At 36.2% G+C, this 922,857-nt stretch overlaps 36 protein-coding genes, 2 long non-coding RNA genes and 7 other non-coding genes across 89 annotated transcripts; 23 read left to right on the forward strand and 22 right to left on the reverse strand.

The window, feature by feature from the left end:
- Window positions 1-365: 365 nt before the first annotated feature.
- Window positions 366-93,822, reverse strand: Exn (Ephexin). 8 transcript variants are annotated; one of them, XM_021329615.3, is made up of 19 exons: window positions 93,674-93,820; window positions 60,701-60,735; window positions 37,242-40,006; window positions 36,670-36,770; window positions 19,794-19,939; window positions 18,938-19,088; window positions 17,962-18,448; window positions 17,689-17,756; window positions 13,308-13,434; window positions 9,714-9,858; window positions 7,898-8,084; window positions 7,221-7,403; window positions 6,732-6,936; window positions 6,193-6,361; window positions 5,799-5,938; window positions 3,702-3,851; window positions 2,894-3,032; window positions 2,328-2,529; window positions 366-1,858 (listed from the first exon to the last, which is right to left on the reverse strand). In XM_021329615.3, exons 3-19 carry the CDS (start codon window positions 39,968-39,970, stop codon window positions 1,692-1,694), a joined length of 5,496 nt encoding a protein of 1,831 aa, XP_021185290.3. In that variant the 5' UTR covers window positions 39,971-40,006; window positions 60,701-60,735; window positions 93,674-93,820; the 3' UTR covers window positions 366-1,691. The 8 variants fall into 8 exon arrangements, with proteins under 8 accessions (XP_021185290.3, XP_063892365.1, XP_063892364.1 ...); XM_064036295.1 differs by lacking the exons at window positions 366-1,858; window positions 2,328-2,529; window positions 2,894-3,032; window positions 3,702-3,851 and having other exon boundaries at window positions 5,721-5,938; window positions 17,545-17,756; window positions 93,674-93,822; XM_064036294.1 differs by lacking the exons at window positions 366-1,858; window positions 2,328-2,529; window positions 2,894-3,032; window positions 3,702-3,851; window positions 93,674-93,820 and adding an exon at window positions 70,598-70,842 and having other exon boundaries at window positions 5,721-5,938; window positions 17,545-17,756.
- Window positions 18,829-18,900, forward strand: Trnae-cuc (transfer RNA glutamic acid (anticodon CUC)). Its single transcript has one exon. It is a non-coding gene; the product is annotated as a tRNA-Glu (tRNA).
- Window positions 20,095-20,211, reverse strand: LOC126054338 (U5 spliceosomal RNA). The gene has a single exon (XR_007510860.2). It is a non-coding gene; the product is annotated as a U5 spliceosomal RNA (small nuclear RNA).
- Window positions 20,869-20,985, reverse strand: LOC126054337 (U5 spliceosomal RNA). The gene has a single exon (XR_007510859.2). It is a non-coding gene; the product is annotated as a U5 spliceosomal RNA (small nuclear RNA).
- Window positions 86,387-92,457, forward strand: LOC135117328 (uncharacterized). The gene is made up of 3 exons (XR_010276809.1): window positions 86,387-86,537; window positions 91,873-91,978; window positions 92,138-92,457. It is a non-coding gene; the product is annotated as an uncharacterized LOC135117328 (long non-coding RNA).
- A 55-nt stretch (window positions 93,823-93,877) lies between the features above and the next one.
- On the forward strand, window positions 93,878-100,942 carry LOC110372677 (Bardet-Biedl syndrome 1 protein homolog). The gene is made up of 11 exons (XM_064036301.1): window positions 93,878-94,533; window positions 94,653-94,871; window positions 95,184-95,486; window positions 96,101-96,189; window positions 96,672-96,825; window positions 97,186-97,345; window positions 97,651-97,719; window positions 98,605-98,769; window positions 99,301-99,434; window positions 100,083-100,217; window positions 100,509-100,942. Exons 1-11 carry the CDS (start codon window positions 94,372-94,374, stop codon window positions 100,782-100,784), a joined length of 1,866 nt encoding a protein of 621 aa, XP_063892371.1. The 5' UTR covers window positions 93,878-94,371; the 3' UTR covers window positions 100,785-100,942.
- Window positions 100,943-110,658: 9,716 nt separating this feature from the next.
- Window positions 110,659-113,584, forward strand: LOC110372743 (putative acyl-CoA-binding protein). The gene is made up of 4 exons (XM_021329697.3): window positions 110,659-110,782; window positions 111,607-111,642; window positions 112,780-112,894; window positions 113,391-113,584. Exons 2-4 carry the CDS (start codon window positions 111,628-111,630, stop codon window positions 113,516-113,518), a joined length of 258 nt encoding a protein of 85 aa, XP_021185372.1. The 5' UTR covers window positions 110,659-110,782; window positions 111,607-111,627; the 3' UTR covers window positions 113,519-113,584.
- A 1,128-nt stretch (window positions 113,585-114,712) lies between these two features.
- Window positions 114,713-125,229, forward strand: LOC110372695 (acyl-CoA-binding protein homolog). Of its 2 annotated transcripts, none has more exons than XM_021329626.3 (4): window positions 114,713-114,852; window positions 115,371-115,418; window positions 119,381-119,498; window positions 124,547-125,229. In XM_021329626.3, exons 2-4 carry the CDS (start codon window positions 115,404-115,406, stop codon window positions 124,684-124,686), a joined length of 273 nt encoding a protein of 90 aa, XP_021185301.1. In that variant the 5' UTR covers window positions 114,713-114,852; window positions 115,371-115,403; the 3' UTR covers window positions 124,687-125,229. The 2 variants fall into 2 exon arrangements, with proteins under 2 accessions (XP_021185301.1, XP_021185300.1); XM_021329625.3 differs by lacking the exon at window positions 114,713-114,852 and adding an exon at window positions 114,941-115,076.
- A 1,051-nt stretch (window positions 125,230-126,280) lies between these two features.
- LOC110372694 (superoxide dismutase [Cu-Zn]) lies at window positions 126,281-130,999 on the reverse strand. The gene is made up of 4 exons (XM_021329623.3): window positions 130,728-130,999; window positions 129,886-129,948; window positions 126,977-127,201; window positions 126,281-126,623 (listed from the first exon to the last, which is right to left on the reverse strand). The coding sequence occupies exons 1-4, from the start codon at window positions 130,902-130,904 to the stop codon at window positions 126,369-126,371; spliced, it is 720 nt and encodes a 239-aa protein (XP_021185298.1). The 5' UTR covers window positions 130,905-130,999; the 3' UTR covers window positions 126,281-126,368.
- Window positions 131,000-132,330: 1,331 nt separating this feature from the next.
- LOC110372724 (uncharacterized) lies at window positions 132,331-135,552 on the forward strand. Of its 3 annotated transcripts, XM_021329674.3 has the most exons (4): window positions 132,331-132,637; window positions 133,028-133,097; window positions 133,585-133,756; window positions 134,599-135,552. In XM_021329674.3, exons 2-4 carry the CDS (start codon window positions 133,065-133,067, stop codon window positions 134,784-134,786), a joined length of 393 nt encoding a protein of 130 aa, XP_021185349.1. In that variant the 5' UTR covers window positions 132,331-132,637; window positions 133,028-133,064; the 3' UTR covers window positions 134,787-135,552. The 3 variants fall into 3 exon arrangements, with proteins under 3 accessions (XP_021185349.1, XP_021185354.1, XP_021185352.1); XM_021329679.3 differs by lacking the exon at window positions 133,028-133,097 and having other exon boundaries at window positions 132,333-132,637; window positions 133,585-133,738; XM_021329677.3 differs by lacking the exon at window positions 133,028-133,097 and having other exon boundaries at window positions 132,337-132,637.
- Window positions 135,553-136,096: 544 nt separating this feature from the next.
- On the forward strand, window positions 136,097-149,802 carry LOC110372709 (uncharacterized). Of its 4 annotated transcripts, none has more exons than XM_064036237.1 (5): window positions 136,097-136,239; window positions 145,887-145,963; window positions 146,290-146,490; window positions 147,022-147,272; window positions 149,564-149,802. In XM_064036237.1, the coding sequence occupies exons 2-5, from the start codon at window positions 145,898-145,900 to the stop codon at window positions 149,661-149,663; spliced, it is 618 nt and encodes a 205-aa protein (XP_063892307.1). In that variant the 5' UTR covers window positions 136,097-136,239; window positions 145,887-145,897; the 3' UTR covers window positions 149,664-149,802. The 4 variants fall into 4 exon arrangements, with proteins under 4 accessions (XP_063892307.1, XP_063892309.1, XP_021185328.1 ...); XM_021329653.3 differs by lacking the exon at window positions 136,097-136,239 and adding an exon at window positions 143,222-143,364; XM_064036239.1 differs by lacking the exon at window positions 149,564-149,802 and having other exon boundaries at window positions 136,103-136,239; window positions 147,022-147,841.
- A 4,036-nt stretch (window positions 149,803-153,838) lies between these two features.
- LOC110372747 (23 kDa integral membrane protein) lies at window positions 153,839-159,183 on the forward strand. Of its 2 annotated transcripts, none has more exons than XM_021329704.3 (5): window positions 153,839-154,091; window positions 154,594-154,782; window positions 156,598-156,774; window positions 156,952-157,185; window positions 157,261-159,183. In XM_021329704.3, exons 1-5 carry the CDS (start codon window positions 153,978-153,980, stop codon window positions 157,354-157,356), a joined length of 810 nt encoding a protein of 269 aa, XP_021185379.1. In that variant the 5' UTR covers window positions 153,839-153,977; the 3' UTR covers window positions 157,357-159,183. The 2 variants fall into 2 exon arrangements, with proteins under 2 accessions (XP_021185379.1, XP_021185378.1); XM_021329703.3 differs by having other exon boundaries at window positions 153,842-154,091; window positions 156,952-157,191.
- A 2,810-nt stretch (window positions 159,184-161,993) lies between these two features.
- On the reverse strand, window positions 161,994-179,429 carry LOC110372732 (23 kDa integral membrane protein). Its single transcript, XM_021329687.3, has 5 exons — window positions 179,196-179,429; window positions 167,190-167,375; window positions 165,854-166,036; window positions 165,420-165,656; window positions 161,994-163,680 (listed from the first exon to the last, which is right to left on the reverse strand). The coding sequence occupies exons 1-5, from the start codon at window positions 179,256-179,258 to the stop codon at window positions 163,606-163,608; spliced, it is 744 nt and encodes a 247-aa protein (XP_021185362.1). The 5' UTR covers window positions 179,259-179,429; the 3' UTR covers window positions 161,994-163,605.
- Window positions 179,430-182,728: 3,299 nt separating this feature from the next.
- Window positions 182,729-182,800, reverse strand: Trnae-cuc (transfer RNA glutamic acid (anticodon CUC)). Its single transcript has one exon. It is a non-coding gene; the product is annotated as a tRNA-Glu (tRNA).
- A 4,979-nt stretch (window positions 182,801-187,779) lies between these two features.
- On the forward strand, window positions 187,780-196,197 carry LOC110372746 (tetraspanin-18). Of its 3 annotated transcripts, none has more exons than XM_021329701.3 (7): window positions 187,780-187,980; window positions 188,559-188,627; window positions 190,107-190,240; window positions 192,763-192,948; window positions 194,503-194,676; window positions 194,948-195,205; window positions 195,757-196,197. In XM_021329701.3, exons 1-7 carry the CDS (start codon window positions 187,905-187,907, stop codon window positions 195,817-195,819), a joined length of 960 nt encoding a protein of 319 aa, XP_021185376.3. In that variant the 5' UTR covers window positions 187,780-187,904; the 3' UTR covers window positions 195,820-196,197. The 3 variants fall into 3 exon arrangements, with proteins under 3 accessions (XP_021185376.3, XP_021185377.3, XP_063892385.1); XM_064036315.1 differs by lacking the exon at window positions 187,780-187,980 and adding an exon at window positions 188,248-188,268; XM_021329702.3 differs by lacking the exon at window positions 188,559-188,627.
- A 13,999-nt stretch (window positions 196,198-210,196) lies between these two features.
- On the forward strand, window positions 210,197-212,492 carry LOC110372739 (uncharacterized). Its single transcript, XM_021329694.3, has 3 exons — window positions 210,197-210,464; window positions 210,801-211,031; window positions 211,594-212,492. Exons 1-3 carry the CDS (start codon window positions 210,398-210,400, stop codon window positions 211,842-211,844), a joined length of 549 nt encoding a protein of 182 aa, XP_021185369.3. The 5' UTR covers window positions 210,197-210,397; the 3' UTR covers window positions 211,845-212,492.
- A 6,769-nt stretch (window positions 212,493-219,261) lies between these two features.
- Window positions 219,262-605,805, forward strand: LOC110372723 (uncharacterized protein). 7 transcript variants are annotated; one of them, XM_049839203.2, is made up of 13 exons: window positions 219,262-219,698; window positions 372,512-372,929; window positions 391,582-391,692; window positions 464,372-464,508; window positions 582,124-582,214; window positions 592,449-592,613; window positions 596,311-596,476; window positions 597,062-597,210; window positions 597,484-597,613; window positions 597,889-600,130; window positions 600,587-600,728; window positions 601,120-601,255; window positions 603,231-605,805. In XM_049839203.2, exons 1-13 carry the CDS (start codon window positions 219,661-219,663, stop codon window positions 603,422-603,424), a joined length of 4,119 nt encoding a protein of 1,372 aa, XP_049695160.2. In that variant the 5' UTR covers window positions 219,262-219,660; the 3' UTR covers window positions 603,425-605,805. The 7 variants fall into 7 exon arrangements, with proteins under 7 accessions (XP_049695160.2, XP_049695159.2, XP_049695162.2 ...); XM_049839202.2 differs by lacking the exon at window positions 219,262-219,698 and adding an exon at window positions 266,604-267,029; XM_049839205.2 differs by lacking the exon at window positions 219,262-219,698 and adding an exon at window positions 266,604-267,029 and having other exon boundaries at window positions 603,188-603,437.
- Trnae-cuc (transfer RNA glutamic acid (anticodon CUC)) lies at window positions 240,035-240,106 on the reverse strand. Its single transcript has one exon. It is a non-coding gene; the product is annotated as a tRNA-Glu (tRNA).
- Trnag-gcc (transfer RNA glycine (anticodon GCC)) lies at window positions 245,033-245,103 on the reverse strand. The gene has a single exon. It is a non-coding gene; the product is annotated as a tRNA-Gly (tRNA).
- On the forward strand, window positions 251,236-251,306 carry Trnag-gcc (transfer RNA glycine (anticodon GCC)). The gene has a single exon. It is a non-coding gene; the product is annotated as a tRNA-Gly (tRNA).
- LOC126054285 (sodium-independent sulfate anion transporter-like) lies at window positions 423,679-425,967 on the reverse strand. Its single transcript, XM_049839216.2, has one exon. The coding sequence runs from the start codon at window positions 425,912-425,914 to the stop codon at window positions 424,154-424,156; it is 1,761 nt and encodes a 586-aa protein (XP_049695173.2). The 5' UTR covers window positions 425,915-425,967; the 3' UTR covers window positions 423,679-424,153.
- Window positions 605,806-609,213: 3,408 nt separating the features above from the next.
- On the reverse strand, window positions 609,214-621,332 carry Ero1l (Endoplasmic reticulum oxidoreductin-1-like). Of its 2 annotated transcripts, none has more exons than XM_064036141.1 (2): window positions 619,698-621,332; window positions 609,214-609,345 (listed from the first exon to the last, which is right to left on the reverse strand). In XM_064036141.1, exons 1-2 carry the CDS (start codon window positions 621,140-621,142, stop codon window positions 609,291-609,293), a joined length of 1,500 nt encoding a protein of 499 aa, XP_063892211.1. In that variant the 5' UTR covers window positions 621,143-621,332; the 3' UTR covers window positions 609,214-609,290. The 2 variants fall into 2 exon arrangements, with proteins under 2 accessions (XP_063892211.1, XP_063892210.1); XM_064036140.1 differs by lacking the exon at window positions 609,214-609,345 and adding an exon at window positions 609,787-612,336.
- Window positions 621,333-621,964: 632 nt separating this feature from the next.
- On the reverse strand, window positions 621,965-641,384 carry LOC110372681 (23 kDa integral membrane protein). Of its 2 annotated transcripts, none has more exons than XM_021329588.3 (6): window positions 641,195-641,384; window positions 628,119-628,307; window positions 626,975-627,154; window positions 625,949-626,164; window positions 625,038-625,096; window positions 621,965-622,812 (listed from the first exon to the last, which is right to left on the reverse strand). In XM_021329588.3, the coding sequence occupies exons 1-6, from the start codon at window positions 641,252-641,254 to the stop codon at window positions 622,803-622,805; spliced, it is 714 nt and encodes a 237-aa protein (XP_021185263.1). In that variant the 5' UTR covers window positions 641,255-641,384; the 3' UTR covers window positions 621,965-622,802. The 2 variants fall into 2 exon arrangements, with proteins under 2 accessions (XP_021185263.1, XP_021185262.1); XM_021329587.3 differs by having other exon boundaries at window positions 625,005-625,096.
- Window positions 641,385-643,398: 2,014 nt separating this feature from the next.
- LOC110372734 (23 kDa integral membrane protein) lies at window positions 643,399-678,350 on the reverse strand. Its single transcript, XM_021329689.3, has 5 exons — window positions 678,057-678,350; window positions 677,438-677,626; window positions 676,631-676,813; window positions 675,825-676,043; window positions 643,399-645,497 (listed from the first exon to the last, which is right to left on the reverse strand). Exons 1-5 carry the CDS (start codon window positions 678,114-678,116, stop codon window positions 645,333-645,335), a joined length of 816 nt encoding a protein of 271 aa, XP_021185364.2. The 5' UTR covers window positions 678,117-678,350; the 3' UTR covers window positions 643,399-645,332.
- Window positions 662,946-664,255, forward strand: LOC135117303 (uncharacterized). Its single transcript, XR_010276782.1, has 4 exons — window positions 662,946-663,467; window positions 663,564-663,894; window positions 663,971-664,115; window positions 664,199-664,255. It is a non-coding gene; the product is annotated as an uncharacterized LOC135117303 (long non-coding RNA).
- On the reverse strand, window positions 664,704-666,947 carry LOC135117318 (uncharacterized). The gene is made up of 9 exons (XM_064036321.1): window positions 666,373-666,947; window positions 666,052-666,256; window positions 665,766-665,951; window positions 665,609-665,675; window positions 665,495-665,530; window positions 665,293-665,385; window positions 665,141-665,215; window positions 664,956-665,047; window positions 664,704-664,863 (listed from the first exon to the last, which is right to left on the reverse strand). Exons 1-9 carry the CDS (start codon window positions 666,432-666,434, stop codon window positions 664,711-664,713), a joined length of 969 nt encoding a protein of 322 aa, XP_063892391.1. The 5' UTR covers window positions 666,435-666,947; the 3' UTR covers window positions 664,704-664,710.
- Window positions 678,351-678,554: 204 nt separating the features above from the next.
- On the reverse strand, window positions 678,555-681,761 carry LOC110372733 (uncharacterized). Its single transcript, XM_021329688.3, has one exon. The coding sequence runs from the start codon at window positions 681,656-681,658 to the stop codon at window positions 678,872-678,874; it is 2,787 nt and encodes a 928-aa protein (XP_021185363.3). The 5' UTR covers window positions 681,659-681,761; the 3' UTR covers window positions 678,555-678,871.
- A 1,142-nt stretch (window positions 681,762-682,903) lies between these two features.
- LOC110372718 (ADP-ribosylation factor-related protein 1) lies at window positions 682,904-686,132 on the forward strand. The gene is made up of 5 exons (XM_021329669.3): window positions 682,904-683,109; window positions 683,195-683,365; window positions 683,548-683,629; window positions 684,635-684,806; window positions 685,869-686,132. The coding sequence occupies exons 1-5, from the start codon at window positions 683,017-683,019 to the stop codon at window positions 685,960-685,962; spliced, it is 612 nt and encodes a 203-aa protein (XP_021185344.1). The 5' UTR covers window positions 682,904-683,016; the 3' UTR covers window positions 685,963-686,132.
- A 131-nt stretch (window positions 686,133-686,263) lies between these two features.
- Window positions 686,264-714,495, forward strand: LOC110372716 (AP-1 complex subunit gamma-1). 7 transcript variants are annotated; one of them, XM_064036304.1, is made up of 20 exons: window positions 686,264-686,405; window positions 689,685-689,746; window positions 691,291-691,447; window positions 695,132-695,320; window positions 700,694-700,932; window positions 701,236-701,312; window positions 703,541-703,558; window positions 705,079-705,174; window positions 705,692-706,018; window positions 706,305-706,523; window positions 706,940-707,098; window positions 707,328-707,415; window positions 707,806-707,953; window positions 708,210-708,296; window positions 709,147-709,282; window positions 709,614-709,718; window positions 710,120-710,285; window positions 710,990-711,141; window positions 711,592-711,684; window positions 711,937-714,495. In XM_064036304.1, the coding sequence occupies exons 1-20, from the start codon at window positions 686,347-686,349 to the stop codon at window positions 712,036-712,038; spliced, it is 2,679 nt and encodes an 892-aa protein (XP_063892374.1). In that variant the 5' UTR covers window positions 686,264-686,346; the 3' UTR covers window positions 712,039-714,495. The 7 variants fall into 7 exon arrangements, with proteins under 7 accessions (XP_063892374.1, XP_063892375.1, XP_063892376.1 ...); XM_064036305.1 differs by having other exon boundaries at window positions 691,306-691,447; XM_064036308.1 differs by lacking the exon at window positions 686,264-686,405 and adding an exon at window positions 686,753-687,265.
- Window positions 714,496-714,544: 49 nt separating this feature from the next.
- Window positions 714,545-717,924, reverse strand: LOC110372717 (COP9 signalosome complex subunit 5). The gene is made up of 6 exons (XM_021329668.3): window positions 717,656-717,924; window positions 717,464-717,567; window positions 717,250-717,380; window positions 716,663-716,857; window positions 716,076-716,343; window positions 714,545-714,810 (listed from the first exon to the last, which is right to left on the reverse strand). Exons 1-6 carry the CDS (start codon window positions 717,808-717,810, stop codon window positions 714,617-714,619), a joined length of 1,047 nt encoding a protein of 348 aa, XP_021185343.1. The 5' UTR covers window positions 717,811-717,924; the 3' UTR covers window positions 714,545-714,616.
- Window positions 717,925-719,139: 1,215 nt separating this feature from the next.
- LOC110372696 (X-box-binding protein 1) lies at window positions 719,140-721,490 on the forward strand. Its single transcript, XM_021329627.3, has 3 exons — window positions 719,140-719,456; window positions 719,855-720,268; window positions 720,701-721,490. The coding sequence occupies exons 1-3, from the start codon at window positions 719,299-719,301 to the stop codon at window positions 720,792-720,794; spliced, it is 666 nt and encodes a 221-aa protein (XP_021185302.1). The 5' UTR covers window positions 719,140-719,298; the 3' UTR covers window positions 720,795-721,490.
- A 2,375-nt stretch (window positions 721,491-723,865) lies between these two features.
- On the reverse strand, window positions 723,866-777,259 carry LOC110372705 (paxillin). Of its 6 annotated transcripts, none has more exons than XM_021329646.3 (9): window positions 777,078-777,259; window positions 746,612-746,856; window positions 743,330-743,570; window positions 739,603-739,705; window positions 732,024-732,240; window positions 730,203-730,409; window positions 729,891-730,064; window positions 729,585-729,815; window positions 723,866-726,738 (listed from the first exon to the last, which is right to left on the reverse strand). In XM_021329646.3, exons 1-9 carry the CDS (start codon window positions 777,088-777,090, stop codon window positions 726,472-726,474), a joined length of 1,698 nt encoding a protein of 565 aa, XP_021185321.3. In that variant the 5' UTR covers window positions 777,091-777,259; the 3' UTR covers window positions 723,866-726,471. The 6 variants fall into 6 exon arrangements, with proteins under 6 accessions (XP_021185321.3, XP_021185320.3, XP_063892444.1 ...); XM_021329645.3 differs by lacking the exon at window positions 777,078-777,259 and adding an exon at window positions 770,891-771,179; XM_064036374.1 differs by lacking the exon at window positions 777,078-777,259 and adding an exon at window positions 761,562-761,583.
- A 480-nt stretch (window positions 777,260-777,739) lies between these two features.
- On the forward strand, window positions 777,740-781,694 carry LOC110372707 (protein lin-7 homolog C). The gene has a single exon (XM_049839178.2). It carries the CDS (start codon window positions 777,868-777,870, stop codon window positions 778,462-778,464), a length of 597 nt encoding a protein of 198 aa, XP_049695135.1. The 5' UTR covers window positions 777,740-777,867; the 3' UTR covers window positions 778,465-781,694.
- Window positions 781,690-787,556, reverse strand: LOC110372737 (RING-type E3 ubiquitin-protein ligase PPIL2). Its single transcript, XM_064036375.1, has 9 exons — window positions 787,367-787,556; window positions 787,068-787,287; window positions 786,601-786,910; window positions 786,259-786,383; window positions 785,600-785,744; window positions 783,183-783,331; window positions 782,708-782,859; window positions 782,228-782,417; window positions 781,690-781,997 (listed from the first exon to the last, which is right to left on the reverse strand). The coding sequence occupies exons 1-9, from the start codon at window positions 787,396-787,398 to the stop codon at window positions 781,758-781,760; spliced, it is 1,563 nt and encodes a 520-aa protein (XP_063892445.1). The 5' UTR covers window positions 787,399-787,556; the 3' UTR covers window positions 781,690-781,757.
- A 628-nt stretch (window positions 787,557-788,184) lies between these two features.
- On the forward strand, window positions 788,185-795,573 carry LOC110372702 (ubiquitin-conjugating enzyme E2-24 kDa). 6 transcript variants are annotated; one of them, XM_021329635.3, is made up of 6 exons: window positions 788,185-788,344; window positions 788,426-788,545; window positions 788,623-788,819; window positions 789,351-789,689; window positions 792,152-792,299; window positions 793,196-795,573. In XM_021329635.3, the coding sequence occupies exons 4-6, from the start codon at window positions 789,354-789,356 to the stop codon at window positions 793,291-793,293; spliced, it is 582 nt and encodes a 193-aa protein (XP_021185310.1). In that variant the 5' UTR covers window positions 788,185-788,344; window positions 788,426-788,545; window positions 788,623-788,819; window positions 789,351-789,353; the 3' UTR covers window positions 793,294-795,573. The 6 variants fall into 6 exon arrangements, with proteins under 6 accessions (XP_021185310.1, XP_021185314.1, XP_021185309.1 ...); XM_021329639.3 differs by having other exon boundaries at window positions 789,379-789,689; XM_021329634.3 differs by lacking the exon at window positions 788,623-788,819.
- Window positions 795,574-795,605: 32 nt separating this feature from the next.
- Window positions 795,606-808,658, reverse strand: LOC110372701 (CD63 antigen). Its single transcript, XM_021329633.3, has 6 exons — window positions 808,554-808,658; window positions 808,249-808,355; window positions 807,686-807,877; window positions 797,653-797,823; window positions 796,703-796,927; window positions 795,606-796,421 (listed from the first exon to the last, which is right to left on the reverse strand). Exons 2-6 carry the CDS (start codon window positions 808,312-808,314, stop codon window positions 796,356-796,358), a joined length of 720 nt encoding a protein of 239 aa, XP_021185308.1. The 5' UTR covers window positions 808,315-808,355; window positions 808,554-808,658; the 3' UTR covers window positions 795,606-796,355.
- A 459-nt stretch (window positions 808,659-809,117) lies between these two features.
- Window positions 809,118-814,243, forward strand: LOC110372697 (leukocyte surface antigen CD53). 4 transcript variants are annotated; one of them, XM_021329628.3, is made up of 5 exons: window positions 809,118-809,292; window positions 810,537-810,725; window positions 811,103-811,285; window positions 811,717-811,935; window positions 813,670-814,243. In XM_021329628.3, exons 1-5 carry the CDS (start codon window positions 809,209-809,211, stop codon window positions 813,739-813,741), a joined length of 747 nt encoding a protein of 248 aa, XP_021185303.2. In that variant the 5' UTR covers window positions 809,118-809,208; the 3' UTR covers window positions 813,742-814,243. The 4 variants fall into 4 exon arrangements, with proteins under 4 accessions (XP_021185303.2, XP_021185304.2, XP_021185305.2 ...); XM_021329629.3 differs by having other exon boundaries at window positions 809,120-809,292; window positions 811,717-811,926; XM_021329630.3 differs by having other exon boundaries at window positions 809,123-809,292; window positions 811,115-811,285.
- Window positions 814,244-814,387: 144 nt separating this feature from the next.
- Window positions 814,388-821,401, forward strand: LOC110372698 (CD63 antigen). The gene is made up of 5 exons (XM_064036083.1): window positions 814,388-814,753; window positions 814,844-815,032; window positions 817,981-818,157; window positions 819,057-819,287; window positions 820,359-821,401. The coding sequence occupies exons 1-5, from the start codon at window positions 814,691-814,693 to the stop codon at window positions 820,425-820,427; spliced, it is 729 nt and encodes a 242-aa protein (XP_063892153.1). The 5' UTR covers window positions 814,388-814,690; the 3' UTR covers window positions 820,428-821,401.
- Window positions 821,402-821,941: 540 nt separating this feature from the next.
- LOC110372713 (CD63 antigen) lies at window positions 821,942-833,590 on the forward strand. Its single transcript, XM_021329658.3, has 5 exons — window positions 821,942-822,146; window positions 829,990-830,178; window positions 830,920-831,090; window positions 832,434-832,691; window positions 833,157-833,590. Exons 1-5 carry the CDS (start codon window positions 822,072-822,074, stop codon window positions 833,337-833,339), a joined length of 876 nt encoding a protein of 291 aa, XP_021185333.3. The 5' UTR covers window positions 821,942-822,071; the 3' UTR covers window positions 833,340-833,590.
- Window positions 833,591-836,258: 2,668 nt separating this feature from the next.
- LOC110372735 (tetraspanin-33) lies at window positions 836,259-842,416 on the forward strand. Its single transcript, XM_021329690.3, has 5 exons — window positions 836,259-836,608; window positions 839,184-839,384; window positions 839,691-839,849; window positions 840,628-840,885; window positions 841,703-842,416. The coding sequence occupies exons 1-5, from the start codon at window positions 836,492-836,494 to the stop codon at window positions 841,880-841,882; spliced, it is 915 nt and encodes a 304-aa protein (XP_021185365.1). The 5' UTR covers window positions 836,259-836,491; the 3' UTR covers window positions 841,883-842,416.
- On the reverse strand, window positions 842,407-846,993 carry LOC110372748 (alpha-ketoglutarate-dependent dioxygenase alkB homolog 4). The gene is made up of 2 exons (XM_021329706.3): window positions 846,058-846,993; window positions 842,407-845,681 (listed from the first exon to the last, which is right to left on the reverse strand). Exons 1-2 carry the CDS (start codon window positions 846,807-846,809, stop codon window positions 845,363-845,365), a joined length of 1,071 nt encoding a protein of 356 aa, XP_021185381.3. The 5' UTR covers window positions 846,810-846,993; the 3' UTR covers window positions 842,407-845,362.
- Window positions 846,994-848,332: 1,339 nt separating this feature from the next.
- On the reverse strand, window positions 848,333-871,059 carry Dcx-emap (Doublecortin-domain-containing echinoderm-microtubule-associated protein). Of its 2 annotated transcripts, XM_064036417.1 has the most exons (20): window positions 862,753-862,935; window positions 858,989-859,174; window positions 857,989-858,105; window positions 857,747-857,824; window positions 857,694-857,707; window positions 857,364-857,488; window positions 856,975-857,113; window positions 856,593-856,742; window positions 855,965-856,136; window positions 855,529-855,624; window positions 852,833-852,970; window positions 852,503-852,634; window positions 852,295-852,423; window positions 852,088-852,216; window positions 851,875-852,003; window positions 850,621-850,783; window positions 850,348-850,530; window positions 850,178-850,273; window positions 849,987-850,101; window positions 848,334-849,893 (listed from the first exon to the last, which is right to left on the reverse strand). In XM_064036417.1, exons 1-20 carry the CDS (start codon window positions 862,819-862,821, stop codon window positions 849,740-849,742), a joined length of 2,514 nt encoding a protein of 837 aa, XP_063892487.1. In that variant the 5' UTR covers window positions 862,822-862,935; the 3' UTR covers window positions 848,334-849,739. The 2 variants fall into 2 exon arrangements, with proteins under 2 accessions (XP_063892486.1, XP_063892487.1); XM_064036416.1 differs by lacking the exon at window positions 862,753-862,935 and adding an exon at window positions 870,422-871,059 and having other exon boundaries at window positions 848,333-849,893; window positions 857,694-857,824.
- Window positions 871,060-880,991: 9,932 nt separating this feature from the next.
- LOC110372683 (28S rRNA (cytosine-C(5))-methyltransferase) lies at window positions 880,992-890,715 on the reverse strand. Its single transcript, XM_021329591.3, has 6 exons — window positions 890,460-890,715; window positions 890,119-890,374; window positions 888,905-889,167; window positions 887,666-887,779; window positions 882,340-882,514; window positions 880,992-882,089 (listed from the first exon to the last, which is right to left on the reverse strand). Exons 1-6 carry the CDS (start codon window positions 890,580-890,582, stop codon window positions 881,056-881,058), a joined length of 1,965 nt encoding a protein of 654 aa, XP_021185266.3. The 5' UTR covers window positions 890,583-890,715; the 3' UTR covers window positions 880,992-881,055.
- Window positions 890,716-891,035: 320 nt separating this feature from the next.
- On the forward strand, window positions 891,036-907,489 carry LOC110372682 (phosphatidylinositol 4,5-bisphosphate 3-kinase catalytic subunit delta isoform). Its single transcript, XM_064036264.1, has 19 exons — window positions 891,036-891,199; window positions 891,372-891,620; window positions 892,760-892,991; window positions 893,942-894,171; window positions 898,854-899,106; window positions 899,472-899,650; window positions 900,066-900,281; window positions 900,680-900,882; window positions 901,301-901,492; window positions 901,912-902,118; window positions 902,519-902,662; window positions 903,112-903,236; window positions 904,160-904,304; window positions 904,680-904,868; window positions 905,297-905,439; window positions 905,739-905,893; window positions 906,315-906,494; window positions 906,896-907,015; window positions 907,320-907,489. Exons 2-19 carry the CDS (start codon window positions 891,474-891,476, stop codon window positions 907,440-907,442), a joined length of 3,183 nt encoding a protein of 1,060 aa, XP_063892334.1. The 5' UTR covers window positions 891,036-891,199; window positions 891,372-891,473; the 3' UTR covers window positions 907,443-907,489.
- LOC126054281 (leucine-rich repeat-containing protein 23-like) lies at window positions 895,771-898,252 on the reverse strand. Its single transcript, XM_049839182.2, has 4 exons — window positions 898,051-898,252; window positions 897,166-897,763; window positions 896,775-896,959; window positions 895,771-896,402 (listed from the first exon to the last, which is right to left on the reverse strand). Exons 1-4 carry the CDS (start codon window positions 898,218-898,220, stop codon window positions 896,291-896,293), a joined length of 1,065 nt encoding a protein of 354 aa, XP_049695139.2. The 5' UTR covers window positions 898,221-898,252; the 3' UTR covers window positions 895,771-896,290.
- Window positions 907,490-922,857: the final 15,368 nt, after the last annotated feature.

Below are 922,857 nucleotides of genomic sequence, written 5' to 3' on the forward strand. Positions count from 1 at the left end.
ATCGCGAAGGACGTCTAGAAATCCTTTTGCTGAAAGTAGAGCATTGATAACGACCAAGTTTCTCCAAGTAGGTACATGTGGGTTCCAAATAAGTAATCATTCACAATAGCTGTTTTCCGTGGTTTCATCCACGTCCCGTGGAAATAATTGTAGTGCAGTTTCTTAATAGTGAAAAAAAAAATTGTACCTAATCTAGTAGCTTTGGAGCTTTTAGCAAACGAAAAATCTTTTGGTTTCTTTATGATACAGTATTGATATTATTTATTAGACTGTATTTACCTATAGGTATCATTCCGTGCAAGTATTTGGTACTGCTAAGGAAAAGTCGCTCTAGTTTACCAAAAAAGGAAATGAAACAATATAAATAATTATGTAATTACATTTATTATCATACCATAAATATATAACATCCATGATTTGTTACATTTGATTCTTAATTCTATATACACAATAATTTACTTAAGTACATACAATACAATCGTAACTTTTACTTGTTAATGATATGGTGCGAGATTAAACCGGAGAGTACATTGACTTGGCTGCCTATGAGATACGTCACACATGAAATATTGAAGAATATTATCAAATGTTCGACGAGTGAACCTGTTCAATTAGCCCATAAGCCAATGTAATCCCAGCTTAGTGCTAGCCAAGGAATGTTGACTAAATAACTTGATAATTTCATGATCAACTCATCCGCTAGTTATGACTAGGCAATTTTCGAATACAGCGGGCAAGTGAAGCGTTATTTAACGATACATAACTTAACCTAATCAGTAAATGTCTTACAATGTTATACTGTACAATAAACTGCTGCGAATCTCATACGTAACTGTACACTTGATATATCTACGTATTACTTAACTACCGTAAGCAGAGCGCTAATTATTAATAACTGATCGATAAATTCATTTTATTATTCATAAAACTGTCTTTAAATATAATATTGTTAAAACGGAAATATATTTGTGTAATATAGTATATTTAAAAAGAGTTGTTAAAGGTTGAATGTTTTTGTTCTGGCAACACAGCGGAACTATCACAAGTGAGCACCTGGCCGTGTCGGATCGCTTCGATCCGAAGCCGATATATTATACATAGTTCATAACTGATATACCTGTATACTGATATAACAGTTATACCCCTATAAGGCAGTGACTGGACGGACCATGTCTTCAAACATAAAAAAAATTATAATACTCAATTTTTTATTAATTACAAGGAAGAAGTTTAGAACAATTTCCTAAGATAATCGTGAGATTCTAATGTGATGATATTGAAACACTCGCACTCGAAATAATCACTACATTTCCCGTAGCAGTGACTTGCAGCTGTGCAGTAAATGCGTAACACAACAGCCGATAGAGGGCAGATTAAGCACCGTTATTGTGACGTTTGTCGTCTAAACACTTGGTCATTAGGTCTATACCTCAATAGCACTATTTTTCACCTTTAGCTGAACTGTCTATTTGAGTCATCCCCTGGGTTAGTTCCCGTCAAACTTAATGGCGGCTGATGACAAATTTTTGGGCATACTTGTTAGTGGCCATATCTCTTCGGACTTTTTCCGCGATAACGTAAAAACGGTTTCTGCGCGGCGAGGAGATTTCTTTAGTCGCTATTAAGTTTTGATTTCCTAGGGAATGCTGAAATAGGTTGTGTTTAGTGAGTCGCAGTTTGCTTAGCATGTGCTATATGTTCCGCTTCTTCTGTCCGAGGTAGGTGCCGGAGAGCGCGAGCAGGCGGTAGCGCTGGCGCAGGTTGCGCGCGCGCACGTGCGGGGAGGCGATCTCGGCGGTGTAGGCGCCGGGGAACCACCCCGCCTCGCCGTCGCGGGTGCGCTCGCCGTAGTACCAGCCTGCGGAGAAAGTTAACAAATTAATATTACTACTAATTTAAATACTAGGGTAATTGTGCTCTAAAATATGTCCTACGTTCCTACAAAGTTGGCTAATCTCCTTATATGAAAACAGCCGGCTATTAATCGACTAGGAAGATATCAAAATAATTAATCGACTAGGGAGATAATCATAATTACTAATAACAATAATGATGTTTTTAAGTTAATTTTATTTATATTTTATATATTACTCAAATAGGAACTAACTTTGGAATAATCGATGTTTGACAACACAACTCACGTAACGGCTGTTCACAAAATTCTATCTATACATTTTTTTGCTTTCTTTATGAGGAATATTCATTTCGCTTATTATATGGGGCTTATTATTTTCTTTTATCTTTATGTATCCAATCAACAGATATCTACGGGAGCAGCATCCACATTCCACAAATTCCCAGTTTTTTTTTAAACTATTTTTTATTACCTTCGCTAGTCTTCCTGGTGACATTAACGACGTCTCCCTCAGCGAGCGGCAGCTCGTCGGGCTGCGCGGGCGCGTACGCGTACAGCGCGCACACCTGCGGGCAGTCCCACCCCGCGTACACCGCCTCGCCCTCGCCCGCCGCCGGCGGCAGCAGCGCCTCCGCCCAGCGGGACCACTCCGTCTCACTCGGGCATGACATCAGCTAAGGGGGACAGGTCATTATGATTACCAAATGTTGCTATAGGATTAGGGTTTAAAAAAAGGTAAGTTCTCGTGAGAAAAAGGCAGGTCAAAGACATCCTGAACTTCATCGGAGTCAGGGAAAATCGAAGGATTGGATTCGATTGACTGAAGTCGATTTGTTTGTATTGCCGCTTCCGTTAAGTCCAGGGCCACGACAAATCTCTTGCACTTTAGAGGGACCCTTAATCTTTCTGTTATTCTTTGCTTACAGAACATACATTGGCACCGTTTGGCGTTTCAAACCAGGGGGTTTGGCTCAACCCCTATTATTCTAGGTCAAGATCCCCATTTCAAATGGCGGGAAGTTCGTCACGTATATATACCATCTCTAGCGTCCGTCCCTCGTGGTTCTCGAGCAGCGTGATGAGCAGCGCGTGCTTGGCGGCGGCGGCGCCCGCGTCGCTCGCGCACACCTCCAGCAGCGAGCGCGGGCAGTGGTCCACGCACACGAACTGCTCCTCGCTGGATAATATTACTATACGTTACTACTACACAACACATTGCGAGCGGCTGAGGCGGATTACATAAGGCTACCAACAACGCCATCTAGCGGACGACGGCGGAACCGAGTGAGCCGAGGGGCTCTTCGCTCAACAAGAACGGGCGCCACCTAGCGCCAAAGGCCTCCCCCACATTTGGAGTGCACGATCCTCAGGCACGTGCGTCGCGAGCGCGTTACGTGAACGAGCGTCCCGTTTTGCTGACCTGCGGCATGTGCAGCGCGCATGCGGCGATCGAGTCGCGTTGTTACCCCTTCGCCCGCTATCCCCGCCGCCCGCTACTGTTTCGGTCAGTCACATGGAGGACGTGCGCGCCGCACATGCCGCAGGGCAGCAAAACGCGACGCGCGCGCCCGAGGATCGCGCGCGTCAAATATGGGGGAGGCCAAAGGAATGAAAAGCCCGCCCCTCGACGTGGTACGTTTTAGTGGTAAGACCGCCCATTGTACCTACTCGTCTACTACTCGTTTGTTATGTCCTATGTTTATTATTAGTGTACAGTAAAGAATATTCTATCTATCTATATATCAATAAATGTAGTTCTTTAGGGACTGTATAAGGAAACTACATAAAGGTGGTAAGTAAGGAAGTTTATAAGAGGAGTAGGCATATAAGGCAGTATATGACTTACCCCTTCTTCTTGGCGATGACCAGCAGGTCGTTAAACAGGAACAGGTGCAGCGGCACCTTGTGGAACTTCTTGCCGAACGTGAGCTTCAGCTCGTCGGACTTCCACACCAGCTGCGTCATCTCGCCCGACCGCACCAGCCAACGGACCGGTCTACGGACAAAACAGTCGGTTTTATTTTCATGAGTTTTTATACACTGTGGTTACTGATCGTGTGGTCAGTGGCGGCCGCTTGTGACGATGTTGTTTCCGTGACATAATTAATGACACCTATTTCCTTTATTGATACTTATTTGACCGACTTTTATTGGGTCGGCTGGCACAACTATAGTGTGTATACTGACCGGCGGTCGCGGCGCGAGCAGGCGGGCCCGAGCGCGGGCGGCTGGCGCACGTGCGCGGGGAACTCGATGCTGCGGCAGAGGCGCCACACCTCTGGCACAACTATAGTGTGTATACTGACCGGCGGTCGCGGCGCGAGCAGGCGGGCCCGAGCGCGGGCGGCTGGCGCACGTGCGCGGGGAACTCGATGCTGCGGCAGAGGCGCCACACCTCTGGCACAACTATAGTGTGTATGACCGGCGGTCGCGGCGCGAGCAGGCGGGCCGAGCGCGGGCGGCTGGCGCACGTGCGCGGGGACTCGATGCTGCGGCAGAGGCGCCACACCTCTGGCACAACTATAGTGTGTATACTGACCGGCGGTCGCGGCGCGAGCAGGCGGGCCCGAGCGCGGGCGGCTGGCGCACGTGCGCGGGGAACTCGATGCTGCGGCAGAGGCGCCACACCTCTGGCACAACTATAGTGTGTATACTGACCGGCGGTCGCGGCGCGAGCAGGCCCGAGCGCGGCGGCTGGCGCACGTGCGCGGGAACTCGATGCTGCGGCAGAGGCGCCACACCTCTGGCACAACTATAGTGTGTATACTGACCGGCGGTCGCGGCGCGAGCAGGCGGGCCCGAGCGCGGGCGGCTGGCGCACGTGCGCGGGAACTCGATGCTGCGGCAGAGGCGCCACACCTCTGGCACAACTATAGTGTGTATACTGACCGGCGGTCGCGGCGCGAGCAGGCGGGCCGAGCGCGGGCGGCTGGCGCACGTGCGCGGGAACTCGATGCTGCGGCAGAGGCGCCACACCTCTGGCACAACTATAGTGTGTATACTGACCGGCGGTCGCGGCGCGAGCAGGCGGGCCCGAGCGCGGGCGGCTGGCGCACGTGCGCGGGAACTCGATGCTGCGGCAGAGGCGCCACACCTCTGGCACAACTATAGTGTGTATACTGACCGGCGGTCGCGGCGCGAGCAGGCGGCCCGAGCGCGGCTGGCGCACGTGCGCGGGGAACTCGATGCTGCGGCAGAGGCGCCACACCTCTGGCACAACTATAGTGTGTATACTGACCGGCGGTCGCGGCGCGAGCAGGCGGCCCGAGCGCGGGCGGCTGGCGCACGTGCGCGGGAACTCGATGCTGCGGCAGAGGCGCCACACCTCTGGCACAACTATAGTGTGTATACTGACCGGCGGTCGCGGCGCGAGCAGGCGGGCCCGAGCGCGGCGGCTGGCGCACGTGCGCGGGAACTCGATGCTGCGGCAGAGGCGCCACACCTCTGGCACAACTATAGTGTGTATACTGACCGGCGGTCGCGGCGCGAGCAGGCGGGCCGAGCGCAGGCGGCTGGCGCACGTGCGCGGGAACTCGATGCTGCGGCAGAGGCGCCACACCTCTGGCACAACTATAGTGTGTATACTGACCGGCGGTCGCGGCGCGAGCAGGCGGGCCGAGCGCAGGCGGCTGGCGCACGTGCGCGGGGAACTCGATGCTGCGGCAGAGGCGCCACACCTCTGGCACAACTATAGTGTGTATACTGACCGGCGGTCGCGGCGCGAGCAGGCGGGCCCGAGCGCGGCGGCTGGCGCACGTGCGCGGGAACTCGATGCTGCGGCAGAGGCGCCACACCTCTGGCACAACTATAGTGTGTATACTGACCGGCGGTCGCGGCGCGAGCAGGCGGGCCCGAGCGCGGGCGGCTGGCGCACGTGCGCGGGGAACTCGATGCTGCGGCAGAGGCGCCACACCTCTGGCACAACTATAGTGTGTATACTGACCGGCGGTCGCGGCGCGAGCAGGCGGGCCCGAGCGCGGGCGGCTGGCGCACGTGCGCGGGGAACTCGATGCTGCGGCAGAGGCGCCACATCTCCTCTATTCGCTCTGTGTTCCGCGCACCCTCGTTGCACTGGGACACGTACTGTAGACAACATCATAGAGGATCAATTTTATTGCCCTCCAAAAAGAACCACACGTAAATCGTCAACATTCAAAAGCAAGCAATCCAATGCGGAGGACACTACAGCACGACGTCAATGACGCAGACCGCAGCAAAACTCTGACCCCAAAATATGGCCAACATCAAAAGACCCCCTATTCCCTCACAATGAACCGTCTAATACCCATCCATGTCCCTTCCTATACCCTAACTCCCAGCAAGCACACTCTACTCACGTTATTAAGCGTGACGAGTGCCCTGGCGCAGGCGTGGTACTCCAGGTCTTCGCTGTTGAGGTTCTTGAGCACGGCGTCCATCAGCAGCGGCAGCCGCGTCACGCGCTGCATCGGCAGCATCAGGAACGAGTGCAGGGAGAGGGACTGGCATGACGGGTGGCTTTCTAGTCTGAGGGAATAAATTATTTTAAGTTAGTTGTGTGTGCTCAGTAGTCAAAGTCCTAATGATAATCTTCTTATAAAATGTTGACGAAGACATTGTTTATATGCGATACAAAACTTCTATACCTTTCTTATCTAATAGGTATGTATATTAGCGATACAAAACAGTAAGAAATATTCTATTCCATTCTTATTTAATATATGTATTATTTGCTAAAGGGACTAAGCTTTCTGGTAAAGAATGCTGTGGATAGGCTCATGTACAGTTGGTAATAATTTAAATAGAAGAAACTCAGATATTAAACTTTTACGCATTTTTTAAACGTGAGAAAGGAAACCCAATATATCCTCACTTAGGTTAATCAATATGTACTCACTTTTTAAGCGCATTCGCGAAGGCAGGTTTGGTTTGCAGCCGCTGCAGCGCTTTGACCATGAGCGCCTGATTCTCGCAGTACTTGACGTAGACGCTGAAGTGCTGCTCCGCGTGTTGTCGCACGATGTCGCAGATGCCTTGCAGCAGGATGTTGTCCTGCCAGCACTTCTCCAACTCGTTCATCAACAGCTGCGAGCATTTACGAACTGGAAACAACATTGACACTAATTTGGTGAAATGATACCTAAACTTTTGATGAAAGTGGAGAGGGAGAGGACCGAGAAAAAAAAAGATGGAATCTGAAACATGAAACATTTGAGAGAAGCGAGTGTAAGTATGACGACTGACAGAGAGGAGTGTCAGTGGAAAACATATCGCCGACTCAAAATAAAATTGAGAAGAGGACAGGAATAGGAAGGCGAGGGAGTAAGACAAAAGGGAGTGCAAAGGATAAATTAATATCAGAAAAGAAACTTAAGTCTCCGCTCACCAGGTAGTATAGTAGCGAAGAGTGTCTCCCAGTCATTTCGCGGCATGATATGAGGGTCACGGAAGGCGGGGTGCGCGATGAAGTTCGCCTCCAGCACGTTCAGCGAGTTCAGGTACGACGCCTCTGATGTCAGGAGCTCGAACTTCGCTTCCTGAAGACGCTTCTGTGCGGGGGCTAGGGAACCTGGACGAAGATCAACATTTGTAAATGGGGACAATGATAGCATAATTTCATTTTTATGTGATCTTTAGGTTATTTAGTTGCGTTAAATAAAAGTGTAGCGAAGTTATATTTTATGTATATAGTTTAGAAGGTGGTATTTTTTTGCGCTAACCCGTAAAAAAGGGAAATCCCTTTTTTACGACAAAATACACAATAACGAATTGATCTGTAAAGCATTCTGTGAATAAAGTCACTTTAAACATTAATTTATTTTTTTAATTATTTTCAATTCATTTATTTTATTTTATTGATTCTAATTATGTATTGTATTTTAAAAGCAATTGAAAAAACATAATTCATAAACAGAGAGTTCACCTTTTACAAGGTTCAAGATCAAGGAGGCTAACGCAGACGTACACTAATAAGCCTCGTCTACACAACACAATGAAGTTAATTTAACACTTAGGTATATGTGGCTTTGACTTCAATATCCAAAACACAAATATTGTACTTACTAAGCACAGCAGAATTGAGGACCTCCGGCACCTCGCACCACAGAGTGCGCGAGGGGCCGCGCGGCGCCACCAGCGCCATTGCCGAAGGTCGCGATGGCGCAGACTCGCTGGCTGAAGTGTTGGCGCTGCGCTGAGACCCTGCCTCGTAAGCGTCCGAGTCAGAGTCCCCGGTCTCACGGCACACCGACTGCAAAGAGGAATACCGTGTTGCTTTTCTTAACTTGAATAAATAGTCAATTGTCAGGCCTCCGCATTTCTTGAGGCGATATTCCATCACGGCTTGTTTGAAATTATGATGTCTTCTCTTCATGTATTCTTTATTTATGAGATTATATTTATTAACTTTTAATACGAGCAGCTATTACCTATTGTAGGGCACGTATGCAGCAAGGCAACTGGAATTGTAGCCAGTTGGTAAGCAATGGAGAGATTTATAAATGTCTGAACAAAGACAATAGCTGCCATTATTTCGAGCACAAGCTGCAAATGACACAAGCTACTGTTTATCATTGTTTACTGAACAGTTATCAAGAATTCCAGCTATTGTGATTGTCTTCTTACGATTACATCAAGCGAAGATGTATATTTTGTGGCGCACTTCTACATCGACACTCTCAAAACAAGTTAACAAGTCATCTAAAGTTAGTTTAAAATAAGGTGTTATTTAGAAAAGTATTGTTGTTAAGTCCGATGACCGATAACAATGTGCACCGCTGTTCCCAGTTAGGTCATACAAGTCAAAGTCTAGTCTGTTCGCCAGAGGTCAGCACAAATTACCAGCAATTAGAGGAATTAGCGCCGATCGTTTACACACCGACTCTAAAATTGGACACACGCGGGATCAGCGTAATTAAATTGTTTATTTCCTTATACATACGTAAGTGTTGTGAATTTGCGAGGTTTGAGTAGACACGCGAGTAAACATTTTTGTTTGCGATGCTCTAAATTGTTGTTATTTGTCTGCTAATAAACTGATCTCCTGTATCATCAGTACAGTAATGATCAAGTGATTTAGACTTATCTGGCGACTTATCTCATGAATAAATTGTACTTATTGAAAAATATAAATTGTTTCGTTGCTAAACGCAAGGCAAAATGATTTATATTGTACCATTATCATGTGCCAAAACAATAGAACTTAAACGCATTCCACTAGACAATGATGACAACCCTAAGTATCAGTGAGTTTGCATCACCACCTTTAGCAAAAAGCCGTCAGGTAATGACAGAAGGAGACATCTAATTAAAGGGGAACCCACCTGGCGCGACGTACTAATGAGAATGGAGTAATTTTACTACTTATAATGGTAGTAAAAGGTGTTGTAAAGATTATCTACGCTAAAGACAGCTTATCGAACTCGTTACCCATTTCTCGTGGAGCCTTCCGTGAAGTTTCGTGAGATAAGAACTGTTTACGACTGGTAATGATGGAGGTCTGTGCAAGTCTTTCTTTCTAATTGTTCCAGAACTGATGGGAACAGAAAGTTATTTTTTCAAACATAAAGCGATATGGCTTTAAGTTGTGGTTGAGGTTGTTTACCGACGTTTTAGGTCTACTTATGCACAAGTTTTAGATAATAGATGACTATGACGTAGCAAGGAATGTTTTGTTTATTCAATATTACTAAACGTTAATTTAAACTATGTACCTATAGGTACCTACTACTAAACGCCCGTTAATTTGGATGACTAACGACCGTAGCAGATAAATCCTTCTAAAATAACAACCGAACAAAACAACGAAAACGGAAAATTCCATTGACATTTTTGAAAGGAGTGTGACCAAAAAGTTCACGTAACACATTATCCAACTGACCTCAACTTTAGCTGCGTTGTAGAACTGGTACAGCGGTTCGTGGGTGAACAGCGAGTGGGGCAGCGGGCTGGCCGGGTGCGACCCTGACGACGCACCTGATGAAGACGAGATGTTCCCCGCCTGGTATAACCCTGCTTCTGCGTACCTGTTGGCAAAGAATGGCGGTGTTAGTTGATTGTAGTTACATAGAAATCTTCTCATATCTGTTGTGACTTCTAGATGGTTCCTGCAAAAACCGTTATAGAAGTGCTGAGGGGGTGCGTTTTAGGAGACTGTTTCATGTAATAAGTATTTCATGTTCGCAAAGTGCTGTTTTTGAACTCATTTTCAATAAATGCATTTTGATTTTAGATGGATGATTTCTTTTATGGTAGCTCCAAATATTGTAAAAATGTATGTCGTTCAAGCTGGTTTATCACCTACAATTAATTTGGGTATCGATGAACAGGACAGTTATCAAAACGTGAGAGATAATAAACTTTTAAACTCAGTGTTATAGAAATATTTTCATACAGTTTTTAAATTCCAAGAATTCATATCACATACCTACCTACATATAATAACTTTTAATAACACCCCACTAAGTATTTAACATCAGCAACACAAGGCGTTTACGGTATTGCTATAAGGAAACTGATGGCACTTATGATAAATGATAATGCCATGCAGTAGGCAAATATAGTGTGAGAAAAATCCTTAACTACAAGGTCTTTATGCATGAACATTGTCGTCATTGCAAACCTTGGACTTATATTATACGTACTTGAAGTACATACTAAATTGACTAATATATCAGTCAGTATAACATATCAAAACAAAGCTTACTCATTCGCCCGTGTTGGCATTGAATGGTTAGGTAGTAACCATAAATTAGGAAATTTTTGGTTTGATGCACATCTACAGTACAGTATCGTTAGTTTATGATGAGGATGATCAGGAGTAAGGTCACCATAGGACCTTATAAACTGTCTTAGAAGGAAAAATCCCTTTAATACCATGCAGGTTCCGAACATAAGTGCAACAAGGCTGGATTTTCGAAGTATCGCTAGAAAGATTTCTGCGTAAACACAGAAAACTATTTCCTTTCTCCATATCCTATTTCAAAATACCGACAACTACATATGTATATACCTAGCTTGGATTTTTTATAATGTTTATCACCGGACGTTAGCATGAAGTATAAATAGATAATCATGTTGTTCGCGGAACAAATCATAAGTAATGAGAGCTAATCAAATATGACGAATATCCTAATGTGTAGGTTAGTTAGCACCTACCTGGCTTACGATGATGTAAGAAATAACGTGATGGGACTGATGCACTTTGATCTTCTCTCGTTAAAGCATATTAAGTACCTACAGGTACTTGAACACATGAACAAAGTTACCTACCAAAGATAAATTGTAAATAATCGAGTGATTGTTTTCATCTGCGCATTTATTATTAGATTCCAAAAAATATGACAAGGTGACATTGATCTCAATAACAAAACGCATGGAAGGTAGGCGTTAATTGTTGTTACCATGTGGGTGCACTGAGTTACTACCGCAAAAAGTATTTTCTTAAAAACACATTTTTTACCTTAATTTTTGTCCTTTTGTCTCAATAGCTAGGCACAACAACAATAACACATGACACCAATAAACAGACACACATGTTCTTGAAACTGAACACAATTTCTAAAAACTAAAAACCACAATTTCTTATTGAGTTTTCCTTATTCCACTATCACTTTTATGAGACCACAGAACAATTAGGTACCGTAGAAAATAAAATAAATACAAGTAAATAAATATTTGCGCGCTCAAAGCGAGGCAACGGATTCGATTCAAATCCCACCAACGTCCTTCTGAGCGTGCGCATAATGGCAGAGTTAAAGTTACGAGACACCCCAAAAGATAAGTGACGAGCGAGTCAGTATTTGAAAAGCAGTCCCTTGATTTCAGTAACAGATTTCCTAGTTATCAAATCAAAGCTGATTTATGTAATTGATTTTAGAAGTCGTGTAAATCAAACAACCAAAGAAAAAAAAGCTGATTTGAACAGAGTGCTTATTGGGTCAATAACTTATTATCAGGATTTCGTTAGCCAATTCGTTATTTTTTCATCATGTTTGCGTTTCGTGATAATGAATGTTTCTGTAGGTGGCTACTACAGAAATGTAAAACCATTGACTAAGTATAAGTATATAATTTCTTAAATAAAGTTTGTGGAATTGAGTTACCTATGAGTTCAAAGAAATTCGATCAGATGTTCGGAACTTATGTTGCACGCTTGTCGCTCATGCCACGGGTCACAGGTAACGGTGGTACGGAAAACTGGCTTGTGAGTCATCGGTTTCGTGGATAAATGGGCGACGGCGACGTCATGCGTTCGCGCCACTACTGACTAACGTCTGGGAACGAGGTGGCTGGAGACCAACCTCTAACTATTTTGTGGGTCACTTCTTCAATTTGCTACCGATTTTTTTTAAATTCAAATATGGTCGTATTTCACTAAAAATAAATAATGTGGCGTATGATATTGAACTTCAGGCGCCTGAAGGATTTTTAAAAGTTGTTTTTATAAACTTGTTTATATTGAAAATTAAATTCTTGAATTGATGCTGGCTGCATCAAATATTTTGAAAGATCACAAAATCGTGGTGCTTTGCTTCATATTTAACAGGCATCTTTATCCTTAACATTCCCTAATTATTACAGATTGGATTCAGATCCAAAATATCTTTGATCATCTTTTAGTCCAGGTTTCAATGACAGCAAATTACATTTGGTGCAAAAAGAGAGCGAGTTATCTCTATATTTTTTATCTGGCCATCATATCCAAAATCATGACGACCTTATCACCCAAACAATGGCATTGCAGCAAGCTTTCGTGGATATCTGCAAGTAGGACAGAGTGAGATCGGCGTGTCGCCGGTGACCTTTGTCTTGAACTCCAACAACCGGCGCAGACGCAAACGGACCGCGAATGTAACTGTAGCGTAAATATCGCTACGCAACCCTGTCACAACCAGTTGCGCACAACGTTCAATTATAAACCTTTCTCTCTTTAAACCATGTCAAGTTCCACCGTGGCATTCTGCTAAGTAAAGGGTTGATTCAATAACTGTTCAATTAGGGCCCAAGTCTCGAGAAAAACGAGTCAAACAGGTTTGAAGTTTTCAACTGTCTCGCAGTTACAAGAGTTACTTAAACTTCGTGTAAAATAAAAAGGGAAATTCGCTGTATTATAAGTAATAAATAGTTACTAAGACACGGGAAAATAGTGAACTCGATGAATGAAACGGGATGTCATAGTAATAACGGATTTCCCTAAACACGGGTAATTTACGCCAAGCCCTTCAATTTAACATAGGACACTATAATTAGATACATTAAGTAGGTACATATTTTGTGGTAAATATTTTAATGCTGCTCTCTCATATCGTCAAATAACTTTGCTTCTCCAAAGCTAGGCATTTGACACCTCACGCATGCAGAGATTGTTTATCATACACTTTGCCTATAGGCATGGTAGCGAATACACACATAACCATCTTCAGGGAAGCACAGTCATTTGCCAACAACTTCAAACTACTAAAATACCACTTACCAAGAAGTAGTGGAAGTGTTAGGCGTCGAGCTGGGCGTGGTGTCGGCGCCGCACTCGGCGTACCACGAGGTGCGCGCGCGCGGGCTCTTGTCCTTGCGCGACAGCGTCGGCAGCAGCCGCTTCAATTCTACACATACATCTTTGTTTTAGAATAATGATTTTTTTTAAATAATGGGATTAGATATGCCTTCAATACAGCGAATTCAATAATGCGATTTTGATCACTATTGAAGCCATTTCTAATGCAATTTTTTAAGTTATTATACATAGTTTGTACAGATGCTTGACTTCAACGAGTGTCAAATGTGGGTATTTCATAATCTTTATCCCCCTTTCATGGTGTTAGCAATATTCTTGCAAAAAGGTTATGGTCAGCAATTAAAAAATCATCATGTTTTTCAAAACTCTATAAAAAAAATACTCAAATGTTCCGTTTAAAATGAAACAGTTTCGTAGGAAAACCATCCCCGTATACGTCAGCATCCGTGGTTCCCCAATACTATGACGACTAAGATGACACATATAGGTACATGTGTGCGTGATCTAACACATAGGTACGTAGAAGTTAAGCATCTGTACAACAAATCTGCGTCACCACCATGTAACCACAATAATGAGTGGTTGCATGCAATCGTTGCGTTTTATTGTCTAAGAGCTCTCACACACTGCAAACTTTTAGTCGACCGATAGTTTGTTTGAACTCATAAATCAGTAAGGAGATTGATGGTACAACGTACATTATAACGATCAGATATTTAGTCAAAGATCGATTGAAAAATTTGATTACATTAAAGATTTTCTATAATTTTTCCGGCTGTTTAGTCTGCAGCGTGCGGGTACTCAAGCTGTGATTAAATACAATCGTGAGGGACATGATGAACATGAATTAAAAAAATATAATAATTAATGAGCAATTGTTGTTCACTTGTTTTTCCTGTTTCCCATTCATTGCAACTGCTTCATAGTTTATAGGTTTTGTAACTGTAGCAGATGAATGGAGAGAAACATTAAAATTAGCAACAAAAACTTGTGTTATGAACTTGGTACACTCAATCACACAAGATAAACGTTTTATGTTAATTATTATTTATGAACGAGGAACTTAAACAATACAAAATGTTATAACAGACAATGATATGCGTAGGCTGGCAGATATGCCAAGTTAAAATCAACGTATTCATAGTAATACGTGTAAGTATACAATATACATGCCTAAATTATATAACAAAACAGTCATGCAATAGTAACGCTGTAACAGTGGAAGAATATAGAACTCACGACCCATCACACAGTGCAACACATCACAAAAGACGTACAAAATACGCGGGAGTTTGTTACAAAACCACGAGGACCTAGCGTCGACGCTCACAGATGACTAACAGACTGGGCGCATTGTATAAAGCAACAACAATTGTGTGCAGAGGTCGCTAGCGTCACCACCATAGCTAAACATCTTTATATTCCACACAAAGGTAATACACCATACAGCCTACACAAATGAGTCCCACCCAGGATAACTCTTTGTCACTGAAATTGGAACCACATACCTACATACACATTGATAAGGTTTCAGAGCAATTTGCTGGGAATATAATAATACAAAACTGGTAATAACTAGTTATTACAGTATTATCCAGTACATGTTTTTGCTATATGGGAGGTCACAGGAGACCGGTTTGCGAGATAATGTTTTATACATGTAATGCCGTAATGCGTTTTATTATGATCATGTATGATGTAAAATGGCCCAGATTTCTAAGAATATGTCATTACATGCCCACTGCTAGCAGGAGATTTTGTCAGATTTTATTGGAGTAAATTACTTCAATAGTTTGATAGTAGGAAGCAATTATTTTGTATTTTATAGAATGAAGGTAAGCTATCCCATATTGTAGGAGTTGGACTCGACTAAAAGGAGGACATGAAGAAATAAATACGTTACTCTGGCTATTTTTGAGCCCAGACAGTTCTCAGCATGAGATGACATACATTGTGTTGTTCGGCGTTGTCGGTTAACGGAATAAACTTTCTTTTATAGCTACATATCTGTTTTCTAATAAACACCTGTGGTTGATAGACTAATTGTTGCAGACATTTTTTATTGATAATAATTGTTTCCTTGCTAACTTATAATATGTATGTGCTGCTTTTTCTAGAGAATGTGTTATGGTGTTACGAGCCCCAACCAAGTGTTACTACAAAGAATATTAACAAAATGGTCTCCATAACAGATTAGCTCACTCTTAACACTCCAGCATTATAAAAAAATTAATTTTCTAAATATACTGCAGTGGATGTTAAAATGAGTCAACCATTTTGGAAACCAGAAAGGAAAGAACATAAATAAAATAACGAGTAAATATTAAAGAAACGCAAGACAGTGCAAACATATAGACGTGAACAGTGCAGGATCCACCTCCCCGCTCGTTTTGTGGGAATAACTATTTATTAATGTAGTCAGAAACAGATGTAATACGTCATAGTGCCTCATTTGTTTGCGGTTAACCGCCATCTTGGATTTGTTTTTAAATTTAAATTCATGGAAATATGTTTCAATTAGGTACTTATTTAAATTATTTTTACAAAAGCTTGATGATAAACTTATTCAATCCTACTGAATGTACCTAAGCTATTGTAAATTATATTATTTGGTAGACAATACCCCGGGATTGTTGGTTAATATTTCTCGGGATTCGTAAGTTAATATTTTTTTTAATTAGTATTGCACGTTTGATTATGTATCGACCGAGATTCTTAACATTTAAAAACGTTTATATGCATTTTAAAGTGGAAGTGAACTATTGAATTTATGTACAACCTTTACCGAGGATTTTCTATAGAATAAATGAGTTTTAATTGAGGAAAAAAACACAAAGAAAACTTGTGCAACATATCTTGCAACAAAGAACAATGTTCTTAGCGTATAATGTCGGTCCTTTACAAGACGAGGCAGTTACTGCAAGGTTGCTTAGCTTAATAGTAATGACTTGCGGAAAATTACAATTGCACGCTGCCATGAGGAATATCGTTAAAATTGGAATTATAGTATAGGTATTATTTATGGTAGATAATTGATTTTTTTATGAATAGGAGTGAGAAATAATTGTAATTAAGAACATTTCAATATAGAGTAATAAAAGTGTTATCCGTAAAAAAAAACTTAATAAAACAAAGTAAGATTTCACATCATTTTACGGTTTCCAGGCTCCGTCAAATCTTTATCTTCCTAATCTTTTCAACGGACTGTCCTAACAAAAATATAATTGAAATGTACCGAGTATTTTATTATGGTGTTTATTTATTTCATTTTTTATTGGGTTATGGCAGACTATCTATATTTACATCTATAACCAGTAGGTATTTTAGAAATAGTTATTCCCACCATGTCGCAGGCACTGACCTCAGTTTAGCGCTGTCTTCGTCGTCAGCCATTTTGGCTCTACTAATCGGTTGACCATAGACCGAAATCTATTGGCTAAACCGTTTGATACCCGATACGGACAGGCGTCAACTGAAATATCTATTTTCATGGCTTTTAGATAGATAGTCAAGAGAATTCTTGGAATATAATCGAAGAAAATAAATAAATAGTGAGTATAGATCTGCTAATTGTTTCTTTTTTTTAAGTTTTATTTGGAAGCATGAAAGTGTAAGAAGTTTCAGTATAGTTGACCTAATAGAATTGAGTAGTAGGTAGGTAGGTACTATAAGCATTTTTTTTGTTTCATATCCTAAATCAAATCTTAAACTGATTTGATTAGGTAATTTTAGGTATTTTACCTTAAACTAAGTACTACTTTGTACCTAAGTAAGACTAAACTTAATTATGGTGATCGAACCAACATCGTGAACATGAAAAAAAACTATTGTAACTTGGAAGAGTGAATGAACCTTATGAGATACAAGTAAGCTTAATGTAGAAGCCTTAATGTGGAACAATACAAGAAATATTTGAATGTAAAGATTCAAATGCTTTCAAATATGTGATTCAAAGATTTGAAGTTCACTTATGCCTCTTGCTATAGGAATGAGGAATGCTGGTTCGATATCCAACTAGCTTATCCTCTTAGGAAAAAATTAAGCTCATATCTTCTAAAGCTTATCATCCAATTCTTAGCATTAAACATTATTAGTAAAGCTGTAATCTAACTGTCTCTGTAATGCAAGGGTTTATTCTGCGGCATATTTAGCGCTAGCCCACCGGAGTCCAGTTGACGACTGTGCGTTAGTGCGTTACCTTCGTTGACAGCGCTAAAGTCAGTGGCGGGCTGCTCGGGCGCGGGCGGGGGTGCGGCGGGCGCGGGCGGGGGCGGCGGCGGGGGCAGCGCCGGCCGCGCGGGGGGGCACAGGCAGGGGGAGGAGTCGGCGAGGCGCCGCCTACCGTCGCGGCGACGAGGGGCACTCTCCGGTGACAGCGTCTCCGTGCTGCCTGGCTGCCCGCTGTCGCTGCTGTTCAGAAATTAATGTATGAAATATTGAACTTTACTTCACATCACATCATGGTACAGCTTACGAGTATGTGAGCATTGTCTTGCATCCGATCACTCACTATCACTACGAACGATCATTCATTAGTTCGTTCTTTTGGTTGCTGAGATTTGGGTAAGTACTTTTAAAGCAATCATCCTTGGTTTTATAATTATAGAATACTCACCAATTGCTAAATCCGGAGTCACCATCCATCGAGTCAGTCAAGTAGAAAGTAGAGTTGGTGATCTTGAGGGCACTGGGTACATCGGAATTGATGTCCACAGCCAGCGACGTCGCTCGTCGGAACCTCGACTTGAATGAAAAATACGCCTTCCTCGACAGCGTCCCACCATCCTTCTTACTGGTCTCACTGGTGGGCGTCACCGGCTTCTCAGGAGGAGGCTTGTCCGGCAGCGGGGGCGGCACGTCCCCATTACTACCCCTCTTGTCAGAAATAACAGTCTTCAGTTCCTCTTTCAACGACCCATACACCTTTGTCAAGGGAATTTCAGTCTTATTTAGCACAGTTCGCGAGTCGTTAAAGCTGATATTCGTGTATACTGGCTCGTGTCTCTCACAGTTGGCGTATATAGGGGATTTTTTCTTCGCCGTGTCATAGATATTCGTCTGATTGTTAGACGCTTTCGTGAACGGTTTGTTGTCCATCGCCACTGTAAACAGAATGATCGGTTAAAGCTGATTTTGTTTGAGATGTCGAAACTGGGTCAATGTTTATCTTTGCGATATCGGCAAATACGGTGATACGATTTCGGTCATCAAAGATAGCGATTTTTAAGTAGTGTCTTTTCTGGCTAGAGATGTTTAAAGTGATCATAATATTATGAAACATTGTTAAAGTCCGATAAATATATCTAATAAAAAAAACAACATCCGAATTGAGAGCTTCCTCGTTTTTGGGGAATCAGTTATTAAAACATAAACATCTGTTTTTAGACAAGTTTTTTTTTATTTAAATACTAATTAGTTATAACATTATTGTATAAAAATATGCCAAACGAGATCAAACGACTATTTCGATGAACTCGTATCATCCGATATGGTCTAGTGGCTAGGATACCTGGCTCTCACCCAGGAGGCTCGGGTTCGATTCCCGGTATCGGAAAATCTTTTTGGCATTTTTAATAACATTTTTCACTTACCCGAATATCTCTTGGTGAGATTTCTCTTGATTTGCCTCATTTTTCTTTGCGCGGCGCTGGCTATTTTCGTCAGGGTGTATTGTCCTCCGCCAGTAGGCGGGTTGGGAAGTCTCGATGCGGGTAACGTGGGTGCTGCAGGGGCGTACGAGGACTGAAATTAAGAAAAACAATAAAAAATATTATTTCTGCGTTAATTAATTATTTAAACTTTGAAAATATATGCACATGTGTTGTTTGTCCAAAGGTGAAGTTAGACTAAGCTACGAGTGTGTCTCATTTACAAAAACACTGACCCAATAGTCATAGTTTCCCGTAACCTGAGGTTTGTAAGATGACGCCATTATTTTCTTTCATGCGGCGGAATTCCCATAAATATGACGATTGTATGAATGAACTGCTTTATTTTTATTTCCGTCAGTCTATGAGGATATTATATGTTTGTTTATATATATCGTTATAAGCACGGTTTTATGAATTGGCAATGGTTACTTCACAACTATTGTTAAAATACTGAAGGAAATCCATACAACAATCCTACATTATTCCAGAAAAAATATGTCCCATTATATACTTGGATTTGAGCACACGATACGGAAAATAAATAGGTATGCAATATCACGAAAGTAATTGTACTGTATTTTTTAATTTCATACTATCTTCATTCGTAACTACAAAATTAAAAACAAAAGTATGAAGTTCATATAGTTATCGGCACGGATAATGAGCTCTTCGCGGAAGAGTGGGGATCGCTTTGCGCACTGTACGCTTAAGGCAATAAACCACTTCTGCGCAGGTGAAGGTCAGAGGTCAATATCCTTGCCGATGATTATACTTTTCTTGAATACTATGTACCCACCTTATCGTGATCATCAGTGTCCGTATCACTATCGAAGGAGTCGAAGTCTTCCTCCAGGGGCAGGGGAGGGGCGGAGTGAGGAGGGTGGAGAGCGGGCGCCGGCTCCAGCGACTCGTACAAGTGGCCAGAATCACTGCTGTCACATTCTGTCGACAAAGAGGTCTTACATCAGAATAAAGGAAAAAAAAAATAGCACATGGACATATAAACTGTCATAAATAAAATATGAAAAAAATACAACACATAAAATACCATGTTGCTGTTCAGTCTTAAGTTCAGTTACAGGATTTTCAGGAATTCTAACCCTGCCGAAGCAGGGTTTTCAAAAAATATTATAGACTCATTTGAGTGTTCCCCTCCACGGAAATCTTTAGTAAAAGGCGAAAGATTTATGCGTTTTGAAGGGAAACCAGAGTTAACGCAGAATGGTTCGGCCGTCCTTATAGCCTACGCGCGGTAACGAAACCATAGCGCGATTCAGGAATCGGTGCTAAATGCACAGCGCCATCTATCGGAACGAAAAGAAACAATTCTGCTTCTGTTGTGTTTCACCTTTCTGCTTGAGCATTTGCTATATTTGACTATCTTATGAAATTAAATAAAAAATTACGTCACATATTTATGTATATTGTTTTTTGTAGATAGATAGTATAATAAGCCATCTCACTGGCTTAACATTTTAAAGCCAGTTTATCAGGTTAAATGCAGGTAGAAATTGTTGATCACGTCGACATCACTTAGCAACTTCATTTAATTTCGAGTATTTTCTATAGAACTAGCCGTTTTCCCGCGGTTTTACCCGCGTCCTGTGGGAACTTCTGCCCGTATCGGGATAAAACATAGTCTATGGCACTCAGGAACATTGTAACTCTATCTATCAGTGAACACATTTTGGAAATTCGACAAGCGGTTCCAAAGATTACTCCCTACATACAAACTTACAAAATACCCGCGGGTTGGGATATGGATTGTGAACAAACAGACCAGCCAGATATATTTTGGTTTATTTGCAGACAGCAAAACTATGCCACAAAATACCATGTTCACGTTCAGTCAGTGAATTTTAAGGAATTCTAACCCTGCCGAAGCAAGGTTTTCAAAAAATATTATAGACTCATTTGAGTGTTCCCCTCCACGGAAATCTTTAGTAAAAGGCGAAAGATTTATGCGTTTTGAAGGGAAACCAGAGTTAACGCAGGATGGTTCGGCCGTCCTTATAGCCTACGCGCGGTAACGAAACCATAGCACAAAATACATAGGTACAGAAGTCAATCTACATACAAAGCGCGTTCGAGTCACGCAGACAAAGGTGTCTATGTGTGCGTGTTCACAGACGCGCTGTCTCAAAACAACTCAAAACAGTGCGAGCGCGGCTGCCGCTTTCTTGAGATAAGCGCGTCACACAAAGGTAGATAAATGTGCACGCGTTGTGATACCTACCTAACTGTAATTTGACTGTAATATTTTTAATTTTAATAACAAAAGAAAAAGTAATAATGGAGCAACAAAATTCGTATTATAATTGAACAAGTTGACGGTTGTTTTATACAACAATAAACAGTTAATTGTCGTTTTTTTAGCCTGCCGTATTACCTATAGTATGTACCTACTTATTTTCTCATATTTCGATGGTTCGTTTAATAAATGCAGTAGGTAGGTACAGTTAGGTGGGTAGGTAAGCGCCCCGGCGGCGGCCTCTGGCCCAATGCCGTAATAAGTTTTGCTAGTGTCGACCCAGGCGAACCTGCCTACCTACCCTCAAAGATTATTGCTAGTAGGAGTTGATAATTTTTGTGATCATGGCGAGACTATGTTGTAAGGTAGACGAAATAAAACTCGCACATCAAGTTTTCTGTAGGTAGAAGCAAGCTTACATCAGGGACTGTACCAACCCATTACATACAAAAATATTTTTTTCACAAGTAAAGAGTAGGGTAAGTATATATGTATGAATAACAAAATTATAAATTGCGGTTTCTGAAAAACGGTATCTCGTTCAAACGAATTTCCGTTGAAAGTGTTTATTAACCTCTTGTATGCCACATTAAATATTTTATTATTATTGGTTTATATTTCATTTTTCCTGTTTTATTCTCAACAATACATCAAATAATTAGATACGAGTACAACTACCACGTTAGTTTTATGCGCATAAAACAGTTGACAACCCTAGCGCGACCGCCGAGTTTAGGCATGAAAAGTGAAGTACATACATGAGATTGACTTCTGTACCTATGTATTTTGTGACCATAGCGCGATTCAGGAATCGGTGCCAAATGTACAGCGCCATCTATCGAAGCGAGTAGAAACAATTCGGTTTCTGTTGTGTCGGAAGATTCTGCGTGCGTATGTTTTATTTTACTATTTTATGAGATCAAATAAAAAATTACGTCACATATATTGTATTTTGTAGATAGTATAATAACCAATTTTAAACTTAACGTTTTAAAGCCAGCTTCTCAGGTTAAATATAGGTCGCAATTTTTGCTCTCGTCTATAACACATAGTAACTTTATTTAATTCAGAGTATTCAATATTTTATATAAGTATGTACTAAAACAAAGATTAATAATTTTAGTGGTATCTTCTTTAAAATATCTACGTAACATAATTAAAAACAGTTTAGGAGAAAGTTCATAATAGGAATTGGCAAATAGAAGATGATCCGGAAACCTTAGACCTGCAGAATTTTCGCTTTCTTCTTAAATAGGGTTAACTAATTAGAAGCTAGCTCGATTAGGTATTCATTATAGCCTGAGACAGTATGAAGGTCAGTTTTCACTAAAAACAAATCTCTTGTAAGAGGACAAATATTGCAAAGATTTTATAGACTCAATGAAAAATAAATATTTTCATATCAAATAGGGAAGTAGTATAGCGAAGGGCCAGTATAATGCCGGTAAGCGCTTATGGTCAAGGTCTAATGACCAACTGTTTACATAATTTGAGGCATCCGTCAGCAGGTTGACACGACACACAACGTACTCTTGCGCAAGGAGACAGCTGTTGAAACAGCCTTCCGGACGGCATTTGATTGGTTACAGAGATAAACTTTATTACTGAGGCAAAGAGGATGATACGCTACTGCTTTTAACCGTTAATGTCTTCTTGTAATAAAATGAATGTTTATTGCAACTTAGTCAGTTGCTAAACATTCATTTTCGTGCGTCACTGAAAGACCAGTCATAGCTAACTAAATTGACAAGACCAGAGAGCAAACCTAAGAAAGTATATTTTATTGAGGTTAGAGTGTTCGTGGTCATCAAACCCAATTAAAAAAAAATGAGTATGAGCTATGTTCAGGAAGCGTTAGAATAAAATATAACAAATGAATCTGTAACATAATCAAAAAGACAATAGAACAGCTAGTGTCAAGGTCTCCGTTGATCTGTTCGTTTGGCAACTCTTGCGCACTCATGTGGACGAAACATGACATTAAAAAAACACTTTTCAGCTATTGCATATGATAATCGATTCATTACATGAAATGTTATGTGTTGCTGCATCCGATGACGAATTACGCGGTAAGAATAGTAAACATTCAAATAATAGTGGGAGTGCAAATACAAATAGTAGTAAATAGTGCATGGGCAGACGTAAACAAATTACGGCATATACGATTTCCGTTCCTGTACTATCGATGGAAAATATAAACGAAGATCAACTCAAGGGCGACTGAAAATTTGCAAGGTTTCTGTAATTTCAAATCAATTTAGAAAAAAAAAAATACTAGAACATTATTCTTCCTACAACCGTTAGAGGAATATGAATAGCAAAATCGAAGATAACCTGCGAAAATTACTATGTTTACGCCGTGTAAAATTAGGACATCAACTGCCTGACTCCTTCGGTTACATAACGTATGGTAAGCGAGCTCTTAAGCAACTCTTGCATATTACTTGCATGATCGGCGCCATCCATAAAAAGCCCCGCGTCGTGGGGATTTTCTAAGTATGACAAAACAGTAAAAAAAAAATGCCTCTAATTCGAAACGAGTCCTTCACGGATCAAGGAAAATATGAAATGTGTGGTATCTATATCTACCTACTAAACATGGCGAGAGCGGCATCTCACATTAGGTTTTTTGTCATAATAAAGGATGTAGCAAAGAATCAAGGTCCTAACGTTACATAAATTGGTCGCGAACAGGTTCTGGCAGCCACTCTTGCGCAAGCTGCGGTCATACGGACGGCCGTTGCTAAGTTACGAGTAACAAGCGGTCGGTGCGAATGATTGACTAGAACATTTGCATCATGTATTAGCTCTGAAGGTGTGTAATGGACTGTGAGGTAAATTATCAAGTGTTGGGTTAGCACATTGACGCTTAAGACGTTTATATTAAAAGACGCTGATGAAATGAGGTAAAGTTGTAATGGTTGACATGGGCCATTTTTAAAGTTAGTTGAATCTGTCGTTATGATAATTCGATTAACTTAATCACAATTTGATAACTAAAAAAACCTGATATAATAACTGATGACTTCTCCAAAGAAGATAGCACTGCCGTAGATTAATTCACTCCTTCCAACGAACGTGAAGATAGGTATTTCAACTTTCACAAATCTATTCGCTTTGTGAAGATGTAAAGCATTTATCTCACACAGGATGTTATGTTAACATTTAGAATTTTCATTAAAGAACAGTTCTTAGAGCTTAAATAACATGTTATTGGATATCATTAAAGTGAAGTGCGGAAGAGGTTAGATAAATTAATGTATGGTAATAAAATAGTTACACATGATTCACGATTCAAATATAATGACCGAATAACTTGAAGCACGTATTAAAATTGCTGATGAAATAAAACGTACGGTATATAATTCTAAAGCACTTTAAGACGTTATCATGTCAGGAATACTATGTTCTTATATCGCTAAACTAGAATAAAGATCAGTGGGTAACTCAAAGAGTTTGTTCATCGTCTATAAAACAATTTACGACCGCATGAATAGCGAACAGTTGCTCAATTGAATAGATATAATCAGTGTAATGAACTGATGGATTGCAAGATTTCTTCAACATGTATTTGGACATGTTTGAGTCATAGTCCTAATTTTTATTGATGACTTCGTTGCCGTATAGTTTCAAGACCTTGGTTTTTCCCAGTTTCAGCCTGTCTTTCTTTATTTGGAGTCAATCCATCAGCCTCTTTTGAAATATTTGGCTTATTAAAAGTTTTTATATATTCTATGTCACAAAAATTTAATAATTTATTGGTGATTTGGGAAATGTATTAATTAAAATTTTGGATTCCAAAAGTGGATGCCAAAGCGAAGAGTTTTATAAGCTCATGACAATTATTAATTAGATCACAAAGTGATTATTTCTGCCCTTGTATCTACAAACATATAAATACACTGAAGGAAGTAGAACTCGATTATAACACGATAATGATCTATGCCTTTGACATTTACAACCAGTTCAGACTACAGGTACAGGCGTGAGTACAAGTATGACTTCATTTTCTTATTGAAAGTGAATATCTTGTACCAGTGACGACACGTGAAAGAAATCGAGAGAGACAGCCCAAACAATTTATCATAAGTCTCAAGTGTTAAGTTGAAAACGCGAAAATTGTGAACAAACAGTGATTTGAAGTAATAACTTAATGTCATGTTTGAGTTTTTGTATTTTCACTTTCTGAGAGAGACAACTTTGTGCACTCTGCGAGACACGCGATCCATTATTCAATGAGTTTAATTATAGGTATTGAACTAGAAACTGTTTGATTGGAATAAGGATGAGACAAATTGTTTCAAATCACAAGAGCAAATAAGAACAATAAACTATTAACCGGTCGTTAGTTATTCTTCAAAAAGTATTCAAATTATTAAAGAAACACTGTTGAAAAATACATAATATATCAAACACTAATCAGTTTTTGAAGTCAACTAAACCGTATTTAAACATAAAAAAAAACTCACCTAAAATCAAAATATCCACAACAGCAGAATCTAACGACGGATTAAACTGTACTAAACTCGCGAAGGTCAACGATTTCATCAAAAATATTGTAAAGTCCCGTGATAATAACAAAGAATTCATTGATAATAATTATAGTTTTTCACCACATGATCTAGAAGAGCACGTCTATCGGGTAGAAAGCTAGAAAGTCACTCCGATCGCGAGAGCCGTTCTTATAGCTAATGATACACCGCTCAGTGTTATTACACGCATATAATGCGATGCCACTCAATCCTAACATCCGAGGGATGTTGACAAACATACAGACAATACCATAATATTTTGCAGTTTTTTTCCAATTGAAATTGGATTTGTTTAAGATATCGTACACCGTTTGTTTTGGTTTTCCGCAGATTTATAAAGAGTGCCGGTAGTGCAATATCCGTTAAGCATTGTTTCAGTGTTGTTACGGGTATACAATGAGATGATACATCAGAGCTACCGGAATTATTATAAAAAGGTATATTCAATATACTTGACTAATGAAGAATATTAGAGCAGTAACTACCAAAAAATGCGATGAGATCTTGTATTTCGTGTTTTCCATCTTGTAGTATAGTCCTGATGTCAGGCCAGACGGTGCGCTCCAGCACGTCGATGAGGCGCACGCGGTCGCCGAGCTCCTCCCAGCGCCGGCGCGGACGCTCATCGTTCTGGCTGTAGTACGCGCACTTCGCGCTCGTCTCGATGTACACCTTCGTCGGCGACGTTATGAACACTACAACAGATCACGACCAAGGTCACAACAGGCCAACCATCTCCCTCAACCCAGAACAGATCCACGAACACGACTCAAGCTGATGCATGAAATTGACTCGGTCATGGAAAATAACTGATGCTTTTTCAATGCCAAATACGATTTTATGGATTTATAGAAATAAGCAAATTCGCTAAACGAGTTAGTTATTTTATAAACTCGTTTCTGCTGGTAAATACAAGGATTTTTGGCAATTAACAATAAATACAATCTTGAGTCATGTAGGAACCGGTTAAGTTATTGACCGTGTATCGAATAAATTGGGAGTATTAATCAGCCTGGTGCACCTTGATCGCCGCAATTCCTTCGGAAAGTCCGCGGCCTCGGCGGTGGACCGACGCCACCGTTCACCTGAGGCTTCTCGTAGATCATTGTTCATCATCACCGATATCACTTCACATCACTTGGATTCACGAGCACTTTTCGAACAAAGGACGTTCGTTCAGGCATGCGCTTGAACTGTCAACGAACAATGTACCACTTGAATGTATCGTTCATACTGCTGAATCACTGAATGCTCACTTGTAGCATAAGAACTGGCTTCCTTAACTTAGCCGTGCGATCAAGTTATATAAAAAAGTTAAACAAGTCGTCGGCAGCTGCGTTGCCGGCCGTCTCAGGGTCGACTGGTACCACGATCGTACGGATCGATGTTTGCATCGCCACTAGAATCGAGAACTGCTGATTTTTTCACTGTTTCAATGCTAAAGCCGCGGTATCGCAACGAACTAAATATCATTTGTAATAGTTCAACTGACATTGGATGTGGTTAATGCACCTAAATTGGTATTTGAAAATCGTTAGTTACGAGTCAATGCACAAAAACGTTCAGTTATTAAAGTGTATTGCCAGTAATAACTATAAAGGCTTTTTGCTTCTAATAATAGACTAGACTGAGGACATATTCTATTTCTTCTTATACTTAGGTTATAAAACGGTTGCAGATATTAGATAATATTTATAACTACAAGTTATGGTGTAATTGCAAAACAAGTTGTGTGTTTCTATATGGCGTTGCAATCAGAGCATTGCGGCTTGCGAAACAATGAAGGCCTAACGCGGCGCATAATCTGTTCCGCGGAAAGAGAGCTGTAGCATTACAGAGTGCATGTTCGAGCTCAGTGCAAGCGAAGCTACTTAGCGGAGATACTGAATGGGTTGATGCTATCGATGAATCAACATGCAATCTATGTAATAGCTGAGAATGATCGTGCTAATGTAACGGTCAGTGATCGCCATGACTCTGCACTAGTAGCAGAAGATATGTAACAAGATGTACCGGTAGGCGTTACAGCACTATCAGATAAGTATGCTGCACATAACAGCAGTAAGATTGCTTCAATTATCGAGACATTACACGTAGACGGGGACACTTTCTAGATCTAGATCAACAGATAGAATGACAATGCTAGCTTTGTCGCGTTTTTTGTAGCTGCACGCAGCCAGTTGAAACAGATTCTGAGTCAAGAATATTAATGAGAAAAGGAAAATAAACTGTGTAATAAAATCAATCTGCAATAGACTGTGCAATAGAATGCACTAAGATATACAATGATATTCAGACTACTGTCATTAATATCGTTAAAGCGAATGTAAATACGACCGTGTTTAAATAGTTGTTTCTGCTCCAACCAATTGTTTCTGGTTATACGTAGATCGATTAACGCCGTGTAATGGTACAGTACAGTCGAATATTAGAGGCGAATGCAGTGGAATGCTACGAATGTGGATTAACTAAATAAGGTAGCGCTTGTTGGTGGAATTCCGTTCGGCAGTTGTCACAGTTCCGGCTGGGTGCAGACAGACTACGCGGGTCGGCGGTCTACACTTGCTCACCACTCACGGACCTACTGTGGTTCAATTCGTTTTTATACCGAAGTTTCTATAAATGCATTCTTTAGCCTTACAAAGATGATACGTCCAGTTCATTGATTGATGTGTTAATAATTAAAGCTCTGGTCAAATCGAGAGACCTTTCAGCGCTCTTCTGGTGTATTGACGCATGCTTCAGGTTTACACTTGTCACCTTCCGCATTCATTGAAATATTTTATTCAATTTTAAGATTATCTGATTGTAGATAATACATAAGCGTGAGAATACATGGTTTTGATGGCCATTGTTCAAAATTTTGATCCTCATAAACATGAAGTTGCGTAAGCTGTTTTAGAATTATGGCCGCAAGTTATTAGAATTGCAGAAATACGACATGTTTATACATTCGCATTAAGCAGAAGATTAAGGATATCTTATCGTTAAAATTACTAATTCTAATTATATGCCTAATGAAAGGCTAAGTAAATATCAAGTTGCGACACTTCAAGGTGGACAAGAGTTTGGAATACATGAAAATGTGTGAAGCAACGGCTTGTAACTCTAAACGTTGACTTTGATGGAGCCGAACGAAGCGTGACCGAAGATAATGTGTAAACTTACGATAAACGAAACACTAGAAAGTTAAAACAGTGTGTAAGTTAGTACTATTTTGTGTTCTAACTTTTGATAGGCTGTCAGTTTTCGCAAGAGTTATCACGTTTTTTGTCGGGCATAAATAGACCGGCCGGCTGAGCTAAGCGAACACGGATGTTAGTTGACGTTGACGAAACAGCAGTATGAGCGAGAGCTGTCGAGCACTACGGTTGTTGATTCTGTTGTTTACAGCATTAGACATTTATGAGCATTTATTCACAATATTAACAGTCCGTAAACACGAATGAGCACTTTCACTGTCGCGGAGTGTGGAGCGCCGGTGACGCGTCCGTTCGGCAGCGCGGGCGCAGGGCTGACTCGCGCGCGCGCGCCAGCGCCGTCCCTCTCCCACGCCAGAACCTTTTGTGGCAACTGTAGCAAACGAGTAGGTGTACCAGAAACGCCTTTTAAGTACACCCCTAATATTTTACGAGGTAAAATTATGTAGAAATGACAAGTCAGACATACGTCATTGTAGTTTACAAGAGCACGTATATCGACAAGAAGGTCGTTGAGATTGTAATAAGACAGAAAACCTCGTAGCTGTATAAGGTTTTAAGAAAACAAAGAAATACTGTCAGATTTATGAAGAACGCTAACTAAAATGTTTCCATAACATGTATGCAGCTAAACAGGCTGCGCAAGTTAGGATCAGAATCCGACTGATTCAGCAAAACATTTTAGAAAACTGGTTCGGTGAGTCTGTCCATGAGAATTTAGGGCAGTAGTTCCCAAACTTATTTTTCTCGTGGACCACTTTCAAAATTTTACTGGTTTCGGTGGACCCCTTACTGCTACATTTCTACCACATTCTTAAAGTCGCCAAAAAATAAAAATTGTGTCACTTCTGAGTTCTGTCCCTATATTCCGATATGTAAAATAAAAACGAAAAATGGTACATTTTATATCACTTTATTTATTAAAAGAATAGAAGAAGACAAGAAAAAAATATTAAGGTAATAAGTATAGGTTCAGGTCATAATTTTAATTAATGGGAAGGATGTATCTGATGGAGTGTCAGCAAACGATCAATGTTTGGCTTTATTTTTGTGAGCAATAACCGCAAATCCCCCCGCTCTGTGATGTTTAATTTGCTCCTTTTTTTTTGTTAAGAGGTTTGTAACGGCACTAAAACTCCTTTCGACAAGGACGAGGGAAAAGCTATTAAAAATTTCCTTGCGATTTGCCACAGTCCAGGATATTTTTCGGGTATTTCTGCTTGCAGCCAAAATGTTGGGTAGCCTTTTCTAAATTTCACCTTCAGCTCCTCATTAGTGCTTAGCTCGAGCAGCTGCTCTTGTAATACAACATTGGCCACTTCCGTTTCATCAAATGGATTTATGATCCATGGTGGTATATCCATCGTCAGTATATCTTCAAACCTGGTTTGAAATTGTACGTAATATCGAATACGCAAGTTTGGACAAGTAACAGTCGCTTGCCTTATTAAAATATTATCTGCTTAGATAGGTACTTAAAACAATGTAGGTAGGCCCTTATAAAAACTATGCTTACATTTTTGCTCTTTACTATCAAAAGCAGAAAAATTTTCGTGGACCCCCATTAACATCTTAGGGACCCCCATTTTTTGTTCACGCCTACATAGACCCCCAGCAAGTCTCCCGTGGACCCCTGAGGGTCCACCTGGACCACTTTGGGAATCACTGATTTAGGGCAATACTCTATCAATGAGGCTATAAATCAAATTGTTGCCAGCGAATAACGAAACAGAGATATCGATAAACAATGCTGCACGGCAACTTAGGTCGTCTGAAAAACTTGGCAGACTGGGTAAATAGTCGCTAATTGTGCGAGAAATCTAGAACATTGCACTCGTTAATGTGTGACATAACGTCGGAGTAGCCACAAGTAGAGCAGGTAAATAATTGATCCCACGTTCGACTTCATCGGTGATTTTGACTTCGTTTTGCAATTACGTTGCAAAATTGAAGATTCTGTGCATGCAGTTTCCTTAAACTTGCATTCAGTTCAGGTGCATGTGACGAATGAAGCTTTCCGTGTGGTTAGCCAATGAAGGCTACTAGTGTTAAGAGGCAGCTGCATAGTGTTGTCTTGTGTTAAAATACACGAGAGGCTGCGAGGTTTTTTTACATTCTATCTGCTGGATTTTAATAACATTTTACTACCGAATTGTGTGGCACTATTTTACACAATTTTGGGGCCGTTGCGGACTCCATACCAGCGTATATGTGGGAGTCGCGTAAATGTTGTAAATTCGGAGATCACACGGTTTTGCTAACAGCTGCGATGACCACACACGAGCCTCACAATGACAACCACTGCTTCATGCAATGTAACCGATGCATTGTTATCTGCATTCAAAATTATTCTCACAATTATGTCTTTATCTGTTATTTTTTCCAAATTGTTCAGTGAAAGCCGTAATGGCTTCAAATGATTTTCGCAATTTTAACGAAATGTGTAATTCTTCGTCAAATCATTCACCACCTCTGGATTTCTGATCATTGTTTCGCAATCAACTAACAATGTACCACCGCATCATATTAACACAATTGAAGTTTTCCTAGACAGACATTAACAATTTCCCGCGTATTTGCTATGATCATTTGTCAGGTTTTTCTCTGAAGTTATAAGAATTTTCTTGGTAGTATATGCTATAACTTGTCCCGTAAATCACATTTTAGACAATAGACTTTAAAAGTTGTTGGCGTTTAAAATTGCAGCATTAAAAGTAATTAAGGAGATAATGGCACATTAAGCGTCGAATGAGAGTCAAGAAGCAAATTCTTTACTGATATTCGATATACTGAACAAAATATAAAGTAAAGATATTACCTGTTCAATTCGGTCTGAATGGGGTGGCGGCACTTGAACAAAGTTGAATAATAGGTAAGCGTGTCACTGTGACGATTGCAAGTCATTTAAACTGTTCACGCACTGACGTCTGCTGCTGTTTGTCAGCTCCTCGAATGAGCTGGTACTTGACACGTCAGAAGGTGAGCTACAGGTAACTAATGACTATAAGAATATACCTCTCTTTCCGGTCAAGGATGAGTAATAAGCACTGTACGTCGAACGTGAGAAGCCATGACTGTAATGCATTGAACGAAAATACTTGACGCAAAATTCCTTTGTCATACGGGTTTGTTTGATAACATCCGAGTTTATCTTACATGCGCCTATGTTCATGGACTTTATTTCGTACGTAAACACGACGCCATATTTATTTCAAAGGTTACGTCACCTGTCCTTGCTTTTGTTAAAAAACGCAGTATTTTAAGTCATTTGGTAAAAATATTTTTCAATAAAAATGCACAGGTGCCTGCCATGTTCAACAGAGTTACGAAAGCAAACGGAAATCATAAGGAAATAGTTGTTGAAAAGAACATTTGTTCCGTAGAGAAAAGTGCATCGCTGTACAAATAGAGCGTGGCTGCTGATGCAAATGCATGTTCCTGACTGATGCACGAACTTGCTGGGCAGGAAGAATCACACGATGCACGGGATACATTAACTAAGGTGGAGTTTTATGCATGATTTCACGTGTCTAAACTTATCATCTTAGTTCTTCTACTTCCTAAACATACATAAGCAAAGATTTTAGTTATAGAAACATAAGATAAAATTTGGCTAAGGTTAAAACCCAAAAAGCAAATCACGATGCATATGACCTAGACACACATTTGGAGATGTATGCAGATGACACTGTTACGATATAATAGAATGTCGAATCATGTTCGTGTTCATATGACGAAAGTGATAATGCTATTTTTAGCAATGATTGCTGTTGCATCTTCGATTTTTCTGCTATTTGTTTACGACTGGATCGAAATGGGACGTAACAGAGCTTGACAAAATTGCATGTCAACTCAGCATAAACTAGGTACTGCCACAAAGTTGTACCTCCATTTTTGGACAGTGAAAGCTAACATCCTTACAGTGCATGGGGGTTAAAGAGTTGAGAAACTGGATATAAAATAGAACAGGTTCTTTCAGAACTTAGTTGAGACATTATCGAGGATTTCCAATTATACGCTTCGCGGATCGCTGATGCGTGTCGTCATTCTGTCATGTAGTCAATGGTCCAAGTTTATTGCTTTGTTTCGGTCACGGCAAGAAATATTAAAGTATTTAAAGTGCACTTTAAAGATATACGACTTGCTGCCAGTATTTGCAATTCATGGCCATGAAAGCAAAAGAGTTCATGAGAGTAATGTCAATGAATAGTTACGAGCGAGGCTTTTAAAAAGTACATCTCATTTAAATGGAATGTTGAAGCTCGGATTATAGAAATTTGGTAAAGTTATTTTTGTCATACCTACACCAAGAAGTTTGAGGCTGGAAGCCAGTTACAGTAACGTTCATGATCGGCCATTAGTCTCTGACATGAGTAAAGTGATTCGGATCGGTGCACAAGATCTTATTGTTCGTAAATGTTTATGGTCTCATTATACAATGGTCTCGCCACTAAGGCAGTGCTCCTCAATGAGTTGGGCGGAACAATGACTATAATATAGCCATTATCTGGTGTAAGGCATAAGGATTGTTAAACAACTGGTAGCAATGACCAGAACTTAACTATAGCGGTCAGCGGTTTACGCCTAACCTCAATAATAAACCAGATAATAGCACAATTCAGGTGACAATTTGTACCGGCAACAATGATTCAGAGCTGTTTGCGACATCTGATTGTAGTGAAAGTACTTGCAATAAAATTGTTGAATTTGGCTCAACAGTGTAATTTTCAAGGGTTGAACGTTAAAAACAAAAACTGGGCGCTATCTTTCAGAAACTTAAACCAGTCGAAAAAAAAGGTACCTCAAGATGCTTTAGATTTATCCGTAGAAGTACTGAAAAAAATCTTTTCTGGAATTCAATCTTCTTAGTGATTCAATTTTACTAATCCTTTTAGACAAATAGAGGTAAAACAGCTGCTAAGCTGGATAGAGTTGTTATGTATATTTGAATAGAAGTAAAACATTGTCAACCCTGGTCAGATCATAAAGTAGCCAAGTGTCTTGCAGCTTGTAACAATGGCTTACGGCCTTATGGTCACGGCTTGTGCGTGCGGGTCGAAGGGCGACAGCGCCCAATGAGGAAGTCTACTTCAGTCAACTTGCACAATTACACATAAATAATGTATTATCAGCGCCTTGTTGAAAGCATTGTGTTGGCGCTGTAATTACTGCTATTGTTGACAGATTGTCTAGTTTAGCTGTTTCACTTTATGTATGAAATGGCGTACCTATTATTTGGCGTGCCTATTCTATTTCTGCAAATGCGCGGAGTGTGAAAATGATTGAAAAAGAATTAAGAAGACTTCTCAAGGGATGAAGACTGCTTTATTTTCTTGCTAGGTACAGAATATTGTCTGCTAACTTGAACTTTCGAAAGCTTAGCTATAAATACCAGTGATGTTATTGATCTCAACATGGTATGCCTTCTTATTATAATTATTTGTGCTGCGTTATAAATAAACCTTGACAGGTTCTTAACTTTCTATTTCAATATGCACTTGACTTGACTAGCTTGCGAATAAGAATGTAACGATTTACTTTGATTTTTATAAATATTGTTTAAACATCTAGAAATAATTATTTGGTTGACTCGCAAAACTTGTATGGAATTTTGAAGCAAAGGTAAAAAAAACTTTTTTTATCTTTTTTCCCCTCGTCTTCTAGTAGATACGACAGAATAACAACTTCTACTGTAGCAAATAACCTATTACGTAAACGTACGTCGATCAAATTGAAATGGATTTTCCAAAAAAAAAAAGAAAAAAGAGTAATAATTACGAACAGACACATGTTCCCTTTTTTGCGAACCTGTTTCGCAAGCACATGTTTTTTTAAACCACAACAAAGGTTTTATTATTGAGTCCCTCAAAAAAAGTTTGTAAGTAAATGAATGCGACTGGAAGTATCAAGTATACACAGACGTAACATAGCATTATGTACGAACAGTAATAGTGAAGTTAGGTATTATGCATTAAAACCTAACCGGAAGATATAAAAGTGAACGTGGAAATTAAAAGCGTTTCTATGTTTACTGAAAGTGATTGTCGTAAATGTTTTCATTATGTTTATGAGACTCGACAGCAAAAAGTCTTACTTTAAGAAAAATTACACAGCTGTTGAGGTATATAGAGAAATTAATTTGGTAGAAAGTGGACAGAGAAAATATAAGCATTTTTCTAGAAAGTACTAAAAACACTTGTGAAATCCACCAAAATTGTGTTATATGCTTAAGCAACGTTTGTAATTAATTTTATTTTTGAAGTCTAAAGTAGAACTATTAATGTTTTATCAAGTGAAGAGCTTTTAAAGCTTAGCAAACCTAGCACCCATTTAGTAAGGAGTATCTGTACCTAGTTATCGATGTAGGTCGCGTGCTATCATATCGACCCTTTCAGCCACTACGGGAAAAATCAATATGTTTTTACTGGGTCAGCAACCTGTACCTATAGTAAATGGTGGTAGGTACGTTCTGATACATGATCCTTTATATGATTTTAAGGTTGCTAAAAGGTTAAGTATGTGAATACATAACATGAAGATACAAATATTTTCAACACGTGGACGTTCATATGAAGATATTCTCAGATATCAAAAAGTCTACCAATAAATGTTTTTTCGTATTTGAACGTTGTAGAAGAAAATCTTGTTGACCTCAATTTTAATGCGATGTCGGCAATTGACCCTAAGCTGAAAGATTTACTAACATAAAGAATCGCTTACAATTAGTTAGAATATGTCATACATCTTCTGATGTCAGTTACCTTGAATATTTGCAGTCTCGTTCCAAATAGCTGGCAGATCATTAGAACGGATTTACCTTATACGAGACAAAAAGCTACATAGCACAACATATGAGGCAGAGGCGGCGCGCGCGCAGGAATCCGGCAACGATTAGCGCCACCCACCGGCGCACGCGGTTCATGAACTTGCATCTAATGTTGGCCCACACTTGCCTTTGTAATTTACATGTTTATTGCTATTAAAGCTTAATTTAAATTAAGTTTGATATTCATTTTCGATGGTTCGGAAATATCAGATATATTAGGTTTATCAGATGTTATGCTTGATCAGAATATTGAAAGTAAGTAATAATTGAGGTATTTAATTTCAGAATAGTATGACCACATGACATTTGAACTACTGCAATCTTAGCCTTGAGTTGTAAACAACAGGCACATAAAATGTCTGCAAATGGCTAGAACATTGACCAATATTTACCAAGCGAACTGTCAAAAAAAGGAAATGACAAACTCGGAGGCAAGCATTGTTAAGGCTCCGGAATGCGTGCGTAGGACGCCTGTCGCCACGGCTTGCGAAACCAGCGGCTAAAGCGTGCTCTTGCGCAAACACTGCAAACTCTCATACAACTTATAACTAACTATACTCGTTTTATTTACTAACAAGGCTTCATGCTGTCACATTTTAATTTTGCAGAAACGAATAAGGATATTTAAAAATAAAATTATTTGTGTGTTGTAATAATATATATCTACCCATAACGCCAGCTACTGTGATCGATGAGAACTAAAACAACAATCGTCACAACTCGTTCGCAAGTGTTCTCATAGATGGCGCTGTACTTTATTAAATTAAACGCAGTGCTTGGGTTCTTTTAAAAATCAAAAGACGCGGGGCACTACGAGTATTCAAATACTTTTTGTGGTTTGAAGAATATGAAAAGTAACTAACCTTTATCAACGTCGTTTGGTTTCGGCGACTTCTGCCACTGATGTCGAACTTTCTGCGACCAGCTGATCGGACTCTTCCTGCCACGACTTCTCTCGCGCACGCTGTAATTCAGAATTTCCATTTTAGACGCAAAAGAAAAATTTTGTGACTAGTAATGCGTGTTCCCGTTTCCATTGCGTTTTTCTCACTGAGCCACCGACAAACACAATTTCATATCAAGAGGCGATAACAATGTTTGTACTACTCTTTGAAAACCCATATTACAGGTAACTAGCTTTTTTATTGGGTCAAGTGCTACGATAATTTGATGATAATTCTATGGAAAAAGTTAGGGGCGTTATCGCACATTGTTCAATTGTCAATATTATGATTTAAGATTCGACACGCTTTGCTTCTTTGGCTATTGTTATTCATAGCGAGACCGAATACATGGATATTTCCACTATTTACATACATGATTAGGGTATTATATTTGCTTAAGATTTCTTAGAATACCAGATTATCTTAAAATCTTCGCAAAGCTCAGTGCAAACACGATTATAACAAGATTAAATAAGATGAAAAATACTTACATAATGATCTTCTGTTCATTTTTTTCTTCGTCGGACACGTCGACCCAGTCGTCGCTGCGATCGCTCCTGTCGCTCACACTGGTCTCGCTACTAGGTACTTGGAACGCTATCTCCTGACCATTGTAGCTGATCACCGATCTCTGACCGTACAGGCTGTTGGTCTTCTGCTCGCTGGACATCGTCGACTGGCTGATGTTCGATACCGTGTCAAATGAGAGACGCTTCTGCACATTGGACACCGCCTTCTTCATATCATTGCGCATTTTTACCATACTGGGGCTGTTAGGTATGCTCTCGTAGCAGTGCGATAGTGATGTTGCGTCGCCATGCTTTATGGTGTCATATATGTTTTCGCTCTCGTTGTACACGGTATAGTCAGATATAAAAGAATTTCTGCTACTATATGTAGGACTGCTATTCTTACACTTTGCAGTCCTAGCAGGGATTTTCTCATAAATCCTTTCTGATCCAATTTTTTCATAGCTTACAGTAGATGTCCCACTTACTGACTTTGAGATCTTATAGTTCTTGTTGTTATTTTTGCCAAAAGGCTGGAAATCTTCGGCTATTTGAATACCAGAGCTGGAAGTTAAGCAGTAAGGTTTGTCAGGTGACTTGCAGTATTCATACCCATCGTCACTGTCGCCATCACCACGAGTTCTCTCTTCAAGTTCGTTATCGCAAAGCTCATAGTTATGTAGACTACTCTCATCACCTTCGGGATGTGATCTCATTTCCAGTAAGCATTGGTAAATATTGTCTTTTTCCGTAGCGTCATCTTCGTCCACATTTTTATCAATCTTAGGAATTTCCGGCAAAGGACAATTTATTTTAGAAGTCCTGTCTACACTTTTAATCGGAATTACAACAATGTTTTCGTTGTCTCTTGGTTCTAAAGGTTCGTAATAATCTTCTACTTCCTCTTGTTTGGGCTTAGACGTGAAACCTATTATAATTTCATTATTGCAAGCTTCAACGAGATTACATTCGAAATCCTCACTGGATTCCAATTTCTGTTCACTAGTGGAAATATTCACTTGAACTTCATTTGATTCAACTTGAGATTGTTCTGGGGCGGTTTCTTGTGGTTCATCCGAACAACTAATCGTCGAGCCATTCATAGTAACACTAACGAAGCTATATGAGTTATCCGATTTTTCAGAATCTGAATATATTTGAGTACTACTACTACTTTTCCGGCGCCACAGGAATGATTCGTTAGGAGTAATTGATGGGTTGATATCCTGATATGCTTTTTCTCCTTCATTAGACGTAATAATGTTAATAGTTGGAACTTCTTCTTTCTGGTCATTACTAACTGTAACTGTTACTGCATTGCCTTCGTGAATATCTTCTGGGATTATTTCAACGACTTTTAGAGGTAATTTTTCGGAGTGTATGTAGTTCGTTTTGTACCTTTTTCGGTCGTACAGGGGTTCTTTCCTCTTAACAGTTTGTGGGCTTTGGTCCTTTGTATTATCTAGCTTGGCTAATTCATTTATAATGGGTTTGATCGTCTTTATTTTTGGAATGCCATCCTTCACAACAAGGTTTTTGGTTAACACTAGTGATGATTTCTTTTCAGGTACTTTTGGTTTTTCTTTAACAGGTGTTGTACTCTTAGTTTTATCAGGTAATCTTTTGAACGTATTGCTGGAATTTGATTGAGCTGTAATTTCACATTCGAATTTCTTAATAACATTTTTGACTACGTTACTTTCTGTTGGCTTGGAGTCTTTTTTTGCTTCTACTTCTTTAACTTTTATCGGACTGCCATCAACAGAATCTGACCCACTTGGTTGTTCGCTTGAATCTTGATACTTTAAACGTTTCTTTGTAGTTTTCGGCATTTTTGTACCATCGGATTTGGACCGTATAATGCGAATCTTGTTTGAACTGTCTGCAATTAGTAAATCGTCGACTGATTCCATACTCGAACATCGTTTTCTGTTGTTGCGTTTTTTGGAACCTCGCCTGTGTCGCAGTACAATTTTAATGTTTGGACTTGAGCTGAGTGTTGACGAGGGTGTGGAGCTGTTACTGGCTGAACATCGTGATGCGGATTGTAATTCCTCTAAAGTCTTTGCAAGTTTCGATTGTTTGAATGATGCAATATGTGACTCCGATTCTAAGTTGTTGAATTTCTTTGTTAGTTCTGCTACTTTACTGCTTGTTATAGTCATCGTTTTAGCTAGGGGTGGTCGTTTATAGGAAGTGGTAGCATTTTTTATTTTAAAGCTAACTTTTCTCTGTTGTGGTTCCATTGTTTTCCTTATACTCGGGGATACATTAACTGGAATGCTGTATTGTTTGTTATTTGTAGCGCTCAAATGTTTCATGCTTCGCCCTCCGCCAGTGCTCCTGGAGTCTTCACTATCTGTTGTTATAGCGATTTGTGCGTAGTGGACTGTATGTTTATAATTCTCTGTTTGATAAGTGACAGGTGCAGGGGAGCTGACCGTGGAATTTAAGAATGCCTGTTTTGCGTCATTTATTGATTTCATTCGGTCCGTCATTGTGGGTAAAGGCGGTTTAGCAGGTATTGAGTATATATATTTATTGCCACTGTTTTGAGTCTCTTTTATAGCCATTTCTGTTTCTGGTAATATGAAGTTCTTCAATAGAGCTTTTATAGTGCCGTGTTGCCTGCCGTCGCTGTTGAATTTTTTTATGGATGATATGAGAGTGTTCGTGGCTATCGTGTCGCCTTCCATCAGGCTTATTAACATTTGTGAGGGATATCTGTCGCTGCTTTACTACGCCATCTGGAACAAATGAAATAAATTGATTACATATAACATTTTCACAAAGACTCTGATGTAGGAAGTACAGATTTACTCGTAAGCATGATGGAGGTTAGATTGCCAAAAATTGTAACAGCCAAACAATTGATACAGATTATGTCACGATTTTGGAGTGTTAAATTAATGACTGAAATATAAACCTGGTTTAGTTTTATCGATGTAGTTCACAAAGGCCGGTTGCAAGGTGATTGTTCGAGTTTCTATTGTCATTACGCGTGTTTGTACAGTTTTCCGCGGCGAGTAGAATAGCCTATTACTGCCATAAGTGTCCCACGAGATTGTGTTACTGATAGAAATAATGAAATATGTATCTATTTTGCATGCAAAGGTTCAAAGTAATCAGTTGCACTGGCAAAAAATACATATGTCCCAATGCTAATGAAAAGGCAAAATTTATTACTTGTAATAATGCAGTTTTAGAAATGGCACAATACTTCAGTTCTTATTAGCAAAAATGCCATGACTTATAGGTATGCTAGAGAGCAGATCAAGTATCTATTAATCCCATACTAAGGTGACTTTGTTATATGCACTATACTCATCATTATGATACAAATTCCGTAACACTGAAAGCAAACCAGTTATCTTCTCCCGCTTGCAAACAAATGAATAGTCTTCACAGAGGTTCATGACATGGCACAAACCTCCTTACACTTGGAAAACGCTAATATTATTACTGGCTGCAATTTCACGGCTGTTTTCATTACAATGGCGTGGCGTGCCGGACAATAAGGACGACAGTTGGCTATAAGTACATGTATTTAGGCGGCAAACATTCTTTGCTCACCATGTAAGTGTGCATGGTGAAGATAATGTGTTATCGAACTAACTACTTAAGTACATAACATATCAAACAAAGACACATAGTGGAACAAAATTAAAAATAAGAGGCAAAGGGATCTAGTTAGGTCTGTGGTATAAAATTTTCCGTTAATGGCATCGTGGATAATAATCAAAGACGATGATGATATCCTTTGGAAAGGTGGAAGGCGCTTATCCTTCTCTCCGACTCTCATTTATCTTCTCTTGGAGAACCTACTTCTAAGTCAGTGTTTTCTACCATAATATTACTATATCATTACCTACATCATTGTTTTCTACTTCAAGCTAGAAGGGAGCTATTCTAGGAGTGTAACGAGTATGGGGTCACGTAAAAGGGCAGTGCTTTCACCGCGTGGGAACTGCGCACGCGCCACAGATCACACACGATTTATAAGACAATTTGCTTTGTTTACTCGGATACTATCTAAGATAGGATTTAGGTAGTGGTTGTACGACGGACGTACTGCAAATACTACATGGTCTTACTGAAAGGTGAAAGTTTATTACTGGGATTGGATACTTGTTCCTCGGTCTCTCTCTAGCAGCTGATCTAATTTAGAATACTTGGCATACTTTTATAAATCCGAACGACGAGTTCCCCCGGGGACACAGGAGAAACGACTAAGTAGTAGATATGGTATAAATGTTACATCTTAGTTTCACGACAATTATTTATTTATATAGACGAAGCATGAAATGGAAAAACCAGAAGATTTAAAGTCAAAAATTAAAATTCATCCATCTCCTCTAGCTTTAGTACCTATATAAAAACTAAGAATGGTACAAAAATACTAGCCAAATTACAGAATCTCAATTAAGCAAATTATTCATGTAATGACGCAAATACAAAGGCTAATTTGGATCGTGAAGTTATTGAGTAAGTTTAGCAACAATTTGCGAACGTGCATGCAGAATCGCTAAATACCAGAGAACTAGTTTTAGACCTAGCTTAGGTAAAAGTGAGATGAACGGAGTTACGCAACTTAGTGGGCTGGTATTTTAACTCATCATCCTCCGAGCCTTTTCCCAATCATGTTGGGGTCGGCTTCCAGTCTAACCGGATTCAGCTGAGTACCAGTGCTTTACAAGAAGCGACTGCCTATCTGACCTCCTCAACCCAGTTGCCTGGGCAACCCGATACCCCTTGGTTAGACTGGTGTCAGACTTACTGGCTTCTGACTACCCGTAACGACTGCCAAGGATGTTCAATGACAGCCGGGACCTACAGTTTAACGTGCCATCCGAAACACAGTCAATGGTGTCTAAGATATACTTAGAAAGTACATACAAACTTAGAAAAGTTGCATTGGTACTTGCCTGACCTGGGATCGAACCCGCGCCCTCATACTTGAGAGGTTGGTCCTTTACCCACTAGGCCACCACGACTTTTTTTGGTATTTTAACTAATAACAAATATTATTCATAAATAACAACCATTAATTATGTTAAAAATAAAACCATTAAATTATGTAATTGTTATAATAGAAATACCAGGTAACACGTAGCGTTCATAAATAAATTTCTAGGGGAAAATTACATACCCGAGTGACCGCCATGTTACATACCATGGTACATTTATTTCCGAACGTAAAAGGATTTTCATATCAAAATAATATATATGGAATTGATGTCGTTCTCAACAGTGTATGCAAAAGTACCTGGCTACTACTAGGTATTAGGTATTCTGTAGTTTCTAGAAGTTTCATAATGAAGTGAAATAAACAATGAACAAGATTGCTCTCAGGGAAGTGATTGGATGTGCAGATGTGGGAACAAGTAATCAATACTTTTATTCGGTGTTATATACTCATTTCTTTTTAATAAGTAATTATTTAACACTAGCAATCGGGAAATAAGAAAATGAGCCTTTTACAGCGTAAATATTATCAATATAAATTATTAGCTACAGCACGGCATTTCCGTATATTACTCTAAAATTACCAGTTTTGTTGATTAATCTCATAAACGCAACCCTCTGAAGAGACGACTCAAGCGAGAACTTCCGAGGATAAGATTAGATGTCTAATGCGATTTGATACAGACCACGACGACGCAAACTAGATCGTTAAACAAAAGAATTATAGCTTGGAAAAACACATCCTATGTATTCTGTGTTGCAAATCCCTGACAGGTAATGACGGGTAAGTCCATTTCACAAATAAGATATCGACATCACTCCACATAACGACCGGGAAGTCTTTAACAAATCCATAATGCGATCAATCTTCGCTAACCGTTACACAATGGCGCGTGCCACGGATTCAGAGTTTACAATTTACTTGCGCCCGCGCACCTCTTAGAAAGTCCCACAATACGTGATGGAAATCATAGCAAACAGAACACGTTTGACACCATACTGTAACACTATAGTTATCTAATGGCTGTGTTTATTTAGAAAACGGTTTTCGAATCAGGCTAATTGTCTGCATCGCGTGTCTAACAGGCAGGCGGACAACTTGAGAGAATGCTGGGAATTCGCGAAACTAGAAATGATGTAGTTGAAGAAATTGGTCACTTTTCTCTCGAAGTATTATCGTAACGACCTTTTAAAGTCAGGCTCTGTGCAGATTTGCCAATTATTTTCAATTTTCATAAAGTTCATTAGGATCCTCCAGAACATCAAATAACTTGCCTGGAGCGAAATATCGAATTGCAAATATGCCTAATTCACCAGAACCAATTAATTCTAAAACAGAAAATAATCCTTCAAGAGCACAATAAGGAGCCAATCGATCAATACGGAGAACCTCGAAAACTAATCGCCAACTAAATATTGACTTCTTAGTAATTTACCTGCTTAACTAAGAGCCCTTCTTGGATTTCGAATACCAACTATCGCGAGTATTTCGGAGTTGGTGTTTACGGTATTTCCCAGAGAAGATTAGCTAATTAGGGTAATGCAATTAACTAATCGCCTTTATGGTAATGGTCTTGTTACAAACAATGAACGAGTAAAACTTTAAGTTTTATTTTAGAGGATTACTTATTTTTAGTGGCGTACGTAAAATTTTGTTTTAGGCTCACTAAGAATGTGTGGAGGCGTAAAACCTTAAAACTCTTACCTTGGCATGCATGGGAATTCATAAGTGACCATTGTATCACCTATTGGCAATGTATAGTGGCTGCCGAAGGTCGAGTGTTGGCGCGAGGTGTGACTGATGAGCCCATTGCCCAGTTTGAGTAACTGTCAGTAACGGCGTGTGCGCTGCATCGCAAGCGCTCGCTATCGACGAGAGAATGTCAAGATATCGAACCGTGTACAGTTAAGATTTGGAATCGATTCATCGGGTTTACGGATGACCACTTTTTTGGCTGGTATTTAATTATTTAGTCGGTTTTTATGCTATTTCTAAATGGTATGCGTGTGCTCATCTTACATGATAATACAGTAAGCGGAAAACTAGTTACGTTGTAAAACTTAGATTAGGTATTGTGATATAAGAGGTGTGACCGCTGAACTCTAACCTTAGAATGACGGGAAGTCATCAAGAAGCAGAAAATGCCTTCCACACACAATGACACATAACAAACCATATAATTTTCGTCATAATACGAATAGTTTGAGTTATCCAATCTTCCGAGACTCTCGTTATTCAACGTATTGACAGACAAAGGGCTGGGAGCCAGTGGAAATGGACAGATATGTAAATACGCCAGTCGAACAATATTTTATGCATTTGACTTTCACTTTAGTGACATGACATTCGTTTGAGATGGTAGTATGATATTCAAATGGGATTTTGCATAATTGATCGTCTGATAGAATATGGGAGCCAATTAGATTTCATTTTATACTTTAGATATTTCAAACACTGAACTGTTATGTTCGTTTAACTGCTGTGTTTGCAGATTTGCTACAAAAAACAGATACATTCATAAACAATCTAGGTTAACGTGCTGTCCTAATTTTGGCATCCATTTAGGAAACTTTCCGAATGTTGTCTAACAATGGAGTTTTGACGGACTATCAGATATTCTTGGATTAAATATGGATAGAGAATGTGCATTCCGGTTCCACTAGTACTAGCAGTTAGCACTTGAGCGAGCACTGTACTGTAGGTAACAACGTGCTTCCTTTGAACTTTGCTATGTAGGTAAGTAGGTACTGTAATTTGCCACTTGACTAGACCTAAAATATGCGTAGCTGTAGTCTTTTACACTTTTGTACGTTACGTTGAATTGAAGGGCTGAATAAGTGAATGAAGTGAAAAGTCTTATTAATCATGGGAAAAAGTAATTGAAAAAATAGTTGACATAATGCATAATAAAGGGACGATTTGAGGTATTGAAAACATTCCCACAATAATAATAAAATACCTTCGTTGGTGAAGGGAAGGAATTACAACAAATGAAAAATTTCTGAAAGTAGTAAGTAAATGCTAGGAATACATGAATAATGCATACTTTTATTAAAATTATAAGTATGCCTCTATCCATGACGTTAGGAATTTGAAGAGTTGTTAAGAATTAAAAGGAAGGCAATGGATGTGAAAAGACGATTAGAAGAGAGTAACTATAGACTATAGACATAGACAATTGTATATAAAACATTGTTTAATGATACTTGATAACCATAGATTAGTGATTTATATACAACGACAGTGCCGACACAGAGTTTTCTTTCTAATACAGACAGACACGATCACACATGTGTTAATTAATAACACCTATTGTTCCCTGTAAGGCTCCCTACGGACGGCAGGCTCACAATGACAGGAAGTTTACTTACAGAGATATTGTTTTACATTCAAATTATAGATAAGTACACGTACTAGACTTGGAGGTCGGAAAATTCGTGAAAACATCATAGGCAAGCTTGGAATGGAAGGCAGAGCTACACTATATGCTCATATTTTGAGGTATAGGTAGTAATTACTTAAGAAGAATAAAAATGAAAGAAAGACTAATGAGTAATTAATGAATACAAAGGTGGACAGTGCTATCAAGGTGGATAAGAACCAGGAAAAAAACAATGAATTCGAAGAAATAACGGGAATTAAGGCGAGGAAGTGGTCAACAATAATTCCATAACCGGCACGCGCATCTAAGGCGCCAAAAGGGGTCGGAGCGTCTGAGCGGGGCGAGGATAACAATACGCGCGCTAGCTTATAACTAAAAGTCGTAAGCGACAAAATGGTTTTGTAATTTTATTATTTAGAAATGATAATTTGATAAAAAATCCTACTACAATTTTAAAGAGTATGTATATACTCAACTACTAAAAAAGTTAAGAGGCTTTAATCGGTCCCGTTTGCCCATAATATGTGAATCTCTTTTTAAAAAGAGGTATGTTTGATATATTTTTCTCTGTTATAAAAGTTACCTAATCATGTTTCTACAACTAACAAAATAAGGTTTATATCATGAACTTTCAGGTAACCAAGTTGTATTTTGATCCGTTTTGTATTTACTGAGAAAAATTGACATCCTTGGCGCCAAAAATTCCAATTCGTCCACTTAACAATATTACACCACACTTACATTACCAAAGACGTTAAAAACGATTATTTGTTACTAAATTACACCTTCAAGTTGCATTTATTACTACTAATCGATAATATAATTAATGACACACTTAATTGATTTTACAGTAAAAGTGCGAAACGGACGTGGGAAGTTATCGAGTTCTCACATATTATACATGGAATAATATCACTTTCTTTAGTGGTGTTATAAAATCATAAAGGTAGTTGTTACTGTGGTCTAGATAATATTGAGGTTTTGTGGCTTAGGTAAATGAGGTGATTTAGCTGAAGTATCGAGGTAAGATATTGTCTTTGGAATTGCATAACTTAATTATAGTGGGCGAGAAGTTCGTTGATACATGAATTGGGACCGTAAACAACAAAAACCGGAAAGCTGGTGTGGGCAGACTACCTAAGACGAATCGTGGGAATTCTCTGGATGAAGAGAGTGCAACATGCGACTGCGTTGGTGAAATAACCTTTAACTTTAACCTTTACCGAAATAACCGATGATTTTGACAACTAAATAGCCTTAGCTCTACTAAAGGAAGAATAGTAAGAAGATAACAAATCTGAGTCATCCATAACTTGAAATGAAATGAAAATTAACTGCGTTATTGAAATCAATTAATATAGCTAGATAAGACTATTTAGAACAATAATACTAATAGGACATTTAGAAACTTGTGTGTAAATGGAAAAATAGACCATTCCTAACAAACTATAGAACGTACAGTACGTATGTTTTTGCTGTGACACTCAAATATTTGTTTTTATTTCAATCATAGATACAATTAGAGCTTATCAGATCAATCAAATGAATAATCAATCAATTATGCAAACAATGAATCGATACTATTTATGAACGCTAGAGCTCATTGTATTCAAGTTGTAGCACACTTGTAGAAGATATACTCTTCGACAACTATGTGACTACAATATGAGTAATAACGATAGTGACTTTCACTCGATTAGGATATAATTAGACCGGTCTTGAACAAAACGTTATCAATGACACAGAGGCTGCTGAATTAGTCATTATTATTAAATAACATAAGTGATTAAAGAGATAGTAAATGAGAAAACGATCAAATAATTGGAAACAACAATAAATAATAAACCTGTCATTCTGAATATAGGTTTGGAATTTAAATAACTTCTTGGAAACACAATATAGACAGTTTTAAGTTGAAACAATATTATAAAAAGATTAACGTAGGCCATAGTGTTTCTTAATTAGTTCAAAGGAAAGGGTGATAAAGTAACAAATATGAATTGAGGAACAGTTCCCATAGCCAAGGTTGCATACATAGCCGGACATTTATTAATACAATGAGTGTATTGTTAAATGAAACAATGCAATGGATACCGTGTCAGACGAAATTTACGGCGTTTGTGTAGATGTTGGTTAAGTTGTGGGGAAATTTGGACAAAGGCGAAGCTAATATCTATTAGATTTTGTTGTGTTGTTGCTTCATTGACTTAATCCTTTATTTCTAAAATTTGATGTGGTTGTATTGTAATAACTTTAATTTGCAGAACATTATTTTTATTTCTTACATTGCGTGAAATAGCTTCATGCGTGACGTTAGCTGCGGCTGTCTTGTTCTGCATATTATCTACAATTAGTGTAAACAAGAAATCTACAAGTATTTGGGATTTAAATAGCTATTATAGTTGCGTATGTTACAAGTGCATTACTTCACCGACGTCATGTGAAGTTAGTAATAAAGTAATAATTGCAGGCATCCGTTCGCGCGTGACTGGCCGACCTTAATATTTGACGTAGCATACACATGTGCTCCTCCAACTTTAACATTATTATTTTTATACTGGAAATAGCCGCAATTATTCTCAATTACACATTTATTTATTAGTCTTGTTCCGACGTTGCGTACTTTGTTATCGATTTCAAAAGAACTTCAGTAACTTGCAAGAGTTTCAATCTAAATGTAATTTTACGTTTAAGTTCTTATAATCAATACAGCTTTCTGTTTCTTTTTCTTCAAGGTAATAAATGTTTATGTGGTCGATGGCCGGAGCGTATTCTGCAATTTTTTCATCAATCTATTACTTAATATTCATGCATGCGTCTGTATGGTAATTTATGATGCATAAGATAAACATAAAATCCGTTATAGAGAAATGTTGTTTTGGTTGCTGATTCAGTTCTTAGATCTTGTATACTGGAAATGTAGCGGAAGAGACTAATATTTCCTTTTAAAGATATTTTAAAAAGGAGGCCGAAGTTGTTAATACAAATATTATTATGTACATAGTTCCTGTTCTGGCCATAAAATAAAGGTTAAGTGAGTAAGTAAATCGGACGTTGAACAAACCACATGAGACCAAATTCAAAAGTTTAGGAAAATTCTTGCAATCATAAAGATTTCCTTGATCATTAAACTTTCCTGTGTTATTCATGTAAATTTTAATTAATTAATGAGCGCTGAGTAAGAGGAAAACCATTTGCCAATATAAGAAAAAGACGATTACGATCAGCGGAATGTAAAAGCATATGCAAAAACAAGTCACGCAACTTGTGTGCAGTGTTGCGGAAAGATTAACGATCTCATTTGATCCAGTACTGCCACATTTAACTTCATAAGTTCTCAATGAATCGCGACTATTGCAACTGATTCGAAAAAAATTAAAAAAAACTTTGCAACCGGTCCAATTTGACATTTTGCTAATCGAATGCGTTCGATTTTGAAATTCCAGAGTTGCAGAATCGATATGCAAACAGTCATTTGTTTGTTTCGTAATTACCACGTGGTGATAATTTAGGCAACGCAATGGTTGGGTGCATACATTTTGGAAAACTAAATAATATTTTGAAACCTCATATTCTAAAAAATACGGTCTATTAGAGTTTGAGATTCTGGTCGTTGACTGTCGTCCACATGCATCTCTGCAAATGTTGTAAGAAACTATAGACTCTTCTGGAGTCGATAGTTACACTCCTCCTCACAAGTTCTAACGTTCTAAAACAAACAATCATCATGGTTCTCTTTTATCTCATTACATAGATAACGAACTGCACAAATAAAAAACACCATGAGCAATAAAAAACATCAACTTTGTCTAATTGCTGGAAAAAGACCAGCAACTACATAATAACTGTCTCATTACAACAGTTATCTCACGTTCCGTTACACTTAGACCTAACGTCCGAATTACATGAACGTTAACTGGCAATTTAACTGAATTCGGCCGACATAGCAATGATATGATTACTTTCACTGCTGTAGACAAACGAATGATACGTTACTCGAGAATTTGATCGCTTTCCATGGTTAGGTAACTGATTCGTTGTAATCGAGAACCTAGTCGATTTATTGGACTATAAATCAACTCACGTAGTCGATTTGATATGTCCCGTTGCGAGTTGTGTTGTATTCGATGTATCGTTATTGCTGTGATTGCTTTTGATCTGTGCTATTACGCTTATTGAGGCTGTGTTTCCGCAACTGCCAATTATAGAGCAGCAATGTATGATATGTATGTTGCAATTACATCGTTCTCTTGTTCAGACTCAGAAGTTATTATGAAATTGAAGAGTTGCACTAAATCACATCACATGATATTGCTATCAAGTTCTGCGTAAGATGATTAAATAATGATCAACGATGACACTGTTATCATTTGATCTGGTTTATTCATATTATTAGTACTTGGATCGACTCCCGGATCGAGCAGTTTTTGGGTTTGTCCAGACATTGTTTTGGTATTTCTAAGTATCAGCTTGGTGTCTGGGCGTCCCCTTTACTTGGGATTTCTTACAAAAACTGGGCTATTCCTCAATTTTACTCTTTCTTCGTGGAATATTGATGAGATGTCAAATTACATGGAATTGTTGCTTCCAGAAGAATTTAGCTGTCTGACTTACTTTAAAAAAATAAAGCGGAACATTAAGTTAATAAAGTATCTTAAATCGGAATATTTTTTATTGTTATTGTTGTATATTATATTCATTCGGTTCCAGTAGTCTTTATAAATTTATGATGACATAACAGTGACCATTATTAGAAACCTATCAATCAAAAATCGCAAACAAAACTATTGCGCGCAAAATCAATAATTAAAATTCGATTATTGTCTATCTATGGTATTCGAGAGCCGGATACCAATAACAGGCTGTTATTCATACAACTAGAAATTAATTTACTTTCTATTAAGTTTATTTAAGTAAAGTTTACCTCCATCCAATGTTTGGCAAATCCAAGCAAGCACATCACAGACACAGATCACTACAAAGCACTGTAATATAATTAATTTGCGTCACAAGTCGCGACTCATCAACTTATCCATGATGAATGACGTTATTATTAGCAGTTTATATACGTTTTCTCTGCGGGAGGTGTCGGAGCGTTCAAGATGGCGTCGGAGAGCACACGTGCGTCACGGCGCGCTCACCGGCTCTGACTGACGGAGTGCTTGATGGTGCGGCGGCAAATGACATGACCTGCTGGAATTGGGTGAAGCGGACGGAACTTGAGAGAGTCTACCTGGATAAAAGCCTTTGTGGTACTGAACTACTTGATTTGAAGTTTGTGGAGATGAAGTGTAAACTGTACAGATGGAAAGCTCTAAAACGGTTGCAATTCTTTCAATATTTTGAAATTGAATAGAGGTCAATTACTGCTCGAAGTTTAATCACCTCTAGCGTGTAGACGTGTAAAATAACGTGTGGCACAGTTTTCATAGCTTACCTAGTTTTTGGACCTCAATTTCTTATAATGCCTAATAACGGCAGATTTGTGAGGAAATTAAGAAAACTCAAATCAAATTAACTTCTCTATAAGCACTAACTACTTATTTATGACTGAAATATTTGCAATACAGGAACCTCATAAAAAAGCTAATGTAGAGACAGACAGAGAAAGCTATCCTTCTCCCACATCAAGTAAATGCACACACCAAATAAAAGGACACCATCATCCATCAATCCATAGACAATAGGTAATTCCCGCCGCCTTAACTGGCTTCGTACAAAAAGGATTACCACAAAACCTTTTTACTTCGACCTTGGTCACGTCACTAGGTGCTGGCGGTAAAAACACAAATAAATACTTAATGACAATAATACTGCTATCGGTTCGTGCTTACCCGCACGCTCCTATACATCCAATTACGAAGGAATTTGGGTCAGTTCCCTTTGCTTCATGTGTTAAAAACTGCTTTATTTCGACTTCATTCCTTTTGACAAATAGCTATTGGATAATTCGAACGTCAATCAATTGTTTTTTTACTGCATTGCGTGCTCAGGAGTTGATGTTTTAAACTTAGGTCGTTCAAAATCTGCTCGGTTGTCAATATTAAGTTGAAAATTAAGTCGTGAATTTTCCCAACCACACGACAGTGTTGCTTACTTATAAAATCTCCTATTGTGTATCGTTCAAACCATGTCAATTACGATTATCTCGTTACCGCATGATTATGTAAATTAAAATCTTGTTGTTAGATAATTTAATTGTGGCTTGAATTGAGATTGTTTCAATTAATGTTTCCTCCAAAGCGCTATTAAGTGTAAGCTAACCGACAAAAGTTGTCTATACCTACTTTTAAAATGCATAAAATGATGTGACATAATGTCATGCACATAAGACCAGAAAAAATGTACTAAGTTATCTTAAACAATAAGATTTCAATTTAACGAAAACGTAACGCTTGTTAGCTATAAAGTTAATTATAACAGGTACAGGTAAAATTTGTAGTTTAATGGCATAGGTGCAAAACGCTCTCTATTGGAAAAACAGGAAAATGATTATGGTGTGCAATATTATTTATCAAAACCTAATTCAGTAGTCAGACGCATTATTTTTAGATTTATATGAGGATGATGTACATTTACCTACTATTGCCTACCAATAAAACACTATATTATTCATGTGATGATAAAAACAAAAAGGCGTCATTATCGGCCTAGCCTTTTCCCAACTATGAAGCTCGACTTCCAGCCTAAGATGCAGCTGAGTAATTATCAGGTGTTATGCATTTTGTTTCTGAGCAAGAATCGGTCAAACGGGGCTAGTGACAATGTATTTATGTATAGGTAGAATATGAATCAGTAGCAAGGCTATCGGCAGCTCACAGAATAATTACCTACATGCTCACATTACACACACAACAACATTCCAGTGTAATCACAACCGGTATCTATGGGAGTCCGGCGACTTTTTGTGAACGCCATAGAGACTGAATGAGCGAGGCCTTTGCGTAATTGTAGCTTCAATGTCAAAGTTATGTAGACGACTCGACTTACGGTCCTTACCAATATTCTTCTGTATTTTGTGCTAACTAGGGATGGAATTTGACATGACTTGTATGGGGCTATTAGGCTAATGTTAACATTCTATCTCTAGCAAGTAAATAAACGAATAGATAAAATATTGGGAACGGTGGTTAGACAATTTGACCTTTACGAACATACCTGCAGTAGTTTGCCGGTAAATAAGTTTAATAACGTTATGAAAGATCCTTGAATTTAATTTAATGATAACAGAATGTCTTCAATGAGTGGAACGTACAGCCTTGTACTAATGTAACGTACTTAAATCTGTAAACCCACTTTTAAAAGGTTGCATTCGATATAATCTGTTTAAAACAGTGAGAAACAAGAGTAATCCTAATTTACGAAGTTACCAAACAGCTAGTGAAATATGTAACTTGTTGTATAATTTTAAAATTCAGTCTTTGCATATAGAACGAAATGCATACAAACTTCCATAATTATAGGTATTACAGAAAATTGCAGACGTATTTTACAGAATATGGTTATGGGAAGCAAATGATAAAATTATTTTTAAATTAGTAACATCTGGTGACAAAGTTCGTTCAGAATTCAGACTTAGCTTGAAACCTGAGTCACGATGTGTCTCGTGTCCAGACGGTCGCGTAACAACTGAGTATGTTATCGAGCGGTGTAACATTACAGAAGAGAATCCTAAATAGTGAGGTAGGCACGGAAGCAAGCTATAGGGTTTCCTTCCTTGTGACTAGGAATCGATTCTTGCACAACAAGTACGGTTTCCGAATCTCGATTTACATTTATTCAAATCGATGCGTTAGAGGTTGGGTTTCTTGTACTTATTTCTTGGTGATGTAATGGGTTGTAAAGCCTTCAATGTACTGGTTTAAGTAATAAGTAAGGAAGCGCAATCAAAAATATTAGTATCGACTTTTGGAAAGGCGAAAGTTAAAAATATTGACCAGCTGTTAGCATTTAGAGTTGTCTAGAATGCATTCTGAATTTAGAAGCTGAGAACATATTTTGTTTCAAGCATATTCAATTGCCAGTTTCTCAGTCTATTGTAATTAACGTAAAACATAGATGACCTACTTAGATAACACTGTTATAATCCACTAATTGCAGAACAATCTAAATAGGAAGGATTATTGTTGTATCTAGAGGTACAAGTATTTAGAATTAAGAAGAATGCAACTGCGTATTGCATGTATTTACGTCTTGAACATGTGCTAACCAAAATCGACAAAGTAACATCTGCCGAAATTATCTCGATCATTTAGAAGCTCCATCTGCATATAAAAAAAAAATGAAAATATTTATTAGATATAACAAAGTGATCCATATACAAGAATTGTGTTTGGAGCCTCCTTTTAGACAAACAATGCCTGTGTTAGGAGACTCCGCTCTTCCATATCATAGATAAGGTTACATGTTACTTTGTATCTTTGTGGAACATTTCGGTATTGTGAAAAAGAAATAATAGTAAAAAAAAAAAAAAAAACAGTAAGTATAAAATGAGAATTAGTACATACATGTTTTGAAAAACTTGATGTACTTTGTTTTGGTTTGTATGTATGGTATGTGTGTGAAATGTAGTGTGGTTCAATATGATAAGATAATGTGTGGTGTGACGAGTGGTGTGTTGTGATGTGGTGTGGAGAGTGGTGTGGTGTTATGTAGTGTGAGGAGTGGTGTGGTGTTATGTGGTGTGAAGAGTGGTGTGGTGTGGAGTGGTGTAGAGAGTGATGTGGTATGGTGATTTGCATAGCTATAGAGTGTGGTTACATTACTCATGAAAAACCAGAAGAGCTTCCGTATCCTCGTAAGAGAGAGACTTAATCCAGTTCACTATCATTTTTTTAGCGACATAATAGTTGTGATTGTGTATGTAAATTTTTTTATTAATCCTGTTATATAGCTGAGCTGAGAGATAGTAATATTGTCTACTACTAAATATGGTTTTACATTGGGGAACTATTGCAATTTTATCTTTTCTTCTTTTAGGTTTCTTATTCGCATGATAAGGGAGGGTTTTATGTTTTTTTAGAACTGTTTGGGTTATGTACAGTTTCCTGACTGAGAGTAAATTACTGATGTCGTATAAAGATTTAGTGGAGTATCTTTTATTTTTAAAGTACATGACCTTTATAAGTGCTCGTTGTGCACGTTCCAAGTCCAAAAATCTAGTTTTGGCTGCCCCACCCCAAATGGGGATACAATACAATAGAATAGACTGTGCTAGGGCAAAGTAGATTTCGTTCAGAAGGTTTCTAGGCTGCTGATCACTCCTCAACAACTTAGTAGGAACCACATGCCTAAGTGTTCTGAAGATCCAGGTAAGCTTTCGAACTCTGGCAGTCACCTGTTCAAGATGAGGGTACCATGAGAGAAGCTGGTCAACCATCACGCCCAAGTATTTGGTTTTAGTGACCCTAGTTAAGCATGGACAGTTACAGCTTGATCTGTTTATGTCTCCACATGTATGAACCTTCAAGTTGAGATCCTCATTAGGCTGTGTCCGCGAACTAACACTAAAACAGTAGGTATTTAAAAATATTTCTGCTAACACAGTAGGCTAATTGCTGCACGCAAAATACGAATGCGTGCACCAGCAACGAATGTATAGGAAACAAAAAATATTAGCAGATACCGATGAGAATTAAACTGTCAGTTGGGAAACAAACCTTGCGCGTGTTAAGCAACATGTTATACTTTAGAAACATACTCGTAACATTACAAAACGTACACACACTATTGAATATGATACATTTAGCGAGCACAATGGGGCGTCAATACGGCACGGCTTGCAATGCGAATTGTGAAACTATAGTAAAAACACGTAAAAACTGCATAAATCAAATGCTTGGACGCGACAACTGTGGAAAAAATTCTTAGCGAATGGGAAAGGAAATAAGATACTTGAATGAAAACGCATCAATGATACTGCTAAGTGACGTGGACGGGAACTACAATAAAACCATGTTTGGTAAAGAAACTACTTGAGAAGACATTACAACGAAGCAATATAATTAAAACTTTATAGCTGTGGAATTTTCTCAATACGCCACTCTCCGGAAAGCTTTTACTCTTAACTATTTCTATTTAAATACGAATTAATGGCCAAGAAAAGTGAAAACAACCAGCCCAGGACGTGCCATCATTCTGAAAAGTCAATAAACTAGAGGCTAATGTGAGCTTGCCCATACCGGTCGAGGGCCGGTCGCCAATTAACTCTAAAAGGTTGTATTATGTCGTCTGCCTCTCGGGTTGCACCCAGGAACAAGGGAAAGTGACTAGAAGGTTCAATGGACCTGCACCTGTTTGTGGCTGACATTTTAACGAATGGACTTCGTGATTTCACATAACAGGGGTTAAGGAAAAGAAACCGGTTCCCTTTTGGATGAAGGAATGCCTCCATTCAAGTTAAGTGAAGTGACCTTTCAATCTTAATGTAAGCGGTATGGAACCTTTTTGACGATTTACCTTCATTTTAAGAACGGAAACTAAAATTAGAAATCTTCAACTTAATCTTCTTATACGTGAAGTTATGGCGGTGCTTTGGAGGTTATTTTTAAACGAAACCCACATAGGCCATTGAGAAAACAGGTTGTTTTAAATGTTTATGTGGCTATTTATATAAGTGTCACATCTTAAGCAATATTACTAAATCATATTTACTTTAAAAAAATAGCAGTGATGACCCAGTATTACAACTGTTTAGAACTGTGACCAACCAGTAACCAACCACATTTCTGGTGTTCATAATTATTGAATCTTTTTATAGCATTTTCACCCTTAGTTAAATTGGCATAATATAAGTAGACGATAGAATATGAATGAGGTCAATACACACTATATGGAAGACATGGGCCAGTTTGTAATGATGAAGAAGACTCTATAGTTGTAGAGACATCATAATTATTTGAGTAGCATTTACCTTATCCTTTTTAGCAAGCCATGATTTCCCTTGTGGTTGTATCATCATTTGCAGTTATTAATATAAAATTATTACAACAAGTAACAGTCAATACATAATTTGATCTTCACTAGTGTCAGTACAGCTCATTATTTTCCTATTAGAGAATAATATTACGATAATGACCGTCATTCAGCTGGTCATCAGTCATGACCTCGACATTGAAGATTTGTTAGATCATCAAATTTTTATATTTCAATGAACTACTAACGCTGCAACGGTAACTTGTAAGTACGTCATTGCCTTAAAAATATTGCAGTATCATTAATGTGTCAGATCAATAAATATATTCAAAGATGCTATCTTTTGGAAATTGAAATCTGCTATTAGAAGTTATTATTCCGAAAGTGAATTTATTATCCATATTATTGAATAGCGATACTTTGGCTGTGGGAATATCTCAAAGATTGTCGATAAAGATTGCAATACCAGTTTGTTTTTATTTCCGAATTTCACATTAAATGTGTGGCTTCAGCTTTTTGTATTTGAAGTAAGGTCTCACGGAGTCTAGAAGTGTTGTGTTATAAATTCCACCAAGTAGCCAATATTTGTCAACTAATCGATGAACACGTGTGAAACGCGGCGTCGAAGGCAATAGCGATTCAAATCATAACCATTAAGCATGGCAATATCGAATCATACTCGTATGCAGTTGAATTACATTCGTGCAATATTCCGGAGAAAGTTAATAGGCAGTTTATTTTAAGTAATAATAAAAGAGACTGGAATTGCAAAAGTACCTTCGTAAGCTGTTAGCGGTGAACAAACATTAACGGCAATTAACACTGATAAAGAAATAGTGGGTAATGGCCTAAGGGAAAGTGCGATTTTGTGGGAAACAAAGGGAAACTTCATAAGACTAGTAGTAGAATAATTTTTTGAAGATCTAGGGAACAGAGAAGGTATTAAAGTTAAAATGTAGCATAATACTTACGTGAACAAGCAGCAGATGTAATACCGATTGGATCAGAAACAAAAATAGGCTAAGTAGCAGGCGCGTCATGGCGTGTGTTGTTTGGATCAGTAAATCGATCGAATGCATTGATTTGTAGTAAAGGCACTGCTGTTGTAAGTCAAGTCTTCGTCAAGGATATCTGACGAATTTCAGAACTATTTATAGGCAGGCAGGCCATAAGGTAACCCCGTTAAAATCCTTTCAGTTCAGGTGCATTATTTCATATTGTGTATCGCTGCATTCGCTTTCGCTAACATAATAAAAGCTTTTGCAGAACAACTCGAAACAACTTCATAAAGACGTGCAAACCAGAAACAATTAAAAATAACTGCTAATAAAATTAAGAATAACTCTAAATCTTTTGTCACCAAACGACCCATTAAATAGTAACACAATAGGAAAGTAAATTAATCATAGTTAATGTTTTATGAAGTTACTTTCACTAGAAACAAGGAAACTATGAACAATATGAATGGAGTAGGTACTTAATATTATTGATGAACCATAAAATCTTGTCTTTGCCGTGTTCTTTGCAGACTGCATCAAACTTGATCAACCAATTGATGGAAGCCCTGTCAAGCCCTTGATAAAATTTAAATCAGTTTCTACCTACATCATCTTCAGTAATTCAAGAGACTTTTTGTACAGGCTTACGTAAATAACAGCGTTACACAAGCCGACAGGACCCTTAATCAATCAATTATAAAATATTATTGGTGTGTAATAAGAACGTCCGGTGGATCATTAAAATGTGAAAATTACTTTTTTCTACCAAAAATGTTTTTATTATATCTTGTTAAGCTGGTTTGTGACCCAGGTGGGACCCATTGAGCGAGTTCGACAAGTCCATCACCATCATTGCATGCGAGTTTCGACATTTAAGTATCATCAAATTATTTTTGACATTTATACAAGTTTCCGGAAAGAAATAAAATAACAGTGGTGACAAGTTTATGTAATTTGGCTTGAGGAAAGGTAAAAGTATTAAAAGAACTTCCGATAATATGATAGTGGCAGTGCCGTAACTAGGGCGGTGCCAGCGGTGCCCAGGCACAGGGCGCAGACCCTGGAGGGGCGCAGAAATGACCAGACCAGTATCTAGTTTTATTTCATGCATGGTAGTTAGTAGGTACATTTTGTTTTATTGCGAATATGGTGTAGACGCGCCCTCCGTACTATCTATATCTATATGGCATTTTTCAAACGATCTCGAAACAACAACACTTGTAAAGGTGGTTTTATATTTGTCTGATGTGTCGTGACGTGACGCGTCAGAACGGTACAGGTTTCATACATTTAGTACTATCTGGTGCCCGCGACTTCGTCTGCGCAGGATTAGTATTTCGAACAATATTTTTATAAATTGTAGCCAGTAGCGGCTTTAGGGTAGGGCGCGGTTGGGCGACGGCCCAGAGCGCCGGACATAAGGGGCGCCGTAGGCGCCCCCAACCAATCCTTGATCAGAATTTTACTCCTATTTTTGTATTAATTTTCATCAAAGATCGCAGCTTACAAGAACTGTATCCAAATGTATGGATGGCCGCCTTAACCTATGGTGCATGGTGTGCGAATAACCGGGCGCCGCGGGCTCAGGGGCGCCGCGGTACGCTCCTGGACCAAGAAATTTCAATTAAATTAATGTATTGTCATACAATGCCGGGCGCGTTAGATACACTACTTTTATGTCCCAAAACTCAAAAATTTTCGCGCTCGCTTCGCTCGCGCTTTCTTTACACTTGCGTTTTTTTCACATATAGCTACTTTGAATTTAATGTCCCAATACTCAAAAAAATTCGCGCTCCCTTCGCTCGCGGCTTCTTCACTTCACAGTCGCCTTTTATTATATATGTTAAGGACTTTTAGTGATCCAAATCTCAAAAAAGCTTTTTCGGGCTTGCTTCACTTTATAGTTGTTTTTATTTTTCTTCTATTTATGGTACTACTTTAAGTCCCAAAATTTTTATCCATAGGTGCCAACACCAACAAAGAGTTATCTACGTTTGCGCAACATTTTAAGTCATTTTTGTTTTGGATTCTAAAATATAACAAAAAATTTCGCGCTCGCTTCGCTCGCGCAATCAGAACCTGTGTTCCAGTGTTTTTGCATTCACCAACCAGCAATAACTTATGTACGATTGGGCTACATTTTAGGTAATTTTTGCTTGGACTTGTGAACTATGAAAAAAAAATTCGATTGCGCGAGCGAAGCGAGCGCGAATTTTTTTACAGTAACTACATATATTTTGTCTCTCAGATTTTTCATAAACAATTTTTAACTTAAAGAAATCTACTAAGTATCTACTATACCTTCGTAAACAAAAAATAAATAGATTTATTTTTATGCACATTTGTCCACTTTATTGTCAGAGCCTGGTTAGAGCATTTTTCAAGGGCGCAGTTTTGAAAGCTCACACCGGGCGCATAAAAGGCTAGTTACGGCACTGGATAGTGGTCATCGCCAAAAACAGTTGACATCGATGCATTCATGTCATCGAAAAAACATTCGCTTATTAATTGTTATTTTGTTTATGAGCATACAATCCTGTGCTAATCTATTAATAGTCCAATTACAATAGTGCTTTTCCTCATACACGTAACACACACATTACTAAAGCTATTTATTATTATCAACAAATATTTGATTGTTTTCTCTCCCAAATGGTCACCTGCCGCAATCGGCGACGTATTTATGGAAACCTAAACACAACTGGTCACACCGGTTTGTCTGTATTTGGCCATTTAATTTGGCTCAGACCAAAAGGAAGTCTAAAACGCATTGATGAATAGGATTTTAATGGTGATTAAGATAACCATATAAGATATAATAAAACACTTTTCAAAGATTCAAAGAATTTGACTTTTAAGTAACAGAGATGAAATGTGGTCAATGCATTTCTAAAATCTCCAGCAAGTAACATTTTGCCATTATTTGTGGGGCAAGTTTATTCATTGGCTGTCAAGATAAATATGTAGAAACCTCCACTATGTTATTTGCATGATAATCTGGGATAGGAGAAAACAATGTGTTAGGCTAGCTTTCCCGCGTTAGCAATAACATCAACTAAGATGAGTATTTGCAAGAATATTTATCAAATTAAATTACTTATGTTACTTAAAATAAAGATGTACCTAACAAGAAGCCCGTATTGAACAAATATGAAGGTTAAGTCGAAGTGGAAAGGCTTACCTAATCAGATTTTATTGATGATCCGATTCCAGGTTCTGAAACAAACAATGAAAGATATTAAAATCCAAATAAAAATAAAAAGACAATCAAGTGCCAGTAGATTTCAAAGAAACAGGCATAACTTGAAACTTAAATGTAACAGAGATAAAGGAAGTCAATACAACACTAGAAGAAAGAACTATTACAAGTCATGTTAAAACTAAAAACTTAAGTTCTCGTTTTAGCGAACGACGTGCGTAATTTACGTGGAATCCATGTTTTGTGCAGTGAGGAAGTGAATGAAGCTCTCCATTGTTACCAGCACAATGTGTCGCAAAGCGCATAACTAGTATGAGTGTAGGCATATTATTGTTTTATTAGCTGTTGACATTTCCGTGAGGACTGTCACGTCTTTTGCGTTAAATGATCTTTGATTGTTTAGGAAGTTAGGAGTTCCTGAGAGTACAATGCGATACATATTGAGTTTTTCGTACCTCGATGACTCAATATCGAACCTCATTGGAGATTCACGTCGTATGTAGGTAAGGTAAACCGCAAAATAAATGACAGGATTTGGTTTCGTTTCCTTTGGGATATTTTAATGTCGTCACAAAAACGTACGATATGACCTTATTACCTTTATGGATAGAGAAGGATAGAGGGGAATCAATTACGAATAATTTGGGAACGACTATCTCGTTTACTGACGTCATAAGTCTCAAATGTGACACAAAATCCGTATGATCTATGCTCGTTAAGCCTATCAACTAATTAATAACTACAAACAAACAATAGCCCGCATAGCAAACACAAAGCCAGTAGGTATGGTTATTGTGACATAACTGAAGGTACTTAGATAAGCACGACAATAGCAGCTGTGGGAGACGCCAGGTTCCCATATGTGCACAACCGACTGTGTTATAAGAAAAACTAAATATCAGGTATTGATCATTGACACATTTGTAGCTACAGCCAACAGCCTATTGATGGGTGAAGAAACTCCGAGAAATCCTGACTAACGGTGGACTTTAATAATGTATCTACATGTAGATTTGCTTATTAGGGATAGGACTTCAACATTTCTCGTATGGGGCTCACGTCTAAATTCTATCTTCAGTTAAGCAAAACAACGGATCTATAGATAGGTTACTGCAATCCGCATTTAGTGGTCCAACATGACTCTCGATTACATAAATGGTAGCCAATTCTGAATCAACTAAGGCCGAAATGTCTCAATGCAAAATAATTGTATAGAACGTTCCTTAGCAATGCGTTTAAACCAAACTAGCAAAGAACTGATAGAACAAAAGCATTCTTTCGCATCATTCTATCAATCGGAATGAATTCTTAAATGTAGAACAAACGTAGAACATTCTTGTTTTCTTTTCGCTAAATGAAATTGTTAGAATGAGCATTCCTTTGAGTCTCTTTGTTTTAAACGCCTTAATGTGGATTTTAGAACGATGCATTTGACTTACTATATAGAAATATCATCTACACTTGAGAAGGCCGGGACTCCACGTCCTTAGACTATTCTCGCGTTGTTCTAAAATCAATCTATACCGGCTTACATTTCTTACGTCTTTGTCATACTATTGCATTATCATTACCTAACAGTGAACTACGTAAGTATATTATCTCCTGTTGTTATATCGCACTAGCAAGTAGCGACAGTTTGCCAACAATCGCGCCATTACAGGTTACCCTTAATTGGGTGTGTTGCGTGAAATGACAAGTAATTAACACATCTACTCTGATTGCTGCTGTTGTAAGCGCGGTTTTGTGATCGTCGTTTGTAACATGGTGTATCAATCAATACATAAATGTATAAATTAAAATATGATGTAGAGTTTAGATATTTTTGTAAATAAGAGGCGAGAAAGAGTTAAGAATGCATGCATATTGTGACTGCTGCTGCTGCTGTTTCGGCTGATGCTATTAAACTTGTCGAAAACCTAAGATTTTTACGTACTTTATAAAACTGGACTAATACCCCCTTTGTGAATTGGCTACAGAGAGAGACGTTCGCCCTGTATTGCATATAATTCTAAAATCTATCTAAATCATAAATTAATAATTATTGCACCAAATTCTTCACGAGCTCAGAACATATTTTTACGATGTGCAAGTTTTCGTACTTGACCGATTTCATCGCGAAGTTACCATTGCTATGTAAAACCGTTCGTTACGGCTTGCGCAAACGCAGCCACTTGCAAATGATTGCAATTATATTAGTATTTACACAAACTATCGCATGAAGGCTCGTGTGGTAATGTGCTAGTTATTAATTCTTTTAATTAAAGGGAACGTCCCTGATATGTCACACATAATATTGTTTAATTAAATAATTGTTGTGATCATTGGATTTCTATAAATGGAACAAACACTGATTAATCGCATGAGGACAGTTATTGTTTAGGATCGAATAATATTGTCGACATGAAATGGAATATGGCATTCTTTTACGGACTATGCAAGTTGTGCCCAGACATAAAACACTACCCACAGTCTCTGTACTCATGCTGTTTTCTCACTTTTTGCTGATTATTACATGAACGATGAGCTAAAAAAATCAAAGAGGGAGAAAGAAGTACTACAGCAACAAGTAACACAAACATGCAAGGATGCATTCGCTACTTCCAGCAGACCCTTACAATTAATTTGCACATACAAGTTAAATAAACAGACTCCTCTCGTTGCACAGCATCGTACAGCACTTAATTATGAACAATAACAATATACAATGGTATTTCAAGCCCCATATGGCAACAGCGGTTAATGTCTGTCAGTATCCGAGCTTGTTGTGCTTAAGACTAAGTTATTCATGAATGACGTCAGTCACTTCGATCGGTAGAAAATAGCTGCAAAGGTTATAAAGTGTACCTGCTTAGTGTGGGTAATTGATTGTATAGCGATAGCTATGTTACTTGAATAGCGATAGCTATGTAATAACCAATATTTTTGGTAAAGAGAACCAAAGGCAAAATTCCGTTGCCAAAAAAATCCCCTGGCCGAAGTAAGCAGCACCTACGGTTTAGATCTATTTCAAAAGGTTTATCTCTTAAACTGATGATGATTATCTGTATTGATACTATAAATTGATGACACTGGGCGCCCTCTTCAGCGTAATATGAGCAAGATAGTAAACAGTTATTGTTTATAAACATCCTTGTCATCCAAACAATAAACTTAGTAGCTGAGTTTACAAAATATTCACTTACACTACACATGATTCATTCACTTCTCTGTTACGCATGAATGGACAGTAATCACATACGAATTTGAACTTTAACACGCTGCATAAAGGTTGGTTCTTCGGTGTAAGGTTCAGGAACTTTCTGTGGATTTGCGCTCAAAAAATATGAATCACACAGAGATTGCTAAACTTGTAATTTTCTAGGTCAAAAGTTACTATGACGTTGATGGTAGATCCGCCATAGCTGACGTGAATAAAATGTATCATGCATTATATAATTTATTAGTACATTGAATTTACGACGTACATGATAAGATAATAAAACGGATGTCAACTGATAATGACTGCGAACCAATGATTGCTTTTTGCAATTGCAATTATTCTAAATTGCATACAACTGCAGCGGTGGATTGCAGCTAATGTGAGGCGTATTAGCTTTACGATATTTCAACTTGTAATTCACACACTATAATGTTAATGATATGAGTTCGTAGTGACACGAAGTACCTAATGTTAGTTACTTACTAATGTAGAAATTACTCAAAGGAATCATAAGGTGCCTCGGCAAATAATTACACCCTTTGAAATCGGCTATTAAAAAAGCCTATTCAGTGTAAAATATGCAACCGGTTTTAAAGGTTATTCAGCTATAATCATTTCACACTGAAACAGTTGAGAAACGACTTGAAAAATTAAAAGATACACAGTTCCTATTATACCTTATCTTTGTGTGATCGAGTGTATCTTACAATAACTATGTAAACAATATAATATGATTTTCAATAGACTCTCTAGTACTAATTGATCCATTTCTCTCGCCCCATTTGCATGGGAAGTTTTTTGTGCTGGTCGGTCGCAGGTGGAATGAATAGCCGAAGAGATTCATGACGGCTTGAAATTGTTGATTGATTAACCATAAGTAAGAGATGCGAGCATATCGTAAATTGCTAATTGATTAATGCACTAATATCGGTGAACTAATTAGCACCTAATTGCTTTTTGATTCATGAAAGCCGCATAAGTAATCACCATCTTTGTTGTCATATTGTGATACTTATTTTCGTTGTCATCCGCGTAGGTACTAAGAAAACTATTACACGCACCATAATAGAAATAAAGCCTCAGGGTTGCTCTCAAGTTTCATCTACATCTGTGTCTGTGTCTGTCAGAAAGCATAACAAATAAACATTTGTATAATGATAGAAAAAAAACCTTATCACTTTCTAAACAAATATGTGCATAATCTAGATAAGTCTGAATACTATAGGTAGGTAAGTAAATTAATAGTGCCTGATAGCTGAACGGCCAATAAATCATGTAGGTGCGCGATGTTATCGGCGCGGGCGCACCTTATCATTCATCATGGATTTCGTAACTTTGGCGTTGAGATTGAAGAAAAGGCTTCCACTGTTCGTTATTTAAGATAATTCCATAATTGGTCGATTGGTAGCATTATTGGATAATTCAGTCACTTATCGGTTAATAGTGAAAGTGAGATTATATTTTAGGAATCTGCTTCGTGTTTCGTGCCTGCTATGTGTAGTACGGTATTAATTATTTGTCAGTTTAATTACAAGTATAGATGTAATAAAAATGTAATAAGTATCTCTTAAGCTGAGCTATTATAAGCGGCACTTAAAATAACCGTTAGAATTTAAGTAACTGTGTTAGAAGTCTAAAATAGACATCATTATGTAACATTTAAATTATTATTATTGTAGGAATGCTGGGCGTGGTAGCAATCATATTTTAATGTATTCTTGCTGAACAAAAACACCTACTAAGAGCAAAAAATAACTCATGGATGGATAGCCGTCAAGACTTATGTACATAAGTCAATAATGCAAAGTAGTATGTTGCCTCGAAGCTTATTACGTCACAATATGGCCTGACCATCCATGACGGAGAATTTAATATTTTTGTCTAAGCAGAAACCTGCCTAAAACAAAATAAACAAAAGGATAAAGTAATTAAATATACATGGATCTATCTTGTATCATGTATTTACGTCAAAGCCTCAGTCATCAATAGCATTACCTAAAAGCTTTTGTTTTTGCTCGCTATGGTTAAGTACCTAAATATTTTCCATATTGTTTGCAAAACCGCAAAATAATAAAATAAATCTCATTAGTGCTTGAGTCACGCCATAAAACCGGAGTTGTAACTAAACTATATACAGAAAGTGTTCCTGATGCAACTTTCTAGGCAGGCTGTATATCAAACGTTGTCTTTGCCACACCCGGGGGCAAAGACTTCACGATACAATATACACGTACATAGTTTTGGAGGCAAAGCTTACAAAATATTTAGCAATGGCGGATCATTTGCAACTTTACGACAAGATGTTACAACTAATTGGGTTTGGGTTTTACCTAGAAACTTATTAGAATTTCGTAAAGGCAGGGATTTATGAGCGCAAACATCTATTAGCACGCCTATCACTCGCTTAGCTTAGGTATAGACCTTATGTTCTTCAGATTTAATGACACTGAAAGTGTTGAGCCCGTCATCAACAAATGAGCAAACATCTCTCCGGACTTGGATTGAGTGTATGGAAGTTAAATAAAGGACTCACGCTCAAAAGACGCGCTTTAACAACACCTTTCACAGTAATATACTTACGGCACACAATTCTGAGTAGCAAGATAGTAAACTGTTGCACATCCTTTGATCAAATATGGCCACGCTCCGTCGGCTATCCTGAACAAAATTCCGCATTCTATAGCAAGCAGGGCGATGCATCTTATTATGCAACGTCAGTGGACGGCATAGCTTAGATGTGGAACGCAGGCAGCCGCTCGGAATGTCCAAGTTCATCCAACCTGCAGTTTCGCGAGCGTGACTGGAATGACGGAGCGAAAACCACATTCTTCATACTTTATACCTCAGTTTTACCAACAAACCATGTATGGGAATGCTAAGTTTTGCCGTATGGGGGAAATCGGACCAGCTTTTGTGGCAACTGCCAATGACTGCTGAAGGATGTGTACAAACTGTTACTATTCACTTGGATATAATAGAGTTTACTGTTTCCAGTCTTTTCAATGTTAGAAAGCATTATTGGAAAATAAACTTCATTCTTGCAAAATACCTACTCTTTAGGATGTTGCCTTCGGTAAACTTGAAATTATTTTACCTATCTCATTTGTATTGGTTCTGCACGTAAGTTTCTTCACTTGGCATATTTTTTCTAAAATTAGTCATCAAGGAAAACGTTTGGTTTGGTCATATAACATCCTCTAGATTTGCATAACGTTGTCGTTAATGTCTTTTGCATATGAGTTCTTAAACAATCACCAAACCATTTATTTAGTTCGCAATACATTGCAATAATTGCTGTCTAACAACATGTTCATAGTAGGTTACATTTTAGGGCTCTAAGTAACTAAAAACCTTGACATTTTAGATGCAACGAGTACGTATAGGTACGCAAATATGCAATTTATTTACATAGTTTCATCAAACATCTTTTTGTATCACTATTTATTTCATTTGTTTGATTTTCATTCTAATATCAGCATAAATAAGAATTTGAGACTGAATTCACTTCAGACTGTTCCGGCGATTTTGTAAGTCAGTGTCGAAATAAACTCAAAGCGCGATACAAATAAAGGACCATCATTTGTTCACCTTGAATTCAAAATATTTGACAACAAACAATATCAAGATTCGTTAAACAAAGTCCGTCAAGGTCTACGGTAAACATGTTTAGCTGTCAGTGAAGAGGAAAGCCGATACGCGGAAAAGTAGGGGAAAATCTAAGGACAGAGCCTTCTGCAACATGCTTAAGGAATTTTAACACAGCGCACTGGCTCATGCGAAAGCCGCACGATAAAAAAGTGAAGAAGGTGCAGCTTCAAGTGTTTAGAGACCTCAATAGCTGTATGTATAGGCAAAGAAACAAATCGTGAGACCTCAATTTTGGGATAGCGACAGGACGCCGATGATGATGATGAAACAGTGAAGACAGCTAGAAGAACGAACTTAGTTTAACAGTTTAGTAGTACTGTGTGACATTCATAAAAGTATTCCTAAAGTCTTTATTGATACTTAATGTACCGTAGCTGAATGCGTGCGCGCAATAAAAACATGAGCGAGTATTCGTGGAAATCCCTGCAGTAAAGATAAGAGTGGTGTTTGTGGGGCAATTTCAATAGGTTAAGTTAAAGTGAAAATTTTAGCAAGGTCCATTAACATGATTCAAGGATTTAATACCCAGAATAAAGCATCACCTACCTCAAAACAATAGGCTATGATAAATATTTGGAAGCCATGTGTCGAATTTGGACAATCAATCAATTTCGGAAAAAAATCTCTTTGCTTCCAACAGGTGACGTCTCACTCGCTAGATATGATAAATATTGCAGCAGTAGTGAAAGTATTTGCTGATTAACATGGGAAAGTATCAACCAATATTTTTAGTTCAGTTCAATCCTAAAATTCTTTATTGACGAATTCATCAAAATACTAAAGTGAGTAAAAAATTAGAACAATGAAAAGGTAAGAAAGTTATAGTTTGGATCTGAGAGGTAATGAGAGGTAGGTAGGATAAATACCTATGAATAATCCCAAATGAATAGAAAACACGTACAGCAAGAAGAAAGAATATACACATCTAAACAAATAATAGCATAAGTATGGGTTTCGTTTAGTATTTTCTCTTCAGAAATGTCATTGTTTGTATTAGACTAGACCAGGCATGTTACATAGCACCTTTCTACTGCATGTCTTATGACATGACTTCGCGGAAAAACTATGTGACTCATTATTTAAGTAAGTATTTACCAATTTGCGAGTAGGTTTCTAAAAGAAATTCTATTCTTACTACCTAGAGGTTTAGCACATTTTCAAAGGAGACCATGGAATAAAACGAATCCCGAGAATAAAGTTAAATGCAGGAATGCAAGACAGTTTAGGCGGAGTTCATACCTAAATATGGTTTGAACAATCATAACACTGAGTGTTAAAGTAAGGGCAGGCAAATGATACGTGAAAAAATGGACGGGTCGTGATTGTGATTAGTTAATGAATTTAGATAACATAAATAGTCATTAAAATTAGAAGGAGAGCTGTTTCAGCAAATTATGTCAATATATGTCTTTTGTAACCAAGGCCAATTTAATATAATAAGTAATGTTGTAGGTAACCAAGGCCAATTTACCACGTGGAAACCTAACTTAATTTTTAATATCCAGTTATTACACGTGCCTGTTAACTGAATTGTAATCTTTAATCTTTGAAATGTTTTCCAGCGCATGAGAATAAATGGCATTTGAAAAATTATAGCTATTGTTATGACATTCAATACTTTATCGATAACAATTGTTAAATGGTGTGCACATTTTGATAAGGATTTTGTAATCCAAGAGATGGGATGAAACGAACAAAATAACAACGAAGCTCTGAAGCCTCTGTTTTTATTTGATAAGTACCTTAATTCAACACAGACATAAATAATACTCCGAATAAAAAAATAACAGCATTTAACCCTGCTAACCTTAAAATACATCTTAATTTTATGGTTATTTAAGTCTATCATGAAAGAGATAGTATAGGTGATAATGATAAATCAAAACCTGATATAAAGTCATTAGCATAGATAGAGCAGGCTTCGTCTGATTAGATAACGCGGAAAGGTGCATCTCTAGCTTCTATACAAATAAGAACTAGACAGCTAGAGTAGACAGGTACAGATAATAAAACCTTTTTTAAAGATAGATCCTAAATAAAATTTGGAACAGAGCAAGAAAAAGTATTTACCAAAGTTAAGGAACTATATACATAAATAAAAGAGTAAAGTATTCATTATAGAATGTACCTGCGCGAAAGTAGAGAGACTTAATAAAATTAATAAACAAAATATATCCTTGCAGCATTTTGGTTTTACGGCGGCTAGCCACGAGGCTTATCAGCTGTAGTTTTCTTGTTACGGTTGTAAACTTCAAGGACATCCAGAACGAGGGTTTTGCTTTAATCAGATGATTCGCGTGGCCATACACATGGCTACTTGCCAGATTACAATAGCTCAGAATAGTGTAATAAATCAACTAAAAATAGGATTTCATTTAGTCCTTAATTAGTCTTGGAGTTGTGATAAGATTAGTCTTGAATAAGTTCTTTATTGGGAGTGTTGCCCAAACAGTCAAATACATATACCTATGCATCAATATAATCGGAAAGGTGTTAAATCGGCCCTTTGCACCATCGCACCGTTAGTCTCGGGTCAACAGCTCATAAGTAGGTATATTGACAGAGACAAACAAGTGTTAAGTCTACTTTCACGTGAAGAAAATTAAAATATCGACACAATGTTTGTACGCACATGTTTATTTCGGCCACAAAACTTGTAGGCCACATGGACCCACTTTACAGAATAGCCTTATAACCGTTGCTAACGAGACTCTGTTCGAATTCTAATTTGCAGTGTAACCGTGATGCGAATTGCACTTTCCTACCATAGCATAGAAATCTCATGTCGCGCTAATAATCTAGTATTCAGAATAGTTCACGGTTTCACGCAATGACTCACAGTTTGTACGCTGTAGGTCTGAAAATCGACACCTGAACAAACAAACTGTAGCGACGAAGTTAGAAAACCTACGTTCCATATGTTGCCAAATAAAATACTAAAACATGTTCACTATAAATATTTCTGAGCACATTTAAATATTCTCCAAAAAAATTAACGGTCCTGTCTGACATCATTAGTAAATAGAACTTACCGCGCGAAGCAATAACATAGATCCTTCACAAAGTTTGCACAAAACTGTTTACAAACAGTATCTATCCCTCTATCGCATAAATAAAGAGTAGATAATAACACAAGCACAGAACCAGGATCACACTTCACTATATCGAATGAGATATTTTGAATATCCAACGTCAACGTAGGAGTATGTCGCGCTTGTGCGCGGGCGCACCGTCTCCGCCGGACTGGCCGACAGGCTTTAATCGAAGGCTGTAGCTCTAGAGATGAGGACGCGAGACGTTTTGCGTAACCGATGCCGATTGGCTCCGAGCGATCGCTTTAATTTGTGACTCGATAAATTCGTATAATAGATTCGTTAATGGACAGCGAACGTCTGTTGTTCCGGACATATTTCTAACCATTATTGGAGTCATAAACTAGTTTCTGCATTTATTCTACATAGTAAAACTTTATTATAACTGTTTATGTAGGCTCAAAAAATATTCTTTTAGCCTAACAGTTTTCATGAATAATTTAGCAAGCTACCTATGAAGAATTACATTTTCTGCAGTAATGAACTTAGAAGCGCTTCATGATATCTACAATAGAATAATTTTTAGTAAATTTGTTCTTCTCTAACATGTTTTAAGGTTTCATTCTATTGAATGTGCAGCGGGGTCACGCAGTTATTCCAAATGATTGGAATTTGCTGACATTTCGATTCCAATTTCATGCTAGGTCTACATTTTCTTAATAACCATCCACAAAAAGTGTAGATATAATTTAGGTGATGAAACGGCAATTTAAGAATGCGGAATGTACGGGAGATAGCCGCTTTAATTTTTTTTACTACAAAGCCTGACAATTTTCAGAGTTACTTTCCAAAGTTCAAAGGTCCGCATAATCGATTTATTCCTAAATCTACCTATTCGTGTACGAGTAACTCTCTTGGTAAGTAAGTACTCCTACAAATAGCGGCTTACGTTATCACGGCGTCCTCGCACATCTGCAACACCTGCACACGAATATTATCAGCACACATTGTATGCAAACACTCATGCACTACTGAACTAAATACCAAGCAAGGACCAAGGAGATCTTATTGCTATACTGCATCCAAACTCTATACTCGACCAAATTTTTTCGGGCCTACTCAAATGTAGTGCAAAATCGTTTCGTAAGTATTCATTCGTCATACAATAAAGAATATAACTAAGCAATTGTTAACAATAAAAATTCAATTGAGCTCATCTCATTGTTTAAAATGACATGTGATTTAATAAAGTTATAACAAGTTGGCTCCTAACCCACAAGTGGAAATCCTTCAAGATTATACTCACCGCATCTTGTAACTACATAAGAATGTTAATGATATATTTGAATACTAAAAGAATTTTAATGACCGCTTATACTTTGGCACATGTCTAATAAATAACCTTGTATAATAGTTATTTTAAGTTAGCTTCACAATAGTAGCGATATAGACGTGTGAAGTTTTACAACTGAAAATATTTTTCAAGATATTCTCGTGATAGCGATCCTGAAAGATTCTTTGTAATTTTGTTTGGTTAACGAAACTTATATAAATAGATGAAGAAAGCTGAAAAAAATGCCTCTACATATTAGAGATCTAAATCGGCATGCAGTACCATTCAAATAAGAGTCTGCAAATCCAACTTACGGGTGTCACAACGCGTTCCAAATAAATTATCACCTACTGCAACACGACATGACACAATATTTACATTGTAAAACAATAATTTAGCGAGAAACCACACTGGCACACTCAAGTAGTGTAATCTAAAGAATTAAAGTCACGTCTGTCATAATGGCGACGTAGAAAGTCTCGCAACAACTGATAGCTAACAGACGTAATGACAAACAATCACTACTATTAGAGGGCGTCAACAAATACAATAAATATAACGCTGATGGTGATTCCCGTGATCATAAATACATACGTCTATTTATTTAACCATTAGATAGTGAAGACTGACGATGAACCATGTCTCATTTGTGTTCTAATGTGATAGGACCTCAGAATTGGGAATTGGATAAATGGAAAAACAGATATATTCTCATTTAACATAACTACTTCTGGAATTCCTCAAAGCAGTAAAATATTTGTTCAATCAAATTGTATGATGTTTATTCAATCTCATTGAGCGGATCATAAACTTTGAAACAATCCAACTATCAATAGAAAAAATGAAAAACAATTGAGATCTAAAGATAACACGAGTGTTCTATAACCATGTTTCATGCCTGTGTCACGGCTGACGTAGATACTGCAGCGCTAACGAAAGTTAGAGGTCAACAACATTTGGGTAATTGTTAGATAGGTACGATTTTGTGAATGAGTCGAATTGGAGCGAGCAGGCGTAGGTGTTGATCTTGGAACTAATGTGCTTCTAACAAATTGTGGACACGCCATGGTAGTCAATTGTGTTGGCGGTGTAAATTCACTATAGCTAAGAGACAACATTGTAGTGACTTTTTGGGCTGTATGTTAATTTGTCGAAGATAAAACCTGTTAAACAGTGAATACATTCATAAAATATCTTTTAAAGCGGATGCAGAATGAAATGTTCCGTCGATAGCCAGTTCTACAAAATCTCGCTAACAAGTAACAAACAAAATGGGCAATACCGAAGCCATAAAACCGGACGTTACAAATTTTGTTAATAATGGCGTGGAAAGTGCCAAATAAAAGTTCCCAGAGATGCTAGAATTAAATGTTATCTCATTTTAGATAATATAGCCAAAACAATGAACATACGACACTTATGCAATACACTCGTAACATCTGAGAACTGAGGACAAAGGTCTACACCGACGGATTAACTACTTATAGAGCAGTGGTTCTTAACCTTTTTGACATGAGGGACCACTTTGACCAAAGTTGTCTTGCCGGGGACCACCTCATCGGTTTACCTAAATTAGTACTAATTTCTTTAATATTTACCAAAAAAAAAAAAATGAATTTTTGGGTCAGCTTGGGTCAACTCAAAGCTAAACGCATGTTGGCAGTTGTGTAGGTAAGCAAATGCAAATAAAGAAAAACTTGCCAATGTAGTTTCCAAATGCGCGAGCGAAGCGAGCGCGAAATTTTTATCGGACTTTAACCAAATATTACGTAAAATGTAGCCCAAACGTACTTAACTTTTTGTTTGTTGACAAATTCAAAAATAAGGGCATATAGTCAGGGCCGCGCCGCCCCTGTGTGCGAAGTGTGCGGCGCACACAGGCGCCAAGACAATAGGGGCGCCGCGCCGCCACTGCCACCTAAATTATTTTTGTTACCTATATGATTGTTTTTTGTGGAGTATCGACAAGTAGGTACAATACGCGCAACATAGGCCTTGTAAACTACAAAACATGTATAACGCTTATTGAACAAGTCTCTCAATATTTAATGTTTATTATTATTCACGTTTATGGTTTCATTTTACGTTTAGGGTTTTAGTTTACATTCCTTACGAGCTCAACGTTAAAACGGCGGCAGTTCTTTGAACCAGAATAATACTACGAACCAGAATAATCCAAACTAATATTATAAATGCGAAAGTAACTCTGTCTGTCTGTCTGTCTGTCTTTCTGTCTGTCTGTCTGTCTTTCTGTCTGTCTGTCTGTCTTTTCTTCACGCCTAAACTACTGAACCGATTTGTGCGAAATTTGGTACAGACATAGTTTGAAACTTGAGAAAGGACATAGGATAGTTTTTATTACAAAAAAAAAAATTATTCCGGACATATAGCGCCATCTATTGGTCAAATCAAAAATCTGCTGGTAGTCACTATTCCACGCGAACGAAGTTGCGGGCAAAAGCTAGTTCTATATAAATAATACTACGATCCGTTGCGTGCGATACGTCCGTTGCGTACGATACCGACAAGTGGACGCTTAGCTTTAACAAACAATTTTAAAAAATTCGCGCTCGCTACGCTCGCGGCTGTTCACTTGTCAGTGCCTACCGTTCATTCTAAAACCCAAAGTCCCAAAACTCAAAAATTTTCGCGCTCGCTACGCTCGCGGCTGTTCGCTTGTCAGTATAGTTCTTTCTAACATGATTAGAGTACTTTTATGTCCCAAAAGTCAAAAATTTCGTAAAATGTAGCCCAAACGTACTTAACATTTTGTTTGCTGCCAAATGCAAAAATAAGAGCCATAGTGTAGTTTCTGAATACGCGAGCGAAGCGAGCGCGAAATTTTATCGGACTCAAACCAAATATTACGTAAAATTTAGCCCAAACGTACTGAACTTTTTGTTTGTTGACAAATGCCAAAATAAGGGCATATAGTTTCTGAATAGGCGAGCGAAGCGAGCGCGAAAATTTTGTCGGACTTCAACCAAATATTACGTAAAATTTGGCCCAAACGTTCTTAACTTTTTGTTTGTTAACAAATTCAAAAACAAAAGCGCGAAAAAGTTCTGAAAACGCGAGCGGAGCGAGCGCGAAATTTTAATGATTTTTTAAGACTCAAAACCAAAATTACGTAAAATGTAGCCCAAACATACATTTTCATGAATGGGGGGACTAGGTACGACACACCCGATATACGTCCATGCCAAAACCCCCGCTCGCAATTATAAGTCGACAAAAATTAAGTTAGATAACGTACAGCAACGTCGCGATAAGCTTCGCGGACCACATGGAATGCCTCCAGGGACCACCAGTGGTCCGCGGACCACCGGTTAAGAACCACTGTTATAGAGTAATAGTAATGTAGTAAAAATTGCTCACTCATGTAATTTTCTCACAAATATCCGTTTCGAAGACAGCTGATGATACGACTCTTGTACTTTCTAATTAAATAAATGATTTAGAAATAAAAGATAATTTTAGAAATTGAGATATGATCCCATCACTCGTAGTATCCCACGCTCGATGTCAAGATTGTCGAGTGTCGAGATTCTGTTACTGACATTTGAAGACAACTAACCGAAAATCGAAAAATAAGTGTTCTCTCTACAGCAAGAGTATTAATTATCTCAAGCCTTAATACCATTAAATATTTCGTAATCATAATAATACACTATCGGCCAACGATACCGCTAGCGATTGGAATGTAAGATATAACTTTTACTATTCCAATAGATGAGTGAAAAAAAAAACATTAGACTCTACTAAAACTTTGACCCTACTTACACAACGAGATCAAGTGGCAAGCCAAATACGGAAAGACATTAATCTTTATAGTTGTTACAAAAAAGGTTGTAATCCCATCAATACATGATGGATTGGTATTGAGTGAGACGCGGCAAGAAATGGCAAATGATAATAGAACAACAATCAGGTGTATTGGAAAGCGAAGCAAACTTGCACTGAAAGTGGTTTGTGATTGAGGAGTTTAGATAAAGTTATCGCCAATGTGAGTGTTGAGCTAAAGACCTCTGTGTCTGATGAGAGGTCCTAAGAGGAGAGTTAAAATAAAGCATGTTGATGAAAGTGCGATAAAGACATACAGGGGCGAGATATTCTAAACTTGGTAGTGCATTTTTATTACAAAATGTTGAGAATTCGGACGAAGAAGTTATGAAAGTAAGTCAGATAGCGTTGCATTATGTCTATCAGTATTAGTATTTCTACACAATTACATATATGAGCAATCAATAATCAGAAATATAGGAAGCACAACATTACACGATATTTTCAATACCAAATGAAAGTAAAACGAAAACTGTAAGGCAAGCCTTCTACAGCATTTACAATAAAAAAGTTCTTGTCAATCAATGTTGTGAAAGCAATAATATCGGATTCCATCGACTTAATAAAAAGTGAAACAATTGCGTCACAATTGGTTCCTCGTGCTTGGGAACCAGAGCTCCTGTCACTCATCTCTTATCTGATGTACGATCTTGAGGTTAACTTATATTCGTTGCTAAAACAAACACGAGATAATCCTCTGCGGAATTTGGATCCTGAGAATAAATTGCACAGCTAATATAGGAAGCTACTATTAGTGAGGGTTCTAAGATTTCAGATAAGCAATAATTCCGTTCAGATAAAGACTTGACATAAAAAAGCGCATGATATTAAGATGTGATAAGGCATGTTAAGGATAATTTAAAAGCTGTTACTGATCTCAGGCCAGGTAAATTCGTTATGTATTTATGATTGATAAAAACTTCATATCTAAGATGTAAATAATTTTGTGATCATTACTAATCAAGGAAATATTTTTCCTTGCAAATGCAAAAACCAAATCAGACACAAGGATTCTGTGAATAACAAAAATACGATACGTTAAAGCCTTAATTAAAGGTGGTTACCCAACAATGCGGTGTGACCAGTTTCCTTAAAATGTCATCGGTCCGCACTGGACCTGTTCGTCATACGCCAAACCGCATACAACTGATTGACTATAAGATGGAAATGTGAAAGAAGGAACTTCAGTATTATTTATTTATTGACAAGCCAGGTGTCAGAGTTCAAATGCAAATCGTGTAATAAGCATCATTTCAATAAACAGTCTTACTGGCTATAATAAGATTTAGTTAATAAACCCAAGGAGTTAGCCGTAAAACATGCTATACCACATTTTTGCCTACAAATCTATTTTTTTCTACCAATCCGCAGATCGAGTTTGTAACAAATGCTAAGTTTTTATGATTCATTCGGTAACGGGAGCGCTGTAACCGCGGTGGCCGAGTTCCTTTATTTTGTCTTGCAGCTTGGCACCAGTTGGCACGGTATCTACGTCATTGCACACACATACACAGATACTGTTGTTATTAAAGGACAGTCTTTCTTTTATTACTGCGTCGATCATTTCGGAGAGATGGGATGGTTTGGTACTTGGTATCTTTTATTTTTTAATGTAGGTACTTTGTTAAGCTACTCCTGATTACCCAGGCATCTAGACTTACTGGGCAATTAATCTTAAATGCCGCGAACGCTCTAGTGTAGTCAGTTCTCAATATCAAAAAACTGTTTCTAAGGAACTTCCAATAAAAGACAAAAATAACTTTTTCTAATTCTAAAAGATACATTAGCGAAGGATAAGTTATCCACTATAAACAAGAAGAGCTCGATCGTTCCCTCGTTAGGGCACATACCGTGTATCGTAATGGATTCTGTCGTTTACTTGGTGATTACTTGTAATAAATCAAATGTCCTGACACATACTCATACAAATCCACAAGCGTGTAATTACAGTTTCAATATTAATTGTTTTCGACTGTACGGTCGCTCATTATTGGATGAAACCGGCAAACACATCAAGAAGACGTACGTGAGATGTCCTTGAAAACAGACTTTATCGAGCCAAAATCGCAGTTGAGCTAATAGGTTTACAGAAAACACGCCACATCGGATTAGTTCGTGACTTCATTGTGGACAAACGGACGCTGAATACCGATAAGAAACACAGATAACGGGTTTTCCAAAACTAAGAGCGCCAATTGCACTCAAACAACTGGTATTTTTCAGGTTTAAGGAGCAAACAATTGTTATGCAAGCACTTTCACTAACCACCCTTGTGCAAACCTCTCTACGACTTTTACTCGTCAAGAGCTCGAAAAAAAAAATCGAAAGTACTCGTTTGATAGCAATGCTAAAAAGGTGATAATTAATATTAGTAATTCATACTAAGTTAGATCACGTACGCACACGTCATTCGTTGTTCGTGCGACGAGCGACGAATCATAATCAATCGTTTGAAATAAGAATGTCCTTGCGCAGGAGTCGAAAGCTAATGTTTGAGTGTATTTTGCAAGACAATGATCGTAACGCACGACAACGATGTCCTGAGCATACCTTATTTGTAGTTTGATGTGTTTAGTATTACTGAGCCAAGTGTTACGTGATAACTGTCTTCTTGCCACTTAAATGCGTTTTGTGTGTCGAGTTACATTTTGTATGGCGGCACAGTTGTACGTGACTCGCGGTAATAGTTATTTTATTAATAAACGTTGATATATTTTTGCGAACTTTGCACCCGAGATGCCATGGACGTACTCGTAAATACGGTACGATACGGTCATTGAACCCGGAAAAATGTAAATGGAAACAAGTAATGTTTAATGACAGCTATTGGAAAACGTTCTCCTTCGCTTTTGTAGTAGTCAAGCTTCCCTGAAAATCTTCAGTCCTTTAAATGAAGTCTTGCTAAGTACTTTGCAAATATGCAGTTCTATGTGAACCTTGCATGTATCTGTGCCTAAGAACAGTCGAGACATGCCACTGCCGTGAGTAGGTCCTGCAGACATTCACCTACTTACGCACACAGCGTCCATAATATCCACCTAAATACTATGTTCTTTTGGAATGTACTTATATTTCAATATTTTAATTGTTTTTTTATAAAATTATGGCTTGTCCTATTAAAAATTATTGGCAAAGGCTTTCTTACAAGAAGGATTTGTCATTGTATTTAATTTTGACATACCTACCGTTATGAATCCTGAAAAGAACCGTTTATAAGATTACAGCATTTAATGACTCTCTAATTTGTTATCCAATCAGGTAAAACATTAAACCAAGTAAGATCCGCAGGTACAGTTAGCAATTTTACGGCAAATTTTACTGTATCCAATGATGGTAGCTGTAGAAAATCGATTACCGTGAAAATCAGACTAGAGATCAAGCCAGTTAGAAGCCACAAGATGTTTTTGTCGCTTGAATCTAGTCTAAGACTGATCACATTTTATGCGAGATATTTGAAGATTTTATCCTGAGCAATGACAAACTAGGCAGACTTAGGTTATTGCGATTATGGGCAAAAATATTTTTTTTACCATAGGGATGGACCTATCTAGATTTTGTAAGATAGGGACGCTAACTGTGAGTCATTTCTCCAAACAATTATTGATACCACACTGCTCGCTGTTTCTGCGTAATTGGTCAATTAAAATCGAAATGTATACTTTCTTTTTTGCGATTTTAATTATAAAAGGACTCTTTGTACTGCAAACGAAATAGTCTAACGTTTTAAAAACTTTTTATGTAATCGTTCGCTGAAATTAGTTACTTTCTACAGGTTACGTAACAATATTTGGAGGTTCTATAAAATTGATCATGTGTTTGGTTAGATAAAGGCATCTACATAAATCATACTACTCCTCCTTCCAAACAGTTGGTTGGTCTTTACTTTATCTTTTGACAGCTGTCATATATTTGCAAATAAAAGTTGTAGAGAAATTGCGTTCCGCGCTCATACATTATCAGTTTTGACATCTTCATTTATATGCGCGAATGCAATGTTGTTTACAAATGTGGATGCAGTAATTAATAAATTACAATATAACATCGATATTTCTGTTAGCATTCGAAATGTGACAATAATTTGGAAATTATAAAGATCTGGCATTTAGTATGCAAAACTTAGTATTTGCTAAATAACTTAATTAATTTTTAAATGACTGAATACATTATATACCTATTAACATAGAGTCGAGGCTGTGAAGCAGAAGTCCCGTTATGCTGCGCATTCACGAAGCTTTTATATGAAACGTGAAAATAATTAAAAAATCTTTTATGTGCTTTGAAGAAGTTTTATACTCGATCCTCCAGGAAAGTGAAGTTACTTCTTTTGCTTTAAGTTTCCTTCAATAATACTATTCCAGGAACATCTTGTTATGGTTCAACTAAGTTCTAAGTTTACTATAGTAGTGCAGTACTGGTCGCTATACCAAACACATGTCAGCCGAGTCAACAGTCGGGTGTTTAACCTTATAATGTTTTTCGCGAGCACGTCGCCACAAACATGTTTGTGGACGGGCCCCACTGTTCTCAAGTTTCCAGCATATCTTTCGATATAAACAACAAAAATATCTTTGAATATGTATTTAGGAGCTTAGATGATTTATTTTTATTTTTGTCTACATAACTTTATGTCCCTAAATGAACCTTTTGGCAAGATCTCACACATGGATGACATGGACATGGATCCATTTGGACTTGGTCAAATGAGGCTTTAAGTAAAGTTAAATCTAGTTCAAGCAAGTCTCCTCCAACATCGGTAAATTAGCTCAACTTCAACTGCAAACACAAAAATCAATATTCGATTTTGAGCTACAAAAGAGATCAAGGTTAAGATTATTAAATTAGTAGCAAAATCACAAATATAGGGTGTCCCAAAATTAACGCAAGATTTGAATTTGCCGCCATTTATGCAGTACAGTGTTGCCAACCCTAAAAACAAAATAAATCGACAGTTGACAGTTTAGGGTTAGTAAAAATGGAGCGTTACGCAATAGAACAACGTGTCTTCATTGTTGAGCAATATTTCAAAAATAATGAATGCTTGGCGGCCGCTGTTCGAAAATTTCATACAAAATATGGCCGGAATAGTTTTTTAACTTCGTCAACTGTGAAGCGATTCATTGAAAAATTCCGAAAGACTGGATCCGTGGGAGATGCCAAACACACTGGTCGTCCAAAAACAAGCCGTTCAAATGTCAATATAGAGGCAATGCGTGCGAGTGTCGGTGACAATCCAGGAACCTCAATTCAGCGTCGTGGACAAGAATTGCAAATTTCAAGAAGCTCTCTACAGCGTATACTCATGCTTACAAAATTCAATTAACACAACTAATGAAGCCCAATGACCATGCACAGCGAAGAGAGTTTGTTGAATTTTGCCCGATGTGTTATTCCATAAATAACCCTATCCTATGTACTTTATGAATCAATTAAAAAATTACAATCAAAAGACTAAAAACTGTGTTTTCTATTTAATTCAAATCTTGCGTTAATTTTGGGACACCCTATATTTCGCCTTGTCATCAATGTCACAGATTGTGAAACAATCAACAGATTGTTTAGATTAACACTCTTATATCGATCGATGAGGAATATTTTAACAAAGTACAAATTTAATCAGAGATTGACATAAATAGAGAAAGTGAGAAGATCCGACCAAATGCAAGAAAGATAAATCTATAAAGTGAATGAAGGCATGAGGTAACCACTTCAGCAACCAAATAGGTTCGCTATCAGCTCATTACATTGATCAATAGAAACTGAACTTAGACTCATTCTTGCTACCAGAATGCATCTAAACAATTGATGAAATAATTGAGGCTTACCAAGATTCTGCACAGAATTTTGCCCTCTATTGCCAAAAGTATAAAGCAACTTTTGGCGTGCGAATTTCGCTCATTGTAGTAGCATTGCGCACAGGCACCCGCAATGGTATAACGTGGTCATTAACCCGGGGTACTGGCCTTAAACACACAATGCTAATTCAGCAAATTAGGAAGACTCGCCGAAGAAAAAGGAAAAAGCACATTGTCTTTTATTGACAAAAGTGGTCAAGTTTACAACGCATGAGTACAAAAGTAAAGAAATGTTTCATAGAGCGACCAGTTTCATAAAAATACGAAGGAGATTCTTGATTTTGAAACTGTAAAAGTAGTCATAAGTGGGCCAAAAGTAGACTCTTAAATCTGCCGGTGCAATTGCAAAAACCTGCACGATATTCCGAAACAGAATATGCTGAGAATTATTATATTATTTTGTAATATTTTCTTTGCAAGTGTTTAAGTCACTATCAAGTTTAACACTGATTTTGTAGAATAAAATACATGTTTAATAGAAGCATTTATTGCATTATTCATTGCGAATTTATTCTGTTGTCTGCACACAAGCTCAGTGCGTTTTATTGTGGTGCGTCTGCTCAGACATCCGGCGAGGCAATTTGATGCTCGATTGCGCTGATCACTTTGCTGATAGATTGGTCCTTTGATGTTCATATTTCATAATTTAACTGCAGTTCATGAACTGATAAGCATAGGTTTTTGATCCCTTCGTATATCAGTGGATTGGATTGTACCTGTGCATTGGTTGAAAGCTATTTTTGCTCTTAAGATACGGTGGTAATAAAAGGGTTGATCTAGCTGTTTCCTTTAAAGGATTAGCAATCTACAACAGTATATGTACCCTTTGTTCTTCCGGTTTAAGATAACTAAGTATGATTTGGTCTACCTAATTAGTAATATGCATTAATCATGCAGGCGTAATTTAAATATTAGAACATTAATTACGTAATAGGTGCCTAATGTTTATTGTTTGGATTGATTTTGACGTTCAAGTGCTTTTCATATTTGGCTATGTTGTCTAATTAGTGATGATAAGCAACGAACAGACAGGCGTAATATTCAAATATAACGTAATTTTGTTTGTAACAACGTTTATTTGTTTATTGATACGAATTTGACGTTTATGTAATGTGGTTTCTCATATTTGGCTGTTGGTTTGTCAATGAACACTCTGGGTGGCATAATAATTGTAGCATGTACACAATTCTCAATTCCTAAAACCACATTTAAGTCTTTATGCGCAATAGAATGAGATACAATAATGATGACATGTCTCATAATAATTGTATAGATAGTTCAACTCAGATTTGCGCGCGGCCCTATGTGTGCGTCGGCTTGTAAATATACAACTTTCATTTGTGTGACAGTGACGTCGTCCGAGCATGACGTGTTCTTATCGCTTTTTGTTATGGGTACAGTCGTTTACGAAAATACTAGTTAGGTATTCACGGAGAAATTATTAAGGAGTCAAAAAATGAAACAACATTCAAAGCTTTTTATTATTAAATGTAGTTTTTCATTATTTTCTCATACGTCTTTTCAAATTGACATTTACAGTATCTAAGAATTAAATACTCCTTACATATTTTCTAGCTCGGGGTACGCGGACAATAAATAAAAGTGGGGACTAAGAATGTAAAAAGAGGTATAATCTAGTATAATAATGTAAACAAAATGTGTGGGGAATTTTAAAAAATTTTATTGCTTCGCACAATGTCGACCAAAATAAGACGGAAGTAATGACACTCATAAATGAACGTTTAAGTCAAATTGATGAAGGGATGTGGGGTAATACCTACTTGTCGACATGTACAAAAGAAAAAAGAAGAATAATTGACATGGAGTCAGAATTTATAATTTCACCTTGGAGAGTAGCGAATCCGAAAATTCATCATTTGATTTTTCAAGTAGCGATTCATAATCATTATAAATAAATAAACAAAATTACGTAATAACTGTTTTTTTTAAACACTCGTATATAACCCCTAAATAACTGTATTGTACCCGACTGTACCTCTTGTCACGCACACAAAGTCACGGAATATGTACAAAGGTTACCCACACATAAGGCCGCGCGCACGACTGAGTTGAACTTACTATACCTACTTACAAACGATAGGCAAACATAGGCCGTAGTAAGTTATAAGTATCTATAACTCTGTAGTGGAAACACAAATTGATTGATGAATTGACGACAAGTCATTTTAACTGTGTAATTGAACTTGTCGATAGCGTGGGCAATTAATTAATTAACCGTCAATAATAAAATTAAATCTCAGTACAGAAAATCTCCATTTAAAAGAAATTGATTAGCGCTTGAAGTTTGGAGAATTGATTTATGTCACAAATCTAATCATTTGCATTTATATAACGAAACGTGCGTGGGTTTTCGACGTAATCTTAATGAACTTTCTTTAATTAATTGGAATTTAACATCTGCAGAGAATATAGTTGTAATTTTATATTGGAGGAAGATGAAGAAGGGCGTCAATACAATTCAGGCAAAAACTCCGTATTCTAAATATTTTTTTATAAAAAAAAAAACAGTCATCTATTTACGAGGAAAAGTCTTCCTTGTGTTAGGATGAGTGTTCCCTAGTCATAACAAGAAGTTTTGTTTTCGTTTTAATATAAAGTCATAAGATGTTTTAACCGTTATGTTTAGAGTTGCCCTTGAAACGACCCACACGGACTGGTACCGTTGAAGATCATATCTTACGATACACTCGTAGGTAGGTACATGTTTGAGGAAAAGAAACATTCGCTTTATAGCTATGCTAATGTTCATTCATCCAAAATATGAAAGTAAAACGTAACTCATTTGTGCAGCTAAATATAACATGGACTGAAAAAAGACTAGGAATCCGGTATCAGCCCGAACGATGGCAATTTTTTTAAATAAAATCATGACTCCTATCTAATTTTCAGTCAGCCTGATACCGGTTAATTACGAGATCTTTGTGATATGAAAAAAGGACGTAGATAAGAAGCGATGAACGGATTTTAAATACCTAGGTACAAAAAAGTAGATACTATAGCGTGTCAAACGCTTCTTTCCTGTCAATCAATCAATCAAAGATGGTGATTCCATCAGGCTATTTTCATAATTAGCCTGTAAATAGCACCTATTTGTATGCCGTGCTTCCTACGAGGGCGGAAGAACCGTGATACCAGATCGCGAAGAACAATCAAATAATTAATGGGCCAAGGATGGTTTGATTTCACACATGTTCTCCATACATTGACGAACACGCTAGCAGATTATTATAATTAACACGACTTAACTAATTATGTTGTGCTAATTATTGTTATTAGCGATTAACTTGAGGATGGGGGAATTGCTACAAGATTTTTAAAGATAATGTAGAGCTGGAGCATTGGGTATCCTCGTAATATTTTCAGACTAGGTACTTATCATAAAACACCTATTGTAACTATTAAAGTTTTCTTTCTTTCTATTCTGAAGTCCAAAGCCATTTGCGCATAATTTCGTTCTTAGTTAGGCACTTGTTCATAATTTACCTGTTTACGGTTACACCATAATAAATGACATGAAAAATTACGACCTTTTTTACTATATCAGCCATTTATCTTCTTGTGTTGAAGATTAACGGGTGATACGACACATTTAAGCACTTATAAAGGCTGTAGGCCTTGCTTTATACATCAAACAACTTTCAGTTGATTGCGCGTCAAGCTATCTGGAAAGTCTACCTACAGTAAAACAGGCAATATTTTTCTTACATTTTAAACACAATGTTACGTTACTCAAAAGTAAAAGTCACAGTAAAGTGCTACACTCTATAAGAACCATGTTTACAGTCATTATCCTCAGGATTTCTTGTCAAGTATGTAGCTTCGACTTTCAGTCCATAGTTCCAAAAATGAGCACCAACTAAAAATACAGTTACTAAGTACAAAGAATTTTTGGAGTTCATTATTACTTTTCTTACAGCCGCTTCTTCAGTCAGTCTTGGCAGTCGCTTCTTGTAAAGCACTGGTACTCAGCTACATCCGGTTAGACTGGAAGCCGACCCCAACATAGTTGGGAAAAAGGCTCGGAGGATGATTATTACTTTTAGCCATGCGTAAAAAATGTTACAGGACACAATATAACTAGGTAATAGTACGAAGACCATTTACCGTTTACTAAATAAGTACGTTTTGTATGTGATTGCATTCACAAAGATACTGAAAAAATCTTTAGTATAGCGAATACAATACTTACTGTTATACTAAACACAAAATGTGTGCCAAATATGATTTACGTACGGATATTATCCTAGCACTTATCAGGTTACAAACTAGCACGGATATAGTGATCCAGTCATGCTCTAATCTCCCACGCATTCAAATTATAATTTGAAATAATAAAGCAGCATAATATTTTGAATCATGGTGTTCAAACAAAATGTAAAAGCCATTTTTGATGGTCTTTCAACTAGTCATATAATAATTTCCATTCGCTAAGCTAGATCATTAATCTTGGAAAACAATGACTACTATGAAGGAAAACATCGGGAGAGGAATCACGATCTTAAAAAAAGTTTAAAATTGCCAGCCCCACCTTCTCTGTAAAGACTGTCATTTTTACATAATATTATGATTCCGTTAGGATATTTCCGGAAAAACTTAGAAAAAAGTATTATTATGGCAACACAGGTAATGTTGCGGATATATTTGCATCCGTATCCATCGTCCAGCATAGGATGTATACTTCAATTTCCTTTGCTTTTAGACAAGCAAAACTCACACAGCTTCCGTCCTTTGAGCCGCCATTTTCTTGTCGATGAAGCGAAAAGTTCATTCATCTTTTCCGTAGTGATTGACTAATCACAGAACTGTAACCGTTATTTTAATTATGACAGCTTTTCTTTATGAGCAATCGTGATGCGTTACTAATATTGTTGATGGTGAATTACAGCTACAAGTAAGTAACGGCTTAGAGAATGGTGTTAACGATGTCTTCATTGGATACGATTTGATTTTAGTTTTTCTATAACAATGGAAGAGTCCAAAATGTTTCTAAAATTTTGCGTTTAATATTTCGTTTTAATATGCTTCATTTCATTTGAAAATCGATTGTCACAGCAAATATTAGTCTAATCCAAGGCCTGCAATAATGCTTTTCCCCTCCTTATTGTTGTTTACAAACCACAACTTAAACACCATTGCTTATGATGGCTTTCTGATTTTTATACAAAATCGTGTTGATCTTAATGCGGTTTAGACTAGATCGAAGTCATTGTCCTCAATACGGATAGTCGGATAGTGTAATTTCATGATTGTCGGCGTCCGTCGCGAATCAGGAATGTACTGACTTAGTTCTCTTCCACAGTAACAATGACACGATATTATCGGAATCCAAGTAAACAGATGTTAGCCTTGATTATTTAATCAATCGATTGTTGCAGTTGCTTATAGGGTAATTTCGCCTGTTCGCGACCATCGCCCAGTTCGCGTCCATTTTGCCGATGTCCTTTAAAAAAACTTCGAAAACAAGATAATTAACACACCAATCAAACGAAAGATCATTACCGCTAATACGTTAATGTATAAGAGGCACGCACAGATAGACAAAAGTTCTGTGCGTCCAACCAATCCTTTTAGAAAAAGTAATTAGTCTAGGCTCTTCAACAAGAAAGCGCAAACACGTTGAATTTTAGATAAAAATTAGTGTGCAGCGGCGTGTTTGATGGTAAGTTTTATATTGTTTTATGTGAATTTTAGGATAGATAGCTATTTCTACAGTTTAATGATGAATAAAGGTATAATGTTTTTTATGAATTTGGTAATGTTTTTTATATTTAACGAATAAAATAAGGTGGACGCGAATTACTACATCGAATTTTACAAAACTTCCACTTTGCGTCCACAATGGACGCGAACTAAAACTATCCTCTATACCAGTGATTCCCAAAGTGGTCCAGGTGGACCCTCAGGGGTCCACGGGAGACTTGCTGGGGGTCTATGTAGGCGTGAACAAAAAATGGGGGTCCCTAAGATGTTAATGGGGGTCCACGAAAATTTTTCTGCTTTTGATAGTAAAGAGCAAAAATGTAAGCATAGTTTTTATAAGGGCCTACCTACATTGTTTTAAGTACCTATCTAAGCAGATAATATTTTAATAAGGCAAGCGACTGTTACTTGTCCAAACTTGCGTATTCGATATTACGTACAATTTCAAACCAGGTTTGAAGATATACTGACGATGGATATACCACCATGGATCATAAATCCATTTGATGAAACGGAAGTGGCCAATGTTGTATTACAAGAGCAGCTGCTCGAGCTAAGCACTAATGAGGAGCTGAAGGTGAAATTTAGAAAAGGCTACCCAACATTTTGGCTGCAAGCAGAAATACCCGAAAAATATCCTGGACTGTGGCAAATCGCAAGGAAATTTTTAATAGCTTTTCCCTCGTCCTTGTCGAAAGGAGTTTTAGTGCCGTTACAAACCTCTTAACAAAAAAAAAGGAGCAAATTAAACATCACAGAGCGGGGGGATTTGCGGTTATTGCTCACAAAAATAAAGCCAAACATTGATCGTTTGCTGACACTCCATCAGATACATCCTTCCCATTAATTAAAATTATGACCTGAACCTATACTTATTACCTTAATATTTTTTTCTTGTCTTCTTCTATTCTTTTAATAAATAAAGTGATATAAAATGTACCATTTTTCGTTTTTATTTTACATATCGGAATATAGGGACAGAACTCAGAAGTGACACAATTTTTATTTTTTGGCGACTTTAAGAATGTGGTAGAAATGTAGCAGTAAGGGGTCCACCGAAACCAGTAAAATTTTGAAAGTGGTCCACGAGAAAAATAAGTTTGGGAACTACTGCTCTATACTAATAAACCAAATTGCGTCCACTGCTTTCGTTAAATACTTGCTTATAAAAAATAATTAAAACATGGGTACTGTTTAATATATTAAGATTAAACAGTAAATTTTTAAATTTTTTTGTTATTTTAAATTAAAAATCAACATTATCATCATTTAAAATTCACTTTAAAAAAATAAAAATAATTTTTCTCAACATTGGTTTAAGTAACTTAAAATTAGGCAATTAATTTTGCAACTTGAAAAATAAACAGTAATCAGTTCTGTTAATTTTACCCTAAAATCACAGGGAAAGACCCGCGTTGATTATAGTAAGTTTTTGGCCATATTAAATTAACAAAACAATATAACAACTTTGTCTAAACATACAACTAAAAGAATTGTTGAGTCAATAAATTATCAGACAAGGCATATTCTTTGAATATTTTTTTTATCGATTTATTCTTCTCTCGAATATCATTTAATGCTTTCTTTAAATCTTCTTCTGTGTATGTTGTCTTTTCCTTCTTTTTTCCTGTATCCCATGAACTTATCTTAAATGAAATTACTTAATATATTAAGATTAAACAGTACATTTTTGTATTAAGATATATACGTGGTTATAATTAAATTATATTTTTTTTATGAAGATATATACGTGGTTCTAATTAAATTATAATTTTTCTATTTTTTTATTAAGATATATATATATACGTGGTTATAATTAAATTATAATTAAATATTTAAATTATAATTATAATTTAATTATAACCACGTATATATCTTAATAAAAAAAAATACTGTTTAATCTTATTTTAAGTTACTTAAACCAATGTTGAGAAGAATTATTTTTATTTTTTAAAGTGAATTTTAAATGATGATAATGTTGACTTTTAATAATTAAGTTTATTGTTAAATAAAGAAATTGATCTAATACAATCTTTCTTTATTAATTCTTAAAAAAATCACCCCTATATTCCTTTTCTAAGCTACTGGACGCGAACTGGACCATGGGTGGACGCGAATTGGATTTTGTGGACGCAAACTGGGTAAAACGCCTAATTTTGAGGTTTATCGATTTAAATAGAAAACGTAAGATATTTCTAATACAACTGAAAGTTAATCTTAAAATAGAGTATATAAGGAATACATTACACAAATTTGACATGGAAATGAGTGCTGGAGCATTTTTATTATCGCCGTCAAACTTGCCAACTGCACTAAATGGTCGCCAACAGGCGAAATGACCCTATACGGAGATAATTTAGTTTGTACGCACTCAGATTGTACGCAGATATAATTAATTATGTTAAACAAACGCATTTTAGTAATGAGAGTAATTTAAAATACACTTGTTATAAGTAGTATTGACATCATAAATGACCTAAATGCGGGAATCAACAGCCATTAGTAATGCTTTGTTGACTTCAGAGGATACTTCTTCGAAGTAGAAAGATTACTTACCTAATTAGGGATTCATATTATTTACGGAACTTGTTACGTAGGAGCGATATCAAGAAGTCCCTTAGGTACATAAACTGCACCTTTTCTGAATGTTATTGATATTTTGTCACGTATTTAATTGACCTTATCCTGAGGTTCTAAGTGTAAAAACATAATATAATTAATCCATGAAATTATTTGTTTCGCGGGTCAGTCAAGCAAACAAAGGTTAGCCGAAGACTTTTTTCAATATAAGTAGATTAGATACAATATGTAAGTACTTGCCTTTTTGCAGAATATGTATTTTTAACAAACATATTTTTGACATTTGTCTAAATCTCTCTTACCTCTGTTACAAAAGCAAATCTCTCAGCTTGGTTCCAGTATGCTTTTTCTTTATTTACTAAGAACCTGGTAGGATTATCCGTGTAAGTCTCATAACTATTTTTGCCAAAGATGAAGACTGAGTAGCAGACATCCCAAAACTAATCAAATTACCGATATCACGTAGGTACAATGTCTTGTAACAATTACGTATTGTAATGTCTTAACAAACAGTCTAACAAGGGTAAGGTCAGGCTGGTCTATTACTCAAGTGTTATTGAGGCCGCTTTCTCATTGTCTCCTTGGTTAGCCCCCGCCGGCGATCATTAGACCTGATGCCCACATGAGGACCTTTAATTACAGTCATTGTATTTGAATTTCATATGTAGAACATTGCTGTTACCTTTTGTTTTTGATGAACGTAGGACAATTTGGTGGCACAAAGACGATGTATTTTGGGGAGACTATGAAGTTAGCTGTTGGCTATGCCATAGTATTTTCAAAGGGAAAACTAGAAACTTCAAGCTCGCTCTTAGCGGTCGGCTGCAGTAAAGTCGGTAATGGATATCAGTTTATAGCAATTGAAGAAAAAAGCAAGTAGAACCGCCTACTGCACTCACGGTTTAAATGTCGTACTTTGTAAAAGCAACACGTAACGATGGCGAATTCTCGCGATTCTTGTTGGTCTGTTTGCTTGTCTATCAAGTTTAATTCACTACCAAACATGGAACGAACCACGTGCGTAGGAAGTAAAGGACTGTTCTACCAAATATGTAACATGGCAAGGTCTGAGGTCGTCGACCAGAGTAATTGTTTTGGTAGAACCATAAAGAATGAAACAAACTTAATTACTAACAGTCACATGTTTATGGAAAACCGAAAAGGATTCCTTACTCATAATTAAAGGAAATCGGAGTTGTTTTTTTATTTTGGTATTCACGAATTAGGTAACGGTTCTTTTTAAACGTCAGATCCGCACGGGTGATTAAAATTATTTAGGGCTTAAAGACCGTTAAAGCGTAGGAGGGAAGGTAAGGACCTCGAAGTAAAAATTAACATCTCATGCCAATACAGCTTGTCTTGCAGAGTCTAAAGGTTGTTTGTTTGCGCAAAAGATTTTGGAACAAAATCGCACTGTCTACTGCACAGACTACCTTCAGGCTCATCAAGACATCGGCCGTAAACCGTCGTGATTACGAATCAACGGCCAACATATTAACACGATATTAACTTAACAAAATCAAAAAATAGGCGCGACACCTTGATAGTAAAACAGGTTAGTGAGTCAGCTCCGAGTCCAGACGAAAGGCCAAATAAACTAAGAGCAAAACTTGCAGAACCACTCCGCCTAGCGACGATTTTCCGTAACCACGATGAGTCATTGAGGAATTTCTCTGATTACTACTGAGAATAATATTGTTGCCACTGCACCTGCAGTTTAAAACTTATATGTATGTCTCTTTATTTTTGGTCCTCTTTCCTGGATGTTTCGTGTCTAAATTGTTGATTGTAATTTCAATAAATTTTTTTATGATTTGGATGATGCTCCCATGCTAATGAGCTAAAAGTATCTAAAATTCCCTCATAGTTTCTAGTAATTTCGCCAAGTTTGAGACAGCAGCAGCGAAAATCAAGTAGACTCAATGGTGTATTCTGTTTTGTGACAGGATCGTCAGGATCGGCGATAGCCTTGGGTCCTTGCACCTGCGAGTTGTGAGGTGCGCGTACGCACTTTTTGCTCTAGTACAGGATAATACCACACTGGTTGGCTTGGTAACACGTATTTTAAACACCACATACCATTTTCTGTACTTTGTAAATACCAGCATGTTTCTGGTTGTATGTATTTTTTATATGTGAACAGATTTATGTTGTTCTCTAGAATTTTGGAAAGATAAACCTCTTTTTAAAATTTCAAACTTTCTTTTCCAGTGAATCGAAGCAAAGCCAGTGCTGTCTAACAGAATTAGAATGTTTTAAATCCATCAGAAACTTCCATAGAGGAAATTAACCTTGGGAAAACCAAGGTAAAGAACAAATAAATTATGCATAATTATGTGTTGCAGCTAGAAAATAAACATATATGATGAGGCATACCATAGCACATCATTAACTCATAATATCACAGCTACACAATAGAATAGATGCATTACAAACAATATTTTTTGCTATGTTTAAAAAATGAAGAAAATTGCATAAAAGAGGTATGGTATATAATATAATAATCTGTCATTATATTTTCTTGGGTAGGTAAGGCAGATTTTTATTTTGGAAAATGAATTATGAATTACATAATTTCGAATATACCTACTTACAAGTAAAATTATGTAAATATTTTTTTTGTATAATTCTGTATTCAGATAAAATGCAGAGAATAAATTCTTGCATTCCTACTTCTAACTTATCTCAATGATAAGTAGTATAGGTACTTAATTAATGAAATATCATGTTATCATTTCATTCTGGGTTTTTACATTGCTTCAATCTAAATCATGTTGTTACAATTAATTACAAAAATTGTGTGATTAAAATGCTACAATTAATGGTGTGTATATTAAATATTTTTACAGAGTTAAAAAAACTGTTCAAGCAAGTCTAATAATGACCTTGTTATGTATTGTCTTGATATTAGATTTGGTTCAAGTATTCTTCAAATAGCTTTCTGCAAATATATAAGAAGTAGGTATATAGCTTTATTACTGTTAGTCGATTTTTTCTCGAAAGAGTAACAAACACGTACATTCTTACAAACTTTTGCATGAATATTATCAGTATAAAAAAAATTACCAAAATAAATGATTGCCTTCAAAATTGTTAAACAGGATGTGACATAACCAAATTATCATAATTAATGAATTTGAGAAGGTTTCAGTTAGTTTAAGATAGGATACTACTTGTAGGAAGTATTTACTTGTATCAAGGTTTCTCTATAGTTCTGATTTTAAAGAGGATATAATACTATGGTATTGTTGTACATACAACAATCGTTCAAAATATCATCTTTCATTATATCATGTTACAGAAATAATTGTGTCATTTTGTATCTAATATACTTACATTACATTGAAATAAAAAAAGAATAAGTTGAGGATGGATTTATTTACTTTAAAACTTGTTCTTCTTCTTTAAATTTCCGAATTTTCTTTATTCTATGTATCTTGCAAAAAAAAATGCTGGTCAATGCCACATATAGAAAACAAGACCCCTAAGACGACCCACTGACCGAAATTTCTTAATCAGATTCTGACCAAAACATCCCTTTAAAAAAATAGCAAAAATAATAACAGTTTTGTTTCTTACATTTTAATCCATATATACGGTAACTAACTACGTTATTAATTTGCTGCAAACTAGCATTACAAATTAAGATAGATATATTGTGTATAGCATGAATAGATAGTATGAATCTACAGGAATCTACCTATTGTTTTTAAAGTTGTATAGAAAGCATCGATGCACCAAACTTACCTTGAGTTGGGAACTGAGCGACACAGAACACATAACATGTAATTAATGCATTAACGATAGAGTTTCATGGTATATTTTAAAAGTTTAGTAAAACTTTAACACTTTGTAGTTAGCACGTACACAACAAACACAAAAGTATTTGAAACTATTGAATAAACGTCAAGGAAAGAAATTCCAAACTCTGGTTAAGCTTAAGTAACAAGTTTCGTTTTCAATAATTTTCTTTAGTATTGAAAGATATTGAAAATCAATTTTCTAGATAACTAGAAGTGAGAAAAAACTTTACAAGTACATTTTTTTAATATTCAGAGCTTAACATGGTGCTGTAATGAAGTAAATATTTTATTTCTATAAAATCTAAATAGATGTTCTGAACGCACCCATATAAGTTTATTCACGAAGGCTGCTACGCACAAATCGCTGAAAGTAAAAATGTGTAAAATGTTAATCTATTTTAAAAGTCATGCATTAATTTTTAAAAATAACTTTTTACGGAAAATAATAACATTGTTATTTGTTTTATTGAGGGCTAGAATAAGGAGATTAGTAATTTTATAATAGTTTTTGGAGTAAGTTATAACCACACGAAATGTCAAAAATAAAGTTTTGTTGACAGTTGTTGTCATAGCAACGAAATCGAAAATAAAAAGCGGGAGCTAAAACAAAAATATTTAGTTAGCTTCTTTAAATAAAAAAATATGGGCAGCATGACTCGTTGGTTAGACGTAGAAGTAGGGACAGACGACATAGACCTTAATACTTTGCCACAAAACTTAGCGCTATTGGATTTACAAAACGATAACGAATTCAAACTTCTCGTTGGCGATTTCGGACGAGGAGAGGATGGGCCTAAGTTAAAGGTAAAACGTTACTTGAATACTTTATATTTTTTGAACTGAAGAGAGACGAAAAACACTATAAATTTCGGTCGTTTGATCATATCAGCCATAATTTTCACACATACTTGTTCCATTGTTAGGTGTTCAAGGGAGCCATGCAAATATCAGACACGGTACTCCCAGACCTGCCTCTCGGTGTCGTAGGCTTCTACATCAGCGAGAGCATTCCTCGGTCCATTCCCATAGTGGCAGTAGCATACAGCTCTTGTGTGTTCATGTACCGCAACTTGAAGCTGTTCTATAAGTACTATCTGCCGTCTACTGAGCTGAGTATGTGTGAGATGGAGGTTTGGAAACAGGTAAGTAGATTTTATAATAAATTATTTATTAACATCTATAGGTAATTTTGTTAGTCAGATAACATTTACCTAAATAAATAAATATGACAGGTGATCACAGTTTTTAAACTAATTTTTTTACACTTGAGATATAAAAGAGACTGACAAAAATAGGGATGCTCGCTATCCCCACTTTGCTCTTGAGAATTATCTTAACTTGTCTACATTATAGGCATGAATATACATGTAATTTTATATAGAGTGATGGAATCTTAAAGAAGCCAGTGAAAATCCTTACCTTAATTTAAACCAATCAATATTTAACATTTCCAGTTAACAGACACAGCCAATCACAACGCAGAAGCCATAAGTCCGCTCATAGAGAGTCTCAAAGCCATACCACACAATACGCTCACAGTACAGTCAGAGAATCTCCTATCATTAACCCTCGAGCAACAGCTGGAGTACTTGGAAAACAACCCAGAGTTACCCAGCAAGATAAACACGGAGATTGTCTGTATTGGTACACTGAAGATGCACTCCATTGAGAAGTATTCCGTAAGCTGTGTTGTAGTTGCTACGGAAGACGGTGATGTGATACTGTTGGATCCGCAGACTTTCAGCTTGCTATCCCAGGTTAGTACTTAAATGTCTTTGAACCTAATCTTCTTTACTACTCTGGTGCTATAAAAGAAATGAGTACAAAAAACTGCATAATTTTTTGAGCTCCAAAAATAGTGTGATATTGGGTGCTTTCATGAACAAAGAGCTTATTACGAATAACTACTCTTGAAACTTATTTAAAATTTACAAATGTAGACACAGTAATTTAAATTGGCATAAATAATAAAGTAATCGCTCAATTTGTGCCAATTTACATTCCTGTTAATAAGATAATAGGCACATAATTCCTATTAGTCCATTTTTAGGGTTCTGGACCCAAAAGGTAAAACGCGACCCTATTGTTTTCGCTCCTCTGTCAGTCCGTCCGTCTGTCACCAGGCTGTATCTCATGAACCGTGATAGAGTTTAAATTTGCACAGGTGATGTATTTCTGTTGCCGCTATAGCAATAAATACTGAAAACTAGAATAAAATAAATATTTTGGGGGGCCCCCATACAGCAAACGTGATTTTTTTGCTCATTTTCTAAATAATGGTACGGAACCCTTCGTGCGTGAGTCCTACTCGCACTTGGCGGGTTTTTCAATGTCCCGTGTCTATCTTCATAACGTTGTTTGATTTGTCCAGGCCAAAATCTGTGGGGTAAAGAAAACTCCATATCAGATGATAACCACTGGGCTCTATTCTGTTGACTACAGAATTACTATAGCGACGAGGTGTGACTTATTGCTATTTCTGTTTAGCAGGCACTTTTATATGACACTGCTTTTGTTTTATGATTCACACCTTTGCACTGAATTATTAATAATAATCATTTATTATTGACACAAGTTTTATCACAATTAATAGGTGGTTTAACCGACTTCCCTAAAGAAGGAGGTGTCTGCTGTAGTTAGTGGTAATATAGTTATTATATGTATTTTTAATAATTATATTTAATTTAATATAATTAGTCCCATTGGGATATGAAAGTGCACCTGTGTCTGCGCAAATGCTTGTGCGCTATAATATGTCCTGCGCAGTTGGCTAATCTCCTTATATGAGAACAGCCGCCCTGACTGACAATCAGCTAGCACGCTATTTTAAAGTAAATAAGTGTTTCAAACATTCCCGCCACTTTGACCAACATTATTTAATTTAATACAATAATGTGGTAAAAACCCTTCTATGTAACAATTTCTCTTCTTCCTAATTTCAGAGAGAAGTCAGTATGCGTGTTAAAAAGAGATTGGCCAGAGGGTCGTATACTGTTCACGACGGATGATCACATTATTGCCATAGAAGTGGTGACGGCTGATAGCAGCGTTATGGTCATATGCGCTGATAATACCATGGCGTGTTACAGTAAGAAGGTATGTTTTTCGAATTTTTAATACTAGGTAGCTTTAGTCTAAAATAGCTGTTAAGTTCCCCGCATATGATTATTAAAATAGCCTTTATAATCTTCTATTGGTCTTTTTCCGAGGTTACTAAACAGACTTTTTTCTATCCCACTGTGTCGCGTTTAGGCCTCTTCTCAATACAGACAAGGAAATAGTGTTAGGTAAGTTACCAAACTTTATGACATTGTGGGAGGCGCTGCCCAGAAACCATTTTAACATATTAGCCACATTCGCGAACTTCTGCTAAAAAATGGATTTCGAACCGGCCATCAAGTTTGGCTCAAGCTGTACCTACCTACTTACCTTACTTACTTAACATATAATTTCCAGGGCAAGAAGCTATGGTGTTTAACACTAGAACACCGTCCAGTCGCCATGACGCTAGTGCCGGTGCTACACCTCGGCGTGACGCTGACGGGCGTCGCGTTAGCTTCGGGCCACGTGCATCTGTACGACGGCAAGGCGAGGCGGGACACTGTGTTCGTTAGAGGTCTGTGGACCGCCATTATGTTGGATCTTAGAAATGTAGGAGCCATTTTGTGTCGAGGATTAAAGAAAAAAATTACTAAAACAATGAATTGATAGGAAAAGAGGAAGTTCATGTAACGAGATAGGGAAACGGGACAAAAAGGGGAAAGAAGTAAATGGCAGTAAGAGAGATGTAGACAGTGGGAGCAATGCATTAGTAAGAATGGAGAAGATCGGATAGTAGATAATAAAAAGGGTAAAGGGAGGGTGTCAGCAAAAACAACAATTTCATTTCTATAAAAAAAAATGCTGTTCCTACCTTTTCAGATGTGGTGTCGGTTATGAAGTTCGGTCAACTGGGACAAGAGGAACACGTGCTTATCATCATAACTGGAAGTAAGTACACGCTTGTGTGTGACAGAAAATTCCCTTTCTCACAAAATGTCTCATCATTCCTGCACCTATAGTATAATAACTTCTATATACTCCCTTATGTATTCCCCTTATATTCTCCCCTATATAATTTAGTATATATATGGTATGTATTTTTAGTATATGTATGGCTTTTTTTGTTTTTCTTCCACACAAAAACTAATTGATGAATTTTGATGAGGCAGTAATATAACATATCATCAAAACATTTTTTTTATTCGGGTGCGCGAAGTAGTCCCCACGGGCCTCGGAAGGAAGCGGGATTTAATATTAATAGTTATTTGTTATACAAGAGGGCAAAGTTGCTTTTTAACCGCGGGCTCAATTTTGATGACCGAGCAAGCGAAGGATTCTAAAATTGAAAAACGAGCGTAGCGAGTGTTTCAATAATTAGAATCCTGAGCGATAGCGAGGGAATCAAAAGAGCACAAGGTGAAAAATCTTTGCACACGAGTGCAACACGTAACTTTTCATACCACCTCATCGAAGAAATTACTTAATGCAAAAAAACAAAATGGCGCGCAAATATGAGTATCAAATTAAAAAGAAGTATCTGTTAAAGTTCATTTATTTGAAAACTCAGTTTAAAAATGAAATGATGTTAAATATCTATGTAAAAACAATAATAAAAAATAATTAATTGAATAATTATTTTAAGCAGTATTTTATTTATTTAATATGTATTTGTTTGAAAAGTCTTATCAAGATTGTCACAAATGGAGTATTGCACACGATATTCTAAATTCAAATCACTTTGCCGCTCTAGAGGATAAAAACGGCTTTTGCGCTCAGATATCAAAGGGTAAAACTACTCTTTCCGAGATGGTGGGATGAAAAATACTTTTTCAGGTGGTAACCTAATGCTGAAGATATTGAAGCGTACGGCGGAGTTCAGCGCTGAGTCCGCCGGCGTGGAGCTGAGCGGCGCGGCGGCGGGCCACAAGCCCTGGCTCATCCCCAAGAAGTCCAAGCTCTTCCTCGAGCAGGCCGCCCGGGAGAGGGAGAATGCCGTCCGTGAGTAGTTTCACACTTTAACCACTTCACTGTCCACGATGTAGACATAATAGTTAAACAATCCGTGTGTATCACATATGAACCATGGGACAGGGAAGTTATGGTGAAGATATTACAGCGTACAGCAAGTTTCGGAAGGCATGATAAAGTAGTAGAACTCGGCTGTCATTTGGACATCTTCTTGTGGAACACGTCCACATCTTTCAATGGTGCAAAAAGCCTTTGTTTAAATAACTTATTTTTATCCTTTTTCTTTGTTTGAATGGAATTTCTTGTAAGAGTTGCTGTTTCAGACGGGTGACCCGCTCGAATATTTTACTCCTGAGATGTCAAAATAAAAAGGTTTATTTCGTCGACGACAACGTTTTAATTATAGGAGAAAATCTGTTTATTTTAATTTTATTTAAGCTTGATTCCAAATTCATGCAAAACGACACCTATTGGAATTTTCCATTTGGAGCTACAATGATCGGGAGATTTTTTAACTTGTTCCATAAATAAATATGTATTATGTTTTCATTTGTTTTGCAGTAATGCACGAAACATTTCAACATGAATTGAACCGACTGCGGCTATTGGCTGCGAAGACGTTGCAGGAGGCACATCTCAAGTCCGACAACTCCGTCGGCACCGGACGTATGGAGTCTCTGAGACTCACTGCTGAGGTAAATTCACCTCTATTGCTTGTAAAATATCATCATCACCATTAATATAAGGAATTTTCGGCTGTCTTTTTCATTTAATATTATGTACCAATCCTTCTTCTCTTATAAGTACTCTTGTTGTGCCCATCAGGGTCCAAAATTATAGCTACTATTTTATAATGCCCACCTTATACTGTTCGTTAGTGAACGCAATATAAATTAAGATGAACGTAATCCAGTGTTGGTTGATAACCATAAAACTTACTGTTTGAGTGAAATGATATGCAAATCTTTTGACCTTGACTGCCATTTTTCCAAGTTCCTAACAAAAACGATTCCGATTAAACACAGGGAAACTTGATATAACATCCAAATGGGCTCAGTAATTTTACAAACCCTGATGATGTCCTCCTAGCCGATTATCGGCTACGGCGGCTGTTCTGTTGTAAGGAGATCAGCCAGCTGCGCAGGACGTATTATAGTGCACGAGCATTTGCTTGGACACAGGTGCACTCCCTATTCCTTCACTCTCATAGCCCGATGGGACGGTAATCCGACACCACCGGAGAGAGATCAGGTGCATGACCGACATTAACGTGCTTTACAAACCCTATCAGACAAGTTAATAGACATAGAGATTTACCACCTACATTTTATCTATGTTCACAGGTGGAAGGCCTAGGCCCCGTGTTCCGTGTGACGCTAATCATAGAGAACAACTCCAAGGAGAAGGCGGTGATAGGCCTCGCCATATTGTTCCACGTGCACACGCTCAATTATAAGGTCTCCAATCCTTATATCAAGGTATGTGAATTAAATAACCGAATTTAGGCTTAAATGTCCAGTGTATAAGGTAGAAAATTACTTTATCTTAAAATAGTGTCCATTTCAAACTTTCACCTCTAGGATTTACTAGCCTATTATTTCACGGAAGAAATAGATTACATCTGTAGATACTACAGCTTTCTGCCACTAAAGGAATGGAAATAGAGTTCTAGATACAAAACATTTTTTTAAGTTTTATTATTCTGCAAAATATAGACGTAATTTGGAATACATGAATGCCTATTAAAACTCTAGGTATATTAATTTCAGGTTCCTCTGCTCTCACCAGGCGGGAAACTAAAATTCCCAACAAAAATAGAAGAAGTATTCGATGAAAATATAAGTCCTGACGTCTTATTCCGACCAGTGACAGGCCAGGGAGGTGAAAGGTCACTAGTCAAAGTGTTACTACTGAAAGAAGGGCGAAAAACTCCGGTACTCGCAGCCACGGTACAAATGCCCCCCACAGACCCCATGATGTTACCTTTCGACAAGATGCAGGAAATTGCAGCAAATGATGACCCCAACTGGAGGATTAAAACGTAGTTTGGTTTAGCGCCATCTAGTGGTGGTTTGTCGTACTTGTAGTACGAGTGTGGGTTGATAGATGGTGTTGTTGTAATGGAGGTTTTAATCTCAGGATTTTTAATACTCAAAAGAAATTGTTGTGTGTTAATAAATAAAATTATGATGAACATTATTTTTCTGTTTGCTCCTGTGTAAGTTTGCTTCTTACCCATATTTTAATATGTTTTTCGTTATTTTTTTGTCCCAGGCTTGTTGGTAATAATTATTGCACTCTGTGTAAAATCTACGTATGTGCATTTCAAAATTGGCTAAGAATTTCAACTTACCATACCTACCATATAAGTTGGTTACGTGCAGCATGCATCCAACAATATACGTGGAATTGGTTTCGGTGTTTCTACTCAAGGTAGACATGAAATGCCTCATTACCGGGTTGTTTGACCGATGTTAGGGGAGGGCAAACTTATATGTTAAGTATTCCAGGAGGGTAACTGGGTTGAGTAGGTCAGATAGGCAGTCGTTCCTTGCAAAACACTGGTACTCAGCTGCATCCGGTTAGACTGGAGGCCGAACCTAACATAGTTAGGAAAAGGCTAGATAGATGATGATGAAGGGAGGGCAAACTTGATGATGATAAACTATTTTCCATTTGTTCGTTCTATTGGTATGTGAATCGGAAAGCTATAACTAATACCTAGATATTACTATCAAAATAATAAAATCACTGGTTTACGTGTCCTGTCCACGAGCAAAGATAACGTAAAGTATTAAAAGATTTCGGATCGATAACGATATCCTTATCATCTTACCTATAATGGGGTATGTATTAGTAACCTCATGTTAGCTTAATACCACTTTTATAAAACGACAGGTGTTTAAAACCAAAAAGAAGGTAGGTATCTATAGCTTGTTAGTCATTGTTGCAAAAATACAGCAAGCGGTTATTTCATGAGTCATTTAAACTCACTAAAGTGCTTAAAACTAAACCTAAAAATTCAATACTTTTGTAATGTCAGTTGTGGTGGCCTAGTGGGCAAAGAACCAACCTCTCGAGTATGAGGGCGCGGGTTCGATTCCAGGTCAGGCAAGTACCAATGCAAATTTTCTAAGTTTGTATGTACTTTCTAAGTATATCTTAGACACCAATGACTGTGTTTCGGATGGCACGTTAAACTGTAGGTTCCGGCTGTCATTGAACATCCTTGGCAGTCGTTACGGGTGGTCAGAAGCCAGTAAGTCTGACACCAGTCTAACCAAGGGGTACCTTGTTGCCCGGGTAACTGGGTTGAGGAGGACAGATAGGCAGTCGCTTCTTGTAAAGCACTGGTACTCAGCTGAATCCGGTTAGACTGGAAGTCGACCCCAACATAGTTGGGAAAAAGGCTCGGAGGATGGATTGTAATGTCACAAAAATCCCGTCCATATCCGGTGGCATAGAAACACAACGTAATTTCTTTTAACTTCGGATGTCAAAAACAGTTCTTTACAAGGTTTTAGAAGCAGCAAATCCAAAGTGTGATCACGATGATGACAACCACACCTGACGATTGATCATAGAGTTAACAAGTCTTGACGCGGTCAGTCCAAGGGTGGGTGACCATCTTGCCATGGCGAGGAGGTGCTTTGTTTCGGAAGGCACATTAGATTGATGGGTGCCAGCTATCTTTTGAACATCTCTGGTAGTCTTTACAGGCATTCCTACCCCTTGGTACTGGTATTGTCATGGTCTTGGTTGCACAGATACCTAAACTGGATTGAGGATCTGTCGCTTAACATAAAACACTCTCATCAGGTTAAGACTGAAAGCCGAGTCCGCCCAACATCGTTTAGGAATAGTCTAAGCTAGGTAGATGATGACGTGATTTTCCTTAGTAAGTTGAAGAGGTATTAACTAAATTGCAAAGTACCCATCTGCTCTAACTGGAAAGGGTAAGAAAAACTTTATGCTTTTACTGTGTTGCTGCTTATTAGGCCTTCAGAACGTTCTGTGATGACAGTTCAAGTTTGGTGCACGACTTTGACCTTCGTCGAGGTCGTCAATATCGCTAAATCATTTCGTGATATCTAAAGTCCAGCTCTCAACCTGCCAGATAATGTGATATAGAACAATCTTATCTGCTTACCTAAAGGTAATATTTAGCATACTCACTTGCTCTACCAAGTTCCTACTTATAGCAGCTGTGTCTGCGCAAATGCTCGTGCACTATAATATGTCCTGCGTAGTTGGCTAATCTCCTTACATGAGAACAGCCGCCGTAGCCGATAATCGGCAAGGAGGACATCATAGCAGCTGTAGTAAAGAAAAAAAAAGTCCCGCTTCGCGAGACCTGTAACTATCTATTACTCAAGAATACCTAGCTTTTAAACTGGTTAAAATCAATTAGGTTAACAACTGCGTTTATGCATCTAAAGGTACCAACATGTTTTAGGAACGTAATAAAAGTGTTATGTGACTTACATGCATTTGTGCATTAAGCACTGTACTAAGTACTTAAAAGATAAATACAAGATTATCTCGTGCTTAAGATAAGCAAAACAAACGACAAATAAAATAATTATGTTATCCTTAATTGAAAAGGTTGTGATGCATGAATCGACAGATTGACCGGCCGAACTGTGAAAAGGCTGTTGACAGTTTCAGCGAAGTAGCGACGCGAAAAGATGCGTTTTGAGAGCTAGCTGCCGACCGCATTTGCCGCGACTCGCGACTGCATAAAATCGGCAGCAGCTGCATTATTTAAGTGAAACCGTTTTGGATCGAAGCGGCGACAGCACATGCAGTCGATTGATTTCGTGCAGTCGCTGCAAGTGGTGGGCAGTTGCAGCCGCTAACATTCACAACGTACCTTGAGGAGAAGCAGCGCGAAGCTCAAATATATATTTTGGAACCACTAACAAGAAACAAAAGTTCGGATCATATCTATACTAATATTATAAAGCTGAAGAGTTTGTTTGTTTGAACGCGCTAATCTCAGGAACTACCTACTGGTCCGATTTGAAAAATTAATATAAAATAGATAGGCCATTTATCGAGGAAGGCTATAGGCTACTTTTTCGTATAGGGTTCGTGCAGAGGTATCCACGGGATGCGGGTGAAACCGCTGCCGTTGAAGCTAGTTAGGTATTTGATAATCACGAACTGTTGAAGATTTTAGAATTCGTATTTAAAGTAGTTTTCAGTTAAGAATCTCGTAGGTAACTAGGTAAGTAAATATAATGAGAGATACTAGAGAGTATAGGTAGGTTAGTTAAGCGATATTGTAGGGGTAATCGGTATTATTATCGGGCAAATACCTAGGCATTAGACTAAACCTAGTGACGACCTTATTTCTTTACTATCGGAGCTTCATTTAAAAGATAGCCGGAGCTGTTCCAGCCGGTTGTATTCCGATAATTTATCGATTAAATCACCGATAAGTGTAATCGGTGATAAATAAATATTTAGTGCGCCATTTTTTGTTATCTACGACCACGAGACGCCAGCCGGCTTGATTACGATGTTCTAGGAGTTATACTGTTATAGGATTACAAAGTTGCTGCAAAAAAGTGTTAAGTATTGTGTTTCGGGTTTTGCCTTCTGTTGGATCAAAGTATCATTTTCTTCCGATCTGTATATCTACGTGTGTACCTACCTATATCTGAAAGTAGGGAGATAGATGACAAACGTGTCAAGCTGGAGATCAGATTAGGTGCTCATTTGCTTATTTGCATTCCATGAGTTTCTTTAACAAGGCTAGCTTAGCTTAGCTAGAATGTAATAAGTACTTAAGTAAGTTAAGTTTAGATTATGTCATTGGCTACGAGAGGTATGGTAACTACTTAAGAGGACGAATTGGAATTTTTGGCGCAAAGGATTTCAATTTTTCTCAGTAAATACAAAACGGATCAAAATACAACTTGGTTACCTGAAAGTTCATGATATAAACCTTATTTTGTTAGAAGTGAAAACATGATTAGGTAACTTTTATAACAGAGAAAAATATATCAAACATACGTCTTTTTAAAAAGAGATTCACATATTATGGGCAAACGGGACCGATTTAAGCCTCTTAACTTTTTTAGTAGTTGAGTATATACATACTCTTTAAAATTGTAGAAGGAATTTTTATCAAATTATCATTTCTAAATAATAAAATTACAAAACCATTTTGTCGCTTACGACTTTTAGTTATAAGCTAGCGCGCGTATTGTTATCCTCGCCCCGCTCAGCGGCTCCGACCCCTTTTGGCGCCTTAGATGCGCGTGCCGGTTATGGAATTATTGTTGACCAATTCGTCGCCTTAATTTCAAATAGGATGATGATGTTTACACATTTACTTTCTCAGTTACAATTCACTGTCGGATTTGTCGACATCGACCAGACTCGGTTAGGTATCCCCTGTAAGTAAGCTTTGTGGGGACGAAAAAATCCAAGGTTTACGACTACTAGACTAGAGAACGACTACTCCATAGGTACCTATGACTCAGATTCAGAGTTAATCTTTCGGAGAATAAGTAATTTACCAAGGTTTGTATTTCTCAATTGTGGTTGGAAACACCGAAGGCTAGTGACCAACGAGATGGACCGATCAAGTGAAAGATTCGTCGTCTTTAAAGCTCTACACAGTCGTAAGAGACCGAAACCGGTGGAGGCAAGTCATCCGCCCCAGATGCCACCTTACTGCTAGTGCTGACCACTGCATGACCGCCACTGACCGGACACAGAGTATTTCTCAAAAAAACTTATTAATGTAAGAGGTTGGGAGGGTCTAGAAGAAAGCTTCTTGTATGGCCCTCATGTACCATATTATGGAGAATATGAGGGCCGTTTTTTTGGAACAAAATACAAGCACAATAAAAAACTAACCATCTCGTTGAAAAATCTTCTAAATATTTACAAAATTAAAAGTGCCACAAAATAAATGCAGTGCTCACAAATATGTAGGTAATGGGGTTTTAAGTATCTACTTATAGAATATGATTAACTATAACTTTATCTGCGAAGGAGTCATCAACATGAATCATGTCTTATCCATCATCAACACCGTAAAATAATAAGGAAACACCTATCAGTAGATACAATTTATAAATACTCTTTAGGTACTGAAGGGGCTGATGTGTCATATATTTCATGCATAGGTCTTACCTGCATATGAAATATACCTGCCTCGATGGTCTACCGGGCAGAACTCATCATCCTCCGAGCGTTTTATCCCAACTATGTTGGGGTCGGCTTCCAGTCCAACTGTGTTGGGAACTGCAAGTGCCTATAATATAGGAATTTCTGCCGTCTATTCTTATAAACTCGGTCCGATTCTAAGGGTCTTTTCTTGCAGAATTCTTTCGTGGTGTATTGTTTATAGGCGAGATATGGGTTCAGATACGAACATACCCTTTCTTTTTCATGTTAGTTGACATCTGCTATTCAGAAGTCGTTACATGCACAGACCTACCAAGGTTTCATAGAATGACTAGTTGCCGCAATAGGAACGGTGACTTCATACCACATAATGGAACAGCAAACAGACCGTGTTAATGCTCCACTATGATTAACTGTTAATTGCGCGCTGCGATGTAAGCGAACCATTCGATTGCTCTAGATTGCCTTGTTGGTCACGGGATTTCTGACTGCTGAGTTTGAGGATTTGGGTTAGATTCCCAGAATTATATTTTTTCTTCAAGTCAGAAGTTGGAAGTTAGTGTGTCGGTCCTGCGCCTGATCTCTCTCCGATTGATTCGGATTGCAGTACCGTCCAACTATGAGAGTAAGGGAATAAAGAGTGCCTTTGTCCGTCATTTTTTGGCACCAATGCCATAGAATTCTAGAGCAATGCCCATTTCAATAATACCTATAAATTCTTGTGCTTCCAGTGTTTTTGATTTTATTTTTGTTACATTTTTGATTCAACTACACTTGTCAAAAAGCTGAAAAGAATGGTATTTTTATACTAACCTGTGCCGGTGTAATAGGCATAGGCAGCCACTTCACATTCCTGGTAAATATTTCAGTGGTTCGAAAGGTGTGTCGAATGGAAAATTTTTGGTAGGTATCTGCAAAGTAAATACCAGTATTTTCGACTGTGGCATGTTATGTACGTGTCAACACTTGTAATCGCAACCTATTTCGAAATCTGATAACATTTTGGCAAAAGAAATTGATAAGTTATGCCATCGAACTCTGCAAATGTTCGATGTTTATCAACTGGAATATCGACCTACTTTTTTAAATGGGTCCCTCCCTACCTGTAAATTGGCTAAACCGTTGGACAGCTTATCGCATTTCAAGTGCCTATGTTTTTACTGAATTTAAAAATACCAAAAAAAAAAAAAACTTGTAGTACGAATAGTTTACAACGTTTTCGTTTTGCACCAGTAGTAGGTAGCTTTATTTTTGCTAGTGTGAAAGCACTCTTGGGGTTTCGCCTACGGCTTATTTTTCTGCGAATTATAGTTATAATTATCATAATCAAATCAACAACGGTGTTGCTGTTTTGTTAGAGAACCTATTGGGCATTTTATTTCCATAACACATAAGTCAAGATTAACTTACGCGCTAAATTGTCCAGGATATTTTCTACAGCAAAACGAGAGTTGCAAGACATAACATTGTGGTAGGTATCGTTTGTAGTAAATAGAACCGATCCTTTCAAAGCGTTAAAATGATTTGCAAATAAAATTTGAACATATGGCAAAAACAATAAATTAGCAATTTATTACTTTATGATTTGAATAAATAAAATAATTATTATCAATGTTATTTATCTATATTATTATATCATATAGATAAAATGCTAAGAACTTATCGACTTACCTAATGGAATTTTTAGTAGGTATTCCAAGAAAAAATACTGATTGTGGCTATGGCTATGGCTTCGGACAACTACCTAACAGAAATTAGGTAGGTATTGCAATGATGGTGATGATCGTGGAAATCTAAAATCCATTGTGGTGATGGTTTTATATTGCTATCTAGGTCCTACATCTGTCTTTCAGAAAACGAAACACCTAAAATAAAGAAGTTGAGGTTTTTATAAGGAATCAGTCAATGTGTTTGACACACATAGATATTGCAATATTCTACCAGGACTATGGGATTGTTCGAAGGATGTACAGGGGTCCCGGAACACAAAATCTTCCTCGTTTGGTCAGCAACTGTCTGACACGCTCTATAGTTTAAGGGTTCTCTATTCGCTAACAATTGTCTGTAGGTATCTATTAAGAAAATATGAATGACTAGTGACAAAGCTTTCCTTAACAATGTGATTTTTTATCAAATCTAAAAAAGGTGCAAATGTGCGCAGTAATTAGGTAGGTCATGATAATAAATGATTTTGGGTTAAAAGTACAAATAATTCAAATTCAAATAATTTATTTCAGACATGTATTTGTGCATAATTTCTTTATTCATCATAATCATCCCCCTGCTCTTATCCCAATTTTATTTGGAGTCGGTGCAGCATGTTTTCTACTTCCACACTCTTCTGTCTGCCGTCGTCTCACAAGTAACATTCTTTCTAGCATATCGACTTTCACACAATCCATCCATAGTTTCTTTGGTCGTCCTCTTCCACTATATCCGTCTTAGGGCATGCAATACCGGTTTACCGGTTTCGTTTTTACCGGTAAACCGCCCATTTTTGCAAGTTTTAAATTACCGGTAAAAATAATATGAAACCGGTAATTTACCGGTTTTTACGTTTTTCTGATAAAATATATCAATTGTTCATTTAACGTCAAATCTTTGTTATGTAGCCTGAATATAATGTAATGTTGCATACATTACGTATTGTAAGAGTGTTAAAGTTACTGTTTTTTAGGAAAGTAAACTTGTGTGTCCTTAACTATCTCTAGGTTAGATACAAATCTTCATTCTCATCTTAATTTATAAAATGTAAACAAATTGTATTCATTCGGTTATTCTGTTTTTCCTTATAGCTGTCAGCTCATATTAGGTACAAATGTAGCTATTGCTTATTTTACCTACTCTATGACCTTACTGAGCAAGGGCTTTTACTTCACCACCATGCGGACAGCTCTGAGGATACGGTGGAGCACACAGTCCAGGTGTGCACTGCCTGGGAAGGGTACCGCCGTGTTGTCGTCGAGGCAATAGGCAGCGGCGACCTTTCGCGTCCTTACCTGGTTCAAGCCATGGCCCGGAGCTAGAGGGAATGGGAAGCCGTCGCCGCCTTCTGCGAAGCAGTCATGCTCGAGAAGGAGACGGCGGAGCGACTGCGGGTAGCACCTCTCATCCCAGCCGCTGTAGTGGACCAGGAAGACACCACGGGCGCCAAGGGTCGAGAGACGACACCCGGCCACCGTAAGCGTCGGTCTGTGGGCGGTGAGTTCGGGTGGTTCATCGTTCCACCGTCTGCATAGACAACAGACCCGTGTCAGCGGCGCGCGTTGTTCCACGGGCTCCTCAGGGAGATGTCAGCAAACCCAGTGGGGCCCAGCAGGGCCAAAGCCTGCCGGGGCCGCGGGATTGTTCGAAAGAGTTATGGTAATTCTTAGCGTTTATCCCGTCTTGTGACGGGGTCGGCTTTCCGTATCTTCCTTCTTCCACTTCACTCTATCCTCCTGAATAGACATCTTCCTCTTCGAGTTCGCAGATTTTCATGTCATTCATTACGACACTCAACCACCACGGTTTCAGCCTGCCTTTGCGCCTTCGACTGGGTATATTGAGATTGAGTATCACATTCACACTGCCGATGTCTTCAAGTGTCACTCCTTTTTACATGTTCGTACCATCGCAGCCATTTCTCTTGCATTTTGTCGGCGACATCACGTACGGATGGTACTGACATGTTTTTTGTTACGGCCCACGTCACAAAAAACGTTTACCACCTTATACTTTGCATATTTATTTAGTTTTTGCTTTAAGACTACCCGATCTTATTGTTATAATATCAAATTTTAAAATAATTACAAAAATTACCGTTTTACCGGTTTACCGGTAAAAATATTTTTATTACCGAATTTTTACCGGTAATTTTTGTTTTACCGAAATTGCATGCCCTAATCCGTCTACGTTCATAACCAAAAACTTTTTTTTTAATAATTCGTACAGAAATTGATGTGAAAAATATCGATGCCCCCACCAAAGAGTTTTATTTAGAACATATTGGATAATCTTCACGGGGATTATGTCCATGCGATAATATTCATCAGTTTATTGATCGATAGCGTTTATTTGTATTGCACATAGCTTAGGGTTTGCACTTTGCAGAAACTACCTTTAATACTTGCGATTTTTATTAAACGTATCACTTATTTGAAAAAATTCTTTTGACCCCCTTTAGGAATTTTAGGGGGTCATTTAGGAAAGTACAGGCAACATGCCTGGTACAATTAAACTTATATGTTGGTGTTCGTAATGGGTGCTACGAATTTCTTGGGCATTGTAATATCTAATTAATATCATGCTTATGTGACTCATTTAGAGATTAACACTTATTAGGTACCTACATAGTGTTTGTCAATAAGGAAACCTTTGATTTAATTTGATAAGTGATAAAAAATGTAGTCATTGCCTAATTATTTTAGTTTTCCGGTAAATAAATAGAAATAGCTTCTACTGCTGCTAATTATTTAGCACTATGAGCGCTATATTTCTTAAACGTATGTGGTACCTGTGATTTAAAAGGATTATAGCTATAATCTTGTCGTATTATTTGTGTGAGAACAAATCTTTGGACTTCTAAAATACACTCATCAACAACGTGTTTCAAACAAAAACATTTTTTATCTTATCGAGGCATGTGAAGGTCCAAATTTAATTAACCTATTTGCTCAGAATGACTAATTAAATCATGATCAATCAATGAACTTCATTTTCAGAACTATTGATCTGATAAATATCTTTATATTTTGATATGTTATTTATTTATGATTTTATCTTGGACTCGTATCGTAATAAATAAAGTTGACAACCCTGGCCAAAGTACCATATATCTGTAGGAATTTAACTTCAGGATACAGTACAAAATTGTTCAGTATCCTCTGCGATCTCGACCTAGCTTCTCTACCTTGTGGTAAGTTCTTGAAGTACCAAATTATTTTTTTTAGTTAATGGAAAGTGCAGATTGGTGTTTTCTCCATTTTATGTTTCCTACAATTTTAGAGTTTTGTTTGTTAGGCATAGTATAGGACGTAGGTACCTACAGTCTTTCTGTCCTTATGAACTGAAATAACTAATCAAAATTGTAATTGTTTTTGTCGCCTTTAGCGTACCTACTTATGTGAGTTTATTCTTACATGCGGCCAAATGCAAAATGTTGTGGCTTTAAACAGTAGGAGCAATTGCTACATATCTCTGCTTAAAAGTGCGAAAATTCTTTCTTGGCTAAACCTATTGCTATTTTGGTCCAATCCTCGTGGCCATTTGCATTTCACTCCCCAGTAGTAATCTGCGGATTTCCTCGCATAGTTCACATGATCGCGACGCCACTGTCAATGAACGCTGGAAAGTGCACTAACAGCTCCAGTTCCGCTGATACCGGTCGATGAACCCGAGGAATGCGCACGCGCTCGCCACACTAATGTCTGGACGCCGCGCTTAGACCTTTGCTGATATTTTTTAACGGGACCCTAATATTTTTTTCATAAAGTATAAAACTCAGTAGAAAATGGGTTTTTCGTTTTGATATATGTATAGGTATCGGTAATCTCTATAAGCTAAGCTGTTAATAATATTATCTACTTTAGAGTGTATCTAGATATTTATGTCTATAATAGAGAACTATAAATTGAATCGTTAACTTTCTAGTTAGTTAACTAGATTGGTTAAAAGGCACCAATATGATCCAGCAATTATTTTTTGCACTTAATTCACTCATACTTATTTTGTTTGTTGCAGATCTCAAATTAAATCAAAAACATGTCTCTCGACGAGGTAAGTCATCACTACATTCCCTTTATTATCTTTAAACAGTCTGATAAAGTTAATTTGCAAACCTCTTAAGAAGTTTAAATAACTCATCAGTACTTACTTAATTTCCACTCTAACTCATGAAGCTGATGCCAATATCTTTAATTATTCTATCGACCTAAGAAGTATTTCATCTTTTACCCAATATACTTATTTTGTCTGAACTTTTCTGATAGAAAAATGCACGCTGAGGACTGATTGGCTTTATTTTATGTACCTATATGAATGAATGAAACTGCACGTAGGCAACTACTAATTAGTTCATAATATTCACTTATCTTTGTATAAATCAGGCACCTACCTACATGTTAATCACCTTAGTACTATCAATATTTTATATCACCATTACCTGGTAATTAATAATATATAAGTCAAGTTTAATGATGTTATCTTTATATAAAGCTGTATAGACAATATAGGTATCTCTACATAGCTACGCTAGATATTAGTTAAATGGTTTTTTGGTATCTACGTAGTAAATAAAACGAAGCAGGATAGGTACACGAGACAGAAATGAATTAATAATAAGAAGTGTTGGTATACAATTACCCCGATCCAATTACCCGTGGATCAATCTTATTCAATATTCTATTGCCGTTAGTCATTGACTGCTTTTCACTCGGCTAAGTAGGTATTACTAGCAGTTTGAATTCAGTTTCGACGATGAATAGAAACGATGATTGGCAAGTAGGCAAATAAATTCGTTTCAAATATTCAAATGCACAAGTCGTAAAAACATTATAACAATAGGCAATTTAAGTAGATTCGTTCTCATTAAAGTGTGAATTTTACAATTACAGATAACTTTATTATAATAATATAATCCACCGAAAAATCATGAGGAGAATTTCTAGAGACATGCCTTAGTAACGTTTGCTGACGTTGCAGATAGAGATTTAAAAAAAAAATGCAAAACGAGTTCAGTAATTTCTCTTTAATTTTAAAGACTACGAAGTTAAAACTCAGAAAAAGTCGTTTTTGTACCTGCAACAGTGTATCTCGTTTCAGTGCCCAGGTCCACGACCCTGGTGCCTACAACCATATGTCCAAACAGCGTTCCTATTACGGCAGATGTATTTACAATCATGTTTTAATTTCCAGCAATTCTCCAAAGTCGCCACCTCCGTCAGGAACTGGAAGACCACCCCCAGCAATGACGAGAACCTCGCCTTGTACTCCCTGTACAAGCAGGCTACCATCGGAGACGTTAACATCGGTAACTAACTGTTCTGTTACTGTTACACCCTTTTTATCGTCCCACTGCTGGGCACAGGCCTCCTCTCACACGGAGAAGGATTAAGCATTATGTAGGTAATCACCACGCTTGCTCAATGCGGGTTGGTGATTTCAGACTAGTTACTGACAAGTAGTAACTAACTAGTTTATTAGAAATATTCTTCAACTATTTTAACACGCTTTTTCAGGAGCCTAGTACCTATTCAGCAGTCTATTACTTCACTCCCAGTGTAGTACTTAGTAGGTTATCAAGTTTCTTTGTAATCAAGAAAATTCAATGTAATCACGCACCCAAAACAATGGAGTACTGGGAGTGGCTACTGCCGTTTTCCTGTTGCGATTAGCTGCCTAAGTGCTTACTAATGCCTTATTTTGTGTAGACAGTATTTACCAGCTACTTACACTCCAATTTTATTATTAATAATTAATTTCATTTTGGTTTAACAAACGTTCTCAAATACAGTTTTCTCTTTCAGCTGAGCCCAGCGGCATGGTAGAGAACGCCAAGTTCAAGGCGTGGAGCGGCCGCAAGGGAATCTCTCAGGATGATGCCAAGAAGCAGTACATCGAGTTGGCCGAGAAACTAGCCCCTAAATTCGCATAAATATTTGTTTAAGGATTATGTCTTAATTTTTATTTATTTTCAATAAACGCTTCTTATTTAAAACAATATTTATTTACCTAAACACCTGTTATTGTTTAAGAAAATCTTAATCTACACTTTTATCAATGTTTAATTTCAAATATTCCTTTATCCTTTTTAATGAATTAAAAAGGATAGAGGAATATTGATGTAACTCTCACATGTTATTTATTTGTGGAATAACTAAATAAAATTGATATAGTGTCAAAATGTAATACGACATAGGTACATACCATATAGACTATAAAACTACAGGGCAAGGGGTCGCATAAGGATGGGTTTTACTCAGATGGATCGACCGCAAAAGGCTTACAAGCTTTAGGATGGATCATGAGACCTTCTTATGCTGTAACACTACTATCTGAATTTCAATAACTTGGCCCCCAGAGTCTAGTCTCACGACTTCTTCCTCTACTTATTCCATCTAATCAGTTCTGCCATTACTATAGGATGGATAAATCCACTTTAGTATTATAAGTACTTAAGCATAAAATTGTACCTATTGATAAAATAATATCTGAAGTTAATAAAGTATCCTATGATTAATTTTATCTACATATATTTTTATCTACTTAGGGACATGAGCTCGTGACAAAATTAACAGCAGCACAGGTCGACCAATAATAAGGTTGAGTATCGCTAGAAGGGGATACTTGGGAAAAGGTTAGGGAGACTGAGAGCAGAGATGATTTTCTTACCTTTAGATATTTCTAGCTATTTACCCAATTATAGTATCTTTGATGAAAATTAGTCGAGGAAGTGTTTACAAACAAAGCAATAAGTTATCGAATAGTTATTAATTAATTAAATATGTTAATAAAGCTATAAAGTGGGTATAATTGACTCCACGGAACAGAAAATAATTGACCCCAATTAATATTTTAATGACCCCCTCCGAGATTCTAATCTATGGTATAAAGTTAATGCTGCTAAAACTCATAGTCCACATGAATATCGTCGGAGAAAAATACTTTTTCACTAAGATCATTGTCTATTTAGTTTTGAATTGATTGAAAGTGGAAGGAAAGTACCCTATTTGATAAGAAAAATAAAATTGCAAATTGTAAAATGGATGCAAAATCTCAATGCAAAACGACCCCTTGTCGTGTCAAATATGTCAATGTCATGTCAAATTGCCATTGAACTTTACACCTGTTTTCTATTTTTCTCAGACGATTTCAATTTACAATAATCTTTAAATTCGCGTGAAAAAAGTTCCGTTTGCTACTAATATAATCGTTGGTCTCGACATCAACTACAATAATTTCTGAACAACACTTTTTTAGAAGTTACAGGTAAAATAAAGCACTTAAGAATTATATTTCTGATCTATGATACCGGGTACCTACATTTTTACGATAAGGATAACGTTCCCATTACGTGTACGAATGATAGCCGATTCGTCACCACGGATTTATTAATTTCGTGCTTGTTTGAGTTGTTTCCTCGCCTCTGTGAAGAAGTTAGCGCGACCAGTTCCTAACGAGTTTTCGTGCCGAGCACACGTTTCTGTTTAACTGTAAGTTAGTGACGTGTATTTTTGGTTACAATAGCAAATATCTAAAAGTTACGCTTACTCATTGATCATTTGACACGTCTTTTGTTTTTGTTGTATCAAATTGAATTTGGAACGTGAATTGTATTCGATTTTCGAATTGAAGTTTTGAGAGGTTAAGTGTCAGAATAATATAGCCGGCTAGGCGGCTAGGCTATCAAATATTATAACTATGACATTGTTTGTACTTCCAATAGTAAAGTAGGTACTTACTTATTTGCAATGTGATGTTAAACATTATTATTTCTGTGTTTTTAGGTTAATTAGCTGTTTCTGCTATCCACAATCACCATGTCTCTCCAAGAAGTGAGTATACCTGCTTTCTTTATTTTTCTTAGTTAACTTAGTCATCTACCTATATCTAGTCACAAATTACAACTATTTGGTAGTTTTTTTTATGAAACATACTATGTATTTGTAAGCATTTATTAATTTGACCTTTCCAAAAACTAAAGGACTAATTTCAACTAGGTCAGACAAAGATATTATGTAGTTTAGCATGTATTGCAGTAAGTTTGATAAAAATCGCATTTAATGCACCCGTTTTATCATGCTATAATAAAAATAATTGCAGGCATTATCTAATATGTGGGACTCAGATTATTTCTGCAAATACCTCCATTTTTAATAATCTGTCTAAAATTACATATCATTCTGCTTTTTACATTTTCTTATCAGTATCCTATTGGTTAGAAACCATACAGGTTTAATATGCAAAAGTGAATTTTTATTAATTGCTAAATGCAATTGAAATTAAAACGGTGCCTGTTGTTGTGTTCTTTATGACCATTGCCTCCAATTGATAAATCATTAGTTTTGCTAATGGACGGCAACTGTCTTGGTTTTCATTTGATGGTCTGACTGGAACTGATTGGTTCGATAGTTGAAAACCTACCATCCACAAATAATAAACTAAACAAAATTTTTATTTTGTATAAGAACCTGGACTTAAATATTCAGGCTTGATTAAGACTATTTCCACCTTATTATAAAAGTATCAACTTAAGTACAAGACTTAAACCATCAACCCAAACAAAGTGAGTGGTCCAAACCGAGAACTAAAGCCAGTGCTTTATAAGACCATGTTTTGTAATAAGGTGGTTATTATCTAAAAATGAAATATTCATTTCATCCACAGAAATAACCTATAATTATGCTCAACCCACATTCATATACATGTTAACACTCTTAACTATGTCAAGCCTGTATCAAACTTCAACTTATTTCCCGGTTCATCAAACAACAATCCATTCTGCTTACGAACAGAATATTTATGACATAAAACTAACTAAATAATTTTTTAAATTAATGACCTTGCCTAAAGTAAAACTAAATACAGTTTATTGCCTTATGTACTAATGACCTAGCTTTGACATTAAAACGTTTTGTATAACCTTCATGGATGACCACCTCAATTTATAAATAGAGTTAAGTATAATAAAAACCTCAATCAGTGCCTATTATTTAAAAAAGAATAGAAATAGTTTGGTATCTTTATATCGCTGTAAAAGTTGCATATCTTAATATAGTTTTATCTTTTCATAAATATTGTTAATGTTAATACCTATCTGAATATCTACTAGCTATTTACATAATAATCAACTATTCTGTATCAGTGACCTCTCTTGCATATTTTCTGTGTAATTTATATTATCTTTCATGATTTAAATATAGCATGCAGGCAGGTGCAGTCCATATATTTTAATTAATTCATTTTCACATACATGACTTTGAATTTCTTTAATGTACTGCTACATTCTAGTCAGAATCTTTTATTTTTTTTTTGATACAATTGGACTTTAAAATATCCCATATTAGGTACCTATTCATGGTTGGGGCATAATTGGAAGTCCAGTGACAGTGTGACTGGTCCAACAAAGGGGTTTTTACTTAAAAACACACACACAAAAAAATGATTTCCCATCTATTGTTCTTAAATAAACATTTCTTTCAAACTGACTTCTCAAAAAGGAGGTTTTTAATTCGGATGTTTATAGGTAAAATTAATATTTCTCTATTGATCACTTACAACAGTAACTTTACTATTTTGAACAATTTAATATAGTGACAATTCACAGTAATGTCTCGGGTATTTATTTACAAACAACACATTGGCAGTATTGTGCTAATTTACAAACTATCAAGTCATTCACATTGACCTGTGGAACTTGACTTTAATAATAAGCAGGCAATGGTTACACCAGGGTTGCCAGTAAAGATTATTTATTGATGATAATTGTCACCTCCTTGGAGTAGCCTTCAATTTAATGATGTTCTCTTTTTATTTTTATTTTCTTGGTTGCCTGTGTCAAATCAGGAAAATAAAACGTAATAATTAAGTTATTCTTTAAGTTAAGTCTTTCTTTAATTGCCACTTCGATTTTGCCCAATTTGAGGTGATTTTTTATCGCGAACTAAAAGTGACCTTTCCGATGTTATAGCCAAACAGGTCCTAATTTGAAGAGGTTAAAAATGCTTTTTTAATTACTCGACTCGACCATGTCTCTTAAAAATTGAACGAACTATTGGGAGCCTTATTTTTTTAGAGGATCTGATAGCTTTCGTATTAAAGACGGATTAGCAAAGGGTGTACTTACCAAGAGTCCACTACGTATATGTATATTTATTTACGTATTGTGTATATTTATTTTATCTTGAACCGCCATTTAAGTATAGGTAGCGCCAGAAATTAATCCACATTGCATGGTTGGGTGCTCACTTACATTGCGCGGTTACTGACGCGGTCAGCGCGGTTCTCGGACCACCACAAGTAGTATAATCTAGTGATTTGATACTCTTTCATTTTCTAATATCATCGGTACATATTCTTATATGTAGCAAGTATTGCGAGATGAAATTGCCTATATATTTGTGATACTGGCCACTCAATCGATTTCAGAGATAGTCGAGTCAAAATATTCTGAGAAGAAGATAAGCAAAAATTAATTAATTTATTGGCAAAATCTTCGATACAAACGAAAGAGTCATAAACAGAAATAAGAAGAAGAAGAAATAATTTATTGTAGTTATAAAAAGTCACAGATATTTGACATGTGTTAAACGTCTGTTTAACTTATTAAACGTGATGTTATATTTGTTTTTATTCATAGTCTTTTCAAAGACCCAGCTTATTGACCACAGTTTTGTCGATACAGGCGCGTAGACATTGGCATTACATTAAACTAAACATATCAATTATTCATTATTGAGTTTATTCACCTTTTATTGTGTTGACAAAGACCAGCAAACTAATGACTTGGCAGCCGAATTTACATATACTTGTAGGAATACAAACAAAATAATACGAATTAGTCATTTGATTTGAACAACCCTTTTAAAATAGTGTAGGTAAATTATTTTTTATCAACAAAGGTCGCGCCAATTAACTTTGCATTTCTGAAGTAAGTGATTTGACCCCTTGCGCATTTTTTCGTAAAGATCTTGCCAAGAAGTTTTGTTTGTCTGAACTATTGACTTCACCATAGTTAAAAAAAAGCAAATGTCCAATGGCTTACTTCGGAAATGCAAAGGATTGTATAACAACTATAACAAATAATATTAAGTTTATTGAACCTTTCTCATATCACTATACCTAATATGTTTGGCCAGTCATAGCCTAGACCAGTTATTGATTGAATTCCAAAATTCTATAAAATTAATTTTAATATGAATTCACTGTCCAAAGTACACTGTGTATCCACAAATGAATGCATAAAGACTTTAGACTTTAAACAGCGTCATTACATTAAGTTTCCATAAAAAATGGCCTTCAGACGGCTTTTAACCGGCGATATGGAAATTTCCTATTTTTACTGACTCACCTACCATTTTGTAGTTTTCGTTGAATTTTGAACAAATTTTTGCTGTTTTGCTGTGGTTGAATAGTCAATAATGTAAACGTACCACTACTTGTGGTAATCCTACAGAGAAGGGAAAGAGACTGCTATACAGAATAATACTCGCGCTTACAGAGATTTCGTAACTTGTTATACTTAATTTCATTTCATTCACTGTGTGGAAAGCCTTGTACTGAAATTGAAAAGCAGTAGCTAGACCTAAATTTTAGCTTTATTTATTCCACAACTTCCATATTTCCGCCTGCTAGGCCTATATTCATTTACATCAGTTTCAGGAACATTCCAGAAGATTACCAGCCCTTTAAATGAGACACTCTTTTCATCCCTATCCGTGTCACGACGTACTTTCCTAGGGACGAAGGCGAAACTTCTAGAAACTGCTCAATATTAATAAAATAACTTTATTTGCAGCAATTCGACACCGCCGCCGCTAACGTCAAGAAGCTGAAGTCACTCCCCAGCGATGCGGACCTCCTTGAGCTGTACGCCTTGTTCAAGCAGGCTACCGTCGGAGACTCTGACCCCTCAAGTAAGTACTCCTTGTGACGTCACTGTCATGTCAGTTTGAACTTTGTTCTTCTTCTGTAGCTGACGTACTGATGACGTTAGATGTCATGTTATTGCCAGTATCCTTATGATAGGTAGGTTGCTCGTGCTAGTCGAAAGTCTTTTCAGTTAGTTTATTATACCTTTCCTTTGGTTGGGTTGCGTTGCTTTACATCAAAACGGCGTATAGGTACTCATTGCATCTCCAAATGTATGAATGAATGTATGTATCGTGTTAGTCCTTCACGCTAAAACCAATGGATTTATTTTGATGAATTTATCAGAATAGCAACGGGCGGTAGCTAGTTTATTATGATTGAGACATCAAGTTCTTCTAACTCACATGACGTATGTAAACAAAGTAGGATAAGGATACTCATCCGATTTATCTAATAACAATTTAATTCGCAGAAATCTGACGTCAACGCGTTAATCCTCAAACATCGTCAAGTTTAACTCTTCGTCAATCTTTAAATAAATACTTACGTCTCACGTTTTGAGTAAGATTTGACGCCAATTTTTCTTCGTCATTCATTGAATAAATACTTCATAAGTTCTGAGTATTTGACGTTCGTTTTTGAGTATTTCTCGGCTCTTGAACATCGAAGCACGGGCTACGTGTCGTTTCACATGTAGGCTATTTGTCATGCCCGAGTGTTGCTTGTAACATTAATGAAAACAATTAGAATTTTCTTCTAGACCTACCTATTTGTTTTGCTCCAAGAATGTTATGTACCTGTGTGTGTAACTCATTTACACTTTCGAAGGTGTTTGCCGTTTATAAGCTTTCATGGTCAAAACGGTTGCACAGACTTTGAAGTAACGTACAGTTCTTGTTAAGTAACTTCTCTTCTCCGAACCGAAGTTAGTAACATAGTGTACTTATCTAATGTCTGAGTATCTAGTGTATACAAAAGATCATACAACCAAGTCAAACACTAAAGTCAACTTATGACAGGCATAGCTCTCGACGAAAAGTTCTCATGAAGATGCAGTTAAAACTGTAGGCCCAATGACCAGGTCGATCGGTCGAAATTTGCAAGCCACTGTAAAATGATTCCGTGCATGATGCTCAAATGCAGCGGCTATGAACATCATAAAGTCCTCATGTCCTCCTAGCCGATTGTCAGCCACGGCGGTTGTTCCCATAGACGAAGTTCAACCTACTGCCCAGGACATATTATTTTAGTGCACAGACACAGGTGCTCTCTCTATTCCTTCAGTCTCATAGCCTAATGAGACAAAAATGCGACACGACAGGAGAGAGATCAGGCGCAGCACCGACATTCGCGTGCTTTCTGTTTCTCTAATGCACAATGCAATGTAGGTACCAGATAGGTACCAAAAAGTGCCGGACTTTGGTCCACATTGCGCGTGCCATTTATCAGTCAGCAACCTTATCTAGATAGCAATTACCGTCAGCATGTTACTTTCAAAGCATACCTACACTTAGTAATTACGCTGGTCGTGTGACTAATGCGAGTATTTCGTGATCGGAAAAAACTACGTTCATGTATACGGAATTTTTGTTCAGTAATGCTAATTTTCTAGATGGATGCATGATAACTCTAGCGTTTTACTGCCATTTCTACTTTGTTACCAAATAAAAACGGGAACAAATATAATGACCACCATAAAATGCTTTGATACCCTAAGTTTTGCAACCAGAAATATCTACTGAACACCAGAAAAATAAAGTCTAAAAATGTAATAGTACCAGCTATTTTAGTCACGACTTCACTTTAAATTGTATTCGACCACCAAATTTAGTAAATGATCACCAACTCTTGACGACCAAATTAATGTATTATTTTTGCCTAAATAAGTCACTGTGATTTCCATAAAATGTAGGCTTATTACCAAATAAAGTATTATGATGCCATATTAAGTTATGTGTCCGGCTTGCAATGCATGCGTGAGTGTCAGTATGACGAGTGACAGGGGAAAATGGAAGAAAATGATATATTGCGCCGACGCCAAGTAAAATTGGGAACAGGGCAGGAGAAAGAAGAAGAAGAATGTGTTTCTCAATACACTCTTATCGCACTGTTTAGAGGCATGCAATAGACAATTTTCCACGCTAGTGCAGGAAAAGGGTCCCCATAACTTATTTTTTTGGAGTCAGTTTACTTAAACAGGATAGCAAGATGTAAAAACTTTTTTGATGATCATTTACTACTTTTGGTGATCATTTACTACTTTTGGGATAACAATGATTTTTTTGGATTCATTTTGCTTAAATAGGATAGCAGAATTTAAAAACTTTGGTTATAATCTTACTTTAAAATGGTGGTTTAATTTTGGTGATCATTTACTATTTTTGGCTTACGCATGATTTATTTTGGAGTAATTTCACTTAAATAGGATAGCAAAGTGTTAAAACTTTGGTGATAGTTTTACATTAAAATGCGAGTTTCATTTTGGTGATCATTTACTATTTTTGTCTGCTGTTTGTTACTATATCTGGTGATCAGTTAAACATAAGCCAATAAAAACATTTAAAAATGTTTGATACACAAACTCATTTAAGTACACTTATAGCACTGAGCCACTATGTAGATTTAGGGAAAATTTTGCAATAGGAGTCGTTAGAATCTTAAAAAAAAACATAGTCATTCACAAATAATTTCTTCAAGAACCAGTTACAAAATCAGTGTAGATAAAGATTTATCCCAATGTCCTTGCCAAGACCTCAATGACCACGGTCCCGTATCTGACCCATTGTCATACCTATGTATTATGCAAATAATAATTATCTACGTAACAAACATTGCGAAACATACATGCGAAAGAATAATTTTATTGTATGGTAATCAAAGTTGTTGCTTATGTAAAACAGGACTTACTGTCCTGTAGAACTTAATGTCCTCTAGAAGTTGGAGTGGAAGTCATGAAAATAGCTGTATTCTAAATAAAAAGACATGAATTCAACATGATAATTTTCATTGTAATGATATCTTTGGTAGAAAATATTTTGCGATACGCATTTGACATACCTTACATAAACTTTAAATAGATCACCTAGAATAGACCTATCAATTGATTTATGACGAGGATTTTGCAATATAATATGCATTTTGTGCACCTGAGACCACGAAGATTCCGGGGCTGCGGGTTGTTCGAAAGAGATACCGCGGCCCTGGTACATAAAAGGCCTACGACGGAACACGACGGTTTTTAGTCAGTAAGAGTCTGACACTCACTCACCGCTGCTAAGGATTGAATCCTGGGGAACTTTCTTGGTGATCAAAGAAGTTTCCTCATGACGAATAAAAACAGCGGCATCACCTAATTTACACTTAACATTACAACTAGTTTGATCATTCTTTATAGGTAGTAAATGTAACTCAATAAGGCCATTTACAACCAAACGGAGTACGCAGAAAAAAAACCCGTTGTCTGTATATGTTCCAAGAAAGAAACGGTTATGTAAACTAGCCATTATAGCGGCCAGTCATAAGTAACGATTTAAAAAACCGGCTTCAATAAAAGGAGGTTATCAATTCGACCCGGGAAAAATACGGCAATGCTGGAAAAATACCCATAGATCCTTCAATCCGTTAGAACCACGATGTACCACTTTGTAGTACTTTGGAAATCGGTAAAGTCCTTAGAAATAGTAGTGTATTTATTAACTTTGATTAAATGCATAATACATTATTACTTTCATCATCCTCCGAGCCTTTTTCCCAACCATGTTGGGGTCGGCTTGCAGTCTAACTGGATTCAGCTGAGTACCAGTGCTTTACAAGCAGGGATTGCCCTATCTGACCCCTTGGTTAGACTGGTGTCAGACTTACTGGCTTCTGACTACCCGTAACGACTGCCAAGGATACTAAATAACCACATAGGCATTACTAAATAACAATTAGTTTTCTACTGAATTGTAGCACGTATTTGTTGTTTTTCAATGGTGAGAAATCAATCATTCATTAAGTAGCTAATCGTTCCACACTATCATTTAAGTCTAGATATGAATCACTATTAAACGTAGGTAATTAGATTTAAATAGCCCAATCCGTGATAAGCTTACGAATTACACACAATTATTTCATCATTACTATTTGCGTTTTACCCGACTGCCAGGAATGAGAGATGTGGAGATCAACCAAGTATCCATCTAATAATGTTAGTGTGAAAGAGTAACAAGGATACATCCTAACAATCTGACGCAATTTTAAATTGGTTGGATAGTTCAATCTCCAAGTATTAATTACGACGACAAATTTATTACTGAAAAAAAGAAACATAATAGTTTTGACGGCAAAATAGTGGGGTATTCATTTTCCCATAGATGCAAAGAAATCTTGGTCAATGAGGGTTGCTGATTTCAAGGTCTGGTAGCCAAAGTTCTCCTCAGTCATCTGTCGTCTAAAGAAATACTTCGCTATTTAGGTTGAATTGATTAAATATAAGTGCTTCCCACAATAGCCCATCCCAATTGTTTCAAATAAAACAATAGATTGTATGTTCTAAATACGGCTAGATAAGGATTCAAATCCTTCAGCTTACAATTCATAATCGTATACATATAAAGTCCGGCCATGTTTTTTTGAGATAATAATGGGCTATTGTTCTCTGCAAAGATAAAGACTTGATGATATTTATTAAATACTATTCTTAACATTATTCTGTGAGATTAGTATTCAGATAGGATCTTGTATCTTGCAATCAAGGATGGTTACTTTTAATTTAAAAATGCTTCTTTAAACGAAAATATTCTCAAATGAACCTTTCAAATATCTAAACTGCAGATCTTGGTTAAAAACCCTTTTGCATAATTGTCTTCTTAGAGTGTAAACCTCGCAAATGCATTTTCGCTCAAAATTCTATTGCATTTTTAAGAAGAGAATTTCCCAAAGGACCTATATTTTGAGCGAAAAGAAATGGTTTTACATCTAAGAGGTTTTTTGTGTACGGCTTTCGACAATTTCATGCTACCTCCAGATTAGACTCCTTGAGCCTTCATACGCATAACGTTGCGATAAAACATTGAACCATCATTAACAAAATCCGTTTCCATCATTACAGAGGCCCCCGGCTTCCTCGACCTGAAAGGCAAAGCCAAGTTCGAGGCATGGAGCAAGCAGCGCGGAGTCTCCAAGGAAGACGCACAGAAGGCCTACATCGCCAAGGTGGAGAAACTCATCGCCTCCATCGGCCTCCAGTAAACGACTGACAATTAGCATATAATATAATTTAAAAAAACCACTGTAAAAACAAACAACTTTACCATATTATTTTTTGTATTAAATCATGGAAAATTATCACGACTGGTTCGTTAACTGGTTTGGCAAAACGGATAGATAATTTTGAAGACGCGGTATTTGTATATTACAGCTCACACTCTTACGAATAAAATGTTTGCATTTAATTATGTTATTGCCATCTGATTGATTCGGACAGGTTTCTTGAAACTGCAGTACAATATCGTTGTCAAAAATGAAGTTTAAATACAGCACAATATATACAGAGTATTCCTTATACAATCGCGTAGGGCCGTCCGTCTCATAAATCATTTATTTATTTCTTCGGTTTAGGCACAACTAGCTAGTATTTAGGCATAACATCACATAATGTAAGGATAATAAGGACATACCCTGTTCAATTATTACATTCTTCCGTACTTTTTGGTATGCGGTGCTGTTACAAGTCTTGTATTTTTGTTGAAAAAGATTTTTTTATACATGAAATATATCCGTTGGTTATAAACATTTGTTTTTTTATTTATATTTTAAGGATTTCACATTATTCTCTGTCCGGTCTGTAACTTAACTTTGGCTCATGTCAATATCTTACGATTTAAAAAATGTAAAACCCCGCGTAAGCAGCTTACAGTGATTTTTTAGAACTTCTTACAACTGACGGAAGATACTTACCTACGTAATTTTTATGTAAGCAACATACATGTGTAAAGTCGGGGCTAACTTTGATTGTCGCGTCATTAGAATTCAAAAGGACGTGTGTGTCACATTGATATATAAATATTTATTTACAGTTTGTGTACTTTGGTCTGTCTATATGTCTATTTGTGCAGTCATAATACTACATTATGTATAAATATCTATTTGCCTTATGAACATTAGAATTCAGTATTTGCTGCTGACTGAAATATTGATAGAAAATTGATGCAAGTAGGTACAAATTTTTGACGAAATAATTAATACCTAATATCTAATTCTAGCAATAGCTAATTCTAGTAAATAGATGTAGTTCTTGGCAACACTTATATTTGCTTATACATTTGTGGAAACACAAGCTCAAATGTTATTAATAGGCTAGTTATCTATAACCTAAATCTAGTGAAACCCCTATCAATCAGAGACATTGAAAAACCAATGATACGCAGTAATAATCTGCTTTAAATCACTATCATTTAGTTTTTACGATAGATAACACATACCCACCTAAGCATTATAGAATATATGTATAGTCACGTACTTACCTGCCTATTTTAGTTTAAGGGGAAAAGATAGATTTTTAATAGACATATTCATTTTTATATATTTATGTTACTTTTAGTACTATCAATTATGACTGAGAGCAAAAATAGGACAATAAATTAGCCTAAAATTCTCTTAGCTGAACAGAAACTATAAGTCTCATAGATGTCGTTTGTTACTCTCATGCTCATACTAAGAACGGATAAAACGGCACGGATTAAACGAAATCAACATTTTTAATTTCTGGGGCGAAATCACCTTAAATAGGAACAAGATTCTAAAGCGGTTCAAAAGGTTCATCACTACACCAAATAAAACATCATTATTACCACAAACAAATACACTCTTATATTAACAAACTCAAAGTAAAAAAAAATATCACAAAAAAAGAATAAAATGTCAAGCAGAAATCAGTGTAAGTATCCAATAATGCCACAAGCTATGGCGGGCCCAGACGTTCCTGTGAGGGCACTATCCTCCGTGCTCGCCCTTCCATAGTCATCTTCGCCTTTAGAAATGGCTAAAGAGCGACCGACTATGGACCGCGGGCCAGCTAAAGAGATGAGGTGGTCGATAATTCTGACGGAGACTGGTCCTTCTTCAGCCTTTATGTTGCCAAGGTCGCCAACGTGACGGACGTTGTCACGGGGACCTCCGTGACGACCCTGAAGATAGAAAATAACATTTCAGTAGGTAGGTGAATATCTAACTCTTTTATAAGATACATATTTTGGTTGTAGTATCTCAAGAGAGTTAGGCTGCGAATGAAACAGGTTACGGTTATTTAGAAACTAAAAGCGCCATCTGTTAAGATCAAATCTACCTAAATACCCAACGGCAGGGCAAATATTTTTTAAATTATTCTAATTTTATTTGCGGTCAAATTCAATGCAGCATGTCGTTTTCCAAATCTTTTAGTTCATTCTAGCCATACCTCTTTGTATTTCACACCACACAATCCACCCAATTCCTTTGGTTCCCTATCATCAGCCATGTGCTTATCAAAGTCCATACTCACATAAAAGGCGAGGAAATGTGGCCCAATCTCCTTGCAGTCATCCTTAACAGCACCAGTTTGATGCACATGAATACCGTGGAGTCCCGCAGCCAGCCCGGTGATGTTGCCCTCAATGGTGACGGGCCCGTTTGGCACCACTTGCGTGAAGATCAGGTCACCTTCCACTCCTGACTCCTCGTCAGCTTGCAGGTGCACTATCGCTTGGAGTCCTGGTGATCTTTGTGGCTGAGGAGAAACAGATAGACCTTGTTAACAGACATCTGGTCCGGATTTACCAGGGTGTAGGAAATTAAATCTAAAACCTTCGACTAGGTACATATTGGTGAAAATGAAAAGAGTGTGTACCTAATGAGTTTCATAAATAGAACAACTTTGTCTTAATATAGTTATGTTTTATTAACCGACTTCCCAAAAAGGAGGAGGTTATTTTATTTATCAATTAGGATTTATATGATTTGTCACATGTTTTCTTTGCTACCAAGACTCATCTAGCATTTTTCGTGTTATTACGAAGAGAAAGAAGGGTACAATTCTAAAAAGTTATATGTTTGTACATTTTATAGATTTTGTAGGTAAAAGATATTGTAATAAACATTTAGTAGTATGGTAAAACACGCCGTATTCTCGTCGCATGTCACTAATTACCGCTATGTCGAATCCGCCGACATTCCCCAAGGGCTTACTTAATTACTGATGTCAATGAGGGTAAGGTTTTAACTATTATTCATAATTAAAGTTATGATATAAAATTATTATATAACTTCATCTCTTGACCTGAGAACTACCAGCGTCTTATTTGATGGCCAACTTAAGTTACGGCACAGGTCACTATTTGAGGAGAGCTGGACCTATTATACCTAGAGCTTTTGTGTTATCCGACATGTGGGTCATGAAGTCAGTCCCCTGGGCTACCGGGTTACCCGGGTATCTAACTGTGTTCAGGAGGTCAGATAGGCAGTCGCTCCTTGTAAAAAGTAAGTAATGCATCCGATTACACTGGAAGCTAGTCCCAACATAGTTAGGCACAGCTAGGCAGATGATGATATGGTAGTCATTTAAGATCTCAAACACACAAACCTTACTGTACTAAGTAACTAAGAGATCTTTTCTTATTAATTTATCATTAGAGTTACGATAGCTTTTGTGTAAACACGATGTAAACACAAACAGTCTCTGTGTGGTCCTGAAGGCTCTTATTACGATGATGTAATGGTACTTAATTGCTCGTTAACCACTGACGTGATTACATAATACCACAGTTATTACGTTTCACGGTGAATGCTCAGCAGTTTTCGAAGTTGGTAATAAACTTGTGACGGATGGATGGCATAGTTAAAACTGAACTTGAGTAAGTATGGAGTACGGAGGCTTAATACAAAAAAACGACTAGGTATCTGTTTAGCCGTACCTAAGCAAAACGAATACTTGCTTGTTTACAGCGGTAGGCGCGATATACTTTTTTAATATTTTAAAAATATCTACTTTGATACTGCGAACAACAGAACAGTTAATTACTTAATACAAACAGTTTAATTACTTCTAGCAGGAGAACATACCGACGTCAGCAAAATGTTTTTGTTTTATACTTTTGCTATTGTCTCAAAACTCTTTTGGACTTTTAGCACTGAGGAACTTTGTTATTTCTATATTTTTTTAGGTACCTATAAGAATTTATATCAAGTTGTTTGAGATCGATATTTTTTATCTTTAAGTTGAGGAGGAAATTCCAGTAAAAAAACATGCCTTGGTGGTATTCACGTGTCAAAAAGATTTGGATAAAAGCTACTCTATCGCATTAGTAAGTTCGTGCTAGGCATAATCATGATACGTCTAATTCAACCTTTTTTTGTAACTTTTTGCAAGCTCCATTTATGTCAGGCACTTCCTTGATATCAAATTGTTTGTAATTACCACGAATTGTTTAGTTTTTGTTAGTTAACGATGTGTTATTGATGTTATTTAATCTTTGTTTATTAAAGCTCAATGAACAGCATATGAACAGGTTGTTTTAATATTAAATATGGCCGACAATCGTGCAGTTGTCAGTGAAGACTGGCATTTCATGTTCTGAGGTGTTAAATAAATGAACAATGAGGATGTTCGTGAGGTTCAATTAATCACAATTACTCATGTATTGATTAATTATAATTATGTATATCGATTTGTTTGTTTAAACTACTGTTTGGTTCAAAAATATTTTAATTTGTATTCTCAAACCGAGGCTTGCACCTGTTAAGTCTGAGTTAGATTTGCAAATCAGAGGTTCCGTATTTTGGGTTTTTTTCGTCAACATGATGTTTAACAAATAACACCTGATGTAAGTACATTAAAAATTTACATGCAAAACTTTTGATGATTTCAGGAAGTGTGCGTTGTTTTTTAGCCGAAAACATTCAGGGACAACATCCCAATTCGTCGGCCGCAAGGAAGTACCATTTTAGCGGAATCACGTTTAAACGTTTATTATCTTTTTTAATTGATAAACAATTACTTATGAGTGACGTCACGATTATATACTTTTTGGAATGATGTACACAAGAGCAAGTCACGTAAAACGTGTTTATGTAATATTTCATTATTTTAATATGCACGTGAATGTATAATTTTACAAATGGGGAAGTTGTGAGACCTTGAACTGTGACTGTTTTAAACAGAGGTTATTTACTATTTTTTTAAATAGTTTCACGAAAAAAAAGTGGCTGAGTGTGAATAAGCTATATTTATGATGGAAGGTTTACTTTATCAGATTCCTTAGTGTTCCTACATTCGCCCTTTTTCGGTGTCTCGCGAATTATGATTAAAAAGCAGTCCGAGTTTGAGAAGCTGTTTATAAGAGTTTGTTTGTCAATGAGAGAGTGGTTCTGAAGTACAGAATATTACATAAGAATAATAATTTTCAAAATACTTACGATGACATATTCGATTTGTTTCTCTGCTCGATTTCCAGGCGGGAGGACTTGGTGACCGAATTCCTGAAATTGTAAAAAGCAACGATTTAATTTCAATTCAAATTTTGGAATATCGGAAGACTGTCTCGAAACGTACACACGTCTAAATTGAGAATCTCCTTCTTTTTGGGAAGTCGGTTAAAAATAATTTATGACGAACTTTGCACGATAACAATACTTTATTGTCATGTACCTAAGCATCTACTTATTGGGTTTTATGGTGCCGAACCCTAAAAAACTAATGTCACTTCATAGGTAGCTATAAACAATATAGATTCGACATCATAGATATGTAATGTACTTATAAGTACCAGAAGTATGTTTTTACGTATAAACAATGCGTATTGTGTTATAAAAACAGTGTTGAAAAACAGTTTTTTTTCGTCAGCAGCGTTTTTATGGAGATAGGTAACTATAATGTCATCACAATTATTCGTATGATGATGGTTCCTGTGATTTCAGTATCCAAAGTCCTGGGTAAGGGATTTCTTAACTTCTTAAAAAAAAAACTTGGGAATGATGGAAAGTGAAAGAAAGAAGATAAACTCGAAATCATCATCTACCTATCCTTTTCCTAACTTTTTCAGATTTTCATGAAGATTGCGAGGGGATTTAAAGTAAGTAAAACACACTCATACGTAGGTATTGAAAGAAAATAGTTCAATGCCAGAAGCGATAGTCAAAGAGAAACTCGAGTTTCTTTTGTCAATTCACTTGACGATTTCCGCAGGATTTTTAAAAAAAGGTGACAAAATCGCTAAAATTAAAAACTTCTTTGTCTGATCCATTAAAAAAATACTCACATACAAATAAGGTTCCATGAAAACTTCGTAAATATTGCTCTGATAATCTTCGATAGCTGGTAAGGTCTTGATAAGAAGATTGCGTCCATACCCCGGTATACCTTGGATAGTCTTTCCGTTTAAAGCAGCCAGTAGCCATAAGAACTGGCCGAAAAACACATGGAGTCTTAAATTCATTTTTAACAATAACTTATTAGTATGTTATTTATGTAAATTTTTATATAAGTATTTAGTTTTTTCGCGTGTGAACTTCTCAAGCGGCTGAGTATCAATGATTTGCCTCCTAAGGTTTTGTGCTGGAAATGATGTTCTTTTTTAGAGTTCCGTCAGTGTTTTGTAGAAAAAGGTTTCTTTAAGAATTGTGTTGTTAGTTGTGTAACTTATATTGGAGCTAATTACAAAATATTCTGATTTTAGTGGCAAGAGTTATTAATGAATTTCAGTAACCTTTGGTAGGCATACCTAATAGCATGTTCCAGGTAGCTGTTCCAATTACTAGTGATAATGTCAAAGTTAGGTTAAGAATTAGACTAATTCATGTGTAGGTATAGCCTATTTTCTCAATTAGAAAGTTTGTTGTCTTTGTTTGGCACCAACAACGTTCTTAACACGGCTATCTCTCAATGTATTTTATTCAGGTGTCAATGTCTATTTTATTTTATTATAACAACATGATATACGGAACCAAATTAAAATTCGACTACCTATTGGTTTCCTTAATGAATAGCTTAATTCGAAGATACGGCAAATTGTCGTTGGTGGTGTTAACCAAGGCTCTATGATTTAACCGTGTGTTAAATGATAGTTTAGCCACGGCATTGTCCCGCCGGGACGTGGGTTCGTGCTCGTATGTTGAACGCTCATTAGCCACGAAGGTTGAACATGAATGCGGTATTAACTTGTTAATTAAAATTGTTTTAAAGTCATTTTACACTGTTTTGAATAGTTGGTTTTTTATTGTCATTTTATAGTTTTTTTTTTCGTCATGAATGCCAAACTTGCTGTATGCGAGATATGCCTCTGAAATGATATTATAAGGATGTGATGGTAATTATTTATCCCATAAACATTTTGTAAGTATATCTTTACGTTCCTTATTGCATGACACGTAGACTATCATTTTCTTGGCGCCTGACGGAGAATGGTCTTGGCAGTCATCATCCTCCGAGCCTTTTTCCCAAACTACGTTGGGGTCGGCTTCCAGTCTAAGCGGATGTAGCTGAGTACCAGTGCTTTACAAGGAGCGACTGCCCTATCTGACCTCAGCAACCCAGTTACCCGGGCAACCCAATACCCCTTGGTTAGACTGGTGTCAGACTTACTGGCTTCTGACTACCCGTAACGACTGCCAAGGATGTTCAATGACAGCCGGGAGCTACAGTTTAACGTGCCATCCGAAACACAGTCATTGGCGTCTAAGATATACTTAGAAAGTACATACAAACTTAGAAAAGTTGCATTGGTACTTGCCTGACCTGGAATCGAACCCGCGCCCTCATACTCGAGAGGTTGGTTCTTTGCCCACTAGGCCACCACGACTTAGAGAAAGGTCTTGGCAGTAAAGACTGCATAGTGCATACTCAGATATAGATATAGATTATTATGAAGGAGATACGTTTTTATTACAGGCGTTGAAGCAACACCTACGAAGCCATTCTTATACCGAGTTCATTTTCAGAAGAAACCTTCTTAGCAAAATACAAACAAGACCATAAACAACAAAAAGTTTTCAACCAAAATCCATAACTGTCCACACACGACGCAAGTTGAAATAAAAAAATAAAACCTATGAGATCTCCTCAGTCAGCGTGACAACGTCAAACTTCAAGAATAATGTTTTCGGATGACGGAGAGAGGCCAGCTAAGATGAAGTTGTGATGAATCGGAACTTTGTGTTCAACCACCAACAGGTAAAGACCTAGATTGTTCAAAAGTCTGTCATCAAAATTATGCTACTTTCTGTCGCAATCCAAAGATTAAAACATTATAACGGAGCTTACGTGGCTACATCTCTGAGGATAAAGTAACTATTTTTGAGTCTCAGTCCAAAGAAAACTTTATAATTGTGAGAAGACGATTTGTACGGATATTACAGATTAAGCTTCTGGGACAATAAACCTACTGATCAGAAAATGTTTTGTGGTACTTACTGTACGGGGTTGAGAATTTTTTAATATTATTTTACGGAGTAGGTGGTGGTTGTTCTAGAAGAGCTATTATACTGATATTAGGTAAAAAAAAACATGATGGTCCCTTTAAATGTTTTGCAAAACATTTTGTGATCAGTTTTTTTCCAACAGTGGTTGAGTGGTCATTGTTTGAAAGTTGAAGCTTAACATGAGAACGAATCATTTTCTGGGATCCATGAAGGTGAGTTATTAAAGCTAACAATGAAAGATAATTGTTTATAACTTACCAACTTTGAATCGCATTGGTTGAATGCAACAAAAATGATACAAAATTTTGTAGGTAATACTTTACGTTTGAGTTTATGGGCTCGGAGATCAAGTTGGCGTCGATATTTCCCGCAAAGCCTAGAGTTAACGATTTTAAATAAGTCTTTAGTTTACCTGGTGAATTTATGGTCTGGCTCATTCACATCTGGCTCGGAGCTGTTTTCTTTACTATGGGGGAGACATCACTGTTTCCCCTCTCCTTCGTGAAAGTAGTCCTCGTCAAATAACTTAGCCGTTATGAACTATTAACCTCACATATTTTACCACCCGCGCATAGCGATGATTTGATCGAAGGTTTTGACTAGCTTAAAGTCTCTGGTTGACTTCGGAAGGACAAAATAGTTTGACGACGTCTGTACTTTAGGGAAACCAATCTCCTGAACCTTGTGCTGTCTTACCAGGACAGGCAGAGTGCATGGTCGAGGACTGCCAGCACCCTGAACAGGTGGCTGTGGGGAGCTCTGTGCTGCGGAGTGCCAGGCGTACCCTGCTACTTCTGCAACTGCTGCGAAAGACTTGACGATGGCTCAGAGAGAGAACGGCCCAGAGTTAATCGTGAGTCCCAAATAGACAGTTACGTAACCAAGTTATAACAAACATAAGTAGATGCTCAGCAATCCGACGATGTCATCCCAATGTCCTGATTGGCTTCATCGGATTGTCGAATTTGAAGGATTACAGGGTACTCTCTTTAACAAATTCTGGGCCTTGCCAGCAAATCCCTGTAGTCCGAAGATTATGAAAAGAGAGCACCATGTAATCCTAATAATTATAGTTATGTTAAGTAGTCATGTAATGACATAGAAAGTAGGGATCCCGGACTCAGTATTCGCCAGGGATCGGATTACCGAGGGTCAAAGCAAACCTAGATAAACTGAGCTAACCAGGCAAAACTGATGAATGAAGCGGACACAGTTTTCATTCAGTTTTTGGATATACGATATTTTATCGCATGGAGCAGTTCCTTCGATATTATTGATGTCATAGAAAACGGCTAGTTTTTATTCTTATTGTAAGCGTATAAAGTGTGATTATACACTAGCTAGTGAGTCAACTGTTATCGTGAGTTGTGCATCATTGAACTATAACATTGATAAATTGCTAACAAAAGAACTTGGCTTTATTCACGTTTTACTAAATGATTTCCTGACATTCATTCAAGATGGTTAGTTTAATCGATTCAAGGTAGGTACTCGCGTAGCCAAGATAAACATATACTTACAACTTACATGGTTTGCAAATCTACAACTTTACATAAGGTTAGGTCAGGTCAGGACTATCCCCGATATACCTGAACATATTTTGCTGCAATTATTTTCGTTAGAGATGTTAGAAACTCAAACTTGATTGAACCTCTATAGATACCCCTGAAAAGATTGCATTGGTCATTACTATATCGTCCACTACTCCCACAGAGGCGACGGCAACTGCGGAGCGCGTGGCAAGGCCACATCGGCCGCACGCGCCATGCGGCCGCAAGCACACGCCGGAGACACTATCAGCCGTGCGGTACGCTCTCAACCAGCTCCAAGCCGAGCCCACGTCCAAGTCCGAGCTAAAAGCCTTGCCGGAATACTCACGACATTCGCCCGAACCCTGCTGAGGGCATCCTGTGTTCAGTCATACGCAGGTAGTGACTTGTGGCGAAAGTCTTCCCTTCATGGGGTACGTCGTAATAGCGTTACCTACGTAATTATAAGAATTTTGATTTATGCTTAGCTGTTTTGGGATCTGACAAAGTGACAACCCCTTTTTGAGCTCTATAGACCTCAAAAAGATGTTCTGTTTTTTCCGCTCTGCGCAATTATGTAGTCAGACATACCTCTAAGATTTTCTTACCGACTATGATTGACCCTTTCTATGACCATAGTTTGAAAGCATAGTTTTAACTGCCTTCCCAAAAAGAGAGGTTTTCAATTCGGTTATTTGTATTTTTTATTATTCAACACAGATTTGGTAACGAGAAAAGTCCCAAACAAAATAGTTGTCAATATTCTCTTTATAACATTACAAGATCATTGTATAGAATTGACTGATTCCCACAAGGTTGCTTACTAAATGTATTTACATAAGTTACGAGTTAATTTTATTGTAAATAAACGTATGTTTAAAAGAACTTAACAATAATTTGAAGAGACGTATCGTGAGGTGATATTTTAGTTATTTGGCAGCACGGGTACTCGATACTTTGTCTGTAATTAACAATTTAAATAGTTAAGGACTGATATAGGTATTATAATTTGTTCGAAACCAAAAAGAAATGGAACAAGCTCAAGTGTGTCGTTTATTGTTTATTTTATACGTTAATCATTGTACAGTGTTTTATATGTTTTGTATTCTTGTACTTTATTAGAAATAAAGTTTATTGTACCAGAACTATTGTTTTTTTAAGCTGCAATTTACGAGATTAACGTGACATCTTTTGCTAAAACGGGGTAACTAACTTTGGTAGGTAGGTAGCTGTTTTCCATCGTAGGTACTTTGTGTAATGAAAAGAAGACTTATAGAAGTGGTTCATTGTAGCGCTAAAAGATGGCGCTTACTTAAACTAGAGGCACTTAGTTGACTAAATGGTGAAAATTTATGAAAATGCGTAGAAGGTTGTACGAAAACTTGAATAAAATTAATAAATATCAACAGGTTTTGTATTTAATTATTTATTTTTGTAACTAAAACTTAAGTACCTAAAAAGTTCCCTGATGAGCAGGAACCCCTTTAAATGCTTCTTAAGTTTTTACGAAGGCTACTTAATTACTTACCAAGCATGTCTAAAGCCTAATGAGATTTATTAGTTCACATTTTCTCGCGCCTTCTCACGTGTTCTCAAGCTGCCATGTAGGTCATCAGTGATCAGCTGTACCCATTTGAAAGTAATTGCTATTAAACTGGCATTGACTAGTTGTCTTCGTGTCTTCACGGTCAGAGACTCTCAATAGTTAGTTAAACTTATCACGTATTACAAACTTCATAGTAGTTAGTGTTTTATTGGGCAGTGCAGTGTTGTGTTGGCTGAGAAAACCGTGTTATCAGTGCTTGTTTTTTAAAAGATCAGGGAGGTGAGTAGAAAAATATTGTAAGTACTTATTTGTTGACCTGTGAAGTTTAAAATGTCATTTAAATGAAGCACTTGAAGTCATTAAAATCGTAAACAAACTTACCAGTAGTTAGTTAGGTAGAGGAAGTAGTAGTACCTACTTAGAGGCATAATACCTACATTGGTACATTAAAAGTCACCATAAAAATGCGGAAGGAAAATCGTTAAAGGTAATCCATGTTTTATTAAAAAAGTCAATGATATTCAGCTATAAAGTTCTCTTTAAGACCAGTGTAAAATAATCTGTTTACCTATAAGTTTTAACAATGAACTCCACTTTCATGTAATTATATTTAGGTACAAATTCTACTGGAAATGAAAGCAGCGCAGAGATGACATAAAATCCTGTAAATAGGATTTAATCTTATAGATAGTTGCTTAGAATCTGGTTTGTATAACTTTAGTGATATTCAGTAATACATTTTTTTTATCATAAAACTAGCTTCTGTCAGCGGTTTCACCCGCATCCCGTAGGAACCACGGCACGAACCCGGATAAAAAGTAGCCTATAGCCTTCCTCGATAAATGGGCTATCTAACAATGAAATTTTTCAAATCGGTCCATTAGTTCTTGAGATTAGCGCGTTCAAACAAACAAACAAACTCTTCAGCTTTATAATATTAGTATAGGTAAGACGATTTACGGTGGTATCAAGGCAATCTCCTATATGCCTGCAAAAAGTCTCAACTTATTTTTCACCTTATATTAAAGGGTCAAGCCTTTTTTCACAATTGGGTACCGGGGTCTTTTTCAAAAGTCCCGCTGCTTATTTTAGTTTAATTTACTCTAGTCACGTATCTTGGTACTCTGGGCGTTAAATACGATGTGTCATATGCATAGAATTTAATACTTATTATGCTGTTACACATTAAGCGTATGTGCTAAAGAATGCAAAGTACGTATTATCCCCAGGTGTTCTTATTACTGATGTAGTGGTTAATAGAAATATTTGGTTCTGGTAGGTTTGTTGACAGGTTATAAATAGTCTTTACTGATTGCCAACTACAGCTTATGAAAAGAAAAAAAAACATGACAAACAAAAATATATTTTTTTAAATTTATATTTTGTTAAAAATTAAAACTAGCTTCCGCCCACGTCTTCGCCCGCGTATATTTCGGTTATATCGCGTTTCCAAGAGTCTTAAGATTCTTCAAAAGTCCCGGATAAAAACTATCCTATGTTCTTTCTCATGGTCAACTCTGTCTCTGTACCAAATTTTAATAAAATCAGTTAAGTGGTTTAGACCTGAAAGCGTAACAGACAACAGACAGAGTTATTTTCGCATTTATAATATTAGTAGGGATAGTAGGGATTAGTAGTCGCCCGTGTCCTCGACAATAGGTAATAGAAGGCAACACTGGGTGGGTTTTAGCCGGTAAGAGTCCGGCACACCCCCTCCACCGACCCCCAGGTGGAGGGAAGTCCATGAGGATTTTCCCCCTGCAAAAAAAAGTATATAAAGGGATACTTACAATCTAATGTTAGATATTTAAAATTCTAGATCGTTCTAGATTTATATTATCATCATTCATAGGTGAGATGCGAGTTTCTTGCGTAATTGCTCCAGATGTAGAAATTGCCTTGTTATTGCGCAAGGCTGTTACTGGGTCAAGTTCATCAAGTTATGTTATTGCTTTAAGATCTATTTGTACATAGAAAGGTCAATGTACGCCGCGGGCTAGACATAAGTCATCAGTAAGCTAGTTTGGTTCTAACATACGACTTTTCATTAATCAATAGTAAACGGCTCAGGGTTTATTTCCAGAGATTTTTAACCTGTTTCATTTGTATCTGAAATTGAACCAAAAGTCGTTATCAAAACATTGAATCGCAAATGATTGAACACATAGGTGTGCGATATCCCAAATAATCGAATGTTCGAAGTCGTAGGTTGTCAAAACATCAAGAATTCAAGACATCGAATGACAACTATATTTTTATCCCACCATCTCGGTGGTTAAAACTTCTCAAAGGGAGTTCATGAGTTCATGAGAGGAGTACATAAGTGGAGTACATAAGAGGAGTACATAAGAGGAGTATATAGAATGTATATAGGAGGAGCACATAAGAGAGAACATAAGAGGAGTTCATAAGGGGAGTACATAAGTGTACCTACATAAGTGGAGTACGCAAGTGGAGTGCATAAGAGAGTTCATAAGACTACATAAGTATTTTTACATCAAAACACTATAGTTAGGTACTTTCCGCCAAAAGTTTCACTAGCCTACCGCACCATGTCTCGTCAAAATCTATTCCACTCACCAGCGCCGAATAAAAAATTGATTGTGATTCCGTCGTCTACCACTGGGCTACCTAAAGGTACAAGTTGGCAGCCGACCGCAGGTGACAACTGCAGACCAACAAAGTCTTAAGCGTTTTATAATATACTAGCTTTCGCCCGCGGTTTCACCCGCGTTTCGTAGCCGGATGGTGACAAAAACTATCCTAAAACCTTCTCCCGGGTCTAAGTTACCACCACCCCTCTAATTTTCAGCCAAATCGGTCAAGCCGTTTTCATGTTATGTCTTGACAACGGAAAGCGGGTTTCATTTTTATATGTATAGATAGATTACCAAAGATTAGCGAGCTTTTTTAAGGCTTTCTGTCGGTGAAAACTTAAACGTGTTTAAGTCATAAGTAGGTACTGGAATGGCGAGTGCTAATGTCCAGATGGCCTTGAAATCAGGAGCAACGTGCTAACGAATACCTATGTATAGAAATTGTTGGGTAACTGGTGTTCCACAGGGGATAAAAACTATTATCTATAAACTGGTTTATTCTAGTACCTACTTGCTGAAAACAGGTTCTGCTTGAAATGTATCTGACTTAAAACAAAATTAGGATCACTATTAATATGAGGCTAAAGGAAAAGTCTAGCAACCAGGCTTACGAACATTGAATTACCCTGGTTGAGAACAGAAAAAGGGTAGAACAAATTACGGTATATTATAAAAATAAAACCGTTTAAAAATAAAATAAGCTTTATGCAATCAATTTTCAAAACCAAATTGTCAATGGTTTTTTACAGAGTTTGACAATTAAGTTCAGATCAGCTTATTTAAATACAAAAATGGTTTTAAATGTCAGCTCTAGTTTGCTTTATTTATTACAGATACAAAATTAGTGAATAGTTACTAAGTAATTTGTTTAAGTTCAACACTAAGCCACGTAGCCATTTGGATGCATACAACCGATGTACTAGTACATACGTACTTACAACATTTCAACCTCCATCAAAATAATGAACATTTGTCAGCCATTGGCTCTCACTCAAGATACCTAACAGTTTTGTAATTTGAAAAAACGGATAAAAAAATCACGTTGTATGGGAGCCCCCAAAATATTTATTTAATTCTAGTTTTCAGTATTTGTTTATGAAGCGGCAACAAAAATACATTGTCTGTGAAAACTTGAGCTCTCTAACTATCACGGTTCATGAGATACAGCCTGGTGACAGACGGACGGACGGACAGAGGAGCGAAAACAATAGGGTCCCGTTTTACCCTTTAGGTACGAAACCCTAATTATGCATTTTATTGTTATCCCATCTTGCTTGTTCATTGAGGTTTGAGTTAAATTCTACTTAAGACAGTTTCGTTTCATATTTTTAAATTCAGTTCTTGGTCACCAGTTTCTCAAAGAGGTTATGTTTATGCAGTTTATGCAGTTCATTGCACACCCAGGTAACAATTAGTTGGGGTTTCACACATAAAAAAAAAAGTCAATTATATCTAAAAGGAAATATCGCGGGGAATCCTTTGTGTAAATTTTTATGTGCATGCTTCAGATAATTGCATATAGGCATTTGGTACCTGCATTGATTGACAATACGGGGCTAATGTGCATAAACTAATTAGGTACTACATTTAAATATTAATATTATAAAAAGGAAACATTTTTTTTATCGATTTGAAAAAATCTTTCACTGTTAGAAAGCTAGATTATCCCCGTGTAACATAGACTACTTACCTACAGGTATTTTGTCCAGGTACATGAAGGCGGGTGAAGCCGCGGGAAAACAGCTAGTAAAGTAATAGGTAAACAGGCTGAAGACGTATTTTCATCACTTTCGTTTTATTTTCTGTGACTTTGCTTAAAATCATACATAAGGTTATCTATTTGTTACGTATGAGCAGATTGTCTATCATCATCGAATGAGTAATTTTGTAAACATTGACCCACCCAAAACAAAAATGTGAAAGACTGCCAAGTTCGATAATATGGGAATGCTTCGCCTATAAAAGAAGTGAGATCTGAATAAGTACCAAGTTCCATACACATACCTCAGTTAAAAATAGTTACTTTTTAATGATGTTACTTGGCATATTTAGTTGCTTGGATAAATTTAGTTCGTTTTAGTTCCTTAGGGGTATAAATTTACACCGGGTATAAAACACCTTCATTATTTTGAAACCGACTCACACTTGGCCATTTTCAGATTTTTCCCTTTACCTTGACATAAAGACCTACCTCCATGCCAAATTTCAAGTCAATACGACCATTGGAAGTGGTCTAGGTTTTTGATGAGTGAGTCAGTCAGTGAGTGTATAGTAAAAATAGCGATTTTCTGACGTCAATATCTCAAGACCTACAATAGGTACATTAATGAAATTTTGTATTTTAGATAAGTGAGGGGGTCTCAACAGATACTAGAAATTTGATATGCGTAAATAAAATAGATTTTGAGTTACAGGGGGGTCGAATTTGGCCCGAAATGGTTCGTGTAATATAACCCACGGCCGGTGTGTCGCTTTTTTTGCTCGAACTTGGCGGACACACTGCCGTGTGTCTAGATAAATATGTACATTCATAATCCAATTTTTTTAACACTGTTGCTCTCATCAGTTCGTTTGACGTCGATTGATGTCGATGATTTTTGACGCCGTTAAAAAAAAGGTAGGTATTTTATGTTGGTGGTCTTCTGTAACACGGTGACAAGGGGACAAACTTTTTATTTCTTTTCAAGTACCCGCATATTGCAAACTAAACGGTCAGCTCACAGTTGGAAAAATCTTTTTTAAAGGAAGTCTTGATTCCAATCAAATTCTTTTAGTTTGTCTGATCTTTGTAATGTTGGATACTCAACCATTCATCTTCATACTGATTATGAGCCCAAACTAGCTATGGTCCGACTAAAAGTTTGCACTGTGCTACTCTTATACTTAATATTATAAAGCTCAAATACTTGTACGTTTGCTCGAGGCTCGAACGTGATAATTTCAAGAAGTATTTATCATCATTTATCTGGATCTTTTGCGTGACTCATTTATCGAGATGTGCGGATTAGTTCCTATGGGACGTGGGTGGACACTTGTAGTAATAATGCAAGCTTTTCTAGTTATTGCCTACAGCGGTTAAGGAAAACTAAATAGTTTTTTTAGATAGTAGGTAAGTACTGTTTCAGGGTTCCACAATGAGCAATATCCAAGATCTCAATAGTAAAATTTTATATGTCATTTTAATTCAGGAAAATGGACTGTTTTAAAATACCTCATATCAGTTTTTTTTCAGAAGTAAGTACCTATTTCTTTTAATAGTAGCGGCTAAGAAAAGCTAGACTTCTGTACCGTGAAGGGAACATATAATTTTTGTTTTGTTGTGTCGAAATAGTTAAACATATCTACATTAGTACCAGATACTTATTTTACATCAGGAACTACAAGAATTAAGTAAAATTAAGTACCTTCATTTTGGGCTGCGGGATTGTTCTAAAGAGTTACCGCGGCCCTGGTACATAAAAGGCCTATGACGGAACACGACGGTTTTTTGTCAGTAAGAGTCTGACACTCCCTCACCGCTGCTAACCCACAGGGGGAGGGGTCATTTGATGATTTTGACGTCGTTAATTCCTTCGCTTTCAAAAAATGTTGAATTTTCATATTATGCTCTGTGCCGTCATAGTAAAGCTTTTATGACCAGGTCATCATATCGCAGGAATGGAAAGAATAGTTTTCCCTGAGGAGGGAACATGATAGAGTATTTCCCAAGCTGATGCGGCTGCTGTGCTCGAGGTCTCGGGTTCGATTCCCGGGTCGGGCCGAAATCGCTTTGTGGGTTTTCTTCGCTTTCAAAAAGCAGCTCGTAGTCTGAAAGTTGGTGATTGATTCACCCGTGCATCGGAGCACGTAAATGTCGGTCATGCGCCTGATCTCTTTCCGGTCGTGTCAGATTGCCGTCCCATCGGGTTATGAGATTGAAAGAATGGGGAGTGCACCTGTGTCTGCGCAAATGCTCGTGCACTATAATACGTCCTGCGCAGCTGGCTGATCTCCTTAAAAGGCCGTGGACGCCATTATTTCCCAAGAATTTTCCTACCGCTACCTATCTAGGCTTATCGAGCTACAGGTGTGATGTCTGTCAATCAATTGGAATCGATAAGGATTCGAAAATGGAAATTCATGATTTTACATCATAATAATATACAGTGGAAATTGGTACATGAAATCTTATACAAAACAAATAACTAATATTTTACAAGGCCCGGTTATTTTAAAAACGAACTTATTCAAGATAAAAAGCGATCAAAATTGATGACCTTATCCTGCAGAGAAGCGGTTTGATTAATTTAGGGAACCATGTTAGGTACCTATAGTTAGGCTTGAAAAATAAAAATATACTGGTTCTTCCCTCAGTTTAGAACATCCAAACAATTTTCCTTGTTACTTTTCATTAGTCGTGACTGTTACAATACAGATGAATGCAGAAGGTGAAGAGAGTATGTCTACAGCTAGTCCCGTCTGTTCTCAAACTCAAACTCCACGTGACGTGACCTGTATTTTACTTATAACTTACCTACCCGTTTTATTTAAAGTAAAGATGGATTTCGGAAAAACTGATTATCATTCATTAATAACCTACATATTATATGAAAGATAGATAAACTGCTCATATTTAAGCGTTTGTCAGATCGACAAATAGTTTGCCAATATCGTCAACCTATCTAAGAAATAAATGAGAGTGGTACTTCTGTAAATTTACCCGCACTATAGTACCGGCAACTGAGTATATATCGTGTTTGTGTGTGTCCCAACTCGGTAGTATCCTGCACCGAGCAAACCGGCTCATTCACCGCTGATCTTTGCCCAGGTAAGTCGCTTATTATGTTAAAAACATTATTATTTATCACACTACTTGTTTACGTAGCGAATAATCTAGTTTTGTGTTTTGTTTAATCTGTTTAAACGTTACTTTGATTCCCTCAATTGCGAGAACGTAGCGTCACGTATGATTTAATAGAGCGTCTGTTAAGATTATTCTAGAAGATGCCTATTGTAGCGAGTAATATGTAAATAATTGTAGTTATCTTAATGTTTCAACTAGCTTATTTAAGTTATAAATAGTTCTTATTTTTGAGTAGCGTTGTTTACGTTAATATACTTAGGTACCTAGGATGGAACCGGTTTTTGCGCCATAATTTCCATGAAGGCCATGATTGTATCGAATAAATAAGACGTTGGTTTGTTTGTCAACAAAACAAATGATTGTCAGTATCGAAAGTCATTGTAGAAATGACATAATTAGTCATCAGTTATACGATAAGTTTTATTTTCTTTGGATTTAAATTAAAATGTAAGTAATTACATAAGTACAGGGTAGGTATTAATAGATAAATGGTGTCCAGATGATTATTTATTTATGAATGCTTTTATCAAAGTTAATGATGGCTTCTCTTCCTTAATTATACATTTGGCCAGAGCTAATCAGTTAATTTATTAGTTTACTTTCTTTTTATTTTATTATTCTTATTTTACTGATGAAATATTACGAAATACTGACATTATGTATATTATCTAATCGGCTATCGAGACATGATTATTATCACCACATCTGAAGAATTCGATAAGATTTTTGGTCATTTCATGTTGAGATGCCAAAAATAAGACTTGCCATTCATATTTCACTTTTTCATTGTCAACTTGAATTGCAGTTTGTCCAGATTTCAAGGAAAGCAGGAAAGATAATATTTTCTTCTTTACGGTTCAACAACCGCTAAGTTTAAATATCTATATGTCTGTTGTAAAATGATTTATTAATAACTAGCTTCCGCCCGCGGCTTCGCCCGCTTAGCGTTGGGTTATATCGCGTTTCCAAGAGAATTCTTCAAAAGTCCGGGATAAAAACTATCCTATGTTCTTTCTCAACGTCAACTCTATGTCTGTACCAAATTTTATTAAAATCAGTTCAGTGGTTTAGACGTGAAGCGTAACAGACAGTCATACAGACAGAGTTACTTTCGCATTTATAATATTAGTAGGGATATTATGATATTCAAATTGGATTTCCTAATCACCCTTAAAGAATGTAACGGTTTTTGATTTCTAAACATTTTTAATTTACTTTCGTGAGTAGGTACTCTAAGTCTCATCAGTAGATTTCTAAGGTCCTAAGGAGATCATAAGCATACAGATAAGAACACACACAAAACATATATTTTATCATTAAAAAAAAACTACTTTATTCATGTACCTACTTACTTATACATAAAATATAAGGAGCAAGTATAAAACCCACAAGTTATTCTCTTCATATGGATCATGTTTAGTCTGTATTACGTAATGGTTGGTTAATGCTGAGTTCAAACACCGCTGCGCAGGCGCACATGTCAGTTACCATTTGTCAATTTGATATGTAAGGTATCAACTTCTCGTTTGTTGTTATGATAATCTAGCTAGTCCATATTTAAATAAAAATACCTGTTTGCCTACTAAACAAAAAAATATGTGCAACTACTGAACTAATAGCGACACTTAAAATATTACACATTTTTTTGATAGATATTTTCTGTAACTTGTATTAAAAATGATCGCGTTGTCATTAAGTTTGGAGAGAACTTTAAGTACGGCGGATCGTTTCTAAATTGTACGCATTAAGTTACGTATAATGAATCGTAAAGTATTTCTGTAGTCATTGTACGAGCATTATTCTGTTTTTTGCTAAACGTAGGCAGTCTTTTGTTTCATTGTATGGATTACATACATAATAAGAGGGATTAAATTGCAAAAACTATAAGTTTTCAAGGTAAACTGATTCATTCAAGTAAGATTAACTTCTTAATGGAGGTAGTTAGGACAAATGGTGATCTAGGATAGGATGCCAAAGATGTTCAAATAGAACCCGGTACCAACCAAATTAACGTGCCTTCAAAAATGCCTTGAGGACTTCGTCATGTCCATATGATCACCCATCGATCGCGCCATGCCTTGCTTAACCTTTAGATCTATCGACTCGTGCAGTTGTTACTTAGTTACGAGTTCCTCTAACTTTATACTTAGGCTACAACTCACCAAAAACACTTTGAAAGTCTAAAAACCCAAAAAAATACTGAATGAACCGGTTAGTTTTTAATGCATTAAACATTATACAAAAAGTTCGATGATTGGGGAAGATAAAAACAAAAGTCAGTCTTTATTTGAAGTCAACAGGATAATTTTGAATTCGTATTTGTTATGCAATATGCAAAACTTGATTCAAAGTACCTACATAGGCACCTTAGACAGATATTTTAAACCATGAGTCGTAAAGTTAGTTTTGAGGTTATTTAGCTAAACGGCACAATAAAAATTGATTGAGGTAAAACGTGTAAAAAGGGTTTGCTCATTTATTTTCAGATAATTTGAAGATGTTCAAGACTTTGTTTTTCGTGGCCACGGCCGTCGTTGTGGCGTCAGCTGCCGCTGTTGACCAGGTATTTTATTCACATTTCTTGTACTTGCACATAATATCATCCCATTCGAGCAAAAAAAATTACCTCGCTTCAAGAGAAGATATACCTAGCGCCATTCCGGCACAAAAAATATTTTTCCATTATGACTGAAAGAAAATATCCTAGAGGTAAGTATTTATAATTCAATACATAACCATTATGTACTCGTACATCTCCTAAAAGCACAGTTCACATGTTTTGAATTTTGAATTACTTCCTAGCACTGGGCAGACTCAAGGATATTATCAAATGCAAACTAAACTTAGCAACATAAAAAAAATACTTAACCAACTAAACCGTCATTCCAGGAGGTGACTCGCGCCATCGTCCGTCTTGACGGCGACGGCGTCACCGGCGCCATCACGTTCACGAAGCAAGAAGACGGCAACGTGCGGATTACCGGCACCGTGTCCGGCATGGCTCCCGGCCTGTACGGCTTCCACGTCCACGAGACCGGAGACATCACCAAGGGCTGCGGGTCTACTGGCGGACATTTCAACCCTAATGGCGTAAGTAGGCGGTTTGATGTTGAAAGAGATCATGAGGCACGCAGAGATTGGAGTAGTCCAATCTGTAAATATTTCAATCAACTTTGGAGCTTACGTTCAAGAGATAAACCCTCATGGCCTTTCTACAAAAACTTTAACATCTGTTTTACACTTGTCTAAAAAAATGTGGCTCCAAAATGAACAACGTCAACGTCATAATTTGACATTTTTTTAGACAAGTCTTAAACTGACGTTAAAAAGTTTTTGTGGTAAGACGGTCAGTGTCAGAAAGATCCATTAAAGTTAAAGCTTCATTAAAATCTATTGCTGACACGTTCTTTGTCAACGAGATAAGAAGTGTTAGCAATAGATTTAAAGAAGGTTTAATTTTTATGGACCTTTCTGCAACTGACGGAAAGTTGAAAATCTGTTAAACAAAGACAGATTGTACTAATTTGATATACTGGCGTCTGTGCATTGAGTAAATGAGGACCCAAAAAACATATTCCTAAATACTGCAAAAACACTAATCAACCATTTTTTCGATTTCAGAATGACCACGGCCATCCTCATGACGAGAACCGTCACGTAGGAGATCTTGGTAACATTGAGTTTGACGGATCCAGGACTGCCAATGTAGACTTTGTGGACCACCAGATCAAGTTGAGCGGCCGTCACAACATCCTCGGCAGGGGTCTGGTCCTGCACGCAGGCACTGATGACTTTGGCAGGACTGATCACCCTGACTCCAAGAAGACTGGAAACGCCGGAGCCCGTGCTGCCTGCGGAGTTATTGGAATCCTGTAGGGCTTTCTTTAATTTGTAACTTTAAGATGTTGACGAGAAATACTGGCTACGTGTCCAAGGGATTCATATATTTTTGCAATGGGAGGGACCATTCTTCTAGAATATTCTAGACCCTCTCGGAGAATTGCTAAAATTGTCATAAGTTTTTTTTTTATTTAATATTTCCCGCGATAGTTTGCATAGAGTTAACTGTGCGGTTTTAATCTGGTGCCATTATTTCTCGGTTAACATCTATGGACTGCATATCTGTGTACTAATCCTATCACATCCCATTCTACTAACTCGCTTTGAGAATTCAAGACATCTTTGTAACACCATCACAAACAATGCTTTTGATAATTGAATAACACCTGTGTTCTTTCTCCTATATGTACCCTCTAAAGGAACTAATGTACAAATTAATTTGTAGTATAAGCACCTACTTCTAAAGAATCTCCGTAGAGTTTGTTTAGGATAGCATAGATATTCGTTTTCTATTTTTATACTTTTATGTCATCGACTGACAGGTCTCGTCGAATCAATGTTGATTTCTGTACTGCCAAATTTAATAAAATTGTCTTTATAATTGTTGTTTTTATTTGTAGGTCCGTATTGTATTACGTTATAGCTTTACTCAGTTCTAGTAAGAATGTATCAAGTACTAAAAGTTTTGCTGTTCTTATCTTGACTCAAAGTTGTACGTGTTTCCTAATTGATATTATGCCGTCTGATGTTAATTTTGCAGAAAGTAGAACTTTTATCCACACAGTAGAGTCAAAATCTGGCACCACCTCGTTTCCACCCAGAGGAAGGCATTTATTAATTTATCAATCACCATTTTTTTACGTTCAGAGTACCATAACAGCATAAATGAGTTGGATGCAATTGATTTATATGAAATCAAAGGTTAATATAGTTTTTACATATTTTTACCGAAAAATGGAAATATTCACTTTTTACAAGCTTAGCTGCTGAAGATGGAGCTGTTCAAAATATATTTCTAGTGGCAGACCAACAGATACCCACTATTGGTTAACACTTAGCAATAGAAATAATGATGTTCAAAAGGATATTGATGCACCTAACATTATTAAATAGCAATAAAATTATATTTCCAGTTTACCCTTGAAAGCGTAATTGAAAGTCCGATGAAGGATATTTCAAAGTAGTATAGGTAATTAGTCAATAAACAGAGTCTCGTTATAATACTAATGACGTCTAGTTCGATTTATAGCCTCACGGGCTGTTTTCAGAGTCACACAGGCGCACACTTTCTATTCCCTCACTCTCATAGTCCGATAGGACAGCAAGCTGACAGGACCGTAGAGAGGGTAGCGATCCTGTTGGGGCTGCAGGATTTGGAGGTTACCTATTTGATGCCTACCCTAAAAAAAAAAAACAAAAGAGAGAGAGTAGCGATTTCTTAAGAAAACTGTTATTCCGTTTCTCCACCGACGCCGTCACCGGCATGTCCGTTTTGGGGGTGGAATTTAATATCGGCGGCTGAATGACAGCGCTCGGGTGACGGCCGTACGGCGGACACACGCCCATAGTAAATGTATGTATCGCCAAATCGGCGCTGTCATCTCGTTATCGGTGACGGTCCGGTGACGACGGCGGTGGACATAGGACAACACTATGTAGCTTGCTGGCTAGCTGTAGGTCCTGCGCCTGATCTTTCCCAGTCCCGGTCCGAAATTACTAACTTTTATGAGTGAAGCAATGTGGAATGTGGAGAGCACTCTCGATCACTATACCTAACATTTCTCGGACTTTTGGATGTTTTCCATTGGCTTTCGGCGTGGAGGATGCCGTTCCTGGGTTTATCGGTATTTAATGAAAAGACGAGGGGTGCGAATGAGAGGTTGAATCAAGCGCTAGACATTGTACGGTAGACTGCACATCAGTGGTAACTGTCATGCACCTTAACTCAATAGTAATAAGAACGATTTTCCTATAAAACTGTTACCACTGACCTGACGTTGACTGTACTATTCGGCATTTCCAATTTTTTTTCATGGTTACCTAAAACTTAACTAATCCTTACTAACATATCTTAGAATTGGGCAACATTTTAATGACAATATCATTAATTTAAGAGCCCAGCTCCTTCCATTTACGCCTATACCTGAACTTCCTTATACGTCACAACATTCACCTTTTCTTTAATTTTCTTGGTGTAGCTATACCTTGGACGACCCCTTCCTCTCTTTCCTTCGACCTTCCCTTTCACACTTTAATGACATTATGCACTAATTACTTTAAGTACTTACACAAGTATTTATTTGTATCTTGTTTCAATTTTCAGGAACGAATCTGCCATGAAGACCAGTGCAGCGTCTTCAGCTACCAGCAACATATTTATAGCTTTATCAATGTATTCATTAATTGCAGTACTTTTAAATTAAATATCAAAAGATTTGTACTTAATTAATAAGAATTAAGTTTGCTATTTATTTAAGGCACTGACATCGTTTAAGTTCTAATATTTAAATGGTTGTGTACTTATGTAAGTTTTATTTATATTATATTGTTTGTTTTACTTGGTTTCGGATGATCATTTTAGTTCGTTTTAAATGTTTAAAAACAGAGTCATCAGAATAAAAAAAAACTTAATAACTAATAATGAGAAACAAAACAGACTTAGATATCCATATGCATATATGGAATACATTTTCTAACTCTGTCACAATCTAGTGATTAACTTTTTAATCAGTCATGAAATAGACTGGTTTAGTCTATGATTGCTAACAGTCTATGATATGGGAATATACAGGTGGAACATTATAAATCTAATCGATATCAATTAGGTACTACTTTCTATCGATTTAAATGTCGCAGTTGATGGTATATGAACGCATTTTCTAAGTATGTACTTTCTAAGTATATCAAAGACACTAATGACTGTCTTTCGGATGGCACGTTTAAACTGTAGGTCCCGGCCGTCATTGGGCATCCTTGGTAGTCGTTACGGGTAGTCAGAAGCCAGTAAGTCTGACACCAGTCTAACCAAGGGGTATTGGGTTGCCCGGGTAACTGGGTTGAAGGGGTAGTCGTCCTTGTAAAGTACTGGTACTCAGCAACATCCAGTTAGACTGGAAGCCGACCCCAACATAGTTGGGAAAAAGGCTCGGAAGATGAGGATGATGACTTATGTAAGTAAATATTATGGCTGGCAAAATCCTTTTAGGTACACTACACATACCTTGTTAATGTAGGACATAATATAGTGCACAAGCATTTTCGCAGGCATGCATTTGTTATTCCTTCACTCTCATAGCCCGATGGGACGGCAATCCGACGCGCCCGGAGAGAGATCAGGCGCAGGACCAACGTTTAGTCCTGCGCAGCTGGCTGATCTCCTTACATGAAAACAGCCGCCGTTGCCGATAATCATCGGCAACCAACATCACCTTAAAAATGTCAACATTTGTGTAATTCTCTACCAGTGTCTACAAACTCACACACACATAATGCATAACTTACCTCGAGGAGGTTGGAGATGAAAGTGGTACCCACCGAATAGAATCCCAATAGGTACTTTCATAGCTTTCATTATTTTCTTCTTAAAATAGTTACTTTTTGAATCCGACCATCATCATCGTCATCATAGACCAAGCAGTAGGTTGGGACGTGGTCATCGGTAGGTAGATGGACGGACGATCTGACCAAGGTCGCCGGGAAGCAGATGAATCGGTTTGCTCAAGTTCGAGCAAGCTGGCGAATCTTGGGGGAGGCCTTTGTCCATCAGTGGTTGTCTTTTGACTGAAACCGAAACTGCGACGACGAAACTTCGAGTTCTTGGGACCCCTGCCCACTTCTTTATTTCTTTAGAGTCCAGCTTAAAGAGGATAACCTCTGCTTTTTTTTATTTATATTTTATAACTCGTGAAATAGTAGACAGGTCATGTATGTTCCTTAACTTAGAACACAAAGAAAATGCATGTACAATTGTCTGTACATAATTTATAAGGCTGCCCTAGTTTGCAAGTTGTGACAAAGGAATATCGATCAGAACTGATAATAAATTGATGGCGTATTGCATTCGGATCGAGGCGAGGGCGCACGTTATATAAAGTGATACCTTCATTAACTATAAGTTGTGTTGGATGTACCTGCCTATTAAATAAGCCCAGATTTTTATTTAAAGAAAAAATGTTGATAAAAAATTACGAACAAAAATTAAGTAAAATCCGCTGCGCTAAATCACTTTGGTTGGTCTCAGTTATGCATGTTAAGATAAGGATTAAATAAGTACCGAAAATAAAATAAATCGCTCGGCTTTCAGCAATTTCGCACTCAGTTTCAGAAAAATGGGAGTCCTACTAAACGCCCCCTTAAAAATCATCTCAATACACACACTTTTCGAAAATAAATTAAACACCTTTTGAAATTTATTTGATTTTTCGTCAGTAAGTTTTAAATCACTTTATAAAGAAGCTCAGTCTTCTAGATTTCTATAAAATTGTTGTTGGGAACTGATTACAATCTCTGCTAAAACCATTCAACATAAATATGTTCATAATTACATCACTCTCTGAGTACGGGGGAAAGGTGGTATTAAAAATTAAATGGTCTATTGATTAGTTGAGTACCGTCCCCATGGGTACGGAGCCACCTGAACTGAATGCAGGTGCTCTGGCACACGACACCCATAATTGCATGCAATTACAAAATAGAATATGCACCAGTTATTGTCTTATTAATCCCGTCCCTTGTGTTTGTTTTATGAGCCCTCTGTTTTTTTTTGTATTGAATAAAAAAGGGGGGAAAATGAACATTGATAATAACCAGGTAAGTATGGAAATTAAAAAAAATATACGTCAAAAAATATTGTTATATCATGTCGGCGCCTTTGTGGCTGTTAGCTGGGATCGGGCCCATGTTGGGTGGCAACGCGTATTTTGTTAATTCATTTGCCGGACATTTGGGTCAAGGTTAGTATATCAACAAGTCGGCAAGCTCGCGTTCTTATCAAAGTTTTAAAGAAAGGGATTTGTAACCCTGTTTATGACGACTACGTTCCACTCCAGGTAGATGAATTTACGATCTGTGAAATTCTAACTGACGGATCTTGGATTCTGGGTCACGCTTCAGCCGCAATCTTATGGATATATGGATATATCAATATACAGCAGTGAACGGTGGTGATGATCCCCCAATGTTTGTCATTTAATAAGTCATTATCGCACATGTTAGTTCCACCGCGGAATACAGACACGTACAAATAATTAGTGCCTAATTAAATTCAGTGATAACGTTGGTAAGCAAGTAATTACCTACAGTAAAATACGAACGGTGCATGGTTCATGCTCAACTCCATTTAACACGGCACATGTAACACAAAGGACACACGTACCATTATTGATTTATTTAGAAATAGAAAATCGTAACAAAGAAAGCGCATTTTCCAAGCTTCTGAATACGTAAGAGGTTTTATAAAGGGGCTGGTCTGTAATTAGTTGAAGACAACCAGTACTTGTGATTTTATGTTATCGATTGTGAAGGAAACTCCTAGCACGCAAGTCCGATTTCATAAAGTAATAAAGTGACCCATTTAGAAAAATGCATTAAAGTATATGCAGGGGCCGGTCGATATGGTCATGTCAATTAATAACTAAAGGACGAATACATCGCAAAACTAAAAATAAAACATTAAATTCAATGCATTGTGAACCTTAAGTGTAATAGGATAAGTTCAAAATTACTACAACCTTATAACGAAGCCTCAACCAGCAAACGACAGAGAAAGGAGAAGGAAATTAAAGGAAAATAGTCTTAAGCACAATGTATTAAGAACCATGACGAATGATTATGTAAGTTTGTAAAGAAACAAAGGCTGGCGTTGAAGATGGACCCTGAAGTGTGGGACGTGGACACATGGATTCCCACATTCTAAATATTGCGACGACAACATAAGCGGAGCGGGTAGCGGAGAGCTAGCAAAGACAAGATTATCTTACTTGCTGAGGATACATACGTTTGGTCTTACTGTCCTCCACAGTCGGTTTCATAGGAGACCAATTTACTGTCTATCCTCCATAGAGATCTCATCGTGCCTTGAATGATAGTTCTGGCATAATAAGTATATTTTTATGAAACGTTGACAGCATTGACTGGTACTGAAAAGGCAGAAAATCTTACGGCCATGGGGACATGGTATTGTTTGGCCAATAACTGGCTTGTGAAGATTATTTAGCCAGTAAAACTGCAAATAAATATGTTTATTCAGATATTACTGATAAATAATAAGGTATATAGAGCTCGTTTTGGCACTTAGATATATACTATACACCATTAGATATAATACCATTATGTTTTATTATATTATTATGTTATACTAGCTGATCCCGCGAACTTCGTATCGTTTAAACCTTCCCTGGAGCTCTACAAACATTTTAAAACCAAAATATGCCAAATCGGTCCAGCCATTCTCGAGTTTTAGTGAGACTAACGAACAGCAATTCATTTTTATATATAAGAAGATTATATTGATCGAAAAAGAGGTGAACATTCTGCAAACTAGACCATGGTGGGTTAAGCTGGGAGTAGCGCCCCTATTTTGTTATATGTAAGTGTTATAAAGAAAATACTTCTTAAAGATCGTGTGTATGTTTAATAGCTTCATATCCGCTCCGCTCATCACTGACCTCAGTCTATAATCACCGGCATAGGTCGTCAAATGCATTGATCGATATTATAGCCCTAAGCCCTCATTTCCGATGTCCACTCCGGCCATACAGGACATACACATACAAATCGGCTTTCCCAACATGAAGTCACGGCGCATTCGGTGCATGAAGTTTTTTATTACACTCTTTAATATCATTTGCATTGTAAGTTGTAGTTCAAAATTTTCAAATGTCGAAATTACCGTTTCTTCTTTTGTTCGAAGATTTAGATTTTCGGTTTCGGTGTTGTAAAATAAACGAGTTACGATAAAGCTGTGAATTGATTTTGTTTTGAAGGCAGTGTTTTTCTTTCTTTTGTCTTTTATGGTGCCTCATCGTGATTGTCTCTACGTCAACTTATGGCGTATTCATTAATTAAAGTTTTTATTAATAACTGCCTAATAAATTAATTGTTTTCGTTGACGCTTTGTTTTCGTTTTCGAAATTAGTTTTGGTATAAGATATTTATAACTCGAAGATTTCGCCCATTTCCTGTGTGTATTAGGAAATATAAGAAAATCCTGTAACACTCTTTTGAAGAAGAACATTCACTTAAACCAAACTCAATAAAGAGTGCACAGTCATACCAGAATGGGCACACAGTACAAGTTTTTTGACAACCATTTCAACGGCAATAAAGGTCCTTACGATACATTTTTTTGTCCAGCTCTTCGGGTTGATACTGATGGCAATATGCGTGATAAACATAAGAGACAAGAAGTCGCAGCAGGAACAGCAGTCAGCTGTCTCCAGAGGGGTGCTGTCCTTCATCTTGACGACCGGAGTGGCCCTCGTGGTGACAGCAGTCCTGGGCTGTGTTGGCGCCCTCAGAGAACATGTCCGACTTCTTTATGTAGTAAGTTGTTTTCTGGCGCCTCTTTCATAGGGCGCTGAAAATTATGTTGTTTTTCGGCGCCCACTTTTTTTGTGATAGGATACTTGGTGATGAAAATAAAATAAAATATGATGAAACTAAATAATATTAAAAAAAAATAACACAAAAAATATTGGCAAAAAATCACCGCAATAAGTCCCCGAATACGTTTATTTATAAAATAATCTCGTCTATCATTTATTTGAAGTAATTTTTTGAATGCAGAACCAATTCTCTTAAATGAATTAGCGCGTAAAAAGACAAATAAAAATACCAATTAATTTGGGAGTTGGCGTTTTACATGATAAATGGCTATCGCGAATTTTTGTTTTGAAGTTAGTAAATTACGTGATTATTGGCTTATCTACGAGAGATAAAAAAATATGCATGTAAATGCATCAATATATTTTATGTTTTATATGTTGCAAATAAATAATTTTTAAAAGGCCTGCAAATGATCTCAGCGCAAAATATATTGCGAATATCATAAAATATGTTGGCAGTTCTGTTGTGCTGCGTTATTGTTCGAAAGAGTTACCGCGGCCCTGGTACATAAAAGGCCTACGATGGAACACGACGGTTTTTAGTCAGTAACCGCTGCTAACCCACAGCGGGAGGGGTCATTTGATGATTTTTGAAATCGTTAAAAAAAGGTCTGTTGTTCTAATGAATTATTCTTTGCTCTACAGAGAATACCCTACGGAGGCTCATTTCTCCGTGGAGAAAAGCTCAATGACCCAGTAACTGATTTCATTAATAACATTTAAACTTCTATATGCGATTTGATAATAATTAGTGAAAAAATGGGAAAATTTAAATGTTTAAAACGTAAACGTGGTATCAACTTTCATTTTTTTTTAATTATATCTTGTTCTACCTATCTGTTAAATATTGTGACCTCGACCTTACATGACCAATACATGTGTAATTATGTATCGATTTAATACTAATTAACTATTAAGCCACGTATTCACTGAGAAACAATTGTTTATAAACACTGTTTCAGAAACAAAATCTACGTGTTTCTGAAACAAATAATTTTGTTTCAGAAGCATATAATTTTGTTTCTGTAAAACTACGTGTTTATCGAATGTTTCTGTGCTCCCCACCCGTGGCGGGGAGCATAGAAACAAATCAGTTGCGCAACATGTGCATACAAGTGTGGACGCATGTTTCATTTGTTTATAAACGCCAAATAAACATATTGTAAACATCTGACGGTGTGGACGGCAGTTTCCGAAACATTGTTGCTGTAAACATCTACGTGATGTTTCAGAAACTGTGTATCTGAAACATTGTTTCCCAGTGAATACGTGGCTTTAGTTTAAAGTAATTAGCCAAGGGGTATTGGGTTGCTCGGGTGACTGGATTGAGGACATCAGATAGGCAGTCGCTCCTTGTAAAGCACTGGTACTCAGCTGCAACCGGTTAGACTCTAAGCCGACCCAAACATACATAGTTGGGAAAAGGATCGGGAGATGATGAACTGTAACTAAACTGATTAAGTTCCTAGTAAAATGTAAAGTAAATGTTCAATTAGCAATTGCAAATACCTCTACTATTGTAATTATATTTTTATATTATAAATTTATAATATAATTATATTATATACTTAAAAAGTATATGCTCGACCATTGATTTATCTATGTTACTTGTAAGATGAGGCCAGGTAGAGAAGAATCGAAGAAGAAGACATGCTGCCTCCTGAATAGAAATTGCGATAAACACAGGACTATAGCAATGAGTGATCTAGAACTTTCTAGAACGTAATTAAAATAAAATGGACATATATTTCAGCACGCAGGTTTCTTCATATTCCTGGTGGCCGTGGAGTTGGTGGTAGGAGTTGGGGGGGCGGTGCTCAGCGCCTGGGTCGGCGGCAGCAGCGAGCTTCGAGTGCAGTTCTACAGGAACACCACTGTGGAAGACGAGACCGCTAGGTACCATAGCTTCTGGGATGACCTGCAATCTGACGTAAGTTTTTAAATTTTATTCTTGCATGCTACACTACCGACCGAGTAGATTATCCCTTGAATATCCTTTCCTATGATCATAGAAATCTACATTTCAATTCGATTTGAAATAATTAACTTTTCTTTTTTACGGATGGTGTCATGAGAATGTAACTAAGTACCTAAATTATTACCGCAGTACCAATGCTGTGGCGTCGACGGTCCACAAGACTACGCCATCATCCACCGCGACATCCCCGCATCCTGCTGCGCCCGCGCACATCCCCTCCGCGAGGGCGGCGCTAGGCGTCACTTGCACGCCAACTGCATTACCGACCGGTCGTACTATATGCGCGGCTGCGAGGAAGCTCTCCGCCAAAAGAAAGCGTTCAAAGGAAATATTTTCATCTCAACTGGAATCATATTTACTTTGGTAGAGGTAATTTGTATTTTTTGATTGCTTTTGATTCATAAAAGATCAAAAAATAAATACATCTTACTCTTACAGATACTTTGTATTGTGTTGGCGCTTTGGATGGCTCGCACGGTGAGGTCGGAACGCCGGAAGCTGCAGGCGAATTTACAAGCTCATTTCGAATCTTAATACGAGAGTGGAAGCACCTTGCAGCTAGACGCGGTCGGGCAGACGGTGCATAAGTCGGCGCAGAAAAATCTTACTTAGATATAACAAGTATATTAGTACTTATTCTGTATTCAATGTTAAGACTTGCTTTTGTAAACCACGGTATTAGCTTTCATTAATTGATAGTATAAGAATGAAAGGTTATGTGACCTACTTATAAATAACACCATTGGCACAGTAGAATTAAATTCGTATTTTATGGCACATAAAATGCATAAGTTCAGTGAAAACGAGGAAAATTGTTCGCAATTTAGGAATATGAAAACTTATAATTACTATAAGTACCTAGAATAATTTAAAGTAAGTATTTAAGATAGAATAAGTTTCAGAATATATTTAGGTTGTAAGATAAGGGATGAAAGTGTTTTTCACCGTTCATATTATAAAAAGTAGTCGTTACTTATAATAACTTTTAAAGTAATTATATATAATTCTTTACCTACTTAAAATTTTTTTTGAAGTTCACATTGATAATATAGTTAGGTATTTAGATCTCTATTTTACCATTGAACATATTTCACAAAAACCCACTAAGTATAGAAGTATTGTTTTTATTAACAAACCACCTCATTAATTTATATGTTTAATAATTTCTTCATAAATTTCAAACTAGAAAACCAAGAATTTTCTCAAATACTAAATAGTACTAAATAGTTATTTGTAATAAGTATTTTTGAAGTATTAGTTTTCAGTCAATTTAGCTATAATCTGTGATAATAAGTAGCTTAGGTATGTCAGCTGTCGGCTAGTGAGCCGGTCGGGGTCCAAAGAATAGTATCTGAAAATAGTTATAAAACACGTTATAATTTTGCTTTAATAAAAGTAGTGCGTCAAAAAAATATTAAAATACAAGACATTTTATTTGTTGGTTTATAAGTAATTGAAAAGTAATTTTATGTAGTATTTATTTACCTTATTAATAAATAGAAGGAGTATTAATTAAATACATAGGTGGGATAATATTATAAAGAAATTGTGTGCATAGCATGTCGACGAAAGCCAAAACGACTTACGTAAGAATAGAAATTAATGGTTTTTTTTAAACCTTTGTTGATTGAAATAACATTTAAGTTGTAAAATGACAGACATTTAGTGAAATTAGTAGATTTTAGAATATAACAGTTTTCAAATAGGCATGATTTGAATATTAATGCATGAGTAACAACTTAATTTAATTTTATTAAGCTGTAAGGTTAATATTAGGATAAACGAAAGGCAAATGATGTAATGGTACAATAAACTTGATAGCGTCTTAGTGTCTTAAGTATATCGTCATGAGGTATTATTAAAAATACGAATAACTCATGTTCTTGCAAAATTATTTCTTGCTTCATAGTTTTTCACAAAATAGACGTGCATTTTTAATAGATTTATTCTTAACTAGCCTATGTTTCTCGGTAAAAGTGTAGCTTTATTGAAGTGAAAGATTTTTTTTAATCGGTTCTGTAGTTTCGGAGCCTTTAGGGTCAAACAAACTAGCAAACAAAAAATGTTTCCTCTTTATTATATTAAGTATCGCTAGTATAGATTGTTTATGGTCATACATTTTACTTTTATATACAGAGTGTGTCGTTCACAATCACATTAAATCCATTATGATATTCTATGGCGAATTGTGAAAAAAATAACCTAACCAATTCAGTGGATTAACCATAGGAGTAATTTTTCGTTTTTATAATTTACAACATAATGTATAAAGCAGAGATAAATTTAGGAGTATCGAAATGTGTTGATCAGTTGACAGCTGTCAGTTTTCAAGGGAGAATTTCAGTTGTTTTTAAAGACTAACTTTTATATTTTCATTCTATTTACTTTGTTTGAAAAATGCTTTTTTTTTATTTTTACGTATTTTTCTTTGTGTTAATCGACATACAAGGTGTTGATTTGCATTTGTGCCATACTTCAGGAGGAGGACATGAAATACGTAAATAATCGATTGGAAGTACAGTGGACGGGAAATAGCTAAAATGCACTGCTTTTTTTGTCATTGTAATGTCAATTTTATGAATGAAAATTATGAATAATCGTTGCGTATGCTTTATGTTTGCGCTTGTGTGATGGCGCAGCACGGTTTTAAGGCCAGTAACACACGCGCCAAGTTTAAATACGGTTAGATGACATTGAAGGAATTCCGAAAAATAAAAAAAAAAAATTACGTACCAATTTTTTGTTGATTTGGGTCGAGAATCATTAGCATAATTACGTCCATGAGTATGGTACGGATGCATTTCATTTAATGTGATTGTGAACGACACATCCGATATTTTGCACAAGCTGGCTTTGCATTTAGTAAATTATTGTGGTAAAAGAGAGTTCAAAACTCCTATATAAGGTAAGGTATTCAAATAAGATAGATTTTTTGTAAGTTAACAGTAAAAAGTGGCCTTAAAGTCAATTACTTTGTAGATGCTTAACGTGGTTATCATAGAAATTATGTTAAAAAGCTTTCTTTGTGCGAAATGATTGGAAAAGAATTTTTTTTTTTATTTTTAATAAGCATATATTTATTAAGTTAGGTTATAGTATAAGCATTGAAGTAAAGTAAATTAATAAAAAAATAATAAAAAAAAAGTAAATTAATGACATTGATGTAAAATCTGCGTTTCTTTAGCATAAGTTTTACGGAAAACTACGGGAAAAATATTTATACTTTGGTGTCACAATTAACATAGTTTGTGAGTAGGTATTTTTATTGTTGTGGTAAGTAGACTGCTTGTTGTATCTATATTTTGCCTACATTTTAGAATTTACGGTAATATTTGCCCTCGGAGGGGCAGGGCGTGGTAGTTTTAAGATAGAGCATAGTTTTTAAGGATTATTCAATGGACCAATGAAAAGGTATGTCTGTACATAGCAATAATAATGATAGGGCGCACTATAGGGACCTCCGTATCATACTATCATATTAATATAGGTAAGCACGACCATCTAACATTTTTGATTCTACTTAAATCTAATATTAATCACCAACTTTCTAATTTTGATCTGAGTATATAATAAGTTAGTGAAAGGGCATAATTAATTAGAAAAATAATTTAAATAAGATATAGGTAATTACATTTTAAAAATAATATTGATGTCTTCACCACATAATATTAAGCACAAAAACAGAAATCATTATTTAGTTTCCTCTAATATAATTCGTAAAAAAATAACTGTAACTATGTACTTGAGGGTGTACAAGGATGCAGGAGGACCATATCAAATCGTGGTGATTTAAATAGATTCGTAGTGGTTTCACTTTAACAAAGATACAAATCTTTATGGGCGAATACACTAGTTGTAGCTCAGTACAATCTCTTAATTAGGCTTAGACAAAGTATTCGAACATCAGCACCTAATGTTATAAGGGCACTCAATGTAACTGTCATAATATGTTTTTGAATTTTTTGTATCCAACGTGTGTTTGAAATTTTAAAAGTTGTATTTTGGAGTTTCGGCAATGTATGTCTTAATGTGTTGTCAATAAAACGTTAATCACTGCAGAAATATTTTTATTTACTTAGCTGTGAAATGTTATTTCCTTGTAGTTGTAAAAAAATTTATGTAGAATATATTTGCTTAGAATTTAGAAGGGATTCATTTTTGTGCAATATGCTGCTGTAATGTTGGAAAAAATTTACATAAACGGGCCACAATGGCTGACGGAATCACATTCGTCGAAGAGGCTTAGGCTAGCGGTTAGCTATATTATTTTAAAGCCACAAAAGAAATAAGAGGCATTGTAGATTCGTACCTAAAAAGAAAATTAAAAGGAGATGCACAATACCATTTCTATACATAGCGACAATATTAAGGTAATCAGTCTACTCAATAGGCAATATGTGGCGACTGAAAATGTTTGGCGAATAATCCCAGTACATTATTGCAATATTGCGTAGTCTAGCTGGTATTGCTAGCTGTGTAGCAGCTACATTTTGCACTAAAATGTAGCCCGTCTAGACAATCACCTACCTTACCGTACCTTTAGACAATCGCCATATTTGTCGACATTATGACGAACATCAATAAAGTGATGTAACACCTTCTATTACCTTTTTTATTATTATGCTTTTTTTAATTTACAAATCAATATTCATCGTAAAGTTCCATTCCACAGTTGATGGAGCGTGCTGACGTAAATCGGAACGATTGGCACTTACGCTCGTGTAGTCACCAACGTCAATCGATATTTTTTATTTTTTTTTATTTTTTTTATTTTTATTTTATCATCGATCGATAAAATGATTTCATCTCTACAAGCTTTACTGAGGAGTTTGTGAGTCACTTCTTCCTAGCCAAACACTTAGGAAGTGTGGAAACTAAGGGTAGCCGTTTTTGGAGGCCGTCTCATGTAATATTTTACTTTAAAAAGTGTTGTTTTCAGCCAATTCTAAGTTAATTTGTATATTGGTGTAAGTTTTTGAGGGATACTAGGTGCTCGCCCAATTATATTTGCACTCTGAAGTCAGCCATTTGATGCGTCATGCTCGATGGTTAAGGTTACAATTTTTTGTTAAAACGTTGCTTACTCGATAGTAGTCAACATCACGCTGGCAAAGTTATCTCATGAAAGCGGTTTTTTTTCAAAGGCACAGAATTAAATAACAAACGACAGATATGGAACACAGATACTTTATTTTAAGAAAATCTATTTCAACATTCATTAAACACTAATAGACTTTATAATTATGTAATAATATTGCCATTTTATTCAATCTACGACTGAACCTGAAACTAGTGTTTTAAAAAAACTTGAGCAAGTTATACAGGGTTACAAAATTTAAATGCTTTGAAAATTACTGTTACTTTTTAACTGATTTTAAAACTACGTATAAATACAATACTCTAATATTCTAAAATTGTGTTGACTAATGTTTGAATTCCGTATACTCAGCCTGAATATGCTTTAAAAGCACAAAAACATTTTTTACATTTGTCACCCTGTATACTTAATACAAATTCTAGTGATGTAGAGATTGAAGCCACAAAATTATGTTTTGTTTTTACTATCAAGTTCACAAGATAACAACATTTACAAGAAAGTATAAACTTAAATTCTAATTTTTATTCAAGGAATGAATTTTCGAATGAAGTTAAACACATGGTGGGATTTGTACATACAATAGTAGCTTATGGATAATGTTAATTTAATGACTAGTAAAGCATTATCAATACTCACACGATATGTGGTTAAACTTAGTAATAAAATGCCTATTTTTTATTTTATACTAATACTAGCTGTATTCTAGTTCAAATATTTTGCTTTTTTGCCAAGAACGTCACAAATGGAATTGGCGGCAAACATATCGAGAAATATCGCAACGACAAGAAACGATACCCACGTTTTATGTGCACGTGGTTTGTGATAAACGACATACAATAAACTGTTTTACGTTTTTCTTCAACACTTTTATAGCTAACATTCACTACGCGTGTGTTTTTACTCTTTTTGTACATGTTGTGACTCTTTCAATCTATTTAAATATAGACGCCGTTTGCACTTGGCATCACTGCAACGATTAAACTATTCCGACTAATATATAAATATAGTATTCTGCCAAAAAGTGAAATAAAGATAATCTCTTCTTTGGGTTTAAAAATATTTCACGAAGACATTTTTCTCTTGAAAATAAGTATAGGCAGATAAAATTAAACATTTTTTTTGTTAATTTATGGGAAAATTCTCACAAATCTTGTTTTCCCGTCATTTAAAAAATGTCATAGTGTCGACGTTAATAAATCAAGGATATATTATTTTATTTAGGTGTGTAGAACAATTTACCTAAGTATATTGTTACGATATGTTAATTATTATTACAGCTTTGGTTTCATTGTAGGTACAACTAAAATTACTACATATTGAGACTTCTGTCTACATACATTTAATAATAGACTATAGAGGGTCCTAAGCGAGATTTCTAAAAGAAATGTACTTGTTACACTGAAATTTTTAAAATGGAATAATTTAATAAGTACATATCTCTTTTATATTTTTATCTCAATTTTATACAATTTTAACGTCAATATCGGCTTTGAGGTCAAATTGTATAAGTGCACGACAATTGTAGGTATACTTTTTTTATAAAATATGACGTCATCTCAATTTTTTAAATTCTAATAGATTCTATTCTTTAAATAAATAAGGTAACTTACATTATTTTTACTTATGAACTTACGACTATTGTGCAATGCATTTGAAATATATTCTGTGATGTCTATGGTGTAGAATTAAGCAGTTTCCCGGCTTTTCCCTTGAGTTTTTATGGAGTGTGCTAGCCATAGAGCTAAGACAATGCCTGCAACCTGAAACATACGAAAACACATAAAAATGATAATGAATATAATATGTACCTACTGTGGTTACAAAGCACTGATCCGACCGTATGCAATTTTCCAAAAATTGCTTTATAGACTCGATACTTATTACATCTTGAGGAAACCTGGACTATAAAAGTCTGAATTCACCAACCCGCATTGAGCAAGAATGGTGATTAATGCTCAATCCTTCTCCATGTGAGAGGAGGCCTGTGCACAACAGTGGGACGACAAAAAAAGGCAGTAACAGTTACTCGATTATTTCGAGATAGTTTTCCTAAAATCAACGAAAGTCAATGTTTAGCGATGTACCTACTATCGCTATGTTCGTTCATTCATATATATTATTGTCGTCCACTGCTGGACATAGACCTTCCATTTCAATGTTAATGGCCTCAACCAATGAGCACCAACCAATTCTCTTCTTATACAGCCCAGTACAGTACAATAATATTATGTAGTTGCTACATAGTAAGGGAACATAATAACGAAATATGACATCGTTTACCTAAAACATAATTAATATTCTTTCACCCATGCATACAGCCTTGAACAATGATGACGAACTGTAAATCTAGCACACAACACTTTCGTCACCATTATTTTTGTGACCAGTTCGAAATAGCACCTTCGTATTTGTTACCCTACAAATTCTGTGGCTTATCTGTAAGCCTAAATCTAAAAGGGGCTGAAGGAAATATTTCTTTATGTTGCCTAGGTAAGGCATGCAAAGGGGTCATCTAGATTAGCCTCGATGTTCAATAAAGGAAAGCGGTTACAGCCCGGCCTAGGTCAGAGATTTCTGATTGTGGAGTTTTACATTCTGGTATAGCGTGACCTTTGTGACGTCAGAGAGTGTAACTATAGTGTTGCGAATTCATTTACATGTTAAATTATTGTTAGGAAAGTACTAGATCTCTCGATGAAGTTATGTAGGTAATGTTTAATAGTGATGAACTTTTTAATTTATATTTCAGGAGTTTTATTACACAAAAACTAACATTTTAAGATGGGATCATGTAAACTTGCATAGTTCCTTCCAATACAAACTACAAGGAATCTTTAATTGTATACACACAAGAACCATCACAGTTATAACCCTGACCCAAAAACCCCTTAGAAGAAATTAAACGTTTTCCATGGTTCCATTACCACGTAAATCTTTCAGAAGTGTTAACCTAGTGAGTTAACGCGTGATAGCCTAGTGAATAAGATTGGTCGTGTGATTAACAAACACTCACGCCACGTGAATGTTGTTTGAACATGCAAAGGTACATTAGGGAGCTCATTTAAATAACTACTTAAACTTAACAGTAAAAGCTTCTGAATATTTTTTCGCGTTACGCATGTTTCGTTATTTTTGGCTGAAAATCTGTGGGGGGCGTGGTGTCCTGATGGCTTAGTATATGTATAATAAATGTGAGGCTCAAATGGGAAAATAAATTCTGCCTTATTATTTCTGAATATCATTAAGGGACTTGGCTATTTAGTTATTAATAACTATAATTGGACGCAAGCAACCTAATGTGAACCATGTCAATGGCCTATAGCTTAACGCATATGACTACCAAATTCCAGTCCTATATTGATTACCATACCATGAGCTCTTTAAGAGTCAGATTCAAAAGATTTTATATCCGTTAGTCCTACCAGATATAGGTTTTTAAGAACAGCTTATGAAGAAGAATTTATAACTAACTACTGAGACAATGTTTAAAGATACTGACCTCCAAAAAGCAGAACAGAATTCCGCAAACGATGACAGTCATGCCAGCACTATGCACTGTTCCCAGGACTTTGTCTTCACATCCCTCTTTGTAATACTTCTCAGAGGAAAGGCAGTCAGAGCGCTTGATCTCGGCGGAGCGGTCGGTTCCGTCGTTGGGGCAGCAGCTGAAAGAAGGGTTAATGCGGGGCTCTGAAGCCACGTAGTTGTCAGGACCGGTGATGCCGCAGCATTCCAACTGAAAACAGAGAGAGATTTTGAAAAATTAAGCACAGAAAAGATGTTGTTATCATCTTCAAAAAAAACCCTCCTTTTATTATAGTGTAATAGTTTAAGTACCACAAACGATAAATTATAGTTGACTGTGGCTTTAAACGGATTTAGCTCTAAATTCCAATGGACATTGAACATTTGTTAATATCCAGACTAACTTACGTTCATCTGAATGCGGTCCCAGAACTCCCTGTAGGTAGAATCTTCCTCCTTGGTAGACTTGTTCTTGATGAACGAGGCTCGCAGCTGGGACTTCAAGGTTCCCTCGATCTGAGGACGTAAGGCAGCTGCGGCGATGCCAACAGACAGCTCCAGGAGTATGATGATGATCAGACAGCCGACGAACTGAGAAAGCGTGAAAGCAACATTATAGAATTGATGGTAATACACCTTAAATTGATATACGAGTACGTGCTTGTATTCTTACTTTTATTGTTTCACACCCGTATTAGAATCATTATTGCATCGTTAAATGACGTTTTACTCGGACTTTAGAAGCCAATTTAGAATTTCAATTTTTTCATTTCCCATAATAGCTCAATATCGACATACCCATTACGTAGCAGTACTACTCTTATCTTAATCAACGTCATTAAAGAAATAATATGCTGTCACATACAAAACAATGGGACATTTGCCGTCAGTACAACAGTTCATCAGGCAGCCCACATCATTACCATACCGAGACCCGTCCATGACCAATTGCGTTTTTGGGTCAATATTGAAATATAGGCGAAAGTCACGCCTTGTGTAGGTGGGTCAGAAGTATTGGCCTAGTAACTACCAGATTACAGAGAATTTAATTAGATACCAGAACGCAGTAAACTGGTTCGTGATATTAAAGTTTCGAAGCAGAAACGAAACTTTTGAGTGTTGGTTCGACGATGCCAACTAATATCATAGATGCTATTCCAAGTTTGTGTGTAACGATTCCACAGATAGACGGCAGAGCTTAGAGGACCCAGGCAAAAAAAGTCCTTAATAAATCAAGAAAGTATAGGAAACGCTATGACATTTGTCAAGGTCCAATTCAAGCACACTCTTTTTAATCAGAGGATAGGATACGACCTTGATTCACAAGTAGGGGTACCCATGCCACCGAATCATAAAACTCCATGGTAGTCATACAAATCAGAGAAATAAAAACTTAGTACGCAAGGCACGGCGTCCGTTCCGTCACGGTCTACTGTTCAATTAACGCTTCTATTGGTGATTCGTAGATCATATTATTTGTTTCAAGGTTACACTAAATATCGTCACCATGGCCAACGAATTCGGACATGAGTCGCTTGAAAATTAAATTAAATCATTTTATGCTTTCGATACGAAAGGACTTCTTCCTTAAACATGGATCACAGTTTTGTACGATAAAGATGCTGTACTGATATAGTTACATTATGGAACACGAAGAACCTGGTTTCCAGGATACGAGAGAATATTAGAAAATCTTATTCAATAACCATACCGTTACACGGAGTTACAGAAAGTGTAAACTCACAATATACAACAGCTTAGGACTCTCTTTCCACGCCCCGAAGCAGCCAAACGCAGCGATGATGATGATGAGAACTCCAATGGCGATCAGCAACGCATCGGTCTCGTGGCCCGTCGGCTCCATGCCGGCGAAACCCTTGATCATGCCCATGTCCACGCATGCTGCAGCTATGATCACAATGCCGAAGATCTGGGAAACAAAAATAATGCTTGTTACTTAAGGTCAGTCAATCTATACTAATATTATAAAGAGGTATTTGTAAGTTTGTATGTAGGGGTGATCTTTGAAACCGCTCGCTGGTCTGATTTCCAAAATACTTTCACTGATAGATAGCTACAATGTTAATGAGTGCCATAGGCTTTATTTATCCCGGCACGGGCAGTAGTTCCCTCGGGACGCGGGTGAAACCGCGGGAAAACGGCTAGTATTTAAGTAAATTGACTTGGTTTGCCTTTGATTATTACACCACTGTTATTTTAAGTATTAACTGGTACCCAGCCACCAGGTGTGTGCTATTTCTATTGTGGAGAACTTAGTTCTACAAATTAATGTAGCGCTAATATATGAATTTAGTCGGATTAGAAAAGTGCCAGGTCGTCTTGTTTTTTTATGTAACTTATGGCTTCTGTTTAGGAATCAAAATAACAGCTTTAGCGAGCTCAATGACAGATTATAAGAAGATGATAGATAGTCACCTATCAGTTAGTTGGTTACTGAGCCACCAGCTTCTCATTATTTTTAAGGCCAAATATTTCAAAATTCGGCTGCAATATCACGTAGGTGTCATCAATTAGTAGCAATTTCCGATTGCTATTTGCCACGTCCACGTGTTACGTCATTTTCACACATTGGTTAATAGTGTCAATAGTAGTAGTTACGTGATGTTATTTTACTCGAAAAACAATTGAATAGAAATATCAAGATTTAGAATATTTCGTCATAAATCTTACACATTGCTAGTGGCCAGTGTTTGTCTGTGTTGTAATTTATAGGCCATAAAAATGGGTCACGCTGCCCTACAGCGATGTGATGCCAAGGAAATGGGCCATAAACTGAATTAGAAATACATAGATGATCTCGATTTTTTTAAACGCTGCAGGTTGGCCATAGGACAGTCTTTGAGTCAATGAATTCTCTTAAATGTTTAATCCTTTTCAAAGGTTCTTCCAGAATTTAGGAATTATAGTTACAAAGAAATATTTTTTGCAGGTGCTAGCTCAGTTTATTCAGTTTATAATAAAAGGAACAGGACCACAGGTTTTAATTTCCTTCAGGCCGCCAGTGTATATTTTTTAGAAAATTAAAACAACAGTTCAAAATTAAATTATTTATAGTTAGTTATTAGTATAGTTGTTCAAAATTAAAACAGAACCTAAGTTCTGTTTTAATTTTGAACTGTCAGCTATGTATAAATCACAGCGTTAGTTATTTTATAATCACCGGGAGTCGAGTAAAGTATGATAATCAACCCAACATTGTTACTAATGTCACTTTGTATACGACCTTGTGAAGAATTCATTCGCAAATAAATTAAATCGCAGTTCCGATCACTGCGCTTCCTGTCCTGACATTTACTACGTTAGTTTATATGCATTTTATTATGGTAGGTACTAGATTTTGCCAGTGGATTCACTATCGTCCTTCTTCGATCAATTGGCTATCTATCAATGACAGAATTATTTAAATCAGACAAGTACCTAGGTATTTCCTGAGATTATGTTAAATGTTCAAAAAAACTCTCAGCTTTATAGTATTAGTATAGTCATAGTCTATGACATTACATATTTATTTCCAGGCAACAATGGATTGGACTATTTACGATACAATAATAATATATTTTTTAAATTTAATTTTACTGCACAATTGCATTTATAAGATGTCGGCAGTATAAAAATAATGTTATAGTAATAACATGACGTTTTTACGAGCTGTTTATTTTTAACGTTTTTAATCGACCGTAGACCATTGGTAAACGTGCAGAACCGACTGTATTAGATGTCTCTTTATCCGGATTACAACAGCATGTCCTAAAACAACTCAGCTAATAAATATTCTACTTTAATAATATGCATATTATAAAAAAAATGTCGGCTGTCATTGAACATTCTTGGCAGTCTGAAGCCAGTAAGTCTGACACCAGTTTAACCAAGGGGTATTGGACTGCCTGGGTAACTGCGTTGAGGAGGTCAGATAGGGCAGTCGCTCCTTGTAAAGCACTGGTACTCAGCAACATCCGGTTAGACTGGAAGCCGACTCCAACATAGTTGGGAAAAAGGCTTGGAGGATTATGATAAGAATGATGATGTAAAGTCTTAACACACATTTTGAAAATCCCAAATTATCATTAAACTCTTAACTAAAAATTACTTATTTTTTATGTTATACAGTGTGTGAACGAATGCATAATTTCAATACAATTATGGTGCAGTTATAACGTCATGGTTTCCATGGTCCAAGGTATTGTACAGCTATGGGTATTTCGTTCAATGTCAACAGGCGCGTCCTACATACTACATAGTAATTCTATTTATATTTGCTGACTCGCTAGTTTTTATCAAAGTACCAGTATTTGAATTTAATTACAAAACTAGGTCGGTACTGTGCGAGAAAGTGTAGAACTATTTTATTATGAATATATTTTTTTTATATTTATTTATGAGAACCATTTACAGAAATATCTACGTTCAAGAGACCCTTTATCGACTATGCAAGTTGCACGCACTCATAATTTTAGATCTACAAGTACTTATAGGTAATATAAGAAAACGGTAAGATGGATGGAAAATAAGAAAGTGTCTCAATGCTTTCTATAACGAGATAATTAAGAGCCAAAGTCAATACTTATCTACGTACTGTAAATGGCCTTAAAGAACTTTGTGCGCGTATCGGGAAATATTTTACAACAAAAGCAGTAGTAGAAAACATCATTCAACCATCCTGTGTGAAAGATGATGTTTAAAACCGAGTGACAGATTTTTGCCGCTCGGAATTTATAACAAGTAGGTACATCCTACATATGTATGTTCAGTTTAGCTGTGCGCGAAAAAAACCGACAGTGTAATACCGCTGTCAAGGATATTTGTTTGTACAACAACAAAACCCCGTTAATAAAACAATCGATAAAGTAAGTTTTACGAGAACAAGCACTTCTAATAAGTGTGACAACCAAGTTTAGTAGCACCATCTATTTCTACGGTAGATTTTATACATCTTTATGTCACAATGATCGTCTGGCTGTTCCGATGACGTCATCAATTCCGTAATATACGTGTATGTGTACATGTATCTACAATCCTATGTATAGCTATTACATCATTCTGTCAAACAGTTATTTAAACAATAGGAATGTGCCCACGATTATTGTTTCTTTAGCTTTTTTGCTGTTGCTTTAAAACAACCTCTGAAGTAAGAAAGAATTATTGATTTAATTTACATAAACAGCAGGTTAAACTTGGTGATTTTTTGACTATGGTAGAACTCAGTCTCTGCTGACGTCGCTGTTAGATTCATCTGATGCACTATTCACGTGTTGAAATGATTTCATCGCCATAACCACCGGCTACTTTAATAGCCATGGCAGATAGTCGTAAAAACGTAATCCGTAAAAATAATTTTAAATGACTCATCATCCTCTATTTCATTCGTTTTACTTGACTAAGTCGAAGACAGATTGTCTCGTCAATCCCACAGATTAAGTTTCCTCAGTCTGTGTCAATAGTCAAAATGAGTGTACTTATCTCTTATTTCACTCACGTTTTCGTTCTCACCAAACTTAATGCCGGCTTACAATTAAATTTAACGCGCAGTTTCACATGTGTTCCATACCCCTCGAGACCCTGCTGTTACCTAAAAATAGTTTCTGCATAGAGAGACTCGAAATTCGAACTCGATGTTCGAAGCCACCATAGGCGAAACTACAGAGTAAGAGTTCTATTAGTGTCCTTTAACTTCGTAAATAAGCAGCATGAAGATGTTTATAGCAAATTGAAAGCAGTATTACAAGTAGCGGTGAAATCAATACAAAAACGGACATGTTGTCAATCAAAGATGGGCGGGGAAAGATGCTTTTCGTCCATAAACACAATGGTAATGAGGACGAAATAAAAACACGACTCTTGATTGACAATGTAGTCATAAATAAAGAGCGAAAGTTAATAAATATTAATTAGTCAGCGCAAAAAGTATTGGAAATAATAATTGCTGCTGTACGGACAGAATGATATCGATTCGTATGTTAGTAAGATTAAGAAATGAACATGAAGGAAGATATAATTTTACTTATAGGCACATGACAATAGAAACCAAAACCTAGAAGGTAGTCCATGGTGAAATATATGGAAGCCCAAAGCTTCTAGACACGTCAATGATATTTATGTAAGGAAAGATGAAGACCGCACTTTGTATTGTACCTACATTGTTACTACATACAAAATACACTAAGCCTAAATAGATAATATAAAGTTGAACCCAACAAGGACGACCACATAAAATCTTTTGACATTGACCATCACGTCAACAGATGATCTTAAAAGCAATGAAGACGTAATGCAATAAGTGTCCCACACTATAGTACTCAAGGAACCTTGAAATTAGTTGTTCCTATATAAATCTGTTGAACATCTGTTGTTTCAGTAAATTGGCCTAATTGTTGCAAGAACGCGATAGCATCTCATGACATCAGTATTCTATTTTGTCACTCAGTAGTTAAATAATACTTTTGTAAATAAAGTTGAACAGGACTTGGCTTCTATGCGATCTCAAAACTTTTTACGGTGGAAGAATTGCGTAGAGGCTTGGCTTTTTTATACATTTAATGTTTTTGGTGGGATAGTACTTTTGATATAGCTGTTGCTCGTGTTATTCAGCTTCCTTAAGCAACATCGTAATGTTTGAATGGGCACAACAAATGAATGCATGAAGACGAAAGGACGATGAATCGACTTTAAAGTTGGATAATGAATCGTGTTTCAGCACTTTCGCGGAGATATAAGCAGCTATACTAGTGATAACGGTTTTTTATAGAAATTACCAAAGAGATAAAAATACTTCTATTTAATTATAAATACTGAATACATATGCCTATAGATTCTATATACATACTAATAATATAAGGGTCTATATTCAAAGGCGTAGAGATTCTCTGACTCATCTACGACTCCTACCTGTGTGTAATAAACAGAGTTGTCTATTGTTACCCATGGTCACTGGACTTGTCATAGTTCACAATAGTCCTCGCCGTCAACTGTACTCAAATAAAGACAATGTCAACTGTACTCATACAGGGACACCATCAGCTGTACTCGAATAGGTCCACCACGAAATAGTGTGATATCGAACGCTGTCATATTTCTCGGGCATGACCCAATTCCACGACCCGGTTATAGTGTTGTTTCAAAAATATACCGTCTAGCTTTTAATGTGAATCATTAATGTTTGTGTAATATTGTTCTACGTAATCAGCTGCAAATATGCTTTAATTATTAGGTCACTTATTTAATTACTGAAAGTTCAGTCTACAATTAAGATGTTGTTTTCATTTCTTACAGTTTTTTTTTCAGTCAATCTTTTTACTTTCTATTAGTTTTAGAAGAGGGGAGATATGCATATATCTACCCAAATACATTATTTTTCTATTATATAGGTCGTTCTTCTTCGAATAGAATTTCGCCTTTTAGCGTTAACAAAGTGATCGGTAAACAAAATATCGTCCAATTTACCTAGAAATGCATTAACGAGTATCGATTGGTTCAGACCAATGATTGATGGACAGGCTACAGGTCAAACCACCCCAAGTTGGTCAGAATATAAATCTTCATACAACATTAAAGGTGAGAATCCATTAACTATTTCATGGAACTGATCATTATAATGACATTTGGACATTTTGGAGCATTGGAAATATTCCATGGCGATCGAATCGATACCTAGAATAATTTTTGTGTCAAATTAACGTCTGTAGGAAGTGGTGAACTTTCAGGTTTTAACTTATGAAATCATTGTTATGTTGGTAGCGCCTATACCTACAATATTACAGCTTGACACGCGAGTTTCAGTGGGAGTGTATGTTAAACTGAACATAGCTTTTGCTACATACCGTAACTTCAAACAAAGTGGTGATTATATTTATGGGAAAGGTGACACGGGTAGAAATAATTGAGAACATATCTGAAGTCTATGTTTTGATACTGGGAACATCGTGATATTAATGGCAATTAATTAAGATTAGAAGGATAAGTAAGATAGGTTAATTAAGTATTAGGCATCTAATTAAGAGGGCAGCCGGAGCTCGTTGAGGCAGCTTTACGATCAGCAGGAGACTTAAATTGGCTGATAAAAATGAATGAACTACATCAGATAAAGAATTCGAAAGGGAAAAAGGTGTGTATTCGATAACTTTAGTCAACTTCAGGTAAAAATAAATAACTGTCTGTTTATTTGAATGGCGTTCTAACCTACGGCGCTTACCCACGTGTAACATTAACAGTCTAAACAATGCCCCTCATGAGTACACATGACCAAAATCCCAAATGTGTGGTTGACGACTCAAGCGTAAACATTTACAAATCACGTCCGTAGTTTCTTTTGATTTGACTAAGTAATTCTTCGCGTTGGTCGTTTCTAAACTGTTAATTTTTTTACTTCTTGTAAACTCATAGTTTGGAAATAAGTTTTTATTATTTTTAACCGACTTCCCAAAAAGGAGGTTCTCCATTCGTATGTTTGTATTTTTCTCATGTACTTACCTATGACCTATACCTATGACGAAAACAGTTTTTCTTATTTCAAACTAACTGCTCAGTTTATTTAAAAGAAAACAAAGACTGAATTTGAAATAAATCTTGAATTTTTCGTTTCTTTCGATTAAGCAGTATTTCTAATTTGATTTCTCCATTTTATTATTTCTGTGGAATAAAACAGAGGTGTGTTCATCCATTTTACTTTATAGTACTATAATGAATGACATAGATGCGTGGAGGCGCTTCGACTAAGCCGATGAATAAATAAGCCATTATGACATTAGTCTCGTGCACTACGCAATGTGATCCAACGGGTCAGGGTTGTCAAAATATTTTATAATCATCTTAATATTTTGAGTAGTGTTTTGATTTCGTTTCAAGGATGATTTTATTATCTGTTTGTTATGATTTTGTCTGTGATGTAAGGGTGACTTTTGCCATTTAGCGAAAAAGACCGCTTGCTAACGCTTTTTTTTTCGTTTTTTTTTTCGCCCGAATTTTTGACAAAATATAAGCTTAACGTGACACATAATTAACGTCTAAAATACTTAAAGTACGTATCTGTCGCTTATCCTACCCATATTGCCGGGGCTGTGGGATTGTTCGAAAGAGTTGCTGCCGCTCTGATATAGTGGTTTTTCGGTCAGTAAGAGTCCGATACTCTGGTCGCTGACCATTTGCTGATTTTAATCAAAAAAACTAGGTACTAGTGTGTCACAGTGATACAGCCAGACTGATATACCTAGCCATCTTTCTAATATATAATGTGACGTACCTAAATTACAAAGGTACAAATAAGTATCTATATCCTCATCGAATGATTCACTAAATAATATTATTTTATCCTGCTCCAGAGAAGTAGGTAATGATTTTATTATTTATTACACTTAATTAATAAGAGATATAATAGATGTTTCCTTGTATTTTAGACGGCAACAATAATATGAGAATTAATACTTGTCACGTTTGCTTCTTGTAATGTAATTGCAGTATTTATTTCTTGTCAGACGTATCTTTGTACCTAGGTCACGGGGTTTACATGGTGTTTACGTAATAGGCTGGCTTAGAACAAGATAAATAATACCATGTTTAAGTAACTGAAGCTGTTATTAAAGATATGATTCATAAAACTCAAGCCATTCCTTAGTGAAGGATTTCTTTGACAATCCGTCACTGAGGAGTGACTTAAGTAATCATTAAATGTCTCAGAGTGCGGGGGTAAAACTTCTGGTTTAATTGAAATTTGCTACCCCTATCCCTGCCTGAGCAAGGACATAGGGTACTTTTATACTTGCAAGTGCGATAAATAGTTCACGCGAGAAATTGTGTGAAATACAAATTAAGAAAATGGCAATCAATAACTTAAAGGGAATATCCAACAACGGAAAATTCTACTTGTAAGTAAATCAATTTTAATTACTTTATAACAATGACATGTCAGCCTTAATGTCGTTAGCTTTTAGGTAGATTAGCGTTGATGAAGTGTTAATATTTCGATATTAATAGGCTAGAATATCCCTTATAGTATTCGTAAGTCAATACTTACCAAAATAGGTATTATAAAGTGGAAAACTTTGTGATGTTTTAGTTGGGGATAATTTTTGGATCCACAGAACCGATTTTATTTATTTATTTACAAGGCACACCAACAACTTATTTACAAATACTTTCGCATATATAAGTGTACAATTATGGTTAGTCCTGCGTAAATAAGTTAATTACAGGTGCGCACAACTCTCAAATTAAAAATAAAATGTAAATTTATTTTACAAATAAAAAGACACGTTATTTGTGAATTTCAAATAAATAGTATATTTTTTTAAGAAAAGGGCGGGCAGCTACATCAGTAGCATACAATGCAGTGAAATTTTGCTTTGAAAACCCTGCTCGCGGCTTTTGTCAGTCAATTCAATAAAAGCGTGATCGTCCTTCACGGGATGGTTTTAAACAGGAATCGGACTGCACTCACTCATCTGAATCGACTTGAAGTACTATGCGATTGATATTCAGCTGCACCCCATGGTTAGACTAGAAGCCGACCCCAAGATACTTAGTTGGAAAAAGGCTACGCAGATAATTATTTCATTTAATTTTCCAATATTATTAATAGTCTAATTAAAGCTGAAGTTGTCTGCCTGTCTATTAAGGCGACCAGTATCAAAATGAATTTTCTGTTGTCAGGAAGCGTAACTATCTACATCCAGATTACCCCATTACTGCTGACTGCACTGACCTGACTTGCCTCAAAGCTTTAAGAGTGTATGCAAGATAGTATGGAAAATGCAACAGAATAGATAACATACATACCGGGTCAGTAAGTTGTTTATAACAGTCATCAGTAAATGAAGCTTTCGCGTGACTAAACTGCTGCACTTACATCATCGATTTGTTTATTAAAACAAGTTTTAAATGCTTTATTACTTGTCCATTTGTAACTACAACTATGGTTTTAAAACGCTTAGATATTCTATGAAGGGGGTTTTAGGAATTGGTTTAGAAATCTTGGAGCTTATACCTTGGCAAAAGGACAAGGGGTTCTTTGTATCCTTATCCAGTTTTTGGGCAGTAGTTTCCATGTGCATGACGCAAGTGAAACCACAGGAATCTCACTGTAAAGAAATAATTATGATGCAGAGGAAGTCATCACATTTAATGACGAGAAAAAATACATAGAACAAGTACTGTAGGTGCATGTGGTCATCATCAGTGACGAATATATGAGTCAGAATGACCATCACCTTCAATTACAGGACTAATAATTTACCTACAATTGTTAGCTCTAACAGCTCTATAGTCCTATATTGCTTATTACAAGGTTGTTCTCGTATGAAAACTTCAGGTATAATTTACTTAGCTACAATATTTCAGGCGGTCTAGGCGCTTAGTTAAAGTTATGGCTTCTCCAAGATTTTCTTCCTGCAAAGGAAAAATATGAGTGCTAAGCCAAGGAAGGCCAAATTGTCCTCTGGAAAGATTTTAGCCAAAAGCAAGACAAAGAGTGATTGTAGCTATGATACTGATTGTATCCTGGTAAAACTCTACGGAGTCACCAGCGCACCAGGAGAAGAAAACACTTGAGCATTAAAGGCGATGGTGCACAAAATCTTATAATAAATCGTTTAATGGTTATTTGGGACTTAGGTATATAATCAAATATTGCATACAAAACATAAGCAAATATGTAAGGATGCTAGTTAACAAATAACCGCATTGTATGACCGCATCAGGAAAAAAGGTAACTGATAAAACCCAAAAAATACATAATCCTGCATCCGGATACGAACTGATTACCACCATTTAGAAGCCGGAAAGCAGTGATTACAAAATAATAAGTCTACTCTACAGATTACTAAATAATGTAGTTGATTCTCTCGTTTATTTGTAGGTACATACAGTGCTATATCTAAGCAATTGTGAAAGTGAATCTTCGGTCTTAATTTTAAGGATTCTAGAATAAATACTCTTAGTTTTTAGAACACTACGCAAAAAGGCTGGTCTTAGCTAAAAATACATCGAAGTTGCTGCTCAAGATTTAAAGGACTGGAAGTTCCGAGAGCTGGTCTCTAAAATGGTTCACCAGGATATTATCACTATCATAGATACAAAACCCCGAAAAGCGACTCTTTTGAGGTAACGATAAAGGCATTTGAAGCATGATCAATCAGGAAGAAATTGACATAACTTTTTCAAACGATCATGTACGTATTATAATTACGTATTCCTAACAGTTTGGTTAGTCCTGGTTAACCCGAAACAGTAGACGTAATTTAATAATCAATAGTCTTGGAAAATCCTTAATTGGAAATCATTTCCCGTTACCAAAACGGAAATATAGTGTTGACTCTTAAAGGTAAATCGATTTAAACTTTATGATCAGTTTCTAGTTAGCAATTCTTAAGATATATAGTGTAACAAAGGAGTTCATTAAATGAACATATATTTTTTTTTAGTTGTTAAAAACATTATTAATTAGGAAACCGAAGTTAACATTATTTTAACTAATGGGTAAGTGAATAAAACTTCTTAATACATAGAGGTAGTAATATGTGGTAATACTGTAAAAACTATTACTAAACAGATAACGGTTGAATCTTAAAAAGTGCAATTGTTGGAATTAGAGGACCCTGTAATTATTTTAAGTAACGTTACGTAACCAAGTTATAGTGTTCCAAGTGCAATGTTCTATGTCGCAAAGAACCTCCTGTTTTTGGAGTCGGTCAGTTAATTAATATTTACAGACAGGCTACACTTGAATGACTAGAAAAGGGTTTTCGCCACTTTAAAACTGCCCACCTTTTTCGAAATAAACAAATGAAAAGTTATTTTTTCTAAAACAAGATCATGTCATTATATAAAACTGCAGATTATTTATATAAAAAAACGTTATACAACACTAGAGCCTTATTGCCCGTTTGGCAATGTCTAACCATTTAAGTGGATATGTAGGCCTTGGGTTGCCTTAAATGATCCGATCAGTGTTGTCTCTTTATGTAAGACTGGCTAAACTAGAAAAATGGTAATGAAGCAATAATTTATAGAATTTTAGTAAACATGTAACACCTCATGTTTAGTAAGTATTTAATTACAAAATTAACTTTTGTAAAGCGTTAGGACATAAGGTAGGTCCTATGTCATATTGACTGCTATTCATGAAATAAATTACTTATTACCACCGGATAATCATAAGCCTTCACAAATAGAAGAGCCTTTTTTTATTTGACTTTAAAATATTTCTACATAAGTAATAGCTTTTCCATGAAATGACGGCCAATTTCACAAAACTAATGTTATAGGCGTACATGGTACCTAAAAATGTTAATTAGTACCTAATTGCAAATTGCCAGCCTCAATAAATAAATAACAAATGAAATCAAAACCTCTGATTCACATAGCAGACATTTTCAGCGATGCGTACATAAAACGCCAGAAACTCGCGATATGAAGTACTTTTCATTTCACAGACGAAAATACAGATTGTTTATGTTTATTAATATCGTGACCGACTTTCAGATCTCACGCGACTATCTATTTTACAATCTTTGTCAATTTATAACTGAAATGTTCATAGAAGACATCCTAAAACTTTTTCGCGGTAATTAAGTTGTTGATAGCTGCAACGGAGCGAAAACACGCGACCGGTGACAAAAATAACCATTCATTAAAATAGAAGTGTGAAACATCTGTTTGTGTTCGCAAACAGTCGCTTTTCCGTTCACAAAACTTTTAAACCACGTCCTTGATTACGAAAGTTTATAGAAGAATTGAAACTCACCAGAAATATTCCATTGAAGACAACCAGAAGATATTTTATGCAGTTCATCCCGCAACCCTCCATCTTTAATGTATTTTAAAACACAGAAAAATCACAAATTCTGATTAAAAATTCGAATCCAAGTTCAATTGACAAACAAAGAGCGGGAGTTCCGAATTTGAAATTCAACTTTTTTTAAAATAGCGACACAGTCGTTCGCTCGCGTCCGTTCTCTCTGGCTGAATGCGGCGAGGTTTGACCCGTTTTGTATTTTAGTAGCCCCAAGAGTTTGGTGGTGTGAAGTCGCGTGAGGGATGTAGGCACGCACCAACACCTCCCCCCAAATTACTTCGACCCTTAAATTTTACGTCGTAAACTACTGATAGAGATCATTCTTAATCGGTTGTTACCGGCGATCGGTTATTGGTCCCAAGTCTAAGATTGTTAAGCGGTTAGTTACCTAAGAACCCTCGTTTTACTTCATGGCTGACTGACTTTTATTATTTTTGGTGTAGAAATACATGTATACGCATTAGAGATTTTGGGTGTGCCATCTTTATATTTAGTTAGTAATTACAGAAAATAATAACTAAGTAGATACTTACTTTATGTTCAAGTAGTTATTACTGTTATGTCAAAATTAAAATGAAATGACAAAAATATCTTTGACAAAACATCGACTATCGTAAAAGTATTGATAAAGAAGGCTTCCACAAAAACTCGATTAAATCACACAGACACGAGCACTGACATTTTTTATTGTAAAAGGCATGTATTTAACGCGGCGACTAAGTAAAACGAATATAGGTTTAAAAAAATAATAGAGTGGCTACCATTTATAATGGGTTGGCAGCTAATAAGGAGTATCTTTTATTATTTAATTTAAACTAGCATCAAGTTTTTCTTTTGGCAACTGAATTAATATCTAAGCGAAAACTTAATGATGACAGTAAAATAGAAAATGGGCATTCATAAATAATACAAATCAGGTTCAATTTAAAATTGTTTGGATGAAGAATAAATATAAACTAGCTCATATTTTAAATATATTGTGCGACTTTTTAATAGCTTTAAATAAAGTCTAAAATGGCATGAAGAAAAAATATTTTGCGGCTGTTATTTTCAAAATTATAGGTGAATAGCATGGAAATAAGCATGCAACATGCAGCAAGCATGACTTCTGTCACGGCTCCGGCGGTCCCATACGAGCTTATAGTCGCAGATGGTTTTCACGCTCACCACCGCCTCGCCCCTCCGCGCCTACGCGGTTTTGAATTGCACTCTAGGGGTAGGGCAGACAAGACTACGTAGAGTCGGTTTTGCAGCGATTCGTTTTCGTCACTAACTTCAATTTTTAATACAATGTTTTTTTAATTGAAGGTTATAAATGGCAATATGCTAAATAAAATGAATCCAAATTAAATTCTACCATCTTCATAGTGCGCCAAGTAAGATAATACCACCGCACCTGCCGCCGTTTTCATGAAATTATGATACACAATATTAATAATTAACTCTTATTCCTTTTTATTGTACTCCTTTTAATATTTAGAGCTATCCACAAAGCGAAGCCTGAAACTGGGTTTTTAGTCGGCACGAAATAGTTGGTAACATATTATCTTTGCCACCCAACTAACATTATTAGTCGCCAAGTCATTATACATAAATAGCTCCTCACCTAATATTTCAATTGACTGGTATAGTTTATTTGCTACCCAAACGCAACTGCTAGTTTTTAGTTTTTATAACACCCTTAATTTTGAACCTTGCATATTATAATAGTCGCGAAAATATTTAATCGCTGGCAAGTTATTTTATTTGTTGCCAACATTTGTCGACTTTTAAGTTATTAGTCACCAGGAATATAATGAGCCATTGTAAAATAAGGTTTTTACTGAACTACGCCAATGTGTTAAATGTTTTTCTACTATCTCTACCGTAATGGTTGAATCGATTTGGAGAAATGTATTGGGTTCCAATGAATCAACTCACGAATCGATTAAAACCATGTGACCAAACTATGTCACAACTATACTATACATGTTTTTATTTGTAGCAGTACTAGCGCTATTTACTTACTTTCCTGTATTCTAGCGCTTTATACATAATCCGCGTATTTTTCTCATATATCTAGTAAAAATTATCTCTTTAAGCTATGGTCATAGGTTGTTGAAAAGTTGTAGTTTTATAAAAACTTGTCACCCATTTTTCTTCCCCTCAGGATGATGTTTTTGATATGTCACATCTAAAATTGGTCTCGCAGGCTATAAAAACTAATTTTAATATTTCAGTAATATTTTATTAAAATATTGTTCCAAGAAGCTGTTTCTTTAAGCTTCCAAATTATTTTCATAAGTAATTATGGATTTTTTTGTCCGTATGGATACGACAAATTACCATGGCGACCAATGTTGAACCACATCGGACTTTCACCTCTGGGGTTAAAATCTTTGGCGCTGGTAACACTTTGCCGCGGTAAGGTCAACGTTTTCGTAACTACCTCAAGATTAGAGTTCAGTTTTAGTTGATTAAAAACTTTTTTGTAAAAATCTTTCTATTTTAATTCAGAGAATTAAATATTTTAGAAAATAAAGACCACTATTAAAAATTATTTTAATAACAATCTACATTAATTTACAAATCAAAAGATGAAAACTTTAACATGTGTCAAACACCTGTCTAAAAAAAGTGTGGCTGCAAAATGGACATTATTTCAACGTCATAATCTGTAATTTTTTTAGACAAGTGTTAAACTGACGTTTGAAAGTTTTTGTGGTAAGACGGTTGATGTTTGATCGATATTTTTAGACAGTACAAAAACATAAAAGTCGTGGTGGCCTAATGGGTAAAGAACAAGCCTCTCGAGTATGAGGGTGTGGCAGTTCAGGCAAGTACCTATGCAACATTTCTAAGTTTGTATGTACTTTCTAAGTATATCTTGAACACCAATGGCTGATAAAAAGGTAAAGGAAAACATCTTGAGGAAACCTGGACTATATAGTCTGAAATCACCAACCCGCATTGAGCAAGCGTGGTGATTAATGCTCAATCCTCCTCCATATGAGAGGAGGCCTGTGCCCAGCAGTGGGACGATAAAAAGGCTGTAACAGTAACAAAAATATATACAGAACCGTGAACACACGTCTGAATGTTTTTTTTTTCAAACTAATAATAAAACTCTTTTACTTCAGTAGTTAGGTATCCGGTGATAAATTAAATGCTTTAGGTAAGTAACTACATGTGAAATAGTCAAGTTTATCGGTCCTAGGTCCCAGCTTAGTTCTAAGTTACCTAAGCTAGAGCTTTGAACCTGACACGAATACAGTTTTAACTTAGGTAAGATTTTTTATAACTACTTACTTACGTATTATAATAATTATAGTGCTTAGGTAAAATACTTTTAGGTAAAAACCTTCGAATCGATTCGAATTCGATGATAAAGTCGTAAATATTTTCCGGTTATATTTTCAGGTTATTCCTATGCAGATAACCTAAAAATAAATGAGTTAACTGATCTACCATTAGAAATATTATAAAAATTAAAAAAAATGAACTTCCGATACCGGGAATCGAACCCGAGCCTCCTGGGTGAGAGCCAGGTATCCTAGCCACTAGACCATATCGGATATCGTTGATTCATGCGAATAAAGATATAATTTAACAAAGACTATCATACGAATTAGAATTCCCGACACGCTCGTATACATGCATTTTTGTACAAGCTTTTATTTAACTTGCAATGTATGTATGTATGTAACTCTATGTGTGTTCGGGTGGAATTTTACAACTCAATTTTAAGGCACTTGCCCTCAACCGATTGAGCTGAAATTTTGCATACATGTTTAGTTGGGATGAAAATGCATGTTAAGCTATATGACGTCATCTTAAATCCAACATGGCTAAATATACAAGATAGCGGACAAGTTATTTTTAAGGTACCTATACAATATGGATATCAAATGAAAGGGATTGACAAGTAGAACACATTGCACTTTACGAAATAAAAATCCAAGATGGCCGCTGAAAACTGAATAGATTTGGCCAAAAAATTGTTTGAAACAATCCAATTTAACTTGCTCCAGCTACATGCACCGTCTAGACGCTCCCTATTTTTATTAGACTTTCCGTCTTCTAACGTCTGGTATAACACCTGCAATACAAATAGCAAAGATATACAAATCACAGCCGGGGCCTACAGAAACGTGCCCACAAAAATTGATTTGTAATGACGTTTTTAGGGTTCCGTACTCAAAGGGTAATTCGGGACTCTATTCTTTTCGCTCTTCTGTCCCTCCGTCTGTCTGTCACCAGGCTGTATCTCATGAACCGTGATAGTTAGAGAGTTGAAATTTTCACAGATGATGTATTTTTGTTGCCGCTATAACAACAGATACTAAAAACTAGAATAATTTAAATATTTTGGGGGACTCCCATACAACAAACGTGATTTTAAATAACGGTACGGAACCCTTCGTGCGCGAGTCCGACTCGCACTTGGCCGGTTTTTTGGTTAATAATGCATTGTCATCAGAACTCAGAACGTGCAAAATTTAATTCTAATCGAAGACCGGGAAGTGTAGAATTCCAAGATTTTCTTACATACATAGTTATAAAGGTAGGTACAAAAGCGTTTTAAAAACTATTTACATTCAAACTCTACAGTATCTCGTTGTAGTAAAAGTTCAGTATTTAATTCCTGTGTACGTAATTTATGAACAGAACCTATTAAAAAAAAATCTGGAACTCACTGTTGGAAAGCTAGACTTAATTGTAATTTGACAATGCATAATCTATGCTACAGTGAAAACGAGTGGCATCCCTACTAAATCCCTACTAATACTATAAATGCGAAAGTAACTCTGTCTGTCTGTCTGTTACGCTTTCACGTCTAAGCCACGGAACTGATTTAAATAAAATTGGGTGCTAATTAAACAGGCTTCTTTTTAATATCATTATTCGCCCCCAAAAATGTATGTTGCCTTCTAAATTACTAAGTCAGCCACAATTAATAAAGCGTCGAGCATCTAAATAATACTATCTTAGCCACGAGTTATCTTCCACTCTAAATACAACTCAGCATGATGGTTATTTTTTTGCATCTTTTGTAGCATGCATTCTAACAGTAAACTTCTTAAATACTATTAAGTGACATCATAAAAATATTTATTTAGCTTCTAATTTTTTTAACTCGTACCTACTGCGTTATTTGTTTAAAATATAACACATTCCATATTAATTGACCCAGCATGGAAGTAAGCATGCAACATGCAACAAGCGTGGCTTCTGTCACGGCTCCGGCGCTGCGGGGCTCCGGCGGTCCCATGCGAGCTTATCGTCGCAGATGGTTTTCACGCTCACCACCCCAGCTTCGGCTTGCTGGCCGGCTCTGCCGGCCAGCCTCAGCCGCGGCGGCGAGCGCTGAAACTACCTGCGCCTCAGCTCGCAGGCCGCCTCGCCCCTCCGCGCCTACGCGGTTTTGAATTGCACTCTAGGGGTAGGGCAGACAAGACTACGTGGAGTCGGTTTTGCAGCAATTCGTTTTCGTCACTAACTTCAATTTTTAATACAATGTTTTTTAATTGAAGGTTATAAATGGCAATATATAAAATGAATCCAAATTAAATTCTACCATCAAAAAAAAAGAGCCAAGAAAAACGTTGATCTCGTTTTTCTTGGCTCGTTTTTGGAAAAATGAGGCCGAGTTAGTAAATTAGATGACAATGTATAAATAAGAAGGACAAGTTACAATAATTGATGAACTTTTATTGAAGCTTTCTAGTAGATGGCGTGGTAAAAAAGACGAATTAGTATATTAGAGGCTATGTCATTTCCTCGTTGCTTAGTTATAAAATTAGAAGTTTAATGATGTGTCCAATAAATAATTTTGTGGCTACACTTATTATTTCCCAATAAAATTTGGTATACAGATAGGACCTTGAGAAAGAACAGAGGATAGTTTTTATCTCGGACTTTTGTAGAATTCTCTTGGAAACGCGATATAACCGAATTCTACGCAAGCGAAGCCGCAGGAGGAAGCTAGTAATAATATTATAAATGCGAAAGTAACTCTGTCTGCCTGTTACGCTTTCACGTCTAAACCACTGAATTGATTTAAATAAAATTTGGTATACAGATAGAGTTGACCTTGAGAAAGAACATAGGATAGTTTTTCTCCCGGACTTTTGTAGAATTCTCTTGGAAACGCGATATAACCGAATTCTACGCGGGCGAAGCCGCGGGCGGAAGCTAGTAGGTTATATTTTATCCCGGTAGTAATTCCCAAGGGACGCGGGTGAACCGGCGGACCGGAAAACGGCTTGTTACAGATAAATAGTTCTTCAGTTCGAAGGATGTCATTTACCCCATGGTTTGTTGACAATAAAACCAGTTCCGTGACTCGATAATCTCATTAATCATTGTGTCGGCTGCCTATATGGATTTAAAGGGGAAAAGTGCTCTTTTTCCCCTATTTATTTGACGCGCTTGAAGATAACAAAGTACTTTAAGTTTGTTTGTACACATGTTATGTGGTAGGTTAGTAACTAGGTAGATAGCATCTACACAGGTAGGTACAGTTAGAGTCGTTATAATGTCCATACATGATGATGCTGTGCTTAATTTTATAGGCAGTAAAAGGTACTTACGCGCTCTAGTAGTCTAAACCATTGTAACAACTCTCTAGGCAAAAAAGTTGTAAGGATAAATTATTATAATGAAGTAAGCAATTATAAGCAAAAGTCCTTGAGACAACGTTGCTACAACTTTGTGTGGTAGTAACTTAAACCTAAACCTAAAAACATGACAACGAATCAAAAAATCGATTCCACGAATGAAAAAAAAAGACTGACAGGCAGAGGTCAAAAACAGCGAGCAGCCTATTTAGCTACTCATATAATTGAATAAATCCTCCATGGTACAATGGCGAATTTCCATCGGCCTTGACGCGAAGTGGTGAGAAGGGGTGGTCACTAGCTTTGTGCGTTTTGTTGTGATCCTGTTACCATGGTAACCGCGCAATGAGTGGCAACCTGTGCCATGCTTGATAGCTATGACCTATCGTGGGACTGATGCCGTCAAAAGTGATTTGTAATTGTTAATGTTAAGTAGTTTATTCAGCTCTCTCCAGATTTCTTAAGGGGTCACCACTTCTTGTAGATGAATAAAAAATATCCTTATACTCGTGCATCAATCTCTCCCATGATAGGTAACCAACTCACATTGGAACTGGTTCAGTCTAACAGTAAACCGCAAACAGAGATAATTATTCACACGTAGGCCATAGGAGTTTTATTTGAATTTTAGACAAGAAAAGTCTAAGTCTAACTTCGAAAGGACTGTAAGAAATACACAAACGTGTTCTACACGGTTGTACCCTCAAAAAAGAACAATAGTTACTTTCACAAGTCCCCCATACCACCGAAAACATAAATTACTTCGGCACTAACGTTAAACTGTTGTACCTATTCTTCCACAACCAATTTATTGTAAGGAACATTAGGTATTTATAGATTTAAATACTTCGTATTAAAAATAGATAAAACTGATCCTTCGGTTCGAATTTCCGTAGGAAATCGAAAATGCCTGAAACACTTGTTACTTTGGATTTAATATTATTATATTTGTATAATATATAATATAGATATATTATACATATAGAGTAGTACTATATGTAGTGTGTAATATATTAATATATTGCATAGTAAATTCTTTTCAATCCGTTCTCCCATAGCCGAGTTGGAGATTTCATCATGATTTAATAAATAAATGAATTTCGAAAATATACCTCTACTCCAAATCGTCGGTCGTGTAAAAATTAGGATGATCAACAAAAATTGCAGAAACCGTTTGGCAAAAATGTTAGTTCAATAAATCATGATTATGTCTCGCACGGCTTGTTAACATCATCGGTTAACGCGGAAACAGTCCAATTCCCTCAACTGGTCACCTGGTGGATTACTGACAATTTATAATTTGCGTGGGTTCATTGCTAACCACACAACAAGAGATTTTTAAGAATACCAAAAAGTTTAGTGCGTAGGTAATTTGTACCTTTTCATTATAGTTCACGGGACATCCAACACACTTACTGATGAAATGATGATAGCAAAAACACAGTTACAGTTGATAATTACTCGGTAATAATATTGGTATCGATATAAAATATAATTGCTACGTACCTACGTTGTCTAACAAAAATTGCTTAACGCCAGAAACCAAAAAGAAGAAAAGAAAAGAAAAGCCAATAGTTAGTGTATACTAGCCGTTGCTTCACCCGCATTTTGAAAAAGAACATCCCTTGCTAGCAAAAAATGTGGCGATTTCAGAATTGATTACGAAATCCATAAAATCCTCTCACCGTTGGAACATTACCTCTTTATAGATAATATAGATAAGCACCTGGACTAGTAAACAAAAAACTCTTTTTTTCAAACATAAGTATCAATTTGCAACCCCGAATGAATCAGCAACTCTTCGAGTATATTTAGTTGATAAAAAAAAACAGAATCCCTGAACAACAAACACTTTTGTATCACGACCGATGCTCATTAATTATCACTTTGTGACACACTGGGTGCTAATTGATGTAAGGAGGAAATCGCCTGAATAATATTCATTTCAGTATTACTTCCAACACCAAATACGACTAGTAAATTGTTATTGAAAAAATCTCTGTATTTTACCCGTATTGTGTTGTACGTGTGTGTAATAGGATGTCCGCTGATTACTGAAATGTCATTGGCCTACGCTTATTTCAAATATTTGATTGATAGGGAAAACTATCAGTGTTTGATTCACTACTTTTCAGGTGAGGTTATTTGTTCTTTGTACGATATCATCTCTATTTCTTAAGGGTGAGTTGCACTGCAACGATAACCAAACCATAACCAGCCGTGAAACTGTCGCCCAACTGTCGCCTGTTGTCAAGCCAAGCGTGTGGACAACAGAAATTGGTCGGTTATCTTTACAGTTAAATAATGCAAAGAACTAACAGCTAATAGTTTATATGCTGCTTTTTTATTTAAACTTTATCAACGTATTGAGTTTGCATACATTTTCAAAGAATCTCCAAGTGTGTACCCAATATGAAAAGTTTGTAAGTTGACCTCGCCACTCCATAAACTCTATATCACTCAGTATAAATTATATTATGACAATTGATCAATGAACTTAAAAACAATACCATATTTCATTTACGTATTCGATTATTTTTACAAGTAAAGGCTGTTACAATCTCAACCGCATTTGACGACAAGTCCTACGCACACAAACGATTTCCATAATGCCTCGTAAACTATGGTGAATGAATTCCGTTGTATTATGTGTTAGAAGCCGAGCGTTCGACCATTCGACCATGTTGTATTGTTATTGTCCTATATAATTCAGGTTTAGCAGATCAGATGGTCATTTTGGACGAACCCAAACGTTGGGACGAGATGGCGTGTGCTAGTGGGGGTAAGTCCAATCCATAAACAACTATTTTCTGGTAAGGAAGTCCACTCTAGCATTGTTATAAAAAATAAACTATTGGGTTAAAGGTTAGGAATAATATTATTTACCTACAACTGAAGTCAGTCCTCATAAAAAAAATGGCGGGTGTGTTTTGCCATTGGTCATAATAAATAATTTTGCGCGTAGAAATACGATGTTTTTGTTCAAATCAATTTATTTACTTTGTGAAAAATATATGTGATTATGTTATATTTTTTTGAGTCATCTGTTAACGATTTTTGGTATTACAAAAAATGATCGGGTCCAAAGAAGGCGTGTAAGGGCGGAGACTGTAAAGTTCCTCGTCCTCCGCACACCCGCCTTTCAGTGCGCTGCTTTCTTGGGAGATTTTCCGTTATGGCACCGCCGCTAGTCATTTAGTTCTCCATTGTTGTATCTGCAATGTAGATATCTAACAGTGATAGATTTGTTATCAAAACCAGTTTTACAATATGAATTAATGTCAGGATATAACAGAATACAATAGCAAATCTATTGGTTTTATCACCTGTTTTGATAGAAACCGTTACTTACTTACATTTTACTGAATGCACATATGTCAATGCCGATGTATGATAACGTGCAAATGTAAAATAGGCGAATCAATACATATGTATTAGTGGCATAGACAGACGTATAGATATAACAGGTAGATTCAGAAGGAAAAGGTTCTACCAACATAAAAGATAGGTACTTAAGTGCCTCGTATGCTTTTTATCACAGCTACTAAAAACTTCTGTACTTACTTATTGGGCGAAATGAACTCTTGATAGTCGATCTAGAAATTGAAATAAAACTACTTTTACGGATTTTATAGATAATTCGGAAATTATAAAACATCCTCAACAGAGAAGATGGCTCTAGCCACCTGCTTGAGACTATTAAATCCAAATCCAAGCCGAAAACTGCTAGACCTAGAGTACAGAGCTCGTTTTAAGTGAATCGGATTGCCAATAATAATCCACAAAATGGAGGGTAACTGTGTGTAACTATAATATCAAGACGACCAACACCTTAGTTTGCCCGTGCCCATGGATGCCGTAAAGGGTCCGAAACGCCGGGATAAAAATAGTTTTATTTCAATGTCTAATATTCGTGTAAGTGTCAGAAATCAATAAGTCGATCTAGATGCTAGAAGCAATTTTAGTTGGTTCCATTTAGAAATAAAAGGGGCAGGAGAAGGAAAAACATTTTGTTAAACGCACGCATCTTATGAACCACTGTTTCGATTAGAAATAATAAATAATAATATTCTGTGTCAGACTGATCCATGAAGGCTTTAAGCTACTTTTAATCTGGACGCGCGTAGGTACACCTACATAATGCGAGTGAAACCACTCGCGGAACTGAATATCAACCCGTCATATGTGCGCATTATTGATTTTCTACTGTTCTCTAATTAGCGGCATACAAGAGGTTAATTACTTTTTCTTTCTATTACAGAAGCAGGCTTCAGAAATGACATCGTCGTTGAAGCCCACTCGGATGTAAAAACAGATAAAGAAGAACATAACAACAAAGACAAGTGCCTCAAATGTGCTAAAGCTTTCTTCGTGATCCTGGGCATGTTAGCTGTGGTTAGTAACTGTAATCAATTTGATAATCCCTTACGCCGTTTGCCCACCGTAGCTGTCACCGGACCGTCATCGCTAACGAGATGACGGCGCCGATTTAGCGATTCTTACATTTATTACGGCCGTGTGTCCACCGCACAGCCGTCACCCGAGCGCCGTCACCCCGCCGCCGGTACTAAGCACGGCCCGAAAAAATCTCGTCCTCGTTGACGTGCCGGTGACGGCGGCGGTGGACAACCGGCCTTAAGCTGGGTACTCACTTAGAAGTGTAGCACGTAACGGTTTTTTAATTTATTTCTTTATTTCAAGCAATCAGGGCCCATAGAAATATAAATACATATAGGTATATCGTACAATACTTATAAACCATTAGCCATTTCAATACATATGTTACGGCCAAAGTAATAAGTCTGCATATTATACATATTATCTAGCTATTATTTATGATATCTACTCAATTTGGATAAAGTGATAATTGACACAGAATTAATCACATTATTTAGCAATTTTATATAATATCTCCATAGACTTAGATACTGTAATAAAACAAGTAGGTAAAGATTATTATTTCATGTTAACTAACTAAAGTGTCTGGTAGCTGACCTTAATATAATTCGAAAAAGGCTAGTTAGCACAGTGCAGGGCGCCCCATAATAGTAGCGAAAAGTCCCCTCTTTGAGGTGTGGCTCGGGCCACTATATGGACGGCCCGGAGTATACGGTGAACCCTCACAGTCCTGGTGTGCCTGCCTGGGAAGGGCACCGCTGTGTACTCGTCGAGGCAATAGGCAACGGTGACCTCTCGTGTCCGGCACTAGTTCAAGCCATGGACCGGGGTGAGAGGTAATGGGATGCCGTCGTCTCATGCAGACGCTAGAGAAGTTCATACCTCTCATCCCAGCTGCTGCCATGGACGTAGAAGACACCACGGGCGCCGGGTGTCGAGCGACGTCTCCCGGCCATCGTAGGCGTGGGTTTGTGAGCGGGGAGTTTCGGTTGGCTCATCGTCCTTCCGTCTCTTAGAGCGCAGTGCGCGTTATTCCACGCGCTCCTCGAAGAGATTCAGCAAACCCCAGTGGGTTTAAGTCACTAACAGTCTGACACTCCTTCACGCTGCTAAACCACAGCGGGAGGAATCATTTGATGATTTATCATAAAAAAGTCGACAATAACTTAAACCGTTTAGAATTAGTCAGTACCAAGTTGGTTATACCTACCATATTTATTACTTTGGCTAACTTTGACCAGCTATTATGAATAATATCCAGATAAAGTAATTAATTTATCACATTGTCAAGTCAATTTGGGTAATATATGTAATAACCAGTAATTATGTATAATAGTGCACTTATAGAGGCCTATGTCCAGCAGTGGACTGCGATAGGCTGATGATGATAATGATGATGATTATGATGTCTAAATATATAAAACTCAAAGGTGACTGACTGACTGACTGACTGACTGACATAGTGATCTATCAACGCACAGCTGAAACCACTGGACGGATCGGGCTGAAATTTAGCATGCGGGTAGATGTTATGACGTAGGCATCCGCTAAGAAAGGATTTTGATCAATTCTACCCCCAAGGGGATAAAATAGGGGATGAAAGTTTGTATGAAACTTTGTCAATTTTAAACCGATCGGATTGAGACTTTGCATGCATAAAGCTACTATGGCGTAGGCAACCCTTAAGAAAGGGTTTTGATAAATTCCATCCCTAAGGGGATAAAATAGGGGATGAAAGTTTGTATACATCTTCTTAGATTTTATGAAGAAGTCCTGATGACGAATCAGAATTTTATGATGACGTTCGCTTAAATACGATTTTGATTAATTCAACCCCCATTCAACCCCCACGGGTGATAAAATAAGGAATGATGAAGGATGTAAAATGTATTAGTTTGAACCTATCAGTACGTAATGGAACGAACAAAATAATGTTTAGTTCTAATCTAAATATATAAAACTCAAAGGTGACTGACTGACTGACTGACTGACATACATATAAATAGACACACATCGTCGTCACCACCTTGATTGATCAACCCGTGCTGCTGCTAAGTAGTTATCCTAATTATACTGTTATGTAAAAGAATACACCTACGGCATAAGTAGTATTTTGACAATTCCAAATTGCCCACGCAGACGAAGGCCCGGGCAACAGCTAGTATAATATATATTTAATAACTATGGCTGTAACATATACAATACTATACTTACATCTATACAAAACTTAAATATACTATAAATATATAACAGATATCGTTTTAATATAGATATTACATATTCAATATTTGTTATTTATTGTCCCACTGCATGACACAGGTCTCTTCTCGTACGTATCAAAGCTAAGCGTTAATCACCACGCTTGCTGTTTGTGTTTCCTCAAGATAGTTTCCTTCATCACTCAATCATTGGTGTCCAAGTTATATATTGCAAGATAGAAAAGTTGCATTGGCACTTGCCTGACCAGGAATCGGACCTGCACACTCGCTTTAAAGACAACTATGATGTTAAAATTTCAGATAGCAGCGGTGGCCCTAATAATTGTCTCAGTAATATCTTCAATAGCGACGAAGGCTTATGATTCAGACCAGTCCAGCCGGATGGTTTCCATGGTACTGTTGGCTGTGTCAGCTGCTGTGACCATATGCGCCATCATTTATGGCGAAGTGTCTGTTTTTAGGAATCGGCCCAGACCTATACTTGTGGTGAGTAGATGGAACAGGATACCTATATATAATTACAAAAAACAGAATATAGGTAATATAGAATACAAAAATTATAAAAAGTTTAAGTTCATCATAATCCTCCGAGCCTTTTTCCCAACTATGTTGGGGTCAGCTTCCAATCTAACCGGATGTAGCAGAGTACCAGTGCTTTACAAGTAGCTACTGCCCTATCTGACCTCCTCAACCCAGTTACCCGGGCAACCCAATACCCCTTGGTTAGCCTGGTGTCAGGTTACAGGCTTCTGACTACCCGTAACGACTGCCAAGAATGTTCAATGACAGCCGGGACCTACAGTTTAACGTGCCGTCCGAAACACAGTCATAGGTGTCTAAGATAAGATATATTATATTAAAAAATGTAAGTGCAGTAACTACTAATTGTGAAATTGTATGTTTTTATGTTTTATGTAATTGTGAACTTGGTTGTAGAGAGTAAGTAATCCCTGGATCTACAGTCCAAATATTTAGCCCATCTCAAAAAGGAATTATAGTCCTGACCCGATTAATTTTTATACAAATAGCTATAAAAAATGAAGTGCGTGTACCTAGTAATGTTCTCGAAGACGCAAATATTACCTTTAATATTCAATTATGTGTTTATATGTAGAACTGCGAGGAAACACATTTAATTTTATGCATTTTTTATGACTGCAATTGTACTATTAGTGTTATTAAATTACAATAAAGTCGTAAATGTTTTACAACTTTGTTTCAATGTATTTCTAAGAGAATTCTATCATAAGTTTATTTGTATTTAGATGGTTCATAAAGAAATTGTAAAACACTGTGGAATATGATAGTTTTAACCGGATTTTTAAATAAAATGTCATACCTATAGGTATTATATTACTAGCTCTCCATGAAAGCTTCTTACCGTACCTGAATAAAATAATATAGCCCATGTCAATCGGCTAGAAATAATTTCATAATAATTTCAAGCCGCATCAGAAGTTTCGTAGTAAGTATCCTTGTAATGGATGGACTATCAAAATCCTCATTATAAAACCTTGGCTCTCTCAAGGAAATTGAGTGTCACAATTACAATTTCAAGAAAAAGGATCCAAGGTTGTCGTGCCCTTGAGGTCTAATGTATAAATGTATTCAAGTTCAATGGAAAGCCGTTGGCATATCACGCGAACTTCTGCTGGCTAATTAGGCTGGTTACGTTCTTGACCAGTCTGGATCTTCGTACTTATTCATTAGGCGCTGACTGTTGATGTTGATACAGTCGTATATGTAAGTCGAGATCGGTTGAAGGTTCTACTTAGACTATATTTTCGCTAGATGACACCTGTTATCTAAACCTATCCAATAAACGATTAACTGTTTGTGAGTCCCTCCAGATGATTATCAAATTACTTCATTTTTATTAATTCAATCAACTTTAAAATCCAAGCCTACTCGGATAATTCCTTTAAGCGCTTTTTTAAAAGAAACTTCGCAGCCGCAAAGATATTTGACGATAGCTACTTGACAGAATGTTCTGAACAGTTTGAGCCCCTTTAATTGTTTAATTCTGACGGTTTATTTCAGGCCGCAGTGGTCCTACTTCTCCTAGCGATAGTACAAGCTCTGATAGCCGGCATATCCGTGACTGTGGAACCGTCTGACGAGGCCAAGCTCATGAGGTCCCTGACAGAGTCCTTCAGACAGGCGAAGGAGGACAACATGAGGCATGCCAAGATTTGGGCTATGACGCAGTCCGATGTAAGTTACACTACTATCTTATGAAGTCTAGTCTCTGCCATACTCACTCTGCTACTACTGAGTATAAGCCTTCAAAGACAATAACTCTTACTAATATTAAAAGATGCGTGCAAATCTGACGCGCTTTCACGCCAAATACTTAACCGATTTAAATGAAATTTCGTACTCAGATAGTTCAGCTAAATCTGAGAAAATAAATTCTACTCTTTGTCCGGGAGTAAACAGGTAAGTAGTTGAAGACAATTTCATAATCCTTATACGTTCCTTCTAGCTAAATTGTTGTGGAGTATACGGTCCAGAAGACTACCGGGTCTCAACATTACCATACTACTTCCCTCCAAATGTGCCGATATCGTGCTGCACATCATACGACTCCTCACGGTCAGACCTGGTGCAGGAAAGAGATAGAGAGCTATGTAAAGTGAAGAAGACTTACTTCATGACTGGCTGCAAAGAATTAGTGCTGACGGTGTTTAAAGAGACATCGTCTATGGTGTTCTCTATGGCTGTTATACTTATTGTTTTGGAGGTTAGTTTATATCTGGAATTACTTAAACCTACATAAATTATGTTTCGCGCCACCGTCACGCGGCAAGTCCGATAGACGCAGCGCTAGTGTCTATGCCGACGCTTAGTATTCAGTCGTGGCCTTCTTCAGGCAGATGCTGTTACAGCCTTTTTTCTTTATCGTCCCACTGCTGGGCTGCGGCCTCATCTCACAAGGAGAAGGATTGAGCATTAATCACCACGCTTGCTCAATGCGGGTTGGTGATTTCGGACTGTATAGTCCAGGTTTCCTCAAGATGTTTTCCTTCACCTTTTTATCAGCCATTGGTGTCAAAGTAATACTTAGAAAGTACATACAAACTTAGAAAAGTTGCATTGGTACTTGCCTGACCTGGAATCGAACCCACGACCAATCAACTCGAGAGGTTGATTCTTTACCCACTAGGCCACTAGGCAGATGCTAGTTCAGTTAGTTTGATTTATTCATTCATGTATCTTTATAAAAAAATTAAAAATCATATTGAACTGTTTCATAATAGGTACCTACTAATGTTGTTTATTTGTTTTTTTCAGGCGTTACTTCTAATCTTAGGTGCCGTTATATACCAAAAACAGAGCACGAAATCATTTAAGTGACTGTTGTTTTGCACAATAAACGTTATTTTAATATGTAGAATAACCAAAAAGCAACGAAAACAAACTATCGCCGAGCAGCCATTGAGATCTCACTTTAGTTTTAAATTTATCTAAAGGACATACTAGATGGCGTTGTACGCATAAATGCTAAGCGACCTTCGTAAACTGTTCAAAATCTGTTGTAAATAATATTGACGACTTACAATTTAGTACATAAATAGAATAGATTTTTGTACTCACGTTAATTTTATTTCTTGTTTTAATGTTACATTATTAATTGTTTTTAGTCTAACAGTTAACAGTCTTTGCATAGCTACGAATAAGTGAATAACACAGCGTTTATTTTAAGAAACGACTAAATAAATAGTATTTGTATGCCATATGAGTTCATTTTTACCTGGTCTCACATAGAACAAAAAGTTTATCATGTATTGTTTTAAATATTGTGGTTAGCGCCATCTTGTGTCACTTGCATGAACTGCTTAAAAAGAATATAGACCTCTAATTTAATAAAAATACAAAAGGTAGCAGCACTTAATCTACATGCCTTGTATTATTCTTTTTTGTTTTGATAAAAAATATAATGTATTGACTAGTACCAAGAGGGTAAGCCAAGCATGCGTTATAGTGTATCTTTATTTGTATTTTGGAGAATTGCTAAGAAACTGGTTAAACCTCGTTCTGCACTAGTTCTTGGTAGAAAGTTCGTCGGTCTTTTAAAGAGTTTTCGATGTGATTTTCAGAAACCCTTTCGTTTTTGGTGCTAGTGACAGTTTCCGATCATTAAAACCTTTTGAAAATACATTAACTGCCACACTCAGAGTCGTTTAATGGTTACTTAAGCCATTCCTTAGTGAAGGATTTGTAAGACAAACCGTCACTAAGCAGCAACTTAAGTACCTAACCATTAAACGACTCTGAGTGTGGCAGTAAGTCGTTAAAACCAAGATTTCGGTTAAGTGTTCGTTAGAGTTTATATACCTACCTACATCATAAAGGTAGGTTATATCAACGAACACTCAAGTTCTAACGTTAAAAATAAATTAATGGTTTGAAAAAACTTCCGGCTGCATCATCAGATCACTTCGATAGATCCAAAAGTCAAATGTTTTTATTTCAAATAGGCTTTTGCAGGCTCCTATGAAACGTCACACTAGTTCCAAATCTGTATATCTATTGAGCCAAGTAAGTCCTTTGTGGTTTTGTATACGGCACTAATACCAGTGGAGAACTTTCTCATAGATAAAGGACGGTCCGTCCTTTAAAAAATTACCGTCCAGGACGGTCCAGGATGCTTAGAAACACTTTTATGGATTGGAACAATGTGGGCGCACTTCCAGGTATCTGGAAAGTAACCCTCGGTAATAATACATTAATTAAACACGATGTGTAAAGGTTTACATTTAAAATTCGGGTTAATCCTGTAATCATGTAGGTAATAACAAATTGAAATTTAAACCTAGGTATGGTCATGTGGAAGTCGTGGTGGCCTAGTGGGTAAAGAACCAACCTTTCGAGTATGAGGGTGTGGGTTCGATTCCAGGGTCAGGCAAGTACCAATGCAACTTTTCTAAGTTTGTATGTACTTTCTAAGTATACTTAGACACCAATGGCTGATAAAAGACCTACGGCGAAAAATAACTGTTTTTAGTCAGTAAGAGTCTGGTACTCCCTTACCGCTGCTGACCCAGGGAGGGGTCACTTGATGATTTTTGGCGTCGTTAAAAAAACAGCCTTTTTTAAAAAAATTAGATTGTAATAAATTATCAGGTAAGAGACCGTGTTATAATGATGCACTAAATGAATAAGATAGAATGAGGAATATTCGGTAGGCATTTTCATTAATTAAATACTAAAAACTAGAAAATAAAAAATCGGTAAAAAAACTTTTAAGTTAAACGGTTTTATCTTATGTGCTCTAAAAACGAGAAAATAAAAAAATAGTTACTTACCTGTCAACCTACGTAGGTGGTCCCGATCATATTAGACTAAAATAAAAACGTGGGGCCCCTCTGAAATCCTACCTATGGCAAAGCATATCTTTATACTTTGGTAGATCATGAGCTCGGCGTTCACTGGTGAAGCCGCTACGGCTGATTATTGATTGCCAAAATCTCCAGTTACGATTATAGTAAGTCGATGCAATCCACACCTATTATACCTGTAGATGAAATTACTACAGCAATAGTTAATGGGCCCCACGTTTTTATTTTAGTCTAATACTAGCTGTTGCCCGCAACTTCGTCTGCGTGGGCAATATAGAATAGTCAAAATACTACTTATCCCGTAGGTGCATTCTTTCACGTGACAGTATAATTAGGATTAGCACTTAGCAGTCGCATAGATTCATTGATCAAGGTTGTGTTGTGGATGTGACCATTTATCTAAACAAAAGAAGTAAAGTTTGTGACGTTGTGAATATCTCTGGATCTAGTCAGCCAATTTGGAAAATTATTACGTATGGTGCGTAAGTAATTTTCACAGGAAACAGTTATAATCTATGTCTATATGCTTTGATCTCAGTGGCGTGCACTTAGAGAGGCCTATGTCCAGCAGTGGACTGCGATAGGCTGATGATGATGATGATGATGATGATGATATGCTTTGAGTCTGACAAAGCTGTCATTTGTACATTTTCTGCAGCTGCTGCGACTAATCAGAAGCCAGAAAGTCTGTCAGTCTTACCATGGATATCGGCTTGTGTAGTTGACTGGATTGAAGATAGGTAGATAGGTAGTCGCTCCAAGCAAAATATTGGTACTCAAACAGATTCGGTGACTGGAAGCCAACACCAACATAGTTGGGGAATAGCCGGATGGATGATAAAATGAGTCATCATCATCAGCAGGCGCATAGGGTAGGATAGTTTCACTACTGGGGAGAAACACTTGTATGACGGGGATTTTCTGTGCACTTACTCACTATGGTAAGGCTGACCCCATTAGGCGTGCGCGGTCCTCGGCGTGTGAGTAGCGCGGGCGTCGCGAGCACGCTGCATGAACGTCGCGTTTTGCTGCCCTGCGGCATGTGTGAAGAGTGCAAGCGACGCGGCGCTCGAGTTGCGTTCTTACCCCTTCGCCTGCTATCCCCGCCACCCGCTGTAGGTAAATGCCGCAGGGCAGCAAAACGCGACGTTCATGCAGCGTGCTCGCGACGCCCGCGCTACTCACACGCCCGAGGACCGCGCACGCCTAATGTGGGGGAGGCCTAAGCCGGGACTCCACCGAAATGTTTGCATTAGTTCACGAATAGGCAAAATGTACGTATCTGTGAGAGTCCACTTCATGTGTTCGTACTTGAAACCTGCAGTTTTGCCAAGATTTTCAAAATGTACGCTCTCAATTTGTCATTTCTTGGTGGAGCCAGCAAATCAAAAGAAACAGAAGTGTTGTATACTGGGCGTCACTACCGCACACCGGGAAAATTTCGCTCTTGCGTTTATATACCATATTTTGTGTCACACGTAAACAGGACGACAGTAAGTAAAAAAAGACCACCGAAAAACTTTCAAAGATCTGATGAACGAACAAATCAGACCTGACTTGGTCAACTGGGGCCAATCAGAGCTCTATGAAGCGATCATATGCTTTGGCTCCTACTGTTATTGTGGTTTCTGAAAATTTATTCACCTCATTCAACGATGAATGTAATTCTGATGGTACTATTAAGAACACTTGCTTAGCGCAGAAGCTGACGTTGGCAGGTCGACTCTTTTGACTTCTCGAATAGGATACCATTGGTTTTTGTGCAATGCCCACCTGCAATGCATGCTGGATTAGGATAGGATACAGGTGGATAGGATTTGCAACAGAAAACAATTCTGTCTTTGTGATTGAATGACATCAAACGTAGTTTTATATAAAAGGTGTTTTTTTAGACTTGGCTCGGGTCTTACTGAGACTGTTCGTAATCGTGACCAGTGTATTTGCGATCAGAAGTTGAAAGTAAGCATGTCTCTGGTATGCGACGCGCAATTTGTACGTTTTCAGACGCATAAAGCATTTTACGTGTGTATGGTATTAAATCGAGAAAGCTCCCATTTCTTATCTGCACTTTGTATCTGGGCTTGTTCTTAAAGCTACAGAATCCTACATTACCTACCTACCTCACGCTTAGCAGCACTTGCGAGAGACAGATCCTCCTTTCTTCTAGGATTAAGTTTACATACTTTGCATCAGAAAAAATAATGAAGGTCTACTTAATACTATTCACTCAAAGTAATTTGTTTTAATAAGGCGATTATCACACTGCCCCGCATGATGCAGCGTAGTGCGTGGATGCGTTTTTTTCCGTTGTATGGAAATATCTCCGTTTGTATGGAAAACACGCATAGTCCAACACACTGAAAATGCATCCACGCGCGTTCATGCGGATCACGCACATACATGCGGAGAAAAACGCACCCCCGCGCGTTGGTGCGGGGCGAAACGCAAGGTATGGCACACTGATCCCGCAGTGACGCGCGTGATTTTGAATGGGCGTGACGTGTATGGCGATTATCACACTGCCCCGCATGATGCAGCGTAGTGCGTGGATGCGTTTTTTTCCGTTGTATGGAAATATCTCCGTTTGTATGGAAAACACGCATAGTCCAACACACTGAAAATGCATCCACGCGCGTTCATGCGGATCACGCACATACATGCGGAGAAAAACGCACCCCCGCGCGTAGGTGCGGGGCGAAACGCAAGGTATGGCACACTGAATCCCGCAGTGCCGCGCGTGATTTTGAATGGGCGTGACGTGTATATTTGAAAATGGAAGCCGCCGTGCGTGAATTTACAAAACGCACCTACGCGCGTGAGTGCGCGAAAAACCCGCACGATGTTGCAGATCTGCACTCCCGCAGGAACGCGCGTAGGTGCGTCGACACGCAAGATGCAGCGTGATGCGGGGCAGTGTGAAGATCACCTATATTTGAAAATGGAAGCCGCCGTGCGTGAATTTACAAAACGCACCTACGCGCGTGAGTGCGTGAAAAACCCGCACGACGTTGCAGATCTGCACTCCCGCAGGAACGCGCGTAGGTGCGTCGACACGCAAGATGCAGCGTGATGCGGGGCAGTGTGAAGATCACCTAAGGCCACCACATTAGTGGAAGAGAAGCTAAACTATGTTTATGAAAAAATCCTGATATAAACTCCATCTGTAACTTTAAATGATAATTAATTGTTATACTAAAGTCATCATTTTTGACATAATATTCAAAAAATAATTTAGATGGCACCGTTTTAAATTTGGCTGAGAACTATTATTTTCCTTTCATCAAGGTAATAATTATAATAGGATTTTGATGTGGCACGGCAAACTGACAAACACTATTGAAATGTCTATCGAAAAATTACACTACGTGTTAAAATATGGTGAATTACGGAAAATACACAACTCCATCTGTTGAAATAATAATCCTCTATAAAGAATGTATGGTAATTCATTGTCATTTACCACCTCGCTCCTTTGACAAATTTTATGTATTTTATTTAACACAGATTACCACAGATGGAGCTACTTTAACCTTGGCTAAACACAATTTTCATTTTTTTTTCTTCCGAAGTTACTTATGAAGGTGTGATTTTCTGTGTAAAGGTTAATAATAGGCCGATCAACTAATATAAGTACAACATTCAAATGTACAGTTTTGACAAACAGATTGCGTGTCGTAATATTTTACATCTTGAATTCACAAAATTATTCATATCTTTTGATAGAGTGAATCGATTTCGATGAAACAAAAACTAAGTAATACCCCAAGTTACGTAGAATTTTTGTATATAAGCATTGTCTGCATTGAATTCGTAGATTTTACGTGAATCCCGAACGAACAAACAGATAAACAGACAAACAGACAAACAGACAAAAATGACAAAAATGATGGAAATGGGTTCTGTTAGTTATCCTTTAACATGCTGGCTATTTTTTTTGTCAATTTCTTCAATGTACAAAAATTACTTTTCTACAGATTTATTATATGTATAGATGATCGGGACCACCTACGTAGGTTGACAGGTAAGTAACTATTTTTTTATTTTCTCGTTTTTAGAGCACATAAGATAAAACCGTTTAACTTAAAAGTTTTTTTACCGTTTTTTTATTCATAGGCAGATGGCGCTATCAAATGGGACCATGAGTCAAATTGGGCTCATTGTCCAACAGAGTTATAGCATATGCCGTTGTGGAGGTTTTTGTTTGTACTAAAATTGTTACTATGGGCACTACCTTCAATTCTATGGCAAAAAAAAGATATGCACCTAAATAGGTTTTGTAGAAAAAGAATTGTTAGGAGTCGTAGTGCGCTTGGTTGTTCATGACATAAAACTTAATTCGCAGGATTTGATTATGCTAGGATTATGGGACCACCTTCATCACCAGGTCAGGATCTGATGATGGAAACCCTGAGAAATCGAGGGCAACTTTCGAAAATTGTAGGTGTGCATAGGTTAAAACTTGACAATGAGGTGTACGTCTGATAACACTATGCAACAGTGAAGGTTTGGAGCTGACCTGATGATGGAGACCGCAGAAGGTCGAGGGAACTCGACAACTGAATATGTAAACTACCTCGTGTTTGGGCTTATATTATTCGTATTGATGAGAACTTTCTAGAAATGCGGATAGTGACAACTATGCTTGTCACTGAAAAGCCAAAAATAAAAAACTTTTTACAAAAAAATAAAACCGACTCCCAAAAGCGTGGCGTGTAAACTCAGTAACATCCATTAGACACTGACTTCTAGGCCGATGCACCTAAGAATAGTTTTTTTTGTTTTTTCAGAGTTTGCCAAGAACATCTGATGGGTAACGACAATTGGAACTTTTTGATTGATAATTGGTAATGTTACGCATAACTTTAATGTACGTCAGATCACAGATATAACTAATATGCTGGTAAGAACCATTACCCAAGGCCAGAGATTTGATTTTGAATTAGAATCTGCATTAACGGATAATGACTTATATTTTTGGACTGGGCTAAACTTGCAACAATTCAATAGAATTTTGGAAGAGACTCCTTCTCTAACACAAAGAAGAAATCGTCCACGGACTGTCCTCGGTATCTATATCACAAAACTAAGAACAGGAGAGTCAAACGAGAGTCAACATTGTTTAATAGGTATATCTCGCCGAACACTGGAACGAAAACTTGCAATAGCCAGAGAATGTTTAATGAATGACTTCGTTAGCAGACACCTTGGTATTGGCCATATTTCGCGAGAAAATGTACTGCAAAGAAACCTGCTACTACCAAAAGGCTTGATTGGCAACGACGAAAATACAAAAGCCATTGTTATAGCTGACGGCACCTATGTACATCGAAAAAAGCTCTAACTTTTTATTTCAGAGAAGAACTTACCTTTTCTGATGGTATGTAGTGACGGCTACATTATCGAAGTTTATGGTCCGTATGCGGCTACGGATTCTGATGCATCAGAGATGCATTCGAGATAGCGTAGAAAACTTACAGGCATTGGGATATGAGGCACATCCCACCGACAAAAGACGAATTTGAAACTCAATTAACCACAGTTCAAGCAAACAAATCAAGATTAATAACATTGTGTCGGTGGGTTGTAGAAGCTGTTAATGGCAAGTTGAAAAATAGATTTAAACTACTGCGACAGGATTATTTTAATAGAGTCTTGCCGCATTTATTTGTTGATTTTAAAATTGTAGCCGCTCTTATTAACGCATTTTACAAGATAGCTGTTGATAATGAACATGTTAATGAAATATTAAGAATAGTCAATCAAAGGCTCCATACACCTAATCTTTTGAACGACTATGTACAACTGAGGAACCTGAATAGACAAAGAGCCGCATTTATTACATTGGAAGCAAATCAGCTGGAAGACTTCCCTCGGCTAACAATAAACGAGATTTTCATGATATCGCTTGGGTCATGTCAAATCGAACTTGCTAAATCATATTGCAGCGAACATTTACGCAATGGTTTATATACGATAGAAGTATGTCGTGAAAATGAATTAAATTATTTAGCAGCATGCAATCACCATCACCAACATGTGTGACTATTAAGAGGAAGAATAGGTACAGTCAAGACATGTTCGTGCACGTACATATTACGTATACATTCTGGTTAACAGAAACGAAATGGGTCGAGATGCCATCGCTCAGTATTACTGCTCGTGTCTAACAGGTAGACGCACAGTAGGAAGTTGTGCTCATATCATTTCCATAATATGATATCTAGGGTTAGGCAGGCACACACAATCTAATCCACCGGCAGGATATTTAGACGACATTATTATTGATATTGATTGAAATGTTAACAAAAATAATTTTAAGAGCGCTATTACAAAATCGAATCGCTCAGGTTTAGGTAAATTAGACGATAGCCGGCAGCACTTGCGCGCGTGTGCGTCTAGTGAAATACGCAACGCACACCTGCGGACCGCCACGCGGCACAAACAAACTTGAGACTTTGCCACTTTTATTTTCAAAATAGTTTATTGGTTTTATAGCTTATGAAATATTATTTGTACCCATGAATTTTATAACTTAGAATAGCTCGATTGAGTTACAATAAACAAATAATCGTTTACAATTTTTAAATTATTTAATCGACAACCAAACTTTTCACCATGTTTATCAATTAGGTATAAGTAATTGATTTATAAAAAAACTAAAATCTATAATTCGTCTTCCATGTATCGTATCTTCATTTTCCTGCAACAATAAAAACTAGGAATGTAAATAGTTTATTAAAACAAATATGTCTGTTGCGAGTGACAAAAAATACTTACCATATTATTTGTACTGGTATCCGATTGAGTCTGATAATCTGAATTAAATATGCTTTCATTATCCTGCAAGAATCAAAGATATCCAATAATATTATTATGCAACAGCGAAACTAACGACGATGACATTTACGTACATATTTCTATATAACCAACATCAAAAAAAGAGAACCCAATCTATAACATTTTCGCATTAGAATATCATGGGTTATTACTTGTGTATATTACATTTCAATCAGATCATTATAACTAATAAATAAAATAAAAACTCACTAGTATCAAAACGAGTTCGTTGCGCTATATTTTTCGAGCTCCGGCGAGTTTGCGCGGCGTAACAGCGAGCGATACGTCCTCCCTCGATAAGCGCTTGGCGCTGACTAAAGTTGAACACCGCGCGTCACAAGATTTATATTGATTTTTGCATTGCAAACAAAAATTATTTTAAAATATTGTTTTACTTTTAAATAGACCAATTTTTTTTTTCAAGCTTTTTATCAATACCACCTTAATTATTAAATATGTTATATTTGAATTTGGATTATACTTTCTTAGATAAAAAATATAGTTTTGTACGGAAAATTGTCAGTAACTCTCAGTTTTATAGAATTACTTTTGGTGTATTACTGTATGAATTGTAATAAATTGGTGTAAGCAAGCACAAGTACAAGATATAGTTGTATCTTGAACATTTTTATAAATGGTTAAATTGCTATATCCTCGTAGAACTGAAGCATCAAAAGATTCCCAAAAGCAACATTTTATGAAACATCCTTTGCAGAGACAAAGATTTTACTGATGTACGTGGACAAATTAAAATATTTATTGAAAACAGCCCCAAGATAAATGATCAAACTGTCTTAATCTTATTTTTGTTTTTTTTTTGTGACTATATCCAAAGCATAATGACGCATCAAAACTCGTATAAAACTCGAAAATTTGTGATAGCCCTCTTAACTGTTAGCAGCTGTTATATTTTTTATGTATACATTGAACCTGGAATTAAATCTAGATAAAGGTGTTCAATAACAAAACCTACAATGCCATAACAGCACTACTTTTTGCAGAATATTAGTTTATTTATGGTCGGATAAAAATATTTATAGCAAAATAACCCCATGGATTCTTCTCAAAAATGAGTTTAAATCTTTATATTTAGTGCTTTACAAGTATATTCATAGTGGTCTCATCTGTGTTGGTGGGTGAGCCCAAGCTTCATACATTTTTGCCCATGGTCCTTTATCGAATTATTTTGAAGTACTACTTAGACTGCGCTTTGTAACGAAACCATAGCGCGATTCAGACAGGTACAACGCCATCTATCGAGCGCGCATACAATATTTATCGCAATACAATGGAGTTTTAGCTTTATTAATTTAATGAATTATGAACTTTATGTATTAATTTGTATTAATGATAGTCTATGTATTACATTTATGTTATTCTTTTCTATTCTATGTATGTATTCATCCAATTGAATAGGTACTTAAACAACGAACAAAGTTAACAATGCAGTCAAAATCCATACATAATGTTCTTGCCAAACCGCAAATATAAAATTGTTTTCAATGGCATATTATTTTTTAATGTTTTTATAATATTTTTCCTTTATATGTGGCTAATGACCTATCTTGGTGCAAAATTTGAAGTTTCTAAGTCTGCTAGAAGTACCTTAGATTTTTGATGATCTGTCAGTGAATCAGTGAGTCAGTGAGTGACAAAATGGTGTAACTTTGATCGACCGTAACTCCTAAACTATTAATTCAATTGGCATGTAATTTCATAGTATGTTATTTTTACTAACATACTATGGATGCCACTTGTCTGAAATAAAAACTATTTTATTTATTTACTTATTATTTCGAACTTAAGCTTGTTCTAATGCCTACTATTATTCAACGAAAACCTAAACTCCTAGCTTTGTCCACGTCGAAGATATAGGGGGGGCGAAACAGCCGCGAATCGCTTCGAGAAAAGATGGTACGGCCGTGCCTAGGGTTGCCACCTTTTTTTTAAGCAAATAGAGTATATTTACTTTTTAAGGTTAAAAAAATAAAGTACAAGATCTGAAAATAAAGTATTATTTATTTAAATTGCAATTTTTTTCCATACATATTTTTTGTTACTTCTGGCAACATCTAACAAATATTTATTATCAAAGAACGTCTTAACCGCATCTTTACAATCTATGTTTAGATTGAAATATATAAATAATTCGTTTTTTATTAAATTTAGGGACGCTCTGTTTCGTTCGTCCCGCCACTTAGCATTCATCAGAGAAAAAACTCTCTCTGTAAATGCTGAAGTGGCAGGAATGGATAGCAGAAATGACACGATTTTATATATATTTACGAAATCATTACTACTTTGAACTTTTGAAATGACAAGTTGACATTTTAGGTTACGTCAAAGGGTTACGTTCAAAAGCGAGCAAAACGGGCACGGCCCGTGCCCGTTTTGCTCGAGATTTGGCTGGGGCACTGCCGTGCCCCCAGATTAATTTATCACATTGTCAAGTCAATTTGGGTATTATATATAATGATTATGTAAAATATTTATTTAATCACTATGGCTGTAACATATAGAGTCATGGACACGTAATTAAAGACACCCCCGACTCGAAGTGAAATAAATAGTTATGGTACTGACATGAGCTTAAGCACGGTATAAAATGTAATGTAATTATTATTGAAACAAATATTACATTGTGTTCTTTCAATTAAGGATAAAAAATATTTACTGTTTATAATAATTTAGATAAAACGCTTTATGGGAACTGAACACTAACTTTTGTAGCGAATACTTGGCTGGTCAGCTAATTAAAGACAGTAAATGAGAGAGAGAGAGAGAGTTAAGAAAAAAAAACGGAAGATATAGAAATAGTCGCCATACTTTTTTTTAAGTGAGTAAAATATTTATGAGAACTCAAATTAGGTAATAATTTAGGTTCCCTTCACTAACATTTTTCATTTTAGTCCAATCAATACGACTAAAACAACATTTCTGGTAAGTAAAATGTTTTAGGCTTTTTTAAATAAAGTTTTATCATGCGAATTCATTCATACCACTTGAACTGTAATAAGAACATGGTAATAAAATTATCATTAAAGATGACTTGTTAATGCACTAAAAAAATCAAGGTTTGAGAACAACTGAAAACCGACGTCAAGGAAAACTTATCCGCAGTAACAGACTTCACGGTGGTGTTATAACGAAAATAGAGAACCATTAATATTATTAGGTACTGCTTTTTCGGAGTCATTTGATGCTAAAAGGACGAAAATTGTGTCTGCAGATCTTTAAGATAACAGCCGGGTCGGGAAAACCTGTAGTGCAAAGTGTTTCGGAAGATGTTACTTTTGAAAAGCACCGCACGTCCATACTGTAGTTGGCGTTTTCTATCAAAGATGAAAGTTGCTCTAAGCAAGTATTGAAAAATGATTTTTTATCTGATAAAACAAAGGGATTCTAAGAATTCTAAAAAAATAATTGATTTTAGTCAGTTTCAAAACATGTGATGTAACCAAAGTACACCAAGAAAGTTCTCAAACGTAGGAGGCGAAAATGTTATAGTGCGGGGATGGTCGCCATTGTTTAGTGAAATGCCCTTCAGAAAGGTATTATTAAAAATAGGCGAATTCAAGTACTATAATATAATATTTTATAAACAAGCATATCGTTATAAGCTAAGCATAATTTACCGGTCATTAGGACTTTCCAAATTAGAAAAGCTCTGAAAAACACTGCAAGGGTAGTAAAAATGACTCTTTAATCGGGCAACTTATGGCGGCTTTGGTTTGGCCTATTGCAAATCCAATGAAATAAAAACTGTTAATAGGCGAAAAATACTATGGCAGTAAGTTGTACATGGAACGTCGATCAATTTTACACAGATTTTAATTAAGCATGGAAGAAAATCCCCTTAGCGACTTCTACAAAACTGACCGCTTGCTTGTTGAGGGATGTCGTACTGTTATTGAGGTAAAATGAAATAAACCAAATATTAATACATATTGGAATGTTTAATTATAGTATAGGGAATGTTGTTGTAGAAAGGTAAATCCTATTTCTCCTACTCCTAACTATTTCTTCCTCTAAGCATATGGAGTGTCTTTAATTAGATGGCCAGGCTTCGTTATGGATCATACCGCCCGGGATTCGGAAAACTAGGCCCCTAGTTTTTTTTCGCTTTATCCGAATTCCGGATAAAGCGAAAAAAAAAAATTAAGTCGTGGTGGCCTAGTGGGCAAAGAACCAACCTCTCGAGTATGAGGGCGAGGATTCGATTCCAGGTCAGGCAAGTACCAATGCAACTTTTCTAAGTTTCTATGTACTTTCTAAGTATATCTTAGACACCATTGACTGTGTTTCGGATGGCACGTTAAACTGTAGGTCCCGGCTGTCATTGAACATCCTTGGCAGTCGTTACGGGTAGTCAGAAGCCAGTAAGTCTGACACCAGTCTAACCAAGGGGTATCGGGTTGCCCGGGTAACTGGGTTGATGAGGTCAGGCAGGGCAGTCGCTCCTTGTAAAGCACTGGTACTCAGCTACATCCGGTTAGACTGGAAGCCGACCCCAACATAGTTTGGGAAAAAGGCTCGGAGGATGATGGGGGATTATTAAATATAGTCATTAGTTTTAACATTTCACAATGCCTTCTTAAATATTTTAAAATAGAAAAGAAAGTTCCCACGGCAATGTAAAAAAAGAAATACAGATGAAATGCCCCGGTAAGTTAAGATTCCAACAGTGTCTTTAATTACGTGTCCATGACTGTATATATGTATACAAAAATGAAACCCGCTTTCCGTTGTCACGAGATAACATGAAAACGGCTTGACCGATTTGGGATTTTGAAAATTAGAGGGGAAGTAACTTAGATCCGGTAGAAGGTTTTAGGATAGTTTTTGTCACTATCCGGCTACGGGACGCGGGTGAAACCGCGGGCGAAAGCTAGTTTTCGATAATATTCCAGACCGTTTTTATTTTATTGTCTAATTTGGCAATTTTTTTACTAATTGAAACATATTTATTGTAATCAGAACTATACAGGTAAGTACAGGTATGCCTACAGCTTTCAGTTTTCATGACGCTACGGTCCATAGAAGATAGTTGGAAGAAAGATAAAATTACGACTTTATAAGAAACCGGCCAAGTGCGAGTCGGACTCGCGCATGAAGGGTTTCGTACCATTATTTATAAAACGGACAAAAAAATCACGTTTGTTGTACGGGAGCCCCCCTAAATATTTATTTAATTCTAGTTTTCAGTATTTGTTGTTAAGTATAGCGGTAACAAAAATACATAATCTGTGCAAATTTTAGCTCTCTAACTATTACGGTTCATGAAATACAGCCTGGTGACAGACGGACAGCTATGTCCGTCCGTCGAACGAAAACAATAGGGTCCCGATTTACCCTTTGGGTATGGAACCCTAAAAACAATTTAAAAGTAGTTAAAATAGTTACCGTTAATATCAGGCTATAACCTGTCGAAGTGCAACCCTCAAGTACTGTTAAAAACATCAGACTTTTCTATGTAATAGCCTTGTGAAAAAAACGATAATTTCGCTGCAATATATACGAGCATCAGTGGTTCAATGGTAGAATGCTCGCCTGCCTCGCGAGCGACCCGGGTTTGATTCCCGGACGATTCATTAACTCCTTTACGTAATTTTACGTAACTTTTTATTGCCTTTAATCACAAATTGAAATAATAAAAAAGCAATTTCAAATCATGATATTTCTAATTGGCAATCAAAAGCATTTACTACCGAATTACAGAATCAGTTCAGTCATAAGTGTACTACGTTAGTTTCAGCATGACTTTTTGGTGGTGTCTCCATTATTATTTCGTTATTTCATTAACATTTAAGATAGTATGGACTGGTAAGTATTTCGTTATTCTAACAGAGTTGTCCCACCGGCATGTATCCCGAGGGGTGTGGCTTTGTTGACGATGTTTGGCGCTCGGAAAGTGTCCCGCTTATAAGCACGCCCGGTTTTGGATAACACGTCGCTGGTGTGAAAGTAATGTTCAAATATTAAGAATTCGTTTTCGCTGAAACACAGTTCATACAAAATAGAAATTATGATTAATGTGATTTTATTTTAAGGAAAGCTTACAGACAAGGTAATAAAAAAATTATAGACATGCATGAACAGGGATATATTGCTAATTACAAGCTACCATATGCAATAAACTAATAGTTTATCTTCTTGCAGTTCCTCCAGACTACTGCTTTGCTTCCTTTAACGCCAGCGACTGCCACTTACCCCCGAAACCAGTATTCTACTACTACAAACCAGGTTCTCGATGCGCAATCCAAATGTGGCGAGGATGTCCAAACCTCAATATGTTCGAAAGCGAATACCTTTGCAGCCTAAGCTGCATATTTAGAATGAATACTGTCACTCCGGAGCCTACCGAAGAAAATGTTACAGAAACAACAAAATGTAAGTTGATATAGGACTATCTTACTCGTTTCGCAAAGCAGCCCGGAATCTTTGAGTTGGTGATTGATACACCCGTGCATGGGAGGGCACGTTAATATCGGTTCTGCGCCTGATCTCTCTCCGGTAGAGTCAGATTTCGTCCCATCGGGCTATAGTGAAGGAATAAGGAGTGCACCTATGCTTGCGCCTGCGCAAATGCTTGTGTTCTATAATATGTCTTGCGCAGCTAGCTGTCCTCATTGTACGAGAACAGCCGCCGTGGGGAAAAACAGCTAATCATCGTCATCATTTTACTTTTTCTGTCTAGGCTAAGTTGCATTCTCCTAATTTCGTCTAGAGTACAATAAGTTAAAAGCACTTTAGAATAATGTAGTGGGTATTCCGTGGTATGGATTAAAAATACCTTTAAATTGCCAATTTGAACAAATAACGCACTTCATTTTGGGGATTAATATGTCCAGTTTAGTAGTAGATCGTAGACCAGTTAATCGTAAATATTTCAAAATCTCACCGCCTAGATTTCGTTTCACTGTTACTTCTAATACAACCATTCCTATTAAAGCATTTAAAACAAAATTAGAAGAAATGGATGATCGACAACTTCAGGAAATCAGTTCTATGCTGAATCAAATAATCAAGAATATAAACCCTGTAACAACTACTACTACCACAGAAATAACTGCCTCAACTACTACTACCACAGAAATAACTGCCTCAGCTACCACTGAACAATCTACTGACACTACGGAAATAATTACTACGACCGATGAGGATTATGGCGAGAAAGTTCCAAAGACTATAACTGCTGGCTAAAATTGCAGGTAATTATGATTGATTCTTAAAAGAAACACTTGATCGCGCGGTTGGCATACGCCTGCGCACGCTCCCGCGCCACTTGTGTGCTCTTTCCTGTTCTATGGATTACCATCAATATGTTTGTTATAATATGTATGTTAATAATAACTTTTTTTTTTCGAAAAATTAAATAAGACAGCTATATACGTTATTGTTTTTTTTTTAAGATGTTACTGTAAATCAATGCTATAATGTTAACCTATTAATAGAACTACACACCTTTTCAATCTATATGTTATGGACCATGTGATTAATGCATTGTAAATAATGCCCGAGCATTATGAATAATGTCTAGCTTTATCGGGCCAAGTGATTAATAACTATCTTAACTTCATTATTTATCACATTGCACGGGCATTATTATATTGCTACATGACAGATGGGCAATTTGATAATAAAGCTATATTTTACGCGGTGATATTTTCATTAGACTTTTATTAAGAGAAGATGTTAATTATGCTAAATAATGAGTCTAATTGCTTAAACTTTAGTTTATTTTGTTTTATTATAATAAGTAATTTCTATAAAACAAAGATATGTTGGAAATTTTTTGTTTTAAATGTAAATAAAAAATAAATAATGTCGGGACACCTTATCACACACGGTTGGTTAGCCCCATGGTAAGTTATTAATTAACTTGTGTCATGGGTGCTAACACAACTGATAAACTACATATAGTTACACATATACATATTTATAAATACATATTGTAACACCCAGACCACGGTCAACAAGCATGCTCATTACACAAATGTCGACCGAACCGGGAATCGAACCCGGGACCTCAGATTCGGCAGTCCGGCTTGGTGACCATTGCGCCACAGAGGTCGTCAAAATGTAATTATATTTTATGTTATATTTTTAATATGGGAAATTGTAAGTCTAGCCACAAAACAACGGGGAAATGACATAGCCTCTAATAAACGAATTCCTCTTTTTTACAACGCCAACTAATATTCCTTTGTTTATATTTTTTATTTATATTTATAACCAAATATTCTATAGAAAGCTTTAAGTAAAGGTCATCAATTATTGTGACTTGTCCTTCTTATTTTTACATTGTCATCTAATTTACTAACTCGGCCTCGTTTTCAACATATTGCCATTAGGTTATAAATCAATTAAAAAACACTGTATTAAAAATTGAAGTTAGTGACGAAAACGTATCGCTGCAAAACCGACTCCACGTAGTCTTGTCTGCCCTACCCCTGGAGTGCAATTCAAAACCGCGTAGGCGCGGAGGGGCAAGGCGGCCTGCGAGCTAAGGCGCAGGTAGTTTCAGCGTTCGCCGCCGCGGCTGAGGCTGGCCGGCTGTGCCGGCCAGCAAGCCGAAGCTGCGGTGGTGAGCGTGAAAACCATCTGCGTCGATAAGCTCGCATGGGACCGCCGGAGCCCCGCAGCGCCGGAGCCGTGACAGAAGCCATGCTTGCTGCATGTTGCTTGCTTACATTTTAAACGTACTGAGTTAAAAAATTAGAAGCTAAATAAATATATTTTATTTTAGAACTTTACTGTTAGAATGCATTGTTTAATAAGCTCCCTTTTAATATGACTTTAAGAAGCCGACCCCAACATAGTTGGGAAAAAGGCTCGGAGGATGATGATGATGATAATATTACTTTCCTTAACTTTTAAATGCAAAAACTAGTGGATTTTTAAGGCAGAAGTCCTTCATAATTCATTCAAATCATGAGGCTGATTATTTAAATGGTTTAATATTTAGTTTATTTTAAATAAAATGGCAACAACAATAAACAAATTGAAATTAAATATGTTTGTATTACTTTGCCCAAAAGGTCACGTACAATATGTATAAAGCCCGGGCAATTTGATTATTTGAATAATTATTATGAAATTGCACTCTCATATTGGGCATTTTTCATAATGACCGGGCATTATGCATACTGCCCAATTTATCACTTGGTCCATAACATATACAACATGTAACGTAATTAACGCACACCCTCAAACACCCCAATTAGAATATTATGTTATAATCATAATACATACACTGAATTTTTAATTTAACATGTATATGCATTGTTATTTACTAAATTAGTTATACCAATTCTTGGAGAACTTTTTGGTCATACTACTACGCACGCAAATATCGCGCCGCGCGCCGCTCGACTCGACATAACATAACGAAACTACGGAAAAAGCCGACAATACACGAAGTCCTATTACTTTGAGTTACGGTCTATTTGAATTTGTTTTGACTGTACAGAGTTAATATGACAATAATTTCCGTAGTTTTAATTATTTTTGGGATAAAAAATTACCTATATTAAAAATGATATAAATCGATTCAGTAAACGATTCTGAACAAACTAATTTCAGGATGTGCGTTAATTAAGTTACATGTTGTATATTCAAATTTTTCAAATTCAAATATTTTATTTCGGATTTCTCCATATTTTTAGTGTTAGTATAACTTAGCCTAATGTTAGTATTAAATTAAAATCTTAAATAACAGTTAAAGGTAGGTTTGGTTTTACATTGGATTATTTGGATAAGTGTGTTTGTACACTTACCCACCTATGTAACAGGGGAGAGTCCCACCGGTCTGAAAACACATTCAGGATGCTATTGGAGGAGGAGCGCAAGCGCGCCATCATGGAAGCGCATCGCTTCCTCATGATCGCGGCGAACCCGTCTACACACGCATCCGCAAACGTCGCTGACGCGCTACATCGCCACGGCAGCCTCAAGAGCACCCTGAATGCATTATTGTACTGTACACGTAGATCGCTGTATGCCCGCTGCGTATACTTGGTCCACAGGCTGCACATGTAAAACGACTGGCAGAAGGCCTTAAAAAGCATTATCTTGACGCCGTCGCTACAGCGTGCAAACCTGCGGGCCAGCATATTGCAACGGACAGCCAGCGACCTACGCTCCCTGTCTATGTCTAAATTATCTTTTAAGTTATCAGTGACAGTGACCCAGTGACCTAAGAAGAAAGGGAGCTTTCTCGATTTAATACCATACACACGTAAAACGTACAAATTACGCGTCGCATACCAGAGACATGCTTACTTACAACTTCTGATCGCAAATACACTGTTCACGATTACGAACAGTCTCAGTAAGACCCGAGCCAAGTCTAAAAATACAGCTTTTATATAAAACTACGTTTGATGTCATTCAATTACAAAGACAGAATTGTTCTCTGTTGCAAATCCTATCCACCTATATCCTATCCTAATCCAGCATGCATTGCAGGTGTGCATTGCACAAAAACCAATGGTATCCTATTCGAGAAGTCAAAAGAGTCGGCCTGCCAACGTCAGCTTTTGCGCTAAGCAAGTGTTCTTAATAGTACCATCAGAATTACATTCATCGTTGAATGAGGTGAATACATTTTCAGAAACCACAATAACAGTAGGAGCCAAAGCGTATGATCGCTTCATAGAGCTCTGATTGGCCCCAGGTGACCAAGTCAGGTCTGATTTGTTCGTTCATCAGATCTTTGAAAGTGTTTCGGTGGAAACTTACTGTCGTCCTGTTTACGTGTGACACAAAATATTATGGTATATAAACGTCCTCCGCAAGAGCGAAATTTTCTCGGTGTGCGGTAGTGAAGCACAGTATACAACACTTATGTTTCTTTTGATTTGCTGTACGCTCGCAATTTGTCATTTCTTGGTCTCCATCAACACCCACCACCAATGACAAATTGCGAGCGTACATTTTGAAAATCTTGGCAAAACTGAAGGTTTCAAGTACGAACACATGAAGTGGACTCTCACAAATACGTACATTTTGCCTATTCGTGAACTTATGCAAACATTTCGGTGCAGTCCCGCCTTACCATAGTGAGTGAGTGCACAGAAAATCCCCTTCATACAAGTGTTTCTCCCCAGTAGTGAAACTATCCTACCCTATGCGCCTGCTGATGATGATGACTCATTTTATCATCCATTCAGCTATGTTGGTGTTGGCTTCCAGTCACCGAATCTGTTTGAGTACCAATATTTTGCTTGGAGTGACTACCTATCTACCTATTTTCAATCCAGTCACACACTACACAAGACGATATCCATGGTAAGATTGACAGACTTTCTGGCTTCTGATTAGTCGCAGCAGCTGCAGAAAATGTACAAATGACAGCTTTGTCAGTCTCAAAGCATATGTACATAGATTATAGCTGTTTCCTGTGAAAATTACTTACGCACCATACGTAATCATTTTCCAAATTGGCTGACTAGATCCAGAGATATCCACAACGTCACAAACTTTACTTCTTTTGTTTAGATTTTTCACATCCACAACACAACCTTTATCAATGAATCTATGCGACTGCTAAGTGGTAATCCTAATTATACTGTCACGTGAAAGAATGCACCTACGGGATAAGTAGTATTTTGACGATTCTATATGGCTTGTGTTTAAACGCCACCCAAAAAAGTACCTATTTTACTACCAAAAAAATTCTAAACGGTTACCAAAATGGATAAATGGTCACCAAATAACGTTTCCAAAAATATTATTAGATAAAACCATTTTTTCGTATTATTGACTACTAAAAAAATATATGGACGCCTTTAAAATACACGAAAACGAATCGCTGCAAAACCGACTCCACGTAGACTTGTCTGCCCTACCCCTAGAGTGCAATTCAAAACCGCGTAGGCGCGGAGGGGCGAGGCGGCCTGCGAGCTGAGGCGCAGATAGTTGAAGCGCTCGCCGCCGCGGCTGAGGCTGGCCGGCGAGCCGGCCAGCAAGCCGAAGCTGCGGTGGTGAGCGTGAAAACCATCTGCGACGATAAGCTCGCATGGGACCGCCGGAGCCCCGCAGCGCCGGAGCCGTGACAGAAGCCATGCTTGCTGCATGTTGCATGCTTAATTCTATGCTCTGTCAATTGATATGGGATGTGCTATATTTAGTTTATTTTAAGTTAAATGTCAATAACAATGAAATAAATGAAATTTAATATGTTTGTATTACTTTGCCCAAAAGGTCACGGGCAATATGTATAGTGCCCGGTCAATTTGATTGTTCGAATAATTATTATCAAATTGCACTCTCATATTGGGCATTTTTCATAATGACCGGGCATTATGTATACTGCCCAATTTATCACTTGGTCCATAACATAGACATCCCATCTGGTCCCTTGGCATGGTCACGTGCTAAGCCTTTGGGTTCTCAAACGCCTGGCACTCCGGCGGTGACACTCTTGTCACTTGTCACGACGGATAAAGTCATTAATACTAGCGTGCCGTGTCATGCGACCTGCACTCTTGCTGCAAGAAAAACCGTGGTGACATAGATTACGTTAGTTAAATCGAACTTTACATGTATAGCGGCTGCCACTGTGAACGTTAGCACGAGTAGCTGCTAAACGTACTGCCATGAAGTTGGATTGCCATAATGACGTCACAAGCGTGAAGACCAATCTGACCGCGTTATTAGTCACCCGTTGTTTTTATAATATACATTTTTAATTTAAGAGTTTTTCGCATTGTATAACGAAATAATTTATTATGCTAATAAAAATATATATACATAACATATGTAGCATATTATACAACCAGTTTTTCAAATAATCAGGCAACAGTCGTTATATACTTCTCTTATGAAATAGCAGTATGACCAGCTGGATAGGTACTTATAAAACTTTGTCTATTTCATCATCATCATCTGCTTCGCCTTTTCCCAACTATGTTGGGGTCGGCTTCCAGTCGAACTGGACGCAGCTGAGTATGTGTTTTTATATGAAGCAACTATCTGTCACACCTCGTCAACCCAGGCAGCCCGGTAGCCCTTGGTAGATAAGACTGCTTGTCCGAATTTTTGGTTTCTCGGATGGTTAGTGAGAAACTAATTATAGCCAGGTTCCAAAGTGAAGACGTATGTATATCAAGATGGTGGTCAATCAACAGATCGTGGCTGATCCTTGGCCACGAGCTCTTCACAAAGCAACCATTAATGATGACGTATTCAAAAGGCTCCCATTATCCTGTACCTACTGTAGTCCATTATCCCTCAATAGCAACGACCGATACCGATAATCGATAGACTATCGATACAATCGAGATTTCAATCGATTCTGCTGTAATTGACATAATAATAGTGCTCAGCTCGACATGTTTATATCTTTCGATTTATCTGTTTGCTGGTTAATATAAATGTGGGCAGAATTGGCGATGATATGTGGACTGAAAATTAAAAGGAATGTGGTCATGTGATGGTATCTATTAAGAATTAAATGTATGTAGTTCAGTAGATTGGGTTCTGTACATAATATGTGTTCAAAACGAAACGATGGTCTTTGAGATAGCTACAATGTTTTATTAGATAGGTCATAAGTAAGTTCACTGGAATTATAATAAAGCTGGAGAGTTTGAACATTGTTCCGGAAACTGTGTTGACTTTTTTTATTATCTTTTAACTTTGTCAAAAACTGTCCAAATCGCGTCCTGATGTGGGAACCGGGCATCAATCAGTCATGTTACCGCCCAAACTAAGTATAAAACTTTATAGATGAATCACATCATGTGATAGTCGACTACAAAGTAGAATATTAATGCCTTTCAAGGTCACACCACCCCTATCAACGGCGTGGAATGAACTTCAAGGTCAAGTCCCCTGTCATTTGGAGAGTCCATTACAAATCTAAGGGAGGATCGATGAATGAGGGGTTGTATGAATTACTGTGTAATGATTTCAAGACCAAATTTGTAAAACAAAACAGGACACTTAAAAAAAGTACGAAATGTCGGCAAAAAGACTCATGCATCGGCCGGGAATCGAACCCGGGCCGCATCAATGCATCATTGTTGAGCAATCGGTAAGTGCTAGATACTATAGGTACCTATATGGTACCTTTTTTGTGGGTTTCGCTGTGGGTTATCGGACTTGTACTGACCAAAAATACATCGTTTGCCGTCGTAGGCCTTTTATGTAGGTACCAGGGCCACGGTAACTCTTTCAAATAATCCTGTAGCCCAGGCAATTAGGCACTTACGTTTGCGAAATATCATCATGCATCTATCAGTAGAATGTTTATTCGCGTAGGTACCTACGTAGGTAGGTACCTACGTATTATTATATTATAATGTAGGTAGGTATAATTAGTAGATATAAGTTGGTATAATTAATGCATGTAGCCTAATTTCAATAAATAAATACCTACCCTTGCATTACATAAATCTTTAACCACCTCATACCTAGGTACCTTCCTAACACAAATTACATTAGGCTTTGCTATGTTTACCAAATAACAATATAGGTACTTCCTAATGTTTCGGAAGTTGAAAGGTCACCTCGAGATGGCGCCAAAATGCAAAACAAGATGGCGACATCCGAGCAGCTGATCGACCGCACCTGACGCGCTCCGGCAACGCAAGTCTCGACTCGCAGTCAAAACGAATGAATGAGAATGACTCAGTTGCGCCAAGACCGAGTGACGGAAAGCCGCGTCAATTGTTTATTTTATTCTAATGGACGATAAATGCTATCGATGTTTCAATCACTAAATAAACAAAATATTACGCACGTTCCTAAGGACGATTGCGTAATTTCGCAGTAAGCGATGTAGTTATGTGTTTATATCGATTTAAGAGATGTTCTCGATGTGGGACAGTGCTCTCAGTCAGTGTGTCTAGGTCAGACGCTTTTGGTGCTCCGTCCGATGTTTATCTTATCGTTCGTTGCAATTATTTACCTGCCTACAGTTGTCGTGTATTGATTGAAGGGGAGTCGTTGACTCGTTATCAGTTTGTGTGAAGTGATTGTTGTTGTTTGTGTTTGTGAAGGATAAAATATCATGTTTGGCGTTTTTATGAAGCGGTGGAAGCCTAAAAGGTGAGTGTAGTTTTTAGTTCGCAGTACTTACATTGATTATACTTGATATTAGCATACCTACTTAATCAAACTGAAGGCTGATTTATTTTCGAAAAAAAAAACATAGTTTTGATAACCTTCACAATGAATCATGAATTAATAAATAGTCAAATTCAGTTGTCTTTATCACTTATACAAAATGTCAGTTGATTGGTATCAATCCTCAAACAATCGTCCGTTGATGTTGATTAAATCAATGGGGTTTAATTCAAACAATCCGCTGTAATGTAACCTAACTTTAAATAGAAGTCGGTACATCAAAAATATACTGTTTTTAAAGACGGAAATTCCTTAGATATGTTTGCATCTAAATTGGGACTAATTTTGGCACGTAACAGACATGCGGCAGAGATGTGTTGACAGACTAATGAATAAAAATAGAAGAAATAGATTTAACGGCAGACTAATGAAATAACGGCAGACAAGTTTCACTATGATTCTATCGAATTCTTTGAATTGGAAACGTTAAACCATGGGTTCTTTCCTAGTAAGTACTATCAGCGTTAAATTTTAAGAAGATCCACTGACCATTAGATCAAGAACTAAGTAATGTCGAGTTGCACTCTAAACGATTTGACTAATGAGAAGGTTATGGTTATGGGCTTATGGGTAATCGTTATACCTAGTTAAATGGGGCAACTCATCCTAAGATTCTTCGCTAGTAACTAGTAAGCTTTAAGTTTAGTAAGAGGCTGGGACTTACTGGTAAATGAGTAAATCTACGAGGTGAGGCTCACCCACCAGTGTCGTAGCTACTTCAGACCGCGCTACCACTTGACAGACGAAGCGAGGCCATGATCGAGGCATAAGTAGATACCTATTATAGGTACCTAGTAAGTAAGGCTACATATCTACTACCTAATAACCAGTGATACTTATCTAATTACACGTTCACGTTGTTATTGCACTGATTGGATCTGATAAGTATCGTATTAGTGTGATAAAATAATAAGTCAGGCTGCTGAAGTTTAATCTTGATAAATACAGTAGTAGGCACGTTTTCATTGTAACATTATATTTTTTACACCAACATAGAGCAACACCAACTGAAGCCAAATATCTATAAGTTAGAAAAAACTAAAATTTTAACCATCAGGTTACATAAAAAGGGGTGCTAATTAAACAGGCTTCTTTTTAATATCATTATTCGCCCCCAAAAATGTATGTTGCCTTCTAAATTACTAAGTCAGCCACAATTAATAAAGCGTCGAGCATCTAAATAATACTATCTTAGCCACGAGTTATCTTCCACTTTAAATACAACTCAGCATGATGGTTATTTTTTTGCATTGCATTCTAACAGTAAACTTCTTAAATACGATTAAATGACATCATAAAAATATTTATTTACCTTCTAATTTTTTAACTCGTACCTACTGAGTTTTCTGGGTCAATTAATATGGGATGTATAACACATCCCATATTAATTGACCCAGCATGGAAGTAAACATGCAACATGCAGCAAGCATGGCTTCTGTCACGGCTCCGGCGCTGCGGGGCTCCGGCGGTCCCATGCGAGCTTATCATCGCAGATGGTTTGCACGCTCACCACCGCAGCTTCGGCTGGCCGGCAGGGCCGGCCAGCCTCAGCCGCGGCGGCGAGCCTTAGGCCCGGTATCCACCAAAGCGGAGAGGAGAGGAGACGAGAGGAGATGTGTTTGAATAAACCAATCCGATTTCGTTATTTCCACATCTCTTCTCCGCTTAGCTTTGGTGGAAATGGGTCAAGCGGAGAGGAGAGGAGATGTCTCATTTCTCTATAGAATTTTGTGCAGCAAGCGAGCAACTGGCACGGCAGAGCGGAGAAGTGTCTAGTCGGGCACATCGATGTTAACATCGAAGCAAAAGTATCGCTGTACGATAAACACACAACTCACATCTCCTCTCCGCAACGCATCTCTTCTCCGCTTTGGTGGAAATAACCTGCCAGCTTCGCGGCACATCTCCTCTCGTCTCCTCTCCTCTCCGCTTTGGTGGATACCGGGCCTTAAAAACTACCTGCGCCTCAGCTCGCAGGCCGCCTCGCCCCTCCGCGCCTACGCGGTTTTGAATTGCACCCTAGGGGTAGGGCAGACAAGACTACGTGGAGTCGGTTTTGCAGCGATTCGTTTTCGTCACTAACTTCAATTTTTTAATACAATGCTTTTAATTGAAGGTTATAAATGGCAATATGCTAAATAAAATGAATCCTACTACTTTAAAAAAAAAATGAGGCCGAGTTAGTAAATTAGATGACAATGTATAAATAAGAAGGACAAGTTACAATAATTGATGATCTTTTATTGAAGCTTTCTAGTAGTTGGGGTTATAAAAAAGACGAATTCGTTTATTAGAGGCTATGTCATTTCCCCGTTGCTTAGTTATAAAATTAGATGTTTAATCATGTGTCCAATAAATAATTTTGTGGCTACACTTATTATTATCCCCAAAGCCGAAAATCGATCTCAGTGGCGTGCACTTGGAGAGGCCTATGTCCAGCAGTGGACTGCGATAGGCTGATGATGATGATGATGATGATGATGAAAAAGATTAACTGTCGATACGTGACTCTAAAGGTGAAGTGAATCCATACCTATGACAAACTGTGACAAGGCTGTTGGTTTATTGTGTAATATTTTAAAAGGATACCTATTAGATTTTATATTACAACCATAAAATATAAACGAGCAGAAGCTGGCATGATACCTTTTAATATTATTATGTATTTATCAACGACTACCCACCGGGTCTGGAACGGATATGCAGTCATTCCTGTAAAACAATGACAGCATTGCAGACATGCATTAAGTCTTAAACCGACCCTAACATAATTTGAAAATGGCGTGTAGTTATAAACCTACGGGCTTTACAAGACAGTTGACGTTAATATTTGCCGGAATGTGGATGTCCTAAAATTACAGAATCTAACTGTAGTAACAAAATGCTGTCCTACATGCATAGCTGCATTAAACGCTTAACATGAGTGTTATGTTGGTAAACCTAGCGCCGAATGCGCGCCGTAATGTTGGTAAGTAATTTTAATAATTTTTGAATTAGTACACACGGTCATACCGTTACCGATTGCAGTAGGTACTTGCTGACGCCTGAGTCGGCTAATGCTTAATGCTCAAGTGTCGGGTTTGCAAAAAAAAAGAATGCAAGTCATACAGGCAAATTAGGATATCACATGACATACAACCGTCAATCTGGGGCCCGATTCTCCTAATTTTACTTAAGCGACCTTCGATTGACGTTCGACTCGATTCGACTGAGATCCAATCCCGACTCGATTACGATTGAGCCGTATGTGGCATTCCGATATTTTTTCTTTGAAATAAACGTTTTTATCCTTTTCTGTCATTCAATACTTAATGAATCATTTTGTCTGCAAATTATTTACGACTGCAAAATGATTGTACAGCAAACTACCGTATAGACCAAAATCACCAAAATAGCAGACCAATCGCAAACCAATCGAATGTCGTTGGAATACGATTGGTTTTATATTAGTAGCAGAATGCCCGATATGGTTAAAACTGCTATTGCGATGATATTGCGATTCAATTAACTTAGGAGAATCGGGCCCCTGCCCTTATCCCAGTTTAACTTGGGATCGGCTTAACGCCTTAAATAATTTTGTTCAGAATCGTTTACTGAATCGATTTATATAATTTTTAATATAGGTATTTTTTTATCACAAAAATAATTAAAACTACGGAAATTATTGTCATATTAACCCTGTACAGTCAAAACCAATTCAAATAGACCGTAACTCAAAGTAATAAGACTTCGTGTATTGTCGGCTTTTTCCGTAGTTTCGTTATGTTGTGTCGAGTCAAGCGGCGCGCGGCCACGCGCGGCGCGATATTTGCGTGCTTAGTAGTATGACCAAAAAGTTCTCCAATAATTGGTATAACTAATTTAGTAAATAACAATGCATATACATGTTAAATTAAAAATTCAGTGTATGTATTATGATTATAACATAATATTCTAATTAGGGTGTTTGAGGGTGTGCGTTAATTACGTTACATGTTGTATAATACAGAAACTGGAGATGAAAAAGATGTAGGCCTTATAGAGACTTATTACATGAAAGCTTTTAGATAGCTTTTAGATATACATGTTCTGGTTTGTCGATCACTTCCTTCCTACGGTGTGGGCTGCTCTTGTATCATCTTCTTCGGTTTGGTGGAGCATCTGTCACATAATATGAATCCATTTACTGCACAATTTCCTTGTATCACATATTAACATATCACAACAAAATATTTACATAAAGTCATATCACAACATAAAACACAACATTTACATTATATTATTTATTTATTTTAATTTATATCAATTCATAATCAGCATCACCGATAGACGTCATCGCGGTAGCACCGGCTGTCGCTGAAAAGCAGCGCTGGGACTCTGTCTCGTTTCGGGTCGCAGCATTATGCTGAGCGAGGGCCGTATTGCGCGCTTTAAGACGCATATTTTCCCCTTCTATCATTATTTCTGTATAATGTGCCTAATTTTAAGTGTGTGTATGCGTCTATTGTTGCGCAATAAAAAATATTTTCTTTCTTTCTATAGCAACAAACCGTAAAGAATCTCAACAAAAGCTGTGTAATAAAAGAACAGAATAATAATAATCGATCGGCAATTAAAGTTGATGATAAATAATAACCGATTGATGCCTCTGATAGCCTCGATTAGAATATCTTTAATAAAGGAACAAATAGCTAGGAGAAAGCTGAAAGGCTAGCGAATGAGGTATTAATTAAAATAGCTAAAAATAATAGCATTAGGTACCTAAAAGATCCTAAAGAGCCTTTTGAATTTCATGGACAATTAAGCGCTAATACTATAAGCATAGATTTAAAAATACTACTTATGTATATAATAAAGGCATAAAGGTAATACAATTTTATGCATTTGAGCAATCTAGATGTTTTGTAGGCCTTCTTAATATTAAATCACCTTAAACAGGCTTTTACTAGGCCACGTTTCGATTTGTAGATTGGTCCAAACTTCCAAATAAAAGGCTCATCGCCATCGCCAACAGGGTGTGTGTATTCGCCCTTTTATATATACCTTCTTTGGACCCGATCATTTTTTTTTGTAATAGGTACCAAAAATCGTTGACAGATGTCTCAAAGAACCGGAACGGCTCGTTAGTTCGCTCTTGATTGATCCCCGTACGTATTTAACCTAGAAGAAGGCTCATCATCCGATTTAATGACATTTTCCAAAATGTTAATAAATATTTCATTCTGATATTTTGATAACATCCCAATACCGATTTGATAAAATTTCAAAATCTTTCATTTTACGAAGCTAACCTAATCGAAATCGTATTCAAAATTTTCAATATCTCACAACTATCCTACTAAGTCACATACAATTTCAAACAAAAAAGTACGAAAAATCAGAGGTGTACCGCAGGGCACAATACTCGGTCCACCGCAGAAGATTTACTACTAAAATGTATAGCTATGTGCACCTAGTACCTACATACACGCTACAGTAATAAACAAGTCAAGCTATAACAAAAGCGTAAAATATCACAGCATATCACGCGATGTGAGCAGAACCTTATAGTAATAAATTGGCTGTAACGCATATCGAGTACGGATTGGATAGGTAGTTCACCAAACGACAAAGTTATTCCAACTTATTGTATTGATTTGTAGTCTGTTGTGATTGTAGAAAGCTGATTTATATCTTGAGAAATTAGGAAAGGATTTAAGAGTAGCTTATGTCCGCCTTTTATGTTTTCATCTTGCGTTGGGTTAAGCTCAGCTTAGCAAATAAATTGTATTGTGGTAGAGTCATGCATGGTGTCTTAGTGATTATCCAAAGATTATGTTGCAGTAATTCTACCTTTACTATCAATGAAAATGCAAATAGCGATCGTAAAAACCATTCCCTATATTGCTCTGTGCAAACATTATGAGCCTATTTTTATAGCCCTACTATTTAAAACGAAGCCTTTCATGTGTTCAGAGTCACCAAACTGATATTTTTACAATGTCTGTTTTGTTATTGATGTTTTCGACTCTTCAACCATCATCCTGGGGCCCGATTCTCTTAATTTTACTTAAGCGACATACGATTCACATTCTACTGAGTTTCAATCCCGACTCAATTACGATTGAAGCATAGGTGGCATTCCGCTGTTTTTTTGAAATAAACGTTTTTAACCTTTTCTGTCATTCAATAATGAATCATTTTGTCTGCAAATGATTTACGATTGCAATATGATTGTAGAGCAAACTACCGTATAGACCAAAATCACCAAAATAGCAGACCAATCGCAAACCAATCGAATGTCGTTGGTTTTATATTAGTAGCAGAATGCCCGATATGGTTAAAACTGCTATTGCGATGATATTGCGATTCAATTAACTTAGGAGAATCGGGCCCCTGCCCTTATCCCAGTTTAACTTGGGATCGGCTTAACGTCTACCATACTCTTCTATCTGAGGTCATAATCGTGTAAGTACCTAACATCAGAACTAAGCACCATATACATCATGACAGTCACTCTTTAAATTAGAGTAGGTAACACTAGAGTTTACATTACCGGTAGTATTTATTTGCCCAATTTAAAAGGTATTTGGGTCGCTACAAATGTTTTCTTGCAATACAATGTTATCAGCTGTTAACATAGTACTTATTGCTACTTAAAGATATTATCAGTCTGGCTGGCGCCATAGCGCTTGATGTCAGGTTGTCAACTTAATGTAGTAACTCGCACATGACATGTTTGCAAAGCGTTAGAAAATGTCTTTTTCAAAGGTGATTGCAAACTAGGACATTGTCAGATAAAGTTTTATTGTAACAGCGGAACAATTAAGTAGGTGTTGACAATGCTAGTGAAAATGAATGTCACTGGTTTAAGGTAAGCGTCCACAGGCACGCATCGCAAGTATCGGACGCATCGCACGTAACAGATTTTACCTTGCCTTGTATAAGAATTTATACAACGGCGTCCACTGATCCGCATCGTATGGACGACTCAGATACATAGCTATGCTATAATGCGATCCGTCCGATACATGCGATGCGGGCCTGTGGAGCCATTGAAATAGAACTGTAAAATATAAAGAGTGGCCTTTGTAATTTCAATGTTTTGTGTTACCCAGCACTTAATTGATGCAAGATATCGCAATCGCATAGGTTTGGATGTTATCAACAAAAATAAAACTTCCAACAGTTAGTTAGTTACAGCCTATTTATCGTCCCACTGCTGGGCACAGGCCTCCTCTCACACGGAGAAGGATTGAGCATTAATCACCACGCTTGCTCAATGCGGGTTGGTGATTTCAGACTATATAGTCCAGGTTTCCTCAAGATGTTTTCCTTCACCTTTTTATCAGCCACTGGTGTCTAATTACATACCAACTTAGAAAACTTGCATTGGTACTTGCCTGACCTGGATTCGAACCCGCGCCCTCATACTCGAGAGGTTGGTTCTTTGCCCACTAGGCCACCACGACTTTTTCCAACAGTAGCTCAAATAAATCTCATATTATAACAATATTAAAAGAAACCTTCAATTCATTTGTCTTCATTTATTATTCTTGGTATCTATTAACACACGTTACAAAGCCCAAAACGACCATCACCATAAATGATTATATGAATATTTTTAATTTGACAACGTTATTAAGATTGTTTTATTTCTCATCCCGATACGCCTCGGTGTAGACTGGAGTAATCTATTTTTCTAGTGCTGCCCTCTAGCTAGACCACCTGCTGAGATTTTAATTGGAAATTGGCCCTCTCTATTTGTAATGCTCACAGGCGTATATCGCCACGGTGGGTGGTCACCCTATGTTTCTGGTCCTTTAAGCGAGTTGTGTTCGCGTACCTTTATGCGTTATGTAAATCGTTCCTCATTTGTTTATGGGATACGCCGGAATAATAATGGTATTCCTTTAGTACGGAAAATACATGAAGGGATTAATGTAAATTATGCTGAGTAAAATGTTGGACAAACAAATGTTTTATAACTGAAAAAAAGGGACTTTCCTTTTCATGAAGATAGTAATTTTTCTTAAAAAACCTCTTTTTATAAAGGACATTGTTCCGGCTCCATACATGTTCTGCCTAAGAACCGTTCGAATGGAAAGTGACTTCTATAAACTCTTTAAATTATATGGAATCCTATGAAATAAGTTTTCACGAACGGACACTTCAGGAAACTAAAATAATTACGAAAAAAGTTAATATTTTGAGGTTATAAATAAAAAATAACCAAGCTTGCGTGAAATATCAGTGTAGTATTAATTAAAAATCAAACTACACTATACAAAATATCAACAATACTATGTACAGCTCTATATGTTCTCTTCTAGATCTAGGGAAAGACTACTCTACTAGATACTAGGAAAAGAGATAGTACCTAGTCAAGTTTAAGAGAATTCTTTGACAATGATCATTTTATAAAGTTGCATTTTCTGTCTGTCCCTATGAATGCTTTAGATCTTTAAAACTACGCAATGGATTTGGGTGCGATTTTTTTAAATAGATAGAGTAGGTCAAGAGGAAGGTTTACACCAAGGTTTTACATTGCCACCGTGCGAAGACGGGGCGTGTGACTAGTTTTCATAAATGCTTAGAATTTGTATGAAAACAACTACCTAAACGCTTTTGCTTTCAACGTTACGTTTCTTAATATATAGTGAATCCACTTTGGATTTGTGATAAAACGCATAAGTATCCAAAATGGAAGAGTTCCATTCACCACAATTCATAAAATATCGATGTTATTACGATGGAGAATTATTTATTTAAATGATTGTTACTACTTTTATATTAGACAGTTACCTAGCTATCTACATGCCATAAGGCGGGAATCGAACCCGCGGTCTATTACCAAGAAGGCACAGACCATACTAAAAATGTCATTACCACACAAAATAATTTAACAGTTAAAGTAAGGTTTACCAATAACAATGAAAGAGGTTTTCGAGGATGTGCAATAAAAACAATATTTATATTCAATTAAAGGTTTTTAATCATCAATATTTCTCAATAATATATTATCTAAGAACTGATCAGGGGGTTCAATTGAATTTTGGTATCTCGCCCAGCTTAAATACCAAATTATAGTCATTATGTGGGCACAACAGCTCACTGTTCTACGCCCAACGATACAATTGCAACAGTAATGCCTGATGGTAGGAGCTTCTTACAAAGTACACAATTGCGTCCAACAGTGCATTGCATCTTATTATGCTCGACTGCTTCAGACCAACACGTCGTACATATAAGGTCATGAGCTTCAACCTGTAATAAATAAATACAATAAAACATTAGTAAAGTAACTTGCAATTGTGGCAATTAATTTGAAAACCGAGAAATTGTGTGCTTATGAAAACATAAGTAGGTAGTAACATTCTTATCAAAATTAGAAAAACACTTTCGTAGACCACTTACCATACGGGGAACAGTCCATTGTTGTATGCAACATGCAAGTATATCTTCGTTTTCTAATACCAAAGAACCTCCAGCAGATCCACAATTTATACAATATACTATATTCTGCATCGATTGTTGTAATTATAATACAACTAAATTCGATCACAGACAGAGCAATATCCGAAAATGCCAGGAAAATCCAGTCCTTTACACACAGCCGAGTCTACCAAGTACGCAATCTAATCGGAGTCCGTAATCAAGCCAAAGTTGTTAGAATAAAACCATGAAACGCATAGAAAGTCACAAAAGAAACGATAGTCGCAAAGCAATCAAACTGACTTCTAGCAAACTGACTGAAGTACACCAGTGTTGCCAATTACGAAAACTATAATCCTACTCGAATGCCAAGCTAGAAATTCGCGATTTCGCTTAAAACATATAGAATACTAGTTTTTTTCTAGCTAGTCAATTTAGGTATTTAAATGAATAAAGTGTTAGCAACTAATTTTAATAACCGACTTCGGAAAGGAGGTTCTCAATTCGGTCCGTATTTACCGAAATCGCGAAAACTTCCGAAACTGGCAGCATTGGCTGACGGAAACATTTTATAAGGCATTAATAATTGTGACCCAACTTTTTATTTGGAATTTATTTATTTGAAGTGTCCGTGGAAAACTAAAATATGTTTCAAACAATAAAAAATTAAATGAAAATTTTAGTATAATTTATATTCACATCGGTTCTTAGGCCAAAATTGAACAATGTCCTTTCTTTTTTGATTCAGCACGCTGCGGAAGTCGACAAGGCCTGTATATTAAGTTTATTAAAACAGGTTATTTAAAAAAAAAAGATTAGCATTTTATTCTAGTAGTTTTTTAACGTGTTTTATAGTTGAATTATTTAATGAAAAATCTCAGTTTAAAGATTGTATTATCTTTATTATTGTATCTAGCCTTGGGCAAAAGGGATGCTAGCCTTTTTGTTGTGTGTCTACTAACGTGATTACTGGTCGTGCCCTTAGGCTTACAGGCATGGATATTCCCTTTACTCAAGTTGCTATTACTCCTGCAATTTAATAAAATGGTTCATTTACAACCCTTCGTTTCTCGAGATTGCGTAAATGTGCATCGGTTAGTGATAAAAAAATACCCTGAGCGTTTCGACTTTAGCACGTGCATTTGTAACGAGACTAGATCAATAAAAATAGTCTTATTATTTAAAATTGTGTGCTGTTGATAGTAAAGTCAGACTTTAAAATAAATCTTTAAAAAATAATGCCTCTGTATCTACCTGACGTCCAGTCTATATGGATGCAGCTAAGCTGAGCCTTTTAGCCCGGCAACTCCCTTGGTAAGACTGCTTGTCAAACTTTCCAACAGAATCTGGTTACCCAAATCACCAAATTTAATGTGCTTAAGGTTCATTCTGAGCAATGTCTACAAATACACTGATACATAGGGCCTCCGAGAATCTCATTTTGACCTTTCAACGTTATGTCATGATCAGTTTTGGCATAACTTGGTATTGACATTTGTTTACGATTTTATTCAATGATGATATCATTAATGTGATATTTATTTAGATGTTATGTGAACATTTTGATGTTTTATTTATTAAATAACTGTTAATCTGTGGCGACATTGACCGTGCTTAACCCTGTTTCCTCAAATCATATCTCATACTGTGATACCTTGTATGTGATGATCATCACTCATTATTTTATTTAACTCATTTTTTATTTAGCCTATGCTGTCCCACTGCTGAGCAAAGACCTCCCATGTTTCTCTATCGGTCGCTGTTTGTGGCAGGTCATTGACCCAGCTTTTTTTTATCCAGATCCATTTCACTACTACATTATCTTATCCTTAACCTTAACCAACTCGATTAACATAGACTTAATTTTTCTGGGTAAGTTAGGTATTGACTTTAAAGTACGGGTGAACGCGGGAGAAAAACTAGTTAGAAATTAAGTACCTAAAAGGTCACTTTGACTTTGACAGGTGAAACCGCGAGACATAGGTAAGCTAGTTCTTATATTAACAAGCCAACAAATATGCAGGATATTTGTTGGCTTGTTCTCGCAAGAAAAGCGAAGGTATAATCATATCTTGTACAGTCAAGGTTATTTCTTAGATAATTTATTTATAGAACTTATGGTTAGTACGTAATGAGGTACTGTTAACCGCATACCTATTAATACAATAAAAAAATAATGGTTTTTGTTTGCAAACAGTATTGCTTTTAGTATCTTTTTTCAGTTTCCTATTTATCATTTACAGCCTTCTTTATTGTGCTGCTGTAGGGCACACTATTTTCACTAAAAGAAGGAATGAGTGTTAATAACCTCACTTACTCGCTGTGCATTTGATAGTTCTCCAAGTTGTCAATGTTGTAACTCCAGGTTTCCTAGACAAATCCAGCAAAGTCACCAAATGACCAAAATGAACGACGTAAGCTTTGTACCCAAATGTACCGTTCCAACATAATCACGGTGACGCAATATTTAATTTTAATCTGTCTGTGTGTTAACTTGGGTAACGATTAGCCATTCTTCCGCATTCGGTGAACCGAGACGGATGACTGAATTTGTACAAAAAGTTACAATTCGGACGCAAACTAGTACCTTCCAATTTAATGTCTCTGTTGTCATGGCAACAAGTTTTTTTGGTTTCCTAAAAATTAAGTGTTTTGTAAAATTACCTGTAATATCTGTTTTTTGAGGTCGAATAAGATATAAGGAAGTAATTATCAATAATATTTATTTGGTAGGTACTTGCTACTTATAAGCTTAGTAGTAATTTTCCAATTACTTATTTTTATTCAACCTAACGAGGCTGACTTAACTAATTTACTTAAGATTTTTAACCGACTTCCTAAAAAGGAGGAGGTTCTCAATTCGGCCGGTATTTTTGTTTACATATATTTTTACTTATTATAATTGTGCCTGCGTATGGGAGCAAACAGCGGCAAAATTATTTGACGAGAACGCAAACTACAATCGATCGTTAAAATTAAAATTAAATGAAACCTATGACCCAACAACACACTATAAAATAAATAATTAATGAAAATGACTAACACTTAATTAACGGGTTAAAGTCAAAAGAACATGCCTATTAATTAGGTATTCTCACCACGTTTGACTTTAGTATGCTGAATGAATATAGATGATATTCAGGTAATCAGGACTAGACTGATAAGGCAATACTTGGTTAACTATCTGGGCCCCGATCCTCCTAAGTTAATAATGTCAAAATCGAATAGAAATGGAATCGCAATATGATCGTAATAGCAGTTTTAACCATATCGGGCATTCTGCTACTAATAAAAGACCAATCGTATTCGATTGACATTTGATTGGTGTGCGATTGGTCTGCTACTTTTGATGATTTTGGTCTATACGGTAGTTTGCTGTACAATCATTTTGCAATCGTTAATCATTTCCAGATAAAATGATTCATTATTGAATGACAGAAAAGGATAAAAACGTTTATTTCAAAGAAAAATAGCGGAATGCCACATACGCTTCAATCGTAATCGAGTCGGAATTGGATCTCAGTCGCAGTCGAATCGAGTCGAACGTCAATCGAATGGCGCTTAAGTAAAATTAGGAGAATCGGGCCCCTGGTATCTACTATACGAGATAGTCGTATGAAAGGCCAGCCACATGTTCTTCCTTTTATCACATGAGTATTTACTCATTGTGCCTTTACTTTTTTACACTTTATAATTTAGGGTTACGTATCCGAAGGTGTAAAACGGAATCCTGTTACTAAATATTCGCTTCGTAATTTACTAAATTTTGTTTATGTTGTACTAGCTTCCGCAGTGTTCGGTTATATCGCGTATCCAAGAGAATTCTTCAAAAGTCCGGGATAAAAACTGCACTTGTGTTGGATGTTCTATCTCAAGTTCAACTCTATCTCTGTACCAAATTTTATTTAAATCAGTTCCGTGGTTTAGACGTGAAAGCGTAACAGACAGACCGACAGAGTTATTTCCGCATTTCATCCTCCGAGCCTTTTCCCAATCATGCTAGGGGCCGGCTTCTAGTCTAACCGGATTCAGCTGAGTGCCACTGCTTTTCAAGAAGCGTCTGCCTATCTGACCTCCTCAACCCAATTGCCCGGGCAACCCGATACCCCTTGGTTAGACTGGTGTCAGACTTACTGGCTTCTGACTACCCGTAACGACTGCCAGGGATGTTCAATGACAGCCGGGACCTACAGTGTAACGTGCCATCCGAAACACAGCCAATGGTGTCTAAGATATACTTAGAAAGTACATACAAACTTAGAAAAGTTGCATTGGTACTTGCCTGACCTGGGATCGAACCCGCGCCCTCATACTTGAGCTAAATCCTAACTAATATTATAAATGTGAAAGTAACTCTGTCTGTCCTTCTGTTTGTCTGTCTTTTCTTCACGCCTAAACTACTGAACTGATTTGTGTGAAATTTGCTACAGACATAGTTTGGAACTTGAGAAAGGACATAGGATAGATTTTATTACAAGAAAAATATATATTCCGGACATACAGCGCCATCTATTGATCAAACCAAAAATCTGCCGGAAGTCACTATTCCACGCGAACGAAGTCGCGGGCAAAAGCTAGCCCTATCATGAAACCCAGATACGGGATCAAAGGCGTTCTAGCTCCAATCATAATCCCACCCCAAAAGGACACCGATTTTTCGTATTGCTGAACTGTGGAACGAAAAATCGGTTCAGCGAAAAATCGGTGTCAGTTCTTTGTCTTTCACGGTCGCCTGGTCTTCTCCAGACACGGACACGTCGGTTATCTGGATGAGAGCTGATTGAGGATTCGTCAACGAACAGACATTTTTCCCAATTATTTTCGTCCTCACCTTCTTCATTTTGCCGAAGTTGCCGAAGCCCACTGCAATCTTCGTTGTTGACGTTGCCGGGAATTGAGCGGAGCTCGCCAAGACCTCTAAGCTCGTAATCCAGCCTGGTGCAAGCAATTGCGAACGGTCTGCGTGTTTCAAGCCCAGAGGCGGCCCTGACTTCTGCTTTTATTTTAGTGGCATTGATTATTGAATCACGGGCTGCCAGCAATCTAATATAGCGCTTTTGGGCAGCTGACAAAATCTAAAAAAAACAAATTCCGTGATACCTCTGCAACGTAGCCATCATACGGGATTGGGATATCCTATTTGTGTGTATTTTAACTCTCTAATTATCACGGCTCATGAGATTCAGCCTGGTGACAGACGGACGGACAGACGGACGGATGGACGGACAGAGGAGCGAAAACAATAGGGTCCCGTTTTACCCTTTGGGTACGGAACCCTAAAAACAGCTCAGTTAATTTACCTCAAAAAGGAGAACAGCATTAAAAGATAACACAATCTTATTATTTAAAGCCCCCATCTGATATAACTGTAGTTTAAATCTTGCTTAATCTGTGGTTAAACTATGGTGTAATTGCGGTGGCTAATTAGTGTTTCCTGTATAATAGTGAGCCACCTGCCGTATGCTAATGGCTACTTGTGTTACCTGCAGCTTGTTAACAAAGACCGGGTTACTTTGACTGCGCCTACGCCGCACTTCAGCTGTTATTGTCCCTGGATGGCGAGCTGATACCTGTGTAGGTCGATGACCTTTTGACATGTGTTTAAAATCACTGGCTGCTGGCTGGTTAGAAATAATAGGAACTACAGCCTTTTCTATTTGTCAAATTATTTTGAAAATCGAATGAGGCGTTCCAGAAATATAGGTACGACAGGAAAAATAAAACCGCTGCAAAAACAAAAGTTCCAGACCATGTTTAATAGATGATTTGTAGGAAAAACCCCTGAGCCCTAAAATTGATAATCTAACCTTTCAGCAATTTTGCTTTATACTCATATCCTATAGTACAATTTACTTTTTTTGTGAAATTGCTAGTTGATATAACCGAGTACGCTAGCATGCCCAGAGGGACTCCTCAAATTATATTTCGTTCTATCTCGTACAAAGTTACAGCCTTTTGGTTTCTTTGGGACCTGTGTATTATCGTACCTCCACAATTTTCTTTACAGTGTTCTAATTTAGAAAGTACATACTTAAATTCTAGGCTTATTTATTCTGTTCACGTCGATATTTTTGAAATACTAGAGGTAAGTAAGTTACTACTTTAACAAGAGGTACAGTATCTGTCTGTACTAATAGTATAAAAGCTGGATAGTTTGTTTGTTTTAAGTCGCTTATTTCAGAAACGGTCCGATTTGAAAAATTCTGTCAGTGTTAGATAAGTATGGCGTCCACGGCCGATTTCGGCCACGGCGGCTGTTCTCATTAAAGGAGATCAGCCAGCTGCGCAGGACATATTATAGTGCACAAACATTTGCGCAGACACAGGTGCACTCCCTATTCCTTCACTCTCATAGCCCGATGGGACGGCAATCCGACACGACCACTGTTAGATAGATAATGCATTTATCGAAATTTTATCAGGATCTGTGAAGTAATTCTTGTAACTCTTGGGACGAAGGTGAAACCACTGAAAGTGCTAAGATCTACAGCATTTAGCAAGTCCATTATCAAATTGGCTTCGTCTTGTTTATATTTGTACCTAAAACGTTCTTAAGACTTAACATCCTCATGTCAGGGGCCGACAGAAAAAACATTAGAGTAAATAAAAACCGTATGCATAAAAACGTCTATTATTTTAATACTTACATGTCATTTATAATAACTTAGCATTTACCTGATAACTCAAGTCTTCAAGTTCGTCGCACTTAGTCGGTGTTTCGCTAATGAAATGAAATGTTTACATATTTATAACAAGTCTCAGATACATACAGCTCTAACAAGACAAAACCTTGGAATTGTAAGTAGTTAACGCAAATGTTTGCAGTCTCTGAAGTGGGAAAATGTAGCGAGCGAACTTGAGCCTTATCATTTAAAATTTAAAGTTCAAAATAGCTTTGTGAACACATCTTTCAAAGAAGACTGGAAAGAGGAACAGTCAAATAAAGAGCAATGTACTGTAAAAAGAGGTTTTTCATATTGTAATTAATGTATTTTTATTGTAATGAGTTTTCGTCACAGTCGTTTGAGGTTAGTGCGGTAGTTGGAATATCATTTACATTAATGTCGTGTTAAAATGGCCTCTATTCTGTTCGGCGGTCAGATGCAATACACATAGTTAGGATACAAGTACTTAAACTATTTACGACTGGTTTTGTTTGAGGCTTATGTTGATTTCTACTTCATCATCATCATCATCATCAGCCTATCGCAGTCCACTGCTGGACATAGGCCTCTCCAAGTGCACGCCACTGAGATCTATATTCGGCTTCTCGCATCCAGCTCCTGCCAGCCTGATTTCTACTTAGTGAAACAGAAATTCAGAAATGTTACCAAAAATAATATCTGTCCTTTAAGCTGAAATGTCCACATTCACACACTTTGCTTGTGTGCATCGACCTCTTTGCATACTAAAGGGTTAAGGAATAAAATGAAAAATCTATACAAAAAATATCGATTTCATTACGTAGTGTAAAGAAATCGATATTTTTTACAAACACACATGTTACACATACACTGTGTTATACATACTGAGTTAGATTAGATTGTTCTTTATTGTACACCAAGAAAATTAACAACACAGAAAATCACAACACACAAAGAATAGCACAATTGACGGTAATATCGCTAAACAGCCAATATTCCAAATCACCTGAAATATCTGGGAATGAAAAACAGCTTTTCTTCAAAACTGAATCCAATTGAATTGGAGATAAATGAAATGAATTTGATGATTATGTAACAGAGATAGAAAGAGCGATACCAACACCATAATCTTACCATTTATTACATATAACACTTATATTGTATAATATAGTGAAATAAGATCATATCACGGTTATCTTAGCATGCGAGTATACTTACCAGTGTGTAACGAATTGCTTAGAGAGCTGTCATTTCTCTCCTTCACCACTTATCATTGAGATCATCACCACTCGAGCTAGTTAAACGGTATAATATGATTGTTAGAGGGTATCATATTTGATGGGGATCTTTCTTTACTACATTCAGGAAAATTCCGGAACAAGTTGTATCCATAGTAGTTTTTTGACGTCATTGTTTCAACTGAAAGAAGTCCTGGAAAGGTCTCAAAGTTCGTCACTTTGCTCGATCCGGCCATCCATCTAGTGGTTTTTTTGTTTTTCGCGACAAAGTTATAGAACTGTAACAAAAATCCACCGTACGTGCAGAGGCGTTATGCGATATGCATCGTCCCGTTCGTTCCTTCAGCATCACTCCCAACACTCCCAACAGTTGGATAGTAAGTAGCTCATAAGCTCAGGAGCGTTCAGTAGTGGCGAGTGGAGTCAAACAAATAATATTTATGGAAAAGAAAAAAAAAACTTTATATTTACACTCAAGTATGGCTCACTCGCTTTCGTGAGATAAAACATCTATGCATAGACGATTGCAGCTGTTATTCCTAGTTTTCTAGCCAAGTAAAATTAAATTCTCTTGTATAAAATATCTATGATGCAACTTAGTTACAAGATTTATCGAAGACTAGTTGTCTTAATCCAGCTGCCATTTTAATCTATTATGTGCAATGACAATAATAAATGTGAAAGAGCTTGTATGTTGTGTTACACTGCAATATCTATTGTTTGGTTTACATTATTGATCGCACAAGTTTGTGAGTTGCAAACAATCAATCATTGAGATAAAGAAGTCTTTATTTTGATATTAGATATTTATTACACACCTTTTAAATTACTTACCTACTAGCTACTAAGTTTAAGTCGCGTCGTAAAGGGAACAACAACCGCAAACAGATAAATAGTGGGCAAGGTGAGTTATTACATTACCAAGTCCCGTCAAAATCGGTCCAGGTATTTCAAAGATTAGCCGGAACAAACAGATTCCAAATCAATTTTACCGTACACAACACTATGCCTCATTAGATTTATAGTTTCAAAAGAACTTTCATTCTCTTTTATCTTGAAGCACTAGATCTTAAAAAAACTATGCATAACGTGTCAAAATTATGCTAAGCGTAGACTAGTTTGCACAACGCACGCGCCGCTGACGTTCTCTTTTCAAACAATGGAATTAACGCTCGCATAGTTTTTGTCACAGTGAAACGGAGCGAAAAATTTTCTCTTTTAAAAAAGTACATGTGTGTACTTTTTTAAATTAGATAGGTAATTAGAGTTAACAGAGATTCTTGGATTTCATCTGAGCAATTTTAGTTTCCGCAGTTATTTATTAACTTTCTTACGGCCAGTTTCTTCATCAAAAGTTAAAGTTAAAGTAATGTCTAAAGTAAAAGTAACGGTCAAATTCGTTTTTTCAAGGCTAAAGTGACAGCAAAACTAATAGAAAAATTGAATTTGACCTTTACTTTTACTTTAGACATTACTTTAGCCATAACTTTTGATGAAGAAACTGGCCGTTAGAAAGCAGTTATTATGAATCAAAACTGTATTAGGATTACGTTTTTAGTTGTCAAGTAATTAATAAGTTTGTGTTGTTTGAGTGCCAAAAACAAGACAGAAAACATTTTGAGGACTTGTCTTTGCATAAAATATGTTTAAAATCTGCTGCCGCCAGAGGAAATACATGGGCTTTATCCTACATCCTACACGGACATCTGGGTAAAAGGCAGTTCCTCGATAAATGGACGATTTCTGATGCAACAAGGAGTTATTCAAATCAGATCAGTGCTTCCTGAGATCATAGTGTTCAAGCTAACAAAAACCCTCACTCATCAGTGCAATATAAGTAAGATAACAGCAATTGTGTGTAGTCTTGTTAAGTTGTTACTCTATACAAGTTATGTTTCTAACAATTATTATAATATCCACAGAAACAAATTCACTGACCGCGTAATTTTTCCCCAGTTTGGGTTGCACGAGAAAATAAAAGCACTCCCAAATAACTATAGTTTAACGGCAAAGAAAAAAGTAATAAATCTGTTTTTTACCAGTTAGTAGAACATTTAATTTGTACTTTAACTGTAGTTATACACCCTTATGTTACCCTGTTAACCGTGGTTTAACTTCCTGGTCAGCGGTGGGTAACGGACCGTTTCGCCAAGTCAGGTAGAACCGATCTACTTGGAACTGTTGATTGTTTTAAGTTTCTAAACGATGTTTTTTGCAGTAACTGTTGTTATGTACTTTTACTAACAGACTCAAGGCTTTGTTTTATAGAATGGATCGATTCGGTATTGTTTTTGTATGAATCGGTTTTGCATCGAAAAGGGGTTAGTGAAAAACTCGATTCTAACCGTCTTACCACAAAAACTTTTTAACGTCAGTTTAAGACTTGTCTAAAAAAATGTCAAATTATGACGTTGACATATGGTTCATTTTGGAGTCACATTTTTTTTAGACAAGTGTTAAACAGTGGTTAAAGTTTTTGTAGTAAGGCCATAATTGTCTTGATCTTTGTAGCAGCTAAAGAATTGAATTGACTGGTAATCGCGTGTTTGAGACGGGAAAAAATGTACCGGGTTTAAGTATTTGTTACAATTTTTTTTTATGCAGTTCTTTTGTTTTAGCATTAAACTCCGTATTGCAACTAAATTAATAGTTAGTGAGTAGAATAGTTACCAAGGTACGCAGATACGCATTTTAATGTAGGTAATTAACAATTTATCAAAGAATGATAATTTTATTCATCAATGTGATTCAAATGCTTATTTACGTTTTAGAGGTTATTCGCCAGTCTAAGATTAGACAAAGAATAAATTATGCAAAATTAATAACAATAATGCCGCAAGAAATAGTACTTACATTAATGTTTTATCTTCTTTTTCATTTTTTTTTTATTACAATAAAACAAATAAAACAATAAAACAAATGAGGAAACTGAGGGAATGAGGAGTTATATGAACAGGTAGTAGAACGAAATGATAAAAGGATATTCCGATACCGGGAATCGAACCCGAGCCTCCTGGGTGAGAGCCAGGTATCCTAGCCACTAGACCATATCGGATGATGGATGAGTACGTTAATTAGTCTCTCCACTTGTAAGTCAAATAGTCTCTCCAGCTGGTGATTAGCGGTCATCCCCTCTCTATATTATGAAGTGGTTGATGATATTGTAAGAGAAACGTCAAAGTGGTGGCCTAGTGGGCGAACCAACCTCTTGACTATGGAATGCAACTATTCTAAGTTTGTATGTAGACACCAATGTCGTCGGATGGCACGTTAAACTGTAGATCCCGGATGTCATTGAACATCCTTGGCAGTCGTTGCGGGTAGTCAGAAGCCAGTAAGTCTGATACCAGTCTAACCAAGGGGTATTGGGTTGCCCGGGTAACTGGGTTGAAGGGGTCAGATAGGGCAGTCGCTTCTTGTAAAGCACTGGTACTCAGCTGAATCCGGTTAGACTGGAAGCCGACCCCAACACAGTTGGGAAAAAGGCTCGGAGGATGATGTTCGTAGGTAATTTTAGTATCAACAGAATTAGTTGAGTTACATTTTCTTCAACTCAATCACCAGTTAGTGTGACATGTTCATATTGCGATGATTTATCATTGGTTAAATGTGTTCCAGTTAATTTTAACTGCCCTGTAACGTTTCCTAGTGACCTAAATGAGTTGTCACTACTAACAGAATTAGACTGTTTGACCGTGTGCGGCGGGGTGACAATGGTTTGGTTTTAAAATAGGATACTATAGCTTTCATTGAGATTCATCAGTCCATACCTATAGTTAACTTTGCAATTCTGAAGTTAACCATTTCTTACGCATTTGTTCTTTGATTTGTGGTTTTTCTTGTCCAAAGCTGGCAACAAAACACTACCTTACTCGAAGAAGGCGTCAAATGGCAAACTAAAGAAAGATTCATAACCTATAATATATGTGGCACCATATCATTAAAGTTGTCTACAAAAGGTCACGTTCGCCTGCCAAAAATCCGGGACTCTGTAGTCCCGTGACAAAATAATAATCATTTAGTAGCTTCATCATCATTTCAAGGTATCAGGCTTTTTTAACACTTTTATTGTCAGTCGTACTATTCATGGCAAACCATTACAAAACACAGGTACAAACTGTGTTTTTTTCGTGAAGTCTCTGATCAGGACTGTCCACGATTACCAGTATCTCATGGTCATCACAATCATGATCTAAGAGTATATTATTCACCTGAACGAGTGCGTGGGATGTTGCAGCGACCTATTACCCTATTATAAGTGCACTATTTTGGTTTACTTACATTTAATTTCGAACATATAATAATTTATTTGCTTGTTCCTGGAATTTCAAGGATCTTTTTGGATGACACGCGTGTGTATTCTTAGATTTATGAGTGCAGCTTTATGCAGGCAAAGTAGTTATAAAACAGTTGTTTTCTACAGATTTCACTGCATTAAAAAAACAAGTTGAAGTATAAGTGAAACATTGCACAACAACAATACATACTACTTACACCTACTTTTCACAATTTTTTTTGGGCTTTATCTATTACCTATCAATTGAGTTTCCAGTCAGTTTCTTTTTAAAGACATTCTTACATGTGGAAACACTTGAGGTAGATCAAACTATACTCTGCATTAGGTCGCTGCTTACCACGGTCACTTTATGGATGGGCAGCCATACACCTTCGAATAATGTCAAAATTTCCGTAAAACCTATATCAGTACACGTTCCATTACATGCAAATCATCGGCTCATCACGCGCTGACCTTATTGTCTTCAATTTAGTGAATTGGTGCGCCCACGTGCGCAAACGCAACACAGAATATTGACCAAAGTCTCTCTCCTTTTACGTAAATAACGTATTTTGTTTAGGATTCGACCTTTACTGATACTTTCATGTTTCTGTTGATTGATTTAGATTTTAATCTTGTAATATTGGTACGAAAAATGACTCCCGTGGCTAAACCACTGAATGGATTAGGTTATTTTTGTTGCAATTCGCCATAGAACATCATAAAGTACCTATATGTAATAGGATTTAATGTGATTAGGTACGACACACCCAATATAGTTAAAAAGTATAAGTGCAAAGTTTAAAGTATTGGCAGTGCAATTTGTTATTGACACAGATCAGTGTTTCAGAATTGATTTTAGTTTTTAAAGATGCCAATATCCCTATTTTTATCAATTCCACATATCTAATTAAAATTATTCTTTCATGGTAAAACTCATGGTATGCTTAGGTCGGTAATGAAGAAATGAAAATACTTTTTATTCTGGTGTGTAAATCAAGATCTTTACAAAACAAGCGGAACCACGGCCAAACACTTACTTTCGTGAATTAATATTTTTTGCAATTTTGAATAGCAAAGCAAATAATGTAATGAATACATAGATAGGTATATTTATTTACATATTTCATCACGTTTGGTCTATTTGATACAGAGTCCGTTGTTGCAACTTAATCACATACCGTCACCGACCGTCAGTATAAAACTTTAGGGTTGCCACTAATGTATTTGTTAAAATTTATATTGGTTTATAATAATAACTAACAACCCGCTCCAGTTTCGCACGGGATAACAATATTTCCCCACTATTTAATGTACCTTTTTCATTATACATATAAACCTTCCTCTTCAATCACTCTATCTTTAGATTTAAGCGTACAAAGGATCATAGGGACAGAAAAAGCGACTTGTTTTTATATTATGTAGTGATGACGTTTGTCAAACTATAGGTACTTTGCTAGAAAGTATTTGTTAGCTATGAATTTTCACGTTAAATTAAACTGAACAGTTGTTTTAAGAAAAACTTACGTTTATGTTGTCGTTGAACTTAGTCTCATTGTAAGCTGATATTTTACTTGACTGTCAAGAAAGGTCATGTCTTTAATAGATACCTCCTCAATCGTATAATTGCTGACACAATTTTTACCAATACAGACTTTTACCTTATCATACCTATTCTGATAACCGCCTACAAAACAGTATAAAACAAACCACTTAATAACTTTAACCGTCTTACCACAAAAACTTTTAAACGTCAGTTTAAGACTTGTCTAAAAATATGTCACATTATGACGTTGACATACCTATGGTTCATTTTGCAGCCACAATATTTTTAGACATGTGTAAAACAGATGTTTAAGTTTTTGTAGTAAGGCCATAAATGTTTATAAAAACAAGATTCCCACTTCACAGTCTCACACAATTTCAATGCCTATATAATACGCAATTTGCACGAACTCAAACGTGAAACATTGACGCGAGCTGTCAATTTAATGCCCGATACATGACAGCTCAATTTGGGTACCGATTGGTAAATGTATAAAGTGTATAAACCATGGAGAACAAACTAGCGGATGTGCCATAACGGAAAATCTCTTAAGAAAATAGCGCGCCAAAATGCGGGTGTGCGGGAGGAACGTTACTGTCTTCGCCCATAAACGCTTTTTTGGACCATACTAGTTTTTGTAATACCTAAAATAGTTGACAGACGTCTCTCTCAAAGAGCTTATAGGTCTCGTTAGTTCATTCGTAACTGATCGTTTTAGTCATGCTCACCATACGTATTTGACTTAGAAGAAGGCGCCTGACCTACCTGCATTATGGCATCTCCGCTCATCTTTCCTTACTCCATGATATAAATCTGTTCAGATCAGCGGTGCTATGTTTGATTATATGCCGTTTTAAGAACTTAACCAAGGATAGCGGAAGTTACAGTAAAAGGACTGTCTTTCAAATGAATGTTCAATACCTCTCAAATAACTTCAATGGTGTATTCTCAGATCTGTTACTTTTTGTGGCAAAATATTCTATCTCTCAGCTGTGTCTATCAGTTAAGCCTCAAACATTTCGTGAATTCATATCCGGATAGTAAGGAAACCGGTACTTATTATAAAATAATTAAGAGACAACGGATGACAAACTAAAATTTTGTCAGGGTACAGGCCGTAGTTCATAAAGTAGTTTTATAGTCTTTGCCGTAGTTCAAACGGGACGCGTCGGGTGAAACCGCGTAAAACAGCTAGTGCTATTAAAAATGTGATTATTTCACTATGTATTTATATATGAAAACAGTTGTTTTTCAACACGCACGTCTGTTGCACCGGTGGAAATATACATAGCACGCACAAACAGGGACCCGGAACAACATTGTGAGTTGTGCAAATATTTGTTTCACGCGGGAATAAATACGCAACGCAACGAACAAACACGAAGCTTTACTGTTATACCAAGTACTAGCCGTTTTGCCGCGGTTTCGTCCGCGTCCCGTGGTAACTACTGCCCGTACCGGGATAAAATATAGCCTGTTACTCGCAGATAATTTTGCTAAAATTCACCAGTGATGCCAATTCCGATAAAAAAAGAATATAAAATAAATGAAAGTCTGCAGAGTTTTTTGTGACTACTTACTTGACATAAATATATATTTATATATAATATGCTTTTAATGATTATTATAAATTAAAATGTAACCTAGCATTAGCGAGGGTGCAAGTTTCCTGTGAGTTTTTAAACATTGTTTTTTTTTGTAAAATTGTTTATAATTATTTCTAACATGAGTGAGCACCCTAACAAAATATAATATGCCCACTCAAGCCTACGAGGCATATGATATGATCGCTTAACGCTTCAATTATTATTATTGTAGCTATGTTCTTATTTAGCATTTTATGTACTGCTGACTAAATAAACTACCTACTTAATTAGTGTAAACAAAAAATTGCTAATATTAATAGGCAGTTTTAATTTCCGCGACGTGATAAAAACTGTCTATTCGTCCCCTTTTTTGTTTTACATTTTGTAAAATGTACTTTCTTTGTACCTACACACATTTTTAGCTTACTCCGGGGAATGCCAGTTAAGGCGTTTTAAAATTTATGGAAGTATTTTGATGTTTCTAATATATAAGCAATATTAATATTATATTTTCTCAATTTTAGATAAAGTATACAAATATATTTAAAAGAAAATAAAATGCAAAAAGAAACCTGCATCGGCCGGGAATCGAACCCGGGCCGCCCGCGTGGCAGGCGAGCATTCTACCACTGAACCACCGATGCTTGCTAAGGGTTCTGAAATTAACCATCAGTATCTCCAACTTTTATTTATTTTCGTATTACAAGACACGTATGAATTTATAGCATATATTTTTTTATATTTCTAGATTTATAACAACTTAGAGTGCTTACATAAAGAAACAGGTTACCGTTACCTGCACTGATCGGTACCTACCCGTACAGGTATGTCTGTACCGGTAACCTGTTTCTTTATGTAAGCACCCTTAGAAGTGAATATTTCCCAATATTCGCTACAAAGGAATCACCACCTATCTACATAGGTACCTACATACGAGTAGGTACATACAAACTGCAGTAAATATGCTTACACTAGTACGTAAGTACCTATGTAAAGTACAATAAACTTTACCCAAGTCAATATTTTTTTCACAAAGTCGTGATCGTTGGCAATTGGCTGTAACGAGTTCTCGTGACCGGCCGAGCGTCGAACCTGTGACCACTAGCTTGCTTGTCACGTCAGAGTTAAATTGTTTCGGGTTATGGTTGTTTGTTTTGTCTTATTTATTACGTAAAAGTGACGTCATTGGATAGTCAGAAGCCAGTTACTCTGACACCAGTCTCCAAGGGATATTGGGCTGCCCGGGTAACTGGGTTGAGGAGGTCAGATAGCCAGTCGCTTCTTGTAAAGCACTGGTACTCAGCTGAATCCGGTTAGACTGGAAGCAGACCCCAGCATAGTTGGGAAAAAGGTTCGGAAGATGAAGTGACGTCATCGTCGGAGTCATTTTGATTTTCCATGCGATATTTTCCTATTTTTTTTTTTCAATTTATCACATACTTTACTTAATAGGCACATTTCAACGGATGATGGATGAACTTCAATCAGATTTATGTCTATAGGATTTATGTTTGACTAGCTTCTGCCCGCGGCTTCGCCCGCGTCGGTTTTGGTTATTTCGCGTTTCCAAGGGAACTCTTCAAAAGTCCGGGATAAAAACTATTCTTTGTTCCTTCTCAAGGTCAACTCTATCTCTGTACCAAAAGTAAAAAAAATCAGTTCAGTGGTTTAGACGTGAAAGTGTAACAGACAGACAGACACAGAGTTATTTTCGCATTTATAATATTAGTAGGGATTTGCTTTGTATTTCGAGTATGGATGAATCGACGAAACTTATCACTTAGCGGGAGTATGGATGGATATATCTATAATAGGTACCTACTTATCACATAGCAGATAATAAACACATGAGTTTAAAATTGATAAGATTGTCATGTTTGCAATTTTTTGCCAAGATTGCGGCTGTCGTTTAATATTAACTAATACTAATACTGAACCTGTTCTTTTTGCGTCTATTGATAAATATAAAAGTTTGGAGAACCTGTGAATTTGATAACATTATGTTAATTTTCAGATAAAATGACAGAAAAGCCTTCCATAATTTGTCTATAATATCAGAGTATTTTACGGTCATTGGCTTATCTGAACAGGTTCATAGGAGATGGTATATGTCTGTGTTTCTCAATCTGGTATCGTGACCCCTAAAGTTACATTATTATCATGAAGCATAGTAAAATGTGCCTCTAAGCTCTTATTACACCAGCGGGGCCCAGCAGGGCCAAGGCCTGCCGGGGCTGCGGGTTGTTCGAAAGAGATACCGCGGCCCTGGTACATAAAAGGTCTATGACGGAACACGATGGTTTTTAGTCAGTAAGAGTCTGACACTCCCTCACCGCTGCTAACCCACAGCGGGAGGAGTCATTTGATGATTTTTGACGTCGGAAAAAAAAGCTCTTATTACACGTAGTTGTGGGAAAAAGTTCAGTAAAAAAAATACATAAAGCCATGTATTCACTGAGAAACAATTGTTTATAAACACTGTTTCAGAAACAAAATCTACGTGTTTCTGAAACAAATAATTTTGTTTCAGAAACATGTAATTTTGTTTCTGTAAACACTACGTGTTTGTGTTTATCGAATGTTTCTGTGCTCCCCACCCGTGGCGGGGAGCGCAGAAACAAATCGGTTGCACAACATGTGCATACAAGTGTGGACGCGTGTTTCATTTGTTTATAAACGCCAAATAAACATATTGTAAACATCTGACGGTGTGGACGGCAGTTTCCGAAACATTGTTGCTGTAAACATCTACGTGATGTTTCAGAAACTGTGTATCTGAAACATTGTTTCCCAGTGAATACGTGGCTTGATTATTGTCAGAAAATGCTGATATTTTTTCCATCTTAAACATTATTACTATTACCCGTTAACTTTTTGGAATTGCATAACTGCATGCTTAGTTATACTTACAAACGAATTTTGAATTAGTGTAGGTATGGAATGTATATTTGTCGACATAAAGTACATACATGGTATCTAAAAAGTAGGGGGTCACGAAATACATTTTTACATTATTTAATACCAAAAAGGGTTGTATCGAAAAAGTTTGAAAAACACTGGTCCATACTAACACTCTTCTCAACTTTGACCTTCTCGGAACATTTTATTTTATAGGAACTCTTTTTATACTCCCTTTCAGGAGGTCAGTCAGCCGTGAAAAGCGGTGAAGTGTGAGCGGATATTAGTCATAATCAACTAGGCATAATACATCTCTTTTAAAAACGAGTTTGAATTACATAATGTGTTCATAAGAACTTGTAAATGCATCTATAAGGTGTCTACTTATTTCTATTTATCTTCGATATTTGTCATGTAACTGTAGCCTTACACGCTTTATATGTAGACTAAACTTTTTCCCACGGTTTCGCCCCCGTCCTCTCGGAACCACTGCCTGTAACGGGATAAAATATAGCCCATGTTACCATACTAAAATAATAAAGGGGAGAATTTTTTTGACTGTTTGAACGATATGAAAATTTATTTCACTATTGGAAAGCTGCACTATTTCCATGTAAAATCACTACATAGCAGTGGCGTAGCGTGGGTATCTGCCGCCCGGGGCAGTTGTCGATTTTGCCGCCCCTTCCCGTGTATTTTTTTTAACAAGTGTTACTGGCCGTTTGTCATTTTTAACCGACTTCAAAAAAAGGTTTTTTTTTTGTATCGACGTTAAAAATCATCAAATGACCCTTCCCGCTGTGGGTTAGCAGCGGTGAGGGAGTGTCAGACTCTTACTGATTAAAAACCGTCGTGTTAAAGGCCTTTTATGTTTTATGGTAACTCTTTCGAACAACCCGCAGCCCCGGCAGAAGGGGGAGGTTCTCAAGTAGACTTTTCTTTTATATCTTTGTTACTTGATTTCTGGAAGGTTTTAAAAATCCAAAATACGCGATCGAAGCGAGCGCGAAATTTTTATCGTACTTAAAACAAAAATTACGTATAATTTAGCCCCAAACATACTTAATGTTTTGTTTGTTGACAGATGCAAAAATAAGGGCATATCGTATTTGAAAAATTTTTATGGGACTTAAACCAAATATTACGTAAAATTTAGCCCAAACGTACTTAACTTTTTGTTTGTTGACAAATGCAAAATCAAGCGCATACAGTTTCTGAATACGCGAGCGAAGCGAGCGCGAAATTTTAATTATTTTTTATTTAAGACTCAAAACCAAAATTACGTAAAATGTAGTGTCACGTGTGTTTTAAGTACCAAATTTTAACAATAATTAATTTTAAGTTTAAAAAGTTTCAACTTGTTTAATGTTTTGTTATTGTTAGACAGTTTTATGTAGCGGCGCAGATACTAGTTGCGAACAATTTTTTTTTTATTGGGTAAATTTTGCCGCCCCCTAAAAGCTGCCGCCCGGGGAATGTGCCCCCCCTGCCCCCCCCACGCTACGCCACTGCTACATAGTATAAAAACAAAGTCGCTTTTTCTGTCCCGTTGTCCGCTTAAATCTTCAAAACTAAGCAACCGATTTTCATGCGGTTTTTTTAATAGATAGAGTGAGTAAAGAGGAAGGTTTATATGTATAATGAAATAGGTACATTAAATAGTGGGGAAATATTGTTATCCCGTGCTAAACCGGAGCTTGTCGCTAGTAGGTTATATTTTATGTCGGTGCGGCCACCAAGTACACCAAGTTAAACGGCACACCAGTGAAACCGCGGGAAATCGGCTATTATCCCATACAGGTAAAGCGATGCCAATAAAACATATCCCTGCACTATAAAAATATGGTCACTGACCTGTACTATAGAATTAGGTAGAAGAAGGCACCTATATTATGTGACCAAGTGTCTCAAGTAGGGGCTGCATTAAACTTACAGACGTAGACGGTACGCCACTCGAATATTCTTAGCTTTAGGGCTGACGGAAACACTATTTATACACTATTCTTATTTTCTTCATCAGTCTAGCCCTGCAGAAGGTTATTTCCTCAGACACAAGACTTCTTATACAGAGGAGGTATAAGCGTTAATCACTTTTCTTGCTCAAGGCGAGGATTGACGAAAATGGAAATATAGGCTTCTTCAAATTAGGTTATTACAGCTATCCTACCCAGATATCCTGAGCCTGATACTAAAACTACCTGAACATTCAATTGTTATCATTGCCACAGGTAATGCAATATAAAATCATTTTAACACAAAAATATAACACTGGAGTTAATCAAGAGAAGAGCCATTGCCCATTAATTCTTCCAAAAGCCTACATTTCGAATTCAGAAGCATTACTTTTTTTGTAAACACTGAAAGCAGCAACCAACCGCTTACCCTAATGTATTTTTAACCCTGCAAATCTTTAAAGTCTAAAGATATGCGGTGGCAACCCTGAGCCTTATTTAATCCCTCTCGTACCTCGAGGGTTTTCACTTCGCGACCCAGTTTCCCTCAGAAAATATTAACGTTATTTCAGCTTCCATTTTATATTTTTACCTCCGTAATAAAAATATGCGGATGTACTACGTCGTTGGGAGTTTTGGTTTCAAGTTTAGAATGTAAGAATAGTTTCAAACTTCTTCAAGTCGAACCTCATTTTAGATTTTTTGCTGGTTATGTCAAGGTATTGTCACAATAGAATACCGTACCTACACTAGAAGTATCTTGATGGGACCACCCCTACTCCATAATTCTTAATCCTGCATGGACTTTGAAATTTATTTTAAGCTAATAAAAAATACTGTAGTTATAATTATAAGCTAATTCAAGACATTAAAGCATAGAAAAGATATAATATGCTAAGGGTTATGTTGCACGCTGAATGTAGTTAGGTCCAGAGGCATATGTTGCCATCGACTTTTATGATAATTCTTAATAATCTCTGTACCTATTTTCTTTAACACTCTTTACTATTAAGTATTTGTGGTAGGTACTTACCATGCATTTAAAGACATGACCATGATATCATTGATTAGCCAATCCATGATGCATCTTCAGACAGGTTTTTTGTAATTGTTGTTATTAATCACGTTCATGGTCTTGTTACACACACTTTTTGTGTTATTGTTACAGGTAAAACAACAACTTAATTAGACATTTTCTACGAGAGTAATCTTCTGGAAGACAAGAGGATGCAATGAAATGGACGAGAGGTTTGTACGCACAGTTTCAGTTCCTATCAGCTTATTAAATGACAGTTGTCGTTTCTGCTGACAGACGTCCATTGTGCTGGAAAAGGAATCCCCCAAGGTTCGCCACTTTGCTCGATCTTCAGCAATCCGCAACCAGTGCTTCTCAGCTTATGACAGTATCAAACATTATTTTTGTAGGAGATGCATGCACGCATCTGTTTAGGTACTTGAAAATATTTCGTCTGGGTAGTTTCTTGCTCCTCCTTAAATTATTAGAAGGAGGAGTTTTATGCAATTTGTGAACAACTCAGCGACTGATGCCATAGATATAGACATCAAAAAGCTACCATCAGTAAGAAAACGAATGGTTCCTTGTTTGAACCTGTCACAAATTGCCTTTGGTTATAATAGTCTAGCTTGGCAAATGTAAATTCTTTATGGCACATAATCGTCAGCTATTAGGACTAATGTTCTAGCTAAATACATATCTATACGACAACTTGTGCTCACATAACCGAAGGAATGCTGATGAATATTGTGTTATACCTACTCAGCGAGGAAAATAATTTCGTTATAGGTATGTAGTTATGCTGTTATTTATTACCGAAAGAAAACACTTGTATCAGTACTGCAAAAGAACTTAGTGACAAAATTTGTTAGCAAATAACACAAATCACTATTTTCACCACTATAATAGCAGCATCGGTGGTTCAGTGGTAGAATGCTCGCCTGCCACGCGGGCGGCCCGGGTTCGATTCCCGGCCGATGCATGAGTCTTTTTGCCGACATATCGTACTTTTTTGAAGTGTACCGTTTTTTTTAAACATTAGGTCTTGAAATCATTACACAGTAATTGATACAACCCTTCATTCATCGATCCTCCCTTAGATTTATAATGGACTCTCCAAATGACAGGGGACTTGACCTTGAAGTTCATTCCACGCCGTTGATAGGGGTGGTGTGACCTTGAAAGGCATTAATATTCTACTTTGTAGTCGACTATCACATGATGTGATTCATCTATAAAGTTTTATACTTAGTTTGGGCGGTAACATGACTGATTGATGCCCGGTTCCCACATCAGGACGCGATTTGGACAGTTTTTGACAAAGTTAAAAGATAATAAAAAAAGTCAACACAGTTTCCGGAACAATGTTCAAACTCTCCAGCTTTATTATAATTCCAGTGAACTTACTTATGACCTATCTAATAAAACATTGTAGCTATCTCAAAGACCATCGTTTCGTTTTGAACACATATTATGTACAGAACCCAATCTACTGAACTACATACATTTAATTCTTAATAGATACCATCACATGACCACATTCCTTTTAATTTTCAGTCCACATATCATCGCCAATTCTGCCCACATTTATATTAACCAGCAAACAGATAAATCGAAAGATATAAACATGTCGAGCTGAGCACTATTATTATGTCAATTACCGCAGAATCGATTGAAATCTCGATTGTATTGGTAGTCTATCGATTATCGGTATCGGTCGTTGCTATTGAGGGATAATGGACTACAGTAGGTACAGGATAATGGGAGCCTTTTGAATACGTCATCATTAATGGTTGCTTTGTGAAGAGCTCGTGGCCAAGGATCAGCCACGATCTGTTGATTGACCACCATCTTGATATACATACGTCTTCACTTTGGAACCTGGCTATAATTAGTTTCTCACTAACCATCCGAGAAACCAAAAATTCGGACAAGCAGTCTTATCTACCAAGGGCTACCGGGCTGCGGTCCGGCATGGCGACCATTGCGCCATCGAGGTCGTCGAAATTTAAATTATTAAAATCTCATAAATATTTTTTTTTTATATGAACGTTTACTAGTCATTGGATACATAAAGTGGGCTACCGTTGTAAGACGACTAAAAAGTCACGGTATATATTTTTATTAGCATAATAAATTATTTCGTTATACAATGCGAAAAACTTATATAATAAATTATAATAGAACAACAACACGGATTTGTCAAAAGTAAATCTACAACTACTAATCTATTAATATTTACCGATTTTCTTCTTAACAATATGGATCAACAAGTACAAGTAGACGCAGTGTACACAGACTTTCAAAAAGCGTTCGACAAAGTAGACCATAATTTGCTTCTTACCAAAATTGCATTTAACGGCATACGAGGAGATTTGCTTCGCTGGTTTGCATCATATGTTAGTAATAGATCACAAAGGGTTGTTATCAAAGGATTTCACTCGGCGACTACTGTCGTAACATCTGGCGTACCGCAGGGCTCAATTTTAGGGCCTCTTTTATTCATTTTGTTCATAAATGATATTGGAAATTGTTTTAGATACTCAAAATTTTTGCTTTATGCTGACGACCTAAAAATCTTTAAAGCTATAAGAAAACATGCAGATTGTTGTCAGTTACAAGAAGATTTAAATCGATTCTCTGAATACTGCATTCAAAACAAACTTTACCTTAGCATTTCTAAATGCTTAACGATATCATTCACAAAAAATAAAAACGTTATAAACCATAATTATAATCTTAACAATGTAACTCTGTTAAAAGCCCCATTCGTGCGAGACCTAGGGGTACTGCTAGATAACAAACTTCACCTTGATCAACATATTGATAACATCACTAAAAAGGCTTATCGTATGTATGGGTTCATTATGAGATCAGCTACTGAATTCAAACACGCAAGCACTTATTCTCATCTCTACAAAGCATTAGTTAGATCTCAACTCGAATATGCTGTGGTAGTATGGAACCCTTTTTATAATAAGTATGTTGAGATGCTTGAAAGAGTGCAGCGCAAATTCCTCAGATCGATGCACTATAGGTGCTCCCGCAATTTCCCAACCTATAAAAACCTACTTAACACATACAATCTGATGAGCCTGAAGTCTAGGCGTTTATATCTAGAGATTGTTTCTTTTTGACGTATGCCATAACAGGTATAACTGTTCTGAGATCACTAATAAAATATGCTACTATGTCCCAAGAACTGTTATTAGACGAGAGGTGCGCGCACGTCCTCTTTTTGCTGTGTCTCATTGCCGCACCAATGCTGGTTTTCGGGCGCCTCTACGTCGCTTGTGCAAAAACTATAATGTTTTTTGTTCAGAAACTGCAGAATTAGATTTATTCTCAGTGTCAGCAAATAGATTTCGTTCTGCATTGTTAAAGAAACTTAAGGATTCCGATGTATAGTTATTTAAATAGTCTTGTAATCTTACTCGCATAGATTGTTCATTAAAGTAAATTTATATGAATTGTATATGCTGTGGATAACGGTGTGAGTTTCACATTTATATAATATCTTGTTTATATTATTTGCGCAGAAATAATGTGTTACTGTTTGTTTGTCCCAAATAAATAAATAAATAAATAAACTCTTAAATTAAAAATGTATATTATAAAAACAACGGGTGACTAATAACGCGGTCAGATTGGTCTTCACGCTTGTGACGTCATTATGGCAATCCAACTTCATGGCAGTACGTTTAGCAGCTACTCGTGCTAACGTTCACAGTGGCAGCCGCTATACATGTAAAGTTCGATTTAACTAACGTAATCTATGTCACCACGGTTTTTCTTGCAGCAAGAGTGCAGGTCGCATGACACGGCACGCTAGTATTAATGACTTTATCCGTCGTGACAAGTGACAAGAGTGTCACCGCCGGAGTGCCAGGCGTTTGAGAACCCAAAGGCTTAGCACGTGACCATGCCAAGGGACCAGATGGGATGTCTATAATGCTTGGAAGGTGGGAAGGGCTTTAGTGTGTAAAAGTAACCATTTTTATTATTGTAAATATGCAGATTTAATTTGAAATATATTGAAAAGGTGTGTAGTTCTATTAATAGGTTAACATTATAGCATTTATTTACAGTAATTTCATCTTAAAAAAAAACAATAACGTATATAGCTGTCTTATTTAATTTTTCGAAAAAAAAGTTATTATTACAAAAATATTGATGGTAATCCAGAGAACAGGAAAGAGCACACAAGTGGCGCGGCATTCGAGCGTGCGCAGGCGTATGCCAACCGCGCGATCAAGTGTTTCTTTTAAGAATCAATCATAATTACCTGCAATTTTAGCCAGCAGTTATAGTCTGTGGAACGTCAGTATAGTCTGTATACTCATCGGTCGTAGTAATTATTTCCGTAGTGTCAGTAGATTGTTCAGTGGTAGCTGAGGCAGTTATTTCTGTGGTAGTAGTAGTTGAGGCAGTTATTTCTGTGGTAGTAGTAGTTGTTACAGGGTTTATATTCTTGATTATTTGATTCAGCATAGAACTGATTTCCTGAAGTTGTCGATCATCCATTTCTTCTAATTTTGTTTTAAATGCTTTAATAGGAATGGTTGTATTAGAAGTAACAGTGAAACGAAATCTAGGCGGTGAGATTTTGAAATATTTACGATTAACTGGTCTACGATCTACTACTAAACTGGACATATTAATCCCCAAAATGAAGTGCGTTATTTGTTCAAATTGGCAATTTAAAGGTATTTTTAATCCATACCACGGAATACCCACTACATTATTCTAAAGTGCTTTTAACTTATTGTACTCTAGATGAAATTAGGAGAATGCAACTTAGCCTAGACAGAAAAAGTAAAATGATGACGATGATTAGCTGTTTTTCCCCACGGCGGCTGTTCTCGTACAATGAGGACAGCTAGCTGCGCAGGACATATTATAGAACACAAGCATTTGCGCAGGCGCAAGCATAGGTGCACTCCTTATTCCTTCACTCGTATCAATCACCAACTCAAAGATTCCGGGCTGCTTTGCGAAACGAGTAAGATATTCCTATATCAACTTACATTTTGTTGTTTCTGTAACATTTTCTTCTGAGGTTTGGACATCCTCGCCACATTTGGATTGCGCATCGAGAACCTGGTTTGTAGTAGTAGAATACTGGTTTCGGGGGTAAGTGGCAGTCGCTGGCGTTAAAGGAAGCAAAGCAGTAGTCTGGAGGAACTGCAAGAAGATAAACTATTAGTTTATTGCATATGGTAGCTTGTAATTAGCAATATATCCCTGTTCATGCATGTCTATAACTTTTTTATTACCTTGTCTGTAAGCTTTCCTTAAAATAAAATCACATTAATCATAATTTCTATTTTGTATGAACTGTGTTTCAGCGAAAACGAATTCTTAATATTTGAACATTACTTTCACACCAGCGACGTGTTATCCAAACCCGGGCGTGCTTATAAGCGGGACACTTTCCGAGCGCCAAACATCGTCAACAAAGCCACACCACCTTAGAATTTGGCAGTGTTAAACCTACAAAAAATGAAACATCCCATTTGAGAACAGCACCATTTCGACATTGGTGACCATCTTCAGAAACCTGCACTTCCTTATCTTTACATTGCAATATTCATATCTTTTCCTTTGACATGTTTAAACAATAAAGAAATAGGGCAGGCTAGGTGCTAATAAAATGGTTTTGTAAAAGTACATCATATAAAGTTGATGTAATACCATACATTGACGTTTACGTGCGAAAAATCTGTTGGCGTATACAAATAAATGTTATACTTAGTATTTGTGACCGCGACATATACCTACCTATAGTCTATCGAAGCTCCATAGAAAACTATTGAATACATTCCGAACTCGGTTTGAAATGGTTTTAATCTACTAAAAGTTTTTCAATTTACGAATCTCTGATACTCTCGAATTCATACCGACTGAATGTCGGATTTCCAATTAACGTTTTTGTCAAAGCAGGGTTGTGAAAAATACCAATTTAAGGGCACAAAAGAATACCATGCGTGCAGGAAAAGTCACGGGAATAGTCTAGTTCAAAATAACACACAATAATTTAATATTCATACGTCGCAGATACCCATGTTATGGTAAGTGTTGGTAAATGGCAACCACCATGGACGATACATTGCCAACCGTTACGGCTTTTATGGCGAAAACTGTTGCTGATGGAAACTCTACCTTAGAAGTATGGGGATAGGACCCAAATTGGAATGTTTAATAGATTGTAAGGCTTGTAAAAATGTTAAGAAATATGTCTTTATAGTAGGTCTACACCGTGCTGCAACTAAAATGATATCGCAAGCTAAGTGCCTCTCTTGTTAGCTCAGTCAGAGCCTAACTAGTTGAATATAACCACTTCTTCACTAGTTGTACATATTAATAGTAGAAGTATCGATGAAATCATGTATAAGACTGACTGATCTTCTATCCATATTTTAGCTACAATCCTCGACTATGGGCTGATTCTATGGAGTTGTGAATGGCACTATGCTCATCAGTGGTATATAAGAACCACCACACAAATTTTTTATTTTGATAGGAAATCATCAAATGACCCCACCCGCTGTGGGTTAGCAGCGTGAAGGAGTGTCAGACTCTTACTGACTAAAACCATGGATTACCTTACCATAGTAACTTGGTTCAAACCCATCATGTTGCTTTTGCCTTCTTAAGCCCTTTATGTACTAGGGCGATGGATCCCGCAGCACCATCATAATGTTACGCTTGACTTACCTACTAGGCTTTGGTCCACCATTACCTTGCTATATTATCTAGGATAGAAACAGATATAGTCTTCGAACTCAAGTATTTACAAATAGTAAAGTACACATGGACTTAAGTATTTAGTCATAATGCAATGAATAATATGCGATTGCTGTCTCGTTAACCTGATTCCCACAGTTGGTATATTGTATGAGAATATAGCAGATATCTACTGATACTTTATGACATAATGTTATTAATTATTGTGAGAAAATCTCTTATTGTCTATAGCCATGTGATTCTGAAGAATTGGAGCGAAATTATTATTTTATTGTTGTAAGATTGGCTGATTGTTTCTTCTTCCTTGGAAACCAGTGTATTGTATAAAAATGTATTTATAATAAAACATTGTTGAAAGGTTCTTCTAACCTCAAGAATGTGTTGATAGGGAGTTTGTTGTGCCACTCCTTCTTCCCAGCCAAACACATAGGAAGTGGTGATGGGTGGGCGTCTTTTGTAAATCTTGACGTTCAAAAAGTGCTGTTTTACAGACAAGTTAAATAAATGAGTTTGAGTTAAATAAATGAGTTAATGTTGAATAATGAAGATCACATTAGTTAGCAAGGTTATGAAGATCCTAAAGGAAAGGGATGACATAGAAACTATGGATTTAAAGTATTGCAAAAGATATGGCTGATAGATTGCCACATGGTTATAAGGCAATGGTACCTAAAACTCACCACATATTTTATGTTCAAGTAGTTTAGCAATACTTTCATTCGACTCAAACTTTACGTTATCGGTAGCTGTTAAGATATCACGCCTGTCACGCCATATAAAATCTATAATGTTTGCAATGTACAGGATTTTCATATAAAAATCTTTTTCCATTTCCCGGCGTTGGTCGCTGTACGTCGGCTCGAAATTGTGTTATTGTGCTCAAACGTGATAGGAATTCGACGCTTTGATTGCTTATTTGTTACGTGGCACGCCGGTAATATAATATATTGCTGCCGATCCATTTTTGCATGCCATTTGGGAGCTTGGGACCCTGAATTATTTGGGGGATGTTTTTGGGTCAGAATATTTACGATACATGGCTCGTTTGTTTATCAAAGAGCCTGTTTGTGTATCAAATCATTTATGAATATTAGAGGTAACTTGCTATTGAATAATTGTGAATGTAAGGGCTACATAGCTTACCTAATCCCAAAATGCCACTTTACACATTGCATCTAAGATGACATTTCCGTAATCAATTATAAAGGCTGTAGAATGTAGATGTTACAATTTTCTATACACACACATAAAGATAGAATCTTTCTATTATACGCGCCAACTTGCGGCCAAATATTATCAAAAGATGCGTCAAACAATAGCTTTTCATCTTAAAAAGGAAGTCAATAGAGACGCTGACGGGATATAGGTACCACCAACAAAGCCAGTAAAACGCCTAGCTCGCAGATTAAGTAACCTACATCCTCAGACACATCCCACACTCTTATCTAGAACCTTACGAAGCTTTCTCAAAGGTAGACTCAGTTTTTTGTCTAGCTCAGGCTGACGCGACGACAATGAAGCGACGTGGCATTCTTCTCACGGCTCGTTTTTTTATCGTGTCCCTCTTATACGCCATTAGATTGCTTTGCAAAATATTTTATGGTCCATAAAAAGGACAAAGTCTTGGAGTATCAAGTTTTACGTATTGTGAAGAAAATGAACCTGCGCCTGTTTAGAAGACCAGAAATCTGGGGTTAAATCAGCTTTTTAAAAATACGTTTGATCAGATGAACGAATGCATATTAGAGATATAAGCTGCTTTGCATCTGATTCTTTAAAAATAACCTCATTAGGAAAGATTGCTAAAATTATGCGAAAATAATGATGGGGAGATAGATATAACTTTATATTTAACATGGGACAACAAGACGGACGTTTCAAGAGGAATAGTTTTTGTATAACCAACTAGACCGTGTCAGCAAAAAACTGCTTGCTTCGTGGAAACTTCCAATACGTTCCATAATGAGAGCGATTGTATCCATACAATGGAAGTACTTGAAGTACAATCGAGCTTAGGTTAGCTTTTAAGGCTAAGAATACTGCGCAAGATACTCCTTTTAATTAAGATGTCGATTCTTGGACGTTTTAGGGTAGTTTCCTAAAAAATAATAATTAGTCCGTCTTGTAGATTGTCCAAAATTAAGCGATACGTATTTTTTCTTTTTTAAATTGGATCAGAACTTGTTAAGATATAGCGTGTTAAAGTTGAGTGTGACGTCACAAGTTGCTACAATTTTCAGGAGACTGTGACGTAAAAGGCCCCCACTCCTAATTTTTGAAGCGTATTATCTTTGTCATTTTATGTTTAATTAAAAAAAGAAAAAATACGTATCCAATATTTTTTGATTATCTAAAAAGCGGACTAAATATTATTTCATTATTTCGACCCTGGACACTACCCTATTGTTTCTGGTCCCATATTAAGTTAAAATTGCGAAATAGTTTTCAGTTTCATTTTACTAACCAATTGCAGTATCTATATGATGAACATTAACTGTATGAAAACATACCTACTCCATTCGCAGTAAAAAAAACAAAAGATCATGTTCACGTTTACCATTTTAAATCCTTCGAAAGTCAAAACAAAATTACCCAAATTGTAGGGTATCTGAAAACATAGCGGATAGACCATAAAATTGCCTACTTTTATACAGCTTTGAACTTGGATATGCGCACGCGCCGCCGCCGGTGCTTCGGGGTTGCTATTACGAAAATGTCAGACGTTAGCTGTGTTGCCAACACATAACGTTTCCTGGAACGCCGGCCAGTTTACGATTTAACTTTTGCAAACAATTTTTAGCTGACCGCTTTGAAATATCCGCGGCAAGGCATTTTGGTAATGTTAAATATTTTTTATTTAGGTATGTAATTTTCTCGTTTAAAGTTGAGTTGTGAAATTCTTGTCATTCGGTTTGGAAATTAAATTAATAGCGTCTGTATTCCTGGCTTAACACCAGGAGCAGCGATGATTTCAAACTAGTTACAAGTAGATAAATGATTAACTAACGATCCCAGTTCAGATATTTTGATTACTCAGTCGCCTATCTGCTCTAAGATAAATACTAAAGCAGAGTTTGAATATTTAGTGACGTTAGCTCCTCTCCAGATCCCATCTTGTCTTTGTAAGCTCTGAAACGCAAATACATACATGTATCTCTAGAGAAAATTCGCCTATATCTCGTATATTACAGAGTCGGTTTGTAGCGGTATAATATGAATTACGTAAGATATTTGTCAAAATCTGTGTTGGCTTTCCGATATATTCTATAGTTTAATAATTAACTTAAATCTTTCTATGTGAGATGAAGCCGGTCAGCAGTGAGACGATGAATAGAGGCTTATGATGATGATAATGGTTCTTTTAAAAAGCTTTGTATTATTGAAGCTGAGGTGTCAAAAACATATTGGTCCTATCTTTGACGATTCTAGTAGAGAATTTCGAGATTTTGTATGAGATATAATATTAAGCGATCCGCCCAGTACTCTTAATTCGTAACCTTATATTGGCATTAAAACCGTATGAAAAGCAGTAGTTTTCACTCATTCAGCGAAATACACATAAGAAACATGCCAAAAAATACACACTAAATACTTATTCTGAAGGTATTATAACTTGTGATGAAATAGGCGCTATACTAAATAAATATGGGTCAGACATAGGTTAATCCGATTCAAAATAAGAATAATATATTACACGGTCATTTGAGTTCGTGCCAGCTGACGAAATTAATTTGACATATACCTCTAAGTAGTACCAATATAAACAAAAAATGCAGCAAACAAAAATATTTTTAGCTAATGGAAAAAGAACAGCCATTGATATAGGTTCAGCAAAACAAGGTAAAAAACCGGCCAAGTGCGAGTCGGACTCGTGCACGAAGGGTTCCGTAAATTACAGTTAAATCAACCTATCTCAAAAACTATAAGAGATACTTTGATCAAACCAAAAATCGTTGAAAGAGTTAATTAGCATGCATCACCTCTATTTTTTTTAGAATTTTATACCCCGTAGTTATAAAAATAGAGGGGGGGGGACATACTTTTTACGACTTTGAGAGCTGATATCTCAAAAACCGTTCACTTTAAGAAAAATGTTTTTTAGAAAACTTTATATCATTTTAAAAGACCTTTCCATTGATACCCCACACGGGTATGTACATCGAAAAAAAAAATTTCATCCCTCAGTTACATGTATGGGGGGCCCCACCCCCAATTCTTTTTTTTACTATTTAGTGTCATATTTTTGTAGCGGTTCATACAACACATATTCCCATCAAATTTCATCACTGTAGTACTTATAGTTTCCGAGTAAATCGGCTGTGACAGACGGACAGACGGACAGACGGACAGACGGACAGACGGACAGACGGACATGACGAAACTATAAGGGTTCCGTTTTTGCCATTTTGGCTACGGAACCCTAAAAACAGATGTATGTTTGACGTCAAAAACTATACAGGGCGTGTCGTTCACAATCACATTAAATCCTATCGCATATACTTTATGATATTTTATGGCGAATTGTAAAAAAAATAACCTAATCCATTCCTGGAGACATTTTTCGATTTAAAATTTACAACATCATGTGTAAAGCAGAGATAAAGTTAAGAGTATCGAATGTTTTGATTAGGGGCCCGATTCTCCTAAGTTAATAATGTGAAAATTGAATAGAAATCGAATCGCAATCGTTTTAACCATATCGGGCATTCTGCTACTAAAATAAGACTAATCGTATTCCAACGACATTCGATTGGTTTGCGATTGGTCTGCTATTTTGGTGATTTTGGTCTATACGGTAGTTTGCTCTACAATCATATTGCAATCGTAAATCATTTGCAGACAAAATGATTCATTATTGAATGACCGAAATGGATAAAAACGTTTATTTCAAAGAAAAAATAGTGGAATGCCACATGCGCTTCAATCATAATTGAGTCGCGATTGGATCGCAGTCGAATGTGAATCGTATGTCGCTTAAGTAATAAAAGTAATTAGGAGAATCGGGCCCCAGATATCGTCACCTGTCCTAATAAGATTGGTGGGTATTATAAGAATATAAACGAACTGCCTATGCCTGTTGTGGTGTGGTCTATGATCACGTAGTGATTAGTTAGTATTGATAATGTTAAGATAAGTAGACGATAGGAATGCCTCGTACAGAATAAGATATTTAATAAGATAATAATTAGTTAAGATAAGCACGTAGCTTTTCCTTTGTATAAATAGCGTAGTATACTCAATAAAGGTGTGCACTTCTTAGTAGGTATTGGTTGCCTTGACTATTCCTAAATATGTAGTTCTGTTGTTTTATTAACACGTCTACCCTCATCAACACCTAAGGACCCTGCCTGTCGGAAGGTTGGCAAGCCCAACATCACACTGTCATATATATAACACACTATACGACAATACGTCTGTGATGAGTTTGAAGTATGGAAACTGATCGAAGCCTGGGAACCGTTTCAGCCGACGTCTAGTTCCCTTTACTTTACTTCGGTTGCCTAGATAAAAAGAGGTTTTTTGTTTAGACCACAAGTTCCTGAGCAAATAAACAAACTCTATACCTTTGCTATGCAAGACATCTACAGAGAAACATTATCCTGCTCAAGCAATAAAAGCTCAAAACTTTGTCATTCGTCTATAATATTATTCATCAGCTGATTGATAAACCTGTAACTACCGAGTACCAGATACATGACATGACACAAGACACTGTTGTTACCAAAAACAATCTGAACAACACCACAGGGAGTGTCTACGGTGTCAAACAATCAAAGCGCTTGTCATTCTCCGATACAGAATAAAGTGAATACAATATTTATTAAGTTCAGTTCAAGGACGTGGACACAAGGTCATGTCTGACACGCTATGTTCATTGTTAGGGTTCCGTACTTAAACGGTAGAGACGAGCCCGAATTGCGAGGGTTGCGCGGTCCGTCCGTCAGTCACCAGGCTATAATCTTATAAGCAGTGATAGCAAGGAAGATGGTTTGTAATGTCATGTGTTGTAATAAAATCAAGGGCAGTCGCACTGTAAACGTGATTTCTTTTACCATTTTTTGCTCAATATTAAAATGGTACGGAACTCTTAGTGCACGAGTCTGTCTCGCACTTGGCCGGCAATTTTTTCGTCTTTCTTTATTTCCAAGTTTTTGTGTTTAGGTATAGTTTAATTTGTTTTCTCACGGTTTTTATGACTATCCGAATTGAATCGGACAATCAGATTACACAAATAGTTTATTTGAATGAATAGTTTTGTATTGTGAGGCAAGCGATTTCCTCTTCCTCGAAAAGTTTTGACAAACTGCACCTTGCAAACTTTTAGTCGGCCGATTATTTGTGCTCATATGTGATGGAGATGGATGGTAGGCCGCACACTACAACGATCAAATATTTAGTCAGTTTGACACCGACTGAAAAATTAGATTATATTCAGGAAAAAAATAAAAAACATTTTTGCCAAATCTCGAGTCGACTCCCATTGGCTAACTGTTTAGTCTGCAATACGCGGGACTCTAAAGATGATTCAATCAATGCTCTCTTTAAAAGCTCCTTGTCGTTAAATAAAATAACTACCTCTACATCAGTTCAGTAGGCTATACTCCCAATCTCAGAGATATCTCAAACCTTTAGAAATTAGTATGAAGTTGAATCATTTCGAAACTACAGGGAGGTAAACGGCAATTGAACTAAAGGTGAAATATCATTCGATACCGAATACTCAAACATCGAGAGAATAGTCGACTAACTAGCGAATTATACACAGCTAATGTAATAATAATGATTGGTCAACGATTACGTAATAAATCTATACTTAACATAAACTTCGTCATTGAAACGTTTAAGTTTACAAACATTTTAATCGACTAATCTCGCAATCGATAATGCTTTGCGATGATTGAGTCGATTTTAAACACATTTTTAAGCTAATAAATTCTTACATATACTTATAAAGATTAGTAGTTAGTACTAAAGGTCTGACAAATGCTTAACCGCATCAAAGTCGGTTAAGCAAAACATGAGATAATTGCGCACCAACCTAGAAGTACATTCATACTGACAAGTAGAATTGAGGACCTCGTTTTTTAAATCGGTTAAATAAATAATAAACCAGCTAGAGTTTACTTCTTATAAGATAGTTCTGTTGTTATATTAGAAAAAGATACTACAGTGTGAACAGAATAAATCTCTGACAATCACCTAACCACAAGAGGGATGAGAGGGAAAGGGGGGAGGGAGCTTATTACGATCAAACCGATACTCTAACGTAAGTAGGTCACCTGTAGTGTTGCCATTACAGATTTTTTCTTATCTCGCCAATGGTAGGGTGATCGGAGAACCGATGTTGAAGTTTTAGTCGATAGTTTTTAATCGGGATAATCGATAAGTTTTTTTTTAAGCTATTGCATAGCTTCTGTCGCAGGCCTTGAGCGCGGGGACCAAATCCAGAAATTCCGTAACGAAAAAACCTCACGCTCCCCACTCCGACGGGCACGGAGGTGTGGCTTGAAGGCCGTGCATCGTCTAACGTCGTGTCAGTTCGGCAGTCTTCGACACGGCGCTGTGTGTCGTGCGATTAGACGTATTGTACGACTTTACGGAACTCGCCCGAATCGAGACGAGCTGCTCCGAAATCGGACGAATACATAATCGGCTGTTTGTGAGAAAGTATATAGGTGTATAGTAAGTTCAACTCAGTCGTGCGCGCGGCCTTTTGTGTGGGTAATCCTTGTACATATACAGTGACTTTGTGTGCGTGACAAGAGGTACAGTCAGGTACAAATACAGTTATTTCGGGGTTGTATACAGGTGTTTAAGAAAAATAGTTATAACGTAATTTAGTGTTAATCTTTTTATAACGATTCTGAATCGCTACTTGAAAAAATCAAATTATGAATTTTTGGATTCGCTACTTTCCAAGGTGAATTATAAATTCTGACTCCATGTCAAAATGTCTATAGTATTCTTCTTTATTCTTTTGTACATGTCGACAAGTATTACCCCACATCCCTTAATCATTTTCCCTTAATCAATTTGATTTAAACGTTCATTTATGAGTTTCATTATTTCCGTCTTATTTTGGTCGACATTATGCGAAACAATATAATTTTTTAAAATTCCCCCCACATTTTGTTTACATACACGATTACGTTTTTTTTTACATTCTTAGTCCACACTTTTATTTATTGTCCGCGTACCCCGAGCTAGAAAATATGTAAGGAGTATTTAATTCATCTTAGATATTTCACGTCATTTATTTCTTAGACACTGTCAATGGCAATTTGAAAAGACGTATGAGAAAATAATGAAAAACTGTAAAATTTTATAATAAAAAGCTTTGAATGTTTCATTTTTTGAAACGCTACCTGACTCCTTTGCAACATTTTCTCCGTGAAGAACTAGACATTTTCGTAAACGACTGTACCCATAACAAAAAGCGATAAGAACACGTCATGCTCGGACGACGTCACTGTCACACGAATGAAAGTTGTATATTTACAAGCCGACGCACACATAGGGCCGCGCGCAAATCTGAGTTGAACTATCTATATAAGTATTTATCTACAACAGTGAACGGCTGTACTTGTAAAATTTATTTACGTAACATTTAAAAGGAAAATAAATAATTATAATTGCATAAGTTGATACAGAATGCTATGCAATTTATAGAGATATCTACATTGTTTTAGAATAATGTTCCAGATCAGTATGATGTTACTTGCGGAATTAAAACACTAAATAACAAACGCAATGATGATTGTGACCTAATAAAAAATAAAATACAATCTCTTCCTTATTAGGAATTCTGTAAAAAAAAACAATGTCAATCAGTTTACAAAGGAACCTATCTTTCAATATCCGACTAAATGACAGAGACCTCCAAAAATCACGCGTCTAAACGAATACAGTCCTCAAAATGGGGCAATGGCGTAAAAAATTGGGGCAGTAGGCAACCCTAGTCATTGCCGAGTGCCCCTGGGACCACGCTGATAGATACAGTTCACGAAACTTGGAAACTGGGCCACGGGCTTATCTCCTGCTTCCTCGTCCGTTGAGACTGAAGACCCTATCTCTGATTTATTCCGTTTTTGAGAAAAAAAGGATTCATTGTACGTGACATTTGACGTTTTTCGGATTATATTATTGAAGGCATATTTTAGTATTGTAAACTTACTAAATTGAATTAGTGTTACTAAATTAATTGTAAAGTAATCTTTATTGTATTGATTGTGTTGGTTACAGGTAAAATAATATGTGTATATAAAATAATCTGATGTCATTAGGCGTTTATATCAGTGGCTGCATGAAGAATTAGCGCAATCAATTTACATAGTAAACCAGCTTTTATAACAAATACGTAATACAAAAGATAAACTATTATATTTGCCATAATTTCCTTCCTACATCCAGCAAACTAGAGGCAATGACACTATCCCATTCAGCCTAACAACTAGCAAGTTTAACCAGCTACCACGCAAAGCGGTTGACATCTAAAATTTATTAATACAAAGCTGGGATATACACCAGCTGCATATTGCAATGCAACGGGAGCCATGAGCCAGCCAGTCGCCGTGCATCGCTTGCGCGGGTCACACGTGCGAGCCTCGCTTTAACGAAAAACTAACCAGCTACATTTCAAAAATCGAATACTCTCTTTTGAATTCCATTCTGTATTGAAAGTAGAACCTTAGTGTTCGAGTAATCTTGTTCTAGTGCTAGTTTGTTAGTAAACATTAAAATTTAAATTAGGAACGCTTATTTTTAACGCTGATTATGTAGTTTCTACTTTCGTTTGAGTGAAAATAAACTAAAAATTGTTGTTGGTACAAAATGTGTGTGTAAGATTCGCGTAGTGTTGTGAACCGAAGTGTGAAGGGTGAAGTGTAGTGATGTGAATGAAGTTTGGTTCTGACACCAATATGTTTGGAGTATTTATTAGAAGGTGGAAACCTAAAAGGTGGGTGGTGTACCAACTGCTTTTAGTTGATATTGACACAGTTTGCTTGTATTTAGAATATGGTTCGAATTTCAATTTATCAAAAGCCATGTATTGGTTTAAATGACGAAAATAAAAATACCTATATGCATAAGGAAAAATATTGCGTAAAATAGGTAATTGTGAGTAGGTAGGTACATATTTAATTTATTTCTAGTGATAGGTATTTAAATTTACATGTTTATCAATACCTAACTATAATAATATAATGGGTAGGTAAGTATTTGTGATTCATGCATTTATACATAAGTAATATGTATAAATTGATATTGACTTATGTCTGTAAGACTGAAAATGTGAAATATAATTTGAAAATTTACATTAATTTTACATAATATTTACATACATTTTAAACATTAAAAATAAACTTATACCTATATTCAACTTAAAACTAATACATTGCATCAAAAAATTGCTCCTCATTTGAAAAACACTTAAGTATGCATAATATTTAGTACATAAATACCAAAAAGTACGTCAAAAAGCTTTAAGATCTTCCTATTTTTCAAGCCAGTTACCTACGTTATTTAGAACAAGAGTCAAGTTAACTCACTCTCTTATTGTTTTGTTTTTTGTCAAGAATGTGTTAACGACTGGTTATTTTAACGCCTAGTAAGTCTAGCATATGTCCAGAAATAGGCAGGTCCATCATTTTTCGTCTCGTAAAACAGGACAAAGGAATTGCTTTCGTCAGTTCTTGAAAGGACAACGCTCTTAGCGATTTAGGTATCATCTGAAACTACAGACTGGAAATGGTCTGACTAGATCTGTTTTATCTAATTTATTTTCAACCGACTTCGCAAGAAAGGGGTTCTCACTTTGAATGTTTGTAACTTTCAGTCTGCTGTGTCCGTCACTTCACTTCATAATCCATTTTGGTTCATAGCAGACTAAAATGCAAATCAGTGCATTAAAATTTAAAAATAATGTTAGCAACCATACGTCAAGCAAAAAGAACAACACAAAATCACAAAGAGAGAACTAATGACCACTCGTAAATTCATTCATAACTTCAAAAGAAACTCGTAATGCTATGTAGAAAATATTTAAAAAAATAATATCGTACACGCACTGGTTTCCTCAAGCTATTTCAAAGCTATTCGCAGTTATTATAGCACGAGTCGCTAGCAGCATTATTGTGTTAATTTTGCTCGCTATTTTTCTTTTTTTTCTTTAATAAAACCTGCTCCACGTTGGCTGAAAGAAGCGTTTTCTTTGCCACTTTTACGAGTAACAAGAAATAGGTGAAGATCCGTTTTCAAATTTGATGAACCGTGTTTTGTTTCACAGAAAGTTTGAATTAGGGTGCTTACATAAAGAAACAGGTTGCCGGTACAGACAAATCTGTACGGGTAGGTACCGATCAGTGCAGGTATAATATTCTAAAGAAACAGGTAAACAGGTAACCTGTTTCTTTATAAGTGAGTCAATAATAGTATTGTATTAAACCTTGATCGGTACCGACCCGTACAGGTTTGTCTGTACTGGCAACCTGTTTCTTTATGTAAGCACCCTTAGGGATTTTTGGTTCTGAAATTCTAAATTATCGCTAAGTATTCGAAATTTCGCACGATCCGGTACAGCGAAAGTATTCGTGAATTGTCGAATTTAAATTGCGAAACTCTTTCTGTTGTAAGACTTACTTCTAAGATAGAAGACAACCAGTCTTTCCTAGGGGTACTGAGTTACCGGTAACTTGGTTGAGAAGGTCAGATAGGCAGTCGCTCCTTATAAAACAGTGGTAAATACTCAGTTGCATTCGGTTAGACTGGAAGCTGACTCCAACATATTTGGGAAAAATCTAGGCAGATTGCAGCTATGATTTATAATCTCCTAAGTTTCCGTTCATCCATGTTTTAAGTGTCATTTCTAAGCAGCGTTCATGTTATAACTTATTTATATTTCACCTCTAAGTTTAACAACACTTGTACCACACCAAAAATAACCGAATCCAGCTATGAAATGCCAGTGTTATGTTGACCCTTCATTACGTATTGTTTTTATTGACTTACTAAACGAACAGTACCGTAGCGGGCGTGACAATTAATTCAATAAAGGATTTGCATGTTGTGTGTTCACCCGTGTTAGCTGTCGCGTGACCTGAGAAGTAAATGTGTAAAGCTACGTATAGACTTGGTGTTTCGATGTACATTTCAGCTTTTAACCCACCGCAGAAGCTATGTAGTATAATCACCAATCACTATGGAAAGAAGTCTGCCAATTTACTTGCGGAATTCTAAAAATCGCAACAGAGACACTTATTCATTCATTTTTGTGCATAGTCTGATCAATGATAGTGAGAATGCTAACCAATAACCGTCTTACCACAAAAACTTTTAAACGTCAGTTTATGCCTTGTCTAAAAACATTTCAAATTATGACGTTGACATATGGTTCATTTTGCAGCCAAAATTTTATTAGACAAGTGTTAAACAGGGTTTAAAGTTTTTGTAGTAAGGCCCTAAGAAATTAGTCAAAATATTGTCAAAGGAATGGTTACACGAATTATGGATAATTCGCATTGCAATGTCCTCCGCTGCGAATTCGAATCGCGCCGTTTCGCAGATTTGTGTACTTGCCCTAAGTCCTGAATGGAATTGTGTCACAAATGCCAGTCGGAATATCTCTCGTGTTTGCTTTGATAAGAGTTGTTGTGGGAAGTGGGAACTAGAAGTGGATTAGAGATTAGTCGAAAACATGAGTTGTAGTACGATGTTCGTGAATTAGAATAGCTTATAGTCATCATGAAAGTCATTCAAGTTAGCGTGAATATAGTCAAGTTAAGTCAATACAGTTCAAGTTATAGTGAAAAAGAAAAGGCGAGACTATCCTTTTCCTTCTGTTGGGGAGAATATTGATCCCCTAGGTAGAACATTGAGATCCAGGCTGTGATTTAAAAATGTTAGACAGTAGTTATGGGTAGTTAGTGAGCCAGAAAGTTTGACAACCAAAGACTTTTTTTCAAGTGCCTTCAGACCTTTTAACAATCACTGACGAAATAACAAGTAGCACAGATAATAAATCATACTATCCCTCACTAAATTAGACTAAGTACCTCAATAATGTACAACGTCAAAACATTTATTACTTGTCACACACATAAGGCTCTACAAATATCTAGCGACAAAACGTATAAGGCATTGTTAATTAAACTTTAAAACAAATTGCTGTACACAATCTACATGATTTTATTATCATTCCGTACCTTTCCTTTTACGGAAGAACAGGTCGCGATGCAATACAAGTTAGCATATTAATTGCTCAAGGCTAATATTTTACTTGATTAAGAAACTTATTATTAGTAAAGGATTTTTTATGGACTCTGAAAACAGAACTTTTCGTCTCCCTTAGTCAAGATATAAACATAAAAAAGGTATGAAATCAGTTTAGAAGTCATCCTTGCCTTCAAACTGATATTGTACCTAAATGCGTAAGCAACTCTGTCTGTTTTTAGGACTTTCATACCGAACCTATGGATCCGATTACAATGGTACTCAGACTGTATGAGAAAAGAATACAGGCGATTGCGGAAAGTGTCATGGAGGCATGGGACAATATTCTATGACAACATTTTAGCTTGAGAAGGTATTTTGAAACTCGTATAACAAAAGACGTAAAAGTAATAAAACAAATTGAAGTCAGAAGTAAAACGGAGCTACAGTTGTGGAGCAAAGCATTAAACATCAGTTTTAATAGTGTCTCACAATATAGCATTACGTACGAAGTAAGAATAGGTGCTGACAAAATTCCGCAGAGTAAACTCAAACATTGCTAAAAGTAAATTAAAGTACTCGTAGCCTTTATTTCATTCTTGACAACAACATGTAATGCTGACCTTATTCTAAACTCCTCTACTAAGTTAAGAGGACGAATTGGAATTTTTGGCTCCAAGGATCTCAACTTTTCTCAGTAAATACAAAACGGATCAAAATACAACTTGGTTACCTGAAAGTTCATGATATAAACTTTCAAATTTTGTTAGACGTCAAAACATGATTAGGTAACTTTTATAACAGAGAAAAATATATCAAACATACCTCTTTTTAAAAAGAGATTCACATATTATGGGCAAACGGGATCGATTTAAGCCTCTTAACTTTTTTAGTAGTTGAGTATATGCATACTCTTTAAAATTGTAGAAGGAATTTTTATCAAATTATCATTTCTAAATAATAAAATTACAAAACCATTTTGTCGCTTACGACTTTTAGTTATAAGCTAGCGCGCGTATTGTTATCCTCGCCCCGCTCAGACGCTCCGACCCCTTTTGGCGCCTTAGATGCGCGTGCCGGTTATGGAATTATTGTTGACCAATTCCTCGCCTTAAGCATTTGTCTTGTCTTAAAACTCACACAGAATCACAGATTTCGAAAAAGTTACTAATTACTAAGAAATAAGAAAAAAAACAAACAAGTGTAAGGGTCAGTTGCACCATTTAACTATAACGACTTCCAAACCATAACCAACAGTATACATGTAGATAAATGATGCAACTCACCACAAATGATTGGAAAGGCATCTTCACAAAAATAACTTTGCAAATGCGCAAAAGTATTCAATCTTTCATCTGAAGAAAGCAAATCCCACCTGATACCTTGTAACAATATTCAATTTATTTAAAAACCTCACACAGTGTCATCTACATTTGGCTTTAACCCAAGCATTCCGATTACTAGTAATTAATTCTTGCCACGTGAAAAAATGTTTGGCTGTATGATCATAGACACTATTGTTCATTACGACGATTCGGTGACGACTCATTTCCGCATCCGAATGGGTTTATAATAAGAAAGATGGTAATCAACAAATCTTAGTAAAAGTTTTGTCTGGTGCCATCAATAAACCTATTATTCATATTCCTATTAAATGATAGAAACAACAAGATATAAAAGAATACCTATAACACACCGTGGTGTTACCAAAATTGAGTGCAACAACAATTTTTCATCACTTTTTCAAGAAACATCTGCTGCCAAGAATTCCAAGTTGATACGATATTGTAAAATATAAAAATTGCGGTACAGCATCCAATCTGATAAATGTGAAAAGGAGAAAAATGTGGCTCCGTAATTTTCGAGAGTGGACTGCCCCGAGGCAAGGCTTGTAAGACAAAGAAAAATGTACGAGAAATAGTCAGTGGATTGTAAATAAAAGATACATGAAAATACGAATCGTGAAATTTTACTGATTGTGGTCTTGATTGCCGAAGGCGAGATCTGCGGGAGGAAACCCATTCTGGTGTTGTATTGTGGGTGGTTATGAATCACTCTAGATGTTTTATCAATCGGCATTTTTCCAGAGTCCTCGGAAAGAGTATTCTCTGGGTCATGTACAATGCAGTCTTTGAAAGAGTTTATATCTGTTCTTATACCTACGTATACTCGTAAATCTGCGTAGTGAACGTAACTTCATTATCAGCATGTATTGTCCCACATCAAGGCACTGGCCTCTTCTCATACAGAGAAGGAACGACTGTTAATCATGCCAAGTCAAGGCGGGTTGGCAATTTCAGACTTTAAAGTTCAGATTTCCTCAAGAAGTTTTCTCTACAATATCATCGGTGTCCAAGTTATATATAAGATCCTAATAAGAATATCTAACAAGCTTTTATAGATCTAGGTATCTATCAAGCAAGCAAGCATAAGAGAAGATAAATTCATCTGCAATGACTTACGGAAATATAACTTGGAACAACTTAGTATTACAAACTTGAACAATACATCGTCCACACAAACATAAGACTGTTAAACAATTTCATTTTATTTATTAACAAATTCTAATGTGGGATTTTACTGCATTAGGAAATGGACAACGCAGAGTTACGACCACAAACATCATTATTGAAATAATAGATTATTTTAGTTGTGTAATATAAGAGTGTATTGTTTTCTGTTCATAAAGAAAACTTGTATGTAACATTGAAAATCATGACTGAAAATCTTTTAATTCAATTTGCATATTACTGTTCAAAAATAACTTCTGTGTCGGTCATTCTGATTCGATTCTACTGTCTGTTTCGTACCCATTTTGATTCGATTCGATACTCGTGAAATTAGATAGGGAATGGACATAGGCAAGAACATGGTTTTTTTCAAGCACATGGTGTTTTTTTCACTAGGAGGCTTTGTGGTCTTATGAGGAACATCAACTCATGGTACATTAAACCTCTTTAAGTTTGTTTGGATATAACTTGTACTTTTAAATCCACTACGTAGATGATCATTGATTTTACAACAACAAAAATACGATGTTTATTACAACTGTCACTGTCATATTACATTTTATATACATACCTATGTTGCCTATGTAGGTATTATATTTTACAGATTCAAACACAATTAAAAATTTATCGACAACTAATTATTTGATAGCTCATAAAATGTCTTATAAAGAACTATTAATAGATACATTACAACTCCGATTCGTATCCGATGACCGTTTAGAAAGTAATTTTAGTTATTACTGGCCGTAGGCGGTCGTATTTTTACGACAATTTCGAATCAATATGACGACCTGCCGCGGCGGTATGACAAAGTCGAGTTTATAGCTAACTAGCAGTTTGCCGAGGTTTCACTCGCATTCCGAAGGAACTTCTTCCTGTGTCTAGACAAAATAGGTGTTAGGTACCTGTTTCAGGGGAATAGTCTAGTTTGCGAAAAAAATAAGTTTTTCAAATCGGTTCGGTAGTTTTAGAGCCTTTAGAATACAAACAAACATAAAATGTCCTCCTTATTTAGTTAGTTTATCACGTGTGTTTCTTATTTACCCACAGATTACTATACACACAGCACCTGATATTGTATATTGCCGCATAATGGCGTCCACATTATCTTCAAACCGTCGAGCGGGTTACGACAATAAGGATATCGTTGGATTTGTCTCTGTCACCTACTCAAGTCTTCTAAGATATTATTATTTTTTAGAATAAAATGTAATGCTACTAACAGCTACAATAAAAATGTAATGCTATTAACACTTTTTCACGTGATTTTTTACAAAGTATAGCATGACCAAAACCGCCCCCTTTCACCACTTCCTAGTGGCTGGGAACAAACTTCCCACAGCTGTCTATTACAATTTATATTTTAATCGCTTAAAAGAGTGACCCCGAAAACTGAGATCTCTTCTTACTCCTTATACGATAACCCTAATTTGGATTCACCTACATCACTATTATAACAAAATGTTCTTATCAATATGTTCGTAATCAGTTTTATCAGTCATTGCCTTGATAACTTCCTCACTTACAGCAATTTCGTGTTGGGTATTGTAAAAAACCGCATGGGAATTTTTCTCATAATTATTTATTAATGTGCACTTGTAATTTTATTTTATTTTTGTGGGATGAATCCTGAGCCCAGCAGTGGGGTTATAAAAAGGCTAAAACAGTAACAGTGTCATTTTAAGTTTAGTAGTAAAATTAAATTTTATTTGTCTTCATATAGTTTGTCCACGATAACGAATATCCCATTTAGTGTAATTATGTGGTTCAAATAAATATTTTCTGTGATGATAAGACGATTCAAAGAGAAATAACCATAATCCTTATTGGTTGTCGGGTAAAATTTGTGCAGACTATTTTCTAGCTGTCAACTACTGATATAACTTCGTTTCAAATATGTATTTTTCTGTCTTCATCCTGCTTATTATCCTGTCCAATCCCTGTTCCTGACTGTAGGCCCCTATGATCGTATATCGTACAGCCCTCCCGTGTGGCATCATCATACCAACAATATTACAAGACCACCGAGTCTTTCGTATGTAATATTATACTTAAAAATTACTGTCGACTAAATTACTTGGATCGGAAAACGATAGGTAATCTGTAGGTCGTTAAAACTAATCGGTTAATGATTTCTTTATGATTGAGCATTAATAAGCGATTTGTATTGATTATCTGGTTCGTTTTAGTGTGTTCAAATCTTGACAACAATCTCCCTGTGTGTTTTTCACATGTTAATATGTATGATGTTAAGTTTCAATTACTGAAACGCTCGATGCGCTCTGATAATATTACAGATAGAGGTTTGAAATAAAAACTGCAAGCTATCCTTTCCAATATTTCAATATTTTTCAAATTTTCTTTAACGTAAAAACTGCAAGTTTTAATACAACATTTTTGTCACGATATCGTTCTAAATCTCACACGTTGTAAACCAAAACTCTTTACAGTCTTTCGATTCAATTTAAAGAATGTAATTCACAATTTACTTTACACTAACAAAACGCCGCCTTGTAAAATACGTTTCTGTACATTCAAACAAATCACGGTGCAATGTAAAAGCATTTTAACTTTTTTACTCTTTTTAGCTTTTAATCCGAGTGAACTGAAGGGTCATTAATTTCGGTCCGATGTCGACGATGCGGTCTAACCGCAGCACGTTATATCGATCGATACATATCGATAAAATTTATTAAGTATCGATCACGGAGGAAGGAAACCGCGGAGATACCGTAAGCAAGGTAGGTCAAGCGCTTCTCGTAGGTCAAGCGGTACGGTAGGCGTTATCAGTTATTAGAACTATCGAGACGTTCGGGTTCCTTGTCAAATCAAAAATAATCTGTCAATGATTGGTCTTGATTGATTGGCGATTTTATTTTGAAAATATATTGGTGGATTCCATAGAAGGCGTGTAGGAGCGGAGCCAGTAACGTTCGTCGTCACCCAAACACCCGCATTTTCGCGCGCTAGTTTATTAGGAGATTTTGCGTTATGACAATATATCCGCTAGTGATTTGGTTCTCCATGGTATCGATACATCGGGATTGCACGGAGCGCTAAATCGTCTATTGTCCGAGGTCTATTATTAAGAGTTGTTATTATTGTTTATTTCTATTGTTGTAGATAAAAGTGTCGAGCAAAAAGTACCGTGTATTGATTTATAGGTTTTGTCTTAGATTACAGACGTAAAAGAGGAAACCACCCAAAACAAAAATGTGAAAGGCTGCCAAGTTCGATAATATGGAAATCCTTCACATATAAAAGAAGTGAGATCTGAATAAGTACCAAGTTCCATACACATACCTCAGTTAAAAACAGTTACTTTTTAATTATGTTACTTGGCAAGTTTTCACACACCTTGTTATAAACCTACTAAACGCAATGAATCAAGTATTTAATTTTCTATTAAAACTTGCCAAGTAACATTATTAAAAAGTAACTGTTTTTAACTGAGGTATGTGTATGGAACTTGGTACTTATTCAGATCTCACTTCTTTTATAGGCGAAGGATTTCCATATTATCGAACTTGGCAGCCTTTCACATTTTTGTTTTGGGTGGGATTTCATTTATTTTTGTAAGGTTGTTTATTTTATTTTTTTCTTATGATGAAGTTAGTTAAGGAAATGTCTCATTTATACTATCTTTCAGATTTTTGAATATGCACTATGCTTCTTACAAAGAAATGAACTAGATTAACTAAATGGACTAGATTTAACAACTGACTGACATGACATGTTATCATATATTATGTTCGTGGATCAAAGTTACACACTTGGCCGTTTTCAGATTTTTACTTTACTTTGACTAAATACAAACCTTTGTACCATTCTAAGATATATTATATAAATATAGATAAATTTAGTTCGTTTTAGTTCCTTAGGGGTATAAATTTACACCGGGTATAAAACACCTTCATTATTTTGAAACCGACTCACACTTGGCCATTTTCAGATTTTTCCCTTTACCTTGACATAAATACCTACCTCCATGCCAAATTTCAAGTCAATACGACCATTGGAAGTGGTCTAGGTTTTTGATGAGTGAGTCAGTGAATCAGTGAATAAGTGGATAGTAAAAATAGCGATTTTCTGACGTCAATATCTCAAGACCTACAATAGGTATATTAATGAAATTTTGTATTTTAGATAAGTGAGGGGGTCTCAACAGATACTAGAAATTTGATATGCGTAAATAAAATAGATTTTGAGTTATAGGGGGGTCGAATTTGGCCCGAAATGGTTCGTGTAATATAACCCACGGCCGGTGTGTCGCTTTTTTTGCTCGAACTTGGCGGACACACTACCGTGTGTCTAGATGAGAAAGTTTTAACTTGAGGGCAAAGATCTTTTATCTAAACAGTTAGATCGCAATGACCCGAAGTGAATAGAGACTTCTGGATTTATAACTAAGTACCTACAGTAGGCAAGATTTGGCAGTAATGATAGGTTCAGGCCAATGTACAATTTTAAGTATCTAATGGTCTTACTACAAAAAATTAAACATATGTCAAACACTTGTCTAAAAAAAGTGTGGCTGCAAAATGGACCTTATTTCAACGTCATAATTTGTCATTTTTTCAAACAGGTGTTAAACTGACTTTTAAAAGTTTTTGTGGTAAGGCGGAAAGAGTCTATATTTTTTGCAACGACCTGACTGCTCAAAATGATTGCCGAGACCACAAAAGCCATTTTTTTAGGGTTCCGTAGCCAAAATGGCAAAAACGGAACCCTTATAGTTTCGTCATGTCCGTCTGTCCGTCTGTCCGTCTGTCACAGCCGATTTACTCGGAAACTATAAGTACTACAGTGATGAAATTTGATGGGAATATGTGTTGTATGAACCGCTACAAAAATATGACACTAAATAGTAAAAAAAAGAATTGGGGGTGGGGCCCCCCATACATGTAACTGAGGGATGAAATTTTTTTTTCGATGTACATACCCGTGTGGGGTATCAATGGAAAGGTCTTTTAAAATGATATAAAGTTTTCTAAAAAACATTTTTCTTAAAGTGAACGGTTTTTGAGATATCGGCTCTCAAAGTCGTAAAAAGTATGTCCCCCCCCCTCTATTTTTATAACTACGGGGTATAAAATTCTAAAAAAAATAGAGGTGATGCATGCTAATTAACTCTTTCAACGATTTTTGGTTTGATCAAAGTATCTCTTATAGTTTTTGAGATAGGTTGATTTAACTGTAATTTACGGAACCCTTCGTGCACGAGTCCGACTCGCACTTGGCCGGTTTTTTTAAGTGTGTAATTGATACAAATAAATCTTTTACAACCGGCCACTATTGTGAAGTTTTTTTTTAAAGAAACATTGTAACGCGTAGGTACAAAACGTATTGTAGATATCATCTTTAATTGTGTTCATTCATCAGTGTGTCGAATATCTTGGAAATAGGGACACCATGTTAAATGGTATTTAAGGATAATACTTATCTCCAATGACAGGAGTTTGTTTTCCAAAAATAATATACCTACGATTTATTTATTTATTTGTGGTTTTATCCGCGCAAGTTTTAAAAGGATATTTCATGATTGCGATAATTAGTAATAAGTGACAAATTGTCCTGTGAGAGTGTTTTATGAGATAGCGAATTAATTACCTCATTACAGTGCATTGACCTTTAGAGTGTTAATTAGTGCGGAATACGTAACAGTTAACTAGCCGCCATAGTCAGTGATTGAGTTACCAATGCGGGCCAATGACAGCTAACCAGTGGCCTATAGTATTTATTACCAAGCTGTTTCACCCGGTTTTACCCACTGCCGAAAGGAACTGCTTCAAATGTAGACTCGGAATTAAAGTAATTTTTAACCGACTCTGAGGTAACCTGTCTCAATGCCAAAATAGGTGATCTGTTAATAAATATTTACTATATTAATGTGTACAGACCTAGAAGTTAGAACACTGTAACCTTCACATTTATTTAGATATACAAAATCGGTATTAGTAAACATTAAACGTCTTTCACTACATAACTTTTTTATTGAGCTTAAAGATTTGAAAAAAAGAACGCTCGTTTTTGTTTTGTGACGGTTTCAAAATTAGAACATCAATAGGACTGTCCGTCTTATTCTTGAACGTTTGGCCGCCCTACTCAAATCTGGGCCAAACTATGAACGACTTATTGATATTCGTTTGGGTATAAAAAAATATTGACCACTTGTTCTTTTCTTTATTTATTACTTCTGCTTAGGGTTCCGCAAGTATAAAGACCCTTATGTTCTTTATTTACAATATTTATTATTTCTAATATTATTTGTTTCTTTATTTATATCCAGGTACCTATTGCAAGTGCAAAATAAACCTTTGATTTAAGACCCTTTGTTCCACAGATACATAACTAAGCTTAGATTGTCAATTTGACGTGCCTTGACTACCTACGTCGTAATATTTTTTCTAAATCTTTTAGTACCTATTTAAGTTACATATAGATGTATTGATGTGTGTACTATTCAAAAGAACACATTATGCTTCTTATAAATAAAATCTATCTAGTCTTCTAAGACTAGATTAGATAGATTTTATTTACAAAGACTCTAGTCTTTGAGCTCTCAACTTCTAATATTATGCAAGGAAAACTTACAATTTAAGCGGATTACTGCCGGTGCGAAATAGTTCCGTAATGGACGGAGTGGAAACAGGTCAATCCTTCAATAAGTCAGCTTAATATGTTGCTTGAGGAATAACGTAGGTTAGTATGTGTTTGTGTTAACTTAGAAACTTCTAGTTCTCGAGTTTTGCAGCCCCGAAGATGACTGAAGTATTTCTAAAACTTCAAAAGAGTGATTTTCGAAAAGCTCTTAAGTGTGTGTCGTCAAATGGCTGACTGCGGAATAGTAAAGGGTTTTGACTAAAGCTGTACTTAGAAAGGCATTTATTTCTCTTTATCATTGGTTTCAATGCTGCTGTAAATATGCTTTACCAATCTTTGATTGCCTTCTTTAATAATTCTTAAATTAAATTAATCTAAGCTTAAAATACAAGCTGTCTAAAAGGATAGCTAAGTATAAGTTTCTTCATCATAATTATCCTTGTCATCATAAATTATCTAATAACAAACCTGAAAAAGCAGGATATACATAAATCGTAATTTCACTACGGAACCCCGTATATTACCAGTAGTTAAAGAAATCGATTTAACTGAAGTATGAGTCATATTATAACTAGTATTGAAAGACCTCCCTTCGTATACAAAGTCTATAGAAATGGGTGTCATGATAAATTGGAGTAAAGTCGCGTCGTGCGAAAAATCGCTAGCTAATAACTCGTTGAAAATAACTGTTATTCGTAACAGTTATTTGTACAATTTGCGATATATACTGAGGAATGACTTTGATGGTAATTATACTGTCTGTCTGTCTATTTTTTATCATCTCTGTAACGGGCCTAAATGTTGTAAGTTCATTGTGAAAAGGCTCGGAATGACCTATTTGGACAATGTGTGTCAGTCATATTTTTTTGTAGTTCTTGTTCGGTCTATTCACTGGCTGAGTATGCTATTTGTCTAGGAGACCACAATAACATGCTATCTTTAAAAATATTTTCTTGAATTTTGAACTATTTTGAACGGCAGATCGTGGAATAAAGACTACTTCTAAACGCCTTTAAAACAAAAACAAACGCCTTAGGTTAGAATTTCATTCAACTCTCTTACTAACAATTACACTAACATAACATTTATTCACGTAAAACATAACATTAATATAAATATCGCTATAAAATGGCGTAAGCGCCTTGGAAGCCCGCCAACCTGACACTTCAATGCACTGAAGATCTAATTTACGTTGACCTTTGCAACTTCTCAGAATTCCACCGATTTCAAACAATTTTCGTTCACACGGAGGGGGGTGGGAGGTCAGAAAGCACTGGTATTTAATTGATCTAAATCCCCATGGTAGGTATGTTTTCAGTTGGCGAATTCATTTATGTTGCAACTTTGTTTACTGGAGATAAAATCTATAAATCAAGCGTGTTATTGATGAGTATTTGGCGTCTTGAAAAATTGTTTGAAGATAATAAACGTTGGATGAAAATATTGCAAGCGCCAAATTACTATGATGATGTTTTTTAATACAAAAAGTTGGTTGGCAAAAGTAGATGTTATTTTTAATGTAAGTAATCATGTAATGAAATAGATACGTTACGTTGTTTTGGTCTGTAGGATATTATAACATTATAACTAGTTAGGAACATACATTGTCTATTGCCTATTTGAAAAGCTGACCTGATATAACTTTTCTATTAACCCTGTCTTCTTCATCGAATAAATGTTGCCATGAAAATCGTACAAACGCACGACTGATTAGTTTATTTCCATGGTTAGTTTTCTTTTGTAATAGATCGATAGTTATTCTATTACGTTGGTTACCAAATATGGTTTGAAGCTATAAAGTTTTCAAAATAAATCGCAATATGGTGTCATCAAAAGAGAAATCTATAGTTTCCATAAAGAATAACGAGAATATTATTACTTTCATCTATCATCGTAAAACAATTGGAAACAAACGCATAACATACCTAAATATTGGTGTAAATAAATTATTTACGAGTATTTCACGAACGCGGGTGAGCTACACCCGTGTGTAAACGTACCTTCATACACTTTGTGTTGTTTCATAAATGATAGAAAACCAATTTAGCATGATGTAACATTGTAAACGAATACTCGTGTCTATGGTGTGACCTTTTGGTCTTACGAAATGATCCTTTATGGATAAGTATGCCTGATTTATCGATGGCATTATCTAAACTCTTATAACCATCTTTCTCGGAGCCTTAATAGTAGTAGTGGGGAACAACTTGTTCTCGCATTTTGTCTATTTCTGCTGCCAATCAGTTTTCTGTAATAGGATTTGAACTTACCTGTAATTCCTGACATCGTTATTCGGGCTGGTCTGTGATCAGTACTGTCTGTTAAGATGTGAGACTTCTTATCGTAACCACAATTTCACTGCTTATAACTACTCTTACTTCTCAACTAGTAAAAGCTTATCAAAAATTCGAAATCGAAACTCGTTACCTAACGAACAGGGCAATGTTAACACAATCTAGCCTAGATATTCACCTATTTGCATACAGAACTCATTAACTACGGGTATACGACCTAATCGTACATTCACTTTTGGTATTACGTAACTCGATTAATTTGTATCGATATTCAATCGATTGTATGTGTGATTAATCGATCATTTTTATGAACCTAATGATATTGTATTAAGTAATAACTTTTTATCGATAGTAAAAGTCGTCGTAGCTATTTGTTTAATAGTTGTAAACGGGCCGGTTTTAAATGTTACGACGAGACATTTTGGCTAAGAATTCAAGGTCGACCGGACGAAAGAACAATCACCTATTTCATCAAACATCTGAAATAAACAATTTTAGACCGAGTCTGGAATAGTGCCCGCTAAATGGCACGATCTTTTAATAAATGTGTCATAATATTCGATTCATGGACATAATCTTTTGGAAACATTTCAAAAATAGCACTTGAAAGACTAAACGAAGATGAATCGAATACAGTAGTCCATTTCGATCATTTCTAAATTCCATTTGCAGCAAACGGAACATACTGACGTAAGTTTTCAACAAGTACCGTTGCTACAAAACATAATGCCGTATCTAGCATTACTATTGATTTACAATTTGCTCACACGTACGATTTGCATGCCAACCTTGGCATTGATTGTACTTGAACTAGAGACGTTGCCAAAACTGTACATTAGTTGCGAATCGGAACGGGTCAGTTGTACAGTTACCTAGTTATAGTTTGTAACAATCAATTTGTTCAGGCGATCGGCCCAGATCACCGATTGTCTGCCATTGTTGGGGTAAAAGTAATCGCTGCCAAAGTAGGTTTTATACTCTTTTGTACTTCAAATCTTTAGTTGGTTTTAGACAAAAGTGGTGCTGCTCGAATAGATTTTAAACCGATTTCTTTGTTGTAGTTTTTATGTAGATTTGTTCGTTTTTTAATTTTTGTCTGTACATGATCGTGCAGATAAATATTATACAGGGTTTGCAGGTGCATTTGAAGCTCTGATAGTACTCAAAGAAGGAATACCTAGGCTGGCTCGGATTTTTGCAAAATGTGCTCCGTATTTGAAATTCAAATGTTATGTACCTATAACGGGTGCACAACGGTGGATGGGAAAACGTACTAGGTTTCGTAATTTCCTTTAGAAAATTCTAAGCCGTACTAGGAAACTGAATTTAAGGAAGATTCAGATTACAGAACGATACCAAGCATAGATTTTGCAATTTTAAAGCCATTTGGGTAAGACTTTTACCGTGACTAATATTAATAAAAATCGAAAGTAGATTTAGAACTATTTGCCTATTATTATCTAGATTATATAACAGTAATAATTGTCCAATAATTTGGTGCCAAGCCCACCACTTATAAATGAAGGTCGTCTGTTAATTTCGCAAATTGCCGTTCCAACATTTCGCATATTACTTTATTATTAGATAACTTTAGACATCAATGATTGGCTATATAATTTTAATGTTAGAAAGTGTGCTTATGAAACCTTTTAAATATTATACGACATACATAATGACTACATTCGTTTATGTAGGTATAGGCTCTTGCAAATATAGGAGCTAAACCTTATTACAAAACCTGATATTTCGGCAAGAAGTTATAAAAAGAAAATCTAAAGGAAAGTTAAACAGAAATAATATGTTCGATTGAAGATCAAAGATAAACATTTTTTTAATAGTATCCCCGTCACTGAAATACAAAGAGCTTCAGTAAGAACATGATTTTGTCCTCTTTGATTTCTCCTCTGTCCTACCCATAGCAATAGAGACCTTCCTGTTCCGAGTATTACTGGAGAAAACCGGTCTCCAACGTAGCCTCGTCTTCTTCCCCATATTCTACTGCCTTAACTGCCTCGTTGGTCTAGCTGTAGCAAGTGCGGCTGCTGAGCACGAGGTCTCGGGTTCGATTCCCGGGTCGGGCCGAAATGGCTTTGTGGGTTTTAGAAGACTTTCACAAAGCAGCCCGGAGTCTGGAAATTGGTGTTTGATACACCCGTGCATCGGAGAGCACGTAAATGTCGGTCCTGCGCCTGATCTCTCTCCGGTCGTGTCGGATTGCCGTCCCATCGGGTTATGAGACTGAAGGAATAGGGAGTGCACCTGTGTCTGCGCAAATGCTTGTGCACTGTAATATGTCCTGCGCAATTGGCTGATCTCCTTAATTGAGAACAGCCGCCGTAGCCGATAATCGGCTAGGAGGACATCATTCTACTGTCATCATTAGTACCATTAAGACCTTGTGATGACATCTGATCCATGAAAAAGTTGCATAAAATACTAAAACGTCCTCTATCCCCTAACGCACATATAAGCCTCAGTTGGCTCTCAAAATCTACGGGTGAACGGTAGGAACGTAAAACAGCTAAGTGTTTCTTTGAGCGAATCATAAATTTAAGCGAGTAAGCACCGCTGGTGACGTAAATTAAAAAGTTGTAAAACGAAACGGTACGTAGTTTGTTTCCAATGCCTCACGAGAAAAAAGTGAAATAAAAACACCGTTAGTATTTTTACCAAAACTAATTTTGCAAATCGGTATTTGAGTAAGTATTCGGTAAAAAACAAAGATCCCGATGAATTGAGTACTTCAATCTTTTTGGGAAGTTGGTTTAAAAATAATAATGCATCTACAGTATATTAAGTTACATGTATTCCTTTTGTCCTATTTATTATCGGTATCTGACTAGTTTTCTAGTTTATCTAGAAAGAGGCTTAAATAGACTAAATGATAAGATGAGCAATGTCAGTCATTTCTATCATAGGCTAATCTTATCTTGTTACGTACCCAGTTATCGTAGACTTTAGTCAGTAGATATAGTCTTCATCTGCCGAGCCTTTTCCCAACTATGTTGTCAAATATTCTGAGAAAAAATATATCACCAGTGTAAATCTACTTACAAATTCGTACCTTTCAAGAAGCTAAAAATATAATATCGTACCTCCACAACTCAGATGTACTTATTCATACTTTCTCGTGACGTGACTCAATGGAAACCAATACGATCCATCTTAAAATATCGTGAGCATTTCACAAGCTGATTTACAGACGTTAAACAGACTTCACAGAACATCACTGTTACGCAATTACATTCGAATATATATACAAAACCGAGCCATGCACTATTTTAAAGGAAAACGCCAAATATCTTACATACTTATATGTATATAACAGAGATGTACAAAACCTATATTTATATTAAAGACAAGCTTCTGCCAGTGGTTTCTCCCTCAACCCACGGAAACTACTTGACTTTACCCAGATAAAAATAAATAGCCTTACTTGATAAATGGGCTATCCAACACTGAAATAATTATTTTAATGGGACCAGTAGTTCCTATTATTAGTACATTTAAGCAAACAAATAAAGTATAGCTGTAATATTACCATAGATTATTTATAACTTAATTACGTCAAAGGCGGTTACCTAATACAATTATATTAAGTTGGTTAATACCGCAAATCGTCAAGGGAAGCAATTAACTATTGTGTTGTTTAAACTAGAGCGGTGACCCGTTTTCCAATAGTGCCGCGCCCTGGAGCCCAGGACAGTTGTCACATTATTATGAAATGTTGTCCCGTGCGGTTAAGGTGTGTAAAACTGTAAATAAATATGAATTAAGTATGTTAGTTGTATGTGTCCAAAGTGAGGGAAAACGCCCGTAAGTAGATACATACATACAACTAACTAAACTAAGGGCGATATTCCACCAGTAAGTTATCCTTAGCGGGAATTCTGCTACTAATATACTTAAGACCAATCGTATTCCGATGACATTTCATTGCTTTGCCATTGCTCTGCCATTTGGTATATACGATAGTTTGCTCTACAATCATTTTGCATTCGTAAGTCATTTGCAGACAATATGATTCATTATTGAATCACAGAAAATGATAAAAACGTTTATTTAAAAGAAAAAATATCGGAACGCCACATACGCTTCAATCGTAATTGAGTCATGATTGGATCTCAGTCGGATGTGAATCCTATGTCGCTTAAGTAAAATTAGCAGAATCGCGCCCCTGATATAACAAACTTCTAACAACAGTCACAGCGATATTAAAATCCTTGCACCTAGCATACAAACAAACTAATGAAAGACATGACAAATTCTCTATAAATACCCGTCCATTCCTCTTGTCGCGTCATATGCGCTTGCGACTGATTTATAGCGTGTTTTCGAATGCCTAGGCGCGTGTATCTGAGAATAATAGATGAATTACATGCTCTTACAATTCAAAGTGTTATGAAGTGTGTATGATGCATGTTAAGTGAACATTTCTGGTGAAAATAATGGAATATGTAAAATTTCTATTCAGTCACTTTTCCATTTATGAAATGATATAACTTGATGTTACTGTTTCCATACATAAAATGGTATTATGTACTTGATAGTTATTTCTATGTGTAAAATACCCAAACCAATAAATATCCAAACTCAACATTTTCCCTAGTTCATACAACGAGAATATGGATTATTGTTAGTAAGCAAAACGGATCAATGTAAACGGGAATTAATAAATACATTTTAAAAAACTAGTCGATTTTAGCCAAAGAATCTAAAGAAATAAAGAATCCGGTGAGTTGAGATATAGATATTACAAATACACTCCTACTTATAACAAATGTAGAGGTATATAAGTCAACTAGCTTCTGCCAGCGGTTTCACCCGCATCCCGTAGGAACCTCTTCACGTAACCTCACGTAAGCTTATAGCCTTCCTCGATAAATGGGCTATCTAATACTGAAAGAATTTTTCAAATCGGACCAGTAGTTCCTGAGATTAGCGCGTTCGAACAAACAAACAAACTCTTCAGCTTTACAATATTAGTATAGATAAGTCAATCAATAAATAAATCACTAAGAACTCCACGTGTTGCGTACTCCGTGATCGATACCAAAACGATGTCATTATACTCAGAAGTGATGTCACATTGTTTACCATGATCAACTCTATTTACTTTTACTGATTAATTAATTATCGTTATATATTACTGTGTTTATAACAAATCAATAAATATTGAATACATAGTATGTATGTACTTGTTATATGCTTCGGACTTTGAACAGAGTTTGTTATATTTCTCTACTAGCTACCGCCCGCGACTTCGTCCGCGTGGAATAGTTACTTTGGGCTAACGCTGACTTTAACTTGCGACGGTTATAGTGAGCTTAAAAGATAGACATATGCTGTCGCGGACTGTTTTTTAGAACTTTTAAAGGGGAACAATTCTGTCATACATGATTTTTCGAAACTTTAACCGTTTACGCAGCGCACGCATCGTAAGCTCTCTCAATAGGAAAATATCCCTCGATTTTGAAACATTCTTCATTGGTGTTCCGCTCCTTTTGGTCTTAGCGTGATAATATATCCTCGATAAATGGGCTATCGAACACTGAAAGAATTTTTCAAATCGGACCAGTAGATCCTGAGATTAGCGCGTTCAAGCAAACAAACAAACCAACAAACTCTTCAGCTTTATAATATTAGTATTAGTATAGATAAATATCGAAATGGACAAAGTGAAGTTATGCTTGCCAAAGATGCACTTAAAACCAGAGTCTGCATTATTTAAGATAGGTAAGTGCCAGAAATTGACGGTTATCATTTTGTAGAAATAGCTTGAAATAATAAATAGGCAACTTAAGGTCATGGCACACATGAACCTTGATAAAAATGTTTTAGTGGGTGTGGACATTATTCCCCAAGAGCTTCCAATGACATACTAATAAGACTGTTGGTTTGATTTGACATTTGCGCATCTATCTTTGACCTTAAAGAGCAATGACTTCACAAATTACAATCTAGCTCTCATTGACACCAGAATTCTGCGAAGTAAATTAACTGCTTAATGAGTAAAAATATCGAAAACGTTAGGAGATGTAACTTCGTAACAATACAAAATTATAGGTGCACATAACATCCTCCAATTTACATGCAATACTCTGTTTTGCCACTAAAAATTGTCTAAAGTTATTGAGTATTGAGTAATATTTATACAGATTACCGTTACTGCTACAGCCATTTTTTATCGTCCCACTGCTGGGCACAGGCTTCCTCTCACACGGAGAAGGATTGAGCATTTAATCATCACGCTTGCTCAATGCGGGTTGGTCCTTTCTGACTTTAAAGTCCAGGTTTCCTTCAAGATATTATCCTTCACCTTTTATCAGCGATTGATGTGGTCATACTCGAGAGGTTGGTTCTTTACCCACTAGGCCACCACGACTATCTATATTCTACAGAATGCTATTGTTGAATTTCTCAGCAATATCTTCGTTTCTCATCTCCAAAACATCGTGCTGTGAATCATGTTGCGCCCATGTTTCCGTGGCTTCTTTCACATAAAAGGCTGTTTCACCTGTCACCTCTGTCATTATGCCGTTTAGTCTTCATTACAGTCGAACGTGCCGATTTCTCTCACGACGACTTACCCGCTTGAAGCGACAAATTGCTTCTTTGATTGCAGGAAGAAAACTCTGTGGGAGGTATAGTGACGATTACGAACCTACCATATAGTCTGTCAAATGTCTTCAATAGATTTTCAACCTTGTCATAATAGTGCAAGGTTCATATTTGATTGTTAAAATTTGTCAGATTCGGGTAGGTTGCTAGTGTCTGTACTTTCGAAACTAGTCGTTTAGATTTTTTTATCTGAATCCTGAAGAAAACATTTAAGTAAAACATGGGAAGTTGAAATTAGTAAAAACGTATCATTGATAATTTTATGCGCTTTCTTGTTTAGTTCGCGTCAAATTTTATGGTGTGTACAAAGTTTCAGATCAAAGATATTCTTTGATCTGAGCCTACTCATAGAAAATTTCTGCAAGTTGCCATTAAGGACGCAAAGGACGCGGCAAAACTTCAGTTTTCTCAATTATGGTGTTAAATGTTTCCCACATTTTTAATACGCATAAAAAACTTAGGACTGCGGAAATACATTGCAAAACAGTATTTATAACGACGGCCAATGTCAGCCCGAATTTTAAGGCTTACTTTAATATGTATTTATGTTAAAAACTCTTGAATGGCATGTCTTAATATTGCGATTGTTATTTTTATCGGCGTGCTCGATAATGTCAAAGTTTATTAAGTCAAGTCCGCGGTAATGAATTCGTTAGTTGGCAAGGTCGTGATTCTTTGTTTATCATAACACGCTTGATATCGTACGATTTTGTGGGCGTTTCTTGGTTTTTACACGCTTTTTATTAGCTTCACCTGTATGTTTGTATGTTTGTAGGTTTGTATGTTTGTTTGTAACCGACTTCTTTGGGCGCGATTTTGACCCACTTTAAACGGCCAGATTTCGTTCAAACTTTGTAGATTTATTGAGGACCGATGACAATACACTAATTTGATAAAATTATTCCATTTTAACCGACTTCCCAAAAAGGAGGAGGTTACACATACACATCGATTACTCCGAGGTTTATAGACCGATTTACGTGATTCTTTTTTTGTTCGACTTGGAATAGCTGGCAGTTGGTCCCATATTCATCAGGTCAGGATTTGATGATGAAAATCCTGAGAAATCGAGGGCAACCTTCAAAACTTGTAGGCATACATAGGGTAAAAACTTGACACTTAGGTGTACGCCTAAAAGCACTATTCAACTGTGAAGATTTGGAGCTGACCTGATGATGGAGACCAGAGAGGGTCGAGGGAACTCGACAACTGAATATGTAAACTACCTCGTGTTTGGGCTTAAATTATTTGTATTGACAAGACCTTTGCAACAGTGAAGGTTTGGAGCTGACCTGATGATGGAGACCAGAGAAAGTCAAGGGAACTCGACAACTGAATATGTAAAATACCTCGTTTGGACTTATATTCTTTGTATTGTTGAGAACTTCCCACTTGTATGGATAGTGACAACTATTCGTATCACTGAAAAGCTTTAAATAAATAACCTTTTTACAAAAAAATTAAACCGAGTTCCCAAAACACTAAAAAGCAAAAAAAATACTAATTTTAGGTGCATCGGCCTAGAAGTCAGTGGCAAAATTAACTTAGTAACATCCATTAGACACCGACTTCTAGGCTTTTCAATTTGCAAAATATGATCTTTGTTAATTTATATAATTTTCATCTATAGTCGATAAGGTAAGAAAATTAATTAAAATTTTCTAGAATTTTTCTCTACAGTCGATAAGGCAGGACTCGATGTTAATTTTTATTTCCAATAATTATCTTTAGGCTTATGTTTAACTGATCACCAGAAATAGTAGCAAATAGCAGACAAAAATAGTAAATGATCACCAAAATGAAACTCGCATTTTAATGTAAAATGATAACCAAAGTTTTAACACTTTGCTATCCTATTTAAGTGAAATTACTCCAAAATAAATCATGCGCAAGCCAAAAATAGTAAATGATCACCAAAATTAAACCACCATTTTAAAGTAAAATGATAACCAAAGTTTTTACATTCTGCTATCCTATTTAAGCAAAATGAGTCCAAATAAATCATTGTTATCCCAAAAGTAGTAAATGATCACCAAAAGTAGTGAATGATCATCAAAATTATACCAGCGTTTTAATATAAAATGATAATCAAAGTTTTTACATCTTGCTATCCTGTTTAAGTAAACTGACTCCAAAAAAATAAGTTCGGCCTGATACAATAAATGTAATAACATTATGGGGACCCTTTTCCTGCACTAGGGTGGAAAATTGTCTATTACATGCCTCTAAACAGTGCGATAAGAATGTGTTTTCGAGGGAGTGTATTGAGAAACACATTCTTCTTCTTCTTTCTCCTGCCCTGTTCCCAATTTTACTTGGGGTCGGCGCAATATGTCATTTTCTTCCATTTTCCCCTGTCACTCGTCATACTGACACTCACGCATGCATTGCAAGCCGGACACATAACTTAATATGGCATCATAATACTTTATTTGATAATAAGCCTACATTTTATGGCAATCACAGTGACTTATTTAGGCAAAAATAATACATTAATTTGGTCGTCAAGAGTTGGTGATCATTTACTAAATTTGGTGGTCGAATACAATTTAAAGTGAAGTCGTGACTAAAATAGCTGGTACTATTACATTTTTAGACTTTATTTTTCTGGTGTTCAGTAGATTTTTCTGGTTGCAAAACTAAGGGTATCAAAGCATTTTATGGTGGTCATTATATTTGTTCCCTTATCTTTAGCCGTTTTCTCTAATATTGACAATTTTTTGTATACTAAAGAGAATTTTAATTCTACAAAACAAATAATAGTTTGAAAACAAACTAAAAAGTAGAAAATAAATAATAGTTTAAAAAAACTAAAAAACACGCTTTTTATAGAAAAACGAACTAAAAAATAGGAAATAAATTTTAATGAATTTAAATTAAGAAAACAGTGTTAAAAATTTCAATGAATATAAATTAATAATAGTGTGAATACAAAAAAAAAATATTTAAAAAAAGCGTGGGGTGCTTTTTAAGATATTTTCGAAATGAAAATCACTGTACTCATTTCTGTCAATAAAATATTTATAACTATTGACACCATGCACCCCACGCTTTTTTTTAAATATTTTTTTTGTATTCACACTATTATTAATTTATATTCATTGAAATTTTTAACACTGTTTTCTTAATTTAAATTCATTAAAATTTATTTTAACTGTCAAAAGTGTGTGCTACTAAGATAGTATGTGAAAACGTAACGTAACGTTTGTTTATGTGATTGTTTTTTTTTATGGACACAATTTCGTCATATTTATTAGCTCGTGTCACTCCACAGTTACACCCCAAGGATATGGCTATCAGAGCTTTGTCACTTTAAGACTTCGGAATTGCAAAGTTTGCCACGTCGCCGACAAGAACCGTACGTTTGCCACGTATTTCTACGCTACATGCGCCTCTTACATAATTTAAAACAATACTTGATTTTACAAGTAACTTCAGAACCCAACACAGATGTCAGTTATAACGAAGAGACAATACCGTAACTTGACCCCTTTGTTAATCAAATATTTACATTCGTGATAGCGTCAGTAGGCCAGTAGTGGGCGATAGTTATTCGCTTGTAACCTCGTAGGTTTGATTTGTTATTGTTTTTTATGGCTTTACATAAATAACTAAGTTTATTATATCTAAAATTCGTCTTTGACGTACCTAAATAGAAGTAAGGTAGACTGCACATCAGTGGTAACTGACTGGCACCTTAACTCAATAGTAATAAGTACCATTTTCCTATAAAACTGTTATCACTGACCTGAAGTTGACTGTACGTCTTATAAATTATTGCCATTGTTTTTTGAGGGCGAATTAATATGCAATTGTTGACACCATTTCGATGATTTTATTGATGTTCTAAGGGAAGGTTCATATCTGATGGAAAATGCGTCGTATGTATCTTAAATGTATGATCCACGCACTAACGCATCATCGGTTACGTGTCATGTAATTGATTGAACGTTTTATCAAATATTTATTAGATTTTGTGGTTCTCTTGATTACAATTACAGAAGTTTTATTGATTTTCGTAGGTATAAGTATTATTGTCTTTTACAGCCACTTAGGCAGTGACTGACTTTAACACTATTGTCAACCTTCATACCCTGTTACACATACATCAGTTTATATACCTTCTTGTGTTTTCTACGTTATATGAAACCAATTTGATTTATATAACTATTCGCAGTAACTGTATTCCTGTCAGAAGCAATAAGGTCGTATGTGTATCGTCGTTGAATAATACTTACGCCATTTTACATTATACCTCAGTTGTTTATGATATTTTTCCTGTTTATTATACGGTACCGTTTATTAACAATTGTTTTACTGTATAATGAATTGTACAGTTATTATGTTATCAACAAGCCTCGTTATATAAAGTAGTGTGTTCTCTTTTACTCGCATTGCACGAAGTTTTGTTTCACTTGTGCAGTTCTCATAATATAAGGAGTATAATCTCTTTAGTTGATGGATTCTGAGGTTCCTTATACCGGTGTTTTGTAGAATATCCGCCATTAATTAAGAGTGGTCAGAAGCCGGGCGAAGGTGTTGAAGTCATTGCACGCCACCATCGTGGCGGTAAGTCCCCTCTTTGAGGAGTGGCTCGGGAGGAGTCACGGCGCCCTCACGTACCGCATGACGCAGGTCCTCACCGGACACGGTTGTTTCGGGAGGTACCTGCACCGCATCGGTCGTGAGGAGGCGCCCGGGTGTCACCATTGTGCGGACAGCCCCGAGGACACGGTGGACCACACAGTCCAGGTGTGCCCCGCATGGGAAGGGCACCGCCGGGTCCTCGTCGAGGCTTTGGGCGGCGGCGACCTCTCGCGTCCGGCCCTGGTTCAGGCCATGGTCCGGGGCGAGAGGGAATGGGATGCCGTCGCCTCCTTCTGCGAAGCGGTCATGCTCGAGAAGGAGGAGGCGGAACGCCAGAGAGTTCGCACCTCTCATCCCGGCCGCCGCGCTGGACCAGGTAGACACCATGGGCGCCGGGTGTCGCGAGATGACTCCCGGCCACCGTAGGCGTGGGTCTGTGGGCGGTGAGTTCGGGTGGCTCATCGTCCCTCTGTCTTTCTAGACGACAGACCCGTGTCGACGGCGCGCGTTGTTCCACGCGCTCCTCAAAGAGATGTCAGCAACCCAGCGGGGCCCAGCAGGGAAGGCCTGCCGGGGCTGCGGGTTGTTCGAAAGAGATACCGCGGCCCTGGTACATAAAAGGCCTATGACGGAACACGACGATTTTAGTCAGTAAGAGTCGACATCTCCTCACCGCTGCTAACCCACAGCGGGAGGGGTCATTTGATGATTTTACGTCGATAAAAAAAAAAAAAAAAGGTGTTGAAGTCAAAAATTCTAGAGCAATTCCGATAATACCTATCCAGACTACATTAACCAGACTTCCAAAGGCTACAAAAGAAAACCTACAAAGCCGAAACCCAATCACACGTAGCCCGACTTTCAACCCCGCCCCAGAAAAAGCCGAAAAAAGTTAACAAGTTAAATCCACCTAGATTTCAATGAAAGGTCTTTTCTCTTTATCCTAGACATTTTTGCCCATTTTTTTGCTTGCCGCAGCCATTTTTTCGACCGCCCATAAAACAGCGAAGATAGGAATCCGATTGATTCACGTGGTTTGAGTTCAGATTGGTTTTGAGATGAAAAACCGCTTCAGATAGTCTACGTTATTTGCAATACGGAAAACAGACATACAAACCATTTTATTAGTTTGTTATATATGTTATATATGTTTGTATGTTATTAGTGTGTTATAGTTCGTCGTGGTGGCCTAGTGGGCAAAGAACCAACCTCTCGAGTATGAGGGCGCGGGTTCGATTCCAGGTCAGGCAAGTACCAATGCAACTTTTCTAAGTTTGTATGTACTTTCTAAGTATATCTTAGACACCAATGACTGTGTTTCGGATGGCACGTTAAACTGTAGGTCCCGGCTGTCATAGAACATCCTTGGCAGTCGTTACGGGTAGTCAGAAGCCAGTAAGTCTGACACCAGTCTAACCAAGGGGTATTGGGTTGCCCGGGTAACTGGGTTGAGGAGGTCAGGCAGGGCAGTCGCTCCTTGTAAAGCACTAGTACTCAGCTACATCCGGTTAGACTGGAAGCCGACCCCAACATAGTTTGGGAAATAGGCTCGGAGGATGAGGATGATGTTATATATGTTATATAGGGAATGTGTTTGATGTCTCGTTTTGAGTTGCTGGTTTTTTTGCGATTTTTTTATTTATTGGTGCTTACTGCTTGAGGATAAGATTTTGTCTTCAAATTGCTTTTTCCGCAGATGTCACTCTCCTTCTGAGAAATTCATAAGAAATTCCTACATTCTGGATAGTATCCCCGGGATTTTAAATATATCTATCTGTTACTCTCAGTGAGCACGTTAAGCAATCAGTTGAGTGCCTGATTTCTGTCCGGTCACGTTGGATTAGATTGTCGTCTCTTCAGACTTGAGTGAGGGACACTCTATTCACATACTTGCCATTATAATAGGTACTTATGTCCAGCTGGTTGCTCTCTTTCAGGAACTGAAGCCGTAGTTGAAAATCGGTCTGGACGCATCTAGCATTAATATTGTTGACAAGTCCAAAACTTAATGGATTGTCAGACAGCAGACATGGGTCTTGGCATGATCTACCGTCTGCATTTCAATTGTGTTTACTTACGTTCACTGCATAATATGTTAGTGCCAATTATTGCAATTCACTTTAGTATCTCCATGGTACCTACATATAGAGGCATGATATCAGATACCATAGGTATTTAGATTTCTACCTGTACTTATAGATGTTCATGTAGGGTTTCATCAAACACATTGTTATGCGTTTGTTTGATGATGAAACTTGGCATTAATATAGGTCATGGATCAGAATAACATATTGGCTACTTTTTATCCGGTTGCGAGAAGGAAATAGTTCCCTTTTTTTAACGATGTCAAAAATTATCAAATGACCCCTCCCGCTGTGTCAGACTCTTACTGACTAAAAACCGTCGTGTTCCGTCGTAGGCCTTTTATGTACCAGGGCTGCAGTAACTTTTTCGAACAATCCCGCAGCCCCGGCAGGCCTTGGCCCTACTGGGCCCCGCTGGGGAGAAGTAGTTCCCTTAGGACCCAAGTAACCACCGTAAGGCAAGCACATTAATAGGAATTACATTTGGAACACCTGTGCAATATCACAATTCCAAACACGCTTTAGGAAGAATAAATGGCGCAAAAACCTCTTTAGCAAATTAGAACACATTTGTTGAAATATTTCGTAAAGATCATGTAATACTAAGACATGTTAGGTATTAGTATGGCAATCGTGACAAATCAATGCTGTCTAGGTCACCGAGCGGTCTCAAATTCTTAGTAAGTATGTCTCGATAAACACTGCTTATAAATCACTAGATAAGTGCAGTCGTTTAGGCAGTGGTAATCATAGAGAAGTTTGCCAAAATAAACCTCATTACAATATGATATGTAAAGCAAATACATGATACACTGCATTTTGCGAAAAAAAAACCTGATTAAAGCTACATTGCACACTCGTAAGCATTGCAGGTTATAGAAGCCAGCTGAAAATCATCTGCCTTTTCCCATCTATTTTGGGGTCAGCTTCAGTTGCAGTCCGTTACATGAAGCGACTGCCTACCTGGCCTCCTCAATCCAGTTACCTGGGCCTTTGTTAAGACAGCCTAAAATACAATAGAAATAAATCATATCAAAGGAAATATTAGCACACAGGATTTAATAAATTCAGTCACAGCTAACATCTAGTATAATAATATAGTATAATGTTATGGTTCCCATTAAAACAACAATCCCCAGACGGACTGGCGCGGCCCGTGTAGCGCGACCAATAGTTTTGATACTTTACGCTCTATTGTTTTAAAATAATTTATTTTAGTTCGTGTGAGTTAGGTATTGTTTCTCGTGTAATTAATTTATTGCTGAACAGTAAATTTATGGGTTTATTGAAAGATAGTTTTGTATGATAGTTTATAGCTTCGATTTAGAAGTTTTTATAACATTATTGTGTGTCTATCAGCCGTAGTTGTTGAAATGATTTACGGAATAGAGTGTTAAAATGATGAATTAAATTAAAATTGTTGCCTGCTTTTGAAAATTAACCATATTGTCCTGGCGAAAAATTATGATATAGTTTCATCAGCAAAAAAATTTATGCAACATCTAAATTTTATCACACTCAGGATAAAATAAAGTTTTTTGATTCTAACCAAATTTAAATTAAATTGCTAAAATATCAACACTAAAATTCCGTCCATATGAGCGCACGCATCAGAGATTGCGACAGTCAGCTCGGGCCCATTGAGAACGAGCGTAGGCGGCCCCGTCGACGACCGCTGTTGTGTTACTAAATATTACACAGGGTTACCAAACCTTTGGGGTATTGCTCTATTGTGTGTTTCAAAGCAAAATATTACAGATTTAAAGTAAATGTTGTGGTGGGGAAATGTTGTTTTAATGACTGGTAAATGTGTGATTGTAAATGAAGGTAGCATGATATGATAGAAAATATTTAGGAAGTATGGGAGGCAAAGAGAAGACTCTTATCTTTTATACTTTTTAATACATGAATAGGTACATTAATGCTTTCTGACGACATGACATGTGTCATATGCAAGACTCTGCTAAATAGATATTCTACAGTAATAAACCTTAAATATGCAATGCCAAAGTTTTAGGAAAAGGATTATTAAAAAAGATTTTTGCCAACCTTATTGTGACCCGTGCCCTCGTGGCATCGGCAGATCGCCTAGGGGCGTGGTCTCAGATTTCTAATGTTTTAGATTTTTATCTCCATCTGATGTAATTTCTCGTGGGCAGATACGTGGGCTAACAAGCTTACAAGTAAATAAAGATTGTATATAGATACGTCAATCTTAAATGAATATGTCAACATTGTCTTACGAGATGACATTTGTGGGTTAAACAAAGTGGAGAAAAACCGGGATTCTACTTTGGTTTTTAAAACAGATTCATAATTTACTGAATTATTAATGAATACCTATTATATTATGAATTGAAAAATGCTAAATAAAACTAAATTGGTCTGTTTTGTGAAACTTTTTTGAAACCCACAAAGCGATCTTGGCTATCCCAGGAATCAAACCCAAGACTCCGAATGCAAACAAAATCAAGTACTGTTTGTCAACTTCTTAACTACATATAAATACAAGAAAGCAGTTAGTCATCCTCATTCAGAAATCGACAAATCCAAAGATATTTCTATAACCTGATTATATTAAATTACGTCATCGGGAAGTGAGTACAGATAAAGCCTACCGTTAGTAGGAGTTGTGATATATAACAGAATTATCTATCATTGAGGGTAATTGGAAGAGTAGGTATATAGCCTGAATAGGTATATAGCGTAAACAAAGAGCAATTGCAAGGTACCGTTGATCATAAACATTTACAGGTAGCCTAAGAACTTTACAGCAGCGTTTCAATGATCTTGTTTCCATTATTGGGAACGATAATCTGAAATGATCCTAAATATGACTTCTTTGTTTTGAATTTATTTCCTCTTCTAAAGTGTACAGCCTGAGAAATATAAATCATACCATAGCACAGAAATTCTACGGTACATCTAACATTACTAAGAAACCATTATCAGTAACAAGCATGCATTACGCATTATAAAAGTGATAACAAAGACTAATTAGCAAAGGTGCCTTCATCTCGCAACATTCACGACACAAAATTCACGATAACTCGATAACTACCGTCACCCAATAAGTTCCGCATATCGGTAAAAAAGGTCGATCTAATTGCAGGCCAGCTCTATCTTGTCGATAGAGATAAAATATCGATGAAATACACTTCCCTGTGTTGCTCTAGACATATTTATTGGTGATTAATCTTAACGCCTACATCTAGAAATAAAACATTCGAATCGGACCGTCGGAGATAGTGATGTTTGGGATAGCTTATTTAAGCTAGTGGAATGTTATTTGAAATAAGTGAATAGAAAATAGCTTATAATAGGGCAGTTGGAACATCTCAACAACGAAAGTTAAAATTCCTATAGAAATATCCATAAAATATCAAGATTATTTGGGTTCACTTTATTTAATTTAATAGACGACTAATAATTCTGATAGTCAATCAAATTAAAGATCTCTCTCTATGATCATAATTGTGTACCTACTTCTGAAAGAGGTCGAACACAATAGGTACTTACCTCAATATTTTTTTAAGATGTGAAATTGACAAATGACCAGTGTGACAGACTTTTACAGACACACCTTTTTACCTAAAATAACCCCTTAAACTCCATACAAGACACAGTTCCACTGAATTATAATAAACAAGAATTATAATAATTTCCTAAGAAATAGCAAAAGAGAAAGAAAGCAAACTGATTACCGGCTTATCGGCCAGCTATAAACTTGCGTCAACTTAATAGCACCATTATAAGCGTATGCGCAACCGTATTGCGATACCGACTCCTATAAAATGTTGTTCCCTTATCAAATAAACAATAGTTGAAGGAAATTGTTATTATAGTGAGGTAATGGAATGTTCTGTGGGTATTATTTAGTTTTGGTCCATTGAGTTTTAAAGGTAATTTAATATTATAGAGGTAAACTATAAAGCTGAAAAGCTGGTTTCTTGAGATGAATGCGCTTATTTCAGGAACTACCGGTAAGATTTGAAAAGTGCTTTCAGTGTTAGATATCGAGGGAGGCGTAGTGTATACCTAATATACGTAGTGTATTGTAGGCTACTGCTGGCTGCATTTTATCCGTGATAAATACTGGATGCAGGGCAAATCACGGAGTGTAACTAGGATCGAGATATTTGTAAATAGATAAGTCTATTACTGTTTTACCATATTTATCATATACATTCAGCAATAGACCTTTTCTAGTCTTTCTGTGAAAAATTCCAGGTGCAAATAATCAAAAAATTCCAGCTGCTAATAATCAGGTATTGACAGAAAAACAGACACAATTCGCTTAGTATTTACCAAAGCGTAAGTACTAAGCGAATTCCCCACGTCCTCACTAGCTCGCGACCCGGATGCGCTCGTAAAACGAGTGCTATTTAACAAATGTTTCCGGACTACGACGAACAATGAAACGCTTCTACTAGGTAGCTTACTTTGTTACGAAAGAGTTTGGTTTATATGGAGAAAGGATTCACCGGTGCAAAAATATATTTTTAGACGTTACTAAGCATACAAACATGATTAAGCTTAATTGCTTAATTAATATGATGAGTCTGTTTCATTGAACGCACTTATCTTTGTAAGTAACGACGGGTCCGATTGGAAGAAAAGTTCAGTATTGATAACTCTTTACTGGGAAAGGTTTAAAGCTGCTTTTTATTTCCCCAAGCGGCGCTGTTGTCTATTGCTAAAAAGTTGTTTGAAATCCTTTATTAAATTATAAAGAAAAAATTGGTTAGGTATGTATTAGGTATGTATCACCATATTGTCAGCCTATGTAGCTTAGTCCTCCTCCATCCATTTGTAACAAAAGAAAATTGATCGATCTATATTCTATTTACAAGCTCAAGAGAGCATCCTTCATGACATAATCCGCTTCTAGACTGCCGGAATTAATCCATACTTAAGTAACAAACTAAGTTACTAAGTAAGCGTAGTCTATAAATCTTATCAACTTAAGTGATATTTCTATTCAAATCGCGCTTAGTACGCGCGTCTTCAGAATCGCTAAGTCTGACTGACTGATTGATTTGTCTTATATTACATAACTGATTAGACTGTACTCCTATGGGTATATGTAATTATTTTTGAAGATTTATGTCCTTAAAATTAAAGGGCAATAGGTAATATAGGAAATTTAGAAATATCCACAACGGTTTATAGTCATAAAACATTAGGTAGTTTTAGGATACATAATACAATCATGTACATAACACATAATATTGATTTTAGTTGTTGTATAACTCAAAAAAAATGTATTTACATGTTACATAGTCAAAACTTTTAAAAGTCTTACTTAATTTAGGTAACATAAGTCTAGCAAAAATAAATTCTTTACAAAAGTTCTGAAAAATATCTTGAAGAAAATCGTGAATGGGAGTACCTAGTACAATCACCATCAGGGGTGGAGAATCGTTTGAAAGAGGTACCGTGGCCTTGGTACACAAAATTCTTCAGAAGGACCAAAGACGGGGTTCCATAATGACCTCAGACTAATGAGTATCTTACTTAGTTTTGAGGTGCCTAATTTGATTCCTTCAAACTAATTGCAACTAATCTCAAGAGTTTAGTAACTTGTTCTAAAAACTGTCTTGCGAGAATTTTACATTTAACGTTTTAATTAAGTTTATGAAAAGAATTTTCCTTCACTCTTTTCAGAATTCCTGACCTGTCTTTTTATTTATTTTGCGGAGCTAATTAGAGTATCTAAATGACTTTAATTAAAATTATAACGAAAAATTCCTCTTGGATTTTCATCTTCCTACCCAACTATGTTGGGCTCGACTTCCAGTCGACGAGCTCCGCAAATTCCTTTACAGTTTTATTGGAGTAAAATAATGTTCTGCTCGAACTTTATTTTACCTAACTATAACTAATATTAAGTAGATTTTTTTAACTATTTACGAGATGAAATTCCTGAACAAACAATCCAACGTTTATTTTTTATTTCTGCGTCTATATGTATAGTTATGCTTTCCCAAACAAAATGAAAACAGCGGAAGCTATATTTATTGTAGCATTCTCGTCCCATCCAGCGAAACTCGTCAACTCAAGCACTTTAGACTTGCATACACCTATACAACAATGTACCTACATAAAGTACTAGACCGTCTAGAGAATAGCCCACTCCTCCACTCGAAACTGAACCTTAACTCACTTGATATAGAGTTGATTTTTCCCTGCGATGTGGTAATTATTTCCCTTACATAAGTCGAGAAGTGGCACCTATGTTGTCAGCAAAAAGGATGATGTACATAGGTACTTAGGTTTATACTTTTATCGTCATGGTACTTAAGGAGAATCTTGTCAGCGGAATAGTTTAATGTTTTGCGAATAGAATTTTACCATGGCACATTTAAAAAGTAGGAATGCTGATGATTACCTACTTTGGCTGAATATTGAAATGCAACTCTCCATAGCTCAAAATGCTCAAACATCGTTTCCTCTCTCCTATATTTTAGAGACTTACTAACTAAAGACGGCTTTTGGCAGCCAGTTACAAATGTAACCGAAAATTTTAATTGTTTCGTATCAGGATATCACTGTAAGTTCACTAGTTAGCTGTTATCAATTATACATTAACATTATCTCTTACTAAACCAGTTAACTAATTAAAACTGACAAAATGTCACCTGCAACCGTATCAAGCCGTAGGTGTAGCTTTCCCCGTTTTCAAAACTCAAAAACTTTTCTACAAAACTAATGAGCCAAAACTGATACAGCCCACATGGAAATAATCTTTTTAATTGTCACCTCGGTATCTAAACGACGCAACTCTTTTATTTATACTTTTCAATAGCGTTATTGAATTTTTATTGGTTTTAGGGTTCCGCGTTGTAAAATGAGGGTCTAAATTGATTGTACGCAAATTGGATTGGCTGTAATTGTTATTTGTTTTTGCGCATCTGTTCGTGTATTTTGTTTGTTGTGTTAAATGGGTAAGGTTATAGGGGGAATGATAAAACATTGCATTTTGTAATAGATCGTTTGTTAATAGTTATTTACATGTTTGATTGCACCACGAATAATGGTAATCGTGTGTGCATTATCCTAGATAGTAAATAGCATATAATAATATGTTTGTGATTGCACCATTGACATTATGGATAGACTTTTTTTGCCATATAAAACTTATTGGAATACTTATTTAAGACTATTAGGACCCAAGTATAGCGACAACATAAACGTCAGTATTCTTTAAAAAAAAAATGGGTTACTCAAAACTCATCATCATCATCATCTCAGCCATAGGACGTCCACTGCTGAACATAAGCCTACTCAAAACTATTACGTTCAATTTTAAAAGCAAACGGTTATTTGAAGAAAAACGGACGTTTAACTTGTAGACGATCTTTTGATTTATTTCCCTACGGAACCGCAATTTTAAAAGTCAAGTGGCTCGCTGTATTTTTATTATCTACCCGCATATACTCAGGCAATGACCCGCGAGTGACACACTATCGTCATTGATAAGCGTTTTAATGCGTTTCCGAACGACTCCATTATGCGTTCGCACGTCACACCGTGAAGGTGGACTCTTCAAAGAAATCTTAAAATCAACCTTGTCGGTAAAGGAATAAGGTTCGTTTTACTTTGATAGTTGTGTCTTCCTTTTAGGTAAGGAAATATGCTTTCAGTTGCTGCTGGCTGGTGGTAAAGTCTTTGTTGGAGGTTGACCACCCTGAAAGATGGGATCTTCATTATGTGTGGTCATGGGTTTTGGGTGATGTCACTTTTATGTACCTACTTCCTACATATTTAACGCTCATGTAAATGAATGAATGAAAACTTCGCGTTGAAGAGACTTTTAATTTAAATCAAGTGTCAAACTAAATCTCTTTGATGAAATCACCTTACTTTCAACCGCCTTAGCTTACCTACTTATGCAGCAACAAAACACCACAAACTTCCAAATTACACAACCTATGAGAAAAACAAACTCTTACTTCAAAACTTCAAGCATGCGCACGAGTGGCGAACCGATAACATTCGAACCCCCCCACTTCGGGTGCGGATCCCAAACACTCGATACAGGATGACAAAGGGGCTAAAATTACCAATTTCCTAAAGCCCACTCTAGCCTCACGTGCAAGGGCTGTCCTGACAATAGGACGCCCTCTCTAATCCTGTCTTTATAATAGACCACCCCACTTGAATAGGTCGATATTTTGTAGCAACCCCTAATATGCAATTTTGTGAATATCAGATGTTCTATTATAATGGTAGGGTGTTTAGTGTAATGTAGTTGGGATGCTGTAACTAGGTTGATAGTATATAATACAGTTAATTTTTGAAGACATTTTATGACAGGACGTGATATAAGATAATTCGCAATCCATCACGTTTTTGAAAATTTCTAAAATCTAGGATTTTTAGCGCAATATTTCATAATTATAGTCTTTGGCTGTCCGTCCATCGATCGGTCAGTCTATCAGTGTATCTCTTTATTTATATAATATATACGACTTTAACCTTTTTACATAACCTCAAAGTCTAGATTTCCCTATCCGAAGATTACCAATTACATGTCAGAAACGACTTGTTATGACAGCTTGTCATACTGACCGTTTGAGATCAACGTTTATATTGAAATCAATCAGTCTGTGACATGTGTAAAATAAGGCTGCTTACACAACGTGCGGGTTCGCGGCTTAGCCGGATTAGACGGCCAATTATTTTAATAATAGACAGCTGGTATTATGAAGTATGTCAAAAATATTTTTGTAATTATTTAGCAAGAAAATAATTACCAAATTCTAGGTTTTGATTAACCGTTTCATCAAATATATAGTTCTATAACTGATGTTTTTGCCTTTAAAATGATATTTCTGATTTCTGGGTCCAATTTTATCAACACCGGTTTTCAGTAGGTACTTATGTAACTGTTACACAGAGGTGTTCTAGTACTTAAAATATACGTTTGTATTTACAAGATTTTGAGATTTCAATCTTTCGAAGCTTAACATTAATGGCTAGGATTTAAATTACGAAACTTTTGCTATGGAGTAATAACTTGAATTGGTAAGGGTTGGGTAAGTTAAGCTTTATGGAATTTCTAGCTTATTTGGTAACTATTTTATTAATATCTACTTGATCAATGATGTAAAATCTTGTCAATCACTTTAATGCTAGGGATATTGATCTCTCCCATATTTTATATGATGAAAATAGGAGACATTTTATTTTTATCTCGTAGCTTTATTTGTCTCCAATCAAGGCAAACGTAATTTGACATCCTGAGATACAAAATTCCATCTCCTTACACATTTCACCAACCTTCCGCCGCACCATATTTTTTGTCTTTTATTTTATTACACCAATTTATTGTCAATTTCTTCTCCTTCACACAATTTTTCTTCTATGTCACATTACCTTGAATTCACACATATTTTTTCGTCATTTTTGTGTCTAGCCGTCGTACTGAGCGTCTGCAATCTGCACGCTGCTCTATTCGTACTCAAGTGCATCGGATTGGTAATGATAATCATTACATCGCAGCCTATGATTGTCGCATCGCATAATGAATGCGCGATTTATTATATTTTGCACAATATTTTCTTGAGACGCGACAGATATAGATTTTCACAAAGCCAGAGGTTTTTATAAAATTTCATATTTGGTCATTGATTTAAAGTACAAGCAAAACATTTGACCCAATTGAGTCCCTATTAGCCCTATTGATTTTTGTCCAATTATCCACGAGCATTCAATAGAAATTCACTTGGCTGTTGTACTAATCGTAACTTCTTTGATATCGTAGCCTTGTCCAGAAGGTGCCAATTAACACTCTTTTCAATCAAACTCGACATGACTTGTAATGACAACAATCGTTCGAACACCTGTACGAAAGCCGATCTCACCACCAACGCACCTCAGTATCCCCGAACTATAAACTCGACAAGAAGAATAGGAAATAAACTTTATTGTAATTAGCTTATAAACTTTTATTGCTTGGCACTAGCACGTCATTATGACCTTTAGTGAGAGGTTATAAGAGAAATTCGTAATTAGCAATCTTGTGGTCGGGCGGTTGCGTTTTGTTGTATTCAGATTATGTACTAGTGCTCAGTTTTATGCTTCATGAAAAGTTTCTTAGTACTTACCTAGAAGGTGGTTTCGTAATCTATTCAAATGCTAATTCCCTTTAAGTGGTACTTAAAATAAGTGGTATGTCGGTACCTACGTACTTTATGGTCTTATAGGCCCTTCGAAGTAGTACCGCAAATCAGTTGAACATATTTTTTTGGGCCCCACGTCTAAGGCTCCTAGAACGCTCTTTCATCTATGTACTATTCAAATGTTACTATTTCCACGATTAATTTAAGTTTTCATAACCTGGATATATATTCTACAGTCTATAAGTCGCATGTACATACCTAAACCAATCAACAAATTTTCCTCTCTTTGTGTAGATAGATATAAATAAACAGATGTTAACCGTCACGAATCAACAACATCCGATATCTCAAAATCGCTCAGTAATCGAATGTCGCTGACGCAAATCGATAACCTCAGTATTATCGATCATAAATAATGACATTATTCGATTTTCCCGATGCTATCTCTTTAATAATATTTCAACTAGTCTATCATAATGTAAACTATAAATCGATTGTAAGCATTTCCTTGGTTATTACAACATTTCTAATGTAATATCTTGTTTAATGTGCTGGGTTAGCTTATTTGTATTGTTTGTTGTTGTTTATTGTGGGTTAGCGACATAAAATTGGAATTTTGTTAGGGTTCACATGATTGAAAAACTTAAATTACTTCGTGAGTAATTAAATAATATATTAGAATGAAATTAACACACTTAACTAGGTACTAAATGGAAATTATTTTATTTTCAAAAGTTTTTTTTTTTATATTTGCTTTTATGTTTGTAGTAAGTGTAGTTTTAAAAATATAAATTGTTCAAAGTAGAACTTAATAAAGAAAGTTTGATGGTGTGAGATTTTCAAAACTGTACCAATAAGATTATGTATAACAAACCACTTTGTTTATAAAACGGAAATTCTCACATTTGCTGCAAGCTTAAGTAATGTGTAAACAACACTTATATTAATACCAATAATGTTTGTTCCAGGTAACACGAGTTAAGCTGGCCACATACGAAGCGGCAATTTGGAGAACGTCCAAATGGATTATTCCAATTATGCCCAATAAGAGCTACTGGAATGTGAAGCATAATTGTTATTGGTCCATAATGCAAGGCAGGATTATATTATTGATGACAGTTTTCTTATATTTGGGATTCAAAGAACAGAGTGGTACTTAGCAGTTAAGGTAACGTATTAGGACAAAGGCATTGACCAGACTTATTTTATTTGGTGGTAGTAATTATTGCAATATTTTAGCTTTAGTGGGTCCCGGCTGTCATTGAACATCCTTGGCAGTCGTTACGGGTAGTCAGAAGCCAGTAAGTCTGACACCAGTCTAACCAAGGGGTATCGTGTTGCCCGGATAACTGGGTTGAGGAGGTCAGATAGGCAGTCGCTTCTTGTAAAGCACTGGTACTCAGCTGAATCCGGGTAGACTGGAAGCCGACCCCAACATAGTTTGGGAAAAAGGCTCTGAGGATGAATGGGTCCAAACACAATTTTTAAAAATATTTGCGTAAATATTTTGACTGTACCTGTGTACATTCATGCTTTTATACCGTAACGTGGTGGTCAAAAATTCACTTGAATTTCTTCTGTGTGCTAAAGTGTGGGTGCGTTTACAACTACCATCCCACATGTACAAACACTAAATGGTGCAACATTTGCCTAAAAGTCGAACTATAAACTACTTTGATCAGTGTGGGAATCACCTGAGATTTAGTACAAATATTAACAAACTAGCTCATTCTCACGGATTCGCTTGCACACCGTGGGAACTACAGCGTATACTAATCTTATATCTTATACCCTATCCTGTGTCTTTTCTTGAATAATGGGCTAATACAGTTTTTTTAATCGAGAGATTCCTAAGATTAGCGCGTTCAAACAAACGAAAAAGTGAAATCTTCAATTTTAGGTATAATTATGGTACCTATAAGTAACTATTTAGTAATTTTCGGCAAGTATAGGTAGATGATGTAGAGTTGTCCTTCACAATTTATTTATAACTTGCATACTTTACTGTGAGACCTCACCTTTAGTTCAGCGAAATTAACATTGCACAAAACAAAAGCCCAATGTTTTGCTTCCAAAGAAACCAATTCCGAATGTGTGGTCCTTTCTTTACGAGGACCACCCTTATTGCTTTCTGCAGACTCGAAAGAACAAGTGAACGTAGAATGCTAAATATACGAAATTAGTGGACAATTGGACAAGTCTCATATTTTATAACTGGTATCATTCCTATTGCTGAACAAAACAGAAATTGATAAAACGTATAAAATGGAGACAATAGCGATAGATAGAATAACGTAAACAAAATGGAAACCTTATCCATAACTAATCGAAAAGTAGACGATGTGTAACACAATGAATTAGCTGAGCATGCAAGTGCAGATGTTCAAGATTACCATGCATTGCCGTGTCATAACAAAAAAATAATACCGCAGCATGTTATTTGCTAACAAAACTTCAAACAATATTCCATGCATAAACTTTACACTTCAGTTCTGTCAAACAAGAGTGTACCGTTCCGAAAGTGTACACACGATCCTACATATCTAACGGTGTAATACGAAGCCGTGTGTTGTGTTACAGTCACGGTGCAGTGGACTGGCTTCCTGGACCAGCTTCTGGATATTTTGTTGCAAATACAATGTCGTGTTGGTTATTTGCACCTGAAGCGATTAGAATGGTCATTACTTGGTTATTACTCATGGATACATTACTCGGTGGATTTGGTTGTTACTTCGTCAAATGATTAAGGTTAATTTATTTATTTGTACATAAAAAAAATCATTGAATTAGGTACATAACAAACAGTAGATTAAAAAAAATACTAGCAGAGATGTTGTATTAAAGCAAACTTATTAGGGAAATTGATACAATTTCAGTCCAAAAATAGTCTGAACGCTTCCACAGTTTGAATCACGAAATATGTACTGCCCATATATACTATATAGGCTAATAGCAAAGTTTTGAATTCAAAATCATTAATCTAAGCTTACATTATGTACAATCATGCATACATTAATAATTACAGCCTTCGCATCTTCAATCATTAATTCACTCTTAAGTCCTACATGCCATGTTTTGAACTTGACTTCTAAACCCGGTGCAAAGTCAGTAGCCTCGTCATAACCAATTTACTAGACGCCAGTTATAAACTTGAAATTAAAACCCACACTAAATTAACATTTATGCTAACAGGCTTCAGGCCCTAGACCTCCGATCCTTAATATGTTTATGCCTAGCTGATCTATATGGTCATCCCTTCCTTCTACATATGATAAGCCACCGTTATCTCCATCAATAAGGTCCAATTCCCCTTGCTCATCACCAGCAGTCGTAACTTCTACACGCGGAGTCCAATTAACAATAAAATTTACGATTCATCGTTCAACATTCGACCTTATTGTTTGTAACAAGATTTAACTTTGTTTCTACGGTTAGATTTCTATTATTACTGCTGTTACAATTAGTTTGGGAATTGTTCAGATTTAAATGGATAGACATAATTCTGTTTTGACGACTCTTGTGCTGATTTAAATTCCACGAAAGTCGTTTTCGCTTTAGATTTTAATTCTTTTATGAGTAGGGTTGACATTCAATCAGAGTTGATTTCGCTTTTAAAATTTTAAATGAGCAATATTATTGTAACTTCTCACCCGCGGGAAGAATTTTATTTAGCTGTCACAAATGTCTGCATAAATTAACCTTCTAGTGCTTTATGAAGTTCTGTTATTAAACTCTGTAACAAACTACTGAGCTATATTGCAATGCTTTCAGGAATTATATATTATCAGAAGCAAATGATAATATTCACATGAAAACCTTGACACATTTACTACCGGTAACATAACGAGAAGTTTTATGATTTTACAATCAACGGTACAGCGGTACAAACAAGAGATTCCATGAATCACCGTAATCCGAATCAATAATCTTGCACCTGAATGGCGTGCTCAAAATCCTTTACGGCAGCCACTAAACCTCTTTGATCAAGATTCGAAGCAAAATCTGGAGAGATCAAAGACGATGTACTCAGCCAAGAGCTATGGAGGGCCCTCGTGTTCTGCAAACAAGTGCAAGTCAGCTGTAAATTATGTAGTCCACTTTGATCGTCCTACTTTTGCAAGCTCCCAAAAGATTTTTCATTTCGCCTCACTAACTTTTAGCTAAGTCGTTTGCAAGTTTCAGAGGTAAATGGAGTGGATAGTTGCTTTAGTTTTGATAGTAAGAGTTTTATAATGTTCTTTGAATCTTTAGCAGTTTAGAAGCGGGGATTGTTCGTAGGCCTCTTAAGTTTAATGTTTATTGCTAGAACTAAATAGTTGAGCTGACTTTACAAGAATTCGTAAAGATCTGCTATCCTAAGAAGATTTCGACATTGCGAGATATCCGTAGGATCGCTTACGCAAGGTCTATTTGACATTGATATATCACACAGCTGACGCATTTTCTTTCATTCCTAAATCACCAAAGTCCAGTAGTTGGTAAAATTATAGCTTGCCGACTTGGCCAATAAATCCACACCAACGTTAATCACAAAATCGATTCCAGAAAAAAGTAATGGCTTGGGGGTACGAAAAGAGAGGGGAGGGGGTCATAAAAAGTTTATAGTATCTCGGTACAGATTTAGATCGTGGACTGTTGCATCTAAAAGAAATGATTGAGCTCTATAACTTAGGTGCTACACATTTTATGGGTGCTAGGTGCACACTGCATGCGTTAAACAGAGTAATTTGTGCGTCGTTAAATGTTGATTCGAGTGCATTCGTTGTTGGGAATATAAACGTATAAAAGTGTTGCTATCCTTCATTGGAATAGGGGTTCACAGTCTAATAATTAAGAACAGCTGTGTGTGTACTAGTGATTAGAATATATAACGAGGATTGTGAATAAAGGATCTAAGATAAAAATAGCGTAAGCAATCGCCTGCATTACACCAAACATGGTCAATAAGTCGATTTCCCTCACACCTGATCAGAAGGTAGTTTGAAACCATATTCAGCAGTGACATGCTCAACATAACGAAACAAGTTATTACACTTGGAAATGCATGTTTGAGAAGCCATGAATATGGATGAAGCGAAAGACGTCTGTAAGGACCGAAGCAAATATTCAAACATAAATATCTAATGTCATGGCGTGAACTGCATGCATTTATATTACCGTCGATACCGTTTACGCCGCATCTTATAAGGCAAAATCCACTCCAGAATTAAATTCCAAAGAAATTCAAACAAATGGTATCCCATATGAGTCACTGGAAAAAAACATGTTTCTTAATACTTAATTACGTTACGTTTTCTTGCGTTAATTAGACTATCTTCTCTTATCTATTCAATGAAGGACCGGTTGAGGCACAACTCCAATCCCGTTATGAAAATACGTGGTTCCGAGTTATTCGTAGATCTTACAGATAGGTCCTAGGATGGTACCTTGGGGAACGTGATATGGTTGCGTGAGTTGCTGCTCTGTAGATATTATTTATAGACTGTGTGAATTGCGAAATAGTAAGAGGTTTTATAATAAACTGTAGTGCGGAGACAAGAATCAGATTTGGATATCAGTTTATCTTCTCTTTAGTCGTATTGACTCTTTCAAAAGCTTCCGTTACGTCTTTTGATATAATAATAGTAGGTAAAATTTATCCATACCCATATACCATTATTTTTCCTCCTCAAGATAGTAAAAGAACATCGCACATCGATAGCATATTGATGACGATACTAAAGAATTGAGTATTGAGACAGTTCCAGATCTTAATCTGATGGCCTCATCTATGTATCGCTAGTCATCGGTCAGTTCCTCTATGATAATCAATATTCATTTGCATGCTGTTCAGTTCCTAAGACCCTGCCCTTACAAATTGGATCTTAACCTTGAGAGCCCTTTGAAGGGTCCAGTTTCTAATTTGACCTTGCGTAAAATTTGGACCTTTGTAATTAGAGGACGCTTGCACAACAAATTGATGAAGTTTCGAACTTAGCTTAAAACTTGTAGAAAATAATTTAAAATTTCTTTTAAGCGTAAAGCCGCCTATTGTTTTCATCCATATTGTTTTGTATTGACGGTGTACAATAAAGATTGTTATATTCCCTTCTATTCTTAGTTGTAAAAGCCTACATTCCAGTTACTACGGTCACAAAATACATAGGTACAGAAGTCAATCTACATACAAAGCGCGTTCGAGTCACGCAGACATAGGTGTCTATGTGTGCGTGTTCACAGACGCGCTGTCTCAAAACAACTCAAAACAGTGCGAGCGCGGCTGCCGTTTTCTTGAGATACGCGCGTCACTCACAAGGTAGATAAATGTGCACAAAAGAAAAAGTAATAATGGAGCAACAAAAAGTCGTATTATAATTGTTCAGTGGACGGTTGTTTTTATACAAAAATAAACAGTGAATTTTCGTTTTTTTTAGCCTGCCGTATTACCTTTAGTACCTATGTACCTACTTATTTTCTCATATTTCGATGGTTCGATTAATAAACGCAGTAGGTAGGTACAGTTAGGTGGGTAGGTAAGCGCCCCGGGGAGGCCTCTGGCCCAATGCCGTAATAAGTTTTGCTAGTGTCGACCCAGGCAAACCTGCCTACCTACCCTCAAAGATTATTACTAGTAGGAGTTGATAATTTTTGTGATCATGGCGAGAGTATGTTGTAAGGTAGACGAAATAAAACTCGCACATCAAGGTTTCTGTAGGTAGAAGCAAGCTTAGATCGGGGACTGTACCAGCCCATTACATACAAAAATATTTTTTTCACAAGTAAAGAGTAGGGTAAGTATATATGTATGAATAACAAAATTATAAATTGCGGTTTCTGAAAAAGTTCGGTATCTCGTTCAAACGAATTTCCGTTGAAAGTGTTTATTAACCTCTTGTATGCCACATTAATTTTTTGATTATTATTGGTTTATATTTCATTTTTCCTGTTTTATTCTCAACAATACATCAAATAATTAGATACGAGTACCACTACCACGTTAGTTTTATGCGCATAAAAAAGTTGACAACCCTAGCGCGACCGCCGAGTTTAGGCATGAAAAGTGAAGTACATACATGAGATTGACTTCTGTACCTATGTATTTTGTGCTACGGTATTGCCATCAGTAATAAAACTAGACAAGTTTTTCTCATTTCCTTCACTTCCATTAGTGGAAGCGGACGAAACAAACGCCACGTTTTATTATCGTGTTCTCGGAATTGTTACTACGAACTTGCGAAGCTACCGGGTGTACGAGTTGAAAGTACGAGAGTTTACTTTCGCATACAATTTAGGCTCGTGAGATTCTTTATTTTGTTTTGCCTCTGTCTGGTACGTAGTTATCTCTATAATTATATTATAATTGTTGAGAACTGTATTTATAATTTGTCTAGTCTTTTGTGATATTGCTGATTCTGTTTGTAAACTTTCTTTTGTTTCTCAAACTTTAGCGATACCTCACGCGAAACAAGTTCAAGTTGTGTACAAGTTCAGTTCTTAAATAATTGAACTGTTTTGAGAATTCAAAATAACGCATCAAGGGTTGATGAAAAACGACCACACATGCCTACAAACTTCATAATACGTACGTATATCATTTCTTATCGAGCTAAATCAAAATATTAAAATAACAGTACCTACCAAAAAGGTACGTGGAACGGTGGCAAGTGAGTTGTTAGCAACGTAATGCTGGATTTGACACTACGAGATGTTTTATATGAAACCCTTCTTGGAAATCACGCTGAGATTGTACATGTCAGCAATTTAGGAGATGTAGCGGGTATCATTTGTATCAGAACCTGTATTATAAAGCTGGAGAGTTTTTTTTGTTTGAACGCGCTAATCTCAGGCACTAGAACGACAGCAGTTATTGAGGAAGGCTACTTTTTCTGGGTAAGCGATGATGTGCCCACGAAATAGATGCCTCGTGCTATTTTAAAGTGCTAAAACTTCGGTTTAGTTTGAAACTAATCTTGAATCCCATCATAATTTTGCGGGCCTATACCTTCCTGATTGTTGTAATGTACATTCTCTTATTAAACATTATCCGTCTTACCACAAAAACTTTTAAACGTCAGTTTATGCCTTGTCTAAAAAAATGTCAAATTATGACGTTGACATACGGTTCATTTTGCAGCCAAAATTTTATTAGACAAGTGTAAAACAGGGTTTAAAGTTTTTGTAGTAAGACCCTATCTATCAAACTATCGGCCGAAATCAATCATTAATCCTTTGCGAACGTAAAGTTTTCTTCATTCCCAAAATAATAATCTAAGTTAAATAGCACATACAACTCTCACGGTTTATGAGAAAAACAAAATCCCATCGCTGATTCTTGTAACTTGCGCCATCGCCTCAGTATAGTATGACAGTAACATGACGCGTGAGATAATGCGACTGTACATACACAAACACGCGGCCCCGTCCGTCTGTCTGTATGTATGTATGTGTGTAATAAAATCATTGGACGTGTGACGCGGAACAAAAGTGCATTGTGCAGGGTTTGTTAGGTTTGAACTTGAAGGGAACAGTGAAACAGAATATAAATATAATATGGAATTTTATTATGTGACTTTTCAGAATACCATGTTTCTTAAAGAGTGTTTCTTACATGCTTGACAAACCACACATTTATTCTATAATAGATAATAGCAGTCATAGACCTTAAAGAAGGTATTACATTGTATCTTTTCAACACCCCCCTTCAAGGTAATACCTACCTACAACATAGCATAACATTACAAAACATAAACACATAAATATAACTTAATCCTCATATAAATTACACTTATTCATGAATCGAAACAACAAATTTTTATTTAAGGCTTTTGTAAAAATATCGGCTGTCTGATCTTCTGCTTTCATATATATACATATTTCAAAACTAACTTGCCTTTCTTAATTAATTCCTTAATATAGTGATATCTAATGTCAATATGTTTCAATCTCTTAACGCTATCAGTATTAGCAACCATTATAGCACTTTGATTATCACTAAACAATACTACAGGACAAATATTCTCAATACTAAAATCTTTTAATAAATTTATTAGCCAACAAGCATCAGCTGCAGCCACACTAATTGCCACATATTCTGATTCTGTAGAAGACAGACTCACACTAACTTGTTTTTTAGAACTCCATGAAATTAAACAATTTGAAAACATAAAACAAAATCCACTTGTTGACCTCCTGTCTTTTAAATCTCCTCCCCAGTTAGCATCACAGTATCCAACTAGCATATCGTTATTACATTTATACACTAATCTGTGATTAATGGTATATTTAATATATCTCATAACTCTTTTAAGAGCCGCTAACAACACATTGTTTGCTTTGTTTTGATACCTGCTTAAAATTGACACAGCTACACAGATATCTGGCCTAGTTCCTAATGCTGCATAAGACAAACAACCTATCATTTTTCTACATTTATTTTCAATAGATTTATCAATTACAGTCTCACTAGATTCTTCTAAGATTTTGACATTAAAGTTAGGGTCCATAGGGGTAGACATTTCTTTACAGTTTTGCATATCAAATCTTAATAATATTTTCTCAAGATATTCTTTTTGACTTAATGTAGTTACTCTATTTTGCAAGTCCTGTTTTACCTGTATACCTAGATAACTAGATACTAAACCTAAGTCTTTCATCTTAAATTCTTTGCTCAACACAGACTTAAGAGCAGATATATCATTATCACTGTTACCACAGATTAAAAGATCATCTACATATAACAAAACATATGTTTTGGCATCACCATTATGTTTTATATACAAACAAGTATCACTTTGTGATCTTACAAAACCTTCTGTTGTTATCACTGAGTTAAACTTATCATTCCAATACTTAGGTGATTTTTTTAATCCGTACAACGATCTATTCAACTTAACAATACTCTGATCACCAGTATAAGCTCCTTCTGGTAGCTTTAAGTAAACTATCTCGTCAATATTGCCATACAAGAAAGCACCTGTTACATCCATCTGATAAATAGGTAAATTAAATTTTGTAGCCATACATACAAACAATCTAAAAGTAGATAAATTAGCTACGGGGGCATAAATTTCAAACGAACTTAGCAGATCATTTTGTTCAAAGCCTCTGGCCACTAGTCTAGCTTTATATTGGACATTACCATTAGATTTTTTAATTTTGAAAACCCATTTACTGCTTACAGTCTTTGCATCCACAGGTTTTTCACAGACAACCCATGTATTATTTTCTTTCAGGGTTTCTAGTTCTCTACTTATGGCTTCTTGCCATTTACTAGCGTCTGGCCTTTTCATGGCTTCTTGGAATGTTAAAGGCTCATTTTCCTGAGTGGAGACATTGTGACACTTGTAGAAGGAGGTCTGTTTTCTTATACGAGTACTTCTGCGAGGAGATAATACTCTATCCTCTTCACTGCTGCAGACCTCGTCACTTGAACATGGTACATACATACTCATGTCACTATCTGGTACATGCATACTCATGTCACTATCTGTAGATACTTCTAAAATTGCCTCCGGCTGTTTGGCTTCCTTCAGCTCTACACTTTCATTGGACTGTTGGTTTATGTCGTTTACCTTTTCACTGGATGTACTATCCTGACCAACATCTTCGATTTCCAACATTACCAACTGTTCTTTCTTCTTCTCAGTCTGTTCTAGAAAAACTATATCCCTTCTAATTTCCACGCTGTTTTTCTTTGGAAAATATATTCTATATCCCTTTACATTATCTCCATACCCCACCATTATTCCCTTTTCTCCCTTTGGGTCCCACTTTCTTCTGTTTTGCTTTGGGATATGGACGAAAACTTCTGTGCCAAAGGTTTTTAAATTATTAAAATCAAAGCGTTTGTTTGTCCATGTCTCAAACGGTGTTCTTTCAGGCTCATGGCTTTTGCCAGTTCTATTTAATACATAGGCTGCTGTATGAATACCCTCTGCCCATAGCTTTTTAGGTAAACCCTTTGCACACAGCATTGTTCTCGCTGCCTCAACCAAAGTACGGTTTTCTCTTTCCGCCTTACCGTTTTGCTCGGGCGTATATGGCACTGTTGTTTGGTGAATGATACCTCGCTTAGCAAAAAGGTCTTGCACAGCCCTACTTGTATATTCCGTTCCATTGTCACTCCGAAAATAATGTATTTTATTTTTAGTAATATTTTCAGCTTGGTTTATGAAGTTCTCAATACACACTCTCACTTCATCCTTCCCTTTAATAAAATACACTGACCTGTAATTTGAGTAATCATCTTTCATGACAACGAAATAACGGGAACCTCCCACTGATGGTACCTCCATAGGCCCACACGTGTCTGCATGTATAATTTCGCATGTCCTAGTTGACTTTGTTTCAGACGTTTTGAAGGGCAGCCGATGAATTTTGCCTTGTAGGCAACCCTCGCACTTTTCTTCTGCATTATCCCTAAAACGAATGTTATTATTTTTGAGAAAAGTTTTAACGTGTGTAAAATTTTGATGCGCTAGCCTTTCGTGCCATTCTTTCAAAGTTAGTTGTACCTGAGTTACGTTTGCTTCTTCGCATTTATATCTTACGTTCATATAGCACATATCACCACGGTTTTGACCCACCGCGCATACTCTATTATGTTTATAAATTTTGCACGTTTTATTGTCCATTTTCATGACATATCCTTTAGCTGTCACGCATGTCACTGAAAATAAGTTTGTTTTCAGTTCTGGAACATATAGCACATTGTCAATGGTTGTGTCTATCCATTGCCGACCGTCATGGAACTGCAGCGCCACTCTGCCAAATCCGTGTGCACTAATCGCCTGACCGTTTCCTATAATTACGGATTTATTTGTTAACGGATAATACGTATCGAAGAGATAACGATCGCGGCACATATGTTGGCTTGCGCCAGTGTCCACTAACCACTGCGATTGTTTATAATGTTCACTCGATTGCACGACGAATGCATTTTCGGCCTTTTTATCCTTATTTATTTTGAACCAGCACTCATTCTTAGTATGTCCCGACTTTTTACAGTAGTAGCACTTCTTCCACGGTTTATTACGCGTATCACTTTTTGGTATATTGTTTCTATTATTGTACTGTCCACCAAAGCGTCCACCACATTCACTTTGAAAATGTCCTGTTTTCTGACATTTGAAGCATTTGATGTTCTGTCTATCCTCTTTCTTCGCGACGAAAGCTGCCGACTGCTGAGGTACTTCTTCTTTGTCTCTCAATCGCTCTTCTTCTATGAGTAATCTGGCAACGAGGTGGTCATAAGTCTGCTTGTCTTCTGGCGCCGATTCCCAAGCGGATATAAAATATTGGTATTTTACTGGAAGTGACATTAACACCTTTAGTTATTATGAATTTTTCGGAAATAGTTTCTCCCATCTGCTTTAATTGATTTTTCAGTTCTTCTATTTTCGATAAGAATGTGGACATGTCCGTTCCGTCTTCATATTTATATTGAAAGAAACGTTGTTGGATGATATGTACAGTTGTTTCGGAAGTTTGTTCGTAAATAGTACAAAGTTTCTTCCACATTTCTGCAGACGTATTGCATGTTAGGATGTGCGTCATCACATTTTCCGACATTCTTGTCACAAGCCATGTTTGAGCTTTCGCATCCAGCTTTTCCCATTTAGCTTTCTCCACCGCCTCTTTTGGTGCCACCCTCGTTCCTAGAACCACATCCAGTAAGTCCTGGCTCCGTAACACGACTTTTGTTTGAAATTTCCATACGTTCCAGTTTGTCGTTCCTTCTAATTTTATATGCGATGTCTTGTTATCTTCCATTTTCCTTCCTGCACTTCCTTGTATTACGAACAAGTCTTTACAATGCAGTCTTTACTGTTTCACTGTTTTAGGATACTATCGCCTTGCAGGATCATGTGCCTGGGCCCATAACCTGAAGGGAACAGTGAAACAGAATATAAATATAATATGGAATTTTATTATGTGACTTTTCAGAATACCATGTTTCTTAAAGAGTGTTTCTTACATGCTTGACAAACGACACATTTATTCTATAATAGATAATAGCAGTCATAGACCTTAAAGAAGGTATTACATTGTATCTTTTCAACAGAACTTAGAGTGTTTTATTAAATGGAGACGAGGAGTCCTCTGACCTCTGCCAATTGCTCCTTCATACTTGTATGTAGGTCTATGTTTTATTGTATTTGGTCAAAATACATCAGTGAGTTATCATAATTGGTTGTCTCACCCTCTTTTCGAGGGAAATCATCAAGTTATCACTTCCGCAGTGGGAGGGAATGTCAGACTCTTACTTACCGAAACCCACCTTCTTTCTGGAACTCTGTATGTACCAGGGACGAGCTAACTCTTTCTAATAATCCCGCAGGTCTGGCAGGCGGCCTGACTCCCTGTGACTGTGAATTGGCAGACTTTTTGAGTAAAGATTTGCGCTCTTAGCGGCTCCAGTTAGTTTAATGCTCTTAGAATTCATTGCAGATGCTATGAGACGATGTGCGTGGTTCTTCCGTGTTGGGATAAATGCGAAGAAGAATTTGTTTTAAAATGTTTACAAGTTTTTTAGGAATAGAATTTAAAAGTACCTAGTTACATAACTCTGACGTTAAATGGTTCATACCGAGACCAAAGATAAAGCATTCCAATATCACTATTAGAGACAGTAGGTAAAGCTTATGTTTAATTTCAAACCTTTTCACTATTTTCAAAGGTATGTGCAATTTTCTGTACTTAATGTTCACACAGCTGTTGACTCTAAACAAGTTCTTCAATCGTTTAAACAAAAGTTCTCAAACACAGTACCTAATGTTAAACAAGTAAAGGCCCTCTATCTACATATAAAACTAACATCTGTTTGTCCACTCTCTATCAACTTTTCTCAACAAAAAGTGGGCATATATGCACGTAGCAAAACCAACATACATATCACGACCCAGTTTATTAACCATTCAATCTAGACCTTCAAACCAATTAGTACTATTCCTTAAGATAGGTCTTCTTAAAATGGCAATAATAACCAAAAAACACAGACCTATTATTGCGTCTAGACTCAACCTTCAAAGAGGTCTAATTATAATGGTAGTTTGTAAATTAATTATCGAGTAAAATGGTGTGCTATGCTTTCTAGTTGAGACATCAAAATTGTTTGAGTATTGCTGTCTATACGTGATTTGAGGATCCAAATGTTTATACTGAGTTCCCTTTGACTTAGCTCATTGATGTTTTGAAAGATTTCTTCGTCTTTAAATTTCGAAATAAAGTGAATGAAATGTGGTATTTGTTCTCCTTTGTTGTTTTCATTTTTAAGTACTTGATTGCTAGCTGTTGCAGTAATTAGAATCTGTTAAAAATATTTTTGAATAATGCTCGAAGCTGGTAGGTATTGGCGTAATAATAGTTTTCGACCGTGTCTGAGACTGATTGCATTTAAAGCTTATTAACAGTGTCCTAACTAAAGTACACTTTATTTTCAGAAATAAGTTTTTAGTAAACCAAAAGCCAACCGGTAAAAAATTTTGCAAATTACGTGAGAGATACTCAGCCTAGATAGTTCCAGCCTATACTTGAAACAAGAAAACCTGCTCAAGAATGCAACAGAAGCCATTAAACAAATTAACATCTAAAAAAACAAAATACAAACAAGCAATCAATCAAAATTCGACCAATAAACATGCGTATGCGCACCTTCTTTTTTTTAAATTAAACACGTAAGTAAAAACTTTATAAAAAAGTTGTTTAAAAAAAGCAAAGGCATTGCGTCTGGCGCCACCGACGTAGTAAAGAAAAAGTTGAAAAAAAAAAATATATAATGATGTATTGAAGTTAGGGTTGTCAGAATAAGTTTGCGGGTTACTCGACTGCGGGAAATTTTTACGAACTTCTAAATTTGAAGGTTCTCAATTTGGACGTTAAGTTTTTTGTGCATTTGAATAAGTATCTTTTTATTTTAAAAAATATCCAAATTAGTCGTCCAATCATCAACAAAAAATTCATTGTGTGTACCAAGGCCGGCATTTAATACAATATGAGCAAGAGCATGTACAGAAATAAATAGATAATACCTAATATAATCTAGCTTCAAAACCAACATTATTCAAGGTTACCTACGATAATCAAGAAAATTGCTTGATTCAGTTCAAAGATGCCAAAATGAGATGAAATAAATAAGATTGCAAGGTAAACACGCGAATTGTCTATTACAGTCTTTTGTTCCTAGATTATGATTTATTTGGAAATAGGCATTAAGCATGCACGTAGCATTTCAAAATTAATGATAATAATGTATGTAGTGTATTCTTAGTGCTTATTGTAACAAGGGTTGACATAAAATAAAAATTTCAATATTTGTGGCGTTGGTATTACTAGCCCATGATGTCCCACTGCTGGGCAAAGGCTTCAACCATCTCGCTTCCACACTTCCGATTTCTCGACCGAGTCCACCAGTGTCGGCTGAAGGCGTCTCATTCGTCACCACCTCTTCCGGGGCCTATCCCGCCTGCGGTGTCCATACTGAGTGACAATAGTTTGTTATGGAAAAGAAAAAAACAATCTGCATTCGTTGGTAAATAAAACACAGCGTATAAAAATCCATATTATAAATCCTGTTTACTCATATCAGGTACTAACCCATTTAATTTATCACTTTCACTAACTTATTAATCCGATAGCAGACCTTATAAAATATGCAGGCGTCTAGAATATATTAATAGAAGGGCTTAATCTATGCAACTAGTTAGCATTGCATTTCTTGATCCGTCTGTCACAAGCCTTTTACTTTTCCTATGCAAATAAATCTAAGATACAGCACAGCCCATAGGAGAAGGAGAAATGGGCGGAGATGCCAATAAACGGGTAGGTCAGGCGCCATCTTTTAGGTCAAATACGTACGGTGGGCGTGACCAAAACGACCACGAGTGAACTTACAAGGCGTTGTTGACACACCTGTCAAAGATTTTACAAAAAATAGGCGGGTTCCAAAGAACCCCGAACACACATTTCAGCGACAATAGATTCTTTGAAGATTTTCCGTTATGATATCTCCGATTGTCATTTTGTTCTCCATGGTACAGGTACAGCCCTATTCAAACCGGAATATAAAGTGGACACTGTAATATCCTTCACATAAGATCATGTTGTGACCATACGTCTAGTGCTAAAGAGGATAGTCCGAGATTACGTGCAAATGATACTCGTGCTCGCTTCTATGATTAAAATATGTCACAACAGTCCTATCCGTTTGTGATAAATGACATTGTCTGGATGTCAAGGTGAGTATGAAAGATAGTTTTTGGTGAAACGAATTTAGAATGGAAGGAATTATATATATTTTTGTTTGTGGATTCGATATACATATACTCTATCCACGGAAGTATAGTAGTTTAGAAAAGCTTAAGCTTTATTTTTCTAGTTGTATAAAATATTGTAACACAAATGTACAATATTTTACTGTCCAACAAATAGACAGTGATTGTTTTAACTGTCTTGAGAGGTCATAATAACATCGTATTGGCAAGACTTGTTTTTTTCCAAAATCATGGTGACCCCACTCAATGAGTCAACCGTCCCGAGGCTAATTTGTTATTACTCTTATTACTGGCGCTTATACTTTACAAAATTTGCATCCATATTGGCCAGTCGAAGATCTTGAAGGTCGTTATAATTAAATTTCGCACTTAACTTCCGGATCTCGTATCTTAATTAAGAAATCGCTTCCTGGAACACTCGTTACGGTTCGTAATTAAATAAAGAGAACGACAATTGTTATTTTTAATTGACTTATTTATCATTTTATTTCTTTGCGAAGTGACAACTTTACCATTGCAAAATTTTATCGGTCCAATGTATTGATTTCTCTCAGTTCTAGTTACTTTAATCTCAATTATTTTATCTTTCTTTATTTTTGGCTTATCGTTTCCAAAATTACACATGTATAAGAAAGGAGCGTAACTACTACTTATGTGTTTAACATTGAAATAAGCCCTTGTTACATGCAAAAACGTAATTTACTCTATACAAACAAAACGCCTGTTAAATTCTAGGCTGTATATAAAAATACCACTTTTGTTGCTAACTTTGTAGCTCTAAATAGGACTCCTCAAGGTCTTCACGACTCTGTAGTTGGTATAAATATATTAATTACGCTAAGTGGAGAATCCTTGCTAATTTGCGAGGCTACCAATATGGTATGATACTTAGTAGAAGTGTTTTTGAAAGGAAAATAAGCTATTGTGGGTAAATAAATGAGCTGAGATTCATGGATAAATACTTAATTGGTGGTATTAAATAAAAGTGTAAGTGTTACTTTGTAAGATTGGTTTGATTATTTTTGTGGCATTTTAACCGAGAGATTGTGAGATGAGAACCTTAGGTGTTTTTCCTAGCTACCGCTAGCGAGTTCACTTGTATTCCTTGAATCTACTCCCTGCAATCGAATAAAAAGTAGCTTTAAACCTTTCTTAATAATCGGGATATCTAATCAACACAAACTTTTTTTCATAAATATACAAAGGTAGAGGTAATAAAAATCTTTCCTTAACAAGCTACAGTAGTAACAACTTCTAACACTTTCTCATTATTTATTTTATCAATAATTACTTCCAACTAATCAAGCACAAAGCTCAAAATCCTTGAGTCAATACCACAACCGCACAAACAATAACAAACCTATTTATATAAAACTTCTTTTTACTTTTAAACGCCAACATACATATAAGGTTTACACTGCCAGCCAGTGACCACTGCCGTGTTCCATAAAAGGCTTAGTTCTCAAACGGTGTAGGTCAGGCATTAGATAATAAAACGCTAGCAAAAAATACACGATGTGATCTGCACTTTATGTATTTATTAAGAACTGGTTTCGTTATTTTCTTGTAGTAGATTTAGGTTTGTTATTAAGAGATTAAAAGTTAAATGTTGTTATTGCAATATCATGTCGTAGGTATGTGTGTCTGTAGATCCAATGTATGTGATAAAACCTATTGTATGTACTTTCATTGCAATTGTTTTCTAATTGATACTTTCTTATCGATAACTATAATTTTTATGCAAATTAAAACGTACATCTGTTACATTGTAGGCTCATCTTTACATCCGGGTGCGCGGAGTGTAGTTTTTAGTGCTCTGTTCTTATAAACAAGAAACGATTCGTTTTGCTAACGGACGGTAGCTGTTACCACTTTGTTACCGTCAAATTCTACAAGGCTTAACGCCGCGACACGTCAGCTATGTAGGTATATGATGCACACAGCTAAAAACGCTAAACCCTATAAAAAGCAAAAAATAACTTTTAACACTACGTAAACTAAATTGTGTCGTGTCGGGGGACCGCTCTAATTAATTACTTTAGATACGTGTTTTTTTTTTAAACGAATGTTGTAATTAGGTAAAAAGCGGTCCCCCGACACGTCAAAATTTAGTTTACGTAGTGTTAAAAGTTATTTTTTGCTTTTTATAGGGTTTAGCGTTTTTAACCTTTTATCATAATTATTGCGTACTTTTTTTGGGTCGGGGGTTTTTTTAAATTTATAATTTAATTTTATTTCATGCTTTTTAAAGGAGCTCCTTAATTTTTCCTTCTTTCATTTAATTTATTTTATCTTATGATGGGGTCGCTATTTGCGATCTCGGCCAAAGGAAACTGTTTAACAATCCTCATGATAAACTGGCTCTGGGAGAATTGCACAGATTGAGAAACAATAAAGATTCACCTTTGGACATTCTAGATTTTCAGCAAAAATATAAATTGGTTTATCCGTTTAATTCCGGCATTCTAGGGTTTCATCCGCCACATCCCATTTCCAGCATCAGGTTCTCGTCAATCAGAAACATGAAGAGAACTCGTTAAGACAAATTCAACGAGCCCAAACTCGATGGGTTTACTAAAAGGCAGTTCAGGGTTACGTCTCCTACCTTCGTGCCCTAACAGCAGATCAGCTCAGTGGTTTCAAAAGACATTAGTGTTTCAAATTTCAGATCCCACATATACTTGCAAGTAAACTGAGCGTGTAACATTCCTATCACATCTAGCAAACGAGCTGATGACCTTGAAGACCTGAACCGATTTCCACCAAACATAGCTAAGAACACTCCCGACTGACATACCTTTTAAACAAAAAAAACCGCATTACAATCGGATCATCCGTTTGGGAGCTACGATGCCACATACACACACACACACACACACAGACACGTCAAACTTATAACACCCCGTCGTTTTTGCGTCGGGGGTTAAAAACAGAGCGTAAACGCGCGAAAAAACCAGTGTGGAAGCGCACTTAAGTTTCAGTAATCTTTCTTTATAATGCCTTACTATACAACTCTCTAACAAACAGTAACCAATGTAATACTTTCATCTACCAACATAAATTAATAAACATATTTTAAAATCTTGCACCCATCACATACGCTTCAGAACTCCAGAACAAACTACCTACCATTCTCACAGTTAGCACCCACAAGATCAAATCAAACAAATTAGTATCACACTGTATTCATTAGTTTATCACTAGAATACGAACAAACAAGTGCAGTGTAGTGCTAAATCAGATCCATAGATCGTTAGTGGATGATTAACGGCCGTGGGAATGCGCAGGCGCGCCTCTGGGAAAGCGAGATAGATCATGGATCGACTAATCCGGTTTCGTGATGGAAAAAGTTCAGGATATCGATTTAGAAAGGATAAGATGTGGGATAGGATTGTTTTTGTTGAAGTTCATTATGTGCCTAGCTTTTTCCTAGCATTTCTTTTCAAAAGACATTATTTAAAGACATATTTTATATTTTTTAAAGACATTATTTTGATAACCGAAAATAGAAGCAGCAACGTTAATTAATATTGTGTTATCAAATCTGAGTCATCAAATCTCTTTAAAAGGGCCTATTCATACGCCATTTTTATGGAATCCTAGAGTAGTTAAGGAAGCGATATTATGCAAATCTGACAAATGTTTCTCTTCTTCTGTTTTTAGAAGTAAATTCATTTTGTAAATAACTTATCTCGCAGGAATTAATTGAAATATTTTACTTAATTCTATGGACATAAAAAATTATCCAAACAACAAACTTTCATGCAAATTTCCAAACAATGTACAGCCCATCTTCTTCCCAACTACACAGATCGTTGTCCGGCACGATCGCTTGAGTCGTGCGCGCGCGCACCACACAATTTATTGTCTGCATAGATCGCCGTCCTAATTGCATCGCACTTGATTCTGATTGTAGCCAAGTGTTCTTGATTGGCGGGATCTGATCTGTCTCTTTGTGTATTTTCACGATCGTTTTGCATCACGATGTACTTAGAGTATTTAAATAACTGGAGACGCGAATGGAACTAGCTGGATATGCCATTCCCGTGCCTTATGTCTCTCTGTTTTGTCGGTTCCTCATACCTGAGGATCGTGCTCAGCATTAGAGTTATCTAGACGTTAAATTTGCCATCACCGGTTTATTTTGAAGGCTTTGAGATAGGAGCGTTCATATTTCCTTTCCATGTAAGAACATGGTTAGTACTGGGCTGCGTACCAACCTGATTTAGTTACTAATTTGGTGTGTCTTGTCTAACCCTCTTCTAAAAGTATGAAAGCGCCGCACTGCGTAACGCTTATGCTTGTGTTTGTCAATTTTATCTTGTGCGTGAGCAATGGCGTGATTGAAAATGCATGAGTGAGCTACTATGTATTTGTTGCTTTCCTTTTTTTCCCCGTCCCTAAACCCGTCTTTTTCTTCGCATAGATAGACTCTTTCGGTTCCATTTCGTTAAATGCTCTGACACGATGTTGCTTGAACTTCGGGCTGTCTATCTTAACGGCATTGTCTGCACGGCGTAAGATATGAAGATACCGCTGATTTCGAATGCTTTGCCTAGTTTTGCTGTTGGCTATAAAGATATGTGAAGTTCATTTGTTTCTATTATCTATGTGAATGTCAATAAAATTATAAAACAAAAGAGTGTTTTCGTTGTTCACGCTAGAATGCTGGAGGGAAATGGTTATGATGTAAAACTTAGATACGATATAAAAGAGCATGCAAACGTTTTTTAGTCGGCCGACAGTTTATCTGGGCACATAAATCAGTCTGAAGATGAATGTTATTACAAAGCGCATTACAAAAATCTGGTAGGTACTTAGCTGACCGACTGAAAACTTTGATTGAACCGTCGGGTCAATTGTCGGCCGACTGTTTAGTCTGCTGTGTACTCAAAGGGTAAACAAAGAAGAAAAAACAAAAGCCATACAGTCTGCGTAACACAAGATACAATACTTTGTAATAGGTGTTCAGAGGTCATGAGTCAGAGGGGTGTCCCTCCGGCGCACAATGGAAACCGCAAAAACTCGTCAACCGAAACCCGCATGGCTTCTGTGGTTTCTATCGAGCCACATACTTATGGTCTACAGTTATTCAATAGCTATATCACCCGCATTCCTTGGGTGCTACTTTTCGCCCCTGGATGAAAAGTCTTTCTCAATAAATGGACTATCTAACAATGGAAGAATTTTTCGAATCGATCGAGAAGTTTCTGAGATTAGCCCAATTAAACAAACTCTTCAGTTTTTTTTTTTTTATATAGATTGTTTTTCACACTAGGTCTTTCACGAGTACCTTGGTACATTAGATGGGTCAAACGTAGATCAAGTTCTTTTGATTACTAAAGTAGGTTGTCAATATGGCGATAAAATGTCCTCTCCAAAATTGATGGACGCAATAAAAGCCTCAGAACAATTTCTTTTTATAACTGAAAAAAAAAAACGATAGAGTTAGGGGCTTTTTTTTTTTTTTTTTAGCGACGTAAAATCATCAAATGACCCCTCCCGCTGTGGGTTAGCAGCGGTGAGGGAGTGTCAGACTCTTACTGACTAAAATCGTCGTGTTCCGTCATAGGCCTTTTATGTACCAGGGCCGCGGTATCTCTTTCGAACAACCCGCAGCCCCGGCAGGCCTTGCCCCTGCTGGCCCCGCTGCTGCTGACATCTCTTTGAGGAGCGCGTGGAACAACGCGCGCCGTCGACACGGGTCTGTCGTCTAGAAAGACAGAGGGACGATGAGCCACCCGAACTCACCGCCCACAGACCCACGCCTACGGTGGCCGGGAGTCATCTCGCGACACCCGGCGCCCATGGTGTCTACCTGGTCCAGCGCGGCGGCCGGGATGAGAGGTGCGAACTCTCTGGCGTTCCGCCTCCTTAGAGTTAGAGGCTTATGCAGACATGTCATAACCTCAGCAGTTATCGAATCCAAAATAGTAGCCAACATTTACAAAATAGGCACTAGAAAATATTTCCCATACTCACAATTACTTTATAACGGATCTTAACCAGCTACTAATACAGATGTTAGTAACATCTTTATCATTCAACAAGCACACTGCACGAACCGAGCCGAATAAATTAGAATTTAATACAAAAAGAGAAAGTTGGTTCACAATGGCTTGCCAGTAATTAGCTTAAGTTGTGCTAACTTGAATCACAGCCGCTGTTGGCTCGTCACGAGTTGTATTAGATTTTTCCTTTGGGTTGCTTGTTTCTTTGCTAAGTTTGTGTTGAGGTCTTTCATTTAGGCTATCTGGGTTCGCGTATTTACAAAGTGTACATAGCCAAAACGCATCCATAGGAAACTGCTCGCTGATATTTTGTAATGCTGTTTTTTAATTTGTGATTTCAAAGTATACACGAATTTTACGTACTGCTCGAGTATAATTCGTAGCTTAGACGTGCACATGCATCTTTCCAATTTATACACGGTCAAATTTAACTATACAAAATTAATATTAGGTAAAGCATTAAATAAAAAAGGCTTTTGAATCTGAGTTTGTTTATTAAAAATGCTAATTAAACAGGCTTCTTTTTGATACCATTATTCGCCCCCAAAATGTATGTTGCCTTCTAAATAACTAAGTCACCCACAATTAACGAGCATCTAAATAATACTATCTTAGCCACTAGTATCTTCTAAGTAAACCACTCTAAATACAACTCAGCATGATGGTTATTTTTTTGCATCTAAATTTGTAGCATGCATTCTAACAGTAAACTTCTAAAATAATATTAAATGACACCATAAAATATATATAATTAGCTTCTAATTTTTTAACTCAGTACGTTTAAAATGTAAGCAAGCTACATGCAGCAAGCATCGCTTCTGTCACGGCTCCGGTGCTGCGGGGCTCCGGCGGTCCCCTGCGAGCTTATCTTCGCAGATGGTTTTCACGCTCACCACCGCAGCGTCGGCTTGCTGGCCGGCTCAGCCGGCCAGCCTCTGCCGCGGCGGCGAGCGTTAAAACTACCTGCGGCTCAGCTCGCAGGCCGCCTCACCCCTCCGCGCCTACGCGGTTTTGAATTGCACTCTAGGGGTAGGGCAGACAAGACTACGTGGAGTCAGTTTTGCAGCGATTCGTTTTCGTCACTAACTTAAATTTTTAATACAATGTTTTTTAATTGAAGGTTATAAATGGTAATATACTAAAAAGGAGGCCGAGTTAGTAAATTAGATGACAATGTATAAATAATGTTGTAAAATTGGAAGCTTAATCATGTGTTCAATAAATAATTTTGTGGCTGCACTTATATTTCCCATAGAAAATCAGCTTAATTAAAAAATATACAAAAAAAAATTGAATTTACGAGCATTATTAATATTTAAATTAACATTAAATGCTAGGTCGTGTTTTAATCAAAATGGCAGCATGCAACTGCTCGCGAATAGATTGGAATCGTAAAGTTTTTCGCACCTATTCCAGTGTATACACGATTAGTTTGCATGCGGACTAGCACTGTATATTATGGAACAAAGCAAGTTACTTTGGCCACTACAAAATATACGCGAGTATTTGCGTACTGCTGCTGTATACATCGGAAGACTTTGTATAAAAAGTGAATTCCAATCTATTCGCGACTAGTTTCACACGCTTGCGTACTAGCCATGTATATACTGTAAATACGCATCTGGTTCTGATATTTTAGATTTATATAAAATCTTTATTAACATGATAAAAAGGAAACATATTTTGTTTGTCCTAAAGGCTCCGAAACTAATGAACAGATTTGAAAAAATATTTCACTCTTGGAAAGCTACAATTTTCCCGAGTGACATTTTAGGGGCAGTAGTTCTCACGGGACGTAGGAGTAACCGCGGGAAAACGGCTAGTACTCAATCAATAACAAAATAATATTAAATATGAGGGAGTTCCTCCCTCCTGAAATTGAACTAATCTTGGTAAAACAAAAAAGGCTACCTAAATCAACCTTCGTCTTATTGTTACCTACACATTTTTATCAAAAGCACTTTAAACCAAAACAATGTTAAAACCCTTGCTGTAAAAAGCAACATTTTCCTTCACCCACCTCTAGCGCTAATTAAAACCGACAACCTATAAAAAGCTGCAGACCCTATTTACCATATCAGGTTTATTATGAAAGGTACCATGATCATGGGTGACGGGAGACGTTGCTCTGATGCTGTTGCACTCCAGTGCGTGGTGTGACTGCAGATAATCGGGGTGATTTTACATTGAGCTGCAAAATAGTGTTTAAAGTATGTAAACGGACATTTTTATACCTTACTAGCTTTCGCCCGCGGTTTCACCCGCGTCCCGTAGCCGCATGGTGACAAGAACTAAAACCTTCTCCCGGGTCTAACTTACCTCCCCTCTTATTTTCAGCCAAATCGGTCAAGCCGTTTTCATGTTTTTTTTTTAATTTATTTATTTAATTCGCGGTTTATATCCACATGGAGTTTTCATGTTATGTCGTGACAACGGAAAGCGGGTTTCATTTTTATAAATATAGATAGTATATATAGACAACTAAAACTTCGAAAAAAAGCCTGGCATAAAAAAGCAATATTCTCCTTTACCTCTTGAGCTAATTAAAACTAAACAGCCAGTCTCTATTTATCATATCAGGTTTATTATGAAAGGTACTCCTAACAGAGTAGACGGTGATCATAGGTGACGGGAGGCGTTGCTCTGATACTGTTGCACTCCACTGCGTTGTGTGACTGCAGATAATCGGGGTGATTTTACATTGAGCTGCGAAATTAACGTGGTTGTAACGTAAAAAGGGATGTTGATAAAAAATATTGATAGTGTGCTAAAGATGGCGGTGGAAGACCCGAAACCGATGAAAAGAATATTGCTACAATTAGTTTAAATGTTAATTTTAAAAGTTGAAAATATTCGCATCGCTTTCATGAGGGCACAAAATAACAAGTTATCAATTAATTTCTTGTCCAGTTTTATGTTCTGCAATATAAACATTATTTGCGATATACAGATACTTCTCACATTGAAGGATGGATTTATAAAACTATGTTGAATCAGTCGCATTAGAAAACAAAATGTATCACCGTTTATGTCACTTTTCACGTAGAATGTTTCTTCTAAAAGATTCAATAAATATTCTTAAGTTTAGAAGTTGTGTTTTTAAACTTTACTGTAAGATGTAATGCGTGTTGGCGTACCAGTAAACAAATAAATAAGATAGTTTAGCGTCAATTTGTAGAATTGGCATTTTACGAGTATTTCAACGACACTAAGAAAACACACCTCTTGTCCCACTAGGCTTATCTCAGCACACCTTAGCAGCACATTCCCGTTCCTCGCTAGATATGATTTAGTGCAATCTGTATCGAATCGCGCTATGAAGACTGGCAGCCGTGCGTCGGCGCACCTTGCCTGCCTATTTGTGACCTAAATATATGTTTGTACGTACAAAAGTACAGTTTCCAAGGGAAATATATAAAACTGTTATGTTAAAAATATGTACCATAGGTAAACGTGTTTAACACACACGATTATTTTGATAGGTATAATCTTTTTTAAACATAACAGTACTTTTTTAGTAACTCTTTCTCTCCTGCGTATAGGGTTATAAGAAATTGGTAGCCACTTGGTAAGCAGGAGATGATTTCGGTTCTAGAAACAGCAGTACTTCACAATACGTGCCGTATCAATGAGTAATTACCGCTGTCTTCTGAAATAAATACCCTGACTCTATCTAACGTGGGCTTAAAAGTTAATATTGTATCTCATTTTTTTTTATTTCACAACAATAATTGTATCTATTAAAATTGGTATCCTAAATAACCCGGTCGTAATACACATTTTTTTCGGATAAAATCCTGTAGAACCTTTGCACAGTCAAAACAAACTCTTCAAGATCGAAGTCGTGAAGCAATTTAGCACTTATGTAGATAAACATAAGCTCTAAATTATAGATTACATTACATAGTATTGAATTACTTTAATAGAACCGCTTCAATCATTTCGCTATGATGCTATGGATTTATGTTTCTACTTTGTTCTAGGGTTATCGAAATAACAAAATGGAGACAAAATGTCAAGTTTTACGATCCTTGTCAAACATATTTTATGAGTATTTTTATGGTTTGCATCACAATTATCTTTGAAATGTTGAACTTTAGGATTGACCTTTAGAAATTTGAAAATTAAATATACTCTATGACCAAATAGGTACCTACCGTCTTTCACTAACAGTGTTGAATAAGGGAAAGATTTAGTTTTGATCAAAATACTGTAATTATTGTCGCAATCAAATACAAGCCCTTAAGAACTAATAAAAACGAAGCTATTTCCCACATCATTTTAACGATTAACCTCCTAAGTAAATAGCAGCCATTTTGTACCAACCTTACAGCCCTAACTTCAAAATTCCATAGATTATAAAGGCGTGCGGTGTAGACAATTTCAGATATTTATTGCGTCGGTTGCTAAGACTAGATAAATGCCGGTAATCTAGCTGGTATACGGCCCGATCGTAGCTGGAATAATAGGAAGTGTGTCTATTTGTGTAGTGCAAATATCAGAAACTGATAAACTGATTTTCGTGATGCTGCGTTCGTGTTTTGAGGTCAAATGTTTCAGTGTTTTGGTCTGTATGTATTTAGATGTGTAGTGAGATGATTTATTTTATAATAACTCAGAAGTATAAAAAATACATAGTTACTGAGTAGACTTAGTTATTTTTTTAGAAACAGTTATTTACTTATATTGATTCCTACCTATTCATGAGTATGCTTTATAGAAGTGTCTATAGGTAATCTAAGGAACTTGAAGCTCATCAATAAAGCTACAAGCAATACAATATACCATAAAGCATAAAAACCTCTACTTTTTTACATACCAAAACTCATCACACCCGAAGGACGCGCGCCCAAAATGGCAAACTCGTTGAGGATAACAATTTCTTAAAAAAAAAAAACCGGCCAAGTGCGAGTCGGACTCGCGCACGAAGGGTTCCGTACCATTATTTATAAAATGAGCGAAAAAATCACGTTTGTTGTATGGGAGCCCCCCAAAATATTTATTTAATTCTAGTTTTCAGTATTTTTTGTTATAGCGGCAACAAAAATACATCATCTGTGAAAATTTCAGCTCTCTAACTATCACGGTTCATGAGATACAGCCTGGTGACAGACGGACGGACGGACGGACGGACAGAGGAGCGAAAACAATAGTTTTACCCTTTGGGTACGGAACCCTAAAAAGAATATTTGAATCTTAAATAAACAAAAGTTGACGGAGCAAATCGATGGCTTCGGGACTTGGAGGTCATTTCGAGGGTCTGCACAGCAGGAGACCAGGTATCGGACGTTCTCGAAAGACAAGAAATGTCTCGACTAGCCATGTATTCTGTTTTTCGACGGATAGTCCTTGTGTATGTAAATTTTGTGAGATATTTTTGAATACAGACATGAAAATATATTGTTTTATGAAGTGATTTTATTTATTGTGATCTTGAGCTTATAAATCTTTGGTGGGTAAATTATGCCGATTTAAGGGGCCAGAAAACATTCTTACAAGTCATAAATTTCGATGTGGTTATGTTAGATGTGTTTTTATTGTCAAACCATGGATCTCGTAATTTTAAAGTGAATAATATTTACCTGTATCGAAATTCCATGATTTATTTCTACGCATAGTACTAGTCCTCTTTAGTTGCCTCTTTATTTTTTCTTCTTTAATTTGTTTCTTAAAAAAAAAAAAAATTGCGCATCGACCACACACAGAGTAACCCGGTTTATTTGCCAAACGCGACATTATTTCTCCAAACAAAATTAAAAATAAGGTTAACTTTGTTCATTCATTACTTAAAAACAAGCCACTTTGTTTCACAAACGTATCTGATAGAAACAATTAACGAGATAACATCGGTATTTGAGGCAGACAGAAGTCATAACGAATCGAGATTAAAATCTTGATAATTTCGGCAGCTAATGAGACTCACGAAGGAATTTTATGATTTTTGTTTCATACATAAGTACAGACAGATCGATCTACCCGAATCTGTCAAATTTTACCAATCGAATATTAACCTTCCACTTTTGTGATAAGGTTGAAAATCTATTGAAGACATTTGACAGATTGATTTGCTGTCCTCTGTAAGTACTGTGTATTTTACTGGTGGACTAAAAGGACGTAAGTACACTTTCTTCATGTAGATACGCGCTTTTTATAAATGTGTTCATATTAAAAAAAATATTTTTTATTTTATAATATTTTTTGTTTTATCAATATGTTGTGATCGTTAATGTGTTCCGATATTTATCAAAGATTTTATTCTTTGTTCGTTTATTTACATTTGTTTTTATTTTTTTGCAAACGTTTCCCTTTTATTAATACGGTGTACGTGACCATGGTTTAAATAGCTTTGTTGTAAAAGTAAATTCCTTGTACCTGCATTATTGTGTCTTCATTGCTTTTTTTTTTAAATTGAAATGCTTGCAGTATTAATTGTTAATTATAATTTTGTCTTCCAAAACTATGTCGCCCAAAACCCGTGTGCTCACAAATATGTTTAAATTTTATTTGTGTTATTTTCCTCAGAAGACTATTAAAAACTACTTTACAAGCTTCTCAATTGATTAATCCCAGAAAAAACATATCAATCATAACCAAAACAAAATTCAACTGTTCCTAATTTCCCCATATCACCTTCCTCAAAAAATAACGTGACCCCTTTTAAACAAACATAAGTAAAAGCAGTACAAGACAAAGAACACGATTCTTGTTTAAGTTAAGTTTAAGCCCAACAAACGCGACACGATCAAAATTGTAATCAATTCAGTTTATCACTGTATGATAATGCATGCAGTGGAGTGCATGACATACGGTTATCGGGTGACGACCTGAGCAGGGACGGATTTTGTCGATTGAATGTTGGTATTTTGAGTTCGTTGAAATGTGTGATGTGCTTGAGTTGCGATTAAGTCGTAGTTAAAGTGGTATGTTGTTGACTTAGATTTTGCGCAAATTATGGAGTCGTTACTTAAACGTGTGATTATATCACTCATGAAAATGGAGCAAAGATACTCATCATCCTCCGAGCCTTTTCCCAATTATTTTGGGGTCGGCTTCCAGTCTAACCGGATTCAGCTGAGTACCAGTGCTTTACAAGAAGCGACTGCCTATCTGACCTCCTCAACCCAGTTACCCGGGCAACCCGATACCCCTTGGTTAGACTGGTGTCAAACTTACTGGCTTCTGACTACCCGTAACGACTGCCAAGGATGTTCAATGAAAGCCGGGACCTACAGTTTAACGTGCCATCCGAAACACAGTCAATGGTGTCTAAGATATACTTAGAAAGTACATACAAACTTATAAAAGTTGCATTGGTACTTGCCTGACCTGGGATCGAACCCGCGCCCTCATACTTGAGAGGTTGGTCCTTTACCCACTAGGCCACCACGACTTAGGAGCAAAGATACTATAAACATAAAAATCAGAAACTTCTCCGAAATTGATATTTTAGCCAAATTAGTAACGAAATATTGGAATAATGAGGATTAGGTACGAATTCAGAGAGCAAATGAATATTATAAAAAAATATACACAGATTTAACTTCATCAAACCTCTACAAAATCACCAACTCCCATATTACCACCGCCATATCAGATAGTCTCGCACGCATACACCACGGAGGTCGCATGCACCATGCTATATGCACCACGGAGGTCGCATGCACCATGCATCGCAGCACGCGTGCGACCTCGTCCGTGCCCGCAGCACGAATGATTTAATACCGGTCATTCAGCCATGTTGAAGAACAAAAGGCTTTTGAAAAAAGAATTCTGTGTTGCGTGTGTTCCGAAGTTCCGAACAATATGATTTCACGTTGACGTTGAATCGGGAATTTTATTTTCGTTATGCAAGTATGTCGCTGTATATATGTATCTGTTTGGGAATATTGGGACCTGTTTGCGGTACTACTTCGTACATCCGGATAAAAGTAGCCTGAGCTCTCTTTGAGAAATGTGCTATCTTAGGCTGGCTATCCACCGGAGCGAAGCTGGGCTGCGGAGTGGAGAAACTGAGAAATATTAACCAATAGGATTGCACAAAATCTCCGCTCCTCAATCCTATTGGTTCACAGTTTCTCCACTCCACAGCCCAGCTCCGCTCCGGTGGACAGGCAGCCTTACACTGAAAGATTTCCTGAACAATAGACTTTATAATATTAGCATAAAGGTTGATAGGTAGGTACATAAGCGTACATTTGAAATGTCTCCAATTCAAAAGTTATTTGTTGATAAACACATAAACAGAATATCGTCGTAATAAAACTATGTAAGACACAAATTATTACGTCCAATCGATTTATACTAATATAGACCAACCGTTTACTTAAGCTATTCTAAGCATACGTGTAGCTAATAACCCACTTAACAAACAGTAAATTTTTAACTCAATCATTTGAATCTATTCTAGGAAGGTTGTTTCTACCAAATATTAATGTATTCATTCCTTTGTTTCAGGTACATGTGACTTCTAAGTAAAACTGATAGCCGATCGATGTCCAAGTTAGTGGATAGGTGGACAAGTAAGATACTGTAGCTATAAGTATCCAGGCAATCTACAGGACTGGTGCTGGAACAAATGATATTTTTTACAAAAATATCTTATAAGTATAATTTTTACAAAAAATATAATTTGTTATCAAGAAATTGGTTTTAAAGCACTTTGCGTTCAAGTTTCGCAATAACCTTTTTGCAACGTTTTAAGGCGCTATTTGATGTTAAATACATTAAACATTACGTATGTAGAGGTGTATTGAAGTATATATTTATTTATTAAACCACCTTAAAACTATCATCACAGGACTTATCCTAATACGATAGCTAAGAACTTACTTAGCTATTTTAAAAACTACGTTATTTACAACTATTGTATTATACATTATTCTGCTTGGTAACATAATACAGCTACACCAGTGAGACATTTTCATCCAATTTTTTAAACAAACGATAAGTATTTTTTATATAATTCAAGCAATAACTACAATAGTAATCTCATCATGGCCACCACTTACATTATATTCAGTGTTTATATAATATCAATGCGGTATAATAATGTAGTTTTAACGACACATCTAAACAAAAGATGCACAGGAAACGTATCATGGAGTCATAAAGTGCGTTGCTAAACGAACCTTGAAGTTTGATTCAGAAATTATATTATTGTCATCCGCTCTCTCTGTGGAGCAAGGTTTAAACCATGAAGTATTTTATTGGCCATCCAATCCAAATAAATTATCTGCTAAGCCTTTTGTCAACTATGTTGAGGTCATCTTCCAGTTTTATCGGATACAGCCAAAGAAGCAGTGGTTAACATGCAGTGTCTGCCTGTCTGACAACCTCAAGCCGTTTATCTCTTAGTAAGACTTTTTGTTAGAGTTTCTGCTTCTGATTACTCGTAACGATTGCCAAAGATGTTCAAGTGACAATAAAAAACACATGGCTATAAAACCCAATTTTTATTGGACAAGGTTACACAATTGAAGCACAGCAATAATATACTTTTAGCAATCAGAAGCGGATTTAATAAAAAAAAAGTACAACTTTATAACCTAAAAACTAACATTACAATTTCTTAAATCAATTGTTAAAATAAATCACAATTTACAACAATAAATATGAATCACGCACTAACTCTTAACAAAATAACAATCCTTCTATAGGTAAATAACCTCAAAATACGTCTTACACGCACGGCGGACGATGAACGAATGGGCGAGGCACCGGTACTCGGCTGCTTATATAGCAACTTATCGTCCTACCCTCCTCCTAACTTATCAAATATCTAATACGGCCTCTCCTGACATCCTGACGTCCTCGGCAGGTAATGTGGCTTCAATTTAGGTCGGGCGTGTGAAGTCCTCGGGGAGATTCTAGCTCCGGATGGTCGGGTCTTGACGAGGGCCGGTACTGGTTCTGATGCAGGCACCGGCCGTGGCTGGGCTGGCTGGTCTTCAATCGAAATATCTTCATCATCACCGTCATTATCTGCGGGTGACAAATATGTGCACCAACACATGCCATCCTCATGCAGATCAATGTTAAAGTAACAAATAAATTATAAGGAACTTCAAAGTTTAGTAACTTAGTCAATTTTCAATATACAGCTCCAGTCAACATAAACAAAGACGTTCAAACAATTTAATTACTAAAGTAACTGACTACCATGCTTAACAAAGAACACTATGAGCGCACGTCCCATAGCGACTGGTCAGTTTGCAAAGCCGACCAGCTTCCAGAGGCCGTGGGTGCACCAACTAGGTACACCACACCGACAAGAGGACCCACAAGGTCAAGAGGCCGTGGGTGACCCAAATAGGTACACCACACCGACAAAAGGCCCAAAAGGCAACATTGCCCCAGAGCAACAATTCTTCGAGGAGAGCACCGGCTCAGCAGAGCTCGTGCCGCAACCAGCAGCACCGGCTCAGCAGCGCTAGTGCCGCAACCAGCAGCACCGGCTCAGCAGCGCTCGTGCCGCGACCAGCAGCACCGGCTCAGCAGCGCTCGTGCCGCGACCAGCAGCACCGGCTCAGCAGCGCTCGTGCCGCGACCAGCAGCACCGGCTCAGCAGCGCTCGTGCCGCGACCAGCAACACCGGCTCAGCAGCGCTTGTGCCGCGACCAGCAGCACCGGCTCAGCAGCGCTCGTGCCGCGACCAGCAGCACCGGCTCAGCAGCGCTCGTGCCGCGACCAGCAGCACCGGCTCAGCAGCGCTCGTGCCGCGACCAGCAGCACCGGCTCAGCAGCGCTCGTGCCGCGACCAGCAGCACCGGCTCAGCAGCGCTCGTGCCGCGACCAGCAGCACCGGCTCAGCAGCGCTCGTGCCGCGACCAGCAGCACCGGCTCAGCAGCGCTCGTGCCGCGACCAGCCGCCTTGCCGTAACATATTCTCGTGTACAACTCTGCGAACAATTCTCACAGCATAAATTAAGCTCGGCCACTTCTGACCATCAAAATCTGAAAAGTTTTTCGCTTTCAAAGAAATACATTCGAGGCATAGCTTTGACAAACAAACTCAACTTTACAACTATGTCTCAAAGAAATCATCATTACTAATCACGTGGTAGCAACACTTAAAACACAACTACCATTACATTTTGATAGCTTACGTGTAGTTAACTTCACTTCAGCTTTTGCCACACAGAGTACTCATAAGTGGCAATACCAATGGTTGGTACATTATTACACATTTTTCCACTTAATACTGCTAAGAGCATAATTGCTTCCGATGTGTACCAATCATAAAAAAAACAGATCACCTGACCTCAATGCTTGTTATGCCAGGTATCCACTGGCTTTCATTTCCGGAGCTCATTTTGTATAACACCTTGTTCAAGCTTTTCAACATTTATCTAACATTTTGTATTAAAAAAACGACCTGTTGGTCATTATCAATGGCACCTGAGAATCTAACTCAAGTTCTCATACACTTTCAGTATGTTTTTAATCAATGAACCACCAAGACGGATAACAAACCGGATTGATCTTACCATTTACGTAGAGATAAGTACGTTACAGGATACTTCCCGTAACATCTTGAGCATTGTAGGAGCGAGGCATGTTGTTCGCGGACACCCCAGCAAAGAAACTCATTCCACCCGAAGCACGTGAGAGTCCCAACAGCATCAGCATACTAAGCTCAAGCACATGATAACCAAAAACAAATACAAAATTAAAATAAATTCGTTACGCAATCCATTACAAAATTAAAATAGAACAGTAAAACTTCAGTTGGTGTCGTACTTAAGAAAACGCCAATGAATCTAAACTGAAATAAAAAAAAAAACTTTATAGTGGGAGTGAGACTATCCCACTTCTGATTTTAGCAATCAGAAGCGGATTTAATAAAAAAAAAGTACAACTTTATAACCTAAAAACTAACATTACAATTTCTTAAATCAATTGTTAAAATAAATCACAATTTACAACAATAAATATGAATCACGCACTAACTCTTAACAAAATAACAATCTTTCTATAGGTAAATAACCTCAAAATACGTCTTACACGCACGGCGGACGATGAACGAATGGGCGAGGCACCGGTACTCGGCTGCTTATATAGCAACTTATCGTCCTACCCTCCTCCTAACTTATCAAATATCTAATAATACTTATTCAAACTGTGATTGAAGGTTGTTTTATTAAAATATATCGAATCACAGTATCGCATATGTATGTATGCAATAAGCAATTCCTGAGTACCTAAATAAGAATGAAATAATATCAGTTTCAAATAAATAAGAATACAAATTCCATATCATATTTGTACAAACCAAAATTCAATTCTTAAGACCAATACTTAATTTCTGCCAACCACAAATAAAAATAAAAGTCTCAAATCACAAGAACAAAATACAACCATGTACCGTAAACCAAGTAAACACAAACAAAACACCGTTAAGTTTAAGTTAAGTTACCGGTACAAACACATAGAAAGGTAACTTAGCACTTGCAAGCGAATCGCGCCCTTTGTCACAAGGTATATGGTGAATACTTAATTAGTATTATGATGGTTCCCATGACTTGGGCTTTAGTGTAAGTTGTAGTTGACAGCGGGAAAAGGGGGAATTTATTTACATCTATTGAAAACCAAAAATTAAAAATTATGCGCAGGAGAGCTTGTAGACACTTTTGAGTATGTATAGAAGTTGATTATAAGCCTAACTACTAGCACAGATTAATATTTTATTTAATGTTATATCTACTCTATCAACATTTTACATACTAATTTTACAATGCTGAAGAGTTCATTCGTTTGAATCTCAAGAGTAACTGGACTGATTTGTAAATTTCTTTCCGTGTTAGACAGTCCATTCATAATTGAGGAAGGGTACTTTTAATTCGTGTAGCTATATCGGTATTAATTGTATTTTTCATTGTTTTATTACCACAAATACAATCACACGTTAATAAACACGGAACCGTATGAATAGTTAGAAAATGTCAACGTTTATATTAATGAGTTAATTAAAGTTAAGTGGGTTTTCGTGTTGAAGTTTCAAGGGACTCGTGTGTATGTCACGATTATTTCCTTATTAAGAAGCGTTTTCAATAATTGTGTTATAATGTGTTTGTTAATGTTTGTTTTTATCGAGGAATGAAATAAAGAAGTCATGCTTTACCAATAGGATAGGAATCTGACAGGACAGGTGCAGTACACCTGTCAATTAATTAAATTTCTAGGTATTATGTTTTCACTTCTGCGATGCATGAGACGAACAGTAGATAGACAGGGTCTCTTGTTACGAATACAGGTAATATTACCATATGATGAGCCCAAATCTAGACCTCAAATAATAATAAAATTGGCAGAAAAGCATAAAAAAAGAAAGAAGGGAAAATCATTATTTTTTTTACAGCGCATATTAGAAAAAAAACGGAAGAGAAAAATATAATAGAAAACGAAATTGTATTTTGTCGAACTCTGACAATCAAATTAGGACGTTAGCTTGAAACGACTTTCTAACAAAACTTTGTGGGATAAATTAAAAATCTCAAAAAAATTGACATTACCAAGTCTGAGATTAAAAAATTCGTGCACCGGTCGAAAAATTAAAATAAAAAAACATAATATCGAATGCAACTTAAAAATCGTAATGCAGTCTCATTGAATCGAACTAACAGTACGCGACGTTGATCGATGGGGATATTTTTTTGAACGGTGCGCGTGAGTGGCTTCTAATATGCGAATCAGGGTCGGTACTGCATAATAGCCTAATTACTGCCTCTTTAGTGATTTTCAATGTGTCATTATGGTTTTTATCATTATGTCATTTAAAAGAAGAGAATATTTGAGTTATGTTTTGATCATTTGTTTTGATATCATAGCGGGTAAAGAAAGAGGCTAATTTATTTGACTTTTGGTTTGCTATTGAAGAAACTCGCGATAGATACATAGATACCAGACATTTGTGGTGATATTACGAAATAAATATACAGATGTTTGACACAAGGGTTTAAGGAAAATTTCGTGTATTTTTGATATTTCTCGGATATCTTTGGATTTGTATTTTTCGGATATTTTTGTAAAATCACCGTTGTATTCCTAAAGGAGCTCGCATTGACCATCACCGTATTTTTGGGATTTTTTCAAGCGAGTTAGTTAAAACGAGTTATCCAGTCGATGGTAGTGATGTACTAGTATTACCTTCCTTCCTTTATTTCGTGCTTTATATTCAAACAAATCTGTATAAAACAAGACGTTTACACTTTCCGTTTGATATTTGTAAACAACTTTGATGTTGTAAGCGATGAGTGATCGTTCAAGATCACTAGTGCATTGATTGTTTGTTAAACATAGTGTTTGATGTCAAAACAATAGTTACGTGTTTTTTGTGTATCTATAGGTATAACGTTGTGTAGTCTGTTGTAAGCAGCTGATTTAGGATGCAAAAAGGTGCGTATATAATTTGTATCTGCGTGCAAAAAATGTGAAAACTGTTCTTACAGGTGTTTTTGAATGTCTGAAACGGCTAGCTTGATTAATACTCCCGATTTTGTCATGAAGTGCTGGTTAGAAGACTAGTCCGGATTTGTCTACATGGTTGATTAGATAGCTACCGATGGCAAGAAAAAGACAATAATCTAAACTAATGATTTTATATATTTTTCCGAAATTCCGAAACTACCGAACCGTTTTGTAAAGCTACACTATCCCCATGTGACATGACATATTTAATCCGCACGGAAAGACATTCGCGGTTCACCAGTTTAATTAAAAACAATTGACGATTTCGTCACTAAATTCGCGTTCGAACAAAAACTGTTCGTGAATTGAGCAAGCCGGTGCCAGGAAATGCATTCAAGCAAAAAATATAGGCAGGAAGCGAAGTACAGGTGCGTCGCGTCTGTCTGTCTGTTCGACCGAAACTCGACACGGGGATACTCACAACAGACATTCTTGGGAAACAGCTCTTCTTATAGGGCTGTTGGTCAATAATGGTCATTTCGAATATACGATTAAGTTCTTTATGTATTTAGTACTGATATATCTTTGTCTTTATAATCAATGAAACCTAGATTTTCGGCTTCCGGTACCCCATCGAAAAGCAAGCTTATATTGTTTAATTACATAATAAAATAGCCCGTTTTGCTGTAAAAACGTCTGAGGCGATATTATTTTGAAGTACAGTTGGAATACCAGCCACCATCTAAACCGCTTCTAAATCGGTTCATCCGTGTAAGAGCTAAGAAACATATCGGTCAAACTTACAGCACCCCTCTTCTTGCGTCCGCGTTTAAAAACATAACACCTATTCGTTATTTTATACTGTTTACTACGAGACAACTAAACAAGTTCATATCTATCTCCATTGTTTACGCAGCCTTCGTCAGCTTCAGCATTGCATGAGCCTCCAATTGAATCTACCAAGGCCTTTAAAATAACTTCGTAATCCGATCTTGGATAGCCTTCAACCAGCTGATACCGACTCACTTAAAACTCCATCATATTTTTATCTTGATCAAGATAATCAGGGACCATCTGCTCAATTTAAGGGCTTCCTAAATTCCTCCGAACAAAATATGTGTCTATTATATAGCCCTGCAATGTGGTATCTACTTTTGGGAGGTTTGGATTGATTGCCAGGATTTTTCAAAAGCATTATATACTTCCATTTAACAGCAGTATCCAATCCACAGAATTTACGTTAAAACAATGATATCATACTTAACTTCTTTATGTATAAACCTATTTATTACTTTATCAATCCATACCAGTAGCTGGTTTCGAAACAGCAGTCGTGCTTAAGATGCGGGCCCAACCGGTGTTCCGCCTCGACAATTTTCTTTGGATACAACCAGCTATCTATCCATTGCTAAATAAAGTACTTGTCTAACTTACGCCACTACCTGATCACAATCATATAATAACCCTCAATTACGTACTTTATCGTTCAAAATCACGATTTTACGATATAATTGGCCATTATCCCTCACGGTAGCCCTGCACGGTACAAGTTTGGCGACATTGCGCGAGAGCATAAATCTCGCGCACCGGCCTGCGATTGTTCTCACATAATCGTCGCATGATAAATTATAGTTTTTCAGTGGATCGATTCAATGAACTTAAACGGGAAGTGCTCGGTTTTTGTTTTAGTACGTAATAAATTGATTGTATCGGTACGAGGACGTTTTGTTCACCGTTATACGTAATTCATTATGACTTAACTTGAGGTTTTTTGTGTGCAACGGTACTTTTATGGTAAGCTTATTAATTTATATGAATGATTAACATGTTCTTCGTTTTTATTGAAGGATAATTATTCAGAAAATAAATTAGCCTTTTGAATTTCCTAAAATTTTCTAAATGAAAATTCGTTATCACAAACCGTTTCGCAAAACACATAATCTCTTACGTTTAACAGTTAAACATTTCCAAGTTACAAAGTTGACGTCGTTTCAAATGTAAAAGCTGCTCATTATTGACTTCGAAATTATAGCTTCGCATTGAGAATTAAAGAAACGACTTATTCAAACAATGCAGCAGGTGTGAGACACGTCCGTTGTCGACAATAATTACAGTTCGACTGAATGCCGAGCGGCTGATGTTCGATTCATTTTGAATATGGAACAAAAAGCCGACCAATCGGCAAGCTGGCGTTCGGCTCGTGCGCGTCGTAAGGAGTTTTTTTTGAAACGTTCCTATTTTGATATTGTGTTTCGAACCTTTTTTGTAGTTTGAGTTAAGTATGCTGTACTTTTTACGGTTGTTTGCAGTTGCTCCTGTCAGTTGATTGATTTTCACGACAGGTGCGTAGCGGAACAACATTTTAATTGTTACGAGGTCCGTAAGTACCTAATGGCTAGGGGTAGATTTCTGTTGTCGATTAGAGTATGCGATAATTTGATAGAATTTAAAAGGGGACCCTTTATATTTTTTTCTTATTAAAATGTAACTTAAAAGTGCCTTTTAGAAATGCCTTTAAAGTTTTTATTGCGTTTGGTCAAAGACGGTTACCTGCTCATATAATAAGTTATTTTAGTAAAAAGATCTGTGTATCATGATCCTGTACTCGGTACGTTATACCTATTTATTTTCACACGACCACACAAGTATCTTTGTAGGTGTCACAACTTGTAGACAACAGTTGGTCAAACATTTGAACTAGTTCAAAAATGTGGGGAGAAGCCTTACAAATATTTGATCCAACGTGGGAACTGGCAACCGCAGTTTAGGGAGCTGCGTTTCTTTGGTGTAGGTATTTCAACATACTTGCTTGTATTATTGAAATTTTAATTAATAAATATATTCAGTAGGTATATCCTGGACAGACGACCTTATACAGGTCGCCGGAAGACGCTAGATGCAGGTCGCCTCCAACAGGTATCTGTGGAGATCTAAGCGGGAGGCCTATGTTCAGCAGTGGACGTCCTATGGCTGAGATGATGATGATGATATGCTTAGCAACTTAATTACTAATTACAATAACTCACAACAAAAAAATCTAGAAAAGACTTGAAAAACGAGGATATGCTCATCCTTCGTCCAGAGTCATATTTTTAGTTTAAATGACCATTTAACATGCACTACACTTAAAAGTATCCAGGATGTCACCTGTCTGATAATATAATATAATTTTCCTCCTACAAATACCACAGTTTACTCCTACATTACAGTTTGAGATAACAACGTAATAACATTTCCCGGAACTGTTAAATGAGAACATTATCAATACCTGTTGAGTGGTTCTCGAGATTAGCAGACACATGCGTGCTGGATATTTGGTAGCGTTGGATTTAGTTTGGCGGGGCGCCACTTTATCGCTCTTTTTAGTACTATGCTAGCTACTATGTAGCTTTACTTACCATATCTTCCATAACTTAATGGACCTAAATAATGTAAAATATGCCATGCAATTAAATTGTTAGCAACGTGCTCTGGCTTGCCTTGCATTATAAGCTATGAAACGGTATCCATCAAGATGCATTGTTTATGGTGACTTTGGGGGTATACACACAACATTTTGCACATTTGACATTTGGTACATGTTAACAAAATTCATGGAGATAGCAAAATACAGTATGATTTTTATCGCCACCAAGTCAATGGTATGATAGATATACTTTCTTTATCTATCTTGCTTTTAGAGTTTTTCTTCGCCGAATTTTTAACATTTTAAACGGTCACAGATATTGTGTCCATTCTAAATTAAACACTACTAATACCCGTATAACTTACAAATCCTGTCGCCCCACGACCAAACGCAATAACAATAATTTACTCTCCTGCTTCTAATACTAAATGTATGCTATTAAGTGCATTACAGAATTCTCCATTATTTCTCAGTAAATGCTGTTATCTTAAGGACATAAATCATATTGTTTCGTAAGTAAATTACCATGTTTGTTATGTAAATTTGGCGACAAGGATAAGCTATGGGGTTTCGTTATTTTGTAATGGTATGGCGTTTAAGATTGAATGTGAAGCTTATCTTTTTGGAATTGTAAGTTGTTGTTGTTTCCCACGGATTTGTCTACGTTGTAATACTAAGTAATTCCTTTAGTATAGTTATCGGCACGAATCTTGAGCTCTGACCTTCACCTGCGCAGAAGTAATTTATTGGGTCCCTTTTGTGGTATGAAATGAGGCGCGGGGGCGGGCTAAAGCGGTGATTGGCCCGCAGTGCATCGCGTCATAGCCGTCACTCGGGATTGGTTCTTGGCTAATAAATCACTTCTGCGCAGATGTACGTCACAGCTCAAGATTCGTGCCGATAACTATATCCTAGTTATCCTATATTCTTCGTTAAGTATACTATAGATAGACAATAAAGTTGGTTTTACGTGGTAAAGTAAGTAAAGAGAAATACATTATGTTCGCAATTGTGTCGAGCGAATCATGAGTTACGTTTTATCTCATACACAAGAGTAGCTCGTGGGAACTACTCTGCACTTCTGTACAAAAAGTAAGCTTTAGTCTTCTTCGATAAATATTCTACTTTTTAAATCGCTGCAGTAGTTCCCGAGACTAGCGCATTAAAAAAACTGTTCATCTTTGAAATATTAGAATATACTTTTATGTGCTTGAAGTTATTCCCAAAACACGCGAGTGACTTCAGCAAATGAATTATCCAGTAGTATAAAATCCATTGCGTTTTCTTTCCTTAACTCACAAACGGTATTTGATCATAAGTTATGTCAGTTTACATATGTACGAGTACATATTTCTGACAACAATAGAACAAGGAGGTAGTTACACGGAATGTTGCTAGATGTGGCATGTTACGAAATGTGGTCTAACAGCTTCTGTTATTAAGCGTGGTTGTTAATTAAGTGGTTCATGATTGGCTTGTTATGTTAAGATTTTGTGCAGTAATTTACTGGCAAAATACTACACTAGCTTCTGCCAGTGGTTTCACCCGGAACCTCGACACGAACCCGGATAAAAAGTAGATTTTTTAAATTGGACTTGTAGTTCCTGAGATTAGCGCGTTCAAGCAAACAAACAAACTCTACATAACTTTGTAAAACAATATGCATTTTTAGCTTCGAATTGTTTTGAAACAGTTACTGCTCTGGAACACTAATGGCAGAGGCAGAAAAAAGTGTTAAGAAAAAAAAGGTAAAACAGTTCTCACAATCATTGATCCTCCACTCACTACCACGCAATGGGCTATTTTAAAACCATTTCAAGTTAAAAAAATATTTTTCTTAATTTATGGTAACACTAAGTGTTTTCGAACTTGCTATAGCTAAAACTAAGTTTATACATTCTACCACCATTGTTTCACTATGACGATTGCTAATGTACCAAGCCAAGAACCAATTAAAGCGGTATTACTTTTGGCAATACGCCAAAATGGTCCGCAGTTAGACTAAAAACTTTTTCTTAGCCTTGCCAAATGCATAAAACTGCCCCAAATGTCTCTTTACCTAGTCTTCTAAAAACTAAAACTAGGTAACTATATTTTAGCGAATTCCCAAAAAACAGGAAATTTTCGATTCGCTACTTTTTAGTCTTTTAATTTTTTTTATTCTTCATCTAAATTACCTAAACAATATTAAGTTGAATTTATTTATTCTATGTAAGAGACAAAAATATATATAAGTCAAAAATGTTATTTAAAGTAAGTCTATAATTTATTCGCCGATTCGATAATTATTATACTAGAGAAAATTTCCACAATAGCAACAAACCTTTTTATTGCATCTATCCTATTGTCAAGTTTTTTTTCAAGTAACAAAAACCCGGAACAAATTCCCCAGCCTCATCCAGAACTGCTAAGTTAGCGTGCATGAACGCACGCACTTGACCCTTTCTGACTTGACACTTGAGCACGTGCGGGCCTCTGCCGAGCTACAAGGAGGTATGCATCTCCATAGACTCTTGTAATTAGATGCACTATATCATGGAGGTTGGTTGAGTAATATATAAAGCTGGTTACCACGTTGGTATTGTTAGCAATTGAATAAAAAATACCTAAGTGTAATTCGTGCAGAATAAAATAAGTCTTTATTTTCTTACAGCCCTTCTCAATATCGTATAGGTAGAGGTGCATCTGATGTTTTGCTTACCAGTAACAGGAATTTGACATGTATGGGGCTAATGTGTAAAATTCTGTCACTAGTAGGCAGGATAAAGGTACATAGAATATTCGGAACGGCTATTAGAATGTAATGTACCTACTACAGATTTCTAATGTGAAATCAGGAAGACGTATCTTGTTATTATGATAATTTAAAATTATCTAATGTCTACAGTTGACATATTTATAGGTCCTACCAATTGGCAACTTCATTGGGGTCAGCTCGCGGTTTAAATAGATGCAACTGAAAATCAATAAATTACACTTACAGCAATTGCTTTCCAGAAGCCTGTAACTACCTACTTATTGTAGTGATCAATATTGCTTTCAATGTGTCTAAGCCCATGGGCCGTTTTGAATAAATCTTAAAGAGCACCTAAATTCGAGTCTCATAAAAATAGCAATACAAAAATCAAATTTATTTATTTATATCAAAACACAGCTAATATTATCTCTACAGGTACTTAGCCTAATACGACAAAATTAGTTACATTACACATACGAAACTAAACATAATATCACAAAAATAACACTACTAAAGTTTTAAATTAGGTACTACTAATAAATAATATATTTGGCTTTTGGGAACTAATTCAGCGAACAAGTAAACAAATCGACCCTACTCGCCACTGTGTTGAGCGTGCGCAAGGCTTAACGATACTTTCTTTCACAAAATACAACTCATAAGCAAAATGTTTTATGTTTTAAAATAAATACCTACACCTACTGAAAACTTAAACATTTTATACCACTCCCAAGAACACTTAAATACTTCAATATTTTATGCCATCGCCTCTGAGTTGTTATTCCAAATATTCGACATTTATTAATCGTGATTCTTTTCAGTTCGTGATTCGAAGTGAAATCGAAGCTTCATCTCACACGACTCGAATAAAACGATCGAATAAAAATATTAGTCGAGTCTAAAAGAACCCGCAAACTGCAGACTAAACCGTCGGCAAACAAATAGGCAACATTAGTAATGTCAAAGCCAAATCATTCATTTCATTTAAGCATTTGATTTGCCAGCACTTATAAACGTCAAAAGTATAACTAAGTTTGATTCTAATTGCCCATTCCAAAAGTAGCTTCCTATGGAGAAGAACGTGCAAGAAACTCCATGGTTACTCTTAAAAATAAAGCGTGGTATTTCAGTTTGTATGTATTGATACAAGCAATAATAACATGCGAAGAACAGTAGAATCGCAAAGAAAACATACATTTGCGAATAAAATGACAATTAAAATGCTACATGGTATTCACACTTACAAATCAGTGTATATGTATTTTGACACAAATTTACAGACAAACAATCAAATGTGCGTACTACCATTCATCTTCATACCGATTTATGAGCTCAAACAATCGGCCGACTAAAAGTTTGCAGTGTGTGGGTAAGCTAAATGTCGAGACATAATCAAGAGATGATATCGCGAATTTATTTGATACTCGTATTTCCTGCGGTTTTCAATGGAAATATTTTTTCTGGTTATTTATGGGATTTTTATGGTATATTTTTAGTATTTGATCGGTTTGATAGATTTCAGTGAATCGATTTATTTGTTTCCTGAAGCATTGTATCTTTATTTATGATAAAGATTCCTTAGTTTAAATAGAAAGTAAACTAAACAATTCCGGGTAAAGAACTGGTAAAACGAATAAATCAACTTATTTAAAATTATTATTTTTTTAGGACTCAACATTTTTTAACTACATTTGTGTAAAAACTTTAATATCGTAATCAATGTCTATATTTTTAAACTTAAAATATTCACCATGTTGACACACTAAAATCAATAAAGTCCTGTAATAACATAAAGTTACCAATGTGCAACTTTGTATACCACTACCGAATTTAAGTGTTACCAATAACAAAAAAAAAATCTGCAATAAACTTCATTCAACTTCTTGGAAACGGGAATCGATTGGATTTTTTATAAGAAAAAGTTTGTATTTCCTTATATTTATAATGCCTCATAATGTTGCCAGACGTAAAATAAAAATAAACATAATTTATTGGCGCTTCGGCTTGTGTAGATTTGGACAATCGATATGCAATCGTTTCAAATCTTTAACGATTTGAAAGAATCGAGAAATCGAGAGACTCAGATCTTTATCTCACTTTGAAAGTCCCTTGAACTTTATAGGGGATTAATTTTACTGTGTTCAACTAGTCATAGCATTTATAGTCTAGGAACTAATTTCTACAAAGGTCGTAACCAACCAATTACTGTACTCATCCTGATTTACAGACATAAAGACTTCGTTGTAAAACCATAAATTTTAAATTTATCATTCGTTTATAGTTCTTGTATTACAAGACGCACTCAAGAATGGCTGGTAATGTATGAATAATAAAAGTGATAATGTAGAAAAAAGCATTAAAACGCATGCGTCCGGGAGGTACCGATAACATCGGGACAGGGACATCGGCGCACGCGCAAGTGGCCGTGTAATTATGTTATTCGTGCAGACGAGGCAGTCGATTGATTTTTTTGCTGTGTAGAAAGCGGTTTGCGTGGAAAGCAATTTCTATTACGAAGAAAGAATTAATTTTCTTTAGATCGTTAATGTTAGGAATGTGTTATGTCCAGCCAGTTTGTATTGGTGAGTAATTACAGATGAATGCTTAAAATGATACTTGAAACGTGTAATGATTATATTGGCAGATGATTCTGTTATATAAACGGATTAAACTAAACTTTAAAGTAAACTTTAAAGATACTTAAAAGTATAACGCCTAATCATGTTATTATTTATTATTGAAAAATTAAATGAATAATTCAAATCTGAAAACACAATATTGCTACTATAGTTTTAAGACTCATCTTACAACCTTCAATCTTACAAGGACCTAAACAAAATAGTTGCAAAAAAATGTATTGGCAAACGTTATGCATAAAGAGTGATCGTGTTCCCATGTCGCGTCTGAAACAATTTTGTAGTAATTGAACATTTTTTCCAGTGCGTTGTCACACTGCGGGTTTATTTTGAGATATTATTCAGATATTTTTACACTGTAACTGCGTTCTTCTTGTATGACGTTTGGTGTACTTTGCAATGCGCTGACGTCTGTGGAGTGTCTTGTAATATTACAGATTATATTATGTAGTAGCTATGTTAGAAGCTTTGATTACATTATTATGTTGAGTTTGTTATGATTATTTTTTATTGTGTTGTAGTTGAGCATTGGATTTCGTTTATTTTTTGAGTACCTATCATAAGTTTTAGTAAGCTAGATGGTCTGATTTAAGAGTGGCATACATAAAATTAATACTTAGGTCTGTCTCATATATATTTTTTATCCACTAAGTATAGTTGGGATTATTCATAATAATTTCTGAGAAAGTCCTGATTGTGTTTCAACACTTTGCAATTTTTTTTAATAAAAAACTAACGAACACATTTAACTTTAAAAGCAATCTCTTACCTTTCTAAAACCCAACCATTTTTTTAACCCTTATCTCAAGTTTCTCAACCCGCAAACTAACCAGTAATTTATCTAACGTAACAAAAAAAATCACGACATCAACAAGTTAGTACACAAGATCACTTTGTTCAGCACTTAGCGTTTATCTCACAAGTGATGTGATAAATTAGACCGCGGTCTTAATGGCCCCGCTAAGGCATTCGCGGTTTTAGAGTAGACACGGAAGACTAAATAATCGACCGACAGTTGCCTAGACGATTTTTGTAGCCTGAATTGTCTCAGTGCTGACCAAAGTTCTTCCCATTTTCTCTCTCTCTTCAGGTTCTCCACACTTCTCGATCTGTCGAGTGTTCTCACCAATCAATCAAAATATTTATTTGCTAGAATATGGTACATAAGGTGCTACAGTAGAATTGTTTCAGCATATTCTGCCAGAACGTGGCGTGCAAATGTACATATTCATACATGCAATAAACAATTCATTTCATTTTCGTCACACTTTTCAGTCGGTCTGATAGAGCTAACTACCTGATCTTTGTAATGTACGTACTACCGTTAAGCTTCATACTGAGTTATGAGCCCAAACAAACTATCGGCCGACTAAAAGTTGGCAGTTTGTAGGGTTAAAATTGCGAACGCATACGACTTGTACGCATGCGAGTATCTATTGCTCTTACCATTTTATGGGCATTGTAAAATTGTCGTTTAATGACTTTTTTATATGTATCGTGGTGTAGATTATGTACTTATTTCTAGTCTAGGTACAAAGGAGACGGAATAGAACGATCTTGATACTTTAAATATTTATTTTCTATTTTCTACATTTTGATATTCTCCCTCATCATCTGCCTAGATTTTTTCTCAACTATGTTGGGGTCGGTTTCCAGTCTGACCAGGTGCAGCTTAATATCAGTATTTTACATGGAACGACTGCCTTTCTGACCTCCTCACTCAACCCACTTACCCGGACAACCGATACCCCTCGATAAGACTGACTGTTTGACTATTGCAAAAAAGTGTGAGTGGATTTGACCCACAAATAGGCAAGTAAGTTTTGAAAAAAAGTACCTAAGTATTTGAAAAAAAATTACTCAGACTCTAGTTTTAATGCTATCTTAAACCAGATAATTTGCAAGATAATACTTAATTAACGCTCATACTCGTAGCTATCTAAGCGTGTTGGGATAACTTAATCTAGAACTTAGGACTCGTTTCAGATGTAAGCAAGTATTTGCATTAATTACAACTAAGTTTATTGCAAATAGGTTTTGTTAAACTGCTCTATTTTCTCAGTTTATTTACATTTTTATAGAACAGGCTGCTTGAAGAAATCTATTTAAGATGCAGTTAGAAATGTTAGGGTTATTTTTATTCACAGATGTAAATAATTTAATTATTTAACAAATAAACTCTCAACTTATTACCTACTGACATGCTACATTCCTTTATTAAAGAAGGATACATTTTTTATCCTGATACGGGAAATAATTCCCCATGGAAGTAGAATAAACTGCGAGAAACAGCTACTCAAATATACGCGTAACATTATTACAAAAGTTCTAAAAAATAAGCATGACCAAATTCCTCCAACCTATTGCTACACTGCGTTCAAACATATTTGACCAGCTGTTGTGGTACCCAGTTACTTCATAGTGTCCCGTTACACTTCCACCATTTATTATGGGACACCATATTTTTGTTGACCACACTTTAATGACTTCTTGGGATTGTGTGCACTTTATAGTCATAGAATGACCACAATAAAAGGATTTTTTGGAAAAGGTTTAATTAGGTTAACATTCTTTGATGTTAGATAAGCGGAATTTATTTGAGGTTTGTTTGTTTTTCTATCATTTCTCAACCAAAACCACAGACGTTTAAGCCAATAAATATACCTTTTTAAGATGAACTATAGTCCAAAAAAACATTGAAAAACACACTAGCTACTTTAAACTAAAATACTTAGCCATATCTCAAAATAAACTTATTTCTGCTAATTTATTTTGCGTCTGACATATCCTTCAAAATACTTAACTACGTATACAAAAAAATATATATAAGAAACTACATAAGTTCACACCTCATAACACTTCAAACGTAACTTATGCATGTCTTCATAACCGGAGCCCCTCAGTTCGTAACTTAGCCACTTGTAAGCAAACGCCCACTTCACCATACTAACCCATTTCTTGGCGTTTACTACGCGTGGGCTAAGGTGCTGATAAGCTCACCTCGTTTTGAAATCACCATAGTTTTGCATAACTGTTGTAAAATTGGTTTAGCTTTTTCTTTGCTTTTTATATGTGTGCTTTCTTTAACCCAACTGCGGAAAAAGAGCAGTGATGATTGTGCTTTGAGACGTTTTTGTTTATATCATTCAGGTCGCAGATCTGGTGTGATTTCCAAAAACATTGAATTGTGGGTTTCTAAGGTCATGACAATATACACACACTCTTCATTAGGAACGTACGTCATAATTTGAGCGAAATACATGCTTATTTACGTCTAGTTCTTACGCCGTACCTATTCCTGAAACAAGTTCCCGTTCTTATTTCTTCTTTCTTTCTTTCTAAAATTCGTTGTGCTTACGAACGGTATCATCTTCTATAAGGCATTCATAATTTTATGAACCAGGCTTATAGCCAGTGCTGCATAAATTGCTTCAGTTTTACAAAGTGACAGTGAATTGATACTAACACGAGTTGTACCAACATAACAAAAACGATACACCAATGTCATAATAAGGACTTTCACATAAAACAAAGCAGTAAAAATAAAATATAAAGGCGCAAACGATGTCAGAAGCAAAATTACTCGATTAAAATAATTATTACGTTACACCGTTATTTTTTATGAAAGGACCACAGAGAAAGGAAACATAGCGGAGATGACATAAGGGAGGTAGGTCAGGCGCGTTCTTTTAGGTCAATTGATTTACGGTAGGTGTGATCTATTTATTATAGTTATGATTCTAATTAACTAACGAGGCGTTTGGGTTTCTTGTTAAATCAAAACCAAACTGTCTGTCAAAGATTGGTCTTGTTTCATTGGTGATTTTATTTTCCAAATACTTATAGAAGGCGCATAAGGGCGGAGCTAGTAACGTTCCTCATCTTCCGAACGCCCGTATTTTGGCGCGCGCCTTTCTTAGGAGATTTTGCGTTATGACATCTCCACTAATCATTTTGTTCTCCGTAAAAAGGAAAGACAGTTGTATGGGTATTACAGAATTATTATCGTAATATCACAACGGTGTTGGTGTTATTATTGAAAACATTAGCCTTCTTTTGGTTGTGGTTGGGTAGGGAAACCATTAACATTTCAGGATTATTTCATGTGACTGTGATTTTTAGCTTGAGTTTTGCCCTGGTCTTTCATATTCACTCGTTATCGTGATTACTTTAGACTTTAGGAAATCATTATAATGAATAAGACACACGTGTAACACATACTTATTGTTATCAAAAGTCCCGATTAATGCCATCAATAGGTACTTATCTCTTCCCATTATTAATAGAACATATTCGAAATGTGAAAGGAACTCTATTTACTCTAAGTTAGGGCATGGGTTACTTTTTATCCAGGTGCCGTAAGAAGTTCCCCCGTTAGTTACAACAGCTGGTAGGCACCTCATAATAAGTGTATTGTATCTATAGTTTCACACTTATAACTAGCAGATAAGTGTTAACTGACGGAAACAGATAGACCGGCACGTAGTTGAGACGGATGCAATTTGTAAGTTAAACTGCAAATGTGGAGTAAACATGCCTTTACATTACATTTGCGTAATTGACGCTGTTTTAGATAACAGTGTTTTGACGTTTACAATGTTTACTACCGGCTTTTCATCAATGTCATAAGAAAATCTGAATAAAATGTCTCCAGAGCTCCTCCAGAGCATAGGTAATAAATCGTTTCAGTTATTTCACAAACTAAGTTTTGTAGTAAAAATTTTCTTCTTTTAAGATATTTTTTTTTAATTTAAGATAACCTACAGACAGACATGTGTTGCTGGGGAGTTTGTTGCGCCACTTCTTCTTCCCAGCAAAAACACATGGGAACTAGGAAGTGGTGAAGCGTGGGCGTTTTGGGGGCTGTCTTTTGTAAATTTCTGACGTTCGAAAAGTGCTGTTTTGCAGCCTAATTTGAAAAAATCCATCAGCGAAAACGCAGAAAGTCTAGATTTTTACAGGATAAGAAATCCCCGAACATTATCACACTTGATTATGCACTCGTATGTTTTCACTGCATTTCCGTACTACCATGAATTAAAACAACACGCACTCACTATTACTCGTACCGTTAGTCAATCAAAGCTAACTAGAATCGTATTTATAAATGTTTCGGTGAACCCTTTGTTTAGTCATAGTCCGCAAATAATGCACAACATTGTTCTAACGTGGGCGATATAAATAACATCGCGTATCTTGTACTGTTACGGTAAATATTTTTATACATAATCTGCCTAGCCTTTTCCTAACTACCAATCTTGGGGTCAGTTAACAGTCTAATGAAATGCAGCTGAGTACCAGTGTTTTATAAGTAGCAAATGCCTATCTGCTACTACTCTTCCTTAACCAAGTCATCCGGATCCGGCCAACCCAATACCCCTTGATAAGACTGGTTGTCAGACGTTTGGCTTCTCACTACCTGTAATGACTGTCAAACGTCTGCGATCGTGAATAAATATATGTAAGTATTTGTCATTAGGTATAAACTGTTAAATTATGAAAGTCTGGTCGATCACGTTATGACGTCATACAAAACAACACCAGAATAACATAGAGATAGTAATAATTCCTTGATGATCGTGATATGTGCACGGTAACAGTTGCATAAGATTTACTTACGTTATGTATGTATGTTACGTGTGACTATTTAGATGCAGCTCAGGCATGTAAACGGGACCAATAACGTAATGTGAAACACTAAGGCCCAAATAGTTTTTTAGTCAGTTTTGTAAAACAACTGTTTACTTCATATGAATTTTCACGTTCAATTTTGAAAGTGAACAGTGTTTTGAGAAAGACGTACGTTTATGTTGTCATTGAAAATGGGCCTAAAGATGTCCACAATTTTAAAGATGTCCCAAAAAAAAAAAGTACTCTTGTCAAAATTGACACATGAGAAGTGTCATTACTGTCAGTGTCAATCAATATTTGATTTAATATGTCAATGTAAACAAAAACAATAATACGCTTGCTGTTGCTGGTTGCATTATTTTTTTAATGAAATTAATTTTTAAGGTATGCGTTCGGATCCCGCTATCCTTTGAAAAAAAGCCTTTTTCCACGGTTTTATAGCTCAGAGATAGCCACATTTTGGCCCTATCTATTTAGGTAGTCACTTTACCGTAATCAAAGCATTAATATTTTCAATGCAACCGGCACGTAATTACATCACATTTGCATTTCTTAATGATGCAATATAATTTCTTAATAACTCCATAGCTTAGTGCCAGTGTAACCGATTAGTCGATAATTTTATGTAATATTGACTTAAACAACTCGTTTTCTTATTGAAGACATAGATATCTTTAGTCATTTATTTGCTGAAGGTAATAAAATAGCGTATTAATTTGAGTGCAAGATACAAGAATTAACGCCAAAGTTATAGCTTATGGCTATATAACGGAAAAGTAAAACTTGGGGTAGACAGTACGTGGATGTGTGACCTAACTACATCTATGTTGATGATTTATGAACATTTCACATTCGATTCGTCGTTGTCACGCGAAATAGACAAGGATTTGGGACTAGTCGTCATAGTAAACATTTTTTGCCTTGCCAAGACCTACGCAATGGTACTATAATCAACACTGTTGGAAAGGGTACCAAAATGCCAGCCTGATGTGGCTCTTTCCTCAAAAGGCCATTCCAGACCGCGTACATGGTGACACTCACACATAATTATTTCATTTATAACATGTTTGGACTTTAAAAGAGACTATGACCCTTGAGTTTGTTTCGGCGTTTCTTCTCAGGGATCAGTCAGTTAGGAAATGCCGGCCTCAGCGTTCTTAAAATGACGTGTAAAAGTGATGTAATGTCCAACTTGCAAATAAACAATTTCATTTCATTTTTCAAAACGCCCATTGTCCTTTCCAATTTACTAGACCAACAAGCGCAATAAATAAACCAGTACCTGAACACCTCACAACCACAAATTTATCAGCACCATCTTACCAATCATCTGTTCACTGAAGTAAAAATAGTCGCGCTTATCACTGTACCCTACAATCAAGATCGTACCATCGTCTGTCATCTGTACCAATACGGTCTGACGCAGTCTGACGCGGTCTGACGTGTCTGCTTTATCTTTGATCGGCGAGGTGCGCGCGCGCAGCCATTTGCGGAGCTGTGAACTCTGTAGGTCAGGGTTGTCGAATGTTAATCGAATTTGTGTCGGTTTTTCTGTGTTCCGATTTTTGTACGTGTGTTAGAAATGGTGTTATTTATGGAAATTACAGGTACTTCTATTGATTTCCTGCCAATTTTTTATTTATTTACTCTGTGAACTACTTTAAAACTTGCCATGATTTCAAAGGAACTATTCTTAAGGTTTCCTTAAACAGACATCACGCACGAGATGAGACAACGAAACTTTTAGCATGCACCCTGTATCGTAATTATATAAATCAATATTAACCATCCTCTTCGCATAAAATTAATTAACCAAACATCCTTTTTGCCCTTCATCTTCCACTTAACCCCAACCTTTAATAAAACCAAAACCATCCCATTTAAAATAAAACCAAACCAAACATACTTAAATAGGTCTAATAGATACCTCTATTAAATCATACTTAAAAGTATTAATATCAATAAACCAGATACAGAATATTATCGTACTTAATAGCCGTATAAAAATACTCGACGTACACCTCAATTGCATATAAGAGCGTTGACCTGCGCACGCGCAATTAGTTCGCAGATAAGTTAAACAGAGCGCTGTTAACATCGTGTAGGCAGAAAGAAAGTTTAGACTAGTTTGTATTTCTAAGTGGTTTATTTTTAGTTGGGTTCATAAACTTACTGTACAATACAAGGTATATATTATGTTACTGTTACAGCCTTTTTATCGTTCTACTGCTGGGCACAGGCCTCCTGTCACACGGAGAAGGTTTGAGAATTAATCACCACGCTTGCTCAATGCGGGTTGGTGATTTCAGACTTTATAGTCCAGGTTTCCTCAAGATGTTTTCCTTCACCTTTTTATGAGCCATTGGTCTCTAAGATGTACTTAGAAAAATTGCATTGGTACTTGCCTAACCTGGAATCGAACCCACACCCTCATACTCGCGAGGTTGGTTCTTTACCCACTAGGCCACCACGACTACTATGTTAATCTTAGACTTATTGAAATGTATTCAGCTATTCTGTACAAAAACATGAAATTAATTGACACTTTTAAAGTATTGAAATCTAATTTTGATATAAGTGCTCAATTCTTTCTTCAAGATACGAAAAAACCTGATGAAACCACCAAGTTATTAATTAACTACATTATAACATAATTAATTATAAATTGGGCAAGCATTCAAAAGTGTTAATCACACTTTGAGATTAATTAACAGACCATTAATGCAATTGAACTTTAAAAATTAAACGGAAATTAAAATCAAGGAGAAAGTACCTTTGAAGTCAATTAATATAGTCTTTATCATAATTGGGAGAGATATCCTGAATTGTTGTTAAATAAGAGAAAGTTTTCACTGAATAATTCATCTTTCACGCCTTCATCTGATTATGGAGTCATAAATATGTTACTTGCTGATTGGATCCTGATTTGTGGCTTAAAATGAATTTTCAACTGTCTTTACAAAAGAGTACCAACTCTTTGGTACGCTTGAGTAGATACTCTTTACTATGCCTCGTACCATAGAGTAGCAAGTCTGTTTGTTCAAGTGTCAGAATTGTTAGTCAATGACATAGTTTCTCCTCCAATAGAAAAGTAAAGAATACGGAATATATATAACATGCATATTGCATATGTTTACGGCTACAGCTAGGTATGGCCTGTATTTTATCGTTGGTTATAAATATGTGTAAAAATTGGTAGTTTTTTGATAGGGCATTTGCTCTTTTAATCCTTTGCTGCTCTTACAAGTAAGTAGTCCCTAAGCAATGTTTTTATACTCAAACAGGAGTTGAAACTCTTGTTTTGCTTAACTTGCTAGAATTACCGACATATCGTGGCTTATAAAATGTAAATTAAACCTGACATAATACCTACTGCGTTGTTATCTGATTTGAAAATAAATTGCAATCCATCGTAAAGGTCAGTTGGAAACCTCTTCAAATAACATTTCTTACGCTTAATCGAATTTTGGGACACGCAACATGCAAAAACCTTTGCCAAGAATTATTGGATTTTAGATATCGTATAGCCAACATTACTAGACTATTTTTGAAAAAAAGGGCTTCGCATACTTAATTGAGCCTTAGTCAAACTGAAAAGTAACTGCTCTGTTCTCCACCCGAGTTACAGTTACAACCGTATAAAAGGTTATTCTGTGATATACTGTACATATATCATACGCTGTATTACTGCGTATTACTGAGAAGTTTCCTGGTCTTATACAAAATAACGTAGCTATACCTACATTAGAAGCTACATTTATTACTTGTATAAAACCGACCAGATGCTACATAAACCAGTTACATTTATTCCTATGTATAAAACCGATTACCGAATCACACACCCACAACTGCAAGGCGGTTCCCCACAGACAAACTAACGAAACCTAGACACATCCAGTACAATTCCAGCCCCAACAAAAGAATACTAGATTTTACACATTCAATTGTTATTTCAAAAGGTCCCAACAAAGAACTTCTACATTTTTTACATTCAATGGTTATTTTTAACAAATAACCATGATGTGGCCCAGGAAATGAATCGACCGTCATTAGCTATGCTTCATAGAGATTATTTCAGTGGTTAACCATATCCTATGCGGTTCGTTAAAATGAGTTCCGTTGTGTAATTGAAAAAAAAAACAAGCGCGATTTGGGCCCGCACATGAAGAGATCCAGATCATTAAATCTGTACAGATCTCGTCAATTAATTTTACAGATCTGGAGTTTACTGACTTCATTCTAGAAGTAATTTAGTTATCTTAAACTTGAATATATCAGTCCTATTTCGTGTTTAAAATACATTAATTGCATAGCTGCAAATCTAATTTCAGATGAAAACGATAAATTAAGTATCATCACATAGATATCGGTTTCGTACTTTGTCACCCGCGTTCCAGGGGACTGACTAGCTCCTAAATTTTCTATTGGTTAATTGAATTGGTTTTTCAACATCAGTTCAGCAGCTCACAAACTACGTACGTCTTCACAATATCAGTAAGATAAAGAACCATAGCGAATTGTTATTTGACAAGATTCTTTATAGCAATGCAATGAACATGTCGGATACACTTGATCGAATTAAATGCATGTCTTGTGTTGACAGGCGTGTTTAAATGCATTACGTATAGTATGCAGTGTATTATTGTGGATTGAAAGAAATGTTATGACTTTAATAATTATGACTAGTCTGTTCCTTTTTATCGAATAAATCTAGATTCATTCGTTTATCTAGGGAGAAGCAAAGTTTAATCTATGTGGCAAGTATCCTACGCATATCCGGCGTACCTAATCATCTGCCTAGCCTTTATACGTAGTAAGGTACGTAAGCATGCCGGTAAAATAACACAAACAAATTTTATCAGAGATATGGAATTACTGGTTAATTTGCTGGTCCACTATTTTATTTCATTAATCATGTATTAAAATTAAATTCACAATAAATTGACGTCATAAATAACTAATAGGTTCTTTTATAACTTGAAAACCTACGTCTTAATTACAAATGGAGCCGAAATAATCAAGAATTTAAATTTAAAATGCCTATTAATAAACGATTTACGACATCGATGTCAAACCATCAATCTTGGGCTTAATTGGTCTATTTTGCAGAATAAATCGATTACAATTAAGTCGTTTTGTATCGATACTGTTATAAAAAATCGAGAAAATGCTCGCAGCTACGGGCTAAACTGTCAGTCAGATTAATGGCGTGTCCATGATAATCGTTTGTTGGTATGAATAAAATAATATAGATAGGTAATTTACCTACTTGTAATATATGAATATTTAGATATTTTCGTCTATATATAGAATACTAACCGTTTTCCCACGGTTTCACCCGCGTCCCGTAAGAACTACTACCCGTAACATGATAAAATATAGCCTATGTTGCTCCGGAAGAGAGTAGATTTCGAACAGAGAAATATTTTTTCAAATTCAGTTCAGTAGCTTCAGAGTCTTTAGGATGCAAACAAACACAAAAAACCTATCTTTTATATTATAGTACTTATAGAAGTATGTATTCAAAGAAAGGTATAAGATAAAAGGTTAAAAATGTAACATTCAAACGCTCTTGGCATTACAGGACAGTAGTTCAATGTAAAACATGATCAAATCGACTGAAAGCGATGCCAATTTTAAAAGGCCAATCAGATAATGCTTCTAAGGTCGTTTATAGGCCTTTAGCTACTCGTGTAATAGTTTTTTTAATAAAAATGACTTGTCTCATTCTGGATAAAGTGAGACGCAATGGCCTTATGGACTTAAACCTTTTCCTCGACCTTAATGTTCATAGGTAACTACTTCCAAAAATCCCTCACGCTAGATAGCTATAGTCAGTCTAAACTAAAACTTAAGTCTAAAGGATAGTTTGGGCCCTTTAGAACTATGTAGGTATGTAAATAAACTTCAACACACTTATTAAAACAACGCGAAATATATTCAAATGTTAGCACAAGTAACTTCAGCGGCAATCAATCGCTCGAGGCTGTTAGTACTTTAAATAGAATAACCTAGATCTTATGAATCACGGGTTCCTGACTTAAAATAAGACAGCGGGGAATTCTAATGTGTTTTGTTTGAACACACATTCACAACTTACGTTAGTTTGAATTTAGAATTCGCATATCTTTTTTGAAATAGGCGAAGTATTCAATTGGATAAAACTTACTTGCTTCATTGCTGAAATATTTGTTTGAAATCAAATAATATTTTTAGTAAAAGGAAAAACAAAAATAAATATTTAAACTGTTTTTTTTTTACAATATTAATATACTAGCCGTGTTACTGCGGTTTCACTAGCGACCTATGGGAACTACTGTTCGTACCGGGATAAAATAACCTGTTGCTGGGGAAGACTAACTTTCCAACACTGAAAGATTTTTTTATTATTATATGTAAATTAGTAGGTATAGAAGTAAAGATTATATGGACTTCATAAATTAAACCCAACTATAGGTATATACAATCCTGCATACGAATAACAGTAGACCCATTGCGTGTTTTCAAATGAATTTATAGCAACACTAGTTGAAGCCCGCGGCGTCGTTCATGTATGCCGATGATTAGTACAACGCCAGCTCTAAGGGTGCGTCTACATGTTGGTGGTTTCCCAACTATGTTGGGGTTGGCTTCCAGTCTAACCGGATGTAACTGAGTACCAGTGCTTTACAAGGAGCGACTGCCTATCTGATCTCCTCAACCCAGTTACCCGGGCAACCCAATACCTCTTTGTTAGACTGGTGTCAGACTTACTGGTTTCTAACTACCCGTAGTGACTGCCAAGGATGTTCAATGACATGCGCAAGTAATATGCATTTTAAAAACGTGCGGATCTAGCCACTCGAGCATATACCAAAGCAAAATACCCACCCGCGTGCTCTGTTGGGTGCGCGCGTCACTTGCGCATGTTTACTTGCTCCAGCTACATGCATCGTGTAGACGCACCCTAAGATACATAATACTAACCCAGGATTCCATGAGATAAAGACAGAGCTATACAGGTTGTATAGCGCCATTTCTCTCTAACAATCAATTTTGAAAACGTAGTTCTAGGTACCTGTAAGTACTACAGGAAATACCTCGGCGGTTCAGCAATTAAAGCGGTTTAAGTTATTTATTCCAATGATTTGTTTTATGGGTATTGTTGTTAATTTACTGTGGTGTTTTTGATTGGGATTAGATTTGTTTATAGTTATTGTGTATCTTCTATTCTATAGCTTATACATAGTTTTAGTAGAGGAATTAATGATTGTTGTCAGTAGCTAAGTCTACATGTTACTTATTTTAAAACCATGTTTTTCGATTAGATTGTTTATTCCATTTACACACTTTTCTCTCATTTATTTTTTATTCAACATAATGCTTATTACATTTTTTATTAAAACTTCTAGACTAAAGTTTTCTCAATGACAGAAACCCACATAATAATTAATTATGCGACCACAAGAAACGATTTGTGGTCATTTCTGTAAAATAAACATACGCAGAGAATACGTACCTACCTAACTAATTTCATGTTAGTTTTCGTAAAAAAAGCTGCAATAACTTTGTGGTTAGAAGTGACAAATGAGATGTTGTGGGTTCTAAGACAGATGAAGTTGATTTATTTAATTTCTACTGGTATATGTACTGTATTGTTATGTATAAATTGCTATTGAAATGGTCATTTTTTATGTATAGTTAAAATAATATCACTAGCATCCGTCCGCATTTCCTGGGAATTACTTAACTTAGAGCACTCCAATAAAAAGTAGCCTTGAACATCCCCGGTGCATGGAATATCTAAATCAGACAATAGTGAGACCACTTCTCTAGTTTCCTAAATACCTAGTTAAATTAATAAAGTCAGCGGCCAGCCACTGCTACAAATTGTATCGTATTGTGAAAAGTCGTTAAAACTCCGCTTTCTCAATTCCTAAATTTCTAATCTTTCTCCTGTTTAGTAAGTACCTCTACATGTATCGCGACTTTTCAGTAACTCGCCTAACAAACAGCTTACATTTTTCTTTTTCCACAAGATTCAGAAATAGACATCCAACCTCTTTCAATCAGCTACCTCATTTAAACGAAGATGCCATAAAACCTTTGCGAAACATCTGGCTTTCACCGCTTCAAAAGTCTACATCCACGAAGAACTAGTCCAAGGTCTTCGCAAATGAGTTTTTCCTTTTGATTTATGTTTTTTTCTTCTGCGTCGTGAAGCCTTTGTTTCTGAAACCAATTTATCAAAAGTTGAGAAGGTTGAAAGTTGAAAAATTGCTGTAATTCCGGAGTCTGACTTGTGGGGCCTCGTTACTGTTAGTCGGCAAATAGGAGGTAAAATGCTGGATGTATGAGCTTGTCGTCTATTTAATGGTGGCCTATAAAGTATGTTGAAGGAGTTAGTAATAAGGAACGGTATATGAGGAAGGTTAGTCTTATTCGTAGAGAGATTTTGGGAGGTAGCTTGCCTTTGCTTATTACTTGGCAACATCTGTATATGTAGTTTTAATTTTCCAGAGTACCAGAAGGACTTAAAGAAATTATGAAATAATCTGGTGTACTAAGTAAATATAATTTTTAAAAAATAAGAATAATATAATTTTGTCCGTGGCCCTCTATCTACCCTATAGCCTGTTGTTATATTTATTTTGATACGACTAAACCTGTGTAACAAAAAATTGCTCAAATACAAATCTCTTCAGATCGATTTTTGTCGGGTTCATGAAACAATTCCTTCCATGTGTAACGAATGCATAGCTTGCCCAAAAATTTCAGTAGGTACCTAAAACTTGGATACTACACTATTCAATATAAATTATCACTACGCAATGCACTTTTCCAATCTCAGTCCCTAATCAAAACATAAAAGGTTCTCCAACTTAGTTATTACGCAAAAGCCTTTAACAGTTATATCGTGACCTCTACGCTGTGGTCTAAGACGTGACCCAATGTTGGGAAACACATCACGGCTTTGATTTCTATAGAAATGCATTAATATTTGTTTGTGTTGAATTTTGATTGTTGAGACGGCGTGGGGTCTGGTTTGAGGATTGAGATGTTAGAAGCAATTGTGTGCTTAGATAGTTATTGAATGAATCAAGATTTTGGTGATTTATGCAGTTTCAAGGCTTGTAGCAGACTTCTTAGATTATAAATCTGAAGAATTTGTTTGTTTGCTAGTTTCAGGAAATACTGGTCCGATTTAAAAAAAAAATCTCTGTGTTAGTGACTTTTTCTCAAGGAACGTTATATTTGTTTATTTTATCCATTTGCGTGAAGTAGTTTCCACGGGATCTGGGTGAAATCGCTGGTGGAAGGTACTGCTTTTATATACTAGTCACCAAGATGAAAAGTACATCGTATAGGTACTTTTCGAAGCATTCTCATAGCAAATTTTATTTAAATTGGCACAGCCTTTATATAACTAAGGATAGCGTGATACCTACCACAGTTTTTTCAATGGGTGGTCGCAATATGTAAATTAACTTTTATAAATATTATCTGCTTCAGTGTTCTGTTTTACTTTAAAATGCAATTTAAATTACATGCAGCGAATGAAAAATTAATAAAATAATTAATTTGCCTGCGTAATGAATTCAGTTAAGCTGATGCACCTGCGTTAATTTCCGAGAGGTTTTAAAGCACTATGTGTTATTAAATCGGATGTATTTATGGTGGCTGGTTTGTAATGTATGCTGTTTGGTATAAGGTGAGAATTTTTCAGTTTACGCACCGATTTATCTTTAAATTGATTTTGCGTACGAAATAATTCCTCTTCAAAACACAGAGCTGATACAAACACACTGTACACTAAAAAGTCGGCCGACAGTTAACCCGATGGCTGTCAATTTTTCAAAAGTAAATCTTGATACCAATTAAAGTTTTTAGTCGTCTAATACCTGCTAAATGCCTGATAAGATTTCTGTAATGCGTGGACTACAATTCGTCTTCATACTGGCTCATAAATGAGACTAAACAACCTGCTGACGAAAAGTTTGAACTGTGCAAACACTCCAAAAGTTATGTTCTTTATCTTCTACTCCTAAATTATGCATCTACCTATTTTACTCTTTTCAAAACGACGTCACAAGTCACAAGTTATTAACACCGTAGCTCCATCGTTGGAACCAGTCAGTATAGTCTAAAAATATACCCCGTAATCATGGGCTATGAGTCTGCCGCATGGAGAACAAAATGACTAGCGGAGGTGTCATAACGGAAAATCACCTACGAAAGTAGCGCGCCAAAATGCAGGTGTACGGGAGACGAGGAACGTTCCGTTCGCCCTTATACGCCTGTTTTGGATTCCACAATTTTTTTGTAATACCGTAAATCGTTGACAAATGTCTTTTTAGAAGCCGAACGTTAGTTCTTTCGTTACTGATCGTTTTGTCCATGTCCACCGTACCTATTTGACCTAGAAGAAGGCCCCTGACCTTCCTGTATTATTGAATCTCTGCTCATCTTTCCTTATTCCGTGGTCTGCTGGTACCGCGTTGTCACACCGTGAGGATAACGATGTAATAACGATTATCATTATCATTATGGATAAGCGTCCGATAAACAGTTAGCCGATAAAAATGAACGATGATTTATCGGAAAATATCGGCGCTTTAAAGCTTTTGTGCCTTTTCTGTAGATGGCAGTTTACAGTAATGATTTACGCTATGATTAATATTATTGGGCAAAATTGTTGGCTTCCGTATTTTCTTGTGAACTTACCTGGGTATGGGGGCAATGAAACTCTGCCTACTATGCTATACTGAATGAGACTTAAAAATGCTGAAATATTTTTTAGTTACACTCAACTATAATGAAACTAATGAGATGGTTTTCAAGTAAAGACTTGGAAAATAACTGCGTTTCCTATTCTGTTCACGCCTGATATATTCTGAACCTAAAAAGTCTACTAATCTTTCTTTCTTTTCACAAATCTCTAAATACAGTTTTGACACATCACCGAAATAATTTAGCACGGAAGTGACGTAATATCCTGAACGAAAACAATTTGGCTTGTCTTTGATGTGAACGACTTCTTCATCTGTCACTTCTGCTGGTGACAAATCATGCATCGAGCTCTAAGGAGTTTGACAGTTGTGCAACTTTCTATGAATAAGAAAATAAAAAATACGCTTTCTTTTGTGACCAAATAACTTAAGTTTGTCCAGTCAAAATCTATTTGAGTAATAAATAGTTTTTATGTGTGCATTTTTGAGCCGTTTGGGGTTGAAACCCTGGGACCATGGGGCCCAAGTGCCCACAGACTATTTCGAGAAATTAGTAAGCGATTAGTGGAGTCCACTCGTGACCAAAGGGCTGGCCTATACTTCGGTCAAAGGATATGCATTGCCATCCAGCGTGGCAATGCAGCCAGCCTTTTGGGCACGATCCCAGCTGACAGCGATGCGGATGAATATTTTGATACCTAGTTTTAATATTTCCCTATTATAGATTAATATTGAATATATAAATGTAATAAAGAAAAAAAAACGTAAATAGAAATAAATCGTTTTTATGTGTATGTATATGGCAGGAATATACATAAGCAAGACTAATAACATATGACATCTTCAGCAGCTTTACTCTTCAAAAGATTTCATGCCTTTCAAAATAGATCCTGATCTTGTAATAGTAACTGTAAGGAGATGCATTTGGTCCACTATAATCAAAAACATATTTAGGTATTACTCATTCTCTATTTCATTTATTTCAATCTCCAAAAGTATCCCACCTATATCGCTTTAACTTCAAATTATTTATTAAACGCTACTCTCTTGACGGACTCAGTCAAAATTAACTAAGGCAATGCCTACAAAGCTATTTACCAACCATGGGTAATTCACCATAGGAATGTCATTCCGAATCGGAAGTTGTCTCGACGGCTCGTTATGTCAATATCCGCACCTCCCGTGCCCTGTGTCGGCGAATTACAAAGCCATCTGCAATAGATTGGGTGCAGGAAGTCAGGTGTTCCAAGATGGTTGATTATTCTGTAGCACAGAGAAAGATGGAATGCCTGATGAAGTGAAGAGTTTAAGGTTGATGTCTATGGCGCTTTGAAATTAGGTGGTTGTTGTTTTTAACCGCATTTGTCAATTCGTCGGATTTTTTTGACTGTTGTGTTTTTAATCGATCCGGTTAGACTGGAAGGCGACCCCAAAATAGTTGGGAAAAGGCTAGGGAGATGATTAAGATATTGAATGGACATTTATCGACTAGATAAATAACATAGTTACCAGCAAAGAATATAGTCTTCAGCAAAGTTACCTTCCTTCTTTCTTTCACCATGGAATCAGCTTTACTGATTTCTCCTTTTCACCTCACTCTATCCACAACATCACTTTTGGATACCTACCAATCTATCCACGGAAACGACGTCGCACCTAGAAAGCATATGTTTTTCAGTACCTAAAATCTCCTCTTCCCATCGAAACGGTATATTCAAAGCCTACCATAAAACCGTAGAAGGTTCTACATTAACCTGTAAGTTAACCTTCGCGCCACCTATCGGCTATAACCCGTAAGTGAGAAGGAAGTTACGTCAGCGCGGCGAATTGGCGCCTCTTTGATGTCACTGCTCACCGGTTTATCTGTCACCCGGGGTAGAGTGCGAAATGTTTAGACGTGGACAATTAATAGAATATTTTTACTTCTGACTGATGATCATTACACAACAAAATAAAGTGTATTTTGGAAATGAATATTAGATATGGATGCGTCCCTTTTCGTTACTAATTTATTAAAATTCATCATAAATTACGCAAAATTATAATATCTGTTAGTACATACCTACTGATTTTTTCTCTACTATTCGTAAAATTTGGAGAACTAAAACGTCCCCGTAATTCCTCTCAGTTTGCAGAAGTTTGGAAGGTATTTAGGTACTTTGCAATGGGCTAGACAGGCTTATGCTAAAATTCAGGCATAAAATTAACATTTACAGTGTAACCTCAAAGTTAAAGGCGTCTCCTAACTAATATTTTGTGAAAGGTAAGGCAATATAGCTTTAATCAACTATAACTAGTATTACATCATTAAAACACTATTTTAGAAAAAATATGAACTGAAAAACAATAACAATACAAACTTATAACGATGTCATTATGTCTACTTCTTAGCACCATATAAGAACAAAAAAAACTTAAGTCCACATGTTACGTAGTCGCAACAACACTACAAAATAAAACAAACGGAGTCATGAAGGAAATATTAGTCGCCCCTAACCACATAAGCACCCAAACACCAACACAGGACATCACACTTTATGTTATAAGCTACAGAGTTTAAAATCGCTTGGCAAAGTTGAGTTTTAAGGTACGTTTTAGAACTGTTAAGTGAGCTTCCTTCCCGTGGCAAGAGTATTTAGAATGAGCTAAATGGAGTTGTCTAAAAACAAAAGACTGCAGATGAGTCGTTTGGCTTAATTTCACATTCTAAACGTTCTCAATTTGAATATGAATGTCGCCAAGTTTCGACATAGAGATTTAGAACAATTTCTTAGAACGATTATGAGTTTTAACTACTTCGCGCTTGAAGAGTTAATAAGTTGATCGTACCAGAATAAGTTGGTATTTTTAAACACGACTGTTGTGTATAGAAATAGGAGATTTTGTTTCAAATAATAGACAACATTTTGGATGTTTTTAAACACTAATGCCCATTTTCACCAACAATCTCTTAATCTAAGTGCCACTTAGAATAAGGGCTCTCCCAATTTTGACATAAATAACTATGGATAAGGGATACCTAAACTTTGGTGAAAACGAAATTCTTATTAAGTGTTCCGTAAATGCTCTTGGGGGGTCCCTTAATTTAGGTATTTGTTGGTGAAAATGGGCATTACTGTATTATAAGTCAATCCTACTACCTACGATTTGACATTTAAGTTACGCAAGATTGTTGTAACAAAAACCGATTGTAGTAGCGAAAAAGATACCAATTAGTTAGGTACAATATATCAGTTGCTCAAATTATGCTACGCCTAATATTACTATATTAATTAACGCCCAACTAACCCATTAATCATTATCCATTACAGTCTAAATACAATAATTAAATCACTACAAACGAGCTCCCATATAAATTAAGATAGTTTTGACAGGTTTAGTGTAAGATAATAACAATGATCAAGTGATACTAACAATTAATAAGAATTGAGACGTGATAATTAGGCAAATGATTGATTAGTTTTAATTATAATAGAAGTTATATAATTTTTGGTGTTGTTATTTCAATCATTGTATCAATCAATTCATCACTGTGTTTTGAAGTACCGAGAATTACCCCTTCCTTTCAAAATTAAAATAAAAGATTCATTTTTCGGTAAATGAAAACCTAAACCATTTTGTTAACAAAATCCTCAAAGTTAAATACAGGAATTTTAAGTCTAAAAATATTAAACACATTCGTGTAATGTAGCTGAATTATCGTAAAACTGAAATATACCTGCATCATCATATACTTGTTGTAGGTACCTACTTACCACTTATCATTACCATTACCTACTTACCTTACACACTTTCCATTACCACCAAACTCAAGTAGGTACCTAGCCTAAAAAAAACGCTTACCACAGCTACCTTTTAAACCAAGTTGTAGGCAGAATGTTAATCCCGTCATAATAAACTTACAAACACGACAGGACGTGGATTAGGCTGTCTCTCACTGGTTAACGTTGTTTTATACTTCATCCCTTAATTACCGTCTTAAGCTGGGATTAAGTTAGGACTAAGTTATGAAGGGCTAAAGAGGCAGGTGACGTGTTTATCGTAGGGGCTTTGTGTTTTTATTAAGCCCTCTCAGATACCTAGTTAATTTTTTCGTGATAGGGAAAGTCCTTATGCGAGAAGCCGAAAATCTATCTCAGTGGCGTGCACTTGGAAACGCCTATGTCCAGCAGTGGACTGCGATAGGCTGATGATGATGATGATGATGATGAAAGTCCTTAAGCATCTGACAATAAAACTGTTTTTTTTTTATTAAGTTAAAAACCTCACATGTGTGTAAAATCGATTAATTAAGAATGACCTGATAGTCTATCTGTAAGTGAGTAAGTACAGTCGTAATAATTTATTTATTTCCACTGGGTGGAGCAATGCCTAATATTAGTGGAAGATTTAAATTTTTTCCCTTAATTATAAGGCCGCCAAAATACCAAAAAAATACGGTACACAGGTACTTTTAAATGCCTGCCACAGAACCTGATTTGTATAATCCATGGTTATAATATTAGGTATAATAACAGCTACTGCGCTGTGAACAAAGCCGATGTGATAAGTGAGATTACGGTGCGTGATAACTTTGTTTGATCATCTTTATCAAGATAGTGTGTTGCTGTAGTTTTTCATGGTAAAATTTTATTCTGATGACTGGAATTGTAACTCATTAAAGTAGTTTATTTTAGGAAATATTTGTTATTTTGTGTTTAACACTTATCTGCATTTACCTACTTTACCTAAATTAATTATGGTACTAACATTAGTTCATTTATTGATTTCTCAACATATTTTTCCACATTTTCTTATATTAAATTCAAAAATTAAAAAAAAAAATCATTTATTCTGAATAACATTTATTTTATACATTTAAAAATAATAAGCCTCATAAAGCAATACTGCATAACGCTGACAAAAAATATATGTAAAACGAACAAAACTACAAAATTTTTGTAACCCAATTGTCGCAAAAAACTGGCAATCGAGTGTTCTCGCCGCCATGGTATGGAAGTGCTCAATTTAACCGGAGCTAAGCTAACGAGTTAACTAAAACCGCGTAAGGTTCAGAAGGCAGCCCAAGGAACGTGCGCCACTGGTCCGTCGCAGCCGCGCGGGCGAGCGTCCGCAGCGCACATTACAAGAGGCGTTGCCTGGCAACGAGCGCGTGACGTCACGTGCTGTAGACCTTCTAACGAGAGCTAGTGATCTATAAACAGTTGTAACATCACACTAAAGAACACACTTCCAACCGTATGAAGCAAAATGAGGACCGTGTCTTTATCGTGACACAAATCTTGCTTGCGCGATTTAGGATTTTTTGCTATAACTTCTTAAGTTTCAAAATAATGTTGAATATTTTTACGTCAAAACACTGATAATCCTTTTATGTATCGTAAATGATTATTGGATATAACACATATTTGTTATTTATCTTGTATTTCGCGGTTTTATTAATTTTCTTTCTAAAACTTACAACAGCGCCATCTACCCGACCACGTTATAACTAATTTCAAAGTGCAGCGTCACGTCTTGTTGACTTGAATTTGTGTTTAGGCCGTAATTTTTTTGGTGTTTAGGGTATGTGTTGTCTGTTTGATTATTATTTAATTTTATCATTTTCTGTTGTTTCAGAATATCAAATAATGAAAGGGATGAAAGTCCGGGGACAGATGGCAACGTCTCCCCAGAGCCACCTGACCGACCGCCCGGGAAGGTACGGCAGGTGCACCCGGAAGACAAGACGCAAGTTCTTGCATACGACTCCACATATCGCAAGAAAAATAAACCGAAAAACCTCCCTTTAGAAGAGAATCATTATAATCACTTGGCGAATACTAACGTGGCTATGTCGCCAATGTATCCTTTGACACCAAATATTTGCGTGGAGGGTGGTAAGATTGAGTTCATAAAGTCGCCGCCAGGGAGCGCTAGGAACAGTTTGGCGCTAGCGTCGCCGCCACAATCTCCTTTGCTAGCGAGGCGCGGGTCGCGCGAGAAACGTGAAGCGCGAATCTATGATGAGCCTACTGAGAAGTTCGACGGTGATAAGGTAGGTGGCGCTAAATAACTTCACATCGTTTTAGTTTTAGGGGCTGGCAGAAATGTAACACTGTAGGTTACCCCACTAATAAAATACCGGTAGTGAATGAGATATTAGGGAATAAATAAATACTTATTACACGTAAGTAGGTATTTTTTTTTTAAAAATTGGAGTTCAGTGTTTAGGCATCCATTGATAGTGTCAAAGTAAAAAGTAACAGAAATATATGGGCTAGTATGATCAATTTACCTGTCTCTAATAACCAAAAAAAAATCTTTAATCTTAAACAAAAATATTTTCTTAAACCAAAAATCCAACGCATTCAAAATGTTACCTTTTCCGAAAGTTTTCCGTCCAATCCAACTATTACAATCTTTGCGCGAATTCTTCGCGAAACTAGCAAGTTTGGGGCGCATTCAATTTCTGAACTAGCGAAAGGTTCAGCTGACCCTTGTCAAAATGTTTTGAAAACTTCAAGCTTCTGGTCATGTTTCGTTCTTTATGCAATTTGGATTTTGAAAGCATTTTCTTGTTATGTCGTGGTATGCAATTACGTACTGATTTTTGGGAAACTACCCCTTTGTGAAAATTGGCAGTAAAAGTTTAGGGTATTGTAAAAATATTGACCAGTCACACATTTACCTAGTTGGTAACGGGGACTTAGGTAGTACCTATTTACGTATTTCAGTTTAAAACTTTGTTATCTGAACAGAGAACATTTCTCAAACCTTTCACACAATACTTAGATACAGGTAGACACTTTAATTTGTATGATTAAAAATAATCTCGTACTGTATCATATCCCTACTGGCAGGTACCAAGCTCCCTCTTTTATTATTTTTTAGCTAACGAAAAAAAACTTCTTTAAAAAAAAAGTTTGTTGAAATTACATCAACCTCCACATAAATCCACTTTAAAGTTATTAATATTTAACTTCTTTCATAACAAAATAAAACTTTTAATGCCATAAAAATATAAAGATACCAAAACAAATTCACCCTCCCCCAATGGCTGATCACATGTAATTGCCTGATGCACCTTAATGCGTATTTAGTCGACACTAAATTGTTTTTGAAAGCCTCCAATATCTAAGAGATTGTCTCCTAAGATGAGGGGATATACTTCTGATGAAGGCTTTTGGAAGTTTCCCTTTAGTTTCGTTTTGATTGAATTATTTTTCCGTCGATCTTCATAAAAAGTTTATCGAGTATTTTTGATGTGTTTTCCTCACATTTGGCAGTTAATAAGAACTAGAAAAACAGCAATTAATGATATTGCATTATTGATATTTTTGTACTGATCGAACTATGTTGGTATGTCATGTCATCTCAGATGTCATAAATGACTAAATCGTTACTCCGAACTACAAAATGTTACAAAGAATGCTGCTCAACTCGTATTTTTTATTGAACATAATTGCATATCCAAAGAACTTTTAATTTATCAAGGCGAATTTTCAAATATCACCATCGCTTCTCCAAACACATCTAGTCTTTATGCTATCGTATTGTATTGTAGTTACTACAAAATGTTACAAAGAATGCTTATCAACTCGTAATTTTTCATTGAGGGACCCTAGAAATAAAATGCATACCCAAATTAAAGTTTTAATTTACAAGGCGAATTTTCAAATATCACCACAGTTTCTCCAACAAAATCTCCGAACAAATATCCAAGAAAATACCACTAACATTTCGAATTAAATTCAAACACAGACACTATGGTATCTGCACCAAAACTTATTGCAATCCAGACATGCAAATGCGATAGACACCGTAAATTGAATTAATTGCACAGATTCTACGACTAACCGACCTCCTAGGTCTGTGTGGTCCATGAATTCCTATTATCATCTTGCTTTATGGTGGGAAGAAATCGGAGGTCCTAATCGAGAGACTTAAATTAGGAATTGGTAGGACTGGGTTGCGTGTGTTCTAATGCTTAAAAGGGATAGGAGAAGGTATGTGGTTGTATGTCTTTGGTAGATAAAGCTGTGTGTGGCATTAGTACTATATATTGTCTTGAGTATTTTAGCTGGCTGATACCTAATTAATATTTTACTGAGTTACAAAATGTTTCTGAATTTACAAGACTTTTCAGCCAACGACATGCAAGCATCGAGACAAAAAACTATAACTCCACATACTAACAACTTTATAGACGAATGCAGCCGATCAGCTATTTAACTATGCAAATCGGTTTCCGATAATGCGTCTCAGACAGTTTGCCGATTTCAACGTGTTACATCGGCAATGACAGCTTTATTCCTATTAATGGACGCTGTAAGACTAATTTAGGTTTAAGATAGGACTTAGAACTGCGGGATTGTTGGAAAGAGTTACCGCGGCCTTGGTACATAAAAGGGCTACGACGGAACACGACGGTTTTTAGTCAATACAAGTCTGACGCTCTCTCACCGATGCTAACCCACAGCTCGAGGTGTCATTTGATAATTTTTGGCGTCGTTAAAAATAAAATAAAAAGATAGGACTTAGAAGATAATTTAGGATACTTACATGTACATGATTAGTATTTTGATATCCTTTGTGAAGTATTATTTGAACTAGCTAAATGTGGTTTTTAATGTAATGATTTCTTATGAGACTTAGATTTCCTACGATGAAGTAAACATGTATGGTACATTATTATCTTTTTCTGTGAGAATATCGTTCTTTGAATTCTTTATTGCTATTGTTGATATAGAAGTTATACATTTTCTACGTGCACTACAATTCTTTGATAGATAGAATGTACTTGGGTCCTATTGTATTTGAAGTAGGACATCTCCATTGAGACTTAACTGCATCTTTATAAAGGAACGGTTAGTGTTCTGATAAAGTCGTTCCTTCCATATTGTTAACGTTGCAATTTTAAGACCTATTTTTTGTGCCGAAAGATATTTTCAAGACGAGAAGAGCATTCAACCTCATTTACCGCAGCGTTCTTAACTTAAAATTATTTTACAAACGTCTAAAGAGTTCCTCACCTCCATTGCTAGCAAAACCATTAAAATATCTATTCCGAAAAAGTATAACTGACATTACAATCTGTCATTCGCAAGACTTTTGAAAAACCCACATAAACAAAGTACTCTGTGAAAAATAACCTACACATGTCCAATTTCTGGGTAGGACCATAAAAATAGATAATATTAAAAGCAAAATTTCTAATGATAAGTATATAAGCAGTTGTGAGGAACAAAATATTAATTGACGATAAGATGAATCCTGCAAGTTACTTCGTGGCTTATCTGGAGGAGAACCATCGGTTAATTTACCTGCTACTGTTGGTTATGTTCATAATCTTCATTTTCGTGGATGTGAGAGGCAAGCCCCCAGCCAAGGTGATGATAGTCGAGGAAATAGTGAACGACACTAAAGCCAGTGAGTCTACTACTTCGTCAAAGAAAAAAGCATGTGTTACTGAAGTTAAAGAATCTGTTTTGTTGAAGAAAGCGGAATAAATCATTGTATTCGGTTTAGCATTTTGTTTTATTGTTTTGGCGGTGGTAGACGGGGGCTTAGTCAAGTCTTTATTTATATTTGGTGTTCCTGCTTCCTTTGACAAGTTTTCTCAAAAAGGCTAGTAATAGTGATGCTAGTTTTTTTGTTTGTCACTATTTTTCTAATCCCTAGCTGGCCACTTATCTACCTGATTTTTAGAGAAGATCTGTATCAAATGCAGAGTGATCACAAACTAAGCAACTGCTAGATTGCACTCGTACATTTCCTAACAAACATTATTATTGAATTTAAGTTGTGTGTGAACCTGTCTGTTTGCGTCAAATTGAATACTAGAGCTGTTATAAGTATGTCGAACTCAATTTTAAGATTTATGTTGTTCAAAATAGCAGCTACTCGAAACATTTTAACATCAATCGTATCAAATACCATCTGAATTTGCTCCACAATTCCTAACAATTTAGACAGACAAGCAGTTCTAAGATTACATTTCCCATTCCCATTTAGAGGCAGCTCCATAATGTACCATAACGCCCCATAACACAGGTTATGACAAGACCATTAGTGTGCACTAGGCTTGTCTCGGTCGTGTGGCATTAGCTTAAGTGGCACGTATGTTTTGTGATCATGGTTTTAATCTGGTAGCTGGGAGGTACTGCAATGGAATGAAGGTGCGAATTCGGAAATTGGGTTTTGGGTGATAGCTACATATGTTTTGCGAAATTTCGCAATTTCAGTAGTCTTCTTTATATTTTTTATAGTGAACTAGCTTTTGCCCGCGACTTCGTTCGCATGGAATAGTGACTTTCGGAATATTTTTGGTTTGACCAATAGATGGCGCTATATGTCCGGAATAAATTTTATTTTTATAATTTTTTTTAAAATAAAAACTATCCTATGTCCTTTCTCAAGTTCCAAACTATGTCTGTACCAAATTTCACACAAATCGGTTCAGTAGATTAGGCGTGAAGAAAAGACAGACAGACAGACAGACAGAGTTACTTTCACATTTATAATATTAGTTAGGATGTTATTTAACAATCAATCTGAATGTCTACCTCCTAACACTTATTTCCTTTAAACAAAAGTCGCTATTTACTTGAAATTAGTGTCTTAAGAAAGATAAAATACTTTCAAAAACAATATTTAACAGATTAGATACCAGTGTTTGTAAAAGTAAGTAGGTACTGCATTTCTTTAAAACTGAATATACATACCTACTATCTTTTCTTTGCATTTGTACAGTTGCCATTTCAAACACAATCACCACCATTACAACCCCAAAAAGTCCAGAAACACTTAATTAAAATACCCTTACAACACAAGTTAAAGTGTTAAACAATTAATTTAGTCCACAAATCGGGACAACTTCAAGTGGTAGAACCAAACTTGCTTGGCATGCAACCGCTATAGTCCAAAACTTGGCTGTTGCCTTGGCCTGATGCCACGGTTGGCTATAAAGATCCCTATCTACTGGATATCTAGTGGATAGATTTGTTTGTACCGCATTCTCACGGATTTGTAGCTGCGGCAGCAGTTTTTGGTCTTGAAAGTCCAAAGGTTTCATTGAAAACTTTGAAGGCGGTAACTGAAGATGTTTCCTTTAAATTACACCAACTTTTAAAAAAAATCTTAAAATCTTAACTGAAAAAGAGACCTTTTTCAGTTAGGGCCAGCTAGGTCTCAAACGTTAACAATTAGCTATGATATGTTTAGTCATTAACCCATCATTCTCCGTCCTTTATCTCAATCATATAATTTGGAGTTGGCACAGCATGTCTTCCTTTATCATACTCTTGACTTTATTTCACTGTAGTAACCTGCATATCCTGATCAAGAACTAGAAATTCTAAAACATACTCCTTAGATTATCCAAAATCAAGTCAGATTTTCCTCCGAGTTACGAAACACCATGGTTTTACAACCAGCCCCATAAGGGTAGTCAAACGAGCGTTTTGAATGAAATCCAATCTTGCAGACTGTTGGCAGCTCCTCATGCAATAAAAGTCTTTATTGATTGTAATGTTTGGGCACGGAAGTCTGGTGCAATGGCATCCAGTCTGCTATGTGCGTTAAAAACTTATTATATAACTGGTATTATTTTGGTTTATGTGTCTGTCTGTAGATCTGTATTTTTGGTCCGAATGTAAAGAACATCAACGGCTTTCGCTTTATGAAACTCTGGTTCTCTGAAGACAAGTGTGGATGGCGGGTACATACATACTCGACATTCTATTTAGTTTAACTATGCTTTAATCATATTATTAGCAATTACATTATTACTTATTTCATATGTTAGGTGTACTAAACAGTCATAATTTGTCATATTGCATACCAAAGCTTCGTAACTGCCTAGAAACAAACACCAGCTATTTTCTCTAAATCAAATGCAAAAACGAGTCAGTTTTAATCAAAACAGTCGACGTCCATCAACAAAATCCTGTCACTCACTTTATCCCGTGCCCTAAAACAAACGAAATAAAAGTTAACTGCCCGTAATCAATAGATAATGCATAAAATACGACCCCGTAACAACTCCATGCATATACGTTTTTATTAGCTACACGTCCAATATAACTTGACCTCATACAAAACATAACTCTTTGACAAATTCCTTTACAAAACAAAAATGTTAAAGACTTTAGAGGTCAGGTTAAATTTGTCGATCGGGAGTGAGTGTTAGGTGACCAAGAGTACAGTAAAAAATTTAAGGATAGCGAGATTTTTTGGCATCATAATAAAAATACTTGAATTCATTTTATGATAGCTTTTTATATTGTACTTTGTGGAGTGGAAAAGATAAGCTCTTTGGGTAATGCAGATGTAATGTAAATGTTTATTTGTGGAGTTGTAAAATGCAGTATCATGATAAAAAAAAAGTGAATCTTTTTTCATGAGGGTGTAAAACGAGACCTTATTTTATTGGTCCGAAATTCAACTCTATTTCATTTAAATACTATGTGTATTTTCATGGATTCTTCTGCATTTTTGAAATTATGCAACCAGTGTGTCATTTCAAAGGCCTATTAAAAAAAAAAAATATAAATATAGATATAACTTTGACTTTGAAAGAAAATAAGTATTAAATAACTAAACGTTGGTTTCGTTTCAGAAAATACAACTTATTTTCTTCGTTACTAACGTATCCAAAAGTGGTCATTTCTGTTTTTCAATTCAGGACTGTCCCACTAAACCCCAAAAATATACTCACCAGCTAAACTGTCACCCTGTATAGAGAGGCTTTGATAGATTTTGTCAGAGTTTTTTGCATGCAAATGCAATCAATCACGAAGATAACTGTCATTTAACAGATTGCCCGGTTGATGCGCGCTCTGCCCCGCGGTTTTGATTAAAATATCGATCTAAATGAATAATTGGTTTAGAGATTATGTATTTTTGATTGTGAGTATTTTTGATGGTCAGTTCTAAACTGTGATCTATTTTTCATGCCATTTGTATAATGAATAACTTATTTGTACTAATAGAGGTACTTTCTTGTTGGACTGTGTTACCAGTATAGGTTCTAATTCAACAGTTTCAAAAACTTTTCAGATTTTGTTTAAAAGAAACTTCGTTCACTGCATAAAATCAGGCTGCTAAGCAGAAACTTAACAGGCGTCTTCTATTGTGAGAACAATCTTATTGAGAAACAGTGGGGCACAGATAAGCTAAAAAAAATGTGTATAATTGTACACTTACTATCATTATTTTCTTTTTCCTCTTCTAACAAAATCAATGTTAAAAAAACCTAGCAAACTTTTCCGTTTAAAATTTACAGCGCATACAATCTAGGATTCCATAGGTGCTAGACTCAACTATGATATACGCGAAACACCTGGCTTGCAGCGCCATCTGCCGGTATTCGACGCAGTTATTAAATACGCCATACGCCGCCCCACGTTGGATGGTGGCCAATGGTGTTTTTCTATGAGATTTATGCTGAAATAATGATAGGCCGCGAATATGGGTGGTAGCTTTATTTTTTAGTTCCGCGAGAATTTATAGGGAGCGAGGATTTTTTCGGGGAAAGAATGTCGGGATTTTTTTTTGGGAAATTGTTGCCGGAAAATCGTCTGTAACTCTGTTACTGGTAACTTTATATTTTTTTACGTTTTATTATGAACATATTTTGTTCTTCTGTATTGATGTGAAACACAGAGATTTCTCACAATCACTCAGTACATAAATATAAAAAAAAAAACAAATGAAGTTTCCCTGATCGCCTTCAGCTTAGAGAACGGACTTCCATGCTACTTTTGTTTGTTTGCTTAAACGCACAATTCTTAGGAATTACTAGCCGATTTCAATAATTCTGACTGTATAACATAGCCTATAGCATACCTACATATATCAAGTAAGGCTATAGGCTACTTTTTATCCATTTTCGCTCTCGAGACACGGGTAAAACGGACTGCCAGAAGTTAGCATCAGATATAACATACGACTTATAACTTTTAAAACACGCATCGTCACGTCATCACACTATGCTTACCCCCAAGCGAATCCAATTTGACTAATGGAAAAACAAATTTCGCAAATGGATACTGCTATGCCCTTTGATGCTTACCCTACGCTGTTTACCCTACCTATGCCGTTTGTATGCCTAGTACTGGAAGACTTAATTAGTATTGGAGCTAAACACAAGTGACTGCGTAGGACAAGAGTTACATTGCTATTGTGGTGTATTATTGCTATTTGTTATCAAAAGCCATATACTTTTGTAGTCTGTTTTGATAAGTAAGCAAAACTGTGGTACTCTAAGAATGTTCTAGTTATAGATACTCTCTTTCAGTGTTCACGCAAGTCGCAAAAATATGTCAAAATTCACCCTCATACATGGTACTTATGTAGCACCTTATCTGTCCTCCTTACCTATAATAATTATTTGAGTTCTATGACCGCTCAATGAGCATCAAATTCATGAAAAAATTGCGTACCTACTTCCTTAATAAGTTCTAATCATCCTCAAATAAGAAACATTATCCTCAACTATTAAAACAGCATTCATTAAATAGTAATCACATAGCAACTCTCACGGTGTCCAGACATTGACGTCATAACATCTCGTAAAATACAATTTAATTAACTACAAACATAGCAGACAATAGATGGTACACAAACAAACATACATACATACAGTAGGTATATAATGTACAGTCGTTGTATCAATCATGAACAAGAATAAAATAATCGAACAATACCATCTCGGGACATCAATAGAACGTTATGTTAATATTGTTGGACACAGAGTAGTAGAAGGACAGAGAGTGCATAAATATTCGTGAAAAAAATCGTATGTTAAAATGATGTAATAATTGGTCACTTGCTGTTTTGCTTATTAAAAAGATGTAATTATTTGTTACTTCCTATTTTCCGCGGTCGCACTCGCGTTCTGTGGTAAATACATTGGGTAACCTGAGTACCTGATGAAATGTAGTGTAGCTTTCTAACAGTCAACTAGGTTTTCAAATGGGTCAGAAGTTCTGGAGGCTTTTAAGTTCCTAACAAGTAAACATCCTTTTCGTCTTTATTCTATTACTATAAGATGTAGAGTAAATAATAGGCTCGATAGAAATTATTCAAGCGCCAAGCCAAAGACCGAATAATTCATTTAGCAGGTTACTTATCTCAAAGTTAGATCTTTCATGTTACGCCGTGTGATAGTTTAAAAGTTATAATTATCTGCTGTTTATAAATAAACCGATCGCTTCCAAGGCCATTATCAATGAGAAACAAGTTATTTTTTTAACTCACGAACTATAGTAACTTTTGTTCGCGGCGTCACTTGATTTGAAATATCTTGTGTACTTAAATAAATATGGGATCTACTCATCTATTTAGTCTACCTTATACCACTTCACAAAAATATGTGTAGGTACTTAGTCCTACCTTTAGTTGTTATATAAGAATATATTTCTATTGCCATTAAGTAGTTTCAGAGATTAGTTTTCCATTACACACAAATAGACAACAACTTAATTATTTATTACTAAGCATAGGTAATATTGAAGGAAACATATAACAAAATATCACACATTTTTTGTTCACCAAAACTAATCTGTACACATTAATTGAGAGCTTGTACCATAAGGTGGTTCAGTTGATACACAACCGTCTCGTGCGCATCGTCAATTGACCATTGTAGTACCTCTACAATTGTTCAACTCGCGCGCAGCTGCGGTTATAGTTCAAATTCGTTCTGAGAAAGTGTTTGTGTTTTGTTTTAGTGTTATTCAATAATAATAGAGGTATATAGTAATAGGTAATAGTGTGCATTGGCGTGTTTTTGAGTATATTCATTAAATTATAGTGTTAGTTTGTAGCAGATTTGTTGTAGATTTTATTTTGTGTGTTCCTGAAAGAAAAGTGTTCGTGATTGTGTGTTGTTGACTAGTGTATTATTGTGAATGTGATGTACTATAACAATTATAATTCTTCTCAAAATAGTTACAGCAATAATGGACATTATATCAAGGTTTGTGTTTCATTTTTACTAGGTATGTAAAAGTATAATAAAAGATTTTTTATGTTATTCAGTGAAAATGAAGATAGTAGAGGTAGTAAATGTGGTAATAAGCAGTACTTAAAACCGAACGATTGTATAAACATCATTATCCAAGCCTTTTTCCCAGCTATGTTGGGGTCGGCTTCTAGTTTAACCGGATGCAGCTGGGTACCAGTGCTTTACAAGGAGCGACTGCCTATCTGACCTCCTCAACCCAGTTACCCGGGCAACCCAATACCCCTTGGTTAGACTGGTGTACATAGTGTGAATGATTGTATGATTGTGCATAGGTACCTTACCTAGTATTTGTCTTAATACTTTACTGTCTGTTGTTAAACAACCTATGCTTGATTTAATACAAAAACAAAACACACTCACCAACAGAAAAAAAAAACATATTTATCAACCGCCACGCTATGTAACGTTCTCTCGTAAGATCGCTCCGCATCTCGACCGCGTGATAGCTGAACATTTGTTCGTGACGTCAGCACACCTGTGAGCGGGGCCATGGCGGTGCCGTGGCGTAGCCTAAAGATAAATGGACGCGTCAGGTACCTCTGTTTTTGCTATTGTCTGTGCTTTAGGATTTAGTATACAAATGGAGATATGTGAGGTAGTCTGTTTTGTGAACCAGATGTTGAAATGTGTGAAGTGGTTGTACTTTGGAAGCTAGTTGGGGGTTTGGAGTTTCTTGCTGGTTCTTATTCGTTGGATGTGCTCCTTGGAGCTTGGAACCTAGTTCAGTAGAAGATGGTTCATAAGAACCTGAATTTGGAATAAGAACCTTGGTATGAGATAGAAACTTCAAACTTCACCAATAACTACGTACTTAGTAAATACTTACTTACTTTTTAAGCAGGCCAGTATGACTGGTTTGTCAGACTTTCTGGTTTTGACCTACACTTAACTACTGCCAATCATATAGAAATTACAATACAATTTTAATTGCCCTCCGAAACACGGAGGAACTCCTAGTCATAGATGTTTACCCATCCACGGAGCGACAGCACCATGCGTTGCTTAACCTCATGCTGATAGCCCTCGAGCTTCTGCACTTATAAAATTCACTATTCATACAAATCATCTTCCTAAAAGACTATCTACAACACAAAACATTGTAACGTAAAACCCCCTCCACACGATCACTTGTTATTAATAAGGGGAACATCAGACACACGACAATGACACCAATTTAGGTTAAACGATTGTAATGACGCTCACTTATAACGATCTACGCGAATTAGATAACTACACACTTCCAAACGTTATTTGGGAAATAAACAGGATACTAAATTAAAGGAAATTATAAATACTTAGGATCCTTCTTAATATCTGTACCTACTTCTGCATAAAAACCGTGATAAAAATATCATATTACTAGCTTTGTTTCATGTAGCTTTCATATTAACGTACAATTTACTGACTTAAACAATTACATATAAGTATCGTAGGTCACAATGAAGTTTATAAAATGGATTAATCAATATTTACTTACAATATGTTTATACGTATTAATTACAAACGTTATCGAGAGTGATGTCATTCAGATTATAAAACCTGTGTTTTATGGATGGGTGACTTGTATCAGTTCAGTAGTTCTGGCATGAAACCTGGACAAATAGGCAGATATATAGCCAGTTTAGTTTTTATTGATTTCTGAAATATATCGATTGTATGCCTGCCGAATGTACGCAATATCAGAGTAACGAAACTTAATATACATGTTCATGAAGGTAGCTTGTATAAAAGTTCCTATAGGCATCCACCTAAAAAATTCTCAAATGATTATTAGATTTCTTCAAACCAAAGTACTCTTCAATTAAATAAAAACAACGCATCAACAACATTGAGGTCTTAAATTGTCTTCGAAGGTCCACAAGGATAGGCCATCAATCAGTCGACGACAGACGAATAGCTCCCGGACAAAGGGCTCTTCAGAATTAAAAATAAAATAAAAATAACTGAAAAACGCGAAACCTTTTCTAAGTGGTCGTAGATTTACGAGGCTAGGGTCTTATTGTGATGGTAATTGATAATTGTATAGAGATGTGATGTGTCATTAGTGGGCAATTAAGGGCTTTGATTTAGTGTTTGTTGAGTTTTAATAGGTTTTCTGTGTCTTAGGGGTATTCTAATAATATGTAGATAGACGTGGAATTATTGTCCTTGATGCACATAATCTTGAAAGTACGTTAATTTTACTATTTTATTCAAATTTATCCATTACTAGGCCGTGGTTTTACCCGCGTTCCATACAAAGTATTACGCGTATCTGGGTAAAAAGTACTCTGTAGCCTACCTCGATAAATAAGCTATCTAACACTGAAAAAAAATTCAGATCGCACCTATAGTTCCTGAGATAACTAAGTACGTTCAAGCAAACAAACTCCAGCTTTATAGCTGTATGTCCTAAGCGTAGATGTTAAGTAAAGTCCTCTAACAAACAGACTCCATCTGTAAACGAAACAGAAAATCCTCCACTACAAACCTCGTACATTGGTTATTCAATTAAAAGGCAGTAATTATTCTCAATTTTAATTTAGCGCCGACCAAAGAGAAATGTAAAACCTGCCCGGCTGCAGACCGATTACACCATTTTGAAACGAATCGTTGGAAAAAGTGCAAAAAGGAATGGAAAAAGGAAATGCTACAAACTACAGGCTTTGTATTAATCGGTTGGGAACTGGTAAAGCGTGATCTATAGTTGATAGCAATTTTTTGTAAAGAATTTTTATCGGTATCTCTTGAATACTTTTGATGAACAAAGCTTTTATTTAAAAAAGTAGTTTAAAATTCAGTTATCAGAAAAAGGAACGTACTGATGAATGATAATGAATCAGTAAGAAGTTTTATCTTGAAAGTGGAGCAAAATACCAAACTTTTAATCGGTAGATAGTTAGATCGGGATCTTATAGGTACATTGCAACAATTAGGTATCAGCTAACTAAAATGTTTGCTAGGATTCACGATTGCCTTTAGCTAAACTGTTGGACAACTACCAGCAACTTAGCGGCCTACATTTTAGTCTGCAGTTTGCGCAGGGTAAGTCAAAACAAATAGCAATACTTTCATAACAGGACTTTCATACAGGGTCGGTCATAGCAGGTCAAAATCTCCGAAACAAATGACTGTCACCCGGGCTTCCCTGCTATGGAATAATAAGCAAACTTTCAGTGTCTCCCGTTAATTATCATCTCGATCTCCGACACGTGATGAAGTGCCCTACACGTTAGATTAGCCATTGTCCGCTAATGATCGATGAAAGAGGGTGAGTTGGTTATGGTGTATGTCATAGGAGGTCGCGAGAACGTGCGCGGAAGCGGGTGTCAGAGCGATAGGGGATTTTGTGTACTTTAGTTGTCATTATTACGTTGTGTTTGTGTATTTTACGTTTTACTTTGGATTAAGAAGATAAGATAAAAAGTCTGTTCTTCAAATCGGCAGTTTAAAGGTCAATCTTACTTCACAGACGGCTCGAATAACGCCCACCACGCTACTATAGTGGGATGAAGGAAAAGTAGAACAAACTCCGTAGCATTACCCAAATTAAATGTAAATGCTAAACATTGATTTCACCGAAGAACTTGCCAAAGTCAACAGAACTTTTAAGTACCCATTTATTGCAGAAATCGCTGATCTCTCACATTTTGCACCACACACCACTCTAAGGTTTCATAGGGTCTCAGTATAATTCGTTCGGGTTAATCTCGCGTTATTGTCTAAAGGTACGGGGGTTCGAGTACGGTCACGGTAGCTTTGTCAAAGATACATGAGTGTGTACTCCTGATGAGTGACAGTATGTATGTATGTGTGTGTGTTTAAATTGGGTTGTGTATTGAAGTTTTGGTTGTGTATTTAGTATTGTTTTGTTAATTTATCTAAAAAAGTTTTGTTAGACATTAACGTAGTATATATTTGTAAAACCTCATTTTATAAACCTTCGCTTTTGAGATGGATTCATGATAGCACAAGTTTAAACCTTAGTGGTTTTTTGGTTGCTATTTTAAATGTATAATCATGTATTTATTGTAAATATGATAAATAAAAAAAAAAAAAAAATTGTGGTTTATAGGTATTGGTTCTAATAGAATAAAGTCAATCTATGATAGGTTCGGATAGTTTTACCCACATTGCCATTGTAAGTTTCATTGGGAACCTTTTACACAATTTACACGACGCTTTTCTATCGATTTTCTTAGTTCAGTCTAGTTGTAGGTAATAACTACATGTACTTTTTAGGTTCGGTAATTTTCACGGCATATTTTTTTTAGGTTTAACACAGAGGAAAGCGTTTTTCACATCGATGTTTAAAAAATTTTTTGCTTATCAGTTTTTAAAATTTGCCAAAATTATCCTTCTAACTAATAGCATTTTTAAAATCCATTACGTATACCTACTACTACATGGTAAAACAAGGTAAAACCCCTATAAATAATGACAGCGCGATACAATAAGGCTGGTAGACGAATGCTACAAGACAATGGTAAGACAGTCGCCCACAATTGCACAATGGCACACTTCTATTGCGGGGAGTGGTATAAAAGCGACAACACAATCTAGCGGTTTGTGTACATATTTGAAATTGTTTGATGGATTTTTATTGGTTTTTCTGACAATAATGTGCTATGAATATGTAATATAAGTTTTGGCCTGCAGTGGGTATGTAGGTCGCGATGTTTTGTAGCAGAACTACTTTGAGCATCCGGATAAAGTAGTCTATAGCCTTTCTAGGTAAATGAGCTGTTCTGTATAGTATGAAAGATTTGTTCAATTTAATGCCCTTGTTTTTCAGATTTGGTAACCAAGAAAATTATACACAAGCATAAATAATTACAAATATTTTACTAGCTATCGAAATACATTCACTTCAAAAAGTACAGAAATAAAGACAAGTATGTACAATCACAGTTGGAGCGATTCTTCCAAGTTGACATCTCGACAGGGGCGCTACGAATTTATTGAGCACGTGAAAAATGATACAAGCGCGGTGACAACCCCACGGGGGGCTGTGAGATATTGATGTACAATGCTTAATTGAAATAGCCTTGTTTTACTTTTATAGCTTTCTTATGTTGGAATAGACCAGAAAATGTAGCTCTCATAGGACGCTGGTGGAGCCGCTGTCAACTAAAGTTTAAAATGAAGGAATATGAGACAAGAAGAGAATGAATTATTGATATATCATCCTCGATAACTTTTTCTATATAACCCAGCGATGAATTGCGTGAATCCAGTAATAACCCTATCGATTTCACCTCTGTCCTGTGGAGACTCCTCCGCGCACCCAGATAAATGATGTTACTTAGGTAGTATTTGAAACTCATAATTTTCCTAATCGTTCCTGTAGTTCCTGAGACTACCGCGAAGGTTGTAAAATTATTAATTATCATATTTACTTCTCGCGTAAACTTAGGGCGCAAATGGAGTTCTACCTAAATACATACACTAACAAAACAGCATTCCATCATTGCTATCGAGCAATTACAGGGGATACAGTACCCGTATACAGTCACATCTCCCCTCGAAGATGTTATCTTGTTGAATGATTAGCTGGACACCGACCTGATCCTGACACTCTCGGCTAATGACCGACACTATTGGACGATGGACAGTGGATGATAGTACTTTTACACTAATATTATGAAGCTTAGTTTGTTTTGTTGAAAAGCTGATCTCGCTGATAGACCCATTTGAAAAGAAGCAACACTCTTGACTCTCAAATTATCATGTATTGTTCTGAAAATGTAATAGATTAAGACCAAGAGGCAAACTAAAGGCTCTAGTTATATGCTCCTTTAGTCTAAGCACACCCCGACAATATCATTTTTGATACATTAAGACGGTTTTTTTTCTAGTAGTCATTTATTCCTCGCGTATCTCAGAATAAGTTGGAATAGAACTACCCGGGTAACCAGGTTGAGGTGGTCAGGCAGGCAGCCGCTCCTTGAAAACACTGCTACTCAGCTGCATCTGGTTAGACTGGCAGCTGACACCAACATAGTTGGAAAAAGGCTAGGCAGATGATGATGAGCTAGAATCGAACTGAATCCCATAAAAATATGTAAAACAAAAGCTATCTCCTAAGGAGTCTGTAATGAAGTCATCCATTAACAAGAAACAAGTGACAGTAGTTCATGTGTATCAACGTCCAATATTGTTGGACATTAATACTGCGATTATTCCGAAAGATTTCACCCCTCGGGAACATAACTATTATTTATTAGCGCATGCGTGTTGCGTGGCGCCATCCAGCTGAAATTAAAAGAGTTGGGAAATTTATAGATTGGCTGGTTGTGCATATTTTTGAGATGGAATTGACTTAACAAACGTAAGAGAGAATTTGGCGAGAATTTTTCCGAAAAATCTATTTTGGAGCTCTGATTTTCGCTTTTAGGAAAATGGTCAAGGTTTCACAGGCTAGAACTGTATTAATTTCAATATTAATCCTAATACCTCAATATATACTAATGAAACTACAATCCATTTTAGTTAACTTACTGACTAAGGTGACTTTTTAGCCTGAGGTATCTTAGGTCAATTTCAGTCTTCTTTCAATCTTTACTAATCCAAAAAAATACTTTTCGCACTATATCTAGAGGGTGTCACGCTATCTAACCCTTCCTAACTCTACACAAAATTTCTGTCGCACTTTCCATTGTTCTTATTCATTGAAACGTCTCGCAAAAAACTCATTTGCCATTCTAATTACCTCTATCTCATCGACTTACGGCTCATTTTCGTCTGACAAGTTAATATTTATCTTGGTATCGAAGGGTAGAAGCATTGTTCGCGAGATTTCGTTCGGAAACCTGTGCCCTTTGCTAATGAGCCGATGGTGCGGAAGTGGGCTGTGTTCATCATATTTATGTGACAGGTTATGAATGATAATGGCGATCTATTCATGATTATTGACACCTATTGTTTTAGTTTCTGTGGCTATGGGGTTGATAGACAAAAAAATATGAAATAGGTATTTTTATAGGATATGAATATTATGTAGTCAAGGCAATAACACCTGTTTTAAAAAAAGTTATGTTCTTTTAAGATAAGCAGAAATGTAATTAGTCTTGGTAGTAATAGTTAGTCATTAGAACCACTTCAAAGTTTGATTGGTTTTACGATAATCTTCAAAATAACCATCAACCATCATCGTAATTTGGCCAATAGTTGAGTCTGCAGTATGTCGAAGCTTACCCTTTCGGTCACTAGAAAAATGATATATTATACAAAATAGGTAGGTAACTCATAATATATTAACAAACAAAAGGTTGACACCAAAACTTCCAAAGCATTATTTATTACCATAACACAAAAGCTTTCATAACATCCTACTAAATAATTTTCAGAAAATTTCGCACGAACATCGCTACAAAACTTTAAAATTATCAAAATTCCTTACATAACGCTCGCTTTAGATAAATGTAATTCTTCGCATATTTCTGATACTACCCTGCAGGGGGCGCTGGGGGCGCTTCCGGCTAATGACAGTGGATAAACGACGTCACATCCGGTTAGCTTTGTGCTCGATCGCTCCATTTCCTACGGAGAAGGCTTTAGACACGTTTAATGGGTGCATTTGTTAAATAGATGAGTTCACTTTTATTATGATGTTTGTTAATTTTAATTGTGTTTGTAGATGATTATGTAAACTGTCTGAAGGATTTTTCAAAAAGAGTGACCGCACTCGAGGTATTTTGAGTATGTTTCGTTATGCTGTAATCTTTCTTAGAAAATGCAACTAACTAACTATATTGATCGAAGTGAAAAATCTCATATTGTTTTGACAGAGAACTACAAATAACATTCACAAAAGTCGGTAATAAAATAAAAAACCTCTATTCTACATACACACGTGATTAATATTTTACATTATACACAAGATATTAATTTTATCTTATCGAGGCCTAGTGAAAACCTCGTAAGTGTAAAAGATGTAACTTTTCAGGAAGAGGACATAGCCTACGCATTGCGACGTCACTTACCTAGAAACGCAATAAAATTAAGCAAAAATGCATTTCCGAGTTTTTCACCCAAAGACCATACTTAAATAAACTCATGACATCCAAAGTCTTCAAATCACAACTTTCATCATAAATTGTCACTAAAATCGGAAAGCACCATTAAACTCAGAATTGCCACTCAAACGCCCTAATTATAGTCGCATCGTTAATTTCGCGCGAAATCAAGAAAATACCCATAAGTTACGAGCTTCAGGGGAAAAATAATTAAAAAATACAAAATGGCGCCTTTTAATGACCGCTTTTTAAGTAGCTGTAGTGGCCTTTTTTATTTTGACGGTGAATGTTTAGGAGTTCTGTGTAGGAATTTTGTATGAAATAATTGGGCGAGTTTCTGGTTGATTTAGTCACGTGTAGTATGGTAACATTTGGATTTGCGTGATAAAATATTTCTGGTTGGCAAAGAAAATCATGCAATACCTACCTAAAGAGAAAATATACATGTTTTACTTTAAGATTATGTACTCAAGATGCCAATAGGCAATATGACGAGGAATACTTTGTCTTTTCATTTATTAATTCAATAATTTATGTACACATTAACAAAATCATAGGAGAACAGAAATAGTAGTAAAAAGAAGCGCATAGGCTCTCTTATGTATTGTGTAGCTAATCTTTTCCAGCATAACAGAAATCATATCTTCATTTTATTAATTCATCTTATCTTGTTGTTACAGGAACTTTTGGAAAAGCGCATCAAGCAGTTGGAAGCGCAACTTGAAGAAGAGAAGAGAAGGACGCAGAGGGAACGCATGGCCGTCACCAAGTTACAGAACAAACTTATTAAGGTTAGTTTCAAATTTATTTGTTTTTAATTGTTTGTGTTTAAATTATCAGTAAATAGTTTTAAACCAGGTTAAAAGTTTTGGGGATCAAGGATGATTGAACCTAATGTACCAATAGTACCTATAGTACCTAAGCTGTGCGTTAAGCGATTATCTTTGTGTCATCATTATGTACTTAAATTAGCTGTCCCCGCAATATCAGGAAGATATTCATCATACTATCAACTTACTTATACTCCAGCTATCTTTTGTTTCATAAAATATTACCTAAGCAAAGGCTTAATTTTTAATTTAACAAATAAATAACAATTGCTATCTTCCAACCCATTTTTCGTACACAAAAATATCTAACTGCATCTTTATACCACTTAAAATAAAACCCCTTAAATTTTCAATAAAATAAACAAAGGTACTCCAATCATCTTCAATCTTCAGAAACAATAGACAGCCGGCTGATTGAAACCTTTTAAAGGATTAGCTATGACTGAGAGGAGAATTGATTGAATTTTTCGTTTGCACTCAATCTAAGGGGTAACCCGGCAGTTAAATATAGCTGTTAGATAGAAACAATTATGGGATGTCACCGTGTCGGTTGCTATGGTTACCTGAGTTGATGGAAAAGGGTTTTTTGTCATCAATAAATGGGTATAATGAAAAGTGTGTTGGTGAATCGGTGAATTAGTCTTTTTACAAAATAACATTTTAGATACCATTACTGCACCGCTTAGCTGTTTTAACGCATCTTGCAGGGAACTTCTGCTCGTCCCCAGATATATAAAATAACCCATATTTCTCGGGAATAATGTAGCTTTCCAACAGTGAAAGAATTTTTCAAACATTGTCAGTAGTTTCGAAGCGTTAAACGTGCAAACAAAAAAGTTTCCTTTTTATTACATTGGTAGATAACAAAGAAAACATTTTCAAATTGATTTCATTAGAGTCATATTCACACATTGCCTGTTGTATTGCATTTTTTTGCACATAGGTACAAACATATTCTGAAACACTTAGCCATTGTAAATTCGTGGACTTTAAATTATCTTCACGGAAAATCACAATATCTCACTACAAGCCGTCAGTAATAAAACACCTATCCTCACAATAGCTAATCACGGTATACTGAACCCGTTTACACAAGTACATCGCTCAACAGACTTCACCTTAACGACTCGACACTCGTCAATATTTGGCTTCTATTAATTAAAGCTCTCCCCTATAGGCGGCCGATTCGAGGAATCTCGAGCTTAACTACATAGACTAAAATGTTATATTGTGTAGATGCGACAAGGCTTATGTCATCTGAGACTTCCGTATCTAGTTAATTTTGCCTACATGGATATGGATACAAAGAATGACAAAAGAGGCCCTAGCTTAAAAAGAAAAATCGTTCTCTTTGACGCGAGTGTCAGCCCGGCCAGGTAGTAACATAATGCAACGCAACTTTTATTTGCAAAAACAATAGTTCAAAGCATAAGCAAATCAAATTAATGTACCTAATGCAATGTTAAGTTTATAAAAGATAGTCCCAAAAACTCTCGCACTTCACCACTTCCTATGTGCTTTAGCCTAGAAGAAGAAATATTAGAACAAATGCCCCAGCAACACAACAGTTTTTTTACTAAGTACTAAGGCTACTATCCTGAAATATTTTCAACACAATAACTGCTATCTATCAGTTCCTTTACCACCTACTTAATTTGGTCACAATAAACTGTCCTGTCTCAAGTTCTTACTCTATATCCCTGTCTATATCGATTGTTCAATTAAAATGGTGTCCGAAAAAATCAGCAGAAAATGCGTTTTTTGCTCGTTTCAGCTGCCATGAGCCAATAAACGATATAATACTTATTTTAACTGAGTTTTATTGATGTTTGCCGGGATATTGAACTGTTGTTTAAACATGGTACTGGTTTGCTTACAATACGTAGTCAGGAATATTTGTATAAGAGTAACACACTTCAGATTAAACAGTTGGCCTACAGTTAGAAGACAATTGTTTTTAAAGAAAATCTTGATTCCAATCAAGGTTGTTAGTCGGTCTGATACCGGCTAAATACCTGATCTTTATAATGTGCGTACTGCCATTCATCTTCATACTGATTTATGAGCTCAAACAAAGTATCCGCCGACTAAAAGTTTGCAGTGTGCTCTTAAAGCATGTTTGCAGTTGAAATTTCAATATATCGATGTTATTCTGGTCAAAGGGATGAAAAAATGCTCCGTTTATAGAGGGTGCTAGTCACGTATTGTTGTTGTTTTTTTGTCGTTTTTGGTAAAACTGATGTTTCGGGACAAAGGGGTTAATGTTTTGAGTGTTCAGTGGAAAAGTAGACAGAACTTGCTTTATTCAAAACGATTGCACCCAAATTCGAACTATAATATTATCAATTATTTTTCATCTACTTATTTACTGTTCTTTAAAGACTTCGACTAAGATATTTACTATCAGCTTCCATAGGTAGTTTCACCCACATTCCGTTGGAAGTAGTCCGCGTAGCTGAAACAAAAATACACGTAGCCTTCCTTGAAAAATGGGCGATCTAAAACTGAACGAGAAAGAATGAGAATTTTTCAAATCGAACTTGTAGATAGGTTATAATATATTAGTAAGTACCTAATCCCTTGAAGAATCCTTAAGCTCACAATATCAAAAAATCTGGTTATATGACTGCAAGATACAGTCCTTTACAATAATCTTACAGCAAGTGTCGCCATCTATATCGTCTTGTCGTTTGCCGAACCTCGCCGCAGTTACAGTAACTTGTAACGACCCAATTAGTGCCGCGGTTCGTCTGCGGTTTGGGTTCGATTCCCATTTTGATACAGACATTTATTGTAAGTAGAGAAGAGACGATTTGTCGATTGTGGTCCTGTTGATCTTACCTATTCTATACTAATATAATGAAGAGGAAACATTTTATGTGTGTAATACAGGCTATATTTTATCCCGGTACGGGTAGTAGTTCCCACGGGACGCGGGTGAATCCGCGGGAAAACGGCTAGTTAGTATCTGTTTTGCCAAAAAAATCAATAACTACACAAAAAAACATAAGAGAAGTAAATAAAATATGTTTTATATATATGTATGTTCTCTCCAAACAACTTTAGCTTATAGTCCGGAAAGTGCTTGAGAATATGAACAACACATAATACATTTTTGTCCCTCTACAGGACACAGGTTTCTTATCATACACTAAAGGAATTAGCGTTAATATTTATTATAGTTTGGTACTTACTCAATAAGCACCTTTGCCATCGTCCAGCAGTGGACGTCATTCAGCAGAAACGACGACTCATTGATTGAAAACCGCAAATCAAACAAAAATCACAGTCGGCTTCCAACACCATAAAAATCCGCGAATCCCAATAATAATCGCTATTCGCTGGTAAAAACAAAACGAGTGTAACAGTACAATTTGACGCAACCAATCAGCGGACGAATTCCCAACAGATTTTATGTACCGGGGTTTGTGAAGCACAAAGGTAGATGGATGTTTTTGTTGATGCGCGTGAAAATACTTTGATGAAGCAGGCATATAGTTGTGATAGTTTATACCTCTTTCTTGTATGTATTGATATTCAGCTGATTCTAAATGGGAATATCCAAAAGTGTACAATAGATAAACTTTATTCCAGATTTCAAAATTACGAAATCATATTGGGATGAACCAAAGATTCATGTCGATTCGTAATGACAAAACAATTGAAAAATAGGCATAAATTAAATAATTAGAATTATTATTTTTTTATTTTTGCTGAATTAAATATATTTTTCTGATTAACATAATCCTATTTCACAGGTGAATAAATACTAAGATATTTTCAGCTTTCTGAAATAAGCTGAATCGTTATCTCGATTTTTTTGCTATTATAAGCGGACATATAACTTCTTTTATAATTATAACATTAACTAGCTATAGAAAGGCTCTTACAATACCATAATTACCACTCAATTAACCGCAATTAAACCTCCTACACTTTGTAACCTAACCCCAAACTTCCACTTTCGCAGTCTCCATTAGTTTTAACACTAAAACATTTATTTCACATGCAGATTCCATTAGGAGTGTAAAACTTGGCGCTGAAGCTCCAGGGTCCAAGTCTTAGCAAACAGCGTCTTTCGTTTGTAGTCTGTCTGTGTTTAGATTTGTGCTGAGACTGTGGACAGGCGGACATAGTAAATAGAGATAGGTATATTAAATATACTCGTATGTACGGATGGTGGCTGTGGGGTGTTGTTGAATGAAAATATGGTAGGGTTTTGGTTATGATAAATAGATGTGATAGTGTACTTAGTGTGTTAAAGTTGAAATGAAATAAATCCGTTTATCTATGTATAATATTATAAAGAAGAAAGATTTGATTGTTCGTTTGTTTGACATGAGTATTCTCCAAAACGACTTCACAGATTTGAATAATTCTTTCATTGTTTTGTCTTATATGTTTTAGTCATAAAATAGAATATACATAGATTTTATGGGTTTGTAACTTTAACATTAATGGAATTGATTGAATTATCTAACTGTTAATCGTATATAGAAGGTTCTAGAATAGATGCAACAATCACAAAACAACCTTCTCACTTACAAAACATGATCGCCAACTAATTCAAACCACGTACAAACAATAAATCTCATTGTTACAACTCAGATTGTAAGCACAACTTCTGCAAAATGCTCAGACAATACAATATACCTATGTATGTATATGTGTTGAGTCGATGTCACCAACAGCTGGTAACTTAATCGGTCGATAAATGAGAATTTCTTTAGCTTCGAGGCGGGTATATGGTGTGTCCATTTTTTTTATTTGAAATCTGGGAAACAAATTCTTAGGCAAAAATTTTAATTATTGTTTACTATCTGTTTGACACGTTTCCTGGAGGAACTTCTTCCCATACCCGGACAAACTATAACCTATTTTACTCGGGAGTAGTCTAGCTTCTCCACTGTGAAATAATTTTTGAAATCAGTTTAGTAGTTTGAGAGCCTTTTGGGTACAAACAGAGATATGGAGCCTCTTTATTACCTATATTAGTATTCCAAAATAATAAAGTTTGTATTTATTTTAAACGAAGGTTTTCCTAAATCGGTCTATTATTTTGTTGGTGAAATCGAGCATGAGTTTAGATTTTCCTAACATACTCCATGTACGGAGTTTAGGATTAAAGGCTGGACAAGGATTTAGGCAGACAATATATAGGGATGAATACACTTATTGCAAAATGTCTGGAGAAGTTCTTAATAGAGTATATGTAGGGGAATATGAATGAGTGTCTGATAGAGAGATTCTGTGAAAACTTTGTTATTTAAATGGAGTGTTAGATCATGTATGTAGTTTTGAGAGTATTTAAACGCCGAATACATTGCTATGTAAAAAAATGTTTTCAACTATGGGAATGTGCTGTAATAAGCCAAATTTACCAACACTGAAACAAACGTTATAATAACTAGATTTTTTAAACAAATAATTCTACATAGTTTAGGGATTTTTTGACGCGTTTTTCTCAATTCGTAAAAAACGGAAAAGAAATTAAACCACTCGTATCAAACATTGTAAATTCCTAAAATGAAGCGAAGTCAAAATACAGACGACATAAGTCCTAAAATAAAACAAAGGAATGTAAGTCAATACCTACATAGTTACATACTAATTAAAGTTCCGATCCTGCCGTGCTGACCGTAACATTGTACGAGTACAGACAGACAAACAGACTACGTTTTATTACACAGTGTAAGTAAGTAGCTGAACGGAATTCTGAAATAGGGTTGTGAGTATTAAGAAGACAATGTTGATTGTAGAATTACGTGAGATGTAACTTTGTATGGATTTTTGAGTATAAGACTTACATTTGTACTTAGAGGGATTATATTTTAACAATTTTAATGAATAAAAAAAAAATGCATCAAATAGTAGTCCAGTTGTATTGAAAGTCGACCGTAGCACAGCTGTGAAAAGGCTCAGCAGATGATGATGATCAAATAGTAATCATGAAAAGTCACAGTGTCAGAGATTTTGATAATAGAAAAATCTGGTGTCATTTTTTCAGAAACCTAAATATGAATTGTCATGCTTATGTCACCACAAATTCATATCCTTTTTATCCCTTTCTAAATGTTATCTGTATTAAATAGCATCCTGTCATTACCCTCTGATCCAACAGCCGAGACAAATCGCCAAGGAAACATACAAATGAATCAATCCCTCTTCTAATTAGCCACGAAGCCGGCGCGCGCGCAGCTCAAAAGCAGCCGCGTGCGCAGGAATGCGCGTGACCAATGCAATTAGAGAGTCTTTCAGGCGGATGCCTTACTTGCATTACTTTAGGTATTTAACTCTAAATTCCCCTATTTACACCCTTCAATTTTGCATCCTAATTTCAAGGTAATAAAGACTAATTTTGATCAGTAATTGATTTCGCAATTCTTGGCTGCAAAAAGTTTTAAGCACCAAATGTCGGCAAGCGGTTTTGTGTTTTGTTTTTAAGAATGTAAGGTTGGAATTTAAATGACAGGTGGATGGGGAAGTTTCTTTGGCAGTTCTCCAGAATGCCATTCCTCACATTCGCAGTCGTATATTTTGATTGCGAAGTTGTGACACCTTTGGACATTTATCATTGTTTTTGATATTATAATACTATGGTTACTCTGTATGGTGAATTATTTTATTGAGTGCGTAAAGTTGTGGGTTTATTCCTGGTTTGGGTATAAAATAAATAGGGCTATTCTTGATTAATTTATTTAACGATTTAAACGATTCATTTATTTCATGTCAAATGTCAAATTTCAAATCAATCAAATTATTTCTTCAACACAGTTAACGAAATTCCGTAAAAATCTATCAATTTCGTAAACTATGAAGCAAAACTAGAGGTATTTACAGCTTAATATTTTTTGGAAAACTACCCAATAATTCATTGACTTCCCAAATTAATTTCACCCCCCATATCTGGAGATCGAGTATAGCAATCATCGTAACATGTCCCTGCTAATCAAAGTTAAGGGATTCAATTAAACAGAGACAAGATGACCCGACACCCTTGTTTCAGACAAGATCTTTATGTTTCTCCGACCCTTCTGGGGGTTTACGCACTAGGTTGATTATACGCAGCGTTTTGTATCGACACGACGTTATAAAATATTTGTATAAAAACAGTAACAATGGAAATTGTGATAATTATTTATTTAATACTTTATGTACACAGTTACACTCAGAACACAGAGAAGCAGAAAAATATGTAGTATAGTTATCGGCACGAATCTTGAGATCTGACCTTCAGCTGCGCAGAAGTAATTTATTGGGTCCCTTTTGTAGTATGAGGTGAGGCGCGGGGGCGGGCTAAAGCGGTGATTGGCCCGCAGTGCATCGCGTCATAGCCGTCACTCGGGATTGGTTCTTTGCTAATAAATCACTTCTGCGCAAATGTAGCATAGATAACTATACATAGGCACAGCTTGTTTCATATGATTTTTTAAAAGCAGGCCTGTTATTATGTTTGGTAGCCCCGAAAACAATTACGATTTTGACGTATACCTACATTTTTAAATAAACCATAGCATAAGAGTAACAGATTTATATTTATTGTAATTTAAAATCAGATTGCAAAAAATATATTATGAAAAGTTACACTTCTGCAATTTTGTCTTGAATGATTTCTTCTCATAATATGATTTTCTTCTTTTCGTCAGCACAAAATAGCCGCGTTTTTCCCACCCAGTGCGTTACTTGTCAATTGACGATCTCAAGCACGTCTAGTGATGTAATTGTTTCTTATTCCCGTGTCACATCAAGATGCCCGTTTGTAACAAACAATTATACAGCACCAATATAATGCTGTTATGGATCTACAGGGATTCATTGAATATTTATAGATATTGTCCCGTCAGGGTTCTGAGATGGGTACCTACTTGAAATATTTCGTTGGATTCGGGTAGCATTTGAAGTAAGGATTTGGGAAGTTGACTCTTGTTTTTTTTGTTTTAAACTTTGCAATATCGTTTAATTTTTTATGGATCCCAAGATTACTTCGAGAAATAAAAAAAAAACAGGTTTAGACTAGACTAGACTAAAACAGATTTAGACTAGACTAGACCTAGTTTGAAAAACTTTTAAGTTTTAAAATGATATATGTGTGTATTTACGACTTTGTCTTGTTCAGACTAAGTTGGTATTAATAGCCATGCATAAATACAAACATACTTATTGCAAGGTAAAATGATTTATAGACGCTCTTCTTTAAATGTCACTCCCATAACGAAATCAATTTCCATACCCGTAAATAGCGATGACATTCATGTCTGAATAAATTCACTTATTCTAGATATAGGTCGCGCCATATTGGATTCAGCTTCCAAGCTTTTAACGAAATTATTTATCGACACAGCACAACACTATTAGGTGTCGATATTTTTTATTCACGTGTTTTGCTCTTGTTTTGTCGATAATTTAGTTATGCTGCTTTTACTATGCTTTTAGTTTGTGTAAAATGTAATTATTTGAAAATGGATTCTATGTAGGAAAAAGGAAAACTTAAAAATGAGGCACAAAATGTGTAGCATGAATGTTTTAGTTCAATACTGAATGGTGTTCAGATATGATGTACATACCAGAACGTTATATTACCTTTCTTAGCTTGTTGTGAATTTATGTACCTACCTAAGTTCCTATCTAAATTGGCCGGACTAACCGTTACATCTTATGTAGATTCAGATTGATTTAATTCCGTAATTGGGCTTATAGGATGATCTTAAAAGAGACTGAAAGCTACAATTGTATGTCTAAAATGCATCTATACATTTAGAATACCACCCCCTTTTTGTTAAACTACTTCAAAAATCATCAAATGACCCCTCCCGCTGTGGGTTAGCAGCGTTGAGGGAGTGTCAGGCTCTTACTGACTAAAAACCGTCGTGTTCCGTCGTAGGCCTTTTATGTACCAGGGCCGCGGTAACTCTTTCGAACAATCCCGCAGCCCAGAATACCACCCCTTCACACCACCACCAATTATAGTACAATGTCATTACATAAACCTATAAAATTCGTCCGTCCGTCCGTATCACTATTTCCGCTCCACATCAAAGTGCGTTCGTAAAGAAGAATCAATAAATACTAGTTATATTATGCGGTGTTGTCTGCACCTGTTTCTCTATAGTTCTAAGAAGTTCTTTTTTAAAAGTCACTGGGATGAAAAGATAGTGTCTCTGTGGTCGCGTGACAGATGTGAACTGTTTTCTTTTTCAGGAAGGAGAAAAGACAATGCTTTGGTTTTTATTATGTGGAAATGTGTGATCTAGTATTATAATGTGCTAGACTTAAAATAATTAAATACCGATGTTTGATAAGTTTTATTTAGTTGCGAAATTGAAGAATATACTGTACTTTAAAACTGAATGATTTGTTGCTGGTTTGAACGCGCTAGTCTCATGAACTTCTGGACCGATTTCAATAGTTGTTTCAGCATTACGTAGCTTATTTATCAAAAGGAAGCTATATAGACTATTTTTTATCGGGTATCTGCAGTAATATCTATCGGACGTGGTTAGACCCGCTGACTGAAGATGTTTTTTTTTTTATAGAGAATCAACAATAATTTTCCTCTTTCTCTCCAATTATGTTCTAAATCTTGGAATTCTTTGTCTCGATTGTGGTTCAAAGGTTCTTATTTGACTTACCTCTGAGAAGAAATGTCAAATTAAAGTCAGGGATAGTCAACTTAAAGCCCAGACGAAATAAATCACGTATTCTTTTGTATTACATCAATGCAGTAGTGTCTAGCCTTGAAGAAAGAGCTAAATTGAATTGAGTAGGTACACCTGTTCTAACAGACAAAATTCAGACACCAGTCAACGTGCAAACCCTTGGCTTTAGAAGGTCAATGACCTCTGAAACTAAAAGTTTACGATGTTGAAATAATATGTCTTGAACAACATATTGTGAAGAGATTTAGACGCCTTCTATACTAATATAATAAAGAGGACACATTTTTTGTTTGTACCTTAGAGGCGAAACTACTGAGCAGATTTGAAAAATTCTTTCACTGTTGGAAAGCTACACTCTTCCCGAATAATACGTATAGGTTTTATTTCATCCCGGTATGGACAGAAGCTTCCACAGCAACCGTGTGAAACCGCGTTTAAACGACTAGTTACTTATTAGAGCTAATATCAGAATTCAAACCATCAATAGATAGATTATAGAAATCGGCCAATCGTTTTCCAAACAAGAACCGAATACATAGCCTTTTTTTGTTCCTCAAGCCTCTATAACAAAACAAAAGACAACCAACAGAACAAATGACCATCCTATAATCCGAACCCATGAAACAAACGCACATAATCTAGCCACGGCAATATTCGGACCCTCAATACAAATGGCTGGTCAAGCCTATAAGCGATGGCTGTCGTTTATCATACACATTATTGCACCTATGAAGTGCCCCATAAGAGAAAATTAACCATGGATGGGAAGTGCGAAAAATTACGTGGTTTTATGGGAAAATAGCTTTTTTGGTAATGACCCATTGGAGGATGACAGGTGACAAGTGTGTTAAGGATTGTCTCATGCTTACCTATAGCAAAGATATTGGAAGGGGCATTTTAAAGCTACCCTTTCGACCGACGCGACGCGACGATCCCGTGGTTCCGAAGACAGAGTGCATTAAACTTATCGTCAAATAACTTTGACGACTTGACTTATAGCTAACTTCGGAATGGCAGAAAGTAATAACAGAACTGTGTACAAAAATATCATAGGAATAAACCTGCAATCACCAAATTGTTATAACCTAAAAATTCTGTACAACATTTTAACACTCTGCAACGTAAGTTTAATTGAACAAAATATTCTACGCCATAGTTTTCGACACAACTGCAGCACAGGATCACTTCTTTTCATACTAACTTTGCAAAGATTTGTCCGTGCAAATTCTCGCTACTTAGCTGCAGAAAGCAAGACTAAAATTTATTCAAACAAGCTTCATTTTCAAAGGGAAATGCAAATATTTAGTGTTTATGATCCCCAGTGGTGAGACCGCCATTTGCTTTGCTTCTTAATGTGAGAAGATTATTCTTCTTCTGCTGTTTTGTTTGAAAAGGACGTGAAGTTTTCTTGGTAATGAAGACTAAGTATTGGTAAAACATTGTGCGAAAAGACCTGTTCACGGTGGATTGCTAAGTCTCTGTATGTCTAGAATGGAATTTTGTACTGTAAGCTGTTTGAATCAAGGATGATGTAGTCAGAATAATTGTGGTCTTTAAAATATATATCTGGTATTGATGAATCAGCGTAGGTAAAAATCTATAAAACATAACTGCAAATTAATTTGTCATTTCATTTCCGAAGCTTCTTTTATACCTTACAACCATCCAACTACCAGAAGCAGAAATATAAGTAAGTATTTAAAAACTTTTTCATGAACAAAATCTGCAGCCGAGAGAATTTAAATTTTAATTAATAACATTTCCTTGCTCCTTACAATTTCAAAGGAACTTTTCCATTCAATAAAACTTGCGAATACCTTCGAATCTTTGCAAATTAATTGCATTTTCAACAACCTTATGTTGTGAGCAATAAGGTCGATATTTGCTTGTTGTTATAAGATATGTAGTCGAGAGAGGGCAGTAAGAAATTATTAGACGTGTCCCGTCGTTAGAAATCAAAACATTAGAAACTTTGGTAAGAAGGGTAAATACCCGACTGTTGTGAATTAGAACGTGGTATGTTGCGTTTACTGTTTATAAAATCATTGCCTACGAAAATAGTAAAGGATTTGAACTGATTTTATTCGAACTGACATATTTGAAATTGAGTTATTTAATGTAATATGACGATTTTTTTTACTTTGTCACTTTTTCTAGTTCTAGCTTTGTTCTCAAACTGTCAGTTTTGAGTTAAAACTGAACAAGGTTGTAGCCTTGTAATGCTATTTATATTACCTACTGACCTAAAAAAAAACATGATTCAGCTTAACCACAAAGGCACATAAAGCTTACTAACGTATTTTCTTCGAACAACTAAAATATAGTTACGTTTTGTCTGCATACCCGGTTCTCTCAGTGAGCAACCTCTTCCAAAACATGGAATCTGCTCGTGTATAATTACGAGGTAAATGAGCGTGACCGAGAAGGGGCAGGTTCAACCCTTCACTCCACATTTATTGTTTTAAATAAACTTGTAAACAGATACAACTTATAATTGCAAGGGTTGATTTTGAGTTTTACGATAATAACAAGAAATATTTTGCGGTGAGATTTGAGACGATATGAAATTCGAATTGCTAATGCTAATTGTAATTCAATCGCTGTTGCTATCATCATTGGACCCCCGACCCTTATTTATCTTAAATTAATTTGAGGTGCAGGTCTTCTTTACTCTTATTAGCTCACCAACACGCATTCCCAGCGCAGTGGGTTGGTATCCATGGGTTAATCGCCCAACTTGAGGGAGGCCTATATCCAACAGTTGAGGTATTTAGGTTGTTAAGACGATGTGTAGACATCGTTATTGACTTAGTTTGCTTGTTTAAACGAATAAAAGGAACAGAAAGCTACATGACACAACAAAGTTAAAGTACATAAGGAAAAAAGGAAAACCGACTCTCTTCCAAACTGTTGCAGTTTAAGCCAAAAATATTCAAAACAAAAATCACCAACCTACCTAAAAATGCAAATTCCACAAGAGTATAAACAGTGACATCCCATGGTGTCCCATAAAAGGCAATGGTTGCCATCTCGACGAACATAAACAAGGCTAGTCGCGAACCAACGTAACCAGATTTTGGACAATTAATTTTACAAATTAATGAAGGGGACTCCAGTTAATAGGTGGTCATTTTACTTGCTAATACAGTACACATATGTTTGAGAGCAAAATTTTAAGGTCTTCTGAGGTCTGCCGTTTGTAATTTAACGGTTTGTTTTCGGCAAAATGACAGCTGGTGGGAATTAATTTTAAGGGTGTTCTTTTTCGGTGTTGAGAATGGGTGGTAAAATCTTTAGGCCGTAATATGGTAAGGGGTTTTTTATATCATCTGAATAAAAAATATATTTTTGAAGACTTGCTGAATCTGTAGACAATTATTTCAATGTTTCTTTAAAGAAGCAGAATGATCTGTGTTGTCATTACGATGTTAGCCGATTATACCTACTCTTAATTTTGACCGACAAATAATAAACATTATTGATTTGGACGTTCCAATTCCTAAGTAGTAAATGGTTACTGTCGAGGTATATAACACTCATCATAAATAATATCTATGTTTAGCTAGTCTGTTATTGGTTGATGATTAAGTTTCCCACCAACATTCACTTAATGAAGGGTTTCTCCTTATTCTAATTTTGGAGTTGAAAAAGTGCTGATTCACGGCTTAATTTGAACAAAGGTTTTCGAAGCCCTCTCCAAATCATAGCCACTTAGAACCTATTTCATCCCCAAAAAGGCACATTCCCGTACATTGACACATCACCGGAGAACCAGGTTAAGCTAAGGTTACACGTGTTGTATCTTTTATTCAAGTGAACAGCTCCCTCGATGTAGCCGTGCCTTAATTAAGGGTGTAGCACCTGCTTTAATCACAACGGCATTATACATACATTTGTATGTCGTTTTAATTAGTGATGCTTTGGTTCTGTTAAGGGAGAGAAGAGAGTAAATAGGGCATTGGATTTGTAAGGTGTAAATTATGTCAAGCCTGTTTTGATCACGGCTCAATAAGACTGGTTCCAATGTATTTCTAGGACTTGAAGAAAAATTGGCATAGATTTTGGCCAGTATTACCCAGAAGTCGGGAAAAAATAACATGTTTTACAGGTAACAATATCACCTGCCTCTCTTTTGTAAGTTTTTTTTTATATAATAAAACGTCCTTAAATAAACACGACGTGTCCAAAAATTTACGCTTTTGCCATAATAATACTAAAACAGCGAATTTTAGGCGGCCTAAAATGTTACCGTAAGCAATTTGTTTGCAAAAATAATAAAGACATAAAATTCGCGCCCACATACAAAACTTGGTTTAAAAATAATATAATTTTAAGCGTATATGTCGAAACCGAATTATGTTATTACATTTAATATAGCTTTTTTATGTAATATTGTCGTAAATTGCGCATCTGAGGTCCGGTCACTGACCGCTTGAGAAGCTGGGGTGACGCTCCGAGGCCGCTAAGATGCCGCTACAAGGCGAATAGCAGAACCTATTGTTTGTGCACGTAGTTCATGGGCAAGCACGTCTGTCGTTTATTGGAAAATAAATGTTTATTTTAACAGCGATTTTGTTAAACTATGTGTAAGTTTAATTACTTTTAGCGATTACTTAAGATAATGGACGGTTGAGGAATGGTCAATGTTTGTAAAGGGTTTCTTTGCAGACAGTAATGAAGCGTTTCAGTTTTGATTTTAAGTATATTGGGAAGCCGTCTCTGTTATTAGTCAAGACTTTTTTTTTAATTTTTCATATTGTTTCAAATCATTATTGTTAATATTTTATGGCAGGTTAAAACAAAGCTAATGCGACGACTAGTAACAGGAAATAGCAAAAGCATTTAATATTTCAATTTCGCGCTACTTGTTCAAGCATTCACTTTAAATAAACCTTCGTCATTCGCCAAGAAGCAGCATTTTAGTCATAAATACGGACCCATGATCCAAATATTAATTTATATCACCCACCTCCGCGGTCAGCGGCCGCAGGTGCGAATAATACCTTTACAAATGATCCCCACAATGACAAGTGACGCCGGAGGACAATGTTTGTATAGATCCTGTAAACTGTTTGAACGAGACGAGCTTGCAAATGATTAATTATTGTCCATCTCTGTTTGTGTCAGCTTACGTGGTAAGCAAAAAGTTTTGTTTACGGTTTGGACCGGCTGGATGTGTCCAAAATCTTGGTGCAAAAAAAAGGTATTTAATTCCAAAAAAGACGTACACTAGACAGAGGTGTAATTTTAGATTGAAAGGACTGATTATCACATTTGTGTTATGGAGCTCTTATTTCCCCAGTTTCCATAAATTATATTGAGTAATGTTGAAATAGCTACATTGCATTTATTACGTATCTTCATTTTGTCATGGTTTATATGATCTTTAAAGACCTCTTAGATAAGTCTTTCTAAGGCACTGTATATTTCAAAGAACACAACTTTTTTGATAAGCTTCAATAAAATTTTGTAATTGATCTCGTATAAGTATGCTAATGACAGCCCATTAACATCTAAGTACAACTTTACTAAATAGCCTCCGTTAAAAGTACAGGTATTTAACAAACATTATCGTTTCGCGTTTAAATCCAAGCGCAGTAACAATTTCATATTTCAGATCCTAATTACAACATTATTAGAGTAAGAACATTGTGTTACCAGAAAATGTGCTCGGTTTGTGTTGTGGTACAAGTGTGAGAGTACAGCGAATAACAGACCACAATAATATCATCAAAACCTTCTCCTAAAACATAAACATATTGTGCTGAAAACCACATAAAAATCGGTTCAGCCGAACGTGAGATAATCGCGCACAAACATACATACATACAGGTGATATAGGTCAATTTGGGAACCTCCTTTTTTAATTAAAAAATTAACAACTTTTAACCTTATTCGATATAATATCGAATCGGTAACGATAGATATTACATTAAACGCCTTCCCCTCTTCTAACTATTTTGCTGTGCTCATCACGGTCCATAATTGTGTCTACCTCTATTATTTTATATTTTCCACCAAATGTACATTATGGAATGCAATAAATGATATGATATGATATAACAAACACTCTTTCCCGCTTAAATTACTAGGTAGATGTTGATATAGTCCAGGCACTTGAATGAAACTTAGCTAAAAAAAGTCCAGATATATGTTATATAAACACTTATATTACAGGTCCATAATACTGCATAATTTAAGGGTTATCAATATTCGACGCTCTATTTTATAACTTGGACCAACAATTTTCCGCAAAATTAAATCTGCGCGGTTGCTCATGGTAGACATTAAAATTACATACAGACATTCAAATACGTACATTCGTGTTGTGGTAGGAAGTACCCGCGTGCATTATTTTCGTATTTTCAGCGTTTTCAGCACTGAATGTTTCAGCCAATGTAAAGGGTTTTGTATGGAGTTTGTGTTGATCGTAGTAATTTATTATGGGAATTTTGGGTAGGATATATTATGTACCAGCTTTATCTCGCGTAACGCCTGTCGTGTGTAATATGCCTATTTTCTGTCACAATTAATTTAGAGTACCTCATTGTATTATCTTGTTTTTACCTATGCCTGTATAGCGATTTTGGATGTAGATACTTTTGTCTATATAATTACATATATGCAATGTTCTGGATACCTGCTCAGTTCAACCATGTAAAACGGTAAACATGTTTTTCGTAGTTAATAATCACGGTACTGGGAGTAGCGTGATCTAGCCTTTAAAAAGTTCTGAATAACGCGTGTTTCTTGAACAATTTTCTTTTTCTTTTATTCTTGCGTGCTTAAATGAATTGATATGTCAGTATTCAAACTAGTTTCCGTGTAAACCAACACTTTCTCTTTTCAGCAAATAAATTGAAATGCAAGTGTGCACCTATACTTAAAGGTACCTATTCCCCGAACGAATATACTTTATAGCCTTATAAATTTAGCTATGAATTTATTTGAACGCTATTACTTTGGGATAAGGGTGATATTCCTTTGATATAAAATTAAGTAAATTCGAGCAAGTTAGCGGGAGGGTAATAAAATGACGCTTAGTTCACTGTAATTGCTTTGCTACGTGAGTTTTATATTATTAACTGAATTAAAATGTGTTTCTTTTTCAAATCGATTGAGAATAGCGAGCCATTATTTTATTAGATGCGGAGTCATGACTTTTTAATAGCTTTCTGCGGAATATATTTTTGCAGCTGCGTTGCTAATAAATTTCTAATTTAGTGTTTGTGCAATTAATTTAGAAGACATAACCCATAAGTACATAGACTTTGACTCTTTTTTAGACGTGGGTTGGATGACAAACCACAGTCTTTGCACTGGTGTGTCGGAGTCGTTAAACTAAAATACAAAAAATATAATTTTCTCTATCACTACGAAATTCCTTTACTGAAACTATGTGTACAAGCTATCCATCATAACGTTATTAACATGAATATTATTAACATTAATAGAGTCGTGTTAGGATACCGCACGTATCGATTTGCAGGCATCCGAGTAAATTGGTCCAGCAGATTGGACGTAATTGGTACAATAGATCGTCTACAGCAGTGGTAGACTGATGAGAAACATCTTTAGGTGGCTAGACTGTGTACAATGTCTACCTAGGACGTTGTTTTTTGTAGGGGTAGAGATGAAAAAAACTCGAAAATATAATGAGTTCCTTTTGAGATTAAAAATAATGACAGTTGGGTGCTTTGCAAATATTATTCTTTAATTATAAAATTGATGCTGCTAAGTTCAGCGAAGTCTAGAAATAAAGAGAGCAAAAACCAGAGCCTCTTTCTATCTGGCGTAAATAATGGCTACAATTATTTTGTTTACTTAATATTTAATAATATCTATAAGACAATTTTTATTATATATTTTAAATAATGGCGATCCTATCCTATATCTAAAAGACTTGAATTTTCTCTGAAAACCTGTAGTTTATTAGTAGCATTACCATACTCGATCCCCTTACCAAAGCGGGAGTAGACAGATGTCTAAGTTACGTTACACTGGAGTTAGGTTCTGTTAGCGGGTAGTTTAATGCGCTACTTGTACTGGCGTGAGAATGTTAATAGCTTTCCGATTGTTTGTAGACCGTAGTTATTAGTTATTGTTGAGGTTTTAGACGTGGTATGTTTTGGTTGAAATATCTTCTAGGTTAACTTTTATATTGTAGGACAAACAATGCGAAAGCAAAAGCATCCATTTTGAAATTAGTATGGTATGTATGGAATTTCTTGCCGTAAATAAGACCAATTCTTTGGAACCATGCACTCTCAGGCCATAGACTATCTTTGTACCTTTAAGAAGGTTCGGTAGTTTTTGAGTGAAAGGGTGACAAACAGAAAGACAGTATTTACAAAAAAATGGACTATAATAGTAAGAATATAAGTTTTTACTAAAATGAAAGTCTTTCATAACATAATTTAGACAAGTTAGAGACGTTTCTATCTATCATAACATTTACGGTACTATACAGTTTCTCTTATGACCTCCTCAATCTTAGCTAAAGAGGCCATTACGCAACAAAACGACTATATATCATGAAAATTGCTTGTTTGCTTGTAGAATTATTATCAATAAACGTATATCATAAACTCGCTATCACTATTCTTTTTTTATAAGACCCTCTCTATTAAGTATATCCTTGACTACAGTCGGGGGGACTGTGGTCACCCGTCACTGGTAGAACTACTCTATGCACTTGGATAACTTAGCCGTGGTAACTACTCTGTTTAACCAGATAAAAGTAGTTCATGATCTTGCTAGATAAAACGGTATATCTAACACCAAAAATATTTTTTGAATCAGTCTGGTTGCTCCTGAGATGAACACGTTAAAACTCTTCGGCTTCTTAATCTAGATTTTAAACTCTTCCAGATAATTAGATATAAATTCTTAAAAAAAAAAAATTGTATACGATAAGTTCTGTTTTTTTTTTATTATTTCATAAATTCTAGTTTATTATTTTATTATATATTAGCCCACACTCTTTCGAGAAATCAGTAAGCGATTAGTGAAGTCCACTCGTGACCAAAGGGCTGGTCTATACTTCGGCCAAAGGATATGCATTGCCATCCAGCGTGGCAATGCAGCCAGCCTTTTGGGCACGATCCCCGCTGACAGCGATGCGGATGAATATTTTGATACTTGGTTTTAATATTTCCCTATCATAGATTGTATTCTTATTATTTTAATTAAATAAACTAGAATTTATGAAAAAAAAATAAGTAAGTAGGTACATATGCACTTTCTACACCATTTTCAGTAGCGGTTACAATGGAGTTACCGAAGTATGCGTATGACACTTGAGCTAATGAGTTTATAAACTCGCTCTATGTTCACAAGTAGTTTCATGTTCGCGGTTTTCGTTTGTTTAATTAACTGCCTTGTTCTGTAAGGACAGGTCTAAGTTATAGATGTAGGTAAGGGAATTTGCGAGAAACGGTTTGTAAAAAAAACCTAATTAGGAAGTGTTCGAGAGATTTATGAAAAATCTATCATATAAATGTTTCTTTAGTAGGAACTCAGTCGATTTTAAATGTGTGAGATTATTTGTATGAGAAGAAGTAAAAGGGCAAAAGCAATAAGTCATTTTACGCCTTAATTGTTTTAGATAGGTAATCGCTTATCAGATAATTATACCTACACTAAAAACCAAAATTGTGAAAACAGAACTTTCAGTGCTTATTTTGTCACCTCTTGCAACTTTGCTTCAGCACAAACAAAAAAATTACAACCGACCCCATTCATGAACCTAACACGTCGTAAATAAAAGTGTTTGAATGCATAATTTCAAAGCATAAACATGAAATATTTTGTACTGAAATTACGCGAATTCAGTATGCACGAACATGGAAAACAAGATGAATACCCTTCATACATTTTTTATGGTTACATTTTAAAATCCTGGATTAACGTGGGAAATACAGATTACAAAATTATAACTGGTTAATTTAATATTCACTGTTTTACAGGATAATTTTTATTTTTGTTCGACCCGTATAAAGTATAGCGTATGTTATTCGTATGTCGGAATCTTTGGAGGTACAAACAAACAAAAATGATTTACCTTTTTAGGGTTCCGTAGCCAAAATGGCAAAAACGGAACCCTTATAGTTTCGTCATGTCCGTCTGTCCGTCTGTCCGTCTGTCCGTCTGTCCGTCTGTCACAGCCGATTTACTCGGAAACTATAAGTACTACAGTGATGAAATTTGATGGGAATATGTGTTGTATGAACCGCTACAAAAATATGACACTAAATAGTAAAAAAAAGAATTGGGGGTGGGGCCCCCCATACATGTAATTGAGGGATGAAATTTTTTTTTTCGATGTACATACCCGTGTGGGGTATCAATGGAAAGGTCTTTTAAAATGATATAAAGTTTTCTAAAAAACATTTTTCTTAAAGTGAACGGTTTTTGAGATATCAGCTCTCAAAGTCGTAAAAAGTATGTCCCCCCCCCTCTATTTTTATAACTACGGGGTATAAAATTCTAAAAAAAATAGAGGTGATGCATGCTAATTAACTCTTTCAACGATTTTTGGTTTGATCAAATTATCTCTTATAGTTTTTGAGATAGGTTGATTTAACTGTAATTTACGGAACCCTTCGTGCACGAGTCCGACTCGCACTTGGCCGGTTTTTTATTTATAGTATTATAGATTTATAAAATAAAGGTGTTACTTTTCCCAGAAATGATGTATGAATTTATTACGATTCCGTGTAGATATATATTTTAGTAAGTTTTTTTCTTATTTCGTGTTGATTTAAAGTGGTACTTACTGATGTCTGTGACAACGAAACAGTTTGTAAAGGACCATTTAACCCTGAAGTCAAGACATGACCATAATTTTTTGTACTGCCTGATACTTATTATATGCACCTTCGTAGCTGTCAATTAAAACCACAGGTTTCAAATTAATCCAAAGCCAACAATACCGTCTAACACGTATGGTGTAAATATATAATGACTATATAAACGAACCCGGCCACACCCGCTAACGAGTTCACAAATTCATTGTTTATTAACTATACAAAATGCGATTAAAGCGAAAGGTGGGCTTTTGTGTATAGGGTGTGCTTTTTTGATTATTTTTGAAAAATGGCGGGTCAACATACTTAAATCCGACATATGTTTTTATTTTGATGCTATGATAATTTCGCGAAATGTTTGACTGACTTAAAAAATATGGATAGACTGCAAGATAGTAAAAATATGAATAGGATATTTATGATCGTACTTCTCCCTAGTTAGTTTCAATTATGTTTAATAAAAATTGGTAAAGCTGAGAAACTGTATAAAACAACACATGAAAAAACATTTCAATATTAGTTACAAATACCAGTTCTGATGCTTAAGCTTCCTATAAATCAAAATTAAGCACTCGTCACTTCCACAACACCCTGTATGCCAATGCAACGGAAGGGTGGACGGCATACATTCTTAATGCGACGCTGACAGCGAAATTGAGCTTTGATGTAACCGAATGAATTTTCAGTTAACCAGTTAACTGTGCTCACCTGGATGTGGTTATCGAGTAACTGCTGGTTAAACTTGGGTGATTGACCTGTCAAGCTTGATTATGAGTTACTGAGTCTTGGATTATTTGGGTGTTGTCATTGCAGTTTTAAGGTCAACTTTACCTTCTACGTTACAGCCTTGTTATCGTCCCACTGCTGGGCACAGGCCTCCTCTCACCTGGAGAAGGATTGAGCTTTACCTACTTATATTACTAAAAAGCTGACGATTTATTTGCACTAATTTCAGGAACTAGTAGACCGTATTGATAAAAATATTTTAGGGCTTGATATTTTAGTGCTCATATTACAATCAAGGGAGGCACTTTTTATCCAGTTACATTAAAGAGTCCCTACGGGACATACAGTAAGAGAAATACCTACTACCAAGACTCATTCAAAACAGCCAACGTATTTGAAAATCAAAATTATATATGTACAACCTAATCTTTGAGCACATATCCATTACAAAGAATAATAACTCCAACACCTCACTATATACTATGTATAATAAATAATTGATAAGTTGCTGACTAATGGTGCAGAAGAGATAATATGAAAGTTGACGGGAAGGGAAGCTCGGTCGAAGAGTAAGATATAGCCTTTGTTAGAAACAACGTGTGAGAAACATAAGTCATTATGCCGGATATGTTCTTGATTAAAATATGTAAAGGTAAAGCGAATAAAATGTTGTGTTACCTGATCTAGACAAAAAACTATTCTTATTCTTATTCTTTATTGCACACTAAACAGTAATTACATACGGGATACAGACAGTTATGTACAACGGCGAGCTATGTGTTTTATCATTAAGTTATTTATAATAAAATTATTTGTTTTAAAATGTTACGGTGTTAGTATATTTCATCATTTGTAATAAGTAAAATATCAAAATATTTTTTTTTGTTCCAGGTAACATTTTTTTTAAGCGGCTCTCCGAACGGTAAAGTTTCAGTTCTATTAATCCTAAAAAGACTCATTCGGTGTTCACATTCATCTAGGTCTGTTTAATAAAATTACAGAGGCATGTTAGGACAAATTGCTAGCACGCCCACGCATGAATATTTTGTCGCATATGCAAATGTATTTCGGAAGCGTGCACGGCGCCCGCCCAAACCTCGTGGCTGTTTCCGGCACAGTTCGGGGGCAACAGTAAATCAAGTTGGTTGGGTCATTGAGTATATTTCGATACATATGCTTTTTACGCATAGTCACTTGTTTCATCGTTTTTTTTTATGACAAAAACGTCAAAGTGATTTGATGTATTATAATTTTCTATCACTGACAAATCTGCAGATATGCGCAAGTATAAGTTTACTATGGACTTTTTTGTCTGAAAATAAACGATTTTTATTTTATTATTTATTTATTATTATTATAACTTATTTTACTTTCTAAAAAACTAAAATTTGAAAGACACAGTTTACGGCTCTAAATACTCATTGACTTGACGTAAAATCAACTAGCAACGCTGATCGAAATAGCTTGCTATCGCCCAAGCTATTTCGATCAGCGGTCTGTAAGTCTGTACTGCATAAAAAAGCGGCCATCCCTATAAAACAAAACACAACCCCACTACATTAAAATTCAACATTTAAAAACTGGTACTTCTACCTTCCTCGCACTACGTATCCGGTCACAGGACATCCGCCGCGCGCATGCGAATTAAGTACGCTTTTGTCGATTTCAATGCTTTATGGCGCTTCTTGAAAGGGTTGGTGCGGCAGGGTTAAGTATGGAACGATTTCGACTATTAGGTACGTTAGTGGTAGGTATGTATGTGTGGGTAATTGAAGGTGTTGGGTTGAAGTCTTTATTTTTCTAATAGCTTAATATAATTTCTGTTGTTGCTGAATGTTTTACGTATATATATATTTATTTATTTATTTAATACTTCTTGCACGTATAGTACAATGGCGGACATAACGCCTTAGGGTAGAATTCCGTGGGTCGCGACCTTTACAAAAAACATATAAGGTGATTCTAGTTGCCCAATCCAATAGTAGCTTTCTATGGAGAAGAATGGACAAGGAACTCCATGGTTACTCTTCCTATATACTGACCTTTACCTGACTATTCATAAAACCTAAAGTGAAGGCTAAATAAATTGAATTTGTTATTGGCTCTTATAAATGTAAAATTCATACTCATAGTCGTGGATTGGTATCCACTCCTTCCCACACCATCTTCCAAAAATAATAAGATATTTGAGAAACTACATGGCGTTTATTTATGGCGTGTTTACGATATTGCTAGGGTAGCCCTAATGTATCGACAAGACTATCGATAACTCTTAGCGGGCACTCGCGAGATTGTTCGACTCGTTGGCGCCAAGGAGCTTGGCCACGAAGTATAATGTTTGGTGGGGGTGAGACAAATATTGGCCAAGATGTTTAAGTTTGCAATTGTTTTACTAGAAAGTATTCATGGTGTAAAGGAAGAGCAAGAATTAGGTAAAATTATGAAATGACCCCTTCCGTATCCAAAGCAAAAGCAAAGTTCCTTTTGGAGCCCTTTGCGTTCCAGGACTGCGGTTAGTCTCTCGTCTCAAGCCTAGAGAGGCAGTCATCGTCAAATTAAGACATTTCGTATTAATTTAATATACGTAATAGTGTTTTACTATTGATTTACATAATGTCTAAAAGTTATGAAACAAACAAAGCAATAAGTGGAATATTAAATTGCTACTTGGTGTAACAGTTCGCCTCTTTAAGCTCATACGAGAAAAATTGCCCGATGGAGTCTATTTTTTACCAATAAAGCACATACATACTTACTCTAAAGACCTATTTCTAAAACGTCGGATAGTCTACCAATTTTCTATGCCATATAACTTGCTTCCGTTCATAAAATAGCAATTTCAACCCTCTAACGTTATTTGGAATCAGACGACTATGGTACGTTCATGGGGTGCATAAAAAATGGCATGCCATGACGACGGAATGGCGCCGAAGATGATTTAGCATCTCGCGTGCATGGGGTTTAAGGTTTACTGAAATGGGGTCTAGTTATCTCCTATTTAAAAACAGGTTTTATCTAGAGATGTATGAAGTGTATGAAGAAGTTGTCAAGGTAAATAGATGGGTCATCGAAATCCTTTGCCATGCATTGTAACGAAATAGAATACATAAGCAGGTTGACAATGCGACTTCAGTACCTAACCTATCTGTTCATATGCTTACTAGAGATAGAATTTTGGCATGAACCCCATATACAATTACTCTCTTTTTTTACACCTTGATCTTAGCCAAAAGGCCGAGAAGCGATATACAAGTACTTTCAAATTTCTTTTTCTAGTTAACAAATTAACAGATAGTTTATTGAAATCCGTTGTTGGCGTTGCAAAACTCTTACCCTTTCGTCCCTACGTTAGGGTATGGTAAAGACTCTGGCTTACTAGCAAAATAATGCTGATATTCACTACACAAAATATTCAGACAATATCCAAGTCAAAAAACCTGATAGTTAAACAAACCAATCCAATAGCCACAGTCCCACAAACGTCATTCAATACAACCACATAAATCGTTTTCCAATCGAATACTATCTGATGATATACGAGTTTCAACACTTCGGAAAAAACGCCGAATACTGACAAATCTAGCGTGAAATCCGCTAGTACGAAAAACCCAACCGTCCGCAAAGATATCAGCAGGTATTCAAAATAACAACAAAATAACGATAAAGCTTTAGAGTAGTTACAAACTGCAAACTTTTAGTCGGCCAATAGTTTGTTTGGGCTCATGAATCGGAATGAAGATGAATTATAGTAGTACATAGTATGTACAAAGATCAGTTATTAAGTCGGTATCAGACCGACTGAAAACTAGGATTGGAATCAAGAATTTCTTTTTTAAACAATTGACAACCATCGGGTCAACTGTTGGTCGACTTTTAAGTCTGTAGTGTACAGGTAGGTACTCTTAGAGCGCTCGCACACTACAAACTTTTAGTTGTCCGATTGTCGCCCGTTATAAAGAAAAATATTTTTTTAGAACATCGTGCATTTAATAAATGTATTTAGTCGGTCTGATACTGAACAAATACCTGATCTTTGATACATACTGATTTATGAGCCCAAATCAACTATTGGCCGACTAAAAGTTTGAAGTTTGCGCGCTCTTATACGAGTATGAAACGCCATAAAATGCAAGGTAAACCCATTATCGTCGTGCGGCCGCGTGCATACGGAAATGCAGTCGACGCCATTTTTCATAGCCACAGGATATGACGTTGATACGTCATTCCGGGTTTTCGCAAATGTTTTCAGTACTTAGTTATTATTTAGAGTTAATAATGTTGCTGTTTGTTTGCTGTTTTGGTGTTTAAAAAGTTAGAAGTAACAGGTTGTTTGCCTGTTTTTGAATACGACATTCTGGTTCTAGAATGGTAATGGTCAGCTCTATTGGGTTGAGGAAGTCAAATAGGTAGATGCTTTATAGTAAAACTCTGGTAGGTACTCAGATGCATTCGGGTTAGCGGGAAGCAGACTCTAATTTGTTTCCAAAAGGCTAGGCAAATAATGCTCAAGATCGGCTACATGCTAGTAAATATGTTTAAATATTTAATTTCGTATTATAATGACTGTCAATTGTGCCTATTACAATGGCGGAAGCTGAACTGATCAATATCAATAAAATATTTGTCTTACTCAAACGTATTGATCAGTCTATTAATGTATGAAGGTCAAATTCATATGTTCATTCATTGATTTTTTGAGTGGAACATATTTGTACCTATTTATGAAACTAGCAATTTAGGTCTGTTTATAAGATCAAATATTCATCTACGTAGCACAACTTCAAACAAGGACATAATAATGTTTTCTAGTTAAGAACTCCAAATTAGTATGGTGTTTCCTATTTCCGTTATTCGGCCTGAATCAGGAACTACATATTGGTTAGAACAAAATTGTAGTTTAAGTTTTTTTTAATAGGTTTGTTGTTAATTTACAGGCCGAAGAGCCTTCATAGTTCCTAACATGATCCATTCGTAAAACCAATCATTGGAATTTTAGTTTCATTAACAACACAAATCTAAAGAAATCTTCTCAGTGGCTTTTCCTCAAGGAAAATTATTTTCACAACCAAAACCATTCACTCATTCTGCAACCGTTCCCGGATTTTCCCCGATAATAATTACAGTCAAAATAATTGTCCCTTTACATAAAAGAGGTATTAACGCAGGCTTTTATAATATAGAATAGTTTATAATAAAGCCAGAGAGATCCAATGTTACCGGTAATAAAGCCTTCCTGTCGCCTCGTCTATGGAAGTACACGCCGGAACATTTCTGCAATAAAAGCATTGTAAGCGTGGGTTTGAATGCGTTTTATTTGAATAAAGAAGGATTATTATACACTAATTTTGTTAGTTTGGATGTTTTGTTTTGATCGACATGTGGACTGATTATCTTTTGGGTTGTAGCATAAAATCATTATGATGAAGTCCATCAGTAGTAGTGGCTGTCTTTCAGCTGAAATAACTACGAACCATGATAGCATTATAAAATTAAAGAGCTCGTTTGTTTGGACGCGTTAATCTCAGGAACTAATGAACAGTTTCTTTTCAGCGTTAGATATCAAGGAATTGAGTAGGTATGGAGGCAATCTACTTTTTCGGATGCGTGGAGTATCTCCTATGAGACGCTTGTGGAAGCTATAAGTTTGATAGCACCTTTTAAACAACCATATTTAAACCTCAAAACAATTCAATCAATCACACAAAAACCACATACAACACAAAATACATCAGAAAATACGATCTATTTTCATCTCAAAGACATGTTCGTAATAGATCGCTGTTCGAGAGTGAAAGCGAGCGGCGCCGCGAGGTCTGCAATGCGCAATCTATATCAAGGTCATCTATATCTGGGTACCGTCTAGCCTTCCAAGTTTATTTACAACCTGACCCTGGAATTACGGAAATAAACTTTGTTTTTCCTGGCCTGAATTTTCGTGGAAAGCGAGGTAGATTTGTTGTGGCTGTTTTGTAAGGTTTTAAAAATGTTTTTTTTATTCTAATTTGGTTTTGTATAACACTCAGTTCCAAAATCTGTACAGGGAGTATAAGTACTAAGTACACTATTTACTCCCATATGTACTTCCTAAAGTACTTTCCTTATTAATTCTCTTATTTAGGTAATACCTTATATACTTCCTTATGTACCTGGGTGTTCCCATAACATACATGACAGAGAGACAGAGTTCACCATCCTCAGTATGGAACATTGTTAAGATAGAAGCAACTTCAATATTATACTTAGTTTAAAAAAATAAAAAATTGCTAAATGTGCCTGAATCAATAATGATGTGCCACAATCCAGCCATTTATTTGAGATGTTTCTTACAAAGGCAAAAACTTCGAGATGCACACTAAAATAATTCCGCTATTTGTTATTTCATTGATTCATTCATCAAACAGTTTTCCTTTCAAAATGCCTATTGATATTCTTGGCACTATATATCTTGTTTGCTTTCATAATTATAACTTCACTCAATGTTCGAAGAATTTGGAGAAATAAATCAGAAACCAAAAACATGGTTCTGGCGGCTATCCAGGACTATGTTTGTAACCGCGAATGACCTTCCAAGGACATAAAGAATTACTGAACGACCTTCAACTTGTATGGGATAACTTTGTTTTGGCACAAACGACCTTGGAAGGAAGTGTTAGGAAATTAGATAAAAGGTTTTCGGTGAAAGTTTATAAAGTTCCTGGAACACTTAGTGTCTTTTAGATAGATTAACGAGCTTGGTGGCATAAATGATTGCTTCGAAATTCTCATTGAGCTATTATTGTATAAGTAAAGCTGGTCATCTACTTATTCGTGGATAATACATAGGTTAATATATATAGTCTAACGTTAGTTATTGCTTATTATAAGTGAGAGATGTTTTTTGTCCATATCTTGAGCCTTCACAAATAGTTAAGTTTCATTAGATGAGACTCTAGTAAGTACCTTATCTTCTCCTATCAGTTCACAAAACGAACGTTTCTGCAAATCTTTTACTGAAATATTTTTAATTTTCCATTTTCGCCTCCACAGACCCCAACAACTGATCTATAAAAACATAAATATATACCTATCTACAGGGTAATATTAAATATCGCGAAATGTCACAGAACCTTTCAGTTGGCCCCCTGCCCCCGGCGCCGGTATGGCGAGCGCTCGTCGCGATGTCGCAATAGTATGGAGGTGTTTACACTAATGTAAAGGCTTTATTATTTAAGTGCGATGTTTTTGAAAGATTTTAAGAGTGTTGCTGGTTGTAGGCGTGATAAACGTTAGGATAGGAATTAATTTTGTGCTTTCGAATTTTAATTTTAATTATTCCATATATATTTTTTGTTAGTTTGATAATTAAAATCCCTAGAAAGAGAAAATCTTTTACACCCGTTATACTTTTCGTATCTCTCAAAATATAAAATATTGAAGCCGTAACGATTAGGTATGACCTCTCAAATCTCCATGATAGACAAAACTGCTATGCCTCCGATAATATCTGTACTTATCATAGACGTCTGTGATGCTTATCATGATAAAGGCCACATGCTTATTTATCTCGACAAAGATAAAGCCTAGCATGAGTAAAACTCTTGCATAATTAAATGAAAAATCCATCCTACCCGATATGAGATACACGCGCTTTCATGCGCTCTTGCGTTTTCATGTTGTACTTAATGAGGAACGAATTTAGGTAGGTCATTTTTAGCCGACCTCCCAAAAAGGAGGAGGTTCTCAATACATCGGAATCTTCTTATACTTTAAGAAGTCTCCCTAAAGACGCTACAAAAGCCTCAGAAAATGAATAGTTTAAGTAGTAATACATTGTTCAGAAGGCCATGGGTTCTGTTCCATAATCGAACAGAAACTCGTTTACAACCGAACATCGATAAACAAATGAAACCGCAAACCGCTCCACATTTGGCAGCATCTCATTCCGATTACAGGAAGCGTTGATTGACGCGTCGCCGATAAACAAGCGTGCTCGGCGCCGCCCTCTTTTGTACACCTTATACACATTTGACACTTCTGTCGAAGGGACCGTTTGAAGTTATTTCACGGAGGAAAAATGAGCAGAGATACCATAGTGCAGGTAGGCCAGGCGCCTTCTTATAGGTCAAATACGTACGATAGACATGGCCGAAACAATTTATACCACATTTGACACTTATGATGAAGGGACTGTTTGAAGTTACTTAGGTTAGGATGAAGATGAGCAGAGATGCAATAATGCATGTAGGCCACGCGCGTTCTTCTGGGTATAATACCTCTACGTACGAAGGCATGGCCGAAATGATCAGTTACGAGTGAATCGACCAGGAGTTCTGGTTCGTTAAGACTCATCTGTCAACGATTTTTGGTTGTACGAAAAATGAGCAGGTCAAGAGAAATCGTATAAGGGCGGAGACAGTAACGTTCCTCGTCCGCACACCCGCATTTTAGCGCGCTACATTCTTAGGAAATTTTGCGTTATGGTATCTCGGTTAGTCATTTTGTTCTCCATGCCTTATTCACGTTCGACACTTGACGTAGGGACCGTTTGAAGTTACTCTGACTCGGACGGGAGTGAAATGTTTCGGCACACAATAGGTAATTGGAAACGTTTGATTGCAAATGGGGGGTGTGAAATAGGTTATGAAATATGGAAGCTGAATGGTTTGGTATAGGGAGTATGTGGTGGACTGTATTGAACGTTTAGTTTTATTGAATTCATACACAACATTGTTGGAAAATGTTTGACCAAAAATGTTGAATGACTCTCTTAAAACATAACAATCTATTTTTCGCAGCCGGAAAAAATATATATAACTTCAGTACTTATAAACATGGTTGTCTTCTATCTTCTATGTATGCAGTTCTGTCAGTTAGAGTTAGGAAAACTAGATAGCTATGATTTGAGTAATTATAAACGTACGTTTTGCTCTATCTTCTATTGTCTACCGTCAGACAGATATTATCCATGGACAATACCAAAAATATGCCATTAAAATACCATGTCAATAGAATATTTTAATACATATCGCGTTCGAATCTCATTTATTATTTCGAAATTCAAAACCTATGTTTACGGCGCAGACGATTAGATTGCCGCAAGCAAAACGGTTGCCGACGAAATTACTATCGGAGCCCATACCAGTCTCGGGATGCAAAACTGCATCCTCAATTTCGCCCATAAATCATTTTACATACAAAACACGTTCGTATCTTTGCTTAATATTCATACAATTTAAATAATTTATACTAGAGAGTCGTTTGTCTAGACTCTGATTTTTGGCAAAGTCAAGGCTACGCTTGGCTGTATAGACGATAGCAGAAATGTTTTTAAGAGTATGATGTAAGTGCATTTTAAAAAGAGATTTTTAGTTTGCAATTTAAGAAATTGTGAATAAATGCTTAAAATATTAGAATGGAATTAGATGTGTACATATTTTCCAAGTTCTGTTCAAATATCTTGTTTGCATGATTGGACGCTTGACAGTATTTGCAAACTCGCTGAGAAAGACAACTGAGTTTAGAGAGATACTTACTCTTTATTTTCTAAATATACCTCTACATGGCGAAAATCAAGAAAATAATGTTGTAGATACAATTGTTTATCAGTTATTTTCAAACCAATTTTTGTTTTTAAGACATACCTCTAATAATAAAATATTCATGAAAAGACTTCTATATCCGACTGTACTTTGCCAATGAATAAAAGTGATCTCGTATCTTCTCTATACTCTTAACGTTGGTACTCGTCCAAAATAACAAATTTAAAACGACCAAGCAATATTCTGTAAAGCTAGTACTTATTATATGAATTTCAAAGGATTTTCGCCTTTATGTCTGTTAATTTAGGGACTAATCCAATTATGCAAGATATGTAATGTGTTTATATTGTGAACGTGGATTTCTTTATGCTTATTATATGTATTTTAAATAGGACCTTATTATAACGAAGTCAAAATACGGAATTTTTAATAACACTACGGTAGGAAAGTTTACAGTCGTAAATTATTTTTATAGTTTTTTTTATTAACCATCAATTTAGTAGGTTTTTTATTTTTCTTTGAAGATTTTTTTCAGATAGCCCATTTATCATCGAGAAGGATTCCTTTTTTTTAGTACGGCACGTAGAATATTAGTAGTGACTGACTTGAAACTTCGTTTGATTAGTCTTAAAAGGACCAATATGTTAGTGCTAATGTACCAAAATGATAAAAACTGCATTTCAGCATGACAACCCGTCGTGAAGGGAAAAGCCTATGTTTTCAGTACACTTGAAACTTAATCCACCTTCAAGTGTTTATGTTGACATATCTAAAGCCTGTTTCGTCTATTTAAAGATATTTAGATCACGGTCTTTGCACACTGGTGGATTTTCCGAGCAGGCTTCCCAGTCGGTTTTCACGTGGTTTTTAATGTTATTTTAGTACCGTCACTTGTCAATTGTTTGAAGCACGAAGTCCCCCATACAAGACGTACAATTTTGCTCCTAAAATCCGCCATTGCGAAAAGACTGAAAAGATTTACAGCCAGTTTCTTCATCAAAAGTAAAAGTCAAAGTAATGTCTTAAGTAAAAGTAACGGTCAAATTATTTTTTTTCTATTAGTTTTGCTGTCACTTTAGTTTTGAAAAAACTAATTTGACCGTTACTTTTACTTTAGACATTACTTTGACTTTTACTTTTGATGAAGAAACTGGCCGTTAGTGATACCAAAGAATATGCTATATTAAACTATTACGGTATTACATAAAGATATGATGTCTTTAATAAAAAGATTGGTCGTATGGTTAAAAAATCTTTATTTTCCAGACAATCTTGACACTGAAACAATGATAAGATTAACTGGGCTTTTCCAAAAATATTTCGTAGGTAATCTTAAGTCACACTGCTTTCACTCAGTCTGTAACTAATCCCTAAACGTAAAGTTTATCATAATCATAGGTACTTATACTATCTACACACTCTAGTAACACAAAATGACATCAAAATTTTATCACAAAAACGTGTGACTTGTCATAATACAATCTTATCTTATAATCTGTATTACGATCGTGATGTAACAATACAGATACTAATCTTTATTCTTCTTAATAAAACTTCTTTAAAGATATCTATCTCTTGGCACACAAACACCAATCAATTCATAAGTATATCATAGTGATTTATATATTTTTTTCCTCCTTCGATTATTTTTATAAATCTGTAATGGCCTTTTTTCACAACCTGATCCATTGGGTAACGTTTCAACTCTCAACAATCACACATCTTTTGGAAAAACATCAGTCAATTCTAAAGGACTTGCAGCATAAACAAACTTAGTATCGAATCTAGAATCGATATCTAAACACAACCTCTTCAACTCGACATTGAAATTCAAGAGCAGAATTTGATGTGTCTTATCCAAATCTTTTATGATGGCCATGAGATTGTAAGCTGCTGTGTAATCCAGCTTCCTTAAATTTGCTCCGTCTACTACTACTGGTGTGCTAGTTCCAATCGAAGATGCCTTCATAACACGCTGACGAACATGTTCAGCTGCACAGTATGACACATTCTCACACAGAGATACGACCATCAGTTCTCCCTTCTCACATTTCATCTTATGCACTTCTACCGTCGGTCTTGCAACGTTGTACAATAATAACAAAGCTTCGATCAGAACTCCAGTTATGATTCCATATTCCAATCCAGCAAATAAACATACTATCATAGTTACCAACAGTAGCAGGAAATCTTTTAAACTATTCCTCCACAAGTTGGCAAATATTTGGTAGTCAATCATGGAAAACATGGCTGTTATTATAAGACCGGCTAATGATGCTTTTGGTATGTAATAGAAGGTCGAAGTTAGTAATGTCAGGGCAACGACCAATAGTAATACCTTAGTTATTCCACCAGCTGGTGTCTTAACACCAGAAACGTGATTCAGTGCTGTTCTGGTGAAAGAACCAGTTATGGGCATGCTCTGTCCAAAAGATCCAACAATATTACAAAGCCCAATGGCAATCATTTCTTGAGTAGCATCAATCCTTCCAGCTTCAGCAAACGCCTTAGCAATGGCTACAGTTTCCAATATAGTTACAAAAGGTATCACAAACGACTGTACTCCCAGTACTTCTATCATGTCAGTAAAACTGTATGTTTGATTGCCAACCATTGTACTAAAAGGTGGCCAGCGGAATTCAGGCAGTCCACTTCCAATATCACCAATTATGAGCAAAGGTTCCGTACCTAAAGTGACTTTTAGTGAGTAGACAATTATCATTCCAACGACCACGACGACAGCATTTCTTGACAATGATATAAACCATCTCATTTGTTTGCCAAAGCTGTCAGTACGCTTGCAACCTTCTCCCAGTTTCTTCAACAATATCAACATTATTATAGTCCCAGTGCTGAGTACGGCTTCCCATAGTCTTGCTGTAGATATGTTATTAATAAAGTTCTGAACTGATTCAGAAAAGAAATTTCCTGATGGACCTGCCAGTCCGAAGAATGACTTCAGTTGTGATGCAGCAATTTGAAGAGCAGCAGCAGTTGTGAAGCCACTGATGACTGGCATCGATATAAACTCGACGAGAAAGCCGAGATTAAGGATGCCCAAAATAAATACGAAAGTTCCTGATAAAAATGCGGTGAGGATGGCGAAATCTGCTGAGTAATCAGCAACGTATTTCGCTGTCATGGCGGCGAGAATGGCAGTAGGTCCAACAGTGACATTGTAGCAGCTGCCAAATATGACATAGATTATTCCTGAGGTTAAAGATGCATACAATCCATATTCGGGCGACAATCCTGCAATCACTGCATACGCTATACCCTGAGGAATGGCAGTTAGTCCCACTGTGATTCCAGCTATGACATCTTGGATGAAATATTCAGCTTTATACTTTGGCAACCAGCCTATGACTGGCAGTCTTTTCTTCACAAGATCCATGGTACATGTTTTCTGCAGACACTTTTTTGTTTTTCTCCGATACACTTTACTTCTTGTTTCGTTTTCGGTTAGAACTGTCATTTTGGTGAACGTGTGTCGTTCACTGGAGTTTGGAAGTAACTGAGGAATAAATACATTTTAAGCCACTCGAGATTTTCTAGTTTATCTGAAGCATAGACATTATCTTTATCGGTCATGTCAGAAATTACAGTAAAAGCACTTCTGATGATTTCGCTATCGGAATCTTTGCTTCCGTAAATCGGAATGAATGACGTGTTGCTTCACATGATTTTATATCCATGTAGGTCATCTAGAAGACAAACTAGTGAGAAAGTGCGTTAATAGATAAAGTTTGATGCAATAGTGATAATATTTTGTTTGTCAGTTTTATTCCATGTTTTTTGAGATTAGTAGTTATAAGTGGAGCTAGAAGTATAGCAGTGATGCCATTTTGTTTATCAGGATTCATCGTATTCTTTAATTTTTTCCGTATGGTAATCTTGACTACTATAATAACGATCAAATTCTACTCCAAACTCACATGAAACTCTAAGCATACCTTTAAATTACCGCACTGAAGTTACATAAACCGTCTTAATTAAATTTCCTCATTTATGATTAACAGTAAAACGCTGCCAAAATTGCGAAGGTATCAAATTTGACGTGTGCTCGTAAATCCAGCTATTTCGATTTGTGGGGACAATATTACGTGGTAGGAAACCGTAAAAATCGTTCTAATAAAGTCACCTTACTTTAGTTGAAAATACTTGGGTTTATGATGATGTTTTACGGTTACAGATATGTACTTTTTTCAGGTAGAAAGTCACTGAAATGTGCATTTGAGACATTCGCAGCGTAAAACGCAGTCATTCGTTTTTTAGGGTTGGTTAGTTATGACCAGGTGTCTGATAGAATAGATTTTTTGGGAATGCATTGACACTGTTTTTACCTGGTGAAATCTTGTACTCGTGCCTCGTTTCATAGTAAGCTGAATTTACAAAAAAACAAAGATAGTTTTGAGTACTAAGGTTGCTGCAGTTCCCATAAAAAAATTACAAGTTTAGTTGACATAATACTGCCGCTGCGTCGTAAAGAGTAAACACCCAAACAGTACTTAGTGCTGTAACTTATACAAAGGTACATAACTGAATGTTTAACCACACTGTACATAATATAATAGGCATGTGTACACGTAAATTATTATAAGCGAACATTCTCAAAGGAGTAAGTGACATTGTCATGCATGACAAAGATTATCACAGCTTATTGTTATATGTATGTTATAGAATACCTTCTCTTTGATCTAAACGCTTATATTTTAGTTAATATATTAATACTTATAAATTATCCTTCTATTATATTTCCATGTAATTTATAATACTTGTCACATCATATAATTTGGTTTCACGTTAGTAAATTAGTGTGTGTGTGTGTGTACTCTGAGTGGGTTCACAAAAACCTATGCTATGTAAATTTAATTTTATAGTAATTATAATTATAACCACACTATTGAATTAGTAATTAAATCCTGTAATGTTAGTGATAATGAATTAATAAATAAAAAATAGCCGTCTTTAGATGTAATACCTAAAGAGTAATGAATAATATATAATTCTAATAAATAATTGGAACCTACTAAAACAAATGAACATAGGTAGTCTCCTTTACCTATAACTTCTTATTTATTCAACCAAAACCACCATGTTTAATACCGAATATCAACACTAATAAACAAACATCTACATTTACCAATACATACAAACAAGTCAGTCTATTTCGCCAAGCTTTAACCCTTAACTAACCGCGGGGGTAGTTCCGACCCACTCGGTTGCCACAACCAACATAGTATTAATTCTCAAGATATTATTGGCTAAGGAATTAAGCCTGGTTCGGATGGATTAATGAAACGTGTATGAGATATGCTTGTACCTAATATTTGCTGGATGTGTTGTTAATTTTAGTTGTGAGATGTTTTGAATATCTGTAAGTTTGGGTACATCTGTAAGTGTAGGTTAAAGATAGTTGAAATGCTTTGATTTTTACTTGAGAAAAGTAGAATACTTCTTCGAAAATGTATCCGTTTCTTCGTTGTGACTTTCTATTCTTAGAAGTAGTTAATATCCCACCCAAAACAAAAATGTGAAAGGCTGCCAAGTTCGATAATATGGAAATCCTTCGCCTATAAAAGAAGTGAGATCTGAATAAGTACCAAGTTCCATACACATACCTCAGTTAAAAATAGTTACTTTTTAATAATGTTACTTGGCAAGTTTTCACACACCTTGTTATAAACCTACTAAACGCAATGAATCAAGTATTTAATTTTCTATTAAAACTTGCCAAGTAACATTATTAAAAAGTAACTATTTTTAACTGAGGTATGTGTATGGAACTTGGTACTTATTCAGATCTCACTTCTTTTATAGGCGAAGGATTTCCATATTATCGAACTTGGCAGCCTTTCACATTTTTGTTTTGGGTGGGATATTAACTACTTCAACTGGGAATCACGACGTATAGGATGCGAGTTGAATTAAAAAGATGGTTGTTTTTTGTGGCGTGGTTAAGAAGTTTTTTATAGTATGAGTTAGAATATAGTGAAAAACAAATATAAGTTATCACAATCAAAATTAAAACATTAAAATCTACCAATGGAAACTGTCACGATTACAATATACCAAAATAATACAAAACTGAACACATCTTTTGCACTTAACATTTTCAGTGTTCAGTTACTTTGTAGCTTTCATTGTGTAATGGATTTATATTGTTTCTTTTTCTTCTTCTTGCCCTGTTTCTAGAACTGTCTGTTTTACTTAGAATACAACTGTCTGGTCGGTGAAAATGTGAGGAAAAATACAGAACATAAAATAAATTGTTGATCGGAAATACATTTTCCTTAAATATCGACATAACGTGTCATAACATGACATCCTCATTCATCGTAATAAATAGTGAGCATCTGCAATTTTTTCGGGCAAAGTATTTTGGCAAAATCTCCTATATTATATTAGTCAGCACTTTTAGAATACTACACATTACAGCCTGCGGCTAAAGGCACACGATACACTCGTCACTAAACGAAAATCCATACAGGGATGAAAAAATAAATCTGTCATACAAAAGTGCTGATTCACGTTAATAAATTTGGTTGCAAGTGTCCCCATTTGACGCGTTTGGCAATAGAAATATTGGGGGATAAGCGTTCCCTTGTCCTGAAGGGGGAATATTGAATGCTTGTATCAGCACTGATTTGTTTCATCGCGGTGAGATGGTCGTCTATGAGGGCTTTTATGTGACGTCACGTTTTTACGATTTCCTTGACGGTGTGGTGTTGGTCGTTGCTTGATAAAGTAGGTGTTATTTACTGCAGTGAGTCATTTCGTTGCAAATTCATTGATAATATTTATCGAACACTGTTTAATCCGCGTCCCGAGGGAACTACTTCTCACTTATAAATAAAAGGTAGTCGATTTGATATTCTGATTAAGTGAGCACTGTTATCAAGCTTTTCATCAAGTAATAAAAGAACTTAAACACCAATAGGTATAGCTACACTCTTACATCCTACAAACGCAAACCAAAGCATTTATGATGTTAGGAACCATTAGCTTATTTTGAGATTTTTTAATATCAAAGTTAGTTTCAATTAATCGTCACTTATTAATTATAATTTTAAGTAACAGCATACTAAGAAAAACTCCTGAATAAAATCCCTCCCCCAAATCAAACACCACCAAAATTACACTCACAACACCAAAAAACGCCTTCCCATTACACCAACTAAATTTCCCATAAGAAAATTGTTTTCAAAGATATCACGGGGTATGATAAATGCCGGCATTACTCCTGGCCTGCAACATCCAGGCATGTTAATCTTGGACGTCGTCTGCACGCACCGAGAGAGATATATCATGGGAGCTGAGAGCTATTGGGAATTTTTCACATCATATTTTCCAGTTTTCTAGTAGTTTTTTCCAGAATGTGGTTGGTCTGTCTGGTTTAACCAGACAGGAATGTCGACGGAATTGATGTTTGTTCGTCTGTAGCTGGACTTAGTTGTTTCTTTAATTTATAGTAATGTTTTTTAGGAAATAAATTGTGAATAATAATACGTATTTTTTGGTTAATGTTTTAGCGGACATCTCTATATTTTATGTTTTACGTGTGCAGATTTTTTATGACATAACGAAATATATCATTACAAAAACATGATAAAGAATCACCTTCCATTCAACTTTCGCCATAAAAACATAATAGCCCGAATAATATACAATATATCACACCTGACTCCACCTATTTTTAAAAATTATCTCACATCCATGGCATTGACATACCTAATCACGTGGAAATAATGGTTGAGCGGGCACGTCGTTGTTGTCTTTTAAAACCAGTATACCTTGGTCTTCTCACCCTCTTGAAAGACCCCCCATTCGAACCGCAAGGGGGATCTTGCTACGTAGACCAAAGGATCAAGTTTGACTGGTCCTTGGTGGCGCAACGTATCTCCCTAGACCTTTTTTCGTAAAATTTCAAGCTTCTGAATAGAGAAATGTTTCCAGATGATTAAATAGCAGCGTTAGGCACCGATTTGTTGCGAAAAAACACGTCATCTGTAAGGAGGTTGCGATAGGAGACGATATTTTTTGCATTTTATTATGATTCGGTTACTAGGTTATCTTGCTAGTCTTTGGTTTGTTTACATTTAGGGAATAGCTAGTTTGCTTTACGAGAGCTTTTAATTACCTTCACTAAACATGTGCTATTATAAATTGCAAACTAACTGAAATGTATTTTATTTTGAAAACTTCACTCTGAAGTTCATCTTTGCTGATAGAATCGTTTAATTCATCATGTGTCAAAGTTTTTAATACAAGTTTAGCTACTCTATCTGATAATTTGAAGTAATAACTGAATTCTAGTTTCTATTGTGCGGTTCTAAAGGTTTCATAAAGTTTTGCAACTGTTTACGTCTGTCACGAAACAACCCTAAGTGACTTGCTCATTCAACAATCAATAAACAAAAACGAGGCATGTTACCCAACTATCGTAATATTTCACAAACTGGACCCCAAACATTAATCTCTGTTTCACGTTAAACGCCTGTATAATTGAGGTCACATCAAAAACAAACATATTAATATTAACATTACCTGATGCCTCTCAAAATTTTGCAAACTTATATTTGCACTCACACTCACTCTTAACCCAACTGCTATAAAATTCAATTTCGAATGTGCGACCTTTAATTCGAATTCGTAACTCTCAAACTTGATCTGCTCACTTACAAATGCGTCCTACCCAGCCCTTATGCCAAAAGGAATAGTGATGGTGTTCGCTTGTGTGAATTGTTGGGAAAGTTTGTAACATTTAGGGTCGCTCGGCCCTCGTCAAACGTACTCCGGTACAGACAGAGGTAATGAAATAGCAAGCAAATGAGGCATGCGTAGTTGCCAATAGCAACCTTTCACATCATTCATTTGTGACGGTGTTTGGAAGTCGATATATACCCATACATAGGCACATATATAACGTGCTGGGCTTACAGCTGTAGACCTATATACAGAAGTAATTCCAAGTATGAGCTTTGGTTCAATCCATGCGTCCTTTGATGATTCGGGCAAGCCTAAAAGCTGGGAGTACAAAGGGTTGCAAAGCTTAGGTTATAGGCTGGTTGCTGTTCAAATTGATAGCCCCTCCAATAATTATTTTGTATAGGAATCGTGGATTTAATCGCTGTGGAGTCCTGCATATGATGATGCACTTTTGGAGGCATTATAATTACGCAGTTTCGCTCATTCAAGTAATGGAAAGTCGAATGAGGAGATTAAAAGCCAGACATTGATAATGTTCTGTCCATTTCAAGATGGTGCGCTTAGAATAAATAACTAAACAGTCTTTTTTACATTACTCTAAACATGAAAAATATTGCATGTTTTACTATAACTAACAAGACTATCAAGTTCCTTCGATCGCGGGATGTATATCGCTTTTTCATTGGCACCCAATTTCCCGCCTAATGCCATGAATATAAATGGAAAGTGTTGCCAACAAACTCGGTGTTGCAAGACGACTAAAGTTTTTCGGAGGTTGTCAACTTATAATATAACATATTTTATCATTAGAAAAGCCATATTTTTGTAACAAGACAACGCATTAATAGTAGTTAATTATTAGGTTATTTGACTACATAAATATTATAACGATGGGACATAGATTTTCCTCAAAGCTAAAGAGGTTTTTACCACACAAAGAAAAAGATTTCGAGCCATATCTCCCACGGATGAGCGGCAGACACTCTTTGCATATGTATCGCTAAAAACGTACACCCGATCCCATTTCACTGACAATAAAACCGATCCATACCCGTCTGCAGTCTATCTCGCCAAGAGGGTATTTTGAAAAATACCCAACATCAACTACGCCCATTAATAACAGCTTTTGTTTACCAACTATTTTTTTCCAACGTATTTTTACCCACTTTTCATAATTTATGTCGACATTTTTAACCTTTGACATACAGCTGAATGCCCACTTTCCTCGGACGGATAGTAATGGAAATTTTACGGCACTTTTTATGGTTTTTTGAGGGCTTCTTCTTCGCGAAAACTGTGTGTTTTGTTAAAAAAAGCGCTTTGAATGAAAATGAGGGACGGCGGGTGACGAAAACGTTTTACGGATATTTTCATGGTGTGGACAAAGGTGCGTTTAATGGTTTTATGTTTGTGAGATTTTATGGTAAATATATTCATGCATTGCGTTTTGGGATACACCTTTTCCCGAGAGTCGCTGAAAAGCTTAACAAGAAAGAGTAGTAATATACCTACACGAACTTTTTAACACACTTTCTAACCTCAGTTGTTTTTAAACTGAATAGTTTATTGCATTTAAAGTCATTAAATGGAGTAAACAAAATCTGAAAGACGTTAACAAATTCACAGAGCTATAAAACATTCGCTCCAAATCATACACCCATGTTTAAAATCCCCTACAAACCACAACTCGCCATGAAAAACGATGGAAAAACTTAAAAAACACACGATAAATATCCGAGCTAATATTTCCTAACATAAATTGTCTAGGTACGATATTGACGGTACAATAAAAATATTGGACCTACACGCTGTACGGAACCTAATACATAGACCGTACTACTGGTCATCACTGATGTAAACTCATCATGATAGCAAGATATTAGTTATGCTTTTAATATTTGACTCTGGACAATTCACAATCATCAATGTCTTCTAATTTTTGCTGTGGTGTGAGATATGAAAGACTCTACCACCCATGTTGGGTTCTAGAGTCTTGGTAGACACAATTTTTTTCAAGCATTGTTCCGAGATTGGTAATGAGATCAGAAGCTTACCATCATCAAATCATTTCATTGATTAAGGTACCAATAAGTCATTCATAATTCGATAATGCGAATAATTTCAGTTTCAATATCGTAAATCAATAAAATGCGAATCGCTTAACAACTCGATTTTCGATTTGCAGGCCAATGGTAGTGCCTCGAAACAAACATTAAGTCGGTTCTCTATAACAAATCACGTAGTCGGTGATTTTCACCTGTGTTCGGTAAATAAGTATCCTAGGGGGATATCTACATTGCTAGCATTAGTCTAGTCTAGAAGAACATTATTGATGGGCGAACTACTTAGCTGTCTAAATGTTTTATGCTTTAGAGTTAAAACTGCAAAAAGTATGTACAATTTAGAAGTGGTTTGGATGCAGGATCTAGGCGTACTTTCGCGTTGAATAAATTGTTTTGTGAATCCGATTCATGTTTTTTTCCATATCCAACTACATGTTTTACACTATGTGTATTGATTTTGTTAACAACCTTTGAAATTATCTTGAGAGAAAACAACGGTGCTATGACACTTATTTTTACTGTGAATTTTAAAACTCACCTGTACGTTTTCTTCAAGAATCTTTACAAAACATTGACCATGACTTCCTTGCTTCTATCTCTATCAAGTTTTCCACAGCCATTATAAACCGGCCCCATCTTTTCTAAGGCTCGGCCGTTGCCCGTCTGCCGCATATAATAGAGATGAGCAGATTTGTATGGCATACCTAAAACTACCCGCTTTGTACCTATACCCCCTCACATTCCAACCATCTTTAGTCTAGACTCAATGACGTTTTATATTGGACTTTGATTAAAGGCTCAAATTAGTTTTAATGGGAGATTTCATTGTTTGAGTTTATTAAATTTTAATCGAGTGAGCGATTTTGCTTGTGGAGTCTGTCTAGACTTCGGATCGCTAATGTTCATTAAGTAAACAGGTGAATTTTTGAAGTAGGTTTTTAATTAAGTTAAGACAAAGTAATTCTTGCATCTTAGACGTGACTAACTTTGTAAGACGACATTGTGAAAAAAAACTAAACTTATGTAACTCTGCTATTGACGCTACAATGGTGTTTTAAATAAAGTTACTGATTGCCATGGAATTTTACACGGAGATGGGACACCTATTATTTCCATCCTAGTTCCTTAAGACAGCTGAATACGTCATCATCATAATATCCTTAATACAGTAATCATTTACAAATTACCTATTCGTAATCAATTTTCCTCTAACACAATATTACAGGAGCTTCGAGAACCCTTGACGTGAAGTGTCATAGTTGACAGAACCTCACTGACAGCAGGAACCCACTTCACATAGCTCATGTGAAATGTCATGTTTAATTAAATGCTCATGAAAGGGGTGGTACAGGGATGATTTTGTTAAATAAATATGTGGTTTGTGGGATGGTGTGTTTATTTTTTATAGAACAGTCGAATTATTGGTGTGAGATAGCATTTGGGAAAATTAAAACATAGTTTTACGTTGTTTTTTGAAACTCTATTTATTACCTAAATATGTGTTTGCGGAAGGGTGTGTTTAATTTTGTAAAATAGCCGATTTATTGGTTTGATTGCGTATGGGATGAAAATACTGAATCAAAACATCGTTGTTATTGGTCTTCTATAAAAAAATAATTTATTGACTTCTTTCTCGTTGCCTTGTTCTTCTTAATTCTTTTGAAAACTATACATTCAACAAATAGAGGTACATTGATATTAAACATTAATATCAATATTCAGTCCTGCAAGTTTGATTCAAGAATAACTGATACCTCATCAGAAGCAGCATGATACTCTTGTTCTAAGACAATCTGATATGAGTGATCTTCAATGCGATGTGACGAGCGATTCCTCTTGACACGACGTGTATGCTTTAGTCATACGATACGTTTGGTTAACAGCCTGCGTTAATACTCCTGTATGTTCAGATTGTGTGGCTTGTAGTCAAAGACGAAAGCATGGTAGTCTTTGTGAATAAAACTAGTAAATCAAAAGTATGATCAGCATTTTTATTGCTTTAATGTTGAGCCAGAATTTCTTAATAATATAATGAATACCAAGTAACTGTGTCTGTCTACTGAACGAATGAAACTGATTTAATTGTAAGTACATTAAGTCTACTAGAACTCCAGAAAGGACATGGCATCAGGACATGAGTGGAAGCTCGTATCCTACAAAATGAAGGCAAGAACATAAGTCACCATTGATATAAAACAAACATACTTTCTATGTTAAAAATCGATCACTAAAAAAAAGCACATTGAACTACAAAGAAACCAGCAATACGTCTTCTAGTAACACCTTCAAACTGCCAGCTTCGAACAAAATGGCACGCGCAAAACGATCTCATTACCTTCGAGCGTAATGGCAGAGGATTGCCAAGGAAGTGGCAGAATGGCACGTGATGGATTGGCCAGTTTTAGGCCGGGACTCCACCGAAGTAAAGATGTGTGTAGCTATGCGCGAAGAGATGTCGACCTAGTTAGCGCAATGGTCACCATGCCGGACTGCCGGACTGATGGTCCCGGGTTCTATTACCGGTTCGGTCGATATTTGTGTAATGAACATGCTGGTTGGCCGTGCTTTGGGTGTCATAATAAGACCAAAACCACAAACCAATAATAGCGAAGGTACAATATCATTTAATTTAGTGCTAAGTCTTTTTAGGTTCCAATACATAGACACAACGTTCCAAACTCCGACCCCCAACCTAGAATGCGACCTAAATGCACATTATCTAAAATCGTGATTCTATAATCACGATTTTTTAACACTGTCGTCACGCCTATTCTAAATGACACTTTTTATTCCCAAAATTTACAATTTACATATACAATACCTATTCAACATTTTAATATTACGTAGGTATTAAGAACACTGCTATTGCTTGTTTTAAAAACATCTCTCCGCTCGTGTAGTCCCAGCCTTACTTACAAGCTAATGAGTGTGATCGGGCTTTATCTGGCAGCTTGATGTTTGATCGATGGCTGCCCATTGCTAGTGAGGGGAGATAATGTTGTGCGGAATATGGACCGACACGCCTGTGATCTGGGGTTAGTCGGCTGGCAATTTTTTTTTTGGTGATAGTAGAGTTTAAAATGGTCGGTTGTAGCTTAGTTAATGTGTAATTGGTGGTGTTCCTGTCAGTAGGGTAAAAGTTTATAACAGTGTCTTCATATGAGTAAGAATTAATTTAGTAAGAAACAGAGACAAAGTACATACCTTTTTTTATTTTTTTTTCCGACGTCAAAAATCATTAAATGACCCCTCCCGCTGTGGGTTAGCAGCGGTGAGGGAGTGTCAGACTCTTACTGACTAAAAACCGTCGTGTTCCGTCATAGGCCTTTTATGTACCAGGACCGCGGTATCTCTTTCGAACAACCCGCAGCCAAAGTACATACCTAAAGACATTTTTACATTTACCTTATACTTGAAATTATGATACTTTTTACATCTTTTAGAAAAGAGATTTCAGAGTGCAAGGAACTATAGCCAAACAGTGACTGTAGTCCCTAAAATACTTAATTAATCGACCTTGCCACATGTCAAGTGATATTCACTTGAATTATCTTTTACACCCAAGAGACTAGACTAAACAAAACCACTAGGTATATTTATTCAAAGGCCAAAAAAAGTAAGTCAACACGTGCTAGTACAGTCAACCAAATATTCATTGAAAGACGAATTAAAGAATAGAAAGATAGTAGCGTACACTCGTGTGCAATTGATACAAATCTTACAAAAAAAGAAATGTTCCAAAACTTTTTAAGCATAGAAGTCCTAATTCAGATTCTTGTATTTGATGAGCAGCTAAAATGTGGTTTACTAATGTATAATTGCAATTTTAAGCAAAGTTCGGCAAGAAAGTTCGGATATAGTTAACAAAATCTTAAGTCTTCAGTTACTCACATTAAATCTTTTAAATTTTCCTTCATACATACAGACCCAATTTGATAACTCCCCACTATAATAAGCCTTTGGTCACCATTGACATGCGTCCGCCTGTACACGCGTATAGATTAACAATAATTAAGTAGCGCGCAATGCGGGGGTCCCACTGACGACTATTCTCGTTCATACATTCGTTCACAGCTGGTGAACTAATTATGTTAGTTCATTCATGAAGTTTTTGTTTAAAGTTGGGGTTCGAAATTGGGATAAGAAATTCTAGTTGACTTGTAGTGGATGATGATTCCTGAGAATGTTTTACCTGAACTGCAATGAAACTATCCGTATGTAGCTTGTATTATACAAAAAGATAACGAAAACCACAGTTCTCGTGAATTAACTTAGCCCCTCTGAATTCAGCCTTTCCGCATTTTGTTCTTACATTCTTGTTGAGTGGTAAAGTAGCTAATAGCCAATTTCGGATCAGGGTAATTACCCGAAGAACTGTAGCAACTGTAAAAACCAACTGTTCATGAAAGTAAATAGGATTGATAATGCTTTTGTTAAGCGTTATGTCAAACTACGACTGTTGCTAACTTTATATTCTTTTTTGTTTCAGGTAAATAATAACAAAGCTATCAGATCCCTTCATAAGTTACGTTAGTAATGATGACGTTGTAAGTAAAGAGCCTATTACAAACACAAATTCAAGCATATATTATATCTAATAGAAATACAAGAAAAACTCCATAACCAAACAAAACATCTTACAACAACCAACGATAAATCTATCCCTATTTATTTCCACACAAAAAGGCATCTTCATCTCCCTAAAACAAGAAATAAACAACATTTTCTCGAGTCTAGAACTTTGGCATTTCCAATTCTATTCAGCAAGTACTAGACTGCATCTTAGCAATATTTAATAGTCTACCTAGACTAGACTAAGTGCTGGTACCGAATTTCATTTAGTTTTCAAATGCTACTTCATTGTTTATTCCGCTACAATGGTTTTTGGATATACATATGAGGGTAGTGACATTCAGAAGGCTATGTTTGGGATTAGTTTTAGCTCTTGATAGCATAAAGAAAAGGCAAATAGAAGTAAGTGATCCAAAATTGTAAGAATTTAGCTGTACACAAAGCTTGAGTGGAAAAAATACCAGGTATTATTTTCCACCTGAAGTTTTTTTGTTGCTTTTATGGAAATAAGCAAGCAGCCAATTTATTGATGGTGGAATTTGAACTACAAAGCAAATACAAAACACTATCGTATGTCACACTCATTAAATAATATTAAGAAGCTAAAAGTTAGCAAAACATTTATTTATTTATTTATTAAAGGTTTACCAACAGCTTCTGTGTAGATAAATCTAAGAGTACAATTTCAGTTATTACTGGGACTTACACAGTCGCCAATTACAGGTTAACCAACATACGCTAAATAATGGTAGAATTTAAACTATAAAATTATACAAAACAAAACACTTATTATTAAAATTAAAGTAAAACTAAACATTTTCATTATAATACTTAGTTCTTAAAGCTAGAAAGCTATACGAGTATTTATTTCTAAATAAAGACTTTTAAGCACTAAAGCCCTAATATGCATGAACTAATATTGTTTTGTTGTACAGTCAACTTCAGGTCAGTGGTAACAGTTTTATAGGAAAATCGTACTTATTACTATTGAGTTAAGGTGCATGACAGTTACCACTGATGTGCGGTCTACCGTACTAAAACGCTACTGGAATAAGATTTTCACGATTTATTTCATCATATTTCATGTTTATTGTACCTACGTATATCTAGCTAGTTTTTTATTTTTCGCTAGTCGGCGAGCTCTCCGGCCCTTTTTCATCGTTATTTTATAGACTTATTTATTTTGTGGGACCTTAGTCTAGCCAGTAAAATTGGTATCTATGATAATAAAATGCATATTTGTTGATTTTTGGCTAGACTGTATGTTTTTCTTATCTTGTTTTTAAATCTCCGTGGTATTAAATTCGGTTTTTAATATTTTGGAATAATGTTCGCTTATTTTGCACCTGTGACTGAAAATTTTTGTGGGCTTTAGATCTGAGCTTTAGTACTGATAATAAGTCATAATTAAGACTAAGAATTGTTTACATCAAATTCTTATTTTTATTGTAGGTACACAAAAATTGGTGCCCGTTTATACATCAATTTACTCAAAAAAAAACCCGATGTATTGAGAACCTCCTCCTTTTTGGGAAGTCGGTTAAAAAGTGGGCCTAACCCCTGTAAAGTACTTAACGTTTTGATTTGTTTACGTTATTTCTTGAGCTATGGTTTTATTCACGCATGACCTCTTTTTTCAGTCGCCTATTTCGTGTAGCACTATGTACACTTTTGAGACAAAAACTTTACTAACCAACTCCATCGAAATACATATAATTGCCCTATCCTTGAACATAAAAAGCTAAGCTAAAACCTTGTTAGTAAACAAATACCAACATTCTAACAGCTGGCTCCATACCTCTCTTTCCCTCCCACGGCTTCTTATCACACCATCTTGCGGTACTAAAAATATGAGCCTATTAACGAAAATTCAATATTTAGGTTACACTAAAAACTTATCCTTTCGATTATTTAGTGTAGCATTCTATAATGTTATCGCAAACCGTAATAATTTACCCCTCTTAGGGATAACAAAGAGACCAAATAAGTTGGCCCTCGTTGGGAGCGAGCGAGAGTTCCCTTCGTCCTACGTTCTTGCCATCAGTGTGGGGTCGAAACCCGGGCAGAGAGGTCGCGTACTCCGTCGGTATTGTGCTGGAAAAGCGCTGGTTGGATCGCGATAGACAAACGATTTGCAGTGACAAAGTGACCTTGTAAAAACGTTCGTTTACAAACATTTATGTGTTGATTATTAAGATTTTGATGTGGTAACTGGGCCAAATTTGTCGTGCGTCCCGTGTAATTCTTATCAAGTCGCGTGTGCTTTTCAAACGAAAGGAACCGATAAGGAGTCAAAAATTATTTTATATCAATTTTTCAAGGTGATTCTTTTATTTTTATTTGTGTTCATGTAAATTCTTATAACATTTATTATATATTTTTTATCATTAATTTATCTTAGATTATTTTGTATATATTTTAACTGTGTGTACATAGATATTTATCTAAGTATACCATAGTTTATTTCACAATCATTGATCAGCCACCCACGTTACGCAATTGAATAGACCGATTTGAGCAGAAACGATTATTATTTCAATTTATAAAGCTATTAAAGAATTTATGGTTTTAATTAAGCACGGTTATTTATTAACCATTCATTTTTGTCGAGTATTTTGAAATATGTACAAAGAACATTTTCATTTTTCTTTGTAGCTTTTCGATGTTTACTTCAGTGAGATACACAAAAATACGTGAAGACAGATCGATGGATTAATGAGAACCTGGTAAAATATAGGAACCTTGAATACTTTGGTAATACACACATTTAAAGCAATATAAATAGTAGAATAGGGCATAACATATAAAGCCACCATTTCCAAAAATACCAACATGAATCTTATCAGAAATAATAACGCTAACCAAAAACGTTGAGAAAGGTACGAAAATTCAGAAAACTGCTCGTTCAAAAACCATTCGAGCACACATACATCACAGTCAACCAACACATTCATGAACTAAAACAGTTTAGCAAAATTCAAACGTTACCGAAAATCACTCAAAAACTTTCAAACGTTCGTTCTAGAACTCATTCATTTATCTCACGTTCTCGTTCACGAAACTAATCTATGTTCGACTGGCGATCTAGGGGACCAACCCTTCGTTTGTTGTATTTAAAACTATTCGTTGCATCGATCCGTGTATTGTGGTGTGTTTGCACACATATGTCTGGTAATGACGTTTTTGTTCGATCTTGTGAAGGAACTGATTTTGATTTTGGATGAAATCTATATCAACATTTAAAATACATAGGTAAATACAAGACACGTACTATTGAGAAGCTCGTGGTTATGTTGAGAAACATATGGTAGATATGGTTATATCAGAAAAGCTGGTAATTGCATCTTTTTAGACTGGAAGCCGACTCCAATATATTTGGGAAACTACAGGCATACGATGGCAAAATACTGGCTGTCCAAAATTTCTGTATTTAAAAATAATTTAAATCAATAATTTGCTTGTGTTATTGAAAGTGCTAAAAGCAACCACATGTCCGCAACCTGAAACCACGAATACAACTCAAATAAATCATTACCGTCCGTATTTAGAGAATCTAAAACAAGCTAAGTTTATCGATTACTAAACTGAATGCAGGTCGGTGCAGCATGACTCACAGGTTTTACTGCCTACCCCACTGCATAATGAGGGGAAACAAGGCCTATTTGGACATGTGTTTTTAGATTGTTTGATTAACATTACTTTTAATTAGTTGTCCGTGTGTCAATTACAAAAAAAAAACATGATTATGAACGACAATTTAAAAAGGGTGTAATCTGTAAGTCGGAGATTTCGGTCAAAAAATAAATTACCTAACAATTTTTGGACGAAGTATATACCTAAATAAAAATATTGAGAAAAAAAAATGTGAAGACGCGTTGGTTTATGACTGCGACTGTTACTTCTTTTCCAAACAGAATGCACCCGAAAACAGTTACAAATAACCAAAACTGCATTACATTACAATAATGTACGCCAAACCAGAAATTTCATTCACAAAATCCAGTTTAAATCGCCAAGTGAGAGTGCGGCCATTGATACTTTGATTCATACTTGATCGCCCACTCATACGTGGGCTTCAATGAAACACGAACTGCCCTTTTTAGGACCATTTCGTAACTGACTGATAACGTATTGAGACATCTTTACTCTGGTTACATGATGCAGTGGAATTGTGAAAGATTTATTTGTCTGGTAATGAGGTAGTACTGATAATTATTTTGTTGGTAATGATGCTTCTTTAGGACTAACATTTTAAGTAAATTATGAATGAAGTAGGGAGTAGAATAGGGAGTAAGGGATACGCTAGGTTTTATTTTCTCAGTCAGTGTTAGATTTGATAATTTTTATTCAATACGTTTAATTTTCAAGTTTGTTTCAATATTTACTGGTTTTGACTTTTAGTTTTCTTCTTTGTGCAAATAAAAAGACAATGCTATATAACAAAATTTTCGTTTCAGCTCTTCCGAAAACTGACTGTACCAAAGTGGCTTTTACTAACAATTATTATTAAAAACTGTGTTCAAATAAATTAAGACTATTGTGATAGTGATTGTCCAAGACATTTTGTGTCCTAAAACTGTGCCAAATATTTCGTTAAAATTTTACAAGCGAACTGAGGAAATTAGACTCTATGTGTACAAGGATAAGGTTGAAGTTTGTTTAGAAGTTGTTGGGGAGGACCGGCTTTAATGGCTACGAATGGGCACCAACTTATCTAAATTGAACAAGACCAGAGTCTCCGGTGTCAATCATGTTAGTATATTTTGGCATTTTTATAAATTAATTATAGACTTTTACGCTTTCAACGGTTTATTTTGCTTCTGTCATGTGTTCCACTGCGAGGTTTTATGATGTTTTAGAGTAAATACGTTGGTAGAATAAACATGATATTTATGTTGTAATGAACGTTTCGATGCGATTTTGCGGGTAGTAAAATTATTTTTACGATTTAGTATTTATTTGTTTTCGTGTCTCCTAGATATGTAGTGATATATAATAATACTTTTAAAAAAGTTTTCATATGAATCGCCCATATTGTCACACATAAATCACTTACCACAGCACATTTCCAAAATATTTTTACATACGACAATTATCATGAAAACAGGCATATCCCAATAATCCAGGCCGCGGTATAAATCCACTTTATTGCGCACATTTCCGTCTCGATGATACATGTACCATTAAAAAGAGAGTTATACTGACTGCGAAGCTTGTAAATCAGTGTTATTTGTCGTAGAAAAATTTTTTTTTCGCCTCCCAAGATGATGTATGTTGAAGTTTTTGTTGGTGTATGTCTGTGGAAAGACTTAATTGGGTGTAAGAAGTTCTGAATATTCGAAATTCTGTAGACTATTTTCAGCCATTTAGGTATAAGTTCTCAGAAAATGCTTTTATTACGTATTTTTCTGAAACATAAAAATGGTATTATGAGTAGTTTAGTGGAGGTTTAATATTTATTGCAGAAATGAGTGAACTTAAACTTCAATCGAGTAAATCGATCAGCAACTCAGTACTAAATTATGTTGGGGCTACAAACTCACAAAGTTAATTGAAAAAAATACCATCTCTGTCATATCCAGTTTCATTACTTAAACAGTTAATTTTCTTGAGCCTTTCGTAAACACTTCAGGTGCAAAGTATGCAAACGGTTTGGAGTATTATGGCGTAAATGGCGTTTACACAGTTTCTTTTGTGGTACTTTTTCTTAAATTATATTGCCATGCAAATGTTTATTGAGGACCGCATGAGATGAAACCTTAAAGTATTATAAAATTAATGGGCGTCGTACTTTCTTTTTCATCTATGTGTGTATGAACTCATATCTCGAGATTCGCGTCTGAGACTTTAGGCATTTTGCCCTTCAGGACAAATATATCGAAGTTTTTCACCAGCCTTGTGGCTATTTTTATATTATTGTTAAAGTAACATCAACTATAAAAACAGCACATACATATGTAGTATACCTAATTGTCAATATGTTCCAAAGAGCACACAAAAACAATTTATTGTGCGACCTTTACCCTATTGCACAAAATTGTAATAGCTATCGGAGAAGGCAGTTTTATCCGTTTTATTCGTCTCGCGGCCATTACTGGGACCCATAACTCAGATCTGGCAACATTATTATGTGCCACGCTAATCGTGTTGCCATACTTAATAGCAAAAATGGCGAAGATGCTGACTTTAAGTTATTTATCATATGGATGTGTATGGGAATTATTTTTGTTTATGTTTATCTGTGCATAATGTTGGTCATAAAGTTGTTGTTAATTTGTTTTTTTGTGGTTGTTAATATTAAGTCCGATTTATGGTTCTGGACAGTATTGGCAATGATTTGTTTGCTTACAAAAATAAATATTAATGGCAATATGAGATTCCATTTTACTTTTTAAACTTAGATAGTTTGTGGCTGCAATTTAAGTAATGTTTATGACGAGTTCATTGCAAATAATACTAATGCAGTCTTAAATAGCTTTGTCTAAAGATTTTTTTTTTCACATCTAAACTTGCAGCTTCGCATATAAAAATTAAAGACAATCTACATTCATAACTGTTGTATATTAATTAAGAATTCCAATCAAACAGTTAACAACAATAACTTCTCACACTTCATCTCACAAATAAATAATCCGATCATAAGAAATAAATATTCAGTCAACCGCTGCTGACTCATTTCCCCACTCCACTCTTATCACAATCATTCATCATAGATGCAGCAATTTGTGAAATTGGTTACGTCATCGGCATCAGATGTGATGTGATAATACATCATGATCATCACGGTGTCATCACGTTGACGTCACATACGTCAATCACGAGTGTGCCACGACGATTTTAAAGATAAGCGGATTAAAAACCGATTATGGTACGCGGCGTGACGCTTAAAATATTGAATTTAAAAACAAAAAAAAAATAAGTTATGGATGGTTTTTCTCGTTGAAAGATTGCTTGTTTGATAAATTGCTTTTCGAGTCATTTGTTTTTTGTTGTAGTTTTGGATTAGCATTTTTATTTGATATAAAACTGGAAGCTTACCAGGACTGCTAATTGAATTGCAATTTTCATGTTACAAATTATATTCACTTTTCAATGTATATCTAATGGTTTTCGTCCAATTATGTCAGTATATAGCAGATACGTAGAAACAATTTTCTTTAATTGAAGCCTTTTAATTGTTCATATTCGCAAAACTGTTAGAAGCACTTCAGTGACAGACAAAGTTACACCACTACCAAAATAGCTCAAGTTACCCATCCAAAATAGATCAAACAGGGTCAAAATCGCACCAACAAAAGAAAGATAAAGCTCATAAATTCATAAAACAAACTAGAACTTAAGAGATACAGTTGCTAAGTTTGTTTACTGCCAACATAAACAAAGATAAAAAGCATGGCGCCGACCAGCCGACCAATAGGCGACGACTTCCGTGAGCGGGAAAATTCAATATCCGATTCGATATTCGATCAGTCGATTATACGGGTCCGGATTACCCGAGTCTCCCCGGACGGTGGTTTTAAAAAGTCACCAAAGGAAGTCGAGGTAAGGGAGTTTTGGTGCTGTGGTCAGAATTAGGTAGAAATGGGGTTGTAGTGTGTGTAGATTAAGGTTTTATTGTAATTAATGCTTTATGGCCTTTTGACGTCACGGGGTCGAAACTCAGAATAATCTAAATAATTTTGATAAATAGTATTCTAAAAATGCATCAAGCAATGCACGTTATTACGCAATCAATAGATATACATTTTGAAGCTTAATTTTAGAACCGTTCGCGCCTGTTAACTAAATTTCCATTTCTGAAGCCAGCTTTTTGAATCCTTGTGTTTTGTTCGTACAGATTTTATCAAAAAGATTTTCTTGTCCGAGGTTGGCTATTATTGACGTCAAATATTGTATAAATTGTCCCTACAGATATTTAGAAGTCTCGAGCAAGCTAGCCTTTAGTAAAAGACAAGAAAACATGCAAATGATTTCCCACAAATGAATCGAATGAGAAATATCCTGGTTTTTAATGAAACAGCTGGTACGTAATGGCGTCCCGATGCAACGTGATCGTGTTACTCTGAAAATAAATTACTGAAACACTTTCAGCTTACCACTGCACATTAGTAAGCAGATGTTTTAGACTTTACGAGATGTTTTTTAAGTTTCTAAGTTTAAATATGTGGTTTGTAGTTTAGAATAGATCTAAGGATTGTTGAGTTTTAGTTTGAAATAACACTTTTTTCATTCGGATAAAGATGAATTTTGTACTCAAGACAAGGCTTTGTTTTGCTTGCAATAATTCAAGTATTCCAAGACCATATAATTGCATTAACATAATATTTCTACAACCACATGAAGTACGACATAATAATAAATTATATGGATCGTAACATTTATTACAAGCCTCCAAATAATATTTATTGTGCATTGGCACCTAACTAACTAGGGTTCTAAAGACTATTTTCATTATTTTAGCATGAGTTCATGATTATTCTATTTTTCTGCATTATCCGTCAATCACCAGATAAATAGAGATTATAAAATCTAACACTTTGTCGCATTCGCTACCAAAAAGTTAGTATTTAAATGAAATTCACAAATCGTAAATATAGAAAATCCTTTTTTTTATTTACTAAAAAAGAGGAGCTCAGTGACAAGTATTGAAAAGTTTCTATTTACATTGAATATTTGACTATGGTCGGTTGACTAAGCTTTTCACATCTACAGCCCTCCATGCCTCGGAGAGGACGTCAAACATAGGACACCAATCACATGAACATATTACATCTAAAATTCGGAAGTCAGAAAGTTTAACCCCTAGTTTTTTGGGAGGTCTGATATCTAGTGGTAACTACCTCTCGTATCCGCATAAAATATAGCCAAACAAAAAAAAACCCTCCTTATTATATTAGCTTACAAGTATAAATTGCTAATTATAATAAGTTTATTTCATAGTATATCAAAACGGGGTCTTCATAAGTCGACATCAATACACCAATTTAATACTGAAACCTAACACACTTGCCAAATTCTGACACAACCGCACCAAACGCGCATTGTAGTCAAACTGCCAACCCTGCAACGTATGCACGTATCGTACGCCTCATCTAATTGGTAATTGAAAACGGCCGCGGCGAGATCAAAGCGTCGCTCGACCAATAAAATGTCAGGATGGCTCGCTGACGTCACTATCGGATTAGGGCTGTCACTCGCGTCTTATTTCATTAGCAGTGGAGAGTAGTAAGTTTATTGGAGACTAATTTAGCTATTGGTTTTAGCTTAGCTTCTAGCGTGTCTTTTGTAAGTTCGGAATTTAGTTTTCGGGGCTTAGCTTTAAGCTTTTTGATGTTGCTAACTATTTTAAGCCAACTGAACTACAAAGGTTCCCACTAAGCTCAATATTATGTTGGTCTTTGCAAAAGTTCGTAAATTCTGCCATACATATTCTTCTGTATGAATAAAAATGTTAACCAAACGTGTGACCGTCCTTCATTTTAAAACGTTACTTGCAACAATATCAGAAAGTAAATAAGACCGAACATGAAAAGCACACAAATTAAATAATCTTGAGCCCCATTCTATAATTCATGTCATCCATAACACTCGCAACACAATTTGTACCATAAGATTAGCGACATAAAGTTCAATTTCGATTGTCGTGTTCTAGTATTTGTAGACCAACGGCCACTGGAATCCAGTGCATGATGTATAAATCGAATGAATTGCATTTGTACAAACAGAAAGGGTGACTTCAGTCGCCATTGCAAATATTGATTTATTACGTTAGATTTATGTGCGCGGGCGACTGAATAATACGACGTGGTCAGATTTTATGCGTAAACGCACAATTGTGTGTCTGTAATTTATGAATGTTTTATTTTGTGGTATGTGCGATTGGGCACGGTGTATGCTAGATATATGTGATGTGAAATGGCGGTAGAATAATCCGATTTCAGGTGCAAATGAGCTCGAATAAATAAGTATTAGTAGTATTCAGTACCACTGAAAAAAAACTCATGAAATTGCGGGAATTTATGAAATAAATAAACTCTCCCAAGGGTCGATTTTTAACCCCCGACGCAAAAACGACGGGGTGTTATAAGTTTGACGTGTCTGTGTGTGTGTGTGTGTATGTGTGTGTGTGTGTGTGTATGTGGCATCGTAGCTCCCAAACGGATGATCCGATTATAATGCGGTTTTTTTTGTTTAAAAGGTATGCCAGTCGGGAGTGTTCTTAGCTATGTTTGGTGGAAATCGGTTCAGGTCTTCAAGGTCATCAGCTCGATTGTTAGGTGTGATAGGAATGTTACACGCTCAGTTTACTTGCAAGCATATGTGGGATTTGAAATTTGAAACACTAATGTCTTCTGGAACCACTGAGCTGGTCTGCTGGTAGGGCACGAAGGTAGGAGACGTAACCCTGAACTGCCTTTTAGTAAACCCATCGAGTTTGGGCTCGTTGAATTTGTCTTGACGAGTTCTCTTCATGTTTCTGATTGACGAGAACCTGATGCTGGAAATGGGATGTGGCGGATGAAACCCTGGAATACCAGAATGAAACGGATAAACCGATTTATATTTTTACTGAAAATCTAGAATGACCAAAGGTTAATCTTTATTGTTTCTCAATCTGTGAAATTCTCCCAGAGCCAGTTTGTCATGAGGATTGTTAAACAGCTTAGCTTCCTTTGGCCGAGATCGCATATAGCGACCCCATCTTAAAATAAAAGAAATTAAACGAAAGAAGGATAAATTAAGGAGATCCTTCAAAAAGCATGAAATAAAATTAAATTATAAATTTAAAAAAACCCCCGACCCAAAAAAAGTACGCAATAATTATGACAGAAGGTAAAAACGCTGAACCCTATAAAAAAGCATAAAATAACTTTTAACACTACGTAAGTACCAACTAAAGCATGTCAAACTAATCTAAATTTTGACATGTCGGGGGACCGCTTTTTACCTTCAAAAATACTTGCATAAATCAAATGATACCTACCTAATTACAACATTCGTATAAAAAAACACGTATCTAAAGTAATGAATTAGAGCGGTCCCCCGACACGACAAAATTTAGTTTAGTCTGACATGCTTTAGTTGGTACTTACGTAGTGTTAAAAGTTATTTTATGCTTTTTTATAGGGTTCAGCGTTTTTACCTTCTGTCATAATTATTGCGTACTTTTTTTGGGTCGGGGGTTTTTTTAAATTTATAATTTTTCAGTCATCGGTAACTTTTATCTAAGGAATAAATATGGCGTCAAACATGTTCTACAGATAGAAGTTATCCGGTGATGGAAAAAAAATCAGCCCTGAATATAACAAACTTAGGCTGTAGAGGGCATTTATTACACCACAAAGATCTCTTTGCCACCCTACCACAATTCACTGACACTTCCAAAAGCCACGAAATCACGTCCAATAATATAACATCTTCATACAATCAAAATTGACAAAAACTTTCGCCCCACGCTCAAATAATGCTCTGCGGAAAAATCGCTGTCTCCGAAAAAAAATCCAATAGATTTAACGCCATTTCTATGTCCAGTATAAGGTGCACTTTTTTATTTAATTCTGCAAATCCACCCTTGTTTTTGTGGGGTGCCATCGTTTGCTGTCAAGTTAAAAGCGGTCAGCGATTTTTGATATTAAAGGAACGCACTGCAAATAAATTATTTACTGGAAGGTTATGTTACAATTTTTTTTCCTAGAAAACAATTTAAATAAAAAAGAACATTTTGCTTAAAAGTCTTATCTGCTACAAATACTTTTACAAATTACCACAATTCTATAGTGAGTATATAGAATGCAAATTGGCGTACAAAAAATGATGTTCTATTTTCAAGCCCGGCTTTCACGCTATTAATACTAAATCCATCTAAATTGGTAAATAGTCTAGATCCTAGGAGAGGATATATGCTACTTTTTATCCAGATGCAGCAAGTAGGTCCCTCGGAACTACAAGGAAAAGTTTTTACTGAAGCTTACACTAAGGTTGTCAAAGCGCTACCGAGTATGTCCAGTAACCCGCTAAGCACTTGTAACTCCAACCATACCAACACTCGAGGGTACTAGAAATCAATACTCGACAACTGTCGGTTTTGAGGCGTTTAGTTGGGAATTATTCAATTAATTCCCTCGACAACTAATTCATTTTGATCCTCTCTCGAGTATTTGTCAAACTTTCCTCTGTAATGGACACAATGTTTGGATACCTCGGCAGGATTATTGTTCGTAACTTAGTTTTGGACTTTTGGGCCCAGGAATACCTGTGTTTTGAAATTGTCAGCTATTGTTGTGTTTTCAACTGTTGTAGTAATATTTTGGGTGAAGTTTGAGTGGAATAGTGTTGGGCTGTTTTCAACTGTGAACGTTATGCGAGTATTTGCGTGAAGGTTTAGTATTCACAAACGTTCTACTATAGTACTAAAATAGATGAAAACTTTTCAAACAACCTTCGCACTTTCATCAAATTAAATGAAAATGTTTTCTGTATTTCTCTAGTATAGACAGCAAGACTCAGTAGAATCTATGGTGATGCAAAAAACAACTGTATCTCATTTCGAAAAAAAACTATATGTAACACAATAAAAACACACTTAGTGCTTTACGAGAATTTAATTTCTAACTTCTGGATGTACCTAATTGTCAATAGGCTGTCAAAAAGCCATAAATTATTTGCTAATATTGAACCGCATATTCCAAATGATTGGTGCTCTCTGAATTATAGGTATACCCCACAGGATTGCTCATTGTACCGACCAATAGGGACGGACTGTTCGTATCGAACATTAACCAGTGCGGTTAGTAATATTGCTATTAGTATTCAAAACGCCTCGTCAATTTAGTTCTCTATGATTTTGATATTCACTATCATCATTATTTTGAAATTTTCGGTAGGAGGGCTCGCTCGGCAGACGACTGCAGATATTCGTTTTTAAGCATTTTTATACACATATTATATGATAAACAATGTAAGTACTTATATGCGTTTGTTTAACCATTTACATTGTACTTACCTCTCTATTAGCAGCGTAGATTGTAGCAGCATTTTGATCCATAAAAGTACCTAATGCTCTTAAATAAACGCTAGACTTTATCTTTGGGTACCTAGCAAACCATTTTAAAATGACAACTGAAAATCGATGTCACCCTACAAAAAGTCTCTAATTTAAAAGTACTAACAGACTTGCCAGTTTTGTCTGAAGCTGTAGCGTCCTGATAAAAACCTTCTTTTTGGACACTTTAACGACGATCCGCGGGTAGGCAAAAAACGTTGCCTTGAAGAAAAAGTCGCTCGACCGTTGAAAGCTTTGGTAGCAAAACAAAGGATTTGCTTATTTCTTAGGTGACTTGGTTATACTTATGTATGGTTGTATGTACTTAACTATTGTTTTTAGAAGAAACAGATTAATAGAAGAATAGGATAATGGGGCAAATGAAGCTTACGTTTTCTGATACGTATGATTTTTAATCAATGACATGTCCGATCGTTTCTTACTTTTCCCTGCACCATTTTTATGGTAAAAAAGACCATCAATAAACTTCTAAATAGTTATGTAATCATATATTTTTATATTTTATACCAGCTTGCATGTAAAATGATAGTGTAACACTTTTGAAAAACACTTATTTCTCCACCTTTTACCCAAAATATTGAATACACTTACCTTTAAAGACAAAAACAAGATAAAAGGCTAACATTTCACATTCATGTATTACAATAAAATGGACTATTCGTCTCTCTGTCAGCACATTAGATATATCGGTGACAGTTTTATGCTTGTCCACTATGTAAATCTCTGGCCACCCTAGTGATGCGCCGAGTGAAGATTTATATCGATAGTGCGGCCACCGTGGGCTAGTTATGCGATTGCTTAGCTTGTTTTGATTTGTGATCCTTTTTGAAAGGGTTATAGTGTACCTACATATATTTACGATGAACAGAAGCTCTTGGCTGTCATTTGAACATCTTTAGCAGTCGTTACAGGTAAACAGTACCTATAAAGTCTGAAACCAGTCTTATCTAGGCCTATTGGGTTACCCGGGTAACTGAGTTGAGGAGGTCAGATAAGCAGACGCTTCTTGTAAAGCACTGGTACTCTGCTACATCCGTTTAGACTGGAAGCCGACCCCCAACATAGTTGGGAAAAGGCTCGGGAGATGATGGTGACAGTTTTATGTTTGTCCACTATGTAAATTGCTAGCCACCCTAGTGATGCGCCGCGCGAAGATTTATATCGATAGTGCGGCCACCGTGAGCTAGGGATGCGATTGTTTAGCTTTTGCTTTAGCTTGTTTTGATTTTTGAGGGTTTTTGAAAGGGTTGCAGTGTGAATATATTTTCCATTTTGTTTGTACTCAATTTACTTTTCAGGACTTTAGTATTGATGGATAGCAATGAGCATACCTACAGCCTCCAATTCTCCAGAACGACTTTTGGACCGAAAATACTTAGAGCACGTTTAATTTTTGCATCACAATTATAAAACAATTTCTGTAAAAAAATAAACATGGCTAAATCAGAACGCATTCCAATGTCCAATAACACAATTTTTGAAAATAAAATTAGCACCAGTGTGTCATAGCTAAAACAAACAACAAAACACCTTCTAAAACAGTATTCCTCCTGTATTTGTTACAAAAACAAGGTAAAATCATCAATTAGTATCCAAACGGTATTGTCCCGGAGTTTGTCCCTCTCGTTAAAAAAACGCATCGGAGCGCGAGCTTCTCGCAAAGACCAACTCCGCTTGTTTAAGCCACTCACTAAACTTTGGATTATGTAGCGTTTGCAAAATGTTTTTAAGAGTATTTTTTTTTCCAAATATATTTTGTAGTTTCGGTGAAGGTTTAGATACATACATACCTACAGGGGAAGTTTGGTAGAGATAATTATTTAAAAAATCGTTAAATCTCAAACAAAATTAATAAGTTCTTATTATATTGAAAAAAATATGCTTGAATTACACGTGCAATAAGATATTTCTAAAATATTATCGTGCCTGTTCTCATTCATTTTTGATTTACTGAAAATGACTACATAAATGAATAAACACTTATACATAGGTAAATTAAAAATAATATCGTTACTGTAATGTAGTATTGCGGGGTTTTTTATTACTATTCTTGTCACTTAAATGGCTTATTTAAGTATAAGATATTACTCTACTAATCACTCCATAATAAAACAACAATTAATTATGTCCCATAACCATAATTTAGCAACCAAAACATAACTACTGCATTATCTTCGTGAAATCTTTCTACGATCCCTACCCCATGGGATTATGGCCCTCTGGTCTGTGGATTCTTAGTAAATAGTGTTGCCCCCCTCCACTTCTTCCCCTTAAACCGATGGTATTCGGCTACAAAGGATTTACTATAAGGGTATGTCTGGTGAATGAATAAATGCCTCAGTTGAAGGAATTATTTTTTATTTTCCTGGCAACATAATGGGCAGCTTATTTTTGTGTAGTTTGATGGAAAGGGATTCAGAAATATTTGTTTGTTTGTTTTTATTTTTAGGCAAATACTATTTCATCTTTTGATTCCGCTTTAAAGCATTTTTGGATTATCGTGCCCTGTTCACTAATAATGAGACTGATACACTGCGTCTTTCAAGGTGGTTTCAAAGGCAAAGTTCTGATTGTGTTCTCAAAAAATGCTGTACTTTTTCTAACAATTAAAAATAAATTCAACGCCAACGATATTTTATACCGAGCAACATTAACTACCAATTAATTACCGTTAATACTAACGCTATTAAAACAATTGCAAACGCAGAATGCTCCTTATTTTCCTGCACCACATTTCTTTTTAACCATAAATTAGTTCTTTTAATTAAAACAGAATTCTCGATGTTTGAAAAACTATCTCGCCCTACGTAAAAGCTTTGGATTCCTGCATAATTTACATGTTTACACCGTCCGATAAGGTAGTAGTTGCATAATCATAAAACTGGGTTTTTATACCCATTGATAGTGGAAAAGTAACGGAATAGTGAATGAGCACGCATTGAAAATTGTAGGGAGTATATTTTGGGCCTTTTTCAGTATATTTTGGGCCTTTTTCGACGAAGTTTCTATTGGTTAGTAGACTTTTTGGTTCAGTTCGTGATTGGAACTGCATTTTTTTCTGTTACTGGCCTTTGTGGTTAGAAAAAAATGGTGCACTATGTCTGTAACTAAATGATATGGTGTTCTTTCTATGCTATCAGGTAGCTAGTGATAAAATATTAAAATACCATATTATTAATACGATTTTATTGCAATTGAAAATTAATTATTTTAAAACTTATTCCTAAGATTATAACATAGTTGGGAAAAGGCTCGGAAAATAAAGGCCACATATAGGTATATTTTTTTATTATACGTCAAAAGACTCTTCACCTTATCAAATTATAGTAATACAAATTATAGTAATCAAGTCATCAATTCTGTAACTATAACTTAATATCCTGACTTTATTTAAACTACAAACTTTGGGTTAGTGGTTAAACCTTATTGAATTTAACCGTGGATAGGTTTTCATTAGATCAAACCTGTCTTCGAAGGTATGCTGTTGTGAATTAATCCAATTTGCCTCACGGAGAGGCGTATTATACTTACATATTAAGAGGTAGTGTTGTGAACTGTATATCGATTTTCATGTAGGAGGTGTCAAACTGTCGATATGTTTGATGAATACAGGCACTATGTATTTAGTGGTTGTGTAAAAAAATATAATGTGGTAAAAATGGGTAATAGTCAACACGAATTTCTAAAATAAAACTCGGGTGTCTTTTAAACGGTTGCCCAATGTGGAATGAGTCAATAAAAGTATTGTTACAATTTTCTTTAACTCTCTTCCAACCATATCAAACTCGAAATCGAATACAGAAAATGTTTGAGCTACTATGTAGCAGCTTTAAAACCCCAGGAAAACTGTCGATACTTTTCCCCACTCAAACATCGATACAATCACTACAACACTAGTACCTCAACTAGTTTTCCACTAGAAATTCCACGATAATTAGTCGCAGGTTCAATTGAGGGTCAGACCTGACACATCAGTTGGCCCAAAACCATTTAATATAAAAGGACTTCAGTACATAAAGGCCTGACACTTGAAAACCTTTCCTATTTTCATGTAGTGTAGGTATAGTTTTGTTTAATTAAGTTTTGCTAAGGTTAATTTTAATTAAATGACGGACGGTGGCAATTTGTAACTTAATTTGAACTTCGGTTAATATGATTTTCTGTGTATATTGGTACAGTTTGACGGTTTCTATGCTGGGATTGTATTTTGTACCTTATCAGCTTAAATGGACTCTTTGGAGAGAATTGAAGTAAAAATTTTGAGATCACCAAAGCAAGTCCAAAGTTATTGTCTTCACAATTAATAATAGTTAAAAAAAAGGAAAAAACACGCTAGTCATGACATGTATTGTCATCAGAACACATAGCGTATGCAAAATTTCATCCTAATCGAAGACCGAGATGTGGGGCAAATTAAGATTCTAAGATTTACTTACATACACAGTTATAAGTGAAGCTAATATAAGCGTATTTTTAGCTGCATGTGTAAACAGCAATATGCACCATCTTCAATACACACACTGCTTTAAAACTGCCATTACCAGCATCTTACAAAGACTACTCTACTCGATTCCTACCAACATTCAACCAACTACGTCTTCCAAACTTAGTTCATAAGCTATTCACCACTCTTGCACAGAACCCGGTACCGTACGTGCATACAATTGCACACCTCATTTGGTTCAGCGATGCACTCGCATTGTTGGTCGAGTTTGCCCCGAGCGGCTTCGAACCTGCACCGAACAGCCTTTGAATGTTTACCATTGATTAGAAGTTCGATTAATTTATGGTGTTTTCGTGTAGTTGTGGTTTTAATTATAATTAGTACTCGGTGGATGGGTGCGTGTGAGTTTCAACCTTATTTGTGAAGCATAGGGTTCCTTTTTCAGTATCAATCGTTGGCTATTGAAAATTTTCATGTCTATTATTATTTTTGGTCGTGTAACGATACACGCTAATCTTTCTTCTGCCGTCAATATTTCAGCGCGCAATGTGAGATCATATTTCTGCACTACACGTTTTTTAAGCATACATAATGAGTATTTCTTAATACTGTTCTATGAATATGATCTTTGTTTTTTTGGAAACACACACATCTATATTCTTACTTTTTGACTTTAAGTTTTACCTGTTCTATTTTTACACTTAAGTGCATTTATACCGAGGCCAGTCCAACCAAATCCCTTTACCACCACTTTTAGCTACTTTAACACAATTTCTCAAATCCTAAATCCCCAATATTGGATTACAGTAAGCAGATTACAAACTATGTGTAGACATCGATTCTACAGCATGATACGAAATTGCTTATTGAATTATTTATAACAATAATCTGCGCTTTGAATCATCGTAGGGTCGTGTACCATGGGGCGATGACTCATTTTAGGGGTAGGGGGGATTAGGACCAGATAATTGGGAGTGTACCTTATTGATTTTGGCAGCTGGCCCTTTTTTTTCGTACCTACATATTTTAAGAGATGCATGGGCTAATAGATTTTTTTCTTTAGTGGAGATTACTTGATGGGTGCGTGGGTGCTGTGTAGAAAAGGGATCAGCTGTCATTAAGTCGATATACGGTACCTTCATTGTCCGGTATAGATAGATAGGGAGGGGATTTTCATGCAAATATTTTGTCATGTTTTTGGCATTGGATTTTTACCGACTTCCCAAAGCTAAGAAGGTTCTCGATTTAGATATTTTTGTTATAAAACGTATGTTCACTAATAAATCTGATTTGGTTTTTCTCAGGGGGCGCTAACTTAGTATTGACACATCGATCAACACATTGAAACATAATTAAATATCGAAAACCGTCCTATAGACGTTCGACTTCATCACCCTTTGTAGTACAGTAAATGGGCAAAAGTTCGGCACACTCCGAGGGTCAAAGATACAGGCCCAGTACAAAACATAATTACCATCTATTGTAACCTATCGTAAATCATACTCTCACGGACTGGCCGTTGATGACGTCATGCCAAACAAAGCCCCTCATTGGTCGACGCGTAGTCACGTGACCGGCGCGTGCCAACTCTTTCACAAAATTAGACGGGGACGAACGTCATTCAATGTCATTACAGACGATTTTGAAAAAGGAATTTGCATATTTTTTTCATTTCTACGCTTGATGATTGGCCAATCAAAGAGTTTTATGGTAATTGTTACTTGTAGGATTAAGCGGGTCGTTTTGTGATACGAAAAATGGCAGTTTAATTGTGTTGGAGCGCTAAATGGCGAATAATTTTGTTGTGAAACGGTTTTTTATGTTATTGCCGCCTTTTTATATGACTTTGTATTGTTGTTTAGTACCTACCTATTAGCTTTTCTATGGTCAATATTACGTATGAACATTCACACTTACAAAAATCTTACAGATCACTCAATAGTAGATAAGGTTTTCGCTCATGTAGGCATATACATATACATACACAGTCACATGTATACATATATACCTACATTTTCATTCGTATAGGCATCCACTAATATCACCTACTACACTCTACAGCCGAGATAACACCAAACCCCGATGCAAAACAGTAGTCCCACAATTTGCAATATCGAACAAATATTGGACTACACTATTTATTTGTGTACTTCCCCCTTCTAAAGACCCTCCGAAGGGTTTACTTAATACCTAACGCCTAAGCAAACTCTGATAGTACAGGGATGCTGTCAATAAGGGATGTTTGGCGAAGAATTAAAGGATGCAAGGGTCTTGGAAAAACGAAAATGTTTTTTCGGGAGTGACAAGTTGAGGGGAAAGTTCGGGGTAATCGAATGACTCAGTTTTTTATGAGTAACTGTTCTCTTTACGTTGTTTTGTCCTTTTAGTCAAATGTATATTGATATACATATATCTTGAAAGTAAAGTTAATTAGATCTATTACGTAGGTGGTTAAGGCTTTCATGATAGTTCAATGTTTCAACGAGAGCCAGGGGATGCTCTCGTTGAAACATTGTATTTCATACTTCAAATATAAGGAAAGATGAAATAAAAATGAAAAATATTACCGTCAACAGTACTTACACTGCCTGTCACAAAAAACGTACCAAATCTAATATCCCAAAAAACCACAACAATCATTCAAAACCAGATGATAGCTTAACCATTACAAAACAAACCTCTTTATTAAAAAACTGGAGCTTTTTATAATTTCATAAGAAACTTCATCAATCAACGTCCGACTGAAGATCCGTCGGTTACCAACGAGTTATATTTAACCGCCTCTTTAGGTTACTGACCTAATTTAAAAAGATAATATTGTTTTTTATAAACTCCACTTGAGCTGTCTTTGTTTCGAATGGAAGGAAAAACAAAAGAACAGCTTTATTAATCTTCGTTCTATTAACTTATTACTACTATTAACTTTTTTTGTCTTAACAGAAAATCATTGTAAGTGTATTTCTTTCGGATTCAAGTCTAATTTGTGTGCAAAATAAATTTTTTTCAAGTTTGTAACAGCTAGTCGACATATCAATTTGATACATATACTACATTCCGTACATGTTCATTTTACGAATATTTTATGCAGTTGACAGCTGTCAATTTTCAAGAGCAAATAGCTCGAAAATAGCACTTTTTGTACTGACTAACAGTACTGTCAACTGCACCAAAAAAGGATCAAACGATTCTTCTCAATCAGTAACTTAAAACGAACTTTATGTTTAACAAAAAAATCGCAGTTGTTACTTTTGAAAACTGAATCTGTTTCATTGCAATATAGTGTAAAGTGTACAAACACATATGACCATTTTAGAAAACTCACAAAATCACAGTATTTTATCTGTACATAAAATAAAATAGTGCGAAAACAACCTTTCTTGGCAGTCGGGTAAATAGCTATCGAAAAAGGTTCGATGACCGTCAAAGCGTGGTTACCTAGACACATAAATGTCTCTACCCACTACTTCTATTTGTAATCTAATGTTTTGGCACAAATAAGGAATGGTAGACCATAATAGCTTGCTTATTTTAAATGTTCCTTGTATGTTATCTAGAATTACTTTAATTGAATGTCTTCTTACCTTTATTGAGTTAGATAATAAGTGATGATCAATTTGCAAAATAATTAGAATTCCAGCTTAGCCTTATTGCCAGCTATAGCATAATAATAGTAATATTTTACATAGATTTGAGCAAAATTGAACTTGGATTTCGTGTTTGACCCTTGTCTCACATTTCAGGCTATTTACTTATTAGCCTTTAGATAAGCCTTTCTCAATAAATGGGCAATCTAACACTGTTTTTTTTTCTAATCAGCATTCCAAATTTTGCGTCTTTGCATCAAACAACAAACTTTATAATTTTAGGATAGATTCACGAAAGAATTTGTTCTTCATGGATAGATTGTTCATAGAAATACCAAGATACACCTTATGATCGCGTCAAATACACTTATTTCGAGACATAAAACCGTAGCTCAGCTCTCCACTTATTTCCTCATTTCTGCGCAGAAAGTGCATTGGGTGGCCATTAAGGCCGGTGCACACTGAAGACTTTCGCAGCCACGCTCATGTACGTGGCTCGCAGTGTAATGTGCACTACCTGAATATAATGTGAAAGTTAGTGGTTATACTTTGAAATTGAATTAGAGAATGTTATATGAATTATACATTGTGTTAAGGTAGTTTTGTGGGCGGTGAAAAATGTAAATGTAATTTTATTTTAAGTAGTGTTTATTGTCGTTGTCGTATGTAAGTTATTTAAATCTTTATAGTCTTTGAAACCATCTCTCTCGATAGTGCCTGCAATCTGAACAGCAAATATTATTATTGTGTCCAACGAATACATGATCATCATCCTCCTACGTTTATCCCAATGTTTATTTTGGCTTGAATAAGTACAGTTTTTCTCAAATGAAATTGCTATCAAGCTTTGGCTATCAAGCTTCTTTTGAATTTCTTGCAAGTTTAATTCAAATATTTAACGAAACGTCGTAAAATGCAACAGTATGCGCCAACCGTTAGCCACATCGCAATACGAAAGGCTTGATTGATCGACGCCACAGCAATGAGCTTTAAATTACTGGTTTCCGTTCAAATGGAGACGTATGATACGATTTGCTGCAGTTTCGTTAATATATGTGAGCTTTATGAAGCGTGCAGTATTCCCACAAAATAACGAAGTTTATTCCGTTTCTGTTTCAACTCGTAAAGGTCAAAAATCTTGCCAACCTTCTTGACTACTTGGTAAAACAAAATAAGCTAATTCCCGACTTTGTATATTGTATGAGATTTACCTACGTTTATCTTTGTGCAATCTTGTAGCAACGTAATACATTTTAATCTTCTAAGTGCTGGTTGAACTAAAATCACTTCCCCCAAGAAGGTTTATCAAAACCAAAAACTTATTTAACTCTGTCCCTTAAACCCACATCCTAAACACAATAAACTTTTCCCTCCAATTAATCACCAAAAACTTTACCATACGGCAACAAATTAAACATTTTGTTTGCTCTACCACTTACCAAAGTGTTACAATGTATAAACATTTACCAAAGTTGACTCAAGGGCGCGCCACTTCCCTAGCCAATGCCACATAGCTGTCAAACTGACAGCTGTCAAGATGACAGTTGACAAGTTGACAGGTGTGAACGGTGGTGTGTTTCGACATTTATTGGATGCTAAGGGTATGTAGTGGAAATAAGTATTTTCTGAGAAGTTTTTCTTTGTGAATATAAATAAAGTATGAGTTACATGTACTCGCAGCGTTGAATTCTTGACGAGGCCTTTTACCTATTCGGTCCGTTTTCTCAACTGTCTGAATTTCCATGTATGTTATTTTATTAGTTTTAACCTAATGTAATCTACGACATTAAAAGGAAGAGCAAAGACAGATTTTATTGCAGCAACATAAAAATTTCCAGTCTAAACTTTGGTAAACATCGCCATCAAAACTAAACAGCTATGTCACTTTTACCTTCCCATAATCGTCTCGCCAACATTTCCAAACCGTCTTCAGCTATAAAAATATATGTTGAAACTGCGTTAGCCAATGAGCCGAGCGTTAACGGAAACAGACGAAAATAGCCGAAACCATTTCCTTCTAGACCTTTTTTTATTTTGTCTTTCAGAGACTTGTGTACTTTGCACGGATGGGTTGCCATACTAATTTGTGGTTTTCTTTGCTAATAGACGACCATTTTTAATTTGTTTTTAGGGTTTATTTTTGTGTTTAGTAAAGGAGATGGGAGTTATGAGGCGTGTTAAATGTTTAGGATCGAGTTTTGAGTATCATTATTTATTTAGTTCATTTGAGTCGCTCCTTGTAAAGCACTGGTACTCAGCTACATCCGGTTAGACTGGAAGCCGACCCCAACATAGTTTGGGAAAAAAGGCTCGGAGGATGATTTGAGTTTTTCCTAAACTTTGTTTTAATAACCATCAAAGTTTGATATTTTTTTTTAATAATTTCGCAATTCATTCTCGTGCACCGATGGATCTTTAAATATACTTGACAGTTTTTTGTCATGTCATTTATCATCATTATCTTCTAAAACTCACCATTTGGAAAGAAAAACGACATTTCATTCAACACTATTCTCATATCGGTGTCATTTGTATAATCTGTGAACGGTATACGAAAAATGAATGCGTTCCTATTTACGGACGAATTTCTTGCTTCTCCCTTTTCGGTTTATTTTGGTGGCAAGAATTAGGATTGAAAAGTTCGGTGCATTAACTACCACTTAATTTTAATGTAACTCTTACTGTAAACGTATGCTTTTGTTTATTTCATTGTTTCATTTGTTAAAGATTTCATGAGTAAGAGAAAAAAAATGTTACCATGTTGTTAGTTTTGAATATTATTTTTAGATACTTAGCTTATATTATTGCCTGATTAGAGAAATTGCCTGATTTGGTTTCAGATAGCATGCAAATAAATGGCAAAGAAATTAAGCTGTTATGCCAGGCTTACCATAAACTTCAATTCAAAAATAACCAACCTATTTCCTCATTTCCATTCAAAAACAGATCTTTACAGCACCCAGTCTTGAGACTTTTCTCTTTGTAAGGTTTCGATAAGTATCTTATCTTTAAAAGCAGATTTTTGTGGCCATTAATACAAACTTGGCTTGGTCTGCTGAGCCCAAATGAACTGGAGCCGCCAAGATACGGCCAAGACTAATTTTCAATTAAAACTTCATCAAAGTTTAAGTTCGTTGGAGTTTGGCGGTGGCTCAAGGTGGGAAAACAATGGGAATTGTTTTTAAGATGGCCGCGTTGTTTTTTTTAGTTTTTATTTTTGGAATGTATTATGTTGTTGTTTCTTTAATAACTGAATAGTGCATATTCGTAACACATACAAACTTAGAAAAGTTGCATTGGTATATGCCTGACCTGGAATCGAACCCACGCACTCATACTTGAGAGGTTATTACTTTACTCACTAGGCCACCACGATAATTCTAACCAAATTAATTGTAAAACAAAAACGATTTTCCGATGTAGCTATACACATTTTTAGCTTCAAGGCTTATTCTTTATCTAATCAAATCCTATTGTTTTGTCTTCGATCTCCTTAAATGCTAGACTCCTGGTACTACTTCATGCTCTTAAACGTTTATAACTTGCACCACAATCAAGATAAGATCTTCGTAAACTAACTACAGGTAACTTTGAACTACGGTTAGTGGCAAACGTTTATGTTTATATACATCTTGCCATTAATCGCTGGAGTTTGTTTAATACTTTATTATAGTTTTAATGAACTTCGCCGACGTATGCCGCTTTATTATTTTAATAGCTTACCTAAGGTTTAAGTTTCATCTTATGAGTTAGATCATTAGACAGAGTAAGTTTTGCATAAATAATACTTGGTATCTGACGAAACAAAGTAAATAAGACTACTATTTTTAGTAAGATGCATCTCTTAATATGGTGAAGGGCGGGCGTTTCGGGGGCTGTCCTTTGTAAAGAAGTTCAAAAAGTGCTGATTTTAAGCCTGCTTTGAATAAATGACTTTTGATTTTGATTTTTATAATAATTACAAAATGTAGCTGCGAAAGTATCAAGATTGCCTAAGCAGTGTCACTTGTCACCTACATCTAAGTGTTACCCTACGCAAAAAAACTACCAAAAGTAAATACATATAACATTTAAAAAAGTACCAAAATTTTTCAATATCAAACGTTATCTATCGTCACGTGCTGTACCCGGATCCGATACGTCATGTCGCACCACGTGACGTCACAACCGGACGGCCGATCCAAATTGGATTTTTATCCGATCCTCCAACGTCGATGCTGAGAATAAATTGTTTTTGTTCTGAAGATGTCTTTGTTTTAAGTTTTTCTTTGATAAAAGTCTTTTATGGAGTGTCGGGCTAAAGGAGAGTGATGTTGCCAGCTTTGTGGAGTGTGTACCTACTTTTTGCTTAAAAGCTGGAGCTGAGAATAAAGTTAAGCCGAATCTTGCAGCAAGTCTAGATGGCCTTTATTTATGTGATGTATGTTTGTTGACTCTAATAGAAAGTTTAAAAAAAAGTGTATTCTCGATTTTAAAAATTGACCAAACGTTACAAAACACATAGGTAAACGTAAGGCTTATTACAGTCAATATAGATCTAGCTTTTAAGGTAGAGGAAGTCTAATCAAAACAAACCAAAGATACCTCGTCCAAATCCACTAAAAATTAAATACACTGAAGTAAACAAGAACACTTAAAGGCAAACTTATTTCCTTTCAAACCTGCTTCTGTGTAACACTATAAATCATCTTCAATAGTTCTACAAGTTTCACGTTGAATATTATAAAATTTTCTTCAAAGGAAATTGAAATTGTTTCTCGAAGAGATCCTGACAGGCTCCGGTGCCTTTATACGAGATAAATGAACATCTTGGTACTGTAGACTGCACATCAGTGGTAACTGTCATGTACCTTAACTCAATAGTAATAAGTACTATTTTCCTATAAAACTGTTACCACTGACCTGCAGTTGACTGTACTTTGGTACTTCTCGGTACTTTGATGGCAGTTCGACACTTTAGTTTCTCATTGGATAGTATGAAGTTTTGGAGTATTTCGGTAACTACTCGTATCTTAGCGTGCCTTGTTACGATTAAGACTAGTTTGAGGTAGTTTATGTAAAGCTGTATGTAGTTTGGAGATAATCTTAATTGACGTCACGTAACATGGGTTTGTGTGCAAAGATGAATTTGTGTTCCTGTAAGCAGATAAATAGTATTTTTTATATTGGGATGCTTGAATAAAGGAACGATTTCATGTACTGTAAAAGTAATTTACATGATTGGTAGGTTAGTCGTCCCAGACGATGAATGTCTACTGCTGGACAAAGGCCTCCCCCAATCTGAGGGTTTTTCCCATATTCACCGCACTGGCCAATATGCATACAGATCTCTTGACACAATCTTGACTCTTGACCCTTAGCTAGTATACCCTATACAAGAGTAGGTAGTAGACATTTATTTTCTTTCACGAGAAGATTACCCAACTCTTACCAAACTATACTCCACTGTAATCACTTTAATTACTCCATTTTAATTTGCTTTATTTCTTATTTCCAGCGTGAGGGTGCTGCCCGCAGCGATGCGGAGCGCGAGAGACGCGCGCGCGGCGACTGGGAGGCGCGAGCGCGAGTCGCCGAGGCAGACGCGGCGAGGCTCGCTGCGAAGCTCCATGCTGCCCAGCGTGAGATTACCAGGTAAGATCTATGAAGAAAATTACAACAATAGTTTGTTAACTTAAGTCATCGTCATAGCTAAAAACGTCCACTGCTTGACAAAGGCCCATACTCAACGCGCTGGCCATGCGTGTTGATGAGGGCAGTCATCATCATCTCCCGAGCCTTTTCCCAACTATTTTGGCGTCGGGGTTGATGAGGATAGTGTGAGGCACTTTTTGAGTGCCTGGTCTGTTATTCAGTAGGGTACACCACGGGTAGGTGAGATTGGCGTTTGGGGTAGGACGAAGTATATTTAGTCGGCTGTTTAACGGAAAACGGCCACCTTTTACCACCAGCTACGTGTTTCTGTTCTGATCTCTAGGTAGAAACTTTATCAGAATCTGTAAAATACACTGTTCAACGGTCGTGGCCTTTTTGGCCAAACTCACGACGTCTCTTAAGTGCGACTGCATATTAAGATACGTAGACGTGAAAAATGTCTAGACTTGTTTATCAGAATCTTCACTGAAATATGGTTTATGTTACTCTCGAAACAGTGTACCTAAGCTACCTACAACTCTGTGCAAACTGCAAACGTTGCATTGTAGTACCCAAGCCTATTCAGTCTAGACACAAATAAAAATCACATTTCCATCTTGCAAAAATGACAAAAATCTCCACCAGCTCGTAATTCTTTTAAAAAACGAACATCAAAAATAACACCAAAAATATTGAAGTGCAAAAAGCAGAGACGAAAAGCCGACAATAATTCGCTGAACAGTAAACAACCACTAACGAGATTGCGGACACACCAGTTGATAATTATACAGAATACCAATTAAAATATTGCCTTGTGCAAACAATTCGACGAATATATCTGAATTCTGAATATTAGGTTCGTTACTAACGAGGTTGTACCTACTCAGTGATACTGGCAACTTTCGTGATTTCTGCCAGGGACGGGCTTGGGGCACCAAGTTTTAATTAGTACGTACATGTTTTAAAAAAAGTTATCCCTTTGTGAAGTTATCTGGTTAAATGTGGGTTGTTTAATTCCGTGTTACCAGGGAAATGTTTTAATGCATTTATTTTGGGATTTAAACATTTTTATTTGGAGGATTTTTGTGAAATTACTTAAAATATAATGTGTCTGTGATATTGTTGCTACCTTTTTTTGTTACGATTCAAGTAGCCTAATTACGACCCTGTACACGTCGTGTAAATTGATGAAGCCATACCAATTTCACGTTTACGAATCGATGCTATATCGATAACCGATGTTATGGCACTGTTCGAATTAATGAGCCGTTTAAATCGAGAACTACTGTCGATTTTATTGCCAAATTATTATCGAGTCACATTGATGGTACTTAGGCGTTATCTGACTGTATTACAAAGGCATTTAAATAATTTAACGATTGGGGAATTGAATGTTTGTCATGCAAAATGTACTTTAAATATCTATTGATGACAGAGCAATTCTGATTATCCGAGTTGCAATACAATATCGTGAGCACACTCGATTTTACGCGAACAGGAAAACTCTCAATAAATAAAAGCCTAATCTCGCTTTGTAAGCAAAATTTTATATTCGATCCCATCGAGATAAAACTCGCCAACAATGCAGAAGTTCAAACGAAAAAATACATAATTCTCATTTCGATAATTTAATATCGGAAATTAGAATCGGGAGAATCCGTCGAGCGATGCCTATCGAGCTCACTTCGGTAATTAACGAAGTTGAGTTCCAATTTCGAATTTACGGTACGGCACGGTAATCGGCCGGTGTCATTGGATGGCGATAAGCGTTCGTCCGATTGGCCGATCGACCGTAACTTTTCCGAATACGAACTTCGGGATTTACGGTCCAAAGTCCGTTATGGATTTGACCCAATTTGTTCGGGACTCGAATTGAAATTGGATTTTTTGGACCGTACCGTCCATCTATTTATTGGTTATGAGGTTCTTTGTTGACTAAAAGGTACTTTGCACGACGCTTATTTTGCGTCTTTTGTATTTGGGATAAAAGCGGGTAGTGTCAGTGTCAATTGTTTTATATTGGGAAAGCCTTTCGTTTGGTCCTTTTTCCTTATGTGCCAAATGGTATTGGTCCTTCGCTACTCAGCATTATGGATGAGCTCATATTACTTTAAGAGGACGCTGAAATCTACTGTAAGATCCCTACATGTTTATTCAATTTAAAGACTGTTTGATTACTATTGACTATTAATTTAAGCTTGTTTACAACCACACATAAAAATATCAAAAATATAAAAGCTTTTTAGATACAAATTACTGAAATAAAATCCCCGTGAATTTTCCAATTTTCCTTTACCATGGTCTGTACCTTGTAACAATTGAACCGAACGGAGAGCATATCCGATGTCAATCAAAAAACGTGAGAACCAACATCTGGTTCCGTATAAAGACTTCAGAGGAAAACGAATTTGTTTGGCAATGTACAGTCGGAGAGAAAAGTGAGAGGAAGCTTTAATTTTGGAATGAATTCACTATTGGTGCTTGTGCTTACAACCTTTCTAGGATTTCAAAATAATGTTAGAACATATTGCTAAATTTTAGAATAGAAGAGTTTGTCCACAAGTGGAGAAACTTTTTTGCCGATGTGAACTCGGGAACATTTAATGCATTAAATTGCAAATTGATAGGTAATATTATATGGTATGTATTAAACGGTAAGATAGAGTAAATACATTTACATAAATGCCAAAATAAAATTAAATATAAGTATATCGCGACTTTAATTAATAACATGGAATAAAACGCAGGTATCACAACCATGGAATATAATTAATGCGCTTTATTTATAACTTGGAATAAAACTCAGGTATCATCAAATATAATTTAAACAGTAACCGTCTTACCACAAAAACTTTTAAACGTCAGTTTAAGACTTGTCTAAAAAAATGACTGATTATGACGTTGACATATGGTTCATTTTGCAGCCACAATTTTTTTAGACAAGTGTTAAACTGACGTTTAAAAGTCAAACGTAAATAAACCCCAGTTCATGTAAACAAACTTACGTTACCGACTGTACTAGGGTACCCTAATAGGATTATTGCGGTCTAAAAAACACTGATACAGTCTGCATGTCTATGTGTTTAGTTCCTGAGGTACAGCTAATGTTATTGTGAAACATACAGAAATAAGAGGAGCAGAGCGAAATAAGTAGCGATCAAATGTTTGAAGGGGAATTTGTTTTGGAAGAGAGTGTGTAATTATTTTGGAGTGCTGGAAATAAGCTCTTAGACGTATCAGTGATATGTTTGTCTGTAGTATTAATGTGAATTTGAGTTTGTTTGTGATTTTAGTACTTAATGATAAAATGGATGACCCAATTGAGGTATCTGTGGCAATAATCAGAATTTTTTGACGTCAAGTAATTTCTTACAAAAGCGGTTGAAACAGCGGAAACAGTAGTCTATATTGATATTATAGAGGTGAAATATGTTTTTGTCTGTAGAAAGCTCCGAAACTACTAAACTGATATGTGATACTCTTCATTGTTAGAAAGCTGTACTATCTCTGAATGAAATAAGCTATATTTTATCCGAGTACGGGATGAAGATTCCCCGAAACGCGGGTGAAACGGCGAATTAAATAGAACCTTGTGATTCTAAAAAAAAGCACTATGCACCCACTACATGCTTTTACTTTTTTTATTATATCAGTGAACCCTTGCTACAAAATCTGCCTACCTCACAAACTAGTGTTAAAATTCAAGCCACGTAGCGTGCGGTAGGCTCGACCCTATCCTATTTGTATGAGAGCGATGTTGTTACATCGATTTATAAAACACCATGATGATGGTATGCCATGATACATCACTATGGGTCTACTGGGAGATAGTGTTGATGCTCTGAATTTGAGTGGGTTATGTTATATGTATGGTACTTTACATTATATAGGTACTAGCTTATTGGCGGTTTCATCCGAGTCCTTTGGCAACTTCTCTGGTCACTCAGATGAGAAGTGATAGATAGACTTCCTTTAGAATTTAGCTGTCTTACACTGAAAGATTTTTTTAATCGGTACAATTATTATTGACTTAAGCTCGTACAAAATTTTCAGCGTCGTAATATTAGTATATAACTATAGATTCAAGGCATTCGCGTTTAAAACATAACTCTCTGATTGTATAATAAATTGCTACTGATTCCCAAATTAGCTGGTAAAAAATCTAAAATACTGTAAATGTCTGGATAATTTTAGTGTTCAAGAGATATTCACATTAAAAAAAAAATGGTAGGTATCAGTAACAGCCAGCTATAAGGATTGCGAGAAAATCATAGAATAAAATCAGAGAAAAGTTTGTCTAGCAAAAAAACTGAACAAATAACAAACTATCATATTGCACCCACGTTCACAACAATTAAATAGAAAAACTCAAAGCTTAATAAAACACCACACACGATCTCATATTTCACGGACAATATCGATACGTATCGATTACGAATCGAGTTCTCGGCACGTGCGCTTTACGCAAACACCGCACGTTGCACCATCAATATTCATAATCGGTAATCTTATATCGATTCATCGGTACTCGTATTATATTGACTTCACAAGTGCTTAAATCACCGTGAAGATTTTTTTATTTCTGTGGTATTTTATGGACCAGATGATCAATGAGAATATGAAGGTTTGCGAACTCAAAATTGATGGTTACCCAACTTACTGAAAAACGTTATTCAAAAATAAAGTCGACTTCTGTGGCTGACTGTACAAAAAAGAACCATCAGATTAAGGTAAATGAAACCGTAGAACTTCGCATAGATAGTAGTTGTAAAAACGAATCAAACACTATTATGTATTTCGATCATGATTGTTAAAAGAAAATACTTTCCCAATCATATTTATTGTGTGCAGAAATCCCGAACAATATCAGGTATCGATTACAGGACTCGAGTCACGTGCTCGATTCACAAACACCGCACGTCGCGCCATCAATATTCATAATCGCTAATCTTATATCGATTCATCGGTTTTCATATCGAGTAGAATTTGTAAGCGTATATTTGCAAGTCTATGCCGCTTAGACTTAATCATGCCTAGGTGTCTTGAATTATGAAATACCTTACTCATCTTTATTTAAAACATATTTCGGTCGAACTTGAGCTTTCAAAAATTCTCTAAGTATCAAAAAACTTCCTGGATAGAGTTGATCTCACTGACAAGAGTCAGTCATAGAATCAGCATTTTGAACTAAAAGGAACAATTTCTTTTTCTCTCGATTCTTTGTTGTGTCCATCCCTATAAGACGCACATCGGAACTGAGCATTCAAAAGTAAAAATACCTTCCTATTAAAAGTAACACCATACCCCATTATAACCCAAGAAAAGAAAAACATATATCAAAGTCGAAAACCAAACAAATTAATCCTAAACATCTTTCATCGCCTCTCTATTAACACAGCATCCATCAGAATTAATAACACTATTAGTTTTTAAAACAACTTGTTCTAATCTTACAAACTATAATTGAAAGGGACCATGAACTTCGTCTGGGTATGATCCACGTATCTATTTACGTAGTCCCCTTGCATCGTAAAACTTATAAATAATAAACTTACGAACGTCCAAACTGGGGTCGGGTTCAGGAGAAAGAATTGACTGGATCATCTATATCTTTTGGTATCAAGAATTTTGGGTGTCATCCGTCTCTTAAATGGCATAATTCGTCAATGTCCTTTAATCGAAATCAATTTTTAATACAGCTTAGTATAGTAGTTTCTAAGAATTAAAGGATGTTTTATTCACATTATCTGCTAATGTCGTTTAAAAAGGCTTTGATTTTGAAATAATGATGGCATAAAAATCGTATCTTGGATAGCTCAACTGCTGTTAAATTGAAATACGAAATAGTTGTAATGTAAAATAAAAATATCCTTCCACGTTTGAAGTTTTACAACCCTAAAATGTTGATACAAACAGCTGTACAAGGGAGATATCAGTTTATGAGATACTATCACATAGATCATTAGACATGTGTTCGTTTGATGGTCGTGATAGCCCAGCTTTGTCCCACCCTTATCGGGCACCATAAAAATGTTATGTGGTTCGAGCTTAGCTTGAAGAAAAAACCTATGATTTTATGGCAGTATTAAGTGTCACGTTCTGAGGCGATTTTATTGAGGAATGTACAGAAATACACGGGTTTGGGTGCTGAAGAATAACATTGTCAGCCAATAGTTACCATTGAAACGCTGTAAACTGGTTTTAATTTAAACTTTGATAGTAGATAGAAAAAATGTTTAAAAAAATGTTTTGCGATATCCAAGTTGTTGCCTTTTTTAATCGACTCCCCAAAAAGAAGCAGTTTCTCGATTCTTACTAGTCATCATCTCCTGCATACTTAGACTATTTTATGTTTGAATTTAATGTTCTCTGTATGTTCCTTCAATCAATAATGACCATCTAGAAAACTGTTCCCTCTATCCGGATACCAATAATTACTACTTATTCAGCTATACTGACATCGTCCACAAACGTCTCGTCTTTCCTTCATTAATCATCAATTTCCGTTAATTGTAAACAATTGAGAACCATTTGTCAATCAATTTCATATCCTATCAGCTGTACAGACATTGTGTAGAAGTAGCATTGTTACAAACAGACTCTTTAATACATGCAACATTGTGGAATCATTTCTATACTCATTTGATACGAAAGCCACTAACTAATCTTAGGATAGGATCAGAAGTATTTCATAACTTTGTATTTTAAGACATGGAAATTTTGACATACAATATAGACCTAGTAACAAAATATGTAGAATTACCGAACACGAGTACCCAAATCCAACTGTAAATTTCAAAAACAAAATCATAACGATTTGAAACCATTTCCCTCAATAGGTAACCGACACTGCTCACACAATTAATTCCAAGTGGAAATCAATAATATTCCATCCAAGTGCTATACGATATTCCTAGTAAAATATTGAGGCAGCTGTCGCGTCGTTTGACGGCTGGTGAGCTCTCCTCTAAAAATAATAAGACACCCGAAACCCTCTTTGAGAGAATATACCCTAGAGGGAAAGCAACACCATGGGTATTTTGATTTTAGACACTGAAGTTTACTTTTGAACGAGTTTTGAGTGACAAGTTGACAATTATTGGAGATGATGATCGGTTACCCAGAAAATTGTCTGTTGATTCTTTTTACAAGTCTTTCTTGACTTTAAAGGTCCCGTTGTGTATCTCGGATTAACTTCTTTGAGTTCGTTATTTTCTGTGAATCTTCACGTGATTTCAATTAAATATGGTACACTGATATTTTATACTATGGGTTCACAATGAGACACAGATACGAGAAATATATTCAGCAAAATTTAGTTCTGCAACAAAACCCTACGCGACTTTTCATATAGGACTTATCCAAAAAGACGACACCACTCCCCCCAATTAATTTTTCCGACTACCCTCACTCGCATTCCTCTACTTTAATTTCACGCCTACAACAGAATTAAGATGTCATTGCAACTCGATACCGTCACATAATGACACCCCCCACCCTAGACATTCTCTAATTGTCTGTTTTATTTGTCACCCGACACTGAGGACTTGGCCCTTGTTTTTTCATCAGAAAAATAAAATTTTAGGGTAACTTTAGACAGAACACTTGGTGGACGTATAATTATATCCATTCTTGGAATGGAAGACTTAGGGGGTTGTGTCTTGTCAAGGACTGTAAAGTGAATAGCTTTTCATGATAAAGTGCTTTCAGAGACCTTTTAGACGGCTAAAGAAAATGATACGAGGTTTGTCCCCAAAAGACTAGAATCTATCATAATAGTGTCGATTATCTACTAGCTAACAATAAAGTTAAGATCTACAAAAATAAAAATGAGCTACAAGAAGCACATAAAATTAAAGACCCTTCATCATATACAAGAGAGATACAAAAAATAATAAACTTATCAAAAATCCATAACAAACAAAACAAACACAGGTAAAACTACAACTCACCAGGGTAACATAACCATTAAGATAATAGAAGAGGATTTATACCAGGCCAGATAAAACACCACTCAAGTACGTGAGCAACTCGTACGCGTACCGAAGATATTAATGACGAACATGTGTTCTGTACTGTACCTAATGGATAATAGTTTGAATTGCTATTAGGTGGAGTAGATTGTGCTGGGTTTATGGGAGTATGTTTTGCTGGGATTCAGTTGGAAAAGGATGATGGGGAAGAAACTTATAGAGATGTAAATTTTCAGATTAGAGCTGCTCGGTAGCCAAAAATTAAATTTTAAATTAAACAATTTAGGGCAAAAAGCAAGCCAAGTTCGTGCTACAGAACTTTGCCCATCTAAAATCACTAATACTATTCATAAAGAAAAAATATTAACAAATCGTTTTAATGCCCATTTTATGTAGTAACAGTATTCGTTCCCCATTTATTTCCATTCCGTTTTACAATCTAGCCATCATGTTTGTCATTATTTATCCATAATTAGAAACATATTCTCCTCAACTTGTGTTGAGCTATATTTCTGTAATGAGTGAAGTTGTGTTCGCTTATTTTTAGACTAGTCTACTCCTGTTCGTACCACGAAATGATCTATTTATTATTTGGTGTCATGAAGTAGCCCATTCAAGATAGTCCTTGGTTTTCAGAATTTTTATTTTAAAATATCATCAGTGTTTTGTGATTTTTCCTAGTTTCAGAGTAAATTCTATATCTGAATGTTCTTCATTGTCTCATTTTAATTTTATATTGGTTCTATTTACGATAGTTGACGAAAAATATATAACTCTTTAAACTTTGACCTACATGTTGTACTTACGCACATTCGTATAAATTCATGAATTAGAGAACACTTACAATGGTTACTAGTCAGTACTACATGCCTGACCTTTCCGAAGGACAGCAAAACGGTTTGTATTCGTCCTTACAAGGTTTCTTTAACCTACTTCTTCCTAGCAGAAAATAAATGTTATTCGCCTTTCATTTATCCTTGCAAGCTGGTAAGTATCACTTTTAAAGGATTCCTAGTGAACACATAATATGTTGCAAGATAATTTAAAATGTATCCAGAACACATGAGAGTCAGACCTTAAAATGGATCCCTTTTGCGCCTAAAAACAGCATTATCAGTCCTAACAGCCATGTATCTCCAAACAAAAACAGCACGACATACTCGTACATCGTCATACTCTCTCAATGAGACTTGTGGACCGTGAACACGAGGGGGGTAAGCAGACACACTGCTAACATCTGCAGCTCTTTTATTAACAACTGTTTACGATATGGCAGTACAGGGGAGGGTTTTATTTTTAATTTTTGTGCTGTGAAAGTAGCTGTCATAGTGGTCTGTGTTTGTGGAATGTTATTGAATTATTGTTGTTTTGCTTTTGTACTGTTTTATTCTTGTCTTGGAATCTTGGATGTTGGTGTAGTGGTACCCCATAACAAAAACTGGATTTACGGTTTTATGTTATTCAGCAGCCCTAGCTTGCTTTTCATCTATAGTCTGTCTTGTCTTCCTGCCTTCTTTATAAACGTCTAAATAGACTTGACAAAATTCTACTCAAAAATAACAATGTCGTCTAAATAACCTATGCCCTGCAACGCGGCACCACTTGTCAATGAAAATTAAACGGAACAACCCCTCATCTTTGTCACATATCAGCTACCAACGTACTATGCAGATCACACCCATCTGATACCCGAACATCAACCTTATATCCTTGAAATAAGGTATCGATTATCCCACGCGTTAGTTTCAGAACTGAGAACTTAACTTTGTCTAAAACGCTCTGACATTACCGCTTGAAAGTGCTACCGAATTCTAAAATGAACTTTATGTCTTTGTGTTAAGGTTTGAATTTGAGGACTTTGCTCAGATACAGGACTTTCATTTCTATGTTTGTGAGAACGTTTGCAATTAGCTCTCGGAGTGGAAAGGAACGTTTTTAATAGATGACGTGTTTTGGAGGCATTCCTTTTGTTTCAATGTCTTGTGACGTTACAAATTCCTTTGCTCCTTTTGCTGTACGAAGGTAGTTGAGAAAGCTAATAAGAAAAAGATTTTTCAACATTAATCTTTAATAACATTAATCTTTATTATTTTATATGTTTTATTTACTATGCAACTGAGCAATCACGGTATAACGGCTAAACTGATTGAGATTTTTGGCACTGAGATATAAGTGAAGTACTTTTATCCGGGTGATTTGAGTCGCTCTCCTGGGATGCGGATGAAATCTCGGGGAAAACCTATTATCTATTTAAATATGTATGATAGAACTTTCAATAAAATGAAATCATTTTTTTAGTTCAACTTTTAAATTGAGGACCCTGGTACTTTGAATACGGGAAAAACTTCAATTGGTACTAAAAAATAATTTACCAACAATTGCAATTGGCAGAATAATAATATCCTAACACATAATATTTTTCCATAGGGTAGAAATACCCTAGATATTACCTCAGTCCTACAAACGCGGGGTAAACACTATAAACTTCCCCTATTGAGGGGTGCAGTGCATTTGCATACAATGTAATTTAAATTTAAACTGATTCGCGATGTAAATAAACAACGGCCAATTTTATTTTATTTAGTTTTTTTATTGAAATTGGTTTAAAAAAAATACAAATTATATAAGAGACGCTACATTTGCAATATTTAGAAATTATCCACCTTCAAAACACCTTTTCTTATAAAAAAGTAAGAAACAGTTTATTTCTAATCGTCGTAGTGTATTACCACAGATTACCTATAGAATTTATTAGATCAAGTTTATGTATCTACATATAATAATAAAAATAAGTTCTGTTTTGTGTGACAATTACAATATGGCTATCGTCGGAACAACAGCCTGGTTTAACTAGAATCCCTACAAACAAATTGCTTCTACACAAACTAGCAAACAAAGTAAAACTTCCTTACAATATCAGCTGATGTTTTCCAGTCAGTGCTTATAATGGCCGATCTAATGACCGCTAATTCACCTTGCCACAAATACTCTTGGTCAGTCGTTCTTTGCTTCAAGTATCGATTGGGGCAACTGTTACCTATATGCTGAAATGGTTAACTGGTTCTATTGCTTTCTCGTCTGTAGAATATTCTAGAATGTCACCGATCTCAACTGTTCCTATATTAACTTGTAAGGTTTAGAGATTAATCTTTATTTGATACAGCTTAAATCGAGCTCGGAATCTTTCGCGTAAAAATACTCGATCACTCGCCTAACAGACTGTTCAAATTGCTTTTATTCTAAGTGAAACTTTGTGGCCAAAAACTGGATTTAGGACCAAAGATTTTAGCTGAACCATCTAATTTCTTATACCACCTACACCAAACAATTTAGCAGAGTACTACCACCTAAAAATAGGACTCCAATACGACACTTTAACCTCACTTCGCAGCCAAACAGACTGATATATTATAGCCCACCCCTCATTCGTATTCCGTCCGCGCCCTCCGCGACCTACCCTGTATCGATCGTACGTTTTATACTTTTTGCGGGAATCCCTCACGATGACCTTCGTAGAGTTCGACTTTGTTTTGGCAAAGGTATTTTTGGATGCTCCTAATATATTGGTAGGTGTTGGAGTAAGGTTATACGGTGAAGTTTAAGGAATGGTTATGGAGTTTGTTCGATTAGATAAGGATTAAGGTGAAACGTAAAGGGTGGTTGTAAGTCATAACAGTGTTGAAGGAAGCCTAAATATGTAGTTTGTGGAGTGAAGTGATAGAAAATATTTTTATCAAGTAAGAAGTTATTTCTGAAGATGTCAGACAAATGTCTAGACTCTTAATGATGGTATTAATTGCGCTGAAAATATTTAAGACAAAATTAGCTAAAAGTAAACTAGACATGGCTCCTTTTTTCTTGAACAAAATATCAATAGAGAATATGAAGACACATTCTTCCTTCCACAATTTCATGATGTACCCACTGAAGTAAAAAGTCATATAACGAAGTGAGCTTGTAGGGGATATAGCGCGAACATTCCTTATAAGTTTCCGATAAAAGTAGGAATTTTTCCGAAGTACGAACATTGTCAGTTCATAAAGTGAGAGGCTTCATGTCGGCCAGATGCTATTCCAACGATATTGCTAACTTGTTCACCCGTTTTTTACTTGTACCTTATGCTCTAACTTAGTTTTATTTCTGAATAATTTTAGGGTTAGTATGGTGGTTTCTTGTGATTGATATCTTTGGTTGTAGGTTCTTCTTGTATTGATGTTTTCACATTTTGTTAGGATTCTTGATGTAGCGTGATGTCCCATTATATGCTGCATTTTGTTTTAAACCTACTACTACATAGCTGTCATCTTCTATCAGATAAATACATTCATTCATCTTTATCTTTTGTAATAATTTTCTTCATATCATTCACATTTTCATAATTCCTGTGATATTTATCATTTTAAAGTAACGACTGTCCTTAATGGATCTAAATTATACTTTACAAAACAAAATATTACGTAAAATTTTAATGACCTAAAACCCAAGCAAAAACAGCAAGAAAATCTTAAAACCTCAAATAAAAAAATGTCATACTTGTGAGTAATAGCAGCTTGCATACCAGGGTCGCATGAACGCGAGGCGTCTCGAGATTGCAGTGCTGCATAACGAGCAACGTGACCCTTTGTAAGAGATGTATGAAGATTGTTGCTTAATAGCTGCCTGTGTGTTTTGGTTCGTTAACGTCTGTCATTTAAGAGTGTGTGTGTTTTGTGAAGATGTGTGCTGTGGTCAAGATGTGGGACACTTGTGGAGACATAAATAAGTCGTCTATGTACATAGATTAGTGAGAAGAATCTGCTAAAAAGTAAATCCAAGATCGACTCTAACGAAATTATTTTTTTGCTGTTTTCAATATAACAATGTGTACAACGTTCATATTAAGGCTGTGCTAAGCTCTTATTATGGGTACTACGATTTTGGAGCAATAATCCTCAGACCAGACTAAGACTCAGATTGCTCAAAACAGATTGATAACTACTCAGTTTCAAATTGCACCTCGCACTACTCAAGCGTAATATGGCAGGAGATAGAACCACTACATCTAATACCTTCGCTCGACAGCTTTAGAAAGAGGCTTTGTGTTACTCCGAAGGTGCGAGGGTATTTGAAGAAATTGCTTTTGAGGATTTGAGGCAACACCTATTTCTTACATGGATATAACAAAACCGCAATCTTTTCTATAATCCTGGCAGGATACCATCAGCTGAAACATAACTTAAAAAAATATTCAGCGAAAACATATTTCATGGAAAAGAGCGTGAAAGGCTTTCCAACTTCATAAAAAAACGAGGAAGAAAAGAGTTAAAGCGTTTATAAATATCAAGCTTACAAGAATTCACGCAATTTTTCTCTATTTTCCTACAAGATATTTCACCGGCATTTTGCCAAATATTTCCTGAAAAAAGTCGGGAGTTCTGAGATAATCTCACGAATGCTCGTTTTTCTTATCTGCGAGGAATGAGTGAATGATAATGAGCGGCGAATGAGAGTGAAGGAAGGAATGAAGGCGGGTAGGAATAATATTGTGACGGGTCGCGTGCTTTCACTATGTCACGTACTGGTGGATGAAAGATGCGAGAGTGAGTTATTTTGATATAGCTTCTGATTTAATACTGAGCTCAGAAAGTACGGATTTGTTTTTAGTGAAAAACAAAAGAACGTGTATTGGGTTACTCGCGATGTAAATTGAATACAACTAATAAAAGATATTGTTTAACTATACGAGTCATTTCAGACCAAATTTCAATAAACCTATATCAGGTAAACAAAGAACACATCAAACAAATGCCAACATAAGGATAAACACCACTAACACAATACATAAATAAAGATTAGCAATCATTTTTACGACGTCACTCATAAATAAACATAGCATCTATGCATAAAACAGGCACATAGCAAGATGCACCCTAAGAAATCAGGGTGCATTCCCCTAGCCTTTTTCCAAAGATATATGATTTTAATAATCGCCAAGATTACGGTAAGGAGGGACGGGAGACCTCTATGTCCCTCTGAGTGCTGTCTGTCTTGAGAAATTGTCCCCGTAGCTATTTCATTTGTGAGGGCCACTTGATATATGCCAACTCTTGTGTTGTATTCAAAGGAGGCTTGAAGAACCTTTTTTCTTGTCGGAATTTCTTTTATTTGATTTTTGAGTTTAAGATCTTAAGATTTCTGTTGTAAGTTTAAAAGGGATTTTGTGGTGAATTTTAGGCTTGAGTGCTCTTTGTTTGATTTTTTTGTGCGGATGAAAGGACTATGCACAATGCTTAGATATTTTGTGGCAGAAATCAAAAAGCATACCTTTTGTTTTAAATTGTCGAAAAACATGAAATTCCTTGACGTCTAAATCAAAAACCCAGTGAAAATGTGCACGACACACGTACGAACAAAATCTTAGCTACCTAACTAACTACCTTTCTACACGAGAACAAATCAAAAACAGCTGTTTACGAAAACTTGATGCTCAAGTAGTAATTAAAGTGCGCGTTAATCCCACGTCATGCGAAAGACTTTCTCATTCGAAGAGCGAGGAACGAGGAGGCGGTAGACTGGAGAAAATGTCGCCATTGCGAATTGAAATTTTGAATTGTTAGGCGTATGAACATTCGCAATGATGTAAAGTTGGATATTAAGTATTGTAGATATATGAAATATTGTAGAAGTTGTATTTTCTCAGTTTGGATATACTTTCGGTGTAAGAGGCTAAACACAGTTGTTTCTCTGCCTTTGTTGTTAGTCAAGCGCCTATAAGAGATGCATATTATTTATTAGATTCAAAGCCTGTGATCAGTAAAAGAGGTAAAATGAGATAACATTACAGAGAACAGAAATATAGGATAACATGCTTTTTTTGTATAGACGACGGAAAACTCCTTCCAAAAAAGCGTAGCTCTTTTCAAAAATAAAAAGGTTCACAATTTTGCAACATCTCAGCAAATTGCTAGCAAAGTGTGAACTAAACGCAAGATGACAGCGCGCGAAGAAGCTTCAATTCCAAGATGGCGACACAATATGGCGACGACCACGCGACTGACAGGCATTATTGAGACTGCAACGGGTGCAGTGGTTTCTTAATAAACGACGCCGGGGGAAGTTATTAGTCGTCATACGTGAGCACGGTTTAATTTTAGATGACAGGTGTTTGTTACAAACGATGATTAATTTAGCGTATTAATATTTTAGGGGTAAGACAAGAGCCCGTTTGTCTCTCAAGACGTCACAAATCGAACTGTCCTTCTTCTGTCATATAAATACTTTTCTAAACACGCACAAAAGTTTCCTACTTTTCTGTTCACGACCAAAGAAAAAACCTTTAAATAAACACAAACGCGGCGATGAGATGCAATATTTATAGAGAGAATTTCAGAACATTGTAGCCATTATTATGCCGACATAACTCTATTAACCGAGGCTTCATATCACGTCTGCACTTTTGTCTATAGATCACAACATTGAATACACGATTCATTTGCCATTCTTTTTGATCGTTATTTTCCCTTTGTCCTGGATAATAAGCAGGGACAGAGCAAGTTTAATTGAATTAAATATTGTCTGGCTCCCAACTTCGTTCTCTGCAAGTTTCCTTTTATTTGTTACAAGACTATAAGAGAGCAAATAATAATTATGTTAGTAACAGTAGACTACAAAGTTGGATATTGTAATTTTGTTTCAAATTAATGGCGGTGGCGTTATTTAAGTTCTTGTTTTATTTGAGTTTTTATCTGCACTGATTTTGTTGTTTTAGTTTTTGATCTACACGTTACATAATAAGGAATGCTTTAATGACTCACATTGTAACAGTCATTATAAACGGTATTTATTATTCTTGAAGTCGAACCCTTCCTGTAATTGGATACTAAATATAATACATAACGATTCCATAGTTTAACTAGCAGATTCTGAAAAACTCAAATAACCATTTTTGATATTTGTTTATAACATCAACAAAAACAGACCAGAAATCTCTTTTACAACACCACAAACAGACACCCACACCACCTAACATCATAAAGCCCCTACACACGTGTTCCCAACTTCCATTTCCAGCACTTATCATTTATTTCGCGTTTTCCTTCCAGACACCAAATACAATCATCTTACGAACATACGTACATACATTTATGTTATTATAAATTATGGCTGCCTCAGCTAGAACAACGCAGCGCCTTATGAAATTAGCACGACTATGAAACAGACAGACGGACAAATTAGTTTAGTTGCAAGGAGAGTGGTAATTCGATGTAAACTATACGGGATTTGATGCCTCTGTGGTTAATTTGGATGGTAAAATTTTATTAGAGGTATCCTTGGTTGGGTTGTACAGATATAGTTTGCAATTTGAAAACTACGCAGTATTTCCTGGAAAATATTTCCTTAGGTAATTTCAGGTAAAATATACCAGCATACAACACATTCTATCGTCAAAACATATACTCGCAGCATGATTAAATGTCGTCAACTTTTTCACGAAATTTTCTCAAAAGCGCACGGTGTTTCAAATAAGCAAAACGTGTGGAAAAAAATTACCAACAAAACACTTTAAATCGCGTTTGTCTGTCTAGTTCATGAATACAAGTGGTCTACAAACTATATTAGCTAATCCTCCCCTATCTGAAAGCCATTCCCAAATTTCTATCTATTTTATGTTTTGTTACTTAAGATTGATATGTATATTGACATTAGCTCCATACAGGTAATGTCAAATTCCTATCTCTAGTATGGAAAACAACAGATAGATTATTGGAACGGCCCTAAGGGATTGTTCACACCAAACGTATTGTCCGCCGCTGACTGTGAGTATACTCACAGTCGGCCTCAGTGTGAACGTCGACTCAATCTGCAGTACGCGTACTCACCAAGCCGACAATAGGCTATAGCGTACGATGCGCTACATGTGTGAACAAAAGAATACGCTCGTGTAGGTTCACACTAGATGCGTACGCTGAGCGGCCGACTATTCTACACATAAAAAGCTCAGTATTTGAAGTTGCTCGTAGCATCACTGCGCGGCGGTGCGGACGCGGCGGAGCGGCGGTGCGTACGCGGCGGAGCGGCGCTATTCGGCAACTGCGTCCGCGTAGCCAATCCGCGTCCGCCGTGCATAGTCGCGTAGTAAAATAATCGGCTACTGAGAGTAAGCTACAACAGACGACGTAACAGCGTATAGTCGGTTCGGTGTGAACGCCAATTTCAATATATATGGAAAAGCAATAAACTGCGTAACGCGCGCTCACAGTCAGCGGCGGACAATACGTTTGGTGTGAACGATGCCTAAGGGTTCAACTAAAAACTGCATAGGGTTCGCTATAATTTGTCACGGAGTAGTTTCAACGCAAACGAGTCTATTGCGTGTGTTTATATTCCAGCTGATTTTTATGTTCTCAAGTTAATTGTGATTTAGAAGTTTTTCTACTTTTGTCGAGGAATGAATTGGAATAGTCGTGGGTGTGTTTGCTTTATTGTGAGTTATTTGTTATGTGTATTCGTTTTGATTGATTGAGCAGGCGGTTGTTTATATCGAAGTTTATATTGAGGGTCAATGTAGGCGTATACATATATGCATGTTGCTGTGCTTTATGCAATTTCCTTTATCGTCACTACTTTACTAAAATAAGCAGAAAACTTAGAAATATATTTCAATTGTGTCAACTAGGCACTTGATACCTAGAGAGAGAGTATAGTAGATAAATAATAAAATTAAATTTACAAATTTGTAACTAGAAGATCCAAATAATGTCAGAATTTTTATACTTCCTATTTTATATCAAACCACTCAGGATGTCTCCACATCCTATATGAATAAAAAATACATTAAATACCTAAAACGGATACCATTAAAGACACCATTTATGCAATAAAATTAGGAAATATTCCGAATGAAATCAACAGCAAATACTAAGGGGAGGACGTGAGGGTTCAAACGGAACTACGCCCTCTAGCGGCGGTTTGTTTTAATGCAATTGTCATGCAAATTTCAGAATTAATCGCACCCGCTTAGAGTTTTAGAAGTTTTATGACCTCTATTACCATCGGCATAAGTGCTATTTTATTAAAATTCAAATTTCCTTTTGTTTGAAAATGATAATTGTTAAAATGCAGGGAAAATCCTGCGTCGTGCTTCGGATGTGGATACCGGAATTTTATGGTGGGATTTTGTAAATAGACCATACATAATAATATGTAGGAGTATCTTGAATTAATGAAAAATCTAGTTTTCTAACGCAATTAGCTTTCATTTGCCCGCTATACATATATCTATAAATACGTATGAAATGACGGTCTTCTGTAACTGTTCATAAACAAACGTTAAAAAACCAATAAATAAAAATCCAACAAAATTCCATACCTCCGTCCATCTAATTTGACGCACATGGCAATAAAAAGGGAATCAAAGCAAACAATAAATACATCACGATTGACAAATATCAAAATGAAAATTAATAAAAAGGGCACAAACGCCCGAAGCGACATCTACCAAAGAGTTCAAAAAATTTGAACCAATTACACATTTTTCTTTTTTTTTCGGGCTACGTGTGTCCCCTAGGCGTTTGATTAACAGCCAAATTTATCATAGCCCAGCTCTAAATTAAAAAAGTAATAAGGATAATTCGCGTATATTACCTTCACAGGTTCAAGTACCTTTTAGTATTCATCATTTGTTTTTATTAGGTACGTATTTTTATGTTTTATGTAGGTACGTTGAAAGAGATTTTTCAACAGAATTTTCGTATTATGTTTTACAGCCATTTTCCGTGTCAAATAAGGGATGCTAATTGATTTTTGTAGATTTAATTAATTTTATAATGTTTTGGTTCTACAATAATAAAAATATTTACCTACATTTACTTAGAAAATATATCAAAATTTTTCTTTTTAAATATTTTATGAAGCTGAAATAAGCTTTTCCAGTCTAGCTTAATTTAAAATTTCTATAGAAATCTGGGAAAGCAAATAGTTAACCTTTCCAAAGATACGGTTTACCCATCACAAAATTCTTATCTATGCCTCATTAAAATATTAATATTCATACAGAAACCATAAAAATATTCAAATACGAGCTTCGGAGATCGAATAGGGTGACCATACGACGCCAGGTGTTCAGAACTGCGTCCCTAGCTACTGTTTATTACCGTCATATTTCAGCCCCTGAAAAAGACGGAACCCTACTTGATTTGCATCTGACAACGACTTGTGCGTAATAACCGATGGAACCCTAATTTTGGGGGAAATATAGGTATTGCGTTCAAGGTATGTTTTACGTGAGACCTTGGAGTTTGAAAATGCTGTGTAAATATAGAAAACATAAGAGGTTTAGTTTACAACATACATAATAAAAATTCCTTTGAACTTAATTGCTTATATCTGTATTAAAAAGTGCCTCAACCACACTTTTTTTTAACTCAACAACCCAATACAAAATTGTAAATATAAAATGTAAATATAATTTGAATAAAAATACTACCTAATTAATTACACCAGTAACAAAAAAAAAAACCTACAAAAAAGCTCAGACACACCCAATTACCAAACCAAATACTTAATCTTCAAACAAACCACAAGCCGGTCCAAAAAACCCCACGGTCCTTTCCGAACTAGGTACCACTTAAAAGCCCAAAGGACCGAGATCCCCCACAATACTTCCTATAGAACAATTTGCTATCATTGAAGACCACCCGCGGTCCAATTGGTCACTTTAACGCTGCAACGGGTGTCATTACCACTTCCTGACACAATTATCGATGGAATTAGGAAGTTGGGGCATTGTGGAAAGTCATCTTAGTTGATCGTAATTTTTCTGTTTAGGGGGACATTATTTTATCCTTTAAATTGTAAAATATAGGCGACAGGGTGTCAAAATTCGTTTAGTGTTTATAGCCAGGGGAAAGTAGACAAAAATACGCTACAACAGCGTTAAATAAAAACACAAAATGTTTCAATGATATAGCCTTTTAATTTCACACATGTCCTTTAAAAGCTAGTTTTACCAAACTCCAATACAAAATTGAATGGCTCACAAAATTCATCGGGTTTCCATTCGATAGCCTTTGATACCCAGACAGCCGTCGGCGGATCAACACTGCGTCATATAATGCACTTCTCACAATCGAAAATGAACTTTAATATAACCACATAAAAGTTGACTTAACAGCAGACGTATGTTTGGTAATAAAAAGCTTTGTGTTTGCTGAATGTTCAAGTGAATTTGTACTCTATGACGTTGAGATAAGAGTGTGAATAATAGAAAAATAGATTTGTTTGCAATGAAAGGTGGTCACAGCATACGATGTAACGCCTCGAAATTAAGCGTGAATTGATAATATTTATTTCACATGCTACTGTGTTTTAAGCCCTTTGAGTGGCCAGTGTTATTTCATTCCAATTTTAAATGCTTTTTAAGTAATGAGGCGTCTGTTGATTTTAAATTACGAACTTCGTTTGAGTTTCAGATCAGCCGTCGAAAGTTGTTTTATTTATATTTTATCTGTTAAATATTTCAACTGCGAAGTTTCCAACTATATTTTGAGAGTCAAGTTTTGTGTTTCTTGTCTTGAAATTGCAATTGCTAACAATTTTTCTTTTACTTTCAGGTAAATATTTCATCAGTCTAGTGCTACGTTTACTGCTTCATTAGAGACATTATCGTAAGTTGGTTACTATAATCTATCTTTGTCTATAAAGTGATAAAATGGAGATACATCCCATCTACAAATATAATTACTTTATGAGCGTGTAACGAACTTTTCGCTCATGCAGTTTTCACATCTGCACAACACAAACTTTGTAACCAGCTCGCCTGAAATCTCGACACAAAGCCTTACTTCAGGCATGAGCTAAAAAACCGTTTTCTTCACCTAACCCTCAAGAACTACGTAACAAACCCACTTAAAAAGTTTTAGCGACAAACTGAGCCCCCATCTCGTCTAGACTTCAGGTGTCCGGCAAAAAAGTCCGTGTCCCCAACTTGCCCAACTCACCCCCATTAAAAACATTTTCCCCCATTTTCCCCTAATACTTAGCTATTGAAACTTTTCTAAACTCTAGCAGACGGTTATTTCGCTATAACCTGTTTATTGCTCTTTCAATATTGTTCGATGTAAATTAGGGGGAAATTGGGAAAAGTTGTGCCCTGTTTTGTGTGCTTTTCAATTATTTTTTTGTTTATTGATTAGGGGTAAAGTTTGGCTAAGATGGTCTTTAGACTAATCATGTCCAATTAGGGTATTTAGCAAACTTAAAAAAATATCTCTTTTAAGTAAAGAACTTCGTAACTAGGCTCAAAAACCGATGAAAAAAGTAGGTCTCATAGATAAATTGATAAAAGATTCAAACATAAACATTTCAATACAAAGCTTTAAAACAAAATATGTATAAAAATATACAGCGCATCCGAATAAAACGCTCGGACAAATTCAAGATGGACGCTGCTGGGGCGGGAATATTTAGATCGCAAAGTTTTCCAAGTAAATACAGCTTGCTTTGCATTCCAAAAGCCTAAACATTATTGTTTAGTTAATTGTTTCGTCCGTACGATTCAATTTACGCTTTATTAATTTTAAGCGGTACCAAAGAGGTTGGAGTTGGCAAAAAGTTTGCAAATTGCAATGTGGTTAATGTGTGCTGTAACTGAAGTTTAAACGTGTTAACATGTTAATGGAACGGTTAGAAGTTACGGGCCATTGTTTTTTGTTAAAGTTTGATTTAATTTTGAATTCAATTAAAAGCTTTTTGGATTTAATTAATAACTTAGCTACCTGCCGAGATTCTACAAATATGGTTTTAAATCTTTGTTAATAGACTGCAAGTTCGTTTATTTTCTTCATCATCATGACAACACCAAACCACCTGATCCAGCCCAAACACCCTTAGCCTATATTAATTTGAAAATAGTCGAGTCAACTATATCAAGGACTTTAAATTAATATGGTGCCATGATGTGTCTGTTATTAATAGTTAAGATTTAAGCATTGTATTTAGGCACGACATCTTAATTCACCAAACAAAAACCCTTCTTTTCCTTCCACTCCTTTAAACACCAATAACAAATTCAAACCACGCCGTTAAACTCCAAACACCTACAAGTACAGTTAAAAACAAAATCCAAATGATTTATTCAAGTTTACACACGAATCGTAATAAACAGCGGTCCGTTGCAGGCTGCAACTTGTTATCATTTGCACCCTTCCATTGTTTGCATAAGTCACTAAACGCACCCCTGCTAATGAAAACCTGGGGAAAATTGGGGAAAACTCGCAATAATAGAGGGGACTGTTCGCTTAGATATAGGCTGTTTGGTCGAGATGGTGAAAAAGTTATGTGACTTCAAAAGGTTATCATCACATGCCAGAGTTTGATAGAATTACTTTAGATCTAGGCAATGTAAATTGTGACTATCAAAAATTGTATAATAGCTTTATGAGACATCAGAAATTAAAATGGGTCAATTATAAATTCATAGGAATTTCGTTAAAGCAGCCATTTTGGTGATTACAGAAAGATGCAGTGAGAATTCCAGAATGAATAATGAATTAAAATTGACATTTTTAGAAAATGATACCAATTCTTTCACCATGCCAACATTTAGCTTAATATCTATAAAATATTTCTCTACAACACTTCTCATTTACAAAAACAACAAAACAGCCTGTATAAAACAGACCGATAAATCCAAAAGGCCAGTGCAACTGAAATTGTGCGAAACTCAAACTTACGCAGATCTACGACAGATGTCGCTTCCCCCTCTGATTATCGTATGCAGATTAAGTGGGAATACCCCTCTATGTTCACCGTAACGTAGTTTGGGATCCACCTGTTTTAAAAATGGAATTTTGGCAAAAATTTTTTCTCTTGGATGATCTGGCCATGATTTTTGTGATAGGGTGTAAAAGTTTTATAGGTATGTTGTAAATATTTTATGAAAAAATGTTTATTTAGTACATTTGCGATCTATATTTAACGCCTTGACATTAAATAAAGTAAAATAATCCTTAAAATATGTCAAACCACCATTTAAATTCTGGACAGAATTTAAATGATAAATTCTGAACAGAATTTAAATGAGAACTCTCAAATAAGAAAATAACAAAAAATGACCGTGTGTAAAAATGTTTGTTCTTATCTTTCGTTAACCTACATTAAAAATACACTTAAACTTTTACTCCTACCCAAAATCGTTACAAAGATATGGCTACTAAAAAGGCCCTTGACTTTCCTACTCCCCCCCTATTTTTTGCACTAAAACCTCGCGTACATTATTAACTCCCGTATGTCCGTAACAAGAATCTAAACCAAGTTTATAATCTCCTAGGCTATGAATAACTTAGGAATGTATAAACATTCTCGCGTAGGGCTATCTGGTCTTCGAAAGTGAATATAATAAGAACGACTGCAATGTACTTTTAAGACAAATTCGAAACTGAAGGATTGTATTGATTGACAGACACATATTCGGAACAATAAGGTATTATGTGGTTATGGTTTTAAGTCCCCGTATTTTTTTCTGACATTTGCTAAGGAGATAAAAATGGTTATCTACTTCTCTTCCTGTGAAAGCGTTTGGAATTAAATATTAATCATACGTTTTTTACTCTCAATCAAAGGGAGTACATAATACATCCAGTTCAAATTGGGTAAATTACCAAGGCTTCCAAAAGCCCCTAAGGTACTCAATCCTCAAACAAAATCTTTAAAACGCTTTCAAAATTAACCAAGCAGAGACCGGATGTCAATCATAACTTTGAACACAAACCTCATGTTTCACCACCTCTTAAAGACTTACACATCTTTGTGAAACTTCCTAATATTCAGCTTTTATTTATCTTGCAACCCTACGTAGCAGGTAAGTTCTCTCATCATTTATTTACGCGTGCGTAAAACTCCCCCTAATTTGGGTAATTATTTGAGTAGGGAATCTGCTATTCAAATATTGAAAACGTGGGTACATCCCTTTGAAGTTGGCTCAAGTTTCGGCCAAAATATTGAGTTATAAACTGTATAGGTTTAGGTTTGACATTGTGTGTTTTTCTCTTCCACCCCTTATTAGTAATAAGAGCTTTGATATTCAAAGCTCGGAGATAGGATGCTGGGATTTTAAGTATCGTAATTAGTTAATTGGGATTGTGTCGTTCAGTTAGCAAAGGAGTTAAAATCTGGCAAGGACGTCTCTTTAGTCATAAATACAATTCTTGTATAAAAATAATATAAAGAAGTACAGGAAGACAGATTGCGAAAGACATCCATAGAAATTATTTGAAGTTAGCTGCAATTTTTAAATTTTCTATTTTGTTCCCACCATACATTGGGTTGGGTTGTCCCAAAATAATTCCATACTACCATTTCCTATAGTATTCAGTAGCTGCAACCAAAACTTGTCGCCCATTTCCTATACGATTTAACAATATTGAGAATGGTCCCAAAAAACTGCTAAACACACACCTTCATTGCTGTTAACCCTTCAAACGAATAGTAAAATGGTAAAATTTCCATTTCACTGGAATACCTGTTACTTCAAACAGTCAATGTATAACGTGCTAAGTCCAAAATAAACACCTTCAACCCTTTAATACGGCCGGGGTACAAACGACCCGATTTCACGCTCCTGTAAATGGTGACGGTTTCAAAGTATCGCTAAGGAAAATTCGTTTTAAATATTGTTTTTTGAGTGTTCTCTGTTTATTGAATTACAATTTGTTTGTCGTTGTTTTTGTTTAGATTTGAGAGGAAAGTAATTTACATCTTAGTTGAGGAAATATTTCGATCCTCTTTATAAAAATGTGCAGAAAAAAAACACATTTGATTTTGATAGATCAAAAAGCAAATTGATAGTGTTAAGCCAAAAATCCGCACACGTAAAATTGCATAAATGATGAATGCAAATTCAGATTATGCGTTTTTATACCATTACTTCTCGTATTTTGTCAGATACTCTTAAATATCATATTGTAAAAGGGATTTTGTACCCGAGTATACATGTACATATGTGTTTAATCGCGACCCAACCCTATTGTTGCCTTATAAACAACACTATTTATGTCTATTGCTCACCAAATCGATTAACACTAGCACGTTTAACCGTAGAATCTTAACCTTTCCTAAACAAACCGGTCCATCAGACCCGAGTGAGATGTATTGTGTTCTTTGTACGTTGGGGTATAAGGTACCCCATTAGCGTTTAAGGGTTATAGCCTTTTGTAGGCTTTAACTTAATCGGTTTGTGGCCGCGCTCTGAATGGATTTGGAGGTACGTGCCATCGATACATTTTATGTTGCAAAGACTTGACTTTGCTTTGCACGGCGTAAATTATAAGCTGAAGCGAATGCTCGCTTTGTTAGAGTATTTTTAGTTACTTTTTCTCACCTGCTGGAGATAAAGTGTAAGTACCTACCTAACATTAATAAATACGTATCAAAACATCTTTTCCAAACGAGCAAAACCACATAGTTCCAAAATGTAAACATACACAAAAATTGCGACGTCAATACAACACTTATCAAAAGGTTTCCAAGAAGGAAAAAAACCTCAAAAATTCTTTGAGACATCAAAACAACACTTTATCAGAAAGTCAAGGATGTATAAAATCACAGCTTTACCGTAGGTATCACTCGACTTCTTCAAAAACCGCTACGTTCTATACCACCTACCAAACCAAAGATCTTTTTATGACTTCACAGCGTTTCTGGAACAATAGACGTGAACACTATATTAAACTCAGCGAGGTAAGATGGCGTCCGATACACCATTGTTCTGTCCATCTTTTGTTGGCCAGAAGTGTACGTCTTCATATTACACCTTCGGGTTGTATGGCTTTAGAGTTTGTGCAGTGACCCGGTTTTTTTGAACGCGAGTTTTCGTAATGATTGGAAATTAAGAGTTACCGAATGCAATGAAAAGAGTGCCAATATTTAGCTAGTTGAAAAATATTTATTATAAAAATACACACCATTTATAAAAGCTTTAGAGTTGTTGCAATGCACATGATTGGAAATGCATATTGGAATATTTTTTTATAAATTGGTGAGAACGCAACATTTAGAATGCTAACGATCATGGTTGTGATTTTTATTCAGTTAAATAAAAAAATATATAGTATGCATCAAATTGGCACGCGTATTTTTACAAGCACTCATTTTAGTATCCACCATATTTCGCAGCTCTCTACAATTCGAAACAAATGAAATGCGAAACCGTTAGCATACACACCGAATTGTACCTACAAAATCGGTACCGTTTCAAAACAATTGCCATACACACACCGCATACACCACATCTTGACGCACCCCAAGACACACATTCCAACATCTATCATAGTACATCTCCCCATTGTTTATAGCAAATTAAAACGAGACTAGAAGCAGGTGTCAACTGTTCACCCAACCCATCACTGGACCCTCGCCGTAAATTCAGCATCAGGTGTATTTTGGAACACAACGATATGCTGTTGTTTTTTCACAGTGATTTTCGAAAACAGTTGCTTTGGGAGCTAAAGTTATTGTAGGCGTGTGAGGTAATGTTATGTGCTCAAGTAAGTTACGGGGTGAAAGCAGATGTGGCTTTGGGGTAGGCGTTTTCAGTGCAATGTATGTGTGCGGTTACTGAAACGCATGTTTCAAAGGCATTGATGCTTTTAATAACGACAGTAACAAATTAAGCTTGAGAGATTTCAACGGTTAAGCAAATCTTATCGCCAAACAATGATAATTTTAAGTCTTTAGACAGTGATTACTTCTCAAAACTAAAATTAGGTACACAAAGCCCTCTCGTGCAAGAGTCCACTTAGAATTGGATTGAATGATGTAGGTACGTATTGGAGTTGTCTTCTCAGTTTTATAGTTTTTCCACTATACATAAACAACTATAAAATTCATAGTTCACATAACAACCCTACAGCATTTCTAACACATGATCTCTTCCCTCAAGGGTCCTTCAAGCAAATATACTATTTCCAAAAAATCTCTTGAAGCTAGGAAAATGTAGTGTCACGTTACAGGCAGTTTATTTACTCTATTCTTGGCGGTATAAAGTCTAACTCGGACTGCTCAGATCGATTTATTGTAGTTAACTTCCCAATGTGATTATATTGTTACTATACATACATCAACAACAAAAAAAAATAGTAGTTCACATTACAAACTTACAGTATTACTAACACATGATATCTTTACTCAAAGGTCCTTCGAGTACCATATACCAAGATCTACACAAGGGTCCTTTGCCCATATAAAATTTCCAAAAAATCACTTGAAGCTACGAAATGTAGTGTCGCGTTACAGGCAGTTTGTTTACTCTATTCTTGGCGGTATAAAGTCTAACTCGGGCGTGTTAATGGCCGCGGTGAAGACCGGAGGGTTCCGCGATTTATGGATGCTTCTAGAAGCTGGCTTGAGGTGGAAGCGAATGTGTGGATGTTTCGAATTTTTGGAGACATACAAAAAAATATGAGGGTTTTTTTTTGTAAATTTAAGTGTGAATTGGTATTTATTCTGTTGTTAAGATGAAAACTTGAAAGGCAAAAAATAATGAGAATAAACGCAATCTAGCCTAGTTGAAAAACTTAACACGTATTGTGATTGAATGACCTCAAAAGTAACTGTAGCGCAGAAACTAGTTAGGTATTTTGCATACAATACACTGAAATGGCAATTGGTTTTGTGGTTACCGTACTCGAATTTAACAATCAAAACTTTTGAATCTATAATTTCTTAAACGGTGTACAAATACTAAAGTTTGAAACTGCATCCTGAAATGGTGTAAAATATCTAAGTTTGGAAATACATACATATGTAAAACTTAAGATTTAATATCAAAAAAATTTACATTGGATTCATTCATTTATGTAATTCTTCATATAACTACTTTATTTTGAAAAACCGCTTAAGGACTTTCACTTGGACCACAAACCAAGTGCAACACTAGGGTTCCTCAGGCGGCAGTATAAAACGCACCTGTTATACAGTGGGCGAGTGTGATTGCTCCGTATAATTGAATTACGCACTGAAAGATATACGATTTCATTATAGTAGGTGCCGCTTTATGGCTAACTACGGAACCCACACCAATTTATTTTGAATATATTGAATTGGAGATTTTTTTATTTTATTTTATTGTGTTTTTATTATTCTGTTATATGGTTATGTAAAAGGTTGGAGTAATGAAAGGTATATGATTCAATATTTTTGTTATACCTACTTCTGTATACAGAAAGTCAATTTTTTGGTGGCAAAAGCATTTTATCTCATAGCAGATTATAGTAAAAATCAAACAACTCTCGCCAGGGACAGTAATCTTTACTAACCCTAAAGGCTCCGACACCTCTGCACCGATTTAAAAAATCTTTCTCAGTTAGAAATCTACACTCATGCCTAGTAGCATAGGCTACATTTTATCCCGGTACGGGCAATATATCTATAGTTCCTACAGCACCCTGGGGAAACCGCCGAGAAAACAGCAAGTATCTACATAAGTACCAAAACTATCCTTTCTATTGTTATTACCAAATTACACATAACCCTATCAATTATTCCATCTCCTACAATAGACAGAAAGCTATCAATCCACCCATACAATAACAACAAACGTCACAATACAACAAGGTAATCAGACAGCAAATACAGCTAAATGTAGTCAGAAATTCTAATCAAATGCACACAAATACTAACTGGCATAACCATGTGCAATCAACGTGTTTGCCGAAGACAATACCGTGTATACATATCTTATGTCAGCTTGATTATGAAGCGAGATTATATTGATAGACTTCTGGGTATAATTTAGGTGTATCTATAACGTTATTACGAAGCTGAAGAGTCTATTTCTTGCTTGAACGCGCTTATATCAGTAACTATTAAATTGTCTTGAAATTTCAGTTTTAAATACCCACGTACGTGGAATAGTGACTCGCTGACGGAAGCTAGTCTGTTATTGGAACAAGAGTATGTTTTATTGCATAAACGTGCGATAATCACCGGAACAACTGGACCAATTTGGAAAAATATATCATTGTTAGATAGCCTATTTATCGAGAAAAGCTCTACTTTTCATCCGGGTACGCAAAGTAATTCTTTTGGGATTCGGAAAAAACCTCTAGTGTAAGCTAGTCTGTTATTGTAAGGTCTCATATTTCACTTTGATTACTTTCATATTTCTCTTCCTTTTATCTACCTAAGCTGAATTTTAGACAATAATATTCGAGTAGCTCTCATTAAGATGGTGTAGATTTGAACAAATGTTTGCCATACGCATTACAAGCGTGTAGCTCGTTAATATTAACCCTTTCTGCCGGGAAGAAAATTAGCGCCGATATTAACAAGTGGTTTTAATTTTTAATTTGAATTTGCATTGTTCGTTTGCTTAAGAGACTAGAATCATCTCACGAATACCTGCCTGAATTTTGGAAATAATATAACAACAGTTTTTCTCAGTCTAAAATGTTATATTTTTTTGCATTTTCTTAGACCGAAAGCATATATTTTTTAATTCTCTCTTTGTATTCATATTTACAGTAACAATATTTGTAACCTTACCATGCCTTACCTAAATGAAGTAAAACTAAAATAAATTACAATGAACAAAAGAATATTTATAAATCATTAAAAAAAGAAAGAAATTACATGCATTTTCTTTATTTTTCTGGCAAGATTATTTCGCAATTACAAAGTTATACAATTTTTTTTAAACCTTTTAAATGATAATCATAAAAAATAATAACGCTTTTAAGAAAAATATTTTACCTTTTAAAAACTTCGCTATTACGCAGACAAAGCTGCAGCCGCAAGACAGTGTCAACACGAGACGCGTTGCTTCACTCGCGTCATATCGTTACAGCACTTTGCAAATTGCCTGTTTTGGTAAGACGTATCAAAGTTGGTCTAAGTTTAGTGTTATTTAGGCGTGTTCTTAAATATTACCTACTTCATTTTTATTTGTTAAAAAAATAATGGCAGATGAATGAGACACAGCAGTCTAGCTTCATGAACATACGTTAAAAAAATAACGTTTCCCAAGCTATATGTTTTGCTGCATAAAACTGTCCCTAAAATCAACAAGTTTTTCTATAATAAGTCCCGTCACTCCACAAAATAATAACCCAACTAATATCCCATTCTAAAAGGAAAATAGTTTCCACTACTTTCAACTGTAAAATCCAACGTCGCGAGTACAGAGCGCCTAACAAGCGCACTCTGCAAATTGGCCCCAACCCTGCAACTGCGACGCGCCGTCGTTAAGCGAATTTAGCGCTAATTGTGTTTGACAGACCATGCAGAGTGAGTGCATTGTCGTGTGCGACGTTTTGTCCGCGCCGCCTAACTTTTGTGATTCTGTTACTCGTACAACAGTCAGATGTAAAGAGAATGTCGGACGCTCGTCACATTCTTTTGTTTTTATAAAAATGCGATGGTAAAGGGATTAGCTTTGTTCGTGTAATTGTTGCACTCTGAGTTGGGAGGAAATTAATGGATAAGCTGATTAGAAAAATGAAATTTATTTTTATACAACGCAACGCATTTTTTACTCATGGTTCGTTTGGGTTAGATGTTTTGACAAAATAATGGCTCACAAATACTTCTAAACGCGATAAGGAAAGAACTTGATCTCCAACATATTTGTACAACACACATCCCCAAATCCAACAAAAACATTTACCGTAACACAACACCTTAAACCAAAAAAACAAGTGCACAATCAAAATCCAATACTATCGGCCATTTTCGCTCACTTTCGCTTAACCCTCGCGTAACCGCTTGCGACCACTTTGTATTCTGGTCGCGGCGACCAAATGCCGTGATTCTGAAGTAAATAGCACTTCAGGAGACTTCCATTGTTTGCAATGTTACGAACTAAGATGAACTGAGGCGGGAAATTGATTGTTTGACCAGATTATTGAGGTATAAAACTGTTTTATTTCGTTTTAAGGCTTGGTTTAGTGTAATGCTAATTTTAAGGTTTATTGTTTGGTGTGGTTGGGTTGTGAAGTTTTCGTGAACTGTATTGGGTTACCTCCTCTTATTTTTTGAATATTTTTTTAGAAATAAACGACTTTATTGTTTCCTTTCAAATTGTCAGTTAACTGCACAGACGGTGGTGAAATGAATTTAAGTACATAAACTGCTACCAGCAAATGGAATTGTTATGTATTTGAAAATACTAATCAATTCTTACTGTCTGAGTGCATCAAGAATTCCTATACAAGATAGCTAATTTATCTACTCCATCTAATCAAGAAAATACACTTTCTACAATCACTGCAATAAAGTTTAACAGCTTGAGCGTTAAGATTTTATTACATAACAAAGACAGTCTACTAATTTGCATTTGTTCTTAGACATTAAACAATAAACTACGTTTATTAAGTACCTAATAAAATAACTAATAAGACAAGACTTTGCAGTCATTATTACAACAGATAGTGACTATTTAGGCAGCTTGCTCCCACCTGCTTCACGAATTCATTTCCAACGGGTCCAAAGCGAAAAAAAAATGTTTTAAAAAATCCTTCCATCGAGCTAGAAAAGATTTTAAGTAGATACAGAGAAGAATTTTGATATTCTGACCATACACAAAAATTTTTATAGCTATGAGGAAAGAATTTGAAGGTGTATTTTAATTTATTTATTTTGTTCTACAATATTTTGGACACAAGTGAAAGAAGTAGGTATATGAAAACTTTGCTAACAAAAAACAATGGATTTGGTAGTAATTGGGAACAAGTCGACTATTTCGCCCTAACCCTTCTTATCTGAGTCTAAATTTCCAGCTTAGCTGTCTGTCTGTCTATCCTTCTGTCTCGGGGCGCTCACGATCTTAGACTAAGGATTAGCTTAGTTACCATTACTGGATCCCTTCGGGCTTAAGTAGAAATCAAGGGAACTAGCGGTCGGGTAAATATTGGCTGTGTTTGTTCTAGCTCGCTGTGGCTAGAGGTTGTAGCGTTAAAGTTTAAAGATGCATCTGAATATCGTACGTTGTTGCCAAATTACTTTTGAATTATTGAGAAGATTGTGTATTTAATTATGTAGGTGTTGAGCTGTAGCTGGCAGTTTTCTGACTTGATGATAATGATGAACATCTTCTTTGGTGGGTACTTATAGAGGTGCAAAAAAATTTAGTGATGTGTCGTACTGAGAAAAAATTTGGCACCTATGAAACCTACACAAATCGCCACCAAAAATCAATCCACCGACCTACAAATATTTTCTCAATTTTTGTTCTTTAGACAAAGGTGAAACGTCGCACGACATTCTCGTCACGTCGTCGCGAGAGATTACGCGGTGAGCTCGGTCGCAGCGATCACGCACGACCGGCCGCCATTTTAATTTGCAACTGTCGAAAACTTGTGCCGTCGACATAGACCGCCGCGGCGTGTAAAGGGTTAACTAGATTTTTTTTTTTGAGTATATTTTGTTGGTGTATTTTTTTATTGTTTTCTGATATTGAGTTTAAAATAAATCGAAAGCTTTTAGCTACAGGTGCAAAATTTTTGATATCTCTGTCAATAATTTAAAGTCTAATTCGATAAAGAGATACGTAATGATGGTTGATAGCAAAGGAAATAGAAAAGAAAAATACACAAAAAAATAATTATAAACAATTACTTTCCCAGCTGACAAAATCTTTCAAAACCAACCTTCTATCGAAGTGAAACGTGTCCTCACAATTTTAATCAAAAATCACTGAAAACATCGTGTTACCAGAACATTAGTACCACCTAATTTAGATGGTAGATATTGCCGAGTCAAAAGTTAATGGTTTTTGGAAACCCCTAGAACCCATAACTGTCACGACCTGATATATTTTGTTAATTATCTCGCTTATTAGAACATAGTACCTAGCATTTAAAATTTCATTCTCTTAAAAACAACAAAAATGTAGGCTGGTAGCATTTTGAACGCTTTCAACAAAGTTAACAACGCTTTCAATGTAAAAGCACTATTAGGATAGAAAACACTTAATAAGCGAAGGATTTCAAAGAAATTTTATTAAAGTAAAATAGTACAGTTAAGAGAACGCCGAGGAATAAATAATAGTTTAAAAAAACTAAAAAACACGCTTTTTATAGAAAAACGAACTAAAAAATAGGAAATAAATTTTAATGAATTTAAATTAAGAAAACAGTGTTAAAATTTTCAATGAATATAAATTAATAATAGTGTGAATACAAAAAAAATATTTAAAAAAAAGCGTGGGGTGCATGGTGTCAATAGTTATAAATATTTTATTGACAGATATGAGTACAGTGATTTTCATTTCGATAATATCTTAAAAGCACCCCACGCTTTTTAAATATTTTTTTGTATTCACACTATATTAATTTATATTCATTGAAATTTTAACACTGTTTTCTTAATTTAAATTCATTAAAATTTATTTCCTATTTTTAGTTCGTTTTTCTATAAAAGCGTGTTTTTAGTTTTTAAACTATTATTTATTTTCTACTTTTAGTTTGTTTTCAAACTATTATTTGTTTTGAAGAATTAAAATTCTCTTTAGTATACAAAATTTGTCAATATTAGAGAAAACGGCTAAAGATAATTATTGGAAATAAAAATTAACATCGAGTCCTGCCTTATCGACTGTAGAGAAAAATTCTAGAAAATTTTAATTAATTTTCTTACCTTATCGACTATAGATGAAAATTATATAAATTAACAAAGATCATATTTTGCAAATTGAAAAGCCTAGAAGTCGGTGTCTAATGGATGTTACTAAGTTAATTTTGCCACCGACTTCTAGGCCGATGCACCTAAAATTAGTTTTTTTGCTTTTTAGTGTTTTGGGAACTCGGTTTAATTTTTTGTAAAAGGTTATTTATTTAAAGCTTTTCAGTGATACGAATAGTTGTCACTATCCATACAAGTGGGAAGTTCTCATCAATACAAAGAATATAAGTCCAAACGAGGTATTTTACATATTCAGTTGTCGAGTTCCCTTGACTTTCTCTGGTCTCCATCATCAGGTCAGCTCCAAACCTTCACTGTTGCAAAGGTCTTGTCAATACAAATAATTTAAGCCCAAACACGAGGTAGTTTACATATTCAGTTGTCGAGTTCCCTCGACCCTCTCTGGTCTCCATCATCAGGTCAGCTCCAAATCTTCACAGTTGAATAGTGCTTTTAGGCGTACACCTAAGTGTCAAGTTTTTACCCTATGTATGCCTACAAGTTTTGAAGGTTGCCCTCGATTTCTCAGGGTTTCCATCATCAGATCCTGACCTGATGAATATGGGACCAACTGGCAGCTATTCCAAGTCGAACAAAAAAAGAATCACGTAAATCGGTCTATAAACCTCGGAGTAATCGATGTGTATGTGTAACCTCCTCCTTTTTGGGAAGTCGGTTAAAATGGAATAATTTTATCAAATTAGTGTATTGTCATCGGTCCTCAATAAATCTACAAAGTTTGAACGAAATCTGGCCGTTTAAAGTGGGTCAAAATCGCGCCCAAAGAAGTCGGTTACAAACAAACATACAAACATACAGGTGAAGCTAATAAAAAGCGTGTAAAAAGGGTATTCCTATGACAATTTATAATTATAATATACTCGGACTCTATCCTGAAGTTTCCGAAGCAAAGCGACCTCTACAAAAATATTCTAAAGCTATCCATCTTCAGAAAAAAAAAACTCAGTGTAATTACGAATTTAAAAAAAGGTTGATCAACCGAACCAACCATAGCTCTTAATTTAAGCCATTAAGCCCCCCATCCACGATCGCGTGACAATATCAATAACATTGTCCAAATAATAGGTGTGTTGAAAATCTATGAGACGATACATCATCGTTACTGTGTACTATAATTATTTAAAATGGAGTGAGAATTTGTGGAAATATAATTGTAATGAGAAGTTAATTGAGTCGGAATGTTGTTTGTAAATAAACTAAAGTCATCATTATGTACGTAATATTGAGACATTAACTGCAAAACAACAAAATTGTCTATATAAAAAAAAAGTTACATGAGTTTCATCTCGGAATATATAGTGTAGCTTCCCAACAGTGAAATAAATTATCAGATCAGTTAAATATGAGCCTATTCAATGCAAACAAACAAATAATAAAATCTTTTCAGCTTTCTAAAAACTTCATCATAAAACAGTATTTTCTATCACAAAACTATAGCTCAATTTCCAACACACTTTCCAATACAATTCAATTACCACTAACAGACATGTAATTTAAATCTATCAATTGAGAAATTCTAAGTTCACGTCGAACTTAATGAAAGCCATCAACGCTGTCGTAATGGTAATGACAGTTGTAGCCGCTAGGTGTCGCCACCGTCGCCCTCACATTATAGCGTCTAGACAACGATTATTGAAAAATTGTTTACCGTTCATGCGTTCGTGTGAGGCCACCTTAATGTGAGGTGAATGGTATCAATTTGTTCTTTGATTAAGATATTAGGTGCCTTTGGAATGCCTAATGTATTTGTTTAGTTTTTTGTATTGTGTGGGCTTTTGTTAGTTTTTCGATAATTTATGTGTCCCTACCTACAGTTTGGGTTTTTCGGTTGTTGACTTTAATGAGATGGGTGTTAGAAACAGTAGTCGGAACTTGATTAGTTCTTAAACATGTTATCCAAAGCGTCTAGCAATTCGCTACTTTAAAATCCTCATCTTATACTTAGGTACCTAATTTTCACATTAAATTATATGATAGGTCTCCAAATTAGCCAAAAATTACCATTCCATTTAATCAAACCTGAAAAAAAACGGCAACAAATTAAAAATTAAATGACTTTTAAAAACTAGACATTTCTCCTACTCAGTACTTACAAACAAGCGACCCTTTTCAAAGGGTCTCAATAAAGTCCTGTTCATTTAATACTATTTAACGATGGCAATTATTTTAGTCAAGCTGACTCATCTATTCTTAAAACAAAAGATCTTGGAGCCAGTCGTTTGTTTTTAACATCTGAAAGAAATTGTTTTATTGTGCAGACTAATTTTCCTTAGAAAAGGAAAGTTTTTTGGACTTCATGTCGTAGGATATTTGGTTTAGATTTAGCACTTCATTCATTTTAAACCGCCTATGGAACGTGGATACTACTTCACGCACTCGGGTAAAAAGCCAGTAGCCGTCTTTGTTAATTGGGCTATCTAACACTGAAAGAATTTTTCTAATAGCTCCAGTATGTTCTTGACATTACCGTTTTCAACAAATAAATATACAAATTCTTCAGCTTCATATTATATAAAAAATGTCTAGACTAAAAGTCACAATTGCGTAGTTAGCTGTAAAAGGTAGTTATAAAAACTAAAATAACTAGATATCAAGTAACACGTTTTGTAATTAACTTGTTTACGCTAAATGCTACTACTAATAACTCCGCCGGATTAAAACGACACATAAATTAGATAGCTAACAGAAAATTACATATGCAAATAACTCCAACGCTAAACTAGGACTTTCCGTCACAAATAGTTTTCATGGAACCCTATAATCAGTTTTAACCTACGTACACTGCAGATTAAACAGTCGGCTTACTGTTGCCCCGGAGGTTGGCAAAAAAATAATATATTTTCTTAATATCATGTAGGTACCAATCAAAGTTTCAAGTCGGTCTGATACCGGATAAATACCTGATTCTTGTTACGTGAGTACTTCCATTCATCTTCATACTGATTTATGAGCCCAAACAAACCATCGGCCGACTAAAAGTTTGAAGTATGCTCGTGCTCTTACAGGGATACTGACAAAACTAGACCCATCCCTTTCACTCTCCTTTATTTTATTCTAGTATGAAATATAGCTGTCTTCTTCACTCTCCATAAATTGTTTGAGATCGAGGTCAGTTTTGCGTAATAGATAGAATTGACGTGGTAATCCGAAGCTTAGTTAAATAGAGAGGAACATCGGTTCAAATAACAGTAGCTTTTGCTACTGTTGAGTGCTGAAAATAGTTTAATATTGATTCATTCTGCTGATTCGGCTAAAGATTTAATTGGGGTACCGGGGTAAAAGGATGTCTAGCCTTCCTATCTTCCTGTCTATTTAAGAGAACTTGGTAATATATACTTTGGGGCAGCCTAAGCCCCAAAGTATATATTTTCTTAAGTCCCGTTCCAAAAACAATACGGCCTCGATATCCTACTCCAATCTTCGAAAAAAAAAAGAAGAAAAAACAAACAGGAAACTTAGACCCTTCTCGAATTTTACGTCGGAATATTTATGACCAACTTAACAGATTAAATATTTTACGGGCCCTTTTAAGTGGCTTCGCAGTCATTCGATATGCGTTAAACCAATAGCTACTGTTTTTACATTGACTCGAAAGAACAGCAAATCTACTTCTAATAATCTGGAAACGAGGGAAGGAAAATGAGCTTATGGCTAAGTTACAGCAGCAAGGGCTAATCGATCAAAAAGTTAAGCAACGTTTGGTACAGTCCCTTCGTGGATGGGTCCACCCTTTTTGCCGTCACGAGTTCATCCGTGTGAGAAGACTCTTTGAATAATTGGATCCCAGCTGTTGTTTGTGCATCTTTAGCAGTCATTACGCGTAGTCAGAAACCAGAAAGTCCGACGACGCACAACACTGGGTTGAGGAGATCAGTTAGGCAGTCGGTCAATGTAAAACACTAGTACTCTGCTGCATCTAGTTTGACTAGAAGCCGTCCTCACCATAATTGGGAAAAGGCTCAGCAGATTTTAATTCCTTTATTAAACCCTTCTTAAAGAGGTTTCGATAAACTTGATCCTTGTCACAAACGCACTCATATTAAGATTTATGGCACATAAGAATTGGACCTTCTGCAGTTTCTTTCGTTCAAAGTATTAAACGTCAAAATGAAATATATCCGTTGTGGCTATTGTATGGAATGTAACACTTATTTCCCTGTGCCCTTTGGATCGTAAATCATGTTTCAGGTTTTTGATTTTGTTTGAGTAGTTTGATTCTTTAGAGGTTTAGTTTTGTGGGCGAATTTGATCCGGAGTGTGGGCATAACCTTTTACTTAATATTGTGTAGCTCTAAAAGAGGTTTGTTTGCAGTAAAACTATTAAGCAACTTTTGCAGATATGTCATTGCAAAATGTATATAAAAAAATCTTTAAAAATAATATAATTATAGGTACTTACAGAATTTGATCATATATTTTTCGTATTTATTGTTGACTTCGTTACTTATCTATAAAAACGTTAAAATACGTATGCTAAAATGTACGCTCATTTTCATTTTAATCCACCAATCAAGTTTAAAAGTATCGCCAAATAAAATCCGACATATCCATTACCCAAAAACGGAATTCACACGTCAATCAGTCCTTTTCAAAATCAAGTGTCAAAGCGAACTAACGAAACTGGATATAACTAGATATTGGCAGCCAAATCCGGTTTAAACCGGACTGGGCGCGAACATTCGTTCGTGGCACGCTCAAACTGAGTTTGACTACATGGCTGAAATTCAGGTGTCGACAGTTATACCAATTAGGGCCTTCAGCCCAATTTGCATGTCAAAAGAATGACCTTTTAAAATTAACTTTGACTTAATGAAGTTTGAAAAAGGGGAAATTAACGCTTGAATGTAAATTGAGGTAAATTCTTCAGATGTGGTCCCGCCTTTGACTTGCTTTTTTGATGGTCGATACTCACGGTTATTAGCACTGTTAAGGTTACAAGTCAAATTACTTATGTTAAATAGTTAATCAAGTATCTAGCGGCACTTCCTTATAGAAATGTAAAGCTTTTTAATAAATAATTAGTAAATACCTACAGTTCGTTATAATTCAAATGTATGTACCTACATGCATTTTAAAGCAACAATTACCACTCTACCGTAAAATAACCAATAAATCACAGCACACACCATTAAACTCGTATTTACACAAAGCAAATCAAAAACAATAAACAACATCCCAAAATGTGTTCAACACAGTTTATTTATTAAATTCCAATCAAACATACAAACAGAACCACAAAGCTTTGTTTACTATCGATTATGTTTTGCATAAAATCGATGTAAAATGTATATCGAATATTCGATTTATGCCCTCATCATCGGTCTAGCCTTTTTCCAAACTATGTTGTTTGTGGGGTCGGCTTTCAGTAGGATGCAGCTGAGTACCAGTGTTTTACAAGGCGACTGACTATCTGACCTCTCCAACCCAGTGACCCAGGAAGTGGTCTTTCTAGCTTCTGTCTACGCGTAACGAGTGCCAAAGATGTGCAAATGACAGCTGAGATGAACCAATTTAACTTGGCTTTTAAAACACGGTGGAACTCGTCATGAACTAGATGGTCACCAATCTATAGAGCGACCGCACCAAGCGTTGCTTAACATTTAATCGATCAACCCATGTCGCTGTAACTTATAAACTCATCTCCCTTCCTTCGTTTCCACATTATTAGAAGTAGATTTTCTGTTCTTTTGAGTCAGGTTAAGACACCAAGTTAAGACTGGTTGACAGACTTGTTGGTTTCTGACAACCCGTAACGACTGCCAAAGACTTTCAAATCACAGCCGAGATCTATACAGTTTATTGGCCCTTCCGAAACTTGGAAGAATTCGTTATAACATGATGGCCAGCCATTCACGGACCGACCGCGCCCGGCGTTGCTTAACCTTACCATAGACCGATCTGCTCAGTTTTGACATAGCCACAAATCATCTCATAAAATCGATCTATGTATATCGAGTATTCGATTATTCGTTTTGTGCCCTACACACAGGATTTCATAAAATATTGGAATGCGACTATAGCGTGATATAGTTTGTTAAGTGTCTGCTTACGCTCGTAAAGTGGATGCGTTATAGCTTCAAATGTTGATTTATGGTAATGCAGTAATATCGCCCTATGATATGAATATGATCTTAATCTGTACTGTTTTAAATGGGAAGTTTATGGGTGTGTTTTAATACAAAGTTTTATGAGTAACGCTGCGGCTTTAATATTTAAATGCGCTTACAAAAAGTTTGTATCTTCATTTTACTTACTAATATTCCCTTTGTTTGTTACAGGTATGTCCACCAGACCTTCTCATATCAAATTACCAGTTACACACCGCAGCCACAAAACAGGTTTTTACAAAAATAGATTACAATAGAAAGCGAATGACAAAACACGAGATTACACCGTTGCCCTCATTCAATACTGCTCCACATTCAAAATAAAGATTGCAAACAAAAGACGGTTGGTTTATCCCCTCTATATATAACGGTCACTACACATAAGCAAACAGCCGAAATACCCAACAAATCTCAATCCTAGCAAAGAGGCGAAATGTCAAATGCCATTCGAAAGGCACCGCAAGATTAATGCGCCATTACAGGCAGAGCGAAATAAATATATGATATAAATCCGCTACCCCAACCGAGTATTTTCGACTCAGACTACAGCAATAATGTGGTGAAATATGAAAACTGAATTTGCTTCCAATTTAACGTTAGCTCCTCGAATAAGGTTGGGTATTAAGCCGGCATTTTTCATGTGTATAGAAAAGAATGATGTAAATATTGTTGTGAATTTAGAGCCTGAAGATATAAGAACTATAGCTGATTTGACAAATGATAAACAAACTGTTTCGCTTCAAGCCCTTGAGACGCTCTCGACAATTTATTTAACAAATGTTTTGTAGAAAATAGGAAATCTAGAGCCCAAGATGGCATCCGCTGAGCAAGCAATCCCCCAGACAGATGACAAAACCTTGCCGACAGAAACTAATAGGAGCTTGTCTTAGGTATTGCAACTTTAAAATAAAAATTGCAGACACAACTCAAATAGTTTTCTTGGTGAACACAAAAATATTATGAGAAGAAAATATTTCAGTCAATAACGCTAGATTTAGAAAAAATACCAATCCTTTTAGTAAATGAAATGTTCTATTTGCAATATTTAATCAACTTAATGAGCTACATCATAACCCTAAAATAAACGAAATAATCTTACACAAAAGAAGTCCACAAAGTCGTAACTCCAAATATAAAGAATTTGCATACTTAGGTGGAAACTCAAAAGCTGTGAATCTCTTCATTAAAGCAAGAGCGAGCAAAGCGGACTCCGAGAGATCCATTTCACAGACTGAGAAGTTTATTTACACTTTTTCTTTAACACCGACATTAAAGTTGATGTTAGCTTGTGAAAGTGTTTCTTGAATATGAAAGGGTTGAGGGTAATGTGTATCTGTACGTAGATTTCTGATGTTGGAAATGTTGTATTGAATGAAGTTGAAACATATAGAGAAAGATATTTTAAGCCTTTTTGTGCATGTGTAGAACCAGATTAAAGCGTTATAGGACGTACTCGTAGAGACAATTACTGGAAATACAAATATTTTTGTACACAGCTTTGTTATCATCATTTGAAATTCAAACGCGTTCGTTATACTTTTCAAAGTTCCAAAGCAGCCATTCTTAATAAACAATAACCCGTTCACAATAAGGGACCAAAATCAAATTCCAATCATTTGCATCCTTAAGCCGGTGCAATAAAAGCAAACACGGATTTGGGAGCAGCATCAGTAACTTTGTATGAACAGCTACCAAAGCACCGAGTCATTGTATGGCGAAAATTTAAATCAGTTTAGCCGAGTTTCGGATTATGACAGTGTGAAGCCCCGGGCCGTCGCTTCGGCGCCATCTCCATGCAAATTGGGCCTCGGATATGTAGGCCGTATTTCCAGTCCGGATATTCCGGGGTGGATTTAAAAATTGTTTTTTGCTGCCTTAGCATAATTCGCAATTTGTTAACTTTATCACTACTCCCTTATTTGGGAGTTGCTTTGTTTGTTTATTTGATTTGAATGTACCCCAGACGTTTGAGACTACTCTCTCCACATGCTCAATGATATATAAGGTTATGAACTTCGGAATCTTATGCAAAACTTTTTGCTTCTAACTTCCATCACTTACATAAACATTCCTTTCACATTAAATCAGCCACAGCAAAAACATTTCCACAATTTTATTCGTCAGCAAATATTTTCATAGCACTATTAAAAATATGAATCTTTACTTTGCTGTCACTAGCAGTGCTAACAAACAGTACTAAAAGCTGAATAAACATCCTTGTCTGGCAGTATCCCCCTATTTATTTTTAATGTTCCGCGCCTTTTGAACTCAGATTTATACCTAAATCTTTGCTGTCACAGCCAGAGATGGCAAATTATATTATATTTCCTTCTTCTTCTGTGTGCTTTAGATGTTGATTGAGACTTATCGGATCAATTCCGTTATTGATTTGTCAAATGTCATTACAAGGAAGGAATTGGAACAGTATTTCGTCTCAACTCAGTGGTTTATCAAAGGGAAAACGGTCTTAATGAGTCTTGTAGGGCTTTTCTTTGGTGTTCGAAATGGAATCGGTTGCCTTGGTGATTGTTTCATTTGCTGTTGTTTTATTTGGCTTTACAAGTGAACAAATACATCTCGCTTTATGGCCCGGAAGCAAATCAGTCGACTCTTCATAAAACCTCATCTTCCTTACGAATACTTTCCCAGTTATTCAAAATCACCATGGGCCGAAAAACTAAATCGATTAGGCATACAACACAAGAAGTTCTCAACATTGATGTTTTCACATAAATCAGATGTAATTTCGAGGAAATGTGCCCACTGAACTTGTTTCTACCAACTATAATAGTGGAGAATGTACTTATAGTGTTATAACAAGGTACATTTACTTGGTAGTAGAAGCCAAGTGTGATTGGGAAAGTTTTTTATGTGCATACACTGGGTTGTTACGTTCAGTAGTTCTACCATGATTTATTTTATTGCAGTGTAAATTGGTTTTAGATGGTAACTCTGTTGTGTATTGTATGGTGTTGGATCTATTACTTCTTGTGTCTATAGTTAGATCTTCTTTTTTGTTGTAATTCTTGTTTGTGAGATGTGCTCCTTTATTTACTGAACTAATTAATGTGTTGTTTCTTTTTTAATTGTCTTACAAATGTTTCCTGCTGTTATTCTTCCGTGACGTTTGACTTATAAATATTACTCTAAAATGTCATGCTTTACTCGCTCATGTTGAAAGCATAATTGTTTGTTATGAGCATTTTCCTTGAAATTATCAAAGCTATTTATAATTGGCTTTATTTTAATGAGAAACGGAATCGAAAATACAATATTTTGTTTCAAATTACTGTGTTATTTGTTTGCCCTGACCTGACCTGCTAACGTTTCTTTAATTCGTATCGAGTTTGAGCACACTTTATTTTCTTAGAACATGTGAGCTTTCATGCTGATTATTATTAGCCTACTGAACAAAACACTGGAACTAGTAATTTCTATAATATTTTTACTCTAATTTGTAACCATATAGACATAGACGAAATGAGACTTATTTCGGTAACACCACATGCGTTTTAGCATGCAAAGGTTTAAAAATCTTATTTTTCTCCTTTAACTATTTTGAACTTCCAACAAAATATTGCCATTTTATGACACCTAATGCTAACTTTGAACCTTTAAAAAAGAAATAACGACACTCGTTACAGTCACAAAACGCGCTCAGATCAAGTTCCCATTCAAACAAGAAGTTGGTTCTTGCTAGAACTTTGTACTGTCTTGCTTGTAGTTGCTTTGTGCAAGGAAAGCCAACACCAGTGTCTGGGCACGCCTTTTTGCGATGTCTGCTGGCAAAGTTGCTCTACTTAGAATATTCGCGCTGAATATGCTTGTTTTGATGTTGTTTTGTATTGTATGGTAGTTTTATTTTTTACTGTTTAGTTGGAACTGCAAAAACTTAGAATTGGTTTGTTAGACATACGATATACAAACACTAACAAGATTCTTACAGTTAAATGCAAATCTACAAACATATTATATGAATTAAAATATTTGACATTACATACAATTTAAATTAGGATATTAACACAATTTGCCAGTTAGTGCATATTTCATTTGACGAAATAAAAAATAATTTTATATATTTAACAAAAGCTTAGTTAAAAATTAATTTCAAAGTTTCGTAACTTTGAAAGATACATAAACTAAAATATAAATAAAGTCCTCATACACAAAACAAATCATAGGAAATTAAATTTGGGTAACTTAATTAACTTCAATCATCGAAAAAATATCAACTTGTATTTTTGCCCAAATGATAACCAACACAGTTATTAACCTATCAATTAATAAAGACAAACAATGTAAAATGAAAACAGATCTTTATTGATACATATCACGATAGTAATTAGCGCTCTCGCACCGATGATCACAACGCCCCCAGTTTGCTTTCCACGTTGGTTACCTTACTAATTGCGTTGTAGTCTTGGGTATTTGTTTTGGTATATATCTACATATAAATCATCGTATTGTAAAGAAAAATTCTCCATAAACTGTCTGCTTGTTGACGAAAAAGTCACTAACTAGTGGATATTTTCCAAATTATTGCAAATTTCTAGACCACGAATTGACGATAAACTCAGGAACTACTGAATCGCTTTTCACGCGATCTGATGAATAATGATTGATATGGTTTCCTGTTATGTGATGTATGTGCTTACCTATCAATACTTTAGAAAAATTCTGCACTTTTGTGAAAAAGGTAAAGAGCAAAAAGTAGTCTTCTGCGCTAAATGGGCTTTCAACCACTGAAAGAATTATTCAAATAGGTCCTAAAGAATTACCCAGATAGATCCCGAGACTAGCTTAGCGTGTTCAAGCATAAAAACAAACTCTCAAAATAATTTTAATCTTTTATTTTTTATTAATTATCCCTGAACTCTTTACTTAAATTATATCTTATCTATATCAATTAAATTACCCAAAACAATCAATGACCTATCAATACGATCACAACTGTTATCACATCTCAACAATGGCCGACCGATAGTTATCGAACTCACAGCGTGTGTCAACCACAGAGGCTGTAACACAAATAGTATACATACATACATGTATGTCTGTCTGTATGTATGCATGCGTGATTGTTGCGGTAACTGTAATTGTACTATACTTGGTGGTAATAGTAGGTTGTCAAATTGTGTTTGATGAGATTGTTATCAACGATGTCTTGCTTTGGTTTTCACGATCAGAAGAATAAATCTGGTATGTACCTAATACTATTGTTTTTTTATTAGTTTTGTAAAACGCTGGAAAAAAAGTAGTATCGCCCCTCGTAATAAATGTAATTCGGAAGTTTTAAGATTATTTTGTCGCGTCACCGAAAATATAGTGGTACCGGATCGCCAGCACAAAAAAGTTACTAGCCGTTTGTGTATCTGACATGCAGATTTTTAAAAGAGTCTTTATTATATTTATTTGCATGCTACAGAAAGATTTTGTGTAGTTTTTTTTTTATTGCGCATTATTTTAAAATACAAAAAAAACCCAACACATTTACACATAAAATTCAAAATCACTCCTACATATTCGTGCCGTATTATACGTGCCGCTTACGTTTCATAACTTTCCATCAAAAATATCATACGTATTCAAATGCAAACACTTGCTACATTCAAATATACCAAAATATACTCGTATTTACGAAATTCCACAAGTTATTTCGTTGACAATTGTCAGTGGTTTGCATAAAAAGATCTCATTCCACGATCGGGATCGTCATTTCTAAAAGATATCCAAATAGGGTATTTTGTGAGGTCTCGACCTCGTGCCCGAACATCAAAAGATCCTTCTTATTACTGAATTAAAGTGAAATAGTTTGCTTCTGTAAATATGCGGGTTTATTTTGGCTTTTGCGAATGTAAATATACCTAATAAGATTTTCAGACTTTTTTATTTGCAAGACTTTTTTATATAATTTAGTATATTAAATTCAACTTAACTAGATAGTCTCTAAAATAACCCTTCTTGGCATTAGGGTTCAAATTGCTATAAAGTATTCTCCTAGAACACATATTTTTTACTGTAATTTCATGTTAATTAGACATAGGTACCAAGTACAGTCTAGTTAAGTTTTCAATGTAGCTCAAACTCTATCTTATTTTATTCTATCACACACTTCACTATTTTCATAAAAATACTTTCATAATACAGTGTGAAACTCATGTCATACATTGCGTACACGCGTGATACTGAGAGCTTAAAGTCTTAGCGTATCAGCATACATTGCGTGGTACTTTGTATATTTTGGGCGCGTCATTACCTTCGCATATCGACTTCGTTCATTAGTTGTGTGGTACAAGTTCATTGAAGATTATATTTTTCTAATAATTTCTGCATACCTAGTGTAACGACTGAAAGTAATTGAACTATTACTTAGGTCCTTTTCAACTTATCTAGAAACTACCATCAAGTTAGTTTAAGTAGAATGACACCACAATGACATCCCCGCTTCTCATCAGTTTGAGTAAAAGTAAAGCAGTTGTAATAACCACACATCTGTGTGGTTATTATAACTGCTTTACTTTAGGTATCTACCTATAATTATCTTCTCGATAACTACGTATAGTTCTTTACCCTACAAAAATAAATTTAGAAAAAAAATATTTACTCTTTATCGTCAACCCTTCTTTTGCTCCATGATTTTCATTTATTTTTCCACTTCTCCTGAATAAATGTAATTTTGCGCCACACACCTAATATCTACATGTAAGTAGGTCGCGAACTTCACTCGGTATCTTATCAGCCGTTACACGTGACGTCACGATCTACATAACGTTACCATGTAGTATTATAATAAAACCAATATATTTATCTCGGTTAAACTCTTTTCCAGGAACTCCTAAGTTATTGTGGTAAAGAGTAAAAGTTGTGTAATTAGTACCTACGAAATCAGGATTATACCTAAACACTTAATTAAGTGTTCCTTTTTATCCTGGTAGAACCTTACAATTTTCTAACTAGAAATCTTCCTTCAGAATTTCTACAGTTTCTGGCCCTATGTGAACGACGTACATGATAGTAGGGTCGTTGTCTCAGTCAACATAGCTAGCGAAATAGGGTTGGGTTCTTGCACTGCCTAACCCTTCTGATAAAACACGCGTAAGATACAGGTATTTGTACAGGCAAATATTAATTTAGTTCTTGTGTACACACATGCAAATTCAATATCGTACACCGCAATATCATTGAAATTATTAATGTTGACTTTACCTTAATTTCTCAGAACAACGATCTAACGAAAGCCAACTAAGGACTATCAGAACCTTACCATATTTTCCGAGTTGCCTCCTAAAGGTTTAATAAGGGTCCAAAATTATAACTAATTATCCCAGATTAAGGTTGAAACTTCAGTCCCAGTGCAGCGGCCCAAACAAACAAAGTTAAGCTGACTTTCAAAGCATTATCATGGATTTTGCAGGTATTTGCAAAAATTTGCCGCCATAGCGGGAGCTACGTGACTTTGCATTGAGCGAAAATTTTTGCTGTGTGCATATTCTCAATGATTATTTTGTTGAACACCCTTTGGGGTAACGTTTTTAAATATTTAAGGGGTAATTAGAAAGGGATTGACTTGTTACTTTCGGAAGTTAGGGTTAAACGGTGTATTTATTTAGGTCCCCTAAATTAGGCGTGTTTAATTTAACATCACAATCGATTTCTTTGTAACGACATTGAATTCTCAAATCGTGTATTCTAGTATCTTTCTTTGTTTTATCATACCCTTTTATTTAACAAGATTGGTCTCCAACAAACAATATCGCAATATCTACTGTATTATCATATGAAGTGTGTTCCAGCCCTTAACATCACAATACCCATTCTCTTTGTTGTCATTCGTGTTATTGCATTAATGTCCAATTCCTAATGTACGCTCTCTGGACGTTTCATGTTGGTATTACCAACAGCCAACAGGTTTTTTTATTGTATTTTTACTTTTATGTACATTGTTATTGGCATTGAAAGAATACCTTGAATGGCCTGATTACAATTTCATTTCAAATTAAGATTTTTTAGCAACGCTGCAAATTTTTGTCTCTTTGCTCTTTTTGTCTTCAGTTTTTTCAAGATAACAATTAGAATTTTACTCACGTATATCTTCTATTGTATGTTCATTAGGTTTCTCTCTTTAATCCTTTCTGGTTTTCTCTACTTACATTTGTTTTAATTCTTCTTTAAACACGGTATGTGCATTCGTTTCTTCATTTCGTCCGCTGACAACTATTTTATGATTACGAGCGTAAGATTTAAGCATTTCCACGAAGCGTATAGTTTTCTTCTTAGAACGCTACTTATCGTAAACTGGTGAAGCAATTAATTTTAATGGTTCTCCCACAAGTGGCCTGGTTTCTACTGGCACTAATGCATTTAGTTTGGAAACTGTTCCTTGGTAACTGGCATTCAGGTTAACAACGAACTTGGTTACTCTAATACCTGGGATGACTGGCTTGTGAGGCTGTGGTACTATCAGTTGGCTGGGTGTGGCAATTAAAACTGTTGAATAGAATATATAGATGTCAATCTATAACCTTTTGTTAAAAGCATTTAATATAAATAAGTAGCTGTACTAACTAGATTAGACGCGGCAGCTTTATAATCTAAAAAGCTAAGATTTGTGTAAGTTCTCTCAAAAGATCTGTGTAATAATTAAGAGAAACGTAAAGATCACGAAAATTTTCTAACATGACACGTTTCGAAATCCGAAAAGAAAAAGCAAACATCAGTGTATAACCGACAGCTGCTCAACTTATTTAACAGTTTATCGATCGTTCTATTTACCGTTTACAAGACACCATCAACCATCATCATTGTCTCCGCAACAGTGGCTTTTCCTAAAAAATATCGTCCCATAAGAAATTTTTTACCATCCAATAACCATAAACTCAATTTTTTCGCCCGTCTACCAAACACCCTGGGAAGACAGAGATAGCGAGATAAGTTCTAAAGGAGTAAAAGAGAAGGAAGCATAGAATTTTCGTTTGAGCCATGGAGAACAAAATGACAAGCGGAGATGTCATAACGCAAAATCTCCTATTTAGCGTGGCAAAATGCGAAGTGTTCGGGGGTCGAGGGGACGTTACTGTCTACGCCCTGTTTGGAACACACCCATTTTTTGTAATACCAAAAACCGATGGCTAATATCTCAAAGAACTCGAACGCCTCTCTAATTCACTCGTAACTGATCGTTTTGTTCATGCCCACCATAGGTATTTAACCTAGAAGAAGGCGCCTGATCTATCTGCATTAAGGCATCTCCGCTTATCTTTCCTTACTCCGTGGTATTTTCGCTGAAGCTTTCAGCATCGTTGCTAGTTATTTATGGTGACCTTCGTAGCTGAGTTTAAATACTGGGACGTTTAGCACTTTTTGCTTACATTATGTTTCAAGTAACAAGGTTCATTTTTATTTGCAAAGGTTTTATTTAGAGTGTCTATATTTAAAATGATAACTTAATATTACGTGGTTTTTGAATGTGTGTGTCTCTTTTACTACAAATGAGACCTTTATCGATGTGCTCACAAATGGCTGGCTTAGAGCAAAGATGAATTGATCCAAATCACTCAATTGAGTCAAATCTAATTTTGAGTCGTGCTTAATTCGTGTACGGCAATTACTTTGTTGATCACCATGTACAGTCTGACACCAGTCTAACCAAGGAGTATCGGGTTGCCCAGGTAACTGGGTTGAGGAGGTCAGATAGGCAGTCGCTTCTTGTAAAGCACTGGTACTCAGCTGAATCCGGTTAGACTGGAAGCCGACCTCAACATGATTGGGAAAAAGGCTCGGAGGATGAATTACTTTGTTAATCACATCTTTTAAGACTTAATTACTTTCCCAAGACCTAAACTAACTAGGCAAACCGAATCTCAGTTTCTTCAGCACTTTAATAAAATATTCTAAAAGCTACACTCTTTACAATACAGTATTAAATTTGGAGAGAAACTTTTAAAATTCCGCTACAACTAGTCTGGAAGTGTCGACTCGTAATTCTGTAGACATCTTGAGCAGCCGACCAGACGTTGCAAGTACTCTTGCAGCTAAATACACATTATATAGCGTAGTTTTTATATAAATTGCGACGTAGTTTAGTCACTTTTAGGTATTTATGTCCTGAGTGTTTGGAAGGATTTTTTGCTGGAGATTGGATAGTTTTGTGTTTTACAGACTACTTAGAATGTCTTCAAAGATTCAATTGGCTAAAACCGACGTCTTTATTTATTTTATTACATTATATAAAACTAGCTTCCGCCCGCGCCTTCGCCCGCGTAGAGTTCGGTTATATCGCGTTTCTAAGAGAATTCTTCAAAAGTCCGGGATAAAAACTATCCTATGTTCTTTCTCAAGGTCAACTCTATCTCTACCAAATTTCATCAAAGTCAGTTCAGTGGTTTAGACGTGAAAGCGTAACAGACAGACAGACAGAGAGAGTTACTTTCGCATTTATAATATTAGTAGGGATTGCGTGAAAGTAACTTACTCGTAACTACATGTTGATAACATTAAAATCTTCACCAATTTTTTGCCAGTTTCTCATTTCAAATGCTGAAGTAGATCTAATTCATCGACATTAAAATAATAACAGCACAGACTACACACTACAATTACTACCCTTGAACACAACTCCGATTCACGCGCACCCCATAACTTCAACCAGACAGTAATTTGACAGGCGATGTCGGGTGCAAAACAATAGGTTTTCAGCATACGTCATAAGCAGAAACATGATGGGCTTGTATCATAATATTTGGTTGTCCATGCGTTAGTGAGTGTGCTATTGACGGCCCGTAGTCAATTGGACAGGAATTGGATATTGGGAGTTAGAATAATAGTTGAGTGGTGATTAATTAATTGGCGATGCTAAAATTATTGACAGAATTATTGGGAATGCGGGATAGTGGTTCAATAATGAAATACGTTATCCTTGCTTCAGGAAAAATAGTGGAACAAGAAGAATTACCTACGTCAAAAAACGCTCTGCAACTAAAAATCTTTAGTCCAAGTGCAAATGTTTTGAGGTATATTGTAAAAATTACAAAGTAGCAGCAACACTATCAAAGCTAGGTGACATTCCTAAAACAATGTGCAAGCAATGAACCCTGGAGGCCGAAAGCCGAATGCCGAGCGCCGAATTTACGAGCAAGCTTATCGTTTTTCCCTTCCCTAATTTGATGATTCGCAATTTTTACTGTCTTGGTCTCCGGTGTCGATGTGTAAAAACATAGAATTATAGAAACGGACAATGGTATAGGTATTAAAGATAAAAGTAACTCTTTGTTAATTTTTTTTAAGTTTTAGGGAGATATGTTGGCATAAAATCATAACTTTTTATGCATACCTACCATAAGGTTGTCAGCATATTCAGTTGTTGATATTATGACATATTTTTTAAATTCTTCGATAATTGCTATATTAGTATGTTATACCTATTCATTCTTCATTTACGGAGCGATTTTTGTAAATGTAGCGAATAAAAGTAAATCGCAGAGTCGTGCCTGTGAATTTGAATATATCCCAGACACAACCCATTATAATTTTACTCCATACAAGAAATATTCACATGTCTACATATTTCATCTCGTTTGCGATCTGACACTCAACTCAAAAGAACTACACCGCCATCATTGCACCTCAATATCCTTAAAAAACGCAATTCAAATAAAAGTCCACAGAACGTCAAATCAAAGAAAAGTGCAACAATTTCACACCTGAATAAAATCACTATCTACCCTCCAACAAATTCGTTTTCAAATCCGCGAATACCCGCAAAGTCGCCAGCAAATTGGCAAAACATATCGTCGGCTTTGCCAGACGGACTGGCGGTCTGGCGGTCTGACGGTCTGACGGTCTGACTGAAGAAATCGATTGAAGTATTGGTGCCATACAATCTGGTTGAGCTCTTGAAGACTGCCTGCAGCAACAGTTCCGAAAGGGTGATTTTCAATAGTTTGGGATGGGCTTTGAAGTTCGCGAATTCCGACAGTGAAAAAGATGAGTGTAAATGTTAAAGATATTTTTTTTTTGCACATATCCTTATATGTTTAATCTTACTTAATGTATGATTTTTTAAATTGTTATTTGTAAATAAATTCAAAAAATTTGAAATAGAAGGACGTCGTTGAAATTTTTGTAATGTCGTTTGTTCTTGCTTTTGTGAACGAAGTGTAGGTACTCGCCACAAATCACTAAACGGCTTGTAAATCCCCGCTCACTTCGTGGCCACAACACTAAAGCTGAAGCGGTCGCGGCTTCAGATAAAGCCTTTCAGTGTTTTACAGAGAGCGAGCGATGTGAGCGCTGGGAGCGGAGAGAGCGGTTAGAGCAGACGGCTAGTACAAATGGAGCGATAAATTCTTTATTTATTTTGTGGTTTTGTTTTAATTTGATGACTACTAGGTATTTTTAGTTTTTAACAGGAACTATGTGTCTAGTTTTAGTATCTAATTAGTCTGTCGTCTTTTTGTTTTATTCTAACGGCAGTATAGGTTCGAATACTATTCTTCTGTCTTTACAGATTCTGGGTTACATGTAATTGTATGATAATGGTTACTTATATCATTTCATCTGCCCAGCCTTTTCTAAAAGTCTTAAGCGGATGCACCTGCGTAACTAATATTGTCTTTTTGCTACATAAGTTGTCGTGCCTTTCTGAATCACTACCTAATCCACATCTATGAAAGATGCACATCTATTTCAAACTCGATGAAACCCCCATTATCAACCAATGACGACATAACAGCCAATTCCCATGTTCACTGAATAATAGAGAGATAAATTAATTAGTGCCACTATCAACTAGCACAATACCGTGGGTTTGATTGCTCATTTATATTAAACAGATCAGCTGAATAGCGTAACGATTAAAATATTAATGGGTTATATAAATTAATTTTCGATTTGTAATAACCACTCAGCATTTAAAATAGGTGATTATTATGCATTATTAGCTGTTTCTCGCGGTTTCACCCGGTTCCCGAGGAAACCTCTTCTCGCGCCCGGACAAAAGTAGCCTGAACGATATTCTGATATATGTACATATAACTTACATTACTGGCAGGTTTTATAAAAATCTCAAAAGAACAAAGAAACGAAGAGTCATACAAAAATGCCTTCAAACGCATTTAGTACTATATGTTACCCTATTTTTTAGAACACTTTTAGTAATAGAAAATAGTTAGGTAAACATAAAATGAAAGTCTGACAAGGCGATTTTTTACTTGAATATGTTTTAACGAGAAGCTCAAATGAAATAACCATTCAAATACCAACATATTAAACTTCAAAATAACCACAAAACATCTAAAAAATAACATACCAAACCATGTTAAAAGCACACGATCACAAAGACAACATGAAAACATTTCAGCCGGAGATGGAACGTAGGGAGAACCACGATTCGTGAATACTGCTATATCTTGATGAAATTGTTCAATGAACAATAGCTTAGATTAGTATGGAGGGAGATATTTTGACTAAGAAGCATAGGAAAGTCAAATAATATACTTAGTACTGAATGAGTGGAAAGATAAATCGTATCATGTCATAAACTGAGATTTGAATAAAATGTACTTTTTCTTTTAATTGTACAAGTATATTTACACACATAAATAATGCTTATTGTAACTGTGAAAATCACATTGTATAAAAAAATTTACATCAGGATTTTACGAATATTTTTTCAATCGAACAAAAAGTAATTTCCTTTCTGAAACCTAACACAAGATTTTTTTCACTGACTGTACTGTGCCTCTAACATAGATGCTAGCAATATGTCGAATCATTACAGCGTGTACCTACAAGTACTTATGTGTTAGCAACACCTACAATATGCTCGCAGATAAATATTGACTGTCACATTACTGACACACTGCTGTAATGTTCGACGAGCTTACTATATGTTACCTACAATATTTACTGCTAAGTTTGTATGTGTATCTTATAATCGAATTTCACGCTTCACTTTACTCAGATCGTGTTTTGTTAACCGACTTCCCAAAAAGAAATCTCGATTCTCTTGGATGTAGTCAGTTAAGTACATATTTTTATTTCATTGACATTGTTATACACGTATTATGTGTACTGACTAACTTTTTTCAAGGCTAAAGTAACAGCAAAACTAATAGATAAAACAAATTTGACCGTTACTTTTACTTTATGACATTACTTTGGCTTTAACTTTTGATGAATTGGCTGTTAGAAAATTCATCCATAAATCATTTTTTTTTTCATAAACAGCAAACAGTTATTGAATTAAGTATTCACCTTAGTAACAACCTATAAATCCGGAATTTCACAACGAGTCCGTCAAACAACAACCCCGTATGTCGAATCAGACGTGCGAACAGTAGGCTCGTCTCCGCAAACATTAGTCAGACAGCGCAACGTGTGCCGAACACTACTCGACCGCAGACCGTTGTAATTGTTGTAGGTACAACACTAGCTGTTCAATTAATAGCTGAGCTTTGAATCAATATGTCTGGGGAACAGGTGACGACCTTTGAACTTGTAGATGTAGCTATAGGACTTTTTTCGTGTCTAAGAACCTTTTAGGCACGGAATAAATATGTAGGTACAGCCTTACTACAAAAACTTAAACATCTGTTGAACACTTGTCTAAAAACTTGTCTGTGTGGCTGCATAGCAGACCTTATTGAATGTCATAATCTCTCATTTTTTAGACAAGTGTTCAACAGACGTTTAAAAGTGTTTTTGGTACGACGGGTACAGTTGAGAAGGTTATTGTTAAATTTCGTAAAAATGTCACTCGCACACGCATGTGCATCGACGAGCTTTTATCGGTGCTATGGATTCTGTCAGTACTGAGTGTCGTACATCGAGCACATAGGAACAAACGTGTTTGAGTGACATTGTGACAAACATAAGTACGAAGCTTCACAACTATTTACAAGATACTATAATTAAACTATGCTTTAGGCGTACATCGGTCTTTTTAAAACTAGATTGCAAGAATGCTTTTGGGAGTAACAAATTGGAAAAAAGACGAAACAAAATGGCTATTAAGACTGCGAATAGAGTTACAAACTTGAAAGTAACTGTTATTGAGCAAAATTGGCAACTACACTTCTGTAAATGGTTGGTTAAGTCAATTATTTTTATTCGTTTTCTGGTCTTTTTGCTACATTTTATGAGCTTATTCCGGGAAGTAATGGAGGGTAGTTATATGCATGTAACATAACGTCTTCTTTTATGTCTGAACGCAGACGATTTAGCTATAAGTAGGTACATGTGTAAATTATTGTAGCGTACAGATTCAGATTTGCAATTATTATCTAGCATGAAGATATGCAATTCAAATTCTGAAGTTGACATCTTTAGGTAAATAGCTAGTAACTTTCTACTTGTAATTATTTCTGTAACCCGAATGATTTCGATATATCAAATGATATCAGAAACAGGGTCGACGTGGTGTAAACATCACATTGGAATCCAAACCAACCCTTATTTTAAAAAGCGAACACATTACCCCCTAAAATCCCAACACACAAATCGTATCTTATCAATCCTCATTTCTCCAAAACTCGAACCTTTCACCTTCGGAATCCTGGAAAATCTAATAAAACCAAAAGATACGGGAGATAGGTCCAAAATTACGAGGTCACTCGCGTCCGAGATCCGTAAATCTGTCGCCGGGTCCGTTTAGGGTCCTATCGGACGATAAGAAGTCCGGGCCGCAGATGTAAACCTGCCTTTTGTTCGTGTTTATACGTTTATGGACGTAAATGTGATTATGGGTTGGGATGATAAAAAAGGGAAATATATGTAAGTAGTTATAAATATGAATGGAACTGTTGATAATGAAATAAAACCCTAGGCAGAATATATAAAAATCTATAAAGCGAGAAGTAGGTATAGAATGTGGACAAGACATTCACTCAAAGATTCTCGCATCTCTAGATTTAAGTAAAAGATTTTCTAATACATGAACCTTATTCCAACAGCAAACAAAGTAGCAAGCATGTTTCCTTAGATATCATACAATTCATACTAGGCATCGCTTCATTTTAGGACTCACAAATACCTATAGACAGAAGACTACAGCCCAATTGCTCTTTTTAATCAAGTCCTACCAAAGACAAATCTTTGCCACACAATAGAAGCGAGCACTAAAGTCCGAAATCCCAATAAAACCGTGTAACAAATTGCTACACTACTTCTCAAGTTTTTATTTGCTGCAAATAAAACCCTTTCCTACACGTTACGTTTGGATATCTTCCAACATCGTAATGAAAAGCTAAGATCAAGTTCAGGGCCAAGTTTTGGGCCAAGCGTTAATATTCTATCCAAGTTCAGTGAAAACGCCAAAACGGAGGTGTTTTATGACCGCAACGATGAAGGAATTTTCAACAATGATAACTTGGTAATTCTGGAGTCGTGTCTTTCTCATTTTACGAAAGATAGACGACTTAAAAGAGATTACGTGGATACTTACTATTCTAATTATAAGTCAAATAACTAATTAATGTCCAACTTGCAAAATAAACGATTTCATTTCATTTCAATAATGCTGATGACTTGCATAGCCGTTTTTCTCATAGAAGTAGCTACAGGCTACGAAAACATTCAGCTATGATTGTTACTCTACCTAGAAAATGGCATGTGGCATCCTAAAAAAATACATCATTATTTGTGCTTTTGATGATTCCCAACATTTTTACAGTTTTGGCATTTTGTTCACTGATGGTTCGTATTTAACACAAATTACTACGCCAGAATAAATCATGAGTTACCATGATCAAAACAAAACATTAACTGGTTCTCACTTAAGATAGACTGGCCTAGAGCAGATTACCAATTCTCCCCCGGGACGATTCCGCACCATAACACCGTTTAATGGGTATCCAATACAACGAGTATAAAAAAATTGTAGACGGTGAATATGATTTTCTACTGAACTTTCATTTTTCTTTACTATTGGCAATTATATTTAAGTTTTCATCTCAATATTATGGTAATAATTTAATAAATAATTTAGGTATAAACCGAAAAACATACCTATTACAAAAAATATTACTTAAAAACGCAAAGGTTCCGAATACACAAAAATATCACACAACAAATATCTTTCAACTGAATTATTTATTAAACAGGCAAGACAAAAATATTTAAAAATAAACGAGACTAGAAACAATTTCTTTCGTCTGGCACTACTAGCTACTAGTCTGGAACCAGACGTCGCAATTTCCTTTCACAGAACGTTCAGCAGCCGGAATTGCTTCCTTATCTCAAATCAATTTCTGAATTATACCCATGTCCTTTTCATGCCTTATATTTTCTAATACAAGCATCAAGATTTCTCCTGTTCGCAGTTAGTCGTTAAAAGCTGCCGTATTGATACGGCAGCTTTTAACGACTAACTGCGAATTCTATAACCTATCTATTCTTTGGTTTGGGATAAGAACTTCTTTATTGTACACCAATAGGTCTTACATGTAAGGATGTAAGAAACGAATTGATACGTGTAACAACTCCATATAAACTATAAACTATAACAATATCAAACTATAATTCCAAAACCATTAATAGATTGGTTATAAAATGATAGTAATGCTACGTACGAGTATCAATCATGTTGCTTCATAAACCAGTGATTACAATAATTATTAATTACAAATTGAATACCAATATCTATACAGAGAGGGAGTCGTATCAAAATAGTAATTAAACTATATAATTTATGTTGATAATATAACTTCATAATTAGATTCAGAACTGGGTTTGAGTAGAGCTAGCTTTTATGACAACGATGAAATTTCTGGAACTGTAGACTATATTATATTCGAAGTAGTAGTAGAGGTAATACCTGATAATTATAGTAAAAGGTACTTCATCCTTAAACGAGTAGGTACATTATATCATATTATACGAAATGAAAAACAACCAACATAAACCTTAAACCTTCCATACCATCATCATTCGAATTAAATATTCAAAGAAAATAACGAACCGTAGAAATTTTGCCCTCCCCTACTTTCCCAGCGAATTGTTTTACTATGTATACCGGTCGGCAATAAGAAAGTATACGCAATAAGTGCTTCAGCTTTGTCGTTTATAGCGCAACTTTTTATTGGCGTCGTTTAAGACGTAATATAAAGTTGGTTAGATCGTAAATCAGGATTTTCTACCAACTGATGGATAGAAAGTAATGGGACCTAGGGGTTGCCTTGGGGAAGCTCATAATTGTTACTTGCATAAAGTTAATATTGTGCTTTGCTTGAAATGAACTGTCTAGATTCCTAGAAAAATGCATGTACAAAAATTTCAATGATTTCAAAAATATTAATCTCACAATAACTACGTAAAAATACTTAGAAAAGTAAAAATTAATTTCTCATCCAATATTAACAAATGTCTGTTTCTATCAAACGCTTCACCAAGATCAAAAAGAGCTAATTTAAAACAGAGGCATATCTCAAAATCAAATCTCATCCAAACGAGAACGCATCTCTTGCATTTTTATTGCGTCCACGACCACCGAACACATCACTGCACTCTGCATGCATGGAATGTTCTGACGTGGTCCCACTGCACCCATTGTTTACGTCACATCTCTCTAACAAAACAAAAAAAAGTAACTCGATGTCTGCCTCCTACAAAAACACTCTTACATTCATAGCGGGCTGGACCAACCAACCATCTGTTTGGCCGACCATCACGTATATCGCACGTGCTTCCCCCTCCTCCTTCAGGAAATGAATTAATTCGACCACCGAACTGATTTACACGGGCCTGAGATTCAAGGTTTGCCTTTTATTTGATTTTCCTTGTGAAGTGGCTTTTTTATTGTTTTGTTAGGCTTTTTTAAGTGGGTGTTCTATTGGGTTTGTTTTTGTGAATTGTCGCGAAAGGTTTCACAAATTGTGTTACATTACTAGCGGTACAATGCGTACGTGTATTCACTTGATGTCGTTTTAATGGAACAGCACATCATTTCATTACTCCTAACTCAAATTCTTAACTTTACTTTGAACTTCTTTTTTAAAATCTAGTACATTTTCTATCTGTTTCCTAACTACAACAGTATCATTATCGTCTACACCGATAACTATAGCATCCTATACTACAGATTTAACACCTAACCCACTTGGCACTTGTAACTAGCTCGGGATAGCAAAAAGCGGATTGCCACTTAGAGTGCTAATTAACTCGTGCAGTTCAAAGTGCCGTCAAGCGTCGAGTGCGTCTGGCCTTCACCCTCACGGGATTTGTTACCTTCAAGTAAAACTAGCGATAGTAAAACTGGCTGGTTATCGTATGTGAATTTGTAATGCAGTTCTATGGTCACAAGAGATTTGAGGATTGCATTAGGAGTTTGTGGAAGTTGGTCGTCATAATTATAATAATCTTGTTCAGGATTACTTCAGTGTTTAGTTTCAGAATTGTTTTTATTGATTGCTCTATCCGTTGATTTATGTTCACTTTACTAAAGTCAAAATCCTTGCTATAGTCTAAGTAGTTATGGATTACATTCATTCATTTTATAAATGGAACCTCAAATCTTAGAAACTTTTTATATCATGCATTTTGTTGTGATCTTTTAGTTTTCTCAATGCTAAAAATAAAGTCCGCGTCCAAATCTACAACGTGCTCATCCATAAAATAAACTCAACAACAAAGACTCAAACACTTCACTTCGCTGCCGTCAAAAATAAATATATTCCATCAGCTTCATACGAACCCTGTGCAGCAGACTCAGAGCTCGTCGCGTCGGTTTCAATTACAAACTCCATGCAGTAGTTATTTCGTAATTATCATGGAGAGAGCTCTGTGTAAAGCTTAATTTCAGTCGGTTCCAACAGCCGTGTGTTCGCTGGTTGCTCTATTGTTAAATGTAATTAAACTCTATTTAAAACTAGTCATATTGCCCTGTCTATATTTTGGTTAAGTATGTTCAGTTTAGGTTTTGTGTATAAACGAGAGATATATGATAAAAAATATGCTTATTTTTTTTATTGATTAGCGTCTTGTACGCGCTTAAGCTTTCTATCACTGTCTCCCCTATAGCCTTTCAATATCTTAATCTTCATTGATCTTTAAATTTATATTATTAATTTACTCCACACTACAAATTAAGTTCATCGACGAACTACATTGTATGTACCGAAAGATCACCAAAAGCTTTTCACCCATTAATTATAAAATCCACCGGTAATTAATATAGGCAAACAACATTACACAACGTGACTAATTAATGTAGCAACACTCCGATTCAACCCAAATTCCATCAAAATCGGCTCAAATGAAGCTCCGCCATCATTCAGACATAATACTAATGCTACTTATTTATTGACGGTAATCCATTATGCCGCAACCATGCTACAAGATCTCCCAAACACGGTATCCTATTCCCAGTTACAGCTCCCATAATACTGGATAGATAAAATTCGCTAACCATTGTAAAAAGATACTGTGAAACCTTAGATTTGCATGAGACGGGGGATCTTGATTAAACGGTTGCCACTTGAGCTTCAAATAAGGATCGTTCAAGTGGTCATGTCTTCGATATAGCTAGTATAAATTGGTCTCCTCTGCCTCCCTTAGGAAGTTAATTTAGTAAAGGGTTGATGGAGACTGTTTGGCGGAGATGGGTCTTGTTATAATGGCTGGCGAGAAGAGCTCTCAAGTTGGGTGTGCCATGACCGCAACTTTGCTCGGCGTCTTAGCATTCTCTTCTCGTGTAACAATATTGGGTTATGTATCCCGTGTGTGATACATCCTTACATGAGATACGATCTTATGTTTATATTTACCATGGATTTTATCGTTCGCTATCAATCTTACTATAACGTGTTGGCTTTGGTCCAATTTTCATAAAAGCTCCTTTACTAAAGACATATTGTTACTTCCGCACAATAAACAGATTTGGCTCTAATATACTATTTCTGAATAAGGTCAAATTAGTAGTCATTCTGCGTCTTCAAAAAATATTGTTCTTTAATGAAACATCTTCATCAAAACTACCTAACTATGCTTACATTTTTTTTTATTTTAATTCGGATTATCAACAGTTAAATAATTTTGGAGAGATACCCAACTCTCTTTCTTTAACTTGTCTCAATGCACTCATCTTTAAGAGCCCATACTCTTAGCAACTCACCTCATACTCCATTCCCGTCTCTAATTAACCAAACCTTACACACAAGAACTTTTACACGATCCAGGAAATAGTCCTAAAGATCCATTGTCTTCTAATGCTTTACTTGCTCACCCATCACTATATACAACGGTACGTTTCTCCCAAAAACACTCGATTCAAAGTACTCCGCCCTTTCCGTGTCTATGGGCCCCTGAATTACGTACATTTAATGTTCTGGATGATCTGGTAGGGGCATTAAGCCGTCTTGGACTTAAGAGGGAATGCTAAAGAACCTGTGGTCATTAAATTGGCGGGGCATTGCAATTGGTGCTACTTTTTGGGTAGTGGGAATGACGTTTGGCTGTTTGAAGTCCTTTGTTGAGGTTTTTAGAAATGGTTTTCTACTTTTATTTTTAATCAAAATCATATACATCATATGACAAAAATATTGTAATTTTACTTGGATGATGGATACTAGACCACTTTTAACACGACCTGCATATTTTCAAAGCGATGAAGCTTATAAAAAACTCATTACTACCATTTTTATGTGAAACTCTATTTTTGTCATCAATAGACGAAAATAACTAGATTCATAAAATCGCGTGACAATTTCAATGCTTTTTATCCTAAAAAATAAACAAAAAAATCCACCCATTTGAACCATTTCACTCATTGAAAACTACAAAAAATCCGAACAATTCAAATGAACTGAAATCACGCGCGAAAAAACAGAAACGAAAGAATTTAATTTCGCGTACATACGAGAATCTGTAGAATCATCATACACTCGAATTCACATTATTTACAATCCCATTCCAGGCCGGTACACTGGCGAGCAGAAAATTAACCCCATTCACAACGTAATAGAATTAAAAAATATAAATAAATGAAGCACTTTATCGTGAGGCGAGGCGACTCAAATTGGGTTTTTTACCCTCACTTCAGAAATACATGTGTTGGTCGGAAACAATGCTGTAATCTAGTTGGACAAATTAAATCTTCAGCAGAAAAGTGAACAGTTACCTTCTTTGCATTGAAGACTCTATTCTACGTGTCTTAAGGTTCATATTCCTGTGTGAGTGAGTCGTGTGTGTTTAGTTTGACGGTGTGTCTTTTAAAAATAGATGGTAGTGAATTTATCTGTAGAGCTGGCTTTTTCATTTGGGTACACGCTTGGCTGGACTTTCACTACGTTGATGCGGGTGTAAAATTTTATGCCTTAATATCGCTTAGCAATGCTAGTTCTTAAGAATAAGCACTTCTATTAAATAGAAACGAACACTTCTTTCCTTCACGTTAAATATCAATAATTTAATGATTTGTGAATTAATCGACGTACATTTTGATTATTTCATAACAGGCGTATAAAGTGTACACTTCAAAGGAAATCCTCATAATAGCTCACTTAGGCATCGATTGTAATTCCCATTATATCGATACACGTGTGCTTGAGTCTCGATTATTATCGTAACAAGAGTTGTTACATAAGGAAATCTCTTTCTAGAGGGTATTATACTCGTACGTAAAGCGGTTACATTTATGCTAATTGGCTCGCTAAAAGTATTATAAAAAAAAACTTTTGCTCAAAAAGAACGTTATGAATAAATGTAAAATGTTTGTAGAATATTATACTAGAAAAAGAATTAAGGTGGTTCATTTAAAATTGAGAGTATTTTTTTCTTGTATCTGTTTCTGCAACAAATAAAATGATTGGTTTTTATCAAATGAGCATGGAAAATGTTTTAAGAAATAAATATTTGTTATCGAATGGTGGTGGAAAATAGGACAATCACAAAAATATACAATTTTATGACAATTTACACTTGTCAAACGACGGTTCACCTTTTTGTACCTAAAGTTACTGAATACCTAAACCTAAATACAGAAATAATATTTTAATAAGACACTCCATCTTTTACATTGGGGATACAAAATATTTCCCTGAAAATTGTTTCCTTGAAGCTATTGTCTTCGCTTTGCAGAATTTCATTCAAGGAAAAAAATATATCAATCACATCTTCAATTTTGAACTCTGTGCATAGAGATATAGGGTAGGTTTTTGTATGGCAAAAGTTTGATCTTAAAATGAGGTTTTTTCTACGTAGTTTGGATACATCTTAAACATGAATATCTTTTGCAGTTATTTGGAGTTCTTTTGTCTCGGGAATGTTTTTGTTGTGTTATAATAATTCCTTTCGATGTTTTGTAATGTGCTTTGTGAGACTTTTTGTACGGGGGACTTTAGTCCTTGTGAGAGGACTTATGTTTAAGAAGGAAGCACTTTTGAAGAATTCATTTTGTTTTCAAACTCGCGTCGAAATTCATCAGAAAAAAACTTAACTTGGTTTTCTGCAATCATTCATTTCAACAAACCGGAAAGACAGACTTACGCACTGGGTTATCGGCATAACCCGGGTCAAGAACCAAGGAGTCAAATTCAAGTCACCATCGTCACGTATTTAGTAGCCATTCTAGTGACCCACACGGTTAAGGACTTAATTCAATTCATTAATAAACCACAAGACATTTGTAATTTTGCCAAGAAAAACACAGACATACTAACACATATCTAAAACACTTCAAAACAATATTAAATCACCATAGCCCGCATACCCAACCCCGCGGCGCCATACCCCATAAGATACCATGACGGAAAAACTGACGATTTCGCGAAAAACACCGGCATGGGAGTCGAAACGCCATAAAACGCCATATCTGAGAAGTTTGACATGTTACAATATTATGGGTATTAGATAGCCATGATATGTATACTTTTCCCCTTAGGCTGTTTCTTGTTTTCCCTTGCTATGGAATTTTAATATGTTTTTTTTTATTTAATCTGTGCCTGCCTGAGGCTGTTTTGGGTATCATTATAAGATTAACAATGGCTGAGTTTTTATGATACATATTTGGCGTTGTTACTTCTTCTTAATTGTGTTAGTTAGAATTTTTTTCGGGGTTTATGAAGTACCTTTGTGAATAACTTTTACGTTTACTTGATACTTTTATATTTACTGATAGAAGAAAATGTAACACTTCGTATACGAGAGTTTATTTCTTCGTTTGATTGAATGCGCTTATAACGATAATAGTTCCTTATTTATCAAGGAATGTTATAAGTTACTTTTTAGTCCATATCAGTTTATAGTAAACTAATACGTATTTAATATTTATAAAATCTAATTAAACAATTCTCTTGTTTCAGGTAAGCACCACCTATCATCCTTCAGAGCTACACATCGCATTGTAAGTCCTACAAAATACCATAGCGATACTAAAGATCAGTTTCCAATACATTGCGTGTTTACCATCGGCGCGTTTTATGCTCATTGCCGTTTGAGCGTCGATGTTCAGTCGTTTTGTCATTGGTTTCCCATTGAATATTTGGCTTTTGAATGTTAGAGGTCCAATTGGTCTTGTATCTATAATATAATATGGGAAATTATAAGTGTACTACTACTTAGTAATTTAGAAGGCAACATACATTTTTGGGGGCGTATAATGATATTAAAAAGAAGCCTGTTTAAATAGTACCCATATAATATCATATTTGTAGTGCTATTACAGGAGCTTATTGTGGATAAATAGATTATTTAGAGAATAATTGTTGGTATATGTATTTTACTCATATTGCCAAAATATAGTGTGTCAATCCTTTTTTTGGAAATATGTAGTACCTATTTATGTATAGTATGAATATGTGTTTTGACACCAAATACATTACTGTGAGTTGCACCATTTGACTATACTTATTTAACCAATGGGTGGCTAGTATAGAATAGAATTTAAGTACAGGCTAATTATGGTTTGGTTATCATTATAGTTAAATGGTGCAACTCACCCTTAATGATTTGAAACCCCACTAGACATGAATTTCTAAGCAATGAAAAATGAAATCATAGCTAACCCATCATTTTCTTATCACAATTCCACTCAGTTGACGCCGATCTCACCCGAATACTTCCGAAGTATCCCGATCTCCCCCGAATGACTTTATTGTATGATTTTTTGTTTATGTGGTATAAAAGCTTCGTTTTTATTATCTTAGCTGAATTATTGCATCTCGATAAAACGTCTGTGGTAAATCTTAAGTAGTCCTTCCTGCTTTTATCGTTTGTTTTTGAAATAAATTAGATTAAAATTATCAGATTATTATTGTTCATCTCATCTTGAAGGAGCTCGTGGCTAAGTAATAGCTAGATGGGTCGATCGAACATAAGATAAAGCAACGCTTGGTGCGGTCGGTCCATGGATGTCAAAGTCAAATGTTTTTATTTCAAATAGGCCTTTGCAGGCTCCTATAAAACGTCACACTAGTTGCACGGTTCCACAAGTTAGTCTCATGGAGAAGAGCCGGCGAGAAACTCCATAGACACTCTTTTTTTTAAGTAATAGTTCTCAGATGGGTGGACGATATCATTCATATCGAGTAACTCTGTATTTTGGATGGAATGGCTAGACGTAATAAATAACTTAAAATGGCCACTAGAAAGACGCCATCACAAAGATTCTCTAACAACAAAAATTAAACGGGTCTAAAGTACCCCCGCACTTAACCGTCCCCGTAATATGGCGAAGACAGAGCTCCCCACAAGTCCCTACTTGCTATCTTTGTGAACAAGTCCAGTTTGGCCCATTAACCCTCTGCCTGCAGATAATGGCCCGATTGTCCCGGCTCGCTTCATACTAAATATATGGTGGGGCAAGGTTTCACGGTTTTTGTTGGCATTTTGTTACTTCAAACAATTTGGTGTTTTTTTTTTCGCAATTATCATGAAAAAACATTTTTGTCCACAATTAATTACAAAACTTTTGGTATTTCATACCCTAAATAGGTACTACTAATCTACTGAAACTCTGCAGAATTGTAACTAAGATAGATTACACAAAACACCATCCAACGACCGAAAAAAAAATCACAAACAACACAGCATTTATCAACGTACACACCCACACACCAATTCCCTAACTCACACACATAAACTACAAACTCACACACCAATTCCCCAACTCGCACAACACGTGTTCTCACACTCACGTCATGACTAGCCGAAATGCACGAATCACCTCGATCCATTACCTTGATGAGAGAAAGTATTTACGGCACAAACTTGCGCATTGCGACTTTCCTAATTACGTCTAAGTGTGGGTGAAAAATAGTGGCGGTCGTCGGCTTTAAATGGTAGATGCTTTGTAGACTGTCTTTTGTTTTTCTTGGCGTTTTTTTTAGTCGCATTGTCTGAAGTATGTTTTCTGTTTTATAATGTTGGTGGTCTATTTATGTGAATAATTGGCTCGATGTTTTTAAATTTTACGTGTTTTTTTGTGTTCTATATTTATGTCAAACATATTGTGAGAACTTGCTGTCAGATTAAATATTGATTGGACGGCATTTTTTAATAATAAATATGTGTAATTGCATAAGCTTAAACCCAATCAAAATCAATTCGAATGTAATAACCGACCGTATCATATAAGTGATTGAATACGCTGCATTGGTCGCACGCACTATTTCCGGTCAGACCAATAGTACCAACCCTCACGCGCCATTCGTTTCCGGAAGACAATGGCCGGCCCACCCGTTCCGATCGCAGATTTCCCGTCACTTCCGTCCTATCGGCTGGAAATTCGAAATTCAATTTTGAACTTCGAAAATATATTTTTGAATTCGGAACGTCCTGGCCATTTTAATAACTGCCATTCATTTTAGGGTTATTTATTGAGTGTCATCAAAGGACGAGTGAAGTCTTTTGTTTTTCGAATTCAATATTATTTGTTGTTATAACAATAACATTGTTCAAATATTTAAAAATAAATAACACGAAAGGACATATTGTTTAATAAACGTTTAGAGGATGAGTGTGAACATGGTACTTCAATAGATTTTCAACCTCATCACAATAGAGGTTTTCGTGAAAAAATTGTTTTAAATAAAAACACTTTTTATATTTGAAATATAGCAATCACCAATCAATACAATAATACAGAAACATTTTCAAAACTAGTCTAAAAACCTAAAAAGCTATAGGAACATTCGTTTAAAAATTCAAACTCAAGTTTGAAACGACGAAGTTTTTTTCTTTGCGTCGCCGCAACCGTTCTGAAATGGAATCGTTTCAAATATTAACGATAAAGTGACACTCCATGTATTCAAAGCCAAAGTTTCCACTGCAAAACTGTTTCACTTTTCTTATCCTTGAAACAGGTTTTCAAGTAATATATTTTCGATATTTGAATATTCGTGTGGGGAACCGTTTTGTTTGTTTGGTAGTTCAATTTAAAATAACATATAGATGTAGTCAAAGTCAAGTTTTGAAATATCAATTCACTTAATTATGCAATATCGAAGTTATTTATTGCTTCTAGTAAAAATAAGCCACGGAACTGTTAAAATGTAATTGGAGAATGATGTTAAAAGTCTTTATGTGCCATCGAAATAAGATGTGGCGGTACTGTTATTACTTATCTTTGGAGTTAGCTATATTTGTTTAGAAAAAACTACAATACTTTCTGTAAATATTTTATTTCTTTCAATAAAATGCTCAGTAAACTGCAATGAAACCCAATTTCGTACAAATAATGCCAATAGAACGAAAAACTTCTGAAATAACAATAAAAATGTCAGCGTTATCGAACAAAAAGTTTGAGTTTCACAGAGAATTTTTAAACCATGTTCGGAGTTCGTACAATTAGCATTTTTTGGATACTTTTACCGTGATAAATGTTTGTTTACTGTTTGTAAATAGGTCATGCGATTTGAAAAAAAAAAAAACAATTGCTACGTTCAGCGGTTAGAAACACAATTTTTGAGCATAAATTTCCGTGTTCAATTACAATTACACATTAAAACGCATTTTCTTCTTGCTTATGTTTGTTCCTATATTAGGTAAAGAATAAATAAAAATGCACTAGATACATTTACTAAATAGACACGACAAAAATCCTTCTACTCCTAAATTCGCAAGAAAGAGACACATGACCTTTGCACACCTTTGCACGACCTCTTTTTCTCTCCTTTTCACTATCTCGGCAAGTTTCGCGCGAAAATTTATGTGCATATCAAACGACTATTAAGAACTTGGCTGAGCTCCGAACTTGAAGAATACAATTGATTCTTATCCATTCATGGATTTTTCAAATTCATTTGGCACTTGTATATGGAATTGGTACATTAACCTAAATATGAAGAAATTGTATACTTATCATTATCATTAAATCAGGCCTAATAGGTTGATTCTAGAGTTTATATCAACATAATTATCTTAATAATCATGTAAATCTGTTCAGTGGGTTTAATATTTTCTATTGTATTATAGACACACTAAAATAAGTAAAAAGGAGCCAGTAAAATAATATTGATATTTCGAAGCATATACCAATTAAGTTACATGTATTTCATTATCCATGCAATACCTTAGTTGGAATACATATGCAAACTTGCCTTTGCTTCAGTCGAGAAAAAACTTTCTCAAGCAGTCTCCTTTTTCTTTAAGCCTTCTGTTTATAAGTTTCAACGAAACACGAAGAAAAAAAGTAAGAAATATTGCTCAGTTTCTTAAGAATTTTATGAGAAAAACTTTTTATTACGACCCTTATGTAGCTATTTTCATATTTCAGTTACACTACTAGGCCTTTTTATCAAAGACTATTTTGTTTCTGATTTTAAACTGAGATATTCTGAATTTAAATTCGACTATTAAGCACCCTCCATGTTTAAATTAAAACACAAAACAATTAAAAATGTAAAAAAAACACCCGTTTAACCACTAAACACTTCGAACATTCTAGAATTTTCCTAAAAAGATACACGCTAATAGAGACTGCACGAACAGCAGACAATCCGCAAACATTCTCTGGAAGCCTGAACCGAGAGCTTTCAGTGAAGGTATCGTCACAAAACTGTGGATACTGAACTTATTTTCAGTATCGCATGCTGATGTACCCGATAGCCTTAGGGTAAGTAGGGTGACCAGAGTTTTGTGATGATAGGTTTATTTTAGGAGGGTGAGACAAGTTTGATAGAAATTTGCTGTGATTAATTTTCATGAAGGGATGGTTGTTTTTTTTATTACATGTAAGTTTTTAACGTTGTCTATAATATCCCATATGTAATATGCATGCGTAGTATGTGCTGCCTCTGTAGCACAATGATGTCTTTGCTCGAATTGTATGCGAATTAGGTTTAAAACTAGCTGCAATATGTTGGCTTACATTACATTCAATAGACCATCATTAATGGCCAAATACAATTAAATAACGTCTTATCTTGTAAACCTGATTTACCTGTTTACCTGATTATACCTCCGTATCTTCAAGATCCAACCCTTTTTAAATTACTTTTCAAGACTGTCCGTACTCCTCCACATCGCCTGGTCTTCCCACTCGGAGGCAGATTCCCAACATTACTGCGGACTAAGATCTCGGGTTGCGCAACAATTTAAGTTGGATTCCGCCCTCGAAGCCCGGCCTTCATGGCTCGGGGAGCGCTGATTATTTGGATAAGACTCATACAGTGTAAAAGTATCTTCTTCAATGTTGAGTAAAATAATGGTGATGGTTTTGGTCTCAAAATATTGCTTTGTCAAAGTCTGATATACTATTATTATGAGTGTTCAAATTTTAATGACTATGTGAAATGAGTTTGCAATAGACCATGCAATATGTAAATAAAAGCATTGATGAGATGGTATGGTATTCATACTATTTACTAGTGAACTACATAGCCGCCACCAGCCGTTAAGCCCGCGTCCCGTATGATATAGAACATAGGCGTCTATGTACTTATGTACCAAATACTGTTTTTTTTTTTTGGCAGGTTTAAGCAATAGTTCCAGAAATTAGCGGGTTCAAACAAATAAACTGTTAAGTCTTATTATAACATTAATACAGATGATATACTCAAATTCTAAAACGAGACACATCCAAACTACAGGATAATCTGTGGCGTATCACAAAGTTGGTCGGCAACGCTTAAGGCGACGCGACTGTACCGAATAAACGCAACGACTCGCTACTTATTAGTTTGTCACTTAACTCCCATACCAGTCGCTGCGATTTGTCGCTGAATGTATAAGGTTTAACTGAAAACTGAAAGAGTTGGTTGTGTGAGCAAAAGAAATGTAAATTAAAGTTTTTCGATTGTACACTCAATAGATAAGATACAACATATGTGTGTCAGCTGAGAAGATAGTGTCACTGTCAAAAATGCTTGAATTACATAATATAAAAACATAGTGCGCCTTCTGGCATATTCGGGGAATATGTCATGTTTCTGAAGAAAGCATCTTCTTCCTAATTAAATACCAATATTTTCAAATCACCGCAAAAACGCAAAGCAAAATAAATCTCAAACAAAAACAGCTTTGAACTTTTCCTTTCCTAATTTAATCAGCAAATAGAGAGCTGTCCAATAAATCTTGTGAGTCAGGCTTCCACTAACAAAAGGACATAACTCATTTGTACTGAAAAACATCCTGAAACTGGGTGCTGACCTAGAAACTTACAATGTACCTACCGGGTGAAGTTTCTTATCTACAGCCGTGGGGCTAGGAAGGAGAGCGCTGAAAAAGTTGTGGATAGGGTATGTTATAAGAAATGTTAATATACTAAATGTGTACATAAGTTGTAAATAGGAACATACTTACATAATTGAGGAAAACTACACCATTCCTTACAAAAAAAAATAAAGAGAAAGTAACTCTCTGTCAGTAAAAAACTACAGAGTCGATTAGAATTACATTTGGGACAGAAAATATATTTTGTAAGCTATTTTCTTATTCCAACTAAGCTATTAAAGCCAAAGTATTTTATAGAGAAAAAAACTTGATAAAAATACTTTAAAAGTAGGTAAACATAACAATCCTTAGTGTGTTATTTTTACAAATATTTAAACAGGTCACGGGTTTTTAAATTACCTTCAACAATTAGCCAATTGCGATTGTTTACGAATTCACCCTAATTCCTCCCAGTAGAAACATACATTTTATTTATTTGTCCCTATGAACTAGTAATCCACTTATTTTACTTAACAATGGCGGCTGTCCTAATATTTGTTTTTTGGATGGAGCTGTAAAGTTAATTATTGTGACACGGATTATCGGCGTTTGACACGGAAACCCCTAAGGATGTGTTATTTTGGAAGCCTACTTTTTTGTGATTATTGTTTGAGGTCCAATTCTGATAAATAAAACGACAGAAGATAAAATAATAGAGTGTAGTATGGATAAGATCAATGACAAGGACGAAGAAAAATAGAGTTATGTAGTATAGATAGGACCAGTATCAATAGTGATATTTTTATGTGACCTTAGCACAAGCACAGCCAATTTATGTCATATTTTGAGACTAACTTTCGAAAGGCATCCTTTAACTTTTTATGAAAACTATACCTGAAAAAGTCAGCCAGCGCTCACTATCTGACCTACATAAGGCAAAGCGCAATGACCTTTCGTTCCCAGTTTTCGGGCAAGCATTATTTTAAGGTACGGCCCGAATTCCCACGTCACAAACACGCAACTTTAAGTTATAACGCCATAAAAATAAAGTCCAAATTAGATTGCGTGTTCAAAAATTTAATTTACGAATTTATCTAACGGAATCATACACGTATAGTGTTGCCAAGTAAATTAGTTGGACGTCCACGTGTCGTTTAGATATATTTTTATGGCAACATTGTCGTAAACTTTTGATGAGTTAATTGCAATGTTTGTTTTGACATGTCGTTTTTTTTTAATTAGTGTGAATGTGGTAACAATTAGGTCAATACATGTGGAATTTTATGACAGACATTAACTTGATTATAGAGGGTGTTTCCTTGACTTAGTTTCCTTGTTAACAGAATGAGAAGAAAGGAAAAAGTCGTGTAAGGGTTAATTACTTTTCCCTTTTTCTTGTAGCTAATCGGCGTAAATCTGTCTTTTATGAAATGGTTCTTTGAATTTTCGGAACAAACAAAAGCTTTTAAGATTTTTATTTGTTTGTTTTAATCAAGTTGTTAATAAGATTTCAAAACAATCCCAGATACTTGAATAAGTATAATGTAATACTGGGATTTGCCTTCCTCTGTATTCCTGTATTATGTTATAGAATAATTTTGTATTCTCGTAAAACTTTTTTCGTACAAAAAGCGAAAATCATAAACAAAAAACCTGCCTGCGACTAAAAAGTCGTCGTAAAGTGAATATAAGTCGCGTTTAGTCGTATCTAATGAGATCGAGCAGAATTAGACGTCGTCAGCGTCGCACATAAATTGTCGCCATTGCGACTTCCAGCTAGGAATGGGGATGTCCAGGGTTGGGCTTTATGTAAAGAAAAACTTAATTGAAAATCGTACGAGTAGGTATGTCTTATTATAACTGCAATAATTCGTAAGACTCAATTTCGGCCAAATCATAGTTCTTTCTTTTTTATGCATCATTTACAACAAAGGTACAGCGCGTTAAAGAAAATGCATCTACTTGAATCAATAAAACATCACTTATGTACTGACTGTTGTAGTGTGCTAGTACATAATTTGTAGAAGTGCTATAATATGACATTAATAAACTACAACTATTCATACAACTTAGTTACCTGCATACATTACCCGATGCAAAAACAGAGTACCTACCTACCCATCATAGGCACCTACATACAACTTTCCTGTTTTGTAATCAACTCCTTCGACCCCGTTGACACAAAAGACCGTCTCAAAATTTCCATCATTAAAAAACTTCTTAAAAGAATAATCCCAACTCTTGGCAGCCCTACAAAGAGACAAAGGGTCCAGTAAAAAGTCTTTTGGGGAAGTCGCAACGACCTATAAGGGACTTTCGATACTTTAGCCGACTTTTTTTGATTGCCAACGTCTTGGCTTCGAAGGAAAATCGGTTTCTATTCGCACAGTTAGCTGAGCACCCTGAATTTATGGGTGTTTTTTATTTTTAGATATATTCTATGGTATTGATTTTGCAAACTACTTATTCTACGGTGTAATTATAGACTTTCCAGAATAACTCTTGATCTAAACGGGTGCCTAACCACATAGACTAACTTAACTATTAATAAGCAGTCGAGTTTCTATAAACTTTTGTGCTCAGAATTCTGTAGAAACACATTCATATAATTTCACACAGGCACCTTTGATTTCTGCCCAAAATATTAATTACAACCATCTCAAAACCACAACATTTCCTCAAAAGAGCCAATTCAATAGCACCATAGACCTACAGATATATAGATAGGTACAACTCAAAGACAATACGAGGAAACAAAGATATCTTCAAACAATACTGAAATTGGGCTTCCATTAACATTCCGAATCTGCGAGCGACCGATTGAAACAAAAAACATTCCTGTGAATGAATATTCAAAGCTATGGAAATGATTTATCATGTTAAACAAACCAATGGGTTTGTGCTCCTCCCATTTTGTTTATTGTCCGAACCGTGATGTGTTTCAATAAATTATTTGGCTACCATTAAAATTTGTAAAGCAGCCCTGATCTGTGAAAATGGTGTAAATTCATTTCGGTTTACGCACGCTCTGATTCATAATTTTCTAGTGAACAATGCAAATAAAGATTAATATTAATTACGTTTGTAACCTCATTAAAGATTTCTTAGAATTTCACATTACAATCTTAAGATCCGATTCAACTTCAAGTACCCAAGAATATACAGCAAATACTGTACATTTGAATAACCTGTGATCCAAAATACGTCCACCAAAATATCACAGCACTCGTCAAAGAAAATCTAATGCTAACCCCAAAAGCTACAGAAAAACTCCAAAAATACTGTAGAATCCAGTTCTAGATCCAGTATCTCATAAAGCGAGATACATCCCCTCATCCTCAGCCACATTTAAATCAGTCGGCGGTAAGCTCCGGCCAAATCCTGGCGTGACCTAGTTCTGGGAGACTAGCGCCCGGGAGGCGAGGTCTTACTGATAGCGGAGAGATAGGCTGTGCTACATACAAGCGAATTAGTATAGCAGCGTTTTTATCTGGAAAACTTAAAAACGTAGATAACCATAATTATGCATATTATTATATAATCTAAATAAACAAACTAGAAAGGTTAAGAGATTATAGGTATCTTTATTTCCGCGGGTTTCGGCAAACCTATAAATCCAACATAATGTCGAGAAGGCTAAACCAAGATTATGTCATACTAATAGCACAGCTAATAGTCGGTGTCTTGTTTTGCAGTGTCCCGATTTTTGGTTGGTTTCTGGTCGTTTTCATGTTCTATTATGTTAAACCACGGTATACATGAGGTTGATATGACATAGCTTGTATTCTTAGAAAGTACATCATTCAATCAAAGCTAACGTCTTATGACGCAACTGCAATCGCAACATCAGCGAACCGCTAATCGCTACCACTAAGACCACAAAAATCTTACTCCAGTTACGCAATACCAACCTACCCAACTGTAAAAAAATAATAATAACACTTTGCATAAGCATTTTTTCGTCGCTCCACTTCAAAAGGAGTCGTTTTACATTCAAATGCTCTGAAGTAGACCAACAATTGTGCGAAAAATAGGTTAAGTGGGTACATGCATTGTGCTTGAATCTTTTTAGTGCATTGCGAGATTATTTTGTGATGTGTATGTGTGTGTGTGTGGATGAAGTCATTTGCGCTGCGCTTAATGGACGTGTGTTTTTTTGTTGAATATTTTGGGATGGTATTCAATAGGAACAATTTTAGAGTAATACAAATACAGTACCTATATGTTGTATGATTGATACTAATGTTAGGGTGATACAAAACACACGGTTGATTTTGGGAAAAGGAAAGAAACCTACAACAACGTATTTTATAAAATGAGGAATGCTTTAATTTAATTCGGTTTTGTTATATTGGAACCAAAGTAAGCTACATATATTTCAGTTTTCTTTAAAGTTAAGTCATTTATTTATTTATATGTATATCTTTTGTGATCTTTTAGACGACCAGTATCTTCACAATCGTAACTCACTCCATAGACCTTCAATCAAAAATCCAAACACACGAAAAATAAAGCTCACTCCGAAACAGAGCGCATATAAACAAAGATTCACTTTCACTAGATGAGCAATATCATGAATAAACATAACAAGCGATGGCGGAAGGTCGCTGGCGCCTCGCTCTGATTTACTGGCGTTCCGCTGGCTTTTAGAGCCGTGTTCTAAGAGATAGGCGGTAGCGGTTTGAAAAGTATTTTTGTTGAATTTTTTAAAAGTGAAAGTCACAATTGATCTCTTTGAGCTTGTGTTTTGAAAGGCTTTTTCTTCTTTACATTTTTTTTTATATTCTTGGAAAATCTTTCTTTCTCCCGTAGTTTAGATCAAATCTAATCATTTTGTGTAACATATTAAAGTTTTACGTTGCCTCGTCCCAAAGTAGTGCAAATAGAAGAGGTAACATTAAGAAAAAAAAGAAGTACGAAGAAGAAAGAAGTGGCTTTTAAAAACACAATTTAAATATTTGTGATCGTAACAAGATAATTATTTGAAAAAAAAATTGAATAAAGCAGACGTATCCAAATTCAAAACGCAAGGGAGATTTCTCCTCGCTTCCTCTTATAACTTGAATCACTTAAATCTCTGTACATAAAACTGAGCTGGTATGAGTAGACACAATTCGTTCTGCGCTCATTGTGCAAACGGCGATGTTAGGCTGCTCACACACGACAATACACCACTACACTACATACGTACGTCGGACGTTACGTACATCCGCACTTGTGCAGCCTTCCTAAGAGCCCTACCTCACTAAGACGCCATGGCGACGTCGCCAGCGGCACAGGACTGGCTACTTCTGGCATCCAAATGTCGCCAAGTCGAGTGGCCAAGGCGTCTCGACAGTCAATTGTTTACGTCGTCGCTAAAGAAATTGCACGCTGACTGGCTGACCACATTGGCGACTGTGTGAGGGAGGTGCGCTTTATCATGTACATTATAGTGGCTACTATGGCCACGTCGCCAAGCTGCCACGGTAGCCAGGAGCCGCGTAGGGAACTGTAGCTCGAGGCCACGCCTCCAATTTGGCGACGTTGCCAAACCGTTGCCAAGTGAGTTAGGTTCCATACATTTCAATACTAACTGCTTGGATACGTAGCCGGCGACGTCGCCATTGGCGTCCTAATGAGGCAGGGCTCTTATTGTCGGGAGTACTTGAATACATTTGTTTTATTCGCCAATTTATTGTACTGCATATAGAGTATAGATGTTCTTTTGTTTATTTGTTAAAGGTCCCGTTTAGTTAAGAAAACAGTTTACTTAAAAGGCGCAGTTTCTATTGCAAGTAAGAAAAGTCAAAACGTGAGAAAAATTACGAACCTTGCTTATAATTTTCGTAGATTAGAACTTTATATAGATGTAGTATTTTTGTATTTAGTCATTATTATATCAAAATCAAATCAGCAAAAATTAAATTCTAATTCGTTCAACTCACAGCAAAATTCATTAAAAATAAAATAAGATAAAAACCTCCAACTTTAACATCTACATTATTCAGTTACTCTCGTTGCTGTCTGCGCATTCGAACCGCTGTCTAATTGAATCACGCCGTCTTATAAAATATTCATGCGATATGATAATCCGTCTAGCTTGAGCCCCTGCCCATCGTATTACGGTGACGGATTCATAGTTTAGGCAAATTGTGAAGTTTAGTGTATATGAGCAATAATGCACGGAAGGGGTGAGGGATGAATGCTTTGCATATTGGGGAAAGCAATTGATTTCAATGAACGAGTAATTTGATTTGCAATTGAAGTTCGAGTGTTGACTGATTAGTTTTGAGTGGTAGTGGATCCCTGTTTTATGTCTGTTTATGTTCATTCATGATAATAAATGTGGAAGAGAGCATGCCTTTTTTGTTAACACAAAAATACTTATATTAAGAAAAAAAGATAATGCAGACCAAACAAAGCCACATTAAAAAACAATTCCATTTCCGCATTTATTTACTCAATACACAAATATGAGACTAAGTAGCTTACCCTCTTAAAAAAGTTAAAAATGGAACCCCAAGTCAAAGACAAGAAAAAAAATACACAGCCTACAGAAAAGTACGTAACACCGCACAGGCGCTTCCAAATTCGTTATCCTTCAATTTCTTCCTCATAAAACGTAATCTTGTTACAAAAAAACTTATTTCATAAAGACGAAGGGAAACTGGGGTAGAAATTAAAAGAAAGCAGCTGAAATTTCAGTGAGGACGAAGAAAAAATATATATTAATGCTCTTTGTAGTAATGGAGAGAACGATTGTAACTGCTTTTGTAGGTTTAACAATTATTACTGGCAAGGCTTAGAAAGGAGTTTCCAGTTTCGTCGTTAAAAACTTTTTTTTATTCTCATGCTGTGCCAGTATTCTGGGGGATTTTTCTTTGTGTAAAAACTTATAGGTTGTATGTCAAAAGCAATGTAAGTACTGTTCCGTTTATCGTTAAATATTTTTGGGGATAAAACCTTGTTTGTTGATTGTTCCAATTTACTAAAATTGGGTCAACTCTAATAGAATTATTTATTGATGAACTCATCGGTTATTTACTCAAAAACAAGGCGTTGTTTACTGAATAATATTTACGTTATTTGTTTACTTGTTAAAATTATTCCATGAAACTGTAATTGTTGTTGAATTAAATCGAACCAAATAATAGTTAAATATTGATGAAATTATGTTTACCTATTAAAACATGTATTGTGGTCATTATCGAAAATATTTGCTTATGTCGAAAACATAGCTCAATTTCCAATTTATAAAACGTCAACACAAAATCATTTTTCTCATATTTTTTTAATGTCAAAACCAAACACACATTGAAGCACCAACAAAGTATTTTTTTGTAAGTATCGAAACGTTATCAAAAAACCAAATACTACCCCCAACAGCGAAAGAAAATTTAATAACACCAAGACGCAACATCGTAATCGAATCTCAAGATCTTGTTTGAGAAAATTAAAAAAATATCGCTCGACGACGACGCGACGGCCAAACGTCATCTCAATTTTTATCTTAATCTGTATTATGAAGAAGCTAGCTTTAATAAAATTTTCGCCGACCATATAAAAGAGACGAGAAATTACTTTGAAACGTATCTTCAAGAATGGGGCTGAAAATGAATATGTTTGCCTGAAATTTTATTAAAATTAATTTTTCGGTGCGCTTTTTAGAACTTTCCCGGGTGATAGAGAGTAGGTACTCATGCTTTTAATTAAATTACCTACAAGAAAATTGGTTACTTACATAATACAATTTTTTAATTATAGAATCATTACCCATGCGAACATTAGCTGCACAAAATAATGCTTAACCCTGCAAATACTCACCATTGAGATATAAATATCCTTTTTCAAATATGGTTTCCATAATACTAACTATAGCTAGTTAAAATAAATACAAGATCCATCAAAAGCAGAATAGAAGTTCCAAGAGACGCGTAAAGCAAATATAAATTAAAACGATTTCAATAATTAATTGGTCCTAAGCAAACCTTGCCGACGTTTCCAAAGGGTTACATTTGCACTTAAACTTGTATGTCGGACTGGTGGTGGCATTCTCGTTAAGGACTTCGTATTGGAACCTTCGGCAGTTCAGTACTACATTAAACGGATGCCAAGAATGTTTCACACAATCGTTGGTTGTGTGTATTTCAGACAAAATGTTAAGATTTTTAAAAAATTGAGTTGAAATTAGGAGGGAATGGTAGCGACGCCAGTTTAACCAATACCCCTTGGTATCGGGTTGCCCCTATAGCAGGGAATGAAGGGAAGTAAATGTAAGTTGAGTAAATCCTTTTGGATAATTAATACTGTAGAAAAGAACATGTCTTGTTTACTTAAATGTAGTTTGTAAATGTAATAAAATGTGAATATTAAAAAAAAAACAACACTTTTTAAAATATCCACGATTTTTAACAAAAGACGTCACAAAATCTCCCATCACATCACGAACATAAAAAAATCACAACTCAAATCTACTTACTTTTTAACAAACTCGCAACAGTATCAAACTCACCAACACCACCGGGAGTCCCACTAGTCCGTAGGTGTTTTTCCCCGGTCGGACGCTTCCCAGTTTGCTTTGAGAGGTCTCGCAGGATATTACTAGCCTCCAGCCATACGATGGACGGGAGTCTAGCTGAAATGACGTACAAAGATAATATAGATAATACCCGCTGTTATTTCTGAAAGTAACCCGAGCTGTTGTTTCTGGTATGTGCTTGAAAAGCGGGTATCGATGAAGAGTTTTTATATAAAAATGTGTTTTTGTATGAAACTTTTATGAGTATGTAGGAATAATTTTAACATTTATATTTGCAGTTGGAAATATTTTCAGCAAAACAAACTTCGGTTTAAATTGCAGTATTTTCAGTTTAATTAAAATGCACTGCAATTACACAGCGTATTTAAATTACTTGCCTCAATATTTACCTGCACCAACATTTATTTAATTTACCTACTTATATGCGAAAATATTAAATCACTGCATCATAATTCTGCATCATATTATCTGAATACATGAATGTATAGTAGTACCTACCAAACAGACATTTTCCAAACCAGGTATCACTCCCTATAAAAACATCCCTTTGAAACAAAAGACTAATCAATCAAATTCCAAATTCAAACCCCCTCCCGCCAACTTTAAACCGTCCATCACACACACATTTCAAAAAACGAACACCCAAACAACCGTTTACATTGATAGCCAATCAAAACGGGCGCACATACCCATAAAATCAGAGACAAATAAAAGGCAGAGGTCTGTATCAAAGAGTCCTGAACACACAACTTGGGCACCATTTAATTGGGTACGAATGTCTGTTTGTCTGTGCCCGGATTATTATCGTTCCGTGTTTGCTACGGAGTTCCGGTTGCGATTTAGTCTTGTAAAAGGTTCGGTCGTTATATTTGTGGGTTTGTCTGTTTAGAAGTATAGGGTGAAGGATTGGTGAAGTTCTATGTAGTATGTACATATGTGTATCTGATTTACAACCAAGCACAGACGGCATTCTTTGAAATCTATAATTAATATTACCGATTTATGATAAAAATAATAATTATTAATAAACATATTACCTATCTAAACCCACATTTCCACAGTATAGTATAGTCGTAATAAGTATATTTGTGATGTGACTGCCTCGTTGGTCTAGCTGTCGCAAGTGCGGCTGCTGAGCACGAGGTCTCGGGTTCGATTCCCGGGTCGGGCCGAAATCGCTTTGTGGGTTTTAGAAGACTTTCACAAAGCAGCCCGGAGCCTGGAAATTGGTGATTGATACACCCGTGCATCGGAGAGCACGTAAATGTCGGTCCTGCGCCTGATCTCTCTCCGGTCGTGTCGGATTTGCCGTCCCATCGGGTTATGAGAGTGAAGGAATAGGGAGTGCACCTGTGTCTGCGCAAATCCTTGTGCACTATAATATGTCCTGCGCAATTGGCTGATCTCCTTAAATGAGAACAGCCGCCGTAGCCGATAATCGGCTAGGAGGACATCATCATTTGTGATGTATTCGCTCATAAAAATGTAATGGCGCATTCCAGATATTTTCCGAGCGCTCTTTACGTAATGTTGTTCGTATCATAGTTTTGTCTGTTCGACTGAAAACAATAACATTTATGTACGACCACATAATAATTTTATTATCGAGTAGCTTTACCAACAAACCAAAAATCTTGTTTCTTTAGCCTATAATCGTAGATAAACATCATTGATCGAATATTTATTAGCCAATTAGAAACTATTATTATTTGACACATTTTACTCTTTATTTATCTACAAATCGCAAAACTCTTAACATAGCTCTATATCACATTATTTCACCAAAAAAAAGCTATAGATAACCACAAAAGCGTCGTACATTTAGTATCTCCGTAAGTAGTTTATCCAACAAACATTATTCTTGCGAGCTTAGCGTTATTTATACGGAACCCAGATATGTGCTCCGTTATTTTGCCAGGCAGTGTACTGATGCCAAAGGATTTCCTCGTTTAGGTAAAAGTTGGCCTGAATAATTGGGAAGGCAGTTTAACCTACATTTGGGAACTAGGGAAACTAGGCTGCTGCTAGTGGTAAGCTGATTCATCTCGTATAAGAAGGTTATAGCCTAAACTCGGGGGAAGATAATGTAACAAATCTTTTTTCTTAGGCATGACTTCGTTTTTCTGTCCTAGTTTCATTCAAATATCTAGTTGGTTGGGGGTTGAGTGATAAGTTGTTAGGGTTTCAAAATCTTCTTCTTTCTGTCTACCTTACATCTATCTTACGCACTTTCTCACCTTTGTTGAAACAGTTTGAATGAAAACTACACAGATTACTATCAGATTTCAGGAAGTATTTCCCACGGAACGCAGGGGAAATATATAAAATATTACTTCTAAAGAAAACTCACATCTTTTAGTAAATCGGAGACAAGTAAACACACTTTGCAAAGTACTCAAAAGACGAAATAAAAAAATAAAAACCAATCTCATAACATTCAATTCAAATTAGCTTTTGAAACGTCCGAAAGGAGAGCGAAGGCCTCTTAGTCGTTTTGTAAAGACCCCCTGTGAGGCCTCCTGTCCCTACCGGACCCCTAAATACAAATATGAGTATAATTACCCCTCTAATGTGATATTACGCTTAAGGGAGCATCGTTGCTATGGAAACGGTATTCTGAATCAGGACGCATGAAATTAAATTGCCTGTCTTTAAGATAGCTAAGAGTTTGCTGCCAACTTTTTGTTAGTAAGGCGTAACGTTTGCGAAGGTTGAATGGAAATGGATGTTGCTTTTAGGTAAGAAGATATTTGGGAAGTTGGTGATAAAGGCACTGGAAAAGCTGCTTTTGCTTACTTCACAAACAGGTCTGATTTAGAATGTTTGGTCAAAAATATAAAAGAATATGGAACTTTGAATCTATATATTTGGTTAAATATTACCCCGCTTTAAAAATTTTTTCATAGATTGAATTTTTTTATTTCCAAAACATAACATTTTATATTGTCACTAGCCCCAAAATAGGCAAAGTCTGTATCTTGGGAAATCATTTCCTACCTAATTCTTTTTTAAATTAAAAATTTTATAGATTCGAAGCGTTCCAACAATAGCTAGAAATACCTATTCCAAAGGAGTAGAGAAATAACAAATGCTCAGGTATTCCAAAAGCATATAGGAATAACATCCCTCATTACCGCAGCTGGATAAAAAAACCTCGTCACTAAATAATGACAGTCACGTAGCTCGATTTAGTCGCACATTAGTCACGCCAGCACGGAAGGGTTATAATTGTGACGGACGCCCAGAAGGGTTGATAATCACATTCTAAACGTCACCTCTATTCATTTTTGTACGCTTTTTTTTAATTAGTGGTTGATTTTATTAATAAACTGTTCAGTGAATAATTGGTAGGTAATATTATTTTGTCGGTATAGGTACCGACTTATTGTAGTAGCTAGGTAATTTCTATACTCACTATTATGATTGGTAATTTGAATGTTTCTAACGTTCAGTTAACAACCCAGATAATCTTTAAACTTTAAGTAAATTATTGATGTTATTATTGTCCAAACAACTAATTATGTATGTGTATTCACACTACATATTTTCTTCCGGCGCGCGGTGTAAGACCGTTTCATGAGGAAACTACTTCTCAGGCAAAGTAGCATATTCCTTATCTTTATGTATAAAGAAATAAAAGTTATATAAACCCAAAAATACCCATCTACTTCCATAACTTTACAACCAAAAACTTATGAAGCTAAATTCCCCTAAAATATTAAAATACGTTATAAAATTCGATGCGGGCCAACTTTTCGCCTCTCAACATAGTTGCGTAACTCCCTAAACATAACTTGGAGTTTAGCAAACAGATCATGAATATTGATGGCTGCCTAAATAAGCTGATAATCTCAAGGGACATCTGCGGGCTTAAGTTATAAACTTAATTTTTTGACGAAATGTAAGAGAGTTGGACTTATGCTTGTTTATATATTTTATACAGTAAAAGATTTAGCAAAATATCTTGGCTGGTCATCAGTTAAAAAAATAAACATATTATTTTAATGAACCTTCTCTGTTTGGTTACCGTTATCATTTTTTAAAGAAACTCAAACCCGGCTCATATTCAAGTGTACGCAAAGTAAAATTACCTACAAAGTAAGATCGAAGCAACGCCCAAAGGAAAAAAATCCTGTCACTGTAATCGTCTTGAAATTGAACCACACAAAACAAATCAAAAACTCCTTTAAATATACACCAGCGTCTTAATATTGAAGCAAAACGGTTTATGTCTCGTCAAATGGCTTAATGGCTAAATAAACCGAATTTTAATACAAAACTTGGTGGACTAATTATTTTCCCATGGGCCACCCTCTTTCTACGTAGCTTACGTAGATGGTAAACAGGGAATCGCTTCTTTTTATAATTTAATAAGGATGCTTTCCAATACTTTATTAGCTTTAAATGGAGGAAATTGTTTGCTAAAGAGGGCTTCAGGATTTTTTATTTAATTTTATAAAATTGGACGTTCCTTTTTTCGGGGATTTTTTGAGCGAGCACTTTTTTGAAGGGTCCCTGATGTTTTTTATTAGACTTCTTTCATCTCTAAGTATAGTCGCGTGTATTAAATATGTATATGTGATGAATACTTGTGTATTATTTAAATGTGAAGTCTTGAGTGCAATTATGGGAATTACCAAAAGACGAGAAGTCAGAAGAGAGCATGTAAATTAGGTTACAAAGCTACGTATAAATGAGCACTTAATGTCAGCGAGTTAAGGTGAAAAATATTCATACGTTTTTTGGCAAAACTGATTTTCATTGGTAATTGAATCAATCTAGACAAAAAAGGTTGAAAAAAAAAACATTGCGCATAAGCGCTATGTTTTTTTGCAAAAAAAAAGCAACAACGTAGCACATTGCGAAACTTTGTTCGTACAATTTAATTAATTCACCTTTCATGCGATAATAAAATGTCAATGTAACAAAAATGCTTTTCAATAAAGCGATCGATGTTACAGGTAAATTTGACCAGTATACTGAGACCTTCCCTGCCCCTCTGTGTCTTATAGACCAGTATATGGTAAACGAAGAGTGTTTGAAACTCAGGGTTCAATATATTCTGGTCGACACCTGAACAGTTATTATAATTTTGATTGGCTCCCGTTTGATTTCGCACAAATGTTGGATAATTTTCTATTCAAAGTTTGGAGCAGAACTGACGGGAAATTAAATTTCTTTAGTAGCTCAACTTGAAAGTTTTTCACAGTTCTGTTGAAGTCAAATAGATTATAAATGTCGTTTCAGTACTAATGTGTTTTTGTGTTTTGTTACAGGTAATTTCACCGTTGATTTGATGGTTGAAGAAATATGTGAGGTGAACTATTTAAATTAGTGTTATCAGGAGCAAACCTTACAGTAAGTTAATAAGCCTAACAGAAAAATGCCTTATCACACACAAGGCTTTTTATCTACACCGACTTGTGGATAGTAAGTAGACTGAGTTTACTTTTGCTGTATCAGCTTATCTGAAGGTATATTTTAATAACTTTTTAATGAAGAAGATACTCTCACTATCTCATAATATAGGCCACCACTGTCCTATTAAGCCTTATATCTCAATTACGGTGCCCTGCGAAGTACTAGGCGCGCATAAACTGATAGAAGATAGAATCCTTCACAATTTGGCCCGGAGATTTATAGCCCGGTGTAGCTCCATGATTAAAGATGGCCGCGTAAGGCGTCTATGTTTTGTTTATTAACGTACGAAATAGGTAAAGTTATTCTTTGCATAGTAATATTAAATGATTTTCTTGGTAAAAAAGACGGAGTTTTTTTTTAATATAAAGATTTATAGGTGGAAAAGGTAAAAAGCTTACTTGTATTTTGTTTTTTTACATGAAAAAAATAAGCTTAATTTTAGACAGTTTTGCGTATCTAGGGCGGGCGACAAAACTTTGAACAAAAATCCAAAATTTTAATCAAGAAATTTCATCAAGAACTTTGTCCCCATTTTCGTGAAATATACCCCTTTGAGCAAACCCTTCTTGAAGGCGAAATAGGCTGTAAGAAATTATCTTTGCCTCACTACAACGGTACAACTAGAAGTGCTGTAATTAAAGCCGGGGGTAACGTCAGAAGTTTCAGAACATAAACCCCTTTGTCCACCATTTTGTTAGAACCAAATGAAATCCTTAACTTCTTTGTGGAAATTTATTAACAGTAAAAATGTTAATCTGGTCCGTTTTGTCTGTCGCTTCTGTGATTTTCTTTTCTTTTATTTCGGTTCGACGTTTTTCCGTGACAATGGTATCAGGAATGTTTAATGGAATCGTTGATTTGTTGCTGATAATTAAGGAAATGAACAAACTGCGTCAAAGTAAGACTTTAAGCCAGTGTCATTCTATTCTAAAGAAAAAATGTTGCGAGTTAAAAAAGGAGGAAATTACCTGTCGTAATTTTTACCTGAACACAATCATAACTTACCAAAATCGGATAACAAACTTTTATCACTAAAAACATTGATCATTTTAATCAATTTAAAGAATTATTATTAAAAAAACAAAATACCCGACTGCACACTAAAAAAAGAGTAAAACAAGCCCCACAATAATATTGATCAATACAACTTTACTGAATATAATTTATAAATATTGATGGAAAGCATCGCAGGCGGGGACCAACAGAGGCTCATTTATAGTCATTTGGGTTGTGCACCATTTAGCAGAATTTTCGTTGGTGGCGGTCAAGGTGGTCCCCGCCTGCGATGCTTTCCATCAATATTTATAAATTATATTCAGTAAAGTTGTATTGATCAATATTATTGTGGGGCTTGTTTTACTCTTTTTTTAGTGTGCAGTCGGGTATTTTGTTTTTTTAATAATAATTCTTTTATTTATAACTTTTTAGCTGTTTTTATTTAACGAAAATGTTGTAGATGTAGAAGACTATGTATATGTAAGTACCATTTTAAATTATTTCGACGACATTTGGCTTTAGATTACGAGTGATGTTACTCCGCAACATAAATTTACCGCCAATGCGACGTTCAAGACGATCAAGACGACGTTCATGCATTTGATCAAGACGACGTGATTGTATCGCCAAAAGAATCGCTTTTTGCTTGCTAACGCATGAGTTGCTTTGCGTTGACGCAGAATTAACATGTTCCCGTGGGAATTTTGAGAAAAAACGTATCCTATATAAATTCCCGTGATTGAAATGAATCTAATGATACCGCATACATATTTTTTTAAAGGGAAATTTAGAAAAAATATCCTGTGGGACTTTTAGGATAAAATGTATCCTATGACACTCCCGTAATCAAGACAAATCTAACGATACCTCATACTTCAAAATCCATCAAGCCGTTTAGGCTACAGGAGGTCACAAAGGAACAGACATACATACATACTTACATACTTACATACTTACATACACTCGAAAAACATTACCCTCCTTCTTTGGCAGTCGGGTAAAAATCGCATTACTTCGTCCATCCCCCGGGAAAACGACAAAACCGATTAATATTTACGGTAATAACTCATAGGCCGGTTCCACCCCTTTTGGGCCATTAAATCTTTTTTTTTAACCCGTCAGTCGCAAATCTTTGGGATTTCTTCGAGGAGAAATTAAAAGTCGGGTAGAAAAGCACCCTAGAGCGCAGCCTACCTCTTTGTGTTGTTAATCAGATGAAATATTTAATTACTTGTTCCTGATGCTGCAGCTGTCAGGTTAGACAACCCTTTTAGACATGTTTTAAGTTATGAAATGAAGCGAGAGCGGTGAGATGGCTATGATGGCTATGCGATTGTATTGTTTAAGGCGTTTAATGATGATGTAATGCATGCAAGTTTTGAAAAGTGTATTGATCAATATTGTATATTCTATTACTTTGCATATCGTAGTCAGCATGAAAACCCAGCTATATCCTATAAATTAAACTAATTGGTCAAGGGCATTTTATTAAAGTTTTGCCTATAGCGAACCCACTTTGGTAAGACATATTTCCGTCGTCTAAAAGTACTTTTCTTTTCACTTGGACCACACCGTAACTCATCTTACCGAACTAAATATTTCATTCAACACAAGAGTCCTCTTTTTTTAATAAAAGTACTTTCCCAAAAAATCTTCACATCCCAAGATTAAGGATACGCAAGGGTTCAATTAATTCCCGATTTTTTTTCAATTGAATTCTAATTAAATTGGTTTCGGTTGGGGGACTGGTTAATTTGAATAATCCAATGATTGCACTGATGTGGTTTATTAATTAGCTCAGTGAAGGTGCCGTTAATTTGCCTAATTGATGCAGCTGGTTAACTGACAGCTCATGTTTTTATTAGTGGTTGTATATTTTGGAGGCGTTTTGGAATGTGTTAGATGGCAAATTTTAGGAGATAGGAAATAATATTATAATGTTTATGATATGATATGGATAGGAATTTTATTCATTTGTGACATAATATAAATGTCTATTTGGTGGTCACAATAAAATAAAGATGACTTGGCACATTGTTCTTTGTCAATCAAATTCAAAGATAAATAATATTGAAATGTAGACTGTTTCAATGTAGTTATAAATCCGTGTAACTAGCCAAGTTCCTGTAAATTATAATTGTAGTGAAAAATTAGCGTCCTATAAGTTGTTCTTTTGTTTTTTTTACATACATTATCTTAACAAAAAGTCCTCAATCAAATCACAGACAATCTCATCATCATAATTTCCGTCGTCAAAGTTATGAAGACACATTAATTATATTACGACACGGCATACGTCAGAACAGAGTCTCGTCTTGAGCAAATCTCTTTACTTCCCACTGTAATCCGTCTAAACTACGTAAACGAATTACCATCTAGTAGGGTTGCCATCAATTTGATATATTTTGGGACCCGTCCTTGCAGATGTTCTAAGTTATTACTTTTGGTTATGGTGAAGTTTTGAAACTATTGTAGAATTGAATATCTTATTTCAATTAATTAATAAACGATTTACAAAATTAGAGTATGAATAAAAGTTTTGTTTGAATGGTACATAAGACTACACTGAAATCGGAATGCCATAACTTTTGAATGCTACACAAGAAAACAAAATTTTAGGGTATAAAACAGCTCAGATATATGATAGTTCACCGAACATACATGTATGTATATACTTTCAAAGCCTTTAATAGCTTTCTATTTTCACCTATCATATACATACAAATCACTAGATAACACCGGATTTTAACCACACTTTTCAAGACTATCCCCTCTTTGCCTAAAACCATGGTCCCATAGCATTTGACACAGTAAGTCTTAACATTGTTGGCGGAGACTTGCCGCTTCGCTGTTGATGTATAACATTAATTAGAATACTCCGAGAGGACAGCCCTCCTGCCTTCTTAGCTTATCTCTAATGAGGTTTAATGAAAAATTTACTCTGAGAAACGTTAGTAAGGAAGAATTGTGAAGTTTGGTAGAAAGATTTAGAGTTGATACGTTCCTTCGCAGTGATTTATTCGGGGAAACGCAAGATCCTGTCTATACTATAATACATACATAAGCGGATATTAGCTACAGAGGTATATGTTTATGAAATAGAGTACGTAGTAATAAGTATCATCCTACGAGCCTTTTTCCCAAACTATGTAGCTGAGTACCAGTGCTTTACAAGGAGCGACTGCCCTATCTGACCCCCTCAACCCAGTTACCCGGGCAACCCAATACCCCTTGGTTAGACTGGTGTCAGACTTACTGGCTTCTGACTACCCGTAACGACTGCCAAGGATGTTCAATGACAGCCGGGACCTACAGTTTAACGTGCCATCCGAAACACAGTCATTGGCGTCTAAGATATACTTAGAAAGTACATACAAACTTAGAAAAGTTGCATTGGTACTTGCCTGACCTGGAATCGAACCCACGCCCTCATACTCGAGAGGTTGGTTCTTTGCCCACTAGGCCACCACGACTTCCCCACTAGGCCACCACGACTTCGTAGTAGTAGACTACGTAGTAATAAGTATATTCTCTGAAAAGTAGGAATGATAATATGAAATGAAAAACATAAAGGTACCTATAATTAAATAAACTAAATAACACGTAAAACCATTCACTTAAAACACATAACATTTAAACAACTACCCCCCTCGGGTTTCCTCCCATTTTAGTCATAAATTCTCATTTATCACGTGAAGTAGCTTAATTTATGCCAGTTTTGAGTTAAATTCATCTCTTAAGCTGCAAACTGTAATGGTCAAGGTGATAAACCTTTTGGAACATAAATCTCTTTTGACCAAAAGCTTGGTTTATGAGGAGGGAAGAGAGAGAGGCATATTGGAATAGTGGTGTCTCGTTCTGGCTTGGAATAAACGTACCAACAGTGTATAATTAAGTATCTTTCAGAATACGACATTTGGTTCTATTACGTTGTGGTACATTGATTAAAAATACCTATAAATCAAAGTTTGCTAATCCTTCACCAATCTTCATAAACTACTTAAAAGACGCTGTAACCGCGAAAATATAATAACGTACTATTTTCTTATGTATTTCAATAACATAATAGTACTGTTTAAATCGCAAAACGTGGCCTGTAGTGTATTGTACATTGTACTGTTCAATGACAGTAATTATCAAGATTTCTCAAAAAAAACAGTACCACATGCAAATCAGCCATTACAATTCTAAATTTAAAATAACCCCTATACAAAATCACCCCAAAGAAACAAAGTCATAATTCTTTCCATCAAAAGAAAGAAAAAATATTCAAAAAAAGAATCACTCAAATTAGGCCCCCAATCCACAAAACGCATCTCAATACATTACAAATATTCGGTTGGCGTGTCTATAGACATATTCGCGACACGAACCGCTCCTCCGAGCGATATTTATGAGTTAATCGCTTTGAAGTTTGACGAAATGCGAGTATTTATAGCTTAGCGCACGAATGTGGGTGCGCGCCTTTATGGGTTGTGCGTAATTGGTTGCATGTATTGGTAATAATAGTAGAAGTATAGAAGTAGTGGTATCGAAATGTATGTGAGCGTTTGATTGAATTTCAACCTTATTGTTGAAATAATAAGGTCTAAGTTTGTTTGACCGGTACGTCAGTCGATGTAGAACTTTTTTTTTTGTAATTTAGAAATAAAGAACTGATTTCATGAAATGCATTTTCGTACTAAAAACTTTTTTACAGTATCGATAGATGGTATATAAAGAGCTCTTTTGTAAACTACATATTTTAGTCCCTATTATATTTCACCAACATGTAAATCTGAAAGGTCGACCCACATAACTTTACCCTAAAAAAGATGATACCACAACACACACTAAATAAATGCCTTAATTCTCATAAAATTCAATGCGACACCAAACGTTGCGTTCCGTTTTACGAGCGCGTCGATCGTCAGGAATAGTTGATGTCGTGCCTGCTGCCAAATGAAAGTGACATAAAAACGGAACGCATAACGTAACGTAAGTCACAGGATTGACTCATAAAGCTTTTACATAAATATCTGGGTTTGGGGGCAGTGCCAGCGATTTGTAAGAAATGTATCTTTTAGAGTTATTTTTCCTATGGAAAGAATATTGGAACGTGATAAGTCTATTGAGCTGTTTTGAAAATGAGACAGCTATTTCTCACAATACATTAATTGTAATATTAAAGGGTATTGCATGGAAGTAATAAGTTACTTGTAATTTCTTATTTTACAGTTGATACATTAATATCATAATCAATTTCTAATGATCCTGAAAATATTTCTTTTTTCTTGGCTTTTCATATATATTTTCTTGATCTGGATTTTTGTTTCTTTAAAAATGCTTCATTTTATACACTCTACTGTTTTACTCTACCAATTTAATTAAACAACCTCACAAACACCACAGCATTTAATCTCAACACATAATATTACTATATTTATTACAACAAGTACGTAAACAACTGTGGCCCAACGTCAGCGCGAAGTCGTCACAGATTTATAACCACATAAAGCATAAAGGGAAACACCCTGTGTATGTAATGTTGACGCTTACTAGGTGACTGGGAAACACCCTGTATACTTAATATAGGTGACTGATCGGTAGCGCGGTATACTATAAATAGTAAATTTCTAAGTTAACGTTTAATATAAAATTGTGGATTTGTAAATGAAAAGGCATTCAAAGGTTTGTATAAAATAAAAAATCATGGAGTATGTTAGGTATTCTCAACCTTTAGTTAGGTGCCTAAACGGAGTATAGAATTAGGTACGATACTGATACCGATTTTTTCGTGTACTTTTGGATTTAGACATCGGTACTATAAAATATAAAAGTGTCGATGCAAACTAAAATCTATACAAAAAATACCATGATACCATCTTGTTCTGAATAACATCTTCAGCGTAAGAAAAAACAGCATCCAAAGTTTTTTTCACCTTCACAAAACCCCCTCAATGATTGAAGGCAGTGATATATTATCACCTGAGGAGGGGAAGGGGGTACGGAACCGACAGATGGAAACACCTTAATGATGAAGCGAAAGGATCCCTAAATTGATCTCCTACGACCAATGGGGCTGTCGATAAAAATGTCAAGGAACATAAGTATTTTGTGAAAATGGGTGACAAATTGAAGGATATATTTAGTGGGAATTGTTTCTTGAGGATTGTGTCATAACTACATATGTACGTACATATGTATTTTTGTAAGTAGGTGTTTATATTTTGTCGTAAATAAAAATTATAGTTAGGACAAATGACTTTATTTTTTGAAGGGTAAAGCAAATTGGTGTTTTTGGAATAGAAAAGTTAATTATGGACATATTAGTAAGTGGATTATTTTTTTGAAAATGTATTTTATGTGTATGTGTATTAAACATGTATTTTGATTGCTAAGATATCCAAAATTCTACAGCAACTACTTCCCCATAATTACAGAAACATGTCCTTAGAAGCATCTTACGTCATCATTTTCTAAAATCGAATATCAATCACGATTTCCTGTCAAATGTCATGCACAATGGTCATGCCAGCTCACTGAGTACTACGCAACTCACTCACTCGAGCGTAAAATGCTGGCCTTGCTACGGCGTAGCAAACGCTACAATATTCGTAGACAGCTACGTTGCTACGGCGTAGACATTTGCCTAGTTTGAAATTTCAATTTTGATTTATGCGTGGGAGCATGCTTGTTTACGTTTTGATACAGCAAAAGTTAAACTAAAGTGTTATATAAGTGTTAATTTTGTTGATTTCATAAAATTTCTGCTTTGTTAAATAAATGAGAAAATTTTCAGCTTCGTTAAAGTCATTGTTATTTCTATCGCTGAAAATATCTAAGACATACATTCATTTTCTCATCGAGCACTTATCTACAGAAGCCAAAGATTTCTTTAGACCACTCGATGTCGGAACAATGACCCTCAAGGCTGGGTCTGACAAAGGCGGTCTGACCTCAATCTATTGTTGTCAATGGGCCGATAAAAACGCCTTTGTGGGTCTGAAGTGAGGTTATAACGGTTTTCTTGTTTCTTTTTTTAGAACACTGGTAATTAGGACGGTAATTCTATTGTTTTGTTACGAAGATATAGTGTACTTAATTATATGTCTATACATACACAGTTTCATTGTGTAAACATTTGTTACTTTTGTAACTTAACTAAGAAATAGCATTACCATGACAGTAGCCACAATATTTACTATATGTATGATTGAAAGTGCATTTGAAGTTGTATATTTTTAATAATGAGCAAAATTGTGTGCAAGTATAATTGAAATATACGGATAACACCATACTAACTCCGTAAACAGAACATTTATAACCAAAACTCACTTTTTTCTCATCACACCTGCTCATATTCACCTACCTTCAAAACATCCACACACGCATATTACACCGATACTCTCGAACTGCCAAACTGACAGACATCTGATGATTAATGACAACAGACGAGACAAGGGGGGTAAGCGAGGGGTGGGGGGTAGAACAGAGGGGGGTGGTACCAATCTCCATAAACGGCGTCTAATGGCTACCCGTCTTAGACTGACGGTAATCCAATACTGGATAAATCGATGGATGATGGAGACAGGTTAGTTGGCTTGTAGGAAGCTGTTTTGGTTCTACAGAGTGTAGGTTAAAAGGTAATGATTATATTGTAGTTAAGATAGGCTGTGTGCGTAGGTAATATGCAGAGATGATTTTCGTAATTCATTATTTCAATCAATCGTTTGATACGACGAAATACTAAGTTTAAGAAATCACATAAAGATCTTGATCTTTACTCATTAAAAAAATATATAAAGAACTAAACCCACTTCGATAAGAAAATTGCTCCCAATTCTTACAAATACTAGTCTGAAAACCGCATCAAAATCGGTTCAGCCAAACGCGAGATAATCGCGTTCAATCATACATACATGCAGGTCGAACTGAGAGCTTTTTTTGAAGTAGGTTTTTGTTGAAGTAGGTTTAAAATATACACCTAGTACCATTTAGTAGGTACAGTATTGCCATATTTCATCAATGCGCTAAGTCATGTAAAAATGTAACTTGCTCGATAAACACAAAAGGCACCTCCAATAAACCTTTTCTAATACCATAACAATAACTTTGAAAAGTTTTTCAACTCAATCTCCATATGAAAAGTGCACACTTCAAGATGGCGTCACTAATCTCTGGCGCCATTCATTCTACGTCACATCCGGTTGGCAGGATGGCTCGTTTCCGCTCCCACGACTTCCGGTTACCGACAACCTTAAAGGAAGAGACGATAAAAACGCACTAAAATTATTTCGGTGACACAATACTGTCATTATGTCAGTGTGTGAGGATGTGCTGTTGATTGCAAGAAAAATGGGTCACTGTTAACAAAGGATCATCTGAAGCTAATGTTAGTTAGATACAAATTGTTCTAATATCGTCATCATCCTCCGAGCCCTTTTCCCAACTATGTTGGAGTCGGCTTCCAGTCTAATTGGATGTAGCTGAGTACCAGTGCTTTAAGGAGCGACTGTCCTATCTGACCATTTAATATTTAAGGGTACTATCTAATCTAGACAAGATATTTGATAAATATCTACGGACAGATTTAAACCTGACTGTAATATAGCATATCATCATATAGCACCTCATATTTTAAACTAAACGATTTAATATTGTACGTATTTACTTAACGCCCCTCATTTACTAATAATTATCTCACCGTTTGCCTATCCTTTTCTCTAGACATTAATTGACATGAAAAAATAGCACAAAACACGTCTAAAACGTTTCACATACAACACTCATTACTAAAGCAATCCTTCGCGAACTTTCTCCAAGATGGCTGCCATTAATTCCCGCGCTTTATAAGAGCAGTGACACACGGCACACGCGCTGTCGTGCGTAATAATATCAGTCACGAAAATGTGACGATCAAGGTCTTTAAAGGTCGAATGTGAGTAATTAAGCTGTAAGGAAGAGAAAATAAATTAGATTTAAGCCGTAGTAGGGATAAAATTCGTTAGAAATGAAAGGATGGATTAAAAGTGTTACGTGTTACTCACGGTTTTCTTGGTTTTCGACATTAATTTTCTTAGGTTATGACGTTATATTCAGGTGTTATTTATAAAAATTTTAATACCGTTCACAGCTTTCATCGATTTTTTAATAGGTATGTTAAGTTACTTTTACCTTAGTTGAAGAAAACATTATTGCTTTAATCTGCCCCTTTGCAAAGTCATCCTAAGAATAGTGGTAATTTATAAAAAAATACAATCAAGAAATAAATTCGATTTCTATTCTAATTTACCTACAGTCTGCCACCTTCCTTAAACGCTACAATAAAACATACTGCAATAAAACCGTACGTGTGCCAAAATTTAATAAGTTGACGGCAAATGTACCTAATGTCATTGCTCGCGTAATGCGTGACAAAAACGAACGTTCAACTTTAACTGTCACAGTTACTTTTATTGATGCGATTAAACTGAACGCCACCTGTGATGTGGAGGTGCTTAATAAGAAGTGTCGTGTCTGCGTCTTATTCTGTTGAGTAATAAATGGAGCCTTTATGTATAATGAAAACTGTAGGTCCCGGCTGTCATTGAACATCCTTGGCAGTCGTTACGGGTAGTCAGAAGCCAGTAAGTCTGACAGCAGTCTAACCAAGGGGTATCGAGTTGCCTAGGAAACTGGGTTGAGGAGGTCAGATAGGCAATCGCTTCTTGTAAAGCACTGGTACTCAGCTGAATCCGGTTAGACTGGAAGCCGACCCCAACATGATTGGGAAAAAGGCTCGGAGGATGATTATGTATAATGAAAACGGCAAAAGAAAATATATGCTACTCTTCTGTAATAATTATTGACAATGAAAACTAACCGTAATGGTCTAGCACATTGAATAGGTTAGATCATCATAGGTTACCAACCTGTATTGAGCAAGCGTGGTGATTAACGCTCGTTCCTTCTCCGTGTGAGAGGAACCCTGTGCCCGTGAGACGATAAAAAGGCTCTCATAAATATGAAATTGCTTGTTTAAAATTTCAATCAGGTTATTGACCTCTATGATAATAAAGTCTTTAATAAAATAAAGGTGTCATCTAAAGAGGACGCTCTAGGTCGCGTCGACCTCATTGGGAACGTCCTTTAAAAAGGTCAGGTGAGAATACTCTCTGAGGGCGAGAACATTAATTTTAAGAAACATAAATATTGTGAAGGGCTGTGCTGTTTATCTTGTAAGTAATTTTTGCATTAACAATTTACCCATCTAATATTATAAAACGTAGACCTATTTTAGAAAGTTATGACGAAAGACATTTTTTGAAGAAGTATCGTCCTTTTTAACTTTAAAACAATTGTCAGGGACAAAAGTATAACTGAAGTAATAGTTCAACAGTTAAGTGAGTATGACAAATTAGAGAAATAAGCGTCATCACTTCAACATGTGATCGACCACACAACCGCTCACCAATCCTTGCATCGACATAGTCACATCACGTCAGGACCAAATTGAGCAGTAGGAACTGCAATTGAATGGGAGTACATAAATCAGGCTAGCTCTTAACTGGACGATAAGTCAATCGCTATGGAAATGTTAGTCGTGAGTGGAAGACCGTGTACTGGGCGACTGACTTATGTGGTCTGTTCGATGGATAGTGTGTGTGGCCTTTTTAAAAGGACGAGTTGTAGAAGTTTATTCGGAAGTATAGCATCTTTCTTCAAAGTTTTTGTTTAACTTTTATTTTATTCTACTTAATGGGGCAGGAATGTTGTGAGGTTTATTTGAACCATTATCTTAAGACTTAGGACTGAAATGCATCAATATTTGATTGGTATTATATTTATATAAATAGTTTGATTCTACAGCCAGGAGTGACTTTCATGAGTAAATGGCTTGACTTGAAGGCCTTAGATACAAGCAAAATTATTCACGTTTGATGTACGCGAGAGGGCGCTGCGCGTGGCGTAACGTAAAGTAAAGTGCTCCGTAATAAAAAACTCTTTAAAAATATAAATAGTGCATAAAAGTGTATAAAACTTGATACATACACGAAACTTAAAGTAGTTATTAAGTGACAGTAATTGTGTTAGTGGTATTGTACAGAAACAGTGGAAATATAAGAAAAACTTTAAATTTGTGAGCAAAGATAAAACAATACATAAAGTGACTATTTTCAAAACAAAACAAAATTTAACTTTTATAAAGACCCCTAATTTACTAATATTATAGTGAATTATAGTGATAAAACAATAATAACAGTGAAACATTGAAAAATAAGTGCAAAAGTGACGCATACAGTAATTTGAATTGCAACCGCCATTACCGATTGTTTATGATAAACAAATAAAATTCACGACAAGTGGTCAATAAATTGAACTAATTTCTCCATGTGCGGCTGGCCCAGTGCACAAGCTCTCTACTTTTGCCGATCAACCAGTCTTACACGAATGTCCGCGAGTTCAAATCCCACTTGCAACTTTCACTTTTCGTAAATCCCTAAATTTAAAAATTTAAAAATAATAAATAAATTTGAAAAAGTACAACACAATGAACTCAAACTTGTCAAGAAATAGTAACAGTGCTCGTAAGATGGCGCCACTAGTAACTTGTTACAAATGTAAAAAAATGGTCAATATAAAAAATACTGCGCTATGCTCTGCTTGTAATAACAGGTATGAATTAAATTGCGATGGCTATCCCGAAGCGACATATCGTCTTAAAGATGAAGAAGCCAAAAAGAAATGGAGGTGCAAGGCATGCATCAGAAATAAAAAATATGCCCAAACAGATAGTACATCTAATATTACGGTGCGTAAAAAGCAAACCTCGGTAAAAACGCTATCTCCATCGCAACAAGAAGTTCAACGAGCTGATCTAATAAATGAAAATATTAGTGACGAAACATTACGCCAATCTCCAGTACAACATAGCACATTGTTATTTGACTCCCATATACTTACAGAATGCGAAACATCTGATGACTCATATAATACTGCCAAACTATCAAAAAGTGTTGACGGAACAGTATCTAATTTAGTTTCAACCTCAGAAATGAAGTACACTATAGCTCAGCTCACCCTTAAACTTGAAAGCACCGAAAATGAACTGGGAAATCTGTTGCTCGAAAATAACGACTTGCACAAACAGATAAACAAATTAACTTTAGAAAACCAAAGTTTAAAATCTATATGCCATTCTGCTACGATTTATGACAGTCCTAAGCTCAAAGAGAAGAACCCGTGCCTTGCCACAACAACAGAACACGTATTCAACATCAACCTCCCCATCGTCAGACAGTCACAACATTAATACCGACGACTACGGTAAAATATCACTGTTGAAACAGGAGATCGTCACTCTACAACAACAATTGGTGGTCGCAGAAAGGGAGATCTCAACCCTCACTGGGCGCATTGAAGAACTTATGAGGAGTAGTCATATCTCATGTCAAAACTATACTCAGGAACCAACGCACGCAACGAGTCAGCCTACTAATAATACTGCAAAATATCGCAACTCAGCTGCTCTAAATGTGCCAAATACCTATCCCGGGAAGATATTCATCTTCGGATCCCAGCGCTGTGTCGGACTAGCAGCAGCCATCTCACGTTCGCGAACAAACACACAGTACAGAAACATACAGCGTTGTCGCCGAAACGAAGCCGAATGCACCGTCCAGCGAAATCTTGGCCAACTGTAGAAACAGTGAGTTATCTATCGATGACAAACTTGTTATATGTATAGGGGAAAATGATCGTAACTCAAACCTAACCTTATCCCAATTGCAAATTATATTAGATACGTTCAAAAATAACACTATAATTGTATTAAATGTCTTAAATAACGCATATTTAAATGTAAATAAATTGAATTACTCCTTAAAAAACATGTGTAAACAATATAAAAAATGCCACTTTATAAACAAAAAATGTACGAAATTGTACGATATCTGTCATTCAGTAAACTATATTATAGATTGTTGTGATTACAGTGATAAATATTTGAATCCTTGTGAAATTCGAAAATGGTTAGCGACTAGCAAGCCAAGTTGTAATGTAAACACTAGTTTTAAGGAACCTAGGAAAGGGACAATTCCCTACTACTTTAATTGTCTTCAAAAAAATAGCCACAGGGAAAGTACAACCCCTCAACTGGAAGTAAAGAGTCCAAAAGGGACCATACCCTATTACTTTCCTATTATAAACAAGAATAAATCATTTTTTCGAGCCCAAAGTAAATAAGGAACACAATTTTAGAATACTCCATCAAAATATTGCTAGTATCCTATCCAAAAAAGAACTATTAGAAATAACGATTCAAGAATTAAAAGAAGTAAATAATGATCCGGATGTTATATGTCTATCTGAAACATTTATAAAAAAAGGTTACGAAAATTATGTCAAAATATATAACTATACTATGGCTTCTAACTTCTCAAGAGAAAAACAAAGAGGTGGCACTTGTATATTAGTAAAAAAGGGTTTGAATTATAAGGAGTTAACATTTGTTAAAGGTTATGCAATACAAAACACGTTTGAAGCCTGCGGCGTAGAGATAGTTGGTAATAAATTAGTAATTATATCTGTTTACAGAACACCTCAATCGGACCCAAATCAGTTTTTAACAAAATTAGATTGTCTTTTACATGATCTGCTGATGAAATATAGATCTAAATTAAATGTAGTTGTAGCCGGTGATTTCAATATAAATACTCTAAGAAAAAGCAACATAACTAACGAATTGCATAGCCTGGCCAATAATTATAACTTGAAAGTACACATTAAGGTACCTACACGTAAACTTACCTGTATTGACCATATCCTAAGCAACATTTCAAACGCCACTTCAACCGTCCTACCTCTACATCTTTCAGATCATGATACAGCACAAATGTTGAGCTTCCCTACCAAAAATAAATCGTTAAAATTAGCAACATACTATGTTTTTAAAAGAGACTACAGCATAGACAATATCCGAAAATTTAAGGAATGCTTGCAAAGCCTGACTTGGGCCGATATTTGTCTAAATACTGATTCAAATTCCGCTTTTAATGAATTTCATGATTTGTTGTGTTTATTTTACAATCTTTGTTTTCCAAAAGTAAGAGTTAAGGTTAATAGTAATAACAAAAATGCACAAAAGTGGATAAGCAAAGGTCTAAGACAAAGTTGTAAAACTAAGAGAAAACTTCGTTATCAGTATTATAAAAATAAAAATTCAACTAATAAGGCCAAATATAAAAAATATTCCTATCTGTTAAATAAATGTGTATATAGCTCAAAAAAAAACCAAAATATTAATTATATTAATGCGCATGATAACAAATGTAAAGCAACATGGACTGTTATTAAAAACGAAATTAACGCTACTCAATCCAAAGATAATATAGAAAGCATAAAGCTAAAGGATACAGTAATCACAGACCCATTGGAAATAGCCTCTACATTCAATAACCATTACACAAACTTAACTTCAATACCAACTCAACAAAGTGCTGACCGAAACTTTAGAAGAAATAAATATTACAACTCAATGTTTCTGAAGCCATTACTAGAAAATGAGATGCTACAAGAAATAATGTCTTTGCGCAATACCAGATCTGAGGGATATGATGAAATTAGTACTAAAATAATAAAAGTTTGCTGCAACGAGCTAACTAAGATCTTAACTCACTTAATCAATATGTCATTTTTACAAGGAACTTTTCCTGATAAATTGAAATTATCCATAATAAAGCCATTGTTCAAAAAAGGAGATAAGGATGATATAAATAATTATCGACCTATAACTTTAATACCTATCTTATCAAAAATTTATGAAAGGTGTATGTATAGAAGACTGATTGATTTTTGCAATAAATTCAGAATTATAAGTGACGAACAATTTGGATTCCAAAAAAATAAATCTACAACTTTAGCTACATTCTCTCTTATGAAAGCAATACTTTCTAATGTTAACAACAATCAGATAACTACTGGGCTATTTTTTGATTTATCAAAAGCCTTCGACCTGGTATCGCATGACATATTGCTAGAAAAATTGGAAGCTATTGGAATAAGGGGACCCGCTCTACAGTGGATCAAGTCCTATTTGAGCAATAGGAAACAATGCGTTACAATCAATAGAATTAACAAAAATAGAGACATGACACCTTACTATTCAGAGTATAGACATAATAAATACGGCGTACCGCAAGGAAGTGTGCTTGGTCCAGTATTATTCCTTATATATATAAATGACATTACAGAAATAACAAAACATAAAAGCGTCCTATTTGCTGATGATATATCCATTGTAGTAACAACTGATAAAAAACAAAATACCATTGGAGATCATGAATGTGAAATTAATAATACTATCAATAAACTAATACATTGGCTAGAAACTAACCATTTAAAGATAAACCTAAACAAATCCGTCTATATACAATTCAACCATGCAAATAATAATAAAAATAACATTAAACTTAATATAAATCAACTCAATGAAGTAACACATACAAAGTTCCTAGGTATAATAATAGATAAAGATATTAATTGGAAATTACATGTAGATAATGTTAGCACTAGAATTAATAAATTCGTATACGCACTGAAGCAAGTAAAAAATGTTACTAATATAAAAACTGCTCTTATATCATATCACGCCTATGTTGAATCGATATTACGATATGGTGTAATAATGTGGGGCAATAGCACTGATACGAATAGAGCATTCGTTGCTCAAAAAAAGTGCATAAGGTCAATTTGTGGACTAAAACCCGAAGAGTCATGTCGACCAATGTTTAAAAAACTTGGCTTGCTACCGCTCCCATGCATTTACATTTACGAAATATGCGTATTCGTAGTTAAGCACATACATCTGTTTAAAACTGCAAATGAAATATGTTCACGGATCAGACGAGATCCTTTTAGATTAGTACAGAGTGATCCACCAAGACTGACCAAATATAATAAAAATTGTCTTGCAACATGTGTGCGGATATATAATAAGATGCCAAGTCATTTTAAAGTATTAAATATAAGACTGTTGAAGATTGCATTATATAAATGGTTGAATGAATATAATTTTTATAGTTTAAAAGAATTTATGGATTATAAATGTTAATACCTTAAATGGTTTAGTTTACCTAAAATTTTTGCATGCTATGTTCATCTTAGCTAAACATGTTTGTGCTTATTTTATTATTATTAACACCTTGTATACCATGTTTTATGCAAATAAACAATTTATTATTATTATTATCTTGTATGTCTCTACCAGACCTCGGGACTATAGAGTCCCGGATTTTTGGGAGGCGAACGTGGGGCCGAAGCCAACACGCTGAAGCCCTTTTGAGACAACTTTAATGAAATGGTGACACAAAACCGACGATTATCCCTGTATACACTATAGAAATGTACCTAAGGACAATCCCCGGTTCTGTGCTAAACTATTGCTAACTATGGATGAAAACTACTTGGGCTATTGTGATGGGATGCTAATGGACTAGGAATGGGGAAACTACGGGAACTATGGCACCTGCCGATAACAATGTAATAAATACACGTAAAAATGGCAGGTGGAGACTCGCCAACTCACTTACTGGGCCCCCGGGAATCAGTCACTGAAAAGCAACAAGAGGGCAACAGGTACATGAGCGGCTGAGAAGGGTGAGGATACCTCGGCGGACTTTAAACGCAGATCACGCGCTCCCTGTGGGTCCAGCATCACCGGCCCACTCGCCACTTACCACGAGGCACCTACCCTCCGAGCATTGCTCTAGCGACTCCACTCTGACCGGCCGGTGAAGGCAAGCCAAGAGGCGGGAGACCTATCCCCCGTCATGCTTCACTCCGGCACGCCGGAGATGGGGGACAGTATACTCTCCCTGGAGCACTCGGATATATAGCCCCGCGGGGTCGCTACTCCCCGTCATCCGCCTCAGATGCCCTGCGGGGCTTATTATTATTATTATTTCTTGTTATATTTTTTATTCTCCCTTTGGTGGGGGTAGAAGAATCTGATCACACGGGCCTTAGCCAAGCGTGATCAGGGGTTTAGGTGATACAGTAGGTAGATGAAACAGAAGATGTAGTGAGAAATTTTCTCGTGATTCGGCATGTGTTAAGTATAACGGCTTTCTGGATTGTTTGGGTTATGTACTGTGGGATCTGTAGTAGGTCTAGGCTGCGTTTAAGGCTCTTTGGCACAACCCCCGTTGATGACATGACTATCGGGACTATATGTATAGTTTGTGCCTGCCATTGACGTTTGAGTTCTATTGCTAAATCTTGGTACTTTGTTAGTTTATCGGCTATTGTGGATTGGACGTTATGGGTATTTGGGATGGCTATATCTATAAGGTAAGCGTTTTTGTTATTTTTATCAAATAATGTAATGTCGGGTCTGTTGAAGTGTATAGTCTTGTCGGTAATGATGGTCCTGTCCCAATATAGTCTGTGGCTATTGTTTTCGAATGTTGTGCTCGGTTTGTATTTGTAGTATGCAGTTTTTCTTTCTATGAATTTAAGTTTATGTGCAAGGTGCTGGTGTACTATGGATGCTACCTGGTCATGCCGGTGTTTGTAGTCAGTCTGTGCCAGTGATCTGCAGGCAGACGTGATATGTTGTATGGTTTCGGGGGTTGAGTGGCAGCGTCGACACGTGTCTGTGAGAAGGTTAGGGACCCGCATTATATGCTTCTGGTAGTTGCGGGTATCAATGACTTGGTCCTGGATTGCCATCATGAAAGCCTCAGTCTCAGGGAATAGCTCGCCACGCTGCAGCCAGGCGTTCGACGCTTGTTTGTCGACATGTGGTTGCTGCAGGTCGTGGTAGTGCCGTCCGTGTAGAGACTTCTGCTTCCAAGCGGCAATCTTTTCTTTAACGTCCGTAATCTTCTCTTTTTTTTGTGGGTTTCGGTCTGCTAAATTGAGTGGAGTTAGGTGATTGTCTGCTAATGTTACAACGTCGTGCAGCGTTGATTGTTGTGAATGGTGGTAGAAATACTGTCTGAGATTTGTTATTTGTTTGTTATGCAGATTGACTATGTCTATAATACCCCGTCCGCCTTCACGTCTCGGTAAAGTCATTCTTTGCACACAGGATCTTGGGTGATGTTTTCGGTGGCTTGTCAGGGTTGTGTTTATGGTGCGTTGCAAACTAATTAGGTCACTTTGGGACCAATTTATTATCCCAAAGGAGTACGTAAGGACGGGAATAGCGTAGCTATTGATTGCTTTCGAAGCATTGCGTGAATTTAATTGTGATCGGCATATAATATTAAGACGGTGTTTAAAATTCTTTTTCAGGTTTACTTTGGTCTCTTTCTGATTGATTTGTCTAGCTTGCTGGAATCCTAAATATTTGTATGATGCATGTGGTTCTAGGGGTTCAATTATGTTGCCTGAATCTAGGGTGTAATTATTTTGGATGACTTTACCGTTACTGACAGAGAAGGTTTTGCATTTATCTATTCCGAATTCCATATGTATGTCATTCGAAAAAGACTGTGTGATGTCTGCAAGACGATGTAACGAGTGTGTAGTGTCACTGTAAAGTTTTATGTCGTCCATATACATGAGGTGAGTGAGAATTGTGTGTTTGTGTGGTGCTTCAATAGTGTAACCGAGTTTTGACTTGTTCAGCATATGGGAGAGCGGATTTAATGCAAGGCAAAACCATAGGGGGCTAAGTGCGTCCCCTTGGAAGATGCCTCTGCGTATCGGAATTTCACTTGTAGTAGTAGTCGTGGGTCCGATTGTTTTTAATGTTGTGGTCCAATTTTGCATTGAACTTTCAAGGAAATGGATTATTTGCGGGTGTATTTTATATCGTTGTAGAACATTAAGAAGCCAGCTGTGTGGAACTGAATCGAATGCTTTCCTATAATCTATATACATTGTATTTATATCCTTCTTCTTAGAAATGGCTATTTTCATTGCTATTGAATCTACTATTAACTGTTCTTTACAACCTTGACTGCGCTTGCGACATCCTTTTTGCTCCTCTGCAAGAATATTATTGTCTGTTGTGATGTGTTTATGTATGACTTCTGCAATGCATCCTGTGAGTATCTTGTATATTGTCTGTAGGCAAGTGATTGGACGGTACTTTGCTGGGTTTTGGGAGTCGTTAAGATCCTTCGGTATCATGTAAGTTAAACCTTGTGTGACGAAATGTGGCATAGAATTTGGTGTCTGTAGAAAATCGTTAATGTGGTTGTGAAGTTGTGGGTGTAGCCTGGTGAATTTTTTATACCAATAGTTGTGTATTCGATCACTACCGGGTGCCTTCCAATTATGAGCTTTATTAAGCACTTCCACGAAAACATCTATTGGTATGTGCTCGAATTGCATCGGTATTATTGTGTCAACTATTTCAGCGTCTGCGTCCAGCCATTCCGCATCAGCATTGTGTCGTACAGGTTCAGACCAAATCCCTGACCAAAACCTATGTAGTTCATCCGCCGATGGCGTTAGCACCTCTTGTGTGTTTCTGCTTGTATTGTTTTGTGTGTTAGTTGATAGGGTCCTATAAAATATTTTTTCGTTGTTTACAAACAAAGAATTTTGCTTTTTTCTTAATGTACATGTAACGTATCTTTTTAACCTACTCGAAGCTGCGTTTAGTTTCTGTTTAAGTGTATCGAGAAAGTCTTCATTACTCAGATTCGGCTCTTCATGTTGTGAGTGTATTCGATATTTGTTCTTTATAGTGTCTATTAATAAGATTAGCCTATTGCTCCTAGTACCTTTTGCATATTCTGTCATTCTACTTATATCTCTCCTCAAAGCATCTATCTTCTTTTCGAGTCTCTTCTGCCATGCAGGTATTCTTTTTTGTGTTGGATTAAGTAGAACATAAGAATCTCTAATTTTAGCCCCGTTGCAGACAGCAGCTGTATAAGCTGCGCAGTAGGTAATGGTATGTGTCATTTCGAAATTTTGGTCTGCTGTGATATATTCGGGTAGTATGCTTCTATTAATAAAGTCTACGATTTGGGCTAGTTTTTTAGAAGTTTTTTGTTTTGGTATGTAAGGTCGGTCGGTAGGATTTATATCACGAAACCTGTCAAGTGCGTTCTTAAACTGATCTTTAATGTTTTCAATTTCGTGGATATTGGGTAACTGATTTTGATGAGACTCTGGCTCGAGGTTCTGAGTAAGGGTTAGACTTGTTTGATTTAGTGAATGTAAAGATGTGTTGTGTAGTGACTGTGACTGTATGTCTTCTATATCTTCTGACTGTGCTATGTGTTGTGATTGTATTGGAGGATATTCGGTGTTGTATACATTAATAGCTTCCGCTACTTCATTTCGTATTTCGTCTAGCCTGTGATCTGGTATCATTTTATTATTAATTATCACGCGGAGTTGGTCAGAAATTCTCTGTTCTGATACTCCATTTAGTTCCGGGTGTTCTGTTATAACTGCTTGATGAAGGGGCTGGCGATAAGCTGATCTATTTTGTTCTATTTCAGTTATTTTGTAGTAGTTTCTAATGATTGATTCATTTTGTTGTGTGGTCCATCTTCGTCTCTGCCCACTGGCTTGTTGAGTGTTAGTGTGTGTTTGTGTATTTGGTTCTGTGTGGTTTTGATGTAAATAGATAGTGACTTCGTCTTTTATTTGATCTAGTATTTCTTGTGACAGTAATTTATTTCTTATAATAGCCCTGCATTGGTCGCCTAGTCTTTGTCTAGACGCTTGCATATTAGGGAATTTCAGAGAGAATTCAGCGTGAAGCTGTTGAAGATAAATGTTATTAGTTTTTAGTTTGGTAGCTATTAAGTACGTGCGCCAGATGAATTTATTCATTTCTACTGTCCACCGTTTTCGCGCACGGTTTGTACCTGGGGCGGGTGCAGGTTCAGTGGCGAGTGCCTCCTGCACAACATCCTCAGGCGTAGGCGTATCAGATGATACCTGTTGTTGAAAGACTGTATTTTCGTTTAAACTAATTGTGGAAGGGGAAGACGATAGTGAAGGGACATAAGAAGCGGTGCTTGGACTGAATGGTTCTATTGGGCTATTTATCCTATCTACTTCTTCATCGGCTGTAGCATATTGAATGGTGGGAGTCCGCCTGCTCAACTCCTCACCACTGACGGATCGCATGCTGAGACACCCAGCGTCAGCTCCAGGTGTGCCCCGGCGATCGCCCCCGGGCAGCGGCCCTATACGTTTCTTTTTAGATCTGGTTTCCATATTGGAGGGGTTGGTTTGGGACCGTTTGTTGGAAGGGTTAGTCAAGGTGTTAGCGACTTTTAAGTTTGTACCTCCTGGCCTTATTCCAGGGTTGGGTCTAGGTGTTACGACCTCTATATTAAATGCTCATGCCTCCTCTAAGCCCCCCCACCACGTCAAGGTGGCCCCACGGGGGGGTTATTATTATTATTATTACGTTTGCCGTGTTTTTGTAACCGGCAGCGGTAATATTTTTTCAGCCTCAACATTTTTTGCATCCACAATATAAAAGACCAACTAGAAAGTCTCCAATTTCCTTTAATAATTATACAAATTGGTATTTGCTTTTCCCTGAGCAATAATCAAGCTACAAATTTATAGCCTATTTATAATAGTCCTCCCACTATTACCGCGGCTATTAGGCAACTAATCGCCGCTCACCGACGATCCGAAGTGGCCGCTGACCATAGATTATGCAGCAGATGTGCCAAACAGGTGAGGACTTATGCGATCATATTAAATGATTATTGGATCGACTGTGATTTGTGGAGGTCATAATCGGAGCTGCGGATTTTGGTTGTGGGTGAAGGTAAAAATGTGGCGCTGTGTGCATGTTTATTTGGTGTTTGAATACCTTATTATAAAACGTGGTTTTAGATGTTTCGTGCTTTTAGTACTAAGGTTAGAACTTCAACTTGGTTCGAGATGATGATTTATACCTAGTACTAAAGCCGGTAATTTCGTAGGAGCACGTTTTATAGTAAGTGGCCTGTCTTTATTTTCCTGTAATAATTCAACAATTTTCTTATAGTTTTGTTTTTGAAAATTTTTAAAACCTTTTCTTTGAACTCTTCTGTCATTTCTTGCTTCCTTTAATTATGAATACTATTCAAATACTTAATAACTTTTCCATAAAGAGTGAATTGAATGCATTGTTACGGTTTAATAGATTTCAGTATCAGAAACCAGTTTACTTAGAGCTCCCGCTGCTGAAGAAATTACATTGTATCAATAGGTTCTTGTGGAGCTTTCAACTTTTGTTAATATTCCTCATTGATGGCTTTTGTAGCTCACGTTAGGTTATAAGACGATGAAGGAAGGTAGGGAAAATGTCTATAGCTTAAATTATATATTTGACTTCCTATTAACATGTGTCCCTAGGCTTACCAAACAGGGAATTCTAAATTCAATATAAACTCTTTTGCAAAAAAAACGGGCACCTATGTGAAATCTTAGTTTTATGGACTTTACGTGTATTTCAAAGGGTTTTAATGATTGTAGTATGTTTCTAGCATCAAAAGAGTTAGCCGAGCATGCGTGAGAGTGTATTCTAAATTTGAATTTTGTACAATTGCTAAGAAATTGGTTAAAGCTTGTTTTGGATTAATTGCTGGCAGAAAGTTCGTCGGTGTTTTGAAAAGTTTTTGAAGTGATTTTCAAGAAAATGATAATGCAGTTTTAATTAATGATTAATGTACTTTTTTGTTAGATCAAAACATTTTTGAAAAACTATGCGTATTTGATAAAATTTTCACCTGCTCTAAATGGGCTATGCTGATGATTGATGGCAATGTTAAGAGTTTCGGTATTTTAGTGTAAAGCGTTCTATTGCTTAGGTATTGTACCCACGTGTTTTAAAATATCGCTTTTTCATAAATAAACACTATTTAGAAGAGTATCAGTACCTTTGGCTGCGACAAAACCAATTTAAAGTAAGCAGTGCCGATCACAACCCGTCTCCTATCGGACTTTGACATTTAAAAAATACCAAATTTTGTGATAAATGTTAAAATTAACCACATGAAAAATGATGAGGAGGGTTAAAGCTATCTAAAAAGTCAAATTATTGCCCCGTTGAAGCTCTCGCTAACTCCATAGGTATCGGGTTACTAAACGACGATTTAGCTGAAAGGGAGTCAAAAATTCAAAATTATTGGCCAAACGTATGTTTCTTAAGAAATGAGCAGATAGCCAATTATTGTTATGATTTAAGCAGGAAAGTGCTGCAGATGCCAGAAAATCTCATTGTAGGCAAGTTTATTTAATAAAATATCCGTGGGATGAAAACACGCTATTCGAACACTCAGACTCATAGATCTTCAGAGGTCTACGGAGTTTCCCAAGAGGCGAGGTTGTTTAAAAATCAGCGATTACGAGACCTTAAGACCTCGTGCTCACAGTCTATGCGCTATTTTCTGAATTTAGTAGAATTTAAAGACTTTTAAAAATGTCAAAGTCCGATAGGAGACGGGTTGTGATCGGCACTGCTTACTTTAAATTGGTTTTGTCGCAGCCAAAGGTACTGATACTCTTCTAAATAGTGTTTATTTATGAAAAAGCGATATTTTAAAACACGTGGGTACAATACCTAAGCAATAGAACGCTTTACACTAAAATACCGAAACTCTTAACATTGCCATCAATCATCAGCATAGCCCATTTAGAGCAGGTGAAAATTTTATCAAATACGCATAGTTTTTCAAAAATGTTTTGATCTAACAAAAAAGTACAATAATCATTAATTAAAACTGCATTATCATTTTCTTGAAAATCACTCCAAAAACTTTTCAAAACACCGACGAACTTTCTGCCAGCAATTAGTCCAAAACGAGGTTTAACCAATTTCTTAGCAATTTTACAAAATTCAAATTTAGAATACACTCTCACGCATGCTTGGCTAACTCTTTTGATGCTAGAAACATACTACAATCATTAAAACCCTTTGAAATACACGTAAAGTCCTTAAAACTAAGATTTCGCATAGGTGCCCGTTTTTTTTGCAAAAGAGTGTATATTGTGTATCCCTTGCCTCGGAATTTTTGCCTACGTCAAACTAAAAGTCAGTTGTTCCAACTACTAAGAATATGATTGTTCTAAATTCAAAATATGTTTTTTTCTTTTCAACTCAAACTACGAAACACCAACAAAAAGTACCTCTAGGTCGACATTTTTCCATATGTAAAGCGTAATATACTTGTCTCCATACAAAATCTTGCCTCAATTTTCATCCACAAGATTTACGACAAGCTTCTACTAACACATACAAGCCTACACTAACACATATAAGCCTACATGTACACATGTACATGTTGTGTACAAAAAGTAATTTACAGGTGTTGTTAAGCGGCACATGTGCGCCTCATAAAACGCTTATCGGTTACATCAATATACTGAGTCAGCGGTGTAGCTTAGACGCGGTGTGAGGCATGAGCGGTAGCGAGTTGTGGCGTAGACATGACGAGGATTTTCTGTCATTAATATGTACCTCTACTTGTAACTTAAACCTATTCATTTATAACTTTAAATATAATTATTCTTTATTGTGCGTACATATTTATGCAGAGTACAAAAAAATAAGAAAAAGGAGGGAAAACATTTATTGACAATACAAGACAAGTACAAAGAGGGGGAGTAAAGTATATTTAAAAGCACAGTCAGCCTTGCGCTGATGTTCGTACATCTTAATCTTACAGTAATGAAGTATATGGCACAATAAGCAGTCTTATCGCTAGGAGTTATATCTTCCTTACATTTGGGCTTATGAAATTGATTAGACAAGTTATTTTATATTTTTTGCCAAAGGATAAACATCAATTCTTTATCCATGTAAAGGATTGGTGTTCTTAAAGTTATTGAACTTTCCGCTAAAGTCACTCAAAAACCGCGGTTATTACAACCCCACCCTTACACTCTTGAGCTAAAAGCGTGCGCCACAGCGCAATGGGCTTACACCCGCGGTATTGTGCGCACATTGTTCTCTGTAGGCAGAAACCGTGTTACACGACGGCTTTTAATCGCCTTTCTAGCGCTGAAAATGTACCTGTGTTTTAGACTAATTGATGCTTTATTTAATTGGTGTTTTGGTCGGTTTTTGTTTGATTGAATACTGGGGTACAGGTCAGGGGATAACAATGGTATCTACATAATTAAATATAACTGACAAAATGTCATAAAAGTTATGAGATGCTCACTCACATCTTCCTGTATCCTAATTTATAACCGAAGTAACATATTTTAAAGTAAATCTTGTAAAGAACTGTCCAGAACTTCTAGAATATATATTCATACACAGGACAATAGATAGCTGGTCGAGGCTAAGACTCAATAAATCTAAATAAAATCGCTTTTCCTTTACATTATGGTGAACTTATACGGGTTTTAGCTTCTTCATGAGAATATCTTTATGAAATTGACATATTGCTTTTCAGTAGTTTATTCGTTCGAATATAAAGTGAACAGCCAAAGTTATTTATTTTTGACTTAACTTTGACAACTTTAAAAATACCTCATAACTACTGAGTAATTCCATGCAAAATTATATAAAATTATCGGTAATCATAACCCCACAAAAACTTCTAGAATTTTCCTACAAAAAAACCGTGAACATTAACACACTTGTAGTGAACTCTAACGATAAACGAAATGTTAGCTCGCCTTGACCTCGTGGCATTTGCTTGGCATTCAGTCCCGACCTACAAACCTTACTACTGAATTATAACACATCGCTGAATTCCCTGAAGTGGTAGTACATTACGTCTAGAATAAAAGAACAAAAAGGGAAATGGGGGTAATGTTTGTAGTATCATTTTCTCCAGTAATAGGTGAAGAAATATATTGAAGGTGTTGAAATGAGGTACTGTCCTATATCAGTTATAGAAAAATAAGTTATAAAATAAATTGATTTTTGATTTTGTGATATAAAGATTTAGGAACAACCACCAAAAAAGCGTTTATGTGGCTTTGGTATAACTTGCTACCTTAATAAATATACAGAGTGTGTCGTTCATAATCACATTAAATCCTATCACATATACTTTATGATATTCTATGGCGAATTGTAAAAAAAATTACCTAATCCATTCAGTGGTTTAATCACAGGAGTCATTTTTCGTTTTTATAATTTACAACATCATGTGTAAAAGTTAAGATAAAGTTGGGAGTATCGAATGGTTTGCTTAGTTGACAGCTGTCAGTTTTCAAGGGAGAATTTCAGTTGTTTGTAATGACTGACTTTTATATGGTGTTCTAATTTTCGCACATTTTTATTCTATTTACTTTGTTTGAAAAATTCATTTTTTTATTTTTACGTATATTTCTTTTTTATTTCTGTTAATCGACATATATTAACCAGTATATTAACGCATTTCATTTAATGTGATTATGAACGACACACCCGATATATTGGGGCTAGTAATTATGCAGCGGTTATTATATACCCCTTAATAATGAGACTGAAGATACCATATTTTATTTTCAAGAAGAGGTATGTGTTATATCTTAAGTACTGGATTCTATACGCAATATTTCTTATATATTAGAGTGTTCAGTTATTCATAGGCAGGGAGAAGGGTTGTTGAAATGTATTTTTAATTCGGTTAAGACATTTAGTTTTCATCAGATGGGAAATTAAACCGGGAGTCCCTTGTCGTGCATATTTTACATCAAGGTTTTCTCACATTCCGGGCTTATAAAAAAAGCTACTGTGCGTTAAATACACCCACTTTTGCTACTCGTCTCTAAGCTGTTTGAGACATAAATTAAAATCAAAATCGTCATGGCCGCAACTTCTGGATTAATATTAAAAAGCTTGAAGAGTTTGTTTGCTTACACGCCGTTAGCTCAGGAACCATCTATTGGCAGACCTTAAGCTACTTTTTATCCGAGTGAGCACAAAGCAAAACCGCTTGGAAGATATGCTTGCAAGTGTTGGGTATTACTCTTTTACTATTCTTTCTAAAACTCTCGCCTATAGGTACCTATAATTATATCCACATCTGAACAAAAGGTCTCCGCAATCCTGAGCCTGACCTCTCGTTATCGCAGCCACTCTAATTGGGTGTCGCGGAAAGAAATATGGCGCCCAACTGTTATGTATTGGGTCGCCAATACTGCTGACCACCGCGTGAATTGTGGGAAATGCTGACGATCGGGAGAAATTTTTGTAGGTCTTGGTAGGATTATGTGTACCTACGATAAACTTAATGGGTATAAGAAATATTGTGCTATTGGTGTACTGGTTGGTAATAAAAATATAGATATTTTCTTACTTTCTGTTTATTATGATTGTCAAACTCTATGGCCTGCTATTTATTGCACAAATATTTTGTAAAGATTTTACTACGACATATAATTTATAACATTAGAGAAAGTGGTTTTCAAAATTATAATATGCGTAACTATATTTAACAAGCGATAATAATTTTCCATCACTTTCACTAACAGAATAACACCTTATTTCAGCCCAAACACACTCCATTTCACCCTCATTTCACCCCCTCACACCGCAGTGCCTTCAAAAAAACATAACTGTCAATACACATCACAAACACAGGTGTCCCACCCACTTGCGTTTGCCTTTTATTAAAAATTTACATCATCGCTTACACTGAGGCATATACCTAAACAAGCTTATACCTACAGTTAAGTAAGAGTGTATACGGCAGACTAAACAGTCGGGCGTCAGTTGACCAGAAGGTAGCATTTTTTCTCCGAAGGTTTGCAATCTTTAATTGCATTTATAATATACATATAAATTTATCGTAATATTAGTATAAAATATGGATGTATTAATTGATATTACATATTTAAACTATTTATTTACAAATACAAAAGGAAACGTTAAATAATAAAGGAAAAAATTAGCAAAAACTACATCCGCAGGCTGGCTGCAGTGCCATCAGAAAATCTCGATTCCAATCAAAGTTTTCAGTCGATCAGACACGGCTAAATACCTGAACTTTGCAATCAGCATACTACCATTAATCTTCATACTGATTTATGTGCCCAAACAAACTGTCGGCCAACTAAAATCTTCAGTCTGTAGTCTTAGCAGGCGAGGCGTAAATTATGCGGCCCACAAAACGTTTATCAAGGTAAATTTTGGAGGCTTAAAAATGAGGTTGAATATTCAAGAAGTGCTGGCTTGATGATGATGAAGTTCGTGGCTCGGTTTTTGTGTTAATAAGGAGATAAGATCCTCACTTTGGGCTCCTAAATTATGAAGATTGTACTCATGATGGAGGCTTTAGAATCATTATTGATGCATGGCTCATATTTTGGCAGGAAAAGCGTGGTTGTAATCTCTAGAAGTGATAAGATGAGTTTAAAATAGATTATAGAAGACACCCTTTTAAAACGATTATGGAACGTACTGATGAACTCAAAAACACCCTCTTCTTAATCGATGGTGTGATACATGGAGTACAAAATGACTACCGGAGTTGTCATAACGTCAAATCCCCTGAGTAGCGCGCAGAAAACAGAAATTCCTAACTATAAGGAGTCTTACGAGACCTACTTTAATTTTTCATCTCAAAAAGAAACAACAAAAAAGTTCTCTAAAGTGTACTAAAACATTTTACTCGTTTTAAAACTAAGCTGAACTTTTATAAGTCGTCTCACGAAACTTATTTCAAAATGTTCGCGAGTTATCAAAGTAAACACTAACTCTGGACTTTCTTGGATACTTTCTGTATGAAGTTACATTATACAACTCAGTAGACACAAAATCTTATACGTTTCACTGTTTTAAAGTTACGGCAAAAGTATGTAGTTTCCTTTTGTTATCAATGACTGACCCTTTTCTGATAAGACTATTGAAATATGTGACACTTCAGGTATATGAAATAAACTTATACGATTAGCCATAAAATCATAACATAATAGAAATCAGAACTTAATCACTTCAAGACTTGACCAATAACCATAGAGGCAACATTCAAAAACTCAAACGCGTGTACCTACCACAAAACATTTTTCACAAATAATTTTAAAACCAAAAAATATTCAGCGTTTTTCCTACTACCTACACAAAAATTTGCATATGATGCGTCCGCCCAGCCCGCCTAAATCGTATACAATGAGTTATTACTTGTGCATTAGTGTCCGAGCGGCGACAATGCGGAGCGTGGCTCGAATGTAATCCGCGCGTTTACGCGGATACGTCGATAAAGGGGTGCGGAGGGACAAGATACAAGTGAGAGCGATTTCGAAAAACGAAGATTACAAAAATTCTATGTAAATATATACTAGGTCACCATCTCCCGAGCCTTTTTCCAACTATGTTGGGGCTGGCTTCCTGTCTGTAATAAAATGTAGAAGACTTGTTTTCATGCTGAATAAATTGTAAGTTATGAAAATATAATCAAGTCAAGTCTATGTAAGATGGTAATACTATTCAAGAATGTTGACTTTTGCTACCCACTTCTGTGTTGGCTCAAGACCTGTCCCCGTTTCCAAATTCCTGTTGATATACACTGTACTACAAGGTATCTCAATTATGATGATCTCCCTGACAGTTCTGAACCTTGCAACACATACTTTAATAACCCAATAATAAAACATACATATATATAACACATGAAAGTCATAATCGCTTATGATCCCATGCTTTGTACCATACCACAATACCCACCGACACAGGTTTTAATAGATAAGATTTACGAGCTCTCATCTGGTCAAGGGTTGAATGCGACGTAATTTGTCGCGACAGGGGAGGCAGGGGACGCAGTCGCCATGTTTGGCTAGCTTCGGGAAAAATGCTAATTGTTTACTGAGGTTTTTATAGTCTTTTTATGATTTTTAGTACAGCCGTTACCAATATTATATCTGTGGTTTTACTTACTAAAGGTACAACTTTGACATTGCCCTATACAAATAATATCAATTCTTGCCTCCTCTATTAAGCATAACACCAAATACATAGAATACTGAGAGCCAAGCCACTGATTCAGATTGTATTAGTTTTGGCTGTAACTACTTTAAAGTATCCTAGCCTTTAAATCATCACCTACAAACCCCCAACTATCATCACCAACCAATTTTCATTGAAACCAAAACAAGTTCCCAAAAATTTTCCCTGAAAAACACATGTAAGGAGGTTTATTAATCAAAAATAGGTCCACACCCTGGTCGATATACCCGCGTGACTAGCCGCAGTAAAACACTGGCCACGTAAAAAAAAACACCGTCGAAAAAAAAACAAAACATTAAATTACCCTGTAATAAGGTTTGGTAAGGTTTTCGACCCCCGAAACATAGACGCCACGTGGGAAATACGAAAAGGTTCAATTGATGCAACTGAAATTATTTTTTTTGGATGATTAATTTTATGTTAGTTTTAAATTTTAGGTGTGATTTTGAACTTTTTTGTGTTATTTGCTGTCTTTGATTCGTAGCTACAGGAAAAATAATAAACAACTTTGATTTCATGTAACATATTGCATTTTAAACATATAAAAACTATGTTCTTGTAAAAACTTCTGACGTACACAAAAAAAGATATTTTCTTTTATGAATTCACTTTGTCTAAAATTATTCCTAAGCTTTCAATTTATTAAAAAACAAATTCTAAAATTTTAATCAAACCAATCCGACGATATTAAAAATCGAACACAACGTTCTAGAACTTTAAAATTCTAATCAAACGATACTGTGTTGCCAGTTTGAAAAAAAAAAGAATAATATCTTACAACGGGTGCAAAGAACTCATTTTATTCAGAGTTATTGAAAAAGTTCCATTATTCAGTATCTGTGGAATAGATTCAGTTGCCAGTTTTATAATAAAAGGATTTTGAAACGAGTTAATAATAGAGAGCCGACCAAGCGCGGATTGTCCCAATTCTTCAATTGTAAGGAGCAAGGATTCTTTTGGAATTTTTGAACAAAAGCCATGCTATTTTTAAAGCTGGTTTTTAATAGTACTTTCCTACTCCCTGCCAAGAAACTTTTCCTGAATTAACTAACTACAAATAGATCTCAAGATTAATACTTATACAAACTGAAAAGGCGAACTCATCTAAACATGTTTTCAAGCCAAAACACATACCTTATTCAATGACAAGGTTTTTAACGCCAAAAACATCCCAATTACATTCGTTCAAATGACATTAATGAACGAAGCCGTTTAGATAACTGCAGGTCTATTTGCTCAGTCATTTGACCGGTTCTCGGGTTACTAAACGTAATATTTAGTGTTGCCCTGTAATACCCTTTACTTCCCTTAATGCCGTAATCTTACCCTCAACGGTGTATTAATAATTAAAAGAGGGTGGAATAATCATTTCGAGGGGTTTTTGTTTCAGGAATTATCTTCTAAGAAGGCTTTGAAGGACTCTGCTTTTGTGATGTAAAACCTTAATACAGCTTCGGCAGAATTAAGTATTAAAATTGCAAGTCGACGTTGATTAATTTCTGAGATTAAAACAGTGGCAACATTGTGGTTAGCGATGGGAGTTTTCATAATTCAGGGTGTTTACGCTTATTCTAATTGAGAGTTAGGAAATCCGATTTGAGATTCTTGTTTACTTCTGTATTTTGTAAGATTTGTTTTGAGTTGATGTTGAACAAGAACAATATTTTGTTATGATTATTTATGATATTACTAGCCGTTTTCCCGTGGTCTCACTAGCATCCCGTGTAAACTATCGCCTAGCTAGGTCACTCAAGGGGTTGGTTTCGCTTTTCGCAAATCAGTTCTGTTCTTTCGGAGCCTTAAGGGTACCAACAAACAAAATGTTTTCTCTTTATAACATTAGTGTAGATTACAGGAGTATAAGTGAATACCACGTTTATATTCGAAGCACGTGCGACTTAACAACTTGCCAGACTAGCCGACTAGCTCGAGTATTTCATACGACCGTTATCTGAAACTTATGCCCTTGAAGTTATTATGTCAAAGTTAGCTCGTCAATATACCCTTGTAAGTTAAGTTCAGAAGTTTGTAGTGACAACCTTTGGTTACAGGTATATTGCCAGAAAAAACGATAGGTAGTCTAATCCTTGTAATTCATGAAATGTTGAAGTTTGTAGGTTCAATATCTACATATACTAATAGTGTTGATAGCCAATACAACACATTTTAAAATAGGCTCTACTGCTGTGTTTACGATAATATAAAAATAACCACATGTATATCTGAACTTCCAGGTTTACTCCCCTCACAGTTACTCATTCGTAGTAGCCTGACCTGGAATTGAACCCATATCCTCGTACTCACTGGTTTTATGACCACTAGATGACCATGACCACCCATATATAATCATCGGCAAGGATATTGAGCCCTGACCTTCACCTGCGCAGAAGTGATTTATTGGTTTATTGCCATAAGTGTACGGTGCGCAAAGCGATCCCCACTCTTCCGCCGAGAGCTCATTATCCGTGCCGATAACTATACCAATGCTCATAATGTATTTTTCAATTGTTCCAGGATGGAGGAGACAGTGCGATCGCTGCTACAATACAAGAGCCGCGTGGAAACTCTAAAGCAGGAGAAGGCGTCCTTATCATCAGCACTCGAGGTGAGCACCACTAAATCTAAGGCACACTAGTTCAATGGCACGGGAAACCAAACTACACTAGGATGTTATGGTAGTTTGAGACATATTTGATAGGAGCTAGAGTTCAATTTCAATTAGGTCGGCTTTGACTTAGTGGAGTTAATAAAGTGATCTTGTGCACGATGAGTATACGATTTACGTGAAATCAATATCTTCTTAGTCCTAAAATGACTTATTAAGGTTTAGACTGTAAATCCTTTCGTCAGACTAGATAAACAGAGAGTTCAACTGCACTCAATGTGGCTGAAATCCAAATTCATTGGCATCTCTTATTTTCCAATACTTTATTTTATGGTCACCGACTTCATGCATGCATATATATGGACCGAAAATCCAGTGCCAAGAGCCTGTAGTAAAATTTCCAATATATACCAAAATCGTTTCCCGAACCACAGCACTCTCCAGCCAGTCAGGCGAACTTTACGACGAAACACGTATATCAAACCATAAAATACAAATAAAAAAACTTATCTTCATAGCACGAGTTCCTGAACAAATATCCTCTAAACTGTAGAATTAAAAATTCAGGGAAGACCTCACAAATTCCCTTAGGTAAAGCAAAATGAACCTTACGGTCCTTAAGATTGGTGCTAGAATGGTCTATCAAAGGGTCTTATACTGGTGTTCTAATATAGACTTTATAAGAGGAATCAAATACAAATATTCAAAATATTTCATTATTGCTAGCTGCATTGTTCTCTCCCCCATTTTTTGAAGTTGGGGTAAGTGAGATGGACTCACAATGGACTCTCCCATCCGTTGTTTGTTTCCGATCAGATTTCAACCGTTAACAGGGTTTTAGGCTGTATTAAAATGTATAGAAAACTAACGGGGCATGAGATATTCTTTAAAATCTAACAACTGTGTCATTTTCAATGGTTGTTTTTTACATTGTGTCGGGACATTACCTCAGAATATTTTCTATCTAATAGGAACTTACTACCTCATTGTATCTAAGATTCATTAGGTACAAATGCTGCTACTAATGTTTGCTGAATGTACTGAGTAATAATATACATGCGGTTTCAATACATGCCTGTCTGATGATTTACCTACTAGAGCTACCAGAGATAGGAATATCATATTTTACACACATTACTCATAATCAAAATTATATCTCTAGTAAACAGTTTCAACATAATACAGAAAAACACATTCTGAAGTGGTTCGTTAATACTAGGTACCTCCAAGAAACTTCACGACTTATATTTCCAAAAAGACCAACGTCTGCACATACTCCATATTAAAACCATTTCCCATTTTACCTGCATCTTTTTCCTTTAACAGTTCGCATTTATATTAAAAAGGTACAAAATTCCGACTACCTTCGTTCGTTACAGTGTCGGTCATTGTATGTTTCCCCTCCAAGTTCCACGTCACAGGTATCTGTTTTGAATGGCGGATGAGAATTTTGATTTTTCCATTTCCCGTCACTTTTTGAATGATATTTTGTACCTGGCACGCCATTGTGCAACCCCTACGCTTTAATATTATCGTCTTTTAACTTTTTATACGGTCAGACTTCGAAATGGGAAGTACTTTTCATATTTGTTGGAAATGTGTGCGGCATTTCTTGGATTTTATTTTGACTATCTATGGATGCGTATTCGATTGAACGAACTTATAGTTCCAACTTCTTTGTAAGATCAGTTTGCTCATTCGCCTTTCAATCGACTGCTGTCGCCATTTTCTCGAAATCTGCAATGATTCCCAACGTTCTTTTAACACCTTATTTTATGGTCTCCAAAAATAATCCTCTTACATAGCACCCATTAGTGCCCCCCACTGCACTTATCAAGAAACACACTTGCACCACTAATTACGCAAAAACTTCTCATCCCCTCAAACACTTCGACCATAATCCCTCAAAGAACGTCCAGTTATGACCGGTACAAACCAGTTGTAACCGGATTGAGCCGCCTCACCCCGGCGCGATCAAAGAATAATGGCGAAATTAAAGAGAGCTTGCAGAGTGACAGGGATCTAGATATATTGGTTGTTTCGTTAATTAATTCGTCTATCTGGAGCAGTTATAATCCAAAAATGATCGCGTGTCCCCCTCTGGTCGATAAATGCTGTTTAATGTCGCTAAACGCCTATCCCATTTGGGAACGAGACTTGTTTGTTGTTGCTGTTTTCTTGTTTGAGGCTCTCAGTTTGGACACGTACCTATTCAGTTATAGGGTTTTTGTACACAGGATTAAAAATAATTATAGCAGTAAGTTTGTTAACAGTTTATACCTCACTAATTTATCATGTCAAATGACCATAATATTTAAAAGAACACTAAACCAATTTTTGTCTACACTTAAACTATGTACATAGGTGTTTCCCTAAAATCGCCTTCAAATATGACAACAAAGATACACTCAAGCCTCATCCGAGAAGATTACAAACCTCTCCCTTCTCTCGTAATAACTGCTAAATGACGGACTGACAGACCCCAGATAGTTTAATATGGTTTAAGTATCACTTACTAACTTATGAGGTAATCTATACATGTATGTATACTGTGTTATGGGAGTCGAGTTTTACTATGTGGTACCTTCTAATTAGAAAATTGGTTTGCTAAGTGTATTTTGGCGTGACATTGACAGTTGATACTGCATTTTGAAAAAGGCCATCTATGAATTAACAAAATGCAAGGTTTTGATGAAGTTTTCCATCACGGCTGAATAGTGACTTGTATTTTTTTAACACGCTTATATTAGATTCACTTGTTATGGATTAGTATTTGGAACAGAATCCTACTAATATCATAAAAGTTCGTATATTTATTCCTCTTTCACTCAAAAACAACTGAATGGATTTAGAGTAAGTACCTAGTTCCCTCAGGAAGTGGGTGATGCCCGTCAGAAATGAACAAAGGATGAAATAAAATCAATACAACCATAACTAAAACCTGAAGCACACTCATCTAAAAGCCTTTTTGAAAAGAGCAGTTGTGCACTAAATATGACAGTGGTTGCCCTTTAGGCTCGACAGTCCGACAATACAGAAAACACAGTAATAAAAGCTTTGAAACGATCACACACACGAATGTGTTCATACCTTAATGTTTAAACACACTGAAAAATTATGCGCGGCGCAAGTTATGGGCGGGGGACGTTTTATAAAAACTAGTTTTCGTTTTATAGGTACCATCATATATCAGTATGGATAAGTATGTTGAGAATAGAAAAGTAAAATTAATGTTTATCTAACAGCTTTTTAAGACGATGTCCGATTTACTGCCCCGCCCCACACTCCCAAATACCAAAACATGGTGAAAACCTCCTGAACATCCATTCAGTAGTTTTTGAGTTTTTCGTGAACAGACGCGGCGGAAGACTTGTGTTTTAATAATATGTAGTGATGGTGCAACCGTAATTACTTCTTTAACTAACAACACTTGCCTAGCCTTTTCCCAACTATATTGGTATCGGTCTTCCAGTCTAACTAACCAACCAACTATCAACTACTACTTAATCGCTACCGCTTCACACTTACACACAACACTCACACCACCACAGACAGCGCTGGAAGGACATTAAAATGGCGGATAGCGGGAAATCGGCTATGCACAATAGCTGGGGTTTCCCGCTTTAAAAGGCCACCCCCTCTAAACAATAATTCAGCTACCCTCCCGAAGTGCAAGGGCGCATTTACTGAGGGCACTCGGATAGGGTTGCGGTTCAAAAATCGATAGTTTAAGCTGCCTAATAAATGTGTAGGTTTCATGTTTGCGACTTCATGATGGGTGAAACTATACTCTATGTGGTTAAGTATTTTACAAACTTGATAGTTTTTAAACAAATTAGAAAATTTTACTACTTCTTAAAATAATGGGTCAATCAAGTTTGTAACAGTTATTGTGGTATTGGGTAAAATTATATCCCATTTGGTTAGATATGTAATTATAGGTAAATAATATGTAATGAAATTTTAAATAATATGTAAAATGTAATTATAGGTAGGACGTTTTAACAAATTTAAAATAATGGTGATGATAATTTGCATTTTATTTTTTTTACTGACTTTTTATTTAGAATTCAAGTTAAATACAATAACCAAATAGAGTTCAGTATTGACTAATTTCATATTTTTTCGCGGAAAACCCGAGCAGCAAAACAGCTCACCAAGTGTAAGCGCTCTAAAACTGCATTCAATACATTGATTTTACGTAAACAATATAAATCTATATCAACACAATAATTATCTTGAGAAAGCTTACCTCGTGACCGTTCTGTCTTGAAACTGCTAGTTCTGAACCCATTAGCATCACGATTGCCGTTAATAAGAGGTAATTAAGCTCTGACCTTACTTTCTAGGAAAACTATGGGGTGTAGGAACCGTTTGTTAGCTTTGTTTAGTCTGTTTGTGGTGTTAAAGCCATGGGAACTGTGTTATAATTCTTTGTAGGAAACATTCTTGTCAAGTGGTACGTTTTCTAGTTCTTAAATGTTGGCTCTTTCTTATTCCCTCATTTTTTATTTCGAAGTGATAGTCAAGTAATTCTAATTACGGGGACTTTTAAAATTAATACTAAGCGCTTACTTTGTATTGATTATTTTCTTCTCCTAGCAGTTATTTCATCAATAACATTCTTCATAACATATTTTACCTACGGTATTTTGAAACTCAGAATAGTCAAAGATTTGCAGAAGAATAGAAAACAATTATGTACAATTGCCTAAGTAAAACCCAGAATAAATAAAGACCTTGGTATATTTATATTTGGAATATAATCTCTAATAAAGTAAAGTATTGTAAATTTCCCAAGGCCTTTCTCTAATGATCCAACCTATACCTACAAGTTTCACTCTAGCCCAAATTACTATCATAATACCCCAAAGCTAAAACACATGCATACCTTGAATAAATTACTTCCACTCTAAACACCAGCGTATCTGCTCACGTTACTTTAAAATCGCTGCACCCCACGGGTCACAGTCGGGGGTCTAGGGTGCATGTTGTGCCCCCCGGCGCCGGTAGCCACGAATTTACACTAGCACACTAATTGTGTTTGTCTGTAAGTCGGTTATGTTACTTGTTAAGGTTTTTTGAGATTAGGAAAAGTGATAGAAATTATTTAAGGGTTCGAAATACTAGTTTTTAAGTGAGATAAAAATTATGTATCTATAATTATTTTTAAAAGGGTAAGTATCTGGTGTATTTATGGCCGAATACTGAAACGCCAATTGTTTTTAAAGACTCCTAAAGAAACATAGTCAACAACTTATTCTTTGCTGCTAAAATATCATTTTTCTGTTACACTTAAATAAATTGCTGCTATAGAAACAACACACCTTATTGTTCACCATTTAATCTGTGACTTATTATAATATACAACTAAATATAGAACATTTCTTAAGCCTTATTTTACATGAAAACAAATAATGTTGACAAAGAAGCCACGCAAGGTTGCAAGGTTGAACTATTTTAGGCCGGCTTGACCTACTACTAGCCAAATCCGATTACGTCTTACTATAGGTACAAGTGTACTACTTAGCACATAATTCTCTACTTTAACTTCGGTACTTACATACCCAAAATATTTTTTATACTTGCTTGTATCCGCGGTCGCGTCCCGTTGAAACTATCTACTCTTCGTCTACATAAAATGTAGCCTGTGTCACAGAAGGTAGTGTAACTTCCAAACAGTGAAAAAAAACAAATCGGATTGGCAGATTCAGAGCTTATAAGATACAAACAAATATTGTTTCCTCTTTATTATATTATTTTATTATTGCTGTTGACCAGTGCCCATTGTGTCCAAACTCGTTCAAAGAGCATAATCATTATAATTCTCTCCCATACCCCAACACTGAAAGAACCACCCATAATTCTGGCAAATCCATACAAAATCTCCCTTTTACGTCATTGGCAACTAAAAATGTTGCCATAATGACACAGTTTGTTACCACTGGCGCCGCCATGTCGGGTAAATTATCTTATATAAGTAGGAAAAAGAGGAAAACAGCTGTAGATAAACAAACTAAGTTCATGCCCCATTTAAGTGATGACCTATTTGGTATGTGCATCTGTTATTTTGTTGGACATTTTCTTTCCTTATTATGGATAAAGATAGTTTTTACTTGAGGTTCTTGTTTGAACATTAGCTACTTATGTAGTGATGTTGGGATATTAGTAACATGTTGTTTGTGAACTACAGTGCTAGTTTATTTCAGTTTTTCTGGAACAGTAGCTTTCTTGGTCAATATCTTATGCTTGCTTGATCGCTTTTGATTAAATAAGTTAGTTTTAATCGAATGTTTTTTTAATTGGAGTGTGACTCCCGATTTTGTCAACCGACTGTTTCCATATAGGTACTGCGGTTCTACGATCCTTCGAAGATGATTAGATTCCGGTGATTGGACTGGTTCCTCTCGGTCTTTTTCCTACCACTATCCCTATTACTTTCAGAAATTATTACTGTTTCAGAACAGTTATAATCAGAACAATCTTACTCAATCTAACCCATCTAAACAACACAATCTGAAACCATCTCTAACTGCCTAAAATCCAAAACAAAACAACAATACCCAAACGAGAATTCCAAAATAATTACCAGAGCACAGCATCTGCGTTATTCGGAACGTAACCGCTGCATTTTAACTGCAAGCAAGTTATTCATTACGGGGCTGGCAGAGCTTGAGGTATCTTCATAATTACGTTAGCAGCCCGCCATAGTTGCGCTAACGAAACCAATTAGTACGTGTCCTATGTTATGCGGGACGATAGTTTTGCTTTAGTAATTTATTTATATTATTTTCTTCATAGGAAAGTTAGGATAAAGTAGATATTTCTATTAGGTACTTTGAATAGTGCGTTGTATGTTTAAGTTACACCTAGATATCATAATATTAGGTATGAATAAGAAATGTAATAACAAAACAAAATTCACCTCAGTAGGTAATTTTACATATAACAAAATGATCTATCTTACGTTTAGCGACCACGATCAATTCCAACATACACAAAGAAAATGGCCCAAATTCGCCGACAACATGAAAGTCCGATTTTCTTAAAACAACTGTTTACTTTGAAAATAGATCGTAAACATTTTTTAAAAGAAAACTATCGTTTATTTTGTCGGTACACTTTGGATTAATACCTGTTCCAGAAAATTATATATCCAATAGCAAATCAATCCAGTCAAGATCCCTTACATCAAACTACCCAGTTTCGTATAACAATGCACACTCACACAAGGTAGCTATTAAAGTCACAGGATGCTAAAGTCTGCGCATATTCCAGCGATAGGATAATCCGGCTAAATTGCACAGTGGCGCCATCTATTAACCAAACCGGTAGCTCCTATGAATTATTGATAGTATAGTTAATAGCTTGTGTATCGGTGACATGGATTAGTTTAGACTTTAATAAGTTAGATTTTGGATTATGGCTTTGGAAGCAAGGTTATTTAGTGACCAAAGTTGGTTTATACATATACCTCTATATCGATGGTTTAATGTCAATTTATTGCCACGAAGACTTGTCATTATTCATTCCCGAACGTCCCATTGATTGAAGTGAACTTATCTATCACTTTCTCTCTCATTTCAATACGATATTTACATACTTACTGCTGCTCAAAACTGCGGTGCGCATCGCAGTTTTGTGTGGAAACCCTTATATCATAAATGCAAAAGTAACTCTGCCTGTCTGCCGGGTATACACACCAAACTACTGAACCGACATACATAAATGTCGGTTCCTTCGGTCTTCCTAGAGCCGAGGAAGGAGAGTTATTATCCGGTTGTGGGAAGTGGTACCGTCCAAAAATAATTGAAAATAAAATAGCAACATACAAGCCATAACATAACCAACAAAACACCAAACTCCAGTTATATACAGAAGTAACTTGCCCCCAACAACGACGCGTGACCGAACAAACCTAATGATGTCTACACTGCAGGCCATGATTAATGACCCAGCTTTAATTCTAGTTATTGCCGTAAATGTAATCACTTCGGTGAAAGCCCCTGCCTTCCTATACTTAGGAAACAATGACTATTTTCGGCATCAACGCGATTCAGATTACTGAAAACCATTTATCTTGTGAATCGCGAATTTTGATGTAACTATAGTGTAATTGTTAATTAGTGGTTTCGCTTGTCATGGTGGTGTGGATAATTTAATTAGGTTAAATGTGTGTGTGATTTGCTAGTGTCAGTTTTGTGGTCGTCATAATCTGGGCTATATCTGTGTTTTAGTCACCATATATTTATTTATTGAACAAATGTGTCGTTTAGCTGGTATATTATTAACTAGCTGTTTTGTCGCTGTTTCGGGAGAATAGTGTAGCTCTCCTCTAGTGTAAGAAATAATTTTTAAAATCGGTTTAGAAGTTTCGGAGCCTTTAAAAAGAAAAAAAAAAATCCTCCATATTGAAAAATATTATTCTTCATTACATTGGTATAGATAGATATAATCATATTGTCTTTTACCTGTTGTACAAAAAACGATTGCTATAACAAGAAACACAAAGAAACCATTTGACAAATAGTAGCTGCTATGCAAAGGGTTGTGATTTATGCTCAAACTTGTGCTGTTATTACCAAACATAAAACTAAGGAAAGCGTAATAGCTAGCCGGTGATTGATATCATAAATCAGTTTTATAAATGGTCAGTTTTTCTTGCACTGACGTGTAAGAAATGCTATGAAAGCTAGTGATTCAACACTGTTTTTTTACGCTTTCTGTACAAGTCCTGCAAAGGACCAGAAAACGGTAATATTGAGCTGTTATTTACGTCGATATTTACAGAGCTACAAATATTTACGATTGAAAAATTAAACCATCCAAGTAAAAAAGTAAAAACTTCAACTAAAGAGTGTTAACAAAAAAATACTTAAGCTTAATAGAATAAACTGAATATCAATGGAATCCTGTAAAACTCGACGGTTCGATGGGAATCCAATCAAACAGGCACTTCACTTTAATTACCTGATCTCATGAAACATCTGCGGTTCCATTGGAAATTCAAAATATAAATTAATTTTACTAAATTAAGTGCGCAGGCGGTTAAATGGCAGCTCTTGGTAAATAATTCAATGATGAAATAAACGCACGTTTGATTTGCCCCTCAATCACGTGGAATTTTAATTAAAATGTCGGTTTTGGAAACAAACATACGGATATGTTTGTTTCTAGATATCATACGGCAAACAAATAGGAAATATAGGTTTGTTACCCATCATACTTTTATACAAATAAAAATATATAAAAAGTTCAACGAACTCCAAAAAATCTCTTTGGATAAAAATAGGTACCTATACAAACTTTTTTACATTCATTATATAAAAAAAAAAACATTAAACCATAAAGCATTTGACAGATGACGTCCAAAGTGTTTCAAAATTACATAAATGGAAATGATTGTACACGTTAAATTATTCAAAATATCAAATTATTAATTAAAATATTCACCCGAATATCTTTTGTAAGTATTACTCCATTTCCCTCCAATTCATAAAATGCCAGTCTAGACTTTTCCACGTAAAACCGTGCAGTCATAATTATAAGCATGTCCAAATTGAAAGGGCCCAGCCATTCAAACCTAACCCTTTCATTGCTTATCAACCGCGTGTTGTTTCAGACATACAGACAAACAGATTCGTTGTCTCGCCCTCACTTGATGACTAATGAAAACCTCACACCGATTTCATGCCACTAATTATACACTTTAATTCTGAGCAGTTAAGATTCAAAATCCTTTAAGTTGAATCGAACGCTATCACGCCAAATATCAGTAGAACCGTGAGCGTAAATAGGCATGCCCGTGAATGGTTCTGCGTTTGAACACTAGAGGGGGCGGAGTGGGTCAATTCACACTGGTTTCGTTTGTTGTGAGAACTCTGGCTTAATTAAGAGTGTGAACGATGGTCCCTTTTCGGGGATATTTTTTTAGTGAAGCGGTTCTGACGACAAGAGTGGCCGTGACGTTTTGATGAGTGAGACTGAAAAAATATTGCTGTGGGCGATAGGAAAGCTTGTTTTTTTCCTTTAAGGCCGTCAAGTTTATTATTAAACTGCGATATTACCACGCCTTATTTATGGAGGAAATATAAACAGATGGAAAACAAAATTTGAATAACGGGAGAGAGATTCGCGTAAACAATATTGTTTACTTCGTCCGGACTCCTCAAAACAGCTTTTAACTGCCTCCAAAAATGTTTGGGGCTGGTCTTGAAGGTGACGCTTGTTCCAGGCTTCTGCGGCGCACTATCAGAGCCAGCTGTCGAGCTTGGGCAGCGAGAACGACCGGCTGCGCAGTCAGCTGTCCACGCTCTCGGCAGGGCTCGGCGCGGGCGACCACGAGCGAAGGCTCGACGATGTGGCCCAGCAGGTCGTGCGAGCACTGCTCTCGCAGAAGGTGAGCCTAACTTGCACTTACAAGGCACAGATACGAAATGCAAGTCGATACGTGATGACTGTCATACTAACCCGATACTGACTCACTCTTTGGAATGCAAAGATGTTGCAAGTCGAAGCGAGTATAAACACAGATGAGCACAATAATAGTACGTAGGTCACCAAAACAATACGCACTCTAATTATAGGTTGACAATTAAGAGTTATTTAGTAGAACACAACAAGTCTTTCCTCTACATTCTTAGTTGTGGTCCATTTTAATGAAGCCTTTTTTAATTCGCTAGCCTTAATGTTTTAGTCACTCGATGAGACCAACCGGACGCGTCCCTCACAACATTAAAATAAAACAAAGCAACAGTCCGCAATGTTAATCTGCAAAAAAGAGGAATGTGTACCGTAATCCCCGGTGGCATTAAGATGCATCCCGGAAATTGTTTTCTCATAATTATAGTCGCCCTTGTATCCGCGTCCGTGGATTATGTGGTGCCTACATTCGCACATAAATCGCACGAAATGGGACACTTCGGCCTTAGCTGGCACCGTAATAATTTCAGAAGGCCTGGCCCACTATAATCTGGGCATAATCTGTCCGATAATGCGACCGTTTGTGTTTAAATCCAGTTTGTGAATGGCCGCCATGTTGTTGTAGTTTTGGCGCCAACTTTCCTGATAAAGATGGCGCCGGTTGCAAGCGACAACCGCTTTTGATTGTTTTTCAAAGTTTGACGCTTCTGTTTTCACATAACGCTGCAGAATTTTAATGACAAACTTTGGTAGTTAAATGTTCATTCACCGTGGAGTGTTTTACTATCGGAGTTCACAATATCAAATATGGAGCAACGGTAATATTTGCGGCTCTAATAATTAAGCGGTCTGCTGAAAGATTCATAATAAGTTTAGTACCTATGGCTGAACCAAGGCATACCTAATTTATTACTCACAAACTGAAATATCTAACGCTTATTACTAAGGTGCTTAAATAATAACTTCTACATTTTCAACAACTCAAATTGCAAATCCCAAATTACTTTAATACAAATGGTCAAGTTTGAGCCATAAACGTAATTTACGAGGAAACTTGGTGCTCTTAATCTCCATCAATATTCTAAATCTATTAGCCAGTCAGCCATGTAAATTCTAGCTGACATTAAGGATATTATCTGGTAATTAACGTCATGTGATGATTAGAGTTGATGAATGCGCCTTTATTGAATTCACAGCTAGATATAGATATGTATGTTATATTGAAGACCTGTACCTCCCAAGTAATTAGAGACATGTTAAAGACGAAAGGGGAAGAGTATTAGTTTACGTTTCACTAATTTTGAGTACGTAAACTTTGATGATGATGTTACAATATTATTTAGGTACCTATACGATACGGCAGTATCTATACTCTACATTGATTTTATATAGGTATAATGTTGTGTTAAATGTCAATTTTTATTCACCCATATAATATGTACTTTACAGTTTTTCAGAACGCTTTAAAATGTACCTATGATTGCATAAAGAAAAAGATACTTTATAATAACACAAATGAAAAGCACATAAGTAAGTTGCCAAGTCTCATTTTTTAAGCCATGTATTCACTGAGAAACAATTGTTTATAAACACTGTTTCAGAAACAAAATCTACGTGTTTCTGAAACAAATCATTTTGTTTCAGAAACATATAATTTTGTTTCTGTAAACACTACGTGTTTATCGAATGTTTCTGAGCTCCCCACCCGTGGCGGGGAGCACAGAAACAAATCAGTTGCGCAACATGTGCATACAAGTGTGGACGCGTGTTTCATTTGTTTATAAACGCCAAATAAACATATTGTAAACATCTGACGGTGTGGACGGCAGTTTCCGAAACATTGTTGCTGTAAACTTCTACGTGATGTTTCAGAAACTGTGTATCTGAAACATTGTTTCCCAGTGAATACGTGGCTTTATTATATAAATGTTTCTACAGTTTTACGCTGTAAGCATAACCGAGCTTAAAAATATTTACAACTCAAAAATGGCCCTTTTGTGATCGAATTACTAAGTATTAATATCAACAACCTCTGTACCAAACAATCTATGCAAAGATTGGTGTACGTATCAGTCGTCAAAATAATTGAATCAACGTAATTAATACAGTGTTTTCAGACAGCCGCCTGAACATTTTATCTTCAAAGAAACTTATCTTCCCTCCCCTCTTCTTAACATTACCCGTTACAGTTAAATCTTACTCCGTCTAACTGTCTCAACGAAAATCACTTAAAATTTATAACTCTACTCCATTAATATTATTTACGCTTTATTAAATTTATTAAAAGTTGGCGAAGTTTTGTGTTTTGCTTGGTTTCTGCATTATGGGTTTAGTTAGAATTTATTAAGTAGAAACTTGGTAGAACATGAGGATACGCCTACTACATTTCATGTCATAAAATTGCCAAAAAGGAAGAGGTTATCCATTCGAATGTTAATACAGATATTGGTTTTTGGTACAAAATTTTGTACATTTTCCTTTCAAATCAAATCAAATACCTTTATTTTCAGGCTGCATTGGCCCATATATATATATACCTTAATAACTAACATACATATTATATTATACAAAATTGTTAGTATATAAACAACTTAAAACTATGTTAGTATCACTTTACTATGCACTATGTCACTGTGCGGTCCTGTGGCACTTTCACATATAATTTTTTTATAATTAAAGATTTATTATTATTTACAAGTTTTCCATAATAAATAACTTTTTTCAAAATTTATGTAACGTAGCATCTCTTTTTAGGCTAATATATGTGCTTCTCAAATACTGAATGTTATACCGCATATTTAAGGTTTACAGTTTCCTTCAACTCGACTAAGCTGCTAGCAAAACTTTATATATCCTGGTCAAAGTTCTAAACTAAACTCAACTTCATCTAAGTTATGAGGGCCGTATCCCGCTAAATCTGCCATAGCACCGTCCAAGAGTCCCCAAAATCCCGAAACATCCTTATTTTGTATCCGTTTTCCCCCTATATACCCCCGTCAATTACCCAACTCGAATTTAATTTAACTAATGAAGTATAATTAAAATGTGCGCGTTTATTTCGAAGACATTTTGACGAGATCCGGTGCGAGGGTAGGTAGAAGTTTCAAAATGATAGCTGTTGAAGGAGAAGTCGTTGTACGTTATTTCGGGATTTTTGGAGGTATTTTGAGAAAGTTTCGTCACCCTACGTTTTGGCTGTACTTATAATTTCGTCTTGTAAAACGCAGCGTCTGTGGTTATCGAAACGCAGTGTTTAAGATCACAAGGTTTTTTCAAAATTATTGCTTCGTTGATGTGGTGTCGCAGAAGTAGCTGCTGAGTGTGAGTTCTAGTTGAGTTCATTGAGTTTGTTAAAATAAAGTATGAGTTAGCTGTCTCAATAACAAGATTGTGTTCCAAAGGTTTCTGAAGCTGTCAAAAGGCTGGCGTTTATATAAACGTAGATAGCAACATCAGAGTAGCTAGAATACCTTAAGTTATATCTACATTTTGCTATAATTAGACCAGTTTATAAGTATCTTAACATGGAAATCAATATTTTTTGTTTGATTATGTACCTACTTACTTCTCCTCCATTAAACCATTGACAGAAAATGTGTTTTTTTTTTATGTTTTGGAATATAATGTACTTTTACAAGGTTGTTATACGCTAAAACCGCGTCATTTGTCTCCAGAGCGTGCGCGAAGAGCTGGGATGCGCGCGCGCCCGTATCCGCGAGCTCGAGGCACAGAACCGCGCGCTGAGCGCCCTGCTCGTGCGCCAGCTGCGCCCCGTGCCGCGGCCCTCGCCCGCCACTCCGCACACGCCGCTCACGCCGCACACGCCAAGGGACTTACAAGGTCAGAAACGGCTCGAAGATCTATGTTACCTCCACTTCTATTTACTGCTACCACATATAATAGTCATAGTCAGTAATATGCTAGTGCCTATTTGGATTGACTGTCCCCTTGGTCCAGTGGTCGCAAGCGTGACTGCTGTGCACGAGGTCTCGGGTTTGATTTCCGAGGCTGGCCTAAATCGCTTTGTGGTTTTTAGACAATTTCACAAAGCAGCCCGTAGTCTGAAAGTTGGTGGTTTGATACACCCGTGCATCGGATAGCACGCTTATGGCGGTCCTGCGCCTGATGACTCTCCGGTCGTGTCGAACTGCCATCCCATTGGGCTATGGGAATGAGGAAACGGAGAGTGGACCTGTATCTGCGCATTAACTGACAGTCCTTAAATCACCAAGAAATATATAAATAATAATATAAACTGTAATGGCCTTACTACAAAAACTTTAACAACTGTTTTACACTTGTCAAAAAAAAATGTGGACCCAAAATGAACCATATGTCAACGTCATAATTTGACATTTTTTTAGACAAGTCTTAAACTGACGTTAAAAAGTTTTTGTGGTAAGACGGTAAATGTCTAAATTCCAGTGCACCTAGTGGACGTCGGTTCGTGCGGGTCTTTAGTGTCGTTCCGCGACTCCCCTCCCCCCGCGCCGCCCGTGTCGCACCCTCACCCCCTCAGCCACGACGACAAGCGCCGCCACCAGATACTGGCTGATATCTGGACTGAATTGAAGGTAATATAGTAATAACAAAGTATGTAATATGAAGAGTATTACATGCCATATAAAATTGTGCAATAAGGAGATTGAGAGGTCCTCGTTATAAAACCTGTCCTTCCAGGTCATAAATTAATTTCATTCTATAAAGTACTATATTTAAGTTTTTTAATGACACATACCAAGCCACGGATAGTATTTAAAGTGATTTTGAACTGTCCAAATACGATCGCCCCCATCATATTTTATACGAGATGAATCCATTTACAAATATTCCCCACACTATTCCAGGGTCTGGAGGTGACCCCGGCGAACCTGGCCCGCGCGCTGTCGGCAGTGGACCCCACGCTGTGGGCCCCGCCCGCCAGACCACACACGCTCAGCCTCAGCATGCCGCAGCCCTCCACCGACCCTATTAGAGGTAAATATTATGTTGACCAAGATTACCAACCTAAAATAATACGAGTTATACTATACGTTTGTACATGGAAAGCTCATTGACCAAACTATGTATTGCACTCTTGATTCCCAAAGTTTTGACAATGAATTAAATGTTATTATAATCACAGGGGACAACAGGTGTACCCAAGTGCAAAATGACTAATGATTTACTATGAACCCAGAAAGCCAGAATAACTAAAAGTTATTAAATTAATTGTAAATTAGAAACACTAAATAAATCTTTAATAATTCCAGGGGACAGTGGAGAAAAAGTGACTGAAGAAGAAAGCGGCGAGGTGGGCGAAGCTGGTGCTGAATCTCCTGAGAGTGGTGCCAAGGATGAGGGCTACTCCACCATGTCCAGCGACGTGCAAGCCGACGCCTCGCGGCAGAGCGACCACGCCGCCGACCGAGCCCTGCCGGACCTCAACGAGGCCTCCGACGAAACCGACAACCAAACCATCGTCTCCATCAACCCTAGAGAATCTCGAAGACACGCAAGACTCCTAGGAACAGATGCAGATTACATCTATTTCCCCATAGGAGTTGCGTTCGCTGGCGTCAGAGGCAGCTACCCTCCCTCGCGACCAGTCCTGCCCTTCCAGCATGTAGTGCGAAGCTTCTCGGATTCCCATCTGTGTTTAAAGCTCATCGCTGGAACAACTTGCCCCACCAGCTGCCTAGACACCCCAACGCCTAGCTCTGGTGTTTTAGTTCTAGATCTGAAACCTGCTCCTGAAAGACCTCTGAGGAGGGCTGCTATCGCTTCCACCACAAGTTCTGAAAGGGTTTCATGGGGAAGCACACTAGATGATCGCGCTGATGGCTCGCAGTACGATGCCGATTATGTCCAACATTGGCTAGAACTCGATGATGCAAGATCAGCGTTACAACAAAGACATAGAGACCTGGCTGATTTAGAATACGATAGGGCTGAACTAGAAGACTGGAGCTTATCACTATCATGTGAAGATCTCAGAGACAGGCAATCCCCGTTTGCCGAAATAACAACACCCGGGCAAATATCACTGTCAACATTACCCAGCATCAGAGAAGATGACGCGTTAGAATTAGAGGAAGATGTTGGTGATTGCCTTTGGAATGATTGTGGGTTTGCTACTATAGAAATAGACGAATGTAGAATTGCTGACGATGCTGATACGTCAGAGAAAAGGTGGGACTGCACAGGTACGCATTCACCTGGAGGCTCGTGGTCTAGTGCTTCAGATGCACCCGATAAAAGATCCAGCACAGCACTGAGTGAAGACGGTGACTGTGCAAACGTCGGCTTAGATTTCACTAGAGATTTCTACCGCCTCGTTAAATATGAAAGCACAAAGAGCTTAGCATCAAATTCGTCCAGAGGTATCCCCGCACAAGATACCAGCAGTCATTTAAGGATCCACGATGTACAGGCAATGGCTTTACAGGACCGAGAGGTGGCTTTACAGAATGTCCTACACTTTATTGCTGAACAGCAGAAATATTGTAGGGATAGAGAAGAATCAGATTCTATGTCGTCGCGGCCTTTATCGGAAATAAGGGAGTTGCCGCCTCCGTACGCGGCGGCAGATTTTGATGATGATTCAGTTGGCCCACGTAGTGAAGTGTCAGAAGACAGACAGAGGCCAGATTCCTTTGGCAGCTTTTCTGAAAATGATTCTTGTGACGTCCTACATGGTGACCGACCCAGGGTTGCCTTCTGTGATACTGTATCCGAGCCACGGTCTACGCCGAGATTCATCGAACGTGAGGACCCTTACGCGGAGTCGGAAGACTTCTTCGACGAATTTTCAAGAGTTGAAAACGCTGAGAACGAAATTGATGAAAGGCATCTCATAAAAGTGCAGAGAAAGAACGAAATTAATAAAAGCATAGATGTGATCGAGTCTGTCGAGGTTGAAGACCAGCCTTTTGCTCCTGTCAAGGAGGAGAGGCCGAGTGATATCGAATCTAGTCGAAGTTTAGACCACAATTCAGCGCTGAAAGAGAATACTGTTAATATTATGTTGAACAAGCAATCGCCGCTTGAGAGGGAAGTGGAGCCGAGTCTTACTAAGTCGTCCAGCTTTCCTTACGTTTGCAACGAAGAAATGTCTTTAGTCGAGGAGGTGTTGAGCGCTTGTCGAAGAAGCACGGGGGCTCTGGTACCTGTTCCTGAAGAGGAAGAGGGTTCGTCTCCTGAGAATGGTTCCCCCCAAATGACTGAATCTAATACAACTAGCACGTCTACGGCTGAAACTGTGATAGTAAGTAATAAGAGCGATGGAGTTAAAGATGGGAAACTGAGGGAGAGGTCTCGGATTCCTACGCTGATGGGCGGGAAGAGGCCACCATCGTCGCCTAGTAGGAATAGGTCGAAGATCCCCGTGGTGGATAGGAATAGGCCTAGCACTGCACAGGCGTCGGTACCGGAACCGATCATTGTGAAGCAAGAACATACGCTGAGTTTCCATGAGGCTGCTACTTCGAAGGATGTTATTGAAGAACTTAATAGGTGAGTCATTTAAATTACTTGTACAAATCAGTCGAGGCACATGCAAATAAATGATAGTTCAGGAGACTTATTTTCTTCCCATGAATAATAATTTTAAAAATCAATCAAGCTAGACTATCAATATGCCAATAAAACATACGATTGATTCGGTTAATTTGATCTAAACAAAGATACTGACAGTCCATTAACGTTACCAAGCCGATTACGACGCAATGTCTGATAACGATAGCAGAGCTAGCGACGAGACAGTCTTTCGTCTTTGCGAAAAAAATAATACAGTAATATAGAATAAACTGCTTTAAAAATGCGGGAAACAGTGTTTTGAGAGTTTACATGTCAGTACACAACAATTTTTGGAGACCTGGTATGCCAAACATTTTAACATAACCTTTGTTGCAATTTTTTGTCCTCTTATCATATTTTTGTTTTAATGAGGTGATGTATGATTGTTTACAGAATGATTCGTCAAAGTGAGGGTCCTACGAGTGCTGAGGGCAAGGCGGACGAGAGGTCTGACAGGCCTCACAAGGACAGCGCGCTGTGGGCTCCTACTGGATGGGTGCATGTCGAGAAAGACATCGACTTTAGTGATCCTAAGGTAAGTTTTGAACACTTTTGTATAGGTGTGGGATACGATTTTTATGAAAGGAAGTAACGGAAATTTTGTGATAGAATTTTCTAAATTTTGTTTGATTTTATTTACTTTTTATTCCGATTCAACAGAACTCTTCAACACTTATGAATTACCTCCCTAATTAAATTAGAGGTTGCAACTTTTATATACTTTTTTATGTAGACTTTCTTGATATCTTCTATCCAAATATCCTATTCTATCTTCTGTCCAAATTAAATAATTTAAATTCAAGTTAATCGCCGTTTCATCAAGTCCTAACGTCCGTCTTTGATACGGTAAAATCAGAGCATTTTTTTTAATTCCACGGGCAAAAAGCTATAAGTTTTAATTTAATCGTATTCTCAAACTATTCCAGGCCCGAGCGAACCTTCTAGACGTGATGCTAGCGTCGAGCGACTCGTCTCCATCATCATGCGGGTCCTCCCCTGCCGAGCCGCCGCCGCCCTACTCCCGGCTGCATCGACTGCACCGGTCTAGGAGACAGAAGACAGGTAAATATCAAGTCTTTGTTCTACAGTAGTAAGAAATCTCCTTATCTTATTTACCAATATTCAGTATTAGTTAGATATGAGACCCCATATTATCTCTGAATAAGCCCCCTATAGTCCCTTTTTAAAATGGTTTTGTGGCTAACTTTACTCTCGATTTCTACCGCCTCATTTGTCAGGTGTAAGTTTGCAATTTGATTACTTTATTTACATAGATATTTACAATGCATAAAAAAAACTATCCTAGTAAAACAATAAAAAAAACACTTGAATAGAAACGTCATACGAATTGATACGAACTCCAAAACGGCTAGAATTTAATCAGTTGGTATACAAATAGAATACTGGAGACAATTTTGAGCCTATATGAGGACTTTAGTTGGGCGGGTGAAATCACAGGGAAAAGTTAGTCCTGAAACCATGTCCATAACTTCATGCATTACCTAATGCATAAGGATATGGATTGTTGTGGAAAATCTTAATGAAAAGAACTCTCTATTACCCTATAGTCAAATGGCTTATTCCCATACCTACGTACCAACATACCTACATCTATGCATTTCAAGAATACACTGCTCCATAAACATATTTAAGAAAAATCTTCCTAATTTTTGCGAATCTGCCATTTGTAGTCTGGATAATTTGGTATCTTTTTATTACTCTTGTACGAAATTATCTTTTTATTGCACCCTCTATAATAGAATTTGGTTCAAGAATAGTTTTTGGTCTTCGATTATGACTTAAAACGTAACGTAAGCGTAAGTTGTCATACACAGATATTATAGTAAAAAATATGAAAAAAGGTTGTATTAAAAAAGTTGCGTCTTTTGGAAGACCATAGACTATGTTCGTATAAAGTTCGTATATCTTTGGGATTTAATTTAGATTCTTTAAGTAATAAAAAGTATATATTTTCACAATCGATTGCAATTAAATCCCAAAGTTATACAGACTATCAGATATTGTGTTAACTTAAATATAAATTTCTTTTTACTTTATATTTTGAATTGAAACCATAATTCAGTGTCATTTTTCCATTTGTTTTTAATCCTGCTTTATTTTTGTTCGACGTTAAATGTTGATTGTTATTACTTCACATACCTTTTTTTTACAATGTAAATGTAAATTATTATGTAGTTTTGACTTTGTAATACCTACTGAACTGCAGCATGGATAAAACATAGGTTGAGATAAATAGAAGCGACTTTTCACCTTTTAATTTGAGGAGTAACATTCACTGTCTTCACCCAACTGTGACAAAACTATAGCCCGTTCTATTTACCTCATCCGAGATTGAACCTCTGTAGAAGCTTAAAATCTACATTTAACGTTTTATCTTGAAACCGCACAGATCTATCATGTAAACATTCAATAGATATACTTTTACTAAAAATATATCTGCATTTATTTCTTTTTATACTTTTAAAGACTGATTTAATAATAGGCCAAGATTATACTTAATACCATAGACCTTTGCGGATATTTGTGTCATTTTCATTTCATGTTGTCTGTCGTCACGTCCACGTCACCCGTTTCCGCTCTCACTCACACGCACCATCTCACTCTCTCGCCTCATTCTCAGTTAGAATGCTATGAACAGGCGAATCCATGCTCGGAACTCAGTCAATCTTCCCAGTAATTGAATAATTTTTCAGTAATTTAAATGTCACTAAAGGGAAGAGACGTTTATCGATAAAATAAATATCGATAGACTCAGTTTCTGCAATCGTATCTCGAAGTTACACATTGAATTTTTTAAAATGTATTAAGTCATTGGCAAAGGCAGAGTCCAGGACCGTAGCATCCTGCTACAAGCTGTTCTCTGCCAGAGCTGAGTTAGTTGCCTGGAGTGGTTGTGTAACTGCGTGTGCGGCGAGCGTGGGGTCGCGTGGGTGCGAGCGGCGCGGCGCGGGCTGACGCGTGTGTTGTCGCCAGAGGGCGCGCGTGTAGAGTAGGCTCAGAGCTCGTGTTGCCGCAGCGGCGGCGCTGCGCGTGCGCGGGCCGGCGGGCGCGCTGGCGGCGCGGGCGCGCGGGCGGCGGCCGTCCATCCTCGGCCGCGAGGGCTTCTTCGTGCGCTACGGCGAGCCCGAGCGCGCCGCCGTGGCCACCTTCGACTTCCTCGACGACCTCTCCGGCGGATCCTCCCCGGAGGCCCCCAAAGACTGTACCTAAATTAGCAATAAAACGCGTCCCAGATCGTTATATTTTTCTATGTCGTTGTGATAGACCGCGGCGATGATGTCGGCGGTGATGACGTCGCCCGGTCACGTTAGTAGTGCAGCGTCGACGACGACCGCGCGATCCGCCGGCTGCAGCTTTTTAGATACTTCTGCTTCGAAATCTAGATCTCTTAGGTGTCGTAGTACTCACTTTGGATTAGTAGGTCTATGACGAGGCACCTAGTCTATTAAAAGAAATTCTTCCTAGATATTCGTTAGTAGGTGTGGGAAGACTAACGCGTTAAAGGCACGGTTGCGATGATAATATGTATAATTGGAAATGTTTAGTTTATACGCGACTGACTCGTTCAGCAATAATATTGAAGTTACTGATGTGTCTCGCGGACATCGGAGCTATTGAGTGATTTGCGCTTCGCAAGAGAAGGCTTCCGGCGAGAGGAGACAGCTTCGAACCGATATAATGTTAATTTGGATCGATTACTTCCTGCGTTAACTTGCTTACGCTTCGTACCAACGACCGACAACTTAGGTAAGAAGACGAAATAATTAATTGACTAAGTGATTGAAAGCTGCGGCCTCGAAGTAATGTGATATTTTTGTATATACTGTAAGTCCCACTTATTTTCATATACATTTAAATGGATTCCTTTCTAACTGAACGAAGCGTTAACGTTGGAACAAGGGTGGAGTTCTGTCTAGCAGAGTCTGTGCACCTGCACGTCACTCGACCGCGTGAATCGATCACTGCTGCCCTTTCACTTGCACAAACGTGTTCACTAACGAATCGGAAAGGGACAGATGATCAATTTGCGCGGTCGCAGCGTAATAATCATAATAATAGGTACTTATGTAAATATCGATTACAATTTACTTATCGAACTAGTAACTACTTATTGGTTAAAGAATAGTCATCTATAACAATCGAATAACCATTTATAAAGATCCATTAAAATCGAAGGGTACTAAAGTATGTTAAGTGTATGTATATAATTATTATGACGTCATCGATATGCTATTTATTTTGTATCATTTGCGTATTGTCGATCTTTTCTGTGTATACTTAGGTACATATCATGAATTTGTATTATTTATTAAGGCAACGATACATTATAATTATTTTTTTGATTAAAATAACAAATCCGATGGTATTTTATTTCAGAAATGTGTACACCATTTTATCGACTTTGCACAACCCTATACTCTCAATAAAATCAGTCGCTACTAAGTACTATGCGATTTAACAACAAAACAGTCATACTTTCAAATGAAAACTATATTCACAGATATCGTCGGTTTGTTATTTTTGTCAAGACAATGGAGTTTCGCTATTACACGGTGTCTGTAAAATTATCCTCTTTGATGCGGTTATGAACCTTGGCAGAAATGTACACTTTAATTATATTGTTATTTTAATGGCTGAACCAAAGCGATTTTACACGAAACATTTTTCGCCGTCACTTTAGTTACGCTGCAACACTGTTCCTTATTTCTTTAATTGGCAATTATTTCATACCCAGCGTTTTTTTAATGGTGAAGAGTGAAGACAATAAAGGAAGATTTATACCTATTATTAATTAATGTAAACGAAGCGACGACTCGATCGATATTATCTAAAATATTAACTTATTTAGTGTAAGCTACTAATGGCTACGATGTAATGCCTCATTTGAAATTTAAAAGACGTCCCTTAGTTGTTTTGGATACACACACTGATGTCTTGCTATATCAAATACGTGTAAAACAACTATATACATGAATAATGGTTTAATACTAATTTATATTCAAATTCTTCTCAAATATATTATTAAAGTAACGAATTTATACAATTGTAAACAATGTATATTATGTAAACCTGATACTTGCAGTGTTTGTATCCAAACAAGAAGTGTAAAATCCTTATTATTGTAAGTTACTACAAGTAAAATTCTTGGAACTTATCAGAATAATCTGAATAACATTTGTAGTTGTATTTAAAGTTGTTTAAAATGTCAGAATGATAATTGTTTTTCAAACGACCAATCCGTTAACCCTTTCATACATTAGTGTCATTGTCATAATATTAAAAAAATGAATAAAAAAAATATCGACTGTACGTCATGGGAAATACACATGTCCATATGTTTAATCGTAGGATCCAAATGGTACTGTGATTGGTAGCTACCACTGAATTTTGGAGCACAATTGGAAATTAAAAAGTTAAAAATGTGGTATTGGCTGGTCATCGGCTGCATTTGTTGGTACATTTTAACCTAAGATATAGGAATACTTGACATAGGTAGGTACTTTGAACAGTACAAAATGTGTAGAGTAACAGTATAATTTAATTATCTACTATTACAGATGGGTTCAATAAACGATTCCGTTCCCAAATTATATGTTTTGTTTCAATTATTATCGCTACTCCCTAAGTCCCTATTTCTTTCCTTGCAAATACTACCTTCCTTGAATCTTAAGTGATAAACATATGATATGTTGACCTAAAGTATGAATAAATAATAGTTTATTACTCTGTGAAACACGTACGTGCACGTAGAAATCACAAAACACTTCAATGTTTCATCATGGAGTTCCAGTTCATAACTTCGGCTACATCATCAGATCAATTCGACAGTAGGTATGACATTGTGTTATCATCTACATACAGATGCCAGTTTATATGACGCTACGATCCTTGGAAGATGGTTAAATGATGGTGACTTAGCTTAGAGTCCATGTAAAATATGTATAATTAGGATTCAAAAGGATTTCTAGGCAAAGGTAGGCTGTAGTCTCGACACTTGGAATTTAATTTTAATAATATGTACATGTTTCTTATAACTGCAGCAATCGGTAATCTTGTAATATTCAATCTTTCAAATTCAAGCCCAACTCATAAACAAATCAATTAGTAGGTACCCATATACCGCGTTCTAAATACCACAATATTCATGCCATGTTAGATACCTTTAAAAGCATGTAAAAAGATTTCAAATCAATACCAACAAGGTCGTATTGTAACTACCCACATGCTCAGTTGCTCTAGCTGTAAAACCATTAACTAAACATTGATAAAAGCTGATAAGAATGTACCTACTGCGAGTGTTGCACTAGGTGGCAATTAGTGCGAAATGAAGTTGATTGCACCTTACACGGTTAGATATTCAATGCTGTTAACAACTTTTGACTCAAAAGTGCCTGATAAGAGGGCATCTATGGGAATCGAAAACCTAGGAAAACTGTACATCTGTTCAGTCCAAATTTTACCAATGATGCTGGTGTCGATTTCTAATGAACCACGTGAGGATGAGTACGTAGGTAATAATAATAGCCAGATAAAAAGTGTGACTCCATATGAAACGACTGTAATAGATGTACCTACAATCACTCTGCTGATCCTTCAATGGACACCTGACTATCCAGTCCCCACTATGTGTAGGCTAACTTATGGACACATATAAATCTGTAGCTTACCATTTGATCGCTAGACGTAATGCTAGGGTCGAGATTTCTGCATTAATCTAGATTTACTCAATTGACATTCATTAGGTACACTATCGCAGATGAATCATCAATGCATTCAAAATAATGTATCTGAATATAATCTAGTTTAGACGCATGCTAAAAGGTCAGTTATTAGTCACTATATTTACACTGCTACGCTGTCTAGAAGTCTTAGGTATTTAGCAACTAATGCATCATATAGTTCTCTCAAAAACCCAGCAAATATTGCATCATAAACTTCTTGTCATCGCGTATACCTAAACTACTTAGGAAACCGTTAAGTACGGAGTAGAAAAAGCCACCTTTTCACATTTAAGAAGATTCCTTCTTGGTTACGAGGGTAGATAATCTAATTTCCTAACTCACCTGCATTATCCAGCTATGTCAGTGATGACTGGTTTTCCGGTATTCGTCGGTTTATCGGATGTCTCGTGGTACGATGAACGTCAGACAACATTTTACAACAATGGTGTGGTATTAGCGGTACAAACTTGAATTGCATAGCGTTCGATGACCTAACTTTACAGTACAGTGTATATTATGGAACATGTACGCCGTGTAGAGACTAAGCTAGGAACTACTTTACAAGTTCACCAGTAATATAAACATTATTTTTCTAAACACGACTGTAGGACCTACTATGAATTTTCACATCATTTTCATGTTCACGTTTCAAAGTGCCTACCTCAACGGTTGTTTTAAAAATAAGGACGTTTTACAAAGCCTCTCAGTTACAAAACATGCACAACTTTGTGTAAATCAAAGCCTGTATTTGCAGTTTTCGATATTGTTTCTTACGTCAGACTCTTAAGAAGGGGTAAACAATGGGCGAACTTGCCGTCCAACACGTAGGTTCGTGACGCATAACAGTGCATTTCTGATAAAAAGTTCTTTATTACGTATTGGCCTTTTTTGTGACTGTGCGGGTTAGTCAGCCTGCAGTATGCGACAGACGACAGAATCTGCGACTTGGATGCTTAAGCCACAATAATGATGCCATTTGGTGAACAAGTTACCTAATAATTACCGAGTAACTCTAAGAGGTTGCTATACTTACCAGCGCAACTAAAACTGACATATTCACAAGTCGCAAATAATAGTGCTGACCAAAATGACCACAAGTTAGGCTGGCCAGATAATTGTGTTTTATTTTTGTTATAGTGGAATGCAGGAATCGGACACGCCAATCGTGTCGTAGGCACCTAATTTTAACAGCTAAATTACCTACCCACTTACCTACCTACATTTACACACCACACAACAAAGTGGTCTACTGAATACATACTCTTTAAAACTAAGTAGGTACTCGTCCGTATTTCATGTTTCCTGTAGCATACCTATAAGCATAATAAACAAAAACATAGCAAGTACCTACAAATTCGCAAAATGCAGTTGTGCTTTTGAGGAAAATCATTTTATTTTTGACTAATTAAACAATACTAATATTTATTATGTTTATTAACCTGGATAGCTGAAAATAAACCATGGTTTGTTTTAATTACTGTGTACAGGAAAATTTCTGTCTCAACTCGAGTGTTGGTGCAATAATTAGGTATGTAAATATCCGTTCGGGCTAATTTTGGTCTTGGTTACTGGTTATTTTGCTGAACAATTTAGGTAACCGGAAGGAAGAAATAAATGCATATACGCTCCGATCCAGCCATCATTTCTATTGAAATTTGAATGTTTTTTTTTATATTCTGACTGAACTGATGACTGATGCATCTCTCTCTCTCTCTCTATAAGAAAACCATTACACAAGGATAAGTAGGTACTCACCTACGTACTCATGATGAAATTGGGGTCCTGCCAAGGTCATCAATATGTAATATTATTCAAATACGACGAGGGGAACGTATCTCACAAATCCTAATCCTAATTAATATTATAAATGTGAAAGTAACTCTGTCTGTCTGTCTGTCTGTCTTTTCTTCACGCCTAAACTACTGAACCGATTTGTGTGAAATTTGGTACAGACATAGTTTGGAACTTGAGAAAGGACATAGGATAGTTTTTATTAAAAAAAAAAAAAAAAAAAAAAATTATTCCGGACATATAGCGCCATCTATTGGTCAAACCAAAAATTTGCCGGAAGTCACTATTCCATGCGAACGAAGTCGCGGGCAAAAGCTAGTAAAAAACTAAGTCACAAAACTAGAGCTGTGACCACAGAATATGGTAGGTAAGAACGTTTTTTTCTCTATGCTGGTGGTACACATTATATTGGTAGATTATGTTTATTTTTTATAGGAACAAAACAACTTACATTAACTGGAAAACAGTGAATGATCTCTAAGTATATTGACTACTAAAAGTATATTGACTGGGAAAAATTATATAATAAAATACTTATGTAAAATCTAATAATAATTTCAGCATCATCGAGCAGGTCCTTTACCGCATTTCAGATAAACTGGCGGATCGTGGAGTGGCCTGAAAAACCAAATTAACTTTAATCCAGAACTTATTGAAATTGAAACCTTATTTATAGGGTGTTAGTGTGGAAAATTGCATGACACACAATAGCTGTTATTTTTGCTGAAAAACGGTTGTTAACACAGGAAAGAAACATCTCGAAGCTGAACATTCAAACGAACTCGATTTTAAAGACCGCTCAAACATCATTATAATATTTCTCTTTGATGTTAAAATAATACTTAAAGGTAAGTAACATTTGAATATCGAGGTAATAGGCTATATTTGGATATGGTGCTCATTTTGAGTGCGTAAAAGTACTCTTATATAATTTCTTCCCTCTCTCCCGCAATGGGATCTGGATCGGCAGATAGAATTTTGTATTTTCTTGCTTTTATTACATGTTATAAAAGACAGCGGAGGTAGGATTAATAGGCTCGGAAAACAAACAATACGAAAATAAGTTAATACATTTATTAAAAATAAAATAACATAAAAATGAAATTGTCATGATAATTGAAACTAATAATCACAGACAGTAACTTCTATACTTTTCTTATAAATTGTTTTTTTACGGTTTTTACAGAGCGTATGAAAACTATTGAGGTGGTTAATCAACCGTTCTCGATTTTATTGTTTAGATAAGAATTAATTAACTCTAGAATCGATACGTGGAATGCAAGTAACTTTTTCAAGTGATTTTATTGGTTGCTATTAACTTAATTAAATTATATATTAAAACTTGATTCAGTATTATTTCTTCGTTGTTTGATTGTTTGAGTCAGTTACTGGAGTAACTTTGTTTAATTACATACATCATAAATCATAGAAAACGGGAATTTTCAAAAAAATATTTATCAAAAATATTGGACACCTATTTAGATCTTTTCTATAATTAAAATGAATAAGAGTATAACAAACGGTTCGCATTAAATAAATAATTGAACCAGAACAAAATGCTCTATAATCATAACCTAAAAGCTGTTTAAAATATTATCTAATTGTAAAATAAATAAAAGCAAAACTCAAAAAATAAAATTAGCTTAAAAGTTTACAGGTCTTGTACGTGTACAAATCCAGTATTGGGGGCACATTTCAAATAATAATTATATAAATAAGATACAAAGTATGTAGTGCGTCGGCCATTACACAGGAATAACGGCGAAAGGAACTATATGTATTATTGAAGTGTTGCCAGAACTGAGCACCTAGATATAATAATTATATCTAATAATACTTAACATTGTACCAATCCGTTTGTGACCAAATTAACTTATATTTAGTTATGTATAAAAACAATGTTTCAACAATTTACATGAGGTTATGAAATAATCATAATTTCGTTAAACATACTCCTCCTTTCATACTAAAATTATAATCATAAAAATCTCTATTGTATTGTAATGTTGATATTTTACTGATGAATCCCCGGCTTTTGGTTAATTTAGATTGTTGGGTAGCGGCCAAATACAATTGGGATTGTATCAAACTGAATCTGGCCTTGGATAAATAATGACCGTAACGATCGGAATAATGACAGACCACAGATAATCTACAACAATGATCCATCAACAATACAGAATTTTTTCATCGTCTGATAAAACCTTTTTACAATCGAATAGTAACTAAAATTTTGAGGCTATGTAATAAAACTTTAGTGTTTCAGAATTTATTGAAATCCATAAAAATGCTGTTCAATTCAAATTGAAAATAAAATAAAATGGAGTGTTACTATTGCACATTTTTGTATTCCCTACAGGTGACTAGAGAAATATTAAGTTTTATGTATGAAATACATATAGTATTACAATTTTAAGTATATATTCATTCATGCCTTTTTAAATACACATTTGTACAATAGACTTTTGAACATGATTTGTCTTAATTTTAGAAAACAAGAGATTAACTATGGGGTCTAATTTCTAGCTATAATTTTCGCTAGACCTTACGACATCAATGGAAGATCGATAGAAGATAAAAACGCTAAACTGACGTGACAATTATTCTGAACAATCCTTTCAGTTGCTTTTTAAGTAAAAATATGAGTCTTGCTAGAAACTGAAATCTGAAAAAATAACTCGAAAATAATATGTGTCCAAATGCCTATTGCTTTTTAGTGTAACATTATTTACTTATAAATTAATCTTATTCTAGACACAGACAAAACGGAGGGTAAAGCTGAACATCTAAAAGTAGGCAAAAAATATATTTTTTAATCAAGACCAATATTGTTAATTTCAATCGATAATGCTTATTTTGATGATGGCTTCAGCAAATTTCTAAATTCAAAAAGAAAGGAACTCTTTTTGATACAATTTTATTCTTATTTGCCATTCGGGGCAATATTACAGGTTTTGTATAGTTTACATTAAGCAGTAAAATTACTGATAAATCCACACCCCTTAATGTTTAGCCTTACCCTGTATAAAATTGTAAAATTAAGCTCAACTCGTCACTGGATTTTCAATAAATATTTAATTAAGTCTTGTGATGAATTATTAACATAAATTGGCGTTAAAAGGAAACTTTTATAGTCAACGTTGACACTAGGGATAATTGCATTTCGGGAGTACTTAATGTTATTGTTAAATAGAGCAAGAAATCATATGTTTGGAAAGAAAATGAGTCATTTTTGATAATTTCAGAAAAGGAGTATTTAATGAGAACATGCTGAAATAGTACAGGCTGTTGAAAAAGAAAGAACCATAGAGGTAAAAACATAGAAAAGAGGTTAAACAAAAGCAGTCTCACACCTTTTTAAAGTCAGGATAGACTATTCTTCTAAATCATTACGCTTAACTTTCGTGTGCTCAGAAAAGCACATCCAATTCCTTCTTCCAATAAATTAAGAGTCTAATTTCAAGCATAACTTGTTCAAGGAACGTTAAGTTTTAATTCTAAGTCCTAATAACGCCAATAAGATTATTCTAGAAGTATTTCTATTCTTCTCACTTCATGTCCCGAATGCTTCCAAATAGGGGTTGCTTCTGACCTCCTTCTTTCTGCGAGCTGCGTAAACATTGAATTACTTATTATTGCTTGTTACAAAAAATAAATAAATTATACGTGCAATAACCAAAAATGTGCTTAATTATTACATGCTATAGTTTATTTGATCAGTCAAATTGAAATGTGTGAAGGCAGGTCTTAATTGCCAAAAATAACCAGAGCAATTGGCAATGCGCACATCGTGGTACCTACCAATGAAATAAGTGGTACTATTACCTATCAGTTAACAAATTACAAAATTTTATATTTTTGAGTCACAAAATTGGTGTGGTTTTAATTTGATTTACATGGTTAGGTTTTATATCCTTGGTTACAACCACCCCCAAACCATCTATGTACTGTTATAAGCTATATAACAATATTTTGGGAAGTTTTGACCCCAATTATTACGCATCTCCGTTTCGAGGTAGTCTATAGAGGTAGAAAATGTACCATTAGGATTTAGATCTAAACTCATCCCTGCCTAGGTTTAAAACTATACATATCGATCAGTGTTAATATAAAAAAGTTTAACAGACGTCTAAGAAAAAATCGAATACTTACAACACGTGTCAACAACTGTTTAACTTTTTTGTAATACCACCAAATATGTTCGATTAAAGTTAACGCCAGAACAAAAGAAATATAAATATATGAACATAAACAAACGACAAGCAATTAAAATACATTATTAATTTTAAATGTAGGTACATGTATTAATTTTAAAAACAAGTTTGTAATTTTACGCCTCATTATGACAATTCTAGCGTTAACTTTGTATTAACTATTATTATTAATTTCAAAAGTTGCTGAACAAACCAAAATTTCCAAAACTGCTAACTACGGTGTCGCCGATACCATTACCAGAGTATTCATCTATTTTTCCTTTAGTTTAGGATGTTAACCCTTATTGATGTTAGGCACTTTTGAAATTTTCGATTTGTTCAGCTACTTTTGACACTGACCATACAACCATCCCATTATTTTCTACAGACATGCAAAATAGGCGGGAATGATCCAATTTCCAATAATTCCCAACTTCTACTATTTATAGGAGATAAAAATGATAACCAAAAACATAACACGATCAATCTATATACTTTTAAGTCTACATGAATATGCATAAAATGCATGACCATTTCTTGCAATCCATGACAAGACACAGGTGTACAATGTAGATGACCACAATAATTATAAGCTACAATCGATTCGCGGAGACAATCGCTTGAGCAGACAAAGCGAATATTTGTCAACATGAACACCTGAACAGTTCCCACGATGCTAATTTTAAAATATATTCAAAGTAAAGAAACTATAGATAGATACTGGTACTCTGAATAAAGGAAAAAATGCGGACGGAAAGTCAAACAATTTTGATGCTTGCCAGTAATGAAACCAAATGGTAATGCAAACTAGATGGTAATTAACGAAACGCGGACGTCTGTGAAAAATTATGAACCTGAACTATCTTCTAATGAAGAAATAGTACACTTTAATTAATAATTTTATCAGGATCGGCAGAATGTAAAAGTATGTGTGTTTTAAATACGATGTAACTGTGGGATCAAGTCGATTCTTAGAGCAAATTGTATCATGGAGAACAATACGATCATAATTGTAACACGAATGAACAATGCCTATTCAACAATGTAATTTTTACGATTTTATTGTAAATCTATAAGCATCCAGCAAATGAATAGATAAACCGCCAATCAAACAATAAAAAGTCTCTTTCAAAATCTGGATTTAACGATTTTTATTAATAATTTTAAACGAAATCAGACAATAATATAGGTGCATCATAAACAAATGACCCAAAAAAAAAAAACAAATTTCCTCTTATCTGTTATCAGTTTATTAATCTGCTAGCTTCGCGAAACTAATGACTGATATGTTATTAAAATAATGGATAATAAATTCTTATCAATTTTATTGGGAATCCCGATATTAATCATTGATAAATTATAATAATGCAACCTGACATCATTCACTGGGCCGTGAAGTAATATATTCATGATAACGACGACCATCTTTTTAAGATCAACCATTTAAATAATCAGAGAAAAAACACGTCAGAAGTGTGAAGACGACAGTCCACCGTGGGTGGCACTGTGACGCACACAACTGTCTCTTCTGGTCTACTCACAGCAGACACAAATGGCTTGCGAACCTTTCTAAAATGTCCACGAACACTGCATACACAGGACATGTTTTTTGGGCGCGAATAATTAGGCATGGAAGAACAACAAGAGGATTATGATAATGACGTAATTGTACCCAATGATCCTAGCGAACCTAAACCCAGCTCAAACACGAGTGCTTCATTATCCTTACATTTTACCACATGTGCATATATCGACGTTTATCAGTACCTACATCTGGCTTCCGTCCATCGGCGTGCAATTAGAGCCGTATCATTTTGTACACGTAAAAACCATATGGATAGCCGATAAGCCAACACCTGATTAACGTAGAATTAAAATTGATTGCTTTGCATGTGCAACTGTCATAAATGCAAAATAATCAATTTTAACCCCGTATTATGTAGTGTTTCGAGAACAATCAGAGGTAATGAAGCTAGTTATACGCTGCAAAATGTTTTGAGGACTGCAATTAGCGACCTAAAAACGAACCAATGTATTCATACAAGGGGTGACACAGAAAATTTCTGGATACCACCTCAGAAAGGTTGAAACAAATGCAGAACGCATCAACGGTCTAAAATTACAGAACTTTATGTACGTGCCAAGTTTTTCAGAAGCCATCAACTCAGGCATTAACCTAATATCCATAGAGGATAAAGAACAGCAAATAAACCCCAAGGTGATCTGTACTGCAAATGACAAAATGTTCGACAGAACATAACAAGGAAAATGTTGAGCTCGTAAACAATACTAATTGCACGTTATTGCTATAAATAATTCCTACATAGAAATCTTGTATTTCACGCTGATAAAAATGACGTGATTTATATGGTATGGTACATGTTTGGAAATGTAAGTCAAGACATTCAAATAAAAACCTACTAATAATCTGCTTTTTGTGAACTTCAGAAAGACCCGAATATTACCAAAATGCTCCAACATCCTATCCTCTTATCCTCCTATATCATTTTAAAGATACGGATGAACACACTCGTACAGCTATACAGACAAATCTATTTCGACTCTTTACTGTTTACAACTTAACCCTGAACTCGATATAACCGATAAAAATGTGTTTGTATTGGCAACACATGTACATATTGAATGTGTTTGCGTTTTCCGCTTACCATCTGCCAAAATGGCTATCAGATCGACAATAAAATCACAATAAGGAAATATTTTTTCAACGACTAACTAAAAATTAAACCCGTTGAAAAATCTTATTAGAGAAATCCGAAACAGGAATTTATGACCCAGGTTCTTTACAACCAAAAGAATATAAAGCTAAAATTAAGTGCCTTTTCTTTACGTTGCTTATTAAAAGACACACAAAAACGAAGAATGATGGTCGCGTAATTATTTCCTCAAGATAACAGCTGTTTTACGAGACAACGATTTTAAACCGCTCCGAAGTACCTAAATAAAATTGCTTCAGCTAAAAATAACTTGGTCTTGAATTACATCACTACTTTTCGTACATCAGCAGTTTCAAAAGCAAAGTCGTAATCAGTGAACTTATCAGGACTTATTCCTATCTCTGAATGTTTACTCTTTAAGCTGTTTATTACGCGAAATGGCCACGTCAGACAAACAAATCGGTCAATGCTCCGAGCTGGGTATTACACCATATTTCGGATGATGACGAATACTCGCTTGCCTCCTACTCCCGACCTACGTGACGCGGGCGACGTGGCCCAACTGCTTCTGCAAAAATTTTGGCTACTACTTTCATATTTTTTTTGTTCGGTCTTTTGCCTAATGTCATCCTGAGCATCACGACGCTTAAAAGTGGCCATTACGGCCTGATAAAATGCTGAAAATAGGTGCCATTCGCTATCAATTTTTATTCGTTTTTTATTTAATTTGGGGAAAAGATATGAGAGAACATATTGAAATAATGAATTTTGAAAACGAACAAGGAAATAAAGTGAGAAGGTTGCAGAATTATCGTGTAGGTCGCATTATGCAACACACATAAAGTAAATAACCACTAGAGAGCGCACTCGCCAATTTCTTCTAAGAACACGACTCACCGCTGCGGGCGGGGGGAAGCGACATAATCCGCGGCTACTATTGGTCAGTTCAAGGTCGAGTTGCATGAGTACGCTCAGCAAGGGATTGCTCTCTTTCAATTAAAAAATATCGATAAAATGTATTTCATCGTAGTAATAAATACTCAATAAAAATCGTATAAGAATAATTAATAAAAATCAGTCTATTACAAAAAAGACCTCCGTACAAGAAAATTATTGATTCTTAAAATGTTATACTAAATTAATAAATTTAGTATAACTTTTTCGAATTAACGTTTTAGGGCCCTGATTGTTTTTGGTAAAAAACGATAATCGAACGTCTACATATTTCTTGATATATTTTAAATAGGTACACGATGTAATTATTCCAAAATTATGAGGTTTATAAAAACTAAGATAGGCAAAAACATTCTTGGAATCGCTGAACTAAATAAACGTCGGCATTGTTTTAAATATTCAAAACAATTGAGAGTGAAGTGCCTCGAGCAAACAGCACTTTGTTATTGTTGGGGACCAATTTTCCATATTTCTGGAATCTTAAAAAATCTAAAATGAAAATATATTTTTTTATTACATTAAAAGTAATTTGGTCCATGGTCAGTTAATTAAATCATTAGCCAAAATAAAACATTTTTAATCAATGTAAATTTTACTATTATCGATATCCACTTCATCCTTAAAGGTAACAGCCCAAATTTCATCGATAAGAATACAAAGGGCAAGAAAGAGATGGACTTATTGGAATTTCTTAATGAAAGAAAGGGACTTTTCCAAAAGACATCAACGAGCGTGAGCGCGGTTCACCAACCACCAATTTAAATAGACCCCTGTGGTATTTCGTAATAAAATTAAATCAAAGCCAAATTTTGGTATTGATACTTGCCGATGCCATCCTTTTTGTAACTAGATGTCCTGGATTGTTTCCCGCACCATTTCATCGCGCATGTAGGCATTTTTTTTGTTTTTTACTAAATAAAATCCTCAATAATTTAGCGTGTTCGGAGGTCATAGACTTGGTCGCTACTAAAGGATCGTACTGATCGTAGCCTTATAGTACGCGCAAAATCGCTAACTTTTGGCGAGCGTCGGGGCACTGTATGCGCAGTCAAGTGGTTTTATAGTCTTTGGCAACACAGAACACGAGACAATGGCGATTAACACAATAGAAATGGAAATATGTAAGGCGGATATTTACACATGTTGTTAGCGATATTTCTGTAATAACTTGTAAAATGTTTAGACAAATAGTATGCTTTTTTTAGTAACTCACTTTCGATTCAACTATGTTGCTGGTATTCTTGGAAGATCAACATCAACAACTATTATGTATTGTAAGGCAGCTAATAGAAGGCTTCGGGATTGTTCGAAAGAGTTACCGCGACACTGGTACATAAAAGGCCTACGACGGAACACGACGATTTTTAGTCAGTGAGAGTCTGACACTCCCTCACCGCTGCTAACGCACAGCGAGAGGGGGGTCATTTGATGATTTTTATGTCGTTAAAAAATGCAGCTAATAGAAATGATTATCGTAAGGTCCGCTAGGCAGCTTTCCAGGGATTGGTGGGGAGTTACAAATGTAGCTCAGTCCCATCCCATAGGAGCAGCTTTTAACCATGGGCCATAATGAACGAGCATAGCAAAAAAGAGGAAATGGCACCACTAGTTCGCATTTAGGTACACCACGCTGCTGTCCAAAAAGAGGTAAGTTTTAGGAAACACACGAACACAATTGATCCAGGTAATAATCACGCATGAATTAAATTACCATAAAAACATATGAGACAGACTTTTATACGGTCAAAAGAGAACGACCTACTCCAAATTGAAAAAATAACACTACATACATTAGAAACTCTATTTCTATGACACTACTAAACTTATATCACACTTACCCAATCTCTTTCACGTCACAGCCAGATAGGTGAATGTGTAGGCCGTGCTATATTTCGTTACATCATCATTGCAATCAACTTTGAACTTTAAGTTGAAAACAACAAAGTAGGTTATTGTTTATATTTCCTATTTGATATGAAAGTAGTGAAGTATTGTCTCTGGTTACAGTTTTGCTTATATACGTGTTTTTAATGAGGATTTGATATTGCCATTTATAATATGTATTACGCATAGTAAGTAGGTATGTGGCATATATCTACCTCCAGCAAAACATAAGTGCATTGACACTCTTTTGAATAAATTAATAGGTTTATGGCACTATATGCCTAATTTTCTTTGTTTGTACAAATGATATTTATTTTAGGTCGAATTAAATATTTTACTTTTTATCTCTCTATTAGTAATTTGGTAAAAGGAAGTCGACCCAACATAGTTGGGAAAAAGACTCGGAGGACGAGGATGATTAGTAATTTGGTAAAAAAATACTTTTGTAATGTATTACTATTTTTAGAACTTAAGTAGTAGTAGTAGTACTAGTTGATAAAGCTAAATAAAAAGTGTGCTACTTTTTAAGTAATCTTCTTGGTAACCAACAGAAATCAAACTGATTAATAATACGTTTTGACTCAATCTTGATTCTAGCAATGTATTCCTAATTGATCAATTTACCACTATTTATTTATTTTTAATGACATTTTAATGTTTTAGCAACATTCTATTACCGTGAGCAACCTATATAATTACTGTAAAATGAATAAAAAACATAAATTAATTACCTTTTTGACATAAAAAGCACATAAACATGCAAGCATACACAAAAGCACACAGACAACAGAAACATCTACTTACGACAGTATTTAGGAGAACTAGAAGCATCGAAATAAATTATTAGTTATTTATTATTTAGCTCATGCAAATAATAATAATTCAGGTATTTCAAAAATGCATTTTACTTCTGGGATAACTAAATGTTTGAGCAAGTGTTTCAAGAAATTTGTTGACCTTAAGGTAAACTAATAAAATTATTATTCATTGATGAATAAACTGATTACTGAATAATCAAAATCTGATAAAAATAGATTTTAATCTGCAGTCAATTCCTGTAATAAAATGCATTTCTTTAGATTACATAGATATCCTTCAAAATCGATTTGAATTTGTGCAGCCAAAGTTAAGTAAAAATAGAAAACCATAGCTAGAACTGCTCTGCCAAAAATACTCACTGACCCAGATCTTAAAAGATATCTATTATTTTAAATCCATCACCATGGTCGAGATACATACTTCTAACATACAAATAAAATCTTACCTTAGCATTATTCGGAACTGTTCCAACTGCCGTATACTCTCTGATAGTCTTGAGAATGCATTGAAGAGTGCAACTACCTCTGTCCTCTGCAACCTTTCATGAGATTTGTGTCTGACGGGCAACTTGCTCTGATTAGTGTCACTTTCTGGACTATTCCATTTGCTGGAGAACAATATCTTTAGTGCAGTACCCAAGCCTTGTGTCTGAAGCTTGCCCCAAAGCTTACATTTGTCACACCCAACGCAGTCCATTATCCTCGATATGTTACGGAAGTGTTCTCGGAACTCTACTTTCAGTTTCGCAGCTTGACTGCCGCCGTTAAACATGGAAGACTCATTGAAATGGTCTGGGAAGGAGTAGATCACGCTCAGCATGTTGTGTATGGCCTCCCGAGTCTCTTCATCCTCAGTCGGATTGCCAGTGTAATATTCCTCCTTCTCTAAATACGGTCCAGCTTTAGCCAAAGCCCTCATTTCCAATAAATAAACAAAGTAAAGGTTCTTTAACCAATTAGGACCCTCTCCGAATGTTTGGGATGGATCAAACCGACGTTGGAATTCCTCTAGATTGGGACCCCACTCACCATCAGATGTGAATCCTGCTCCTTTCTCAAACAGCAAATATTTTGAACATAAGTGCACATTTATACTAGTGTGCAAGCCAGATATGGCTCTGTAGAATACTCTCTTTTCTAAGCACATGTTGCCTAGATCTGAAGTCATCACAAATGGGAAGGACTCATACGGATTTGGTTTTGGTCTAAAGCAGTTCTCCTGATATATACTCTTCCAAATTCTATTGGCAGAAGGTCCTTTGTATCCTGTAAATCTTTCTGGATTTAGCAACAAGTCTACATACTCAGCATCAACATCCTTGTCGTCGTAGCCACAGAAATTCTCGAGGGCGTCATCGTAAGCCTTCCACTTGGCTATCTCATGTTGACTGGCAGCACTGATGGTCATGTTCAGGTAGCCCAAGTCATGGTCATGATCCGCGTCAGTGTCACAGTTACCCTGCGCCTCCTTCGTGTACTTGGTCGCTGGAGTCTCGTCTATATGGTCATTCTCGTAACCATTCTCATATCCAGGCACACTTTCCTTAGAACAGGTCTTAATATGACAGTACCTCATCGCACATTTACTATCATCTGCCCAGAAAGGACATTCTTTTTTCAAATTCACTTTGTAGAAACGGAAGTAATCCTTTCTTATTAGACTTTGGAGACGAGGGTAAACTTTCACGTTATTAAAATAATCGATGGTGTCAACATTGCACGAACAGTCGCCCAAAGACCCGTGGAGCTCGTCAAAACAAGCATTGCTGTCGCAAGGCTTTGTTTCATACAGTTCCGTGTCGTAACCGACCGCTTGAACTATCACTAGAGCGAAAATTATAAACACTACACAAAAATTTCTGTATGCCATTTCGGTAGCGACTCTCGCCATGGCATGAGTATTTCTAATAATTATATTTAAGAGACGACCGTGTTCTGTCACAGCACATTTATAACTGATACGAATGAGTAGAGTATTCACAAAGTGGTGAAAGTGGAATTATATACCGAAAAGACGAAAAGGTAAGACGTGCTCCTACAAACGTTCGCACTTCTCATCATTCCGGAATGATTTGACATTGACAGAAAGTTTGATGCAGCGCGTGTTATGTCACTGTCAATAGTGTGGGGAATTGCGCTACATGCTGCAACAATGGGAGCGCAATCACATCAAATGGAGTGACGTGGACCAATCAGATTAATGGATTTATAATACGGATGATATTCTATGTACTCTCAACTAATGGTAACGACAAATAAAAAAACAGGAAAACACTCTTATTTGGTTGCAACTTGTCTTTTGAAACAAAATTTTAAAATTATGTATTCATCTATAATACTACTTTATAGTTAGAGTGTTTGTAAGTTTTAATGCACTAATCTCATGAAGTATTCACGCTGATTGGGAAACAAGGAGTCTTCCTAAATGGACGATCCATTTATCGAGTCTATACATATAACGCTTCTTTTTTTATTCTGTTGTGCGAAGTAGTTCCCATGTGACGCGAGTGAAACGGCTGGCGGAAAATGTTTGAAGAAATTGAAACTAATGGAAAGGTTCGGTACTGCTTATTGAAAACAACCGACAGATGTCGCGACTTTCAGCCTTTAGCCTTTATTTTTTTCATTTGTCGAATCGACTTTGTGGTGGGTGTTACTGGCAAATTCTAGTAGCTTAGGATTATTCGATAAAACAGACAATGAAAAGCGAATGTAGAAGTAGAAAATTTATTTATTCCATACAATACAATATAATTCATTCACAAAAGCAGTTTTATCAGAAATGCACAAGAGATTCAAAATACAATAAACAGACATTTGCTCCCGATATTATTTACTATTTACACAGGTATGTGAAACGTTTAATAAATCACATCGTATCTTTTAATAATAGAAATGCATAAATATATTTTTAACACTTTTAATATTATTTGTAAAATGGACGTACTTGAACTTTAAACGCCAATTTCTGAAAATATTTTTATTATTCATATAGTAATATAATAATAATTTCTATTGTTTATCAACATTACAAACAGTCGCTTAACTAACTTAACAGTACCTAAAATTTATATTTTAAAATGGTGCAACAAAAGAAAATGAATAACTAAATATAATGGTAAGGTACAGCGCGTCTTGACATCGACGAGGCATCAACTTTGTGTTGATACTTGAAGATACAGAGTAAATACAACAACGTACCATCTTACATGAGATTTCTTCACCTGGAAATCTTTACTTTTGTTAACAATAAAAGATTTTTAGTCATTTTCATGTTTTTTAGATTTTAATCAGTCACTTAATTTGTAGCCTTACAGCTAAAGTCAAGGGTAAAAAATATGCCTACGTTGAAGTAGAATTCAATTAACTTTTCTTCAATTAATTTTATATTGTCAAAAGTAAACTTTCCCAGGTAGTATTTTTGAAAAGGTGGGACTTGCGCTAGACCGAGCTAACCTTAACTTAACTTGTACATAAGTAACTTATGTTTTTGTATCTGTCGTTGATTTTTGTTGTTCTTATTCGAATGTTTTTTTCGTGATGTCTTCGTTTTAGGCATACCTGAAATTTATAAAATTGTACAATCAGTTTTTAGAACATTTTTTTCTCGTAAAACACATTTTAAAATGTTGGATCTAAGAACACTGGTACCGTAGAAAATTAAACACGAATGTATTAAGTATAGGTACAAACATAAATATTATACAACATAATTTAAAAAATAAAAATTACCAACAACAAATAATTAGTAGTATGTATTTACAAAAATAAAAATAATATCAATTTGGAAGTCTGTTGAAATTAAAATTTAAGAGAGTCGTCAAGAAATGTACTTGTTCACAGATTTTTTCTTTTCAAGTAGAAATTATTCAGTTTGATATTATAAAATAACTTCTACAAAATGGAAATGTAAATTAAATAAGAAAATAAATCAAAATAGCATAATTGTAACATCGAAAACAAAACACTTATTCACAAACATGCGTATTAGTATTTTTATTTACAAATTGTGTGACTTACCTAAATCATGCTTTGGCCAAACAATTCCAAGAAAATAAATAAAATACATTTATTTTGTGCAATACGTGAAGCTTAGGGCCTTAAAACTAAAGGTTGGATTAGTAAAACAAACAATTATTACACACATTCTTTATTGATTACAAAACTCTATGAAATCAATCAGTGCAAGGCACAACTCTTCCGTCTTATTTATTCCATTTCTCCAAATTTAAGAAAAATCTAACCATGAATGCCTTTGAACGAGTTTTTTTTCATTTGGCACAAAATTACTAAGATTTTTATCAACACTTAGATATAATCTGTGCTTCAATAAACATCTAACAAAATTATTATAAAGAATCAAATTGGACACAAATAATTATATCAAATTAAATATCTTAAAGAGACAATAGTAATTTCTCAATTTTATATCAATAAACTTACGTTTTCTAAACAGTTTTTTTTTTTACCAAAATACAATATCACAATAGCAAGATTCTAAATGTTTATACATATAAAAATAAATGGAGATTCCTTAAATCGAAGCGTTAAATAGAGATAAATATTATTTTGTAAGTTTTAACATCTAGAAGAGACTCTTTATTTTATTCAATGATTATTTATATTCTATTAAATAATAGATAGTATTTTTATTTATCGCTTATAATGTTTAGTTAATGTAATGAAGTGAAAGCTCGTTCTTGAATTTTTATTAGATTAAGCATATTTAATTTCTTACTGAAAAATGCTCAAAGCCCTAATCATATTATAATAGTTATAGCAAAAGTAATGTAACGTCTAGACACCCTTTTTGTCAGAGTTCTGTGAACAGTTTCTATTTGTTAACTGTTAAAAGGATTACAAAGCTAGGCTTAAGCTGGATAATTCACTTCACGTCATACAATAAAATGCAAGTTAATGTCAACAAAAAATCGAAGCTGCTTTTTATGTGAAACTAACTGCAGTATTAGTCATTATTTCCTCCATTTGAAAGAACAACATATAACAGTAGGTAAAGTAGACGAGTTGTATTTAAAAAATGAGTAGTAGCATGATAAAGTCATCTTATTATCTTTATCTAAGAAAATGAATACCCCATTTAAGGTCTACAATCTTTGTAGAACTTAAGTAAACTTATATATTAGTGGCATGTTTGCAAGCCTTTACAGACAGTGAGAGTCACAGTTGTAAGTAAAAAGTCCAGCCTTATCTAATGACAAATCTGTTTTTATTGCCTCTTTCATTTCAAATTGTTTGTCTTCATTAGTTAGCGTTAGTTAATTGTTATTTGCATACGAAAATGTTAGTGAAGCATTCCAAATATAATAAGCGTTAATCATTAATGTCTTATGTAGACTTCATATAAACATATTACTTAGCCTTATTATGAATACCACTTGATTTAATCAAGCAAAAATATATGGCAAATACAATTATTTGAGATTCAACACCCTTTGGACACAATTTCAAGTGAAATTCAAAAGGCATCTCATTGGTATGCCACTTGTAGCGTCTATCGTCAAATTATAAAATTAATACTACAAAAATGCGTTTGTAAATCGTTTGTTCAAAATTCGTTATTCAAAGTAAATCGGTATCGATTCAAATCGATTATAAATTGGACGCTAAAAGTAGCATTTGTGCTAGCTGTCATTGTGTCCCAAAAAAAATCGATCAGCCATGCAGTGTACAGTCCGCTCACAAAATTAGTTAACAAGTAAAAAAGAACCAAAAAAAATTGTGTTCATAGGTACCAGTTTTAATGTACAAAATATTAGTAGCGAGACCTTCTGTCCATATTTCTTATGGAATTGGCGAGATACAGCGAGAACAGCGCTCCGATCAACTGAAAGATAAATAAAAAAACTTGTTTAATAAGCGATTCTATGTATGTGCGACATAATTATTCCTTACTTATGTCCAGTAACGACTAAAGATTTGTATCGAGTGACATATTGATCATCTAATGGCATTAGACCTCCTAGACTCGTAACACTAATTCATTCCCATTTCCAGTTCTTCCTAGTTCAATTCAAGTGTATTGCGAGTTTGCCAACTACTGACCCGATTTGAAAAACTATTTCACTATTGGGAAGCTACACTATCCCTGAGCAACATAGGCTACATTTCATCCGGGTACGAGCAGTAGTTCCCACGGGACTACTGGAAACAGTGATTGTACAACCATTTCACACTATCCTGTAATTCGAGGCGTGATCTCAATTCTAATGGCGATGACTTAATACTTGATGACTCAACCTACGAGACCAGTTCTCTAAATAAACGGAATTGATAAAATTTTGCGCAGAGCTACAAACCGCATAGAAGTGTTTTTACTAAGATAAATAATGTGGCCTTGAAAACAATTGTGATGTGGTTTCGAATTATTCTGGTAATGTTTAAGCTTTATAATAGTCGAAGCTGATTCATACGTTGCGTGAGCTACTTTAATTCCGGATAAAAATTAGGTACTTAACGTAGTTTAAGACAACTTTGCCCAGAATTCTAATTCAAACTTGGCAGCCAAGTTTGAATAAGTGTGTCATGTCTTTCTAAACGACAAAAGACACCCAACGCTCACCCTTCAGTTCTTCCAACTTTTTGTTTGGAAGAAGTGGCGCAACCAACTCCCCAGCATCACATATGCTGTGAGCAAAACGTATTCAAAAAATTATTATTTAATAACAAATCCACGTACCTCAACACAAGCAATGCCAATAGCGATGCCAGCGATAGGCTTGTTCCATTTCTCATACAGCTCTGAGATGACGCCAGCACAGCCGCGGTGCGCTACCTCGATGGTGCAGCGGCCTCCGATGATGCTGCCAAGAGTGCTGGTGGTGCTGCAGCAGGAGTCGGGCAGGCTGATGGATAGGCCGTAGTCTTGGGGACCGTTCTTGCCGCAGCAGGCGAACTGTAATGGGAAAGATTGTATGTGAGCACAGAGCAGAAAGACCATTTTGTGATTTGGCACAATTAGGGTGCATCTACACGGCGCATGTAGCTGCAGCAAGCTAACATGCGCAAGTAACGAGTGACAAGAGCACGCAGACGGGTATTTTGCTTTGATTTTTTATCTTTTTTTGAGCGAGTTGTTTTCAGTATAGGATTGCCGTCAGATAATAATCTTACTTGAAATGTGAATCGTATGGTGAAGTGCAAAAAGCATTATTTTTTATTATTTTCAAGTTAATTAAGTTTCAAGTATTTTTTTTTTATTATTATTATTGTGGCTGTGAATCATGATCCATAATCATGTTAACTAAACTACAGCTTGCGCATGTTAATTAGATAAACCACAAAATAAATAAGGTAAACCATAAATTCTATAAGGAAAAAGCTTTTATGACGACATTGCCCTCGAAACATTGAATTCAATTTTAATGAACAAACAATAAAATTACAATAAGAACTGAAAAGCAGCCGTTAATTTAAAGGAATTTGTTTGTCATTTCAGGAAACTTATATTTAAAGAACAAAATTACTTCTGCACACCAAATCGTCAATGTAATTTCAAGTTCAAAAATGCAATTGCCCCAGCGTACAGTAGACCGCACATCAGTGGTAACTGTCATGCACCTTAACTCAATAGTAATAAGTACGATTTTCCTATAAAACTGTTCCACTGATCTGAAGTTGACTGTACCACTATACCATGTTCCATACCTACTTGTGACGTCACAACTTTGTAGCATTCTACTCATAGATCTTTCTAGAATCTTACCTGCTGCTGCATGTTGTTGATCACAGTGTCAGTAGCCTTATCGACATTGGCGCTCGCTCTCTTATCGAACAACGCATCTACGGACTTCACAATGCTCTGGTTGATGCTTTCGCCGTAGACCAGGAGGAGGACTCCAATCACCACTTGTACGATGATGATCACCAGCAAGAAGATTGCGTACTGGAATCAGAAGAGTTTGACGTTAGAAGAGGTTACAGCTAGTTGTATGACGTATCTTGACAGGTGAGGAGGCGTAGTAGATTGTTTAGGAAACAAATATGTACCGTGAGATCAATCAGTCGCCTTCAGAATAAATATAACCATAGTAATGTATAGAATATGAAATCTTTAATCATGTCATGTAGTCTTTTAGAGCTTTAAATGATGCATTATTAAATATCGGTACTGCTATAGAAAAATGTGCCGCTTGAAATTATTACCATTTCCGAATTACAACTAACTTTCAAATAGCTGATATTTTAAAATTAAGTGCTTATAACAGAATGGTAAATTATAACAAAAACTATGTCAACCGATTGATCCCTCGTTTTCAAGTAAATACTACTCTACCACGTTATATTCGAAGGCCCTTCGATATCGTGCCATCACCCAATTGAATTTCGTGTACCACGTAGAACTACAAACGGATATTGCCCATAGCTTACATTCCATTGCGTGTTTCGAAGAAGACCGGCCGTTCCATCATTGAAATGATAAAGCAATGAATTGTTTGCCAGAGATGTTTGTCAATTCCAGATCAAATATTTGGTGTATTAGGAATGGGCGCCAAATGTGGACCGTAATTGGTTTTGATATCGAATGTTCTTAATTCATTCTCGTAAAAGTAGGCAGCTCAATAAACGCTTCATTGTCTTAGCTATTTACAAATAGGTACATTCTATTCGTAATTCATACTTAACTCTGTAGTAATTTTTAAGGGGTTCACGGATAAATCCGGTCAAAAAAAATCGTTAAATTAATATTTGATCTCTTTAGACTTATACTGGAATTTAAATCTTTTTACAATCCAAAAGACTTTCTATTATTGAAAAAAACTACGACTTGTAATCCAAACTTCGCCCAATGTGGGCTTCTGGTAATTTATCATTGACTTATAACTTCATAAGTAATTTTCAATACATACCGTGACAACCATGCAGTGGCTCTCCCGTATCGCTCCGCAGCATCCAAAGAATGCTATCACAAACATGATGGCGCCGATGATGATGAAGACCCATGGTGCGACCGTCAGGTGTGACTTCAGCTCGTCCTTAACGACTGTCCAGTTCAGGAGGAACGCCACTCCAATGCCTATCACAGCTAGGCCGAAGAGCTGTGGACAGAAAAAAAAAAATTAAATATAGAACAAGCAAATTAAAAAAAATAGGAAAAGTAGGTTGATTTCGATATGTTTGACTTACGATATCATAGTGTGACGATAAATCTGTTCAATTAAAGTAAAGATCTTTTAATAAGGTTTTCCTGAAAATAGTAGTGCTGTGATAACGTCTTGCTTTACGTACTTACAATATTTGATGATGAAATACCTAGTAATACTAAACTTAAGGAAATACTTAGTTAAAATTTTGGAATTCCTGGAAACAAAGGCCCAATAATGAATAAGGGTTTTTACGATCACAATGTATTGAGTTATCGAGGTCATTTGCCCTGGGTTTTTTTCTATAATTAAGTCTTTTTAATTGATGACTAGTTTGGTATTTTAATTACAACGAATGGTGGGTGATATGACGAATTGTGGAATCATACTGTCATTACTTGGAAAGCACTAAGTATTTTATTTATTTCAGCATAATCCATTTGTCTACATGTAGATCTGTATCTGTGTTTTGTTAAAAGCATTATTTTCTTTATTAAAACAATACACTATTTTGTTTTATTTATTGACTACTTTTATGACAATGTCAGTATTAACACATGATGTAGTAGGTATTAAATTTACGTTATAGTACGTAATTTCCATCAGTAATTTTTCATTTAATTGAGGAAAAGCGTTCTCAAAACCACGATTATCTGACGTCATCGTAAAGCAAAAACCAGTTACAGACAAAGTCCTTGACAAAGTTACGTGAAGTTATTTTGTTCTCAATGTTTCTGAGACATCACGTATGCCTCTTTTTTACCGAGTTTCGTAGGTAAGGTTACTACCTAAATACCTAGCGAAATAGGGGGCGTTCTTTTTAACTGTAGTAATTTGTCAATTGTGAAAAAAAAAAATGTATTTCGTTACAATTATTCATGGGGATATCCGGCTGATAGCATCGGATTAAATAAATGACAAAAAAAATGTTTAACTAATATTTGTGGTGTTCGCTATCTGACCTCCACAACAGGATAGTGGGCGATTCTGGTGGAAGTGGTTGATAGTTGTAACCATAGGCAACCTACCTACACTAATGTCAGTCCTATTAACCTTTAAATAACTTTATTTTTGTGGCCATTTAATTTTTATGACACAGAGGTTGTTTTACTTATCAGAATAAAGAGACATTTACGGGGACCATAGGTCTTTTCCAGGTGCCGTACGTACACTAAAACCTTCGCCCAGTCGGTAGTAGAGGCTGGTGGTAAATTCTAATAAAATGTGCTGGTGCTATTAATATTTCAATCAGTTATCTACCTAGTTCCTTAACAAAACAAACGCACAAAACGCTGTGTTAGGTGTGTCATGCTAGAACACAGCGTGAAAGCTGTAAGAAAGTTTCGTAAGGGAACTAGCAGAGGTTACTATTTATACAAAAACTTACGAAATTCGGTTATAAAATTTCCAAATTAAATCTCTTGAGTGAATAACATGATGGAAGTAGGTAATTGACTGGACGCACGTCCAGAATTAGCTTCGAGCGGTTGACCGGCCACGTGGTTCGCCCGTTTCCCGATTATTTTCGTAAAATGCAAAACAACATAATGAAGAGTTGTGCTCGTGAATAACTGTTATCTCATGCGAGGTCAGCAGCCAGAACAGATGGTTTAATGGCAGTAGGTTAATTAAAAATAACTTGTTTTGTTTGTTGAGCGATAGGGAGGATAATGAGTCCAATCTGCAAGGCCTTCTCGTGTCAAAGGAGCAAACTTTGTCAGGAGCAATCTTCAGTGTATTTATCACAGTTTGCAGAATACACGCAAGGTGGTTTCAGATTTTTTGGTAAAATATCCTGCCTGGATTGGGATATTTATAATGAGAAGGACAGTCTAGAGGTAGACCACGGAAACACTGACTTTTAGAGACTGAGATTTAGACACATTTCGTCGCTGATTGACCCGCGATAGGCTTCAGACAGAGAAAGACGATGGACTATAGAGGAGGCTTCTGCCCAATGGGATAATACGAGCTAAAAACGTACGAGAGACGGGTCACCAAATCCAAATACCAATATGATTACTAATAATAATGAGCTCATTATTTCGTCAGTACCTCAATGGATATTCACGTGAACCCGTGCCTCAGCTGCAGTGTTATTTCCTACGAAGTGACGTCATCCGAATGACCCCTTTTGCTCACGCGTTGCGAGCTCGACTCGAAACGAATCAGGCTGAAAACATGATTGGCTTATTTCCGTACTACTAACTAGTGCTTGCTTTGTTTTTCATGGAAACTGATTGATACCGTGTTCCATATGCAGATTTTGAGTATGCATTCATGCCCATTCAGTTATTAAAAAAAATAGGACTGTGAAGGTTCAGGGATCATTCCATAAGTCAAGTTTTTCTTCAGAAATATTGTAAAATATTTAATTTTTAAAGTTACTAGACCACTAAATCATCGGGAAATACAGCTATCATAATTAAATGCTTCTTACGTAATGGCTATAAAAAACTGTTTAACATTTGACGTAACGAAACTTGTGTTTATGTAAAATCAAACTTGACTTTTGAACTTTTGATATGCTGTTTCTTTTCTTTTATCTTAAAGCTTATCTCCTTTTTACGATTTCATATATTTTTATAATACGTAGTTATAAATATGAGCTTTATCGAGGTCTTTAAATGTCTTCGAGTACTTTGATACTTATTAAATTGGGACTTTCCAGTCCAACAGAATATAGCTATCGTGATCTTTCCTGTTAAAATTTTACACTCATAGGTACCTTCCTAAATATACCTACTACTAAAATACGATCCTTTTTAGCACTTTGACAGAAAACTGCGTTCTCTCGAAAGTCTTAGAATACGATAAAACGAAAATCACGATTCATGATGGAGATGGATATTTTTGGTAAAGGTGGTAATTGTTTAGATAAACAAATAATTGAGAAAACAGCAACTGTCACTTGGCGATTTGTACTCTTTGCTTGCAGAGTTAGAAATCAATTTTTGCTAACGTTCAGCTGAAAGTCAATATGGCTGAAAAGAGTGTCACTTGTGTTGTGACGTCAGACAGCTACGGAAGAAGAAGTGCTGCGGTCACCCCAAGCAACAAAATAAGACAGGTGTACTAACTGACAGCATTAAAATTTGTCAACTGAACCAAAAAACGATCGGGGTATAACCGTAGTAACTATTTAGTAATCTGTGGTATAACTTTTGAAGGAAGATAAGAACATCTGTGCGTGAATGAGTGTGACACGATTACGATGTGATGTTTAGTTGTCTATGAATCGATATTATCGAAACAATTGGTTATTCCGTTGGAACTAATCGAGTTAGAGGTTATCATAATAATGTCATGCCTATCTTGGAATGGTTCAGTCATTACAAACGTTATAATTATTATTTTAGTTACGGGTTACGCCCACTTATACATGTCATTGTATTGAAATGACTTTTTGCTTAGATCACTAGAATTATCATCTGCGTAGTAAACATTATTATAGGTCATGTTAGGTATTACAACCTTGGAATACCAAAGCTGTCGACATCAGATGGAAATGAAGAAGATTCAAGATGTTAAGTTATCTATTCACGCAACAACTTCTGAATAGGTAGATTTTCATTAAACTTGGTGGCTATACCGAAGTAACTATTAAAATAACCTGTGGTTATACACAGAATAATTTATTTTTCTGCTATTACCTATTTTGTTCAATCTCCTTCCCCTTTCCTTTAAAAAATCCTCAGGAAGCGGAAAAATCCGATTTGAACAGTGACTTGGTCACTTACAGTAGGTACCTCTAGGGCAGCGATAAGTTAAATTAATACTAATGAACAAACCCGCTCAGTTGGGACCAGACGCCATTATAATACTCGCCAACAGCAAATTGACACGCCATCGCCATGTTGAATGTTGATCAATCAAATGTGGACGGATGTTAACCCATTTTAACGTAAGCAATGTTTCTGAGGTTAAAACTTTATACAAGCTAACATAATATTGTAGGAACTCCATAAGTGGAATAATTATTACCTAATTTTCATTGGATTTCAGAGGCAAAAGCAAACTGCGGGATTGTTAGAAAGAGTTACCGCGGCCCTAAAGCCCGCGGTACATAAAGGGCTTGAGAAGGAACGTGGTGGGGTTAGTCAGTGGGAGTCTGACACACCATCGGGTCATTTGATATTAAAAAAAGACAAAGGTAATTTGCATTCAAATATTTAATGGAATAATTTTTAGGAATAAGAACGTCTTGCAGTTTTTGAATTATATAACTTGGTCCCAAATAGGTACCTAGTTAGACAAAGTATACCAGAGTATAACTGAGTTTACAAACACGAAGATATGAGATTAAACAAAGGAAACGGTTTAACAATCTTTCAGTTTTCAAACACTGTAACTAACGAGGTATTTGCAAACTAGTACTTATTTACAAGCAACATAATTGTCCGTTTCTAGACATGTTTCTCAAAATGCTGTAAGTCGTCAATAAATAAACTTTGCTTTAAAATTTTTGCTATGATCAGAAAAATGGGTAACTTTACTACTCTTGTTTATACTCTACTGGCCGTTTTCCAGCGGTTCCATCCGCATCCTGTTTGAACTTCTGCCCTTACTAGGAGAAAATATGTATAGCTGATGTTACTCGGAAATAGTGTAGCTTCAAACACAGTGAAATAATTTTCCAAATCGGTTCAGTCTCGGCGAAATTGGGAATCAAACAAAAAAAATCCTCTTTATTATATTAGTATAAGTAGATAGTATGTAGACAAGTCATTCATTCCACTCTCAATATCCAATTTCTTTCATCTTTCAGGTCATTGGAGCTAGCTGATACAAAAGCGTCTCGGTTGACGCATAAAAGGCATGCATAATAGGAATGTATTCAGTCTAGCCTGACTGTTTCCATAGATATAACTTACACATTAAAATATGCACTGCGTTCTAGACAGACAGACGGTTGATATTTTAAAGGTCATTGAACTTTTATGTTGTGATGGATTTCACAGAGACAGATTAAAGTGATCCATAGAGAGTTGAACATGATTTATTTATGAACTGGTAGGTACTTTATTGTTTAACCTTTCATCACCAGTGTAGGTATATTTAATTTCGTACGAGAAAAAACTAAAACTAAGTCAGAAGCCAGAAAGTCTGACAATCAGTCTTACCTAGGGGTATCGGGTTATCTAGGCTTGAGGGTTGAGGAGGTAAGATAGGCAGTCGCTCCTTGAAAAACACAAACATAGGTGGGAAAACGCTCGGGCTAAAATAATGATTGACATCATCTGTGTGTCAACTTGTATTTTATTTCCTTGGGCTTTCATCAACAGTAAATATTTCATACCTATTTAAAAAACTAAAAGTTCATGCGTCTTTTCCGTCCCTACCTAAACAAACTATCGCCCTTCCATCACACTTTTTTATTTAAAAAACACTTGACGCGTAAGGTAAAAGCCCCAGTTGGCGACCCCCTTTCATTATCGTGAATTTACAACGCGTCTGGTTTTAAAAGTCGTATGGTTATGCATGCCGTGGCCGAGATATTTCACAGGCGGTTGCGTTTGCATAACACCACACTCTGTATAGATTATATACGGCAGCTGAGTAATCCTGCACATGTTACGTAATGAAATGGCAGCCATGATCGCATTCACTTGAAAAAAGAGTATACGCTCATGTTTTATGTAATAAAATTGAGTAATGCATGCGAAAAATTACCAATATTATGCCTGATGGGTTTGTATCCCACATTGCAAATTCAATGACAAAACAAGTTGACGAGACAGAAATCCATAACATTGTCAAAGCAATAACATTTGTGAATCGTGAACGAGTTACCTTCAAAGTGTACACAACGGAAATATTTCACTTACTGTATAACGGTTTACTGATAACGGTGTCGTGTCAATATAATTAACATGGTAACCGGTTACTGAGTCTCAAAACCTAGACCATTTACCTGTGACGGAATCAGACTGAAAGCTCTTATGACTCAAAGGAGCACCAAACCCGGAATTCCCCGATCGGCAAGTTGCCAGCCTTTGTTGTAATTGTGGACTCGACATAATTGTTACAAGTACTTAAAATGATTTATTTAAGCATGTTTGTATTTAAATATGAATGTGAGAGTGGTATTGATTTGTTGACCCAAATGGACTTGACACGCTTTATTTTACTTGTCACATAATTTCAAACACGCTATGTGTTTAAAACTAAAATCACCACTAGTGTAAAGCTGTATTTTTCGTTTTCTTTTTTTTCATTCAGACAGCCTGTAAACGCTTTGTAATTAAAAAGCCATTATCACCAGAACCAGGCATATCATCTGACGTCATTTCATCCGGAGCACACTGCAGTGTCATCTCCCGCTCATCGGTCAAAGTGACACAAATGTAGAGACAAAGAAAACATGTGAACAAAAAGCATCTATTTTAATTTTAATACTAGACATTACGAGGTGCTACGAAGCTTGTATTTTTACAAGAACTACGCCATACACCACAATAACAGTGTTTTGAAATGAGATAGTTGCTAAATTCAAATTATGTTTTCAACAAAACGTTATTCCCCCAATCTCATCATTAAGCACCCTTTGCAGTTATGGAAGGTTAAACACCATAATAATTACAGGTAGCTTTGGAAATGGGGCGTTACACGTGTTTATGGCCGTACGTTGGGAAGTGAATGTTTTTACAACGATGACCTAGATTTTTCAATAAACAAAGTGACTTTGAAAGTATTTGTTATTATTTCAACAAAAGCGGAACATTGCATCGAATGATCGTTTTTAAGTCACATTGATCTTAGAGAATGAGAAAAAACCGACTACATAACAGGCTCAAAATAAACCATATCTTCTATCGACTGAATACATTCCAGAACACAGAGGCGTTGTTTATCTAATACTCCTCGTAAACCATGTTACCGGATTTACAGCCGCCAATCAAATCGAAATCAATTCGACGATCAAGTACAAAACTGACATCCTGATGATGATTAACGAGGCAAAATTGGTTCTATAATGAGTTTTCCTTGGGCACATAGAATAGCCAAAACTTGTCAAACATTACGTGGGTTTGTGCGTTAAACAAAGGCTGAACTTAGAAGATTATAAAATATTTAGAAACTTCTTCGGATCCCAGAAAAGTTTTCAAGAACGTTTGTTTGGTTGCCTTTGTTCTCACATTATGAAGAGCAAAATTTTGACTTTAACATCATATTTAATTAAACCATCTAAGAACAAAACCGTGTAAGACAATCTCGAAAATCAATCTCGACCGCATAATTTCACGGTACTGCTCACGGCTTTGAGAGCCAAAATTCTTCAGCAAATCTACGAGGTTACACAACGTGCGTGACCCAGCCAATACCAGGTGTACCACTATGGAAGATTGCATAAGTAAGGTCGATGACCGGGCGACAATGACGAGGAGGAGCGAGGGCGGAAGGGCATAGACAGGGAACCACGGCGATCTGTGTAGTCATTAAATACATGACGTCTGACTCGCGGCTCAATAAAAAACTTGGATCAATTTTTGGGCAGAGCCTGCTTTTGGGGTCAGTTTTTTGAAGGGTTAAAACACATAGGTGTTGAGTAGATAATATTTTACATGGAATGGAGACGGAGTGAGAAAAATAATTTCTTTGTAACTTCCTAAAATGTCTTTGTAAGTTTAACCCGTTTTTGTCGTATTCCGGTTAAATAAACATAATTAATAGTGGAAAACAAATAATTCCTTATAGACGAACGTACCAAAAATGTATGGTTTGTTGTGTATATGTTATGGACCAAGTGATAAATTGGGCAGTATACATAATGCCCGGTCATTATGAATAATGCCCAATATGAGAGTGCAATTTGATAATAATTATTCAAACAATCAAATTGACCGGGCACTATACATATTGCCCGTGACCTTTTGGGCAAAGTAATACAAACATATTCACACATCCCATATCAATTGACAGAGCATAGAAGTAAGCATGCAACATGCAGCAAGCATGGCTTCTGTCACGGCTCCGGCGCTGCGGGGCTCCGGCGGTCCCATGCGAGCTTATCGTCGCAGATGGTTTTCACGCTCACCGCCGCAGCTTCGGCTTGCTGGCCGGCTTGGCCGGCCAGCCTCAGCCGCGGCGGCGAGCGCTTCAACTACCTGCGCCTCAGCTCGCAGGCCGCCTCGCCCCTCCGTGCCTACGCGGTTTTGAATTGCACTCTAGGGGTAGGGCAGACAAGACTAGGTGGAGTCGGTTTTGCAGCGATTCGTTTTCGTCACTAAGTTAGGTTTTTAATACAATGTTTTGAATCCAAATTAAAAAAAACGAGCCAAGAAAAATGAGATCAAGAAAAACGAGGCCGAGTTAGTAAATTAGATGACAATTGTCCATAATTTTCTGGCTAGACTTATAATTTCCCATTAAAATAGAACATATAATTTAAAACAATAATCATAAAATATGTAGCAAGTAACAGGATTTATTTATTAGAACAACTGCCACCCTCGCACCGCATAAAATATAGCTTTATTATCAAATTGCCCAACTATCATGTAGCAATATAATAATGCCCGTGCCAAGTGATAAATAATGAAGTTAAGATAGTTATTAATCATGTGGCCCGATAAAGCTAGACATTATTCATAATGCTCGGGCATTATAAATAATGCCCGAATTAATCACATGGTCCATAACATATATACCGATCAAAGCAGGAAGTTAATCTAATTAAAACCATATCACGTGTTGCTGAGCTACTCAGTGGTACACACATTAGTATTCCAAACTTATCGCCAACTGCCAATGCTATGGCAGATATAGCCATTTTAAATAGGTGTTCGGACTTAATATTTTAGAACGAAGAAAGTTGGAAACGTCTTCACCAAGTACCTACCGAGACGTATTAAAGTGTTAAATATGACTACGAGATAGTCCTTGAAGATCCTTTTACAACGAAATAGATACGTCATTCTTACATCAAATGTCACATGTGGGTGGTGTGAAAATGATGGTCTCTTTTTGTTACACATAAAAGTAGGTTGTGTCATACGGCTGAGGTGGCTTTGTTAGTTTTGAGATGACACCACAAATAAAGGACGTGGTATATGACGAAGAATGGAACCCAAGAATAGAAAACGTTTAGCCTGTAATTCTTGTCACGTACTGAAAAATACAACAATCGTAGCCTTTGAAGCATACGTTTAGTCATAAGTATGTACTTTGTGTGACAAGGATACAAAGAGTTTGTTTAGCGAAGTAAACAAAGTGTGACTTTATCAAATAATCCCGAGGATTTCCAAAGAGAAACGCAAATACTAGTGGCAAGGCTGTGGTATGCAACATCCGCAGCCGTGTACGGTTACAAAAAAAACTTATTGCATCAACACTGGATGTTGGCAACACTGGTACATTTGTATGTTTGAAACCAGTTTTCAAACGAGTTTTTTCTGGAGTCAGACCGAAATTATTCGGCGTCTACTAACCGCTATCAAGGAAACGAATACTTTTTTAATTGATGTCGGAAATGCCTTTATGAGGCAAGTGTAGGCAGACCACGTGTTAATATGGGCAGAGCCTTGGGTTTTTTCAGTTTTAACGTTGATAGTCCTCTTGAACATTGTATAATGGTGTCCTAAATATAATATAGCTTCGGCACGTCTACTAAAGTAAGTAATAGGGCGAGCATGTCAAGTGTTACGGGCGCCGGTTTGGCGGCAAAGGCGGTTGTGGCGATGATGTCACCTCGGGCCAGGTCACGTGTACCATGTTTGAATACCATGGATTATGGTACAGTCAACGATGACTTTATTGCTTCAATAATGGGAGGATATGTTCAGATTAATCACTCACCATAAACTTTTGTTTGTTTGTATGAATAATAGGATATCAATGTCATCTAAGTGATGTCAACACTCCAAGGAGGTCTTGCTTGGTTACAATCTCACATAACGCTAAGCAACTCGTTTCAAAATACATGTAAGCAAAGAGGATTGCTGATAATGCAAGGTTAATTCACAGTCTAAGCACAGGTTACGTCATGCATGAGGATAAGCTTCGGGAAAATCTAGCCTTGAGTCACGATCACATGCCGTTATCCTTCAGAAATGAACCAGGGACTTTTCCTTGACCCACTTCAAAAAGAAATACAAGGTTTCTTTTATAGCCATCAGGAAAGCTGAACAAACTGATTTTATTAGAGTGCAAGACGTAAAATCTAGCGACCTTGATGTTAATCGTTAAACTACTGGTGTTACGCGAATTGTTGACTCAAGACTGTGTAGCCATTGTAATGATTACTTTAAATTCCTACTATGGCCACATAAAGTTCCCGAATTTAAGACAGTATCTCTTCATTAATAATTCAATGCATTCACCTGTTGACTTTCGGAGGGTGAATGAGTAAGGAAAATAGACTTCTGTCACGCAATCTTCATTGTTGACCTAGTTTACTACATAAATTAATGATGGAATGTAATAATGGCCACAAACAAATGTAAATAAATATCGAAACGCAGTTTTACAGCGAGACTAATGGAATAGAACTATACGTTACGGGCCAAAAAATACCTAAGCTTTTAAGAGTAATTAATGAAACAAGTTTTGCCTATTAGGAAAACCATTTTGTTTTACATCGTTTGTAAGCATCTGGAATTGGGACAACACATTTTTTTAGGTCAATAAATGGTAGGTATAGGCTTGCGGGAAAATGGTCGTTTGCATGCAATATACCTATGTATATTATTGCTTCGATAAAACTGCGACCACAACCAGATCCTGCTTCCATTTTGTTTTGATTTACAATTACTGAAATAATATTGAATTGCAATACCTACCAGATTACTACCGATCTTCAGTCAATATTCTAAGTTAATTTCCACAGTTAGTAAACGTGGTTATTTATTTATCATTTAACTTCAAAACAGGTTTAGTCGTATACGTACTACAGGCACTACAGCAAACACATAGCTTAGTATTAAATGTAATTATAGAAGTCGACACCAAGGTCAGACAAGTTACATTCAATGAAACAGTCGTAAGCAAGATGACAGTAATACGTACTAATATTTGTACATCTGTTACTGTCAATGTTCTTTGACTAAGATTAGTTAAAGAATGGCTTTTATTCTTTTCAATGTCTCGAGGACACTTAGTTTGTTCGAAACCTCAGTTTCTATTTAAGCTAAGATCACAGAAAAAAACTTGCATTATGGGAAAGAATTCAGATTTTTTGGGAAGATCTCTTGCAATTATTTTCTTTCAGAGCAGAAAACTCAGAGAAAGACTAAATAGAATAGTATTTCTTTGAAGAGAATGAAGACCACTATCAGGAGTCGGCAATAAAGTTCGACTAAAACGTACACAAATTGGATTCCATTACTGATTCCGTTTTTATCTTGAAACTGGAGACTCGTTCATTATCGTCTCTCCTCGCATAGTAACGGAATTAAATTAAAATCGTTACTAGTACGAAAAACATTATGTATTTGCTTATGCTACGTGATAATCTGCGAAACCTCGATTCGCCAAGACACGTACGAAAGACAATACGCACAAAAATGTGCCGAGATGTTGATAAAACATCAGTATTGTGAAATTAAATAATCCAGAACCCAGTGTGGGAATGAGACGATCTTTATGTTCCAAACCTTTTCCTAAATAAATTGGGATCTGCTTTCATTCAAGATCCACCTTAGTACCTGTGTTGTAGATATGTAAAATAATGTATATGGAGCAATCATCTTTTTGAATCCAGTCCAGTCACTGGTAACGTACCCTTGGGGAAACAGGTAGTCTTTTGACTTCTGATAGTCCGTATAACTTTATTCAACTGTCAAAAATGAACAAAAGACAGTCAAAAAAGCGACAGCACTATCATCCATGTATAGCTGCATCTCTCTCACACTGAACTTTAAGATGTCATAATACAAGCTCGGATCGCATTCCTTATGCGCGTAGGCAGCTTCCTTCCATAAAGAATCTACTATGAACACTCATGATGTCATATTGACTTAATGACATTGACTTACCTGTTAAGGTGGTAAAAAATGCAATAAGCAATAACTGACGCCATTGTTTGTGAGTCACTGAGTCAGTCACTACTATTTAAAACGTGCGTTAGAACTCGTTTGAGCGGTCAAATGGTGAATTGTAAAGTTTTAGGTTTTTTGAATTGTTTTTGTCAGTAGGACGTTAAGATTTGAATGATTTTTCATAATTATTGGCATTTTTTGGGAATACTAATGTCATGAAACTGGTGATCCTGTGGACTTGAGTAAATTGCTAAACGAATGATCGCGCATTCCCTCAATATTTGCAGTTGGACAACTTGTAAAGTAACTACGAAAAAAACATAATAAAGCATTGTATTCAAAAGTTTATTGAAGGAAATAGGTATTAGAGGTAAAAAAAATTATGACAACAGCCAACAATTGGCACGCACACCCTACAAATTCTATCTTTGAACCCCTTAGACGGAGAAAAAAGACATTCTATCTCCGTCTTAGTGCTTACGACAGACAGAAATAGAAGATCTGTAGTTTACAATACTTTTCTTTTATTTAATTACAGATTTTATCACTGTAGTGATAATTAACGAAGTAATTAATGAAAACTAAGAAAAAAATGTGGATAATTCAGGAAACTCTTATTAAAAGATCTTTGTGTTGTCAAAAGTGATCGTGAAATCACACGTCCTATTAGAACGAGTTAGAAACTCCTGTGTAAAATTATATTTTGTACCCATATTTACAATATAAACGATTTGATTTGGAACTTTCAATAGTCCGTGATGAACGCAGGGCGTCAGTTTCACTGTTGGCTGGTCAAGCCATCATCCGTCTACCGGAACACGAGTCAAGCAAACCGGTTCGAAGCCCGCCCTTTCCCCAACTTACCGCGACCACCAAGTTGAAGAAAAACAGCACATATTTCACAAAACTCGTTCCACATCCCATCTTGAATGAGTTGTACACACTCTTGGTATATGTTCACACACAATCGCACTATGTCACTCGCGTTACTTGTTTATATGAGCGACACGCAAGCGTAACCCACCGGCCTCGACGTTGGAAATGCTACTAAAGAAAATAAGCAGAGATGGCGATGGCGCGCCGCGTCCCCCCCGCGCTCCCTCGCCTTCCATGAATCATGATGAGGGTGCCCATCGGGGCGTTTTGTTGACTCATTTTACGTACATTTCGACATTAAAGTTGAATTATGTTTGTTTATTCATGTCATTAAGTCATCACTTTATTTGTTACCCGTCTCAATCATTAATCATGCGTTACTGACTTGCTACATGGAATCAAATACCTAGGTCATTTCGGTGCCATACCACTAAAAATAGGAGATAGGTACGCTAACAACTTTTCAAACTTTTCCGGTAGCTTTACTTTTCACATATCAAATGAATCTGTATAAAATCAGCGGCCGAAAATTACCTTATGGTGCAGCAGAGACAAGGTAGGTACCTACACGATAACATAATTAATGTAATTAATTGAATGGATATGTTAATACGTTTAACAAATCAAATAACTAGGTACATTTGTGCAGTTTTAAGGTAAAATTACTTTTTCCTGTTTTTGAATAGTACCTATGTAATTGATTATTTACCTGTACCTAAGTTATATATGTAGTAATTAGTATAGGATTTAAATAACTACATCCGTGTATATATGTTTGCATAATATTGATATATAATCTTCAAAAACGCTTTTTCTTTTTTGTCTCAATTTATAAAACGGATTGCATGGAGATCCTATTCATGACCTCTCATTCACCTGTCGGCTATCTCGCTCGCACCTTTACACGCACAAACCAAAACGATTCCCTGTCTCACTCATACGTTTCATCTCAACAGAATTCTTTACGAGTAGGTAGTTTTGGATAAAATTTCGTTATCATTACAGTTCAAACAAAAGTATGAGAGTGTATCAACAAAATATAATTAAAGTTTGTTTAAGTAGGTAAAGGAATATGTATATTGTATTTCACAAAATAACGCAACAAGGAAACTTCCTCTGTATTCCTTTTTCCCCCAAAAAATATTTTAAGTCATCTTTCATGGGCTCGCCGGTACATGGTGCCAATATTAAATAGTAACTACTTATGCAGTGATCTGGCTGAAGGCTAGTACCTACCTATGTAGGTAGACAGTAGGTACAGTCCTACCTCCTGTGTTGCTTACCTATTTCGTAATTAAATAACAATTAAAATCCTCTCTTTCCTACTAATATTAGGTTGGTACCTAGGTACCTAAATGCGCTTTGCTTAATCTAGGTATGTATTTCGATTACTTTCGGTCCTATTTTTAATTATTTACTTAATATGTTTTAATTAGAAGCTGCGAAATATTTATAGACTACTTACCAACCAATAGGTAGGTACCACTTTAAAAGGTAAGTACCCAAAGTATTTAAAAAAGGTATAGGTAATTTTAACAAAAAATGCAGGTGGTAATTTATACCAATTCGAGCATTGAGTCTCACTTTGAATACCTTACCTTATTAGTTTAATTATGTTAAAACTTTTAGCGGGAATAAATATCACTTAGGTAGGCAGAACGATTATGTAAACTCGTTTCATTGCAAAAAGCAGTACTTAAGTCGGTAAGTAAATTCATTTTCGCTATTTCGTCGGCAGACCGACAGGCTACTTTTCGAATACCAATCGGGTACCTAGACAGACATGTAGTTATTTCGCTTTCGATTCGCCATTGGACTTAGCAAAAAGTGGAGTCTCCGTGCCCTGACCATAAACAAGCGAAGGGAGAAAGTTTCTAAAGAACTGGCGAACACTTTCCAATGCGTTTACGCGCCCTTTCGGTGAAGTTGCGTTGAGAATTAAAGACGCCATGTTATTTTTTTTGAACTTGCGTTTGATAATACGATGCTAGGTACTCATTATATTCTTATTTTCTTAATATGAGATTAACTAAAAAAACAGAGGTAAATACGAAAAAAAACATGACTTTTTTTACTTAGCATTTTGGACCCTTAGAAACACGTTTTGCAAATAAATAAAATTTTCGTGGAAACTAGACGAGGCCTAAGATTTTTTTAAGGTTAGTCAAGGCAGTCAAATAAAACAACTTAAAATTAATACTGTATCATTTATTGGTATAGTAAAACGTACAAAAATCAATTAAATATCTTATCTATTTAGGTAGGTATATAAAATTCGTCTGTATTGGGTAAAAATAAATCACATTTATTTAGTGCACACAACCCACGCAACCTCTAAAACTAATTTCTATCTAATTTATAAATAGCTAAACCTATAGGTAAACTCTAATACAAATAAAAGGCATTACCATAGACCATTGTAATCAATCAATATAGAACTAAGCATTTTGATCACACCACATAATATGTAAAACGAATTATTTCTGTTTCTTGTAAAAAAATGCTCACGACAAAACACACTTCTTCAATAATTACTTAATACAACTTCGTATCTCAAAATGCAAAATTAAAATTTCGAAATGATTCCAATAACTTGGAACTTTGATTGCAAAATGTCCATACATCGAGCCTTGAGGAAAACACACAGACGATTTATCCTTATGCTTTATTACTCGACATTTTTCCGTAACATCAGCTGTAAATGCAAACAAAAATTCGAGCCAAAATATTCGAAACCAACTAATAACGATAATTCCAAGCTTAGAGCAAAATTTTGACCCAATTCCTAAGAGGTTATATATTTTTTTATATAACATTGTATACCATGGAGGTCGGTACACTTTTGGCAAGAATTCGAATGGGTTCAATTCTCCCTCAATTTCGAGATCCTTCTAGAAACAAATAGGTAGGCTCTATAGTAAACGTAGTGTTTACTCAAAGATTATGATAATGATTCCCATAACAAGCGACTCATAGATAAGTTAATTAATATCATTTAAGTCAACACTAGTTAGTTGTGACAACATTACGAACATCCTATTCGTCATTCATTTGCAAGTTGCTGGCGAAAACATTGTTGTTTTTCATTTACACATTAAAAACAGGAAAAACGTGACACATCTGGTTTAGTTTTCGAAGGTACCTTACCTATACATACAAAAAGCAAATAAGTATAAAACAGAAAAGTGACATAAGTACAGAAAAGTGAAAAACTAAATTGAAGTGACAACTAAATGCTTGCATTGTTCCTTTCTAACATGATTTTGTTCACCCTTCATTGAACGTGTCAGAATTTTATAGCATTTTAATTAGCAGTTAACCATTGATATACAAAAACCCCATAAAACAATATAGATATTATTGTGAAGTGCAGTTTTATTTAGCTAGAAATTGACATTGATATTTATATAAATGGCCGACCAACCTAAACTACTGGACATATTCATTATTTTAAACGATATATTACTGGTGATTGATAATAAATATGACGGACGGTAATTCCCTGTTTTATATCAATAAACATATTTTTTAATTAATACTTTGTGGCAAGAACAGGTTCGATAAACTTATAAACTGTCCTTAAATGAACTAGGTGCACAGAAATCACTACTTATATCAACATAAAAGTAGTTAATTAAAAATATTTTCATATAAAACCAAATGGCAGGAGGACTGGTATAAGTATAAAATAGCTGCATTCGGTTTGCAATAACTTTCCTTAACATTAATACACAAAATAAACGGGGAATGGGATAAACACGCCTAAAAATAATTTACTGGACTTTTTTTATTAATATAATGCCCGAAATACTGGACTCAATGATAAGTCCTTGTCTCAAAAATAGCAGGCAGGTATAATTGACAACTCTATCAGGGATCCTCGACGTCAGAAAAGACGAAGTAATAAAAAAAAGTGCAAATAATGCCAAGAAGGGCCAATTCCAAGTCTAGTCTATGAACTTATCACCCAGTCGTTATAGTTTATGCATTGCTTCTGCATCGAGGCGTTCAAAATAAGGTCCAACAGAGAAGTTTATGACTGGCTGCCTCAGCAAATTACTTCGCCTCATTTAACGTCAAAAATCGCCTATTCATCTCGTCTGCAGGTAAATCTTTTCTTATCCTATTAATACTTAGGCAAGGTCGCTGCTGGGGCCGTAGGTGCCGCTAATAGTGAATCGTCTGGATTTGCGAAGGTGGAATCTCTGATATTCGTTGAATTCCTGATGGAAGCTCGACGTCTCTCCTTTATGGCTTGGGCGAGGAAGAATGTGCAGAATATACCAGTGCTCTGTAACAAAAGAGATCCAGCTATAGGAACAACAGAAAACAGACATGTCTAAATTCTGGTAAGTTGATACAATTTCTCCAAAATAAAGCATCATTTGAAGTGCACAAATGACCTGCTCATAATTATCTAATTGCGAAACAAGTATACCTGAGTTGGGTGGTTGGTAACACTGTAAAAGTAACATTTCCAGTTTGGCGACCAAATCTCACCGTAACAGGTTTCAATAAATTGAATGCTCAAATTGAAATTAATGGAGCATATTATTTGAAGAATATCCCCTACATTCTCATAACTAACTACTTACAAATGGATATTTTTTCTTCCTTTCTCATTTGTTTTTGTTTGTGTCATAATTTTTCCCGAGTTTTACTCAGGCGATGAGGTGATCAACCCGTGTGGATTCTCAGATGCGTCAGAAGTTCAAACGTCATCATGGCGTTACTTTGTTTGTACACGTAAAACATATTCAAGATCTGAGTCAGTAGCTGGTTTATCCTAAAACTAGACCTACAAAGGTCGCGGTCAACCCAATTGTTTGGACTCAATAAGAATTAATTTATTCAGCTACAAAATATTGTAATTGAAACACAATAGACTCATCAGATACACATACAAAAACAAAAGACACCGCATAAATGTCAATACCACAATACCTAAATCCATCAGGTAAATGAGAAGGATTACCTCAGTTTATAGCTAGTGATAAATCTTACTTATCTCTCACACACTAGGTATTAGTAATTCCCTTTTAAATCTGTATAAACCTATTGAGAGCAGACTGGCGCCAACTTTGCGACATATCAAATTAAATTACTATGGAACTTGGGTACACTTCGTATCATATGCAGTGGAAATGCAGTAAAACTGCGAAAAATAAGCAAAAGAAAACAGGTCCCCAATTACTAACCTAACATTTTAGTATCTAATAAAAACATTCTAGATTGACTGTGAACCGATCACAAATAGAGAAACTACAACAGCCTATGCATCACCAAATAACGCACACTGGACGCCCCGATTAACATTTTCAGCGCTCCCGAATACAATCTAGCAATCTCATAGTTATTCCTATTCTAGGGTAGATTCTCACCAAACTCAATGGTGGCTTGTACATTCCGAGCACTGAAAGAACTCCCATGTGGCCCATGCATACCCGTCCCCACCCAATACTCTCAACCCAGCAACTCGCGCAATGTTCGAAGCCACGAAAAGGTTTGGCGAAACCGGGAATACTAACTAAGTAATATAAGTATACCTTCTGCACAATACCAATCAAGTGGTGTTAATAAGTTAAGTTCATCTGCTGTCGCCGCCCACGGCTCAGTTAACACAATAAGTGCAGTAATGGACACAGGACATTATTGTCATGCTATCTTCATTAGTGCGTTAGTTGTCCCTTGGGGAAAGCGGAGATGAGCTTGGGAGACTTTTTGTTATGGGTCACACTTTGACGTGAATACGTGACGTAAAAATTATTCAAATGTTCTTTAGTAAAACTTTCGGGTTCGATCCCAGGTCAGGCAAGTACCAATGCAACTTTTCTAAGTTTGTATGTACTTTCTAAGTATATCTTAGACACCATGCACTGTGTTTCGGATGGCACGTTAAACTGTAGGTCCCGGCTGTCATTGAACATCCTTGGCAGTCGTTACGGGTAGTCAGAAGCCAGTAAGTCTGACACCAGTCTAACCAAGGGGTATCGGGTTGCCCGGGTAACTGGAGGTCAGATAGGCAGTCGCTTCTTGTAAAGCACTGGTACTCAGCTGAATCCGGTTAGGCTGGAAGCCGACCTCAACATGATTCGGAAAAGGCTCGGAGGATGATCTTTAGTAAAACTTCGTGTTTTTGAAATACACAGAACTGTGTCACCAGTAACAGATATAAGCCATGCATATCACGGCTGAATCGCGGCCATGCAATTGAACACCACCCACGGGTGTCAGCCGCAAGTGAACTAATGACGAGAATTGGAGACCCCTCCCTGGATATCCACATGATCTGATTCACTTATTTAATGTTCTCTTTAGGACTGAAATATCTGTAGCCCGCCATCCTAAACATTATTCACTGAAATAGTGGAACTAATCATTACCATTGTAGTTTTTATCCGCACAAATCTATTACAAACTCCAGACAATATCCAACATGACATCAGGTACAGCAGAATAAATTAATAGATACCCCATTGTAGTTAGCATGAAGCATTTGAATTAAAACTCTATTGTATATTTTTTTGCTAAGATTGTTAACGCTCCGTTCGTCACTACTCGTGCGAAGGTTTCAGCATAACTCTTAATCATTCAAAATGGAGAATTCTACATAGCATGGCTTGGAAATTAATATGTATTTATATTCGCAAACAAATGCAGTTATGACATATTTAAAACAACAGGTACAAATTGGCAATTGTGAGTTTTTATATTAGAAACAGTCTTCGGACAATCTACAAGGAGAACATGAAGTATATCCGCTGAAAGTTGGCCTGTGTAAAATGTTGTGTAAAATGTTGGGCTGATGATGATGTACCTACTAACTAACTAAATCAATGACCCATTCATTAATACAATGCAGGCTAGTTCCCATGTGAACGGATACCTTGTATATTTATTTAAGGTGTAACATCAACTAAACATCCTGATGATCAATGGGGAAGAACCGACGAACGGTGAGTCTGTCACACTGTGACCTTACTCAAAGTAATCCGCCATGGAACCAAGTGTCATTGTTTTACGTTTTTATGTGTATGCGCATTTGCGTAATAGGCCACTTGACATGGTTAGGGTTACATCATCGGATTGTAGGAAGACATAATTTATAAATTCTTTGAAATAGTTTTTAAGAATTCTCCTGACTTTGTCTGCTGCTACAATGAATGGCTTGGTGCTTCTAGGTCGACACTCTGACCACGGCATAGATAATGATATTGAATTGTATGAGCAAGGAGGAAGGAACACGTACGAAACGGGAAGTTTCAGTTCTTCGAAGCTCAGGATTGACATTCACCTAGCAGAACTAGGCAGGAAGATGGAAGATTAGTCCAAGTTCAACTGTTTATTAGGTGCCATTAGCATCATAGATACGTTATTACTATGCAATTTGTTTACCAAAGGGAACTCGGGGCACTTTACAATACCTGCTCTGTGTTGTGACTACGAATAGGTAGGTAATTGTTTCTTTGTAATTAAAAAATATTTAGGTACCTACCTTCTTGGGTACATTCCTATTGTAGCAGCAATGCAGGTAGTGTTCAAATGAAACAGCGATGATGGTGTAAAGTATAAAGTATAGTATCGTATATTCATTAAATGTAAATACAGAACGAGCTTAAGTATAAAATAACAGGGGCCGAAGTAGTGTTAACGCTCAGGCGAGAGCGTCGCGCGATTGTCCAATTAGAACGCTCTGATAAGACTCTGTGAGTACCTAAAAGAAACGAGACAGATGCGCGCGCGAGCGAGATAGCACTAACGTAAATATAACGCGTTCGGCGCGAGCGGTCGTTCTTCTCATGTTGTGGGTGGCGTAGCGAAGCGTACCTCACAGTACCCCCCCCTTAGCGAAGCGTACGTTTGGCTTGCAGACTCTGCCGGTCCTGGTGACGTAGGGTTGCTGTGAAGGTACAGGATCCACGATGCTCGTTGTACTTGCTGTGTTCGTAGGACACGTAGTGTTTGGCTCTTCATTGCAGATGTATGCCGGTTTTAGTCTATCCAGCGATACAACTGTTTCTCGATTCGGTAGCTGTATCTTGAAGAATTTTTCGTGTCGCTGTAGCACAGGATACGGTCCATCGTAAGGTGGAGTCAGCGGCGCTCGCACGGTGTCGTTCCTCACAAAGACGTGTGTGCACGTACCGAGGTCCTTATGTATGAAGGGACTGGCTGTTGTTCTCGCGGTAGTGCACGACGGTGAGAGTGACGTCATCGTTTGTGTGAGGCAGCGTACGTAATCTTCGTCCGACATGTTAGTTGTAGTAGTCGGCGCGAAGAAATCCGATGGCACACGTAGCGTAGAACCGTAGGTCATTAGCGCGGGACTTAAGTTGTTGTCTTCACGCAGGGCTGTTCGGAGGCCAAGTAGTACGGTGGGAAGTTCGTCACTCCAGTTGGTAGTTGCGCCTCTAGCCATTAACGCAGCTTTTAACGTACGATGCCAGCGCTCTATTTGACCATTTGACTGCGGATGGTATGCAGTTGTACGTATGCGTGTAATGCCGAGTTTCTTCATTAGCGCGCTGAACAACGACGATTCAAACTGCCTGCCTTGATCGGTTGATATACGTAGTGGGCAGCCGAATCTAGCAATCCAGTTTTCATATAGCGCTTTTGCGACGATCTCAGCTGTTATCTCGCGCACTGGTACAGCTTCTGGCCACTTTGTGAATCTGTCCATGATAGTAACACAATATCGATAGTCGTAAGATAGTCGAAGTGGGCCGACTATATCGATATGTATGTGTTCGAAGCGTTGAGATGGCGGGAAACTTCCTAGCGGCGTGACGACGTGACGATGTACTTTTGCTCGCTGACAGCCGACGCAGTTTCTTGTCCACGTTGTTACGTCTTTGTTCATGGATGACCAGAAGAACTTAGATGTCACTTGCTTCCTAGTCGCCTTGATACCAGAGTGGCAGAGATCATGTTGCGCTTTGAATGCAGCAAAACGATGTGCCGGTGGTAAGTATGGGCGAAGCGTGGACGTTGACATCTCGCACGTGATTGGTCGTTGCGTGCCAGGCAAAGTAACTGAGACGAATTTTAAGTTCGGCTGCAGCTTCAATTGTTTCAGTTCGTCGTCTTGTTCTTGATCACGTGCTAACTTGTCGTAGTCGATGTTTGACGGGCATTGTATTTCGTCAATACGAGACAAGGCGTCAGCGACTGAGTTATCTTCTCCCTTTACGTACATGATGTTCTTGACGAATTGACTGATAAAGTGGAGTTGTCGTTCACGTCGCTGAGTGTCGCTGCTACTTTGCGGCCTTGAGAGCGCGTAGGACAGCGGTTTGTGATCAGTGTAGACGGTGACGTCACAGCCTTCGATGAGTCTTCGAAAATGTTTCACAGCCGCGTAGATCGCTAGTAGTTCGCGATCATACGTGCTGTATCGTGATTGCGTAGCACTCAATGATTTGGAAAAGAATGCTAGCGGTTTCCAGGCTGCGTTGTCACGTTGTTGTAACACCGCTCCGATGCCGTGGTCAGAAGCGTCCGTCATGATGCAGAGTGGGGTGCCGGCGATAGGGTGCGATAGTGTTGCACATTCCAATATGCTTTGGCGGCATTTTTGAAATGCTTGTTCGGCGGCCGGCGTCCACGTGATAGGCGTTTTGTCATTCTTTTTCCCATTGTGCAGATATTTGTTGAGTTCACTCTGCATGTCGGCTTGATTTGGTAAACAATCTCGATAGAAGTTTAGCATGCCCAGAAAACGACGAAGCTCGATGATTGTTTTCGGTTGAGGATAACTGGATATGACTTTTATCCGTTCTTCAGTTGGTTTTATGCCGTCCGCTGTTACTTCATAGCCGAGAAAGTTGATTTTCGTCTGTGCAAATTCACATTTGTTTACGTTGAGTGATACGCCGTATTGGTTCAGGCGGTCAAGAACTCGATGCAGTAATTCCTTGTGTTCTTGTTCGTTATTTGAGTACAACAAGATATCGTCGATGTATGAGAAACAGCCTTCGATGCCGCGCAGTACCTCGTGCATGAATCGTTGGAAGGTTTGACTTGCGTTACGTAGGCCAAACGGCATGCAGGTGAATTCAAACAACCCGAAGGGTGTGTTGATTGCCGTTTTCTGTGCGTCTTCTTTGTTAAGAGGTATTTTGTAGTAGGCCATTTTCATGTCGAGTTTTGAAAAGATCTTCTTATTGTGTAGTTGATAGGTGAAGTCTTGTATGCGCGGAATCGGGTATTTATCGGGTAGCGTAACTGAATTTAGACGTCTGTAGTCGCCGCACACTCGTAGATTTCCATCTTTCTTCTTAACCACATGGAGTGGGCTGGCCCACGGGCTCTTAGAAGGTTGACATATGCCCATTTCCATCATGCGTTCGAATTCTTCCTTAGCCGCTTTGTATTTGTCGGGCGGTAGGGGGCGAGCACGGGCGAAGACAGGTTGTCCCGTAGTCTCGATGTGATGCACGACGTTGTGTTTAGCGGGCGTTTTCAAGGACATAGGTCGCAGTAGATCTGGATACTGCTTGAGTATGTCTTGATATGTCTGCTTGTTGCTAAGTACGTAAACGGCTTGTTGCATCGACGAGATTTCTACGGCGTTTATCGAGAGTTGTGTCACCTTGTCGATTAGCTTCTTTTGATGCAAGTCGACGAGGAGTTTGAAGTGGCGAAGGAAGTCAGCTCCGAGTATGGATGTTTTGACGTCTGCGACTACAAATGACCAGCGAAATCGTCTTCTGAGGCCTAGATCGATTTGTAGTTCTTTCTCGCCGTAGGTATTGATTGGTGAACTGTTCGCGGCGTATAGTTTGTATGAAGTTGGCGAACATTTCTTCTTATGTATCGGGGTGGCGGCAAGGACAGAGATATCCGCACCGGTGTCAACGAGGAAACGGTGATTCGTGTTGCGATCGAAGACACATAGGCGGTTACTTGCCGTAGTTACACCGACGTCCGCCACGGTCGGTGCCTCTTCTAGTTTTCCGACTTCTTTTGATTTCGCCTAGCGCACGGTGACACGCAGCGCCTCGCCTGATCTCCAAATCGGTAGTGGTAATAGCATACTCGATTGGGATCGTGTTGATGCCTTGCAGTCGACTTTGACCTTGAGCGGGAACGCTGATGACGACGATGGTTTGGTCTTCCACGGCTACGAAGTTCGGAGATTTCGAGTGTCAGATTCTCTAGTTGTTTAGAGAGCACTTGTATCTGCGCGGACATGATATGTTGGTTGACTGCCGCAGAATCTGTTTGTGACGAAGAGACAGCTGCGATGTTTGCCGACTCAGAATACTCCATCATTTTGTCTGCCATTGCCGCGAGCATATCGAGTGATGAATCTGTGTTCACAGACAGCACAACTCGAATTTGAGCCGGAAGGTGGTTCATCCACTCAATCTTGATGCCATCTTCGGTGATCATGTTGCCGCCGAGTTCGCGCATACGTCGTAGCAACTGAGACGGTTTTTGGTTGCCAAGCTCCAATCCGCTGATGAGGTTCTTGAAGTTTTTCACCTCGGACTGCTCGTACACGGAGAGAAGGCGTTGTTTGATGGCCTCGTACTTCTTAGTTTCTGGCGGCTTGATCACAATGTCTGTGACATGTTGAAGGTCGGTCGGTTGTAGTTGGCCCAGGACGTAACGATATTTGTTTTCGTCACTGGTCTTCTGCGGCTCGACGACGGCTTCAAATTGAATGAACCACATGCGAGGATATTCACGCCAGAAGGGAAGGAGACGCGACTGCACGGAGACGACAGCGAGGTCTGTAGGCTCACTGACTTCTTGCTTGTGTTCCATCATTTTTCTCTCGGGGTCACCAAAATGTAGCAGCAATGCAGGTAGTGTTCAAATGAAACAGCGATGATGGTGTAAAGTATAAAGTATAGTATCGTATATTCATTAAATGTATTTTTTTTTTTTTTTGGTATGGCATCTCGCAGTTCAGCCTAGGAGGCCGTGTACTGCTTAACCGGACTTTTCCCTGTGGATGCCTAGAATTTAAGGCCTCCAGCCAGGGGCGTAAACAACTTATAAACTAAGCGACTGCGCTAAGGGTACCCCCTGTGGGGTCGGACCTCGGCTTAGGGCGTCGCTGGGGAGGCAGCAAGGGGACAGGCTGGATCATATGATCATTATTATTAAATGGGGAATTTAAAGCTACTGGCTCAGCTCGCGGGCTGGCTCGATGAGCAAGGGTCGGGAGGACAGAGAACGGGACGTCGCGGCGGACCTCGGCGGCGAGGTTTGTACGAACGCGGTTTGTGTTTGTATAGGGTGCTAGTGAGTTTACTACTCTCTTGGAGGACAGTTATCTCATCGTCAGGTTCTAGAAGGGCATGCCTAGGGCGGCGAATCCTACTGATGCGGGAGGGAGTGTAATTACTGGCTGACACGATAAGTGAGTTATCGTGTTTCTCAGCGCGTTCGAAGTACCGTATGGCGGCACGCTTCATATACTGGCGGATGGTAGGGATTTTTAAGTCGAGATGAAGAATCTCATTTCGAACATAATAGGGAGCTCCTGTGATTTTCCGTAAAGCACGGTTTTGAAGGGCCTGCATTCTGTGAAGGCGGCGATGGCTTGCCTGTGCGAACACAGGGCAAGCATACGTCATGACGGGGCGTATGCACGATCCGTAGAGGCGTAGCTTGGATTTAAGAGATAATTTGCTCTTTGAATTGAGCAAGAAGTGCAATCTGCCGTACACAAAGGCTGCTCTAGAGCGCACCTTACGTATGTGCTCGGCGAATGAGAGGCGCTGGTCTAAGATTACACCTAGGTATTTGGCATGCTCCTTCCAAGGAATCGGCCTACCAAACATGGTGACTGACGGGGGCGCGGGAGGAAGCCTACGGCGAGGGCTCGAAAAGAGTATGGCCTGGCTTTTGTCGGGGTGGAGTTCGATTCTCCATAGCCTAGTCCAGACACCTAGGGTGTTGCAATAGGCTTGGAGATGTCTCACTATGGCGGCTGGGCTGCGGCCTGAGCAGTAGATTGCCGTGTCGTCGGCGAATAGGGCTAATTGAACATGCTTGTTCTTAGGAATATCGCTAGTGTATAGCGTGAAGAGGATGGGGGAGAGTACCGAGCCTTGTGGGACACCAGCTTTTATAGGGTGGGCCGAAGAAAGAGTGCCGTCTATGCGATAGCGAAAGGTGCGATTCGACAAAAAGTCTCGTAAGATGACGACGAGACGGTCTGGCACACCGAGTTGGTAAAGCTTGTAAATCAAGCCTTTGTGCCAGACTTTGTCGAATGCCTTTGCTATATCGAAGAGAATCGTGCCGGTGAGTTGGCCACGTTGGAATCCGTGGCTCACACCTTCCACGATGCGGTGGACTTGTTGGACACAAGAGTGATGGGTTCGAAAACCAAACTGTTCTAATGGAATAAGACTCTTTGCTTCGACGTAATCTTTGAGACGCTTATAGATAATTATCTCGTAGATCTTGCCGAACACATTGAGTAAACTGATAGGGCGATAGCTGGACGGGTCTGATTTTGGTTTACCGGGTTTGGGAATACCGATTACGGTTGCCTCTTTCCATGCCTGTGGGAACAGGTTATGGGTCATGGCGCAATTGAAGATCGCGGTCATGAGCATTACGAGGGAAGCGGGTAGGATTTTGAACACTTTATTGGTTATTCTATCTGGGCCCGGAGCTTTACGGGGTTTGAGACGTTTGATGATCTCTGCCACTTCGTCTGGAGTGACGGGAGGCAAGGGATCGTCGGGGTCTTCTTGCGGTGGTAGGGAGGATCGCGCGACCTCGGCTTCGACCTTTAGTAGGTGAGCCGGGTCGACCGGTTGGGTACTAGGCGAGCATTGAGCCTCGAGGCTGTCGGCCAGACATTCCGCTTTCATCGTCCTCGAAGGCGAGGGAATTGTCGGGGCGTTTGATCGGCGGGGTGGAAGCTACTTCATCGGATTTGAGTTTCCTTTGAAGCTGCCAGAAGGCTTGATGAGTCGGCTCGAGTTCGCTCAGCGTCTTGTCCCAGCGCGTTTCACGCATCTCAGCAAGGCGTTCCTTTACAGCACGCTGTAAGTTACGCATGTGAGACTTGTTAGCGTCGCAGGGAAAAGTACTGTAGGCACGGACAGCCGCGTTCTTCTCGGTCACCAGAGCACGCACGTCATCCGGGAGCTTGAAGCGATGAAAGCTCGTCGCTTCAACTCTACGTGAACACTTGTCCACGGTGGATTGTACGTGCTCGGTGAACGAGCCGATCGCGCCCGTCATGTCAGCGACTGAGTTGATTTCATCGGGAATTGATTCTAACTGGGCGGAGGAGGATTTTAAGCTTTCGCTTAGCATTCTCCAGTCCGTGACAATCTGGGTGGGAGGAGGGCGATCCGGGTCGAGTGGGCCTGAGCGCGAGGCTAGTTCCACAAGAACCGGTCTGTGGTCGGAGGTGAGCTCGTGTAGTACCTCGATCGAATGTAAACGTAAGTTTACGTTCTTGAGGAGCGCATCGAGAACGTCGGGAAGGTGGTCGACTATATTAGGAAGTGAGTGGGATGCATCGGAGCGATGACATCGAAGTTGAGGATTCACACTGATTGAATAGCAACCTGCCTCTTGGAGTAGTGTTGCTATTCCAGGCGGGATGTTTGGCGTTTAGATCGCCTGCTATTATTACAGAGTCGCTCAGGCCTAGTAAGGCTCTGAGATCGTTCGTGAAAGGATCGGGTCGTAGGACTGAAAGGATGAGGACGTGGGAGGGCAGTAGGCCGATACGAGAGTGATCGACTGGTGCTGGGACATGGCTAGTCGACAGATCGAGGCTTCAATGCAGCTTAAGTCGGGGGTGATCTCTACACAATGTAGCGATCTTTTATAATAGATAAGCGTGCCGCCTTTGTGGCGTGTGATCCTGTCATTTCTAATTAACTTATAGTTAGCTATATTAGGGCCGCGTACGCGGCTTTAGGAAGGTCTCTTGTACGAGAAGAATGTCTATCTTATGGGATTGTAGGAAGGCGGAAATCTCGTCGCGTTGGCCGAGAATACCGTTGGCATTATAATAGCCAAGCCTAAGGGAATGGGGTTTAATTTTGGATGTATTATCCATTTCTATTTCCTAAAGTGAGGCAGGTTTTGAACTGCCTGGGCGACGTCTGAATACTCCTGCATTACGGAGTAGAGTTTGATAAGGTCGCCATTGCTGGCGACTATCTCCCTCGAAAGTTGTTGAGCTCTGTCGCTCGTGAATACACTGAACGTGCTCAGTATAACGTTCATAGAACTGAGCGCTGATACTGGGCTAGAAGAGGGCGCGATCGCTTGCGCTTGCGCGGGCTTGGCGGCTATAGGAGCCGCGGAGGGCGCGGAGGGCGCGGAGGGAAGGACGGAGGGACGCGAGGTAAGCTCGCGGGCGCCGCGGTGGTTTTATTCACCGGGGCGGGAGTTGGCTGGGGCTGAGTTGGCCTCGGGGTTGGAAAGGCTCTCTGATGGTTGAGAGGGTTCCATGGGGAGGGCCGTTGTGGGCTGAGACGCTCGGGAAGTTGAGCGGTAGGTAGCCTCGCTGATGGGCTTTCCCTTAGCTGGCGGGCGTTTGCACGCTTGGCCAGCTGGGGAGACGTTTTGGGGCCTTTGGGCAGCCGCGGTAGTTGGCGGGATGACCTGAGGCGCCGCAGAGTACACAACTCGGAGGCTCGGTGCACAGATTGCGGTCCTTGGGTCGCGGGCAGTCGGAGGTGCCGTGTTGGCCTAGGCATTTCACGCACCTAGGCTGGGCGAAACAGTTGCGCTGTGAGTGACCCCACAGTTGGCAACGGTGGCATTGGGATACAATGCCAGATCTATTTGGCTTCTCGATTGAGATGCCGGTTAAATTACACACCGATTTGATGTTAAAAATCGGGTGGATTTTGAAGGACACGGCTCGCATACTACGAGCACCATGTCGAAGGCGTGGCCGCTGCGGGCGCGGTGCATCCTATGGACTTGCGTCGCAGGGATGTTTTGTGACTTAAGGTCACTTAAAATGTCATCCGAAGGGATTTCCTTCGGAATACGGGTAATGACGACCCGGAGAGGTTTTTCCTCAGGGAGGGAGTATGTGTGGAACGAAATGTTCCTCGCTCTTAGCGCTTTAGTTATCTCCCTATAGTCGTCTGACGTAGGGACGATTTTATACCGTTGCCGGTATTGGAGGCCGATCTGTAGTTGATCTTACGATCAACACACAGCTTGACACTTCGGTCCATTTTGCCTTGTCCTGTAAGTATACAGGCGGCGGAGGTTTGTTTTTGGTGCGCTTTTGGGCTTAGCGGCACCTTGGGAGGAAGCGACCTGCGAGGTCGAGGGTGACGGGGCGGGGGATGCTGTAGACACAGCGGGCGGGCTAGGGAGAGGAGATGCGGCAAGGGCGATGGTCTTGCGCGCCTTGTCGTTGTTTTTGTTCTTTTTCCTCTTACCTCCCTGTACGACGGTGAAGTCTTCGTCGGAGGAAGAGGAGTCAGAGGGCTCGGAGGGTTGAGCATCCTCAGGGACGGGTGAGGCAGAGCGGGAGGACGAGGTGTCCATGCATTCGGCGTCGACGTTTGACGCAGGTGCACTCGCCTGAGTTATTTCCATTGTCTGTGAGACAATGGGATTAGTACAATGGTCGAGTGCAGCTGGGCATCGACCATTGTATTGGGATTACCGTTTCCGCTAATGCGGCGGTTTTCCCCGAAGAGACGATTATAGGCTCAACAATGGGGCGTGACACAGCTGCGCCGGCCTCCTTTGTTGAGCCGTTATCGGTGATAACACAATAGCGCGCTAGGCGCGGGTCCTTGATATCAAGGTTATTGATCAAGTCGCCATATTTGGCGACAATGTCTTGGTCCTTGAGGAGGACCTCGAAAAAGAATTTAATAACTTCGGTAGTCATTTTCCCGTGAGGGAAGAGGGCTACCGAGCTAAAAGTGGGGGGCCTAATTATAAAACCTAACAACCTATCTCCTATCTCCCGGGTGGATGGGCCCGGGGATGTGTAACCCCCTGCCGGGTATAGGCAGGAGGTGAGTACCTATTGGTGAGCCCTAAGCTTGTAAACCGTTCGCCAGTCTTATTGTGCGAACGGGCCCTAGCCAGTCTAGTGCGAAGGGTATAGAGATACCCAACCGACACCAGGTGTGTAGCTGTGAAAGCAAACCAGATGCAAGGCACGACTAGGAGATCCCCCAAGGCCGAAATCCGAGCTCCCGTCCAATTGACTGCCTTGCCCTGAAGGGGTTCGGCGGGTGTGATTGGGTCAACACCCTCTCGGCTTCGTTGGCACCGTTTGGTTTCAACCGAGAACCACGAAACTGTGGCTTTTACCCAGAAGGGGTCAACTGAATTTACTTGACACAAACGTTTTAGAAACAGGATAATCGTCCGCCGCTTTGAAAAAAGCAGCTTTAGATTGATATATTTGTAGTCGGCAGAGCGACTACGGTGAGCGTTACGTCGGGCGTAACAAAGACAAAAGTCGTAAACGGGCGAGCGCAGAGCGACACGTCCGTACACGACGAGAGTCAGAAGTGGAGTCTCCTTCATTAAATGTAAATACAGAACGAGCTTAAGTATAAAATAACAGGGGCCGAAGTAGTGTTAACGCTCAGGCGAGAGCGTCGCGCGATTGTCCAATTAGAACGCTCTGATAAGACTCTGTGAGTACCTAAAAGAAACGAGACAGATGCGCGCGCGAGCGAGATAGCACTAACGTAAATATAACGCGTTCGGCGCGAGCGGTCGTTCTTCTCATGTTGTGGGTGGCGTAGCGAAGCGTACCTCACACTATCATCATTCTCAAAATTACCTAAGATTATTAGTCACGCTGGCTTTAAAGTTCTTAGCACACGCAACAAAGACATTTGAGATTAAAATGTAACACGACTCCCATTTCAATGGTTAGGAACGCAAAGCCCAAACACGCGGGCTTCAAATTCGAAAAACAATATGGCCGCGGGTAACGGAACGAGTACTTCTGTCACTCAATAGCCGTATTTAGATTTGTTTTCATAACAATGAACTAGTTGCGATGTGTTAAAAATATCGAAAAGCATACGGTACTTAATGCTACTCAAAATAAGCTTAGCGAATTTCTTAGAAATTAAAATTATTTGTAGTTAGGCATAATGACGTAACTCAAAAGTGTTATTCTGCAATTTTTTGCATTCCTTGAAATGATTCGACGTTGCCTAAATATTAAACATGGGTAATTAAGATTGTAAAATGTCGATATCAGATGAAAATTTAGTATGGTTTAGAAATAAAGACGAAACTTTAATTAACATTATTGTGCATTGCGCTCGAAAAAACTTCGATAAAAGGGGATTTGTATAATTTTAATTAAATGATGTTTATTATGTACCTACACTTGATTTCTGGTTAAGGATAACTCTTTTAGCACCTATAACGAGTACAGCAAACACACTGTACGCAAGCGATGATACAAGACAATGTTTCACGAACAAATAACAAAGTATAAAAGTTAGCGACTACAATGAAATAACTTCCTCAATATCGCGCCATACTGGAGGACTATAGTTTAATATCTGAGTGCTAAGGTCAAACACGATGATATTACGCCACTCAAACAAGGAGGTTCAACCTTACATTGTGGCGAATCATTTCTGAATACCAATGACTCAGATGCACTATGCTAAAGGATTACAGACACTATTAATTATATTAACTGCCTTCGCTCGTCAGATGAAGGTAGGTATAATCAGCCTATTGTTACAAAGTTGGGTTCCAGGAGGCCTACGAGAGGCCATCTTACGGGCTGATTGACGTCATATCTTTGAGAGGATTCTTGTAATTATTACTCATGAACTATATTTTTTTCCTGTTTAAGATAAGGAAATTATGCATCATTAAACGGTTTTATTTTTTTGGTGCTTCTTGGAAAATCTCACCCATAAGTTAAAACGAGCTGAGGATTATAGTTATATCTTATAAGAGTGGTGACACATGATCTACGATTAAGTTTCCTGTTTTAATTGTGCAATGGGGAAAACGGAGAATTTTTATAGGTATTAATGGAGTAAGCTTGACTATCGAAAGGACTGTCCTATTGCGTGCACTACCATACCAGTAGGTAGTGACAGTCATAAAGTTATCGTGACAGTTAATTTATTTTTTACAATTCATCTATGAAGTTGAAAACTGCACAAGATATTCTCTGGCACTTTTAAATACGTGCTTTTGCACTGTTAAGAAACGTGTTACGCATAGAATGCTAATTGAGATGGTACATTAAGTGCACGTTCAGTACATTTCGTGTGACATTTGACACAGATATTGAGACGTACCAAGGATTCACGCCTTAATGTACTTGGTATGCTCTAGTGTTGCATCTGTATTTGGTGTGCTTGCCTTAAGCCAGGGTAAGGTCTGTCATGTGACATAATTCTATGTATTTGTATGCTTACTCAGATATATTAATATGTCGATGTTGATGAATTTACAAACATTAAATTTAAATTACGTCAACAATAATGTTTGCCGGAATACCCATTATGCGTTTTTCTGGTCGGTTACCATAATTAATTTAATTTAAATAATTGCGTCATTATTAAGGAATATGCTAGGAATATGTTAAAACCTAATTATGTTCATCGAAAACAAATGATTCACAACTTCATTACATATAGGATTATTTATACGTCATGAGTAAACACACACTGCTTGTCGATTCAATCATTCCTAACCACCTATTTACTCAAATCCAAAATAATATAAGTAAATCAAAGGCTTAGTTACAGCTAGATACCTACACTTAGTTTTGCTTGTAAAAGCACCATATTATTACATTTGTATATTAGATTAGTAGTTTGTTTGTATTTGTACATTTGTAGTACATATATTTTTAAATTAGGGACAAAAACAATAAAGCAACGGAAGTAATTCAATTAATATTTTCTAATGGCTAACAAAGAAACTAAACGAGCGTATTCATTGCTATATCCGCATAATAAAGAATACAGTAAAAGTTTGTGTTGTTCTGCAGGTCAGTCCGTCTGTCCGTCATTACACTCATTGAAGATAATTAGATGATTAATTACTGTTCGTTATGATTCATGGAGGGTTTACTGTCCCCACTTTGTAGGGAATAAACTTACGAGTACCTACTTGAATGTTTAATCGCATATAGGTAAATATTTTTTTTATTTAAAAACGAATAGTGTTCATTAAAATCACAAGGAATAAGTTTTAAGTAATAATTATTATAAATGAACTCGTATCGTAATCAAATTATAACAAACAGAGTTTACAACATCAATAGTTAAACTGAGACATAGTTGCATTGTTGCATTGTTGATATTTAGTTTTTTGGAAAATAAATGGTATAAAAAGTCCATTAAACTCATCGGCTTGTCAATCTTGACACAAGGCCACGGTCAAAGCAGGATGTTTAAATAGGTAACAAAAACTACAAAATGGACTATTCTACTAAATGGATTAATCAATTATACTGCTCCTAAAAAAGTTATAAAAAACAAGGTTCTTCAGTTTACAACAATGTCGAAAAGTCAATAAAAAATAAAGTCAGTAAGGAGTAGGCAGATTAATTCGAAGCATTTTTTATTTAAATAAACAATTCAATTTCAAAATGCAGCAAAATAAGGACGTCCTCAAACTGGAAATTTAAAAATAACCCTCAAAAAATATGACGTCCGTTTTTATTAAAACAGTTACATACTTAAAAATCCACGGCGAACAGTTGTTTTGAGAACTCTGACGTTTATCTTATTGGTGAACTTGGGCCTGAATATGCTAAGCTACCCAGTCACACTAGATACATACTAGCAGACGGGTACATTGCATGTAATGACACGTTATTTAGATAACATCCTCTGTTCTATGCCACGGCAATTTTCGTGTTAAGGTGCTCGTAATTCAATGTCATATCGTTCCCCATTCGTATTATGTACTCAGTTATATTAACTCTGATAATTTTTTATACATAATATAAAATATTAAATATGAAAAGTCAAATGAATACGAAAACAATTTAATAACAATTGTTTTAAGGACACTGTACAAAAATTGCAGAATTTGGCCTCCGCAATTGAATAGAAATGTGTGAAAGAATAGCAAGGATGCGTCGACAAATTATTTACGACAAATTATTTTCTAATTACGTCTTAATAAGGCCGTAATGCGGAAATATTTATATGCAAGAAAACATATTAACAAAATTGTTTTTTAAGAATGTCATCTGTGTGTTAATAAAAATAAAATAGAAGAATAAATTATTTGTTATCATTTAATCTATGTATGTGGTGATAAAATAGATTTTTTTTCTTATTTTAAATGAAAGAAGTTTCAATCGTTTGAAAATAGAAGGCCATAATTAGTTTCATGGGCATCCTCGTCTCTGAAAACTCTGGAATCTGGGTATTTTGTCAATTATGTATTTAGAAGAGGGAATTACTACAAAATATATCTTCATAAACTTCTTAGTATTCTTACGTAGGTAATTATTATTGTTAGTGCAAATAACACATCTGTGTATTACGCACCTGCTTTTATAATGTTTAATGATGATTCTTAAGTAATAATTGCATGCATTGTTCAATCATCAACGTGATGGCTTATTTTTGTGTCAACGGCCTTCAAGATATTTTTCTCATCTCAAAATAGGCACGTTACTGAGAATACTTAGAAACAACATTCAAATCACAGTACAAAAAAATATGTTTCAGGAAAAATAAACTTGGAGGCGCCGGGTATCGATCCCGGTACCTCTCGCATGCTAAGCGAGCGCTCTACCATCTGGGCCTGCAGTCTCGACAAAGATAGCGATCGCTTAACGACAAAATTCGGTCGATAAGTCCTAACGATCCGATCGTAACGATTTTTGGTAGTCTCTACTGCCAAAACTATCGAGTGTCATCGCAAAGTTACCGAATATTTTCGGTAAGATAACGATTTATCGTTATGTCATAGAATTTCCTTGCGACAGTTTTTGACAGCCCGCTAAGTGATAGCTACTATCGATATCGTTCCTATATTTGTTTATTTTACGTCAGAAAATATTAAATAAATAGTAATTTAATAAATAATGGCTTCTGAATATTTAGCATGGGACTTAGTTGTGCTCGAGCACAGACGCGATGTGCTTATGGGTCGACAAATAGCACGAAACAAGCGAAACGATGAAAATCCCTTGGATTTGGAGGATGGCCAATTTCTTCAAATGTATAGAATTTCAAAGGAAATGTTTCACAGGCTACTAAGTGAACTGCGTCCATCTCTCCAAAGACGACGGCCTTACGGACTTTCTGTGGAGTCCCAAGTAAGTGTCTTTGCGACCTACCGTGCATAAATAATATTTCTATAATATATTTTTCTTATAACTAAGGTTGAACTTTTTAAATTTTCTTCTTATTAGATACTGACGGCACTCCGATTTTACGCATGTGGGTGCTACCAACAACCTGTTGGCTTGCAGTGGGGTTGTAGCATGAGCCAAAATCTGTTAGCCGAGTCATCCGGGCTGTAACTTCGGCAATAAATGAAAACTTTTAAGAAAATATATTAAATTTCCAATGACTCAAGGAGAACGCCATGCGGCAAAACAGAAATTTAGAAATGCCCCACAGCCATTCCCAGGGGTAATTGGAGCCATTGATTGCACCCATATAAAAATTTTAGCTCCTAAGACCAATGAGGAGTCTTATGTGAGTGGTCACCATGAGGGCCATTCATTAAATGTGCAAGCTGTAAGTTGACCTTCAGTTCTATAATATCTAAAAATATTGTTTGAAAATATGTACTTACATATTTAATATATTACAGGTGTGTGACCCTGATCTTATTATTTTAAATATTAATGCTCGATGGCCAGGAGCGAGACATGATGCTCACATATGGGCAAATTCACCGGTGCGCTCAACAATGAAGCGACATTTTGAAAATGGGGACCGCCGTGCTTGGCTGCTTGGTAAATAAATGAACATTATAAATCTGCCTCGAAGAGGTTGCCCATTCGACTTCTGAAATTACTTTGTATTTTTAATCTTTTAGGTGATGATGGATATCCTCTGGAACCGTGGTTAATGACTCCCATAAAACATCAACAGCCTGGCACACGGAATATAAATATACCGAAGCACACTGCTCAGCTAGGAACATCATAGAAAGATGCTTGGTGTGCTAAAATCTGTGTTTAGATGTCTATCACACCAACGCCAGTTAATGTACGAACCCTATATGGCTGGCCTAATAATTAACGCATGTGCAGTGCTCCACAATATGCGGATAACATATAAATTACGGAACCAGAGTCCACCACATCCATGCAGCTGGTGGATAATAGTAGATTCCATGATGATATGTTAGAAGTTACAGGTAACTTATGAACTGATTTTTTATTTTACTATGTATGTATACCTAACACCAATACATTTTATTTTTGTTATGCAGGTTCTGGGCGAGCTGTTGCAGAGCGCATAAGAAGAAGGCTAATTAACACTAGTTTCACATAATTATTATACTTTTTTCATTTATGTACTGTTTCAAATAAAAAACATTTTATATCATTTATTATTTTTATTTATGTAATTATTTATTGCGTCAGCTATTTTGTTTCCGACTTTTACCAATTGCAGCGTCGCCTCGGCTTGTACCTTGGCTGCCTCAGCCTGCATCTTGGCAGCATCTGCTTGCGCTTGAGCAGCAGTTGCCAGCATCTAAAAAACGTTGGATTTACTGAATGTGTCTTAATGTTCTCTAGCATGCTAGTGTGTATAATAATTAAGAGGAAATTTACACTATAACACACCTTCATTGTAGCAGCATTTGCTTCTGCAACTGCTAGAAATTCTCGTCGAGCTGCACTATATTGCTCAGAAACACTTTGGCGAGGATTCAGATCTGAAAATACCCAAAATTATTGGTATTGTAGGAATTATTGGCTGACCCACCTGCAGAACTAATGTTTTTATTATAAATAAAATTTAAGCTTACTCCTCTTTCTTCTGGGTCTCTGTCGCAGTGGTGGTGTTGATGATGCAACAGTTTCTGTCCTTCTGCCACGTACTGCTGGAATTATCAATTATAACACATTAAATAAAAATCAATGAAAATAAACATAGGTGAGCAAAATAACTGCAACTTACTCATTTGTAGTACTGGCGACTGAGGGGCATCTTGCACTTGTTCTTGGATGGGTGGTGGTGAAGAACCAGCCGTTGCTCTGCTGTCATTGATTGCTAAAATATTTTGTTAATTAATATTTTGGTAACATTAGTGTACAGATGTATACACATAATAAAATATATTATAGCAGTAACCAACTAGTTACTAAAAACTCCAACTTACTTGTTTCAGTCGGTAACAATTCCACAAAATCTCTAGCTGTAATAAAATAAATAGTAACATTAAAATTAAAATAATTATATTTTGAATTGAGTACCTATTAATTTAAAAACTTACCCTGAGAATGAGGTAAGGTGAGAACCTCAGAGATTACCACCCCAGCCTCCATCTCATGTTGTAATAACTGTAAATAACAATAAAAGTATTTTTAGTGTTATCAACATTCAAAGATTGAGAATATTAAATTGTATTGAATACAATAATCACAACTTACATCTTCCTCTGGCATAGCGTCCGGGCAGTCTGTCCCAAAGGAATAATCTGCCCCAACTATTGAAATTATCCGGCTCTCGGCCTCGGTCAGGGGAGCAGTGCTGACGCCTCGGTTGCCGGTACGTTTTTGTTCTTTTTTTAATTTTGCCGCCTTACTGCAAGCGCGGCTTTTTAAGTCTCTCCAAACCTACAATTAGAATAATTAACTCAAGTAAATAATAAAAAAAAACTGACGTGGCATGTACATGCTTATAATTAAAACCAATTCAATCTTTGAAAAGACTTACCGTCATCCACTGCTCTGGTGTCTTTCTAGACCCGTTAGGGAGATTATTGAGCTCCTCGGCAACCTCCCTCCAGCCCGTTTCGAAATTTTCCCGGCCCTGCAAGCCGGTAAATTTCCGCGTGTGCAAATATGGACGCGCTTCTAATATTGATAGTAGTGCATCAATTTGAGCGGGTGTAACACGAGGGCTACGCAGACGCTTACGCCTGAAACATTAAAGTAGTCATTATGTAAACACAGAATACTTCGGATGTATACAAAGTATTCAATTTAGTAAGTACCAAGAATAGGAATAAAAAATTCTCGTTGTAGATGTACTTACCTGACGCTCAAGCTGCTGGCACCCGGCAGGCCTGCGCCTGTTTCAATGACTTCACCGTCCATGAATAGTAATGAATACACCGTTCTCCTTTATTATTATTATAAATCAAACCAATGTTCAAGTGCACAAACAAACTTGACATTGACAGTTTGTTTATGTTCTATGTCTGTATTGCAAGTACGCAAACTATTAAGATCTTTAATATGTGTTTTCTTAAAAAACGGTATGTTTTACTTACACGGTTCGATGCAAAAAGTTTTAATATGATAAGGTTCATCTATTTTCTTTATAATTGTCAAAGGAAACAAAATTGGTTGTGCAAATCTTGTCTACCATTTCTCCCTATAATACAAGGATTTTTTTTACATGCAACATTTTAATACAAATTCACCGCACTATGAATACGGTTTTCGCTATCGTACCGACACGAATATGTCATGATAATTAGCGATGTTGCCCGCTATCTCGGCTGTCGAGACTTGCGTTTATCGTTACTGTCGTTATGGCAAGCGAATATTTTCGTTAATATTTAGCGACTGTCAGTTTGCGATCGAATCGCTATCTTATGTCGAGACTGCAGGCCCTGAGCTACGCCCCCGATAAGTTTTAATGCGAAATCAGTACACTGGTAGATAAGTCTTTCTTTTATAATTATTGTCACGTAATGACCTTGAACTAATCAAAAAAGAAATTGTATTTTGAACTTAAAGATCAACGCAATTATGTCTAATTTTGTTTGCACGGACCGGTGCGTACGGTCTACTCAATTTATGAAACCACCTGCAGCCTAATTACGTGACACTCTTTCAATGACATTTGCAATTTCTATAACATTGACAACTCAATTATAGGCCTACTTTCATTGCTCAATTTTAAAGCGTGTTCTAGACGGATGTAGGTAATTCAGTGTTTCGTCAGACGTGAAGAACTTCGCGTATTTTGTTTCGACTTTGGAGAATTTCTGCTGTCTAGCTAGATAGATGGTAGCAGGTATGATCATCTAGCTCTGCTGGATCATATACCTATGTATTTACCCACCATATTATGAATCACGCTTTACACACTTTCGAAAAATCCCGCATCCCCAGATGTAGCAAAATAGCTGGCTAATCTACTCAGACTTGTGAATTTACCTAAGTCAAAAGTTCAGTCCTAAGTTAAATTCTCCCTATGACTTAGCCTTGTATGAACAAAACACTATGTATTTCGAATAGGTATGTGAGACATCAAACAGCTGACGAGAGCTGTTATTTTTTAGTAGGAAATAAATTGCATAATCCTATCATCAGGATTATAAAATAATACATAAGAGTTTACATAACACTAAAGAGTCAGAGGTCAACAGCAGTACTTCAGAACCGCGAGTGCCGCGACCACGCCCGCGCCGCGGCGTGACGTCATCCGCGGCGTGGCTGGCGCGGGCGCACAAATTCAGAACAAGGTTACCCAGACCGTTGGCGCTCCTTGCTACTCGATAAATGCTCTAATCCTGATTTACACTTTGTCGTTATCGTTGTTTGTAGGTTTTTGGGCTTGTGAAGAGATGTAGCCAGGTAGGTACCTACTTCACTATAATTCTTGTTTTGGGCGTTGATTTGTTAGTAGAATTGATTCATAACATTCAAATAACAAAGGCATTCTAAAAAGCCAGATGATTAATTTATAGATGAGTTCTTGAATTTATCTATAGTTTTCACTTAGACAAATTGTTAAGTACCCCGATTAGCAAAAAAAACCCTTCTCCCTAATGAAGACGGGTAAAAATAAGGGCTAAGGAATTTTGTCAACATATGCGATCATTTATAAAGGTTATTTAGCACCGAAGAAATCAAGAATACCAATAGGTACAACATAAGAAGCAGTTCTAGTACATATTTTGGAATACAATTTCGTACGTGTGGAATTTAAATATAACCTTAAGATAACGGCCATTTAGATGCTCCAAAACAATGACCTCACTCCCGCGCATCTACGTGATGCCTGACATAATGGGTTGCCAACTACAATTGTAAAAATAATATACGTAAGTAGGTAGGTACGCCTCTAATTTGTTCGCGGATTTTATTTCTGTAGTCATTGTTCTATTTCTCGTTGTTTTTTCCGTATTACAGCTGAAAATTACTATGGGGTTTATTAAGAACAATAATTTGCCTTTTGATTAGCGTGGTATCGTCACTAATTATTTTATGAAGGGAGGAGAAACAGATAATGAGAAGAAAGAAGTTTACATTATTTCTATGAAGGTTTTAAGTCACTTACCACTACGTATACCTACCATAGTTTTTTTTTTTAAATCAGGTACATATAATTAGGTGTTTTATTCCTGCAACAGCAACACCATACACATTGTCTTGAATGCCGGTGATTACAGAATTAAGTTTCAAGGTAAGTTAGTGCTTCCAAGTAATGTTAACTTAAATTGCGCCTTAACTTAGGTTGTTAGGTTTAATTTTACTATACACACAGGCATAAACGTAGGTAAGTGTTTGTCTAACGTTAGATGGTAACTATTAAGTACATCGTGTTCTTTTGTTTGACGAAATTGCAACAAAGTATTGATATTATCTACCACAATCATAGTTTGATTATTGTCTACAAAATTCTTGATGAAAACTAAAGACTGCTCATAGACTCCTTGCATAAAATCTAAAACAAAGCTCTCGAGTATATATTTTTTCTATACAGAATGTAATCCCTGGGCTTAAATTATATGCACAACGGATTAATAAAAAAATCCTGGCGATTTTATTTATTCCAGAATATTACTTTTCTCAAAAGTGGAGCGGATACTTTATCGATATTTATTGAAAACTAGCGTCATCGCGTTGCAACACGGGCTTATCACTTTTGCATGTTGTTTTTACGATAATAAAGCCGACCCCAACATAGCTGGGAAAAAGGCTCAGGATGATTTTTACGAAAATAAGGTTTTTTTTTGCCCTATATCGTTCGGACTTCCCTGTATAGAATAACCACAAAGACTACTCGTATAAAACCACTATTTACTTTATGAATAACCATAACCTTATGTCGCAATGATGTATAGGTAGTTTCTCACTTGAGATTCCAAGATAATGATGAGAAACTAAATCTTTTACGAATCCACGTTCTCCAAAATAAAAAAAATCTTTCAAGTGATCGTTTCTCATGAGGCCACTTATTGCTGATACTTGAAGAGCACTAGTAAAATTTCGAATTTTTGAATTCTTTAAATATGTACTTCCAAAGTTCTTTTAATTACGTCTAAGGGCTGTTAAAGCATCTGAGTGTAAATAATTAAGTTTTTGAAAAAAACTAAATTAAGCAATGCTCGGAAAGCAACCTGGATTTCTGACTTAGTTACTGCTAAAACAATAGGTAGATAAAGAAAAATAATGAAAATCTTTTTAAAAGTAATCCCGATTAGATTATTCCTTTGCTACTTACATTATTTATAGCATTCAACGTAACTGCTTCAGTGGCTTTTACAACTTTTCGATAAGGAATTAGGACAAAATGTCTAGCCACAATTCTTGTAAGGCTATATGAATTATATTATGTACCTGCACCATGCAAACTTCGATCAGTAGGAGCTGCAAATGAAATGAAACAAATATGAACGAATATTTTGTAATACTACTGTAATCCATTTTCAATCTATTTTACATTTTACAGGTGGGACATATCCATCTAGAGATAGTTCTAATCTTAACATACTTATATATTTTTTAAATACAGTTTCAAATTCCGTTCCCTTTAGCAAGCAAGTCCCATAAATAACATCTATATCAAAGAAGTCGATTTGGGCCCATTCAGCATTCCTATACTTGTCCCAAATTGATTTATCTCCTCAAGTTAATTGAAGAGACCTTAGAAGTTTCTCTCAATATTACGACCCTCTGAAGGACAGAGGAGCAATGTACTTGGACCAAAATACATTCACCAATAAGTTTTGGTAGCCGAACAATGAACTTTTCAATATTGATTCAGACGGGCTGCATCTCAACGTTTATGCTAGACTTTACGGGAGACGGTGTTTACTCAGCTGGATTTGACAGGCATACAATAAAAGGACTGTTCGATTTTTAAAGGTTGGCTGGCAAGGTTTATGCACTTCCACTCGATTAAATTCAAATGTTCTAAATGAATCAGTAGCTAAAGTTAAGTAATAAGTAACAATCAGGAAGATCGAGTTCTAATTAAAATCCTTAAACGGAAAATTTTCGTACTAATTAAATTCTAATTAGGAAATGATTCAGAAGTTTCGAATTTAGTCAGGTGGAATAAGGTGGTCTACGTTTGAAATATTGCTGAAAGGTAAGATATACGTGAACATGGACTTAAAAATAGCAAAGAGTAGATACCTAAAAGGCGTCAAATAGAACCAAGAAAGTCTAAATTGCCAGTAGGTGGACGTGGGCTGCATAAATGAAGACACAAAATTGCCAAGACAGAAAAACTAAACAGGTGTCTAACAAAGATCCTACATGCAAATTATCACATTATTACGTCACTAAAAACAAAACACAATCACTTTCACTATTTCAAATATTAGCTTTACAACCTACAACAAAAATTTTATGAATATCAACCATTTTGTAAGACCTCCCGTGGACCTTTTTGAGCTACGTAAAAAGGGCTTTAGAGGGGTAATTTCATGGTGGGGCAGAGGTCTTAAGCTGGTTATGCGTAGGCGCCGCGAATGGCACAGCTTTCTACGATTGCGTAAGATTCCATGGTACCATTTGGTGCGACCGGTTTGACAACTTTTTTAACAGTCTGTGATTTGTAACTCTGAGATACAATAGTATTGAATAGACATGTGGTTAGGAGTGGACTGCAGTTGGTAGGATCACCCTTTTATGTCACTGTGGTTTTTGGAGTCAATTTGGTTTAATGTTTCATGTAAAGAGATACCAATGTCACTAGTTAAAGGAAGCATAATCTTTCTTTTATTTAAATTATCCAAAGTAAAAGTATTTATGCAAGCAGGGGTCGAACATAACCCCTACTGGTATGTTTTGGTGGAAATGAAGAATGATAATTAATTACTACCAAAGTATTTTTCATTTGTTAAATAATAGAAGTACCTCGTGGTATTAAGTAAGCATTTCGAAGATAAAGGTTTCTTCGCAAAGTACTTAGGTACATAAAAAAACTTTTTATGAATATCTTACTCAGAAACGAGATAACTAAGAGCCTTAAATTTAATAAGAAGAGGCTTACGTCTGACCTTTAACGTTGACCTCGAACTTCACACTTGACTTGTTACAACTAAAAATAGTTATTATTTACTATTCACTAATATTTATTGAATAAATTCTAAGAAAATGGGCAGGAAAAATGGCATTATTAGAAGGATGGAAACAAATTCATTGTGTCTGAATAAGTTTATAATAATTTTCCTGATAACTATTATATAATCTGTGCTGATACGTTCATTGCAACATGGCACAGTCAGCCAACGTCAAAAGTGGCTGAAAAAGTCAACATTTTCAAAAGCTCCTAACAACGTATGTAAATAATTATAATTTCTTTATGTCATAAATGTCACATCACAATTTACTCAACATGCTACTTAAACTTAAAAAAAGTAAATAAATACTCTGCCAATATATCAACAACACGGTGTTTAGCAGTTTTGAAAATTTCCAGTGATTTGAATCTGATTGTTCTTAAAGGAACCACCCCAGTTTCTTTTAGAAAATCAAATACTTAGGAAGTTTTCATTCCTCATTGCCTTTATCTTAAAGTAAAGGAACCACCTCAGTTTCTTTCAGAAAATCAAATACTCAGGAAGTTAGTTCCTCATTGCTTTTCAAGGCACATTGTTTTATCGTTCTTTACTCGAGAACATCTCGGGAATGACGACTCAACGTCATCACAAAATCACAAGTTATGATTTCATTTGTTATTTCGGTGCATATTAGTTTCGATTGGAGAAGCAGACAAAATTACACTAGCTCAGAACTATGATGTCACTCGTCATTTTAACGACGCGTAGAACATAGAGCATCTTTATTATCAATTTTAGCTTAGTTTACATACGCTTTATTTTTACTGCGTGATTCAGTAAGTAGAGGTACAGGACCATAGGTATCAATAAAATATTGGTTATGGGGAATTCCATTGGTCATAATCGTCATTGAGTGCTTTATTATTAAAATGTATGTGTTGAGTGCGAACGTTTTTTAATATTATTTCATGTTATGATCAGAACATTTAGGTAAGTGTGTGACAAGTCCGATCATTAATTTTATCAAGGATCGAAAATAAACTAAATGAATACAGGAGTAACTATAGGTACCTACTTATTGCCAAAATAATTGTAGTAAGTACCTATGCTTTTGGGCAACTGATATGATATGATATGAGGGGTATATGAGTCATTTGAATGTCACTGATAAAAGTTAGTAGGTAGGTGTTAAAAACTATAAAGACCCTCCTAACATTTAAAATAGGAAACATAATTTTGTTTGTTTGATTGTACCCAGGCTCCGATACTCGAACTGATTTGAAAAATTATTTCTGTGTTGCTAAGCTACACTCACGTGACATAACTACCTAGGCTATATTTTATCCGGGTACGGGGTCTGCAATAAACAGCTAGTAATCTATAATTTCTGAGATATCTATCTATCTTGGGCTTCTGAGCAACTTTACGGGTGTTGTATCCATTATTTTTTAAGGGAAAATGAAAATACCTAGTTTTACCTAATAGTGCTCAGAAGCCGGCCACAAGTTACGTAGGAATTATTCATTCATTAAAATAATCAATTTTTCAAAGAACTAATGGTGGGTATTCAATGAACGAATAGTTTTCCCGTAGCCGCTTATAGTGAAGTCCAAAGCCCGGTTATAGTGGTTATAATGAGGGTTTGTACGTTATTAAAGTCAAAATGTACATAGGTACCTCCTAAAATCCTAACTAGAGAGAATTACCTAAGTAAACAATACCATTTTTGTGGGAAATCATGATATGACCCCTTCCGCCGTGGGCGGAGCGTGAGGAAGTGTCAGACTCTTATTGACTAAAACCCATCATGTTCATTCTTAAGCCCTTTATGTACCAGGGCAGCGGTAACTCTTTCGAACAACCCTGCAGCTCAGGCAGAAGTAGGTAGTAGGTACATAATACCTAAGCTAGCTATTTCATTGTATTTACTGTAGATATTTTAATCAGATAGGTATAGTTTGTTACATATTTGTTTAAAATATAAAAGTCCCCGGATTACCAAATCGGGCCCGGCTACGGATGCGGGATGTTTGGTTCCACTGATTACAAATAATTCGGTATTTGAGATAGATAAGTTTAAATTATTGTAATTTATTTACATATCGGTGGGGCTTATTTTAACTCAGCTCAGCTGTTAGGCTAACAGGATAACATGCATACTTTTTATCCGGGTGCGTGAAGAAGCTCTCACAGGACGTGAGTGAAGCTACTGGCAGGCGGATGCCTATAACAATTAATATCTAGTAGTTCTTCCTTTAATTATACAGTATCAAAACTAGAAGGACCCTATTACGATTCAAAATGTATATTTTTTTATCATGTTATATACATTTAACATAGCATAGGTCACACCCACTAAAGCGTGTAAATAAAAAATAAATAAAAACCATGTTATAAAATGTTGTGGAAACACACGTTTATTTCTAATCGGCTGCCAACGACCGCGTCCAGTCACCTTCGTGCACATGAGTAAACACTAAATATAGAAATTACGTTTTTATTTACCATAGAATAATAGTTTTAAGTATTTGTTACATTATATTTTATTTTATTCGTCATTTCTGTTTGTTTAATATACCTAAGTATCTAAGTTGTATAAAGTATTTAAATTGTATTTTTGCAAAAATCGTTAACTAAGCTGGGATCTTATTTTAACTTTTTATGACTTCTTTGCTGTCTTATGTCTATAATTTTCAGGGAAGTTGATAAAAATCTAAAGTTAATGAATCACCGAGATAATGGCATAAGAATTTAGCCGAGTGATTCTGACCATTTCCTTAGAGAAAAATAAAGTTCAGACGGTATATTATGTACCTAATAGCACTCCACAATGACACACACTATTATGTCCTTCGGCTAATTCTTTGGATAGCTAACATAACACATTAACGATTATGCATTAAAAAACATTAAAAAATTAAAACCCACGGGACAAAGACAATATTAACGATATGACGTTTAATTATGGCGCGCTATTGTTTATGACAAGGACGCCATTGCTATTCATCGTGTCTCCGATGTACCGACGTTTGGAGGTCACCTGTCCTTTGGGATCAGCCTATGACCATGTTTTAGAAGGTCGATTGACCATCGTCACGTATTAAGGAAAATTTGCAATGCATCTGCGTCAGTGATCCACGCACATATCAAAAAGTGGTAGCCAAATTGGAGGGTTCTTTAGGGCCCAAAGTCTGTTTAGGAATTCACCATCATCATCATCATCTCAGCCATAGGACGTCCACTGCTGAACATAGGCCTCCCCCTTAGATCTCCACAGATACCTGTTTAGGAATTATTCGAAAGAATTTTCCCAGTCCTATAATGTAAAATAAATAAGTGTTTTACAAATAAATAAGGTAATTAAAGCATAAACAGATAGTTAAGATGGAAGTAAGGTCCTCAATTCCTGGTTTCTTTATGTGTCGTTTCACGTTTCTTGCTCTTGCTCCCAATAAATACTTTGTGAAATTGCCTGTTTAAGTTAGGCACACGTCTTGATCGAAAACTTTAAGCTGGAATATGTTCCCAAGACGAGACACCCTTAGTATTCAGGTCGGCACCCTAAAGATAAATGCTTCATTTCTCCTTGAAGGACCCTTTAGTCTCGTCCTTAGGGGAGACTTTAGGCACAAATAAAAATATTATTGCCTTACAATAGTATTGTTTTGCTCACAAACCCCTCCTTTTAGCCAGACTGGTGATGTCACATTGGGAGTTTCAAGGACATTATGGAACCAGTTCTGCCCCTCGTTGGAAACGGCTCACAATTTATTCGTAAATAAATATACTTTTTCGTCGAAATGGATATTTGTATTCAAATGAGGTCGTTACTGTTTTTTGAATATTCAAATTTGGAACTGCTGTTCTGCATCGAAGTATCCAACGCAGTTCTCGTTGAAAAGGATTTAATTCCCTTAGCTAAAAACTCTTTCGCTTAGATATTATACAAATTACCTACAACTGTTTTGCATAAAGAGACCCAAGTGATATAATTTAATATTTTAATTATCTTTTGCCTCTATTTACTAAAGAAACCAAATCAACTTGATTTCGTGACTTTACCATCAGCTGACTCAACTTCCCAGACCTAGAATATAAGAGACCTATTTGGAAATCTAGGAAGCTCCTAAATATCGTTCTCTCTAACGAAGTTTTTGGATGCTAAAAGTTCTGCTACCTATTTACACATAGAAGATATTCTTTATGCTCTATTAAAACCTCATTTGAAAAACCTTACCTGCAATATAGACGCAGCCAAAGCCGTCATGGCTACCATAAGCAGCTGTTGCTTCGCGTAGTCATGCAACTGCTTCCCACAGCCCCTCTGGTACAGCATGGCACAGTCTGATGCGTACGGCTTGTGTATCGAGTCCAGGGGTCCCTGGCCGCAACAGGAAAATGGCACCTGGCCTTTGGAAGTGTAGTCGCTGGGGCCGGTCACGCCGCAGCATTCGAACTGAAATGTGAGATGGAAGGTAAGACCAATAAATCCAGTTTGATAAGGATGATATGATTGAGGATTTGTGATAAATCACAACTGTATTTTTTATGGCTATAACAAAAAAATTACAAAATCAATCGACTGCAAATGGAGTCTGCTGTTAAAACTAATTTCATCCATCTCTATAGTTAAGGTTTAAAATTCTTCAAATTATTTTTTTTTGAGTGGTTGTCTCAATCAGCCATCAAACAAGTAATCTTTTATTTCCGAATGATATGATCACATCCAAATTAAGACGAGACAATGTGCGATATCTGTCTGAATATAGGTATTATCAAACGCAGACGCTTAGGTGCAACTTTTTTCAGAATCATTCCATAGTATAAAACAAAGTCGCTTTCTGTCTCTATATCCCCATGTCCCTTTGTACGCTTAAATCTTCAAAACTACGGAACCAATTTTCATGCGGTTTTTTTTATCAGATAGAGTGTTTCAAGAGGAAGATTTATTTGTATAGCAACATCCATTAAATAGTAGGGAAATACTGATATCCCGTGCGAAGCCAAGGGCGGATTGCGAGTAAAATAAAAATGCCGGCTCACCTTAACCTGTAGCCTATCCCATCGTATAGTGTCAACGGCCGTAGCATCGGTGTTCTGAAGGGTCTGCTCGAAGTAGTACATGATGGTGGACTTGATGTCGATCTCCACGTTGTCCCACGCCACCATCGCCCACACGAAGCAGGAGAACTCGATCACCACCACCAGGATTATCAGGATACCCGTCTGGAAGCATTGGGTATGATTCTTAAGTGACGTAGGAATAAATAAGGGACATAACTTTGAACGCTAAGCTACGAAATATACCCTTTCTGCCAATCAGAGTTAAAAGGGTCTCATACCCTTACCTAATTTGATGATTGAAAAAGGAATTACTGATGTAAAAAATGAACGTTTTTTTTTTCTAAAGCGGTTTTTCTCAAAAAGAGAACTTCTGAACCATGTTAAAATGATCAATAGATGTCATTTTGCGAATGTAAGGTAGTTTCTATTTAATCTACTGTTTCATTAAAACCTACAATAAAACACATTGCACTAATTGCATTAACCCCAGAGAATTAATGAATGCAATCTAGATGTCGAGGTCGATATCCCTCAGCCAATTAAATAATCGTGAGATTGTACAATAGATCTTGTAGATTCAGTACATTCTTGATTTATATGTTATTCTTATATGTATGCCATAATTCAAGTCTTCTCAATGTAGAACCTAACATCCTGCGCATGTACCTACAATCATACAGTTGATCTGTTAACACCGGGATCAATTAGATAACTACGCATATAATACCGACACAACAGCCGGCTGTGAATCTTCAACGCATGACTCAGAAACCGCTAAATACTTACAATTATGACATGGATCTGATGCATAGACTTGGCAGTTCTCCACCCGATCCACGCTATGGAACATGTGATGATTGCCATCATCAGCAGCAGTATAGCAGGGTATTCCACATTGACTCCGATGAAGTGTCGATAGATAAACAGTTTGTAAATAAGATACCCGCTTACTCCGAACAGCACTACTGCTGACATCTGTTGACAATAACACGGAAACTCTCAGGAAAACTATTATAAACCGAGCAAATTCAAAGGTCGATCGAATTAGGCTTACACTATCTCTTTCCTGCTCTAACTTATGGTGTAAAGCAGACCACCAGCGAAAATGACAAAATGAATCACACGCTTTTAGATTTGGTAGGATGAGGTTAATTGATCGCACAATGCACTCTACTAGGAAAAGTCTGCTATTTAAACGATGTATAAAATGTGTGTCAGCGTTTCTACTGCTACATTCTACAAATTATTACTAATTATTAGAAGTATCACAAGTTCAAGTTGAAGTTATTGACCCCTATGTGCATGTTTTAACGTAGTTGTTATGACAACAAAGGGGGAAATCCTGGTTCACGATAATTCTACGAAAATAAACGCAAAGTTTTCAATAAAAATAAATAATACTCACAGCGAATAATACATTGAAGGTTAAAACTAGATATTTCCAGCAGTTCGTTGAGAGTCCCATTGTGATTTCGTGTGTTCACATACTAGTAATCTTGTTTGAAACTCGATTCAAAACAAAGAGCGCTCGTTCCGCACCGAGAATGTTTGTGTACAGTGGCCGCAACTCACGACTCAAGTGATGCAACGAACGACACCGCTAACTGTACGAAATTAAACATTCGACAGGTTTATCTTTTGAACGCAACTTATCAGATTTATTTATTTAAACAGAAAATGGGCGCGTCATTTTTACGTATATGACGAAGATTCTAAAGGTTCTAAGAAAATGACTTCATATTGATGTCGATAGCCGCTATCAGGCTATCATGATAACAGTATGAAACTGTTGTTGTAATCTAACCTACTTTCTGACCGAGATAGGCGCAAGTTTACGTTCTGTAACGAGGTAGTGGATATAAATAACTGGTTGACACTTACTATTTGTGACATCGTACGCTCTAAAACTATTATTGTGTAAACTGAAGAGTGCCTTAGTGATTGTATACGATTTCAATGACCCTAATGTCTTACATACACCACCTCCTAGACTGGTCTAGGGGTTCAAATAAACTTTTGAATATTCCCGCCCTTAAATAGTACAGAAGTCTCAATTTATATAGCCTTAGTTAAAACAATGATTATATTTTAGAAATTTAATTAAACATAGTTCATTATAAGAAAACATTAAGTAAATAAATCGTTAAATAAGATAATGGAGTAGGTATCATAACATTATATGGATAAGAAAATTAATTAAGTACTAAGAACAATAATGTATCAATAATATTCGCAAAGACAAAGATTCTTGACGAGGTGGTCTGGCATTTGCTCTATTTTCACGATATCCATTAGTTTTTTTATCTCTTCTTCTATATCTGGACTCACCGGCCCAACCTGCCTCGCTGTTCGCAACATCAGTCTTGCTTTATCCTTTTGCCTGTCGTACATCGCCATTAAAGCCAGCATTGCCCATCCATCTGCCAGCAAAGGTTCCACGTTCACGGCAGCAGCTATCCAACGTTCAGCGCGAAATTCGTCACCCAACCAACAGTAAATTCGGCCAATCAGCAGAGCTGTGTAAGGCGAAGGCGTCGCCTTGTGAGCACGAGCTACCCTCTGCAGAGCCATAGCAGGATCATCCCTGAAACTCGATAATCCTGCTGTATACAACAGCGAAGAACAGAGCGCAGAACCAGCCTTTTCAGCACCCCGCAGTGCAAGTTCACATTCGTGATCCCAATTTCGAATTCGAGTCAAACAAGTTGCTCGCATTTGAGACATAATAGGAGCAGGCCCGAATTTAATGATTCCATCCATGGTCATTTCTAAGGCAGAGTCTAGCTCGCGCCTCAGAAGAAGTGAGGCTGCGCGTAAATAATACACATCAAGTGTAATTATAGATCTAAGTTGCGTACTGCCGCGGCTTGCACAGCCCTCCTCCACGCAATGTAAGAGTCTTTCAGAAAATTTGTAGCATCGAAGACAGAGGAAAAATGCAGCGGCAAGCATTATGGGGTTATCAGGTCCTATAACTGCAGGCAACCAATATATTTCTTCCTCTCCGCTTGTTTCAGTCCATCGCTCTAAAATCTTATCCCAGTCCATAGGTAAAGAAAAAGCTTTTCTCATTTTCTTTGCAGCTACAAATGCGGCGTAAATATTCCCATTGTGATGATGGAAAGCATGCAGTGCTGCCCACCCTATGGCATTTGCCGTACCATCAGAATAATCACCCTTTACAGCAATACGCAGGGCTGCACCGGCTATATCTGCGCCATCACCTTCTTGATTAAATTCCAACCCGCCAAAAATCCAAAGTAAGTATCTATTCCTATTCTGAATCCTCAAAGCTTCGAGCAAGTAATTTTTAGCATCAAGATCGTTACGATCTTCTAAGCAACGTAAAGCCTTGGCAATTAACGATCTTGGGTTATTTCCTGCCACTTTTAAATTAGATTGAATGTGTCTGTCAGCTATTCTTGTATCTCCGGCAATTCGACATCTCGATGCAGCCACCTTATCAGGAAGTCGAGGTGGTGGTGGTTGAGGAGCAAAAGATGCCGTGACTGCACGCCTGCTTGCAGAGTGTTGTCGCATCACTGTTTCCTGCCAGTCTAAATAGGAACATTCTCCCGGGGGGAAGCTTTTGAGCATGGATCTAACACGCATTAGCAAACGATTTGCAGCAGTTCGTTTAATTCCTTGATTCATTGAAACAATACCCTTACAAGCCAATCCGAGGAGTTCTTTGTGCACAGCTAGAGCACCACCTTCTACTCTTATGTTATTTACATCAACAATAGCCTGAACCGGTACAATTTCTGAATCTGTATGTTCACTCGCGATGTCAGGGTTTTCAGGTGGTGGAAACCCCATTGTTTCGAAGAGAGTTTCTAATTTTGTTTTAGGTACCAAAGGCTCTGTTAAATCAAATCTTATAACTACATAAGCAGGGTGATCAAACTCATCCACAACATTGTCAGCATCGGCACGGGCACTGGCTTTTGCACTTGTAGGGGGAAGGTCCAGTAGTGCACCGACATTGTCAGGGGTATTAGTTTCGTTAAAAAGCAACAACTTGGAACAAACTGTAACTCCCATCTGGCCTGGTTCTAACAACACTCGTGCGTCAACTAACCCCATATAGCGTCCCCGAACGTCAGTTTTGCCACCTCTTCCCACCCCAGCGACTTCAATCATAAAAGAGGTAGCGAGTCGTTGCTGAAGCAACTCAGCGTCTACTAACACACGTTGCATAGCGTTCCAGTAGCAAGCACGACAAGTTTTTTTGTCCCGAGGCGTTAGGTCGTCGGGGATAAACTTGTCGTCATTGATTACGTTCATTGCTGTGTTGGCCGCGTAACCGGCTGTACTGACCTCTGCAAATACAATCTTTTGGGCACTAGGGTTACTTAGAGACATTTTGAAATTTATAGCTTTAGGTGTGTGTATATCATTTAAGCCTATAGCACTCAAGTATACTGTACCGTCCTTTGGTACAGGTAAACAATGCGCTGACATCATAGTGAGGACTAACGGGACTAGACCAAGTTCTTGCTTGTCTGGCGACACGGCATGAACATTTACCCAACAGTTGGTTAATTCTCCTGATTGTATTAAAACTAATTGAGATGCAACTATTACTTCCGTCTCTCCTATTAAAAGTGGAAATAAATCTACACTTGCTCCAGCACGGTTTTCAGGATGGGTAAAAGGATCTGGATCTTTAGAAGCTTTTCCTCCTGATCCACGCAGCAACAAGACTAGAGGTGAGCATGTGATCATCGTTTGAGTATGTGCATCATTCAGAATCATGGGAAGGGATGAAGATTCCAAAACCGCCTTATCATTCCACTTTCCTTCTAGTACAACGAGTCCATTAAAAATAGCCAACAGAGTTAGTTCTCCTGAACCAGGTGGGGTACCTTCTAGAACCAAAGATAGGCTCATGCAATGGTTCGACATAACACTTTCGTTGGTATTGGTTTCTAATGTATAACTGAGCATGTCAGCAGTTGTTGGAGATACAGTTTTAGATGGAGATGTTTTGCTTTTGCGAGTCATCTTGTTTATTAAAAGGGTTTTATTATCAGAAGTTTTATGACCACTACAACAAATACTCCGGACTTATAAATGTCGCTGGAATTATTTGAAATCTATAAAACGTTTGTTTGGTTTTAATAAAATTGACACTACCCCTGACAGTTAGGGACCCCCCACACTAGCGCCTTTCGAGCGTCGTCGTCGTGCCAGCGTCCGCGCAACGTCCACCCGACGTCGACGTCGCGGCGACGCGACGCCAGCGCTGGCCGGCTGCCGAACGCCGAGCGTGCGCGGCGCTGGCGTCGCGTAGCCGCGGCTCCTGTCGCGTACAAGCAATGTGAAAATGGATTCGACGCGATTCAACGTTTTTTGCGAACAAGTACAATGTTCAACGCAATCTATTTGCCCCGCTCCCCACCAGTACCTCGCCCTCTTGTATCAATTGTAATAGTTCGTCAAATATTCGTTTTGGCATCCGTAAATAATCATAGAAGTATTTTTTATTATTTTTTAGATGTTGACTATACAATACGAAATAATCGCTTTCCTGAAATCTAACACTACTCAGAGGATGTTCCCAATGTTGACGACGACGTTTCCTTTTTCGTTTCCGTAATTTTTGGATCAGTAATATCAGCAGCAGTGCTTCTTCGTCGGAATCCATTTTCACATTGCTTGTACGCGACAGGAGCCGCGGCTACGCGACGCCAGCGCCGCGCACGCTCGGCGTTCGGCAGCGCGCCAGCGCTGGCGTCGCGTCGCCGCGACGTCGACGTCGGGTGGACGTTGCGCGGACGCTGGCACGACGACGACGCTCGAAAGACGCTAGTGTGGGGGGTCTCTTAAGAGTATTATTCCCATAGATACGTCTCTGCCACATCACTGCATCATCACTGCATCATATGACAATATTATGTTAGCACCTGCACCTATCATATACCAGCCATGCTCAGCTATGCCACTTGACCCTATTTTTAGAACTAGACTATGATTTCTATTTCTTTATTCACACGAAGCTACAGAACACAAAACATAGCGGTTTATTATTTTTATAAGAAATATTTTTCGCAATGTGGTTTCAGAACGTGAATTAAGCTCTCAAAAACGTCGTTTGACATATTTTTTTTGACAGAAAGGTGATACGACACGACAACGGGGTGCGTTCCATGACCGCGTGTACACATGAGACTTAAGTGACTGGATCTCTCATTTTAAAATATCAGATTAGAAAGAGAGAATACAATTCGAAATGGTGAGTTCCGCACCGTAAAGAGTTTTGCAGCTGTTTTTTTGACGTTTGGTTAGATGTGGAACTGCTGTTTTATTTTGTGTTTTAATGTAAATATTTTTTTAGCGAAAATATCGTAAAATGATATAAAATGTACACATTACTACATGGATTTTACAAATACTTGGTTCAAAAGGACGAATACTGTGTTTTAATATTAGGACTGGATAATGCAGGCAAAACGGTAAACATTCACATGAAACAAAAACTTATAATGTTCTGTTCCTTGATATTTTCAATGATAATAAAATCTTATTTTATTTATTCAGACGTACCTGGAGGCTACAAAAACAAAATTTACTAAGAAATATAAAGCAATGAACCCCAATAGGATAACTACAACAGTTGGATTAAATATAGGTAAAATAGATGTGGATGGAGTGAGACTTAACTTCTGGGACCTTGGCGGGCAGCAAGAGCTGCAGTCTCTTTGGGACAAGGTACTGCTCATACTCACATAATACAATCTCTTAAGATAATAGTCATATGTATGTGCAATTGAAAAAAAACTGTATGATACAACATGTTTATGTGATTATGTGTCTTGACATGTGATCCTCTATATCCTACCTCTTTATTAATAATATTATAGTAACAATAACAAACTTTCTCACAATTTCAGTACTATGCTGAGTGCCATGCGGTCATTTACATAGTAGACTCGTCTGACAGAGAACGGGTTTCGGAATCAAAAGAGACCTTTGGTTAGTATATTCCTTCTTTAAAAGTAACAAAAATATTTGTCTAAGGGTAATGGCTGATTTACATTGAGTCAGTAACTGACATCAGTCCACTGACAAGTCAGTGCTGACCCGGCACTGCCATCGTGTAAATTAATTTGAAGTCAGTACAGTGACTGTAATAGTTCGTGTAAATAGCACGCGTTAGTTTTCGGTGCCAATTACTGACTCAATGTAAACCAGCCTTTAGATAACAGTCTTCATATGACTTTTTATTTCAAAACTCTGTTTAAAAAGTAAAACAATCAATCTACATACACTAATAACAGTAATGTAATCAATTGAATATTTATTCTAAACAGAGGAGTTTAATTTGATTAATATGTATGCATTTGTGTAAAAAGTCCGATCAAGATTGTTTAGTTAAGTCCCTACTCAAATGGAGTATCGACTCATTTAATTTCATCCAGTTTTACCCATGTCCCTTAACTAATTCCTGCTCCCGATAAATTATGGTCTATGAGACTCCTAAATAAGGTTCAATAGAGATTACTCCCTTACAAAGCCACAAACTTCCAATTCCTCTTTTTAATATATTTTTTTAGTATAGATGATCCGTTCATAAAAAGGTTCATTTTATTATGTTATAGAAAAAAGCATAGACACCAGTCTGTAGACTTCTTAGTTATCATAAGTTTACTTGAGAAAACATTTATTGAGTCATGATAAAATCTAATCTAAACATTCTAAATAAAACAAATTAAAACTGTGTAATTTTTATTTATTATCTTTTGGCAATTAAAAATATTGTGTACAATTGCATCATCATTAATCAACGTTTTCTTTTATTCTCCACTTCTTTGTTGGAAATAGGCCCAACACAGCAGACAATTCTTTTAAAGTATCCTAAAAACTATCATCATCATCATCATCATCAGCCTATCGCAGTCCACTGCTGGACATAGGCCTCTCCAAGTGCACGCCACTGAGATTGATTTTCCTAAAAACTATTTGTATTCTATGTTTCAGACAGGATGATAGCATCAGAACACTTATCCGGAGTCCCGCTCCTGGTACTAGCCAACAAACAAGACATTCCAGACTGCATGGGAGTTCACACGGTGAAGCCCATCTTCAATCAGAACGCACACCTTATTGGTGCGAGGGACATTATGCTTATGGCCATATCTGCACTTACTGGGTACCTAACTCCCCATAATAATTTTAGTTATAAGTTCCAGTATATAATTATACTTATAATATCCTACACACATCTTTAGACTTAGTTTAAAAATATTAAATGGTAGCCTGTATGGTTACCACATAATTTAGCTATCCTTAAAATTTATTTTGCAATTGTAGCCGGTACATGGTTAGTAAAATAAACAGAGAAATTGCTTATAAATTGCCAGCTAATTGTTCGAAGGAAATAACGTCGCGATAGTGAAAATAAAATAAAAAACACCATAGTACTATAGGCACTACAATGTAAATTTCAGAGAAGCAAAAGTGGATCTTTCAGAATTTTGAACTACAACTTTACAAGCATTTAGCTAATGAGAAGACAATCATATAGACATTTATAATGATTTATCAGCAGAACATTGAAAGTGATTGATCGTATTTACTGTATTAATGACGACATGTAGATTGAATTGCTTTGGAGCGACGTACACCTGCGTAAATAAATAATACTTATCTATCTCTGTTGACTTTGGTTAAATTCACAAAGTGCAGTTTAGCTCATTTATTTTAGACTTTATAGAAATATGAATAAGTCCATATTTGTCTGGCATAACTAAACCGGTACTCTTCACAGTTTTGTCATGTGCTTCCTATTCCGACAAGGCAACAACTGATAATTTTGGCCTAAAATAGAAATCAATGTGTATTTAAACTGAATGCTATTTATATCTATAAGATTATTTAAGTTTGCTTTTAATTATGCGATTCTGAAGACAACCCTAAGTACTTGGCCAAACTGGTTCTAATATATTTCTTTATTATTTCACTAAAAAATCAACCACCTAAATAATAAAATAATTATAATATAATTGAGAGCACTCATTGCATATTTCTTCTACAAAAACTAAAACTAGTTCTTTAAAAGTATTTCTGTAATTATAAATTATACCTCTTTGTTCCAAATTAACTAATGAAAGTGTATAATTGCTTAATTATTGTTAAGGCAATTTCCAAAGAACTTGAATTTCAAGCTTATTTAATTTTAATTGTGTTAACCTATTTGCGCATTCCTTTACAGAGATGGAGTAGACGAGGGCATCAGATGGCTAGTGGACTGTATAAAAAGAAACAGCGTCGAACGACCCGCGCGCAACCACGATGACAACTTATAAAGGCGGCAACCTACACCCGGTGCATGTATAATATGTCTTACGCCCGACCGAACGACACTACCGATACAATGAATAATAATTAGTTTTCCTATTAAGATAATGATGTGACTCGTACGGCCCATTGTTTTGTACATACAGTATTGACATTTAAGAATAAAACATTACTAGAACTGGTGCTGTATTGCTATCCTTTTTCAGTGATAAATTGTACCTTTGATAAGAGATACGTTGTGACTGGATATTTGAGGAGTACCTGCACCTGATAAAACACTTCTGATAACAGTACAGTTTGCACCGCCGTGGTATATTGTGGCATAGTTTGTGAAATGTTTTTATTAAAACAATTTTAGCACATTTTAAAAGTGTTGTTTTTAAATTTTAATTATGGCATATCCCATGTATGAAGTTGATTGGAGTGTATTGCCGCCAGAACAAAACAGAAGGTAGGTGGAAATTTGAGTGATATTGATTAACGCACAATCATGATAGACCTGAAATCTGTTGCGTGATTTCAAGAGTGTAATGTAAACATGTCAATCGTGAACAGTAGCAAAAATGGAGCGGAGCGGAAATAGTTTTCAGTTTTCCAAAAAGTTTTCCACGTAGCGTTCGTTCAGGATTCTCATTTGTCAGTCTGTTTCATTCATTCTTATTTTTTATGTGATTCATGAGAAAGAAACGCTTGAAAACCATATTATTAAATTGTGTTTTGGTTTTGCTCCTTATTTAAATGAAACTATTCATTAATATCAAATCGAAATAAAATAAAGAAAGTTATTTGATCAAAAATTAAGCAAACGTCATGTGCGAGTCACGGCGGCCATGTTGAATTTCTTGCAACGCACCACGGAAATGTCAGCTGGCAATTGTAGTATTATTTCTTTGTAATTATTATAATAAAGCGTGAAGTTTAGACAAAACATTTTTTCTGTGATATTAAGTGAACACAAAAATTAAGAAATGCCACTTTTGTGTTTTAATTAGAAGTGAAAATATGACAGAAGTTAGTCAAAGGTGGCATGCGATTTCTCTTGCATTTCTATGGTTTGTGACGAAATAAAATGCTCGTAGTCCTAACTAAATACGTGTAAATTCCTTTTTAGTTCCTTACGTTATGATTTTAAGAGTATTCAAGTGATAGTTTTTGTATTAGAGTGGTTTTTCGTTAGACTGGTTTTTGACCTCCCGTTCTTACACCTGGCCCCGTGAAGTAAGATTACCTGTGTTCGTGAACCGCAAGAAACATCTGTTGTTATCTGTAAAGGATTGATATAAAGGACAAGATGAACGGCTCCGAATCCGGGTAAATTATAATATTGTTATTATTTTCCATTACAAATAGGTTATAGTCTGGTGGATATTTATCTTCTGGGATTTCCTGATCAACTACACCTTGTTTAGATAGTGACCATTCAGATTCATACATGATAATATAATCTATTACTATTTACTATTGAGTTCTTAGTAGTTCAAAGAAGTATTAAATTATATATTATTTGGTGCAAACTAGGATCTGCAAGTTTTCATTCTGACTTCAAAAATCTTGATATCATTGTTTGTATGCTGTTGCTATAAGTGGACTAAACTGAACACTATCATATAAATAAATTGCAGATTTGAATAATATATTTGTCCTGCATATCAATAACCCTCTGCTGCAATAATCCTGTTATTTGTTGGCTATTAAAATAGAATGAGCATTACATGCTCAATTTTATATTTTAGTACTTTCCAACTTCATAATAAATATCATTGATAAAATGAGCTCATGGCTGAAAAGGACTGTAGCATTTACCTAATTTTAATATAGATTTATTTTTATTACAGTCATAGTACTCAAACTAAGCAGGTTTCTATATTTAATTTTGCAATTTGCTCTCTTAACATAATAAATCTAGATAACCTTCTGGCTGTAATGATATAAATAAATACATAAATAGATTACTTTCTATTGACAAAAAATAGTGAACTAGAGCTTAAAAACAAAAAAAAATACAAGAATGTAATCACATTATGATTGTACAATGCATATCATGCTACCTAACTTTAATATGGTCTGTATTTTATAAATTCAGACCATAGACTCTATAAAGTTCACAATACTATACCAGCCAGTATAAAAGGCATTGTTTAAGTAAACAAAGGTTTGATGGCATGTTACTTCATGCTGCAAAGGGCATGAGGTCATAGAGCCTATCTTTATTATTATAGGTTGACATTGCTTGATATACCCTACTCGGCTTACCTTTTGTGGTAAAGGTAAATCTCAGAATGACTTGGCATAATCTTATCAAATGCATGATGAGTTACAGATTACATTCTTTATTCCCGTTTGATTATAGACTGTAATGTTTTGTTTACTATATCAAACAAATATTGGGTGTATTTTTGTGCATTTGGCTAGTTTCCACAAGGAAGTAACCGTCCTCGTAACATGCTCCATCCAAAATTATCTATATCAGATCAGTAGTAGTAGAGTAAATCAGTAGGAGTTATAGTAATAAAGGATTAATTTTGAATGTTAATCAAATCATTCCCCACTGCTGAATATGTTTAGTTATGAAAATGCTATAACGATAATTAGCAATTATTAGTAATCTGTGTACTTGTATTATGCTCATTCAAAGTCACTATTATAAGATAACCTTACCTTGTCTTGATATTTTCCTTAAATAATAATTTTATGATCAATTAAGATTTATGATCATATTGGTTTTCCTTTCTCATTACAGATATTGCATCAATTTATTATCACTGCTTATAAATAGTTATACAGATGCTATTCAATGAAAACAATTTATTTAATAAGGTCCCAATTAGAGGAATAACTGGCCAAAGTAAACAATTTATTCAATGCATAACATTCAACACTTACTTACTTTCTAAGTAAATAAACAAAGAAATTAATGCAACTTTATCAGACATTATATCAGTAGGCAGATTACATTATGATTCACAATACCAATTGGTAATTGATCCTAATTGATCACTTAAAAGAAGTTATGGATTGTCAATCTGGAAATACACTTATTAATTGGCAACATTGAACCAATGATAAGTGGTATACATTATAGGTTTTTGATGGAGAAAATGAGTGAGAAATCTAGTCATAATTATCAACATGAAAAATAGTGAAACAAATGATTAATAAAAACAGGATAAAGAGACTGGCAGTCTTTCTCGATAACCAATGGGCTGCAAGTTTATGGCTGATTATGGTTTGGTTATCATTATACTTAGATGGTGCATGTGGGTCCTAATTTATTATTCTTCACCTCTGAAGTATAGGTTCATTGACTGCCAAAAGTCTGTACCACAAACAGGTTTTGCAAACCGGTTTTCTGTATTGAAATTAAGTTTGGAAGGATTCTGAAGCAATCCTCAAAGACCTTCCATTTTAATATGTTAGAGAGATAAAAGTGTTAACAATACTTTTGTTTTTCAAAACACAAATTAAACTTAGTAAGCGCAATAAGGCAATTATCAGTTCTATCTGGGAAATAGTAGTTAAAATGTCAAATGTTTTTCTAATAGAAGTTATCTAGCAATCGAAAAATCAGCCCTAAAACGAATGTTCAATAATCAAGGAAACTGATATTTGAAAAAAAAAAATAACTGTGTACCTACTGTATATTATTATGTATATTTATTGCGAATGGGGAAACTTTCGTTTTAATTAGGGCTAATTAATATTTGTGATCTAATTTTAGCCTTGTTTACAGGTTCAACCCGGCATTTAACATTGCCACCATCAAACAAGTGGTAAATGAGGCAATAGAGAGAGGTAAGCATAGGTCATAAAGTCAAAATAAATGTTTTATAGTTACATAATTAGCCAGGAATATGTAATAACAGTGAAAGCTCAATTTCATTGGTCGTTATCGCAGTCGTTATAAAGCATGCGGGGAGGTTCCATACAGCTGTAGAACTTTAAAATTAATCTATGTCTTTCAAAACAAATATGCGACATTGATTACATGTGAGACTTATCTACTAATAAAATCGAATGTTTTCCTTAAAAGTCCTTATAGCAAGCGTGAACAGAACTCTCCCGAACCCCGCATGCGGGCTTTAACGACCAGTGTTTATTGTTCTAGAAATGTGTTCTTTTGTATTAGTAGTTGGTTGTGAATTAGAATAGTCAGTTGTTATTAGAGTTTTCAAGTAGTTAGTTATTTACATCCATTCAAGGATTACACAGCAACAGCCAGAGGCTAGAAACTGTACTTTCTCCAAATTTTCTAGTACACAATATATTATTTTAGAACTAAAGAAATATATTTCCCTGAATGGATGTGGAATCAAATATTTTGTGAGCACAGAACATTACTGTTAGCTAGTTTTGAAAGAAAATTGTGTTGAAAAAATCACTATAACACCAAATACTTAATCTCTATTTGTAAGCATGACTAATTAGCATGGATATTATTATTTACTTCTTTTTACATAACTTAGCCTTCTCACCTTGACTAATGTCGTATTTATTTATACTAATACGTACTAACATTTAGTTCTCTAAGTTATAATATTTTCATACTATATTAAGTTGCGCTTACAGCTACTTACTAACCACTAGAATTCTTAGAATTATTGCCGAAATCGATATTCACATCTTATTAATAGCCATCAGTCTAGCTAGAATCTAGAAAATCAATCAGAAATTGTATATAGAAAGAAATAACAGGTTGACCTTTGAGAGGTTTTCATAAGGTTTTATTTGATTTGATTGAAATATTCTAGATATCAATTTGTTTACTTAAATTAGTTTTATTGGCAATGGCACAATTTTTAGTTCTTAATTAAAACATGTTTCGTATTGTCACTTTAATTGAAGTTAGGTGCGTTTTAATTCCTATTCGCCAAAGTTGCCGCTTCGTGTTCGTTGTCAATTAAAGGACAAGGATTTTCTGAAATTGAACGCGTAACGATAACACTTGGACGCTTATGATACGAAGTTACGCCTCTCAAGTTATGAAAGTCGCTCCTAAGTAAATTAAAAAGTCTGAAGCCACTGAAAGTTAAATTACTGCTTCATAGTTAGGTAACGTTTCATAATGAGATGGAGCGAAGTTTTATTTGCCGTTTAGGTCTTCTTAAGACCTAATGACTGTCTCACCTTAGTCAATTTTAAGTTTAACGATATAAATAATGACTTCCACAGACCCTTTTGATTTTTCAATAGCGTACTTACTCCTCAAAATATGCATCACCTCACAGTCGTTTCGGCAATGATTCGCCCATCATCATCATCATCACCTAGCATGTAAGATAACGCACTCAAACTAGCACTGATCAATGCTTTCTATGTGTGTGTGTCGTCCGTAACAGTCGCGCCGGTTTCAGTACGGATGCCGACTCCTACCCGACTTCGGGACCTCATCAGGCAAATTAGGGCCGCAAGAACAGCGGCTGAAGAAAGAAGTGTGGTGAACAAGGAGTGCGCTTATATACGGTCTACCTTCAGAGAAGAGGATAGTGTTTGGAGGTGAGTTTGATTTATGTCCTTAGTGCTGAACTACCAAGGTCGGGGTCAAAAGTACCCAGCCTTGTAGACGAAGGTTATAAGCAAAAATGCCTGTATTCAGGTTCAGTTTTCGTACTGTTTGATAGGTATCCAAGAGAACTGTCATCTTATTGTAAAAATACAGTCGCCTCATAAAGTCTAGTATGTGTCTGGTATTTTTGCAAGGTTGCCACATAATCACAGTAAACGTTTAAAAAAGCGAATACATAAACAAACGAGGCATTCCTCGTTTAGTTCATTGAACTCCATTTGAACCAGCCTTACATAAAATATATTACGAGACTGAAAAAAAGTGAGATCGTAATCATTCAACGGCCAATTATTATGCTGATTAAATTTGCAGGCCACGCACGGGTTAACACCAAAACGTTTGTTAAAAAAGCTATGTAAATACCATACCATACGACTAGTAGGCAGTCTACTATTCCTATCGATTTTCTTGCTGAAATGGCCTGACCTGGACGGTTAGAATTAGTGTTTTCAGTTATACAATTGCCTGAATTCACCACTAAAGTGCCCGGAAAACCGTTTAGTTTTAATGAAACTGCTATTCGGTTTTTCTTTCACTATGTACGTAGAGTTAGGGCTATTTTCAGCCTTCTCACTGATTTTCAAGATCTTCACGACAGCTATGTGCTTTCACTCACAAACTATGTATTCATAGTTATTATCAGATAAGACCTAAACTATGTGCGGTCGCCTGAAGGTTGTATGAAAACCACAAGAAAACCGCAGCGGACTAAGTTATATGACTGCGACATTATTTACTGGAAGTAGGTACAATATAGGCAAGTCCGAATGTCTTAGGTGTTGATATTGACTGCCTATAAAGTATACTTACCTCCCAGTATTAATAAACTCTGATTTGGTTCTAGAACATTATTTGATCACGGGATTGACCAAAAGTCCGATGCTCTATTTGATACCTATCAGTTAAAGTATCTCGTAATGTATGCGAGACGATCGATTTTTTAAAAAGAATTCGAGGTCTATCTATGCTAAAACTTAGGTATCTTCCTTTATTTTACTCGTCTTTTAAAGGCTTAACAAAAGTACAATGTGGCTTTTATTATAATTTGGCCTAAAATTCGTAGCATTTTCGTTTAAATAAGACCGTTCTTTGACCGAGAGCGGCCCGCCTACTCTCAAGGGTCATTATACAGAAATGACAGATATGTATTTCATTATTTTACCCTTTTCAGACAAATGAGGCTTTATTTCAAAATGGAAAAATTGCTAAGGCAGGATTATGCGGGCGATTAATATGTTCAATGTTTTTAATTTCGTAGAAAATTACTCAGGCCAATTCTCTCGCAGGGTAGGGTAGGATATTCGCAGACGAAACCAGGAACAAATTATTGATATAAGAAAACAATTACAATAGTCCTGTAACACTCTAATTCTCACGTCTCTAATAACCATTGTATATCTTAATAAAATAAATAAAACAACACAATCTGAATCGCAGCACCTATGTTTGTATTTATTGCTCCGTATGAGGACATAAACGTCAAGGTTTAATTAACTTCGTACCATAAAGTTAATTGAGCAGTAAAACAGGAATCCCTATCCGTGCACTCTAGGTTTATCGAATCTATGTCATGGGTATGTTTTATATTACTTCCCAGGAAAAAACAAAAAACAATAAGATGGCCATATATCCACAGATTACTATAATAGTTACTAATATATCCTTCAGTGTTATCGAAATCAGTCACTGGTATTTGCCACAAAAAATATAAAAACGGGGAATTGTCGTTCACTTTACTGAATATCAAGCCCTGGCTTTTTTAAAGTTTCCATTAACAGCAATAACCTAGATTTGTGCTCAGTCTGAGGCAATAATCTTGCCTCCCCTCCCACTAAAAGGAGCTTAAAGATAACTGACGAGAAGCAGACGAACTATATCCCTAGATAGCTATAAATCTTTCCCCATTTTCTGGGAAAGCCAGACTTCATGTTACGTCACTATTTCAGCAGTTATTTATCTGTTTCCACAATCACCAAAATTGAAGCAATTTGCCCATCCCTAGAGCCGGAAGTTCACGCCTCACTGTTCCGGCGACTGCTATAAATTAAGATTAGAATGATATCTGGGATTGCCTTCATATTTTATACGCCTACATAGAATTGTGAAGATGCTATAAAGATGCCTATCACATTGTCAGCATTGTTGTGGTTTTAGTATAAGTAGATAAGAAATGGGCAAGGTGCCATTGCGTGACAATAAGCGTGAGCGCGAGAACGCATCTAATTTTGCCGTGTTGCCTTCCATAATTAGGGAACAAAACTTTGTATTGTCAATAAAGTCCACCGAGGATGTTTATTTTATATCCTTTTTAAAGGACCCCATATTTAAGTATTCAGTATTCGCTGTTTAACAATTTTCTATTCAAGGACTGGTTCTTGTAATAAACTAATGAATACCTTTAATTTATGGCAATAATTATTATAAATCTTTCTTATATTCATTAGCTGCCATAGCGGTTGACAAACTGATTTCAAAGACAAGTGATCTATGCTAAAACAGATATATCTGCATAGGTAATTGCAGTATGTACAATATTATATTGCGCACATAACGCCATTATAAGTCTACGCAGGTCACAAAAGGTTTGTGCTATACATAATGCATTATAGAAGATTATAAACTATGTGTAGTATAGTCTAATAAGTTAACTGAAATTACTAACGTATGTAAAGTGATTGTAACAATGTGTTATGACCGCATTGCGTGTAGACAAAATGGTTATTATTATCAAGAATTCCTTTGAATGAGGCTGAACCGATAGTTTATCTTACATAAATCTTCGGGCTCCATTAATATTACATGCTTTTGGTTGATTGAAAACCTCGTCATAGATTTTGATAAAATAATTAAGTCTCCGTTATATTGCTGTTTACTGTCTGACATGTAGCATGTTTGCGTACAAAGTCCCAATTTCGCAACCTCATGCGACAAAAACATCTACATTACGCATGACCAAGTAACTGGTTTACGTTAGTTCAGCTATTTCATTCGTCCCTGAAACTTTTCACTAGATAAGAATCTAAAGAGAACTTTCCATCGACCTTTTTCCGCGAAGACCGGAAATCGAACTGCGAGCTTAAATTCGCGATAGTCAATGGAAGCGACTAGAACTGATTTTGACTCCTCTATTTATTTTGTATCTGCAATTACTTTGAAAAAAAAATGAAAATCAATAATGTTGTATCTGATTACCGAGGTTGCGTCATCCTTGTAGGTAGTTAGTCTCTCTTAATGACTCCCAAGATTATAATAATGTTAAAGTGCGGTTATTAATGTTAAGATAGAGATCTAAACTTAGCGACACAGATTCTTCTTATCAGTCATTCAGGTAATAAATCGTCACAGTCATCTGCCTGACGGTAAATTTTGCAGTAGTTTCCTTCACGAAACTCCTTAAAATTACATGTCTAAGGAAATGTACGCTCGATCTTTGTCATTTGGTTGACATCGGTAGTAAAATAGTCATTTGAAATTGCAACTGTATTATTGTATGACAAATTCTGTTGTCATTTTTAAGCAAAGTAACTGAATTGGAACACTTTTTTGTTTCATGATGATTCATGATATGATGAAAGATTTAACAAAGCAACTAATACATGATCCTTGTTATACAGATGTCGGAACATAGCGAAACTCCTGTACATTCACATGTTGGGCTACCCGGCTCACTTCGGTCAGTTGGAGTGCCTCAAGCTGATCGCCAGTCCTCGGTTCACGGACAAGCGAGTCGGATACCTGGGCGCGATGCTGCTGCTGGATGAGCGACAAGACGTGCACCTGCTCATCACCAACTGTTTGAAGAAGTAAGTGGAACTTTCTAGAAGATGCTCGTTGTAAACTAGCCTCTCTGTTTCCTTCTTTTTGTGGTATTTTTAGCTTAAAGCCTCTCTGTTTCAACGTCATTTATGATGTCTATATCTAACCTTTATATGGTGGTTTGATTTCAAACTTCGCCGTTTAAGCTACAAAGTGATGCTTAAGAGATCAAAATGACGTAAGGAATTTTCGCGAAAATGAGCATCATAATATTGTTTAAGTAACTTTGTAGACTCGATCACAGCCAAACCGCAAAATCAGATAGCGAGAAAGCAGAGATTAAAGTTGAGGACCCAAAAGTTGAGAAGAGATTTTCTTATTTTAGGCTACGGTTTGCCAGTGGTAGGTTATGAAAGTCGAACGGAAAAATTGTTATTCATGCGCATTTAGAAACATTGAAAGTTGACCGCAAACTTTTTGGATGAAAGCGGCAAGATGAATAATGAATAGAATCGGGAGAAAAAACCACTGGCAAAATATGAATGGATAGGACAAACTACCGTTCGACCCTTCGGGAGACCAAACTTGGTGTTATGTGACATCATATTTCATTTTAACCTGTCCCGTTTATATTACCTTAGTGCAAATGTATATTTTAACGTTCATTTTATTCACGTACAGTAAGTAATACTCTCGTATACGTCCCATCGTCAGGTTACATTAAAACTCGAGGGGCCGAACGAAGTTAGTGAAATAAGATTAGGCCCACGGTTCCGTTTCCAATAACGACGAGCCTTGAACTTTCGAATGGCGTCTGGGGATCAATATATACTGGCCTAAATTACTCGGGGACAAACTTAACACATTCTACTATCACTTCAACGACAAAAATATTTTTAAGGCAATCATTAGGTACCGCCCATCAACAGTGCCATAAGCAATGTTATGAGATTGAAGTGTCCTGAAGTTCAAACTTATTTCGAAACTACGATATATGAACATAGTTTTTGGGAATTGACTTCCGGAGAGCCCTAGAGGAAATTACTTCGTAACTGATTTCTGAAGGCCAATTTACCTCCGAAATTCAGGAAAATTGGCCTTCTAAGGATTCTTCGTAAACGAGTTTTCCATTACAACATTTCGGATCGATCGAGTAATTTCAGTTTGTGGAAGTCTACCAATAAACTTTCCTTACCATTCTATATTTGATTTACGCAAAAGTAACGGGCCATTCTTTATTACTTATGAAATAACGTTATAACAGGAAGCGAGGGATTACTCGACAGAACGCTTATGACTGTCATAATCCCATGTCCGGCGGTTCAACAATGACAATATAGCATGTAGGTGCGCGTACTAAAACGGATTGTCTATGCTCAGTACAATGACTTGCGCCCACAGCATTTGCAACCCATATTTTCGTCGCATAAATTATTAATAACTTAGCAACATTGTCCCGTATTATAGTTTGCATATTTTTCTAACGTTGAATCATTTATTCGTAAGTAGGTTGTTTGCCTAACAAAGGTCTTTGAGATAATCTCAAAGTGATTTTGACAAAGCCTTCGGGAATCACGTTAGGTTGTTTTTGCGCATCAAGGCTGTTCCTTAATCTTTATTTAAAGGGATTTCTCTTAGGCCTGTTGTTAGATTTTTGTTAAAAGATTTTTTTACTGTATTTTGCGTCAGTATTATTTTGAAGGATTAATATTTGTTTGCGCTATATCGATGGTCTTAAAGTAGATAAGCAGTAAGTTATTTACGGAAGCATTTTATTATTTCCCTATATTGATTTACTGTATATTTGCACGTAGTAAACCCGCGAAAAATGTAGCAAAATTTGCGGTTCCTACCAGAAAGTTTTCGAACTCATCTGCATAGATAAGCCGAGCTACGTTCAAAACCGCTGAAGTAAAATGTTAACAATTACTTACGTGCACGTTGTTCAGGCTTTTACATTTTCATTCGCTGCACTTAATCGGTGGCTATTTGCATTTTGGAGTACGATAAGTTTGCTGCTTTTTATCTACGGTAAAATCAAGCATATTTTTTGCCTCCACAAAATTATTTACAAGCCTTCTAAAACATGCCATGATTTTTATACTGCCGCAAAAATAATCGCGTGTCCAATTTTTTAAACCAATATTCTACAGAATGAAACGTTTCCAGTTTCCATCTGCTAAAACAAATATCGTCACAATATACAATACATTCTTGAATATTCATGTCACAAAAAAAAATGTATTGCCATTCAATTTTAAACCTCTGTTACATAGTCATATTGATTGCCATTCGAATCGGAATATGCAATGGTACAATTGATTTTATTCGATACTAGCTGTTTTCCTGCGGTTTTGTCGCGTTCCGTTTGAACTACTGCCCGTGCCGGGATAAAATATAGCCTATGTTACTCAGGAAGAGCGTAGCTTTACAACAGTGAACGAATTTTTCAAATCGGTTAAATAGTTTCGGAGCCTGAATGAACAAACAAAAAAAATGATTCCTGTTTATTATATTAGTATAGATTTGCATCGATACGCCCGTCATTCATTCGTAGCATTCATCGAGTCTTTTGTTTCTTGTCCTGGCCAATAAAAACGTGTCACCAGTTCATCACATTATCATTTATCGTGATTGGTCGTTGCATCATATGTCATTCCATGCGTGGTAATGGCGTATTTAAGGGTACCACTGAAGGTTTTTGTTTGGCAACGAGTTTGGCCTGTTTGACTGAGTAGTACCTGGGCTACAGTGTTTTGTTTATTTGGTTAAGGTGCGTCAGAGGTCATTTGAGTGCAAATGCCATCCCAATATCTCTTTGATTTGACTGACTGATCGCTGAAAAAAGCCATACGCAGTTATAAAACGTGTAACTTTAAATGCGCAAAACCTCAGACACTTCAAACCATTTTTAATTCAATCGACTACTTACATTTTGAGAGACTTTATGATCTTGTGAGCAATTTGAGTTCTACTGGCAATCCTGATCATTTCTCGCATCTACGACAACAAAATGATTTCCCCCAAAACACACCCTACCTAATTAATTCCAAAGAATTCCGAGTAGGTGGTATTTTGAGAGCGTGGTGTATTCTCATATATTTTGTTTCCCTAGCGAATAGTTTGTGTAGGAGTGTATTATCCGCGTCTATAAATCCTGTCTTGCGACACCCACTCTTGGCATATTTGAAGGTATCTTTCCTTAATCGTGAATTTAGACTATCAAGCTAAGGTTCCTGTATTTCAAATTAAGAGACTTGTTATGCTTCTGACTCATAAATAAATAGAAAGCGTAGCCTGAAGCTAATTCGCCGTCTTATATTGTAATACGCTTTTAATTTTAGCAATTACACAATACTCTTGCTTTCGAAGAGGCATCTTTTCAAGGAAATTCTTCGTTTTAATAAATTAATAAGGACTTCGTTATTGACCCCGATTTTAGATTTCAAGTGTAACCTTTTGTCTGGCAAATGGATACTTCAAATGAAGTAAAGGTATTTTGCTGAATTGTCTAACAATGTTCATTGTGATTGCGAGCGTATAAAGTACCGGCTGTTTCTCGCTGTTTCACCCACATCCTGGGGGAAATTCCTCCCGTACCTGGCCAAAATATATTTTCCCAACAGTGAATGATTTTTTCCGATCGGTACAGTAATTTCGGACATTTTTGTAGCTTAAGGCAAGCTACAAAAATGTTCCTTCTTTCATAGGTATATTGGTTTGTTATAGATGATGAAAACTCCTATAGGCTTATTTCAAATTTTCCTTATTTGCTAAAAATACACCACTTCACAGTACTTAAAGTTAAACTATAACGTATATATTTTCATAAATTAGTTGATAAAGCCACCACCTGCCATAATTATCGGAGTGTACAACACAGAGTCGTTGACATCGCGACATGTGGCCTTGTGTTCACTATTACCTTAGTTAGATAATGTGGTAATTTTAGATATTTAGTACATTTTTGCTGTAGTTAATGACAGTGTTATATTTACCTTTATAAAACTCTACGAGTACGAAATGAAAGCAGTTGTAGAATGAAAATGAATTGAGCAATCTTCAGAATTGGACTCTAAAATCCCAAATTGGGGAAATTCCTGACTCTGATTAATATCGGTTATTACCTACGTTAAACGATTACAATACTTACTTACTACTGAAACAATTTAAAAACAAAGATAGTCTGAAGCTTGAGAAAAAACATAAACGAAGTACATAGTTCCCTCGTGAAGCCTGTGGAACCCTGCAGATCATAAAAATACTCTTTACGGATTTCATACTCATAAAGATCTGTTATCTCTCTCAAAGCAATATGCTAATTAAAGGAAAACACCAAACATTGAAATTTTACAACTCTCCCTAATTGTCTTGTCGAGATTGCCAATTACGTTTCACTTTGCCAAAGTAAACCTATTTATGAACATTCCCTAACTTTAGTTGAAAACATTTTATTTTACTAATTGGCCCTTATCTTAGTTGCTTTTATGTCATTGTGTTTATGACAAATGAGTTCTTTCTGTCATTGTTATATTTTTAGATTAGTTGTTGTTAAGGTGAACAGAAGTCCAGATTATCATTATCCAGATGGATGTTTTATCTTATGAAAGCGGGGGAAGACATACTTGGGTGTACACATGCAAATTGTCTTTGAGTGAGTCATACAAAGCTAAAACAGGCCTATTTTTTACCATTCAAAACTATACGCTCCAAACCAAACCTTCATGGCATGGAAAATAAATAATTTTAGCTTAGTTATTTACACTTAACATATTAAAGTAATGAGCACGTGCACAAAACGATTTGAAAACAGGCGTAGGTGTGCCTTCATGAAGCATTGTTTTCGAACCACAAATTGCCTTTACGTGACGAAGCGGCGTTTCTTACCACAGTTTGCTCGATCCTCGAAGATTATTTAGAACTTGCAACACCTACGACGGAATTCTTGTAGCTTAGCTTGCTCTCCCACGCTCCTGAGATGAAGCGAAACATCCAAACAAATATTATGTATTATCCTACATTCCTACTAACATTATAAACGCGAAAGTTAACGGAAGCTAAGCGTTCAGAAATTGTCATCTTTACTGGGAAAAGGTTAATGTTAGAAAGGCTTTCCAAAAAGTAGACAAAATGTAAAGAGAGGTATTTTGTCACGTGTGACGACAAAACTAGAATTTCTCCGAAATATTTTTGCTATTTCTCTTCCTCAAAGAAATTCACGGTTCGTTACGCGTGACAAAATTTTGTTAATCCATGCTTTTAGCGCTACGAATACAGTAGAAACCTATTGTGTCCATCCACATTGGAAAAATAGTAGCTTTCTTCCATTTCCTGCCATTAGCTCTTACTGAATAAAATATGCAAATCATTCCGCTTACTTAGAAGCTAGATATCTGACCTTCGACCTCTTTTGTCCTCAGTGACCTGAACAGCAACACTCAATTCGTGGTGGGCCTGGCTCTATGCACTCTAGGGGCCATAGCGTCTCCAGAGATGGCCAGGGACTTGGCCTCGGAGGTCGAACGCCTCATAAAGTCCCCTAACGCGTATATTAAGAAGAAGGCAGCGTTGTGCGCTTTCCGCATCATCAGAAGAGTTCCTGACTTAATGGAGATGTTCCTGCCAGCTACTAGGAGCTTGCTGACGGAGAAGAATCATGGTAAGCTGAAAATTGTTCTTCAATTCTGCTTAGACACTTGGAAAACGGAGATTTCTTTGTTTTTGAGGTGTAAAATTATCAGATAGACCCCTACTGCTTTGGGTACCGTAGGGTCAGATTTTGACAACCTTAAACCCAGCTTAGTTGCTTTCTTGGCTCTTTTGGACTTTTTTACCTGTGGTACACAAGCTTGAACAATTCCTCTTTCCGACAGGGGATTCCCTTGTTGATAAATAAATAAATCAGACTATTAATTTTGTATGTAAATAAATCAGATCATTAATTATGTACGAACATTGCCAGGTGTGCTGATAACTGGCGTGACTCTCATCACCGAGATGTGCGAGAACAGCCCTGACACGCTCAACCATTTCAAGAAGGTGAGTCTTCAATATTAAACCTTATTTCTTAGCTATAAAGACGTATTCGCTTTAAACCACATATTACATCATACAGTATTGACATGTATAAGTGCATAATATTTGTTGAGCAAATATAGATCTTATGTTGTCATACTTAGGGTTGCGTTTTGTAGGGTTTATAAATAAGCGTTAGGGTTGTCACAAGACGGAAGAGGATAATTAACTAAAACCTACTTTAAAATAATACATAAATAATGTATATTATCTACATAAATGTCATTTTTAAGAAAGTAAACAAATGCATTATTTCTTTCGCTTGCTAACCACGTGTGAAATAATGTAAAGTACCGCTTTGAATGTCGTACTTAGTAATATGTACGTTCATTTGTAAATACATAAAAATTTAATGTTATTTGTCATCTTAGACGTATACAAGACGTTTTTGCTTACATACTCATGCAGTAATATTGATTGATTAGGTAGTTTAAACATAATATATTTTCTTAACTTTGATTAATTGTGTATTTCTTAAGAAATTGCTGAAACAACTTAGGGTCTTTTTTTCAAATTCTAGGGAAGTTTGTTTCCTTAGAAGTTTATTGATAACTTGACAATGCAGTGGAAATTGAAACTTTTCGTTTCATCAAATCATTAAGTAATAAGTAATTGATAGCTTGTGTCATATTGCTTAAATAATTTAAGAGGCTTAAACTTTGCACAGAAGTTTTATATTGGCCATGTTCTGTATATCAATACACTTAGATTGTTCTAAAATACTAATTACTGAAACGCGCCATAGTCTATCTATACCCTTTACTTATTACAAATACCTTAACGAAGTTCCCTTTTAAACGTAAGTTATGTTTAGAAAAAAGAATCTAAATCAAAGCAAACTAGGCCTCCTTCAAATAAGCTAAATCCGATGTTATCTAAATCAAACGCATCCGATTTGTAATCGATAATTACACATAACTCGATATGTAACAGTAATCGTCGGTCGTTAAACCTGCCCGCCTCGTAATACTGGTTTGCTTTTATTTGATACTAACTGTTAGACGCAATTTCTATCTGTACTGTTTTACTACTGTAGAGAAAATAGCCGGGTCGTAAAACCTAGGCCATCCACTTTATATTGCTGAAGCAATATATTGTTTCAAGTGACATGTAACTGTTTGAGTCACTGCATATCTATACGTTAGTACAGAATATAGTATGACAGCTTTCTGAAGGTAGAAAGGAGTCATACAATTAAATATACAACATTAGGCAATCTAGAATTTGAATCTGTAGTGATTCGGACTTCCATGATCAGATATAATGTATGCTGCCTAGACTTTATTACAAGAAATTCGTAACGATTGAGAAATTCGCTGCCAAATCAGACGTATAAATGTGGAATACTCAAAAGACACAGGCTTAGTGTCAGGCTTATTAGATTTGAGTTTCAATTTTCCCTAGGATCGGCACAAGTCCATAAATTCTCGAGTAAAAATGTTCCAATGACACGCAAATAGCAATGTAAATATACACCTCATATACTTATCATTGGTGTCGCACCGTGCGCCTTATCTCTCTTATCATTGCGTTATCAATCGCAGCGTGAACACGGTTTGTTAGTCTATCAACTATTGTTTTTATTTTATGACACGTTAAACATTATACCTTCATTGCAGAACAATATCCGGTTTTGTCTTTTATTGTGGTTCTAATGCATAGTTATTGGTTGAAAAGGAAAATTCTTATAACAATAGCTAAACAATGTGGGCGATTTATAAATAAAATGTACATACATAGAATATGATTCATCGATTTATCGGGTATTTCTATGAAAGGTAGATTATTGTGAACATTAATAACCTGCGCAGTAAAAACTGTTTACATGGAAAGTCTGATACTGCAAAGGGGATTAAAGTAAAAGTAGCTTCTACTTGGTGGTAAAGCCGATTTATAATAAAACAAATATTCATGACTGTCTTCACGACTTATAGTCAATGTTTAGGGCTTAAATTGATTGTCGAATCGACTAGGTCAATCATGATCTTACTATATCTTTAGGTCATGAATTTCTATTTTATATGTCAATAATCAAGTGCTGAATATAAGCTTGAGTGTGTATGACAAATCTTTAACTGACTGCCTGCATCATCAATAAAGACAAATAACATCTAATATGCATAATGATAATGTCTGTCTATAATTATAATTCAAAAGTATGACACTAATGACATGTTTGTGTTGTCCCGTAGGAGAGCGGGCAGCGCGAGGTAACATACAAACGCTGATCCATGCACTTTATACGTGTTGCTAGTCTGATGACAATGTACACCAATTTCAACCTTATACACAACAAAATATGAACTATTATTCAGTACTTTAATATCTGATAAGTGTCATCATTTCGATACAAAATGATGTCACCAAGTGTTAATATAATTTGCGGTTCATCCATAAAAGAAACCTTTGCCTAAATCCATATTCAACTATGTTTTCTTAGTATTCAATCAATTCTTATGATTGACATTTGAATACAGTGTTGTCTCTCAAAAGTAGGGTGTCCATCTGCAAAGCAAAATAAAGGGACTGTTTTTTATGGTGAATTAATACAATGTCAACAGACTACAGAACAAGCATGATTGTATTTATTGTGTTGGTTATATAACCATATTTATACGTGGGTTATAATTATTAAGCTGTTTTACGGAAGCCTTATAATCAAATTAGTTATGTTCTGTAATATAATATACCCATGTTTACTAATTTTAATATAACAAGGAACAAGAAAGACTGCTTGATTATACGGCTTTCGAAATATTATGGGACGAATACAAGGTTTACTACAAAACTCTCAACCAGCTGAGTAGTGATAGCAAAGTAAGATATTGTGTGAATAGCACTCGATTTAGGCACATACATACAGAATATCATAAGTAATAGGTAGATAGAATTTTCTGATAAACATTATTTCATAGAATAGAATTATTAACTACCAAATTATTTGTTAGACATAGTGACATCTATCACTTTTATTCAGGTTTATTAAAGTGTAAAAATAAGTAGATAATTTATAAAATAGAATTCCCCAAAAAAATTTAAACTTATGGTTACCCTATAGTTTCATCATAGATTCTAATTGTAGTTTCGCATTCTTCATCGTCATTTTACTTTTATAATATGAATCATAATTTGGTAGTTTATTTAATATTTTCGACTGTTCTATAAACTTTTCTATCCATGTATTTTTTTTTTACTTGGGATTTCTAGAGAGTATTACAGCATCATTCTTTCAATAGTTCCTTCTATAGTTTTCACAAGAAACATGATATTTTTTCTTGAGGATATATTTTATTAAAACCTACACAAGATGTCACAGAAGGATATTGGCGTTTTACCTAGAATCTAAGATTTTCCTTAAACATAAAATTCCTTTTTAGAATTTATCTGGAAATCCCACCTCACACTTTTACTAACTTACAAAACACAGTATGAAAAGCACAAGAGATATCGTGACTAATTTATAGCAAGGAGGTTGAAGGTTTTTTTTACTTTTAATTATAGTTTTTTTTTTTCGATGTAAATGCCCAGTCCCATGTATTCGCTGTCGTATCGTGTTGTCAGCCTGTAAAATCATTGAAATATTATCCGAAAGTATTTAGTATGTATTTAAATATTGCCTGAAATGTACGGTTTTGTTTTTTTTTTTTAATCGCTTCGCAATCTTTGTCTATGTGCATTGGGCGATGTTCTTTTGTCTGTAAGTATATGTAAAGCATGAGTTTGTTTGTAGATCGTTCCGAATCTGGTGAGGATACTGAAAAACCTGATACTGGCCGGATATTCGCCGGAACATGATGTCAGTGGAGTGTCAGACCCGTTCCTGCAGGTAATATTTTTTATATGACATTTTATTATAAATATAATAAGCATCTACAGTGCTGGGAAAAGTTCTAAAGTCTTCATAGATTATTAAACATGGTATCTGTAAAGCTATTATATAAAATAACCACATAATTGTGTTATAATCTATTTCCTCAAACTTGATCACTTGACAAAAATAATGAGTCATGCAACAAATCTTATGGGTAATCGCATGTTTTCCTTTAAAATAATCTTCAATGGTAATGGTAAAGCACACAGGTGATTTTCCCACGTGCATATTCATTGCACTGTTTGTCCTTCCTTAAACTCGAATTAATTGACAATATTTTACGCAAAATCAATGGCACGTAAATTCCGAGCACAAGTACACCATTCTGGCCCATACACCTTCTCCGATATCTAAATTGGTTTTTGTGCAATGTTGTGAGAACTACAATAATGTTTCATCTCCCTCACATCAGCCATGTTAATTTACATAACTACTTAATATTACACATTAATTTACTAAACACATTTCCCAGGTAAAAATCCTCCGCCTACTCCGAATACTGGGCAAAAACGACGCCGAAGCGTCAGAAGCCATGAACGACATCCTCGCCCAAGTAGCCACCAATACGGAAACCAGCAAGAACGTTGGCAACACCATACTTTACGAGACAGTCCTCTCCATCATGGACATTAAGTCTGAGAGCAGTCTCCGAGTCCTGGCCATCAATATCCTGGGCAGGTTCCTGCTGAATAATGACAAGAATATCAGATATGTAGCTCTGAATACACTGTTGAGGACGGTCCATGTTGATACTTCCGCTGTGCAGAGACATCGGACAACCATTTTGGAGTGTTTGAAGGTGAGTGATAAAACTTTCTAAAAAGATAGCAAATAACTTCTTATAGTGTTTGCATTGTGTGCCTGAAGGAGGCTAAAGTATTTAACTTCCCTCTGTGGAGTGTGGTACTTGATTTTACTCAACTATGCGCTCGGTTGCTTAATTCAATCCCCATTACCTGCGGATTTCTTTAATCTATCTATCCGTTGTTTAGCGTTCAGATATTTAATTTTGATGTAATTAAATGGAGCTAATTTCGAAAGAGCTATTTCAATACAGACTTTTATTCCTACCTTTTAAATTCCAGGACCCAGACGTCTCAATCCGGCGTCGTGCAATGGAGCTGTCCTTCGCTCTGATCAACGGGCAGAACATCCGCAGCATGATGAAGGAGCTGCTGCTGTTCCTGGAGCGATCTGACGCGGAGTTCAAGGCTCACTGCTCCAGCGCCATGGTGCTGGCGGCCGAGAGATACGCGCCCTCCAACAAGTGGCATCTTGATACTTTGTTCAGAGTTCTGCTCAAGGTAACAATTAGTTAATACTATAGATCTTCAATAAGCTATACCTAGGTAGGAATAGTATTTGCAACATTGATAAAGGAACTGCTTCTATCCCTCGAACGATGTGACGCCAAGTACAAAAGCTCATTGCTGGAGTGTAATGTTCAAGGTAACTCGTGAAAACGTTTATGTAATGTTGCATTTCTCGATCAAGAGAGTTGTGAATAGTTTGGAAGTGAAAATTAACTTGCTGCATTGCAAATATTAATTACGTAATCGTGCATCATTATAATACTTATGGATCTACACTATAGAAGTTCTCTCAATATTCGAAACATTGATCAAAAATTAGACCCATCAAACAAGTTCCAAGTCTTTATTGGAGATGAGATCCTTACTTATTATTATACACTTTAAACATTCATTTTGTGTACCCGCAGGCCGGCAACTACCTCCGTGACGACACAGTATCGAGCACGCTACAGATCGTGTCGTCAGCGGCGCCGGAGCGACAGGCTTACGCCGCCATGCGTCTGTGGACATCGCTCGAACGATCCGCCGTCTCCGGGGACGCTACGGAGAAACAGCCGCTTATACAGGTAATGCAGCTAAAAAATGGTAATGGTTATTATGATACTTAAAATCTATCTCTACCCCCCCGCATTTTCCCTATTCGGTGATACCAAACATGGTATCTGAGCAGACTCTACCGCGGTGACAAAGTGTTTAGCGATGACTTTTTAACGTGAAAGGCTCTATTAAAAAAAAAACTGCTCATCAAAATAAACAATTTGATATCACCAAATATTAATAAACTTTGATCTGTAGGTGGCAGCGTGGACTATCGGTGAATACGGTGATCTGCTGGTGTCTGAAGCCAGTAACGCTATTTCTATGGTCGACGAGGATGGAGTTGGTGAGTTCAATGAATTGTATCTATTTCTATGATTCAGAACATGCTGGCAAAAAAAAACACATAATTATTCAATTTAAAATAAGATTTTACATACACATAATTAAAATTACACTATTACATTCAACGGCCTTTTCGTCTATTGCAGACGATTTATGTGGTGGTGTCTGTGATACAACGCTTTTCGTGACTGAACAGACCGATACGAGAGCGACATTTTACTATTACATTAGTAACTTGACTTTCCATCATCTTGACCATGTGTCATGACGATTTAGTGGCCTGATTAAAATCGATAGAATGAAAGTTTGCGATTTAATGCAAGCAGACATAAGCACTCATAATGTCAGTTTTATGATAAAAAAATAATTAAAATTAACCTCTTAATTTCAGACGACTTCGTGCGTCCGTCAGAAGAGTACGTGATCGACGTGTACCAGAAGCTGTTGTGGTCGACGCAGCTGTCCATCAATACTAAGGAGTACTTGCTGCTCTCCCTCGCCAAGCTGTCCACCAGGTTCACCACGCAGCCCAGTCAGGAGTCAGTATAACATGCAATATTTACTTAGATTCATACTTAAAAACCATAAGACACTTCCAGACATACCTAAAATTAACCATTAATAAGGATACTTACTAGTATGATGAAAGATTTTTTCAAATAATGAAATTTTTATTTATTTAGTGTTTAGTTTATATAGTGTGTGGAAAATTATTATTTATTGTAATTATATAAAAACCGCCGCAATATCAGAGTAAAACTTGGTGTATATACTAATGCATTTTTTCAATTGCAGTAAAATTCGAGTGATCATCGACACGTTCGGGTCCCATATCCACATCGAGTTGCAACAGAGAGGAGTGGAACTATCGCAGCTGTACAGGTAAATCCAGTTAAAAGCGCCATTTTTTTCCGCAATATGTGACTTCTTTCCGGACACCCACTTTTAGGGACTCTGATATTTTTAGGTACGTCCACATTGGTGAATACGCAGCCCGCGAGTCGTTTGCGATTATTGTATTATTGTTGTATTGTTGTCTCAATTCTCGCACAGAGGCTCACTAATTTATTTAACTTTTGTATAGTGTATGAATCTTTTTCTTTGTGTATGTACCTCAAGTATGAGGGCGCGGGGTCGATCCCAGGTCAGGCAAGTACCAATGCAACTTTTCTAAGTTTGTATGTACTTTCTAAGTATATCTTAGACACCATTGACTGTGTTTCGGATGGCACGTTAAACTGTAGGTCCCGGCTGTCAGTGAACTTCCTTGGCAGTCGTTACGGGTAGTCAGAAGCCAGAAAGTCTGACACCAGTCTAAACAAGGGGTATCGGGTTGCCCGGGTTACTGGGTTGAGGAGGTCAGATAGGCAGTCGCTTCTTGTAAAGCACTGGTACTCAGCTGAATCCGGTTAGACTGGAAGCCGACCCCAACGTGATTGGGAAAAGGCTCGGAGGATGATGGAGGATGATTGTATAGTGTATGAATGCTATGCATACCTGTCAATGTTTATGTTGTGTATTTTAAATTATTTATAAACAGGAGTCGCGCTCGAACAAAAATATGCAAACGACTCGCGAGCTGCACATTCGCGGCACATACACAAGATATGAACATACCGTAACACACATAATCCTTTCCAAATATGAAAGATGTGACGCTGTACTTTTTCAAATAAAATTGGAGAATGGAAAAGTATGAGGAGGTATATCAAATATCTTCTTTCTAACCCAGGAACTACGCGCACTTGCGGCCGGCGCTGCTGGAGCGCATGCCGGCGATGGAGGGCGCGGGCGGCGACGCGCGCGACGACAGCGACGCCGACCCCAGCGAGCGCGCCAGCCCCGACCACAAGCCCGACCACGTCGCCGTAAGTGTGCCGCCCACAATACATACCATCGGTCAGAGGGCTACGGGATAGAATTGGAACACTCTCAAAACTCACCATGTATCGTCTGGAGCTTTTCATGTACTAGAGCTGCGGTAACTCTCAGGAACAATCCCACAGACCCGACAGGCTTTGGCCCTGATAGGCCTCACTTGGATTTCCTGAGTCTCCGCCTACACGAAGAGACATTTCATCTCCTAGGAGACAACAGGCGTCAGGAAAACAGACGTTCAAAGTTGATAGAAGTGCCTCACTATCTACCGAAATATTAAAATTAATTTTAGTGTTAAAAAAACCCTTGTTAATATTGCAGGACGCACTCCTGGACTTGATCATCGGGTCTGACTCCCTGACGAACGGCGACGTGGAGCACAAACCGTCGCAGCCGCCTGCCAGCAACAACAACACCAGCAGCAACGTGAGTATCTTCATAGCGTTTACACAAGTGTTTACACTTGAAGAGACAAGATTATTTTTACGGATAAAATGTAGCATATATCACCCGGGGACAGTGTAGCTTGCCAACAGTGAAAGATTTTTCCAAATAGGTTCAGCATTTTTGTGGCCTTTATAACCTAATTCCATCTTTATGTAGCAGCTCTAGTAATCTTTTAGATTTTTTAGTTTTTCCTTAATAAAAGCTAAAATTCAATGTTGTTGTCAGTTAGTCACTTACATAAAAGGTTGTGTTCTTGCTTGGTCTTAAAAAAAACCGACGCATGGCCTGACTGATGATTATTTTGCTGTCGACATAATTATTTTAAACTGACATTAAATTAAATTAATTATTATTTAATTATCATATATCTCTAATTGCAGGATATCCTAGACCTACTGAGCGGTCTAGACCTGACGCCGTCAGCTCCCGTGAGCGTGGTGAACAACAACACGCTGTCGGCGCCCACTCCCGCGCCGCCCGCCGCCTCGCTGCTGCTCGACGGACTGTTCGCTGCGCCCGCGCATGTACCCACTAATAATGTGCAAGGTGATTTATTTTGCTCGAAAATTGTTACAGAGTTGTAGGGCAATAGGGGAGAAAGATCTTAAACCAATGTTGTAGTGAAATGTGTAGTCTTGATGTGGGAATTTCGATACTGATTATTGGCTATGTGCAAAGCGAGTAGCGGCGCACAATAACGACCGCAGCGCACAACACGGCAGAAATTGGAAACAAATGCGGATGTTTCAAACCCGGTTTTTATCATTATATTCATTTTACAGTAAAACTATTGAATAAATTGTACTTAAATAATGTCAACAACACTATTTTAATCTTTGGTTTTATTTATATTCGCAAAGAAAATTATAATGTTTACATGGTTATAATTTGACAGCTTCCGCAAATGTTGTAAACGCTACGCGTCGCCACCGTCGCGCACATAGCCAATAATAAGATAAAAGATAACTGCCTATATATCAGTTAACTATACAAAAAAATATAAACGCCTTTACCTTAACCAGAACGATGTTACAAGTGTCGAAAATGTCTTGAAGGACTTCGACAAAAATCTTCGTTATTAATAATTGAGTGTGACGTAAAAATTCCAATTGAAAAAAAAAAACATCTTCAGGGGGAAGAAATAGGACATTCCATGCAATTAGTTCAATAAAGAAATACAATAAAATTAGCAAATATTAGATTTCCGATCTTTTTCGTCATAAATTAACCTACATCTTATTCCCCACCAGATCTACCAACAGTAACAGCGTTAGAGAAGAACGGTCTCCGCATAGTGTTCGGCGTGCAGCGCGGCGCCGACGCCGTCACGCTCACCATGCGAGCCACCTCCTCCGGCACCTCAACCCTGACGGACTTCCTGTTCCAGGCTGCTGTGCCGAGGGTAACATATAACAATATGTCCTAGTGCTATAAAGATAGAGATTTTGTTAGAACCTGAGCGGTCTACGCGACAACATCTCCTAAGGTTGCCTAGTGGATGGGCAAAACATGTGTCGAGTATAGGTTCAATTTACTGTCTCGCAGAATTAACACTAAATATTTTCCCTAACATTTGTGTCATGTGTCATTTCCACAAAGTAACGCCTGATTCTGTAATGATACAACTATAAGGATATTTGTATTTTTGTTTGTAGAATATTTGTTTGTTTGAACTCTGGAACTCCTGGACCAATGAAAAATTCTTTCATCGTTAAATATACATACATCTCTTCACTATATATCTTCTACTATCTTTTATTCCATTCATGTAGATTGACATAATTATCCAATATTAAGACCAGTTTTTAAATATGTAACGCACTGGATTTTAATTATCTTTATATTTTTGCAGACATTCCAACTGGACATGATGTCACCATCTGGCACCGTTTTGCCGCCGCAGGGAGAAATCACTCAAGTACTCAAAATCGCTAATCCATCCAGGGTAAGCAAATTTATATGCTAACATTACATTCTCCTATTTACCTTATTGTCCACTGTCAATTATAATATCTTACATTGCAAAAAGTGAGCGTATATCCGTGGGTATTGGGTTGCACGGGTAATTGGGTTGAAGATACCAGATAGGCAGTTGTTCTGTGTAAAATAATGGTACTCACCTGCATCCTGCATCCGGTGTTTTTTTTTTTTACATTTACAATATATTATAAAATCATTTTACCAATTCACATTACAGTCAGCACTCCGGCTACGGATACGAGTGTCGTACAACGTGGACGGCGTCCCGGTACTCGAGCAGGCAGAAGTGAACAGCTTCCCCGCCGACCTGTTCAACTGACGCGCGGCCAGCCCGCCCGCATACTGCCTCTAGCTGCTGCTAGCCGTCTACACGAGGTCATCGATTGTTTCTTAATTTACACGACAATAGTACACAAAAACTTTTGTAGGGAAAAGGTAATTTGTTCATGTCATACTTGACGCTCTGAATTTGGCTGTTAGTGACTTTATGATAGTCGAAATCACAAGCTTTTTAGCGTCCCACTGCTGGGCACAGGAAAAGGATTGAGCGTTGAGTCGAAATCTACTAACAAAATAAAACGCGGTCGAATCGAGAACCGTTGCCGTCAAATAATTTTGCGCCCTGAAGATGCCTCGTGCATTCTTATTTTTTTCTGATCGACAGTCACTAGTAGCCACATTCAGAAGAAAAGTTACTCTACGAGAACTGTGTGTAATGTTATTTATCTAATTACTGGGAAATGTCGAATCTGGTTGATCATTCTTTCTTATATGCAAGCAGAGACAAGCTCTAATTTTCATTCACGTTTTTAAATCTATACATGCGATACCGTAGGTGGAAAAAAGTGAATTACATCGTCTTTTTGTTGACAAAATCGATTGAAAAAATGATAATATAAAGTTTTTTAATACATTTGCAAAATCTCCAACGTGGTAAAGAATAGAAAAAAAATATCTACTGCACTCAGTAGTTTTACAACAAGGATTTTCAGTTGAGATTAATCTAGCTTTACAAAACGGTGTTGTGATCTGGATAGCTGATAAGATCTCATTCCAAATATATAATTATATAAAATATATAATTATATATAATATGCACTGCTTATATAGGCTTAATATTAACGCTGTACAACAAACTATTTTGCTAAAATAATTGATAACAATCGTTGACCGATCGACCTTGTTTGTAATGATGGCGATTTCTCCCTACTCGACAAAGACTGACCACAGGCCACCTTTTCTTGTTCGCGACACAGCCGTCATGTCGAGATGTACACAGCTTTTAATATAAGCTCACCAGTTTCCACTGAGATTCGTGAAACATTCCATGTGTTACGTAGTGTTTAAAGTTTATGTCCGCAGAGGGCCCATTATGATTGTTGGCTTATCGTTGGGTGACCAGAGAGCAAATGCAAGTCTATTTCAACTATAAACCCTGGGGTCAGTAAAGAGGTTTTGCTTTCATATTTCTCTGGGCACATTGCGTCAGTATTATAACAATCTCAAAGCAACCTATACCAGTGTGTTTTACTTACTGCTTCTATTACAAAAATACTATTTTTCAACTAGCCTTTTCTGTTCAAAGGTTTATGAAAGTGTTGCTTCTACAATACATTTCTAGCATTGCGACACAAATGAAAAATGTTGTCATTAAGATTTATTAAATTATTGTCTTGTGGTTTCGAGCCTTTAACATTCCTGAATTTGAAAATTTCGCCCTTGGTATGTTGTAAATTGATGTTTTAGAAGTTTTTGTGTCGCTCGCGCTGTACATAAATTGAGATTGTGTATGTATAAACGATTTATAGTAAGCAACCTGTGAATTGGAGGGCTGTATGGAATGTACTTAAATAAAATATAAATGATCACTAATATGATAAATTTCGTGTGATAATGCACCTTAGTACGCAAGCCAAAGTAATGAACTTGTGTGAAAGTAGTCAGTGATCCGAAATACAGTCGCGAGCTAAAATATCTAGTCACTCTTGCATGTTTGTATTGTATTTAAGAAGTTTTATGAACTTTCCAGTCTGTATAAATTGTTTTAGAACCCAATTATTTATAAATTAATGTTTGTGCCTTGATTTTTAGCTCGTCATTGTATTTTGAATCATATTATTTAATTTCCAGATAGTCCGTGTTCGATGTCACTATGTTTGAACGTAGACGACAGCATTTTGTGTACGAAACCTGTGAGCCGCTTCAAATGCTAGCCCGTACTGTTCGTTTTATTGAGAATTTTATATTTTGCGACGCTGTAAATATCGATAAAGACATCTCATCAAACACGTAGTTACGCAAATTATGGATTTATTGTTAGATTTTTACACTCGTTCGGCGACCGCCGGACATTTTTAACATTTAGTAATTAGTTATATCGTATGTTTATTTTCATCCTATTTATGTTTAGGTTATCGACTAACCAGCATATTCTAATAAAATATTGTAGGACTATGTAAATCTAGATATAATTTTGAAGCCACTGGAAATATAGAAGTCGCACGTGCTCTTAATAGTTTTTATATTCTCTGCAAGGCGTTCATGTGATCATGAATGCATATATTTTATTTTTGATTATGTAAAGAGAGCTTGGCAAAAGATTATATCGTCAATTTGGTGCTTCGTTTTACTATATCTGATAAATAGAAGGCCCTCCACAATGTGAGATGTTTATGATTTTGTGTATAACTAAAGCTATGTGAAAGATGTACATAATGATTATAATGATTTTATGTAAATTGGTTAATAAATATTTGAGAATGTTTATATAATCAAACTTGGTATTTTATTTCACAGACCTACACCCTCATAATAAAACAATAGGATTGGACATTCATAAATCACTGAGACATTTATTATCTTATTAGATTAAAATACATGGGGCTATACACTGGTCCTTATTCAATCATAGGAGTCGCGGGTGCGGGTCGTCCGCTCACGCTGTTGAACAACCGATCCTTGATCATCTGTGCCATCAGACCATGGATCACTTCTATGGTAGTCTTGCAAGCATCCTTGGTAGCCTTGCCGAGTTTGTCTTCAGTTCGCTTCTCGTGAGGATCTGCGCCGGCTACTATAAAGCCTCCTCGACCTAGAGGAAGAGAATGAATTCTTATTAATGTCCGACCGAACTTTCGGTTTCGGTTTCGGTTTCGGCCGAGTTTCGGCCAAAAATCAAGTTTCGGCTGCAGTTTCGTTTTCGGCCAAAATCGGCCGAAACTTTTGCCGAAACCGAAACTTATCTCGCAAGGTCACGCACGTTCGCCTAACTTCGTTTTCCGCGGCAAAGCTGTGTCGTAAGCCGTCGGCTCTGTTCGGGAATCATAGTGTGCCGTTCGGATAGCTCCGTGGTAATGCAATAAAACTTAGTCAGTGCGTGTGCGTCCGACGGAAACATTATTTGGAGGTTATGTTTTGATGGAACTGATAACATGTAAGTTTTTGTTTTGTTTCTGTACTTGAATGATTTATATAGTTAATTAAATATTGAGTCAATAACTGTTTTGTTGTTATTAACAAATGAAGTCACATGTAAAAAAGAAATTGTAAGTAAATAATAAATGTGAAGTGTTTAATTTCATAAATTACGTTTTATAGGTAATCTTATTCTAGATTTGTTTTTCATTCCGATGACCTATTGTCCGATTGTTATTGTTACGGTTTTATTTTTAATTGTTTCAGAGTAAAATGTCACAACGAGAAAAAAATCCGATTTGGCAGTACTTCGATAAAAGTATCAGTGATACATCAAAAGCTGTTTGCAAGATATGTAACAAGTGCTATTCATTAGGAATTAGTTTATCAAAATTTCATGACCAGGAATACAGGCAAGTAAATTGTCAACTGGAAAACATTTTGCTATGAGAACTTACTTTGAAAAAGTATCTATTAAAAATGTTATTAAGATTTTTTAATATTGTATTAAATAAATGATTACAATACAACAAACTGAATTAATATACTGTGTTTCCACTTCATGCCCTAATTAATGCAAAATAATGGTAAAAAACACCAAATTTAAATATTTTAAGAAATTTTATACTTGACTATGTGAGTTTCGGTTTCGGTTTCGGTTTCGGCCGAAACTGAAGCCACGGCCGAACATTCGGTTTCGGTTTTGGTTTCGGCCGGAAAACCAGTTTCGGTCGGACACTAATTCTTATAGACTAAAGATGTCATGTAAAATAAGAATGATAAATGATGAATTTTACAGTAAACATTTTGAAAATAATGCTTTTAAAACATTTCGCGCCAACCCCAAATAACTTGGGAACAGGGCAGAAGATAACCTATACTTTTCTATACCTTCTTTTGGTAACATATTAATTCAATCTTAGAACAGTGCCAACAACTTACCAAGACAAACTTCACTCTGCTCCAACTTGTCAGACAAGTCAAATATCTGTCCGGTAGTATAATCCGCATTTGTGATTAGACTGGAGCTACTCAGCGTGTTCACCCAGTACTTGTTCCACAGAGAATCCAGTAGTCTGCGGTCCAGTGAGGACTTGAAGTATGACACCTCTAGTGAGTAGTACTGCTTGCAGTGGACGCCAAAGTCCTCAATTTTGTTGAGGGGAATGGTCTGGTATTCTGAAGGCTCTTCGTTTGCTGGTTTGTAACCCTGAAAAAAAAAAAAAATAAGAATACCAACTATACAAATTACTAGCTTAAGGGCTAATTTTTCAATCATCAGTTAACTTCTATCTGAGGAATAAATATTGCGGTTTGACATATTTTCCATACAAAAGCTGTCAAAACGTCAAACATATTCCTCAGATAAAATTTATCTGGCGATTGAAAAATCAGCCCTTAATATTGATTGATGCTTTGACTCTTTGACGTAGTAGATATATTAAACTTAACATTTCAATTAAAAATAAGAACATGATTCTTAAAGACAATATTATTTTGTGAAATCAATGATGACAATACGACAATACCTTAGGATATGTCCTAAAAGCACCAAGGCACACTTTGCCAGCCGAGATAGTTCTGACTGGGTCAATGACGATAGCAACAAACGGTTCCTGGAAGTTCTGGTTCAGCATCTGAGTGGAGACGTCAATGCCTGACAACCAGCAACCATAGCCAGGGTGACTGTGATACCAACCAATGGCATTCTCATGGCGGCCCACCTGAAAATAGCATATTGATTTAAAGAATAGAAAGAAACTAAAGTCGGTCTGCAGTTTTAGCCATGTCCTAAAGGAATTATTACCTGAACATAGATAAAAAGTAGCCTACATCTACATGTTATTTTGATATATAACCTATATTTATTTCTTTATTTACACACACCAATTTACATCTACTGTTACAGGACTTGCCTAATGCCACAGATATTTGTACCAAGTTGCATCAAAAGCCATTTATCTAGTAGTTTTTGCTTCAGGAACAAACATCCACACTTCCATACATACAAACTTTCATATTTATTATGTATTAAGTAGCATTAGGTAGATAACTACTCAATATTATGTTAACTACCTTGCATACTCTTTAGTTTCAAAGACATAATCTAGTTCACCTGTTTGGCAGCTTCAATATAAGCAGTCATGTACTCATAGGCCTGTGCTTGAGCATTCACGCGGGTCTCTGTACCTTCCACTGGCAGGGCAAACGAGTCCATCACTATCATAGTGTTTGCATCAACTTTTCCTGTAAATTATTACAAAAGTAAGGTAAGTTAAGGCTTGTAAGTACTGTGATTGATGTGTAATGGTTAAAGAGTGGTATTATACCTAAAAGTAATCCCATGACTTCCAAAGTTCCTCCTGATCTCGCATGCATCACCATTTTGAGCAGAGCCAATGCAGATATTTTGATATCTTTGAAGAAATGTGGACTGCAAAATAACAAATTATTACAATCTTTTTATTCAACAAACTACCTTACTTTTAAGGAATTACATTCAGAATAGATGAATATCTTACTCTTTTTCCCATGGTTTAGCAGCTAGAATGTCTTGTTGTTGCTTTTTGTCGTAACGATAAATTTCGTCCACACTGGATACGGATTCTATATTATTGGACATAACCCATGTTTTTTGGGCGATTGATGACTGCGAATCGGCACTGGTGGATGCCATTTTGCAATACTTTGAACAATTTACTTAATACTCTGAAAAATCGAAATATTTTGAACAAGAGAAACAAAAGCAGAAAATGCTGCACACACAAGACACAATGACACAATGGCAGCGTATTGACAGTGACACTGACTGCTGCTACTGACAGCACTGCAACGACGTTTCCAAAAAAAACCCTTTTAGGGTTCGAGTAAAAAGCTTTTAAGTTTATGAGGTGCCACGAACCCACGAGCACAACGAGGCAGCTGCTGAAGCACTCGGTAGGTTTGAATTAGGTGAAAAATTAAAATATTTAGTTCAATGGATATGCTGTAAAAATATTATAATTGTTAGATTAATTGCTACGCAGTTTCTGATAATTTACAAGCACAGGAGCTAGCCAAGCTAAACTTTTCGTATATTTCGATGAAAGAAGAAATTGAATCATACGGTGGTTCATACATTCCAAAAGAATGTACGGTATTTGTATTTGTTAGGTGCCGAATGAACCGCAGCAACATGATAGGATTTACGCTACCAAATTACATCCGCGCCGTTACTGCCTTCTGCTTCAATTCCCTGTTGCCTGATAAGAGGATAGGACAAGACCATTAAGCCCCACAGCAAAACTCTAAGCACCTTGTTATAAAACGTGGTCTTAAAAGGCACTAGGTACCTACTAAGTATAGACTTTTAGACCACTTGATTAAAACCAAGATTATGAATTAAACCTGGTACTAGCCGGTAAGTACTTTTTTAAGATCTTGTTTTATTTTAAGTCGGTAAGACTTGTTAACTTTGCGTAAGATTTATGTTAATGATGACGCGATGACGTCATAAAAATCTGCAATAACATTACGGGGCTTTCTAAAAACTTACATCAGCCGGTTGATCAAAGTTCTAAGTACCGGCATTCATTTCATCATACAACATCATAGCATGACTCATAAAATCAAGAGTCGGAAACATTAGTTAATTTAATAAATGAAAACTCAGAATTGATGGCATATTAACAACGTATTTAACAATAGATCGATATTTTCTATTCTGCGTTATCAAAGAATTTTAAAAGTAAAATCAATTATTAGAATTTTCATCCTTATCTCTGCTATGTAAATTACTATAGCACTATTTCACCCACCAACATCTGTTCAAGTGACGTCAGATTTTCTGTCTCTGCCCACTGAGTACTACAAGATGCCCTTTCCTTGTCTTGCATGCAATCGGCCCCATTTTGCTAACGCCCCCTTGATAAGGTTCAACCAATCAGAATGAACCACATACACATTTTCGAGAATCGAGAGAATTCATTATTTCTCGTTGAGAATCCGAACATGTACGACGCAATCGGTAACAGCTCGCCCGCGAGGAAATATCATATAAAAGTGCTATAGCAAATGGTTGATACGGAAACGCTAATATTATGTTAAAGTTAAGACACTGAATAATCGTCAACTACCGGTGTTGTGGAGTGTTTGTTTATAAGGTGTGTTTATACAAATCAACAAGATGAGCGCCCCTATAATCATCACGGTGCCTAACAACTACCTGGCCATGGAGGCGGTCGAGGAGCTGGAGTCCAAGGTGGTGGTGGACCTGCCTTCACCTGCGCCCTCCAGGAAGCGCCGCCTGGACCACTTAACATGGGAGGAGAAGATGCAAAGAAAGTGAGTCATTAATAATTTTGATGAAACATTGCTTGCGTGTCGCGTAATGCCTTTGTAGACAGGGAGGTCAACTTATAGTGGTGTTGATCGTACAGTGACATCTCGCAGTTACTAGATTATTCTTTATTGTTGTTTATGCAGCTGTTTAGTGTATCAAAAATAGTGAACAAATTAAAGTAATAATGGTATGATATAACGATACATAAGCACAAATTCATAAAATACAAATCATGTAAAATTTCAATTCTGAATTTTGCACACTGCAGCAATTCCAAAGAGTAATGACCTCACGTACCGTTATGTACAGTTACGTACAGCGAGTTAACACTTACCACCTTCAATAAACACAATTTAGCGACAGCAAATTGTTATATCTAGTTTGTTTGTTTGTTTATTAGGAAGCTGAAGAACCGCGTAGCGGCTCAGACTTCGCGCGACAGAAAGAAGGCGAAAATGGATGAGATGGAGAGTCGGATTAAATACTTCATGGACATGAATGAGAAGTTAACGAGTGAAGTTGAGAGCTTGAAGGCGCTGAACGAGCGTCTGTTGAGCGAGAACGCTACGCTACGCAGCGAAGCGGCGGCGGCGCGGACCGTCGCGGGGGCCCCTAGACCGGCAGAGTCTACTCCTCAGCAGAAGGAAGGGCCCCCGCCGGCGATCCGCGCGGCGCGCCTGCTGCTGGCGATGTGTCTCCTCTCGCAGACCTCCTCGCACACTTCGACTCCGACGAGTACCTCGATACCCTCACTCAACTTGCAGACTCCCTCTTCAAAGAAATTGATGCAAGTGCTGCAGGAACGCCTCAAAATGTAAGTCCAGAAATCAAATAATTGTGTATAACGGCTTCTGTTGCAGACTGTACACTATTGTAAAATTTCCTGTTTGTCACAATAAAATTTACCAACTTCCTGTTGGCTTGTAAAATGTGAAACTTTCCACTATTAATGACTGGAAATTTTCGCCTAAATATGACTTAAATAACGTGTGTTGTACAAAACATGGCTATCTGTTATCAAAACTGACCTAGATGATGTAATGTGGCACAAGCATTGCATCATTAGATACAGGTAGAAAGAGTCCAAAACAACCAGTTCTAAACCGGTTTGTTATGTAGGTAAATCATGAATGCAGTTTATGTCACTGTGCATTTTACTCCTACTGCAAATGACACCATAATATTATCAGATTTAAGATTCATATGTGAAAAGCAAATTGCTTATAAATCCTTTCTCTTGTTCTAGGACACAATCAGGCAAACTGGAGAGTGCATTGAAGGAACTAAAGTGGTGGGGACCCCAGCAGAGCACCTGGAATCCAGTGAAGGTGCAGTCGTAGACATGAAGCATGACGTCGACAGGATAATGTCCCAACATTCCTATGCGCATCCTTACAAACCAGAGATTGTTGTCACCGACACACAAGAAGTACAAATTAAAGAAGAGAACAATGACAAAGGAGACATGTTCTATGCGAGCTGTGATGAAGCCAATGACTGCATCACGATCGAAGTGCCATGTGAGGAACATGTTGAAGAAACTCCTCTACAGGTTACAACAGACTTTAGCTCCCTGACGGACAATTGTCCGGGGATCACTCTGGAGTGTGACATGAAAATGCTCTCTCCTATGACCATGTCACCTAAATCTATAGAGGAGAATCTTGGCCTGTCCCCTTCGCACACGATCCTGAGCTCAGACCTGGGTTACGAGTCATTGGCATCACCACTCAGTGAGCCAGAATCTATGGACTTGTCAGACTTTTGGTGCGAATCATTTTCAGAATTATTCCCCGGTCTAGCGTAGAATGTTTCTGCATCACGACTCCCACCAAAGACTGACTAGTTTATAAGTTTTAAGTTATTGAATCTATGTATGTACTATATTGTTAAGTTATGAAATGACAAATTTAATTAGGGTTTGATCACCTGTTTATTGTTAAGTAAATGTTTTTTAATATATTATAACAAATTATAATTTAGTGTTTAGTTAGGATGCACATAGGTTGTAAGTAAATAAACAATGTCCTGTCGAACTTTGTTGTTTTATTTACTTGGAATTTTATCTTCATTGTTTACAACAAAGAACATCTACTAAACTACTTACCTACCTAACATACATTTTTGCTACAATCAGTGTGGCTACATAGTTTAGTTGTAACTTCATAGTTTTCATTTTTTTATTCATTGGAGATCATTGATAAATATAGAGTCCCAAACGATAATTTATTATTTTTAGAATGATATAAAGGTAGGTATCAAAAAATTATGTAACGCAGCCGGAAGCATCCGACCCCAACATAGATGGGTAAAGGCTAAAGGGCTCGGAGGATGAGCCGGAAGCATCCGATTTCATTAAAATGATAATATCAATTTTGAACAGCACATAATGTGGACTGCGACGTCAACGCCTATAGATAAATTCACTACCGAGTTGTTGCCTTGAAATGAAATAATACAAAGCCGTGTAAATACTACTCACTATATCAAAAGTGTCGTCTGAATTTTCCAGTATCTTACATATACTACATTATGTCGATAAGCTAATTAGTGAACTCATCCTTATCACTAATTACTTATCGTTAAATACGTTTTATCGTGTCTGGGCGGTTTTTACACTTCTCACTTATCAGCACTGACTATTGATATCTAATTAAGTCCATTTTGTATAGCAATGTAGATATAGACAATTGAAAGAAACCGGAGTTACCCACGTTTGTTATGATATTTTTGGGGAATCCCAAGTCCAAAATTCGTGTTTGATATTTTTCCCAATTACCAGAGGTCAATTTGTATTGGTTCGAGAGGATAATTTAATTTGCATAATATGTTGGTAGATAGTAGTTTTTTTTGAACTTATTTTTGATTAGCTGCAATCATTGTTACTGCCAACAAACCCATACGACGAGGTTTATGGAGAATGTGGTGCAGAGTGTACCTAAGCTAGTCATGAGTGCCATGCCCCAGGTGAGTGGTGACTGACCAACTGACACAATTGTGTAGCCAGAAAACTTTTGCTCAGATGATTCATTCACTTAAGTAGGTTCCTACCTAGAAGCAGAAATCGTGTTTTGCCTATGAGTATGGGGATGTGTCATGAGTATGATGAAAGCCAGTCGTGATAAATAGCATGGATGATGCAAAAAAATCTATGTTTTGAATAGAAAATAGATAAACTATGTAAATAAACGCGGATATTGATGTATGATATAATCATATTGATATGTCTAAGAACCACCGCTGGGACCCTATCTAGGTCTCATTAAACGTATCCGTACATCCGGTTAGGTACCACAGACACACGTAACGTTTATAAGTCCTGTCCTATCCATATATTCATCGATGTGCTGCAACATGTCATTATTTATTTAATAACAGTCTAGTAGTATCGTTCAAGGGGATTCCTGGAAACGCCCACTGTCCTTCAGGCTTCAACGTTACTGATAATGCCAAATTCGGACCTGAATTTGTAGACACAGCTGTCTACAAAAAATATTAATATTCTACAATACATCATCATGAAATTCAACACAATCAACACCTTATTTTTATACTAAGTCTTTGCAAATAAAAGTAGGTACCTACTACATATCGAACACATTAAAACCCATTACTTAAATAAAACTCCATACCAGTTTGAGTACCTACGTAAACGGCTCGTATATATTTCTTTTTATGTATGTATGTTGCATGGCTATTTTGTGTCAATTTTCAGTACTGATAAGCACTGAAACAAAGTTAAATGCTGTAATGCTCGGTTACATATGCATGAGGATAATTAAATGTATGTCGATGTAGGTATCTAGAAATACAGCAAAGTTCTTTATTTCTATTTATTGAGTTTCTTTTTTTTAAAGTAGTAAACTTGTTATATCTCAGTCATTGATCTATCTTTTCGTGAGCTCATCAAACGTTTTTACCTGTATGTACCTAAGCATGACGCAAATAAAATTGACCTTTCCTTATGGATTATATATTTTCTAGAAATCTAAATATAAAACTTCAATTCACTTTTTCTTAATCCGATAAGTATGTATCAAAATAGAAGTCTTGTCTGTGGTTGTTTGTAGATGTCGAATAAAAAAATACTATACTTATATGTAGGTACAAAATTCATATTAGTTATTTCTAAGACGTATTTTCTTGTTAGCGAACTGCGAGTGGGAATGGAAATCAATAGTGACATGAATTATGCACACCCACCTGTGTTAGCTACATTATTATGTTTGAACGGTGTAGGTCGATTTAATGATAACCAGTTGTCAATTTTCAAAAAATATAGGTGTTTACATACATACAATACCTTTTAGAATTGCATAAATTGACAAAACGGGTGTTTTTTTTTCGTGAGATATGAAAGAGTAAGTACCTAGACTAGAGGGTTAGTAAAACCTCGAATAAAAAAACAGCATTAAAAAAACATTAAATATATTTGTTAAAATATTACAGATTCAATAAAATCGTGTCTCATAGATTACATTTTCGTACGGTACGTTATTACGTTACTAACTAGCCACGGTTCGCCGGCTGCATTCATTATCGTTATCAAGCGGGCTGAAGCGATAAACTTAGTGCTAACGCTCACGAACCAACACAAAACGTGTTGAAGTTACAATTTTATTGCGATATCGTTGTTGCTATTGAGATAACATATGTTTTTTTCCTTACGTTAAGGAAAACTTGATTAGTCATTTGTTTTTGTATAATAGAGGTAAAACTGTTATTTCCTCTTTCGTGTATTTAAATGGCGATTAAACAAGTTTTATTATAATTTTATAATGTATAATATAAATTTGAATTTGAATAAGTTCTACGCTGCTAAATAGGCTAGTTTCCTAAAAAATAATAATTAGTCCGTCTTGTAGATTGTCCAAAATTAAGCGATACGTATTTTTTCTTTTTTAAATTGGATCAGAACTTGTTAAGATATAGCGTGTTAAAGTTGAGTGTGACGTCACAAGTTGCTACAATTTTCAGGACACTGTGACGTAAAAGGCCCCCACTCCTAATTTTTGAAGTGTATTATCTTTGTCATTTTATGTTTAATTAAAAAAAGAAAAAATACGTATCCAATATTTTTTGATTATCTAAAAAGCGGACTAAATATTATTTCATTATTTCGACCCTGGACACTACCCTATTGTTGGTGTGGGACCGTGAGCGCCAACCTTTATAATCCAGCTCGATACGTTTGGCACTTTCTAACGAAGTTCGAAGCAATAACGTAAAATGGAGTAATAAAAATATAATAACAACATAGCAAATAACTGTACAGCGTAACGCTAATGGAAGATACACAACTTATCGATATAATTGAGTCGGATCGATTACATTACTGAAAGCGTATAACATAAATTATAAAAATGCAAGTAAAACTATCGGATTGTCATAGCAGCACTATTATTCGTTCCATAGAGAAACACGACGGATGATATCGACCATCATGTGAAATCCATCAATGCGTAACAAATTCAATTTTTAAATAGATTTTGCTGAAATCGTATAAGTTCGAGCGATTTTGACTTTTATTACATCGACGTAAGACACAGATTCAATAAATTCCAAATCATTTTAATAAACTGCAGAACTTTCGAGAGTCATACAAGTACTTCATATTAAAATCCGTCGTGTTTTCCTTAATCAAAAATTGCATACTAAGCCTTATCTAAATCGAATGTCTGAGACATATTAGACCGTACATTTGTAGCACTATTTGCAATAACATTTCCAAAATTTGTATCCTATCTATTCTTAGAACAATTTTTAGTTTTAGTATAAACACTATACTTAATTAGTTTAAATCACATGCACTAGTAAAAACTACATCGATATTTACTAGACTGTTATACTGTGAGCTTTTAATTTTTGTTAAATTTCTTTTTTATTCACATCTCACTAGGTTGTATGAACATTTTTATACATTATAAATAATTGTAATAAACATACATCTATGTATGTATGGCTGTGATCATTTTGTACGTTCAATTGTGTTTATCTAATTGTCAGACATTAGTCCTGTGTCTAATATAATTATTATTTTATTTATCTACTTGTTTTATAAAGGAAATATTTTAGAAGTACATCATCAACTTTTTGAACTCGACTCTTCTGAATTACGCATTTTTTGCTTGTGATAAGTATAAGAAAATATCCGACTATAGTCTTGAACAGGGAAACGCTAGAAAGATAAGTTTATAATATAATTATGAGTCAAGATTTCATCATTTTCTGATTTGCCTTATTCCAAAGGTTTTATTCTGAAATAAAATATAAAATGTCTTATCGTTCTGAATAGTATTCAAATTATCGCTGTGTATAAACCTATATGCCATTATCAGAAACCTTGAAAATTTACGCAGTTATCGGGAATTTTAAAATTGTAATTAAAGAAAACACCCGTGCAATAAAATTGAAATAATGGTATATTTTATTATTAGACCTGCTTATCTTTTTAATTATTACAGGTGTAATTGTAGGAATATTAAAGAAGGTTGTAACAAAAGAAGTCGTGATGTACCTCATGAATATTTTATCTTGTCGTTTTATTTATCCAATTGGCAATATCATTCGATAAAGAATTATTTACATTTTGCTTTGTCCTTGAAATAATCTCATTTTTTATATATTTCTAGACCATTCATACGCGCGTGTCATCATATCATTAAAATGATAGGTTGAAACAGATTTTTATAACATAAATAAAGTTAGTGATTCATTACATGTTACGACGTAAACAGCGATATTAATATCATACATTTATCTTGTATGGCACTAGCCCGACTTACAGTCGACACTTAGTTATAATAATTAGAACCTTTGCCTTCATTTGAACATTTCACATTAAAAATACTGCAATCATAAATCGATATAATCGATCTGCATTCTCATTGCCATTCGTTATTTATTCATATATCGAACGCTCACAGTTCAAAGACAATCGCTAATCGATATCTACTTAGAAAGTTTGAATATGGAACGTGTTCGACGGTCCTGCACTGTGACGTCACATGTCATGTTTTAACCGAAGAGTTTGTCGAAGCACGTGTGACAGTAAGGCTTGTCGTTTTGTTCTTTAAAGGTTCCTTTGTTGAGTTGTCTGAGGCAGAAGGCGCAGACGAAGTGTTCGGGATGGAACTTCCTGAACATGGCCGTGATGCAGCGGCCTGCGATGGGCTTGTGGCATCCAGCGCAGAGAGAACCCCGCTTCCCATGGTAATGAGTCTCGCAGTAAGGCTGACCTTCATGCTCGAAGAACGAACCACCGTGGAATGGCTCACGGCATTCCTGAAAAAAGGAAATATAATTTTTAAATTTATTTTCATGACATACAAAAATAATTCTGACAGCCTTGAAAAGTTGGAGTTTCGATGAGGATGTAAACTGTAAGGATATGACGCAAGACTGATTGACATCAAATCATAACATTCGTAACAGATAATATTTCTTCCAACAACACATTAATCAATTTTAACCCGGAAAATCTATTTTTTATCGTTGTAAGACAGCGAAGGATAAAATCGTTGGGTATCCGCCACCACTACAGATAACCGATTTTTTTCAAAATAATATACATAGGGTCATTAGGCAAAAAATTGAATGCAGATAGTAAAAGCGGTGTTTTACTAGTCTGTTATGATTTCAAAAATAATTTCAAAAGAACGCCATCTTGCTTGTTTCTATTATAGTGTAGTTTAGAGAAACATAGATGGCGTTGCGTACGCTTGTGGTCTGGTTACTTTCAACACAACTACGCGTGTATGTGTTATTGTGTAAAGTGTGTGTTGTACCGAGTTCGAGAAAAACAATTCTAACCCTGATCCACTTTTATGTAGGTCCATAAACCTTTTAAAATATAAACAATAGTGGCGACAGAAATAAACTGTGTTGAGATATTAATAACAAAGAAAGCTCTTACATGTGTTTATTATGATAACTCCTGAGTTTCCTATTATGACTGTTTATAGACAAAATAATTAAATATCTTATATGATCGGTTGTATGACGACCTCGATGGCGTAATGGTCACCATGCCGGACTGCCGGATTTGAGGTCCCGGGTTCGATTCCCGGCTCGGTCGACATTTGTGTGATGAGCATGCTTGTTGGCCGTGGTCTGGGTGTTCCAATATGTATTTATTAAATGTATATATGTAACTATATGTAGTTTATCAGTTGTGTTGGCACCCATAACACAAGTTAATTAATAACTTACCATGGGGCTAACCGACCGTGTGTGAAAAAGATGTCCCGACATTATATTTATTATTTATTATATCGGTTTCTGTACCAAGAAAACATTTTATGGGATTTTGTGACGGGATGAATGTCAGTTGTAATTATTTATATACGTAGCAATGTTGATTCGAAGGTGAAAATACTATAGGCTTACATACTTATGGATTTACGTTTTGCATTTACTAAATCAACAAAATTGAATGAAATTACAATAAAAAGTTAAAAACCGTACATTTTACATTCACAAAGGAGTAGTTACGTCATCGAATGTTATTTTCATATGCTGGACAATTATCATTTGGCGGGAATCCATGAAAATGTCACATTAAACCATGAGAAAAAAAATACAACTAGTATCTTAGTGTAATGACGTGAGAAATTATGTTGTCAAACAACTACATTATGTGGAACATAAAGACTTTTATTTACGTATATTTTATGTACTTTAGCTACGTATAGATCAGATTCAGTCTTAGTAGGCGTGGTTTAAGACACGAAATGTGAGAATATCTTCTTTTTTCAGTCGGTTAAGTATGAAGAAGTGTAAGATACTATGATAGATGCATAGTAGTTATTGGATTTATTGATGTGTATTATTGATTTAATTCTTGGTACTATAAAAGTAAAATTGATTGTGTGATTTTCAATCCTACATGTTTTATATTTACTTAAGTGGAACGTAAGGTAAGTGTGCAGCAAATTAGACAATAGATAAACAGTATTTTGAGCTAAAATATATTTGGCAACAAACAATTATTTTTCAGTCTCATTACAAGCCCAAATTGCCTAAAAGACAAGAGAAAAAAAACAGCAAACAGGCTGGCTTCAAAACAAAATGGCGCGCATTTCATCGGCGCGTACTCGTAACATTTCTAAACATTATGCGCATTACGCAATAGGCCTGGCGTGCTCCCGAGTTTCAGTTTCGTAACTATAACATCTTATAGCAATATTATTGAGCATTAAACTTGCACTATTACCCTTAATTCGTCGTATATTAGTGCGCGTAACGACTGATTTAAAAATAGAACGGTTGGTGTAAAAATAGTCTTTAATCCAATGGCCCATAAACAAAATTGTGATTGCTACCAGCCGGTGTGGCTGCAGACGTGCTCGTGACGTCATTGTCCACTACTATTAATAGAAAGTTTGGGAGCCGGGAAACCCTATACTCGGCACTTGACCTGCTCCACAATTTCGTTGCATTTTTCCCGCAACGTCCTTCCCTATGCAAAAAACAATGAGATCCGATGAAAGGTCATTGTCGTGCGCGTACGCACGTGACCTTGAATGCCTGAGAGGGCACATCCGTAATCTCATAGAGTTTTGTATTATTTATATTTTTTTATTTATTTATATTTGTTTTTTTTTTTGTTTCTTTTCTTTTTTATTTTTGTTCTCTTTATTATAAATCTTAGCGTTACAATAATATTACAAAAATATATTACATAAATTAATTTCCCTATCAAGTTCTAAGACTAGAGTGTTGTTTCATTTTAGTGTGTAAATAACATCTGTGTTTGTGTGTCATGTGTGTGTTTTAGATCATTCCCTTGTTCATAACGACGAGCATAGCTGGAAAAGAAATTGGGGGGAGGGGCATTCATATTGAGGGGGGCATGTGTGATGGTGACGTCATCCTTTATTCATCCTCATCGACTCCGACGCATTTAGGGCATACCGGCTTCCCTTCCATGGCATAGAAAGATTTGCCTTTGACAGCCTTTTCGCAGTCCTGTGAGGTAAATTTTACATTAGACATATTTCCAGAATATCCAAAAGATTGTGACTTTTGAATATTTTGGTGTTTATACTTGACCTGGCGTATTGGCGCATTATTTGTAAATATCATCAGCTGACTGCAAAGATTCCTGTGACGGGGAGACTGATACGAACCTTGCATACGAAGCAGTCAGGGTGCCACTGTGTGTTGAGTGCTGAGATGTAGTTCTCCATGATGGGCTTGTTGCAGCCGCCGCACTTCGGCGCGAACATGTCGAAGTAGTCATTGCGGCAGTAAGGCTTGCCGTCCCTCTCGTGGAAACCATCCTCACCGAACTGCTGGCCACACTGAGCACAGAAGAAGTGCTCCGTATGCCAGGTCTTTTCCAGAGCTGTTACGCATTTCTGTAATCAAAAATACACCTTAGCACCCTGTGTTTAAAGTCCAATTTTCCTTGAAGCGGAGATAGTGAAACTAACGTCGAGAATTGGTCCATTGCAGTAAGCGCATCTTGGCGAGAACAGGTTGTGGTAGTCAGGCTCGCAGTACGGCCTGCCGTCGCGCTCGAAGAAGTTCCTGGTGCCCAGCTCCTGGTTGCAGTGAGCGCAGGTGAAGTGCTCAGGGTGCCACGTGCGACCCAACGCGGTGATGACCTGAATCACACAACAGTTCGTCATTCACTACTTTACTAAAATCACATCACACTTTTAGGAGCAGAATTGGATGTCACTGTTTTTCAGTCTTGCTGTGTTTGAGGTCAAATTCTGCTCCCATCACGGTTGGATATCCACCTGTCCGACGATGGGCTTATCGCAGGCGTTGCAGCATCCCTTTTGGGGGGTTTGTACTCCTTGGCGGCTCATGTCTGCTCGAAGGGATCCGAGCATATGCTCTAGAGAGGCGGACTCTGGTTGCCGCGGGTTGCTGCGGTAGTGCTCTTGCCACGCACGCTTTTCGCGATATACGTGGGTACCGCTATCACCTCCTGTGCCGCTCACCTGTGGAATTGAACAAATCTTTATGAGAGGTGTTTCTAAATGCCATCCCAAAGGTCAAATACTTGATATTTGACAATCGGCGTGATGAGTGATGGCAATAGAAACGTGGATAACAGAAGTTGGTAGTGAACTTGATCTTTTACTTGGACTGTAGTGAATATAAAAATTTTCTAAGTCCAAGTAAAAGATCGAAAATTCATCGTAATCCCAACGTACAGAAGTAAACCCGGCCGTTCGTGGTGGATTGGAGCGAATGCCGTCCGAGTGAAATGTTTGTCTATGTACTCTAATATTATAAGCTCGCGTCCCCACCACGCCTGTGATGTAACGCTGGGAACTATCTTTAGCCAGCGGGCAGCGCGCGAGTGCGAGGGAGACCACGCGAGCGCTGGAGGGACGGCTTCTACAGCGGCTGGAAATAGCCGTGGACCAAGAAAGGCGACTTGTAAATATTATAATAAACGGAAAAGAGGAGACTGCTGTAGTGCAGTGTGCCGAGGTGGCCGTGACAGATGCCGACCGATATTAGACCTTAGGGTGGTGATGACTCACTGTAGGTGTTAGTATCTACCATCAAGTCATAAAGTCGACCGAAACGATCCACTGGATTATAAATTGTTAGTTTGCCCAGTAAATACGCGTTCATGAATGAAAAACTTCGTGATAACGTCGGGAGGACATAAACAATGGTATTAGAGGCGGTTATTGCGACGCTACCAGCTCCAATATCTTTTTGGCAGCTGCCGGGATCATCAACCATCCTTTATTTTACAAGCAACCTTGTCGCACGTAATTTTGTATACAATAAAGAGTCATTTGCTTCACTTCATACATTAGCAATTATCTTGGGGACAGTATTGTGGTTTTTACTTCAAAGAAAGTTTCTAGATTCTTATTTATTTTGCATTCAATGCAGTAGCTATGTTACATAAGCTTGCAACAACGAACATGATAATATTTGCATGTATCCAATAAAAATAACGCAGATGCCAAAGATTTGTTTTGGTAATACATTCTGGATAATATCGAGCAAAACTTTCATATGCAGAGGAAAATTTTGGATATAATGAAGATATCTTATGAATTAGTTAAACGTCTAAATTGAGATGGGATCCATCAAACTTCAAAAGCCCTCTATCCTAATGGTTTTAGGAATAAACATGAGATATCCGAAATTATTATGTATGTTAGTAAGTTTACGTATAGTCTACTCTAAACTCATAATTCACGATAACTGAGGGTTTTTGGGCAAGTAATCTGATGGGTTACACGTGTTCATAATATAACTACTACAAGCAGGATTGATGATTATTACATTAGTTACGACCTATGAAGATGATATTCGAGTAGAAATACTCTATGCAAATTTAAACTTCCGAGAACATCATTAGAATGAAAATCTATGGCTCTTGATAAAAGGAAATGTCCTTAATGGAAATTATGAGTCTTCACTCGATACTGGCTTACCAAGGGTATTGGTTTGCCAGGAAGTCAGATTTGCTCCAAGTAAAACCCTGGTAATCAAGTGCATTCAGTTAACATTGGAAGCCAACCCCACCACAATTTGGCAAAAGGATAAGTAGACATTTAGATACTGGCATCAAAACCACTTACTTTGAAATCAGAAAGCGATGCCATCAGATCATCCAACTCCTTAGTAGCATTGGATGCGTGATGATGGTGACGCACCGCCGCCATGGTGGGGGGAGGCTGCTGCTGCGACTGAGCTGGTTCCACCACCGTCTCTTGCACGGTGACTGTCACTTGTTTGGTGCCGGGCCGAGGGAGGGTACCTCCTTGAGATGGCGGGATTGGTGATGTTGAAGCGCGACTGGTGGACAAAAGAATATATTATTTCGATTTGAATGACGCGTTGGAGGTGACTAAAGGGAAGAACGTCATAAGGGAAACATAGAAAATCATGTGCCTATTGCATATGTAACTCGCTTCTTCAAACTATTTTCTATGATTAATCGATTCCAAAAGATTTTCTATTTCATTCAGTTCTGTTACATACTTCCGAATCAATCCTACTTCATGTGATCATAAAACGTATCCATTTACAATAGTGACGTCACAACATAAAATACGATGGCCGTGATTGGTCGAGATGTCATCCATCTGTTGTTTATAGAAACCAGTTATAAATGACTCCAGTAGGTACAGTACAGAGCTATTAGGGATTGGCCCGCGAATGCAGTGCGTCTTAATTCCCTAAATAGCCGATTGTCCTTCCAAAACGATTATTTATTTAGTAGTTAATCTACGTCTCGTGGATGCATTTGTTACTATGGCATGTACAGGGACTGACTTTACATAGGCTGGTAATTAGAAATTAAATTATCAGTATCAGTTTTGAGATCTTTTGTATAATTGAGGTGATTGAATCTATTGGCTTTTTTTTAGTTCGAATTTAAATCCTTTTAAGGGTTTCCCAATAGATGTCATTAGACAACCATATAACAGGAATATAGGTTTTATATAGGTACAGCAAGTTAAGTTAATCACCGTTAACACACGGCCATCAAATGCGGCCAACTGAAAATGAAGCATATAATTTCAACCGACATTAATTGCCTAGCAGCACTGGATAGACAATACAACAGGATATCAATCTGGAAATCGCATAAAGAGCAATAGTGCCTATTCATAGCAATATTCTAGGAAATTGGGGGCTTTTAGCCAGTCAATTGTAGTTTATAAACATTTCAATTCAAGAGCTGGATTCGATAAACGAAAGCTCATGCATGAAGTGTATGATGTGGAATGGGCAGCACTAACACTGAATGCATTAGTTCATTTTCAGAAGGCGACAATGATAACAAAAATTTAAAAAATGTGAGGAAAACTTTTATGGCGGGCCAATGGCTTTCATGATTCCACAGGTTAAGGTATACTCGTATATGTATCTAGATGTCGTATCTACTTGACTCTCAATCTATCTTTCTAGCCTCATGTATCATGTCTCTCTCTCGCATAGCTGTCACATCCAGTTGTCAGTAACAAGTTAAAATACGTGTTTCTTTTCAATAGTCTCATGTAACATGTCCGTCTTGACACAAGATTTCAACGATTTTCCATCAGCACTTTCATCCCTTAAAGCCGTCTCTGTCCACATCTAATGTGTTTTAGTAAATAACACGGCACATACGTTAGGCAGAAACTCAGCGGCAGGTGCGATTATCGTCCGTTAGCACATAAATACTAATTAGCGGGCGGAAACGTGCGCCAGAGTCGCTCAACCATGCCAAAAACAATTATTTTACATTGTCAACCTTTGTTGTGGATTTTCAATAACTTTGATTTATACTTGAGTGAGTTATGATGTGTAAAACTTCATGCTCTCATCGAAACTTTTGTAGCTGAAATTTGTTCCTTTTTTTTTCAACCAGATCGGCCAAGCCTGATGTTATTTTTCTGTTGTTTGTCATTGTGATAAACATAATTCTGGGGCTATGTCATATGCTGTTTTATGTAGATTCATTTTAAAAAGGGCTGGTTCTGCAAGTCGTTCTCAGTTCTCAAACTCTCTGAACCCTAACCAATTAAAATGAAGATCTAGAGCACAGATATCTGCCGTGTCTTCAAACGTTTAAGATGCTAACTCCCATAACAGTTTATCATAATCTTGGCACGATTATAGCAACATATAATGTAATCAATGTCAAGGTAAAATCTGATAATCCATCTAAAATAATCCCTCATACCAGCCTTTGAAATTTACGACACGCAGAATACATTTGGCGTAACCATCTTCATATAAAGCTCTCTGAGATGACATTAACGATATCAATAATAGTCTTAATCGCAAAGTGCAAGGTTAAGACTTGACTTTCATACTGAAGTGTTAATTTGATCTTGAAATGTTAATATGTTGCGGTCGTTTAGTGAATCACTAACGTTGACTGTAAGAGGAAAAGGTCTATTAAATTACTGATGAAATAAAATTGTACTGTGTACTAAAACTGAATGAAAATCACTAAAGGGGGCAGTTGGTATGGTTATAGTTACATGGTGCAAACCCCCTCTGTGGGTAATGAACAGCCATGAGTCCGTATTATATACCGACTATGTGTAACAGGACAGGTCTCTAGGGACCCTTTGTGTCTTCAATATGCTTCAAATACTGGTTTACTCATAGTGTATGCGCCCTGTAAGCGAGTAAGAACAGCAATCTATCCTTCTTCAAAATTTGTAGAAATTAGTTTCAAGTTTTCACCACGTCCTAAATGGCTTTGCATTAGGATAAGGTATCTGGCAGTGCATTGACTCTACTGCCAATAATGTTATACATTATAAATGAGTCGATTCAGAGTTCAATTACCTTGCTATCAATTGAATTATTGAATCGATTTTCTCCTTACTACTACGTCTGGATCCCATCATGTTTTACAACATGTTGCTTGACGCAAGTCCGAACACTGTCAACATGTTTATGTGTTGGTTGAAAACTTTTATTAATGTACTCCGTCTGTCTTTTTAGACTGACAAGGCAATATTACGAGACAGAGACATTATAAACTTTATTATGTACTATATATTGTGCATATGCCTGCCGGGTCTGCGACTGCGCTGAAAGAGTTACCACTCTTTCGAAGAATCCCGCATTAGCACATACATAAAGGGCATAAGAAGGAACATGATGGGTTTTAGTCAGTAAGAGTCACAACGGGAGGGGTCAATTGATGATATCCCATAAAAAAATAAAAATATATGTAGTACGCATCTATGTAGTTGAAGGTATAATTTATAATGGAAAGACAGGTACAGACAGAACAGCCCTTTTCCAGAAATAGAGACTATAAGGTCAGGTTGAAGCAGTGACATTGACAAATATTATTAGTTGAGTCAAATCCAGGTCATAAACTAGTAATCCAATATTTATTACAGCATTCGAGTATATCGGTCGATATATAAAAATATTCCGTTCAACGGATGTAGTGGATAGCTGCCAAAATCCGATGATGAAAAATTGCTTGAAAAAACACGGTTTGCTTTCAGAATCAGATATTGTACGGTCAGGGACGAAAGTTATATTAACACTTTGGCGGATTTATTAATAGTGACAATTGGTAATAGAAACCATGATTGTCATCGCGTTCATTATCATTTCATCACCCAAGGTGCTTGCACTCAACGCTTAAGTATATTTTCGGGACCATCTAGCTTCATAATCTAGGAATAAATCAATCTATCACTCTACTATGACTGCCACGTGTAAAACAACATTTTATTTTTCTATACTCCATTCAAAATAACATTAGACATTTAAGTAAACCTTTTTTACTGTTTGTTCAACCGATTTTGACTTCTATTCCGTAGACAAAAGAACGGAATTGAAAGCAAAATAGTGGTTACAATACCAAGTATTTACTGCAGCCGCCATTAATCATACTACTAACGCAATAGAAGTCAAAATCGGTTGAACAAACAGTAAAAAAGGTTTACTTAAACTAATGTTATTTTGAATGGAGTATAATTTTGCTTTACAGTAAGTACTATATTGCCGACTGTACTTCAGAGTACGAGTTTACGATTTGAATATAAAAATATGTTCTTATTTTTTACATGGCTAGCCTTTTTACTGTTCACGGCCTAGACCCATATTTCTGGAGGGTTTTAGAGGTCGCAGTCAAATGCGATACATTTCCTTCACTAAGCATCACCCTCGGTGGAAAAGCAGCCTTAAATGGCTATCAACACATATCTGTGCCTATCTAGCACAGGGATAAATTCTGCTCTGACTGAAATTATGATACAAAACATTTTGTCAGCAGCACATTCACGCAAACAACTGAACATTGCACAAAGTGTATGTTGGTGTAGATCACGCCTCCCAGGTTTATTAAAGACAGATTTTTTGCTTTTATTTTCAGTCAACATGTTTTTACATTGTCAAGTGCGGCTAACATTAATCAGTATACAATTTCGAACACTCAAAAATTGCGTGCAAAGAGTTTGGTGAGTTGAAAATGACTACGGTGTAGAGATATCAGAAAGTTGACTTCCAGAAAAGGTAGAAAGAAAAGTCATAAGTGGCTGAAGATACCGTGTAACTTTTTGTATAATATCTACTACTGAGTAAGTTTCCTTTATAAATTGAGTCAATCATTTATAACATCAAAGAAAACACCAAGAATATTGCTTCTTGCGGAAACCAGACTGTCCCTCAGGATTCCGGAGTGTAGCCACTGAAGGGGCGATTATAATAACAAAACACTGTGATGACGTCATACCGTGCTATATGTGCGCGCGTTACAAAAATAGGTAGCAGTTTTCACACGGCCCCGTCGACGGCCCACGAAACGATACAATATCTGGTCATGATTATTTGGGTTCCGTGTAGGTTTCTACCAGAATATTTAGGTACATCATCATCTGCCTAGCCTTTTCCCAACTTTGTTTCGGTCGTAACGTACCCGTAACGACTGCCACAGATGTTCAATGATAGTCGGGACCAACAGTTTAACGTGCCCTCCGTAATTAGGGACAGATAGGTACAAAAATCGAAGCTTAAGCTCTTAACTGAATAGAGGCGCTTTAGCTAAAAGCTTTAAGGAAACGACAATCTAGGTATCAGTCATGTATGCAGGATTTGATGAAATAGTTGGATAAATGAAATCAATCCACGCAGTCGAAAAGGAATTTCCGGTAAAATCGCCCACGATATCAAAGAATAGAAATTCAACAAAACTAAAGATTCAGTTACAGTAAACTATGACTCTGTGCCACTACCAGAACAACTCAATGCAAACAGAAAGTCTTATTCGTCACACAATGATAGCTTTACCGATACTAGTAAAGAACGCCGATTTACCGAAAATAATACATAGTTCTAAAACACAACATTAGGTTTTAAAATTCCTGTAATTGACGAGCTTTGTGAAAGCTAATAAATTTGCTTGCACGTAACAATTCCTCTTCATCACACTATTTGTTTGTGGGCTTATTGCCAGCTCAAAATTCGCTCATTGCTTTTGTATGGAATTGCTCAGTTGCACATGCATTTATTAGCAAGTGCACGAGTTAACAGTTCCTATATCCGTAATGACATGACTGCCAATTCTATAAACAAAAGTTACGTACATATTAAAGTGGCGATTAATATCAACAATTTATGTAATGCGAAAGATAGTGCAGGACGGAATTGGGGTTTTATCATTCGATTTATAAGATCGATAGCGATCGATAAGAAATGGTGAAAGAAAACAATAGGCGGATATGACCGATTGATAATAGCAATTAGGACAGATAGAAAAGTTAAAGAGCCAGAAAAGTTGGTCATATTAATTTGAAAGATGGTATTCACGAAGACATGGTCTTTCTTGTAGGTTCTTCTCCGTGGGATCCACTTTTAGGAACCTTGTAACTATTGTCTGACTTTTCATGAGAGAGAGAGAACTGTTTGAAATAAATACTTTTCAATTTGACTTACCCGGGTAATTAGGATCTTTTCATTATTCCTACTACTAGTAGACTAATGTGTTATTTACAATATATCAACAATATTAATAGAAAATGCGACGTAGTAATACCTCCCAAGAATTGGCAATGTTATTAAATGTCATTTCTTATTACAAATTCTAACAGATGCAATGTTTAGACATGTGTGTATGTTTTGGTGCATCCTAAATTGCAATGATTACATTATTTCTATTAAATTATTTTAATGGAACGTATTTATGTAATTTTAAATGAGAATTATGGTATTTATGGGATTAAAGACGATTATAGTATAGAATATGATTATTGCTCGCAAGTATTGCTTATGCAAAATGGGGATTGAAAAAGTCTTCGACTATAGTTATAGATTATCAGAATTACTTTGTCCCATAGTAACAACTGTTATCATCAGATCACAATCAGACAAAATCCTGAGGAGAAGAAGACCAAATTGTAGACATATCCTATATTGCAAATATAAGGTTTGCAGTGTTGGAATCGGTGCTCATGTCTTCACGGAAAAAAACATAAAAATGTGTGATTTAGAATATGACATTGTGTATTGTTGTTTCAGCAGGTCAACCAAAAAGTCGTAAGACAACAAGAAAACTTTTACAGTAGCAATTAAAACATTTTCAACCAGTGTTTATGACCGTTAACCTAAAAACTGAGGCCACAAATGGCTAGTTTACACACATCAAAGAAAGCCATAATTTAAATATGTACCAGCATAAAACACAAGTTTTACGTACATAAAAGAATTAACATATTCATGTGTTTGGCAGCGTTAATAAGGTTTTATTTATGGTTGAAACAATTCCTGGCATTAGTTATTTGTTCTAATGACATGTGGAAACTTTTTTCATTTTACTCCTTGTTAACTTAATTTTGGCGTGAACGATATTTTGGCAGAGTGTGAAAAACTAGAGTGGGTGTGTCAACGTCCGAAATAAATTGTTTGCAAAAATGCTGTCGTTTTTATTCAAACTTTTTTAAAGTAAAAAAAAACTTTAAGAACTTTTTGAATATCTTCAATATCTTGCTGTACCTACGACACAATTGATATTCTTTATTAATTGTTAAATATTAAGGAATGCACTTTCAATAATGGACTGCAATAGACTGATATGACGATGACGATTGATAGTCTTAGACCAAACCGACACATGATAGTTGTTTGTCACGACAAAATCTATTTTTTTCTAAGATAATAAATTGTTTTTACGTTGAAACATATAGTGGGAAGTCCGACAGGCCGGTAATAAATTGTCTCGTCTTTTAAAAAACTTTGAGGTCATTGAGTACAAGTTGTTTTAACAGCACTAGGTTACAAATATTACTACTCATTTCTATCCATACTATTTTATATCATCGTGTGTTGAAGTAATCATATATGTATAATTCCAGTATGGCGAAGAAGGATACCTACCTACTTATTAATCGAATCGTTTTGCTCGGATATCGAGACATCATTTGTTATATTGACTCACACGACTACAAAATATATAGATAAAAGAATATAGTTCATAAAAGAAGATCACCAAGAAAAGGTTTAGTCGCGGACATTTTAAGAATGTTCTCATTCAAGTTATTGTTATTTGTAGCGAGAAAATTGGAAGAAATATTTGTCGCACACCGGTGGAATCTCCCCATTAGAGTGCGAAGATCCCAAACAAAAGTAGATTTATTCTAGGTAGAACCATAACTATTATATAATCTGTGGTAGAACTAATCAGAAGTTGAAACTTACCCATTGGGCAGGTCTGCGCTAAGTTGATCGAGCAGAGAGTCCACCGTGGGTCTGGAGGATGCAGGACTGGCTGTGCCATTGGTGCGGGCGTAGCCATTAGATACTGTCAATAACAAAAATACTTCATTAGTAAAAATATACATAGGCGTGCTCTCTAGGTATCACTTAAACCGACGACGTATCGATGTTAGTAGAATCACCTACACAATATCAGTGGATGATCTATTTGATGGTAACGGTCTGACCTACCCTGATGCAGTTTTTAATTTCGCAGTAAAATATTCTGACGTTTAAGTAACCTAAATCGAGATAGCTTATACAAGTCGCTGATGCAATATAATCATCATCAAGTTCTTTCTGTAACAAAATTTCATTCAGTCTCAAATTCCTTGTTACGTCGATGCCTGATCTTTGAAAACATTTCCAAGAATTTCGTTGTATTTCCCAAGATTTATTTGTATGCATACGTAGGTAAATGATATCATTCGTTCAGGAACATAACTCCTTATGTTAGTTAAACGCAGGAAATCTATAAAATATACGTGGAACGAATCGGATTACACATTTTACGTTTTTCGCGGTCTTTATCGGAACTGCAATCGTAAATCCGTTTGTTCAAATGGTTTAATTGATTATTTTACGCAAATACCTGTTAGGATACGTAATCTTAAATATAAATAGTTCTTGTGGAATTCCAGTTATGTATCTAGATTTTTTTTCGATATCCATTTCCTTAGTATTTACAATGTTTCTCAAAGTAAGGGTCAAATCGAATAGATAGGACAATTATCAACTTAACTTAATTATTGCGAAACTTGTGTCATGTCTTTTAAAATTCTTACACTTCAGTAAATACCCAATCATATCGAGTAACCATAAAAACATTTCCTTCAGCAAACGATCCATTTGCAAAATGAAATGATCACTGCTGAAAGCAAGCAGATGCATCTCGAAAGTATGAGATAAATCACAAATATATCTCTACCTCGCGCTTGCATTTTCGTTTCTCAAATCAACAAGCGAATCATAAATACAGCAACATTATTTACGATCGCCGAAACCTTGCTAATACGAGTTACAAACGCATCGAAGTTTCTGGCAACTGTGCGAACATTAAGACCCATATTCCTAGGTTCATTAACATGAACTGCAAAACGTTCATAACTTACAATGTTAACTCAACGCTTTTGTTGTTAACGGCTTGTTTACATACAAGTTTGACAAGTATGAATATGAAAACTGAAATGTATGAAACATTAAAGTTTGTCAAAAATATCGCGTGTTTTGTGTGAAACCAGGTGGAGTGGTCTTGACGGAATTGTTCAATGTCGAGTTGTGTTGAGGAAAAGGAACGCTTGCCAGCAGCTAATGTCTGGCGGTAAAGGTTCTTTACCTTTGAATATAAACACATTAACGTTACATGAGATCATGAAAATGAACGCAATAGAGATCGTTTTAGAAAAAGTAACATCTCATATCAACCATACATTTGAACTCTTAAATCCTTGGGTTAATAGGCCCTAAAGGTAATTGTACTATTAGTCGATAACCCACTGGCTGGCAGTCAATCCATATTTGATGAAATGCCTTAAGTGCCAATTATTGCTATCAGAACACAAGTGAACCTATTAATTTTAAACGATATCTCACGAGGTATATTCAAAACGATTACAGTATAAACTATTCTGTCCAATGATATAAGTCTGTCGTTAAGGGATAAAGCGCCGACAGACAAAGTGATGAAAACGAAATGATCTTGCGAGATGATTCGCAAGCTTGAAGATCAAAGTCAGACGTGTAGGGACAGCAGTAATGTGGGCAGTTATGATCAATGACTTCAAATAGGCAATGTTGAACAGAATGCACATAAAACATTCGAATAAGGCAACGAAGGAATATTGTCTAAAAATGTTAATGGCGCTAATACAGTAGGTAGAGTGTCGAAATCCTGAGAAGGCGTTAGAAAGAACTTGAATTTACCGATTAAACGAATTGCATATTAGGTTCTTGGAATAAAATTGGGAAACGAGAGATAAATCGATAAAACGTAGGAATTGATTTTTGTACGACATAATTAGAGATAGCATTAGAAACAAGATAATGATGATGCAGATTCATTTCTAGATATTTTGCCAGACACTAAACGAGCTGTAACAGTGCTTTCTATAAAATATGGGCTTGTATACAACTTGGGATCCAAATGTCCGACTAGGTGTCAGAGCGGTGCCAAATGTCATTAACGAGCAACTAATTACAGTTTATTGAATTAAAGAAATAAGATACACTAATTGGAATATCTGCTAATGTGACCGAAATGGCTGTTGACGAAATCTGCGAAGAAAACAATGCATGGGATGCCAAAGATAATGCCTGTTGTTCCCCGAAGTTGTAATTTGGGATGTCTCTTCAAAGTATGGCTAAATATAAGATAGCTCTCCATTCTATGCAAATCAACCATGTTCGTGGTACTATACTTCGAGAACTGAGAAATTTCCTTAACGTCATGTAAACAATAAACCCATGAATGTCTTTACTGAAAATATCCATTTGCTGTCCACTGATTTCTTCCATTAAGAACTTCAAAATGAAAATACACTAGTAGCCAGTACAACATTAGTCAGTAAACCAAACAATCTGGATCGGTATTCTATTTCTGGTGGACGGGGACTAGCCTTGGTGTAGATATTTAGCGATTATTTACTGCTATAAACATATTATTTGTTACAGTATTTCCATATATTTGTACAATTAAATAAATATTTAAAAAAATGACTTGAGATTGAAAATGTCTTGATCTGTCTTACTCACAAAAAATGGTCTCACAGATCTATATGATCTAGCCGGTGTTCGGAAATTATGTCTGTGTCCTTATTCGGAAAGTGTTTAGTCACAAAAACGTTTCTGGGTGCTGTAAATGGCTAAAGCAAGACCAACCAATGTTTCCTTTTATCCATTGGATTGTACCGCGTAAAGGACAAGTAAGCATTCATCCTCCTTTGCACAAATTGTACGAATGCTTACTTGGAGGATGAATGGTAGGACATTTAAGAAATTGACAAGTAAGCATTCATCCTCATTTGTAAAATTTGTTCTTGTCCTTTGATGATGGTATCTTCAATAATGAATAAATTGGAGTAAGGTCACGATGATATGAATATTCCGGTAATACGTTTTATACTTGGAAAAACTGATCAATATCTATTATGTGTCATGGTAGCAATATCTAGGTCAATATTTATTTTAATTGCTTGAAACTGTCCTTCGTATAATTAATTCAAGCTTTCTTCAACACGTAATTTAGTTGACAGGGCTAATATTTCATAGAAATGATACACCCGAGGTCGTGTGTAAATGAAACGTTTCAGTGTACACGAAATAATTTTGTCGTTCGTCCCGTCCGTTCTACACTAGTTAGCGATGAGTTATAGTGAGTGCTCGTAATAATTTTGTATCTCATGTACTAGGTACATACTATGAACTATTAAAATTGGTGTCGTTAAGACCTAAATGTTTACCTTGGTAGTTTTCCGTATGCACTTTAGGATGAAATCCTCCTTTCGTACAAATTGCTTATTGGCATTTCTGAATTTGTTTTGATGAATGTAACATTATCATTAGGTACATCATCACATAGGAACCTCAGAACTACAGGCAGCCTCATCCGTCATTAAAATGAACTCGTCCTTATGATCTCTAAAACAAGATCCAATAAAAAAGTATAACTTACCATTCCGTTCACTATACGTAGACTTGTCCACATAATTCCCGTATCTCGCATTGCTCAGATCATCGAGTAGGGTGTCCAGCTCAGTCAGGTTACCCCGTCCGCTCCTATTGGACCCAGTGGAACCGTATCCCGGCTGTGGAGGGTTGTAGTTCGTCGTGTGGTTACCATAGCTTGACTGGGTTGTGCTGTATTTGACTGGAACCACTTTCTCGTGGAGCGATGATGTGTTTTGATAGGTGGGCTGTGGGCAAAGAAAGTTGCAATTAATTTTAATTTAGAAATTAAAAGAAAGTTAATGATCTTTCAATATGCCCGTGGGCAAGTTTGTATTTGGGATTTTTAGGTGGGCTGGTGGCAATATGTAGGTAGGTACGCTCAAATACCTATAATATGCGCTTATCATTCAAAATCTGTTGGTTGGATTTTTTGCCTGCCTATACCTACTATAAATCATTTCAGTAAACATTTTTTTTTCATGCCGGAAATAGTTGTTTGTCTAGTGAAATATTGATGTACGCCTGAATGAATCTCGTTACTAAAATTATTTATTTTATTTTAGTTCCTGTCCCTGCCCTTCAAAGACAAAATCTAAAAGAAGACTTTGGAAGTACAAGTAGCGACATCTACTCTCGCACGAATACTTCTTGGAAACATTTCAAATTCAGATGACGTACAGTTTGAACGATTTGAATATAGATGGCGCTGTGTACTACTGCTCTAAAAACTTGCTGCTTTGTTATTAATCAGGAATAATATTACCGATTGCTTTATGGAAAAAACATAGAATTATCCGAATTGAGAACCGTCAAGACGATAAACTTAAAATAGGTTTATTTAACAACTGCCGCTGAAAAGACAAGCAGAGAGCATTAATTAATATTAATATAGCAAATTAATCCTTAATATCCTCTTTATTTGCATAATTAAGTAAAGTACCTAGTATGCAGCATATAAAGCTCACACACATTTCTAGGTAAAATCAGTACGATGGTTAGAAGAAATAACTATGGAGGGTATAAAACAGTTACGTCTTATTTAACTGTTTTGTTTAGTTTCTACATTATAATCATGACTCATAGTAGGAGTTTTTAATACTAACTACTAAGGTCATCTGTGTCATAACAACACATCTTAGTGTTCTGTCCACAATATGTACTTTATTCTTCAGATATTGATGAATATAACTTAGAGCTAAATTTAATTTATCTTTATAAAGTCCAATAAAATATAATTAAAAGACTTGAAGATTATTTTGATGACAGAAATACTTATAGAGGATAGAGAAGGTGGTGAAATTAGTTGAAATAATTCGTAAGTTGAAGTTTCAGTGTTAGCTTGAAAATCGGGACATATAAGCATATGCAAAACTTTGCACCCTAAATAGAATAAGCTCAACTAATTATTCGTAGACTGTACATCATAAAGTATACATGCTAAGTATATTTTAATACCACAGGAAAATAGTTTATCAATAATATTCTACATAACAATATAATACGAGGATTGTGCACAATAACTAAGTACAAGTCGTTCTTGACTTTAATGTAGGACGCCGATGTTAGTAGGTCAAACTATGTATTACTAATCGTGCATAATATTATATTCTTACTACTACGCTTGATAACATGGATGCAAATAAGATTGTGTGCAGTTATCAAGAAGGTAATGAATTTTACAGAAATTAATAATTCTAAGTCAAGACGCGCATAAGCAATAGTTTTTTGATTAGAGCATTTGATCGTCATAATATTTTTGATTCTTTTATCCATTAGCGAATAAAACCCAAAAGTAGGAAAATCTTTTCATAAATCAAGAAGACCTTGTGCACTAGGTACTGAAAAACAGCCATTACAACCAATATGGCTTTAAATGAGTGGCTATGTATTGAAGAATGTTACTTGTGAAAGGACGTTAGAGAAGTAAATAAGGCAGATGAAGAAATTATGTACCGAGTAAAATTGAAAAATTGGATAGAAGAATAATATTGAAATCATCTAAAACTTATATCAAACAGCACTAGTAAAACAGTCAAATATGCGATGGTATGTAGTTAAAAATTTAAACAGCAGAGAGTAAATATTAAATTATCCGGTAAAAACCAAGAATAGTCATCGATTTGTCAACAGGCCATTAGTAAAACATTGATGACAAACTTCTACGAATTGACAACATAAATAGAATAGCTAACCAAGAAACATTTAAGTACAATAAACAGCATTTAAATATTTCTTTGTAGTAAAATTAACTTCATTAAATTCCTTTTTTGGAATCGTTAATTAAAAGTAAGGTCAATATTGTTTACAGTTTCTTTTAAACAAAAAAACAACTTTACCCACGCCTTTATTTTGCTTTTCTATTGTGTAAATGGCTAACAATCAACTAGTAACTCAGATATTTGATATGAGATACACGAGTAAATAAATAATCGCACCTTTACATCTGTACCGTTTACAATACTTATTCAAACATCTGTACAGTTTACAATATTTATCAAATACTCTAAGAATATTTACTATACACCATGCATTCAATACAAGTGTTTACCATCAAGAAGCATTCTCAATAGAAACCTCTACAATTATTTAAACTTTATGAAGAAAGAGAACTAATACTGTGAATGAATAACTTTAACAAATGAACTAACACTGAAAGAGCAAAAAGAAAACAATGGCAACTACCCTTGACAAAATACACAAAAAAGATAACAATTTCAGAGGGGTGGTATCCGTCATAAAAGTGGTCAACAACTCAACACTAATAGAGAATTACGAGCACTTCCGATCGGATAGGATTAATATGCTTGTATATTGTAGGATGATCGACTAGCTGGGTAATCTCGTAAACGCGGGCTATTCGGGTCAGTCGGGCATGGACGCCATCGCTAGTAGATTATGCAGTAATGATTGGGAAAGAACTTTCCATTAGGGTTTTGTGTTGCAGGATAAACATTATATGGTTTTAGCATGGCGTAAGAACTTTGTAAAAAAAGCTTCTATTACTTATGGGAAGATTCATAAATCTCTTTCATTTGGATTAAGTTCAGCAGAGATGCGACCGTTTAGGTTGCAAATCGGCAATTATTCTTCTTGTTTAGTAGGTTTGAGAATTCAGAACACAGAAGAAGTGTTTTTAAGACACCCCAAAATGTTCTCATCATTCACTTAACGTACAGCGCAATCATACTAAGCCATTGCACTATGTACTAACCTAATACTCCAGCATGCAGAAAAGTGGGTGCTGAGTAACACACTAAAATATTTCAGAACTAAGCTTGCAACTTACCGAAGCAGGTTTAGTATAATCTGAAGATATATTCCTAGATCCATTTATGGAGCCATAGCCCGTAGACGAGGGTGAATTTAAACTGCCTCCCGGAGAACTCAGGCGTCCAGGGGAGCTTCCTCTGCCTAGAGGAGAGCTGGTCCTTCCAGGTGAAGCTGTTCTGCCCCCTGGAGAACTCCTGCCACCCGGACTGCCTACCCTGGGACCAGGGTTAATGGAGTTCTGAAGGTCGGCGAGCAGCGCATCTGGAATCAAGGGAAATTGGAATATGAGTACAAAGAGTAAATAAATGGAGAAAATGCTGGAATAGAATTTGCAGATGCCGAATGGCTTATTATGGACACAAAGAGCTATTGATGTACCTACTTATGCGTAAGCCGATTGTAATTTTAAGAATCGTGTTATAGTTTCTTTACAATATTACGAATATTATAATGGTAGAACATTCTTCTACCTATGATCTCGAATATTTTAGGGAATTGAATTGCACCAAAACGATTATTATTAAATAAAAATGAATGAATAATACCTTCTGTTTATTATACAATCAATTAAAATAAATAAAGCGAGCCGCATTTGTCAAATGACATCATGTTTGCTGGAGCTGAACAGGGTCTTTCTAATTGAGCGGAATTAATATTATGGCACTAAACGATGCACTGCTATATTTCTGACTTTAGGAACATAGTGTTTGACCTAACTTTGTTATACATATTTATAAAGACTTCACGATTATCATGCCAGCTCAGAATTTTGCATAAGCGCCATGGATTCCTGACTCCATTTCTGTATCAAGGTTGATCCATGCCAGCTACTACTTTTGAATAGTTTTCCTTATATCGAGCCGTGATTGTACGTTATTATTGGATAGTATTTTCCTGATTAAAATGTATAATAAAACTGATAATGAATAAGAGGCAGGTCACAGTAGTTGTATAAGTTTGCCCTCTCATTAGTCATCCAAAACACAATGTATATCATACATAACAAATATAGTCACATAAATAGGCATGCTGTGTTCATTTATTAACATAATGTATTCCATTATTTTATGTGGTTTCCTTAACGTCTGGTAATTTATCAGGCTTCAAGAAAAAACGAAATAGTTAATATTATATTGATTTCTGACACTTACGCGAATATTAGACATTTAAATAAAACTACTTTTACTGATTTTATCGCGGTTATATTAATATTATAGTTATATAGTTAATATTATGTGCATTTTTTTTTCGAAATAAGAATATAAATCACATTGAAATAATAAGAAATACCGCAAGAAAAAAACAAAACAACAGAACATCCATTATTTTCTAACTTTGCATAATTAAAAATTGCAACATTTCGCCGCGCAAGCGCACCCGACTGATACAGTACGCCAAGACTTGTTCGTCAGGAACTAGTTTGCTTTTCGGAGTTCAACGCCTCCTTAAGCCTTATAAATATGTAGCCTTATTATAAGAATGGTCTCCATCAAAAACCTGCTAACTACTGAATGGCGTAACTCCTTATCGGTCAAGTTGCGTAAATTGCCTACCACCCACCATAGATAAGGTATATTTCACAAGGCATTGCCACAAGGAGGTGCTTTGATACATAATTATGGGTGACCTGATAAAAATATAATTTCTTTAAAAGACCTCTTGTTATGTTATAGTTACTAATGAGTTACTTCATCACGTCAATAACAAATGAGTCAGTTAGTTAATAAGAATATTAAATGAATAGACACAAATAGGCCTTATTGCAAGTAAAAACAAATAAATTATACCCAATCCACCAACAGCTTCATACACTTCTTCGTATTGTATATTTTTAGGCGGCGACGTCTTATTTGTTTTCAATATTTTCCCATAAATATCATCGTTCACTCTATAATGCGAATGAGACATTTTTCCTTATTTTATAAATTAAACTTTTGATATCACTTCAAACGGTTCACAAGAAACTGGCCGCGGCGAATTCGCAAGAAACGCCATAAAAAGTCCAAAAAAGTTTTTGCCTCAAGGGCGGAGGAAGGGATTCTAAATTTAAATATATCTCCTTTGCCCTCGTGCGACCAAGGAGGCGCGGGCGACTCTTTTGTGAACTAATGCAGTACTGATTCACCTCGGCAAGCGCAGACCGCAAAAATCGCTCACAACCTCTAGCATATTGTTCACATAAATATTTGTGATACTTTAATCGTCCGTTTGTAGAAGCGCTCGAGAGAGATGAGATCACGAATTAGTATTTCGGTCGTGTTAGATGTGTATGTCAGGACAGTGTAAACTTGGCTAGGTTGAAAGTAAAACAGATGTTTAGAAGTTCTAAAAACTAAGTTGGAATAAAGCGCTGAAAGTGCTCTATGGCGCGGTTCATCAATGAACTCGCTGACGCCGCTGTGATAATACGGAGTTGAGGCGTCATAGGATGACGCGCTCTCGGTGGAATTTGTCTGCTAGCCCTCTCTGGCAAGTCGTGAAGTTCGGTTACTCGGAGGGAAAGGAGACAGCGATTAGTAAGCACTTTTGGAATTTCGTGGAAGCACTGAACTTTGGCTTTAGGTCAGTCACAGATTAGAGGCATGTACTACAGCAGTACCGAGTATCTACAAAAGGATTAGCGAGCAACTACATAAAGAAAAAAAAACTTTTGTATATTGAAACTAAACCATTAATTATTTTTATCCTTTGTAATGAAAAAATCAAAGATGCTTTAAACTATTACGATTTAACAATAACAACAGAAGCCATTTTGTTCAGGAAAATCCGTTTTCCTTATTTCGCACACAATTTTATGCGACCTAGTTTCTCCAGTGTTATTTTGTCCAATAATTAACATTTTAAATGATATTATTATATTGCGATAGCTAATTGCTAGTGAGTGAATAATATCACAATTTAATGAAAAAAAATGTGGGACCTTGCTTTTATAAAATATAATTTCTCTTCTCAAAATGAAGAAAGCGCCTTTTAAGGTAAGTGTTACTTATTGATCGTATCTTAAATAACGCTGGACAATCGGAACATATAAAAAATCAACAGCATAAAACGAACTAAGTTTGTTTTAAAATTAAGTGCGAAATTACCAACATTGCAAAACGCCTAACCACATTTTAAAAGCAACGAGCGTCAGTGTGAATTAAAATCACTGCTATCATTTTCTTCGAAGGCGCGGCTGTGCGCGCGCGCATCGTAGTATTAATCAGTCTTTGAGTAGGCACATACAGAAATAATCAATCTTAATATACCATATAGTAAATAAATGCAAGCAAACATAATAATAATATAAAATATAAACAGAAAACAATGAGGATTGATGTTCCATTTTCCTAGGAAAACTGGAGACACGTAAAGCTTTTGTGTTGGCGGTGTCAATTGTTATCGCTAGATGGCGTTAGAGGTTAAAGCACGTTAAAGTTTCTAAAAAGTTCATCAAGTCAGGACTGTTTGATATCAATTCTGATTCATGGATTTAGTAAAGAACTATTACGGAATCTAATTTTAACTACCTTTAGGAACCGTAGCGTTACGAAAATCGGCAGCTGTATATAATTCTGACGACAATACAAGAATACGTTAGTGTCGAACTGATCTGTTGATGGAGCCGGAAGATGGACATGTTAGCAAAAATACATTTTAAAAAGTGTGTTTTAGTAGGTTTTTAAAACGATTCAATATTTTAAAACTAGAACATTGTTATACTAATCAGCACTATTTGCTCTATGAAACAAATTACTAAACATTAATATCAGATCTTCACCGGAGCATATCGAATCAAATTGCAGGAAATATGGTACTTCCTAACTAAAAAGCGCTAATTAAGATGCGTAAAGATTAAATTGATGGCCTAATTAGTCACGCAAGCCATTTAACTATTTCATCGTCAGTTAAGCTTGTGTTTCCATTCTTAACATAATCAAGTATATGTATATCGTTCATATAGAAATTGCAAGGGACAGGGTTTCATTTTACGTTGAGGTCTTTTTAGGTTCAAAAGCCTGCGCCTAGAAAAGTTATATTGCAGCCGGAGTGCGAAGAAGTTTACAACCCTTCCTAACAAGAACCTGATTGTATTTTGCGAATAGTCCCGTATTCCTAGAAGGTATAAAAGTCCTGTAGGACTTAGGAAGCCTGGATTGTCATCATAACTTGGAGATGAAAAGCAGAAAGCTTCGTCATCCAGGTCTTTCAAATGATTCCCTAAATCCCTTTACTGCTATTTGTTTAAAGGTTGAATCTGGTAACAGTTTCGTACGTAGGTATGCCAAGTAGTTTTCCTCTAAGTCTTTGTGATGAGACGGTAAAAGCTGCAGTGCCAAATCTACGGTTAATTAGTAGACTGAAAACATTTTGAAGCATGTATTTTGTTTTGAAATACCAGCTGATTTGTGGAAATTCCCACATTATAACGACCGTAGCCAATGCAAATGCAACATGAATATGAGAGTACTTACTAGGTCGATGTTTTTCAAAAAAGTACAATCCGAGCGTTTTCTTACCCTAGGTACTGAGTCAATATAGAGGCGAATGAAACCTTTCATCAATGAATAACTCCTAAAAAGGACATAGCGAAAAATTATATTTAATTACAGTTTGCCTGTATTAAAATCACGCAACCAGATAAAATCAACATCATATCTAGACGCAAAGCTATTAATAACAGTGCACTAAGATAGTCCAAGGCATAAACAATGCGATACAGTGTAGGTAAAACATTTTGCGGTCCAGACCCCGTCTGACCACAGCCACAAGGTTATCTAACGAGACCCGACACCTCCCAGTGGTCAACTGATACTGAATACTTTCAATTGTTCTCCAGTACCAGAATTACTCCAAATCAGAAACTAGGTCCGGTTTTTGCGGTCATTGTGAGTGCACAAAAAAATATTTTATTACCTACGTTAGCGCACGAGATATTTTTAATGCTTGCTTGTAACGTTTATTCTAGATTATGAATTTCGCATAGAAAATTGTTATTCTCGTACAAGTCTAAACACATACAAAAGAAATCGTTGCTTAGTAGGCACTACTGACAGAACTGGAGCCAAAATCCATACATATCATGTTATGAATAAAAGATTATATGATGTTTACAAAGGAAAATATTTTCGCTATTTGACTAACAAAGAATACGAATAGAGTGACATGATAAAATCGAACATCTTCACAAAACCAATAGACGCGATTACGCAAGTTTTGTTTACGCAGCGGTCCCGAAGAACGCTCCACTAACACGCAACCGATATAGCGCAAGGCCGTACAATAAAAGCGACCTGACTCACTCATGAATTAGTCCCAAACACCTCATATATTTCACTCACCGAGATAAGCACTGAAATCAGTAAAATATTTCCTCCAGTCTGTCGACTTCAGTTCAGGAGGACTTGCCGGTCTTCGCTCAACACTGTACTTCCGTTCCAAAATCGGGGAGAAAGACACAGACTTTGGGGATGCAGAGCGCGTGCGCACGGATGCCATCCCTCTGCTTGGTATATAAGGCGAGATGGGTCAAATTGGCGACAGTCGTGGCTGGACCGCGGCTGAGAGTAGACTGGTTATTTTCGGTGTGATGCAGGGTTATCTACGGCGCGAGCGACGCCGGGTGATAGCGCGGTCACACTGTGAGCTGGCGACAGAGTTGCGCGACGCGCTATTCCCGTCAGGTGGTCATTTCCGCCGTTACGCGTTTCACAACTAATCGCGAACCGACTTCATTAACCTCTTTGTAAAAAGCGTGAAAAAATATATTGAATGTGCGTAGGGTTACGTCTGAGCCAGAACATTATGTAAGTGACAGGTTTGCGTGTGGCGGCCATGTGGGCGGGCGGCGCCCTACAACTGTATCTACGTGAAGCTCACGTGTCCGCCGCGAGTAAACAGTATTAACCTGTTTTCTCACAGTAAATAATAAAATTGGCTGATCGCTCTGAGTTTATTTTTGATGCTGTCAAAACACAATGATTGGACGGATACACAGGGGCTCATTGAAGGCAATTATGCTATTATACAGCAGATTACATATAATGACGTATAGACATTACACGCACGCGTATAAGTAGGGCAAACATTACTAACGTTTACGTTTGTTGTTTCGTAAACAATGGTGTGGACTGTGGTAATATTTGAAATAGAAGCTTTGTTGAAAAGAACTGCTACAAATGGAAACATTGACGAAGTTAAAATACAAGAACGGGGATTTATGTATTTTTCACATGCCAGCAGAAAGTAAAAAGTAATAGAGCTGGAACTACTTTTTAACATTTCATTTTTCTCAACCATGTCATGGAAACATTACCAACAGTGAATGCGACTTCGCATAAAAATAATGACGAGAGAAAGCCAATAGAGGAAGTAATGTATCATGCAACTGATTGGGAATAATAATTCTATCAAGCCATTAAACATTCAAATTGATTTAGATAATTAAAATTCCATGAGACTGAAGACGAGTATATTAGAGAAGTAGTTACAGTAGACATATCGATGTTGAATCCGTATGACATAAATTAGGAATAGCTGATCAAATAAGAACTTTAGGGCTTCACAGCAAATAAGTCTAAAACGGCTGATAGAATCAATCAATAGTTTCAAGAGATGGCTGGATTGATTCTGGACTTTTTCAGCACGGAGGTTTTTATAAGCTATAAGACCTCTTTAAAGGAATTACTACAAAACATATCGATACTTTATTCATTGTCTCACAGTGTGGGTGACGCCCATCCGTAGGTGGAGCCAAAGTAGAAGTATTGAAGGTCGCCATACCTTTGTCTTATATCAGTGTATCAGATACAAATATTGTACAACTTGTTATTGTATCATTTGGAGCAACTACTCAAATGTTATCAACCCTAGATCGTATTTTGTTTAAATAAGGAGAAGCATTTTCTTCTTTACTCTTTCGAGCATTATAAGTTAGATGGTTAGTTCCATGTGAGACATCTTCTCAATATTAAGAGGAGTCAATTTTATAATGATAAATAAGTTAATCTCACTTACTTAAGGACCAATGTATAAATTACTAGTACCCATGGCCATAAGCATCTCATAGACATTAAATGGATGGAATTCAGCACAATTACTTAACTATGGTGGTCGTGGGCGATGGCTAAGTCCAGCTACTAACTAAAGTCGTTATAATACCTTTAAATCCCACACGTTATTACTTCGCGTAACTCAACATCAATGGAAATCTGCTAATGATGTAAGATATTTTATAGTATTTAGTGATTACTGTTGGATCTTCTTTAAAGCCACACCTACTTGTATTTTTGAATGGCTTAATTTAGTGGAATTAACTTGGGTGATCATTTTACTACAAGTTCACAAAAAGTTATGTTCAAAGTATTTGTTTGGTATAATTAATCTGTCAAATAACAATTAATTCGATATCAACATCGTCTATCTAAGCTAGAATAACATTTATTCTTTGTGGATGACAGACCTAACATTTACGAAAGATCTGCTTCAACCTGGAATTAGCAACGACACGCTCTAAAATCGGGCTGAAAGTGTATTTCATCTCGTGACGAGGCCTCGTCTATGAGTCAAGTTCTGCAATTACTACCAATTACCGGAATGCGCTTATTGGATGGTAATTGTATTTGGCAATCATATTACTCACGTCTGCAGAGGGCAAAGTGGTATTTTATGAGATGAGCTAACTAGCTATGCTGCCAATAATTTTGAATTGTGTCGGACAGAAATAGAACAGTTCTAAAATTACGTTAGGAAACTTATTACTATGCAAGATGAAGTTTAACTATCCAATAGAACATTCCTATCATTTCCTTTGCTATTTTCGTTGCGGCATAGAAAATATTTAGCTTGCAAAGAAGTAGGCAGACTTTATTTGCAATGTTTAGAAAAAATTGTTCTGAATCTACTGAGCCGTCTACCCACGGCCACTCACATACTAATCCATTTATCAAATCTGGGGGAAGTGATTCTATTCCATTAAATCTAATTGATACCAAAACCTAATAAGTTATGATAACAATGCCGACAGCACAGCAAACAGAGGTGTCAATAGAGACTAGATAAGATTGAATGTTGACGAAAATAGATCAGAAATAAACTAGGCGTATAAAAAGCAGGACATTGTGTAATTGGCCATGGACCATTACTTAGAGAAGTAGGTAGGTAAATAGGCTCCAGTAAAAACGATAATTTGAACATTAAGTTTTCATTGAAATTGAACTAACCAAAAACATTGTCGCTTTGATTGATTTAGCAAAGATTGAAGAAACCAAAGTCTTTATATTCTGAATCTTTAAGAGCGATGGTAGGAACAAAGGAAAATTCGCATGGCTAGAAGGTGTTTTTAAGAAAAAACATTAAAAACAAAACTGCAAATACCTACAAGTTTAAGTGCAAATAATAAATTGTACAGCCATAAAACTGCCACATGCAGGTAAACAATAAAACCTTAATTCACGTATTGGCGTAGAGTTATGCCTTTAACATGTCGCTGTAAGGCCAAGAGCTACAGAATTATGTCTCCGATAGAGGCCAATGGGCTTAGATCATGAGAACTCAATGATCTAGGTTTAATAAAGACTATCGAAAAACAACTCTAACAAAGAAAAGATGCCTATAAATCAGGAATATATTGCGTTCCAAACGTATGATTTCAATAGTTTTTGGCTACCAAATACAATGAAACTTAATAGTATTAACCACCCACTATATTGTCTAGACGTTATTACAAGACGGCTTAAGACAAAAGCAATCAATCATTTCAACATTCTTTTTAGTTTGACGTGCTAGGCCTGAGAAATTAATTAATTACAGTATCTTAAGACTGTAACTAATTCTGTTTGAGACATAACAAAAGTATATTAATTGCATTCATTAACAATTATGGCATGGAATGAAGTACACGACTTTTAAAGCAAGTCGCACTAAAACATAGATTCAGTTGTTGATAACAAGGCAAATGTGTCAACCATTTAAAGGTAGTACTGAATTTATATAGAAAACGAGTACCAGTTCTAGATAGGTTTTTTTTCTAATTTAATAATATTTCTTGTATCATTAGAATTTATAAGAAAAATTCGGAACTCATTCAAGCTAACAGAAATCACGAACGTTTTAATGAAGTAAATAATTAAACGAAAGCAAATACAGGTAAAAGTACATAATCTAGAAACAACGAAGTAGACAACGCATATGCAATGAAATAATGAATAATGCAACATATCAATGGATAGACTGACATCAAAATTTCACGCCATAACAGGGCCGTTGACAAACATAAAGTTTCCATTTTCCTAGTATCACAGCACGTGGGCATGCTGAGTGACATACAGATCAAGCTATGCATATTTCATATCATAGACATGGAATAAATAACATAGCAAATATGAAAAACTTTAATAAAGATGCGAGTGGACTAGAAAAGATGTATTATCAAGAAGTAACGGTTGTCATTTAAATGCTCAATTCAACTGCTCTTAATAGTAATTGTTATGTTTCAATTAAAGTTCAACAGCACTGGGCTAAGCAAGTCCAACTTGTTTCATAAAAAATCTAAATAACATAATGACTGCAACTACATGTCAGTGAACAAACTTAACATCAATCCCGGAAACACTCCAGTAACTTATGTTTGCCACCAATCAAACGCGGTCTCTATTGCTCGCCCTATTTCAACGATAAGACTTGTCCTTTTACAACACCTATTAGCAAACAGAGATCTATCTAAATTGGCCAGTGCGATGGCCCTGTTTTATTTATAGGCAATTAACACTGATGTCTTGCGGCGTCTAACACTACGGCTTCATGTTCAATTGATTGACTGTTGACATATTGGGACGCGGTGTTTAAACGCGGGTCGACGCACGCGCAATGAACTTCACTCAATTTACTGTTCCCGCAATTGATAAGGAAAGTAATCTATATTTCAATCATAATTGGCGCCAAATTAAAGACGTACGCACAAGAACGAGTGGGTGCAGTTATTTTTAAATCCACGCTCTAATTACTGCTTTGTTACATCAAAGGTTATTAGTGAAAACGGTCGCCAGCTCACAGAGTACACCGCACTAACGAACACAAGTTGCCGAATTAGTCTCACACTAGGCACGTCAACCGTGACCAATAGATTCACAGGAGCGAAGTGAAACGTCCAAATTAAAAACACGGCATTCGTTTCGTACGCAAGTGTCGATCGTCAACGAACGCTCCGCGCTCGGTCGCAGCGGTTTGATCGGATGGATGTCGTCGCAGCGACTGACAACTGTCGCGGTCTCAAGACGCAACTGTGGGACGGTGTCTAATGATCTCAGTTTCATTGTGGTGCGGAATTGAGCTCGTAATGGGTACATGTGGGCGATGGACGTATCGGCAACTACTGTTGTAGGGGAGGCAGGGATTGCCTAGTAAGAAGGCATAGCGGATCGCAATGTTCTCGGAAACCGCCACGGATGGGAATGCAGGACGCGGTCGCCGGTCAAAGGAATGTTGCCGGCTTCTGCAGATTGCTTCCTAGCTCGTGGCAAGATTATTGCAGAAACGTAATATTGTGGAGAAAGCCTTGTCCTTGATTATAATCTTTGTAGATGGTAACGACATCTTTATGACATCAAAACAATCACAGTTTAGATATTTTTCTATGACGAATGTGCATAAAAAATATTCCCCTAGATTTTACCGACCATAAAGAAAACAAGCTAAAGATGCTATAGTTAAAACGAAAACCGAAGCACGATACAAAGACCACTAACGACGATGACGAGGTACATGCCATAGCGAATCGCGTGGTCAATGCCATTCATGGTAAACCCAACAAAGCGTAAAGCACGCCTAAACATTATTGTCTTGAAGTTTCTAAACGATGACATAAGATGTATTGCAATATTTCTTAAAATTACCTATACAACATTGTGGCTTTCAGGGAAATGTAGAGTCTAGAATTCCGCATACCTTCCAACTGTGTTATATCTTCAATAATAGAATACGATTGTCATACTTATTTGCCTCAAAAACAAATGAAAGGACACAGGTTGTGCATAATACAGGATCAGCAGACGGAGTACTCCGAAAGAGATTTCTTTTTTTATCACAAACTCAAACATACTCGTATACTAACAACACATTTCAAATATCGGATTAGCATTACCTATCCATAATGAGGTGTATTCGTTTCCTGTTCGACCACGAGTGGGTGATCAGAAGATACTATTTTTGGTAACTTGCCTCTGGTCAGTCGCGCAAATTGTAGGGCAGCCGTGGTTGGAGGCGAAGATTGTTATCAACACTCTTTTTTGTACGTGTTAATGATATGTTAGATGTACTTACTGATGCTTTAGTATCTACAGATACATCTCAGATATCAACACTTGGTGATTAATTAAAAAGAGATTTACCAGTAATAAAATAACTAATGTAAAAATTGGCTCTAGCGTGAGTTCAAGTCTTGAACAAGTTTCACAAACATCGATTAAAACATAAAGAAGTAATTTCAATAAAACTACCAAATCGTCAAGTCATTTGTATTGATAAGTTTTACGACCACTCTCTGCATAGATATCAGCTGCGGGACACATAATCGCGGTCAATTAAAAAGCTTCTTCTCTAACATATCTACTAACATTAACAGTAATAAAACTACTCATTTGAGTTTCTAAAATATGTGAGACATTACATGAATGTATAGAGGCCAATCAAACATTCTTAATGGTAAACATATAGCACTAGAAGTCTAAACGATGAAAATTGTTATGTAGGAGACTACATAGAATACAAAGAAGCGCGCAAAAGTAGAATACATAACACTAAATCAAAAGTAAGCAAAAATAAATCAGTAAACAAACAATACCAAAGAACAAAAACATGTTCTAAGTAACAAAACAAACAGTTTTATTAAAAGATCAATAGAGGCGCCTGTTGTATATCTTACATAAGAATCTGTCCATGGACAGTGATGCACTAAGCTTTTAATTGAAGCGACACAGTGTGAGGTCATTAATATATACAGTGTTATCTGTGAGCGACAACAGTCGTTAGCTCCATTCATTTCGCACCGTGAATATATTGCAGTAACAGATACAGCAATTTATAGCCAATTGTTCCCAGATATACGATTAATGAGAAACTATTTATCGTCTAAAACAAGTAATAAAGTAGCTGGCGAGCCATAGGTGGTAGTAACTGATACTGCTGGAATTTCCTGAGATGATTCGCATATTATTATCACAGTAATAAGGGTTCAGAAGGTCTCGTGACATCCTTCGACAGGATACATAAAGCTAGTATCAATGTGTACTCTTAATATAGAATAGATGAAATTATCAGGATAGTTGTTTTACATATAGCAGATGAGCGGTCAAGTGGCGAGAGAATCTGTATTACTGTTGTGTGATTCATAAACATAAGTGCCCTCTCTCATGGACATGCAATAAATTGACTACGATTTATGCTGAAAGTTTGAAATAAACTAGACTTCTTCACGGAGCGCCGGAAAATATTAAAAAAGTAGACTTAAATATGCATCAACATCTAACGAGTCTTCTATCAAAACTTTCAACCGACCGGAATGTATCCGTAAGTTATAAATAAATAAAAAAATAATGACGTCCAAATATGATCACGATCAGACGCTGGTCCCATGAGAAACTTCTCGATCGCATGAAAACAGGTAAGTAACGTTAGTTTTTTTACCTAATTAAAAGGCAGTGGTACAAATTGGCTGGGAACACATACGTGTTTGATATCACGGGAACCGTGTTGTCTATGCCGTTTACAGTTCACCCCCCGTCGCCTGATGGGATGACAGTTCATCAGGCGTACTTATCTTGACAGACATTGAGTGGCATTTAGGCTTGGATAGCAACAAGCATTAAGAATGAATGGGCGTACGTATGAATGAATTTGGAGTAAAATACCTCAATATCTAGCGGTATTCTTGTTGACACTATGTACTGTTTCTAAGGGGTGTCATCAAACAGTGTTTCTTTCGCAAACTTGGCGCAGAACTCAAGTACGATGACGAAATCGCATTTGTTTAACCTAAACAAGTGTACCTATGACGAACAATTTATATTGGTAATGTAATAGATAACCAACAAGATCTTTTCGCGACGAGCCATAGCAGACCAATTTTGTCAATGTCGCAACGCAAGTATTCAAAATTATGTTAATTCAGATAACACGATTACACAGTAATTCGAATAAAATTGTACTGAAATAAGATACCTACATACAATAATTAGCCAATGGAGATACATCAAAATTACCCCCTTAAAAAGATTCCCCACCCCGGAGATGTCCCACCTCTCATTCCTTAAAACGCACCTTACTTGGATACCCGTAAAATGTACAGACAATTCCTCAGTTCCATTTCCGAGCTCAAACCCAACAAACGGCGCTAAAGAGCCCAGCGTGGAGCGCGTATTAGAAGTAAAAGAAAATACTTATGAGGAAGTTTAGATATTGTCAAAGATTCTAATGTATAGAAAGGACGTTCTTATATTCATAAAGTAATACATAATAGAAAATTACGACACAAGAATTCATTTCGGTACATAAAATGTGCATTGTTGCGACGGCTATGATTTTCTCGGCATGATCGTGAACAAAGGTTTTCGAATAGATTTTAAACATTTGAATTCGATAAAAACTGAAAATAGAACCATGTAAAATGACATTATAGAAGTCGTAAATCGACGACCTTTATGACTTTGAAGAGTTCAAACATTTACGAAAGCAGACATAAATCTGTAGTAGGTACTGATCTGAGGATCAATGTAGGACTTTAAGAAAATGGAAAAAGAATGGACTCAAGTACCATTGAAGGTCTCCCAAATTTTCATCACCTTTATGTTTATTAAGAAGAATAGGTACAAGAACAAATGCTTCCAAATATCAATATCTTCCGTACCGACAACTATTTTGCAAAACCGCAAAAAAGGGGGCAAACCATGCTAAAAGTCCAACGGCGGATGACCAATTTCACTCAAATGATCCTTCTGCTACGTTTTGCATATACAATCATTAAAACGCAAGCGAAAACCATTAAGCATAGTGACTTCTGCCCAGAGAATAAATGGCACAATCTAGGCGAAGTAATGAGTGCATTTTCCCGCGAGTCCGCGCCGGCGCACCCATACTTGGAAGGACTGCGGATCCGAGGGCCGATTTGACGCGTTTGACACACTGATTGCTGTTATTTCTCAAAGCCAAGTCGCCGCCATGACAGGTGGACGTTTATTTATTAGTAGATCATTATCTTTTATGACTCGGCAATATGTTTTATCTTTCGCCCTTTGGCGGGAAGGATAGGAAATGGATTAATGTACCCCATACATCAGGTGCGGCATGCTAGTTAAATGGTGTACTGTCTGCGGTCTTCGAAGTTATGGTCCTTTCACAATAGAGAACTTAGAGGTACTTAAGATATGTCCGTCATTCTTCAACTTTGATTCTCGATGGAAACATGCATATGTACATGTTTTTATTACGCTTTTGATTTAGTGTTTGGTTGATTACCGAAGAAAGAGCTGATAAGGGTTTGAATGAGATAGATATCATAAGATATCGAAAAGATATCTGGAAATTGATAAACTTTGTATTACGATACTTTCTAGAAACCAAAAAGGAGGAGGCTTTCACACTACTATTCTGTAAAGTTTACCATACATACACACAGTAACCGAGGAGTGTATAATGATTACAGAAATTTCAATAGAACGACATGCTATTCTAACCACGAACCATAGACGGTGTGCGTCAGAAAGCTAAAAGAAACTACCGAAGTAATATGATTATACATTAGGCTATCGATTCATAAAACATTTCAAGAACAGATGCCGGTTTAAAATCCCATAAATGCCATCAAGGCCCACCATAACGAGCCAAGAACCCATCAGCACTCCTAATACGTACTAATCAAATGAAAACATGAAACATAATTAGCATAATGGGCTAAAGACCTGACATTCCTATTTACTTAATAAGGCTTTACTTACCAGTCATTATGACGTCACAATCCCCTAGAGTGTTAGGTCCCAATTCCAAAAGTCACTGATAGTTTCAAACACAGGCTTTTCCACGAAGATTATAACAGAACTGCGTTATTCTGGAATGTTCGCACTGGAATGCGAGCTCCCGCCATATGTTTCGTATAAGACGGGATAACTAGTATTGGCAACCGGGCGTAACCATGTACTTATGTACTTCATTGAAATGAGTAGGTGGTTATTAGTTTAGTTTAAGGAAACCACGAAGCAAACGTTTCTAATTGGGTCGTGTGTTGAATCATTTAACCGTGAGACCGTGACACAGTTATTTTGGGTAGTTAACGCTCTTGTTCAGTATAGTTTGCAAACTTCTGCTTCGATAGAACTTCTTAAATCAGCCAGATTATAAGCGATGTAAACACTCACTGTAACCGCTAGGGTTCAAGGATCCGCGACTGACATTGCAGTTTTCCCGGGGACGTGGGCGGGCGGGTGCATTCGACGCGCCACTGCAAGGGTTAATGCACCCGTGACGCCACCAAGCGTTGATAACGATCGATTACGAATTATAAAACCTGACTACGCGTGACAGATTTGCAATTTTTTTGACAAACAAATAAAAATCTAATTCAGAATCAACTGGAAATGTAAAAAATAGGTAAACGAGTTATTTTTTTAGAGTCCTTTTTGCGAATGTATTTTAAAAGTTTCTAGCGCCACCTGGCCGACTGAGATAGAACGTGGTGTTCTACAGTTTCATAGAGAAGCATGAATCATACGCTCAACGCTCGGTTCTGAGTAAACGCTTAGTTTTTCAAGAGACGCACAGATGGCGCTGTATCCAACAACTATAAAACCGATGAAGAAGCCGTGATAGAAGAGGTAGAGATAAAGCTAAAATTAAATGCTAACAGCAAAGTAACCCTTTCAGAGCGAAGACAAACAATAATAATGGAAAAGTAACATTTAAAATAAAGATAACAAATGGGCCCTTCAAAGTTTTCCAGAACAAACAACAGCTGAAAAACATCAAAATTTTAAACGGAAAGCGTTGTCTGGAAAATAGACAAATTATGTTTTTTCACGAAGCCAATAATAGATGTACGAATAACCGGTGACAAAAATAAAGGGACTAGCGGAAAGCATTTGGCTAGTAACAACGAAATGAGGTTGTTCACCGAATCATAATATTTCAGCTCCAAATAAAAGAGATGTTTAAATAAACATAAGCTGAATTCACCTGAGAAACTTAAAATTAGGTAAACAGTATCGACACTTCGAGATCTGAAAAATGTTTAATAACAATCCGATGGCGCCTTCTACACTATAAAGTCTTCATAACATTTATCGGACACTTGAACAGTTTACGTAATTAGATAGCTAATAAACCCAAGTGGATACTGAACATTCTCATGAACTAAGGGAAACAATAAATTAGATTCAGTCCAATAAATGTGGTTTAGGTCATCCGACAAATCTAAGGCTAGTCGAGGACAAATGGTCAATTTGTCAAATGTTTGGTTCCCTCCACGCGATTCATTTAGATAACCATGGCAGGCAGGGTTGGGTCAGGGCTTTGTTGAAAGCTAAAAGCACATTAGTCTGATTGGTCAACACAGAACTGATATCAAATCTACTATGGCTTAATCTCATTCCTGACAGGGAAAAAGAATATAAGCGAGATATTACAAGAAAAAAACGACACTTTAGAAACAATATATGATAAAGAAACATAAGTAAATAATAGTATCTAATTATGTAATGAAACAGAAAAAGAGTAACATGATAACAAAGCAATTGATGTTACAAAACGTACAAATGCGAGTAATGGATACCACTCGTTAAACAAATTCGGTCATCAATATGCAAGAATGTTTCGGATTACCAATAGATTATTTCCTATTGATACATTTACTTTCCTTTTGTAGGGAACATGATTAGAATACGATTGACTGCCGGATGTCAGTAGACAGTTATTCGTTTTGGCAACATAAGTAGGATTCTTTATATGCTCAGTACATCGGCATGTTTCTTTAAGCACAATCATTATGAAAGACCAAAACATGGAAGAATAATCAAAAGTTTTCCAAGAACATTTCTGTGAGCATTTCGTAACACGAAAGAAGTTGAAAACCTTTTAACACAGTTCATTGCTCTCTAAATGAAATACTGAAAAAGCTTTCCGAATCATAGTTTTCACGAATTGTGTATATAAAACAGGAATATTTTATCTTGGCTCGTAAAGCAACAGTGTCGCAAGATAGCGAAATATTCAAATGATTGTCACAAATTAAAAACCCAATGGGCATAGTGCCAATGGTCACAATTATTAATTGCCGCACGTAGATACATGATGCCAGTGCCAATGACCGTTCATTGACGATTTTTTCATCGACTTGCACGTAAACTAATTCATTGAAGATTACCATGAATATTAACAACAATCGCAGCCAGAGAGATAATACTAAACTATGTGTAGTTCGATCAAACACAACACTAATGAACAATAGCATTTTATGTTTGGCCCCAGTTATCTATAATAAAATACCAAAAGAAATAAAGACTTTGAATTTAAAACTATTCAAAATACATTTGAAAAAATATCTAATTGAGAGGTGCTACTATAGCTTGACAGACTTCCTAAACACCTAATATTATGACATTTTTTTATCGATTATAATTGCATTATTACAATAATATTTGTACGCTGTTTAATAACGGCAAAACATGATGATTCTTATTCATTATACCTTTAACACCTTGTATACCTACTCATGTTTTACAAATAAAATATCTTTTATCTTTAAATCATAATACACATTCTCACATAAATGTTGTGTTTTCTTTGATTGGAATCTCAAACACTCCAAATCGTAGCATTAAACCTACATCTAAATCAACTTAATATCTCCTATTTCTATCACTTCACTAATAAAATCGAATGTTCGGCAACAAAATTATATTTAGTGAGGACATCCCATTTTTCAATACACCCCAGACACGTTCACATAAATATTGAGTCTACTGACTCTGAAAGACTTTTAACATGGCATCTATAAACACGATTAACGATACTGTAAATATCATGAAACTAACGTTAGATTTGTGCAACGTATTTTTTTGGCCAACTGGATCCAGGAACTGGGACAAACGCCTTTATTTTTGTGCCCATTTGTTTTACAAAGATCGTGCTCGTATATATTGAAGGGATTAAAAGTGATAGCAAACAGAATTCCAATTAAAATATGGTTATAGAAGAAGCTTTTGATGTCACGTGATTGGAATCTTTAATTGTTACTATTCAGAATCATTCGTTTGAAGGAATGGAACGCATTAGAAGAAGTTCTAATAATTATCAGCTGTAATAAATTACAAGCTTAATTGGGTATTCGGGCTCTTTGTATTATCTAAATGTTACAAGGCAAAAGTTCCGTGGGGTGATAGAGCATCATCTATTGAATTGCTGACATCCTTTAGGTCAGTTTAGCAATTGTTGAAGTTGCAATTTGCAATAACCTCTTTATTCTTCATCCGACCCAATCACAACTACCAGGATATTTTCCATTTATAGCTGAATTTGAAACGAGGAAGTATTAAATTCCAATTACCAGATAAACAGTAATTATCGCCGCGAAATAAGATAGAAGGAAGCACGAATAAGCCTAAATGGGTTAATTATTTAACACTAGACCAACATCAAACGCCAACACAGGAACAAATACGGAGTCAGGAAATATGATTCAGGTACAAATTGGAGCTAAAATAACCCGGTGCAAACAAGCTTGCATACCAGAGGTTCAAGTACCGGTAACTCAGACGCACTAATTAATTCCTGAAGAGTAACATTGTGTACAAATGTGAGCCAACAGGCGGATTGAATAGCGCCTCTATTAGCTAAATTAGATGTTGAACAACATTTCTAATTTGCGATTGAAATGTTAATTTTCGAAGTGAATGTTTTGCTGTTTGACCTGTTATGGAGTTTCCATGTAAGGATCACTAAAGTCTCGGATAGTTGAATGAACTTTTCCGAAGAGGCAGAAGCTCAGTGACTAATATTTTGTACACTGCAAACTGAAAGTTTTGTAGCCTTTGTGCTCCAAATACAGAGCTCAGTATAACATTGAGACGTTAAAGGCTGACTATTGTATTCTTTAAAAGGACTAATCAGCAAAAACGAGAAAAGATGCCATAACGAACGCATAGACGAATGTAATTAAATGACTCCATTAATTGTAACATTAGTAGCCGATATGGTTACTATTAACTATAAAACAAAAGATTATTGGGGTCCACATGACACACATGTTATTGTACACCGAAATAATGCGAGTAACCTAATAAAATATGGGTCGAATTTATACAAACATCTGCCTCATGTAATAACACTGAAACGGCCCATTATAATTTTCATAATAGATGACATTATTTTATGGTTAACCAAATCAAACAAAAGATTTGGACAATGAACTACGTGAAGTCAAAATATATTTTGACATTCATACACATAAGGTCGTTACCGTTACTTGTAACAACGAAGAAGAATAATCACGTAACACATTTATACAATTCATTGGAAACAAAGACACATTCTTAGCATGTAGTATGTTTTCATAAACATAGTTCTACAAGTAGAGACTTTGTTTAAAATAAAGTGTTCAATGGTCAGAATCCAAATTGTCCACTTTCAGGGTTTCTTAAAATGTTAGACATTTAAAGGGGACATTAAAATGGCAAATGTCAGAAAAAGTCGCTATGACCTCAAAATTGGGCAAATTGAGCTATCATCAGCAAATGATTCACTAGCTTCTTACTACCTTCTTTGGTAATACCAAGTAAAATATAAGAATGATTCACACTTTTTCGAAACAACAAACTTCCAATATAATTGACTTGCATGCTCCCAAATTACCATGTCGAAATAATGACACAATAAGAGCTCTAATAATACAGAAAACTGCAGCTATAGAGCTATAGAACGTTGACTTCAATCAAACAAACAACTTAAGTAAGAAAATTACCTTAAATAACCTTGAATACAAAAGAGCAAAAAATGCAAGAGAAGGTTGATGAGGTACACTTTTTACTGCACCAAATTGGTATAAAAAAATCTATCACATTAATGAGGACAAAAACTTACAATGAAAGTCATTAGCGGAATGACTAATAAGTAAATCAGCAAAGGTTTGAAGGATATTGGAAGAAAAATACCCAATAACGAACATAGGTCTTCCCATATCATGGCTATTACAATAAATCAAGAAGTGATATTGAATAAGCAAGTCCCAGGACATGAAGGTGATAACCCCGTGTAAGATTTACTATCATGAATTTAATTTTAAGTCCATATTCGGACTCTTTTGTCTGACCTTTCATGTCCACCTGAGTCAGAGCGAGGCCGGCTGTGTACGTGAATTGTCGTGCCACTAATAAGGAAATCTGGATGAGTAGTTTTCAAAGAGGACGCGCTATTTGGCGTGGCTGAGACAATATTGTAACATACAGTAATTCTAAATACATACTTCGAAATTAAAAATATGCAACCAATGCCTTGAATTTATTTTGACAAGACAGATTTCAATTTGTTTAATTTAATTACACCGGTTATAATTGAATTTAGGTTTATAGTAAACATGAGAAGTTTCATGATTTTATGAATCAATAAATTAAAATGATAAGGTAAGCCAACAAGTGAAGGCGAACGACAATTCAATAGTACTGATCAATCGATATGTATTGAGGTTTAATTAGACTCTGGTTTAGGACAGATTATAAACGAACGACATTTGCATAAATATTGAAATGATAATGAATTCTCAACGGGTAGTCTTTGGTACTATTAAAGACGTAGAAATAGATACGTCCTATGAATAAACAATCGAGTTTAGAGACTCAATGAAATAACATATGGCCGGCAGTTGCATAATCGGGTTACCGCAACATTGTCGGCGTAAAAGGAATAGAATACTTTTAAATAAAGAAGACATTCACTGCCCTAATAAAACAAACAAAAGAGCATCGGATTAATTTTAAATTTCGAACATCCTTGCACTGTTTCGCGCTATTTTTGCAAAGCATTGGCACAAAACAAGCTGACGTGATGCATCCAAAGAGGTTGGCAATAGTTTAGTTGTCAAACTTTTTGGATAACTATGTCCCCCGGTGTCACAAATCCACCGACAGCACGAGTCTGCAGCCAGGTGGCACTCGGAACGACGTATTTAATTATTTCCATCTGCGCAACTGACATAATGTCATGACCTCACAAAGGTCGATGTCGAGGCAACTTTATCCACTGTGTCATATCATATACGATTCAATGAAAACTTGTTTCCCTCAAGATGAACTATCTTTCCGATTTCAACAGGGACTGTGCCAAGGTTGGTGTCATTAATATTATTAATTCTTGTGCGTTGAATTGAAAGGACACTTGGTGGAGAAAGTTGAGACACTCATATTTTTAATTGTGGCTATAAAAGTTTGATTTATAACTGGAGCAATTTGGATCGAAAAAGCGAACTGTAAACACAAAAAAATAACGTAATCCCACTACAATAACATAAAAACAGATAGGTATTCTATTAGCTAATAACAGAAACATATGCGTACGCGCAAGCATGACACACATATGTAAATCACATGGCGTCCGCGCAGGTTTATGTAATCTTTATGAGTGTCGTGACCTTGCGTTAATTACTTATACAATAAATATGTGTTCGCGCAAATTCTAAATCGATTATCCTTTTATATCTATTTATGCTTTAATGTTAAAGTGATCCTTGTCTATTCCTCTGTTGATGTAAATTAAATTTGAGACACAGAATTTTCATGCACGTAGAACCCTCAGAATACAATCAAAGTTAGAAGGCAAAGCCTGTTAAGTCTAAACTTAAAAAATATTATGAATAAACACCAGGAAAGTAGAACATTTTATCTACATTTAAATAAGCAAAAACTTTTAGTTAAATATAGAGGTAAACGTAAAACATTTCCTTGTAATTTTTAGGTAGCAATCAGATTATTATATTGTGGATTAATTAATTAACTATTGATTAATAATTAAGTCATATTTCCGACCTAATTGGTACAGTTTATCAGTTATGTAAACATGGATTGCAATTATGATTTAACAGTGATTTAATTCGATGAAGACTAAATAAACAAAATAATGTCCTACATACAAGTAGCCTGACAAATGATAAGAAAAGTTCAATAAATCCCTAAACAAGATTTTACACATATGCCATAAGAAAGCCAAAAAAATATGTTGTGTTGAGCAGAATCATTTTTATGAATCAGCATTTCTAATTGTTAACGGTTTCGAATCGATGATTTTCAATTAACCATGATATTAGTAAATCCATTAAAATACTGAATTTGTTACACTACACGCGATTTGCTAGCTACAAAAATAAAATACAAAAACATTGAATGTAAGATAACGTTTTTACAACGAGAAGTAGGTAAATCCAAGCTATCAATAATTTCACATCAAGTAATTAAATAAGCTCTATTCCAAGATAATTTACGATAAAAATCAAGAATTAAAATTCACGTTGCAACAGCATTTTGTGAATAAATAAAAATAAGTGATGCAACTGCTATAAAAGAAGATTTAGAATTGAATATCAAAGAAGAACGACAAATAGTTTTATATGGAACATTCCTGCCCTCCACGAAGGGAGATTAATTAATCAATGGGATGGGAGAGCCCACCATATAACAAGCCATTAAAATCAGTAGGGGAATGTTAGTTATGATCACCTCCTTCGAATATCCTGATACAGTAAACACTTCTTAATTGAATATATTGTCCTCAGAATAGTATCCACAATTTTGTATTATTTTGATAACCTTTCCAATTACCTACTAACTCACACAACCTCTATCGGACCTCTAACAATATAATCCAATATGGAACATTTTCGCACATAACGCGACCTTACAATGTCACTATACCACATTCCATTTACTGATGAAATACAACATTTAGCAGCAAAACGCTAAACGGACTTGGGCTTGGCACAATGATAACTTAGAATGGCTTCAACACAAATTCTGAACATAATATAGACTGAATAGCACGACTACTTATAATACAAGTAGCCTTATTATATCTAGGTGCTTAAGCAAACTGCATTGAATGTGAACGTGATATACGTATTAAGTGTTGACAACCAATAACGTAACACTAAATGTTTAGAGCAAAATATCTTCTAAAATACACAATAAAGCTGATGATGAGGCGGCAGAAGTCCGTTTGGTCACCACCCACGGGGTCTTCCAGGAATAGCTACAACCGTCATAAAAGAACGGAACAAAACCGCAAACCCGTCAACTTTTTTTTTTTTTTTATTTAATTATCAAAAATAATGTTTACATTTTTTTTTCACTGATTCAGCATCACTTAAACCTCTCAGGTTTGTATGTGATACTTCACAATTCTATTCGTCTCACACAATAAATTATACATAGGTAAACGTTACGTTACACATTTTATAACAAACACAAACAATTAATCAACACTGCCGAATATTTTCTAAGTACCCACTACTTAGAATACATTCGACAGTGTTCTGTTACAGATTTGAGAAGAAGTGTGTTCTTAATTTATATTTTATGTTATTTTTTGTTATGGCATCACGAGTATCAGTAGGTAAAGAATTGATTAATCGAGGTATTATATATGCACTCGTTCTTGTGCCGTAGAAATTTTTTGCAGATGTGGTGACAAGTTTTTTTTGTGCTACGCTCCGCGTGTATACAGGATGACATTTTTCGAACTTTATTGAGTTATTGAAAAATTAACTATTAATGCTAATGAAACCAAATTAACCTGACTACAAACAAGAATGACTTCACTACAAGTACCAACACTTTATATACTTCACAGCTTATAATATTAATCGAGTTAGATCATTTAAACGACCATACGTTTCAGTTAAGACAATTGTGGGTGCTAATCATAGAAATATACAAACGTGTTGACGCATCAAGCCGTTAGAAGCACAACTAAACACTCCGAAAATAGCACACTGGCAAACATCACTTGAATTACAAAAGAGAAATGTACAGCTGTACGGTTCACGCACCGTAGTAAATAAACACACGTTGAGAGCCTCACGGTTCGACATGGATGCACTCGAGGAACACATGAGAAAATAAACACTAACACCGGCAAATGATAGTGTGGACGTAATTATAAAGTTACCAACACACAGCTGTAGCCACACTCGCAATTACAGTAAATAAACACAACAGAATGATAGACACTGATAAATATCCGTTACACAATTTTTTACGCAATAAAACCGATTTAATATTGATTTTATACTCACAGCCGGGCGATATTCCGTTCTCCTTCATAGCGCAGCGGAACGGATAGTAAGTGCCTGGCAGCACCTTGCCATACATTGTTCGATCCATCTTCGGCCAATCACAGCTGTCTTAGAGAATTAAACACCCACAGGAACAACACCGGCGTCAGCGCACCATAATCACAGCCTACGCACTATCGGCGTAAATGCAGTCCCACGCAAGGAAATGCAAAACACTTGCAATTACTACACAGGGCATGTAAACAATTAATAAATAATTTATGCACGCACGAGATTGGGCTATCACAAGGACGGGACGCGACTGAACGCTATCAGTATAGTTGAGTCGTATTGATCGTCATATCATCGATTTTACTTTTGTTATCGATAACGTAACGATAAGTGATAAGACAATGTCACGGGGGCGAGGTCGCGGTGCTCGCAGTAGAGTATTCGTCAACGCGGCGCGGTCACAACTGTCGCGTGGTGATGCCGGTGCCGGCGCGCGCGCAGCCACACCGGCTACACTTCCAGTATTATTTATACGCGGGGACGGCAACAAATCAATGCATTTGTCAAAATCGAAGCGATTGTTCCGGCTTCTGAAGTAAGTGAAATTATTGAACAAGTCATAAAACGCACGATAAACTATTTTAAGATAACACACCAAGACATGACCAGAAATCGCTAAGCTGTCATTGTACGTTTCTGGGATAAGTCTTTTGAAGCTTGGGCTACTTGCAAGGATGTGACATATTCACCTAGGACTCTCAGCTACATCAAAAGAACCGATAGCGTGTTTACGACTGAATCTAAATATAATAAAGCAATTGGTCTCAAGGAAATTCCAGTGGCTCTCAGTTTGGAGGTAGAGTTGTCAGCAACTCAGGGAGACGACGATCAATCACGGATTCTATGGCGAGAAAAAATCTAATTTCGTGCTTCGTTCCCGCCAAATTTTACCGCACCCAAGCCGCATCCGGCAGCAATACGATGCGCCCGAGTCTCTTGACTTAAGACTTCCGGCTCCTCATTCTATTCCTTCACATTTTACTATAAGTTTACGATTGTCATTAGACATTGCAACTATGTCTTTGATCCGTTTGAATAGAAAGATCCATAAAGTTTAATAGGAGTTTAAAACTGTGTTAATTAACTTTAACATGCCCATAATTTAATAATCAAATATTGCAAGTTACGATCAAATATTGTTCATGTAGGCAAAGTTAGATGACAGTCCACAAACTGTTGGTTTTACGCAAACCGAAGCACTTAGGAAAAAGAAAGTTTGTACAGCGGAATGCATTTTACAACTTGTCCATTTTACGAGTAAACTGTTCTATTGTTCCCTGGCTGCCTCTAATAAGGAAGTCAATATTTGAGCGGCACTAGCACGGTGCTAACTCAACCCACTTGTGTAGCAAACTATCGTACATGCAAAGAATTACCTGCACTATTTACAGAGTCTTCAATATCTTAGTTTATAGCCTCCGAAGCTGTTAAAGACTTATTGTTATTCCCCATTATTCAAATATTTATGCACCGTTAAACCAACAGCATATTTTAGCATCAGTTTATTACTCACGTTTCTATATATTTTTACATTAGTTACGACAGATCAGACCTTGATAGGTCTTGAACTTAGGTACGGTCCCTAAACTCGATTAAAGTTTGAAACCACGCCAAGAACAATCGTTCTAACTGCCAAGGGTATTTATTTTAAAATAGTGCGTAAGAAACATTAATGAAAGTTCACATCACATAAACATTCAGAAGATACACTTTACCTAAGATTCTTCGTACTTTACAGAATGTGAAAATGTTCACATAAGCTGATATATATTTTTAAACACTACTTTAACATCTATAAACATCAACTTCTACTTCAAGTGGGAATCATATCCGAACGAACAATTCAAAAGAGGAAGCCCAAAAACTACAAGACCAAAAAATCGAAAACTATCAAAAATTTAAATAAGCCCGTAGAAGTTTTTCCAACCAGTACTGATAGGGCTGGGTACACGCGTGCGACTGACAGATGTCGGGAACGCGTAACACGCAACTCATCGGAGTCACTGACGATGGGGTGACGTCACTAAACTATATACTTTACAGCCTTATCCACAGACATTATGACCAATATAATCTGGGCCAGACAAGGAAAACTAATGGTATTAACCTGAAATTGGCAATCGCTATAGTTTATCAGCAGTTCAAGGCTGAAGTTGTATTTTCCCGGTAATACTGAGATCATATGGTTTTCAAGGCCTCTGAGATCACTTGTTCATTGTATAAAACGTGATGTAATTTAGAATCACGACCTTTCCATGAAACTTGACGCTATTTGACAACAAAATCAGCACACCTTTGCTAGAATTAAGGATGACAAAAATAACACTGCCCAATTTGAACCATCGAAGAATTTAGAATCGAAAGCTTGAATTTCAAAAACTATCCAGTGTAATCGTGGCTAGAGTATTGTTCATATTCTAGAGAACCCACATCGTACACCACTAGTGCTAGCGAGTCTTCCAAGCTCTGTGCCGTCACGTCACTGAATTTGAAGTCACGTCTTCCTTTAAGCACCATTCCATTAGTCTACTCTATCGATCCTACCAAAGTTACGTGTGTACCAATCCCACGAGATAGGTGTGTCGCCATTACAACATTCCCCAGTGCATGGCTTCTAATTAAATTAATTACGGACGGGAACGAAGCACATTAGCCGTGGTATCTCGTAAGTGCGTGTGAAATGTGATACCTATGGTAATGACAACGCATTTTTTATGAAAAGTGTTGATGTTGTGTAGTTTGTCGAAGGCCTTTTAAAAGTCTAAACTCTCAGGTGATATATTAGGATAGTGTTCAAAGCCAAATTAGAAATGAAAGTTAACAGTTTAATGGGTAGTCACAATTAATTAAACTTTCTTATTCCTTAGTAGGGCTCTACTACCGTTATTTTTTGTTACACCTCTTTTTATTCCATTGTTATGTCCACAGAAGTCACCACAGCAGTCTGCCTAAGAAATAAACGGTACAAAACTCTATTTTCTCCTACAAGAACATCCTTATTGCTAAATTGATTTATCCTATGAGAAACTTCTCTCGCGATAGAACATATGAAAATAAAAATTCTTTAAATTCCTGTTAGCACTCAAAAAAACGATACGTAAACAGATCTCAGTAAGTCATCTAATTAATCGATTATTTCCGTCACAACTCTACAAACATTTATCTCGATTTCAACTCAAGAATCCGATTTATCGGACTGTCAGTTCACATGGACATTCCACACTGACATGTAACAGATTTCTTGCATTCCCTGCCTGGGATACTTCTCGAGTGTCTGATTAATCCCTACAGCTATATTTTTAGAATATACGTGTAGGTATGGGCTATGAAGGAATTAACGTACATCATAGCTTGTTAAGATACGGCTGAACCACTTAACGTTGATTGGTTTTTAATGGGAAATTGCGCGCCATATTGTGTGGTATGATAATATAAGTAATAGTGATGGACTGCTGCAATATGTTTAATCTTCTAGACAGTGGGAGCATTCTGCATCGGCCTATTCTAAAAATAATGTGCGATAAAGTTGAGTATGGTATCGAGAACTTTCTCATGCGATTTGTCGGCCTCTTTCTTGTGCATGTCTGCAATTGCTATTGATAAAAGTGATCGCATCTGTTGTTCGTTAATAGTCTTGTTATTCGTACAGGGATTATGTGAACTTCTTTTAATCATCTTCTCAAAGGCAAGTTTTACAGAGCCATTAGTCATCAGCATTACACCTACCATTTATATTACCTTATTAAAGGACTTTTGTCATTAATATAGCTACGTAGATTTAACAGAATACTAAGTTTTTCCAAGTCCCACCTTTTTGATAAGAAAATAATAAGTCAGATAGTTAGGTTAACCCGTTAATGGCTTCAGAAATAACCCTTCATGACTCCCCATCGCTCCGAGGTGATTAATGACCGGTTGTCGTCCCCGCCTAGCAATCTTATAAAAGCCATTATGTGCAGTAAATGTAGCCAACTATAGGTGAGTTAGTGTTTGCTCTATCGTAACACGTGGGTTTATGAAAACGTGCTAAACTTGTGCAATGTAAGGAATGCTGGTCGACATTCAGTTTTTTAACTGACTCATAAGGAATGTAGCTAGGCTTATAATCAGCTTGGAATGAATATCTTATTGTCTTATTCGTATTGAGCGCTACATTAGGAACATCGGATGACACTTTAACGCAAATGACTGGGAAAATTCCGGGATAATTGTTAGGGCTCAGTTCAGTAGAAATGCAACTGAGGGATCGATGGGCCGCAAAAAAATTGATTAAAAATAATCTAATAATCTTTAGTTAAGGATATAAGTAGCAAACAGTCGTCGTAAGAAATACAAGTCTCACGATTGTATAAACAAGGCCCCCATAAAATTAATGGTAATTTCGCATAACTTTAATTTCATGGTATTTGCGTTTAGATGATGTCAAGGAACTCATAATCGGATGTTATAATAAAGATCCTCATTTTATTACGGAATTCATACTATTATGGTAAATTGAAAATATTTTATTACTTAGGCAAACTCGCCTTTGGCGCCACATTCCTATAGACCAGTTTCCTGCTTCCCTTGAAGATGATATGTAACTTATTAATTGGCCATCGTCAATTGAACATTTGCGGGCTGTTGGAATCATCATATCATCAAGGTAAAAAATAATTAACCTGAATAAAATGGTTCAAATAATAAATTATATGTATAAGTTATGGAATCAGGTGTTACTTTGCAGAAATCCATGACATAAAATGTTAGGAAAAATATGCAGCGCAGATATAGAATTCAAAGGCTCGATTTATTTTTTTCCCATCATTTTATAATAAATAACATTTAAATAAAGCCTGCGGGTCTACGAGGGGAACAAAGTCATCTCATGCATAGATGTTAGGGATTGATTTAAATCAATGCTCTATTCAAAGTGACACAGTCGCAACTTCTATTTACAATGAGGTAAAGTTAAATAAGACTTTTCATAAAGAGGTCACGTTAATTAAGTAGGTGTGTACCAAAATAAATATGAATGGCTACATAGTTATTTGATTGATGAGTCATTCCATTCGGTGGTAACACTTACAAGACATGGTATGTCATACTTATCAATCACTAAAGGAAAACTACCTGAATAAACTTATTCAAATATACCTAAGGCTCTTTTTCAGCCTTACTTAAATTAGCGAAAGAGTTAGCGCAGCCCTGGTGAACAGAACATGACGGTTTTTAGTCAGTAAGAGTCTGACACTCCCTCACCGCTGCTAACTCACAGGGGGAGGGAACATTTGATGATTGTTCACGTTGCTACGCATTAATCACATTTTAAGAATCATCAAACTGAATGTCTGTTTGTCACTTCTATGAGAGAAAAGATTTTGATACAACTTGGCAGCAATAGAGGTTACACATTAGAATATCTTACAGGCTCTTTTTATACAGATATAGGAAGTAGTATTGCAAGGGACCAGGTGAGACAGCTGGTGGAAGCTACTAGAATATAAAAAGTTACCCCAAATGTTACTGGTTTGATCTTTTTTATAATTATCTTTATAAATATTTTGATTCTACTAATTGCTTCAGGCATTTAACCCTTTGCTAATAAATATTAATTGGGTCTAATTTAATAATTAATCACATATATCATTTTCCTGGTGATAGTTTACCTGTTTTCATTCATTTTGTTTGCCATTCATAAGTTGAAAAAGATTTACAAAAGTAAAATTATCAAGTTCCATTCTTCAACAGGTCACTGACATAATTATATGTCATACAGTGTTTATCTTTTGTAAATATTCATAGATAAGCAAATGTAAATAAAATGCTTGTCATACATAGACACAAAGAAGATGCAACAAATTCCTCTTTTGTGGCTCTTACAAAGAATTGTACAATCATCCCGGATCAGAACTCTGAATCACTGAATCCATATGTTTTTGTAAAACAAACAAAATATTGAAATAATTTACATGAAAGTTAACAAACAAAATACAGAATGGGTACATATTAGTAAGCAGCTACACGTAGTTCCAGACTTATGGATAAGACTAGAAGGTCCGGCAAGGAGTCAATATGCAAATTAACGAGTTATTTTAGCAGAACACGTCATATCATACACAGCAACCCAAACAGGTTATGATAAGACTAAACTCACCTAAATCATCCATTGTTTCTTTCCGCAAATACAAAGTCTTGTCACTCACTTACACTTTAGTCTTTACGTTACACTGTGCTTTAAGTTACACTTAGTTAATACGTGCAAAATACTATAATAATACTGCAAATCAAAGTTGAAAATTACAGCCCAATTATGGCAATTTAGATATTTAGCATTTTTTTGCAAAATGTTGGCGTAACTGAAAACTTGTCAAAACATTTCACCACGTGATACTTTTAAACGAAACTAAAATTAAAATATTCAGAAGAAAGAAGATATAACTACAAAATACAAAGCTGATCTTCCATATCCATGAAAATTTGCATTTATTTATTGTAAAGTAGGATAAAAAAAACGTATTCTTGCATATTCCAAGTTTCAAAAAACTAACTTCTAAATGGTTCAAGTTTAAGAACGAAATCACGTTTACCAACTTCAGAAAACCAGACAAGAAATGTCAAAATTTGAGAACGTTCTGAATTCAGGTTCTGATAGTTAATTCTCAGAATATTCCTGCATGCTCAATTTTTTTTTATTGTGAAATGCGTCTTATAAACAATCAAATAAGAGTAGTCATAGTTTTAATCAGTTTCACATTTTATAAGGTACTTGTAGGCTGAAACTAATTATTCAACGTCGTTAAGTCGTGATAAGTTAGTTCCAAAACTTATAGTTTCAGAACGCAAAGTACTTGCTGTATCGATTCATCGCAGCTGCTTTCGTGTTTATAATACGCCCAATTTGTCTTACTTCCCTTCTATTTACTAAGAAAATTAATTCACACAACATGAGTAGTACAGGGGAGCAGTTAACCTTAGCCAGAGACATAAAACGAGCCATCGAATTGCTCGAAAAACTTCAACAAAGTGGTGAAGTTCCTGCTACAAAGCTAGCAGCGCTGCAGAAAGTGCTTCAAAGTGATTTCTTAAACGCTGTTCGTGAGGTGTATGAGCACGTTTACGAGACCGTTGATATCCAAGGGTCAGCGGACATCAGAGCCTCTGCTACGGCCAAGGCCACAGTGGCCGCATTTGCAGCTGCTGAAGGTCATGCACATCCAAGGGTTGTCGAACTACCAAAGACAGAAGAAGGTCTAGGCTTCAACGTTATGGGTGGAAAAGAACAGAACTCCCCCATTTACATATCGCGTATAATTCCTGGCGGCGTTGCTGATCGCCATGGCGGTCTGAAAAGAGGCGATCAGTTATTATCAGTCAATGGAGTGTCAGTAGAGGGTGAAAACCATGAAAAGGCTGTAGAATTACTGAAGCAAGCTGTTGGTTCTGTGAAACTGGTTGTGAGATACACTCCCAAAGTCTTAGAAGAGATGGAAATGAGGTTTGACAAGCAGAGGACTGCTAGGCGACGCACCAACTACAACTAAATAAAAACATGACCAGGTATTGGAGTAGATACAAAATATTTACTTGAACTCAAAGGAATCAAGTAAATTCTCATATACAGAAGTTTTAATATATTTAATTTCCTGACAGTTATAGGAAAATTCTATCTATCTATTCTGATCTCTGGAAATGAGTCAAACAATCTTATGTTACATAGTCAAGATTTGATCAATAAATTGTTTGGGATATGTTTTGACCATGGTGGCATTAAATCATTTGACATGAATGATTGATTATGAGAGCGCCTTAACTTTAATGACTAGACTATCTTTATGTCTGAATGCTATGATATAGTTTTTAATTTAATCTTATTAATTATATGGGTTTTTATTTGAAATTGTGATTTATTATAACTAATTCTCTATCTTATCTTAAATTTTGAAGCACTAGAGGCATTTTAGGATGCACACCCCTTGATATAAAAAAAAAAATTAGGCCAGAGTTAGGTAAGGACATAGACATAATATTAGTAAACAGGACTGCGCATATAAACCCAAAAAACGAGCCGAGTGAAACAGTTAGTACAGAGGCTGTCTGTCCCTTTCTAATAGGGTGACTATGAGATTAAGCTATGTGAGACAAATCCGAATTTGCTAAGATTATTAAACGCAGATTGGTATTGAAGTTTTAACTTACGCAGTTTGTGACTAATAATTAAAAGCCTTTATAAGTGTCTTAAGGTCCCCGCTAATTATAATTAGCGGGAATTAGCAGTATAAAAGCAGGAAGTTTTTTTTTTTATTTCTACTTCATATATAGACTGTTGAGCCATTTATGTCGCCTTTCTTCATTTTTTGGGAAGCTATAACAATAGTACAACAGTTTTAAAATCCATCACCCATATTTTCACTCATTACAAGAATTCATGGGCACCCTAGTTGTTTGGTTTACGAAAATGTTATTATTAGCTAACCTGTGGAACGATATATTGCAACCACCATAGGATTCACTTTTACAAGTATAAACGCAACACTTTTTCACCATTTAAGTAGTTTAAATTGATTTAATACAAAAAATATGAACAAAATTTTAAATGCTGTAATCGCGCCAAGAATGTTCAGGGTTACCGCTAGAAAATAAAAAAAAGCAAAATAAAAAATTATGTTGTTTATTTTTTAATAATAAATACGAATAAATTAATGCGATTGTTATTAATTTGTTGACTTACAATTGTTAAAATAAGATACAAATTTTATGTGATTCAATTGTTTTTTGGGAAGACAAAACTTTTGACATAGACATAATATTAGTAAACAGGACTGCGCATATAAACCCAAAAAACGAGCCGAGTGAAACAGTTAGTACGGAGGCTGTCTGTCCCTTTCTAATAGGGTGACTATGAGATTAAGCTATGTGAGACAAATCCGAATTTGCTAAGATCATTAAACACAGATTAGTATTGAAGTTTTAACTTACGCAGTTTGTGACCTTAAGATACTAATAAAGGCTTTTAATAATTAGAGGAAATTAGCAGTATAAAAGCAGGAAGATTCGAAGTGAAGACTGTTTTTTTTGTATTTCTACTTCATATATAGAATGCTGAGCCATTTATGTCGCCTTTCTTCATTTTTTGGGAAGCTATAACAATAGTACAACAGTTTTAAAATCCATCACCCATATTTTGACTCGTTACAAGAATTCATAGGCACCCTAGTTGTTTGGTTTACGAAAATGTTATTATTAGCTAACCTGTGGAACGATATATTGCAACCACCATAGGATTCACTTTTGCAAGTAGAAACGCAACACTTTTTCACCATTTTAATAGTTTAAATTGATTTAATACAAAAAAATATAAACAAAATTTTAAATGCTGATTACGCGCCAAGAATGTTCAGGGTTACCGCTAGAAAATAAAAAAAAAGCAAAATAAAAATTTATGTTGTTTATGTTTTAATAATAAATACGAATAAATTAATGCGATTGTTATTAATTTGTTGACTTACAATTGTTAAAATAAGATAAAAATATAAATGATTCAATTGTTTTTTTGGGAAGACAAAACTTTTGATCACAACATTTTTTTATGCTGGCAAGGTGTTAGAAAGAGACAAACAGCCTCCGTTCGAACTATCCCACTCGGCTCGGATTTGCCTCTGTGTATTATGCAACCAATTTAGTACCTTATTGCGTAAGAATAGAGTTCATTTTCGTAAATATATGTTTTGAGCGTGCGCAATCTTGTTTAGTAATATTATATCTATGACTTTTGATCACAATATTTTTTTATGCTGGCAAGGTGTTAGAAAGAGACAAACAGCCTCCGTTCGAACTATCCCTCTCGGCTCGGATTTGCAACCAATTTAGTACCTTATTGCGTTAGAATAGAGTTCATTTTCGTAAATATATATTTTGAGCGTGCGCAATCTTGTTTAGTAATATTATATCTATGGGTAAGGAGTACCTTTTTCAATGTAATTTTTCCCAAATCTTCATTGTACAAGATGTAGAGCTATTTCAATACCTATGCAAAATTATTGCTTGTCCTGTGCTATTTTTTAAACTATGCATAGCTTTAAAAAAAAACTGAAAATTGTTATTATGTTAACTAATCAATGTTTATTTTTTAGTGATAAAAACTTTTTAAGCTTTCTCTCAAACCTCTACTGTTGACATATGATATTATGATATGACATTGTGAGTGAATACCAAGTTCATGAAAGTTAAACATTAAAATATTGAAGAGGCTGTCTCAACTGATCTTAGCTGGAAGGACATCAAACCTGCTGTTAAGTTTGAAGTACATATTGGAAAGCATTCTGCAAAATCCTTTGTTTAATATCATCATCACAAAATATTGTATTTATCTATTTACATAAATATTTACAAGGACAGCTCTAGCACACTAGTGTTTTGTTTCACAAATGCATTTGAAATCTATTAAATACATAACATTATAGCTTTGAACATAAGAAGCTGCTTTATGTTACCTTGTTATACTCATATATTATTATATTTAAAAGATTTAAGGGGTAAATAAATATACAATACAAAATAATTGCACCTTATTAGTATTGTGTTTGTTAACTAATATAAAGATAAATACATTGGGTATTTAAATAATTTAATTAATATTAAAAACATTTTATAGTACTTAATTGATGAATTTATATTATAAATGAAAAATGTGTAATGGTAAAAGAATTGTTATGAATTTATTTAAAAGTTGTCAGTATTTTAGGAGGAATAAATAAAACTTAATGATATAGTATTGTATGTTATTTTATTGTTTTTAATTTTATACAAATAAGCCTAAAATTATTTTTTTCTTCATTCACCAATTGTCGAAACCACCAAAGCCAAATTTTCCGTCCTTTTTTACTTTTTTGGCGGGAACTTCTTGTGTCTTAGCGGTTTTGCTAGTGGTAGCAGGGGGGGCAACCTCTTGCAAATTAAGATATTTCCCCACTCCATCCCTGAATACTTTTAGCGGTTGTTTCGCCTTTTTCGGCCTGATCTGTGAATCTTCTGTTTCTGCTTTTCTTTTTAGTTCTTCTGCTCTGTCTTTGACAAGCTGAAACGGATAAAAAGCACGAATATAAGAAACGCAAAAGTTTTTATGTTTTGACTCTCACGCAAAAACTAAGGAATAGATTTAGATGAAACTTGGTAGTAATATGGCTTATACATCAAATTATTACAAATAGGCTACTATTCTGGATGAAGGAAGTAGTTCCCTCAGGAAACGGGTGAAACCGCTGATGAAAGCTAGTAACTTTATAAATACAACTTCAAAAGGCCTACCTGTTCTTCAGCTTCAGCGAAAGGATCCACAAACACTTGAGCCACGTCAATAACAATGTCCTGTATGGGTCTGTCCTTGTTATCCACTTCTATTTGTTCCATAGCGGTCAGCGTGTCCATACCGCCGACCAGCTTGCCGAATATCGTGTGCTTGCCGTCCAGTTGCTTGCATGATCGGAAGGTGATGAAGCTGAAATAAATGATGATTAATTTATTTTAGTATAATGACATTGAGGAATTTGAATCGGCAAAATTTACCTACAGGGCACATAAGGCCAATCAACTTTGAAAAGGAGTTCAGCAGAGCCTGTAACTAACAGCCTAGTTGATGTATTTTTATCTCTGTGTGAGGTAGGGTAACAGTGTTGTAGTAGTGGTTTCGGCTTCCAGTCTAAACATCTGCCTATCTGACCTCCTCAACCCAGTAACTCGGCCGATTTCGATACTAAAAAAGTGTGTTAAAAATAAAAATATACTAACAACTGTGATCCGTTAGTATTAGGTCCAGAGTTAGCCATAGACAGCACGCCTCTGCCAGTGTGATGCAAGTTCGGTTTGACTTCATCTTCAAATGGTTTCTTCCACACTGATTCACCACCCAGTCCTGTGCCAGTTGGATCGCCTCCTTGTATCTGAAATTATAGTTTTCAGATACAATCTGAAATTATAGTTTAAATACTTATTCATTCAATCAAAACTGATGTATCTTTTAAAAGTCAGGATATGCCTTGATTTTATTTTAATATGTTTCTATTTAATAAATTATTATTTTCTACAGAAGTATTTTGTCCAAGTAGTTACTTTGATATTCCATGACTTTTTTTGACAGTCTAAAGTCCCTCTTTGTTCATTCTATGGACCTATGTGATAACTCTATGGGATCCAAATCAAAATCCCTGGGTCAGGATATTGGTAAAAAAAAATACAAGATGTTCATAAATAATGTCTCTCTTACCATAAAATTCCTAATAGATCTATGGAACTTGGTTCCATTGTAGTATCCATTATTGCAGTGCCTTATGAAGTTGTCACACGCTTTCGGCGTCAAGTCGCAGTACAACTCGAAATTCAAAGGCCCCAAGTTTGTCACCAGTCTGACATATCCTGAGGACAGAGATACAAGTAAACATTTATAATTAGTAGTTGTAACGCGACAAAGGAAGCAACGCGCCGGCGCCCCTCCCGCGCACCGAGTCCCCCCCGCCTGCCCGCTCACCGCATCCCCGCCGTGGCCGTGGTCGCCTATAAAACACCGCGCAGTCACCAGCAACGGCAGTTCACGTTCGGCACGCTCCGAGTACTCTTCGTATCGACCTAGGTCGGTCAGGAGTGCCTCGCCTCTTGCTGGACTTGGACTGGCGGCGTGTATTGTTTGGCTGTGTTAGCGCCGCTAGCGGCCTGCACCCCTTATTACACGCATTACATTACACCACGCTCTAGGGCACTCCGCGATAGCTAGCTAACCTATTTCGTGATTAGGTCTTTAGCACCAGAATTGTATTAAAGTAACGGTATTCTTTCAACTATTCGTATAGGTATGTGTAAAGACGAGTACTTAAATAAAAATTTGTTATTCTTTTGTATTGTGGCTATCGTTTTATCTCTTTACACATATTCCCCGTTACAAGTTGGCATCCCAACGTGTGGCCTTCTTTAGTTTTTAATTTTAATGCAATCTGGTTTAGATATCTTTTTATACCCACGTAACTTTGTATACTCGTTTAATTAGTTGTTTGTCTCATTATAGTTTTGGTCCATTTACCCACTATTATTTTTTTTGTATACTTAGTTATTTTAATGAGCGTTATTGTTTTGATTATTTCACGATTGTTACATTCACGCTAGCATCCCTAGCGGTAGGCAGTATTGTAATTAGTATTTGAGAGTAGTTAAACATATTGACCTATTTCAAATATTGCCTAGTGGTAGTCGTAGTCGTAGGAAGTTAGGTAGCAAAATGGCAAACGTTAGCTTCTCTGACTACCAGTTTCGCGACCTTTTAGGGGTCTTGGCCAGCCGAAATGATCAGGTCCTACAAAAATCTGGTAGCTTTGCGTCATGCACTGCTCGCTTCGATGGATCTCGGAATACTGCAGTGGTTGAAGCATTCTTATCAACCATCAGTACATACAAGAAGATCGAGGCAATAAGCAATGACAACGCCATTGAAGGCCTTACATTGCTACTGATTGGAGAGGCATCTATCTGGTGGTTAGGCGTGAAAGACACAATTACGAGCTGGCAGGAAGCCGTGTCCTTGATAAGGTCAACGTTTGCACCGAAGAGACCAGCTTATCTGGTATATGACGAAATTGTCTGCGATAAGCAACAGAGTCCTGTGGGTACGGAATTGTTTGTTGCCAAGAAACTTGCACTTATGGCAGAGTTGCCCAAACCTTCGCTCACTCCATCCCAAGGCCTGGATCTCTTGTATACTTCTTTGCATAAAAGTATTAGAGACAGAATACCAAGAGATTCCATTGCGACGTTTGAAGAATTTTTGTCGAAGGTACGTCAACTCGAAGAGACTGCCGCCGCACGATCAATGTCGAGCAATATTTCTTCATCGTCAGCAGGGAGACGACTCAGATGTACCTTCTGCCGTGCTTATGGCCACAACGAACGGGAGTGTCGTAAGAAAACCGCAAGGCAAGGCAAGGATAAGACTGCATCGACAAATGCTACGGCAACTCCAGCTGCCTCTAAGCCGACGCCTGGGCACAAAATTACTTGCTACGGTTGTGGTGAAACCGGTGTAGTCAGGAGTAAATGTCCAAAGTGCAACATGAGTAAAGTTGGCGCTGTGGACATTGGATTTTATTAGCTCGCTAATTGCAACTCGGCATTAGAAGCACGACTATTAAAGTAACAATAATCTTTCAACTATTTATGTATGTGTAAAGACTAGTTAATAAACATTTGTTATTATTTTGGTATTGTGGGTTTCGTTTTATCTCCTTATACACGGGGAATATCCCCGTTACATAGTTCTATATTTATTAGGTAGGATTTTGATGAAACAGTGCAATAAAAAAAAATACTGATACGCATAATAATACGCAATGAGCGTATGTATCATATATCTAAAAATGTTTATATAGAAAAAGTTATTTTAAGTACCTACTTAGTACATAGTACATATTAACAAAGCTTTAAAAAAATGACCATTTTATTACAAAATATGGTCCTTAAAGTACCAGGTTTAATCCATTAACAAGCTGATCATTAAAACTAGTACGAAATCCAGTACATTTTAAGACTATATTTTAAAATAAGTTGGATTAGGTACTTGCCGTTTTATGATAAGATACCAAACTTTTACCACCATAAAACAGACTTAATATTTACTCTAAAAAGGAAACAGTAACCAACCTTTTTTCTTAACCATATCATATTTGACGTCATCCTCACAGATAATGGCTGCTTCGTGGACTGTCTCCGGCATCATGGCTGTCGATGTGAAACTGGCTGCCACCATGCCCGTTGAGTAGTGGGCCGCATTGAACTTGTCTGCTACCTTTTATAGAAATAAATCATACATTTTTAGCTACACCATCATATATTTTTACTTCAGTTATTACTGTAGATATGAAGAAAGTTCAACTAAGGTTAGCTGCATATGGATGGCTACACCTAGTTGTTACTTGGTAAATGTATGTAGGTGTAGCCGCACTACAGGCTTTAGCCTAACATCAAAACAAAGTCTGAAAATTAGGGCAAAGTTCAAAGTTTAAAACAGCAGTTAAGTTATTATGATGAAATGAATGATGAATTTAGCCTGCATTGTCCCACTGCAGCATAAAAGCCTCCCCATTTGTTTTCCACACCTCTCGATCTTTAGTGTGTTCCCACTAATTGGGTGAAACTAATGAGTGCAAAAAAAAGTTTCTTTGGGAAAGTTGTTTGTAATAATGAGCAGAATCACATGTTCATGTATCAGCCACTAAATGCCTTATATAAAGAGTTATTTAATCTGTAGAAATTTTTATTTACTACGGAGATTTTACATACATATAGAAAATTGCACATACCTCTTTTTTTACTTCTTTCTTTTCTGGTGCTTTGTACTCTTTCTCCAGTTCTTGTAGAATATCTTTTGTTTCAGCTGACACAGTTTTGAGTCTTGCATGTGGATCCTTTCTCATGGCTATTTCCTCTAGAAATTGAGAACAAGAACCAAGTGAGTACTGACAGTATGATGAGGTAAAAGCTGCAGTTTCTGGCTGCATGATGAGAAAAGCAAATATTGCATTAGTGCATCAGAGGCAGTTATTGTAGAGCATTCAACAACTACATAGACAAACCAGTTACAGGTTTTAGAATGATGAATTGAAATCTACTTACTACTAAAAAAATACATATATAATACATACCTTCAGTCTCAACTTTCAAATTATTCTTAATGTGATGAAACAAAGAGATATTGAACTTCCCCAAGTTGTTAGGGTCCTGTATAGTAATGATATCACTTCTAGCAAATGGTGTGTCATTGATGAGGTCTTTCCAGTTTTTCCCTTTAATGTTGAGCTGTTCAACGGCCTCATTGGAGTACACATTGCCGCTGGTTTTGATGGCAACAATGTACGAGTTTTTTGTGAATGGCTTGAATAGAACGGGGCAATGGTAGTCTTCTTCAGCATTTTTGAAGAAGTTCAGTTTTGTTAGAGATTTGACGTCAAGTTTCTGAAAAAATAATTCCCTAATTACATGCGTATACGTTTTAGAAGCGTCTTTATCTGGAATAAGTGTTCATAAGACTGTTAATTAGAAGGGAAATCGAAGGAACTTTGCTCAAAACTTTGTGACTATTGTTGTTCTGAGAACTCATCATTTTACTCACTTTCCCAGTAACTGGATTCACTTTGAACTTTTTGACGAACTCTAAGATAGCTTGCAACTCGAATACGTTGCCGTCTGCGTCGCAATATGGATCGTCAAAGGGCTGAAGACATAAACAGCAGTGATCAAATGGTAGCCGTTTAAATGTAGTGTCCTCTTCCTTACTGGTGCCTGATCTCTTGCCACCGTACAGTGTAGTCCACTCCGTGTACGTTAAGTACCTATAATATAGCAAAATAGTTACAATATACAGAACATTAGGTAAAAATATCATTGAAAGAAAGTTGAAGTAAAACTTGCATTTTATCCTTTTGATGCTGTCGTTTCCCCATTTTGGTGTTTGGTTTTCTTCACGCGCGAATAGATAAAATGAGAAAATAAAAGTAATTTTATTCAATTACTTCGTGTTCAGTAGAAAACTTGGAATTATAAAATTGATAAACAACACCACGAAATAGCCATCCATTAACTGTCAAGCTGTCAAGTGTCATACCATAGAGTAATGTAGATTAACCCGTTGACTGAAGCGAAGTAATAGCAGTCGCGTTCCAGGTACGTAGTAATATGGAAATCAATTAAAATAATAGTACCATTATCCCTTTCGAAGTAGGTAACATAATTTTGTGAATTTTACTTTGAAGAGTGTTTGCTGTTTGCCCATATAAATCAGGGTATATTGTAAAGAATCGTTTTTCTTTTTAGTTTATGCTCGCCTATGGCACGAATTTGCAGTGAATATAACTCTTTGTGCGGGAGCTCAGACAATTTTGACATTTTCCATGATCCCTATAATAAATTTAAGCGCAATATAAATGCCTCTTATAAATTAAATTTTGCACAAAATTTGAATAGTACCTTGTAATTTGCCTCGTATCGATTCTTCTTCTTTTTTTTATTATTATTTTTGTTATGCATAGTTTGGTTTAGTTTAGTTTAATTTAAGTTATTTTTAATTTGAACGTTGTGCGCACCTATAATTGACATATTTACGCAGCACTTATTAGAATTGTAAACGTATATATGTGAACGTATTTGTAAATAGTTGTTGGTGTGCCTAAATAAATAAATAAATAAATAAATAGTTTTAACCATAGACCACACATCTATTGCAAAAAATACCGGCGGCTCAGTTGGCAACACCGAATTAAAAAAAAAAGTCAAAAAATGTCGGAATGTGGTTGTGCTTCGTCTTGTAATTTTTCTTAATTTCGTTAGTTTAATGTCTAATTATTGCTTACTTTACCAGCAATAAACTAGCATAATTAGTTTAATTATTCTGTAAGTATCCTTACATCATAAGTTCTTTATTTACTTGCATTTGTTTTATGTCTGAGCTTGTGTGCATTCTGTGAATTTCAGTGGTTGTTTGTGTTGGTGAGGGTGACAGACAAATGGATGAAATGTGGTAGAAGTGGATCGAACTGAAGCTCCTTAATCCTTGCCGGAACACACCACATTCGAGTTTAATCTTTGATTAAGGTATACTTAATTCATGTATCTCTTATCACGAGCGGTATTAGTGCGGAAAGTAACAGGCTGCCTATTACGCTTTGCAGTGCGGGGCATCTAACACGGAGACATTACATTAATAGCGTTGCACAAATTTTGCACAAGTCGTGGATGAAATTTGTTGTATACTAAATAATACGTATCGGGAGCCGTCTTTTTCATTCAATTGGGTCACTGGTGAATCAAAAACTTGTAAATTATCGGATAACGCCAGCCCACAAGATGGCCGACTGTTATTCGTAAGGTACAAATAAATCTTTTTCCATTAATTTACGCATTGTTATTTGTTATTTTGAGTTCAACAGTTCAGCAATTGTCGGTAGAGCATAGTATTTTTTATTTATTTTGAGGCTGACGCTTTGTGTTATAAGTGCAGAGATTAGCAATGTCTTTGTTCTTGTGATTTTGTTCTTGCTTGAAAAAAAAAAACATTTCTTTTGGTTTTGTTACTAAATGTGATTTGCGATGTAGTTGTTGCTGCATTTATGACATATGCAATTATCTAACAATGATCATTGGAGTTCATTTCACTCTCTTCATGTCATTGCACTTTCATACTTGCTCATAACAATGTAGTGTCAATAAACTTGTTTATTTTGGAACACCATTGGTATGATGCAAAATCATTTTAAAACAAGTATCATTTTGTTTTGTAACCATGACAGCATGTGTTCATCATTTTATCAGCATCCACATCCATAACCGTAGTCACACCATCAAGGCTTTTTAACTAGTCGCTTTGTGGTTAGCGGAATGAGACGTTTGGTGCTTTTAGATAATGAGCGGTGCGTCTGGTTCATCAGGGAGTGGTACGGGACGCGGCAGAGGAGGGACTGGCTCTAACGGGGCCACAGCAGACAGCAAACCGGATACAAAAGAAAATAAACCAAATCCTAAGATGTCGAAGGCACTAGGCACGTCAGCCAAGCGGATCCAGAAGGAACTTGCAGAGATTACACTAGACCCCCCGCCGAACTGCAGTGCGGGGCCTAAAGGAGATAACTTGTATGAATGGGTGTCCACCATCTTGGGACCGCCCGGCTCAGTTTACGAAGGTGGCGTTTTCTTTTTGGACATACACTTCTCTCCAGAATACCCATTCAAGCCACCTAAGGTATTTATTTTTCTATATTGAATAATTTCCACTTATATTTTTATTTTCGTTGGTTCCGTAATAATTGTTGCATGTATGTTTGTGTACGATTTGAGTATGTTTTGAAATAATTTACATTGAATAGGGCTAGAATTGATATTTCACTCTAGAATGAAAACACCTTTACACTGAAATCAACCTTTTAGCCTCATTTTTTCAAAAGCTTTGTTTTCTATAGAATAGATCCATTAACAAATAAACAGCTAAATAGTAAATGTACAATCTATTTACGAATGATTAATATGTATTTAACACAAAATTTGTTAGTCATTCAGTCATTGATTACTATCAATTGAATCAGTTAATCAAGGCAATAAATCATCATAATAATATTGATTTGCAATAATGCATTATAGTGTTACTATTATTTTGTAGTAGCGGCTTATAATGATAATGATGATTGGAAATTAACTTTCTTTGAACTGGTAGATTCCAGAATATAATATAGAAAAATATCAATCTTCCCTTATAGAGCTCATTTTTATTTACTCTTTACTTTTGTAAATACATACAAAGTAAGCAGTGTAAGTGATTAAATTAAATTAATAATTAACGAAACATTCAAATAAAAACGCAGTAAATATCTAGTGCCACACAACTTATTCACACAGGGTATTGATCTACTCAATACACACATATTGTATATCAATAATGGTTTATCGGTTCCCCTTGAATAAACTTACCTATAACTATTCGTCAGTAACGATGTCTAGCAACGCCCTCCGCCGGCCGTGCTTCAACCCCACGTGGGGTCGCCGGCCGCCCCAGTATTTAATTAATACCGACATCCCTTCACTCGCCATTGTCCGACAAATCAATCAATCAATGTGTCCTGCCGATATAAAAGCGCGAAAAGTAATCATCTGGGGTTGTTTGTTAGTCTTTCATACCAGGACCGAAAGGCTGATAATTCCTTAAAATAATATGGGTATGTTTTCTTTCATTTTCAAAAATATACACCTTTCATACGAAGCGGGACTTTAAATGAGTTAACGCTCTGGCTTTTTTAAAAGGAAGGAAATTAAAATTCGTAATGCAGCCTTTTCTATACAATTTTTAAGGTTGGACTTGCTTTCTGGTTTTCAATGAACTTGATGATGTTGGAAATAGTTGGTTGGATTTAGGACAAGGATACCACCAAAAATACATCTCAGCTCATTACATCAATCACTGTCATGCGTTCGCGGATCATATTTTTGAGTCATCAGCGTGTATCATTTACTCTGTTCGGTCAGTTTTAACCTTTTCCGTGATGCGCAAATAAATTAAGATACAAAATATAACGACCCTCGATTTTATGAGCGTTTCTCAAAATGCACATTTGATTTTGTTCGCGAACAAAATTGTACGCGTCAGCGCGAGTCGCGAGTCCACTGCTAGCAAGTGTTCGTTCGCAAAGGTTGCAATTTCGCGGACATTTTAGAAATGTTCGCACAACACAACAGATTACACATTTGTGTGCGTCACAGTGCCTCACACCGGTGGAATCTCGCCCTTACATTTTATCGCGAATATAATCTTTACCTCATCTTAAATGGTATCCTAATTATTGGTTTTTGTTTGATGTCTGCCTGAGTAGGTAGTCCGGTTCTCAGAAATACTTTTGGGTTAACCTTAGGTTTTAAATTAGTTATTGTGAAGTTAGAATTTAGGATTGAGAGTTAGATACGGCCACAACGTCGATGGTTGCTCAGTCTTCTTTCACGCAAAAAATGCTGGGTGGATTTTGGTGAAACTTAGCCCTACTTGGCAGTTCTAGAGCTTCTACATTAGAACAACACAAAGCCTAAATTTTATCTGGGACCGGAAAGTAGATCCTTCAGGAAGCGAGTGAAACCGCTGACAGAAGCTTTTCATAAATAATTGTGTATAATTTTAAATCAACCTTGCAAAGGTGATGCTCGTTACTGCATTCATTAAATCACAGTGAACTTATTCCTCTTAGGAATGGCGTGAGACAAGATTAATTTCGGTCCCCACTATAAATAGCTGATTGCGTCACACTACCTACCTGTATCCTTTTCCGCGATGCAGTTTCGTTTATGCGAATTATATTGTCTTTGCTACGGAATTTGGTGAGGCTATAAACCTGATAGATATCTTATAATTCTGGATAAGACATTGTACACTTTATCAAGTAACATCATCTGCCTAGCCTTTTCCCAACTGTGTTGGGGTCGGCTTCCAGTATCAAGTAACAAGAATATTATTAATCAAGAACACTTCTAATCGATTTTCACTTACTTAAAATAAGCTATTATTTTTAACCCCACATTTTCCGTCGACGCAACAGCACCGATAATACCCTATCATGGATGTTGATACTTAAAATAATAATGTTATGTAATGACACTGAAAGGTTATCAACTTCCAAACATGTGCATCCCGCATTTAATACTAATATTGAACGTTATCTGTTTCAGGTGACATTCCGCACTAGGATATATCATTGTAACATCAATAGCCAGGGAGTGATATGTCTAGATATTCTCAAAGACAACTGGTCGCCGGCGCTGACAATATCGAAAGTTTTACTATCAATATGCTCCTTGCTTACTGACTGTAATCCAGGTAAGATACTTGTTAATTAACTTAATTTGTTATTCTTATAAGGACATTAATTTTATTTAATGTCAATTTGGTTGTGTCCAGTAAAGTTGTGATCGAAAATGTGTACAGTGAGCTCTGTTGGATTCGGTTGGTCAAATGCTCTAAACAGAGATAAATGATATTAATTATTGAGATTCACGGATCGGTTTATTAAAACTGCAAGGCATTAAGTAAAAAAAATGAATCTGCCTAATACCACTTGGTGGTTGTCGTGAATATAAAATATGTAACACCACGCGCGGCTTTATAAAATCCATACCATGTAGCATGTTTCTACTTTCTAACACAAAAGCTTGATCCCTAGTCTCTTGGGTCAAAGCCCTTTCGTCCTCAATGTCCTGATGTTTTGTTCAGGCCTCTATCGCCGGGGTTATTTATATCATACTAGTTTGTAATGTGGTATTTATTAAAAATCAATGGTGGGTAATGGATAGTGTCAATTCTTATTAAAAGATAACGTGTTCAAATAGATATGGTAACATTATCTATTTTTGTGACACAAGTTAATTAATTTTTGTAGTGTAAACGTAAATATTGTAATTAATCGTTTTTATTATTTCATAATTAAATGATTATGTGTTTTTAAAGTTAGTTGCGCCATCGTTGAATGATGAGTTCATTGTCTTGTAACGTCTGGTCATTGTACTCATATAAAGAGCAAAAGAACTAATTTTATTGCTCAACCTTTTAAATGGTATTTTTAAGAAGCCTCCTGGTATTTTTTAGTCTGCATCGTTATATTTATAGTGCATTTGATGATATAATTATGCAGACTGAAGACCACATCCCTACTAAATTAAGTGACTTGAGAAGACTAATACAGGATATTGTACTAATAGTTATTGTTTGTATTCCAGCGGATCCTCTAGTGGGCAGCATCGCGACGCAGTATCTGCAGAACAGAGAGGAGCACGACCGCATCGCGCGCCTGTGGACCAAGCGCTACGCGACATGATTGCGCTGCCCCCGCGCCGCCGCACGGAACAACCTGCACTATCATACTCAATACCATTCTGTTCTAAATCCATCCTGTTCACGTAAATGTAAGCTTATAACGTTATATCCGATCAGTACGCGCTGCTCGCGACACATTTGTTCGCTCGCTCACTCCGCGAACAAATGTGCCACCTCCGGCGACCGATGTTTATACAGCTTATTAATTTTTAGTTGCAATTAATGTGATGTCAAAATGCTTAATGACGGTCTGAATTATATAATTTTATTTAGAATGATGAACGATTTATTTGTGATTTGAATGATTTTCTGTTAATGTTTCTAGCTCTGTGTTATACAAAATACAGTGATAAGTTTACTAATGAAAGTGTATCGTAGGTTTAACCAGTGATTTGAGTCAATTTTGCCGCTATAACGCGATGATCTCATACACTCTTCAACTGTTACTACTTATGTGTAAGTATGTCGGGACTATTGCGATACCTACCTACTATTATATTTGGGAATAAATCGCATATTGTCTTGTAAAAATGTTTTTAATTTCAGGGTAATACTTGCATGTCTCATTGGATCTAGTATATTTTGAAAGACAATATTTTAAACTGCTGTCAGTGCTCACCATTTAGATTTTGGTCAATATATTAGGGAAAAAACAATAACACAATATAAACAAATTACATAAAACACGAAAATAATCCGACCTGTTTAAAATATTAGCGCTATGCGTTAAAATGAAACAGCAGTTTTTCACTATATGTATAACTTTCATACACACGCTACGGCCGCCAATAATGTCTTCAAATTGATTACTGAATGGTTGTAATTTCTCATGTAATTCGTATAGTATTCGTGTAGTACTTATATTTCTCGGATAGTATGTGACACAACTGGCAGCATTGACAAGTACAAACTTTATGGTTTAAAAATTTCATGAATTGCAAACCAATCCATTATCGACTTCAATGCTTTGTAATTATAGTTAAGGAAATCTTATTTCAAGATGACGAGGCAAATCAGTTGCTTATTTTCTAGTGAGATGTCACATGTTGACTGAGGTGACGAAAAGAAAAAATAGTTTTGTGAATGTTTATGTGATGGCTAGTGTCGAAGGGTCAAGTTGTAGATCAGCCGGTACTTCGGAGTACTACGTATTATATTTATTAATCGAATCTAGTTTGGTTTTAATATTATTATTCGCGAAGGCCGAATTAACGTCATAAAAGCCTTATTTGACTGAAAAAGAAAGTTACATTAGATAGGTTTTTCAACTTGGTCCATTTTGTTAAGGATATGATAGTCAAATTATTTGGAATTTTTGTGACTTCGTAACAAAAGGATTTTTGGGGACGTATTGTTTGTTTGTTTTTAATTGTGCAATCTAATGCGGTGTTATATACAAAATCTTGAGTTATATTTTTACATTATGTATCACTATAGTAAACGACTTTAACAAGGATTGTGTAGGATAGGTCTGGGAAATAATTAATAACCTATTTATTTTTATAATATGAACTTATGAAAGCATATTGCGCACTGTGTTATATCTTTTCATTATAATTGTTTGAAGTAAAGTGATTCGACAATATGTATTATGCGGTGTCGTCATGGAAGCAGCCGACTGTGGATTTGATAGTATGTTTTACTTGTTATCACATATCAATGTAACACCTGGACGAAGAAATGACATTTAGATTTATTTGTTACAATGATTTTGACTACGTTTTACCATTATCTTCATGAAGTGCCAAAACTCGGGCACATTGGCCTCCGCTCCAGTCTGACATCTCCAACTTTTCTAAAATATTCCGTTTAGTATGTAAACAGTATTAGATGTAAGTTATTTTATTGTCTAGATAATGTATAATGTATGTCTTAACCCTAGTACTAGAATTTTAGCGTTGTAATGATTTTAGCTAAAGGAGTACGTATGTCGCGCGTATATGAATGTTTTGGTGATACCGTCGTGAAAATGAAGATTTTATAAAATGGGTGATATCGCGAGTGTCGGAACTGGTGCTGTGAGATTCAGATGCTTGCGACATACTAATGAATACTGATAACTGTATTCGGGACTGGTATATTTTGTCATTGTGATTTTTTAATTATTTTATACTGTGACTAGAAATGTGTTGCTTGCAAGACAACAGCTGTATTTAACGCGACTGATGTTCCTCGAAATTCAACGTTCATGCTCTGATACCTAATAACCATCCTTTGTTATTACGATTTATATCATGGTATAAAATAGGAAAATAAAAATGTGTGTAACTAGGACACTGAATGCTGTTTCATTATATTCCTGATTAAAACACATTTTTGGATAATGCAGATTTTATTATAAATATACATGACCTAGAAACACTTTCCAATCCAAACGTTACAATGATCTAATGTTTCCGTTTTTAAATTAGATGCAATCCTTTCTATTCATTAGAAAATATGATTTGGACTTCGCAAGCGAAGAGAGATCGCGTCATGCTTGTTACATTGCGTCTAATCGACAAACGAATCGTATATAAATCTAATATAAGTAATAATAAATGTGCACCACTTCTACATTGGTTAAATATGAATAGTAAAAGGTACAATCATTATTTAATACTATAAAGTTGAATTGAGATTTTACGTAAGTATAAAAAAGTAGGAAATTCCGATAAGGTTTTTGGCATAATGTATCCATTCTATTCGAAAAATCAGTCTTCTACACTGAGCACACTTGATTGTGAACTTGAAAAATCTGTGCATTGTGCTTTATCATTATCACTCCCATTAATTGCAAATATATATGGCAAAGTTAAGATTACACGCATTTTATATTGAAAATACAGTACCTTCTGTTACTAGCACTTACAAGTTATGTAAACATTAAATCTTACAATAAAATAAACAAATTATCTGGAATAATAACAATAATAAAATTAATTACTTCAAAATATACAAAGAATCGTAGAGGTGTACTTGATCACAACTTAGTTAAATAAAATGAAGTAGGTATTTGTGGAAAATATTGGGCACTGCTATGAACTAGATCTAGGGATAATATAAAAATACCGCTGAATTTGCTTATACAGTCTCGTACTGACTGCGGATGGAGCGAGCGAGGCAGCATGCGAATATTACACCCAGCAGCTGAAAAAGAAAATACAAGACATTAGGTAAAGATAGATAATAATGTTTTATGTTGTATGTTCTATCGATAGAATACAGATTTTAAGCTTCAAGTAAAATAGGTGTTATCCATCACAAGAACTGAACTGGAACACAACATGCAATAATTTCTTCATGGTTCTAAGTACCGACATCATGGTCTCCTTCACATAACAAAGATTTCTTGCCTATTTTTAAGCTCTTGACAAGATCCTCTCCTGAACTTTTATATGAAAAACATTGAAGTAAAAACTGAATATTACCTGTACAATAGCGACTCCTATGCCGACCCCTCCGAGCACCATAGCAATATCCCTGAAGTAAGTAACGAGTTTATCAAGGCAGCCTTCAGTGTGGAAGTGTTCGGACTTGTCGGTGCAGGGCGCGGGCACTCCACCGCTGATCTCCTGGCCTGAGCAGCAGGTGCTGGGCATGCTGATGTTGTTGGCAGCCCAGTCGTTGGGGCTGTAGATGCCGCAGCATTGCAACTGGAATTTGTAAGTTGGGTGGTTAGTTTGTGTCAGGATTTTCGGTCTAGAGAGTAATGTATTTAAATATCCTTCTTTTCTTAAAAATCTTATAGCATATTCCTGTATTTGTCTTTGAAACTATTACTTTTTCATTGGTCTCTCAATAAATCCAATTTTTACGTGATGATACATTGTCATTGGAGGCCAATTTAGATCTTTCGAATGCTAAAAACTCGACTGTGAGGCTACTTTTATTTTCAGATGTAAGACTTTTGTTACCGGGATTCAAAATAATGACTGGTCTGTGTAACACGTAAATTGTAGGGATGCGATACACAAAGGAAACATTAGTCTGCAAGCAAACACATTGAACGGGTAATGTAACCTGAATTAGTAACGTTTGCGGTTGTTATCTGAATATAGCCTTTCAATACCTAGCAACTTAGTTTTCTTTTTAGTTATATTAGGCAGGTATTGTTAGATATGCTACAGGGTAGGTCATGTTTGTCTTAAGTATTTAGGTAGGCATGACGTCATGCATCTAAATCTTTTCAGTTTATGCAAGTTTTCCTTCCCTGTTTGTCTGGTATTGCTAACGAATTACTTATAGCATAATAACCTGACCTTCAAGATGACTCTTTCAAACAAATATCAGAAAAAAGGTAACTTAATAACTTTAAGTGTTCGTCCAACAAATAACAAGAAACTAGAACTTTAAGTAATAATATCAAGGGTTTCCTTACATCAGTCTGCACAATGTCGAAGGTCTTGGCAACGTCCTTGTTAGTGGGGTACTCCTTGATGGTCTTGTTCAAGTGGGCCACTATGGAGTTCTCCAAGTCCTGGTGCTTCATATATCCTGCGATGCCGACAGCCAGCTCAGCCACGAAGATCACTAGCAGGAACACTGAGAACTGGAACATAAAGTGATAAAATGTTAGGACTGTGTTTGTAGGTGGAGCTTTGGTTGGGCAATAGAAGATGTTAGTCAGCGAATATTTATTGTGTCTCTTTAAAGAGTCATGACAGTTTTCACTATAGGTGGATGACGTCAGCATATGCTACTAGCTATTCCTGCGACCCGAACGGTAGACAGCAATTAATAACATTCAAATCAAATCCTCTATTTTGCAAAGAATGTGTGTCAAGTCTAAAGTCAAGTTCCGAAGAATTATGTTAATTTGAATCATCCGCTGACGAACAACAGGATTTTGAATGAATGCCATATACCTACTTTGTAGTTGCAAATCAAAGCATATTTCAAAATGCCTAAGAAGAGGGTCGTTTCGTCGACAGACGTAATTAAGGCATTTTAATTAAATTACACAGCACGCCATATGTACAAGTGACGACACAATCCACAAAATGCATCCTATCAGATTGTCCCAGTTGTAACAATTGCGGTGCTTTGTTTGTTTATCTAGAATCTAGAACATCTATCTGTTGTGTGTGTTTATCTCTCTACTAGACGTAGTCACAATGCAGATATTGTGAACTGTGACGTCACTTGGCAGCAAAACGTAGGTCGTCCGCCTAATTTTTTCCGTATCTACACGAGGGCGAAAACTGCGCAGCGGTTATTTACTGAAGTGCCCCGGTGGCAATAATTAAATTTGTTTTTACTTTTTTTTAGACAATGAGATCCACATCTTTTATAAGTGGTAGCTTCCGCCAGTGGTTTCATCCACTTCGACACCCCTGGAGGGACTATTTCCCTTCCCGAGGATAAAAAGTAGGATAGGTGTACCTAGCTATATGTATTTCCCACTGCAAGTTTCATCAAAATCAATTCAGTAGTTTTGCGTGAAAGAGGAACAAACATTCATTGGATAACAAAAGTAGGATTGAATCTGACCATAATCAAGTATTATTTAATTTGTTTAGAATTAGCCATCTGCGCTGTTTGTTACGAGATTTGAAAACAATCGATATAGCGTTCAGATTTCGTTTGTAGCAGGCATGTTTGCAAAACATAATTATGGTACAGTCGTTACGCTTAGTGAGCGCAAATGACTCTGCTATTATAAAACACATTGCGATTTTGATATACGGATCAGAAAAACACGTTTCCAACAAATAAATACATGTAAAAAAAATTGTTATATTCAAATTCCCCTTTAATGAATAAGAAAGAACAAAGGTACTTCATTATTTATTGTAAACACGAGTAGTGTTTATTACTCTTTAACAAGAACGTATTAATTTTATCTTGTTTACCTACGAAGACTAAGGACCTACTTTCTATCATATCTTAGAATTAATCATCAGTCTATTTTAATCTAAATCTTTTATTTGTTGCTTCCTTAACAAAATATGAATAACGCAGGACAGGGAATGTACCTCTATCAACAATTAGCCTATCTACCTATGAGGCACCTACGTTTTTATATTTATCGGAGATATTGACTAAAATGAAAAGCTTAAATAAAATGTCTCTGAAACATATTTTTTACCCTTTGTGTACAATTTATATTTTTATTCTAATATAATTCTGTAAATGATATCTTTTTATAAACATGTTTACAGTTTACGACTATCCTCATGGTATCTCCAATATAATGCGCCGCGTAGTTATTTTCCAAGTAAGTGAACAGGGTTATCTCAGAAGTTTCCGTCGCAATACTAATCGGTTATTGATTCTTATATCGCAGCCAATTTGTGAGGGCTTTTAAACTGACCGAATAACCTATTTTAGCTAAAAATAAAAAGGCAGCCACTAGGCTTAAGTAGGATTTAATCAAAGTATCATCCAGTCTTATTTTCTGATTCATTTAAATTGTTCAACAACCTACTGCATTTCTCTAGGAACCTGATTAATCACTTTTAGTGCCACCTGTATATTAAAATATCCTCATCAGTGTTCGAGTAACCAAAGTTCTTGGAAAGTTTTTACGGCGGTGTTCTTATATTTTACCTGCCATTTTTTTGGGTCTATTGTGCGCAAACCTTCGTTGCTGACCACGGGTCTAAAATTATTATTTATGGAAGTATTGTCGCAGTCAAGTGTCGCGAATGTAGAAATAAATCCCAGTAAGAAGTGAATGTAGCATAATTTGAACAGGTAATACTTACAAGGAAAACGACTAACACACATTAAACCGATGTGGCTATAACCAGTTTCTGCACAAGCTCAGTTATATTTCTTGGAAGTTAAAAAAACCCATCTTTTTGGCACGAGTTGCTTTGAGGACCTTTCATTGCTCAAACTTTCTAATGATGATTGGGAATTGTATTGAATTTGTCTATACTAATATAATAAAGTAGAATCATTTTTTTATTTGTTTGCAGGTTGCAGAGGTTCCGAAACTCTATCCATTCGAAAAAATCTTTGCCTAATGAAAAGCTACTCTTCCCGAGAAACGCGGGCTACACAGGGGAAACCGCGGGAAACAGCTATTATCAAATAAAGATATTAATATTCTTTATCATCAGAAATAACATTCCACTCTTTACTTCAATGAAAATCTACGACTACGCGCGAGCGTGACCGATGAGTCCTTGAAAATGCGCTCTTTATCGGTCAGCACAAGGTGGCACAAGGCCGACACACAATGTGATTCTTTGACCCAAGCTATCAACCCATACTTAATGTCACACACATGTTCTCACTCCTCACAGCGAGGGTAATGGAAAACCCTTGTTTATCACACGTTATTCGTTAATTTATTTAGGTGACCCAGAAAACCATGTAATTGCTTACTTTCTTGCTGCTCGTGTGTTGACATAGCAAGATTGGTGTTTTCTCGAAGTAAAATGGAATATATTTTTACGTAAGTAAAAACGATAAAATCGACTTATGAAATAATTCGCATTTATTATTAGGTTATCACTAGTTTCAAAAAGAGCGGCTGTTACTAATCCAATACCTTCCCCAGTCATCTAGAACATATGTATTTATTTAGACATTATTATTAATTCGCAAACTTCCAACGTTGCGGCACACATTGCACGTCTAGTTATACAAGTCTAGTTTTACCGGCACACTTCCGCACACGTGATTTTTACAAGTTTACAACAGCCTTCATATTTATGAATGGCTCTTTTATTATGTATTACTTAAACGCGAATAGTTGCTAGATGTTATTACCGTGGTCGCTAGCCGCGTCGTTATTGTTTGAAAAGGCTGGTGGGATCAAGGGATTACCCGATATCATCAGGTAAACGGTTTCTAGAGGTGACTAATTGACGGACGCACACTGACGTAATATACCACATTAGCTAGGTAAATGTTTTTTGTATAAACTGCCAACATCTTAAAAGTTTAATGTTGTTTTTAAAGCTGTTCGTTAGTTTTTCCCTGAATTACAATTTATCTGAATTTATCGCAACGAAACGGTGTAAGCCTGTACAATGCACCAATTACTGATGTCACGAATATGTCTTCATATTGCTACATGATTTCAATGTTGGTGGAATATATCGGTGCCAACTTGACTCACCGACGACTGATAAACGGTAATATAGCTACAGTATTTATTTACGATACTGTTTCAATAATATAATAAACTGTTGTGCATATCGAGAGCTGTGAGAGGTTACTTTCAAAGTATTCTCATAACAGCCACTTGAAAATAAAAGTTGCTAATGTAAACATGGCGACCTCATTGAATAAATAAATCAATCAGTCGAGAGAATTGAATCGATTTCATTATTTGACGTCGAAACGTTCAATTGGTATAAAGCCATACATGTAAAATGGCAGCTGTTGATTTGGTTATCCGCAGTTAAATTAATTTCGATATCTCGAAAACAGCGTGCTAATTAACAACAAATTTACACGATACATACGATACAAACGTAATGACGATATGTTACAAGCTGACTCATTTTAATGTTTATAAATAAATTGAAACAAACAGTGATTGTCTGATTCGATTTACACATACAATGACTATCGGTCAGTACCCGAGTATCGCCTGTGCTGGGCGATAAGTAGGACCCTTACACGAAGCTGAATTTTAGGGCGAATTAATGCCCTGATGGCATGCAAGCAAACGCAACGGTTTCGTGTAGTCCGAGTTACCCAATATTATACCAGTTATGTTGAATCTGTATGCGTGTGCATAATTGCTAGGTTCCCTTGGGCAGTGTTATAAGGTAGCAAGGAGTTTTTAAACGCTCAGGTCTGCAATTTGTGCTCAGTTGATGGTTAAAGTTCTAAGTGAAAGGGACTTGGATAAGACAGCTGGAAACAGACTTCTAGAGACCTCTGTGCACCTTGAAAACAGTTACGATTTTTTTGCGACATCTCCTTTTCCATTATCGTTGGTTAGCGACCTAACAAAATGCATGCCTCAAGTTTGTCTCACAAATACCCCGGATCGATATTGCTGATAAAGTTAGTCTAAAATCTAGCTCAAGTTTTCCTACGATGTAAGAAATCTTTTCGACTGAGCGCAGTTTATTTTCAAGAACTCTTGCCAAGTTTTGTTTTCGACAGTTGGAAGTGAATGGGGGATTAAGATTTTTAAATCAGGTCATTTAACTATCACAATACTTTCTATGAGTCATCAATAGAATGACGAAATGGCTATAAATAAGGAGACCATTTTGTTATTATAAAAAAAAACTGAATTTGCGAAATTACTTTCGTACTGACAAAGTTTCTGATGAAAATATAGTACAAACTTAGTCCTTCCTGATCTATTAAATCGTACAACTGTCAACTGGTCCGTAATTGTCTCGTAAATCGTCAAAGGCACGGGATTAATTAAAACATTTCCAGTTCTCGTTGTAATTGCGTTAATCAGGAAATGCCAGACTGTACCAGCGTGTAACTGTACTATTGTAATAATTACTTTATCTGAAAATCACGTCCGCACATTGTTATAATGGATCTGATTAAATTTATTTCCACTATAAGCGCTGCGTTGATATATTTTTCACTGTTTTAAAAATAGTTGAAGCTGCTACATCGCGTTATTTTTAATTGTTACAACCTATTCCATTTCACGAGGTGATCTTTTTACGATCAGAGCACTAAAATGATATCAAATGTTGTTTGGACATTCACAAACTATAAGCATATCTGTATTCCTTTCACCTCAACCATGACGTGGTCACCGATGTTCGTAATTAGCAAGTTCAGGTTTCCTCGTGGTCAAAGCAAATGAGTAACGATCGATTTCCAAGTATAATTTTGACCTATCGGTGCACTTGATTAAGAGTATCTATTTTACGGCATATTAGTCACATCTTGTAGTTAAAGCTTTGAAAAACAGCAGATAAGATAGCATCGCTGCCACTTGATGAGTCAACTACATAGACTGAAGCATTGTTCGCTAATGTTCACATTCTAGACTTTTCTAACGATACTCTGTTGTGCGCGAAGCCGTGACGTCACATATTGTTAACGCTCAAATTTTTATACAATACATAGCCAAGTCGTGTTCTAAATAAATTCATATTATTTGCAGGTCAATACTATCTAACTAAGCATGTATCTACGGCGAAAGGTCGTTCGAATGCTAATGTGGCATTTAGATCTCTGCTTTGGCGGAACCGGTATTAATCTAATTCAGTTTAGCAAGTCTAGTAGAGGCACAACATGTGAGCATATTTTCTTGTATCTAAGAAACTATCGTACATTTTTGCGTTAAGTATTTCTCAGTTCATGGGCCGTGACACTGAGACAATGAGGGCGGTTTAGGCTGCGGACAAACACCTTTGTTCGCTTATATGCAATTCCAAAGGCAAGACATACATGGAATAAGTACAGGGAAGTCCATATAAGCCGTCTTAACAAGACCCGCTTCACTGCAGCTAATATGATGAATTAGCTAATTGTACAAGGCAACATCCTGAGAACGGAGCGTAAAATTGAAACCTTAACAATCGCTTCTAGGAATCGACATTCTGAATGTAAGTTCTTAGAAGAAATTATTTTGAAATCTGTTGAATGGCAAATGACGGGGCTTTGTGGTTTCGACTATGGCAGCATCAAAGCGAACTTTAATGTGTTCAAAAATAAGTTCATTATTTATATTTTTTTGTTTAACTTGTTTAATTCTCGGGTCACGACCTCGCGACCTTTCCACCTACAGAACAAATTTTTAAGCGACCACCTACACCGGTCTAAAATCTTGGACTATTAGGAACGGCGATATAATAGTTTATAAGTAGAAAAGGATGTGGCCATTTAACTGTATGAGACGACAGTCGCGTGTCAAAGGTCGCAGGTTGACTTCATCTGGGCCAATTGACCGCAGGGCTGGAGAACAAATTAGTTCTTGTTTGTTTATTTGTGAATCAATTGCTTAATTAATATTGAACATTGATCATTGAAATTGAAAGGGACTTAGTTCTTCGAGATAGTAGGAGTCTGAGTAACAGGCGAGCCTTTGCAAATAATTTAGAACAGGCTTCTGAAGTTGACTGTCAGGGGAAAATAATAATAATGAATGAGGTAAGAAACACAAGACAGGCATCACTAACTTTCCCTCAAAAGACCTACGTGCCAGCAAAACGGGTTGTACCTATGCAGTTTTGTTTTTAAATGTCCCAATCCTCTTGTGCCTTCAGAAATCGATCAAACAACCAATACTCGTATTTATAAAAGAAATAAATTAAATTAATAAGTTTTCGTTCATAAAAGGCTATTGTTTAGGACCTGCCATGTGCCAGTCATGTGGGTCTCATAATCGGGATTTTCCTTTAAATACTTCGCACCAGCCTAACACGTGTAACTAATGGCTGTCCTAAAGCATTAGTTTTAACTGACTAGCTGACATTTATGCTCTTGAAGTATTAACGTCAGAGATACGCCCACGGTTTCAGAGGACAAGTTAACTTGTTTGTGAGGGAATATCATTGTACATATACATTGTATTTATTGGGAATATTTTCCTTTATACAAGGGTTTATATTGAAGCAAACATACTTCAGATACATAAGTTATGCGATATGCAATCGTCAAAGTACCATATTGCACCGAAGGTACATTGAGAATGTTTTACGAAATGCTCAGCAGAGCATGTTTTGAGAGCAGTTTTTTCAAAAGTATGAGAAAAACAAAAGTAATTAAGATATTTGTTGAGAATTTGTTGAACAAACAAACATTACACTGCTAATTTTGGTCTTGAAATTATTTATTTTATTCAAGAGTTATAAATAACTGTTTACTTTGTCAACAAATAAATATTTTGCCTGTAGTCTAGTTATTTGAACTTCGACATTGCACTTGTCTTTGGTTGACTAACAAATGACGTATGATATCGTGGTGATTAATGACTCATTGCGTGTTTAACCTCGTGATTATTGCTAATCAGTAATGACCATTCAACTAACTATTAGTTATAGCTCCAGTTGAATAGTTATTTTAGAATGCAGCTACTTTAATATTAATATTTCTATATTAAAAACTTGAAGTTTTTTAGCGCAAAAATACTGAAAGGATTTTTATGAAACTTTACAGTATTAAAGTTTCTTGGGGAAGCGGTTAACAGTTCGATCAATATTCAGCAAAATAAGACAAAGACCCAGTCTTTTACTGTTTCACTAATTAGTTTATCATGTTTGCAGAATGGAAAGTTTTATAACCAACTGCATTAGAGTGGCACTGCTAAAAACCTCTTACATTGAATGCTTGTCCGTATTCTTAGAAAAAAATACACAGGAAAAGTCTAAGTATATGTATGTGGTAAAGGCACAACAAAAAGAAGCTATGAATTGATAAGACGAATGAAAATTCAAGTAAGTACAAGGAGGAACTTGCAAAAATGTACCGTTGCACTAATATATTCAGCAAGAAATGCGGGTGTAGGCAGGTCTAACTACACGTCTGATTAATATACAAGTGACAACGGTCGATCAAGGCTTGAATGTTAAGTTAAATGAAATGTAAAGGACTTGGCGTACAGTGAACTGTGAAGGCGATATGACGAGCGTAGGCCTTTAAAATTAGAATGGATTTGCAAATTGAATATGGTTCTGCAATGAATCAACATACATACATGAAACATGATAACTGGCTGTTCCTCGCGGTTTCAGATGCATCCCGAACTACTTTACGCACACAGATAAGAACTAGTTAATGTATCTCAGGGTCTAAAGTAGAATATTTTGGTGCGTTTGGAAGAATTAGAAATTGCATCTCCAAATTATAAAGATCTAATGCCAAAGGAGGTCTTACTTCCGTAATATTCACACAAAATGTGTATGGTTTGGATGAAAACATGAGCTTTTATACTATCAAGAATTTCTTTTTCAAAGTCGGTTAGTCTCTTGAGCAGCCTGCATTAATCAAATCTGGTCAATGTAGCTTGATTTCAGTAACAGGCATAAGTTTACAAACACTGGTACACTTCAAGGATGCTATTGATTACATGTGACCGAGCCGCGGAGAAAACGTTGTATAACACGGAATCCGGTTGCACGAGTAGGAAGTACTTGTAATGAGTCCTTCACGCCTTTCGTTACGGCTATGGGAGCATCTAAACAATAGCTTCGTTAGTATTGATCCGTAGGAAAAAATAACGCGAACTATAGTAGAATAGTTACGTTTTATTGCCTAGTTACTATAGTTAATGTAATCTATACTAATATTATAAAGCTGAAGAGTTTGTTTGTTTGTTTGAACGCGCTAATCTCAGGAACTACTGGTCCGATTTGAAAATTTATTTCAGTGTTAGATAGCCCATTTATCGAGGAAGGCTATAGGCTACTTTTTATCCCGGTACGGGAAGTAGTTCCCACGAGATGCGGGTGAAACCGCTGGCAGAAGCTAGTTTATAATAATGGTTACAGCTACTGCAGTTTTTGGAATGAACTGGTTTGTCTTTTTGTGACGTTAAGCTGATTGTCTATACCTACAGAATTGCATGTGAATATAGATAGTTCAATGTCGTGGTTTGTTTACGAGATTTCTTAAAAAAACTGGATTGCACACTATAAGTAAGCCATTTCAGCAGGCACTTTCTATTGATTTTTAAGCTTTTAGATGCATTTTATTTTTGAACTTAGTTTTTAAAATAAAAAATCACATCAAGACTGTTGATCTTTAGTTAAACCTACTCAAACGGAGTAAGTCAGGAGGGTGAGCCCTTATGTTATAAATGCAGTACAAAATAAATACAGTTGGCAGTATGGTCAAAAAGGATGTTACTACGCATCTATATCTCTCACTACCGAACAGATGTAAATTATAAGAGTAAAAACACCACATTTCTAAGTCCATAATAGGATAAGCAAAGGGTAGACCTTTCAGAGACTTATTTTTCTGCGCACTAATTATTTAGATATCATGAAAAAAGTATCTGTATTATTAATTATAACTCAATATAGTCAATATGTTACACTCAGTGTGATTTGTGAATAAAAACAATTTAGTTCTTTGTTTGATAAAAGCAGCAAGAGATTGATAGTTGGCAAATAATTATATTGTTTATATGCGGTTGCATCATTGTTGTGACTGCAGAATGTAATTACAACTCAATGTTATGAAAAGACTGATGTGGGTACAGTGCATTAAAAATGATAGTTATTCTTTTAAGAGTAGCTTTCACAAAATATAAGTAGATATGACCCATGTTTGTAATGTTTTCATAATACAACAGAATCCATGTTACTTTATAAAAAATGCATTTGACAAAAATATGCCAAAATCCACATTCATGGATTCAAATTACCATGAACTTAATTCAGTTTTTGGTTTAAGGGCAAAAAATCTGCTCATTGTTGTAACACGAAGTTTCCCACAAAAAAGGATCCATTAACAGGCTGGAAAACATAGACAATACTTAACTTAACAAAAAAGAAAAAAAAAGAATAAGTACTCACAGTAACAATCATACAGTGATTTTCCTTAACTGCACCACAGCATCCAAAGAAGGCCACTATGAACACAATTACTCCAACAATGATCAGGACAATGGGCCCAGATGTGTAGAAGTTCTCATCAGTCAGGTCTATGTACGGCGAGGAGTTTATCTCTGCTTTGATGCCCACGATCAGGATTATAAGACCCGTGATCTAGAAAAAAATACATTGTCTATGAAAAAAACTGGTTAAAAAACATTTTTGAGGTCTAAAATAAAGTAATTCTGTGATTTTTTTCTGTAATATACTTAAATGGCATTGTAGTTAGTTCCAAGTTGTGCAATAAGTTCGCACATACGAATGAGTCACATAACATAACGGAACGAGGGTATTTACTGCGTGGTATTTATTTTCCACGGTACGCTTCACATTACGACAACTAGAAAGCTAAAACTGCATTTTTATAGAAAATATAATGCACAAACTGCTTTAGAATCTAAGACGGGGCCAACAAGCACCAAGCTTGAAAAAAATCGAAGGTGAACAACATCGAACGTACAGCCTTCAGGTAAAAAAATGCTTACCGCGAACAAAAGATTGAAGCAAAACAGCAGATATTTCACACACGACATCCCTGCGCCAATAGCCATGTTTAAATCTTGTCTTCTAATCTAATTATAAAAATTTAGATCTGTAACAAAAACACCGATATTTTAATTTCTTGTTTCCACACGGTAGCGCGAGCTGCACCATCGATTGAGTTTTGCTTGTTGACACAGCACAGACAGGTGAGTCACAATATAAAGCAATTTTTTTCACTTTTATTATTAGCAATACGTTAATTCTTCACGTTTATTTTTAATACGAACGATATCAAAACGAAGCTTACCGCCAAAATTTATATTTTGCGATTAAACAATACTACGCGAGCAACGTCCGATGTACGCCGAAAATAGCGAGTGTCTGTGTTGTCACACACAGGTTTACAAAGTCTACCATGCAATTTAGCGTAGGTAATGTTGCCAGAACTTGTATCCAAATTAATACACAGTAGTTATTTTTGACCCGTTTGGTATGTTTTTTCTGAAGCTTAGTTATAAATTAAAAATATTTGTTTTTTATGATTATGAAAATACACGGTATAGTTGATAATTTTAATTGTATGGTGAAACCAGCTGCCCAGGCGAAGATAAAAATAAAACTAAATTCAGAAGTTACAGTAGGTACAGCATTTACTAAAATAAACTTAAGAATATTCCTCATTCGGCCCTAACTTTTTTCGTCTTAACTTAATTATGATTAAGTTCAAAAGTTAACGTTATTTACTGAATGCATTATGTATTATGATTGAATTACCATTGAATCACGCAAGTTAAGACCAAGAGTTTCTATTTTCGAAGATTAGATGGATATGTCGAGATAACGAAGATATAGCCAGTATGATCGATAATAATGCATCATCTCGTTTTTCAGTTAACTTATCAAATTCAGTGAATATCTACATGTATATTGGTTTTTTGTTCTGTAGTCTTTAGTAAAAAACAATGGCTTTTCATGTAAAATTTAAAGTTCCTAAGGTGTTGAAATCAGTGAAGTATTCTTTAGCGGCTGTCAATGGGGTTTTTATGGTGAGTTTTGGAAATGACCTCGGAGTGGTTCAGTGTCAAATTCACCCGCGAATATAACGAGTTGTTTATCAAATCCATCTTGTGTATTGAAGGACTGATTTTGATAGTCTCGTGATCATCTTGAACGTAAAATTTTGCGTATTGTGGTAATCGTTATTTTTTTATTTCTATTGTAGTTGTCTGTCGGAGTACCTACCTATTTTATGCAAAGTTGACCGGCTTGATAAAGCTCCTTATGCAAATGCGCATGGATGGACGTGGGGTGAACGAACACGTTTTCTACACCCTTTGTCTTCCTTTTTCTCAGAAAAAGCGTTTTTGTTTGGACAGACCGTAAACAAAGGTACTCACTTGCTTAGAGGTAGGTAGATACTTAAACACCATAATTACTTGGATAGGCCCATGCAGATACAAGAATAACGCTACCCTATCATCATCATTGGCTACAGAGCATCTAGGTCAGATGATTGTGGCAGTGCTTGTCTATGCGGTTATTAGTGCCTCTTTTTAATAGGTAGGTAAGATCTACAAAAATACAAAAAGTTCGGGCTTCTAGATAGATACTACCACATCACTAATCTGTGCTGTATGGTAGGTACTAGATAGGAACTAATATGTAGGTATCCTACTATGTTTGTTTCTTCAGATGGTAATCATCGGCAAGGATATTGAGCCCTGACCTTCACCTGCGCATAAGTTATTTATTGGTTTATTACCATAAGTGTACACTGCGCAAAGCGATCCCCACTCTTCCGCCGAGAGCTCATTATCCGTGCCGATAACTATACTAGACACTAGTCTGGTAAACATGTTTACTACTAGTGGGATATCTAACTGAAGTTGCAGTCTTATAGATGCTGATCAAGTAATTATAGCTGAAGTTGGTACAAAGTTCAATAATTCTTAGATTATAAAGTGCATTAAGAAAGATACCGTGGGTACAAAAGTTGGTTTCAAGTTTCAATTTAGTTTGAATACACTTAAACTCTTGTGGACGTAGTTCCTAACTTACATAAAGTTCACATTAATTGTGTTACGTTGCGATAACGTGTTATTTATAGGTACAAGGAGTGTTAACCTCCCCAAAATTGCAACGTCTGTGAGCCTCCGTGATAAATTTTGGTGGAATCTCATACCTAATCTTGGAGTGACTCAATCAATGAGCCAAACTCTGACGAAGAACTATTTCACTAGACACATATCCAGTCAATTTGCACAATCCATATTCGTTTTAACGTCCACAGCTGACAGGGTTCCTGCTCCTCTTCGTGGGTATAGCAGTGCTGGTAATATTCTCAGAGTACAATGAGCTCATCACGAAGCGCTTCTCCAACGTGGCAGGGTTCGTGGTGGCGACTGGCGTCATCATCCTGCTGGGGTCTGGGCTGGGTTTCTACAGCGCGATCTCGCAACAGTTCTATTTTGTTGCCGGGGTAAGTGTTGCTGCGAAAAGTTAATAAAGGAAGACTTTAATTTGGTGCCTCATTATGATATTCGAAAGGTTTCCAGATTTGAGGGTTGGAGATACAGCTATAACATAAGACATATAGCAGCTTGTAATGGGTTACTTCTTCATTAGCATAGTATTTTCTCTGTTACGTTGAAAAATAATTGAATAACCTTCAATAGGCACACTTCATACACCAAAATACTAGCGGTTTTCCCGTACTTCATGATGTCATTATATTACTTGGAATACATAGGTACCTAAAGTTCTTCATAAAACGAAGGTTTTTCGAACCAACGATCACCAAAAAGTGACGGGAGTAGTAGGAACTACAGCCAAAGCTCCATAAAATTATGAACCTAGTCGATATTACAGTATGTGGTGCTGCTTCTGGTGACGCTGATCTTCGAGATCTCGATGATGATAACTGCCTTCAAGCTGAGCAACGACGCTGCGACAGAGATCAGGACCCCGATGCTGCAGAGCCTACAACTATATAATAATAGACTGGATATTACGAAGATGTGGGATGATTTACAGATGGGAGTAAGTGATTCTATCCATATACAATACAAGTTCCATATCGGTCTGCAGTCTTGACGAAGCCAAATACTTCATGCTTATTAATAGTCAATTTATGACGACATGTGGAAGTATTTGACGTCTTCAAGCTGTAGACCGATATGGAACTTGTTGCTTTCGATTTGATTCAAGCGACATGTATCCTGATTAAAAAGTGTGAGCAATCTGTCTTCCAAGAACTTCGACTATATTTGTTCCAATTCCAAATAGAAGTAAATTAAGCCCGTTATCATGATGTCAGCCCGTCTTAGATTGCTTATTACCCACAAAACCAAGGACTGTATGTATGATCATAGCTAAGCAAAGATGTCCAACGAGTCTTATGGAAAAAGGTACTGTGCAGTTAAGAGGTTTTAGCACCAAAGCAAGTAAATACAAATATTTGCATCTTCCAGTTCGAGTGCTGCGGTGTAGCTGGCCGTTTCGACTGGGTGTCCAGCCAGATCCCCATCACTTGCTGCCACATCGACTACGGCACTATCTCGCCGTTCGAGTGCAACACTAACAACGCGTATACCGTCGGATGCGCCAGCGCACTGGGCGAGTGGCTGGCGTACAACGCTTCTGTAATCGCCATTACTGCGTTGGTCACTTCTTGCTTGCAGGTCAGTTATGTTAGTACTTATTTTATGATTTCTTCTTCTTGTACTTAGTAATCACTACATAGTAAAACAAAGTCCCTATGTCCCTTTGTAGGTTTTCATTGCCGATTTTCATGCGTTTTTCTTTATCAGATAGAGTATTCAAGAGGAAGTTTTATATGTATAATAACATCCATTAAATAGTGGGGAGATACTGTTGTCCCGTGAGTAGCCGGGCGGGTCGCTAGTAGGTTATATTTGTGAGATCGATGAAGTACCTACCTAAGCATGGTCTGGTCTGGAGGTCTGGTAATGAAGTTTTATTCTTCCAAAAAATACCTAAAACAGGACATATCTACACGATAGCAGATAAATTAAGTTCCATTAGACTACGATAAATATTTGTACCTACGTACTATGATTTGGGTTAGTAAACACATTTTCCCTAAGCCTCAGAAATGAGTGTTGAATAAACATGAATATAGGATCGTATATGGATGACGCACACACTGACATATCATTCCTCCATTAATAATGTCAAATTCGAATAGAAATCGAATCGCAATATGATCGCAATAGCAGTTTTAACCATATCGGGCATTCTACTACTAATATAAGACCAATCGTATTCCAACGACATTCGATTGGTTTGCGATTGGTCTGCTATTTTGGTGATTTTGTCTATACGGTAGTTTGCTCTACAATCATATTGCAATAGTTAATCATTTGCAGACAAAATGATTCATTATTGAATGACAGACAAGGATAAAAACGTTTATTTCGAAGAAAAAATAGCGGAATGCCACATACATTTCAATCGTAATCGAGTCGGGATTCGGGATCGGATCTCAGTCGAATCGAGTCGAACGTCAATCGTATGTCGCTTAAGTAAAATTAGGAGAATCGGGCCCCAGACATATCATTCCTGTAGTGGTTGATATACTTCAAGCAACGTTATACTACTTACGTTTGACTGTCGCGTCTTCCGTCGTGTCAATTTAATTAATTAAGATCATCTAAAATTGCTAGGCCATGACCGGTTGTGGGAATTCTAGTCAACTTTGTAATAGCTAAAAATATAGTTCCTGATGCGTCTTTATGGCTTGAAATTGAGATCAGCTAAAGTGTTTCTGTTGAGCTGGCTACGTGGCTACAACCACTATGGCAATTTGCTATAAGTATGTACCTACGCGTTAAAGAGTCCCATAGGAAAACTATTACTTGGATAGTTACTAGATAGCTGGGACTTTTGATTAAGCTTCGGGGTGGTGTTTTAACCTTTCTGAAAAGTTTAGCATTAATTCTTGACTATCCCAACTATACATACCTATAACAATTGATAGTTAGCACAATCTTTTGCTTTGTTCTCAACAGATTATTGAAGATATATCGATATCATCTTGACATGACAGTCGAAGGCAAAAGATATTATTTTTAACCGACTTCTTAATTTCATTGTTTATCATTTCTTGATCTCGTTCTAAAAGCAGGGGGTCCCTACGTTATCTTGAAGTCCTTCCTAATTGCGTGGGTCACCGGTCTGGTCCTAATCCAGAAATACTTAGTTCTAGGACCATTATTAATTTTATTAAATCCATTTAGTTGTGACTATTTTGTCGTATTTGCGCCGTGTCATGTTTTTGAGAAAGAAAAATATTGTAAAAAATACAAACATCCGAATTAAGAACCTGCTCCTTTTTGGAAAATCGGTTAACCTTTTTGGAAAGTTAAAAATAAGGATTCTCAATAGTGTATTGTTTTTTCCAGGTGCTACTGTCAATCATGGGAGGCTACCTAGCTTACAGATCGAAGTTCGAAGTGGTTGAATTGGAGTCATAAGTATTGTAATTAATATAAGTTTTGTTAAATGTATTTAAATTATACCTAAATAATAAATATTTAACTAGTATAAGGATGTGTTAGCCTTCATTTCGCATCAATGCCCAGTTTTTTGTCTTTTTTTTGTCTACGTTTATCAAGTAAACTAATTATCAACAGGTGAATGAAATAAATTGTTATTTAGTAATTATGAGAATTGTACAAATAAAAAGTTAAAATTTTTCAACAACGTGCAAAGGAGGAGTTTATCTACCAAATGATAACAAAAAGTAAAAAGTACATAAACATGTTAAAGTGTTACACAAAAATATATTTCAGTCAAGTAAATATTTCTTGGAAAACTACACCATGCATGATTTTCCTTATTTCCTTTTTTTCGTCGTGTCAGATAAACAAATAATGCACGTCTTCAAGAAAGACAGCTGAAGACGTCAATTCCTGTCGTCTACACTATATGAATAAATTATATAGATTATAATGGAAATTAAATTGTTACTGCGAGTATGTGTTTTTCTTATCACTACCTGTAAGTACCAACAACGTAGCAGTATCGAGCACTCAGTGCCGGGTTAAAATTAACACAATTTGTCATATCGCTAGTAAAATGCACACGAGTCTATTGTGCGCTACGATCAAATATTTATAAAAAAATACATATAAAAAACAAACCCATTCAAAGAGTTTCTATCAATGAAAAAAAATATCATAGAGCATAATTCCAATTTTAAAATTCATAAGCCGTATGAAAAGTGTGTAAAGTTTAGTTTGAAGCGTATCGTGCAACGGTGAGCAACGACGTTCTCCTTCGATGAGATAAATCCGCTTGTTTTCCTTATCAAGATTAATGTACCTACCTATAGTGATAAAAATATCTGTAGCCAGTTAAAACTACGACAGTGGAAGCTGTCACGCGAGCGTCCACGTATCAATTTGAATATATTACAACAAAATGTGGTCCAAACTGTTTACTACCGTTAAATATATTTTAGTGACTGTCAACTTTTTGTTCTTGGTAAGTTGTGTTGTGTGTGTGTGTTATGTGCAATTTGTAGTACTGCGATGGATAGTTGGAAGTTATTGGTGTCGCTTGTGATATTTGCAGATCACTGGCATTATTATTCTGTCGGTCGGCGGGTCGGTACAGTCGGCATACAATGGATACCATCCGTTCCTGTCCGATAGATTTTTCTCTCTGCCCGCGTTCTGCATCGCGACAGGAGTCATCATATTCCTGATATCGTTCTTCGGGTTCTATGGAGCCTTCATGGAGAATTACATTATGAACATGACGGTAAGTGGAACGTTTATTATGTAAACGTCATTATATGACCATGAATGCCTGTTATCTCGGCTGTATTCTGATTTGTGCAAACTGAATTGAAGTCGTGATTCATTCTTGTTAATTGACGCCAGTAATTGTTGGTTCATGGAATAGAGTTGTGATTTTCATGAACCTATAAGAATAGGAACCCGATAGGAAGTTTTATCTAAAAGAAAGAAAATTAATATCTTTTATTTACACCGTGATTTAGTAGGTAATCAGGCCATAAATTTTCGTCTTGATACCAATGTCAACAGCAACCTTTTGTTCTATTCCTGAAGTACATTATCACTGTAATGCTAATATTCTGAGAGACGTCACTGGTTTAAAGTAAACACAATTATCGTGATTGCGACTACATTCATGGGGTAATTACATCATTATGCCGTAGAACATAATGTTTTTGACATAAAATGTCTGTTGTTGACGCCTGCCAGGCCTGGGATGTACGGAATTAGACCGTTTATACTTTTTGTTCGAAGTACCGGGCGCCTGCCCTACTTACGAGCGAAGGAGCGTCCCAAAGAAATGTCAACAGTAATCAATTGCAACGCACATGTTTAGAGATACTTAGCTAGCTATAATAAAATAAACTTGATAGAGGAAACTGAGATATTTTTACACACTGTTTCTCCTCATAAGACAAGGCTCAAACTTTTCCATAAACGAGGAGTTAGAATTAGTTTTTACTCCAGAAACAATTTATTAACAATTTCTTCTTATCAGCACCATGTTTTCCTTATTTTCTGTCCTTTTAGAGACACAATATGATAAATATGTTTGAGATCCTCAAGGATCTACCTTATTCATGAACTGACAAAGATATTTCACAAATGTTTCACAATTATTTATCTATTCTAATCATTCCTAATTGCAAAGTTGATCGAGGAAGAGATTTTAAGCACCTCTACACTACTACTACTGATAAGGATCGTGCAAGGCCTAGGTTGTATATTTTGGCTCTTTAACCTAAGTAAGAATGACATTTAAAAAATAAATTTAACCAGTCACAAAAATGTAGCATCTTTGTCTGCCTTGGTCGTGTTATCCTTTATCTGAAAGCTGATAAGATATACACTTACTACAAATGGGAATGGGTAACCCAATTTCCTTTTGCATGTTAGTAAATAAACCCAACTCTCACTGACAAAATTTAGGGTGTCAGGTAAGCAAGCAATAACTTCCAGGTCGTTAGATTTTTACATTTCACCACACTTTTTGGTTAGCTACCTACCTGAAAATTCGTGAGCTCCAACTGGTTGCCATGGCTACGGGTAGTTTGAGCGGGAAACAAACCTTTTCCCGCGCTGTCAATCGGATAACGAGTGTAATTTTTCAAAATAGTTCGAGATAAAAGGAGGTTCTTCTTTGGGATTTGGGAAAGATGATCATGATTCGTGAGGAGTAATTTATTAAATGGTATAAGTTGATGTTTTCTTCAGGGAATTTATTCATTTTCATCAAATTGCTCTTGGTCTTCGTAATTCGATCCAGTGCTTTTATGTTTTATAATTATCTAGTTATTATAATAAACATGATAGAGCATGAATTGCGATGTTTTACGTCCACTTCAGGATCACAAAGAAAATGTATAATTAATGTTATCAAGGAAATTGGCACTTGAAGATATTAAACATCAGATATTATCTGCAGTCTTGTAATACTAATTGTACACCATGTAAGAGACGTATTTTCTTAAGAACGTAAAGTAGGACTGGCCATTGTACCATAAAGAAGTAGTAGCTGTAACTGGGTTGAGGAGGTTAGAAAGGTAGACGTCCTGGGTAAAACACTTTGGTTAGGCTGGAAGCCGACTTCAACATAGTTGGGAAAAGGCTGATGATGTTATTAGGATGTTATGTAATAGTGACTTGCCGAATAAGTTTGTATTTAAGGAAGTCGACATGACTCAACCAACCACACGCATAAACTTGCATTTTACTGTTTTATCTTCATGCGTGACTGGGTTTTAAGTTCCATACCATCTAACTAAAGTACTCGGTGCTGTCTTTCAGCAAATTAATGTGATGCTATTTAGCTATATAATATATCGGAATAATCCAACCAATCTTGGAAAAGGGTGTCGAAGTTGCCCCACTACCACTTTCGGTGCCCATCCCATTTACGCCTACTGACTTTTGATGCATAGGTACTGTTGCTTTTAAACCCGGTTAATTTGACACTGATATCTACGCTAAAAATTGTCATCGTCTCTGATTGTTATCAATAATAGGCTTTTAAACGGCTTTTAAACAGAGTGTCTTTTTATCAGTCACTTAAATTAACATAATTACGCGTGAAACTAGCAATTAATTGTATTGATATAACCAATTATTTATTTTACTCTCGACTGTACCAAAATTGAAACTCTACGTTTATTTTGTCTGAATTACTCATTTTCATGCAACTAAAATACGTTTCCTAAAATACACACAATGTTCTTTTTTGGCTTTTTGTTATTCGATATCTATTGTGTACCTACTTATCAAACAAAGTTATCGATTTCCATTTAATGACTCACTTAGATAAGACCATCTGCCGGGTGCGACAGAATGGGAAATTGGTAACGATGAGTAGTCAGGATGTGTGTAGAAAAATGCAGGTATAGGTACAACATACATTCGTTTAGCCGGTAGGAACAGAAAATCAATGAGATATTTTAGAAAAAAAGATAATTATACCCACTCGCCTCGCATTTCAGGGATCTTCTCCTTTCTAGTGAAGTAATTTTTCAAATGGTATCAGTAGTTTCGGAGCCTATTCTATATCACATCGTTATATATCTTTCTTCCTATAAAATGTGATATATATGATGTGATGTGTACCATAGATTATTGAATGATTGCCACAGCAAACCAATTTATTTACTCATAAATAAGATGCAACTTCTACTTAACCTTTCTTCATCACATTTCCAGTTCGCGGGCGCCATGATTCTGATGTTCATCTTCCAACTGTCAGCTTGCATCGCTGGGTATGCGCTGAAGGGTAACACCGTGGCGTTGGTACACCAACAGCTGACGTTGACCATGGATCTATATGGACCTAACAAAAGTATTGAAGTCACGAAGTTGTGGGACCAGGTGCAGGAAGATGTGAGTATCGGGTAAAGCTGGATTTTATTTGAAACCATTTTCGTCATACCTAATATATCTAATGTCCTAGAAAATCAGGTATTAAATTCCAGTGTCTGGTACAGAAAAGTGAAGAACGTAGTCAGTCCTAAGGTGACTATAATAATATGTAGTTTCGATGAGTTCTATGACTAGCACATATGCTGAGTTAATAGACCTATTGTCTACCAATAAGTAATCAAAGAAGTTTTCTAGTTGTAGAATTTGGAAATCCAAACTTCAATCATTGTCAAGACATTGTAATATTTGCAAAGAACCCGTCCGGCTCAAAAGAATAACAAAACGTTTTGTTGTTCTGAAACTCATTTTCAAGTTTGCGTAGTGTTCTAAAAATATTTAACCTTTCTGATGATAAATGAAGGTCGTTGGATTGAGGCAAGCCTTAAAATGAAACATTTTCTACTTAAGTGTAGCTCAATTTGCGATGTCCAGCACGCAACACATGATATGGCTTTTGATGTACACGCGAACTCTTTTGGTGGCCATCATTTTTTATTACTTACTTTTACTTTTTTAGCGTGCTACTTTTAGGAAATATCGCATGAGCCTACATGAAGCTCTCACTACGAACCAAAAATGTTATGGTTCAAAACGTTCAAAACTCCAATTTAAAAAGTACTTTTACTTATTCCTGCCAAGCCTGTCCCTTTAAAAGCAGATATTGATTGAGATAGGTACCTATATTAATTCTTCGATGACGAAATCTTTTAAATCGTGATTTTTGTTGCTGCTCGATTTTTTTGCATATTCATACTATTCAAGAAAAAGTTAAATCTTAGTTCCCCTTTTCCCCTTTCTCTTGACCAACCTCTTATAAAACCCTAACCTTTATACTTAGCCATACCAACTCTGAATTCCAGTTCGAATGCTGTGGCGTAGTGAACGCCAGCAACTGGCTGATCCCGCTAAACACCCAAGAGTCGAAGGGTCTACCAGTCAGCTGCTGCAGTCACGTGTATGGCACAGTCGCCACGTTTAATTGCACCATAGACAAGGCCTATACTGTTGGATGTGCCGAGTCCTTCGGGAACTGGGTGCAAAGCCATGCTGCGGGGATCGGCGTGGCTGGAATCTTTTTAGTTTTAATGCAGGTTGGTACCAAACCATCTGTTGAAGGCGTCTAGTAAATTTTCTCTCCTACAAACAAACCCTATAAAATATACTGGAATATTTTTGAGGGTTTACTGACTACCACATTTTATTTTATACGTCAGGAGCTATTTTTAAGAGCACGGTAACTCTATTGAACAATGCCCTAAGAAGCTAACCATATTTTCAAAGATATGGATTGATTGTTCATATAAAAGGTATTAGTTATCAAAGAGACAATAGTTTCCTTCGCGTCCTTGACCTGAACATATAGGTAGGTAGGCACAGGTATGGCCCATTTCTGAGGATCGGTCACTGAGATTTATTTAATTAGTACTTTGTATTTAAATGCAGATTAGTAATCAAGTCACTCCTAATTATTACAATAACTACTATATTATAATAACTCATCTAATTAGGTGCTCAGTTAATGTGTAATTAAGCAAAGAATTATAGGTAATGCAATTTAGATTATGTAAGTATGCAGAACTAATTTTGGAATGTTATGCCATTTATTCCACGATTTGGAAGTCTTCTAATATCGATTCCCAGAAACTGTTTTTCTTGTGCTTTCAATAAACTGTTGGATTTTTGCGTGTTTTATTTTGCCACTCTGAACTTGGCTATTGGCTGTGCAACTGTAGAAATGCGTGAAAAAATACCGATTCTTTAAGCGCGAGGCATCAAATGGTTGATTTAAGTGAGGCAAATAGTATATTTGACTGTAGTATTTTATTCATAACTGAATATCGTGAAGTCACTCTTCTCTACACTTCAGAACATGGAGTTGTATATCTGTATGGTCCATGCCAATTTTTTTACTACTGTAAAATGCATAGGTTCTAGCCAACACCTTGGCAATATCTGGGGAAATAAATGTTCATCGCATCATTAAATACTTAATTTCACTTATTTTATCATTAATAATGAATTGTAACCTATAGGTTTTTATTTTATTTACACAGATATTAACATATTTACAGTACATATAAAAAAAACTATCCTACTATAACAAATTAAAAAAAAAAAAAAATTCGTCCCCATCGCTGTCATGAAACCTTTTCTGATTTCAGGGCCTGGCAGTGGCCGGAGCATTATGGATGGCGAAAATATCCAGAGAAGAGCGCGGTGCCTACCCTTAATACTTATAATTCCTATTAAAACTTCTATCTAAGTCACCAGTATCATCAGTACATTATGTGTCGTTAATAAAAAGTTTTTATTCAGTTAAATGTAGAACAAATCATGATATTACTTATACATCAAACTTGGTCCATGTTTCTTTTTTTTTAAGTTTCAGAAGCTATATTTAGTGATTTTTATGTCATATAGGTATTTCCAGAGTAATTTCCAATGTACCACGACCAAGATCACTGTATGATAAGTATGGTACCACCTTTAAGGATATTTTTAACTACGTACGCATTTCTAACTATGAAGCATTTGTAAAACGATCAGTTTAGTCATACTTCACTGCATATTAAACTTCTTAGAAAAAAATATTTATTAAATAAGCAGTTGTTCGAATAATTTGTTTACAGCAAAATGTTTTTTAATTCATTATTTACAGAATTCTGAGTGTCAATTAAAATAGCAATAAAATTAAAACAATGTCTATCAATGACAAGTCAAGTCCTCATATATGGTTAATGTAATAAAACAGAAAAAAATGCATTTCACGAACTTTAAGTACATAGCGGATACCTACTATAATTTTAATAAAACATCCCTACTTAATTGTTCAGTATTCAGCATTTCTTTGCCGAGCGATGAAAAAAATATTTTTGATTATATTCACTTTGATTGCTTTGATGAAAAAGGTAATGATAGTTACTCAAAAATACATATTAGATATATGTACATACATCAAACGCCTTTACAAAATATGGATATGTAATAAATAGGTTTCCTCCTAAACAATTTTCAAGATACATAAGTTGACCATCTTTGACAAAGCAATTTTTTGTGCCAACTGGAAAATAACTTTCCATTTCCTTAGAAAATATATTAAATGTTGTTTATTTATTTGTTATAATATACGTGTTTTTAATTTAATTGATTATACATAATATATCAGCCAGTGGAATTGTTGTAAGAAAATAAAAAGTTACATAATGTTGAGCGGTTTTATTTTGTGTACAATTTCCTTTAATAAATTGATTTCTTAATTTCCTTTAAAGGTAAATTTTGGATTATCACTCCAGTAAAACTTTTTGGTAGCCAAATCATTTTCAACAGACATTCTGAATTTCAGTAACAGTGAGCTTGCATTAGTTCAAAAAGAGAACATACATACGTATTCATAGGCTAGTATTGCGGTTAGAAATAATTAAATATACGAACGTACCTACTCTAATTAACGCCACTGAAATCATAGAAAATAACAACACCTATACATATATTACTTATTTATTTAGATTTAATTTGAATTTTCCTGTACCTACTTATCGTACTTAAAACCACAACGATACCACTGACCCGAATAATTTTCCCCATTCCTATTTCAAATCAATAACAATTCAAACTTCGATCAAAGTCACGTAATATTTAGAGCCATCGCTCGCATGACGAGTATTTGCTATAACTTTAGCGCAGTTTTAAAGCTAGCTAATTGGCTAAAGGAAAAACGTCGTGTTTTCTGTGACTCCTAAATGCTGGCGCGAATCAGTCGCGAACGAACTTACAGCGCGCGCGTTCGCTTATCAAACTGATAAGAGTTAGTGAAAAATTTCAGTTCGAACTCGATAACCGAGGTGGAAACATTCAAAGGAGGTTTTGTGTCCAAAATGACGACGAACAGTTCAGAAGTCGGAATGAAGTGCATAAAATATATGCTGTTGTGCATAACAGCTATATTTGTGGTGAGTTTTCCAACTATGGTGTTTTGTTATAGAGTTCTATGTACGTAATTGCGCCATATTATTTGCGCAATTCTTATCTATGAATCAACGTTGGTGGATAAAATGAAATGCCTTTGTTGCTATATCTACATACAGTTTTATCGTTTAGTGTATAAACTAATATGTACATAAGTATATGATAGATTGTATGTAAATATGAAAAGCGATTATGATATCCAATTTTTTGTATTTAAATATCCTTTTGAATAACGTAGCTACAAGGTAAAATATTGACCATAAAGGATAAACTCACTAACATTAGATATCTATGCTGACATTATTTACAGTCTAATAAAATTACAGACACAAATACTAATGTCTAAATTACTAATAAACTTTTCTATTAACCTATATCTACCTACTATAAAAGGAAACCAAAAGGCTATTGCTCAGACACCTCATGATAACGTTACAAAGTGCCATAATTAACGCCAAATGATAAGCCTGAAGGCTAATTAACAGTGATGCTCACCTTTTTACATATGGCGGCGATAAAATGAGTATGTACTACAAAGTATTGCCAGCGATACATGTAAAGCGGCTGTAAGCGGCTTATTACCAAGGCTGGCAACATTTTTAAGGCATCAGTTTTGAATTTCGAATATCGATCGCTGTTCGTGTTGGCGTTTGTATGACCCTCGTTGACCATTCTTCGTTCATAATTGATTATAATGACTCTATGACGTAGTCGCCTTGAAACTGCTATTTTATGTGAAAAGAGCTGCGTTCAATTGAGTTGATTAAAAGATAAACAACTATGTTGCAGTAGTAGGAAAAATTGTGGACATATTTTACAAAACTGGCCATAGTTTGCCTGTTTGTAATCCTTACTAAATGTTATAAATGCAAAAGGGACTCTGTCTGTCGCGCTTCATGCTAAAACGGATGCAAAACCGATTGAAATTTTTGTCACAAAGATAATTCTAGAGCTTGAGTAAGGTCCCACGTAGTCCTTTACATTCGTGGGCGAAGAAATATATAGGGTTAGTAACGATAGTGTCGACTTGCGAGGTGCACCTAATACTTCTAGGAAAAGCTGAAAGAGTATACAGTCATAGAATCTTCAGGAAACTTTATCGTTATCAGTAGATATAAACACATATTGATTTCCTCCCTATCGTTACGAATTAAGTAAATACATAAGACTTGCTAAGGACGTAAGGTTGTAAGCATATAAGTAGGTAGCGGTACCTATGTGCGTTACGCTTTTATGCATACATAAACTATTGATGGATGGATATTGATGAAACTTGGTAGTTACCATACTAATATATCAGAAAAACATAACCTTCTCTTCTTATCGATCTTATCGGGAGTTGGATGAAACCGCGGGCACAAGTAATACAACTGCCAATTAGCCAATAGTAGGAAAAGGAACACATATATTTGTAGGATAAGTATATGTATAGTATTTACTTGTAAGGTAAACCTTAAAAAAATTAATTGCACCTATAAGGTAAACCTTGGTAATTTGTTTGTTGTGGTAACATGACAAGTCCAATACCCCCGAATGCCAATTCACGTGATTGTGAACAATAAAAACGATTGTAGAATACCCATACGTATGTATAAAACAATCATTATATTACCTACATTACATGTATTCGTGGATCGCCAAATAAAGGCTATTACGTCGAATTTGAACAGACCAATTTTGAACTCAGCTGTATTTTTGGTTGGTTTTGTAGGTTTTTAAACACTTGATAAATACTGACCACGTCAATGTCTTCCATATATGAAACGGGAAAATTACTATGATAGAAAATAAGCTACGTTTTTTTGGCATCCAAGTTTGAAAAAGATCTTGTAAAACTAAGGTGTAAAACAAACTAATAAAGCTGAAGAATTTGTTTGATTGCTTACTTGCTTGGACGCGTTAATCTTGGGAACCTCGGTAAATAAGCTACCTAAACCTGTAAGAATTTTTCAAATCGGTCCAGTAGTTTCCTGTAAGTTCAAGCAAACAATCAATTAATATAACAGTGACCTTTTTGATTAAATTAATTTTCCTATTGAGCATTTTGGTTTTTAAACTAAGATCAGCATAACTCCATAACGAGATAAGCGTATAATGACGTCAATATAGGTATTAAGTACCTATCTATCTGCATACAGGTACCTTGTATATGTTTACCTGTACATTAAGCGGATTAACTTAATCCGTACCTATGTATATCTGTTGTATGACTGCAACGTTCGAACTATAGGTTACTTTACATCTAATTAGCTGCAGGAACTAGTTTATAGTCAATCGCCAATTTGTAAAAGAGGTGCAACTATCTATATATATGCTCTTTGAAAGATTTGGGTTCCAGACAGGCAAAATGGCAAACTGTAACTGACTGCAACCGGGTAATTCAATTGGTAAAACTAAAATACGACCTTTTTAACCATTAACAGCACTACATTATCACTACCATTACAAAAAAATTTATTTGGATGGGTCAATGATAGTTTAATAGTCGATGCGACAAATAATCTTAGTACATGATTAGCTAGGATTATTTTTTTAAGAGTACATAATTAATAAGTTAATGAGATTTCTTTGCCCTGTCGAATTTTTCATAAAATAGCGGAGGCCGAAATGCTGACCGTAGATAATAATGATGATGACGGACTTAATTTAAAGCAAAAAAGTAATTACGGTACTGCGATTCTATAAAACTCGATCAACAACTCGCATTTCACTTCGATTCGTAATGTCATTTCATACTTTAGGGGAGGTAGGGGAGGGATGGGCACTTTTTCACAATTTATTGCATAAAAAATCAGATTTTACAGATCATTATCAACTTTTATTGCCATTTCTTATTTTTCGCCATTGAAATCGCCATTTTTGCCATTCGGCTAGATATAATGAAAGAGCTTTCCTAAAAATTACACTCAGTTTCAACATTACGAGATATTTAAACGGTTTTATTTAGCTCACCCCGTTTGTTTTATTATTTATTCTTGGATCAAATTTAGTAATTCAAATTTCACCCTCTTCCTGTCAACCGATTGGTCTGAAATTTTGTATACACCTTTAATTAAATCCAATATGGCCGCCGGCACAAAATGGCACAGCCCCCTCAATATGGGTATCAAATGAAAGGGCTACACAAGTAGAATACTGTCAGCAACCCCAGCGGGGCCCAACAGGGCCAAGGCCTGCCTGCACGTCGATTCTATAAAATTCGAACAACAACTCGCATTTCACTTCGCTATTCACTCTCACTTCGCATTCGATTCAGAACGACCTTGATTTTGCATTCTGTAAACATCACCTAATCACTTGCGAAGTGAAGTGAGCTCGACATCGACCAATGCTGTGCTAGTGACTTCCCCACTCGACAAAATGTCAACCGAGATTAATCAGTTTTTAATTTTATCAGTTTTGACACAGAATTTTAGCTAAATATGATGTTTTAGTTATAATTTGTTATTGTAAGGAATTTGAGGCAGCTTTTAAGTATAAAATAAACAGAAATATCTAAATTCGTGCTGTGAATATAATCTATGCTTACCCTACGAAAAAAATACTGACAGCGCCAATTTGCCTTTCTTGCTGATTTTGAGGAAACCTTATATATTTTTTTACTACGGCATATTGTTCAGAGCTTCTACTACTTCATTTATGCAACGAGATGCAGACGGTTGCGATAAATAAGTTCTTTAATAACCTTCTGGTAACTGCCACTAGCCAAGAATGATAAAGTACATAGTATCTGTGAAACAATAAATCAATAAAAAATGTAATACCTACTTTATCTGGATTTAGTGAAAACAAAATTGAGACCAATTTGGTTATTTTCATACTTAAGAGAATACCAATATTATAACTGAAGTACAGAGTCTTTTGAAAACGGCGGGGAAACCACATAAAGGGAATACTCCTTATTAAGAACTAAGTGTTTTTCTTATTATTGTGTGCTTGATTACAATTTTTCAACTATAAACTGTGTCAATACTTACTTTTACACGAGTTGTAAGTCCTTTGCCTCGACGTTTTGTGGGCTTTATCAGGGGCAGTAAATCAGACTCCAGTTGGTCAATTAGCTCCTTTGACAATCTATATATGCTCACATAGTCATCATCGCGAGTTAATAAAGATAAACTACGAATTCTAGCAGATTGTTGACGCTTTTCTAAATTATCTAAAGCATGAGCTTCTTCTAATAAAGATTTAAGCAAAAACATTCTAGCCATCGTTAAAGGTAGGCACTTAATCACTTTAAAACACTTAGAACTTTATTTAAACACTATTTTAAATATAATAGTCTCTAGATCAAGTTGGCAACGGTACCTGAAACAAGATTCTATAAAGGATTTTTCGCGCAGATTTATAACCTCACAAATTTTCACTGACGAAGAAGAGCAAAATTTACAAATTATACATTACATGGTATGTCCAAGCCTCCCTACCATAGGGAGCATTGGACACTTTTGACTTAGTTTATGAAAAAAAAATCGGTAAAAAAACTTTTAAGTTAAACGGTGTTATCTTATGTGCACTGAAAACTAGAAAATAAAAAATAGTTACTTACCTGTCAACCTACGTAGGTGGTCCCGGTCATATTAGACTAAAATAAAAACGTGGGGCCCATTAACTATTGCTGTAGTACTCTCTTCTAAAGGTATAATAGGTGTGGATTGCATCGACTTACTATAATTGTAACTGGAGATTTTGACAATCAATAATTAATAATAGAAAATACACATACCTTTCATTAGTTTCTCTTTATAACGATCCGAAACCGCAACAAAATATTTAAGTACTTTTACGAGTGTTTGTTCTTGACAACTCACAGAAATGACAGATAGTCTATGGATGAACACCGTTACCAGTCGGTAACGTAAACTACCCAATAAAAAACAAAACTATGATCAGAAATCAGAATAAAAGGACCCCCTTTATTCTGATTTGATCATGTCTCCCAACTGCCCATCTCTCCCTACCTCCCTATAGATAGACAGATTTTGACAGATCTGTCAAAATCTCGACTTTGATTTAGTTCAACTTGTCAACACGCTCGATAGTGTAGCGCTAGTGTAGTTTGAAAATGTCAATCACGAAACTTTAAGGTAGAATTCCGTGGGTCGCGATTGTCGCAGCCGCGCGCGACAAAAGTCAACCTATGAAAATGTATGGCACCGCTGCCGAGGGCTGCGACAGTCGCGCGCGGACGACGAATTTCGTGAGCCGCTCGCGGCCGTACGCTTCTCAACATGGTCTAGCGCTTAATAACATCTATAGAATTTTAGTAAAACCAGAATTAAATTTTTGACAATGCCGCGAGCAGCTTACGAAATTCGTCGGCCGCGCGCGACTGTCACGGGCCTCGACAACGGTGCCATACATTTTCATAGGTTGACTATTGTCGCGTCCACGGAATTCTACCTTTAGGTCGAAGTCGAAGTGAGAGTGATGTCGAAGTGAGTTGTGATATTTTATAGAATCGACATGCTGAATGAGTTTTTTCTTGTATTTAAATTACATCGATATTTTCAAACCCACTATTGAAATGAATTGTCAGAATTTTATGCCATATAGGTACATATATTTAATGATTACAATAAATGAAACTAAAATAAATACATTCATAGTGCCTATTAAGGACTCACAAGAAAATAATGAACTTCTTGTTTTGGTGGAAAATCATCAAATGACCTGCTGCGGGTGCAGCCCGAGAGAATGAGACTTTTATCGACTAGAACCCACCATAGTAATACTTTCGAACAATTCCGCAGCCCTAGCAGGCAGCAGAGAGCAGGGATCTGTCAATTCATCTTTCCTAGTAACTTGGTAGCAATAAAGAGTAAAATACAGTTGTAGAAACGTCACTAGCATCCTACACCTGTATTGTGCTGGAAAATGCTATATGTATGTTTACTTAGATTTCAATGGCCGTGCGATAGAAACAATGAGCAATATTTATATTGTTCTTGATTCCACGTGACTAGATTTTAGTCACACTTTGTATTGTGACATTTTTGAGTACATTCTAGGTTAATATATGGCAGGCATTATTGTTGATTTGTCTTATTAGGCGTGTAATAAAAAGAATTGACATGCTTGGGGTCAAGTTACTGATGAATTTTAGCCACTCTTAAAATGTTAATACAAAAAAAAACTGTTATTGTAGATTGAGAATGAATTGCAGAACAATGACATGAAATTGAAGATGCTGAATGATAGAATTGGTTGATAGTATTTTCATTAAAGCGTAAGTTGCTGAATAACGTTCATTAGTGTAAGTAAACCAGCTGATCGTTTTCATAGATTTTTCCTCGAAGAAAACATACGATTTATTGAACCTTTATTTGTGGCCTGTTGAAGGTGTAGGAAAACCTTCATAATCCACTGGTTATAGATCATACGGCGCATTGGTTCATACAAAATGTTTATTCCTTATACATCAAGCAAGGCCAACGTTGTGTTATTGTTTTCAGTAGTTTATCAGTGTATTGATTTCAGCCTATTTATAGCTATGCAAAGTAGTATATCTATTCCTTACATTCCTTCATTCTAAAAAAGTCTTTATGTTTCTAAAAATAAAGTCGATTATTGCAAAGCCGTGTTAACGATAAACTTGCCATCTTTTCAGTGGTTGAGGATATTAGCGTGTCTTTAGAAGAAAAGACAAAAACATGTGACATATTGACTGTTGTTAGTACATAGTCACGTGTTATGGTATCATCTCCGACTAAACTTGGGCTATCTTTTATGTGAGAAAATATTTCCATAATGAAATAAACTTGTATAAAAATTGCGTTTTTTTTTTGAAAAAACAATTGTTTATTTGCTAATGCTGTTAAAACTATGTCTGTATTTTGTATCAAGCCAACTTATTTGTCATTCTTTGTTTTCATTTACAAAAGTTTTATCAATCTGTATCAAACATTAGTCCTGATTAATATGAGTTGTTATCTGCATGTTCGACAATCAGGTTTATCAACTCACGGAAATTACTAACAAAGGACAATGCTTGGACAAAAATATTATGCAGCTATTTTTCATCTGCTTAGTTTTTAGCTATTTTACCATTTTTATGTTATTACGAAAAAGTAGATTACATCGTTTTTCGAAGTAAATTAGTTTTTCAGAGTTTAAATAAACGTTTATTATAACTAAAGCATATTTATTCGACCTTTACACAAACCCTGGTCACAAGGTGTATCGATTTTCAGCGTCCACTCAAAAGTCAAGGTCACGCTTAGCCAGCATTATGACGCAATCAATATTATGGAGTTTCATATGCAGACACACGTGGGGTTACTTTGTAATTTCATAACTATTCAGTATGTTTGAGAAAACATACCTATATAGGTTTCTATTCTCAAACAACGTGAGTCAATATCGATGTTTCTAGATTCTTAGAAAGAGTTCCTAGATTTCTTAAACTTCAAAGGGTTATTAATCTGCTGGGCAATGCGTAGCTTATCTTTAAGATGTTTTAAAGGTGTTGCACCAACTATTCTTTCCTAGCAAAATAAGCTACGTTATGTCACGAAAATAGTTTACTGCAATTAAGGAGTGGCGACCAAGGCTGCAGGCAAAAACTTAATGCTGAAAACACATTAAAAGGTGCCTGCTACGTATAACTAATGATGAAAAGGGAGATGATGGTGATAATCGAGTAGCCAATAATGATCAGTTACAAATAATACTTATAAATTTTTGTTAATTTGTTGAGGAATAATGTAACTCACTAGATGACGGCAGATAAAAGATCCCATATAAAATTGGGATAAGGGCAACATGATGATGATTATGACGACGATCTTTGAAAAGTTGTTTCAAACCTTATTCTTATCTTTCCAGCTAACTTCAGCCCTAATAATCTCAGTGGGCACCACAATCTACGCGATCTACCATGACGTGTCCTTCTTCCTGGACGACAAGTTCTTCTCCCCGGCGACGTTCGTCATCGCGATTGGAGTCATTATGCTGTTCGTGTCTCTCTTCGGCTGCATCGGAGCCCTGAAGGAGAGCACCTGCCTTGTCAATATTGTAAGTATTCTGTGCTTTTCTCGAGCAAGATTGAACCTTATGCTTGAGGGATAAAGTTGAAAATCTATTAAAGAAAGTCAGACTGTAGCAGCTTCATGAGCTGGCGTCTATTGCTATGAAAGATACACCATAGAATTAAGCCTGTTTTATTTTTTTAATTATGAGTTATGGGTTTTGTCTTGAGCCGCCTTGGACTAGCCAAGGCTGTCCAATAGTTTTTCCAACTTTGTATTAACAACCCTGGTCCTACCAACCCAATTATAATGCATGATAATGTCGTTAGATATAGTCATTCATATTTTTCTAAGGTTCTAATGGATTATGTTGACTATTGTAAATCGACACGTGCCTCTATCCATTCTATTCTAAAAGAAAATATTTACTGTCCAAGTACCTCGAATGTATCAATAGTAAATATCACCAAGATATGTTTTGTTTCAGTATAAAGTATATTTGCCAACATTACTAACATTTACAGTAATTCTTTCATTAACTTTGACACCACAACGCAATTATATCATCTTTCCTCACAACAGTTTTTCAAACTATATCAACAATCCTTTCCGCTGATAGCGATGCGGATGAATTTTTTGATACTTAGTTTTATTTTTTCGCTTTTTTATGATTTTTGTAAATATGTAGATTTAATTTAATGTAATACATTGAACCTAGCTGTATAAATAGGAGTGAAAATATCATTGTAATATAAATTAAAATTAATATCAATTTACCTTCTCCCAGTTCGCAGTCATCCTCAGTCTGGTGTTCGTCCTGGAGATCGCAGCCGCCATCGCAGCGTACAGCCTCCGCTCCCAGCTGGCCAGCATCCTGGACGAGAAGCTGAGGGTCACACTGCCTTATTACTATGAGAACGATGAAGTCCACGGAGCTTTTGACTTCATTCAGAGCAGGGTAAATATTATTATTCACATTTTTTATATGTTTTTTCATTATTTAGTATATAAGTGAAAGAAATTGACAGTCATGAACTTATGGAAACTAATTCGTTAAAAGCTGGGATGAGCCCAATATGCAACCCTGATGTACACCTAATTCAGTGTTCAAGTAGCATGTATTGATTAAATTTATAATTTTTAGGGGCGATATTATTTTCAGATATAATACAAAGTCTGAAGGCAGTAGCTCTTTCCTTAGTATTTATCAAAATGTACTGTAGAGGTAGATTCGTACATTACAACAATTGCATGGAAGTCAAATGCTTTATACAGTCCACATTCTACAAGTACGTTGTTGCCAGTAGAGAAATGGACCAAACATTGTAAAATCCTTTGCGAGTGCGTGCTCACTGGGCTTTTATCCTGATCAGTGAATTTGCGTGGGGTGCCTCACCTCCGTAACTTATTTTGTAAAGTCTACGCATGCTTATATGAAAATGATAAAATTAAAACAATACCTGGCTAAGATATCAATGAGATTATGGAATTATTGAAAAGTTAGTGTCGTTTGTTACGTATGTATGATCAATACAAACCTAAATAAGATTAATTTTGTTTTATACAGACCAATTGGGTGTATGTTATTTTAGTGCATTGCAAGCATTGAGGAAAAGTCTGAAAATTAATATGGAATAAGGAAAACCGACTACATTTTCATGATAATAACAGAAGGACATTGTCACAGCTATTGTTTTCTATATGTATTTATACCTATGTAGGTATATATAGAATTAAAATGTCTATAGATATGCAGGCGTCTCGGCGTAACTATAATTACCTATTAGGTATAGGTAATCTGTGGTCTCAGAACCATCGCTAATTGTTTCCATAGTACAAAGGTTTGCTTTCATTGATATCTTCCTAGTTAAATCTTTTCATATTAAGATATAGTGTACAGATGTTAGTTATTGCATCTCATTTAAAATGTTATTGTCTTAAATCATGACGTGGAAGTATGTAAATTACTCGATTTTCCCAACAATAACATTTTACTGAGGCCGTCACTCAACTCTCGAATCATAAACAAAATTATAATTTACGTACGTACCTACTGAATTTTCATCAGATTCATATAGGTAATAAATAAATATGTATTATACATAATTCACAAGTTATTGCTTGAAAACCAACTGTAAGACTTCAGACTACATTATCATCCACCATCGATATTTCTCTTAAATACCTACACGTCAACCAATCTAGCAAAATAAACAGGTGTTTTCTTTTATGAAAATGATTTGATGACAAAACACTCTTACAAAACTCGTTTCTTACTCTGACTCCTTTCTTCCTCCTCAGCTGAACTGCTGCGGCGTGGACAGCTACATGGACTGGGCCGTGGTACCTCCCCCAGCTGGCGTCCAAGGCATCACCGTCAGCAACGTCACCGTCCCCAACTCATGCTGCGCCGAGTCTAAATACGAAGTCATTGGGGACGTGGAGATCGATGAGTGCACTAAGATGTACGCCAATGGATGTCTGCCCAGAGTCTTCTATTTGGTCTACCAGAGCGCTGGTCTTCTGGGCGCTGGTGCTATGACCATTGCTTTTATTCAGGTTGGTGTCATTTTTTGTAATGGATGACAAAAACTACTCGATTTACTTATTTTATTCAAAGTAGGTAATTTTCGGATTAGATACAATGACAGAATTAACTAGACATAGTATGTAGGTATTATGTCGTCATCAAAGTTTATGTTTGTTCAATTTGTAGTTTGTAGTATGTACTCATGTATTAACTTTAACGTTTCTTGGTGTACATACAAAATGGTTTATTAAGTACGTGTGAACTCCACAATGATGTCACACCATGATGTCCTTCACACAAGTCATAGTAAAATTAGCTACAATATGAGGGTTTTTGTCTCATTATCGTGTAATTATCGTTTTGAATTCGTATGTAATAATGTAACTATAGAACTATAGGAAAACATAATTACAATGTTGTATCATACATTCAAAGAAACTTATCACAGGATTTTATTATCACAAAATGTAATCTTTTATCTTATCGAATTTCAGATAATCGGCATCGTGTTCTCATTCTCGCTGGCCAGCTCTATCCGCAAAGCCAAGTCCGAGCGAGAACGCAGACGTTGGGAGATCCAAGAACGCGTGATCAATGCGTACACCTCCTTGAACCCCAACGATGAAAAGAAAGCACCAGTTGTCTATGTCCCCTTCCACGGACAAACTACCGCCTAAGAGGCTGAATGAACGCGATGCCTTGATCCTAGTTCTACAAATATAAAAAGGTTTATAGAACCAATTAAATGTGATAGCACTGCTAATTAATTAAATAAACAACGCTAAGTCAATTGTAGAGTGTAACTGTAATAATATTTGTAGAACCAGGATTTTCGTTTTTAATTTTAAGGTCAAACATATTTTCCAAACACGAAAAAATCGTGCTTTAATTTGGCGCGAACCACATCATTGGATTGTGAATAGGTATAGATACTTAATTCTTAGTACAGATAATAAACTAAGTATTTTTATAGTTATGTCTGTGAAATATAATTTTTAGGTGCAAAAACATTCCGCAAGTTTTCAGCTTTTATAAATCTTGTAATTTATTACGTCCAGTTTGCATTAAGTACTTTTCCATTGTTAACACTTTTATTTTGCTTTTAATAAATTATAACGAAGATAATATATTAAACGAACTTACTTATAATATGTGTTAAATTGTCACTATTTTTATAAAATACTGTAGTATTATAAAAGGTATTAAGATATATTTTTATTTATACAATATTTAGCTTGTTTTATTCTCTTGGCAAAGTGCAGCCTGTGTAGCACCATTTCGCTTCATATCGCAGAGTTATGGAGAAACCCGTGAACTTAATTACAATTAGAATCTCCTGGCTGCATTTAAAGGATTTTCCAGCTTTGTAGTTTGAGGGGAATTTAACTTATCATTAACGGATAGAATTTGAAAATATATACTTATATACCTAGGGCTAATGTCAAAATTATATATCTAGTAAGCAAAACAACAGATCGATAGAATATTGGAAGAGGCCCCATAAAAGAACAAGAGTAACTTTAAAGCGTAGTTTGTTTAACCACTCTTCAGCCACCCACTTACGTAGGTTGCTGAAGTGCAGTGTCAGATAGCCAGGCTGCAGTTGGATCCCAGCCAATGGCGAAGTAAGTATCTATGTCAAGTTTAAAAAGGCAACTTTTGGCAAGCTCACGCCAATGTTGTGGTTTTGTATTAGAAAAGATGCTGATCAATAACATCGTAAGAAAGTAGATGTGCTTAAAGTAAGTAAGTAGAAGGTAGATACTTTAGGAAAAAAATGACATTTCAAGCACAAGCGGAAAAGCTTGAAAATTACGAAAAATTATAAATCGAAAATTGCTTGGGAAATCTATTTTTGGCGACATCACCTTTGAACCACCCTGAGAAGGTTTGTGACATTTTGCAGAATCAAATTAAGTATCAAAATCAGGAAGGTAAACAGGTAGAAACCCCTGGAATAGTACAATTCTATAAGATGAAAAAAAAAACATTTATTTAAATAGTTTGTAATCTCGAATGTGTTTCTTTCCATGATTCTCAACAGACTTCCTTGACAAAAGAACGTCCTTCACATAATTTTGATAAACTATAAAACGACGCAAAAATAAAAACATACTTGTGTCTTTTTGTATAAGTACATGACTCGTTATTAATGTACCGAGATATCTTTGATAGGACCGATAACCGACAGGGCTTAATCGATACATCGATAAATATTCGCATGCCGTCATCGGCCTGAAAACATCCTTATAAATGTAGATAAGTATTTATATTTACATGGTACTTGTAGATAAGCATTCGACATGTAATATCTAGCTTGATTCTATATAATTTCGCATTAGGTAGGTATTGATCTGATACTGTAACAGCCCTTTCACACGGCAGTCCAGTTTTGCGGGACCGGCATTTTACTGTATCCTGCAAAACTGAACTACGTGTGAACACAACGTCCGTTTTTGCAGGATTCCCGCTTTTTACTGGACGAACGATCCAGTTTCAAGTGACAAAACCGAATCGCAAAAATCGACGGGAACAGCATTTTGCAGGATCCTGCATGCGGTTTGCTCGTGTGAACACTAGCATATAATATCTTTTGCGATCAAACGGGATCCTGCAAAAAACGGTATCCTGCAAAAAACTGGACTGCCGTGTGAAAGGGCCGTTAGTCTGACAACCAAACTTACCAAGGGGCAACCCAACTCCGGGTTGAGGAGGTCAGATAGGCAGTCGCTCCTTGTAATCTGCATCTGGTTAGACTGGAAGCTGACCCCGACATATTTGGGAAATGGCCAGGCAAACGATGAAAACCATACCACTGTTGCTGAAAAAATCGAAATCTTTTCAGTTGTTCTCACTATAATATTATCAAGATGCCGTTATATATTTTGCTTACTGCCCCGTAGGTCTAGTGAACGCAAGAAATGTTTCGGGTTCGATTCTCGAATCGGGCAGATTCGTTTTGTGAAAGCGGAGAACTCCCCTGAAAATTCATGACTGAAGATCAGTTCAGACAAACATGTTAAGTTATTAAATCATGTTGCTTAATCTAGGTACGCCAAACCCGATATCTACATAATTTAGGTCTGCCAAATACCGTTTTTTTTTTTCGACGTCAAAATGACCCCTCCCGCTGTGGGTTAGCAGCGGTGAGGGAGTGTCAGACTCTTACTGACTAAAAACCGTCGTGTTCCGTCATAGGAGTTTTATGTACCAGGGCCGCGGTATCTCTTTCGAACAACCCGCAGCCCCGGCAGGTCTGCCAAATACCAGGGATGGACAATCAATATTACAAACATAGCGGCCGCGATTGAATTATTATTTCATGAAGGTCAAATATAAACCGTGACCAATCGATGTTAACATATAACCAGTTCATAGATTACAGCCGGCAACTGAGGTTGTGGCTTCAAGTTACAGTTCCTAAAACAAAGGACATCAAAAATCTTGATTGTGTACGAATTCATAACTTCATTTTCTGCCCGAGTGCAATAAGTCCTTCTTACTGATATCGAAAGATAATTTCCGATAAATCTACAGTCTGATCACCGATAAAACCTTTAATAAAACAACAGCTTATTTATAATTAGGTCTCGTAATTAAAGTAAAGCACGCTTCATTTCGAAGCGAAGTTAGTCACACATCACCGAGTTTTACAGGCCATTCGTAATCAGTGCACATACATAGTTGGAAAACACTGTGTTCATGAATGTGTGTTAAAACAATCGTTATCAGATTCCACATTGGTTATCATTAAGATATCCACGGCTGTATAGCGTTGGCTAAAGTATTGTAAAGTCGTATACAAAGTGGTAATTTTTTATTTAAAAAAATGACGCAAAGTGCAGGAGTGGTGAACAATGCGGGAATACATTTCACTAAAACGGAGACCGAATACAATATGAAGTCTATACGATTTCTATTGTTAACCATCACGACTATGTTTATTGTAAGTACTCAATTTTCCTTTTAAAACTCAATACTCAATAGGTACTTGTTTACGTAAAGATAAAGCATCGAATTGTTTATTGCACCACTTTAAATAAAACCCTCGTACATAGGTCTCTAGCCTGACTCCGGCCAGAGCTATTAATTTAGTTTCCTTTATAAATTAAAGCAATTAAAGAAACTTTAAATTCAACCATGATCGATTTCTCTCCCAAGAGAATGGAAAGAGAATGTAGGTACCTCACAATTTATGGGCTTTAAAAATATTCATATCCATACAAAATACACGTGCAATCTCTAATGTCGAAGTAATCTTCCATCGAGTTGCTGTAGTATACAAAACAGTTAACAGATGCATCCATTTGCATAATCCAACTGAAAGTAGGTTTATCGCTGCAGATTTTACTACCTACGAGCCTGTCTAGTAACGATTTGAGAAAATTATGCTTTTCTCGTACCTACTATGCACAGACTGAAAAGTAGCAGCCCGTTGCATCATCATTACCATCAGCCTTTTCATCGACCCACTGCTGGGCACAGGGGCCCGATTCTCGAAGTCGAAATCGAATAGAAATTGAATCGCAATGGCAGTTTTAACCATATCGGGCATTCTGCTACTAATATAAGACCAATCGTATTCCAACGACATTCGATCGGTTTGCGATTGGTTTGCTATTTTGGGCTATACGGTAGTTTGCTCTACAATCATATTGCAATCGTAAATGATTTGCAGACAAAATGATTCATAATTGAATGACAGAAAAGTATAAAATCGTTTATTTTAAAGAAAACATAGCGGAATGCCACATACGCTTCAATCGTAATTGAGTCGGGATTGGATCTCAGTAAAATTAGGAGAATCGGGGCCCAGGCCTTCTCGCACAAGGAGAAACTCCACCTGACAATCCACTCCAACCTTTTGCATTTACTATACTAAAAACCAAGTTATACTAAAAGACATTTCGTTTATTAGATGCAGTTTCCATTATGTAAAACAATGATACCTAGTCAGATGCATAGGATTAGACTGTAAGCCGACTCCAATATGTAGTTAAGAGAAGGCTAGGTAGGTGAGGATGATTATAGTCTAGGTCACAATACACACACTATTCAAGCATTTTATTGAAATGATTATCCAGACCAGAAAAATGAGATTACAGATTTAATTGCTGGGTTGCTGAGAGGTTTGTCGTACCACTTCTTCCCAGCACAGACACGTAGGAAGTGGTGGTGGGAATCTAACTTTTGTAAATTTTGACGTTCAAAAAGTTTGCAGCCGAGTTAGGAATTGATTTTGAGTTTGCAGTGTTGCTTTTCCTTTTTGTTTGCTTTTCCTACACGTTAACGAGGTAAAGTCCCCATCAATCTAAAATGAGTACCTACGCCGTGATAAAAATAAAATATTGATTGATTATGTCTGTCACTGAGTTCATAAACCTTTTCGTTACACACATTCTTACATTTCATTGTTGTATATCTGAATAAGAATCTGCATCATTTATGCACCTTTTTGTGCACATACTTATCTGCATTTCGGGGGTATAAACTAAGATAATAACTGCATAAGCGAAAGTCAGATTTTCTTTTATTATAATATGCACTATCTAAATATGTATCAATGTTATCTAGGTTTTAAGTTATCTCTTCCGTGGCCAATTCAATTGAAAGAAACTTGCTAGATTAGATTTGAGGACAAAGACAAAATTGTACTATTTTTGAAATACCTACTACTTTTTAACGCGGTTTTACCCTTGTCCGTCTTCAAACGTGCATTCGCATAAAAAGTACCTAATCTATATCTAAAATCGTCAACACATACCTTGCGTATTTAAGGTTTTTTTTTTAATTTATCCTATCAAGCTTTCGAAAACAAAAGAATCATAATATTATTTTTTATCGAAATACTCGAAAGAAATTGCTTATCAAATAGATTAAAAGATATCAGTGTTTTGGCATCGAAAATATGGCATGATTAGTTATGATTCATTGACGATAGTCAAGTCGGGGATTTTTCTGCAGTGAAAATATTTATGCACAAAAGCACGTGCAATACTTTTTATGAGTAGACGCTAGAACAGTAGACCCTCAGAAGAAAAACATTGTGATCGATAGTTCGAATAATACCTGTCGATCGTGCCTGTAACTTACAAGCACGATCGCAAATATAAATCAAGTTCACAATAGTAGCTTAAACGAAGAGAGTCAAATAAATGTGAAGTAAAAGAGTTTGGAGCTAAAAGCTAAAATAAAGTATTCTAAATGGAAAACATGACACGAGACTATACAGTATCTACCTTCCGCTGGCTCCTAGGCTTACCCTAGTCATGTGTCCAGTCAATGTTAGTCCTAACATTACCCAATAGATAGAGAAAATAAACAGTCACTTAATGGTTTGACATTACCCATGTTCTAAGCACGTTACGATGGGGGATTTAGGCAATAGGCATAGACTAGACGAACTGAAAACTTTGACTAGATTCACGACTTTCTCAAAAAAAACTATCAGGTCAACTATCAACAACTATCAGCAGTCAGTTTAGTATGCAGTTTGTCTTAAGATGAGATATAAATTCCAGGTGATAGCAGCATTAATGATAGTGCTGGGTATCTCAGTGTACTCTCACTATCATGGGCTATCCTTCTTCTACGAGTCCGGTTCTGCAGGGTATATCATGACCCCATCATCGCTGAGCGTATTCATCGGATTGGCGCTGCTGTTGGTGTCCATCTTTGGGTTCTTCGGCAGCTTGAAGCTGAGCACTTGCATGGTTAATGTGGTATGTATCAGCATCAATATCAAGTACGATAAGTTCATTCAAGCTGTTCTCAGCTGGTTTCCAGTGGCTGCGGGATTGTTCGGAAGTGTTACCGCGGCCCTGTTACATAAAGGGCTAAAGGGCTTGAGATGGAACATCTAGGTCTAGTCAGTAAGGGTCTGACGTTCCTCACGCTCGGGAGGGGTCATTTGATGACATCCCAAAAAAAACATGTTTTTGTTCTATCTAACTCAATTTATGCAAATTAACCTGAATGCTTTTGATTACCCTTAATTAGATTGTTCTAACTAAGAACTTTCCTTCTAGTATGCGTGCATCCTCATGGCGGTGTTCATCATTAAGCTGGTGGTCGTCATTCTGGCCTTCACCATGGACAGCGGCAGATTACTGCATTACATCAACGTGCCTGTTTGGGCATACAATGATCCCGAGATTCAACAAGAGATGGACGCTTTGCAATCTGCTGTAAGTATTGAGAGTTTATTGACACAGGTCTTCCGAAAATTTGGTGACTTAGATACTGGTGTATGGTGGTCGAAAGAAGTGTAGATAAACATGGCTTAGTAATAGTAACATTGAAGCTTTGTTATTTTATTAACATAAAAGTGAATGTGGGTGTATGAGTTATAAAATCTCAGACAGACAAACAGTCTTAGTTGATGAAACTACGAGGATAACTCGTATTTTTATTAGCTTTAACAACTCTGTCTCACGTGTCTGAATTATCTACGTACTTGGCGTAGATACACCTTCAATATGCATCGGTAGCTAGGTATAACTTTCTATGGGGAAGGGCGTACCTATACATAGAATTTCAATGCTATAGTCTTACAGCCGGCTTAATTTGGATATAAGACGGCAAACGTGACCTCCGTACTTCATAGAGGCTTAGAGCCCTTGCTCAATGTTAAACAATTGCGTCGCAAAGTCCTACAAGCATGTAGGTCGTCTTATCTTTAGTATGTATGTTATACTAAACCACTTTTAGTGTGATGTAAAATGCGACGGTAAATATACCTAATCCATTTTCAAAGGATACGGGTCGTAGCAGCAGTTGCTTTGATTACCAATGAAAATTTATTTTGTATGATATTTAGCTAACGATTTCATCAGATTTTTCCAGCTAGAAACAATGCCTCATCATCATCTATTTATTATCAATTCTGAAAAAAAATCTCTAACCACATTATTAATATTGGGTCATAAAAAAAACTTTGTTTGATTAACCTACCTTACCTTTCAGCTCGGTTGCTGCGGCAGCAATTCCTTCATGGATTACCAGGGCATGGAGTTCACCAACAACCAGACCACAGTACAGGCCACACTGCTCATAGACGGAGAGCTGGTTACCCTGACTCTGCCCGAGGTCTGCTGCTTTTCTAGCGCAGCAGGACAATGCGATAGGGTAGCTGGCATCGGCTGCAAGGATGCCTTGGTCAATGCTCTGATACAAAACTCCACTGTCATTGGTGTACTTGGAGTTTCTGTTATGTTTATTAATGTAAGTACAGTAGTTTAAGTTGAAGGACAGTAAGTACATGAAAGCAAGCTGTCACAGAATTGGCGCGCTTTTGTCTTGTTCACCTATGGGTCAAAGCAATTTGTGAATATTTCTAAGTATAAAACTAGGATTAGTAGGTAAAATAAATGGCTGCGATATTTTTTAATCAAAAACAAAAAAAAAATTAACGTGTCTTGAAGGCACACTTTGTCTAAACCGGTTTACCTGGGTATACTGGTCTTTTGAACCTGCTTCAACTGATGATGACATCGAGCTGAGGTTATATTTTGTTGATCCGATGACCTGTAAATGTCATTGACCTTTAACATTAAAGGTAGGTACGCTGATCATCGGTCATTGAGATTTGACCAAGCCAGCGTGCCTACTTATTCGAAGATATTTGAACTAATTTTTTGTACGCACTTTAAATTACTTCATACAAAATAAACCTACCTACCTATAACTTACATGTCATATGTTTTCTCAATGAAATATCAGTTAAACTGTTTCATCATTAAACAATCCTGTTCTAGTTTACTAGATCCTAGCATTGCTATTGTTTTCATAAGGTTTACTAACGATGAAAGTTATTGGAGACAGATAGCATTGTTTGCAAAGATGTAGCTCGTGCCCCACTTAGAACTAAGATTGTTGTGATAAAAGATATCATTTATCTATTTCAAGAATAAACAATTATATTGAAATTAATGCAGTACTTAAAAACCATAAATTATGTAAAGTTCCCTCTAAATAGAAAATAAATTACTGTTTGCTTAACCCATAAAAATGGTAAGTAATTAATGTTCATTTTTTCTAGCTTCTTGGAATTATCTTCGCCTTGCTCCTGGCTCGCTGCATCAGAAAACTGAAGAGCGCCAGGGCCCTGATCACGTGGAAAATCAAGGAGAAGATCATCATGGAACGCGAAGCTGAAGATGCGTATAACAAGGAGGCTGGTCAGGTCTACATTGACCATCAGGCTTCTAGCACAGCATAAACAACTAAAAAAAGAACAAATGATTCTATTTTTAAGTCAGTAGTGATTTTCATTTGTGTCGACACACATATACATAGGTGGTTGTTGTAAAGGTTGTAAAATATAAACAAACACAAAACATGTTACATGTTTGTAGACTATAAAAGATAATAATTTACTGGCAGTAAGAAATAGTTCTTTGTTTCTATGTCATATGAGTACTTTTTTATTCTTCTCTACATTAAGTATGATTGCCGCCTTAATGATTACTTCTAACTATTGTTTGGGTTGATTTGCTCCCATTTTAGCCTCAAATAATAATTTTGCCTGACGTTGCTGCTTTTTTTTTCAAATTAAGATTTTTCGACTTTGTTAATTTTCTGAGACAAAAATATGTTGTACTCATAACTTTGTAAATATATTATTAACGAAATGTATAAAACATTTAAATTGACACTTTTATGAAATTATGATTATATTTTTAAAATACATTGTACCTAACTCTTAGATTATAAATATGTATAAAATTAAATAAAACTACAAAATTGGACTGCAGTATTTGGCATTTATTTAAAAATCCTATTTTACCATCCACAAAACACACCTAAATATAGGAACATTAAAATAAAAGTATTACAAACTGGGATCTTTTTATACCTACAGATTATGTAACCGGTCATTGAAAAAAACTGAAAATAATTTTTTTTGTTAATTTATCGTGATGATGAGTTTATTTATATTTTTGTTTTCATTGGTAAAATTCCAAACAGACAGCAAGCACAAAATTTAAAGTTTTACGAAGAATGCAAGTTTCAAGTTTGGATAAAGATCACATTTACGTAGTTGAACAATATTGATAAGTAACTTAAAAATTACTTGCGTAACTATATATAATTATAAAAGGAAGTACCTATTGTTACACACTTATCAACAATTTTTATTGCTAGATTGCAAACTAATGACTTGATTACAGTTGCTGATTATAATAAAAATTAAGAATAAAATTATAAGTACAAATGGAACTTTTATATAACACTGGGTGTATTTAATACTGGGAATTTTATAGAACAAAGGATGATGGGCAATTTTGTATGAACCCTGGCCTGATAACCAATAAAGTTCTAATGTGAATTAGATTATTGCTTATACCCTACAGTTACTGAAATAATACAGTTCATGTCAAGAATCGACCGGAAATAAGTACAGTCGGGCACAAAAGAGTTATACTTTTTGCACCATTTTTTTTTGTTAAAATAATATCCATAGTAGAAAAATTCATTGCATGATGTATTTTCGTCAACTTATCACTTATTTAAATAAGCCTAGGGTAGATTATCAATTAAAATTGGTCTTAACTAGGCATAATTGTTTTAATAGCAAAACAAAAAAACATAAAAACTTTTACTTCTACCACCGCGTATTATTTCCATTATTGGAGATAGCATTTCCTCGTGTGATATGTTCTGACTAATATGGACATTGGACAATAATATAATGCACTTAAACATCCCTCCCATACGCACTGAGGTGGTTCAAGTCCATGGGCTGTCCTATGCTATCAGGTGTTATATCTTCGTTCTCCGGTGGTTTACAAGGTTTTGGCCATAACAAAAAATGAAGCTTAGGGTATAAGCTATCATTTGATATGCGAATGGTTTTTATTGGATTTACCGGTTAGACTCACCAGAACGGCGGAATACGTACACCATACGTTGTAAATACTACCTGCTAAATAATCTTTTTTTTTTCAATAAACTTGGAAAATATGGGCACAGATACCTTCTGTGACTCGTTCTGACAATTATTGACAATAATAATGCACTTAAACATCCCTCCCATACGCACTGAGGTGGTTCAAGTCCATGGGCTGTCCTATGCTATCAGGTGTTATATCTTCGTTCTCCGGTGGTTTACAAGGTTGTGCCCATAACAAAAAATGAAGCTTAGGGTATAAGCTATCATTTGATATGCAAATGGTTTTCATTGGATATACCGGCCAATTTTACCCATCATCCTTTTCCATGCGTGAACATAATTTATTTTCACATATAAGTTAAACTAAAAATTATTTGCCGTATTTCTAGTGAAAAGTAATATGGGCCTTTATTTCTGCTCCAGTGTTAAAATAGATTTATTTTTAACAGTAGTATCACACATACCTATGTTTAAATTAGCGTTTCACAATCTTATATGAAAGCACAGTATATATTTAACTAGAATTTGGTAACATATTTCAGAACAAAATCGCCTACTTAGGCTTCAGGAATATAATTTTATAAGAATAGGTAATACACAATAAATGAATCCATAGTTTCTTATTCATAGTTACATTAATTTGAATGTTTTAAATCAAATATATTTTTTTTACTGTGTGGCTTGGAAAAGTAATATGGACCTAATGGCTCTGTCTTTCTCAGTATATGATAATTTATTAAGAATAATATTGAACCACATTATTTCGCTTTGTAATGCATTTAAAGTAGGTACTTGAATAAATTGTATTTAGATAAAGTCATTCCAATTAAAGACCAAACAATAGTATTTTGCTCAATAAATAACAAGACATAATTAGTATGTATCTGCAATGTATAAATAGCAATCACAATAAAGATAATAAAGGAAAAATAAGAATACTTATAATTTGGTAAAAAAATCCATCACCACTAAAATTAATTCTTTGAAATATAAAGGTTTTTAAACTTTCGCGAAAAAAAGGTAAAGAAAAATCTTCATACACAACATCGCATTTGAGTCCCGATTGTTTATAATCTTTGAAATATGTTTTGCAACAATGGTAGCAGAATTAATTGTGCAATATATATGCGGGCTGCGTTCAGCCATGACCAAGTTTTAATAATCACAGTTCTGCTTATTTTTTAGCAGTAAAGAAAAATCATCATTATTATCTCCAGAGGCTTGGCTTGTCGGCTTCCAGTCGAACCGGATGTAGCTGAGTACCAGTGTTTCACAAGGAGCAACTGCGTATCAGACCCGATTATCCTTGGTTATCAAAAGTCTACCAAGGTCAGACAGTAGAGGGTAGATTTTTAAGTTTACTTTTATAAAAATTAATATCAGAGATCAAAATTCCATTCTATCGGCCCTTACTATTTCTAGTAGTGATCCTAGTTGAATATCTAACTCTGATCAATGTTCAATGTTTCATTGAAAAATTGCAGGAATTTCTCTGTTAACTAAAGACAAGATTTGAAATTAAGCAAGTTTTTCACTTGGATGATTCAATATTTTTATGTGAACCTACTTACTGTATTTAGCATTATATAAACTATACAATTTTAATTTAAGTGTGTAAATTAATACTAGCGAGAAACCTAAAATCTAAGACCGTATGTAGCTAGTGGCGTTAAACACAGCTATTACAAACTAATTACAAATTTTAATTAAATACCAAATAAAACAATAAATACCTAATTAAATAAAAAAAATGTTCCCATCATATAGAAGTTGTATAAAAATACTAGTTTCCATAGAGCTCTAAGTCTAAGCTATTTGGTTTTCTACCTTTTTGTTTACTTCAATTAGTGGTGATATACTCATTTCAATAGATTTTATACCGTTTACTAAACCTTCATGGGCATTGGTAACTTCTTTTTCCGTTTCATACTTTTTACCTTTGTGATCGAAGAATGTTTTACCAATTTCTCTAATGGTGTTACCAATCTCTTGTTGGTCCCCAGTTAAGTATGGTGGTGTGAATTCCCGGTATGCAATGCATACTCTTCTTGATGTGATGTCTTCACGAAGAACGCAGTGTTCCCAGTGGTATCTGGGCTCCCCGTAAATGATGAGTAATGATCTCCTGGAAATAAGAATATCAAAATGTGGAATTCCCAGATCTTTTCAACATTGTATAAGAGTTAAACTAATAGTTTCAGTGAAAACTATGTTTGTAAACATAAATTATGTAAAATGCATAGTCAAAAATCTAAACAAGAAAAGTAATTCAAATAATACAATTTTTGTTCAATCATACAGTTAAATATTTGTTCGAAAATGATTTCATTCCATTTAACCTTGTACACAATCTATTTCATAGACACATGGACATATTGCACAACATTTAACTATTTTCATGAGAATTTATATTTATTGTGCAATTTTAAATAACAGATTGTTGCCTTAGATGTAAAAAAACAACATGTGTGTTGTTTAATGTAGAATGTGAAATCAATTACCTTGGCATAGGGATTCTAATTATAATGTCATCATCAAGCTCAGATTTGCAAGACTCCAACATGGACTGATCCATTTTACCATCTGTTATGATACTACCGTCTTTGTTTACTACTGGGCCATATTGTTCAGCACAATACAAGTTATACTTCTTTGTATCTCCCCTGTATGAGGTCATTGTGAGCACAGAGTCAGACAAACAATTGACAGTCACAATTCTTTCCCCCCATATCCAACAGTCATCAATATGAGGGTCAATAGAAGCTCCCTTACTAGGATCATACTCTAAAGAACACTGCTCAATCACATAATAATTCTTCAACAAACTAATACTCTCGAATCTCTCCTGCAAATACTTCGAAAATTCTGGAAATCCCTCGAATTTACCAACAGCTACTTTTTTCTTTTTAAAGTTAGTCTTTGGACCGAAATTTTGCTTCCTTCTGCCGCTCTGAGATATGTCCCATGGCATTTCATCGATGTTTTTCATTAATACCCGTTCTTCTTCTTCCGAGATGAAATCCGGCTGTATGTACACTCCTGGGTAGTCTATTGAATCTCCTTCGTGGTTAGGGTGCTGCTTGTAAGAGTCCACGTCCCAGCCCCGCCACGCTTTGTTACAGAACGGACAATAAACATAACTTTTACTTTTATCCAGTTCCAGCTGCAATTTTAAGTTTTCAGCTCCATATTGTGTCTCGCAAACCAAACAAGTTCTGCAGCCTTTGCAACCACACGGACGGGGCTTAGTCATTGTTTTACACAATACGACTATAAGATAGCAAATGAAATACTTATTTCACTGTTTATTATAACACCTGCGCCAACGATGACTGCTCTGTCAGAGACACAAAATGAATTTAACGAATTCGCGTGCGGATTTTCCTCCAATCCATTTTTCGTCGTCCATGAGTCGTGACATGACATGTGTCACGCTGCCCACACGTCAGTGTCAAAGTCAGTAAGAGATGTAGACGCTTTTACGGTTTTTGCGACCAAAACCGGTTTTGTTTTATGTTGATAATTATTATAAAGTCTATTGTAATAGGTTAAATAAATATCGAAGTAATCATGTTATTGCTTATAGTTGGCATTACAGGGTATTACTGTAGACCGATCTCTTGTTACTCCTTGAACTGTACATTGACTAACTGGAAGCCAACTTAGTTAAATTAATTTTAACGATATCAAGAATATTGACTTAATCAATACATAGTATAAAACAAAGTCGCTTTCGCTGTATGTCCGTATGTATGCTTAGATCTTTAAAACTACGCAACGGATTTTGATGCGGTTTTTTTTAATAGATAGAGTGATTCTTAAGGAAGGTTTGTATGTATAATAAATGCATAATAGAGTAGAGAAACACTCATAAATTTAAAGGTTTCTAATGTGATGTCGTAAATAAGCACGTTTTTTTGCGCTTATATTGCAAACGCTGGCTGAACCCTACGAGATAGACCAAAATAATGTACTACAGTATTGTTCACCTTAAAAAGTTCAGCAAAAAAGTCCGCGATGGTATATGTCTATCTCTTAGGGATAACCCAATGGTTATTTACGAAGTGATTTTAAACAATACAGCATTAATCCTTATCCAATTAAGTACCTTAAATAAATTGTGCATTTATTATAGATCAATATGCTTTTTACAGCATGTAATTTAAGTGAATATTACCGAAGATATTACAAATTTAAAATGCAGGGTCGTAGTTGTTTGCGCCGGGCCGGAGAAGATGTACTAATTCCCCGAATTCCTCTGATACCATCAGATTTACCGTTCCAATTTAAACGCCTACATAAATCGCAGGGTCAAACTTTTAACGTTGCAGGATTAGACTTGAGTGTTGAGTGTTTTTCACATGGCCAATTATATGTCGCGCTGTCAAGAGTAACGTCTAAGCAAAACATGTTTGTATTGGCTAATGACAAAAAAGCTGTGAAAGTTGTGTATAAGGACATTCTGTAGTAGGTATATTTTGCATTGCACCCGTGCGAAGCCGGGGCGGGTCGCTAGTATAAGATAAATAACGAGATTAACAAATAAAACACCATTTATAATTTTCAACTGACATTATTTTATTGATTTATCAATTATTATGTATATAAAAACAGATTGTTTCGCAAAATATTATGTTAAGTATGAATTAACGAGGCTATAACGAATTCCATGCAACTCAGTCATGAAATTTAGAAAGTATTTAAAAATAAAATATGTCTATGTTATAACTTTGTAAAATAAGATAGTACTTACGTAAAATAATTATCAAATAAGTATATGGACACAACTATGAATAAATTCTTTTCAGTTTGCATCATTACCTAAATAAATATATCATGAATGATAATTAATATTTTACATATTATTTCATAAATTGAAAGCTACAACTATATATTATGTAGTTATTTTATTGTAGTGGAGAAGCTTTTTAATAGTGAAATGTGATGGTATCATTATAACATCTTAGTTTTACTAGAACATTTTTGTTAAAATAAGTAGTTTACTTATACACAATATAGAAGAGATTCATAAAAAAACTAAGAGAAGGGTCTACTTGGACTTAGGACTTTTTAATTCAATAAATTGTTCAAGTACTGAAGACGGCGTCCAGTTTTCAGAGTGTCATAGAGTCCATTAATGTAATATAACGATCATAAAAACTGTTACAATAGCTATGTCAAATGGTAATATAATTTTTTGCTTCACCCTATCACATAAATATGACGCAATAAATTATGTTTGACAAACTTTAACAGTGTTTTTGTATACATAATACTTTTTTAAATCTCTTTATTAATTTGTACCGTGTAAATAATAATCACTTTATCAATATAAGAAATTCAATTCGTACAATATTTGGTGTAAAAGGAAGAACAAAAGAAGAATATACAAAATGTTTGTTTGTGGCCTGCCACATTCCGGAAGTCCTCGTGTTTTCTTTTTATTTTATTATAAACCTATATTTATTAATATGTAAATTGTGCGTTTGACTACAATTGTTTTTCTGCTAATTTTAATGGGTCGCATGCAGTGTTACAGGCTTTATTCAAAATAACAACACATTAAGGTGACTATAAATAAGAATGAATATTGCATGAAATACCAATATAATTTTCAATATTTGTTACTTAAATTACCAGCACCATTAGGTAACCAATTCCATAAAATGCTTGCACTCTCTTAGATAAAATGTTTTACATTTTGACCTTACTGTGCTATATTCTAAAATATACGAATATAATTTTGACTTAATAACATAGCGTGATTTATAACTATGCACCTATAAATATATGCAACTTTAGAATGGCAGTGTCATGTAAACCTACGTAACTTAAATATAATAGATAAATTCTCTTAAAACCTCTGGTATTTATGTGTCAAAAAGGTCGAAGTGTCGTGTTCGTTTTTCAAGAATATCTGATATGTACTTGATACTTGTCATTTAAATGCCTAGTACATAGATATGTTTCATTGTCAAGTTAACATTCGGGGAGTAACCTCATAATAACGGTAAACCCATAACATCAAATAGAGCCCTCAAGACTTTCGAACATGGTTCAATCAAGTTCATCAAAATCCAGCACTTTGAAAGTGGGATGGGAGACGAGCGCGTGGGGCGGAGGCGAGGGTGTGGGGGGAGCTACCACAACCGCAGGCGGCCGCAGACCCTGCGCTACTTGATGCTAATCATCCACCAGGTCCCACAGCATGAGGGCGGCGTCGGTGCCTCCGGCGCTGATCATGCACCGGTCGTTGAACAAGAAGCGAGCGCTGTATATCGCTCCGCTGTACACTTTCATTTCATTGTATTCTGCTTTTGGACTTGCGCACGGATATCTGAGAAAAACAAAAATGATTTTTTGTATTTTCATGTTCCGGAAGGTTTGAGTATAAAAGCATTTTGGGTGTTAGTTTGGAATATAAAATTACCTAAACAGGCGCACGTATCCATCCAAGTCACCGCTTACGAGAAGGTCGTGTGCAGCCGACCGACTCGCTGTCGATATCAATGTAGTCATTGGGTAGAAACGGTTGTTCCACATCCCTGTAAAATTATAATGTTCATTTACCAATCCCACTTAAGATAGACATGAAGGTATTCATTTGAAAGCTGACAGTACCTGATACAAGGAATCCTACAGTGGAGTTGTATGTGGACCATTTCACATCTTTCATAGCGATCGGACTCTTTTCTGGTGATAAAGATTTGATATCCCCTGAAACAAATTGAAGGTTGTAGAAACCATTTTAAGTGGTGAAATAATGTTATAAAGAGGGTAGTTAAACTCACAAAAGGCCAGATCGTAATCAGCAGTAACAGTTTGTAAGTAATTGCCGTCTAGACTCCAGTCCAGTTGCACGAGAGGTTGAGCCCCTCTGATTTTGTTAGATTTTTTGTATGAAAAGCCATCGCGGGATACTCGGAACAAATAAATACTGCCGTTTTGAGACCCTATGGCAAGAGTGTCACCAGCTGAAAGATAAAAACAAAGAGAGTTATAAACATTGGCTACAAGTGTTAAAAATGTCAATAGCATCAACTAATTTACTCTTGACTTCTTACCGGAGTTGTATGCCAAACAACTGAGAGGTGAGCCACAAACTCTTAACGTGGCTACATGTGCACCTGCATCAGCATTTAGAACTACAAGATGGCCTTCAGTACTTCCAGCAGCTAACGCACCACCACTCGGATGCCACGCCAGGGATACACACTCGTATCCAACCTAAAAATTACGGCTTGTGTTTAAACGCCACCCAAAAAAGTACCTATTTTACTACCAAAAAAATTCTAAACGGTTACCAAAATGGATAAATGGTCACCAAATAACGTTTCCAAAAATATTATTAGATAAAACCATTTTTTCGTATTATTGACTACTAAAAAAATATATGGACGCCTTTAAAATACACTTTAGACCAAATATTATATATTGTCACTACTTAGATGTTACCAATTATGTAATACCATGACTCCTAATTTGGTCATTTTTGTTAGACTAAAAAAGCTAACGATCGCTAGAATATTTCCCAAATACCAATTAATATACTAGGGTTCCCAAACGTACGTCGCTCATTTATTGTTATATGAATTTGTGTATAACTCAGTGCGTTTAAAATGTAAGCACGCAACATGCAGCAAGCATGGCTTCTGTCACGGCTCCGGCGCTGCGGGGCTCCGGCGATCCCATGCGAGCTTATCGTCGCAGATGGTTTTCACGGTCACCACCGAAGCTTCGGCTTGCTGGCCGGCTCAGCCGGCCAGCCTCAGCCGCGGCGGCGAGCGCTTCAACTACCTGCGCCTCAGCTCGCAGGCCGCCTCGCCCCTCCGCGCCTACGCGGTTTTGAATTGCACTCTAGGGGTAGGGCAGACAAGACTACGTGGAGTCGGTTTTGCAGCGATTCGTTTTCGTCACTAACTTTGATTTTTGGTAGTAATATTAATCTTTTAGTTGGATAGAATTTGGTGACCATTAATCCATTTTGGGAACCAAAAATAATATTTGTGCGAGATTTGCGATTTTTCTGATGTTATTTTATTTTTTTTGGATCATAACATTATATACTTTAGTGCCCTTTTAATAAAGTCAATTTATTTTTTTTGGTGTTGTTTATTTTATTTGGTGCCTCAGCTTAGAGTCTTTAAAATATTTTTGGTGACCGCCTAAATTATACCCAAAAATTACAAGATAATTTAACCCGTTGTATGTCGGAAAGCAGATATACGCAAGACTCAATTGATTTTCTGTTGTTTTATAATAAGCGACACACAAGCCCTTAAAAGGTATGTTAAGAATTAAGGGTTGCATTAAATTACCTGAGTAGCAAACACTAGTTTGTGTCCTTTCCATAAAGCAATGTTTTTGTCATGTCCTGCAGTGGCAAACATTTCATCGTCTGGATGTACAGCCAAGCCCATCAGTTGTTTGTGATGTCCAAATACAACCTGCAGTGAATGACACGATTATTTATTTAATCTAATATATAACCTAATATACAAGTAAGCTATCTATACTTCCAGAAGACTTACCTGATTAAATCTTCTTTGTAAAGAACCTTCCATGATATTATTTCGAGTGGTGCCAACGTATATATTCCCGTCATTCCTCCCCGGTCTCTGAGGGTAAATACTGCGTACACCTCCAACAGATTCAGGCAACTGTAAGAACAATATTTAAAAAATAACAACATTCAGTTATTACTTGTATATAAAGCTTAACAAATATTTGTTACAGACCTTTGTCTCTGTTATCCTCTTATAATTTTGTAAAGAATCCCAAGCAGCAATTTTCCTGTCCTTTTCTCCTCCTGATATTAAAGTGCCTTCGGAAAGCATAACTAGAGAGCTTATGCCTTTGATGTGAGCCTGAAAATTACGGATTAATCATTAATGACACAGTTCACGACGTATAATTATTTTGTTCAACGAAATAAGAACGTTGTACCTCAAACTCCATTCTGACAAAGTATGCGCCATCGCTGTCCACACTATATATTGTGATGAAACCATCACTATCAGCAGTCACAACATCGCCATCCTGCTCAAACTGCAATGCCGTAACATGTGTACGCGAAGGCTGTAAAAAAATAAAAACCGTTACATTACCGATAAGTACGGTTTTTTGTATTTAAATTCGTCTCTACAACTTACGCGGGAAATGACTCGCGCGTTCCTTACCTGTGTTGTAGGACATTAAACATTTTCATTATACTCATTCATCCAATAACATTAATTAAAGTAATAGTAAATGAGTAATCTTTTAGAAGACACCAACCGGTTTGATAATATCAGTTCGTTCGAAGAATCCATCTTTTCTGCGATTCCAGAACGCCAAATGTCCTTTTCCATGTGTAATTAGCAAGTTATCGTCGAGTGGATGGAAGGCAGCACCGGTAAGCTCCTCTTGAAGCGTCTGCAATAATAACAAATATTTAAGATTCTTTTCTATGCTACATGAATATTCAGAAATAATTTAACTCTGTTGTCATATATTTTTTACCCCTTAGTAATTTAAAAGATTCCTTAATAGTTTCAAGAGAGAAAAATATGTACCTACGTGGTTGAGTATAGAGCCGCCTTCTTTTTGGAAAATCGGTAAAAAAATACGAAGCGAAGATCTTCAATTTTTATCTAATGGGTATCACAAAGAAGCCAAACGCCACCAAAACGTTGTTACACCATATATATTAATATTCTAAACCTCAGACCAAACAAAATATGAGTAGGTATGTAGTGTGCCTGCATTCTTCGCAAGCGGTATCGTGAAATACTCAAATGCCAAATGTCCTAAATGCCATTTAAATATACCCCCAGAAAGACCTAGCATATTTTAGGAATGCAAGCTGGAAATAATATTTACCGAATACATACGATTCTATTTCAAATTCTCTTGTCGTTCGGGTAAGAAAACTTTCCATTACCCAGTCCAGTCGGTAAAAAGTAGTTGTTATGTAAAAAGGTTGTATTACGCGATACGCTTTTTCCTCGCACGTAATGTACCAAGCATGTTCAGGACTGGTCGCGTGACCCGATAAGATGTAACTTGACAATTATGAAGAATTATGACTAAGTTATAGCAGGAAAAATACAATTTTTCTTACAGTATTTTCTTTAAAAATAGGTGTTGCAGATCAATCGTGGTTATTAATAATGATTGAGTGCTAGTTGGCATGATATTTTATTACCTACCCTTTTTGAAATTGCGTAGGAAGGAAAAACGAAGCGTGCAGACCTAACTCGCGTTATAATAAGATTTTCCGCTCGGGTAATTTCTAGTTAACTTGACTTTATCGAGAAGTCTAATAAAGAAGTTATTATTTAAAAATAATAGAGGGTGGTTTAGCTTATTTTACATTTCACCCTATAATCTGAACATCAACTTCGAAAATGTTATTCGGCGCTAGTTATGATTCGCCACGATCTATAATTTTGGTGGTAAAAACTCATTTTTTTGACTAATCGAACCAAATAATTATTACGTATTATTTTAATAATATTCCACGCATCCAACGTCAAAAAATATAAACAAATATAATTTTTCCCTACGGCGTAGCACTCGGTAACTCGTAGTAGTTTCGTAGCGAGGGGGCGTGGCCACGCTCAAGTGTGTTGAACTTGCGACCAAACGCTACGAACTGATTTATGTTTTCGTAGCGCTTGCATTTGCACGCCTCATCGTAATCTATGGATGGAGTTTTAAAAAAATGGCTTTCTTTGTGTTTATTGTTTCTTTGTTTATGGATTGTTTTGATTTTTGCCTTTACATGCAGGTAATATTTTAACGTTATTTTATGGTTTCACTTATGACTTGAATATTTTTCTAGAGCATTTTCTGCATTGTTTCATTTAGATAAATATTGAAACTATAAGATATATTTTAACCTTTTAATATTTTAAAGTTAAATTACAACTAGGACATAAATATATAATATCGCATGAATATATTATGTATATCTAATGTCGCATTTGCCTGCCATGCTAAGCATTGGGTTTCTTCTTCTATTGACTCAATAAACATCTGAATAAGCATAATTAATCACGAACACCGTAAAACAAATCCTTATCTCACAAGCTGTCCTCACGAAAAAGTACAACACAGCAAAAAGGTTGCTTTAAAAACCAAACTACGAAGAATTATAAAAAGATCCTCCACGAATGCACTAAAATAAATGCATTCCACGACACCATATCTCAGATCCTATCTTCCCTCTAAATTAAAAAGCAAGGGGACATTTTAAAAAATACCACGAAACGTTTCGTTTTACGCTAGAGACGAAGTTTATGTGTCGCTATCGGTGCAAACATGGTACCACATCTTAATGTACCACTAGACCTTGGGACAGTCCCCAAGGTCACAGACACCACGTCATACACATATTATACATTCTGTTGTTTATCTTGATTTTGTTTTAAAATTTATCGTAATGTCATATCAGTTTTGGAATAGCTGCATCTAGTTAAAGTTAGGTATTTGTACCAAAGGTTAATTTTTGGGAACTTCGTGTACCTAACTATTAATAGCAAAGCAGGGCTTTATCGTTATAAAAAATCAGGTATGTTTAAAGGTTGGCTTTGTAAAGTCTTGCGCATGTAAAAGGCCCTTTGATAAAAGAATGAATGAGCTCTCAGTCATAATATCTACGTAGTAAATTTTAAAAAAATATGAGAATCTAACACGCACGTTAAAATTTTATTTTTGAAAACCTGATAATCTAAGTTAAACCACATAACATATTCTTAAGCTTTGCTCATGACAATTTTTTACACTTATTATGTACTTATTTGTTTTTAATTGAGCTAAAATTAACGATGCGAGGACGGCCAACAATACCTTGATTGGCACGAAAGTTCCACTAGTTATCCAATAGTTGGACCGTTTATCTTTGGCCAGAGGCAGGCAAATTCCTCGACATATCTCGTATAGCTAAGGTATGTATGTAAAAAAAATATTTAAAAAATGTTTTTACTTACAGCAACTTTGCCGAGTAGATGTCCCCACTGCCATTGCCAGACAGAGAGAATGCTCTCGCGGCCAGCGTCTACTGCCAATACGTAGCTACCGCCATTCTGTTAGGAAACACAAAATGCTGTTAATTCATGTTAATCCCTAAAAAGCTATAAACCATCGTTTTTGTATAATTTGTTTGAATTCGAGCTCATAACAGAAGAATAGTGAAGAGTATAATATTTCTGGACACCAAGGCAAATGGAAAATTAATACATTCCTTATGTTAGTCGGTAGCTACCTAAGAAGCGCTCAACACAGTCTTCAATAAATAAACAGCTGTTCAGCTTGAGTTCACTCTAAAAGTTCTTAAAAACGTTATATAAAAAAGATTACAAATAAAAAAAAATATAAAACCTACACCTACACCTTTAGATACAATATTTTAAGATTTCTACTCACAAGTTGCGAAAACGCGACAGCAGACACTCCAGCCTCAAACTCTGCCATGCCGAAGACGTGCAGAGTCTGCAGCGTGTCGGTGCTCCAGATGCGCACGTGCGCCTGCGCACGTCGGCCCCGGCCTGCGCGCTGACCGCTTGCTACCAGCTCGCGAGATGGGTGCAGTTCCATACTGTTAAGGGTTGAGAAATGATGAGTAGACATTTTGGTGGGTGGTAGATCAAAGAAATTAATAATAATATCATATAAGACAATTCATGATCCCTATGTAACTTGTACTTGTCTTATTTTACACAGTATATATACAGATTATGATCAGCTTTATTTAATACTGTTTCAGTTATGATGATAAAAATGCAAACCCAAAAATACTTTTCGACAGGCTTATTTACAACCGTGATCAGAGATCAACAAAATTCGAATACATGCTATGAAGGTATTTCTCCTAGATCAGCATAATTAGTTCTACAATACCTCGCTGTGCTACTTCACAATATACATAAAGGTCAAAGTGAAAGCCTCCTTTTATTTAAAATCGGTAAAAAACTTTATGAACGAAACCATAGCGCCATCTAACTGTAGAGTTACCAACGCCATCTGGTTCAGAAACGTGAAGCTTTTAACTCACCATTGTATGTCTTCAGTGTGACCGATGTAGTGTCGCTGTGATTCCTCGTCTCTGTCGTACATTATGGCGACCGCTGCGACGTAATACAGGAGTTCTCCCGTGGGTAGCACCCACAGGTTGCGACGGGAGTCCGACCCGCGGTAGCCGTAGCTGCGAAAATGGAAATTGTTAAAGTTTTGTATGTAGATTCGAAATAGGGAGTGTGATTTAACAGAGCCTACACCGAACAATTTGATTTGTGTTAGAAGCATACACTACTTAAAAACTCCGTGTTAGACAACCTGGCTAATGTCTCATCATAGAAAGCCAATCAGTCATATGAATTCAAACTTGCACTCAAGTCAAGGTTATTTAAATAGTTTGTTGTGCTAGAGATACTTACACCCAATCGAGTTGTAGTTTCTTTTCAGGCGGAGAGTTGTCAATCGGTGCGTGGTGTATCGGAGGGTAGAATGTGCGTCTAAGACCTCTTATCGTCACCCGGATCGGTTCCTCTTTGAGAACTTCCAGGAGTGTGTAGTCTGCGCAGACATGAATTATGTTAAAACTTTAAAAGAAGTATGATTAAATGAATGCGAATAAAACAAGAATTTACCAAGTTAGCTTTTACGGACTGGCTTCAAATTGCCCAATTGGATGTGATAGACATAAACGAACTTTGAAGCTTTTTAAACTCATCTACTTGGGATAGTAAAATCCACTTATCTAATTTTTTTTTGGTATTTAAACTTGTGAACAGGGTAGGGAAGAAGATAAGGGCACTGTGTTTACCTGAATTACGAACAATTTCTCCTTCTGGTGCGTAAAGGACGCGCGGTCGGCTTTTGCTCCGCGCGCGTCTTCCGCGCATGTCTTCAGAAATCGGGGCAGCCGCCACGTTGCCCCGTGATCGAGATCTACAAACCAGACCAGAATTATTATGAATTGAGTTCCCTTGAAAAATATGAGCGAGCTCTATGTAATTATACTCGGTCCAACTTAGAAAATTGACAACCGGTATGAATAAAAAAATATCTACATAAGAAGATGAGTGACATCACAAAGACTACAAAATACCAGGCAATCTGGTAATAATTCATTGCGAAAATTATTGTTTATTACCTTCTGATAGGCGACTCAATAGGTAGTGGGGCACTGACTCCAGGACTTAGCGCGGGAGCCACCATCAGTGACCCCAAGTAGAACGTCTCCACATCGGCGAACTCGTTGCGCAGCTGAGAGAAACTTCTCACCTACAAAGATAGTAATTATAGAAGCTGGTGTCGAAAATGGCGAAGGAAGTCTGTCAGTAACTCATTAACCGGAAAAAGGGTTCCGTTAAATCCCTTTGCATACGTTACCCTAACAAAGAAGTTATTTGATTTCAGAAATAATATAAGAAGTCGTGATTGATTACCTCCTGTCCTGTAATTGTGTACATCCTCTTAGCGCCGCTCATCTTTAACACCTGACCCAAATCTTCCAATACTTCCTCAAATGGTTGTGTCGTTCGCAAGTTCAATAACACACGACACTGCAAAAAAAGTACAAGAAATAAAATAATTATTTTATAGAGGCAGGCGTGATTTAACCGCGCTAAAGGATCGATGGGCGTTTTGCTATTAAGCTTCAACTAAAATAAGTGTAGGAATAAACTTATTATTTCTCAGATAAATAACCGTTAATTTTTAAATTTCCCGAACCTAACCTAACATTAGTGAACTGCCCTAATAGTTCCTACTTCGAATATGGCCGCTTATGACCGGTCGACCTCGAAGAATTTCGCAAAGCTTTTCTTCAGCAATCACTAGTGTTTACTATCCAAGGCCTTTGTACTGAAAGCGGCTTATTATTACAGTACAAATCGTTGCCGTGAATTCACATTTCGTGTGATACGCCCTCCAATCTATGGTACCTGACATTGTACCTACATATGTATGAATGAGTAAATAAAGGCTCTACATTAGTTTTAATTACACTGTTCCGCATGGTAACAAGTAACATAATAACGTAGAAATATAATAGGTTTTGATTTGAATATAATTTACATTTAGGTAAGTACTTGTTGAATAATTTTAACGGAAGTTATTATAATTCTTGTTTTATGGGTCAGCTCTTCAAAGGGGTCAGCTCTTCAAAGGGGCAGGTCTATAGCGAAGTGTGTGGATTGCTACCCTATTACTAAGTACTAAACCCTTTTCCAATTTATAACTCAGGGTCACTTATACATGCTACTAGACCAACGGTAAAGACTACCGACTATTTCTTTGTGCAATACTATTTAAAAAACGACTGTATCAATTTTGGCCGCAAACTTTACATGGAAATAAGGTTCTTTCCGAAAGAATTGGCAGACAAATATTTAAACACCAGCTGAGAAACCAATATTATACCAATTCATTAGCTCTTTCACATACCTGTATAGAATGATCCATATTATTAATGATCCTGATGACGCGACCACTGGCCGGCTTGCCGCCGCCCGGGGGAGGAGCATCGGACTCCGCGACCGATTGCTTGCGGGTCCCAGCTCGCGACCAAGCGCTGGTCCCGGTCGTAGTACCTCCGTACCACATACCGTTCTTTTTGCCGTAACTTGCCGCCTGTTAAAAGATGGTATTTTAGGGGGTTTCAGACATATTTTAGTGGTTATAGAGGTAGCTGTTTTATAGAGAATAGATAGAGTCGAGAAATATAGTAAAGCTTTATGTCAAAAAAGATATAATCATGAAAGGACTTGGAAGAATTGGAAAACTGCTGAATTCTTTCCTCAAATTGTCGGCGAGGTCAATTGTCACCCTAAGTGCAAAGCAGATAAGAGAGTCTATTGAAAGGTCTTGGATTAGTAGAATTAGGTAATGTGCAAAATAGTTTATGTTCATAGTACGCAATGTGAAAATACTTACGTAGGCTGTAAGCAGAAGGACTTGTTACCTGTTAGCCTTTTACTATAAAGAAGAAGGTTACATAGCCAGTGCCTAAATGACTAGTGCAACTTTATGGAACAAGTAAAAAGGCGTAAAGTCGGTGTCTCTCCTAGAAAAATCACTCGTGCCGAAGTATTTAATGACTTTTCATTACTAGCCTACAAGCTTCATTAATTACCTTATTCATTTGTTTCTTTTCACTCGGTACCGTAGCGACGGCAAGGTAAGAATTTTTCTGTCGTAAAAAAGAACGGATTTAACACAAAAGACTCAAAATATTGGTCGCTAAAATTAAAGAAACCTTTATAAAGTTACAATTCTTGAAAGAATTACTGAAATTAATGAATGGCTAATTATAAGCTATTATAATTTAACGGTTAAGCATGCTTAGCATACCATTTATGTTCTGAATACCAGAGCAATACAACAATTATTGAGGTCAATGGGAGACCGTGTTTCCTTCGAATATTACATTCCTCTAAATTTAAGCTTCAAGAACATTTATTGGGCTTTTATATGACGTCATGAGAAGTAAATGTTTTCAGTTATTTCGGTATATAAGCTGTTCGAGCTAAACTATGGAGTTTCGTGCCCCTGACACGAATACGTTGTTTGATGAATGTGCAAACTAACTGGCGAATTTCCACTGACATGCATTCGAAAAGAACTGCATTAGCTATGAATTGCATATGAACGTTTATCATAAGCATATCTCTGAATTTGAATAAAATTTAAATTAGTCATCTGTTTTAACCGCATTTTAGTAAAAAAATATTAATTATTTTTCAGTACCTACATTAAAACTAAAAAAATAATTGTATTTTATTCTCTAAAAGTTTAAATGCCGCGATTAGCAAGCTTTAATATTATAATTGACCACTTAATTCAAAACTCAGGAAAATAGTAGTTAAGAACATTGCAGGTAATTTATGAAAACGGTAAAGATTTACTATATCTACTTTTTTCTCAAACGAAGTGTGTTGGAATGTTAAAAGGCGAATGGATTTATTCAGATTTTTATGGTTCTTTGGTAAATTCCCTTGCTTCCGTTTCGTCGCCGCCATTTTTTAGTTTCCCGCGAATACAGCTTTAACCTAGTTTTTGTTGGGCAATTCGTATGTAAACTGAGTTCATATTTCGTATTAGCACCAACTTCAGGTAATAGGTATACCAACTAGAGATTTCATATCAAAAGAATCTTTCTTTTAATAAATGAGCTGCTTACTTAAATAAAATGCAATGAAAAATTACTGTCGTTATTTTCAACAGTTATATTAAAAAAAAATTGTAATGATTTTCCAATTGTTTTTAATTGGATTCCTAGTTTGTTTAAAATATAACAAATGTAGAACAATCACACTCGCAATATTTTATTTCCAATTAAAAAGTTTATAGTCGATTTAAAATGATTACAATGTAACGGGCAAGTAGGTATTATTGCACAATAATAAAATGCAAGAAGGAGTTCGACGCTTGCCATGTATGCAAATCTTTTTGATTCCTTTCAACACGAGAAGTCAATAAACCCTTTCTAATCAAATAATTAATGACATAAAACGTAATAAAAATCAACGCTCACCATGATAGAAACCGTAAGATCTTCCTCGCTGTTCGACCAATACCGTAACTTTATGCGCGCTTTTTTGTCACAAGTCACAGCCGATGACAGCCAGCCCCGGCGTCCAACCGTCCACTGACCGCGTAAACAAAAACCCTGCTTCATCCAAATTATTCAAAGTCCTTGGCCAGTGGTACTGACCGTCTCCCAAGGACAATCTTATCGCAAGTCTGTGCGTGCAATTAGAATAACGTACCAACGCGATTGACCTTCCCACCCCCTCGCGAAAGTTGTGCTTTCACGCGAATCTGTTGGGTTTATGTGATGGTTCGGAGGTCTACATAAGGTGGTCTGTACATACGAATCGTCCACCACGTGTGGGGAGCACGCTCGGTGGAGGTCACGTCTCAAATTGCTGCATAACTAGTCGACTGCGGCGTTTGAAATTAATATGTCTGAAAATGTTAGTCATTTTGTCGTTTATATGGAAAATTGTATTTCGTGTCCATAAGGAAGTTGGTTAAAGAAGGGCTCGCGAACATGTTATGGGTTGTTACAAGTAGGTACATAATATTATGTTAATACGTTGCAAGTAAGTATGACCGTTAATGAACAAACAACTGGGCTGTAGAACGGTTGTTTTGAAGAGAGCACAGTCATGTTTTAAGCCCCCTTGTTCCACTGTTCGTTGCAAAATCTTATCGATTTATCAAACATATACCTAAGTTTTGAAGTGGGCACAAAAGCTGAATGGTATGAGAGAAGAAAGGGTCAAAAAGTATTAAAACGTACAGCCTTGGTAAAAACCTTGGTACACCATTCTCAAAAACCTTTATTACCCATTTCTTTTACCATGAACTTAATTACTGACATTAGCAACAACAAACACTAGAAATTATTTAAATTCTACGCATTCATTAAGGCATTTGTGACATAACCTCACTTTTGACGCGCCATTTCGGCAGCAGGGCGGCCGGCACACGCAATATATTTGAGTACTCAAGGGAAACACAACATTCCGTTATTGATAGGAGAATATTAATTTTTCCATTTCCTCGTAAATGGATTTTGTAGGTCCATAGCAATGAAAAATATTCATGGATTAGCAAATGAGCCTCACGTGGCTTTGACTGATGTGTGGGAATTATTATGAAGAAATGCATATAATGTTGACCTAAGCTGGTATTGCATAAAATTGCAACGGCTACAGTTCTGTGTAGTATGTATTTATGTTAAGTACATGGTTTAGTTTTAAGTGCAATATTATAGGCACGCTAATGAGCTCTGGTCGTTACAGTAAAAACGAGAAGTCATTAGCAGCTAGACCCCTATTGGAGTTATTTAATCAAGTATACCTAGTTACATAAACAACCTTTTATAACAAACCTGGTGTGCGTGGGGTACCATACAGCGGTTGTTTGAGATCGGTTAAGAACTGATGGCGACGTTATCAAACATACCTTCTTTTTCCGGCTATCCGGCTATCCGGCGGGACACCAAAATTCTAATGCACTACATACAGGCTTGATCACACTCAGGACCATTTTCACCGACAACATAAAGTTCGTTTTTCTTTAATAAAGTATTCACTATGATTCTACATTCAAGTTTCAAAGTAAGCCTGTTGTTTTAAGAGAGCCGGACGTTTATGTTTTCGGGAATCTGGGCTAGTAGTAAAACAAAAGAAGGCACTTACAAAAGGCTCAGTGGAGTACACGGGCAGCGATATGACGACAAAAGGTGACTCTTCTTCGCTGTCCAGCATTGAGCTGTCAGCGGCCGACAGCCACCGGTACCGACTCGGGCGCCACACCTTCGCAACTTTAACTAACTCTTCGAAAACCGAACCGATTCAAAGCTCATATGATGACGTAATCCACGTTCTAAAGAAAATTTTCATGAGGAAAATTCGGCCAATAAAACAGTTATGTTTTCTTAGTGCCTACCCATTCATGTTTGATCGTGAGAGTGAAAGACGTGGTTCTAAATGTCAGTTGCGTTCAACACCTCGAGTCAAGTTCAAGTACCTACTGTCTACAAACGCGTGTTCGTGTCACCTCGCAGTTGCAATTTGCATACAGTGATAGCCGTAACGTATAGTGGGGTGACGTCTGTCCGGTTGCAACGGTCATACATTTGCATATACTTACATGAAGATACGCGATTTGCACCGTTTGATGTTATTCGCTTTGGTGTTTGCGTTTGACATCTTTATTTGTTGAGTAATTATGTTGTTTTCTAGATTTTTAGAGGGATATTTTTTTGTGAACGCAGAGCAAAATTTGCGTTTGTTTACATCAAAGTTGAACGCATTTTATAACAAAAAAAAATCGTTTTACCTGAATCACCATAGAATTGGTAACACATAGACACACCCAAACCTTACTTTGAAACAACAAAATAATTAGCAAAAATTACCACGGTTCTCTAACACTCCTTCAATGCAAATGAACGGTCTACTTAAAAAGCGTGTAACCAACAATTTTTTTAATACACTTTTTAAAATGGGCCACGGCTCGCGTCATTCTCGGTCTGTCAACGGAGATTGAATCTCACACACGCGACTCTATGCACTTTTATATGACCATAAAAAAAATAAAGAAAGCATTCGAGCGATTATGTTACCGTGGCGTGATCTCAATACTTAATAACTCCTTGGTTTAAGTATAAAGTAGCTTATTGTATTTATTTTATGATTACATAGAAGTTTATTGCGCGGTAGTAAAGGTTTATATGAGTTAACGCAAGACTGGTTTTTCTTGTGTTGTTTGTTGTTTATGCGCTTAACACACTGTAGGGTATTATTTACTTGTATGACCGTGTTTGGACTAGGTTAGGTTATGTGTTGTGCAGTCAAAAGTTATGTTTAGTCGGTCAGTAGGCCGTTTTAACTTTTAACTGTAATGTATGAAATAAGTCAGTTACAGTTGTTTTTATTTATGTACAAGTTTTCTATGAAAGTAAACCCAAATTCAAATAATGTTTATCTATGGATGGATGCATGTACCTACACCGTTAGTGAACTTTATTTACATACCTAATAGCTGATATAAGATTCGCCAAACAGATACAAACTAGGTCATAAACTGATCGATTTTACTTAGATAAACTTGAAAACATGAAGTGTTTTATTTAGGCCACCTCACTTTGCATACACTCAAAATATTAATTTAACCGAATGGGTACGACAAATTAGTGAATTATTATTGTTTATTTCTTCAGTAACACTTGTATGGGAAAGCACGTCTATATTCTCAGCCACTGTAAATGGTACTAGGTCCACTGGCAACAGCTGACTAATTTGCAGTACCAACAAAACAAAAGCCCATCGCAACAGCAGAACGACTCAAGACACGCGAAGGGCACGCGAGATGAGACCCTAAACACTCGTAATAGGGTTTGATATCACACCGATTGCTGGAGGTACGATTACGACGGTTGGATGAAGCAGACTATTCGAAATTTTATTTGTCGGTGGAGGGTTGGAGCCGCGCGGGGGGAGCCAAGGTCACTCTCAGTAGAATCCACGCAATGTAACTAAAGTAGTCTGATATGCATCAGCCGAGACGTCGGCTCAGCTCTTTATGTTCCACGTGAAGCAATTATGAGCTGTTATGCCCACTGGTGGCCGATCAGGCGACTTAAGCACGCAACCGATAAGAATTTCGGGTCCTTCATTAAATATTATATAAACAAATTGTTGCCAACCTTGATCCAATTTCTTTTTCGGTAATTTACGTCATAATTGTTAGTCAAAGAATTGTAATTAAAGGTTGCGTGGAGCTTTATGAGAGTTTTGCAAAGTGTGTCAAAGTCGTATTAGTGTAAATTGTAGATGTTTTCATTTAATCGTTTCTATTGTTGGACCCTTTGCATGCTCGGGAAGAAATGCTGGTTTTTATGAGAAATATGCAAATATTTTGTACGTTTACGTTTCTGTTTATAATTTATGGTTTGTGGCATGCACATAGTGGTAAAGGTAAATTGTGTCAATTTTTATGCTGCATGGCATCCACATAAGAACCATAGTCGAAGCCGTCATATCACACAGAATAATGATCTTCAACTGTTATCATCACAAATGAAAAAAAAAAACAAGTGACAGACACATCACATTCCAATTTCCCTTCTCTCAAACGCACAGAAGCACGTTACGTTTCATTTCACTCAGCTGTAAACACAGACCCATATACATCACTGACCCATATCCCCGATTTGGTCAACCCTTCAGTGCAGCACACAATATACAAGGCTTCGACACAACATCGACTGAAATCACGAACTAACGGAACAAAAGTGCAATTTAGACATTTCCTGCAAAATGTAGTACAGGTGGGGTGGAAAATGTTTGTTATGTTTAAGTTATTATGTACCTATTATATTTGTAGGTATTTTGGTAAAAGTGGCTTTGAGATCTAAAAGTAGATAAATATGTGGATGAATTACAATTACTCGAATGAGGATGAACGTTGGATACTTGGTAAGTATTTCAAGGGTCTCAAAGTTAGTAGATTATAATTATCTGCTAATTAATATGTATTGCATATTATGATAGCAGCTACACAAATATATAATGGACAGAGGGGGTAGTATAATTTGATTATAGTTTGGTCTCTCACTAGAAATTTTGTATCGCAGACTCGATTTTATCGCGATGTATACCGGGGCCGATGCAACAGTAACCTTAGAAGAATCCCTCAGATTATGGAAAATAGTCGAAGGTTAACACCAACACTACTCATTTCATTGGATTTATTGTAATATGCAATGAAGGTAAAATATAATTGACTACGCGCGTAGCTCGTAGCAGATAGCCTACGTAAATTGTAGCCGTCGGTAGCAGAAACTACGGCGTAGTCACTTTGCATTGTTTTGATATTCGAATATTTATGAATATGAAAAAATATTTTGTTACGTTAAAGTAGTACAGATAAGATTTGACTATTGCCGTTGTTATTAATTTAACGAAAACTAACGGAATAAACATCTCCAGGAAACCTGGAATATACATTTTAAAATCATCAACCCACATTGAGCAAGCATGGTGATGAACGCTCAATCTTTCTCTGTGTGAGAGGAGGCCTGTGCCCAGTAGTGGGTTGATAGAAAAGGGGCTGATGATGATTATATCATTGTTTAAGTATCACACTGCAAATAAATCCCTAAATTCCACTTAAAAAATCGAATATAAACTCTTTGTACTAAATTGGTATACCAAATGAATATGAATAAATAATGCAGCTCTCATACAACTAACGTGAGTGAGTGTACAGTAATTTGCATGGTGACTGTACAAACCGCGCCCAAGTCGTTACGGAGTCCGCAGTATTAGCACTATGAAACAATGTTCTTGCCAGAAACACTTAGGGTTATTAGATGTTTTTCTTATCTTTTTGTTTGATTTAATTTTGAGAAAGTGCTCTTGGATAATGGGTTTTTCATTTTACAGATACTCGCAAGTTTCGATAAAACAACTGTAGGTAGTACGGTAGACCGCACATCAGTGGTAACTGTCATGCACCTTAACTCAATAGTAATAAGTACGATTTTCCTATAAAACTGTTACCACTGACCTGAAGTTGACTGTACGTATGTACTTTTAATATCACCTTTTAATTGTCATTTATAAAAATTATTATTGATTGACTGATTAAAACCTATCTATGTGTAAGTACAAGACGACTATGATGCTACGCATTGCTACGAATTTGCTACGAAACGCTACGATATAAACTAAAGAATTACTTACTAGAGTTATGCATTCGACATTTTGTAATTGTTAATTTAAACATTTTGAGCGATCATATCAAAGCTTTAAGTTAACAAGTACATAATAGAACGGGGCTACTTCCCTTCCACTCAAATCAAATTATCGACAACAAATCTAAACCAACTTAACCCTGCCAAAAAATACCTTCTACATTTCGCGACCTCGCCAACTTATAAATCAGGCCCTTTAATCTTGAGTTACCAATGCCAAAACTATGACAAATCTTAATAAACTACCATAAGTACCATAAGTCAAGCTTACCCAACAGTCCAGGTATATAAAATTGAATTATTTACGCCAAGCCCGATAGCCATCGTAGAAAAACTACAAAGAAGTTTTTAATCGCGTGATTCCATATAGCGAGTTCTTTACATACATTATGGTGACCGACTATTATTCTATTTACTATTTACTTATTATTCATATATTCAGTCCTTATCGATGGTGTTGATGATAGTTTGTTTTTTAGGGTTCAGTTTGTGGTAATGTGAATTAGGTTCATGGATGGCATTTTACTGTGATTACAAATTAGTAGTCTTAATGTTCTGTTTGAAACTGTGTTGACAAGATTAGTAATACGGTGTTGCAAACATGAATTGTATTTGATGACGTTATTTATCTTAGATGTGATGACGAATATAAAAGGGATTTTGATTGTACTCAATCCTTAGTAAATAATTTAAATCATTTTTTAAACATGTACATAAACTGTTCACAAATATCTTTTGATTTATATAATAAATTATTAGTATGGCTACATACGTATCTATACAGTTTTTAAGTATATGTTCATTGTACCTGCCTATATCATAACTTTTGTTTAGGAAACTGCATGCAACCTAGCTATTTAATTTAAAAGTAAACAAAAACAACGCTAATGAGCTAAAAAAATATACTGAACCATTTTTCAAAATGAAGTATGCATTACTGTTGGCCGTATGTATGAGTAATAATACTTATTAGAACGTAAATTAACGACGCGGCAAATATTAAAACTGGGCCACTAAGACGAATTACCTTTATAAAGCCTTTAGATTTTTCATTATATGTCCTTCAACGTAATCTTAATTAATGTAGGTATAGACGCCTTTTTCTTTATTTGACATGAGGATTTTATTTAATGGCTACATTTTTGCATACAAGCCGTTTCCCTTGGGAACTTCTGCATGTACCCAGATAAAATTATAGTATAGCCTATGTTGCTCGGGAATAGTGTGCCTTCCCAACATTAAATACATATCTTTTCAAATTGGTTCGGTATTTTCGGAGACTTTAGGGTACAAACAAAAAATGTTTCCACTTAATTATTGGTATAAATACAGACAGGGATTTCATTTAATGACTAAATTATTGCATATTCATTATTGCAATAGTAAGTATTGAATAAGTAGGTCTATGTTCACCATCACGCAAGTTTTGAAGAGCCGGCCAGTTCTGGGTCAAGGTGTCGTGACGAATTCGGAATATTCTTATCGGTATGCCTGGTTGAATCTGAATTGACTTAGCCCTTTATTTGATGTGTCGAGTTACGACTTTTTTATATCATTGTTAATTCTTAGGTAGGTACCTAGTTGTGCTTTTATGTGTTTTTTTTAATAGTTTTTAAATGTCCACTTGCACTCTTCATTATTATATTATTATTTATAATATAAAACTCAGGAGAATACAATAAGTAATTTTCATAGTGAGCTTAGTAACATAGTAAAATTAACACTTAACGTTAGGTTAACTAAATATTATGTCATATAACTGAATAAATTGCCATGTAAAGAAATACTCCCACACTCATTGTTTTTACTACGCAGTTTCGGAGCATACTTTGAGGGTCATTCCTTTTTTACGACTCAAGATAGAGCAATCTATCCTTAGAAGGCTCATAGTAGGACAATGAACAAAGGTAACAAAGATACCTTTCGGTTGTCCTAGCCGTTATGTAAATCTAGTGATATGATATGAAAGGACGACCGATTGCGTGGAGGGGGGCACTGAATAACAAGCAGCTTTGTTTTATTGCGAACTCCTTTGTATTAGACAAGTGTTTATTAGGGTCACTGTTTTGTCCACCTTTGTAGTAAAATTGACCTGAATGAATGATAAGAGTAGGTTTATGATGAGTGAATTTTTAACTAAATTGTGACAATTAAGTCGATATTTTTGGAAGAGGCATGCCAATGCTACTGTTAAGTTTTAAATTGTCCAGTGGTGTTCTAGATTTATAAACAATGAAATTATTTTTGGACAAAGGGGTGGCTCCAAAATTCGGTGATTCTTGGGTGGCTCTCGCACTTTCTTTATAACTGTCTATAAAAATGTTGATTCAGTAGGTTTCTCATTTTGACTGCGCAGACATAATCTGTCAAAAGCTAATTTGTAGAAAAATAATAAACTTAAGACTGAAGCTGCGAAAACATGATGAATTAAGAAAACCTAAACCTGTCATTTTCGTTCAATTTACCACGTAAAAACCACCAACTTTCCCCAACATACCCTACAAAGACCGCATACACAAACGTCTTTCTTCAAGTCCTGATAACAGCCGAGTGCCGTCGACAGGCAGTCTCGAATGTTAATGGTGGGTAATCCACGCGTTGCCTTGATGCATACTAAGTGCAAGGTGGTGCATTGCCCCCCAGATGTCGTTGGCTGCGGTCGTAGGCATTGTGGCGGCCATCATGGTTCGCGAGTTTATGTAATTGTTTTTTTTTTTTGGTTGATGATTGTGTTGTTTGGATTTTGATTTAATGTTAGGCAAAAAATTGAATAATAAACTGTGGTATTCAAATTTTAAAGGGAATGCTAGTATCTTTTCATAAATCATTGAATAATGTCTCATGTTTGAAATACTTTGTAGTATTTTGTGCTTAAATTCAAGTCAAATTAAATAATGACTTACGTTTACATAACCATGATTTGATAACCAAAAAACAATATCGCAACGTTCCAAAATTAATTCAAATTCAAAAGAAATTAGCAAACACGCGAATCAAATGTTACTTCGGAAAGCCCTTTCCTGTACCTTAAATTAATGGTGATTAGAACAAACGCAATTTACTTCCAATTAATCTTATCGAGATGTTACAAAATAAGTTGTGTATGTAATCAAAATGCAAATAGGTAAGTTTGTGCGTGGCTTATCCTCTGACCTACATCTTCAAGGTTTTCGACGACATTTTGGCTTTCACGAAACCTGTAATTGTTTCATAAATGAATGGACGTAAGTGAATATTATTCGCGCTCCAGAAGTGGGTTTAGTGTTAATTGTATGTTGCGGCGTCTAGACTCTGTACTTATTTTTTAGCATATAACAATTATTCTCATTTAGATTATAGTGGAGGTAAGATCGTATTTCAAGATTAAGTAAATTGTGATCCGGTGTAGTGAACTGCAGATGCAAATTGGAAAGGAACTCCAAAAGTTACGGTTTTATCATACCTACGCAAAATTGGTAAATAGTGTATAACATTCAAAACACGCACTTGTGTTTGCAGTTTCTAAAACCGTCTAAAACTTTTGAATATTTTAACAGAACGATAGTGCCAGTGGTATGACATGAACAATATGACAGTTAAAAAGCAGATGACATATTTAATCTTACCTTAAAAGTTTTGTAGGAAGACACGACATAGGATGCTCCGTCTTCCAACTCCTCAAGCCTGTACTTTCTGTCGCCATCCATACCGAAGATGAACCTCGCTCCTCGGGGCAGTTCCAGCCTTTCTGACAGCCTATCAAGCAGAGCATCCATGGAAGCAAGGTCTCTGCCCGGCTTGAAGCGAAACTCAACACCAGGATGAAAAGGATCTCCATTTCTGTAGAAGGTGACTCGTCTGGCCTTCCAGTAGTTAAGGTTAGCGTATCGGCTAGCTGGTTCTGCTCTGGTAGGTCGAGCAGTTGCTTCTGAGCCTTCGGAGACGTCGTCGGTGCGCTGCGGCGGTGTAGCGGGGCGGGAGGGGCGCCAGTCTCCCGGCTCTCGCTCGTCGTCGGACGGCGGGTCTGCGGGCTGCTGCGGCGGCGGCTCGGGCGCCGGTGCGGGGTCGGGCGCGGCCTGGCGACAGGGACGCGTCAGTAGGCGCGGCCGGGGGTGCGGGCGACGCGACATCGCTCGGTCCGGCCCGCCCGCGGACTGCCGCGCGCCCCGGCGACCCACCTACTTCCAATCAACTGATACCACTGTCTATGTTCATTCATAAACTGACGATTCACGACCGCCACGTGGCTGATTGATTGGATGTAGGTAGTATACAACTCGGCTCTTAATCTACCTACTGTATGCAGCAGTAAGATAGGTAGGAGACTGACACAGAGCACTTTCGAAAGAAAGTGATGTAGTCTTCTTACTAATCGTCTATTATCTTGATTACTTGAAAGAGGTTTTGAATACATTCATGAAAATTTTCGAGGCTTAATTATCAGCAACAATGAATTTATATAAGAGCGTGGAATTTGGGCCTCGGTCCAAAATTGTTGCTTGGTTTGCCTGCTTATGTGCTCATTTTATAGTTACAATTTCAACTAGTAAACTGGAGTAGTTTATATTAGTAATAACCTACAATGAAAATTTTGCTCTTAAAATTGAAAGATACCTTGATCCATAACTGAGTATTAAATAAAATTAGCGCACAATAACAAAAAAAAAAATATATATAAAATCAATTGTGAGCTCACACTTTAAAAATACCCCTTATAAACAACACCAAGTTAAAGTCTGATAACAAGTTGAAAAAAATGCAGTCCTACTACAATTCATTTTTAGAAATTCCATACGATCAAAATTTAATAAAATATCCAAAAAAACTGACCCAAGTATCGAAAATCACGGAAATCATGACAAAACCTTGACTCGAGGCACTCCAACTTGCTAATGATTTGTTAAAGTTTAACCTAGGCACAGGATCATTAGATATTCTCCCAGATAAGAGTTAACGAGTCGGCCCGCTGCGTGACTAAGTTACCCTAGTCACGATCGAACGCTAACTTAAACTTAATAAGTAATATAACTTGAGAAATGATTCAGCTACAACAATATTATAAGTTAGTCACACATTATTACCTATAGAGTTCATTATTCGGTAGTGTGTTTGGGATGTGACTCAAATCCAGAGAAAAGGTACCCAATTTGAAGTGATTTTCTTTTGTTTTGGCGCATAAAACTTAATAAGTAATAACTTCAGAAATGATTCAGCTACACCAATATTATAAGTTAGTCACACATTATTTTAAAGGTTATTATTTGGTATACTTTGTCATGATTTAAGCGTGTTTGGGATGTGACTCAAGTTCAGAGAAAAGGGTAATTAGAATTGATTTTCTTTTGTTTTGGCGCATAATTGACTTAAGTATAGTTTGTTGTGTTAGTATTGCAACATATTTTACTTATAATTATACTAGTTTATGGTGTTTCAAGGTACCAAAGAATTATCGTTAAAAGTCGTTTAAAATCACTAGGAATGTATTAAACTAATAGAGGTATAGTCGTACTATTAATTTATTGGTATTGCAGTTATCGTAGCATTTTATGTTTTAACTTGTTGGTGATTCTAAAACTCGTGGTTCTAAAAAAATACTGTCAAAGACACCAATATTCTTAATTTATTTTATCTAATCAACAGGTAACACCAATAGAAACACATATATTAAATTAAGCTACTACCAATTATATTATCAGTAATATGCATAATACACCCCATTTTTTGCTACGATCGATAATAAATTAATCTAATCTTACCGCAGCGGTCACTGGCATCGCTTCCTCAGTCGCCATTTTAATTCAAAACAACCCAAAACACCAATCACATGCACTAAAACCCGGTTCAATTAAATTCAAATTCAGAATTACAATTCGCGAGCTCGCAACGTACGTAACTTCCGGGTAAAATACATTCGATGTTTAAATTACGAAAAAAGGTTCACGGCGACAGATTAAACATTCGTTCTTAATTTAAAATTTAAAGCACTTAGCAAAGAGGTGGAGGTTTTAAATTTTTTAAATGTTTATTTAAAGTGTTTGGTTGTTTTTGTTGTGAATGTGGTAGTCGTCCGGTTATGTTTTGTTAACGGAACAGAGTGACGGCTGTTCGAATGGGCGGCAACGCCAGCCAGCGGCCAGCGCACCCGTGTGCGCGGGGGTGGCAGGACACGGTACGGTTAATTAATCTATACGCAATCTAGGGCACTGAAATATGGGAAATTAATATAATTACTGTGAAATTTTTATTCATATGAACAAAATGTATGCTTTACAAAGACTGCATTTTATGTAGAAAATATTAAAATACTATTATAAAACCACTTTTCTTGGAATATGCAGATTCAAAAACAAAAACAAAATGTCGTAAAGCTTCTAAGAAAACTAGAATACAAAGTTATAAGTGACAGTTAATGTTGCTACAGCGTAGCCGGCGTATATGGCTACGTAGCGTAGTCAATTTACGACATATAGTAATCGCAATACACAATTATCAGTTGCCAAAAGAGATGAAATAATGCAAGCGCAGTTTTCCTATTTTCATTGCTTTGTAGAATACATAAGCCGTATGTAGCCAAATCACGATCATATTCATTATCCAATACAAATCAAAGTTAATTTTTATATAAAAAAAATACTTTAAAATATCAAACTTTCGCTGAGCAAAGGGTGTAGCAGTTGTAACGCACACCAGTTGCCCGCCGGTCACCGAAGCATATCGTGGCGGCGTGTTTATGTAGGTTAAGACTATATTTTTTCACCTCTCTAGCTTTGGGGAATGTTTCGCGTTTTTATGAGTCCTAATAAATGCTGTAATAATTATTTATTATTTATGTTTATAAGCACATCGTAATGTTTTGTGGATTGGAAAATAGGTGCTCCATTTTTGGGTAAAACCTTAATTTTGGGTTGTGAATGAATTCATGTGACCTAAAATTAATTTTAAGCAATAACCTTATATTGTGATGTAATTCTATTGATGCTCAGTCTATTCTCAACTTTTCTATATTAATATTGATACATCCTATACAAAACTAGTTTCTTTAACTTAAACTATACGCTTTGAAGAAACAGCAAACACCCAAACAGGCATACCGTGCCGAAACATGAACCTACATACATACGCATAACTAGTAAGAAGTAACCCCTTTCTGCAGCCACGTGTTTACTTCGATTACCAGAGTTTTAAAGTCTTTTTGGCTTTTATTAATCCGGAAAATCTGATTCTGTCAAATCCGTAAGAAACATAAAAGTTAGCTTTCGCCAGAAGTTTCATCCTCTGATGAAACTTATCGGGATGAAACGGGACTCTTCCCGTAGGAACTGCATCCCGGAACAAATGTACCTAATAGTGAAAAAAAATGATTAAAAAAATAAATATGTATAGTCATCGGCACGAATCTTGAGCTCTGACCTTCACCTGCGCAGAAGTAATTTATTGGGTCCCTTTTGTGGTATGAAAAGAGGCGCGGGGGCGGGCTAAAGCGGTGATTGGCCCGCAGTGCATTGCGTCATAGCCGTCACTCGGGATTGGTTCTTTGCTAATAAGTCACTTCTCCGCAGATGTAGGTCAGAGCTTAAGATTGGTGCCGATAACTATACCTACTATTAGGCAGACAAACCCACCACAATAACAAGTATTTAACAAAGAAAGTAATGAGGTTACTCCAGTTAGTTTTATTCATTAGACCAGTAATTACTGGCTCACTTTAATAGTACGTGCGAATAATAAGTGGTGACGAATTCCTAGGATTTCGCTCAACACGGTATGTGTGTGATTTAGCAAATTATGTAGGTACTGGTAGACCTAATTATTCAGAGTTATTGAAAAATACTATACCTTCTTTTTCTAGATGGAGGCAAGTTTTGTATCTTACAAAGTCTTATTCTATTAGGAATATTCTAATTTCTGAAACTTTTATATAATTCAGTAGTTCAAGTGACCCAAGGGCTGGTTTTTATTACACCGGCCCATAAAATATAGCCCATGTGGCTCGAGAAGATTGTAGCTTTCTAACAGTGAAAGAAATTTTCAAATCAGTGTAGTAGTTTTGGAGCCTTCAGGGCACAAACAAACTAACAAAAAATGTTTCCCCTTTATTATATTAGTGTAGGTTCGTGTTTGCTTATGGAATTATTGATCGCAGTATTAAATGTAATTTGGCAACAATATAGAGTTATTATAATAATCACTATAAATGCCATTTAACGTGGTCTGTGACATTTGCAAGCTCAGTCAATTTGCATTAACTATGAGACGTTAAATATTGTGTTCTCGCGTGATTCGAGAGCTCTGTATGTTTTGCAAATAAAGCTTTCATTTGAATAAGTATGGCCAATTTAGTAAGATATACTGTAAGAAAACAATCAGAGTTAAAAAAGAAATTTTTGATAAAATCATATAAAAAAATTGAGTGTTTTGTGATGGAACCTCCTTTCTTATTATGTTTTTGAGGGATGTTTGCAATTTTATGTCAACTTTTAAAATATAGTATTTTTATGTTTAATACCGAATTAAAGTATAGAATAGAATATCATTTATTTGCATAAGACACTGTATACAAGATGGTATGGTATACATGATGTTAGGTTATTTGTATAAAATATGGTAATCGATTTAATTACTTTACTAATTTAAAATGATAAATTGAGGAGATACTACGACACCCGTAGCATTTTCGTAGCGCTACGATAGCTCGCTCGTAGTATCGATACCTAGGTTAATTGATGCACAAGGAAAATTAAATGATTAACTTCTTCACTATAATCTGCAGTTAGTACAAAAGCCTAATGTATGGCAAACAGTGTCGTGTCGGCACTTCAGAAATGTTTTTTTCCTTAAAGCTCAGCCGTTTGAGGAACAAACAAGCGCTAGTTACCTCCAATTACGTACAGAATGTCCGTTTCGTTCTTGACCCGATTCTGAGCTAAATAGCATTTTGTCACAAAAACTCAAATCTTCGATATTTCCTTTGTTTTATTGTAGCGGTTGCTACGATTCGTAGCTGTGCTACGGCGTAGCGCTACGACGCATAAAGTGATTGTAGTTCGTAGATTGTAGGATATTATTTGAGTAGATTAATGGTAGTGTAATTAAGGTCATTCTTCCTAATCTTAATTAGGGATTAATTAATGTTTTATTACATAAAAAAAATCAAATTATTCACAATCACTGTTAAGTTAAACATAAGAGGTAAAAATCTCAATTTAGATAAGATTTTGGTCACATTAACCGTTGACCTTCTAAGTTTAGCAATACTAATAACATAGAGACGCGTTTATTATAATAACAATGTACAAAAGTAATGAATAACGTATCGCGGCCGATTGTTTGCCGATAACTTGTTTATGGAGGTCAACACGCACTGACAACTAACATTTGTTATTTCCTTGTTATTTTGTGTAACAAAGCAGATATGCATATGGCTGAAGTTTTTTTAATGTAAATGTTTTCATGGTATGTGCCAGAAAACAGTTAGTGGTAGGTATTATCAAGCTAGACTTATATTAAAATTAATATTGGTTGGAAATAAACAATGGTAAGTGATTTTACGAAAAGCAGGCAAATAATTGAAACGAAAGTTCTATCAATATCCACATATCGATTTATTACCTACCTATTCAAAAGTCACACAATATTTTCAAATGATATTATTTATGCAAATACATTTTCGAAACGCGTAGCCGGGACTAAGACTAGAAAGAAGTGATATATGACATAAGTATATTGATTGATTAAAAGCCAATGTATGTAGTTAAAAAAGTAAATAACCTATTCCATAAACACCATAGTTGAGTAAACACATCAATCGCCAGCCAATAATGAAAGCCTACCACTCACACCCCTTCCAACCCAATTCCACCCCTACTCCCTTCTATTACAGTTCATTTTAGATTAACATATTATTGAGTGACAGGTTCTGAGTGACACCACTGTCATAATATCGGGCATCCGGCTTGTGATTGGTTGGGAATAGGTTAGATGTAGGCCCGCCCGTGGGTAAGCCCGCCCAGTCGTTAGGATAAAACTCCGGTTGCTTAGCAACGGACGTTGTTATTTACTCGGCTACATATTTTTTGTGTATTTTATAAAGAGGAGGTGTTTTTTCCTGGTTATTAACTTGTATTGCAGGAAAACGTTTTTGATTTTATTTAATAACTTAGAGATAACTAACAATAATAACGTTGACAATTTAATACAATTTATTTCTCAAAAGGAACTTATAGAATTCACATTTTTTTTTCTTAGGTTGAACAAGTTTTAATAGCTATTACCTCCGTGCATGCTTTAAGGGTAAAGAACAAAGACAACCTCTGTAATTTGTTTGTTTGGCTGCTTAGATATATTTTAGATCAACGTGATATTTATTGCTACCGCTCTTATGTTAACCTCACTTTTATTTTAACTAGCGTAAGGCCACATCAAAATTAGGTCTATACCCCTATACTCACGTAATATATTACGCCTTAAAATAATTATGTAACTCGGCTAATAGCTAACCTAAGCCTATTTGACGAATTTACGTAAAACACCAAAATTCACTTAATCGATTGATCTAAACACGCTTTTGGTGTTTATAAGTATTACTTAGTAGTTTCCTATTAGCTCAAGGCTGAGACGATAAGGGACCTACCTACTTACTCTATACTCTATAATGACCCATAGAGCTTGACCCACTGAACGTTTAGTTTTTTATTGCCCATCAAAATTATGAAGCTCAGGGAATAATGTAATTGGCTGCCTGGAAATTTTGTTTGAATTTCAATAAAAATCTCTTTCGTCATCGTCATTAATTCATCTAAATACTGTCGACATAACTGTATTCAAGCTGAAAGATAGATAACTCATGATAACTTGTATGAAAATCTCTGTACTGTGTCTATAACCCTTTCTGCTCTACCATTAAGAGGAGGAACTCACATCAAAGGCGGACAGGCTGCAGAAAGAGCCTAGGTATCTATAAGGCTTCCTAAAGCCTACGAGATCCTTACTACAAAGCAAATCTTTGCAAAACTCCGTCACGATATGATGATATAACAATAGGTAGGTACCTACTTATATCTTAATTTCGTTTTCATAAGATTTTATGTTTGCATAATTCTTGCTTCTCAGTCTCAATAAATAACTATGGGTCAGGCTTGGGTCTTATGCCCGTTTTCACCAACAACCTCTTACCGTTTCCCTATCTAAATGCTACTTTTAGTAAGGACTCCTCCCAATTTGACATCTACCTAAATTCATTTTCACCACACTTGTACATGGATCCCTTAAGTAAGTGACAGATTACTAGTTCTACAAACGATAATGCAAAGTCGATATTTTATCGATAAAATGATTTTTCTGTACTTCTTAAGAAATAAACGTCTATCGAGTATATATTACTAAAGCCTGTGAGTTTTTTTCTTGTGATGTTATTTTAATTTAACTTAAACTACATTACGCTATGTTTTATGCAATAAAACAGTAAAGAGGTTTTCTTTAGGTGAATTTTTACCTATGTCATTCGCGCGTTTGTCAAATTGACTGATGTGTATGTGTACATAGAGTGAGGTTAATTTTGGGTTTATTATTGTTGAATAGATAAGTTTATTTTGGCAGAGAAGAGAAAACGAGGATAAACCTTTCTTACAGAAGAAAAAGACAAGTTAGTGAAATTGCTGACAACTCATAGAGACACAATATTAAACAAAAAACGGATGGGACCACGAACGAAGTCAAAAACAAAGCTTGGATCCAGTCACAAATCGTTTTAATGCGACAGGAACCCTTTACAGGTAAATGTGAATAATATCTGTGTATAATAATATAGTGTATTAAGATATTGCCGTACAACTGTGTTCCTTGTTTTACTGTCGGCTTCATTGTATTTTTGTTCTCCATGAGTTGATGGATTTAAGTATGGGGTTAAAATTATATATTTATTTAGTTTCAGGTGGTGCGAGAAATTGGAAAGACGTGTAAAAACATGCTGCGCCCAGCCCCCCTCAAATTAAATTGGTGCAGGAGGATGATGATAATGTTTTTTACATCATATGAGGACTAATATTAAAATATTTGTTTACTATCTTTGTTTTAATTTACATAATTTATTATGTTCAATGTTAGCCTACTTCTTACCTCCAGAGGGTATTCCCTATCACCTAGGAGATAGGCTCCTCCATATTCACCATTTTCGAATCATTGGTATCTACTGCAGTTTTGGTATTTAAGGCCTATTCAAACCTGAGCGATATTCGCTGCCGCTGTGGGTAGAGGTAGATACCGCGCCGGTTTCGCTCAGGTATTTAGTATCAGGTATTTAGTATCAGGTATTTATGGCACGGATATTGAGCTCTCGGCGGAAGAGTGGGGATCGCTTTGCGCACTGTACACAAGGCAATAAACCAATAAATGGCTTCTGCGCAGGTGAAGGTCAGGGCTCAATATCCGTGCCGATAACTATACCCCGTTAGAGCGACCTGAGCGATATCCACTGCCGCTGTGGGTAGAAGTACATACCGCGCGGCAGCAGCGGCATGCATCCCGAACATCAACAGTAATATTAACGCACACCCACTGGGTTTTCTCTGTCGCAGGTGGTAGCGAATACCGCTTAGGTCTGAACAGTCATATTACCGCATACCCACAGGGTTTTCTCTGCCGTAGACGGTAGCGAATATCGCTTAGGTCTGAATAGGCCTATAGTTGTCCCGGCCACCGCGAAACTACATCAGTGATTACCAGATTTGCATCTGTTATGGTCTGTATATTTATGGACATGCAGGACTTCCTATTTTTGAATAATTCAGCGACATCACGACCTAGCAAGTGCATTCATAGCAAGTGATAACCTATAATAATCTTATAAAAAAGTCATGATCATCGTACCTACTTTTTTCTCAGACATCTGCTCTTTCACGTAAGATAGGTACGTGGTCTTCTAATGATTATTATTTTACATATCCACAACCTCCACAGCTTCTAAACTTTCTAAAAGTTTACGTTTCATTTTTTTTTTGCTTTTTAAACATATTATTTTTGGTGTTATATAACATATAAAGGTACATTTCATTCTCCATCGCCAGAAACGGTTCAAAATATGTTTGTATTCTGTAATGATAATGATAGGAGTTGTTTAAGCAGGCATCAATCGGGCTCCCAAGTTTAAGTGAAATTTTTAGGTTAAAATTGACACCTAGGCTTTGGTGAAAATGAAATTCTTATTAAGTGTTCCGTAAATGCTCCCTAAATTTAGGTGTTCGTTGGTGAAAACGGGCATTAGAGCGTAGGCACTTACTAAGCGATTCAATGACGACCTTTTCAATCTCTATTACTTTACTCTAACTGGGCAATTTTTATCGGTTGGTTTTAGAAAGAGACGTGTTTTTGTAATCTAAGATTAGATCTTACGCATGAGATTAATGTAATGCCAAGTTAGGTAACCTAAGCCTAAGGCATACTATACCTATTTATTTATAGATTTGTATTTTCTTATCTTTGCTTTCTGGTAAGTCAATTAAGATTATTTTTCGAAATAAATCGACGTCCAGCGGAGACTTTCTATGGCTTATTTATCAGACCAAAAATGGTTTAGCCATAAAACTTTGTCTTTATACCTATCATTATTTAAGTAACCTACTATAACAATCGTAATTTCATACGACCCGCCAAATATGCAAAGAAAATAAGGGCGCACGACACATTCGTGACACCATAACAGCATAGCGTGTAATTCATCTGAAACACCACAACGTGATACTAGCTCTTATTTGCTATGAAATAAGGTTGAAAATTGAATGTTTCATGAATAAAGAAAGAATGGCAGTGTTCTTGTATTTCGTAGAAACGATGGCTAGACGAAATAAACGTCGCTTATGACGTTTGGCCTACTTATGTACGAGATTTATCGAGTATGACGAGAAGTGATTTTTTTTTCAGTTTTTTACTCGGTAATTGCAAGTCTAGACGATGGAGTCTATGTAATGTGTACCTACGGACGCAGGAGCTATTAGTTTTGCAAGTTGCGAAGTATAGCTAGCTTGAGACCATTTTTTTTCGCCACGTGTATTGGATTTGTGACGTCAAACGCTAGATGTAACACCCTGTACCTACTCTAAAATGGAGTAACTTCTGCTTGGATTTATGTCAAAATAAAATAAGGCTCGGAAGAAAGAACGCGGCATTAGCCACCTTTGTACAGTATAAAGAAAACACCAGAACTATATTCTTGATTGCATTTATTTAAAGTACATAAAATAAGAAAAGTATAAAGATTGTTTAAGCATCAATCATCTCTGTTTTTCTTCTTCTTTTTCTTTTTAGGAGCTTCACTTACTTCTACATCTACAACATTGTCGATGGCAATATCTGAAACTTCTTTGTCATGATTTTTAGATTTATTTTTCTTAACTTTCTTTTCAGATTCTTCTTCCTCAATTTCCTCTTCATTCTCTATTTGCTTTTTTCTTTTCTTCTTTTTAGTTACTTCTATAACGTCATTACTTATATTGTCCTCTGTATTGGCATTAGTTTCAAGTTCTTGACTGTCTTTATTTTTATCTTTCTTCTTTTTCTTTTTAGGAATTACCTCTTCAGAGTCCACAGCTAAATCGTTTAGTTGTTCCGTAATATTGTTAACTGGCTGATTGGTTTCGTCATTTTGACGTTTCTTTTTCTTCTTTTTTGAAACGTCTGCTTGTTCCATTTCTGAAGTATGATTTTGATCAGGATCTGTGTTCTGACTGTCATCTATTACTTGTTTTTGTTTCTTCTTTTTAGATTTTGGTTTTTCCTCATCTATAAACTCTTGGTCAATATCAGCATCATCAGTAACTTGATTCTCATCTGATCGATTCTTACTTTTCTTTTTCTTACTTGATTCATCATCTTCATCATCAGATTTCCCTTTATTGACCGCAATCCACTCTTTCTGTGCTTTCTTTTCATGATTCAAACTCTTTTCTAAATCTATCTGGTCTCTATCAAGAACGGCCAAGAAGAATCCTGTCGTGAAATCGGAGTCTGGTTTGGCGTACATACACCTTGTACCCATGCTGCCATACATACCTGATCCGAAGTTGTTCCACTGTCCTTTTAGGAGTTCCTTGACATCTTGGACCCTCCATTTAGCTCTGGAAGTCTTGACTACATTGGTGATGACTCTTTCGTTCTCTTCAGGGAATAGGGAGCAAGTACTGTAGACTATGCGTTTGGCTTTTGGGAAGGCGTTCATGGCGTGTTTCAGGAATTTCTCTTGTAATGATGTCAGCTTGGCTAGTCTTGTGCTTTCTATGTAGCTGTGCACGCAGAAATCCATGCCTGGCAAAAAGGAATATGATAATGTAAGGTCTTAATGAGTTTGGTTCATATAACTTTTGTACTTGTGCATTTCTGTTGAAGATTTTTTATTGAATGACGTGTTTTTTTTTACGATTCAGCAATTCAGTGAAATGCTGGAAGAGATTTCTGTAGAAATAAGCCTTACTTTTGTAAATTCTTTCCTATTGTGTTTCTTTATCATGTGTGTTCAAAAACATTAAAATTCATACTTTAAAAACTATATATTTACCTGATCCAGAACAACTTGGATCCAGCAGAATATATTCAACGTCATCCATATCTCCCCTCTTGATTTCTAACGCGTCTCGATGCAGTGTCTCCACGCAGGTGGAGCCAGTTTTAGTTACAAAATCATGTAGTACTTGATATCTCTTCTCGTTTCGCTCGACTGCGAATACTCGACCCTGAAGATAAAATAGGTACCTTCATAAATATGTTATTATCTTGAAGTTATCCTCTTAAATATCCACGAAGATGTGTAGGCTACCAGATCATGTGAGTTCATGGTTTATTGATAGCTGGTGGGAGGCTAGTTTAATAACAATGTTCCTCTTTCAAAAGCTGGAATGTTGTTGAAGCTGAACAACTCAACTGCCTTGCCATTGGGTAATTAAGTGACCTATTTTTATTAGGATAACTATAACGTCATTAGGTACATAGAGTATTATATATGTATAATGCAGTGGTTTCAACAATTATTTTTATTGCTTAGGGCAAATTAGTACTACTTATGTTTTATGTTTTCATATTTCTATTGCCATCCACTACATTAAAATTGCGTATTATTATATTAGCAGTTTAATAAATTGGCAGACTTTGACTGTTATTTACAGCATTGCAATATATGGCAATAAACGCTAGTGTTTTGTAGGCGTCTAAAAAATACAACTTGGAAACTGCTTGATTAGGTACTTTAAATGATTTTTGTGTATCAGACTCTATTTCTTTGATAATCTGTTGCTATATTTGAACACTAACAGTGCTTTCACATTAGTGGATTTCAGAGCGACAACGCTTGTTTCGTAGGCCCCTGAATAAACCCTCAACTACAGGTGCGAAATACATTTTAAACCGCACTACAGACGTTTTTCGCTCGAAATGTGTCGCGCGGAAAATCCGCTATTTTGATACGTAAGTGGCGCCGCTTTCAGTACAATATCTTACATATCATCATCCTCCGAGCCTTTTCCCAATCATGTTGGGGTCGGCTTCCAGTCTAACCAGATTCAGCTGAGTACCAGTGCTTTACAAGAAGCGACTGCCTATCTGACCTCCTCAACCCAGTATCCCGGGCAACCCGATACCCCTTGGTTAGACTGGTGTCAGACTTACTGGCTTCTGACTACCCGTAACGACTGCCGAGGATGTTCAATGACAGCCGGGACCTACAGTTTAACGTGCCATCCGAAACACAGCCAATGGTGTCTAAGACATAGAGCAACACGGAGGGGAGTAGCCATTGCGTTTTTTACCGATACAAAACTGTCTGTCATTTTTTGCGGGGGGAAATCACACATTCTCAAATTCTCACACAAAAACATTCTATGTCACTACGAAACGCACACTCTGACAATTGAAAAATACACTAACAATTTCACACACACATTTAAACAATCCGTGTCATAATAGTATAATAATATGACGCAACTACACTAACAAGTCCTTACACCCATAGCTGTACAACTGTCGATACGCATTATCGATAAATTCAAAAACTCGGTTAGGGAAATTAGCTTTAAATTCAAAGGCAGATATTATTATTGACTTTATTTATTATGTATAATCAAATCACATATAACAAATAAAATTACCATTTTTTTTTAATAACATAAAACTAATCCTTTTTAAAAACTACTGATAAGATACTGATACGGAACTATCACTGGTTTTTAAAATGGATTAATTTTCTATAAATATGACGAATACATTTTTGGGGGTTTGTTTTTTTCATTAAGAAAGAAATTCTTGTATCAGCATATTTTTGCATTATTAATCTTGCTAATTCCAAGTTATGATTTGTAAAATCGTTTTCGTGTGAATGGTAACTGATTGAGGGAAACAAGTCTTTGCCAATAAATTGTTTTAAGGAACGTGTCACAACTTCATGTGTGGTACAAGATCGTGTAGGTTTATTGTCGTCACTTAAATGTCTTCTTATGTCTTTTCACAAATCCGGCATAAAAGTATAACTTCTTTTGAGGCATACAGTAACTTTCCTTTGCTTTTCTGGTGAATTAAACTTTTTCATCAATCGGCCCAAGCAAACCTTTAATGCACGTATTGCATTTAATTTTTTGTTGAGAAAATAACATATCCCGCTATGTACTCCACAACTTTTTCCGCAAAGGGGATAAAAAGTTAGAGCTTCAATCTCATCAATTAAATCGTCAGTAAAATTATCAAAATTGTGTTCGTCAGTAGCGTCATTGCTATTGTATTGTCGTACTGTTGAAGCATTAATTTTTCTAGTGCAGATGTGCAATTCAGTATCGTAATTTTTCCAATGGAATGCAGTTCGTTCCGTTTCCCGTTTGTGTTAATTCTGTATTAACAAGAATTTTTTATAAATTGCTTCAAACTGGGAGCTTGAGGGATTATCGCAATAACCACCATGACTCCTTACTATGGAAAAAAATAGTTCGAGGTGATCTTGGCTTATCCTATGTAGTGGCATATATTTGAGGCCATTTTGTTGGTTTTGTATTAAATCTCGAAAGATAGATTTGGTACTCTCAATGCAGATCAAAATCCTAAAACCCGTGTATCGAGGAGAATCTACTAATTTAATTTTATGCGACTCCCCGTTGCGTTTCTTTACATGGGCTGATAAGCTCAACAAAAGCTTTTGAGCTTCATCCATTTTTCGAAAAGCTTTCTCAAAGTTTTCATGGTTTAATGCTCTTTATAACCAGTTTGACGTGACCGGGAATCCAATATATCAAAACGTCGTTTATCAGTGAAATAAACTTCGCAGTTGCAGTTGATCCATTAAACTCCGATAAATGTAATTTTTTCACAAAACAAAAGCGCATCAGCAACACTTCCGCTGAACAATTGTGCTGCAAGGCGAACATTCATTATTTTTGTTTTGTAATAAATGTGATTTGCTTTTAATTTGTTAGCCATGTAAAATAATTCTTCTTCCTGTATTTTATGTAATGCTTCCACAAATAACCATTGAATTTTATTTTCATTATCATCGTAAAAACATTTGTAGTCACAAAAAGTGTTTCTAATTAATTTTAACATGTGACTTGGATCTAAAAAAAAGTGAACTCGTTGCCCCGTTGTGGGATCTAATATAGTAGTTTGCAATTTATTTGCAACTAAGCAGCAACCCAGTTCCGTAGCCATCGCTAAATTTGCTTTTGCGCCGTCACACGTTAACGCTTTTATTTCTATTCCGGTTTCATGTACTAATTCAAACGCTTTAGTTACAAGTTGAGCTTTTAACTTAGCACTTGTACCTTTAACTAAAAAATATCCGATTGGGACTTTCCATGGAGTATTAATGCCTACTAATAGAAAAACTAGGACATCTGTAGCTTCATCTGTATTATCAGTTATTAAATCGAAACCATAATCAATATATCCGAATCGTCTGTCACCACTTGGATTGTCATGTGATTGTGTCTTTATTTTCATTTCATCGAAAACTAAAGTACAGTAAATTTTACTATGTGGATTGGCATCGGCTTTATATTTTAAGGCCGCCAAGGCTTCTTTGGTAAAACCGGGCCGTCCATCAATATTACTATACCATTTAGTTAAAGTACGCGGAGCAGGTAAACACGTCCCAAACGTTTTACGAACATACTTGTAAGCTTTGGGGGAATAAAAGTTGAGAGTTAGAGCAAAACACCTCAGTTCTGGTGAATACTTGGCTCGTGAGAGCTTTCCACTTTTACATTTCTTTAATTGACGCTTAATAAGCTCTGCTTCTTCAACGCCTATTTTTTCCAGGACCATCCTTTCCTCTTTATCTATCAAAGCTTTTTCATCTAAACTCTGAAGAATTTCTTCTAGCCCAGCAACTTTTTTCTTTAAGAAAAGATTTTTAGCTTGTAGCCTTTTAATTTTTTTTTTCTGACAATCTAATTGTTGCTGCATTTTTCTTTTTCTTGGTGTAAGTGCAGTAGTGGGAATTGAAGCAGATTTTTTAGATGTTTCCTTTGACTGAGTCTGAAAACAAATGAATAAATAATTATCTCTTATCATATCTTTACATAATTTACTTAATCTCAACAGTAAAATAGAAGGAATGACAAATTTATCAATATGCGATTCTACAATAAACGATTTAAAAACAACTCACATTTTGAGGAGTTGACGATCTACACGGTGATGTCAATGAATTAGGAATAGTCCGAGTGTCATTAATGGGCCCATTAGATGATAACCTCTCATCTGGTATATTTAATGATTGTCGATGATTCTGGAAAATTAGATTAAGTTTAAAAATGTAGGCTTCATTTCACCACTATGACTAACGTCAACGAGGTACATCATGTGGAATGTACTATTCGTTTACCTAAGCTAGTATTATATTATCTATGACCTTGCACATGAATAAAATAAAAACTTACGGAACAAATACAGTTGGCGGTTGGTTTGGCGCCATCGACTAATCTCCTCCTATTGTTCGCCAACACTTGAAAGTCAGAGGTCTTAAAATGATTTGAGCAAATGACACTATTTCTTGTGGGAATCCAGGTTGGTCTGTTATGAGAAAATGTCTTCCATATATTTCTTAAATTTGGATCTTTAGGAAACCTGCAATATATAAATAAAAACACATTATATGTAGTTGACGTTCTCACTCAGTAATTTTATTTAAATCAGAAAACCTAATCTCAAAACTTTCTCCGATTTGACTTGACCTTTCTCATTTTCATCGATAACTATCTACAAACAAACCGGCAACAACACTCGCTCGGTGACAGCGAATTCTAGGAAAAAGACTCGGATCTGTCGCTCGACCGATCCGCGTTTTGTATGAAGACGCACGGCCTTAGTTGGTAAACAAATCCGAAACAACACGATTGATAATATTGCAGTTTTTAAGTTTATAAGAAGTAAATAGCAATAACGTAATTAAAAATTACTTACATATGAAAGGTAACGCCATCTTTTTGTAAATTTGACGTGGCAGATCTCTTTTTGCAGCAAAAAACAGAACAATTCGGCATTTTTTACGACGACGTCGATTCACTCACGCAACTAGATTTAGTCTAGCGAATAGTTTAGTTGCAACTAGTTTTATTGTACGCATAGGACCATTTGGACTTGTACTTTGACAGAGGGGAACGCCTGTGTATGGCTACTCCCCTCCGGTCCGCCGGTGGCCTGTGTTGCTCTATGTGTCTAAGATATACTTAGAAAGTACATACAAACTTAGAAAAGTTGCATTGGTACTTGCCTGACCTGGGATCGAACCCGCGCCCTCGTACTTGAGGTTGGTCCTTTACCCACTAGGCCACCACGACGTAGTACAATATCTTACATATCCCGTACGCAATTAGTTATAAGAGTTAAATCACAATAAAGGCTCTTACTGTATTTCTAATATAAGCAGCTAGCTGTGTAGTCTTCATGCCAGGAGCTGCACACATGTCTAGCACCACGCTGCCCGGGGGAGGAGCCAGCAGGTGGACCGCCATTGCTGTAGCCTGAAATTGCAAGTGGGGGTATTCAGTATACATAGGCAACCAATAGTGCACAATGAAGATATAATGTAGAAAATAGTGAAAGTTTATGAAGTTAGGTTTGCAATTCTGAATAGGGATTTTTTTTTAAATGTAAACTGCTAGGAAAATGTTTAAATATTGCACTTGGACAAGGATCAATTTTATTTGTTGCATGCAGACAATAATACTATGGGTATAGATAGTTCAACTCAGATTTACGCGCGGCCCTATGTGTGCGTCGGCTTGTAAATATACAACTTTCATTCGTGTGACAGTGACGTCGTCCGAGCATGACGTGTTCTTATCGCTTTTTGTTATAGGTACAGTCGTTTACGAAAATGTCTAGTTCTTCACGGAGAAAATGTTTTAAGGAGTCAGGTAGCGTTTCAAAAAAATGAAACAACATTCAAAGCTTTTTATTATTACATTTTACAGTTTATAATTATTTTCTCATACGGCTTTTCAAATTGACATTGACAGTATCTAAGAAATAAATGAAGTGAAATATCTAAGATGAATTAAATACTCCTTACAATAATGGAACCAAAATGTGTGGGGAATTTAAAAAAATTACATTGCTTCGCATAATGTCGACCAAAATAATGAAACTCATAAATGAACGTTTAAGTCAAATTGATGAAGGGATGTTGGGTAATACTTGTCGACATGTACAAAAGAAAAAAGAAGAATACTATAGACATTTTGACATGGAGTCAGAATTTATAATTAACATTGGTGAAAGTAGCGAATCCGAAAATTCATCATTTGATTTTTCAAGTAGCGATACAGAATCATTATAAATAAATAAACTAAATTACGTAATAACTGTACTTTAAACAGCCGTATACAACCCTTAAACAACTGTATTTGTACCCGACTGTACCTCTTGTCACGCACACAAAGTCACTGTATATGTACAAGGGTTACCCACACATAGGGCCGCGCGCACGAATGAGTTGAACTTACTATAACATCTTTAACCTCTTGAATGCCACTAATTAAAAGATAGAAAATCCATTGTGTCTTGCCTGGATCTGCACACCAGCATACATGGTGTTAAATATCTTTTTTTTTCTACTGAATTAATCATATGTAGGACCTACATACCTTGTCCTGTAAAATAATCTTATTCTCCAAATACAACTCATGTTCATGCAGTTTCGTCCCAGCAGAGAATACGAACATCGTTTTCACATGATAGTCTTGTGTAAAATCATACTCGGTAAGGTTCTGAATTTGTTCAAGATAGTCATTGTAAGATCCGGATGTGCACCGAATGAACCGATACCCCTCATCTTGGAACGCTCTGATGGCATCTGATGTTGTCAAGAGATTTGTGTTGATGCGCACATATCTCGGTCTGGGAGCCGCTATGTGAATAAGAAAATTAAAGGAAAATGTATTTTTCATGTATTAATAGTATGTTGGTTTATAGAGTTAATAAGTTATTGAAATAATTTGAGAATTGTAAGTTATTTTATCGCCTAAGATGGTGGCAGTCAGTCATAGAAGTAGTTAACTGATCAGGCCAAGAATAGAAGATGCTAATACCAATATAGTGCCCACTTACTGAATTAAAAGATTGCAAAAATGTTCTTCTGTGTATTTAAAGGAAATGTTTTTTATTACTGTTACTGCTAGCTCATTAATTACTTTAACATAAAATTTGATCAAGATAATATTTAGGAGACTTTCAAGAATAGAAGGAAAATAAAAACCGAGCCATTACTTTCTATAATTTAATAATAGCTAACTATTAAATATTGTTATGCATATTATGACAGACTTTTATACATCTGAAAACAAAACTTGTATTTGTTCATTGCACTTGCTAACACACACAATTTTAAGTATACATTTAAAAGCAGATATCGTAATACTGTGGTTATAAAGGAATGTTCATAAATGTGTCAATCATTCTTCAAGTTCAAATTGCTCCTCGCTGGGGTAACTTCAGAGCCCACTGGTGGATAAGCATGCTGGTCAATCTCATTACCATCCTCATCATACTCTTTCTCATGGTATGCTTTATAAACATACGCAACTATTATAATGTTCACTACCACTACAGAAGACGCTACGGACCACGCATTCACCATAAATGTCTCCCCTGGATAGTTTTCAGTAAGTACATGCCGTACAGCGAAAAACGCGATAAACGGTAACGTAAACATAGCAACACTGTATAGAAAGAGGTTAGCCAACACTATTACAGCCTGTTTCGTTTGCTTTGAGAGTAAAGGGGCAGGAGCATCGCCTGCGTCTGCCATCGCGCTTAGTTAATGTCGGAATTAGATCTGAAAAAAATAAAAAAGAATTACCTTGGGTCTTCAAGTCATCTTGATGGTCAGATGTGTATTTCTCAAACTGGTCTTTGTACGAGAGGACTGTTTGCTCCGGCTTGCTCTTGCCAGGTAAAGCCTTTTTGCCGAACAGGAGTTCTGCTGTGAGAATTTTGGCAAGCCATGGGTCTAAACGTGACTCATTCTCTAATATTTTACAATTCTCAAATATTTTGTCAATGTCACTCGCATGTTTGATTGTTTCTGTTATCAGTGCAAAAAGCACATTTGTCCTCTGTAAATAATTGACAAACTAATAGTAGAAATGTACAAATTGAGTGAAATAAGTTACAATTCTTGAAGAATGAGGGAATACTCACGAAATGCCGAAGTTTATCGTCGTACAATAGGGTTTTGACGCTGCCGCCTTCAGTAGAAACTTTCTTAAAGATATTTGCAGCTATTTTGTAATGTCTTGGTACTTTGACTGAATGTTCGAACATTTTATTTAACGCAATACATTCATAAAAAGATTTTAATTGCTAAATAACATTGCCCAACCAACAAAAAATATTGTCACGAGACTATTGTCAAATGAATATTTTTTTAGGTTAAAATGCGTTCATGAGCGTACTGAAAAATATAATTTTTTAATTAATTTATGGTATTATGATATGATTTTTTATTATTTTAGTATTAATAAATGATTTTTATTTTTCTAAATAAACAAATATTCAGTTATTTAGGATTTTAATTAAATTGAGTTTTTTGATTGAGATTCTCATACCCTGGAAAATAAGTACATGTTCCTAATTATTTTGTGTAAATATACCTTGAAACGCAATTAATGATGTTATTGTTTCTTTGAAAATTATTTTGAAGTTCAATTAAAATAATCAATTAGTAATCATAATCACTAATCAATCATTAAATTAAATAGCTCTATGGCTCGATCATAGAAGAAAGAAATAGAAGAAAACTATATCAGTACCATAAACAATTTACTTTGCTCATAGTTTGTTGCACGTAATCTTTATTTACAATTTCACGAAAACATATTTTAATAATTTACGTTCGTACATTTATTACTTAATGAATTATGTAAACATTTTATGAAAAGGTAATTAAAAATATGTCTTCCACATTGTTGTGATGTTGTTTGTGTAATATTATCGTTGACAGTTTCGTTTCGAATGGCGATATGCCCATCGTAAAATACCAGGAAATGCTATGATTCAACATCGTTGCGGTTTCAATAACAGTGACTGATGTGTTGTGGGCATTGTTTTCAGTTGGGGACAGCGACCGGGTCGCTGCAGACGCAAGTTATCAGTGAAAGTTCGTAAAATGTCGCGGGGGTAATTTGAGTAACCTGGGAAAATAATACCAAAACAATGGTTCCTGCGCCGAGTTGCCCGTTTACGTGGGACTACTGGACGGCCTCGCCGTCAGATGTGGTGGAGCTCACGTGCCTGCTGCCGAACTCTGTTTACATTCCTCTGAGGATAAGCTGGGATGCCACTCTTCAGGATGTCAAAGAGGTTAGTGACAAGGAACACCCTCGCGTGACTCACGCCTCTCGCCGACGATATTTTGACTGCATTTTGGGAAAGTGGGTCAGAGTATTGAGTAACATGTTTACAGATACATTTGTTAGGTACATTTAGAAAGTAGTTTACATTGTTTACAAAACCATGCACTATTTTTTTATCATGTAGGTAGATCTAAAAATGTTCTAGAATTTGAGACAAAAAAATGTTTTGGATACATTACTGGCTATCAAAAGTATATCAATGTTGTAAACTTCCTAAAAAGGATACTGAATAGATTAGAACATCTGTAAATATATTTCTATTGTATTTATAATCAACTCCTTATATAGTAAACACAAGTTCACATTGTCAATCAAACATTTCCTGTTATTGTACATATTTTTATATTCACCCTTTGTATTGGGGAAATAGTCCAATAATAAAGATTTCATCTCATTTAGAGAACAGGATGATGCACTCATCCCATTTACATAAATATTGAATAATATCATGAGGTAATGTGTTTACTGATTAGAAACATAAATATGATATCATTATGTGCTATGACTCGGTACTTCCATATGAGGTTGATGCACAAAAAGATCCTTATCTGTGTCAACAAAGAAATCAAAAGTTATGGGATGGTGTTTCTAACTACATACACCTATTTTTATTTTAAAGTTAACATACAAATATGTTAATGACTCGGTTATCTAGTAAACAGCATTGAAATTACATTTCAAGTTCAACATAATTCACTGAATTCAAGGCTATATCTATTTTATACAATACAAATTGTAGAAAAAACTAACAAATGTAAAATGTAGCCAGTATAACACTGAGTTGCTATGTTTGAGATCATCTGTAGTTTTCTTATTTAAAATCTGAAATGGGATTTTGTAGCATTGCATTGAATAAATGGATAAGGCACCTACCCTCCATTTCAACTATTTATCCTATGAGATACTTGCATCCTAGGTTCATGTATTCCAAAAGAAAGTTCCTAGAACACAATTTATTAGAGCAATTCAATTGCCCAGGACATTCTCGTTGAGGTTTAGTTTAGCTAGGACGCTCCGGGCAACTCTGAATATACACAGTAGTATTACTAGAAGCAATGAGTTTTGTCATGAATATTTTCCTTTCAGGACATATGGGACAGGGCCGTCAACTATCCCCTCTTTGGGATGTTGCACGAGATGTCCAGCTACGTCTTCCAGTTCGTCAACTCTTTGGCGGTACTGGAGGAAGTGGACGATGAGAACAAGCGCATCCGTGACATAAAGCCAGTATGCGGTGTGCTTATGATCGTCAAGAAGTCCATTGAAAGACCTGGAGAGCAGTTGCTGAACACACATATTAGTCATTTAATTGGAAAGCGTGAGTATTTGGTCAAATTGCTGTATAATTTTGTTCTAAAAATAAACATAATTTTTTTTCTTAATGAAACAAGTTAATTAGTTATTCTATTTTGATATTGCATACTTGTTTACAATATTCTTAGTCTAGACAGTTGCAAAAGGTTACCAAAACTAGCTCACCTTTACTAGAGCGTTTCTGTTCTGCTGATCAAAGTCCATTGACTTAACTTTCCTGGTTTTACCATACTTAAAATATCTTCCTTAGTAGGAAAACTATGCATAGAAATAGACTGTCTTGTCTGTAGATATGTTTTCAAAATTTTGATTAATTAATGCTGATTTATTATTACTTGGGTTTTCCAGTTAAAATATTCAAAAAATAATTTATGCCGCGATTTATACACTAATCATTATTTCGTTACATAACTCTATATGAATGAATGATAAGGTCCCATCCACAGAGGTTGTTGACCTTTTACATACGAGTACATAACGCGTATCTAATATCCGTCGTAACGTTTTGCGACAAACTAAACTACTGATTGTACAATTGTTTATTGTATATTGCATTGATAAGGTTATTTGTTACATCACTATTCTATGCTTTGTAAAGCTAAAGTTCGATGAATAGCGCATCCCCATGTTGTCAAGGTCAATTAAAACATTCTATAAAAAGGTCTGAGAATTTCGACCACAACATCATATGCAGGTGTAGTTATTTAAAGCTAGCTAATCGTAGAAAATTGATTCATTAAGTATTTAGTTACCTTGCATAAAAAAATAAACTATCGATCTTTTCGCCAATAATTTTCCGGTAACATTTCTCATCGTCACATTATTTTTTGGCTTTTGTTGCGAGCTGAAGTAAAGCCCACCCACGTTCTAATTCCAAAGAGCCCGTCGTTTTCCAGGGTTCAACTTTCCCAAAAATACTGTATTATTTATTTATCTCACAATTTTCTCCAACAGGCCTCAATGAATTCGACGACATCCGAAGTTCGGAAGTCAATGACTTTCGGATGCGTATGCGATACCTAGCCGAAGAGAGCCTCTTCAAGCGAGCACAGAGTACCAGGCTCGAGAGACTCCGGTACCAGTGCCCTCCGAGACTGGCTGATCATCCAGAGACGCCGACCACTTTGAATACGAACCTCAATCAACACTGCTTCTTGCTCGTCACCAAGTTTGCAAACTCTGAGGTAAATAGACCGTTTATTTGTTTATGTTTCATTCATTAATAATACCTGCAATGGTCATCATTGTGAATGGAGTGTTTTTATTTAAAGTTTTTACTATGCTATGTTTGTTGAGATAGGGAATGGCTTAGCGTTAATAGGGAGTAAGAGTAACTAAACTGTTTGGCAGTCTTGCGTCTTTCCTGTCCTATCAAAAAAATGCCTTAATTGATCTCTGAAAAATATCATCACGCTGTTACCAGATAAATGTTAAAAGAAGTATGCTATAACAAACTCCAAAGTTCAAAGAAATGTTGATACAGTAGTGTGAATCAATGAATGTACATTTTCTACGTGTTTATGAAATTCGAAGTTACGAAGGAGTATGCAATTTGAGAGCTAAACTGCTTCTTGTTTATGGTACTGCAACCTGTGTTATGTTTGCTTGACTTACTTACCTTCTCACTTAGAGAGCTACTTACTTTTTAATTAGAGAAACCTCTCTATTGCTGGTCGCAAATGTCGTATAGAAGAATGTGCTGATGAAATTACACACTACATTGTAGCGCTCAGGTGTAATTTTTCAGGAAAATAAAAGGTACCTGTAAAATGCTAGTACCGTCTTTGATTTAGCAGTGTTGTATCTGAGTAGCAGTAGGCCATTTATTCGCCACAAGTGCTTGCGCTCGCACGCAGGTCAGGCCCTCAATCGGGCCTAAAGGTAGCCGTCTATCAATCCAAATAGAGTGGACGGTCCAACCATTCCATTGCAGTAAAAAGGACCCGGCAATACCTAATCTGTACAATAATTTATATAATATGCAGTGTAACATGTTACGTCAAAAATTAAGGAAAATGTACAACTATGAATCACTATTACCTATCAACTGTCTCCGAAATATAATTAAGTATGCAATAAATGGAAAGTTGTAATAATACTGACCATATATGATCATAAGTTTACTGGCCGTTTCCTGCGGTTTTCCACCTGCTTTCTGGGGAAATATTTCCGGCTCCAAAAACATTGTCCTTTCAAGGCTCTAGATTATCAGTGTACCAAATTTCATTAAAATCGGTTCAGTACTTTTGGCCTGAAATCGCGACACTTACGTCATTTCAAAATAGTTTATCTAGGTTAAAACAAAAATACATAGAATACGAATTAAGTTTTTTTGAAACACAAAAACATCGCCACACGTGTAAATTGAAGGTCTGAATTATCAACATACAAAAAATACATCGGTTACCATGAAATAAATAGATTCTGTTATAATCTAGTTCTACACAGGCACTGCTAAAATAAAAAATCTAATGAGATCTTGTTTGTATAAAAATCGGCCAAGTGCGAGTCGGACTTGCGCATGAAAGGTTCCATCTTTAAAATTTGTTGTTAGGGAGCCTCCCTATATAAATGAGCTGTGTAACACTGAAAGGATTTCAGATCTGTACAGTAGTTCCCAAGATTCAGGAAGCGCTTTCAAGCAAACAAACCAACATACAAACAAACTCTTCAATACAGACCCAAAGCTCTGTAACGAGAGCGCGACCATATCCGTGCGACACAGCAGTATACAAATACCACGTTTTGTCTAGACACGTTAACTGTCGGCGCCTCGCGTCTCGTTATTGGCAATGACAATGAAAATCCTCAATGTTTTCACATTTATATCTCAACCGCACAAAACTACATTCGTAAATCTAATGAGCATTCGGCCATCTGACAGTTTTATTGAAACAAATCTTCCTTTATGATACCAATTCACGATGCAATTTGTAAAGCTAATTTATTTCAACAAATAACCAGTTATTTTCTTTTCTAAATTACAGCAATACTTTTGCGCTTAAATACTTGCGGAAATGATTAACTAAAAATAAGTTGTTAGTATTAAAATAAAAATAGCTCTTTGTACTGCTGACACTACCCATGAACTTTTGGGTAGTGTGTTCAAATGTATTTAGGACTTATCAAATAACAAGAATGAGAAAAGACAAGCTAAACACACCATTAATTGGCTCTGCAACATCTAACAAGATAAAGTTAACTAAGACTAATATCATCATTCATATTCGCACTGCAAAGTAAATAAATACTCCATTTGAACGTAAGTTTCTTCGCAACCTAAGTGCTCTTTCAAAGCATTAGTTAATCCTCCACGGCTGATGCTTCCTCCATCATTTGTTCGTCCTCTATCTCCTCCTCCTCTTCTTTTTCACCTTCCTCAGCCCACGTTGCTATCAGCTCTTTGCACTCTTGTCTGAAATATAAAAATAATTTTTCAAAAAAAATTGAAACGAACTTCACAATCGAATTCGAATTGAGAAGCTCCTCCTTTTTTTGAAATCGTTAAAAAAACATTTAGATATAATGGAAGGAATACAGTTTTGTAGGGTCCGTGGTTTGTTGATTTGATGTTCACAAGTTTTCCCCGATCATTGAAATAGAGGTTAAACATTTCGATAAAGTAAGGATACCACTGTTGGGGCTCTTTGCGGTTGCGTTTTGAAAGCACAGCTCAAACTATTTTCAAAATCAAATTATCAAATCGTGTTAGATAATTCGAAGTAGTCAATGTTTGATTAAAATTGTGAGGGCAATTTCAAAGTCTAACATAATAATTCAAGCCTACCTTTCTTCAGGTGTAACCATATCTTTGTTGAGCCTCTTAAGTCGAGGCAGTACGGCTAGCACCTCGATCCTCAACTGAGGATCGTCCTCTTCATCTTTCGCATCTTTATCGTCATCATCTTCCCCCCCGGTCCCTCCAAAATATGGACACCCCTTCAGGGTAAGCGTCTCGAGGGCTGTCAGTACCTGTGCATTATGATAAATTATTAGTTAGGAGTTCCAAGTTTACGGCTTAGCTCATGTCCCCCCCACTTGGTCCCCTTTTTGAGTACTGACTTAAAATCCTAATGGCAATAATGTCCTTTTCGCTCCCCCAGGAGGGGTGAAAGTTTTAATAAGAATAATTTATGTTACCCACACAGGGAATGCTGTTATTGGAAAAGTTTTCTTACCCTCAGCTTCTTAATTTGTCTTAACGTTCCAACTTTGCAATTCCTCAAATTGATGTACTGGAGCTTCGTATGCGCCTCATCGAAGCCGTTCAGTAGCTTTATAGGGTTGTTGCGCACGTGAAGTATTCTCAAATTGACACACGTCTCCAACCCTGTTAGGGTCGTTATCTTATTCCCCGCCAAGTACAAGCTATCCAGATTAGGAAAATTGAAATTCGAAATGTCCTTAATTTGGTTGAATCGGAAATCTAGAACTCGTAATGTCGGCATTTTTGTGGTGAAGTCTACACTTGTTATTTTGTTATCGGCCAGTTCTAAGGTGGATAGTTGCTCTTGGAACACGTCGCTTACTGAAGTGATTTGGTTGTTGTTACATATGATGCATTGTAGGTACTTCATTTGCTTCAAGCCGGCCGAAGTCAGCCTGTTGCCGTCGGCTTGTATAAGGATCAAGTAAGGTAGTTCGGTGATGATTTGTAAGGCGTTTATGTCTAGGTAGTTGTTGGACACGTCTAAGAACATGAGATGACGGTAGCCCTTTATTGCGTCTATGCGTGTCATCTTCAGTCCTGTTATTTTGCACTTTAAGTATGTGTACCTGTTAACAAAATTAAGTATTAGGGATTACGTTTAAGTGTATGTAGGTATGTGTGGTACATTTAAGCTTTTATATCAAAACTTAAACAAAACTATTCTTTGCAAAACTTTTGTGTATAAGGTTTCTAAGCTCTCGCGATTTGTACACAGTTTAACTTCTGATATATTGGATGTTAGAGCTATGTGCGACATTGGACATTGGAGGTCATTACTTCCTAACACAGCTAACATTAGTAGCCCTAGGGTGTATAAAGGAAGAGGACGTAATACGTTTGCCGTCTTCCTTACCCATCCCCCTCAGCAGTCTTGCCAAGCAAGCTAAGCCTGACGCTGATCTCCGACTTGTTGAGCGACCTCTCAGGGATCTCAGTCTCCTCGACAACATCGACCTCTTGTTCCTGCTCCTCTTCAACCACTTCAGTTTCAGTGTGGGCTATATTAAAATGAGATTTCAACATTTTTTCGACGATATCTCAAAGTTCGGAAGAAAATTGACTGATGTCGCAATGACAGGTTTTGACGCAAATCAATTTGACGTGTTCGATTTTTTTAATTTTGTTTCGTTTTTTATGGTCGGGTGTAGGAATGAGGTTTTATTTTGCTATGCTGTTATAAAACCTAGGGTACCGACCTTATTACAGTAACATAACAACGCGGGTTTTTAGGAGTGAAAGTTCTACTTTTTACCACTAATAGCTCTTTCACACGGCAGTCCAGTTTTCCGGGTCCGGCATTTTACTGTATCCTGCAAAACTGAACTACGTGTGAACACAGCGTCCGTTTTTGTAGGATTCCCGCTTTTTACTGGACGAACGATCCAGTTTCAAGTGACAAAACCGAATCGCACAAATCGACGGGAACAGCATTTTGCAGGATCCTGCATGCGGTTTGCTCGTGTGAACACTACTAGCATATAATATCTTTTGCGATCAAACGGGATCCTGCAAAAAACTGGACTTCCGTCTGAAAGGGCCGTAACATTTAATTAAATCGCGCAGTTTCAGCTATTGAATGAATAAGTAAACAAAGGATTTGTAAAACATGTCTTAATTAAATATGCAACATTAATGCATGTGAAATTCTATTTACAGGTACAATTCTCATCAAGCGTCCCCGCAACGCGAACCCCACAGCAGCACATAGAAGCAATCCTACGCAAGCTAGCCAATTCCTTGAACATGCGCGGTGAACATCCTCACAACTACGTTCTGAAGGTGTGCGGACGCGAGGAGTATCTCTTCGGAGACTACCCCCTCATACAGTTCCTGTACATCCAGGAGATGCTCGCGACGGATGGAGTGCCTCAAGTCATGACGGTCAGCATGGATAAACTGCCGTTGACGCGTGAGTTGGTGATCTGTGTTGTTTTATTATCTTGTTTATTTTACAAAATATAGCATCGGTATTTTTAAGTTTCGGGATATCCTTAATTAAGTTCGATAGTTGTTGTGTTTTAATTATAATGTTATTTATGGAAAATAATGAAATGTTGAAAAATGCGACTGCTCTGGACAGGCGCAACATGTTTATTTCTCCCATATGTCATCTATCTGCTGTCATCGAACAAGTAGGTACTTGAAGTAGAAGGCTAAGGTAAGCTTTACGTCGCTACTTTCTCTATAGCAGTCCACGTTCTTGCCCAAAACCTTTCTCACATGATATTATCTTTTTCTCTACTAATAAATACACTTATTTCTCAACACCCACAGTGAACCGTGACCTACCCTACTATCCATACTGCTTACCGGAGCGACGGCGTCTGACATCGGAACACTCGAACACGATGCGACGCAAGAAGAACGAGTCCGCGTGGAATATAGACAAGTATTACTCGTGTGTCGTGCAGAGTGTTAGCAAGTTGAACGTCGATCCTGGGAATGGTGCTGCGGTAAGTTTACATTAATTGTTAGCCTAGGCTTTTCCCAAATATTGGGTCGGCTTCCAGTATATCTGATTCTAGCAGTGTTATACCTTTCCGCAATTTTGTTGAAGTAGGTTTCCATGATTGGATGTAATTAAGTGAGAGTGTCTTGTATGGAGTGGATGCCTGTCTAATTTCCTCAACCCAGTTGCTTCTTGGTAAGACTGGTTGTCAGATTTTCTGGCTTCTGATTATCTGTATCATGTTCAAAGGACTAATTAATGAGACCAGCTTTCCGAAACATGGGCTCACGACGGTCACTCACTCATGGACTGAATTGCTTAATCTCATGATCGTCCATGCAAACTTAGCAATAAGCTAACTAATATGCACATTTTATGGAGCGTAGTATATAAATGAAATATAATATCTCTGTTCTCAGGTAATATGCCAAGCCGGTATATTCCACGGCGGCAAGCCCCTATGTGAAACACAGAAGACTCGGGCGGCCATCATGACGGACGGAGTGGCCGTATGGGACCAAGAGCTGACTTTCCCCATCAAGGTGTACAACCTGCCGAGAATGGCGAGGGTCTGCTTCGGGGTCTACGAGATCACGAAGAGTAAGAGTAAGAGGAGAGGAAAAGACTCAAATAAGGTAGGTTGTTTTACAAGGGTTTATTTAACTAGCCTTGTTAGTTACTGTGAGACGAATCTTGACCTGTATTGATACAATACCAATGAAGATATAATCTGATGATGCAGCCAGAAGTATCTTCTCATGAAGGAACTCCTTGATAGTTTGAATCATACATAGGAAACTTGACATACAATACATATTCATTTATGAAATAAGAATAATAAGAAAGTAATAGTAAATAAATTAAATACATGTAATTATATTTGTAACTAAGAAATACATAGTTACCGAAACTTCAAAGGACTATCAGAGAGAAGAACATTTAAGGATTTTATGTAACGTCGTTTTTCTACTCTGCAATTAGTTGTGCTAGTTTATTATGAGGCTTTTACTTATTGTTCTCATCATTGTCACAGGAGGGTGTAAACAGACTGACGTGGTCGAACACAATGATATTCGACTACAAAGACCAGCTGCGAACGGACGGCGTGACGTTGTCCATGTGGACGCACGTAGCTGACGACACGCAAGGGGATGATCTGGTGCTGCATCCCTTGGGCACGGTGGTCTCCAACCCTAATACCGACTCTTGTGCCTCGTTGCAGGTTAAGTTCTCGAAGTAAGTTAAGATATGAAATGTTAGTGATTTAACGTTTTGTAGATAAGGCATAAATAGAAAGACTTATGCTGTGACGGATTATGACATTACGCTGGTATGTTCTTCTTCATGTATCAACGTTTTGGTGCGTAATTATGTCCCTTTTAGCTTATCCAAATAGGTAAATACCTGTTGTACAGTCGCTTACATTAGTTAATGCTCTATAACCTTTTAAGCCTTCGAAGTTTTGTATTATATTTCATTTAAGTAGCAATTTTGACAGGTCTTTTTACACGAATACATATTAAACAAATAAACCACTGCTAAAAATAATGATTCCATTGATTGAGTTAAAAAGTCATATCAAGGCTTTAGTAAAGTGCCTACTCAAATGAATCAAATGATACTCGAAGATTAAAATATGTTTATTTCTTTTCAGTTACGACTGCCAATACCCCGTGCTGTTTCCTAAAGAGGAGACCGTAAAAGATTACTCGGAGGCAATAGAGACCCTAGCTCCTGACGTGTTGGAGCGACTGAGCCGCGAGTACGACAGGCTGCGAGCGACGGCCGAGAAGGACCCCATGTATGAGATGCACGAACAGGACAAGAAAGATATTTGGGCTTCGAGGTCAGTGCTATTTTTGTAATAGGTGTGCGAGCGTTTTCGTATTTATTAGATACAATTTAAAAGTATATAATTGGATCCTTTCTTAGTAATTTCGTAGCCTTAACAAAATTACTTTTTCAAATGAACATCCAATTTGCAGAAACGGTTCTGTCAATTGTTCCGTCTATATCGAAGTCAGTACTGTATTGTACTTTACTTTTGCCAGTCGCGAATATAGTGCAACTTCCTAATATTCAAATAACCCTTATAAAATATAGCCTATTTTGTGTAACATCCGGAACGGGGAAGAAGTTGTCTTGGGACGCGGTAGAAAAACCGCGAGCTGGGAACGGTCGTGTGTCTTCTTCTCGCCAGTTAATTGCAACTACTGTTACTTTTGACTTCCCACATACTATACTCTATGAATACTTGTATTTCAGAGAGCGGTTCCGCCTCGAAGCACCAGAGCTACTCCCCAAGCTGGTCTCCTGCGTGGAGTGGGGCGAGCGCGGCGAGGCGGCCAGCGTGCGGCGCCTGCTGGCAGACTGGCCTCTACTCAGAGTCGAGTCTGCGCTGGAACTGCTGGACTATGCATATGCTGACTGCGCTGTACGGTCCTTTGCGGTTAACTGTCTGGCTAGGATCAGGTTAGTTTGTAGGGCTTGTGATGAGACATGTTTCCTCCGGAGCTGCTCCCAAAGCTGGTGTCGTACGAAATGACCAGCGCGCGGCTATGCCTATGCTGACTGTGCTGTCCGGTCCTTTGCGGTCAGAAAAAACTTGCAGGTAGTTGCTTCCTCCCACATTTGAGTATTTTTCTTTTGTAGACTCTTATGAAACGTCTCACTAGTACACTAAAACTAAGATAAAACTCTTAAATATCATCGTCGCCATGCCTATTATAATATTGCAAAAGACCTCGGCCTTACGTAGATCAGATAATTAAATTTTTATCAATAATACACCAAATGTAAGATGATGTATTTTATACTTTTTGAGAAGTTATATACGCAATGTAGAGAATATAACATATTTTTATTTGTACAGTGACAACGACCTACTCCTATACCTATTACAACTGGTGCAAGCGCTGAAACACGAGTCGTATCTGATGTGCGACCTCTCCGTGTTCCTACTGAAGAGGGCCTTCAAGAATATGACCATCGGACACTATCTGTTTTGGCATCTAAGGTAAAGTATATAATATACATGTTCACTTATCACTGTTCCCAGTTGATTCTTTTGCGTCCAAATGGAACTAGTTCCTGCACCCTTATTATATGTTCATCCATCATATCTTTGATTGTACCCTTCCTGTATATCCTTTTACGTTCAGACCAAAACCTTCCTCAGAAAATTACTCTCATTTCTTTGCATCACATGCCGATTTCATAACAGCCGTCTTCTACATATTATACATTCTTTACTATTCGTGAAAGACCAATCATTCCTCTTATGGTTAATGTGTGTTTATCATTAATATTTCTTTCCTTCATCCCTTTTGAGGGTCAGCTCTCTTGACTCATAAAGATTACAGACCTACTTATTTATTTCCACAAGGATTCCTAGGACTTTCCACAATGAACCTTATATCTAGGTTAGTTTAATGTTCGTGTAGTCAAAATTACATTAATCACCAGATCGGAGATGCACGTGCCGTCAGTAGCAGTTCGGTTCGGGCTGATGCTGGAGGCGTACTGCCGCGGCTGTCAGGACCACATCAACAGTCTCACGCGACAGATCACGTGTCTCGATAAGCTTAAGTGTAAGTTTTTTATGTTCGAAGTAGTTTATTTTCATTTATCTATTTACTTTCATAATCTTCACCGTCAGGCGCTACCTAGTTAGCCTGGAATCAGTCAATAGTTTATTTTATTAGAATAATCATACAATCAATTATTATAACAATAATTTGTCATTTTGTTTGGATCATGGTTAGTGGGAAGTTTTAATTTCTTGTTTTTCTTTTTAATGGTTTTTAAAACATTTGTGGTGTAATTACAAAAAATAATAACAGACTTCACAATGTGTTCAAAAAAAAAAAATGAATGCGATATTTTTTGTAACACTCTTATTGTATCCGATTTGAAAGATTGAGGCTATATTGTTTATTTAGTCATCTTTTTGTGAATTGTGTAATAAGGCTACTTGACTGAACGGACTATTGTTGTAACTCGTAATAATCATGTTATATGTGAAACTATCATCATTATAACATTATGAGTGTTCTTGGAAAATGGGCAGAAGATACATAAAAAATATGCTCTGTATTATTGGACAAGTTTTCTATTGTTTTTTTTTTTTTGGTATTGTTTAATCGTCGTATTCTTCAAACGATGTAGGTCTAGATTTTTTTAAACACTTACTAAAAATTGCTCTCTCGTAATTCTAAATGTGAGACGTCTTTTTTATTGTCAACCTAATGAGACCGCAAATTGTTAAAGAAAACCAGTTTTGTCATTATTTTGTGCTTACATTTTTATAAGTTTATTGAATTCGTATGTCTCAATTCGATACTTTAAATAACTAACTTTTTTTTCTGTATACCACAAATTCTTGTCACAAATTATAATATGCCTGTAAAATTTGATATAAATGTCATTCTAGTAAACAAAATGTCATAAATTTCGCCTATCACCGTTCCACGAACACAATACAGTTGTCTGAGCAATATTTTGGCTGTGTTAGGGGCGAGTCAGTGCGTGCGGAAGAAGAAAGAGATAAAGCAAGCTCGAGCGGCCCTCATTCACCACTTACAAGAGCAGCACTGCGTCGAAACACTCTGTGATTTTGTGTCGCCGCTTAACCCTAGCTTTGTGTGCAAGCGCATCAAGTAAGTGCAATAACTAAACGGCTAGCCCGCTGGTGAAGCTGTGAAGAAACCTTTACACTGTTTAAAACCTATTGGAATACAAAACAGGACTTTGAACTGTCATTTTTGATACTTTTTGTCTTTTTGAATTGTTTAATTGATGTATTGGTTGAACAATGTATTGAATTGATTGTTAACCGCTCAAGTCCTGCTGAAACTCAGTTTCAGACAATTTTCTACTTTAAATTATTTACTCAAGTATCAAGATTTTTTCTTTTAACTGTCGGACTTGAACGGCAGAGAAGATTTATATCCAACAATTATATTTTCTCTCTTTGCGAATGTAGATTTTACATTTGTTTTTCTTGTATTTTGATGATTTTATTTATATGTTAGGCCCGACGATTGCCGCGTGATGGACAGTAAGATGAGGCCGCTAAAGCTTCGGTTCGAGAACGCGGACCCCACAGGGTCTGATATTAGCATTATATTGAAGATTGGAGATGATCTCAGACAGGATATGTTTACGCTGCAGATGTTGAGGATTATGGATAGGCTGTGGAAGAATCACGGATATGATTTTAGGTGAGTTATTTTCGCTTTACGTACCAGTAACATGAACTTTATGTGATAAAATTCATGCCATTTTTTATACCAAGCTGCAACGTAATGAGAATTTCCTAATATACAATGAAGTTGTCGGAATATTTTATTTGCATCCTCTACAATTATTCAGCTAGTTTGGCGCAACTAATTGACCTTCTACTAAAGTTGGTCAAAAAATGTCCGTACTTTACAATTGCCTATTTATATCAGCATTAGCGGTTCTCTGCATGCGGATAAGAAGCCTGTGTCCTTTCTCAGGCTCAGACTACATATCTGTGTATCAAATGTCAGTAATGTTCTTACATGAAAGCACGTAGATACGAGAGTTCATTTTGATTATTAGGTATTTGTACTAATGTGGATTCTGAGATGATTTTTCTCTTCAATAACTATGTTTTCCCCACCAGAATGAACCCATACAACTGCATTTCGATGGAGTACGCGGTGGGTATGATCGAGGTGGTGGAGGACGCGGCCACCGTCGCCTACATACAGAAGCAGAGCGCACTGTTCAACGCCGCCTCCACTATTTATAAGTCTACTTTATTACGTGAGTTCTGTGGATTATTTGTTCAGTATAACCTTTTTGAGAAAATAAATTGATTTAAAATATATAGTTACTAATTTGTTCAAAAATTGTTCTGAATTTTTCGTAAAATCTGTGCACATATCGATTGAAAATTTTGACTTAGGTTAGGTTTGGTTTAGGAAATTTGAAGTGCAGAGTACGACACAGAACAAATGGTTGCTATAATAATTCAATAATTTCGTAATGATTACACAAGTTATTAGCTTCATACAAGAAGATAGCAATATAACGGGTCATTTAATACCTTTTTTCAATAACAGAATGGCTCCGTCGCAACACGGAGAACAACGAGGCAGCTTTCAACAAAGCGGTGGAGGAGTTCACGATGAGCTGCGCCGGCTACTGCGTCGCGACCTACGTGCTCGGCATCGCCGACAGACATCCCGACAACATCATGGTCAAGACTAGCGGCCAGGTCAGTTACACTACCAGCTGTACCTTGTACATGTTCAGCGAGGAGTTCACGATGAGCTGCGCCGGCTACTGATATCTCTCCAGTCGTGTCGGATAACCGTCCCACTCAGTGCACCTATGTCTGCGCAAATACTTGTGCACTATGTATCCTGCGCAGCTGGCCGATCTCCATATGAGAACGGCCGCCGTGGTAGACATTCGGCCGAAATGCCATCATCAATCATCAAATGTTAAACAAATACTTCACCATTAGGACTATCATTAAACTTCTGCCCATCTCGATCTTCCATAGACGTGGAAATTATTGATAAATTGAGACATCCACAGTGATAATTCCACATGTATTTTCCCTATACATTTTCAAGATTTGTCTACAAAGTTGTAATTTCCACACACCATTAAAATTCTTTCTTTCTCCACAGCTATTCCACATAGACTTCGGTCACTTCCTAGGGCACTTCAAGCAGTGGTACGGGTTCAAGCGCGAGCGAGCACCGTTCGTCCTAACGCATGACTTCATACACGTCATCAATAAGGGACAGAAGGGATCGGGAGACAACTTGCCTATAGACTTCAAGATATTTAGGGAGCATTGTGAAACGGTGAGTAAAGTAAAATGAGAGCTTTCTGAGATTTTTTTTGCACCTCGTAGGTTGGAATAAAAAGGCTGTTTCGTCGTATTTTAGGCCAATTTTACCAATAATCGTTCACGTAATAAGTCGCTTAAACGACAAGTGTTTTACTAAGCGTAATTTTCTTTAACCTATTTCTATCTGACCTTGCTTTCGCCATCCATCGTTTAACAGAATTAATTAATTAAGGCTATTCGTGTTTCTTAATTTATGCTAATCGGCTGTATTTCTTATTTGGTCGTTTCTCTTAAAATAGGCCTTAGATGTCTTATTTGTTGTGTAATTATAAACTAACAGTTATTTACTTTCTGGTAAAACGTATATTACTTTATCGAAATGTGTGGTCTAAACCTCATCTGTTTGCTTACCAGGCGTTCAAAATCCTCCGCAAGCACGGGCACCTGATTCTGTCTCTATTCTCAATGATGATCTCGACGGGTCTGCCCGAGCTCAGCTCAGAGAAGGATCTGCAGTATCTCCGTGAAACTTTGGTAAGTGCATTATTATAGTTATTGTTCACCTTCAATTGAGTTCCGCATGAATAATACAATATTAATAGTCTCTTAAAATATATTTCAATCTTCTATGCAATGAAATAAACTCATACTCTTTAAGTTAATTTATTTTTCATATACTGTGTTAATCATTCCTTCAAGGACGTCTTGAAAAAAGCTTTAAAATAAGACGAGAAGAGAAGACCCTTTACAATAGTAAATTCTCCAAAATTATAATAGTCCCATTTATCCAATTTGGGATTAAATTAAAAAGCAATATGTAATCTCTCCTTTAAAACAGGTAATGGACTTATCAGAAGAGAAAGCACTAGAGCACTTCAGACAGAAATTCAACGAAGCTATGAAGAATAGATGGCAGACTTCCTTCAACTGGGCTATCCACAATATCGACAAGAACAACTGACAGTGACCCGCGGCCCGCCGCCTCTCTGACAAACGTCACTAGGTAACTCTATACACACACTTTTATCTCAAAAAGTAGTTTAGCCGTACATGTAAAGTTACTACTCGCCTAATCTGTATATAAAACACGGTAAACTTGCTTCAGTATGAGGTAAAAGTGTGTGCGAAAGTGAGCCGTAACACCATCAAAACAAAGTCTAAATTCGAAACGATTTGGCAAACGTAATAAAAACTGCGATGAAATTACAAGCTAATTGATATTGAATACTAATCATCTTGGCATTTTAATCAGTTCTCACCGAACGTTCATTAGTATACATTTTTCGAGGTTTTTAATGAACAGATTGTGCTATCAAAGTGTAATAATGGATCATTTTTTAATTACTATAGTGATTAGTTGACAAGTTAGTCATGCCTTATGAACTTGAGTAACATTTGAAATCGTTGTACAACTTATACACCAAGAAATAATAGTAGTTAGCTTATTGACTTAGCGGAATCATTTTTCAGCGCTGTGACAAACATATTGGTCAATTATAGCGTATATATTGTTGTTAATGCTTAAACAGACAGTGAGTGTTATCGACATCATCACTATGATCGCTCCCTATGCTAAAGCCCAGAATCAAGCAATAGGCGAAGAAATTTTTAACAACTAATATAATTTCGTTATTCAAACATCTCTTAAGTTACTATTCAGTGAGTCTATTGGTTGTTTAAGAACTTCGCTCTTGACTCTGGGCTTTGGACATTTATCTATGTTACAAATGTTTCTTAGCATAAACTTGTTACTGGCGATCGCTTAACAAGTTATGGTTGAACACATCTACCACTCGCCCAACTACCTATATCGAAATGAAGGAACTGCTAAACTAACAGAATATTCCCGTTCACATGAATTAGGTATTTCTACTACGCTCGATATACAGTAGGTACTATAATGTTCGTTCAACTAGATAAATGAAGTGTGTTTTATATTTGAAGGAAGGGAAGATATTTCGGATCTGATATCTATTTCTAATTTCAAAACTGTTGTATTAATTTAAAACAGTTTTTCTTTTAACCGACTGCCAAAAAGGATTATGTTTTTAATTACTACAACAAAACCTCTTGCGACGATAATGAATTATTCAAATTGAAAACATACCTGTGAACGGGATGAGGTTGTCCAAGACTGAAAATATTATGGAAAGTCAATGACGCGAGCTACCAAGATGGTCACTCACAATAAATATTTTAATTAATAAGAAATTGCTAAAATATCGCGACATACAAGTCTGGAATAGAGACGATCATAATATTGTTAGTTGCTATAGTTACTGTTTGAAAATTATAACTGGTAGACCAATGTGGAAATTAGCGATAGACATTTGCGCACACGCATATTTTCATACACTGCTTATGTTAATTTTGAACTGTATAATATTAGCGGAAAGAAAACGGTTTGTGTACTAATTTACATCTTCGAATTATGAACTTCAAAAATGTATTACTACTTCATAAAAAATCGGTTTCGACATTTCCATGTCGCTCATTATTTCGGATTAGTGAAAAAATATCATTAAGTCATCATTTTTAATGATCATTACCAAAAATTGGTAATACGAAAATAATGAATGAACTTCTGGAATTCCAAAAATGTAGTCATCAAGATTTTGTGCAGTTTTTCAATGACGTCATCATGTAGGATCTTCGGAAGGTAGTAAGGTTTGCGGCGGCAGATTTGGCTGTGATATAAGTGCGCTGCGTACGCGCATATTAGATGAAGGACTTGCTATTAAGGTGTTTAGTTCGGAATCGAGGTTAATACGTCAACACTGAGGGAAAGATTGAAATATGATAATCAATAATTGTCTAGTATAAAGTTTTTGATGTTTTAAATTATTATTAGAACTATAAGCTGCATAAAAGCGGCTCGATTTTCTATCTTGAAAATATTAATTCTCGTTTGGACTAGCAGAAATCCTTCAAGAGATAAAAAGACGGGTTATACCCATCTAAAATTTAGATTTTAAAAAATTATATGGATTTGTATTTAGTTTAGATGTTAGAGTTTGGATCAAAATTTAATTTTACTTTGTAGATTAAGGCATGCGTATACTAGTTAATGGTAAGGGTGTTTGTGAAAAGGGAAAGATGATAGGAAGGCCGCCGCAATCCTGAAACTTGATGAGAAATGTAAGGAAAATAGTGTAGACTCTTTTGTAATGCACGAAATATAGGTAATTTGGTATATAAAAAGCAGAAAGTCATTGGATTCGAAAGAACCTGGCAGGAATAGTTGTAAGTAGGGTTGAATATAGTGCATTTCAAAAGAGTACCTCCTAACATAATATTAGGCGAATTGCTCTCATTTTTAAGCGTAGATTTAATTAGTGAAACAATCATTTTTGCACGTTTCGGGTCCCGCGATCAACAGCGACAATATTCGTTTATCCACCCTGTGTATCGAATAACAATTAAAATATATTAGGTTATCGAAATATCGATACACAAATCGTAAACGAATTTTGTCGCTACTGGGAAATAATTTAATTCATAGGCTTAGCAGTATTATATTGTCATATATTCGTAATCAGAGTAAAAAGAACTCGCTTTTAAGTTTTTTTGTGTAACTTCGCGCTACCTCAAGCCGTCGTGTATTCATCGATATCGATTAATTTGCAGCACTTACGTTTTTCATTCATGAAAATATATTGAGAAAGTCTTACTTATAACACGGAACAAATCCAATCTTTAAATTAATAGGACAAAGTAGAAATAGCCGGATTATATCAATAACTAGTTTCGATAATCCCAGCTAATACGTTAACTTATAGAATAAACACATTAACCGTATAGAAATTAATAAAATAAGACACATTTAGCACTCTGAACCATAGAGCAACACAGGCCACCGGCGGACCGGAGGGGAGTAGCCATACACAGGCGTTCCCCTCTGTCAAAGTACAAGTCCAAATGGTCCTATGCGTACAATAAAACTAGTTGCAACTAAACTATTCGCTAGACTAAATCTAGTTGCGTGAGTGAATCGACGTCGTCGTAAAAAATGCCGAATTGTTCTGTTTTTTGCTGCAAAAAGAGATCTGCCACGTCAAATTTACAAAAAGATGGCGTTACCTTTCATATGTAAGTAATTTTTAATTACGTTATTGCTATTTACTTCTTATAAACTTAAAAACTGCAATATTATCAATCGTGTTGTTTCGGATTTGTTTACCAACTAAGGCCGTGCGTCTTCATACAAAACGCGGATCGGTCGAGCGACAGATCCGAGTCTTTTTCCTAGAATTCGCTGTCACCGAGCGAGTGTTGTTGCCGGTTTGTTTGTAGATAGTTATCGATGAAAATGAGAAAGGTCAAGTCAAATCGGAGAAAGTTTTGAGATTAGGTTTTCTGATTTAAATAAAAATTACTGAGTGAGAACGTCAACTACATATAATGTGTTTTTATTTATATATTGCAGGTTTCCTAAAGATCCAAATTTAAGAAATATATGGAAGACATTTTCTCATAACAGACCAACCTGGATTCCCACAAGAAATAGTGTCATTTGCTCAAATCATTTTAAGACCTCTGACTTTCAAGTGTTGGCGAACAATAGGAGGAGATTAGTCGATGGCGCCAAACCAACCGCCAACTGTATTTGTTCCGTAAGTTTTTATTTTATTCATGTGCAAGGTCATAGATAATATAATACTAGCTTAGGTAAACGAATAGTACATTCCACATGATGTACCTCGTTGACGTTAGTCATAGTGGTGAAATGAAGCCTACATTTTAAACTTAATCTAATTTTCCAGAATCATCGACAATCATTAAATATACCAGATGAGAGGTTATCATCTAATGGGCCCATTAATGACACTCGGACTATTCCTAATTCATTGACATCACCGTGTAGATCGTCAACTCCTCAAAATGTGAGTTGTTTTTAAATCGTTTATTGTAGAATCGCATATTGATAAATTTGTCATTCCTTCTATTTTACTGTTGAGATTAAGTAAATTATGTAAAGATATGATAAGAGATAATTATTTATTCATTTGTTTTCAGACTCAGTCAAAGGAAACATCTAAAAAATCTGCTTCAATTCCCACTACTGCACTTACACCAAGAAAAGAAAAATGCAGCAACAATTAGATTGTCAGAAAAAAAAATTAAAAGGCTACAAGCTAAAAATCTTTTCTTAAAGAAAAAAGTTGCTGGGCTAGAAGAAATTCTTCAGAGTTTAGATGAAAAAGCTTTGATAGATAAAGAGGAAAGGATGGTCCTGGAAAAAATAGGCGTTGAAGAAGCAGAGCTTATTAAGCGTCAATTAAAGAAATGTAAAAGTGGAAAGCTCTCACGAGCCAAGTATTCACCAGAACTGAGGTGTTTTGCTCTAACTCTCAACTTTTATTCCCCCAAAGCTTACAAGTATGTTCGTAAAACGTTTGGGACGTGTTTACCTGCTCCGCGTACTTTAACTAAATGGTATAGTAATATTGATGGACGGCCCGGTTTTACCAAAGAAGCCTTGGCGGCCTTAAAATATAAAGCCGATGCCAATCCACATAGTAAAATTTACTGTACTTTAGTTTTCGATGAAATGAAAATAAAGACACAATCACATGACAATCCAAGTGGTGACAGACGATTCGGATATATTGATTATGGTTTCGATTTAATAACTGATAATACAGATGAAGCTACAGATGTCCTAGTTTTTCTATTAGTAGGCATTAATACTCCATGGAAAGTCCCAATCGGATATTTTTTAGTTAAAGGTACAAGTGCTAAGTTAAAAGCTCAACTTGTAACTAAAGCGTTTGAATTAGTACATGAAACCGGAATAGAAATAAAAGCGTTAACGTGTGACGGCGCAAAAGCAAATTTAGCGATGGCTACGGAACTGGGTTGCTGCTTAGTTGCAAATAAATTGCAAACTACTATATTAGATCCCACAACGGGGCAACGAGTTCACTTTTTTTTAGATCCAAGTCACATGTTAAAATTAATTAGAAACACTTTTTGTGACTACAAATGTTTTTACGATGATAATGAAAATAAAATTCAATGGTTATTTGTGGAAGCATTACATAAAATACAGGAAGAAGAATTATTTTACATGGCTAACAAATTAAAAGCAAATCACATTTATTACAAAACAAAAATAATGAATGTTCGCCTTGCAGCACAATTGTTCAGCGGAAGTGTTGCTGATGCGCTTTTGTTTTGTGAAAAAGAATTACATTTATCGGAGTTTAATGGATCAACTGCAACTGCGAAGTTTATTTCACTGATAAACGACGTTTTTGATATATTGGATTCCCGGTCACGTCAAACTGGTTATAAAAGAGCATTAAACCATGAAAACTTTGAAAGCTTTTCGAAAAATGGATGAAGCTCAAAGCTTTTGTTGAGCTTATCAGCCCATGTAAAGAAACGCAACGGGGAGTCGCATAAAATTAAATTAGTAGATTCTCCTCGATACACGGGTTTTTTAGGATTTTTGATCTGCATTGAGAGTACCAAATCTATCTTTCGAGATTTAATACAAAACCAACAAAATGGCCTCAAATATATGCCACTACATAGGATAAGCCAAGATCACCTCGAACTATTTTTTTCCATAGTAAGGAGTCATGGTGGTTATTGCGATAATCCCTCAAGCTCCCAGTTTGAAGCAATTTATAAAAAAATTCTTGTTAATACAGAATTAACACAAACGGGAAACGGAACGAACTGCATTCCATTGGAAAAAATTACGATACTGAATTGCACATCTGCACTAGAAAAAATTAATGCTTCAACAGTACGACAATACAATAGCAATGACGCTACTGACGAACACAATTTTGATAATTTTACTGACGATTTAATTGATGAGATTGAAGCTCTAACTTTTTTATCCCCTTTGCGGAAAAAGTTGTGGAGTACATAGCGGGATATGTTATTTTCTCAACAAAAAAAAAAATTAAATGCAATACGTGCATTAAAGGTTTGCTTGGGCCGATTGATGAAAAAAGTTTAATTCACCAGAAAAGCAAAGGAAAGTTACTGTATGCCTCAAAAGAAGTTATACTTTTATGCCGGATTTGTGAAAAAGACATAAGAAGACATTTAAGTGACGACAATAAACCTACACGATCTTGTACCACACATGAAGTTGTGACACGTTCCTTAAAACAATTTATTGGCAAAGACTTGTTTCCCTCAATCAGTTACCATTCACACGAAAACGATTTTACAAATCATAACTTGGAATTAGCAAGATTAATAATGCAAAAATATGCTGATACAAGAATTTCTTTCTTAATGAAAAACAAACCCCAAAAATGTATTCGTCATATTTATAGAAAATTAATCCATTTTAAAAACCAGTGATAGTTCCGTATCAGTATCTTATCAGTAGTTTTTAAAAAGGATTAGTTTTATGTTATTAAAAAAAAATGGTAATTTTATTTGTTATATGTGATTTGATTATACATAATAAATAAAGTCAATAATAATATCTGCCTTTGAATTTAAAGCTAATTTCCCTAACCGAGTTTTTGAATTTATCGATAATGCGTATCGACAGTTGTACAGCTATGGGTGTAAGGACTTGTTAGTGTAGTTGCGTCATATTATTATACTATTATGACACGGATTGTTTAAATGTGTGTGTGAAATTGTTAGTGTATTTTTCAATTGTCAGAGTGTGCGTTTCGTAGTGACATAGAATGTTTTTGTGTGAGAATTTGAGAATGTGTGATTTCCCCCCGCAAAAAATGACAGACAGTTTTGTATCGGTAAAAAACGCAATGGCTACTCCCCTCCGTGTTGCTCTATGCTCTGAACGCTCTAGTGAAAATATACACGACTCGAACGTCGATTGATATGAATTATTATAAATGAATATGCCTTATCATAATACTTTAGAGTTAAGTTGTTACACGGCAGTTGTGAATGATTTAGGTGAATTTGTCATACGTCTATGGGTTTTGACTAAAAAATAACCTTTTTAGGACAGATTTTTCAATCATCCGGTAACTTGTATCTGCTGAATAAATATGGCGGTGTAACATTTCCCATACAAAAGCTGTTAAAACGTCAAATATATTCTTCACATAAAAGTTATCTGGCCATTGAAAAATCGTCTCCTAGAAACATAACTTTCACATTGGTTACGTTGCAATGTAGACAATGGCTGGTCATTATTTAAAAGTATATCGTTTTTGCATGTTTGCACAGATCTCGTAATTTTATTCATAGGTGTCTACGATTTTTTTTTAATAATACGACGAGGTCATCTGGATTGCAACGCTAATATGAAGGTGATTGTGTGTCTCGTTTTTTCTTATATTTTAATAAATAAACATTCTTGAATTTAAAATAAAAAAATAAACACTGAGACCAGAAGTTTGAAATCAATAAATAAATAAATAATTGATTTTAAGTATCAAGATTGTTTAAAATTTTCATCAGAATTAAACAACTGGCAATTAAATCAAGAAGAAATGAGCTACACATTAAAATATTCGCATCGGTAATCCGTTAACAATTTATGAAAAAATAAGCTAATTTTCAATGAATAATTAGTTCAGTCATACATTATATAGCATGTCAGTTGTCTTCAATATCCATAGTTTTAACGATTAGTCTACACATAAGTCATTTCAATAGTAATAGGGTATTAACTAGATAATATTATATGCTCTCCCAAACCGTATATGCTGGCCACTGCTTGCATATAAAACCTTTTTCTAAACACTTTTTTTTATAAACACTTCTAAATACGAACTTCTTTTTCGTTAACCTTCGAGATGTTCTTTTAACGAGTTTGGTTCATGTCATTTTTAGCTAGGCATAAGCCACGCATATTAGGAGGACCATTAAGAAGCGTGTGATTTATGGTAGATTTACACAATGCCTGTTTATGCTCTGTAATATTTGACAAATATGGCCCACAGAACGATGAAATTACTAGACGATACAAACCTTTTAGTTCATCAGGAATTAAATATTAATTATAATAATTTCATAATATTTCTGAACAAAAAAGGACCCTATTTGTTTATGTTATATAGTTTACAGTTTCTTCTTCAAAAGCCACAAAAGACAGAATAAAAATGTTGCCTTTACCTAAATTAACATATCACCATAGAGCTATTCAATAGTTATAGATAGCAGACGTCAAACCTTTGTACGGTCCGTAGTTTTTGTCACAGTTTCTTTATGAAAACATGTTCTTTTAAAAGATAATAAAAAGTAGTTAAGTCAACAAAAAATTTAATTAAGTCTGTGGTATAGTTGTGGTAATTGTATATTAAAATGAGTTTAAAGTTTGTCATATATTGAGTTGCAATGAAATGCTCTTATTTGAAACATGGATGTAATAACAAATACAACATTGACTAGTCGTTGTTCTACAACATTGGTCGTTGTTGCTGGGGAGTTTGTTGCGCCACTTCTTCCCAACAAAAACACATTTGAAGTGGTGAAGAGCGAGCTCTCTTGGGAGGCGGATTTATATAATTTTGTCATTTAGACAGTGCTGGTGTTTTAGAGTATTTTGATTAAATGCTTTTTAATTTATAATTTTAGTACAGCTATAGAAATTTGTTGACAAAAACATACGACTTTCAAAGGTTTGTTGATGCGTTCAAAGCACTAAAAGTTGCGTTTATGTGACATGCCGCTGCAATTATTATCGTTAAACACAAGGTACCGTTGGACATAGTGTTACTATCTAGTATTTAATTGTATCTACAACAAGAATATGAGACGAATGTTGTGGTTGAGACGGGGATTTTAGGTCAATATTCTACTATCGGCTGAAACAGTATATTGGTTCTGGTGGCCATTGTTATTTACGTTGAAACTCACTGGAACAAAAAAAAAATATTTTTCTTTTCTTTAATAATTATGTTAAACCAAGTTAAACTGATCTATCGAATATTATTTTGATTTCTCTAATCAGTATTTCTAATTTTTGAAGCATTCGTATTGCGGTTTATAACCACAAACGGTTCGGCAGATATGTGTCAGTTAGCTTCACCAATATCAAGGTATCAAGTGTCGTACGCCACAAGCTATTTGAGTTACACCTATGTCAATAAATAGAACTCTGGCGCCAATATGCTGATCGGCATAAATATTAGAATTAGGTACAGCACAAATTTTACATAATATTGGCACTTCACAAATCGGTATTCCATTTAAAAATAGAGTACAAATTATACAATCTAATATTATATTAATTAGCCTTTAAAACGGTTGGGTTTTAAGGCTAATTTTGGTACTTATACATATTCATAGCAGATATTTTTGGTCACCAAAAACTGCAATTATTATTGATCTTTTGATGCCTCTAAAAATGTCATCTATGTTTTCCTTTTTTGGCGTGGATAGACAGTTTCCTAAAAAAAGTGTAGGTTTTGCAAAGCAGTGGAATTTCAGCTTTCAAATGTGTTCTATTTAGTCAGTAACAACGGTACCTTTTTCAAATGATCCATGCAACACTGCCAATACGTGAACAGTAGACTGATTGCCTTCTCACATTAGTTAGCAATAGTTTTACATTATATACGGTTGTATACATATATATATACGGTACATAGGTAGTCAAGCTCAGGTATATTATATGCTAAGTAACCCACGTGTTATTGTTATACATGTATTCAGAAATTGGATGGGAGAACTGTGTCAATGATTGACTTTTAATGGCGTATAGTACCTATATTCCGCGACAATCTAAGCTGACTTTATTAATTTTCTTGTTTTCTTTTTCAAAACATTTAGCAAAAGATAGGTAATACTATGGTTTGTTTACGAGTCTTCTTTCAATATTTGAACAAAGTGTATTGCCCCGTGCGAGTATTAGTCTTAATGCCACATTATTTATTTAAAAGATACAAGAAAATAATAAAAGATATGTACAGATAAAAGAAGATGGCAAAATTAGTCATATTCCATAGCTTATTTTTCCATCTCCGACTAAGTCCAGTCAACTTAACATCAATACTCGTTGAAAACAATATTATAAATTGAGGATCAAAATGCCAAAAAGGGCCTTACAAACATTGGTTCAGTTTTCTCTATCCAAAATATAGTTCCATAAGCTTCTCATTGCCATAAACTTGCTTAAAAATATAAATACTTCCGTAAGAAACAGTAGCTTCCCATAACGAGTATATTAAACTTAATAGTATTTGTTATGATATGACCATTCGTTAGGTAAAATAGTCACAGTAGAATTATTGAATAGAATACATGATACATATGCATAACAATTAACTTAAGATATAGGCGATTTCTCTCGATTTTCAATCGCATTACATTGTGTGGAGCTAATATCGATAAACACAGCATCGAATCGGTATCGATTCTCTGATTCGATATTATGACTCGGGCTCTTAAAGTCACGGTACATATTGTGACACTTTATCCATGTGTAGGGCGGGTCAATCGAAGTTTCGCTCATTAGAAAGTGTACCAGTTTCTTCATGCTTCACATAATATGTTGATTTCGTATCATTTACAAGTCTTATTCCAATGTAAACAATAACTTCTTATTTGATATACATTTAAATCATTATCAACCTGTATCAAATGAATGTAGGATTAACGAATAATAGACTAATCGTGAACGCAGCTGATTATAAAATAATAAAAAGAGATTTTTCTGATTGATTTTTCTTTTACCTTTCAGAGATAATTACAGTCTTAAAATATTCTTATTTGTCAAATGAAATAGAAGTCTTAAAATGTACTCGTTAAGGATTATTTTCGTTTGTCACTCGGTGTTTTGGCACTCATATACCTATGTAATAACTATGTACGGTTAGTGGTGTACTTTGTCAGTTATATTGCTTCCTATGTAGTGCTAAATATCGATTAGTTTATGAATGTAATGTTACGTTGCGCGTTTGAACCGACTCCAAGCAACCTCTGTTTTGTAAACCTGGTATTTTTATAGTTTTAAGTGAAAAACTATTTGTCAGGGAAAACTAAGTAAAAATGTTACTGGCTGAATATATTCTCAAATTATAAATGGAATGCATACATGGTGTTTATCTTAAGGTTTGGGTAATGTTGACTTTTGTTTACGCGTCAGCCATATCTAGACAGAGCCGAGTCGCTTCACACTGCGCAACGCCACACTCTTTTTGTTTTTAATATACACAAGTTTCGTTTGTGCAATGTAAATATTACCGTGTTCTTATTTATGAGTGATAACGAGAACATTGTATAGTACGTGTGAAACGTACGCGTATGTCTGGATTTTTATTTTATATGAATTAGTGCACGATGGAGATAAGTTGGTTGTTACATACTGATGCTCACCGGCTTCACAGTTGAACTAACTCGGGTATCACCAGTAAGTTGTCACCAAATATTATTGAAGGTATAAGTGTTAGAGGATTGTCATCGAGTTTAATATTAAATAATACAAACATTAATTAGCCATATTCCTAAATCATTATTATAGTTAAGGGTCACGATACATCTCAAGTCTACATACAATAGTTCCTTTGTCATGTGTCATTTTGTAATCATACTACTAACGAGAATGTGTAATAGATTCGTTTATTGTATAAAGTAATTTACTGAAAAAATATTTGCATCTATCTCAAATGTCATTTTATAGAATAAATTAAAATTATTATATTACGCTTATTTAGTTGTTTTATTTCCTATTTTCCATTGCTAAACTCGGGTGTATGGGGCCCACCAAGATCATCGGGCCCAAGCCAACCTCACCTGCTAGTCGGTACACCTGCTGGAAAACGAACGAGGCTCTGGCGCAGGCTTTCCCTTCGGGGTTGGGAGGTCAGACGGCAGTCGCTTCCGTAAAGGCCACATTATAGCCACATCAATGGGAAGCAAAAATAGGAAAAGGGTCACGGATAGGGCGCCGCCGCATAACGGCGCGCAGGAGCTTCGCCCGACTCCTGTGGCAAGTGGGCAAGGGCTACCGTGCCACGGGCGGGCACGGGCAAAGAAGCGAGCCCCTACCAAAAAGAAGATCCGCTTCGCAACGTGGAACATTGGCACGTTGACTGGACGCGCGAGGGAGCTGGCCGACGTACTCATCAGGCGGAGGGTGGCCGTGGCGTTCCTGCAGGAGACTCGGTGGAAAGGCAGCAGATCCCGGTACATTGGGAACGGCTACAAGCTGATCTATACGGGTGCACCTGGTGGGGAGAACGGGGTAGCTATAGTGCTAGCCGAGGGATTGCACGACGATATCTTGGAGGTGAAACGCCTTAGCGACCGACTTATGGTAGTCAAGGTGCTTATCGAGGGGGTTCAAACCCATTTGATAAGTGCATACGCACCACAGGCCGGTTGTAGCGATGCTGACAAGATTTCGTTCTGGAATAAACTCGGTGATGTGCTTAGTGGCATCCCGTTGTCGCAGGACATCGTTTTGGGGGGCGATTTGAACGGTCATGTGGGTGAGTTGGGGTGGATTTTGAACGGGTTCACGGAGGCTTTGGATACGGTAACCGGAACACGGAAGGGAAGAGATTCTCCGGACGTGTGCCGCAGCCGACCTGGCCGTTGTGAACACGTTTTCAAAAGAAACCTGACCATTTGATCACCTACAGGAGCGGGAGAAACGCGACCCAAATCGACTTCCTACTCACTAGAAGGCATCACATCAGCAAAGTAGCCAACTGCAAGGTCATACCCGGCGAGAGTCTCACTGCGCAACACCGTCTCCTTGTCATGGATCTCTGTGTGAAGCCCAAAGACAAACGTCCGGAGCACTTCCAACGCCAAATCAGGTGGTGGATGCTTGATGAAAACAAGTCCCACATGCTCGCCTCGGCTATCGGCGACAAGTGCGACGGAGCCGAAGGCGAACTTGTCCAAAAACACTGGGACAGGATTCAGGCATCTGTCACGGAGGCGGCGAAGGCGGTGCTGGGAATGTCTAAGGGTGGACGCAAGTGTGACAAGGAAACTTGGTGGTGGGACGACACAGTCCAGAGGGAGACTAGGGTGAAGAAAGCACTTTTCTGAAGTGGCAAGCGTCCAACTCTCCCGAAGATCGCGACGCTTACAGGCTTGCAAAACGAGCCACAAAACGAGCTGTAGCCAGAGCCAGACGTAACCACTTACAGCCACTATATGATAGGTTGGAAACGTCTGAGGGGCAAAGCTCATTTATAAGTTGGCTCGTTCCAGGATTAAAGCGGCACAGGACATCTCCAAGTGCCGCTGTGTCAAAGATCCTGACGGCAACCTGTTATGCGAGGACCTCGCGGTGAAGGAGATGGCGCTCTTATTTCCACGAACTGCTGAATAAGCAGCACAGAGAAGTGCAGCCACCGGACCTCCCTCCGAATCAAGGACTGGTGCCACCGATAACGCCTGACGAAGTCCAGTTGGCTCTTCGCCGCATGAAAAATCGGAAAGCTGTCGGAGCCGATGGAGTCCCCATCGAAGTATGGAAAGCTATGGGGCCTCGGGGGTGGGCATCCTAACAAACCTATTTAACCGCGTATGGGACACCGGCCGGATCCCGAACCAATGGAGACGGAGTGTCATCACTCCAGTCTTTAAGGGCAAGGGGTCTGTGCAGGAGTGTGGAAACTATCGCGGTATAAAGGTCATGTCCCACACCATGAAGCTCTTTGAGCGGATCGTTGACTCTCGGCTCCGGCAGGAGTGCATTGTTTCGGATTGTCAGTATGGCTTCCGCCCTGGTCATGGAACCATGGACCCTGTTTTCGCCCTAAGGATCGTGATGGAGAAATACAGGGCGAAGAACACACCTCTGCATTTCCTTTTCTGGACATGCAGAAGGCCTTCGACTGTGTTCCTCGCATGATGATCCCGTGGGCGCTGCGGTCCAAAGGGGTGCCAGAAGTCTATGTTGACATTATCCGAGACATGTACCGGGATTCCGATTCAGTGGTTCGGACCGCTGTTGGTGACACTACACCCTTCCCTGTTACCGTTGGAGTACACCAGGGCTCCGTCCTTAGCCCGTTTCTGTTCAGCGTGATACTGGACTCATTGTCCGAAAGCATCCGAGATGCGCATGAGCAGCCCCGTGGTTGCTCATGTATGCTGACGACATCGCGCTGGCAGACGCGGACAAGGGACGGTTGGTGCAACGTGTTAACATGTGGAAGGAGTCACTCGAGAACGGCGGTTTGCAGCTGCATGTGGGGAAGACTGAGTACGTGGCCTGCAACTCGACAGATCCCACCTCCGTCTGCATAGACGGTAATATGGTCGAGCAGACGGAACAGGTCAGGTACTTGGGATCTGTCCTTCACGCGTCTGGTGGCATCGATTGCGACGTCAGGGCACGAATTTCGGCGGCATGGGCCAAGTGGCGTGAGGTGTCTGGTGTCATTTGTGACCCTAAAATGCCGGTTAAGCTGAAGGGACAGGTCTATAAATCCATCATTAGGCCTGTCCTTTTGTATGGCAGTGAAGCGTGGCCTGTGCTTGAGCGGCACAAGCAGGAGCTGCGGGTCACGGAGATGAAAATGCTGCGCTGGATGTGTAGAGTTACGCGGAAGGACCGCGTTAGGAACTCGCGCATCCGCGGCAGCCTTCATGTCCGTGACATTGCAGACAAACTGCAAGAGTGTCGCTTACGCTGGTACGGACACGTTTTACGGAAACCGGCCACTTACGTGGGGAACAAATGTCTAGCCATGGCGCCTCCGCCCGGCCGGGGCAGACTGGGTAGACCCAGGAAATGCTGGCTTGACGTCGTAAGGGATGACATGCGTGCCAATGGACTAACCACCAGGGATGCCGAAGACCGAGCGAAGTGGAGGAGAAGAAGCAGGAAAGCGGACCCCGGGCCCGGAAGGGCAACCGGGACAACGCTAGGATGATGATGATTGCTAAACTCGATAACCAGCGCAGAAATGGTGAGATACATTTCTATTGGGCCGCAATGAACGATCAAAATTAAGATAGTGAGTCTATGTAGCAAATATTGACTACAACAAACATGAGGAAATAATTAAAAAATACAAGTATAATGATCATTTGATCTACCGCATTAGAAAACTGACGCGCCCGGTTTTCACCCTTCGTAGCTCACCTCGAAAGGTAAAGTTACAGACATGTTTGTTTAAGATTTCTATTTACATTTTCTAATGTCTAGCTATAAATAAATTAGGCACTAACCTTTCTAATCTGAAAGGTCTGACATCCAGAAATAAACTTAGGGCCGACGCTCACCAAAATGGTAAAAGAAATCCCTAGACGTGCAAAAAGTTTTACTCTCATGCCAGATTTAGGTTATCATGGAATATAATTAATTCCAAGTGATACGGCGTTTAGATAAAATTTAAGATCGGAATTGCTGTCTCACTAAAATGCTTCCACTACTCCTGCCTCGCGTAGAAAAGGATATACAGAGATAGACATTGAATTAGCTTCTCTTTCATGATTAAATTAAAAAGATT

This window comes from Helicoverpa armigera, chromosome 9, assembly GCF_030705265.1.
Source record: "Helicoverpa armigera isolate CAAS_96S chromosome 9, ASM3070526v1, whole genome shotgun sequence".
NCBI classification, from domain to species: Eukaryota; Metazoa; Arthropoda; class Insecta; order Lepidoptera; family Noctuidae; genus Helicoverpa; species Helicoverpa armigera.

Bases quoted from the DNA above. Each gene is read 5' to 3' on its own strand.
- Exn (XM_021329615.3), bottom strand. From the start codon at position 39,970: ATGTTAATAAGCCTGATGGAAGGCGACACGATAGCCACGAACACTCTC. The intron at 13,435-17,688 runs GTAGGCGGCGCC...ATGTATGTGTAG, and splicing joins TGCCCCTCGTCGCCGCGACG to AATTGAAGCGGCTGCTGCCG. The intron at 1,859-2,327 runs GTAATAAAAAAT...CTTTCTCCGCAG, and splicing joins CACCAGGAAGACTAGCGAAG to GCTGGTACTACGGCGAGCGC.
- LOC110372677 (XM_064036301.1), top strand. From the start codon at position 94,372: ATGGGCAGCATGACTCGTTGGTTAGACGTAGAAGTAGGGACAGACGAC. The intron at 95,487-96,100 runs GTTAGTACTTAA...TGATTTGTCCAG, and splicing joins CTTTCAGCTTGCTATCCCAG to GCCAAAATCTGTGGGGTAAA. The intron at 97,720-98,604 runs GTAAGTACACGC...ATACTTTTTCAG, and splicing joins GCTTATCATCATAACTGGAA to GTGGTAACCTAATGCTGAAG.
- LOC110372743 (XM_021329697.3), top strand. The intron at 112,895-113,390 runs GTAACTAACTGT...TTTCTCTTTCAG, and splicing joins CATCGGAGACGTTAACATCG to CTGAGCCCAGCGGCATGGTA.
- LOC110372695 (XM_021329626.3), top strand. The intron at 119,499-124,546 runs GTAAGTACTCCT...CCATCATTACAG, and splicing joins CGGAGACTCTGACCCCTCAA to AGGCCCCCGGCTTCCTCGAC.
- LOC110372694 (XM_021329623.3), bottom strand. From the start codon at position 130,904: ATGAATTTAAGACTCCATGTGTTTTTCGGCCAGTTCTTATGGCTACTG. The intron at 127,202-129,885 runs GTAAGTATTTTG...GTTTCTCCTCAG, and splicing joins AACAAATCGAATATGTCATC to CCACAAAGATCACCAGGACT. The intron at 126,624-126,976 runs GTGAGTATGGAC...TTCTATCTTCAG, and splicing joins CACATTTCCTCGCCTTTTAT to GGTCGTCACGGAGGTCCCCG.
- LOC110372724 (XM_021329674.3), top strand. From the start codon at position 133,065: ATGAGAACGAATCATTTTCTGGGATCCATGAAG. The intron at 133,098-133,584 runs GTGAGTTATTAA...CTGTCTTACCAG, and splicing joins ATTTTCTGGGATCCATGAAG to GACAGGCAGAGTGCATGGTC. The intron at 133,757-134,598 runs GTTACGTAACCA...CTACTCCCACAG, and splicing joins TCGTGAGTCCCAAATAGACA to AGGCGACGGCAACTGCGGAG.
- LOC110372709 (XM_064036237.1), top strand. From the start codon at position 145,898: ATGTTCAAGACTTTGTTTTTCGTGGCCACGGCCGTCGTTGTGGCGTCA. The intron at 145,964-146,289 runs GTATTTTATTCA...CCGTCATTCCAG, and splicing joins CAGCTGCCGCTGTTGACCAG to GAGGTGACTCGCGCCATCGT. The intron at 146,491-147,021 runs GTAAGTAGGCGG...TTTCGATTTCAG, and splicing joins GACATTTCAACCCTAATGGC to AATGACCACGGCCATCCTCA.
- LOC110372747 (XM_021329703.3), top strand. From the start codon at position 153,978: ATGTCCACTCCGGCCATACAGGACATACACATACAAATCGGCTTTCCC. The intron at 154,092-154,593 runs GTAAGTTGTAGT...TTTTTTGTCCAG, and splicing joins TCTTTAATATCATTTGCATT to CTCTTCGGGTTGATACTGAT. The intron at 156,775-156,951 runs GTAAGTTTTTAA...TTATTACCGCAG, and splicing joins GGGATGACCTGCAATCTGAC to TACCAATGCTGTGGCGTCGA.
- LOC110372732 (XM_021329687.3), bottom strand. From the start codon at position 179,258: ATGGAGGGTTGCGGGATGAACTGCATAAAATATCTTCTGGTTGTCTTC. The intron at 167,376-179,195 runs GTGAGTTTCAAT...TTTGTTTCCCAG, and splicing joins TCTTCAATGGAATATTTCTG to ATCTTCGGCATTGTGATCAT. The intron at 165,657-165,853 runs GTAAGTTAGTCT...CTCTGTTTTCAG, and splicing joins GGGACCGCATTCAGATGAAC to TTGGAATGCTGCGGCATCAC.
- LOC110372746 (XM_021329701.3), top strand. From the start codon at position 187,905: ATGTCATTGGCCTACGCTTATTTCAAATATTTGATTGATAGGGAAAAC. The intron at 187,981-188,558 runs GTGAGGTTATTT...TATATAATTCAG, and splicing joins TTTGATTCACTACTTTTCAG to GTTTAGCAGATCAGATGGTC. The intron at 195,206-195,756 runs GTTAGTTTATAT...TGTTTTTTTCAG, and splicing joins TTATACTTATTGTTTTGGAG to GCGTTACTTCTAATCTTAGG.
- LOC110372739 (XM_021329694.3), top strand. From the start codon at position 210,398: ATGACTTTTTGGTGGTGTCTCCATTATTATTTCGTTATTTCATTAACA. The intron at 210,465-210,800 runs GTAAGTATTTCG...ATCTTCTTGCAG, and splicing joins ATTTAAGATAGTATGGACTG to TTCCTCCAGACTACTGCTTT. The intron at 211,032-211,593 runs GTAAGTTGATAT...TTCCTATTAAAG, and splicing joins TGTTACAGAAACAACAAAAT to CATTTAAAACAAAATTAGAA.
- LOC110372723 (XM_049839202.2), top strand. From the start codon at position 266,968: ATGAAGTTTGGTTCTGACACCAATATGTTTGGAGTATTTATTAGAAGG. The intron at 597,211-597,483 runs GTAATATAGTAA...ACACTATTCCAG, and splicing joins ATATCTGGACTGAATTGAAG to GGTCTGGAGGTGACCCCGGC. The intron at 600,131-600,586 runs GTGAGTCATTTA...GATTGTTTACAG, and splicing joins GTTATTGAAGAACTTAATAG to AATGATTCGTCAAAGTGAGG.
- LOC126054285 (XM_049839216.2), bottom strand. From the start codon at position 425,914: ATGACAGTTCTAACCGAAAACGAAACAAGAAGTAAAGTGTATCGGAGA.
- Ero1l (XM_064036140.1), bottom strand. From the start codon at position 621,142: ATGGCGAGAGTCGCTACCGAAATGGCATACAGAAATTTTTGTGTAGTG. The intron at 612,337-619,697 runs GTAAGATTTTAT...ATGTTTACGCAG, and splicing joins CAGTTCCGAATAATGCTAAG to CTCGCAGAAAGAAGGAGGTC.
- LOC110372681 (XM_021329587.3), bottom strand. From the start codon at position 641,254: ATGGGATGTGGAACGAGTTTTGTGAAATATGTGCTGTTTTTCTTCAAC. The intron at 628,308-641,194 runs GTAAGTTGGGGA...TTCTGTCCACAG, and splicing joins TCTTCAACTTGGTGGTCGCG to CTCTTCGGCCTAGCTGTGAT. The intron at 626,165-626,974 runs GTAAGATTCTAG...TTCCCATTACAG, and splicing joins TCAACAACATGCAGCAGCAG to TTCGCCTGCTGCGGCAAGAA.
- LOC135117318 (XM_064036321.1), bottom strand. From the start codon at position 666,434: ATGGACGGTGAAGTCATTGAAACAGGCGCAGGCCTGCCGGGTGCCAGC. The intron at 665,952-666,051 runs GTAAGTCTTTTC...TTCTAATTGTAG, and splicing joins CACCAGAGCAGTGGATGACG to GTTTGGAGAGACTTAAAAAG. The intron at 664,864-664,955 runs GTGTGTTATAGT...AACGTTTTTTAG, and splicing joins CAAATGCTGCTACAATGAAG to ATGCTGGCAACTGCTGCTCA.
- LOC110372734 (XM_021329689.3), bottom strand. From the start codon at position 678,116: ATGGGACTCTCAACGAACTGCTGGAAATATCTAGTTTTAACCTTCAAT. The intron at 676,044-676,630 runs GTGAGCCGGCAT...CTCACATTTCAG, and splicing joins GGGATAGGCTACAGGTTAAG to TTCGAATGCTGCGGCGTGAC. The intron at 645,498-675,824 runs GTAAGGTTTTTC...CTTTTGTTACAG, and splicing joins TGGCTGCGTCTATATTGCAG to AGCACTGGTATATTCTGCAC.
- LOC110372733 (XM_021329688.3), bottom strand. From the start codon at position 681,658: ATGACTCGCAAAAGCAAAACATCTCCATCTAAAACTGTATCTCCAACA.
- LOC110372718 (XM_021329669.3), top strand. From the start codon at position 683,017: ATGTACACATTACTACATGGATTTTACAAATACTTGGTTCAAAAGGAC. The intron at 683,366-683,547 runs GTACTGCTCATA...TCACAATTTCAG, and splicing joins TGCAGTCTCTTTGGGACAAG to TACTATGCTGAGTGCCATGC. The intron at 684,807-685,868 runs GTACCTAACTCC...ATTCCTTTACAG, and splicing joins GCCATATCTGCACTTACTGG to AGATGGAGTAGACGAGGGCA.
- LOC110372716 (XM_064036304.1), top strand. From the start codon at position 686,347: ATGGCATATCCCATGTATGAAGTTGATTGGAGTGTATTGCCGCCAGAA. The intron at 691,448-695,131 runs GTGAGTTTGATT...CTTGTTATACAG, and splicing joins GAAGAGGATAGTGTTTGGAG to ATGTCGGAACATAGCGAAAC. The intron at 710,286-710,989 runs GTGATTTATTTT...ATTCCCCACCAG, and splicing joins ACCCACTAATAATGTGCAAG to ATCTACCAACAGTAACAGCG.
- LOC110372717 (XM_021329668.3), bottom strand. From the start codon at position 717,810: ATGGCATCCACCAGTGCCGATTCGCAGTCATCAATCGCCCAAAAAACA. The intron at 716,344-716,662 runs GTATTGTCGTAT...TTTTTTTTTCAG, and splicing joins CTTTTAGGACATATCCTAAG to GGTTACAAACCAGCAAACGA. The intron at 714,811-716,075 runs GTAAGTTGTTGG...CTCTTCCTCTAG, and splicing joins GCAGAGTGAAGTTTGTCTTG to GTCGAGGAGGCTTTATAGTA.
- LOC110372696 (XM_021329627.3), top strand. From the start codon at position 719,299: ATGAGCGCCCCTATAATCATCACGGTGCCTAACAACTACCTGGCCATG. The intron at 719,457-719,854 runs GTGAGTCATTAA...TTTGTTTATTAG, and splicing joins GAGGAGAAGATGCAAAGAAA to GAAGCTGAAGAACCGCGTAG. The intron at 720,269-720,700 runs GTAAGTCCAGAA...CTCTTGTTCTAG, and splicing joins CTGCAGGAACGCCTCAAAAT to GACACAATCAGGCAAACTGG.
- LOC110372705 (XM_021329643.3), bottom strand. From the start codon at position 752,073: ATGGCATCCGTGCGCACGCGCTCTGCATCCCCAAAGTCTGTGTCTTTC. The intron at 730,065-730,202 runs GTGGATATCCAA...TGTGTGATTCAG, and splicing joins ATAAGCCCATCGTCGGACAG to GTCATCACCGCGTTGGGTCG. The intron at 726,739-729,584 runs GTTCGTATCAGT...TCCTTTTTTCAG, and splicing joins CTGACTGCTTCGTATGCAAG to GAATGCCGTGAGCCATTCCA.
- LOC110372707 (XM_049839178.2), top strand. From the start codon at position 777,868: ATGAGTAGTACAGGGGAGCAGTTAACCTTAGCCAGAGACATAAAACGA.
- LOC110372737 (XM_064036375.1), bottom strand. From the start codon at position 787,398: ATGGGGAAACGACAGCATCAAAAGGATAAAAT. The intron at 782,860-783,182 runs GTAAGAGAGACA...CTATAATTTCAG, and splicing joins GATCTATTAGGAATTTTATG to ATACAAGGAGGCGATCCAAC. The intron at 782,418-782,707 runs GTTAGTATATTT...CATTTATTTCAG, and splicing joins AATACTAACGGATCACAGTT to CTTCATCACCTTCCGATCAT.
- LOC110372702 (XM_021329635.3), top strand. From the start codon at position 789,354: ATGAGCGGTGCGTCTGGTTCATCAGGGAGTGGTACGGGACGCGGCAGA. The intron at 789,690-792,151 runs GTATTTATTTTT...TATCTGTTTCAG, and splicing joins ACCCATTCAAGCCACCTAAG to GTGACATTCCGCACTAGGAT. The intron at 792,300-793,195 runs GTAAGATACTTG...TTTGTATTCCAG, and splicing joins GCTTACTGACTGTAATCCAG to CGGATCCTCTAGTGGGCAGC.
- LOC110372701 (XM_021329633.3), bottom strand. From the start codon at position 808,314: ATGGCTATTGGCGCAGGGATGTCGTGTGTGAAATATCTGCTGTTTTGC. The intron at 807,878-808,248 runs GTAAGCATTTTT...ATTTTTTTCTAG, and splicing joins GCTTCAATCTTTTGTTCGCG to ATCACGGGTCTTATAATCCT. The intron at 797,824-807,685 runs GTGAGTACTTAT...TTTATGTTCCAG, and splicing joins ATCACTGTATGATTGTTACT to TTCTCAGTGTTCCTGCTAGT.
- LOC110372697 (XM_021329628.3), top strand. From the start codon at position 809,209: ATGGCTTTTCATGTAAAATTTAAAGTTCCTAAGGTGTTGAAATCAGTG. The intron at 809,293-810,536 runs GTGAGTTTTGGA...TAACGTCCACAG, and splicing joins CTGTCAATGGGGTTTTTATG to CTGACAGGGTTCCTGCTCCT. The intron at 811,286-811,716 runs GTAAGTGATTCT...TGCATCTTCCAG, and splicing joins GGGATGATTTACAGATGGGA to TTCGAGTGCTGCGGTGTAGC.
- LOC110372698 (XM_064036083.1), top strand. From the start codon at position 814,691: ATGTGGTCCAAACTGTTTACTACCGTTAAATATATTTTAGTGACTGTC. The intron at 815,033-817,980 runs GTAAGTGGAACG...TCACATTTCCAG, and splicing joins ATTACATTATGAACATGACG to TTCGCGGGCGCCATGATTCT. The intron at 818,158-819,056 runs GTGAGTATCGGG...TCTGAATTCCAG, and splicing joins GGGACCAGGTGCAGGAAGAT to TTCGAATGCTGTGGCGTAGT.
- LOC110372713 (XM_021329658.3), top strand. From the start codon at position 822,072: ATGACGACGAACAGTTCAGAAGTCGGAATGAAGTGCATAAAATATATG. The intron at 831,091-832,433 runs GTAAATATTATT...CTTCCTCCTCAG, and splicing joins TTGACTTCATTCAGAGCAGG to CTGAACTGCTGCGGCGTGGA. The intron at 832,692-833,156 runs GTTGGTGTCATT...ATCGAATTTCAG, and splicing joins TGACCATTGCTTTTATTCAG to ATAATCGGCATCGTGTTCTC.
- LOC110372735 (XM_021329690.3), top strand. From the start codon at position 836,492: ATGACGCAAAGTGCAGGAGTGGTGAACAATGCGGGAATACATTTCACT. The intron at 839,850-840,627 runs GTAAGTATTGAG...CTTACCTTTCAG, and splicing joins TGGACGCTTTGCAATCTGCT to CTCGGTTGCTGCGGCAGCAA. The intron at 840,886-841,702 runs GTAAGTACAGTA...CATTTTTTCTAG, and splicing joins TTTCTGTTATGTTTATTAAT to CTTCTTGGAATTATCTTCGC.
- LOC110372748 (XM_021329706.3), bottom strand. From the start codon at position 846,809: ATGACTAAGCCCCGTCCGTGTGGTTGCAAAGGCTGCAGAACTTGTTTG. The intron at 845,682-846,057 runs GTAATTGATTTC...TCTTATTTCCAG, and splicing joins ATTAGAATCCCTATGCCAAG to GAGATCATTACTCATCATTT.
- Dcx-emap (XM_064036416.1), bottom strand. From the start codon at position 870,925: ATGTCGCGTCGCCCGCACCCCCGGCCGCGCCTACTGACGCGTCCCTGT. The intron at 852,217-852,294 runs GTCTGTAACAAA...TTGTTCTTACAG, and splicing joins AGAGGATAACAGAGACAAAG to TTGCCTGAATCTGTTGGAGG. The intron at 852,004-852,087 runs GTAAGTCTTCTG...CATTCACTGCAG, and splicing joins TACAAAGAAGATTTAATCAG to GTTGTATTTGGACATCACAA.
- LOC110372683 (XM_021329591.3), bottom strand. From the start codon at position 890,582: ATGTTCGAACATTCAGTCAAAGTACCAAGACATTACAAAATAGCTGCA. The intron at 889,168-890,118 runs GTAATTCTTTTT...TTATTCACATAG, and splicing joins AGATGACTTGAAGACCCAAG to CGGCTCCCAGACCGAGATAT. The intron at 887,780-888,904 runs GTATGTAGGTCC...TTGCAATTTCAG, and splicing joins AGATTATTTTACAGGACAAG to GCTACAGCAATGGCGGTCCA.
- LOC110372682 (XM_064036264.1), top strand. From the start codon at position 891,474: ATGGTTCCTGCGCCGAGTTGCCCGTTTACGTGGGACTACTGGACGGCC. The intron at 900,883-901,300 runs GTAAGTTAAGAT...ATTTCTTTTCAG, and splicing joins TTGCAGGTTAAGTTCTCGAA to TTACGACTGCCAATACCCCG. The intron at 906,495-906,895 runs GTGAGTAAAGTA...TTTGCTTACCAG, and splicing joins TTAGGGAGCATTGTGAAACG to GCGTTCAAAATCCTCCGCAA.
- LOC126054281 (XM_049839182.2), bottom strand. From the start codon at position 898,220: ATGTTGAAATCTCATTTTAATATAGCCCACACTGAAACTGAAGTGGTT. The intron at 897,764-898,050 runs GTAAGGAAGACG...TTTTGTTAACAG, and splicing joins AAGACTGCTGAGGGGGATGG to GTACACATACTTAAAGTGCA. The intron at 896,960-897,165 runs GTAAGAAAACTT...CATAATGCACAG, and splicing joins GACAAATTAAGAAGCTGAGG to GTACTGACAGCCCTCGAGAC.